Source organism: Phyllobates terribilis, unplaced genomic scaffold, assembly GCF_046119375.1.
Source record: "Phyllobates terribilis strain yellow unplaced genomic scaffold, ASM4611937v1 Scaffold_8__6_contigs__length_399053987, whole genome shotgun sequence".
NCBI lineage: Eukaryota > Metazoa > Chordata > Amphibia > Anura > Dendrobatidae > Phyllobates > Phyllobates terribilis.
In genome coordinates, this window is record NW_027362768.1 from 31,462,837 (window position 1) to 32,438,011 (window position 975,175).

The 975,175-nt window shown below is 45.4% G+C and overlaps 1 protein-coding gene and 3 non-coding genes across 8 annotated transcripts; 2 read left to right on the forward strand and 2 right to left on the reverse strand.

Annotated features, from left to right (window-relative positions):
• The first annotated feature begins 161,137 nt into the window (after positions 1-161,137).
• Positions 161,138-161,325, forward strand: LOC141160263 (U2 spliceosomal RNA). Its single transcript, XR_012250206.1, has one exon. It is a non-coding gene; the product is annotated as a U2 spliceosomal RNA (small nuclear RNA).
• Positions 161,326-162,189: 864 nt separating this feature from the next.
• On the forward strand, positions 162,190-162,384 carry LOC141160193 (U2 spliceosomal RNA). Its single transcript, XR_012250150.1, has one exon. It is a non-coding gene; the product is annotated as a U2 spliceosomal RNA (small nuclear RNA).
• A 513-nt stretch (positions 162,385-162,897) lies between these two features.
• Positions 162,898-163,080, reverse strand: LOC141160259 (U2 spliceosomal RNA). The gene has a single exon (XR_012250205.1). It is a non-coding gene; the product is annotated as a U2 spliceosomal RNA (small nuclear RNA).
• A 61,867-nt stretch (positions 163,081-224,947) lies between these two features.
• On the reverse strand, positions 224,948-967,275 carry LOC141156681 (complement factor H-like). 5 transcript variants are annotated; one of them, XM_073642924.1, is made up of 14 exons: positions 967,033-967,274; positions 886,092-886,274; positions 784,571-784,750; positions 724,470-724,652; positions 653,929-654,129; positions 637,006-637,185; positions 622,740-622,910; positions 622,464-622,658; positions 579,496-579,681; positions 474,839-475,021; positions 415,084-415,266; positions 348,452-348,650; positions 228,098-228,246; positions 224,948-225,144 (listed from the first exon to the last, which is right to left on the reverse strand). In XM_073642924.1, the coding sequence occupies exons 1-14, from the start codon at positions 967,103-967,105 to the stop codon at positions 225,029-225,031; spliced, it is 2,382 nt and encodes a 793-aa protein (XP_073499025.1). In that variant the 5' UTR covers positions 967,106-967,274; the 3' UTR covers positions 224,948-225,028. The 5 variants fall into 5 exon arrangements, with proteins under 5 accessions (XP_073499025.1, XP_073499026.1, XP_073499027.1 ...); XM_073642925.1 differs by having other exon boundaries at positions 228,098-228,231; positions 967,033-967,273; XM_073642926.1 differs by lacking the exon at positions 724,470-724,652 and having other exon boundaries at positions 967,033-967,275.
• Positions 967,276-975,175: the final 7,900 nt, after the last annotated feature.

Below are 975,175 nucleotides of genomic sequence, written 5' to 3' on the forward strand. Positions count from 1 at the left end.
ATTTTGAATTTGCAACCTGATGAAGGTTAGTATAGATGGACAAATAGAACAAGTCCCACACACTGCTAGAAGCCTCAATATTTTTTCAGAGCTAGATGCAGAAAAAAAACATACTGAATTTGCAACCTGATGGAGGTTAGTATAGATGGACTAATAGAACAAGTTCCACACACTGCTACAAGCTGAAATATTTTTTTAGAGCAAGATGCAGAAAAAAATTATATTGAATTTGCAACCTGATGGAGGTCAGTATAGATGGACTAATAGAACAAGTCTCACACACTGCTAGAAGCCTATATATTTTTTCAGAGCTAGATGCAGAAAAAAATTATTTTGAATTTGCAACCTGATGGAGGTTAGTATAGATGGACTAATAGAACAAGTCCCACACAATGCTACAAGCTGAAATATTTTATCAGAGCTAGATGCAGAAAAAATTATATTGAATTTGCCACCTGATGGAGGTCAGTATAGATGGACTAATAGAACAAGTCCCACACACTGCTAGAAGCCTAAATATTTTTTCAGAGCTAGATGCAGAAAAGAATTATATTGAATTTGCAACCTGATGGAGGTTAGTATAGATGGACTAATAGAACAAGTCCCACACACTGCTACAAGCTGAAATATTTTTTCAGAGCTAGATGCAGAAAAAAATTATATTGAATTTGCAACCTGATGGAGGTCAGTATAGATGGACTAATAGAACAAGTCCCACACACTGCTAGAAGCCCAAATATTTTTTCAGAGCTAGATGCAGAAAAAAATAATATTGAATTTGCAACCTGATGGAGGTTAGTATAGATGGACTAATAGAACAAGTCCCACACACTGCTAGAAGCCTAAATATTTTTTCAGAGCTAGATGCAGAAAAAAATTATATCGAATTTGTAACCTGATGGAGGTTAGTATAGATGGATTAATAGAACAAGTCCCACACATTGCTACAAGCTGAAATATTTTTTCACAGCTAGATGCAGAAAAAAATTATATTGAATTTGCAACCTGATGGAGGTTAGTATAGAAGGACTAATAGAACAAGTCCCACACACTGCTAGAAGCCTAAATATTTTTTCAGAGCTAGATGCAGAAAAAAATTATATTGAATTTGCAACCTGATGGAGGTCAGTATAGATGGACTAATAGAACAAGTCCCACACACTGCTAGAAGCCTAAATATTTTTTCAGAGCTAGATGCAGAAAAGAATTATATTGAATTTGCAACCTGATGGAGGTTAGTATAGATGGACTAATAGAACAAATCCCACACACTGCTACAAGCTGAAATATTTTTTTCAGAGCTAGATGCAGAAAAACGTTATATTGAATTTGCAACCTGATGGAGGTGAGTATAGATGGACTAATAGAACAAGTCCCAAACACTGCTAGAAGCCTAAATATTTTGTCAGAGATAGATGCAGAAAAAAATTATATTGAGTTTTCAACCTGATGGAGGTCAGTATAGATGGACTAATAGAACGAGTCCCACACATTGCTTCAAGCTGAAATATTTTTTCAGAGCTAGATGCAGAAAAAAATTATATTGAATTTGCAACATGATGGAGGTTAGTATAGATGGACTAATAGAACAAGTCCCACACAATTCTAGTAGCCTAAATATTTTTTCAGAGCTAGATGCAGAAAAAAATTATTTTGAATTTGCAACCTGATGGAGGTTAGTATAGATGGACTAATAGAACAAGTCCCACACACTGCTACAAGCTGAAATATTTTTTCAGAGCTAGATGAAGAAAAAAATTATATTGAATTTGCAACCTGATGGAGGTCAGTATAGATGGACTAATAGAACATGTCCCACACACTGCTAGAAGCCTAAATATTTTTTCAGAGCTAGATGCAGAAAAAAATTATATTGAATTTGCAACCTGATGGAGGTCAGTATAGATGGACTAATAGAACAAGTCCCACACATTGCTCCAAGCTGAAATATTTTTTCAGAGCTAGATGCAGAAAAAAATTATATTGAATTTGCAACCTGATGGAGGTTTGTATAGATGGACTAATAGAACAAGTCCCACACACTGCTAGAAGCCTAAATATTTTTCAGAGCTAGATGCAGAAAAAATTATATTGAATTTGCAACCTGATGGAGGTTAGTATAGATGGACTAATAGAACAAGTCCCACACACTGCTACAAGCTGAAATATTTTTTCAGAGCTAGATGCAGAAAAAAATTTGTCTCTGTCCTGCGCCGACTGACCTTATGGTAGGGCCTTGTCTTGGAGTTCACGCTCCCAGTATGCGGGGCCTAAGCGTCTCCTGGCTCTGTTACGTATCAGCACCTTAGCAATCCTGGGACTTGTAGTTCTCCAGGGATTCTGGTTATGCCTTACTGGGTCATAGAGATCCCCGTAAGCTCGGATCCGGTGTCCGGTAAATGCTTCGGGGTGAGCTGGTTAAGCTCCTCTGACCCTTATGTACTAACTCGCCACTCGCCTTCGGCCTACTCGGGCCCTCACTAGGCTATACACACTAACGGCAGCTTGCCGTACTTCACCGATCATATGGCGCCGGCAAACCTTAAGCTGTAACTGGGCTCCCTGAATCTAGCTAGCAGGAGCCTTGTGCTCCACTGCTGAACTATTAACTGATTTCTCTAGACTAGACTGAGCTCCACTGCAGACTGACCTCTCTTTGGCTTCTCTACTGCAGTAACTCTTCAGAGGAACTGAACTGCCTAGCTCCACCTTCCCTATTTATATCCCTAATGGGCTCCCTCTGCTGGTCTGAGGTGGAAGGTGGAGATGTGTGAATGTTTATGGGGGCCTCTTGTGGAGGATTCCATCAATGCACTCTTCTAGGATCTGTGATACCAAGCGCAGCGGGGCGTCACAGATGCTATTGACAACGAGGTTAGGTTGCGCCTTCCTGGACAGAGACGGAGTACTGGAAGCACGTCAACAACTGCATCCTCAACCACAACTCTGCCTCTGACCACAAGTCATAGTGGCTCTTCAGGTCGCATGGGCTCTAAGCCTTGCATAGCCTGGGCATTTTTTCAGATCAATAAGGATGACCCAACTCGTGTTATCTGTAATATTTGTCAGCAAAAGCTAAGTAGAGGCCAAAAAATCCATAGTTTGAGTACTTCATGCATGAACCGTCACATGGATATGAAGCATAAGATGCAGTGGGAAGCTCACCCTTGCTACAATGCGGCCTAGCGGGCCGGGCCAACCACCGTCTGCCCCATCTTGTGCATCCGCGGCCTCTTCATCCTCTGTGACTGGGGGGACAGCAGTCACACATGTTTTTGGACGCAGACCTGCCACCTCTTTACCCGCAACAGCCAGTTTGATTGTCAGGTCGTCAGATCATTTGGAAGTGGAAACACCTGCTGGTGTTGAGCGCTCTCTGACATCGAGAGCACCACCTTTGGATCAAGGCAACCTAACATGTCCGCCTGCATCTTCCTCACAGACCGGCAGTTTGCCGGGGACACCCTACTCAACCCCGTCTAAGCATAACAGCCAGCCCTCAGTCCCTCAGATGTGGACAAGTAAAAGACCATTTCCTCCTAGCCATGACAAAGCTAAGAGGTTGAATTTCACCATCTGCAAGCTCTTGGCTACAGAAATGCTGCCTTTCCGCCTGGTGGACACAGAGGATTTTCGAGACCTTATGTCCGTCGCAGTGCCCCAGTACCAGATGCCCATTTGGCACTACTTCTCAAAGAAAGGTGTGCCTGCGCTCCACCAGCATGTCGCATACAACATCACCGCTTCTTTGAGAAACTCTGTGTGTGACAGGGTGCATTTCACCACAGACACTTGGACGAGTAGGCATGGACAGGGGCGTTACATGTTGCTGACTGGGCACTGGGTAACTATGGTGACAGCATTACAAGTGGCTGCTGTCTAAGTCTTACTTTCCCCACGAGATGTGCGTCAATCCTCTTTATCTTGAAGTTCCTCCACTGCTTCTGCCTCCTCAACCTCCTCTCGGTCCTCCACCTGCACCCAAAGCCTGTCTGGTAATGCCACCTGCTTTCTAACTGCACAGAAGGAATCCTGCACACCTCCTTACTATGCTGGCAGCAGGGCTCAACGGCATCAGTGTTTACTTTGAAATGTCTGGGAAATGTGAGTCACACAGCTGAGGAGTTGTGGTCAGCTCTGGAGACCCAGTTTCATGAATGGTTGTCTCCACTGGACCTGCAACCAGGGAAGGCCGTGTGCGACAATGCTGAAAACCTGGGTGTGGCCCTTCGCCGGGGCAGTATCACACACGTGCCTTGTATGGCTCACGTGTTGAACCTGGTTGTCCAGCAATTTTTAGCCCACTATCCCGGACTAGATGGCCTTCTGTAGAGGGCACGGTCGCTGTGTGCTCACTTCCGCTGTTCGCATCCCGCAGCTCAATGACTTACATCTCTACAGAAGTCGTTGGGCCTGCCAGTTCACCGACTGAAATGCGATGTGCCGACACAGTGGAATTCAACTCTGCACATTTTGCAGCGACTGTGGCAGCACCGACAAGCCCTGGTGCAATACTTTCTGACGTATAGCCTGGGCCAATGAGATCCAGAGGTGGGGCAAATCACGCTGCAGGAGTGGTCTCAGATCAGGGACCTATGAAGTTGACATGCCCCCTGGGCCATGGGGTACCCGGAGCCGGGCCGGTAGACGCTGGGGGTTGTAGTCACTGTGGCGGTGACCCGGTCCGTGACCCAGGGGGGTCAATCCAAGGGTAATTTGTATATATGGGTTTTATAATGTACGACTACGCCACCTGTGGAGTGCGGCCAAAGGGGCCGCCGCAGCGACAAAACAGTCCTCTGAAGCTGGTGGTTTTGCAGCAATGGTATTATTACTCCTCACAGGAAGAGTGTAGCTTCAGAGCAGTGTGGGTGGATGATGGTGGTTGTAGTGCAGGGAGTCAGTAATGAACACAGAGTCCGTGTGATGCAGTCCCAAGATCTTTACTCACAGTTGTTGCAGTCCAGATTACAGGTACCAGAGCAATCTCCCCGTCGTGCTGTGCGTACTCAGTGAGGGGCTCATTCCACCCCCAGATAGCTCCGGAGTACTTAGCAGGACCCCCTTCTTTGTGTCCTTTCTCTGGCCTTCTCCCTGCACCTCACACCCAGTGACACTTCTATCCGGTATCCTCGGGCCTTGGCGGGCGACATATGTTCCGTCCCCTGGGTCCTATGTGGCTACCTTCTTAGTGAGACTGGTGTGGACTTTGGCCTGCAGTACATGAAATGCTGCAGCCTCCGGTTTCTAGTTGAGACTTGCTGTTTCTCTGCTAGTTGAGGGACCGGTTCCCCTTATCTGGCCTGACCCCTCTACCTCCTGGTAGCAGCGGGCGTACGGGTGGCCTTCTGCACGGCCCGTACCCCTAGGGTCCCTTCGGTTCCTGGAGCCTTCCTGCTCCCACTCCTCTCTTCTCTCCTTCAGTCCTGGGCCTCCCAGGCTAGGCCTGCCTCCGGAGCAGAGCTCATGCAGAGCCTCTGCTCCTGTCACTTCTCCTCCTCTGACTGGCTTGCTCTTTATAAGATGGCTTCCTATTTATACTCTTCCTGTCATGTGTTCCCCTAAGCTGCTCCCCTAAGCACCCACTACATAGGACCCTCCCGCCAGCTAGGGACCTGGGACTGTGTTCTCCCTTAGGAGCAATCTCGCCCTACCCCCACTGCGGGTATGTGTTGGATGCAGTTGTTAGGGTCCCGAGTCATACTCCTTCCTTATCTGAGGGTGAGATACCACACCTCTGGGTGAGATGCAGTAACTCTGTGGCGACTGAACCCTCAGGGGCGCCACACACCCTTCTACACAGTTTTGAAATGGCAACGAAGATGTTTAGTGCTGACGACGATGCCATTATCAGCATGACTATTCTGGTGATTTACATGCTGGAGCACATGTTAAACAGAATTCAGAGTCAGGTGGTGGGACAAGAGGAGGTGGAGGAAGTAGAGGAGGAGTCGTATGTGGGAGGGATAACATCTCCAAGGTCCAGACGGTCGGCAGCACCAAGGTGGCAGGCATGGGAGGGTGGGGGAGAGGGATTACCCAGGGCGCATGGTAGCAGCCAAACTGTTGAGGAAGGTGCAGGAGCCGAGGAAGAAGTGGAGGACGATCTGGCGATGGGCATGTAAGACTCATCAGATGAGGGAGACCTTGATCACATTTCTGTTGTGCGAGGATGGGGGGGGGAGGGAAGAGGAAGGAAGCATGATTCTTACCTCGCTACTAACACAACAAGGACTTGGTCCTCCTGGATGTGCAAGACACATGAGTGCCTTCTTGCTGCACTACCTGCAACATGACCCTTGGATTGTCAGAATTCGAAGTAAACCCGACTACTGGGTTGCCACACTGTTAGATCCCCGGTACAAAAGTAAATTTGCCGAAATAATTCCTGCCATAGAAAGGGATTCACGCATGCAGGAGTATCTGCAGACGCTGTTACAGAATCTTACATGTGCTTTTCCACAAAACACCAGTGGTGCACGTAGTGAATCTCACAGTTCTAACTTGCAAACCGTGTGACTGTCGAGTCTTCATCACTCAAACCGTAACAGTAACACAGTATCTGCTGGTAACAGCAATTTTGTGGAATCGTTTCACCACTTTTTTAGACCATCCTTTGCAAGGCCACAGGAGACAAGAAGTCTGACACATAGTCAACGCCTAGAGAGGATGGTACAGGAGTATCTCAAAGTGAACATCGAAGCTATGACTGTGTCACTGGACCCTTGCTCATTTTGGGATTCCAATCTGGAAAAATGGCCGGAGCTCGCCACTCACACCTTGGAGATCTTGTCATGCCCTGCAGCCAGCGTTCTCTCTGAACGTGTGTTCAGCGCTGCTGGTGGTGTGCTGACAGATAAGCGCACGCGGCTGTCCACTGAGAATATAGACAGACTCACGTTCATAAAGATGAACAAATCATGGATTCGCAAGGACTTTTCTACCCCTGTGTCATCCTGGGGAGACTAAAATCTTGAGGATTTGGTAAAATCACCTCACCAACCGTTTTAAACAACTGTGGGGCAATTGATGTCACTTAACCCTAGAACGCATGACCATAAAAATCTACACTTTCACATACCTGGGGCCTTTTAGGCCCGTGTGCAAATAACATGGAATAACTCAAAGTCAAATGACAAACAACTATATACATGAAGAATACCTAGAGTTTCAAAATTCTAACTAAAGTAATCTTGCAGAAAATAGAAAACAATTAACAGGGCGGGCCTGTGAGGCCCCAGGTATGCCTTCTAGGGTTAAGTGGTGTCTGTGCCACAATTTTGGGAAAAAATGGAGACTCTTTATGGAGTCCCCTTGCTGTGTCTTACGTGACGTTGGCATCGTCAATTTCAGGTGGGTTGGGTCGCTCCCCCCCCTTTTAACTGTAAGAAACTACATACACTATGGCTTTGGGTAACACAGATGGTTGAGTCTGAAGAGCTGTTTACTCAGAGGTCTGCTCCAAAGCTTCAGTGTCTGCTAGTCAGCGTAGAATTTTTAACTACATCTAGCGTAGGCAATACTTTGGGCGTAGTAGCCCTGCTGCGAAGCAAGCTGCACCGCCTGTGTATCTAATAAGAATTTTTAAATGCATCTAGCCTAGGCAGACTGTGGGGACCCCCAACCAAACCCAGATGCTCAGCCCCCCTACCGCCCCCCTTTCCTTGACAATACAATAATGTAACTCTTACAACTGGATGGTTGAGGATCGGTCACAGCTTTATTAACTCTTTATACTCATTCCATTAGAAAGGCATTTTATTTCTAAAATAATTCAGCTTGTTGCAGCATGCCCTGGGTCTCCACACCGGCAAGTTGGCCAACAAGTGTAACTCTCCAACATGTCCTTTCTATTTCCAGGCCACGGAGGATCCTGCGTACTCGTATGCAGGACTCTGACCCCCATACATCACTCTTAATGCTTGTTCCACTCCGTCCTGGAGTCCTGACAGGAATATGTCCAGTCCAATATCCATTAAGTGAACACCATCGGGCCTTATGAGGCCTGCTTTATCTCCCTCCAGTTGTCGGTGTTGTATCACTACACCGCCTCTGTCTCTTCTAAATTTTGCCATCCGAATATTTATTACCCGCCTTGTCCGTTCGATGGTCGTGATGTCTCGCGCACCTTGCCATACCGCTATCTGCACAATCTTAGACCATACTATAGTTAGTTTTGTGAAAAATTCTCTGAAGCGCTCAGTGTCTAGTTTCATTATTGCCATTAGTTATGCGCTCTTGTGATGACCTAGGTTTTTTCCCCCGGCCTGTATAACTAAGATGACCAGACCTCTTGCCTCTCTCCCTACCTTGATTACCTCCATTAGTACCTGTGGCCATAGCAGGCCTCTAATACCTCTCCAGTTGAAATATGTGTTATGAAACTCTAATTTCCTCCCGCCTGGGCGGACTTTAGCCATTTTTTCTGCCCAATATATATACGAGTGGCCTCTCACCCACACTGTTGGCTTAGCGTCACCTGTAAAAAAAACAAACCACGTTAGGATTACAAGTCCGATCTTATGTATCTTGCCAAACACGTGGATCGCCATCTCCCTATCCTCTGAACTTCCGTTTCTGACAGTCCTGCTCTTGCTGCTTCCGTTGCCGCACCTATGCGGAATGAGTGTGTCCCGTAATCTTTGGGGTGGTTCCCTGCCGATGTTATGCATTTATTTAATATAGCTTGGAACTGGTATCTTGATAATGGCGTTCCATCAATGTGTGATAGGAAGAAATTAATTTGTGATCTGATGGTTATATATGTTTTTACTATTGTTACCCGACTCAGTGTACCGTTTGTGGGTTGTAGAAGTACCCAAGTGCCCCTGCCCACTGGAACCGTTTTCGATTGGCGTATGCGTAGACGTATTGCATTATTGGCTATGACTACGTCCTTGTGTAATAAGCCTCCACTGGTGGTAATTTTGGATTGAGGGACTAATTCGCTTATCTATAGTGCCCCGAAGAAGGCGATCGCAAATGCAGTAGACAGTAGTGTTGCTTCAAATTGTGAGTGTCATGTTAATGGTGTTAGGGATATGATGTGAGAAATCAGTTTTAGTGACACGGGACGAGACGTCTACACTCCTGACTTGGCTGACCCCTTTTCCACCCTTTTATGGATTGTCTAATGATGAATCTTTGTCACATCTCCCCAATTCAGTAGTTGGAAGTGAAATGCTACTCCGGTCAGACACCGCTGCGCTGACACCCCTGATATGCCTCTCATCATTAGCTGGTGTAGAAATTCTATGGTGACTTGTGATCTGGCTTGTTCACATTGGTCAACCCGTCTGCCTGCTACTAGTCTTGTCCACTCTTCCCATGCCTTACCGTATGCTTGCCACATCGACGGGGCAACTGACGCTTTGATTAATGGCATCAACTATTCGCCACTATATCCCATAAGGAGGGTGGGCAACTGTTGCCCGATGGGTGGGCGTTGGGGAAGAGCTCTGTGAAAATCTTCCAATTGAATTGTGATAAAGCATTAGCAGCAGCTTTTGACCCCTCAGCATCGTGGCTAGCATGGACCCATACATTGGATTAAGGCACAGGAATGCTAGCCGGCGTAGTAGGCCTAGCACTGGGAGAGACGATGTTGCCATCTTATTAATGCAGTGCGCTAGGCTGTTGTTTTTTGTTATGAAGCGTATATTTTTGTTAGCCAGGCGAGCGTCCCATATTTCTATTGCTAACACTATTGGGAAGAAAAATTATTTTCAGGGCTAGATGCAGCTAAAAATTATTATTAATTTCAAAGCTGGTGGAGCTTGGTATAGATTGCCTAATACAATGAGTACCACACACTGCTACAAGCCAAAATATTTTTTCAGAGCTAGAAGCAGAAAAAAATTATATTGAATTTGCAACCTGATGGAGGTCAGTATAGATGGACTAATAGAACAAGTCCCACACACTGCTAGAAGCAGAAATATTTTTTCAGAGCTAGATGCAGAAAAAAATTATATTGAATTTGCAACCTGATGGAGGTTAGTATAGATGGACTAATAGAACAAGTCTCACACACTGCTAGAAGCCTATTTATTTTTTCAGAGCTAGATGCAGAAAAAAATTATTTTGAATTTGCAACCTGATGGAGGTTAGTATATATGGACTAATAGAACAAGTCCCACACACTGCTACAAGCTGAAATATTTTTTCAGAGCTAGATGCAGAAAAAAATTATATTGAATTTGCCACCTGATGGAGGTCAGTATAGATGGACTAATAGAACAAGTCCCACACACTGCTAGAAGCCTAAATATTTTTTCAGAGCTAGATGCAGAAAAGAATTATATTGAATTTGCAACCTGATGGAGGTTAGTATAGATGGACTAATAGAACAAGTCCCACACACTGCTACAAGCTGAAATATTTTTTCAGAGCTAGATGCAGAAAAAAATTATATTGAATTTGCAACCTGATGGAGGTCAGTATAGATGGACTAATAGAACAAGTCCCACACACTGCTAGAAGCCCAAATATTTTTTCAGAGCTAGATGCAGAAAAAAATTATATTGAATTTGCAATCTGATGGAGCTTAGTATAGATGGACTAATAGAACAAGTCCCACACACTGCTAGAAGCCTAAATATTTTTTCAGAGCTAGATGCAGAAAAAAATAATATTGAATTTGCAACCTGATGGAGGTTAGTATAGATGGACGAATAGAACAAGTCCCACACACTGCTACAAGCTGAAATAATTTTTCAGAGCTAGAAGCAGAAAAAAATTATATTGAATTTGCAACCTGATGGAGGTCAGTATAGATGGACTAATAGAACAAGTCCCACACACTGCTAGAAGACTAAATATTTTTTCAGAGCTAGATGCAGAAATTTTTTTTATTGAATTTGCAACCTGATGGAGGTTAGTATAGATGGACTAATAGAACAAGTCCCACACACTGCTAGAAGCAGAAATATTTTTTCAGAGCTAGATGCAGAAAAAAATTATATTGAATTTGCAACCTGATGGAGGTTAGTATAGATGGACTAATAGAACAAGTCTCACACACTGCTAGAAGCCTATTTATTTTTTCAGAGCTAGATGCAGAAAAAAATTATTTTGAATTTGCAACCTGATGGAGGTTAGTATATATGGACTAATAGAACAAGTCCCACACACTGCTACAAGCTGAAATATTTTTTCAGAGCTAGATGCAGAAAAAAATTATATTGAATTTGCCACCTGATGGAGGTCAGTATAGATGGACTAATAGAACAAGTCCCACACACTGCTAGAAGCCTAAATATTTTTTCAGAGCTAGATGCAGAAAAGAATTATATTGAATTTGCAACCTGATGGAGGTTAGTATAGATGGACTAATAGAACAAGTCCCACACACTGCTACAAGCTGAAATATTTTTTCAGAGCTAGATGCAGAAAAAAATTATATTGAATTTGCAACCTGATGGAGGTCAGTATAGATGGACTAATAGAACAAGTCCCACACACTGCTAGAAGCCCAAATATTTTTTCAGAGCTAGATGCAGAAAAAAATAATATTGAATTTGCAATCTGATGGAGGTTAGTATAGATGGACTAATAGAACAAGTCCCACACACTGCTAGAAGCCTAAATATTTTTTCAGAGCTAGATGCAGAAAAAAATAATATTGAATTTGCAACCTGATGGAGGTTAGTATAGATGGACGAATAGAACAAGTCCCACACACTGCTACAAGCTGAAATAATTTTTCACAGCTAGATGCAGAAAAAAATTATATTGAATTTGGAACCTGATGGAGGTTAGTATAGATGGACTAATAGAACAAGTCCCACACAATGCTAGAAGCCTAAATATTTTTTCAGAGATAGATGCAGAAAAGAATTATATTGAATTTGCAACCTGATGGAGGTTAGTATAGATGGACTAATAGAACAAGTCCCACACACTGCTACAAGCTGAAATATTTTTCCAGAGCTAGATGCAGAAAAAAATTATATTGAATTTGCAACCTGATGGAGTTCAGTATAGATAGACTAATAGAACAAGTCCCACACACTGCTAGAAGCCTAAATATTTTTTCAGAGCTAGATGCAGAAAAAAATTATATTGAATTTGTAACCTGATGGAGGTTAGTATAGATGGATTAATAGAACAAATCCCACACACTGCTAGAAGCCTAAATATTTTTTCAGAGCTAGATGCAGAAAAAAATTATATTGAATTTGTAACCTGATGGAGGTTAGTATAGATGGATTGATAGAACAAGTCCCACACATTGCTACAAGCTGAAATATTTTTTCAGAGCTAGATGCAGAAAAAAATTATATTGAATTTGCAACCTGATGGAGGTTAGTATAGATGGACTAATAGAACAAGTCTCACACATTGCTTCAAGCTGAAATATCTTTTCAGAGCTAGATGCAGAAAAAAATTATTTTGAATTTGCAACCTGATGAAGGTTAGTATAGATGGACAAATAGAACAAGTCCCACACACTGCTAGAAGCCTCAATATTTTTTCAGAGCTAGATGCAGAAAAAAAACATACTGAATTTGCAACCTGATGGAGGTTAGTATAGATGGACTAATAGAACAAGTTCCACACACTGCTACAAGCTGAAATATTTTTTTAGAGCAAGATGCAGAAAAAAATTATATTGAATTTGCAACCTGATGGAGGTCAGTATAGATGGACTAATAGAACAAGTCCCACATACTGCTAGAAGCCTAAATATTTTTTCAGAGCTAGATGCAGAAAAAAATTATATTAAATTTGCAACCTGATGGAGCTCAGTATAAAAGGACTAATAGAACAAGTCCCACACAATGCTACAAGCTGAAATATTTTTTCAGAGCTAGATGCAGAAAAAAATTATATTGAATTTGCAACCTGATGGAGGTTAGTATAGATGGACTAATAGAACAAGTCTCACACACTGCTAGAAGCCTATATATTTTTTCAGAGCTAGATGCAGAAAAGAATTATATTGAATTTGCAACCTGATGGAGGTTAGTATAGATGGACTAATAGAACAAGTCCCACACACTGCTACAAGCTGAAATAATTTTTCACAGCTAGATGCAGAAAAAATTATATTGAATTTGGAACCTGATGGAGGTTAGTATAGATGGACTAATAGAACAAGTCCCACACAATGCTAGAAGCCTAAATATTTTTTCAGAGATAGATGCAGAAAAGAATTATATTGAATTTGCAACCTGATGGAGGTTAGTATAGATGGACTAATAGAACAAGTCCCACACACTGCTACAAGCTGAAATATTTTTCCAGAGCTAGATGCAGAAAAAAATTATATTGAATTTGCAACCTGATGGAGTTCAGTATAGATAGACTAATAGAACAAGTCCCACACACTGCTAGAAGCCTAAATATTTTTTCAGAGCTAGATGCAGAAAAAAATTATATTGAATTTGTAACCTGATGGAGGTTAGTATAGATGGATTAATAGAACAAATCCCACACACTGCTAGAAGCCTAAATATTTTTTCAGAGCTAGATGCAGAAAAAAATTATATTGAATTTGTAACCTGATGGAGGTTAGTATAGATGGACTAATAGAACAAGTCCCACACAATGCTAGAAGCCTAAATATTTTTTCAGAGATAGATGCAGAAAAGAATTATATTGAATTTGCAACCTGATGGAGGTTAGTATAGATGGACTAATAGAACAAATCCCACACACTGCTACAAGCTGAAATATTTTTTTCAGAGCTAGATGCAGAAAAACGTTATATTGAATTTGCAACCTGATGGAGGTCAGTATAGATGGACTAATAGAACAAGTCCCAAACACTGCTAGAAGCCTAAATATTTTTTCAGAGATAGACGCAGAAAAAAATTATATTGAGTTTTCAACCTGATGGAGGTCAGTATAGATGGACTAATAGAACGAGTCCCACACATTGCTTCAAGCTGAAATATTTTTTCAGAGCTAGATGCAGAAAAAAATTATATTGAATTTGCAACCTGATGGAGGTTAGTATAGATGGACTAATAGAACAAGTCCCACACAATTCTAGTAGCCTAAATATTTTTTCAGAGCTAGATGCAGAAAAAAATTATTTTGAATTTGCAACCTGATGGAGGTTAGTATAGATGGACTAATAGAACAAGTCCCACACACTGCTACAAGCTGAAATATTTTTTCAGAGCTAGATGAAGAAAAAAATTATATTGAATTTGCAACCTGATGGAGGTCAGTATAGATGGACTAATAGAACATGTCCCACACACTGCTAGAAGCCTAAATATTTTTTCAGAGCTAGATGCAGAAAAAAATTATATTGAATTTGCAACCTGATGGAGGTCAGTATAGATGGACTAATAGAACAAGTCCCACACATTGCTCCAAGCTGAAATATTTTTTCAGAGCTAGATGCAGAAAAAAATTATATTGAATTTGCAACCTGATGGAGGTTAGTATAGATGGACTAATAGAACAAGTCCCACACACTGCTAGAAGCCTAAATATTTTTCAGAGCTAGATGCAGAAAAAATTATATTGAATTTGCAACCTGATGGAGGTTAGTATAGATGGACTAATAGAACAAGTCCCACACACTGCTACAAGCTGAAATATTTTTTCAGAGCTAGATGCAGAAAAAAATTATATTGAATTTGCAATCTGATGGAAGTCAGTATAGATGAACTAATAGAAGCAGTCCCACACACTGCTTGAAGCCTAAATATTTTTTCAGAGCTAGATGCAGAAAAAAATTATATTGAATTTGCAACCTGATGGAGGTCAGTATAGATGGACTAATAGAACAAGTCCCACACACTGCTACAAGCTGAAATAATTTTTCACAGCTAGATGCAGAAAAAAATTATATTGAATTTGCAACCTGATGGAGGTTAGTATAGATGGACTAATAGAACAAGTCCCACACACTGCTAGAAGCCTAATTATTTTTTCAGAGATAGATGCAGAAAAGAATTATATTGAATTTGCAACCTGATGGAGGTTAGTATAGATGGATTAATAGAACAAATCCCACACACTGCTAGAAGCCTAAATATTTTTTCAGAGCTAGATGCAGAAAAAAATTATATTGAATTTGTACCCTGATGGAGGTTAGTATAGATGGATTAATAGAACAAGTCCCACACATTGCTACAAGCTGAAATATTTTTTCAGAGCTAGATGCAGAAAAAAATTATATTGAATTTGCAACCTTATGGAGGTTTGTATAGATGGACTAATAGAACAAGTCTCACACATTGCTTCAAGCTGAAATATCTTTTCAGAGCTAGATGCAGAAAAAAATTATTTTGAATTTGCACCCTGATGGAGGTTAGTATAGATGGACAAATTGAACAAGTCCCACACACTGCTAGAAGCCTCAATATTTTTTCAGAGCTAGATGCAGAAAAAAAACATACTGAATTTGCAACCTGATGGAGGTTAGTATAGATGGAGTAATAGAAAAAATCCCACACACTGCTAGAAGCCTAAATATTTTTTCAGAGCTAGATGCAGAAAAAAATTATATTGAATTTGTAACCTGATGGAGGTTAGTATAGATGGATTAATAGAACAAGTCCCACACATTGCTACAAGCTGAAATATTTTTTCAGAGCTAGATGCAGAAAAAAATTATATTGAATTTGCAACCTGATGGAGGTTTGTATAGATGGACTAATAGAACAAGTCTCACACATTGCTTCAAGCTGAAATATCTTTTCAGAGCTAGATGCAGAAAAAAATTATTTTGAATTTGCAACCTGATGGAGGTTAGTATAGATGGACAAATAGAACAAGTCCCACACACTGCTAGAAGCCTCAATATTTTTTCAGAGCTAGATGCAGAAAAAAAACATACTGAATTTGCAACCTGATGGAGGTTAGTATAGATGGACTAATAGAACAAGTTCCACACACTGCTACAAGCTGAAATATTTTTTTAGAGCAAGATGCAGAAAAAAATTATATTGAATTTGCAACCTGATGGAGGTCAGTATAGATGGACTAATAGAACAAGTCCCACATACTGCTAGAAGCCTAAATATTTTTTCAGAGCTAGATGCAGAAAAAAATTATATTAAATTTGCAACCTGAAGGAGCTCAGTATAAAAGGACTAATAGAACAAGTCCCACACAATGCTACAAGCTGAAATATTTTTTCAGAGCTAGATGCAGAAAAAAATTATATTGAATTTGCAACCTGATGGAGGTTAGTATAGATGGACTAATAGAACAAGTCTCACACACTGCTAGAAGCCTATATATTTTTTCAGAGCTAGATGCAGAAAAAAATTATTTTGAATTTGCAACCTGATGGAGGTTAGTATAGATGGACTAATAGAACAAATCCCACACACTACTACAAGCTGAAATATTTTTTTCAGAGCTAGATGCAGAAAAAAGTTATATTGAATTTGCAACCTGATGGAGGTCAGTATAGATGGCCTAATAGAACAAGTCCCAAACACTGCTAGAAGCCTAAATATTTTTTCAGAGATAGATGCAGAAAAAAATTATATTGAGTTTTCAACCTGATGGAGGTCAGTATAGATGGACTAATAGAACGAGTCCCACACATTGCTTCAAGCTGAAATATTTTTTTTCAGAGCTAGATGCAGAAAAAAATTATATTGAATTTGCAACCTGATGGAGGTTAGTATAGATGGACTAATAGAACAAGTCCCACACAATTCTAGTAGCCTAAATATTTTTTCAGAGCTAGATGCAGAAAAAAATTATTTTGAATTTGCAACCTGTTGGAGGTTAGTATAGATGGACTAATAGAACAAGTCCCACACACTGCTACAAGCTGAAATATTTTTTCAGAGCTAGATGAAGAAAAAAATTATATTGAATTTGCAACCTGATGGAGGTCAGTATAGATGGACTAATAGAACAAGTCCCACACACTGCTAGAAGCCTAAATATTTTTTCAGAGCTAGATGCAGAAAAAAATTATATTGAATTTGCAACCTGATGGAGGTCAGTATAGATGGACTAATAGAACAAGTCCCACACATTGCTCCAAGCTGAAATATTTTTTCAGAGCTAGATGCAGAAAAAAATTATATTGAATTTGCAACCTGATGGAGGTTAGTATAGATGGACTAATAGAACAAGTCCCAAACACTGCTAGAAGCCTAAATATTTTTCAGAGCTAGATGCAGAAAAAATTATATTGAATTTGCAACCTGATGGAGGTTAGTATAGATGGACTAATAGAACAAGTCCCACACACTGCTACAAGCTGAAATATTTTTTCAGAGCTAGATGCAGAAAAAAATTATTTTGAATTTGCACCCTGATGGAGGTTAGTATAGATGGACAAATAGAACAAGTCCCACACACTGCTAGAAGCCTCAATATTTTTTCAGAGCTAGATGCAGAAAAAAAACATACTGAATTTGCAACCTGATGGAGGTTAGTATAGATGGAGTAATAGAAAAAATCCCACACACTGCTAGAAGCCTAAATATTTTTTCAGAGCTAGATGCAGAAAAAAATTATATTGAATTTGTAACCTGATGGAGGTTAGTATAGATGGATTAATAGAACAAGTCCCACACATTGCTACAAGCTGAAATACTTTTTCAGAGCTAGATGCAGAAAAAAATTATATTGAATTTGCAACCTGATGGAGGTTTGTATAGATGGACTAATAGAACAAGTCTCACACATTGCTTCAAGCTGAAATATCTTTTCAGAGCTAGATGCAGAAAAAAATTATTTTGAATTTGCAACCCGATGGAGGTTAGTATAGATGGACAAATAGATCAAGTCCCACCCACTGCTAGAAGCCTCAATATTTTTTCAGAGCTAGATGCAGAAAAAAAACATACTGAATTTGCAACCTAATGGAGGTTAGTATAGATGGACTAATAGAACAAGTTCCACACACTGCTACAAGCTGAAATATTTTTTTAGAGCAAGATGCAGAAAAAAATTATATTGAATTTGCCACCTGATGGAGGTCAGTACAGATGGACTAATAGAACAAGTCCCACACACTGCTAGAAGCCTAAATATTTTTTCAGAGCTAGATGCAGAAAAAAATAATATTGAATTTGCAACCTGATGGAGGTTAGTATAGATGGACTTATAGAACAAGTCCCACACACTGCTAGAAGCCTAAATATTTTTTCAGAGCTAGATGCAGAAAAAAATTATATCAAATTTGTAACCTGATGGAGGTTAGTATAGATGGATTAATAGAACAAGTCCCACACATTGCTACAAGCTGAAATATTTTTTCACAGCTAGATGAAGAAAAAAATTATATTGAATTTGCAACCTGATGGAGGTTAGTATAGAAGGACTAATAGAACAAGTCCCACACACTGCTAGAAGCCTAAATATTTTTTCAGAGCTAGATGAAGAAAAAAATTATATTGAATTTGCAACCTGATGGAGGTCAGTATAGATGGACTAATAGAACAAGTCCCACACACTGCTAGAAGCCTAAATATTTTTTCAGAGCTAGATGCAGAAAAGAATTACCGTATATTGAATTTGCAACCTGATGGAGGTTAGTATAGATGGACTAATAGAACAAATCCCACACACTGCTACAAGCTGAAATATTTTTTTCAGAGCTAGATGCAGAAAAAAGTTATATTGAATTTGCAACCTGATGGAGGTCAGTATAGATGGACTAATAGAACAAGTCCCAAACACTGCTAGAAGCCTAAATATTTTTTCAGAGATAGATGCAGAAAAAAATTATATTGAGTTTTCAACCTGATGGAGGTCAGTATAGATGGACTAATAGAACGAGTCCCACACATTGCTTCAAGCTGAAATATTTTTTCAGAGCTAGATGCAGAAAAAAATTATATTGAATTTGCAACCTGATGGAGGTTAGTATAGATGGACTAATAGAACAAGTCCAACACAATTCTAGTAGCCTAAATATTTTTTCAGAGCTAGATGCAGGAAAAAATTATTTTGAATTTGCAACCTGATGGATGTTAGTATAGATGGACTAATAGAACAAGTCCCACACACTGCTACAAGCTGAAATATTTTTTCAGAGCTAGATGAAGAAAAAAATTATATTGAATTTGCAACCTGATGGAGGTCAGTATAGATGGACTAATAGAACAAGTCCCACACACTGCTAGAAGCCTAAATATTTTTTCAGAGCTAGATGCAGAAAAAAATTATATTGAATTTGCAACCTGATGGAGGTCAGTATAGATGGACTAATAGAACAAGTCCCACACATTGCTCCAAGCTGAAATATTTTTTCAGAGCTAGATGCAGAAAAAAATTATATTGAATTTGCAACCTGATGGAGGTTAGTATAGATGGACTAATAGAACAAGTCCCACACACTGCTAGAAGCCTAAATATTTTTCAGAGCTAGATGCAGAAAAAATTATATTGAATTTGCAACCTGATGGAGGTTAGTATAGATGGACTAATAGAACAAGTCCCACACACTGCTACAAGCTGAAATATTTTTTCAGAGCTAGATGCAGAAAAAAATTATTTTGAATTTGCAACCTGATGAAGGTTAGTTTAGATGGACAAATAGAACAAGTCCCACACACTGCTAGAAGCCTCAATATTTTTTCAGAGCTAGATGCAGAAAAAAAACATACTGAATTTGCAACCTGATGGAGGTTAGTATAGATGGACTAATAGAACAAATTCCACACACTGCTACAAGCTGAAATATTTTTTTAGAGCAAGATGCAGAAAAAAATTATATTGAATTTGCAACCTGATGGAGGTCAGTATAGATGGACTAATAGAACAAGTCCCACATACTGCTAGAAGCCTAAATATTTTTTCAGAGCTAGATGCAGAAAAAAATTATATTAAATTTGCAACCTGATGGAGCTCAGTATAAAAGGACTAATAGAACAAGTCCCACACAATGCTTTAAGCTGAAATATTTTTTCAGAGCTAGATGCAGAAAAAAATTATATTGAATTTGCAACCTGATGGAGGTTAGTATAGATGGACTAATAGAACAAGTCTCACACACTGCTAGAAGCCTATATATTTTCTCAGAGCTAGATGCAGAAAAAAATTATTTTGAATTTGCAACCTGATGGAGGTTAGTATAGATGGATTAATAGAACAAGTCCCACACATTGCTACAAGCTGAAATATTTTTTCAGAGCTAGATGCAGAAAAAAATTATATTGAATTTGCCACCTGATGGAGGTCAGTATAGATGGACTAATAGAACAAGTCCCACACACTGCTAGAAGCTTAAATATTTTTTCAGAGCTAGATGCAGAAAAGAATTATATTGAATTTGCAACCTGATGGATTTTAGTATAGATGGACTAATAGAACAAGTCCCACACACTGCTACAAGCTGAAATATTTTTTCAGAGCTAGATGCAGAAAAAAATTATATTGAATTTGCAACCTGATGGAGGTCAGTATAGATGGACTAATAGAACAAGTCCCACACACTGCTAGGAGCCCAAATATTTTTTCAGAGCTAGATGCAGAAAAAAATAATAATGAATTTGCAACCTGATGGAGGTTAGTATAGATGGACTAATAGAACAAGTCCCACACACTGCTAGGAGCCCAAATATTTTTTCAGAGCTAGATGCAGAAAAAAATAATAATGAATTTGCAACCTGATGGAGGTTAGTATAGATGGACTAATAGAACAAGTCCCACACACTTCTAGAAGCCTAAATATTTTTTCAGAGCTAGATGCAGAAAAAAATTATATCGAATTTGTAACCTGATGGAGGTTAGTATAGATGGATTAATAGAACAAGTCCCACACATTGCTACAAGCTGAAATATTTTTTCACAGCTAGATGCAGAAAAAAATTATATTGAATTTGCAACCTGATGGAGGTCAGTATATATGGACTAATAGAACAAGTCCCACACACTGCTAGAAGCCTAAATATTTTTTCAGAGCTAGATGCAGAAAAGAATTATATTGAATTTTCAACCTGATGGAGGTTAGTATAGATGGACTAATAGAACAAATCCCACACACTGCTACAAGCTGAAATCTTTTTTTCAGAGCTAGATGCAGAAAAAAGTTATATTGAATTTGCAACCTGATGGAGGTCAGTATAGATGGACTAATAGAACAAGTCCCAAACACTGCTAGAAGCCTAAATATTTTTTCAGAGATAGATGCAGAAAAAAATTATATTGAGTTTTCAACCTGATGGAGGTCAATATGGATGGACTAATAGAACGAGTCCCACATATTGCTTCAAGCTGAAATATTTTTTCAGAGCTAGATGTAGAAAAAAATTATATTGAATTTGCAACCTGATGGAGGTTAGTATAGATGGACTAAAAGAACAAGTCCCACACAATTCTAGTAGCCTAAATATTTTTTCAGAGCTAGATGCAGAAAAAAATTATTTTGAATTTGCAACCTGATGGAGGTTAGTATAGATGGACTAATAGAACAAGTCCCACACACTGCTACAAGCTGAAATATTTTTTCAGAGCTAGATGAAGAAAAAAATTATATTGAATTTGCAACCTGAGGAAGTCAGTATAGATGGACTAATAGAACAAGTCCCACACACTGCTAGAAGCCTAAATATTTTTCAGAGCTAGATGCAGAAAAAATTATATTGAATTTGCAACCTGATGGAGGTTAGTATAGATGGACTAATAGAACAAGTCCCACACACTGCTACAAGCTGAAATATTTTTTCAGAGCTAGATGCAGAAAAAAATTATATTGAATTTGCAATCTGATGGAAGTCAGTATAGATGAACTAATAGAAGTAGTCCCACACACTGCTTGAAGCCTAAATATTTTTTCAGAGCTAGATGCAGAAAAAAATTATATTGAATTTGCAACCTGATGGAGTTCAGTATAGATAGACTAATAGAACAAGTCCCACACACTGCTGGAAGCCTAAATATTTTTTCAGAGCTAGATGCAGAAAAAAATTATATTGAATTTGTAACCTGATGGAGGTTAGTATAGATGGATTAATAGAACAAATCCCACACACTGCTAGAAGCCTAAATATTTTTTCAGAGCTAGATGCAGAAAAAAATTATATTGAATTTGTAACCTGATGGAGGTTAGTATATATGGATTAATAGAACAAGTCCCACACATTGCTACAAGCTGAAATATTTTTTCAGAGCTAGATGCAGAAAAAAATTATATTGAATTTGCAACCTGATGGAGGTTAGTATAGATGGACAAATAGAACAAGTCCCACACACTGCTAGAAGCCTCAATATTTTTTCAGAGCTAGATGCAGAAAAAAAACATACTGAATTTGCAACCTGATGGAGGTTAGTATAGATGGACTAATAGAACAAGTTCCACACACTGCTACAAGCTGAAATATTTTTTTAGAGCAAGATGCAGAAAAAAATTATATTGAATTTGCAACCTGATGGAGGTCAGTATAGATGGACTAATAGAACAAGTCCCACATACTGCTAGAAGCCTAAATATTTTTTCAGAGCTAGATGCAGAAAAAAATTATATTAAATTTGCAACCTGATGGAGCTCAGTATAAAAGGACTAATAGAACAAGTCCCACACAATGCTACAAGCTGAAATATTTTTTCAGAGCTAGATGCAGAAAAAAATTATATTGAATTTGCAACCTGATGGAGGTTAGTATAGATGGACTAATAGAACAAGTCTCACACACTGCTAGAAGCCTATATATTTTTTCAGAGCTAGATGCAGAAAAAAATTATTTTGAATTTGCAACCTGATGGAGGTTAGTATAGATGGACTAATAGAACAAGTCCCACACAATGCTACAAGCTGAAATATTTTTTCAGAGCTAGATGCAGAAAAAAAATATATTGAATTTGCCACCTGATGGAGGTCAGTATAGATGGACTAATAGAACAAGTCCCACACACTGCTAGAAGCCTAAATATTTTTTCAGAGCTAGATGCAGAAAAAAATTATATCGAATTTGTAACCTGATGGAGGTTAGTATAGATGGATTAATAGAACAAGTCCCACACATTGCTACAAGCTGAAATATTTTTTCACAGCTAGATGAAGAAAAATATTATATTGAATTTGCAACCTGATGGAGGTTAGTATAGAAGGACTAATGGAACAAGTCCCACACACTGCTAGAAGCCTAAATATTTTTTCAGAGCTAGATGCAGAAAAGAATTATATTGAATTTGCAACCTGATGGAGGTCAGTATAGATGGACTAATAGAACAAGTCACACACACTGCTAGGAGCCCAAATATTTTTTCAGAGCTAGATGCAGAAAAAAATTATATTGAATTTGTAACCTGATGGAGGTTAGTATATATGGATTAATAGAACAAGTCCCACACATTGCTACAAGCTGAAATATTTTTTCAGAGCTAGATGCAGAAAAAAATTATATTGAATTTGCAACCTGATGGAGGTTAGTATAGATGGACAAATAGAACAAGTCCCACACACTGCTAGAAGCCTCAATATTTTTTCAGAGCTAGATGCAGAAAAAAAACATACTGAATTTGCAACCTGATGGAGGTTAGTATAGATGGACTAATAGAACAAGTTCCACACACTGCTACAAGCTGAAATATTTTTTTAGAGCAAGATGCAGAAAAAAATTATATTGAATTTGCAACCTGATGGAGGTCAGTATAGATGGACTAATAGAACAAGTCCCACATACTGCTAGAAGCCTAAATATTTTTTCAGAGCTAGATGCAGAAAAAAATTATATTAAATTTGCAACCTGATGGAGCTCAGTATAAAAGGACTAATAGAACAAGTCCCACACAATGCTACAAGCTGAAATATTTTTTCAGAGCTAGATGCAGAAAAAAATTATATTGAATTTGCAACCTGATGGAGGTTAGTATAGATGGACTAATAGAACAAGTCTCACACACTGCTAGAAGCCTATATATTTTTTCAGAGCTAGATGCAGAAAAAAATTATTTTGAATTTGCAACCTGATGGAGGTTAGTATAGATGGACTAATAGAACAAGTCCCACACAATGCTACAAGCTGAAATATTTTTTCAGAGCTAGATGCAGAAAAAAAATATATTGAATTTGCCACCTGATGGAGGTCAGTATAGATGGACTAATAGAACAAGTCCCACACACTGCTAGAAGCCTAAATATTTTTTCAGAGCTAGATGCAGAAAAAAATTATATCGAATTTGTAACCTGATGGAGGTTAGTATAGATGGATTAATAGAACAAGTCCCACACATTGCTACAAGCTGAAATATTTTTTCACAGCTAGATGAAGAAAAATATTATATTGAATTTGCAACCTGATGGAGGTTAGTATAGAAGGACTAATGGAACAAGTCCCACACACTGCTAGAAGCCTAAATATTTTTTCAGAGCTAGATGCAGAAAAGAATTATATTGAATTTGCAACCTGATGGAGGTCAGTATAGATGGACTAATAGAACAAGTCACACACACTGCTAGGAGCCCAAATATTTTTTCAGAGCTAGATGCAGAAAAAAATAATAATGAATTTGCAACCTGATGGAGGTTAGTATAGATGGACTAATAGAACAAGTCCCACACACTGCTAGAAGCCTAAATATTTTTTCAGAGCTAGATGCAGAAAAAAATTATATCGAATTTGTAACCTGATGGAGGTTAGTATAGATGGATTAATAGAACAAGTCCCACACATTGCTACAAGCTGAAATATTTTTTCACAGCTAGATGCAGAAAAAAATTATATTGAATTTGCAACCTGATGGAGGTTAGTATAGAAGGACTAATAGAACAAGTCCCACACACTGCTAGAAGCCTAAATATTTTTTCAGAGCTAGATGCAGAAAAAAATTATATTGAATTTGCAACCTGATGGAGGTCAGTATATATGGACTGATAGAACAAGTCCCACACACTGCTAGAAGCCTAAATATTTTTTCAGAGCTAGATGCAGAAAAGAATTATATTGAATTTTCAACCTGATGGAGGTTAGTATAGATGGACTAATAGAACAAATCCCACACACTGCTACAAGCTGAAATATTTTTTTCAGAGCTAGATGCAGAAAAAAGTTATATTGAATTTGCAACCTGATGGAGGTCAGTATAGATGGACTAATAGAACAAGTCCCAAACACTGCTAGAAGCCTAAATATTTTTTCAGAGATAGATGCAGAAAAAAATTATATTGAGTTTTCAACCTGATGGAGGTCAGTATAGATGGACTAATAGAACGAGTCCCACACATTGCTTTAAGCTGAAATATTTTTTCAGAGCTAGATGCAGAAAAAAATTATATTGAATTTGCAACCTGATGGAGGTTAGTATACATGGACTAATAGAACAAGTCCCACACAATTCTAGTAGCCTAAATATTTTTTCAGAGCTAGATGCAGAAACATATTATTTTGAATTTGCAACCTGATGGAGGTTAGTATAGATGGACTAATAGAACAAGTCCCACACACTGCTACAAGCTGAAATATTTTTTCAGAGCTAGATGAAGAAAAAAATTATATTGAATTTGCAACCTGATGGAAGTCAGTATAGATGGACTAATAGAACAAGTCCCACACACTGCTAGAAGCCTAAATATTTTTTCAGAGCTAGATGCAGAAAAAAATTATATTGAATTTGCAACCTGATGGAGGTCAGTATAGATGGACTAATAGAACAAGTCCCACACATTGCTCCAAGCTGAAATATTTTTTCAGAGCTAGATGCAGAAAAAAATTATATTGAATTTGCAACCTGATGGAGGTTAGTATAGATGGACTAATAGAACAAGTCCCACACACTGCTAGAAGCCTAAATATTTTTCAGAGCTAGATGCAGAAAAAATTATATTGAATTTGCAAGCTGATGGAGGTTAGTATAGATGGACTAATAGAACAAGTCCCACACACTGCTACAAGCTGAAATTTTTTTCAGAGCTAGATGCAGAAAAAAATTATATTGAATTTGCAATCTGATGGAAGTCAGTATAGATGAACTAATAGAAGCAGTCCCACACACTGCTTGAAGCCTAAATATTTTTTCAGAGCTAGATGCAGAAAAAAATTATATCGAATTTGTAACCTGATGGAGGTTAGTATAGATGGATTAATAGAACAAGTCCCACACATTGCTACAAGCTGAAATATTTTTTCACAGCTAGATGAAGAAAAATATTATATTGAATTTGCAACCTGATGGAGGTTAGTATAGAAGGACTAATGGAACAAGTCCCACACACTGCTAGAAGCCTAAATATTTTTTCAGAGCTAGATGCAGAAAAGAATTATATTGAATTTGCAACCTGATGGAGGTTAGTATAGATGGACTAATAGAACAAGTCCCACACACTGCTACAAGCTGAAATATTTTTTCAGAGCTAGATGCAGAAAAAAATTATATTGAATTTGCAACCTGATGGAGGTCAGTATAGATGGACTAATAGAACAAGTCGCACACACTGCTAGGAGCCCAAATATTTTTTCAGAGCTAGATGCAGAAAAAAATAATAATGAATTTGCAACCTGATGGAGGTTAGTATAGATGGACTAATAGAACAAGTCCCACACACTGCTAGAAGCCTAAATATTTTTTCAGAGCTAGATGCAGAAAAAAATTATATCGAATTTGTAACCTGATGGAGGTTAGTATAGATGGATTAATAGAACAAGTCCCACACATTGCTACAAGCTGAAATATTTTTTCACAGCTAGATGCAGAAAAAAATTATATTGAATTTGCAACCTGATGGAGGTTAGTATAGAAGGACTAATAGAACAAGTCCCACACACTGCTAGAAGCCTAAATATTTTTTCAGAGCTAGATGCAGAAAAAAATTATATTGAATTTGCAACCTGATGGAGGTCAGTATATATGGACTAATAGAACAAGTCCCACACACTGCTAGAAGCCTAAATATTTTTTCAGAGCTAGATGCAGAAAAGAATTATATTGAATTTTCAACCTGATGGAGGTTAGTATAGGTGGACTAATAGAACAAATCCCACACACTGCTACAAGCTGAAATATTTTTTTCAGAGCTAGATGCAGAAAAAAGTTATATTGAATTTGCAACCTGATGGAGGTCAGTATAGATGGACTAATAGAACAAGTCCCAAACACTGCTAGAAGCCTAAATATTTTTTCAGAGATAGATGCAGAAAAAAATTATACTGAGTTTTCAACCTGATGGAGGGCAGTATAGATGGACTAATAGAACGAGTCCCACACATTGCTTTAAGCTGAAATATTTTTTCAGAGCTAGATGCAGAAAAAAATTATATTGAATTTGCAACCTGATGGAGGTTAGTATACATGGACTAATAGAACAAGTCCCACACAATTCTAGTAGCCTAAATATTTTTTCAGAGCTAGATGCAGAAAAAAATTATTTTGAATTTGCAACCTGATGGAGGTTAGTATAGATGGACTAATAGAACAAGTCCCACACACTGCTACAAGCTGAAATATTTTTTCAGAGCTAGATGAAGAAAAAAATTATATTGAATTTGCAACCTGATGGAAGTCAGTATAGATGGACTAATAGAACAAGTCCCACACACTGCTAGAAGCCTAAATATTTTTTCAGAGCTAGATGCAGAAAAAAATTATATCGAATTTGTAACCTGATGGAGGTTAGTATAGATGGATTAATAGAACAAGTCCCACACATTGCTACAAGCTGAAATATTTTTTCACAGCTAGATGAAGAAAAATATTATATTGAATTTGCAACCTGATGGAGGTTAGTATAGAAGGACTAATGGAACAAGTCCCACACACTGCTAGAAGCCTAAATATTTTTTCAGAGCTAAATGCAGAAAAGAATTATATTGAATTTGCAACCTGATGGAGGTTAGTATACATGGACTAATAGAACAAGTCCCACACACTGCTACAAGCTGAAATATTTTTTCAGAGCTAGATGCAGAAAAAAATTATATTGAATTTGCAACCTGATGGAGGTCAGTATAGATGGACTAATAGAACAAGTCGCACACACTGCTAGGAGCCCAAATATTTTTTCAGAGCTAGATGCAGAAAAAAATAATAATGAATTTGCAACCTGATGGAGGTTAGTATAGATGGACTAATAGAACAAGTCCCACACACTGCTAGAAGCCTAAATATTTTTTCAGAGCTAGATGCAGAAAAAAATTATATCGAATTTGTAACCTGATGGAGGTTAGTATAGATGGATTAATAGAACAAGTCCCACACATTGCTACAAGCTGAAATATTTTTTCACAGCTAGATGCAGAAAAAAATTATATTGAATTTGCAACCTGATGGAGGTTAGTATAGAAGGACTAATAGAACAAGTCCCACACACTGCTAGAAGCCTAAATATTTTTTCAGAGCTAGATGCAGAAAAAAATTATATTGAATTTGCAACCTGATGGAGGTCAGTATATATGGACTAATAGAACAAGTCCCACACACTGCTAGAAGCCTAAATATTTTTTCAGAGCTAGATGCAGAAAAGAATTATATTGAATTTTCAACCTGATGGAGGTTAGTATAGATGGACTAATAGAACAAATCCCACACACTGCTACAAGCTGAAATATTTTTTTCAGAGCTAGATGCAGAAAAAAGTTATATTGAATTTGCAACCTGATGGAGGTCAGTATAGATGGACTAATAGAACAAGTCCCAAACACTGCTAGAAGCCTAAATATTTTTTCAGAGATAGATGCAGAAAAAAATTATATTGAGTTTTCAACCTGATGGAGGTCAGTATAGATGGACTAATAGAACGAGTCCCACACATTGCTTTAAGCTGAAATATTTTTTCAGAGCTAGATGCAGAAAAAAATTATATTGAATTTGCAACCTGATGGAGGTTAGTATACATGGACTAATAGAACAAGTCCCACACAATTCTAGTAGCCTAAATATTTTTTCAGAGCTAGATGCAGAAAAAAATTATTTTGAATTTGCAACCTGATGGAGGTTAGTATAGATGGACTAATAGAACAAGTCCCACACACTGCTACAAGCTGAAATATTTTTTCAGAGCTAGATGAAGAAAAAAATTATATTGAATTTGCAACCTGATGGAAGTCAGTATAGATGGACTAATAGAACAAGTCCCACACACTGCTAGAAGCCTAAATATTTTTTCAGAGCTAGATGCAGAAAAAAATTATATTGAATTTGCAACCTGATGGAGGTCAGTATAGATGGACTAATAGAACAAGTCCCACACATTGCTCCAAGCTGAAATATTTTTTCAGAGCTAGATGCAGAAAAAAATTATATTGAATTTGCAACCTGATGGAGGTTAGTATAGATGGACTAATAGAACAAGTCCCACACACTGCTAGAAGCCTAAATATTTTTCAGAGCTAGATGCAGAAAAAATTATATTGAATTTGCAAGCTGATGGAGGTTAGTATAGATGGACTAATAGAACAAGTCCCACACACTGCTACAAGCTGAAATATTTTTTCAGAGCTAGATGCAGAAAAAAATTATATTGAATTTGCAATCTGATGGAAGTCAGTATAGATGAACTAATAGAAGCAGTCCCACACACTGCTTGAAGCCTAAATATTTTTTCAGAGCTAGATGCAGAAAAAAATTATATTGAATATGCAACCTGATGGAGGTCAGTATAGATGGACTAATAGAACAAGTCCCACACACTGCTAGAAGCTGAAATAATTTTTCACAGCTAGATGCAGAAAAAAATTATATTGAATTTGCAACCTGATGCAGGTTAGTATAGATGGACTAATAGAACAAGTCCCACACACTGCTAGAAGCCTAAATATTTTTTCAGAGATAGATGCAGAAAAGAATTATATTGAATTTGCAACCTGATGGAGGTTAGTATAGATGGACTAATAGAACAAGTCCCACACACTGCTACAAGCTGAAATATTTTTTCAGAGCTAGATGCAGAAAAAAATTATATTGAATTTGCAACCTGATGGAGTTCAGTATAGATAGACTAATAGAACAAGTCCCACACACTGCTAGAAGCCTAAATATTTTTTCAGAGCTAGATGCAGAAAAAAATTATTTTGAATTTGTAACCTGATGGAGGTTAGTATAGATGGATTAATAGAACAAGTCCCACACATTGCTACAAGCTGAAATATTTTTTCAGAGCTAGATGCAGAAAAAAATTCTATGGAATTTGCAACCTGATGGAGGTTAGTATAGATGGACAAATAGAACAAGTCCCACACACTGCTAGAAGCCTCAATATTTTTTCAGAGCTAGATGCAGAAAAAATTATATTGAATTTGCAACCTGATGGAGGTTAGTATAGATGGACTAATAGAACAAGTCTCACACACTGCTAGAAGCCTATATATTTTTTCAGAGCTAGATGCAGAAAAAAATTATTTTGAATTTGCAACCTGATGGAGTTTAGTATAGATGGACTAATAGAACAAGTCCCACACAATGCTACAAGCTGAAATATTTTTTCAGAGCTAGATGCAGAAAAAAATTGTATTGAATTTGCCACCTGATGGAGGTCAGTATAGATGGACTAATAGAACAAGTCCCACACACTGCTAGAAGCCTAAATATTGTTTCAGAGCTAGATGCAAAAAAGAATTATATTGAATTTGCAACCTGATGGAGGTTAGTATAGATGGACTAATAGAACAAGTCCCACACACTGCTACAAGCTGAAATATTTTTTCAGAGCTAGATGCAGAAAAAAATTATATTGAATTTGCAACCTGATGGAGGTCAGTATGGATGGACTAATAGAACAAGTCCCACACACTGCTAGAAGCCCAAATATTTTTTCAGAGCTAGATGCAGAAAAAAATAATATTGAATTTGCAACCTGATGGAGGTTAGTATTGATGGACTTATAGAACAAGTCCCACACACTGCTAGAAGCCTAAATATTTTTTCAGAGCTAGATGCAGAAAAAAATTATATCGAATTTGTAACCTGATGGAGGTTAGTATAGATGGATTAATAGAACAAGTCCCACACATTGCTACAAGCTGAAATATTTTTTCACAGCTAGATGAAGAAAAAAATTATATTGAATTTGCAACCTGATGGAGGTTAGTATAGAAGGACTAATGGAACAAGTCCCACACACTGCTAGAAGCCTAAATATTTTTTCAGAGCTAGATGAAGAAAAAAATTATATTGAATTTGCAACCTGATGGAGGTCAGTATAGATGGACTAATAGAACAAGTCCCACACACTGCTAGAAGCCTAAATATTTTTTCAGAGCTAGATGCAGAAAAGAATTATATTGAATTTGCAACCTGATGGAGGTTAGTATAGATGGACTAATAGAAAAAATCCCACACACTGCTACAAGCTGAAATATTTTTTTCAGAGCTAGATGCAGAAAAAAGTTATATTGAATTTGCAACCTGATGGAGGTCAGTATAGATGGACTAATAGAACAAGTCCCAAACACTGCTAGAAGCCTAAATATTTTTTCAGAGATAGATGCAGAAAAATATTATTTTGAATTTGCAACCTGATGGAGGTTAGTATAGATGGACTAATAGAACAAGTCCCACACAATTCTAGTAGCCTAAATATTTTTTCAGAGCTAGATGCAGAAAAATATTATTTTGAATTTGCAACCTGATGGAGGTTAGTATAGATGGACTAATAGAACAAGTCCCACACACTGCTACAAGCTGAAATATTTTTTCAGAGCTAGATGAAGAAAAAAATTATATTGAATTTGCAACCTGATGGAGGTCAGTATAGATGGACTAATAGAACAAGTCCCACACACTGCTAGAAGCCTAAATATTTTTTCAGAGCTAGATGCAGAAAAAAATTATATTGAATTTGCAACCTGATGGAGGTCAGTATAGATGGACTAATAGAACAAGTCCCACACACTGCTAGAAGCCTAAATATTTTTCAGAGCTGGATGCAGAAAAAATTATATTGAATTTGCAACCTGATGGAGGTTAGTATAGATGGACTAATAGAACAAGTCCCACACACTGCTACAAGCTGAAATATTTTTTCAGAGCTAGATGCAGAAAAAAATTATATTGAATATGCAATCTGATGGAAGTCAGTATAGATGAACTAATAGAAGCAGTCCCACACACTGCTAGAAGCCTAAATATTTTTTCAGAGCTAGATGAAGAAAAAAATTATATTGAATTTGCAACCTGATGGAGGTCAGTATAGATGGACTAATAGAACAAGTCCCACACACTGCTAGAAGCCTAAATATTTTTTCAGAGCTAGATGCAGAAAAGAATTATATTGAATTTGCAACCTGATGGAGGTTAGTATAGATGGACTAATAGAAAAAATCCCACACACTGCTACAAGCTGAAATATTTTTTTCAGAGCTAGATGCAGAAAAAAGTTATATTGAATTTGCAACCTGATGGAGGTCAGTATAGATGGACTAATAGAACAAGTCCCAAACAATGCTAGAAGCCTAAATATTTTTTCAGAGATAGATGCAGAAAAATATTATTTTGAATTTGCAACCTGATGGAGGTTAGTATAGATGGACTAATAGAACAAGTCCCACACAATTCTAGTAGCCTAAATATTTTTTCAGAGCTAGATGCAGAAAAATATTATTTTGAATTTGCAACCTGATGGAGGTTAGTATAGATGGACTAATAGAACAAGTCCCACACACTGCTACAAGCTGAAATATTTTTTCAGAGCTAGATGAAGAAAAAAATTATATTGAATTTGCAACCTGATGGAGGTCAGTATAGATGGACTAATAGAACAAGTCCCACACACTGCTAGAAGCCTAAATATTTTTTCAGAGCTAGATGCAGAAAAAAATTATATTGAATTTGCAACCTGATGGAGGTCAGTATAGATGGACTAATAGAACAAGTCCCACACACTGCTAGAAGCCTAAATATTTTTCAAAGCTGGATGCAGAAAAAATTATATTGAATTTGCAACCTGATGGAGGTTAGTATAGATGGACTAATAGAACAAGTCCCACACACTGCTACAAGCTGAAATATTTTTTCAGAGCTAGATGCAGAAAAAAATTATATTGAATTTGCAACCTGATGGAAGTCAGTATAGATGAACTAATAGAAGCAGTCCCACACACTGCTTGAAGCCTAAATATTTTTTCAGAGCTAAATGCAGAAAAAAATTATATTGAAATTGCAACCTGATGGAGGTCAGTATAGATGGACTAATAAAACAAGTCCCACACACTGCTACAAGCTGAAATAATTTTTCACAGCTAGATGCAGAAAAAAATTATATTGAATTTGCAACCTGATGGAGGTTAGTATAGATGGACTAATAGAACAAGTCCCACACACTGCTAGAAGCCTAAATATTTTTTCAGAGCTAGATGCAGAAAAAAATTATATTGAATTTGTAACCTGATGGAGGTTAGTATTAATGGATTAATAGAACAAATCCCACACACTGCTAGAAGCCTAAATATTTTTTCAGAGCTAGATGCAGAAAAAAATTATATTGAATTTGCAACCTGATGGAGGTTAGTATAGATGGACAAATAGAACAAGTCCCACACACTGCTAGAAGCCTCAATATTTTTTCAGAGCTAAATGCAGAAAAAAAACATACTGAATTTGCAACCTGATGGAGGTTAGTATAGATGGACTAATAGAACAAGTTCCACACACTGCTACAAGCTGAAATATTTTTTTAGAGCAAGATGCAGAAAAAAATTATATTGAATTTGCAACCTGATGGAGGTCAGTATAGATGGACTAATAGAACAAGTCCCACATACTGCTAGAAGCCTAAATATTTTTTCAGAGATAGATGCAGAAAAAAAATATATTGAGTTTTCAACCTGATGGAGGTCAGTATAGATGGACTAATAGAACAAGTCCCACACATTGCTTCAAGCTGAAATATTTTTTCAGAGCTAGATGCAGAAAAAAATTATATTGAATTGCAACCTGATGGAGGTTAGTATAGATGGACTAATAGAACAAGTCCCACACAATTCTAGTAGCCTAAATATTTTTTCAGAGCTAGATGCAGAAAAATATTATTTTGAATTTGCAACCTGATGGAGGTTAGTATAGATGGACTAATAGATCAAGTCCCACACACTGCTACAAGCTGAAATATTTTTTCAGAGCTAGATGAAGAAAAAAATTATATTGAATTTGCAACCTGATGGAGGTCAGTATAGATGGACTAATAGAACAAGTCCCACACACTGCTAGAAGCCTAAATATTTTTTCAGAGCTAGATGCAGAAAAAAATTATATTGAATTTGCAACCTGATGGAGGTCAGTATAGATGGACTAATAGAACAAGTCCCACACACTGCTAGAAGCCTAAATATTTTTTCAGAGCTAGATGCAGAAAAGAATTATATTGAATTTGCAACCTGATGGAGGTTAGTATAGATGGACTAATAGAACAAGTTCCACACACTGCTACAAGCTGAAATATTTTTTTAGAGCAAGATGCAGAAAAAAATTATATTGAATTTGCAACTTGATGGAGGTCAGTATAGATGGACTAATAGAACGAGTCCCACATACTGCTAGAAGCCTAAATATTTTTTCAGAGCTAGATGCAGAAAAAAATTATATTAAATTTGCAACCTGATGGAGCTCAGTATAAAAGGACTAATAGAACAAGTCCCACACACTGCTACAAGCTGAAATATTTTTTCAGAGCTAGATGCAGAAAAAAATAATATTGAATTTGCAACCTGATGGAGGTTAGTATAGATGGACAAATAGAACAAGTCCCACACACTGCTAGAAGCCTCAATATTTTTTCAGAGCTAAATGCAGAAAAAAAACATACTGAATTTGCAACCTGATGGAGGTTAGTATAGATGGACTAATAGAACAAGTTCCACACACTGCTACAAGCTGAAATATTTTTTTAGAGCAAGATGCAGAAAAAAATTATATTGAATTTGCAACCTGATGGAGGTCAGTATAGATGGACTAATAGAACAAGTCCCACATACTGCTAGAAGCCTAAATATTTTTTCAGAGATAGATGCAGAAAAAAATTATATTGAGTTTTCAACCTGATGGAGGTCAGTATAGATGGACTAATAGAACAAGTCCCACACATTGCTTCAAGCTGAAATATTTTTTCAGAGCTAGATGCAGAAAAAAATTATATTGAATTGCAACCTGATGGAGGTTAGTATAGATGGACTAATAGAACAAGTCCCACACAATTCTAGTAGCCTAAATATTTTTTCAGAGCTAGATGCAGAAAAATATTATTTTGAATTTGCAACCTGATGGAGGTTAGTATAGATGGACTAATAGAACAAGTCCCACACACTGCTACAAGCTGAAATATTTTTTCAGAGCTAGATGAAGAAAAAAATTATATTGAATTTGCAACCTGATGGAGGTCAGTATAGATGGACTAATAGAACAAGTCCCACACACTGCTAGAAGCCTAAATATTTTTTCAGAGCTAGATGCAGAAAAAAATTATATTGAATTTGCAACCTGATGGAGGTCAGTATAGATGGACTAATAGAACAAGTCCCACACACTGCTAGAAGCCTAAATATTTTTTCAGAGCTAGATGCAGAAAAGAACTATATTGAATTTGCAACCTGATGGAGGTTAGTATAGATGGACTAATAGAACAAGTTCCACACACTGCTACAAGCTGAAATATTTTTTTAGAGCAAGATGCAGAAAAAAATTATATTGAATTTGCAACCTGATGGAGGTCAGTATAGATGGACTAATAGAACAAGTCCCACATACTGCTAGAAGCCTAAATATTTTTTCAGAGCTAGATGCAGAAAAAAATTATATTAAATTTGCAACCTGATGGAGCTCAGTATAAAAGGACTAATAGAACAAGTCCCACACAATGCTACAAGCTGAAATATTTTTTCAGAGCTAGATGCAGAAAAAAATTATATTGAATTTGCAACCTGATGGAGGTTAGTATAGATGGACTAATAGAACAAGTCCCACACACTGCTACAAGCTGAAATATTTTTTCAGAGCTAGATGCAGAAAAAAATTATATTGAATTTGCAACCTGATGGAGGTCAGTATAGATGGACTAATAGAACAAGTCCCACACACTGCTAGAAGCCCAAATATTTTTTCAGAGCTAGATGCAGAAAAAAATAATATTGAATTTGCAACCTGATGGAGGTTAGTATAGATGGACTTATAGAACAAGTCCCACACACTGCTAGAAGCCTAAATATTTTTTCAGAGCTAGATGCAGAAAAAAATTATATCGAATTTGTAACCTGATGGAGGTTAGTATAGATGGATTAATAGAACAAGTCCCACACATTGCTACAAGCTGAAATATTTTTTCACAGCTAGATGAAGAAAAAAATTATATTGAATTTGCAACCTGATGGACGTTAGTATAGAAGGACTAATAGAACAAGTCCCACACACTGCTAGAAGCCTAAATATTTTTTCAGAGCTAGATGAAGAAAAAAATTATATTGAATTTGCAACCTGATGGAGGTCAGTATAGATGGACTAATAGAACAAGTCCCACACACTGCTAGAAGCCTAAATATTTTTTCAGAGCTAGATGCAGAAAAGAATTATATTGAATTTGCAACCTGATGGAGGTTAGTATAGATGGACTAATAGAACAAGTTCCACACACTGCTACAAGCTGAAATATTTTTTTAGAGCAAGATGCATAAAAAAATTATATTGAATTTGCAACCTGATGGAGGTCAGTATAGATGGACTAATAGAACAAGTCCCACATACTGCTAGAAGCCTAAATATTTTTTCAGAGCTAGATGCAGAAAAAACTTATATTAAATTTGCAACCTGATGGAGCTCAGTATAAAAGGACTAATAGAACAAGTCCCATACAATGCTACAAGCTGAAATATTTTTTCAGAGCTAGATGCAGAAAAAAATTATATTGAATTTGCAACCTGATGGAGGTTAGTATAGATGGACTAATAGAACAAGTCCCACACACTGCTACAAGCTGAAATATTTTTTCAGAGCTAGATGCAGAAAAAAATTATATTGAATTTGCAACCTGATGGAGGTCAGTATAGATGGACTAATAGAACAAGTCCCACACACTGCTAGAAGCCCAAATATTTTTTCAGAGCTAGATGCAGAAAAAAATAATATTGAATTTGCAACCTGATGGAGGTTAGTATAGATGGACTTATAGAACAAGTCCCACACACTGCTAGAAGCCTAAATATTTTTTCAGAGCTAGATGCAGAAAAAAATTATATCGAATTTGTAACCTGATGGAGGTTAGTATAGATGGATTAATACAACAAGTCCCACACACTGCTACAAGCTGAAATAATTTTTCACAGCTAGATGCAGAAAAAAATTATATTGAATTTGCAACCTGATGGAGGTTAGTATAGATGGACTAATAGAACAAGTCCCACACACTGCTAGAAGCCTAAATATTTTTTCAGAGATAGATGCAGAAAAGAATTATATTGAATTTGCAACCTGATGGAGGTTAGTATAGATGGACTAATAGAACAAGTCCCACACACTGCTACAAGCTGAAATATTTTTTCAGAGCTAGATGCAGAAAAAAATTATATTGAATTTGCAACCTGATGGAGTTCAGTATAGATGGACTAATAGAACAAGTCCCACACACTGCTAGAAGCCTAAATATTTTTTCAGAGCTAGATGCAGAAAAAAATTATATTGAATTTGTAACCTGATGGAGGTTAGTATAAATGGATTAATAGAACAAATCCCACACACTGCTAGAAGCCTAAATATTTTTTCAGAGCTAGATGCAGAAAAAAATTATATTGAATTTGTAACCTGATGGAGGTTAGTATAGATGGATTAATAGAACATGTCCCACACATTGCTACAAGCTGAAATATTTTTTCAGAGCTAGATGCAGAAAAAAATTATATTGAATTTGCAACCTGATGGAGGTTAGTATAGATGGACTAATAGAACAAGTCTCACACATTGCTTCAAGCTGAAATATCTTTTCAGAGCTAGATGCAGAAAAAAATTATTTTGAATTTGCAACCTGATGGAGCTTAGTATAGATGGACAAATAGAACATGTCCCACACACTGCTACAAGCTGAAATATTTTTTCAGAGCTAGATGCAGAAAAAAAACATACTGAATTTGCAACCTGATGGAGATTAGTATAGATGGACTAATAGAACAAGTTCCACACACTGCTACAAGCTGAAATTTTTTTTAGAGCAAGATGCAGAAAAAAATTATATTGAATATGCAACCTGATGGAGGTCAGTATAGATGGACTAATAGAACAAGTCCCACATACTGCTAGAAGCCTAAATATTTTTTCAGAGCTAGATGCAGAAAAAAATTATATTAAATTTGCAACCTGATGGAGCTCAGTATAAAAGGACTAATAGAACAAGTCCCACACAATGCTACAAGCTGAAATATTTTTTCAGAGCTAGATGCAGAAAAAAATTATATTGAATTTGCAACCTGATGGAGGTTAGTATAGATGGACTAATAGAACAAGTCTCACACACTGCTAGAAGCCTATATATTTTTTCAGAGCTAGATGCAGAAAAAAATTATTTTGAATTTGCAACCTGATGGAGGTTAGTATATATGGACTAATAGAACAAGTCCCACACACTGCTACAAGCTGAAATATTTTTTAAGAGCTAGATGCAGAAAAAAATTATATTGAATTTGCCACCTGATGGAGGTCAGTATAGATGGACTAATAGAACAAGTCCCACACACTGCTAGAAGCCTAAATATTTTTTCAGAGCTAGATGCAGAAAAGAATTATATTGAATTTGCAACCTGATGGAGGTTAGTATAGATGGACTAATAGAACAAGTCCCACACACTGCTACAAGCTGAAATATTTTTTCAGAGCTAGATGCAGAAAAAAATTATATTGAATTTGCAACCTGATGGAGGTCAGTATAGATGGACTAATAGAACAAGTCCCACACACTGCTAGAAGCTGAAATATTTTTTCAGAGCTAGAGGCAGAAAAAAATTATATTGAATTTGCAACCTGATGGAGGTTAGTATAGATGGACTAATAGAACAAGTCCCACACACTGCTACAAGCTGAAATATTTTTTCAGAGCTAGATGCAGAAAAAAATTATATTGAATTTGCAACCTGATGGAGTTCAGTATAGATGGACTAATAGAACAAGTCCCACACACTGCTAGAAGCCTAAATATTTTTTCAGAGCTAGATGCAGAAAAAAATTATATTGAATTTGTAACCTGATGGAGGTTAGTATAGATGGATTAATAGAACAAATCCCACACACTGCTAGAAGCCTAAATATTTTTTCAGAGCTAGATGCAGAAAAAAATTATATTGAATTTGTAACCTGATGGAGGTTAGTATAGATGGATTAATAGAACATGTCCCACACATTGCTACAAGCTGAAATATTTTTTCAGAGCTAGATGCAGAAAAAAATTATATTGAATTTGCAACCTGATGGAGGTTAGTATAGATGGACTAATAGAACAAGTCTCACACATTGCTTCAAGCTGAAACATCTTTTCAGAGCTAGATGCAGAAAAAAATTATTTTGAATTTGCAACCTGATGGAGCTTAGTATAGATGGACAAATAGAACATGTCCCACACACTGCTACAAGCTGAAATATTTTTTCAGAGCTAGATGCAGAAAAAAAACATACTGAATTTGCAACCTGATGGAGATTAGTATAGATGGACTAATAGAACAAGTTCCACACACTGCTACAAGCTGAAATTTTATTTAGAGCAAGATGCAGAAAAAAATTATATTGAATATGCAACCTGATGGAGGTCAGTATAGATGGACTAATAGAACAAGTCCCACATACTGCTAGAAGCCTAAATATTTTTTCAGAGCTAGATGCAGAAAAAAATTATATTAAATTTGCAACCTGATGGAGCTCAGTATAAAAGGACTAATAGAACAAGTCCCACACAATGCTACAAGCTGAAATATTTTTTCAGAGCTAGATGCAGAAAAAAATTATATTGAATTTGCAACCTGATGGAGGTTAGTATAGGTGGACTAATAGAACAAGTCTCACACACTGCTAGAAGCCTATATATTTTTTCAGAGCTAGATGCAGAAAAAAATTATTTTGAATTTGCAACCTGATGGAGGTTAGTATATATGGACTAATAGAACAAGTCCCACACACTGCTACAAGCTGAAATATTTTTTAAGAGCTAGATGCAGAAAAAAATTATATTGAATTTGCCACCTGATGGAGGTCAGTATAGATGGACTAATAGAACAAGTCCCACACACTGCTAGAAGCCTAAATATTTTTTCAGAGCTAGATGCAGAAAAGAATTATATTGAATTTGCAACCTGATGGAGGTTAGTATAGATGGACTAATAGAACAAGTCCCACACACTGCTACAAGCTGAAATATTTTTTCAGAGCTAGATGCAGAAAAAAATTATATTGAATTTGCAACCTGATGGAGGTCAGTATAGATGGACTAATAGAACAAGTCCCACACACTGCTAGAAGCCTAAATATTTTTTCAGAGCTAGATGCAGAAAAAAATTATATTGAATTTGCAACCTGATGGAGGTCAGTATAGATGGACTAATAGAACAAGTCCCACACACTGCTAGAAGCCTAAATATTTTTCAAAGCTGGATGCAGAAAAAAAAATATTGAATTTGCAACCTGATGGAGGTTAGTATACATGGACTAATAGAACAAGTCCCACACACTGCTACAAGCTGAAATATTTTTTCAGAGCTAGATGCAGAAAAAAATTATATTGAATTTGCAATCTGATGGAAGTCAGTATAGATGAACTAATAGAAGCAGTCCCACACACTGCTTGAAGCCTAAATATTTTTTCAGAGCTAAATGCAGAAAAAAATTACATTGAAATTGCAACCTGATGGAGGTCAGTATAGATGGACTAATAGAACAAGTCCCACACACTGCTACAAGCTGAAATAATTTTTCACAGCTAGATGCAGAAAAAAATTATATTGAATTTGCAACCTGATGGAGGTTAGTATAGATGGACTAATAGAACAAGTCCCACACACTGCTACAAGCTGAAATATTTATTCAGAGCTAGATGCAGAAAAAAATTATATTGAATTTGTAACCTGATGGAGGTTAGTATTAATGGATTAATAGAACAAATCCCACACACTGCTAGAAGCCTAAATATTTTTTCAGAGCTAGATGCAGAAAAAAATTATATTGAATTTGCAACCTGATGGAGGTTAGTATAAATGGACAAATAGAACAAGTCCCACACACTGCTAGAAGCCTCAATATTTTTTCAGAACTAAATGCAGAAAAAAAACATACTGAATTTGCAACCTGATGGAGGTTAGTATAGATGGACTAATAGAACAAGTTCCACACACTGCTACAAGCTGAAATATTTTTTTAGAGCAAGATGCAGAAAAAAATTATATTGAATTTGCAACCTGATGGAGGTCAGTATAGATGGACTAATAGAACAAGTCCCACATACTGCTAGAAGCCTAAATATTTTTTCAGAGATAGATGCAGAAAAAAATTATATTGAGTTTTCAACCTGATGGAGGTCAGTATAGATGGACTAATAGAACAAGTCCCACACATTGCTTCAAGCTGAAATATTTTTTCAGAGCTAGATGCAGAAAAAAATTATATTGAATTGCAACCTGATGGAGGTTAGTATAGATGGACTAATAGAACAAGTCCCACACAATTCTAGTAGCCTAAATATTTTTTCAGAGCTAGATGCAGAAAAATATTATTTTGAATTTGCAACCTGATGGAGGTTAGTATAGATGGACTAATAGAACAAGTCCCACACACTGCTACAAGCTGAAATATTTTTTCAGAGCTAGATGAAGAAAAAAATTATATTGAATTTGCAACCTGATGGAGGTCAGTATAGATGGACTAATAGAACAAGTCCCACACACTGCTAGAAGCCTAAATATTTTTTCAGAGCTAGATGCAGAAAAAAATTATATTGAATTTGCAACCTGATGGAGGTCAGTATAGATGGACTAATAGAACAAGTCCCACACACTGCTAGAAGCCTAAATATTTTTTCAGAGCTAGATGCAGAAAAGAATTATATTGAATTTGCAACCTGATGGAGGTTAGTATAGATGGACTAATAGAACAAGTTCCACACACTGCTACAAGCTGAAATATTTTTTTAGAGCAAGATGCAGAAAAAAATTATATTGAATTTGCAACCTGATGGAGGTCAGTATAGATGGACTAATAGAACAAGTCCCACATACTGCTAGAAGCCTAAATATTTTTTCAGAGCTAGATGCAGAAAAAAATTATATTAAATTTGCAACCTGATGGAGCTCAGTATAAAAGGACTAATAGAACAAGTCCCACACAATGCTACAAGCTGAAATATTTTTTCAGAGCTAGATGCAGAAAAAAATTATATTGAATTTGCAACCTGATGGAGGTTAGTATAGATGGACTAATAGAACAAGTCCCACACACTGCTACAAGCTGAAATATTTTTTCAGAGCTAGATGCAGAAAAAAATTATATTGAATTTGCAGCCTGATGGAGGTCAGTATAGATGGACTAATAGAACATGTCCCACACACTGCTAGAAGCCCAAATATTTTTTCAGAGCTAGATGCAGAAAAAAATAATATTGAATTTGCAACCTGATGGAGGTTAGTATAGATGGACAAATAGAACAAGTCCCACACACTGCTAGAAGCCTCAATATTTTTTCAGAGCTAAATGCAGAAAAAAAACATACTGAATTTGCAACCTGATGGAGGTTAGTATAGATGGACTAATAGAACAAGTTCCACACACTGCTACAAGCTGAAATATTTTTTTAGAGCAAGATGCAGAAAAAAATTATATTGAATTTGCAACCTGATGGAGGTCAGTATAGATGGACTAATAGAACAAGTCCCACATACTGCTAGAAGCCTAAATATTTTTTCAGAGATAGATGCAGAAAAAAATTATATTGAGTTTTCAACCTGATGGAGGTCAGTATAGATGGACTAATAGAACAAGTCCCACACATTGCTTCAAGCTGAAATATTTTTTCAGAGCTAGATGCAGAAAAAAATTATATTGAATTGCAACCTGATGGAGGTTAGTATAGATGGACTAATAGAACAAGTCCCACACAATTCTAGTAGCCTAAATATTTTTTCAGAGCTAGATGCAGAAAAATATTATTTTGAATTTGCAACCTGATGGAGGTTAGTATAGATGGACTAATAGAACAAGTCCCACACACTGCTACAAGCTGAAATATTTTTTCAGAGCTAGATGAAGAAAAAAATTATATTGAATTTGCAACCTGATGGAGGTCAGTATAGATGGACTAATAGAACAAGTCCCACACACTGCTAGAAGCCTAAATATTTTTTCAGAGCTAGATGCAGAAAAAAATTATATTGAATTTGCAACCTGATGGAGGTCAGTATAGATGGACTAATAGAACAAGTCCCACACACTGCTAGAAGCCTAAATATTTTTTCAGAGCTAGATGCAGAAAAGAATTATATTGAATTTGCAACCTGATGGAGGTTAGTATAGATGGACTAATAGAACAAGTTCCACACACTGCTACAAGCTGAAATATTTTTTCAGAGCTAGATGCAGAAAAAAATTATATTGAATTTGCAACCTGATGGAGGTCAGTATAGATGGACTAATAGAACAAGTCCCACACACTGCTAGAAGCCCAAATATTTTTTCAGAGCTAGATGCAGAAAAAAATAATATTGAATTTGCAACCTGATGGAGGTTAGTATAGATGGACTAATAGAACAAGTCCCACACACTGCTAGAAGCCTAAATATTTTTTCAGAGCTAGATGCAGAAAAAAATTATATCGAATTTGTAACCTGATGGAGGTTAGTATAGATGGATTAATAGAACAAGTCCCACACATTGCTACAAGCTGAAATATTTTTTCACAGCTAGATGAAGAAAAAAATTATATTGAATTTGCAACCTGATGGACGTTAGTATAGAAGGACTAATAGAACAAGTCCCACACACTGCTAGAAGCCTAAATATTTTTTCAGAGCTAGATGAAGAAAAAAATTATATTGAATTTGCAACCTGATGGAGGTCAGTATAGATGGACTAATAGAACAAGTCCCACACACTGCTAGAAGCCTAAATATTTTTTCAGAGCTAGATGCAGAAAAGAATTATATTGAATTTGCAACCTGATGGAGGTTAGTATAGATGGACTAATAGAACAAGTTCCACACACTGCTACAAGCTGAAATATTTTTTTAGAGCAAGATGCAGAAAAAAATTATATTGAATTTGCAACCTGATGGAGGTCAGTATAGATGGACTAATAGAACAAGTCCCACATACTGCTAGAAGCCTAAATATTTTTTCAGAGCTAGATGCAGAAAAAACTTATATTAAATTTGCAACCTGATGGAGCTCAGTATAAAAGGACTAATAGAACAAGTCCCACACAATGCTACAAGCTGAAATATTTTTTCAGAGCTAGATGCAGAAAAAAATTATATTGAATTTGCAACCTGATGGAGGTTAGTATAGATGGACTAATAGAACAAGTCCCACACACTGCTACAAGCTGAAATATTTTTTCAGAGCTAGATGCAGAAAAAAATTATATTGAATTTGCAACCTGATGGAGGTCAGTATAGATGGACTAATAGAACAAGTCCCACACACTGCTAGAAGCCCAAATATTTTTTCAGAGCTAGATGCAGAAAAAAATAATATTGAATTTGCAACCTGATGGAGGTTAGTATAGATGGACTTATAGAACAAGTCCCACACACTGCTAGAAGCCTAAATATTTTTTCAGAGCTAGATGCAGAAAAAAATTATATCGAATTTGTAACCTGATGGAGGTTAGTATAGATGGATTAATACAACAAGTCCCACACACTGCTACAAGCTGAAATAATTTTTCACAGCTAGATGCAGAAAAAAATTATATTGAATTTGCAACCTGATGGAGGTTAGTATAGATGGACTAATAGAACAAGTCACACACACTGCTAGAAGCCTAAATATTTTTTCAGAGATAGATGCAGAAAAGAATTATATTGAATTTGCAACCTGATGGAGGTTAGTATAGATGGACTAATAGAACAAGTCCCACACACTGCTACAAGCTGAAATATTTTTTCAGAGCTAGATGCAGAAAAAAATTATATTGAATTTGCAACCTGATGGAGTTCAGTATAGATGGACTAATAGAACAAGTCCCACACACTGCTAGAAGCCTAAATATTTTTTCAGAGCTAGATGGAGAAAAAAATTATATTGAATTTGTAACCTGATGGAGGTTAGTATAGATGGATTAATAGAACAAATCCCACACACTGCTAGAAGCCTAAATATTTTTTCAGAGCTAGATGCAGAAAAAAATTATATTGAATTTGTAACCTGATGGAGGTTAGTATAGATGGATTAATAGAACATGTCCCACACATTGCTACAAGCTGAAATATTTTTTCAGAGCTAGATGCAGAAAAAAATTATATTGAATTTGCAACCTGATGGAGGTTAGTATAGATGGACTAATAGAACAAGTCTCACACATTGCTTCAAGCTGAAATATCTTTTCAGAGCTAGATGCAGAAAAAAATTATTTTGAATTTGCAACCTGATGGAGCTTAGTATAGATGGACAAATAGAACAAGTTCCACACACTGCTACAAGCTGAAATATTTTTTTAGAGCAAGATGCAGAAAAAAATTATATTGAATATGCAACCTGATGGAGGTCAGTATAGATGGACTAATAGAACAAGTCCCACATACTGCTAGAAGCCTAAATATTTTTTCAGAGCTAGATGCAGAAAAAAATTATATTAAATTTGCAACCTGATGGAGCTCAGTATAAAATGACTAATAGAACAAGTCCCACACAATGCTACAAGCTGAAATATTTTTTCAGAGCTAGATGCAGAAAAAAATTATATTGAATTTGCAACCTGATGGAGGTTAGTATAGATGGACTAATAGAACAAGTCTCACACACTGCTAGAAGCCTATATATTTTTTCAGAGCTAGATGCAGAAAAAAATTATTTTGAATTTGCAACCTGATGGAGGTTAGTATATATGGACTAATAGAACAAGTCCCACACACTGCAACAAGCTGAAATATTTTTTAAGAGCTAGATGCAGAAAAAAATTATATTGAATTTGCCACCTGATGGAGGTCAGTATAGATGGACTAATAGAACAAGTCCCACACACTGCTAGAAGCCTAAATATTTTTTCAGAGCTAGATGCAGAAAAGAATTATATTGAATTTGCAACCTGATGGAGGTTAGTATAGATGGACTAATAGAACAAGTCCCACACACTGCTAGAAGCCTAAATATTTTTTCAGAGCTAGATGCAGAAAAAAATTATATCGAATTTGTAACCTGATGGAGGTTAGTATAGATGGATTAATAGAACAAGTCCCACACATTGCTACAAGCTGAAATATTTTTTCACAGCTAGATGCAGAAAAAAATTATATTGAATTTGCAACCTGATGGAGGTTAGTATAGAAGGACTAATAGAACAAGTCCCACACACTGCTAGAAGCCTAAATATTTTTTCAGAGCTAGATGCAGAAAAAAATTATATTGAATTTGCAACCTGATGGAGGTCAGTATAGATGGACTAATAGAACAAGTCCCACACACTGCTAGAAGCCTAAATATTTTTTCAGAGCTAGATGCAGAAAAGAATTATATTGAATTTGCAACCTGATGGAGGTTAGTATAGATGGACTAATAGAACAAATCCCACACACTGCTACAAGCTGAAATATTTTTTTCAGAGCTAGATGCAGAAAAAAGTTATATTCAATTTGCAACCTGATGGAGGTCAGTATAGATGGACTAATAGAACAAGTCCCAAACACTGCTAGAAGCCTAAATATTTTTTCAGAGATAGATGCAGAAAAAAATTATATTGAGTTTTCAACCTGATGGAGGTCAGTATAGATGGACTAATAGAACGAGTCCCACACATTGCTTCAAGCTGAAATATTTTTTCAGAGCTAGATGCAGAAAAAAATTATATTGAATTTGCAACCTGATGGAGGTTAGTATAGATGGACTAATAGAACAAGTCCCTCACACTGCTAGAAGCCTAAATATTTTACAGAGCTAGATGCAGAAAAAATTATATTGAATTTGCAACCTGATGGAGGTCAGTATAGATGGACTAATAGAACAAGTCTCACACACTGCTAGAAGCCTATATATTTTTTCAGAGCTAGATGCAGAAAAAAATTATTTTGAATTTGCAACCTGATGGAGGTTAGTATATATGGACTAATAGAACAAGTCCCACACACTGCTACAAGCTGAAATATTTTTTAAGAGCTAGATGCAGAAAAAAATTATATTGAATTTGCCACCTGATGGAGGTTAGTATAGATGGACTAATAGAACAAGTCCCACACACTGCTACAAGCTGAAATATTTTTTCAGAGCTAGATGCAGAAAAAAATTATATTGAATTTGCAACCTGATGGAGGTCAGTATAGATGGACTAATAGAACAAGTCCCACACACTGCTACAAGCTGAAATATTTTTTCAGAGCTAGATGCAGAAAAAAATTATATTGAATTTGCAACCTGATGGAGGTCAGTATAGATGGACTAATAGAACAAGTCCCACACACTGCTAGAAGCCCAAATATTTTTTCAGAGCTAGATGCAGAAAAAAATAATATTGAATTTGCAACCTGATGGAGGTTAGTATAGATGGACTAATAGAACAAGTCCCACACACTGCTAGAAGCCTAAATATTTTTTCAGAGCTAGATGCAGAAAAAAATTATATCGAATTTGTAACCTGATGGAGGTTAGTATAGATGGATTAAAGAACAAGTCCCACACATTGCTACAAGCTGAAATATTTTTTCACAGCTAGATGCAGAAAAAAATTATATTGAATTTGCAACCTGATGGAGGTTAGTATAGATGGACTAATAGAACAAGTCCCACACACTGCTACAAGCTGAAATATTTTTCAGAGCTAGATGCAGAAAAAAATTATATTGAATTTGCAATCTGATGGAAGTCAGTATAGATGAACTAATAGAAGAAGTCCCACACACTGCTTGAAGCCTAAATATTTTTTCAGAGCTAGATGCAGAAAAAAATTATATTGAATTTGCAACCTGATGGAGGTTAGTATAGATGGACAAATAGAACAAGTCCCACACAATTCTAGTAGCCTAAATATTTTTTCAGAGCTAGATGCAGAAAAAAATTATTTTGAATTTGCATCCTGATGGAGGTTAGTATAGATGGACTAATAGAACAAGTCCCACACACTGCTACAAGCTGAAATATTTTTTCAGAGCTAGATGAAGAAAAAAATTATATTGAATTTGCAACCTGATGGAGGTCAGTATAGATGGACTAATAGAACAAGTCCCAAACACTGCTAGAAGCCTAAATATTTTTTCAGAGCTAGGTGCAGAAAAAAATTATATTGAATTTGCAACCTGATGGAGGTCAGTATAGATGGACTAATAGAACAAGTCCCACACATTGCTCCAAGCTGAAATATTTTTTCAGAGCTAGATGCAGAAAAAAATTATATTGAATTTGCAACCTGATGGAGGTTAGTATAGATGGACTAATAGAACAAGTCCCACACACTGCTAGAAGCCTAAATATTTTTCAGAGCTAGATGCAGAAAAAATTATATTGAATTTGCAACCTGATGGAGGTTAGTATAGATGGACTAATAGAACAAGTCCCACACACTGCTACAAGCTGAAATATTTTTTCAGAGCTAGATGCAGAAAAAAATTATATTGAATTTGCAATCTGATGGAAGTCAGTATAGATGAACTAATAGAAGCAGTCCCACACACTGCTTAAAGCCTAAATATTTTTTCAGAGCTAGATGCAGAAAAAAATTATATTGAATTTGCAACCTGATGGAGGTCAGTATAGATGGACTAATAGAACAAGTCCCACACACTGCTAGAAGCCTAAATATTTTTTCAGAGCTAGATGCAGTAAAAAATTATATTGAATTTGCAACCTGATGGAGGTTAGTATAGATGGACTATTGGAACAAGTCCCACACACTGCTAGAAGCCTAAATATTTTTTCAGAGCTAGATGCAGAAAAAAATTATATTGAATTTGCAACCTGATGGAGATTAATATAGATGGACTAATAGAACAAGTCCCACAAACTGCTAGAAGCTGAAATATTTTTTTCAGAGCTAGATGCAGAAAAAAATTATATTGAATTTGCAACCTGATGGAGGTCGGTATAGATGGACTAATAGAACAAGTTCCACACACTGCTACAAGCTGAATATTTTTTCAGAGGTAGATGCAGAAAAAAATTATATTGAATTTGCAACCTGATGGAGGTCAGTATAGATGGACTAATAGAACAAGTCCCATACACTGCTAGAAGCCTAAATATTTTTTCAGAGCTAGATGCAGAAAAAAATTATATTGAATTAGCAACCTGATGGAGGTTAGTATAGATGCACTATTAGAACAAGCCCCACACACTGCTAGAAGCCTAAATATTTTTTCAGAGCTAGATGCAGAAAAAAATTATATTGAATTTGCAACCTGATGGAGGTCGGTATAGATGGACTAATAGAACAAGTTCCACACACTGCTACAAGCTGAATATTTTTTCAGAGGTAGATGCAGAAAAAAATTATATTGAATTTGCATCCTGATCAAGGTTAGTATAGATGGACTAATAGAACAAGTCCCACACACTGCTAGAAGCCTAAATATTTTTTCAGAGCTAGATGCAGAAAAAAAATATATTGAATTTGCAACCTGATGGAGGTTAGTATAGATGGACTAATAGAACAAGTCCCACACACTGCTACAAGCTGAAATATTTATTCACAGCTAGATGCAGAAAAAAATTATATTGAATTTGCAACCTGATGGAGGTCAGTATAGATGGACTCATAGAACAAGTCCCACACACTGCTAGAAGCCAATATATTTGTTCAGAGCTAGATGCAGAAAAAAATTATATTAAATTTGCAACCTGATGGAGCTCAGTATAAAAGGACTAATAGAACAAGTCCCACACATTGCTACAAGCTGAAATATATTTTCAGAGCTAGAGACAGAAAAAGATTATATTGAATTTGCAACCTGATGGAGGTTAGTATAGATGGACTAATAGAACAAGTCCCACACACTGCTACAAGCTGAAATATTTTTTCAGAGCTAGATGCAGAAAAAAATTATATTGAATTTGCAACCTGATGGAGGTCAGTATAGATGGACTAATAGAACAAGTCCCACACACTGCTAGAAGCCTAAATATTTTTTCAGAGCTAGATGCAGAAAAGAATTATATTGAATTTGCAACCTGATGGAGGTTAGTATAGATGGACTAATAGAACAAGTCCCACACACTGCTACAAGTTGAAATATTTTTTCAGAGCTAGATGCAGAAAAAAATTATATTGAATTTGCAACCTGATGGAGGTCAGTATAGATGGACTAATAGAACAAGTCCCACACACTGCTAGAAGCCCAAATATTTTTTCAGAGCTAGATGCAGAAAAAAATTATATTCAATTTGCAACCTGGTGGAGGTCAGTATAGATGGACTAATAGAACAAGTCCGACACACTGCTAGAAGCCTAAATATTTTTTCAGAGCTAGATGCAGAAAAGAATTATATTGAATTTGCAACCTGATGGAGGTTAGTATAGATGGACTAATAGAACAAATCCCACACACTGCTACAAGCTGAAATATTTTTTTCAGAGCTAGATGCAGAAAAAAGTTATATTGAATTTGCAACCTGATGGAGGTCAGTATAGATCGACTAATAGAACAAGTCCCAAACACTGCTAGAAGCCTAAATATTTTTTCAGAGATAGATGCAGAAAAAAATGATATTGAGTTTTCAACCTGATGGAGGTCAGTATAGATGGACTAATAGAACGAGTCCTACACATTGCTTCAAGCTGAAATATTTTTTCAGAGCTAGATGCAGTAAAAAATTATATTGAATTTGCAACCTGATGGAGGTTAGTATAGATGGACTATTGGAACAAGTCCCACACACTGCTAGAAGCCTAAATATTTTTTCAGAGCTAGATGCAGAAAAAAATTATATTGAATTTGCAACCTGATGGAGGTCGGTATAGATGGACTAATAGAACAAGTTCCACACACTGCTACAAGCTGAATATTTTTTCAGAGGTAGATGCAGAAAAAAATTATATTGAATTTGCAACCTGATGGAGGTCAGTATAGATGGACTAATAGAACAAGTCCCATACACTGCTAGAAGCCTAAATATTTTTTCAGAGCTAGATGCAGAAAAAAATTATATTGAATTTGCAACCTGATGGAGGTTAGTATAGAAGGACTAATAGAATGCGTCCCACACATTGCTTCAAGCTGAAATATTTTTTCAGAGCTAGATGCAGAAAAAAATTATATTGAATTTGCAACCTGATGGAGGTTAGTATAGATGGACTAATAGAACAAGTCCCACACAATTCTAGTAGCCTAAATATTTTTTCAGAGCTAGATGCAGAAAAAAATTATATTGAATTTGCAACCTGATGGAGGTCAGTATAGATGGACTAATAGAACAAGTCCCACACACTGCTAGAAGCCCAAATATTTTTTCAGAGCTATATGCAGTAAAAAATTATATTGAATTTGCAACCTGATGGACGTTAGTATAGATGGACTATTGGAACAAGTCCCACACACTGCTAGAAGCCTAAATATTTTTCAGAGCTAGATGCAGAAAAAAATTATATTGAATTTGCAACCTGATGGAGATTAATATAGATGGACTAATAGAACATGTCCCACAAACTGCTAGAAGCTGAAATATTTTTTTCAGAGCTAGATGCAGAAAAAAATTATATTGAATTTGCAACCTGATGGAGGTCGGTATAGATGGACTAATAGAACAAGTTCCACACACTGCTACAAGCTGAATATTTTTTCAGAGGTAGATGCAGAAAAAAATTATATTGAATTAGCAACCTGATGGAGGTTAGTATAGATGCACTATTAGAACAAGCCCCACAAACTGCTAGAAGCCTAAATATTTTTTCAGAGCTAGATGCAGAAAAAAATTATATTGAATTTGCATCCTGATGGAGGTCAGTATAGATGGACTAATAGAACAAGTCCCACACACTGCTAGAAGTCTAAATATTTTTTCAGAGCTAGATGTAGAAAAAAATTATATTGAATTTGCAACCTGATGGAGGTTAGTATAGATGGACTATTAGAACAAGTTCCACATACTGCTAGAAGCCTAAATATTTTTTCAGAGCTAGATGCAGAAAAAAATTATATTGAATTTGTAACCTGATGGAGGTTAGTATAGATGGACTAATAGAACAATTCCCACACACTGCTAGAAGCCTAAATATTTTTTCAGAGCTAGATGCAGAAAAATGTTTTATTGAATTTGCATCCTGATGGAGGTTAGTATAGATGGACTAATAGAACAAGTCCCACACACTGCTACAAGCTGAAATATTTTTTCAGAGCTAGATGCAGAAAAAAATTATATTGAATTTGCAACCTGATGGAGGTCAGTATAGATGGACTAATAGAACAAGTCCCACACACTGCTAGAAGCTGAAATATTTTTTCAGAGCTAGATGCAGAAAAAAATTATATTGAATTTGCAACCTGATGGAGGTTAGTATAGATGGACTAATAGAACAAGTCCCACACACTGCTAGAAGCCTAAATATTTTTTCAGAGCTAGATGCAGAAAAAAAATATATTGAATTTGCAACCTGATGGAGGTTAGTATAGATGGACTAATAGAACAAGTTCCACACACTGCTACAAGCTGAAATATTTTTTCAGAGCTAGATGCAGAAAAAAATTATATTGAATTTGCAACCTGATGGAGGTCAGTATAGATGGACTCATAGAACAAGTCCCACACACTGCTAGAAGCCTATATATTTGTTCAGAGCTAGATGCAGAAAAAAATTATATTAAATTTGCAACGTGATGGAGCTCAGTATAAAAGGACTAATAGAACAAGTCCCACACATTGCTACAAGCTGAAATATATTTTCAGAGCTAGATGCAGAAAAAGATTATATTGAATTTGCAACCTGATGGAGGTTAGTATAGATGGACTAATAGAACAAGTCCCACACACTGCTACAAGTTGAAATATTTTTTCAGAGCTAGATGCAGAAAAAAATTATATTGAATTTGCAACCTGATGGAGGTCAGTATAGATGGACTAATAGAACAAGTCCAACACACTGCTAGAAGCCCAAATATTTTTTCAGAGCTAGATGCAGAAAAAAATTATATTCAATTTGCAACCTGGTGGAGGTTAGTATAGATGGACTAATAGAACAAGTCCCACACACTGCTAGAAGCCTAAATATTTTTTCAGAGCTAGATGCAGAAAAGAATTATATTGAATTTGCAACCTGATGGAGGTTAGTATAGATGGACTAATAGAACAAGTCCCACAAACTGCTACAAGCTGAAATATGTTTTTTCAGAGCTAGATGCAGAAAAAAATTATATTGAATTTGCAACCTGATGGAGGTCAGTATAGATGGACTAATAGAACAAGTCCCACACACTGCTAGAAGCCTAAATATTTTTTCAGAGCTAGATGCAGTAAAAAATTATATTGAATTTGCAACCTGATGGACGTTAGTATAGATGGACTATAGGAACAAGTCCCACACACTGCTAGAAGCCTAAATATTTTTTCAGAGCTAGATGCAGAAAAAAATTATATTGAATTTGCAACCTGATGGAGATTAATATAGATGGACTAATAGAACAAGTCCCACAAACTGCTAGAAGCTGAAATATTTTTTTCAGAGCTAGATGCAGAAAAAAATTATATTGAATTTGCAACCTGATGGAGGTCGGTATAGATGGACTAATAGAACAAGTTCCACACACTGCTACAAGCTGAATATTTTTTCAGAGGTAGATGCAGAAAAAAATTATATTGAATTAGCAACCTGATGGAGGTTAGTATAGATGCACTATTAGAACAAGCCCCACACACTGCTAGAAGCCTAAATATTTTTTCAGAGCTAGATGCAGAAAAAAATTATATTGAATTTGCAACCTGATGGAGGTCAGTATAGATGGACTAATAGAACAAGTCCCACACAATGCTACAAGTCTAAATATTTTTTCAGAGCTAGATTTAGAAAAAAATTATATTGAATTTGCAACCTGATGGAGGTTAGTATAGATGGACTATTAGAACAAGTTCCACATACTGCTAGAAGCCTAAATATTTTTTCAGAGCTAGATGCAGAAAAAAATTATATTGAATTTGTAACCTGATGGAGGTTAGTATAGATGGACTAATAGAACAATTCCCACACACTGCTAGAAGCCTAAATATTTTTTCAGAGCTAGATGCAGAAAAAAATTATATTGAATTTGCATCCTGATGGAGGTTAGTATAGATGGACTAATAGAACAAGTCCCACACACTGCTACAAGCTGAAATATTTTTTCAGAGCTAGATGCAGAAAAAAATTATATTGAATTTGCAACCTGATGGAGGTCAGTATAGATGGACTAATAGAACAAGTCCCACACACTGCTAGAAGCTGAAATATTTTTTCAGAGCTAGATGCAGAAAAAAATTATATTGAATTTGCAACCTGATGGAGGTTAGTATAGATGGACAAATAGAACAAGTCCCACACACTGCTAGAAGCCTAAATATTTTTTCAGAGCTAGATGCAGAAAAAAAATATATTGAATTTGCAACCTGATGGAGGTTAGTATAGATGGACTAATAGAACAAGTTCCACACACTGCTACAAGCTGAAATATTTTTTCAGAGCTAGATGCAGAAAAAAATTATATTGAATTTGCAACCTGATGGAGGTCAGTATAGATGGACTCATAGAACAAGTCCCACACACTGCTAGAAGCCTATATATTTGTTCAGAGCTAGATGCAGAAAAAAATTATATTAAATTTGCAACGTGATGGAGCTCAGTATAAATGGACTAATAGAACAAGTCCCACACATTGCTACAAGCTGAAATATATTTTCAGAGCTAGATGCAGAAAAAGATTATATTGAATTTGCAACCTGATGGAGGTTAGTATAGATGGACTAATAGAACAAGTCCCACACACTGCTACAAGTTAAAATATTTTTTCAGAGCTAGATGCAGAAAAAAATTATATTGAATTTGCAACCTGATGGAGGTCAGTATAGATGGACTAATTGAACAAGTCCCACACACTGCTAGAAGCCCAAATATTTTTTCAGAGCTAGATGCAGAAAAAAATTATATTCAATTTGCAACCTGGTGGAGGTCAGTATAGATGGACTAATAGAACAAGTCCCACACACTGCTAGAAGCCTAAATATTTTTTCAGAGCTAGATGCAGAAAAGAATTATATTGAATTTGCAACCTGATGGAGGTTAGTATAGATGGACTAATAGAACAAGTCCCACACACTGCTACAAGCTGAAATATGTTTTTTCAGAGCTAGATGCAGAAAAAAGTTATATTGAATTTGCAACCTGATGGAGGTCAGTATAGATGGACTAATAGAACAAGTCCCAAACACTGCTAGAAGCCTAAATATTTTTTCAGAGATAGATGCAGAGAAAAATTATATTGAGTTTTCAACCTGATGGAGGTCAGTATAGATGGACTAATAGAACGAGTCCCACACATTGCTTCAAGCTGAAATATTTTTTCAGAGCTAGATGCAGAAAAAAATTATATTGAATTTGCAACCTGATGGAGGTTAGTATAGATGGACTAATAGAACAAGTCCCACACAAATCTAGAAGCCTAAATATTTTTTCAGAGCTAGATGCAGAAAAAAATTATTTTGAATTTGCAACCTGATGGAGGTTAGTATAGATGGACTAATAGAACAAGTCCCACACACTGCTACAAGCTGAAAAATTTTTTCAGAGCTAGATGAAGAAAAAAATTATATTGAATTTGCAACCTGATGGAGGTCAGTATAGATGGACTAATAGAACAAGTTCCACACACTGCTAGAAGCCTAAATATTTTTTCAGAGCTATATGCAGAAAAAAATGATATTGAATTTGCAAACTGATGGAGGTCAGTATAGATGGACTAATAGAACAAGTCCCACACATTGCTCCAAGCTGAAATATTTTTTCAGAGCTAGATGCAGAAAAAAATTATATTGAATTTGCAACCTGATGGAGCTTAGTATAGATGGACTAATAGAACAAGTCCCACACACTGCTAGAAGCCTAAATATTTTTCAGAGCTAGAGGCAGAAAAAATTATATTGAATTTGCAACCTGATGGAGGTTAGTATACATGGACTAATAGAACAAGTCCCACACACTGCTACAAGCTGAAATATTTTATTAGAGCTAGATGCAGAAAAAAATTATATTGAATTTGCAATCTGATGGAAGTCAGTATAGATGGACTAATAGAAGGAGTCCCACACACTGCTTGAAGCCTAAATATTTTTTCAGAGCTAGATGCAGAAAAAAATTATATTGAATTTGCCACCTGATGGAGGTCAGTATAGATGGACTAATAGAACAAGTCCCACACACTGCTAGAAGCCTAAATATTTTTTCAGAGCTAGACGCAGTAAAAAATTATATTGAATTTGCAACCTGATGGAGGTTAGTATAGATGGACTATTGGAACAAGTCCCACACACTGCTAGAAGCCTAAATATTTTTTCAGAGCTAGATGCAGAAAAAAATTATATTGAATTTGCAACCTGATGGAGATTAATATAGATGGACTAATAGAACAAGTCCCACACACTGCTAGAAGCTGAAATATTTTTTTCAGAGCTAGATGCAGAAAAAAATTATATTGAATTTGCAACCTGATGGAGGTTAGTATAGATGGACTAATAGAACAATTCCCACACACTGCTAGAAGCCTAAATATTTTTTCAGAGCTAGATGCTGAAAAAAATGATATTGAATTTGCATCCTGATGGAGGTTAGTATAGATGGACTAATAGAACAAGTCCCACACACTGCTACAAGCTGAAATATTTTTTCAGAGCTAGATGCAGAAAAAAATTTATATTGAATTTGCAACCTGATGGAGGTCAGTATAGATGGACTAATAGAACAAGTCCCACACACTGCTAGAAGCTGAAATATTTTTTCAGGGCTAGATGCAGAAAAAAAATATATTTAATTTGCAACCTGATGGAGGTCAGTATAGATGGACTAATAGAACAAGTTCCACACACTGCTACAAGCTGAATATTTTTTCAGAGGTAGATGCAGAAAAAAATTATATTGAATTTGCAACCTGATGGAGGTCAGTATAGATGGACTAATAGAACAAGTCCCATACACTGCTAGAAGCCTAAATATTTTTTCAGAGCTACATGCAGAAAAAAATTATATTGAATTAGCAACCTGATGGAGGTTAGTATAGATGCACTATTAGAACAAGCCCACACACTGCTAGAAGCCTAAATATTTTTTCAGAGCTAGATGCAGAAAAAAATTATATTGAATTTGCAACCTGATGGAGGTCAGTATAGATGGACTAATAGAACAAGTCCCACACACTGCTAGAAGTCTAAATATTTTTTCAGAGCTAGATGCAGAAAAAAATTATATTGAATTTGCAACCTGATGGAGGTTATTATAGATGGACTATTAGAACAAGTTCCACACACTGCTACAAGCCTAAATATTTTTTCAGAGCTAGATGCAGAAAAAAATTATATTGAATTTGCAACCTGATGGAGGTTAGTATAGATGGACTAATAGAACAATTCCCACACACTGCTAGAAGCCTAAATATTTTTTCAGAGCTAGATGCAGAAAAAAATTATATTGAATTTGCATCCTGATGGAGGATAGTATAGATGGACTAATAGAACAAGTCCCACACACTGCTACAAGCTGAAATATTTTTTCAGAGCTAGATGCAGAAAAAAATTATATTGAATTTGCAACCTGATGGAGGTCAGTATAGATGGACTAATAGAACAAGTCCCACACACTGCTAGAAGCTGAAATATTTTTTCAGAGCTAGATGCAGAAATTTTTTTTATTGAATTTGCAACCTGATGGAGGTTAGTTTAGATGGACTAATAGAACAAGTCCCACACACTGCTAGAAGCCTAAATATTTTTTCAAAGCTAGGTGCAGAAAAAAAATATATTGAATTTGCAACCTGATGGAGGTTAGTATAGATGGACTAATAGAACAAGTTCCACACACTGCTACAAGCTGAAATATTTTTTCAGAGCTAGATGCAGAAAAAAATTATATTGAATTTGCAACCTGATGGAGGTCAGTATAGATGGACTCATAGAACAAGTCCCACACACTGCTAGAAGCCTATATATTTGTTCAGAGCTAGATGCAGAAAAAAATTATATTAAATTTGCAACCTGATGGAGCTCAGTATAAAAGGACTAATAGAACAAGTCCCACACATTGCTACTAGCTGAAATATTTTTTCAGAGCTAGATGCAGAAAAAGATTATATTGAATTTGCAACCTGATGGAGGTTAGTATAGATGGACTAATAGAACAAGTCCCACACACTGCTAGAAGCCTAAATATTTTTTCAGAGCTAGATGCAGAAAAAAATTATATTGAATTTGCAACCTGATGGAAGTTAGTATAGATGGACTAATAGAACTAGTCCCACACACTGCAACAAGCTGAAATATTTTTTCAGAGCTGGATGCAGAAAATAATTATATTGAATTTGCAACCTGATGGAGGTCAGTATAAATGGACTAATAGAACAAGTCCCACACACTGCTAGAAGCTGAAATATTTTTTTTAAAGCTAGATGCAGAAAAAACTTATATTGAATTTGCAACCTGATGGAGGTTAGTATAGATGGAATAATAGAACAATTCCCACACACTGCTAGAAGCCTAAATATTTTTTCAAAACTAGATGCAGAAAAAAATTATATTGAATTTGCATCCAGGTGGAGGTTAGCATAGATGGACTAATAGAACAAGTCCGACACACTGCTACAAGCTGAAATATTTTTTCAGAGCTAGACGCAGAAAAAAATTATATTGAATTTGCAACCTGATGGAGGTCAGTATAGATGGACTAATAGAACAAGTCACACACACTGCTAGAACTGAAATATTTTTTCAGAGATCGATGCAGAAAAAAATTATATTGAATTTGCAACCTGATGGAGGTTAGTATAGATTGACAAATAGAACAAGTCCCACACACTGCTAGAAGCCTAAATATTTTTTCAGAGCTAGATGCAGAAAAAATATTTTGAATTTGCAACCTGATGGAGGTTAGTATAGATGGACTAGTAGTACAAGTCCCACACACTGCTACAAGCTGAAATATTTTTTCAGAGCTAGATGCAGAAAAAAATTATATTGAATTTGCAACCTGATGGAGGTCAGTATAGATGGACTAATAGAACAAGTCCCACACACTGCTAGAAGCCTAAATATTTTTTCAGAGCTAGATGCAGAAAAAAATTATATTGAATTTGCAACCTGATGGAGGTCAGTATAGATGGACTAATAGAACAAGTCTCACACATTGCTTCAAGCTCAAATATTTTTTCAGAGCTAGATGCAGAAAAAAATTATTTTGAATTTGCAACCTGATGGAGGTTAGTATAGGTGGACTAATAGAACAAGTCCCACACACTGCTAGAAGCCTAAATATTTTTTCAGAGCTAGATGCAGAAAAAAAACATATTGAATTTGCAACCTGATGGAGGTTAGTATAGATGGACTAATAGAAGAAGTCCCACACACTGCTACAAGCTGAAATATTTTTTCAGAGCTAGATGCAGAAAAAAATTATATGGAATTTGCAACCTGATGGAGGTCAGTATAGATGGACTAATAGAACAAGTCCCACACACTGCTAGAAGCCCAAATATTTTTTCAGAGCTAAATGCAGAAAAAAATAATATTGAATTTGCAACCTGATGGAGGTTAGTATAGATGGACTAATAGAACAAGTCCCACACACTGCTAGAAGCCTAAATATTTTTTCAGAGCTAGATGCAGAAAAAAATTATTTTGAATTTGTAACCTGATGGAGGTTAGTATAGATGGATTAATAGAACAAGTCCCACACATTGCTACATGCTGAAATATTTTTTCACTGCTATATGCAGAAAAAAATTATATTGAATTTGCAACCTGATGGAGGTCAGTATAGATGGACTAATAGAACAAGTCCCACACACTGCTAGAAGCCTAAATATTTTTCAGAGCTAGATGCAGAAAAAAATTATATTGAATTTGCAACCTGATGGAGGTTAGTATAGATGGACTAATAGAACAAGTCCCACACACTGCTACAAGCTGAAATATTTTTTTCAGAGCTAGATTCAGTAAAAAGTTATATTGAATTTGCAACCTGATGGAGGTCAGTATAGATGGACTAATAGAACAAGTCCCAAACACTGCAAGAAGCCTAAATATTTTTTCAGAGATAGATGCAGAAAAAAATTATATTGAGTTTTCAACCTGATGGAGGTCAGTATAGATGGACTAATAGAACGAGTCCCACATATTGCTTCAAGCTGAAATATTTTTTCAGAGCTAGATGCAGAAAAAAATTATATTGAATTTTCAACCTGATGGACGTTAGTATAGATGGACTAATAGAACAAGTCCCACACAATTCTAGAAGTCTAAATATTTTTTCAGAGCTATATGCAGAAAAAAATTATTTTGAATTTGCAACCTGATGGAGGTTAGTATAGATGGACTAATAGAACAAGTCCCACACACTGCTACAAGCTGAAATATTTTTTCAGAGCTAGATGAAGAAAAAAATTATATTGAATTTGCAACCTGATGGAGGTCAGTATAGATGGACTAATAGAACATGTCCCACACACTGCTAGAAGCCTAAATATTTTTTCAGAGCTAGATGCAGAACAAAATTATATTGAATTTGCAACCTGATGGAGGTCAGTATAGATGGACTAATAGAACAAGTCCCACACATTGCTCCAAGATGAAATATTTTTTCAGAGCTAGATGGAGAAAAAAATTATATTGAATTTGCAATCTGATGGAGGTCAGTATAGATGGACTAATAGAAGCAGGCCCACACACTGCTTGAAGCCTAAATATTTTTTCAGAGCTAGATGCAGAAAAAAATTATATTGAATTTGCAACCTGATGGAGGTCAGTATAGATGGACTAATAGAACAAGTCCCACACACTGGTAGGAGCCTAAATATTTTTTCAGAGTTAGATGCAGAAAAAAATTATATTGAATTTGCAACCTGATGGAGGTCAGTATAGATGGACTAATAGAACAAGTCCCACACATTGCTCCAAGATGAAATATTTTTTCAGAGCTAGATGCAGAAAAAAATTATATTGAATTTGCAACCTGATGGAGTTTAGTATAGATGGACTAATAGAACAAGTCCCACACACTGCTAGAAGCCTAAATATTTTTCAGAGCTAGATGCAGAAAAAATTATATTGAATTTGCAACCTGATGGAGGTTAGTATAGATGGACTAATAGAACAAGTCCCACACACTGCTACAAGCTGAAATATTTTTCAGAGCTAGATGCAGAAAAAAATTATACTGAATTTGCAATCTGATGGAGGTCAGTATAGATGGACTAATAGAAGCAGTCCCACACACTGCTTGAAGCCTAAATATTTTTTCAGAGCTAGATGCAGAAAAAAATTATATTGAATTTGCAACCTGATGGAGGTCAGTATAGATGGACTAATAGAACAAGTCCCGCACACTGCTACAAGCTGAAATATTTTTTCAGAGCTAGATGCAGAAAAAAATTATATTGAATTTGCAACCTGTTGGAGGTCAGTATAGATGGACTAATAGAACAAGTCCCACACACTGCTAGAAGCCTAAATATTTTTTCAGAGCTAGATGCAGAAAAAAATTATATTGAATTTGCAACCTGATGGAGATTAATATAGATGGACTAATAGAACAAGTCCGACACAATGCAACAAGCTGAAATATTTTTTCAGAGCTAGATGCAGAAAAAAATTATATTGAATTTGCAACATGATGGAGGTCAGTATACATGGACTAATAAAAAAAAGTCCCACACACTGCTAGAAGCTGAAATATTTTTTTCAGAGCTAGATGCAGAAAAAAATCATATTGAATTTGCAACCTGATGGAGGTTAGTATAGATGGACTAATAGAACAATTCCCACACACTGCTAGAAGCCTAAATATTTTTTCAGAGCTAGATGCTGAAAAAAATTATATTGAATTTGCATCCTGATGGAGGTTAGTATAGATGGACTAATAGAACAAGTCCCACACACTGCAACAAGCTGAAATATTTTTTCAGAGCTAGATGCAGAAAAAAATTATATTTAATTTGCAACCTGATGGAGGTCAGTATAGATGGACTAATAGAACAAGTCCCACACACTGCTAGAAGCTGAAATATTTTTTCAGAGCTAGATGCAGAAAAAAATTATATTGAATTTGCAACCTGATGGAGGTTAGTATAGATGGACTAATAGAACTAGTCCCACACACTGCTAGAAGCCTAAATATTTTTTCAGAGCTAGATGCAGAAAAAAAAGTATATTGAATTTGCAACCTGATGGAGGTTAGTATAGATGGACTAATAGAACAAGTTCCACACACTGCTACAAGCTGAAATATTTTTTCAGAGCTAGATGCAGAAAAAAATTATATTGAATTTGAAACCTGATGGTGCTCAGTATAGATGGACTCATAGAACAAGTCCCACACACTGCTAGAAGCCTAAATATTTGTTCAGAGCTAGATGCAGAAAAAAATTATATTAAATTTGCAACCTGATGGAGCTCAGTATAAAAGGAGTAATAGAACAAGTCCCACACAATGCTACAAGCTGAAATATTTTTTCAGAGCTAGATGCAGAAAAAGATTATATTGAATTTGCAACCTGATGGAGGTTAGTATAGATGGACTAATAGAACAAGTCCCACACACTGCTAGAAGCCTAAATATTTTTTCAGAGATAGATGCAGAAAAAAATTATATTGAATTTGCAACCTGATGGAAGTTAGTATAGATGGACTAATAGAACTAGTCCCACACACTGCAACAAGCTGAAATATTTTTTCAGAGCTGGATGTAGAAAAAAATTATATTGAATTTGCAACCTGATGGAGGTCAGTATAAATGGACTAATAGAACAAGTCCCACACACTGCTAGAAGCTGAAATATTTTTTTTAAAGCTAGATGCAGAAAAAACTTATATTGAATTTGCAACCTGATGGAGGTTAGTATAGATGGAATAATAGAACATTTCCCACACACTGCTAGAAGCCTAAATATTTTTTCAGAACTAGATGCAGAAAAAAATTATATTGAATTTGCATCCTGGTGGAGGTTAGCATAGATGGACTAATAGAACAAGTCCAACACACTGCTACAAGCAGAAATATTTTTTCAGAGCTAGACGCAGAAAAAAATTATATTGAATTTGCAACCTGATGGAGGTCAGTATAGATGGACTAATAGAACAAGTCACACACACTGCTAGAAGCTGAAATATTTTTTCAGAGCTCGATGCAGAAAAAAATTATATTGAATTTGCAACCTGATGGAGGTTAGTATAGATGGACTAATAGAACAAGTCCCACACACTGCTAGAAGCCTAAATATTTTTTCAGAGCTAGATGCAGAAAAAAATATTTTGAATTTGCAACCTGATGGAGGTTAGTATAGATGGACTAATAGAACAAGTCCCACACACTGCTACAAGCTGAAATATTTTTTCAGAGCTAGATGCAGAAAAAAATTATATTGAATTTGCAACCTGATGGAGGTCAGTATAGATGGACTAATAGAACAAGTCCCACACACTGCTAGAAGCCTAAATATTTTTTCAGAGCTAGAAGCAGAAAAAAATTATATTGAATTTGCAACCTGATGGAGGTCAGTATAGATGGACTAATAGAACAAGTCCCACACATTGCTTCAAGCTGAAATATTTTTTCAGAGTTAGATGCAGAAAAAAATTATATTGAATTTGCAAACTGATGGAGGTTAGTATAGATGGACTAATAGAACAAGTCCCACACAATGCTAGAAGCCTAAATATTTTTTCAGAGCTAGATGCAGAAAAAAAATATATTGAATTTGCAACCTGATGGAGGTCAGTATAGATGGACTAATAGAACAAGTCCCACACACTGCTAGAAGCCTAAATATTTTTTCAGAGCTAGATGCAGAAAAAAAAGTATATTGAATTTGCAACCTGATGGAGGTTAGTATAGATGGACTAATAGAACAAGTTCCACACACTGCTACAAGCTGAAATATTTTTTCATAGCTAGATGCAGAAAAAAATTATATTGAATTTGCAACCTGATGGAGGTCAGTATAGATGGACTCATAGAACAAGTCCCACACCCTGCTAGAAGCCTAAATATTTGTTCAGAGCTAGATGCAGAAAAAAATTATATTAAATTTGCAACCTGATGCAGCTCAGTATAAAAGGACTAATAGAACAAGTCCCACACATTGCTACAAGCTGAAATATTTTTTCAGAGCTAGATGCAGAAAAAGATTATATTGAATTTGCAACCTGATGGAGGTTAGTATAGATGGACTAATAGAACAAGTCCCACACACTGCTAGAAGCCTAAATATTTTTTCAGAGCTAGATGCAGAAAAAAATTATATTGAATTTGCAACCTGATGGAGGTCAGTATAGATGGACTAATAGAACAATTCCCACACACTGCTAGAAGCTGAAATATTTTTTTCAGAGCTAGATGCAGAAAAAAATTATATTGAATTTGCAACCTGATGGAGGTTAGTATAGATGGACTAAGAGAACAATTCCCACACACTGCTAGAAGCCTAAATATTTTTTCAGAGCTACATGCAGGAAAAAATTATATTGAATTTGCATCCTGATGGAAGTTAGTATAGATGGACTAATAGAACAAGTCCCACACACTGCTAGAAGCTGAAATATTTTTTCAGAGCTAGATGCAGAAAAAAATTTATATTGAATTTGCAACCTGATGGAGGTCAGTATAAATGGACTAATAGAACAAGTCCCACACACTGCTACGAGCTGAAATATTTTTTCAGAGCTAGATGCAGAAAAAAATTATATTGAATTTGCAACCTGATGGAGGTCAGTATAGATGGACTAATAGAACAATTCCCACACACTGCTAGAAGCTGAAATATTTTTTCAGAGCTAGATGCAGAAAAAAATTATATTGAATTTGCAACCTGATGGAGGTCAGTATAGATGGACTAATAGAACAAGTCCCATACACTGCTAGAAGCCTAAATATTTTTTCAGAGCTAGATGCAGAAAAAAATTATATTGAATTTGCAACCTGATGGAGGTTAGTATAGATGCACTATTAGAACAAGTCCCACACAATGCTAGAAGCCTAAATATTTTTTCAGAGCTAGATGCAGAAAAAAATTATATTTAATTTGCAACCTGATTGAGGTTAGTATAGATGGACTAATAGAACAAGTCCCACACAATTCTAGAAGCCTAAATATTTTTTCAGAGTTAGATGCAGAAAAAAATTATTTTGAATTTGCAACCTGATGGAGGTTAGTATAGATGGACTAATAGAACAAGTCCCACACACTGCTACAAGCTGAAATATTTTTTCAGAGCTAGATGAAGAAAAAAATTATATTGAATTTGCAACCTGATCAAGGTCAGTATAGATGGACTAATAGAACAAGTCCCACACACTGCTAGAAGCCTAAATATTTTTTCAGAGCTAGATGCAGAAAAAAATTATATTGAAATTGCAACCTGATGGAGGTCAGTATAGATGGACTAATAGAACAAGTCCCACACATTGCTCCAAGATGAAATATTTTTTCAGAGCTAGATGCAGAAAAAAATTATATTGAATTTGCAACCTGATGGAGGTTAGTATAGATGGACTAATAGAACAAGTCCACACACTGCTAGAAGCCTAAATATTTTTCAGAGCTAGATGCAGAAAAAATTATATTGAATTTGCAACCTGATGGAGGCTAGTATAGATGGACTAATAGAACAAGTCCCACACACTGCTACAAGCTGAAATATTTTTTCAGAGCTAGATGCAGAAAAAAATTATATTGAATTTGCAATCTGATGGAGGTCAGTATAGATGGACTAATAGAAGCAGGCCCACACACTGCTTGAAGCCTAAATATTATTTCAGAGCTAGATGCAGAAAAAAATTATATTGAATTTGCAACCTGATGGAGGTCAGTATAGATGGACTAATAGAACAAGTCCCACACACTGCTAGAAGCCTAAATATTTTTTCAGAGGTAGATGCAGAAAAAAATTATATTGAATTTGCAACCTGATGGGGGTCAGTATAGATGGACTAATAGAACAAGTCCCACACATTGCACCAAGATGAAATATTTTTTCAGAGCTAGATGCAGAAAAAAATTATATTGAATTTGCAACCTGATGGAGGTTAGTATAGATGGACTAATAGAACAAGTCCCACGCACTGCTGCAAGCTCAAATATTTTTTCAGAGCTAGATGCAGAAAAAAATTATATTGAATTTGCAATCTGATGGAGGTCAGTATAGATGGACTAATAGAAGCAGTCCCACACACTGCTTGAAGCCTAAATATTTTTTCAGAGCTAGATGCAGAAAAAAATTATATTGAATTTGCAACCTGATGGAGGACAGTATAGATGGACTAATAGAACAAGTCCCACACACTGCTACAAGCTGAAATATTTTTTCAGAGCTAGATGCAGAAAAAAATTATATTGAATTTGCAACCTGATGGAGGTCAGTATAGATGGACTAATAGAACAAGTACCACACACTGCTAGAAGCCTAAATATTTTTTCAGAGCTAGATGCAGTAAAAAATTATATTGAATTTGCAACCTGATGGAGGTTAGTATAGATGGACTATTAGAGCAAGTCCCACACACTGCTAGAAGCTTAAATATTTTTTCAGAGCTAGATGCAGAAAAAAAATATATTGTATTTGCAACCTGATGGAGGTTAGTATAGATGGACTAATAGAACAAGTTCCACGCACTGCTACAAGCTGAAATATTTTTTCAGAGCTAGATGCAGAAAAAAATTATATTGAATTTGCAACCTGATGGAGGTCAGTATAGATGGACTAATAGAACAAGTCCCACACACTGCTAGAAGCCTAAATATTTGTTCAGAGCTAGATGCAGAAAAAAATTATATTAAATTTGCAACCTGATGGAGCTCAGTATAAAAGGACTAATAGAACAAGTCCCACACATTGCTACAAGCTGAAATATTTTTTCAAAGCTAGATGCAGAAAAAGATTATATTGAATTTGCAACCTGATGGAGGTTAGTATAGATGGAATAATAGAACAAGTCCCACACACTGCTAGAAGCCTAAATATTTTTCAGAGCTAGATGCAGAAAAAATTATATTGAATTTGCAACCTGATGGAGGCTAGTATAGATGGACTAATAGAACAAGTCCCACACACTGCTACAAGCTGAAATATTTTTTCAGAGCTAGATGCAGAAAAAAATTATATTGAATTTGCAACCTGATGGAGGTCAGTATAGATGGACTAATAGAACAAGTCCCACACACTGCTAGAAGCCTAAATATTTTTTCAGAGGTAGATGCAGAAAAAAATTATATTGAATTTGCAACCTGATGGGGGTCAGTATAGATGGACTAATAGAACAAGTCCCACACATTGCACCAAGATGAAGTATTTTTTCAGAGCTAGATGCAGAAAAAAATTATATTGAATTTGCAACCTGATGGAGGTTAGTATAGATGGACTAATAGAACAAGTCCCACACACTGCTAGAATCCAAAATATTTTTCAGAGCTAGATGCAGAAAAAATTATATTGAATTTGCAACCTGATGGAGGTTAGTATAGATGGACTAATAGAACAAGTCCCACGCACTGCTACAAGCTCAAATATTTTTTCAGAGCTAGGTGCAGAAAAAAATTATATTGAATTTGCAATCTGATGGAGGTCAGTATAGATGGACTAATAGAAGCAGTCCCACACACTGCTTGAAGCCTAAATATTTTTTCAGAGCTAGATGCAGAAAAAAATTATATTGAATTTGCAACCTGATGGAGGACAGTATAGATGGACTAATAGAACAAGTCCCACACACTGCTACAAGCTGAAATATTTTTTCATTGCTAGATGCAGAAAAAAATTATATTGAATTTGCAACCTGATGGAGCTCAGTATAGATGGACTAATAGAACAAGTCCCACACACTGCTAGAAGCCTAAATATTTTTTCAGAGCTAGATGCAGAAAAAAATTATATTGAATTTGCAACCTGAAGGAGGTTAGTATAGATGGACTAATAGAACAAGTCCCACACACTGCTAGAAGCCTAAATATTTTTTCAGAGCTAGATGCAGAAAAAAAAGTATATTGAATTTGCAACCTGATGGAGGTTAGTATACATGGACTAATAGAACAAGTTCCACACACTGCTACAAGCTGAAATATTTTTTCATAGCTAGATGCAGAAAAAAATTATATTGAATTTGCAACCTGATGGAGGTCAGTATAGATGGACTCATAGAACAAGTCCCACACCCTGCTAGAAGCCTAAATATTTGTTCAGAGCTAGATGCAGAAAAAAATTATATTAAATTTGCAACCTGATGCAGCTCAGTATAAAAGGACTAATAGAACAAGTCCCACACATTGCTACAAGCTGAAATATTTTTTCAGAGCTAGATGCAGAAAAAGATTATATTGAATTTGCAACCTGATGGAGGTTAGTATAGATGGACTAATAGAACAAGTCCCACACACTGCTAGAAGCCTAAATATTTTTTCAGAGCTAGATGCAGAAAAAAATTATATTGAATTTGCAACCTGATGGAGGTCAGTATAGATGGACTAATAGAACAAGTCTCACACACTGCTAGAAGCTGAAATATTTTTTTCAGAGCTAGATGCAGAAAAAAATTATATTGAATTTGCAACCTGATGGAGGTTAGTATAGATGGACTAAGAGAACAATTCCCACACACTTCTAGAAGCCTAAATATTTTTTCAGAGCTACATGCAGAAAAAAATTATATTGAATTTGCATCCTGATGGAAGTTAGTATAGATGGACTAATAGAACAAGTCCCACACACTGCTAGAAGCTGAAATATTTTTTCAGAGCTAGATGCAGAAAAAAATTTATATTGAATTTGCAACCTGATGGAGGTCAATATAAATGGACTAATAGAACAAGTCCCACACACTGCTACGAGCTGAAATATTTTTTCAGAGCTAGATGCAGAAAAAAATTATATTGAATTTGCAACCTGATGGAGGTCAGTATAAATGGACTAATAGAACAAGTCCCACACAATGCTAGAAGCTGAAATATTTTTTCAGAGCTAGATGCAGAAAAAAATTATATTGAATTTGCAACCTGATGGAGGTCAGTATAGAAGGACTAATAGAACAAGTCCCATACACTGCTAGAAGCCTAAATATTTTTTCAGAGCTAGATGCAGAAAAAAATTATATTGAATTTGCAACCTGATGGAGGTTAGTATAGATGCACTATTAGAACAAGTCCCACACAATGCTAGAAGCCTAAATATTTTTTCAGAGCTAGATGCAGAAAAAAATTATATTTAATTTGCAACCTGATTGAGGTTAGTATAGATGGACTAATAGAACAAGTCCCACACAATTCTAGAAGCCTAAATATTTTTTCAGAGTTAGATGCCGAAAAAAATTATTATGAATTTGCAACCTGATGGAGGTTGGTATAGATGCACTAATAGAACAAGTCCCACACACTGCTACAAGCTGAAATATTTTTTCAGAGCTAGATGAAGAAAAAAATTATATTGAATTTGCAACCTGATGGAGGTCAGTATAGATGGACTAATAGAACAAGTCCCACACACTGCTAGAAGCCTAAATATTTTTTCAGAGCTAGATGCAGAAAAAAATTATATTGAAATTGCAACCTGATGGAGGTCAGTATAGATGGACTAATAGAACAAGTCCCACACATTGCTCCAAGATGAAATATTTTTTCAGAGCTAGATGCAGAAAAAAATTATATTGAATTTGCAACCTGATGGAGGTTAGTATAGATGGACTAATAGAACAAGTCCCACACACTGCTAGAAGCCTAAATATTTTTCAGAGCTAGATGCAGAAAAAATTATATTGAATTTGCAACCTGATGGAGGCTAGTATAGATGGACTAATAGAACAAGTCCCACACACTGCTACAAGCTGAAATATTTTTTCAGAGCTAGATGCAGAAAAAAATTATATTGAATTTGCAATCTGATGGAGGTCAGTATAGATGGACTAATAGAAGCAGGCCCACACACTGCTTGAAGCCTACATATTTTTTCAGAGCTAGATGCAGAAAAAAATTATATTGAATTTGCAACCTGATGGAGGTCAGTATAGATGGACTAATAGAACAAGTCCCATACACTGCTAGAAGCCTAAATATTTTTTCAGAGGTAGATGCAGAAAAAAATTATATTGAATTTGCAACCTGATGGGGGTCAGTATAGATGGACTAATAGAACAAGTCCCACACATTGCACCAAGATGAAGTATTTTTTCAGAGCTAGATGCAGAAAAAAATTATATTGAATTTGCAACCTGATGGAGGTTAGTATAGATGGACTATTAGAGCAAGTCCCACACACTGCTAGAAGCTTAAATATTTTTTCAGAGCTAGATGCAGAAAAAAAATATATTGAATTTGCAACCTGATGGAGGTTAGTATAGATGGACTAATAGAACAAGTTCCACGCACTGCTACAAGCTGAAATATTTTTTCAGAGCTAGATGCAGAAAAAAATTATATTGAATTTGCAACCTGATGGAGGTCAGCATAGATGGACTAATAGAACAAGTCCCACACACTGCTAGAAGCCTAAATATTTGTTCAGAGCTAGATGCAGAAAAAAATTATATTAAATTTGCAACCTGATGGAGCTCAGTATAAAAGGACTAATAGAACAAGTCCCACACATTGCTACAAGCTGAAATATTTTTTCAAAGCTAGATGCAGAAAAAGATTATATTGAATTTGCAACCTGATGGAGGTTAGTATAGATGGACTAATAGAACAAGCCCCACACACTGCTAGAAGCCTAAATATTTGTTCAGAGCTAGATGCAGAAAAAAATTATATTAAATTTGCAACCTGATGGAGCTCAGTATAAAAGGACTAATAGAACTAGTCCCACACACTGCAACAAGCTGAAATATTTTTTCAGAGCTGGATGCAGAAAAAAATTATATTGAATTTGCAACCTGATGGATAGAACAAGTCCCACACACTGCTAGAAGCTGAAATATTTTTTTTAAAGCTAGATGCAGAAAAAACTTATATTGAATTTGCAACCTGATGGAGGTTAGTATAGATGGAATAATAGAACAATTCCCACACACTGCTAGAAGCCTAAATATTTTTTCAGAACTAGATGCAGAAAAAAATTATATTGAATTTGCATCCTGGTGGAGGTTAGCATAGATGGACTAATAGAACAAGTCCCACACACTGCTACAAGCTGAAATATTTTTTCAGAGCTAGATGCAGAAAAAGATTATATTGAATTTGCAACCTGATGGAGGTTAGTATAGATGGACTAATAGAACAAGTCCCACACACTGCTAGAAGCCTAAATATTTTTTCAGAGCTAGATGCAGAAAAAAATTATATTGAATTTGCAACCTGATGGAAGTTAGTATAGATGGACTAATAGAACTAGTCCCACACACTGCAACAAGCTGAAATATTTTTTCAGAGCTGGATGCAGAAAAAAATTATATTGAATTTGCAACCTGATGAAGGTCAGTATAAATGGACTAATAGAACAAGTCCCACATACTGCTAGAAGCTGAAATATTTTTTTTAAAGCTAGATGCAGAAAAAACTTATATTGAATTTGCAACCTGATGGAGGTTAGTATAGATGGAATAATAGAACAATTCCCACACACTGCTAGAAGCCTAAATATTTTTTCAGAACTAGATGCAGAAAAAAATTATATTGAATTTGCATCCTGGTGGAGGTTAGCATAGATGGACTAATAGAACAAGTCCGACACACTGCTACAAGCTGAAATATTTTTTCAGAGCTAGACGCAGAAAAAAATTATATTGAATTTGCAACCTGATCGAGGTCAGTACAGATGGACTAATAGAACAAGTCACACACACTGCTAGAAGCTGAAATATTTTTTCAGAGCTCGATGCAGAAAAAAATTATATTGAATTTGCAACCTGATGGAGGTTAGTATAGATGGACTAATAGAACAAGTCCCACACACTGCTAGAAGCCTAAATATTTTTTCAGAGCTAGATGCAGAAAAAAATATTTTGAATTTGCAACCTGATGGAGGTTAGTATAGATGGACTAATAGAACAAGTCCCACACACTGCTACAAGCTGAAATATTTTTTCAGAGCTAGATGCAGAAAAAAATTATATTGAATTTGCAACCTGATGGAGTTCAGTATAGATGGACTAATAGAACAAGTCCCACACTCTGCTAGAAGCCTAAATATTTTTTCAGAGCTAGATGCAGAAAAAAATTATATTGAATTTTCAACCTGATGGAGGTCAGTATAGATGGACTAATAGAACAAGTCCCACACATTGCTTCAAGCTGAAATATTTTTTCAGAGCTAGATGCAGAAAAAAATTATATTGAATTTGCAACCTGATGGAGGTTAGTATAGATGGACTAATGGAACAAGTCCTACACAATGCTAGAAGCCTAAATATTTTTTTCAGAGCTAGATGCAGAAAAAAAATATATTGAATTTGCAACCTCATGGAGGTCAGTATAGATGGGCGAATAGAACAAGTCCCACACACTGCTAGAAGCCTAAATATTTTTTCAGAGCTAGAAGCAGAAAAAAATTATATTGAATTGGCAACCTGATGGAGGTTAATATAGATGGACTAATAGAACAAGTCCCACACACTGCAACAAGCAGAAATATTTTTTCAGAGGTAGATGCAGAAAAAAATTATATTGAATTTGCAACCTGATGGAGGTCAGTATAGATGGACTAATAGAACAAGTCCCACACACTGCTAGAAGCTGAAATATTTTTTCAGAGCTAGATGCAGAAAAAAATTATATTGAATTTGCAACCTGATGGAGCTCAGTATAGATGGACTAATAGAACAAGTCCCACACACTGCTAGAAGCCTAAATATTTTTTCAGAGCTAGATGCAGAAAAAAATCATATTGAATTTGCAACCTGATGGAGGTTAGTATAGATGGACTAATAGAACAAGTCCCACACACTGCTACAAGCTGAAATATTTTTTCAGAGCTAGATGCAGAAAAAAATTATATTGAATTTGCAACCTGATGGAGGTCAGTATAGATGGACTAATAGAACAAGTCCCACACACTGCTAGAAGCCTAAATATTTTTTCAGAACTAGAAGCAGAAAAAAATTATATTGAATTGGCAACCTGATGGAGGTTAATATAGATGGACTAATAGAACAAGTCCCACACACTGCAACAAGCAGAAATATTTTTTCAGAGGTAGATGCAGAAAAAAATTATATTGAATTTGCAACCTGATGGAGGTCAGTATAGATGGACTAATAGAACAAGTCCCACACACTGCTAGAAGCTGAAATATTTTTTCAGAGCTAGATGCAGAAAAAAATTATATTGAATTTGCAACCTGATGGAGCTCAGTATAGATGGACTAATAGAACAAGTCCCACACACTGCTAGAAGCCTAAATATTTTTTCAGAGCTAGATGCAGAAAAAAATCATATTGAATTTGCAACCTGATGGAGGTTAGTATAGATGGACTAATAGAACAAGTCCCACACACTGCTACAAGCTGAAATATTTTTTCAGAGCTAGATGCAGAAAAAAATTATATTGAATTTGCAACCTGATGGAGGTCAGTATAGATGGACTAATAGAACAAGTCCCACACACTGCTAGAAGCCTAAATATTTTTTCAGAGCTAGATGCAGAAAAAAATTATATTGAATTTGCAACCTGATGGAGGTTAGTATAGATGGACTAATAGAACAAGTCCCACACACTGCTAGAAGCCTAAATATTTTTTCAGAGCTAGATGCAGAAAAAAAATATATTTAATTTGCAACCTGATGGAGGTTAGTATAGATGGACTAATAGAACAAGTTCCACACACTGCTACAAGCTGAAATATTTTTTCAGAGCTAGATGCAGAAAAAAATTATATTGAATTTGCAACCTGATGGAGGTCAGTATAGATGGACTAATAGAACAAGTCCCACACACTGCTAGAAGCCTAAATATTTTTTCAGAGCTAGATGAAGAAAAAAATTATATTAAATTTGCAAACTGATGGAGCTCAGTATAAAAGGACTAATAGAACAAATCCCACACATTGCTACAAGCTGAAATATTTTTTCAGATCTAAATGCAGAAAAAGATTATATTGAATTTGCAACCTGATGGAGGTTAGTATAGATGGACTAATAGAACAAGTCCCACACACTGCTAGAAGCCGAAATATTTTTTCAGAGCTAGATGCAGAGAAAAATTATATTGAATTTGCAACCTGAAGGAGGTTAGTATACATGGACTAATAGAACAAGTCCCACACACTGCTAGAAGCTGAAATATTTTTTCAGAGCTAGATGCAGAAAAAAATTATATTGAATTTGCAACCTGATGGAGGTCAGTATAGATGGACTAATAGAACAAGTCCCATACACTGCTAGAAGCCTAAATATTTTTTCAGAGCTAGATGCAGAAAAAAATTATATTGAATTTGCAACCTGATGGAGGTTAGCATAGATGCACTATTAGAACAAGTCCCACACACTGCTAGAAGCCTAAATATTTTTTCAGAGCTAGATGCAGAAAAAAATTATATTGAATTTGCAACCTGATGGAGGTCAGTATAGATGGACTAATAGAACAAGTCCCACACACTGCTAGAAGCCTAAATATTTTTTCAGAGCTAGATGCAGAAAAAAATTATATTGAATTTGCAACCTGATGGAGGTTAGTATAGTTGGACTAATAGAACAAGTCCCACACAATGCTAGAAGCCTAAATATTTTTTCAGAGCTAGATGCAGAAAAAAAATATATTGAATTTGCAACCTGATGGAGGTCAGTATAGATGGACTAATAGAACAAGTCCCACACACTGCTAGAAGCTGAAATATTTTTTTCAGAGCTAGATGCAGAAAAAATTATATTGAATTGGCAACCTGATGGAGGTTAATATAGATGGACTAATAGAACAAGTCCCACACACTGCTAGAAGCTGAAATATTTTTTTCAGAGCTAGATCCAGAAACAAATTATATTGAATTTGCAACCTGATGGAGATTAGTATAGATGGACTAATAGAACAAGTTCCACACACTGTTAGAAGCCTAAATATTTTTTCAGAGCTAGATGCAGAAAAAAATTATATTGAATTTGCATCCTGATGGAGGTTAGTATAGATGGACTAATAGAACAAGTCCCACACACTGCTACAAGCTGAAATATTTTTTCAGAGCTAGATGTAGAAAAAAATTTATATTGAATTTGCAACCTGATGGAGGTCAGTATAGATGCACTAATATAACAAGTCCCACACACTGCTACGAGCTGAAATATTTTTTCAGAGCTAGATGCAGAAAAAAATTAAATTGAATTTGCAACCTGATGGAGGTCAGAATAGATGGACTAATAGAACAAGTCCCACACACTGCTAGAAGCTGAAATATTTTTTCAGAGCTAGATGCAGAAAAAAATTAAATTGAATTTGCAACCTGATGGAGGTTAGTATAGATGGATTAAAAGAACAAGTCCCACACACTGCTACAAGCTGAAATAATTTTTCAGAGCTAGTTGCAGAAAAACATTATATTGAATTTGCAACCAGATGAAGGTCAGTATAGATGGACTAATAGAATAAGTCCCACACACTGCTACAAGCTGAAATATTTTTTCAGAGCTAGGTGCAGAAAAAAATTATATTGAATTTGCAACCTGATGGAGGTCAGTATAGATGGACTAATAGAACAAGTCCCATACACTGCTAGAAGCCTAAATATTTTTTCAGAGCTAGATGCAGAAAAAAATTATATTGAATTTGCAACCTGATGGAGGTTAGTATAGATGCACTATTAGAACAATTCCCACACACTGCTAGAAGCCTAAATATTTTTTCAGAGCTAGATGCAGAAAAAAATTATATTGAATTTGCAACCTGATGGAGGTCAGTATAGATGGACTAATAGAACAAGTCCCACACACTGCTAGAAGCCTAAATATTTTTTCAGAGCTAGATGCAGAAAAAAATTATATTGAATTTGCAACCTGATGGAGGTTAATATAGATGGACTAATAGAACAAGTCCCACACACTGCTAGAAGCCTAAATATTTTTTCAGAGCTAGATGCAGAAAAAAAATATATTGAATTTGCAACCTGATAGAGGTTAGTATAGATGGACTAATAGAACAAGTTCCACACACTGTTACAAGCTGAAATATTTTTTCAGAGCTAAATGCAGAAAAAAATTATATTGAATTTGCAACCTGATGGAGGTCAGTATAGATGGACTAATAGAACAAGTCCCACACACTGCTAGAAGTTGAAATATTTTTTTCGGAGCTAGATGCAGAAAAAAATTATATTGAATTTGCAACCTGATGGAGGTTAGTATAGATGGAATAATAGAACAATTCCCACACACTGCTAGAAGCCTAAATATTTTTTCAGAGCTAGATGCAGAAAAAGATTATATTGAATTTGCAACCTGATGGAGGTTAGTATAGATGGACTAATAGAACAAGTCCAACACACTGCTAGAAGCCTAAATATTTTTTCAGAGCTAGATGCAGAAAAAAATTATATTGAATTTGCAACCTGATGGAGGTTAGTATAGATTGACTAATAGAACAAGTCCCACACACTGCTACAAGCTGAAATATTTTTTCAGAGCTAGATGCAGAAAAAATTTATATTGAATTTGCAACCTGATGGAGGTCAGTATAGATGGACTAATAGAACAAGTCCCACACACTGCTAGAAGCCTAAATATTTTTTCAGAGCTAGATGCAGAAAAAAATTATATTGAATTTGCAACCTGATGGAGGTCAGTATAGATGGACTAATAGATCAAGTCCCACACATTGCTTCAAGCTGAAATATTTTTTCAGAGCTAGATGCAGAAAAAAATTATATTGAATTTGCAACCTGATGGAGGTTAGTATAGATGGACTAATAGAACAAGTCCCACACAATGCTAGAAGCCTAAATATTTTTTCAGAGCTAGATGCAGAAAAAAAATATATTGAATTTGCAACCTGATGGAGGTCAGTATAGATGGACTAATAGAACAAGTCCCACACACTGCTAGAAGCTGAAATATTTTTTTCAGAGCTAGATGCAGAAAAAATTATATTGAATTGGCAACCTGATGGAGGTTAATATAGATGGACTAATAGAACAAGTCCCACACACTGCTAGAAGCTGAAATATTTTTTTCAGAGCTAGATGCAGAAACAAATTATATTGAATTTGCAACCTGATGGAGATTAGTATAGATGGACTAATAGAACAAGTCCCACACACTGCTAGAAGCCTAAATATTTTTTCAGAGCTAGATGCAGAAAAAAATATTTTGAATTTGCAACCTGATGGAGGTTAGTATAGATGGACTAATAGAACAAGTCCCACACACTGCTACAAGCTGAAATATTTTTTCAGAGCTAGATGCAGAAAAAAATTATATTGAATTTGCAACCTGATGGAGTTCAGTATAGATGGACTAATAGAACAAGTCTCACACTCTGCTAGAAGCCTAAATATTTTTTCAGAGCTAGATGCAGAAAAAAATTATATTGAATTTTCAACCTGATGGAGGTCAGTATAGATGGACTAATAGAACAAGTCCCACACATTGCTTCAAGCTGAAATATTTTTTCAGAGCTAGATGCAGAAAAAAATTATATTGAATTTGCAACCTGATGGAGGTTAGTATAGATGGACTAATGGAACAAGTCCTACACAATGCTAGAAGCCTAAATATTTTTTTCAGAGCTAGATGCAGAAAAAAAATATATTGAATTTGCAACCTCATGGAGGTCAGTATAGATGGGCGAATAGAACAAGTCCCACACACTGCTAGAAGCCTAAATATTTTTTCAGAGCTAGAAGCAGAAAAAAATTATATTGAATTGGCAACCTGATGGAGGTTAATATAGATGGACTAATAGAACAAGTCCCACACACTGCAACAAGCAGAAATATTTTTTCAGAGGTAGATGCAGAAAAAAATTATATTGAATTTGCAACCTGATGGAGGTCAGTATAGATGGACTAATAGAACAAGTCCCACACACTGCTAGAAGCTGAAATATTTTTTCAGAGCTAGATGCAGAAAAAAATTATATTGAATTTGCAACCTGATGGAGCTCAGTATAGATGGACTAATAGAACAAGTCCCACACACTGCTAGAAGCCTAAATATTTTTTCAGAGCTAGATGCAGAAAAAAATCATATTGAATTTGCAACCTGATGGAGGTTAGTATAGATGGACTAATAGAACAAGTCCCACACACTGCTACAAGCTGAAATATTTTTTCAGAGCTAGATGCAGAAAAAAATTATATTGAATTTGCAACCTGATGGAGGTCAGTATAGATGGACTAATAGAACAAGTCCCACACACTGCTAGAAGCCTAAATATTTTTTCAGAACTAGAAGCAGAAAAAAATTATATTGAATTGGCAACCTGATGGAGGTTAATATAGATGGACTAATAGAACAAGTCCCACACACTGCAACAAGCAGAAATATTTTTTCAGAGGTAGATGCAGAAAAAAATTATATTGAATTTGCAACCTGATGGAGGTCAGTATAGATGGACTAATAGAACAAGTCCCACACACTGCTAGAAGCTGAAATATTTTTTCAGAGCTAGATGCAGAAAAAAATTATATTGAATTTGCAACCTGATGGAGCTCAGTATAGATGGACTAATAGAACAAGTCCCACACACTGCTAGAAGCCTAAATATTTTTTCAGAGCTAGATGCAGAAAAAAATCATATTGAATTTGCAACCTGATGGAGGTTAGTATAGATGGACTAATAGAACAAGTCCCACACACTGCTACAAGCTGAAATATTTTTTCAGAGCTAGATGCAGAAAAAAATTATATTGAATTTGCAACCTGATGGAGGTCAGTATAGATGGACTAATAGAACAAGTCCCACACACTGCTAGAAGCCTAAATATTTTTTCAGAGCTAGATGCAGAAAAAAATTATATTGAATTTGCAACCTGATGGAGGTTAGTATAGATGGACTAATAGAACAAGTCCCACACACTGCTAGAAGCCTAAATATTTTTTCAGAGCTAGATGCAGAAAAAAAATATATTTAATTTGCAACCTGATGGAGGTTAGTATAGATGGACTAATAGAACAAGTTCCACACACTGCTACAAGCTGAAATATTTTTTCAGAGCTAGATGCAGAAAAAAATTATATTGAATTTGCAACCTGATGGAGGTCAGTATAGATGGACTAATAGAACAAGTCCCACACACTGCTAGAAGCCTAAATATTTTTTCAGAGCTAGATGAAGAAAAAAATTATATTAAATTTGCAAACTGATGGAGCTCAGTATAAAAGGACTAATAGAACAAATCCCACACATTGCTACAAGCTGAAATATTTTTTCAGATCTAAATGCAGAAAAAGATTATATTGAATTTGCAACCTGATGGAGGTTAGTATAGATGGACTAATAGAACAAGTCCCACACACTGCTAGAAGCCGAAATATTTTTTCAGAGCTAGATGCAGAGAAAAATTATATTGAATTTGCAACCTGAAGGAGGTTAGTATACATGGACTAATAGAACAAGTCCCACACACTGCTAGAAGCTGAAATATTTTTTCAGAGCTAGATGCAGAAAAAAATTATATTGAATTTGCAACCTGATGGAGGTCAGTATAGATGGACTAATAGAACAAGTCCCATACACTGCTAGAAGCCTAAATATTTTTTCAGAGCTAGATGCAGAAAAAAATTATATTGAATTTGCAACCTGATGGAGGTTAGCATAGATGCACTATTAGAACAAGTCCCACACACTGCTAGAAGCCTAAATATTTTTTCAGAGCTAGATGCAGAAAAAAATTATATTGAATTTGCAACCTGATGGAGGTCAGTATAGATGGACTAATAGAACAAGTCCCACACACTGCTAGAAGCCTAAATATTTTTTCAGAGCTAGATGCAGAAAAAAATTATATTGAATTTGCAACCTGATGGAGGTTAGTATAGTTGGACTAATAGAACAAGTCCCACACAATGCTAGAAGCCTAAATATTTTTTCAGAGCTAGATGCAGAAAAAAAATATATTGAATTTGCAACCTGATGGAGGTCAGTATAGATGGACTAATAGAACAAGTCCCACACACTGCTAGAAGCTGAAATATTTTTTTCAGAGCTAGATGCAGAAAAAATTATATTGAATTGGCAACCTGATGGAGGTTAATATAGATGGACTAATAGAACAAGTCCCACACACTGCTAGAAGCTGAAATATTTTTTTCAGAGCTAGATCCAGAAACAAATTATATTGAATTTGCAACCTGATGGAGATTAGTATAGATGGACTAATAGAACAAGTTCCACACACTGTTAGAAGCCTAAATATTTTTTCAGAGCTAGATGCAGAAAAAAATTATATTGAATTTGCATCCTGATGGAGGTTAGTATAGATGGACTAATAGAACAAGTCCCACACACTGCTACAAGCTGAAATATTTTTTCAGAGCTAGATGTAGAAAAAAATTTATATTGAATTTGCAACCTGATGGAGGTCAGTATAGATGCACTAATATAACAAGTCCCACACACTGCTACGAGCTGAAATATTTTTTCAGAGCTAGATGCAGAAAAAAATTAAATTGAATTTGCAACCTGATGGAGGTCAGAATAGATGGACTAATAGAACAAGTCCCACACACTGCTAGAAGCTGAAATATTTTTTCAGAGCTAGATGCAGAAAAAAATTAAATTGAATTTGCAACCTGATGGAGGTTAGTATAGATGGATTAAAAGAACAAGTCCCACACACTGCTACAAGCTGAAATAATTTTTCAGAGCTAGTTGCAGAAAAACATTATATTGAATTTGCAACCAGATGAAGGTCAGTATAGATGGACTAATAGAATAAGTCCCACACACTGCTACAAGCTGAAATATTTTTTCAGAGCTAGGTGCAGAAAAAAATTATATTGAATTTGCAACCTGATGGAGGTCAGTATAGATGGACTAATAGAACAAGTCCCATACACTGCTAGAAGCCTAAATATTTTTTCAGAGCTAGATGCAGAAAAAAATTATATTGAATTTGCAACCTGATGGAGGTTAGTATAGATGCACTATTAGAACAATTCCCACACACTGCTAGAAGCCTAAATATTTTTTCAGAGCTAGATGCAGAAAAAAATTATATTGAATTTGCAACCTGATGGAGGTCAGTATAGATGGACTAATAGAACAAGTCCCACACACTGCTAGAAGCCTAAATATTTTTTCAGAGCTAGATGCAGAAAAAAATTATATTGAATTTGCAACCTGATGGAGGTTAATATAGATGGACTAATAGAACAAGTCCCACACACTGCTAGAAGCCTAAATATTTTTTCAGAGCTAGATGCAGAAAAAAAATATATTGAATTTGCAACCTGATAGAGGTTAGTATAGATGGACTAATAGAACAAGTTCCACACACTGTTACAAGCTGAAATATTTTTTCAGAGCTAAATGCAGAAAAAAATTATATTGAATTTGCAACCTGATGGAGGTCAGTATAGATGGACTAATAGAACAAGTCCCACACACTGCTAGAAGTTGAAATATTTTTTTCGGAGCTAGATGCAGAAAAAAATTATATTGAATTTGCAACCTGATGGAGGTTAGTATAGATGGAATAATAGAACAATTCCCACACACTGCTAGAAGCCTAAATATTTTTTCAGAGCTAGATGCAGAAAAAGATTATATTGAATTTGCAACCTGATGGAGGTTAGTATAGATGGACTAATAGAACAAGTCCAACACACTGCTAGAAGCCTAAATATTTTTTCAGAGCTAGATGCAGAAAAAAATTATATTGAATTTGCAACCTGATGGAGGTTAGTATAGATTGACTAATAGAACAAGTCCCACACACTGCTACAAGCTGAAATATTTTTTCAGAGCTAGATGCAGAAAAAATTTATATTGAATTTGCAACCTGATGGAGGTCAGTATAGATGGACTAATAGAACAAGTCCCACACACTGCTAGAAGCCTAAATATTTTTTCAGAGCTAGATGCAGAAAAAAATTATATTGAATTTGCAACCTGATGGAGGTCAGTATAGATGGACTAATAGATCAAGTCCCACACATTGCTTCAAGCTGAAATATTTTTTCAGAGCTAGATGCAGAAAAAAATTATATTGAATTTGCAACCTGATGGAGGTTAGTATAGATGGACTAATAGAACAAGTCCCACACAATGCTAGAAGCCTAAATATTTTTTCAGAGCTAGATGCAGAAAAAAAATATATTGAATTTGCAACCTGATGGAGGTCAGTATAGATGGACTAATAGAACAAGTCCCACACACTGCTAGAAGCTGAAATATTTTTTTCAGAGCTAGATGCAGAAAAAATTATATTGAATTGGCAACCTGATGGAGGTTAATATAGATGGACTAATAGAACAAGTCCCACACACTGCTAGAAGCTGAAATATTTTTTTCAGAGCTAGATGCAGAAACAAATTATATTGAATTTGCAACCTGATGGAGATTAGTATAGATGGACTAATAGAACAATTCCCACACACTGTTAGAAGCCTAAATATTTTTTCAGAGCTAGATGCAGAAAAAAATTATATTGAATTTGCATCCTGATGGAGGTTAGTATAGATGGACTAATAGAACAAGTCCCACACACTGCTACAAGCTGAAATATTTTTTCAGAGCTAGATGCAGAAAAAAATTTATATTGAATTTGCAACCTGATGGAGGTCAGTATAGATGCACTAATATAACAAGTCCCACACACTGCTACGAGCTGAAATATTTTTTCAGAGCTAGATGCAGAAAAAAATTATATTGAATTTGCAACCTGATGGAGGTCAGAATAGATGGACTAATAGAACAAGTCCCACACACTGCTAGAAGCTGAAATATTTTTTCAGAGCTAGATGCAGAAAAAAATTAAATTGAATTTGCAACCTGATGGAGGTTAGTATAGATGGATTAAAAGAACAAGTCCCACACACTGCTACAAGCTGAAATAATTTTTCAGAGCTAGTTGCAGAAAAACATTATATTGAATTTGCAACCAGATGAAGGTCAGTATAGATGGACTAATAGAATAAGTCCCACACACTGCTACAAGCTGAAATATTTTTTCAGAGCTAGGTGCAGAAAAAAATTATATTGAATTTGCAACCTGATGGAGGTCAGTATAGATGGACTAATAGAACAAGTCCCATACACTGCTAGAAGCCTAAATATTTTTTCAGAGCTAGATGCAGAAAAAAATTATATTGAATTTGCAACCTGATGGAGGTTAGTATAGATGCACTATTAGAACAATTCCCACACACTGCTAGAAGCCTAAATATTTTTTCAGAGCTAGATGCAGAAAAAAATTATATTGAATTTGCAACCTGATGGAGGTCAGTATAGATGGACTAATAGAACAAGTCCCACACACTGCTAGAAGCCTAAATATTTTTTCAGAGCTAGATGCAGAAAAAAATTATATTGAATTTGCAACCTGATGGAGGTTAATATAGATGGACTAATAGAACAAGTCCCACACACTGCTAGAAGCCTAAATATTTTTTCAGAGCTAGATGCAGAAAAAAAATATATTGAATTTGCAACCTGATAGAGGTTAGTATAGATGGACTAATAGAACAAGTTCCACACACTGTTACAAGCTGAAATATTTTTTCAGAGCTAAATGCAGAAAAAAATTATATTGAATTTGCAACCTGATGGAGGTCAGTATAGATGGACTAATAGAACAAGTCCCACACACTGCTAGAAGCTGAAATATTTTTTTCGGAGCTAGATGCAGAAAAAAATTATATTGAATTTGCAACCTGATGGAGGTTAGTATAGATGGAATAATAGAACAATTCCCACACACTGCTAGAAGCCTAAATATTTTTTCAGAGCTAGATGCAGAAAAAAATTATATTGAATTTGCAACCTGATGGAGGTTAGTATAGATGCACTATTAGAACAATTCCCACACACTGCTAGAAGCTGAAATATTTTTTCAGAGCTAGATGCAGAAAAAAATTAAATTGAATTTGCAACCTGATGGAGGTTAGTATAGATGGATTAAAAGAACAAGTCCCACACACTGCTACAAGCTGAAATAATTTTTCAGAGCTAGTTGCAGAAAAACATTATATTGAATTTGCAACCAGATGAAGGTCAGTATAGATGGACTAATAGAATAAGTCCCACACACTGCTACAAGCTGAAATATTTTTTCAGAGCTAGGTGCAGAAAAAAATTATATTGAATTTGCAACCTGATGGAGGTCAGTATAGATGGACTAATAGAACAAGTCCCATACACTGCTAGAAGCCTAAATATTTTTTCAGAGCTAGATGCAGAAAAAAATTATATTGAATTTGCAACCTGATGGAGGTTAGTATAGATGCACTATTAGAACAATTCCCACACACTGCTAGAAGCCTAAATATTTTTTCAGAGCTAGATGCAGAAAAAAATTATATTGAATTTGCAACCTGATGGAGGTCAGTATAGATGGACTAATAGAACAAGTCCCACACACTGCTAGAAGCCTAAATATTTTTTCAGAGCTAGATGCAGAAAAAAATTATATTGAATTTGCAACCTGATGGAGGTCAGAATAGATGGACTAATAGAACAAGTCCCACACACTGCTACGAGCTGAAATATTTTTTCAGAGCTAGATGCAGAAAAAAATTAAATTGAATTTGCAACCTGATGGAGGTCAGAATAGATGGACTAATAGAACAAGTCCCACACACTGCTAGAAGCTGAAATATTTTTTCAGAGCTAGATGCAGAAAAAAATTAAATTGAATTTGCAACCTGATGGAGGTTAGTATAGATGGATTAAAAGAACAAGTCCCACACACTGCTACAAGCTGAAATAATTTTTCAGAGCTAGTTGCAGAAAAACATTATATTGAATTTGCAACCAGATGAAGGTCAGTATAGATGGACTAATAGAATAAGTCCCACACACTGCTACAAGCTGAAATATTTTTTCAGAGCTAGGTGCAGAAAAAAATTATATTGAATTTGCAACCTGATGGAGGTCAGTATAGATGGACTAATAGAACAAGTCCCATACACTGCTAGAAGCCTAAATATTTTTTCAGAGCTAGATGCAGAAAAAAATTATATTGAATTTGCAACCTGATGGAGGTTAGTATAGATGCACTATTAGAACAATTCCCACACACTGCTAGAAGCCTAAATATTTTTTCAGAGCTAGATGCAGAAAAAAATTATATTGAATTTGCAACCTGATGGAGGTCAGTATAGATGGACTAATAGAACAAGTCCCACACACTGCTAGAAGCCTAAATATTTTTTCAGAGCTAGATGCAGAAAAAAATTATATTGAATTTGCAACCTGATGGAGGTTAATATAGATGGACTAATAGAACAAGTCCCACACACTGCTAGAAGCCTAAATATTTTTTCAGAGCTAGATGCAGAAAAAAAATATATTGAATTTGCAACCTGATAGAGGTTAGTATAGATGGACTAATAGAACAAGTTCCACACACTGTTACAAGCTGAAATATTTTTTCAGAGCTAAATGCAGAAAAAAATTATATTGAATTTGCAACCTGATGGAGGTCAGTATAGATGGACTAATAGAACAAGTCCCACACACTGCTAGAAGTTGAAATATTTTTTTCGGAGCTAGATGCAGAAAAAAATTATATTGAATTTGCAACCTGATGGAGGTTAGTATAGATGGAATAATAGAACAATTCCCACACACTGCTAGAAGCCTAAATATTTTTTCAGAGCTAGATGCAGAAAAAGATTATATTGAATTTGCAACCTGATGGAGGTTAGTATAGATGGACTAATAGAACAAGTCCAACACACTGCTAGAAGCCTAAATATTTTTTCAGAGCTAGATGCAGAAAAAAATTATATTGAATTTGCAACCTGATGGAGGTTAGTATAGATTGACTAATAGAACAAGTCCCACACACTGCTACAAGCTGAAATATTTTTTCAGAGCTAGATGCAGAAAAAATTTATATTGAATTTGCAACCTGATGGAGGTCAGTATAGATGGACTAATAGAACAAGTCCCACACACTGCTAGAAGCCTAAATATTTTTTCAGAGCTAGATGCAGAAAAAAATTATATTGAATTTGCAACCTGATGGAGGTCAGTATAGATGGACTAATAGATCAAGTCCCACACATTGCTTCAAGCTGAAATATTTTTTCAGAGCTAGATGCAGAAAAAAATTATATTGAATTTGCAACCTGATGGAGGTTAGTATAGATGGACTAATAGAACAAGTCCCACACAATGCTAGAAGCCTAAATATTTTTTCAGAGCTAGATGCAGAAAAAAAATATATTGAATTTGCAACCTGATGGAGGTCAGTATAGATGGACTAATAGAACAAGTCCCACACACTGCTAGAAGCTGAAATATTTTTTTCAGAGCTAGATGCAGAAAAAATTATATTGAATTGGCAACCTGATGGAGGTTAATATAGATGGACTAATAGAACAAGTCCCACACACTGCTAGAAGCTGAAATATTTTTTTCAGAGCTAGATGCAGAAACAAATTATATTGAATTTGCAACCTGATGGAGATTAGTATAGATGGACTAATAGAACAATTCCCACACACTGTTAGAAGCCTAAATATTTTTTCAGAGCTAGATGCAGAAAAAAATTATATTGAATTTGCATCCTGATGGAGGTTAGTATAGATGGACTAATAGAACAAGTCCCACACACTGCTACAAGCTGAAATATTTTTTCAGAGCTAGATGCAGAAAAAAATTTATATTGAATTTGCAACCTGATGGAGGTCAGTATAGATGCACTAATATAACAAGTCCCACACACTGCTACGAGCTGAAATATTTTTTCAGAGCTAGATGCAGAAAAAAATTATATTGAATTTGCAACCTGATGGAGGTCAGAATAGATGGACTAATAGAACAAGTCCCACACACTGCTAGAAGCTGAAATATTTTTTCAGAGCTAGATGCAGAAAAAAATTAAATTGAATTTGCAACCTGATGGAGGTTAGTATAGATGGATTAAAAGAACAAGTCCCACACACTGCTACAAGCTGAAATAATTTTTCAGAGCTAGTTGCAGAAAAACATTATATTGAATTTGCAACCAGATGAAGGTCAGTATAGATGGACTAATAGAATAAGTCCCACACACTGCTACAAGCTGAAATATTTTTTCAGAGCTAGGTGCAGAAAAAAATTATATTGAATTTGCAACCTGATGGAGGTCAGTATAGATGGACTAATAGAACAAGTCCCATACACTGCTAGAAGCCTAAATATTTTTTCAGAGCTAGATGCAGAAAAAAATTATATTGAATTTGCAACCTGATGGAGGTTAGTATAGATGCACTATTAGAACAATTCCCACACACTGCTAGAAGCCTAAATATTTTTTCAGAGCTAGATGCAGAAAAAAATTATATTGAATTTGCAACCTGATGGAGGTCAGTATAGATGGACTAATAGAACAAGTCCCACACACTGCTAGAAGCCTAAATATTTTTTCAGAGCTAGATGCAGAAAAAAATTATATTGAATTTGCAACCTGATGGAGGTTAATATAGATGGACTAATAGAACAAGTCCCACACACTGCTAGAAGCCTAAATATTTTTTCAGAGCTAGATGCAGAAAAAAAATATATTGAATTTGCAACCTGATAGAGGTTAGTATAGATGGACTAATAGAACAAGTTCCACACACTGTTACAAGCTGAAATATTTTTTCAGAGCTAAATGCAGAAAAAAATTATATTGAATTTGCAACCTGATGGAGGTCAGTATAGATGGACTAATAGAACAAGTCCCACACACTGCTAGAAGCTGAAATATTTTTTTCGGAGCTAGATGCAGAAAAAAATTATATTGAATTTGCAACCTGATGGAGGTTAGTATAGATGGAATAATAGAACAATTCCCACACACTGCTAGAAGCCTAAATATTTTTTCAGAGCTAGATGGAGAAAAAAATTATATTGAATTTGCAACCTGATGGAGGTTAGTATAGATGCACTATTAGAACAATTCCCACACACTGCTAGAAGCTGAAATATTTTTTCAGAGCTAGATGCAGAAAAAAATTAAATTGAATTTGCAACCTGATGGAGGTTAGTATAGATGGATTAAAAGAACAAGTCCCACACACTGCTACAAGCTGAAATAATTTTTCAGAGCTAGTTGCAGAAAAACATTATATTGAATTTGCAACCAGATGAAGGTCAGTATAGATGGACTAATAGAATAAGTCCCACACACTGCTACAAGCTGAAATATTTTTTCAGAGCTAGGTGCAGAAAAAAATTATATTGAATTTGCAACCTGATGGAGGTCAGTATAGATGGACTAATAGAACAAGTCCCATACACTGCTAGAAGCCTAAATATTTTTTCAGAGCTAGATGCAGAAAAAAATTATATTGAATTTGCAACCTGATGGAGGTTAGTATAGATGCACTATTAGAACAATTCCCACACACTGCTAGAAGCCTAAATATTTTTTCAGAGCTAGATGCAGAAAAAAATTATATTGAATTTGCAACCTGATGGAGGTCAGTATAGATGGACTAATAGAACAAGTCCCACACACTGCTAGAAGCCTAAATATTTTTTCAGAGCTAGATGCAGAAAAAAATTATATTGAATTTGCAACCTGATGGAGGTTAATATAGATGGACTAATAGAACAAGTCCCACACACTGCTAGAAGCCTAAATATTTTTTCAGAGCTAGATGCAGAAAAAAAATATATTGAATTTGCAACCTGATAGAGGTTAGTATAGATGGACTAATAGAACAAGTTCCACACACTGTTACAAGCTGAAATATTTTTTCAGAGCTAAATGCAGAAAAAAATTATATTGAATTTGCAACCTGATGGAGGTCAGTATAGATGGACTAATAGAACAAGTCCCACACACTGCTAGAAGCTGAAATATTTTTTTCGGAGCTAGATGCAGAAAAAAATTATATTGAATTTGCAACCTGATGGAGGTTAGTATAGATGGAATAATAGAACAATTCCCACACACTGCTAGAAGCCTAAATATTTTTTCAGAGCTAGATGCAGAAAAAGATTATATTGAATTTGCAACCTGATGGAGGTTAGTATAGATGGACTAATAGAACAAGTCCAACACACTGCTAGAAGCCTAAATATTTTTTCAGAGCTAGATGCAGAAAAAAATTATATTGAATTTGCAACCTGATGGAGGTTAGTATAGATTGACTAATAGAACAAGTCCCACACACTGCTACAAGCTGAAATATTTTTTCAGAGCTAGATGCAGAAAAAATTTATATTGAATTTGCAACCTGATGGAGGTCAGTATAGATGGACTAATAGAACAAGTCCCACACACTGCTAGAAGCCTAAATATTTTTTCAGAGCTAGATGCAGAAAAAAATTATATTGAATTTGCAACCTGATGGAGGTCAGTATAGATGGACTAATAGATCAAGTCCCACACATTGCTTCAAGCTGAAATATTTTTTCAGAGCTAGATGCAGAAAAAAATTATATTGAATTTGCAACCTGATGGAGGTTAGTATAGATGGACTAATAGAACAAGTCCCACACAATGCTAGAAGCCTAAATATTTTTTCAGAGCTAGATGCAGAAAAAAAATATATTGAATTTGCAACCTGATGGAGGTCAGTATAGATGGACTAATAGAACAAGTCCCACACACTGCTAGAAGCTGAAATATTTTTTTCAGAGCTAGATGCAGAAAAAATTATATTGAATTGGCAACCTGATGGAGGTTAATATAGATGGACTAATAGAACAAGTCCCACACACTGCTAGAAGCTGAAATATTTTTTTCAGAGCTAGATGCAGAAACAAATTATATTGAATTTGCAACCTGATGGAGATTAGTATAGATGGACTAATAGAACAATTCCCACACACTGTTAGAAGCCTAAATATTTTTTCAGAGCTAGATGCAGAAAAAAATTATATTGAATTTGCATCCTGATGGAGGTTAGTATAGATGGACTAATAGAACAAGTCCCACACACTGCTACAAGCTGAAATATTTTTTCAGAGCTAGATGCAGAAAAAAATTTATATTGAATTTGCAACCTGATGGAGGTCAGTATAGATGCACTAATATAACAAGTCCCACACACTGCTACGAGCTGAAATATTTTTTCAGAGCTAGATGCAGAAAAAAATTATATTGAATTTGCAACCTGATGGAGGTCAGAATAGATGGACTAATAGAACAAGTCCCACACACTGCTAGAAGCTGAAATATTTTTTCAGAGCTAGATGCAGAAAAAAATTAAATTGAATTTGCAACCTGATGGAGGTTAGTATAGATGGATTAAAAGAACAAGTCCCACACACTGCTACAAGCTGAAATAATTTTTCAGAGCTAGTTGCAGAAAAACATTATATTGAATTTGCAACCAGATGAAGGTCAGTATAGATGGACTAATAGAATAAGTCCCACACACTGCTACAAGCTGAAATATTTTTTCAGAGCTAGGTGCAGAAAAAAATTATATTGAATTTGCAACCTGATGGAGGTCAGTATAGATGGACTAATAGAACAAGTCCCATACACTGCTAGAAGCCTAAATATTTTTTCAGAGCTAGATGCAGAAAAAAATTATATTGAATTTGCAACCTGATGGAGGTTAGTATAGATGCACTATTAGAACAATTCCCACACACTGCTAGAAGCCTAAATATTTTTTCAGAGCTAGATGCAGAAAAAAATTATATTGAATTTGCAACCTGATGGAGGTCAGTATAGATGGACTAATAGAACAAGTCCCACACACTGCTAGAAGCCTAAATATTTTTTCAGAGCTAGATGCAGAAAAAAATTATATTCAATTTGCAACCTGATGGAGGTTAATATAGATGGACTAATAGAACAAGTCCCACACACTGCTAGAAGCCTAAATATTTTTTCAGAGCTAGATGCAGAAAAAAAATATATTGAATTTGCAACCTGATAGAGGTTAGTATAGATGGACTAATAGAACAAGTTCCACACACTGTTACAAGCTGAAATATTTTTTCAGAGCTAAATGCAGAAAAAAATTATATTGAATTTGCAACCTGATGGAGGTCAGTATAGATGGACTAATAGAACAAGTCCCACACACTGCTAGAAGCTGAAATATTTTTTTCGGAGCTAGATGCAGAAAAAAATTATATTGAATTTGCAACCTGATGGAGGTTAGTATAGATGGAATAATAGAACAATTCCCACACACTGCTAGAAGCCTAAATATTTTTTCAGAGCTAGATGCAGAAAAAAATTATATTGAATTTGCAACCTGATGGAGGTTAGTATAGATGCACTATTAGAACAATTCCCACACACTGCTAGAAGCTGAAATATTTTTTCAGAGCTAGATGCAGAAAAAAATTAAATTGAATTTGCAACCTGATGGAGGTTAGTATAGATGGATTAAAAGAACAAGTCCCACACACTGCTACAAGCTGAAATAATTTTTCAGAGCTAGTTGCAGAAAAACATTATATTGAATTTGCAACCAGATGAAGGTCAGTATAGATGGACTAATAGAATAAGTCCCACACACTGCTACAAGCTGAAATATTTTTTCAGAGCTAGGTGCAGAAAAAAATTATATTGAATTTGCAACCTGATGGAGGTCAGTATAGATGGACTAATAGAACAAGTCCCATACACTGCTAGAAGCCTAAATATTTTTTCAGAGCTAGATGCAGAAAAAAATTATATTGAATTTGCAACCTGATGGAGGTTAGTATAGATGCACTATTAGAACAATTCCCACACACTGCTAGAAGCCTAAATATTTTTTCAGAGCTAGATGCAGAAAAAAATTATATTGAATTTGCAACCTGATGGAGGTCAGTATAGATGGACTAATAGAACAAGTCCCACACACTGCTAGAAGCCTAAATATTTTTTCAGAGCTAGATGCAGAAAAAAATTATATTGAATTTGCAACCTGATGGAGGTTAATATAGATGGACTAATAGAACAAGTCCCACACACTGCTAGAAGCCTAAATATTTTTTCAGAGCTAGATGCAGAAAAAAAATATATTGAATTTGCAACCTGATAGAGGTTAGTATAGATGGACTAATAGAACAAGTTCCACACACTGTTACAAGCTGAAATATTTTTTCAGAGCTAAATGCAGAAAAAAATTATATTGAATTTGCAACCTGATGGAGGTCAGTATAGATGGACTAATAGAACAAGTCCCACACACTGCTAGAAGCTGAAATATTTTTTTCGGAGCTAGATGCAGAAAAAAATTATATTGAATTTGCAACCTGATGGAGGTTAGTATAGATGGAATAATAGAACAATTCCCACACACTGCTAGAAGCCTAAATATTTTTTCAGAGCTAGATGCAGAAAAAGATTATATTGAATTTGCAACCTGATGGAGGTTAGTATAGATGGACTAATAGAACAAGTCCAACACACTGCTAGAAGCCTAAATATTTTTTCAGAGCTAGATGCAGAAAAAAATTATATTGAATTTGCAACCTGATGGAGGTTAGTATAGATTGACTAATAGAACAAGTACCACACACTGCTACAAGCTGAAATATTTTTTCAGAGCTAGATGCAGAAAAAATTTATATTGAATTTGCAACCTGATGGAGGTCAGTATAGATGGACTAATAGAACAAGTCCCACACACTGCTAGAAGCCTAAATATTTTTTCAGAGCTAGATGCAGAAAAAAATTATATTGAATTTGCAACCTGATGGAGGTCAGTATAGATGGACTAATAGATCAAGTCCCACACATTGCTTCAAGCTGAAATATTTTTTCAGAGCTAGATGCAGAAAAAAATTATATTGAATTTGCAACCTGATGGAGGTTAGTATAGATGGACTAATAGAACAAGTCCCACACAATGCTAGAAGCCTAAATATTTTTTCAGAGCTAGATGCAGAAAAAAAATATATTGAATTTGCAACCTGATGGAGGTCAGTATAGATGGACTAATAGAACAAGTCCCACACACTGCTAGAAGCTGAAATATTTTTTTCAGAGCTAGATGCAGAAAAAATTATATTGAATTGGCAACCTGATGGAGGTTAATATAGATGGACTAATAGAACAAGTCCCACACACTGCTAGAAGCTGAAATATTTTTTTCAGAGCTAGATGCAGAAACAAATTATATTGAATTTGCAACCTGATGGAGATTAGTATAGATGGACTAATAGAACAATTCCCACACACTGTTAGAAGCCTAAATATTTTTTCAGAGCTAGATGCAGAAAAAAATTATATTGAATTTGCATCCTGATGGAGGTTAGTATAGATGGACTAATAGAACAAGTCCCACACACTGCTACAAGCTGAAATATTTTTTCAGAGCTAGATGCAGAAAAAAATTTATATTGAATTTGCAACCTGATGGAGGTCAGTATAGATGCACTAATATAACAAGTCCCACACACTGCTACGAGCTGAAATATTTTTTCAGAGCTAGATGCAGAAAAAAATTATATTGAATTTGCAACCTGATGGAGGTCAGAATAGAAGGACTAATAGAACAAGTCCCACACACTGCTAGAAGCTGAAATATTTTTTCAGAGCTAGATGCAGAAAAAAATTAATTTGAATTTGCAACCGGATGGAGGTTAGTATAGATGGATTAAAAGAACAAGTCCCACACACTGCTACAAGCTGAAATAATTTTTCAGAGCTAGTTGCAGAAAAACATTATATTGAATTTGCAACCAGATGAAGGTCAGTATAGATGGACTAATAGAATAAGTCCCACACACTGCTACAAGCTGAAATATTTTTTCAGAGCTAGGTGCAGAAAAAAATTATATTGAATTTGCAACCTGATGGAGGTCAGTATAGATGGACTTATAGAACAAGTCCCATACACTGCTAGAAGCCTAAATAATTTTTCAGAGCTAGTTGCAGAAAAACATTATATTGAATTTGCAACCAGATGAAGGTCAGTATAGATGGACTAATAGAATAAGTCCCACACACTGCTACAAGCTGAAATATTTTTTCAGAGCTAGGTGCAGAAAAAAATTATATTGAATTTGCAACCTGATGGAGGTCAGTATAGATGGACTAATAGAACAAGTCCCATACACTGCTAGAAGCCTAAATATTCTTTCAGAGCTAGATGCAGAAAAAAATTATATTGAATTTGCAACCTGATGGAGGTTAGTATAGATGCACTATTAGAACAATTCCCACACACTGCTAGAAGCCTAAATATTTTTTCAGAGCTAGATGCAGAAAAAAATTATATTGAATTTGCAACCTGATGGAGGTTAGTATAGATGGACTAATAGAACAAGTCCCACACACTGCTAGAAGCCTAAATATTTTTTCAGAGCTAGATGCAGAAAAAAAATATATTGAATTTGCAACCTGATAGAGGTTAGTATAGATGGACTAATAGAACAAGTTCCACACACTGTTACAAGCTGAAATATTTTTTTAGAGCTAAATGCAGAAAAAAATTATATTGAATTTGCAACCTGATGGAGGTCAGTATAGATGGACTAATAGAACAAGTCCCACACACTGCTAGAAGCTGAAATATTTTTTTCGGAGCTAGATGCAGAAAAAAATTATATTGAATTTGCAACCTGATGGAGGTTAGTATAGATGGAATAATAGAACAATTCCCACACACTGCTAGAAGCCTAAATATTTTTTCAGAGCTAGATGCAGAAAAAAATTATATTGAATTTGCAACCTGATGGAGGTCAGTATAGATGGACTAATAGAACAAGTCCCACACACTGCTAGAAGCTGAAATATTTTTTTCGGAGCTAGATGCAGAAAAAAATTATATTGAATTTGCAACCTGATGGAGGTTAGTATAGATGGAATAATAGAACAATTCCCACACACTGCTAGAAGCCTAAATATTTTTTCAGAGCTAGATGCAGAAAAAAATTATATTGAATTTGCATCCTGGTGGAGGTTAGTATAGATGGACTAATAGAACAAGTCCGACACACTGCTACAAGCTGAAATATTTTTTCAGAGCTAGACGCAGAAAAAATTCTATTGAAATTGCAACCTGATGGAGGTCAGTATAGATGGACTAATAGAACAAGTCACACACACTGCTAGAAGCTGAAATTTTTTTTCAGAGCTAGATGCAGAAAAAAATTATATTGAATTTGCAACCTGATGGAGGTCAGTATAGATGGACTAATAGAACAAGTCCCACACACTGCTAGAAGCCTAAATATTTTTTCAGAGCTAGATGCAGAAAAAAAATATTTTGAATTTGCAACCTGATGGAGGTTAGTATAGATGGCCTAATAGAACAAGTCCCACACACTGCTACAAGCTGAAATATTTTTTCAGAGCTAGATGCATAAAAAATTATATTGAATTTGCAACCTGATGGAGGTCTGTATAGATGGACTAATAGAACATGTCCCACACACTTCTAGAAGCCTAAATATTTTTTCAGAGCTAGATGCAGAAAAAAATTATATTGAATTTGCAACCTTATGGAGGTCAGTATAGATGGCCTAATAGAACAAGTCCCACACATTGTTTCAAGCTGAAATATTTTTTCAGAGCTAGATGCAGAAAAAAATTATATTGAATTTGCAACCTTATGGAGGTCAGTATAGATGGACTAATAGAACAAGTACCACACATTGCTACAAGCTGAAATATTTTTTCAGAGCTAGATGCAGAAAAAATTATATTGAATTTGCAACCTGATGGAGGTTAGTATAGATGGACTAATAGAACAAGTCCCACACACTGCTAGAAGCCTAAATATTTTTTCAGAGCTAGATGCAGAAAAAAATTATATTGAATTTGAAACCTGATGGAGGTTAGTATAGATGGACTAATAGAACAAGTCCCACACACTGCTACAAGTTGAAATATTTTTTCAGAGCTAGATGCAGAAAAAAATTATATTGAATTTTCAACCTGATGGAGGTCAGTATAGATGGACTAATAGAACAAGTCCCACACACTGCTACAAGCTGAAATATTTTTTCAGAGCTAGATGCAGAAAAAAATTATATTGAATTTGCAATCTGATGGAGGTCAGTATAGATGGACTAATAGAACAAGTCCCACACACTGCTAGAAGCCTAAATATTTTTTCAGAGCTAGATGCAGAAAAAAATTATATTGAATTTGCAACCTGATGGAGGTTCGTATAGATGGACTAATAGAACAAGTCCCACACACTGCTAGAAGCCTAAATATTTTTTCAGAGCTAGATGCAGAAAAAAATTATATTGAATTTGCAACCTGATGGAAGTTAGTATAGATGGACAAATAGAACTAGTCCTGTTAGAACCTTGCTCTTAGGTTTTTTCCTTTGCTGGTCACATGACCTTGTTGGCCTATTTAATCCTGCTCCGCCCTTCTGGCTTTGCTGGACTTCATTGTATAACTACTTTCTAGCTAGCCTGTGCTCTGTATCTAACTCTGTTAGTTTGCTTGGTCTACGGACCTCAGTGTTCTATATATTTTGTTTGTTTGTCTGTCTGCTACTATTTCTGTTAGGAGGTGTCCCATTTTCCTCCCAGTCCTTAGTACTTGTAGGGATTCCTTCCCCACATCTATAGGTCTCCGTACAGACTAGCTTAGGACTTTAGCAGGTCTGATCGCAGGATCAGGTCCCCTGTTACATCGTAGGGATAAAGCTGAGTTCTATCATAGGGACAGATCTCCTCTCTTTCCTTAGCTCTGGTAGCAGAACATAACAGTAAGTCCAGCCTGCAAATTCTCTAAGGAAAGATTTTTCTGTTCCATCATGGTGTCGGTTCAGGATTTGGCTCATCGCCTGCAGCGAATCTCTCTGGAGGTGGCCGAGCTCCGTCAGCACGTGAGTAACTGTCCTGGAGCACTTTTCTTGGAGCCTAAGGTATGTTTGCCGGATTTATTTTTTGGTGAACACCGAGAATTTTTTTCATTTAAAAATGCTTGCTTATTGTATTTTCGTTTGAGACCCAAGTCCTCTGGGGATGAATCAAAGCGCATAGGGTTCATAATGTCACTTTTGCGCAAAGAGCCTCAGGAGTGGGCCTTTTCTTTGCAACCTAGTGATACATGCTTCAGATCAGTGGATAGTTTTTTTTCTGCTTTGGGGCTATTATATGATGATCCTGACCGTGTCGCATCAGCTGAGACTGAGTTAAGACGTTTGAGACAGGGATCAGGTAATGTGGAAAAATATTGTACTCATTTCCGTCGATGGTCTACTCAAACAGGGTGGAACGATTCTGCTCTGAAAAGTCTATTTCTTGCTGGGCTCAATGAAAGGGTTAAAGACCTGCTAATTGCTTATCCTACACCTGAAGATTTGCAACAGGCTATGCAATTAGCTATACGGGTGGATAGGAGACTGCGTGCAAGGGTTAATGAGAGCAAATCCTCTGCTATGTCAGTTTCTGGTTATGAGAATGTGTGTACTAACAGTGGTGAACCGATGGAGATTGGATCGGTGGCACCTCGCTCTCAAGAAAAAGACCGTAGATTTTTTGAAGGCTTGTGTTTCTATTGCGGAAAATCTGGTCATTTGATTAAAGGCTGTGAGCTTCGTATGAAGAAAGAAAAAAAAATGGTCAGTCATGCCCGTATTGCCTGTTTAAATTCCAAGGGTGTATTTTTAGCTGCTTCACGATTGCTCAGGAAAAATTAATGGAATTTCGGGTGTTTGTCGATTGTGGGTCTACTCTGAATGTAATTGATGGGGGATTCTTGGAAAGACTCAATTTAAAACCCGAACCTTTATCATCCCCCATTGCTGTGGCTTCTGTGGATGGTTCCCCTTTGAAGAATATTACTCTCAAGGTCTGTGAATTTCCTCTCACTATTAATGGTGTTCACCATGAGAAATTGGATTTGGTAGTTTTGAATAACTTGCCTTCTCCAGTAATATTGGGATTGCCCTGGTTAAAATTTCACAATCCTGTACTGGATTGGTCTACCAGTGAAATTAAATCCTGGAGCCATAAATGTTATGACAAGTGTTGTAACGGGCGTATTGCAGCTTTGGATAGGGGAGAATTGCCTGTTCCTATTCAGGATTTTTGGAGAGTTTTTTCTGAGAAGGAATCGCAGGTTTTGCCTCCCCATAGAGACTATGATTGTTCTATTGAATTTGTCCCTGGAGCGACTCTTCCTAAAAGTCGTTTATTTAAACTTACTATTCCTGAGAGGAAGGCTTTGGAGGAATACATACAGACAAGTTTGGCCGCCGGTCACATTAGGCCTTCTAAGTCTCCTGTGGCGGTTGGATTTTTTTTTGTAAAAAAAAAGGACGGCGGTTTACGTCCTTGTCTGGATTTTCGTGAGATTAACAAAATTACTGTACGCAATCCTTACCCACTGCCATTGATTCCTGATTTATTTAACCAGTTAATGGGGGCCAAGTGGTTCTCTAAAATTGACCTTAAGGGGGCATACAATCTGTTGCGCATGAAGGAGGGTGACGAATGGAAGACTGCTTTTAACACTCCTGTGGGTCATTTTGAGAATCTGGATATGCCTTTTGGTCTTACTAATGCTCCTGCATTTTTTCAGAATCTTATTAATGACATCCTTAGACCTTTGATCGGCAAAAATGTGGTTGTGTATTTGGATGACATTTTGATTTATTCGCCGGATCTGGAGTCTCATTGGCGGAGCGTACGTGAGGTATTACAGTTGTTAATGGACAATTCGCTTTTTGCTAAGCTGGAGAAATGTGAGTTCGCTGTACAGAGAATTAGTTTTTTGGGTTACATTATCTCCAGCGAAGGTTTTGAGATGGACCCGGTTAAAGTTCAAGCTGTACAGGAATGGCCTAGGCCTATTGGTTTGAAATCGATACAGAGGTTTTTAGGTTTCGCCAATTATTACAGAAAACTCATAAAAATTTTTTCTAGTATTGTCAAACCTCTGACCGATCTCACCAGGAAAGGTGCTGATGCGGTTCAGTGGTCTTCTGAGGCTATTGAAGCTTTTGTGTATCTCAAGGAGAGGTTCACCTCTGCTCCCATCCTTATGCAGCCTGATGTGACTAAGCCGTTTTTGGTTGAGGTTGATGCTTCCTCTGTGGGGGTTGGCGCAGTATTGTCTCAGGATAACGGGGATGGATTACATCCCTGTGCCTTTTTTTCAAAAAATTTTTCGGAGACTGAACTGAATTACGATATTGGTAATCGGGAATTATTGGCTATTAAACTCGCATTTGAACACTGGCGCCACTTCTTGGAAGGTGCGGAATTTCCCGTTCAGGTTCTTACGGATCATAAAAATCTGATATATCTTGATGCTGCCAAGTGCCTGAATGCCCGTCAGGCTAGGTGGGCACTGTTTTTCTCGCGGTTTAATTTCTCCGTTACTTACATCCCTGGTACTAAGAATGTTAAGGCGGATGCCTTGTCTCGCAGTTTTTCTCCCATAGTCGGTGCTGAGAAAGAGGAGAACATTTTACAAGAAAGTGTTGTGATAGCTGCTTTGGACTCCGTTTTGGAAGATGAGATTCTTAAAGCACAGGAGAATGCCCCATCTAACACTCCTCATGGGAGGTTGTTTGTGCCTGGGACCTTTAGGAGAGATTTGTTTGTTGAGTATCACGAATCTCGGTTGGCAGGTCATCCCGGAATCTCTGAGACCAAGAGACTGGTGGGTCGCAGTTTTTGGTGGCCTGGATGGCAGAAGGAAGTCATTAAGTGGGTGCGTCAATGTACTATATGTGCTAGATCTAAGTCCTCACATACTCCTGCTGCGGGGTTGCTTTGTCCTTTGGAGGTTCCCAGTGCTCCTTGGACACATTTGGCTATGGACTTTATAACTGACCTTCCCCCCTCTGAGGGTTTTACTGTCATCTGGGTGGTCGTGGACCGTTTTAGCAAGATGTGTCACTTGGTTCCCTTCGTCAAACTGCCCTGCGCTAAAACTCTCGCTAAGGCCTTTGTCAAGGAAATTGTCAGACTTCATGGCGTTCCTACTGACATTGTTTCTGATAGGGGTCCTCAGTTCGTGGCTCGTTTTTGGCGTGCCTTTTGTGACAGGTTGGGAGTTCATTTATCGTTCTCGTCCGGATATCATCCTGAATCTAATGGCCAGACAGAAAGGAAAAACCAGGATGTTGAGCAGTTCTTGCGTTGTTTTGTGGCAGACAATCAAGAGGGGTGGTCTGAGTTTCTGCCACTTGCTGAATTTGCTCTGAACAATCATACATCTTCTTCTGCTGGTTGTTCGCCTTTTTTTTGTTGTTCTGGGAGACATCCGTCGTTTGGGTCGTTCTCCAAGTTGGGATCTGCCGTGCCTGAGGAGGGGAATTTTTCCGGTGATTTGGAGAGAGTTTGGACGGATGTGCGTGGTAATCTTCAGGAGGCCAACAGAAAATCTAAAGACTGCTTTGATAGGAAACGACAGGAGGTTTTGTTCGCTGTTGGTGACATCGTTTGGTTGTCCTCTAGGAATTTGCGGTTGAGGATTCCTTCTAAGAAATTGGGTCCCAAGTTTGTAGGGCCCTTTAAGGTGCTTCAGGTTGTCAACCAATCTGCTGTTAGGTTGGAGGTTCCTACCTCCTGGAGAATTAATCCGGTATTTCATGTCTCTCTGTTAAAAAAAGCTGTTGTGTCGGATGGTGACGCCTCTGCCTCTGTTCCTCCGGTGGTGGAGGACGGGGAATATGAAATTTCTCGCATGCTTAACTCTAGACGGTATAGAGGTAGTTTGCAGTATCTTGTGGCCTGGAAAGGTTTCGGACCCGAGGATAACTCTTGGGTGAGGTCAGATGATGTTTCCGTCACATGACCTTGTTGGCCTATTTAATCCTGCTCCGCCCTTCTGGCTTTGCTGGACTTCATTGTATAACTACTTTCTAGCTAGCCTGTGCTCTGTATCTAACTCTGTTAGTTTGCTTGGTCTACGGACCTCAGTGTTCTATATATTTTGTTTGTTTGTCTGTCTGCTACTATTTCTGTTAGGAGGTGTCCCATTTTCCTCCCAGTCCTTAGTACTTGTAGGGATTCCTTCCCCACATCTATAGGTCTCCATACAGACTAGCTTAGGACTTTAGCAGGTCTGATCGCAGGATCAGGTCCCCTGTTACATCGTAGGGATAAAGCTGAGTTCTATCGTAGGGACAGATCTCCTCTCTTTCCTTAGCTCTGGTAGCAGAACATAACAAGTCCCACACACTGCAACAAGCTGAAATATTTTTTCAGAGCTGGATGCAGAAAAAATTATATTGAATTTGCAACCTGATGGAGGTCAGTATAAATGGACTAATAGAACAAGTCCCACACACTGCTAGAAGCTGAAATATTTTTTTCGGAGCTAGATGCAGAAAAAAATTATATTGAATTTGCAACCTGATGGAGGTTAGTATAGATGGAATAATAGAACAATTCCCACACACTGCTAGAAGCCTAAATATTTTTTCAGAGCTAGATGCAGAAAAAAATTATATTGAATTTGCATCCTGGTGGAGGTTAGTATAGATGGACTAATAGAACAAGTCCGACACACTGCTACAAGCTGAAATATTTTTTCAGAGCTAGATGCAGAAAAAAATTATATTGAATTTGCAACCTGATGGAGGTCAGTATAGATGGACTAATAGAACAAGTCCCACACACTGCTAGAAGCCTAAATATTCTTTCAGAGCTAGATGCAGAAAAAAAATATTTTGAATTTGCAACCTGATGGAGGTTAGTATAGATGGACTAATAGAACAAGTCACACACACTGCTACAAGCTGAAATATTTTTTCAGAGCTAGATGCATAAAAAAATTATATTGAATTTGCAACCTGATGGAGTTCTGTATAGATGGACAAATAGAACAAGTCCCAAACACTTCTAGAAGCCTAAATATTTTTTCAGAGCTAGATGCAGAAAAAAATTATATTGAATTTGAAACCTGATGGAGGTTAGTATAGATGGACTAATAAAACAAGAACCACACACTGCTACAAGCTGAAATATTTTTTCAGAGCTAGATACAGAAAAAAATTATATTGAATTTTCAACCTTATGGAGGTCAGTATAAATGGACTAATAGAACAAGTCCCACACACTGCTACAAGCTGAAATATTTTTTCAGAGCTGGATGTAGAAAAAAATTATATTGAATTTGCAACCTGATGGAGGTCAGTATAAATGGACTAATAGAACAAGTCCCACACACTGCTAGAAGCCTAAATATTTTTTCAGAGCTAGATGCAGAAAAAAAATATATTGAATTTGCAACCTGACGGAGGTTAGTATAGATGGACTAATAGAACAAGTTCCACACACTGCTACAAGCTGAAATATTTTTTCAGAGCTAGATGGAGAAAAAAATTATATTGAATTGCAACCTGATGGAGGTCAGTATAGATGGACTAATAGAACAAGTCCCACACACTGCTAGAAGCCTAAATATTTTTTCAGAGCTAGATGCAGAAAAAAATTATATTAAGTTTGCAAACTGATGGAGCTCAGTATAAAAGGACTAATAGAACAAGTCCCACACACTGCTACGAGCTGAAATAATTTTTCAGAGCTAGATGCAGAAGAAAATTGTATTGAATTTGCAACCTGATGGAGGTCAGTATAGATGGACTAATAGAACAAGTCCCACACAATGCTAGATGCCTAAATATTTTTTCAGAGCTAGATGCAGAAAAAAATTATATTGAATTTGAAACCTGATGGAGGTTAGTATAGATGGACTAAAAGAACAAGTCCCACACACTGCTACAAGCTGAAATATTTTTTCAGAGCTAGATGCAGAAAAAAATTATATTGAATTTTCAACCTGATGGAGGTCAGTATAGATGGACTAATAGAACAAGTCCCACACACTGCTACAAGCTGAAATATTTTTTCAGAGCTAGATGCAGAAAAAAATTATATTGAATTTGCAATCTGATGGAGGTCAGTATAGATGGACTAATAGAACAAGTCCCACACACTGCTAGAATCTTAAATATTTTTTCAGAGCTAGATGCAGAAAAAAATTATATTGAATTTGCAACCTGATGGAGGTTAGTATAGATGGACTAATAGAACAAGTCCCACACACTGCTAGAAGCCTAAATATTTTTTCAGAGCTAGATGCAGAAAAAAATTATATTGAATTTGCAACCTGATGGAAGTTAGTATAGATGGACAAATAGAACTAGTCCCACACACTGCAACAAGCTGAAATATTTTTTCAGAGCTGGATGCAGAAAAATTTATATTGAATTTGCAACCTGATGGAGGTCAGTATAAATGGACTAATAGAACAAGTCCCACACACTGCTAGAAGCTGAAATATTTTTTTCGGAGCTAGATGCAGAAAAAAATTATATTGAATTTGCAACCTGATGGAGGTTAGTATAGATGGACTAATAGAACAAGTCCGACACACTGCTACAAGCTGAAATATTTTTTCAGAGCTTGACGCAGAAAAAAATTATATTGAAATTGCAACCTGATGGAGGTCAGTATAGATGGACTAATAGAACAAGTCACACACACTGCTAGAAGCTGAAATATTTTTTCAGAGCTAGATGCAGAAAAAAATTATATTGAATTTGCAACCTGATGGAGGTCAGTATAGATGGACTCATAGAACAAGTCCCACACACTGTTAGAAGCCTAAATATTCTTTCAGAGCTAGATGCAGAAAAAAAATATTTTGAATTTGCAACCTGATGGAGGTTAGTATAGATGGACTAATAGAACAAGTCCCACACACTGCTACAAGCTGAAATATTTTTTCAGAGCTACATGCATAAAAAAATTATATTGAATTTGCAACCTGATGGAGGTCTGTATAGATGGACTAATAGAACAAGTCCCACACACTTCTAGAAGCCTAAATATTTTTTCAGAGCTAGATGCAGAAAAAAATTATATTGAATTTGCAACCTGATGGAGGTCAGTATAGATGGACTAATAGAACAAGTCCCACACATTGCTTCAAGCTGAAATATTTTTTCAGAGCTAGATGCAGAAAAAATTATATTGAATTTGCAACCTGATGGAGGTTAGTATAGATGGACTAATAGAACAAGTCCCACACAATGCTAGAAGCCTAAATATTTTTTCAGAGCTAGATGCAGAAAAAAATTATTTTAAATTTGAAACCTGATGGAGGTTATTATAGATGGACTAATAGAACAAGTCCCACACACTGCTACAAGCTGAAATATTTTTTCAGAGCTAGATGCAGAAAAAAAATATATTGAATTTGCAACCTGATGGAGGTCAGTATAGATGGACTAATAGAACAAGTACCACACACTGCTAGAAGCTGAAATATTTTTTCAGAGCTAGATGCAGAAAAAAATTATATTGAATTTGCAACCTGATGGAGGTTAGTATAGATGGACTAATAGAACAAGTCCCACACACTGCAAGAAGCCTAAATATTTTTTCAGAGCTAGATGCAGAAAAAAATTATATTGAATTTGAAACCTGATGGAGGTTAGTATAGATGGACTAATAAAACAAGTACCACACACTGCTACAAGCTGAAATATTTTTTCAGAGCTAGATGCAGAAAAAAATTATATTGAATTTTCAACCTTATGGAGGTCAGTATAGATGGACTAATAGAACAAGTCCCACACACTGCTACAAGCTGTAATATTTTTCAGAGCTAGATGCAGAAAAAAATTATATTGAATTTGAAACCTGATGGAGGTTAGTATAGATGGACTAATAAAACAAGTACCACACACTGCTACAAGCTGAAATATTTTTTCAGAGCTAGATGCAGAAAAAAATTATATTGAATTTTCAACCTTATTAGTGTTAAGCCACCCCCGTAGTGTTCGAGTTCGGTTCGGTTCATCGAACACCCGTGTGTTCGCCGATCTGTTCGTCGAACTGTTCGTCGAACACCTTCGAACACCGTTAAAACCAATGGCAGGCAAACAAAAACACATAGAAACACATAGAAAACACCTTCAAAGGTGTCCAAAAGCTGACAAACTGCTCAGAAGACACAACTAACACATGGAAAAGTGACAAGTACATATAGTCATGCGAAAATAAAAGAGGTGGAGGAGTAAAAGGAGGGGGAGACACAGATATAGGCATGTCATGCCCTTCTAAAATCCAAAAAGTGAGAAGCCGACACGGCCAGTCCGCTCCTGCCCGTGCCACCTCCGTGTCGCCGGGTTTGTGCCAGAGCCGCGGTGAACCCTGATGGCCAGCCCCCCTCTCCCAATACTGGTGCCTGTCCGCTGGTGGGTCGAGCGAGCCCCCCTGTGGTGGAGGCAGCTCTAAGCTTTTTAATTTAAATTGTCTCTCTAATTTGAATGAATACACTTTAAATTCATTTACAAGGATCTATTGGAGGGCAAGTCTCATGCCAGCAGCCGCGTAATTCCAGCTCCAGTAGCGTCCACTAAAGCTGCTGCAGTTAAAAAGCTTTTATAAGGATCGAGCTCGGCTGTCCACCGCAAGGCATCCTACTGCCAGTCCCAGCCCCTATGCCTTGGGGTGCCTCCTGATGCTCTTCACTGAGTATCCCATGGTCCCGAAGCATTTCCTTTGAAAAAATTAAGTGTCTAAACTACAGGTGGTGTAGCTTGCTTAACAGCCGGGATAATCCGCTGACTAGCAGACACTGCTACTAGGCACAAAGTATTTCCTGGGCTAGATGCAGTTAAAAATTTGTAATTAGATACTCTCGTTGGATGCTGAGAAAGCATTCCATAGAGTCTCCTGGCACGCCATATATGATTCTCTTAAAAAGCTTGGGGTAGGGGTCTAGGGGACCCTTTTATAGCCAAAATCACGGCCCTGTATCGCAATACGTCACCTAGGCTGAAGATAAATGGAACTGTAGCACCCTGAGGGCTCGGTTGCTACAGACGTATTGCACCTCACCCAGAGGTGTTGTATCTCACTCTCAGGTAAGGATGGAGTGTGGATCAGGACCCGACACCTGCATGCATTACACCACATTGCCGTGGGGCAGGGCGACCAATATGCCCCTGAGATGGGCACGACAGTCCCTGTCCCTGGCTGGAGTGGGGGGAGGGAACACTGAGGAAGGGGAACCCTGTAGTGCAGGAGCAGGGAGGAAGCAGTTCCTGGGTGCATTGAGAAGGGAGTATAAAAGGTGGGCACCATCTTAGTTCAGTGCAGAGAAGTCTGAGCAGAAGTGGCAGGGAGCAGGGGCTCTGCATGAGCTCTGCTCCGGAGGCGGGCCTAGTAACAGAGGCCCAGGCCTGGAAGAGGGAGAAGGAAGGAAGAGGAGCGGAGAAGGCTCCAGGAACGAGGAATGAAGGGATCCCAGGGGTGCGGACGGGCGAGTCGCCACCGCACGCCCGAATCCACCTGCGTGGAGGGGTCAGGCCAAAGGGGGAGACCGGTCCCCGAACTAGTGGAGGCAGGAAACGACCCTCAGCTAGAAACCGGAGGCTCTGACATTTTATGTGGCGCAGCCCCTCGCTACACCCGCTAGGAAGGCACCACATAGGGTCAGGGAAACTGGCGCCAAGTTTACCAAGAGGAGGCCCGAGGCAGCCAGACAGAAGTGTTGGTAAGAAAGGCCAGACAAAGGACACACAAAGGGGGTCCTGTGAAGTGCTCCAAAGTTATCTGGGAGTTGTCTGAGCCCCTCACCTGGTGAGCACAGTACGACGTGGGCAGCCGTTACCTGCAGACGTGGTCTGGATAATAAGAACTGTGAGTAAAGGCCCTGGACTGCATCACTGACTCCGTGTCGTTACTGCTGCTGCCCTGCACCATCACCCCCATCCTCCGCATACACTGCCCTGAGGCTATAATCCTCCCGTGGGGAGTTATGCTACGCTCTGCTGCACCCACAACACCAGCCTCAGCGGTCTGCCCTGTAGCGGCGGTTCACTCTGACCGCAATCCACGGGTGGCGTAGTCGGACATTTAAACATCAAAACCACATAAATAGTTCCGCCACTGGTTTGACCGCCCTGAGCCACGGAACCGGGTCGCCGCCACGAAGACTACAACCACCAGCATCCACCAAAAAGGGTCCGGCTCCAGGTGTCCCAAGGCCCAGGGGGTGCGTCAGAACATTTTCATCACCTTTCACAATCACCAATGGGACAAGGCAGGGATGTCCTCTGTCCCCTCTCTTATACATCCTAGCGACGGAGCACCTGCTCTCATCAATTCGCCATAACCCCAATATTAGGTGGATTGAGGTGGGAGGCACCGAGTACAAGTGCTCTCTATTTGCTGATGATGTCCTAGTATATATCACTCAATCACTTATATCCATCCATGCTGTTATGGCTGAAATAGATCACTTTGTTACATGGTAACATTTTAAAATCAATGCAGCGAAGTCTGAGGCCCTCGATGTCTCCCTCCCCAAATCCATATAGGATTCCATCCAGTCCAACTTTCCCTTTGCCTGGCCCTCACAGGGTATCAAATACTTAGGAATTCCTATTCATAGAGACCTCTCCCATCTATGTTATCTTAATTTTGGGCCCTTTATTGAACAATTCCATACAGACCACGGTTGGCAAGTTAGAACTGTAAGATTCACTACGTGAATCGCTGGTGTTTTGTGGAAAAGCACATGTACACCGCGTTCCAAATTATTATGCAAAAAGTGTTTAGGAGTGATAAGGGAAGAATTTGTTTGTTTGTCAGTTAAACTCATTGATGGTGATGTGTGTCAGGGCTCTTTATATCACTGTAAGCAATTGCAGACACCTGTGCTAATTAGTTTGGCAGGTGTGTCCAATGAAAGGCAAGACTACTTAAGAAGGCTCTCTCACATTATTAAGCAGCCTACATTTTCTGCCAAAATGGGAAAGAAAAAGGATGTGTCGGCTGCTGAGAAGCAACAAATTGTGGAGTGTTTAGGTCAAGGCATGACTACAATCAACATTGTGCGATGATCAGGATGAAGTGTCTTGGCAATCAAGAAGTATGTAGCTGATTCACAGTACACACGTGTGCGTGCTGATAAGGGCAAATTGAGGACTCTTTCCTACAGGCAATTACGTCAGGTTGAAAGAGCAGCGGCAAAAAATCCTTGTCATAGCAGCAGACAAGTTTTTGAAGCTGCTTGTGCCTCCAACGTCCCCCGAACAACAAGATGCAGGGTCCTTCAGAGGTTTGCAGCTGTGCATACGCCATCCTGTCGACCTCCTCTATCCACTTCACACAAGCAGAAACGGCTCCAGTGGGCCAAACATTACATGAAGACTGATTTCAAAACTGTTTTGTTCACGGATGAGTGCCGTGCAGCGCTCGATGGTCCAGATGGATGGAGTGGAGGATGGCTGGTTGATGGACACCCCACGCAAACACGGCTACAGCGCCAACAAGGAGGAGGTGGAGTAATGTTTTGGGCTGGAATCATGGGGAGAGAGATTGTCGGCCCCTGTAGGATCCCTGAAGGCTCTAAAGATGAACTCCATAATGTATGTGGATTTTCTCAAACAGCACTTCCTGCCATGGTTCAAGAAGAAGAACCGTGTATTTCACAGCAAGATCATTTTTCTGCATGATAATGCACCATCTCATGCTGCACATAAAACATCTGCATCTCTGGCTGATATGGGCATAAAAGGGGACAAACTTATGGTGTGATCCCCATGCTCCCCTGACCTCTACACCATTCAGAACCTTTAGAGCATCATTAAAAGGAGTGTCTATGATGGCGGGAGGCAGTTCACTTCTAAGCAACAGCTCTGGGAGGGTATTCTGTCCTCATGCAAAACAATTGAAGCAGAAACCATCCAAAACCTGACAAATTCAATGGACGAGAGAGTTCAGAAGCTCCTTTCGAACAAGGGGTCCTATGTGAAAATGTAACATCACCTAGAATAAAGTTTTGAGTTGAAAACTGTTTGATTTCAGTTTCTAACAACCTGCTAATGCTTATAATTTCAAAAATGACCATTTTTTTGGTCTTTATTAAAATGAAAAGGTTGATCGAAAAGTTTGGGGGATCTAAGAGTGTGGCAACCCAGTAGTCATGATTACTTCGAATTCTGACAATATGAGGGTCATGCTGCAGGTAGTGCAGCAAGAAGGCACTTATGTGTCTTGCGCATCTCGGAGCCCCAAAATTATTTTCCGAGCTAGATGCAGCTAAAAATTATTTTTAATTTTAAATCTGGTGGAGTTTATTATAGATGGCCTAATAGGATCAGTGCTGCACACTGCTACACAGCCCAAATTATTTTCCAGTCAAGATACAGATAAACATGATTAGTAATTTGAAAGCTTAAAACGTTTGGTAGGGTGATTTTAACCAATCATCAAGCTTTTACTCTCCCCAGGATGACACAGGGGTAGAAAAGTCGTTTCGGATCCATGATTTGTTCATCTTTATGAACGTGAGTCTGTCTACATTATCAGTGGAGAGCCGCGTGCGCTTATCTGTCAGCACACCACCAGCAGCGCTGAACACACGTTCAGACAGAACGCTGGCTGCGGGGCATGACAAGATCTCCAAGGCGTAAGTGGCTAGCTCCGGCCATTTATCCAGATTGGAAGCCCAAAAAGAGCAAGGGTCCAGTGACACAGTCGTGGCTTCAATGTTTACTTGGAGATACTCCTGTACCATCGTCTCTAGGCGTTGACTATGTGTCAGACTTCTTGTCTCCTGTGGCCTTGCAAAGGATGGGCTAAAAAAGTGGTGAAATGATTCCGCAAAATTGATGTTACCAGCAGATACTGTGGTTCTGTTACGGTTTGAGTGCTGAACACTTGACGGTCCCACGGTTGGCAAGTTGGAACTGTGAGATTCACTACGTGCACCACTGGTATTTTGTGGAAAAGCACATGTAAGATTCTGCAACAGTCTCTGCTGATACTCCTGCATGCGTGCATCCCTTTCTATGGCAGGAATAATTTCTGCAAATTTACTTTTGTACCAGGGATCTAACAGTGTGGCAACCCAGTAGTCAGGATTATTTCTAATTCTCACAATTCGAGGGTCATGTTGCAGGTAGTGCAGCAAGAAGGCACTCATGTGTGTTGCGCATCCAGGAGCACCAAGTCCCTGTTGTGTTGGTGGCGAGGTAACAATCATGCTTCCTTCCTCTGTCCTCTCCCCCCAACCTCGCACAACAGAAATGTGATCAAGGTCTCCCTCATCTGATGAGTCTTCCATCAGTTCGTCCTCCACTTCTTCCTGGGCTCCTGCACCTTCCTCACTAGTTTGACTGCTACCATGCGCCCTGGTAAAACCATCTCCCCCACCCTCACATGCCTGCCGCCTTGGTGCTGCCGACCTTCTGGACCTTGCAGATGTTAGCCCTTCCGCATACAACTCCTCCTCCTCTACTTCCTCCACCTCCTCTTGTGCCACCACCTGACTCCGAATTCTGTTTAACATGTGCTCCAGCATGTAAATCACCGGAATAGTCATGCTGATAATGGCATCGTCAGCACTAAACATCTTCGTCGCCATTTCAAAACTGTGCAGAAGGGTGCATAGGTCCCTGATCTGAGACCACTCCTCCAGCGTGATTTGCCCCACCTCTGAATCTCGTTGGCCCAGGCTATACGTCAGAACGTATTGCACCAGGGCTTGTCGGTGCTGCCACAGTCGCTGCAACATGTGCAGAGTTGAATTCCACCGGGTAGGCACATCGCATTTTAGCCGGTGAAGTGGCAGGCCCAACGACTTCTGTAGAGATGTAAGTCGCTGAGCTGCGGGATGCGAACGGCGGAAGTGAGCACACAGCGACCGTGTCCTCTGCAGAAGGCCATCTAGTCTGGGATAGTGGGCTAAAAATTGCTGGACAACCAGGTTCAACACGTGAGCCATACAAGGCACGTGTGTGACATTGCCCCGGCGAAGGGCCGCACCCAGGTTTGCAGCATTGTCGCACACGGCCTTCCCTGGTTTCAGGTCCAGTGGAGACAACCATTCATGAAATTGGTTCTCCAGAGCTGACCACAACTCCTCAGCTGTGTGACTCACATTTCCCAGACATTTCAATGTAAAAACCGCCTGATGACGTTGAGCCCTACTGCCAGCATAGTAAGGAGGTGTGCAGGATCCCTTCTGCGCAGTTAGAAAGCTTGTGGCATGACCAGACAGGCTTTGGGTGCAGGTGGAAGACCGAGAGGAGGTTGAGGAGGCAGAAGCAGTGGAGGAACTTTGACATAAAGAGGATTGACGCACAACTCGTGGGGACGGCAAGACTTGGACAGCAGCCCCTTGTCCTGCTGTCACCATAGTTACCCAGTGCCCAGTCAGCGACATGTAACGACCCTGTCCATGCCTACTCGTCCAAGTGTCTGTGGTGAAATGCACCCTGTCACACACAGAGTTTCTCAAAGAAGTGGTGATGTTGTGTGCGACATGCTGGTGGAGCGCAGGCACACCTTTCTTTGAGAAGTAGTGCCGACTGGGCATCTGGTACTGGGGCACTGCGACGGACATAAGGTCTCGAAAATCCTCTGTGTCCACCAGGCGGAAAGGCAGCATTTCTGTAGCCAAGAGCTTGCAGATGGTGAAATTCAACCTCTTAGCTTTCTCATGGCTAGGAGGAAATGGTCTTTTACTTGTCCACATCTGAGGGACCGAGGGCTGGCTATTGTGCTTAGACGGGGTTGATAAGGGTGTCCCCGGCAAACTGCCGGTCTGTGAGGAAGATGCAGGCGGACATGATAGGTTGCCTTCATCCAAAGGTGGTGTTATCGATGTCGGACAGCGCTCAACACCAGCTGGTGTTACCACCTCCAAAGAAAATGATGACCTGCCAATCACGCTGGCTGTTGCGGGTAAAGAGGTGGCAGGTCTGCGCCCCAAAACAGGTGTGACTGCTGTCCCCCCAGTCACAGAGGATGAAGAGGCCGCGGATGCACAAGATATGGCAGACGGTGGTTGGCCCGGCCGGCTAGGCCGCATTGTAGCACACTGAGCTTCCCACTGCAACTTATGCTTCATGTCCATGTGCCGGTTCATGCATGAAGTACTCAAACTATGTATTTTTTGGCCTCTACTTAGCTTTTGCTGACAAATGTTACAGATAACACGAGTTGGGTCATCTTTATCGATCTGAAAAAATGCCCAGGCTATGCAAGGCTTAGCACCCATGCGACCTGAAGAGCCACCACGACTTGTGGTGAGAGGCAGAGTTGTGTTTGAGGATGCAGTTGTTGACGTGCTTCCAGTACTACGTCTCTGTCCAGGAAGGCGCAACCTGACCTCGTCGTCACTAGCATCTTCCTCCACCTCCTCTGCTGACCTCATCTCTTGGCTGACTGTGGGTTGACAGTAAGTGGGATCTCCGACCTCATCATCATCACCCTGTGCGTTATCACACCCGTCGTCCTCAGAGCCAACCTGTTCCTGCCCTGACAAAAAACTAAAGTTGTCGCTCCAATCAGGTATTTGAGTCTTATCATCGTCTTCCTCATTGTCTCCACCAACAGGAGTTACAGTTTGGGAATGAGGGTCTACATTATGGTCAGAACCTTCTGCGTCTGGTCCTGGATCTGACTCAAAGATTCTGGGCATCAGTGCAGATCATTTCCTCGTCTGGATTCACAGAAGCGCTGGAGTCGACCTCTGATTCCCAGGCTATAGTATGAGTAAACAGCTCTGCAGACTCAACCATCTGTTCTACCTCATACTCAGACAGGCAGCTGGAGATTTGGGAGCTGTGAGGAAGCAAGTGCGATTTGGGTGACACCTTTGAGGACTGGAGTATTTGTGATGTTGAAGTTGATGTGGAGGAGAGCCCACTTAAAGGAGCACTTGATATCCGTTGAAGCACCTGCTGTTTTTGTGCCTCATCTGGAATTTGTAGCGATTGGCGTGGCCGTAAGAAAGGGATCTTATCACATTGTCCGCTAAAAGAAGTAGACATTTTAGTTTGGCTGGAAGATGGTCTTTCTTCTGCAGATGTTACTGTTGCTTTAACACCTACCCCACGGACACAACCTTTTTTCCCCTTCCCAACACGCCTATTCCCCTTTCCACCAGCAGCAGGCCTTTTTCCACTCATTTTGGTGGTTAACTAATTCACAACTCTGGAGTTTTTTGCACAAAAAAACAATGGATGGTAACCGAGCAGAGCTGAGTGGCCAAACTGTGGTATTAGGCAAAAACTATTGGCTGGGTTAGATGCAGAAAAAAATTATTTTGAATTTGTAACCTGATGGAGGTCAGTATAGATGGACTAATAGAGAAAGTCCGACACACTACTAGAAGGCCAAATATTTTTTCAGAGGTAGATGCAGAAAAAAATATATTCAGTTTGCAACCTGATGGAGGTCAGTATAGATGGATTAATAGAACAAGACCCACACACAGCTAGAAGCCCAATATTTTTTCAGAGGTAGATGCAGAAAAAACTATATTCAGTTTGCAACCTGATGGAGGTCAGTATAGATGGATTAATAGAACAAGTCCCACACACTGCTAGAAGCCCAAATATTTTTTCAGAGGTACTGTAGATGCAGATAAAAATAAGTTTTAATTTGCAACCTGATGGAGGTCAGTATAGATGGACTAATAGAGAAAGTCCGACACACTACTAGAAGGCAAAATATTTTTTCAGAGGTAGATGCAGAAAAAAATATATTCAGTTTGCAACCTGATGGAGGTCAGTATAGATGGATTAATAGAACAAGACCCACACACAGCTAGAAGCCCAATATTTTTTCAGAGGTAGATGCAGAAAAAACTATATTCAGTTTGCAACCTGATGGAGGTCAGTATAGATGGACTAATAGAACAAGTCCCACACACTGCTAGAAGCCCAAATATTTTTTCAGAGGTACTGTAGATGCAGATAAAAATTAGTTTTAATTTGCAACCTGATGGAGGTCAGTATAGATGGACTAATAGAGAAAGTCCGACACACTACTAGAAGGCCAAATATTTTTTCAGAGCTAGATGCAGAAAAAAATTATATTCAGTTTGCAACCTGATGGAGGTCAGTATAGATGGACTAATAGAGAAAGTCCGACACACTACTAGAAGGCCAAATATTTTTTCAGAGGTAGATGCAGAAAAAAATATATTCAGTTTGCAACCTGATGGAGGTCAGTATAGATGGATTAATAGAACAAGACCCACACACAGCTAGAAGCCCAATATTTTTTCAGAGGTAGATGCAGAAAAAACTATATTCAGTTTGCAACCTGATGGAGGTCAGTATAGATGGATTAATAGAACAAGTCCCACACACTGCTAGAAGCCCAAATATTTTTTCAGAGGTACTGTAGATGCAGATAAAAATTAGTTTTAATTTGCAACCTGATGGAGGTCAGTATAGATGGACTAATAGAGAAAGTCCGACACACTACTAGAAGGCAAAATATTTTTTCAGAGGTAGATGCAGAAAAAAATATATTCAGTTTGCAACCTGATGGAGGTCAGTATAGATGGATTAATAGAACAAGACCCACACACAGCTAGAAGCCCAATATTTTTTCAGAGGTAGATGCAGAAAAAACTATATTCAGTTTGCAACCTGATGGAGGTCAGTATAGATGGACTAATAGAACAAGTCCCACACACTGCTAGAAGCCCAAATATTTTTTCAGAGGTACTGTAGATGCAGATAAAAATTAGTTTTAATTTGCAACCTGATGGAGGTCAGTATAGATGGACTAATAGAGAAAGTCCGACACACTACTAGAAGGCCAAATATTTTTTCAGAGGTAGATGCAGAAAAAAATATATTCAGTTTGCAACCTGATGGAGGTCAGTATAGATGGATTAATAGAACAAGACCCACACACAGCTAGAAGCCCAATATTTTTACAGAGGTAGATGCAGAAAAAAATATATTCAGTTTGCAACCTGATGGAGGTCAGTATAGATGGACTAATAGAACAAGTCCCACACACTGCTAGAAGCCCAAATATTTTTTCAGAGTTACTGTAGATGCAGATAAAAATTAGTTTTAATTTGCAACCTGATGGAGGTCAGTATAGATGGACTAATAGAGAAAGTCCGACACACTACTAGAAGGCCAAATATTTTTTCAGAGCTAGATGCAGAAAAAAATTATATTCAGTTTGCAACCTGATGGAGGTCAGTATAGATGGACTAATAGAGAAAGTCCGACACACTACTAGAAGGCCAAATATTTTTTCAGAGGTAGATGCAGAAAAAAATATATTCAGTTTGCAACCTGATGGAGGTCAGTATAGATGGATTAATAGAACAAGACCCACACACAGCTAGAAGCCCAATATTTTTTCAGAGGTAGATGCAGAAAAAACTATATTCAGTTTGCAACCTGATGGAGGTCAGTATAGATGGACAAATAGAACAAGTCCCACACACTGCTAGAAGCCCAAATATTTTTTCAGAGGTACTGTAGATGCAGATAAAAATTAGTTTTAATTTGCAACCTGATGGAGGTCAGTATAGATGGACTAATAGAGAAAGTCCGACACACTACTAGAAGGCCAAATATTTTTTCAGAGGTAGATGCAGAAAAAAATATATTCAGTTTGCAACCTGATGGAGGTCAGTATAGATGGATTAATAGAACAAGACCCACACACAGCTAGAAGCCCAATATTTTTTCAGAGGTAGATGCAGAAAAAACTATATTCAGTTTGCAACCTGATGGAGGTCAGTATAGATGGACTAATAGAACAAGTCCCACACACTGCTAGAAGCCCAAATATTTTTTCAGAGGTACTGTAGATGCAGATAAAAATTAGTTTTAATTTGCAACCTGATGGAGGTCAGTATAGATGGACTAATAGAGAAAGTCCGACACACTACTAGAAGGCCAAATATTTTTTCAGAGGTAGATGCAGAAAAAAATATATTCAGTTTGCAACCTGATGGAGGTCAGTATAGATGGATTAATAGAACAAGACCCACACACAGCTAGAAGCCCAATATTTTTTCAGAGGTAGATGCAGAAAAAAATATATTCAGTTTGCAACCTGATGGAGGTCAGTATAGATGAACTAATAGAACAAGTCCCACACACTGCTAGAAGCCCAAATATTTTTTCAGAGTTACTGTAGATGCAGATAAAAATTAGTTTTAATTTGCAACCTGATGGAGGTCAGTATAGATGGACTAATAGAGAAAGTCCGACACACTACTAGAAGGCCAAATATTTTTTCAGAGCTAGATGCAGAAAAAAATTATATTCAGTTTGCAACCTGATGGAGGTCAGTATAGATGGACTAATAGAGAAAGTCCGACACACTACTAGAAGGCCAAATATTTTTTCAGAGGTAGATGCAGAAAAAAATATATTCAGTTTGCAACCTGATGGAGGTCAGTATAGATGGATTAATAGAACAAGACCCACACACAGCTAGAAGCCCAATATTTTTTCAGAGGTAGATGCAGAAAAAACTATATTCAGTTTGCAACCTGATGGAGGTCAGTATAGATGGACAAATAGAACAAGTCCCACACACTGCTAGAAGCCCAAATATTTTTTCAGAGGTACTGTAGATGCAGATAAAAATTAGTTTTAATTTGCAACCTGATGGAGGTCAGTATAGATGGACTAATAGAGAAAGTCCGACACACTACTAGAAGGCCAAATATTTTTTCAGAGGTAGATGCAGAAAAAAATATATTCAGTTTGCAACCTGATGGAGGTCAGTATAGATGGATTAATAGAACAAGACCCACACACAGCTAGAAGCCCAATATTTTTTCAGAGGTAGATGCAGAAAAAACTATATTCAGTTTGCAACCTGATGGAGGTCAGTATAGATGGACTAATAGAACAAGTCCCACACACTGCTAGAAGCCCAAATATTTTTTCAGAGGTACTGTAGATGCAGATAAAAATTAGTTTTAATTTGCAACCTGATGGAGGTCAGTATAGATGGACTAATAGAGAAAGTCCGACACACTACTAGAAGGCCAAATATTTTTTCAGAGGTAGATGCAGAAAAAAATATATTCAGTTTGCAACCTGATGGAGGTCAGTATAGATGGATTAATAGAACAAGACCCACACACAGCTAGAAGCCCAATATTTTTTCAGAGGTAGATGCAGAAAAAACTATATTCAGTTTGCAACCTGATGGAGGTCAGTATAGATGGACTAATAGAACAAGTCCCACACACTGCTAGAAGCCCAAATATTTTTTCAGAGGTACTGTAGATGCAGATAAAAATTAGTTTTAATTTGCAACCTGATGGAGGTCAGTATAGATGGACTAATAGAGAAAGTCCGACACACTACTAGAAGGCCAAATATTTTTTCAGAGGTAGATGCAGAAAAAAATATATTCAGTTTGCAACCTGATGGAGGTCAGTATAGATGGACTAATACAACAAGTCCCGCACACAGCTAGAAGCCCAAATATTTTTTCAGAGGTACTGTAGATGCAGATAAAAATTATTTTTAATTTGCAACCTGATGGAGGTCAGTATAGATGGACTAATAGAGAAAGTCCGACACACTACTAGAAGGCCAAATATTTTTTCAGAGGTAGATGCAGAAAAAAATATATTCAGTTTGCAACCTGATGGAGGTCAGTATAGATGGACTAATACAACAAGTCCCACACACAGCTAGAAGCCCAAATATTTTTTCAGAGGTACTGTAGATGCAGATAAAAATTAGTTTTAATTTGCAACCTGATGGAGGTCAGTATAGATGGACTAATAGAGAAAGTCCGACACACTACTAGAAGGCCAAATATTTTTTCAGAGCTAGATGCAGAAAAAAATTATATTCAGTTTGCAACCTGATGGAGGTCAGTATAGATGGACTAATAGAGAAAGTCCGACACACTACTAGAAGGCCAAATATTTTTTCAGAGGTAGATGCAGAAAAAAATATATTCAGTTTGCAACCTGATGGAGGTCAGTATAGATGGATTAATAGAACAAGACCCACACACAGCTAGAAGCCCAATATTTTTTCAGAGGTAGATGCAGAAAAAACTATATTTAGTTTGCAACCTGATGGAGGTCAGTATAGATGGACTAATAGAACAAGTCCCACACACTGCTAGAAGCCCAAATATTTTTTCAGAGGTACTGTAGATGCAGATAAAAATTAGTTTTAATTTGCAACCTGATGGAGGTCAGTATAGATGGACTAATAGAGAAAGTCCGACACACTACTAGAAGGCCAAATATTTTTTCAGAGGTAGATGCAGAAAAAAATATATTCAGTTTGCAACCTGATGGAGGTCAGTATAGATGGATTAATAGAACAAGACCCACACACAGCTAGAAGCCCAATATTTTTTCAGAGGTAGATGCAGAAAAAAATATATTCAGTTTGCAACCTGATGGAGGTCAGTATAGATGGACTAATAGAACAAGTCCCACACACTGCTAGAAGCCCAAATATTTTTTCAGAGGTACTGTAGATGCAGATAAAAATTAGTTTTAATTTGCAACCTGATGGAGGTCAGTATAGATGGACTAATAGAGAAAGTCTGACACACTACTAGAAGGCCAAATATTTTTTCAGAGCTAGATGCAGAAAAAAATTATATTCAGTTTGCAACCTGATTAAGGTCAGTATAGATGGACTAATAGAGAAAGTCCGACACTCTACTAAAAGGCCAAATATTTTTTCAGAGGTAGATGCAGAAAAAAATATATTCAGTTTGCAACCTGATGGAGGTCAGTATAGATGGATTAATAGAACAAGACCCACACACAGCTAGAAGCCCAATATTTTTTCAGAGGTAGATGCAGAAAAAACTATATTCAGTTTGCAACCTGATGGAGGTCAGTATAGATGGACTAATAGAACAAGTCCCACACACTGCTAGAAGCCCAAATATTTTTTCAGAGGTACTGTAGATGCAGATAAAAATTAGTTTTAATTTGCAACCTGATGGAGGTCAGTATAGATGGACTAATAGAGAAAGTCCGACACACTACTAGAAGGCCAAATATTTTTTCAGAGGTAGATGCAGAAAAAAATATATTTAGTTTCAACCTGATGGAGGTCAGTATAGATGGATTAATAGAACAAGACCCACACACAGCTAGAAGCCCAATATTTTTTCAGAGGTAGATGCAGAAAAAAATATATTCAGTTTGCAACCTGATGGAGGTCAGTATAGATGGACTAATAGAACAAGTCCCACACACTGCTAGAAGCCCAAATATTTTTTCAGAGGTACTGTAGATGCAGTTAAAAATTAGTTTTAATTTGCAACCTGATGGAGGTCAGTATAGCTGAACTAATAGAGAAAGTCCGACACACTACTAGAAGGCCAAATATTTTTTCAGAGGTAGATGCAGAAAAAAATATATTCAGTTTGCAACCTGATGGAGGTCAGTATAGATGGACTAATACAACAAGTCCCGCACACAGCTAGAAGCCCAAATATTTTTTCAGAGGTACTGTAGATGCAGATAAAAATTATTTTTAATTTGCAACCTGATGGAGGTCAGTATAGATGGACTAATAGAGAAAGTCCGACACACTACTAGAAGGCCAAATATTTTTTCAGAGGTAGATGCAGAAAAAAATATATTCAGTTTGCAACCTGATGGAGGTCAGTATAGATGGACTAATACAACAAGTCCCACACACAGCTAGAAGCCCAAATATTTTTTCAGAGGTACTGTAGATGCAGATAAAAATTAGTTTTAATTTGCAACCTGATGGAGGTCAGTATAGATGGACTAATAGAGAAAGTCCGACACACTACTAGAAGGCCAAATATTTTTTCAGAGCTAGATGCAGAAAAAAATTATATTCAGTTTGCAACCTGATGGAGGTCAGTATAGATGGACTAATAGAGAAAGTCCGACACACTACTAGAAGGCCAAATATTTTTTCAGAGGTAGATGCAGAAAAAAATATATTCAGTTTGCAACCTGATGGAGGTCAGTATAGATGGATTAATAGAACAAGACCCACACACAGCTAGAAGCCCAATATTTTTTCAGAGGTAGATGCAGAAAAAACTATATTTAGTTTGCAACCTGATGGAGGTCAGTATAGATGGACTAATAGAACAAGTCCCACACACTGCTAGAAGCCCAAATATTTTTTCAGAGGTACTGTAGATGCAGATAAAAATTAGTTTTAATTTGCAACCTGATGGAGGTCAGTATAGATGGACTAATAGAGAAAGTCCGACACACTACTAGAAGGCCAAATATTTTTTCAGAGGTAGATGCAGAAAAAAATATATTCAGTTTGCAACCTGATGGAGGTCAGTATAGATGGATTAATAGAACAAGACCCACACACAGCTAGAAGCCCAATATTTTTTCAGAGGTAGATGCAGAAAAAAATATATTCAGTTTGCAACCTGATGGAGGTCAGTATAGATGGACTAATAGAACAAGTCCCACACACTGCTAGAAGCCCAAATATTTTTTCAGAGGTACTGTAGATGCAGATAAAAATTAGTTTTAATTTGCAACCTGATGGAGGTCAGTATAGATGGACTAATAGAATGATGCTATGCCCAAAAGATTTTACTTCACTAGGTGCAGTAAAAAAATTGGTATTCTATACACAGGTGGTATATCTTGCAACACAGATAGGCTACTCCACTGACTAACACACTCTGCAATAGGCCAAAAAGGATTAGCTTTGCTAGATTCAGCCAAATGCTGTGAAAAAAACTTGCACAGCACTGGCACAGACCTGCCTGGCAAAAACTGATAGGAACTCATGTAACCTAGTCCTGAAAAGGACTGCAATTACAATTAGTCTTTACTCCCACAACCGATCTATTTAAGAGCACAGACCTCCCTAATAAAAGTCGTAGGAAATGCTGTAACCTAGTCCTTAAAAGGACTGCAATCACAACTATTCCCTACTCCCAAGCTATCTGTATATTTGTGCGAAAATTGGCTTGAAATTAACAAGGTATAGCGCACACAGCAACAGCGGTGCCGTCTAACACGCAGCTGCAGCAGTGAGAAAATGGTGGCGACGGGGAAAATGGCTTGGTCTTATAGGGCAAGGACATGTGACATACACTGCCAATGACACATGCCCTTGCTTGTGTGAAAAAAAGCACTTCGCTCCGTGTGTGCGCTGCTGATAGGCTGACAGATTGCACCTCCCCACTGTAAATGCGGGAAAGAGAAAAAAAAATGGAGATCTTCATTGTTCCTGCAGAGATCCATCCCCTGCCCCTCCCCCCCACCCCGCTGTACACTCAAACTGCGTATTAACATTAATTTTCATCATTACTGAGAAAAAATCCAGTTATGATTTTGGTGCACGAACAGTTATCGAACATAACCTCGAACAGCCGAATTTTTCTCAAATTGTTCATGTTCGCCGAACGGCTCGAACACCGCCCAAAACAGCTCGAATTTGAGATTGGCGAACAGTTCGAGTAGAACAACGCTCATCTCTAAACCTTATGGAGGTCAGTATAGATGGACTAATAGAACAAGTCCCACACACTGCTACAAGCTGTAATATTTTTCAGAGCTAGATGCAGAAAGAAATTATATTGAATTTGCAACCTGATGGAGGTCAGTATAGATGGACTAATAGAACAAGTCCCACACACTGCTAGAAGCCTAAATATTTTTTCAGAGCTAGATGCAGAAAAAAATTATATTGAATTTGCAACCTGATGGAGGTTAGTATAGATGGACTAATAGAACAAGTCCCACACACTGCTAGAAGCCCAAATATTTTTTCAGAGGTACTGTAGATGCAGTTAAAAATTAGTTTTAATTTGCAACCTGATGGAGGTCAGTATAGCTGAACTAATAGAGAAAGTCCGACACACTACAAGAAGGCCAAATATTTTTTCAGAGGTAGATGCAGAAAAAAATATATTCAGTTTGCAACCTGATGGAGGTCAGTATAGATGGACTAATACAACAAGTCCCGCACACAGCTAGAAGCCCAAATATTTTTTCAGAGGTACTGTAGATGCAGATAAAAATTATTTTTAATTTGCAACCTGATGGAGGTCAGTATAGATGGACTAATAGAGAAAGTCCGACACACTACTAGAAGGCCAAATATTTTTTCAGAGGTAGATGCAGAAAAAAATATATTCAGTTTGCAACCTGATGGAGGTCAGTATAGATGGACTAATACAACAAGTCCCACACACAGCTAGAAGCCCAAATATTTTTTCAGAGGTACTGTAGATGCAGATAAAAATTAGTTTTAATTTGCAACCTGATGGAGGTCAGTATAGATGGACTAATAGAGAAAGTCCGACACACTACTAGAAGGCCAAATATTTTTTCAGAGCTAGATGCAGAAAAAAATTATATTCAGTTTGCAACCTGATGGAGGTCAGTATAGATGGACTAATAGAGAAAGTCCGACACACTACTAGAAGGCCAAATATTTTTTCAGAGGTAGATGCAGAAAAAAATATATTCAGTTTGCAACCTGATGGAGGTCAGTATAGATGGATTAATAGAACAAGACCCACACACAGCTAGAAGCCCAATATTTTTTCAGAGGTAGATGCAGAAAAAACTATATTTAGTTTGCAACCTGATGGAGGTCAGTATAGATGGACTAATAGAACAAGTCCCACACACTGCTAGAAGCCCAAATATTTTTTCAGAGGTACTGTAGATGCAGATAAAAATTAGTTTTAATTTGCAACCTGATGGAGGTCAGTATAGATGGACTAATAGAGAAAGTCCGACACACTACTAGAAGGCCAAATATTTTTTCAGAGGTAGATGCAGAAAAAAATATATTCAGTTTGCAACCTGATGGAGGTCAGTATAGATGGATTAATAGAACAAGACCCACACACAGCTAGAAGCCCAATATTTTTTCAGAGGTAGATGCAGAAAAAAATATATTCAGTTTGCAACCTGATGGAGGTCAGTATAGATGGACTAATAGAACAAGTCCCACACACTGCTAGAAGCCCAAATATTTTTTCAGAGGTACTGTAGATGCAGATAAAAATTAGTTTTAATTTGCAACCTGATGGAGGTCAGTATAGATGGACTAATAGAATGATGCTATGCCCAAAAGATTTTACTTCACTAGGTGCAGTAAAAAAATTGGTATTCTATACACAGGTGGTATATCTTGCAACACAGATAGGCTACTCCACTGACTAACACACTCTGCAATAGGCCAAAAAGGATTAGCTTTGCTAGATTCAGCCAAATGCTGTGAAAAAAACTTGCACAGCACTGGCACAGACCTGCCTGGCAAAAACTGATAGGAACTCATGTAACCTAGTCCTGAAAAGGACTGCAATTACAATTAGTCTTTACTCCCACAACCGATCTATTTAAGAGCACAGACCTCCCTAATAAAAGTCGTAGGAAATGCTGTAACCTAGTCCTTAAAAGGACTGCAATCACAACTATTCCCTACTCCCAAGCTATCTGTATATTTGTGCGAAAATTGGCTTGAAATTAACAAGGTATAGCGCACACAGCAACAGCGGTGCCGTCTAACACGCAGCTGCAGCAGTGAGAAAATGGTGGCGACGGGGAAAATGGCTTGGTCTTATAGGGCAAGGACATGTGACATACACTGCCAATGACACATGCCCTTGCTTGTGTGAAAAAAAGCACTTCGCTCCGTGTGTGCGCTGCTGATAGGCTGACAGATTGCACCTCCCCACTGTAAATGCGGGAAAGAGAAAAAAAAATGGAGATCTTCATTGTTCCTGCAGAGATCCATCCCCTGCCCCTCCCCCCCACCCCGCTGTACACTCAAACTGCGTATTAACATTAATTTTCATCATTACTGAGAAAAAATCCAGTTATGATTTTGGTGCACGAACAGTTATCGAACATAACCTCGAACAGCCGAATTTTTCTCAAATTGTTCATGTTCGCCGAACGGCTCGAACACCGCCCAAAACAGCTCGAATTTGAGATTGGCGAACAGTTCGAGTAGAACAACGCTCATCTCTAAACCTTATGGAGGTCAGTATAGATGGACTAATAGAACAAGTCCCACACACTGCTACAAGCTGTAATATTTTTCAGAGCTAGATGCAGAAAGAAATTATATTGAATTTGCAACCTGATGGAGGTCAGTATAGATGGACTAATAGAACAAGTCCCACACACTGCTAGAAGCCTAAATATTTTTTCAGAGCTAGATGCAGAAAAAAATTATATTGAATTTGCAACCTGATGGAGGTTAGTATAGATGGACTAATAGAACAAGTCCCACACACTGCTAGAAGCCTAAATATTTTTTCAGAGCTAGATGCAGAAAAAATTATATTGAATTTGCAACCTGATGGAAGTTAGTATAGATGGACAAATAGAACTAGTCCCACACACTGCAACAAGCTGAAATATTTTTTCAGTGCTGGATGTAGAAAAAAATTATATTGAATTTGCAACCTAATGGAGGTCAGCATAAATGGACTAATAGAACAAGTCCCACACACTGCTAGAAGCCTAAATATTTTTTCAGAGCTAGATGCAGAAAAAAATTATATTGAATTTGCATCCTGGTGGAGGTTAGTATAGATGGACTAATAGAACAAGTCCGACACACTGCTACAAGCTGAAATATTTTTTCAGAGCTAGATGCAGAAAAAAATTATATTGAATTTGCAACCTGATGGAGGTCAGTATAGATGGACTAATAGAACAAGTCACACACACTGCTAGAAGCTGAAATATTTTTTCAGAGCTAGATGCAGAAAAAAATTATATTGAATTTGCAACCTGATGGAGGTTAGTATAGATGGACTAATAGAACAAGTCCCACACACTGCTAGAAGCCTAAATATTTTTTCAGAGCTAGATGCAGAAAAAAAATATTTTGAATTTGCAACCTGATGGAGGTTAGTATAGATGGACTAATAGAACAAGTCCCACACACTGCTACAAGCTGAAATATTTTTTCAGAGCTAGATGCAGAAAAAAATTCTATTGAATTTGCAACCTGATGGAGGTCAGTATAGATGGACTAAAAGAACAAGTCCCACACACTGCTAGAAGCCTAAATATTTTTTCAGAGCTAGATGCAGAAAAAAATTATATTAAATTTGCAACCCGATGGAGGTCAGTATAAAAGGACTAATAGAACAAGTCCCACACATTGCTACAAGCTGAAATATTTTTTCAGAGCTAGATGCAGAGAAAAATTATATTGAATTTGCAACCTGATGGAGATTAGTATAGATGGACTAACAGAACAAGTCCCACACACTGCTAGAAGCCTAAATATTTTTTTCAGAGCTAGATGCAGAAAAAAATTATATTGAATTTGCAACGTGAAGGAGGTTTGTAGAGATGGACTTATAGAACAAGTCCCACACACTGCTACAAGCTGAAATATTTTTTCAGAGCTAGATGCAGAAAAAAATTATATTGAATTTGCAACCTGATGGAGGTCAGTATAGATGGACTAATAGAACAAGTCCCACACACTGTTAGATGCCTAAATATTTTTTCAGAAAAAAGAGAGGGGTCGCTCACTGGTCTATTCGGGTGCTCTGAAGAAAAAAGTAATCTCAATTGCAAAAAGAACTTCGGCACTCCATACATGAAAATATAAGAAATATTGTATCTGGACTAATGTCACTTTGAAAAATGAAGGTTTTTTGCGCATAATTTGGCCAATTTATGTGTGCCCATCAACCACGACAAGGTCACCTTCGTATGATGGGAAACTACGCTACACTACCACTGGATATGCCACTCTTGGGCTGTAAGCCTGTATGGACAATATGTCTCTGCTTGGGCTTTTAACCTACAATGTATGGGCTGGTAGAGCTAGTTAAAACCACCTGTGACTGAATGGGAGGGACACATGGTCAGAAAAAAGGCTGTCAAACTTCTAATAGTGTGAACACGTACCTGCTGCAATGCTCCAGGAGCGGGATCCCAAAAATGATTAATAGAAAAAAGAGAGGGGTCGCTCACTGGTCTATTCGGGTGCTCTGAAGAAAATAGTAATCTCAATTGCAAAAAGAACTTCGGCACTCCATACATGAAAATATAAGAAATATTGCATACGGACTAATGTCACTTTGAAAAATGAAGGTTTTTTTGCGCATAATTTGGCCAATTTATGTGTGCCCATCAACCACGACAAGGTCACCTTCGTATGATGGGAAACTACGCTACACTACCACTGGATATGCCACTCTTGGGCTGTAAGCCTGTATGGACAATATGTCTCTGCTTGGGCTTTTAACCTACAATGTATGGGCTGGTAGAGCTAGTTAAAACCACCTGTGACTGAATGGGAGGGACACATGGTCAGAAAAAAGGCTGTCAAACTTCTAATAGTGTGAACACGTACCTGCTGCAATGCTCCAGGAGCGGGATCCCAAAAATGATTAATAGAAAAAAGAGAGGGGTCGCTCACTGGTCTATTCGGGTGCTCTGAAGAAAAAAGTAATCTCAATTGCAAAAAGAACTTCGGCACTCCATACATGAAAATATAAGAAATATTGTATCTGGACTAATGTCACTTTGAAAAATGAAGGTTTTTTGCGCATAATTTGGCCAATTTATGTGTGCCCATCAACCACGACAAGGTCACCTTCGTATGATGGGAAACTACGCTACACTACCACTGGATATGCCACTCTTGGGCTGTAAGCCTGTATGGACAATATGTCTCTGCTTGGGCTTTTAACCTACAATGTATGGGCTGGTAGAGCTATACAGGCTTACAGCCCAAGAGTGGCATATCCAGTGGTAGTGTAGCGTAGTTTCCCATCATACGAAGGTGACCTTGTCATGGTTGATGGGCACACATAAAATGGCCAAATTATGCGCAAAAAACCTTCATTTTTCAAAGTGACATTAGTCCAGATACAATATTTCTTATATTTTCATGTATGGAGTGCCGAAGTTGTTTTTGCAATTGAGATTACTTTTTTCTTCAGAGCACCCGAATAGACCAGTGAGCGACCCCTCTCTTTTTTCTATTAATCATTTTTGGGATCCCGCTACTGGAGCATTGCAGCAGGTATGTGTTCACACTATTAGAAGTTTGACAGCCTTTTTTCTGACCATGTGTCCCTCCCATTCAGTCACAGGTGGTTTTAACTAGCTCTACCAGCCCATACATTGTAGGTTAAAAGCCCAAGCAGAGACATATTGTCCATACAGGCTTACAGCCCAAGAGTGGCATATCCAGTGGTAGTGTAGCGTAGTTTCCCATCATACGAAGGTGACCTTGTCGTGGTTGATGGGCACACATAAATTGGCCAAATTATGCGCAAAAAACCTTCATTTTTCAAAGTGACATTAGTCCAGATACAATATTTCTTATATTTTCATGTATGGAGTGCCGAAGTTCTTTTTGCAATTGAGATTACTTTTTTCTTCAGAGCACCCGAATAGACCAGTGAGCGACCCCTCTCTTTTTTCTATTAATCATTTTTGGGATCCCGCTCCTGGAGCATTGCAGCAGGTACGTGTTCACACTATTAGAAGTTTGACAGCCTTTTTTCTGACCATGTGTCCCTCCCATTCAGTCACAGGTGGTTTTAACTAGCTCTACCAGCCCATACATTGTAGGTTAAAAGCCCAAGCAGAGACATATTGTCCATACAGGCTTACAGCCCAAGAGTGGCATATCCAGTGGTAGTGTAGCGTAGTTTCCCATCATACGAAGGTGACCTTGTCGTGGTTGATGGGCACACATAAATTGGCCAAATTATGCGCAAAAAACCTTCATTTTTCAAAGTGACATTAGTCCAGATACAATATTTCTTATATTTTCATGTATGGAGTGCCGAAGTTCTTTTTGCAATTGAGATTACTTTTTTCTTCAGAGCACCCGAATAGACCAGTGAGCGACCCCTCTCTTTTTTCTATTAATCATTTTTGGGATCCCGCTCCTGGAGCATTGCAGCAGGTACGTGTTCACACTATTAGAAGTTTGACAGCCTTTTTTCTGACCATGTGTCCCTCCCATTCAGTCACAGGTGGTTTTAACTAGCTCTACCAGCCCATACATTGTAGGTTAAAAGCCCAAGCAGAGACATATTGTCCATACAGGCTTACAGCCCAAGAGTGGCATATCCAGTGGTAGTGTAGCGTAGTTTCCCATCATACGAAGGTGACCTTGTCGTGGTTGATGGGCACACATAAATTGGCCAAATTATGCGCAAAAAACCTTCATTTTTCAAAGTGACATTAGTCCAGATACAATATTTCTTATATTTTCATGTATGGAGTGCCGAAGTTCTTTTTGCAATTGAGATTACTTTTTTCTTCAGAGCACCCGAATAGACCAGTGAGCGACCCCTCTCTTTTTTCTATTAATCATTTTTGGGATCCCGCTCCTGGAGCATTGCAGCAGGTACGTGTTCACACTATTAGAAGTTTGACAGCCTTTTTTCTGACCATGTGTCCCTCCCATTCAGTCACAGGTGGTTTTAACTAGCTCTACCATCCCATACATTGTAGGTTAAAAGCCCAAGCAGAGACATATTGTCCATACAGGCTTACAGCCCAAGAGTGGCATATCCAGTGGTAGTGTAGCGTAGTTTCCCATCATACGAAGGTGACCTTGTCATGGTTGATGGGCACACATAAATTGGCCAAATTATGCGCAAAAAACCTTCATTTTTCAAAGTGCTAGAAGCCTAAATATTTTTTCAGAGCTAGATGCAGAAAAAATTATATTGAATTTGCAACCTGATGGAGGTCAGTATAGATGGACTAATAGAACATGTCCCACACACTGCTACAAGCTGAAATATTTTTTCAGAGCTAGATGCAGAAAAAAATTATATTGAATTTGCAACCTGATGGATGTCCGTATAGATGGACTAATAGAACAAGTCCCACACACTGCTAGAAGCCTAAATATTTTTTCAGAGCTAGCAGTCCTTAAAAGGACTGAAATCACAACTCTTCCCTACTCCCAAGCTATCTGAAGATTTGTGCGAAAATTGGCTTGAAATTAACAAAGTATAGCGCACACAGCATCAGCGGTACCGTCTAACACGTAGCTGCAGCAGTGAGAAAATGGTGGCGATGGGGAAAATGGCTGGGTCTTATAGGGCATGGACATGTGACATACACTGCCACTGACACATGCCCTTGCTTGTGTGAAAAAAGCACTTCGCTCCGTGTGTGCGCTGCTGATAGGCTGACAGACTGCACCTCCCCACTGTAAATGCAGGAAAGAGAAAAAAAAATGGAGTTCTTCATTATTCCTGCAGAGATCCATCCCCTGCCCCCCCCCCTTCCCTGCTGTTCACTCAAACTGCGTATTAATATTAATTTTCAGCATTATTGAGAAAAAATCAGTTATGATTTTGGTGCGCGAACAGTTATCGAACATAACCTCGAACAGACGATTTTTTTTCAAATTGTTCGTGTTCGCCGAACGGCTCGAACACCGCCCAAAACAGCTCGAATTTGAGATTGGCGAACAGTTCGAGTCGAACACAGCTCATCTCTACTCAGGAGTGGACATGGATGTCAGACATCTGTACCATCCTCCAAAACTTTGAGGACTCCACCAAGATGGTGAGCGGCGATGACGCCATAATTAGTGTCACCATCTGGCTTCTCTGTCCTCTGAAACGGTTTCTGCTCACAATCAAAGAGGATGCATTGCAGTCGGAGCACGATGAGATGGAGCAAGGAACCGTACAGGGTGATTACACACAGCCCAGCCTCATCTCATCCCAATGTGAATTGGATGACAATGAGGAAGAACAGGAGCTAGTTTCCAGTGCTATAGATTGTGCTACATGCACAACTGTCATACTGTCTGTTCAGCGTGGATGGCCTGAGGACAGGGAGGAGGAGGAGGAGGATGAGGAATAGAGCATGGTCAATCGTCCTCACGGAAGTCTTTCCTGTTAGCAGTCTGGCATGCATGGCTGAGTTTGTTACGCTGCCTTTCCTGTGTCCCTTTCATTGTCCAAATTTTGGGTGACTTCTAGACCCATGCTACAAGGAGAACTTTGTGTCTTATTCCCTTGCAGGACAGGCCTAATAAAATGGTGCAGTACGAGAAGGCAGTTGACGCGCCCCCTGGGCTGTGGGGTACACGGTGCCAGGCCGGTCGGTGCAGGGGATGTCACAGTGGCAGTGACCCGGTCTGTGACCCAGGGCGGTCAATAAAAGGGGATTATAGTTTTTATAGTTTAATGTTCGTGACACCACCTGTGGTATGCAGCTATATGGAGCCACCGCTGCGGTGCAGATCCTCTGGAGCTGATGGTGACGCAGCAGAGTTGGGACAGCTTTCCACAGGCAGAGCTTAGCTCCAGGGCAGGAAATGTTGCTGTTATAGATGTTGCTGTGCAGTGTAGTGCAGGGGATGGCGCAGATAATAACCAGTCCACAACTTAATGACAGTTTCCTCTAATCTTTACTTGCGGTGGTTAGGCAGACCAGGCACCGGTACTAGCTGGTAGTAGAGGTCCGGGCGGCCTGGAAGAAAGTTGGGAAACCACCTCACCAGGTGAAGTTGGAGGCCTTCCCTTTGCGCTAATCTCTTTGGCCCTGCTGCTTATAGCTGTGCTGTGGCCCTCGTCCCTGAGTAAAACGTCTTTGTGTTCACCCGTATGGCAGGCAGCTCGGGCCTTCCTGGAGTGTCGCTCCCACGTGGCGGTGCTGGGCCCTATGTGCTGCTGAGCCTCCGGGCGTCTGATTGTACCAGGAGACCTGCAGTCTTCTGCCCTCCGGTTTCTGCTGCTGGGCCTTCAGTGCCCCACAACCTCGGACTCTGGTATGCGGTTCTTCCACGCTCCTCTCTGGGGTGAGCTGCCATGCAGCTCCACTCCCCAGGTCTTTCCTCTTCGCTGTCCTGTCTTCAACTCGTCTCACTAACTCCAACTAACCCTGCCTCCAGATTCCAGTTGCTAAGGGGAGCAGCTCCCCTTGCTGGTCTGGAGCCAGGAAAGTGTTGCATTCTAGTATACCTGACTAGGGGACCACTGCTTGCTTCCAGGCATGGCGTCACCTCTTGTGAGGGAGGCAATGCCACTATGGCAACCGGACCCCTGGGGTGCCACATTCCCCCCTAGTTAAATTCAGTACTCCCGGACTGAGGATACCTTTTTGAATTAATAATCAACAATAATAACAATTAACATTACAAATAGTTTACAAACTCAAAAATTACAAAAAACCCAACCAAATATTTATAGCAGTCACTTAGTCTTTTCGCCACATTCCGGGTATTGTCTTTTTCCGGATAATTGAAATTTGGCTAGTGGGAACCGCATCAACCCACTTTGTGTATCGTCCCTGGGCGTGGCTTCAGGGCACTCTGTCATTGGGCCTGGTCTTCGGCCACGCCTGCGGTTTATTTTCAAGGCCACTTACTAACTATTTTCAATATTGTCGTGACCACACCTAGTCCTGTGGTCCAATTGTCCATAAGTTTAACAACTATATATATCCAAGATTATTTAACGGCTACAACTATATATAACATACACTTTAGTTCATCCAGCGGGCAGGTAGCTGACATTTAGTACTTCGGGTCGATCTACGTAGTACATTTGTTGTCACTGACCTACCCTGGTCCCTAGTGTCTACCCCTGGTGTGGTGGGTTCAGTGTGAACTACACTACGGGTAGTCTGAGGTAACACCGGTAGGCTGGGTAATCTCCTACGAATTCTTTGGCTCACCCTGGGTACGACAGGTTCACTGCTAACAGAGGGTAGATTCTCCTGATCTGCTGCTGATGAAGCATCTGTCTCTGGGGCCAATTGGTCTCTATGCTGTTCTGGAACCTCTGCTGCTTCCGGTGAGGCCACTTGGAGAAAAGTCAGGACCGGTACCACAATTGCTCTGTTCACCTGCGTCCAAGACCGGGGAAATGCTCCAAGGACTGTCTGGACCATTTTCTCCACTTTTTCTATGGGCTGAGGGCTGTCTTAGTCTTCTTCTTTGTGTTTCAACTGTTCAGTTCAGGGCATATCTTTAGGTGGTCTTTTGAGACTGCTGCTGAAGTTTCCCCTCCATCTTTACTGATGAGGCACACTTTGGTGTTATCATAATTCGAGGGTAGAACGGTGTATGGCTCAAAGACCGTGACAGTCAGAGGGCTCCGCTGCAGCCCATAATCACCAAACAACCACTTGAACTGGTAGCCTTGGACCACGTGAAGCTAGCCCCAAGCCGGTCAGGCTATGTCTACGCTCTCACCATAGTGGGTCATCTAATTTATGGACTTGTCTCTTCCTCTTGAGTACCTGTTCTCCAGGTGATAAGGGAACTGCAGGTGCATGCTGATTGTAAGTTTTCTCCTGCTATTATCTCGCCTGGGACAAACTTCTCTCCACACATTCTTGCACCTTGCGGTATTGTTGCTGCCGCTCTGTATCCCAATCTGCATCTGGTTATGTTGTCTCTGGTGTTAAGACTCCCATGTCTAAGTCAATGGGTAACTTGCCAGGTCTGGCTCTCATCAGGTAAGCAGGTGTACAGTTGGTGGAGTTCACCGGGATGTCGTTATATAGGTCCACCAAATCTGATAACTTCTCTGGCCACAGGCTACGTTCTTCAAGGGCCAAAGTCTTCAACAGGTCTATAACCACCTGGTTCATTTTCTCGCACAACCCGCTGGTCTGGGGATGATACGGCATCGTCCTTATTTTCTTGCAGCCGTACAAGTTACAGAATTCCTGGAACACTTTTGCTTCAAAGGTTAGACCTTGGTCGGCCAGCACTTGTTCAGGGTAACCGTGCGGGCGACAAAAGTGTTGTTGAAACACTTTGGCTGCTGTCTGAGCCGTCTGATCTTTCACTGGCACTACTACCACAAACCTGGAGTAGTGGTCTACTATGGTGAGAGCATAGACATAGCCTGACCGGCTTGAGGCTAGCTTCACGTGGTCCAAGGCTACCAGTTCAAGTGGTTGTTTGGTGATTATGGGCTGCAGGGGAGCCCTCTAACTGTCACGGTCTTTCCGTCTCAGGTTGCATGGACCACATTCTTAAAACCATCTCTCGATTGCTTTCCTCATGCCAACCCAGTAGAATCGCTCACGTAGCAGGACTTCTAACTTCTTCCACCCGAAGTGTCCTGCTCCATCGTGGTACGCTTCTAAGACCATTGGCGCATCCCGCCTTGGGACTACCACCTGCCTGACCAGTTCGTGTGTCCGGGAGTTGATACTTATTCGACACAGCTTTCCCTCATAGATGAACAGTTTGCCCTTTTCCTTCCACAACTGTTGGGCCTCCTGTGGAACATCTGGATCAGGGTGCGAATCAGCTTGTGTCAGCAACTCCTTTACCAGGCGAACAGCCGGGTCACTATCTTGCATCTCTGCCCATCCATGGTGGGGCAATGGGTTGAACGTGGCCTCTCTGCTGGTGGAGCGCTTGTCCCTCACACAGTGGGAGCACTGGGTCACCCCGTGCCGATGGAAAGCGGGTAGCTCTATCTCCTCCAGATATTCCGGGTCTTCTCCCCCATCTGGCAAGTTGGCCATCCTGGACAGCGCATCAGCATTAGTGTTTTTATGCCCCGCCCGATACTTGATGGTAAACTTGTAGTTAGACAGTCGGGCCATCCATCGTTGCTATAGGGCACCAAGCTTCGCAGTCTCCACGTGCGTCAGTGGGTTGTTGTCTGTGAAGACTCTAAATCTGGAGGTGGCAAGGTAGTGTTTGAAGCGCTCTCTTACAGCCCAGACTATGGCTAAAAACTCCAACTTGAAGGAACTATAGTTGTTGGGGTTCCTTTCCGTAGGACGGAGCTTCCTGCTGGCGTAGGCAATCACTCTCTTTCTGCCCTACTGTACCTGGGACAGCACCGCTCCTAATCCCATGTTGTTGGCATCCATAAGGAGTACAAAGGGTTGGCCATAGTCGGGGTAGGCCAGCACTTTGTCTCCAGTAAGAGCCATTTTCAGTCGAGTGAAAGATTAGTCTTCTGCTTTACCCCATTTGAACGGAGGTTTCGGGTTCTTGGCCTTCTTGGACTGGCCCACTAAGAGGTCCTGCATGGGTGCTGCTATCTTGGTGAAACCCTTGATGAATCTCCTGTAGTAGCCTACCAGCCCAAGGAACTGCCGCACTTCCTTGATAGTGGAGGGTCTTGGCCAGTCCTTGATCACAGTGACTTTTTTAGGGTCTGGTGCTACACCTTCAGCGCTTACCACACGACCTAGGTACTGCACCTTGGGATTTAACAGGTGGCACTTGGACGGCACTTGGGTGGCTTTACTTTCAGACCATAACCAGATAGGGCTTCGAACACCTCGGCCACGTGCTCCAGGTGGTCTTCATATGTCTTTGAGTAGACGATTACGTCGTCTAGGTACAGCAGGATGGTTTCAAAATTTTTGTGTCCTAGGCAACACTCCATTAACCGCAGAGCCCGAATGGCATGCAGTTGAACTCGCTGATGCCCATTGGTGTTGTAAACGCGGTCTTTTCTCTGTCCGCCTCTGCCACAGGAACCTGCCAGTACCCACTGGTGAGATCCAAAGTGGAGAACTAGTTATCTGATCTCAATGCTGCTAATGATTCCTCAGTTCTGGGTAATGGTTAGGCGTCCTTATGTGTAATGCGGTTAATCTGTCTGTAATCAACACACATCCTCATTGTACCATCTTTCTTTCTGACGAGAACTAATGCAGCTGCCCAAGGGCTACAACTATCTCTGATCACTCCAGCCTCCTTCATCTCCCGTAACATTCCTTTCGCACATTGATAGTGAGCTTGGGGTACAGGCCGGTACCTCTCTTTAATTGGCGGATGATCTCCCGTGGGGATATGATGTTGGACCCCTTTTACCTGCCAAAAGTCTAGTGGGTGTTTGCTGTACACTCGTTCATATTCTTGAACCACCCAGTACACTCCATGCTTTTGGTGCAAAGGGGTGGAGTCAGTGCCTACTTGTAGCTTTTGACACCAATCCTCCATCTGCCCCTTGGAGCCATTATCCTCGGCCTGTTTGGACGGAGGCAAAGGTTCCACTGTCTTTATTGCATTGTTACTGACAGTGAATAGCTTAGCAAGGGTAGCATACCAGGGTAAATGGACCTCTTTCTCCCCACAATTCAGGATAGGTATCGGTACTCTCCCCTTGCGGACATCGACTACCCCCCTGGCTGTCAAGATGGTGGGCCTACTATCAGAGTACACGGGTTCTACCAGGGCCTGATAATCTTGACCCCTGAAACCGATTGCTGCCCGACACCATATTAACATTTCACTCCTAGGGGGCATTTCAATGGGGAATGGATCACTCATTCTGACACTGCCAACTTCTCCTCCAGACAGCTCTACCTGTTGTCTTTTCATCAGGGCTCTGATTTCCTTCTGCAGAACTCGCTGCTGACTGGAACTGGCAGTCTCTGCGACCTGTTGCAACAAAAGAAGAATTTTCCCAAGACAGTTCTCTATCTCATTGGTGCCTATAGTTATCATAGGATGACTTTCTCGGCGATCAATATCAACAATAATCATTCCTTGTGATGGAAATTCTACTCTGCCAACTTTTATGGTCACCTCTTTATACCCCACCTGAGGCAAGGGCTGACCATCGCTGGCATAAATGCTAAGATGTTCATCTGGACGGCGGGTAATGTCTGAATCAGTCCAGCATTGTTTATAAAGGATATTTGGCATCGTTGTCACCTGGGACCCAGTGTCCTGCAGTGCGTTCATCGGGATGCCATCAAGCACGACAGGTAGGACCGGTCATCCTCCCACGTACTTGTCTCACCAGCTTTGTGGCCTTGGTCATCTTCCTCCTCGGGGTTGGCCCTCTGCACCAGGGGTTGCTCGTTTAAATTACAGAATCTTGCGTAGTGCCCCGACATTTTGACAGCGGCGGCAGATGGGCTGTCCGTCCTGGTTGCAGCGATCGCCGTTCCTCCCTCTGGTTGGTGGAATTCTTCTCTGTCGTCGCCACGGGATGTCATCTGGACTAGAAGCCTGCTGGATCCTTTCCTTTGGAGACACTTGCATGGCCTGCACAGTTTTGGTTAACGCAGCCACACTTTTGGTCAGCTCCTGGACCTGAAGGCGTAGGTCCGCAGACGGATCATGCAGATTTAGAGCATAGTCCCGCACACTGTCCTGCACCCTTTGTTTTCACCCATAGAACTTCATTTTAATCTCTGCTGCTGTGTGGGTGTCAAAGGTATCCTTTAACCGGGCCAGTATTTCCTCAACAGTGCCTTTGTCCCTGCCTGGCCAGGACTTCACCTCTCTCCGGGCTGCACCGATTAGCTGGCCTATGAGGATGCTGACTTTTTGCTCCTAAGACAGGGGGTACACTTTAAACAAACTGTGCAGTCTCTCCTCAAAGTCGGTCAGGGTGTGCGACTCCCCTGAGTACTGGGGCAACCACGCCGCCCCTGGTATATATGGCATTGATAACGGCATTACAGTGGCGGCGGCCGTGCCCGCGGCTGAATCCTCTCCCAGGTTGGGCATCTTCCTCCCCCCTAGTGAACCTCAGCCAGGTCCTGGGTTTCTGCTGACGTACCAGTATGCTGCTCTGCAGGCGGGAGGGATCTCTTACCTCGCGGTTCCGGATCGGGGCCTCTTGCTTCCCCTCGGCGGACGGCAAATGACGTGATGACACAGTTCAGAAAAGTCTATGGCACACAGTACCCGGTTATACAGTGCTTCGTTAATCCTATTCGTGACGCTAGTTGAGCCGCCCCCTGGGCCGTGGGGTACTCGGTGCCGGGCAGCTCGGTGCAGGGGATGTCACAGTGGCAGTGACCCGGTCCGTGACCCAGGGCGGTCAATAAAAGGGGATTATAGTTTTTATAGTTTAAAGTTCGTGACGCTACCTGTGGTATGCGGCTATATGGAGCCTCCGCTGCCTTGCAGATCCTCTGGAGCTGATGGTGATGCAGCAGAGTTGGGACAGCTCTCCACATTCAGAGCTTAGCTCGAGGGCAGGAAATGGTGATGTTATAGATGTTGCTGTGCAGTGTAGTGCAGGGGACGGCACAGAGAATAACCAGTCCACAACTTAATGGCGGTTTCCTCTCATCTTTACTTGCAGTGGTTAGGCACACCGGGCACGGGTACTAGCTGGTAGTAGAGGTCCGGGCGGCCTGGAAGCAAATTGGGAATCCACCTCGCCAGGTGAAGTTGGAGGCCTTCCCTTTGCGCTAATCTCTTTGGCCCTGCTGCTTATAGCTGTGCTGTGGCCCTCGTCCCTGAGTAAAACGTCTTTGTGTTCACCCGTACGGCAGGCAGCTCGGGCCTTCCTGGAGTGTCTCTCTCAAGTGGCGGTGCTGGGCCCTATGTTCTGCTGAGCCTCCAGGTGTCTGATGGGGCCAGGAGACCTGCAGTCTTCTGCCCTCCGGTTTCTGCTGCTGGGCCTTCAGTGCCCCACAACCTCGGACTCTGATGTCCGGTCCTTCCACGCTCCTCTCTGGGGTGAGCTGCCATGCAGCTCCACTCCCCAGGTCTTTCCTCTTCTCTGTCCTGTCTTCAACTCCTCTCACTAACTCCAACTAACCCTGCCTCCAGATTCCAGTTGCTAAGGGGAGGAGCTCCCCTTGCTGGTCTGGAGCCAGGAAAGTGTTGCATTCTAGTATACCTGACTAGGGGACCCCTGCTTGCTTCCAGGCATGGCATCACCTCTTGTGAAGGAGGCCACTGTGGCAACCGGACCCCTGGGGTGCCACACACTTGTTGCGGAATTATTAAAAAAATCCCATCTGAAAACGTTGGCGGCAGAGGTCACAGTTTGTTGGACAACCAAGGAGTACAGGCGAGAGAGACACAAATGCAATCCAGCAGAGGCAGGGGAACACTGTCAAAGTTCTGGGACAGTTTCTCAGAACTAGAGATGAGCGTTGTTCTACTCGAACTGTTCGCCAATCTCAAATTCGAGCTGTTTTGGGCGGTGTTCGAGCCGTTCGGCGAACACGAACAATTTGAGAAAAATTCGGCTGTTCGAGGTTATGTTCGATAACTGTTCGTGCACCAAAATCATAACTGGATTTTTTCTCAGTAATGATGAAAATTAATGTTAATACGCAGTTTGAGTGTACAGCGGGGTGGGGGGAGGGGCAGGGGATGGATCTCTGCAGGAACAATGAAGATCTCCATTTTTTTTTCTCTTTCCCGCATTTGCACTGGGGAGGTGCAATCTGTCAGCCTATCAGCAGCGCACACACGGAGCGAAGTGCTTTTTTTCACACAAGCAAGGGCATGTGTCATTGGCAGTGTATGTCACATGTCCTTGCCCTATAAGACCAAGCCATTTTCCCCGTCGCCACCATTTTCTCACTGCTGCAGTTGCGTGTTAGACGGCACCGCTGTTGCTGTGTGCGCTATACCTTGTTAATTTCAAGCCAATTTTCGCACAAATCTACAGATAGCTTGGGAGTAGGGAATAGTTGTGATTGCAGTCCTTTTAAGGACTAGGTTACAGCATTTCCTACGACTTTTATCAGGCAGGTCTGTGCTCTTAAATAGAAAGATTGTGGGAGTAAAGACTAATTGTAATTGGAGTCATTTTCAGGACTAGGTTACATCAGTTCCTATCAGTTTTTGCCAGGCAGGTCTGTGCCAGTGCTGTGCAAGTTTTTTTCACAGCATTTGGCTGAATCTAGCAAAGCTAATCCTTTTTGGCCTATTGCAGAGTGTGTTTGTCAGTGGAGTAGCCTATCTGTGTTGCAAGATATACCACCTGTGTATAGAATACCAATTTTTTTACTGTACCTAGTGAAGTAAAATCTTTAGGGCATAGCATCATTCTATTAGTCCATCTATACTGACCTCCATCAGGTTGCAAATTGAATATAATTTTTTCTGCATCTAGCTCTGAAAAAATATTGGGCTTCTAGCTGTGTGTGGGACTTGTTCTATTAATCCATCTATACAGACCTCCATCAGGTTGCAAACTGAATATATTTTTTTCTGCATCTACCTCTGTAAAAATATTGGGCTTCTAGCTGTGTGTCGGACTTGTTCTATTAATCCATCTATACAGACCTCCATCAGGTTGCAAACTGAATATATTTTTTTCTGCATCTACCTCTGAAAAAATATTGAGCTTCTAGCTGTGTGTGGGACTTGTTCTATTAATCCATCTATACAGACCTCCATCAGGTTGCAAACTGAATATAATTTTTTCTGCATCTAGCTCTGAAAAAATATTGGGCTTCTAGCTGTGTGTGGGACTTGTTCTATTAATCCATCTATACAGACCTCCATCAGGTTGCAAACTGAATATATTTTTTTCTGCATCTACCTCTGAAAAAATATTGGGCTTCTAGCTGTGTGTGGGACTTGTTCTATTAATCCATCTATACAGACCTCCATCAGGTTGCAAACTGAATATATTTTTTTCTGCATCTAGCTCTGAAAAAATATTGGGCTTCTAGCTGTGTGTGGGACTTGTTCTATTAATCCATCTATACAGACCTCCATCAGGTTGCAAACTGAATATATTTTTTTCTGCATCTACCTCTGAAAAAATATTGGGCTTCTAGCTGTGTGTGGGACTTGTTCTATTAATCCATCTATACAGACCTCCATCAGGTTGCAAACTGAATATATTTTTTTCTGCATCTAGCTCTGAAAAAATATTGGGCTTCTAGCTGTGTGTGGGATTTGTTCTATTAATCCATCTATACAGACCTCCATCAGGTTGCAAACTGAATATATTTTTTTTCTGCGTCTACCTCTGAAAAAATATTGGGCTTCTAGCTGTGTGTGGGACTTGTTGTATTAGTCCATCTATACTGACCTCCATCAGGTTGCAAACTGAATATATTTTTTTCTGCATCTACCTCTGAAAAAATATTGGGCTTCTAGCTGTGTGTGGGACTTGTTCTATTAATCCATCTATACAGACCTCCATCAGGTTGCAAATTGAATATAATTTTTTTCTGCATCTAACCCAGCCAATAGTTTTGGCCTAATACAACAGTTTGGCCACTCAGCTCTGCTCGGTTCCCATCCATTGTTTTTTTGTGCAAACAACTCCAGAGTTGTGAATTAGTTAACCACCAAAATGAGTGGAAAAAGGCCTGCTGCTGGTGGAAAGGGGAATAGGCGTGTTGGGAAGGGGAAAAAAGGTTGTGTCCATGGGGTAGGTGTTAAAGCAACAGTAACATCTGCAGAAGAAAGACCATCTTCCAGCCAAACTAAAATGTCTACTTCTTTTAGCGGACAATGTGATAAGATCCCTTTCTTACGGCCACGCCAATCGCTACAAATTCCAGATGAGGCACAGAAACAGCAGGTGCTTCAACGGATATCAAGTGCTCCTTTAAGTGGGCTCTCCTCCACATCAACTTCAACATCACAAATACTCCAGTCCTCAAAGGTGTCACCCCAATCGCACTTGCTTCCTCACAGCTCCCAAATCTCCAGCTTCCCGTCTGAGTATGAGGTAGAACAGATGGTTGAGTCTGCAGAGCTGTTTACTCATACTATAGCCTGGGAATCAGAGGTCGACTCCAGCGCTTCTGTGAATCCAGACGAGGAAATGATCTGCACTGATGCCCAGAATCTTTGAGTCAGATCCAGGACCAGACGCAGAAGGTTCTGACCATAATGTAGACCCTCATTCCCAAACTGTAACTCCTGTTGGTGGAGACAATGAGGAAGACGATGATAAGACTCAAATACCTGATTGGAGCGACAACTTTAGTTTTTTGTCAGGGCAGGAACAGGTTGGCTCTGAGGACGACGGGTGTGATAACGCACAGGGTGATGATGATGAGGTTGGAGATCCCACTTCCTGTCAACCCACAGTCAGCCAAGAGATGAGGTCAGCAGAGGAGGTGGAGGAAGATGCTAGTGACGACGAGGTCAGGTTGCACCTTCCTGGACAGAGACGTAGTACTGGAAGCACGTCAACAACTGCATCCTCAAACACAACTCTGCCTCTCACCAGAAGTCGTGGTGGCTCTTCAGGTCGCATGGGTGCTAAGCCTTGCATAGCCTGGGCATTTTTTCAGATCGATAAAGATGACCCAACTCGTGTTATCTGTAACATTTGTCAGCAAAAGCTAAGTAGAGGACAAAAAATACATAGTTTGAGTACTTCATGCATGAACCGGCACATGGACATGAAGCATAAGTTGCAGTGGGAAGCTCAGTGTGCTACAATGCGGCCTAGCCGGCCGGGCCAACCACCGTCTGCCATATCTTGTGCATCCGCGGCCTCTTCATCCTCTGTGACTGGGGGGACAGCAGTCACACCTGTTTTGGGGCGCAGACCTGCCACCTCTTTACCCGCAACAGCCAGCGTGATTGGCAGGTCATCATTTTCTTTGGAGGTGGTAACACCAGCTGGTGTTGAGCGCTGTCCGACATCGATAGCACCACCTTTGGATCAAGGCAACCTAACATGTCCGCCTGCATCTTCCTCACAGACCGGCAGTTTGCCGGGGACACCCTTATCAACCCCGTCTAAGCACAATAGCCAGCCCTCGGTCCCTCAGGTGTGGACAAGTAAAAGACCATTTCCTCCTAGCCATGAGAAAGCTAAGAGGTTGAATTTCACCATCTGCAAGCTCTTGGCTACAGAAATGCTGCCTTTCCGCCTGGTGGACACAGAGGATTTTCGAGACCTTATGTCCGTCGCAGTGCCCCAGTACCAGATGCCCAGTCGGCATTACTTCTCAAAGAAAGGTGTGCCTGCGCTCCACCAGCATGTCGCACACAACATCACCGCTTCTTTGAGAAACTCTGTGTGTGACAGGGTGCATTTCACCACAGACACTTGGACGAGTAGGCATGGACAGGGGCGTTACATGTCGCTGACTGGGCACTGGGTAACTATGGTGACAGCAGGACAAGGGGCTGCTGTCCAAGTCTTGCCGTCCCCACGAGTTGTGCGTCAATCCTCTTTATGTCAAAGTTCCTCCACTGCTTCTGCCTCCTCAACCTCCTCTCGGTCTTCCACCTGCACCCAAAGCCTGTCTGGTCATGCCACAAGCTTTCTAACTGCGCAGAAGGGATCCTGCACACCTCCTTACTATGCTGGCAGTAGGGCTCAATGTCATCAGGCGGTTTTTACATTGAAATGTCTGGGAAATGTGAGTCAAACAGCTGAGGAGTTGTGGTCAGCTCTGGAGAACCAATTTCATGAATGGTTGTCTCCACTGGACCTAAAACCAGGGAAGGCCGTGTGCGACAATGCTGCAAACCTGGGTGCGACCCTTCGCCGGGGCAATGTCACACACGTGCCTTGTATGGCTCACGTGTTGAACCTGGTTGTCCAGCAACTTTTAGCCCACTATCCCAGACTAGATGGCCTTCTGCAGAGGGCACGGTCGCTGTGTGCTCACTTCCGCCGTTCACATCCCGCAGCTCAGCGACTTACATCTCTACAGAAGTCGTTGGGCCTGCCACTTCACCGGCTAAAATGCGATGTGCCTACCCGGTGGAATTCAACTCTGCACATGTTGCAGCGACTGTGGCAGCACCGACAAGCCCTGGTGCAATACGTTCTGACGTATAGCCTGGGCCAACGAGATTCAGAGGTGGGGCAAATCACGCTGGAGGAGTGGTCTTAGATCAGGGACCTATGCACCCTTCTGCACAGTTTTGAAATGGCGACGAAGATGTTTAGTGCTGACGATGCCATTTTCAGCATGACTATTCCGGTGATTTACATGCTGGAGCACATGTTTTACAGAATTCGGAGTCAGGTGGTGGCACAAGAGGAGGTGGAGGAAGTAGAGGAGGAGGAGTTGTATGCGGAAGGGCTAACATCTGCAAGGTCCAGACGGTCGGCAGCACCAAGGCGGCAGGCATGTGAGGGTGGGGGAGATGGTTTTACCAGGGCGCATGGTAGCAGCCAAACTAGTGAGGAAGGTGCAGGAGCCCAGGAAGAAGTGGAGGACGAACTGATGGAAGACTCATCAGATGAGGGAGACCTTGATCACATTTCTGTTGTGCGAGGTTGGGGGGAGAGGACAGAGGAAGGAAGCATGATTGTTACCTCGCCACCAACACAGCAGGGACTTGGTGCTCCTGGATGCGCAACACACATGAGTGCCTTCTTGCTGCACTACCTGCAACATGACCCTCGAATTGTGAGAATTAGAAATAATCCTGACTACTGGGTTGCCACACTGTTAGATCCCCGGTACGAAAGTAAATTTGCAGAAATTATTCCTGCCATAGAAAGGGATGCACGCATGCAGGAGTATCAGCAGAGACTGTTGCAGAATCTTACATGCGCTTTTCCACAAAATACCAGTGGTACACGTAGTGAATCTCACAGTTCCAACTTGCCAACCGTGGGACCGTCAAGTGTTCAACACTCAAACCGTAACAAAACCACAGTATCTGCTGGTAACATCAATTTTGCGGAATCATTTCACCACTTTTTTAGCCCATCCTTTGCAAGGCCACAGGAGACAAGAAGTCTGACACATAGTCAATGCCTAGAGACGATGGTACAGGAGTATCTCCAAGTAAACATTGAAGCCACGACTGTGTCACTGGACCCTTGCTCTTTTTGGGCTTCCTATCTGGATAAATGGCCGGAGCTAGCCACTTACGCCTTGGAGATCTTGTCATGCCCCGCAGCCAGCGTTCTGTGTGAACGTGTGTTCAGCGCTGCTGGTGGTGTGCTGACAGATAAGCGCACGCGGCTCTCCACTGATAATGTAGACAGACTCACGTTCATAAAGATGAACAAATCATGGATCCGAAACGACTTTTCTACCCCTGTGTCATCCTGGGGAGAGTAAAAGCTTGATGATTGGTTAAAATCACCCTACCAACCGTTTTAAGCTTTCAAATGACTAATCATGTTTATCTGTATCTTGGCTGGAAAATAATTTGGGCTTTGTAGCAGTGTGCAGCACTGATTCTATTAGGCCATCTATAATAAGCTCCACCAGATTTAAAATTACTAATCATGTTTATCTGTATCTTGACTGGAAAATAATTTGGGCTTTGTAGCAGTGTGCAGCACTGATCCTATTAGGCCATCTATACTAAAGCTTCACCAGATTTAAAATTAATAATAATTTTTAGCTGCATCTAGCCCGGAAAATAATTTTGGGGCTCCGAGATGCGCAAGACACATAAGTGCCTTCTTGCTGCACTACCTGCAGCATGACCCTCATTGTCAGAATTCGAAGTAATCATGACTACTGGGTTGCCACAATCTTAGATCCCCCAAACTTTTCGATCAACCTTTTCATTTTAATAAAGACCAAAAAAATGGTCATTTTTGAAATTATAAGCATTAGCAGGTTGTTAGAAACTGAAATCAAACAGTTTTCAACTCAAAACTTTATTTTAGGTGATGTTACATTTTCACATAGGACCCCTTGTTCGAAAGGAGCTTCTGAACTCTCTCGTCCATTGAATTTGTCAGGTTTTGGATGGTTTCTGCTTCAATTGTTTTGCATGAGGACAGAATACCCTCCCAGAGCTGTTGCTTAGATGTGAACTGCCTCCCGCCATCATAGACACTCCTTTTAATGATGCTCCAAAGGTTCTGAATGGGGTACAGGTCAGGGGAGCATGGGGGTCACACCATAAGTTTGTCCCCTTTTATGCCCATATCAGCCAGAGATGCAGATGTTTTATGTGCAGCATGAGATGGTGCATTATCATGCAGAAAAATGATCTTGCTGTGAAATACACGGTTCTTCTTCTTGAACCATGGCAGGAAGTGCTGTGTGAGAAAATCCACATACATTATGGAGTTCATCTTTAGCGCCTTCAGGGATCCTAAAGGGGCCGACAATCTCTCTCCCCATGATTCCAGCTCAAAACATTACTCCACCTCCTCCTTGTTGGCGCTGTAGCCGTGTTTGCGTGGGGTGTCCATCAACCAGCCATCCTCCACTCCATCCATCTGGACCATCGAGCGCTGCACGGCACTCATCCGTGAACAAAACAGTTTTGAAATCAGTCTTCATGTAATGTTTGGCCCACTGGAGCCGTTTCTGCTTGTGTGAAGTGGATAGAGGAGGTCGACAGGATGGCATATGCACAGCTGCAAACCTCTGAAGGACCCTGCATCTTGTTGTTCGGGGGACGTTGGAGGCACAAGCAGCTTCAAAAACTTGTCTGCTGCTATGACAAGGCTTTTTTGCCGCTGCTCTTTCAACCTGACGTAATTGCCTGTAGGAAAGAGTCCTCAATTTGCCCTTATCAGCACGCACACGTGTGTACTGTGAATCAGCTATATACTTCTTGATTGCCAAGACACTTCATCCTGATCATCGCACAATGTTGATTGTAGTCATGCCTTGACCTAAACACTACACAATTTGTTGCTTCTCAGCAGCCAACACATCCTTTTTCTTTCCCATTTTGGCAGAAAATGTAGGCTGCTTAATAATGTGAGACAACCTTCTTAAGTAGTCTTGCCTTTCATTGGACACACCTGCCAAACTAATTAGCACAGGTGTCTGCAATTGCTTACAGTGATATAAAGAGCCCTGACACACATCACCATCAATGAGTTTAACTGACAAACAAACAAATTCTTCCCTTATCACTCCTAAACACTTTTTGCATAATAATTTGGAACGCAGTGTACATGTGCTTTTCCACAAAACACCAGTGGTTCACGTAGTGAATCTTACAGTTCTAACTTGCCAACCGTGGTCTGTATGGAGTTGTTCAATAAAGGGCCCAAAATTAAGATAACATAGATGGGAGAGGTCTCTATGAATAGGAATTCCTAAGTATTTGATACCCTGTGAGGGCCAGGCAAAGGGAAAGTTGGACTGGATGGAATCCTATATGGATTTGGGGAGGGAGACATCAAGGGCCTCAGACTTCGCTGCATTGATTTTAAAATTTGACCATGTAACAAAGTGATCTATTTCAGCCATAACAGCATGGATGGATATATGTGATTGAGTGATATATACTAGGACATCATCAGCAAATAGAGAGCACTTGTACTCGGTGCCACCCACCTCAATCCACCTAATATTGGGGTTATGGCGAATTGATGAGAGCAGGTGCTCCGTCACTAGGATGTATAAGAGAGGGGACAGAGGACATCCCTGCCTTGTCCCATTGGTGATTGTGAAAGGTGATGAAAATGTTCTGATGCACCCACTGGGCCTTGGGACACCCGGAGCCGGACCCTTTTTGGTGGATGCTGGTGGTTGTAGTCTTCGTGGCGGCGACCCGGTTCCGTGGCTCAGGGTGGTCAAACCAGTGGCGGAACTATTTATGTGGTTTTGATGTTTAAATGTCCGACTACGCCACCCGTGGATTGCGGTCAGAGTGAACTGCCGCTGCAGGGCAGACCGCTGAGGCTGGTGTTGTGGGTGCAGCAGAGCGTAGCATAACTCCCCACGGGAGGAGTATAGCCTCAGGGCAGTGTATGCGGAGGATGGGGGTGATGGTGCAGGGCAGCAGCAGTAACGACACGGAGTCAGTGATGCAGTCCAGGGCCTTTACTCACAGTTCTTATTATCCAGACCACGTCTGCAGGTAACGGCTGCCCACGTCGTACTGTACTCACCAGGTGAGGGGCTCAGACAACTCCCAGAAAACTTTGGAGCGCTTCACAGGACCCCCTTTGTGTGTCCTTTGTCTGGCCTTTCTTACCAACCCTTCTGCCTGGCTGCCTCGGGCCTCCTCTTGGTAAACTTGGCGCCAGTTTCCCTGACCCTATGTGGTGCCTTCCTAGTGGGTGTAGCGAGGGGCTGCGCCACATAAATTGTCACAGCCTCCGGTTTCTAGCTGAGGGTCGTTTCCTGCCTCCACTAGTTTCGGGGACCGGTCTCCCCCTTTGGCCTGACCCCTCCACGCAGGTGGATTCGGGCGTGCGGTGGCGACTCGCCCGTCCGCACCCCTGGGATCCCTTCATTCCTCGTTCCTGGAGCCTTCTCCGCTCCTCTTCCTTCCTTCTCCCTCTTCCAGGCCTGGGCCTCTGTTACTAGGCCCGCCTCCGGAGCAGAGCTCATGCAGAGCCCCTGCTCCCTGCCACTTCTGCTCAGACTTCTCTGCACTGAACTAAGATGGTGCCCACCTTTTATACTCCCTTCTCAATGCACCCAGGAACTGCTTCCTCCCTGCTCCTGCACTACAGGGTTCCCCTTCCTCAGTGTTCCCTCCCACCACTCCAGCCAGGGACAGGGACTGTCGTGCCCATCTCAGGGGCATATTGGTCGCCCTGCCCCACGGCAATGTGGTGTAATGCATGCAGGTGTCGGGTCCTGATCCACACTCCATCCTTACCTGAGAGTGAGATATCACACCTCTGGGTGAGGTGCAATACCTCTGTAGCAACCGAGCCCTCAGGGTGCTACAGTTCCATTTATCTTCAGCCTAGGTGACGTATTGTGATACAGGGCCGTGATTTTGGCTATAAAAGGGCCCCTAGACCCCTACCCCAAGCTTTTTAAGAGAATCATATATGGCGTGCCAGGAGACTCTATGGAATGCTTTCTCAGCATCCAACGAGAGTATCTAATTACAAATTTTTAACTGCATCTAGCCCAGGAAATACTTTGTGCCTAGTAGCAGTGTCTGCTAGTCAGCGGATTATCCCGGCTGTTAAGCAAGCTACACCACCTGTAGTTTAGACACTTAATTTTTTCAAAGGAAATGCTTCGGGACCATGGGATACTCAGTGAAGAGCATCAGGAGGCACCCCAAGGCATAGGGGCTGGGACTGGCAGTAGGATGCCTTGCGGTGGACAGCCGAGCTCGATCCTTATAAAAGCTTTTTAACTGCAGCAGCTTTAGTGGACGCTACTGGAGCTGGAATTACGCGGCTGCTGGCATGAGACTTGCCCTCCAATAGATCCTTGTAAATGGATTTAAAGTGTATTCATTCAAATTAGAGAGACAATTTAAATTAAAAAGCTTAGAGCTGCCTCCACCACAGGGGGCTCGCTCGACCCACCAGCGGACAGCCACCAGTATTGGGAGAGGGGGGCTGGCCATCAGGGTTCACCGCGGGTCTGGCACAAACCCGGCGACACGGAGGTGGCACGGGCAGGAGCGGACTGGCCGTGTCGGCTTCTCACTTTTTGGATTTTAGAAGGGCATGACATGCCTATATCTGTGTCTCCCCCTCCTTTTACTCCTCCACCTCTTTTATTTTCGCATGACTATATGTACTTGTCACTTTTCCATGTGTTAGTTATGTCTTCTGAGCAGTTTGTCAGCTTTTGGACACCTTTGAAGGTGTTTTCTATGTGTTTCTATGTGTTTTTGTTTGCCTGCCATTGGTTTTAACGGTGTTCGAAGGTGTTCGACGAACAGTTCGGCGAACACACGGGTGTTCGACGAACCGAACCGAACTCGAACACTACGGGGGTGGCTCAACACTACTCAGAACCCCCTCATCGAACAGGACCTGAGGCGCGGGGTTGCCATATAATTATTGTGTATCTAAGCTGGACACGTGGCATAAACTGGCTCTCTACGCTTTGGAGGTCCTGGACTGCCCAGCCGCTAGCGTTTTGTCAGAGCGGGTTTTTAGTGCCACCGGTGGAATAATAACCAATAGGCGCATCTGCCTGTTAACTGAAAATGCTGACAGGCTGACTCTTATAAAAATGAACAAGGGCTGGATTGGGCCAGACTTCTCAACACCACCAAATGATAGCAGCGTAACATAAACTCAAATCCAATGTCTTTTTTTGGTAGGTGTATTCCCATGCACCTTTTCTCACCCAGACGTGGGTATACTCTTCCTGATTTTGTCTATTTGCTCTTGTCTTCCTCCTTCTCCTCATCCTCATCCTCCACATCCTCCATATCACCACCATATCTACCATATTACCATATCTACATCTCTTGCAAGGGGCATTGGAGTTCCTCGAAATTTTGGGCAGCCATTGCATTCACTGCATAGGCAAACAGTATGGGAGACCCACTTCTTAATAATGGGAATATTGTTTTCAGGAGGCCCTCCGACCTCTATGTCTCTAGCATAGGACACTGGAGTACCTCCACACTTTTGGCAGCCATTGCATTCACTCCATAGGCAAACACTATGGGAGACCCACTCCTTTTTAATGGGAACATGTCATTCTTGTTACTGTGGCCCAGCTCTATGTGTCTTTAAATTTTTAGTGGGGTTTTTCCCAAATTTTGGCAGCCCTTGCAGTCACAGCATAGGCATTACTACTATAGGAGACCCGCTCCTTTATAATGGGAACATTTTTTTTACTGAGACCCTCCTCTATGTCTCTTTAAAGGGGTATTGGGTTGCTTCCAAATTTTTGACAGCCCTTGCAGTCATATGCAATAACAGTATAGGAGACCCACTCTTTAATAATGTGATCAACAAAGTATAGCCGTCTGCTGGCCCTTTAAGAATAGTAATGCTGTAAAAATAGTGTTTGTGACTTTCACAATCACTCCTTCATAAATGAAACAGGATGTGTCTGATGATGTTTCACACACCACATGGCCAGATAAGATTGTAAAATGGTAAAATGACACTTCCCGGTGAATGCATTTGTTTTGGTTGAAAGCATCGCAAAAGTGCAAAAACGCTACGTGTGAACATAACCCAAGATGTGGAGGAGCATTTTTGTTTTTGTATATTTATTTTGCCTCATATACATATATATATATATATATATATAAATATACATATACTTATAAAGGAATGTTCCTTAACATATTCCCGAGGAAAATCCATTTTGTTTTTTTTTTGGAATGTTTTATTGTGAGTCTGTAAAAGTGGCATAATACCTCTGACAACATTGTTGACAGCAGTGACCTGGGAGTCAGAAATGCTTCCAGGGGTCTTCCCCATGCTGTTCTCATGCCATTTGAGCACTGCTCCCATTGATTTGGGCAATTTTTAGGCCCTCTGCAGACCGCGGGGGGGGTGGGGGATGCCAGAAAAATGCTCGAGTTTCTCGTAGACTTACATTGGGCTCGTTACTCGGACCGAGCACTCGAGAATTCCAATTTGCTCAACCTGAGCAACAAGTACCCGAGCATTTTAGTGCTCGCTCATCACTACTTATAACTATTGGGTATCCAAGCTGGACATGTGGCATGAACTGGTTCTCTATGACTTGGAGGTCCTGGCCTGCCCTGCCGCTAGCGTTTTGTCAGAGCGAGTTTTTAGTGCCGATGAAGGCATTTTGATAGGCGCATCCGCCTGTCAACTGAAAATGCTGATAGGCTGACTCTTATAAAAATGAACAAGGGCTGGATTGGGCCAGACTTCTGAACACCAACGGATGATAGCAGCGGAACAAAAAGTCAAATCCTGTGGCTTTTTTTGGTGGGGTCTATTCCCATGCACTTCTGCACACCTGAACATGGGTATACGTTTCCTAATTTTGTCTATGTTCTGTTGTTCTCCTCCTTCTCCTTCTCCTCATCCTCCACCATAATATCACCAGGGTGACTGTGATGCATACCCACATAATTTTTTTAAGGTTGTTTATGATGCCCATAGGAAATTTTTTTAGAGGCCTACCTCCATTATTCTGTATGTTATACAGTATGTTCATGTATAACCCCAGGGGTCAATGTTTTTCAGCCCATGCATTTATTGCATGGGCATTACCAGTATAGGAGACCCACTCCTTAACAATGGTGACAATTTTTTTAATGAGGACCTCTTCTACGTCTCTTCAAAGGGGTATTGGAGTGCGTCCAATTTTTGGGCAGCTCTTGCAGTCACTGCATATGCAAAACAGTATAGTAGACCCGCTCCTTTATAACGGGAACAATTTTTTTAATGAGGTCCTCCTCTACGTCTCTTCAAAGGGCTATTGGGGTGCATCCAATTTTTGGCAGCCCTTGCAGTCACTGCATATGCAATACCAATATAGGATACCCACTCCTTTATAATGGGAACATTTTTTACTGAGGCCCTCCTCTATGTCTTTTCAAAGGGGTGTTTGAGTGCATCCAATTTTCGGCAGCCGTTGCAGTCACTGCATATGCAATAACAGTATAGGAGACCTGCTCCTTAATAATGGGAACAGCAAAGCATAGCCGGCGGATGGCCCTCTAATAATCGTGAGGGCCTCCTGATGGCCCTGTAAAAATAAGCTTTGTGATTTTCAGAGTCGCTCCTTCATAATTGAAACAGGATGTGTCTGATCATGTCTCACACACCACATGGGCAGATAAGGTAGTAAAATGTTAAAATGACAGTTACTGTTGAATGCATTTAGTACCATTGAAAGCAATGCAAAAGTGCTTTTTTTGCTTTATATACAAGTCATTACCCTTTTCCCTTAACTTTTTTTCTAGGAAAATCCATTTTGGCTTTGTTTTTGTATGTTTTATTGTGAGTCCGTAAAAGTGGTGTAATGCTCTGACAACATTGTTCACAGCAGTGACCTGGGAGTCATAGATGCTTTCAGGGGTCCTTCCCCATGCTGTTCCCATGTCATTTCAGCACTGTTCCCATCGATTTGGGCAATTTTTAGGTCCCCTGCAGACCCCCGTGGGGCCCGGAAAAATGCTTGAGTTTCCCATTGAATTACATTGGGCTCGTTGCTCGGGTCGAGCACCCAAGCATTACGATTTGTTCGACCTGAGCAATGAGCACCCAAGCATTTTAGTGCTCGCTCATCACTAGCAGTATTATCTGATCACATCTGATGACCCAATTTTAGACAGTGGCCTATTAGGATGGTGTTGATTAGCGACCAAGTGTGAATAGATTGAACAACACAAAACTGGCAGACTTTAAATGGAGTGTAATATTTGTACGCACCCCAAAATGTCACGATTATTAGCGCAGTAATATCGGATCACGTCTGATGAGCACGGTTTTAGGCAGTGGCCTTGTAGTATGGTATTTGTCAGAGACCAAGTGTGAATAGGTTGAACAATACACAACGGGCAGACTTTAAATGGAGTGTAATATTTGGCACACTCCCAGAAATGTCACAATTATTACCGCAGTAATATCGGATCATGGCTCATGTTGGACAAGTTTCTATAGTTCCACAATACAGCATTGAGAATAAAATGAAACAAATCTGGCTGTATGCTGCTAACAAGCAAATAGAGCAGTTAAAATTGGGTATTGTATTACTTTTTAAGCATATAATCAAGATTAAGAGCAAAAAGAATATTAGCCCTGATATCTAGGGCTATGGATATCAGTAACAGCAGCAGACAGCACGTACAAAGGACCATATTTTGCTCTATACACTCTCCACAAACTCTGCCTGCCTTGTTATCATCAGAACTAATATATGCAGCTGGATTACTAATTAGAAAGACTGGTAGGTCAGATGTACTGTATATAAAATTTTTCTGTGGAATACCTATACCTAACTTATAAACTGCCAATTCCCTCCCTAGCTCAGCAGCATATCTCCCTACTTTGCCTGTCTGAAGTGTAGACTGTGATTAGCATAGGGTCACTGGGTCTGATACAGACCCGATGATGCTATGCGGCCAGCCAATCACTGTAATGCCACAACCAACATGGCTGCGGCATTTCAGTGAGTGACAGGCAATCCCCACAAGGTTATTCGCTGTCTAAACAGCGCAAAACATGCAGGGAGGGGACTCGAGCTACCGTCCAAACATCCAGGAAGTAGTGATGAGAGAGCATACTCGCCCGAGAATCTTAGTAATCGAGATGCTCGGAGCTCGCTGAGTACTTCCGAGATACTTGGGTGGATGCTCGGGTCTCGTCCCTACATGTTTGGTGCTCTTTAGAGCGCTAATCAACATGCAGGGATTGTCTGCCACACACTGTAATGCCGCAGCCATGTTGGTTGTGGCATTACAGTGATTAGCTGGCCGCACAGCGTCATAAAGTCTATATCAGACCTGGCGCCGCTATGCTCATCACAGTCTGCTCCGTAATCAGGCAGTGTAGGGAGAGGTGCTGCTGAGGTAGGGAGATATTTGGTTGCTTATTAGTTAGTTTAGGTATTCCACAAGATTCTATACATATCCATCTCAACTAACAGTCCTTCTGAGGACTAATCCAGCTGAAGAGATATCAGTGCTAGGCAGGCAGGCAGGATATATAGCAGACTGCAGTGCATATAACAAGAGGGTCCATTCCAGTTTTGTCTATTGGTGCTTTTACAGATATTTGTAGAAATAGCCCCAGGTATCAGGGGCCGGGAATATTTTTTTTTTATCTTAATACTGATTATTTGCTTAAAAAGCAATCCAGAGAACACTGTTTTTCTGCGCCATTTGCTTGTTGGCACTGCAGAATACAGTCAGGTCCTTTCCATATTACAGCGCTAAAAATCCAGCTATTTAAAACTGTGGTTTGTCCGTCACATGGATCACATATAAATAGGCTGAAAATTCTGCCATTCTGGCCTCCATTGAAATTTTGTTGCAGTGTATCAGCGAAGTTATTGACACGAGGTCGCTGTTAAAATAGTTACCTACAGGCCAGCTATTTAAAACTGTGGTTTGTCCGTCACATGGATCACATATAATTGCACTGAAAATTCTGCCATTTCTGGCATTCATTGAAATTTTGTTGCAGTGTGTCAGTGAACTTATTGACATGAGGTCGATGTTAAAAATAGTTACCTACAGGCCAGCTATTTAAAATTGTTGTTTGTCTGTCACAGGGATCACATATAATTGCACTGAAAATTCTGCCATTTCTGGCCTCCATTGAAACTTTGTTGCAGTTTGTCAGTGAAGTTATTGACACAGGGTCACTGTTAAAATAGTTACCTATAGGACAGCTATTTAAAACTGTGGTTTGTTCGTCACACGGATCACATATAATTGCACTGAAAATTCTGCCATTTCTGGCCTCCATTGAAATTTTGTTGCAGTGTGTCAGTGAAGTTATTGACACCAGTTTGCTGTTAAAAATAATTACCTACAGGCCAGCTATTTAAAACTGTTTGTCCGTCACACGGATCACATATAAGTTCGCTCCAAATTCAGCCATTTGTAGTGAGCGTGGAAGATATTGTCCTCAATTTAAAATGGGCAAGGCACATGGCAAGGGACCGGGAACTGGACGTGATGGTGATGGTGCGTGCAGAGGCAGAGGCCGTGGGCAAGCTGAAATTGTGCCACAACAAACACCCACATCTTCTCGCCCGACCTTCCTGTCCCAATTACTAGGGAACCACAGAACACCACTATTGAACCCAGAGCAGTGAGAAAAGGTGGTTGGTTGGATAGCGGATAATGCTTTCAGTCACTTTGCCACCACCACCACCCTGTCTTCCACACAGTCAAGTCTCAGTAGCCTTGAATCTGGACTGCCTATTCCTCACCCTGATCCTCTTTCCTCCCACCATGCCGAGTGCCCAGAGACAACTGATCCCACACTTGGACACTCCGAAGAGCTGTTTTACTTTTCCATTTATAGATTCAGGCCTCTCGCCCGGTCCACTTGAAGCGGGGCAAGAGAAGTTCGCATGCAGCGATGCCCAAATATTTGAGCAGCCACAGTCATATGAAGGTGATGGTGGGAAAGTGTCGCAAGAGGTGGATGATGATGATGAGACACAATTGCCAGAAAGTCAGGAAGTCAGGAGGAGGACCAGGGTGCGGAAGTGGGAGACGGGGTGGTGGATGAAATACACTGTGTGCAGAATTATTAGGGAAGTTGTATTTTAGAGGATTATTTTTATTATTGATCAACAGCTATGTTCTCAATCAACCCAAAAGACTCATAAATATCCAAGCTTAATATTTTTGGAAGTTGGAGTGGGTTTTTTTTAGATTTGGCTATCTTAGGAGGATATCTGTTTGTGCAGGTAACTATTATTGTGCAGAATTATTAGGCAACTTAATAAAATCCAAATGTAATCCCATATCACTTGTTTATTTTCACCAGGTAAACCAATATCAGTGCACAAAATTTAGAAATAAACATTTCTGACATGCAAAAACAAAAAACAAAAAAATTAGTGATCAATATAGCCACCTTTCTTTATGATGACACTCAGGGGTGGGTTAAGAGAAAGCAAGGGCCCTGGGAAGTTTAGAAGGTGGGTACCACCCTCCCCCGCCACACACACACCTGATGTATCACATGTCACATGATCCCCTGTGATAGATCATGTGATAGTTCACATGAAATTAATTTGGCACAATATTAATATATTAATTATAATAATTGTTTTTAGGCTGTGTGCCAACTATGCGTTTTTCAAGCGTTTCCGCAGCGGCAATTCCGCTGCAGAAATGATTAAAAAATGCTTGGTAGAAGGTCTGCCATGTTCCCCAATGATAATCCGCATGTGCTGTGCACATTCTGCGGAAATTTCCGCTGCGGATTATCACTGCGGAAAAAATCAGCAGCACTACCAGTTATTTTGCGGAAGCGCGGCCCTTTCACCGCCATTGACTTGCATTGGAACGCATGGAATCCCCATCACTGCATCTGTACATGTGGATTCCATGCGTTTCAATGTGCGGATGGTTCCCAGGTCTGGAGAAGAGGAGACTCTCCTCCGGACCCGGGTACCATAGAAACTGTAAAAAAAAGAATAAAATAAAAAATAAATATTTTACTTACCTTCTGATGGCCCCCGGTGTCTTTATCCGATGTGTCCTGGCTTGCCGGCAGCTCGTGGTAGACTAAAGGACCTGTGGTGACGTAATTTAGTCATGTGACCGGTCACGCGACTGCTGACGTCGGCAGGCCATCAGAATATAAGTATATATTTATTTTTTATTTTTTACCATTTTTTACGGTCACACTATATACTGTAAATCCATGCCGGTTGCATGGATTTATATAGTGTGACCAAGTTGTCAAGTACTTTTCCAAGTGAGGCTAAGATCGCTTGGAAAGCGCTTGACAACCCGCATGCGGAAATGCATGTGAAGAACGCTTCACATCCGTTTGTCCCTGGCAGGAAAAACGCATTTACAATCCGCATGTGTTTTTTCTGCCAGGGAGAGCAGAAACGCTCAAAAAAAATCCGGAGCATTTCTGCATCGTGGGCACATAGCCTTACATTAATTGTATGGCTTAATATTGAGCACACGTAGCCATCTATACACAGCAGGAGGCCGCATGTAGCCATCTATACACAGCGGGAGGCCGCACATAGCCATCTGTACACAGCAGGAGGCCACACGTAGCCATCTATACAGAGCAGGAGGCCGCACATAGCCATCTATACACAGCAGGAGGCCGCACGTAGCCATCTATACACAGCGGGAAGCCGCACTTAGCGATCTATATACAGCAGGAGGCCGCACGTAGCCATCTATACACAGCGGGAGGCTGCTCGTAGCCATCTATACACAGCGGGAGGCCGCACGTAGCCATCTATACACAGCGGGAGGCTGCACGCAGCCATCTATACACAGCAGGAGGCCACACGTAGCCATCTATGCACAGCAGGAGGCCACACGTACCCATCTATGCACAGCAGGAGGCAGCACGTAGCCATCTATACACAGCAGGAGGCCACACGTAGCCATCTATACAAAGTAGGAGGCCGCACGGCGCCATCTATACACAGCGAGAGGCCGCACGGCGCCATCTATACACAGCGAGAGGCCGCACAGCGCCATCTATACACAGCGGAAGGCCGCACTGCGCCATCTATACACAGCAGGAGGCCGCACGGCACCATCTATACACAGCAGAAGGCCGCACGCAGTCACGCACACACACAAACATATACAGACATATGCATAAACACATTTGAAGCACAAAAATACATATAAACAGACATCACACAATGATATCTGCACACACATTCACACACACTCACTCAATCACACACACACACACTCACATACTCACACAGACTCACCATCCCCCGACTCGGCTCCAGTCGTCCAGCTTCTCTCCGGTGCAGCAGTGCAGGCCGGAAGCGCATTGCGTGACGTCACACTAGCAGACACGGCCACACACAGGGAAGTTAACAGGTGCAGTGCTGGCCCGGCCGAAGAAGTAGCGGCATTGCGCCGCTGCTGGGGGAGCAGTCCAGGGGGCCCCCGCCTCTGACTGCCAGTATGTGCCGCGGCGCCACACATATTATAATGAGGGCAATGTGGCCATGGTCCCCCAGGAGCCCAGATTGCCCTCATTATAATCTGCCTATGATGACACTCAACAGCCTTCCATCCATAGATTCTGTCAGTTGCTTGATCTGTTTTCGATCAACGTTGCGTGCAGCAGCCACCACTGCCTCCCAGACACTGTTCCGAGAGGTGTACTGTTTTCCCTTCCTGTAGATCTCACATTTTATGATGGACCACAGGTTCTCTATGGGGTTCAGATCAGGTGAACAAGGGGCCATGTCTTTATTTTTTCATCTTTTAGACCTTTACTTGCCAGCCACGCTGTGGAGTAGTTGGATGCAAGTGATGGGGCATTGTCCTGCATGAAAATCATGTTTTTCTTGAACGATACCAAGTTCTTCCTGTACCACTACTTGAAGAAGTTGTCTTCCAGAAACTGGCAGTAGGTCTGGGAGTTGAGCTTCATTCCATCCTCAACCCGAAAAGGTCCCACAAGTTCATCTTTTATGATACCAGCCCATACCAGTACCCCACCTCCACCTTGCTAATGTCTGAGTTGGAATGGAGATCTCTGCCCTTTACTGATCCAGCCTCTGGCCCATCCATCTGGCCCATCAAGAGTCACTCTAATTTCATCAGTCCATAAAACCTTTGAAAAATCAGTTTTAAGATATTTCTTGGCTCATTCTTGATGTTTTATCTTATGGTTCTTGTTCAAAGGTGGTCGTTTTTCAGCCTTCCTTACCTTGGCCATGTCCCTGAGTATCGCACACCTTGTGCTTTTTGATACTCCAGTAACATTGCAGCTCTGAAATCTGGCAAAACTGGTGGCGAATGGCATCTTGGAAGCTTCACGCTTGATTTTCCTCAATTCATGGGCAGTTATTTTGCGCCTTTTTTGGCCAACACGCCTCTTGCGTCCCTGTTGGCTATTTGCCATGAAACGCTTGATGGTTCAGTGATCACGCTTCAAAAGTTTGGAAATTTCAAGACTGCTGCATCCCTCTGCAAGACATCTCACAATTTTGGACTTTTCAGAGCCTGTCAAATCTCTCTTCTGACCCATTTTGCCAAAGGAAAGGAAGTTACCTAATAATTAAGCACACCTTATATAGGGTGTTGATGTCATTAGTCAACACCCGTCCTCATTACAGAGATGCACATCACCAGATTTACTTAATTGGTAGTTGGCTCTCAAGCCAATGCAGCTTGGAGTAGGACAACATGTTTAAAAAGTATCATGTGATTAAAATACTCATTTGCCTAATAATTCTGCACACAGTGTAGTAACTGACCCAACCTGGCAGGAAGACATCCAGAGCGAGGACAGCAGCACACAGGGGGAGGGAGGCGTAACACCAAAACAGGCAGGAAGAAGCAGTGTGGTGGCCGCTGACACAAGACGGGAAAGTGTTACTCATAACTCCAACATGACGGAAGTTGCCAGTACAACTGTTAGGCTTCCCGATTCTGGTTATTTTTTAAAGACTCTGCAGATAACCCCAAAAATGCCATTTGCACCACCTGCCAGGCCAGCATCAGCAGGGGTAGCAAAGCTAGCAGCCTGACCATCACCAGCATGATCAGGCACATGGCAGCAAAGCACCCAACTAAGTTGGCTGACCCCCAGGTTCCAGCAACAGTGTCTGCGGGTGACACCACTGCTTGTTTCGCTGTTGTGCGTGTACGCCAATCCCGTGTCCATGGTGCATGCCAAGATGCCTCCCACCCTGGACTTGTCGTTGAACACTCAACTAGCACCATCAGCAAGCACGTCCACGTCTTTGTCTCAGCGCAGCACTCAGTTGTCCCTTCCCCAGTCCTTGGAATGCAAGCACAAATATGCAGCTAACGCCCCACAGGCCACACTACTAAATTCACACATTTCGCGAATGCCTGCGCTCGAAATGTTGGCTTTTAGGCTCATGGGGACGGAAGCTTTCCACAACCTGATGGCGGCGGCTGTCCCTCGGTACTCGGTCCCCAGCTGCCACTATTTATCTCTGTGTGCCATCCGCGCATTAAACGAGCATGTGTCCCACAACATTAGCCGTGCCCTCAACAATGCAGTTACTTGGAATGTCCACCTAACCACAGACAAGTGGACAAGTGCTTTTGGTCAGGGACAGTACATCTCGCTGATGGCACACTGGGTTAATACAGTGGAAGCCGGGACCCAGTCGGACCTTGAGATGGAACACGTCCTCCCCACGCCGAGGATTGCAGGCCCTGGGTCACTCCGGGTTGCCCCCAAAATCTACAACTCCTGCACCTCCTCCTCCTCCTCTTCAGCCTCCATCCCTGAAATGACCACATCAGTTGCAAACTGGAAACACTGCAGCACTGCCTTGGCCAAGCTGCAACAGGCTGTGCTGAAGCTAATATGCTTAAGTGACAAACCGCACAACGCTGAAGAGTTGTGGACAGCTCTGAAAAAGCAGGCAGATCTGTAGCTCACACCACTGACCCTACAGCCAGGCATGGTCGTGTGTGACAATGGCCGGAACCTGGTGGCGGCTTTGAGGCGAGGCGAGCTCACACATGTACCATGCCTGGCCCATGTGCTTAACCTTGTGGTTCAGCTGTTTCTCAAAACCTAATTGGATCTGCCAGATAAGCTTGTCAAAGTATGCCGCCTCTGTGCCCATTTTAGAAAGTCATACAGCTTCCGCCGCCCTTGCCATGCTTCAGCAGCGTTTGCAGCTTCCATCTCACTGACTGATCTACGATGTACCTACACGTTGGAACTCTACATTGTAGATGTTAGGAAGGATTTGTGAGCAGAAGAGGGCAGTTGACTACCAGCATCAACAAAGCCGTCGGTATTGAGGTCAGACTCCACACATAAAACCTCAGAAGTGGACATGGATGTCAGACATATGTACCATCTTCCAAAAATTGAGGACTCCACCTAGATGGTGAGCGGCGATGACGCCATAATTAGCGTCACCATCCCACTTCTCTGTCTTCCGAAATGCTCTCTGCTCACAATCAAAGAGGATGAATTGCTGGCAGAGCACTATGAGATGGAACAAGGAACCATACAGGGTGATTCCAGACAGCCCTGCCTCATCTCACCCCAATGTGGATTGGGTGACATTGAGAAAGAGGAGGAGGAAGAACAGGAGCTAGTTTCCTAGACGCTACTACCTGCACAACTGTCATAAAGTCTGTTCAGAGTGGATGGTCTGAGGACAGGGAGGAGGAGGAAGAGGAAGAGGATAAGGAGGAGGAGAGTATGGTCAGTCGTCCTCTTGGTGTGGACACGGATATCTTGCCTGTTAGCAGTCTGGCACACATGGCTGAGTTTACGTTACACTGCCTTTCACTTGACCCTCGCATTGTCCAAACTTTGAGTGACAGTCATTATTGGTTTGTGACACTTCTAGACCCACACTACGAGGAGAACTTTCTGTCTCTTATTCCCGTGCAGGACCGGACTAATAAAATGGGGTAGTACGAGAAGGCCCTTGTTGCAGAATTATTAAAAAAATTCCCATCTGAAAACGCTGGCAGCAGAGGTCACAGTTCATCGGACAACCAAGGAGTATAGGTGAGAGAGACACAAATGCAATCCAGCAGAGGCTGAGGAACACTGTCAAAGTTCTGGGACAGTTTTCTCAGACCCTTCCATTGCACATGCCCTGATGCAGGGGGTACTCTACCAAGGAGAGAAAAGTTTGGGAAGACGCAGAGGGAGTACCTTGCCGACCGTACCAACGTCCTTCGTGATTCCTCTGTGCCTTGTAATTAGTGGGTATCCAAGCTGGACATGTGGCATGAACTGGCTCTCTACGCCTTGGAGATCCTGGCCTGCCCTGCCGCTAGCTTTTTGTCAGAGCGGGTTTTTAGTGCTGCTGTTGGAATTATAACCGATAGGCCTGTCAACTGAAAATGCTGACAGGCTGACTCTTATAAAAATGAACAAGGGCTGTATTGGCCAAGACTTTACAATACCTCTGAATGATAGCAGCGTAACATAAACTCAAATACAGTGTCTTTTTTTTGGGAGGTCTAACTCTATTCCCATGCACCTCTGTCTTCACAACCAGACATGGGTATACGCATCCTGATTTTGTCTATTTGCTCTTGTCCTCCTCCTTCTTCGCATCCTCATCCTACACCACCATATCACCACCATATGTACCATATCTACATATCTATGTCTCTTGCAAGGGACATTAGAGTTCCTCCAAATTTTTGGCTAAGGGTAGACAGCTGCTCATTTTTTTTCCCTTAATTGGTTCTCCTCCCTCCCTCCCTCTAGTGTTGAGGCCCATGGGAACAGCAGGGGGTGAGGGTGGTGTGTTAAAATAGGTGGAGCTATGCAGATCTAAAACGCGTGGATTGCAGCAGCAACAAGCCAGAAAGAGGAGGCATGTAAGGGATCTATAGGGTGACAACGTGTCTTCTTAACGGGAGTCCTGGTGCCCATCTCCACAAATGGAGTTTTCAGGATCCGAGGGAGCCACACTAGTCCAAAACCAATTCAGGTTATCACTTCTCGGCCTTTTGGCTAAGATCAAGTGTAGTATCTGTTCTTATCTGTTCTTATCAGGGCAGGTCCATGTCTCGCTTCTTCCTGCTTCCTCTTTGGAGGCGACTCGGCTGGGACAAGTGGGACAGCTCCTTCCCCTACAACTGGACGACGCCATGGTTCTATGGCGACGTCGTTCGATTTGTGGGGGAACACCAACTGGAGGGACTCAAGCCCAACTTGTGGAAGCCCAAAACTATCCACAAGCTCATCAGAGCCAAGGATGACGTGGAGAACATCATAGGACTTCACCAGGACACGCTGGAGACTGTGTGGACAAATGTGTCGTCTGACAGGCTGACCAACGGGCACAAGGACTTGTCGTGGATGGTGATTCAGGGCGGACTGCCCGTCCGGTCATTCATGCATGCCCGGAACCTGTGCAAGACCCGGTACTGCCCAAGTTGCCCCTTCGTGGAGGAAACATCTTTGCACACTTTTTGGGACTGCCGATTTGCACAGCGCCTGTTGACTGCCCTTGAGGACGACCTGAGGAACTCTGTCCCCAGGGCGAGCCTATCGCACCATTCTGTGCTTTACGGACTCTTCCCTGGGGTTCATACCGTCGGAGCCATCCAGGAGGCTTGGCGCCTCATGAACTGCTTCAAGGACGCCATTTGGGTCGCCAGGAACTGGTTCATCTTGAGGAGGGGAGAGGATGTCCATCCAGGACTGCCGCAGGCTGATCCACAGCCTGCTCAGAGACTATTCCATCGTGGACGGTCCGGAGGACGAGGACGAGGTTGAGTACTAAACCCCCCCTCCTCTCCCCTTATGTGTCTTGTCTTTCAATAAAGCTTTGGGCCTGTGATTTTCCTCTCCCCATCCCCTTTTTCCCACTCCCCATCCCCTATCACTGTATTGATTGACATGCTTTTTCTTTCAGATTGAGTGTTTTGTGTAGCATAGGGGTGTGATGTGTCTAGTTAGTGCGTCGTATCCTTATGCTATGTAAATATGATGTAGAATTCTGTGTGTACTGGGCTGCGGCACTGTACACTGTCTGTTAACTTATTTTTTGTGCTAATAAAAGATATATTCAATCAAAAAAAATCTGTTCTTTTCAGTTTAATATCTGATACGTCCCCTATCTGGGGACCATATATTAAATGGATTTTTAGAACAAGGAGATGGAAAAAGAGCTCGCTCTGTCCACTCCACGCATTGACCTGGTATTGCAGTACTTCCAGGACCGGTGCACCCCCTTCCTAATGCAGTTTCCAAAATCAGAAAGAATTGAATTCAATGCATTTTGTTGATTTTGCTTGTTTGTCGGATTTTTGGGTGGGTTTTTTGGCTTTGCTTTTCTTCCTCTCATTTGATTTTTCATGCTAAAAGTTGCAGAAGCCAGATGACAAACTCGTTTCGGTTCAACTTGTGCAACTCTGTTATATTTACTACATGTGCATTGCTTCTACCAATGTATTGTATTGTAATGTTTTGTATTGTATGGTATTATATTGCATTGCATTGCATTGCATTGCATTGTATTGCATTGCAATACAAAATGTTGAACAACACTGGGGCCAGGACAGTGCCTTGTGGTACCCTACTTGAAACACTTTTCCAATTGGATGTGCACCACTCTTTGAGTATGATCACTGATCCAGTTATGAATCTACCTAACCATAGCTTTGTAAATCCCATACCTGGCCATTTTTTCAATAAGGATACTATGAGATACTTTATCAAATGCTTTGCTGAAGTCTTGCATTAGGAAGGGGGTGCACCGGTCCTGGAGGTACTGCAATACCAGGTCAATGCGTGGAGTGGACAGAGCAAGCTCTTTTTCCATCTCCCAATTCTAAAAATCCATTTAATATATGGTCCCCAGATAGGGGACGTATCAGATATTAACCCCTTTACAACCCAAGGTGGTTTGCACGTTAATGACCAGGCCAATTTTTACAATTCTGACCACTATCATTTTATGAGGTAATTACTCTGTAACGCTTCAACGGATCCCCCTGATTCTGAGACTGTTTTTTCGTAACATATTGTACTTCATGATTGTGGTAAAATTTCTTCGATATCACTTGCGTTTATTTGTGAAAAAAAAACGGAAATTAGGCGAAAATTTAGAAAATTTTCAATTTTCAAAATTTGAATTTTTATGCCCTTAAATCAGAGAGATATGTCACACAAAATAGTTAATAAATAACATTTCCCACATGTCTACTTTACATCAGCACAATTTTGGAAACAAAATTTTTTTTATTAGGGAGTTATAAGGGTTAAAAGTTGACCAGCGATTTTTCATTTTTCCAACAAAATTAACAAAACCATTTTGTTAGGGACACATCATATTTGAAGTCACTTTGAGGGGTCTTTATGACAGAAAATACCCAAAATTGACACCATTCTAAAAACTGCACCCCTCAAGGTTCTCAAAACCACATTAAAGAACTTTTTTTAACCCTTTAGGTGCTTCACAGGAATATTTGGAATGTGGAAGAAAAAAAATGAACATTTAACTTTTTCACAAAAAAGTTACATTAGACCCAATTTTTTTTTATTTTCGCAGGGTTAACAGGAAAAAATGGACCCCAAAATTTGTTGTGAAATTTCCCCTGGGCACAAAGATACCCCATATGTGGGGAAAAAACACTGTTTGGGCGCACGGCAGGGTTCGGAAGGGAAGGAGCGCCATTTGACTTTTTAAATGTAAAATTTGCTTGAATAATTAGCGGATGCCATGTTGCATTTGGGGAGTCCCTGATGTGCCTAAACAGTGGAAACCCCCCACAAGTGACACCATTTTGAAAACTAGATCCCTCAGGGAAGTTATTTAGATGTGTGGTGCGCACCCTGAACCCCAAGGTGCTTCACAGAAGTTTATAACATTGAGCCGTAAAAATAAAATTTTCACACTTTTCCCACAAAAATGTTTTTCAGCCCCCAATTTTACTTTTTCATAAGGGTAACAGGGGGAAATTTCACCATGCAGTTCGTTGTGCAATTTCTCCTGAGTAAGCAGATACCCCATATGTGGGGGAAAATCACTGTTTGGGCGCACAGCAGGGCTCAGAAGGGAAGAAGGACCATTTGACTTTTTGATTGTAAAATTAGCTTGAATAATTAGCAGACGCCATGTTGCATTTGGAGAGCCCTTGATGTGCCTAAACAGTAGAACCCCCACACAAGTGACACCATTCTGGAAATTAGACTCCTCAGTGAACTTTTCTAGATGTGTGGTGAGCACCTTGAACCCCCAGGTGCTTCACAGAAGTTTATAACATTGAGCTGTAAAAATAACATTTTCACATTTTTCCCACAAAAATGTTTTTCAGCCCCCAATTTTGCATTTTCATAAGGGTAACAGGAAAAATTGCACCATGCAGTCAGTTTGTTGTGCAATTTCTCCTGAGTAAGCAGATACCCCATATGTGGGGGAAAACCACTGCTTGGGCATACCGCAGGTTTCGGAAGGGAAGGAGCACCATTTGACTTTCTGAATGTAAAATTTGCTTGAATAATTAGCGGATGTGCCCCTGATGTGCCTAAACAGTGAAAAACCCCCACAATTGACACCATTTTGGAAACTAGACCTCTCAAGGAACTTATCTAGATGTGTGGTGAGCACCCTGAACCCCCAAGTCCTTTACAGAAGTTTATAACATGGAGCCGTGAAAATAAAAAAATCAAACTTTTCCACAAAAATTATGTTTTAGCCCCATTTTTTTTTTTCACAAAGGTAAGAGGAGAAAATGGACCCCAAAAACTTTTGTGCAATTTCTCCTGAGTACGCCAATACCCCATACGTGGGGAAAATACAGTGTTTGGGTGCACGGCAGGGTTCAGAAGGGAAGGAGCACTGTTTCACTTTTTGAACGCAAAATCGGCTGGAATCGAGAGCGGACGCCATGTCGCATTTGGAGAGCCCCTGATGTGCCTAAATATTGGAAACCCCCCCACAAGTGACCTCATTTTGGAAACTACACCCCTCAAGGATTTTACGAAGGGGTATAGTGAACATTTTGAACCCAGAGGTACGACACAGAATTTGATAACATTAGGTCATCATATTGAATAAGTTGCCATTAGTCTTGAGCGCAAGTGCTCGCTACTTGAGTTTTCATTGGGTACTCAGGTATTCATCATGTATCAAGGGTGCTCAAGTGATCTCTCCTACATGGCAGGCAATCTCCGCAAGGTTTTTTTGGCCGCGAAGCATATGGGGTGGAGACTCGAGCATGTCACTCGCGCACTCACGATACTCAATGCATACCCGAGCACCCAATGCAAACTCAAGTAGCGAGCATTTGCGCTCAACAATAGTTGCCTTATCGTCATATTTTTTTTTGCTTTTGAAAAAAATCCCAACCCTAACCCAACCCTAACCCTAGCCCAACCCTAGCCCAACCCTAACCCTAGCACAACCCTAACCCCAACCCTAAACCTAACACAACCCTTACCCGAGAGTTTATTTTTTACGCCGTTCCTCGTGCGGTATAAGTGATTAGACGACTTTATTCTTCGGGTCTGTGCGACTACAGAGATACCAGAATCATATTGGGTTTTTATGATTGACAGCTGTCACACACTAAAAGACGCATTTTTTTGTAAAATCTAGTTTTTGCAAAGCCATATTTTGAGAGCTATAATTTTTCCATATTTTGACCAACAGAGTCATGTGACAGCTTGTTTTTTGTGGGATGAGTTGACGTTTTTATTGGTGCCATTTTCAGGCACCTGATATTTTTTGATCGATTTCTATTCAAATTTTTGAGAGGCAGAATAAACAAAAACCAACAATTCAGGAATTGTTTTATTTTACATTTTTTTATTCTGCTCCGCGTGTGGTAAAATTGATAAGGTAGTTTTATTCTTTGGGTCAGTACGTTTACAGCGGTACCACATTTATATAGTTTTTCTATGTTTTGGCGCTTTTACATATAAAAAGCACTTTAATAGAAAAATAGAAATAGAAAAATTATTTTTTGCATCGCTTTATCCTGAGAGCTATAACTTTTTTATTTTTCGGGTGATCGAGTTGCTTATTTTTTGCGGGATGAGATGACATTTTCAGCGGTACCATTTTTATTTATATTCGTCTTTTTTATCGCGTGTTATTCCATTCTTTGTTTGGTGGTATGATGATAAAGCATTGTTTTTCGCTTCGTTTTTTTTTTTTTTTCCGTGTTCACTGAAGGGGTTAATTAGTGGGACAGTTTTATATATCAAGTCGTTCCGGACGCGGCAATACCAAATATGTGTACTTTTATTGTTTGTTTTTTTTTTTTTTCATAATAATATTTATTGATGGGTACATTATGTTTTTATTTTTTGTGGATTATTTTTTATTTATTTTTTTTATATTTTTATAATTTTTTTTTCATTTTTTTTTTCACTTTCTGACAGTTTTTTTACTTTTATACTTTGGCCCACTATGGGACTTTTTTTACTCTGATCGCCTGCATAGCACAGGAATGGAGCACCATACCTATAATATGCAGGCTATTAGCGCTGCACAGGGAGAAGATAGTTTGGTCATGCACTGCGCATGACCAAAAAATCTTCCTGCTGTCTGGTGACCCGGATGTTGTCATGACGAATCCGCGGCAGACAGTGCTGGAGGCCGGAAGAGGAGGTGAGTATCGCGATCACCTCCCCTTAGCCACCGCAATGCTGCCCTCGACTTCGATCGCAGCATTGCGGGGGTTAATGTGCCGGGAGTGGCGTGGGACTGCTCCTTGCACATAGCACCGAGTGTCAGCTGATTGTCACAGCCTGCGTGCGCACGCGATCGCCATGACATACTAATACGGGTCAGGCTCTAAAAGCCCAGGGCACAGACGCGTATTAATACGTCATGGGCTTTAAAGAGATTAAACTGATATGAACAGATTTTTTTGATTGAAGCTGCATCCAAGGCACTGAAAAATGTGACCGAAGTCACACAAAAACAGCGCACGAGGCGAGGATTCATGTGGACCCTTCCCGGAGGAGAGGGTCCCCAATAAACCATCCCCATCCCTCTGAGCCAGAAGGCCACAGCGAGGGTCGGGGATCTCCGATGCTCTCCCTAGCTGAAGCCGGAGAAGAGCCGTTTTCATGCTCCCGGTGTCCAGCTAGGCTGCCACCCTAGTGGAGCTGGAGCCTGTGTTGGTTTCTCAGCCCAAAGCTGACCGGACCTCCGACCGGGTTTATAAAAATTCTCCTTCCTAGCCCAGAGGCCAGGAATAGGGGGGGTTGCTCAGAAAGTATGATTGGCAAAGGTGTGGCGTGCTACGAAGCCCAAGTCTTTCTGCAGTTCCCTGTCCCAGTAAGCTTTGACTCCCACCAGGGCGCCTACTCCTGGGGCACATTGCTCCAAAGCCCTCACACTTACCCAGCCTAGTGACTTCGATCCTGGAGGGCCATGTTTTCCATCAGATGACTATATTAGCCACCTGGCGTACTAACAAGCGCACCAAACCAGTGTGTAATATGCATCAATTTACTAGGGCAGCCCAAGGACAAAACCGCCTTTTCAAAAGATCAGGTTTCATCAGAAAATCAAGCACTCAATAACTTAAAACGTATTGTTAAGGCTGATAATCATCATGTCTAAACCAATAAACGTAAAAAAAAACAAATACAACATAGTTTCGCATTACAATAATCCTATATAATACACATAAAAAATTAAACAGAATCACCTAAGCAAAACTAACTTATCAACCACTTTTTCATATCATTTCCGCATATATCAACACCCAATTTTCCCTTAACATTATTCCATTCCTTTCCTTTTTCTTTTTCTTCCTTCCGATTATGACACAACAGTACGTCCTCATCTTCAAAGTTCACCTTCTTCCTATATTTTTCCTCTTCCTCTTTCACTTCCAGTTTACTCTTTCCTTTTCCTTCCAGATTTTCCTTTCTTTCTACCACTTTATTTCTATTCATACCTTTTCCATACTGTTTGCTTTCTTCCTTTATGCCAAGCAATCCCTTCTTTAACTCCAATGCTATTACCTTCTCTTTTCCCGTTGCTTTCACATTAACTTCTTCTTTTCCTTCCATTACCTTAAAACCATCACAATCCACTGGAAACACCATTACTTCCTTTTTGTTCTCTTCATATTTACCTCCAGATTCAAAGTAACAAAACCCCGTTTTATCTTCAAACAAAAACTTTCCAACAGACAAAACCTCGTCCTTTTTCATCCAAACCAAAAATCTATACTTCCCGTTCCATAACCCTATTTTATTCATGTACTTTTTCTGAAAAACAGCCAACACAGTCCTCGACTTCAGGTACTCCAAAATTTCTTCTTCTCCCACAAAAGGATCATCCATACAAACAACTAAACTTTTCGGTCTTCCAATCACCGAAACATAAATCCCAATATCTTGCTTCTGTACATTACCACTTTCTTCCCATGAGCGAAAAAAATCCAAGAATTTATCTTCTACTTTGAAAGTTACATCAAAAAAATTCTTACTTTTATTCTCCTGCATGCACAAAATGTCCGATTCCTTACACCGTCCATAATCCATCAGCAATTCCATAACTTCCTTTTCATCCAACGAAACCTTTCTTGCTTTTCCTTTCAGAAAAATTGGCAAACAATTTCTCTTCCTCCAAAACTCCATCTTAGCGATTCGTTTTCCTTCCAATTCTCCAAGTGTTGCCATCACAACTATGTGTGGCGACAGTTGCCCCCCACAAGCTATGTGTGGTGACAAAGTGATCGCCTCTCGTTGCTCAGGGACTAATCCGACTCCCTAATAGCAGCAGGGAGGTTTAGCTCCACCGATAAGTGTAGCGATCCCCCCAGGCCAAGGAGCCGGGTACCCCAAGCACCTCTCAGCCAAGACCAAGGCAGCAACCGCTAGATCACTGCACTTGATCTTAGCCAAAAGGCCGAGAAGCGATAACCTGAATTGGTTTCGGACTAGTGTGGCACCCTCGGATCCTGAAAACTCCATTTGTGGAGATGGGCACTAGGACTCCCGTTAAGAAGACATGTTGTCACCCTCTAGATCCCTTACATGCCTCCACTTTTTGGCTTGTTGCGCGTTTTAGATCTGCATAACTCCACCTATTTTAACACACCACCCTCACCCCCAGCTGTTCCCGCGCGCCTCAACACCAGAGGGAGTGAGGGAGGATAACCAATTAAGGGAAAAAAAATGAGCAGCTGTCTACCCTTAGCAGGAGTGTTGCTGATTACTTACCTGCTGCTGCTGGTTGTTCAGCAGACTGAACATGGCTGCTGTGCGCTGCCAGATAAGGGTCAGAGCCTTTTGTGACATGCACAGTGTTCCATTGCCACACTCCATCTACTGCAGGAAGGACACCTAGCTGGCTGAACACCACTAAGAAGCTCACACAGACAGCCATAGGCAGCACTTTAAAAGAACGCCACAGACCAAACTTTTTTGGTTATTTTTTATAATCTGCAGGCATGAAATTAAAGAAGTCAATGCTCCACCAGAGGGAGACAACATTTCAGAAAAGTCATTGTAGCAAGCCAAAAAAGAAATTTAAAGCACAGGGTAACCAGCAGCACCTACCTGTTGGCTCAGGTGAGTTAAAACAGCAGCAGTTGATAACAAAGGCATTTGCTAAATAGATGGTGTGTGTGCAACAATATACCAAAAGAACAACTATATTGTGCAGCTTATCTCACCACCTGCTCTTCTGAAGTCCAAACTTAAAGTCTGAATCCTCGCTGGTCTTCCTCCTTTTGTAATCCAAAATTTGAGGATAGCATGATCGCTGCCTCCTGAATTCCCAGCCACCTTTACTTCATCAACCATTTCCTACCTGTTGGTAAGAATTAGGTCCAATATGGCAGATTCTCTTGTTCTCTCTTTTACCTTTTGAAAGATGAAGTTGTCAGCGAGAGAAAGTAATAATTTTCTGGACCCATTGATTTTGCCTGAGAGAGATTCCCAACAAATATCTGGATAGTTAAAATCTCCCATGATCACTGTGTCATACTTTTGTGAGAACAGAGACATCTGATGTAAAAACAGTTCATCCATATCTTCAATCTGACCAGTTGGTACATAGTAAACACCTACAATAGTGTCCTTTCTATTCTCTCCTTGTATTCTTACCCAAACAGTTTCTGCAGCTCTACTATTCTCTGAAGCTTGGATATCTGTAGAGATATATGTTTTCCTAACATACAATGCATCACTTCCTCCCCTCTTGTTAATCCTGTTTCTAATAAATAAGTTGTAGCCTTCAAGGTTTGTATTACAATCATGTGTATCATTCCACCAGGTTTCAGTCATGCCAATGACATCATCTCTCTTCCTGTGTTAGCAGCTTCAATTCTCCTTGTTTGTTTCCCATGCTCTGTGACTTTGTATAGACACATTTTAATTTGCAGTCAGTTTCTCTTGCTCCTCTACACTGGGTGCAGAATTATTAGGCAAATGAATATTTTGATCACATGATACTTTTTATACATGGTGTCCTACTCAAAGCTGCATAGGCTTCAGAGCCAACTACCAATTAAGTAAATCTGGTGATGTGCATCTCTGTATTGAGGAGGGGTGTTGACTAGTGTTGAGCATTCCGATACTGAAATATCGGGTATCGGCCGATATTCGTGGTATCGGAATTCCGATACTTAATTCCGATACTTTTACAATATCGAATACCGGAATCGGAAGTTCCCATAATGCCTGCGCTCTGCAGTGTCTCTGAAGGATGACAAGCTGGATGGCAGCGCTCAGCTGCGATCCAGCCTGTCATCAGAATGCCATCCCAGCGTGAGAGAATTCTCCTGATTGTTTAAAAGCCGGCGGGCGGTAAAAAGCCGCCGGCTTTTAAACAATTACACAGCCCCATACTGCTTCCCCGCAGCCTCCCACCCCGATCCTCCGCTCCCCTCGCCACCTCCCATCCCGATCGTAAGTTAGGACCGGGCGGGGAGCACAGCACCAAGGAGCGGGGAGCGAAGGACCCGGGCGGGGAAGCCGACAGTGAAAAGACTTCACCGCCGGCTTTCCCGTTCTGTGCTGCGCTTTCCCGCCGGTTATTTCAAATGAACAGCTGAGGTATCAGGTGATGCTGATCAGCTGTTCATTTGAAGTCGCCGCGGTGCCCTCAGAGGGTTCATGTGAGTTCATGCTTGACTGCACTGCATGAACTCACATGAACTTTCCTACGGCCGCACAGGTCAGCCTCACCTCCCAGACCATCAGCCCATCATGATTAGTGTGTGCGCGGTGTCTGTGCGATGTCTGCGGGTGTGTGCGGTGTCTGTGCGATGTCTGCGAGTGTGTGCGGTGTCTGTGCGATGTCTGTGCGATGTCTGCGGGTGTGTGCGGGGTGTCTGTGCGATGTCTGCGGGTCTGTGCGGTGTCTGTGCGATGTCTGCGAGTGTGTGCAGGTGTGCGCGGTGTCTGTGCGATGTCTGGGGGGTGTGTGCGTGCAGGCAGACATAGGCCGATGTGACACTACTACTCCCATTGGCCTATGTCTGTCCCCCGTCCACTCGTGCCAGCAGGATCAGCTCGATGGGAGCAGTAGTTCCCATCAGCCTGATCCTGCTATTTAAATTGCTCTACTGTGTCCCCAATAAATTTTAAATACATGTCATTGGTGGCCAGTGGTTAGCTACAATAAATTAGTTCATACATTACCTGTCCCTGCCGATCGACACCTAAAATAAAGGAAAAATTAAAAAACATACACCTATACTCACCTAGACACCTAATTCCCCGAAGCCATCGATCTCCTGTAATAAAATCTAAAATTATAAACCACAACCTTATCCTTACCCCTCCGTAGTAGTCCACGAGTGTCCCACGATGATCTCCAGTTTAGAGCAGCCACATAGAATGTGACCGTTCTGAACCGCTGCCGCCGCTAGAATGACGGGGCCGTAAAGCAGCCCCGTCACTGCATAAGCCGGTTCGCCGGAGTTCAGGCAGCGCTGCTCCGGTTAGCTCCTTTACGGCCCTGCTGTATCGTGAGAAATTCCCACGGTACAGCAGTGCCATAAAGGAGGTCTCCGGAGCTGCGCTGCCTGAATGCACTCCGGTGACCTCAGTCAGGGGCTCCCGCTGCCGGGAGCGGACGTGTTCCCGGCAGCGTGAGCTTACAGCAGCCATACACAGCTGTCACCATCTCCAGATGTGACAGCTGTGCATGGGAGATCAGCGCAGGAACGTGGACAGGCAACTATTTTTTTTAGTAAACTAAGAATTAAATAAAATGGTGTGTTTTATTTCAAATAAATTATTTTTTTCTGGGTGTAGTGTGTTTTTCTCTTTTTAACACTTTGTAGATTAGTAATGGGGGTGTCTTATAGACACCCATCATTACTAACCTGGGCTTCATGGCAGCTGGCGCTGACATGAACCCCAACCCTATTACCCCCTGCCACCGCACCAGGGCAGCGTGGAAGAGCGAAGCTAAGTGCCAGAATTGGCGCATCCTATGGATGCACCATTTCTGGGGCGGCTGACGGCTGGTGTTTCTAGCCTGGGAGGGGGCCAATATTCATGGCACCCTTCCTGGGCTATTAATATCAGCCCCCAGCTGTCTGCCTAGCCTTTGCTAGCTATTAAAATAGGGGGGACCCCACGTCATGTTTTTGGGGGTTCCCCCATTTTAATAGCTAGTAAAGGCTAGGTATTCAGCTCGGGGCTGATATTAGTTGTCGGCTCATCTGGATGCCGTCACAGCCAGACACTGAGGAGCGCCAGCATGCCTGCACTTCTCAGTGTCTGCGGGATGACAGGCTGGATGGCAGCGTTCTGCTGCGGTCCAGCCTGTCATCTCGATGTAGCAGAGCTGAAGCTGTCCTGGGAACCATGGGAAGGTAAGGATGATGTTGCTTTATTATTTTATTTTTATTGCAGGAGATCGTTGGCTTCAGCTGGAATGGGTGTGACGGTAAGTATGGTTTAATTTAGAACAATAAAGAATTGTGTGTTTATTTCAATTAAAGGATTTTATTCTGGGTGTTTGTGTTTTTTTTAACTTTGACTATGGGGTTAGTAATGGGGGTGTCTTATAGACGCCTCTCCATTACTAACCTGGGCTTGATGTCAGCTGGCATTATAAGCTGACATCAACCCCAACCCCATTACCCCACTGCCACTGCTACAGGGCAGTGGGAAGAGCGAGGCTAAGTGCCAGAATTGGCACATCCTATGGATGCGCCGTTTCTGGGGTGGCTGATGGCTGGTGTTTCTAGACTGGGAGGGGGCCAATATTCATGGCACCCTTTCTGGGCTATTAATATCAGCCCCCAGCTGTCTGCCTAGCCTTTGCTAGCTATTAAAATACGGGGGACCCGACGTCATTTTTTGGGGGGGATCCCCCATTTTAATAGCTAGTAAAGGCTAGGTATTCAGCTGGGGGCTGATATTAGTAGTCTGGGAAGCTCCGTGGGTATTACCCCCTTCCCAGGCTTCAAACATCTGCCCCAGTTGTTGGCTTAACCTCCGCTAGAGACTAAAATTATGGGGATCCCACGCCAATTTTTTTAAAAATAAATCCTTTATTTTAACACTAAATGACATTTGAGGAGTTAATAAAGATGCAGTCCCTAAATTATTATTTATTTTTTAATTAATTTTTCCCAAAAATTTTGACGTGGGCTTTGCCATATTTTTGTATGCCAGCCAGGTACAGCATCCAGCTTCTATGAACGCGCCATTTTCCGGGGTGGCTGCGGACTGCAATTTGCAGCAGGGGGGGGGGCCCAGAAAGCTTGGGCCTCCCTGCGCTGCAGATTCCATCCCCCAGCTGCCTAGTTGTACCTGGCTGGACACAAAAATAGGGAGAAGCCCCACGTATTTTTTTTTTTAATTATTTCATGAAATTCATGAAATAATAAAGAAGAAATGGGCTTCCATATATTGTTGTGTCCAACCAGGTACAAATAGGCAGCTGGTGGTTCGGGGCAGCCCATTCCTGCCTGCTGTACCTGGCTGGACGCAAATATAGGGCGAAGCCCCACGTCAATTTTTTTTTAATTATTTCAGGAAATTCAGGAAATAATTTAAAAAAAATTGATGTGGGGCTTCGCCCTATATTTGTGTCCGGCCAGGTACAGCAGGCAGGAACGGGCTGCCCCCAACCACCAGCTGCCTATTTGTACCTGGCCGGACACAACAATATAGGGAAGCCCTTTTTTTTTTTAATTAATTCATGAAATAATTAAAAAAAAATTGACGTGGGGCTTCGCACTATATTTGTGTCCAGCCAGGGACAGCAGGCAGGAACGCGCTGCCCCCAACCACCAGCTGCCTATTTGTACCTGGCCGGACACAACAATATAGGGAAGCCCTTTTTTCTTAATTATTTCATGAATTTCATGAAATAATTAAAAAAAAAAAATACGTAGAGCTTCGCCCTATTTTTGTGTCCAGCCAGTTACAACTAGGCAGCTGGGGGCTGGAATCTGCAGCGCAGGGAGGCCCAAGCTTTCTGCCCCCCCCCCCCGCTGCAAATTGCAGTCCGCAGCCACCCCGGAAAATGACGCGTTCATAGAAGCGCCATCTTCTGGCGCTGTACCCAACTCATCCAGGGCCCTGGTGCGGTGGCTCACTGGGTAATAAAGGGGTTAGGGCCAGCTTGGCCCTAAGCCCGAAATTCATGGGGTCACGCCAATATTAGACATGACCGCCATGAATTTCTAGTAAAGTATTTTAAGAAAAAACAAACACCCAGAATAAAGTCCTTTAATTGAAATAAACACACAATTCTTTATTGTTCTAAATTAAACATACTTACCATCACGCCCATTCCAGCTGAAGTCAACGATCTCCTGCAATAAATGAAAAATAATAAACCAACCTCATCCTTCCCTTTCCATGGTTCCCAGGACAGCTTCAGCTCTGCTACATCGAGATGACAGGCTGGACCGCTGCAGAATGCTGCCATCCAGCCTGTCATCCCGCGGACACTGAGAAGCTCAGGCATGCTTGCGCTCCTCAGTGTCAGGCTGTGACGGCATCCAGATGAGCCGAGTCTCTCACGGTCACCGCATGCGCAGGAGAATTCTCCCACGCTGTCAGTGACGTGCATGAGGTGAGCTGAGTTCATTGTCGGCTCATCTGGATGCCGTCACAGCCAGACACTGAGGAGCGCCAGCATGCCTGCGCTTCTCAGTGTCTGCGGGATGACAGGCTAGATGGCAGCGTTCTGCTGCGGTCCAGCCTGTCATCTCGATGTAGCAGAGCTGAAGCTGTCCTGGGAACCATGGGAAGGTAAGGATGATGTTGCTTTATTATTTTATTTTTATTGCAGGAGATCGTTGGCTTCAGCTGGAATGGGCGTGATGGTAAGTATGGTTTAATTTAGAACAATAAAGAATTGTGTGTTTATTTCAATTAAAGGATTTTATTCTGGGTGTTTGTGTTTTTTTTAACTTTGACTATGGGGTTAGTAATGGGGGTGTCTTATAGATGCCTCTCCATTACTAACCTGGGCTTGATGTCAGCTGGCATTATAAGCTGACATCAACCCCAACCCCATTACCCCACTGCTACTGCTACAGGGCAGTGGGAAGAGCGAGGCTAAGTGCCAGAATTGGCACATCCTATGGATGCGCCATTTCTGGGGCTGCTGACGGCTGGTGTTTCTAGCCTGGGAGGGGGCCAATATTCATGGCACCCTTCCTGGGCTATTAATATCAGCCCCCAGCTGTCTGCCTAGCCTTTGCTAGCTATTAAAATAGGGGGGACCCCACGTCATGTTTTTGGGGGTTCCCCCATTTTAATAGCTAGTAAAGGCTAGGTATTCAGCTGGGGGCTGATATTAGTAGCCTGGGAAGCTCCGTGGGTATTACCCCCTTCCCAGACTTCAAACATCTGCCCTAGCCGTCTGCTTAACCTCCGCTAGAGACTAAAATTAGGGGGAACCCCACGCCAATTTTTTTTTAAATAAATCCTTTATTTTAACACTAAATGACAAGTACAGTAATCAACACTATCACTGTACTTCTTATATATGTGACTGACATGTTTCTATCTATCTAATCTATGTGTGATTCTCTATTCTTTCTATTCTAAATTGTCGGGTACAGATGCTGAATTGCCGGCCGGCTTTTTTAAAGAGACGGTGCATGAAAACACTAATATTTTTTTAAATAAATCCTTTACACTAAATGACAAGTGCAGAAAGCAACACTGTCACTGTACTTCATATATATGTGACTGACATGTTTCTATCTATCTAATCTATGTGTGATTCTCTATTCTTTCTATTCTAAATTGTCGGGTACCGCTGCTGAATTGCCGGCCGGCTTTTTTAAAGAGACGGTGCATGAAAACACTAATATTTTTTTTAATAAATCCTTTACACTAAATGACAAGTACAGTAAGCAACACTGTCACTGTACTTCATATATATGTGACTGACATGTTTCTATCTATCTAATCTATGTGTGAAGCTCTATTCTTTCTGTTATAAATTGTCGGGTACCAGTGTATGCTGCTGAATTGCCGGCTTTTCATGTTTCACTGTGAGCACTGTTCCCATCGATTTGAGCAACCACCTCCCCCAATACATTCTACATTATTGATATTTGTTTTCCTTCATGTAGAATTAACCTACAAAGAAAGAAAGGGTTTATTTTCATTCCGATATTTGTGTCCCATTGACTTGCATTGGTTTCCGGTATCGGAATCGGCGATATCCGATACTTTTTGGGTATCGGCCTGATCTAATCCGATCTGATATTTCCTGATATCGGAAGGTATCGCTCAACATTAGTGTTGACTAATGACATCAACACCCTATATAAGGTATGCTTAATTATTAGGCAACTTCCTTTCCTTTGGCAAAATGGGTCAGAAGAGAGATTTGACGGGCTCTGAAAAGTCCAAAATTGTGAGATGTCTTGCAGAGGGATGCAGCAGTCTTGAAACTTCCAAACTTTCGAAGCGTGATCACCGAACAATCAAGCGTTTCATGGCAAATAGCCAACAGGGTCGCAAGAAGCGTGTTGGCCAAAAATGGCACAAAATAACTGCCCATGAATTGAGGAAAATCAAGCGTGAAGCAGCCAAGATGCCATTCGCCACCAGTTTTGCCATATTTCAGACCTGCAACGTTACTGGAGTATCAAAAAGCACAAGGTGTGCGATACTCAGGGACATGGCCAAGGTAAGGAAGGCTGAAAAACAACCACCTTTGAACAAGAAACATAAAATAAAACGTAAAGAATGGGCCAAGAAATATCTTAAAACTGATTTTTCAAAGGTTTTATGGACTGATGAAATGAGAGTGACTCTTGATGGGCCAGAGGCTGGATCAGTAAAGGGCAGAGAGCTCCACTCCGACTCAGACACCAGCAAGGTGGAGGTGGGGTACTGGTATGGGTTGGTATAAAAAAAGATGAACTTGTGGGACCTTTTCGGGTTGAAGATGGAGTGAAGCTCAACTCCTAGACCTACTGCCAGTTTCTGGAAGACAATTTCTTCAAGCAGTGGTACAGGAAGAAGTCGGCATCGTTCAAGAAAAACATGATTTTCATTCAGGACAATGCTCCATCACATGCATCCAACTACTCCACAGCGTGGCTAGCCAGTAAAGGTCTAAAAGAAGAAAAAATAATGACATGGCCCCCTTGTTCACCTGATCTGAACCCCATAGAGAACCTGTGGTCCATCATAAAATGTGAGATCTACAGGGAGGGAAAAGAGTACAACTCTCGGAACAGTATGTGGGAGGCTGTGGTGGCTGCTGCACGCAATGTTGATCGAAAACAGATCAAGCAACTGACAGAATCTATGGATGGAAGGCTGTTGAGTGTCATCATAAAGAAAGATGGCTATATTGATCACTAATTTTTTTGGTTTTTGTTTTTGCATGTCAGAAATGTTTATTCCTAAATTTTTTGCACTGATATTGGTTTACCTGGTGAAAATAAACAAGTGAGATGGGATTATATTTGGTTTATATTAAGTTGCCTAATAATTCTGCACAGTAATAGTTACCTGCACAAACAGATATCCTCCTAAGTTAGCCAAATCTAAAAAAAACCCACTCCAACTTCCAAAAATATTAAGCTTGGATATTTATGTGTCTTTTGGGTTGATTGAGAACATACAGTAGTTGTTGATCAATAATAAAAATAATCCTCTAAAATACAACTTGCCTAATAATTCTGCACACAGTGTATTTTTACTCAGAATGTGTTGTTTTTGTTATTTTTTTATACTTCAAATTTCAGGGTTCTCAAAAGAATTCATTAGCTGCATATTTTTTCCCGGCTGTATATTTCCCATCCCATATTTCTCCAGTATAAACTCTCCTGATGAGTGTAGCAAGGTGAATACCAAATATGTGTTTTCCTGTTTTCGTAAAATGCAACCCATCTCTAGCAAGGAGTTCATCATACAGATACAGTTGAAACCAGAAGTTTACATACACTAAAAATGCCTTAAAACTAGAGATGAGCGGTGTTCGACTCGAACTGTTCGCCAATCTCAAATTTGAGCTGTTTTGAGCGGTGTTCGAGCCGTTCGGCGAACACGAACGATTTGAAAAAAATCCGTCTGTTCGAGGTTATGTTTGATAACTGTTTGTGCACCAAAATCATAACTGGATTTTTTCACAGCAATGCTGATAATCAATGTTAATACGCAGTTTGAGAGTACAGTGGGGCGGGGGGAGGGGCAGGGGATGGATCTCTGCATAAATAATGAAGATCTCCATTTTTTTTTCTCTTTCCCGCATTTACAGTGGGAAGGTGCAATCTGTCAGCCTATCAGCAGCACACACACGGAGCGAACTGCTTTTTTTCACACAAGCAAGGGCATGTGTCATTGGCTGTGTATGTCACATGTCCTTGCCCTATAAGACCAAGCGATTTTCCCCGTCGCCACCATTTTCTCACTGCTGCAGCTGCGTGTTAGACGGCACCGCTGTTGCTGTGTGCACTATACTTTCAGTGTTAATTTCAAGCCAATTTTCTCAGAAATATACAGATAGCTTGGGAGTAGAGAATAGTTGAGATTGCAGTCCTTTTGAGGACTAGGTTATAGCATTTCCTACGACTTTTTGCCAGGCAGGTCTGTGCCAGTGCTGTGCAAGTGTTTTTCAAAGCATTTGGCTAAATCTAGCTAAGCAAATCCATTTTGGCCTCTTGAAGTGTGTGTTAGTCAGTGGAGTAGCGTATCTGTGTTGCAAGCTACACCAACTGTGTATAGAATACTATTTTTTTTACTGCACCTAGCCAAGTAAAACCTTTTGGGCATAGCATCATTCTATTAGGCCATCTCTACTAAACTCCACCAGCTTGTAAATTACAAATAATTTTTAGCTGCATCTAGCTCGGAAAATAATTTTGGGCTTGTAGCAGTGTGTGGGACTTACTCTTAGTCCATCTATACTAAGCTCCACCAGTTTGCAAATTACAAATAATTTTTAGCTGCATCTAGCTCGGAAAATAATTTTGGACTTGTAGCAGTGTGTGGGACTTATTCTTAGTCCAGATATACTAAGCTCCACCAGCTTGCAAATTACAAATAATTTTTATCTGCATCTTGCTAGGAAAATAATTTTGGGCTTGTAGCAGTGTGTGGGACTTATTCTTAGTCCATCTATACTAAGTTCCACCAACTTGCAAATTACAAATAATTTTTAGCTTCATCTTGCTCGGAAAATAATTTTGGGCCTGTAGCAGTGTGTGGGACTTATTCTTAGTCCATCTATACTGTGCACCACCAGCTTGCAAATTAGAAATAATTTTTATCTGCATCTAGCTCAGAAAATAATTTTGGGCTTGTAGCAGTGTGTGGGACTTATTCTTAGTCCATCTATACTAAGCTCCACCAGCTTGCAAATTACAAATAATTTTTATCTGCATCTTGCTCGGAAAATAATTTTGGGCTGGTAGCAGTGTGTGGGACTTATTCTTAGTCCATCTATACTAAGCTCCACCAGCTTGCAAATTACAAATAATTTTTAGCTTCATCTAGCTCGGAAAATAATTTTGGGCTTGTAGCAGTGTGTGGGACTTATTCTTAGTCCATCTATACTAAGCTCCACCAGCTTGCAAATTACAAATAATTTTTATCTGCATCTAGCTCGGAAAATAATTTTGGGCTTGTAGCAGTGTGTGGAACTCATTCTATTAGTCCATCTATACTAAGCTCCACCACTTGTGTATGTAATGAAATTGTTTTACTGCATCTTACCCAGCCAATCCTTTTGGGCTAATACCACAGTTTGGCCACTCAGCTCTGCTCGGTTCCCATCCATCGTTTTTTGTGCAAACAACTCCAGAGTTGTCAATTAGTTAACCACCAAAATGAGTGGAAAAAGGCCTGCTGCTGGTGGAAAGGGGAATAGGCGTGTTGGGAAGGGAAAAAAAGGTTGTGTCCGTGGGGTAGGTGTTAAAGCAACAGTAACATCTGCAGAAGAAAGACCATCTTCCAGCAAAACTAAGATGTCTACTTCTTTTAGCGGACAATGTGATACGATCCCTTTCTTACGGCCACGCCAATTGCTACAAATTCCAGATGAGGCACAAAAACAGCAGGTGCTTCAATGGATATCAAGTGCTCCTTTAAGTGGGCTCTCCTCCACATCAAATCCAACATCACAAATACTCCAGTCCTCAGAGGTGTCACCCCAATCGCACTTGCTTCCTCACAGCTCCCAAGTCTCCAGCTGCCCGTCTGAGTATGGGGTAGAACAGATGGTTGAGTCTGCAGAGCTGTTTACTCATACTATAGTTTCGGAATCAGAGGTTGGCTCCAGAGCTTCTGTGAATCCAGACGAGGAAATGATCTGCACTGATGCGCAGAATCTTTATGAGTCGGATCTAGGACCAGACGCAGAAGGTTCTGACCATAATGTAGACCCTCATTCCCAAACTATAACTCCTGTTGGTGGAGACAATGAGGAAGACGATGATGACACTCAAATACCTGATTGGAGCGACAACTTGAGTTTTTTGTCAGGGCAGGAAGAGGTTGGCTCTGAGGACGACGGGTGTGATAACACACAGGGTGATGATGACGAGGTTGGAGATCCCACTTACTGTCAACTAGTTTTGAGCCACCCCCGTAGTGTTCGAGTTCGGTTCGGTTCGTCGAACACCCATTTGTTCGCCGAACTGTTAGTCGAACTGTTCATCAAACACCTTCGAACACCATTAAAACCAATTGCAGGCAAAATAAAACACATAGAAACACATAGAAAACACGTTCAAAGGTGTCCAAAAGCTGACAAACTGCTCAGAAGACACAACTAACACATGGAAAAGTGACAAGTACATATAGTCATGCGAAAAAAAAAGAGGTGGAGGAGTAAAAGGAGGGGGAGACACAGATATAGGCATGTCATGCCCTTCTAAAACCAAAAAAGTGCTAAGCCGACACGGCCAGTCTGTTCCTGCCCGTGTGACCTCCGTGTCACCGGGTTTGTGCCAGAGCAGCGGTGGACCCTGACGGCCTGCTCTCCTCTCCCAATACTGGTGCCTGTCCGCTGGTGGGTCGAGCGGTGGAGGCAAGTCTAATATTTTTAATTGAAATTGTCTCTCTAATTTGAATGAGTACACTTTAAATCCTTTCACAAGGATCTATTGAAGGGCAAGTCTCATGCCAGTAGCCACGGTAATTCCAGCTCCAGTAACGTCCACTAAAGCTGCTGCAGTTAAAAAGCTTTTATAAGGATTGAGCTCGGCGGTCCACCGCAAGGCGTCCTACCACCACAGTCCCAGGCCCTGTGCCTTGGGGTGCCTCCCCGATGCTCTTCACTGAGTGTCCCGGGGGCCTGAACCATTTCCTTAGAAAAAATTAAGTGTCCAAACTACAGGTGGTGTAGCTTGCTTAACAGCTGGGATAATCCGCTGACTAGCAGACACTGTTACTAGGCACAAAGTATTTCCTGGGCTAGATGCAGTTAAAAATTTGAAATTAGATACTCTCGTTGGATGCTGAGAAAGCATTCCATAGAGTCTCCTGGCACGCCATATATTATTCTCTTAAAAAGCTTGGGGTAGGGGTCTAGTGGACCCTTTTATAGGCAAAATCACGGCCCTGTATCACAATACGCCACCTAGGCTGAAGATAAATGGAAAATTTTCATCACCTTTCATAATCACCAATGGGACAAGGCAGGGATGTCCTCTGTCCCCTCTCTTATACATCCTAGTGAGGGAGCACCTGCACTCATCAATTCGCCATAACCCCAATATTAGGTGGATTGAGGTGGGAGGCGCCGAGTACAAGTGCTCTGCATTTGCTGATGATGTCCAAGCATATATCACTCAATCACATATACCCATCCCTGCTGTTATGGCTGAAATAGATAACTTAGTTACATGGTCAAATCTTAAAATCGATGCAGTGAAGTCTGAGGCCCTCGATGTCTCCCTCACCAAATCCATACAGGATTCCATCCAGTCCAACTTTCCCTTTGCCTGGCCCTCACAGGGTATCAAATACTTAGGAATTCGTATTCATAGAGACCTCTCCCGTTTATTTTATCTTAATTTTGGGCCCTTTATTGAACAACTCCATAAAGATCTTACTTCTTGGACGGTGGGCAAGTTAGAACTGTAATATTCACTACGTGAACAACTGGTGTTTTGTGGAAAAGGACATGTACACTGTGTTCCAAATTATTATGCAAAAAGTGTTTAGGAGTGATAAGGTAAGAATTTTTTTGTTTGTCAGTTAAACTCATTGATGGTGATGTGTGTCAGGGCTCTTTATATCACTGTAAGCAATTGCAGACACCTGAGCTAATTAGTTTGGCAGGTGTGTCCAATGAAAGGCAAGACTACTTAAGAAGGCAGTCCCACATTATTAAGCAGCCTACATTTTCTGCCAAAATGGGAAAGAAAAAGGATGTGTCGGCTGCTGAGAAGCAACAAATTGTAGAGTGTTTAGGTCAAGGCATGACTACAATCAACATTGCCAAGACACTTCATCCTGATCATCGCACAATCAAGAAGTATGCATCTGACTCACAGTACACACGTGTGCGTGCTGATAAGGGAAAATTGAGGACTCTTTCCTACACGCAATTACATCAGGTTAAAAGAGCAGCGGCAAAAAATCCTTGTCATAGCAGCAGACAAGTTTTTGAAGCTGCTGGTGCCTCCAACGTCCCCCGAACAACAAGATGCAGAGTCCTTCAGAGGTTTGCAGCTGTGCGTAAGCCATCCTGTCGACCTCCTCTATCCACTGTACACAAGCAGAAACGGCACCAGTGGGCCAAACAATACATGAAGACTGACTTCAAAACTGTTTTGTTCACCGATGAGTGCCGTGCAACGCTCGATGGTCCAGATGGATGACGTGGAGGATGGCTGGTTGATGGACACCCCATGCAAACACGGCTACGGCGCCAACAAGGAGGAGGTGGAGTAATGTTTTGGGATGGAATCATGGGGAGAGAGATTGTCGGCCCCTTTAAGATCCCTGAAGGGGTAAAGATGAACTCCATAATGTATGTGGAGTTTCTCAAACAGCGCTTCCTGCCATGGTTCAAGAAGAAGAACTGTGTATTCCGCAGCAAGATCATTTTCATGCATGATAATGCACCGTCTCATGCTGCACAAAACCCATCTGCATCTCTGGCTGATATGGGCATAAAAGGGGACAAATTTATGGTGTGACCCCCATGCTCCCCTGACCTCAACCCCATTGAGAACCTCTGGTGCATAATCAAAAGGAGTGTCTATGATGGCGGGAGGCAGTTCACATCTAAGCAACAGCTCTGGGAGGGTATTCTGTCCTCATGCAAAACAATTGAAGCAGAAACCATCCAAAACCTGACAAATTCAATGGATGAGAGAGTTCAGAAGCTACTTTCGAACAAGGGGTCCTATGTGCAAATGTAACATCACCTAGAATAAAGTTTTGAGTTGAAAACTGTTTGATTTTAGTTTCTAATAACCTGCTAATACTTATAATTTCAAAAATGACCATTTTTTTGTTCTTTATTAAAATTAAAAGGTTGATCGAAGAGTGTGGGGGATCTAAGAGTGTGGCAACCCAGTAGTCAGGATTATTTCGAATTCTGACAATCTGAGGGTCATGTTGCAGGTATTGCGGCAAGAAGGCACTCATGTGTCTTGCGCATCTAGGAGCCCCAAAATTATTTTCCGGGCTAGATGCAGCCAAAAATCATTATTAATTTGAAAGCAGGTGGAGCTTAGTAGAGATGGCCTAATAGAATCAGTACTACACACTGCTACAAGGCCCAAATTATTTTCCAGCCAAGATACAGATAAACATGATTAGTAATTTTAAATCTGGTGGAGTTTAGTATAGATGGCCTAATAGAATCAGTATTGCACACTGCTACAAAGCCCAAATTATTTTCCACCCAAGACACAGATAAACATGATAAGTAATTTTAAATCTTGTGGAGCTTAGCATAGATGGCATAGTAGAATCAGTACTGCACACTGCTACAAGGCCCAAATTATTTTCCACCCAAGATACAGATAATCATGATTAGTAATTTGAAAGCTTAAAACGGTTGGTGAGGTGATTTTAACAAATCATCAAGCTTTTACTCTCCCCAGGATGACACAGGGGTAGAAAAGTCGTTTCAGATCCATGATTTGATCATCTTTATGAACGTGCATCTGTCTTATCAGTGGAGAGACGCGTGCGCTTATCTGTCAGCACACCACCAGCAGCGCTGAACACATGTTCAGACAGAACGCTGGCTGCGGGGCATGACAAGATCTCCAAGGCGTAAGTGGCGAGCTCCGGCCATTTATCCAGATTGGAAGCCCAAAAAGAGCAAGGGTCCAGTGACACAGTCATGGCTTCAATGTTTACTTGGAGATACTCCTGTACCATCGTCTCTAGGCGTTGACTATGTGTCAGACTTCTTGTCTCCTGTGGCCTTGCAAAGGATGGGCTAAAAAAGTGGTGAAATGATTCCGCAAAATTGATGTTACCAGCAGATACTGTGTTTCTGTTACGTTTTGAGTGCTGAACACTTGACGGTTCCACGGTTGGCAAGTTGGAACTGTGAGATTCACTACGTGCACCACTAGTGCTTTGGGGAAAAGCACATGTAAGATTCTGCAACAGTCTCTGCTGATACTCCTGCATGCGTGCATCTCTTTCTATGGCAGGAATAATTTCTGCAAATTTACTTTTGTACCGGGGATCTAACAGTGTGGCAACCCAGTAGTCAGGATTATTTCTAATTCTCACAATTCGAGGGTCATGTTGCAGGTAGTGCAGCAAGAAGGCACTCATGTGTCTTGCGCATCCAGGAGCACCAAGTCCCTGTTGTGTTGGTGGCGATGTAACAATCATGCTTCCTTCCTCTGCCCTCTCCCCCCAACCTCGCACAACAGAAATGTGATCAAGGTCTCCCTCATCTGATGAGTCTTCCATCAGTTCGTCCTCCACTTCTTCCTGGGCTCCTGCACCTTCCTCACTAGTTTGGCTGCTACCATGCGCCCTGGTAAAACCATCTCCCCCACCCTCACATGCCTGCCGCCTTAGAGCTGCCAACCGTCTGGACCTTGCAGATGTTAGCCCTTCCGCATACAACTCCTCCTCTACTTCCTCCACCTCCTCTTGTCGCGCCACCTGACTCCGAATTCCGTTTAACATGTGCTCCAGCATGTAAATCACCGGAATAGTCATGCGGATAATGGTCAGCACTAAACATCTTCGTCGCCATTTCAAAACTGTGCAGAAGGGTGCATAGGTCCCTGATCTGAGACCACTCCTCCAGCGTGATTTGCTCCACCTCTGGATCTCGTTGGCCCAGGCTATACGTCAGAACGTATTGCACCAGGGCTTGTCGGTGCTGCCACAGTCGCTGCAACATTTGCAGAGTTGAATTCAACCGGGTAGGCACATCGCATTTTAGCCGGTGAAGTGGCAGGCCCAACGACTTCTGCAGAGATGTAAGTCGCTGAGCTGCGGGATGCGAACGGCGGAAGTGAGCACACAGCAACCATGCCCTCTGCAGAAGGCCATCTAGTCCGGGATAGTGGGCTAAAAATTGCTGGACAATCAGGTTCAACACGTGAGCCATACAAGGCACGTGTGTGACATTGCCCCGGTGAAGGGCCGCACCGAGGTTTGCAGCATTGTCGCACACGGCATTCCCTGGTTTCAGGTCCAGTGGAGACAACCATTCATAAAACTGGTTCTCCAGAGCTGACCACAACTCCTCAGCTGTATGACTCACATTTCCCAGACATTTCAAAGTAAAAACTGCCTGATGACGTTGAGCCATGCTGCCAGCATAGTAAGGAGGTGTGCAGGATCCCTTCTGCGCAGTTAGAAAGCTTGTGGCATGACCAGACAGGCTTTGCGTGCAGGTGGAGGACCGAGAGGAGGTTGAGGAGGCAGAAGCAGTGGAGTAACTTTGAGATAAAGAGGATTGACGCAAAACTCGGGACGGCAAGACTTGGACAGCAGCCCCTTGCCCTGCTGTCACCATAGTTACCCAGTGCCCAGTCAGCGACATATAACGCCCCTGTCCATGCCTACTTGTCCAAGTGTCTGTGGTGAAATGCACCCTGTCACACACAGAGTTTCTCAAAGAAGCGGTGATGTTGTGTGCGACATGCTGGTGGAGCGCAGGCACACCTTTCTTTGAGAAGAGGGTGCCGACTGGGCATCTGGTACTGGGGCACTGCGACAGACATAAGGTCTCAAAAATCCTCTGTGTTCACCAGGCGGAAAGGCAGCATTTCTGTAGCCAAGAGCTTGCAGATGGTGAAATTCAACCTCTTAGCTTTCTCATGGCTAGGAGGAAATGGTCTTTTACTTGTCCACATCTGAGGGACCGAGGGCTGGCTGTTGTGCTTAGTCGGGGTTGAGAAGGGTGTCCTCGGCAAACTGCCAGTCTGTGAGGAAGATGCAGGCGGACATGTTAGGTTGCCTTGATCCAAAGGTGGTGCTATCGATGTCGGACAGCGCTGAATACCAGCTGGTGTTTCCACCTCCAAAGAAAATTACGACCTACCAATCACGCTGGCTGTTGCGGGTAAAGAGGTGGCAGGTCTGCGTCCCAAAACAGGTGTGACTGCTGTCCCCCCAGTCACAGAGGATGAAGAGGCCGCGTAGCACAGTGAGCTTCCCACTGCAACTTATGCTTCATATCCATGTGCCGGTTCATGCATGAGGTACTCAAACTATGTATTTTTTGGTCTCTACTTAGCTTTTGCTGACAAATGTTATGGATAGCACGAGTTGAGTTGGGTCATCTTTATCGATCTGAAAAAATGCCCAGGCTATGCAAGGCTTAGCACTCATGCGACCTGAAGAGCCACCACGACTTGTGGTCAGAGGCAGAGATGTGTTTGAGGATGCAGTTGGTGACGTGCTTCCAGTACTACTTCTCTGTCCAGGAAGGCGCAACCTGACCTCGTCGTCACTAGCATCCTCCTCCACCTCCTCTGCTGACCTCGTCGACTGGCTGACTGTGGGTTTGACAGTAAGTGGGATCTCCAACCTTGTCAACATCACCCTGTGTGTTATCACACCCGTCGTCCTCACAGCCAACCTCTTCCTGCCCTGACAAAAAACTCAAGTTGTCGCTCCAATCAGGTATTTGAGTCTCATCATCGTCTTCCTCATTGTCTCCACCAACAGGAGTTACAGTTTGGGAACTTGGGTCTACATTAAGGTCAGAACCTTCTGCGTCTGGTACTGGATCCGACTCATAAAGATTCTGGGCATCAGTGCAGATCATTTCCTCATCTGGATTCACAGAATCTCTGGAGCCGACCTCTGATTCCCAGGCTATAGTATGAGTAAACAGCTCTGCAGACTCAACCATCTGTTCTACCCCATACTCAGGTGGGCAGCTGGAAACTTGGGAGCTGTGAGGAAGCAAGTGCGATTGGGGTAACACCTCTGAGGACTGGAGTGTTTGTGATGTTGAAGTTGAGGTGGAGGAGAGCCCACTTAAAGGAGAACTTGATATCCATTGAAGCACCTGCTGTTTTTGTGCCTCATCTGGAATTTGTAGCAATTGGCGTGGCCGTAAGAAAGGGATCTTATCACATTGTCCGCTAAAAGAAGTAGACATCTTAGCTTGGCTGGAAGATGGTCTTTCTTCTGCAGATGTTACTGTTGCTTTAACACCCACCCCACGGACACAACCTTTTTTCCCTTCCCAACACGCCTATTCCCCTTTCCACCAGCAGCAGGCCTTTTTCCACTCATTTTGGTGGTTAACTAATTCACAACTCTGGAGTTGTTTGCACAAAAAAACAATGGATGGGAACCGAGCAGAGCAGAGTGGCCAAACTGTGGTATTAGCCCAAAAGTATAGGCTGGGTTAGATGCAGATAAAAATTATTTGAATTTCCAACCTGGTGGAGGTTAGTATAGATGGACTAATAGAACAAGTCCCACACACTGCTACAAGCCAAAATATTTTTTCAGAGCTAGATGCAGATAAAAATAATTTTGAATTTGCAACCTGGTGGAGGTTAGTATAGATGGACTAATAGAACAAGTCCCACACACTGCTACAAGCCGAAATATTTTTTCAGAGCTAGATGCAGATAAAAATAATTTTGAATTTGCAACCTGGTGGAGGTTAGTATAGATGGACTAATAGAACAAGTCCCACACACTGCTACAAGCCGAAATATTTTTTCAGAGCTAGATGCAGATAAAAATTATTTTGAATTTGCAACCTTATAGAGGTTAGTATAGATGGACTAATAGAACAAGTCCCACACACTGCTACAAGCCGAAATATTTTTTCAGAGCTAGATGCAGATAAAAATAATTTTGAATTTGCAACCTGGTGGAGTTTAGTATAGATGGACTAATAGAACAAGTTCCACACACTGCTACAAGCAGAAATATTTTTTCAGAGCTAGATGCAGATATACATTATTTTGAATTTGCAACCTGGTGGAGTTAAGTATAGATGGACTAATAGAACAAGTCCCACACACTGCTACAAGCCAAAATATTTTTTCAGAGCTAGATGCAGAAAAAAATTATATTGAATTTGCAACCTGGTGGAGGTTAGTATAGATGGACTAATAGAACAAGTCCCACACACTGCTACAAGCCGAAATATTTTTTCAGAGCTAGATGCAGAAAAAAATTATATTGAATTTGCAACCAGGTGGAGATTAGTATAGATGGACTAATAGAACAAGTCCCACACACTGCTACAAGCTGAAATATTTTTTCAGAGCTAGATGCAGATAAAAATTATTTTGGATTTGCAACCTGGTGGACGTTAGTATAGATGGACTAATAGAACAAGTCGCACACACTTCTACAAGCCGAAATATTTTTTCAGAACTAGATGCAGATAAAAATTATTTTGAATATGCAACCTGGTGGAGGTTAGTATAGATGGGCTAATAGAACAAGTTCCACACACTGCTACTAGCCGAAATATTTTTTCAGAGCTAGATGCAGAAAAAAGTTAGATTGAATTTGCAACCTGGTGGAGGTTAGTATAGATGGACTAATAGAACAAGTCCCACACACTGCTACAAGCTGAAATATTTTTTCAGAGCTAGATGCAGATAAAAATTATTTTGGATTTGCAACCTGGTGGAGGTTAGTATAGATGGACTAATAGAACAAGTCGCACACACTTCTACAAGCCGAAATATTTTTTCAGAACTAGATGCAGATAAAAATTATTTTGAATATGCAACCTGGTGGAGGTTAGTATAAATGGACTAATAGAACAAGTTCCACACACTGCTACTAGCCGAAATATTTTTTCAGAGCTAGATGCAGAAAAAAGTTAGATTGAATTTGCAACCTGGTGGAGGTTAGTATAGATGGACTAATAGAACAAGTCCCACACACTGCTACAAGCCGAAATATTTTTTCAGAGCTAGATGCAGATAAAAATTATTTTGAATTTGCAACCTGGTGGAGGTTAGTATAGATGGACTAATAGAACAAGTCCCACACACTGCTACAAGCCAAAATATTTTTTCAGAGCTAGATGCAGATAAAAATTATTTTGAATTTGCAACCTGGTGGAGTTTAGTATAGATGGACTAATAGAACAAGTCCCACACACTGCTACAAGGCAAAATATTTTTTCAGAGCTAGATGCAGATAAAAATTATTTTGAATTTGCAACCTGGTGGAGGTTAGTATAGATGGACTAACAGAATGATGCTATGCACAAAAGGTTTTACTTCACTAGGTGCAGTAAAAAAAATTGTATTCTATACACAGGTGGTGTAGCTTGCAACACAGATAGGCTACTCCACTGACTAACGCACACTGCAAGAGGCCAAAAAGGATTTGCTTTGCTAGATTTTACCAAATGCTGCGAAAAAAACTTGCACAGCACTGGCACAGACCTGACTGGCAAAAAGTGATATGAACTGATGTAACCTAGCCCTCAAAAGGACTGCAATTACAATTAGTCTTTACTTCCAACCTATCTATTTAAGAGCACAGACCTGCCTGATAAAAGTGATAGGAACTAATGTAACCTAGCTCTGAAAAGGACTGCAATTATAATTAGTCTTTACTTCCAACCTATCTATTTAAGAGCACAGACCTGCATGATAAAAGTCGTAGGAAATGATGTAACCTAGTCCTTAAAAGGACTGCAATCACAACTATTCCCTACTCCCAAGCTATCTGTAGATTTGTGCGAAAATTAGCTTGAAATTAACAAAGTATAGTGCACACAGCAACAGCGGTGCCGTCTAACATGCAGCTGCCGCAGTGAGAAAATGGTGGCGACGGGGAAAATGGCTGGGTCTTATAGGGCAAGGACATGTGACATACACTGACAATGACACATGCCCTTGCTTGTGTGAAAAAAAGCTGTTTGATCCGTGTGTGCGCTGCTGATAGGCTGACAGATTGCACCTCCCCACTGTAAATGCGGGAAAGAGAAAAAAAAATGGAGATCTTCATTATTTATCCAGAGATACATCCCCTGACCCTCCCCCCGCCCCGCTGTACACTCAAACTGCGTATTAACATTAATTTTCAGCATTACTGAGAAAAAATCCAGTTATGATTTTGGTGCACGAACAGTTATCGAACAAAACCTCGAACAGTGGAATTTTTTTCAAATTGTTCGTGTTCGCCAAACAGCTCGAACACCGCCCAAAACAGCTCAAATTTGAGATTGGCGAACAGTTCGAGTCGAACACCGCTCATCTCTATTGTCAACCCACAGTCAGCCAGTCGATGAGGTCAGCAGAGGAGGTGGAGGAGGATGCTAGTGACGACGAGGTCAGGTTGTGCTTTCCTGGACAGAGACGTAGTACTGGAAGCACGTCAACAACTGCATCCTCAAACATAACTCTGCCTCTGACCACAAGTCGTTGTTGCTCTTCAGGTCGCATGGGTGCTAAGCCTTGCATAGCCTGGGCATTTTTTCAGATCGATAAGGATGACCCAACTCGTGTTATGTGTAACATTTGTCACCAAAAGCTAAGTAGAGGCCAAAAAATCCATAGTTTGAGTACTTCATGCATTAAGCGTCACATGGATATGAAGCATAAGTTGCAGTGGGAAGCTCACTGTGCTACAATGCGGCCTAGCGGCCAACCACCGTCTGCCACATCTTGTGCATCCGTGGCCTCTTCATCCTCTGTGACTGGGGGGACAGCAGTCACACCTGTTTTGGGACGCAGACCTGCCACCTCTTTACCCGCAACAGCCAGCGTGATTGGCAGGTCATCATTTTCTTTAGAGGTGGAAACACCAGCTGGTGTTGAGCGCTCTCCGACATCGAGAGCACCACCTTTGGATCAAGGCAACCTAACATGTCCACCTGCATCTTCCTCACAGACTGGCAGTTTGCCAGGGACGCCCTTCTCAACCCCCTCTAAGCACAACAGCCAGCCCTCGGTCCCTCAGATGTGGACAAGTAAAAGACCATTTCCTCCTAGCCATGAGAAAGCTAAGAGGTTGAATTTCACCATCTGCAAGCTCTTGGCTACAGAAATGCTACCTTTCCGCCTGGTGGACGCAGAGGATTTTTGAGACCTTATGTCCGTCGCAGTGCCCAAGTACCAGAAGCCCAGTCGGCACTACTTCTCAAAGAAAGGTGTGCCTGCGCTCCACCAGCATGTCGCACACAACATCACCGCTTCTTTGAGAAACTCTGTGTGTGACAGGGTGCATTTCACCACAGACACTTGGACGAGTAGGCATGGAGAGGGGCGCTACATGTCGCTGACTGGACACTGGGTAACTATGGTGACAGCAGGACAAGGGGCTGCTGTCCAAGTCTTGCCTTCCCCACGAGTTGTGCATCAATCCTCTTTATCTCGATTTTCCTCCACTGCTTCTGACTCCTCAACCTCCTTTTGGTCCTCCACCTGCACCCAAAGCCTGTCTGGTCATGCCACACCCTTTCTAACTGCGCAGAAGGGATCCTGCACACTTCCTTACTATGCTGGCAGCAGGGCTCAACGTCATCAGGTGGTTTTTACTTTGAAATGTCTGGGAAATGTGAGTCACACAGCTGAGGAGTTGTGGTCAGCTCTGGAGAACCAGTTTCATGAATGGTTGTCTCCACTGGACCTGAAACCAGGGAAGGCCGTGTGCGACAATGGTGCAAACCTCGGTGCGGCCCTTCGCCGGGGCAATGTCACACACGTGCCTTGTATGGCTCACGTGTTAAACCTGGTTGTCCAGCAATTTTTAGCCCACTGTCCCGGACTAGATGGCCTTCTGCAGAGGGCATGGTCGCTGTGTGCTCACTTCCGCCGTTCGCATCCCGCAGCTCAGCGACTTACATCTCTACAGAAGTCGTTGGGCCTGCCACTTCACCGGCTAAAATGCGATGTGCCTACCCGGTGGAATTCAACTCTGCACATGTTGCAGCGACTGTGGCAGCACCGACAAGCCCTGGTGCAATACGTTCTGACGTATAGCCTGGGCCAACGGGATCCAGAGGTGGGGCAAATCACGCTGGAGGAGTGGTCTCAGATCAGGGACCTATACACCCTTCTGCACAGTTTGGAAAAGGCGACGAAGATGTTTAGTGCTGACGATGCCATTATCAGCATGATTATTTCGGTGATCTACATGCTGGAGCACATGTTAAACAGAATTCGGAGTCAGGTGGTGCGACAAGAGGAGGTGGAGGAAGTAGAGGAGGAGGAGTTGTATGCGGAAGGGCTAACATCTGCAAAGTCCAGATGGTCGGCAGCACCAAGTCGGCAGGCATGTGAGGGTGGGGGAGATGGATTTACCAGGGTGCATTGTAGCAGCCAAACTAGTGAGGAAGGTGCAGGAGCCCAGGAAGGAGTGGAGGACGAACTGATGGAAGACTCATCAGATGAGGGAGACCTTGATCACATTTCTGTTGTGCGAGGTTGGGGGGAGAGGGCAGAGGATGGAAGCATGATTGTTACCACGCCACCAACACAACAGGGACTTGGTGCTCCTGGATGCGCAAGACACATGAGTGCCTTCTTGCTGCACTACCTGCAACATGACCCTCGAATTGTCAGAATTCGAAATAATCCTGACTACTGGTTTGCCACACTCTTAGATCCCCGGTACAAAAGTAAATTTGCCAAAATAATTCCTGCCATAGCAAGGGATTCACGCATGCAGGAGTATCAGCAGAGACTGTTGCAGAATCTTACATGTGCTTTTCCACAAAACACCAGTGGTGCACGTAGTGACTCTCACAGTTCTAACTTGCCAACCGTGGGACTGTCGAGTGTTCAGCACTCAAACCGTAACAGAAACACAGTATCTGCTGGTAACAGCAATTTTGCGGAATCATTTCACAGCTTTTTTTTTCCTTTGAAAGGCCACAGGAGACAAGAAGTCTGACACATAGTCAACGCCTAGAGACGATGGTACAGGAGTATCTCCAAGTAAACATCGAAGCCATGACTGTGTCACTGGACCCTTGCTCTTTTTGGGCTTCCAATCTGGATAAATGGCCGGAGCTCGCCACTTACGCCTTGGAGATCTTGTCATGCCCCGCAGCCAGCGTTCTCTCTGAACGTGTGTTCAGAGCTGCTGGTGGTGTGCTGATAGATAAGCGCACGCAGCTGTCCACTGAGAATGTAGACAGACTCACGTTCATAAAGATGAACAAATCATGGATCCGCAAGGACTTTTCTACCCCTGTGTCATCCTGGGGAGAGTAAAAGCTTGATGATTTGTTAAAATCACCTCACCAACCGTTTTAAGCTTTCAAATTACTAATAATTTTTAGCTGCATCTAGTCTGGAAAATAATTTTGGGCCTGTAGCAGTGTGCAGTACTAATTCTATTATGCCATCTATACTAAGCTCCACCAGCTTGCTAATCACTAATAATTTTTAGCTGCATCTTCTCTGGAAAATAATTTTGGGCATAGTAGCAGTGTGTTGTACTCATTCTAACCAACCGTTTTAAGCAACTCTGGGGCAATTGATGCCACTTAAGTGGTGTCTGTGCCACAAATTTTTGGAAAAAATGAATACTCTTTTTGGAGTCCCCTTGCTTTGTTTTACGTGACGTTGCCATCATCAATTAGAGGCGGGTTGGGTATTCCCCCCCTTTTAACCATAAGAAAATACATACACTATGGCTTGGGGTAACACAGATGGTTGAGTCTGAAGAGCTGTTTACTCAGAGGTCTGCTCCAAATCTTCAGTGTCTGCTAGTCAGAGTATTAACCCAGCTGCGAAGTAAGCTGCACCGCATGTGTATCTAATAATGATTTTTAAATGCATCTAGCCTAGGCAGACTGTGGGGACCCCTAACCAAACCCAGACGCTCAGCCCCCTAACGCCCCCCTTTCATTGACAATACAATCATGTAACTCTTACAACTGGATGGGTGAGGATCGGTCACATCTTTATTAACTCTTTATACTCATTCCATTAGAGATGCATTTTATTTCTAAAATAATTCAGCTTGTTGCAGCATGTCCTGTGTCTCCAGTCTCCACAATGGCAAGTTGGCCAACAAGTGTAACTCTCCAACATGTTCTTTCTATTTCCGGGCCACGGAGGATCCTGCTTACTCGTATGCAGGACTTCGAAACCCATCCATCACCCTTAACGCTTGTTCCACTCCATCCTGGAGTCCTGACAGTAATATGTCCTGTCCAATATCCATTAAGTGAACACCGTCGGGCCGTATGAGGCCTGCTTTATCTCCTTCCAGTTGTCGGTGTCGTATCACTACACAGCCTCTGTCTCTTATAAATTATGCCATCTGAATATTTATTACCTGCCTTGTCCGTTCGATGGCCGTGATGTCTCACGCACCTTGCCATACCGTTCTCGGCACAATCTCTGACCATACTATATTTTAGTTTTGTGAAATATTCTCTGAAGCGCTCAGTGTCTAGTTTCATTATTGCCATTAGTTATGCGCTCTTGTGATAAGCTATGTCGTTTTCCCCGGCCTGTATAACTAAGATGACCAGACCTCTTGCCTCTCTCCCTACCTTGATTACCTCCATTAGTACCTGTGGCCATTGCAGGCCTCTAATACCTCTCCAGTTCAAATATGTGTTATGAAACTCCATTTTCCTCCCGCCTGGGCGGACTTTCACCCTTCTTTCTGCACAATATATATACGAGCTCTTAATCATTGCATAGCAAAAAAACAGCAAGGAAGTGGTATGTATATGTCATGTCCTGCTATGCTCCTGTTCAAGGCTGTGTTAATCAGAAATTTAAACACACATACCATGTTAAAATCGTATAGCATAGAAACAATGCATATAAATGTAAATAATCAAAAAGCAAAAGAAAAGAAGTAAAAAGGAACATGTATATATGATAATAATCTATAAATGATCACTCATAATGATACATCAAATCATGTCTGATGTTTAAACCCTCTGGTACACGTGTATTTAAAGTATAAATCCACCAACTTTCTCTATTAAGGAGCTTTCTCCTATAATCATCCACCAAATCTCCACCAATCGCCACGGCCCACGGAGGGGCCACCACAGTCAGTGAATCCTTCCTTATTTAGTATAGAGTCTACCAAAAGTTTGGGCATATTAGCCCAGCTGCGAAGCAAGCGGCACTGCCTGTGTATCTAATGAGAATTTATAACTGCATCTAGCCTAGGCAGACTGTGGGGACCCCCAACCAAACCCAGATGCTCTGCATCTAACCCAGCCAATCATTTGATAGTATTGCTAGTAGCAGAGTCGCATGGGCTCTAAACCTTGCCTAGCCTGTGCATTTTTTCAGATCGCTAAGGATGACCCAACTCGTGTTATCTGTAACATTTGTCACCAAAAGCTAAGTAGAGGCCAAAAAATCCATAGTTTGAGTAGTTCATGCATGAAACATCACTTGGATATGAAGCATAAGTTGCAGTGCGAAGCTCACTGTGCTACAATGCGGCCTAGCGGGCCGGAACAACCACCATCTGCCCCACCTGTTGTTAGAACTCTCCTGTTAGGTTTTTTCTAGTTTGCTGGTCAGATGACCATTTTTGCCTATTTAATCTGGCTCCACCCTCCTGGCCTTGCTGGACTTCATTGTATTTACTACTCTTGAGCTAGCTTGGTGCTCTGTTACCGTTCTCTGTTAGTTTTGCTAGGTCTTCGGACCTCTATGTTCTTTGTTGTGTGTTTGTCTTTGACTGCTACAATTTCTGCTAGGAGGTGTCCAACTTTATCCCAGTCCCTAGTTCTAGTAGGGATCCCTCCCTTGCATCTATAGGTCTTCGTACAGACTAGCAGAGGACTTTAGCGGGTCTGATCGCAGGATCAGGTTCCCCGTTACTTCGTAGAAATCCAGTTTAGTTCTATTGTAGGGACAGATCTCCTGTCTTTCCTTAGTGCTTGTAGCAGATCATAACAGTAAGTCCAGCCCAAAAAATTTCTCTTAGGAAAGACCTCCAGTTTCCATCATGGTCTCGGTTCAAGATTTGGCTCAACGCTTGCAGGGACTCTCTCTGGAGGTGGCCGAGCTCCAACAACACGTGAGTAGCTGTTCTGGAGCACATTTGGTAGAGCCAAAGGTACGTCTGCCTGATCTATTTTTTGGTGAACAACAAAATTTTTTTTCTTTTAAAAATGCTTGTTTATTGTATTTATTTTCGTTTAAGACCCGGATCCTCTGGTGATGAATCACAGCGCATAGGGTTCATAATGTCACTTTTGCGCAAGGATCCTCAGGGATGGGCTTTTTCTCTCCAACCTAGTGATCCGTGCTTTAGATCAGTGGATAGTTTTTTTTCTGCTTTGGGTTTGTTGTACGATGATCCTGATCGTGTCTCATCGGCTGCGTCTGAATTGAGACGTTTGAGGCAGGGATCAGGTAATGTGGAAAAGTATTGTTCTCACTTCCGTCGGTGGTCTGCCCAGGTGGGGTGGAACGATTCAGCTTTGAAAAGCTTGTTTCTTGCAGGGCTAGGTGAAAGGGTTAAGGATTTGCTGATTGCTTATCCCACACCTGGAAACTTGCAGGAGGCAATGCAATTAGCTATACGGGTGGACAGGAGACTGCGTGCAAGGGTTAATGAGAGCAAATCCTCTGCTATGTCAGCTCCGAGTCCTGAGAGGGTCTGTGCTGACAAAGGAGAGCCGATGGAGATTGGGGCGATGACACCCCGCTCTCAGGAAAAAGACCGCAGGCTTTCTGAAGGTTTGTGCTTCTATTGCGGAAATTCTGGTCATTTTATTAAGAACTGTGTGCTTCATATGAACAAAGAAAAAAAAATGGTCAGTTATGCACGTATAGCCTGTTTAAATACAAAGGGAGTATTCCTATCTGCTACTACCGCTGCTCAGGAAGAATTAATTGAACTTCGGGTATTTGTGGATTGTGGTTCTACTCTGAATGTGATTGATGGGGGATTCTTGGAAAAACTTACATTAAAACCTAAACCTTTGTCATCCCCTATTGCTGTGGTTTCTATTGATGGCTCTCCCTTGAAGAGTGTTACTTACAAGGTCTGTGAATTTCCACTCACTATTAATGGTGTTCATCAAGAGAATTTGGATTTGGTAGTATTGAATAATTTGCCTTCTCCAGTAATATTGGGGTTGCCCTGGTTAAAATTGCATAATCCTGTACTGGATTGGTCTACCATTGAAATTAAGTCCTGAAGCCCTAAATGTTATGACAAGTGTTGTAACGGACGTATTGCTGCGGTGGAAAAAGGGGAATTACCTGTACCTATTCAGGATTTTTGGAGAGTTTTTTCTGAGGAGGAGTCACAAATTTTGCCTCCTTATAGAGACTATGATTGTACCATTGAATTTGTCCCTGGAGCGACTCTTCCTAAAAGTCGTTTATTTATCTTACTATTCCTGAGAGAAAGGCTTTGGAGGAATACATACAGACAAGCTTGGCCGCCGGTCACATTAGGCCTTCCAAGTCTCCTGTGGCTGTTGGATTTTTTTTTGTTAAAAAAAAAGATGGCGGTTTACGTCCTTGTCTGGACTTTCGTGAGATTAATAAAATTACTGTACGCAATCCTTACCCACTGCCATTGATTCCTGATTTGTTTAACCAGTTAGTGGGGGCCAAGTGGTTCTCTAAAATTGATCTCCGGGTGGCATACAATTTGTTGCGCATGAAGGAGGGTGATGAATGGAAGACTGCTTTTAACACTCCTGTGGGTCATTTTGAGAATCTGGTTATGCCTTTTGGTCTTACCAATGCTCCAGCATTTTTTCAGAATCTTATTAATGACATCCTTAGACCTTTGATCGGCAAAAATGTGGTTGTGTATTTGGATGACATTCTGATTTATTCGCCTGATCTGGAGTCTCATTGGCGGAGCGTACGTGAGGTTTTACAGTTATTAATGGACAATTCGCTTTTTGCTAAGCTGGAGAAATGTGAGTTCGCTGTACAGAGAATTAGTTTTTTGGGTTACATTATCTCCAGTGAAGGTTTTGAGATGGACCGGGTTAAAGTTCAAGCTGTGCAGGAATGGCCTAGGCCTATTGGTTTGAAATCGATACAGAGGTTTTTGGGTTTCGCCAATTTTTACAGAAAATTCATAAAAAAAAATTCTATTATTGTCAAACCGCTGACCGATCTCACTAGGAAAAGTGCTAATGCGGTTAAGTGGACTTCTGAGGCCATTGATGCTTTTGTGTTTCTAAAGGAGAGGTTCAGCTCTGCTCCCATCCTTATGCAGCCTGATGTGACTAAGCCGTTTTTGGTTGAGGTTGATGCTTCTTCTGTGGGGGTTGGTGCGGTGTTGTCTCAGGAAAGCAAGGATGGAGTACATCCCTGTGCTTTTTTTTCAAAAAAATTTTCTGAGACTGAACTTAATTGCGATATTGGTAATTGGGAATTGCTGGCTATTAAACTAGCATTTGAACACTGGCGTCATCTCTTGGAAGGTGCTGAATTTCCCATTCAGGTTTTCACTGATCATAAAAATCTGATCTATCTTGATGCTGCCAAGCGCTCGAATGCCTGTCAGGCTAGGTGGGCACCTTTTTTCTCGCGGTTTAATTTTTCCGTTACTTACATCCCGGGTACCAAGAATGTTAAAGCTGATGCTTTGTCTCGCAGCTTTTCTCCCATGGTCAATGCTGAGGAGGAGGAGGAGAGCATTTTACGAGAAGGTGTTGTGATTGCTGCTTTGGACTCCGTTTTGGAAGATGAGATTCTTAAAGCACAGGAGAATGCCCCATCTAACACTCCCCATGGGAGGTTGTTTGTGCCTAGGACCTTTAGGAGAGATTTGTTTGTTGAGTGTCATGAGTCTTGGTTGGCAGGTCATCCAGGAATTTCTGAGGCCAAGAGACTTGTGGGTCACAGTTTTTGGTGGCCTGGATGGCAGAAGGAAGTCATTAAGTGGGTGCGTCAATGTACTGTGTGTGCTAGATCTAAGTCTTCGCATGCTCCTGCTGTGGGGTTGCTTTGTCCTCTGGAGGTTCCTAGTGCACCTTGGACACATCTGGCTATGGACTTTATTACTGACCTTCCCCCCTCTGAAGGTTTCACGGTCATCTGGGTGGTCGTGGACCGTTTTAGCAAGATGTGTCACTTGGTTCCCTTCATCAAACTGACTTGCGCTAAGACACTCGCTAAGGCCTTTGTCAAGGAAATTGTCAGACTACGTGGCTCATTTTTGGCGTGCCTTTTGTGACAGGTTGGGAGTTCATTTGTCGTTTTCATCCGGATATCATCCTGAGTCTAATGGCCAGACAGAAAGAAAGAACCAGGATGTTGAGCAGTTCTTGCGTTGCTTTGTGACAGACAATCAAGAGGGGTGGTCTGAGTTTCTGCCACTTGCTGAATTTGCTCTTAACAACCATACATCCTCTTCTGCTGGGTGTTCGCCTTTATTTTGTTGTACTGGGAGACATCCGTCTTTTGGGTCATTCTCCAAATTGGTATCGGCTGTGCCGGAGGAGGAGAGTTTTTCCGGTGATTTGGAGAGAGTTTGGACGGATGTGCGTGATAATCTTCAGGAGGATAACAAAAAATCTAAGAGGTACTTTGATAGGAAACGGCAAGAGGTTTCGTTTGCTATTGGTGACATGGTTTGGTTGTCCTCTAAGAATCTGCGATTGAGGATTCCTTCGAAAAAATTGGGTCCCAAGTTTGTAGGGCCCTTTGTAACGGGTCTGGGAGGCGGAACCTCTGAGCTACTATACAAGGGGGCGGTCCTTGTAAGGGAGCGGGTGGCAATCAGGGATGACGGGCAGGCAGTCACAGCAGGTGACCGGGACAGTCTCTGAGTGGACGGGCTGGAGGTCACGGAAAGTGACCGGGGCAGTCTCTGGATAAACGGGCAGGGAGTTACGGCAAGTGACCGGGGCAGTCTCTGGATGAACGGGCAGGGAGTTACGGCAAGTGACCGGGGCAGTCTCTGGGTAAAGGGTAGGTACGACCTGTGATGGCAGAGCCTCCGGGTAGGCTAGCAGGCAGATGGTAGATGTGTGCTCCCAGGTGAGCAAGCGAGAGTCTCTGGAATGGTAGGTGGTCACAGCACGTGACGGCGAAGCCTCCAGGTAGGCTAGCAGGCAGGTAACAGGTGGGCGCTCCCAGGTGAGCGGGCAGGAGTCTCTGGAAAGGCAGATGGTCACAGCACGTGACGGCGGAGCCTCCAGGTAGGCTAGCAGGCAGGTAACAGGTGGGCGCTCCCAGGTGAGCGGGCAGGAGTCTCTGGAATGGCAGGTGGTCACAGCACGTGACGGCGGAGCCTCCAGGTAGGCTAGCAGGCAGGTAACAGGATGGCGTGCGCGGTCCCTTTAAGAGAGGGGGAGCGCGCGCGCGCGCGCCCTAAGCACACTGCCGGGGAAGGAGCGCGCGCCGGAAGCAGCGGGGAGAGCAGCGCTGGAGGACGCAGCGCCAGGAGCGGGGAGGTGAGAGGGACGGCGTCTCTGCCTAGAACGGGGCAGAGATGTCGATGCTACAGTACCCCCCCCTTTAGGCCCCCTCTTTTTTAGGCCAGAAAGAAATTTTTCAAGGAGAAGCGGGGCGTTGATGTTCTCCCTGGGTTCCCAAGTTCTCTCCTCAGGACCAAACCCCTTTCAATCTACCAGAAAAAAGGTTTTTACTCTTACCCTCTTGGAGGCCAGAATTACTCTCTACCTCAAAGTTGTCATCAGCGGAAACCGGAGCAGGAGGGGCACCTGGATTTTTGGAAAAAGAGTTAAAGACAACGGGTTTGAGGAGAAATACGTGGAAGGAGTTGGGGATCCGTAGGGTGGCCGGGAGTTTTAATTTGTAGGCCACAGGGTTAATTTGCCTGAGGACTTCGAAGGGGCCGATGAATCGAGGACCCAACTTGTAGGAGGGTATTTTGAGCCGCACATGTTTGGATGAGAGCCAAACCTTGTCTCCCGGACGGAATTGGGGCGGATCCAGACGTCTCTTATCAGCATATCTCTTCATCCGCTCAGAGGAGAGAAGAAGAGCGGACCTGGTTCTCTCCCAAATAGTAGAAAATTCGCTGACAAGAGACTCCGCAGCAGGGTTGTCCACAGAAACGGAGACAGGAAGTGGAATCCGGGGATGTTGGCCACCAACTATAAAGAACGGGGATTTGGAAGAGGACTCGCTCTCATGGTTGTTATAAGAGAACTCGGCCCACGGTAGAAGATCCACCCAGTCCGAGTGGTGAGCATCCACGAAGTGCCGGAGGTAGCTGGACAAGATCTGATTGATCCGCTCCACTTGACCATTGGACTGAGGGTGGTAAGCGGAGGAGAAATCCAGGGTAATGTCCAGCAGCTTACAAGTGGCTCTCCAGAAACGAGAGGTGAACTGAACCCCACGATCCGACACGATGTGGAGGGGCAGACCATGGAGACGGAAGATGTGGCGGATAAAGTCTTTAGCCAACTCGGGTGCAGACGGAAGACCAGGCAGGGGAATGAAGTGGGCCATCTTAGAAAAACGGTCAGCGACAACCCAAATGACGGTACAACCGGCAGAAACTGGAAGGTCGGTGATAAAGTCCATAGCGATGTGTTGCCAAGGAGCAGCAGGTACGGGAAGGGGCAGGAGATGGCCGGCAGGTAGATGTCGGGGAACTTTGTTACGAGCACAGGATGAACAGGCCGCGACGAAGTCTACCATGTCCTTACGTAGGGTAGGCCACCAGTAATGCCGGGCAATAAGTTGAGAGGTCTTTTTTTGGCCAGCATGGCCAGCTAGTTTAGAAGAATGTCCCCAGCGAAGAACCCTCTCCCGATCTGGCACAGCTATGAACGTCTTACCGGGTGGAAGACGAATTAGATCCAAGGGAGCCACATTCATCACCTTGGAGGAGTCGATGATGTGCGTAGGTTCCTCCTCTTGATCGGAGGACAGGAAAGACCAAGACAAGGCATCAGCTTTGACGTTCTTGTCCGCCGGACGGAAATGAAGAGTGAAGTCGAAGCGGGCAAAATACAACGACCACCGGGCCTGGCGAGGATTGAGCCTCTGGGCATTTTGGAGATATGCCAGGTTTTTGTGATCCGTGTAGATAGTTACCGGGTAGAGAGCCCCTTCAAGCAGATAGCGCCACTCTCCTAGTGCCAATTTGATGGCTAGCAATTCCCGGTCTCCAATGGAGTAGTTGCGCTCCGACGAGGAGAAGATTTTGGAGAAGAAGCCGCACGTTACCATTCTCCCGGTAGAAGACTTCTGGGTGAGCACCGCTCCGGCTCTGGAGGAGGAAGCATCAACCTCCAGGTAGAATTGTTTATTACAGTCCGGACGGTGCAGGACGGGAGCAGAGGCGAAGGCTTTCTTTAGGGAAAGGAAGGCCTCCTCGGCTTCAGGCGACCATATCCTGGGGTTAGCCCCCTTACGGGTAAGTGCAGATATGGGAGCAGTCCGAGACGAGAAGTGTGGGATGAAAAGACGATAATAATTAGCGAAGCCCAGGAATCGCTGTATCGCTTTCAAACCTTCAGGACGAGGCCATTTTAGAACGGAAGAGAGCTTCTCGGGATCCATTTGCAGACCTGTTTGGGAGATGACATAGCCCAAGAACGGAAGGGAGGTCTGATCGAAGAGGCACTTCTCGTATTTGGCGTAAAGGTGGTTCTGCCGAAGCCTAAGCAGGACCTGACGAACATCCCTCCGGTGTGTGGGGAGATCCGGAGAGAAGATCAAGATATCGTCCAGGTATACCACTACGCAGGAGTACAGGAGGTCACGGAAGATGTCATTGACTAGTTCCTGAAAGACCGCGGGAGCATTACAGAGACCGAAGGGCATCACAAGGTACTCATAGTGACCGTCCCGGGTATTGAATGCCGTCTTCCACTCGTCTCCTTGACGGATACGGACCAGATTATACGCTCCTCGAAGATCCAGCTTGGAGAAGATCCTGGCGCCCTTGAGCCGGTCAAACAATTCGGAGATGAGTGGCAGGGGATATTTGTTTTTTACCGTAATGAGATTGAGTCCTCTGTAGTCAATACAGGGACGTAGCGAGCCGTCTTTCTTTTTGACAAAGAAGAATCCGGCTCCAGCCGGGGAGGTAGATTTTCGGATAAATCCCCTAGCCAGATTCTCTTCAATGTACTCAGACATGGCTCGGGTCTCGGCTGCAGATAACGGGTAGATACGCCCACGGGGAGGAGTGGTGCCAGGTACCAGGTCGATCGGGCAATCGTATGGCCTATGGGGCGGCAACGTCTCAGCTTCCTTCTTACCGAAGACGTCCGCATAGGGCCAGTAGGGAGCCGGCAGACCAGGTAAGTTAGCTGGAGTAGGCTGAGGGCGAAGTGGACGGACCGGAACCAGGCAGGTCCTATGGCAGTCAGGACCCCATCGGAGTACTTCACCGGACCGCCAGTTCAATACGGGTTCATGTGTCTGGAGCCAAGGTAGACCTAGCAACAAGGAGTGAGAAAGTCCGGACAGCACATGGAATGAGATCTCCTCAGAGTGCAGCATTCCCACCTGTAGGGTTATAGGTTCGGTGACGAGCAGGATGGTCTCCGAGAGAAGTCTTCCATCCACGGAAGCAACTGACAATGGCTCCGCCAGGGACTTGGTGGGAATATGGTATCTCTCTACCAGAGACTGGGCGATGAGGTTTCCAGCAGCTCCAGAATCCAGATGGGCGAGTTCGAAGAGACAGTTTTCTCCACAAGCAATAGAGACCGGTAAGGTCAGAGACGGAGAGGACTTACTTTTGTCTAGGACGACCTCTCCGAGTGGTCCTAGACACTGGCGTTTCCCGGCTTTTCCGGGCAGGAACGGATGAAGTGCTTCTTACTGCCACAATAGAAACAGCTTCCCTCGGCTCGGCGAGATTCTGGTCGACCTGCATGGGCTCAGGAGAGACGGAGGGAGTGACGGGTTGCTGAAAAGTAGGAGCTAGGCGTGGAAACCTCCTCTCACGGGTGACCTCTTTGGCACGCTCCTGGAACCGCAGGTCAATCCGGGTGGCAAGAGCTATCAGGTCATCGAGGGTGGTAGGAATGTCCCGACCGGCAAGTTCATCTTTAATACGGCCGGACAGACCCTCCCAGAAGACTGAAACCAGAGCGTCATTATCCCAGGCCAGCTCCAAGGCAAGGGTACGGAACCGTATGGCATATTGGCCCACGGTGAGGCTTCCCTGACGGAGGCGTAGCAGTGACGATGCGGATGAGGTCTTCCGTCCGGGTTCGTCGAAGACTTTCCGGAAGGCCGTGAGAAAGGCAGGCAAGTTGGACACCAGGGGGTCTCCTCTCTCCCATATAGGATTTAGCCAGGCCAGAGCCTCTTCGGTGAGAAGGGACATGATGAAGGCAATTTTGGCCCGGTCGGAGTTAAACTGGTGGGACAGGAGTTCAAAGTGCAGGGTGCACTGATTTATGAAGCCCCAAGCCTGAGCGGAGTCGCCTCCGAAGCGAGGAGGTGCAGAAAGCCGGGGTCCGGGGTAGGATACCATAGTGTTGGTGGACAGCGGAGCTGTCGGATTGCGAATCATGGCACTGGCGGAGGTTGCTGGCGGAGCAGTCAGAGTGTCCAGGCGAGAATTGACATTCCGCAGGTGACCCAGGATGGACTCCTGTTGGGACCTCTGGCGGGACAGTTCATGACACAGGTCCGAGAGCGAGGGAGCTTGGGTGCCACCGGGTTCCATGGCCCGAGCAAACTGTAACGGGTCTGGGAGGCGGATCCTCTAAGCTACTATACAAGGGGGCGGTCCTTGTAAGGGAGCGGGTGGCAATCAGGGATGACGGGCAGGCAGTCACAGCAGGTGACCGGGACAGTCTCTGAGTGGACGGGCTGGAGGTCACGGAAAGTGACCGGGGCAGTCTCTGGATAAACGGGCAGGGAGTTACGGCAAGTGACCGGGGCAGTCTCTGGATGAACGGGCAGGGAGTTACGGCAAGTGACTGGGGCAGTCTCTGGGTAAAGGGTAGGTACGACCTGTGATGGCAGAGCCTCCGGGTAGGCTAGCAGGCAGATGGTAGATGTGTGCTCCCAGGTGAGCAAGCGAGAGTCTCTGGAATGGTAGGTGGTCACAGCACGTGACGGCGAAGCCTCCAGGTAGGCTAGCAGGCAGGTAACAGGTGGGCGCTCCCAGGTGAACGGGCAGGAGTCTCTGGAAAGGCAGATGGTCACAGCACGTGACGGCGGAGCCTCCAGGTAGGCTAGCAGGCAGGTAACAGGTGGGCGCTCCCAGGTGAGCGGGCAGGAGTCTCTGGAATGGCAGGTGGTCACAGCACGTGACGGCGGAGCCTCCAGGTAGGCTAGCAGGCAGGTAACAGGTGTGCGCTCCCAGGTGAGCGGGCAAGCTGGTCCATAGACAGACTGACAGGAGTTGGTAGGCAGACCGTCGGACCTCAGGCTAGCAGGCAGGTGACTGGATATCAGGCAGGACAAAGGCAGCAAGCTGGCAGGAAACTGGCAGGTAACTGGCAGGTAACTGGCAACGGGACCTGAGGGCTGAAGCACAGGTGAGACACAGGTGCAAACAACATTGCTCGGGCACCTCCATTTTGGAGGAGGTGCCCTTTATATGGGAGGTCCTCCGGCAATTGGCCGGGGACTCCTTAGGACGGCGCGCGGGGTCCCTTTAAGAGAGGGGGAGCGCGCGCGCGCCCTAAGCACACTGCCGGGGAAGGAGCGCGCGCCGGAAGCAGCGGGGAGAGCAGCGCTGGAGGACGCCGCGCCAGGAGCGGGGAGGTGAGAGGGACGGCGTCTCTGCCTAGAATGGGGCAGAGACGTCGATGCTACACCCTTTAAGGTGCTTCAGATAGTTAACCAATCTGCTGTTAGGTTGGAGGTTCCTACCTCCTGGAAGATTAATCCGGTGTTTCATGTTTCTCTGTTGAAAAAAGCTGATGTGTCGGTTGGTGACGCCTCTGCCACTGTTCCTCCGGTGGTGGAGGATGGGGAATATGAAATTTCCCGCATCCTAAATTCTAGACGGTATAGAGGGAGTTTGCAGCATCTCGTCGCTTGGAAGGGTTTCGGACCTGAGGATAACTCATGGGTGAGGGCGGATGATGTTTCTGCTTCCAGACTTGTCAGAGCGTTTCACAGGAGGTTTCCTGATAAGCCCGGTCCTAGGGGATTCGGATGATCCTCTTAGAAGAGGGGGTACTGTTAGAACTCTCCTGTTAGGTTTGTTCTAGTTTGCTGGTCACATGACCATTTTTGCCTATTTAATCCGGCTCCGCCCTCCTGGCCTTGCTGGACTTCATTGTATTTACTACTCTTGAGCTAGCTTGGTGCTCTGTTACCGTTCTCTGTTAGTTTTGCTAGGTCTTCGGACCTCTATGTTCTTTGTTGTGTGTTTGTCTTTGACTGCTACAATTTCTGCTAGGAGGTGTCCAACTTTATCCCAGTCCCTAGTTCTTGTAGGGATCCCTCCCTTGCATCTATAGGTCTTCGTACAGACTAGCCGAGTACTTTAGCGTGTCTGATCGCAGGATCAGGTTACCCGTTACATCGTAGGGATCCAGTTTAGTTCTATTGTAGGGACAGATCTCCTGTCTTTCCTTAGTGCTTGTAGCAGATCATAACACCTGTGTCATCCTGGGGAGACTAAAAGCTACTGCGCAGTCTTTTCCAAAAATTTGAGGGAATTACCATGGGAATGGTTTGGAAGAGGTATAAGAGTTTAGGTAGGACGTTCATTTTTAGTATACTTATTCTGCTGAACCAGGAAAAATCCTTCACCGTCCAAGAAGTAAGATCTTTATGGAGTTGTTCAATAAAGGGCCCAAAATTAAGATAAAATAGACGGGAGAGGTCTCTATGAATACGAATTCCTAAGTATTTGATACCCTGTGATGGCCAGGCAAAGGGAAAGTTGGACTGGATGGAATCCTCTATGGATTTGGGGAGGGAGACATCGAGGGCCTCAGACTTCACTGCATTGATTTTAAAATTTGACCATGTAACAAAGTGATCTATTTCAGCCATAACAGAAGGGATGGATATATGTGATTGAGTGATATATACTAGGACATCATCAGCAAATGCAGAGCACTTGTAATCGGTGCCTCCCACCTCAATCCACCTAATATTGGGGTTATCGCGAATTGATGAGAGCAGGTGCTCCATCACTAGGATGTATAAGAGAGGGGACAGAGGACATCCCTGCCTTGTCCCATTGGTGATTATGAAAGGTGATGAAAATGTTCCATTTATCTTCAGCCTAGCTGACGGATTGCGATACAGGGCCATGATTTTGGCTATAAAAGGGTCCCCTAGACTCCTACCCCAAGCTTTTTAAGAGAATAATATATGGCGTGCCAGGAAACTCTATGGAATGCTTTCTCAGCATCCAACGAGAGTATCTAATTTCAAATTTTTAACTGCATCTAGCCCAGGCAATACTTTGAGCCTAGTAGCAGTGTCTGCTAGTCAGCGGAGTAGCCACCGCCTGTAGATCTAATTACAAATTTTTAACTGCATCTAGCCCAGGAAATACTTTGGACCTAGTAGCAGTGTCTGCTAGTCAATGGATTATCCCACCTGTTAAGCAAGCTACACCACCTGTAGTTTGGACACTTCATTTTTTCAAAGGAAATGCTTCGGGCCCCCGGGACACTAAGTGAAGAGCATCAGGGAGGCACCCCAAGGCACAGGGGCTGGGACTGGTGGTAGGACGCCTTGCGGTGGACCGCCAAGCTCGATCCTCATAAAAGCTTTTTAACTGCAGCAGCTTTAGTGGACGCTACTGGAGTTGGAATTCCCGCGGCTGCTGGCATCAGACTTGCCCTCCAATAGATCCTTGTAAAAGGATTTAAATTGTACTCATTCAAGTTGCAGAGACAATTTAAATGAAAAAGCTTAGACCTGCCTCCACCGCAGGGGGGCTCGCTCGACCCACCAGCGGACAGGCACCAGTATTGGGAGAGGGGGGCTGGTCGTCAGGGTCCACCGCTGCTCTGGCACAAACCCGGAGACATGGAGATCGCACGTGCAGGAATGGACTGGCCAAGTCAGCTTTGCACTTTTTTGGTTTTAGAAGGGCATAACATGCCTATATCTGTGTCTCCCCCTCCTTTTACTCCTCCACCTCTTTTCTTTTCACATGACTATATGTACTTGTCACTTTTCCATGTGTTAGTTGTGTCTTCTGAGCAGTTTGTCAGCTTTTGGACACCTTTGAAGGTGTTTTCTATGTGTTTCTATGTGTTTTTGTTTGCCTGCCCTTGGTTTTATCGGTGTTCGATGAACAGTTCGACGAACAGTTCGACGAACATACGGGTGTTCGACGAACCGAACCGAACTCGAACACTACGGGGGTGGCTCAACTCTACTTAAAACATTCTCTTTCTCTCATTATTCTGGCATTTGGAAAATACTAAAAAATTATGGTAATCCTAATTGACCTAAAACGGGAAAGGTTTATTCTGATTTCATGACAGATATTGAGAAAAACATGCATATGTGTCTTTTTATATAGTGTATGTAAACTTCTGGTTTCAACTGTAATTCACTTGATGGTCAAGAAACCCAAAATGTTGCTCACAGCACCATTGACATAGCCAGTTGTTCACCTGTAGAATCATGTTCAATCTTATTGGTCCATGTCCATCTGACCCGCCCAGGGGGATATGGGGGAATCGATACCCGGGCCTTTACCTTCTTTGTAGGATGTCACAGCAGTCGGCTCCCAAGCCCGTCCTCTGGGGTCACTCTTTAAAAGGGTTTTTTTGTTAACAGTTTGTCTCGTGACACCACCTGTGGTTCCCAGTAATGAATACTGGCGCTGCTGCAGACCTCCGGGGGTGATGGGATGGCAGCTGGTATGTTTCTGCTCCCCAGAGGCGGAGCGAGCCCCCGGGGCAGGGTTGATGGAAGGGGCGCAGGGCGCTGTAGTGAAGGAGGGATAATGGCGCAGCAACAATAACCGACAGAGACAGTGGAGTGCCGTCATCCGAGTTTACTCACAGTTCTTTTTAGGTTCCTCGGGTACACTGTACAGGTTACCGCTTCCCGCGTCGCGCTGCATTCACTATGCAGGGGTTCAGAAGTCCCTCCGGCAGTTCAAGAGTACTTATGAGGACCCCCTTTCTATATGTTCCTTTCCTCAGCCGATGTTATGAACTGCTACAAGCACTAAGGAAAGATAGGAAAACTGTCCCTACAATAGGACTAAGCTGATTCCCTACGATGCAGCGGGGGACCTGTTCCTTGTGAACAGACCTGCCTAAGTCCTCGGCTAGTCTGAACGCAGACCTATAGATATAAGGGAGGGGTCCCTATAAGAACTAAGGACTGGGATATAGTTGGACACCTCCTAGCAGAAATTGTAGCAGAGCAAAGACAAACAAACAAAAAGTACTAGTAGTCCAAAGACCAAGCAAACTACAGAGTTAGGTACAAGGCACCTGGCTAGCTTAAGAGTAAATGTAACACTGAAGTCCAGCAAGGCCAGAAGGGCGGAGCTGGATTATATAGGCAGAAAGTCATGTGACCAACAAAATAGAAAAAGAACTAACAGGAGGGTTCTAACAGCCGACTTTCCGCGTTGGGTCTTTCCCTTCTGCCCTGCACCTCACAAATTGAGTCCCAAGATGGCGTCCTCAGATCCTTCAGGGTCACTTAGAGTTCCCTGATCCCACACGGCTACCTTTCTTGGCTACTCGAATGCGAGTGTGGCAACTGCACCATAAAAGTCAGAAGCCTCCGGTTTCCAAGCCGAGACTTGAAGTGGCACTACTAGCCCAGAGACCGGTTCCCTTCTTGCGGCCTGGTCCTTCTGACACTGGACAGATTAGAGCATACGGGTGGCTTCCTGCTCCTTCCGTACCCCTAGGACTCCTTCAGTTACCGGAGCCTTCCTCCTCTGCTCCCCTCCTCTTCTCTCCTCTGCTGGGCCTCATTCACTTGGCCCACTCTGGAGCAGAGCTCCTGCAGAGCACCTGCTCCTCTCACTAGACACAGACCTCCACTTAATACTACCTAAGATGGATCCCCTTTTTATACTCCTAACAAAATGCTCCCCTAAACTGCTTCCTCCACCCACACCCACTACTTTGTTCCCCCTTACTCTGGTTCCCCCCACTCCTGCCAGAGACAGAGCTCAGCAGAACACAGTGCATCTTGCCCTTCCAGCCAGCCTGGAGCAGTGTAGTGTTGGATGCAGGTGTTGGGGTCCTGGACTGTACCCTTTCCTTACCAGAGAGTGAGGCACCACGGATGCAGTACCTCAAATGGCAACTGAACCCGCAGGGGAGCCACACATCCAAAGGGCGGATGGATGAGAAGACTACCTGTGCTCCCGAAGACTACCTGTGCTCCCAGTTCCTGCAATTTCCAGCCTAGGTTTTCAAAGTCTCTTCATTTAGTTTCCAGGTCCTTTTTTGCTGTGTCATTTGTTCCTACATGTATTAGTAGACATGGGTGGTCATCTGTAGCACTGAAGAGTCTTGATACCCTATCAGACACATCTTTGATTTGGCCACTTGGCAGACGGCACACTTCTGGTGAGGTAATGTCCAGTCGTCAGATAACGGATTTCTTACTGGAGTGTTCTTTGTGGGTAAAGCACTATTTTGATGTACATCTTCATAGTTGTCCTGCTTGAGAGCCTGGTAGCGGTTCTTCAGCGGTATGGGTGCTGACTGCCTCCTCATCCTCCTGCTTCTTTGGGTCACATACTTCCATTTCTCTTCTTTTGCAGGTTCATTGAAAGGTGCTTTTCTTTGAACATTCTGAATAGTTTCTTCTACTCTGCCATTAGCTTCTGCAGTAACGCTGCAAAGTTCTTCTCTTGCAATATTCTGAAGAGATTCTTCACGCTCTGTCAAGGAAATCCTCATATTCTTTAATGAGCTTCAGTGTAGTTATTCTCTCCTGAAGACTTTGCACCTTTTCCTCTAAAAGAGTCACAAGCTTGCATTTCTGGCATGTAAAGTTTGTATTTTCCTCTGCCAGTGTCTTGTTAAAATGTTAGTGTGATAAGACAGTGATTTGAGCTTTATGTTGTAATGAAGTTATGCTGACAACTGTTTTTTGGGCTGTGCGGGGGTTTCTGTTTGAGACTTTGCCAGCTTGTGTCAGTTGTGTATTGAAGAAGGGTAGTTCTTTTGCTTTAAAGGTGTTTTCCCAAGAGAAAAAGTTAATTTTAATCAATAGATCTTGGAATAATAATAACTTCCAGAATTGGATGTGATTAAATAAAATGTTCCTGTGCTGAGATAATCTTATAAATGTGCCCCTGCTGTGAACCATGTAATGGCTGTGTCTGACCATACAGGAACATGGTCTGATCATACTACATCTCTTGGACAGGCGGGAGAAAAAAGTATAATGACATTACCGCACGTATGATCATACTGTGTGCGTGCAGCATGTTTTGGGTCATCATACTCTATGGGGGCCATAAAAAGGGTGAGTAGTAGTGTGTGAGAATACTAAAGAGCTTTAGTAGGGGCAAAATTACCGTGTAAGGGTGTTTTCATACTGCATTCAGGCTCCCGTTCAGTGGCTCTATCAGAGCTTAAATCCAACCCCTCCGAAAAATGGGCTTCAGGCTTATGCACCGACAGGGCTCTAGACTATAATGGTGCCGACAGAGCAAATTGTGTGATTTGACATGCATAACTTTTGGGCATTTAAGCTGATTGGACGCAGATATTCAGATATAGTAGACTGCATCTTGGTGTCCACCTCCAGTAGCAGTACATGCCCTGAAAATGATACATGTAAGAGCACACGTTCGCTCTGTTGGCACCACTATAATCTATGGCCACGTCGGTGCATACACCTGAATCCCATTTCGGACATTAGTTCCAACAGTAGACACTGAACGGGTGCCTGAAAGCAGTGTGAAAACACCCTAAGTGCCACAATACATGTCTCTTTCTGTCTTCATGACATACAGTACAGACCAAAAGTTTGGACACACCTTCTCATTTAAAGATTTTTCTGTATTTTCATGACTATGAAAATTGTACATTCACACTGAAGGCATCAAAACTTTGAATTAACACATGTGGAATTACATTCTTAACAAAAAAGTGTGAAACTACTGAAAATATGTCTTATATTCTAGGTTCTTTAAAGTAGCCACCTTTTGCTTTGATGACTGTTTTGCACACTCTTGGCATTCTCTTGATGAGCTTCAAGAGGTAGTCATCGAAAATGGTCTTCCAACAATTTTGAAGGAGTTCCCAGAGATGCTTAGCACTTGTTGGCCCTTTTGCCTTCACTCTGCGGTCTAGCTCACCCCAAACCATCTCGATTGGGTTCAGGTCTGGTGACTGTGGAGGCCAGGTCATCTGGTGTAGCACCCCATCACTCTCCTTCTTGGTCAAATAGCCCTTACACAGCCTGGAGGTGTGTTTGGGGTCATTGTACTGTTGAAAAATAAATGATGGTCCAACTAAACGCAAACCGGATGGAATAGCATGCTGCTGCAAGATGCTGTGGTAGCCATGCTGGTTCAGCATGCCTTCAATTTTGAATAAATCCCCAACAGTGTCACCAGGAAAGCACCCCCACACCATCACACCTCCTCCTCCATGCTTCACGGTGGGAACCAGGCATGTAGAGTCCATCCGTTCACCTTTTCTGCGTCGCACAAAGACACGGTGGTTGCCAAAGATCTCAAATTTGGACTCATCAGACCAAAGCACAGATTTCCACTGGTTTAATGTTCATTCCTTGTGTTCTTTAGCCCAAACAAGTCTCCTCTGCTTGTTGCCTGTCCTTAGCAATGGTTTCCTAGCAGCTATTTTACCATCAAGGCCTGCTGCACAAAATCTCTTCTTAACAGTTGTTGAAGAGATGTGTCTGCTGCTAGAACTCTGTGTGGCATTGACCTGGTCTCTAATCTGAGCTGCTGTTAACCTGCGATTTCTGAGGCTGGTGACTCGGATAAACTTATCCTCAGAAGCAGAGGTGACTCTTGGTCTTCCTTTCCTGGGGCGGTCCTCATGTGAGCCAGTTTCTTTGTAGCGCTTGATGGTTTTTGCTACTGCATTTGGGGACACTTTCAAAGTTTGCCCAATTTTTCGGACTGACTGACCTTCATTTCTTAAAGTAATGATGGCCATTCATTTTTCTTTACTTGGCTCCTTTTTTCTTGCCATAATACAAATTCTAACAGTCTATTCAGTAGGACTATCAGCTGTGTATCCATCAGACTTCTGCACAACACATCTGATGGTCCCAACCCCATTTTTAAGGCAAGAAATCCCACTTATTAAGCCTGACAGGGCACACCTATGAAGAGAAAACCATTTCCGGTGCCTACCTCTTGAAGCTCATCAAGAGAATGCCAAGAGTGTGCAAAGCAGTTGTGGCACCCCAGGGGTCTGGTTGCCACAGTGATAGAAATACCACGTCTGGGAGCAAGTGGGAGGTTCCCTGGTCAGGAGCCCTTGAACATGCAACACCTCCTGTCCCATACCAGATAGGGGAGGTATCTGCCCTATATAAACTGGGTCTGGGGCGGGGTTAGTCAGACTAGAAAGCAGAGGGAGAGTGAAGAACAAGCAGACACAGGGAAAGCAACAGCTAGGAGCTTTGCAGGAGCAGGAGCTGAGTGCCAGGGACTGGAAGCAGATATTGCTCGTCCTGGATGAAGACACTACAACCGGACGACGGAGTCCGAGGCTGTGAGGACTTATATATCCAGCAACAGAAACGAGTCAGCAGGGGATTTCAGGTCCTCTGGCCATAGGAAGCCCGGAGGCTCAGTCACACACACAAGGGACCGGTACCGCCATCGAGGAGTGGAAGCTACCAGAGGGTCCAAGTCACCAGCCATACTGGTGAGCACCACACGGTATACTCAGGGACGTGGGCTACTTCCACTCGCTGACAGCAAGGTAGCCAGGATGAGTGCAGATAGACGGGGAGGCCTACAACTCCACCTGGCCAAGGGAACTCCTGTTTGTTCACAGACAGACCAGGCCCCTTATGCTGGACAGTACTCCCGGGAGGGTCTGCCTTATCATCATCAGTAAAGACCCTGAACTGCACTGCAAAGACTCTGAGTCGTTTCTGCTTCACCCGTGCACCATCACTCCCATCATCCACACTCACTGCCCTGAGGCTATACTCCTCCCGTGGGGAGTTGTCCCATCCTCTGCTGCGCACACCACACCAGCCTCAGCGGTCTGCCTCGCAGCGGCGGTACACCCTGACCGCAATCCACGGGTGGCGTAGTCGGACATTAAATCATAAAAACCCTATAAAAGACGGCCACTGGTCTGACCACCCTGAGCCACGGACCGGGTCACCGCCATGGAGACTGCAACCCCCAGAGACCCGGCTCCGGGTAACCCACACACGTGCACACACGGCCCAGGGGGCGCGTCACAGTCATCAAAGCAAAAGTTGGCTACTTTGAAGAACCTAGAATATAAGACATATTTTCAGTTGTTTCACAATTTTTTGTTAAGTATATTATTCCACATGTGTTAATTCATAGTTTTGATGCCTTCAGTGTGAATGTACAATTTTCATAGTCATGAAAATACAGAAAAATCTTTAAATGAGAAGGTGTGTCCAAACTTTTGGTCTGTACTGTATATGATGTACATTTACTTCATATGCTGTGTCCCTGTATATGATGGCTGATTCAATCAGCTATCATGTGTCTCTAACAGCCCCGGCAGAAGCGCAGCTGTGCCTCCTGCTGTTAACCTGTTAAATGCCGCTGTTAATCTCTGACAGGAGCATTTAACATGTGTTGGCATAGGGTGCAAAATCCTATGTGCTTATCGGCACGTCTGTGACATGTTTGTGGGGGTTGATCAGTTGCCATGACAGCCAGAGGTCTGCTGAAAACCTCTGTGCTTGTCATGGGGATTCTCCAGTGAAAGCCAGCCTGTAGCTGGCGTTCAAAGAATACTGTGATTTTCACTATATACAGTATAGCAGTGCTAATGTACTACTAAGTATATCACAAGCGATCACAGCTTCAAGCCATAATAGACAAGGCACAAGTTATACTGTGAAAAACTTGGCACTTGTTTAATGTGAGCAAAAGAAAATTATTTATTTATTGTAGAAAAATACAGTCCAAATTCAGAGACGTTTTTGGTCAAATACAAGAACTTCGTCAGTCTAATAAGGAAATATATACCATAATAAGGAAATATAAACCCCTAATAATCTAATAAAATAACAAGCCAAGTGACCTAGGAATAGATAAAGCGGGGAGATATATGACAGGTTGGCCAATCCCCAACAGTCAGAAAGTGATAGAAATGTAAAATAAATTAATTTAAGCCCACATGTTCCCAAGGAAAAGCAAAGTGTTGTATACGACCTGGAAGGCTATAAAATACTAAACATACCGTCAGGAAGGTGAAAAAACTGTACATCAGCATCAGGTGAGCATCTATTGAGCTAATGTTCAGTGATCAGAATGGATAAGGCCATCCATTCATTTTGTGAGTACTGGTGATAGGTGGGACTATGGAATTGGTTACTGTGCATCAATACATTATCCCTCTATGGCTTATTAAAAATATCATGCTTACTTTATACTATACTAGCTTTTACCCGCGGCTTCGCTCACGTGGAATTTGGTCTGCCACATTAAGTTTCGTGACAGATCATTTTAATATTAAAAAAATAATAATCTTAATAGTAAAAAAAAATAATCTTAATAGTAAAAAAAAATAATCTTATTTAGTTACTCGTACATCCAAAATTTCAGATGTCTAACTTCAAAACTGACAGATTCCATACAATCTTTGAACCCCTATAATATGAAGAGGGAAACTCTTGAGGGAGGAATTATCAAAATTCCTTTCTTAGTGCTCATTTAAGCTATAATAGAACCTATCTGCAAATTTCAAGATGCTAAGTTCAGTGGTTTCGGCTATGCGTTGACCGCTAGGTGTGTCAGTCAATCAGGTTTACAGTTTTATATAATCTTCGCCTGTATGGTGTGTTTATAAAAAGTAGCCCTATGTCCTTCCCCAGGCTTGAAATTATCCATATCAAATTTCATCACAAACGGATTACTAAACACTGATTAATAAACAGGACGGACTGAAGTTACTTGCGTTTAATAATGTTCGTGTTAGTAAAGAATTAGTATGTAATTGGAATCATGGACATCTGCAGGTAATTTATCTATGTGTTTTTACTGCAATATACTCCTGTAAACTATGTTATTTGATTTCTTTCGCTCAGCGAAAATATGTAGATTTTGCGATTTAGAAACACGTGAGCAAGCTACGTATAGCTGACCGTGGGAAAAACAGGGCGTGCCTAAATGTATCCCCGCTACCTTCAAAGTTTGCCCTTGCGATTTATTGATGGTCATTGAAAATGCAACTTTAAGTGGGAACTGCAAACGTTTGAAATTAAAGGGTAAGTTATTGGGTATTATTGGGATGCGTGGTATAAGAATATTTTCACCCTAAGCTTCTCCAGTTAAAATTGTGGCCTTTACAATGTGCCTGTCTAGTTCAGTGACTCGCAATCTAGTGCCATTACATAATCTCGGGGCATCCAAGTTGCGCATTAACAAAACGGGTATACCGACCTTTAATTCGAGCTTATGAGATGGGACCCCGGATAGCTCCAAAGAGTTAAGAAACTCCACGGGGTAGCTCGTACAGTCTTCAGATGACATGACTGTGTCGATGGAGTTGTAGGTTGTTGCATCGCTGGTTACTTGGTCCAAGATAATTTTATTGATTTTCGCAACTGTTTCATTTCTTGGTGCTAGTATAGTTCTTTCACATAGCCAATTTTCATCGTGGATGTTTTGTTGCAAATTTGGATAAACTTGAGCAATAAGTGCGTCTTCCGAATCCACAACATGACAAAATTGGTTAGTGAATAGAACCATACCTTCTTCGTCAGTTTCGATTCCACCTTCACCGATCTCGAGCAGTTTCTCAGCGTACGCGCCCGACTCTAGATCACTGAATAACTAGACACGCATGTTTGTGGTGAGGTGCAGCTTTTCAACTTTGGTCCATAAATATGAGGATTTCAGACATGCGTTAATTTCGTCTGCTGCAGTGCCTCACTCGATGACAGGCAAAGTTTGCCTAAAGTCACCAGCCAATAAAACAACCACACCACCCATTATTGTTTGTTTACTGTGTAAGTCTTGTAGACAACGATCAAGAGCTTCGTTGGCGCGTTTGTGTGACATTGTGCACTCGTCCCACACGATTAGTTTGCACTGTTGCAACAGGAGGCCACGGGCGCTGCTCTTGCTGATATTACACGATGGGGTTTCTTCGTTCACCAGATTAAGAGGTAATTTAAAGACTGAATGTGCCGTCCGTCCACCGCTTAGCAATGTTGCAGCAATTCCAGAGGAAGCCACAGCTAATGCAACGTTATGACTGCTACGAATTTTTGCTAAAAGTAAATTAAGCAAGAAAGTTTTTCCTGTAACACCCGGGGCATCAAGGAAAAAAAGGCCGCCTTCACCATTCTCAACTCGTCCTACTATTTTGTGATAAATCTCTCTTTGATCAGGTAGCAAACGTGGCTCAGTTTCGCAAATGTGAGCGTCTAACTGGTTGGTATCATAGCTTAGCTCTTTCATCAACTCGTTCGACAGCTCTCCTCTACGCCGCTGTGAGGGTAGACCAAAATCGGACAATTTCTTTCCAGAAATTATTAATATTTTGTCCTCGATAAGCCCCAACGCCTCATTGAAACAGAGATCATCATTAACGTGATCCATTCTTTCAAATCTGTGCATGATATCCTCTGATAACGCAGTTTTATACTTGTGCCAGAGTTGTAGAGGATTGGATAAACCGCAAGTGCATTTCAATATGGCAAACAGCTCTCTTATTTGTGCCAGGGAGCGACATAGCACGGCCTCTTCTAAGGTGGTATCCCAGTGGTTATCATCTTCCAACAACCCCATCTTCTCACACACCTGCCGAAAAGTTGCAAGTTCTTGACCTTCAAATGTTTTTAAATCCGAGAAGTTGGTTGGACCCCTTATTACATTCAGCAGCATACGCAAGCAATAATATTCAAAATTGCTAACGTGCACCGTGTAAATGGGACCTAGAGCGTCTCCTGCCTTCACACCTGGCCAGCCATCGACAGGTGTTCCTTGTAAACGACGTTTCCATTGCTTCCGCGACACATTCCAAGTATAGTAGCGAGGCACGTCAATGTAAAGTAATGTTTTTGCAAATGTATCACGTTGGCACAACAGGAAAAATGCAGTTAGTGTAGTTTTAGGTGGTGCTTCTAATCTCTCTCTAAAATTATTTTCCGTAAAGTAAACCCTCTCGCCATTGGGTAAATGAATCGCAAGATGAGTGACGGTTGGGTGACTCTCGTGCAGAGGCAGACCTAAGATCCGCCACGCTGCTTCGTTACTACTAACATATCGACCGGTTCTAAAGGTCTGCACCTCATCTCTTGGGTCAATGTTAACATTCCCTTGCTGGCGGATGTTAAAAATAGCTTGGTCGCTACCCTTATTAATATATTTACAAACATATTTTATCGCCTGTACCGTATTACAGAACTCTACATTTAAATGAGAATTAAAATTTTTTGATAAGAGTGGAGAATATGGGACCACCCAGCTATTGTCCACCAATATTTCCTGTGTTCCTCTACGGGTTTTTATAATCGTCGTGCGTCCACCATTCTCTGGTGCTCTGCGCCTGTACAAAGGATAACCTTTGTCATTGGTTTGAGTATCTTTTAAAAGCTTCCTCGGATATTTTTTGGTACATTTTCCTTCCTTCATGCATGGCGATGAAGAATTGAATGTACCACATGGCCCGAGAATCATATTCTTTGTCACTGTATCATAGAGCTTTTGATCGGTTTCTGGGTTTGGTATCTCAGCACATATGATTTCGTCAATTTGGTTCGGATGCAATTTTTCCTTTAACCACAGCAGTAAGTGCACATGAGGCAAACCTCGCTTTTGCCACTCGATTGAGTACATGAAGCATTGCATATCACCAAATATGTTACCTTTTGTAAGTAGAGTTACCAACTTCTGTACTTTTATTCTAAATACTCGAGCTGTTAAGTCATGTCTGTCCGTTGAATTTTGACCAGCCATAAGCTCTTTGGTGATTTCTGGCCAAGCGGGGTTGCAAGTCATTGTAATAAATAAATCAGGCCTCCCATAATTACGTACGTATGTGAACGCATCTTGTGTGTATTCGTGTAGGTATCTCGGGCTATTTACAAATGATGACGGGAGAATCACCATCTGACCTAAGTTATTTGGATCCAAATCCGCATAATTTCTTATTGCATCTTGCAAGTGAATATAATTTTCTGCGCGCAGTTTTTTTTGATTTAAAGAAATGAACCTTAAGCGCTCACTTTCCATCTTTACATACATGTCGACCAGAAACTGATGAAGTAGGAGCCTACACTTAAGCATCAAATTAAAATCGCTGCGACGGACCATCAAGTGAAAGGCATAAAAATCTTTGCAGGACACCTTTTTGCTTGGCATTGCTTGTTTGGTAATTGGATTTATCTGAGGAATATCAATGCTGTACCCCTCTTGTCCTTTTCAAAAAATTATTGGGTACTCGAGAGCGTCATAGAATCTATGTGTATCAGGAACCCTAGTGAGCATGCCATCGCGCGGCTGCACAACAATGTCCCGAGACATAGTTTGTTCGCTACTAACTATTACAGCAGCTATTTCATTTGTAGTAGGGGCATTGAATCGTCTCTCATGTTGACCACGTGGTACACGGTCTGGGTGAATCACTTCTTTGAAATGATCGTCATTGATCATTCTGTCTCTAGCCGTTTTAAATTCATGCACCAAAATCTTCTGGTCGTGAAGTACTCGTTGTAATTTTTTAACTATGTTTCTATCTACGCTTTGCACGAACTCAGTACGCCTGTTGATTTGTTCTTCTTCGTCACCTATGAAACAAACTTGTAAAAATTGTGGTTGCGAAATGGACGTAGGAATTAAAGAACCGATACGGTGGTATACTTGTCCTTGTATTGTAAAGGTCGGGCAAAACCCTGGCATTGAGACAATTTGATCTGCTCCAAAAGACGTCATATGAAAGCACATGTTGTATTTTCTTATATTATTTAGAAAAAGGCGAGATTCATCAGTTTCATTAGAGAAAAGCTCTTTTAAAGGTTGAACTGGCTCGTCTATATAAGGAACAGCTACTTTCCCGCCCAAACAACACATACCTGCTGCTTCCTCTTTCTACTTAAGAGCTCCGCAATATTGGCAATCTATAGTCATTGCTTCTATTTTTATAAGCTTGTGAGTTTCATAATCAAGAGTCTCGTCAATCTCAAATGCAGCTTTATTAAACAATATCCATGTATTTCTTGTAAATGTTTGACGTCGCTGTGCTGCCCTTTCAGCAACAGTGCGTCTGCGAGATTCGGCCATTTCATAAGTTTCAGTGGCTCTTTGGGACGCCATGTAAGTCGCTTGCTGCTGACGTCGAGCTTGGGACTGTTCTGGAGTTTCAGCAGCCCGTTGAGATGCCAAAAACTCCGCATGCTGTTCACGTCGGGCTTGGGATTGTTCTGGAGTCTCTGCAGCTCTATGTGCCGCACAACGCACCGCCTGCTCAAGCCTTCGTTGCTCGGCTTGTTGAGACGTCTCATCACGTCTAATTATTTTCATAGCTCGGGCTTTATTAGAGCTTTGCGAAATGTTAAACTTACGCTTTCGCGGCATCTTTATAAGTACTAATTACAAAATAGGTACATAGTAAAGTTCAAACAAAATACTAAAACAATCTAATTAGTTATATTACGATCGCTGTACAGACGATATCAGTTGTATATGACTGGTCTATGAGGAGCAGCTGTGGCCACCATTCCCAGTGCTCTGTGGGAGCTGAGAGCAGCCTGCTGGTGCTGTGGGTGACATGCTGCGCTGCACACACACAGGGCTGTGCTGCACACAGGAGGGGAGGATGCCATTTGTGTAGCGCTGCTGCCGGTGCTGTCAGGCTGCAGTGTGTGCATCCTCCATGGAGCTCCGCTCAGGTTACTGCCCCTCCCCATGTGTGAGTCACTTCCCCTCCGCCCAGGTGAGGCGCTCGGAACTTTCCCGGCTGCAGCAGCTGGCGCAGGTGAGCGAATGTTTTATTATACGGTGTTATGTGGAGGGACAATGGCTGCGGGGACCCCCTGTGTGAGGACAATGACGGCCCGGTGCCCCCGGGCAACCTGCAGGAGGAAGCCTCACACTCCCCCCGGGCTGTGGGCGCGGGCAGGCCGTGCTGGGACGTGTAGTTCCCTAGTAACCTGTTCCTGACATATGGGCTGTTTTCTGTGTTTTTTTTTTTGTTTGTTTTTTTTTAAGTCTGAGAAAATGTCATAAATTATCCTTCTCCCTTCAGCTGTTTCCAGAGTGTAATGTATCAGGGTGAGCTCATGACTGACAGCTGCCAAAGTTTCTAGGAAATGTCAGTCCCTGGGGGTCGTGTGTGAACCCCCTGTGCCACACTTGTACCTGGCCATGGTATATGATCACCCCTGTATTCTGACTGTGGACAGGCGGCAACTGTGACCTCACTATACAATGATCCACTATGGGCAAATTATTGTATTATCAATCTCTTCTGACTGCTGTAAATCAGCCATTTAAATATCACCTGTGTATGTGTGTATATAAGAGAGCTCTCAGAGGCCAGATTTTTTTCCGACTTAATTGACATGTATCGTTATATTATGACAAAAATTACATAAAATCATTACAAATTGTAGCCTATATGTTATTCCGATGTATAATCTATATTACTGTAAAGTTTCATGCAAATCCGTCCAGTAGTTTTTTCGTGAAAGAGTAACAAACATACATACTCACAAACTTTCGCATTTATAATATTAGTAGGATTAGTAGGATTATATGATAAGACTATTGCTGAATAGTTTCTAATATGTTCCTTTTTCTTTTACAATCCTAACCTGTGATGCCCCTGGGCTTTCTGTTGCTGATTGTGATTACTATCCCTGGACAAGTGACACCCACTGTCATGGTGCTGTTTCTTTGCACAATACTGGGAAAAGTATTACAACCCGCTCATCTACTCATCCCATTTCTGTGAGATGTGCCTCTTACCGTTCGGACCTCTCCCTGCAATCAATCACCTATTCTATTCTCAGTCAGGGCAATCCGGGCCACCTGTATTTCTATGCATAACCTATCCTGGATTTGGATCCATTCCCTCTACACTTCATCACTGACCCACCTTCCCTGTGCTGTGGGTCACAGCAAGCGCTCACTGCGGACTATAACCACTGCTCCACAGTCACGTCATCGACCATACCCCCTTACATCCCATTGATCTACTGAATGCACGCCTTTCTCATCTCTGGGCAAGCGCTGCGTGAATGTGACACATCTCCAGGAATCCTATTGGTTCACCTTAAATATGCCCCTCTACATTCCCGGGTCATTTAGACTTCACCATCACCAGTCCTCACAGCGTTTTTGCCTGAGCGGTGGATACCACAGACGCTCCCTTGATGCTGCTGTACAGTTTTTTCACCTTCCAGACGGTATGTTTAGTATTTTATAGCCTTTCAGGTCGTACTCATGGGAACATGTTGGCTTAACTGGGGGTGCCAGTCTGATAGAAATTTAAAATAAATCAATCACTTTGTGACTGTTGGGGATTGTCCGATCTATCCTATCTCCCGGCTTTATCTACTCCTAGGTCACTTGGCTTGTTATAATATTATGGTTTCCTGTTCCTTGTGCTATTTAATCTTGGACTGAACACATTGCCTTAGTGTGCACAGTTGTACCTCGATCTTCTGCCCCTGTGTGTGAATTGCCTTTTTGCTTTATTGCTTTCTCATCCTTTTTCATGTTTTTATGTTTCCTTTTGCGCTGAAAGGTTGATCACATTAATATTATGGATGTGGAATTTTGTACTTCCTCCTTATGACACTATGACATTTCTGTATACTTACTCATTTTTTTATGTTTACATACATGTATGGCATGATTCATAGGGTGATATTTTCCTCTGACAATTATTGTACATTTTTGTTATATATTTCTTTATTAGACTGATGAAGGTCTTGTATTTGACCGAAACATCTCTGAACTTGGTCTGGATTTTTTTCTTCCGTAAATAATTTTTTTTGGGATCACACTGAACGAGTGCCAATGTTTTCACATGATCACAGCTTCAAGTCTCCTAAAGAGACTATTAAATACAGGAAAAAGGAAAAAAAAAATGTTTTAAAAAATTTGAAAAAAAAATACAAAAGTGCAAATCATCCCCTTGCCCCATTAAAAGTAAAACAAAAAAATACACATATTTGGTATTGAAGCATTGGTAAAATTCCGAGCTATCAAAATATAAAGTAAATTAATCTGATCAGTAAATGGGATAATTCGGCTTCCGCAACATTGCAATAAAATGCAGTAAGAAGAGATCAAAACTACCTCCAAATGGCATCAGTAAAAACGTCAGATCAGGATGCAAAAATAAGCCCTCATGCAGCCCCATATCTCGAAAAGTAAAGATATTATAGTCTTGGAAAATGGCGATACAAGCAAAGGTTGTTGTTTTTTTTAACAAATTTGATTTTTTATTTTTTTTTGCACCACTTAAATAAAAAAAAACTATATATGTTAGGTATCTGCATAATTGTACAGACCTGGGATCATATTGCCAGGTTAGTTTTACCGTAATGAACATTGTAAATAATAATAATAATAGAAAAAAATATTGTGAAATTGCACTTTTTTTGAGGGCATAAAACTCAAAATTCAAAAATTGCTTATGTCTTTTTTTCAACATTTGTGAAATTTTCTATATTTTCCTAAAAAAACGCAAATTATATCAACGTAAATTTACTGCTATCATAAAATACGAGGTTTCATGAATAAATAGTCTCAGAATCACTGGGATATGTTGAAGCGTTCCAAAGTTATTACCACATGAAGTGACACTGGTCAGAATCGAAAAATTTGGCCTGGTCAGGAAAGTAAAAACAGTCTGTGGCATGAAAGAATTAATTGTAAAGTGAAGAATCAAGATGGCTGCTATTGTACCTGTAAATTTTATATAAGCAATTGTTTTGTTTTTTTTTCACCTTTTTATATTCCAGTATTTCCAATCGAAAATTGATAGCATTGAACAATATTTTTATTTTTGTTTCTCATGCACAAACATCATTATAACATGTATAGGGTATATATTTTCATTGAATTATACGTAAATAACATTTGCTTTTCTTTTGTAGTCATCTTTTTTCTTTATTTTGCTGGAAGAATTTACACAGGCAATACAATGGTTGATATCATGGTGGTTATTCAGCTCTCGATCTAAAAAATGGAAAAAAAATGTAAAATATTAATTACCCCGAATTTAATGAAATAAATGCATAATGCAGAAAAAATTCAAGAGAATAGAAACATTGCTGTAGAATATTGAAATCTATTCACTTTATTCATTTATTTCAATAATAATATACACAATATTTAGTAAAAGGTTACCTATAGTCCAGATGGAACCCAGCTCCAAATTACCAAATGTATGCTGAATGCATATAACTACAGTAAGTGCACATTGTAACCCGATATTTCCCAAACCAAAAAAGTGTACATTCAAAAGACAGCATGATGTGGAAAACATTGCACCCAGCAAATAAAATACATACTGGGGAAGAAAAATACATTTTCACTTATCATAAGTACCTATCCTGACTTGCAACATGTAAAATGAAGATGCTCATATAGACAAAGTGCGTTCACAACATTCATCAGAAATAAATAAAAAAAAAAAACACTTTAATCCAGCCACATATAGCTATTCCAGTATAAGGCCATGGCTCCACTATCAGTATTGGGTCAGTATTCGGTCAGTATTTTTTCTCAGGAGTGGGAGCCAAAACCAGGAGTGGGTGATAAATGCAGAATTGGTGACTTGTTTCTATTATACCTATTGCTCCTCATCTGGTTTTGGCTCCCACTCCTGAGAAAAAATACTGACCAAATATTGATAGTGGGGCCGTGGCCTAAATATAAAGATTGGAGTATGGGTATATTACCTGACCATTGAATGTCCTTCCGCGTTTCACCGTTGTTTCTTATGGGGCGTGAAGAAGTGTGCCCTTTTATTAAATATTTTGTATTTTATTACTGAAATAACTTGATAAAGCGAAAATTTTTACAAATTTTTATTGCAAAAAAACACTTCTTTATCCTCTAAAAGGTTTCAATATTCTAGAGGTTTTCGTTTGCCTTCATACTGTGCCCTCAATAAATACCACTCCCCCTCACTGTTTACAGTAAATATTCCCTGTGTCTTCAGCTCCACTAAGGAGTGCTTATCCTCCTCTCCTTTGTGGCACTCTATCACTTACAGTCCATACACCATGCATATACAGCATGCACCCCCATATAAATCCCACACACAGCTTGCACCTCCATGTACCCTCTACATACAGTCTGCAATCCCATGTACCCCACCCACATACTTCCTGCACCCCCATAAAACCTACACGTACAGGGTTCACCCCCTTATGAACCCTTCACATGCAGCCTGCACCCCCATATGCACACCCACAAATAGCCTGCACCCTCACACATATTTTATTTATTATTGCTTATACAGCATCATCATTTTCCGTAGCACTTTTCAGACATCATCATCGCTGTCCCCATTGGGGCTCACAATCTAAATTCCCTATCAGGCTTTGGAGTGTGGGAGGAAATCTGTGAATGCGGAGGAAACCCACAAAAACATGGGGAGAACATACAAATGTCATGCAGGTGGGATTTGAACCCAAGACCCCAGCGATGCAAAGAAACAGTGCTAACCACTGATCCACCGTGCTGCCCATATAGCTTGCTCCCTCACATATAGCCTGTACCCTCACATATAGCCTGCCCTCCCATATGTACTTTTGCATATAGCCTGCACACCCATATGTATCCCCACATATAGCCTGCCCTCCCATATGTACCCTCACATATAGCCTGCACCCCCATATGTACCCCCACATGTAGCCTGCACCCCCATATGTACCCTCCCATATAGCCTGCACCCCCATATGTACCCTCACATAAAGCCTGCACCCCCATATGTACTCTCACATATAGCCTGCACCCCCAAATGTCCACTGACATATAGCCTGCCCTCCCACATAGCCTGCACCCCCATATGTACCCTCACATACAGCCTGCACCCCCATATGTACCCTCACATACAGCCTGCACCCCCATATGTACCCTCACATATAGCCTCCCCTCCCATATGTACCCTCACATATAGCCTGCACCCCCATATGTACCCTCACATATAGCCTACACCCCCATATGTACCCTCACATATAGCCTGCACCCCCATATGTACTCTAACATATAGCCTGCACCCCCATATGCACCCCCACATATAGCCTGCCCTCCCATATGTACTCTCGCATATAGCCTGCACCCCCATATGTATCCCCACATATAGCCTGCCCTCCCATATGTACTCTCACATATAGCCTGCACCCCCATATGTACCCTCACATATAGCCTGCCCTCCCATATGTACCCTCACATATAGCCTGCAGACCCATATGTACCCCCACATATAGCCTGCCCTCCTATCTGTACTCTCACATATAGCCTGCCCTCCCATATGTACCCTCACATATAGCCTGCACCCTCATATGTACCCCCACATATAGCCTGTCCTCCCATATGTACTCTCACATATAGCCTGCACCCCCATATGTACCCTTACATATAGCCTGCACCCCCATATGTACCCCCACATATAGCCTGTCCTCCTATAAGTACCCTCACATATAGCCTGCACCCCCTTATGCATCCCCACATATAGCCTGCCCTCCCATATGTACCCCCACATATAGACTGCACCCCCATATGTACCCTCACATATAGCCTGCACCCTCATATATACCCCCACATATAGCCTGTCCTCCCATATGTACTCTCACATATAGCCTGCACCCCCATATGTACACCCACATATAGCCTGCCCTCCCATATGTACTCTCGCATATAGCCTGCCCTCCCATATGTACCCCCACATATAGCCTGCCCTCCCATATGTACCCCCACATATAGCCTGCCCTCCCATATGTACTGTCACATAAGCCTGCACACCCATATGTACCCCAGTATATAGCTTGCACCTCATATGTTCTTATGTACCCTCACATATAGCTTGTACCCCCACATATCTCCAGCACCTCCTATATGTACCTCCACCTAATGTACCCGCACATTTACTGCATCCCATGTACCCCTGTTACCTAATTACCTGTCACCAGTACCTCTCCTGCTCTTCCTGCGAAGGAAAACATCTCACTTGCAAGCTGTTCATAGCTCCATCCATAAGAGTCACATCGGCATGGCATCATCACAGGTCCTTCACCACTATTATTCATCTTCCTCCTTTGGGGCATGGAGCTAATCAGTATTGGGGGTATGTCAAAAGTAAAAGAAAAGTCAAAGATGCTATAGGATTTTTACAGGATGAAAATGGAGAAATGGTAAGAGAGGATGTTGAGAAGGCCGAACTTTTTAATTCCTATTTTGCATCTGTTTTCTCTCAGAAAGAAATTGTAACATCAACTGATCTTCACTGTCCTTTTAAAGGAATAGAGGAATCCAAGTTATCTGTAAACAGAAAGATTGTGAGGGAATATTTAGCTAACATAAATGAGTTCAAGTCTCCAGGTCCAGATGAATTACACCCCAGAGTACTGAAGGAGATCGTAGAAGAAATTTTAGAACCACTCTCCATAATCTTTGAAAATTCTTGGAGAACAGGAGAAGTCTCAGAAGACTGGAGAAGAGCAAATGTTGTTCCTATCTTCAAAAAGGGGAAGAAGGTGGACCCAGGGAACTATAGGCCGGTGAGTCTGACTTCTATACCAGGAAAGATCTTTGAACAAATTATTAAACAACATGTATGTAAGTACATGGATAAGAATGAAGTGATTAACCAGAGTCAGCATGGGTTTGTAACTAACAAGTCATGTCAGACCAACTTAATTTCCTTCTATGACAGAATCACTGACTGGGTGGATCAGGGAAATGCTGTAGATATAGTATATCTTGACTTCAGCAAAGCATTTGACAAAGTATCTCACACCATCCTTATTGAAAAAATGACCAAGTATGCAATGGACCAGGCAACTGTTAGGTGGATTCATAATTGGCTTAGTGATCGAACTCAAAGGGTGGTTGTAAATGGCTTCACATCCAGCTGGATGAATGTCTCAAGTGGGGTACCACAGGGCTCCGTCCTGGGACCTGTATTGTTCAACATCTTTATCAATGATTTAGATGAAGGAGTTGAGGGTAAACTGATTAAATTTGCTGATGACACAAAGCTAGGAGGGATAGCTAATACTAGAGAAGAGAGAGAGAGGATTCAAAAAGACCTAAATAAACTGGAGCAGTGGGCAGCAACCAACAGAATGGTTTTTAACAGGGAAAAATGCAAAGTACTACATCTGGGCAATAAAAATGAAAAAAGCATATACAGAATGGGAGGAATAGAGCTAAGCAACAGTACATGTGAAAAAGACTTAGGTATACTAATAGATCATAGACTGAACATGAGTCAACAGTGTGATGCAGCAGCAAAAAAGGCAAATACAATTCTGGGATGTATTAACAGAAGCATACAGTCTAGATCACGTGAAGTCATTATCGGTCTTTACTCCTCTTTGGTCAGACCTCATCTGGAATCCTGTGTACAGTTTTGGGCACCACATTTTAAAAAAGACATAGACAAACTGGAGCAAGTTCAGAGAAGAGCGACCAGAATGGTGACTGGTCTGCAAACCATGTCCTATGAGGAACGGTTGCAGGATTTGGGAATGTTTAGCTTGCAAAAAAGAAGACTGAGAGGAGACTTAATAGCTGTCTACAAATATGTCAAGGGCTGTCACATTGTAGAAGGATCATCTTTATTCTCATTTGCACAAGGAAAGACTAGAAGCAATGGGATGAAACTAAATGGGAGGAGACACAGATTAGATATTAGAAAAAACTTTTTGACAGTTAGGGTGATTAATGAGTGGAACAGACTGCCACGAGAGGTGGTGAGTTCCCCTTCAATGGACGTCTTCAAACAGAGGCTGGACAGACATCTGTCTGAGATGATCTAGTGAATCCTGCTTTGAGCAGGGGGTTGGACCAGATGACCCAGGAGGTCCCTTCCAACTCTACCATTCTATGATTCTATGATCCCTCTGCCCAGGCACCCTCCCCCTCTCCAATAAAAATGGCGGTTTTCATTTTCACACTCCATCCAGCAGGAGTAAGAAGAAGGGGAATTTAGAAAAAAAAAAATGTAAATCTTCCTTCATGGTGGTGCTGCCCCCTTGCAACCTGCTGCCCTCTTGCAACCTGCTGCCCTAGGCCTGATTATCTTTAACTGTTACTTATGGCTGTTGTATATGAACTTCTGAATTATAAAGGGCAGCAGAATATGTTGGCACTATATAAATAAAGATTATTATTATCCAAATAAAAATATAAACAAAAATAACTCAATTTGAAAAGCATAAAATATTGTGTCTCTAATCTAGTCTTACATATATTGATTAAAGGGGGTCTAGATCCATAAATCTGAGCTCACTCTGTGTGACTGCAGACTTATGAATCTCCCTAGTGCACGCACTGTGTGACCTGGGACCAGAGGGTATGTATGAATTATACATACTCCCGGCCAGTGGGAGTGGCATCGTTATCCATACTCTTGTATTGAGCGAGGCTGCGCCCTGTCTAATGTCTAGCCAACATGATTGTCTATAAAATGATGGTAGTCTCACATTCGAAGCAGTGGTGGATGGTGAGATATGGAGCCTGAAAGTCAAAAGTTTAAAACATTGTTATCCTTTTGCGTGTCACTGTACTAAAACATTTCCCGCTGTTAGACTAGATATTTACCTGTTCATAACCAGGTAATGAGCAATAACTTTTTTTATTTTTCCATCAACATGGACATCTAAGGGCTTGATTTTTGATGCACAAATGCTAGTTTTGAACATCACTTTTTTCACCATGCAATGTGCTGACAAACAGGAAGGGGCGGTGAAACAGTGAAAAAAAAAAGAAATTCCGCCATTGTTTAGTGTTTTATTTTTAAAGCATTCATCATGAGATAAAATCACCAGGAAATATGATGCTTTTGTGGCGCCCTGCTGCGCATTGGTGCCACAGATCCCAGAGGGGTGCATGGACGTACTTCTCCACAAGAGGCCCTCATAGAATTCACACACCTCCACCTCCACCCTACCACCTCAGACCACCAGAGGGGGCAGAGGAGCTTAACTAGCTCACCCCAAAAACCATTTACCGGACACCGCGTCCGCGCCTACAGGGTGCCTATATCCCCAGCAGGAATAACCGGAACCCCTGGAGAACTTTACGTCCCAGGTTCACCAGAAACTGACTGTTATATCAGGGCCAGGAGTCACGGAGGCCCAAGAGACCAGGGAGTGTGATCTCCAACAGAAGGCCCTACCACCAGGTCAGCAGGTGCAAGACAGAGACCAAGTTAGGCCTAGCTCCAGGCAGGTCGGAAACTTATCAAGGAAAGGCAAGGAACAGGAGGCCCCACAGCCGCTCACTGGGGAGAGTCCTGATATGCATCCTTCACCCTGAAGTACCCTGGACGGTGCCAGAAGCACCACCAGTAAAGGTACTGAAGTGAACTCCGGTGTGCGTGCCTATTCTTCTATTCTCCCTCTGACCCGGCTGGGTCCCCTCTGTCCTGCATCCCTACACTTACGCTGCCCTGAGGCCTCGCTCTACCTGTGGGGAGTCGCACCAACTAAGCTGCCTAAACACCGGCCTCAGAGGACTGTCGCAACGCTGGTGATCCTCACCAGACACTACAGGTGGCGTCACGAACATTTCCCTATCCCATATAACTTCCCCCCTTCTTTTAAGAGTGACCCCAGGGTACGGGCCCGGGAGCCAACCACCGTGACATCCCCCGAGATCAGGCAACAACAAGGCCCGGGCGCCGAGGCGTCTCCATCCCCTGGGCGCGTCATCTCTTCCTGGCGTCACGAACAGGATTCCGTGCCCGCTGCAACGACGGAGTGTTGTGCCCGTTGCCACCAGGTACTGTGCACCTTTAATCAGAACTGTGTATTTAACTGTGGCGAAGATCGCCGCCATTGTTGTGCCGCCGAGCGGGAAGAAGGCCGTAACCGCGGGAAACTGAGAGGCGTACCTGCTGAAGCGCACGAAGCCCCGGACAAAACCCACGCCTCGACGTCAAACCAGGAAGCGCCAGGTCCTGGAAGGAGCCCCGGTGAAAGCTCTGACGTAGGATGCGAGCGACACAAGGTCCTGAAGGAAGACCGTCACCTGCGGAGCTGCGGCCTACCGGAAGAAAAGAAAAGAAGGTAGGCCACGGTTTGCTAGGGGGGCGCCAGAGTGTCCGAAGAAGAGCACAATGCCGGAATACCGGTTAACGGCCCTGATGATCAACCCGCGCTCGGCGCCGAGCAGGCCGGAGCAGCCGCTCCACCAGCAGAGCCTGTAACCCCTGTCATACCCATGGTCCTACCGTACATCCCTGGAGCGAAGTGGCTCCCCCAGTACAGCGGCAAACCAGATACCCTGTCTGGATTCAAAAGGAAAATATGCGGTATACTGGACATGTACTCTATGACAAGCAAGCAAAGAGCCGCTGTTGCATTGGGACAATTGACTGGTGCTGCGGAGCGAGAAGTAGAAACCTGGTCGGCCGCAGACCAGGAGTCAGTGTCCGCAATCTTTAAAAAGTTACAGACTGTCTGTGAGAATCGTACTGAAACAGACCTCCGGATGAGGTTCTACAACTGCTCTCAGCAACCGGAGGACAGTGTTGGGGACTATGCCTGGCATTTACAAGGGGCCCTGAGAGCTCTGAAACAGGTTATTCCAACCAGCATTGATAATGAATATAGAATGCTGAAGGAACAGTTTATCCGGGGACTGAGGTCTCAAGAGGAGAGCAGGACTGTACGTTGTTGGTCCCTGGATCATCCAGATGCCACCCATAAGGACATGGCAATAAAAGGACTGCAGCCCCTGGAAACAGCTGCTACCCAAGTTACCAGGGTGGGGCCACCCCAGTGCCTACAGCGTCCACCTTTTCCCCGGTGGCTGCTGAAGCCAAGGTGCAAGCAATGTCCCCTAGTGAGCTGGACAGCCTGCGCTCTGAAGTGCGTCAGTTGAGCAAAACCCTGACCACTGTACTGAGTGCCCTGCAGCTGCGGACGGAGCCCAAGGCAGAAGGAAGGATCCTGCTAGCCGACAACCCTGAGGATGTACCCTGGATGAGAGGGAGGAGGAGGACAACGCCACCCCCTGGGAGGACCAGCGACCAACGCTGCCCGCCAAAGGAGCCTGTCTGCCACCAGGCAGGTCACGCCGTCCGGAGCTGTCCTTTAAACGAGCAAACCCTGGGGCCGAGGTCCAACACCCAGTAGACCCCTCAGGCCCATCAAACTGGTACCCCAGGTTCGTGGGAGGAAGACCTTTCCTGTCCATCGTGCTGGACGGCATAGCGACACCTGCTCTGCTGGACACAGGATCTCAGGTAACCATCATGCCTGATGTCCTCTACAAAAGGTTCTGGTCCATAGACGAACTTCACCCACCAGATCCAAATCTTTCCGTGTACGCCTCAAATGGCCTCCCCCTTAACCTAGTCGGGGTTAAGGATGTGGCAGTAAAGGTGGGAAGAGTGGAACTGAAGGACCAGGGACTAATTGTAGTAGAGACTAATCCCGATGATACAGACTTGTATATGGTACTTGGCACAAATATTGTTAGTAACTGTTTGGGAGAAGTGTTGTTCTTGCTCCAACAGATAGCTGACACTGCCAGACCAGGGCAGAGAAGGGCACTCCAGAAAGAGATCTGAGCCCTTATGTACCAGCAACAGGTAAAGCTAACAGGCGGTGAAATTGGTAATGTACGGGTGACAGACCCGGTACCCATTGTGATTCCCCCGATGAGTGAAATGCTGATTTGGTGTAGAGCAGCAATAGGTCTCAGAGCACGGAGCTACCAGGCGGTAGTAGAGCCCCTTAGCTCAGAACATAGACCTACACTCTTGACTGCCAGAGGGGTAGTGGATCTACGCAACGGGAGGGTGCCCGTATGCCTCCTAAACTATGGGGAGGACGAGGTTAGATTACCACGCTACACCACTGTTGCCAAACTGTACACAGTAAATAACAACTCCATACACACAGCGGAGTCCTTAACCTCACCAGACGAAGTGGAGGATAATGACCCGGGAACCCAGGTGAAGGATTGGTGTCAACAGCTCCATGTTGGGACAGACACCACTCCTGCCCATCAGAAGCAGGGTGTACACCGGATGGTTCAGGAATACGAGCAGGTATTCAGTAAATACCCACTTGACTTTGGGAGGATTAAAGGGGTACAACACCATATACCCACAGGTGACCATCCACCCATCAAAGAACGTTACAGGCCTATACCACCAGCACACTACCAGAAGGCGAAGGAGATGTTGCACGACATGAAGAAGGCAGGGGTAGTAAGGGATAGTTGTAGTCCCTGGGCAGCTCCCCTATTTCTAGTCAGGAAAAAGGACGGAAGCATGATAATGTGTGTAGATTACAGACAAGTAAATCGCATTACACATAAAGATGCATACTCTTTACCACGTATAAAGGAATCCCTGGCTGCCTTAACCCCTTAAGCCCGGCGGGTGGTTTGCACGTTAATGACCGGGCCAATTTTTACAATTCTGACCACTGTCACTTTATGAGGTAATTACTCTGGAACGCTTCAACGGATCCCCCTGATTCTGAGACTGTTTTTTCGTGACATATAGTACTTCATGATTGTGGAAAAATTTCTTCGATATCACTTGCGTTTATTTGTGAAAAAAACGGAAATTTGGCGAAAATTTTGAAAATTTAGCAATTTTCAAAATTTAAATTTTTAAGCCCTGAAATCAGAGCGATATGTCACACAAAAGAGTTAATAAATAACATTTCCCACATGTCTACTTTACATCAGCACAATTTTGGAACCAAATTTTTTTTTTGTTAGGGAGCTATAAGGGTTAAAAGTTGACCAGCGATTTCTCATTTTTCCAACAAAATTTATAAAACCATTTTTTTAGGGACCACATCACATTTGAAGTCACTTGGAGAGGTCTTTATGATAGAAAATACCCAAAAGTGACACCATTCTAAAAACTGTACCCCTCAAGGTGCTCAAAACCACATTCAAGAACTTTATTAACCCTTCAGGTGCTTCACAGGAATTTTTTGAATGTGGAAGAAAAAAATGAACATTTAACTTTTTTCACAAAAATGTTACTTTAGACCCAATTTTTTTTATTTTCACAGGGGTAACAAGAAAAAATGGACCCCAAAATTTGTTGTGCAATTTCCCCTGGGCATGCAGATACCCAATATTTGGGGAAGAAACACTGTTTGGGCGCACGGCAGGGCTCGGAAGGGAAGGAGCGCCATTTGACTTTTTGATTGTAAAATTTGCTTGAATAATTAGCGGACGCCATGTTGTGTTTGGAGAGCCCCTGTGTGCCCAAACTTTGGAGCTCCCCCACAAGTGAGCCCATTTTGGAAACTAGACCCCCCAAGGCACCTTTATAGATGCATAGTGAGCACTTGGAACCCCCAGGTGCTTCACAAATTGATTCGTAAAAATGAAAAAGTGAAAAAAAAAACACTTTTTCATTTTTACGAATCAATTTGTGAAGCACCTAGGGGTTCCAAGTGCTCACTATGCATCTAGATAGGTGCCTTGGGGGGTCTAGTTTCCAAAATGGGGTCACTTGTGGGGCAGCTCCAATGTTTGGGCACACAGGGACTCTCTAAATACAACATGGTATCCGCTAACAAATTGAATGGAAAATCGGCTCAAATTGTTAGCGGACACCACATTGCGTTTGGAGAGTCCCTCTGTGCCCAAACTTTGGAGCTCCCCCACAAGTGACCCCATATTGGAAACTAGACCCCCCAAGGCACCTTTCTAGATGCATAGTGAGCACTTGGAACCCCCAGGTGCTTCACAAATTGATTCGTAAAAATGAAAAAGTGAAAAAAAAAACACTTTTTCATTTTTACGAATCAATTTGTGAAGCACCTAGGGGTTCCAAGTGCTCACTATGCATCTAGATAGGTGCCTTGGGGGGTCTAGTTTCCAAAATGGGGTCACTTGTGGGGGAGCTCCAATGTTTGGGCACACAGGGACTCTCTAAATGCAACATGGTATCCGCTAACAAATTGAATGGAAAATCGGCTCAAATTGTTAGCGGACACCACATTGCGTTTGGAGAGCCCCTCTGTGCCCAAACTTTGGAGCTCCCCCACAAGTGACCCCATTTTGGAAACTAGACCCCCCAAGGCACCTTTATAGATGCATAGTGAGCACTTGGAACACCCAGGTGCTTCACAAATTGATTCGTAATAATGAAAAAGTGAAAAAAAAAACACTTTTTCATTTTTACGAATCAATTTGTGAAGCACCTAGGGGTTCCAAGTGCTCACTATGCATCTAGATAGGTGCCTTGGGGGGTCTAGTTTCCAAAATGTGGTCACTTGTGGGGGAGCTCCAATGTTTGGGCACACAGGACTCTCTAAATGCAACATGGTATCCGCTAACAAATTGAATGGAAAATCGGCTCAAATTGTTAGCGGACACCACATTGCGTTTGGAGAGCCCCTCTGTGCCCAAACTTTGGAGCTCCCCCACAAGTGACCCCATTTTGGAAACTAGACCCCCCAAGGCACCTTTCTAGATGCATAGTGAGCACTTGGAACCCCCAGGTGCTTCACAAATTGATTCGTAATAATGAAAAAGTGGGAAAAAAAACACTTTTTCATTTTTATGAATCAATTTGTGAAGCACCTGGGGTTCCAAGTGCTCACTATGCATCTAGATAGGTGCCTTGGGGGGTCTAGTTTCCAAAATGGGGTCACTTGTGGGGGAGCTCCAATGTTTGGGCACACAGGGACTCTCCAAATGCAACATGATATCCGCTAACAATTTGAGCCGACAATTTGTTAGCGGATATCATGTTGCATTTGGAGAGTCCCTGTGTGCCCAAACATTGGAGCTCCCCCACAAGTGACCCCATTTTGGAAACTAGACCCCCCAAGGCACCTATATAGATTCATAGTGAGCACTTGGAACCCCAGGTGCTTCACAAATTGATTCACAAAAATGAAAAAGTGTTTTTTTTTTCACTTTTTCATTATTACGAATCAATTTGTGAAGCACCTGGGGGTTCCAAGTGCTCACTATGCATCTACATAGGTGCCTTGGGGGGTTTTTATGACTGACAGCTGTCACACACTAAAAGACGCATTTTTTGTAAAATCTAGTTTTTGCATCGCCATATTTTGAGAGCTATAATTTTTCCAGATTTTGGCAGACAGTCATGTGATGGCTCGTTTTTTGCGGGATGACTTGACGTTGTTATTGGTGCTATTTTCAGGCACGTGACATATTTTGATCGCTTTCTATTCCGATTTTTGGGAGGCAGAATAAACAAAAACCAACAATTCAGGAATTGTTTTTTTTTTTTTTTTTTATTCTGTTCCGCGTGTGGTAAAATTGATGAGGTAGCTTTATTCTTCGGGTCAGTACGTTTACAGCGGTACCACATTTGTATCATTTTTCTATGTTTTGGCGCTTATAGACAATAAAAGCTATTTTATAGAAAAAAATATTTTTTAGTATCGCTTTATTCTGAGAGCTATAACTTTTTTATTTTTCGGCTCATGGAGATGTATGGCAGCTTGTTTTTTACGGGACGAGATGACGTTATCAGTGGTATCATTTTTATTTATATGCGTCTTTTTGATCGCGTGTTATTCCACTTTTTGTTTGGCGGTATGGTGATAAAGCATTGTTTTTTGCTTCGTTTTTTTTTTTTTTACCGTGTTCACTGAAGGGGTTAACTAGTGGGACAGTTTTATAGGTCAGGTTGTTCCAGACGCGGCGATACCAAATATGTGTACTTTTATTGTTTTTTTTTTATTTTTTTTATAATAAGATTTATTGATGGGTACATTATATTTTTATTTTTGGTGTATTATTTTTTTATAATATTTTTGCACATTTTTTTTTTTTCCACTTTCACACAGTTTATACACTTTATTACTTTGTCCCACTCTGGGACTTTCACTTTTTTTTTTCTGATCGCCTGCATGGCAAAGGAATGGAGCACCATCCCTATGCCATGAAGGCTGTCAGAAGTGCACAGTGTGAAGATTGCACTGCGCATGTCCAAGCAATCTTCCTGCTCTCTGGTGACCCGGATGTTGTCATGACGACATCGGGTCGTCATGGCAACACCCGGGAAGCCTTTGCAGACTGCGCTGGAAGCCGGAAGAGGAGGTGAGTATCGCCGATCACCTCCCCTTGCCCCCGCAATGCCGTGATCGACTTCGATCGACTTCGATCGCAGCATCGCGGGGGTTAATGTGCTGGGAGCGGTGCAGGACCGCTCCCTGCACATAGTACCGGGTGTCAGCTGTGACAATCAGCTGACACCCGGCGGCGATCGCGCCCGCACAGCCTGTGTGCACGCGCGATCGCGATGACGTACTAATACGGGTCTGGCTCTTAAGTCCCAGGGCACAGACGCGTATTAGTACGTCAGATGTTATTAAGGGGTTAAAGTCTGCAAATTACTTCTCCACCCTTGACCTCACTAGTGGGTACTGGCAAGTAGCTGCTGCTGAGGAGGATTGGGAGAAGACGGCCTTCACCACCCCGATGGGACTCTGCAAGTTCAATAGTATGCCGTTTGGACTCTGCAACACCCCCGAAACGTTCCAGAGATTGATGGAGTGCTTCCTGGGACACCGCAAATTCGAGACTCTACTACTGTACCTGGACGACGTGATAGTGTACTCCAAAACGTATGAGGACCACTTGAAGCACCTGGCGGAGGTATTTGAGGAGCTGTCCCAGTATGGAATGAAGCTGAAGCCCTCAAAGTGCCACCTGCTCAAGTGAAAGGTACAGTACCTGGGGCACATCGTTAGTCCAGAGGGAGTAGCACCAGACCCGGAGAAGGTCACTACCATCCAGAAATGGCCGGAGCCGAAGAGCCTCAAGGAGGTACGTCAGTTCCTGGGACAAGTCGGGTATTACCAGAGGTTTGTGAAGGACTATATCAAGAAAGTGGCGCCTTTGCAAGATCTCCTGGTAGGACAGTCCGGGAGAGGCAGGAACCTCCCCCCGTTCCAGTGGGGTAAGGAGCAAGCTGAATCCTTTGAGGTGATGAAGGAGATCCTGACCGGTGAAGAGATCCTAGCCTACCCTGACTACAGCCAACCATTCCTGCTGTACACTGATGCCAGCAATGAGGGATTAGGAGCTGTGTTAAGTCAGAAGCAGAATGGCCGAGAAAAGGTGATCGCCTATGGCAGCAGGAAGCTCCGCCCGACCGAGAGGAACCCAGAGAACTATAGCAGCTTCAAGTTGGAGTTCCTGGCCCTGGTCTGGGCCATCACCGAGCGGTTCAAGCACTACCTAGCCTCCAGTAAGTTCACTGCCGTCACTGATAATAACCCCTTGACTCATCTGGAAACAGCCAAGCTAGGAGCCATGGAACAACAATGGATGGCTCGGCTGTCAAACTACCAATTCACTATTAAGTACCGGGCGGGCCGCAAGAACGCCAACGCCGATGCCTTGTCCAGGATGCCTCACCAGTCGGACACTGGTCATCGGAATGGAATGGTCCACGAGCAACGAGCAATGAGCCTCCAGGAGGCATAGCGGTAAGACGTTAAACCCCCTGCCTCACCATGGCTGGAAGGAGACTCAGGACAACGACCCGGTTGTCAGCCGCATCAAAGAACTGATAACCCAGGAAGGTTCCTCCCTGGAGAAGGACGCGTCTCCACAAGCCAAGCAACTGTGGAATGAGAGAAGCCGGCTGTTCATCTATAGAGAGAAACTGTGCCGGAGGTACGTCAACCCTAAAACCCATGAGATGGTATGGCAGATAGTGGTGCCCAAGACAGACATCCAGATGGTGTTGGAAGCCTACTACGATCAGGCGGGGCACTTTGGCTGGAAGAAGCTAGAAACCCTGCTGAAGTATCGCTTTTATTGGGTAGGAATGCGCAGTTCTATTGAGAGGTGGTGCCGGAATTGTGGACCCTGTAGCCTCAGAAGAAAAGACTACAGCAGCCAGAAGGCACCCCTGCAACCCATCAAGATGACTCATCCTTTGGAGATCGTGGCCCTGGACCATATCTAGCTGTCACCCAGCAGGTCAGGATATTCCTATACCCTGACCATGGTGGATCACTACTCCCCATTCCCGGTGGTCGCCCCCATCAAGGATCTGACGGCAGAAACTGTGACGAAGACGTTTCAGGTGTACTTCTGCAGGCCCCATGGATACCCGGAGCAGGTGCTGACAGATCAAGGCTCAACCTTTGAAGCCGAATTGTTCAAGGAGTTCTGCCATCTGTAAAGGTGTAAAAAGATCCGGACTACACCGTACCACCCCCAAACCAACGGTCTCTGTGAAAAGATGAATAACATCGTCATCGACCTGCTGAAGACCTTACCACTAGAGGAGAGAAATCAGTGGCCAGACCTACTACCTGACCTGGTAGATCTGTACAACCACATACCTGTGAGTTCCACCAATTGTACTCCAGCATATCTCATGCGAGCAAGACCTGGGAAGTTGCCCATGGACCTGCAGCTTGGTGTAGTAGAACCAGAAGCAGATATGTCCACTGAGGACTGGGACACGACCAGACAGGAGCAGTACAGAAGAGTACAGGCCTGTGTCGAAGACAGTCTCACTCGGGTAAGGGACAAGCAGGAAGCCCACTACAATAAAAGTGCGCCCGCAGAACCCTTCACACCAGGAGAAGCGGTGCTAAAGAGGAAAAGGAGAAACCACAAACTTTATCACCAGTGGGAGAGAAAACCCTGCACTGTGTTAAATTCAAGATTTGATAACAAGAAGACCTGTTTGATTAGTAAAGACGGAGGAATAACGACTGCAACGGTATCTAGAGACCATCTGAAGTGTCCAGACCTGCTAAAGCCCCAAGAAGAAGTGCCTCTCACCGTACCGGAGGAGCCTAAAGAAGCAGTACTCCATACTGACTTAGGAGATTTCCCGCCAGATTGGCCTCAACTAGGAGGAGCAGTAATAATACCTGTGATCCACTTCTTTCAACAGCCAGAAGACCCTCCACAGCAAGTAGAGCTTGTAAGTGCTTCAGAAGAGACTGCTCAAGAAGAATCCCCGGAAGAAGGATCCCCGGTTGGAGCAGAGCAAGAAGGCCCAGCCAATGGTATACTTGCCAGTCCCGTAGAGAGGTTAAGGCAACCCTGCAGTCCCCCAACACTTAGAACTGACAGAATGGGAGGTAGTACAAGCACCAGTACCACACGCATCCCAGTACCACGTAGGTCAACGCGTGCACACGAGGTCAGACCCCTGTCAGATACAGAGAATAGAGAAGGAAACTCTGACATTGTTGATAGTTGCCCCTGGGGTATTGTCTTGTGTATTTTCATGTACTGTATGTGTATCTTGATATGTGCTTTGCCTTGCTAATGGACAATTTAAGTGATCTGGATACTTCCCTTGTTATCTCTAGTTACCCGTAAGGGTACATAAAGTACTTTGTGGCTGAGGACTGGGTGCAGCCCAAAAACTGTTTGCTGTAAATAATTGCACTCCCTGGAGTGCCCCTTTAGGTGACCTCAGAACAAAAACCTGTCTGGCGTGGCAGAAGTGGAGGTCCAACTCAGGATCGCCATGCCCTGCAGCCACCCCAGGGCCTATGTTGAGGGTTTGCTTTGGACAGGTCCCTCAAGCTACCTTGTACTTTACCCATGAGATGGACACCCTGTCAGGGGACCTCACCGGAACAGACTTAACTTCTGAGGTTGCTTATTGTATGTATGTATATTGTAGCATCGGCGTCTCTGCCCCGTACTAGGCAGAGTCGCCGTCCCTCTCACCTCCCCGCTCCTGGCGCGGCGTCCTCCAGCGCTTCTCTCCCCGCTGCTTCCGGCACGCGCTCCTTCCCCGGCAGTGTGCTTAGGGCGCGCGCGCTCCCCCTCTCTTAAAGGGACCGCGCGCGCCGTCCTAAGGAGTCCCCGGGCCAATTGCCGGAGGACCTCCCATATTTAAGGCACCTCCTCCAAAATGGAGGTGCCCGAGCAATGTTGTTGCAAAGCCTTCACTCTGCTTCAGCCCTCAGGTCCCGTTACCAGTTACCAGCCAGTCACCTGCCAGATTCCTGCTTGTTACCTGCCAGTCACCTGCCAGATTCCTGCTTGTTACCTGCCAGTTACCTGCCTGATTCCTGCTTGATACCTGCCTGACATCCGTTTACCTGCTTGCAAGCCTGCGGTCCGACGGTCTGCTTTCCTACACCTGTCAGTCTGTCTATGGACCAGCCTGCTCGCTCACCTGGGAGCGCTCATCTGCTACCTGCCTGCTAGCCTACCTGGAGGCTCCGCCGTCACTTGCCGTGACCACCTGCCTGTCCAGAGACTCTCGCCTGCTCACCTGGGAGCGCTCATCTGCTGCCTGTCGGCTAGCCTACTTGGAGACTCTGCCGTCACTTGCCGTGACCACCTGCCTGTCCAGAGACTCTTGCCTGCTCACCTGGGAGCGCTCACCTGCTACCTGTCTGCTAGCCTACCTGGAGGCTCTGCCGTCACTTGCCGTGACCACCTGCCCGTCCAGAGACTCTCGCCCGCTCACCTGGGAGCGCTCACCAGCCACCTGCCTGCTGTCCCTCTACCCAGAGACTGTCCCTGTCACTTGCCGTGAGTACCCGTCCTTTTACCCAGAGACTGTCCCTGTCACTTGCCGTGACTACCTGCCCCTCTACCCAGAGACTGTCCCTGTCACTTGCCGTGACTACCTGACTACCTGCCCGTCTTCCCTGGTAGCCACCCGCTTCCTTACATGGACTGCCCCCTTGTATAGTTGCACAGAGGTTCCACCTCCCAGACCCGTTACAGTTTGCTCGGGCCATGGAACCCGGTGGCCCCCAGATCTCCTATCTGCACCAGGAAGTCTTACGTCAAAAAACTCAGCAGGAGGTGGTACTGTCCTATCTACGGTCCGTTAACTCTCGTCTAGGCGCATTGTGTGACTTGTCTATGTCTACCTCTGGTCCAGCCATACCCATTCCTGCGGTACCGCAATCCAGTCCCTTCATGGTACCCGACTATGGACCTCGGCTTCTGGCACCTCCACGCTTTGCCGGCGAACCTACTTTAGCTCGGGGTTTCATAAACCAGTGCACCCTGCACTTTGAGCTATTGGCATACCAGTTCATCTCCGACCGAGCCAAGGTGGCCTTCATCATGTCCCATCTTACTGGGGAGGCACTGGCATGGCTAAATCCCCTGTGGGAGAGAGGGGATCCCCTGGTGTCCGACCTGCCGTCTTTCCTCGCTGCTTTCCGGAAAGTCTTCGATGAACCTGGACGGAAAACCTCTTCTGCCTCCTCACTGCTACGTCTCCGCCAAGGGAGTCTCACCGTGGGCCAATATGCCATACGGTTCCGCACCCTCGCTTCTGAACTTGCCTGGGAAAATGAGGCTCTGGTGTCCGTCTTCTGGGAGAGTCTTTCCGGTCAAATTAAGGACGAGTTAGCTGGTCGGGACATTCCTACCACTCTGGATGACCTGGTGTCACTAGCTACCCGGATTGGCATTCGGTTCCAAGAACGTGCCAAAGAGACTACCTGGGAGAAAGACTTTTCTTGCTCTGCTCCTACTTCCCTGAGACCTGCCTCTCAATCAGTCACTCCGCGGGCGCCCTCGCCTGAACCTATGCAGATCGACCAGACCAAGATGGTCAAATCTCGCCAAGAATCTCGCCGAGCCGAGGGAAGCTGTTTCTATTGTGGCAGTATGGAGCACTTCATCCGTTCCTGCCCGGAGAAGCCGGGAAACGCCAGTGTCTAGGACCGCTCGGAGAGGTCGTCCTAGACAAAAGTAAGCCCTCTCCGTCTCTGACTTTACCGGTCTCTATTGCTTGGGGAGAAAACCGTCACTTTGAACTTGCCCACCTGGATTCTGGAGCTGCTGGAAACCTCATCTCCCAGTCTCCGGTAGAGAGATACCGTATTCCCACCAAGTCCCTGGCTGAACCATTATCAGTCGCCTCCGTGGATGGAAGACTTCTCTCGGAGACCATCCTGCTCGTCACTGAACCCATAACCCTGCAGGTGGGAATGCTGCACTCTGAGGAAATCTCATTCCATGTGTTGTCCGGACTTTCTCACTCCCTGTTGCTAGGTCTACCTTGGCTCCAGACACACGAACCCGTATTGAACTGTCGATCCGGTGAAGTACTCCGATGGGGTCCAGACTGCCATAGGACCTGCCTGGTTCCGGTCCGCCCAGTTCGCCCTCCGCCTACTCCAGCTAATTTACCAGGTCACCCGGCTCCTTACTGGCCCTATGCGGATGTAGCACCCTGAGGACTCGGCTGCTACAGGGGTATTACGCCTCAAGCCAGAGGTGTGGTATTCCACTCCCGGGTAAGGATGGAGTGTGGAACTGAGCTCAGTTAGCTGCATGCACTACACACATCCCATTTCCGGGGAACAGACCGATGGTACTCCCACTAGAGAAATGTGCAGGTACGACAGTGTCTGTTCCTGGCTGGAGTGGGAGGGGGGTGGAACATCCCAGTAGTGTAGGGGCAGATAGGGGGAGCAGCCTGGGTAAAGCTAGGAGCTCATTGGGTGCTGGTCACCTGAGCTCACACATAGAGGGAGTATATAAGGTGGGCACCATCTTAGGACAGGGTCTTTTGTAGAGTGAGTCAGTCTGTCTTTTGTAGAGTCAGAGGAGCAGAGCAGAGAAGCTCAGCCAGAAGGGCTGACAGGGAGTTGTGGTTCCGGCTGGGCCCAGCTCCAAGGCCAAGAGAGAGAGAGGAGTCTGAAGGACCCAGAGAAAACAAGAGGGAACTCCAAGAACCCAAAATTAGATCAGAGGGTGAAGAGTTGGCACCTAGGGTACCGGATCCCAAGCTGGCAGAGAGAAAAGCACACCTTAGCCAGAGACCGGAGGTCGTGGGCAGGATCTGCCACGACCCTCACCAAATCCACCAGGAAGGCAGACCAAGTATAGGGTCAGGGAACCCAGAGGAGGTGTACCCACCAAGAGACCCGAGGGAGCCGGACATAGGTGGATCCCTGGTGAGAACGGCCAGAAGAGAGGGAAAGTCAGACAGGAGCTCAGGACCACGCTCCAGAACTGCCTGGGGGTTAGCCGAGTCCAGGACCTGGTGGACGCAGCACGGCTCGGGTGGTCGCTTCAGGCCAGAGTGACCATAAGAACACCCGTAAGTAAAAACCCCTGAACTGCACAGCCCGACTCTGAGTCTTCTTGCTGATTCATCCTGCACCTTCACAACCACCATCCTCTACATCTGACCCCCTGAGGCTATACCCCTCCCGTTGGGGGTTATACTACCAAAGCTGCACACATACCAACAGCCTCAGCGGACCCTGCTGCAGCGGCGGCCTTTTGACCGCAAATCAACGGGTGGCGTAGTCGACACAAAGAACTCTAATAACATCTGTAGGACTGCCACACACTGAGCTTGACACCCTGGGCACGGACCGGGTCACCGCCACTCGGAGACTACAACCCCCATCTGATCCGGCTCCGGGTATCCCCTAAACAACACTGGCCCAGGGGGTGCGTCAACTTTGGCGTAGTCGGCAGGATCACGTGCCCGCAACAACCGGGTACTGCGTGCCTGAAGAAAAGTTCACCGTTACCTCAAAAAGAAGTCTCCCGCCGGTTCCGGAGGGTCCCCGCCAACGGACCCCATCACAGGTCGTTTCCCGCCGGTTGTCCGCCATTTGCAGCTTTTTCCCGCCATTTCCAAAGATTTCCCGCCTTGGAAGAGCGGACGCCATTATGGGCGTGCCAGAGGGTGGCAAGAGGCCACCTCCCATCGTGGGCCAGGTCGAAGAATGGCGCCAAAAGCGGAAACCGCGCCCACCAACAGAGACTGTGATGCTGGAAGTGTCCATCAGCGTGAGAGAACTGCCCCTGGAACTGACAATCACAAAGTTGCCCCGGGACCACCCTCAATGTGGGCGGAGACGGAACAAAGGAGCGAAGATGGGTGCAGCCTGGAGGAGTCTGGAGAGAGCGCACCCGGAGACAAGACGTCTGGAAGAGAGTCCAGAGAGAGCCTACCCGGAGATGGAGGGAGAGTCAGGCAGCACCGACCCAGTGGTCAGAAGCCTGTTGCAGGTCGCCACTCCAGAAGGCCTGCTGGAGATCCTAGCACAGCTCCCCCGAGACCGGGAGTGTGCACAGACTGCGCTGGAGAGCCTCGCACGGAGGATGGCCCAGGTACAGCGAGAGACGTTGGCGGAGTGGAGCCGAGAGATGGCCCAGCAGACCGGCACCCGTCAGCGGAGCACGCCAGCCGAGACGAGGAGACAGACCGCCTCTGAGGATGGTGCAGGAGGACTGAAGGCCGGAGACGGCGCCGAGAAGGGAGCTGAACGGACGGAGGCAGGTAAAGGGGACGTCTCTACCCCGAGCCGGGAAACCGCGTGCCTGCCCCAGCTCCCCGTCGCAGAGCCCGAAGTTCCCCCTGCCGTGCCCGTCGCTGCATCGTCACCGCCGCCGACTAGGCCTCAACCGGAAACCGCGGCCGCGACCCCTGTGACGTCACACGCCTCGACCTCGAGCGTGGCCAAGCAGGAAATACCACCGGCCTGGTCGCAAGGCCTAGTACCCCCGGGCGCCGCTATTCCAACAGCGCCCCCTACCTCCGCGGAGCCACCGGCCTGGTCGCAGGGCCGAATAACCCAGGGCGCCGCCGTTCTTACGGTGCCCTTTGCCTTTAAGGTGCCCCAGGCCTGGTCGCAAGGCCTGGTTAACCCGGGCGCCGCTACCATCAACGCGCCCTCAACATCTAGAGTGCCGCACCTGGGTGAAAATCTATTTGCCCAGCATACGTGCCCGGATGGGCAGCCCTTCATATGGCCCCAGGAGTACATTCAGCTGGAACTCCAGAGAGCAAGGCCCATGTGCGAGCCCCTGATTCCGGATCCGAAGCCCGTAAAGAGGACCTCCCCCCCGCTCGAGGAGGCACAGTTCGAGTGGGACCCCACTGGAGAAGACCTCATGGGGTTCACTCAGGAGACTCGGGCGGCCGCAGCGGAGCGTGCAGAGTGCTGCCGCCAGCAGCTCGAGGTCTTCTAGAAGGAGCGGAGAGAGAGGCGGGTCCGGGAACAGCAAGCACAGATAAGGAGTGCGGAGCAGAAGAGCCGGACCAGGAGGAATCCCCGTGCAGCTCATGGTCCCCCTTCCACCGGGACTGTGATAAAATTCAATATGCAGCACGGATGGGGCTTTATCAGAGACCATCAGACCCCCGGCGACGTCTTTGTAACTCGCAGAGACGTAGAAAGCCATCTGCCGGAGGGACACAGAGGTCGTGACCTGTATGTAGGGGACGAGGTCACCTTCACCCAGCACAAGTGTGCCAAAGGACCCTACGCCCTCCATGTGCATCGCCTGACGGAGGAGGAGCTGCGGTGTGAGGAGGAGCAAGAAGACCCGGACGGGTCTGAAGAATCTAAAGAAAGAGCAGGAGGACGCCGTCGTTGAAGTACGGTAGAGAGAGACTGTATAAAGTTGCCCGTCGGGGTACCAAGAACTGTTACTTATTTAAAATATAGTCCCCGTTGGGACCAGCAGATTGAACTGAAACCCGTGTGTCCCTATTCCCACTGGCCGAGGACTGAGAGCGGCCATATTTCCCTTGTATATAGTTGCGCTTCCTAAAGCGCCCCCTACCGGTTTTATAGGAAACTGTTTTCTTCCAAAAGAGACTGTCGCACTTTACCCGGTCACAAGTTGCACCGTGGCCGGAGGAACAAGAATGTTTCCAATGAAGAGTTTTATATGAAAATTTTATAATATATATATATTGTTTTATATGTTTATGATGTTTATAAAAAAAATTGTATGTTTGTGGATGTTTTTGTTCTCTTACAGCCCGAGGACGTGCTGTGATTTACCAGGGGGGAATGTAGCACCCTGAGGACTCGGCTGCTACAGGGGTATTACGCCTCAAGCCAGAGGTGTGGTATTCCACTCCCGGGTAAGGATGGAGTGTGGAACTGAGCTCAGTTAGCTGCATGCACTACACACATCCCATTTCCGGGGAACAGACCGATGGTACTCCCACTAGAGAAATGTGCAGGTACGACAGTGTCTGTTCCTGGCTGGAGTGGGAGGGGGGTGGAACATCCCAGTAGTGTAGGGGCAGATAGGGGGAGCAGCCTGGGTAAAGCTAGGAGCTCATTGGGTGCTGGTCACCTGAGCTCACACATAGAGGGAGTATATAAGGTGGGCACCATCTTAGGACAGGGTCTTTTGTAGAGTGAGTCAGTCTGTCTTTTGTAGAGTCAGAGGAGCAGAGCAGAGAAGCTCAGCCAGAAGGGCTGACAGGGAGTTGTGGTTCCGGCTGGGCCCAGCTCCAAGGCCAAGAGAGAGAGAGGAGTCTGAAGGACCCAGAGAAAACAAGAGGGAACTCCAAGAACCCAAAATTAGATCAGAGGGTGAAGAGTTGGCACCTAGGGTACCGGATCGCAAGCTGGCAGAGAGAAAAGCACACCTTAGCCAGAGACCGGAGGTCGTGGGCAGGATCTGCCACGACCCTCACCAAATCCACCAGGAAGGCAGACCAAGTATAGGGTCAGGGAACCCAGAGGAGGTGTACCCACCAAGAGACCCGAGGGAGCCGGACATAGGTGGATCCCTGGTGAGAACGGCCAGAAGAGAGGGAAAGTCAGACAGGAGCTCAGGACCACGCTCCAGAACTGCCTGGGGGTTAGCCGAGTCCAGGACCTGGTGGACGCAGCACGGCTCGGGTGGTCGCTTCAGGCCAGAGTGACCATAAGAACACCCGTAAGTAAAAACCCCTGAACTGCACAGCCCGACTCTGAGTCTTCTTGCTGATTCATCCTGCACCTTCACAACCACCGTCCTCTACATCTGACCCCCTGAGGCTATACCCCTCCCGTTGGGGGTTATACTACCAAAGCTGCACACATACCAACAGCCTCAGCGGACCCTGCTGCAGTGGCGGCCTTTTGACCGCAAATCAACGGGTGGCGTAGTCGACACAAAGAACTCTAATAACATCTGTAGGACTGCCACACACTGAGCTTGACACCCTGGGCACGGACCGGGTCACCGCCACTCGGAGACTACAACCCCCATCTGATCCGGCTCCGGGTATCCCCTAAACAACACTGGCCCAGGGGGTGCGTCACGGACATCTTCGGTAAGAAGGAAGCAGAGACGTTGCCACCCCATAGGCCATATGACTGCCCGATCGACCTGGTACCTGGCGCCACTCCTCCCCGTGGGCGTATCTACCCGTTGTCTGCAGCCGAGACCCGGGCCATGTCTGAGTACATTGAAGAGAATCTGGCTAGGGGATTTATCCGGAAATCTACCTCCCCGGCTGGAGCCGGATTCTTCTTTGTCAAAAAGAAAGACGGCTCGCTACGCCTCTGTATTGACTATAGAGGACTCAATCAGATCACGGTTAAAAATAAATACCCCCTTCCGCTCATCTCTGAGATATATGATCGTCTTAAAGGCGCCAGGATCTTCTCCAAGCTGGATCTACGTGGAGCTTATAACCTGGTCCGTATCCGTCAGGGAGACGAGTGGAAAACAGCATTTAATACCCGGGACGGACACTATGAGTACCGTGTGATGCCCTTCGGTCTCTGCAATGCTCCCGCCGTCTTCCAAGAACTGGTCAACGAGATCTTCCGTGACCTTCTTTACTCCTGCGTGGTGGTATACCTGGACGACATCTTGGTCTTCTCTAGAGATGAGCGTTGTTCTACTCGAACTGTTCGCCAATCTCAAATTCGAGCTGTTTTGGGCGGTGTTCGAGCCGGTCGGCGAACACGAACAATTTGAGAAAAATTCGGCTGTTCGAGGTTATGTTCGATAACTGTTCGTGCACCAAAATCATAACTGGATTTTTTCTCAGTAATGATGAAAATTAATGTTAATACGCAGTTTGAGTGTACAGCGGGGCGGGGGGAGGGGCAGGGGATGGATCTCTGCAGGAACAATGAAGATCTCCATTTTTTTTTCTCTTTCCCGCATTTGCAGTGGGGAGGTGCAATCTGTCAGCCTATCAGCAGCGCACACACGGAGCGAAGTGCTTTTTTTCACACAAGCAAGGGCATGTGTGATTGGCAGTGTATGTCACATGTCCTTGCCCTATAAGACCAAGCCATTTTCCCCGTCGCCACCATTTTCTCACTGCTGCAGCTGCGTGTTAGACGGCACCGCTGTTGCTGTGTGTGCTATACCTTGTTAATTTCAAGCCAAATTTCACACAAATCTACAGATAGCTTGGGAGTAGGGAAGAGTTGTGATTGCAGTCCTTTTAAGGACTAGGTTACAGCATTTCCTACGACTTTTATCAGGCAGGTCTGTGCTCTTAAATAGATAGATTGTGGGAGTAAAGACTAATTGTAATTGGAGTCCTTTTCAGGACTAGGTTACATCAGTTCCTATCAGTTTTTGCCAGGCAGGTCTGTGCCAGTGCTGTGCAAGTTTTTTTCACAGCATTTGGCTGAATCTAGCAAAGCTAATCCTTTTTGGCCTATTGCAGAGTGTGTTAGTCAGTGGAGTAGCCTATCTGTGTTGCAAGATATACCACCTGTGTATAGAATATCAATTTTTTTACTGCACCTAGTGAAGTAAAATCTTTTGGGCATAGCATCATTCTATTAGTCCATCTATACTGACCTCCATCAGGTTGCAAACTGAATATAATTTTTTTCTGCATCTAGCTCTGAAAAAATATTTGGGCTTCTAGCAGTGTGTGGGACTTGGTCTATTAGTCCATCTATACTGACCTCCATCAGGTTGCAAATTAAAAATAATTTTTTTCTTCATTTAGCTCTGAAAAAATATTTGGGCTTCTAGCAGTGTGTGGGACTTGTTCTATTAGTCCTTCTATACTGACCTCCAGCAGGTTGCAAATTGAATATAATTTTTTTCTGCATCTAGCTCTGAAAAAATATTTGGGCTTCTAGCGGTGTGTGGGACTTGGTCTATTAGTCCATCTATACTGACCTCCATCAGGTTGCAAATTAAAAATATTTTTTTTCTGCATCTAGCTCTGAAAAAATATTTGGGCTTCTAGCAGTGTGTGGGACTTGGTCTATTAGTCCATCTATACTGACCTCCATCAGGTTGCAAATTGAATAAAAAAATTTTCTGCATCTAGCTCTGAAAAAATATTTGGGCTTCTAGCGGTGTGTGGGACTTGGTCTATTAGTCCATCTATACTGACCTCCATCAGGTTGCAAATTAAAAATAATTTTTTTCTGCATCTAGCTCTGAAAAAATATTTGGGCTTCTAGCAGTGTGTGGGACTTGGTCTATTAGTCCATCTATACTGACCTCCATCAGGTTGCAAATTAAAAATAATTTTTTTCTTCATTTAGCTCTGAAAAAATATTTGGGCTTCTAGCAGTGTGTGGGACTTGTTCTATTAGTCCTTCTATACTGACCTCCAGCAGGTTGCAAATTGAATATAATTTTTTTCTGCATCTAGCTCTGAAAAAATATTTGGGCTTCTAGCGGTGTGTGGGACTTGGTCTATTAGTCCATCTATACTGACCTCCATCAGGTTGCAAATTAAAAATAATTTTTTTCTGCATCTAGCTCTGAAAAAATATTTGGGCTTCTAGCAGTGTGTGGGACTTGGTCTATTAGTCCATCTATACTGACCTCCATCAGGTTGCAAATTGAATAAAAAATTTTTCTGCATCTAGCTCTGAAAAAATATTTGGGCTTCTAGCGGTGTGTGGGACTTGGTCTATTAGTCCATCTATACTGACCTCCATCAGGTTGCAAATTAAAAATAATTTTTTTCTGCATCTAACCCAGCCAATAGTTTTGGCCTAATACCACAGTTTGGCCACTCAGCTCTGCTCGGTTACCATCCATTGTTTTTTTGTGCAAACAACTCCAGAGTTGTGAATTAGTTAACCACCAAAATGAGTGGAAAAAGGCCTGCTGCTGGTGGAAAGGGGAATAGGCGTGTTGGGAAGGGGAAAAAAGGTTGTGTCCGTGGGGTAGGTGCAGAAGAAAGACCATCTTCCAGCCAAACTAAAATGTCTACTTCTTTTAGCGGACAATGTGATAAGATCCCTTTCTTACGGCCACGCCAATCGCTACAAATTCCAGATGAGGCACAAAAACAGCAGGTGCTTCAACGGATATCAAGTGCTCCTTTAAGTGGGCTCTCCTCCACATCAACTTCAACATCACAAATACTCCAGTCCTCAAAGGTGTCACCCAAATCGCACTTGCTTCCTCACAGCTCCCAAATCTCCAGCTGCCCGTCTGAGTATGAGGTAGAACAGATGATTGAGTCTGCAGAGCTGTTTACTCATACTATAGCCTGGGAATCAGAGGTCGACTCCAGCGCTTCTGTGAATCCAGACGAGGAAATGATCTGCACTGATGCCCAGAATCTTTATGAGTCGGATCCAGGACCAGACGCAGAAGGTTCTGACCATAATGTAGACCCTCATTCCCAAACTGTAACTCCTGTTGGTGGAGACAATGAGGAAGACGATGATAAGACTCAAATACCTGATTGGAGCGACAACTTTAGTTTTTTGTCAGGGCAGGAACAGGTTGGCTCTGAGGACGACGGGTGTGATAACGCACAGGGTGATGATGATGAGGTCGGAGATCCCACTTACTGTCAACCCACAGTCAGCCAAGAGATGAGGTCAGCAGAGGAGGTGGAGGAAGATGCTAGTGACGACGAGGTCAGGTTGCGCCTTCCTGGACAGAGACGTAGTACTGGAAGCACGTCAACAACTGCATCCTCAAACACAACTCTGCCTCTCACCACAAGTCGTGGTGGCTCTTCAGGTCGCATGGGTGCTAAGCCTTGCATAGCCTGGGCATTTTTTCAGATCGATAAAGATGACCCAACTCGTGTTATCTGTAACATTTGTCAGCAAAAGCTAAGTAGAGGCCAAAAAATACATAGTTTGAGTACTTCATGCATGAACCGGCACATGGACATGAAGCATAAGTTGCAGTGGGAAGCTCAGTGTGCTACAATGCGGTCTAGCCGGCCGGGCCAACCACCGTCTGCCATATCTTGTGCATCCGCGGCCTCTTCATCCTCTGTGACTGGGGGGACAGCAGTCACACCTGTTTTGGGGCGCAGACCTGCCACCTCTTTACCCGCAACAGCCAGCGTGATTGGCAGGTCATCATTTTCTTTGGAGGTGGTAACACCAGCTGGTCTTGAGCGCTGTCCGACATCGATAGCACCACCTTTGGATCAAGGCAACCTAACATGTCCGCCTGCATCTTCCTCACAGACCGGCAGTTTGCCGGGGACACCCTTATCAACCCCGTCTAAGCACAATAGCCAGCCCTCGGTCCCTCAGATGTGGACAAGTAAAAGACCATTTCCTCCTAGCCATGAGAAAGCTAAGAGGTTGAATTTCACCATCTGCAAGCTCTTGGCTACAGAAATGCTGCCTTTCCGCCTGGTGGACACAGAGGATTTTCGAGACCTTATGTCCGTCGCAGTGCCCCAGTACCAGATGCCCAGTCGGCACTACTTCTCAAAGAAAGGTGTGCCTGCGCTCCACCAGCATGTCGCACACAACATCACCGCTTCTTTGAGAAACTCTGTGTGTGACAGGGTGCATTTCACCACAGACACTTGGACGAGTAGGCATGGACAGGGGCGTTACATGTCGCTGACTGGGCACTGGGTAACTATGGTGACAGCAGGACAAGGGGCTGCTGTCCAAGTCTTGCCGTCCCCACGAGTTGTGCGTCAATCCTCTTTATGTCAAAGTTCCACCACTGCTTCTGCCTCCTCAACCTCCTCTCGGTCTTCCACCTGCACCCAAAGCCTGTCTGGTCATGCCACAAGCTTTCTAACTGCGCAGAAGGGATCCTGCACACCTCCTTACTATGCTGGCAGTAGGGCTCAACGTCATCAGGCGGTTTTTACATTGAAATGTCTGGGAAATGTGAGTCACACAGCTGAGGAGTTGTGGTCAGCTCTGGAGAACCAATTTCATGAATGGTTGTCTCCACTGGACCTGAAACCAGGGAAGGCCGTGTGCGACAATGCTGCAAACCTGGGTGCGGCCCTTCGCCGGGGCAATGTCACACACGTGCCTTGTATGGCTCACGTGTTGAACCTGGTTGTCCAGCAATTTTTAGCCCACTATCCCAGACTAGATGGCCTTCTGCAGAGGGCACGGTCGCTGTGTGCTCACTTCCGCCGTTCGCATCCCGCAGCTCAGCGACTTACATCTCTACAGAAGTCGTTGGGCCTGCCACTTCACCGGCTAAAATGCGATGTGCCTACCCGGTGGAATTCAACTCTGCACATGTTGCAGCGACTGTGGCAGCACCGACAAGCCCTGGTGCAATACGTTCTGACGTATAGCCTGGGCCAACGAGATTCAGAGGTGGGGCAAATCACGCTGGAGGAGTGGTCTCAGATCAGGGACCTATGCACCCTTCTGCACAGTTTTGAAATGGCGACGAAGATGTGTAGTGCTGACGATGCCATTATCAGCATGACTATTCCGGTGATTTACATGCTGGAGCACATGTTAAACAGAATTCGGAGTCAGGTGGTGGCACAAGAGGAGGTGGAGGAAGTAGAGGAGGAGGAGTTGTATGCGGAAGGGCTAACATCTGCAAGGTCCAGACGGTCGGCAGCACCAAGGCGGCAGGCATGTGAGGGTGGGGGAGATGGTTTTACCAGGGCGCATGGTAGCAGCCAAACTAGTGAGGAAGGTGCAGGAGCCCAGGAAGAAGTGGAGGACGAACTGATGGAAGACTCATCAGATGAGGGAGACCTTGATCACATTTCTGTTGTGCGAGGTTGGGGGGAGAGGACAGAGGAAGGAAGCATGATTGTTACCTCGCCACCAACACAACAGGGACTTGGTGCTCCTGGATGCGCAACACACATGAGTGCCTTCTTGCTGCACTACCTGCAACATGACCCTCGAATTGTGAGAATTAGAAATAATCCTGACTACTGGGTTGCCACACTGTTAGATCCCCGGTACAAAAGTAAATTTGCAGAAATTATTCCTGCCATAGAAAGGGATGCACGCATGCAGGAGTATCAGCAGAGACTGTTGCAGAATCTTACATGTGCTTTTCCACAAAATACCAGTGGTGCACGTAGTGAATCTCACAGTTCCAACTTGCCAACCGTGGGACCGTCAAGTGTTCAGCACTCAAACCGTGACAGAATCACAGTATCTGCTGGTAACATCAATTTTGCGGAATCATTTCACCACTTTTTTAGCCCATCCTTTGCAAGGCCACAGGAGACAAGAAGTCTGACACATAGTCAACGCCTAGAGACGATGGTACAGGAGTATCTCCAAGTAAACATTGAAGCCACGACTGTGTCACTGGACCCTTGCTCTTTTTGGGCTTCCAATCTGGATAAATGGCCGGAGCTAGCCACTTACGCCTTGGAGATCTTGTCATGCCCCGCAGCCAGCGTTCTGTCTGAACGTGTGTTCAGCGCTGCTGGTGGTGTGCTGACAGATAAGCGCACGCGGCTCTCCACTGATAATGTAGACAGACTCACGTTCATAAAGATGAACAAATCATGGATCCGAAACGACTTTTCTACCCCTGTGTCATCCTGGGGAGAGTAAAAGCTTGATGATTGGTTAAAATCACCCTACCAACCGTTTTAAGCTTTCAAATTACTAATCATGTTTATCTGTATCTTGACTGGAAAATAATTTGGGCTTTGTAGCAGTGTGCAGCACTGATCCTATTAGGCCATCTATACTAAAGCTTCACCAGATTTAAAATTAAAAATAATTTTTAGCTGCATCTAGCCCGGAAAATAATTTTGGGGCTCCGAGATGCGCAAGGCACATAAGTGCCTTCTTGCTGCACTACCTGCAGCATGACCCTCATATTGTCAGAATTCGAAGTAATCATGACTACTGGGTTGCCACACTCTTAGATCCCCCAAACTTTTCGATCAACCTTTTCATTTTAATAAAGACCAAAAAAATGGTCATTTTTGAAATTATAAGCATTAGCAGGTTGTTAGAAACTGAAATCAAACAGTTTTCAACTCAAAACTTTATTCTAGGTGATGTTACATTTTCACATAGGACCCCTTGTTCGAAAGGAGCTTCTGAACTCTCTCGTCCATTGAATTTGTCAGGTTTTGGATGGTTTCTGCTTCAATTGTTTTGCATGAGGACAGAATACCCTCCCAGAGCTGTTGCTTAGATGTGAACTGCCTCCCGCCATCATAGACACTCCTTTTAATGATGCTCCAAAGGTTCTGAATGGGGTAGAGGTCAGGGGAGCATGGGGGTCACACCATAAGTTTGTCCCCTTTTATGCCCATATCAGCCAGAGATGCAGATGTTTTATGTGCAGCATGAGATGGTGCATTATCATGCAGAAAAATGATCTTGCTGTGAAATACACGGTTCTTCTTCTTGAACCATGGCAGGAAGTGCTGTTTGAGAAAATCCACATACATTATGGAGTTCATCTTTAGCGCCTTCAGGGATCCTAAAGGGGCCGACAATCTCTCTCCCCATGATTCCAGCCCAAAACATTACTCCACCTCCTCCTTGTTGGCGCTGTAGCCGTGTTTGCGTGGGGTGTCCATCAACCAGCCATCCTCCACTCCATCCATCTGGACCATCGAGCGCTGCACGGCACTCATCCGTGAACAAAACAGTTTTGAAATCAGTCTTCATGTAATGTTTGGCCCACTGGAGCCATTTCTGCTTGTGTGAAGTGGATAGAGGAGGTCGACAGGATGGCGCATGCACAGCTGCAAACCTCTGAAGGACCCTGCATCTTGTTGTTCGGGGGACGTTGGAGGCACAAGCAGCTTCAAAAACTTGTCTGCTGCTATGACAAGGCTTTTTTGCCGCTGCTCTTTCAACCTGACGCAATTGCCTGTAGGAAAGAGTCCTCAATTTGCCCTTATCAGCACGCACACGTGTGTACTGTGAATCAGCTACATACTTCTTGATTGCCAAGACACTTCATCCTGATCATCGCACAATGTTGATTGTAGTCATGCCTTGACCTAAACACTCCACAATTTGTTGCTTCTCAGCAGCCGACACATCCTTTTTCTTTCCCATTTTGGCAGAAAATGTAGGCTGCTTAATAATGTGAGAGAGCCTTCTTAAGTAGTCTTGCCTTTCATTGGACACACCTGCCAAACTAATTAGCACAGGTGTCTGCAATTGCTTACAGTGATATAAAGAGCCCTGACACACATCACCATCAATGAGTTTAACTGACAAACAAACAAATTCTTCCCTTATCACTCCTAAACACTTTTTGTATAATAATTTGGAACGCAGTGTACATGTGCTTTTCCACAAAACACCAGTGGTTCACGTAGTGAATCTTACAGTTCTAACTTGCCAACCGTGGTCTGTATGGAGTTGTTCAATAAAGGGCCCAAAATTAAGATAACATAGATGGGAGAGGTCTCTATGAATAGGAATTCCTAAGTATTTGATACCCTGTGAGGGCCAGGCAAAGGGAAAGTTGGACTGGATGGAATCCTATATGGATTTGGGGAGGGAGACATCGAGGGCCTCAGACTTCGCTGCATTGATTTTAAAATTTTACCATGTAACAAAGTGATCTATTTCAGCCATAACAGCATGGATGGATATATGTGATTGAGTGATATATACTAGGACATCATCAGCAAATAGAGAGCACTTGTACTCGGTGCCTCCCACCTCAATCCACCTAATATTGGGGTTATGGCGAATTGATGAGAGCAGGTGCTCCGTCACTAGGATGTATAAGAGAGGGGACAGAGGACATCACTGCCTTGTCCCATTGGTGATTGTGAAAGGTGATGAAAATGTTCTGACGCACCCCCTGGGCCTTGGGACACCCGGAGCCGGACCCTTTTTGGTGGATGCTGGTGGTTGTAGTCTTCGTGGCGGCGACCCAGTTCCGTGGCTCAGGGCGGTCAAACCAGTGGCGGAACTATTTATGTGGTTTTCATGTTTAAATGTCCGACTACGCCACCCGTGGATTGCGGTCAGAGTGAACCGCCGCTACAGGGCAGACCACTGAGGCTGGTGTTGTGGGTGCAGCAGAGCGTAGCATAACTCCCCACGGGAGGAGTATAGCCTCAGGGCAGTGTATGCGGAGGATGGGGGTGATGGTGCAGGGCAGCAGCAGTAACGACACGGAGTCAGTGATGCAGTTCAGGGCCTTTACTCACAGTTCTTATTATCCAGACCACGTCTGCAGGTAACGGCTGCCCACGTCGTACTGTGCTCACCAGGTGAGGGGCTCAGACAACTCCCAGATAACTTTGGAGCACTTCACAGGACCCCCTTTGTGTGTCCTTTGTCTGGCCTTTCTTACCAACACTTCTGTCCGGCTGCCTCGGGCCTCCTCTTGGTAAACTTGGCGCCAGTTTCCCTGACCCTATGTGGTGCCTTCCTAGCGGGTGTAGCGAGGGGCTGCGCCACATAAAATGTCAGAGCCTCCGGTTTCTAGCTGAGGGTCGTTTCCTGCCTCCACTAGTTCGGGGACCGGTCTCCCCCTTTGGCCTGACCCCTCCACGCAGGTGGATTCGGGCGTGCGGTGGCGACTCGCCCGTCCGCACCCCTGGGATCCCTTCATTCCTCGTTCCTGGAGCCTTCTCCGCTCCTCTTCCTTCCTTCTCCCTCTTCCAGGCCTGGGCCTCTGTTACTAGGCCCGCCTCCGGAGCAGAGCTCATGCAGAGCCCCTGCTCCCTGCCACTTCTGCTCAGACTTCTCTGCACTGAACTAAGATGGTGCCCACCTTTTATACTCCCTTCTCAATGCACCCAGGAACTGCTTCCTCCCTGCTCCTGCACTACAGGGTTCCCCTTCCTCAGTGTTCCCTCCCCCCACTCCAGCCAGGGACAGGGACTGTCGTGCCCATCTCAGGGGCATATTGGTCGCCCTGCCCCACGGCAATGTGGTGTAATGCATGCAGGTGTCGGGTCCTGATCCACACTCCATCCTTACCTGAGAGTGAGATATCACACCTCTGGGTGAGGTGCAATACGTCTTTAGCAACCGAGCCCTCAGGGTGCTACAGTTCCATTTATCTTCAGCCTAGGTGACGTATTGCGATACAGGGCCGTGATTTTGGCTATAAAAGGGTCCCCTAGACCCCTACCCCAAGCTTTTTAAGAGAATCATATATGGCGTGCCAGGAGACTCTATGGAATGCTTTCTCAGCATCCAACGAGAGTATCTAATTACAAATTTTTAACTGCATCTAGCCCAGGAAATACTTTGTGCCTAGTAGCAGTGTCTGCTAGTAAGCGGATTATCCCGGCTGTTAAGCAAGCTGCACCACCTGTAGTTTAGACACTTAATTTTTTCAAAGGAAATGCTTCGGGACCATGGGATACTTAGTGAAGAGCATCAGGAGGCACCCCAAGGCATAGGGGCTGGGACTGGCAGTAGGATGCCTTGCGGTGGACAGCCGAGCTCGATCCTTATAAAAGCTTTTTAACTGCAGCAGCTTTAGTGGACGCTACTGGAGCTGGAATTACCGCGGCTGCTGGCATGAGACTTGCCCTCCAATAGATCCTTGTAAATGGATTTAAAGTGTATTCATTCAAATTAGAGAGACAATTTAAATTAAAAAGCTTAGAGCTGCCTCCACCACAGGGGGGCTCGCTCGACCCACCAGCGGACAGGCACCAGTATTGGGAGAGGGGGGCTGGCCGTCAGGGTTCACCGCGGCTCTGGCACAAACCCGGCGACACGGAGGTGGCACGGGCAGGAGCGGACTGGCCGTGTCGGCTTCTCACTTTTTGGATTTTAGAAGGGCATGACATGCCTATATCTGTGTCTCCCCCTCCTTTTACTCCTCCACCTCTTTTATTTTCGCATGACTATATGTACTTGTCACTTTTCCATGTGTTAGTTATGTCTTCTGAGCAGTTTGTCAGCTTTTGGACACCTTTGAAGGTGTTTTCTATGTGTTTTTGTTTGCCTGCCATTGGTTTTAACGGTGTTCGAAGGTGTTCGACGAACAGTTCGACGAACAGTTCGGCGAACACACGGGTGTTCGACGAACCGAACCGAACTCGAACACTACGGGGGTGGCTCAACACTAGTCTTCTCTCCGGATCTTCCCACACACCGGAGGGATGTTCGTCAGGTCCTGCTTAGGCTCAGGCAGAACCACCTCTATGCTAAATACGAGAAGTGCCTTTTTGAACAGACCTCTCTTCCTTTCTTGAGCTATGTTATCTCCCAGACAGGCTTGCGAATGGATCCCGAGAAGCTCTCTGCTGTCCTAAAGTGGCCCCGTCCGGAGGGCTTGAAGGCGATACAGCGATTCCTGGGCTTCACTAATTACTATCGTCTCTTCATTCCTCACTTCTCGTCACGGACTGCGCCCATATCTGCGCTCACCCGTAAGGGAGCAAATCCCAAGGTATGGTCATCCGAAGCTGAGGAGGCCTTCCTTTCCCTGAAACAAGCCTTCTCCTCTGCCCCTGTGCTGCACCGTCCGGACTGCAACAAACAGTTATACCTGGAGGTTGATGCCTCCTCCTCTGGAGCCGGAGCGGTGCTCACCCAGAAGTCTTCCTCCGGGAGAATGGTAACCTGCGGCTTTTTCTCTAAAATCTTCTCCTCCTCTGAGCGCAATTACTCCATAGGAGACCGAGAACTGCTTGCCGTTAAATTGGCGCTGGAGGAGTGGCGTTACCTGCTTGAAGGGGCTCTATACCCGGTGATCATCTATACGGATCACAAGAACCTGGCATATCTCCAAAATGCCCAGAGACTTAATCCACGTCAAGCCCGGTGGTCTTTGTTCTTTGCCCGCTTCGATTTCATCCTTCATTTCCCGCCGGCGGACAAAAATGTCAAAGCTGATGCCTTGTCCCGATCCTTCCTGTCCTCCGACCAAGAGGAGGAGCCTATGCACATTATCGACGCCTCCAAGGTGATGAATGTGGCCCCCTTGGATTTGACTCGTCTTCCACCCGGCAAGACGTTCGTGGCACCTCCAGACCGTGAGAGGGTTCTTCGCTGGGGTCATTCTTCTAAACTAGCTGGCCATGCCGGCCAAAAGAAGACCTTCCTACTCATTTCCCGGCATTACTGGTGATCTACCCTGCGTAAGGATGTGGTAGACTTCGTCTCTGCCTGTTCATCTTGTGGCCGCAACAAAATTCCCAGACACTTACCAGCTGGTCATCTCCTGCCGCTTCCCATACCTGTTGCCCCGTGGCAACACATCGCTATGGACTTCATTACCGATCTTCCTGTCTCTGCCGGGTGTACTGTCATTTGGGTGGTCGCAGACCGCTTCTCTAAAATGGCCCACTTCATTCCCCTGCCTGGTCTTCCGTCTGCACCTGAGCTGGCTAAGGACTTTATTCGCCATATCTTCCGTCTCCATGGCCTACCCCTCCACATCGTGTCGGATCGAGGGGTTCAGTTTACCTCACGCTTCTGGAAAGCCACATGTAAACTGCTGGACGTCACCCTGGACTTCTCCTCCGCTTACCACCCTCAGTCCAATGGTCAAGTGGAGCGGATCAATCAGATCCTTACCAGCTATCTCCGGCACTTTGTTAATGCCCACCATTCTGATTGGGTGGACCTCCTTCCTTGGGCCGAGTTCTCTTATAATAACCACGAGAGCGAATCCTCTTCCAAGTCCCCGTTCTTTATTGTCTATGGCCAGCACCTCCGGATTCCGCTCCCTGTCTCCGTTTCTGTGGACAACCCTGCTGCGGAGTCTCTTGTCAGCGAATTTTCTACTATTTGGGAGAGTACCAGGTCCGCTCTTCTTCTGTCCTCTGAGCGGATGAAGAGATATGCTGATAAGAGACGTCTGGATCCGCCTCAATTCCGTCCGGGAGACAAGGTTTGGCTCTCGTCCAAACATGTGCGGCTCAAAGTACCCTCCTTCAAGTTGGGCCCTCGATTCATCGGTCCCTTCGAAGTCCTCAGGCAAATTAACCCTGTGGCCTACAAATTAAAACTCCCGGCCACCCTACGGATTCCCAACTCCTTCCACGTATCTCTCCTCAAACCCGTTGTCTTTAACTCTTTTTCCAATAATCCAGGTGCCCCTCCTGCTCCGGTTTCCGCTGATGACGTCTTTGAGGTAGAGAGTATTCTGGCCTCCAAGAGGGTAAGAGGAAAGACCTTTTTTCTGGTAGATTGGAGGGGGTTTGGTCCTGAGGAGAGAACTTGGGAACCCAGGGAGAACATCAACGCCCCGCTTCTCCTTGAAAAATTTCTTTCTGGCCAAAAAAAGAGGGGGCCTAAAGGGGGGGGTACTGTAGCATCGGCGTCTCTGCCCCGTACTAGGCAGAGACGCCGTCCCTCTCACCTCCCCGCTCCTGGCGCGGCGTCCTCCAGCGCTTCTCTCCCCGCTGCTTCCGGCACGCGCTCCTTCCCCGGCAGTGTGCTTAGGGCGCGCGCGCGCTCCCCCTCTCTTAAAGGGACCGCGCGCGCCGTCCTAAGGAGTCCCCGGGCCAATTGCCGGAGGACCTCCCATATTTAAGGCACCTCCTCCAAAATGGAGGTGCCCGAGCAATGTTGTTGCAAAGCCTTCACTCTGCTTCAGCCCTCAGGTCCCGTTACCAGTTACCAGCCAGTCAACTGCCAGATTCCTGCTTGTTACCTGCCAGTCACCTGCCAGATTCCTGCTTGTTACCTGCCAGTTACCTGCCTGATTCCTGCTTGATACCTGCCTGATATCCGTTTACCTGCTTGCAAGCCTGCGGTCCGACGGTCTGCTTTCCTACACCTGTCAGTCTGTCTATGGACCAGCCTGCTCGTTCACCTGGGAGCGCTCATCTGCTACCTGCCTGCTAGCCTACCTGGAGGCTCCGCCGTCACTTGCCGTGACCACCTGCCTGTCCAGAGACTCTCGCCTGCTCACCTGGGAGCGCTCATCTGCTGCCTGTCGGCTAGCCTACTTGGAGGCTCTGCCGTCACTTGCCGTGACCACCTGCCTGTCCAGAGACTCTTGCCTGCTCACCTGGGAGCGCTCACCTGCTACCTGTCTGCTAGCCTACCTGGAGGCTCTGCCGTCACTTGCCGTGACCACCTGCCCGTCCAGAGACTCTCGCCCGCTCACCTGGGAGCGCTCACCAGCCACCTGTCTGCTGTCCCTCTACCCAGAGACTGTCCCTGTCACTTGCCGTGAGTACCCGTCCTTTTACCCAGAGACTGTCCCTGTCACTTGCCGTGACTACCTGCCCCTCTACCCAGAGACTGTCCCTGTCACTTGCCGTGACTACCTGCCGGTCTTCCCTGGGAGCCACCCGCTTCCTTACAATGACTGCCCCCTTGTATAGTTGCACAGAGGTTCCACCTCCCAGACCCGTTACATATATATTTATTATTTATAATGTTTTATTATGCAAAGTTCAAGCTAAGTGCCTCCCATAAAGGGAAGAGTTATTGTTGTTACCTGTTATAAAAATTACTTCAGTCCGGGAGTACTGATCTTTGCTAGGGGGGAATGTGGCGCCCTGCTGCGCATTGGTGCCACAGATCCCAGAGGGGTGCATGGACAGACTTCTCCACAAGAGGCCCTCATATCATTCACACACCTCCACCCTACCACCTCAGACCACCAGAGGGAGCCCAGATATGGATATATATAAAGGGGGTGTGGAGCCAGGCAGCTCAGTCTTAGTCTTAGTTTCAGTCAGGAGTCTAGAGAACAGTTTCCTTAGGGGACAGAGTTGGTTCCAGGTCCTGCAGGAGATGAGCCTGAGAGAGGTCAGTCTTCAGTGGAGCTCAGCCAGTTCCTCAAGAGAGAGTTCAGACTCAGTGAGCTCAGATTAGGGAGCCAGGAGCGTGCCGACGCTCAGAGAGCGGCGAAGAGTAGCGAGGCCCACTGCCCGTGTGAAGCCTAGCGAGGGCCCCGAGCGTGGCCGAAGGCGAGTGGAGTGAGCGAGCAACATAGGGGGCAGAGGAGCTTAACCAGCTCACCCCAAAAACCATTTACCGGACACTGGGTCTGCGCCTACAGGGGGCCTATATCCCCAGCAGGAATAACCGGAACCCCTGGAGAACTTTACGTCCCCGGTTCACCAGAAACTGACTGTTATATCAGGGCCAGGAGTCACGGAGGCCCAAGAGACCAGGGAGTGTGATCTCCAACAGAAGGCCCTACCACCAGGTCAGCAGGTGCAAGACAGAGACCAAGTTAGGCCTAGCTCCAGGCAGGTCGGAAACTTATCAAGGAAAGGCAAGGAACAGGAGGCCCCACAGCCGCTCACTGGGGAGAGTCCTGATATGCATCCTTCACCCTGAAGTACCCTGGACCGTGCCAGAAACACCACCAGTAAAGGTACTGAAGTGAACTCCGGTGTGCGTGCCTATTCTTCTACTCTCCCTCTGACCCGGCTGGGTCCCCTCTGTCCTGCATCCCTACACTTACGCTGCCCTGTGGCCCCGCTCCACCTGTGGGGAGTCGCACCAACTAAGCTGCCTAAACACTGGCCTCAGAGGACTGTCACAGTGCTGGTGATCCTCACCAGACACTACAGGTGGCGTCATGAACATTCCCCTATCCCATATAACTTCCCCCCTTCTTTTAAGAGTGACCCCAGGGTACGGGCCCGCGAGCCGACCACAGCGACATTCCCCGAGATCAGGCAACAGCAAGGCCCGGGCGCCGAGTCGTCCCCATCCCCTGGGCGCGTCACTTTATGTCAATAGGATTATGGTAATAGAAAACTTGGATATATTTTTTATTTATTTAAATGATCAAAAAGAATTCTTCAACAGAGATGAGAGAGCACTAAAATGCTCGGATGCTCGTTACTCGAACCGACAATTTCTAATGCTCGGGTGTTTGTTTCTGAGCTTTTGTCCAGCAGACCCTACAAGGAGGTCTGGGATGCAGTGAAAATGTTTAACTGCATGGAAAAAGTGCTGAATGGAAGGAGAACAGCATGGGGAAGACCCCTGCAAGCTGGTCTCTGCTCTCCCAGATCGCTGCTGAGAACAAAGGTGTCACACTTTTACTCCACTTTAACCCCTTACTGACGTGGTGCCTATTAGTACGCATCACGTTGGTACCCCCGGTTCAGCGCGCACTGAGCCCGCACTGAACCGGGCACATGTCAGCTGATTCCTACAGCTGACATGTGCCCGCAACAGCCACGGGTGGAATTCCGATCCACCCGCGGATGTTAACCAGTTAAATGCCGCTGTCAATCTCTGATAGCGGCACTTAACTCGCGCTTCCGGGAACAGCGTCACTGACTCCGCCCATCGGTGACCCCCATCACGTGATCACGGGTCACTGATGGGTGGTCGTGACAACCCGGGGTCTGCAGCAGACCCCTGTGGTTGCCATGTCTATATTGCTATGAGCGCCGCCCAGTCTCCTATGGAGACTATTGAAGCATGCAGAAAGTGTAAAAAAGTTTTTAAAAATATATACAAGTTTAAATCACCCCCCTTTTGCCCCATTCAAAATAAAACAATAAAAAAAAAACAACACATATACATATTTGGTATCGCCGCGTTCAGAATCGCCTGAACTATCAATATAAAAAAATAATTAATCTGATCGGTAAAAGGCGTAACGGTAAAATTACGTTTTTTTGGTTGCCACAACATTGCAATAAAATGCAATAACAAGCAATCAAAACATCGGTTCTACACCAAAATATCAATAAAAACGTCAACTCAGCATGCAAAAAATAAGCCCTCACCCAGCCCCAGATCCCGAAAAATGGAGGCGCTACTGGTCTCGGAAAATGGCAACTTTTTTTTTTTTTTTAGCAAACTTTGGATTTTTTTTTCACCACTTAAATAAAACAGAACCTATACATGTTTGGTGTCTACGAACTTGTAATGACCTGGAGAATAATATTGGCAGGACAGTTTTACCATTCAGTGAATGTGGTATAAAAAAACAAGAAACAACTGTGGTATTGCACTTTTTTTGCAATTTTACCGCACTTGGAATTTTTTTCCCGTTTTCCAGTACATAATATGGTAAAACCAGTGTTTTTTAAAAGTACAACTCGTCCCACAAAAAAATCCCTCACATGGCCATATTGACCAAAAAATAAAAAAGTTCTGGCTCAGGGAACAAGGGGAGCAAAAAACAAAAACGCCAAAACGGAAAATGCTCCTGTCATTAAGGGATTAAAGGACTGACAATAAAACATTTAAAATCAACAAGAAATTGGAGTTTACAGGAAAAAATCATGTTGAGAAACAGTTTTTCTGTATAATGACTACTATATATGGCAACATTTAAAAAGGATTAAAAAATATATATAATTTATTTAAACCAAAATTGAATTTTTTAAAAAAATTTGGAAATTTCAGTGTCATTTATGAAGGAAGCAAGAAGTGCCAAAAATTAGGGACTCAGATACACCCTGTATTAGACATAAAGGAGGGCTTCATTCTGTTCAAATTGTAATATAGTGGTATTCCTAGACTCATAAAAGATGTACACTAAATGTAATCCTGCCTAAAATTAGAAGCAGTGTCATCCATACACGCCTGAAGGCACCAACTGTAGTGCCTCAATTAAATATTGTGAAAAAAAGCATAGTTGTGATACCCCTACAATCATAAAAGCTCTGAACACAGTGCAAAGCCTGACAATAATTACAAACAGAGTCATCAATACACCCATAAAGGCACCAACTGTAGTGCCTTATAATAAATTAAGAAAGTGTAGTTCTGGCACTCATTAAGGTTTTGCACAAAGTGCCGAGCCAGAAAAAATTATAAGTAGAGTCATCCATAGACCCTAGAAGGTAACAACTAGTGGGCCTAATTCAAATACTGAACATTAGGCCACGGCCCCACTATCAGTATTTGGTAAGTATTCGGTCAGTATTTTTTGTAAGGAGTGGGAACCAAAACCAGGAGTGGGTGATCAATGCAGAATTGGTGACTTGTTTCTATTATACCTTTTCTCTGATTGTTCCTCACCTGGTTTTGACTCCTACTCCTGAGAAAAAAGACTGACCAAATACTGATAGTGGGGCCGTGGCCTTAAAAACACTTTACGTGCTGCTGTCATCTGGCGGTGTGGAAAAGTCAGGTCTAATCCTGACTTTGTTCACTGTTATCAGAGTGAGCCTGTCAGCACTTTCTGTTGACAGACAAAAGCGCCTGTCTGTTATGACCTCCCCACCACGGTTGCACTAAAAACCCACTCAGGCAATACGCTATTGGCAGGGCAACACAACTCCTCTAATGTATAGAGGGACAGCTCATGCCAGGTGTCCATCTTTGAGACCCAATAGCTGTATGACGCAGAGGAATTAGGGAATATGCTGATTTTTGTCGGCCAGGTATTGCTTGATCATCTTTAAAAACTTTTCCCTCCTTATCAAAAAATACCCTGTTATCAGGGCATGGGCGCTGGGCTGATGTCATGAAATAGGCCCAGACCTTTGACAGTGTACCTCTGCTTTGTGTCGCCCTCACCTCTCTTCCTTGGTTGGGCAAGGAAATTTGCCCCCCTGCCACTAGCGTTATCTGATAAGAATTTTTTCAACATATTTTCCACAATGGCCTCCTGGTATAGTGCCATTTTAGAAGGCCTCTCAGGAAGAAGAGATGCAAAGTTCTCCTTTTGGCGTGGGTCTAGCAGGATGAACAACCAGTACTTTTTTTTTTTTGTGCAAGATGAATGTCACGGGAAAGGCACTGGTACATAAAGTCTGCCATATGTGCCATGGTCCCTACAGCAAACACGTCCCTATCTTCACCGTGATGACTACTCGCCATCTCCTCCTCCTCATTCTGCTTCTAAGCCCATCCATGTAGGAGAGACAGTACAAAGTTTTTGTGGTTACTAGCCTGTTTTGCGCTATCAGACAGCTCCTGTACCTCCTTATTTTCCTCAGCCTCCACCTCCTCATTATTACCCAATCTGCGCTGAGCACATGAAATGAGGCTGGGCTTTGTAGTTTCTTCCAGTCTCATGTCTTTCTCCACCTCCACCTGGTCGTCATGCAAAGCTTAATGTTTAATTGTCAGGAGCGACTGTTTAAATAGGCAGGGAAATGTAGTGTCTCTGGCCACAAGTGCTTGTACATGTGTCGGACATTAAGTGGACAATTCCAGTAACCATGTTGGTAAGGACAAGAGTAATATTCCTGGACATGTGCTGGTACAAATTTCACAGTAACCAAGTTGTACAGTATACATCACAAGCAACCAACTTTTTTTTTCTCCATTATTTATTTATTTTTTTAACTGTACAGTTTTCAAGAAATGAAACATCTTTTACTGAATAGAAGATTATTAACTAAAAGAAAACTGTGACAAAATATATTTGTTGTAAAAAAAAAAATCATGGTTAAAGTCAATTTTTGAACTACTTAATTTCTACACCTGTGGCAGGCCAATTTTTGCTTTTATTTCAAACCAACGAAATTTCACACAAAGCAGGTTCTACGGTATATATGACAATCAATTTTTGGAACAAAAATATTGTCAACTTTACCAGACCAAGCATTTTTTAAGTATTTTAACCCACTGTAACTTTACGCCAAGCACGCTAAACTGTATGGATGACTAATTGAATCTAGAACAAATTTTTAACGCTTTTTGGACTTTTAGATATCAGAATAAGTCAAGTCAAGAGGGCAATGAAAAACAAAAAAAGGGCTTTCGGTAAACTTAAACAAGAAGGCAGCGAGGAAGCGCTAATATCTTATAGGGAAAAAAACAAAATCTGTAAGAAACAAATAAGAATAGCAAAAGAGGAGACAGAGAGACTAATTGCCAAGGAAAGTAAAACGAATCCCAAACTGTTCTTTAACTATATAAACAGTAAAAGGATTAAAACTGATGGAGTTGGCCCATTGAAAAATAACCTGGGTAAAATCATAGAGGGCGATGAGGGTAAAGCAAACCTACTCAATAGCTTCTTCTTCACTGTTTTCACAAAAGAAAACAATTTATCGGAGGAAATGCAGAGTGATAAAGTAAACCCTCCGCTAAATATCACCCACCTAACCCAGGAGGAAGTTCAGAAACGCCTAAAAAATATCAAAATAGACAAGTCACCAGGCCCAGATGGCATACACCCCCGGGTACTAAAAGAATTAAGTAATGTGATAGACAGACTGCTGTATCTTATATTCAAGCACTCTTTATGGACAGGGACTGTCCCACTAGACTGGCGCCAAGCAAATGTGGTACCAATATTCAAAAAGGGGTCTAAAAGTGACACTGGGAACTATAGACCAGTAAGCTTAACGTCTGTTGTGGGTAAATTGTTTGAAGGATTTCTTAGACATGCTATTGTAGAATATCTTAATAATAATAACTGTCTAACTCCATATCAACTTGGAATTCATGAGGGATCGCTCCTGCCAAACAAACCTGATCGCCTTCTACGAGGAGGTGAGCTCACAGCTGGACCGGGGAGAGTTAGTGGATGTTGTATACCTTGACTTCTCCAAAGCATTTGATACCGTGCCACACAAAAGGTTGGTATATAAAATGAGAATGCTTGGTCTGGGGGATAATGTGTGCAAGTGGGTAAATAGCTGGCTGAGTGATAGAAAGCAGAGGGTGGTTATCAATGGAGTAAGCTCAGGGTGTGTCAGGGTTACTAGCGGGGTGCCTCAAGGGTCTGTCTTGGGCCCTATATTATTTAATATAATTATTAATGATCTAGTGGAAGGGTTGCATAGTAAAATAGCAAGATTTGCAGATGATACTAAACTTTGTAAAGTAGTTAATACAGATGAGGTTAGGGCACAGCTACAGGAGGATTTAGATAAATTGGGGAGTTGGGCCAAAAAATGGCAAATGGGGTTCAATGCCGATAAATGTAAGGTCATGCACATGGGAAAGAAAAACAGCAGTCACCCATACATATTAAATGGGAAACCGTTGGGGAAATCTGACATGGAGAAGGACCTGGGTGTCTTGGTTAACAGCAAATTAAATTGGAGTGCCCAGTGTCAGGCAGCAGCTGCGAAGGCAAATAGAGTCATGGCATGCATCAGAAGAGGAATAGGGGCATATGATGAGAACATTGTTCTTCCTCTGTATAAAGCGCTGGTAAGGCTGAACATAGAATATTGTGCACTGTTCTGGGCTCCGGTGCTCAGGAAAGACATATTGGAGCTAGAGAGGGTACAAAGGAGGGCGAATAAGGTAATAAAGGGAATGGAGGGACTAGAATACCCAGAGAGGTTGTCAAAATTAGGCCTATTTACGTTGGAAAAGAGAAGGCTTAGGGGAGACCTCATAAACATGTATAAATACATCAGGGGGCAGAACAGAGATCTCTCCCATGACCTGTTTATACCAAGGATGGTGACAAAGACGAGGGGGCACACTATGCGTCTGGAGGAAAGGTGGTTCCTGCACCAGCATAGAATGGGATTCTTTACGGTCAGAGCCGTGAGACTCTGGAACTCTCTGGGAGAGGAAGTGGTGATGTCCAACTCACTTAATGAGTTCAAGAGAGGCCTTGACGCCTTTCTTGAGAACAATAAAATTACATCTTATGCTTAGTGATAGTTAATTAATCCAGGGATTTAATCTGACTGCCAGATTGGAGTCGGGAAGTGAGTTTTTCCTCAGTGATGTAGATTGGCCTATTGGCATGTTTTTTTTTTGCCTTCCCCTGGATCAACGCTGCGGAATAGCTGCAGTGCACAAGAAGTAGGCTGAACTGGATGGACGCTTGTCTTTTTTCGGCCTTATAAACTATGTATAAACTATGTAACTATGTAATAATGTAACAATAACCACATTAAACTGTATGAATGACAAACTGAATCCAAAAATTTTTTGAACGTAAATATTTTAAAAGTGTACATCATGTACTCATACACTCTTTGCAAAAAGTGCGATGCCAAGAAAAAAATTAGAAAAAATTATAAATAAGTGTAATTCAGTAATCCTCCTTCAGGTGTACGCTTCTTCTTCCTCGGGAGGCTGGTGGGACTGCCACCACCTGGTTCCTAGAGCCAGATTTCCAGTGTCTAGGCTGTAAGTGACCCAGCTTCAGGTAGTGTCTGAGATCTTCACAAGTAGAAATGGGTGACAACTCCCTGAGTCGCCTGCACCATCGCCTGCTCCCGCATACGAGGTGGGGAACCCCAAGAACAGTACGATCTCTCAGGGGTGGTAGGCCCTTTTCGAGCCACCTCAAGGAGTCTCTCCCTGGCCCGTTCATTTCTCAAGAAAGGTTCTTCCTGCTCCCTTCCTTCTGGGATTACACTCGCCGCATAACAGCTATGTTGACTAGTGATGAGCAAGCACTAAAATGCTCGGGCACTCAATGCTCGGGTCAAGCAAATTGGAATGCTCAGGTCCTCAACCCGAGCAATGAGCCCAAGGTAACTATGGGAAACTCGAGCATTTTTCAGGCGGCTCCCCCCGGCGGGCTGCAGAGGGCCTAAAGATTGCCCAAATCAATGGGAACAGTGCTCAAATGACATGGGGACAGCATGGGGAAGACCCCTGGAAGCATTTCTGACTCCCAGGTCACTGGTGTGAACAATGTTGTCAGAGGTATTACGCCACTTTTATGGACTCACAATAAAACACACCAAAACGAAACCAAATTGGATTTTCCCAGGAAATATGTTAAGGAACATCCTTTCCAGGGTAATGACTTGTATATAAAGCAAAATAAATAACCAAAAACAGAAATGCTCCTCCACAACTTGGGTTATGTTCACACGTAGCGTTTTTGATGAGTTTTTTCACTTTTGCATTGCTTTCCACAGTGACAAATGCGTTCACCAAGAAATGTCATTTTAACATTTTACAACCTTATCTGGCCATGTGGTGTGTGAGATATCAACAGACACATCGTGTTTCATTTATGAAGGAGGGACTCTGAGAGTCACTAAGCCTATTTTTATAGGGCCATCAGGCGGCCTTTGCTATTCTTAAAGGGCCAGCAGTCGGCCCTCACTATTCTTAGAGAGCTATCAGCCGGCTATGTTTTATTGTTCCCATTACTAAAGAGTGGGTCTCATATACTGTTATTGCGTATGCAGTGAGTGCCAGGGCTGCCCAAAATTTGGATGCACCCCAATATCCCTTTGAAAATTTGGATGCACCTACATACCCCTTCGAAGAGACTTAGAGGAGAGCCTCCTGAAAACAATATTCCCTTTAATAGGAAGTAGGTCTCCAATTGTGTTTGCCTATGCAGTGAATGCAAGGGTTGCCAAAAATTTGGAGGCACTCCAATGCCCTTTGGAAGAGACGTGGAGGCCAGAGGGCCTCCTGAAAACATTGTTCCCATTATTAGGAAGTGGGTCTCCCATAGTGTTGGCCTATGCAGTGAATGCAAGGGTTGCCAAAAATTAGGAGGCACCCCAATGTACCTTGGAAAAGACATGGAGGAGGGCCTCATAAAAATGTTCCTATTAGAAATGAGCAGGTCTCCTATACTTGTAATGCCCATGCACTAAGTGTATGGGCTGACAAACATTTACCCCTGGTGGTATACAAGAACATATTGTATAAAAAATTTTTTTTACTGCCATTATAAACACCCTTTTAAAAAAATATGTGGGGGTTGCATCACAGACCACGGTCACCCTGGTGATATGGTGGTGGAGGATGAGGATGAGGACAAGGAGTAGGACAAGAGAAAATAGCCAAAATCAGGAAGCGTATACCCATGTGTGGGTGTGAAAAGGTGAATGGGAATACACCTCCCAAAAAAAGATGCTGGATTTGAGTTAGTTACGCTGCTATCATTCAGTGGTGTTGAGAAGTCTGGACCAATCCAGCCCTTGGTCATTTTTATAAGAGTCAGCCTGTCAGCATTTTCAATTGACAGGCGGATACGCTTATCAGTTATAATTCCACCAGCGGCACTAAAAACCTGCTCTGATAAAATGCAAGAGGCAGGGCAGGCAAGGACCTCCAAGGCATAGAAAGCCAGTTCATGCCACATGTCCAGCTTGAATACCCAATAATTATAAGGCACAGAGGAATCAAGGAGGATGTTGGTACAGTCGGCAAGGTACTCCCTCAGCACCTTCCCAAACTTTACACTCCTTGTGAGAGTACCCTGCGCCGCAGGGCCTGTGCGATGGAAGTGGCTGAGAAAACTCTTCCAGAACTTTGACAGTGTTCCCCTGCCTCTGTTGGATTGCATTTGTGTCTCTCTCGTCTGTACTCCTTGGTTGTCCAATAAACTGTGACCTCTGCCGCCAGCGTTATCAGATGGGAATTTTTTTAATAGTTCCGCAACAAGGGCCTTCTGGTACTGCTCCATTTTTGTAGACCTGTCTACCTCAGGAATAAGAGATATCAAGTTATCCTTGTAGCGTGGGTCTAGAAGTGTTACCAATCAGCAATGACTGTCACCCAAAATTTTGAGAACGCGAGGGTCACAGGAAAGGCAGTGTAACATAAACTCAGCCATGGGTGCCGGACTGATAACAGGCAAGACTTCCATGTCCTCACCAAGAGGATGACTGACCATGCTCTCCTCCTCCTCCTCCACGTCCTCCTCCTCCCTGTCCTTAGGCCATCCACTCTGTACAGACGGTATGACAGTTGTGCAGGTAGTAACGTCTATAGGGCATTAAACTAGCTCCTGTTCTTCCTGCTCCTCCTCCTCTTCCTCATTGTCACCCAATCCAAATTGGGATGAGATGAGGCTGGGCTGTGTGTAATCACCCTGTACGGTTCCTTGCTCCATCTCATCGTACTCCGCCTGCAATGCATCTTCTTTGATTGTGAGCACAGAGCGTTTCAGAAGACAGAGAAGCAGAATGGTGATGCTAATTATGGCGTTATCGCCACTCACCATCTTGGTGGAGTCCTTAAAGTTTTGGAGGATGATACAGAAGTCTGACATCCATGTCCACTCCTGAGGTTTTATGTGTGGAGTCTGAACTGAATACCGATGGTCTTGTTGATCCTGGTCATGAACAACTGCCCTCTTCTGCTCACAAATCCTTCCCAACATCTGCAGTGTAGAGTTCCAATGCCTGGGGACATCACACACCCGTCGGTGAGCCGGAAGCTGCAAACGCTGCTGAAGCATGGCAAGGGCGGCAGAAGCTGTAGCTGACTTTCTAAAATGGGCACTCAGGCTGCGTACTTTGATAAGCAGATCCAGCAGCTCCGGGTAGGTTTTGTGAAACCGTTGAACCACGAAGTTAATCACATGGCCCACTCATGGTACATGTGTAAGCTCGCCTCACCTCAGAGCCGCTACCAGGTTCCGGCCATTGTCACACATGACCATGCCTGGCTGTAGGTTCAGCGGTGTCAGCCACAGATCTGCCTGCTCTTTCAGAGCTGTCCACAACTCTTCAGAATTGTGCAGTTTGTCACCTAAGCATATTAGCTTCAGCACAGCCTGTTGCCGCTTGACTGAGGCAGTGCTGCAGTGCTTCCAGCTTGTGACTGATGTGGTCAATTCGGAGATGGAGGCTGAAGAGGAGGAGGAGGCTGAGGAGGATGTACCGTCCCTGCCCACAATTGCTTGTCCACGTGTGCATGGTTAGGTGGACTTTCCCAGTAACTGCATTGTTGAGGGCACGACTAATGTTGTGGGACATGTGCTTGTGTAATGCGGGGACTGCACACCGGGAGAAATAGTGGTGGCTGGGGATCGAGTACCGAGGGACGGCCGCCATCAGGTTGCGGAAAGCTTCTATCTCCTCGAGCCTAAAAGGCAACATTTTGAGCGCAGCAGTCACAAAATGGTGGAATTTAGTAGTGTGGCCTGTGGGGCGTTGGCTGCATATTTGCGCTTGCGTTCCAAGGACTGGGGCATGGACAACTAAATGCTGCACTGGGACAAGGACGTGCTTGCTGATGGTACTAGTTGACAGTGTGCAACGACAGGTGCAGGGCGGGAGGCATCTTCGCATGCACTATGGACAGGGGATTGGCTTGCATGCACAACAGCAGAAGAAGCAGTGGTGTCACCCGCAGACACTATTCCTGGACCCTGGGGTTCGGCACACAAGGTCAGGTGCTTTGCTGCCATGTGCCTGATCATGCTGGTGGAGGCCAGGCTGGTAGTTTTGCTACCCCTGCTGATGCTGACCTGGCAGGTGGTGCAAATAGCCTTTTTGGGGTTATTGGCAGAGTCTTTAAAAAACAACCAGACTCGGGAAGACCTAACAGTTGTACTTGCAACTTCCGTCATGTTGGTGTTACAGGGAATAGTTGCCTGCCTTCTGTCTGCCGCCACCACACTGCTTCTTCCAGCCTGTTGGGGTGCTCTGCCTCCCTCCCCCTGTGTGCTGCTGTCCTTGTTCTGCATGTCCTCCTGCCAGGTTGGGTCAGTTACGATATGATCCACCACCTCATCTTCCACTTCTGCACCCTAGTCCTCCTCCTGACTTACTGGCAATTGTGTCTCATCAATGTCCACCTCTTGTGACACTTTCCCACCGTCGCCTTCATATGACTGTGGCTGCTCAAATATTTGGGCATTGCTACATGCGATCTCCTCTTGCCCTGCTTCAAGTGGACCAGGCGAGAGGCCCGAATATATAAATGGAAAAGTGAACAGCTCTTCGGAGTGTCCAAGTGTGGGATAAGTTGTCTCTGGGCACTCGGCATGATGGGAGGAAGGAGGATCAGGGTGAGGAATATGCAGTCCAGACTTAAGGCTACTGAGACTTGACTGTGTGGAAGACAGTGCGGTGGTGGCTAAGTCACTGGAAGCATTATCTGCTATCCAATCAATAACCTTTTCACACTGCTCTGTTTTCAATATTGTTGTTCTGACGTCCCCTATTAATTGGGATAGGAAGGTCGAGCGAGAAGATGTGGGTGTTTGTTGTGGCACAATTTCAGCTTGCCCACGGCCTCGGCCTCTGAATACACCATCTTCATCAAGTCCTGTTCCCCGTCCCTTGCCACGTGCCTTGCCCATTTTAAATGGCGGACAATATCTTCCATGCTCACTACAAATGGCTGAATTTGGAGCGAACTTATATGTGATCCGTGTGACGGACAAACCACAGTTTTAAATAGCTGGCCTGTAGGTAACTATTTTTAACAGCGACCTTGTGTCAATAACTTCGCTGACACACTGCAACAAATTTTCAACGGAGGCCATAAATGGCAGAATTTTCAGGGCAATTATATGTGATCCGTTTGAGGGACAAACCACAGTTTTAAATAGCTGGCCTGTAGGTAACTATTTTTAACAGCGACCTCGTATCAATAACTTTGCTGACACACTGGAACAAAATTTCAATGGAGGCCTGAAATGGCAGAATTTTCAGTGTCGGATAAACCAGAGTTTCAAATAGCTGGATTTTTAGGGCTGTAATATGGAAAGGAGCTGGCTGTATTCTGCATTGCCAACAAGCAAATGGAGCAGAAAAACGGTGCTCTTTGGATTGCTTTTAAAAGATAAAAAAAAAATTATTCCTGGCCCCTGATACCTGGGGCTATTTCTACAAATATAACATTTGTAAAAGCACCAGCAGACAGAATTGGAATGGACCCTCTTGCTATATGCACTGCAGTCTGCTATATACCCTGCCTAGCACTGATATCTCTGCAGCTGGATTAGTCCTCATAAGGACTGTTAGTTCAGATGGATACGTGTAGAGAATCTTGTGGAATACCTACACTAACTAATAAACAACCAAATCTCTCCCTAGCTCAGCAGCACCTCTCCCTACATTGCCTGATTGCGGAGTAGACTGACGAGCATGGAGGCGCCAGGTCTGATATAGACCTGATGACGCTGTGCTGCCAGCCAATCACTGTAATGCCACAACCAACATGGCTGCAGCATTACATTATGTGGCAGACAATCCCTGCATGTTGATTGGCACTCTAAAGAGCGCCAAACATGCAGGGCGGGGACCCAAGCATCCGCCCGAACATCTCGGAAGAGCTCAGCAAGCTCTGAGCATCTCGAGTACTGAGATGCTCGGGCAAGTACCGAGTACTTGCGAGTATGCTCACCACAGAGTATTCTCCCAAAAGTCTAGGCGATCATCAAGATGTTTTCTGTCAAAACTGAGTCGAGCCTTTATGTTCTTTTTGCTCAGTCATGGTTTTCATCTTGGAACTCTGCCATGTATGCCATTTTTGCCCAGTCTTTTTTTTTTATGGTGGTATGGTGGAGTCATGAACACTGACCTTAAAGGGAATCTGTCACCTTCTGGGAGATATCAGACCTCTACTATGGACATACAGGTTATAGAAAAGTAAATCTATACATACAGTACAGAGAATGCAAAGAGTGTGAAAAGCAGTCATCAAAGCAAAAGGTGGCTACTTTGAAGAATCTAGAATATAAGACATATTTTCAGTTGTTTCACACTTTTTTGTTAAGTAAATAATTCCACATGTGTTAATTCATAGTTTTGATGCCTTCAGTGTGAATGTACAATTTTCATAGTCATGAAAATACAGAAAAATCTTTAAACGAGAAGGTGTGTACAAACTTTTGGACTGTACTGTACCTGTATGGCCCTTAGTAGTGGTTTCCAGAGAAAAGTGCTCTTATAAACTCCGTTGTGCACAGGCTTGGCGTCCCCTGGACGCCAAGAAATCCCCATCTAACTGTTTATTATTCCCAGAAATCCCCGCCTATATGCTTAGTTACCATATCCCCCTGTTAGGATCATTCAGCCATGGAGGGTCCTTGTTGGAGTCGGGGTATCCCCGTAACAAGAAATACACAGACACGTAGTGTATAATCAAGTACTGGGAAGCCCCTGAGCGCGTCTGCCTCTATAAGTGCTGTCCCTTTATTTATACTAATAATCATTTTTTTTGTCAGACATGCGCAGTAAAATGCCTTTGTTTCACAAGCAGTGAAGTGATGATTCATAACAGTGGAATGTTGATAAGAAAGTTTCATAAACAGAAAAGTGATAATTCATAGCAATAGAAGGTTGCTGAGACAGCTAAAAACAAGTTACAATCTAATTTCTGGGCGTCAGTCCAAATGTCCAGATAAGGGAAGAATAACTTCATCTGTGTCTTACATCGTAGTCTTGGGTGAAGTATAACTTCTATCATCCTCTCAGTCCCCCCTTTGATTCTTCCTTATGGACTTTTGGTAGAAGACCTGGTCCGGGAGTTCTTTTCTTTCATATTCTTGAATCCGTGTTACAAAGCTTATTTATGCATATTAAAATAATTTTTAATCCTATTTTAAACACTACATATATGACTACTATAATTAGCACAATCTGTAATATACCTTGCAGAATTCCAGCCACCCAACCTCCAATACCCTTAAACCAGTTCTTTGGGTTGAGAAAGGAGAAGGTGTCTGACCACCAGCTATCTTTATTTTGGTCATTGTGTCTGTCATATTCATCCCGTAATCGTTGTATATCTGCCAGCTTGAACCTCATACTCATTGTACTGTTTGGATCTATGTAATGACAACAGGTTGGACCAATAATTTGACACATTCCTCCCTGGGCCGCAGTTAGGTAGTCTAACACTACAGTATGTTGATTAGTAACAATTATAAGTTGATTTTGGACAGCTATACTAGTATTAAGTATATCCATAATATCCCATATCTGATCATCTAGATAGTCGGTGGCCTGAACTAATTTATCCCACATCTGCATCAACATTGGATACACAAAGAAAGTGCTGAATATTTTATTAGGAATTCCCATTTGGACCACATGTGGCCTACCTGAAGGTCTAGGCGAGTTGTCGGCTGCTCTTTTGTATAGTGTGTGTTTAGGTACTGCTTGCATATCTACCTGCTGATTCTGAACTATAAATGTGGCCGGTGTTAAGCGTCCTAGAGTACATGCACCTTTTATTCCTACTGGGAGCCATTTGTATGCTCCATTTCCACAAATCCAGAAGGTTCCTTCAGGCAGATCCCATATTGCAGAGTGTTGGAGCACCAACCTATGTACCAAATCTAAAAATTTAGATACATTCTGAAGTATACACCAAGGGGGTTTTTGACCTAATGGACTACAGTATCCTGCATCTGGATTTTCACAAGTCGGTGTACCTGGGTCATATGCACTTGTCTCATTACATAATATATTACCTGGTATTTTTGAACATGTATCATTGTTTCCATCGGGGAATAATTGTGAATATTTCCAACCATTATTGTGTATGTATTTTTCTACTATATCAGGTTTAAAAGGTTGAGAAGAAGATACTGTGCTACTAAAACTGAGTTGTATATTTTCTGTAGGAATTAACCCTAAGTCTGTTAGTCCCGTCTTATTTCTAGGAACCCATACACCTCCTTTAAACGCTAAATATTGTAAGTTGTTTATTTTTCCGGTCATATTACCTTGCCACCAGGGAAATCCCACCCACCCCACAACTGGGATGGCAACAGTGGTGTTCCATAATCTAGAATTAACGGTTTGGTTATTTGCTAATTTGTCTGAGCAATTAGTCCATGTAAACACTTCCTCAGGGGTCATGGGTACGGCCAGGAAGGGTATGCTCGTGGCTGATATTGGAGAATGCGTACAAATCCAACAGTCTGCTATTTTCTGTCCGCCATCGAGCAGCCCGTTTACCAATGTCTCATGATGTTTTATAAATTTATTATCTGCAGGTTTTGGGGAACTTAGTTTATCCCACAGGTCTCCCTGATCTATCGTTATAGCTAACACAAGTACAATCACCACTATTTCTTTTTGCAATGGCTTGCATGTACCCATGCTGATTTTCCTTCCAATTTTACTGCAGTTGGAGTTGTCAATAACACCTGATATGGACCCTCAAATCTGGGTTCTAGCGTTCTTCTGTTATGTCTTTTTACGTAAACTTCGTCTCCTGGTTGCAGCTTGTGCGTTCCCTCAATGGAATCAGGATCTGGAATGGAAGAGAACACTAAAGAGTGTATTTTAGACACATGCTTACATAAATTTTGTACATAAGCAGTTAAGCTTTCAGTTTCTAACATTAAAGTCTGTGGGAAATACAATCCTGTATTGGCAACTCTACCAAACAATATTTCATGGGGGGTGAGTTTGCTCTTTCCCTGGGGGGTGTTTCTGACTGAATACAATGCTATTGGGAGACACTCAGTCCATGGTTTCTGTGTTTCTGCCATGGCTTTCTGTATTTTTAACTTAAGTGTTCCATTCATTCTCTCAACCTTACCAGAACTCTGTGGGTGGTAAGGGGTGTGTAGTTCACTTTTTATACACAACATTTTCATTACATTCTGAAAGATCTCTCCAGTAAAATGTGTACCTCTATCTGACTCGATCACTTCTGGGATACCATAACGGGGTACCAGTTCATGTGCTATTTTTACTGCAGTGACTTTAGCCGTGGCTGTATGAACTGGATAAGCCTCTGGCCACCCCGAAAACATGTCCACACATACCAGTACATACTCATAGTGTCCATGCTTAGGCATCTGGATGTAATCGATCTGAAGTCTCTGGAACGGATATAGTGGTCTTACATGGTGCTTCTGGGGGGTCTTAACAGTCTGTCCTGGATTGTGGGCTAAACAGATTTCACAAGAACCACATTTTGCTCGAGCTACCTGGCCGAACCCTGGGGCTAACCACTTCTGTCTGACCCTCTGTATCATACCGTTTGCAGACACATGTGTAGGTCCGTGGGCTTCACTGACCACAACAAGGTACCACGCTCGGGGGAGACAAAGCTCATCTCCTTTTCTCCATAGTCCTTCTTTTTCTTCTGCCCCCTGTTTCTGCCACTCTTCTTTTTCTTCTCTACTCACCTGCTGGTGGGCTTCTTTGAGCCGTGTAATTAAGTCAAATTCTGATACTGCACTAATAGTGTGGTCAGTTGTCAGAGGTTTTACTGCAGCTCGCTTAGCAGCCTTGTCGGCTCGGTCATTACCCCTAGCTATCTCGGTGTCGAGTCTTACATGTGCAGGTACTTTTATTACTGCTACTTGTTTGGTTGAGGCAGCTGATTCTAGGATTTGTCTAATCATTTGTCCATGTTTTACTGGTTGACCTGAAGCTGTCATGTAACCTCTAGCTCTCCATATACATCCAAAATCATGTACAATACCATATGCATATCTAGAATCGGTAAAAATATTAGCGGTTTTTTCTTTTGCTAACTGTAATGCTCGTATTAGAGCTAATAGTTCAGCTTCCTGGGCTGAACAGCTGGCCTGCATTGGCTCAGCTTCAATAATATCATAATCTGATACAATGGCATAACCTGTGTGAAAGTTACCAGTTTCATCTGCATACCTACTTCCATCTATATACATATGTAGGTCTGGATTGTCAAGAGGGGTGTCCTGTACATTAGGTAGCCCTTGTGTTTCTTGTTCTATACACTGTAAGCAATCATGTATTATATTGTCTTGTTCGTGGTATTGTAAAAAATTTTCATCTTCGTCTTCCTGACCTCCTTCCACTCCCCCCTTTGTCTCTAGTGGTAACAGAGTGGCTAAATTTAGAGACAATATGCAGCGAAAAGTGAGGTTTGGTGGCATTAGTAAGGAGCATTGTAATCTAAGATGTCTAGCCATTGAAATGTGTTTTGGCAATACCTGATTCAGTATGCCATGTACATCATGTGTAGTTTGTACTATTAGGGCATGGTCTAGTACTATTTCTGAGGCTTTTTCTACCAAAAGAGAGACAGCTGCTACTACTCTGACACATGATGGTGCAGCTTTGGTAACATTATCTAATTGAGCAGAATAGTATGCGACAGGTCTTTGTTTATTTTCATGTTTCTGTGTTAGTACTCCTGTAGCATGATTAGACATTTCCGCAGCCATTAATTGGAATGGTTTGGCGTAGTCTGGGATTCCCAAGGCCGGGGCTGACATGAGACCTTTCTTGAGGTCTTGAAAGGCTATGAGCGCTGATTCAGTTAACTGAAAAGGCTCGATTTTTAAACAATCATATAGAGGTTGCATAAGCTGACTAGCATGTATAACCCATTGTCTGCAGTGTGATACTATTCCCAAAAATGCTCTTAATGTTTTGTAGTTCTTGGGAGGAACAAGATCTCTAATGATTTTTAGTCTGTCGGCGGTGAGGTGCCGAATACCTTGTGAAATGCAGTGACCTAGAAATACTACCGTAGTCATACAAAGTTGTACTTTTTTCTTGTTAACTTTACAGCCCATGTCTGCTAGAAATATTAACAATCTTATTGTGTTGCTGTTTGCGGACTCTTGAGCAGGGGCACATAACAATAGGTCATCAACATATTGAAGAATTACAACCTCATCCGTAGGTTTGAAATTTTGAAGAACTGATCTCATAGCTTCTGAGTACAAGGTAGGTGAATGTATCATACCCTGTGGTAATCTTGACCATGCTAATTGTCTATTCTTAAATGTAAATGCAAACAGTTTGTAACAGTCTGGGTGTAATGGTACTGAAAAAAATGCATTTGACAAGTCTATGACAGAAAATACTCGTGCTGTTGCTGGGATCTGTGATAGCAACGTGTGTGGATTTGGCACAACAGGAGTAATAGGTTCCAAAATTTTATTTATCTCTCTTAAATCATGTACCATCCGGTATCTAGCAGCTGACCCCTCAGTAGATTTCTTTTTTACGGGGTACAACGGTGTATTGGCTGGTGACTTTACTTCTATCAGTACTCCAGTTTTTAGATAATCTTTTATCTGTTCTCCTATGGCGTGTTCTTGTTGGGCACTAATAGGATACTGTCTCAATTGGGGTAGTGTCACACCTGGAACAGGAGTGACTTTTACTGGAGCTATTGGCATTAGTCCTACATCGGTGTCATGTTGTGCCCATAATTTTTCTGGTACCTCAGAAAGATCTAAAATAATTTGGGTAGGGGCAGGATCTTTCTCATCCTCTAAGGCTTGGACTTTTACAATGTTTTCTAGAGACTCTTGGTCATCAGGCACCAAAATTTGGACTCTACCATCCTCCAAAAATTGGATATTCATTTCTGTCTGCTTTAATAGGTCTGTACCTAGAAGACAAGTAGGTGCCCCTTTGACAAAAAGAAATTTAGATAAAAATATTTTAGATCCTATCTTTGTTTCAAGGGGAATACTATATGGGAGTGGCCTGATTCCTCCATCATACCCTTCGGTATAGGTTACATCATCTGATAAACAATCAGCATTTGGTAAGGCGTCTTCATTGAGGACGGAGGAAGTTGCTCCGGTATCTATTAGAAAAGGGCATTGTTTTCCTGCTACTTTTACCTGAATTATTGGGCGCCTTCCAGTCAAAGTGGTTTGCATCACGTCTAGTCACTCGCTTGCTGCAGGAGCAGAAGCCTGTACTGTCTTTTCTTGTGATTCTCTTGGGACATAGGTACCATCTTCTATATCCCTGGCTTTTTTCCTGCATTCTCTAATCCAATGTCCTGGTTTCTTACAGTAGTGACATGGATTAGTTTTCTTATCCAAGTTCCCTTTGTCATAGGTCTGATTTGATCTGTTGTTTTTATTGACCAGACTATTATTTGCTGCTACTCTGATGGGTTTGGATGCTGCCTCACGCATATCCATTTCTATCCCTAATAGTTTTTGTCTGACTATCTGGGGATCATCTAGGGTTCTCCAATCAGGAGTTGCAGCCTTGAACTTTTCCCTAAGTTTTGGGTTAAGATTCTCTATAAAAGTTTTTGTCATCAGTCGAATGACTCCTTCATTGGTAAGGTCCATTCCCTCGTCTCTGTAACTGTTTTCTACTGCTAAGTAGTATTCATCTACAGGCTGTCCTGACTTCTGGGAGACAGTTCCTGAAGTCCCTCTCATTCGTTGTTTAGTTCTCATAAACTCCATAAGTCTGATCATAAAATTCTGTCCTGACAGTGCGGTATTTGGATCCTCACCATCTACTGGTTGAGGTCTATGAGGTTCTATAACTGTCATCAATTCCTGATACAACCCTGGTGTCATTTTCATTCTACATAATTCTGTCCCATCTGACCATGTTCCATTATGGGTGTGTATTATCTGCTGTATGTACGTAGCAAATCTTAGTGGGCATTGTATTGGATCTGGTGCATTCTGAAGTAGGGACATTCCCTCAGCGGGGGTCCATGGAAAATATTGTCTAGTCTGATGGTATCTAGTTACTCTACGCGGTGGATTGCCACCATCTTCTTCTCTGTATGGTCGACTGAGGATACGCACTGGTGCCAACATATCATGTGGTCGTGGTGCTCCACATCCTGCACATGTGTCTCTCCAGTCTGGATTCTGGAGTCCACAGTTTGTACATGTCCATCCACCCGGACCCCGAAAATCAGGATACAGTGTGGGTTCTGACCTGGGCTGATATGGTGGTGCCAATGGGTTCATTTGTTTACTGTTTTCTGTTTGTACAATGGGACCCTGTCTGACTGGAGTTCTCCATAATCCATTGTCTTTATTAAAAGTCCAATGGTCTGTCTCTGCTGTTTTTGATAGTTCGACCATGGCCTCTACTTGTTCCTGCCATCCTTTGTCTCTTATCACTCCTGCTTTTCTAACCCGAATGTCCTCCCATAGTTTCCTGTTAAACCTGTCATGCCTTGCTACCTGAAAAGTTTTGCAAACTTTCCCTAAATTCTTAGTTGCTTCTACACCACACCTTTCTTTCACGATTGTATAGACATCTTGTTCATCATTTGTGGTCTTAGTCTGTTTGTTGCCCATTTTTCCTGACTATTCATACCTTAGGAGGCTTTTTGGGTTAGATAAAATATATTCTATATTTTACCTTTCCTCGTTACCTATTCTGTCCTAAGGAGCCAGTATCTGAAATGGTTTCTCTGGACCGTTTTGTCTGAAGTGTAGAGTAATTCTAACACATATATATATGGCAACAAGGGCAAGACCAACAATACATAAAATAAACCATACAGTCTCCATTATATATCGTGTCCCTGGAGTATTATCATTACTTCCATGGGCTCATTCTGTCAATCTCTTATCCGTCAAAAAGGAGGACAAAGGTTCGGGAGTTAAGCGTGAGCGAAGGTTTCCCCGAAAGGACACAACCTTATGACTCAGTTAGGCAATCTCCGTAATACTTATGTCATCTACCTTAGTGCGGCTTATGAGGCTATTCCCGACATCCACATCTCTTTCATACCATCCGTTTCATAACCTTCTCTGACCTCTCCTTCGGCAGATCCTACAGTATATACATGAATGACCCGAGCTATAGGTATCCTTCTCTACTAGTTCCTCAATCCCAACACAAGATATGCATGAAATTTACGGACTATCGCAGAGCAGATGTAAGAGAACTAACAGTGTCTCTTACCTGGCCAGGTTTGTCATCTGCTGTTCCGATGTCCCAATCTCAGCGGTTACTCGTGCCGGTCGATGAACTTGAAGGAATACGCAGACCTCGGGTCCCTGTTTCGGGCGCCAGGAATTGTTAGGATCATTCAGCCATGGAGGGTCCTTGTTGGAGTCGGGGTATCCCCGTAACAAGAAATACACAGACACGTAGTGTATAATCAAGTACTGGGAAGCCCCTGAGCGCGTCTGCCTCTATAAGTGCTGTCCCTTTATTTATACTAATAATCATTTTTTTTGTCAGACATGCGCAGTAAAATGCCTTTGTTTCACAAGCAGTGAAGTGATGATTCATAACAGTGGAATGTTGATAAGAAAGTTTCATAAACAGAAAAGTGATAATTCATAGCAATAGAAGGTTGCTGAGACAGCTAAAAACAAGTTACAATCTAATTTCTGGGCGTCAGTCCAAATGTCCAGATAAGGGAAGAATAACTTCATCTGTGTCTTACATCGTAGTCTTGGGTGAAGTATAACTTCTATCATCCTCTCACCCCCTTCCCCTGCACATCACAGGGCATTGTGCTCCTTTACCTCCCGGGCATGCGCAAAGCACTGCTCACATAGAACGCGCTTTGCTTCATTCTGACCCGGTCTCTCTGTGCACTGCGCCGCAGGACTCTATTGCGCAGGCTCCGGAAAGTGACAGTGACTACCTGGCACCTGCGCAGGGGAGGGGCGGAATATGGTAACTAAGCATATAGGCGTTCCCCGTAACACCAACATGACGGAAGTTGCCAGGGACGCCAAGCCTGTGCAAAACGGAATTTATAAAAACAGATTTCTCTGCAATCAAACCTCTACTATGGGCCATTCAGGCATGTATAGATTTACTTTTCTATAACCTATATGCCCATATTAGAGGTCTGATATCTCCCAGGGGGTGATAGATTCCCTTTATCTGAGGCAAGTGAGGCCTGCAGTTCTTTGGATGTTGCTGTGGGGCATTTTGTGACCTCTTGGCTGAGACGTTGCTGTGCTCTTGGGGTAATTTTGGTTGGCCGGCCACTCCTGGGAGGGTTCAACACTGTTCAATGTTTTCGCCATTTGTGGATAATGGCTCTCACTGTGGTTCTCTCTAGTTTCAAAGCTTTAGAAATGACTTTATAACCTTTTCAAGACTGGTAGATCTCAATTACTATGTTTCTCATTTGTTCCTGAATTTATTTGGATCGCAGCATGATGTCTAGCTTTTGATGATCTTTTCGTCTACTTCACTTTGTCAGGCAGGTCCTATTTAAGCTATTACTTGATTGAGAACAGGTGTGGCGGTAATCAAACCTGTGTGTGGCTAGGGAAATTGAACTCAGCTTCCCAAAATGTGATAAATTAACTGTGGTTTATGTTTTAAAGGGAACCTGTCAGCAGGATTCTGCTAGGTAAACTACATACACTGTCAGGTGGGCGACATTACACTGATTAAAATGATACCTGGGTTGATGAAACCCATCCTGTGGTTCTTGTTTAATCTTTCACTGCAGTTTTTAGTTAGTGATTAGTGTTGAGCCACCCCCGTAGTGTTCGGGTTCGGTTCGGTTCGTCGAACACCGGGATGTTCGAGGAACTGTTCGTCGAACTGTTCGTCGAACACCTTAGAACACCGTCGAACACCGTCAAAACCAATCGCAGGCAAACAAAAACACATAGAAACACATAGAAAACACCTGCAAAGGTGTCCAAAAGCTGACAAACTGCTCAGAAGACACTCTCTTTAAAAAAGCCGGCCGGCAAATTCAGCAGCGGCATACACCGGTACCCGACAATTTAGACAAGAAGGAATAGAGCATCACACATAGATTAGATAGATAGAAACATATCAGTCACACATATAAGAAGCACAGTGACAGTGTTGGTTACTGCACTTGTCATTTAGTGTAAAGGATTTATTAAAAAAAATATTAGTGTTTTCATGCACCGTCTCTTTAAAAAAGCCGGCCGGCAATTCAGCATCTGTACCCGACAATTTAGAACAGAAAGAATAGAGCTTCACACATAGATTAGATAGATAGAAACATGTCAGTCACATATATAATAAGTACAGTGATAGTGTTGCTTACTATACTTGTCATTTAGTGTAAAGGATTTATTTAAAAAAATAATAGTGTTTTCATGCACTGTCTCTTTAAAAAAGCCGGCCGGCAATTCAGCAGCGGTACCCGACAATTTAGAACAGAAAGATAGAGCATCACACATAGATTAGATAGATAGAAACATGTCAGTCACATATATATGAAGTACAGTGATAGTGTTGGTTACTGTACTTGTCATTTAGTATTAAAATAAAGGATTTATTATTAAAAAAATTGGCGTGGGGTTCCCCTTAATTTTAGGCTCTAGCGGAGGTTAAGCAGACGGCTGGGGCAGATGTTTGAAGCCTGGGAAGGGGGTAATACCCACGGAGCTTCCCAGGCTACTAATATCAGCCCCCAGCTGAATACATAGCCTTTACTAGCTATTAAAATGGGGGACCCCCCCAAAAAAATGACGTGGGGTCCCCCCTAATTTAATAGCTAGCAAAGGCTAGGCAGACAGCTGGGGGCTGATATTAATAGCCCAGGAAGGGAGCCATGAATATTGGCCCCCTCCCAGGCTAGAAACACCAGCCGTCAGCCGCCCCAGAAATGGCGCATTCATAGGATGCGCCAATTCTGGCACTTAGCCTCGCTCTTCCACGCTGCCCTGGTGCGGTGGCAGGGGGTAATAGGGTTGGGGTTGATGTCAGCTTATAATGCCAGCTGACATCAAGCCCAGGTTAGTAATGGAGAGGCGTCTATAAGACACCCCCATTACTAACCCCATAGTCAAAGTTAAAAAAAACACAAACACCCAGAATAAAGTCCTTTAATTGAAATAAAGACACAATCCTTTATTGTTCTAAATTAAACCATACTTACCATCACGCCCATTCCAGCTGAAGCCAACGATCTCCTGCAATAAAAGAAAAATAATAAAGCAACCTCATCCTTACCTTTCCATGGTTCCCACGACAGCTTCAGCTCTGGTACATCGAGATGACAGGCTGGACCGCAGCAGAACGCTGCCATCCAGCCTGTCATCCCGCAGACACTGAGAAGCGCAGGCTTGCTTGCGCTGCTCAGCGTCTCTCTGTGACAACATCCAGATGAGCCGAGTTCATGTCCAATGAACTCGGCTCACCTCATGCACGTCACTGACAGTGTGGGAAAATTCTCACGCTGAAGCGCTGATTGCAGGAGAATTTTCCCACGCTGTCAGTGACGTGCAGGAGGTGAGCTGAGTTCATTGGACATGAGCTCACCTCATGCACATCACTGACAGCGTGGGAGAATTCTCCTGCACTCAGCACTTCAGCGTGAGAATTTTCCCACGCTGTCAGTGACGTGCATGAGGTGAGCCGAGTTCATTGGACATGACCTCGGCTCATCTGGATGCCGTCACAGCGAGACAGTGAGGAGCGCAAGCATGCCTGCGCTTCTCAGTGTCTGCGGGATGACAGACTGGATGGCAGCGTTCTGCTGCGGTCCAGCCAGTCATCTCGATGTAGCAGAGCTGAAGCTGTCGTGGGAACCATGGAAAGGTAAGGATGAGGTTGGTTTATTATTTTTCTTTTATTGCAGGAGATCGTTGGCTTCAGCTGGAATGGGTGTGATGGTAAGTATGGTTTAATTTAGAACAATAAAGAATTGTGTCTTTATTTCAATTAAAGGACTTTATTCTGGGTGTTGTGTTTTTTTTAAATACTTTACTAGAAATTCATGGCGGTCATGTCTAATACTGGCGTGACCCCATGAATTTTGGGCTTGGGGCCAGCTGATAATACCAAGCTGGCCCTAACCCCTTTATTACCCAGTGAGCCACCGCACCAGGGCCCTGGATGAGTTGGGTACAGCGCCAGAAGATGGCGCTTCTATGAACGCGCCATTTTCCGGGGTGGCTGCGGACTGCAATTTGTAGCGGGGGGGGGCCCAGAAAGCTTGGGCCTCCCTGCGCTGCAGATTCCAGCCCCCAGCTGCCTAGTTGTACCTGGCTGGACACAAAAATAGGGCGAAGCCCCACGTACTTTTTTTTTAATTATTTCATGAAATTCATGAAATAATTAAGAAAAAAAGGCCTTCCCTATATTGTTGTGTCCGGCCAGGTACAAATAGGCAGCTGGTGGATGGGGGCAGCCCGTTCCTGCCTGCTGTACCTGGCTGGACACAAATATAGTGCGAAGCCCCACTTCAATTTTTTTAAATTATTTCAGGAAATTCATGAAATAATTAAAAAAAAATTGACGTGGGGCTTCGCACTATATTTGTGTCCAGCCAGGTACAGCAGGCAGGAACGGGCTGCCCCCAACCACCAGCTGCCTATTTGTACCTGGCCGGACACAACAATATAGGGAAGCCCTTTTTTTCTTAATTATTTCATGAAATAATTTAAAGAAAATTGACGTGGGGCTTCGCCCTGTTTTTGTGTCCAGCCAGGTACAACTAGGCAGCTGGGGGCTGGAATCCGCAGCGCAGGGAGGCCCAAGCTTTCTGGGCCACCCCCGCTGCAAATTGCAGTCCGCAGCCACCCCGGAAAATGGCGCGTTCATAGAAGCGCCATCTTCTGGCGCTGTACCCAACTCATCCAGGGCCCTGATGCGGTGGCTCACTGGGTAATAAAGGGGTTAGGGCCAGCTTGGCATTATCAGCTGGCCCTAAGCCCGAAATTCATGGGGTCACGCCAATATTAGACATGACCACCATGAATTTCTAGTAAAGTATTTAAAAAAAACACAACACCCAGAAAAAAGTCCTTTAATTGAAATAAACACACAATTCTTTATTGTTCTAAATTAAACCATACTTACCATCACGCCCATTCCAGCTGAAGCCAACGATCTCCTGAAATAAAAGAAAAATAATAAAGCAACATCATCCTTACCTTTCCATGGTTCCCATGACAGCTTCAGCTCTGCTACATCGAGATGACAGGCTGGACCGCAGCAGAACGCTGCCATCTAGCCTGTCATCCCGCAGACACTGAGAAGCGCAGGCTTGCTTGCGCTCCACAGTGTCTCTCTGTGAGGGCATCCAGATGAGCCGAGTTTATGTCCAATGAACTCGGCTCACCTCATGCACGTCACTGACAGCGTGGGAAAATTCTCCTGCACTCAGCGCTTCAGCGTGGGAGAATTCTCACACTGAAGCGCTGAGTGCAGGAGAATTCTCCCACGCTGTCAGTGACGTGCAGGAGGTGAGCTGAGTTCATTGGACATGAGCTCACCTTATGCACGTCGCTGACAGCGTGGGAAAATTCTCCTGCACTCAGCGCTTCAGCGTGGGAGAATTCTCACGCTGAAGCGCTGAGTGCAGGAGAATTCTCCCACGCTGTCAGTGACGTGCAGGAGGTGAGCTGAGTTCATTGGACATGAGCTCACCTTATGCACGTCTCTGACAGCGTGGGAGAATTCTCCTGCACTCACCGCTTCAGCGTGAGAATTTTCCCACGCTGTCAGTGACGTGCATGAGGTGAGCTGAGTTCATTGGACATGAACTCGGCTCATCTGGATGTCGTCACAGAGAGACGCTGAGCAGCGCAAGCAAGCCTGCGCTTCTCAGTGTCTGCGGGATGAGAGGCTGGATGGCAGCGTTCTGCTGTGGTCCAGCCTGTCATCTCGATGTAGCAGAGCTGAAGCTGTCGTGGGAACCATGGAAAGGTAAGGATGAGGTTGCTTTATTATTTTTCTTTTATTGCAGGAGATCGTTGGCTTCAGCTGGAATGGGCGTGACGGTAAGTATGGTTTAATTTAGAACAATAAAGGATTGTGTCTTTATTTCAATTAAAGGACTTTATTCTGGGTGTTTGTGTTTTTTTTAACTTTGACTATGGGGTTAGTAATGGGGGTGTCTTATAGACGCCTCTCCATTACTAACCTGGGCTTGATGTCAGCTGGCATTATAAGCTGAATTCAACCCCAACCCTATTACCCCCTGCCACCGCACCAGGGCAGCGTGGAAGAGCGAGGCTAAGTGCCAGAATTGGCGCATCCTATGAATGCGCCATTTCTGGGGCGGCTGACGGCTGGTGTTTCTAGCTTGGGAGGGGGCCAATATTCATGGCTCCCTTCCTGGGCTATTAATATCAGCCCCCAGCTGTCTGCCTAGCCTTTGCTAGCTATTAAATTAGGGGGGACCCCACGTCATTTTTTTTGGGGGGTCCCCCATTTTAATAGCTAGTAAAGGCTATGTATTCAGCTGGGGGCTGATATTAGTAGCCTGGGAAGCTCCGTGGGTATTACCCCCTTCCCAGGCTTCAAACATCTGCCCCAGCCGTCTGCTTAACCTCCGCTAGAGCCTAAAATTAAGGGGAACCCCACGCCAATTTTTTTAATAATAAATCCTTTATTTTAATACTAAATGACAAGTACAGTAACCAACACTATCACTGTACTTCATATATATGTGACTGACATGTTTCTATCTATCTAATCTATGTGTGAAGCTCTATTCTGTCTGTTATAAATTGTCGGGTACCGCTGCTGAATTGCCGGCCGGCTTTTTTAAAGAGACAGTGCATGAAAACACTATTATTTTTTTTGATAAATCCTTTACGCTAAATGACAAGTACAGTAACCAACACTGTCACAGTACTTCATATATATGTGACTGACATGTTTCTATCTATCTAATCTATGTGTGAAGCTCTATTCTTTCGGTTCTAAATTGTCGGGTACCGGTGTATGCCGCTGCTGAATTGCCGGCTTTTCATGTTTCACTGTTGGCACTGTTCCCATCGATTTGGGCAATCACTGTAATGCCACAACCACCATGGCTGTGGCATTACAGTGAGTGGCAGACAATCCCTGCATGATTGGTGCTCTAAATAGCGCCAGACATGCAGGACACGCTTTTGGTGCACGAACAGTTATCGAACATAACCTCGAACAGCCGAATTTTTTGCAAATCGTTCGGTTCGTCGAACAACTCGAACACCGCCCAAAACAGCTCGAATTTGAGATTGGCGAACAGTTCTAGTCGAACACCGCTCATCTCTATTAGTGATATTCTCGTGCTTTAGGGCAGGGCTATATGTGGTGCTCTGCTTACATATTCATCAGTATGATCGTATGACAAGTCACTGATCCAGTGACCTGCCTCCTATTTTGCATAATACATATACTATTGTGGGGTTAGGAAAAAAAAATTACATCTAGCAAAATGGCGGGATGTAATTTTTTTCTTAACCCCACAATAGTTTATCAGGGTCAGTAACCTGTCATAAGCGCATACAGATGAATATGTAAGCAAAGAACCACATAAAGCTGCCCCCAAAGCACCAGAATCTCATTAACTGAAAACTGCAATCAAAGAATAAAAAAGAACCACAGGATGGATTTCATCAACCCAGGTATCATTTTAATCAGTGTAACGATGCCCACCTGACAGTGTATGTAGTTTACTTAGCACAATCCTGCTGACAGGTTCCCTTTAAGGTGGTGGGGGGAAAATCACTTTTTCACACATGGCCCTTTAGATTTGGATTTCTTTTTCCCTCAATAATAAAAGTCTTAATTTTACTACTGCATTTTGTGTTTACTTGCGTTATCTTTGTCTAATATTTAAATGTGCTTTGTGATCAGAAACATTTAAGTGTGACAAACATGCAAAAGAATAAAAAATCAGGAAGGGGGAAAACAATTTTTCACACCACCCTATGCACATTTTTTCCATGCACATTTAACCTACCATTGCTAGAAGTTGTATTATATGTATTATCATATTATGACCCAACATTGACCTTAACTGTGATCTATGTTTGCATTTTATTGTATGGGATTCAGGTTTTTTGTACTTGGTTTTACAAATTTTATATATGGTGTACTAATAAAATTATTATTTTTAAAATAATTCATTTATCTTTATGTGTGCACCTCACTTTTGTATCAGTTTCCTCTTCCCTCAAACAGCTGGCGGTCCAATGCGAGTCTTGCTTCCGCCAGTCCTAGCCCCTTTACCTTGAGACACCTCCCAATGCTCTTGCCTTAGGGTTCTGGGGGCCCGAAGTGTTTCCCTTGAGAAAATTAGTGATCAAAGCTGGCAACCATGCCTGAATACTTCAGCAAGGGATAATGGAATTGTACTCTGTTTCTATTTTATTGTTTGTTTTCCATTGGTCCCCTCTTAATCACGGCCTAAGTTGGAAGAAAGTGAAGGAACTGGAAGCAGCCATCCAATCTCAAACCACCCATAGGCGGGGTTGCAGAGTACACACGTGTTAAGGAGAATCAGGTTTCTATTCCGGAGATACAGCCTGATAAACGTATACCACATCTAAGAAAGGCAATAGTCAAGCAAATTATTCACTTGTCAACTGATTCAGCAGCTGATATTACAAGTCAGAATTGCCATCCATGACAATTTTAGAGGCTCTGTAACTGGAATGAGTAGTTAAATTCTTTATGGGGCTTTAGACCTGGCCACAAAGGTAGAGTAAAATTATTTTTTAGGCACATTCGGTGATACTCGGATATCACTTGAGTATCTGGATGCTCGGATGTGCTTGTTACTGGGCGAGCATTGGCGGTGCTCTATTTCAAACTAGAATCCTTGCCCTGCATGTTTGGCACCTGTTACAGAGCCAATAAACGTGGGGATTGCCTGCGAGTCACTGTAATGCTGTAGCCATCTTGGAAGAGGCATTACTGTGATTGGCTGGCCAAATGACATCATCAAGGATTAGAAAAGGACAGGCACCGCCAGGCTTTGCACACTGATGCCATTGTACAGCTCTGTAACAGGTGTTGGAGGGAGAGAGTGCTTGTCCAGGTGTGTGTGTGCACAGTATACCGTATCAGAGTCCTGTAGTGTAGATACTGGTGCTGAAGCTGAACCACCATGGGTCTGATTCCAGAAGGAAGGGAGCAGGATAAACCCTTCTTGAGGAATGAATGGGCCTGGGAGAGGCTCCACGAGGTGGTTTGAGATGGGGGCTACTGCCACCCCCAAGAGATCATACTGTCCTTGGGGTTCCCAACCTCCTATGCAGGCAATGGTGGTGCTGACACAGGGGGCTGTCGCTCATTTCTAAATGTCGGAGGCTCCAGAAATACCGGAAGACATGTCATTTACAGCCCAGGCACCTGGGAATCGGGCTCCAGGAAGCCGGTGGAGGCAAACCCCCACCCTCAGGAGGAAAGAGAAGAAGCAGACACCTGAAGGGGATTACTGTATTACCCTCATTATAATTTTTTCCTTGCTTTGTACTTTATGCAAAGCCTTTGAGTGTAGGAGTACAGCAACTACACTTTAAAAATATTTGAATGAGGCCTACCAGTTCTTGCATTTCAGTGGTCTATGAATGACCATTCTCATATTTTTTTCTTGGTTTTGTACTTTTCTGCAAAGCCCTTATGAGTGTAAGAGTTCAGCAACTACACTTTCAAAATATTTACATTAACCCCTTTATGACATTTGTAGTAATAGTACGTCCCTGTGCCCTGGGCCTATTGGACCAGGGACGTACTATTACGCGTGCAGGCGCAAGCAGTGCGGGGCGATCACCGCCGGGTGTCAGCTGATAGTTACAGCTGACACCCGGTGCTATGTGGCACATTAATCCCCGCAATGCTGCAATCAAAGTGGATCGCAGCATTGAGGGGACAAGGGAAGGTAAGAACGATACTCATCTCCCCTCCCTGCATCCAGCGGTCCTGGATGTCATGACAATATCCGGGTCATCAGGAGGCAGGAAGTTACTTTGGTCATGCACAGTGCATGACCAAAGTAACCTCCCTGTCTGCAGCGCTAACAGGCTGTATAACATAGGGAGCTGTTGCTCTCTATGCTATACAGCCGATCAGGCTGCAAAAATTGAAAGTCCCATAGTGAGACATAGTGTAAAAGTATGTAAAAGGTCAGAAAGTGAAAAAAAAAAAAATTGTAAAAATATTTAAAAAAATAAAATGAAAAAATAATCCCCAAAAATAAAATTATAATATACCCATCAATAAATATTATAATGAAAAAATAAATAAAAGTACATATATTTGGTATAGCCGCATCCATAACAACTTGACCTATAATACTGTCCCACTAGTTAACCCGTTTAGTGAACACGGTAAAAAAAATAAATAAAAAACAAAGCAAAAAATGATTCTTTATCATCATACTGCCAAACAAAAAATGGAATAAAACGCGATAAAAAAACGAATGTAAAGAAAAATGGTACAGCTGAAAACATCATCTTGTCCCACAAAAAACAAGCCAGCATACAGCTCCATCAGCCGAAAAATAAAAAAGTTATAGCTCTTAGAATAAAGCGATGCAAAAAAATTATTTTTTTCTATAAAATAGTTTTTATTGTGTAAAAGCGCCAAAACATAAAAAAAGATATAAGTATGGTACTGCTGTAAACGTACTGAACCGAAGAATAACGCTGCCTTATCAATTTCACCACACGCAGAACGGCATAAAAAATAACCCAAAAAACAATTCCTGAATTGTTGGTTTTTGTTTATTCTGCCTCCCAAAAATCGGAATAGAAAGAGATCAAAACATGTCACATGTCTGAAAATGGCACCAATAAAAACGTCAACTTGTCCCGCAAAAAACAAGACATCAAATGACTTTGTTGGCCAAAATATGGAAAAATTATAGCTCTCTATGGCGATGCAAAAACTAGTCTTTGCAAAAAAATGCGTCTTTCAGTGTGACAGCTGTCAATCATAAAAACCCAATATGAATCTTGTATCGCTGTAATCGCACCGACCCAAAGAATAAAGTTGTCTAATCACTTATACCGCACAAGGAACGGCGTAAAATATAAACTCTAGGGTTAGGGTTATGTTAGGGTTAGGGTTGTGCTAGGGTTATGGTTGTGATAGCGTTAGGGTTGTGCTAGGGTGAGGGTTGTGCTAGGGTTAGGGTTGTGCTAGGGTTGACGTTTTTTCAAAAGTAAAAAAAAAATAATGATGACAATAAGGCGACTAGTGCTGAGTGCAAGTGCTCGCTACTTGAGTTTGTATTGGGTGCTTGTGTATGCACCGAGTATTGCGGGTGCTCAAGTGACATGCTCAAGCCTCCTCCAGATATGCTTTGCGGCCTAAAAAACCTTCCATGCACAAGCGATCCCCGTGTGGTTTTTTTTGGGTGTCTAATAACCGTGAAACATGCGGGGCGGGGACTTGAGCTTGTCACTTGAGCACCCGCGATACATGGTCTATACCCGAGTACCCGATGCAAACTCAAGTAGTGAGCACTTGCGCTCAAGACTAATGACAACTTATTTAATATGATGGCCTAATGTTATCAATTTTCTGTGTCGTACCTCTGGGTTCAAAATGTTCACTAAGCCCCTTGATAAAATCTTTGAGGGGTGTAGTTTCCAATATGGGGTCACTTATGGGGGGTTTCCACTATTTAGGTGCATCAGGGGCTCTCTAAACGCGACATGGCGTCAGCTCTCAATTCCAGCCAATTTTGCGTTCAAAAAGTCACAGTGCACCTTCCCCTCTGAACCCTGCCGTGCGCCCAAACACTGTATTTTCCCCACATATGAGTTATCGACGTACTCAGGAGGAATGGCACAACAAATGGTATGGTGCAATTTCTCCTGTTACCCTTATGAAAATGCAAAATTGGGGGCTGAAAAACATTTTTGTGGGAAAAATGTGAAAATTTTATTTTTACGGCTTAATGATATAAACTTCTGTGAAGCACCTGGGGGTTCAAGGTGCTCACCACAAACCTAGATAAGTTCCCTGAGGGGTCTAATTTCCAAAATGGTTTCACTTGTGGCAGGTTTCCACTGTTTAAGCACATCAGGGGCTGCTCAAATGCAACATGGTGTCCGCTAATTATTCAAGCAAATTTTACATTCAAAAAGTCAAATGGTGCTCCTTCCCTTCCGAACCCTGCTGTGCGCCAAAACAGTGTTTTTTTTTCTCACATATGGGGTATCTACGTGCTCAGGGGAAATTGCACAACAAATTTTGTGGTCCATTTTTTCCTGTTACCCCTGTCAAAATAAAAAAAAAATTGAGTCTAATGTAACAATTTTTGTGAAAAAAGTTAAACGTTCATTTTTTTCTTCCACATTCCAAAAAATCCTGTGAAGCACCTGAAGGGTTAGTAAACTTCTTGAATGTGGTTTTGAGCATCTTGAGGGGTGCAGTTTTTAGAATCACTTTGGGGTATTTTCTGTCATAAAGGCCCCTCAAAGTCACGTCGAATGTGATGTGGTCTCTAAAAAAATGGTTTTGTAAATTTTGTTGTAAAAATTAGAAATCGCTGGTCAAATTTTAACCCTTATAGCTCCCTAATAAAAAAAAAAAATTGGTTTCAAAATTGTGCTGATGTAAAGTAGACATGTGGGAAATGTTATTTATTAACTATTTTTGTAACATATCTCTCTGATTTAAGGGCATGAAAATTCAAATTTTGAAAATTGCAAAATTTTCTAACTTTTCGCTAAATTTCTGATTTTTTTCACAAATAAACACAAGTGATAAAGAAGAAATTTTACCACTATCATGAAGTACAATATGTCACAAAAAAACAGTCTCAGAATCAGTGGGATCCGTTGAAGCATTCCAGAGTAATTACCTCATAAAATGACAGTGATCAGAATTGTAAAAATTGTCCCGGTCATTAACGTGCAAACCACCCTCGGGGGTAAAGGGGTTAAATACATTTTTCTGGATTCAATTAGTCATCCAAACAGTTGAATGTGGTTATTGTTGCATTACAGTGGTATGTAAAACTACAAAATGTTGATTTCTGGATTCAATTACTCATTCATAAACTATTACGTGCTCTGGTGTACATAGCCACTGTATTTAAGCCTCCAAAAAAGCAGTCACAAATTTTGCTGGGTTAAATTACCCATGCAGTATTCTATTGTCTGTGGTACATTTCTGTAATATACAACATTCCAAAAAAGTGTTAAAAAATGTATCGGTATTATATTGCTCATTCATGGAGTATTACGTATTCTTGGGTACATTTCAGTGGTATATAACCCTCAAAAAAATTGATCAAAAATGTATCGGTATTATATTGCTTAGCCATAGAGTTCTGAGTGTTCTGTGGTACATTTTGGTAATATATCACACTCCAAAAAAACTATCAAAAATGTTATGGATTGAATTAGTAAGCCATACTTAAGTGGGCAACAAGGCAGCAAAGATGGCAGAATCCCCTGGGACTTCTGAGGGAGCAACCGGAGGAATATCAGAGCCAGACCAAGCTGTTGCAACAGTGGAGGTGGCAGTAGCCTGTAGTCCAGAACTGCCCGCTTTCCCAGAACCACCAAGGCCCGAACCCAGGCCACAGCCTTCACCGCTGGGGTTTTTGCGAACTGCTGACAGGAGAGCCAGGAATCAGCAACTATTGAGCGGACTGCGTTGCTTAGGCTGGTCGAATGAGAGAAGAAGGTGAGCCAGGACCAAGATTGGAAAAATGCTAGCAGGCCCTCTAGCAGCAAGGTACCAACAGTTGGCATCCCGTGGAAAGGTCGTTACGTACAACCGGCAGCAGAGAATGGGGTTCATCACAGAGTTTGGGACCCGGTATCACATCTAGTTCAATCAGCGGGCAGTAGAGGCAGAACACACACTTCGAAGGCTGCAAGAGATGACGACTGGAACCAGTCACAATCCTTAAAATAGAGGGTCAACATCGCTGGTATGCGGTGAGTGTGATGCCAGAAGGAAGGGAGCAGTATGAACCCTTCTTGAGAAATGAACAAGCCTGGGAGAGACTCTTTGAGGCGACTTGAGAAGGAACTACCACCCCCCGAGAGATCGTACTGTCCATGGGGTTCCCACATCTTATGCAGGAGCAGGTAGAGGTACGCAGGGAGTTGTTGATTATTTGTACATGTGGGGGGCTCTGGCACTACTGGAAACCGGGTCACTTACAGCCCAGGCACCTGAGAATCCGGCTCCAGGAAGCAGGTGGAGGCAGTCATCCCACCAGCCTCCCAAGAAAGGAAAAGAAGAAGCAGACACCTGAAAAGGATTACTGTATTACCCTCCTTTATAATTTTTTCATGGCTTTGCACTTTCTGCAAAGCATTTAGGAATATAGAAGTGCATGAAGTACACTTTCAAAAGATTTACGTTCCAAAATTATTTCTGGATTCAATTAATCATCAGTATAGTTTAGCATGCTTTATGTAAAATTACAGTGGGTTAAAATGTTTAAAAACCTCCATGCCTTGCCTTTTTTTTTTCCAAAAATTGATTATTGTCATAAAAACTGTAGAACCTGGTTTGTGTGAAATTTCGTTCTTTTGAAATAAAAGAAACAATTGGCCTGCTACAAATGTAGAAATTTGATTGTTCAAAAATTGACTATTACCAGGAAGTTTATTTTTTTTTATTTATTTTTTTATAACAGATATTTTGTCAGTTTTCTTTTAGTTAACACTCCTTTCAGTAAAGAGGTTTCATTTCTTGAAGCAAAAAAATTAAAATAATGGAGAAAAAAAAGGTGGGTTAGTTGTCATACTGTATATACTTAGTATAAACCACAACGGTCCCGGTATACTTTCCCAATAGTACACTAAAGACACAAGAACTGCCACAAATAAGTGCAGCTTTAACCGGAAAGCATAAAACTCATAATTAAAAATATGATTTTATTAGGGTATACATATAAAAGATAAACAAAAAATAAAAATTGCTAAAAAAGCAGGAACCCTTGAGTTCCCTACAAAATAGCTCACTGAACCAAATAATGATAGTAATAAATCCAATGTTTAGGTAGGAGTATATCCCCTTACAAATAACAATCATAAGCAATGCAAATACATGTGCTCAAAATTCACATTAGTAATAAATCCTTAAAAATATAAAGTGCTAGTGCAAAATAGAGGACATTCATACCTAGCAAGGGCATATGTACTGAGAAATAGCATTAGTAATAAATCCTTAATTATGTAAGGTGCTAGTGCATATAGAGGATATTCATACGTAGTAAGTGTAAGATGCTAGTGCATATAGAGAATACTCATACGTAAAAATAAGGTGACCAGGTAATAAGATTAGCTTAGACACAATGATAAGTCTTAATGCTTCAAAAGAAAGAAGGTTGAACATATAAGAATACAAGTATATATAGAGTGTATATAAAAAGTCCAAGAGTGAGGATATATTACTTGCCAGAGGAGAGAGCTTGTAGGGAACCACCCCGACGACGCCGTTTCGCGAGTGCTTCTTCTGAGGGGGCGTGTATATACTGTAGAACTTGGTTTGTGTGAAATTTCATTGGATTCAAATAAAGGAAATTGTCCTGCTACAGGTGTACAAATTTGGTCCATCGATACTCGGTCTCCAGCAGCCACCATTTCTGCCGTTGTGGTGTCCCAAACTTCTACCAGTCCTAGTGATGAGCGAGCGTGCTCGCAACTGCTTGGTATTCACCCACACGGTCAAGTCTCAGTAGCCGTGAGTTTGGACCACATATTCCTCAACCTGATCCTCCTTCCTCCCACCATGCCTAGTGCCCAGAGACAAGTGATCACACACTTGGACACTCTGAAGAGCTGTTCACTTTTCCAATTATAGATTCGGCCTCTCGCCTGGCCAGCTTCAAGCGGGACAAGAGGAGATCACATGTAGCGATGCCCAAATATTTGAGCAGCCATGGTCACATGAAGGCAACGATGGGAAAGTACAATTACTGTCGCAAGAGGTGGATGATGATGATGAGACACAATTGCCAGCAAGTCAGGAGGAAACCCAGGGTGCTTACGTGGAAGACGAGGTGGTGGACAATGAAGTCACTGACCCAACCTGGTAAGGTGACATGCATAGCGAGGACAGCAGCACAGAGGGAGAGGGAGGCATAGTACCACAACATGCAGGAACAAGCAGTGGGGTGGCCAGAAACAGGCCCGCAACCGTTTCCCAGAACACCAACGCGAGGGAAGTTGCCAGTACAACTGTTAGGTCTTCCTGAGTCTGGCTCTTTTTTAAAGACTGTCCAGTTAATCCAAAAAAGGCCATTTGCAACATCTGCCATGCCGGCAGCAGCAGGAACAGCAAAACTACCAGCTTGACCACCACCAGCATGCTCAATCACATGATAGCAAGACACACGACTAGTTCTTTCGAACCCCAGGGTCCAGAAACAGTGTTTGCGGGTGTCACCACTGCCTGTTCTGCTGTTGTGTGTGCATGCCAATCCCCTGTCCATGGTGCAGGCGAAGATGCGTTCTGCCCTGCACCTGTAGTTGCACACTTGCAACCACCACAATCAGCAACCACATCCACGTCCTTGTACCTGCGCAGCGTTCAGTTGTCCTTACCCCAGTTCTTTGAATGTAAGTGCAAATACACAGCCAGCACCCCACAGACCACAATACTAAACTGCCACATTTATCGAATGCTTGCACTTGAAATGTTGCCTTTTAGGCTAGTGGAGACGGAATCTTTCCGCAACCTCATGGCAGCGGCCATCCCTCGGTACTCGTCCCCAGCCGCCACCATTTCTCCCGGTGTGACGTCCCCGCCTTACACAAGCACGTGTCGCAGAACATTAGCTGTGCCCTCAACAACGCAGTTAGTGGGAAGGTCCACCTAACCACGGACACGTGGACAAGTGCTTGTAGCCAGGGATGGGAAATCTTACTAACGGCACACTGGATTATTATAGTGGAAGGCGGGACCCAGACTAACCCTGGGACGGAACACGTCCTTCCGACACCGAGCATTGCAGGCCCTGAGTCAGTAAGGGTTGCCCCCACATTCTACAGCTCCTGCACTTCCTCCTCCTCTTCTTCAGCCTCCATCTCCGAAATGATCACATCAGACGGAAGCTGCTAGCACTGCAGCACTGCCTCAGCCAAGCGGCAACAGGCTGCGCTGAAGCTAATATAGCACAGGACCAGGAGGAGGAGGAGAGCATGGACAGTTATACCCTTGGTCAGGACACTGAAGTCTTGGCTTTTGGCAGTCTGGCACATATGGTTGAGTTTATGTTCCGCTGCCCTTCCTGTGACCCTCGTATTGCATGCATTTTGGCCAACACTAATTACTGGTTGGTCACACTTCTAGACCCATGCAACAAGGAGAACTTTCTATCTCTTCTTCCCATGGTGGAGAGGTCTAATAAAATGTTGCAGTACCAGAAGGCCCTTGTTGAAGAATTATTTAAAAAATTCCCATCTGAAAACGCAGGCAGCAGAGTTCACAGTTTGTTGGACAACCAAGGAGTACAGACGAGGGAGACACAAATATGATGCAGCAGAGGCAGGGGAACACTGTAAAAGGACTGGGACAGTTTTCTCAGACCCTCCCAGTGCCCAGACCCTGATGCGTGGGGTACTCTGACAAGGCTACCCAGCATCATAGAGTCTATTTAAGCTCTGCCACTGCCATTTTGTGCACATTAAGTCCGGAGCCTGCGTTCTACAAGCATAGGGAGAGATTGCTGACCTGCTAGGGAGAGTGTTTAGGACTCTTGATAAAACAAAAGCCCTTTTAAGGGCTACCTGCAGTGTATACTAGTTCAGGGTAGAGTAGGGAGGGAGAGATAACCGAGCAGGGATAGTTTAAAAGAGCAGCTCACTAGCTCCATAATACTACCAAAAAATAGCTCTTTTCAGAGCTTAAGACACACAACAAAGTCAGAGTACAGGGAGGGAGAGATTGTGTATTAGGTAGGGAGAGTTAAAGCGTTCTTCCAGTGTCTATCTTAAAACAGCTCTTGTCAGAGGCAAAGCAATATTTTTCCAGCACGCAGAGTAGTAGCATTTTGTGCTGACTTTTTTTTTAAAATCACTGGTCTATTTTCCCCGCTGTTTTAGGGGTCAGAGCCTGGCTTCTGCTGTCCACATTAGTCCACTTAAAAAAACGGTTAGTGCCCAAGGCAAAGCAGTGGTTCAAACATTTCCTACTGCCTGCTACAATTCACTCACCAGCCCATTTTCCCCGCTGTTTTTGGGGTGACAGCCTGCCTTCTGTCCACATTAGTCCACTTAGAAAGGCGTTCAGTGCCCTACACAAAGCAGTAGTCCAAGCATTTTCTACTGCCTGCTACCAAGCACGCAACAGGCCATTTTCCCCCGCTGTTTTTGGGGTGACAGCCTGCCTTCTGTCCACATTAGCTCACTAAAAAAGACGTTTACTGCACTACGCAAAGCAGTAGTCCAAACATTTCCTACTGCCTGCTACGAGGCACGCACCATGCCATCAACATCTGAAAATATGTCAACAACCACAAAATGCCAAAAAAGCCTGTTGTTAAGAGACGTGGACCTGGTGTTGTCAGTGGTTCGCGAGAAAGCACTCAGTCTGTGTCAGATCATTATAAGCTTGATGCATCCACTATGTTCCTGGAATGTACACATGTGTGGAAGCCAGAAGAGTGAGAGCAGATTCTGTCTTGTATAGCAGGCAAGGCCTCTACGCATTTTCCAAGCAGCAACAAATCTTCCACGACCACACAGTCTACTGTCGATACACAAAAGGCTGGCCCATCCAATCCCGAAGCTGGTTCTCCTTCCTCCTGCCATTATCAGTCACAGGAGACATATGACCCCAAGCTTGGCCACTCCGAGAATCTGTTTGGTGCGTATCCTTTGGTTGTCTCTGGCCTATCACTGTGCAGCATTGAAGAGGGACAAGTGGAGGTGGTGTGCATTGATGCTCAAGTTTATGAGGACCTACGGCCAGAAGAAAGAAGAAAGCCACTTGGAAGAACGTCATTTACTGGTGGAGGTGGAGGCTGATGATGATGAGACACAGTTGCCATCAGGTCAGCCTACAATGTCAACTGGGAAGGAGGATGAGATGGAAATCGAGATGGTCGATGATGAGTCCACTGATCCGACCTGGACCGTTGGCATGTGTAGCCATGACAGCAACACAGAGGAACATGGATATGTAGCACCAACACAGGCACCAAGGGGTCGTGGTTTGCCCAGGTTGAGAACCGTGTCAACTTTTCCCAAGAGCACAACCGCTGTGCGCCAAGTCAGGGCAAGGGGGCGTTCAGCGGCTGTGTGGAATTTTTTTTCTGAAAGTCCTTCAGAGAAAAACATTGTAGTCTGTAGCATCTGCCATACCAAGTTGAGCAGAGGCCATGGCAAATGCAACCTGAGCACCACCAGTATGCACAACCACATGGCAGCCAAGCACCCCTGTAGGAGGGCGGAACACAAGGGTACCAAATCTGCATCTGTGGGTCAAACCACTGCAATGTCACCTGGGCTATATCCTTCAGAATCTGCTGTTCAGAAAGCAGGCGATCATACCTCCCGCCCACAACCTGCGGTTGCTCACACACAACAAACATCAACCACATCCACTTCATTGTCCCAGCGAAGCGTCCAATTGTCTGTGCCTGAGAGCTTGGAAAGAAAGCTTAAATACCCAACCATGCACCCACAGGCACAAATACTAAACTCGCACATTGCCAAATTGCTAGCTGTGGAGATGTTGCCATTTAGGTTGTGGGAACACAGTCTTTCAGTGATCTCTTTGCTGTGGTTGCCCCATGATACAGTGTTCCCAGCCGCCACTATTTTGCCCGGTGTGCCATCCCTGCATTACACAAGCACGTGTTAAACAATCTGAACCATGCTCTCATGAAGGCCATAACCGGGAAGGTCCACCTAACAACAGACACCTGGACATGTTGTTGTGGACAGGGATGATACAGTTATGTAACGGCACACTGGGTGAAGCTGGTGGAGGGTGAGACAAAGGCGCAAACTGGAACATCACACATCCTACACACGCCAAGAATAGCATGCCCAACTTCTATCAGGGCTTCCGCCTCTTCATATTCCACTTCCTCTCTCCCCTCCTCCTGCTCCTCATCCTCAGCTGAATTACCCTCCCCATCACTGCCAAGCTGGGACCTGTGCAGCAGCGCATCAGCAAAGCAGCAACACACTCTGCTGAAGCTGATCTGTTTAGGTCAGATAGCATACACTGCAGTAGAGCTGTGGCAAGCTTTAAAACAATAGACCGATCAGTGACTCTCCCCGCAGCACCTCCAACATGGCCTGGTCGTCTGCGATAATGGGCGAAACCTGGTGGCGGCTTTAAAGGTCGTCAAGCTGGTACACGTGCCATGCATGGCTTACGTGCTGAGCCTAGTTGTTCAGAAATTTCCGAAAACTTACCATGACTTGCCATACCTACTTGAGAAGGTGTGCCATATTAGCGCCCATTTCGACATTCCTCTACCGATTTTGCTGCTCTTACAGCACTGCAAAAGCACTTGATCTTGCTAAGCCACCGACTCATTTGCAACCTGCCCACGCGGTGGCACTCAACCTATCATATGTTGGCGAGGATTAGTGAACACCAGAGGGCAGTGGTTGAAAAACAGCTTCAACATGCCCGTCAGACTGAAAGTCAGCCACCACACATAACAACTGTCGAGTGGGTGTGGATCGCTGACATTTGTGAGGTTCTTGAGAACATTGAGTACTGCACCAACCTCGTGAGCAGTGATCATGCCATTCATTATCAGCGTAATCATCCCGCTGCTGTATCTCTTGAAACAATCACTGCATAATCTCAAAGAGGAAGCTATGAGTGCCCAGCATGTTGGTATGGAGCCAGATTTCTCAATGGGTGACACTACCCAGCCAAGCCAATATTCTGAGGCAATATTGCGTGATGAGTAGTGATGAGCAAGCATGCTCGCTACTGCTCGGTGCTCGCCCGAGCATCTCACTGCTCAAGATGCACGGCGCTCTTTGAGTATTTCCTGGGTTAGGAATTTTCCTGGGTCTTTGGAGCGCCAATCAACATGCAGGGATTGTGTGCCACAAACTGTAATGCCGCAGCCATGTTGGTTGTGACATTACAGTGATTGGTTGGCTGCACAGCGTCATCAGGTCTACATAAGACCTGGCACCGCCGTGCTCGTCACAGTGTACTCCGCAATCAGGCAGTGTAGGGAGAGGTGCTGCTGACCTAGGGAGAGATTCGATTGTTTATTAGTTAGTGTAGGTATTCTACAAGATTCTCTACATATCCATCCCAACTAACAGTCATTCTGAGGACTAATCCAGTTGCAGAGATATCAGTGCAGGCAGGCAGGGTATATAGCAGACTGAAGTGTACATAGCAAGAGAGTCCATTTCAGTTCTGTCTGCTGATGCTTTTACAGATATTTGTAGAAATAGCCCCAGGTATCAGGGGCCAGGAATAAATTTCTTATATCTTAATCCTGATTATTTGCTTAAAAAGCAATCCAGAGAACACCGTTTTTCAGCGCCATTTGCTTGTTGGCACTGCAATATACAGCCAGGTACTTTCTATATTACAGAGCTAAAAATCCAACTATTTAAAACTGTGGTTTGTCGGTCACACGGATCACATATAATTGCGCTGAAAGCATTGCCATTTCTGGCCTCCATTGAAATTTTGTTGCAGTGTGTCAGAGAATTTATTGACATGAGGTCGGCGCTGTTAAAAATAGTTACCTACAGGCCAGCTATTTAAAACTGTGGTTTGTCTGTCACACGGATCACATATAAATGCGCTGAAAATTCTGCCATTTCTGGACTTCATTAAAATTTTGTTTCAGTGTGTCAGCAACGTTATTGACACCAGTTTGCTGTCCAAAAATATTTACCTACAGGCCAGCTATTTAAAACTGTGGTTTATACGTCACACGGCGCACATATAAGTTTTCTCCAAATTCAGCCATTTTTACTGAGCGTGGTGTTATGATCTGCAACAAGTACTAAGGAAAGATAGGGGAAAGCTGTCCCTACAGTAAGACTAAGCTGAATCCCTACGATGTAGCGGGCTGCCTGTTCCTTGTGAACAGACCCGCCTTAGTCCTCGGCTAGTCTGAACAAAGACCTATAGAAATAAGGGAGGGGTCCCTAAAAGAACTAAGGACTGGGACAAAAAATGGGACGCCTCCTAAACAGAAATTGTTGTAGAACACAAAAGACAAACTGACAAAAAGTACTAGAGGTCCCAGAGGACCAAGCAAACTGACAGAGATAGGCACCGAAGCACCAGGCTAGCAAAACAGTCAAACAACACTGAAGTCCAGCAAAGCCAGAAGGGCGGAGCTGGAATATATAGGCAGATGGTCACGTGACCGCAAAACACAAGATAGAAAAAACTAACAGGAGGGTTCAAAAAGTACCCCCTCTTTTATGAGGATCCTCCGGATCCTCCAGGCCCAGGCCTATCTGGAAACTTCCTGTGGAAAGCTTTAACAAGCCTAGGAGCAGAGACATCATCCGTCCTCACCCAAGAGTTGTCTTCGGGACCGAAACCCTTCCAGGAGACAAGATACTGTAATCTCCCTCTATGCCATCTAGAATTCAAGATTAGTGTTGAGCCACGCCCCTAGTGTTCGCGTTCAGTTCGGTTCGTCGAACACCCGTATGTTCACCAAACTGTTCGTCGAACTGTTCATCGAAAACGGTCGAACACCGTTAAAACCAATGCAAGGCAAACAAAAACACATAGAAACACATAGAAAACACATAGAAAACACTTCAAAGGTGTCCAAAAGCTGACAAACTGCTCAGAAGACACAACTAACACATGGAAAAGTGACAAGTACATATAGTCATGCGAAAAGAAAAGAGGTGGAGGAGTAAAAGGAGGGGGAGACACAGATATAGGCATGTCATGCCCTTCTAAAATCAAGAAAGGCTGGAGTAAAAATCTAAAATCAGCCTACCAACACCCTGACGTCGTGACAAGAAAATTAAAAAAAGAAATATCTTTAGGTAGAATGGCGGTTCCATTCAGAACACTTTCCTTACAAGACATAGTGGTATCCCCGTTGTGAGTTGTGCCAAAACGGAACCCTATACATTCGGACTAATCCACCATTTGTCATATCCAAGGGGCAGGTCAGTAAACGATAACATCGACACAGAACCAAGTACAGTAGTATATACTGTACATCCTTTGACAAGGCAATCAGGCGGATCAAGAAGTTGGGAAGGGTCACCCTGATGGCCAAAACAGACATTCACGTTCCGGTTACTTACTACCTGTGCCTCCGAATAGTGTCCACCTATTGGGCTGCTTCTGGGAAGGAGCATACTATATAGATCGTTGTTTGCCCATGGGGTGGTCCAGATCCTGCTCACTATTTGAGGCGTTTAGTTGCTTCCTCGAATGGGTTGTAATGGACGTTTCTAAGAGGGCACATATTATCCATTACCTCGACAACTTCTTATGCCTGGGCCCAAAAGATTTGCCACAGTGTGAATACACGCGGTAGTCCACCTGTGAGAGTGAGAGAGCTGGAGGGAGAGCAGACACCACAGAGCTGAGGGGTTAGATGGAGAATGGAAGAAGGAAAGAGGGCAAGGGAGGTAAGGGAGTTCAGTGGAAGGCCGACCTGAGCTCCCCCATGTTCCTGCTGGGCGGGGAACAGCCCTGGGAAGAAAAGCCGCTTGAGCATCCATTTGAGGTTACAGGCACGAGCGGGCAGAGGGACTACGCTGGAGTGCGACGCTGACATGCCAGTCGGTTCCTGCCCATGCGACCTCCGTGTCGACGGGTTTGTGCCAGAGCCGCGGTGGACCGTGACGGCCAGCCCCCCTCTCCCAAAACTGGTGCCTATCCGCTAGTGGGTCGAGCCCCCCCGCGGTGGGGGGGGGGTAACGTCTGCAGAGCAAGAAAGGGAACGGACACGGTAGTCACTTCAGTACCTTTTACTGGTGGAAATTCAGGCACATCCCGGAGGACTGTAGGGTGAAGGGTGCATATCAGGATCCTCCCCAATGAGCGGGTGTAGGGCCTCCTGTTTCTTGCCTCTGCGTAGTAAGTTTCTGACCTGCCTGGAGCTAGGCCTAACTTTGTCTCTATCCTGCGCTGGCTGACCTTGTGGTAGGGCCTTCTCTTGGAGTTCACGCTCCCAGTATGAGGGGCCTAAGCGTCTCTTGGCTCTGTTACATATCAGCACCTTAGCAATCCTGGGACTTGTAGTTCTCCAGGGAGTCCGATTATGCGTTACTGGGTCATAGAGATCCCGGTAAGCTCGGATCCGGTGTCCGGTAAATGCTTTGGGGTGAGCTGGTTAAGCTCCTCTGACCCCTATGTACTAACTCTCCACTCGCCTTCGGCCTACTCGGGCCCTCACTAGGCTATACACACTAACGGCAGCTTGCCGCGCTTCACCGATCTTATGGCGCCGGCACACCTTAAGCTGTAACTGGGCTCCCTGAATCTAGCTAGCAGGAGCCTCGTGCTCCACTGCTGAACTATTAACTGAGTTCTCTAGACTAGACTGAGCTCCACGGCAGACTGACCTCTCTTAGGCTTCTCTACTGCAGGAACTCTTCAGAGGAACTGAACTGCCTAGCTCCACCTTCCCTATTTATATCCCTAACGGGCTCCCTCTGCTGGTCTGAGGTGGAAGGTGGAGATGTGTGAATATTTATGGGGGCCTCTTGTGGAGGATTCCATCAATCCACTCTTCTAGGATCTGTGATACCAAGCGCAGCTGGGCGTCACAGATGCTATTGACGACGAGGTTAGGTTGCGCCTTCCTGGACAGAGACGGAGTACTGGAAGCACGTCAACAACTGCATCCTCAACCACAACTCTGCCTCTGACCTCAAGTCGTGGTGGCTCTTCAGGTTGCATGGGCTCTAAGCCTTGCATAGCCTGGGCATTTTTTCAGATCGATAAGGATGACCCAACTCGTGTTATCTGTAATATTTGTCACCAAAAGCTAAGTAGAGGCCAAAAAATCCATAGTTTGAGTACTTCATGCATGAACCATCACATGGATATGAAGCATAAGTTGCAGTGGGAAGCTCATTGTGCTACAATGCGGCCTAGCGGGCGGGGCCAACCACTGTCTGCCCTATCTTGTGCATCCGCGGCCTCTTCATCCTCTGTGACTGGGGGACAGCAGTCACACCTGTTTTGGAATGCAGACCTGCCACCTCTTTACCCGCAACAGCCAGTGTAATTGGCAGGTCATCATTTCATTTGGAAGTGAAAACACCAGCTGGTGTTGAGCGTTCTCTGACATCGAGAGCACCACCTTTGGATCAAGGCAACCTAACTTTTCCGCCTGCATCTTCCTCACAGACCGGCAGTTTGCCGGGGACACCCTACTCAACCCCGTCTAAGCACAACAGCCAGCCCTCGATCCCTCAGATGTGGACAAGTAAAAGACCATTTCCTCTTAGCCATGACAAAGTTAAGAGGTTGAATTTCACCATCTGCAAGCTGTTGGCTACAGAAATGCTGCCTTTCCACCTGGTGGACACAGAGGATTTTCGAGACCTTATGTCCGTCGCAGTGCCCCAGTACCAGATGCCCAGTCGGCACTACTTCTCAAAGAAAGGTGTGCCTGCGCTCCACCAGCATGTCGCACACAACATCACCGCTTCTTGGAGAAACTCTGTGTGTGACAGGGTCCATTTCACCACAGACACTTGGACGAGTAGGCATGGACAGGGGTGTTACATGGCGCTGACTGGGCACTGAGTAACTATGGTGACAGCAGGACAAGGGGCTGCTGTCCAAGTCTTGCCGTCCCCACAAGTTGTGCGTCAATCCTCTTTATCTCAAAGTTCCTCCACTGCTTCTGCCTCCTCAACCTCCTCTCGGTCCTCCACCTGCACCCAAAGCCTGTCTGGTAATGCTACCCGCTTTCTAACTGCGCAGAAGGAATCCTGCACACTTCCTTGCTATGCTGGCAGCAGGGCTCAACGGCATCAGGCAGCGTTTACTTTGAAATGTCTGGGAAATGTGAGTCACACAGCTGAGGAGTTGTGCTCAGCTCTGGAGACCCAGTTTCATGAATGGTTGTCTCCACTGGACCTGCAACCAGGGAAGGCCATGTGCGACAATGCTGCAAGCCTGGGTGCGGCCCTTCGCTGGGGCAATGTCAAACATGTGCCTTGTATGGCTCACGTGTTGAACCTGGTTGTCCAGCAATTTTTAGCCCTTTATACTGGACTAGATGGCCTTCTGCAGATGGCACGGTCGCTGTGTGCTCACTTCCGCCGTTCGCATCCCGCAGCTCAACGACTTACATCTCTACAGAAGTCGTTGGGCCTGCCAGTTCACTGGCTGAAATGCGATATGCCGACACAGTGGAATTCAAATCTGCACATGTTGCAGCGACTGTGGCAGCACCGACAAGCCCTGGTGCAAAACGTTCTGACGTATATCCTGGACCAACGAGATCCAGAGGTGGGGCAAATCACGCTGGAGGAGTGGTCTCAGATCAGGGACCTATGAAGTTGACGCGCCCCCTGGGCCGTGGGGTACCCGGAGCCGAGCCGGTAGACGCTGGGGGTTGTAGTCACTGTGGCGGTGACTCGATCCGTGACCCAGGGTGGTCAATCCAAGGGTAATTTGTATATATGGGTTTTATAATGTCCGACTACGCCACCTGTGGAGTGCAGACAAAGGGGCCGCCGCTGCGGAACAGTCCTCTGAAGCTGGTGGTTTTGCAGCAATGGTATTATTACTCCCCACAGGAAGAATGTAGCTTCAGGGCAGTGTGGGTGGATGATGGTGGTTGTAGTGCAGGGAGTCAGTAATGAACACAGAGTCCGTGTGATGCAGTTCCAAGATCTTTACTCACAGTTGTTGCAGTCCAGATTACAGGTACCAGAGCAATCTACCCCGTCGTGCTGTGAGTACTCAGTGAGGGGCTCAGTCCACCCACAGATAGCTCCGGAGCACTTAGCAGGACCCCCTTCTGTGTGTCCTTTCTCTGGCCTTCTCCCTGCACCTCACACCCAGTGACACTTCTATCCGGTATCCTCGGGCCTTGGCGGGCGACTTGTGTTCCGTCACTTGGGTCCTATGTGGCTACCTTCTTAGTGAGACTGGTGTGGACTTTGGCCTGCAGTACATGAAATACTGCAGCCTACGGTTTCTAGTTGAGCCTTGATCTTTCTCCGCTAGTTGAGGGACCGGTTCCCCTTATCTGGCCTGGCCCCTCTACCTCCTGGTAGCAGCGGGCGTACGGGTGGCCTTTTGTATGGCCCATAGCCCCTAGGGTCCCTTCGGTTCCTGGAGCCTTCCTGCTCCCACTCCTCTCTTCTCTCCTTCAGTCCTGGGCCTCCCAGGCTAGGCCCGCCTCTGGAGCAGAGCTCATGCAGAGCCTCTGCCCCTATCACTTCTCCTCCTCTGACTGGCTTGCTCTTTCTAAGATGGCTTCCTATTTATACTCTCCCCGTCATGTGCTCCCCTAAGCTGCTTTCTCCACCCACACCCACTACATAGGACCCTCCCACCAGCTAGGGACCTGGGACTGTGCTCTCCCTTAGGAGCAATCTCGCCCTACCCCCACTGCGGCTATGTGTTGGATGCAGGTGTTAGGGTCCCGAGCCATACTCCTTCCTTACCTGAGGGTGAGATACCACACCTCTGGGTGAGATGCATTACCTCTGTGGCGACTGAACCCTCAAGGGCGCCACACACCCTTCTGCACAGTTTTGAAATGGCGACGAACATGTTTAGTGCTGACGATGCCATTATCAGCATGACTATTCCGGTGATTTACATGCTGGAGCACACGTTAAACAAACTTCAGAGTCAGGTGCTGGGACAAGAGGAGGTGGAGGAAGTAGAGGAGGAGTCGTATGCGGAAGGGATAAACTCTCCTAGGTCCAGACAGTCGGCAGCACCAAGGCCGCAGGCACGGGAGGGTGGGGGAGAGGGATTAATCAGGGCGCATGGTAGCAGCCAAACTGTTGAGGAAGGTTCAGGAGCCGAGGAAGAAGTGGAGGACGAACTGGCGATGGGCATGTAAGACTCATCAGATGAGGGAGACCTTGATCACATTTCTGTTCTGAGAGGTTGGGGGGAGAGGGCAGAGGAAGAAAGCATGATTCTTACCTCACGACCAACACAACAAGGACTTGGTCCTCCTGGATGCGCAAGACACATGAGTGCCTTCTTGCTGCACTACCTGCAACATGACCCTCGGATTGTCAGAATTCGAAGTAATCCCGACTACTGGGTTGCCACACTCTTAGATCTCCGGTACAAAAGTAAATTTGCCGAAATAATTCCTGCCATAGAAAGGGATTCACGCATGCAGGAGTATCAGCAGAGGCTGTTGCAGAATCTTACATGTGCTTTTCCACAAAAAAACAGTGGTGCACGTAGTGAATCTCACAGTTCTAACTTGCCAACCGTGGGACTGTCGAGTCTTCACCACTCAAACCGTAACAGTAACACAGTATCTGCTGGTAACAGCAATTTTGTGGAATCGTTTCACCACTTTTTTAGACCATCCTTTGCAAGGCCACAGGAGACAAAAAGTCTGACACATAGTCAACGCCTAGAGTGGATGGTACAGGAGTATCTCCAAGTGAACATCGAAGCCATGACTGTGTCACTGGACCCTTGCTCATTTTGGGATTCCAATCTGTAAAAATGGCCGCAGCTCGCCAATCACGCCTTGGAGATCTTGTCATGCCCCGCAGCCAGCGTTCTCTCTGAACGTGTGTTCAGCGCTGCTGGTGGTGTGCTGACAGATAAGCGTACGCGGCTGTCCACTGAGAATGTAGACATACTCACGTTCATAAAGATGAACAAATCATGGCTCCGCAAAGACTTTTCTACCCCTGTGTCATCCTGGGGAGACTAAAAGCTTGAGGATTTGGTAAAATCACCTCAAAAACCGTTTTAAGCAACTCTGGGGCAATTGATGTCACTTAAGTGGTGTCTGTGCCACAATTTTTGGAAAAAATGGAGACTCTTTTGGGAGTCCTCTTGCTGTGTTTTAAGTGACGTTGGCATCGTCATTTCCAGGCTGGTTGGGTGGCTCCCCCCCCCTTTTAACCGTAAGAAACTACATACACTATGGCTTGGGGTAAACACATATGTTGAGTCTGAAGAGCTGTTTACTCAGAGGTCTGCTCCAAAGCTTCAGTGTCTGCTAGTCAGCGTAGAATTTTTAACTGCATCTAGCCTAGGCAATACTTTGGGCGTAGTAGCCCAGCTGCGAAGGAAGCTGCACCGCCTCTGTATCTAATAAGAATTTTTAACTTCATCTAGCCTAGGCAGACTGTGGGGACCCCCAACCAAATCCAGACGCTCAGCCCCCCTACCGCCCCCCTTTCCTTGACAATACAATAATGTAACTCTTACAACTAGATGGGTGAGGATCGGTCACAGCTTTATTAACTCTTTATACTCATTCCATTAGAAAGGCATTTTATTTCTAAAATAATTCTGCATGTTGCAGCATGCCCTGGGTCTCCACACCGTCAAGTTGGCCAACAAGTGTAACTCTCCAACATGTCCTTTCTATTTCCAGACCACGGAGGATCCTGCGTACTCGTATGCAGGACTCTGACCCCCATACATCACTCTTAATGCTTGTTCCACTCCGTCCTGGAGTCCTGACAGGAATATGTCCAGTCCAATATCCATTAAGTGAACACCGTCGTGCCGTATGAGGCCTGCTTTATCTCCTTCCAGTTGTCGGTGTTGTATCACTACACCGCCTCTGTCTCTTCTAAATTTTGCCATCCGAATATTTATTACCCGCCTTGTCCGTTCGGTGGCCGTTATGTCTCGCGCCCCATGCCATACCATTATCGGCACAATCTCTGACCATACTATAGTTAGTTTTGTGAAAAATTCTCTGAAGAGCTCAGTGTCTAGTTTCATTATTGCCATTAGTTATGCGCTCTTGTGATGACCTAGGTTGTTTCCCCCGGCCTGTATAACTAAGATGACCAGACCTCTTGCCTCTCTCCCTACCTTGATTACCTCCATTTGTACCTGTGGCCGTAGCAGGCCTCTAATACCTCTCCAGTTGAAATATGTGTTATGAAACTCTAATTTCCTCCCACCTGGGCGGACTTTCGCCCTTTTTTGTGCCCAATATATATACGAGTGGCCTATCACCCACACTGTTGGCTTAGCGTCACCTGTAAAAGAAACAAACCACGTTAGGATAACAAGTCCAGTCTTATGTATCTCGCCAAACACGTGGATCGCCATCTCCCTATCCTCTGAACTTCCGTTTCTGACAGTCCTGCTCTTGCTGCTTCCGTGGCCGCGCCTATGCGGAATGAATGTGTCCCGTAATCTTTGGAGTGGTTCCCTGCTGATGTTATGCATTTATTAAATATAGCTTGGATCTGGTATCTTGATAATGGCATTCCATCAATGTGTTATAGGAAGAAATTACTTTGTGATCTGATGGTTATATATGTTTTTACTATTGTTTCCCGACTCAGTGTACCGTTTTTGGGTTGTAGAAGTATCCAAGTGCCACTGCCCGCTGGAACCGTTTTCGATTTGCGTATGCGTAGACGTATTGCATTATTGGCTATGACTACGTCCTGGTGTAATAAGCCTCCACTGGTGGTAATTTTGGATTGAGGGACTAATTCGCTTATGCATAGCGCCCCGAAGAAGGCGATCACAAATGTAGTAGACAGTAGTGTTGCTTCGAATTGTGAGTGTCATGTTAATGGTGTTAGGGATATGATGTGAGAAATCAGTTTTAGTGACACGGGACGGGACGTCTACACTTCTGACTTGGCTGACCCCTTTTCCACCCTTTTATGGATTGTCTGATGATGAATCTCTTTGTCACATCACCCCAATTCAGTAGTTGGAAGTGAAATGCTACTCCGGTCAGACATCGCTGTGCAGACACCGCTGCGCTGACGCCCCTGATATGCCCCTCATCATTAGCTGGTGGAGAAATTCTATGGTGACTTGTAATCTGGCTTGTTCACATTGGTCAACCCGTCTGTCTGCTACTAGTCGTGTCCACTCTTCCCATGCCTTACCGTATGCTTGCCACGTCGACGCGGCAGCTGAAGCTCTGATTAATGGCATCAACTATTCACCACTAGATCCCATAGGGAGGGTGGGCAACTGTTGCCCAATGGATGGGCATTGGGAAGGAGCTCTGTGAAAATCTGCCAATTGAATTGTGATAAAGCTCTAGCAGCAGAGTAAGACCCCTCAGCATCGTGGCTAGCGCGGACCCATACATTGTGTTTTAGGCACAGGAATGCTAGCCGGTGTAGTAGGCCTAGCACTGGGAGAGACAATGATGCCATCTTATTAATGCAGTGAACTAGGCTGGTGTTTTTTGTTATGAAGCGTATATTTTTGTTAGCCAGGCGCGCGCCCCATATTTCTATTGCTACCACTATTGGGAAGAAAAAGTATTTTCCGGGCTAGATGCAGCTAAAAATTATTATTAATTTCAAAGCTGGTGGAGCTTGGTATAGATGGCCTAATACAATGAATACCACACACTGCTACTATGCCCAAAATTATTTTCTGGGCTACATGCAGCTAAAAATTATTATTGATTTCAAAGCTAGTGGAGCTTGGTATAGATGGCCTAATAGAATGAGTACCACACACTGCTACTATGCCCAAAATTATTTTCCGGGCTTGATGAAGCTAAAAATTATTAATTTCAAAGCTGGTGGAGCTTGGTATAGATGGCCTAATAGAATGAGTACCACACACTGCTACTATGCCCAAAATTATTTTACAGGCAAGATGCAGCTAAAAATTATTAGTAATTTGAAAGCTGGTGGAGCTTAGTATAGATGGCCTAATAGAATGAGTACCACACACTGCTACTATGCCCAAAATTATTTTACAGGCAAGATGCAGCTAAAAATTATTAGTAATTTGAAAGCTGGTGTAGCTTAGTATAGATGGCCTAATAGAATGAGTACCACACACTGCTAATATGCTCAAAATTATTTTGCAGGCAAGATGCAGCTAAAAATTATTAGTAATTTGAAAGCTGGTGGAGCTTAGTATAGATGACCTAATAGAATGAGTACCACACACTGCTAATATGCCCAAAATTATTTTACAGGCAAGATGCAGCTAAAAATTATTAGTAATTTGAAAGCTGGTGGAGCTTAGTATAGATGGCCTAATAGAATGAGTACCACACACTGCTAATATGCCCAAAATTATTTTACAGGCAAGATGCAGCTAAAAATTATTAGTAATTTGAAAGCTGGTGGAGCTTAGTTTAGAAGGCCTAATAGAATGAGTACCACTCACTGCTACTATGCCCAAAATTATTTTCCAGACAAGATGCAGCTAAAAATTATTAGTAATTTGAAAGCTGGTGGAGCTTAGTATAGGTGGCCTAATAGAATGAATACCACACACTGCTAATATGCCCAAAATTATTTTCCAGGCAAGATGCAGCTAAAAATTATTAGTAATTTGAAAGCTGGTGGAGCTTAGTATAGATGGCCTAATAGAATGAGTATCACACACTGCTAATATGCCCAAAATTATTTTACAGGCAAGATGCAGCTAAAAATTATTAGTAGTTTGAAAGCTGGTGGAGCTTAGTATAGATGGACTAATATAGTGAGTACCACACACTGCTAATATGCCCAAAATTATTTTACAGGCAAGATGCAGCTAAAAATTATTAATAATTTGAAAGCTGGTGGAGCTTAGTATAGATGGCCTAATTGAATGAGTACCACACACTGCTAATATGCCCAAAAGGTTTTACTTGGCTAGGGGCAGTAAAAAATTGGTATAACATACACAGGTGGTGTAGCTTGCAGCACAGATAGGCTACTCCACTGACTAACACACACTGCAAGAGGCCCAAAAGGATTTGCTTAGCTAGATTTAGCCAAATGCTGTGAAAAACACTTGCACAGAACAACAATAAACCTGCCTGGCAAAAAGTGATAGGAACTGATGTAACTTAGCCCTCAAAAGGGCTGCAATTACAACTAGTCACTACTCCCAACCTATCTGTCTATTTAAGAGCACAGACCTGCCTGCTAAAAGTCGTAGGAAATGCTGTAACCTAGCGCTCAAAAGGGCTGCAATTAGAACTAGTCCCTACTCCCAAACTATCTGTCTATTTCATATACAATTCGCTTGCAATTCACACAGTTATACTGTACAGCGCGCACACAGCAACAGCGGTGCCGTCTAACACTCAGCTGCAGCAGTGAGAAAATGGTGGCGACGGGGAAAATGGCTGGGTCTTTTAGGGCAAGGACATGTGACATACACAGCCAATGACACATGCCCTTGCTTGTGAGAAAAAAAGCACTTCGCTCCGTGTGTGCGCTGCTGATAGGCTGACAGACTGCACCTCCCCACTGTAAATGCGGGAAAGAGAAAAAAAAATGGAGATCTTCATTATTTCTGCAGAGATCCATCCCATTCCCCTCCCCCGCCCCGCTGTACACTCAAACTGTGTATTAACATTGATTATCAGTATTACTGTGAAAAAATCCAGTTACGATTTTGGTGCACGAACAGTTATCGAACATAACCTCGAACAGCCGGATTTTTTTCAAATCGTTCGGGTTCGTCGAACGGCTCGAACACCGCCCAAAACAGCTCGAATTTGAGATTGGCGAACAGTTCGATTCAAACTCCGCTCATCTCTATTCAAGATGCGCGAAATTTCAAATTCGCCGTCTTCTACAACAGGGGGAACTGTGACAGTGGCGTCCCTATCAGATACGTCAGCCTTTTTCAACAAGGAAACATGAAACACAGGATTAATCTTCCAGGAAGTTGGAACATCCAACCAAACAGCAGACAGGTTAACAACCTGAAGCACTTTAAATGGACCCACCAATTTAGGACCCAGTTTTTTAGAGGGAATCCTCAACCGCAGGTTCTTTGAGGACAACCAAACCATGTCACCCAAAGTAAACAAAACCTCTTGACGTTTCCTGTCAAAATACTTCTTGGACTTCTTGTTAGACTCTTGAAGGTTGCAACGTACATTAGTCCAAACTCTCTCCAAATCACCGGAAAAATTCTCCTCCTCCGGCACCGCCAACCCTAATTTGGAGAACGAACCAAAAGATGGATGTCTCCCAGTACAAAAAAAAAATGGAGAACACCCAGCAGAGGAGGATGTATGATTGTTAAGGGCAAATTCTGCGAGAGGCAGAAACTCAGACCACACCTCTTGATTGTCTGCCAAAAAACAACGCAAAAACTGTTCAACATCCTGGTTCTTTCTTTCAGTCTGTAAATTAGACTCAGGATGATAACCAGACGAAAATTACAAATGGATTCCCAACCTGTCACAAAAAGCACGCCAAAAGCGTGCCACAAACTGATGTCCTCTATCAGAAACAATATCTGGGGAACGCCATGGAGTTTGACAATCTCCTTAACAAACGCCTTAGCGAGTGTCTTGGTTCAGGGCAACTTAATGAACGGAACCAAGTGACACATCTTACTAAAACGGTCCACGACCACACAGATGACAGTAAAACCCTCGAACACAGGAAGATCAGTAATAAAATCCATAGTGAGATGCGTCCAAGGCGCACTAGGAACTTCCAGAGGACAAAGCAACCCCGCAGCTGGAGTATGTAAAGCCTTTGACCTAGCACACACAGTACATTGACGCACCCACTTGATGACTTCCTTCTGCCATCCAGGCCACCAAAAACTGCGACTTATAAGTCTCTTAGTCTCAGAAATTCCTGGATGACCTGCCAACCAAGACTCATGACACTCCACAAACAAATCTCTCCTAAAGGCTCTAGGCACGAACAACCTCCCATGGGGAGTGTTAGATGGAGCATCATCTTGAGCTTTCAGAATCCCATTCTCCAAAACGGAGTCCAAAGCCGCCACCACAACTCCTTTCTGTAAAATGCTCTCCTCCTCGGCACCGACCGTAGGAGAGAAGCTGCGAGATAAAGCATCGGCTTTAACATTCTTAGTACCAGGGATATAGGTAACTGAAAAATGAAACCGAGAAAAAAAAAGTGCCCACCTAGCTTGACGGGCATTCAAGCGCATGGCAGCATCCAGATAGATCAAATTTTTATGATCTGTGAAAACCTGAATAGGAAATCTAGCGCCTTCCAAAAAATGATGCCAATGTTCAAACACAAGTTTAATAGCCAGCAACTCCCAATTTCCAACATCATAATTCAGTTCGGTTTCCGAAAATTTCCTCGAAAAGAAGGCACAAGGATGCACTCCACCCTTGTTCTCCTGAGACAAAACTGCTCCAACCCCCACCGATGAGGCATCGACCACGACCAAAAAAGGCTTGGTCTCATCAGGCTGCATAAGGATAGGGGCAGAACTGAACCTCTCTTTGAGATACTCAAACGCTTCAATGGCCTCAGTAGTCCACTGGGCCGTATTCGCACCTTTCTTGGTGAGATTGGTTAGAGGTTTAACAATTACAGAAAAATTCTTAATGAATTTCCTGTAATAATTGGAAAAACCCAAAAATCTCTGTATAGATTTCAAACCAATAGGCCTAGGCCATTCCTGCACAGCCTGAACCTTCACAGGGTCCATCTCAAAGCCCTCGCTGGAGACAATGTAGCCCAAAAAACTAATTTTCTTCACAGCGAACTCACATTTCTCCAGTTTAGCAAAGAGTGAATTATCACTCAATAACTGCAAAACTTCACGTACACTCTGCCAATGGGACTCCAGATCTTGCGAATAAATCAAAATGTCATCCAAATACACAACCACATTCTTACCAATCAAAGATCTCAGGATGTCATTAATAAGGTTCTGAAAAAATGCAGGTGCATTGGAAAGACCAAAAGGCATCACCAGATTCTCAAAATGACCTACCGGAGTGTTAAAAGCAGTTTTACATTCATCACCCTCCTTCACTCGTAACAAATTGTATGCCCCCCGGAGATCAATTTTGGAGAACCACTTGGCTCCCACTAACTGGTTAAACAAGTCAGGAATTAACGGCAATGGGTAGGAATTGCGTACGGTAATCTTATTAATTTCACAAAAATCCAGACATGGACGTAAACCGCCGTCCTTTTTTTTAACAAAGAAGAATCCAACTGCCACAGGCGACTTAGAAGGTCTAATGTGACCAGCAGCCAGGCTAGTCTCTATGTACTCCTCCAAAACCTTTCTTTCAGGAATAGTCAGATTAAACAAGTGACTTTTGGGAAGAGTAGCACCCGGAACAAACTCAATGGCGCAATCATAGTCCCTATGAGGAGGTAAAACTTGCGACTCCTCCTCCGAAAAAACCCTCCAAAAATCCTGAATAGGTACAGGTAATTCCCCTTTTTCCACAGCCGCAATGCGACCATTACAACATTTATCATAGCACTTCGGACTCCAAGACTTAATCACATTAGTAGACCAGTCCAATAAAGGATTGTGCAGTTTTAACCAAGGCAATCCTAGAACAACTGGAGAGGGCAAATTATCCAAAACAACCAAGTCAAAATTTCTTGGTGAACTCCATTGATAGTGAGGGAAAATGCAGCAGTCTTGTGAGTAATACATTTCAAAAGAGTGTTATCAATTGCAACCACAGAAATAGGTGATGACAAAGGTTTGGATTTCAATTTAAGGTTTTCCAAAAACCCTTTATCAATCACATTAAGTGTTGAACCACAATCCACAAATACCTGAAATTCAATCAAATCTCCCTGCAGAGTAGTACTCCCAGAAAGATATACTCCTGCAGAGCGTAAATGAGCTATACGGACGTAACTGACCTTTTTTTTTTCTTTAGTTAAACGACGCTCACAATACTTAATCAAATGGTCAGCTTTACCACAATAAAAACATAAACCCTCGGCGAAACTCCGGTCTCTTTCCTGAGAGCGGAGTGTCATTGCCCCCACCTCCATTGGTTCTCCGCTGTCAGAACACAAAAAATAGATCAACCACATCCATGGGTAAATACATTAGTCTCACATAGAAAAAAAAACATCTAAAAATTAACCTTTATTGATTTGCATTAAAAGAATGCCTCAAGGCTCACAATAAATACCAAACACTATAAACCAAACTACATCATCTATGATCCAATTAATTCCAATGCTATGGGAGGAAGGTTTAGTGTACACTCAAATGGATAAACTCATCAGGTATCTGACACTAAAAACCAATACTCCTCAATTTGTGATGGATCATCAAAAACATAAAACACCACTAAACAGAGCAGCCAGTAAGGATATTTTTTCACTACTTGTCTATTGATGTTCCACGAAAAAACAATGGTTCCGTATATTTATGGCACACGTATGCAAATATACACACTGATACACCAGCTCTATGAAAAAAATGTGCAAACAATTAGCATATCTGAGCCATTACTATATGGGAACCATGTTCAACTCCAAACTGACCACAGATAATAGATCAATATTGCCCATATTCCGTATACAGTGGAGGAAATTAGTCCCATACAATGCATGAAATACATATATGAATCATAGAAAACAGGTGTGGATATCCAATTGTATTCTACCATTTGTCTACATTCAGAATACATAATACCTGCTCTGAGATCAAGATAAGTATGCCATATGCCAATTGATAAATGAAAATATGACTTATCTCAAACATATGGGAAATTTTGCCTCCCCAGAGTCCTTATGGGGTTCCATACTCCTCATAATCCTCAACGCATTTCCCCTTTCTTAATTAGGTTCATTAGGAGGACCAGGTAGACATTTGGGAATGATATGGTGTCCTGCTGATGGCTTGCAGTCCATCCCATACTGCTGCTTCCCTTGTTTAAATATCCACAATTGTGCCTCCCCATCAGCCACTTCCCCATTCGTGGGGAGAAACTCCCCCATAGGTGCTCTCTACAACATTGTCCCATATTGTTGTACCTGTATGTGATCAAGTATCCACTAGAGGTATTTTAGAAACAGTGCACATGCGCAGGTTTTACCATGGATGTCATGGCTGGGAAATCTCAGACACGCCTCCAGATACAATCACAAGCGCTCCCATTCCAAAGCGATGTCCGCGCATGGGCAGCCAACCAAGACGGCATGTTTTACCATGGACGTCATAGCTGGGAAACCTCAGACACGCCTCCAGATACAGTCACAAGCGCTCCCATTCCAAAGCGATGTCCGCGCATGCGCAGCCAACCAAGACGGCAGGGAGAAGTTTACATCCTGTCCTCATTCAGCGATGCTCCACACATGATACGATGTCACAGCCTGTATAGATACCTCAAAGGGCCAATAGTACGTATCACGCAGGTGTTCCAATATAAACACAAATCAAGGATCTTCACTGTTTTTCCTTACTGGCTGCTCTGTTTAGTGGTGTTTTATGTTTTTGATGATCCATCACAAATTGAGGAGGATTGGTTTTTAGTGTCAGATACCTGATGAGTTTATCCAGTTGAGTGTACACTAAACCTTCCTCCCATAAAATTGGAATTAATTGGATCATAGCTGATGTAGGTTGGTTTATAGTGTTTGGTATTTATTGTGAGCCTTGAGCCATTCTCCGCTGTCAGAGCAGAATTTCTGGGAACTAGGACCTGACGTTACAGGAGTTTTTACATCATTCACCCTGGACCTCAGTCTCCTGTCCACACGAACAGCTAACTGCATAGCTTCCTGCAGAGTCTCAGGTGCAGGGAATGCAATTAGCAAATCCTTAACCCTTTCACTCAAACCAGCAAGAAATAAACATCTCAGCGCAGAATCATTCCATTTAACTTCTGAGGCCCATCTCCTGAAGTGTGTGCAATAATTTTCAACATCATCTGACCCCTGATTCAAACATCTAAGTTCTGATTCAGCAGATGAGATTCGATCAGGATCGTCATATAATAGCCCCATAGCAGAAAAAAAATCTTCAACAGAACTTAAACACGGATCATTAGGCTGGAGAGAAAAGGCCCAACCCTGTGGTTCTTTGCGCAAAAGTGACATAATAAAACCAATGCGCTGTGATTCATTCCCAGAGGATCTTGGTCTCAAACAAAAATATAACAAACAAGCATTTTTAAAGGAAAAAAAAATCTTGCTGTTTACCATAAAAAACATCAGGCAGTCCTACCTTCGGTTCGACAAAATGCGCTCCAGGACATCTACTCACGTGTTGCTGAAGCTCGGCCACCTCCAGAGACAATCCCTGCAGGCGTTGAGCCAAATCCTGGATGGAAACCATACTGATCCCCGAATTTCTTTCCTGTAAGTTTTTTGGGCTGGACTTACTGTTATGATCTGCAACAAGTACTAAGGAAAGATAGGGGAAAGCTGTCCCTACAGTAAGACTAAGCTGAAACCCTACGATGTAGCGGGCTGCCTGTTCCTTGTGAACAGACCCGCCTTAGTCCTCGGCTAGTCTGAACGAAGACCGATAGAAATAAGGGAGGGGTCCCTAAAAGAACTAAGGACTGGGACAAAAATGGGACACCTCCTAAACAGAAATTGTTGTAGAACGCAAAAGACAAACTGACAAAAAGTACTAGAGGTCCAAGAGGACCAAGCAAACTGACAGAGATAGGCACCGAAGCACCAGGCTAGCAAAACAGTCAAACAACACTGAAGTCCAGCAAAGCCTGAAGGGCGGAGCGGGAATATATAGGCAGATGGTCACGTGACTGCAAAACACAAGATAGAAAAAACTAACAGGAGGGTTCTAACATGTGGAAGATATTGTCCTCCATTTAAAATGGGCAAGGCACGTGGCAAGGGATGGGGAACCGGACATGATGCTGATGGTGCAAGCAGAGGCCGAGGCAGTGGGTAAGCTGAAATTGTGCCACAACAAACACCCACATCTTCTCACTCGACATTCCTGTACCAATTAATAGGGGACCTCAGAACACCACTAATGAACACAGAGCAGTGTGAAAAGGTTATTGGTTGGATAGCAGATAATGCTTCCAGTCACTTAGCCACCACCACCACCCTGTCTTCCACACGGTCAAGTCTCAGTACCCGTGAGTCTGGACCGCATATTCCTCACCCTGATCCTCCTTCCTCCCACCATGCCGAGTGCAGTGCCCGGAGACAACTGATCCCACACTTGGACACTCCGAAGAGCTGTTCACTTTTCCATTTATAGTTTCGGGCCTCTCGCCTGGTCCACTTGAAGCGGGGCAAGAGGAGATCACACATAGCGCTGCCCAAATATTTGAGCAGCCACGGTCACGCGAAGGCAACAGTGGGAAAGTGTTACAAGAGGTGGAAAATGATGAGACACAATTGCTAGAAAGTCAGGAGGAGGACCAGGGTGCAGAAGTGGAAGACAAGGTGGTGGATGATATAGTAACTGAACCAACCTGGCAGGAGGAAATGCAGAGCGAGGACAGCAGCACACAGGGGGAGGGAGGCAGAGCACCCCAACCAGTAGGAAGAAGCAGTGTGGTGGCCGCAGACAGAAGGCAGGCAACCATTCCCCGTAACACCAACACAACGGAAGTTGCCAGTACAAATGTTAGGTCTTCCCGAGTCTGGTTGTTTTTTAAAGACTCTGCCGATAACCCCAAAAAGGCCATTTGCACCACCTGCCAGGCCAGCATCAGCAGGGGTAGCAAAACTACAAGTCTGATCACCACCAGCAAGATCAGGCACATGGCAGCAAAGCTCCTGACTTTGTGGGCCGAAACCCGGGGTCCAAGAATAGTGTCTGCGGGTGACACCACTGCTTCTTCCGCTGTTGTGCGTGCAAGCCAATCCCCTGTGCATTGTGCATGCGAAGATGCCTCCTGCCCTGCACCTGTCGTTGCACACTCTCAACTTGCACCATCAGCAAGCAGGTCCTTGTCCCAGCGCCGCGCTCAGTTGTCCATACCCCTGTCCTTGGAACGCAAGCGCAAATATGCAGCCAATGCCCCACAGGCCACACTACTAAATTCCCCCATTTCATGACTGCTGCGCTCAAAATGTTGCCTTTTAGGCTCGTGGAGATGGAAGCTTTCCGCAACCTGATGGCGACGGCCATCCCTTGGTAAACGGTCCCCAGCCGCCGCTATTTCTCCCCGTGTGCCATCCCTGCATTACACAAGCACGTGTCCCACAACATTAGCTGTGTCCTCAATAATGCAGTTACTGGGAAAGTCCACCTAACCACGGACATGTGGACAAGTGCTTGTGGGCAGGGACGGTACATCTCACTGACGGCACGCTGGGTTAACATAGTGGAAGCCGGGACCCAGTCGGACCTTGGGATGGAACACATCCTCTCAATGCAGAGGATTGCGGGCCCTAGGCCAATCACGATTGCCCCCACAGTCTACAGCTCCTTAACGTCCTCCTCCTCCTCCTCTTCAACCTCCGTCTCCGAAATGACCACATCAGTCACAAGCTGGAAGCACTGCAGCACTGCCTCAGCCATGTGGCAACAGGCTGTGCTGAAGCTAATATGCTTAGGTGACAAACCGCACAATGCTGAAAAGTTGTGGACAGTTCTGAAAGAACAGGCAGATCTGTGACTGACAACGCTGAACCTACAGCCAGGCATGGTCGTGTGTGACAATGGCCGGAACCTGGTGGTGGCTCTGAGGTGAGGCAAGTTCACACATGTACCATGCCTGGCCCATGTGCTTAACCTTGTGGTTCAGCGATTTCTCAAAACCTACCCGGAGCTGCCAGATCTGCTTATCAAAGTACGCTGCCTGAGAGCCCATTTTAGAAAGTCAGCTACAGCTTAAGCCTCCCTTGCCGTGCTTCAGCGGCATTTGCAGTTTTCGGCTCACCGACTGGTGTGTGATGTCCCCACGTGTTGGAACTCTACACTGCAGAGGTTGGGAAGGATTTGTGAGTAGAAGAGGGCTGTTGTTGACTACCAGCATCAAAAAGGCCAGTGGTATTCAGTTCAGACTCCACACATAAAACCTCAGTAGTGGACATGGATGTCAGATATCTGTACCATCCTCCAAAACTTTGAGGACTCCACCAAGATGGTGAGCGGCAATGATACTATAATTGGCGTCACCATCCCGCTTCTCTGTCTTCTGAAACGTTCTCTGCGCACAATCAAAGAGGATGCATTGCAGGCAGAGAACGATGAGATGGAGCAAGGAACCATACAGGGTGATTACACACAGCCCAGCCTCATCTCATCCCAATTTGGATTGGGTGACAATGAGGAAGAGGAGGAGGAGGAAGAACAGAAGCTAGTTTCATGCACTATAGATGGTACTACCTGCACAACTGTCATACCGTCTGTTCAGAGTGGATGGCCTGAGGACAGGGAGGAGGATGAGGAGTTCATGGTCAGTCGTCCTCTTGGTGAGGACACAGAAGTCTTAACTGTTAGCAGTCTATCACGCATGGATGAGTTTATGTTACGCTGCCTTTCCCGTGACCCTCACGTTCTCAAAATTTTGGGTGACAGTCATTACTGGTTGGTAACACTTCTAGACCCACGCTACAAGGAAAACTTTATATCTCTTATTCCTGAGGCAGGCATGTCTACAAAAATGGGGTAGTACCAGAAGGTCCTTGTTGCAGAACTATTAAAAAAATTCCCATCTGAAAACCCTCTGTCAAAGTTCTGGGAGAGTTTTCTCAGCCCCTCCCATCGCACAGGCCCTGAGGCATGGGGTACTCTCACAAAGAGTGCAAAGTTTGCGAATATGATGAGAGAGTACCTTGCTGACCATACCGATGTCCTCCGTGATTTATCTGTGCCTTATAATTAGTGGGTATCCAAGCTGGACACGTGGAATGAGCTGGCTCTCTATGCCTTGGAGGTCCTGGCCTGCCCTGCTGCTAGCGTTTTATCAGAGCAGGTTTTTAGTGCCGCTGGTGGAATTATAACTGATAAGCGCATCCGCCTGTTAACTGAAAATGCTGACAGGCTGACTCTTATAAAAATGAACAAGGGCTGGATTGGGCCAAACTTCTCAACACCACCGAATGATAGCAGCGTAACATAAACTCAAATCCAGTGTCTTTTTTACCCTTCCTGATTTTGGCTATTTGCTTTTGTCCTCCTACTTCTCCTCATCCTCATCCTCCATCACCATATCACCAGGGTGACCGTGGCCCGTGATTCAACACCCACATAATTTTTCTAATGGGTGTTTATGATGCCCGTAAAAAAATTTTTTATACAGTATGTTCATTTATATCCCCCAGGGGTAAATGTTTGTCAGCCCATACACTTAGTCTACGTCTCTTCCAAGGGGCATTGGAGTGCCTCCAAATTATTGGCAACCCTTGCATTCACTGCCTAGGCAAACAAAATGGGAGACCCACTTCCTAATAATTGGAACATTGTTTTCAAAAGACCCTCTGACCTCCATGTCTCTTCCAAGGGGCATTGGAGTGCCTCCAAATTTTTGGCAACCCTTGCATTCACTGCATAGGCCAAAACTATGGGAGATCCACTTCCTAATAATGGGAACATTGTTTTCAGGAGGCCCTCATCTATGTCTCTTCCAAGGGGCATTGGAGTAGGTCCAAATTTTTGGCAGCCCTTGCATTGACTGCATAGACAAATAGTATGGGAGACCCACTTCCTAATAATGGAAACATTGTTTTCAAAAGCACCTCCTCTAAGCCTCTTCAAAGGGGTGTTGGGGTGCATCAAAATTTTCAAAGGGGTATTGGCGTGCGTCCAAATATTGGGCAGACCTGCCACTCACTGCATACGCAATAACAGTATAGGAGACCCACTCTTTAGTAATGGGAACAACAAAGCATAGCCTGCTGATGGGTCTCTAAGAATAGCAAGGGCCAACTGCTGGCCCTTTAAGAATAGTAAAGGCCGCCTGATGGCCCTATAAAAATAGGCTTTGTGACTTTCAAAGTCCCTCCTTCATAAATGAAACAGGATGTATCTGATCATGTCTCACACACCACATAGCCAGATAAGGTTGTAAAATCTTAAAATTACATTTCCTGGTGAATGCATTTGTCACTATTGAAAGCAATGCAAAAGTGCAAAAACGCTAAGTGTGAACATAGCCCAAGGTGTGGAGGAATATTTTTGTTTTTGGTTATTTATTTTGCCTTAAATACAAGTCATTACCCTGGAAAGGATGTTCCTTAACATATTTCCCAGGAAAATCCATTTTGGTTTTGTTTTTGTATGTTTCATTGTGAGTCCGTAAAAGTGGCGTAATACCTCTGACAACATTTTTGACAGAAGTGACCTGGGAGTCAGAAATGCTTCCATGGATCTTCCCCATGCTGTTCCCATGTCATTTGAGCACTGTTCCCATCGATTTGGGCAATTTTTAGGCCCTCTGCAGACCGCCAGGGAGAGCTGCCTGAAAAATGCTCAAGTTTCCCATAGACGTACATTGGGCTCGTTGCTCGGGTCGAGTACCCCAGCATTCCAATTTTCTCGACCCGAGCATCGAGCACCTGAGCATTTTAGTGTTCGCCCATCACTAGTGATGAGGAGGATGAGGAGGGAGAGGACATGTTTTTCTGTGCTACTGAGGGGACTCGTAATGCTACAGAGGGGACACTCAACTAAAGCTTCATGTCTGTCCAGCCTGGATGGGCTGGAGAGGAGGAGGTGGAGGAGGAGGAGGAAGAGGGGGAGAGTCAGCGTGAGGAGAGGATGGGTACTGTTGGGGACACAGAACATTTACCTTTTTGCAGCTTGGCCCACATGGCACAGTTCATGGGTAAGTGTCTGTGGCAAGACCCTCGCATGATACACATTTTATCCAACAACCTATATTGGTTGGCCACCTTTCTCGATCCACGGTACAAGGAGAGATTTCCTTCTCTCCTTTTGGAGTCACCAAAGAGTTGTACAATGGAATCGTTCAAGAGGGCCGTTGTAGATCAGTTGCTGAAAACATCACCCTCAGACAATGCTGATGGCAGAGGTACCGGCTCTTTTCAACACGAAGGGATAATGGGGAGAGACAAGAACACCAGCTCCAACAGAGGTGGGGGGGGGGGGTGTGTACAAATTTGGCAATTTTCAATAAACCAGCACAACAGCAAGGGCTATCTGTGCCTGTAACAATGCCAAGGAGGGATAAATTGCAGAACATGGTCAAGGGGTACTTAAGTGACCATACTTGCATTCTTTCTGACACTTCAGTTCCATTTAATTATTGGGTGTCTAAGCCGAACACTTGGCCCGACCTCTCCATATATGTCTTGGTGGTGCTGGCCTGCCCGGCTACTAGTGTGGTGTCAGAGCGTGTTTTCAGTTCTGCTGGGGCAATCATCACTGATAGGCGTACACGCCTCTCCACGGAAAATGCAGACAGACTTACTCTGATTAAATTCAACAATGGCTGGGTATCTCCAAAGTTTGTAATCCCTCCAGATGACAGAAAGCCAACCTAAGTTCACCAAAATGCAGATTAATGCTACTGCTGTTAACGTCACCCCCTTCCCATAAAAACCCGCTTCCTTCCTTCGTCAACCATGACTCAGCACATAGGGCTAATTTTTACAAACCCTATGCACATTGTGCAGTGGACAAACCAGGACAGTATTCCTACTCCAGCCTAACTACTATTTGTGATTGGAGGCCCTTAGGATGGTGGCTTCCTGCGTCAATCATGACTCAGCCCATAGGGCTAATTTTTACAAACTCTATGCACATTGTGCAGTGGACAAACCAGGACAGTATTCCTTCTCCAGCCGAACTACTATTTGTGATTGAAGACCTTTGGGATGATGGCTTTCTGTGTCAACGATGACTCAGCCCATAGAGCTAATTTTTACAAACCCTATGCACATTGTGCAGTGGACAAATCTGGAATGTCCTACCAAACTAATATTTGTCATTGGAGGCCCTTGTCACAGGTTGTGCCACATGGTGACTGAGATAGGGGATACATATTCAATAGAAATGTACTGTCAGTCACCCTATTTGGCAAAAAAAAACATGCCTGGCTTGTGCCACATTGTGACTGAGATAGGGGATACATATTCAATAGAAATTTACACTGACTGTTGATGACCGACTGATGGCCCTCTGAATACTTGAATTGAGGGCCACAACTACTACAGTACTCCATCGTAGGTAATGTTTGTCAAGGGAGGCCCTAGACATGGAATCTCCCTGCACCTGTGACACAGCCCCCAGGAGTAATTTTTGGAAATACGATGCACATTTTGCACTGGACCAAGTAGTACAGTATAAAGAAGTCTTCTCTTCCTATACAATCTGGGGAATATTGACAATCAAATTCTCTGAGTCATTTGGAGAAGCTTCTCCAACCCATCCAGGAGGGGGCGCACCATATATCCTTTGTCCATTGACTTGCACAAGTGATATATTTGAGCTCGTCATCCAGTTGACTAGTGCAGCTTTATTTTTCCGGTTCACAGAGTTAAGCCATACCTGAGGATCGCAGGCTGCACTCACTGCTACCTTCTAGTACTCCACATCTCTTGGCCTTTTTCTCTGTAGTCTCTGCCCTTAAATGAGTTCCATAATAGAGTGAGGGCCCTGCAATTTGAATAAGTGAGGGCACTCTCAAATATACACAAGAGGCACCTCCAGAATTTCTAGAGGAGGGCACTACAAAATGTATGTTACAGGGCCACACAAGGGCTCTCACAAAACTCAGCTTTCCTGCCTACTGCAGGGCCTCTGAACATTTGAATTTAGGGCCGCAGTATCACATGGTGGTGGAGGAGGAGGAGGGTCAAGTCCAACGCTACAATGGGCACATTGTAAACTGCTATGGAATATGTATTCCATCATCTGAGTGTGAATGATGGAGGGACCGCCCAAATGTCTAAGTAACAGCTGTCCCTCCAAAACTCATGTTACAGAGCCACCTGAGGCCTCTCAGGTCAAAGATCAATATACCTACTGGTACGTTCTAGCTGTGCTTGTAAAGTGCTGGAAAATAGCGAACTAAAAATGATGTATGACAGAGGGACCTACAAAATGTATAAGTCAGGGCCCTCCCAATTGTAAAAGGCGAAAAAAAGCCACAACAGTATGTGTGAACAAATGCTAAAAGGGATATTTTTTTTGTGTCTCTGGTTTATTTAGCCTTATATACAAGTGATTATGCAGGAAAAACCGTTTCTTAACCTTTTTGGCCTGTTAAATGCAATTTAGGTTAGGTTTGGCAGTTGTTCTTGTGTGTCTGTAAAACTGACGTAACACTGCGAAAAACTTATTCCCAGAAACCATATGTGAGTCAGAAATGCATGCAGGCATATTCTCCAGGCTCTTCCCATTCTGTTTCATCACTTTCCCATCCATTTCAGCCTTTTCCTCAGGCCCCCAGACCCCTTTGTACGGACCAGCAAAAAATTACTCGCATTTCCCATTGACTTACATTGTACTCGCTATTCGGAACGAATGCGCAATTATTACAAAGTACTCGTTACGAGTATAGCGATTACAAATATTACCGTACTCGCTCATCACTACTTGTGTTATATTTGTTTAATATTTTTAAATTTGTTTTGTGATCTGAAACATTTAAGTGTGACAAACATGCAGAAGAAAAAGAAAGCAGGAAGGGGGCAAACACCTTTTTTACACCACTGTATATCACAGAAATGTACCCCAGAGCACGGAATACTCTATGGGTGAGTAATACAGAAAAAAATGTAAACGCTTTTTTTGTAGTTTTACAGGGCACAGAAATGTATCCAAGAGCACGTTATACATGATGGGTCACAATATATTGAATTTTTCACACAAAAAAACAACTCCTGCAACTATATATTTAGAAATGGACTGCAAAGCCCTAATCTCTGCCTACAGACTGTATTCTGCCACTCTCCGTGCTCCTGCAACTCTCTCTCCCTACCTAGACTAAATGCAGGACGTATGTCATACAAACAGCAATGCAAAGGATTAGCCCTTAGAAGGGCTCTTACTATGATGGTTCAGCTTCAGCACCAGTATCAACACAACAGGAATCTGATTCGTTATATTGTGCACACACACGCCTGGACAAGCACTCCCTCTCTCCAATAACTGCCACAGATCTGTACAATGGCATCAGCGTGCTAAGCCTGGTGGCGCCTGCCACCAGTGTGCCGAGCTTTGCATATCCGAGCGCCCAGATACTAATGTGATATTGAGTATCACCGAGAATGTTCGCTCATCCCTATCCTTAAACTTTTTCAATTGATGGAGTTATGTATTTTTTTAAGTGGCAAGCTGACATTTTTATTGGTATCCATTTTGGAGTACAAAAACGATTCCACTGGTTATTTTTGCATTTTTTTTATACCGTTGAAATGGCTGCAAAAATGCAGTACTGGCGTTTAGGTTTATCTTTTCTTTAAAGTTTTTTTTTAGCATACAGCTTATTTATTATATTTCGATAGATAAGACTTTTACAAAATATTATTTTTTATTCTTTCTTTATCTTTACAGAGTGGAGGGGGGTTTTGTTTTTAATTTTTTTCTTTTATTTTGTAGTTGCCTTAGTTTACTGGAGTCTACAATTAACTGCTCACTTGTTCTATGTGCTACAATACAATAATATAGCAGTATATAGCCCAAATCACAGTCAGAGAATAAAATGACAGGTTTACCAACAGGGCAAGTTATATGGACTTGCAGCAGACTTCAGGCAACCCACTGGCACCTCATGATTGTGTCATATAACAAGATTTACAGCAACATTAAAGAATTTAGAATGATACACTCTTCAACATTTAAATTGTAACACCAATAGGGAACAGTCATGGAACTATGGAAATCACAGGATTGATTGACATTTTAATTATGCAAATTATGAAAAAAATTAAACAATGTTAAGGCTTCTCAATGGTGTTGTCCTTGTGGTTCCCAAATGGAGAACAAAGACTGGAATAAAGCAATGTAACCTAGAATGAAAGACTATCCACTTCAGAAATGAGTCCTACTTTTATATTGGACACAATGAGATCACATGTCAATGCCATGAAGATGCCTTCACCAGGAAACATCACACTGGTGCTACTACTGGAATCATGGTGTGACATGGCATAATATTTGGTAGATCGACCCTTTTAGTCTTCACTCCAGATACGCTAACAACTCGATGCTACATTCATTTGATGGTGGAACCAGTGGTCCAATTATTTCTTCAAAATGTCCCAGGAGCTGATTTTCAATACGACATATCCAGGCTGCATGTTTTTTGTGTTACTGTAAGCAGTCTGCATGGGATAAACATGCTACTGTTGCCTGCAGTGTCTCCAGACTTTTCTCCCATCAAGCACATCTGGGATACCTTTGGTCGGTAATAGCAAATAGAGCTGTCACCAGTGTATTTTGATGATTTTCCTTAGTGCATTCAGCGTAGCAGAATATCCTCAGACAACTATTTATAGCCTCACTGATAGCAGTCGAGACCTGTATGTGCGGGGATTTCTTTAACTGGTAATCATACTTAATACCGGATAATTTGAGTGTTTTGAAAATCTTGCATCAATTTTTTCATTATTTCCATAACCTTAACCCCTTCACAACCTTTGTCATACTCATCCGTCATGGTCGGATAGGGGTCCCGATCTTTGATGTACAGGAGCTGTGCCCACGCGATCGCTGCAGGGAGGACGGCTTAAGTTAAAACTAAGACCCAGATGTCACTGCCAGGAGCCCACACCGGACATTTTAATCCCCTAAATGCAGCAATCGATATCTATACAGCTCCATCAGTGGAGAAATAAAAAACTTATAGATCTCAGAATATAGTGATGCCAAAGTAATTATTTTATTCAGCAAATTAGTTTTTATTGTGGAAAAGCAGCAAAACACAAAACATTATATAAATGTGGTATCACTATAATCGTACTAACACGAAGAATAAAGTTGTCTTATCACTTTTACCACACGGTGAAAGGCATGAAAAAACAGTTCCTGAATTGCTGTTTTTGTTTATTCTGCCTACCAAAAATTGGAATAGAAAGTGATTAGAGATGGGCAAACCCAAAAAGTAAAGTTCGGGGTCCGTACCAAACACCTACTGTTCGGGCATGAACTCCGAACACAAACTTCACCAGGAAGTCCATGTTACTGTTTGTGTTCGGCACCCCGAAGACCGAGTGTTTCTGGTGCTGTCATGCAGATGAAACACCAGCGGCTCTGATCAATAATTAGATTAATATCACCTGTCAGAGTGCTATGGTTCCCATGCTGTCAGATGACAACGTGAGAATAGGGGGCCCGAACATCGGGTGTTTGCCATGCTGTCATTTTCATGATAGTGCAGCAAACACTGCCTCTGATTGGCGATAAGATTAATACCACCGGTCAGAATGCTGCGGTTCGCACGCTGTCAGATGACAGAGTGAGCCCACAAATGTGACCGGAGGTAAAAAGTTTACCTAAGGTCAAAGGCGTCGGAAGATGGGACTACTACACACATCAGTCTATGCCTGCTGTCCCAGATAACAGCAAGATCAGGCGCCGCTGATGGGAGTATTCATCTGCAAGTGCCTGCGCAATAAATAAATAAAATTAAAAAAAAAATGGTGTGGGTTCCTCTGTATTTTAGCTAACCAGCCAGACAAAACTTACAGCTGCGGACTGCAACCCTCAGCTGTCGGCTTTAGCAAGGCTGGTTATCAAGAATAGAGGGGTCTCTATGCCATTTTTTTTAAATTAATCGGCCTTAGTGACTAGCAGTGACATCATAGAGTTCACCGCCGGTCATTGAGGCTATTAATCTTACAGCCAATCAGAGGCAGTGTTTGCCACGCTGTCATGCACATGCACAGCATGGCAAACTCTGGATGTTCAGGCCCCCCATTCATGTGAATGGGGTACATGTTCAGGTTCGGATACTGTTCTGGTACCTGAACCCGAATTTTTAATAAACTGCTCAACTGAACCCGGCAGACCTGAACACTCAGGGGTTTGCCAAGCATTAAAAGCAATCAAAAAATCTTATGTGCCCAAAAAATATACCAATAAAAATGTCAAATCGTCCCACAAAAAACAGCCCTCATATGACTCGGTCGGCAGATATATAGGAAAAATATAGCTCTAAAAATATGCCGATGCAAAAACGGCAATAAAAAAGCGTTTTTTAGTGTGTGATAACAGCCAAACATAAAAAAACTGATATAAATCTGGTATCTCTGTAATCGCTCTGACCCTAAGAATAAAGTAATCTAATCAGTTTTTCTTTTTTAATAAATTTGCAAAAATTTCTACATTTCTGTTTTTTTTTCAGTCAAGATGGGGTACTTTAATGAGAAAAAAAAATGAACTTTTTAGAATTTACCAAATGGCTGCAATGAAACAAAAAGTGAAAAATTTAAATACTTTCCGTATCCACTGTATGATTTGGCAGTGTCCGTCTTTTTAAGCGTGCATAAAAGAGCGACCAGCCAAAGTTTTGTGCACCTCTGAAAATAAGGATACTGCTGAAAAGCGACCAGACGAAGTCCAAAGTAACTTTATTTTCTCATTATAATTGGATCCCTCGGGGGTTTCATCTGAATCACGTCACTCTGAGATTGAGAATGAAGCTCCGATGTAAGTGCTCAGTGTAGAGCACAGGATGAACATGATCCAAAATATTATGTAAAATTTTCCCAACAAATGCTTCAACTCAATCCATAAAAAATGCAAGTCCCCACTCAGGTCCGTCATCTGTTAAGGGAAATATAGGAGACTTCCACGTTAATGGTAGCACAAACACTCTGGAAAAGCGCTATGGCCCACCACCCCAAAGGAAATGAAGTGAATTCTGTGCTTTGAAATCCAAATGCTCCCCTCCCTTCTGAGCCCCAGTGTACCTAAACCACATTTAAAGTCTACATATTTGATATTTCTGTAGAGATGAGAGTCCGCCTAATTTACTGGATCCATGTCCCCAGAAGAACGAGCTGGGCACCAAAATATATGGGCACCAAAATGTGCTGGGCACTACAATGTACAGGGCACTACAATATACTAGACACTGCAATGTATGGGCACTAAAATGGTAGATTTGCAATTTTCACTCAGCAACATCCACTATTGCTTGTTTCTGGAAAACACGAAGTCAAAATCGTCACTACACCTGTAGATAAATTCCCAGAGGGTGTAATTTCCAAGATGGGGGCCACTTGAGGGGAAAATATGCTCTTCTGGCACTCAGAGGCTCTGTATATGTAGTCCGCCAAGCATTCCTCAATAATTTGTTCTCCGAGAGTCATATAGCACACCTTCGCTCCCGAGTCTTGCTATGTGGCTAAGCAGTACTGTACAGCCACATATAGTGCATTGCCACATTCAGCAGAAATTGAGTAACAAATGTTGGTGCTATTTTTACTCATTTCCCCATGTGAAAATTTAAAACCTGGGGCTAAAGCAAAATTTTTGTGGTAAAAATGTTATTATTATTTTCTTCAATGACCTATGGTATAAACTTCTTTGACACACCCATGGAGTCAATAATATTACTGCACCCTTAGATGAATTCATTGAGATGTGTAGTTTGTAAAAAGGGGTCACTAATGTGGGGGTGCTTTTCCAGTGTGCCATACCAGAACATTAAAATCTGCACTATAATATGGCACTCCTTCCCTTCTGAGCTTTCCATTGTACCTCATAAATAGTTTTCGACAACATATGGGGAATTGGCATACTCAGGAGAAATTGTGTAACACATTTTACAGTTCCTTTTCTCCTATTAGGGCTCTATCATCACTTTCACAACTCCTTATCATTCTTTATGCTGAAGATGTCCATCATTGCCATCAGTTCAGAACTGGAATCAACCAATGGGACCCTGCTACACAAAATTACAGTTCAGAGAAGTCTGGCCAAAAGAACAATCTTGTTTGAAAGAACTTCACTGCTGAGTTACTTAAAAACTCTATGCAAGTCTAACTAGAATTGATACTTTGATGTTGTTTTGAAGGTAAAGGGTGGTCACACCAAATATTGATTTGATTTAGGTTTCTCTTTTGTTCATTCACTTTGCATTTTGTTAATTGATAAAAATAAACTACTAATAATTCTATTTTTTAACATATTGCTACTTTTCAGCATTTTTCCCTATTTTTTTGCACATTACTCTACATACCTATTATTTGTAAATAGCTGTATTTCTTTCATGCTGGCAGCTTGGTCAGGTTGCCTTTACACATACAGTACCTCCCAACTCTTGAAGAACAGAAAGAAGGAGAAATCATGCAGGTGGCAAATTTTGTTCATGCCCCTGGCCTCACCCCAAGCCACGCCCATTTACCATTTTTTTGTGCACTGCCAAAAGAAAATGTTAGAGGGGAGGTGGTAGTGAGGCAAATTCAGCAGATGCCCAAGACTGCAGGGTGTAGACCCAAATCTGGGACTGTCCGCTTTATCCGGGACAGTTGGGACTAGAAATGAGCAGATGGATTCCCAGGGCAGTGCAGTTAAGTGCTACCTGGCAGCTTGATGGGAGACCTGCGAATCTCTAACTTTCTGGCATACCCAGCGTAGCTTTTGATCACTCAGGGTTGGTGCGACGTCATTCGTGCATCCTGCTCAAGTCTAGTTGTGACCTGTGGATTTATTTTTTGTTCCTTCATTCAGTCATAGATGCCAGAACTTGTTCAACTTTATATGGCTTCACTATATGGCATCTGGCTTTTCTGTCTGTAAGACCGTGTTCACACATTGCAGAAAATAGTGTTTTTTTTGTTTTCTGCAGGATCCGCACCAAACTACACAATAACAATCTTGTCCCTCTTATTTGATGTCAGATGTGAAGCCCCTCTTTTACTGTGTTTTTTTTATTATAGTACAGAAAGCTTTGATTCTGCACTTAAAAAAGTAAGTCCAGTTTTTCTTACATGCATTTTTTTAGACTCCACATACTGAAGAAGACAAGAGAGAAAAAAGCACAAAATCCGCACACTTCAGCCTCATCTTTAGATGCACAGTTGGTACAATTTTCATGAAATCACATCCCCTTTGGACAGTTAAACACAGCAGAATTGCTGTGCAAATAAAAGCAACAGAAAATACGCAGCATTTGTCCTACATGTGAATACGGTTTAAATTTTGAAGCAAAGTGAATGTGATTCTATGATATCTTCACCCTCGGTGCATCTAAAGATGCTGCTGAAATTTGGTTTTTGGTGCATTTTTTTTCTCTATAAGCTTCTTCTGAAAAAACATGCCGCTGCATTTTTAAGTGTAGAATAAAAGTTTTTCAATACAATTAAAAAAGCATTAAAAACTCTGCTTCATATCTGCCTCAAAATCTCATCAAATAAGGGGGAAAACACATAAAAGAAATGCAGCAAACACCAATAATCAGAGAAGATTGTTATTGCGTTGTATAATGTGGACACCTCCAGAAAAAGAGCAGAAGGAATGCCGCATTAGCGTTAAGTGTGAACACGGCCTCAGCATTACAGTTTTATTACATTTTTTATGGGTTTAATAGAGGAAAAGTACGAATCACACCTTTGGAGGGATGGAGTTTGAGCTCCCCCCTGTGGAGTAATCAGGTATGACCAGTTAATGGACTTATTTCAGCTATATTTCTTTTCCCCATTTTTTAAAATGTTTTTAATTTTTTGATTATAAAGACTGATTAATTTCTATTATAATGGCTTTGACTTCCAGTTCCTTGTAGGGTTTTGTTATGTACAGTACAGACCAAAAGTTTGGACACACCTTCTCATTTAAAGATTTTTCTGTATTTTCATGACTATGAAAATTGTACATTCACACTGAAGGCATCAAAACTATGAATTAACACATGTGGAATTATATACTTAACAAAAAAGTGTGAAACAACTGAAAATATGTCTTATATTCTAGGTTCTTCAAAGTAACCACCTTTTGCTTTGATGACTGCTTTGCACACTCTTGGCATTCTCTTGATGAGCTTCAAGAGGTAGTCACCGGAAATGGTTTTCACTTCACAGATGTGCCCTGTTAGGTTTAATAAGTGGGATTTCTTGCCTTATAAATGGGGTTGGGATCATCAGTTGTGTTGTGCAGAAGTCAGGTGGCTACACAGCTGATAGTCCTACTGAATAGACTGTTAGAATTTGTATTATGGCAAGAAAAGAGCAGCTAAGTAAAGAAAAACGAGTGGCCATCATTACTTTAAGAAATGAAGGTCAGTCAGTCCGAAAAATTGGGAAAACTTTGAAAGTGTCCCCAAGTGCAGTTGCAAAAACCATCAAGCGCTACAAAGAAACTGGCTCACATGAGGACCGCCCCAGGAAAGGAAGACCAAGAGTCACCTCTGCTTCTGAGGATAAGTTTATCCGAGTCACCAGCCTCAGAAATCGCAGGTTAACAGCAGCTCAGATTAGAGACCAGGTCAATGCCACACAGAGTTCTAGCAGCAGACACATCTGTTCAACAACTGTTAAGAGGAGACTTTGTGCAGCAGGCCTTCATGGTAAAATAGCTGCTAGGAAACCACTGCTAAGGACAGGCAACAAGCAGAAGAGACTTGTTTGGGCTAAAGAACACAATGAATGGACATTAGACCAGTGGAAATCTATGCTTTGGTCTGATGAGTTCAAATTTGAGATCTTTGGTTCCAACCACCGTGTCTTTGTGCGACGCAGAAAAGGTGAACGGATGGACTCTACATGCCTGGTTCCCACCGTGAAGCATGGAGGAGGAGGTGTGATGGTGTGGGGGTGCTTTGCTGGTGACACTGTTGGGGATTTATTCAAAATTGAAGGCATACTGAACCACCATGGCTACCACAGTATCTTGCAGCGGCATGCTATTCCATCCGGTTTGCGTTTAGTTGGACCATCATTTATTTTTTAACAGGACAATGACCCCAAACACACTTCCAGGCTGTGTAAGGGCTATTTGACCAAGAAAGAGAGTGATGAGGTGCTACGCCAGATGTTATGATCTGCTACAAGCACTAAGGAAAGACAGGAGATCTGTCCCTACAATAGAACTAAGCTAGATCCCTATGATGTAACGGGGAACCTGATCCTGCGATCAGACCCGCTAAAGTCCTCAGCTAGTCTGAACGAAGACCTATAGATGTGAGGGAGGGATCCCTACAAGAACTAGGGACTGGGAGAAAGATGTACACCTCCTAGCAGAAATTGTAGCAGTAAAAAGACAAACAAACAACATAGAACATAGAGGTCAAAAGACCTAGCTAAACTGACTGAGAAAGGTAACAAAGCACCTGGCTAGCTTAAGAGTAGAAATTACAATGAAGTCCAGCAAGGCCAGAAGGGCGGAGCAGGATTAAATAGGCAAAAACGGTCAAGTGACCAGCATAATAGAAAAAGCCTAACAGGAGAGTTCTAACAGTACCCCCTCTTCTCTGAGGATCCCCCTGGATCCCCTAGGCCCAGGCTTATCAGGAAACCTCTTGTGAAACGCTCTGACAAGTCTGGAAGCAGAAACATCATCTGCCCTCACCCATGAGTTTCCTCGGGACCGAAACCCTTCCAAGCGACGAGATACTGCAAACTCCCTCTATACCGTCTCGAATTAAGGATCCAGGAAATTTCATATTCCCCGTCCTCCACCACCGGAGGAACAGTGGCAGTGGCGTCTCTATCTGATACATAAGCTTTTTTCAATAGAGAAACATGAAACACCAGATTAATCTTCCAGGAGGTAGGAACCTCCAACCTAACAGCAGATTGGTTAACTACCTGAAGCACCTTAAAGGGCCCTACAAACTTGGGACCCAATTTTTTAGAAGGAATCCTCAACCGCAGATTCTTAGAGGACAACCAAACCATGTCACCAACCGTAAACAAAACCTCTTGACGTTTCCTGTCAAAGTACCACTTAGATTTTTTGTTAGCCTCCTGAAGATTACCACGCACATCCGTCCAAACTCTTTCCAAATCACCGGAAAAACTCTCCTCCTCAGGCACAGCCGATACCAATTTGGAGAATGACCCAAAAGACGGATGTCTCCCAGAACAACAAAAAAAAGGCGAACACCCAGCAGAAGAGGATGTATGGTTGTTAAGAGCAAATTCAGCAAGTGGCAGAAACTCAGACCACCCCTCTTGATTGTCTGCCACAAAACAACGCAAGAACTGCTCAACATCCTGGTTCTTCCTTTCTGTCTGGCCATTAGACTCAGGATGATATCCAGATGAAAATGACAAATGAACTCACAACCTGTCACAAAAGGCACACCAAAAAAGAGCCACGAACTGAGGTCACCTATTAGAAACAATGTCAGTAGAAACACCCTGGAGTTTGACAATATCCTTGACAAAGGCCTTAGCGAGTGTCTTAGCGCAGGGCAGTTTGATGAAGGGAACCAAGTGACACATCTTGCTAAAACGGTCCACGACCACCCAGATGACCGTGAAACCCTCAGAGGGGGGAAGGTCAGTAATAAAGTCCATAGCCAGATGTGTCCAAGGTGCACTAGGAACCTCCAGAGGGCAAAGCAACCCCGCAGTAGGAGTATGTGAAGACTTAGATCTAGCACACACAGTACATTGACGCACCCACTTAATGACCTCCTTCTGCCATCCAGGCCACCAAAAACTGCGACCCACAAGTCTCTTGGTCTCAGAAATTCCAGGATGACCTGCCAACCGAGACTCATGACACTCAACAAACAAATCTCTCCTAAAGGTCCTAGGCACAAACAACCTCCCATGGGGAGTGTTAGATGGGGCATTCTCCTGTGCTTTAAGAATCTCATCTTCCAAAACGGAGTCCAATGCAGCAATCACAACACCTTCTTGTAAAATGCTCTCCTCCTCCTCAGCACCGACCATGGGAGAAAAGCTGCGAGACAAAGCATCAGCTTTAACATTCTTGGTACCTGGGATGTAAGTAACGGAAAAATTAAACCGCGAAAAAAAAAGTGCCCACTTAGCCTGACGGGCATTCAAGCGCTTGGCAGCATCAAGATAGATCAGATTTTTATGATCAGTGAAAACCTGAATGGGAAAATCAGCACCTTCCAAGAGATGACGCCAGTGTTCAAATGCGAGTTTAATAGCCAGCAATTCCCGATTACCAATATCGTAATTAATTTCAGTCTCAGAAAATTTTTTGGAAAAAAAGGCACAGGGATGTACTCCATCCTTGTTTTCCTGAGACAACACCGCACCGACCCCCACAGAAGAAGCATCAACCTCAACCAAAAACGGCTTAGTCACATCAGGCTGCATAAGGATGGGGGCAGAGCTGAACCTCTCCTTTAGAAACACAAAAACTTCAATGGCCTCAGTAGTCCACTGAACCGTATTAGAACCTTTCCTGGTGAGATCGGTCAGTGGTTTAACAATAATAGAAAATTTTTTAATGAATTTTCTGTAATAATTGGCGAAACCCAAAAACCTCTGTATCGATTTCAAACCAATAGGCCTAGGCCATTCCTGCACAGCTTGAACTTTCACCGGGTCCATCTCAAAGCCCTCGCTGGAGATAATGTAGCCCAAAAAACTAATTCTCTGTACAGCGAACTCACATTTCTCCAGCTTAGCAAAAAGCGAATTGTCAATCAATAACTGCAATACCTCATGTACGCTCCGCCAATGAGACTCCAGGTCAGGCGAATAAATCAAAATGTCATCCAAATACACAACCACATTTTTGCCGATCAAAGGTCTAAGGATGTCATTAATAAGATTCTGAAAAAATGCTGGTGCATTGGTAAAACCAAAAAGCATAACCAAATTCTCAAAATGACCCACAGGAGTGTTAAAAGCAGTCTTCCATTCATCACCCTCCTTCATGCGCAACAAATTGTATGCCCCCCGGAGATAAATTTTAGAGAACCACTTGGCCCCCACTAACTGGTTAAACAAATCAGGAATCAATGGCAGTGGGTAGGGATTGCGTACAATAATTTTATTAATCTCGCGAAAGTCCAAACAAGGACGTAAACCGCCATCCTTTTTTTTAACAAAAAAAAATCCAACAGCCACAGGTGACTTAGAGGGTCTGATATGACCGGTGGCCAAGCTCGTCTGTATGTATTCCTCCAAAGCCTTTCTCTCAGGAATAGTCAGATTAAATAAACGACTTTTAGGAAGAGTCGCTCCAGGGACAAATTCAATGGTACAATCGTAGTCTCTATGGGGAGGCAAAATTTGCGACTCCTCAGAAAAAACTTTCCAAAAATCCTGAATAGGTACAGGTAATTCCCCTTTATCCACAGCAGCAATGTGCCCGTTACAACACTTGTCATAACACTTAGGGCTCCAGGACTTAATTTCATTGGTAGACCAATCCAGTACAGGATTGTGCAATTTTAACCAGGGCAACCCCAAAACTTCTGGAGAAGGCAAATTATTTAATACCACCAAATCCAAATTTTCTTAGTGAATACCATTAATAGTGAGGGGAAATTCATAATCCTTGTGAGTAACACATTTCAAGGGAGAGCCATCGGCAGAAACCACGGCAATAGGGGATGACAAAGGTTTGGTTTTAAATTACGTTTTTCCAAGAATCCCCCATCAATCACATTCAGAGTTGAACCACGATCCACAAATACCCGAAATTCAATTAATTCTTCCTGAGCTGTGGTAGTAGCAGAAAGAAATACACCCTTAGTGTTTAAACAGGCTATACAGGCGTAACTGACCTTTTTTTTTTCTTTGTTCATACGAAGCACACAGTTCTTAATGAAATGGTCAGACTTGCCGCAATAAAAGCACAAACCTTCAGAAAATCTGCGGTCTTTTTCCTGAGAGCGGGGTGACATTGCACCAATCTCCATCGGCTCTCCAGTGTCAGTACAGACCCTCTCAAGACTCGGAGCTGACATGGCAGAGGATTTACTCTCATTAACCCTTGCAAGCAGTCTCCTGTTCACCTGTATAGCTAATTGCATTGCCTCCTGCAAGTTTCCAGGTGTAGGATAAGCAATCAGCAGATCCTTAACCCTTTCACCTAGCCCAGCAAGAAACCAATTTTTCAGAGCTGAATCGTTCCACCCCACCTGAGCAGACCACCGACGGAAGTGAGTACAATAATTTTCCACATTACCTGATCCCTGCCTCAAATGTCTCAATTCCGTCTCAGCTGATGAGACACGATCAGGATCATCATTCAACCCCAAAGCAGAAAAAAAACTATCCACTGATCTAAAGCACGGATCACTAGGTTGGAGAGAAAAGGCCCATCCCTGAGGTTCTTTGCGATGGGCCTCTTCTCTCTCAGCGCTTGAGCAGGAGAATTTTCCCACGCTGTCAGTGACGTGCATGAGGTGAGCCGAGTTCATTGGACATGAGCTCACCTCATGCACGTCACTGACAGCGTGGGAAAATTCTCCTGCACTCACCGCATGCGCAGGAGAATTTTCCCACGCTGTCAGTGATGTGCATGAGGTGAGCTGAGTTCATTGGACATGAACTCGGCTCATCTGGATGCCATCACAGCCAGACACTGAGGAGCGCAAGCATGCCTGCGCTTCTCAGTGTCTGCCGCATGGCAAGCTGGATGGCAGCGTTCTGCTGCGGTCCAGCCTGTCATGTCAATGTAGCAGAGCTGAAGCTGTCGTGGGAACCATGGAAAGGGAAGAATGATGTTGCTTTATTATTTTACTTTTACTGCAGGAGATCGTTGGCTTCAGCTGGAATGGGCGTGATGGTAAGTATGGTTTAATTGAGAACAATAAAGAATTGTGACTTTATTCTGGGTGTTTGTGTTTTTTTGCAACTTTGACTATGGGGTTAGTAATGGGGGTGTCTTATAGACGCCTCTCCATTACTAACCTGGGCTTGATGTCAGCTGGCATTATAAGCTGACATCAACCCCAAACCTATTACCCCACTGCCACCGCTACAGGGCAGTGGGAAGAGCGAGGCTAAGTGCCAGAATTGGCGCATCCTATGGATGCGCCATTTCTGGGGTGGCTGACGGCTGGTGTTTCTAGCCTGGGAGGGGGCCAATATTCATGGCACCCTTCCTGGGCTATTAATATCAGCCCCCAGCTGTCTGCCTAGCCTTGGCTAGCTATGAAAATAGGGGGGACCCCACGTCATTTTTTGGGGGGTCCCCCATTTTAATAGCTAGTAAAGGCTAGGTATTCAGCTGGGGGCTGATATTAGTAGCCTGGGAAGCTCCGTGGGTATTACCCCCTTCCCAGGCTTCAAACATCTGCCCCAGCCGTCTGCTTAACCTCCGCTAGAGACTAAAATTACGGAGAACCCCACGCCAATTTTTTTTTTAATAAATCCTTTATTTTAACACTAAATGACAAGTACAGTAATCAACACTATCATTATACTTCTTATATATGTGACTGACATGTTTCTATCTATCTAATCTATGTGTGATGCTCTATTCTTTCTGTTATAAATTGTCGGGTACCGTTGCTGAATTGCCGGCCGGCTTTTTTAAAGAGACGGTGCATGAAAACACTAATATTTTTTTTAATAAATCCTTTACACTAAATGACAAGTACAGTAACCAACACTGTCACTGTACTTCTTATATATGTGACTAACATGTTTCTATCTATCTAATCTATGTGTGATGCTCTATTCTTTCGGTTCTAAATTGTCGGGTACCGGTGTATGCAGCTGCTGAATTGCCGGCTTTTCATGTTTCACTGTGAGCACTGTTCCCATCGATTTGGGCAACCACTGTAATGCCACAACCACCATGGCTGTGGCATTACAGTGAGTGGCAGACAATCCCTGCATGATTGGTGCTCTAAATAGCGCCAGACATGCAGGATACGCTTTTGGTGCACGAACAGTTATCGAACATAACCTCGAACAGCCGAATTTTTTGCAAATCATTCACGTTCGTCGAACGACTCGAACACCGCCCAAAACAGCTCGAATTTGAGATTGGCGAACAGTTCTAGTCGAACACCGCTCATCTCTACTCAACACTACACCACTCCTGTCCTGAGGGGGGCTTATAGTCACTAGAGTGCTGCCCAGCTGGGATAGAGGAGATGGGGGGAACCAAAGATAGGGGGAACCATATAGTGGGTGAGGGTGGAGGACGCACTTTTAGGTTACACTTGCCAAATCATATTTAAATAGCGGCCATCTTAAGTTCAAGGTCTTTGGTTGTGGGTCTTCGGCTGGAAGGCAGCCCGGGGCCTCATCTGGCTGGAGGCTTACGGTCCTCGATCTCAGGCCTCAAGACGAGGAGCGGGGTGGAGTGATTGGCGGTGGAGTATTGGCGCCTCGATCCCGGCCAGGGTCCCAGAAGCAAGAAGGCCAAGGCGGGGAGCAGAGGAGAAAGCTCTGTAGGCGGGGAGCAGAGGAGGAAGCTTCATAGGCGGGCAGCAGAGGAGAAAAGCTCCGCAAGAGGGGTACCGGCCCCCCGATATATGACTCTGTTACTTCATGTCTCAGTCAGAAAAGCCCGGAGGCTCAGTGGATCCCACCGGGTAACGGACGGAGTGGAGTCGCCACCCGTACCCTTGTTCTGTGCATAGTCCACAGGGAGCCCCGGCCTTAGTACACGTACCACACACGGACAGGAGAGGACCTAGTGGTCAAGTCTAGGAACACTCTGGTGCGGGGGTCCTGATTGTTGCACCCGAACTAACCGGAATGTGCCGAACCCCCTTTCCTGGTTGCCGCAGCACACCATGATGACTGAAGAGAAGCCTTGCAGCTGACACTTAACAACGTGAGTAAAGCTTGGAAGACTGCATCCACTGCATCCGGTCCCTCATTTCAGCGCGGCACCACACTACACCACCTACTACTACTCCCCTGATCCCTCTTCTCTGCCTTGAGGCCCTGCTCTACCTGTGGGGAGTAGTACCATCTTCTGCTGCCACTACATCCCGCCTCAGAGGACTGCCGCAGCGCTGGTAGCGGATCACCAGACACCGCAGGTGGCGTAGTCATCCTAATCCACTCGATTACCACCGTCCCTCCTAGCCCTTATTTTGATTGTGACAACCCTGGGCATGGGTCTAGGCCACAACTGCTTCCACAGTACACCGGAGGCCCGGTTCCGAGTTCCCTTCATCTCTCAGGGTGGGCTAGCGAGCGGGGAAGGAGAGGCGTCCCCTTCTGACGTCGTCTCTCCTCCACCCGGGCGTCACACCACATCTTCAGATTCCCTGCCTCTCACATTGGACTCTTCAGTCATCCTGCACGTACGCAGAACCTTCCTGGGCACCATGACAGCCGGAAGTCTGGCACAGCATGACAGGTTTCCAATGAAAATGGCGAGGAATCAGAGGATGCAGTGAGGACTGGACAGGTGGTGTGTGTAGAGGTGGGGCCAAAGAAGTCAACAGTGAGGCATGCATAACAATTTTTTTTTATTTTTTACATATTAAACTTATCATTCTCTGGGGTCTGGGAAAACCTCAAATCATAGTGATATTAAATTCACAGAGAATAACTTATCTGCTAATTGAATTCTACTGGAAAAAACGCACAAACAGGCAAATTAGAATTTTGCCTGATCCGCTCATCTCTAGTTCTCATCCCTTTGATCTCCATCTGGTCTAGATACCATGATAACTTTGGACATCCACAGCTCATATCTGCAAACATCTTCTCTGGTTTTCTGGGTTTTCTGCAGCACATCTCAACATGGTGGCGTTAAAATTAACAGTGTCATTATAATGCTCCTAAATAAAAAATATCAGCCAATGCTGTACCCCTGAATAATAATTGCTCCTCTGTATTTACTGCAGAAATTATGACCCCCACACTATTCATCCTCTGGTACATAGCCTTCACACTGTCCCCTCCTGTAAAATATTGACTCCACACTGTCTGCTGGTACACTTTTTGCTATTTTACACTTAGAAAAGGAAAATTTGTCGAAAAAGTAAGATACAAATAAAATACATCTGTCTCTCACACATGTTCTTTGAGAAATGTAGAAACTTACACCCCTTTGAAGCATTTGGGATATTCCAGCTTTCCGTCTTCACAAATAATTCTCATCTGAGTGTTGGGAGGAGCTTCATATCCAGATTTACATAGAAATTCTATCATGCTTCCATGTGCAGAATATAATTTTTTTCTCTCTATCCATTTTAGCGCTAGGTTATTTTCATCCATTTTCTTTTCTTTTACAGAACATGGCTCTAAAACATAAAATGAACATTTTTAGCACTTTATTTTGATTTCATTTATTCTAAGGGAATAAATACCCTAGACAGGGGCAATAAGACACACCAACAGGTTCCCTCATTTCAAACACCTATGTTTTCTCTGGGACACTACAAGTTTTTTTATTTATTTTTTAAATATTGGCCTACATTCCTAATAGTAAAACAGAATAATCTTCGTTAAAGCCATCTGTAGATGCACCAAATTTTTCACTGTGCTGCATGCTGTTTGTTATATTTGCTTTCCGTTGCTAGAAGTTTGATACCATTCTATAACTTATTCTGAATCTACAGGGTAGGCCATTTATATGGATACACCTAAATAAAATGGGAATGGTTGGTGATAACAACTTCCTCTTTGTGGCACATTAGTGTATGGGAGGGGGAAAACTTTTCCAGATGGGTGGTCACTATTGCGGCCATTTTGAAGTCGGCCATTTTGGATTCAACTTTATTTTTTTCAATGGGAAGAGGGTCATGTGGCACATCAAACTGATTGAGAATTTCATAAGAAAAAACAATGGTGTGCTTGGTTTTAACGTAATTTTATTCTTTCATGAGTTATTTACAAGTTTATGACCACTTATAAAATGTGTTCAAAGTGCTGCCCATTGTGTTGGATTGTCAATGCAACCCTCTTCTCCCACTCTTGACACACTGATAGCAACACCGCAGAAGAAATGCTAGCACAGGCTTCCAGTATCCGTTGTTTCAGATGCTGCACATCTCGTATCTTCACAGCATAGACAATTGCCTTCAGATGACCCCAAAGATAAAAGTCTAAGGGGGTCAGATCGGGAGACCTTGGTGGCCATTCAACTGGCCCACGACGACCAATCCACTTTCCAGGAAACTGTTCATGTAGGAATGCTGGGGCCTGACACCCATAATGTGGTGGTGCACCATCTTGTTGGAAAAACGTAGGGAACGTGCCATCTTCAGTGCATAAAGAGGGCAACACATCATCATGTAGCAATTTCAGATATCCAGTGGCATTGAGGTTTCCATTGATGAAGAATGGCCCCACTATCTTTGTACCCCATATACCACACCATCCCATCAAGTTTTGTGTTCCAACAGTCTTGGAGGGATCTATCCACTGTGGGGTAGTGTCAGACCGATAGCGGTGGTTTTGTTTGTTAATTTCACCATTCACAAAAAAGGCTGCCTCATCACTGAACATAATGTTCTGTGTAAACTGAGGGTCCTGTTCCAATTTTTGTTTTTCCCATGCTGAAAATTCAGTGCGCCCATCTGGGTCATTCTCATTGAAAGCTGGATTTTGTAAGGGTGCCATTTGTGAGTAGCTAATAGCCGCCGAAGGGATGTTCGACTGATTCCACACTCCAGTGATATGCAGCGAGTGCTATGCTGTGGGCTCTTGCTGAATGAAGCTAGGACAGCCACTGATGTTTCTTCATTAGTGACAGTTTCCTTGCTTCCACATTTTGGCAAATCCAACACTGAACCTGTTTCACGAAATTTGGCAAGCAGTTTGCTAATTGTAGTATGGGAGATGGGTGGTCTCGTAGGGTGTCTTGCATTGAAATCTGCTGCAAGTACTGTGTTCACCAGACAGCAACACAATTTCTATCCGCTCCTCACGTGTTAACCTCTGCGACATGTCATTGGCTATAAACAAAGAGAAACTTGTAAATAACTCATGAAAGAATAAAGTTACGTTAAAACCAAGCACACCATTGTTTTTCTTATGAAATTCTCAATAAGTTTGATGTGTCACATGACCCTCTTCCCACTGAAAAAAATAAAGTTGGATCCAAAATGGCCGACTTCAAAATGGTCGCCATGGTGACCACCCATCTGGAAAAGTTTTGCCCCTCTCATATACTAATGTGCCACAAACAGGAAGTTGATATCACCAACCATTCCCATTTAATTTTGGTGTATCTATATAAATGGCCCACGCTGTACTTTGGTTTATCTTAGACCACTAACAGCAAAAAAAATCTTTCATTCCAATAAGAACTGGTGACTACTTAGCCTCACCCACTTCTGAGCCCAAAAAATATCGAGCTTGGTATCTTGGTGCAAAAGATTAATTTTTCTGTCTAAAAACCTTGCATCAGAAATTTGTCACAACATATGCTAGAAAACAAATGTAACGACCTTAGTAAATATAGAACATAACTTTAGTATATAAGAAGAACAAATGATTAAGCAAATTATAAGGGTATGTGCATATGTTACATTTTTGCCATGTCTTTCCTTCGTTCCACTCCTTGCAAAAACACAGCATTTTAATATACCAACAAAGTGAAAGAGATTTCTGAGATTTGAGTTAGTATCAAATCTGCAGCATGTCAATCCTTACAGCTTTTTTTGCAGGGTTTTTCACCTAGTCTAATGAATGGGTACTCATGCATTTTTCCTGTCTACACTTCAGTATTTCCACTAGAAATGTTTGCAGCAAATACTTAATGCACTGATGAATCCTAAACTGACTCCCTGACTTTGATATGGGCTGTGTTATTTAACCATCATCTGCCCCTAATAGCCACGTGTGAAGCGCAGCTCTGCCCACGGCTGTATGCTTGTTAAATGGGGCTGTTAATCTCTTACAGAGGCATTTAACACGTGCCGGCAGGGGGTATGTCATTCCATGCGCCACTCGGCACGCCTATGTCATTATTGTGGGGTGTGGATGGGTCACCAAGACAGTCAGGGGTTCTGATGAAGCCTCCTGTAACTGTCATGACAGTATTCCTGTGAAAGCCAGTCAATGGCTGACGTTCATAGGAGATCGTCATTTTTGCTATACATAGCACTGCTGTGGCATTGTTGTATATAGCACAAGCAATCGGATGATTGCAGGTACAAGTCCCCTAACATATACAAGTGCTTCTCACAAAATTAGAATATCATCAAAAAGTTAATTTATTTCAGTTTTTCAATCCAAAAAGTGAAACTCATATATTATATAGAGCCATTACAAACAGAGTGATCTATTTCAAGTGTTTATTTCTGTTAATGTTGATGATTATGGATTACAGCCAATGAAAACACAATTATTATCTCAGAAAATTAGAATAATTAACAAAAAACACCTTCAAAGACTTCTTATGCATTTAAAAAGGTCCCTTAGTCTGTTTCAGTAGGCTCTACAATCATGGGGAAGACTGCTGACTTGACAGATGTCCAGAAGGCAGTCATTGACACACTCCACAAGGAGGGTAAGCCACAAAATGTCAATGCTAAAGCTGGCTGTTCAGAGTGCTGTATCCAAGCATATTAATGGAAAGTTGAGTGGAAGGAAAATGTGTGGTAGAAAAGGTGGACAAGCAACCGGAATGACCGCAGTCTTGAAAGGATTGTTAAGAAAAGGCCATTCAAAAATTTGAGGGAGATTCACAAGGAATGAACTGTTGCTGGAGTCAATGCTTCAAGAGCCACCATACACAGACATATCCAAGACATGGGCTACCAGTGTCACATTCCTTGTGTCAAGCCACTCATGACCAATAGACAACGCCAGAAGCGTCTTACCTGGGCCAAAGAGAAAAAGACCTGGACTGTTGCTCAGTGGTCCATGATGTTTTCAGATGAAAGTAAGTTTTGCAATTCATTTGGAAATCAAGGTCCCAGAGTCTAGAGGAAGAGTGGAGAGGCCACAATCCAAGCTGCTTGAGGTCTAGTGTGAAGTTTCCACAATCAGTAATGGTTTGGGGAGTCATGTCATCTGCTGGTGTAGGTCCACGTGTTTTATCAAGACCAAAGTCAACACAGCCATCTACCAGGAAATTTTAGAGCACTTCATGATCCCTCTGCCGACAAGCTTTTTGGAGATGGAAATTTCATTCTCCAGCAGGACTTGGCACCTGTCCACACTGCCAAAAGTACCAATACCTGGTTTAAAAACAAGAGTATCACTGTGTTTGATTGGCCAGAAAACTCGTCTGACCTTAACCCCATAGAGAATCTATGGGGTATAGTCAAGAGGAAAATGAGAGACACCAGACCCAACAATGCAGACAAGCTGAAGGCTGCTTTCAAAGCAACCTGGGCTTCCATAACACCTCAGCAATGCCACAGGCTGATCGCCTCTATGCCACGCCGCATTGATGCAGTAGTTGACGCTAAAGGAGCCCAGACAAAGTTTTGAGTGCATTTACTGAACATACATTTCAGTTGGCGAACATTTCGGATTTTAAAATAATTTTTAAAGCTGTTGTTATAAAATATTCTAATTTACTGAGATAATGACTTTTGTGTTTTCATTGGCTGTAAGCCATAATCATCAACATTAACAGAAATAAACACTTGAAATAGATCACTCTGTTTGTAATGACTCTATATAATATATGAGTTTCACTTTTTGTACTGAAGAACTGAAATAAATTAACTTTTTGATGATATTCTAATTTTGTGAGAAGCATCTGTATAATGAAAAGTAAAAAAAAAAATGATTTGAAAACTAAAAAAAATATATAAAAGTTCAAAACATAAAACAAATTAATTTGATTGGTAAACAGCGGAACGATGAAAAAAGTCAAAAAGACAAAATTGTGTTTTTTTTCGGTCACCATAACACAAAAAATAATATAACAGGTGATCAAGACATTGTATATACCCCAAAGTGATATCAATAAAACCATTGACTCAGGGCTTAATAAACAAGTCTTCACACAAGTCCATATCCCGAAGATTGAAAACGTTAGGGCTCTCAGAAAATACATTTTTGAATATTTTTCACCGCTTAAAATAAAAACCATATATATGTTTGGTATCTGGGTATTTGTGCTGACTTGGAGAATCATATTACTAGGTCATTTTTTATCATAAAATGAAAGCTGTAAAAAAGAAACAAAAAACAATTGCGGAATAGAACTTTTTTTACAACTTTTTTTCTTAAAAGGAAAGCACAAAAAAAATTGCGCAGTCAAAAAGGGGTTAATGTGTGCCCATACACTAAGAGATCTGCTGCAGTGAGTAAGGGTAAGCCAATATGATTATATACAAGTGCTTTTCACTAAATTAGAATATCATCAAAAAGTTAATTTATTTCAGCTCTTCAATACAAAAAGTTAAACTCATATATTACATAGAGACATTACAAACAGAGTGAGCTATTTCAAGTGTTTATTTCTGTTAATGTTTATGATTATGGATTACAGAGAACACAATTATTATCTCAGTAAATTAGAATAATTAACAAAAAACACCTTCAAAGACTTCTTATGTGTTTAAAAAGGTCCCTTAGTCATTGACACACTAAGTAAGTGCGAATAAATTTTGCATTTCATTTGGAAACCAAGGTCCCAGAGTCTGGAGGAAGAGTGGAGAGGCCACAGTCCAAGCTGCTTGAGGTCTAGTGAGAAGTTTCCACAATCAGTGATGGCTTGGGGAGCCATGTCATCTGCTGGTGTAAATCCACTGTGTTTTATCAAATTAGAATATCAAGAAGTTTATTAGGAGGTATATATGTATATACACATCACTATAGACTCTGCAGCAGCTGAAGTGTATTAGGAGGTATATAGGTAGATATACACACATATTTACACTCTTGCACACACTCTTGCACACACACACTTGACTATAGACTTTTCACTTCCCACTATTCCTTTGTTAGGGATGATGTGGGGACATATGAAACTCTATCCCCACTATGGATGTGAAGGGACATGTGAAGCTCTATCACCACTGTGGATGTGATGTGGGGACAAGTGATGAGCGAGTTCTAAAATGCTCGGGTACTCGATGCTCGGATCGAGCACATTGGAATACTCGGGTTGCTCGACCCAAGCAACGAGCTCAATGTAAGTCTATGGGAAACGCGAGCATTTTTCAGGCTGCTCCCCCCGGCGGTCTGCAGAGGGCCTAAAAATTGCTAAAATCGATGGGAACAGTGCTCAAATGACATGGGGACAGCATGGGGAAGACCCCTGGAAGCATCTCTGACTCCCAGGTCACTTCTGTCAGAGGTATTATGCCACTTTTACGGACTCACAATAAAACATACCAAAACGAAACCAAAATGGATTTTCCTGGGAAATATGTTCAGGAACATCCTTTCCAGGGTAATGACTTGTATATAAAGCAAAATAAATAGCCAAAAACAAAAATGCTCCTCCACACCTTGGGTTATGTTTACAAGTAGTATTTTTGATGCGTTTTTTCACTTTTGCATTGCTTTCAACCGTGAGAAATGAATTCACCAGGAAATGTCACTTTAACATTTTACAACCGTATCTGGCCATGAGGTGTGTGAGATATCATCTGACACATCGTGTTTCATTTATGAAGGAGGGGCCCTGAAAGTCACCCTGAAAGTCACAAAGCCTATTTTTATAAGTCCATCAGGTGGCCTTTACTATTCTTAATGGACCAGCAGTCGGCCCTCAATATTCTTAGAGAGCCATCAGCCGGCTATGTTTTATTGTTCCCTTTACTAAAGAGTGGGTCTCCTATACTATTATTGCATATGCAGTGAGTACCAGGGCTGCCCACAATTTGGATACACCCCAATACCCCTTTGAAGAGACTTAGAGGAGGGGCTCCTGAAAACAATGTTCCCATTATTAGGAAGTACGTCTCCCATTGTGTTTGCCTATGCAGTGAATGCAAGTATTGCCAAAAATTTGGAGGCACTTCAATGCCCCTTGGAAGAGACCTAGAGGAAGGCCTCATAAAAAAATGTTACCATTAGAAAGGAGCGGGCCTTCTATACTTGTAATGCCCATGCACTAAGTGTATGGGCTGACAAACATTTACCTCTGGGGGGTATAAATGAACATACTGTCTAAAAAAATTTTTTACGGGCATCATAAACACCCTTTAAAAAAATTAGGTGGGTGTTGCATCACGGACCATGGTCACCCTGGTGATATGGTGGTGGATGATGAGGAGAAGGAAGAGGAAAAGAGCAAATAGCCAAAATCAGGAAGCGCATACCCATGTCTGGGTGTGAAAAGGTGCATGGGAATACACCTCCCAAGAAAAGACACTGGATTTGGGTTTATGTTACGCTGCTATCATTCGGTGGTGCTGAGAAGTCTGGCCCAATCCAGCCCTTGTTCATTTTTATAAGAGTCAGCCTGTCAGCATTTTCAGTTGACAGGCGGATGCGCTTATCAGTTATAATACCACCAGCGGCACTAAATACCCGGTCTGATAAAAAGCTGGCGTCAGGGCAGGCCAGGACCTCCAAGGCATAGAAAGCCAGTTCATTCCACGTATCCAGCTTGGATACCCAATAATTATAAGGCACAGAGGAATCACGGAGGACGTTGGTATGGTCGGCAAGGTACTCCCTCAGCAGCTTCCCAAACTTTGAAATCCTTGTGAGAGTACCCCGTGCCTCAGGGCCTGTGCGATGGGAGGGGCTGAGAAAACTCTCCCAGAACTTTGACAGTGTTCCCCTGCCTCTGCTGGATTGAAGTTGTGTCTCTCTCGCCTGTACTCCTTGGTTGTCCAACAAAGTGTGCCCTCTGCCGCCATCGTTTGCAGATGGGAATTTTTTTAATAGTTCCGCAACAAGGGCTTTCTGGTACAGCCCAATTTTTGTAGACCTGTTCGCCTCAGGAATAAGAGATATAAACTTCTCCTTGTAGCATGTGTCTAGAATTGTCACCAACCAGCAATGACTGTCACCCAAAATTTTGAGAACGCGAGGGTCATGGGAAAGGCAGCATAACATAAACTCAGCCATGCGTGCCAGACTACTAACAGGTAAGACTTCCGTGTCCTCACCAAGAGAATGACTGACCATGCTCTCCTCCTCTTCCTCCTCTCTGTGCTCTGGCCTTCCACGCTGAACAGAAGGTATGACAGCTGTGCAGGTAGCACCGTCTATAGCGCATGAAACTAGCTCCTGTCCTGCCTCCTCCTCCTCTTCCTCATTGTCACCCAATCCATGTTGGGATGAGATGAGGCTGGGCTGTGTGTAATCACCCTGTATGGTTCCTTGCTCCATCTCATCGTGCTCCACCTGCAATGCATCCTCTTTGATTGTGAGCAGAGAGCGTTTCAGAAGACAGAGAAGCGGGATGGTGACGCTAATTATGGAATCATCGCCGCTCACCATCTTGGTGGAGTCCTCAAAGTTTTGGAGGATGGTACATATGTCTGACATCCATGTCCACTCCTGAGGTCTTATGTGTGGAGTCTGAACTGAATACCGACGGCCTTGTTGATGCTGGTACTCAACAACTGCCCTCTTCTGCTCACAAATCCTTCCCAACATCTGCAGTGTAGAGTTCCAATGCGTGGGGACATCACACACCAGTCTGTGAGCCAGAACCTGTAAACGCTGCTGAAACACAGCAAGGGCGGCGGAAGCTGTAGGTGACTTTCTAAAATAGGCACACAAGCAGATCCGGTAGATCCGGGTAGGATTTGAGAAACCACTGAACCACGAGGTTAAGCACATGGGCCAGGCATGGTACGTGTGTGAGATTGCCTCAGAGCCGCCACCATGTTCCGGCCATTGTCACACACGACCATGCTTGGCTGTAGGTTCAGTGGTGTGAGCCACAGATCTGCCTGATCTTTCAGAGCTGTCCACAACTCTTCAGCATTGTGCGGTTTGTCACCTAAGCATATTAGCTTCAGCACAGCCTGTTGCCACTTGGCCGAGGCAGTGCTGCAGTGCTTCCAGCTTGTGACTGATGTGGTCATTTCGGAGATGGAGGCTGAATAGGAGGCTAAGAAGGATGAGGTGCAGGAGCTGTAGACCGTGGGGGCAACCCTGATTGACCTAGGGCCCGCAATCCTTGGCATCGGGAGGACATGTTCCGTCCCAAGGTCTGACTGGGTCCCAGCATCCACTATGTTAACCCAGTGTGCCATCAACAAGATGTACCATTCATGCCCACAAGCACTTGTCCACATGTCCGTGGTTAGGTGGACTTTCCCGGTAACTGCGTTGTTGAGGGCACGGCTAATGTTTTGGGACACGTGCTTGTGTAATGCGAGGACAGCACACCGGGAGAAATAGTGGTGGCTTGGGACCGAGTACCGAGGGACGGCTGCCGCCAACAGGTTGTGGAATGCTTCCGTCTCCACAAGCCTAAAAGGCAACATTTCGAGCACAAGCAGTCATGAAATGTGAGAATTTAGTAGTGCGGCCTGTGGGGCGTTAGCTGCATATTTGCGCTTGCATTCCAAGGACTGGGGTATGGACAACTGAACGCTGGCTGGGACAAGGACATGGACTTGCTTCCTGATGCTGCTACTTGAGAGTGTGCAATGACAGGTGCAGGGCAGGAGGCATCTTCGCATGCACCATGGACAGGGGATTGGCCTGCATGCACAACAGCGGAAGAAGCAATGGTGCCACCCGCAGACACTGTTCCTGGACCCTGGGGTTCGGCTCACAAAGTCAGGTGCTTTGCTGCCATGTGCCTGATCATGCTGCTGGTGGTCAGGCTGGTCGTTTCGCCACCCCTGCTGATGCTGGCCTGGCAGGTGGTGCAAATGGCCTTTTTGTGGTTATCGGCAAAGTTTTTAAAAAACAACCAGACTCAGGAAGACCTAACAGTTGTACTGGCAACTTCCTTTGTGTTGGTGTTACAGGGAACGGTTACCAGCCTTCTGTCTGTGGCCACCACACTGCTTCTTCCTGCCTGTTGGGGTGCTCTGCCTCCCTCCCCCTGTGTGCTGCTGTGCTCGCTCTGCATGTTCTCCTGCCAGGTTGGGTCAGTTACTATATCATCCACCACCTCGTCTTCCACTTCCGCTTTAAAATGGAGGACAGTATCTTCCACGCTCACTACAAATGACTGAGTTTGGAGCGAACTTATATGTGATCCGTGTGACGGAGAAAACAGAGTTTTAAATACCTGGCCTGTAGGTAACTAGTTTGAACAGCAAACTGCTGTGAATTGCTTCACTGACACACTGAAATAAATTTTTAATGGAGGCCAGAAATGGCGGTATTTCCTGACAATGTATATGTAATCCGTGTGACGGAGAAAACAGAGTTTTAAATACCTGGCCTGTAGGTAACTAGTTTGAACAGCAAACTGCTGTGAATTGCTTCACTGACACACTGAAGCAAATTTTTAATGGAGTCCAGTATTTTCTGACAACGTATATGTGGCACCCCAGGGGTCTGGTTGCCACAGTAATAGAAATATTATGTCTGAGAGCAAGTGGGAGGTTTCTCTGGTCAGGAGCCCTAAGCATGCAACACGGCCCGCCCAGACCTGGGAGGGGAGGAATCTGCCCTTATAAACTGGGTCTGGGGCGGGATTAGGTGAGACAGAGCCTGCAGAACAAGCAGAGCAGTCAGAGCCTGGAGAGGGAAAGTAAGAACCAGGAGCTCTGTAGGAACAGTAGCTGAATACCAGGGGCTGGAGCTGAGCAGAGTTCGCCCTGGTTGAAGACACTAATACCGGACACGGAGTCCGAGGCTGTGGGGACATCCAGGTCCAGCAGCAGACTCCAACCGGCAGGGGATTCCATGTCCTCTGGCCATAGAAACCCGAAGGCACGGTCACAAGCAAGGGACCAGCAACGCCATTGTGAAGCGGAGGCTAACCGAAGCCCCCAAGTCACCGGCCATACGGGTGAGCACCACACGGTATACTCAGGGACGTGGGCTACTTCTACCCGCATAGAGCAAGGTAGCCAGGAAAGAGTGCAGATAGACGGGGAGGCCTACAACTCCACCTGGCCAGGGGGAGATCCTGCTTGCTCACAGACTGACCAGGCCCCTACTGCTAACCAGTACTCCCGGGAGGGTCTGCTTTATACCATCAGTAAAGACCCTGAACTGCACCACACATCTCTGTGTTTCATCGCCGCACCAGCACCATTAGTACTGGGACGCTCACACCATCACTCCCATCTTCCACACTAGCTGCCCTGAGGCAATACTTCTCCCGTGGGGAGTTATTCCATACTCGGCTGCTCAAATTATATCAGCCTCAGCGGTCTGTAGCGCAGCGGCGGTCCCCACTGACTGCAATCCACGGGTGGCATAGTCGGACATTTGTTATTACCTAAGACTGCCACTGGTTTGACCACCCTGGGCACGGACCGGGTCGCCGCCACACGGAGACTACAACCCCCAGCATCCCACTAGCGATCCAGCTCCGGGTATCCCCTGCACAGCACAGGCCCAGGGGGCGCGTCAACTTTGGCGTAGTCGGCAGGATTTCGTGCCCGCAACCACCGGGTACTGCGTGCCTGAAAAAGACTTTTATACTTTCCTGTGGTGAAGTTTCCCGCCGTCCGGAGTCGTTTCCCGCCATCGGACGCCATCTTGGGTTGTTTCCCGCCATCTTCTGCCATCTTCCCGCCATCCGCAGCCGCTGCCCGCCTTCGGACGCCATCTTCAGGACGCCGCATGGGAAGAAGAGGGGCGTGGACGCCGAAAGCGCGGGAGATCCGAAGCTCCGCCCCACGCGCTGACGCTGCGTAAGGTCCTGGAAGGGAGGAAGAGCGACGCTGACGTCATCGGAGCGCGACGCCAGGTCCTCTACCCCGACGATTGACTGCGGAGCCGCGGCCTATGGAAGAAGAGCATCGCAAGGTAGGTCACGGTCCACTAGGGGGGAGGAGGATGTCGGACACCGAGGGGAGCTCCACCGCCACAGTCACCGCCAGCGCAACCACTGCAGCGGTCATGCCATTCACCATGCCCTATATCCCGGGGGCAACCTGGCTACCCCAGTACTCAGGGGAGTCACATACCATAAGTGACTTTAGGAAAAGACTGGATAGCCTCTTCCAGGTATACCCCCTCACAGAAGAGCAAAAAGTGAGCATCCTGGTGGCCCAATTAATCGGGGCAGCCCAAAGGGAGGTAAAGTCCTGGTCTCCTGGGAAGAAGATGACTGTCAGAGAAATACTAGCCCGACTGAAAGACACATTTGATACCCGCACCTCAGCCGAGATAAAGCTCAGATTTTACGGGTGCAAACAGCGGGCACATGAAAGTATAAGAGACTATGCTCTAAACCTATAAGAGGCCCTGAGAGCCATTAAGCAGGCAGACCCTGACAGTGTGGGAAATGAAGACAAGCTGTTGACCGAACAATTTATTGAGGGTCTACTGTGCAATGCCCACCGAACCCAGTTGCGGGCAATGGCCTTACAGGACCCTGACCTGGACTTTGCACAGATCAAGGACAGAGCCATCCGGGTGCTCCGAGAACCGGCACCAGGTGGCGCTGTGACCCACAGGCGCCCTGCTATCACTTATCACCAGGACGCGGCGCCCTTGTCTGCAGGGCCTGTGGGAGCTGATGCGCAGGCTTTGAACAATAACCCGGCTACAGACCTGCACCATCAGGTCCAAGAGCTGACTAAAAGCGTTGCCGCGCTAACCACAACTGTGCAGTCTTTACAGGTCTCTTCTCCAGGAAAGATCCAGCTGGCATCCGGACCGGAGAACGTCCCGTGGCGCTGACTGAGGAGGACCCCACCGGCCAGAGGAAGACCCAGCGACCGGTACAACGAGGACGGACGACCCATCTGCCGCCGCTGCAGTCAACCCGGACATATGGCAAGGTACTGTCATTTAAACGGGCACAACCTGGGGTAGAGGGCCAACCCCCAGGCATAAGATCATCAGGCCCATCGAACTGGCGTGACAAATACGTAGGGAGACGTCCGGTCTTGCCTGTGGTACTGGACGGCATTCCTATGAGTGCCCTACTGGACACCGGGTCACAGGTCACCACCATCCCGTACGTGCTCTTTAAGCGGTACTGGAATGACTCGGACATAACCCGCTACCCAGATGACGACCTGAGCATTATCGCCAGCAATGGGGTAGCCCGTGCCACAGATAGGATTTAAGGAAGTGACCATCAAGGTCGGTAAAGTTGAACTGCCGGCACAAGGACTTATCATTGTGGACATTGACCGTCGCGAGAGTCATCCAAAAATAACCCTAGGTACTAATGTAATCGAAAACCGTCTTGCAGAGGTGATTCTTATTTTGCAACAGGTTGCCAAGAACGCCAGTTCCAGCCAGCAGCGTGTCCTCTAAAAAGAGATCCGGGCACTGATGAAACGGCAACAGGTGGAACTATCTGGTGGTGAGATAGGTAGCGTGAGAATGTGTGACCCGTTCCCTATTGCCATGCCCCCGAAAAGTGAGATGATGATTTGGTGCCGGGCAGCTATTGGTCTAAGAGGTAGAGACTACCAAGCAATGGTAGAACCCGTCTACTCAGACAGTAGGCCCACCATTTTGACAGCACGGGGGGTGGTCGATGTACGCCATGGGAGGGTGCCCGTCCGCATCATCAATATTGGGGAGAGAGAAGTATACCTGCCCCGGTATGCCACGCTAGCCAAATTGTTCACCATCAACCAGAACTCTGTACAGGCCGTGGAACCCTTGCCTCCATCTCAACCAGAGGAAGGTAACGGCTCTAAGAAACCAATGGAGGACTGGTGTCAGCAACTGCATTTGGGTACTGACTCCACTCCCTCACACCAAAAACAGGGAGTCTACTGGGTGGTTCAAGAGTACGAGAGAGTGTTTAGTAAACACCCGCTGGACTTCGGGCGAGTAAAGGGGGTAGAGCATCACATCCCTACGGGAGACCATCCTCCCATAAAGGAGAGATATCGACCCGTACCCCCTGCACACTATCAACACGCCAAGGGAATGCTAAAAGACATGAAGGAGGCTGGGGTAATTAGGGACAGCAGTAGCCCCTGGGCAGCTCCACTAGTCTTAGTGAAAAAGAAAGACAACACCATGAGAATGTGTGTAGACTACAGGAAGGTCAACCGTATCACACACAAAGATGCGTACCCGTTACCAAGGATAGAAGAGTCCTTAGCTGCATTAAAATCTGCTAACTTCTTCTCTACTTTGGATCTCACTAGCGGGTACTAGCAGGTTCCTGTAGCAGAGGCTGACCGGGAGAAAACCACATTCACCACCCCGATGGAACTCAGCGAATTTAACTGTATGCCGTTGGGGCTCTGCAACGCACCAGGAACCTTCCAACGGTTGATGGAATGCTGTCTGGGACACCGGAACTTCGAGACGGTCCTACTATACCTGGACGATGTCATCGTCTTTTCCAAGACCTTTTGAGGACCATCTGGAACACCTGGCAGAAGTGTTTGAAGCCCTGGCAAACTATGGCCTAAAGGTAAAACCCTCAAAGTGTCATCTACTAAAGCCAAAGGTACAGTACCTGGGACACGAGGTGAGTGCTGACGGAGTGGCCCCCAACCCTGACAAGATCACCGTGATTAAGGACTGGCCAAGACCATCCAGCATAAAGGAAGTGAGGCAGTTCCTCGGGTTGGTAGGCTACTACCGAAGATTCATTCCCGGTTTTACCAAGAAGGCAGCTCCTATGCAGGACCTCCTGATAGGCCAGTCCAGGAAGGCCAAAAACCAGAAGCCACCCTTCAAATGGGAAAAGCTGGAGGAGGAGTCCTTCCACCAGCTGAAGATGGCCCTCACGGGGAATGAAATCCTGGCGTACCCTGATTACAGCCAGCCCTTTATCCTCCACACGGACGCAAGCAACATCGGGCTAGGAGCCGTACTGTCCCAGATCCAGCAGGGGAGAGAACGGGTAATTGCTTACGCCAGCCGAAAACTGTGACCCACGGAAAGAAACCCTGAGAATTACAGCTCGTTCAAGCTAGAGTTCCTGGCAGTGGTGTGGGCAGTAACCGAACGTTTCAAGCATTACCTTGCCTCTTCCAGGTTCACCGTGTACACGGACAACAACCCGCTGACACACCTGGACACTGCAAGACTGGGTGCCCTGGAGCAGAGATGGATGGCCCGCCTGTCCAATTATGAGTTCACGATCAAATACCGGGCAGGGCGCTCCAATACCAATGCGGACGCCCTGTCCAGGATGCCAAACCTACCGGACGAAGGGGAGGATCCAGAAGAATTGGAAGAGATCGAACTCCCTGCGTTTCACCGTCATGGGATTACCCATTATTCCCACCGTGTGAGGGGCCAGCGATCCGCTACGTTCAACCCCTTACGCCACTACAACTGGGCGGAGACGCAAGACAGTGACCCCGCAGTCCGTCTGGTGAAGGAGATGCTGACCCAGGCTGACGCCCGCCTGGACCCAGATGCTCCGGAAGAGACCAAGCAACTTCGGACGGAAAAGAGCAGACTGTTTCTCTACAAGGAGAAGTTGTGCCGCAGAATGGTCAATTCCCGGACACATGAACTGATCTGGCAGGTTGTGGTACTGAGAAGGGACACAGCTATGGTGCTGGAGGCCTACCGCAATGGGGCAGGGCACTTCGGATGGAAGAAGCTGGAGTCCCTGCTGCGTGAACGGTTCTACTGGATAGGCATGAGAGGAGCCATTGAGAGGTGGTGTAGAGACTGTGGCCCATGCAATCTAAGAAGGGACCGTGCCAGCCAGAGGACTCCCCTGCAGCCCATCATCACCAGGCAGCTGCTGGAACTGGTGGCTCTGGACCATGTTAAACTGGCTACAAGCAGAAGCGGGTATGTCTACGCCCTAACCATCGTGGATCACTACTCCCGGATCCTGGTGGTGGTCCCTGTCAAAGACCTGACGGCTCAGACAGCAGCCAGAGCCTTCCAGCTGCACTTCTGCCGCCCACAAGGATACCCGGACCAAGTGCTGACGGACCAAGGACCAGCCTTCGAAGCGGAGGTCTTCCAGGAGTTCTGCAACCTGTATGGCTGCAAGAAGATAAGAACAACGCCCTATCACCCCCAAACAAATGGACTCTGCGAGAAGATGAACCAGGTGGTGATAGATCTGCTAAAAACATTGCCCCTGGAAGAACGCAGTCTGTGGCCTGAGAAACTGCCTGATCTGGTGGATCTGTATAACCACATCCCGGTAGGTTCCACCAACTGTACCCCGGCTTACCTAATGCGAGCAAGACCTGGTAAGCTGCCTGTTGACCTGGATATGGGAGTCCTGATACCTGAGGACACCTCGCCAGAGGCAGACTGGGATACAGAACAGCAGCAGCAGTCCCGGAAAGTACAGGAGAGCGTCGACCGAAGTCTCTGTCAATCAAGAGAAAGGCAGGAGAGGACTTATAACCACCATGCTCCCGCTGTTCCCCTGGTGCCTGGAGAGCAGGTCTTGAAAAGAAAAAGGCGGCTCCATAAGTTGGACGATCAGTGGGAAAAGGACCCGTACACCGTACTGCCCTCAAGCCACAATAATCCAAAGGTGTACGTCATCAGCAAGGATGGAGGAGAGACCACAGCCACTGTCTCCAGAGACCACATGAAAAAGTGCCCCGAGAAGTTGCAAAGCACGGATGAAGATCAGGAAGACCCTCAACCCGTAGAGAAAAAGGAGGAAATGATCACCACCGTACTCGGAGACTTTTCCCGGTCCTGGACACAAGTAAACAATGCTATCGCGGTGCCCGTCCTCACCTTTCTCCAGCCAGCCCCGCAAGTGCCTACAGAAGACCAGGTAGAGCTGGAAGAGCAGCCGGCCCAGGAGGCAGAAGAATCCACACCAGCAGCACAGGAGAATCAACCCTCTGCTAGTAGTGAGCCTGCCGTGCCCCTAGTGAGCCAAAGAGTGCGCAGACAGCTGCCCAGCTTGCCCATAACACCTCCCACACCCTGTAGTGCAGGACCAGTTAGTGAGCTCCGTAGGTCCACTAGAGTCACTAGAGGTCAGATGCCCGCTCGCTGGAAAATATAAAGTGATGCACTGTAAATTTACTTTTTTCTTGAAAATGTTTTTGGTTTATGTTTGTTGCCTGTTATTAATTATGTCTCTCAGTTACCCTGCAGATATCTATGGACTAACAGGTTATGGACACTGGATAACCGGAACAATTCTTGTAGATAGTTGCACCTTGGTGCCTCTTGCGAAGACGGCCGCGGAAGAGAAAACCTGTCTGGCGTGGCCTCCTTGCGGCCCAAAGTAGCTAGCTCCAGCCTTGCAGCCACGCCCAAGGCCAACGCAAGGGGTTTGCTTTGGACAGGTCCCCTACTTCGCTTATAGCTTTACCTTGGGTGACATGGACACCCTCTAGTTTCACAAACTTCACCTTGGGTGATATGGACACCCGGTTGCGGACACGCTGTGACCTTTAAAGAACTAAAGCTTCTTGTAAATATGTTATTGTATTATCGTTTATACCCTGCATTTATGTTTCTTTAAAAATGTGTTTAGTCCCGGAGTACTAAAATTTACTAGGGGGGAATGTGGCACCCCAGGGGTCTGGTTGCCACAGTAATAGAAATATTATGTCTGAGAGCAAGTGGGAGGTTTCTCTGGTCAGGAGCCCTAAGCATGCAACACGGCCTGCCAAGACCTGGGAGGGGAGGAATCTGCCCTTATAAACTGGGTCTGGGGCGGGATTAGGTGAGACAGAGCCTGCAGAACAAGCAGAGCAGTCAGAGCCTGGAGAGGGAAAGTAAGAACCAGGAGCTCTGTAGGAACAGTAGCTGAATACCAGGGGCTGGAGCTGAGCTGAGTTCGCCCTGGTTGAAGACACTAATACCGGACACGGAGTCCGAGGCTGTGGGGACATCCAGGTCCAGCAGCAGAATCCAACCGGCAAGGGATTCCATGTCCTCTGGCCATAGAAACCCGAAGGCACGGTCACAAGCAAGGGACCAGCAACGCCATTGTGAAGCGGAGGCTAACCGAAGGCCCCAAGTCACCGGCCATACGGGTGAGCACCACACGGTATACTCAGGGATGTGGGCTACTTCTACCCGCATAGAGCAAGGTAGCCAGGAAAGAGTGCAGATAGACGGGGAGGCCTACAACTCCACCTGGCCAGGGGGAGATCCTGCTTGCTCACAGACTGACCAGGCCCCTACTGCTAACCAGTACTCCCGGGAGGGTCTGCTTTATACCATCAGTAAAGACCCTGAACTGCACCACACGTCTCTGTGTTTCATCGCCGCACCAGCACCATTAGTACTGGGACGCTCACACCATCACTCCCATCTTCCACACTAGCTGCCCTGAGGCAATACTTCTCCCGTGGGGAGTTATTCCATACTCGGCTGCGCAAATTACATCAGCCTCAGCGGTCTGCAGAGCAGCGGCGGTCCCCACTGACCGCAATCCACGGGTGGCGTAGTCGGACATTTGTTATTACCTAAGACTGCCACTGGTTTGACCACCCTGGGCACGGACCGAGTCGCCGCCACATGGAGACTACAACCCCCAGCATTCCACCAGCGATCCGGCTCCGGGTATCCCCTGCACAGCACAGGCCCAGGGGGCGCGTCATATATGTGATCCGTGTGACGGAGAAAACAGAGTTTTAAATACCTGGCCTGTAGGTAACTAGTTTGAACAGCAAACTGGTGTGAATTGCTTCACTGACACACTGAAAGAAATTTTTATTGGAGGCCAGAAATGGCAGTATTTTCTGACAACGTACTGTATATGTGATCCTTGTGACGGAGAAAATAGAGTTTAAAAATACCTGGCCTTTAGGTAACTAGTTTGAACAGCAAACCGGTGTCAAAAACTTTGCTGACACAGTGAAAAAAAATTGGAATGGAGGCCAAAAATGGCAGTATTTTCTGACAACGTATATGTGATCCATGTGATGGAGAAAACACAGTTTTAAATAGCTGGATTTCTAGCACTGTAATATGGAAAGGACCTGGCTGTATTCTGCAGTGCCAACAAGCCAATGGCGCAGAAAAATGGTGTTCTCTGGATTGCTTTTTAAGCAAATAATGAGGATTAAGATCCAAAAAAAGTATCCCTGGCCCCTGAGACCTGGGCCTTTGTATAGAAATATCTAATAGCAGCAGAAGGCAGAATTGGAATGGAGCCTCTTGTGCTATATGCACTGCAGTCTGCTATATACACTGCCTGCCTGTATACCCTGCCTGCCTGATATCTCTGCTGATGGATTAGTTATTCCTCAAAAGGACTGTTTGTTAAGATGGATATGTGTAATGTACAGTTTTTCCTCCTACACTACCTAATACACAAGCAAATCTCTCCCTGACGCAGCAGCACCTCTCCCTACTCTGCCTGATTCCGGAGTGACTGTGACGAGCATGGTGGCACCAGGTCTGATATAGAACTGATGATGCTGTGCGGCCAGCCAATCACTGTAATGCCACAACCACCATGTCTGCGGCATTACAATGAGTGGCAGGCACTAAAGTGTACCAAACATGCAGGGAGGGGACCCGAGCATCTGCCTGAGTACAGAGTACTTGCGAGTATGCTCCCTCATCACTAGTGGAAACATATGACGCTCTATCACCACTGTAGATGTGGTGTGGAGACATGTGACGCTCTATCACCACTGTGGATGTGATGTGGGGACATGTGCGGTTCTCTCACCACTGTGGATGTGATGTGGAGACATTTAAAGCTCTTTTGCCACTGTGGATGTGGTATGAAGTGGAGTGATTGTGCTGCTTTCCACAGATGAGGACACAGGACACTGCTCTGCTATTTCCAATACTGCAGTGATGACAGAGGTCAACACAGAGGCAGATTACTGACAGCTAATGAGTGTGCAGTGGTCAGGCAGAGGGCGGTGCTAGACACTGAGGCCGAGCGGTGCCAGTTCTGGCTGTGAGGTTAGATAATATAGCATAGAGAGCTGTCACGTTTTGTAGAGTTGCAAGTAAACAAAGTGGGTGCAGGAAATGAAGTGAAATTCAGGAGTAATGAAAAGCAGAAACAAAAAGCAAAATTTATAGGGATGTTGTATGTTACAATACAGCACATATTACCTTTAAAAAAAAAATTTGGATTTCGGGTCCGACATTTTTTTAAATGGCACCTGGCTGGATCTGCATATAACCAGTCTAGATTTTGACTTTAGTCAGTCAGTTGGGGGACTCTCAAGAGGGTGGATTGTATTGGAGCTAAAGAAACAGACTGCACACATATTTATGTTTTTTTTCCAGTGCAGTGCAATCTGTGAAAATAAAAATTACATTGTTTGACAGAAGAATCCAGTGCCTGTGTGAATGCTGCCTACTCCTGAGCATGAATTCCTACAGTGCCTACGATGAGTTTTTGATGTTCCAGATTTTCTGCACCTATTATTATTAGGTTACTTGTGCCTTTTTAATTGTGTTTTTTTACCTGCAGATTTTCTCTATTTAATGAAAGTCTAGGACAAAAATGATACTCACGGATTTGAAACACACAACGCTGATCAGTTTATGCTAAGTAAAAAAAAAAGCTTTGAGGGCATGAGATTTCGCTTAATTTTCATCCATTATGCTGGAACAGTAAGATGCTGCATTCTTGAGCCAAAATGGGTAGTGTAAAAAACTCAACAAAAACTTATAGCGGGCACACGAGTAACAGGTGGAGTTTACCCCCTCACTATCTGGTTTTACCTTCCTGACAGAGCCACATTTTTCACATCTGACATTTGTCACTTTATGCGGTAACAACTTTGGAATGCTTCTTCCAATTCTAATAATTATGAGGCCGAGATCACAAGCATATGAAAAATTGTCAGATTTTAATCCGGAAAATTAGGACAATTTTCATTCATATTTTCATACGTATGTCATCCATGTATTCATATTTTACAAATGTGTGGCATCTATATTTGTATATCAACAGTTTTAAAATGTATATAATCAAATACGGTTTCCTGGCTTAGGTTAAGTGCACACTCAGCATTTTTATGCATTTTTGCGCCATTTTTTCCACGCGGAAATGCACCAATAACACTAGGTAACCCGCCTGCCAGCTAATGCAATGACAATCCTGATGTGCTGTGCACATAATGTGGAATTTTACGCTCAGGATTGTCATTGCGTTAAAATTCACAGCATGTCCATTCTTTGCAGCATTTCTGCAGCGCAAAGACGCTCAAAGAATGGTACCCGGGCCGGGGAAGAAGATTACTTCTCCCATCGCTAATAACAGCGAGAGCGGCGCGGCTGAAGGGAGCAGTAGTCTCCTCAGCCGAGCTGGGGCTGTGTGCAATGTGAACAAATAAAAGTAATAATCAATATTGCAATAAAAAACACCTTTTATCCTCACCTTCCGGCATCCCCCGGTGTTCCACCGTCCTCCTAATGTTCCCCGGTGACGCGATCATCCTTGTGGCCGGCGGTACACTTACGGGAGCACACTTGCTCCTGGCAGTGTACATCGCTGCGGTGGCGGCGGAGGTCACACGAGTTCATCAGCTTAAGATCAGCTGAGAGCTATGGGACCTCAGTTTACGGCACCGGTGCTGCGTGGGAACTTTCTCAAGAATGTTCCCACATACCACTGATGCAGTATGGGGTCACCAGAGCTGATAAGCTAATCTTAAGGTGAAGAACTCTCATGACGTCTGCCTGCAGCACATCCATGTACACTGACAGGAGTGATTTTACACTCCTGTCAGTATACAGTGCTGTCTTCTACAGCAGTCACATCAGTGATTGCTGGTGTGACTGCTGTAGAAGTGACCCGGATCGACGTAGGAAAATCTGGATTACGTCATGACAGTGGACAGGTGAGGAATATGGTTGCTTTTTATTTCTGTTTTTTTTTTCAGAGACAAAGGCATCGGGGATTTAGAGCACAATAAAAAAATGTTAAAACCATGTGTCATTTTATTTCAATAAAAAACTTTATTCTGGCCATGTCTTTATTGAAAAAGTGTTGAAAACTTTACTACGGGGTTAGTAATAGGGGTGTCTTCTAGACACCTCTCCATTACTAACCTGGGCTTCATGTCAGCCACCATTACAAGGCTGACATGAACCCCATCCACATTACCCCACTCGCCACCATTACACGGCAGTGGGAAGAGCGGAGGCTAAGCGCCAGATTTGGCGCATCTTATAGATGCGCCATTTCTGGGACTGCTGAGGGCTGATATTATTAGCCGTGGAGGGGGTTAGTATCCATGGCCCCTTCCCTGGCTATCAATATCAACACATTGCTGTCTGTTTAGCCTTTTCTTAGCCATTTTTTTTACATTTTGTTATCTATTTGCCCATGATCCGGTTGTAGCAGCGCTTTGGATGCAGCATATTTTTTGCTGCGTCTAAAGCGCTGCGTTCTATTGAACGCAGGTAAATCCACATGTGTTCACTGAACTATGTGGATTTACCTCATTCAATACATTCTAGTTGTCAAATTTCTGTTTCAGAGACTAGCACCTCTGCAAGAGAATTTGACATGCTGCGGTCCTGAAAGACGCGCCGCATGTCAGTGTCCACGGGTGATCCGCAGCCTCAGATACATGCATAGCAGACACAGGATTTCTACAAATCCCATCCACTATGCTGTAACATCTGGACACTGCAGGTTTTAATCCTGCAGCGACTCCTGACCGTGGCCACGTACCCAAACTCACCCACAGCATGTCAATTTCTGTAGTCTCTGCTGCAGAATTTGACTGATTGAAATGTCATTAGATGCGGTGGATCCGCTTGTATTGACAACAATAATGCGGCATTAGAACACAGCGTTTTGGATGCAGCTAAAATACGCTACATCCAAAGCGCTGCTTGTTGCTGTTCATGGGGACGTAGCAGCTAATGAAACAGCTGTGAGCTGTTATTAATAGCCAGGGAACATGTTTGGCACCTAATGGCACCTTCCTAGGTTAAAAATAGCAGCTCTCAGCTGCCCCAGAAATTACTTGAATGGAAATGCTAATGCAGATGGGTGTATGGGATTAGCTGACACCTAGCCCTTTTGTTTGGTGATGACAATCAGACTGTGTCATTACTAAAAGCTAATTAAAGTAAAGTAAAGAGTTAAATAAACACACAGACATAGAGTAAACACTTTATTTCAAATACAATAGACACATTGTTTAATCTTTAAATTAACCAATATACTCACCCCATGTCTGATGGTAATCCAAGGGTTGAAGCAATGTTGCACGTTTCTTTTTTCAAATCTCTTTATTTTGCGCCAAAAAACATTAATTGATGTCCAAAAACATATCCAAATAACACATTAAAAATGCATAAAAAACGCAACAAGAAATGTAGAAACACTGAAGAAATTTCTGCTTTCAAATCCTCAACATGCGCACATAGCCTTAATAATGGCATTGTATCTGTAAAAATTAGATATTTAACAGAAGATTCTTATGGAATCCATTTTTTTTTTTGTGAAACCATATGCTTGAAGGTTAAATGTTCAAGTCTAATTCAAAAGATGGAATAGTGCATGCTACGATTTTCTTTTTTAACACAAACACTCAGCTAGTGTGAAAAAACTGTTATCTAAAACAGCCATATTGAACTACAACCAAATCAAGGCAGCAAAGATTGAGACAGAGACACTCATTGCCAGAGAAAGTAAAAATAATCCCAAAATATTCTTTAACTACATAAATAGTAAAAAATTAAAAAAATGATAGTGTTGGCCCCCTTAAAAATAGTCTGGGTGAAATAGTGGATGAGGATGAGGAAAAAGCCAATATGCTAAATGATTTTTTTTCAGCAGTATTTACACAAGAAAATCGCTTGACAGAAAACATGATCAGTGATAACAAAAATTCTCCATTAAATGTCACTTGCTTAACCCAGCAGGAAGTACAGCGGCGTCTAAAAATCACTAAAGTTGACAAATCTCCGGCCCGGAAGGGATACACCCGCGAGTACTGCAGGAATTAAGTAATGTCATAGATAGACCATTAATTTTAATCTTTAAAGATTCCATAATAACAGGGTCTGTACCACAGGACTGGCGTATAGCAAATTTGGTTCCAATATTCAAAAAGGGGACAAAAACCGAACTTGGAAATTATAGGCCAGTAAGCTTAACCTCTACTGTGGGTAAAATCCTGGAGGGTTTCCTAAGAGATGCTATACTAGAGTATCTGAAGAAGAACAACCTCATGACCCAATATCAACATGGGTTTACGAGGGACCGTTCCTGTCAGACTAATTTGATCAGCTTTTATGAGGAGGCAAGTTCTGGCCTGGACTAAGGAAATGCAGTGGATGTTATGTATATGGACGTTTCAAAATCTTTGGATACGGTTCCACACAAAAGGTTGATACATAAAATGAGAACAATGGGGATAGGGGAAAATATATATATGTGGGTTAAGAACTGGCTAAGTGATAGGAAACAAAGGGTGGTTATTAATGGAATGCACTCAGACTGGGTCTCAGTTAACAGTGGGGTACCACAGGGGTCAGTATTGGGCCCGCTTCTTTTTAACATAATTATTAATGACTTTGTAGGGGGCATACACAGTAGTATTTCAATATTTGCAGATGACTCTAAACTCTGCAGGGTAATCAATACAGAGGAGGACAATTTTATATTACAGGAGGATCTACAGTACAGACCAAAAGTTTGGACACACATTCTCATTTAAAGATTTTTCTGTATTTTCATGACTATGAAAATTGTACATTCACACTGAAGGCATCAAAACTATGAATGAACACATGTGGAATTATATACTTAACAAAAAAGTGTGAAACAACTGAAAATATGTCTTATATTCTAGGTTCTTCAAAGTAGCCACCTTTTGCTTTGATGACTGCTTTGCACACTCTTGGCATTCTCTTGATGAGCTTCAAGAGGTAGTCACCGGAAATGGTTTTCACTTCACAGGTGTGCCCTGTCAGATTTAATAAGTTGGATTTCTTGCCTTATAAATGGGGTTGGGACCATCAGTTGTGTTGTACAGAAGTTTGGTGGATACACAGCTGATAGTCCTACTGAATAGACTGTTAGAATTTGTATTATGGCAAGAAAAAAGCAGCTAAGTAAAGAAAAACGAGTGGCCATCATTACTTTAAGAAATTAAGGTCAGTCAGTCCGAAAAATTGGGAAAACTTTGAATCTGTCCCCAAGTGGAGTTGCAAAAATCATCAAGCGCTACAAAGAAACTGGCTCACATGAGGACCGCCCCAGGAAAGGAAGACCAAGAGTCACCTCTGCTTCTGAGGATAAGTTTATCCGAGTCGCCAACCTCAGAAATCACAGGTTAACAGCAGCTCAGATTAGAGACCAGGTTAACAGCAGCAGACACATATCTTCAACAACTGTTAAGAGGAGACTTTGCGCAGCAGGCCTTCATGGTAAAATAGCTGCAAGGAAACCACTGCTAAGGACAGGCAACAAGGAGAAGAGACTTGTTTTGGCTAAAGAACACAAGGAATGGACATTAGACCAGTGGAAATCTGTGCTTTGGTCTGATGAGTTCAAATTTGAGATCTTTGGTTCCAACTACCGTGTCTTTGTGCGATGCAGAAAAGGTGAACGGATGGACTCTACATGCCTGGTTCCCACCGTGAAGCATGGAGGAGGAGGTGTGATGGTGTGGGGGTGCTTTGCTGGTGACACTGTTGGAGATTTATTCAAAATTGAAGGCATACTGAACCAGCATGACTACCACAGCATCTTGCAGCGGCATGCTATTCCATCCGGTTTGCGTTTAGTTGGACCATCATTTATTTTTCAACAGGACAATGACCCCAAACACACTTCCAGGCTGTGTAAGGGCTATTTGACTAAGAGAGATAGTGATGGGGAGCTACGCCAGATGACCTGGCCTCCACAGTCACCAGACCTGAACCCAATCGAGATGGTTTGGGGTGAGCTGGACCGCAGAGTGAAGGCAAAAGGGCCAATAAGTGCTAAGCATCTCTGGGAACTCCTTCAAGATTGTTGAAAGACCATTTCCGGTGACTACCTCTTGAAGCTCATCAAGAGAATGCCAAGAGTGTGCAAAGCAGGCATCAAAGCAAAAGGTGGCTACTTTGAAGAACCTAGAATTTAAGACATATTTTCAGTTGTTTCATACTCTTTTGTTAAGTATATAATTCCACATGAGTTAATTCATAGTTTTGATGCTTTCAGTGTGAATGTACAATTTTCATAGTCATGAAAATACAGAAAAAAATTTAAATGAGGAGTGTCTAAACTTTTGGTCTGTACTGTATGTAAACTAAAAGCTTGGGCTTATAAATGGCAAATGATCTTTAATGGGGATAAATGTAAGGTAATGCACTTGGGCTGAGGAAATAAAATGTATACTTATATGCTTAATTGTAAAACACTGGGCAAAACGGTCACTGAAAAAGACCTGGGTGTATTGGTGGACAACAAGCTCACTTTTGGTGGCCCGTGTCAGGCAGCTGCTGCAAAGGCAAATAAAATAATGGGATGCATTAAAAGAGGCATAGATCCTCATGAGAAGAACATAATTTTACCTCTATACAAGTCACTAGTGCGATCACACTTAGAATACTGTGTACAGTTCTGGTCTCCGGTGTATAAGAAATACATAGCTGAACTAGAGCAGGTGCAAAGAAGAGCAACCAATGTTATTAGAGGACTCGGGGGTCTGCAATTCCAAGACAGGTTATTACTAGTGTTGAGTAGTGTTGAGCCACCCCCGTAGTGTTTGAGTTCGGTTCGGTTCGTCGAACACCCGTATGTTCGACGAACACCTTCGAACACCATTAAAACCAATGGCAGGCAAACAAAAACACGTAGCAACACATAGAAAACACATAGAAAACACTTCAAAGGTGTCCAAAAGCTGACAAACTGTTCAGAAGACACAACTAACACATGGAAAAGTGACAAGTACATATAGTCATGCGAAAAGAAATGAGGTGGAGGTGTAAAAGGAGGGGGAGACACAGATATATGCATGTCATGCCCTTCTAAAACCCAAAAAGTGTGAAGCTGACATGGCCAGTCCGTTCCTGCCCGTGCCACCTTCGTGTCGCCGGGTTTGTGCCAGAGCCGCGGTGGACCCTGACGGCCAGCCTCCCTCTCCCAATACAGGTGCCTGTCCGCTGGTCGGTCGAGCCCCCTGGGGTGGGGGGGGGGGTAACATCTGCAGAAGAAAGACCATCTTCCAGCAAAACTAAGATGTCTACTTCTTTTCGTGGACAATGTGATACGATCCCTTTCTTACGGACACGCCCATCGCTACAAATTCCAGATGAGGCACAAAAGCAGCAGGTTCTTCAACGGATATCAAGAGCTCCTTCAAGTGGGTGATCCTCCACCTCAACTTCAACATCACAAATGCTCCAGTCCTCAGAGGTGTCACCCCAATCGCACTTGCTTCCTCACAGCTCCTAAGTCTCCAGCTGCCCGTCTGAGTATGGGGTAACACAGATGGTTGAGTCTTCACAGCTGTTTACTCATACTATAGCATTGGAAATGGAGGTCTGCTCCAGAGCTTCTGTTAATCCAGACGAGGAAATGATCTGCACTGATGCCTAGAATCTTTATAAGTCGGATCCAGGACCAGATGAAGAAGGTTCTGAGCATAATGTAGACCCTCATTCCCAAACTGTAACTCCTGTTGGTGGAGACAATGATGAAGACGATGATGAGACTCAAATACCTGATTGGAGCGACAACTTGACTTTTCGGTCAGGGCAGGAAGAGGTTGGCTCTGAGGACGACGGGTGTGAATACACACAGGGTGATGATGACGAGGTTGGAGATCCCACTTACTGTCAACCCACAGTCAGCCAGTCGATGAGGTCAGCAGAGGAGGTGGAGGAGGATGTGACTAGCCCAGGGGATGGGGATGACTCGGTACCTGGGCCTTTGCCTGGCCTTGGGGATGTCGCGGTGGTCGGCTCCCGGGCCCGTACCCTAGGGTCACTCTTTAAAAGGGTGGATAATTGTTAATTTTATAAGAGTTCGTGACGCCACCTGTGGTATCTGGTGAGAAGCACCAGCGCTGCAGCAGTGCACTGAGGCCGGTGATAAGGCAGCTCGATGGTATAGCTCCCCATAGGTGGAGCTAGGCCACAGGGCAGCGTATGCAGGGGGAATGAAGGACCGGCGAGACCCAGCTGGGTCAGAGCAAGAACGGGAACGGACACGGTAGTCACTTCAGTACCTTTTACTGGTGGAAATTCAGGCACATCCCGGAGCACTGTAGGGTGAAGGGTGCATATCAGGATCCTCCCCAATGAGCGGGTGTAGGGCCTCCTGTTTCTTGCCTCTGCGTAGTAAGTTTCTGACCTGCCTGGAGCTAGGCCTAACTTTGTCTCTGTCCTGCGCTGGCTGACCTTGTGGTAGGGCCCTGTCTTGGAGTTCATGCTCCCAGTATGCAGGGCCTAAGCGTCTCCTGGCTCTGTTACGTATCAGCACCTTAGTGATCCTGGGACTTGTAGTTCTCCAGGGAGTCCGGTTATGCCTTACTGGGTCATAGAAATCCTGGTACGCTCGGATCCGGTGTCCGGTAAATGCTTCGGGGTGATCTGGTTAAGCTCCTCTGCCCCTTATGTACTAACTCGCCACTCGCCTTCGGCCTACTCGGGCCCTCACTAGGCTATACACACTAACGGCAGCTTGACGTGCTTCACTGATCTTATGGCGCCGGCACACCTTAAGCTCTATCTGGGCTCCCTGAATCTAGCTAGCAGGAGCCTCGTGCTCCACTGCTGAACTATTAACTGAGTTCTCTAGACTAGACTGAGCTCCACTGCAGACTGACCTCTCTTAGGCTTCTCTACTGCAGGAACTCCTTAGAGGAACTGAACTGCCTAGCTCCACCTTCCCTATTTATATCCCTAAAGGGCTCCCTCTCCTGGTCTGAGGTAGAAGATGGAGATGTGTGAATGTTTATGGGGGCCTCTTGTGGAGGATTCCATCAATGCACTCTTCTAGGATCTGTGATACCAAGCGCAGCGGGGCGTCACAGATGCTATTGACGACGAGGTTAGGTTGCGCCTTCCTGGACAGAGATGGAGTACTGGAAGCACGTCAACAACTGCATCCTCAACCACAACTCTGCCTCTGACCACAAGTCGTAGTGGCTCTTCAGGTTGCATGGGCTCTAAGCCTTGCATAGCCTGGGCATTTTTCAGATCGATAAGGATGACCCAACTCGTGTTATCTGTAATATTTGTCACCAAAAGCAAAGTAGAGGCCAAAATATCCATAGTTTGAGTACTTCATGCATGAACCGACACATGGATATAAAGCATAAGTTGCAGTGGGAAGCTCACTGTGCTACAATGCGGCCTAGCGGGCCGTGCCAACCTCCGTCTGCCCCATCTTGTGCATCCGCTGCCTCTTCATCCTCTGTGACTGGGGGGACAGCAGTCACACATGTTTTTGGACGCAGACCTGGCACCTCTTTACCCGCAACAGCCAGTTGGCAGGTCGTCAGTTCATTTGGAAGTGGAAACACCTGCTGGTGTTGAGCGCTCTCCGACATCGAGAGCACCACCTTTGGATCAAGTCAACCTAACATGCCCGCCTGCATCTTCCTCACAGACCAGTAGTTTGCCGGGGACACACTACTCAACTCCGTCTAAGCACAACAGCCAGCCCTCGGTCCCTCAGATGTGGACAAGTAAAAGACCATTTCCTCCTAGCCATGACAAAACTAAGAGGTTGAATTTCACCATCTGCAAGCTTTTGGCTACAGAAATGCTGCCTTTCTGCCTGGTGGATACAGAGGATTTTCGAGACCTTATGTCCATCGCAGTGCCCCAGTACCAGATGCCCAGTCAGCACTACTTCTCAAAGAAAGGTGTGCCTGCACTCCACCAGCATGTCGCACACAACATCACCGCTTCTTTGAGAAACTCTGTGTGTGACAGGGTGCATTTCACCACAGACACTTGGATGAGTAGGCATGGACAGGGGCATTACATGTCGCTGACTGGGCACTGGGTAACTATGGTGACAGCAGGACAAGGGGCTGCTGTCTTACTGTCCCCACGAGTTGTGCGTCAATCCTCTTTATCTCGAAGTTCCTCCAAAGCTTCTGCCTCCTCAACCTCCTCTCGGTCCTCCACCTGCACCCAAAGCCTGTCTGGTAATGCCACCTGCTTTCTAACTGCGCAGAAGGAATCCTGCACACCTCCTTACTATGCTGGCAGTAGGACTCAACGGCATCAGTGTTTACTTTGAAATGTCTGGGAAATGTGAGTCACACAGCTGAGGAGTTGTGGTCAGCTCTGGAGACCCAGTTACATGAATGGTTGTCTCCACTGGACCTGCAACCAGGGAAGGCCGTGTGCGACAATGCTGCAAACCTGGGTGCGGCCCTTCACAGGGGCAATGTCACACACGTGCCTTGCATGGATTACGTGTTGAACCTGGTTGTCCATCAATTTTTAGCCCACTATCCCGGACTAGATGGCCTTCTGCAGAGGGCATGGTCGCTGTGTGCTCACTTCCGCCGTTCGCATCCCGCAGCTCAACGACTTACATCTCTACAGAAGTCGTTGGGCCTGCCAGTTCACAGGCTAAAATGCGATGTGCCGACACGGTGGAATTCAACGCTGCACATGTTGCTGCGACTGTGGCAGCACCGACAAGCCCTGGTGCAATACGTTCTGACGTATAGCCTGAGCCAACGAGATCCAGAGGTGGGGCAAATCACGCTGCAAGAGTGGTCTCAGATCAGGGACCTATGAAGATGACGCGCCCCCTGGGCCGTGGGGTATCCGGAGCCGGGCCGGTAGATGCTGGGGGTTGTAGTCACTGTGGCGGTGACCCGGTCCGTGACCCAAGGTGGTCAATCCAAGGGTAATTTGTATATATGGGTTTTATAATGTCTGACTACGCCACCTGTGGAGTGCGGCCAAAGGGGCCGCCGCTGCGGAACTGTCCTCTGAAGCTGGTGGTTTTGCAGCAATGGTATTATTACTCCCCACAGGAAGAATGTAGCTTCAGGGCAGTGTGGGTGGATGATGGTGGTTGTAGTGCAGGGAGTCAGTAATGAACACAGAGTCCGAGTGATGCAGTCCCAAGATCTTTACTCACAGTTGCTGCAGTCCAGATTATAGGTACCCGAGCAATCTCCCTCGTCGTGCTGTGCGTACTCAGTGAAGGGCTCAGTCCACCCCCAGATAGCTCCGGAGTACTTAGCAGGACCCCCTTCTGTGTGTCCTTTCTCTGGCCTTCTCCCTGCACCTCACACCCAGTGACACTTCTATCCGGTATCCTCGGGCCTTGGCGGGCGACGTGTGTTCCGTCCCCTGGGTCCTATGTGGCTACCTTCTTAGTGAGACTGGTGTGGACTGTGGCCTGCAGTACATGAAATGCTGCAGCCTCTGGTTTCTAGTTGAGCCTTGCTGTTTATCCGCTAGTTGAGGGACCGGTTCCCCTTATCTGGCCTGACCCCTCTACCTCCTGGTAGCAGAGGGCGTACGGGTGGCCTTCTGCACGGCCCGTAAACCTAGGGTCCCTTCGTTTCCTGGAGCCTTCCTGCTCCCACTCCTCTCTTCTCTCCTTCAGTCCTTGGCCTCCCAGGCTAGGCCCGCCTCCGGAGCAGAGCTCATGCAGAGCCTCTGCTCCTGTCACTTCTCCTCCTCTGACTGGCTTGCTCTTTCTTAGATGGCTTCCTATTTATACTCTCCCTGTCATGTGCTCCCCTAAGCTGCTCCCCTAAGCACCCACTACATAGGACCCTCCCGTCAGCTAGGGACCTGGGACTGTGCTCTCCCTTAGGAGCAATCTCGCCCTACCCCCACTGCGGGTATGTGTTGGATGCAGGTGTTAGGGTCCCGAGCCATACTCCTTCCTTAGCGGAGGGTGAGATACCACACCTCTGGTTGAGATGCAGTAACTCTGTGGCGACTGAACCCTTCTGCACAGTTTTGAAATGGCGACGAAGATGTTTAGTGCTGACGACGATGCCATTATCAGCATGACTATTCCGGTGATTTACATGCTGGAGCACACATTAAACAGAATTCAGAGTCAGGTGGTGGGACAAGATGAGGTGGAGGAAGTAGAGGAGGAGTCATATGCGGAAGGGATAACATCTCCAAGGTCTAGACGGTCGGCAGCACCAAGGCGGCAGGCATGGGAGGTTGGGGGAGAAGGATTAACCAGGGCGCATGGTAGCAGCCAAACTGTTGAGGAAGGTGCAGGAGCCAAGGAAGAAGTGGAGGACGAACTGGCGATGGGCAGGGAAGACTCATCAGATGAGGGAGACCTTGATCACATTTTTGTTGTGCGAGGTTGGGGGGAGAGGGCAGAGGAAGGAAGCATGATTCTTACCTAGCTACCAACACAACAAGGACTTGGTCCTCCTGGATGCGCAAAACACATGAGTGCCTTCTTGCTGCACTACCTGCAACATGACCCTCGGATTGTCAGAATTCGAAGTAATCCCGACTACTGGGTTGCCACACTCTTAGATCCCCGGTACAAAAGTAAATTTGCCAAAATAACTCCTGCCATAGAAAGGGATTTACGCATGCAGGAGTATCTGCAGACGCTGTTGCAGAATCTTACATGTGCTTTTCCACAAAACACCAGTGGTGCACGTAGTGAATCTCACAGTTCTAACTTGCCAACGGTGGGACTGTCGAGTCTTCATCACTCAAACCGTTACAGTAACACAGTATCTGCTGGTAACAGCAATTTTGTGGAATCGTTTCACCACTTTATTAGTCCATCCTTTGCAAGGCCACAGGAGACAAGAAGTCTGACACATAGTCAATGCCTAGAGAGGATGGTACAGGAGTATCTCCAAGTGAACATCGAAGCCATGACTGTGTCACTGGACCCTTGCTCATTTTGGGATTCCAATCTGGAAAAATGGCCGGAGCTCGCCACTCACGCCTTGGAGATCTTGTCATGCCATGCAGCCAGCGTTCTCTCTGAACGTGTGTTCAGCGCTGCTGGTGGTGTGCTGACAGATAAGCGCACGCGGCTGTCCACTGAGAATGTAGACAGACTCACGTTCATAAAGATGAACAAATCATGGATTCGCAAGGACTTTTCTACCCCTGTGTCATCCTGGGGAGGCTCAAAGCTTGAGGATTTGGTAAAATCACCTCACCAACCGTTTTAAGCAACTGTGGAGCAATTGATGCCACTTAACCCTAGAACGCATGACCGTAAAAATCTACACTTTCACATACCTGGGGCCTTTTAGGCCCGTGTGCAAATAACATGGAATAACTCAAACTCAAATGACAAACAACTATATACATGAAGAATACCTAGAGTTTCAAAATTCTAACTAAAGTAATCTTGCAGAAAATAGAAAACAATTAACAGGGCGGGCCTGCGAGGCCCCAGGTATGCGTTCTAGGCTTAAGTGGTGTCTGTGCCACAATTTTGGGAAAAAATGGAGACTCTTTTAGGAGTCCCCTTGCTGTGTCTTACGTGACGTTGGCATCGTCAATTCCTGGTGGGTTGGGTTGCCCCCCCCCATTTTAACTGTAAGAAACTACATACACTATGGCTTGGGGTAACACAGATGGTTGAGTCTGAAGAGCTGTTTACTCAGAGGTCTGCTCCAAAGCTTCAGTGTCTGCTAGTCAATTTTTAAATGCATCTAGCCTAGGCAGACTGTGTGAACCCCCAACCAAACCCTGACGCTCAGCCCCCCTACCGCCCCCCTTTCCTTGACAATACAATAATGTAACTCTTACAACTGGATGGGTGAGGATCGGTCACTGCTTTATTAACTCTTTATACTCATTCCATTAGAAAGGCATTTTATTTCTAAAATAATTCAGCTTGTTGCAGCATGCCCTGAGTCTCCACTCCGGAAAGTTGGCCAACAAGTGTAACTCTCCAACATATCCTTTCTATTTCCAGGCCACGGAGGATCCTGCGTGCTCGTATGCAGGACTCTAACCCCCACCCATCACTCTTAACGCTTGTTCCACTCCGTCCTGGAGTTCTGACAGGAATATGTCCAGTCCAATATCCATTAAGTGAACACCGTCGGGCCGTATGAGGCCTGCTTTATCTTCTTCCAGTTGTCGGTGTCATATCACTACACCGCCTCTGTCTCTTCTAAATTTTGCCATCCGAATATTTATTACCCGCCTTGTCCGTTCGATGGCCGTGAAGTCTCGCGCACCTTGCCATACCGCTATCGGCACAATCTCTGACCATACTATAGTTAGTTTTGTGAAAAATTCTCTGAAGCGCTCAGTGTCTAGTTTCATTATTGCCATTAGTTATGCGCTCTTGTGATGACCTAGGTTGTTTCCCCCGGCCTGTATAACTAAGATGACCAGACCTCTTGCCTCTCTCCCTACCTTGATTACCTCCATTAGTACCTGTGGCCATTGCAGGCCTCTAATACCTCTCCAGTTGAAATATGTGTTATGAAACTCTAATTTCCTCCCGCCTGGGCGGACTTTTGCCCTTTTTTCTGCCCAATATATATACGAGTGGCCTATCACCCACACTGTTGGCTTAGCGTCACCTGTAAAAGAAACAAACCATGTTAGGATAACAAGTCCGGTCTTATGTATCTCGCCAAACACGTGGATCACCATCTCCCTATCCTCTGAACTTCCGTTTCTGACAGCCCTGCTCTTGCTGCTTCCGTGGCCGCGCCTATGCGGAATGAGTGTGTCCCGTAATCTTTGGGGTGGTTTCCTGCCGATGTTATGCATTTATTAAATATAACTTGGAACTGGTATCTTGATAATGGCGTTCCATCAATGTGTGATAGGAAGAAATTACTTTGTGATCTGATGGTTATATATGTTTTTACTATTGTTACCCGACTCAGTGTACCTTTTGTGGGTTGTAGAAGTACTCAAGTGCCCCTGCCCGCTGGAAGCGTTTTCGATTGGCGTATGCGTAGATGTATTGCATTATTGGCTATGACTACGTCCTGGTGTAATAAGCCTCCACTTTTGGTAATTTTGGATTGAGGGACTAATTCGCTTATGCATAGCGCCCCGAAGAAGGCGATCGCAAATGCAGTAGACAGTAGTGTTGCTTCAAATTGTGAGTGTCATGTTAATGGTGTTAGGGATATGATGTGAGAAATCAGTTTTAGTGACACGGGACGGGACGTCTACACTCCTGACTTGGCTGACCCCTTTTCCACCCTTTATGGATTGTATGATGATGAATCTTTGTCACATCTCCCCAATTCAGTAGTTGGAAGTGAAATGCTACTCCGGTCAGACACCGCTGCGCTGACGCCCCTGATATGCCCCTCATCATTAGCTGGTGGAGAAATTCTATGGTGACTTGTGATCTGGTTTGTTCATGACGTGCCCCCTGGGCCTAGCGTACACGTGTAGTGGATTACCCGGAACCATGTCTCTGGGGGGGGTTGAAGTCTCCGTGGCGGTGACCCGGTCCCGTGGCTCAGGGTGGTCAAACCAGTCTATTTATGGGATTTTTATGGTTAATTATCCAACTACGCCACCCGTGGATTGCGGTCAGTGCGAACCGCCGCTGCAAGGCAGACCGCTGGGGCTGATGGTGTATGCAGCTGAGGTAGTGTGACTCCCCACGGGAAGAGTGCAGCCCCAGGGCAGCGTAGTAGATGGTGGGGGTGATAGTGCACGGGCGTCCCAGCACTAGTAGTACTGGTGCGGCGATGAAGCACAGAGACGTGGGGTTGCAGTTCAAGTTCTTTACTCACAGTTCTTTATATTCCAAGTCACTCCGCCGACAATGACTGCCCAAGCCGTGCTGCGTCCACCAGATGCGGGGGCTCGGTCAACCCCCAGGTAATTCCAGAGTGTGGCACAGGACTCCCTTCTATTCCTTTCTCTGGCCGTGCCCCACCAGTGACACTACGTCTGTCCAGCTCCCGCGGGCCTTCTCCTGGGAAGACTTCGTGCTCACCTCCCTGACCCTATTTGGTGTGCCTTTCTAGTAGGTGTAGTGAGGGGTCGCACCAAGATATGATCACGACCGCCGGTCCTTGGCTGAGGATTAGTCACCTCCACCAACTTGGGATCCGGTACCCTGTTCTGCCAACCCGTCACCCACAATCTCCTGGGGCTTTGGGGTTACTTCTGCCTTTGTGTCTCTGGGCCTCTCTTGGTGTTCTGTTCCTTTCTTCCTTTCCTTTCTGTTCCTGTTCCTTGCTGTTTCTGCTCCTCTAGCTCTGGCTCTGGCCTTCAGTCTAGGCCTGCCTCGTGGAGCTGGCCCCAGACTGAGCCACAGCTCCCTGTCAGCCCTCCTGGCTGAACTCCTTCTCCTCACTCCTTCTGACTGAACTCTCTGACTTCTCTTCCAGTGCTGGATGGGCCTCACAGGCTAGGCCCGCCTCCGGAGCAGAGCTCCACAGAGGCCCTGCTCTGTCACTTCCTCTCTCAGACTGAACACTGTTCTAAGATGGTGCCCACCTTATATACCTCCCTCTCTGTGTATGAGCCCAGGTGACTTGCAACCAATGGGCTCCTACCTATGCCCAGAAACCCAACCCCTATCTGCTCATACATCACTGGGTTTTCCGCCCCCCTCCCCACTCCAGCCAGGGACATGTTCTGTGGTGCCTGCATTACTATACTAATGGGAGCACCGTTGAGCTGTCCCCCGGAAATGGGGTGTGTGTGATGCATGCAGCTAACTGAGTCCCGGTCCACACACCATCCTTACCCGGGAGTGGAATATCACACCTCTGGTTGAGGTGCAATACCCCTGTAGCGACCGAACCCTCGGGGAGCTACATTCACATTGGTCAACCCGTCTGCCTGCTACTAGTCGTGTCCACTCTTCCCATGCCTTACCGTATGCTTGCCACGTCGACGGGGCAACTGACGCTCTGATTAATGGCATCAACTATCCGCCACTAGATCCCATAGGGAGGGTGGGCAACTGTTGCCCGATGGGTGGGCGTTGGGGAAGAGCTCTGTGAAAATCTGCCAATTGAATTGTGATAAAGCGTTAGCAGCAGCTTTAGACCCCTCAGCATCGTGGCTAGCGAGGACCCATACATTGTGTTTTAGGCACAGGAATGCAAGCCGGCGTAGTAGGTCTAGCACTGGGAGAGACGATGATGCCATTTTATTAATGCAGTGCGCTAGGCTGGTGTCTTTTGTTATGAAGCGTATATTTTTGTTAGCCAGGCGTGCGCCCTATATTACTATTGCTACCACTATTGGGAAGAAAAATTATTTTCAGGGCTAGATGCAGCTAAAAATTATTATTAATTTCAAAGCTGGTGGAGCTTGGTATAGATGGCCTAATACAATGAGTGTCACACACTGCTACAAGCCCAAATATTTTTTCAGAGCTAGATGCAGATAAAAATTATATTGAATTTGCAACCTGGTGGAGGTTAGTATAGATGGACTAATAGACCGAGTCCCACACACTCCTACAAGCCGATGCCCAAATATTTTTTCAGACCTAGATGCAGATAAAAATTATATTGAATTTGCAACCTGGTGGAGGTTAGTATAGATGGACTAATAGAACAAGTCTCACACACTGCTAGAAGCAGAAATGTTTTTTCAGAGCTAGATGCAGAAAAAAATTATATTGAATTTGCAACCTGGTGGAGGTTAGTATAGATGGACTAATAGAACAAGTCCCACACACTGCTACAACCCGAAATATTTTTTCAGAGCTAGATGCAGAAAAAAATTATATTGAATTTGCAATCTGGTGGAGGTTAGTATAGATGGACTAATAGAACAAGTCCCAAACACTGCTACAAGCCGAAATATTCTTTCAGAGCTAGATGCCGAAAAAAATTATATTGAATTTGCAACCTGGTGGAGGTTAGTATAGATGGACTAATGGAACAAGTCCCACACACTGCTACAAGCCGAAATATTCTTTCAGGGCTAAATGCAGATAAAAACTATATTGAATTTGCAACCTGGTGGAGGTTAGTATAGGTGGACTAATAGAACAAGTCCCACACACTGCTACAAGCCCAAATATTTTTTCAGAGCTTGATGCAGATAAAAATTATATTGAATTTGCAACCTGGTGGAGGTTAGTATAGATGGACTAATAGAACAAGTCTCACACACTGCTACATGCCGAAATATTTTTTCAGAGATAGATGCAGAAAAAAATTATATGGAATTTGCAACCTGGTGGAGGTTCGTATAGATGGACTAATAGAACAAGTCCCACACACTGCTACAAGCCGAAGCCCAAATATTTTTTCAGAGCTAGATGCAGATAAAAATTATATTGAATTTGCACCCTGGTGGAGGTTAGTATAGATGGACTAATAGAACAAGTCTCACACACTGCTACAAGCCGAAATATTTTTTCAGAGCTAGATGCAGAAAAAAAATATATTGAATTTGGAACCTGGTGGAGGTTAGTATAGATGGACTAATAGAACAAGTTCCACACACTGCTACAAGCCGAAGCCCAAAAATTTTTCAGAGCTAGATGCAGATAAAAATTATATTGAATTTGCAACCTGGTGGAGGTTAGTATAGATGGACTAATAGAACAAGTCCCACACACTGCTACAAGCCGAAATATTTTTTCAGAGCTAGATGCAGATAAAAATTATATTGCATTTGCAACCTGGTGGAGATTAGAATAGATGGACTAATAGAATGATGCTATGCCCAAATGGTTTTAATTCACTAAGTGCAGTAAAAAAATTGGTATTCTATACACAGGTGGTGTAGCTTGCAACACAGATAGGCTACTCCACTGACTAACACACACTGCAAGAGGCCAAAAAGGATTTGCTTTGCTAGATTTAGCCAAATGCTGTGAAAAAAACTTGCACAGCACTGGCACAGACTAGCCTGGCAAAGAGTGATAGGAACTGATGTAACCTAGCCCTCAAAAGGACTGCAATTACAATTAGTCTTTACTCCCAACCTATCTATTTAAGAGCACAGACCTGCCTGATAAAAGTGATAGGAACTGATGTAACCTAGACCTGAAAAGGACTGCAATTTCAATTAGTCTTTACTCCCAACCTACCTATTTAAGAGCACAGACCTGCCTGATAAAAGTCATAGGAAATGATGTAACCTAGTCCTTAAAAGAACTGCAATCACAACTATTCCCTACTCCCAAGCTATCTGTAGATTTGTGCAAAAATTGGCTTGAAATTAACAAAGTATAGTGCACACAGCAACAGCGGTGCCATCTAACACGCAGCTGCAGCAGTGAGAAAATGGTGGCGACGGGGAAAATTGCTGGGTCTTATAGGGCAAGGACATGTGACATACACTGCCAATGACACATGCCCTTGCTTGTGTGAAAAAAAGCAGTTCGCTCCGTGTGTGCGCTGCTGATAGGCTGACAGACTGCACCTCCCCACTGTAAAAGCAGGAAAGAGAAAAAAAAATGGAGATCTTCATTATTTATGCAGAGATCCATCCCCTGCCCCTCCCCCCACCCCGCTGTACACTCAAACTGCGTATTAACCTTAATTTTCATCATTACTGAGAAAAAATCCAGTTATGATTTTGGTGCACGAACAGTTATCGAACATAACCTCGAACAGCCAAATTTTTTTCAAATTGTTTGTGTTCGCCGAACGGCTCGAACACTGCCGAAAACAGCTCGAATTTGAGATTGGCGAACAGTTCGATTCGAACACCGCTCATCTCTAGTGTTGAGCGAACATGCTCGACACTGCTTGGACTCGCACGAGCATCACGCTACTTGGGATGCTCAGTGAGCACCGTGCATTTCCGGGTTACTCGGGCGGGAGCTCGGGTCTCCGCCCTGCATGTATAGCGCTCTTTATAGAGCCAATGAACATGCAGGGATTGCCAGAAAGTCACTGTAATTCCGCAGCCAAGTGTGTTGTGGGCATTACATTGATTGGCTGGCCGCACAGCGTCAACTCGAGTATTTAAAACCGGGTGCCGCCATCTTGGACACAGTCGGCTGGGATCAAACAGTGTAGGGACAGCGCTGCTGATTTAGGGAGAGATATATACTGCAAAATAGTTAGTGTAGGGTCTGTAAAGGCTGCCAGATCAAACAAACAGTCCTTCTCAGGACTAGTGTTGAGCCACCCCCGTAGTGTTCGAGTTCGGTTCGGTTCGTCGAACACCCGTCCCGTGTGTTCGCCGAACTGTTCGTCGAACTGTTCGTCGAACACCTTCGAACACCGTTAAAACCAATGGCAGGCAAACAAAAACACATAGAAACACATAGAAAACACCTTCAAAGGTGTCCAAAAGCTGACAAACTGCTCAGAAGACACAACTAACACATGGAAAAGTGACAAGTACATATAGTCATGCGAAAAGAAAAGAGGTGGAGGAGTAAAAGGAGGGGGAGACACAGATATAGGCATGTCATGCCCTTCTAAAATCCAAAATGTGAGAAGCCGACACGTTCAGTCCGCTCCTGCCCGTGCCACCTCCGCGTCGCCGGGTTTGTGCCAGAGCCTCGGTGAACCCTGACGGCCAGCCCCCCTCTCCCAATACTGGTGCCTGTCCGCTGTTGGGTCGAGCGAGCCCCCCTGTGGTGGAGGCAGCTCTAAGCTTTTTAATTTAAATTGTCTCTCTAATTTGAATGAATACACTTTAAATCCATTTACAAGGATCTATTGGAGGGCAAGTCTCATGCCAGCAGCCGCGTAATTCCAGCTCCAGTAGCGTCCACTAAAGCTGCTGCAGTTAAAAAGCTTTTATAAGGATCGAGCTCGGCTGTCCACTGCAAGGCATCCTACTGCCAGTCCCAGCCCCTATGCCTTGGGGTGCCTCCTTATGCTCTTCACTGAGTATCCCGTGGTCCCGAAGCATTTCCTTTGAAAAAATTAAGTGTCCAAACTACAGGTGGTGTAGCTTGCTTAACAGCCGGGATAATCCGCTGACTAGCAGACACTGCTACTAGGCACAAAGTATTTCCTGGGCTAGATGCAGTTAAAAATTTGTAATTAGATACTCTCGTTGGATGCTGAGAAAGCATTCCATAGAGTCTCCTGGCACACCATATATGATTCTCTTAAAAAGCTTGGGGTAGGGGTCTAGGGGACCCTTTTATAGCCAAAATCACGGCCCTGTATCGCAATACGTCACCTAGGCTGAAGATAAATGGAACTGTAGCACCTGAGGGCTCGGTTGCTACAGAGGTATTGCACCTCACCCAGAGGTGTGATATCTCACTCTCAGGTAAGGATGTAGTGTGGATCAGGACCCGACACCTGCATGCATTACACCACATTGCCGTGGGGCAGGGCGACCAATATGCCCCTGAGATGGGCACGACAGTCCCTGTCCCTGGCTGGAGTGGGGGGAGGGAACACTGAGGAAGGGGAACCCTGTAGTGCAGGAGCAGGGAGGAAGCAGTTCCTGGGTGCATTGAGAAGGGAGTATAAAAGGTGGGCACCATCTTAGTTCAGTGCAGAGAAGTCTGAGCAGAAGTGGCAGGGAGCAGGGGCTCTGCATGAGCTCTGCTCCGGAGGCGGGCCTAGTAACAGAGGCCCAGGCCTGGAAGAGGGAGAAGGAAGGAAGAGGAGCGGAGAAGGCTCCAGGAACGAGGAACGAAGGGATCCCAGGGGTGCGGACGGGCGAGTCGCCACCGCACGCCTGAATCCACCTGCGTGGAGGGGTCAGGCCAAAGGGGGAGACCGGTCCCCGAAACTAGTGGAGGCAGGAAACGACCCTCAGCTAGAAACAGGAGGCTGTGACATTTTATGTGGCGCAGCCCCTTGCTACACCCGCTAGGAAGGCACCACATAGGGTCAGGGAAACTGGCGCCAAGTTTACCAAGAGGAGGCCCGAGGCAGCCGGACAGAAGGGTTGGTAAGAAAGGCCAGACAAAGGACACACAAAGGGGGTCCTGTGAAGCGCTCCAAAGTTATCTGGGAGTTGTCTGAGCCCCTCACCTTGTGAGCACAGTACGACGTGGGCAGCCGTTACCTGCAGACATGGTCTGGATAATAAGAACTGTGAGCAAAGGCCCTGGACTGCATCACTGACTCCGTGTCGTTACTGCTGCTGCCCTGCACCATCACCCCCATCCTCCGCATACACTGCCCTGAGGCTATACTCCTCCCGTGGGGAGTTATGCTACGCTCTGCTGCACCCACAACACCAGCCTCAGCGGTCTGCCCTGGAGCGGCGGTACACTCTGACCGCAATCCACGGGTGGCGTAGTCGGACATTTAAACATCAAAACCACATAAATAGTTCCGCCACTGGTTTGACCGCCCTGAGCCACGGAACCGGGTCGCCGCCACGGAGACTACAACCACCAGCATCCACCAAAAAGGGTCCGGCTCCGGGTGTCCCAAGGCCCAGGGGGCGCGTCAGAACATTTTCATCACCTTTCACAATCACCAATGGGACAAGGCAGGGATGTTCTCTGTTCCCTCTCTTATACATCCTAGTGACGGAGCACCTGCTCTCATCAATTCGCCATAACCCCAATATTAGGTGGATTGAGGTGGGAGGCACCGAGTACAAGTGCTCTCTATTTGCTGATGATGTCCTAGTATATATCACTCAATCACATATATCCATCCATGCTGTTATGGCTGAAATAGATCACTTTGTTACATGGTCAAATTTTAAAATCAATGCAGCGAAGTCTGAGGCCCTCGATGTCTCCCTCCCCAAATCCATATAGGATTCCATCCAGTCCAACTTTCCCTTTGCCTGGCCCTCACAGGGTATCAAATACTTAGGAATTCCTATTCATAGAGACCTCTCCCATCTATGTTATCTTAATTTTGGGCCCTTTATTGAACAACTCCATACAGACCACGGTTGGCAAGTTAGAACTGTAAGATTCACTACGTGAACCACTGGTGTTTTGTGGAAAAGCACATGTACACTGTGTTCCAAATTATTATGCAAAAAGTGTTTAGGAGTGATAAGGGAAGAATTTGTTTGTTTGTCAGTTAAACTCATTGATGGTGATGTGTGTCAGGGCTCTTTATATCACTGTAAGCAATTGCAGACACCTGTGCTAATTAGTTTGGCAGGTGTGTCCAATGAAAGGCAAGACTACTTAAGAAGGCTGTCTCACATTATTAAGCAGCCTACATTTTCTGCCAAAATTGGAAAGAAAAAGGATGTGTCGGCTGCTGAGAAGCAACAAATTGTGGAGTGTTTAGGTCAAGGCATGACTACAATCAACATTGTGCGATGATCAGAATGAAGTGTCTTGGCAATCAAGAAGTGTGTAGCTGATTCACAGTACACACGTGTGCGTGCTGATAAGGGCAAATTGAGGACTCTTTCCTACAGGCAATTACGTCAGGTTGAAAGAGCAGCGGAAAAAAAGCCTTGTCATAGCAGCAGACAAGTTTTTGAAGCTGCTGGTGCCTCCAACGTCCCCCGAACAACAAGATGCAGGGTCCTTCAGAGGTTTGCAGCTGTGCATACGCCATCCTGTCGACCTCCTCTATCCACTTCACACAAGCAGAAACGGCTCCAGTGGGCCAAACATTACATGAAGACTGATTTCAAAACTGTTTTGTTCACGGATGAGTGCCGTGCAGCGCTCGATGGTCCAGATGGATGGAGTGGAGGATGGCTGGTTGATGGACACCCCACGCAAACACGGCTACAGCGCCAACAAGGAGGAGGTGGAGTAATGTTTTGGGCTGGAATCATGGGGAGAGAGATTGTCGGCCCCTTTAGGATCCCTGAAGGCGCTAAAGATGAACTCCATAATGTATGTGGATTTTCTCAAACAGCACTTCCTGCCATGTTTCAAGAAGAAGAACCGTGTATTTCACAGCAAGATCATTTTTCTGCATGATAATGCACCATCTCATGCTGCACATAAAACATCTGCATCTCTGGCTGATATGGGCATAAAAGGGGACAAACTTATGGTGTGACCCCCATGCTCCCCTGACCTGTACCCCATTCAGAACCTTTGGAGCATCATTAAAAGGAGTGTCTATGATGGCGGGAGGCAGTTCACATCTAAGCAACAGCTCTGGGAGGGTATTCTGTCCTCATGCAAAACAATTGAAGCAGAAACCATCCAAAACCTGACAAATTCAATGGACGAGAGAGTTCAGAAGCTCCTTTCGAACAAGGGGTCCTATGTGAAAATGTAACATCACCTAGAATAAAGTTTTGAGTTGAAAACTGTTTGATTTCAGTTTCTAACAACCTGCTAATGCTTATAATTTCAAAAATGACCATTTTTTTGGTCTTTATTAAAATGAAAAGGTTGATCGAAAAGTTTGGGGGATCTAAGAGTGTGGCAACCCAGTAGTCATGATTACTTCGAATTCTGACAATATGAGGGTCATGCTGCAGGTAGTGCAGCAAGAAGGTACTTATGTGTCTTGCGCTTCTCGGAGCCCCAAAATTATTTTCCGGGCTAGATGCAGCTAAAAATTATTATTAATTTTAAATCTGGTGAAGCTTTAGTATAGATGGCCTAATAGGATCAGTGCTGCACACTGCTACAAAGCCCAAATTATTTTCCAGTCAAGATACAGATAAACATGATTAGTAATTTTAAATCTGGTGGAGCTTATTATAGATGGCCTAATAGAATCAGTGCTGCACACTGCTACAAAGCCCAAATTATTTTCCAGCCAAGATACAGATAAACATGATTAGTAATTTGAAAGCTTAAAACGGTTGGTAGGGTGATTTTAACCAATCATCAAGCTTTTACTCTCCCCAGGATGACACAGGGGTAGAAAAGTCGTTTCGGATCCATGATTTGTTCATCTTTATGAACGTGAGTCTGTCTACATTATCAATGGAGAGCCGCGTGCGCTTATCTGTCAGCACACCACCAGCAGCGCTGAACACACGTTCAGACAGAACGCTGGCTGCGGGGCATGACAAGATCTCCAAGGCGTAAGTGGCTAGCTCCGGCCATTTATCCAGATAGGAAGCCCAAAAAGAGCAAGGGTCCAGTGACACAGTCATGGCTTCAATGTTTACTTGGAGATACTCCTGTACCATCGTCTCTAGGCGTTGACTATGTGTCAGACTTCTTGTCTCCTGTGGCCTTGCAAAGGATGGGCTAAAAAAGTGGTGAAATGATTCCGCAAAATTGATGTTACCAGCAGATACTGTGGTTCTGTTACGGTTTGAGTGCTGAACACTTGACGGTCCCACGGTTGGCAAGTTGGAACTGTGAGATTCACTACGTGCACCACTGGTATTTTGTGGAAAAGCACATGTAAGATTCTGCAACAGTCTCTGCTGATACTCCTGCATGCGTGCATCCCTTTCTATGGCAGGAATAATTTCTGCAAATTTACTTTTGTACCGGGGATCTAACAGTGTGGCAACCCAGTAGTCAGGATTATTTCTAATTCTCACAATTCGAGGGTCATGTTGCAGGTAGTGCAGCAAGAAGGCACTCATGTGTGTTGCGCATCCAGGAGCACCAAGTCCCTGTTGTGTTGGTGGCGAGGTAACAATCATGCTTCCTTCCTCTGTCCTCTCCCCCCAACCTCGCACAACAGAAATGTGATCAAGGTCTCCCTCATCTGATGAGTCTTCCATCAGTTCGTCCTCCACTTCTTCCTGGGCTCCTGCACCTTCCTCACTAGTTTGGCTGCTACCATGCGCCCTGGTAAAACCATCTCCCCCACCCTCACATGCCTGCTGCCTTGGTGCTGCCGACCGTCTGGACCTTGCAGATGTTAGCCCTTCCGCATACAACTCCTCCTCCTCTACTTCCTCCACCTCCTCTTGTGCCACCACCTGACTCCGAATTCTGTTTAACATGTGCTCCAGCATGTAAATCACCGGAATAGTCATGCTGATAATGGCATCGACAGCACTAAACATCTTCGTCGCCATTTTAAAACTGTGCAGAAGGGTGCATAGGTCCCTGATCTGAGACCACTCCTCCAGCGTGATTTGCCCCACCTCTGGATCTCGTTGGCCCAGGCTATACGTCAGAACTAGTGTTGAGCGATCCCCGTAGTGTTCGAGTTCGGTTCGTCGAACACCCGTGTGTTCGCCGAACTGTTCGTCGAACTGTTCGTCGAACACCTTCGAACACCGTTAAAACCAATGGCAGGCAAACAAAAACACATAGAAACACATAGAAAACACCTTCAAAGGTGTCCAAAAGCTGACAAACTGCTCAGAAGACCCAACTAACACATGGAAAAGTGACAAGTACATATAGTCATGCGAAAAGAAAAGAGGTGGAGGAGTAAAAGGAGGGGGAGACACAGATATAGGCATGTCATGCCCTTCTAAAATCCAAAAAGTGAGAAGCCGACACGGCCAGTCCGTTCCTGCCTGTGCCACCTCTGTGTCGCCGGGTTTGTGCCAGAGCCGCGGTGGACCCTGACGGCCAGCCCCCCTATCCCAATACTGGTGCCTGTCCGCCGGTGGGTCGAGGCCACCCACGGTGGGGGGGGGAGTAACATCTGCAGAAGAAAGACCATCTTCCAGCCAAACTAAGATGTCGACTTCTTTTCGTGGACAATGTGATACGATCCCATTCTTACGGACACGCCCATCACTACAAATTCTAGATGAGGCACAAAAACAGCAGGTGCTTCAACGGATATCAAGTGCTCCTTCAAGTGGGCTCTCCATCACCTCAATTTCAACATCACAAATACTCCAGTCCTCAGAGGTGTCACCCCAATCGCACTTGCTTCCTCACAGCTCCCAAGTCTCCAGCTGCCCGTCTGAGTATGGGGTAACACAGATGGCTGAGTCTGCCCAGCTGTTTACTCATACTATAGCCTGGGAAAAGGAGGTCTGCTCCAGAGCTTCTGTTAATCCAGATGAGGAAATGATCTGATCCGATGCCCAGAATCTTTATATGTTGGATCCAGGACCAGATGAAGAAGGTTCTGAGCATAATGTAGACCCTTGTTCCCAAACTGTAACTCCTGTTGGTGGAGACAATGATGAAGACGATGATGAGACTCAAATACCTGATTGGAGCGACAACTTGACTTTTCGGTCAGGGCAGGAAGAGGTTGGCTCTGAGGGCGACGGGTGTGATAACACACAGGGTGATGATGACGAGGTTGGAGATCCCACTTACTGTCAACCCACAGTCAGACAGTCGATGAGGTCAGCAGAGGAGGTGGAGGAGGATGTGACTAGCCCTGGGGATGGGGATGACTCTGTACCCGGGCATTTGCCTGGCCTTGGGGATGTCGCGGTTGTCGGCTCCCTGGCCCGTACCCTGGGGTCTCTCTTTAAAAGGGTGGATAATTGTTAATTTTATAAGAGTTCATGACGCCACCTGTGGTATCTGGTGACAAGCACCAGCGCTGCAGCAGTCCACTAAGGCCGGTGATAAGGCAGCTCGATGGTATAGCTCCCCACAGGTGGAGCTAGGTCTCAGGGCAGCGTATGCAGGGGGAATGCAGGACAGGCGAGACCCAGCTGGGTCAGAGCAAGAACGGGAACGGACACGGTAGTCACTTCAGTACCTTTTACTGGTGGAAATTCAGGCACATCCCGGAGCACTGTAGGGTGAAGGGTGCATATCAGGATCCTCCCCAATGAGCGGGCGTAGGGCCTCCTGTTTCTTGCCTCAGCGTAGTAAGTTTCTGACCTGCCTGGAGCTAGGCCTAACTTTGTCTCTGTCCTGCGCTGGCTGACCTTGTGGTAGGGCCTTCTCTTGGAGTTCAGGCTCCCAGTATGCGGGGCCTAAGCGTCTCCTGGCTCTGTTACATATCAGCACCTTAGCGATCCTGGGACTTGTAGTTCTCCAGGGATTCCGGTTATGCCTTACTGGGTCATAGAGATACCCGTAAGCTCGGATCCTGTGTCCGGTAAATGCTTCGGGGTGAGCTGGTTAAGCTCCTCTGCCCCTTATGTACTAACTCGCCACTCGCCTTCGGCCTACTCGGGCCCTCACTAGGCTATACACACTAACGGCAGCTTGCCGCGCTTCACTGATCTTACGGCACCGGCACACCTTAAGCTCTATCTGGGCTCCCTGAATCTAGCAAGCAGGAGCCTCGTGCTCCACTGCTGAACTATTAACTGCGTTCTCTAGACTAGACTGAGCTCCACTGCAGACTGACCTCTCTTAGGCTTCTCTACTGCAGGAACTCTTCAGAGGAACTGAACTGCCTAGCTCCACCTTCCCTATTTATATCCCTAACGGGCTCCCTCTGCTGGTCTGAGGTGGAAGGTGGATATGTGTGAATGTTTATGGGGGCCTCTTGTGGAGGATTCCATCAATGCACTCTTGTAGGATCTGTGATACCAAGCGCAACGGGGCATCACAGATGCTATTGACGACGAGGTTAGGTTGCGCCTTCCTGAACAGAGACGGAGTACTGGAAGCACGTCAACAACTGCATCCTCAACCACAACTCTGCCTCTGACCACAAGTCGTAGTGGCTCTTCAGGTCACATGGGCTCTAAGCCTTGCATAGCCTGGGCATTTATTCAGATCGATAAGGATGACCCAACTCGTGTTATCTGTAATATTTGTCAGCAAAAGCTAAGTAGAGGCCAAAAAATACATAGTTTGAGTACTTCATGCATGTATCGTCACATGGATATGAAGCATAAGTTGCAGTGGGAAGCTCACTGTGCTACAATGCGGCCTAGCCGGCTGGGCCAACCACCGTCTGCCCCATCTTGTGCATCCGCAGCCTCTTCATCTTCTGTGACTGGGGGGACAGCAGTCACACATGTTTTTGGATGCAGACCTGCCACCTCTTTACCCGCAACAGCCAGTGTGATTGGCAGGTCGTCAGTTCATTGGGAAGTGGAAACACCTGCTAGTGTTGAGCGCTCTCCGACATCGAGAGCACCACCTTTGGATCAAGGCAACCTAACATGTCCGCCTGCATCTTCCTCACAGACCGGCAGTTGGCGGGGACACCCTACTCAACACCGTCTAAGCACAACAGCCAGCCCTCGGTCCCTCAGATGTGGAAAAGTAAAAGACCATTTCCTCCTAGCCATGAGAAAGCTAAGAGGTTGAATTTCACCATCTGCAAGCTGTTGGCTACAGAAATGCTGCCTTTCCACCTGGAGGACACAGAGGATTTTCAAGACCTTATGTCCGTCACAGTGCCCCAGTACCAGATGCCCAGTCGGCACTACTTCTCAAAGAAAGGTGTGCCTGCGCTCCACTAGCATGTCGCACACAACATCACCGCTTCTTTGAGAAACTCTGTGTGTGACAGGGTGCACTTCACCACAGACACTTGGACGAGAAGGCATGGACAGGGGCGTTACATGTCGCTGACTGGGCACTGGGTAACTATGGTGACAGCAGGACAAGGGGCTGCTGTCCAAGTCTTACCGTCCCCACGAGTTGTGTGTTAATCCTCTTTATCTCGAACTTCCTCCACTGCTTCTGCCTCCTCAACCTCCTCTCGGTCCTCCACCTGCACCCAAAGCCTGTCTGGTAATGCCACTTGCTTTCTAACTGCGCAGAAGGAATCCTGCACACCTCCTTACTATGCTGGGAAATGTGAGTCACACAGCTGAGGAGTTTTGGTCAGCTCTGGAGACCCAGTTTCATGAAAGGTTGTCTCCACTGGACCTGCAACCAGGGAAGGCCATGTGCGACAATGCTGCAAACCTAGGTGCGGCACTTCGCCGGGGCAATGTCACACACATGCCTTGTATGGCTCACGTGTTGAACCTGGTTGTCCAGCAATTTTTAGCCCACTATCCCGGACTAGATGGCCTTCTGCAGAGTGCGCGGTCGCTGTGTGCTCACTTCCGCCGTTCGCATCCCGCAGTTCAACGACTTACATCTCTACAGAAGTCGTTGGGCCTGCCAGTTCACCGGCTGAAATGCGATGTGCCGACAAGGTGGAATTCAACTCTGCACATGTTGCAGCGACTGTGGCAGCACCGACAAGCCCTGGTGCAATACGTTCTGACGTATAGCCTGGGCCAACGAGATCCAGAGGTGGGGCAAATCACGCTGGAGGAGTGGTCTCAGATCAGGGACCTATGCACCCTTCTGCACAGTCTTGAAATGGCGACGAAGATGTTTAGTGCTGACGATGCCATTATCAGCATGACTATTACGGTGATTTACATGCTGGAGCACATGTTAAACAGAATTCGGAGTCAGGTGGTGGGACAAGAGGAGGTGGAGGAAGTAGAGGAGTAGTCGTATGCGGAAGGGATAACATCTCCAAGGTCCAGACGGTTGGCAGCACCAAGGCGGCAGGCATGGGAGGGTGGGGGAGAGGGATTAACCAGGGCGCATGGTAGCAGCCAAACTGTTGAGGAAGGTGCAGGAGCCGAGGAAGAAGTGGAGGACGAACTGGCAATGGGCATGGAAGACTCATCAGATGAGGGAGACCTTGATCACATTTCTGTTGTGCGAGGTTGGAGGGAGAGGGCAGAGGAAGGAAGCATGATTCTTACCTCTCTACCAACACAACAAGGACTTGGTCCTTCTGGATGCGCAAGACACATGAGTGCCTTCTTGCTGCACTACCTGCAACATAACCCCCGGATTGTCAGAATTCGAAGTAATCCCGACTACTGGGTTGCCACACTCTTAGATCCCCGGTACAAAAGTATATTTGCCGAAATAATTCCTGCCATAAAAAGGTATTGACGAATGCAGGAGTATCTGTTGCAGAATCTTACATGTGCTTTTCCACAAAACACCAGTGGTGCACGTAGTGAATCTCACAGTTCTAACTTGCCAACGGTGGGACTGTCGAGTCTTCATCACTCAAACAGTAACAGTAACACAGTATCTGCTGGTAACAGCAATTTTGTGGAATCGTTTCACCACTTTTTTAGACCATCCTTTGCAAGGCCACAGGATTCAAGAAGTCTGACACATAGTCAATGCCTAGAGAGGATGGTACAGGAGAATCTCCAAGTGAACATCGAAGCCATGACTGTGTCACTGGACCCTTGCTCATTTTGGTATTCCAATCTTGAAAAATGGCCGGAGCTCGCCACTCACGCCTTGGAGATCTTGTCATGCCATGCAGCCAGCGTTCTCTCTGAACGTGTGTTCAGCGCTGCTGGTGGTGTGCTGACAGATAAGCGCACGCGGCTGTCCACTGAGAATGTAGACAGACTCACGTTCATAAAGATGATCAAATCATGGATTCGCAAGGACATTTCTACCCCTGTGTCATCCTTGGGAGACTAAAAGCTTGGGGATTTGGTAAAATCACCTCACCAACCGTTTTAAGCAACAGTGGGGCAATTGATGCCACTTAACCCTAGAATGCATGACCATAAAAATCTACACTTTCACATACCTGGGGCCCTTTAGGCCCGTGTGCAAATAACATGGAATAACTCAAAATCAAATGACAAACAACTATATACATGAAGAATACCTAGAGTTTCAAAATTCTAACTAAAGCAATCTTGCAGAAAATAGAAAACAATTAACTGGGCGGGCCTGCAAGGCCACAGGTATGCGTTCTAGGGTTAAGTGGTGTCTGTGCCACAATTTTGGGAGTCCCCTTGCTGTGTCTTACGTGACGTTGGCATCGTCAATTCCAGGTGGGTTGGGTCGCACCCCCCCCTTTTAACTGTAAGAAACTACATACACTATGGCTTGGGGTAACACAGATGGTTGAGTCGGAAGAGCTGTTTACTCAGAGGTCTGCTCCAAATCTTCAGTGTCTGCTAGTCAGCGTAGAATTTTTAACTGCATCTAGCCTAGGCAATACTTTGGGCGTAGTAGCCCAGCTGCGAAGCAAGCTGCACCGCCTGTGTATCTAATAAGAATTTTTAAATTAATCTAGCCTAGGCAGACTGTGTGGAACCCCAACCAAACCCAGATGCTCAGCCCCCCTACTGCCCCCCTTTCATGGATAACCCAATAATGTAACTCTTACAACTGGATGGGTGAGGATCAGTCACAGCTTTATTAACTCTTTATACTCATTCCATTAGAAAGGCATTTTATTTCTAAAATAATTCAGCTTGTTGCAGCATGCCCTGGGTCCCCACTCCGGCAAGTTGGCCAACAAGTGTAACTCTCCAACATGTCCTTTCCATTTCCAGGCCACGGAGGATCCAGCGTACTCGTATGCAGGACTCTGACCCCCACCCATCACTCTTAACGCTTGTTCCACTCCGTCCTGGAGTCCTGACAGGAATATGTCCAGTCCAATATCTATTAAGTGAACACCGTCGGGCCGTATGAGGCCTGCTTTATCTCCTTCCAGTTGTCGGTGTCGTATCACTACACCGCCTCTGTCTCTTCTAAATTTTGCCATCCGAATATTTATTACCCGCCTTGTCCATTCGATGGCCGTGATGTCTCGCGCACCTTGCCATACCGCTATCGGCACAATCTCTGACCATACTATAGCTAATTTTGTGAAAAATTCTCTGAAGCGCTCAGTGTCTAGTTTCATTATTGCCATTAGTTATGCGCTCTTATGATGACCTAAGTTGTTTCCCCCGGCCTGTATAACTAAGATGACCGGACCTCTTGCCTCTCTCCCTACCTTGATTACCTCCATTAGTACCTGTGGCCATAGCAGGCCTCTAATACCTCTCCAGTTGAAATATGTGTTATGAAACTCTAATTTCCTCCCGCCTGGGCGGACTTTCGCCCTTTTTTGTGCCCAATATATATACGAGTGGCCTATCACTCACACTGTTGGCTTAGCGTTACCTGTAAAAGAAACAAACCACGTTAGGATAACAAGTCCGGTCTTATGTATCTCGCCAAACACGTGGATCGCTATCTCCCTATCCTCTGAACTTCCGTTTCTGACAGTCCTGCTCTTGCTGCTTCCGTGGCCGCACCTATGCGGAATGAGTGTGTCCCGTAATCTTTGGGGTGGTTCCCTGCCGATGTTATGCATTTATTAAATATAGCTTGGAACAGGTATCTTGATAATGGCGTTCCATCAATGTGTGATACGAAGAAATTACTTTGTGATCTGATGGTTAGATATGTTTTTACTATTGTTACCCGACTCAGTGTACCGTTTGTGGGTTGTAGAAGTACCCAAGTACCCCTGCCCGCTGGAACCGTTTTCGATTGGTGTATGCGTACACGTATTGCATTATTGGCTATGACTACTTCCTGGTGTAATAAGCGTCCACTGGTGGTAATTTTGGATTGAGGGACTAATTCGCTTATACATAGCGCCCCGAAGAAGGCGATCACAAATGCAGTAGACATTAGTGTTGCTTCAGATTGTGAGTGTCATGTTAATGGTGTTAGGGATAAGATGTGAGAAATCAGTTTTAGTGACACGGGACGGGACGTCTACATTCCTGACTTGACTGACCCCTTTTCCACCCTTTTATGGATTGTCTGATGATGAATCTTTGTCACATCTCCCCAATTCAGTAGTTGGAAGTGAGATGCTACTCCGGTCAGACACCGCTGCGCTGACGCCCCTGATATGCCCCTCATCATTAGCTGGTGGAGAAATTCTATGGTGACTTGTGATCTGGCTTGTTCACATTGGTCAACCCGTCTGCCTGCTACTAGTCGTGTCCACTCTTCCCATGCCTTACCGTATGCTTGCCACGTTGATGGGGCAACTGACGCTCTGATTAATGGCATCAACTATTCGCCACTAGATCCCAAAGGGAGGGTGGGCAACTTTTGCCCGATGGGTGGGCGTTGTGGAAGAGCTCTGTGAAAATCTGCCAATTGAATTGTTATAAAGCGTTAGCAGCAGCTTTATACCCCTCAGCATAGTGGCTAGCGCAGACCCATACATTGTGTTTTAGGCACAGGAATACTAGCCTGCGTAGTAGGCCTAGCACTGGGAGAGACGATGATGCGATCTTATTAATGCAGTGCGCTAGGCTGGTGTTTTGTGGTATGAAGCGTATATTTTTGTTAGCCAGGCGCGCGCCCCATATTTCTATTGCTACCACTATTGGGAAAAATTATTTTCAGGGCTAGATGCAGCTAAAAATTATTATTAATTTCAAAGCTGGTGGAGCTTGGTATAGATGGCCTAATACAATGAGTCCCACACACTGCTAGAAGGCCAAATATTTTTTCAGAGCTAGATGCAGATAAAAATTATATTCAATTTGCAACCTGATGGAGGTCAGTATAGATGGACTAATAGAGAAAGTCCCACACACTGCTAGAAGGCCAAATATTTTTTCAGAGGTAGATGCAGAAAAAAATATATTCAGTTTGCAACCTGATGGAGGTCTGTATAGATGGATTAATAGAACAAGTCCCACACACAGCTAGAAGCCCAATATTTTTTCAGAGGTAGATGCAGAAAAAAATATATTCAGTTTGCAACCTGATGGAGGTCTGTATAGATGGATTAATAGAACAAGTCCCACACACAGGTAGAAGCCCAATATTTTTTCAGAGGTAGATGCAGAAAAAAATATATTCAGTTTGCAACCTGATGGGGGTCTGTATAGATGGATTAATAGAACAAGTCCCACACACAGCTAGAAGCCCAATATTTTTTCAGAGGTAGATGCAGGAAAAAATATATTCAGTTTGCAACCTGATGGAGGTCAGTATAGATGTACTAATACAACAAGTCCCACACACAGCTAGAAGCCCAATATTTTTTCAGAGCTAGATGCAGAAAAAAATATATTCAGTTTGCAACCTGATGGAGGTCTGTATAGATGGATTAATAGAACAAGTCCCACACACAGCTAGAAGCCCAATATTTTTTCAGAGGTAGATGCAGAAAAAAATATATTCAGTTTGCAACCTGATGGAGGTCAGTATAGATGGACTAATACAACAAGTCCCACACACAGCTAGAAGCCCAATATTTTTTCAGAGGTAGATGCAGAAAAAAATATATTCAGTTTGCAACCTGATGGAGGTCTGTATAGATGGATTAATAGAACAAGTCCCACACACAGCTAGAAGCCCAATATTTTTTCAGAGGTAGATGCAGAAAAAAATATATTCAGTTTGCAATCTGATGGAGGTCTGTATAGATGGATTAATAGAACAAGTCCCACACACAGCTAGAAGCCCAATATTTTTTCAGAGGTAGATGCAGAAAAAAATATATTCAGTTTGCAACCTGATGGAGGTCAGTATAGACGGACTAATACAACAAGTCCCACACACAGCTAGAAGCCCAATATTTTTTCAGAGGTAGATGCAGAAAAAAATATATTCAGTTTGCAACCTGATGGAGGTCTGTATAGATGCATTAATAGAACAAGTCCCACACACATCTAGAAGCCCAAATATTTTTTCAGTGGTAGATGCAGATAAAAATTATTTTTAATTTGCAACCTGATGGAGGTCAGTATAGATGGACTAATACAACAAGTCCCACACACAGCTAGAAGCCCAATATTTTTTCAGAGGTAGATGCAGAAAAAAATATATTCAGTTTGCAACCTGATGGAGGTCTGTATAGATGGATTAATAGAACAAGTCCCACACACAGCTAGAAGCCCAATATTTTTTCAGAGGTAGATGCAGAAAAAAATATATTCAGTTTGCAACCTGATGGAGGTCAGTATAGATGGACAAATACAACAAGTCCCACACACAGCTAGAAGCCCAATATTTTTTCAGAGCTAGATGCAGAAAAAAATTATATTCAATTTGCAACCTGATGGAGGTCAGTATAGATGGACTAATAGAATGATGCTATGCCCAAAAGATTTTACTTCACTAGGTGCAGTAAAAAAATTGGTATTCTATACACAGGTGGTATATCTTGCAACACAGATAGGCTACTCCACTGACTAACACACTCTGCAATAGGCCAAAAAGGATTAGCTTTGCTAATCCTTTTAGCCAAATGCTGTGAAAAAAACTTGCACAGCACTGGCACAGACCTGCCTGGCAAAAACTGATAGGAACTGATGTAACCTAGTCCTGAAAAGGACTCCAATTACAATTAGTCTTTACTCCCACAACCTATCTATTTAAGAGCACAGACCTGCCTGATAAAATTCATAGGAAATGCTGTAACCTAGTCCTTAAAAGGACTGCAATCACAACTATTCCCTACTCCCAAGGTATCTGTAGATTTGTGCGAAAATTGGCTTGAAATTAACAAGGTATAGTGCACACAGCAACAGCGGTGCCGTCTAACACGCAGCTGCAGCAGTGAGAAAATGGTGGCGACGGGGAAAATGGCTTGGTCTTATAGGGCAAGGACATGTGACATACACTGCCAATGACACATGCCCTTGCTTGTGTGAAAAAAAGCACTTTGCTCCGTGTGTGCACTGCTGATAGGCTGACAGATTGCACCTCCCCACTGTAAATGCGGGAAAGAGAAAAAAAAAATGGAGATCTTCATTGTTCCTGCAGAGATCCATCCCCTGCCCCTCCCCCCACCCCGCTGTACACTCAAACTGCGTATTAATATTAATTTTCATCATTACTGAGAAAAAATCCAGTTATGATTTTGGTGCACGAACAGTTATCGAACATAACCTCGAACAGCCGAATTTTTCTCAAATTGTTCGTGTTCGCCGAACGGCTCAAACACCGCCCAAAACAGCTCGAATTTGAGATTGGCGAACAGTTCGAGTAGAACAACGCTCATCTCTAGTCAGAACGTATTGCACCAGGGCTTGTCGGTGCTGCCACAGTCGCTGCAACATGTGCAGAGTTGAATTCCACCGGGTAGGCACATTGCATTTTAGCCGGTGAAGTGGCAGGCCCAACGACTTCTGTAGAGATGTAAGTCGCTGAGCTGCGGGATGCGAACGGCGGAAGTGAGCACACAGCGACCGTGCCCTCTGCAGAAGGCCATCTAGTCTGGTATAGTGGGGTAAAAATTGCTGGACAACCAGGTTCAACACGTGAGCCATACAAGGCACGTGTGTGACATTGCCCCGGCGAAGGGCCGCACCCAGGTTTGCAGCATTGTCGCACACGGCCATCCCTGGTTTCAGGTCCAGTGGAGACAACCATTCATGAAATTGGTTCTCCAGAGCTGACCACAACTCCTCAGCTGTGTGACTCACATTTCCCAGACATTTCAATGTAAAAACCGCCTGATGACGTTGAGCCCTACTGCCAGCATAGTAAGGAGGTGTGCAGGATCCCTTCTGCGCAGTTAGAAAGCTTGTGGCATGACCAGACAGGCTTTGGGTGCAGGTGGAAGACCGAGAGGAGGTTGAGGAGGCAGAAGCAGTGGAGGAACTTTGACATAAAGAGGATTGACGCACAACTCGTGGGGACGGCAAGACTTGGACAGCAGCCCCTTGTCCTGCTGTCACCATAGTTACCCAGTGCCCAGTCAGCGACATGTAACGCCCCTGTCCATGCCTACTCGTCCAAGTGTCTGTGGTGAAATGCACCCTGTCACACACAGAGTTTCTCAAAGAAGCGGTGATGTTGTGTGCGACATGCTGGTGGAGCGCAGGCACACCTTTCTTTGAGAAGGAGTGCCGACTGGGCATCTGGTACTGGGGCACTGCGACGGACATAAGGTCTCGAAAATCCTCTGTGTCCACCAGGCGGAAAGGCAGCATTTCTGTAGCCAAGAGCTTGCAGATGGTGAAATTCAACCTCTTAGCTTTCTCATGGCTAGGAGGAAATGGTCTTTTACTTGTCCACATCTGAGGGACCGAGGGCTGGCTATTGTGCTTAGACGGGGTTGATAAGGGTGTCCCCGGCAAACTGCCGGTCTGTGAGGAAGATGCAGGCGGACATGTTAGGTTGCCTTGATCGAAAGGTGGTGCTATCGATGTCGGACAGCGCTCAACACCAGCTGGTGTTACCACCTCCAAAGAAAATGATGACCTGCCAATCACGCTGGCTGTTGCGGGTAAAGAGGTGGCAGGTCTGCGCCCCAAAACAGGTGTGACTGCTGTCCCCCCAGTCACAGAGGATGAAGAGGCCGCGGATGCACAAGATATGGCAGACGGTGGTTGGCCCGGCCGGCTAGGCCGCATTGTAGCACACTGAGCTTCCCACTGCAACTTATGCTTCATGTCCATGTGCCGGTTCATGCATGAAGTACTCAAATATGTATTTTTTGGCCTCTACTTAGCTTTTGCTGACAAATGTTACAGATAACACGAGTTGGGTCATCTTTATCGATCTGAAAAAATGCCCAGGCTATGCAAGGCTTAGCACCCATGCGACCTGAAGAGCCACCACGACTTGTGGTGAGAGGCAGAGTTGTGTTTGAGGATGCAGTTGTTGACGTGCTTCCAGTACTACGTCTCTGTCCAGGAAGGCGCAACCTGACATCGTCGTCACTAGCATCTTCCTCCACCTCCTCTGCTGACCTCATCTCTTGGCTGACTGTGGGTTGACAGTAAGTGGGATCTCCAACCTCATCATCATCACCCTGTGCGTTATCACACCCGTCGTCCTCAGAGCCAACCTGTTCCTGCCCTGACAAAAAACTAAAGTTGTCGCTCCAATCAGGTATTTGAGTCTTATCATCGTCTTCCTCATTGTCTCCACCAACAGGAGTTACAGTTTGGGAATGAGGGTCTACATTATGGTCAGAACCTTCTGCGTCTGGTCCTGGATCCGACTCATAAAGATTCTGGGCATCAGTGCAGATCATTTCCTCGTCTGGATTCACAGAAGCGCTGGAGTCGACCTCTGATTCCCAGGCTATAGTATGAGTAAACAGCTCTGCAGACTCAACCATCTGTTCTACCTCATACTCAGACGGGCAGCTGGAGATTTGGGAGCTGTGAGGAAGCAAGTGCGATTGGAGTGACACCTTTGAGGACTGGAGTATTTGTGATGTTGAAGTTGATGTGGAGGAGAGCCCACTTAAAGGAGCACTTGATATCCGTTGAAGCACCTGCTGTTTTTGTGCCTCATCTGGAATTTGTATCGATTGGCGTGGCCGTAAGAAAGGGATCTTATCACATTGTCCGCTAAAAGAAGTAGACATTTTAGTTTGGCTGGAAGATGGTCTTTCTTCTGCAGATGTTACTGTTGCTTTAACACCTACCACACGGAAACAACCTTTTTTCCCCTTCCCAACACGCCTATTCCCCTTTCCACCAGCAGCAGGCCTTTTTCCACTCATTTTGGTGGTTAACTAATTCCTCGCTACTCCTGTACCAGTCGCTGACTCGTTTTGTTAAGATTATGTAAATGCTTTTGTTATGTATATCCCTATCACATGTAAAGCGCCATGGAATAAATGGCGCTATAATAATAAATAATAATAATAATAATAACTCTGGAGTTGTTTGCACAAAAAAACAATGGATGGGAACCGAGCAGAGCTGAGTGGCCAAACTGTGGTATTAGGCCAAAACTATTGGCTGGGTTAGATGCAGAAAAAAATTATATTCAATTTGCAACCTGATGGAGGTCAGTATAGATGGACTAATAGAACAAGTCCCACACACAGCTAGAAGCCCAAATATTTTTTCAGAGGTAGATGCAGAAAAATTTTTTATTCAGTTTGCAACCTGATGGAGGTCTGTATAGATGGATTAATAGAACAAGTCCCACACACAGCTAGAAGCCCAATATTTTTTCAGAGGTAGATGCAGAAAAAAATATATTCAGTTTGCAACCTGATGGAGGTCAGTATAGATGGACTAATACAACAAGTCTCACGCACAGCTAGAAGCCCAATATTTTTTCAGAGGTAGATGCAGAAAAAAATATATTCAGTTTGCAACCTGATGGAGGTCTGTATAGATGGATTAATAGAACAAGTCCCACACACAGCTAGAAGCCCAATATTTTTTCAGAGGTAGATGCAGAAAAAAATATATTCAGTTTGCAACCTGATGGAGGTCAGTATAGATGGACTAATACAACAAGTCCCACACACAGCTAGAAGCCCAATATTTTTTCAGAGGTAGATGCAGAAAAAAATATATTCAGTTTGCAACCTGATGGAGGTCTGTATAGATGGATTAATAGAACAAGTCCCACACACAGCTAGAAGCCCAATATTTTTTCAGAGGTAGATGAAGAAAAAAATATATTCAGTTTGCAACCTGATGGAGGTCAGTATAGATGGACTAATACAACAAGTCCCACACACAGCTAGAAGCCCAATATTTTTTCAGAGCTAGATGCAGAAAAAAATTATATTCAATTTGCAACCTGATGGAGGTCAGTATAGATGGACTAATAGAATGATGCTATGCCCAAAAGATTTTACTTTTTTTTTCGCGGTTTAATTTTTCTGTTACTTACATCCCGGGTACTAAGAATGTTAAAGCCGATGCTTTATCTCGCAGCTTTTCTCCCATGGTTGGTACCGAAGAGGAGGAGAGCATTTTACAGGAAGGAGTTGTGATAGCAGCATTGGACTTCGTTTTGGAAGATGGGATTCTGAAAGCCCAGGAGGATGCGCCATCTAACACTCCCCATGGGAGGTTGTTTGTGCCTAGAACCTTTAGGAGAGATTTGTTTGTTGAGTATCATGAATCTCGGTTGGCAGGTTATCCAGGAATTTCTGAGACTAAGAGACTTGTAGGTCGCAGTTTTTGGTGGCCTGGGTGGCAGAAGGAAGTCATTAAGTGGGTGCGTCAATGTACTGTGTGTGCTAGATCAAAGGCGTTACATGCTCCTGCTGTGGGGTTTCTTTGCCCTCTGGAGGTTCCTAGTGCACCTTGGACGCATCTTGCAATGGATTTTATTGCTGACCTTCCTGTGTCCGAGGGTTTCACTGTCATCTGGGTGGTCATGGACCATTTTAGCAAGATGTGTCACTTGGTTCCTTTCATTAAACTACCCTGCGCTAAGACACTCGCTAAGGCTTTTGTTAAGGAAATTGTCAGGCTCCATGGTGTTCCTACCGACATTGTTTCTGATAGGGGACCCCAGTTTGTGGCTCGCTTTTGGCGTGCTTTTTGTGACAGGTTGGGATTCCATTTGTCATTTTCGTCTGGGTATCATCCTGAGTCTAATTGACAGAAAGAAAGAAAGAACCAGGATGTTGAACAGTTTTTGCGTTGCTTTGTGGCAGACAATCAAGAGGGGTGGTCTGAGTTTCTGCCACTCGCAGAATTTGCTCTTAACAACCATACATCCTCCTCTGCTGGGTGTTCTCCTTTTTTTGTTGTACTGGGAGACATCCTTCGTTTGGTTCGTTCTCTAAATTGAGGTCGGCTGTGCCTGAGGAGGAGAATTTTTCCGGTGATTTGGAGAGAGTTTGGACTAATGTACGTTGTAACCTTCAAGAGGCTAACAAAAAGTCCAAGAAGTATTTTAACAGAAAACGTCAAAAGGTTTTGTTTACTGTGGGTGACATGGTTTGGTTGTCTTCAAAGAATCTGCGGTTGAGGATTCCCTCTAAAAAATTGGGTCCGAAGTTTGTGGGGCCATTTAAGGTGCTTCAGGTGGTTAACCAGTCTGCTGTTAGGTTGGAGGTCCCCACCTCCTGGAAGATTAATCCTGTGTTTCATGTTTCCTTGTTGAAAAAGGCTGATGTATCGGATAGGGATGCCACTGTCACAGTTCCTCCGGTGCTGGAAGACGGCAAATATGAAATTTCTCGTTTCCTGAATTCCAGAGGGCATAGAGGGAGATTGCAGTATCTCGTCGCTTGGAAAGGTTTCGATCCCGAGGATAACTCCTGGGTAAGGGCGGATGATGTCTCTGCCCCTAGACTTGTCAGAGCTTTCCACAGGAGGTTTCGTGATAGGCCTGGGCCTGGAGGATCCAGAGGATCCTCATAGAAGAGGGGTACTGTTAGAACCCTCCTGTTAGTTTTTGCTATCTTGTGTTTTGCGGTCACGTGACCAGCTGCCTATATATTCAAGCTCCGCCCTTCTGGCTTTGCTGGACTTCAGTGTTGTTTTGACTGTCTCTCTAGCCAGGTGCCTTTGTGCCTATCTATCTCTTGTTTGCTTGGTCCTCTGGGACCTCTAATACTTTTGTCAGTTTATCTTTTGCTCTGCAACAACTTCTGTTAGGAGGTGTCCCATTTTTGTCCCAGTCCTTAGTTTCTTTAGGGACCCCTCCCTTTCTCTATAGGTCTCCGTTCAGACTAGCCGAGGACGAAGGCGGGTCTGTTCACAAGGAACAGGTTGCCCGCTACAACGTAGGGGCTCAGCTTAGTCTTACTGTAGGAACAGCTCTCCCCATCTTTCCTTAGCCCATGTTGCAGATCATAACACCATCTTGGCAAACTTTGAGGAGTTCACCAAGATGGTGAGTGGTGATGACGCCATGATTAGCGTCAGCATTCCACTTGTCTGTCTTTTGCAATGCTCTCTGCAGAGAATTAAAGAGGAGACATTGCAGCCAGAGTATGATGAGATGGATCAAGGAGCCATAGCGGTGGATTACACACAGCCCAGCCTCATCTCATCCCAAAGTGCAATGGGGGACAATGAGGGAGAGGAGGAGTAGGAAGAACAGGAGCTTGTATCATGCGCTGTATACGGTATTACCTGTACAACTGTCATACCGTCGGTTCAGCGTGGGTGACCTGAGGACAAGGGGGAGAAGGAGGAGGAGGAGAGCATGGTCAGTTGTCATCTTGGTGAGGACACGGAAGTCTTGCCCGTTACCAGTCTGGCACGCATGGCTGACTTTATGTTACGCTTCCTTAACCGTGACCCTCGCGTTGTCAAAATGTTAAGTGACAGTCATTACTGGTTGGTGACACTTTTAGACCCCCACTACAAGGACAACTTTCACTCTCTTATTCCTGAGGTGGAGAGGTCTACAAAAATGGGGCAGTACCAGAAGGCCCTTGCTGAAGAACTGTTAAAAAAATTCCCATCTGAACACGCTAGCAGCAGGGGAACACTGTCAATGTTCTGGGACAGTTTTCTCAGACCCTCCCTTTGGACAGACCCTGAGGCGCGGGGTACTCTCACAAAGAGTGGAAAGTTTCAAAAGATGGTGAGGGAGTACCTTGCCGACCGTACCAGCGTCCTCCGTGATTCCTCTGTGCCTTTTAATTATTGGGTATCCAAGCTGGACAATTGGAATGAACTCGCTCTGTACGCCTTGGAGGTCCTGGCCTGCCCTGCCGCTAGCGTGTTATCAGAGCTTGTTTTTAGTGCCGCTGGGGAAATTATAACTGATAAGCGCACTCGCCTGTCAACTGTCAATGCTGGCAAGCTGACCCTTATCAAAATGAACAAGGGCTGGATTGGGCCAGACTTCTCATCACCACCAAATGACAGCAGAGTAACACAAAGTCAAATCCACTGTGTTATTTCGGGAGGTGTATTCACATGCACCGCTTCACACCCACACATGGGTATACGCTTCCTCATTTCGGCTGTTTTATGTTCTTCTCCTTATCCTCAGCCTCCACCACCACAATACCACCAGGGTCCGTGTTGCCATTATTGAAAGTTCCTCCGTCCTTATTTTTGTCAGCTTTTGCTTGGAAGGCATAAGCAAAGACTGCGGGAGACCCACTCCCCAATAATGGGAATAATATTTTTAAGATGCTGTACTGTATGGCTCTTGTAATGGGCATTAAAACCATCTTGTTAAGCTACTGCGACCTCCACGTCTCTTCCGAGGGGCATTAAAACCGTCTTGTTTAGCTACTGGGACCTCCACTTCTCTTCCGAGGGGCATTAAAAGTGTCTTGTTAAACCACTCTGAACTCCACAGCTCTTCCAAGGGGCATTGAAATGTTGTTTTTAATTAACTCAAACCTCCACGACTCTTCGAACGGGCATTGCAGTTCCTCCTAATTTTTGGCAGCTTTTGCTTGGAAGGCATAAGCAAAGGCTATGGGAGACCCACTCCCCAATAATGGGAATATTGTTTGTAATATGCTGTACTACATGGCTCTTGTAAGGGGCATTGCAAGTTCCTCCGTCCTAATTTTTGGCAGCTTTTGCTTGGAAGGCATAAGCGAAGACTATGGGAGACCCACTCCCCAACAATGGGGATAATGTTTTTAAGATGCTGTACTGTATGGCTCTTGTAAGGGGCATGAAAACCGTCTTGTTAAGCTACTGTGACCGCCACCACTTATCCAAGGGGCATTCTAACCGTCTTGTTAAGCTACTGTGACCTCCACCACTTTTCCAAGGGGCATTAAAACCGTCTTTTTAAGCTACTGCGACCTCCACGTCTCTTCCGAGGGGCATTAAAACCGTCTTGTTAAGCTACTGTGACCTCCACCACTTTTCCAATGGGCATTAAAACCATCTTGTTAAGCTACTGTGACCTCCACGTCTCTTCCGAGGGGCATTGCATTTCCTCCTAATTTTAGTCAGCTTTTGCTTTTCAATGCATAGGCGAACACTAAGGGAGACCCACTCTCCAATAATGGGTAGAAGGCTTTTAGTACGCTGTAATCCACGTCTGTTTCAAGGGGCATTGCAGTTCCTCATAATTTTTGGAAAGCCTTCCATTCACTGCTTAGGCCAACAGTGCACAGGAGACACAGTTGCTATAAATGGAAAAAATGGTGCATTGCACTCACTGTATGCCCTATAACTGTGAAGCCGAACCGCTCCTTTTGGTACAGAAACATATACTACAAGACATGTGTGGTTGACTGGCCTGATATTGATGTGAATGGTCCCTGTTCCTCCTGCTCTTTCTCCTTTGCCACCACCTCATCCATCATTTATCACCTGAAGCTTTGTTTTAACGGGAGTCATAGAACTGGGATCGTAGCAGGAAAACATCCAGCGGCCACCACACTGCTTCTTCCTGCCTGTCGGGGTACTCTGCCTCCCTCCCCCTGTGTGCTCCTGGCTTCGCTCTGGCTCTGCGTGTCTTCCTGCCACGTTGGGTCAGTAACTAGATCATCCACCACCTCCTCCTCTTCCCCTTGCGCACCACGATCCTCCTCCTCACTTCCTGGCAATTGTGTCTTGTCATCGTCCACCTCTTGTGACAAATTGCCAGCGTCAACTTCCTCTGGCTGTGGCTGTTCAAATATTTGGGCATTGCTACATGGGATCTCCTCTTCCACCACTTTGAGCGGAGCAGGCGAGGGGCACAAATATGGAAATGGACCAGTGAACAGCTCTTCAGAGTGTCCAACTGTGGGATCAGTTGCTGTCTGATGACACTCGGCATGGTGGGAAGACGGAGCATCAGGGTGAGGAGGAGTATGCGGTCGAGACTCACGGCTACTAAAACTTGACCGTGTGGAAGACAGACCGGAGGTGGTGGTGCCCAGGTAACTGGAAGTATTATCTGCTATCCAATTAATAACCTGTTCACACTGATCAGTTCGCAATACTGGTGTTCTGTGCTTCCCTAGTAATTCGGTCAAGAAGTGGGTGCGAGAAGATGTGGCTGTTGGTAGTCGCACACTTTCACCTTGGCCACGGCCCCGTCCTATACACGCAGAACGTCCAGTTCCACGTCCATTGCCACGCGCCTTGGCCATTGTAAATGAAGTAAAATAGCTTACACTCACACTATCAATGGAAAAAGGGTAATATAAAGGAGATTAGAACCGTGGAAGAGGAAAACCACAGTTCTATTTCTCTGGCCTACACCAGAATCTTTTAAACAGATATATTTGTATTTGAACAGTCAGGGAGACACTATTACTGTTTTTTTATGTAAAAAAGGCCTAAAGCTGGATAATACAGAGATTTGAACTGTGGAACTGCAAAACCAAACTTCTAGTTATCTGGCCTACACCAGAATCTTTTAAACAGATACATTTGTGTCTGAACAGTGAGGGAGACACTATTACTGTTTTTTTATGTAAAGGCCTAAAGCTGGATAATGCAGACATTTTAACCATGGAACTGCAAAACCAAACTTCTAGTTATCTGGCCTACACCAGAATATTTTAAACAGATATATTTGTGCCTGAACAGTCAGGGAGACACTATTACTTTTTTTTTCATGTAAAAAAGGTTAAAAGCTGGATAATACCGAGATTTGAACCGTGGAACTGCAAAACCACAGTTTTAGTTATGTGGCCTACACCAGAATATTTTAAACAGATATATTGGTGTCTGATCAGTCACAGATACACTCAATTTTTTATTTTTTTTTTGGGGGGGGGGAATATCAAAAGGCTAATAAGACGCGTATTTGTACAGTCTGACTGAGGGGAAAAAAAATACAGGATTTAGATGTAAAAAAAAATGATTTTTCCTGGCCCCTCAGACCGTGGGACAAGTCTAGCAATTTGATTAGCAGGAGCACACAGGACTGTAATGCACTGTTTGTTGGTATAACCACTGCATCTCCTATACAGCCTGCCTGCAAGATATCTGGGATGGATATTAGTCCTTAGAAGGACTGTTTGTTTGATTTGACAGCCTTTAGTGACCCTACACTAACTATTTTGCACTATATATCTCTCCCTAACTCAGCAGCACTCTCCCTACACTGTCTGATCCCGGGCGACTGTGTCCAAGATGGCGGCGCCCGGTTTTAAATACTCGAGGTGACGCTGTGCGGCCAGCCAATCACTGTAATGCCCACAAACAACATGGCTGCGGCATTACAGTGACTGGCTGGCAATCCCTGCATGTTCATTGGCTCTGTAAAGAGCGCCAAACGTGCAGGGCGGAGACCCAAGCTCCCGCCCGAGTAACCCAGAAATGCTCGGTGCTCGCCGAACATCCCGAGTAGCGAGATGCTCGGGCGAGTAACGAGCAGTGTCGAGCATGCTCACTCAACACTATTTGTTACAGATCGTATTGCTCATTTATAATGGTCAGTTATGAAAGGGCACAAAGTAATCATGTGCAGTTTCACATCTGTTACAGCTGTATGCTGTTGTTAACAATGCAGGAAAAGTAGATAATCTTTGTAATTAGAACAGCAAAACAAGATGAGTTGCAGATTCTAGATTTCTAGATTTTGTACATGCATTATTGGTATTTTTAATCACATATTAATCCTAATAGTGATGTAATTTTATGTTGTTGGTGTGCCTAGGCCGGGTTCAGAAGACCGTACTTACACTCAGGCTAATCATGTCAGCAAATTGTGGATATAGCTGCTGCCATGCGCAGCTCCGTTCACATATTGGTAGAGTTCAGGAGCTACTTGCTATTTAAATGCACTAGTTTAGTCCTTAAATTTGACCGAAGTAGCGCAAGCTGTGAATTGTCCGTGTGATACGTGCTTTCCCTGCGTGGTTCACGGTGCACACGGACAGCACACGTCTGTATAGTATGGACCCTTATTGTAATAAAAAAAAGACATACCTAAGCAAACCGGTGCTTCATCCCAGACTCCATTCAAACACCTCACAACCTTGTTTCCTTTAAGAACATAATAATTTCGACATCTATATTCCACAAATTCACCAGATTTATAGTTAATTTTTCTAACATCCACTGAGTCTCCAAATTGCACAGTTGGTGGTGGACCACACTGTTCTCCAATTTCTAGGAAAAAAAAATAAAACAAATAAACGAATGTACTATTCATTAATTGCATATCAAAATAAAGCATTTTATAGTGTATTTGCTTTTAAGGCTTTTTTCACATCAGCATCTAATGCTCCATTAGAAGTCTATGTTTTCATTGTTTTTGACTGTAAAAATAATATGAGAGGTGCCATTTTCCTGTCGAAACAGCCGACACCTTGACAGAACCTGACAAACCCCAAATATGAATCAGACAAACAGAAGGTGCAGACAGGTGGAGAAAGAAGATATGCTACATTGAGAAATTCCTATACCATATTTAAGAGAGCAAGTGAGAATGACTAAACACTTGCTATTAAGGTGCACCCCTCTAGAGCTTAGTAAGAGCCGCAGAATAGCATAAAGAAGAATCACCTTGAGCTGCAACCTGTCATGTTATCACTAGTCATGGGCGAGCGTTCTCAGCACTGCTCGGTACTCGATCGAGCATCCTGGTGATCGAGATGCTTGATACTCGATCGAGTATCTGGGTCAATGGGCACCATGCTAGCTTCCCTGCCTCACATGTTTCATAGCTGATTTGCAGCCACTGAACATGCAGGGATTGCCTGCCAATCACAGTAATGCCGTAGCCATGTTTTCTACTGGCATTACTGTGATTGGTTGGCCGCATAGCGTCATTGAGTTCATAAAAGACCCAGTGACGCAATGCTCAGTGCATTGTATGGATATTGTGTAGGGAGAGTTTCTGCTCAAAAAGGGACAGTACCTGCTGGTGCAACATTAAACCAACAGTCCTTTTCAGGGTTAATTCAAATAGATTATATTCTACAATAATATAGCTCTTAGCTACAATTAGTGTAGGCTTAGCTGCTGGAGTAGGGATAGTGTATTAGAGGCATTTAGGCAGGGTTCATTGTGTCACAGTCCTTGGTACTGCTACATTAAAGCAACAGTCCTTTTTAGGGCTAATTTAAAAAGCTTCTATTCCATAATAATACCACTATACCATCTGTGGCTGGCCACGGTTCCTCTACTCCCTCCATGCGGGGACGCTGACGTACTCACCGCTCTAACCGCGACAGCATCCCTGCGCTACTCGTCTTTTCTCCTCTGTGCACGCTGCACTGTGATCTGGCGGCGCACCTTGCGCATGTGTGCTCCCCTGCTTTAAAAGGGGCTGCATGCGCATTTAGTAAATAGTGTTCACCTGCAAGATGTCTCCCAGCCAATAGGGAGATGTCTGGACCATTGCTCTTATTTGCAATTAGTGTAGGCTTATTTGATGGAATAGGGATAGAGTATTAGAGGCATATAGTCAGGGATTATTGCCACCAGTCCTTGTTGCTACTGCATACAACCAAAAGTCCTTTCAGGGCAAATTTAAATAGATTCTATAATAAAACTGCTCTTAGCTGCAATTAGTGTAGGGTTAGCTTCTAGAGTAGGGATAGTGTATTAGAGACATTTAGGCAGGGTTCATTGCATTACAATCCTTGGAGCTGCTACGTTAAACCAACAGTCCTTTTCAGGGCTAATTTAAATATATTCTATTCTATAATAATACCACGCTTAGTTGCAATTAGTGTAGGCTTAGCTGCTGAAGTAGGGATAGAGTATTAGAGACATCTAGTCTGGGATTATTACCATACAGTACTTGGTGTCAACTCGTACAACCAAAAGTCCTTTTCAGGGCTAATTCAGTAGATTATATTCTATAGTACCGCTCTTAGCTGCAATTAGTGTAGGCTTAGCTCCTGGAGAAGGGATAGCATATTAGAGGCATCTAGTCAGGGATTATTGCCTTACATTCTGTACTGGTGTGACGTTAAAACAAAATTCCTTTTCAGGGCTAATTCTAATATATTCTACTCTCTAATAATACCACTCTAAGCTGCAATTTGTGTAGGGCTATATACTGGAGTAGGGATAGTGTATTAGAGGCTTTTAGGCATTAATTAATGCCTTACAGGCACACATATATATTTAATTCTGAGAAAATTATGATACATAATTAAGTATTATCTACATTATATATATATTTATATATTTCTTTAGTAATTATTATTTCTTGACTTAGCTAATAGTGGATAAGGGCAACAACACATCAATATGGTTTATAAAGCAAATTTACATTTAGAATAATTTTTCCATATGATAATTTTATAGTATTCAAAGTTATTATTTTTTAATGGTTACCTAAATAGGTACACACCTCTTTAGACAAATATATGCTACACATTGATATGAAATTTATGCAAAATATTTATAGAAGAATAATTATTTTTAATTTGGTTCTGATATATACATAAATAATTTTATAAAATAATATTTTTTGGCATTAAAGGGGGAAAATGTTTTTTTGATCCTGATTACATTATCACTTTTGATCAATACTTATTAATATTTCTTCTTTATTAAAATGTGTGAAAAATAAGGTACAGTGATATAATTAAGAATGGTATTACATGCAAAGTTGCATCATTTAATAATTTTTGGTAATACAAGATTATGACAAATACGAAATCATCCAGATAATGGAAATATAAGGGCATTTTTATGAATAATATAATTACATTTGTCATCAACATATAAAGGCCTTATTTTTATTTTTATTCTTATTTTTACTCTTAATTTTACTTTTCATTTTTAAAATTTTATTCTTACTTATTTTCTTATTTTTCCATTTTTCATTTTTAATTCTCAATTTTTGATTTTAGTTCAGTTTAATATCTCAATTGAGGAAACACATTCATATTTAATGGGGTAATGTCAAGTACAAGAATATTGCTTCAGTAAATATAATGATGATATGAATTAATATAAGAAGGAAAATGTTTCAATTTTCTTAGTAAACACAACAACTCATTCATTCATACATTCATATATTTATTCATTTTGGTCCATGAGTATACATTCTTTGGTATTATTGGTTTAATAAAGATATAAACACATGTTGTTTCAAAACACACTGACACCTATGGGTTGGAAAAGGTAATTACACCCATGACATAAAAATATTCTATCACATGGAGAACTTGATTAATAATGAATTACTATCTATTATTGTTTATTATTCCAAACATAATTTGTGTAATATTTTGATAATAATTAGATGGATATTATTGATTGCTATGGTACGCTGTGATATTATAGGTTAGGAAAATTGCCAGATTTGGTATCAGATTAGGGAATGAAGACTTCAATCAAGACATCGCAATTATGGATTCTATCTTAATAAAGACTTTTAATATTTATAAATCAAAGAGATTCTCAAAAGTTACAAGAAGAAGCAACTGATATCCGGAAATCTCAGAAGGTAAAGATGTTGTGAATGCTGAGTGTTATAATAGACTGTATCAATTACAATTCACACCACTGATAACCACGACTGCAGAGGACGATGATCCTATATGAACTGTGTTGTGTTCAAGTTTCATCACGTTCCAGTGGTTTCCTATCACCTGCAACGCTTCAATGAAAGCTGGTGAACAGGTAATTGTCAGAAAGCTGCCAGCCTGACATATGTGTCCTGTACATTAAGGATTAAGTACTGGTCATGGTGCTATATAAAGCAGGGAAGTATCAAGTTAACCCTTGCTTTGTTGACCAAAGACGTCACATCTGTTTCAAAAGTGGCACAAGACCAGTGCGGATGACACGGAGAATTCCAGAATTATCCAAAGACAATCCAACGTAAGTCCAGGTGACACAGATATTAAAGCTACATTTAATCCATGGACTTTGTTTTGTTATCAATTGACACACATGATCTGAACAATAATGAATACAATTATGGACTGTACAATATCTACAAGCTATAATTTATTTCAAAGGAGTTTTCATCTAAAGACGGTGTTATAAAAGAACCAAGAAGAAGACGAGACGAAGACCAGATGACATCAGATGATGACGATTGGACCCATGATTACTTCGATTTAGATTTAGGGAAGTATAATTATTAGTGTTGAGCGAGCACTAAAATGCTCGGGTGCTCGAAGCTCGGGCCGAGCTCGTCGTGATACTCGGGTGCTCGATCCGAGCAACGAGCCCAATGTTAGTCTATGGGAGACCCGAGCATTTTTGCGGCGACACCCCCGGCAGTCTTGTAAAAGCCTAACAAGTGCCCGAAATGAGAGTGACAGTGCTCAAATGACATGGGGACAGCATGGGGATCGCCCCAGGAAGCATTTCTGACCCCCAGGTCACTGCTGTTAACAACGTGGTCAGAGGTATTAAGCCACTTTTAAGGGCTCACAATAAAACATTAAAAAACGAAACTGAAACTGCTTTCCTGTGAAATATGTTAAGGAAGTTCCTTTCCAGGGTAAAGACTTGTGTATAAGGTAAAATAAATAACCCCCCCAAAAAATACTCCTCCACACCTTGGGCTATTGACTCGCCCCCTGGGCCGTGGGGCACCCGGGACCGGGCTTCTGTGCGATGCTGGGGGTAGTAGTGGCAACCCGATCCCGTGGCTCAGGGTGGTCAGACCAAATGCTGTGGCAGTCTATTTATCAGTTATTTGAATGTCCGACTACGCCACCCGTGGATTGCGGTCAGGGATGACCGCCGCTGCAATGCAGACCACTGAGGCTGGTGTTGGTGTGCAGCACAGGGATAAGATAACTCCCCACAGGAAGAGTGTAGCCTCAGGGCAATGTAGGTGGATGCTGGGGGTGATGGTGCAGGCGCAGCATAAATCATACAGAGTACAATGGTGCAGTTCAGGCCTTTTACTCACAGTTGATATCCAGGTCACCTCTGTCAGCAATGACTGCCCAAGCCGTGCTGCGTCCACCAGGTGAGGGGCTCAGTCAACCCCCAGGCAACTCAGGAGTGTGGCACAGGACCCACTTCTATCCTTTCTCTGGCCTCTCGTGCCCCACCAGTGACCACGCTTCTGTCCGGCTGCCTCGGGCCTTCTCTGGTAAAACTTGGCGCCAGTTTCCCTGACCCTATGTGGTGCCTTCCTAGCGGGTGTAGCAAAGGGTAGCACCAATAAATGATCACGACCTCCGGTTCTTGGCTGAGGGATGATTTACCTCCACCAACTTGGGAATCCGGTACCATTTCACGGCCTGACCCTTCACCCGATATAACGCGGGCTTGCAACGGTTGCTGTCCGTTCTGAACTCTTAGGGTCCCTTCTGCCTTCTTGTTTCTGGAGCCTTTCTACTCCTCTGTCTCTCATCTTTCCCTTCTTCTCCTTCTCCTCTTCTCCTCTCTGGCCCCACCCTTCTCTCTAGGCCTGCCTCATGGAGCTGAGCTCAGGCTGAGCCTCGGCTCCCTGTCAGCTCTCTACTCCTTTCCTCTGCTTCTCTGAACTCACTCACTCCTAAGATGGCACCCACCTTTTATCTACCTCTCTGTGTCTGAGCTCAGGTGACCCGCACCCAATGAGCTCCTTCCTATGCTCCAGAAACTGTCCCCTTCTGCTCCTACATCACTGGGTTCTCTCCCCCCCCTCCCCACTCCAGCCAGGGACATGGTCAGTTGTGCCTGCATAAATGGGACCACCATCGAGCTGTCCGAGGACATAGTCAGTGGTGCCTGCATAAATGGGAGCACCGTCGTGCTGTCCCCCGGAAATGGGGTGAGTGTGTGTATGCAGCTAACTGAGCCCTGGTCCATACTCTATCCTTACCTGGGAGTGGAATATCACACCTCTGGCTGAGGTGCAATACCCCTGTGGCAACCGAACCCTCTGGGCGCCACATTCCCCCCTGGTGAACCACAGCACGTCCTTGGGCTGGAACAAAGCATAAGACCATTCAGAAACATGCAGGATTTTTTAGAATGCATTCACATATAAGATTATAAACCATTATAACTCATCCCTTTATGGGAGGCAATTCTTCTCTTTTAACATTACTGGCACATTTTCTCTTTCAGCAGTTATTATAAGACTTTCTTCACATATATAAAACATTATAAAACTCTTTTCACTTTTATAACCACATCTGTCACATATAAAACATTTTTCTTGTAAACATTCTTCATGTAAAACTTTGGTTAACTGGTCACAGTGTACTTTGCAAAGAGGTGTCCATCTTTCTATTAAGTGCAAACACATAAACACAAACATGAGGGACCCGTTCGTAAACCCTCAACGAAGGCCCTGGGGTGGCTGCAGGGCGTAGCTGATCCAGCTGCTGGACCTCGTCTTCAGCCACCTCTAACGGGTTTTTGTTTTGAGGTCAGTTGTTGTTGTGGTCTCTTATAAAACCAATAGGGGGCACTTTATGAAGTGCAATTATGTACAAGATTGACCGCTCCCAGTCCTCGGCCGGATAGTTCAATAAGTTGGCTGCTCCCAGTCCTCAGCCGGTTTTAACTGACCCGATACCGGGCAACTCTCTGCAACAGTTCCTTCACCCTGACGGGCAACTATGTACATTGGTATGCTGCCACTCCTTAGTAACGGTGTCCTCCCTGCGCACCTTCTTCCTCCTCGCCATATTCTTCAGACCCGTCCGGGTCCTCTGGGCAACAATACTGCTGGTACTGCTCCTCCTCCACCCTCTGGACATTGAAGGCATACCACCCTTTTAGGCCTCGATGTCGGGTATATATTACCGGATCTCCCGGGAACAACTCCCGCTTCGGGTGACCCGCTGGCAGGTGACCCTCCACATCCCTCCTGTCAACATGGATGTCTGTGGCGGTGGCAGAGTCCCGAATGAACCCCCACCCTTTCTCCTGGTGGAACTTCACCACGGTCCCAGCTGTTTTAGGACCGCGTGCTGCATGGGGTTTTTGGCGGGTGCGCGTCTTCTCCTCCACGCTTCGGGCCTGCAGCTGCTCCCTCTTCTGGCGCCATGCCCGCTCCTCCTTCGCAAGCTGCTCACAGATCTCCCGCCTGCGGACTGCGGCCGTCCGTGTCTCCTGGGCAAACCCCATCACATCCTCCTCGGTTTGGTCCCATCCTACCTGGACCTCTTCCTCCGGGAGCTGGGGCACATCAACGGGCTGTGGATCAGGCAGGAGCGGACGAGGCAAGGCTCCGTCCTCTAAGGACAGGCCCACCCGAAGACAAGGGTGGACTCACCCCTCTGGTATGGGGACTGGCTCTCCATCCGGACCGGTCAGTTGGGCATACAGGTCCGCGACCAGGGGCGGTAGTTTCGAGACCGGGGGCGCCAACGGACGACAGGCGCTTGAGAGCACCAGGCCTTGCGACCAGGCCTGAGGCGGGCTGCTCTCGGTCACGTCCAGGGTCAGGGGGCACGATGGGGGGCGTGGTTCAGTGGCGGTCTTCGCGGCTTGCGGCCCAGGTGTTTGCGGCGGGAGCGTGGAAGCTGCAGTGGCTCCCGGGACTTCTGGCTCCGCGGCGGGATCCAGGGGTAAGGCTACGGCATTAGGACCCGGGGCAGGGGCGTCTGCCTTACCTGCCTCCGCGGCAGCACTGTTCTCGGCCTCCGGTCTTCTCTCTCTGTCTTCGGGGGCAGGCGCACTGCCGGGTGCTGGCAGCGTCTCTTGCTGCCGGGTCACGACCCGCCGGGCCATCTCCTCCCTCCATCCGTCGATGACTTCCCTCTGCGCTCGGACCATCCTCCGGTCCAGCTCCTCCAGCACTGTCTGCAGGAACTCAGGGTCTTCTGCAGGGAGCTGAGCCATCAGCTCCGTGAGGCTGCACGGGGATGCCTCGGCCTGCAGCAGGCCGCTTGCCAGGGTGATGGAGTTGACGCTCCTCTCCATCTCCGGGTGTGATCTGGCGAGACTGATCCAAACCAATCCCTGACCCCCGGTTTTCTTCTCTTTCCGCCCCTGTTGGGGGTGGTCCTGGGGCAATCTGCTGACAATCACTCTCAGGGGCAGCCCCCCCATGTAGATGGACATCTCTACAGCAGCACTCATGGCTGTTGGGGGTAGGCTCCTTCTTTGGCGCCATTCTGGGACCTGGCCCACGATGGGAGGTGGCTTCTTGTTATCTTTAGGTGCTCACATTATGGCGTCTGTTCTTCTGGGGCGGGCGCCATTTTCAATACAGTGAAACAGTCTCTTTTCAGACACGCAATACCCGTTTGTGGCAGGTTGGTCACAATCCTGCCAACTACGCCAATGCTGACTCGCCCCCTGGGCCGTGGGGCACCCGGGACCGGGCTTCTGTGCGATGCTGGGGGTAGTAGTGGCAACCCGATCCCGTGGCTCAGGGTGGTCAGACCAAATGCTGTGGCAGTCTATTTATCAGTGTTTTGAATGTCCGACTACGCCACCCGTGGATTGCGGTCAGGGATGACCGCCGCTGCAAGGCAGACCGCTGAGGCTGGTGTTGGTGTGCAGCACAGGGATAAGATAACTCCCCATGGGAAGAGTGTAGCCTCAGGGCAATATAGGTGGATGCTGGGGGTGATGGTGCAGGTGCAGCATAAATCACAGAGAGTCCAATGGTGCAGTTCAGGCCTTTTACTCACAGTTGATATCCAGGTCACCTCTGTCAGCAATAACTGCCCAAGTCGTGCTGCGTCCACCAGGTGAGGGGCTCAGTCAACCCCCAGGCAACTCAGGAGTGTGGCACAGGACCCCCTTCTATCCTTTCTCTGGCCTCTCGTGCCCCACCAGTGACCACGCTTCTGTCCGGCTGCCTCAGGCCTTCTCTGGTAAAACTTGGCGCCAGTTTCCCTGACCCTATGTGGTGCCTTCCTAGCGGGTGTAGCAAGGGGTCGCACCAATAAATGATCACGACCTCCGGTTCTTGGCTGAGGGATGATTTACCTCCACCAACTTGGGAATCCGGTTCCCTTTCACGGCCTGACTCTTCACCCGATAAAACGCGGGCTTGCAACGGTTGCTGTCCATTCTGCTCTCTTAGGGTCCCTTCTGCCTTGTAGTTTCTGGAGCCTTTCTACTCCTCTGTCTCTTCTCTTTCCTTCCTTCTCCTTCTCCTCTTCTCCTCTCTGGCCCCGGCCTTCTCTCTAGGCCTGCCTCGTGGAGCTGAGCTCAGGCTGAGCCTTGGCTCCCTGTCAGCTCTCTACTCCTTTCCTCTGCTTCTCTGAATTCACTCACTCCTAAGATGGCTCCCACCTTTTATCTACCTCTCTGTGTCTGAGCTCAGGTGACCTGCACCCAATGAGCTCCTTCCTTTGCTCCAGAAACTGTCCCCTTCTCCTCCTACATCACTGGGTTCTTTCCCCCCTCCCCACTCCAGCCAGGGACATGGTCAGTTGTGCCTGAATAAATGGGAGTACCGTCAAGCTGTCCGAGGACATAGTCAGTCACGTTATGGCAGCGTTGGCGGCCTGGAATCCATACTCAGTCCCCAGCCGCCTGGCAGCCGGGTGTCCACACTCGGTCCCCAGATGCCAGGGGGCGGCCGGGTGTCCATACTCGGTCCCCAGCCGCCCCACGGCCGGGAGTTCACACACGGTCCCCAGCTGTCTGGGGGCAGCCAGGTGTCCATAAACAGTCCCCAGCCGCCCCTATTTCTCCTTGGAACATCCCCCACACACTTTTCTTAGCCCAGCCTGCTTTAGGGCAGCATTGGACGAGCCCACCAGAGAACCAGACTCCTCCGGTGGGCCCTGGCTTCTCCATCAGGGGAGTTGAGAGTGCCAAGGTGAGGACCATGATGATGATGATACAAGTTAGCATCTGCTTTGTTTTCTTTGAATGCAAGCACATGTATGTAGTAGCGGCTAGGCCTGAGATGGCCAGCATTTTGGCGCATATCCTACCTCCTCCGAGGATTACTGGATGTTTTCCTGCTACTATGCCAGTTCTATGACTCCCGTTAAAACAAAGCTTCAGGTGATAAATGATGGATGAGGCAGTGGCAAAGGAGAAAGAGCAGGAGGAACAGGGACCATTCACCTAATATCAGGCCCGTCAACCACATATGTCTTGTAGGATATGTTTCTGTAACAAAAGGAGCAGTTCGGCTACACAGTTATAGGGCATACAGTGAGTGCAATGCCTACCAAAAATTTTGAGGCACTCTAATGCCCCTTGGAAATGACATGGAGGTCAGAGGGCCTTAACTAAACAGTTTTTCCATTTCTAGCAACTGGGTCTCTTGTACACTGTTGGCCTAAGCAGTGAATGGAAGGCTTTCCAAAAATTATGAGGAAATGCAATGCCCCTTGAAACAGACGTGGATTACAGCGTACTAAAAACCTTCTACCCATTATTGGGGAGTGGGTCTCCCTTAGTGTTCGCCTATGCATTGAAAAGCAAAAGCTGACTAAAATTAAGAGGAAATGCAATGTCCATTGGAAGAGTCGTGGAGCTTAGAGGTAATTAAAAACAACATTTCAATGCCCCTTGGAAGAGCTGTGGAGTTCAAAGTGGCTTAAGAAGACGCTTTTAATGCCCCTTTGAAGAGAAGTGGAGGTCACAGTAGCTTAACAAGACGGTTTTAATGCCCCTCGGAAAAGTGGTGGAGGTCGCAGTAGCTTAACAAGACGGTTTTAGTGCCCCTTTGAAGAGACGTGGAGGTCACAGTAGCTTAACAAGACAGTTTTAATACCCCTCGGAAGAGTGGTGGAGGTCGCAGTAGCTTAACTAGACAGTTTTAATGCCCCTTACAAGAGCCATACAGTACAGCATCTTAAAAACATTATTCCAATTATCGGGGAGTGTGTCTCCCATAGTCTTTGCTTATGCCTTCCAAGCAAAAGCTGCCAAAAATTAGAATGGAGGAACTTGCAATGCCCCTTACAAGAGCCATGCAGTACAGCATATTACTAACATTATTCCCATTATTGGGGAGTGTGTCTCCCATAGTCTTTGCTTATGCCTTCCAAGCAAAAGCTGCCAAAAATTAGGACAGAGGAACTTGCAATGCCCCTTACAAGAGTCATGCAGTACAGCATATTACAAACATTATTCCCATTATTGGGGAGTGGGTCTTCCATAGTATTTGCTTATTCCTTCCAAGCAAAAGCTGCCAAAAATTAGGAAGGAGGAACTTGCAATGCCCCTTACAAGAGCCATGCAGTACAGCATATTACAAACATTATTCCCATTATTGGGGAGTGTGTCTCCCACAGTCTTTGCTTATTCCTTCCAAGCAAAAGCTGCCAAAAATTCGGAGGAAATGCAATGCCCGTTCAAAGAGTCGTGGAGGTTAGAGTTAATTAAAAACAACATTTCAATGCCCCTTGGAAGAGCTGTGGAGTTCAGACTGGTTTAACAAGACGCTTTTAATGCCCCTCGGAAAAGTGGTGGAGGTCCCAGTAGCTTAACAAGACACTTTTATTGCCCCTCGGAAAAGTGGTGGAGGTCCCAGTAGCTTAACAAGACTGTTTTAATACCCCTCAGAAGAGACGTGGAGGTCCCAGTAGCTTAACAAGACGGTTTTAATGCCACTCGGAAAAGTGGTGGAGGTCCCAGTAGCTTAACAAGACGCTTTGAATGCCCCTTACAAGAGCCATACAGTACAGCATCTTAAGAATATTCCCATTATTGGGGAGTGGGTCTCCCACAGTCTTTGCTCATGCCTTCCAAGCAAAAGCTGACAAAAATAAGGACGGAGGAACTTTCAATAATGGCAACACGGACCACTGTCACACTGGTGGTATAGTGGTGGTGGAGGCTGAGGATAAGGAGAAGAACATAAAACAGCCGTATACCCATGTGTGTGTGAAGCGGTTCATGTGAATACACCTCCCAAAATAACACAGTGGATTTGACTTTATGTTACTCTGCTGTCATTTGGTGGTGATGAGAAGTCTGGCCCAATCCAGCCCTTGTTCATTTTGATAAGGGTCAGCTTGTCAGCATTGTCAGTTGACAGGCGAGTGCGCTTATGATTTATAATTTCCCCAGCGGCACTAAAAACACGCTCCGATAACATGCTAGCGGCAGGGCAGGCCAGGACCTCCAAGGTGTGCAGAGAGAGTTCATTCCAATTGTCCAGCTTGGATACCCAATAATTAAAAGGCACAGAGGAATCACATAGGACGCTGGTACGGTTGGCAAGGTACTCCCTCACCATCTTTTGAAACTTTCCACTCCTTGTGAGAGTACCCTGCGCCTCAGGGACTGTAAGCTGGGCGGTTCTCAGAAAACTGTCCCAGAACATTGACAGTGTTCCCCTGCCTCTGCTGGATTGGAGTTGCCTCTCTCTCGCTTGTACACCTTGGTTGATCAACGAACTGTGACCTCTGCCGCTAGCGTGTTCAGATGGGAATTTTTTTAACAGTTCTGCAGCAAGGGCCTTCTGGTACTGCCCCATTTTTGTAGACCTCTCCACCTCAGGAATAAGAGAGTGAAAGTTCTCCTTGTAGTGGGGGTCTAAAAGTGTCACCAACCAGTAATGACTGTCACCCAACATTTTGACAATGCGAGGGTCACGGTTAAGGCAGTGTAACATAAAGTCAGCCATGTGTGCCAGACTGGTAACGGGCAAGACTTCTGTGTCCTCACCAAGATGACGACTGACCATGCTCTCCTCCTCCTCCTCCTCCTCCCCCCTGTCCTCAGGCCACCCACGCTGAACCGACGGTATGACAGTTGTACAGGTACTACTGTCTACAGCGCATGATACAAGCTCCTGTTCTTCCTCCACCTCCTCCTCCTCCTCCTCTCCCTCATTGTCCCCCAATGCACGTTGGGTTGCGGAAGGATTCTGTCTCCACCAGCCTAAAAGGCAGCATTTCCAACGCAAGCAGTCGAGAAATGTGCGAATTTAGGACTGTGGCCTGTGGGGCGTTAGCTGCGAATTTCCGCTTTCGTTCAAAGGTCTGGGATATGGACAATTGAACGCTGCGGTGGGACGTGGACGTGGATGTTGATGCTGTTTCTTGAGAAAATGCCATAACAAGTGAAGACTGAGAGGAGGGGGCATCTCTGCAAGCAGTATGGACAGGGGATTGCCTTGCACCCACAACAGGGGGTTCTATTGCACGCACAACAGCAGAAGAAGCAGTGGTGTCACTCGCTGACACTGGTCGTGGTCCCTCGGGTTCGCCCCACAAAGTCGGGTGCTTTGCTGCCATGTGCCTGATCATGCTGGTGGTAGTCAGGCTGGTAGTTTTGTCACCCCTGCTGATGCTGGCATGGCAGGTGGTACAAATGGCCTTTTTGGGGTTATCAGCAGAGTCTTTAAAAAAATTCCAGACTCTGGAAGACCTACCGGTTGTACTGGCAACGTCCCTCGTGTTGGTGTTACGGGGAACTGTTGCCCGCCTTCTGTGTGTGGCCACCACACTGCTTCTTCCTGCCTGTTGGGGTACTCTGCCTCCCTCACCCTGTGTGTTGCTGGCCTCGCTCTGCATGTCCTCCTGCCACGTTGGGTCAGTTACTAGATCATCCACCACCTCCTCCTCTTCCACTTGTGCACCACGATCCTCCTCCTCACTTCCTGGCATTTGTGTCTCGTCATCGTCCACCTCTTGTGAAAAATTGCCAGCGTCGACTTCCTGTGGCCGTGGCTGTTCAAATATTTGGGCATCGCTACATGGGATATCCTCTTCCACCACTTCAAGCGCAGCAGGCGAGGGGCACAAATCTGGAAATGGACCAGTGAACAGCTCTTCAGAGTGTCCAAGTGTGGGATCAGTTGCTGTCTGACGACACTCGGCATGGTGAGAGGAAGGAGCATCAAGGTGAGGAGGAGTATGCGGTTGAGACTCACGGCTACTAAGAGTTGACCGTGTGGAAGACAGACCGAGGTGGTGGTGCCCAGGTAACTGGAAGTATTATCTGCTATCCAATTAATAACCTGTTCACACTGATCACTTCGCAATACTGGTGTTGTTCTGTGCTTCCCTAGTAATTCGGTCAAGAAGTGGGAGCGAGAAGATATGGCTGTTGGTTGTGGCACATTTTCACCTTGGCCACAGCCCTATACTCTGCATGCACCATCACCAGAACGTCCAGTTCCACGTCCCTTGCCATGCGCCTTGCCCATTGTAAAGGAAGTAAAATAGCTTACACTCGCACTATCAATTGCAAAAGGGTAATAAAAAGTAGATTACAACTGTGGAAGAGGAAAACCACAGTTCTGTTTCTACACCCGACTCTTTTAAACAATCTGAACAATCAGGGAGAAAATATTACTGTTTTTCTTTACGGAAAAAATACCAAAAGCTGAATAATAGAGATTTTTTACCGTGGAATTTCAAAACCACAGTTATTGTTTACTGGGGTATACCAGAAAATTTTAAATAGATATTTTTGCGGCTGAACAGTGAGCGACACACTCAAACTGTTTTTTTTTTAGGTAAAAATCGCCCAAAAGTGGATAATACAGAGATTTAACTCATGGAACTGCAAAACCGCACTTGTATTTCTCGGGCCTACACCAGACTGTTTTCAACAGATATATTTGTGTCTGAACAATCAGGAAACACTACTGTTTTTCTTTACAGCAAAAAATGCAAAAAAGTAAGATAATACAAAGATTTGACCCGTGGAACTGCAAAACCACACTTGTATTTCTCTGGCCTACTCCAGACTATTTTCAACAGATATATTTATGTCTGAAAAATCAGGAGACATTACTGTTTTTCTTTACGGCAAAAAATGCAAAAAAGCAGGATAATACAGAGATTTGACCCGTGGAACTGCAAAACCACATTTGTATTTCTCGGGCCTACACCAGACTATTTTCAACAGATATATTTGTGTCTGAACAATCAGGGAGACACTATTATTTTTTTTTTACGGCAAAAAATGCCAAAAGCAGGATAATAGAGATTTTTTACCGTGGAACAGCAAAACCACAGTTATAATTTACTGGTGTATACCAGACTATTTTCAACAGATATATTTGTGTCTGAACAATCAGGAAACACTACTGTTTTTCTTTATGGTAAAAAATGCCAAAAGCAGGATAATACAGAGATTTGACCCGTGGAACTGCAAAACCACACTGGTATTTCTCGGGCCTACACCAGACTATTTTCAACAGATATATTTGTGTCTGTCTGAACAATCAGGAAACACTACTGTTTTTCTTTACGGCAAAAAATGCAAAAAAGCAGGATAATACAGAGATTTGACCCGTGGAACTGCAAAACCACACTTGTATTTCTCGGGCCTACACCAGACTATTTTCAACAGATATATTTTTGTCTGAACAATCAGTAAACACTACTGTTTTTCTTTACGGCAAAAAATGAAAAAAAGCAGGAAAATACCGAGACTTGACCCGTGGAACTGCAAAACCACACTTGTATTTCTCGGGCCTACACCAGACTATTTTCAACAGATATATTTGTGTCTGAAAAATCAGGAAACACTACTGTTTTTCTTTACGGCAAAAAATTCAAAAAAGCAGGATAATACAGAGATTTGACCCGTGGAACTGCAAAACCACACTTGTATTTCTCGGGCCTACACCAGACTATTTTCAACAGATATATTTGTGTCTGAAAAATAAGGGAGACACTATTATTTTTTTTTTACGGCAAAAAATGCCAAAAGCAGGATAATAGTGATTTTTTACCGTGGAACTGCAAAACCACAGTTATAATTTACTGGTGTATACCAGACTATTTTCAACAGATATATTTGTGTCTGAACAATCAGGAAACACTACTGTTTTTCTTTACGGTAAAAAATGCCAAAAGCAGGATAATACAGAGATTTGACCCGTGGAACTGCAAAACCACACTGGTATTTATCGGGCCTACACCAGACTATTTTCAACAGATATATTTGTGTCTGAACAATCAGTAAACACTACTGTTTTTCTTTACGGCAAAAAATGAAAAAAAGCAGGAAAATACCGAGACTTGACCCGTGGAACTGCAAAACCACACTTGTATTTCTCGGGCCTACACCAGACTATTTTCAACAGATATATTTGTGTCTGAAAAATCAGGAAACACTACTGTTTTTCTTTACGGCAAAAAATTCAAAAAAGCAGGATAATACAGAGATTTGACCCGTGGAACTGCAAAACCACACTTGTATTTCTCGGGCCTACACCAGACTATTTTCAACAGATATATTTGTGTCTGAAAAATAAGGGAGACACTATTATTTTTTTTTTACGGCAAAAAATGCCAAAAGCAGGATAATAGTGATTTTTTACCGTGGAACTGCAAAACCACAGTTATAATTTACTGGTGTATACCAGACTATTTTCAACAGATATATTTGTGTCTGAACAATCAGGAAACACTACTGTTTTTCTTTACGGTAAAAAATGCCAAAAGCAGGATAATACAGAGATTTGACCCGTGGAACTGCAAAACCACACTGGTATTTATCGGGCCTACACCAGACTATTTTCAACAGATATATTTGTGTCTGAACAATCAGGAAACACTACTGTTTTTCTTTACGGCAAAAAAATCAAAAAAGCAGGATGATACAGAGATTTGACCCGTGGAACTGCAAAACCACAGTTATAATTTACTGGTGTATACCAGACTATTTTCAACAGATATATTTGTGTCTGAACAATCAGGATACACTATTATTTTTTTTTTACAGCAAAAAATACCAAAAGCAGGATAATAGAGATTTTTTACTGTGGAACAGCAAAACCACAGTTATAATTTACTGGTGTATACCAGACTATTTTCAACAGATATATTTGTGTCTGAACAATCAGGAGACACTACTACTGTTTTTCTTTATGGCAAAAAATGCCAAAAGCAGGATAATACAGAGATTTGACCCGTGGAACTGCAAAACCTCACTTGTATTTCTCGGGCCTACACCAGACTATTTTCAACAGATATATTTGTGTCTGAACAATCAGGAAACACTACTGTTTTTCTTTACGGCAAAAAATGCAAAAAATAAGCAGGATAATACAGAGATTTGACCTGTGGAACTGCAAAGCAACACTGGTATTTCTCGGGCCTTCACCAGACTATTTACAACAGATATATTTGTGTCTGAACAAACAGGAAACACTTCTGTTTTTCTTTATGGCAAAAAATGCCAAAAGCAGGATAATAGAGATTTTTTACTGTGGAACAGCAAAACCACAGTTATAATTTACTGGTGTATACCAGACTTTTTTAAATATATATATTTGCAGCTGAACAGTGAGCGACACACTCAAACTGTTTTTTTTAGATACAATGGTCCAAAACTGAATAATATAGAGGTTTGAAACGTGGAACTGCAAAACCACACATCTATTTCTCTAGCCTACACCAGACTATTTTCAACAGATATATTTGTGTCTGAAAAATCAGAGACACACTTTTTTTTAGGGGGGGGGGACACCAAAAGGTTAATAGGACGGGTATTTGTACAGTGTGAAGGAGGAAAAAAAAAAGAGGATTTAGATGAAAAAAAAAGGATTTTTCCTGGCCCCCGAGACCTGGAGCTAAGTCCAGCAATTTCAGCAACAGGAGCACACAGGACTGTAATGCAGCGTTTGCTGGTATAACCACTGCGTCTCCTATACAGCCTGCCTGCCTGCCTGCCTGATATCTGGGATGGATATTAGTCCTGAGAAGGACTGTTTGTTTGATCTGGCTGCCTTTACAGACCCTACACTAACTATTTTGCAGGATATATCTCTCCCTAAATCAGCAGCGCTGTCTCTACACTGTCTGATCCGGAGCGACTGTGTCCAAGATGGCAGCGCCCGGTTTTAAATACTCGAGGTGACGCTGTGCGGCCAGCCAATCACAGTAATGCCCGCACACAACATGGCTGCGGCATTACAGTGACTGGCTGGCAATCCCTGCATGTTCATTGGCTCTGTAAAGAGCGCCAAACATGCAGGGCGGAGACCCGAGCTCCCGCCTGAGTAACCCGGAAATGCTTGGTGCTCGCCGAACATCCCGAGTAGCATGATGCTCGGGCGAGTACCGAGCAGTGTCGAGCATGCTCGCTCAACACTAATAATTATACATGTTAAATGAATATTAGTCACGGCTTACCATAACATGAATTCACATCATTATCTAACAATAATCCGATAGTGATGTTATTATTATTATTATTATTATTATTATGGACATTAAATGATATTGCCAAAGAAGAATAAGAGAAAATGATCCTGTTATCCTAATGATGAACCTATCTTCTTTGAGGATTTCAGATGTCTTTCATCCTCAAAAGGGGGAATTGTTAAATATTAATTATGGATATTCATTTTATTCTTAATTCTGAGTTCTGTACATAAGATTGCATCAGCCATCATTTCTAGCTGACATGCGCTGTTTGTGTAATTTTGGTTCAGCACCATAATTAGAAGAACAGTTGCCATATGACTGGGCTATAAAAGCCCATACTGCAGAAAGTCTCTTGCCATTCCACAGGACACAGGATGAGGGTCCGTGTGCAAACCAGCAGCTGACGTAGGCCCAGGAAACACGTTCTTTACCCAGACACACGTGCTGGATCCCAGGAAAAGATGGGTGAATCTCAACAATTAAGCTAATTATGGACAAATTGACAATCACTCTGTAACTATCTAATTATCTAATTATTGTATGTACCTGCTGCAATCTGATTCTTTTTAAAGGACAATCCAAGAATAAATCGATACATTTTTTTATAAGAATATCTTGATATTGATACTTTGCGAAGTCCTCGATAGAGAAAAATAATACAGAAAGAAGTATTTATTTAACAGAAAGCCACAGATCTGTCTGGTCTGTTTTACCTTTCAAAACTGTGCGGTGGTGTGCTGTTTGTCACCTAAACAAACTAGTTTCAGCAAAGCCTGTTGCCACTTAACTGAGGCAGTGCTGCAGTGCTTCCCTCTCGCAATTGATATGGACAACGTGCTCCGAGATGACAATTCAGAGATGGAGGAGGAGGGATACAGGAACTGTTGTAGGAGGTGGAGGAAACCCTGATGGAATTATGGCCCACAATCCTCAGCATCTGTAGCAAGTGTGCCATCCTAGGGTCTGACTCTGTCCCCGCCTCTCCAAATTTCAACCAGTATGCCGTAAGGGAAATATAACATCCTTGGCCACAAGCACTTGTCCGTGTGTCGGTCGTTAAGTGGATCTTCGCAGTAACTGATTTGGTTAGGGCACAGGTGATAATATGGGACACGTGCTGGTTTAAGGCAGGGACGACACACAGAGAAAAAAAAATGCCAGTTGGGGAAAGAGTACCAAAGAACAGCTGCCGCCATGAGGTTGCAGAAAGCCTCAGTGTCCACAAGCCTATATGGCAACATTTCCAGGGCAATCAGTCTGGCAGTGTGCCTGTTTAGTGTTTGGGCCTGTGAGTGGGTGGCTGGGTATTTTTGTTTGCGTTCCAAGGCCTGGGGTAGGGACAACTGAACATTGCACCAGAACAAGGAATTGGACTTGGCTGCTGATGGTGCTTGCGAATGTGCAACAACAGGTGCAGGGCAGGAAGCATCCACGCCAACGCCCTGGATGAACAGGGGATTGGCAAGCATGTAGCACAGAGGAAGAGGTAGTGGTGTCACCCGCAGACACTGATTGTGGACCCAGGTGTTCAGCCCATATAGTCGGGTGCTTTGATCACATGTGTCTGAGCATTCTGGTGGTGGTCCAACTGGTAGTGGTCTGGCCCTGCTCATCTTGATATGGCACAGGTTGCAAATGACCATTCTTTCATCATCTGTACTCTATTTAAAAAAGTGCCAGACAGGGAAAAACTTAACCCTTGGTTTGGGGACTTGCTGAGTGTGGGTGCTCTGGGGAACAGTTGTCTGTCTTCTCTCTCTGGCCACCCCACTGCCTCTGTCTTCCTGTTGCATGGCTGCAGATACCTTTGTGTCACCCTGGCCTGGATGCCACAAAATGTAATAAAGCTGTGTCTGAGAGCAAAGGGGAGGTTCTCTAGTCAGGGGAACATTAGCATGCAGTACCTCCTGTGTCAGGCCAGTAGGGGGAGCAGGCTGCCCCTATAAAAGCTGGAGCTGGGGGCAGGATTAGGGAGAACTGGATGACCTGTCTCAGTACTGAGACTTGTCCCAGAGCAGAGCAGGGACAGAAAGTTGTATTGCACCCTAAGAGGAAGTGTGGCAGGAGGAGAGCCACAAGCCAGAGACAAGAGGCGAAGTGAGCCTGTCTTGGCAGAAAAAGGACTTAATTTACCAGACTTTGGTGTCTGAGGCTGGGAGGATTCCACATCCTACAGCAGATAACCAGTCCGCACCGGACTGTATATTCCTTGGCCTAAGAAGCCTGGAGGCTCTGCCACAACAGAAGGGACCAGCACAGCCGTACCAGGCCAGGAGCAGAAAGGAACCCACGTCGCAGGCCATACAGGCGAGAGTACACGGAAAGCTCGGAAACGTGGGCTGTTACCCTATAAGGAGGAGATAGCCAGAAGGAGCACAGAAAGCACGGTAGGCCTGCACCCTCACCCTGACCATGGCCAATTTCCCCATTGCTCTCAGACATCCAGGTCCCCTCCTAGCCGGGACTGTTTATGGGTCAGTTTACCTGTTTCAGTAAAGACCCTGGACAGCAACCTGTTGTCTGTGTGCTCCTTCGCGCCTCCAGCACTACCGGTACTGGGACTCTCACCACCATCACTCCCACTGTCCATTACACTGCCCTCGGGCCACACTCTTCCCGTGGGGAGTTACACTACCCTTGCTGCACACCTCATCAGCCCCAGCGGTCTGCATGCAGCGGCGGTTCCTAGTAACCGCAATCCACGGGTGGCGTAGTCGGACATAATCATCAGCACATAACGGACTACCACTGGCCTGACCACCCTGAGCCACGGAACCGGGTTGCCACTACTACTCCCATCATTCCCCCACTGCCCGGATCCGAGTGCCCCACGGCCCAGGGGGTGAGTCAGCTTTGGCGTAGTCGGCAGGATTTCGTGCCCGCAACCACCGGGTACTGCGTGCCTTCAAAAGACTGTCATACCTGCCGTGGTGAAGGTTCCCGCCATCCGGAGCCGTTTCCCGCCATCTTCAGTCGGTTCCCGCCATCTTCAGCTGTTTTCCCGCCATCCGAAGTCGTTTTCCCGCCGTCGGACGCCATCTTCAGGACGCCGCGCGGGAAGAAGAGGGGCGTGGACGCCGAAGGCGCGCGAGACCTGAAGCTCCGCCCCACGCACCGACGCTGCGCAAGGTCCTGGAAGGGAGAGAGTGCGACGCTGACGTCATCAGGACGCGACGCAAGGTCCTCGTCCAGAGCAGAAGCAGCGGAGCCGCGGCCTACAGAAGAGGATCGTCGGAAGGTAGGCCACGCTTAACTAGGGGGGAGGAAGATGTCGGATACAGAGGCACCCACTACCACCAACGCAGCTGCAGCAGCGGTGATGCCCTTTTCCCTGCCCTACATCCCTGGAGCGGCCTGGCTGCCTAAGTACTCAGGGGAGCCCATGCCCTAACTGACTTCAAGGAAAGGCTGTACATTTTGTTCCAAGTCTATCCCCTGACAGAGGAACAGAAGGTCAGCATATTAACAGGGCATTTAACTGGCGCAGCCCAAAGGGAGGTAAAATCATGGCCCACTGAGGAGAAAAGGACCGTGAAGGGTATTCTGGCGCGGCTGCGGGGTACCTTTGACACACGTACCTCCGCTGAAATTAAAATGAGATTCTATGGATGTAAGCAGCGGGCACAGGACAGCATCAGAGACTATGCCCTAAATTTGCAGGAAGCCCTGAGGGCCATCCAACAAGCTGACCCAGGCAGCGTGCAGGATACGGATAAGCTCCTAACAGAACAGTTCATAGAAGGTCTGCTGTCTAGCGCCCACAGGACCCAGCTGCGCCTCATGTTCTTTCAGAACCCTGATCTGACCTTTGCCCAATTCAAGGACAGGGCCATAAGGGTGCTCCGTGTATCCGCAACAAGTGGCGCTATAAACCCCCGGCGCCCTGCTCTCACCTACCACCAGGAGGCGGCGCCCTCCTCTATGGACTCCGTGTGGGCTGATGCACAGGCCCTGAACCAAGCCCCGTCGAAAGATCTGCACCACCAAGTCCAGGAGCTGACCAGGAGCCTCGCGGCGTTGACCAGGACCGTCCAGGCGTTACAAGTGGACCTGTCAAGACCCATCGAGCTGGCTTCAAGTCCGGAGGATGTCCCGTGGCGTCGACAGAGGAGGATCCCGTCGTTCCGAGGGAGGCCCACAGACCGCTACGCCGAGGATGGACAGCCCATTTGCCGTCGATGCAACCAGCCCGGACACATTTCCAGGTACTGTAATTTAAACGGGTCCAACCTGGGGCAGAGGGCCAACCCCCAGACATAAGATCACCAGGCCCTTATAATTGGCGTAATAAGTATGTTGGGGGGCGCCCAGCTTTACCCGTGGTGCTGGACGGTATCCCCATGAGCGCCTTGCTGGATACTGGGTCGCAAGTGACCACTATCCCTATGTACTTTTTAAGCAGTGTTGGACTGATGCTGATATCACACGGTATCCAGACAGTAACTTGAGCATCATGGCCAGAAATGGCTTACCCGTGCCGCAGATGGGGTTCAAGGAGATGACCATTAAAATTGGTAAAGTTGAACTACCGGCACAGGGAGTAATTATTGTGGACATTGACCGTCGTGAAAGTCACCCTAAAATAACTGTGTGTACTAATGTAATTGAAAATTGTCTTTCAGAGGTAATTGTAATTCTACAACAGGTGGCGGTGAATGCTAGTTCCAGCCAACAGAGAGTCCTCAACAAAGAGATAAAAGCCCTGATGAGACGGCAGCAGGTAGAACTGTCTGGTGGTGAGATCGGTAGCTTAAGACTGAGTGACCCATTCCCCATTTCCATGCCTCCCAAAAGTGAAATGATGATCTGGTGTCGGACTGCAATCGCGTTGAGAGGTAGAGACTACCAAGCCATGGTAGAACCCGTGTACTCAGACAGCAGGCCCACCATTTTGACAGCCAGGGGGGTGGTTGATGTCCGCCATGGGAGGGTGCCCGTTCGCATTCTCAACATTGGGGAGAGAGAGGTACACTTACCAGGTACGCTACACTTGTCAAACTGTTTGTTGTCGAACACAAAGCTATCAGGGCCGTGGAAACCTTGCCTCCATCTCCTCAGGCGGAGGGTAATGGCTTCCATAAACAAAAGGAAGACTGGTGCCAGAAACTCCACGTGGGTGCTGACTCCACTCCCCTGCACCAAAAACAAGGAGTCTACCGGGTGGTCCAGGAGTACGAGAGAATTTTTAGTAAGCACCCGCTAGACTTCGGCAGAGTAAAAGGGATAGAACACCATATCCCCACGGGGAGCCACCCACCAATAAAAGAGAGACACAGGCCTGTACCCCCTGCACATTATCAGAACGCCAAGGGTATGCTGCGGGAAATGAAAGAAGCTGGGGTCATTAGAGATAGCTGTAGCCCCTGGGCAGCCCCCCTGGTTCTGGTAAAAAAAAAAAGACGGCACCATGAGAATGTGCGTGGACTATAGACAAATCAACCGTATCACCCACAAAGACGCATATCCGCTACCTAGAATAGAGGAGTCTTTAGCCGCACTAAAATCAGCTAACTTCTTTTCTACTTTGGACCTTACTAGCGGGTACTGGCAGGTTCCTGTGGCAGAGGCTGACAAGGAGAAGACCGCCTTCACCACCCCGATGGGACTGAGTGAGTTCAACTGTATGTGACGCGCCCCCTTGGCCAGTGTTGTTGGGGATACCCGGAGCCGGATCAGATGGGGGTTGTAGTCTCCGAGTGGCTGTGACCCGGTCCGTGCCCAGGGTGTCAAGCTCAGTGTGTGGCAGTCCTTATGATGTTACTAGATGTTCTTTTGTGTCGACTACGCCACCCGTTGAATTGCGGTCAATACGGCCGCCGCTGCAGCAGGGTCCACTGAGGCTGGTGATGTGTGTGCAGCTTAGGTAGTATAACCCCCAACGGGAGGGGTATAGCCTCAGGGGGTCAGCCGTGGAGGATGGTGGTTGTGAAGGTGCAGCAAGGAGACTCAGAGGCATAAAATGCAGTTCCAGGGTTTTACTTACTGGTGTTGCTCGGGTCACTGTGTACAGCAGTGACCACCCAAGCCGTGCTGCGTCCACCAGGTCCTGGACTCGGTCAACTCCCAGGCAACTCCGGAGTGTGTTCCTGAGCTCCTTTCTGTCTCTGCCTTCATCTGGCCGTTCCCACCAGGGATCCACCTAAGTCCGGCTCCCTCGGGCCTCTTGTTGGTCAAGCCTCCTCTGGGCTCCCTGACCCTATTCTTGGTCTGCCTTCCGGGTGGATTTAGTGGGTGATCGTGGCAGATCCTGCCCACGACCTCCGGTTCCTGGCTAAGGTGTGCTGTAGCCTCTGCCAGCTTGGGATCCGGTACCCTGTTGCCGACCCTTCACCCTATTAGCTCTCTTATGGGCTCTTGGGGTCCCCTCTGCGCCTCTGGGTCTCTCTCTCTTCTCCTCTGCTCTGCTTCTCAGGTTACACTCTGACAGACTGACGTCTCACAGACTGACAACTGACTGACTGACCCTGATCTAAGATGGTGCCCACCTTATATACTCCCTCTATGTGTGAGCTCAGGTGACCAGCACCCAATGAGCTCCTAACTTTACCCAGGCTGCTCCCCCTATCTGCCCCTACACTACTGGGATGTTCCACCCCCCCCTCCCACTCCAGCCAGGAACAGACACTGTCGTACCTGCACATTTCTCTAGTGGGAGTACCATCGGTCTGTTCCCCGGAAATGGGATGTGTGTAGTGCATGCAGCCTACTAGCTCAGTTCCACACTCCATCCTTACCCGGGAGTGGAATATCACACCTCTGGGTTGAGGTGCAATACCCCTGTAGCAGCCGAATCCTCAGGGTGCTACATTCCCCCCTGGTAAATCACAGCACGTCCTCGGGCTGTAAAATATAAACATCCAAAACATACAATTTTTTTTTCATAAACATAAACATATAAAACATATAAAACATCATATACATCATCAGCAGCAATAAACTTTTCATATATAACATTCTTGTTTCTGGTTCCTCCGGTCACGGTGCAACTTGTGACCGGGTAAAGTGCTACAGTCTCTTGAAGAAAACAGTTCCCTATAAAACCGGTAGGGGGCGCTTTAGGAAGCGCAACTATATACAAAGAAATATGGCCGCTCTCAGTCCTCGGCCAGGTATTAGGAAAGGAATGACCGCTCTCAGTCCTCGGTCAGTGGGAATAGGGACACACGGGATTCAGTTCAATTGGCTGGTCCCAACGGGGACTATATTTTAACTAGAACAGTTCTTATACCCTGACGGGTAACTATGTACAGTCTCTCTCTACCGTACTTCAACGACGGCGTCCTCCTGCTCCTTCTTTAGATTCTTCAGACCCGTCCGGGTCCTCTTGCTCCTCCTCACACCGCAGCTCCTCCTCCGTCAGGCGATGCACATGGAGGGCGTAGGGTCCTTTGGCACACTTGTGCCGGGTGAAGGTGACCTCGTCCCCTACATACAGGTCACGACCTCTGTGTCCCTCCGGCAGATGGCTTTCTACGTCTCTGCGGGTCACAAAGACGTCGCCGGGGGTATGATGGTCTCTGATAAAGCCCCATCCGTGCTGCATATTGAATTTTATCACAGTCCCGGTGGCACGGGGACCATGAGCTGCACGGGGTTTCCTCCTGGTCCGGCTCTTCTGCTCCGCGCTTCTTATCTGCATCTGCTGTTCCCGGACCCGCCTCTCTCTCCGCTCCCTCTCGAAGACTTCGAGCTGCTGGCGGCAGCACTCTGCACGCTCCGCTGCGGCCGCCCGAGTCTCCTGAGTGAACCCCATGAGGTCTTCTCCAGTGGGGTCCCACTCGAACTGTGCCTCCTCCAGCGGGGGCGAGGTCCTCTTTACGGGCTTCGGAGCCGGAATCAGGGGCTCGCACATGGGCCTTGCTCTCTGGAGTTCCAGCTGAATGTACTCCTGGGGCCATATGAAGGGCTGCCCATCCGGGCACGTATGCTGGGCAAATAGATTTTCACCCAGGTGCGGCACTCTAGATGTTGAGGGCGCGTTGATGGTAGCTGCGCCCGGGTCGACCAGGCCTTGCGACCAGGCTTGGGGCACCTTAAAGGCAAAGGGCACCGTAAGAACGGCGGCGCCCGTGGTTACTCGGCCCTGCGGCCAGGCCGGTGGCTCCGCGGAGGTAGGGGGCGCTGTTGGTATTGCGGCGCCCGGGGGTACTAGGCCTTGCGACCAGGCCGGTGGTATTTCCTGCTTGGCCACGCTCGAGGTCGAGGCGTGTGACGTCACAGGGGTCGCGGCCGCGGTTTCCGGTTGAGGCCTAGTCGGCGGCGGTGACGATGCAGCGACGGGCACGGCAGGGGGAATTTCGGGCTCTGCGACGGGGAGCTGGGGCAGGCGCGCGGTTTCCTGGCTCGGTGTAGAGACGTCCCCTTTACCTGCCTCCGTCCGTTCAGCTCCCTTCTCGGCGCCGTCTCCTGCCTTCATTCCTCCTGCGCCATCCTCAGAGGCGGTCTGTCTCCTCGTCTCGGGTGGCGTGCTCCGCTGACGGGTTTCGGTCTGCTGGGCCATCTCTCGGCTCCACTCCGCCAACGTCTCCCGCTGCACCTGGGCCATCCTCCGTGCGAGGCCCTCCAGCGCAGTCTGTGCACACTCCCGGTCTCGGGGGAGCTGTGCCAGGATCTCCACTAAGCCTAGTGGGGTTGTTGCTTGCAGCAGGCTCCTGACCACTGGGTCGGTGCTGCCTGTCTCTCCCTCCATCTCCGGGTACGCTCTCTCCAGACTGCTCCAGGCGACACCCATCTTTGTTCTCTTGTTCTGTCTCCGCCCACATTGAGGGTGGTCCCGGGGCAACTTAGTGATTGTCAGTTCCAGGGGCAGTTCTCTCACGCTGATGGACACTTCCAGCATCACAGTCTCTGTTGGTGGGCGCGGTTTCCGCTTTTGGTGCCATTCTTCGACCTGGCCCACGATGGGAGGTGGCCTCTTGCCACCCTCTGGCACGCCCATAATGGCGTCCGCTCTTCCAAGGCGGGAAATCTTCGGAAATGGCGGGAATCGCTTCCCAGTGGCGGGAAACACTGCAGATGGCGGGAAAAAGCTGCAAATGGCGGACAACCGGCGGGAAACGACCTGTGATGGGGTCCGTTGGCGGGGACCCTCCGGAACCGGCGGGAGACTTCTTTTTAAGGTAACGGTGTACTTTTCTTCAGGCACGCAGTACCCGGTTGTTGCGGGCACGTAATCCTGCCGACTACGCCAAAGTTGACGCGCCCCCTGGGCCAGTGCTGTTAGGGATACCCGGAGCCGGATCAGATGGGGGTTGTAGTCTCCGAGTGGCTGTGACCCGGTCCGTGCCCAGGGTGTCAAGCTCAGTGTGTGCCAGTCCTTATGATGTTACTAGATGTTCTTTTGTGTCGACTACGCCACCCGTTGATTTGCGGTCAAAAGGCCGCCGCTGCAGCAGGGTCCGCTGAGGCTGTTGGTATGTGTGCAGCTTTGGTAGTATAACCCCCAACGGGAGGGGTATAGCCTCAGGGGGTCAGCCGTGGAGGATGGTGGTTGTGAAGGTGCAGCAAGGAGACTCAGAGGCATAAAATGCAGTTCCAGGGTTTTACTTACTGGTGTTGCTCGGGTCACTGTGTACAGCAGTGACCACCCAAGCCGTGCTGCGTCCACCAGGTCCTGGACTCGGTCAACTCCCAGGCAACTCCGGAGTGTGTTCCTGAGCTCCTTTCTGTCTCTCCCTTCTTCTGGCCGTTCCCACCAGGGATCCACCTAAGTCCGGCTCCCTCGGGCCTCTTGTTGGTCAAGCCTCCTCTGGGCTCCCTGACCCTATTCTTGGTCTGCCTTCCGGGTGGATTTAGTGGGTGATCATGGCAGATCCTGCCCACGACCTCCGGTTCCTGGCTAAGGTGTGCTGTAGCCTCTGCCAGCTTGGGATCCGGTACCCTGTTGCCGACCCTTCACCCTATTAGCTCTCTTATGGGCTCTTGGGGTCCCCTCTGCGCCTCTGGGTCTCTCTCTCTTCTCCTCTGCTCTGCTTCTCAGGTTACACTCTGACAGACTGACGTCTCACAGACTGACAACTGACTGACTGACCCTGATCTAAGATGGTGCCCACCTTATATACTCCCTCTATGTGTGAGCTCAGGTGACCAGCACCCAATGAGCTCCTAACTTTACCCAGGCTGCTCCCCCTATCTGCCCCTACACTACTGGGATGTTCCACCCCCCCTCCCACTCCAGCCAGGAACAGACACTGTCGTACCTGCACATTTCTCTAGTGGGAGTACCATCGGTCTGTTCCCCGGAAATGGGATGTGTGTAGTGCATGCAGCCTACTAGCTCAGTTCCACACTCCATCCTTACCCGGGAGTGGAATATCACACCTCTGGGTTGAGGTGCAATACCCCTGTAGCAGCCGAATCCTCAGGGTGCTACATATGCCCTTCGGGCTCTGCAACACACCAGGGACCTTCCAGAGGCTGATGGAATGCTGTCTAGGGCACCGAAACTTCGAGACGGTCCTCCTTTACCTGGACGACGTGATCGTCTATTCGAAGACCTACGAGGACCACCTAAAGCACCTGGCCGAGGTGTTCGAAGCCCTGGCAGGCTATGGCCTGAAGGTGAAACCATTGAAGTGTCACCTGTTGAAACCAAAGGTCCAGTACCTAGGGCACGTGGTAAGCGCAGAAGGAGTGGCCCCCAACCCTGACAAGGTCACGGCAATCAAGAGCTGGCCAAGCCCCTCGAACATCAAAGAGGTGAGACAGTTCCTCGGGTTGGTAGGCTACTACCGAAGGTTCATCCCTGGGTTCACTAAGATGGCAGCTCCTATGCAGGACCTCCTGATTGGACAGTCTAAGTCCCGAAGTCAAAAGCCGCCCTTCAAGTGGGATAAACCGGAAGAGGAGTCCTTCCGCCAGTTGAAGATGGCCCTCACAGGGGACGAGATCCTGGCCTTCCCTGATTATGGCCAGCCTTTCATTCTCCACACAGACGCCAGTAATGTGGGACTGGGAGCCGTACTGTCCCAAAACCAACAGGGCAGAGAAAGGGTGATCGCGTACGCCAGCCGGAAGCTGAGACCCACCGAGAGGAACCCGGAGAATTACAGCTCCTAGAATTCTTGGCGGTGGTGTGGGCCATGACGGAACGCTTCAAGCATTACCTGGCCTCCGCAAAGTTCACCGTGTACACGGACAACAACCCGTTGACACACCTGGACAATGCGAGACTGGGTGCCCTGGAACAGCGGTGGATGGCCCGTCTCTCCAACTATGACTTCGTGATCAAGTACCGGTTAGGCAAAACCAATGCCAACGCTGATGCCCTATCGAGAATGCCTCACTTATCTGAAGGTGACGAAGACCCAGAAGAGCTGGAGGAGGTAGAACTCCCCGCGTTTCACCGGTATGGAGCCGCTCAATACTCCCACCGCATGAAGGAGGAGGATCTAACAACCGTGATGATCAATCCCCTACCTCACCACAGCTGGGCCGAGACCCAAGATAGTGACCCTGCCATCCACCTAGTGAAAGATCTGCTGACCCAGGAAGACGCCCGCATGGATCCGGATGCTCCAGAGGAAGCCAAGCAGCTATGGAAAGAGAAGAGCAAGCTGTTCCTCTACGAAGGCAAGCTGTGCAGAAGGATTGTCAACCACCGGACGCACGAGCTGACCTGGCAAGTCGTGGTTCCAAGGCTGGATGCAGCTATGGTCCTGGGGGCTTACCATGACAGAGCGGGGCACTTCGTTTGGAAGAAACTGAAGTTCCTGCTAAGAGGACGGTTCTTTTGGGTCGGCATGAGAGGGGCTGTAGAGAAGTGGTGCAGACTGTGGCCCTTGTCACCTAAGGAGGAAGGACCGTGCCAGCCAGAAGACACCCTTGAGGCCCATCGTCACCACGCAGCCTCTTGAGCTGGTAGCTCTGGACCACGTCAAATTGGCTCCAAGCCAGTCAGGATACATCTACGCCCTGACAATCGTGGACCACTATTCCCGTTTTCTAGTGGTGGTCCCGGTGAAAGGTTTGACAGCCCAAACGGCGGCCAGAGCCTTGCAGCAATACTTCTGCCGTCCACACGGGTATCCGGAACAGGTCCTGATGGACCAGAGTCCAGCGTTCGAAGCTGAAATCTTCCATGAGTTCTGCAACCTCTATGGCTGTAAGAAGATTCGTACAACGCCTTACCAACCACAAACCAACGGGATGTGTGAGAAAATGAACAACATAGTCATTGATCTCCTAAAGACGTTGCCCCTGGAGGAACGCAGCCTGTGGCCAGAAAAACTGCCGGATCTGATAGACCTATACAACAATATCCCGGTGAATGCTACAAACTGCACCCCGGCTTACCTGATGCAAGCCAGACCAGGTAAGCTGCCCGTAGACCTGGAGATGGGAGTCCTAACACCTGAGGACACCTCCCCGGATGAGGACTGGGATGCGGAAAGGCAACTGCAGTACAAGAAGGTACAGGAGAGTGTGGAGAAGAGCCTGGCCCAGGTGAGAGAAAGGCAAGAAAGACTCTTCAACCAACACGCCCCTGCTGGTCCCCTAGAACCTGGTGAGCAGGTCCTGAAGCGGAAGAGAAGGCTACATAAGTGGGACAACCAGTGGGAAAGGGAACCCTACACCGCACTGCAGTCTGATCACGACAACCCGAAGGTGTGCGTGATCACCAAGGACGGAGGAGAAACCACTAGTACCATCTCCAGAGACCACCTCAAAAGGTTCCCCGAGCAACTCCGTAGTGCAGAAGAGGATCAGAGTGACCTTTAACCTGCAGAGGACAAGGAAGAAATGATCAGCACCGTTCTCGGAGAGTTCCCTCAGTCCTGGACACGAATAAACGATGCCATAGTGGTACCCGTCCTGCATTTCCTGCAACCGACTGCGCAACAACCTGCACCAGAGCCGGAAGGTGAAGAGGAGCAAGCAGATCCAGAGGCAGAAGAGCCTGAACCAACAGCCCAGGAGAGTCAACCCTCTGCTGACAGTGAGCCTGCCATGCCTGCGGTAAGCCAAAGGACCCGCAGACAGCTGCCTGCCCTACCTGTACACCCAGCTGGTAGCTGCACCCCTAACGCTAGTGGGGAAAGCCGAGTCAGTCCACCACCAGACAGTGGGTTAAGGAGGTCAACCAGGAGCACAAAGGGGCAGATGCCCGCTCGCTGGAGAATATAGGGTGCACTAATTGTAAATAACCCTGTTGCCAAATGTTGAAATGTTTGCAAAGTTACATGCATGTTTGGTAATTCTGTGTTTCAGTTTCTTGCAGTTACCGTAAGGACTCAAAGGTTATGGACTTTTTATAACCGGGACCTTGTATGGACTGCGTTCGGAGCTTAACCAAGGAATGAACTAAGACTGTAAAGGACTTGGGATAGGACAGACCCCCACCTGGTTAAGGCTCCCCGTTGTCTTGGTGATATGGACACCCGGTCACAGACCACACTGTGACCTTAAGAACTCAAGCTGTGCGTCGTCTGTCTGTTAATGTTTTATGGTTCTGCATATTGTCTTTGTTTATTGTTTAGTCCCGGAGTACTAAATTTTACTAGGGGGGAATGTGTCACCCTGGCCTGGATGCCACAAAATGTAATAAAGCTGTGTCTGAGAGCAAAGGGGAGGTTCTCTAGTCAGGGGAACATTAGCATGCAGTACCTCCTGTCTCAGGCCAGTAGGGGGAGCAGGCTGCCCCTATAAAAGCTGGTGCTGGGGGCAGGGTTTGGGAGAACTGGATGACCTGTCTCAGTACTGAGACTTGTCCCAGAGCAGAGCAGAGCAGGGACAGAAAGTTGTATTGCACCCTAAGAGGAAGTGTGGCAGGAGGATAGCCACAAGCCAGAGACAAGAGGCGAAGTGAGCCTGTCTTGGCAGATAAAGGACTTAATTTACCAGACTTTGGTGTCTGAGGCTGGGAGGATTCCACATCCTACAGCAGATAACCTGTCCGCAGGGGACTGTATATTCCTTGGCCTAAGAAGCCTGGAGGCTCTGCCACAACAGAAGGGACCAGCACAGTCGTACCAGGCCAGGAGCAGAAAGGAACCCACGTTGCAGGCCATACAGGCGAGAGTACACGGAAAGCTCGGAAACGTGGGCTGTTACCCTTTAAGGAGGAGATAGCCAGAAAGAGTGCAGAAAGCACGGTAGGCCTGCACCCTCACCCTGACCAGGGCCAATTTCCCCATTGCTCTCAGACATCCAGGTCCCCTCCTAGCCGGGACTGTTTATGGGTCAGTTTACCTGTTTTAGTAAAGACCCTGGACAGCAACCTGTTGTCTGTGTGCTCCTTCGCGCCTCCAGCACTACCGGTACTGGGACTCTCACCACCATCACTCCCACCGTCCATTACACTGCCCTGGGGCCGCACTCTTCCCGTGAGGAGTTACACTACCCTAGCTGCACACCTCATCAGCCCCAGCGGTCTGCATGCAGCGGTGGTTCCTAGTAACCGCAATGCATGGGTGGCGTAGTCAGACATAATCATCAGCACATAACGGACTACCACTGGCCTGACCACCCTGACCCACGGAACCGGGTTGCCACTACTACTCCCATCGTTCCCCTACTGCTCGGATCCGAGTGCCCCACGGCCCAGGGGGCGAGTCACCTTCCCTTCTATGCTGCTGTGCTCACTCTGCATGGCACCTTCCCAAGTTTGGTCAGTGACTTAATCATCCACCACCTCGTCTTCCACTTCCGCACTCTGGTCCTCCTGACTTGTTGACCTAACATCATCACTTGTTGGCAACTGTGTCTCATCATTATCCACCTCTTGAGACACTAATTGCCATTCCCTACAGTCATCTTCTTCTGACTGTGAATGCTCAAATATTTGGGCATCACTACACACAATCTCCTCATGTTCCTCTTGAAACATGTAGGGCAAGACGCCAGAGTTAATAAATGGAATTGTAAGGAGCTTCTCGGATTGGCACATGAGGAACTTCCTCCCTCTTTAGCTGGAGCAAAATTGGAGTCGGATGCCTGTAGATCCTTGTTGTGCCAATTGTACCCTGAGTACTGGTCTCAAATCTGCGACTCCTTGTTGTTGATCACAGAAGTTCCACTCCTTCTAAATATAATATATAAATGTGCTCCAGGGTATATTAGAGTGCCTCCTTCTAATTTATGGAAGCCTTTGCACATGCACATAGTGCATACGCTTTACCAGTCTAAGATTCACACTCCGTCCAAATGGGGAAAAAAGTTATTATTATTATTATTATTAATAATAATTTATATAGCGCCATTGATTCCATTGCGCTGTACATAAGAAGGGGTTACATACCAAATACAGATATCACTTACAGTAAACAAACTAACAATGATAGAACGGTATGGAGGGAAGAGGACCCTGCCCTTGCGGGCTTACATTCTACTGGAAAGGGGCGGAGCCAGTAGGTTGAGGGCTTGCAGTAGTTCCGGTGTTGTTGGTTGAGATGGCAGCAAGCAAGGTCATGGCAGGCTGTAAGCTTGTTTGAAGAGATGGGTTTTCAGGTTCCGTCTGAAGGATCCAGGTGTGGTGGATAATCGGACGTGTTGAGGCACAGAATTCCATAGGAGGGGGGATATTCAGGAGAAATCTTGGAGGTGATTGCGTGAGGAACGAATAAGTGTGGAGAAGAGAAGGAGGTCTTGGGAGGACAGGAGGTTACATGAAGGAATATATCGGGAGATTAGTTCAGAGATGTATGGAGGAGAGAGGTTATGGATGGCTTTGTAGGTCAGTGTTAGTAGTTTGAACTGGATACGCTGGGGGATTTGCAAAGGGGGGCAGCAGAGGAGTAGCGAGGCGAGAGATGAACGAGTCATGCAGCAGAGTTGAGGATGGACTGGAGGGGTGCGAGAGTGTTAGCAGGTAGGCCACAGAGGAGGATGTTGCAATAGTTCAGGCAGGAGATGATGAGGGCATGCACAAGCAGTTTAGTAGATTAAGGGTTGAGGATAGGACGGATTCTGGAAATATTTTTGAGCTGGAGGCGACTGGAGGTGGCGAGAGCTTGGATGTGGGGTTTGAAGGACAGGGTGGAGTCAAGGGTTACTTTGAGGCAGCGGATTGTCGGTACAGTGGAAAGAGTAATGTCATTTATTGTGATAGAAAGATCAGGTGGGAAAGATATGCGAGATGGGGGAAAGATAATGAGTTAATTTTTGTCCACATTGAGCTTGAGGTAGCGGGAGGAGAAGAAGGAGGATATGGCTGCTAGACATGCTGGGATTCTGGACAGCAGAGAGGTGACATCTGGGCCAGAGAGGTAGATCTGGGTGTCATCAGCGTACAGATGGTACTGGAAGCCATGGGATTTTATGAGCTGTCCCAGGCCAAGGGTATAGATTGAGAAGAGTAGGGGTCCTAGGACAGAGCCTTGAGGGACTCCAACAGAGAGGGGGCGGGGTGAGGAGGTAGTGTGGGAGTGGGAGATGATAAATGTGCGGTTAGAAAGGTATGAGGAGATCCAGGATAGGGCAAGGTCTTTGACACCAAAGGAAGAGAGGATCTGTAGTAGGAAGCAATGGTCAACTGTATCGAAAGCAGAGAACAGGTCAAGAAGAAGGAGTACAGAGAATTGTCTGTTAGCTTTGGCTGTAAGTAAGTCATTGGTGATTTTGGTAAGGGCAGTTTCGGTGGAATGGTGGGGGCGGAAGCTGGATTGTCAGTTGTCGAAGAGAGAGTTAGCTGAAAAGTGGGAGGAAAGTTCAGCGTGAACGTGTTGCTCAATGACTTTGGAGGTATATGGGAGCAGCGATATGGGGCGATAGCTGGACAAGGCGGTTGGGTCGAGGGATGGCCTTTTGAGGATGAGCGCGATTGAGGCATGTTTGAAGGCAGCGGGGAAAGTACCAGAAGATAGTGATAGGTTGAAGAGATGGGTTAGGGATGGGATGAGTGTGGGGGTGAGGTTGGGGAGGAGGTGGGGTGGGATGGGTTCGAGTGCACATGTGGTGAGGTGTGATTTGGGGAGGAGACGAGTAAGGTCTCTTTCCGTGATGTTGGGAAGGGAGGTTATGGGGGTAGGGAAATGCTGTGGAAAACAAAGGGGTTTTGGTGGTCGGACAGTAAAGACTTGCCGTGTTTGGTCAATCTTGTTTTTGAAGTGTGTGGCAAACTCCTCAGCAGAGATGACGGAGGTCTGAGGGGGCAGTGGAGGGCGGAGGAGAGAGTTAAAAGTGTTGAATAGCTGTTTGGGGTTGTAGGATAGGGAGGATATGAGGGTAAGTAGGCCTGTTTAGCAGAGGTGAATGCTGATTTGAATGCAAGTGTTGCTTGTTTGAATGCAGTGAAGTCATCTTGAGTATGTGTTTTCTTCCAACGCCACTCTGCAACCCTGGATGCTAGCCGAAGCTGTTTAGTGAGGTTGTTGTGCCAGGGTTGCCTGTTGACTCGTCGCGCTCTGCCATGCACAAGAGGGGAGACCGAGTCAATAGCTGATGCGAGAGTGGCATTGTAGAAAGCAGTGGCACTGTCTGTGTCATGGAGTGAGGATATGGATGTCAGCGGTAGAACAGAATCAGAGAGTGTGTGAGTGTCTAGATGTGCAAGGTTTCTGCAGGGGTGTGCTAGTTGCCGGACATGGGTGACAGGTGGGGAGGACAAGGATGAGAATGTGAGTAGATGGTGGTCAGATAGGGGTAGGGGGGAGATTGTGAGGTTACATAGGGAGCAGAGTCGGGTGAAGATCAGGTCTAGTGTGTCCCCGTCGGTGTGGGTGGCTGAGGAGGACCACTGAGTAAGTCCAAAGGATGAAGTAAGCGACAGGAGTTTGGATGCTGTTGACTGGCGAGTGTCAGTGGGGATGTTGAAATCGCCCATGATGAGTGTGGGAATGTCAGCAGAAAGAAAGTAAAGAAGCCAGGAGGAGAATTGGTCAATAAAGGCAGTGATCGGGCCCGGAGGTCGGTATATCACAGCCACTTGGAGGTTGGAGGGAGAGTAAATGCGGACAGAGTGGACTTCAAAAGAAGGGAGAATAAGCGAGGGAAGAGGAGGAGTAGAGCTAATGGTGCAGTTGTTAGAGAGGAGAAGACCCACTTCTCCACCATGTCTGTTTCCAGGGCGAGGAGTGCAGGTGAAGTGGAGGCCACCGTAACACAACGCAGCAGGGGAGGCAGTGTCAGAGGGTGTTAGCTATGTCTCTGTGATGCCCAGGAAGGAGAGATGACGAGAGGTAAAGAGGTCGTGGACAAAATGGAGCTTGTTGCAGACAGAGCGGGCATTCCAGAGTGCTCCAGAGATAGGGAGCAGCGGGGTGAAAGTCAGGGGGACCGGTTTTGCGTAAGAGAGGTTGTGGTAGTTTGCAGTTGGTTTGATGCGATAGGTGGGGGAATTGGTGGAGGGTGCAAGCTGTGGGGGTCCAGGATTGGGAGATATGTCTCCAGCAGTGAGGAGAAGCAGAGAGAGGGAGAGCAGGTGGGAGAAGGAGAGTGTCCGGCTTGTTTTATGTTTTGGGAGGATCAATCTGAGGTTGAGGAGCAGGTCTGTAGAGGAGGTTAGGTGGGGAGGTAGGAGGGAAGGAGAGATGATGATTTGGTTAGAGGGTGCTGGGGTTTGGGGATAGCAAAGGAGAGTGAGGATTAGTGGGGCAAAAACAGTAAGGGCATATGTAAGCATGATGAAAATGTAAGGGAGAATGAGAAAGAGAATCTGAGTACAAATAGTAGATAGTTATTTGTACCTTCTGGTCACTTCTGGCCCATTTCTGGTTATCACAGGAGACCAGTCATCCAACGCAAGAGAATACCACCATTTAAAAGGTTGTCCACCTTTAGAGGCATTTTTCCTTTTACTAACATGCAAATATTTGGGGATATAAATAATTTTTGAAATTAGGTTCCAATAAAAAAATGTTTGTACAATTTGTCTTCAATACCTCTGTTCCCAAGCAGTGGTGACCCTGGGGTGACATAAGTCACTGGGTGTGGAAATCCCAAGTGAGTTTGGCACGCAGTTCACTTTCTCAAATTCTGAGCACACACACATCTCTAATTGCCCTGTCTTTTGGCTAAACCAGTATAAGGAATTATTGTATTTTTAGTTGGATGCCTAGGCTATATTCACTCTGCACATCTTCATTTAATTTACTTTTTTTTTCACTTATGTGTTCGCTGTCAAAGCTTGTTTGTCATAAGCACCAAAGAGGATAGGATGCCCTTATGGGATGTCCTTTTTATTATTTAGGTCAAGAGTGGGCAATTAATATTCCAAAGAGTCACATGTGGAGGGCCAAACCAATAGGCTAAAATAAATTCTCCTTATTATTAATTATATTATTATTGTATATTACTATAAAATGTATCACTTAATATTGCACAGAATTAAGTATGGTGACTAGCTGCTATTGTAAATACATGTTATGATAGGGCTTAGTGTAACATGTATTCTTACCTGTTGCAGGTCATCAAAACCATATAATTTTTCGCTTTTTATAAAGTTTATGGAAAACAGTAAATCATACTTCTATTATTCAGTCCTCTCTCCAGCTTCTCCCACACAGTATGATGTCCCCCCTCTCAGTATGAACCCAGACAGAGCACCCCTATATACAGCAATATCCCACACACAAAGCCATATATAAAGTATTAGCTATTGAACCCGTTCTACCCCGGGGTGGCAAGCATTTTTATTGGTACAGTACATGTGGAAAAAGAGGAAAAAAATAGCACTCACCGGTACTTTAAGAACACTTCTTTATTCTGTCACATTAAAAAGGAAGAGGCAGGGGAGCATGTGGAACAGACTATGGACGATGGCCGTTTCACGCGCTGGCGTTTCAACGGGTCCTGTGTTGTCCTGTCTTTTGTTATTTTTATTGGTACATTTTTAATGCTATTATTTGCGCCAGAGTCAGCCTGTGCACATAATGCGCTATTCTGCACCATTTCCCGGCTTTGGACAGATGGACGCGTTCAGCATATATAAGCGCTGTATATATAACATACTGCGAATACAGGGGGGTGTACTCACTTACGCTGAGCGCTGTATATATGTGAGGGGTGTGTGGAGAATGTCCACTCCACTCCCCTATAGAACTGTACTGTTTTAATAACTCTTATGTATGTTTTAGTTACCTGAAAAACTGCTGTTTTCAGGTACGGACATTATATGGCAGCAGAGGTACTGTTTGATATTACATTAACCTTATGTCAGGGGGATACAGGGTTAACGAGTTTGGGGGCCGCCCTCAGTGACAAGCTAGGGACTGAGGGGATCACTGGGAGATTAGATTCGGCCAACTTAGAGAGTTAAGAAGTAACAGTGAGTAAGGACAGATGTGCTGAGCGCACAGGGAAGAAGAGAGACGGGTGTGTGTGGGAGAAACCAGGAGGATTAACAGCAATGGGCACACCACAGTATAATCTATGCTCTAAGGGTATGTGCACACGATGCAGAAATGCTCAGGATTTTTTCCTGAGCATTTCTGCATCTCCCTGGCAGGAAAAAACGCATGCGGATTGTACATGCGGTTTCCTGCCAGGGACATGCGGAAATGAAGCGTTCTTCACTTTCATTTCCGCATGCGGGTTGACAAGCGCTTCCCAAGCGATTTTAGCATCACTTGGAAAGTGCTTGTCAACTTCACACTATATAAATCCATGCAACCGGCATGGATTTATATAGTGTGTGAATGTCAAAAAATAAAAAATAAATATACACTTTACCCTCTGATGGCCTCCGGTGTCCTGCTTCGCTCGGTCCCGGCTACCGGCAGTGAAGACTGAAGGACCTGCCGACGTCAGCGTCACGTGACCCGTCACATGACTCTGACATCAGCGAAGGTCCTTCTTCAGTCAACCGCGAAGTGCGGGGAACGAAGCAGGAGCGCTGCGCCTACCGTCAGAAGGTGAGTATATATATATTTTTTATTTTATTTTATTTTTTTTAATGGTACCTGGGTCTGGAGGAAAGTCCTCTCATCCACACCAGGGTACCATCCGCACATTAGACCGCATGAAAAGCGCATCAACATATACAGTGATGCAGATTCCATGCGGTCTAATGCAAGTCAATGGCGCCAAAAAAGCAGCGTTTCCGCAAAATTAATTGACATGCTGGGATATTTGAGCGCAGCGTTTACGCTGCGGAAAAATCCGCATCATGGGCACAGCACATGCGGATTTCAATTGGGGAACATTGCTGCCCTTCTACCATGCATTTTTCATGCGTTTCCGCGGCATTTACGCAACTGCAAAACCGCCGCGGAAACGCATGAAAAACGCATCGTGTGAACCCAGCCTAAAGGTCAATTTGTGGATCCTGGCCTCTTCCAGCCAATAGGCAGTAACGGAAGTGCCTGGACTAGGGAGCCTCAGAAGCAAGGTATTCCCTGCTAGAGTCAGGTATTGGGAGCCGTGGATAGAAGCAGGAGCTTCCCCACGAGAAAGTCCAGAGGCAGTTCTAGGGTTGAGTCACACCGTGATTATCATCGTGTGGGGATTGAGACTGTGTTTTACCATCTGTGAATGCAAAGTTTTGCAATGAGTGTTATATCTGTAATCCCCTGTTTCTAAGGCCGTGCTGAAGAAGTAAATTGGACTGTTTTGTTTTTAAAAGAACGGTGTCGTCTTTTATTCACATCGCAGAGGATCTGCACCCGCCCGAACCCAGGATGAAAGTGAGTAAAGACTTCTACAGCATGCAGCCCAAACTACAGCACCCCCACACACCCAGGGACAAGCATGTCCCCATATTTCTGCAGCGGGCTGGGGTGATGAAGAAAACACTGTGACACTCGCCCATGACTACCACCCTGCCCCCCCGTTACATATATAACGTACTGAGAATACAGGAGGGTGTACTCACTTACGCTGAGCGCTCTATATATAACGTACTGAGCATACAGGGGGTGTACTCACTTACGCTGAGCGCTCTATATATAACGTACTGAGTATACAGGGGGGTGTACTCACTTACGCTGAGCGCTCAATATGTAACGTACTGAGAATACAGGTGGTGTACTCACTTACGCTGAGCACTCTATATATAACGTACTGAGCATACAGGTGGTGTATAGAGATGAGCGTTGTTCTACTCGAACTGTTCGCCAATCTCAAATTCCAGCTGTTTTGGGCGGTGTTCGAGCCGTTCGGCGAACACGAACAATTTGAGAAAAATTCGGCTGTTCGAGGTTATGTTCGATAACTGTTCGTGCACCAAAATCATAACTGGATTTTTTCTCAGTAATGATGAAAATTAATGTTAATACGCAGTTTGAGTGTACAGCGGGGCGGGGGGAGGGGCAGGGGATGGATCTCTGCAGGAACAATGAAGATCTCCATTTTTTTTTCTCTTTCCCGCATTTGCAGTGGGGAGGTGCAATCTGTCAGCCTATCAGCAGCGCACACACGGAGCGAAGTGCTTTTTTTCACACAAGCAAGGGCATGTGTCATTGGCAGTGTATGTCACATGTCCTTGCCCTATAAGACCAAGCCATTTTCCCCGTCGCCACCATTTTCTCACTGCTGCAGCTGCGTGTTAGACGGCACCGCTGTTGCTGTGTGCGCTATACCTTGTTAATTTCAAGCCAATTTTCGCACAAATCTACAGATAGCTTGGGAGTAGGGAATAGTTGTGATTGCAGTCCTTTTAAGGACTAGGTTACAGCATTTCCTACGACTTTTATCAGGCAGGTCTGTGCTCTTAAATAGATAGATTGTGGGAGTAAAGACTAATTGTAATTGGAGTCCTTTTCAGGACTAAGTTACATCAGTTCCTATCAGTTTTTGCCAGGCAGGTCTGTGCCAGTGCTGTGCAAGTTTTTTTCACAGCATTTGGCTGAATCTAGCAAAGCTAATCCTTTTTGGCCTATTGCAGAGTGTGTTAGTCAGTGGAGTAGCCTATCTGTGTTGCAAGATATACCACCTGTGTATAGAATACCAATTTTTTTACTGCACCTGGTGAAGTAAAATCTTTTGGGCATAGCATCATTCTATTAGTCCATCTATACTGACCTCCATCAGGTTGCAAATTGAATATAATTTTTTTCTGCATCTAGCTCTGAAAAAATATTGGGCTTCTAGCTGTGTGTGGGACTTGTTCTATTAATCCATCTATACAGACCTCCATCAGGTTGCAAACTGAATATATTTTTTTCTGCATCTACCTCTGAAAAAATATTGGGCTTCTAGCTGTATGTGGGACTTGTTCTATTAATCCATCTATACAGACCTCCATCAGGTTGCAAACTGAATATATTTTTTTCTGCATCTACCTCTGAAAAAATATTGGGCTTCTAGCTGTGTGTGGGACTTGTTCTATTAATCCATCTATACAGACCTCCATCAGGTTGCAAACTGAATATATTTTTTTCTGCATCTAGCTCTGAAAAAATGTTTGGCCTTCTAGCAGTGTGTGGGACTTGTTCTATTAGTCCATCTATACTGACCTCCATCAGGTTGCAAACTGAATATATTTTTTTCTGCATCTAGCTCTGAAAAAATGTTTGGCCTTCTAGCAGTGTGTGAGACTTGTTCTATTAGTCCATCTATACTGACCTCCATCAGGTTGCAAACTGAATATATTTTTTTCTGCATCTACCTCTGAAAAAATATTGGGCTTCTAGCTGTGTGTGGGACTTGTTCTATTAATCCATCTATACAGACCTCCATCAGGTTGCAAACTGAATATATTTTTTTCTGCATCTACCTCTGAAAAAATATTGGGCTTCTAGCTGTGTGTGGGACTTGTTCTATTAATCCATCTATACAGACCTCCATCAGGTTGCAAACTGAATATAATTTTTTTCTGCATCTACCTCTGAAAAAATATTTGGGCTTCTAGCTGTGTGTGGGACTTGTTCTATTAGTCCATCTATACTGACCTCCATAAGGTTGCAAACTGAATATAATTTTTTCTGCATCTACCTCTGAAAAAATATTTGGCCTTCTAGCTGTGTGTGGGACTTGTTCTATTAGTCCATCTATACTGACCTCCATCAGGTTGCAAATTGAATATAATATTTTTCTGCATCTAGCTCTGAAAAAATGTTTGGCCTTCTAGCAGTGTGTGGGACTTGTTCTATTAGTCCATCTATACTGACCTCCATCAGGTTGCAAACTGAATAGAATTTTTTTCTGCATCTACCTCTGAAAAAATATTTGGCCTTCTAGCAGTGTGTGGGACTTGTTCTATTAGTCCATCTATACTGACCTCCATCAGGTTGCAAACTGAATATAATTTTTTTCTGCATCTAACTCTGAAAAAATATTTGGCCTTCTAGCAGTGTGTGGGTCTCATTGTATTAGGCCATCTATACCAAGCTCCACCAGCTTTTCAATTAATAATAATTTTTCGCTGCATCTAGCCCTGAAAATAATTTTTCTTCCCAATAGTGGTAGCAATAGAAATATGGGGCGCGCTCCTGGCTTACAAAAATATACGCTTCATAACAAAAAACACCAGCCTAGCGCACTGCATTAATAAGATGGCATCATCGTCTCTCCCAGTGCTAGGCCTACTACCCAGGCTAGCATTCCTGTACCTAAAACACAATGTATGGGTCCGCGCTAGCCACTATGCTGAGGGGTCTAAAGCTGCTGCTAACGCTTTATAACAATTCAATTGGCAGATTTTCACAGAGCTCTTCCACAATGCCCACCCATCGGGACAACAGTTGCCCACCTTCCCTATGGGATCTAGTGGCGAATAGTTGATGCCATTAATCAGAGCGTCAGTTGCCCCGTCGAAGAGTGGACACGACTAGTAGCAGGCAGACGGGTTGACCAATGTGAACAAGCCAGATCACAAGTCACCATAGAATTTCTCCACCAGCTAATGATGAGGGGCATATCAGGGGCATCAGCGCAGCGGTGTCTGACCGGAGTAGCATTTCACTTCCAACCACTGAATTGGGGAGATGTGACAAAGATTCATCATCAGACAATCCATAAAAGGGTGGAAAAGGGGTCAGCCAAGTCAGGAGTGTAGACGTCCCGTCCCGTGTCACTAAAACTGATTTCTCACATCATATCCCTAACACCATTAATATGACACTCACAATTTGAAGCAACACTACTGTCTACTGCATTTGTGATCGCCTTCTTCGGGGCGCTATGCATAAGCGAATTAGTCCCTCAATCCAAAATTAGCACCAGTGGAGGCTTATTACACCAGGACGTAGTCATAGGCAATAATGCAATATGTCTACGCATACACAAATCGAAAATGGTTCCAGCGGGCAGGGGCACTTGGGTACTTCTACAACCCACAAACGGTACACTGAGTCGGGTAACAATAGTAAAACCATATCTAACCATCAGATCACAAAGTAATTTGTTCCTATCACACATTGATGGGACGCCATTATCAAGATACCAGTTCCAAGCTATATTTAATAAATGCATAACATCGGCAGGGAACCACCCCAAAGATTACGGGACACACTCATTCCGCATAGGCGCGGCCACAGAAGCAGCAAGAGCAGGACTGTCAGAAACGGAAGTTCAGAGGATAGAGAGATGGTGATCCACGTGTTTGGCAAGATACATAAGACCGGACTTGTTATCCTAACGTGGTTTGTTTCTTTTACAGGTGACGCTAAGCCAACAGTGTGGGTGATAGGCCACTCGTATATATATTGGGCAGATTAAAGGGCGAAAGTCCGCCCAGGCGGGAGGAAATTAGAGTTTCATAACACATATTTCAACTGGAGAGGTATTAGAGGCCTGCTATGGCCACAGGTACTAATGGAGGTAATCAAGGTAGGGAGAGAGGCAAGATGTCTGGTCATCTTAGTTATACAGGCCGGGGGAAACAACCTAGGTCATCACAAGAGCGCATAACTAATGGCAATAATGAAACTAGACGCTGAGCGCTTCAGAGAATTTTTCACAAAACTAGCTGTAGTATGGTCAGAGATTGTGCCGATAGCGGTATGGCAAGGTGCGCGAGACATCACGGCCATCGAACGGACAAGGCGGGTAATAAATATTCAGATGGCAAAATTTAGAAGAGACAGAGGCGGTGTAGTGGTACGACACCGACAACTGGAAGGAGATAAAGCAGGCCTCATACGGCCCGACGGTGTTCACTTAATGGATATTGGACTGGACATATTCCTGTCAGGACTCCAGGACGGAGTGGAACAAGCGTTAAGAGTGATGGGTGGGGGTCAGAGTCCTGCATACGAGTACGCAGGATCCTCCGTGGCCTGGAAATAGAAAGGACATGTTGGAGAGTTCCACTTGTTGGCCAAGTTGCCGGAGTGGAGACCCAGGGCATGCTGCAACAAGCTGAATTATTTTAGAAATAAAATGTCTTTCTAATGGAATGAGTATAAAGAGTTAATAAAGCTGTGACCGATCCTCACCCATCCAGTTGTAAGAGTTACATTATTGTATTGTCAAGGAAAGGGGGGCGGTAGGGGGGCTGAGCATCTGGGTTTGGTTGGGGGTCCCCACAGTCTGCCTAGGCTAGATGCATTTAAAAATTCTTATTAGATACACAGGCGGTGCAGCTTGCTTCGCAGCTGGGCTACTACGCCCAAAGTATTGCCTAGGCTAGATGCAGTTAAAAATTCTACGCTGACTAGCAGACACTGAAGATTTGGAGCAGACCTCTGAGTAAACAGCTCTTCAGACTCAATCATCTGTGTTACCCCAAGCCATAGTGTATGTAGTTTCTTACAGTTAAAAGGGGGGGGGGAGCGACCCAACCCACCTGGAATTGACGATGCCAACGTCACGTAAGACACAGCAAGGGGACTCCAAAAAGAGTTTCCATTTTTTCCCAAAATTGTGGCACAGACACCACTTAACCCTAGAACGCATACCTGGGGCCTCGCAGTCCCGCCCTGTTAATTGTTTTCTATTTTCTGCAAGATTACTTTAGTTAGAATTTTGAAACTCTAGGTATTCTTCATGTATATAGTTGTTTGTCATTTGAGTTTGAGTTATTCAATGTTATTTGCACACGGGCCTAAAAGGCCCCAGGTATATGAAAGTGTAGATTTTTATGGTCATGCGTTCTAGGGTTAAGTGGCATCAATTGCCCCACAGTTGCTTAAAACGGTTGGTGAGGTGATATTACCAAATCCTCAAGCTTTTAGCCTCCCAAGGATAACACAGGATTAGAAAAGTCCTTGCGAATCCATGATTTGTTCATCTTTATGAACGTGAGTCTGTCTACATTCTCAGTGGACAGCCGCGTGCGCTTATCTGTCAGAACACCATCAGCAGCGCTGAACACACGTTCAGAGAGAACACTGGCTGCAGGGCATGACAAGATCTCCAAGGCGTGAGTGGCGAGCTCCGGCCATTTTTCCAGATTGGAATACCAAAATGAGCAAGGGTCCAGTGACACAGTCATGACTTCGATGTTCACTTGTAGATACTCCTGCACCATCCTCTCTAGGCATTGACTATGTGTCAGACTTCTTGTCTCCTGTGGCCTTGCAAAGGATGGTCTAAAAAAGTGGTGAAACGATTTCACAAAATTGCTGTTACCAGCAGATACTGTGTTACTGTTACGGTTTGAGTGATGAAGACTCGACAGTCCCGCGGTTGGCAAGTTAGAACTGTGAGATTCACTTCGTGCACCACTGGTGTTTTGTGGAAAAGCACATGTAAGATTCTGCAACAGCGTCTGCAGATACTCCTGCATGCGTCAATCCCTTTTTATGCCAGGAATTATTTCGGCAAATTTACTTTTGTACCGGGGATCTAAGAGTGTGGCAACCCAGTAGTCGAGATTACTTCGAATTCTGCAATCTGAGGGTCATGTTGCAGGTAGTGCAGCAAGAAGGCACTCATGTGTCTTGCGCATCCAGTAGGACCAAGTCCTTGTTGTGTTGGTAGCGAGGTAAGAATCATGCTTCTTTCCTCTGCCCTCTCCCCCCAACCTCTCACAACAGAAATGTGATCAAGGTCTCCCTTATCTGATGAGTCTTCCATGCCCATCGCCAGTTCATCCTCCACTTCTTCCTCGGCTCCTGCACCTTCCTCAACAGTTTGGCTGCTACCATGCGCCCTGTTTAATCCCTCTCCCCCACCCTCCTATGCCTGCCTCCTTGGTGCTGCCAACCGTCTGGACCTTGGAGATGTTATCCCTTCCGCATACGACTCCTCCTCTACTTCCTCCACGTCCTCTTGTCCGACCACCTGACTCTGAATTCTGTTTAATGTGTGCTCCAGCATGTAAATCACCGGAATAGTTATGCTGATAATGGCATCGTCGTCAGCACTAAACATCTTCGTCGCCATTTCAAAACTGTGCAGAAAGGTGTGTGGCGCCCCTGAGGGTGCAGTCACCACAGAGTTACTGCATCTCACCCAGAGGTGTGGTATCTCACCCTCAGATAAGGAAGGCGTATGGCTCGGGACCCTAACACCTGCATCCAACACATACCTGCAGTGGGGTTTGGGCGAGATTGCTCCTAAGGGAGAGCACAGTCCCAGGTCCCTAGCTGGTGGGAGGATCCTATGTAGTGGGTGCTTAGGGGAGCAGCTTAGGGGAGCACATGACAGGGAGAGTATAAATAGGAAGACATCTTAGAAAGAGCAAGCCAGTCAGAGGAGGAAAAGTGACAGGAGCAGAGGCTCGGCATGAGCTCTGCTCCGGAGGCGGGCCTAGCCTGGGAGGCCCAGGACTGAAGGAGAGAAGAGAGGAGTGGGAGCAGGAAGGCTCCAGGAACCGAAGGGACCCTAGGGCTACGGGCCGTGCAGAAGGCTACCTGTACTCCCGCTGCTACCAGGAGGTAGAGGGGTCAGGCCAGATAAGGGGAACCGGTCCCTCAACTAGAGGAGAAACAGCAAGGCTCAACTAGAAACCGGAGGCTGCAGCATTTCATGTACTGCAGGCAAAAGTCCACACCAGTCTCACTAAGAAGGTAGCCACATAGGACCCAGGGGACGGAACACAAGTTGCCCGCCAAGGCCCGAGGATACCGGATAGAAGTGTCACTGGGTGTGAGGTGCAGGGAGAAGGCCAGAGAAAGGACACACAGAAGGGGGTCCTGCTAAGTACTCCGGAGCTATCTGGGGGTGGACTGAGCCCCTCACTGAGTACGCACAGCACGACGGGTGAGATAGCTCTGGTACCTGTAATCTGGACTGCAACAACTGTGAGTAAAGATCTTGGGACTGCATCACACGGACTCTGTGTTCATTACTGACTCCCTGCACTACAACCACCATCATCCACCCACACTGCCCTGAAGCTACACTCTTCCTGTGGTGAGTAATAATACCATTGCAGCAAAACCACCAGCTTCAGAGGACTGTTCCGCAGTGGCGGCCCCTTTGGCCGCACTCCACAGGTGGCGTAGTCGGACATTATAAAATCCATATATACAAATTACCGTTGGATTGACCGCCCTGGGTCACGGACCGGGTCACCGCCACAGTGACTACAACCCCCAGCGTCTACCGGCCCGGCTCCGGGTACCCCACGGCCCAGGGGGCGCGTCAACTTTATAGGTCCCTGATCTGAGACCACTCCTGCAGCGTGATTTGCCCCACCTCTGGATCTCGTTGGCCCAGGCTATACGTCAGAAACTATTACACCAGGGCTTGTCGGTGCTGCCACAGTCGCTGCAACATGTGCAGAGTTGAATTCCACCGTGTCGGCACATCGCATTTCAGCCGGTGAACTGGCAGGCCCAACGACTTCTGTAGAGATGTAAGTCGTTGAGCTGCGGGATGCGAACGGCGGAAGTGAGCACACAGCGACCGTGCCCTCTGCAGAAGGCCATCTAGTCCGGGATAGTGGGCTAAAAATTTATGGACAACCAGGTTCAACACGTGAGCCATACAAGGCACGTGTGTAACATTGCCCCGGCGAAGGGCCGCACCCAGGTTTGCAGCATTGTCGCACACGGCCTTCCCTGGTTGCAGGTCCATTGGAGACAACCATTCATGAAACTGGGTCTCCAGAGCTGACCACAAGTCCTCAGCTGTGTGACTCACATTTCCCAGACATTTCAAAGTAAACACTGATGCCGTTGAGCCCTGCTGCCAGCATAGTAAGGAGGTGCGCAGTTAGAAAGCAGGTGGCATTACCAGACAGGCTTTGGGTGCAGGTGGAGGACCGAGAGGAGGTTGAGGAGGCAGAAGCAGTGGAGGAACTTCTAGATAAAGAGGATTGACGTACAACTCGCGGGGACGGCAAGACTTGGACAGCAGCCCCTTGTCCTGCTGTCACCATAGTTACCCAGTGCCCTGTCAGCGACATGTAACGCCCCTGTCCATGCCTACTCGTCCAAGTGTCTGTGGTGAAATGCACCCTGTCACACACAGAGTTTCTCAAAGAAGCGGTGATGTTGTGTGCGACATGCTGGTGGAGCGCAGGCACACCTTTCTTTGAGAAGTAGTGCCGACTGGGCATCTGGTACTGGGGCACTGCGACGGACATAAGGTCTCAAAAATCCACTGTGTCCTCCAGGCGAAAAGGCAGCATTTCTGTAGCCAAAAGCTTGCAGATGGTGAAATTCAACCTCTTAGCTTTCTCATGGCTAGGAGGAAATGGTCTTTTACTTGTCCACATCTGAGGGACCGAGGGCTGGTTGTTGTGCTTTGACGGGGTTGAGTAGGGTGTCCCTGGCAAACTGCCGGTCTGTGAGGAAGATGCAGGCGGACATGTTAGGTTGCCTTGATCCAAAGGTGGTGCTCTCGATGTCAGAGAGCTCTCAACACCAGCAGGTGTTTCCACTTCCCAATGAACTGACGACCTGCCAATCACACTGGCTGTTGCAGGTAAAGAGGTGGCAGGTCTGCGTCCAAAAACATGTGTGACTGCTGTCCCCCCAGTCACCGAGGATGAAGAGGCGGCGGATGCACAAGATGGGGCAGAGGGTGGTTGGCCCAGCCTGCTAGGCCGCATTGTAGCACAGTGAGCTTCCCACTGCAACTTATGCTTCATATCCATGTGACGGTACATGCATGAAGTACTCAAACTATGGATTTTTTGGCCTCTACTTAGCTTTTGGTGACAAATATTACAGATAACACGAGTTGGGTCATCCTTATCTATCTGAATAAATGCCCAGGCTATGCAAGGCTTAGAGCCCATGCGACCTGAAGAGCCACTACGACTTGTGGTCAGAGGCGGAGTTGTGGTTGAGGATGCAGTTGTTGACGTGCTTCCAGTACTCCGTCTCTGTCCAGGAAGGCGCAACCTTACCTCGTCGTCAATAGCATCTGTGACACCCCGCTGCGCTTGGTATCACAGATCCTAGAAGAGTGTATTGATGGAATCCTCCACAAGAGGCCCCCATAAACATTCACACATCTCCACCTTCCACCTCAGACCAGCAGAGGGAGCCCGTTAGGGATATAAATAGGGAAGGTGGAGCTAGGCAGTTCAGTTCCTCTGAAGAGTTCCTGCAGTAGAGAAGCCTAAGAGAGGTCAGTCTGCAGTGGAGCTCAGTCTAGTCTAGAGAACTCAGTTAATAGTTCATCAGTGGAGCACGAGGCTCCTGCTAGCTAGATTCAGGGAGCCCAGATAGAGCTTAAGGTGTGCCGGCATCATAAGATCGGTGAAGCGCGGCAAGCTGCCGTTAGTGTGTATAGCCTATTGAGGGCCCGAGTAGGCCGAAGGCGAGTGGCGAGTTAGTACATAAGGGGCAGAGGAGCTTAACCAGCTCACCCCGAAGCATTTACCGTACACCGGATCCGAGCTTACCGGGACCTCTATGACCCAGTAAGGCATAACCGGAATCCCTGGAGAACTACAAGTCCCAGGATCGCTAAGGTGCTGATACGTAACAGAGCCAGGAGACGCTTAGGCCCCGCATACTGGGAGCTTGAACTTCAAGAGAAGGCCCTACCACAAGGTCAGCCAGCGCAGGACAGAGACAAAGTTAGGCCTATCTCCAGGCAGGTCAGAAACTTACTGCGCAGAGGCAAGAAACAGGAGGCCCTACACCCGCTCATTGGGGGGGATCCTGATATGCACCCTTCACCCTACAGTGCTCCAGGATGTGCCTGAATTTCCTCCAGTAAATGGTACTGAAGTGACTACCGTGTCCGTTTCCGTTCTTGCTCTGACCCAGCTGGGTCTCGCCTGTCCTGCATTCCCCCTGCATACGCTGCCCTGAGACCTAGCTCCACCTGTGGGGAGCTATACCATCGAGCTGCCTTATCACGGGCCTCAGTGGACTGCTGCAGCGCTGGTGCTTCTCACCAGATACCACAGGTGGTGTCACAAACTCTTATAAAATTAACAATTATCCACCCTTTTAAAGAGTGACCCCAGGGTACGGGCCAGGGAGCCGACCACCGCGACATCCCAAAGGCCAGGCAAAGGCCCGGGTGACCTCATCGACTGGCTGACTGTGGGTTGACAGTAAGTGGGATCTCCAACCTTGTCATCATCACTCTGTGTGTTATCACACCCGTCGTCCTCAAAGCCAACCTCTTCCTGCCCTGACCAAAAAGTCAAGTTGTCGCTCCAATCAGGTATTTGAGTCTCATCATCGTCTTCATCATTGTCTCCACCAACAGGAGTTACAGTTTGGGAACGAGGGTCTACATTATGCTCAGAACCTTCTTCATCTGGTCCTGGATCCGACTTATAAAGATTCTGGGCATCAGTGCAGATCATTTCCTCGTCTGGATTAACAGAAGCTCTGGAGCAGACCTCCGTTTCCCAGGCTATAGTATGAGTAAACAGCTGTGCAGACTCAACCATCTGTGTTACCCCATACTCAGACGGGCAGCTGGAGACTTGGGAGCTGTGAGGAAGCAAGTGCGATTGGGGTGACACCTCTGAGGACTGGAGTATTTGTGATGTTGAAGTTGAGGTGGAGGAGAGCCCACTTGAAGGAGCACTTGATATCCGCTGAAGCACCTGCTGTTTTTGTGCCTCATCTGGAATTTGTAGCGATGGGCGTGTCCATAACAAAGGGATCGTATCATATTGTCCACGAAAAGAAGTCGACATGTTAGTTTGGCTGGAAGATGGTCTTTCTTCTGCAGATGTTACTCCCCCCCCACCGCGGGGGGCTCGACCCACCAGCGGACAGGCACCAGTATTAGGAGAGGGGGGCTGGCCGTCAGGGTCCACCGCGGCTCTGGCACAAACCCGGCGACACGGAGGTGGCACGGGCAGGAACGGACTGGCCGTGTCGGCTTCTCACTTTTTGGATTTTAGAAGGGCATGACATGCCTATATCTGTGTCTCCCCCTCCTTTTACTCCTCCACCTCTTTTATTTTCGCATGACTATATGTACTTGTCACTTTTCCATGTGTTAGTTATGTCTTCTGAGCAGTTTGTCAGCTTTTGGACACCTTTGAAGGTGTTTTCTATGTGTTTCTATGTGTTTTTGTTTGCCTGCCATTGGTTTTAACGGTGTTCGAAGGTGTTCGACGAACAGTTCGACGAACAGTTCGGCGAACACACGGGTGTTCGACGAACCGAACTCGAACACTACGGGGGTGGCTCAACACTAGTGGTGTACTCACTTACGCTGAGCGCTGTATATATAACGTACTGAGCATACAGGGGGGTGTACTCACGATGAGCGCTGTAAGAGGTAAAAATAAAAAAGTTCATCCAGCTCACCATACATAGTAGAATTCCTCAGGACGTGCAGGGATTGTGAACCTGTGTTGGCAGCAGGGTGGATCATTGGCAAGAAAGAGAAATTATCCAGCACAAAATCCAGGGAAAAAATTAAAAACTAGAAATTTATTTAATCATGACTAAAAAAAGTACGTGTTAAAAAATGCTCTAAACAGAATGCTTATTGATTCTATGAATAAGAACACACAGTTCAAAACGGATCAGATAGCATGCTGTTTATAGCATTTTTTAATCATGTTTAAATAAATTTCTAGTTTTTAATTTTTTCCCTGGATTTTGTGCTGGATAATCTCTCTTTCCTGCCATTGAGAATACAGGAGGGTGTACTCACTTACGCTGGGCGCTGTACATATTACGTACTGAGAATACAGGGGGGTGTACTCACTTACGCTAAGCGCTGTATATATAACGTACTGAGAACTCAGGGGGGTGTACTCATGCTGGGCGCTGTATATATAATGTACTGAGAATACAGGGGGGTGTACTCACTTACGCTAAGCGCTGTATATATAACGTACTGAGGATACAGGGGGGTGTACACATGCTGGGCGCTGTATATATAATGTACTGAGAATACAGGGGGTGTGCTCACTCACGCTAAGCGTTGTAAATATAACATACTGAAACTACAGGGGGAGTACTCACTTAAGCTGAGCAATGTATATATAATGTACTGAGAATATAGTAGGATGTACTCACTTACGCTGTATATATGACGTACTGAGAATACAGGGGGTGTACTCACTTACGCTGAGCGCTGTAGATATAACGTACTGAGAATACAGGGGGGGTGTACTCACTTATGCTAACCACTGTAAATATAACGTATTGAGAATACAGGGGGGTGTACACATGCTGAACGCTGTAGATATAACGTACTGAGAATACAAGGGGGTGTACTCAGTTAGACTGAGTGCTGTATATATAACGTACTGAGAATACAGGGGGGTGTACTCACTTACTCTGAGCGCTGTATGTATAACGTACTGAGAATACAGGGGGTGTACTCACTTACTCTGAGCACTGTATACATAATGTACTGAGAATACAGGGGGTGTACTCACTTACGCTGAGCACTGTATACATAATGTACTGAGAATACAGGGGGTGTACTCACGCTCAGCCCTTTATGTATAACGTACTGAGAATCCTCGGGTGTACTAACTTACGCTGAGCACTGTATACATAATGTACTGAGAATACAGGGGTGTACTCACTTACGATGAGCGCTGTATATATAATGTACTGATAAACGGGGTGCACTCACTTATGCTTTGCGCTGTATATGTAATGTACTGATAATATGGGGGTGTTCTCATTTATGCTAGGCACTGCATATATAATATACTGATAAAATGGGGTGCACTAAACTAAGAATTTGTCTCTCTTTTCTCGTCCTGGACATATTGTCGTTATTGCACCACACTGAGCATGCTCAGTCCATAAAGGCTTCGGACAGAAAGACACATCCCTTGTTATATTATAGATGAGCCCCCACACAGCTGCCCCTTTATACTGTATTATTACACACACATTCATACACAAAAAAATACTACCCTTGCTCCCATCTCCAGTCTATGATGTGTGCACTGAGGCTCCACACAGCCAACGCGATGTAGTTACATCTAGTGATGGGCGAGCACTAAAACCTTGGGTGCTCGATGCTCAGGTCGGGCACATTGGAATACTCGGGTGCTTGACCCGAGCAACGAGCCCAATGTAAGTCTGTGGGAAACTTGAGCATTTTTCAGGCGGCTCCCCCCGGCGGTCTGCAGAGGGCCTAAAAATTGCCCAAATCGATGGGAACAGTGCTCAAATGACATGGGAACAGCATGGGGAAGACCCCTGGAAGCATTTCTGACTTCCAGGTCACTTCTATTAACAACTTTGTCAGAGGTATTACGCAACTTCTACGGACTCACATTAAAACATACAAAAACAAAACCAAAATGGATTTTCCTGGGAAATATGTTAAGGAACATCCTTTCCAGGTTAATGACTTGTATATAAAGCAAAATAAATAACTAAAAACAAAAATGCTCCTCCACACCTTGGGCTATGTTCACACTCAGCATTTTTGATGCATTTTTGCACTTTTGCATTGTTTTCAACCTAGACAAATGCATTCACCAGGAAATGTCATTTTAACATTTTACAACCTTATCTGGCCATGTGGTGTGATATCATCAGACACATCGTGTTTCATTTATGAAGGAGGGACTCTGAAAGTCACAAAGCCTATTTTTATATGGCCATCAGGCGGCCTTTACTATTCTTAAAGGGCCACAAGTCGGCCCTCAATATTCTTAGAGACCCATCAGCCGGTTATGTTTTATTGCTCCCATTACTAAAGAGTGGGTCTCCTATACTGTTATTGCATATGCAGTGAGTGGCAGGGCTGCCCAAAATTTGAATGCACCCCAATACCACTGTGAAAATTTGGACGCACCACAATACCCCTTTGAAGAGACTTAGAGGAGGGCCTCCTGAAAACAATGTTCCCATTATTAGGAAGTAGGTCTCCCATTGTGTTTGCCTATGTAGTGAATGCAAGGGTTGCCAAAAATTTGGAGGCACTCCAATGCCCCTTGTAAAAGACGTAAAGGAGGGCCTTCTGAAAAAAAATGTTCCCATTATTAGGAAGTAGGTCTCCCACAGTATTGGCCTATGCAGTGAATGCAAGGGCTGCCAAAAATTGGGAGGCACTCCAATGCCCCTTGGAAGAGACGTGAAGGAGGGCCTCATAACAAATGTTCCCATTAGAAAGGAGCAGGTCTTCTATACTTGTAATGCCCATGCACTAAGTGTATGGGCTGACAAACATTTACTCCTGGGGGGTATACAGTACAGACCAAAAGTTTGGACACACCTTCTCATTTAAAGATTTTTCTGTATATTCATGACTATGAAAATTGTACATTCACACTGAAGGTATCAAAACTATGAATTAACACATGTTGAATTACTTAACAAAAAAGTGTGAAACAACTGAAAATATGTCTTATATTCTAGATTCTTCAAAGTAGCCACCTTTTGCTTTAATATATTTGATATATAATATTTTCAGTTGTTTCACATTTTTTTGTTAAGTATATAATTCCACGTGTTAATTCATAGTTTTGATGCCTTCAGTGTGAATGTACAATTTTCATAGTCATGAAAATACAGAAAAATCTTTAAATGAGAAGGTGTGTCCAATGTTTTGGTCTGTACTGTACATGAACATACTGTATAACATTTTTTTTACGGGCATCATAAACACCCTTTAAAAAAATTATATGGGTGTTGCATCACGGACCACGGTCAACCTGGTGATACGGTGGTGGAGGATGAGGTGAAGGAGGAGGTCAAGAGCAAATATCCAAAATCAGGAAGCATATACCCATGTGTGGGAGTGAAGAGGTCAAAAGACACTGGATTTGAGTTTATGTTACGCTGCTATCATTCGGTGGTGTTGAGAAGTCTGGCCCAATCCAGCCCTTGTTAATTTTATAAGAGTCAGCCTGTCAGCATTTTCAATTGACAGGCAGATGCGCTTATCAGTTATAATTCCACCAGCAGCACTAAAACCCCGGTCTGATAAAACGCTAGCAGCAGAGCAGGCCAGGACCTCCAAGGCGTAGAGAGCCAGTTCATTCCACGTATCCAGCTTGGATACCCAATAATTATAAGGCACAGAGGAATCACGGAGGACGTTGGTACGGTCGGCAAGGTACTCCCTCAGCATCTTCCCAAACTTTGCACTCCTTGTGAGAGTACCCCGCGCCTCAGGGCCTTTGCGATGGGAGGGGCAGAGAAAATTCTCCCAGAACTTTGACAGTGTTCCCCTGCCTCTGCTGGATTGAAGTTGTGTCTCTCTCGCCTGTACTCCTTGGTTGTCCAATGAACTGTGACCTCTGCCGCCAGCGTTTTCAGATGGGAATTTTTTTAATAGTTCCGCAACAAAGGCCTTCTGGTACTTCCCCATTTTTGTAGACTTGTTCACCTCAGAATAAGAGATATAAAGTTCTCCTTGTAGCATGGGTCTAGAAGTGTCACCAACGAGTAAAGACTGTCACCCAAAATTTTGAGAACTCGAGGGTCATGGGAAATGCAGCGTAACATAAACTCAGCCATGAGTGCCAGACTACTAACAGGCAAGACTTCTGTGTCCTCACCAAGAGGATGACTGACCATGCTCTCCGCCTCCTCCTCTCTGTCCTCTGGCCATCCACGGTGAACAGACGGTATGACAGTTGTGCAAGGAGTACCGTTTATAGCACATGAAACTAGCTCCTGTTCTTCCTCCTCCTCTTCCTCATTGTCACCCAATCCACGTTGGGATGAGATGAAGCTTGGTTGTGTGTAATCACCCTGTATGGTTCCTTGCTCCATCTCATCGTGCTCTGCCTGCAATGCATCCTCTTTGATTGTGAGCAGAGAGCATTTCAGAAGACAGAGAAGTGGGATGTTGACGCTAATTATGGCGTCATCATCGCTCACCATCTTGGTGGAGTCCTCAAGTTTTGGAGGATGGTACATATGTCTGACATCTATATCCACTCCTGAGGTCTTATGTGTGGAATCTGAACTGAATATCGATGACCTTTTTGATGCTGGTACTCAACAACTGCCCTCTTCTGCTCACAAATCCTTCCCAACATCTGCAGTGTAGAGTTCCAACGCGTGGGGACATCACATACCAGTCTGTGAGCCGGAAGCTGCAAACGCTGCTGAAACACGGCAAGGGCGGCAGAAGCTGTAGGTGACTTTCTAAAATGGGCACACAGGCGGCGTACTTTAACAAGCAGATCCGGCATCTCCAGGTATGAGTTGAGAAACCGCTGAACCACGAGATTAAGCACATGGGCCAGGCATGGTACGTGTGTGAGCTTGCCTCGGCTCAGAGCCACCACCAGGTTCCGGCCATTGTCACACATGACCATGCCTGGTTGTAGGTTCAGCGGTGTGAGCCACAGATCTGCCTGCTCTTTCAGAGCTGTCCACAACTCTTCAGCATTGTGCGGTTTGTCACCTAAGCATATTAGCTTGGCCGAGGCAGTGCTGCAGTGCTTGCAGCTTGTGACTGATGTGGTCATTTTGGAGATGGAGGCTGAAGAGGAGGGGGAGGCTGAGGAGGATGAGGTGCAGGAGCTGTAGACCGTGGGGGCAACCCTGATTGACCTATGGCCCGCAATCCTTGGCGTCGGGAGGACGTGTTCCATCCCAAGGTCCGACTGGGTCCCGGCTTCCACTATGTTAACCCAGTGTACTGTCAGCAAGATGTACCGTCCCTGCCCACAAGCACTTGTCCTCATGTCCATGGACCGAGTATCGAGGGACGGCTGCCACCATCAGGCAACATTTTGAGCGCAAGCAGTCGTGAAATGTGGGAATTTAGTAGTGTGGCCTGTGGGGTGTTGGCTGCGTATTTGCGCTTGCGCTCCAAGGACTGGGGTATGGATATCTAAACGTTGCTCCGGGACAAGGACGTGGACGTGCTTTCTAATGCTGCTACTTGAGAGTGTGCAACGACAGGTGCAGGGCAGGAGGCATCTTTGCATGCACTGTGGACAGGGGATTTTTTTGCATACACAACAGCGAAAGAAGTAATGGTGCCACCCGCAGACTCTGTTCCTGGACCCTGGGGTTCGGCCCACAAAGTCAGATGCTTTGCTGCCATATGCCTGATCATGCTGGTGGTGGCCAGGCTGCTAATTTTGGCACACCTACTGATGCTGGCCTAACAGGTGGTGCAAATGGCCTTTTTGGGGTTATCGGTAGAGTCTTTAAAAAACAACCAGACTCAGACTCGCTGCATGCGATCTCCTCTTGCCCCGCTTCAAGTGGACCGAGTGAGAGGCCCGAATCTATAAATGGAAAAGTGAACAGCTCTTCAGAGTGTCCAAGTGTGGGATCAGTTGTCTCCAGGCACTCGGCATTGTGGGAGGAAGGAGGATCAGGATGAAGAATATGCAGTCCAGACTCACGGCTACTGACACTTGACCATGTGGAAGACAGGGTGGTGGTGGTGGTGGTGGCTAAGTGACTTGAAGCATTATCCGCTATCCAAACAGCAACCTTTTGACACTGCTCTGGGTTCAATAGTGGTGTGCTACGGTCCCCTAGGAATTGGGACAAGAAGGTCTGGCGAGAAGATGTGGGTGTTTGTTGTGGCACAATTTCAGCTTGCCCACGGCCTCGGCCTCTGCATGCACCATCACCATCACGTCCAGTTCTCCATCCCTTGCCACGCGCGTTGTCCATTTTAAATGGAGGACAATCTCTTCCACGCTCACTACAAATGGCTGAATTTGTAGTTATATGTAATCCATGTGATGGAGAAACCACAGTTTTAAATACCTGGCCTGTAGGTAACTATTTTGAACAGCAAACCGATGTCAAAAACTTTGCTGACACACTGAAAAAAAATTTGAATGAAGGCCAAAAATGGCAGTGTTTTCAGTGCAATTATATGTGATCCATGTGACGGACAAACCACAGTTTTAAATAGCTGGATTTTTAGTGCTGTAATATTGAAAGGACATGGCTGTATTCTGCAGTGCCAACAAGCAAATGGCGCAGAAAAACAGTGTTCTCTGGATTGCTTTTTAAGCAAATAATGAGGATTAAGATCCCAAAAAAATTATTCCTGGCCCCTGAGACCTGGGACTTTGTCTAGAAATATCTAACAGCAGCAGAAGGCAGAACTGAAATGGAGCCTCTTGTGCTATATGCACTGCAGTCTGCTATATACACTGCCTGCCTGCCTATATACACTTCCTGCCTGATATCTCTGCAGGTAGATTAGTCCTCAGAAGGACAGTTTGTTGAGATGGATATGTGTAATGTACTTGTTTTCTCCCTACACTACCTAATACACAACCAAATCTCTCCCTAGCTCAGCAGCACCTCTCCCTACACTGCCTGATTGCGGAGTAGACTGACGAGCACAGCGGCGCCAGGTCATGATATTGAAATGATGACGCTGTGCGGCCAGCCAATCACTGTAATGCCATAACCAACATGTCTGCGGCATTACAGTGAGTGGCATGCAATCCCTGCATGTCTATTGGCGCTCTAAAGAGCACCCAAACATGCACGGTGGGGACCCGAGCATCCGCCTGAGCATCTCGCAAGTACTCGGCGAGCTCCGAGCATCTCAAGTATTGAGATGCTCGGGCGAGTACCGAGTACTTGCGAGTATGCTCGCTCATCTCTAGTTACATCATCTCATCTGATGTCTCACTCGCACATGCTGAATTATGCAAGAAGGAACCGGCAGCTCACTCTTTCTCTATTATACTCAACGCTATCTGCATCCTAAGGATGGGGTGGCTGACGCATGGTACAGTCCATGGGCCACTGTTTCCAGCATGGGCCAGACAGGGACAGTCATAGGGCCAGATGTGGCTCACGGGCTGCACTTTGCCGAGGTCTGGTCTTAGTGGTGGTGTTTGTTGCCATCAGGTTCCACACATTACTACAATAATTTTGTTTCCTTACTCATTAGGTGATACAACCAAGACTAAGTATATTGGTTGACACTGGGTGGCAGTGCAGTAGGGAGCCAGGAGCAAAATGGGCTCTTCCTTTGGTAAGTGCTTGAAGCTTGGGCCGGTTTCACACGTCTGGATATTTTCGGTAACGGAAAAACTCCAACTGGAGATATCCGTGTCCGTGTACACCTGTGCGGCACATGAGTGCCGCCCCTGTGCCACATCAGGAGCACACGTATGGAGTTTGGAAATCAGTGGTACAGTTAGCGCTGTTCCCAAGCACCGGGTGCTGAATGCTGCCCTCATCATAGTCCCCTGCCGGCGCTGCGATCAGCACCAGTGGGGGTTAATGATGAGAGTTGTAGTCTGCTCTCATTGTCTCCACCTGAAAAAATAAGAATAAAATAAAAAAATCCATATACTCACCTGTCCTAAGTGTCCACTCACGGGCCCCATAGCAGTGCCGTGGCATGCTGCCATTGGCAGTACGCCACTGTCTGCACACTATTCTAGGTAAATCTGTTCTCCAGGAGGCAAATAGTGCTTCGTCCCTCCCAATTATCGCCGTGTGGCTAACCAGTGCTGTACAGTCACATATGGGGTAATCCCATGTTCAGCAGAAATTGTGTGACAAATTTCTGCCATTTTTAGCCATTTACCAATGTGAAAATGTAAAATCTGGGGCTAAACAATATTTTTGTGTAAAAATGTAATTATTTTTTCTTCACTGCCCAATAATATAAAATTCGGTGACACCTGTGATGTCAATATGATCACGACACCCTTAGATGAATTCATTGAGAGGTGTAGTTTGTAAAATGAGGTCACTTACTTCTGCACACTGGTAGATTGATCCATTGTGTGTTCTCACATTGTCCTTCTCCTGTGGAAGATCTTTCCAGAGAATAACCAATATTACATGAAAAAGTAACTTTTTCTCCAGATGCATAATTGTCTTTAATGCCTCCGTTAATTCTAGAATTCGCAACAGTAGGTGGAGGTTCACAAGATGTTGCTGTAATAAAAAATTAAAAATAAGTAATTAGGTAAATAGACACATACTTTTGTAGTGTACATTGGTGGATATTTTTCAAAGTGACTATACCAGAAACTGGTGTACAAAAATTCCAAGTTAAGCCGCACACAATTTGTGGGCCATAATTTGCCACTTTTTAAAGGGAATCTGTCAGATGATTTAAGCTACCCAAATTGAAAGCAGCATGAATCACAGCCTGGCTGGACATTTGCAGAAAAGTATTGTAGGTATTCATGCTTCCTGGTAGCAGTATGGGTACACACAGGCACTTGGTGTTGGTGCAAAACAGTCTTCTGTTTATTTTCCGGCATAAATATTAACAACATTCACATGAAAGCAAAATAGTCATTCCCCGGTTCCAAATGAATTTCAACAAAGAAAGGAAAAACAGTCCCTTTTTTGGGTAGGTAAGAAATAACATGGTCTCTCACCTGTTAGGAATCAATGCACTACCTCTAGCTCAGGCGGCTCAGCCACGATGAATGAACTGCAGATTCCATACATTATAGAAAACACTTTGGCCACCATATTGAAAACAGCGGATATGTGGTGTGGAGGGAATACCACTCACACCCCATAACCGCGAAGCGGAGCCTACTCAAAAAATCGATGGAAAAACGAAGAGGGCAAATGAGCATACTGGCATAAATAAGCTTATTATTAAAAATTATTATATATAAACAGTATCAAAAATATAAAGGCAATGTATAGACTTGCGGATCAAAAATCCCACCATATCTTTAGCCCCATGGAAAAGTAAGGGACTAGTTACCTAGACAGTACATCGCAAATTTGAGGTGAAAAAATAAGCACAAAGAGAAATGACTAGAAATTGGTGTGGGTCCCCTAAGGAATTGCGGCCCGGGGGGGAACCACGAAGATACATAAACATCACAGGATGGGCTCAGGTCAGTGACTGAGGTATGACACTTCACCTAGAGATGCCATCCACAAAAATAAAGATAGAAAGTGAGTGAAAGAAAAGAGATGGGAAAAAGGAGAAGGTGGGAAGGTGATACAAGCGAACATTGAAAGTACTAAACAGTCAAATGGGGGTCAGGTCAATTAGGTAAGGAGATGTATCGTTGAATTCATCATATAATATATCACCAACATGACCAAAATGACTCACCCATGAAGGTATAGAATGTTGCTCGTACAGGGGACAGAGGAGGACTGGTTGCTCCCGTCAGGGACGGGCCTCGACACGCGTTTCGCGGCTGCTTTCTCAAGAGGCATAGATGCAGGGGGTTCAATGACCTTTTTATGCCTACCCCTAGAAGATCACATGTATTCTAGCCCTCACCATCTATGCCTCTTGAGAAAGCAGCCGCGAAACGCGCATTGAGGCCCGTCCCTGACGGGAGCAACCAGCCCTCCTCTGTCCCCTGTATGAGCAACATTCTATACCTTCGTGGGTGAGTCATTTTGGTCATGTTGGTGATATACTATATGATGAATTCAACGATACATTTCCTTACCTAATTGACCTGACCCCCATTTGACTGTTTAGTACTTTCAATGTTCGCTTGTACCACCTTCCCACCTTCTCCTTTTTCCCATCTCTTTTCTTTCACTCACTTTCTATCTTTATTTTTGTGGATGGCATCTCTGGTGAAGTGTCATACCTCAGTCACTGACCTGAGCCCATCCTGTGATGTTTATGTATCTTCGTGGTTCTCCCCGGGACGCAATTCCTTAGGGGACCCACACCAATTTCTAGTCATTTCTATTTGTGCTTATTTTTTCACCTCAAATTTGTGATGTACTGTCTAGGTACCTAGTCCCTTACTTTTCCATGGGGCTAAGGGTATGGTGGGATTTTTGATCCGTAAGTCTACACATTGCCTTTATATTTTTGATACTGTTTATATATAATAATTTTTAATAATAAAGATTCCATACATTGCCCAAAATGGCTATTATACATAACAGCTAGAGATGAGAGAACCTTTAAATGTTTGATTCGTCCCAGCTCGGTGAACTTCCCCATGTTCCAACCCAGCAGATCGAGAACCAACCAGGAGTCTCCACATTTCCAAAATTTAGGGACAGACACCACCAAAGAGGCATGAATTTCAGTAGAGTAGAACTTGTATAATGGAGACCGATACCTCTTCCACTACAGCCAACCCAGCAGATGGAGACCCAATCAGGAGTCTCCACATTTCCAAAAATTAGTGTTAACATCTGCGGCCGCAGCCACAGCAGGCACAGAAGCCATGACAAATATATCACAGACTGCAATTACGCGAGATCAATGTAGCACACTAAAAACTACAACATCGCCTAGTCTGTACAGTCTGCGATTGGGGTGCAAAAGTCCTTGGAGATCTATAACTTATTCATCTAGATGAAAGTTAGGATACACTTTCAGGGGACAGGAGGCTGCACTTATCCATCAGGAAACCACCAGCAGCGCTGAAGACACCTTCTGAGAGAACGCTGGCTGCTGGGCATTATAAAACCTCCAAAGTGTGACAGGAGAGCTCATGCCACTCTTCCATTTCTGAAGACCAAAATGTAAAAGAGTCCAAACCCTCCATGACTTTATTGATATTGAGCTCAAGATACTCCTGCACCACGGTCTCCAGTTGTTCATCACGTATCAGACTTGTACTCTGTTGCGCTGGTGCACGAGCTGGTCTAAAAAATGTGTGAAAGGATTCACAGAAATTGCTTCTGCCACTTAGGCTGCTGTTGCTCCTGCTCATATTTTGGCATTGACGAATTGACGTTCCGGAGGTTGGAAGTCTAGTCTCTTAAGGTTGTGAAAAAGCGTGTTTCGATACTCTCGCATTCGCGGGTCCCTTTCCAGGGCGGGAAGCATCTGGTAAAATTTACTCTTATACAGTAATGTGTATCTAACAGAGTGGCAACCTAAAAGTCAGGACTATTTAGAAACATAACTTTATGTTGATCATGTTGCAGATAGTGCAGCAAGAAGGCTCTCATATGTCGGGCTCTTCCATGAGGTCCAAGCCCATGGTGTGCTGGTTGCTGGATAACACTGATGCTTGATTCCTCTGTCCCCTCCCACCAACCATGAACAACAGAGAGGGGATGATTATCCTCTTCATCTCTTGACTGTTGTCCTTCCATTACCTCTTCCTCCTCCATTGGTTCCTCGGCTCCTGCACCTTTACTAACAGTTTGTCTGGTATCACCAGCCTCCTTTGATCGCTGTAATCCACCCTCCCTTGGCACCTGGCTGTGTGTCAACAGTGTGGAACTTACAGACATTGTTATCCCTTTCACATCCTCCTCTGCTTTCTACTCTTCATCTGGGATCACCACCTCCTCCTTCAGGCTATTCAGATTCTGCTCCAGCATTTAGATGACCCGAGTAGTGATGCTTATGATGGCATCATCAGCGCTAACCATCTTAATAGCCATTTCAAAAGTGTGAAGAAGGGTGCAAAGGTCCTTAATTTGTGCTCACTCCGCAAACGTTATTTGCCCCATGTCCGTATTGTGTTGGCCCAGGCTATACGACATGACATACTGAATCAGGGTTGGTTGCCGCTGACACAGTCGCTGCAACATGTGCAGAGTGGAATTCCACTGTGTTGGCACATCGCATGGCACATCGCATGTCAACAAGTTAACTTGCATGGACAAAAACCTTTGTATCGATGCAAGTCGATGACCTGAAGGGTGCAAACAGCAGAAGTGAGCCCACAGCTTCTGTGCTTTCTGCAGCAGCGCATCCAGGCCAGGATAGTGGCGGAGAAGGGGCTGTACCACCAGGTTGAGGACATGAGCCATGCAAGGCATGTGTGTGAGCTTGCCCCGGCATAGGGCCGCCACCAGGTTCACATTGTTATCGCATATGGCCTTCCCTGGCTTCAGGTTCAGTGGAGACAGCCTTTGCTTAAACTTAGCCTGATAGCTGTCCACAACTCTTTAGCTGTATGACTGCGATCTCCAATGCATATTAATTTTAACACTGACTGATTGCGGGGAGCCCTGGCTGCGCAGTACGGAGGTGGTGGGGATTCACTCTTCACTGTTGGAACGCGTGTCTCATTAAGGAAGAGGTTGAGGGTGCAGGTGGAAGCCCTAGAGGAGGTGGAGGAGGCAGAAGCAGTGGAGTAAGTGTTAAATATAGAGGTTTGTCCTGCAGGCACTTGAGATTCCAAGACTTGTAGAGCAGCCCCTTCCCCGCCTGCCCCCACATCCACCAGAGTGGCAACCCTTGCCACCCCTGCGAGCTACAGAAAAGCGACCACTGCTGGCCACAGCCATAGTTGTGGCTAAGGATGAAGTGCTCATCATGGTTGTATCACTCCGTGTCGGTGCCATAGGGTGCAACGTAACCTCCTCATCTTCCTCCTCCCCTACCTCCACAAATGAACTACTCAGCTGCATGCCTCTGGGTTCATACCAAGTGGGATTTACAACCTCATCATCCTCTCTGTTTTCCCATTCCTCTCCCTGAGAGTCACCCTCCTCCTCTTCCTCCCCTGACAGCACAGTACAGTCCATGTGAGCCTAAGGTATCTGAGTCTCATCAGTCTCAGAGGGTCATGATTCTGCATGGTCACTACTTTGTCCTGCCCCGGATCTAATAGAAAAAATTTTGGGCATCGGTGCAGATGCTTTCCTCCTCTTAAGTCTGTGAATCTTTGCAGCAAACCACTGATGCCCATGTTTTTCATGGGTGTGTCAGGTGTAATAGACTGTCAATCTGGATCTGGCTGTAGAAGGTCTCTGCACTTGGCATTGCAGACACCTTCTTAATCCTTCTTCCTTTAAGACCAGTGGAGTTAAAAACCCTCAGTTTGCTCCAGGCATTCGCCGGTGATACTTCTATACTTTGTGCAAGCTTGGAGCACTAGCTGTTGGCTGGCTTCTTCTCTGGTGCCCTTTGAAGACAGTTGGCGTTACTCCTCTGATGTCTGCTCAAGCTAACTTAAACCCTTTTGTTTGTCTACCTTTTTGTCTTTAGTTTGTAGTGGGGCCAGACCAGTGCTCACCCCTCCCTTCTCCCCATCTAGGGCCAAGCTCTATGGACATACAGGGTTTAGGGTCCTGTTTGGCGATAGGTGTGGAACCTATATAGGGACAGTAGGATAGGCAGGGTGTTATTAGATCTGCCAAGGGGTCTCCACTCCTCCTCCTTTCTCTAGTGTTTGGGCTTCCTCTTCCCTTCATTTTGCACTTAGTCTTTCCCACACCTTGCGTGACACCATGGCATAGAATGTGTGAACAGCTCTGCTGACTCACCCATCTGTGGTTCCCTACAGTCAGTTGGGTGGTTGGAGACTTGTGACGCTGGGGGGAAACAAGGATAATTGGGGTGTCAGTTCTGAGGACTGTACTCTGTGTGATGTTGAGGTGGAGGAATAGGAGGAGAGGCCACTTGGTGCAGCACTTGCCATTAACTGGAACACATGCTCTTTCTGTCTGTCATGTACAAGGCATACCGCTGTGTGACTGCCAAAAATAGGGAGTGGAGTAGCCTGTCCAGTAACAGAAGTTGTCATTTGTCTTTGGATAGGATGTGATGGTGTTGGTTTACTACAACTTTCACTAACATTACCACCCCACGTACACCTTGATCACCAAGCCTATTCCCCCTTTCCACCACGACCATGCTTTTTACCACTTATGTTGCTCAGATAGAGTGGTTGAACCAAAATTTGATTTTTTTCTCTGGATGAGACCTGTATAAAATAGAATATATGATCCAAAAAAAATCAAACTGAGATCTGACCTGCAGGATCACCTAAGTAACAGAAGGAATTATTTCTTTTTACTGTGGATGAGGCCTGTATACAAAGGAATATATGCGCCAAAAAATTTCAAACTGAGTTGTGGTCTGCTGTATCACCTTAGTAACAGAAGAAACCATTTTTTTTTCCTGTGGATGAGGCCTGTATAAAATAGAATATATGCTCCAAAAAATTCAAACTGAGATCTAAGCCTGCTGTATCACCTTAGAAACAGAAGAAATTAGATTTTTTTTTACTGTGAATGAGCTCTGCATACAGCTGAATTTCACCTCCAGAAAATTACAAGCTGAGATGTGATGTGCTGCATCACGTTAGTAACAGAAAAAAGTAGATTTTCAAAGGTGTACTGATGCATGGAGCACATTAGAATCAGTGCACAACAGAGTTCTATGCTGAAATGTGCCCTGCTGTCTTTGTCTGGACCTCACTAATAGCACAAGAAAAAGAAATCTGCTGGAAGGTCGATTTCACAGCCACACAGGACCCTATCTATATAAACTATTTGACTTAGGAGCAACCACCTAGCTAACTATCTAAAATCTTTCAGTATCCAGGAGCAGACTAGAAGCATCCTCTCTGACCTGCTATACTAACAAAATGGTGCTAAAACAACATGTCTGCGCTTTATATAGAGAGGGACATGTGAATTCAGCAGCCAATGGCACAAGCCCTTGTGTCTGGACATTGTAGAAGGTTCCTGCTCCCTGATTGGATAGCCACAATTTACACATATTAAGATAAGAAAAAAAAATTAGATTACCAGCACACCGCTCCTCTGACCTCTCCCCACCCTCTTCCCTCATCAAACACGTCCTCCCGCTCATCATACAGCACCACCATCTTAGCCAACCTACCAATTCATGGAGGGAGTGGCTGTGTAGTATTATACATGCACACCGATGGAGTCTGCATAGGTCAGATATGTGTGATGCACAGTGCTTGGGTTGTGAGCTTGCGTATTTTGGCCAAAATATTGACCAATACCTCATGTAGTGTATTTATCTTATACACTATTTTTCATATTTTTTGCACATTTTTTTGTTGCAGGATGCGGCCAGGCCTCTTTAGTGTTGGCTGGGTGAATTGGGGCATCTGTCCTGTGGGGATGCACTTATATAGTGCTGGGCAACCCGCCTGATCTAATAGTGTGGCCGTCATCAATAGGCTGCAAGCCAGACACTATGCATCACATCTAATTATTTAATTATTGCTCCCACAGTTGATATTTTCCAACTAAGCTGCTTGCCTATTGCAGATTCAGTCTTTCCAGCCAGGTGAAGGGCTACAATTTTGTTTCTGGTGTCCTTAACCATAGTAGAGTTTAGAGTGTGACTGTTTGAGGTTGCGGATAGGTGTCTTTTACACTGATAACAAGTTCAAACAGATGCCAGTACTACAGGTAATGGGTGGAGAACAGAGGAGCCCCTTAAAGAAGAAGTTACGTCTTTGAGAGCCAGAAATCTTGCTTGTTTGTAATTGACTAAATACTTATTTTCCACCAAAATTTGAAAAAAAATTATTTCCAAATCAGACAATGTGATTTTCAGGGTTTGTTTTCTCATTTTGTATCTCATAGTTGAGGTCTACCTATGATGTCAATTACAGGCCTCTCTCATATTTTTAAGTGGTAGAACTTGCACAATTGGTGGCTGACTAAATACTTTTTCCCCACTGTATCCATATAGCCCTACATATCCGGGCTAATTTTTTTTTCTGCTCTTAATCCTGATTTTTTGCTTAAAAAGTAATCTTGAGCACACCATTTTACTGTTCTATTTGCTTGTTAGCAGAATACAGCCAGATTTTTTTTATTTTATTCTCATTACTGTATTGTGGAAGCAGAGAAACTTTTTTCAATGATCAGATGTGATCCCATATGACTGTCATAATAATACAGAAATTTTTGCGAATGTGTCAGATATCACACTACATTTAAAATATGGCCGTTGTTTGTTCAAACCTCTTCACAGTTGGTCACTAACAAATACCATACTATTAGGCGACTTCATGAAACCTTGGCCATCAGATGTGATCCTATACGACTGCCGTAATAATACAGAAATTTTGTGGAGCGTTCCAAATATCCCACTCCATTTAAAGTCATTGGGCTGTGTTTTGTTTAACCAATTGACACTTGGTCGCTGACAAATACCATACTATTAGGCGATTGCGTGAAACCGTGGCCATCAAACGTGATCCCATATGACTGCCGTAATAATACAGAAATTTTTGAGAACGTGTCAGATATCACACTACATTTAAGCAAAAGATAGGAAAAACAGCGCACATAGGGCTTTATCCGTATAAAAGTAAATCCCAGGTCCCACAATCAGTCTGACTCACCTTCTGAGGTTGTGTGAGTCACAACCAACTGTGAAGCACCTGTCAGATGGCCCCTGCAGGAGACCCCGCTGATGAGTAAACAAATGAGAGGAGATAAGAAGCCGAGCTAATCCTCCGCGCTGGTCCAGAGACACACAAGGATTAATGATGAACCAAAACTTTCTTTATTCCTTGGCCTACACGTATCGTGGCTACACTGCCACTTCCTCAGGGCTCTGGACCAGCGCGGAGGATCAGCCGGGCTTCTTATCTCCTCTCATTTGTTTACACTACATTTAAAGTATGGCAGTTGTGTGTTCAAACCTATTCAGAGTTGGTTGCTGACAAATAGCATACTGTATCTGTGAACAATGTTGTCAGAGTATCATGCCACTTTTACCGACTGACAATAAAAAAAATACAAAAAACAAGTTAAAATGGAAAAAAATGTTAAGAAACATTATGTACTGTGGAAGACATTTATGTGACCAGAATGAACACTCATCTGGAGCTGATGATACCAACTAGCAGCTGTCCCTATTGTAAATGTATCTAACAGCGTTATCGATAGGGAATAGAATAGATTTTAATTTTTTTTAGGCGGCACCAGCAGCATGCAGTGTAAGGCAATAATACCTGGCTGGATCAGTGTAATGCGCTATCCATACTGCGATATCTCACCCGTAAACAATTTTCAGATAAGACAGGTAATATTATAGAATATAGAATCTATTTGAATTGTCCTTCCCATTATTAAAGAGTGGGTCTCCTAAACTGTTATCCGTATATGCAGCAATTAGAAGGCTTGGCAAAAATTAGGAAGCACTCCAATACGCATTTGAAGAGACGTAAAAACAAAAATATGTAAAAACACAGCAGAATCTTTAGTATAGTATAAAAACCAGATCTGCCAATGTAACCTCAATATAATCACATTGTACAGCTCCTGCACTTCCTCCTCTTCCTGTTTGGCCTCCATCTCTAAAATGACCACATCAGTCACAAGCTGGAAGCACTGCAGCACTGCCTCAGCAAAGGGGCAACAGGCTGTGCTGAAGATAATATGCTTATGCTTAGGTGACAAACAGCTGCAGAGTTGTTGAAAGCTGTAACACTGCAGGCAGATCAGTGGCTCTCACTGCTGAACATACAGCCAGGCATGGTCGTGTGTGACAATGTCCGGAACCTGGTGGTGCAGAAATGACAGCCGCAGTAGATACGGTTTCCCCTCTATGCCAGTCATCTCACCGAGCTAAAGAATATTGCTGTGGTGAAATACAACTCTCACCAAGAAGCAGTGTCAGACTGAATAACATTTGGCCCACCAGAGGATTTGATTGTGAGGGCCCATCTTTCTCCCCCGCTCAAGAGACAGCTGCATGGCAGCTGCAAGGTTTGCGCTATGAACTCTCCTGAAGGAGAAGCCAGGGCCCACCAGAAGATTCTCCGGTTCTCTGGTGGGCCCGTCCAACCCTGCCGAGAAGCAGCCCCGGCTAAGAAAAGTCTGTGTGAAGGTTCCCGGACACTCTATGGATGCTTTTTTTTTTTTTACTGTGGACTGGCTCCAGCAATCTATAAAACTGCAATCTATAAGATCACTTCACTGGCTCCCAATTGCCCTGCATATCCAGTTCAAACTACTAACACTGACCTACAAAGCCATCCATAACCTTTCTCCTCCGTACATCTCAGAACTAATCTCCCGATATATTCCCTTATGTAATCTCCGGTCTAACATGCTGGAGAAACTTGCACCTACTGCCACTCAATATCTTGAGCCACTCAGTCTACCAAATAAAATTCCTGAGAAGGAAATTGTGGATGGCTTCGCTTCTGGTACTGGGGGCATTGCTAATACCATGGCGTCATGCTTTAATTCACTGGAAATATTCCAGGCTGGTTGGAGACAAGCTCATTCTCACAAAAAAATATCAGAAAGATATGGAGATGGTGGCCTCTATCATCATGAATAATTTGTTCTTTGACTATGAGACCGACTACTGCTGCAGTATACCTTGTGAACATCGTTTTGAAGCTTGATTGACCCAGGGCTCACAATTCTATGCGTCGGAAAGACATGTACCATCCCAGGCTCCGACTGGGTCCTGTCTTCCACAATATTAACCCAGTTATGCGTCAGTGAGATGTACCGTCCCTGGCCTCATTATTCACTTGTCTTCGTGTTTGTTGTTAGGTCCTTACCACTAACTGCGCTGGTGAGGGTACGGGTAATGTTCTGGGATGCGTGCTTGTATAAGGTGGGGACGACACCGGGAGAAATAGTGTTGGCTGGAGACCGAGTACCAAGGGCCATCCGCCATCAGGTTGCAGAAAGCTTCTGCCTCCATGAGCCTAAAAGGCAAAATTTCTAGTGTAAATAGTCGAGAAATGTGGCAGTTTAGTATTGTGGCATATGGGCGGTTGGCTGCGTATTTGCATTCAAAGGATTGGGGTACGGACAACTGAATGCTGCACTGGGACAAGGACATGGTTGCTGATGGTGATGGTTGCAAATGTGCAATGACAGGTGCAGGGTGGGAGGCATGTTCAAGTACTCCACGAACGGGTCATTGGTGTGCACACACAACAGGGTAAGAGGCAGTGGTGTCACCCTCAGACACTGTTTCTGGACCCTGGCGTTCGGCCCAGCTAGTCGGGTGCTTTGCTGTCATGTTCCTGAGCATGCTGATGGTGGTCAGCCTGGTAGTTTTGGTCCTCTTGCTGATGCTGTTGAAAATGGCCTTTTTGGGGTTATCTGACCAGTCTTTAAAAAGAATCAGACTCTGGAAATCCTAACAGTTGTACTGGCAACTTCCTTCATGCTGGTTTTGTGTTGGTGTTCCAGGGAGCAATTATCTGCCTTGTGTCTGTGGCCACCACACTGCTTGTTCCTGCCTGTTGTGGTGCTACACCTCCCTCCCCCTGTGTGCTGCTGTCCTCGCTCTGCATGTCCCTTTGCCAGGTTTGGTCAGTGACTTCATCGTCCACTGCTTCGTCTTTCACTTCCACACCCTGGTCCTCTTCCTGACTTTCTGTCCATTGTGTCTCATCATTATCCACCTCTTGTGACAGTAATTGCACTTTCCCACCATCACCTTTGGGTGACCATGGCTGATCAAATCGCTACATGCGAGCTTCTGTTGCCCTGCTTGAAGCTGGCCGGGCGAGAGGCCCGAATCTATCAATGGAAAAGTAACATAGTAACAGTTTTCAAGTTGAAGGAAGACTAAGTCCATCTAGCTCAACCCATAGCCTAACATAATGATCCAGAGGAAGGCAAAAAAAAACATGTGGCAAACACTAAGCTCCACATTGGGAAAAAAAATTCCTTCCTGACTCCACATACGGCAATCAGACTAGTTCCCTGGATCAACGCCCTATCAAGGAATCTGGTATATACACCACGTGCAGAATTATTAGGCAAATGCGTATTTTGATCACTTTGATACTTTTTATACATGTTGTCCTACTCCAAGCTGCATAGGCTTGAGAGCCAACTACCAATTAAGTAAATCTGGTGATGTGCATCTCTGTAATGAGGAGGGGTGTTGACTAATGACATCAACACCCTATATAAGGTGTGCTAAACTATTAGGCAACTTCCTTTCCTTTGGCAAAATGGGTCAGAAGAGAGATTTGACAGGCTCTGAAAAGTGCAAAATTGTGAGATGTCTTGCAGAGGGATGGAGCAGTCTTGAAATTTCCAAACTTTTGAAGCATGATCACTGAACAATCAAGCATTTCATGGCAAATAGCCAACAGGGTCGCAAGAAGCGTGTTGGCCAAAAACGTCGTAAAATAACTGTCCATGAATTGAGGAAAATCAAGCGTGAAGCTGCCAAGATGCCATTCACCACCAGTTTTGCCATATTTCAGGGCTGCAACGTTACTGGAGTATCAAAAATCACAAGGTGTGCGATACTCATGGATATGGCCAAGGTAAGGAAGGTTGAAAAATGACCACCTTTGAACAAGAAACATAAGATAAAACGTCAAGAAAGGGTCAAGAAATATCTTAAGACTGATTTTTCAAAGGTTTTATGGACTGATGAAATGAGAGTGACTCTCGATGGGCCAGATGGATGGGCCAGAGGCTGGATCAGTAAAGGGCAGAGAGCTCCACTCCGACTCAGACGCCAGCAAGGTGGAGGTGGGGTACTGGTATGGGCTGGTATCATCAAAGATGAACTTGTGGGACCTTTTCGGGTTGAGGATGGAGTGAAGCTCAACTCCCAGACCTACTGCCAGTTTCTGGAAGACAACTTCTTCAAGCAGAGGTACAGGAAGAAGTTGGTATCGCTCAAGAAAAACATGATTTTCATGCAGGACAATGTTCCATCACATGCATCCAACTACTCCACAGCGTGGCTGGCCAGTAAAGGTCTAAAAGAAGAAAAAATAATGACATGGCCCCCTTGTTCACCTGATCTGAACCCCATAGAGAACCTGTGGTCCATCATAAATTGTGAGATCTACAGGGAGGGAAAACAGTACACCTCTCGGAACAGTGTCTGGGAGGCTGTGGTGACTGCTGCACACAATGTTGATCGAAAACAGATCAAGCAACTGACAGAATCTATCGATGGAAGGCTGTTGAGTGTCATCATAAAGAAAGGTGGCTATATTGATCACTAATTTTTTGGGTTTTTGCATGTCAGAAATGTTTATTTCTAAATTTTGCGCACTGATATTGGTTTACCTGGTGAAACTAAACAAGTGAGATGGGATTATATTTGATTTTTATTAAGTTGCCTAATAATTCTGCGCAGTAATAGTTACCTGCACAAACAGATATCCTCCTAAGATAGTCAAATCTAAAGAAAAACACTCCAACTTCCAAAAATATTAAGCTTGGATATTTATGAGTCTTTTCGGTTGATGGAGAACATAGTTGTTGATCAATAATAAAAATAATCCTCTAAAATACAACTTGCCTAAATATTCTGCACACAGTGTATAACCAGTAATATTATACTTTTAAAGAAAGGGATCCAGGCCCTTCTTAAATTTTAGTAGTGAATCACTCATTACAACATCATGCGGCAGAGAGTTCCATAGTTTCACTGCTCTTACAGTAAAGAATTCTCGTCTGTGATTATGATTAAAAGTTCTTTACTCCAGACAAAGAAGATGCCCCCTTGTCCCCGTCTCAGGCCTCAGAGTAAAAAGATCAGTAGAAAGGTCTTTGTACTGTCCCCTCATATATTTTTAAATAATAATAAGATCATCCCTAAGTCTTCGTTTTTAATAGTTAAATAAACCCAAGTGTAATTGTGGCACCCCAGGCCTGGTTGTCACAAATGTGATTAATCTGCATCTGAGAGCAGGAGGGAGGTTCCCTGGTTAGGGACAATTAGCATGTAGCACCTCCTGTCCCAGGTCAGTAGGGGGAGCTGGCTGCCCTATAAAAGCTGGAACTGGGGCAGGGTTAGAGAGACCAGAACCCGCTTCTGAAGTGACCAGAATGGTTTCTTAATGGAAGGGACAGGTCAGCAGCAGCTGAGGAGTCAGGGAGGCAGATCAAAGACTGCAAGCCAGGGACAGAGGCGACGAGAGCCGGTCCTGGCAGAGAATCAATCTAACCCGACATTGGGGTCCGAGACTGTCCGGGTTATCTTTTTCAGCAGCAAAGAACCAATCCGCAAGGGATTTCAGGTCACTTGGCCTAAAAAGCCTGGAGGCTCCGCCACACAGAGGGACCAGTACAGCGAGGAGAAAGCAAAAGGTACCCAAGGCCTGAGTCGCGAGCCATACAGGCGGGAAGTACACGGCAAGCTCAGGGACGTGGGCTATTACACCACGAAGAGAGGGATAGTCAGAAAGAGCATAGAGAGAACGGTAGGCCTACACACTCACCCTGACCAGTGGAGCTCCCCGAATGCTTTCAGACATCCAGGCCCATTCCTAACCGGTACTACTGTTAGGTCATTAATAACATCTACAATAAAGACCCAGAAATGTTTTGAAACGGGCTCTGAACTTTTACTATTGCGGCCGGCACTATCACCCCCAGCATCCACCTACACTGCCCTGAGGCCACACTCCTCCCGTGGGGATTTATCCTACCCTTGAGCTGCACACCAACACCAGCCTCAGCGGTCTGCCTAGCAGCGGCGGTTATCCCTGACCGCAATCCACGGGTGGCGTAGTCGGACATTCACAGAGCTATAAATAGGCTGCCACAACATTAGTCTGACCACCCTGAGCCACAGGACCGGGTTGCCACTATTACCCCCATCAGCACGGTACACCAGAAGACCTGGTTTCGAGTACCCCACGGCCCAGGGGGTGAGTCAGCTTTGGCGTAGTTGGCAGGATTGTGACCAACCCGCCACAAACGGGTATTGCATGCCTGAAAAGACTTTATATTTACCTGAGTGAAGTTTCCCGCAATTCGGGGCCGTTTCCCGCCAAAAGGCGCCATCTTCGGGATGCCGTGCGGGAAGAAGAGGGGCGTGGACACCAAAACCACGCGAGAACTGAAGCCCTGCCCTACGTCCAGATTCTGCGCAAGGTCCTAGAAGGATATCCAGCGGATGCCGACGTCATCACCCCGCGACGCAAGGTCCTCACCCAGAGCATCACGAGCGGAGCCGCGGCCTACAGAAGAGGATCGTCGGAAGGTAGGCCACGGTTAACTAGGGGGGAGGAAGCGGAGGGACCCTCTACCACCAGCGTAGCCGCTGCAGCTGTGATGCCGTTTTCCATGCCCTATATCCCCGGAGCAGCCTGGGTGCCACAGTATGCCGGCGAGTCGCATACCTTGAGCGACTTTAAAGAAAGGCTGTATAGCTTGTTCAAAGTTTATCCCCTGACAGAAGAACAGAAAGTAAGCATACTGATAGGGCAGTTAACTGGTGCGGCCCAGCGGGAGGTAAAGTCTTGGACAGCTGAGGAGAAAAGGACTGTAAAGGGGGTTCTGACCCGTCTACGGGACACCTTTGATACCCGTACCTCAGCAGAAATCAAAATGCGGTTCTATGGATGTAAGCAGCGGGCCCAAGATAGTATCAGAGACTATGCCTTAAACTTGCAAGAAGGCCTGAGAGCAATCAAACTAGCTGACCCTGGCAGCGTGCAGGGTACAGATGAACTATTGACTGAACAGTTCATTGATGGTCTGCTGTCCAGCGCCCACAGAACCCAGCTGCGCCTCATGGCCCTACATAACCCCAATTTGACTTTTGCACAGTTTAAAGATAGGGCCATCCGGGTGCTCCGGGAACCCGCACCAGGTGGCGCTGTAGCTTCGCGGCGCCCTGCCATCATTTACCACCAGGAGGCGGCGCACTACCCTGCAGACCTTGTGGGGGCTTATGCGCAGGCCCTAAACCCATCCCCGCCTGCAAACCTGCACCATCAGGTCCAAGAACTAACAAAGAGCGTTGCTGCATTGACCAGGACCGTACAGTCATTACAGATGGACCCGTCAGGACCAATCAAGCTGGCTTCCAGTCCGGAGGATGTCCCATGGCGTCGACAGAGGAGGATCCTGTCGTTCAGACGGAGGCCCACAGACCGCTACGCTGAGGATGGACAGCCGATTTGCAGCCATTGCAACCAGCCAGGACACATAGCCAGGTACTGTACTTTAAACGAGTCCGACCTGGGGCTGAGGGCCAACCCCCAGGCATAAGGTCACCAGGCCCGTCTAATTGGCGCGATAAGTACGTGGGGGTACGCCCAATTTTACCCGTAGTGCTGTACGGTATCCCCATGAGTGCACTGCTGGACACCGGGTCCCAAGTGACTACCATCCCCTATGTACTTTTCAAGCAGTATTGGAGTGACACTTATATAACCCATTATCCAGACGATGACTTGAGCATCATTGCAAGCAATGGCCAACCCGTGCCGCAGGTGGGGTTCAAAGAGGTGACCATCAAGAATGGTAAAGTTGAACTGCCGACACAGGGGATGATTATTCTGGACATTGACCGTCGTGAAAGTCACCCTAAAATAACTTTGGGTACTAACGTGATAGAAAATTGTCTTTCAGAGATAATTGTAATTTTACAGCAGGTGGCGATGAATGCTAGCTCCAGCCAACAGTGGGTCCTCCAGAAAGAGATAAGAGCCCCGATGAGATGGCAACAGGTAGAACTGTCTGGTGGTGAGATCGGTAGCGTGAGGATGAGCGACCCGTTCCCCATTGCCATGCCTCCCAAAAGTGAAATGATGATCTGGTGTCGGACTGCAATCGGGTTAAGAGGAAGAGACTACCAAGCCATGGTAGAACCCGTGTACTCAGACAGCAGGCCCACCATTTTGACAACCAGGGGGGTGGTTGATGTCTGCCATGGGAGGGTGCCCGTCCGCATCTTAAACATTGGGGAAAGGGAAGTACACTTGCCCCGGTACGCTGCACTAGCCAAATTGTTTGCTGTCGAACACAATGCTCTCAGGGTCGGGAACCCTTGCCTCCATCTCGCCCGGTGGAGGATAATGGGTCCCAGAAACACAAGGAGGACTGGTGCCAGAAACTCCATGTGGGTGCTGACTCCACTCCCCTGCACCAAAAACAAGGAGTCTGCCGGGTGGTTCAGGAGTACGAGAGAATATTTAGTAAGCACTCACTAGACTTCAGCAGAGTAAAAGGGGTAGAACACCACATCCCCACAGGGAGCCACCCACCAAAAAAAGAGAGATACAGACCTGTACCCCCCACACACTATCAGAACGCAAAGGGCATGCTGAGAGAAATGAAAGAAGCAGGGGTCATTAGAGACAGCTGTAGCCCCTGGGCAGCTCCCTTAGTTCTGGTAAAAAAGAAAGACGGTACCATGAGAATGTGTGTGGATTATAGAAAGGTTAATCATATTACCCATAAAGACACGTACCCGCTGCCTAGGATAAAGGAGTCTTTGGCCGCACTAAAATCGGCTAACTTCTTCTCTACTTTGGATCTTACTAGCGGGTACTGGCTGGTTCCTGTGGCAGAGGCTGACAAGGAGAAGACCGCCTTCACCACCCCGATGGGACTCAGTGAATTCAATTGTATGCCATTCGGGCTCTGCAATGCACCAGGGACCTTCCAGAGGTTGATGGAATGCTGCCTAAGACACAAAAATTTTGAAACGGTCCTACTCTACTTGGACGATGTTATTGTCTTTTCAAAGACTTACGAGGACCATCTAAAACACCTGGCAGAGGTGTTCGAGGCCCTGGCAGGCTTTGGCATGAAAGTGAAACCATCCAAGTGCCATCTGTTAAAGCCGAAGATACAGTACCTGGGACGCGAGGTGAGTGCAGAAGGAGTAGCCCCCGACCCTGACAAGATCACAGCAATAAAGAACTGGCCAAGCCCCACTAACATAAAAGAAGTGAGGCAGTTCCTCGGGTTGGTGGGCTACTACCGCAGGTTCATCCCCGGGTTCACCAAGATGGCAGCCCCCATGCAGGACCTCCTGATAGGACAATCTAAGACCAGAAGCCAAAAGCCAGCCTTCAAGTGGGACAAGCTGGAAGAGGAGTCCTTCCGCCAGCTGAAGATGGCCCTCACGGGGGATGAAATCCTGGCCTACCCCGATTATAACCAGCCTTTTGTCCTCCACACAGATGCCAGTAATGTGGGGCTGGGAGCCGTACTGTCACAGAACCAACAGGGCAGAGAAAGGGTGATTTCATACGCCAGCCGGAAATTGAGGCCCGCCGAGAGAAACCCGGAGAATTACAGCTCCTTCAAACTGGAGTTCTTGGCCGTGGTGTGGGCCGTAATGGAATGTTTTAAACATTACCTGGCCTCTGCTAAGTTCACAGTATGCACGGACAATAATCCATTGATGCACCTGGACATTGCAAGACTTGGTGCCTTAGAGCAGCGATGGATGGCCCGGCTATCAAACTATGACTTCACAATCAAGTACCGGGCAGGCCGAGCCAATGCCAATGCAGATGCCCTATTGAGAACGCCCCACTTACCCGATGAGGGAGAAGATCCAGACGAGCTGGAGGAAATAGAGCTCCCTGCATTCCACCGGTATGGGGCCACTCAGTACTCCCACCGTGTAAGAGACAAAGACTCGACCACCGTCATGTTCAATCCATTACCTCACCACGGCTGGGCTGAAACACAGGATAGTGACCCTGCAGTTCGCTTGGTGAAGGAAATGCTGACTCAGGCAGATGCCTACCCCGATCCGGATGCCCCTGAGGAAGCTAAGCAGCTGTGGAAGGAGAAGAGCAGGCTATTCCTCTACGAGGGGAAGCTGTGCAGAAGGCTTGTCAACCACCGGACACATGAGTTAACCTGGCAGGTAGTAGTCCCAAGGCGAGATGCGGCCATGGTCCTGGAGGCCTACCACGATAGAGCAGGACATTTCGTGTGGAAGAAACTGGAGTTCCTGTTACGTGAGCGGTTCTTCTGGATAGGTATGAGAGGGACCATAGAGAGATGGTGCAGAGAATGCGGCCCCTGTAACCTCAGAAGGAAGGATCATACCAGCCAGAAGACTCCTTTGAGGCCGATTATCACCAGGCAGCCTCTCGAGCTGGTAGCACTAGACCACGTGAAGTTGGCTCCAAGCCGGTCCGGCTACATCTATGCCCTCACGATTGTGGACCATTACTCCCGGTTCCTAGTGGTGGTTCCTGTTAAAGACTTGACAGCGCAAACGGCAGCCCGTACCTTCCAGCAACACTTCTGCCGTCCACACGGGTACCCGGAGCAGGTATTGACAGACCAAGGTCCAGCGTTCGAGGCTGAAGTCTTCCAAGAGTTCTGCAACCTCTACGACTGTAAGAAGATACGGACGACGCCTTACCACCCCCAGACCAACGGGATGTGTGAGAAAATGAACCAGGTCATCATAGACTTGCTCAAAACGTTGCATCTGGAGGAACGCTGCCTGTGGCCTGAGAAGCTGCCAGATCTAATAGACTTGTATAATCATATCCCGGTGGGATCTACCAACTGCACCCCGGCTTACCTAATGCGAGCAAGACCTGGTAAACTGAAAATGGACTTGGAGATGGGAGTCCTGACACCCGAGGACACCTCCCGAGAAGCAGACTGGGACACGGAAAGGAGGCAGCAGTACAAGAAGGTACAGGAGAGTGTGGAGAGGAGCTTATCCCAGGCGAGAGAGAAGCAGGAGAGGCTCTTCAACCAACTCGCACCTGCTGGTCCCCTGGCACCTGGAGAACAGGTCCTAAAGAGGAAGAGGCGGCACCACAAGCTGGACCACCAGTGGGAGAAGGACCCGTACACGGTGCTGCCTTCCAACCATGACAATTCGAAGGTGTGTGTAATCAGCAAGGATGGAGGAGAAACCACCACCACTGTTTCCAGAGACCACCTGAAAAGGTGCCCCGAGCAGCTACAGAGTGCTGGTGAAGACCAGGATAGCCTTGAACCCGCAGTGGACAAGGAAGAAATGGTCAGCACAGTCCTCGGAGAGTTCCCCCGGTCCTGGACCCAAATTAACAACGCCATAGTGGTATCCGTCCTTACCTTCCTTCAACCAAACCAGCAAGAGCCTACAGGAGAGCAGGAAGAGTCGGAAGAACAAGCAGCCCCGGAGGCAGAAGAGTCTATACCAGCAGCCCAGGAGAGTAAGTACTCTGCTGGTAGTGAGCCTGCCATGCCTGCGGTAAGCCAAAGGACGCGCAGACAGCTGCCTGACCTACCTGTAGGCCCTGCAAGTATCTGTACCCCCAATAAGAGTAAAGAGAGCCAGGTTAGACCACCACCAGACAGTGGGTTACGTAGGTCAACCCGGAGCACTAGGGGACAGATACCCTTGCGCTGGAAAATATGGGATGTGCCAATAGTGTGACCTGTATATACAGTTATATGAAAAAGTTTGGGCACCCCTATTAATCTTAAGCTTAATGTTTTATAAAAATTGGTGTTTTTGCAACAGCTATTTCAGTTTGATATATGTAATAACTGTTGGACACAGTAATGTTTCTGCCTTGAAATGAGGTTTATTGTACTAACAGAAAATGTGCAATCTGCATTCAAACAAAATTTGACAGGTGCATAAGTATGGGCACCCTTATCATTTTCTTGTTTTAAATACTTCTACCTACTTTTTACTGACTTACTAAAGCACTTTTTTGGGTTTTGTAACCTCATTGAGCTTTGAACTTCATAGCCAGGTGTATGCAATCATGAGAAAAGCTACTTAAAGTGGCCACTTGCAAGTTGTTCTCCTGTTTGAATCTCCTCTGAAGAGTGGCATCATGGGCTCCTCAAAACAACTGTCAAATGATCAGAAAACAAAGATTATTCAACATAGTTGTTCAGGGGAAGGATATAAAAAGCTGTCTCAGAGATTTAACCTGTCAGTTTCCACTGTGAGGAACATAGTAAGGAAATGTAAGAACACAGGGACAGTTCTTGTTAAGGCCAGAAATGGCAGGCCAAGAAAAACATCAGAAAGGCAGAGAAGAAGAATGGTGAGATCAGTCTAGGACAATCCTCAGACCACCTCCAGAGAGCTGCAGCATCAACTTGCTGCAGATGGTGTCACTGTGCATCGGTCAACTATACAACGCACTTTGCACAAGGAGAAGCTGTATGGGAGATTGATGCGAAAGAAGCCATTTCTGCAAACACGCCACAAACAGAGTCGGCTGAGGTATGCAAAAGCACATTTGGAGAAGCCAATTTCTTTTTGGAAGAAGGTCCTGTGGACTGATGAAACCAAGATTGAGTTGTTTGGTCATACAAAAAGGCGTTATGCATAGCGGCAAAAAAACACAGCATTCCAAGAAAAACACTTGCTACCCACAGTAAAATTTGGTGGAGGTTCCATCACGCTTTGGGGCTGTGTGGCCAATGCCGGCACCGGGAATCTTGTTAAAGTTGAGGGACGCATGGATTCCACTCAGTATCAGCAGATTCTTGACAATAATGTTCAAGAATCAGTGATAAAGTTGAAGTTACGCAGGGGATGGATCTTTCAGCAAGACAATGATCTAAAACACCACTCCAAATCTACTCAGGCATCCATGCAGAGGAACAATTACAATGTTCTGGAATGGCCATCCCAGTCCCCTGACCTGAATATCATTGAACATCTGTGGGATCATTTGAAGAGGGCTGTCCATGCTCGGCGACCATCAAACTTAACTGAACTGGAATTGTTTTGTAAAGAGGAATGGTCAAAAATACCTTCATCCAGGATCCAGGAAATCATTAAAAGCTACAGGAAGCGACTAGAGGCTGTTATTTTTGTAAAAGGAGGATCTACTAAATATTAATGTCACTTTTCTGGTGAGGTGCCCATACTTATGCACCTGTCAACTTTTGTTTGAATGCAGATTGCACATTTTATGTTAGTACAATAAACCTCATTTCAAGGCAGAAACATTACTGTGTCCAACAGTTATTACATATATCAAACTGAAATAGCTGTTGCAAAAACACCAATTTTTATAAAACATTAAGCTTAAGATTAATAGGGGTGCCCAAACTTTTTCATATAACTGTATTTTCCTGTAAATGATGCCTAATGTTGAAAAAGTTTACAAAAGTTAATTGCATGACCAGTAATTATGTTTTTCTAGTTTCTCCTAGGGACAAATGGACTAACAGGTTATGAACTTTGAGTAACCGGGACTGCTTGTAAATAATTGCACAAGGTACTTCCTTTAGTAGCTCAACCGCGGAAGAAAGACTGTCCAAGCAAAGACTGTCAAGGACTTGGGGGTTAGGACAGATCCCCACCCGGTTTGAGCCTTACCTGTTTAAGTGACATGGACACCCGGCCACAGACCACACTGTGACCTAAAGAACTCAATTGTGTTTTGTTTTTTGCCATTTATTAATGTCATGCATACGTTACCCGGTTGTTTTTGCCAAAAAGGCTTAGTCCCGGAGTACTAACTTTTACTAGGGGGGAATGTGGCACCCCAGGCCTGGTTGCCACAAATGTGATTAATCTGCATCTGAGAGCAGGAGGGAGGTTCCCTGGTTAGGGACAATTAGCATGCAGCACCTCCTGTCCCAGGCCAGTAGGGGGAGCTGGCTGCCCTATAAAAGCTGGAACTAGGGCAGGGTTAGAGAGACCAGAACCGGCTTCTGAAGTGACCAGAAGGGTTTCTTAGAGGAAGGGACAGGTCAGCAGCAGCTGAGGAGTCCGGGAGGCAGAGGAGAGACTGCAAGCCAGGGACAGAGGCGACGAGAGCCGGTCCTGGCAGAGAATCAATCTAACCGGACATTGGGGTCCGAGGCTGTCTGGGTTATCTTTCCCAGCAGCAAAGAACCAATCCGCAAGGGATTTCAGGTCCCTTGGCCTAAAAAGCCTGGAGGCTCCGCCTCACAGAGGGACCAGTACAGCGAGGAGAAAGCGAAAGGTACCCAAGGCCCGAGTCGCAAGCCATACAGGCGGGAAGTACACGGCAAGCTCAGGGACGTGGGCTATTACACCACGAAGAGGGGGATAGTAAGAAAGAGCATAGAGAGAACGGTAGGCCTACACACTCACCCTGACCAGTGGGGCTCCACCGAATGCTCTCAGACACCCAGGCCCATTCCTAAACGGTACTACTGTTGGGTCATTAACCCCTTAATGACATCTGACGTACTAATACGCGTCTGTGCCCTGGGACTTAAGAGCCAGACCCGTATTAGTACGTCATATCTTTAATGCGGCACCGCGACTTAAGTCGCGGTGACAGCATTAAAGTTACGGTGCCATCTTACCTCCTGGTAGATGGCGTCATCATCCCGGGGGCTGTCGCCGCCCCCCCGCACCAGCGATCGCTGTGATTGGCTGTTCAAATCTGAACAGCCAATCACAGCATCTCTCACTGTTTCCGGCAATGTGATTGCCGGAAACAGTGATCTGCAGCCTAGGATCGGTGCTCTTATGAGCACCGATCCTAGACTGTTGCTAGGACACCCCAGCCCTGGCCCCGGACTGCTATGATCGGTGCGATCGCCGATCACATCGATCGCACCGATCGTAGCGCGACTGCGCGGTGACAGGGCGGTAATGGGGCGGTGACCGGCTTGTGACCTGACCTGTCACCGCCCCATGACCCCCTGTAATGTGATTCAAGCCCCCAGACTGCTGTGATTGGAGCGATCGATGATGTCATCGATCGCTCCAATCAGAGTACCTGAATATAGGTGACCAGGCGGTCACAGGGAGGTGTCACCCCTCTGTGACCCCCTGTGGTGCGTGCTCTGCTCCAGCCATGTCTGATTGGTGCAATCAGTGTCACCAATCAGATGGCTGGGGCACAACATGCACCACAGGGGGTCACAGAGGGGTGACACCTCCCTGTGACCGCCTGGTCACTTGTATTCAGGTACTCTGATTGGAGCGATCGATGTCATCAATGATTGCTCCAATCAGATTATCTCCACCTGTCACCACCCTATCATCACCCTGTGACCGCCCTGCAGACCCTCACATTTGGTGAGGATTTCTACAGAGCGATCACATCTGATGTGTCTGTGCTGGGCCTTGTAGTGCCACAGAATATTCTGTGACACCACAAGACCATCTTCTCACTGTTCCAGTCGCTGCTGCTGCCGCTGCTCCTGGATCTTCTGTTCCAGCGTCCTGGATCTTCTGCTCCAGCTCCTGGATCTTCTGCTCCTGACCTGCTGTGTGGTTCCTGCTCCAGAGCCTGCTGCTGATCCTGCAGAGAAGACTTTGGTAAGTCTGTTCTCCCCTCATCCACCCCAATCCCCCCTCCCCCCTCTTTTTACCCCCCCTTACCTTTTTTTTCTGCGTCCTGCAGCGGTCTCCAGCTCTGGTCCGAGTCTCCAGCTCCACTCCCGGTCACCAGCCCCGGGCTCCTGGTCACCAGCGCCGGGCTCCCGGTCTCCTGCTCTGGGTCTTCTGTTCCAGTCCTGCTGACCCTTTGGTAAGTCCATCTCTGATCTCCCCTCATTCACCCCAATCCCCCTCTTCCCACTCCCCTGTCTTTTTACCCCTCTTCCCACTCCCCTGTCTTTTAACCCCCTTCCCACCCCAGTGTCCCTGTTAATTCTTTTGCTTCTGATCTCCAGCTCCAGTACCGGTCTCCTGCTCCGGGCTCCTGGTCTCCTGCACCGGGCTCCTGGTCTCCTGCACCGGGCTCCTGGACTCCTGCATCGGGCTCCTGGTCTCCGGCACTGGGCTCCTGGTCTCCGGCACCGGGCTCCTGGTCTCCTGCACCGGGCTCCTGGTCTCCTGCTCCGGGCTCCTGGTCTCCTGCTCCGGGTTCCTGGTCTCCTGCTCTGGGTCTTCTGTTCCAGTCCTGCTGACCCTTTGGTAAGTCCATCTCTGATCTCCCCTCATCCACCCCAATCCCCCTCTTCCCCCTCTTCCCACTCCCCTGTCTTTTTACCCCTCTTCCCACTCCCCTGTCTTTTAACCCCCCTTCCCACCCCAGTGTCCCTGTTAATTCTTTTGCTTCTGATCTCCAGCTCCAGTACCGGTCTCCTGCACCGGGCTCCTGGTCTCCTGCACCGGGCTCCTGGTCTCCTGCACCGGGCTCCTGCTCTGGGTCTTCTGTTCCAGTCCTGCTGACCCTTTGGTAAGTCCATCTCTGATCGCCCCTCAAACACCCCAATCCCCCTCTTCCCACTCCCCTGTCTTTCTACCCCTCTTCCCACTCCCCTGTCTTTTTACCCCCCTTCCCACCCCAATCCGTCTCACCCCAGTGTCCCTGTTAATTCTTTTGCTTCTGATCTCCAGCTCCAGTACCGGTCTCCTGCTCCGGGCTCCTGGTCTCCTGCTCCGGGCTCCTGGTCTACTGCTCCCGGGCTCCTGCGCCGGGCTCCCGGTCACAAGCTTCGGGCTCCCGGTCAACAGCGCCGGGCTCCTGGTCTCCTGCACCGGGCTCCTGGTCTCCTGCACCGGGCTCCTGGTCTCCTGCTCCGGGTGCCTGGTCTCCTTCTCCGGGCTCCCGGGCTCCTGCTCTGGGTCTTCTGTTCCAGTCCTGCTGACCCTTTGGTAAGTCGATCTCTGATCTCCCCTCATCCACCCCAATCCCCCTCTTCCCACTCTCCTGTCTTTTTACTCCTCTTCCCACTCCCCTGTCTTTTTACCCCCCTTCCCATCCCAATCCGCCTCACCCCAGTGTCCCTGTTAATTCTTTTGCTTCTGATCTCCAGCTCCAGTACCAGTCTCCTGCTCCGTGCTCCTGGTCTCCTGCTCCGGGCTCCCGTCTTCCTGCTCCGGGCTCCCGGTCTCATGCTCCGGGCTCCCGTCTTCCTGCTCCGGGCTCCCGGTCTCCTGCTCCGGGCTCCCGGTCTCCTGCTCCAGGCTCCCGTCTTCCTGCTCCGGGCTCCCGGTCTCCTGCTCCGGGCTCCCGTCTTCCTGCTCCGGGCTCCCGGTCTCCTGCTCCGGGCTCCGGTCTCCTGCTCCGGGCTCCCGTCTTCCTGCTCCGGGCTCCCGTCTTCCTGCTCCGGGCTCCCGGTCTCCTGCTCCGGGCTCCCAGTCTCCTGCTCCGGGCCCCCGGTCTCCTGCTCCGGCCCCCCGGTCTCCTGCTCTGGGCTCCTGGTCTCCTGCTCTGGGCCCCCGGTCTCCTGCTCCGGGTCCCCGGTCTCCTGCTCTGGGCCCCTGGTCTCCTGCTCCGGGCTCCCGGTCTCCTGCTCCGGGCTCCCGGTCACCAGCGCCGGGCTCCCGGTCACCAGCGCCGGGCTCCTGCTACGGGCTCCCGGTCCTGAAAGAACAGAGAGGACTTTGGTAAGTAATCTGATCTCCCCTCATCCAACGCAATTCCCCTCTTCCCACTCCCCACACATTTGTGCGCACATCCAGCAGCCGCCGAGTATTGATCGGTGGCATAGTTCACCAATCCACACTCGTGCTCGCTGTTTGCACCACTTACAGTATTTCCTTTTTCCACACACTCTAAATAAAGTACTGACACACACACACTCTCAAAGAATTGACACACATGCACCACATACATAACAAACAATGTCCTGCTCATCCCAAACTCATTATTCAGCGGAGGAGGCTTGCGCTATTCTTGCCTCCGACACTGACAGTGAGGGTGAGGATCCCACATTTCTTTGTTTTTCCGACTCCTCGTCGTCTTCCTCCTTCTCTTCTTCCTCCTCTTCCTCAGGTTCTACTGGCCTGCCCCGCCGTCGTCGCAGGAGAGATGTTCCAGCGCCCCCCACTACTGAGCCTATATGGACTTCGCTCCCCGAAAATTATGAGCCGCTGATTCCTGATTTCGTAGCGGAATCAGGAATCAAGTTTGACACCACCGGCCTCACAGAAATAGACTTTTTCAAAGGCTTTTTCTCTGAGGATTTTATAAACCTCATGGTGGGCCAAACTAATTTATACGCTCATCAATTTTTAGAACAAAACCCCTCTTCATCATTTTCTAACTGGTCTCCTGTAGACGCAGTAGAAATGATGAAGTTTTGGGGCCTGGTCCTTCTTATGGGGATCTTGAAGAAGCCCGAGCTTCGGAAATACTGGAGTGTTGACGTTTTGTATAACACTCCAGTGTTCGGAATGGTCATGCCCCGGACATGTTTTCAGGCCATCTACAAGTTCTTGCATTACCAAGATAATGCAAGGTGTCCTGCACGCGATGACCCGAACTTTGATCGTCTTTTCAAAGTTCGGCCGGTCATCGAACACTTCAACAACAAGTTTGGTGAAGTGTACGTGCCCCAAAGGGACATTTGTGTGGATGAGTCCTTAATTTCTTTTAAGGGGCGGCTTGGATTCCGGCAGTACCTGCCCAGTAAGAGGGCAAGGTATGGGATCAAGCTGTATAAACTTTGTGAGAGTACCTCAGGATACACTCACAACTTTAGAGTTTATGAAGGGAAGGACTCCCGGCTTGAACCCCCTGAATGCCCCCCTGTTCTGGGAGTGAGTGGGAAAATTGTGTGGGACTTGGTGCACCCACTGCTTGATAAAGGTTATCACCTCTACGTGGATAACTTTTATACAAGTATCCCGCTCTTCCAGTCCCTCTCTGCGCGACGTACCGCAGCCTGCGGTACTGTCCGCAAAATTCAGAAAGGCCTCCCAAAGACGCTAATTGGGCAGCTGCTCAAAAGGGGTGAGAGCAGAGCCCAATGTAGCGACCACCTGTTGATGGTCAAGTACAAGGACAAAAGGGATGTCCTTTTCTTGACCACCATACATGGTGATGGCAGCACACTCAGCACTGTACGAGGTTCCACTACACAGGTCGTCAAACCAGACTGTGTAGTGGGGTACAACAAGTACATGGGGGGAGTTGATCTCTCTGATCAAGTCCTCCAGCCATACAGTGCTTTGAGAAAGTCCAGAGTGTGGTACAAGAAGCTGGCCGTGCACATTGTACAGATGGCAATGCACAATGCTTTCCTTCTGTCACAATGTGCAGGCCAGACTTCTGCGTCGTACCTTCAGTTTCAGGAAACAGTTATCAAGGCCCTGATATTTGGCAGCGGTGACAGAGAGGGCCCCAGTACTTCTGGAATTGAAGGACCAAGAATTGTACCAGGCCAGCATTTCCCAGGGCAGATCCCTCACAGCGGAAAAAAAGGAAAGTCACAAAAGAGGTGCCGAGTGTGTTATAAAAGTGGAATACGCAAGGACACCATTTATCAATGTGACACCTGCCCTGACAAACCTGGCCTGTGTATGAAAGACTGCTTCAAAAGGTACCATACTTCGATGGACTATTGAATTAATTTCTTAAGTATGACAACCTGACGAACACTGCACAGCTGACGTAGTGTTCGTCAGGTTGTCATACATCAGTTGTGTAGTGTTCGTCAGATTGTCCTACACAACTGATGTATAACACTACATTACAAAATTCAAAAATCAACTAACACTACCAAAAAGGGGGAACTTGTTAGTCATTTCACTGTTTAGGCACATCAAGGGCTCTGAGAACATGACATGACGCCCGCAGACCATTCCATCAAAGTCTGCGTTCAAAAGCGTCACTCCTTCCCTTCCGAGCCCTTACATGCGCCCAAACAGTAGTTTTTTTCCAACACATGGGGTATATGAGTACTCAGGAGAAATTGCACAACAACTTATGGGGTGCAATTTCTCCTAGTACCCTTGTGAAAATATTTTTTTTTGCATTTTTGTGGAAAAAAGGTTGTTTTTTTTATTTTCACAAGTCAACATTATGATTTTCTGAGAGGCACCTGGGGGTTCAATGGGCTCACCACACATCTATATAAGTTCCCTGGGGGGTCTAGTTTCCAAAATGGGGTCACTTGTGGGGGAGCTCCAATGTTTAGACACACAGGGGCTCTCGAAACGCAACATGGTGTCCGCTAACAAATTGGAACCATGTCGCGCTTGGAGAGATCCTGTGTGTCTAAACATTGGAGCTCCCCCACAAGTGACCCCATTTTGGAAACTAGACCCCCCAAGGCACCTATCTAGATGCATAGTGAGCACTTGGAACCCCCAGGTGCTTCACAAATTGATCCATAAAAATGAAAAAGTGTTTTTTTTTCACTTATTCAATTTTACGAATCAATTTGTGAAGCACCTGGGGGTTCCAAGTGCTCATTATGCATCTAGATAGGTGCCTTGGGGGGTCTAGTTTCCAAAATGGGGTCACTTGTGGGGGAGCTCCAATGTTTGGGCACACAGGGACTCTTCAAATGCAACATGGTATCCGCTAACAAATTGTCGGCTCAAATTGTTAGCGGATATCATGTTGCATTTGAAGAGTCCCTGTGTGCCCAAACATTGGAGCTCCCCCACAAGTGACCCCATTTTGGAAACTAGACCCCCCAAGGCACCTATCTAGATGCATAATGAGCACTTGGAACCCCCAGGTGCTTCACAAATTGATTCGTAAAATTGAATAAGTGAAAAAAAAACACTTTTTCATTTTTATGGATCAATTTGTGAAGCACCTGGGGGTTCCAAGTGCTCACTATGCATCTCAATAGGTGCCATGGGGGGTCTAGTTTGCAAAATGGGGTCACTTGTGGGGGAGATCCAATGTTTGGGCACACAGCGGCTCTCCAAATGCAACATGGTGTCCGCTAACAAATTTAACGGAAAATCGGCTCAAATTGTTAGCGACACCATGTTGCGTTTGGAGAGCCGCTGTGTGCCCAAACATTGGAGCTCCCCCACAAGTGACCCTATTTTGGAAACTAGACCCCCCAAGGCACCTATCTAGATGCATAGTGAGCACTTGGAACCCACAAGTGCTTCACAAATTGATTCGTAACAATGAAAAAGTGAAAAAAAAAACACTTTTTCATTTTTATGAATCAATTTGTGAAGCACCTGAGGGTTCCAAGTGCTCACTTTGCATCTAGATAGGTGCCTTGGGTGGTCTAGTTTCCAATTTGGGGTCACTTGTGGGGGAGCTCCAATATTTGGGCACACAGCGGCTCTCCAAATGCAACATGGTGTCCGCTAACAAATTTAACGGAAAATCGGCTCAAATTGTTAGCGACACCATGTTGCGTTTGGAGAGCCGCTGTGTGCCCAAACATTGGAGCTCCCCCACAAGTGACCCCATTTTGGAAACTAGACCCCCCAAGGCACCTATCTTAATGCATAGTGAGCACTTGGAACCCCCAGGTGCTTTACAAATTGATTCGTAACAATGAAAAAGTGAAAAAAAAAACACTTTTTCATTTTTATGAATCAATTTGTGAAGCACCTGAGGGTTCCAAGTGCTCACTATGCATCTAGATAGGTGCCTTGGGTGGTCTAGTTTCCAAAATGGGGTCACTTGTGGGGGAGCTCCAATATTTGGGCACACAGCGGCTCTCTAAATGCAACATGGTGTCCGCTAACAAATTTAACGGAAAATCGGCTCAAATTGTTAGCGACATCATGTTGCGTTTGGAGAGCCGCTGTGTACCCAAACATTGGAGCTCCCCCACAAGTGACCCCATTTTGGAAACTAGACCCCCCAAGGCACCTATCTAGATGCATTGTGAGCACTTGGAACCCTCAGGTGCTTCACAAATTGATTCATAAAAATGAAAAAGTGTTTTTTTTTCACTTTTTCATTGTTATGAATCAATTTGTGAAGCACCTGGGGGTTCCAAGTGCTCACTATGCATCTAGATAGGTGCCTTGGCGGGTCTAGTTTCCAAAATGGGGTCACTTGTGGGGACCTCCAATGTTTGGGCACACAGCGGCTCTCCAAACGCAACATGGTGTCGCTAACAATTTGAGCCGATTTTGCGTTAAATTTGTTAGCGGACACCATGTTGCATTTAGAGAGCTGCTGTGTGCCCAAATATTGGAGCTCCCCCACAAGTGACCCCATTTTGGAAACTAGACCACCCAAGGCACCTATCTAGATGCATAGTGAGCACTTGGAACCCTCAGGTGCTTCACAAATTGATTCATAAAAATGAAAAAGTGTTTTTTTTTTCACTTTTTCATTGTTACGAATCAATTTGTGAAGCACCTGTGGGTTCCAAGTGCTCACTATGCATCTAGATAGGTGCTTTGGGGGGTCTAGTTTCCAAAATGGGATCACTTGTGGGGGAGCTCCAATGTTTGGGCACACACGGACTCTCTAAATGCAACATGGTGTCCTCTAACAAATTTAACGGAAAATCGGCTCAAATTGTTAGCGACACCATGTTGCGTTTGGAGAGCCGCTGTGTGCCCAAACATTGGAGCTCCCCCACAAGTGACCTTATTTTGGAAACTAGACCCCCCAAGGCACCTATCTAGATGCATTGTGAGCACTTGGAACCCTCAGGTGCTTCACAAATTGATTCATAAAAATGAAAAAGTGTTTTTTTTTCACTTTTTCATTGTTACGAATCAATTTGTGAAGCACCTGGGGGTTCCAAGTGCTCACTCTGCATCTAGATAGGTGCCTTGGGGGGTCTAGTTTCCAAAATGGTGTCACTTGTGGGGGAGCTCCAATGTTTGGGCACACAGCGGCTCTCCAAACGCAACATGGTGTCGCTAACAATTTGAGCCAATTTTGCGTTAAATTTGTTAGCGGACACCATGTTGCATTTAGAGAGCCGCTGTGTGCCCAAATATTGGAGCTCCCCCACAAGTGACCCCATTTTGGAAACTAGACCACGCAAGGCACCTATCTAGATACATAGTGAGCACTTGGAACCCTCAGGTGCTTCACAAATTGATTCATAAAATGAAAAAGTGTTTTTTTTTTCACTTTTTCATTGTTACGAATCAATTTGTGAAGCACCTGGGGGTTCCAAGTGCTCACTATGCATCTAGATAGGTGCCTTGGGGGGGTCTAGTTTCCAAAATGGGGTTACTTGTGGGGGAGCTCCAATGTTTGGGCACACAGGGACTCTCTAAATGCAACATGGTGTCCTCTAACAAATTTAACGGAAAATCGGCTCAAATTGTTAGCGACACCATGTTGCGTTTGGAGAGCCGCTGTGTGCCCAAACATTGGAGCTCCCCCACAAGTGACACCATTTTGGAAACTATACCCCCCACGGCACCTATCTAGATGCATTGTGAGCACTTGGAACCCTCAGGTGCTTCACAAATTGATTCATAAATATGAAAAAGTGTTTTTTTTTTCACTTTTTCATTGTTACGAATCAATTTGTGAAGCACCTGGGGGTTCCAAGTGCTCACTATGCATCTAGAAAGGTGCCTTGGGGGGTATAGTTTCCAAAATGGGGTCAATTGTGGGGGAGCTCCAAAGTTTGGGCACACATGGGCTCTCCAAACACAACATGGCGTCCGCTAATTATTCAAGCAAATTTTACAATCAAAAAGTTAAATGGCGCTCCTTCCCTTCCGAGCCCTGCCGTGCGCCCAAACAGTGTTTTTTCCCCAAATATTGGGTATCTGCGTGCCCAGGGGAAATTGCACAACATATTTTGGGGTCCATTTTTTCTTGTTACCCCTGTGAAAATAAAAAAAATTGGGTCTAAAGTAACATTTTTGTGAAAAAAGTTAAATGTTAATTTTTTTCTTCCACATTCAAAAAATTCCTGTGAAGCACCTGAAGGGTTAATAAAGTTCTTGAATGTGGTTTTCAGCACCTTGAGGGGTGCAGTTTTTAGAATGGTGTCACTTTTGGGTATTTTCTGTCATAAAGACCTCTCAAAGTGACTTCAAATGTGATGTGGTCCCTAAAAAAATGGTTTTGTAAATTTTGTTGGAAAAATGAGAAATCGCTGGTCAACTTTTAACCCTTATAACTCCCTAACAAAAAAAAATTTTGGTTCCAAAATTGTGCTGATGTAAAGTAGACATGTGGGAAATGTTATTTATTAACTCTTTTGTGTGACATATCGCTCTGATTTCAGGGCTTAAAAATTCAAATTTTGAAAATTGCAAAATTTTCAAAATTTTCACCAAATTTCCATTTTTTTCACAAATAAACGCAAGTGATATCGAAGAAATTTTTCCACAATCATGAAGTACAATATGTCACGAAAAAACAGTCTCAGAATCAGGGGGATCCATTGAAGCGTTCCAGAGTAATTACCTCATAAAGTGACAGTGGTCAGAATTGTAAAAATTGGCCCGGTCATTAACGTGCAAACCACCCGCGGGGCTTAAGGGGTTAAGAACATCTACAATAAAGACCCAGAAATGTTTTGAAACGGGCTCTGAACTTTTACTATTGCGGCCGGCACTGTCACCCCAGCATGTACCTACACTGCCCTATGGCCACACTCCTCCCGTGGGGAGTTATCCTACCCTTGAGCTGCACACCAACACCAGCCTCAGCAGTCTGCCTAGCAGCGGCGGTTATCCCTGACCGCAATCCACGGGTGGCATAGTCGGACATTCACAAAGCTATAAATAGGCTGCCACAACATTGGTCTGACCACCCTGAGCCACGGGACCGGGTTGCCACTACTACCCCCATCAGTACCGTACACCAGTAGACCCGGTTTCGAGTACCCCACGGCCCAGGGGGTGAGTCATAATAACCAGTCTTGGTATTACAGACCCCCCAGTTATCGGATAACCTTGGTCGCTCTTCTCTGTACCCGCTCTAGTTCAGCTATGTCTTTCTTATACACCGGAGATTTGAACTCTACACAGTATTCTAAGTGTGCTCACACGAGTGACTTCTATAGAGGTAAAATTATGTTCTCTTCATGAGCATTTATGTCTCTTTTAATGCATCCCATTATTTTATTCGCCTTTGCAGCAGCTGCCTGACACTGGCCACTAAACATGAGCTTGTCATCCACCAATACACCCAGGTAGGTCTTTTTCAGTGACAGTTTTGCCCAGTGTTTTACAATTAAGCATATAATTATACATTTTTTTCCTCTGCCCAAGTGCATTACCTTACATTTATCCCCATTAAACATCATTTGCCATTTATCAGCCCAAGCTTCTAGTTTACATAGATCCTCCTGTAATATAAAATTGTCCTCCTCTGTATTGATTACCCTGCAGAGTTTAGTGTTATCTGAAAATATTGAAATACTACTCTCTATGCCCCCTACAACGTCATTAATAAATATGTTAAAAAGAAGTGGGCCCAATACTGACCCCTGTGGTACCCCACTGTTAACTGTGACCCAGTCTGAGTGTGTTCCATTAATAACCACCCTTTGTTTCCTATCACTGAGCCAGTTCTTAACCCACTTACATATATCTTCCCCTATCCCAATTGTTCTCATTTTATGTATCAACCTTTTGTGTGGAACCATATCAAAAGCTTTTGAAAAGTCCATATACACAACATCCACTGCATTACCTTGGTCCAGTCCGGAACTTACCTCTTCATAAAAGCGGATCAGATTAGTTTGACAGGAACGGTCCCTGATAAACCCATGTTGATATTGGGTCATGAGGCTATTCTTCTTCAGATACTCTAGTATAGCATCTCTTAGGAAACCCTCCAGGATTTTACCCACAGTAAAGGTTAAGCTTACTGGCCTATAATTTCCAAGTTCAGTTTTTGTCCCCTTTTTGAATATTGGCACCACATTTGCTATACGCCAGTCCTGTGGTACAGACCCTGTTATTATTGAATCTTTAAAGATTAAAAATAATGGTCTATCTATGACTTTACTTAATTCCTGCAGTACTCACGGGTGTATCCCATCCGGGCCCAGGGATTTGTCAACTTTAGTGATTCTTAGACGCTGCCTTACTTCCTGCTGGGTTAAGCAAGTGACATTTAATGGAGAATTTTTGTTATAACTAGTGTTGAGCGATACCTTCCGATATCGGGAAATATCGGATCGGATTGGATTGGACCCATACTCAAAAAATATCGAATATCGCCGATTCCGATACCGGAAACCAATGCAAGTCAATGGGACACAAATATCGGAATAAAAATAAACCCTTTCTTTCCTTGTAGGTTAATTCTACATGAAGGAAAACAACTAAGAATAATGTAGAATGTATTACAGGAAAAGCCGGCAATTCAGCAGCGGCATACACCGGTACCCGACAATTTAGAACAGAAAGAATAGAACATCACACATAGATTAAATAGATAGAATCATGTCAGCCACATATATAAGAAGTACAGTGACAGTGTTGCTTAATGTACTTGTCATTTAGTGTTAAAGGATTTATTAAAACAAATAACAGTGTTTTCATGCACGATCTCTTTTAAAAAGCCGTCCGGCAATTCAGCAGCAGTACCCGACAAATTAGAATAGAAAGAATAGAGAATCACACATAGATTAGATAGATAGAAACATGTCAGTCACATATATAAGAAGTACAGTGATAGTGTTGATTACTGTACTTGTCATTTAGTGTTAAAATAAAGGATGCGCCAATTCTGGCAATTAGCCTCGCTCTTCCCACTGCCCTGTAGCGGTGGCAGTGGGGTAATAGGGTTGGGGTTGATGTCAGCTTATAATGCCAGCTGACATCAAGCCCAGGTTAGTAATGGAGAGGCGTCTATAAGTCACCCACATTACTAACCCCATAGTCAAAGTTACAAAAAACACAAACACCCAGAATATAGTCCTTTAATTGAAATAAAGACACAATTCTTTATTGCTCTAAATTAAACCATACTTACCATCACGCCCATTCCAGCTGAAGCAAACGATCTCCTGCAATAAAAGTAAAATAATAAAGAAACCTCATCCTTACCTTTCCATGGTTCCCACGACGGCTCCAGCTCTGCTACATTCACATGACAGGCTGGATTGCAGCCGAAAGGTGCCATCCAGCTTGCCATGCCACAGAGACTGAGAAGCGCAGGCATGCTTGCGCTCCTCAGTGTCTGGTTGTGACGGCATAAAGATGAGCCGAGGTCATGTCCAATGAACTCAGCTCACCTCATGCACGTCACTGACAGCGTGGGAAAATTCTCCTGCGCTTGCAGTGAGCATGAGAGAATTCTCCTGCTGAAGCGCTAAGCGCAGGAGAATTTTCCCACACTGTCAGTGAAGTGCATGAGGTGAGCTCATGTCCAATGAACTCAGCTCACCTCATGCACGTCACTGACAGCGTGGGAAAATTCTCCTGCGCTTGCAGAGAGCGTGAGAGAATTCTCACGCTGAAGCGCTGAACGCAGGAGAATTTTCCCACGCTGTCATTGACGTGCATGAGGTGAGCTCATGTCCAGAGAACTCAGCTCACCTCATGCACATCACTGACAGCGTGGGAGAATTCTCCTGCGCTTAGCGCTTGAGCAGGAGAATTCTCCCACGCTGGGATGGCATTGAGATGACAGGCTGGATCACAGCTGAGCGCTGCCATCCAGCATGCCATCCTTCATAGACACTGCAGAGAGCAAGCATGCCTGCACTTCTCAGTGTCTGCGGCATGGCAAGCTGGATGGCAGCTTTCAGCTGCGATCCAGCCTGTCATGTCAATGTAGCAGAGCTGAAGCTGTCCTGGGACCATGGAAAGGTAAGGATGAGGTTGCTTTATTATTTTACTTATATTGCTGGAGATCGTTGGCTTCAGCTGGAATGGGCATGATGGCAAGTATGGTTTAATTTAGAACATTAAAAAATTGTGTGTTTATTTCAATTAAAGGACTTTATTCTGGGTGTTGTGTTTTTTTAAATACTTTACTAGAAATTCATGGCAGTCATGTCTAATAATAATGGCGTGACCCCATGAATTTCGGGCTTAGGGCCAGCTGATAATGCCAAGCTGGCCCTAACCCCTTTATTACCCAGTGAGCCACCGCACCAGGGCCCTGGATGAGTTGGGTACAGCGCCAGAAGATGGCGCTTCTATGAACGCGCCATTCTCTGGGGTGGCTGCGGACTGCAATTTGCAGTGGGGGGGAGGGCCCAGAAAGCTTTGGCCTCCCTGCGCTGCGGATTCCAGCCCCCAGCTGCCTAGATGTACCTGGCTGGACACAAAAATAGGTCATTTTTGGGGGGGTCCCCCATTTTAATAGCTAGTAAAGGCTAGGTATTCAGCTGGGGGCTGATATTAGTAGCCTGGGAAGCTCCGTGGGTATTCCCCCTTCCCAGGCTTCAAACATCTGCCCCAGACGTCTGCTTAACCTCCGCTAGAGACTAAAATTACCGGGAACCCCACGCCAATTTTTTTTTTAATAAATCCTTTATTTTAACACTAAATGACAAGTACAGTAATCAACACTATCACTGTACTTCTTATATATGTGACTGACATGTTTAGATCTATCTAATCTATGCGTGATGCTCTATTCTTTCTGTTCTAAATTGTCAGGTACCGGTGTATGCCGCTACTGAATTGCCGGCCGGCTTTTTTAAAGAGACGGTGCATGAAAACACTATTATTTTTTTTAATAAATCCTTTAACACTAAATGACATGTACAGTAAGCTGAGCGCTGCCATCCAGCTTGTCATCCTTCAGAGACACTGCAGAGCACAGGCATTATGGGAACTTCCGATTCCGGTATTCGATATTCTAAAAGTATCGGAACTCAGTATCGGAACTCCGATACCGCGAATATCGGTCGATACCCGATATTTCAGTATCGGAATGCTCAACACTAGTTATAACTGATCATGTTTTCTGTCATGCGATTTTCTTGTGTAAATACTGTTGAAAAAAAATCATTTAGCATATTGTCTTTTTCCTCATCCTCATCCCCCATTTCACCCAGACTATTTTTAAGGGGGCCAACACAATCATTTTTTAGTTTCTTACTATTTATGGAGTTAAAGAATATTTTGGGATTATTTTTACTTTCTCTGGCAATGAGTCTCTCTTTCTCAGTCTTTGCTGCCTTGATTTGTTTTTTACAGAATTTATTTAATTTTCTGTGTTTACTTAATGTCTCATCACTACCTACTTGCTTTAGTTCTCTAAATTCTTTCTTTTTGTCACTTATTGCGCCCCTTACAGCTCTATTTAGCCATAGTGGTTTCCTCCTATTTCTAGCATGTTTATTCCCATAGGGTATATATTGTGCACAGGTCCTATTCATGATGCTAATAAATGTCTCCCATTTGCTTTGTGTAGTTTTATGTTTCAGGATATCGTCCCAGTTTATTGCACTAAGATCATCTCCCAACCGTTGGAAATTTGCTCAGCTATTGCGGTAACCCTGGACCCTAATCTCTCCTTCAAACCACATATCCAAGCTCTTTCCACTTCCGAGCAGACCGAGCGAGAGGCCAGAATCTATAAATGGAAAGATGAACAAAACAGCTCTTTGGAGTGTCTAAGTGTGGGATCAATTTTTACAGGGCACTCGGAATGGTGGGAGGAAGGAGGATCAGGGTGAGGAAGATGCCAACTCCATGTTAAAAACATCTCCTGGATCCGCATATTCCTCAACCATGAATCTGCAAAAACACTACTGCACGCCCTCAACATCTCCCGCCTCAATTACTGGAATCTCCTGCTCTGTGGCCTCTCTTCTTGCACCTCTCCAATCTATCTTAAACTCTGCTGCCCGACTAATCCATCTGTCCCTCCACTATTCCCCGGCCTCTTCTCTCTGTCAATCCCTTCACTGGCTCCCCATTCCCCAGAGTGGCCACCCCACTGCTTGTTCCTGCCTGTAGTGGTGCTACGCCTCCCTCCCCCTCTGTGCTGCTGTCCTCGCTATGCATGTCATCATGCCAGATTGGGTCAGTGACTTCATCGTCTACCACCTCATCTTACACTTCCGCACCCTGGTCCTCTTCCTGACTTTCTGTCCATTGTGTCTCATCATCCACCTTTTGCGGCAGTAATTGCATTTTCCCACCGTCACCTTCGTGTGACCATGGCTGCTGAAATATTTGGGCATCGCTGCATGCTTTCTCCTGATCACCTCCCACCTCAACTACTGCAACCTCCTGCTCTGTGGTCTCCCTTCCAACACTCTCACACCCCTCATATCTATCCTAAACTCTACTGCCGGACTAATCCACCTGTCCCCCTGCTATTTCCGGGCCTCTCCTCTCTGTCAATCCCTTCACTGGCTCCCCATTGCCCATAGACTCCAGTTCAAAACCCTAACCTTGGCATGGAATGCCATCCACAACCTGTCTCCTCCATACATCTGTGACCTAGTCTCATGGTACTTACCTGCACACAACCTCCGATACTCAAAAGATCTCCTTCTCTACTCCCCTCTTATCTCCTCTTCCTACAATCACATACAAGATTTCTCCCATGCATCCCCATACTCTGGAACTCTCTACCACAACATATCTGACTCTCTCCTACTGTTGAAACCTTCAAAAGGAACCTGAAGACCCACCTCTTCCTACAAGCCTAAAACTTGCAGCAACCCTCGTTCTACCATACCGCTGCACAACCAGCTCTACCCTCATCTACTGTAACTTCACCCTTCCCTTGTTGACTGTGAGCCAGTTGCTGTCACATTTTTGTTCCAAAATTAATGTAATTGTTTTTTGCGATGTACACCCCTTTTTCACATGTAAAGCACCATGGGATAAATGGCACTAAAGTAATAATAATAATGTGGTCCAGACTCACAGCTACTCAGACTGGAACATGTGGAAGACAGGGTGGTGGTGGTGGCAAAGTGACTGGAAACTTTATTTGTTATCCAACCAACAACCTTTTCACACTTCTCTGGCTTCAAGAGTGGTGTACCACGGCCCCCAAGAAATTGGGACAGGAAGGTACGTAGTTCGACATGATGTGGGTGCTTGTTGCGCTCCCTCAGCAGGCACAGTTTCATTTTGCCAACGGCTTTGGCCTCTGTGTGCACCATCATCATTACGTCCACTTCCCCGTCCCTTGCCACGAACCTTGCCCATTTTAAATGGAGTTTAATATTTGTCACAAATGTCTGCATTATTACCGCAATGACATAGGATCACGTCTGATGACCACAGTATTAAGCAGTGACCTGGGTGTCAGAGATGCTTCCAGGGGTCTTCCCCATGCTGTTCGAATGTCATTTGAGCACTGTTCCATAGATTTGGGCAACATTTAGGTCCCCTTCACTATATAATCAATAAATCCTACTCAGAAAAAAAGTGAATAAACACCTAAAATTTTCAATTTAAAATATAATTTTTATTAATAAACAAGTTTAAAAATAAAACTAGAGTTAAAATACATGGAGGAAGAATTTACACAGGAAGGACTATTCCCAGAAAAGCATATGGGGAGTGGGTTCATCAAATAAATGAAAATGTCCCTGTATTTATATAGTAAATATGTACACTGATATAAATATAGCAGCAGAATAAATGTGCAGTACATTAAATAAATAGATAAATATGACAAATAAATCCCAGTGGATAATATATAGTAACATACACATGCTGCAATAAATATATCACTTAATAGACCCAGTGTGTAACATATAAAAAACAGGGAAAGAGAATAACTACCATATAAAGACATCCCAAAATTCCGACTTTTCGCGAGGTGGCTTTTTCAAGGAGTATGATACGGAGTCTTTGAGATACCAAAACATGTTCATTTATTATTAATGGGGGAAAATGTGTAATTAAAATGTTCATTTTTAATTTTTTATTCCCCTTAGAAGATTTGAACCTGCAGTAATTTGATCACTTATGCTATACACTGCAATACCAAAGTATTACAATTAGTGATGAGCAAACGTGCTCGCCACTACTCGGTACTCGCCCAAGCATCACTGTGCTCGACAAGCTCGGATTTTGTGAGTATTTTTGGCTTGCTCGGGCGGGAACTAGGGTCCCAGTGCTGCATGTTTGGTGCTCTTTAGAGAGCCAATGAACATGCAGGGATTGCGTGCTACACACTGTAATGCCGTAGCCATGTTGGTTGTGGCATTACAGTGATTGGCTGGCCACATAGCATCATCGGGTCTATTTAAGACCCGGTGATGCTAAGCTCGTCACAGTCTACCCCGGAAAGAGGCAGAGTAGGGAGAGCTGCTGCTGAGTCAGGGAGAGATTTGCTTGTTTATTAGTTAGTGTAGGTATTCCACAATATATCTATATATCCATCTGAACCTAACAGTCCTTCTGAGGACTAATCCAGCTGTATATATTCAGTGGTGATAGCAGGAGTTAGGCAGGCAGGCAGGGTTTGTGGCAGACAGTGTATACAGCACAAGAAGGTCCATTGCACGTTCTGTCTGCTGCTGCTACAGATAATTGTAGACATAGCCCCTGATATTAGGGGCGGGGCCAAGGCTCTTTTTTATCTTAATCCTGATTGTTTGCTTAAAAAGCAAGGCAGGTAGGGTTTGTGGCAGACAGTGTACACAGCACATGAGGATCCATTTGTAGACATAGCCCCAGATATCAGGGACCAGGGCTAATATTTTTTGATTCTTAATCCTGATTATTCGCTTAAAAAGCAATCCAGAGTACACCATTTTTGTGCTTCATTTGCTTGTTAGTACTGCAGAATACAGTCAGATCTTTTCCATATTACAGCGATAAAAATCCATAAATTTGTAGTGAACGTGGAAAATATTGGCCTCCATTTACAGTTTGTTGCAGTGTCAGTGAAGCTATTCACACGTGCTGGCTGTGAAGAATAGGCCCGCTATTTAAAACCGTAGTTCTCCGTCAGACGTATCACATATAACTGCAGTCCAAATTCAGTCATTTCTGTCCCCCATTTACAGTTAGTTGCATTGTGTCAGTGAAGCTATTCACATGTGGTCGCTGTGAAGAATAGTAAATTGCAGGCTCACTATTTAAAACCGTGGTTGTCTGCCAGACGTATCACATATAATTGCGGTCAAAATTCAGACATTTGTAGTGAACGTGGAAAATATTGTCCTCCATTTAAAATGGGCAAGACACGTGGCAAGAAATGGGGAAATGGACGTGATGGTGGTGGTGCATGCAGAGGCCGAGGCTGTGGCCATGGGCAAGCTGAAATTGTTCCATAACAAACACCCACACCCCTTCCTGTCAGAATTACTAGGGGATCGCAGAACACCACTATTAAACACAGAGCAGTATCAAAAGGTTGTTGGTTGCATAGCAGATAATGCTTCCAGTCACTTTGCCACCACCACCACCACCCTGTCTTCCACACGGTCAAGTTGCAGTAGCCGTGAGTCTGAACCGCATATTCCTCAGCCGATCCTCCTTCCTTCCACCATCCCGAGTGCCCGGAGACAACTGATCTCATACTTGAACACTCCAAATAGCTATTCACTTTTCCATTTATAGATTCGAACCTCTCGCCCGGCCAGCTTCAAGCGGGGAAAGAGGAGAAAGCGTGTAGCGATGCCCAAATATTTGAGCAGACACGGTCACACGAAGGCAATAGTGGGAAAGTGCAATTACTGTTGCAAGTGGTGGATGATGATGAGACACAATTGCCAGAAAGTCAGGAGGAGGACCAGGGTACGGAAGTGGAAGACAAGGTGGTGGACAATATAGTAACTGCCCCAACCTGGCAGGGGGACATGCAGAGCGAGGACAGCAGCACACAGGGGGAGGGAGGCGTAGCACCACAACAGGTAGGAAGAAGTAGTGTGGTGGCCGCAGACACAAGGAGGGAAAGAGTTCCCTGTATCACCAACACAACAGAAGTTGCCAGTACAACTGTTAGGTCTTCCCGAGTCCTGTTCTTTTTTTAAAGACTCTGCAGATAACCCCAAAAAGGTCATTTGCACCATCCGCCAGGTTAGCATCAGCAGGGGCAGCAAAACTACCAGCCTGACCACCACCAGCATGATCAGGCACATGACAGCAAAGCACCCAACTTGGTGGGTCGAACGCCAGGGTCCAGCAACAGTGTTTGCTAGTGACACCACTGCTTGTTCTGCTGTTGTGCGTGCACGCCAATCCCCTGTCCATGGTGCATGCAAAGATGTCTTCCACCCTGCACCTCTTGTTGCACACTCTGAACCAGCACAATCAGCAAGCACGTCCTTGTCCCAGCGCAGCGTTCGATTTTCCCTACCCCAGTCCTTGGAACGCAAGCGCAAATATGCAGCCAATGCCCCACAGGCCACACTACTATATTCACACATTTCGCGAATGCTTACGCTCTAAATGTTGCCTTTTAGGCTCGTGGAGAAAGAAGCTTTCTGCAACCTGATGGCGGCGGCCATCCCTCGGTACTCGGTCCCCAGCGGCCACTATTTCTTCCGGTGTGCCGTCCTCGCATTACACAAGCATGTCTCCCACAACATTAGCCGTGCCCTTCACAACGCAGTTACTGGGAAAGTCCACCTAACCACGGACACGTGGACAAGTGCTTGTGGGCAGGGATGGTACATCTCGCTGATGGCATACTGCGTTAATATAGTGGAAGTTGGGACCCAGTTGGACCTTGGGACGGAACACGTCCCCCCGATGCCGAGGATTGCGGGCCGTGGGTCAATCAGGGTTGCCCCCACATTCCACAACTCCTGCACCTCCTCCTCTTCAGCCTTCATCTTCAAAATGACCACACCAGTCACAAGCTGGAAACACTGCAGCACTGCCTCTGCCAAGCGGCAACAGGCTGTGCTGAAGCTAATATGCTTATGTGACAAACCGCACACCGCTGAAGAGTTGTGGACAGCTCTGAAAGAGCAGGCAGATCAGTTGCTGGCACCGCTGAACCTACAGCCAGGCATGATCATGTGTGACAATGGCCAGAACCTTGTGGCTTCTCTGAAGCGAGGAGAGCTCACACACGTACCATACCTGGCCCATTTGCTTAACCTCGTGGTTCAGTGGTTTCTCAAAACCCACTCAGATCTGCGGGATCTGCTTGTCAAAGTGTGCCACCTGTGTCTATTTTAGAAAGTCAGCTACAGCTTCCGCCGCCCTTGCCGTGCTTCAGCAGCGTTTGCAGCTTCCGGCTCACTGACTGGTGTGCAATGTCCCCACGCATTGGAACTCTACATTGCAGGTGTTGGGAAGGATTTGTGAGCAGAAGAGGGCAGTTGTTGACTACCAGCATCAACATGGCCATCAGTATTCAGGTCAGACTCCACACATAAGACCTCAGGAGTGTATATGGATGTCAGACATCTGTACCATCCTCCAAAACTTTGAGGACTCCACCAAGATGGTGAGCGCCGATGATACCATAATTATCATCATCATCCTGCTTCTCTGTCTCCTGAAACGCTTGCTGGTCATAATTAAAGAGGATACATTGCAGGTGGAGCATGATGAGATGGAGTAAGGAACCATACAGTGTGATTCCACACAGCCCAGCCTCATCTCATCCCAACGTGGATTAGTTGACAATGAGGAAGAGGAGGAGGAAGAACAGGAGCTAGTTTCTTGCGCTATAAACGGTACTAACTGCACAACTGTCATACTATCTGTTCAGAGTGGATGGCCAGAGGACAGAAAGGAGGAGGAGGAGGAGAGCATGGTCAGTCATCCTCTTCGTGAGGACACAGAAGTTTTCCCTGTTAGCAGTCTGGCACACATGGCTGAGTTTGTTACGCTGCCTTTACCGTGACCCTCGAGTTGTCCAATTTTTGGGTGACAGTCAGGTGTAGCTAGGGTTTTGAACTTCTGAGTGGGCCCCTAACCAGGTAACCCTTATTACAAAAATAGTGGCACACCCAGATAGTGGATGTAGGAGAACCTCAGCAGATGACAGCGCTGTTACTGAAAATAATATCTATACAAAGACCAGCACTGCTATTACCGCCATATGGTGACATATTGCTAGATACCAGTACTGCAGAACATATAAGAGATCACAGCACAGTTATAAGTAGTAACTTACAGCTGGCATTCTTTCTGATTAAATTGTTCACTTTTCCCATCTTTTCCATCTGGCCTGGACCGACACAACGACTTCTCCATCCAGGACTCAGAGTCTCAGGTCTGAAGCGAGCACAACAAAGACACATTTGACTCCTTACATTTCAGGCCTCGTCCTCATCTATTCCCAACCTGCACAAACACCTCTTCCTGCTGATATCTCAATACTGAGCCTCTGTTGCTGTACGTGTCCATATTACTGCATCTTCTGTGTGCTCTCAAGATGGTAAAACAACCCTCTAGAATATAGTAATGCAGTGTGCAAGTGCCCTAGAAAACAGTGACCACATTTTGCCCCCTTGAAAGTAATAATGCCCTCTGTGTGCCCCTCTGAAAGTCATAATAATCTGAGTTCCCCTATAATGATAAGTGCCCACTTAACATTTAATAATGTCCTGAGTCTCCCCCCATGTACAGCTCCCCTATACACAGTATGATGCTCTCATATAAACAGTATAATGCCCCCTCACTGTATAGTACCCAACACACAGTATACTGACCCCACATTATCTTCCACACTGTATGATGGCCCCCACACTGTGCAAAGACCCCACATTATCTCCCACACTGTATGATGGCACCCACACTGTGCAAAGACCCCACATTATCTCCCACACTGTATGATGGCCCCTACACTGTGCAAAGACCCAACATAATCTCCCATACTGTATGACCCTAACTGTAATCCCCACACTGTGTATAAATAATCTCCATATAGTATAATGCGCTAGATAGTCCTCAATATAGTATAATGCACTCCCCATAGGCAGAGTCTGTAGCAAATTCACCCCTCCCCCCATAGGCAGTCGGTGGGCCCCGGGTCCTCGGTGGGCCCACATCGGTAACCGTGGTCTTTCTGACCACAGGCCTATTAGAGGGTGCCATGCGCTCAGCGCGCCGCTTAGCCTCCTCTTGATGATGGCGGTGGCCTCCGCCACCGCAACCGTAAACATCTGCTGTCTTCTGCTATGCACTGCGCACAGACGGCGCATAGCAGTGACGTTCAAAGGCCACCGGCCAATCAAAGCCGCGCGCATCAGCATTCGGCCTCTGATAGGCCGGCGGACATTGAATGTCACTGCTATACGCCGGGCGCTAATGTCAGTGCGTAGCGCATAGCAGTGATCTGAAGAGGCCTCCGGCCGGGGTGCTGCTGAGAGATCAGCCTCTGATCGGTCGGCGGCCTTGTAGAAGACCACACCGACATGAAGCTGCGGAGGATGCCGCTGGGGAAGCGCAGGACGGTAAGAAGATTTTTTTTTTCCTTTTATGAATGGGCAGGGTAGTGAGCGAATGGGGAGGGGGAGATGATACTATACTATATAGGGGCACATGATGGGGAGGGAGAAGATACTATATAGGGGCACATGATGGGGAGGGAGATGCTATATAGGGGCACATGATGGGGAGTGAGATGCTATATAGGAGCACATGATGGGAAGGGAGATGCTATATAGGGGCAAATGATGGGGAGGGAGATGCTATATAGGTGCACATGAGGGAGATGCTATATAAGGGCACATGAGGGAGATGATGCTATAGAGGGGCATATGAGGGAGACAATGCTATATAGGGGCAAATGAGGGAGAGGGTGCTATAAAGGGGCAAATGAGGGAGAGGGTGCTATATAGGGGCACATGAGGGAAAGGATGTTACATAGGGGCACATGAGGGAGATGATGCTATATAGGGGAACATGAGGAAGAGGATGCCATATAGGGGAACATGAGGAAGAGGATGCCATATAGGGGCACATGAGGGAAAGGATGCTATATAGGGGCACATGAGGGAAATGATGATATATAGGGGAACATGAGGAAGAGGATGCCATATAGGGGCACATGAGGGAGAGGATGCTATATAGGGGCACATGAGGGAAAGTATGCTATATAGGGGCACATGAGGGAGAGGATGCTATATAGGGGCACATGAGGGAGAGGATACTATATAGGGGCACATGAGGGATCGGATGCTACATAGGGGCCCCATGATGGTGGGGAGGAGGATGCTACGTAGGGGCCCATGATAGGGTGGGAGGAGGATACTACATAGGGGCCCATGATGGAGAGGGAGAGAATGATACATATGGGCCCAGGATGGGAGGTGATACATACAGGCCCAGGATGGGTGGGGTGGATACATTCAGGCCCAGGATATTTGGGGGGGGATACATACAGGCCCAGGATGGGTAGGATGGGATACATACAGGCCCAGGATGGGTGGAAGGGGATACATACAGGCCCAGGATGGGTGGGGGAGATACATGGGAGCCTAGTATGGGGGATATTATTAAATAAAGGGGGCCAGGATGGGTGACAATTACAGTATGAAGGCCAGAATGAGATATTATTAGCTTATGTTGGCAAGTGGGGACATAATTACTGTAGGGGACATTACTGCTGTAATATAATTAATTTTTAAGGATACTGTTCTCCATGGGGGAGTAACAAAAGAGAGGTCCTGTTAGTGTGGAGGGTGGCGCTATGTCGCTTTTTTTTCTTCATCTCCTGTAGTGTAGAAATCGGAATAAGTGGGAATGTGCTGTAGAAGTGATCAGCTATTGAAGACTGTGTGTTATTTTCTGTAGCGACAAGTCCTGGATGGAAGAAATTATGGCGGTCTGTGCCGGATGAAGAAGAAAAGCGAAGATGAAGGACTTCGTCTAGAGACATCACTGGTGAGACAGTGTGTTACATTTAAATGCACACTATACACTGTATACAGAGCTCCTGTGCATTAGTATTGTGTTTTTTATTAATGATCCTTATGGTAGTATTATTCGTTGACTATGTAATGGTAACGTGTGGTCTGTTCATGGTATGGTGGTATTTGTCACGTATATGTGGTGAAAATATGTGGTCAAGTCCTGAGGTGGCGGTATTTGTCCCTTGTATGTGGTATTATTCGGTTACTATGTGGTGGTAAAATGTGGTCTGGTCATGGTGTGGCGGTATTTGGTCACTATGTTGTGGTAATATGTGGTCTGGCCATAGTGTGATGGTACTTGTCCCCTTCTATGTGGTATTATTGGTCTTGGTATAGGAGATTACTTTGTGTATGGAGGATTCACTTGTTCTGTCTGATATCAATAAGTAGAAGATTCTTTATTTCCAATAGAGATTAATTACTTTGACATTTAACCCCTCACTGTCCTGTGTCTCTTACACAATAGCAAATATGCACTTAGAGAAGTTCTCCGGTGAAAACAAGTAATCACTTATCCTAAGGCCACATTCAAATGTTCAGTATTTGGTCAGGATTTTACATCATTATTTGTAAACCAAAACCAGGAGTGGGTGATAAATACAGAAGTGTTGACGTTTTTCTATTATACTTTTCATCTGATTGTTCATCTCCTGGTTTTGCTTACAAATAAGTGATGTAAAATTCTGACCAAATACCGAATGTGTGAACGTGACCTAAGGATAAGTTATTGATTGGTGGGGGTCTGACTGCTGGGGCCTGCACCTATCTGCAGAATGTGGAGCTTTTCTCCCCACTAGACTGGAGCTCATGGGCAACTCGACCACCGATCCATTCATTCCCTCAGTGGCTGCGAGCTCTGCTCTTGATTGTTTTCTGGAAGCCCCCAAAGAGAATGAATGAGGCTGCGGTCAGACGTCCCACCTGCAGCCCCATTTTAAAATGAGGATAAAAGTGTCCTGTCAGGGGTAAAAGTTCCCCATTCTTCTGATCGGTGCGGTTTCCAATGGTCGGATTCCACCGATCAATAAGATATCTCCTATCTAACCTGTGGATCGGTGATAGATTGTTTTCATCAAAGAACCCCTGTAATATAACATACCATAATTGTACATCACAGTTATAGTGGTGCACAGTAGATGTGCAGGAGCCGCCCGTGTTTTACAGGCGACGCTCCGCTATAACAGGGGTAACGGCTAACAGGTATGTGCATATGGCTGTAAGGTGGGCCCTTAGAGTAAATTTCCCCTGTGGGCCCCAGACACCCCAGTCCGACCCCCCTGTAGGTAGTCTGTAGCATAATCCCCCCACTCCTCATTGGCAGTCTGTAGCATAATCACTCCCACCCCCCATAGGCAGTCTGTAGCATAATCCCCCCCACCCCCATAGGCAGCCTGTAGCATAATCTCGCCCATAAGAAAAAGTAAATAAATAAGCACAATACTCACCTCTCTCTCCTCCTGGTTCCTCCACTGCTCTGAGCGCCTGGCCCTCTTCAGCACAGCAGGCCGGGCACCAAGTAATGACGTCATTAACGTCAGACACAGAGGACGCTCCCTCTCCCTTCACTGAGCTTGCGGTTGCGGTGAATGGTGGGGGGGCCCAATGCTGGCATCGGGGGCCCCCCTTCCTGCTCAAGGACCCCATAGCGGTCGCAAGACAGTGCAGGGACATTGAGTCTCCCTGCTCTGCCTGGAGTGTAACTGTAGCGGCGTGCTGCTCACGCCGCAACAATTAAAATAGTGTAGCTCCTGGTTGGCCCCCTCAGAGCGCGGGGCCCGGGGTGACCGCACCCTCTGCCTCCCCGATAGCTACGCTACTGGTGACAGTCATTACTGATTGGTGACACTTCTAGACCCACACTACAAGGAGAACTTTCTATCTCTTATTCCCATGGCGGATAGGCCTTATAAAATGGGGCAGTACCAGATAGCCCTTGTTGTGGAATTATTTAAAATATTCCCATCTGAAAACACTGGCGGCAGAGGTCACAGTTCATTGGACAATCAAGGAGTACAGGTGAGAGAGACACAAATCCAATCCAGCAGAGGCAGGGGAACACTGTCAAAGTTCTGGGACAGTTTTCTCAGACCCTCCCATTGCACAAGCCCAGATTCGCGGGGTATTTTCTCAAGGAGGGAAAATTTTGGGAAGATGCTGAAGAAGTACCTTTCTGACCGTACCAACATCCTCCGTGATTCCTCTGTGCCTGATAATTTTTGGGTATCCAAGCTGGACACGTAGCATGAACTGGCTCTCTACGCCTTGACGGTCCTGGCCTGCCCTGTCGCTAGCGTTTTGTCAGAGCGGGTTTTTAGTGCCACTGGTGGAATTATAACTGATAGGCGCATCCGCCTGTCAACTGAAAATGCTGACAGGCTGACTCTTATAAAAATGAACAAGGGCTGGATTGGGCCAGACTTCTCAACACCACCGAATGATAACGGCGTAACATAAACTCAAATCCAGTGTCTTTTTTTTGGGAGGTCTATTCCCATGCACCTCTTCACACCCAGACATGGATATAAGCTTCCGGATTTTGTCTATTTGCTCTTCTCCTCCTCCTTCTCCTCATCCTCCACCACCATATCATTAAACACATCTACCATATCACCTCCTCTGCGTCTCTTGTAAGGGGCATTGGGAGTGCCTTCAAATTTTTGGCAGCCGTTGTATTCACTGAATAGGCAAACAGTATGGGAGACCAACTTCCTAATAATGGGAACATTTTTTTCAGGAGGCCCTCCTTTACATCTCTTGGAAGAAACAATGGAGTGCTTCCAAATTTTTGGCAGCCATTGCAGTCACTGCATACGCAAGAACAGTATGGGAGGCCCACTCCTTTCGAATGGGAAAATGCCGTTACTGAGGCCCACCTCTATGTGTCTTTAAATTGTTATTTGGGTTTTTCCTAAATTTTGGCAGCATTTGTACTCACTGCATACCCTACAACTGTAGAGCAGACCAGTTCCTTTCTAATGGGAAGATGTCATTACAGAGGCCCACCTCTATGTGTCTTTAAATTGTTATTGGGGTTTTTCCCAAATTTTGGCAGCCGTTGTACTCACTGCATACCCTATAACTGTACAGCGGTCCCACTCCTTTCTAATCGTAACATATCCTTACTGAGGCCCACCTCTATGTGTCTTTAAATTATTATTGGTTTTTTTCCTAAATTTTGGCAGCCATTGTACTCACTGCATACCCTATATCTGTACAGCAGACCCGCTCCTTTCTAATGGGAACATGTCCTTACTGAGGCCCACCACTATGTGTCTTTAAATTGTTATTGGGGTTTTTCCTAAATTTTAGCAGCCGTTGGACTCACAGCATACCCTATAACTGGATAGCAGAACCGCTCCTTTCTAGGAACATGTCGTTACTGAGGCCTACCTCTATGTGTTGTCAGATTGCTATTGGGGTTTTTCCTACATTTTGGCAGCCGTTGTACTCACTGCATGCCATATAACTGTATAAGATACACACAACACTGAATATAATCGTACAAGTTATTGGCCATGTTCAGACCCAGAGATCCATAGGCCTACCAAACATTGTGTGCTTATTATATGGACCAATGGGGAATGGCAGACCATTCGGTAAGACACATGAAACAAGGAGAACCACCGAATGATAGGTCCAATCAAGTAAAAGGATTCAATTAAAAAAACTTTATTAATACTATGGTTTAAGTGGCACTACATGCACATGGAAAGCCGCACTGTAGTAACCAAACAGAGTTTGTTACAAAATCATTACAAGACAAATGTATACTAGATTCAACATATATTATTATATCACAGAGGCAGGTATATATGAAACTGGTAATCAGCTAGTTCACAGTGACATCATTTCTGACATAAACCAACAGTCTATCAGATATGGGGCAAAACATGGGTGGTCATAACCTATATATAGAGATATTATGTAAGAGAATGATCATGTACTTCATGTAGCTGCCCGCTCATGTGCACCATATCCAGACATATAATAATTGAAGTTAAACAATTGCTGATTCAATAGAGGAGTATAGAATAAAGTACCTGTACACTGGTTCAGTGTATGTGAATGGCACCACGCGGCGAACCCTTATTCACATACACCGCGTGGTGCCATTCACATACACTGAACCAGTGTACAGGTACTTTATTCTATACTCCTCTATTGAATCAGCAATTGTTTAACTTCAATTATTATATGTCTGGATATGGTGCACATGAGCGGGCAGCTACATGAAGTACATGATCATTCTCTTACATAATATCTCTATATATAGGTTATGACCACCCATGTTTTGCCCCATATCTGATAGACTGTTGGTTTATGTCAGAAATGATGTTACTGTGAACTAGCTGATTACCAGTTTCATATATACCTGCCTCTGTGATATAATAATATATGTTGAATCTAGTATACATTTGTCTTGTAATGATTTTGTAACAAACTCTGTTTGGTTACTACAGTGCGGCTTTCCATGTGCATGTAGTACCACTTAAACCATAGTATTAATAAAGGTTTTTTAATTGAATCCTTTTACTTGATTGGACCTATCATTCGGTGGTTCTCCTTGTTTCATATAACTGTATAGTAGACCTCCTCCTTTCTAATGGGAACATGTCATTATTGAGGCCCACCTCTATGTGTCTTTAAATTGTTATTGGGGTTTTTCCCAAATTTTGACAGTCGTTGGATTCAATGCATACCCTATAAGTGGATAGCGGAACCGATCCTTTCTAGGAATATGTAGTTACTGAGTAGTGTTGAGCCACCCCCGTAGTGTTCGAGTTCGGTTCGGTTCGTCGAACACCCGTGTGTTCGCCGAACTGTTCGTCGAACTGTTCGTCGAACACCTTCGAACACCGTTAAAACCAATGGCAGGCAAACAAAACACATAGAAACACATAGAAAACACCTTCAAAGGTGTCCAAAAGCTGACAAACTGCTCAGAAGACACAACTAACACATGGAAAAGTGACAAGTACATATAGTCATGCGAAAAGAAAAGAGGTGGAGGAGTAAAAGGAGGGGGAGACACAGATATAGGCATGTCATGCCCTTCTAAAATCCAAAAAGTGAGAAGCCGACACGTTCAGTCCGCTCCTGCCCGTGCCACCTCCGTGTCGCCGGGTTTGTGCCAGAGCCGCGGTGAACCCTGACGGCCAGCCCCCCTCTCCCAATACTGGTGCCTGTCCGCTGGTGGGTCGAGCGAGCCCCCCTGTGGTGGAGGCAGCTCTAAGCTTTTTAATTTAAATTGTCTCTCTAATTTGAATAAATACACTTTAAATCCATTTACAAGGATCTATTGGAGGGCAAGTCTCATGCCAGCAGCCGCGTAATTCCAGCTCCAGTAGCGTCCACTAAAGCTGCTGCAGTTAAAAAGCTTTTATAAGGATCGAGCTCGGCTGTCCACCGCAAGGCATCCTACTGCCAGTCCGAGCCCCTATGCCTTGGGGTGCCTCCTGATGCTCTTCACTGAGTATCCCGTGGTCCCAAGCATTTCCTTTGAAAAAATGAAGTGTCCAAACTACAGGTGGTGTAGCTTGCTTAACAGCCGGGATAATCCGCTGACTAGCAGACCCTGCTACTAGGCACAAAGTATTTCCTGGGCTAGATGCAGTTAAAAATTTGTAATTAGATACTCTTGTTGGATGCTGAGAAAGCATTCCATAGAGTCTCCTGGCACGCCATATATGATTCTCTTAAAAAGCTTGGGGTAGGGGTCTAGGGGACCCTTTTATAGCCAAAATCACGGCCCTGTATCGCAATACGTCACCTAGGCTGAAGATAAATGGAACTGTACCACCCTGAGGGCTCGGTTGCTACAGAGGTATTGCACCTCACCCAGATGTGTGATATCTCACTCTCAGGTAAGGATGTAGTGTGGATCAGGACCCGACACCTGCATGCATTACACCACATTGCCGTGGGGCAGGGCGACCAATATGCCCCTGAGATGGGCACGACAGTCCCTGTCCCTGGCTGGAGTGGGGGGAGGGAACACTGAGGAAGGGGAACCCTGTAGTGCAGGAGCAGGGAGGAAGCAGTTCCTGGGTGCATTGAGAAGGGAGTATAAAAGGTGGGCACCATCTTAGTTCAGTGCAGAGAAGTCTGAGCAGAATTGGCAGGGAGCAGGGGCTCTGCATGAGCTCTGCTCCGGAGGCGGGCCTAGTAACAGAGGCCCAGGCCTGGAAGAGGGAGAAGGAAGGAAGAGGAGCGGAGAAGGCTCCAGGAACGAGGAACGAAGGGATCTCAGGGGTGCGGACGGGCGAGTCGCCACCGCACGCCCGAATCCACCTGCGTGGAGGGGTCAGGCCAAAGGGGGAGACCGGTCCCCGAAACTAGTGGAGGCAGGAAACGACCCTCAGCTAGAAACAGGAGGCTGTGACATTTTATGTGGCGCAGCCCCTCGCTACACCCGCTAGGAAGGCACCACATAGGGTCAGGGAAACTGGCGCCAAGTTTACCAAGAGGAGGCCCGAGGCAGCCGGACAGAAGGGTTGGTAAGAAAGGCCAGACAAAGGACACACAAAGGGGGTCCTGTGAAGCACTCCAAAGTTATCTGGGAGTTGTCTGAGCCCCTCACCTGGTGAGCACAGTACGACGTGAGCAGCCGTTACCTGCAGACGTGGTCTGGATAATAAGAACTGTGAGTAAAGGCCCTGGACTGCATCACTGACTCCGTGTCATTACTGCTGCTGCCCTGCACCATCACCCCCATCCTCCGCATACACTGCCCTGAGGCTATACTCCTCCCGTGGGGAGTTATGCTACGCTCTGCTGCACCCACAACACCAGCCTCAGCGGTCTGCCCTGGAGCGGCGGTTCACTCTGACTGCAATCCACGGGTGGCGTAGTCGGACATTTAAACATCAAAACCACATAAATAGTTCCGCCACTGGTTTGACCGCCCTGAGCCACGGAACCGGGTTGCCGCCACGGAGACTACAACCACCAGCATCCACCAAAAAGGGTCCGGCTCCGGGTGTCCCAAGGCCCAGGGGGCGCGTCAGAACATTTTCATCACCTTTCACAATCACCAATGGGACAAGGCAGGGATGTTCTCTGTCCCCTCTCTTATACATCCTAGTGACGGAGCACCTGCTCTCATCAATTCGCCATAACCCCAATATTAGGTGGATTGAGGTGGGAGGCACCGAGTACAAGTGCTCTCTATTTGTTGATGATGTCCTAGTATATATCACTCAATCACATATATCCATCCATGCTGTTATGGCTGAAATAGATCACTTTGTTACATGGTCAAATTTTAAAATCAATGCAGCGAAGTCTGAGGCCCTCGATGTCTCCCTCCCCAAATCCATATAGGATTCCATCCAGTCCAACTTTCCCTTTGCCTGGCCCTCACAGGGTATCAAATACTTAGGAATTCCTATTCATAGAGACCTCTCCCATCTATGTTATCTTAATTTTGGGCCCTTTATTGAACAACTCCATACAGACCATGGTTGGCAAGTTAGAACTGTAAGATTCACTACGTGAACCACTGGTATTTTGTGGAAAAGCACATGTAAGATTCTGCAACAGTCTCTGCTGATACTCCTGCATGCGTGCATCCCTTTCTATGGCAGGAATAATTTCTGCAAATTTACTTTTGTACCGGGGATCTAACAGTGTGGCAACCCAGTAGTCAGGATTATTTCTAATTCTCACAATTCGAGGGTCATGTTGCAGGTAGTGCAGCAAGAAGGCACTCATGTGTGTTGCGCATCCAGGAGCACCAAGTCCCTGTTGTGTTGGTGGCGAGGTAACAATCATGCTTCCTTCCTCTGTCCTCTCCCCCCAACCTCGCACAACAGAAATGTGATCAAGGTCTCCCTCATCTGATGAGTCTTCCATCAGTTCGTCCTCCACTTCTTCCTGGGCTCCTGCACCTTCCTCACTAGTTTGGCTGCTACCATGCGCCCTGGTAAAACCATCTCCCCCACCCTCACATGCCTGCCGCCTTGGTGCTGCCGACCGTCTGGACCTTGCAGATGTTAGCCCTTCCGCATACAACTCCTCCTCCTCTACTTCCTCCACCTCCTCTTGTGCCACCACCTGACTCCGAATTCTGTTTAACATGTGCTCCAGCATGTAAATCACCGGAATAGTCATGCTGATAATGGCATCGTCAGCACTAAACATCTTCGTCGCCATTTCAAAACTGTGCAGAAGGGTGCATAGGTCCCTGATCTGAGACCACTTCTGCAGCGTGATTTGCCCCACCTCTGGATCTCGTTGGCCCAGGCTATACGTCAGAACGTATTGCACCAGGGCTTGTCGGTGCTGCCACAGTCGCTGCAACATGTGCAGAGTTGAATTCCACCGGGTAGGCACATCGCATTTTAGCCGGTGAAGTGGCAGGCCCAACGACTTCTGTAGAGATGTAAGCCGCTGAGCTGCGGGATGCGTACGGTGAAAGTGAGCACACAGAGACCGTGCCCTCTGCAGAAGGCCATCTAGTCTGGGATAGTGGGCTAAAAATTGCTGGACAACCAGGTTCAACACGTGAGCCATACAAGGCACGTGTGTGACATTGCCCCGGCGAAGGGCCGCACCCAGGTTTGCAGCATTGTCGCACACGGCCTTCCCTGGTTTCAGGTCCAGTGGAGACAACCATTCATGAAATTGGTTCTCCAGAGCTCACCACAACTCCTCAGCTGTGTGACTCACATTTCCCAGACATTTCAATGTAAAAAGAAGCGGTGATGTTGTGTGCGACATGCTGGTGGAGCGCAGGCACACCTTTCTTTGAGAAGTAGTGCCGACTGGGCATCTGGTACTGGGGCACTGCGACGGACATAAGGTCTCGAAAATCCTCTGTGTCCACCAGGCGGAAAGGCAGCATTTCTGTAGCCAAGAACTTGCAGATGGTGAAATTCAACCTCTTAGCTTTCTCATGGCTAGGAGGAAATGGTCTTTTACTTGTCCACATCTGAGGGACCGAGGGCTGGCTATTGTGCTTAGACGGGGTTGATAAGGGTGTCCCTGGCAAACTGCCGGTCTGTGAGGAAGATGCAGGCGGACATGTTAGGTTGCCTTGATCCAAAGGTGGTGCTATCGATGTCGGACAGCGCTCAACACCAGCTGGTGTTACCACCTCCAAAGAAAATGATGACCTGCCAATCACGCTGGCTGTTGCGGGTAAAGAGGTGGCAGGTCTGCGCCCCAAAACAGGTGTGACTGCTGTCCCACCAGTCACAGAGGATGAAGAGGCCGCGGATGCACAAGATATGGCAGACGGTGGTTGGCCCGGCCGGCTAGGCCGCATTGTAGCACACTGAGCTTCCCACTGCAACTTATGCTTCATGTCCATGTGCCGGTTCATGCATGAAGTACTCAAACTATGTATTTTTTGGCCTCTACTTAGCTTTTGCTGACAAATGTTACAGATAACACGAGTTGGGTCATCTTTATCGATCTGAAAAAATGCCCAGGCTATGCAAGGCTTAGCACCCATGCGACCTGAAGAGCCACCACGACTTGTGGTGAGAGGCAGAGTTGTGTTTGAGGATGCAGTTGTTGACGTGCTTCCAGTACTACGTCTCTGTCCAGGAAGGCGCAACCTGACCTCGTCGTCACTAGCATCTTCCTGCACCACCTCTGCTGACCTCATCTCTTGGCTGACTGTGGGTTGACAGTAAGTGGGATCTCCAACCTCATCATCATCACCCTGTGTGTTATCACACCCGTCGTCCTCAGAGCCAACCTGTTCCTGCCTTGACAAAAAACTAAAGTTGTCGCTCCAATCAGGTATTTGAGTCTTATCATCGTCTTCCTCATTGTCTCCACCAACAGGAGTTACAGTTTGGGAATGAGGGTCTACATTATGGTCAGAACCTTCTGCGTCTGGTCCTGGATCCGACTCATAAAGATTCTGGGCATCAGTGCAGATCATTTCCTCGTCTCGATTCACAGAAGCGCTGGAGTCGACCTCTGATTCCCAGGCTATAGTATGAGTAAACAGCTCTGCAGACTCAACCATCTGTTCTACCTCATACTCAGACGGGCAACTGGAGATTTGGGAGCTGTGAGGAAGCAAGTGCGATTGGGGTGACACCTTTGAGGACTGGAGTATTTGTGATGTTGAAGTTGATGTGGAGGAGAGCCCACTTAAAGGAGCACTTGATATCCGTTGAAGCACCTGCTGTTTTTGTGCCTCATCTGGAATTTGTAGCGATTGGCGTGGCCGTAAGAAAGGGATCTTATCACATTGTCCGCTAAAAGAAGTAGACATTTTAGTTTGGCTGGAAGATGGTCTTTCTTCTGCAGATGTTACTGTTGCTTTAACACCTACCCCACGGACACAACCTTTTTTCCCCTTCCCAACACGCCTATTCCCCTTTCCACCAGCAGCAGGCCTTTTTCCACTCATTTTGGTGGTTAACTAATTAACAACTCTGGAGTTGTTTGCACAAAAAAACAATGGATGGGAACTCAGCAGAGCTGAGTGGCCAAACTGTGGTATTAGGCCAAAACTATTGGCTGGGTTAGATGCAGAAAAAAATTATATTCAATTTGCAACCTGATGGAGGTCAGTATAGATGGACTAATAGAGAAAGTCCCACACACTGCTAGAAGGCCAAATATTTTTTCAGAGCTAGATGCAGAAAAAAATATATTCAGTTTGCAACCTGATGGAGGTCTGTATAGATGGATGAATAGAACAAGTCCCAAACACAGCTAGAAGCCCAATATTTTTTCAGAGGTAGATGCAGAAAAAAATATATTCAGTTTGCAACCTGATGGAGGTCAGTATAGATGGACTAATACAACAAGTCCCACACACAGCTAGAAGCCCAATATTTTTTCAGAGGTAGATGCAGAAAAAAATATATTCAGTTTGCAACCTGATGGAGGTCTGTATAGATGGATTAATAGAACAAGTCCCACACACAGCTAGAAGCCCAATATTTTTTCAGAGGTAGATGCATAAAAAAATATATTCAGTTTGCAACCTGATGGAGGTCAGTATAGATGGACTAATACAACAAGTCCCACACACAGCTAGAAGCCCAATATTTTTTCAGAGGTAGATGCAGAAAAAAATATATTCAGTTTGCAACCTGATGGAGGTCTGTATAGATGGATTAATAGAACAAGTCCCACACACAGCTAGAAGCCCAATATTTTTTCAGAGGTAGATGAAGAAAAAAATATATGCAGTTTGCAACCTGATGGAGGTCAGTATAGATGGACTAATACAACAAGTTCCACACACAGCCAGAAGCCCAATATTTTTTCAGAGCTAGATGCAGAAAAAAAATATATTCAATTTGCAACCTGATGGAGGTCAGTATAGATGGACTAATAGAATGATGCTATGCCCAAAAGATTTTACTTCACTAGGTGCAGTAAAAAAATTGGTATTCTATACACAGGTGGTATATCTTGCAACACAGATAGGCTACTCCACTGACTAACACACTCTGCAATAGGCCAAAAAGGATTAGCTTTGCTAGATTCAGCCAAATGCTGTGAAAAAAACTTGCACAGCACTGGCACAGACCTGCCTGGCAAAAACTGATAGGAACTGATGTAACCTAGTCCTGAAAAGGACTCCAATTACAATTAGTCTTTACTCCCACAATCTATCTATTTAAGAGCACAGACCTGCCTGATAAAAGTCGTAGAAAATGCTGTAACCTAGTCCTTAAAAGGACTGCAATCACAACTATTCCCTACTCCCAAGCTATCTGTAGATTTGTGCGAAAATTGGCTTGAAATTAACAAGGTATAGCGCACACAGCAACAGCGGTGCCATCTAACACGCAGCTGCAGCAGTGAGAAAATGGTGGCGACGGGGAAAATGGCTTGGTCTTATAGGGCAAGGACATGTGACATACACTGCCAATGACACATGCCCTTGCTTGTGTGAAAAAAAGCACTTCGCTCCGTGTGTGCGCTGCTGATAGGCTGACAGATTGCACCTCCCCACTGTAAATGCGGGAAAGAGAAAAAAAAAATGGAGATCTTCATTGTTCCTGCAGAGATCCATCCCCTGCCCCTCCCCCCACCCCGCTGTACACTCAAACTGCGTATTAACATTAATTTTCATCATTACTGAGAAAAAATCCAGTTATGACTTTGGTGCACGAACAGTTATCGAACATAACTTCGAACAGCCGAATTTTTCTCAAATTGTTCGTGTTCGCCGAACGGCTCGAACACCGCACAAAACAGCTCGAATTTGAGATTGGCGAACAGTTCAAGTAGAACAACGCTCATCTCTAGTCGTCACTAGCATCTTCCTCCACCTCCTCTGCTGACCTCATCTCTTGGCTGACTGTGGGTTGACAGTAAGTGGGATCTCCAACCTCATCATCATCACCCTGTGCGTTATCACACCCGTCGTCCTCAGAGCCAACCTGTTCCTGCCCTGACAAAAAACTAAAGTTGTCGCTCCAATCAGGTATTTGAGTCTTATCATCGTCTTCCTCATTGTCTCCACCAACAGGAGTTACAGTTTGGGAATGAGGGTCTACATTATGGTCAGAACCTTCTGCGTCTGGTCCTGGATCCGACTCATAAAGATTCTGGGCATCAGTGCAGATCATTTCCTCGTCTGGATTCACAGAAGCGCTGGAGTCGACCTCTGATTCCCAGGCTACAGTATGAGTAAACAGCTCTGCAGACTCAACCATCTGTTCTACCTCATACTCAGACGGGCAGCTGGAGATTTGGGAGCTGTGAGGAAGCAAGTGCGATTGGGGTGACACCTTTGAGGACTGGAGTATTTGTGATGTTCAAGTTGATGTGGAGGAGAGCCCACTTAAAGGAGCACTTGATATCCGTTGAAGCACCTGCTGTTTTTGTGCCTCATCTGGAATTTGTAGCGATTGGCGTGGCCGTAAGAAAGGGATCTTATCACATTGTCCGCTAAAAGAAGTAGACATTTTAGTTTGGCTGGAAGATGGTCTTTCTTCTGCAGATGTTACTGTTGCTTTAACACCTACCCCACGGACACAACCTTTTTTCCCCTTCCCAACACGCCTATTCCCCTTTCCACCAGCAGCAGGCCTTTTTCCACTCATTTTGGTGGTTAACTAATTAACAACTCTGGAGATGTTTGCACAAAAAAACAATGGATGGGAACCGAGCAGAGCTGAGTGGCCAAACTGTGGTAGTAGGCCAAAACTATTGGCTGGGTTAGATGCAGAAAAAAATTATATTCAATTTGCAACCTGATGGAGGTCAGTATAGATGGACTAATAGAGAAAGTCCCACACACTGCTAGAAGGCCAAATATTTTTTCAGAGCTAGATGCAGAAAAAAATATATTCAGTTTGCAACCTAATGGAGGTCTGTATAGATGGATTAATAGAACAATTCCCACACACAGCTAGAAGCCCAATATTTTTTCAGAGGTAGATGCAGAAAAAAATATATTCAGTTTGCAACCTGATGGAGGTCAGTATAGATGGACTAATACAACAAGTCCCACACACAGCTAGAAGCCCAATATTTTTTCAGAGGTAGATGCAGAAAAAAATATATTCAGTTTGCAACCTGATAGAGGTCTGTATAGATGGATTAATAGAACAAGTCCCACACACAGCTAGAAGCACAATATTTTTTCAGAGGTAGATGCAGAAAAAAATATATTCAGTTTGCAACCTGATGGAGGTCAGTATAGATGGACTAATACAACAAGTCCCACACACAGCTAGAAGCCCAATATTTTTTCAGAGGTAGATGCAGAAAAAAATATATTCAGTTTGCAACCTGATGGAGGTCTGTATAGATGGATTAATAGAACAAGTCCCACACACAGCTAGAAGCCCAATATTTTTTCAGAGGTAGATGCAGAAAAAAATATATTCAGTTTGCAACCTGATGGAGGTCAGTATAGATGGACTAATACAACAAGTCCCACACACAGCTAGAAGCCCAATATTTTTTCAGAGGTAGATGCAGAAAAAAATATATTCAGTTTGCAACCTGATGGAGGTCTGTATAGATGGATTAATAGAACAAGTCCCACACACAGCTAGAAGCCCAATATTTTTTCAGAGGTAGATGAAGAAAAAAATATATGCAGTTTGCAACCTGATGGAGGTCAGTATAGATAGACTAATACAACAAGTCCCACACACAGCTAGAAGCCCAATATTTTTTTAGAGCTAGATGCAGAAAAAAATTATATTCAATTTGCAACCTGATGGAGGTCAGTATAGATGGACTAATAGAATGATGCTATGCCCAAAAGATTTTACTTCACTAGGTGCAGTAAAAAAATTGGTATTCTATACACAGGTGGTATATCTTGCAACACAGATAGGCTACTCCACTGACTAACACACTCTGCAATAGGCCAAAAAGGATTAGCTTTGCTAGATTCAGCCAAATGCTGTGAAAAAAACTTGCACAGCACTGGCACAGACCTGCCTGGCAAAAACTGATAGGAACTGATGTAACCTAGTCCTGAAAAGGACTCCAATTACAATTAGTCTTTACTCCCACAATCTATCTATTTAAGAGCACAGACCTGCCTGATAAAAGTCGTAGGAAATGCTGTAACCTAGTCCTTAAAAGGACTGCAATCACAACTATTCCCTACTCCCAAGTTATCTGTAGATTTGTGCGAAAATTGGCTTGAAATTAACAAGATATAGCGCACACAGCAACAGCGGTGCCGTCTAACACGCAGCTGCAGCAGTGAGAAAATGGTGGCGACGGGGAAAATGGCTTGGTCTTATAGGGCAAGGACATGTGACATACACTGCCAATGACACATGCCCTTGCTTGTGTGAAAAAAAGCACTTCGCTCCGTGTGTGCGCTGCTGATAGGCTGACAGATTGCACCTCCCCACTGTAAATGCGGGAAAGAGAAAAAAAAAATGGAGATCTTCATTGTTCCTGCAGAGATCCATCCCCTGCCCCTCCCCCCACCCCGCTGTACACTCAAACTGCGTATTAACATTAATTTTCATCATTACTGAGAAAAAATCCAGTTATGATTTTGGTGCACGAACAGTTATCGAACATAACCTCGAACAGCCGAATTTTTCTCAAATTGTTCGTGTTCGCTGAACGGCTTGAACACCGCCCAAAACAGCTCGAATTTGAGATTGGCGAACAGTTCGAGTAGAACAACGCTCATCTCTATTACTGAGGCCCATCTCTATGCATCTTCAAAGGTATTGGGGTGCTTTCAAATTTTTGGCAGCCCTTGCAGTCACTGCATAAGCAATAACAGTATAGGAGACCCACTCAATAATGGGAACAACAAAGCAAAGCTGGCTGATGGCCCTCTAACAATAGTGAGGGCCGACTGCTGGCCCTTTAAGAATAGTAAGGGCCGCATGATGGCCCTATAAAAATAGGCTTTGTGACTTTCAGAGTCCCTCCTTCATAAATGAAACTGGATGTGTCTGATCATGTCTTACACACCACATGGCCAGATAAGGTAGTAAAATGTTACAATGATATTTCCCAGTGAATGTATTTTTCACCTTTGAAAGCAATGCAAAAGTGCAAAAACACATCAAAAACTCTACGTGTGAACATAGCCAAAGATGTGGAGGAGCATTTTTGTTTTTGGTTATTTATTTTGCCTTATATACATACCCTGGAAATTATGTCCCTTAACATTTTTCCCAGGAAAATCCATTTTGGTTTAGTTTTTGTATGTTTTATTGTGAGTTTGTAAAAGTGTCGTAATACTGTGACAACATTGTTGACAGCGGTGACCCGGGAGTCAGAGATGCTTGCAGGGGTCTTACCCATGCTGTTCGAATGTCATTTGAGCACTGTTCCCATCGATTTGGGCAATTTTTAGCCCCTCTGCAGACCACTGGGGGAGGGAGGAAGGGTTGCCGGAAAAATGCTTGAGATTCCCATAGACTTACATTGGGCTTGCTGCTCGTATTGAGAACCCGAATAACGAGTACCCAAACATTTTAGTGCTCGCCCATCACTAAATACAATATTTAGTGAAATCATAGTTGTTCTATGGAGCTCAGCCTGTGGCTAAGCTTCACAGGAGGGACCAAGTGGCAGTTACATTGGCTTGAAGCTGTCCAACTGCCATGTTAACAGTTCCCTTTATTACATTGCTTCTTATCGATTCATAACAAGCTCTCAAACAGAACAAAAAAATGTTATGAGTCTTAGAATGGTTCAATCTTTTTGCTGTGTAAATATAATGAAAAATTATATACAGTACATTTATTTTGCTGTACTTTTCCTAAGCTGCAGAATAAAGTTAATGGGGGACCCGAACTTACCAGGTTTCCCGCGCTGTCATTTGCATGACAGTGCAGGAAACAGGCTCTGATCGGCGGTAATAGCATTACCGCGATCAGAGCGTTGTGGCAGTGACCCGCGGTAAAAACCTTACTGTGGGTCATAGGCGCCGGCTGATGGTACTACTACCACCATCAGTCGACGCCTCCTGCCATAGGAAACAGCGAGCACAGGCACCACTGGATGAGAGCAATAGTCTCCAATCTGCCGTTGCCTGTGATCTGCTGAATGTCAAAAAAAAAAGAAGTTAAAATGAATAAAAAAATATTAAAATAAAAATAAAACACATTATATTCTCCTACACCTTGTCCCCGATGTTCGCTGTCCCTGAAAAAATAAAAAAACACAATATACTCACCTTACACCTAATCCCCGAAGCCCATGATCACCTGTAATAAAAGTAAAATAATAAACCAACCTCATCCTTACCTTTCTGATGCAGTCCAAATAACGAGGGTCCCACGAAGATCCCATGAACAGAGTGGCCACATTGTAAAATCTGAACGCTCTGTTAAGCAGCCGACAATACACTGACTCAGTGTATTGCTGGCAAATGAGGTCAGCGCCTGCACAGTGAGTATTTTCCCATGCTTGTAATGAGTTGAACTCAGGTTGGTTTATTATTTTATTTTCATTACAGGGGACATTGGCTTCAGATGGAATGGGCGTGACGGTAAGTTTGGTTTAATTTAGGATATTAAAGGGTGCCTGTTTTATTTCAGATAAAATATTTTATTCTGGGTGTGGGTGTTTTTATTTTACATTTTCCTTACACTATGGGGTCAGTTATAGGGACATCTTATAGACACCTCTCCATTACTAACATGAGCTTGATGTCAGCTGGCATTATAAGCTGACATCAACCCCAACCCTAAAACCCCACTGCCACAGCTACAGGGCAGTGGGCAGAGCGAGGCTAAGTGCCATAATTGGCGCATCCTATGGATGCCCCATTTCTGGGGCGGCGGAGGGCTCCTGTTTCTAGCCTCGGAGGGGCCAATATTCATGGCCCCTTCCTAGGCTATTAATATCAGCCCCCAGCTGTCTGCATAGCCTTTGCTAGCTGTTAAAATAGGGGGACCCCACTTCATTCTTTTTCAGGTCCCCATTTTAATAGTCAGTGAAGGCTATGTATACAGCTGGGGGTTGATATTAGTAGCCAGGGAAGCTCAATGGGTATTACCCCCTTCCCAGGCTAAAAACATCCGCCCCAGCTGTCCACTCCCTCTGCTGGTTAATAAAATTACGGAGGACCCCACGCCATTTTTTTTTCAAGAAATGTACTCATTTATTAATAAATTACATGAACAGTAAGATACACATGCAGAGCACGGATTATATATATCACATATTTATATCTATCTGTATATCTATCTATTACGTACCTATCTATCTATTATCTATATATCTAGCTATTCATATATCTATCTATATATCAATCTATTATATATTTATCTATCTATCCATACAGTGGAGAAAAAACTTATTTAGTCAGCCACCAATTGTGCAAGTTCTCCCACTTAATAAGATGAGAGAGGCCTGTAATTGACATCATAGGTAGACCTCAATTATGAGATATAAAATGAGAAAACAAATCCTGAAAATCACATTGTCTGATTTGGAAATAATTTTTTTTCAAATTTTGGTGGAAAATAAGTATTTGGTGTATTACAAAAGTACATCTCAATACTTTGTTATATATCCTTTGTTGACAATGACAGAGGTCAAACTTTTTCTGTAAGTTTTACACAAGGTTGACACACACTGTTGCTGGTATGTTGGCCCATTCCTCCATGCAGATCTCCTCTGAGTAGGCATGAGCGAACATTTCAATGTTCGGTTCGGAAAACGTCGAACAAATTGATATTCACCAAATTTATGCGCCGAATGTTCGTCGAACATTTTCAAATCCCATAGGAGACAATGGAAGAACCAAAAAAATGCATATATAGAACACCTAGAAACAGGACCAAAAGATGCCAAAACACATCAAATTAGATGTAGATACCAGGGAAGTGCCATCAATTGACCCAGAGTATGAGTACTATAATTATTATTGCACTTTACATGTCAAAAGGGGACACCAATTGGTACAACAGGAAAGAGGACCCTGTCTGCGAGGGCGCACTGTCACGGACGTGCTTTGTGGAACCACTGTACCACGGACCCCGGAGAGCCTGGAGGGGCGTGACTAAGCGAGCATAGGACTGTTTACTAGAGCCTCTGATAGGGAGATTAGACTTGGCTTCCGATGAACGCAAGGTGCCACTCCAGGACAGACCAACGGACGCGCAGCAGCTGGACCCAGTAGGACAGACTAGATGGTGCAGCAGGCAGAGTCTGTATCGGGAGTGCAGCAGGCAGAGTCTGTTTTGGGAGTGCAGCAGGCAGAGTCTGTATCGGGAGTGCAGCAGGCAGAGTCTGTATCGGGAGTGCAGCAGGCAGAGTCTGTATCAGGAGTGCAGCAGGCAGAGTCTGTATCGGGAGTGCAGCAGGCAGAATCTGCATCGGGAGTGCAGCAGGCAGAGTCTGCATCGGCAGTGCAGCAGGCAGAGTCTGCATCGGGAGTGCAGCAGGCAGAGTCTGCATCGGGAGTGCAGCAGGCAGAGTCTGCATCGGGAGTGCAGCAGACAGCGTCTGCATCGGGAGTGCAGCAGGCAGCGTCTGCATCGGGAGTGCAGCAGGCAGAGTCTATCAGAGTACAGCAGTCAGTCTGTATCAGGAGTGCAGCAGGCAAAATCTGTATCAGAGTGCAGCAGGCAGAGTCTAGCAGGCAGAGTCTGTATTGGGAGTGCAGCAGGCAGAGTTTGTATCGGGAGTGCAGCAGGCAGAGTCTGTATCGGGAGTGCAGCAGGCAGAGTCTGTATTGGGATTGCAGCAGCCAGAGTCTGTATCGGGAGTGCAGCAGGCAGAGTCTGCATCGGGAGTGCAGCAGGCAGAGTCTGCATCGGGAGTGCAGCAGGCAGAGTCTGCATCGGGAGTGCAGCAGGCAGAGTCTGCATCGGGAGTGCAGCAGGCAGAGTCTGCATCGGGAGTGCAGCAGACAGCGTCTGCATCGGGAGTGCAGCAGGCAGCGTCAGCATCGGGAGTGCAGCAGGCAGAGTCTATCAGAGTACAGCAGTCAGTCTGTATCAGTAGTGCAGCAGGCAGAATCTGTATCAGAGTGCAGCAGGCAGAGTCTAGCAGGCAGAGTCTGTATCGGGAGTGCAGCAGGCAGAGTTTGTATCGGGAGTGCAGCAGGCAGAGTCTGTATCGGGAGTGCAGCAGGCAGAGTCTGTATTGGGAGTGCAGCAGGCAGAGTCTGTATCGGGAGTGCAGCAGGCAGAGTCTGCATCGGGAGTGCAGCAGGCAGAGTCTGCATCGGGAGTGCAGCAGGCAGAGTCTGCATCGGGAGTGCAGCAGGCAGAGTCTGCATCGGGAGTGCAGCAGGCAGAGTATGCATCGGGAGTGCAGCGGGCAGCATCTGCATCGGGAGTGCAGCAGGCAGAGTCTATCAGAGTGCAGCAGTCAGACTGTATCAGGAGTGGAGCAGGCAGAATCTGTAACAGAGTGCAGCAGGCAGAGTCTGTATCAGAGTGGAGCAGGCAGAGTCTAGCAGGCAGAGTCTGTATCGGGCGTACAGCAGGCAGAGTTTGTATTGGGAGTGCAGCAGGCAGAGTTTGTATCGGGAGTGCAGCAGGCAGAGTTTGTATCGGGAGTGCAGCAGGTAGAGTTTGTATCGGGAGTGCAGCAGGCAGAGTTTGTATCAGGAATGCAGCAGGCAGAGTCTGTATCTGGAGTGCAGCAGGCAGAGTCTGTATCGGAGTGCAGCAGGCCGAGTCTGTATCGGGAATGCAGCAGGCAGAGTCTGCATCGGGAATGCAGCAGGCAGAGTCTGCATCGGGAGTGCAGAAGGCAGAGTCTGCATCGGGAGTGCAGCAGGCAGAGTTTGCATCGGGAGTGCAGCAGGCAGAGTCTGCATCGGGAGTGCAGCAGGCAGAGTCTGCATCGGGAGTGCAGCAGGCAGAGTCTGCATCGGGAGTGCAGCAGACAGCGTCTGCATCGGGAGTGCAACAGGCAGCGTCTGCATCGGGAGTGCAGCAGGCAGAGTCTATCAGAGTACAGCAGTCAGTCTGTATCAGGAGTGCAGCAGGCAAAATCTGTATCAGAGTGCAGCAGGCAGAGTCTAGCAGGCAGAGTCTGTATTGGGAGTGCAGCAGGCAGAGTTTGTATCGGGAGTGCAGCAGGCAGATTCTGTATCGGGAGTGCAGCAGGCAGAGTCTGTATTGGGATTGCAGCAGGCAGAGTCTGCATCGGGAGTGCAGCAGGCAGAGTCTGCATCGGGAGTGCAGCAGGCAGAGTCTGCATCGGAAGTGCAGCAGGCAGAGTCTGCATCGGGAGTGCAGCAGGCAGAGTCTGCATCGGGAGTGCAGCAGACAACGTCTGCATCGGGAGTGCAGCAGGCAGCGTCAGCATCGGGAGTGCAGCAGGCAGAGTCTATCAGAGTACAGCAGTCAGTCTGTATCAGTAGTGCAGCAGGCAGAATCTGTATCAGAGTGCAGCAGGCAGAGTCTAGCAGGCAGAGTCTGTATCGGGAGTGCAGCAGGCAGAGTTTGTATCGGGAGTGCAGCAGGCAGAGTCTGTATCGGGAGTGCAGCAGGCAGAGTCTAGCAGGCAGAGTCTGTATCGGGCGTACAGCAGGCAGAGTTTGTATTGGGAGTGCAGCAGGCAGAGTTTGTATCGGGAGTGCAGCAGGCAGAGTTTGTATCGGGAGTGCAGCAGGCAGAGTTTGTATCGGGAGTGCAGCAGGCAGAGTTTGTATCAGGAATGCAGCAGGCAGAGTCTGTATCTGGAGTGCAGCAGGCAGAGTCTGTATCGGAGTGCAGCAGGCAGAGTCTGTATCGGGAATGCAGCAGGCAGAGTCTGCATCGGGAATGCAGCAGGCAGAGTCTGCATCGGGAGTGCAGCAGGCAGAGTCTGCATCGGGAGTGCAGCAGGCAGAGTTTGCATCGGGAGTGCAGCAGGCAGAGTCTGCATCGGGAGTGCAGCAGGCAGAGTCTGCATCGGGAGTGCAGCAGGCAGAGTTTGCATCGGGAGTGCAGCAGGCAGAGTCTGCATCGGGAGTGCAGCAGGCAGAGTCTGCATCGTGAGTGCAGCGGGCAGCATCTGCATCGGGAGTGCAGCAGGCAGAGTCTATCAGAGTGCAGCAGTCAGACTGTATCAGGAGTGGAGCAGGCAGAATCTGTATCAGAGTGCAGCAGGCAGAGTCTGTATCAGAGTGGAGCAGGCAGAGTCTAGCAGGCAGAGTCTGTATCGGGAGTGCAGCAGGCAGAGTTTGTATCGGGAGTGCAGCAGGCAGAGTTTGTATCGGGAGTGCAGCAGGCAGAGTTTGTATCGGGAGTGCAGCAGGCAGAGTCTGTATCGGGAGTGCAGCCGGCAGAGTCTGTATCGGGAGTGCAGCAGGCAGAGTCTGTATCGGGAGTGCAGCAGGCAGAGTCTGCATCGGGAGTGCAGCAGGCAGAGTCTGCATCGGGAGTGCAGCGGGCAGCATCTGCATCGGGAGTGCAGCAGGCAGAGTCTATCAGAGTGCAGCAGTCAGACTGTATCAGGAGTGGAGCAGGCAGAATCTGTATCAGAGTGCAGCAGGCAGAGTCTGTATCAGAGTGGAGCAGGCAGAGTCTAGCAGGCAGAGTCTGTATCGGGCGTACAGCAGGCAGAGTTTGTATTGGGAGTGCAGCAGGCAGAGTTTGTATCGGGAGTGCAGCAGGCAGAGTTTGTATCGGGAGTGCAGCAGGCAGAGTTTGTATCGGGAGTGCAGCAGGCAGAGTTTGTATCAGGAATGCAGCAGGCAGAGTCTGTATCTGGAGTGCAGCAGGCAGAGTCTGTATCGGAGTGCAGCAGGCAGAGTCTGTATCGAGAATGCAGCAGGCAGAGTCTGCATCGGGAATGCAGCAGGCAGAGTCTGCATCGGGAGTGCAGCAGGCAGAGTCTGCATCGGGAGTGCAGCAGGCAGAGTTTGCATCGGGAGTGCAGCAGGCAGAGTCTGCATCGGGAGTGCAGCAGGCAGAGTCTGCATCGGGAGTGCAGCAGGCAGAGTCTGCATCGTGAGTGCAGCGGGCAGCATCTGCATCGGGAGTGCAGCAGGCAGAGTTTATCAGAGTGCAGCAGTCAGACTGTATCAGGAGTGGAGCAGGCAGAATCTGTATCAGAGTGCAGCAGGCAGAGTCTGTATCAGAGTGGAGCAGGCAGAGTCTAGCAGGCAGAGTCTGTATCGGGAGTGCAGCAGGCAGAGTTTGTATCGGGAGTGCAGCAGGCAGAGTTTGTATCGGGAGTGCAGCAGGCAGAGTTTGTATCGGGAGTGCAGCAGACAGAGTTTGTATCGGGAGTGCAGCCGGCAGAGTCTGTATCGGGAGTGCAGCAGGCAGAGTCTGTATCGGGAGTGCAGCAGGCAGAGTCTGTATCGGGAGTGCAGCAGGCAGAGCCTGTATAAGGAGTGCAGCAGGCAGAGTCTGCATCAGGAGTGCAGCAGGCAGAGTCTGTATCAGGAGTGCAGCAAGGACTGGTACGCAACTATGCACAAGTTAGACTGCAGAACAGGAAGGTTCCACTGCAGCCAACCCAATAGATGGAGACCCAATCATGATTCCCCATATTTAAAAAAATAGTGGCAGACTTCAGCAAAGTGGCATCAATTTCACTACTGTTCAAATAGTGTAAATAAGACCCACACCTCTTCCAGTACAGCCAACCCAGGAGATGGAGACCTAACCAGGAGTGTTCACATTGTCCTAAATGAGGGCCTAACACCACCGAAGTGGCATCAATGTCATCAGACTACAAGTAGTTTAACGCAGACCCATACCTGTCCCACTACAGCCAACCCAGGAGATGCAGACTCAATCGGAAGTGTTTACATTTAAAAAAATAGGGCCTAAGGCCACCATTTCCGTGGCCAACAGATTAGAGATGGTGGAGTTCAACCTCTTTGCTTTGTCATGCGTAGGATGAAACAATATTTTATGTGACCATAACTGTGGGACCAAGGGCTGGCTAAGATGCTGAGAGAGGGCGGTGTATGATGAACTGGAAAAACTGGTGGAGCGTGAGTGAGGTGCAGATGTTACGGTGGATTGAGAAACATGCTCGGTGAAACAAACACAGCAGGCATGTCCGCTTCCATTTCAGCTGACGGGCTGTCACTCAGCCTGACTGGAGCGGGTAAAGAACCTGAGTTTCTGCAAAGGGAGACCTGCGTGACAATACTTGGCGTGGTAACAGAGGAGGAGGAAGAAGCAGCGGATGCGTTTGATGGGGCAGCTGATGGTTTCTGAGGTGCGCTGGTCAACATTTCAGTGCGGTAAGATTCCCAGCATAAACAATGTTGTTTGACCATGTGAACATTCATGCATGTAGTAGTCAAATTATTGCAGTTTTTCCCTCTACTGAGTTTTTTATTGCAAAGTTTGCAGATACGGTGAGTTAACTCATAATTTGCAGTGACAAAAAAGGCCCATGCTAGGCAATCCTTACTGCAGACCGGTGACCGCTGCTGGCCACAGCCACTGTGGCTAAGGATTCAGTGCTCCTCGTGCTTTCATCACTCCGTGTCTGCGTCGTAGGGCAAAATGTAACCTCCTAGTCTTCCTCCTCCACCTCCACCTCCTCAGATGAGCTACTCGGCTGCGTGACTCTGGGTTCACACCAAGTAGGATCTTCAACCTCATCATCATCCAATGTGTTATCCCATTCCTCGCCCTCAGAGTGACCCCTCTCCTCTTGTTGCCCTGACAGCACAGTACATTCTGCACGAGCCTCAGGTATCTAAGTCTCATTGGGATCACCTCCCTCCCCTGCGGTTAATGTCTGGTGATGAGGGTCAGGAACCTGCTCGGACCCTACTTCGTCTTGCCCCGAATCCAAACTAAAAAAAAATTGGGCATCGGTGCAGTGGCTTTCCTCCCCTTGACTCTGTGACTGTTTTGAGCACATTTCTGTTGCCCATGGTGTAGAATGCGTGAAGAGTTCTACAGACTCGCCCATCTGTGGTTCGCTACAGTCAGTTGGGCAGTTGGCCAGTTGTGATGCATGGGTAGTTGGGGTGCCACCTCTGTGGACTGTACTGCGTGTAATATTGAGGTGGAGGAAGAAGAGGAGAGGGCGCTGGAAGCAGAGCTTGCCATCCACTGGAGCACCTGCTCTTTCTGAGCCTTATCAACAAGGCATATCGCTGTGCGGCTGCCAAATGAAGGGAGTACAGTAGGCTGCCCACTAAAATAAGTTGTCAGTTGTCTTTGGATAGGATCTGTTTGTGTTGGCTCACTAGAGCTTTCACTAACATTACCACGTACCCCAAGTACACCTTGAACACCAAGCCTATTACTCCTTCCACCACGCCCTCAAGGTAAGGTATGGCCTCCCGTATAACGTTAATAATAGTGTTGAGCGAGCATGCTCGACACTGCTCGTTACTCGCCCGAGCATCACGCTACTCGGGATGTTCGGAAAGCACCGAGCATTTCCGGGTTACTCGGGTGGGAGCTCGGGTCTATGCCCTGCACAATTGGCGCTCTTTACAGAGCCAATGAACATGCAGGGATTGCCAGCCAGTCACTGTAATGCTGCAGCCATGTTGTTTGTGGGCATTACAGTGATTGGCTGGCCGCACAGCGTCACCTCGAGTATTCAAAACCGGGCGCCGCCATCTTGGACACAGTCGCTCCGGATCAGACGGTGTAGGGAGAGTGCTGCTGAGTTAGGGAGAGATATATAGTGCGAAATAGGTAGTGTAGGGTCTCTAAAGCCTGCCAAATCAAACAAACAGTCCTTCTCAGGACTAATATCCATCCCAGATATCAGGCAGGCTGTATAGGAGACGCAGTGGTTATACCAGCAAACGCTGTTTTACAGTCCTGTGTGCTCCTGTTGGTCAAATTGCTAGACTTATCACCACGGTCTCAGGGGCCAGGAAAAAATATTGTTTTTTTCATCTAAATCCTGTATTTTTTAAACTTTTGGTATCCCCCCCCCCTCTAACAAAAAAACATTGAGTGTGTCTGTGACTGTTCAGGCACCAATATATCTGTTTAAAAGAGTCTGGTGTATGCCAGACAAATGTGTTTTTGCAGTTCCACGGGTCAAATCTCTGTATTATCCTGTTTTTGGCATTTTTTGCTGTAAAAAAAAACTGTAATAGTGTCTCAATGACTGTTCAGACACAAATATATCTGTTTAAAAGAGTCTGGTGTAGGCCAGAAAAATAGAACTGTGATTTGCAGTTCCACTGGTCAAATCTCTGTATTATCCTGTGTGACGCTCACAGCCCTCCCTGGGAAATGGGGTACTCGGAGCCGGGTCAGATGTTGGGGAGGCATTAAAAAGGATGTAAGGGCTTTCAGGGTTGAGTGGTATTTATCGACTACGCCACCTGTGGTGTCTGGTGATGCACCACCAGCGCTGCTAGCAGTCATCTGAGGCTGGATGTAGTGGCAGCAGGCGATGTTACAACTCCCCACAGGTGGAGCTGGGCCTCAGGGCAGATGTAACAGGAGGATGGGGAGAGTAGTCCTGGGTCACTCAGGTGCGGTGTGGTGCAGCGCAGAAATAAAGGAACCAGAGGCCATAGGGATAGTCTTCCAGGTCTTTTACTCACAGTTCTTTTAAGCAGCGGCAAGGCGTCTCCCTGCTCCTCACGGATCACTGTGGCCTCCAGGGATGAGGGTTCAGCGCACCCAAGGAAATCAGGTACTTCGATCAGGACCCTCCGAGTGTTCCTAACAGTCCCCTTTGAACCTCTCCTGTGTGTGTGCGTGCAAAGGCTGGGTCTCCCTCTGGACTATGCACAGACATAGGGTAAGGCGGCAATTCCGTTCCGCCTGTCACCCGACGGGATCCACTGAAACCTACCGGGCTTCTCTGACAGAGACGTGAAGTGGCAAAGTCAGATGTCGGGGGCCAGTACCCCTCTTGCAGCAGGAGTCCCTCTGGCAGGGCCAGAATGGAGAGGACAGGTGGCGTACGCCGCTCCGTCCGTGCTCCCTGGGATCCTTTTGCTTGTGGAGCTGTCACTAAAGCTCCCGACCTTCTTCAGCAAGGGAACTTGACCGGGATAGAGACACAGTTAACTCCTTCCCACTCCTCGTGTCAAGGTCAGAGCACGAGGACCGTGCATCTTCAGCACACTGCAGGCTCCTACACAGGGCCACTGACAGCTGCAAAGACCACAATCAAAGAACCTTGTGCTTAAGATGGCTGGGTAATATATATGAAACTATGTGTGCAAACTAAAAGTGTGTTCTACCCTTCACCGACTACTTGGTTTCCCTAAATTTTGGTTCCCCTCACTTGTGATCCTGCTGAGGCAGCACTATGGTGCATACTTGCCTCCCATAGGTCAGGAGTGTGTAGTGTTGAATGTAGATTCAGGGTCCTGACCAGTGCACCTTCCTTACCTGGGTGAGGAGACACTACACCTGCTGACAGGCTGCAGTATCCCCCCTTGTGGCGACTGAACCCTCAGGGGCGCCACACCTGTTTTTGGCATTTTTTGCAGTAAAAAAAAACTGTAATAGTGTCTCCCTGACTGGTCAGACACCAATATATCTGTTTAAAAGAGTCTGGTGTAGGCCACATAACTATAACTGTGGTTTTGCAGTTCCACGGGTCAAATCTCTGTATTATCCTGTTTTTGGCATTTTTTGCCGTAAAAAAAACTGTAATAGTGTCTCCCTGACTGGTCATACACCAATATATCTGTTTAAAAGAGTCCGGTGTAGGCCAGACAAATAAAACTGTGGTTTTCCTCTTCCACTGTTCTAATCTCCTTTTTATTACCCTTTTTCCATTGATAGTGCGAGTGTAAGCTATTTTACTTCACTTACAATGGGCAAGGCGCGTGGCAAGGGACGTGGAACTGGACATTCTGGTGATAGTGAATGTAGAGGATGGGGCCGTGGCCAAGGTGAAAATGTGCCACAAGCAACAGCCACAGCTTCTCGCTCCCACTTCTTGACCGAATTACTAGGGAAGCACACTACAACACCAGTATTGCAAACTGATCAGTGTGAACAGGTTATTAATTGGATAGCAGATAATACTTCCAGTTACCTGGGCACCACCACCTCCGGTCTGTCTTCCACATGGTCAAGTTTTAGTAGCCGTGAGTCTCGACTGCATACTCCTCCTCACCCTGATGCTCCTTCCTCCCACCATGCCGAGTGTCAGACAGCAACTGATGCCACACTTGGACACTCTGAAGGGCTGTTCACAGGTCCATTTCCAGATTTGTTCCCCTGACCTTCTCCGCTTGAAGTGGTGGAAGAGGAGTTCCAATTTAGCGATGCCGAAATATTTGAACAGCCACGGCCAGAGGAAGTCGACGCTGGCAATTTGTCACAAGAGGTGGACGATGACGAGACACAATTGTCAAGCAGTGAGGAGGAGGATCGTGGTGCGCCAGTGGAAGAGGAGGAGGTGATGGATGATCTAGTAACTGACCCAACGTGGCAGGAGGACACGCAGAGTGAGGCCAGCAGCACACAGGGGGAGAGAGGCAGAGTACCCCAACAGGCAGGAAGAAGCAGTGTGGTGGCCGCACACAGAAGCCGGGCAACAGTTCCCCGTAACACCAACATGAGGGATGTTGCCAGTACAACCGGTAGGTCTTCCAGAGTTTGGAATTTTTTTAAAGACTCTGCTTATAACCCCAAAAAGGCCATTTGTATCACCTGCCATGCCAGCATCAGCAGGGGTGACAAAACTACCAGCCTGACCACCACCAGCATGATCAGGCACATGGCAGCAAAGCACCCGACTTTGTGGGGTGAACCCCAGGGTCCATGACCAGTGTCAGCGGGTGTCACCACTGCTTCTTCCGCTGTTGTGCGTGTAATAGAACCCCCTGTTGTGCGTGCAAGGCAATCCCCTGTCCACACTGCAAGCAAAGATACCCCCTCCTCTCAGTCTTCACTTGTTATGGCAGTTTCTCAAGAAACAGCATCCACGTCCACATCCAACCACAGTGTTCAATTGTCCATATCCCAGAGCTTTGAATGAAAGCGCAAATTCACAGCCAACTCCCCACAGGCCACAGTCCTAAATTCGCACATTTCACGACTGCTTGGTGGGAAATGCTGCCTTTTAGGCTGGTGGAGATGGAATCCTTCCGCAACCTTATAGCGGTGGCCGTCCCTCGGTACTCGGTCCCCAGCCGACACTATTTTGGCCGGTGTGCCATCCACGCACTACACAAGCACGTGTCCCAAAACATCTGCTGTGCCCTCAACAACGCAGTTACTGGGAGAGTCCACCTGACAACGGACACGTGGACAAGTGCTTGTGGTCAGGGACGGTACATCTCCATGACGGCACACTGGGTAAACATAGCGGAAGCCGGGACCCAGTCAGACCTTGGGACGGAAAACATCCTCCCCACACCGAGGATTGCGGGCCCTATGTCAGTCAGAGTTGCCCCCACAGTGTACAGCTTTAGCGCATCATCCTCCTCCTCATGTTCAGCCTCCATCTCCAATATAACCTCATCAGTTACAAGCTGGATGCACTGCAGTACTGCCTCCACCAAGCGGCAACAGGCTGTGCTGAAACTCATAAGCTTAGGAGATAAACCTCACACTGCTTGTGAGTTGTGGAAAGCTGTGAAGGAGCAAGCAGATCTGTGGCTGAGACCGCTGAACCTACATCCAGGCATGGTCGTGTGTGACAATGGCCATAACCTGGTGGCGGCTCTGAGGCGAGGCGAGATCACACATGTACCATACCTGACTCATGTGCTTAACCTCGTGGTTCAGCGGTTTCTTAAATTGTACCCCGAGTTGCCAGACCTGCTCGTCAAGGTATGCCACCTGTCAGCTCATTTTCAGAAGTCGGCTACAGCTTCCACCACCCTTGCTGTATTGCAGCAGCGTTTGCAACTTCCGGCACACCGACAGGTGTGTGATGTCCCCACACGTTGGAACTCTACCCTCCACATGTTGCAAAGGATTAGAGAGCAGAAGAGAGCAGTTGTGGAGTACCAACTGCAACAAGGCCATCGATATTCAGGTCAGACTCCACATATAAGACCTCAGGAGTGGACCTGGATGTCTGACATATGTACCATCCTGACAAACTTTGAGGAGTCCACCAAGATGGTGAGAGGCGATGACACCATCATTAGCGTCAGCATCCCTCTTGTCTGTCTTTTGCAATGCTCTCTGCAGAGAATTAAAGATGAGGTATTGCAGCCAGAGTATGATGAGATGGATCAAGAACCCGTAATGGGCGATTACACACAGCCCAGCCTCATCTCATCCCAACGTACATTGGGGGACAATGAGGGAGAGGAGGAGGAGGAGGAAGAACAGGAGCTGGTATCGCTGTATACGGTAGTACCTGTACAACTGTCATACAGTCGGTTCAGCGTGGGTGGCCTGAGGACAGGGGGGAGAAGGAGTAAGAGGAGGAGGAGAGCATGGTCAGTCGTCATCTTGGTGAGGACACGGAAGTCTTGCCCGTTACCAGTCTGGCACACATGGCTGACTTTATGTTACGCTGCCTTAACCGTGACCCTCGCATTGCCAAAATGTTGGGTGACAGTCATTACAGGTTGGTGACACTTTTAGATCCCCGCTACAAGGAGAACTTTCACACTCTTATTCCTGAGGTGGAGAGGTCTACAAAAATGGGGCAGTACCAGAAGGCCCTTGCTGCAGAACTGTTAAAAAAATTCCCATCTGAACACGCTAGCAGCAGAGGTCACAGTTCGTTGACCAACCAAGGCGTACAGGCGAGAGAGACGCAACTCCAATCCAGCAGAGGCAGGGGAACACTGTCAACGTTCTGGGACAGTTTTCTGAGACCCGCCCAGCTTACAGGCCCTGAGGCGCGGGGTACTCTCACAAGGAGTGGAAAGTTTCAAAAGATGGTGAGGGAGTACCTTGCCGACTGTACCAGCGTCCTCCGTGATTCCTCTGTGCCTTTTAATTATTGGGTATCCAAGCTGGACACTTGGAATGAACTCGCTCTGTACGCCTTGGAGGTCCTGGCCTGCCCTGCCGCTAGTGTGTTATCGGAGCGTGTTTTTAGTGCTGCTGGAGGAATTATAATTGATAAGCGCACTTGCCTGTCAACTGACAATGCTGACAAGCTGACCCTTATCAAAATGAACAAGGGCTGGATTGGGCCAAACTTCTCATCACCACCAAATGACCTCAGAGTAACATAAAGTCAAATCCACTGTGTTATTTTGGGAGGTGTATTCCCATGCACCTCTTCACACTCACACATGGGTATACGCTTCCTCAATTCTGCTTTTTTTTGCTCTTCTCCTTATTCTCAGCCTCCACCACCACTATATCACCAGGGTGACCGTGGTCCGTGTTGCCAGCATTGCAAGTTTCTCCATCCTAATTTTTGGCAGCTTTTGCTTAGAAGGCATAGGTAAAGACTATGGGAGACCCACTCCCCAATAATGGGAATAATGTTTTTAATATGCTGTACTGCATGGCTCTTGTAAGGGGCATTAAAACTATCTTGTTAAACCACTCTGACCTCCACGTCTCTTCCAAGAGGCATTAAAACCATCTTGTTAAGCTACTGCAACCTCCATGTCTCTTCCAAGGGGCATTAAAACCATCTTGTTAAGTTAATGCGACCTCCACCACTTTTCCAAGGGGCATTAAAACTGTCTTGTTATGCTACTGCGAACTCCACGTCTCTTCCAAGGGGCATTTAAACCGTCTTGTTAAGCTACTGCAACCTCCACGTCTCTTCCAAGGGGCATTAAAACCATCTTGTTAAGCTAATGCGACCTCCACCACTTTTCCAAGGGGCATTTAAACCGTCTTGTTAAGCTACTGCGACCTCCACGTCTCTTCCAAGGGGCATTAAAACCGTCTTGTTAAGCTACTGCGACCTCCATGTCTTTTCCAAGGGGCATTTAAACCATCTTGTTAAGCTACTGCAACCTCCACATCTCTTCCAAGGGGCATTAAAACTGTCTTGTTAAGCTAATGCGACCTCCACCACTTTTCCAAGGGGCATTAAAACCATCTTGTTAAGCTACTGCGACCTCCACCACTTTTCCAAGGGACAGTAAAGCTCTCTTGATAAGCTACTGCGACCTCCACCACTTTTCCAAGGGGCATTAAAGCTGTCTTGTTAAGCTACTGCGACCTCCACGTCTCTTCCAAGGGGCATTAAAACCATCTTGTTAAGCTAATGCGACCTCCACCACTTTTCAAAGGGGCATTAAAACTGTCATGTTAAGCTACTGCGACCTCCACCACTTTCCCCAAGGGCATTGATATTGTCTTTTTATGCCACTGCGACCTCCACATCTCTTCCAAGGGGCTTTAAAACCGTCTTGTTAAGCTACTGCGACTTCCACCACTTTTCCCAGGGGCATTGATGTTGTCTTTTTATTCCACTGTGACCTCCACCACTTTTTCAAGGGGCATTGATATTGTCTTTTTATTCCACTGCGAACTCTACCATTCTTCCAACGGGCATTGCATTTCCTCCTAATTTTAGTCAGCTTTTACTTTTCAATGTATAGGCGAACACTAAGGGAGACCCACTCCCCAATAATGGGTAGAAGGATTTTAGTAGCTGTAATCCACGTCTGTTTCAAGTGGCATTGCAGTTCCTCATAATTTTTGGAAAGCCTTCCATTCACTGCTTATACCAACAGTGCACAGGAGACCCAGTTGCTATAAATGGAAAAAACAGTTTAGTTAAGGCCCTCTGACCTCCATGTCACTTCCAAGGCTCATTGGAGTGCCTCGAAATTTTTGGTAGGCATTGCACTCACTGCATGCCCTATAACTGTGTAGCCGAACCTCTCCTTTTGGTACAGAAACATATCCTACTAGATATGTGTGGCTGACTGACCTGATATTGATGTGAATAGTCCCTGTTCCTCCTGCTCTTTCTCCTTTGCCACCACCTCATCCATAATTCATCACCTGAAGCTTTGTTTTAACGGGAGTCATAGAACTGGGATAGTAGCAGGAAAACATCCAGAAATCCTCGGAGGAGGTAGGATATGCGCCAAAACGCTGACCACCTCAGGCCTAGCCGCTACTACATACATGCGCTTGCATTCCAAGTAAACAAAGCAGATGCTAACTTCTATCATCATCATCATGCTCCTCACCTTGGCTCTTTCAACTCCCCTGATGGAGAAGCCAGGGCCTACCGGAGGAGTCTGGTTCTCTGGTGGGCTCATCCAATGCTGCTCTAAAGAAGGCCAGGCTGAGAAAAGTGTAGGGGGATGTTCCAAGGAGAAATAGGGGCGGCTGGGGACCGTTTATGGACACCCGGCCGCCCCCAGGCGGCTGGGGACTGTGTGTGGACACCCGGCCGCGAGGCGGCTGGGGACCGAGTATGGACACCCGGCCGCCGGGCGGCTGGGGACTGAGTATGGATGCCTCGCTGCCGAAGCAGCCATGAGGTAGAGGCCAGCTTCGGCCTCCTCCAAACTAAAAGGCCCCATTTCAAGTGCAAGCAAGCTTGCAGCATGGTATTGCAGCCTGGGGGTGGGTGGGTGGCAGGTTGCACACTTACACTTGCATTCCAAGAAAACAAAGCAGATGCTAACTTCTATCATCATCATCATGCTCCTCACCTTGGCACTCTCATCTCCCCTGATGGAAAAGCCAGGGCCCACAGGAGGAGTCTGGTTCTCTGGTGGGCTCGTTCAATGCTGCCCTAAAGCAGGCCGGGCTAAGAAAAGTGTGGGGGGATGCTCCAAGGAGAAATAGGGGTGGCTGGGGACCGTGAGTCGCGTGGCGGCTGGGGACCGAGTATGGACACCCGGCCGCCCCCTGGCGGCTGGGGACTGAGCGTGGACACCCGGCCGCCGGGTGGCTGGGGACTGAGTATGGATACCTCGCTGCCGAAGCAGCCATGAGGTAGTGGCCAGCTTCGGCCTCCTCCAAACTAAAAGGCCCCATTTCAAGTGTAAGCAAGCTAGCAGTATGGTATTGCAGCCTGGGGGTGGGTGGGTGGCAGGCTGCATACTTGCGCTTGCATTGCAAGGAATGGGGGAGGTACAATTGAACACTGCCCTGGGACACGGACTTGCATGGAGATAGTTGCAAGTCTGCATCTTCTGATGCGGAAAGGATTACTTCTGATGGGCACACTTTTAGGCAGTGACCTGGGTGTCAGAGATGCTTCCAGGGGTCTTCCCCATGCTGTTCCCATGTCTTTTCAGCCCTGTATGTATGTCTCACACAGCACATGGCCAGATAAGATTGTAAAATGTTAAAATGACATTTCCCGGTGAATGAATTTGTCACGGTGGAAAGCAATACAAAAGTGCAAAAATGCATAAAAAATGCTACTTGTGAACATAGCCCAAGGTGTGGAGGAATATTTTTGTTTTTGGCTATTTATTTTACCTTATACACAAGTCTTTACCCTGGAAAGGAAGTTCCTTAACATATTTCACAGGAAAACCATTTCAGTTTCGTTTTTGAACGTTTTATTGTGAGCCCATTAAAGTGGCTTAATACCTGTGACCACGTTGTTGACAGCAGTGACCTGGGAAATGCTTCCTGGGGCGATGCCCATGCTGTCCCCATGTCTTTTGAGCACTGTTACTATCGTTTTGGGCACTTTTTAGGCTTTCTACAGACTGCCGGGGGTGCCGCCGCAAAAATGTTCGGGTCTCCCATAGACTAACATTGGGCTCGTTGCTCGGGTCGAGCACCCGAGTATCACGGCGGGCTCGGCCCGAGCTTCGAGCACCTGAGCATTTTAGTGCTTGCTCAAAACTAGTTACTAACAGACAAAATAAATTTGTTAGTGTGCATGAGGCCGATAAACCTATTAGATATTCTCCAAACAATTTCAAACTGAGATGTCCCCTGCTGTATTACTTTAGGAACAGAGGAAATTTTTTTTTGAATGTGGATGAGGCCAGTATGACATAGAATATATGCTCCAAAATATTTCAAACTCAGATCTAGCCAGCTGTATCACTTTACTCAGAGCAAAAAATATTTTTGGGTTACTCTGCATAAGCTCTGCGTCCAGTTGACTTTGACTGCCACTGATGCCACAGTAAAAAACCTTTGGTGGACTTTGCCTGCCAACCAAAAATATATATATAGGTTTGACTGTGCATACAAGTTGAATTTGATCGCCACTGACGTAGTAGCTGGCTTATAGCACTGTATGACTTTTGGCACAGGAAAAAATATTTTTTGGACTGGGTGTAGCAAGAGAAAAAAAGTTATTTTTTTACTCTGAAACCACCTGAAGTTTAACTCCACTAAAATAGTATCTGACAGAAAAAAAACTTTAGTGCACACAGCTTTTAATATCACAATAGCAACAGAAAAAAACACAGATTTTGTGCTCTGCAATAAGAAGCTCTGCAGACTGTGCAGAGCACAATTTCAACCCCACTAAATGAAAAGGTGCACTACACCTGAGACAATGTGACCGCTCTGTTTATTTTCCGGCAATACACTGACTCAGTGTATTGCTGGCAAATAAGGTCAGCGCCTCCGCAGTGAGTATTTTCCCACGCTTGCCAATAAGTTGAGCTGAGTAAATACTCACTGCGCAGGCGCTGACCTCATTTGTCAGCAATACACTTACGCTTAGAGTATTGCCGGCAATGAGGTCAGAGCATATGCGATGAGTATTTTCCCACGCTTCCCACGTGGGAAAATTCTCACTGCCACCGCTACAGGGCACTGAGCAGAGTGAGTCTAAGTGCCAGAATTGATGCATCCTGTGATTGCGCCATTTCTGGGGCAGCTGAGGGCTCTTGTTTCTAGCTTAAGTGGGGCCAATATTCATAGCCCTTTCCTAGGCTATTAATATCAGCCTCCAGCTGTCTGCATAACCTTTGCTATCTGTTAAAATAGGGGGACCCACATCATTTTTTTGGGGTCCCCCATTTTAATAGTCAGTAAAGGCTAAGTATTCAGGTGGGGGCTAATATTAGTAGCCTGGGAAGCTCCATGGGTATTACCACCTTCCCAGGCTAAAAACATCAGCCCCAGCTGTCTGCTTTTCTTTGCTGGTTAATAAAATTATGGGGGACCCCACGCCATTTTTTTTCCAGAAATGTAATAATTTGTTAATAAATTACATGAATAGTAAGGTACAAACATAAAGCACGGATTATATATATCACATATTTATATCTATCTGTATATCTATCATCTATATATCTATCTATCCAAATATCTATTATCTATTCATATCTCTATCTATCCATATATCTTTTATCTAGCTATCCATATATCTATTATCTATCTGCCTATCTATTCATATATCTATTATCTATCAATATATCTATATATCCATATATCTAACTATTATCTATCTATTTATCTATCCATATATCTATCTATTATCTATTTAGCTATCTATTATCTATCCATATATATATATATATCTATCCATATATCTATTGATCTATTTATCTATATATATATAGTATCTATCTATCAATATATCTATATATCCTGTGACAGAGTCACTGGTAAAGCGCTGGAGGGAAGATATGTTTCCCTGAGGCTGTTCGCTTCAGTGAACTAAAAACCATTACATTTTCTCCAGCATATTACTTGTTGAGAGGGGTTAAGCTTATAGAAAAGGGAGTGGTTTTTGTGAATGACTATTGTGAAGGGTGGGAGGTCATTCACTATATCTCTCCAATCAGGGGAGTGTCTGGGCTTTAAATAGCCAGCCTTGATACTCAGGTGTGGTCAGTGCCTGGAGACAGCTCCAGAGAGAGGAGAGTGTATTTGTTCCTGTTAAAACTGAACCGTGTGGCTTTTGCTAACCCTGAGTGTCCGGGACCCCGTCCGGTGCAAGGACTTTGCTGGATTCTTTCTTATTTTTGTTTTGACATTATGCCAGAAGGGATACATTTATGTTTCATGAACTCTGCGTTGGTTTATGCTGCTAAATAAACCAACTGAAAATTTAAAGAGACAGTTCACTTGTTTACCTCCTCATACAGCCAAGTAAATCGCTTTCCCACAATCCATATATCTAACTATTATCTATCTATAAATCTATTTATCTATCCATATATCTATCAATATATCTATCGATCTATTATCTATCGATCTATTATCTATCCACATATCTATTAATCTATCTATCAATATATCTACAGAACAGACCAAAAGTTTGGACACGCCTTTCATTTAAAGATTTTTCTGTATTTTCATGACTATGAAAATTGTACATTCACATTGAAGGCATCAAAACTATGAATTAACGCATGTGGAATTATATACTTAACAAAAAAGTGTGAAACAACTGAAAATATGTCTTATATTATAGGTTCTTCAAAGTAGCCACCTTTTGCTTTGATGACTGCTTTGCACACTCTTGGCATTATCTTGATGATCTTCAAGAGGTAGTCACCGGAAATGGTCTTCCAACAATCTTGAAGGAGTTCCCAGAGATGCTTAGCACTTGTTGGCCCTTTTGCCTTCATTCTGCAGTCCAGCTTACCCCAAACCATCTCGATTGGGTTCAGGTCTGGTGACTGTGGAGGCCAGGTCATCTGGCGTAGCACCCATCATTCTCCTTCTTGGTCAAATAGCCCTTACACAGCCTGGAGGTGTGTTTGGGGTCATTGTCCTGTTAAAAAATAAATGATGGTCCAACTAAACGCAAACGGGATGGAATAGCATGCCGCTGCAAGATGCTGTGGTAGCCATGCTGGTTCAGTATGCCTTCAATTTTGAATAAATCCCCAACAGTGTCACCAGCAAAGCACCCCCACACCATCACACCTCCTTCTCCATGCTTCACGGTGGGAACCAGGCATGTAGAGTCCATCCATTCACCTTTTCTGCGTCGCACAAAGACACGGTGATTGAAACCAAAGATCTCAAATTTGGACTCATCAGACCAAAGCACAGATTTCCACTGGTCTAATGTCCATTCCTTGTGTTCTCTAGCCCAAACAAGTCTCTTCTGCTTGTTGCCTATCCTTAGCAGTGGTTTCCTAGCAGCTATTTTACCATGAAGGCCTGTTCCACAAAGTCTCCTCTTAACAGTTGTTGTAGAGATGTATCTGCTGCTAGAACTCTGTGTGGCATTGACCTGGTCTCTAATCTGAGCTGCTGTTAACCTGCGATTTCTGAGGCTGGTGACTCGGATAAACTTATCCTCAGAAGCAGAGGTGACTCTTGGTCTTCCTTTCCAGGGGCGGTCCTCATGTGAGCCAGTTTCTTTGTAGCGCTTGATGGTTTTTGCAACTGCACTTGGGGACACTTTCAAAGTTTTCCCAATTTTCACACTGACTGACCTTCATTTCTTAAAGTAATGATGGCCACTAGTTTTTCTTTACTTAGCTGTTTATTTCTTGCCATAATACAAATTCTAACAGTCTATTCAGTAGGACGATCAGCTGTGTATCCACTGTGTATCCCCAATCCCATTTATAAGGCAAGAAATCCCACTTATTAAACCTGAAAGGGCACACCTGTGAAGTGAAAACCTTCAAGATTGTTGGAAGACCATTTCCGGTGACTACCTCTTGAAGCTCATCAAGAGAATGCCAAGAGTGTGCAAAGCAGTCATCAAAGCAAAAAGGTGGCTACTTTGAAGAACCTAGAATATAAGACATATTTTCAGTTGTTTCACACTTTTTTGTTAACTATATAATTCCACATGTGTTAATTCAAAGTTTTGATGCCCTCAGTGTGAATGTACAATTTTCATAGTCATGAAAATACAGAAAAATCTTTAAATGAGGTGTGTCCAAACTTTTGGTCTGTACTGTATATATCCATATATCTGTTATCTATTTATCTATCCATATATTTATTTATTTATCTATTATCTATCTTACATAGATTATCAATAGATAATAAATAGATATATGGATAGATAAATAGATAGATATATAGATAAGATAGGTAATAGATATACAGATGGATATAAATGTGATATATATAATTCGTGCTTTGCGATTGTACCTTACTGTTCATGTCATTTATTAATAAATGAGTAAATTTCTGGAAAAAAAACGGCGAGGGGTCCCCCGTAATTTTATTAACCCGCAGAGAGAAAGCGGACAGCGGGGGCGGATGTTTTTAGCCTGGGAAGGGGGTAATACCTGTAGCACCCTGAGGATTCGGCTGCTACAGGGGTATTGCACCTCAACCCAGAGGTGTGATATTCCACTCCCGGGTAAGGATGGAGTGTGGATCTGAGCTCGGTAGGCTGCATGCACTACACACATCCCATTTCCGAGGAGCAGACCGACGGTACTCCCACTTAGAAATGTGCAGGTACGACCGAGTCTGTTCCTGGCTGGAGTGGGAGTGGGGTGGAACATCCCAAGTAGTGTAGGGGCAGATAGGGGGAGCAGCCTGGGTAAAGATAGGAGCTCATTGGGTGCTGGTCACCTGAGCTCACACATAGAGGGTGTATATAAGGTGGGCACCATCAAAGAACAGGGTCAGTCAGCCACAGTCAGTCAGTCAGCCACAGTCAGTCAGTCTGTGAGTCTTTGCAGAGAAGTCAGAGGAAGAGGAGCAGAGAAGACCCAGAGAGAGAGAGAGGAGAAAGCCAGAAAGACCCAGAGGGGGAAACAGAAAAGGAACTCTGAGAACCCAAAGTCCATCAGCGGGTGAAGAGTTGGCAAAAGGGTACCGGATCCCAAGCTGGTGGGGGCAAAAGCACACCCTAGCCAGAGACCGGAGGCCGTGGGCAGCATCTGCCACGGCCACCCACCACATCCACCCCGAAGGCATACCACGTGGAGGGTCAGGGAACCCAAGGCCAAGGGTCTCCCAACAGAAGGCCCGAGGGAGCTGGACCTGGGTGGATCACTAGTGGGGACGGCCAGAGGAAAGGACAGAAGGAGAGCTCAGGGTCACGCTCCGGACTTGTTTGGGGGTTGGCTGGATCCAGGACCTGGTGGACGCAGCACGGCTCGGGTGGTCACTTGAAGCTGGAGTGACCGGAACATCAGCAGTGAGTAAATACCCTAAACTGCACAACCCGACTCTGTCTTCATTTTACATCTACGCTGCACCACCACAACCCCCATCCTCTGCACCTGACCCCCTGAGGCTATACCCCACCCGTTGGGGGTTATACCATCACAAGCTGCACCTACACCATCAGCCTCAGCGGACCCTGCTGCAGCGGCGGCCATAGTGACCGCAATACAACGGGTGGCGTAGTCGACATAAAGAACTTTAGTAACATCAGTAAGGACTGCCACATACAACTGAGTTTGACACCCTGGGCACGGACCGGGTCACAGCCACTCGGAAGACTACAACCCCCATCTGATCCGGCTCCGGATATTCCCCCTAAAAGAATATGGCCCAGGGGGCGCGTCAACTTTGGCGTAGTCGGCAGGATTACGTGCCCGCAACATCCGGGTACTGCGTGCCTGAAGAAAAGTGCAAGTTTACCTCAAAAAGAAGTCTCCTGCCGGTTCCGGAGGGTCCCCGCCATCGGACCCCATCACAGGTCGATTCCAGCCGGTTGTCCGCCATTAACAGCGTTTTCCCGCCATCTGCAGAGTTTCCCGCCACTGGGAAGCGATTCCCGCCATTTCCAAAGGTTTCCCGCCTTGGAAGAGCGGACGCCATTATGGGCGTGCCAGAGGGTGGCGAGAGGCCACCTCCCATCGTGGGCCAGGACCGAAAATGGCGCCAAAAGTGGAAACCGCCCCCACCAACAGAGACTGTGATGCTAGAGGTGTCTGTCAGCGTGAAAGAACAGCCCCTGGAGCTGACAATCACCAAGTGGCCCCGGGACCGCCCTCGAAGTGGGAGGAGACGAAAGGAGAGAACAAAGATGGGTGTCGCCTGGAGCAGTCTAGAGTGAGCGCACCCGGAGGCAAGAAGCCTGGAGAAGAATATCGGAGGAGCTTACCCGGAGATGGCGAGAAAGCAGAGCAGCACCGGCCCGTTGGCCAGGAGCCTGCTAGAAACAGAGGAGGGAGAGCAGAGCAGCACCGGCCCGCTGGCCAGGAGCCTGCTGGAGACAACAGTAGGAGAGCAGAGCAGCACCGACCCGTTGGTCAGGAGCCTTCTGGAAACAACGACCCCACTAGGACTAGTGGAGGTCCTAGCACAGTTCCCCCGAGACCGGGAGTGTGCACAGACCGCTCTGGAGGGCCTCGCACGGAGGATGGCCCGGGTGCAGCGAGAGACGTTGGCGCAGTGGAGCCGAGAGATGGCCCAGCAGACCGAGACCCGTCAGCGGAGCACGCCACCCGAGACGAGGAGACAGACCGCCTCTGAGGATGGCGCAGGAGGACTGAAGGCCGGAGACGGCGCCGAGAAGGGAGCCGAACGAGTGGAGGCAGGTAAAGGGGACGTCTATACCCCAAACCGGGAAACCGCGCACCTGCCCCAGCTCCCCGTCGCAGAGCCCGAAGTCTATCCTGCCGTGCCCGTCGCTGCAACGTCACCGCCGCAGACTAGGCCTCAAACGGGAGCCACGACCCCTGTGACGTCACACGCCTCGACCCCGAGCGTGACCAAGCAGGAAGTACCACCAGCCTGGTCGCAAGGCCTAGTACCCCCGGGCGCCGCAATACCAACAGCGCCCCCTACCTCCGCGGAGCCCCCGGCCTGGTCGCAGGGCCAAGTAGCCCAGGGCGCCGCCGTCCTTACGGTGCCCTTTACCTTCCAGATACCCCAGGCCTGGCCGCAAGGCCCGGGCAACCCGGGCGCCAACACCACCGCGCCCATAAGACCAAGAGTGCCGGATCTGGGAGAGGACCTGTACGCCCAGCACACGTGCCCGGATGGGCAGCCATTTATATGGCCACCGGAGTTCCACCATCCCCGACTCCGGAGAGAGAGACCCCTGGATGAACCCCTGATCCCGGCTCCAAAGCCCGTTAAGAGGATCTCGCCCCCGCTAGCAGAAGCGCAGTTTGAGTGGGACCCCACCGGAGAAGACCTCATGGGGTTCACTCAAGAGACTCGGGCAGCTGCAGCGGAGCGTGCTGAGTGCTGCCGCCAACAGCTCGAGGACTTCGTGAGGGAGCGGAGAGAGAGGCGGGTCCGGGAACAGCAAGCTCAAGTAAGGAGCGCGGAGCAGAAGAGCCGGGCCAGGAGAGACCCCCGTGCAGCGCATAGTCCCCGCACCACCGGGACTGTGATAAAGTTTAACATGCAGCATGGGTGGGGCTTCATCCGAGACCACCGCACCCTAGGCGACGTCTTCGTGACGAGGAGAGACGTTGAGTCCCACCTACCGGAGGGACACAGAGGTCGTGACCTTTACATCGGGGACGAGGTCACCTTCACCCGGCACAAGTGTGCCAAAGGACCCTACGCCCTCCATGTACATCGCCTGACGGAGGAAGAGCTGCGGTGTGAGGAGGAAGAACAAGAGGACCCGGACGGGTCTGAAACTAGAGTTAAAGGTAACCATAAAGCAAGAGCAGGAGGACGCCGTCGTTAAGTACAGCAGAGTACAAGCTGTATATAGTTGCCCGTCGGGGCACCGTGAACTGAAACTGTTACTGTTGCTAATATAGTCCCCGTTGGGACCAGCAAGTGTGAACTGTTACCCGTATTTCCCTAAATCCCACTGACCGAGGACTGAGAGCGGTCATTCCTCCCAAATACCTGGCCGAGGACTGAGAGCGGCCACTCATCCCTTGTAAATAGTTGCGCGTCCTAAAGCGCCCCCTACCGGTTTTATAGGAAAGCCACGAGTTCCAAAGACTGTCGCACTTTACCCGGTCACAGGTTGCACAGTGACCGGAGGAGGAGCCAGAGGCGACGAGAATGTTTTATAAGAATGTTTTGCTGCTAATGTATGTTATTTTATATGTTTATACGATGTTGTTGATATGAAAAAATTTTGTATGTTTTGGTGTTGTTTATGTCTTACAGCCCGAGGACGTGCTGTGATTTACCAGGGGGGAATGTAGCACCCTGAGGATTCGGCTGCTACAGGGGTATTGCACCTCAACCCAGAGGTGTGATATTCCACTCCCGGGTAAGGATGGAGTGTGGATCTGAGCTCGGTAGGCTGCATGCACTACACACATCCCATTTCCGAGGAGCAGACCGACGGTACTCCCACTTAGAAATGTGCAGGTACGACCGAGTCTGTTCCTGGCTGGAGTGGGAGGGGGGTGGAACATCCCAAGTAGTGTAGGGGCAGATAGGGGGAGCAGCCTGGGTAAAGATAGGAGCTCATTGGGTGCTGGTCACCTGAGCTCACACATAGAGGGTGTATATAAGGTGGGCACCATCAAAGAACAGGGTCAGTCAGCCACAGTCAGTCAGTCAGCCACAGTCAGTCAGTCTGTGAGTCTTTGCAGAGAAGTCAGAGGAAGAGGAGCAGAGAAGACCCAGAGAGAGAGAGAGGAGAAAGCCAGAAAGACCCAGAGGGGGAAACAGAAAAGGAACTCTGAGAACCCAAAGTCCATCAGCGGGTGAAGAGTTGGCAAAAGGGTACCGGATCCCAAGCTGGTGGGGGCAAAAGCACACCCTAGCCAGAGACCGGAGGCCGTGGGCAGCATCTGCCACGGCCACCCACCACATCCACCCCGAAGGCATACCACGTGGAGGGTCAGGGAACCCAAGGCCAAGGGTCTCCCAACAGAAGGCCCGAGGGAGCTGGACCTGGGTGGATCACTAGTGGGGACGGCCAGAGGAAAGGACAGAAGGAGAGCTCAGGGTCACGCTCCGGACTTGTTTGGGGGTTGGCTGGATCCAGGACCTGGTGGACGCAGCACGGCTCGGGTGGTCACTTGAAGCTGGAGTGACCGGAACATCAGCAGTGAGTAAATACCCTAAACTGCACAACCCGACTCTGTCTTCATTTTACATCTACGCTGCACCACCACAACCCCCATCCTCTGCACCTGACCCCCTGAGGCTATACCCCACCCGTTGGGGGTTATACCATCACAAGCTGCACCTACACCATCAGCCTCAGCGGACCCTGCTGCAGCGGCGGCCATAGTGACCGCAATACAACGGGTGGCGTAGTCGACATAAAGAACTTTAGTAACATCAGTAAGGACTGCCACATACAACTGAGTTTGACACCCTGGGCACGGACCGGGTCACAGCCACTCGGAAGACTACAACCCCCATCTGATCCGGCTCCGGATATTCCCCCTAAAAGAATATGGCCCAGGGGGCGCGTCAACTTTGGCGTAGTCGGCAGGATTACGTGCCCGCAACATCCGGGTACTGCGTGCCTGAAGAAAAGTGCAAGTTTACCTCAAAAAGAAGTCTCCTGCCGGTTCCGGAGGGTCCCCGCCATCGGACCCCATCACAGGTCGATTCCAGCCGGTTGTCCGCCATTAACAGCGTTTTCCCGCCATCTGCAGAGTTTCCCGCCACTGGGAAGCGATTCCCGCCATTTCCAAAGGTTTCCCGCCTTGGAAGAGCGGACGCCATTATGGGCGTGCCAGAGGGTGGCGAGAGGCCACCTCCCATCGTGGGCCAGGACCGAAAATGGCGCCAAAAGTGGAAACCGCCCCCACCAACAGAGACTGTGATGCTAGAGGTGTCTGTCAGCGTGAAAGAACAGCCCCTGGAGCTGACAATCACCAAGTGGCCCCGGGACCGCCCTCGAAGTGGGAGGAGACGAAAGGAGAGAACAAAGATGGGTGTCGCCTGGAGCAGTCTAGAGCGAGCGCACCCGGAGGCAAGAAGCCTGGAGAAGAATATCGGAGGAGCTTACCCGGAGATGGCGAGAAAGCAGAGCAGCACCGGCCCGTTGGCCAGGAGCCTGCTAGAAACAGAGGAGGGAGAGCAGAGCAGCACCGGCCCGCTGGCCAGGAGCCTGCTGGAGACAACAGTAGGAGAGCAGAGCAGCACCGACCCGTTGGTCAGGAGCCTGCTGGAAACAACGACCCCACTAGGACTAGTGGAGGTCCTAGCACAGCTCCCCCGAGACCGGGAGTGTGCACAGACCGCTCTGGAGGGTCTCGCACGGAGGATGGCCCGGGTGCAGCGAGAGACGTTGGCGCAGTGGAGCCGAGAGATGGCCCAGCAGACCGAGACCCGTCAGCGGAGCACGCCACCCGAGACGAGGAGACAGACCGCCTCTGAGGATGGCGCAGGAGGACTGAAGGCCGGAGACGGCGCCGAGAAGGGAGCCGAACGAGTGGAGGCAGGTAAAGGGGACGTCTATACCCCAAACCGGGAAACCGCGCACCTGCCCCAGCTCCCCGTCGCAGAGCCCGAAGTCTATCCTGCCGTGCCCGTCGCTGCAACGTCACCGCCGCAGACTAGGCCTCAAACGGGAGCCGCGACCCCTGTGACGTCACACGCCTCGACCCCGAGCGTGACCAAGCAGGAAGTACCACCAGCCTGGTCGCAAGGCCTAGTACCCCCGGGCGCCGCAATACCAACAGCGCCCCCTACCTCCGCGGAGCCCCCGGCCTGGTCGCAGGGCCAAGTAGCCCAGGGCGCCGCCGTCCTTACGGTGCCCTTTACCTTCCAGATACCCCAGGCCTGGCCGCAAGGCCCGGGCAACCCGGGCGCCAACACCACCGCGCCCATAAGACCAAGAGTGCCGGATCTGGGAGAGGACCTGTACGCCCAGCACACGTGCCCGGATGGGCAGCCATTTATATGGCCACCGGAGTTCCACCATCCCCGACTCCGGAGAGAGAGACCCCTGGATGAACCCCTGATCCCGGCTCCAAAGCCCTTTAAGAGGATCTTGCCCCCGCTAGCAGAAGCGCAGTTTGAGTGGGACCCCACCGGAGAAGACCTCATGGGGTTCACTCAAGAGACTCGGGCAGCTGCAGCGGAGCGTGCTGAGTGCTGCCGCCAACAGCTCGAGGACTTCGAGAGGGAGCGGAGAGAGAGGCGGGTCCGGGAACAGCAAGCTCAAGTAAGGAGCGCGGAGCAGAAGAGCCGGGCCAGGAGAGACCCCCGTGCAGCGCATAGTCCCCGCACCACCGGGACTGTGATAAAGTTTAACATGCAGCATGGGTGGGGCTTCATCCGAGACCACCGCACCCTAGGCGACGTCTTCGTGACGAGGAGAGACGTTGAGTCCCACCTACCGGAGGGACACAGAGGTCGTGACCTTTACATCGGGGACGAGGTCACCTTCACCCGGCACAAGTGTGCCAAAGGACCCTACGCCCTCCATGTACATCGCCTGACGGAGGAAGAGCTGCGGTGTGAGGAGGAAGAACAAGAGGACCCGGACGGGTCTGAAACTAGAGTTAAAGGTAACCATAAAGCAAGAGCAGGAGGACGCCGTCGTTAAGTACAGCAGAGTACAAGCTGTATATAGTTGCCCGTCGGGGCACCGTGAACTGAAACTGTTACTGTTGCTAATATAGTCCCCGTTGGGACCAGCAAGTGTGAACTGTTACCCGTATTTCCCTAAATCCCACTGACCGAGGACTGAGAGCGGTCATTCCTCCCAAATACCTGGCCGAGGACTGAGAGCGGCCACTCATCCCTTGTAAATAGTTGCGCGTCCTAAAGCGCCCCCTACCGGTTTTATAGGAAAGCCACGAGTTCCAAAGACTGTCGCACTTTACCCGGTCACAGGTTGCACAGTGACCGGAGGAGGAGCCAGAGGCGACGAGAATGTTTTATAAGAATGTTTTGCTGCTAATGTATGTTATTTTATATGTTTATACGATGTTGTTGATATGAAAAAATTTTGTATGTTTTGGTGTTGTTTATGTCTTACAGCCCGAGGACGTGCTGTGATTTACCAGGGGGGAATGTAGCACCCTGAGGATTCGGCTGCTACAGGGGTATTGCACCTCAACCCAGAGGTGTGATATTCCACTCCCGGGTAAGGATGGAGTGTGGATCTGAGCTCGGTAGGCTGCATGCACTACACACATCCCATTTCCGAGGAGCAGACCGACGGTACTCCCACTTAGAAATGTGCAGGTACGACCGAGTCTGTTCCTGGCTGGAGTGGGAGGGGGGTGGAACATCCCAAGTAGTGTAGGGGCAGATAGGGGGAGCAGCCTGGGTAAAGATAGGAGCTCATTGGGTGCTGGTCACCTGAGCTCACACATAGAGGGTGTATATAAGGTGGGCACCATCAAAGAACAGGGTCAGTCAGCCACAGTCAGTCAGTCAGCCACAGTCAGTCAGTCTGTGAGTCTTTGCAGAGAAGTCAGAGGAAGAGGAGCAGAGAAGACCCAGAGAGAGAGAGAGGAGAAAGCCAGAAAGACCCAGAGGGGGAAACAGAAAAGGAACTCTGAGAACCCAAAGTCCATCAGCGGGTGAAGAGTTGGCAAAAGGGTACCGGATCCCAAGCTGGTGGGGGCAAAAGCACACCCTAGCCAGATACCGGAGGCCGTGGGCAGCATCTGCCACGGCCACCCACCACATCCACCCCGAAGGCATACCACGTGGAGGGTCAGGGAACCCAAGGCCAAGGGTCTCCCAACAGAAGGCCCGAGGGAGCTGGACCTGGGTGGATCACTAGTGGGGACGGCCAGAGGAAAGGACAGAAGGAGAGCTCAGGGTCACGCTCCGGACTTGTTTGGGGGTTGGCTGGATCCAGGACCTGGTGGACGCAGCACGGCTCGGGTGGTCACTTGAAGCTGGAGTGACCGGAACATCAGCAGTGAGTAAATACCCTAAACTGCACAACCCGACTCTGTCTTCATTTTACATCTACGCTGCACCACCACAACCCCCATCCTCTGCACCTGACCCCCTGAGGCTATACCCCACCCGTTGGGGGTTATACCATCACAAGCTGCACCTACACCATCAGCCTCAGCGGACCCTGCTGCAGCGGCGGCCATAGTGACCGCAATACAACGGGTGGCGTAGTCGACATAAAGAACTTTAGTAACATCAGTAAGGACTGCCACATACAACTGAGTTTGACACCCTGGGCACGGACCGGGTCACAGCCACTCGGAAGACTACAACCCCCATCTGATCCGGCTCCGGATATTCCCCCTAAAAGAATATGGCCCAGGGGGCGCGTCATACCCATGGAGCTTCCCAGGCTACTAATATCAACCCCCAACTGTATCATTAGGTACGGATGAGATTGGTTTATTATTTTACTTTTTTTTTTTACAGGTGATCATGGGCTTCGGGGATTAGGTGTAAGGTGAGCATATGGTGTTTTTTTTATTTTTTGCAGGAGCAGCTAACATTGGGAACAAGGAGTAGGTGAGTATAATGTTTTATTTTTATTTTAATATTTTTTTTATTAATTTTAACTTTTTTTTTAACATTCAGCAGAGCACAGGCGCTGGCGGATGGTAGACTACTGCTCCCATCCACTGGTGCCTGCGCTCCTTGTTTCTTATGACAGGAGGCGCCAGCTGATGGTGGTAGTAGTACCATCAGTCGGCGCCTATGAACCACGGTAAGCTTTTTACTGTGGGTCACTGTCACAGCTGTGGCATCATGCTGACATCATGTGGCATCATGTGACATCATGCTATTACCGCCGATCAGAAGTCCGTGTTTGGGGTCTGTGACTGAACAGTAGTTGTTTGGTACGGACGCCGAACTTTACTGTTCGGTTTCGCCCATCACTATTAATGTGTCATTTACAGTTGCAATCAAAATTGTTCAGCTTCGCCTGAAGACAAACAATAACAGAATAACATCACAAGAGCCCTGGTAGCCCTGAGAGACCAGGCACTGGCAACACTGGGATGGCGTAGGGACCAGAGGGGAGTACAGACTTTTTTGTGTTTTACATAGGATAATATGGTAATTGAGAAATGATAGCTTGAGTTGTGGATAACCCCTGTAAGAATACAAATCATTTCCTTGCAGCTTTATTTAGTTTATTCTCTATGCAAGATAAAGGAGTTCAGTGCGCTCCAAACTGTGTTGCCATTAGAGACACTGACAATTTAATAAATTGGATTCTCGTCAATATACTACTGTGGATATTTGGATATGGATCCTGTTGAACATGTGCTCCCATTAATTGTCCTGAACCATTTTTGAAAAAGAGAAAACAATATTTCATACCATCTACTATTATTCATGCATATTCGTTAGGTTGTGGCAACTTGAATAAGATGTCTGACACACTGGAAGCTACATTCTTATTTATGCCATTTAATAGGGTAGTGCACAACTTGCAAATGTGTGCCTCATTGCTTTTTTGAGCTTTTACTTTTGGTCTAACCTATTTAAGAGAATCTGTCAGCAGGTTTGTGTTATGCAAACTGACAGCAGCATGCTGCAGCGACAGATACCCGGATTCCATCAATGTGTCACTTAGTTTACAGGGTGCGGCAATTATGATAGAATCACAGTTCTATCATAGCTTGGAATGTTGAGCTGTATATAACCATGCCCACACACCCACACCACTGACTGGCAGTGCTCTGTGTATACTGTATATGAACAGAAAACTGCTAATCAGTTGTGTGGGCATGGTTGAACCATGAGGCAGGAGACAACTAATCTTGCAGTGATAATCTCCAGTTGATAAAAGAATGATTTTATTGAAACAGCAAAACACAGCCTCGTAAGTGATAAAGCACTAAAATCAGGGTCTCTGCCCCTTTATCTGGTGCTGACAAATTCGCATTAACCAAAAAAAATCATACCCATAGTGAAGAATGGTGGAGGCAGGGATATACTTTGAAGATGTTTTCAGATAGAACTGCATTGAATTATGAACAGTTCCAAATATCAGTCAATTTTGCATCAAAACCTTCAGGTCTCTGCTAAAAGCTGAAGATGAAGATAAATTTCAGATTTCAGCATGAAAATGATCCCAAACATACCTCCAAATCAATAAAAGAATGGCTTCACTTAAAGAAGATCAAGGCTTTGTAATGGCCCAGTCAGAGCCCAGACCTGAATCAAACTTGGAATCAGTGGGTAACCTGAAGAGGGCGCTACATAAGGACCCTGCATCCGATCATCTCTTACAATTGTCCAACAGCAATCTGCATGAATTGATGGATTCCATTTTTCTTGATATCTTTTCCCCATAGCTGCAATATCTTGGAGAAATTTCTCACTGTGCTCATCGCTCAGTTCTCCTCAGTTTGTTGGAAAAAAGTCTAGATGCGAATGTAAGAAATGAATCTTTGAGGACATGTTACAGCTAAGATCCTTATATGTTTTCAGGAAATTTTCCACCAACTCGTCATATTTATCTGCTCTTGAGTTTCCCAAAAAATAAGTTACCACTAATGCAAATGCTATCCATATAGCCTTTTCCTTGCCCTACAAGAAATGGAGAAACTCCTCATCTTGAAGAAGCTTACGAATCTGAGGTCCAACAAAAATCCTTCTTTAATCTTTGCTTCACTCAAACTTTGAAATTTATCAATGGGATGCTTTTGAAATTTTATCCATTGCCTTTACAAAGTTCTACATTAAGCCCAACTTGATATGCAACGGTGGTAATCTTATGTGGGTCAACAAGTGCTGGATGCAGGACATTTTTACTTCCTGGCTGAAGTGAACGTCAGAGAGGCCAGTCTCATTGTATTGATTTTTTTCTTGCACGACTATACCACTCACACAGAAATCAACTGTACTTTGTGTATCCACCCTGGAGACCAAGTAAAAGGGCAACCACTTTTAAGTCACCACAGAGGGGCCACAAATGTTGGTCATTGTTCAGGCACCTCAACAGCTGTTTCATGCTGTCATAAGTTTCTTTCATGTGGACTGCATAACCAACTGGAATTGAAGCGCATTGCCATTATGCAACAAGACGGCTTTTAGGCTAGTTTTGGACAAAACGATGAAGAGCCTTCATTTCTCTGGATTGTGACTTATCTTCAAAGCTTTCATTAAACTGTTGATGTTGTTGCATGCCAAAAGATCACCCTCCATGAAGAAGTATTAGACAAGATCTTTATCACAGTAGCGGAACAAAGAGATCCAGATTTCTAACCAGATCGTTCAGTTCACTTTGTGTTAGGGATCTTTCACACCTCCTGATATTTCCAGTACTGGAAAAAACAGTACCGGATATATTAGTGTCCGTGTGTACCTGTGTTGCATAAGTGTGGCAACCGTGTGCCGCATCAAGATTCCAAGTACCTGTGCATGGGAATCCCGTACAGTTTGTGCTGTTCCCAAGCACCTGGTGCTTGAGGCAAGTCTCATCATTGTCCTCTGCCGGCGCTGTCATCAGCGCCAGCAAGGGACAATGTTGAGAGTTGTATTCTGCCCTCGCTTTGTCCAGCAAGTGTAAAAATAAGAATAAAATAAAAAACACATTATATTAACCTATCCGATATATTGACCTACGCTGTAGTCCATGTGAGCGACAATTCTGCACCAACGTGAGCAGTGACTTGAAATGACCGCACACACTGAGAAGCAGAGGAGAATGACTTTCTGCAGCGAGCAGGCCCCTGAACAGGGCCGAGCTCACTGCTCACTGAGCTCTGCGCAGGTCAGGGGTCCGCTAACTGAAGCGAATCATCCTCCTCTGCTCCTCAGCATGTGTGGTAGCCTCATGCCACTGCAGATGCTGATGCAGAATTGTTGGTCAGATAGATTACAGCGTAGGACAGTATATCGTACAGGTGAGTAACATGTGTTTTTTATTTTATTCTTATTTTTTACACTTGGAGACAGCGGGGGCAGAATACAACTCTTAACATTGTCCCCTGCTGGCGCTGATCGCAGCAGAAGCAGGGAACAATGACAAGAGATTCCTTCAGCAACCGGCGCTTGGGAACAGCGCGAACTGTACCGCTAATTCTCAGGCGCCGAAGACACATGGGGGAGGTTTTGCGGCCCGTGCAGCATGAAAAAACTGGACATGTCAGCGTGTTTTGCACACGGTCTGTGGAAACACACTGACATGTGCACAGACCCATTCATTTGAATGGGTCTATGTGTGTAAGTGTCTCCAGTACATGTGAAAACTGGCACCACTCGTACTGGAAACAATGACATGTGAAAGAGGCCTAAAGGTGTGGTTCAGTTGAGGTTACTGACAGAAAGTCTGGGTCATGAGACAAAGATGCCACATAACACCAAGTGCCCTCTTCTTCCTCACTTGACTCGACAGTAAATATTTCTGGGGTTTTTCAAACTGGCAGTTCTTCTGTATGTGGTACTGGGCATATTGCAGATGGAATGTTTGGATACTGTAATGTCCACTTCTTCCTTGAAACTCCTTTCCTAATGGGGGGCACCATGCTGAAATAGCAATTGGCAGTATGATCCGTTTGCCCTCTGCCAGATCATTGAGACTGCAAAAGGCATAGATTGCCTCTTCCCATGCTACCACTGGGAAAGATGTGACGCACATCTATTGCAGCATATGTGTGAAGCCCAACTCTTGTCCTGATCTCCTATTCAACAGTCAAACTACAGGTTGTAGTCTTTTGTCATCATTGTAGTCAAGTTATGCCTTTGTAACGCAAAATTGACTTTGCATATGTAGTAAAAACTATAAAAACTATTCGCTTTGTAAATGCAAGAATGAGGCATATCTTGGAAAACACATAGAAGCATGTCAATATGCTAAGAAACTAAGCTATTTTGACAATAATGTTCATCCAGGCCAAATGCACTCCCAAGAAGCCAGTGAATACTGTGGGTATATATTCTCCAAAAGATCTTTATTTCTCAAGTAAATACTTGTAGTTAACAAATGGAAAATCAGGGTCTCTGTAAAAACCAAACCACGGTCAGGTAGACCAACAAATATTTCAGCCACAACTGCCAGGAAAATTGTTCAGGATGCAAAGAAAAACCCACAAATAACATCAGCAGAAATTCAGGACTCTCTGAAAAATACCAGTGTGGCTGTTTCAAGATGCACAATAAGGAGGCACTTGAAGAAAAATGGGCTGCATGGTCGAGTCGCCAGAAGAAAGCCATTACTGCGCAAATGCCACAAAGTATCTTGCCTACAATACGCCAAACAGCCCAGAGACAAGCCTCAAAACTTCTGGAACAAGGTAATTTGGAGTGATGAGACCAAAATTGAACTTTTTGGCCACAACTATAAACATTACATTTGGAGAGAGGTCAACAAGGTCTATGATGAAAGGAACACCATTCCTACAGTAAAGTAATGAGGTGGATCGCTGATGTTTTGGGGATGTGTGAGCTACAAAGGCACAGGAAACTTTGTAAAAGTTGAAGGAAAGATGAATGTAGCACGTTATCAGTAAATACTGGAGGCAAATCTGCACTCATCCACCCGGAAGCTGCGCATGGGACGTACTTTGGACATGACAACGATCCAAAACACAAGGCCAAGTCGACCTGTCATTGGCTACAGCAGAACAAAGTGAAGGTTCTGGAGTGGCCATCTCAGTCTCCTGACCTCAATATCATTGAGCCATTCTGGGGAGATCTCAAGTGTGCAGTTCATGCTAGACAGCCCAGGAATTTACAGGAACTGGAGGCTTTTTGCCAAGAAGAATGGGCAGCTTTACCATCTGAGAAAATAAAGAACCTCATCCACAACTTCCACAAAAGACTTCAAGCTGTCATTGATGTTAGAGGGGGCAATACACAGTATCAAGAACTGGGATATGTGAAGTTTTGATCAGAGTCATTTGGATGTTTTTGGTTGTCATTAAGATTTAAAAAGAAAAAACACAGTAGTTTGACAATAAATGGCCTCACCCAACCAATAACCATGAGTGGAGAAAAAGTTTTTTTGTTATCATTCATATTCTCTGAAACAAGGCCAAGAAAGGAAAAATTCTGACAGGGTATGTACATTTTTTAGCACAACTGTATGTACTCCAACACAGTACAATAAAAAATACAATTTGTGCATTTAAAAACATATAGTCATTTTGATGAAAAATAAACCATTTATGATTTTCAAAATAATGTGGAGCTAAAAAGAAAAACTATAGGAGTATTTGTTATAACATTTACCCTAGAAACTGGCCTATAAAGATTGAAAACTATGGATAAAGTCATATTTGTAATATGCCATATCTGCCATGGTTGCACCTCTCACTGTGTCTGTGATGCAGTTACTAACAGCTCAGCCATCCAATCTTGTACAGGGGCATGCTGGAGCTGTCAGTACTTTGATTGACAGCTCGGTCATCCAATCTGGTATAGAGCCGTGCTGAAGCTGTCAATGTGTTGATGGACAGCCGAGCTGTCCAATCTGAGACTGGGAGGCACTGGCTATCACCAAGTGTTCAGTATCCTAGGTGACTGCCAGGCTACTTACCGGAGCTGTTTCTCCCAGACCTCTGCCAAACGTACATTCAGCTAGTGTGAGGTTTGTTTCTCTGTGCCTAAGTGTTCTGTGTTTTGATCTTCTGTTTCCCGAACTTGGACCTTGTTCTGACCATCTATCTCTTTAACCCCTTCTGCTCCTCTATCCTCCTAGTATTCTGACCAACGGAACGTTACCTGACTACGCCTTTGCCTCTTCCCTCTGTTTATGACGTACCTTCCTGGCTTTTGACTTCGGAATCCTTGACTATTGTGTCTCACGGCTTGGCCGTGAAAAGTGACTCAGCGTCACAATATCTTATGACTTTTTAAACTTTCTCTGTCACTCATCACACTTTTAGAAAAAGTGAGCTAAGCATACTGGTGGGGGCCACATGTAGCTTGACAAATATAAGACAGAAGGTGACAGAAATTATAGTGAAATTTAGGCCAGCCCTATGACTGGCTTACATTTTTAGTTCTGATGCACGCCCATCATGTCTGCGTCTCTTAATAAAACAAGTGCATCTTATCTCAACAAAATCAGTTTACCCTATACTGGTCTTAATAAATCTCCTCTTATATGTTCTTAAAGACCAAAATGACTTCCTCTTTAACCCTTTCTTGCTCCATGATGTATATATCCATCATGAAGCGGTAGCTGGTGAATGAAGTAGGCACAGAAGTTGAGCTTTCTTCAGATAAGGCAGGTGTCAGCTGTGTTATACAGACGCCAGCTACCTCTTAAGGCTCTTTCACATGTCAGTATTTCCAGTACGTGTGGTGACAGTTTCCACACGTACCATAGACACTGACACACTTAAACTCAGTCAAATGAATGGGTCTGTGCACATGTCAGTTTGTTTCCACGAACTGTGTGTCCACGTGATCCACACGTAGACATGTCCACTTTTGTCCAACAGGACGGATCACATTGACACATTCAAGTCAATGAGACTGTGTAAACATGTACCGCACACGGATGTCATCTGTGTGACACATACCAACGCTTGGAAATCAGCGGTACAGTTAGTGCTGTTCCCAAGCGCCGGGTGCTGAACGCTCCCCTCATCCTAGTCCCCTACTGGTGCTGCGATCAGCACCAACAGGGACAGTGATGAGGGTAATAGTCTGCTAATAGTCTCCACCTGTAAAAATAAGCATTAAATAAAAAAATCTATATACTCACCTGTCCTAAGTGTCCCCCGCTGTAATCCATGCGACTGCTCACACCAAGGAGCCAGGAGAATGACTCCTGCAGCAAGCGAGCCCCGGAGCTGCGCTTAGCAAGTGGTGTCATGTCACTCACTGACCGGCGACTGCATGGATTACAGAGGACAGGTGAGTATAAGGAATTTTTTATTTTATTCTTATAGTTACAGGTGGAGACACCGGGAATAGACTACTCTTCTCATCAATAACCCCTGCTGTTGCTGATCGAAGCGCCAGCAGGGGACTATGATGAGGGCAGCGTTCAGCACCCGGTGCTTGGGAACAGCTAACTGTACTGCTGATTCCCAAACGTCGGTACGCGTGCTCCTGATGCGGCACACAGACAGCACACGGGCGGCACATGTGTGCCACACAGGTGCACACGGACACACGGATATCTCCAGTACGGGTTTTTCCGGTACCGGAAATATCCGGATGCGTGAAACCGGTCTAACAGCAATGATCGTCGATTAGACATTGACAGTGTGATTTAAGTGCAATGATCCTGGTTGGACATGCATTTGAGTGCAAATCCCCATTACTCCTTGGAATACAATTTTGAGGGCCTGTTAAAAGCCCTTGTTGCTGCCATCTTCATGTTCTTATCAAACCCACTTACTAAATACTTTGATACTGGAATATTGCTGTATTAAGAATATAGTAATTAATTAATCTATAAGTTAGTTGCAATAAAAGATAGAAAAATTAGTAATGCCAGTATTGCTGCTTTTCAGTCACCATACTGGTCCCCCCAAAAAATGCAAAACAATGCTTTCAAAATGACATATTTTCCCCAAAGTAGTACCATTAAAATCTACATCTTGTCACACAAAAATAAGTTCTCATGAGAATCAAAACAGAAAATGTTCTGGGTCTCAGAAAACAGCAACGCAAGCACATTATATTATACATATATACAGTGGGGGAAATAAGTACTTGATCCCTTGCTGTTTTTATAAGTTTGCCCACTGACAAAGACATGAACAGTCTATAATTTTAAGGGTAGGTTAGTTTTAACATTGTGAGATAGAATATCCCACCAAAAAATCAAGAAAATCACATTATATAAATTAGATAAATTTATTTGCATTTTGCAGTGAGAAATAGGCTTTTGATCCCCTTCAAACCATTATGAGTTCTAGCTCCTACAGAACAGTTAGACGCTCCTAATCAACTCGTTATCTGCATTAAAGACAGCTGTCTTACATAGTCACCTGTATAAAAGTCTCCTGTCCACAGACTGAATTAATCAGTCAGACGCTAACCTCTACAACATGGGCAAGACCAAAGAGCTTTCTAAGGATGTCAGGGACAAGATCATAGACCTGCACAAAGCTGGAATGGACTACAAAACCATAAGTAAGATGCTGGGTGAGAAATAGACAACTGTTGGTGCAATCGTAAGAAAATGGAAGAAATACAAAATGACTGTCAATCGACATCGATCTGGGGCATCATGCAAAATCTCACCTCGTGGGGTATCCTTGATCATGAGAAAGGTGAGAAATCAGCCTAAAACTATATGGGGGGAACTTGTTAATGATCTCAAGGCAGCTGGGATCACAGTCACCAAGAAAACCATTGGTAACACATTACGCCTTAAAGGTTTAAATTTCTGCAGTGCCTGCAAGGTCCCCCTGTTCAAGAAGGCACATGTGCAGGCATGTCTGAAGTTTGCCAGTGAACACCTGGATGATTCTGTGAGTTATTGGGAGAAGGTGCTGTGGTCAGATGAGACAAAAATTGAGCTCTTTGGCATTAACTCAACTCGCCGTGATTGGAGGAAGAAGAAAGATGAGTACAACCCTAAGAACATCGTCCCAACCGTGAAGCATGGTGTAGGAAATATTATAATTTGGGGTTGCTTTTCTGCAAAGGGGACATGACAACTGCACCGTACTGAAGGGAAGATGGATGGGGTCATGTATTGCGAGATTTTGGCCAACAACCTCCTTCCCTCAGTAAGAGCATTGAAGATGGGTCGTGGCTGGGTCTTCCAGCAAGACAATGACCCAAAACATACAGTCAAAGCAACAAAGGAGTGGCTCAAAATGAAGCACAGTAAGGTCATGGAGTGGCCTAGCCAGTCTCCAGACCTTAATCCCATAGAAAACTTATGGAGGGAGTTTGAAGCTCCGAGTTGCCAAGCAACAGCCTCAAAATCTTAATGATTTAGAGATGATCTGCAAAGAGGAGTGGACCAAAATTCCTCCTGACATGTGCGCAAACCTCATCATCAACTACAAAAAAACGTCTGGCTGCTGTGCTTGCCAACAAGGATTTTGCCACCAAGTATTAAGTGTTGTTTGCCAGAGGGATCAAATACTTATTTCTCACTGCAAAATGCAAAAAAAAATTATCTAATTTACACAGTGTGATTTTCCTCTTTTTTTATTGGATATTCTATCTCTCAAAGTTAAAATTAACCTACCCTTAAAATTATAGACTGCTCATGTCTTTGTCAGTGGGAAAACTTACAAAAGCAGCAAGTAATCAAATACTTATTTCCCCCACTGTATATATTATTTTTCTGTGAAGTTCAAAGTGGTTACAAAACCTCAAAGAAACTGGTGGTATGGTGGGGTTTTTTCCACCATTTTTCTCACTTTAAATTTATTCCTGTTTTTCAGTAAATTACATAAAAACTGAATGGTAAAATGAATGGTGTCAATGAAAAACTCATCCTACAAAAAGACAAGCCCTCACACATCTACGGTGATGGAAAAACAAAAAGTTATGGAGTTATGGCTTTTGGAAGAAGTGGAAGAAAATGCATAACAACAAAAGTGCAAAAACAAAAATTCAGTGTTTGCATCAGATTTTCATTGTTTTTTGATCAGTGTGTCTCTATTTACCAGCTATGTTTCATCAGAATTTCTTGTATACAAAAAATAAATAAATGAAAATTGCAAATCTTCTCTTACCCATTGCATTGTTAAAGGTGGACAGCACATAGATTGCACATGGATTGCATCTGTGTGATATCTGTAATTTTGTCAGACTCATAGATTTGTATGGCTGATTTTGATCTATGACACAATCAAAAACAGGCATGTATCCTTGATTTTTTTTTTTTAAACATGTTTGGCAAACAACATGGACATGTAAATAGCAGCATAAACTAAAATGGGTTCATAGAACATGAACATAGAAAACAGAAGTCTGAATGAGGTCTAAGCCCAAGAAAACTAAAGAATAAAGTTTGTCCTTTACCTGTACATGTTGGATAGATCAGTGTCTGTTGAGAACATGTTCCAGTTGATTGACCAAGAAAGCGAAAGCCATTTTTACATTGAAACTGGATTGCTTCACCTTCACTGTAAAATACTTCATTTTCATGCACTTCATCCAATTCCAAGTTGTTACTATCAAGCTCATCTTGACCTATACGGCATGTCTCTATAAAATCAAATAATAAATGTGATGTCCACCTAATAATGTTCAAATACTAATCATTGTAATATTCATCAGCATTACTGCAAAACCTACAGTTAGGTCCATATATATTTGGACAGAGACAATTTTTTTCTAATTTTGGTTCTAGACATTACCACAAAGAATTTTAAACAAAACAATTCAGATGCAGTTGAAGTTCAGACTTTCAGCTTTCATTTGAGGGTATCCACATTAAAATTGGATGAAGGGTTTAGGAGTTTCAGCTCCTTAACATGTGCCACCCTGTTTTTAAAGGGACCAAAAGTAATTGGACAGATTAAATGTTCATTTCTAGTACTTGGTTGAAAACCCTTTGTTGGCAATGACTGCCTGAAGTCTTGAACTCATGGACATCACCAGACGCTGTGTTTCCTCCTTCACTGCCAGGCCTTCACTGCGGTGGTTTTCAGTTGCTGTTTGTTTGTGGGCCTTTCTGTCTGAATTTTAGTCTTTAACAAGTGAAATGTATGCTCAATTGGGTTGAGATCAGGTGAGTGACTTGGCCATTCAAGAATATTCCACTTCTTTGCTTTAATAAACTGCTGGGTTGCTTTGGCTTTAAGTTTTGGGCCATTGTCCATCTGTAGTATGAAATGACGACCAATCAGTTTGGCTGCATTTGGTTGGATCTGAGCACACAGTATGGCTCTGAATACATCAGAATTTATTCGGCTGCTTCTGTCCTGTGTCACATCATCAATAAACACTAGTGACCCAATGCCACTCGCAGCCATGCATGCCCAAGCCATCACACTGCCTCCGCCGTGCTTTACAGATGATGTGGTATACTTTGGATCATGAGCTGTACCACGCCTTCACCATACTTTTCTCTTTCCATCATTCTGGTAGAGGTTGATCTTGGTTTCATCTGTCCAAAGAATGTTCTTCCAGAACTGTTCTGGCTTTTTTAGATGTTTTCTAGCAAAGTCCAGTCTAGCCTTTTTATTCTTGATGCTTATGAGTGGCTTGCACCGTGCAGTGAACCCTCTGTATTTAGACATGCAGTCTTCTCTTTATGGTAGATTTGGATATTGATACGCCTACCTCCTGGAGAGTGTTGTTCACTTGGTTGGCTGTTGTGAAGTGGTTTCTCTTCACCATGGAGATTATTCTGCGATCATCCACCACTGTTGTCTTCCGTGGGCGCCCAGGTCTTTTTGCATTGATGAGTTTACCAGTGCTTTCTTTCTTTCTCAGGATGTACCAAACTGTAGATTTTGCCACTCCTAATATTGTAGCAATTTCTCGGATGGGTTTTTTCTGTTTTTTGCAGCTTAAGGATGGCTTGTTTCACCTGCATGGAGAGCTCCTTTGACCGCATGTTTACTTCACAGCAAAACATTCCAAATGCAAGCACCACACCTCAAATCGACTCCAGGCCTTTTATCTGCTTAATTGAGAATGACATAACGAAGGGATTGCCCACACCTGTCCATGAAATAGCCTTGGAGTCAATTGTCCAATTACTTTTGGTCCCTTTAAAAACAGGGTGGCACATGTTAAGGAGCTGAAACTCCTAAACCCTTCATCCAATTTTAATGTGGATACCCTCAAATGAAAGCTGAAAGTCTGAACTTCAACTGCATCTGAATTGTTTTGTTTAAAATTCATTGTGGTAATGTCTAGAACCAAAATTAGAAAAATGTTGTCTCTGTCCAAATGTATATGGACCTAACTGTATAAGAACTTATATTTCATTACATATGTGAATAACACATTATATTCTATGGCACAATGGTTAGTGGTTGTAGAGTTGGGGTCAAATCTGACTATGGTCAACATCTTCATGGAATTTGCATGTTCACCCTGTGATTGTATGACTTTTCTCCCACTCCCAAAGATACACTGATAGGAAAGTTAGAATTTTTATTTCCCAATTGAAAATTGGTAACATGATCTATGAAATATGTCAGTGCTATATACGTAGTCATATAAAAATACATTTTTGTATGGTCTATTATGTTAGGTGTTGGTGCTAAGTTTATTTTTGCTATAGAAATTCAATTCTCTAGCTTCCTCATAAATGGTGTGCTATTCTGAATAGGTTTGTCTAAGGTAGACCTGGGAAAATTACAGCCTGCGGCCACATGCAGCCCTTGGGCTGTTCCTATCCGGCCTGCAGACCAGGATAGCAAAAGAGGCGCGCTATTCATTCCCCTTTGCAGACTTCTCTTACCCGGTCATCATTATGTCACAAGGTAATGTGCGGCTATTCTGATCATTATAAGCAGATTACTTTAGACACTTTTATCTGCTTGCTGCATCATTTGATTAAACTCAGATTCATAGCCTAGGTGTCTCTCCAACAAGTCGGACTCTGACCACATTGCCTGATTATTTATAACACCTGGGTATTAATTATGGAGTTACACCTGCAATTGGGTTAAAGCTTTCCTTTCTCTTTTAGGGTTTTTTTCGATCTTAACCCCTATTGGGTCTCTCATCCTAGTCACTCTTATTTGTTTTTTACTGTTATATATTACATGTTGTATTTTATTTAATAAAGATACAGTATTTTGCAATAACAGCTATATCTCTGGCCGTTAATTACTGAGGGCGATGTTCTTTCTATATATCAGCATTATCTTTATTACATCTCTCTCTCTTCTTCTTGGATAGCAAAAGAGTCGAAAGCCTGAAACCCACTGATATCTGCATTCTCGGAATGCAAATATTGGTGAATGTAATTGTGGAGGAGGGACCTGTTGGCTCGGTCTTCTACCATTCAGCATGTGTGACTGAGTGTCTCAGTACAGCATGAGCGATGATGTCACTAGATTGCTCCTGCTGTGCAGTGTGCAGAGAAAAGGCTGAAGCAACGGGTACAATTTAACAAGGGCCACGTCTGGACTGGTCATTGGGAAAATCTAGCAAATACCAGATGTACTGATGCAGCATTAGACTTCTAGCCTGCAGCCTGTTGGAGGCTAGCAACATACACCATATTGGATGCTCCATGAATAAGGGCGCGCTCAGCGCCAGAAACGCGTCAGAGTGATTTTACTGCCAACATGTGGAAATTTTTATTCTTTTTCATATGAAAAAAAGTTTGAAGATTGTTTTAACTGGGGGCGCCTTCCCACTTTATGCTTTTGATGGATTTCTCTGTGGGTCAGCAGTTTTGGATATGGCACTCCACTGAGATGAAGCAGGCATGAGATGATATAGTATGGTGAGATTTTTTTTCTTTTTTCAAGTCTCAGAACTTTTTCTAATTGATTTATTTGAAGAGATGAACAGTGATCCTTTATACCTGGATGACATGGTGCCTGAGAAGACTGAGAACACAATTGTAAGAGTTAGTTTTATTGGTAGCTCTACAAGCTGTAGAGGTAGTGGCGCTAGCAGTCGAAGCAGCACTCTAAGCCCCAGCAAAAGTCAAGGTGAGAATCAAAAGGGGGAGCAAGGAGCTCAGGGCATTTCTCATACCAAGGCGATTGTCAGAAGAATCAGAGATGACTATGTTGATGTCATGCACAGTGTAGGAAAGACAAAGTGCAACACGAAGGGGATGACGGGAAGGGAGCCCAGACACTAGGGAAAAGGGGAAGTGGAGACCTCCTAGGCTAATCTTCAATCACCCTGTCTACCCCTACCATCCCTATATTGGTTCCTCACCAATCGCTGCACAGGAGCCTACCCCTGTATTTCCTTAGCGCTTGGCCCTAGATAGGGAAGGGGGGGTTGAGAGCTAGTCGATCCCCACTGACAACTAAAGACAGAAAGGAGAGACAGATACGGGGGAAGTAGCTTAGCTTGAGTCGACTTTAGAGAGATAGGACACATGTCCTCTTAGCACAAGAGAGGAAGTAAGAACTGCACATGCTCCAGGCCTTCACAAGGGGTCATGTGAATATCACAGGCGCCTCTCTATTGCGGACTGAAAGTATTTAAACACCCAGGCCAGGGTGTTAATTAGCAAGAGGAAGATAAATCTAAGAGGGTTTCTGTAATGCCAAACAAAGAGATCTCCTGCACGAACTGCAGGGTGACTGTCTGTCACATCTGACACACCGGTGACAGTACCCCCTTCTCTACGAGTGTCATCCGGACACTCAGGACCTGGTTTCTCAAGATAAGAGGTGTGAAATGAATGAACCAATCTGGGAGCGTTCACTTCTGATGCTGAAACCCACATCCTCTCTTCTGGACCATAACCCTTGAATTGCACCAAGTATTGTAGGGAGCGAAGTTGGAGACGAGAATCTACAATCCTCAAAATCTGATACTCGACATTACCATCAACCATTACTGGGGGTGGCGGTAGGGGTGAGGGCTAGCGTCGGACTGGCCCACCGAGACACCGGGAGATCGCCCGGTGGGCACCGGGTCCTCGGTGGGTCCCTGCCGGTAACCGTGGTCTTTCTGACCACGAGCCTATTAGAGGGCCGCCGCCGCCTCCGTGAACATCTGCTGTCTTCTGCTATGCGCTATGCACAGACGGCGCAAAGCAGTGACGTTCAAAGGCCGCCGGCCAATCAAAGCCGCGCGCATCAGCGTTCGGCCTCTGATAGGCCGGCGGACATTGAATGTCACTGCTATACGCCGGGCGCTGACGTCAGTGCGTAGCGCATAGCAGTGATTTGAAGAGGCCTCCGGCCGGGGGGGCTGCTGAGAGCACAGCCTCTGATCAGTCGGCGGCCCTGTAGAAGACCACACCGACATGAAGCTGCAGAGGATGCCGCCGGGGAAGCACAGGAAGGTAAGAAGATTTTTTTTTCTTTTATGAATGGGCAGGGTAGTGAGTGAATGGGGAGGGGGAGTTGATACTATACTATATAGGGGCACATGATGGGGAGGGAGATGATACTATATAGGGGCACATGATGGGGAGGGAGATGATACCATATAGGGGCACATGATGGGGAGGGAGATGATACTATATAGGGGCACATGATGGTGAGGGAGATGCTATACAGGGGCACATGATGGGGAGGGAGATGCTATATAGGAGCACATGATGGGGAGGGAGATGCTATATAGGGGCACATGATGGGGAGGGAGATGCTATATAGGGGCACATGATGGGGAGGGAGATGCTATAAAGGGGCACATGATGGGGAGGGAGATGCTATATAGGGGCACATGATGGGGAGGTAGATGATATATAGGGGCACATGAGGGTGATAATGCTATATAGGGGCACATGAGGGGGAGGATGCTATATAGGGGCACATGAGTGAACAATGCTATATAGGGGCACATGAGGAAGAGGGTGCTATATAAGGGCACATGAGGGAGAGGACGCTATATAGGGGCACATGAGGGAAAGAATGCTATATAGGGGAACATGAGGGAAGGATGCTATATAGGGGCACATGAGGGAAGGATGCTATATAGGGGCACATGAGGAAGAGGGTGCTATATAGGGACACATGAGGAAGAGGGTGCTATATAGGGACACATGAGGGAGAGGATGCTATATAGGGGCACATGAGGGAGAGGATGCTATATAGGGGCACATGAGGGAGAGGGTGCTATATAGGGGTGTGGAGGGGTCAGGCCACACAAAGGGGACCGGTCCCTCAACTAGCAGAGCACTTTATGACTCAACTAGAAACCAGAGGCTGCAGTATTTCAAGGCCTGCAGCCAACAGTCCATATCAGTCTCACCAAGAAGGTAGCTATATAGAACCCAGGGGACGGAACAGACGTCGCCCGACAAGGCCTGCAGGTACTGGATTGGGACACTAGGTATGAGGTGCAGGGAGACGGCCAGAGAGAAGACACAGAAGGGGGTCCTGCTAAGTACTCCAGAGTTACCTGAACCCCTCACTGAGTAAGCGCAGCACGGTGAGGGAAGTTACTTTGGCGTCTGTAACTTGGACTGCAATATCCGTGAGTAAAGACCCTGAGGACTGCACTTCCTTATCTCTGTGTTTCTTGCTGCGCCATCAGCCCCTGCACTACAATGCCCAGCACAACCTACAACATCTGCACTGCCCTGGAGCTAAGCTCTACCTGTAGAGAGCCACACCATCCCTGCTGCAGTAACATCAGCTCCAGAGGACCTGCTCCGCAGCGGCGGCTCCCTTAGCTGCATACCACAGGTGGCGTCACAAATTTTGTATATAAAATCCCCTGTAAATATTCCCCTATTGAATGACCGCCCTGGGTCACGGACCGGGTCACCGCCACTGTGACATCCCCCATCATCTACCGGCCCGGCACCGGGTACCCCACGGCTCATAAGGGCACATGAGGGAGAGGATGCTATATAGGAGCACATGAGGGAGAGGATGCTATAAAGGGGCATATAAGGGAAAGGATGCTATATAGGGGCACATGAGGAAGAGGATGCTATATAGGGGCACATGAGGGAACAATGCTATATAGGGGAACATGAGGGAGAGGATGCTATATAGGGGCACATGAGGGAGAGTATTCCATATAGTGGCACATGAGGGAATGGATGCTATATAGGGGCACATGAGGGAAGGATGCTATATAGGGGCACATGAGGGAGAGGATGCTATATAGGGGCACATGAGGGAGCGGATGCTATATAGGGGCCCATGATGGTGGGGAGGAGGATGCTACGTAGGGGCCCATGATAGGGGGGGAGGAGGATACTACGTAGGGGCCCATGATGGGGGGGGTGCCACATAGAAGCCCATGATGGAGAGGGAGAGAATAATGGAGAGGAAGAGAATGATACATAGGGGCCCATGATGGGGGGGGGATGATACATAGGGGCCCATGATGGGGGTGAGAGGATGATACATAGGGGCCCATGATGGGGGGTGATACATACAGGTCCAGGATGGTTGAGGGGATACATACAGGCCCAGAATGGGTGAAGGGGGATACATACATGCCCAGGATGGGTGGGGGGATACATACAGGCCCAGGATGGGTGGGGGAGATACATAGGAGCCTAGGATGGGGGATATTATTAAATAAAGGGGGCCAGGATGGGTGACAATTACAGTATGAAGGTCAGAATGAGGTATTATTAGTTTATGGTGGCAAGAAGGGACATAATTACTGTAGGGGACATTACTGCTGTAATATCATTTATTTTTGAGGATACTGTTCTCCATGGGGGAGTAACAAAAGGGAGGTCCTGTTACTGTGCAGGGGGGCACTATGTCGCTTTTTTTTCTTCATCTGCTGTAGTGTAGAAATCAGGGAATAAGTGGGAATGTGCTGTAGAAGTGAACAGCTATTGATGACTGTGTGTTATTTTCAGCAGCGACAAGTCCTGGATGCAAGAAGTGATGACGGTCTGTGCCAGATGAAGAAGAAAAGCGAAGATGAAGGACTTCAACTAGAGACGTCACTGGTGAGACAGTGTGTTACATTTAAATGCACACTATAATCTGTATACAGAGCTCCTGTGCATTAAAATTGTGTTTTTTATTCATGATCCTTATGGTAGTATTATTCGGTGACTATGTAATGGTAACGTGTGGTCTGGTCATGGTATGGTGGTATTTGTCACGTGTATATGTGGTGGTAATATGTGGTCTGGTCACGATGTGGCAGTATTTGTTCCTTTGTATATGGTATTATTCGGTCGCTATGTGGTGGCAACATGTGGTCCAGTCCTGGTGTGGTGGTATTTATCCCTTGTATGTGGTATTATTCGGTTACTATGTGGTGGTAATATGTGGTCTGGTCATGGTGTGGCAGTATTTGTTCCTTGTATGTGGTATTATTCAGTCACTATGTGGTAGTAATATGTGGTCTGGTCATAGTGTTGAGGTATTTCTCCTTTGTATGTGGTATTATTCGGTCACTATATCGTGGTAATATGCGGTCAGGCCATGGTGTGTTGGTATTTGTCCCTTGTATGTGGTATTATTCGGTCACTATGTGGTGGTAATATGTGGCCTGGTCATAGTGTGATGGTATTTTTCCTCTTCTATGTGGTATTATTGGTCTTGGTATAGGAGATTACTTTGTGTATGGAGGATTCACCGTGTAATGTAACATACCGTAATTGTACATCACAGTTATAGTGGTGCACAGTAGATGTGCAGGAGCCGCCTGTGTTTTACAGGTGACGCTCCACTATAACAGGGGTAACGGCTAACAGGTGTGTGCATATGGCTGTAGGGTGGGCCCTTAGTGTCAGTTTCCCCTGTGGGCCCCAGACACCCCAGTCTGACCCTGGTGAGGGCTCAAGAGGTTCCACATATTTCTTAAGTAAGGACCTGTGGAACACACTGTGGACCTTAAGGGTCTGAGTATGCTCAAGACAAAACGCTGCTGGGTTAATGACGGTGGTTATTTTATATGGACCAATAAACCTAGGTCCCAGCTTCCAAGAAGGGACTTTCAACTTAATTTTCCTGGTAGACAACCACACAAAGTCATACACATTCAGGTCAGGACCTGGCAAGTGTTTTTTGTCAGCCATACGTTTATACCTGTCTCCCATGATCTTTAAATTACTCAGGACTCCCCGCCACACCGAGGAGAGCGATCAAGCAAAACTTTCCTCCTCAGGAACTCCCGAAGCTCCTCCCCCACTAAAGCTACCAAATTGTGCATGGTAACCGTATGCACCAAAGAACGGTCACTTGTCAGTGGATTCTTGGTGATGATTATTAATGGCAAATTCTGCCGGCGGTAAGTAGGATACCAAATCCTCCTGATTTTCGGAGACAAAACAAGTGAGGTAGGTCTCCAAATTCTGATTGACATGCTTGGTCTCTCCATTCTACTGAGGGTGGAAGGCAGGGGAAAAGGACCCCTGCACCCCCAGTCAAGAATAGAATGTCTTTCAGAACTTGGAAACAAACTGGGTCCCCCAATCGGACACCACATCGGAGGGAACTCCGTGAAGCTTCACGATCTCATTTATGAACAACTGAGCAAGTATATTGGCATTTGGAAGTGCAGGTAATGCGACGAAGTGAACCACTTTACTGAACCTATCTGCAACCCCCAAAACCACCGTTTTGCCTGCAAAAACTGGTAGGTCAGTAATAAAATCCATGGACAAGTGTGTCCCTACTAGGGAAAGGTAGCGGAAGAAGAGCACCAGATGGACGGGTATGTGAAACCTTAGAACGTGCGCAAATACTACAAGCAGATACGTGTTCAATCACATCCCGATGCAACTCCGGCCACCAAAAATGACGAGAGAGGAGGTCCGCGGCTGCTTTGCCACCTGGATGACCAGCAAGCATAAAGTTATGATGTTCCGTAATTACTTTGTGGCGCAGATTAGATGGTACAAATAACCTTCCTGAAGGGCAGGAGGCAGGGGCAGCCCCCTGAACCTCCAACACCTCACCTTTCAGTTTAGGATATAATGCCGAAACGACTACCCACTTCTGCAGTATTGGGGCAGGGTTCTCATGGTCACCGCCACCAGGGAAGCTCTGGGACAAAAAATCAGCCTTGACATTTTTGACCCCTGGACGGAAAGTGACAAGAAAATTGAACCTAGTAAAAAAACAGAGACCATCTGGCTTGCCTAGGGTTGAGACGTTTAGCTGAATCACAGGTTCTTATGGTCAGTAATAACAGTAATAGGATGGATAGCCCCCTCCAACCAATGTCGACATTCTTCAAATGGCAATTTGATCGCCAAAAGTTCCATATTACCCATGTCATAATTTCTCTTAGCCGAAGACAATTTTTTGGAAAAGAAGGCGCATGGACGCCATTTACCAGGAGACAGACCCTGAGACAATACAGCCCCAACCCCCACATCCGATACATCAACTTCCACAATAAAGGGTTGAGAAACATCGGGTTGAGTGAATATAGGTGCAGTGGCAAAATAATTCTTTAGGGAAGAAAAAGCCTGGAGGGAGGCATCCGACCATTTGGAAAAATCAGACCCCTTCTTCGTCCTGTCAGTAAGGGGTTTCACAATTACTGAGTAATTTTGGATGAATTTCTGGTAAAAATTAGTAAAGCCCTGAAAACGTTGTAGAGCATTCTTGGGACGGTCCCAATGAAGGACTACACGGATCTTCTCTGGATCCATCCGAAAACCCGAAGATGACAACAAGTACCCCAAAAACTGCACCTCCTAGACGGCGAAAACACATTTTTCCAGTTTGGCATAAAGTTTGTTATTCCTTAATATCTGGAGCACCTGTTTAACATACCCCTATGTGTCTCAAAATCAGGTGAGTAAACCAAAATTTTGTCCAGATAGACCCCCACAAACCTCCCTACCAAATGATGGAAAATATAATTTATGAAATTCTGGAATACCGCAGGTGCATTGGTCAAACCGAAAGGCATAACCAGACTCTCGAAATGCCCTTTATGGGTTTTGAATGCTGATTTCCATTCGTTCCCTTCCCTGATTCTAACCAGATTGTAGGCCCCCCTTAAATCTTACTTGGAGAATACCTTAGCTCCTACAACCTGGCTGAACAAATCAGGAATCGGAGGAAGAGGGTATGGATCTTGGCTGGTAATTTGATTTAATTCCCAGAAATCTAAACATGGACGTCGACTGCCATCTTTTTTCTTCACAAAGAAGAACCCTGCCACCACAGGAGAAGATGAGGGCCTAATGTGTCCCTTCTCCAGACTTTCCACAATGAAATACTTCATGGCTTGTCTCTCAGGGCCAGAAAGATTATACAGTCTCCGAGTTGAGCTCTGGGGGCCAGGTTAATAGGACAGTGATATGCACGATGAGGAGGCAAATCCTGACACTCCCTCTCAGAAAAAACGTCCTCAAGCCAGACAGAAAAGCAGGTAATATTTCCGTAGAGACAGTAACAAGGGAAAAATCTAATCAGTTCTCATGGCAGTAATCTCCCTATTCAATACTCTCCCCGGTTTGCCAAACCATTAACTGATTATGTTTCACAAGCCAGGGGAAACCCAAAACAATTGGGTGGGAAGACTGTCCAGGATATAGCAAGGGATTATTTCACAATGAGCCGACTCCACCCTCAGTTTTACATTATGTACAATGTGAGTAAATGCTTTCAGTGCAAGCGGCGCCGAGTTGATGGCAAAGATAGTAATAGGTTTAACTAAAGTACAGCAAGAAAGAACATGAATTTTCACAAACTCAGCATCAACCATGCTGACTCCGACTCCACTGTCAACAAACACAGAAATTTTCCAGGTTTTGCTCTCTAGCACCACCTCTGCTGTCAGGACAAACCAGGAACTGCAGGTTGGCAACAAGATCACCACTTGCTTATCTAACTCCAGACTACCAAGAGTTAATCGAGTCTCCTTTTGTTTAGGAATTGAGGACAGGTCCCAATAAAATGTCCCTTTTTCCCGCAAAAAAACATCCGCCTTTTTTCTTGCGAATCTCAGGGGAAATGTATGATGTAAAGGCACCCCCTAACTGCATGGGTTCCTCCACCTCCCCCATTACTGTTTCACCACCAGACCGCTCCCCCGGCAGAGGTACATAACTCTGCAACTGAAACCATACGAAGGGAGAAAGGAAAAAAAAACACACCCGAAAAAAAAAACACACAATTAAACCCAAGTGTCATTTTTTTTTCTCTAAATGTGCACGGCCAGTGATAATGTCACGCACAGTGTAGGAAAGACAAAGTGCAACACGAAGGGATGATTGGAAGGCGGCCCAGACACTAGGGAAAGGAGGAAGTGGAGACCTCCTAGGCTGATATTCAATCAAAGTATTGTCTGATCTCATCAGACAGTACTCACAAAAGTGAACACCACCAAAATGACAAGTAAACAATTAGGAAAGGGAAAAGAAGGGAAAAGGGTGTGAGTAAAAGTGAAATTCTTTATTAAATAATAATATTTAAACTTAGTAAATCATACATCCCATTAGGGATGTATAATGGATCATGATTATATAAATGGAGTCATGATCCACTAAATTCCTGATAGAGTCAGACAGTAAATCAAATTATTAGTAAAATAAGCCCCTAGCCAATGTCAATTATAATTGATGGCTGGGTTTATACTTACAAAATAGATGCCATAGATTATATCAAAAGTGTGCTGAATTGTACTAGTATCCTCAGCCAGGAGAGATTTTATTAAATAAAGGCTCATATGGCCAGTGTGAATTCAATAGTAAAAAATTATCGTAGCCCATTGGATATGTGGCACCCCAGGAGTCCGGTTGCCACAGTGGCATTGCCTCCCTAACAGGGGGTGATGCCATGCCTGGAAGCAAGGAGGGGTCCCCTAATCAGGTATTTCAGCATCCAACACTTTCCTGGCTCCAGACCAGAAAGTGGAGCTCCTCCCCTTTAAGACTGGAATCTGGAGGCGGGGTTAGTGAGAGGGTGCAGAGAGTAGAGAGGGGTTGAAGACAGGACAGCGACGAGGAAGGACCTGGGGAGAGGAGCTGTGGATAAGCTCACCCCAGAGGGAAGCGCAAAGGAAAAGGACACCGGGGTCCGTGGCTGTGGGGCTCTGAAGGCCCAGCAGCCAAATCCAGAGGGCAAGAGATTGCAGGTCTCCTGGCCCCACTAGACGCCCGGCGACTCTGCAGCATCATAGGGCCCAGCACCACCACGTGGGAGCAGCACATGAGGAAGGTCCGAGCTGTCTGCCATACGGGTGAGGAAAAAGACGTCTTTACTCAGGAACGAGGACCACAGTACAACTTCAAGCAGCAGGGCCAAAGAGAATAGCGCAGAGGGAAGGCCTACCACTCCACCTGGCGAGGTGGATCCCCCAACTTGCTTCCAGGCTGCCCGGGACTCCACTACCAACTAGCACCCGTGCCCCGGCCTGCTCAGACAAACTACCAGTAAAGGTAGAGGAACCGCCATTAATGTGTTGTCTGTTCATTACCTGCGCACTCAGCCCTGCACCAGCAACATCCACCTCATCAAATCATCAACTACACTGCCCTGGAGCTTAGCTCTGCCTGTGGAGAGCTGAACCAACCACCGCAGCGGCGGCTCCATATAGCCGCATACCACAGGTGGCGTCACGAACTTTATCTCAAAAACTTTATTCCCCTTTATTTTGCCCCTTTAATTGACCACCCTGGGTCACAGACCGGGTCACTGTCACCGTGACTACCCCGATACAGGACCGGCCCGGCTACCTTATACCCCACGGCCCAGGGGGCGCGTCAGATACACTTCCCATATTATATATAAAGTGACTTCAAAAGTATGGCAGGTCTAGTAGATATAAGTATAATGAGCCCTTGTACAGAGGTTAACAGGGCACACTATTAAACCTGTCACACAATCTGTGTGATGGATCCTTAATAAATCTACTCGCAGCCCCAGTAGTGCTGTCAGCAGTGAAATAACTCCGACAATATAACAGGCTTAGCCAGCTTAGGAACACAAGCGGCTCAACTTTGCCACTGACAGTCTCTCACACGCTGTCCGCACAAGAATTGACGTTCAGCGGGAGAAGTAAGTGATGTATCTGAATCACGTTCTCCTGGTTGTGCAGGAGATTCAACACACTTTCTGCCGATTTAGATATCAGACGCTGCTAGCATGTGCCACTATCAGCTTCTCTATGGGTGTGATCAGCGTGAGAGACAGTTTCAACTATGTCAGTGGTCTGTCAGATCTAACAGAGCTGACAGCTGAATTGGGGTAAATCTAGTTTCATGCAACACTAACACCTCGCTCTATAGTGCGGTCAGATATGGCATAATACTATCTGACGAAACTATCAGGAGTCGTCCCTGACACGCGTTTCGCTGGGGGTTTCGGCTTTTTCTAAGGGCAGGATCGGCCGTACTTCCAAACTATTTATAAGCCTCATCATGATTGATAGTTATATCAACCAATGAGAGCACAGCTCTAAATTTCAGCCGAGAAATGAAGAAATCTCCACAAGATTGTCAGTTATCTGTACCAGTATCTAAATTTTTCATCGGAAAGAAAAGAAAAAACAAAAAGACATGATGATAATAGGGAGTTTACACATTAGCTAAAAATTCCTGTTAATAGAACACATTTCTTAAACTGAGGTGAATCAAATCCCTACTATTATTCTAATCATTCATCCAGGATGGTTTGTCCATATTAATACTACTCTGTCCATATGCTATATCATAGTAGGGTATGTCACTATATCCATTTCCTTACTAGGTTTTATTAAATATACTATTAATATTATTCCTCAGAAGATGTATAAGAAATTGTATAACATGATTTCATGCAAAAAGAGGACATTTTTAAATTTTTAAATGTACAATAGGACATGAGGTTATTATGTCACTTCAGATAAATTTGAGTCTTTAGGAGGAGATTAATATTCCATATTCTTTGAGGATAGCCCTATAAAATATAGGGATACATTGTGATATACAATCACCCTGTCTACCCCTACCATCCCTATATTGGTTCCTCACCAATCGACGCACAGGAACCTATCCCTGTTTTTCCTTAGCACTTGGCCCTAGATAGGGAAGGGGGGGTGAGTGCTAGTTGATCCCCACTGACAAGAAAAGACGGCAAGGGGAGACGGACAAGGAGGAATTAGCTTAGCTTGAGTCGACATCAGAGAGATCGCACACACGTCCTCTTAGCACCAGAGAGGAAGTAAGAACTGCACATGCTCAAAGCCTTCACAAGGGGTCATGTGAATATCACTCACGCCTCCCTATTGCAGACTTAAAGTATTTAAACACCCAAGCCAGGGTGTTAATTAGCAAGAGGAAGGTAGCCACTGGGTTCTAGAGTGAGACAGATCTAAAAAGGTGTTTGTAATGCCACACAAAGAGATTTCCTGCAACCAACAGCAGGGCGAATGTCCGTCACATCTGACACACCTGTGACAGTTGATGATGATGATAATTCTGTGATGGACAACACCTGGGAGATAGACAGTGATGCCAAGGATGTGAAGTCAGATAGACAATAACTGTAGAGGGAGAAGCACACAATAGGGTAAAACCCTAATAAAGGAAATAGAGTATACAATAGGTTTGGTTCACCTGAGGTGGTTGTGTATAGAGATGAGCGAACATGTTTGAAAAACGTTCGCCAATCTCAAATTCAGCACGAACGTTGCACATTCGGATTCGTGATCAGACACCCGAACAATTTTACTTAAAATAGGCAAAATTCGGTAAAAGTCTGGCAAATTATTGCATTTCGACTACAGTATTTTTACCACTTTAGCTAGGATAGTGGTATTGTATGATGAGCGGGGGGGACGAATTTGATGAGGGGAGGGGATGGGGAGGGGAGAGGTCAGAGGAGCAGCGTGCTGGTAATCTCATTTTTTTTTTCATAACTTAATGTGTGCAATTTGTGGCTATCCAATCAGAGTGCAGGAACCATCCACAATGTCCAGACAGAAGGGCTTGTGCCATTGGCTGCTGAAATCACATGTCCCTCTCTATATAAAGAGTGGACATGTTGTTTTAGCACTATTTTATTAGTATAACAGCTCAAAGAGGATGCTCCAGGTCTGATCCTGGATACTGAAAGATTTTAGATTGTTAGCTAGGCAATTGCCTAGATAGGTTCCTGTGTGGCTGTGAAATCGACCTTCCAGCAGAAATTTTTCGTGCTATTAGTGAGGTACAGACAAAGACAGCAGGGCACATGTCATAGAACTCTGTTGTGCACTGCTTCTATTGTGCTCCATGTGTGGCGCCCCTGCGGGTTCAGTCGCCACAGAGGTACTGCATCTCACCCAGAGGTGTGGTATCTCACTCTCAGGTATGAATGGAGTACTGCCCGGGACCCAAACACCTGCATCCAACACTACACTACTCCAGACCAGCAGGAGGGGCAAGATGCGCTGCTCCTCTGCTGAGCCCTGTCCCTGGCTGGAGTGGGGGGAACCAAGAGAGGGGGAACCATGTAGTGGGTGTGGTTGGAGGAAGGAGTTTAGGGGAGCACTTCGGCAAGTGTATAAAAAGGGATGGAACTATCTAAAAGGGTTCCAGTCAGAGGAGGACAGTGAGTGGGAGCAGGAGCTCTGCAGGAGCTCTGCTCAGGCAGAGCGGGCCCAGTGAGAGGGGCCCAGGAGGTGAGACTGACTGAAGAGAGGAGAGGAGCAGGAAGGAAGGCTTCAGAAGGAAAGAGGGGATCCTAGGGGTACGGGAAGTGCTGGTTCCACCCATACGCCCGAATCTACCAGGACGTGGAGGGATCAGGCCGCAGAGGGGATCGGCGCCTAAATAGTGAGAATTGCAACGTTCAACTAGGTAACCAGAGGGTGCAGCATTTCAGGTGCTGCAGCCAACAGCCACACTTAACTCACCAAAAAGGTGGCCATAGAGGACTCAGGGGACAGAGAAAACGTCGCCCGACAAGGTCCACGGTCACTGGCTTGGGACACTGGGTGTGAGGTGCAGGGAGACGGCCAGAAGGAACACACAGAAGGGGGTCCCGTCACGTACTCCGGAGGTACCTGAGGGTTTGCTGAACCCCTCCCTGAGTAAGCACAGGACGACGTGGGCGGTTATAATCTGGAAAGTGTAACCTGAGTAACTTCACAACTGTGAGAAAACCCTGAAGACTGCACCCCACTGTCTCTGTGAATTATTGCTGCGTCATCATCCCCCTGCACCATACTGCACAGCAACATCTACCTCATACAATATCTACATTGCCCTCGAGCTAAGCTCTACCTGTGGAGAGCTAAACCAACTCTGCTGCATTAACAACCGCTCCAGAGGACCTGCTCCACAGCGGCGGCTCCCTTTAGCCGCATACCACAGGTGGCGTCACAAACTTTATATGAAAACTATAAATCCCCTGTAAATAACCCCTTTTATTGACCGCCCTGGGTCTCGGACCGGGTCACTGCCACTGTGACAGCTCCCCTAGCAACGACCGGCCCAGCTACCGAGTACCCCACGGCCCAGGGGGCGTGTCACATGCACAAGTACACCTTTGAAAATCAAATTTTTTCGGCTACTAAAGTGATATAGCGCTCCACATCACAGCTTGTAATTTTCTGGTGGTGAAATTCAGCTGGTTGCACAGCTCAGTCAGCTTCTGTTGTGCTCCATGCATAAGTACACCTATGAAAATCTAATTTTTTCGGCTACTAACGTGAAACAGCACGCCATATCTCAGCTTGTAATTTTCTGGTGGTGAAATTCAGCTGTATGCAGAGCTTGTTGACAGTAAAAAAAAAATCAAATTTTTTCTCTTACTAATGTGATACAGCAGTCAACATCTCAGTCTGAAATTGTTTGGAGCATATATTCTATTTTATACAGGCCTCATCCACAGTAAAAAAAAATGTTCTGTTGCTAATGTGATACAGCAGGGAAGATCTCTGTTTGAAATTGTTTGGAGAATATATTCTATTGTATACAGGCCTCAGCCACAGTAAAAAATCTAATTTAATCTGTTACTATCGTGATGCAGCAGGCAACATCTCAGTTTAAAAATTATTGGAACATATATTCTCTTGTATACAGGCCTGATGTGCAGAAAAAATCAAATTTTTTATTGCTAAGAGCATGCTCCATCCACATGCTGCATCTGAGCAACATGAGTGGGAAAAAGCAAGGTCATGGTGGAAGGGGGAATAGACTTGTTGTTCAAGGTGTATGTGAGGTAGGTAGTAATGTCAGTGAAAGCTCTAGTGAACCAACACCTTCACGTCCTATCCAAAGACAACTGACAACGTCTGTTACTGGACGGGCTACTCCACTCCCTTTCTTTGGCAGCTGCTCAGCGGGCATGCCTTGTACATGAGGGCCAAAGAGAGCATGTGCTCCAGTGGATGGCAAGCACCCATGAAGTGGCCTCTCCTTCTCTTCCTCCAGCTCAACATCACACACAGTACAGTTCTCAGAGGTTGTACCCCAATTACCCTGGTTTCCCCCCACATCACAATTTCTCCAACCACCCACCTGACTGTAGGCAACCACAGATGGACGAGTCTGCAGAGCTGTTCACACATTCTATGCCATGTGCATCAGAGGTCTGCTCCAAAGATTCACAGACTCAAGAAGAGGAAAGCATCTGCACCGATGCCCACATTTTTTTTCTGTTGGATCCGGGGCAGGACAAAGTAGGGTTTAAGCAGAATCCTGACCCTCGTCACCAGACGGTAACCCCCGGAGGAGGGTGATTCTGATGAGACTCAGATACCTGATGCGCATGCGGACAGTACTGTGCTGTCAGGGCAGGAAGAGGAGGAGGGTGACTCTCAGGGCGAGGAATGGGAGAACAGAGAGGATGATGATGAGGTTGTAGATCCCACTTGGTGTGAACCCAGAGGCACGCAGCTGAGTAGATCATCTGAGGAGGTGGAGGAGGAAGACGAGGAGGTTATGTTGTGGCCTACGGCACAGACACGGGGAGATGCGACAGCGACAAGCACTGCATCCCTAACCACAACTGTCGTGCAAGCACTGCATCCTTAGAGGTTGTGCATCTGCAGCTCACAGCAGTGGTAAGGGTTGCCTAGCCTGGGTCTTTTTTGACATCGCAAATGATGAGCCAACTCACTTTAACTGCCAACCTTGCAAAAAAAGACTCAGTAGAGGGAAAAAATGCAATAATGTGACTACTTTATGCATGAACTGTCACATGTGCGATCAACATGCGTTACACTGGCAATCTCACTGTGATAAAATGTGGACCAGCGGGCCGCACCAACCATCAGCCGCCCCATCAACGGCATCTGCTGCTTCTTCATCCTCCTCTGTCACAGTGCCCAGTGTTGTCACGTAGGTCTCCCATCGCAGAACCTGCACTTGTTTACCTGCTCCAGTCAGGCTGAGTGAGAGCCTATCAGCTGTAATGGAAGTGGACATGCCTGCTGTTTTTGCTTCAACGAGCACACCACATCTTTCTCAATCCACCATAACATCTCCGCCTGCACCTCACTCACTGTCCAGCAGTTTGTCGTGTTTACCCTACTCTGCCCTCTCTCAGCACTGCAGCCAGCCCTTTGACCCACAGTTGTGGTCACGTAAAAAATAGTTTCCTCCTACACATGACAAAGCTAAGAGGTTGAACTCCACAATCTCCAATCTGTTGGCCACGGAAATGCTGCCTTTCCGCCTGGTGGATACAGACGGTTTCTGAAAGATGATTGCCGTCGCAGTCCCCTGGTACCATTTGCCAGTTGCCCAGTCACCATTACTTCTCTAAGAAAGCTGTGCCTGCGTTACATCAGCATGTCGCAGACATCACCCGTTCCTTGACTAGATCTATGACTGCCAGGGTGCATTTCACCACAGACACCTGGATGGGTAAGCAAGGCCAGGGGCGTTACATCTTGCTGACTGGGCACTGGGTGACTCTGGTGGCTGTGGGGGCAGGCAGGGAAGGGGGGAAGGGGCTACTCCATAAGTCTTGGAATCCTCAAGTCTTGCAGGACAAACCTCTTTATTTAACACTTACTCCACTGCTTCTGCCTCCTCCACCTCCTCTAGGGCCTAGGGCCTCCACCTGTGCCCTCAACCTCTGCATTAATGAGACATGTGTTCCAACAGTGAAGAGCGAATCCTCACCACCTTCGTACTGCACAGCCAGGGCTCATAGCAATCAGGCAGTGTTAAAATTAATATGCCTTGGAGATCGCAGCTGAAGAGTTATGGATAGCTATCCAGGCCGAGTTTGATCAAAGGCTGTTTCCGCTGAACCTGGATCCAGGGAAGGCTGTATGCAATAACGGTATGAACCTGGTGGTGGCCCTACATCAGGGCAAGTTCACACATGTGCCTTGTATGGCTCATGTCCTGGTGGTACAGCAATTTTTCCGCCACTATCCCAACCTGGATGCACTGCTGCAGAAAGCATGGAAGTTGTGTGCTCACTTCAGCCATTCGCACCCCTCAGGTCACTGATTTTCATCGATACAAAGGTATTTGTCCATGCCAGTTAACTGGTTGATATGCGATGTGCCGACACGGTGGAATTCCACTCAGCACATGTTGCAGCCACTGTGTCAGCAGCGACGGGCCCTGATTCAGTATGTCATGTCGTACAGCCTGGGCCTGCAGTATGGACATGGGGCAAATCACGTTTGCAGAGTGGGCACAGATTAAGAACATCTGCACCCTTCTGCACAGTTTTGAAATGGCAACTAAGATGGTTATCGCTGACGATGCCATTATTAGCATCACTATTCCGGTCATTTACATGCTGGAGCAGACTTTGAATACCCTGCTGGAGAAGGTGGTTGTCCCAGAGGAAGAGGAGGAAGCAGAGGAGGATGCGGAAGGGATAATAATGTCTCTAAGTTCCAGACTGTCATCACAAGGGCGGGTGCCAAGGGAGGGTGGATTACAGCGATAGAGGGGGGGGTGGTGATACCAGACAAACTGTTAGTGAATGTGCATGAGCCGAGGAACAAATGGAGGAGGAAGAGGTGACAGGCGAGCAACAGTCAGGAGATGAAGTGTATAATTATCCCCTCTCTGTTGTTTGTGGTTGGCGGGAGGGGACGGAGGAAACAAGCTTAGACCTCATGGAAGAGCTTGACATATGAGTGCCTTCTTGTTGCACTATCTGCAACATGATCCCTGTATAGTAATGACTCATAATAGTGCTGACTTATGGGTTGCCACTCTGTTAGATCCACGTTATAAGAGTAAATTTTTCCTTATGCTTCTCTCCCTGGAAAGGGACCGCGAATGCTGGAGTATTGAAACACACTTTTACACAACCTTAAGAGAGTTTTTCCCCAAGACCACAGTGAGGCACACAGTGTGCATCGCAGTTCTAGACTTCCAACCTCCGGAACGTCAATTCGTCAATGCCAAAGCATTAGCAGCAGCAGCAGTGTAAGTGGCAGAAGCAATTTCTGTGAGACCTTTCACACATTTTTTAGACCAGCTCGTGCACAAGCACAACAGAGTACAAGTCTGACACATGTTGAAAGACTGGAGAGGATGGTGCAGGGGTATCTTCAGCTCAATATCAATACAATCATGGAGGGTTTCCACCCTTTTATATTTTGGTCTTCAAAAATAGAAGAGTGGCCTGAGCTCGCCTGTCACGCCTTGGAGGTTTTATCATGCTAGACAGCCATCATTCTCTCAGAATGGCTCTTCAGCGCTGCTGATGGTGTCCTGACAGATAAGTGTGGCGCCCCTCAGGGTTCGGTCGCCACCGAGGTATTGCATCTCAACCAGAGGTGTGGTATCTCACTCTCAGGTAAGGAAGGAGTATGGCTCAGGACCCTAACACTACATCCACTACACCACATTTCCGGGGGACAGGGCGAGAATGCTCCTATGGGAGAGCACAAGTGTCCCTGATCCCTGGCTGAAGTGGGGAGGAACCACTTAGAGAGGGGGAACTAAGTAGTGGATGGGTGGAGGACGTAGATCCTGGGCGCACTGAGTAGGAGCATATAAAAGAGAGTAGCCATCTTAGATCATTGTTCAGTCAGAGGAGGAGAGAGTAGGAGCAGGGGCTCTGTAGGAGCTCTGCTCCAGAGGCGGGCCTAGTCAGGAGGCCTGAGCCTGAAAGGAGAGAAGAAAGAAGAGGGAGCAGGAGAGGCTTCAGGACGAGGAGAGAAGGGACCCAAGGGGTACGGGCCATGCAGCAAGCCACCCATACGCCCGCCGCTGCCAGGAGGTAGGGGGGTCAGGCCAAGAAGGGGAACCGGGTCCCCCAGCCAGCAGAGACTACAAGACTCAACTGGGAACCGGAGGCTGCAGCACTTCAAGTACAGCAGGCCGTCCACACCAGCCACTAGGAAAGTAGCCACATAGGGCCAGGGGACGGAACACGTCGCGCGCCGAGGCTCGAGGACACTGGACAGAGGTGCCACTAGGTGTGAGGTACAAGGAGAGAGGCCAGAGAGGACACACAGAAGGGGTTCCAGCTAAATGCTCCAGACATACCTGAAGGTCGACCGAGCCCCTTACTGCATGAGCACAGGATGCCGTGGGCTCTTACACTGGCCCTGTAAGTGGAACTGCTGAAACCGTGAGTAAAGGATCGGGGACTGCATCATGTGGACTCTGATTATTCTTGCACCGTGTCACCTTGCACCATCACCACCAGCATCCTTACACTCTGCCCGGAAGCTACACTCTTCCTGTGGGGAGTTACATCACCTTGCTGCACATACCACCAGCTTCAGTGGACTGCTCCGCAGCGGCGGTTCCCAATAACCACATTCCACAGGTGGCATAGTCGGACTATATATAACAGACACACATAGACTACCCTGGTTTGACCACCCTGGGTCACGGACTGGGTCGCCGCCACGGTGACTACGACCCCCAGCATCTACAAGGCCCGGCTCCGGGTATCCCCACGGCTCAGGGGGCGTGTCAACTTTGGCGTAGTCGGCAGGATTACGTGCCCACTACCACCGGGTACTGTGCGCCTTCGGAAACTGTGTCGCATACCGTGGTGAAGTTTTCCCGCCAATTGCCGCTGTTTCCCGCCATTGTCCGCCATTTCTGGATCGCCGCGCGGGAAGAAGAGGGGAGTAACCGCTGGAAGCGCGCAAAGCCCAAGCCCCGCCTCACGCACGGATGCAGCGCCAGGTCCCGGAAGGAGCCCCAGCGAGCGCTGATGTCAGATGCGTGCGACGCTAGGTCCTAAAAGGAGACCATCGCCTGCGGAACTGCGGCCTACAGAGACAAAGTGAAAGATGGTAGGCCACGGTTCACTAGAGGGGAGGAAGACGTCGGACATGGAGGAAAGTTCAGCCGCTGCCGCAGTAATGCCATTCACCATGCCTTACATACCGGGGGCAGCGTGGTTGCCCCAGTACTCAGGAAAGTCGCACACCCTGAGTGACTTCAAGGAGAGACTAAGCAGTTTATTTAAAGTGTACCCCCTGTCCGAGGAGCAGAAAGTGAGCAATCTCATAGGCCAGTTGATTGGTGCAGCCCAGCGAGAAGTAAAATCCTGGTCAGCCAGGGAAAAAGGGACTGCAAAAGAGATACTGGCCCCCCTAAAGGACACTTTTGACACCCGTACTACAGCAGAGAAAAAGATGAAGTTTTATGGGTGCAACCAACGGGCACAGGACAGTGTACGGGACTATGCTTTAAACCTGCAGGAGGTGCTGAGGACCATCAAACAGGTAGACCCTGAAAGTGTGCGTGAGGAAAACAAACTGTTAACTAAGCAATTTATTGAGGGTTTACTGTCAAGCGCCCACTGAACCCAGCTGCGCATAATGGCTCTGCAAAACCCTGACTTGGACTTTGCTCAATTTAAGGACAGGGCCATCCGGGTGCTACGAGAACCGGCACCAAGTGGCACTACAGCTCACCGGCGCCCAGCTATCACCTACCACCAGGAGGTGGCACCCTTTTCCCCAGAGCCTGTGGGAGCTGATGCACAGACTCTGTACAATGATCCATCTACAGACTTGCGCCTCCAGGTTCAGGATCTCACCAAGAGTGTGGCTGCGTTGGCCAGAGTTGTGCCGGTCATGCAAGTGTACCCAAAGGCTGAGGACCCAGCAGGGTCAGTCGGCAAGGATCAGGAGCTCCCCCGGTGGGAACTCCATTATTGAGCTATCTGAACTTGAACTGTAACCTGCTGAAAAATGTTTTATATAGTAACCTGCAACGATTAAAGAAAGTGTGCCTCCCATAAAGGGAAGAAGTTTTATGTTTGTAATCTTTTATGTGAACGTGTTCTAAAAATTTTGCATGTCTTTAAAATTGTCTTTTACTCTGTTCCAGCCCGCGGACGTGCTGTGTTTTACCAGGGAGGGTGTGTGGCGCCCCTGAGGGTTCAGTCGCCACAGAGGTATTGCATCTCAACCAGAGGTGTGGTATCTCACTCTCAGGTAAGGAAGGAGTATGGCTCAGGACCCTAACACTACATCCACTACACATTTCCGGGGGAAAGGGCGAGAATGCTCCTATGGGAGAGCACAAGTGTCCCTGATCCCTGGCTGAAGTGGGGAGGAACCACTAAGAGAGGGGGAACTAAGTAGTGGATGGGTGGAGGACGTAGATCCTGGGCACACTGATTAGGAGCATATAAAAGAGAGTAGCCATCTTAGATCAGTGTTCAGTCAAAGGAGGAGAGTGTAGGAGCAGGGGCTCTGTAGGAGCTCTGCTCCAGAGGCGGGCCGAGTCAGGAGGCCTGAGTCTGAAAGGAGAGAAGAAAGGAGAGGGAGCAGGAGAGGCTCCAGGACGAGGAGAGAAGGGACTCTAGGGGTACAGGCCGTGCAGCAAGCCACCCGTACGCCCGCCGCTGCCAGGAGGTAGGGGGGGTCAGGCCAAAAAGGGGAACCGGGTCCCCCAGCCAGCAGAGACTACAAGACTCAACTGGGAACCGGAGGCTGCAGCACTTCAAGTACAGCAGGCCGTCCACACCAGCCACTACAGCCACTAGGAAAGTAGCCACATAGGGAAAGGGGACGGAACACACGTCGCCCGCCAAGGCCCGAGGACACTGGACAGAGGTGCCGCTAGGTGTGAGGTACAAGGAGAGAGGTCAGAGAGGACACACAGAAGGGGGTCCTGCTAAATGCTCCAGAGATACCTGAGGGTCGACCGAGCCCTTACTGAATGAGCACAGGACGCCGTGGGCGCTTACACTGGCCCTGTAAGTGGAACTGCTGAAACCGTGAGTAAAGGATCTGGGACTGCATCATGTGGACTCTATGATTATTCTTGCACCGTGTCACCTTGCACCATCACTACCAGCATCCTTACATGCTGCCCTGAAGCTACACTCTTCCTGTGGGGAGTTACATCACCTTGCTGCATGATGAGAGACAATGTGGAGAAGAAGGGAGGATGAGAAGCAATCTGGAGAATAAGGGATGATGAGGGGCTGTGCGGAGAAGGGGGGGTGATGATGATGAGAAGGAGCTGTGTGGAGCAGGGGGGATTATGAGAAGGGGGCGTGATGTGAAGCTGTGCGGTGAAAGGGGTCATGAGGAATATGGGCTGTGCGGGGAAGATGATCATGAAGAGGGGCTGTGCGGGCAAGGGGGTGGTCGATGCTGAATGGCTGCAAGGGGAAGTGGGTAATGTCAATCTCGTGAGGCTGCATGCAAGGTGGCTGCATCGGGCAGCTCGGTGAAGGGAGTGATGCTAGCCATATGTGGCTGAATAGTGAAGGGGTAATGTCACTCACATAGGGCTGCATGCTGAGTGCCTGTGTGGAGATGGAGATGATGTTAGTCGCGTTGGAATGCATGCTGGGGTGCTCTGCAGGGAGCTAGGTGGGGTTTATACTGTATATAGGTTGTTATGCGAGTTCTCATACTGTATCTAGGTAGCTATTTGGGGGTTCATACTGTATGTAAGGGGCTGTTTGGGGACTCATACTGGATATAGGGAGCTATACGGGGGCTCATACAGCATCTATGGGGCTGTGTGGGGGCTCACATTGTATGTAGGGGCTATGTGGGGGCAAATTGCCTGGGCCTGGGAGCTGTTGTCCTCATTGCAGTATGGCTTATGGTCTCCTTTTCTTGTCTCGATTGAAGGAATTCCCTGATAAACCCCTGAATGATCAAAAGAGGGGGGAAATGAACGTGTCGGAGGAAGATGCTATTAAAGTACACAAGTGTTCAGTCCATATAGGGTCTATATACAGGATATATATAAAGGGAACACTCAAATAACACATCCTAGATCTGAATGAATGAAATATTCTCATTGAATACTTTGTTCTGTACAAAGTTGAATGGGCTGACAACAAAATCACAGAAAAATCATCAATGGAAATCAAATGTATTAACCAATGGAGGCCTGGATTTGGAGTCACCCCCAAAATCAAAGTGGAAAAACACACTACAGGCTGATCCAACTTTGATGTAATGTCCTTAAAACAAATCTAAATGAGGCTTAGTATTGTGTGTGGCCTCCACATACCTGTATGATCTCCCTACAATGCCTGGGCATGCTCCTGATCATGTTGCGGATGGTCTCCTGTGGGATCTCCTCCCAGACCTGGAGTAAAGCATCCGCCAACTCCTGGATAGTCTGTGGTGCAACGTGACGTTGGTGGATGGAGCAAGACATGATGTCCCAGATGTGCTCAATCGGATTCAGGTCATTAGCCAGTCCATAGCTTCAATGCTTTCATCTTGCAGGAACTGCTGACACACTCCAGCCACATGAGGTCTGGCATTGTACTGCATTAGGAGAAACCCAGGGCCAACCGCACCAGCATATGGTCTCACAAGCCTTCAGCTCATCTGCACTGTTGGGTCTGGTGTCTCTCATCTTCCTCTTGACAATACCCCATAGATACTCTATAGGGTTAAGGTCAGGCAAGTTTGCTGGCCAATCAAGCACAGTGATACTGTTGTTTTTAAACCAGGTATTGGTACTTTTGGCAGTGTGGACAGGTGCCAAGTCCTGCTGGAGAATGAAATTTCCATATCCAAAAAGCTTGTCAGCAGAGGGAAGCATGAAGTGCTCTAAAATTTCTTGGTAGACAGCAGTGCTTACTTTTGTCTTGATAAAACACAGTGGACCTACACCAGCAGATGACATGGCTCCCCAAACCATCACTGATTGTGGAAACTTCACATTAGACCTCAAGCAGCTTGGATTGTGTGCCTCTCCACTCTTCCTCCAGACTCTGGGACCTTGATTTCCAAATGAAATGCAAAATTTACTTTCATCTGAAAACAACACCTTGGACCACTGAGCAACAGTCCAGGTCTTTTTCCCCTTGACCCAGGTAAGATGCTTCCGGCATTGTCTATTGGTCATGAGTGGCTTGTCACAAGAAATACGACACTTGTAGCCCATGTCCTGGATACGTCTGTGTGTGGTGGCTCTTGAAGCAATGACTCCAGCAGCAGTCCACTCCTTGTGAATCTCCCCCAAATTTTTGAATGGTCTTCGCTTAACAATCCTTTCAAGGCTGCGGTTATCTCAGTTGCTTGTGCACCTTTTTCTACCACACTTTTTCCTTCCACTCAACTTTCCATTAATATGCTTGGATACAGAACTCTGTGAACAGCCAGCTTCTTTAGCAATGACCTTTTGTGGCTTACCCTTCTTGTAGAGTGTGTCAATGACTGCCTTCTGGACATCTGTCAAGTCAGCAGTCTTCCCCGTAATTGTGGAGCCTACAAAAATAGACTAAGGGACATTTTTAAATGCGTAGGAAGCCTTTTCAGGTTTCTTTTGTAAATTATTCTAATTTATTGAGATAATGACTTTTGTGTTTACATTGGCTGTAAGACATAATCATTAGTAATGAGCGAGCACTAAAATGCTCGGGTACTCGTTGTTCGAGTCGAGCAAATTGGAATGCTCGAGTGCTCGGTCCGAGTGACGAGCCCAATGTAAGTCTATGAGAAACTCGAGCATTTTTCAGGCGGCTCCCCCCGGCGGTTTGCAGAGGGCCTAATAATTACCCAAATCTATGGGAACAGTGCTCAAATGACATGGGAACAGCATGGGGAAGACCCCTGGAAGCATTTCTGTCTCCCAGGTCACTGCTGTCAACAACGTTGTCAGAGGTATTATGCCACTTTTATGGACTCACAAGAAAACATACAAAAACAAAACCAAAATGGATTTTCCCTGGCAATATGTTAAGGGACATCCTTTCCAGGGTATTCACTTGTATATAAGGCAAAATAAATAACCAAAAACAAAAATGCTCCTCAACACCTTGGGCTATGTTCACACAGCCACATTCTTTATCTCAGTGAAAGGACTGGCATAGAGGGAAACCGTATCTACTCTGGTTGTCATTTCTCCATCGCCAGGTTCTGCCCATTGTCACACTTGACCATGCCTGGCTGTATGTTCAGCGGTGAGAGCCATAGATCAAGCTGCTGTGTTACAGCTTTCTAAAACTCTGCAGCAGTGTGCGGTTTGTCACCTAAGCATTAAGCATGTTATCTTCAGCACAGCCTGTTGACGCTTGGCCAATGCAGTGCTGCAGTGCTTCCAGCTTGTGACTGATGTGGTTATTTTGGATATGGAGGCCGAACTGGAGGAGGAGGTGCAGAACCTGAACAATGTGATTACATTGAAGGTACATTGGCGAGTCAGGTTTTTATACTAAAATATCCTACTGTGTTTTTATTTTTTTTATTTTTTTACATTATTTTTTAAGACAAATGCATTCACCGGGAAATATAATTTTAACATTTTACAACCTTATCTGGCCATGTCGTGTGTGACACATCTTCAGACACATCCTGTTTAATTTATGATGGAGTGACTCTGAAAGTCACAAAGCCTATTTTTATAGGGTCATCAGGAGGCCCTTACTATTTTTAAAGGGCCAGCAGTCGGCCCTCGCTATTGTTAAAGAGCCATCAGCCGGCTATGCTTTGTTGTTCCCATTATTAACGAGTGGGTCTCCAATACTATTATTGCGTATGCAGTGACTGCAAGGGCTGCCAAAAATTTGGACACAACCCAATTCCCCTTTGAGGAGGGTCTCAGTAAAAAAAATGTTCCCATTATAAAGGAGCGGGTCTCCTACCGAGGTTATGCCCATGCTGTGACTGCAAGGGCTGCCAAAATTTGGTAAATGCCCCACTAACAATTTAAAGACACATAGAGCAGGGCCACAGTAACCACATATTCCCATTAGAAAGTAGCGGGTCTCTCATACTATTTGCCTATGCAGTGACTTCAATGGCTGTCAAAAATTTGGAGACACTCCAATGCCCCTTGCAAGAGACGTAGATATGTTGATATGGCACATATGGTAGTGATATGGTGGTGGAGGATGAGGATGCGGAGAATGAGGAGGACAAGAGCAAATAGAAAAAATCAGGAAGCGTATACCCATGTCTGGGTGTGAAGACAGAGGTGCATGGGAATAGAGTTAGACCTCCAAAAAAAAGACACTGTATTTGAGTTTATGTTACGCTGCTACCATTCAGTGGTGTTGAGTAGTATTGAGCCACTCCCGTAGTGTTCGGGTTTGGTTCGGTTCGTCGAACACCGGGATGTTCGAGGAACTGTTCGTCGAACACCGTAGAACATCGTCGAACACCATTAAAACCAATGGCAGGCAAACAAAAACACATAGAAATACATAGAAAACACCTTCAAAGGTGTCCAAAAGCTGACAAACTGCTCAGAAGACGCTCTCTTTAAAAAAGCCGGCCGGCAATTCAGCAGCGGCATACACCGGTACCCGACAATTTAGACAAGAAGGAATAGAGCATCACACATAGATTAGTTAGATAGAAACATGTCAGTCCCATATATAAGAAGTACAGTGACAGTGTTGGTTACTGTACTTGTCATTTAGTGTAAAGGATTTATTAAAAAAAATATTAGTGTTTTCATGCACCGTCTCTATAAAAAAGCTGGCCGGCAATTCAGCAGCGGTACCCGACTATTTAGAACAGAAAGATAGAGCATCACACATAGATTAGATAGATAGAAACATGTCAGTCACATATATAAGAAGTACAGTGACAGTGTTGGTTACTGTACTTGTCATGTAGTGTTAAAATAAAGGATTTATTAAAAAAAAAATTGGCGTGGGGTTCCCCGTAATTTTAGTCTCTAGCGGAGATTAAGCAGACGGCTGGGGCAGATGTTTGAAGCCTGGGAAGGGGGTAATACCCATGGAGCTTCCCAGTCTATTAATATCAGCCCCCAGCTGGATACCAAGCCTTTACTAGCTATTAAAATGGGGGACCCCCCAAAAAAATGACGTGAGGTCCCCCCTATTTTAATAGCTAGCAAAGGCTAGGCAGACAGCTGGGAGCTGATATTAATAGCCCAGGAAGGGTGCCATGAATATTGGCCCCCTCCCAGGCTAGAAACACCAGCCGTCAGCCATCCCAGAAATGGTGCAACCATAGGATGCGCCAATTCTGGCACTTAGCCTCGCTCTTCCCACTGCCCTGTAGCAGTGGCAGTGGGGTAATATTGTTGGGGTTGATGTCAGCTTATAATGCCAGCTGACATCAAGCCCAGGTTAGTAATGGAGAGGCGTCTATAAGACACCCCCATTACTAACCCCATAGTCAAAGTAAAAAAAAACACAAACTCCCAGAATAAAGTCGTTTAATTGAAATAAAGACACAATTCTTTATTGTTCTAAATTAAACCATACTTACCATCACGCCCATTCCAGCTGAAGCCAAAGATCTCCTGCAATAGAAGAAAAATAATAAAGCAACATCATCCTTACCTTTCGATGGTTCCCAGGACAGCTCCAGCTTTGCTACATCGAGATGACAGGCTGGACCGCAGCAGAAAGCTGCCATCCAGCCTGTCATCCCGCAGACACTGAGAAGCGCAGGCATGCTTGCGCTCCTCAGTGACTGGCTGTGATGGCATCCAGATGAGCCGACAATGAACTCAGCTCACCTCATGCACGTCATTGACAGCGTGGGAGAATTCTCCTGCTGAAGCGCTGAGCGCAGGAGAATTTTCCCACGCTGTCAGTGACGTGCATGAGGTGAGCTGAGTTCATTGGGCATGAGGTCGGCTCATCTGGATGCCGTCACAGTCTGACACTGAGGAGCGCAAGCAAGCCTGCGCTTCTCAATGTCTGCGGGATGACAGGCTGGATGGCAGCTTTCTCCTGCGGTCCAGCCTGTCATCTCGATGTAGCAGAGCTGGAGCAGTCTTGGGAACCATCGAAAGGTAAGGATGATGTTGCTTTATTATTTTTCTTTTATTGCAGGAGATCGTTGGCTTCAGCTGGAATGGGCATGATGGTAAGCATGGTTTAATTTAGAACAATAAAGAATTGTGTGTTTATTTCAATTAAAGGACTTTATTCTGGGTGTTGTGTTTTTTTTAAATACTTTACTAGAAATTCATGGCGGTCATGTCTAATATTGGCGTGACCCCATGAATTTCGGGCTGAGGGCCAGCTGATAATGCCAAGCTGGCCCTAACCCCTTTATTACCCAGTGAGCCACCGCACCAGGGCCCTGGATGAGTTGGGTACAGCGCCAGAAGATGGCGCTTCTATGAACGTGCCATTTTCCGGGGTGGCTGCGGACTGCAATTTGCAGCGGGTGGGGCCCAGAAAGCTTGGGCCTCCCTGCGCTGCAGATTCCAGCCCCCAGCTGCCTAGTTGTACCTGGCTGGACATAAAAATAGGGCGAAGCCCCACGTATTTTTTTTTTTATTATTTCATGAAATTCATGAAATAATAAAGAAAAAAAGGCCTTCCCTATATTGCTGTGTCCGGCTAGGTACAAATAGGCAGCTGGTGGTTGGGGGCAGCCCGTTCCTGCCTGCTGTACCTGGCTAGACTCAAATACACTGTGTTCCAAATTATTATGCAAATAATATTTTCTCAGATTTTCCCAAATTACCTATATGAATTGCAGTCATTGTAATTTTCCAGTCAAATAACTATTAGAGTACAATTGAAAGGTTTTTGTACAAACTGCCTATGATAACAGTATATTTTTAAAAAAATAAAAAACTCAAACTCCACTCAAAATGCATGTTCCAAATTATTATGCACAGCAGAGTTTTCAACCTTTTCATTTTAATAAAGAACAAAAAAATTGTCATTTTTGAAATTATAAGCATTAGCAGGTTATTACAAACTGAAATCACACAGTTTTCAACTCAAAACTTTATTCTAGGTGATGTTACACTTGCACATAGGACCCCTTGTTCGAAAGGAGCTTCTGAACTCTCTTGTCCATTGAATTTGTCAGGTTTTGGATGGTTTCTGCTTCAATTGTTTTGCATGAGGACAGAATACCCTCCCAGAGCTGTTGCTTAGATGTGAACTGCCTCCCGCCATCATAGACACTCCTTTTGATGATGCTCCAGAGGTTCTCAATGGGGTTGAGGTCAGGGGAGCATGGGTGCCACACCATAAGATTGTCCCCTTTTATGCCCATAGCAGCCAGAGATGCAGATGTGTTATGTGCAGCATGAGACGGGGCATTATCATGCATGAAATGATCTTGCTGCGGAATACACGGCTCTTCATCTTGAACCATGGAAGGAAGCGCTGTTTGAGAAACTCAACATACATTATGGAGTTCATCTTTACCCCTTCAGGGATCCTAAAAGGGCCGACAATCTCTCTCCCCATGATTCCAGCCCAAAACATTACTCCACCTCCTCCTTGTTAGCGCCGTAGCCGTGTTTGCATGGGGTGTCCATCAACCAGCCATCCTCCACTCCATCCATCTGGACCATTGAGATCATTTCATGCATGATAATGCCCCGTCTCATGCTGCACATAACACATCTGCATCTCTGGCTGCTGTGGGCATAAAAGGGGACAAACTTATGGTGTGGCCTCCATGCTCCCCTGACCTCAACCCCATTGAGAACCTCTGGAGCATCATCAAAAGGAGTGTCTATGATGGCGGGAGGCAGTTCACATCTAAGCAACAGCTCTGGGAGGGTATTCTGTCCTCATGCAAAACAATTGAAGCAGAAACCATCCAAAACCTGACAAATTCAATGGACGACAGAGTTCAGAAGCTCCTTTCGAACAAGTGGTCCTATGTGCAAATGTAACATCACCTAGAATAAAGTTTTGAGTTGAAAACTGTTTGATTTCAGTTTGTAATAACCTGCTAATGCTTATAATTTCAAAAATGACCATTTTTTTGTTATTTATTAAAATGAAAAGGTTGAAAACTCTGCTGTGCATAATAATTTGGAACATACATTTTGAGTGCAGTTTGAGTTTTTTATTTTTTTAAAAATATACTGTTATCATAGGCAGTTTGTACAAAAACCTTTCAATTGTACTCTAATCGTTTTTTGACTGGAAAATTACAATGACTGCAATTCATATAGGTATTTTGGGAAAATCTGAGAAAATATTATTTGCATAATAATTTGGAATACAGTGCATAGTGCGAAGCCCCGCGTCAATTTTTTTTTAATTATTTCAGGAAATTCAGGTATTACCCCCTTCCCAGGCTTCAAACATCTGCCCCAGCCGTCTGCTTAACCTCCGCTAGAGCCTATAATTATGGGTAACCCCACGCCAATTTTTTTTTAAATAAATCCTTTATTTTAGCACTAAATGACAAGTACAGTAATCAACACTATCACTGTACTTATTATATATGTGACTGACATGTTTCTATCTATCTAATCTATGTGTGATTCTCTATTCCTTCTATTCTAAATTGTCGGGAACCGCTGCTGAAATGCCGGCGGGCTTTTTTAAAGAGACGGTGCATGAAAACACTATTATTTTTTTAAATAAATCCTTTACACTAAATGACAAGTACAGTAATCAACACTATCACTGTACTTATTATATATGTGACTGACATGTTTCTATCTATCTAATCTATGTGTGATTCTCTATTCCTTCTATTCTAAATTCTCGGGAACCGCTGCTGAAATGCCGGCGGGCTTTTTTAAAGAGACGGTGCATGAAAACACTATTATTTTTTTAAATAAATCCTTTACACTAAATGACAAGTACAGTAATCAACACTATCACTGTACTTCTTATATATGTGACTGACATGTTTCTATCTATCTAATCTATGAGTGATGCTCTATTCCTTCTTGTCTAAATTGTCGGGTACCGGTGTATGCCGCTGCTGAATTGTCGGCTTTTCATGTTTCACTGTGAGCACTGTTCCCATCGATTTGGGCAATCACTGTAATGCCACAACTACCATGGCTGTGGCATTACAGTGAGTGGCAGACAATCCATGCATGATTGGTGCTCTAAATAGCGCCAGACATGCAGGACACGCTTTTCGTGCATGAACAGTTATCGAACATAACCTCGAACAGCCGAATTTTTTGCAAATGGTTCAGGTTCGTCGAACAACTCGAACACCGCCCAAAACAGCTCGAATTTGAGATTGGCGAACAGTTCTAGTTGAACACCGCTCATCTCTAGTGTTGAGAAGTCTGGCCCAATTCAGCCCTTGTTCATTTTTATAAGAGTAAGCCTGTCAGCATTTTCAGTTGACAGGCGGATGCGCCTATCCGTTATAATTCGCCCGGCGGCACTAAAAACCCGCTATGACAAAACGCTAGCGGCAGGGCAGGCAAGGACCTCCAAGGCGTAGAGAGCCAGTTCATGCCATGTGTCCAGCTTGGATACCCAATAATTAGAAGGTACAGAGGAATCACAGAGGACGTTGGTACGGTCGGCAAGGTACTCCCTCACCATCTTCCAAAACCTTGCACTCCTTGGGAGAGTACCCCCCGCCTCAGGGCCTGAGCAATTGGAGGGTCTGAGAAAACTGTCCTAGAACTTTGACAGTGTTCCCCTGCTTCTGCTGGATTGCATTTGTGACTCTCTCGCCTGTACTCCTTGGTTGTACAACGAACTGTGACCTCTGCCGCCAGCGTTTTCAGATGGGAATTTTTTTAATAATTCCACAACAAGGGCCTTCTCGTACTGCACCATTTTATTAGGCCTGTCTTGTAAAGGAATAAGAGACATAAAGTTCTCCCTGTAGCATGGATCTAGAAGCATCACCAATCAGTAATGACTGTCACCCAAAATTTGGACAACGCAAGTGTCACGGGAAATGCAGCGCAACATAAACTCAGCCATCTGTGCAGAACTGCAAAAAGGCAAGACTTCCGTGTCCTCACCAAGAGGATGACTGACCATGCTCTCCTCCTCATCCTCCTCCTTTTCCTCCCTGTCCTCAGGCCATCCATGCTGAACAAACAGTATGACAGTTGTGCAGGTAGTACTGTCTATAGTGCAGGAAACTAGCTCCTGTTCTTCCTCCTCCTCCTCTTCCTCATTGTAACCCAATCAACATTGGGAGGAGATGAGGCTGCGCTGTGTGTAGTCACCCTTTATGGTACCTTGCTCCATCTCATTGTGCTCCGCCTGCAATGCATCCTCTATAATTGAGGGCAGAGAGTGTTTCCGAAGACAGAGAAGCGGGATGGTGATGCTAATTATGGTGTCATTGCCGCTCACCATCTTGGTGGAGTCATCAAAGTTTAGGAGGAGGGTACATATCTCTGACATCCATGTCCACTCCTGAGGTCTTATGTGTGGAGTCTGACCTGAATACCGACGGCCTTTTTGATTCTGGTAGTCAACAACTGCCCTCTTCTGCTCACAAATCCTTCCCAACATATGCAATGTAGAGTTCCATCGCGTGGGGGCATCACACACCAGTCGGTGAGCCGGAAGTTGCAAATGCTGTTGAAGCACGGCATGGGCGGCGGAAGCTGTAGGTGACTTTCTAAAATGGGCACACAGGCGGCGTACTTTAACAAGCAGATCCGACAGATCCGGGAAGATTTTGAGAAACTGCTGAGCCACGAGGTTAAGCACATGGGTCAGGCATGGTACGTGTGTGAGCTCGTCTCACCTCAGATCCGCAACCAGGTTCCGGCCATTGTCACACAACCATGCCTGGCTGTAGGTTCAGCAGTGTCAGCCACAGATCTGCCTACTTTTTCAGAGCTGTCCACAACGCTTCAGCATTGTGCAGTTTGTCACGTAAGCATATTAGCTTCAGCACAGCCTGTTGCCGCTTGGCTGAGGCAGTGCTTCCAGCTTGTGACTGATGTGGTCATTTTGGAGATGGAGGCTGAAGAGGAGGAGGATGAGGTGCAGAAGCTGTAGAATGTGGAGGCAACCCTGATTGACCTAGGGCCCGCAATCCTCGGCGTCGGGAGGATGTGTTCCATCCCAAGGTCTGACGGCTTCCACTATGTTAACCCAGTGTGCCATCAGTGAGATTTACCGCCCATGCCCACAAGCACTTGTCCACGTGTCCGTAGTTAGGTGGACTTTCCCAGTAACTGCATTGTTGAGGGCACGGCTAATGTTGTGGGACACGTGCTTGTGTATTTGCGAGGACGGCACACCAGGAGGAATAGTGGCGGCTGAAGACCAAGTACCGAGGGACAGCTGCCACCATCAAATTGCGGAAAGCTTCCGTCTCCACGAGCCTAAAAGGCAACATTTCGAGCGCAAGCATTCGCAAAATGTGTGAATTTAGTAGTGTGGCCTGTGGGGCATTAGCTGCGTATTTGCGCTTGCGTTCCAAGGACTGGGGTAGGGAAACCAACGCTGCACTGGGACACGGACATGGACGTGCTGGCTGATGGTGCTTGTTGAGAGTGTTGCGCCATGGACAGGGGATTGGAGTGCACGTACAACAGTGGAACAAGCAGTGGTGTCACCCGCAGACACTGTTGCTGGACCCTGGGGTTCAGTCCACTTAGTCGGGTGTTTTGCTGCCATGTGACTGATCATGCTGGTGGTGGTCAGGCTACTAGTTTTGCTACCCTTGCTGATGCTGGCCTGGCAGGTGGTGCAAATGGCCTTTTTGGGGTTATCAGCAGAGTCTTTAAAAAACAACCAGACTCGGGAAGACCTAAAAGTTGTACTGGCAACTTCCATCATGTTGATATTACGGGGAACAGTTGCCCACCTTATGTCTGCGTCCACCATACTTGTTCTTGCCTGTTGTGGTGCTGCGCCTCCCTTCCCCTGTGTGCTGCTGTCCTCGCTCTGCATGTCACCTTTCCAGGTTGGGTCAGTGACTTCATCCTCCACCACCTCATCTTCCACTTCCGCACCCTGGTCCTCCTCCTGACTTTCTGTCAATTGTATCTCATCATCATCCACCTCTTCTGACAGTTTCCCACCGTCACCTTCTTGTGACCATGGCGGCTCAAATATTTCGGCATTGCAACGTGTGATCTCCTCTTGCCCCGCTTCAAGGGGACCAGGTGAGAGGCCCGAATCTATTAATGGAAAAGTGAACAGCTCTTCGGAATGTCCCAATGTGGGATCAGTTGTCTCCGGGCACTCGGCATGGTGGGAGGAAGGAGGATCTGGGTGAGGAATATGCAGTCTAGACTCATGGCTACTGAGACTTGACCATGTGGAAGACAGGGTGGTGGTGGTGGTTAAGTGACTGGAAGCATTATCTGCTATCCAACCAATGACCTTTTGACACTGCTCTGTGTTCAATAGTGGTGTTCTGCGGTCCCCTATTAATTGGGACAGGAAGGTCTAGCAACAAGATGTGGGTGTTTGTTGTGGCACAATTTCAGCTTGCCCACGGCCTCGACCTCGTCCTCTGCATGCACCATCACATCCACTTCCCCGTTCTTTGCCACGCGCCTTGCCCATTTTAAGTGGAGGACAATATTTTCCACGTTCACTACAAATGGCTGGATTTGAACCGCAGTGATATTTTATACGTGTGACGGAAAACCAGTTTTAAACAGCGACCTCGTGTCAATAGCTTCACTGACACACTGCAACAAAATTTAAATGGAGGCTAATATTTTCCATGTTCACTACAAATTTCTGGATTTTTATCACTGTAATATGGAAAGGATCTGGCTGTATTCTGCAGTGCTAACAAGCAAATGGAGCAGAAAAATGGTGTACTCGGGATTGCTTTTTAAGCAAAAAAACAGGATTAAGATTAAAAAAAAAATTTCCCTGGCCCCTGATATCTGGGGCTATGTCTACAAATAGCTGTAAGAACAGCAGCAGCAGGCACGTTCACTGGACCCTCTTGCACTATATGCACTGCAGTCTGCCACATACACTGCCTGCCTGTCTAGCACTGATTATATGCAGCTGGATCAGTCCTCCAAAGGACTGTTAGTTCAGATGGATATAGATATATGTTGTATAATACATATACTAACAGGACGTTCAATGGACCCTCTTGTGCTATATTATGCACTGCAGTCTGCAACATACACTGCCTGTCTGCCTAGCACGGATTAAATGCAGCTGGATTAGTCCTAAGAAGGACGGTTAGTTCAGATGGATATTATACACTGCTCAAAAAAATAAAGGGAACACTTAAACAACAGACTATAACTCCAAGTAAATCAAACTTCTGTGAAATCAAACTGTCCACTTAGGAAGCAACACTGATTGGCAATCAATTTCACATGCTGTTGTGCAAATGAAATAGACAATAGATGGAAATTATTGGCAATTATCAAGACGCCCTCAGTAAATGAGTGGTTCTGCAGGTGGGGACCACAGGCCACATCTCCGTACCAATGCTTTCTGGCTGATGTTTTGGTCACTTTTGAATGTTGGTTGTGCCTTCACACTCGTGGTAGCATGAGACGGACTCTACAACCCACAGAAGTTGCTCAGGTAGTGCAGCTCATCCAGGATGGCACATCAATGTGAGCTGTGGCAAGAAGGTTTGCTGTGTCTGTCAACTTAGTGTCCAGAGGCTGGAGGCGCTACCAGGAGACACGCCAGTACACCAGGAGACGTGGAGGGGGCTGTAGGAGGGCAACAACCCAGCAGCAGGACTGCTATCTCTGCCTTTGTGCAAGGAGGAACAGGAGGAGCACTGCCAGAGCCCTGCAAAATTACCTCCAGCAGGCCACAAATGTGCATGTGTCTGCACAAACGGTTAGAAACTGACTCCATGAGGGTGGTATGAGGGCCCGACGTCCACAGATGGGGGTTATGCTCACAGCCCAACACCGTGCAGGACGCTTGGCATTTGCCACAGAACACCAGGATTGGCAAAGTCGCCACTGGCGCGCTGTGCTCTTCACAGATGAAAGCAGGTTCACACTGAGCACATGTGACAGACGTGACAGAGTCTGGAGACGCCGTGGAGAGCGATCTGCTGCCTGTAACATCCTTCAGCATGACCGGTTTGGCAGTGGGTCAGTAATGGTGTGGGGTGGCATTTCTTTGGAAGGCCGCACATCCGTCCATGTGTTCGCCAGGGTTAGCCTGACTGACATTAGGTACCGAGATGAGATCCTCAGACCCCATGTGAGACCATATGCTGGTGTGGTTGGCCCTGGGTTTTTCCTAATGCAGGACAATGCCAGACCTCATGTGGCTGGAGTATGTCAGCAGTTCCTGCAAGATGAAGGCATTGAAGCTATGGACTGGCCCGTGCGTTCCCCAGACCTGAATCCGATTGAGCACATCTGGGACATCATGTCTCGCTCCATCCACCAACGTCACATTGCACCACAGACTGTCCATGAGTTGGCAGATGCTTTAGTCCAGGTCTGGGAGGAGATTCCACAGGAGACCATCCGCAACCTCATCAGGAGCATGCCCAGGCGTTGTAGGGAGGTCGTACAGGCACGTGGAGGCCACACACAATAATAAGCCTCTTGTTGAGTTGTTTTAAAGGACATTACATCAAAGTTGGATCAGCCTGTAGTGTGTTTTTCCACTTTAATTTTGGGGGTGACTCCAAATCCAGGCCTCCATTGGTTAATACATTTGATTTCCATTGATGATTTTTGTGTGATTTTGTTGTCAGCACATTCAACTTTGTACAGAACAAAGTATTCAATGAGAATATTTCATTCATTCAGATCTAGGATGTGTTATTTGAGTGTTCCCTTTATTTTTTTGAGCAGTGAGATATATGTTGTGGAATACCTTTACTAACTCTAAACAAGCAAATCTCTCCCTGACGCATCAGCACCTCTCCCAACTCTGCCTGATTCTGGGGTAGACTGTGACGAACATGGCGGCGCCCATTCTTATATACACATGATGATGCTGTTTCGGCCAGCCAATCACTGTAATGCCCACAACCAACATGGCTACGGCATTACAGTGCATGGCAGGCAATCTCTGCATGTTCATTGGTTCTCTAAAGAGCTCCAAACATGAAGGGAGGAGACCCGAGCACGTTCGCTCATCACTAGTAATCATCAACATTAACAGAAATAAACACTTGAAATAGATCACTCTGTTTGTAATGATTCTATATAATACATGAGTTTCACTTTTTGGATTGAAGAACTGAAATAAATTAACTTTTTGATGATATTCTAATTTTGTGAGAAACACCTGTATATACAGACTGCAGAGTGAAGGCAAGAGGGCCAACAAGTGCTAAGCATCTCTGGGAACTCCTTCAAGATTGTTGGAAGACCATTTCCAGTGACTACCTCTTGAAGCTCATCAAGAGAATGCCAAGAGTGTGCAAAGCAGTCATCAAAGCAAAAGGTGGCTACTTTGAAGAACCTAGAATATAAGACATATTTTCAGTTGTTTCACACTTTTTTGTTAAGTATATAATTCCACATGTGTTAATTCATAGTTTAGATGCCTTTAGTGTGAATGTACAATTTTCATAGTCAAGAAAAAACAGAAATATCTTTAAGTGAGAAGGTGTGTCCAAACTTTTGGTCTGTACTGTATATTTTCCTACAATACAAAGGAAATGTGTCATCTTTAACTTTTCGCCTTTTAGAGATTATTTCATCTTCAACTTGCTTAACTGTTCACAATAACAGTAATTTTGACCAGGGGTGCCCAAACTTTTACATGCCACTGCATATATGACATGTATCTGCTGGTGCAACAAACTAATGCATATCAGCAAACAGAGTTGCACCACCTATACGGCAAGGTTCAGTGGTACCTGCACTGTGTCCTTTCTCCACTGTCTTTTACCCTAAGCTCTGATCCCATGGACTTCTGGCTTGGGAGGTAGGACTAGTGAAAAGAAGTGACACAGTTTATTCAGTTTGATATTTTTATACTGTCATGTCATGTCATGTCCACCCGCCAGGACACTGTCATAGAGGGGAATCAGGCCAGCTATTGGGTTTGTCACACTCAAGCAGACTAGTTTATCCTCAGCCAGCATGGAAAACCTTACATCTGTCAAAATGAATTAGGTATGGCTAAGTGCTAACTTCCATTCTCCTACGGCTAATGCCAATTATTAAATTGGCAATATCAACTGCCTGCCTTACCATTGTTTGTCTTCTACATAATTCTGCTTCCGCCAGAGCCAATGACTCATGTTCAGCAAACCATCTATTCCTTGTCAATCATGTCATCTATATTGCTGCCATTGGGCTGGCCCTGTGCTGCCACACATCTACTTGCCTGCTTTATCATAATTCCCTATCATGTGGCTTTGGCTTCTACCACTGCACAGCCATGCCAGCTACACATTTCCTGACTGCTCTCTGCGTTTTGCAGCTATAATGTGCAGCTAATGTAAAATGCACTGTCTTGATTGTAGGCAAACATGAAAGAGCTCAAACCACTAGGGGTAGCAGTGAGCACTCTGTTTTACAAATATGTTGCATGGGAGCAATATATCTCTGTGCGCAGTCAACTCTGCAAAATGCTTTCAGTTTATGCTACTTTATGGAATTATTCAGCACTGAATTAGTCACATAGTTAGATTTTAAAAAGTAGTGTAACATTTCCATTGAAGTCACATACACCTAAACTGTATAGATTACTGTCTCATGTGTATTTAAGTACAAAATATCACTAAGGTCACATAAAGCAGCTCTATGTTTAGATATAAAAAAGTAATATTATCTTGGACTTGCTTAGTGAAGTTATCTTATATCTTGCACCCTTCATTTGCATAATTTTGACACCAATGATTCTTTGTCTTCCCCCTTTTCCATAACATGGTCACAATCACAATGGCTAAAGTTAGCAGTGATGGCCGGTCTGAGAGCAAGGGGCAAGTCTCAGACTACTACAACATAGTTTGCATCGAGTAGTCTAAAAAGTGCGCTCGCCATGTTAAGTGAAAGAAGAATAGTTGTGGTGGGTAGGCGGCAAAAGGAGGGAACCAGGTAAATTTAGTTAGCAGCTAAAATGTAACTTTTATGTCAAAACATAGATTTGCATTAATAGTATGTACTGTATATAGTATACTAGGCAAAGAGGAGTATACTATATTTCTGCTCCTAAATGTATTTAATAAAGTTTAAAGGGAATCTGTCACCCCCTGGGACCTATCAGACCGTTAATATGGGCATACAGGTGATAGAAATGTGAATCTATACTTACCTGTATGTCCCATATTAGCTGTCTTGTGGCTGTTGTGGCTGTGAAATTGCTTTTCCTAAAATCCTTTTTTCTAGGCTTGGCGTCCGGGGGACGCAAAGAAATGTCTGCCTATCTACTTAATTTAAACATTTCCCCCTCCCCTGCCCGCCCCTTCACGTCACAGGACCCTGTAACATGCAGTCTAGGGCCGCACAGCCTGCGCATGCACAATGCGTCTATAGCTTAATGTGCATTTTTTTTCTCCCTGCCCTATTTTACTGATCTGCTCTAGTGCGTAGGCGCTGGGGAGTCACTGTGACTTCCGCTCCAGTGACCTCTGGCGTGCACAACAATGTGGTTTGCTATCTGGAAGGAAGTGGGGGCCAAACCTCATTGTTGTGCTCACCGGAGGTCACTGGAGCCGAAGTCACAGTGACTCCCCAGTGCCTGCGCACTAGAGCAGATCAGTAAAATAGGGCAGGGAGAAAAAAATGTGCCTTAAGCTATAGGCGCATTGCGCATGCGCGGGCTGTGCAGCCCTAGACTGCATGTCACAGGGCCCTGTGATGTGCAAGGGCGGGCAGGGGAGGGGGGGAATATTTAAATTAAACAGATAGGCTGACATTTCTTGGCATCCCCCGGACGCCAAGCCTAGAAGAAAGGATTTTAGAAAAAGCAATTTCACAGCCACAAGACCACTAATATGGGACATACAGGTAAGTATAGATTCACATTTCTATCACCTGTATGCCCATATTAGCAGTCTGATAGGTCCCAAGGGGTGACAGACTGCCTTTAACATTCTCAAACCGTTACTTCCATAAAGGTATACAAATTTTTAATACTTAGTTTGTTTTTCAAAAATAATGTCAACATTTTCAATGAAATTTGAGTGTATTTGGAAATATTTGTACCTGCTTTATACAAGAGTCTTAATAAATAGAGTGCATTTGTAACTGTCCAAATCTCTTTTCACTTTTCCTATGAATAATTGTAACTTTATTTTACTAATTTGCATTTTTTTTAAACCTTTGCCTTTCAAAAATGACTGTATAGATATGGATATGCCTAAATGGAATGCTGCTTTGTAAGAGCATTTCATGGATGGCCATTCTTTCAATGGATTGTGGCTTCTTCTTAAAAAGGGTTTTCTTTTAAGACTATCCCTGTAAGTCAAGAGAGGACTGTGAAATTACTGTAATATTTTTTTTTAATCATCCCCTGGAAGATTCTTCTACATTTTACAAATTTCAGTGACTTTTCATGTAACATTCTGAAACAATAAATTATTCTTACTTCCAGAGAAGCATCGTGGATGCCTAAATTTTCCATTATAACATTCAATGAAGAAAATTGGTTGACTCGGTCGTCTGTATCCTGACTTGCAGGAAACCTCTAATGCTGTGCCGTGTATATAACTTTTATCAGTATCAGATGAATGTAGCTGAATGTGGAGCTCAGTAAGGACTTCTAAAGAGATTTTACATGGACCTAAAGGAAAAGTAAAAGGAAGCAGTTTAACTGAATTCTTTCAAAACACACTTGATATGTCTACATGCCCTCTATACTTACTGTAACATACTGGCTGATCAGTCCACTGGCCATTTTCACACTTCAAGCTTATAAGGCTTTTTTTTACATAGTCCTTATTGCACTCAAATTCCACAGATGTGCCAGAGTCATAACTGGCTTGTGGTTCTGTTTTGAAAAATCCATTTAGAATTTCTGGAGACTTACAGTTTTCTAAAAGGTGATAAAATATTTTTGTTAGAATTAGTCAGAAGTACCTCATGTGTGCTACTTTTGTGATTCATAAAATAATATCAGTCATTGATGGAAAGTCTAATTTCCAGATAGTTGAAAGACTTTACTGATGAGAAAATACTCCATTTTACATTTCCTTTACTGATCAGCCATTTTTAAAAGACCTTTCAGCCACTGTTGCTAAATGTCTATATATTCCTAACATGCACCAATGTAGAAATAGCTTGCTTATTTGCTTTATAATATGCAATGGTTTTCCAACGTGTCATTAAAATGTCAGTTGTTGACGATATATGCATAAGTTGGCCAAAAAAAATACTAGACCATTTTTTAAAAGGTATCTACCAAGTATAGACACATTTCTGCAGTCAAATTATGTAACTGTAGACTACTGAATCATAACATTGTACACATTATACACTACCAGCATGAGTGGATGTGATGGCACAAGACTGTAGCTATGAAAATTGCATATGTTCAGTCACCTGAACACTCATGCTGGGAATATAGGGGAATAGCGACAGAGTGTGAAATGTACATTGTCACAATTTGTTAATCTACCAAGACATAGAGTGACTGCAAAAATTTGTTTAGAGCCTAGAAAACCCCTTTCAGCAATTTCTTCTCATATCAGATCATAAAATTATGTATGGTGACACAATAGAGCTCAGTAGAAAGTGTACTAAAATAATTTTGGGACACCATGGTTCCCTCTAGAGACCACAACAGTGAAAACTTATAAAAATGTCCCTGAAAAGAAGGGATGAACAAAATGCCGGCAATTATGGCATTATTTCTTTCTGGAATTCACTATGCTAGTTAAATAACAGGATAACTTAATAACTTGGGTCAATACGGATGTGGAAATACTAATTACGTGTAATTTGTTTTTTATTTGTAATATTTATAAGGCATTAACTTTTTTTTCTAAATATTTTTTAACATGTTATTAAAGTGGAACATGTTTAGCTCCAGTTGTGGATTTGACCATGCAATCTCCTGAATTGAAACTTATTTTGTATGTCAGTACAACTGACTGACAGACAATCTATTAGGCTTAATAGGCTTCTGTACTTGACTGACCCGGAGGCCATTGCTAGTCTTATGCTTGTCATACACAGTGTCAACCATCAGATTTTTGGGGCTATAGGACGCACTTTTTAGCAATAAAAACTCTTGCTAAAAAACATATGCAACTTAGACTATGTTCACATGTTGTGCTTTTACTACATTTTTTTTCCATAGGAAAAACCTGCTCTCTTGGCAGTAAAGAAGATAATTTAAAATAAGTTTTTGCTGTGGTTTTTGCTGCGGTTTTTACAGCGTTTTTGTCAGAGTGCATTTGTCTCTTGTGCATGCTGATAAAATTTAGTGCAAAAAAAATAACCTGATTCTACTTCCTCACGTTTTGGACCGAAAACGCAGAAAAACTGGATACCTGCATTTTTGCTGCATTTTTGCACTACCCGTTGCTTTCAATAAAAAATGCTACAAAAACGCAAGAAAACAGTGACATGCCGCACTTTGCAAAAACACAGGTGTTTGACAAAATAGGAGAAAAAAAACAAAGCTGTGTACATGCGATTTCTGAAATCTCATAGTCTTTGCTGGCACTGTAAAATGCAGCTGAAAAATTGCCTTAAAAAATGCCTTAAAAAAAACGCTGAAAAAACACAAGTTTGAACATAATGTTAAAGTCCGGAGGTAGCTTCCTGTGATGGAGGAAAGCTCAGACACTGCATTCTTCCCAATTACAGAGAAAACTGCTCTCTCTTCTCCAGGACGGTCCAGGCTAGCTATGTGTCTGCCACTGCAGCACTTGGAACTTGCTGCTTAGATATATTTGGGAACTCTTAGGTAGTTTCCATTTTTTCTGCCCAGTCAGTTCTGGTCAGTGATCTGCCACTGATCCAATACGAAGTTTACTCCCCTGATGAAGCCTCGATATTAAGGCGGAAACGCGTTGGGAGGGCAATTTCTTTTTAGGGGTTAATGGAATTATAGTAGGCCACACTTGAGTACTGCTCTTGTGAGAGCGGGAGACTTACAAGGCATGGCAGCGTACATAGGGGTCATTATTTTGGATTCCAGCAATTGGGATGAATTACCTGGTACCCTGAACTCGTCTGATATATTCAGCCCAGGATGAGATCGTTTTTTATAATGAGCACTTTATTATATGAAGTAGTTTATTTATCATAATTAATTAAAAGTTGTTTTATTATTTTTCTCTGGCTGTTTACATAAATTAATTGAGGAGCATACAGTGTTAATTTTGAAAACTCCACCAGCTGTATAATAAGTCAAAAATTCGGCAAAAACGCACAAAGAATTGCCCGCGGGCGACTACTCCTCTTATCAGCCTATGGCTGATAAGAGCAAAATCTGGCACCACTGAGGGGAGAAGTAGTCTCCTCAGCCAGTGTCTGTGCGCAATGTAAAAAAAAAAGTTAAAATAAATTGCTATTAAAATAAAAAACACCTTATAGTCACCTGTCTGCCGTCATCACAATGTCCCATGGCGATCCGATCACCTGGCAGCCACTGATGGGAGCACGATCGCTCCCATCAGTGCATAGTGCTGAGCTGCCAGAACTGAAGTCACTGGAGTTCATCAGCTGCTGACCAGCTTAGAGCTACAGTGACCTCATTTATGGCATTGGTGCTGCGTGAGAATTTTCTCACGCAAAACTGCTGCAAAAAGTGAGGTCACCAGAGCTCTCAGCTGATCTTCAGCTGCTGAACTCCAGTGACCTGTGTCCTGGCAGCTCAGCGCAATACACTGACAGAAGTGATTGCACTCCTGTTAGTGTATAGAGTGCTTTCCTCTACAACAGTCACACAGTGATTGCTTGGTGTGACTGCTGTTGAAGTGACCCAGATCGTCGTGGGGCACTCATGATTATGTCATCACATCAGACAGGTGAGGGATATGGTTGTTTTTTCTTTTTTGGTTTCTTGCAGGTGACAATGATTTCAGCGGATTAGGCGTTAGGTGAACATGCAGTGATTTTTATTTTTTAATAAATGATTAAAATCATGTGAAATTTTATTTAAAATAAATGGCTTTATTCTGGCTGTGTCTTTATAACAAAAACTTTACTAGGGGGTTAGTAATGGGGGCGTCTTATAGACACCTCTCCATTACTAACCTGGGCTTCATGTCAGTTGCCAATACACGGCTGACATGAACCCCAACCCTATTACCCCACTTGCTACCACAACAGGGCAAGTGGGAAGAGCCGAGGGTAAGTGCCAGATTTGGCGCTCACAGCTGTCTGCTTAGCCTTTGCTGGTTAGATTTTATAGGGGGACCCTACATCAAAATTTTTCTGGGGTCCCCCTGTAATCTAGCCAGTAAAGGCTAAGCTAACAGCTGTGGGCTGTTAATAATAGCCAGGGAACATTTTTGGCTATTGGCCCCTTCCCCGGCTAGTAATATCAGCCCAGTGGTCGGCTTTCCCTTTGCTGATTATCAAAATGATGCGGGAGCCCACGCCATTTTTTAAAATTTTAAGCTATGTGCCCACGATCCGGAAGTAGCAGCGCTTTGGACGCTGCATATTTTTGCTGTGTCCAAAACGCTGCGTTCTATTGACCGCAGGTAAATCTGCATGTGCTCAATGAACGATTCGGATTTACCGCATTCAAAACATTCTAGTGGTTACATTTCTTTTGCAGAGACTAGTGACTTTGCAAGTAAACTTCACATTCAGTGGTCCTGAAAGATGAGCCACATGTCACTGTCTGCAGGTGATCCATAGCCTCAGATGCACATATAGTGGACATGGGATTTCTAGAAATCCCATCCACTATGCTGTAACATCTGGCCGCTGCCAGTTTGACGCTACATAAATATGCAGCTTCAAATACGTAGCATTTCCTGATCATGGGCATGTACTGAAACTCACCCGCAAATCTGCATGTACTGACAAAACAAGTGCGGTATTAGTGAAAATACGCTATGTCCAAAGCAACGGCCACTGGAGCAGGTTCACAATGTGCAGACAAGACGGACACTGGGACAAGTTCACACTGTGCAGACAGGATGGCCACAGGGACACGTTCAGAGTTCTGTCCTGGGTATTCAGCCCCAGGGTGGCAGACCGGTACCGCCAATGCAGCCATGGGATACAGGTACCGCAGATGTGGTTTGGAGACTTTAACAAAATGCCTGTATAAGGAGTGCAGCAGGCAGAGTCTGTATCAGAGTGCAGCAAGGACTGGTACACAACCTTACACAACTTAGACTGCAGAACAGGAAGGTTCCACTACAGCCAAAACAATAGATGGAGACCCAATCAGTATTCCCCACATTTAAAAAATTAGAGGCAGATGCCAGCAAAGTGGCATCAATTTCACTACTGTAGAAATAGTGTAAATAAGACCCACACCTCTTCCAGTACAGCCAACCCAGGAGATGGAGACCTAACCAGGAGTGTTCACATTGCCCTAAATGAGGTCCTAACACCACCGAAGTGGCATCAATGTCAGCAGACTACAATTAGTTTAACACAGACCCATATCTGTCCCACTACAGCCAACCCAGGAGATGCAAACTCAATCGGAAATGTTTACACTTAAAAAAAAAATAGGGCCTAAGACCACCATTTCCGTGGCCAACAGATTGGAGATGGTGGAGTTCAACCTCTTAGCTTTGTCATGCGTAGGATGAAACAATCTTTTACGGGACCACAACTGAGGGACCGAGGGCTGGCTAAGGTGCTGAGAGAGGGCGGATTATGGTGAACTGGAAAAACTGGTGGAGCGTGAGTGAAGTGCAGATGTTACGGTGGATTGAGAAACATGCGGTATGCTCGGTGAAACAAACACAGAAGGCGTGTCCGCTTCCGTTACAGCTGACGGGCTGTCACTCAGCCTGACTGGAGCGAGTTAAGAACCGGAGTTTCTGCGATGGGAGACCTGCGTGACAATACTTGGCACCATAACAGAGGAGGAGGAAGAAGCAGCGGTATGCGTTTGATGGGGCAGCTGATGGTTGTTGAGGTGCACTGGTCCGCATTTCAGTGCGGTAAAATTCCCAGCGTAAATAATGTTGTTTGAGCATGTGAACGTTCATGCATGTAGTAGTCAAATTATTGCAGTTTTTCCCTCTACTGAATTTTTTATCGCAAAGTTTGCAGATAAAGTGAGTTGGCTCATCCTTTGCAGTGACAAAAAAGGCCCATGCTAGCCAACCCTTGCGGCCCCTGTGATCTGCAGACCCGTGACAGCTGCTGGCCACAGCCACGGTTGTGGCTAAGGATGCAGTACTCCTCGTGCTTTCATCATTCCGTGTCTGCGCCGTGGGGCAAAATGTAACCTCCTCACTTTCCTCCTCCACCTCCTCAGATTAGCTACTCGGCTGCGTGACTCTGGGTTGGCACCAAGTCAAGTAGGATCTTCAACCTCATCATCATCCAATGTGTTATCTTATTTCTTACCCTCAGAATGACCCCTCTCCTCCTGTTGCCCTGACAGAACAGTACAGTCCGCATGAGCCTTAGGTATCTGAGTCTCATCGGTAGCACCTCCCTCCCCTGCGGTTAACATCTGGTGACGAGGGTCAGGAACTTCCTCGGACCCTACTTCGTCCTGCCCCGAATCCAAGCTAAACAAATGTTGTGCATCGGTGCAGATACTTTCCTCCCTTTGACTCTGTGACTCTTTGGAGTACACTTCTGATGCCCATGGTGTAGAATGGGTGAAGAGTTCTACAGACTCGCCCATCTGTTGTTCGTTACAGTCAGTTGGGCAGTTGGCCAGTTGTGACGCGGGGGGAAACATGGGTAATTGAGGTGCCACCTCTGTCGACTGTACTGCGTGTGATGTTGAGGTGGAGGAAGAAGGGGAGAGGGAACTGGAAGCAGAGCTTGCAATCCACTGGAGCACCTGCTCTTTCTGGGCCTTATCAACAAGGCGTATCGCTGTGTGGCTGCCAAAGGAAGGGAGTGCAGTTGGCCACCCACTAACATAAGTTGTCTTTGGATAGGACCTGTTTGTGTTGGTTCACTAGTGCTTTCACTAACATTACCATGACCCCACGTACACCTTGAACACCAAGTCTATTCCCCTTTCCACCACGCCCTCTCTTTTTCCCACTCATGTTGGTCAGATACAGTGGTAGGAGAATGCAATTAACTAAAGAAAAATACATTTTTTTCCTGTGCAGTAGCTCAGCACACACATGAATTTCAGCGACACTAAATGACAAGGTAATATATGGCGTGCCGTATAACGTTACTAACAGACAAAATAAATTTGTTATTGTGCATGAGGCCGATAAAACCTACGAGACATTCTCCAAACAATGTCAAACTGAGATGTCCCCTGCAGTATTACTTTAGGAACAGAAGAAATTTTTTTTTTTAATATGGATGAGGCCAGTATGACATAGAATATATGCTCCGAAATATTTCAAACTCAGATCTAGCCAGCTGTATCACTTTACTCAGAGCAAAAAATATTTTTGTGTTACTCTGCATAGGCTCTGCGTTCAGCTGACTTTGACCACCACTGACGTAGTAGCTGGCTTATAGCACTTTATGACTTTTGGCGAAGGAAAAAATATTTTTTGGACTTGGCCTAGTAAGAGAGGTTTTTTTTTTTTACTGTGAAACCAGGACAAGTTCAATGCTACTAAAATAGGATCTGCTGTTTAGTAGACTGGATCAACTTTGCCACAGTAAAAAACCTTTGGTGGACTCTGCCTGCCAACCAAAAATATATATAGGTTTGACTGTGCGTACATGCTGACGTAGTAGCTGACTTATAGCACTGTATGACTTTTAGCACAGGAAAAAATATTTTTTGGACTAGGTGTAACAAGAGAAAATAATTATTTTTTTACTCTGAAACCACCTGAAGTTCAACTCCACTAAAATAGTATCTGACACTAAGAAAAGCTTTAGTGCACACAGCTTTCAATATCACAATAGCAACAGAAAAAAAAACAGATTTTGTGCTCTGCAATAAGATCTGCAGACTGTGCAGAGCACAATTTCAACCCCACTAAATAAAAAGGTGCACTGCGCTTGCTTGATCATATTAGCAACTGCAAAAAAAGATTCAAGGTATACTGAGACATGGAGCTTTATATCAGTGCACAGCACTATTGTATGGCATGGGCCCTCTGTTTCTGTCAGAATCTCAGTACTTGCACAAGAACACCAAAAATGTGCTGCACCAGCGGTTGCAGAGGTACTCAGGCCAGGAGTTATCTACACTATCTGACTACCACAGAAGCGTCCATCTATCTAGCTAATATCTCTCATTACACATGAAAACACTGAGCCGCGTCTGTCTCCAGCAGTGACATGGATAAAATAATGCTGAGGGAACATGGCCGCTTTTTATATTGAGAGGACACGTGATTTCTGCAGCCAATTGCAGAAGCCCTTATGTCTGGACAGTGTAGATGATTCCTGCACTATGATTGGCTGGCCGCTCTTTCCTCAGTTAAAGTTACCGCTCACAGGAAAAAAAAAAAACAGTGCGCCACTGATCTGACCTGTTCTAAGCTCTCCACAGCCCCCACACTCACCTGGCACATGTCACCACCCATCATACACTTGTACTATGCTAACAAAACTGTTCAAGACACCGTGGTTGCCCTGTATTCGCGGTCCCACGCAAATTCGTCAAACTTTTCCGAAGATAAGAAATCCCTTTGCGATCGAATGTGCCATATTCTTGCAGAATTTGAAACTTTTGAACGTTCGCCGTACAAATTCGCTCAACACTAGTCCCTACATGGAGGGTGAAGGGGACACCATGCATGGGTGCTAGCAATGGCACTACAAATGCCAACATGTACTGTGACATAATGAAGCGCATGATCCCCTACCGTCGGAAACTGGGCCGTAGGGCAGTATTCCAACATGATAACGACCACAAACACTCATCCAAGATGACCACTGCCTTGCTGAAAGAAACTGAGGGTAAAGGTGCTGGACTGGCCAAGCATGTCTCCAGACCTAAACCCTGTTGAACATCTGTGGGACATATCCAAATGGAGGGTGGAGGAGCTCAAGGTCTCCAACATCCATCAGCTCTGTGATGTTGTCATGGAGAAGTGGAAGAGGATTCCAGTGGCAACCTGTGAAGCTCTAGTGAACTCCATGCCCAAGAGAGTTAAGGCAGTGCTTGAAAAAAATGGTGGCCACAGGGGTTAGTTACCTCCTCTTGCCTCCTGGGACGCAGCTGCCCACCCACCCGCCCTTAGTTATATATAAAAAAGTGTAGAATTAGTGTCACGGTGGCGGGGGATAGGTCTGGTTCAGAAGCTGGTCTCGATAATGTCCGTTTTTGGTGGGAAGTCACTCTTGGAGTATAGTGGCCTCTGTTACAAGTCTAGGTAACTTGCGGGCATAGGTCCTGCAAGTGGTAGGGGTATTAATTACGGGATATTAATAACTCACCCCTGGGCTGGTGTGTTGGGACCAGGGATATACGTTGGGGGTGCTTCTGGATCGAACTCTTCTGTTGTTATTAATATATATATGTAATGTTTACATGGTTATGGTTATATTGTTTATGATGTTCTTTGGCGCCATTGTTGTGGTGCCAGAGATTATGTGTATTGTTTAACAAAAGGCTGATGTGGTCATTTAAGCCGTTGTAGTCACTGCATATGCAATAACTGTATATCAGAACTGCTCCTTTCTAATGGGAACATGTTGTTTAGGAGGCCCTCCTCCCTGTGTCTTTAAATTGGTAATGGGGTTTTTCCCATATTTAGGAAGCCGTTGTAGTCACTGCATGTGCAATAACTGTATACAGAACCGCTCCTTTCTAATGGGAACATGTTGCTACTGAGGCCCTCCTCTATGTCTCTTCAAAGAAGTATTGGGGTGCGTCCAAATTTTGGGCAACCCTTGCAGTCACTGCATACGCAATAACAGTATAGGAGACCCACTCACAGGTCTGAGATTAAAAAAACTATTTGATTATTTTCATATAATTTCCATGTATTTTGGTGTTTTGATAACGAAAAATATATTGAAAAAAATCCTAAACGTCAAGACTTGCCACAAACCTATAGGTTCCTCTGCAAACTCTGGTGTGAATCATCGGCAGGCAGCTTATTTTCTTTCCCCATTAACATCAATTGGAACTGCATGATTGGCTGGTGGCAGTCAGGTGGTTAGTGACATAATGAATGGTCCCTATGCTTTCAAGAAACTTGCATTGGAATTTCATTCATCAACCATGTTTCCCCAAATTAGCGTTATGGCTTTGCGGAAGTGTATTAATTCGCCTGACCATTTCTGTTTCATTTATGGTGAATATACAGTGTTGAATCAACAGCTGAATATTACAGACTTTGTGAAAAAAATATACTTTGCATACTTCGTAATAAAACTTGGAGGTCAAGATGAAGTTTGGGTGCCTCATAAAGTCTGCAAACTGTGTGTTGAGGACCTCCGAAACTGGATCAGGGGTAAAAAATAAGCTATCTGTTATGGGATTCCTATGGTATGGCGAGAGCAACAGAACCATAGTGAAGACTGATACTTTTGTTCATGCAATGTGAAAGGGTATAATTCCAAATGGAAGTGTGGCACCCCTGCGGGTTCAGTCGCCACAGAGGTACTGCATCTTACCCAGAGGTGTGGTATCTCACTCTCAGGTAAGGAAGTGTGGCGCCCCTGAGGGTTCGACCGCCACATTGATGCTGCACCTCTCTAATGGGGTGTAGTAACCCTCCTTCGAGGTAAGAACGGTACAATGATCAGGACCTCACCTCCACATCCAACACCACACTTCTCCCACCAGAGGGGGCTAGTAGGCACTAGGTGCTGCCCCTACTGGGAATTGGGAGACTGGGGAACCATGTAGTGGGTGAGGGTGGAGGACTCACATTTAGTTTACACTTAATATTTCTTATTTAATACACAGCCATCTTGGGCTCATGGTTCTTTGATTGTGATCTCCATCCCTGACCGTGGCTTCTGGGTGAACCTGAAGCGGATGGAGACAAGGCCCTCATACCCTGGCCTTGGGTCGAGGGGCAGGTTCGAGTTAACATATGTCTCAACCCTGTCAAGGACCATGACCAAGAAGGCCCGGAGCTTAGGAGTGTAGCTCCACCGCAAAAGGATCCCGGGAGGATGCAGACGGAGTGGTATACGCCACCTGTCCTCGCTATTCTGATCTAGTCAGAGGGTTTCCGGCTGCAAGAGGGGTACCGGCCCCCGACACCTGACTTTTCTACTCCACATCCTAGTCAGGGAAGCCCGGCAGGCCCAGAGGATCCCACCGGGTAACGGACGGAGCGAAGCTGCCACCCGTACCCTGTTTCTGAGCATAGTCCAGAGGGAGACCCGGCCTATCTACACACACACAGACAGGAAAGGACTCAGTTTGAAGTCTAGGAACACTCTGGTGCGGGGTCCTGATTAAGCACTTGAATTACTCGGAGGTTGTCGGACCCCCATCCCTGGTGACCGCAGAACTCCGTGAGGAGCAGGGAGAAGCCTTGCAGCTGCACTCGCCACCGTGAGTAAAAACTCTGGAAGTCAACCCCTATGGCCTCCGGACTCTTTATTTCTGCACCACACTGCGCAGCACCAGACATCCTAGACTACGATCCCCTCCATCCTCGTCTTCTGCCCTGAGGCCCTGCTCCTCCTGTGGGGAGTAGTATCAACGACGGCTGCCACAACATCCCGCCTCAGAGGACTGCTGCAGCGCTGGTGGTCTTCACTAGGTACCACAGGTGGCGTAGTCGATAGCAACCACTCAACCCTGATAGCCCTTACATCCTTTTCAATGTGACGGCCCTGGGCATGGGATGGGTCCGGGCCACGGCTGCACCCCACCAAAAACATAGGACCCGGCTCCGAGTTACCCCCCACCTTCCCAGGGCAAGGCTTGCGAGCATCACAGAAGGAGTATGGCCCAGAATCCTAACACCTGCATCCAACACTACAGTACTCCAGACCAGCAGGAGGGGCAAGAAGCGTCACTCTCCTGCTGAGCCCTGTCCCTGGCTGGAGTGGGGGGAACCAAAGTAGGGGGGACCATGTAGTGGGTGTGGGTGGAGGAAGCAGTTAGGGGAGCACTTGTAAGAAGCAATATAAAAGAGAGGGTGGAACATTCTAGAGTGAATTGAGTCAGAAGAAGTGGGAGTTGAGTCAGAGAGAGAGTCAGAGCAGGAGCTCAGCAGGAGCTCTGCTCAGGAGGAGGGCCTAGTGAGGAGGCCCAAGAGAAAGAAAGGAGGAAGGAACGGGAGCAGAAGGAAGGCTCCAGGAGTGAAGAAAGGATCCCAGGGGTACGGGCAGTGCTGGAGGCCACCTGTACGCCTGAATCTACCAGGCGGTGGAGGGATCGGGTCGCAGAGGGGACCGGCCCCTAACTAGTGAGAATTGCAACTTTCAACTAGGTAACTGGAGGGTGCAGCATTTCAACAGCCACATCTAACTCACCAAAAAGGTGGCCATAGAGGACCCAGGGGACAGAGAAGACGTCGCCCTACAAGGCCCGCAGTCACTGGATTGGGACACTGGGTGTGAGGTGCAGGGATACGGCCAGAAGGAACACACAGAAGGGGGTCCCGTTATGTACTCCGGAGGTACCTTAGGGTTTGCTGAACCCCTCCCTGAGTAAGCACAGGACGACGTGGGAAGTTATGATCTGCAGTTGTAACCAGGAGCAAAGTGAGAACTGTGAGTAAATCCGGAAGACTGCAGCCCACTGTCTCTGTGAATTATTAATGCGCCATCATCCCCTGCACTACACTGCACAGCAACATCTATAAAATCACCATTTCCTGCCCTGGAGCTAAGCTCTACCTGTGGAGAGCTAAACCAACTCTGCTGCATTAACAACAGCTCCAGAGGACCTGCTCCACAGCGGCGGCTCCCTTTAGCTGCATACCACAGGTGGCGTCACAAACTTTATATAAAAACTATAAATCCCCTGTAGATCTCCCCCTTTATTGACTGCCCTGGGTCACGAACCGGGTCACCGACGCTGTGACATCTCCCTAGCAACGACCGACCCGTCTACCGAGTACCCCACGGCCAAGGGGGCTCGTCAGAAGCATTGCATTTCATACCCCAATCTTCACTCAGCAATTCGTCCCATCCCCCATGGCATAGGTATATGAGTACCCAAGACCCTTGCTACCTTGAAAGAGATACCTAGCTCCAATGAAGGTGGAATCATACCTGAACCAGACGATGAATCAAGTTCTGACTTTGAAGATGATGCAAGACCAAATTTTTTTTCCCAGGAGGAGATGAAGGATTTAGTAAGAGACTTGAATCTTTGTAAAGATGCCGCTGAGTTACTCTGATCAAGGGTCAAAATCAGGAATTTATTGTCACCATTGTCATGGTTCAAACATCGTAAAAAGGAGTTTGTTCCTTACTTTGCCCAGGAAGACAAGTTGGGTTATTGCATCGATGTCGAAAGCTTGATGGGTCAGTTCAAAATCCAATATGATTCAGCGCAATGGCGTCGTTTTATAGATTCTTCAAAAAGAAGTCTTAAAGAAGTTTTACTCCACAACGGTAGTTTTTACGCTTCCATCCCTGTAGGGCATTCCGTACACTTGAAGAAAACCTACGAGAACTTGGAATTGGTTCTTCGTAAACTTAAATATGAAGACCACGGTTGACAAGTGCATGGGGGTTTGAAGGACTTGTGCATGCTGCTCGGGCAACAAGCTGGGCATACCAAATACCCTTGTTTTCTGTGTCTGTGGGAAAGTCGAGACCGACAAAATCACTGGACCAAAAAGAGTTGGCATCTGAGGATGGTCTGGTACCTCCCTATAAAGTTCTTCTACCACCTTTCAATATAAAATTGGGCTTGACGAAGCAATTCGTAAAATCACTTCCAAGAGATTGGGAATGCTTCAAATACTTGGTCACCAAGTTTCCAAGCCTCTCGGAGGCAAAATTGAAGGAAGGTGTGTTCATCAGACTAGACATTAGAAAGTTTATAGCTGATATAGAGTTTGTCAATACCATGACGGATCCTCAAAAAGAAGGTTGGATTGCATTTAAAGAGGTCATAGAGAAATTTTTAGGCAATAAAAAGGATCCTGACTGCAAAAAGATCGTCGGACAAATGCTGAAAGCATTTCAAGCTTTATGTTGCCTGATGCGTTTGAAAGTGCATTTCCTGCTTGACAACCTTCCTGAAAATTTGGGAACTGTGAGTGAAGAGCAAGGTGAACGATTCCACCAGGACATTAAAGAGATGGAAAGAAGATACCAGGGAAAATGGAGCATTACAATGATGGCAGACTACTGTTGGATGCTTCAGAGAGACATTCCAGATGCTACTCACAAGCGTAAATGTACCAAGAGGAGCCTCACAGGGAAAAAAACAAACAATTTTACTGAGTGTCAGTGAGCTCATTTCAGTTCAAAAATTATTACCATTATCATAAAATATAATTTGTTATGAAAAAAACTATCTTAAAATCCTTGGGATATGTTGAAATAATCCTGAGTCATTACCACATAAAGTGACACATCAGACTTGAAAAATTTGGCCTGGTAACTAAGGGGTTCATGTTACTCCCCCAAAATCTAGAAAGTAACAAAGACCATCTAATTTGCCTAGGGTTTAATCTCTTGGCTGATTCTAAACAAGTCAAATTTTTTGGGGTACATGATGACAGTGATTTTACATTTAGCATATTCAATTAAATGGTCCCATTCCTCGAAGGTTGACTTGATTGTAAACAATTTTAAAATTACCAATATCATAATTTCATTCAGTGCGTGAAAATTTTTGGGTAGTCAGGCCAGAAGAAGATAGGCAGTTGAGTTGGGCATTGTCATTACTAGAGTTTATCCACGACATCTGTGAGCCTGAATGCAGCCTGCCTGCTTTAGGAGGCAGGATGTACATTATGATAGTGGTCAGTTTGAACAGCCATATGCCTATGTCATAATGTTGGCCCTAAACCTCTAGTATGGAAGTTTCCCCCCTGGCCTAATCCACCTGAGCTGGGTTGGCCTTCTTTGCTGTTTGCACAGTGCCATTTATAAAAAGTATAGCTAACAAATTAGTGGATGCTCATAATAAACACACACGTATAGAGGAGACTTACTTGCTGCAATACATTGTGGGTAGTTTATTTTTCCACTTTCACATTTGGCTTCCATTTTGTTTTCTGGCATCATGCCTTCATTACACTGGAATGTGATTGTTTGTCCTTGGTCCACTACTGTGCTTACATTGTAATGAATATTATTCGTTATCATTGTCGATTGTTGTAATACACAAAACCCTAGAAGAGAAAAAAAAGTTAATTATTACCAGCGTACTTTTTGGACATAATGCACTCAGCAATGTGATTTATGTGCGCCCGAGTACTGCACATCTGCCCCCAATTCAAATTAATAGGAGGCGGATATGCAGTACATGGCCAAAGCCGCCGGCACCAAGAGCAGCTGATCGCCAGAACTGCAGGGTGTCGCATCTCCACCGGTCAGACATTGATGACCCATACTGTACATAGGTCATCAATATTAATGTAGTAGACAACCTCTTTAAGTTTATTGCTACTATCATAAAGACTCACATGACTTACATGGGTAAGAGAGGGATTCAGTACAATCACATCCCTGGGGATGAAGATTATGTTTTAGGATATAAGAGTAGGGCACAGGTAGGGATTTAGGGATAGAGTATTGTTAGGGTTTTGCAAAAAGATCAATGAAATGTACAAGGACTCAATCATCAATCAACGCTATAATACAGTATGCCGTATATACAGTGCATTGTGAAAGTATTGGGCCCCCTTGAACTTTTCTACCTTTTGCCACATTTCTGGCTTCAAACATAAAGATATAGAATACTAATTTTTTTGGGAAGAATCAACAACAAGTGGGACACAATCGTGAAGTGGAACGAAATTTATTGGATATTTTCAACCTTTTTAAAAAAATAAAAAATGAAAAGTGGGGCATGCAATATTATTCGGCCCCCTTGAGTTAATACTTTGTAGTGCCACCTTTTGCTGCGAATACAGCTGCAAGTCGCTTGGAGTATGATTCTGCCACCACCATGTTTGACAGTGGGGATGGTGTTTTGAGAGTGATGCGCTGTGTTGCTTTTACGCCAAACATACAGTTTTGCATTGTGGCCAAAGAGTTTGATTTTGGTTTCATCTGACCAGAGCACCTTATTCCACATGTTTTCTGTATCTCCCAGGTGACTTGTGGCAAACTTCAAACGAGACTTTTTATGGATATCTTTGAGAAATGGCTTTCTTCTTGCCACTCTTCCATAAAGGCCAGATTTGTGCAGTGTACGACTGATTGTTGTCCTATGGACAGACTCTCCCACCTCAGCTGTAGATCTCTGCAGTTCATCCAGAGTGATGATGGGCCTTTTGGCTGCATCTCTGATCAGTCGTCTCCTTGTTCGAGATGAAAGTTTAGAGGGACAGCCGGGTCTTGGTAGATTTGCAGTGGTTTGATACTCCTTCCATTTCAATATGATCGCTTGCACAGTGCTCCTTGAGATGTTTAAAACTTGGGAAATCATTTTGTTTCCAAATCCGGCTTTAAACTTCGCCACAACAGTATCTCGGACCGGCCTGGTGTGTTCCTTGGTCTTCATGATGCTCTCTGCACTTGAAACAGAACCCTGAGACTATCACAGAGCAGGTGCATTTTTACGGAGACTTGATTACACACAGGTTGATTCTATTTATCATTACCAGTTATTTAGGACAACATTGGATCATTCAGAGATCCTCACTGAACTTCTGGAGTGAGTTTGCTGCACTGAAAGTAAAGGGGCCGAATAATATTGCACGCCCCACTTTTCATTTTTAATTTTTTTTTAAAAGTTTAAAATATCCAATAAATTTCGTCCTACTTCACGATTGTGTCCCACTTGTTGTTGATTCTTCCCCCAAAAATTAGAATTTTATATCTTTATGTTTGAAGCCAGAAATGTGGCAAAAAGTAGAAAAGTTCAAGGGGGCCAAATACTTTCACAATGCACTGTATATAGATTTTTTTTATACTTACCTGCTTTTATTATATTACTCAATTGCTCTGTTTTTACTCTATACAACCTTTTTTACTTGACATTGGTGACAGTTGTCACTAATTGGGCCTCATAAATGCACAATTCGTGCATTTATATTTGCACAGTTGGGGCATGCACAGATATGTGTATATGTATACCAGCTATTGAACCCGTTCTGCGTCCGGGTGGCGAGCATTTTTATTGGTACACCCATCTCCTGTATATAATATATCCCCCTCATCTATCCCCTGTATATCATATATACCTTAAACCCATCCCCTGTATATAATATATACCCTACACCCATCCACTGTATATAATATATACCCTACACCCATCCCCTATAAATAATAGATACACCCACTCCTATACCCTGTATATAATATATATCCTACACCCATTCCCTGTAAATAGTATATAACCCCGGACCATCTCCTGTGCATAATATATACCCTGCACCCATCCCCTGTATATAATACACTGCTCAAAAAAGTAAAGGGAACACTCAAATAACACATCCTAGATCTGAATGAATGACATATTCTCATTGAATACTTTGTTCTATACAAAGTTGAATGTGCTGACAACAAAATCACACAAAAATCATCAATGGAAATCAAATTTATTAATCAATGGAGGCGTGGAATTCGAGTCACCCCCAAAATTAAAGTGGAAAAACACACTACAGGCTGATCCAACTTTAATGTAATGTCCTTAAAACAAGTCAAAATGAGCCTCAGTATTGTGTGTGGCCTCCATGTGTCTTTATGACCTCCCTACAATGCCTGGGCATGCTCCTGATGAGGTTGCGGATGGTCTCCTATGGGATCTTCTCCCAGACCTGGACTAAAGCATCTGCCAACTCCTGGACAGTCTGTATTGTAACCAGACGTTGGTGGTTGGAGCGAGACATAATGTCCCAGATGTGCTCAGTCAGATTCAGGTCTGGGAAACGGGCAGGCCAGTCCATAGCTTCAATGCCTTATCTTGCAGGAACTGCTGACACACTCCAACCACATGAGGTCTGGCATTGTCCTGCATTAGGAGGAACCCAGGGCCAACCACACCAGCATATGGTCTCACAAGGGGTCTGAGGATCTCATCTTGGTGCCTAATGGCAGTCAGGCTACCTCTGGCGATCTATCAAACTGAAATAGCTGTTGCAAAAACACCAATTTTTATAAAACAATACGCTTAAGATTAATAGGCGTGCCCAAACTTTTTCATATAACTGTATATCCTCCACCCATCCCCTGTATATAATATATACCCCACACCCATCCCCTGTATAATATATATACTCTGCACCCATCCCTGTATATAATATACACTCCACATCCATCCCCTCTATTTAATAGATACCCCCATCATCTTCAATAAAATGGCACTGGAGATCACAGTATGCACATTCGCTGACTCCGGCGCCATTTTATTGAAGTATTCTACTACAAAATCAACATAGCAGTGTGCATGTGCCGGCACTGATATGTTGACGTTGTATTAGAAAACTTCAATAAAATGCCGCCTGAGTCAGCGCATGTACATACCGCACTATCCGGCGCCGTTTTGTTAAAAATAATGTGTGCAAATTTGTCTTCAATAAAATTGCACCAGAGATTGTGCCATGCGCAGGTGCTGACTCCTTCTCCTGCCTATTACAGCCTTGTCCTCATGGCGCCGAAGATCGCGGTATGTCCTCATGGCGCCAGAAATCACAGTACGTGGTCAGCGCCTATGCATACCGCAAACTCCGGCGCCACACTCTTCCTCCATCCTCGTCCTCCTTCCTGTCACCTCTATTTCCATTGGATCAGTCCTTCTGCAGTCTATACCGGTTTCAGACAGAAGGACGCATCCAGCGTTATATTATAGATTCACTGGCACAATTACCTTTATTAGTCTTTGTATATTTATTCACCTTTTGACATTTTCCTACAATTTATTATTACTGTCGCACATATATTATTTACATAACTTTGCTCCCCCCATTTTTTTTATTATGCATTATGCGTTTATATGATTACTAGTTTCTAAGGATGAGCGGACCCGTGGATGTACAGGTTCGACGGTTCTTGTTGTCTGGATTCTGGAACTTGACCAGCATAGAGCGGGGATTCGGACTGTGGCTGACGCTATCTGGGCTCTGGGTCTTGCCTGTTGCACAGCTTTTGGATACCCACAGTTGCAGTAGAAACTTCACAGAGCAGATTACATGGGATAACAAGCTTTTACTTCTCAGAACATGAGGGAAAAGAAAAAACGCACAGTCACACAGTACTGCACCAGGAAGTAAGTGCAAAACAGAAAATACAAGACACCTTTTTTTTCTTTTTACAATACAGTAAACAAGGAAACTTTACACAACATCGCCATCTACTGTCAGATCAGCATAAAGTCCTCCTTCACATAAACAAAGAAGTCCACAACTGTTGCATATACCAACACCCTTTCTCAACAGTAAGGACTTATTCAGTCAAACCCAAATTCTTCATTAGTCTCTGAGGTTTTTCAGCATTCAATGCCTTTGTGAAAATGTCTGCTGTCATATCTTCAGTTGGACAATATTCTAATTTCAGGATTCCTTGTTCCTGATGGTCCCTCAAGAAATGATACTTCACATCAATGTGCTTGGTTCTTGGGTTAACTCTTTCCATCTGAACAAGAACAAGACATCCCTGATTGTCCTCATTTATTTTTGTTGGTTCCAACTGTGCTTGTCCTAAGTCTGTTAGCAATTGTCTTAACCATAAAACTTATTGACTCTCATGTGCTGCTGCAACATTTTCTGCTTCTGTTGACGACAGCGTTACTATTGATTGTTTTTTACTAGTCCAATTAATTGGTCCACCTGATAGAAAGAAAAGATAGCCACTGGCAGATTTTCTGTCAGCTGGATCTCCAGCCCAATCTGCATCAACATATCCAGTTAAAATGCATTTATCACTTGTAGGCAGTTTCAGTTTAACATTGCTGGTTCCTTTCAAATAACGTATTACTCTCTTCACAGCATTCCAATCCGCTTTATTTGGCTTGGACACTTTTCTACTCAGAATTCCTACTGCTGCAATGTCTGACCTTGTAACAGTCGCTAGATACAGTAATTTTCCTATCGCCATTCTGAACTCTTCATTATTTGGTAACACATTTTTCTCACTACTCATCTCTTTAAGATAATTAGTTTCCATTGGAGACTTTGCCGATTTTGCATCCTTCAATCCAAATATTTTGGATATGTCTTGAATCATGCGATTTTGATTAAGTAGGAAACTTCCATCTTCTTCTCTTTCTATCTGTATTCCTAAGTACTGTTTCACATTACCCAAGTCTTTGATCTAGAAATGTTGATTCAGGATTTTTAGTATGTCCTCTTTATCCCTTTCTTTTTCAAAACAAACTAAAGTGCCATCAACATATATGAGTACATAGATCCATCTGTCCATTAGTCTTTTTGTGTACAGGCTAGGATCAGCTTTGCTTCTTTTAAATTTTTCATTTGTGAGCACCTCCGTGATTTTATCATTCCACGCTTTAGCAGCTTGTTTTAAAATGTATATACTTTTCTGTAATTTACAAACCATGTTTGGGTTACTTTCTTCTTTGAATCCTGGAGGTTGTTCCATGTAAATATCTTCTGTTAAACTTCCATTCAAAAATGCTGTCTTTACATCCAGATGTTTCAGTTCCATTTGTTTCATTGCTGCAACTGCAAACAAAGTTCTTGTTGTAGTATGTTTGACAACTGGAGCAAATGTTTAATCATAGTCTTCTCCATATTTTTGAGAATAACCTTTAGCGACGAGTCTTGCTCGGTATCGTTCAGCTGTGCCATCTGTTTGGTACTTTACTTTAAAAATCCATTTACATCCTATAGTTTTTCTTCCTTCTGGTAATTCTGTTAGTGTCCATGTTTTTGAGTCATGCATGGATATTATTTCCATTTCTGTTGCTTTTATCCATTTATTGGCTTCTTCTTCAGGAATTTGAGATTTGTCTTCCGAAGAGGTAGGCTCATAAATTTTACTTGTACTTGCCTTGTATGAAAAGCGTATTGGTGGTTTTCCTTTGTTTTCTCTTATTGAACTTCTTGGTTCTGTGTCTGTTTGTAGTAGTTTCTCTTCACTTTCAGTATTCTATTTTTATTAATTTCAACTTATTTTTCATCAGATATTCCTTCAGCTATATCATTGCTGTTTTTCTCATTTTTTGTTTCCAGTGAAATCATAGTGTCTTCATTTACATCCTCAATGAATGTCACACTGTTACTCACCATAACTCTGTCTGTTTTGGGATCAAGGATTCTATATCCTTTGCAATTTTCACTATATCCAACAAATATTCCTTCCATGGACCTATTTTGAAGTTTACTTCAATGTCAGGACTTTTATTATAATGTCTGTAGCATTAAACAACCACAAAAAGAAAAAAACCTGTCTACAACTTGGAAACGAAGATGTAACACCGGAACGTCACAAGAATTAATTAGTTAACTGATTGGACTTCCTTTGTCAGTTCGCTGTTCTTTTGTATTTATACCCTGCCTGTATTCCAGTGTATGTACCATGAGTAAGGCATTTCTAAGCCAAAATGCATAGCGTTTTTTTTTACTCTGTTTGCCCATATGGTGTGAATTGGCTCTTTTTGTAAGTGCATTTTTTATTGAAATATCATCCTTCAAATAAATGGAAATTTTAATTATACCACATCGCTGGAGTCTCCTCACTCGCTGGATTTTGGTCTGAAGTTGTGTTCAATGCAGCAGCCTGCTGCTATCCAAGCAGAAAGGAGGAAACACCGGGAAGGAGTTTATAGGTGAGCGGACTTCATCATTTTCTTTGTATAGCTGCGATTGGGCTAAAAAGTCAGGCTCCCTACCATAACCCCAAACATGTCACAAATAGACGGGGATTTGGATTCCTCCCAAAGCAAACAGGTGTTTAATAGATTAAAAAAGAAGATAGATTACATTTTTGCACGTGAGAGCCAATCAACCATGGGCTCAGAGGAAACAGACAGGGAATTCGAAGTTTTATATAAAAGTTTACAAGCAAAGAGAACAAAGGAAGCTAAGTTGTGGCTAGATACCGAATTTTTAAGTAATTATGTGTCTAAAAACATGATCCCCCGGGGTCTTAGACTAAATAAAAAATGCACATATCGCTATCCCTAGGGTTTCACGAAGGAGTGGAATTCAGCTTTATCTCACTGCTCCATGAATCAGATGAAAATTATTATTAAATATGAAGAAAAAGAACTCATGAAAATACAGGGAGAAATAAATGACATTGCATTTAAACTTAACGAAAGTGAGAAACCAAATAATTATATGCATCTACTGAAAAAAATGGACATGCATATAGACACCTTAGAGAATGATATAATTGAAACCAAAAAGCGAAAATTCAAAAGAGACAGCCAAGATTATGGTACAGGCAACATCTACTCTTGGAAAAAGGCCAAACCAAACCTTAATAATCTACTACACACCCCGAGAAAGCCACCGGTTGATACACCTAAAAGACCATCAAAGGCTAAAAGAGCAAACGAAAAAAGAAAGGTTACTTTCCACCCTGAAACATCAATTGAGACAATTACCACCACAGAATCTGAGGATTCTGAAGAAAGTAGTGTGGAAAACCCTGGAATATCCAGAAACAAACAAGGTCTGAATCTTTCAAAAAACGGGGGAGGCGGGGAGGAAGAAGGCATCTCAATAAGAAAAAGCAACAGAAAGAAAAGATTTTAAATTAAGCGGTTCCAGTATGGAACCTTTCAGCGCAAATTTTGAAAGAGGAACACATATCTGTACTATCGAAAGGTCTAGGATACTCGCCTTCAAGGAATTTTGACCTGTTTTCCGCTCTTCTTGATATTAATAAATTGGCGAGGAACATAACACTAAAATGCCATTTTTTTATTGGAAGAAAGTGAGGAAACGAGAGACACTATAACATCCATTTCTACATCCCTGCAAAGTGATGATCCTGATGCTACTATATCATTTTTTTCTGAATTGCAAAAAAACTATTCTATTGAGACAAATGGGTGCTGATTCCCTGCCCGCGAGTCAGCCAGATAAAGTGTATTTTAAAACAAAAAATTCAAATTATTATCCCTTACAGTCCAGACCACAGGTACTGGATAATTTTCAAGATGTGGTGGAAGAGGAACTTACCAAGATGGATAATCAAAGAGAAACATTGGCCTATACTAATCTTACAAGAAAAGAAAAACTAGAATTTAAGGATATAAAAAAACAATACTAATATCGTAGTCCGTAAGGCTGATAAGGGGGGTGCTATCATTATCCTGAACTCTGATTTGTACCATCAATGTAATTTGTTGATGTTGCAAAACAGATATTTATGAGATTTTAGGAAGTGATCCTACAATTACATTTCAAAGGGAATTATAACATTTATTAAAGGGGGGTCTGGAGGATGGTGTGTTGTCACAGAAAATATTTGATTATTTATATGTTGACACCCCGGTGACACCCATCTTCCAATCTCTCTCAAAAATCCATAAACCGGGATTCCCCCCGAAATTCCGACCGATTGTTTCTGGGATAGGGTCGATCAATGAGAAATTAGGGGCATGGCTGGACAGCATGCTCCAACCACTAGTGAGAGAGTTACCTGGTTATATTAAGAACACAAAGACGATACTACGAGTATTTGACAAATTTGTATGGGAAACGAATTACAGCTGGTTGACAGGTGATGTTGTAGTCCTGTACCCCTCAATAGCGTTTGAAGTAGCTGTCCCAGCACTGAAATATTTTCTTGATAGGTACAGCAATTATGATTGTCCAACTAAATTATTTTTGGTAAATTCTGTGAAGTTCCTATTAAAACGTAACTTTTTCAGTTTTTGTGGAGTTTATTATCTCCAAAAACGAGGAGTGAGCATGGGTGGAAAATTTTCCCCTTATTTAGCAAACATCACGATGGGATATTGGGAGGAAACAGCTCTCTTTGCAGATACCAGTCCATTTTTGGAGAGGATTATATGAATAGGTAGATATATTGATGACCTCCTGTTGATGTGGGATGGTGATGATAATGAAGCAAAAGCATTTGAATAATAATAATTTCAATCATAAATTTACTTATAATTATCAGGAAACCAAAATTAATTTTTTGGACATCATGCTCCGCACCAACAGGGGGTCATCGCAAGTCGTGGTTCTTCCCTACAATAAAGAAACTGATGTTCACAGTATTGTAAAACCCAATTCATGCCACCTTCGACACGTGGTGAATAATATCCCATACGGAGAACTATTAAGAGTAAAAAGGAACTGCTCTGACCCTAAGTTAGTCAGTGGTGAAATAATAAAGAAGTGTGAAAAACTTGAACTTAGAGGCTATTCTCATAAAACATTAAAACAAGCTGAAAAAAAGTAGTTAAATCAACAGGGTTTTTATCATAAAAGATAACATGAAAAAATTACCTGCAGATAATGTCATTTATTTCACCACTCAATACAGCAGGGACTATAATAAAATTATTAATGTTATTAATTTTTTTTTTACCAATGCTGTACCAAGATAGGAAAGGAAAAAAAGTGCTAGAAAACAACCATATCCATTTCTCAGCCAAAAAAGCCCATACAATCGGATCTTTGGTGTCACCCAGCTTATTTATTGAAAATAAATCAAATACTGACACGAACTGGCTAAAAACCACAGGTTTTTATGGTTGCGGCAAAAATATATGCATCAGCTGCAAACAAATCATTAAATGCAAGGACTTTTCCTCCGTTAGTACAGGTATCACATACCCAATACAGGATTTTATAAATTGTGACACCACAGGGGTGGTTTACTTGGTGGAGTGCATCGAGTGTAAACTCCAATATGTAGGGTATACAATTGGCCCTTTAAAAAGACGCATTAGAAGACATATGTCTGATGCAGTTGAGACTTAAAGGTGGGAATTTCAGTACTATCCAGGCATTTTGCTGCTTGTCATGGGGGTGATACAACTAAGCTGAAGTTCTGTGGTATAGAAAGAGTAAGACGATCTGCACGATCAGCCCGGGGCAGTGATTTCAGGAGGAAAATTTTGAACAGGGAAGGCTACTGGATGTTCAAGCTGGATACAAGAACACCTGTCGGCTTGAATGTTAGAAGGGATCTTGCTTTACAATATAATTAAGATCATGTTACCATCTAGTGCTATCTCTGTTAAATAAATAAAAGATACATGGGAGAGGAAAGAAACCCCAAAAAATTATATGAGTCTCCGATGTGCATTTCTCTTTCTCTTTCTTACACATTAACGTGCAATAAATATTTAGATTGTGGAACACATGGTCAATTTAACCATTTCTAGAAGTTAAAGTGGAAAGTGGATGTGAAACCAAATGAGTGTGAACAAGCGTTTGAAGAGATGAATAATTAAGCAAAAAAAAATTCACAATGACATATATTTTTCTTTCTTTTTCTGGTATAGAGAAATAAGTGGAGGAGAAATTAATAATACATTAATAACAGGTCCTTGTGAACAAAAAGTTATCAATTTCTTTCTTTTTTGACAGCAAACTGTAAGTAATTTTTCGTTCCATATATACTAATAAATAATGCCAACATATCTTTTGTATACAGCAATGGATAATTGAAAATAATAGTTTTATTATATACGGTAGTACGATATATATGGATATCTAGATGAAAGCTGGAATAAACCGAATGAACTAAACTGGTCACCTCCCAATGTGGGAGATTTTTTATTCAGCTATACATACATATATTTCATTGGTATGCATTGTGTTTCTTATACTTATTACTGTTTCCAACATACAGAATCTATACTGTTCAGCTAATTTGTTTTAATTCTCTTGCCAGAAACGTAAATGTCAGGACTTTTATTATAACGTCTGTAGCATTAAATAACCGCAAAAAGAAAAAGCCTGTCTCCAACTTGGAAATGAAGATGTAACACCTGAACGTCACAAGAATTAATTAGCTAACTGATTGGACTTCTTTTGTCAGTTTGCTGTTCTTTTGTATTTATACCCTGCCTGTATTCCAATGTATGTACCATAATTAAGGATTTTCTAAGCCGAAACTCATAGCAGTTTTTTTACTCTGTTTGCCCATATGGTGTGAATTTGCTCTTTTTGTAAGTGCATTTTTTCTGGAAATAACATCCTTCAAATAAATGGAAATTTTAATTACACCACATCGCTGGAGTCTCCTCACTCGCTGGATTTTGGTCTGAAGCTGCTATCCAAGCAGAAAGGAGGAAACACCAGGAAGGAGTTTATAGGTGAGCCGACTTCATCATTTTCTTTGTATTTTGAAGTTTGGAACGTTTTTCTGTTGGAATGAATACAAAACCTTTTCAACCAAAAACTCTTAAATGATTTACACTTGGTTTCATACCTTGCCACAGTTCATATGTTTTTTTTTCAGTTTTCTAGAAAAAAGTTGGTTCTGTAGATATGTAGCTGTCATTGCTGTTTCACCCCAATATTTCTCTGATAGTTTGGAATCTGTCAGCATACACCTTATCATTCCAGTCAAAGTTCTGTTTTTCCTTTCTGCTACTTCATTTTGTTCAGGTGTGTAAGGAACAGTCTTTTGTTGCTCTATACCATTTTTTCTTAAGTAGTTTTCTATTTGGTGTCCTGTGAATTCACCTCCATTATCACTTCTAGTGACAATTGGCTTCCTCTGAAATTTGTTATTCGACTTTGTCACGTAGTCTACTAGTTTATTGAAAACTTCGCTTTTGTTCTTGATTAAGTATGTGTATCTTGAGTAGTCATCTATAAAAGTCACCATATATCTATTGCCTCCTGATGTAGTCACTTTCATGGGTCCACATACATCAGTATGCACCAAATCAAGTGGTCTTGTGCTTTTCGTTTCACTTTCTTTAGGAATAGATATCCTTGTGGCTTTTGATTTTATACAACATTCATATCTTACGGTAATTGAGCAATCAGATATCAATAGATCCTTTGTCAATTCTTTCCTTTGTAGCTCCATTATACTTTCAGGATGTCTGTGTCCTAGATGTCTATCCCACATGTAAATACAATTCTTGTGTGCACAACTTCATCTGTTTCTTTAATGTGTCTAGATGACATAATTGTTAATCTGCCTTGACATTGGTTATTACCTTGTTTACTGCTAGGATTGTACACTCATCATCTTTGAATTTTACAGTAAGTCCTTTAGCTGTTAGACGTTTTACAGATAACAATCCTCCTTCTAATCCTGGAACATATAACACATCCTGTACAAGTATTTTTGAATAATGCCCAAACTTGTTAGAACAGTTTAGCATTCCTTGTCCAACACCTTCTGCAGTTATTTTGCTTCCATCTGCAAGATAAATGGCTTCCTTCTTATTTAAATTAAGTTCAGTAAAGAAATTTTTATAACTTGTCTTGTGACTTGTTGCTCCTGAGTCAATAAACCAACCCAATGATGATTTCTTATCAGTCACTTTAAATGTGCCATTCCAAATATTTTCACATGAATCAGAAATTGTTTTTCACCTTCTGTGTATTCTCTTTATGATGTAATTTCTGTTGTTCTGCTTTCCATATAGTACAGTCTTTCTTTAAATGTCCTTTTTTTCTTACATCTGAAACATTCTCTTGTCTCCTTATTATAGGGTCTTTTTGATTCTGTAGATTTAAGAGAATTTTCATTATCTTTTTCAGTAGAAGAATCATTTGTTTGTTCTTTCCTTCTTTGATATTCATCTATGAGTCTGGTCTTCACAAACTCTAATTTAATGTCTGTTTCAGGTCTTGTCTCTAGTGCATTTATCAAAACAGTATATGAATCCGGTAAACTGCATAATAATATTGCTGCTACATGGCTTTCCTTAATATCTTCACCAGTTGATCTCAGCTGTGATATCACTAACATAATAGAGAATATATGCTTCTGCATGTCATTGTCTGCACTTAGTCTCATACTGTAAAGCTTTCTTAGCAGAAATAACTTGTGATTTAAGCTGGGTATTTCATGTAGCTTTCTTAGTGCTTCCCACATTTCCTTTGCTATATCCTCATTCCTTATGTGGATTTATTGAGCATCATCCACTAATAGGCTGATGGTAGCTCTTGCTTGTCAATTTTTCTTATCACATATCTGATTATCCTCATCAGGTCTATCTGTAGTGATTACTTCCCATAAATCATCTTTAGACAATAACATTTCTATTTTGAGCTTCCATAACTGATAATTCTCATTATTCAGCTTAGCTACTGTGAGTTTTAGCTCTGTGCTACTTGTGATTTTTAACTTATCTTACTTGTTTGGAGACAAGTGTACTGAAGAATTCTTCTGCATTCACCAGGGTCTTGCTGAGAGTTCCGGTGTCCTGGGTGTCTGGGGTCCTCGGTGCCTGGGCCAATAACCTGTTGCACAGCTTCTGGATATCCACAGTTGCGGTAGAAACTTCACAGAGCAGATTATATGGGATAACAAGCTCTTACTTCTCAGAACATGAGGTAAAGGAAAAAACGCAGTCACACAGTACTGCACCAGGAAGTAAGTGCAAAACAGAAAATACAAGAGAGACCATTTTTTCTTTTTACAATACAGTAAACAAGGAAACTTTACACAACATCGCCATCTACTGTCAGATCAGCATAAAGTCCTCCTTCACACAAAGAAGTCCAAAACTGTTGCATATACCAACATTGCCCTGCATGGACCTGATCCTCGGGTCTTTAACGGCGTAATCGGGTCTTCGGATGCATCTCACTTGGTGATGTTAGGGCTCTGTCTGACAGTGGGAAGCACCCTGCTGGCACACTTTTTCCACTGAGACCTGTCATTCTGGCTTCACCGCATCCCTGGTTCACATCTGCACCTCTTTCTCTTTGGTGTAAACCACAGGGCGGTTTGGCACGCAGGATCTTTATATTCGGGAACTTCATCATCAAAGTCACCTGACCGTGTGCTGCATTTGATCTTGTCCCCCCTGCAACTCTTCCTGTGCCAGTTGGTTCTGCATGGTCCCATCTAGCCAGTAAGTGGCAGCCTTCACACACTAACTATACATCACTCAGGTACTCTTCAGGGGAATCGTCGCCTCCTCTTAAATACTCACTTTCACAGGTGGTCACGTGTGTGTGATTTGGATTCTTGTGGTCACGTGCTTAACAGTATCATGTAGCCTCTCTTAATAGTTAAGATCTGAGAGATGTCATATGAGACTGGCACATGAATGCAAGAATGCAAATTGTATGGGACACACAGAGGAATAATTACAGTGTGTTCATTGCACATTGTCATGAGTCTGCAGTCATATAGAGTTAGTGCAGACTTTTCTACTGAGACTGGACAACACCTTTAAGTGTGTATATACTGTAGGTCACATTTACATAGCAAACTGTTTTCATTACACACAGGAACAGTATTTTTCACTTTGTATCTTCTCATACCCTTGAATTAGGGCGTGCCACAACATTTTTGGGGTTCTCTCCCATTTTCAGGTGGCGTTCCCTAATTACTGTTAATAGGTTTAATGATAAGAGCTTTGTACATGAATATTTTTATTATACTCATGAAATTGTGTTTATTGAAATATTGTATACTGTAGTTGTCTGAACAATATCCCTCCAGTTCACCACTGACTGTCTCTACATACAGCCAAAGAATGAATTGAAAGGTGGTTGCACATGAGTGCAGAATTCACTTCTACAGTGGGTACGGAAAGTATTCAGACCCCTTTAAATTTTTCACTCTTTGTTTCATTGCAGCCATTTGGTAAATTCTAAAAAGTTCATTTTTTCTCATTAAAGTACACTCTGGACCCCATCTTGACTGAAAAAAAACAGAAATGTAGAAATTTTTGCAAATTTATTAAAAAATTCAGACCCTTTGCTCAGTATTGAGCAGAAGCACCCTTTTGAGCTAGTACAGTCATGAGTCTTCTTGGGAAAGATGCAACAAGTTTTTCACACCTGGATTTGGGGATCCTCTGCCATTCTTCCTCGCAGATCCTCTCCAGTTCCGTCAGGTTGGATGGTGAACGTTGGTGGACAGTCATTTTCAGGTCTCTATAGATATGCTCAATTGGGTTTAGGTCAGGGCTCTGGCTGGGCCAGTCAAGAATGGTCACAGAGTTGTTCTGAAGCCACTCCTTTGTTATTTTAGCTGTGTGCTTAGGGTCATTGTTTTGTTGGAAGGTGAACCTTCGGCCAAATCTGAGGTCCAGAGCACTCTGGAAGAGGTTTTCATCCAGGATATCTCTGTACTTGGCCGCATTCATGTGTCCTTCAATTGCAACCAGTCGTTTTGCTCTGTCCCTGTCCGGCAACTGAAAAACACCCCCATAGCATGATGCTGCCACCACCATGTTTCACTGTTGGAATTGTATTGGACAGGTGATGAGCAGTGCCTGGTTTTCTTCACACAAACCACTTAGAATTATCACCAAAAAGTTCTATCTTCATCTCATTAGACGAGAGAATCTTATTTCTCATAGTCTGGGAGTCGTTCATATGTTTTTGAGCATACTCTATGCGAGCTTTCATATGTCTTGCACTGAGGAGATGCTTCCGTCTGGCCACTCTGCCATAAAGGCCCAACTGGTGGAGGGCTGCAGTAATAGTTGACTTTGTGGAACTTTCTCCCATCTCCCTACTGCATCTCTGGAGCTCAGCCACAGTGATCTTGGGGTTCTTCTTTACCTCTCTCACCAAGGCTCTTTTCCCACGATTGCTCAGTTTGGCTGGAGGGCCAGGTCTAGGAAGACTTCTGGTGGTCCCAAACTTCTACCATTTAAGGATTATGGAGGCCACTATGCTCTTAGGAACCTTGAGTAATGCAGAAATTCTTTTGTAACCTTGGCCAGATCTGTGCCTTGCCTCAATTCTGTCTCTGAGCTCCTTGGGCAGTACCTTTGAGCTCATGATTCTCATTTAGTCTGACATGCACTGTGAGCTGTGAGGTCTTATATAGACAGGTGTGTGCCTTTCCAAATCAAGTCCTATCAGTTTAATTAAACACAGCTGGACTCCAATGAAGGAATAGAACCATCTTAAGGTGGATCACAAGGAAATGGACAGCATGTTACTTAAATATGAGTGTCTGAGCAAAGGGTCTAAATACTTATGACCATGTGATATTTCAGTTTTTCCTTTTTAATAAATTTGCAAAGATTTCTACATTTCTGTTTTTTTCAGTCAAGATGGGGTGCAGAGTGTACTTTAATGAGAAAAAAATGAACTTTTTAGAATTTACCAAATGGCTGCAATGAAACAAAGAGTGAAAAATTTAAAGGGATCTGAATACTTTCCGTACCCACTATATATGTTATCTGACCTTAATAATGATTCATGGAAGCATATGTGAAGAATCAGGAGCTGAAGATATGCCAACACAGGGAGAAAACCGAGACAATTGTAACTTTGGAGATACACTGTGGGTTGCGAGAACTTTCCATCTTTAATCTCACTGTAGTATTCCACGGGAACTTTGAACAGTAGGTGAAGTACTATGTGTGCAGATGGAGCAGAATCCACGGTTGCCAACTTGCTTTATTATTTTCTTTGGACAGCTTATAAAAAAATCATGGACAGACGACATAATTTATGGATACTATGTAAAACCATAATAAAGAATTATCATTTTAATTGCTATATGTCCATTGCCCATAAATCTGACATGAGCACATTAGCTGTATTCAGTGTGAACTATAAAATGATAATATACAGTCATAATAATCAGTACAAGTTTCTCAAGCTTAAAAATAATCATGGACACATGACTTTTTTTTCTTTAAAGAAGTGATTTCTTATCACAGACTGTCCTGAAAATTCTGCATGGTCACCAACCTTGATGGACCAATCTCCATCTTTCTTTCTTTCGCTCCAAGCCCACTATGTGTGTTTCATTAGTAACAGTTTTAGAGCACATACAGTACAAGAAGTAAGACTGCAGCAACTAACAATTGTGGCAGCAGTAATGCATAGAATCGCTTTGTGCATAGGTCTGTGTTTGACACTTACCTCTTCTAAAGCATTTTGGATATTCCAGCTTTCCATGTTCACAAGAAGCTCTCATCATTGTGTTAGGTGGAACTTCATATCCAGATTTACAACTAAATTCTACACTATCGCCATGTGGAGAGTACAGCTTTCTTGTGTCCCCATGCCACTTTAGCTGTATATTATTTTCTTCCATGCTCCTTTGCTTTGCAGTACATGGTTCTGCAACATAAAGTAGATGTTTTACCCTATTATTTTAATATATTTAAATTTTTATAACTATAATTTTTATTGAAATTTTACAAGGGTAATAAAAACTCATAAAGAAAATTCAAGTTAATGTCCAGTGTTCTGAACTCTGAATAATACTTACAATTTAATGTTTAATAAGAAGGGGAAAAAAAAAGATGAAAAGTGGGAGAATACTGGGGGTACATATTACAAGACAAGGGGTACGAAAAGAGAGAAGTGTTAGGACAAAAGGAAAGAGGTATTATGCCCATGACTCCAACAGGCTTCTAGGAATTTGGTTATAGTGTCATAGACAACCCACGAGTCCCAGATTTGCGCAAATTTGTCCAGAGTGTTGGTTAAATGGCCATTAAGCGCACTTCCTTCAGTCGTCCATATTGATCTTGACGAGATGATGGACTGTTTTGTTTCCAGGCTCTTACTATCAGAGATTTAGTGGTTGTTCACATGTAATGGAATAGCTTGGCTGACTTTTTACCTTGTCCCCTGGGGAGAATATTCAGTAAATAATTTAGGTGGTCTAGAGGCAGGTGAATTGAGAAGAGACCCTCCAGTATCTCCCCCACCATGTCCCAAAAAGGGATAATAAGACAACATTCCCAAAAGATATGAATGAGGGAGCCAGTAATTTACATTTTATTTTTATACATAGCAAAATTGCAAACAGACAATCAGATCTCTATTAGTGATGATCGAGTACCAAAATGCTCAAGTGCTTGGTATTTGAATTGTGCACTTTGGACGTTAGGATGGGCTCAACTCAACTAACGAGTATAATGGAAGTCAATAGGAACCTAGAGCCTTTTTTCAGAAGACCATACCCGCATGGTTGGGGGGCAGGAAAATTTCTGAAATGGATGGAAACAGCGCTCAAAGGGAATGGGAACAGCATGAGGAAGACGCCTGGATGCATCTCTGTTTCCCAGGTCACTGCTGGGAACAATGTTGTCAGAGTATTATTCCACATTTACAGACTGACAATAAAACAAACAAAACCGAAGATAAAATGGATTTAACAGGAAAAAATGTTAGAAAACATTCTTTCCTGTATAATGACTTAAATATAAGGCAAAATTAAAAGGAGAAAAACAAAAACAAAAAACCCTTCTCCATCACTTAATAGCCGAGCTATCTCTCACCATATTTCCCCGTCGCCTATGACTACAGTAAATGACATAGTAGAGGGGGAAATAAAGCTACACCCAATTTTAACATTTTACTACCTTATTTGGGCATGTGGTGTGTGAGATGGTCAGACACATCATGTTTAATTTATGAAGTAAGGACTCACAAAGCCTATGCGGAAAATGCAAGAACTGACAAACATTAGAAGGATGAGGGACTCTGATACACCCTGTATTAGACATAAAGGAGAGCCTCCTACACATTCTATTAAAATTGTTAGGTTGTGGGACTCCTAGGCTAGTTAAGCCTATGCACAAAGTGCAAGACCTGTCACAAATTAGAAGGAAAAGAGACTCTGATACACCCTGTATCAGACATAAAAGAGGGCCTCACACACATTCTGTTAAAATTGTTAGATAGTGGAACTTCTTGACTCATAAAGACTCTGGACTATGTGCAACGGCTGCCACAAATTAGAAGAATGGACTGCAATACACCCTGGAAGACAAAAATTTTGAACGTGTGCTGCATGATTATCCTTTCAAAATTTTAGAGAGTGACTCAATGACCCTCTAAAAATTTAGAGCCAGGGCCGCATAATAACCCTATAAAGCTTTTGAGTGAGGGTCGCCTGATGACCCTATAAAGATTTTGAATGAGGGCCGCCTGATGACCCTGTCGATATGGTGGAGTAGGAGGAGGATGAAGCATATACCCTTTTTTGGGTGGGAAGGGGTGCATGAGAATACACAAAAAAAAAAGGAATATTTGAATTTGTTTTAATTTCTGCTGCTTTCATCTTGTGAGGTTGACAAGTCTGGGCCAATCCAGGCCTTGCTCATATTGATAAGAGTCAGCCTGTCAACATTTTCAATTTACAGGCGGATGTGCCTATCAGTTATTATGCCCCCTGCGACAGTAAAATCTGGTCTGACAAAACGCTGGTGGCAGGGCAGGCTAGCACCTCTAAGGCGTAGAGGGACAGTTCATGCCACGTGTTCAGCTGGGATACCCAATAGTTGTATGGCAATGCAGAATCAGCGGGTACAGTTGGCTAAGCACTCCTTCTCCATCTTACAAAATGTTTCCTTCTTTGACAGACTAACCCATGCATCAGAGCTTGGGTGCTGGAAGGGTCTAATGAAACTGTTCCAGACCTTTTATCATGTTCCCCTGCTTCTGTTGGAACTTGTGTGTGTCTCTCTCGTCTCTACTCATTGGTTGCCCAAAGATCTATTACCTGTGCTACCAGAGTTGTCAGATGGGAATTTTTTTCATAACTGTTCGCCAAGGGCCTTCTGCACCATTTTACTAGACCTCTCTGCCGCAGGAATGAGAGATGGAAAGTTCTCCTTGTAGCGTAGGTCGAGAAGATTGAACAACCAGTAGTCCTTGTTCTACAAAATGCGTATAATGCGAGGGTCATGGGAAAGGCAGCAGGACATAAAGTCAGCCATGTGTGCCAGACTCCCAACAGACAAGACTTCCCTGTCCCCACCAGGAGGACAACTCTCCATCTCCTCCTCCCTCTCCTCCACCTCCTCCTCTTCAGCCCATCCATGCTGAACAGATGGGATGAAGCTGGAGTGAGTAAGACCCTCTGTTGAGAAGGCAACCATCTCCAGTTCCTCCTCTTTAGCCTCCTCCTCATTATCACCTAGTCTGCGCTGAGAAGATGAGATGAGGCTGGGATAGGTAGTATCACCCTGTGTAATTTCTTCTCCACCTGTTACACATGCAAAGCTTCCTCTTTAATTGTGAGCAGCGAGCATTTGAGAATACCTAGAAAAAGGATGGTTACGCTGATTATGCTCTCATTACCACTCACCATCTTAGTTGATTCCTCAAAGTTTTGTAAAACCTTACAGATGTCAGACATCCATGCCCACTCATCGGGTGTTATGTGCGGAGGCTGATCAGAATACCGACAGGCAATGTTGTAGCTGCTATTCAATTACTGCAATCTGCTGCTCACAAAGCCTTGCCAACATATGTAATGTGGAGTTCCAGCATGTGGTCATGTTGCACACCAGTTGGTGAGCTGGCACTTGCAAGTGTTGCTGCAGCACTGCTAGACCAGCGGCAGCTGTAGCTGACTTGTGGAAATGGCTCAGTAGCTCAGGTGAATCTGGGTAGGTTTTCAGAAACTACTGAACTACTAAGTTAAGCATGTGGGCCAGGCATGGTACATGTGCAAGTTTGCCAAGCTTCAGAGCCACCACCAGGTTATTGTGAGAGCCACAGATCTGTCTGGTCTGTTATACCTTTCAACAACTATGCTGCAGTGTGCTGTTTGTCACATAAACAAATTAGTTTCAGCAGAGCTTGTTGCCGCTTCACTGAGGCAGCGCTGCAGTTCTTCCAACTTGCGATTGATATGTCTAAGTTCGACTCGGTCCTGGCCTCCACTAGGTTCACCCAGTGTACCATCAGGAAAATGAAGCATCCCTGGCCATAAGCACTTATCCACGTGTTGGTCCTTCAGTGGGCCTTCCCAGTAGCTGCATTGGTCAGGTCATGGGTGATCTTATGGACACATGCTGGTGTAAGGCGGGGATGGCTTTTTGGGAAAAATAGGGTAGGCAGGGGACTGAGCCACCGAGGGACGGCCACTGCAATGAGTTTGCGGAAAGCCTCAGTTTCCACAAGCATAAACGGCAACATTTTCAGGGTAAGCAGTCTGGAAATGTGGCCATTTAGGGTTTGGGCCTGTGGGTGGGTGGCTGGGTATTTTTGCTTGCATTCCAAGACCTGTGGTAGGGACAGCTAACAGCTGTGCTGGGATAAGGAATTGAACGTGATTGCAGAAGGTGTTTGCGAATGTGCAATGACAGGTGCAGGATGGGAGGCATCCATGCCTGCATCCTGGACAGGGGGTCTTTCACTCCTGAACTCTGGTTCTCCTGACTTGCTGTCTTAACAACATCACTTGTTGGCAACTGTGCCTCATCATTATCTATCTCTTGAGACACTGTCATCTGACCGTGGCTGCTCAAATACTTGGGCATCACTACATACGACCTCCTCATGTCCCTGTTGAAACGTGCAGGACGAAAGGCCATAATCACTCTACTGTATGCAGGGTACATTGTTTTTACTACAGAAATGAAACTTAGCCCTGACGAGGACTGCCGTTTTAATGGTGCAACACCAGCGGTAAGCAAGCATTGTAATGGCAATATTAAACTCTGCCTAGATGCCTTTAATCCTAAACTTTCCTTCCAGTAAATGCAGTTAACAGCGGTTTTAATACAGAAAGGAAAATATTTAGCCCTGACAAAGGCTTTTGTTTTAACAGTGCAGCAGCAGCGGTAGATAAGTACTGCAATAGCAATATTAAACCCTGCCTAGATGTCTCTAATACTAAACGTTCCCTCCAGTGAATGCAGTTAACAGTGGTTTTACTACAGAAAGGAAAATATATAGCCCTGACAAGGGACTGATGTTTTAAGGGAGCAGCAGCAGAGGTAGAAAAGTACTGCAATAAGAAAATATTAAACCCTGCCTTGATGCCTCTAATCCTAAATTTTCCCTCCAGTAAATGCAGGTAACAGCAGTTTTACTACAGAAAGGGAAATATTTAGCCCTGACAAGGACTGTTTTAGGCTGTGTGCACACATTCCAGATTTGGTGTGTTAGATGCATAGGAAATCGCATGGCTTACACACCAGATCGGATCCACCTTAAAATTACTTTGGAATATTAAACTTATGAGTAGTGTTGAGCGATACCTTCCAATATCGGGAAATATCGGATCAGGTTGGATCGGACCGATACCCAAAAAATATCGGATATCGCCGATTCCTATACCGGAAACCAATGCAAGTCAATGGGACACAAATATCGGAATTAAAATAAACTCTTTCTTTCCTTGTAGGTTAATCCTACATGAAGGAAAACAACTAAGAATAACGTAGAATGTAGTACAAGAAAAGCCAGCAATTGAGCAGCGGCACACACCGGTACCCAACAATTTAGAACAGAAAGAATAGAGCATCACACATAGATTAGATACATAGAAACATGTCAGTCACATATATAAGAAGTACAGTGACAGTGTTGCTTACTGTACTTGTCATTTAGTGTTAAAGGATTTATTAAAAAAAATAATAGTGTTTTCATGCACCGTCTCTTTTAAAAAGCCGGCCGGAAATTTAGCATCGGTACCCAACAATTTAGAACAGAAAGAATAGAGCATCACACATAGATTAGATAAATAGAAACATGTCAGTCACATATATAATAAGTACAGTGATAGTGTTGATTACTGTACTTGTCATTTAGTGTTAAAATAAAGGATTTATTTTAAAAAAATTGGCGTGGGGTTCTCCGTAATTTTAGTCTCTAGCGGAGGTTAAGCAGATGGCTGGGGAAGATGTTTGAAGCCTGGGAAGGGGGTAATACCCACGGAGCTTCCCATGCTACTAATATCAGCCCCCAGCTGAATACCTAGCCTTTATTAGCTATTAAAATGGGGGACCCCAAAAAAAATGACGTGGGGTCCCCCCTATTTTAATAGCTAGCGAAGGCTAGCCAGACAGCTGGGGGCTGATATTAATGGCCCAGGAAGGGTGCCATGAATATTGGCCCCCTCCCAGGCTAGAAACACCAGCCGTCAGCTGCCCCAGAAATGGCGCATCCATAGGATGCGCCAATTCTGGCACTTAGCCTCGCTCTTCCCACTGACCTGTAGCGGTGGCAGTGGGGTAATAGGGCTGGGGTTGATGTCAGCTCATAATGCCAGCTGACATCAAGCCCAGGTTAGTAAAGGAGAGGCGTCTATAAGACACCCCCATTACTAACCCCTTAGTCAAAGTTAAAAAAAAAACACAAACACCCAGAATAAAGTCCTTTAATTGAAATAAACACAAAATTCTTTATTGTTCTAAATTAAACCATACTTAACATCACGCCCATTCCAGCTGAAGCCAACGATCTGCTGCAATAAAAATAAAATAATAAACCAATCTCATCCTTACCTTTCCAAGGTTCCCAGGATGGATCCAGCTCTGCTACATTCACATGACAGGCTGGATCGCAGCCGAAAGCTGCCATCCAGCTTGCCATGCCGCAGACACTGAGAAGTGCAGGCATGCTTGCGCTCCTCAGTGTCTGGCTGTGACGGCATCCAGAAGAGCCGAGTGCATGTTCAATGAACTCAGCTCACCTCATGCACGTCACTGACAGCGTGGGAGAATTCTCCTGCGCTCACGGCAAGCGCAAGCGCAGGAGAATTTTGGGACGGGCTGCCCCCAAACCCCAGATGCCTATTTGTACCGGACTGGAAACAAAAATACAGGGAAGCCCTTTTTTTAATTATTTCATGAATTTCATTAAATAATAAAAAAAAAATATATGGGGCTTCGCCCTATTTTTGTGTCCAGCCAGGTACAACTAGGCAGCTGGGGGCTGGAATCCGCAGCGCAGGGAGGCCCAAGCTTTCTGCCCCCCCGCTGCAAACTGAAGTACGCAGTCGCCCCAGAAAATGGCACGTTCATAGAAGCGCCATCTTCTGGCGCTGTACCCAACTCATCCAGGGTCCTGGTGCGGTGGCTCACTGGGTAATAAAGGGGTTAGGGCCAGCTTGGTATTAATATAAATTGGGAGGGGTATAAAGCTAGAAAAGGTGTGTGAATAAAATTTAACTTTTATTAATATAATTTAAAAAAACTCTCATTATATAAAAACTGTATGTGAATGAATGTTCATACATCAAATGATGTATATAGGGCTACTGCTGTATAATTTTAAGCAGTTCTAGCCCACAAATTACTTATTTCAAATGTGAAGACACAAGAATAAATTATCCACAGCCGATGTCCCTATAATTATTGGCTGGCTTATTGTAAATAATGTGTCCCAGGTATCCCAACACTCTCTGTCAGAAAATTAAATTCTTATAAATTCCATATATCAGATGCCATAAGGATGTGAAGAGTAATGATTAATTCTCCACTAATGAGCCTCTTATGGCTTCTATATTCTCTGCACTATTAGTGGGTTATTAATCATATTCATAGAGAGATGAAGTATTGTATTTGTGCGATCTCACTGCTAAAGGTAAAATTAAAGAAACAGCTATATGGCTGAACTTGCATCCACTGCATATACAGTCTAGCTGTGTGCGAGTGGTCTGCTTGCAGTCATAGTTATTTATTGCGGAGATTAAACATGCCGTTAGTGTGTATCGTTAGCTTTGCATAGAGATCAAGGCTCACTCTCTCCCCCACATCTTATATTCTAAATGTGGTGACACACTCCAGGATCCACATACTACTCTCTATCATGTTAGGCACTATCGTTATCTCACTCTAATCTTTACTCTGCCGTCTTAGGCTGTGTGCCCATGTAGCGTTTTCCAAGCGTTTATGCTGCGGAATTTCCGCAGCGGAAACGCTTGTAAAACGCTAGGTAATCCGCACCCCATGGTCCCCAAGGGGATTCCGCATGTTCTATGCACATGCTGCGGATTTTTCCGCAGCGTTTATGCTGCGTACAAAAATCCGCAGCATGTCATTTAATTTTGCGGAAGTGCAGCGGAACTCCCGCCATTGACTTGCATTGAGACGCATAGAAACCGCGACTGTACATTTTTACAAGCGGCTTCTATGCGTCTCTATGTGCGGATGGTACCCAGTTCTGGAGGAGAGGAGACTCTCATCCAGACATGGGTACCATTGTACCTGTGAAAAAAGAATAAAATAACAAATAAAGTTTATACTCACCTGTCCGGCGTCTTCTCTCTGAATGCCAGCAGCGCTGAAGGACCTTCGGTGACGTCACAGTCATGTGACCGCAGGCCCTTCACCGCTCTGTCTCGCGATATGCCGGCAGCCGGGAACCAGCCAGGAAGCAGCGCTGCAGCCACGCCGGGGCCTCTGGGGTGAGTATAGCTTTATTTGTTTTAATTTTTACGGTTCACACTGTATAAATCCATGCTGTTTGCATGGATTTATACAGTGTGACCTAGTTGTCAAGCACTTTCCAAGTGATGCTATCGCCTGGAAAGTGCTTGTCAATCTGCATGCGGAAACGCATGTGAATCCGCATGTGGATCTGCATGTATTCTGCAGGAAAAACGCATGCACAATCTGCATGCGTTTTTTTCTGCCAGGGAGATGCAGAAATGCTGCAGAAATTTTCTGCTTCATTTCTGCATCGTGGGCACATAGCCTTAATATACAAAGCGGCACTGACCGCGTGCAGAGCACCTGCACGCGATCTGAATGAGAACGCTGTCGGGGAGACAAAGTGCCTTGTTCTCCACGTGCTTTAGCCAGCGATACTAACTGGCATTTAACTACACGATCCCTATAATAAACAACCTTCACTCTGCCGGCTTGATATGTGGAGCGGCATTGACCACGTGCAGATTTTCTGTCGGGGAGACAAGGTGCCTTGCTCTGCACGTGCTTTAGCCAGCGATATTAACTGGCATTTAACTGCACGATCCCTATAATAAACAACCTTCACTCTGCCGGCTTGATATATGGAGCGGCATTGACCGCGTGCAAATTCTCTGCACGTAACCCGAGTGAGAACGCTGTGGGGGAGAGAGTGAGCCTTGATCTCTATGCAAAGCTAACGATACACACTAACGGCATGTTTAATCTCCGCAATAAATAACTATGACTGCAAGCAGACCACTCGCACACAGCTAGACTGTATATGCAGTGGATGCAAGTTCAGCCATATAGCTGTTTCTTTAATTTTACCTTTAGCAGTGAGATCGCACAAATACAATACTTCATCTCTCTATGAATATGATTAATAACCCACTAATAGTGCAGAGAATATAGAAGCCATAAGAGGCTCATTAGTGGAGAATTAATCATTACTCTTCACATCCTTATGGCATCTGATATATGGAATTTATAAGAATTTAATTTTCTGACAGAGAGTGTTGGGATACCTGGGACACATTATTTACAATAAGCCAGCCAATAATTATAGGGACATCGGCTGTGGACAATTTATTCTTGTGTCTTCACATTTGAAATAAGTAATTTGTGGGCTAGAACTGCTTAAAATTATACAGCAGTAGCCCTATATACATCATTTGATGTATGAACATTCATTCACATACAGTTTTTATATAATGAGAGTTTTTTTAAATTATATTAATAAAAGTTAAATTTTATTCACACACCTTTTCTAGCTTTATACCCCTCCCAATTTATATTAGCTATCTGTATCAGTGGTGACCACTAGTGTGAATTTTGTCCATTATTCTAATCAGTACTCTATGCAATTTAATCTTTTAGTGTTCTGCTTGGACACATCTCTATCTGATTTTAGGGACATTGATTTGTAATGACTGAGATATCTCAATTTAATATAGACTTCCAGATTGAAGAATAATAATAATTTTTTGAGACAGTATGGCAACATCGAAAATTTCTAATCAGCTCAAGTCCAGATCAGCGCGACAGAAAGGTGAAATGAAAACAATATTCAATGATGATATCTCATCTAGGAGTGATGTAATGGTAGACAATCTGGAGATGGATGATCTCCTTAAAAAAATTAGGGATATTCAGATTAAACACTTGCAGGCAACTTGGACTAAAATGAGCTTAGAACAATATCTTGAACAGGGGCTCATATCTAGAGGCCTGCGTGTCTCAATTTTACCCTCGTATGAACTCACTAAACCTAATCTTAAAGATAGATGGGAAGCGATTCTCACAGATTGCTCACGCAAGTTGATGAATCTCCTGATTGAAGATGAGATACACATTCTAGAAAAATTGGAAAAAGATCTGGATGAGATCTCACCTAAAATGGAAAAACTAGAAAGTAAGACAGAATTTGAAGAAGGCTTTAAACAAACCCTACAATATGTTGATAAAATTGAAAACAAAATTAAATTACGTAAAAGGAAAAAATACTTAAGAGACAAAACGGATTACTCCAAAGGGGAAATCTATAATTGGGATAAAAATCTGTCTAAACGTGTCAAGAAACAACCCTATAACAACAATAACAACAAAAAAAGAGATGATCAGAGAGGTGAATCTTCTGGCACGGATGCAGAAAGTAGCAACTGGTCAGAATCTGATTCTGAACCTTCCTCTTATGGAAGTAGAAGAGCAGACCAGGATATTAACCCTAACCCCACGGGACCTTTTTTACGGGACAGAGGCAGATGGGGATTCAGAGGCTCCATCAAGAACAAGAACAGGAGAAAGTGAGAAACTCAGATATAGCTGACACGAATGCCCTAAGACTAATTAACCTGTCCAAACACACTATCACAGGTTGTCAGGCAAGTGTTTTGAAGAAGGGCCTGAATTTTTGTCTACCAACCAATTTGAATAAGTTTAGTATTATTAAGGACTTGCACCTATTTGGGAGATAGCTCATTTTCAAAAAATTGTACTCAGACCAATCAAGTAGGGGTACTATCTCTCAGGAAGTAGAATTTACATCGAATTTGTCGAGCCAAGAATTGAGGACGTTAGAGATTTTGGAAGAATTAGACACAGAGAACCAAGTAGGGGAATTAGAGAATGAAAACAAATTATGCTCTAAATGGAAAAAGAAGATCCTTAAGCCCAAGTCTACCAATATGCCGACATTACAGACCTGTCCTGCTGTGAAAGTCTTTGTAGATTTGGTTACGAAGGACATTTTGGCTTTGCCAAATGGAGACTCTCAACCAATTATTGTCCCTGGAGATAGACGAATAATTGATGAGCTCAAACAAATGGAGGATGTCGTCTTCAAGTCCAGCGATAAAGGTGGCAATATTGTCATCTGGCCACAGGACAAATATATCCAAGAAGCCAAGAGACAACTGACCAACAAAGACTGTTATAGACCACTCTGGAGTGATCCCACTGACCAGTTCCTGGAAGAATACACCAACTTAATAACCCAGGGATTTGACAGTGGAGCTATCACGAAACGTGAGAGGGACTTCCTGACGGTTAAACACCCAAGAGTAGCAACATTTTATATGCTACCCAAGGTCCATAAAGACCTTGGGAACCCACCAGGAAGACCCATTGTCTCTGGTATAGGTAACCTGACTGAAAAAGCCAATCAATGGGTAGATCAGGAATTGAGAGGATATGTTTACGATCTTCCCTCCTATACCAGAGACACCATGCAAGTTCTACAAGAACTTGAGGGCAGTAAACTAGATCAGCAATAACTACTTGTGACATGTGATGTCGAAAGTTTATATACTTGCATACATCAAGATAGTGGATACAAGGCCGTTGATTTTTACTTATCTAGAAATCACGACCTTGATCCAACACGAAAAGATTTCACTCTCTCTCTCTTGAAGTTCATTTTAAACAGGAATTATTTTGTTTTTGATGGACGCTTCTACCTACAAATGCGGGGAACCGCAATGGGGGCGGCGGTCGCACCCACTTTCGCAAATTTATACTTGGGATGGTGGGAAGAGGAGTTTGTCTTTGCAGAGAATATGTCCACCTATGTAGATCAGATTGTAATGTACAAACGCTACATAGATGATATCCTTATTATCTGGAGGGGAACAGTAGATACCCTAATTAACTTTGTCAACATCCTTAATGACAATCAACTTAACTTGAAGTTAACTCTCTCTTTCCATAGAGATCATATTCCATTTTTGGATATTATGATATACAGAGACCTGGACAACAGGTTTCAGACAGATCTCTATAGAAAGGAAACTGCCACAAACAGCATCTTGGATGCTAGAAGTGCACATGCACCACCAACTATCAAAGCCATTCCCAAGGGGGAATTTTTGCGGTTACGCCGCAACTGTTCCACCTTTGAAGGGTTCAAATTGAGAGCAGTGGAACTGAGGAAGAGACTTTCTGAAAGAAATTACTCTAAACAATCAATTAAAAAGGCATATAATCTTGCCTTAAGGACGGAGAGGAAGGATCTCTTGATCCCGAAGATTCGAGATCAGGATGATACGTTGAGATTTAAAACTGAATATCATCAAGATTGGCAAATTATGATTGATATCCTTAATAAACATTGGGGGATTTTAAAATCCGACAGAGAATCCGACAGAGATCTTGATCGATATCTTACACCAAAAGCCTCAATAGGATATCGGAAAACTACATCTATCTCTAACCTTTTGGTCTCGAGTCACTTTAAACTTAATAACAGAGTTGTAAATGTAAGGGATCCGGGTTTCTTCCCCTGCAAATTATGCAGGGCCTGTCAAATCCTCATTCCCATGAAATCCTTTAAGGATGCCTTTGGAAAAAACTTTACTATATATCAACATTTAAATTGCTCTTCAGTTGGAGTAATTTACTGTTTGGAGTGCACATGTGGACTCAGATATGTAGGTAAGACAACTAGAGATCTGAGGACAGGCATCAGAGAGCATATTAGGAGCATCATCAACTTTGATAAGGATGAACAAATATGCAGAGAAAGACAAAAAATCTTTGCTCCTACTCCCATCGCTAAGCATTTCAAACATGCACATGATTTGCGATGGAAAGATCTGAAAGGGTGGGCAATTTTTCAGCATAAATTGAATATCAGAGGTGGAGATTTGGATCAGTCCCTGCTGAAAATGGAAAGCCAGTGGATATTCCGTTTAAATACGGTAAATCCACATGGGTTGAACGAAAATTTCAATATCGGTTGTTTTTTATGACGTTTCCTCATACGCTGATCAGTGACTCTCTTGTATGTCTTTGGCTTTGGGGTTGTAAGCTGTGCATTTTCCAAGAATGACTCTTGCCTTATAACAAACTGATTTATATATATCTGTCCTCTGAAAATATTAATGCATCTGGGTAGTTTGTCCCAGATGTATCAGTTTGGACAAAACATGTTTAAATATTTCCTTCTTTCTTACCTTCCCATTCATTTTCCTCATGCTGCATTTGAAGTGGGGAATGATGGGATTGGTTTCATTTATATTTACTGAGGAATTTATGTGAAATATCATAGAAAATATGAGAGAGAACCAGGGGCTTGTAACAAGTATCCCCCTCAAATAAAAATGATGGTTAATGTGTATAAGATTTCTTCAATCTGATAGGTCTATATTTATGGTAGTACTTTATTGTACTACCATTCTAATACACAGCCTCTCAGGTATACTATCAGCCAACCCACTAGTATGGGATTAAACTGGGAATTCAGCTATTATTTTTATAATTCCTGTCATTTTCTAAATTTCATTTGGAGTCACTCTATTATATCTTGCTGCTAATGCAGGTATGTAGACTCTATGATTGGCTATTAGACCTGTCAATCTTGACAGGAGGTATAAGAATCCTGAGAAGGCGGCCGATCCCGCCCTTAGAAAAAGCCGGTAACCACGGCGAAACGCGCGTCAGGGACGTTTACTCTTATATTCTAAATGTGGTGATACACTCCAGGATCCACATACTACTCTCTATCATGTTAGGCACTATCGTTATCTCACTCTAATCTTTACTCTGCCGTCTTAATATACAAAGCGGCACTGACCGCGTGCAGAGCACCTGCACGCGATCTGAATGAGAACGCTGTCGGGGAGACAAAGTGCCTTGTTCTCCACGTGCTTTAGCCAGCGATACTAACTGGCATTTAACTACACGATCCCTATAATAAACAACCTTCACTCTGCCGGCTTGATATGTGGAGCGGCATTGACCACGTGCAGATTTTCTGTCGGGGAGACAAGGTGCCTTGCTCTGCACGTGCTTTAGCCAGCGATATTAACTGGCATTTAACTGCACGATCCCTATAATAAACAACCTTCACTCTGCCGGCTTGATATATGGAGCGGCATTGACCGCGTGCAGATTCTCTGCACGTAACCCGAGTGAGAACGCTGTGGGGGAGAGAGTGAGCCTTGATCTCTATGCGAAGCTAACGATACACACTAACGGCATGTTTAATCTCCGCAATAAATAACTATGACTGCAAGCAGACCACTCGCACACAGCTAGACTGTATATGCAGTGGATGCAAGTTCAGCCATATAGCTGTTTCTTTAATTTTACCTTTAGCAGTGAGATCACACAAATACAATACTTCATCTCTCTATGAATATGATTAATAACCCACTAATAGTGCAGAGAATATAGAAGCCATAAGAGGCTCATTAGTGGAGAATTAATCATTACTCTTCACATCCTTATGGCATCTGATATATGGAATTTATAAGAATTTAATTTTCTGAAAGAGAGTGCTGGGATACCTGGGACACATTATTTACAATAAGCCAGCCAACAATTATAGGGACATCGGCTGTGGACAATTTATTCTTGTGTCTTCACATTTGAAATAAGTAATTTGTGGGCTAGAACTGCTTAAAATTATACAGCAGTAGCCCTATATACATCATTTGATGTATGAACATTCATTCACATACAGTTTTTATATAATGAGAGTTTTTTTTAAATTATATTAATAAAAGTTAAATTTTATTCACACACCTTTTCTAGCTTTATACCCCTCCCAATTTATATTAGCTATCTGTATCAGTGGTGACCACTAGTGTGAATTTTGTCCATTATTCTAATCAGTACTCTATGCAATTCCAGCTTGGTATTATCAGCTGGCACTAAGCCCGAAATTCATGGGGTCACGCCAATATTAGACATGACCGCCATGAATTTCTAGTAAATTATTTTAAAAAAACACAACACCCAGAATAAAGTCCTTTAATTGAAATAAACACACAATTTTTAAATGTTCTAAATTAAACCATACTTAACATCACGCCCATTCCAGCTGAAGCCTTACCTTTCCATGGTTCCCAGGACGGCTCCAGCTCTGCTACATTCACATGACAGGCTGGATCGCAACCGAAAGCTGCCATCCAGCCTGTCATCCCGCAGACACTGAAAAGCGCAGGCATGCTTGCGCTCCTCAGTGTCTGGCTGTGACAGCATCCAGATGAGCCAAGTGCATGTTCAATGAACTCAGCTCACCTCATGCACGTCACTGACAGCGTGGGAAAATTCTCCTGCGCTTTCACTTGCCGTGAGCACAGGAGAATTCTCTCACGGTCACCGCATGCGCAGGAGTATTCTCCCACGCTGTCAGTGACGTGCATGAGGTGAGCTGAGTTCATTGAACATGCACTCGGCTCATCTGGATGCCGTCACAGCCAGACTCTGAGGAGCGCAAGCATGCCTGCGCTTCTCAGTGTATGCGGCATGGCAAGCTGGATGGCAGCTTTCGGCTGCGATCCAGCCTGTCATGTGAATGTAGCAGAGCTGGAGCCGTCCTGGGAACCATAGAAAAGTAAGGATGAGATTGGTTTATTATTTTATTTTTATTGAAGGAGATTGTTGGCTTCAGCTGGAATGGGCGTGATGGTAAGTATGGTTTTATTTAGAACAATAAAGAATTGTGTGTTTATTTCAATTAAAAGACTTTATTCTGGGTGTTTGTTTTTTTTTTTAACTTTGACTATGGTGTTAGTAAAGGGGGTGTCTTATAGACGGCTCTCCATTACTAACCTGGGCTTGATGTCAGCTGGCATTATGAGCTGACATCAACCCCAGCCCTATTACCCCACTGCCACCGCTACAGGTCACTGGGAAGAGAGAGGCTAAGTGCCAGAATTGGCGCATCCTATGGATGCGCCATTTCTGGGGCGGCTGACGGCTGGTGTTTCTAGCCTGGGAGGGGGCCAATATTCATGGCACCCTTCCTGGGCTATTAATATCAGCCCCCAGCTGTCTGCCTAGCCTTTGCTAGCTATTAAAATAGGGGGGACCCCACATCATTTTTTTGGGGGTTCCCCCATTTTAATAGCTAGTAAAGGCTAAGTATTCAGCTGGAGGCTGATATTAGTAGCCTGGGAAGCTCCGTGGGTATTACCCCCTTCCCAGGCTTCAAACATCTGCCCCAGCCGACTGCTTAACCTTCGCTAGAGACTAAAATTACGGGGAACCCCACGCCAATTTTTTTTTAATAAATCCTTTATTTTAACACTAAATGACAAGTACACTAATCAACACTATCACCGTACTTATTATATATGTGACTGACATGTTTCTATCTATCTAATCTATGTGTGATGCTCTATTCTTTCTGTTCTAAATTGTCGGGTACCGATGCTGAATTGCCGGCCGGCTTTTTTAAAGAGCGTGTATTCTGAGCAGTTTGTCAGCTTTTGGACACCTTTGAAGGTGTTTTCTATGTGTTTTTATTTGCCTGCCATTGGTTTTAACGGTGTTCGACGGTGTTCGACAGTGTTCTAAGGTGTTCGACGAACAGTTCCACGAATATCCCGGTGTTCGTCGAACCTAACTGAACCCGAACACTACGGGGGTGGCTCAACACTAGAGCCGAGGTCATGTCCAATGAACTCGGCTCACCTCATGCACGTCACTGACAGCATGGGAAAATTCTCCTGTGCTTGCCGTGAGCGCAGGAGAATTCTCTCACGTTGGGTTGGTATTCTGATGACAGGCTGGATCGCAGCTGAGCGCTGCCATCCAGCTTGTCATCCTTCAGAGACACTGCAGAGCGCTGGCATTATGGGAACTTCCAATTCCGGTATTCGATATTCTATAAGTATTGGAACTCAGTATCGGAACTCCGATACCGTGAATATCGGTCTATACCCGATATTTCAGTATTGGAATGCTCAACACTACTTATGAGGTGCAAATGCTTCATGATCGGTAACACAGCATAGAATATCGAAAGTAGCCTTCCATTTTCAGCTCAGAGGTCTGGAGAATGCGGGTAAACCAGTTTTTGATTTAAAAAAAATGTTTAAAAGGCTTCATAAGAAATTATTTTCTAAGGAATATATACAGCGAATAACTACAATTACTGGAAAAATTGATTATGGCCTCCAGGTTATGAGATCAAATTGTTTAGTGCAGCATTTTCGCTAGCATTCTTTGGGGTAATTATTAGGATTAGTGAATTCACAGCCCCAACTAAAGAACAACTAAAAGGTTTGGTATCGGAAGACATAATTGTTAAACATAATATGCTGAGACTGAGTATCACTTATTCAAAAACTGACCAATCTGGCAAGGGATCTCCGATAGTGATAAGAGCCATATCAGAACCATTGCATTCGAATAAGCTGATTAGTGATCTTGCTAACATTAAACCAGCCCCTTCATTATTTTTGGACATTATTATGGTTCACCTCTAACCAAATTTCAATTTGACACCATGTTCAAAAGATGTCTTTCCACTGTGGGTCGTGATCACAAAGATTATGATAATCACTCTTTTCACATCGCGGCAGCAACAGAGGCTGCTTGTGTTGTGTGGTTATTACCGAGTGACAGCTGAGGTGCATTGGTAGATGGAGGTGAAACTGCTACACTAGATACATTTGACCAGTTCTTGGTAACTAATATTTATATCCCATAGGTCGACCAAAGGTTTGGATCATAGCACATTCGCATATCTTCTTGTCTGCCCATTGGGCTGAATGCAGTGCAGAGGGCCGGAGTCTTGGTTTTTAAGAGGTAGACATTCACTGGAAATTGATACGTGGCATATGGTAGTCACAGTTGCTACCGGAGGTGGTCAAAATCATCAGAAATGGTTAACCCCTTTACCCCCGAAGGTGGTTTGCACGTTAATGACCAGGCCAATTTTTATAATTCTGACCACTGTCAATTTATGAGGTAATTACTCTGGAACGTTCAATGGATCACACTGATTCTGAGATATTTTTTTCATGACATATTGTCCTTCATAATAGCGGTAAAATTTATTTGATATGACTTATGTTTATTTGTGAAAAAATCAGAAATTTGGCGAAAATTTTGAAAATTTTGCAATTTTCAAAATTTTAATTTTCATGCCCTTAAATCAGAGAGATATGTCACACAAAAGAGTTAACAAATAATATTTCCCACATGTCTACTTTACACCAGCACAATTTTTAACCACATTTTTTTGTTAGGACTTTATAAGGGTTAAAAGTTCACCAACAATTTCTCATTTTTCCAGCAAAATTTACAAAACCTTTTTTTAGGGACCATATCACATTTGAAGTGACTGTGAGGGGCCTTTATGATGGAAAATACCCAAAAGTGATACCATTCTAAAAACTGCACCCCTCAAGGTGCTCAAAACCACATTTAAGAAATTTAGTAACCCTTCAGGTGCTTCACAGGAATTTTTGGAATGTGGAAGAAAACAATGAACATTTAACTTTTTTCACAAAAATTTTACTTTAGACCCAATTTTTTTTATTTTCGCAAGGGTAACATGAAAAAATAGACCCCAACATTTGTTGTGCAGTTTCTTCTGAGCACGAAGATACCCCATATGTGTGAAAAAAACCTTTGTATTGGCACACGGCACGGTTCGGTAGGGAAGGAGCGCTATTTGACTTTTTGATTGTAAAATTTGCTTGAATAATTGGCAAACACCATGTCGCTTTTGGGGAGCCCCTGATGTGCCTAAACAGTGGAGACCCCCCCACAATTGACACCATTTTGGAAACTAGACCCCTCAGGGAACTTATCTAGATGTGTTGTGAGCACCTTGAACCCCCTGGTGCTTCACAGAAGTTTATAACGTAGAGCCATAAAAATAAAAAAATCTACTTTTTCCACAAAAATAATCTTTTAGCCCCAAATTTTTATTTTCACAAGGGAAAGAGGAGGAAATGGACCCCAAAAACTGTTTTGCAAGTTCTCTCACATTTGAAGAGCCCCTGATGCACCTAAGCAGTGGAAACCCTCCACAAGTGACCTTGGTTTAGAAACTAGACCCCGCAAGGATTTTATCAAGGGATATATTGAACATTTTGAACCCAGAGGTACAACACAGAATTTGATAACATTAGGTCATCATATTTAATAAGTTGTCATTAGTTTTGAGTGCAAGTGCTCACTACTTGAGTTCGCATCGGGTTTTCGGGTATGTACCAAGTATCGCGGGTGCTCGAGTGACATGCTCGAGTCCCCGCCCTGCATTTTCATGATTGTTAGACACCCAAAAACAATATGTGGGGATTGTCCGTGCATGGCAGGCAATCCCCGCATGTTTTTTTTGGCTGTATAACAGCTGCAAAACATATGGGGCGGAGACTTAAGCATGTCACTTGAGCACCCACAATACTCGGTGCATACCCGAGCACCCGATGCAAACTCAAGTAGCGAGTATTTGCGCTCAACACTAGTTGCCATATCATCATAATTTTTTTTTCTTTACTTCTGAAAAAATCCCAACCCCAACACAACCCTTGGGGTTGTTTGCCTTCCTCTGGATCAACATGTTAGGCTATGGGCTGAACTACATGGACTTAGTCTTCCTTCAACCTTAAAAACTATGTTACTATGATACCCTAGCACAACCCTAACCTCAACCCTAATACAACCCTAACCCTAACTGTAACCTTAACCCTAACACAACCCTAAACCTACCACAACCCTAACCCAACTCCAACCCTAGCACAGCCTTAAACCTAGCACAACCCTATCCCTAGAGTTTATTTTTTATGCCGTTCCTCATGCGGTATAAGTGATTAGACAAATTTATTCTTCGGGTTGGTGCGATTACGGCGATACCAGATACATATCGGGTTTTTACATTTGGCAGCTGTCACACACTAACAGATGCTTTTTTTGTAAAGACTAGTTTTTGCAATAATTTTTCCATATTTCAGCCGACAGAATCATATATGGGTTTGTTTTTTGTGGGACAAGTTGACGTTTTTTTTGGTACCATTTTCAGGCAAATTACAATTTTGTAAGATCGCTTTCTATTCCGATTTTTGGGAGGCAGAAAAAACAAAAACCAACAATTCAGGAATGTTTTTTTTTATTATTCTGTTCCACATGTGGTAAAATTGATAAGGCAGCTTTATTCTTTGGGTCAGTATGTTTACAGCAATACTACATTTTTATAATTTTTTTTATGTTTTTATAGAAAAAAAACACACTATTCTGAGAGCTATAACTTTTTTATTTTTCGGTTGATGTAGCTAAGTGGCAGCTTGTTTTTTGCGAGACAAGATGTCATCTTCAGTGGTACCATTTTTATTTACATTTGTCTTTTTGGTCACGTTTTATTAAAAAAATTTTGGCGGTATTATGATAAAGCATTGTTTTTGTCTTGGCTTTTTTTTTTTTTTACCGTGTTCACTAAACTAGTGGGACAGTTTTATAGGTCAGGTCGTTCTACACGCGGTGATACCAAATATGTGTACTTTTATTCTTTTTTTTCATAATAATTATTTATCAGTAAAGTATATATATATATATATATATATATATATATTTTTTTTTTTTTTTTTTTTTTTTCTAGATTTTTTAACATTTTTTTTATTTATTTTCACTTTCTAACACATTTTTGCACTTTAACACTTTGTCCCACTATGGGACTTTTATTTCTTGCAGGCTGATCGCTTGCATAGCATAGGGATGCTGCAGCAGCAGCATCCTTGTGCTATGCAGGCTGCCAGCCCTGTAGACACAAGTTAGATAGATTGTGCACTGTGCACGATCTATCTAACTTCCTGATGCCAGGTGACCCGGATGTTGTCATGACCACTGATCTAAGGTAAGAGGGCCGCTCTTACCTCTGCCTGGTTCTCCATAGACAATTAGAAGTACGAGTTTTTATAAGGTTATAATGTAGGAATAAAAGGTGTGGCCAAACCCCACCCATCAAAGGTTGAACTTGTGTCATTCATGGGAAGCCCACTTGCTAAGATCTATTAAGTTTGTTGCATCCCCACAGTTGCCCTAGAGATAGAGGGGGCAAGGCCTGCACGGCACTGCGGAGACTCTTGCTTCTCCCATCTCAGTGCATGGCTGTTAACCTAGCACCATAGAGTTAAGAGAACTAAACGATGCCAGCAGTGATTGGCAGAACATTGACCAATCAGTGCTCACCTTGCTTTCTGCTGTAGCTCTTGAACACTGCTAGTTCGGACTGCCAGCAGCGAGGCAGCCTCAGAAAGGGACATGTTTGTCTTACTTCAGTCATGGAACCTGCTGCACCTAATTTTACAGAGGGCACAAAGGCAGCAATATATTGGGGACAACCTCAGAAAGAGTAGATGGGTGGGGCATAGTAAAAAGGGGCATGGCTTTGCTGGAACAGGCAGAGAGTCTCAAGCTTAGCTGCCCATGACCTGATGCAAGATTCCAGCCATCAACCAAGAACCAGAAGACTATGGAAAAAAGCATATAAGTATCAGTGTGAGATCTGCTGTGTGTCATTGATGTTAGCAGAGTGAGTGTTCAGTGTAGTCTATTGTACAAGGGAGATATTTGCTTATGTCTGAGCAATGTGTGTATAATGTATTATATAATAGTGGTATCAGTGTGCAATGTATGTGTAGCACCCTGAGGATTCGGCTGCTACAGGGGTATTGCACCTCAATCCAGAGGTGTGATATTCCACTCCCGGGTAAGGATGGAGTGTGGATCTGAGCTCGGTAGGCTGCATGCACTACACACATCCCATTTCCGAGGAGCAGACCGACGGTACTCCCACTTAGAAATGTGCAGGTACGACCGAGTCTGTTCCTGGCTGGAGTGGGAGGGGGGTGGTACATCCCAAGTAGTGTAGGGGCAGATAGGGGGAGCAGCCTGGGTAAAGTTAGGAGCTCATTGGGTGCTGGTCACCTGAGCTCACACATAGAGGGTGTATATAAGGTGGGCACCAACTAAGAACAGGGTCAGATGCAGAGAACAAGTCAGGAGCAGAGGAGAAGGAAAGACCCAGAGTGAGAGAGGAGAGAGAGAGACCCAGAGGCACAGAAGAACAGGACTCTAAGATCCCAAATTAAAACCCCGGGTGAAGAGTCGGCATCAGGGTACCGGAACCCAAGCTGGTGGGGGTAAAAACATTCCCCAGCCAGAGACCGGAGACCGTGGGCAGCGTTTGCCACGGTCACCCACTACATCCACCCCGAAGGCACACCACATGAAGGGTCAGGGAACCCAAGGCCAAGGGTGTCCCAACAGAAGGCCCGAGGGAGCTGGACCTAGGTGGATCACTGGTGGGGACGGCCAGAGAACGGGACAGAAGGAGAGCTCAGGGCCACGCTCCGGACTTGTTTGGGGGTTGGCTGGATCCAGGACCTGGTGGACGCAGCACGGCTCGGGTGGTCACTCGGAGCTGGAGTGACCAGTACAACATCTGCAGTAAGTAAACACCCTTAACTGCATAACCCGACTCTGTCTTCACTGCCGTCTGCACTGCACCACCACAACCCCCATCCTCTGCACCTGTCCCCCCTGAGGCTATACCCCTCCCGTTGGGGGTTATCATCACAAGCTGCACCTGCATCATCAGCCTCAGCGGACCCTGCTGCAGCGGCGGCCACAGTGACCGCATCACAACGGGTGGCGTAGTCGACACAAAAGAACTCTTAATAACATCCGTAGGACTGCCACATAACACTGAGCTTGACGCCCTGGGCACGGGGCCGGGTCACAGCCGCTCGGAGACTACAACCCCCCATCTGATCCGGTGCCGGGTATTCCCCTCAAAAAGGAATATGTCCCAGGGGGCGCGTCATATGTGCGCTGTATGCGGTATATGTCCAGTGTGAGTGCTGTGTGTGGTATATAGCCAGTGTGTGAGTGCCATGCACAGTATACAGTGTGTGCAGTGTGTGAATGCTGAGTGCGGTATACGACAAGTGTGTGAGGGCGGTGTACGGTACACGGCAAGTGCGTGAGTGCTTTGTGATATACACGGCCATAGTGTGAGTGCTATGTAAGGTATACGGCGAGTGTGTGAGAATGATGTATGGTATATGGCCAGTGTGTGTGTGACTGCTCTATGCAATATGCAGAATGGCGAGTGTGTGTGTGCCGTGTAAAGTTGATGGCAAATGTGTGAGTGCTGTGTGCCGTATACGGCCAGTGTGTCAGGGCTGTGTGTGGTATGCGATCAGTATATCAGGGCTGTGTGCAGTATACAGCCAGTGTGTCAGGGCTGTGTGCGGTACACAGCCAGTGTGTCAGGGATGTATGTGGCATACTGCCAGTGTGTCAGGGCTGTGTGTGATATATGGCCAGCGTGTTAGAGATGTGTGCATTATACGGCCAGTGTGTCACAAATGTGTGCATTATACAGCCAGTGTGTCAGGGCTGTGTGTGGTCTATGACCAGTGTGTTAGAGGTGTGTGCAGTATACACAGCGCCACTCTCAGGGCATTACTGCCTTTACTGGCATATGGGAACCAGTGAGCAGAGGGGGCCTGGTCGGGCCCCCGTTCTTCTGCTCACCGGGCCCCAGCGGCAGCATTCTGCCGGTTCAGTGAACGTGCGTCCTCGGATGCAGGTTTACTTTAAATGTATTGCCGTACGGAAAGCTTCCCGCACGGCAATAGTTAACAGCCGACGACCAATCACAGGCCGGCAGCTGACATCAGCACACACGTCACTGGCGTATGACGTCACTGTCTGCTATCACCGGAAGCGTGCTTCCGATGATAGCAGAGCCGGACACCACTGGAGCGCCGCAAGGTAAGGAGAAACTTTTTTTTTTTTTAAAGCTGCACCATGGGGACAGGATGGAAACATGGGTGCAGAAAACATGGGTGCAGAAAACATGGGGGCAGAATGGGGGACATTGGGGGCAGAAAACTTGGGGGCAGGATGGAAACAAGGAGACAGAATGGAAAAATGGGAAATGGGGACAGGATGGAGAGACATGGGGGGGTAGAATGGAGACATTGGGGGCAGAATGGAGACATTGGGGGCAGAATGGAGACATGGGGGCAGAATGGAGACATGGGGGTAGGATGGAAACATGGGGGCAGAATGGAGAGACATGGGGGACAGAATGGAGAGACATGGGGGACAGAATGGAGACATGGGGGCGGGATAGAGAAACATGGGGGGCAGAATGGAGACATGGGGCGGGCAGGATGGAGACACATGGGGCAGAATGGAGAGCAGGATGGATAGTCATGGGGGGCAGAATGGAGAGACATGGGGGCAGGATGGAGAGACATTGGGGCAGGATAGAGAAATGGGGGCAGGATAGAGACAAATGAGAGGAAGAATGAAGAGACATGCGGGTGGGATGGAGAGATGTGGGGTGATGAATGGAAACATGGGGCATAATGTGAGACATTGGGGGCAGAATGGAGAAATGAGGGCAGGATGGAGAGACATGGGGGCAGAATGGCTATATACCTGATGAAGTGGACAGGACGTCCATGAAACGCGTTGTTTTTAGCCTTATTGTGTTCAAGTCATATTTTACTAATCTACTATTGGAATCCATGCACGGAGGATGGCGGAGTTAGAGATGCGTCTTCATCTTTTTCATGAGGCAGGATGGAGCCACATGGGGGAGAATGGAGGCATGGGGACAGGATGGAGAAGCATGGGGGCAGGATGGAGAGACATAGGGAGCAGAATGGAAACATGGGAGCAGAATGTGAGACATTGGGGGCAGAATGGAAAATGGGGGCAGGATGGAGAGACATGGGGGCAGAATGGCTATGCACCTGATCAAGTGAACAGGACGTCCATGAAAATCGTTGTTTTTAGCCTTACTATGTTTGAATAAATAAGTCATATTTTACTAATCTACTATTGGAATCCATACACGGAGGAGAGCAGAATAAGAGACACGTCTTTATCTTTTTCATGGGGGCAGAATGGAAACATGGAGGCAGGATGGAGAGACATGGGGCAGAATGGAGACATGGGGGCAGGATGGAGAGACATGGGGGGGCAGAATGGAGAGACATGGGGGCAGGATGGAGAGACATGGGGGCAGGAAGGAAAGACATGGGGAGCAGAATGGAAACATGGGGGCAGAATTTGAGACATGGGGGAAGAATGGAAAAATGAGGGCAGGGTGGAGAGACATAGGGGCAGAATGGCTATGTACCTGATGAAATGGACAGGACGTCCATGAAACACATTGTTTTTAGCCTTACTATGTTTGAACAAATAAGTCGTATTTTACTAATCTACTATTGGAATCCTTACACGGAGGAGCGCGGAGTTAGAGACACGTCTTTATCTTTTTCATGGGGGCAGAATGGAAACATGGAGGCAGGATGGAGAGGCATGGATGCATAATGGAGACATGGGGGCAGAATAGGAAACATGGAGGCAGAATGGAGATGATGCAGAATGGGAAACATGGAGACAGAACGGAAACATGGAGGCAGAATGGAAACGTGGAGGCAGAATAGGAGACATTAGGGGCAGATGGAGAGACATGGGGGGGCAGAATGAAGAGACATGGCAGAATGGGGGGGCAGAATGGAGACATGGGGGCAGTATAGTAAACATGGAGGCAGAATGGAGATGATGCAGAATGGGAACGATGGAGGCAGAATGGAGACATGGGGCAATATGGAGATATGGAGGCAGAATGGGAGACATTAGTGGCAGAATGGAAACATGAGGGGCAGGATGGAGAGATATGGGGCATAAAGGAGACATTGGGGGCAGAATGGAGAAATTAGGGCAGGATGGAGAGATATGGGGGAAGAATGACTATATACCTGATGAAGTGGACAGGACGTCCATGAAACGCGTTGTTTTTAGCCTTATTGTGTTCAAATAAATAAGTCATATTTTACTAATCTACTATTGAATCCATGCATGGAGAAGGGGCGGAGTTAGAGACGCGTCTTCATCTTTTTCATGAGGCAGGATGGAGCCACATGGGGGCAGAATGGAGAGACATGGGGACAGGATGGAGAGGCATGGGGGCAGGATGGAGAGACATAGGGGGCAGAATGGAAATATGGGAGCAGAATGTGAGACATTGGGGGCAGAATGGAAAAATAGGGGCAGGATGGAGAGACATGGGGGCAGAATGGCTATGCCTGATGAAGTGGACAGGATGTCCATGAAATGCGTTGTTTTAACCCTTACTATATTCGAATAAATAAGTCATATTTTACTAATCTACTATTAGAATCCATACCCGGAGGAGCGCAGAGTAAGAGACACGTCTTTATCTTTTTCATGGGGGCAGAATGGAAACATGGAGGCAGGATGGAGAGACATGGGGCAGAATGGAGACATGGGGGCAGGATGGAGAGACATGGGGCAGAATGGAGAGAAATTGGGGCAGGATGGGGACGTGGGGGCAGAATGGGAAACATGGAGGCAGAATGGAGACATGGAGGCAGAATGGAAACATGGAGGCAGAATGGAAATATGGAGGCAGAATGGAGACATGGGGCAATATGGAGACATAGAGGCGGAATGGGAGACATTAGGGGCAGAATGGAAACATGAGGGGCAGGATAGAAAGATATGGGGCATAATGGAGACATTGGGGGCAGAATGGAGACATAGGGCCAGGATAGAGACATTGGAGACAATGGAGGCAGGATGGAGACATTGGGGGCAGGATGTAGGACATTATTACTGTAGAGGCTAATTGAAGGATATTATTACTGCTGTGATGTATTTTATTTTTGAGGATACTGTTTTCAGTAAGGGTGGGTCCTGTTACTGTGCAGGGCGGCACTATGTCGCTTTTTTTTTTCTTATTCTGTTGTAGTGTAGAAGTTGGGAAAAATTGGGAAATGTGCCTGGAAGCTGCTCTAGATAACTGTTATTTTATGCAGAGACGAGTCCTGGCTGTAAGAAGCGATGGCAGTCTACGCTGAATGAAGCAGAAAAGCGAAGATGAAGGACTTCAATTAGAGACGTTACCAGTGAGTCAGTGTGTTATCTGTACACTTACAATATACACTGTATACTATGTACAGAGATCCTGTGTATAATGGTACTTATGGTAATATTAGTATTCTGTTTTTTATTAATGATCAGTATTGTAGTATTCAGCCACTATGTGGTGGTAATATGTGATCTGGTCACTGTGTCGCGGTATTTGTCACTTGTTTGTGGTATTATTCGGTCACTATGTGGTGGCAATATGTGGTCTGGTCATGGTATAGTGGTATTTGTTCCTTGTATGTGGTATTATTCTGTCACTATGTGGAGGTAATTAGTAATGAGCGAACGTGCTTGCCACTACTCAGTACTCGCCCGAGCATCACTGTGCTCGACAAGCTCAGCGAGTATTTCCGGGTTGCTCAGGCGGGAATTCGGATCCCCGCCCTGCATGTTTGGAGCTCATTAGAGAGCCAATGAACATGCAGGGATTGATTGCCATGCACTAATGCCGTAGCCATGTTGGTTGTAGCATCACAGTGATTGGCTGGCCGCATAGCGACATTGGGTCATGCGAGATGCTCGGGCGGATGCTTGGGTCCCCTCCATGCATGTTTGGTGCTCTTTACAGAGCCAATGAACATGCAGGGATTGCCTGCCACTCATTGTAATGCCGCAGCCATGTTGGTTGGGGCATTACAGTGATTGGCTGGCCTCACAGCGTCATCAGGTCTATATCAGACCTGACACCGCCGTGCTCGTCAGTCTACTCCGCAATCAGACAGTGTAGGGAGAGGTGCTGCTGAGCTAGTGAGAGATTTGCTTGTTTATTAGGTAGTGTAGGTAGAACAGAAGTATATTACACATATCCATCTCAACAAACAGTCCTTCTGAGGACTAATCCATCTGCAGAGATATCAGGCAGGCAGTGTATATAGGCAGGCAGGCAGTGTATATAACAGACTGCAGTGCATATAGCACAAGATGCTCCATTCCAGTTCTGTCTGCTGTTGATTTTAGACATTTCTAAACATAGGCCCAGTTCTCAAGGGCCAGGAATAATTTTTTTTTGGATCTTATTCCTGATTATTTGCTAAAAAAGCAATCCAAAGAACACCATTTATCTGCGCCTTTTGCTTGCTGGCATTGCGGAATACAGCCAGGTCATTTCCATATTACAGCGCTATAAATCCAGCTATTTAAAACTGTGGTTTGTCCGTCACATGGATCACATATAATTGCACTGAAAATATTGCCATTTCTGGCCTCCATTGAAATTTTGTTGCAGTGTGTCAGTGAAGCTATTGACACCAGTTTGCTTTAAAAATAGTTACCTACAGGCCAGCTATTTAAAACTGTGGTTTGTCCGTCACACAGATCATAATTGCGCTGAAAATATTGCCATTTCTGGCCTCCATTAACCACTTCGCGCCAGAGCCTGTTTTTGCCTTCGTGACCAGGCCAATTTTTACAATTCTGACCACTGTCAATTTATGAAGTAATTACTCAGGAATGCTTTAACGGATTCCCCTGATTCTGAGATAGTTTTTCGTGACATTTTGTACTTCATGATTGTGGTAAAATTTCTTTGATATCACTTGCGTTTATTTGTGAAAAAATCGGTGGTACCATTTTTATTTACATTTGTCTTTTTGGTCACGTTTTATTAAAAAAAATTTTGTGGTATTATGATGAAGCATTGTTTTTATCTTGGCTTTTTTTTCACCGTGTTCACTAAACTAGTGGGACAGTTTTATAGGTCAGGTCATTCTACACGCGGTGACACCAAATATGTGTACTTTTATTGTTTTTTTTTCATAATAATTATTTATCAGTAAAGTATATATATATTTATATATATATATATATATATAGTTTTTTTTTATATATATTTTAACATTTTTTTTTATTTATTTTCACTTTCTAACACATTTTTGCACTTTTACACTTTGTCCCACTATGGGACTTTTATTTTTTGCAGGCTGATCGCTTGCATAGCATAGGGATGCTGCAGCAGCAGCATCCTTGTGCTATGCAGGCTGCCAGCCCTGTAGACACAAGTTAGATAGATTGTGCACTGTGCACGATCTATCTAACTTCCTGATGCCAGGTGACCCGGATGTTGTCATGACCTCTGATCTAAGGTAAGAGGGCCGCTCTTACCTCTGCCTGGTTCTCCACAGACAATTAGAAGTACGAGTTTTTATAAGGTTATAATGTAGGAATAAAAGCTGTGGCCAAACCCCACCCATCAAAGGTTGAACTTGTGTCATTCATGGGAAGCCCACTTGCTAAGATCTATTAAGTTTGTTGCATCCTCAAAGTTGCCCTAGAGAGAGAGGGGGCAAGGCCTGCACGGCACTGCGGAGACTCTTGCTTCTCCCATCTCAGTGCATGGCTGTTAACCTAGCACCATAGAGTTAACAGAACTAAATGATGCCAGCAGTGATTGGCAGAATATTGACCAATCAGTGCTCACCTTGCTTTCTGCTGTAGCTCGTGAACACTGCTAGTTCAGACTGCCAGCAGCTAGGCAGCCTCAGAAACGGACATGTTTGTCTTACTTCAGTCATGGAACCTGCTGCACCTAATTTTACAGAGGGCACAAAGGCAGCAATATATTGGGGACAACCTCAGAAAGAGTAGATGGGTGGGGCATAGTAAAAAGGGGCATGGCTTTGCTGGAACAGGCAGAGAGTCTCAAGCTTAGCTGCCCATGACCTGATGCAAGATTCCAGCCATCAACCAAGAACCAGAAGACTATGGAAAAAAGCATATAAGTATCAGTGTGAGATCTGCTGTGTGTCATTGATGTTAGCAGAGTGAGTGTTCAGTGTAGTCTATTGTACAAGGGAGATATTTGCTTATGTCTGAGCAATGTGTGTATAATGTATTATATAATAGTGGTATCAGTGTGCAATGTATGTGCGCTGTATGCGGTATATGTCCAGTGTGAGTGCTGTGTGTGGTATATAGCCAGTGTGTGAGTGCCGTGCACGGTATACAGTGTGTCCAGTGTGTGAATGCTGAGTGCGGTATACGACAAGTGTGTGAGGGCGGTGTACGGTACACGGCAAGTGCGTGAGTGCTTTGTGATATACACGGCCATAGTGTGAGTGCTATGTACGGTATACGGCAAGTGTGTGAGAGTGGTGTATGGTATATGGCCAGTGTGTGTGTGAGTGCTCTGTGCAATATACAGAATGGCAAGTGTGTGTGTGCCGTGTAAAGATGATGGCAAATGTGTGAGTGCTGTGTGCCGTATACGGCCAGTGTGTCAGGGCTGTGTGTGGTATACGATCAGTATATCAGGGCTGTGTGAAGTATACAGCCAGTGTGTCAGGGCTGTGTGCGGTACACAGCCAGTGTGTCAGGGATGTATGTGGCATACTGCCAGTGTGTCAGGGCTGTGTGTGATATATGGCCAGCGTGTTAGAGATGTGTGCATTATACGGCCAGTGTGTCACAAATGTGTGCATTATACAGCCAGTGTGTCAGGGCTGTGTGTGGTATATGACCAGTGTGTTAGAGGTGTGTGCAATATACACAGCGCCACTCTCAGGGCATTACTGCCCTTACTGGCATATGGGAACCAGTGAGCAGAGGGGGCCTGGTCGGGCCCCCGTTCTTCTGCTCACCGGGCCCCAGCGGCAGCATTCTGCCGGTTCAGTGAACGTGCGTCCTCGGATGCAGGTTCACTTTAAATGTAATGCCGTACGGAAAGCTTCCCGCACGGCAATAGTTAACAGCCGCCGACCAATCACAGGCCGGCAGCTGACGTCAGCACACACGTCGCTGGAGTATGACGTCACTGTCTGCTAACACCGGAAGTGTGCTTCCGGTGATAGCAGAGCCGGACACCACTGGAGCGCCGCAAGGTAAGGAGAAACTTTTTTTTTTTTAAAGCCGCACCATGGGGACAGGATGGAAACATGGGGGCAGAAAACATGGGAGCAGAGAACATGGGGGCAGAAGGGGGGACATTGGGGGCAGAAAACTTGGGGGCAGGATGGAAACATGGAGACAGAATGGAAAAATGGGAAATGGGGACAGGATGGAGAGAAATGGGGGGTAGAATGGAGACATTGGGGGCAGAATGGAGACATTGGGGGCAGAATGGAGACATGGGGGCAGAATGGAGACATGGGGGTAGGATGGAAACATGGGGGCAGAATGGAGAGACATGGGGGACAGAATGGAGAGACATGGGGGACAGAATGGAGAGACATGGGGGCAAAATGGAGACATGGGGGCGGGATAGAGAAACATAGGGGCAGAATGGAGAGACATGGGGGGCAGAATGGAGACATGGGGTGGGCAGGATGGAGACACATGGGGCAGAATGGAGAGCAGGATGCATAGTCATGGGGGGCAGAATGGAGAGACATCAAAGGCAGAATGGAGAGACATGGGGGCAGGATGGAGAGACATTGGGGCAGGATAGAGACATGGGGGCAGGATGGAGACACATGAGAGGAAGAATGAAGAGACATGCGGGTGGGATGGAGAGATATGGGGTGATGAATGGAAACATGGGGCATAATGTGAGACTTTGGGGGCAGAATGGAGAAATGAGGGCAGGATGGAGAGACATGGGGGGCAGAATGGCTATATACCTGATGAAGTGGACAGGACGTCCATGAAACGCGTTGTTTTTAGCCTTATTGTGTTCAAGTCATATTTTACTAATCTACTATTGGAATCCATGCACGGAGGATGGCGGAGTTAGAGACGCGTCTTCCTCTTTTTCATGAGGCAGGATGGAGCCACATGGGGGCAGAATGGAGGCATGGGGACAGGATGGAGAGGCATAGGGGCAGGATGGAGAGACATAGGGGGCAGAATGGCTATGCACCTGATGAAGTGAACAGGACGTCCATGAAAATTGTTGTTTTTAGCCTTACTATGTTTGAATAAATAAGTCATATTTTACTAATCTACTATTGGAATCCATACACGGAGGAGCGCAAAATAAGAGACACGTCTTTATCTTTTTCATGGGGGCAGAATGGAAACATGGAGGCAGGATGGAGAGACATGGGGCAGAATGGAGACATGGGGGCAGGATGGAGAGACATGGGGGGGCACAATGGAGAGACATGGAGGCAGGATGAAGAGACATGGGGGCAGGAAGGAAAGACATGGGGAGCAGAATGGAAACATGGGGGCAGAATTTGAGACATGGGGGCAGAATGGAAAAGTGAGGGCAGGGTGGAGAGACATAGGGGCAGAATGGCTATGTACCTGATGAAGTGGAGAGGACGTCCATGAAACACATTGTTTTTAGCCTTACTATGTTTGAATAAATAAGTCATATTTTACTAATCTACTATTGGAATCCATACACGGAGGAGCGCGGAGTTAGAGACACGTTTTTATCTTTTTCATGGGGGCAGAATGGAAACATGGAGGCAGGATGGAGAGGCATGGATGCATAATGGAGACATGGGGGCAGAATAGGAAACATGGAGGCAGAATGTAGATGATGCAGAATGGGAAACATGGAGACAGAAAGGAAACAAGGAGGCAGAATGGAAACATGGAGGCGGAATGGAGATGATGCAGAATGGGAAACATGGAGACAGAACAGAAACATGGAGGCAGAATGGAAACATGGAGGCAGAATAGGAGACATTAGGGGCAGATGGAGAGACATGGGGGGGCAGAATGAAGAGACATGGGGCAGAATGGAGACATGGGGGCAGTATAGTAAACATGGAGGCAGAATGGAGATGATGCAGAATGGGAAAGATGGAGGCAGAAGGGAAAGATGGAGGCAGAACGGAAACATGGAGGCAGAACGGAAACATGGAGGCAGAATAGGAGACATTAGGGGCAGAATGGAGAGATATTGGGGCAGGATGGGGACGTGGGGGCAGAATGGGAAACATGGAGGCAAAATGGAGACATGGAGGCAGAATGGAGACATGGAGACAGAATGGAGACATGGAGGCAGAATGGAAACATGGAGGCAGAATGGAGACATGGGGCAATATGGAGACATGGAGGCGGAATGGAAGACATTAGTGGCAGAATGGAAACATGAGGGGCAGGATGGAGAGATATGGGGCATAATGGAGACATTGGGGCAGAATGGAGAAATGAGGGCAGGATGGAGAGATATTGGGGCAGAATGGCTATATACCTGATGAAGTGGACAGGACGTCCATGAAACACGTTGTTTTTAGCCTTATTGTGTTCAAATAAATAAGTCATATTTTACTAATCTACTATTGGAATCCATGCACGGAGAAGGGGCGGAGTTAGAGACGCATCTTCATCTTTTTCATGAGGCAGGATGGAGCCACATGGGGGCAGAATGGAGACATGGGGGCAGAATGGAGAGACATGGGGACAGGATGGAGAGGCATGGGGGCAGGATGGAGAGACATAGGGGGCAGAATGGAAACATGGGAGCAGAATGTGAGACATTGGGGGCAGAATGGAAAAATGGGGGCAGGATGGAGAGACATGGGGGCAGAATGGCTATGTACCTGATGAAGTGGACAGGACGTCCATGAAATGCGTTGTTTTTAGCCTTACTATGTTCGAATAAATAAGTAATATTTTACTAATCTACTATTAGAATCCATACACGGAGGAGCGCAGATTAAGAGACACGTCTTTATCTTTTTCATGGGGGCAGAATGGAAACATGGAGGCAGGATGGAGAGACATGGGGCAGAATGGAGACATGGGGGCAGGATGGAGAGACATGGGGCAGAATGGAGAGATATTGGGGCAGGATGGGGACGTGCGGGCAGAATGGGAAACATGGAGGCAGAATGGAGACATGAAGGCAGAATGGAGTCATGGAGGCAGAATGGAAACATGGAGGCAGAATGGAAATATGGAGGCAGAATGGAGACATGGGGCACTATGGAGACATGGAGGCGGAATGGGAGACATTAGGGGCAGAATGGAAACATGAGGGGCAGGATGGAAAGATATGAGGCAGAATGGAGACATGGGGCCAGGATAGAGACATTGGAGACAATGGAGGCAGGTTGGAGACATTGGGGGCAGGATGTAGGACATTATTACTGTAGAGGCTAATTGAAGGATATTATTACTGCTGTGATGTATTTTATTTTTGAGGATACTGTTTTCAGTGAGGGTGGGTCATGTTACTGTGCAGGGTGGCACTATGTCGCTTTTTTTTTTCTTATTCTGTTGTAGTGTAGAAGTTGGGAAAAATTGGAAAATGTGCCTCGAAGCTGCTCTAGATAACTGTTATTTTATGCAGAGACGAGTCCTGGCTGTAAAAAGCGATGGCAGTCTACGCTGAATGAAGCAGAAAAGCGAAGATGAAGGACTTCAATTAGAGACGTTACCAGTGAGTCAGTGTGTTATCTGTACACTTACAATATACACTGTTTACTATGTACAGAGATCCTGAGTATAATGGTACTTATGGTAATATTAGTATTCTGTTTTTTATTAATGATCAGTATTGTAGTATTCAGCCACTATGTGGTGGTAATATGTGATCTGGTCACTGTGTGGCGGTATTTGTCACTTGTTTGTGGTATTATTCGGTCATTATGTGGTGGCAATATGTGGTCTGGTCATGGTATAGTGGTATTTGTTCCTTGTATGTGGTACTATTCTGTCACTATGTGGAGGTAATTAGTAATGAGCGACGTGCTTGCCACTACTCAGTACTCGCCCGAGCATCACTGTGCTCGACAAGCTCAGCGAGTATTTCCGGGTTGCTCAGGCGGGAATTCGGATCCCCGCCCTGCATGTTTGGAGCTCTTTAGAGAGCCAATGAACATGCAGGGATTGCTTGCCATGCACTGTAATGCCGTAGCCATGTTGGTTGTAGCATCACAGTGATTGGCTGGCCGCATAGCGTCATCGGGTCATGCGAGATGCTCGGGCGGATGCTTGGGTCCCCTCCATGCATGTTTGGTGCTCTTTACAGAGCCAATGAACATGCAGGGATTGCCTGCCACTCATTGTAATGCCGCAGCCATGTTGGTTGGGGCATTACAGTGATTGGCTGGCCGCATAGCGTCATCGGGTCATGCGAGATGCTCGGGCGGATGCTTGGGTCCCCTCCATGCATGTTTGGTGCTCTTTACAGAGCCAATGAACATGCAGGGATTGCCTGCCACTCATTGTAATGCCGCAGCCATGTTGGTTGGGGCATTACAGTGATTGGCTGGCCGCACAGCGTCATCAGGTCTATATCAGACCTGACACCGCCGTGCTCGTCAGTCTACTCCGCAATCAGACAGTGTAGGGAGAGGTGCTGCTGAGCTAGTGAGAGATTTGCTTGTTTATTAGGTAGTGTAGGTAGAACAGAAGTATATTACACATATCCATCTCAACAAACAGTCCTTCTGAGGACTAATCCATCTGCAGAGATATCAGGCAGGCAGTGAATATAGGCAGGCAGGCAGTGTATATAACAGACTGCAGTGCATATAGCACAAGATGCTCCATTCCAGTTCTGTCTGCTGCTGATTTTAGACATTTCTAAACATAGGCCCAGTTCTCAAGGGCCAGGAATAATTTTTTTTTGGATCTTATTCATGATTATTTGCTAAAAAAGCAATCCAGAGAACACCATTTATCTGCGCCTTTTGCTTGCTGGCACTGCGGAATACAGCCAGGTCCTTTCCATATTACAGCGGTAAAAATCCAGCTATTTAAAACTGTGGTTTGTCCGTCACACGGATCACATATAATTGCACTGAAAATATTGCCATTTCTGGCCTCCATTGAAATTTTGTTGCAGTGTGTCAGTGAAGCTATTGACACCAGTTTGCTTTAAAAATAGTTACCTACAGGCCAGCTATTTAAAACTGTGGTTTGTCCGTCACACGGATCATAATTGCGCTGAAAATATTGCCATTTCTAGCCTCCATTAACCACTTCGCGCCAGAGCCTGTTTTTGCCTTCGTGACCAGGCCAATTTTTACAATTCTGACCACTGTCACTTTATGAAGTAATTACTCAGGAATGCTTTAACGGATTCCCCTGATTCTGAGATAGTTTTTCGTGACATTTTGTACTTCATGATTGTGGTAAAATTTCTTTGATATCACTTGCGTTTATTTGTGAAAAAATCAGAAATTTGGGGGAAATTTTGAAAATTTTGCAATTTTCAAACTTTGAATTTTCATGCCCTTAAATCAGAGAGATATGTCACACAAAATAGTTAATAAATAACATTTCCCACATGTCTACTTTACATCAGCACAATTTTGGAACCAATTTTTTTTTGTTAGGAAGCTATAAGGGTTAAAAGTTGACCAGCGATTTCTCATTTTTCCAACAAAATTTACAAAAACATTTTTTTAGGGACCACATCGTATTTGAAGTGACTTTGAGGGGCCTTTATGACAGAAAAAACCCAAAAGTGACACCATTCTAAAAACTGCACCCCTCAAGGGGCTCAAAACCACATTGAAGAAGTTTAACCCTTCAGGTGTTTCACGGGAATTTTTGGAATGTGGAAGAAAACAATGAACATTTAACTTTTTTTCAGAAAAATGTTACTTTAGACCCAATTTTTTTATTTTCGCAAGGGTAACATGAAAAAATGGACAACACAATTTGTAGTTCAATTTCTCATGAGCGCGCTGATACCCAATATGTGAGGGAAAACCACTGTTTGGGTACACTGCAGGGTTTGGAAGGGAACGAACGCCATTAAACTTTTTGAATGCAAAATTTGTTTGAATAATTTGCGGACGCCATGTAGCATTTGGGGAGCATCTAATGTGCCTGAAGAGTGGAAACCCCCCACAAGTGACACCATTTTGGAAACTAGACCCCTTAGGGAACTTATCTAGATGTGTGGTGAGCACGTTGCACCCCCAGGTGCTTCACAGAAGTTTATAATATTGAGCCGTAAAAATAAAATGTTCACATTTTTCCCACAAAAAATGTTTTTCATCCCCTAATTTTGCATTATCATAAGGGTAACAGGAGAAATTGCACCATGAAATTTGTTTTGCAATTTCTCCTGAGTACGCCGATACCCCATATGTGGGGGAAAACCACTGCTGTGGTGTACGGCAGGGTTCGGAAGACAAAGGAGCGCTATGTTGGCTGGGATAGGTTGCAGACACCATGTCACATTTGAAGAGTCACTGACATGCCGAAACAGCAGAAACCCCCACAAGTGACCCCATTTTGTAAACTACACCTCTCAAGGAATTCATCTAGGGAAGTAGTGAGTATTTTTTAATTTTTAAATGTATACCATTGGGCAGTGAAGAAAACATAATTATATTTTTACCACAAAAAAATGTTTTACCCTCATATTTTACATTTTCACACAGGGCAATGGGTAATAATGGTGCCAAAATGTGTCACACAATTTCTTCTAAAAGTGGCAATACGGCGAGATCTGGGAGGGACGGAGCGCTATTTGACAATTGGAGAACAAATTATTGTGGATTTGGGAGCACAACATTTTCTGAATTTCTTTTGGGGAGCAAGGGCCATTTTGCTTTTCCAGAGCCTTTCTGCTACCAGTAACTTGGAAGTCCCTTATATTTTTAACAGATAACGGATCTGAGTGGGGACTAGCTTTTTTTGAGGACTAAGTTGAAGCTTTTATTGGGAACATTTTACATATTGTTTATCCGGCGCTCTATGCTGAGCACTTACATCGGGGTTTCAATCTAAATTTCCAAGTGATGTAATTCAGATGAAACCCCTGCGGGATCCATTCACTGTAATGAGGCAGCACAGTTACTCTGGACTCTGTCTGGTCTCTGTTTAGCGGTGTCCTTTTTTTCAGAAGTGCAGAAAACTGTGGTCAACCGCACTTTTATGCACGCCTAAAAAAACTGACACCGTGGGATCACAGGCCAGACGGCATACACAATGGCCTATATCTGCCTCATTACAGGGAATCTTCCGTCATGGGTTCCATCTGAATCACGTATTTCAGAGATTTACACGGAAACCCTGGTGTAAGTGCTCAGCCCAGAGTGCAGGATAAATGTGCGCCGAGCCTTACTGCGATCTTTGGGAGACATAATAAACAAATCAGTAGCAGGTGAAGAATTGGTTCTGTTTATTTTTTACGCTGTTCCTCATGCGGTATAAGTGATGAGATTACTTTATTCTTCGGGTCGGTGCGATTACAGAGATACCAGATTTATATCGGGTTTTTATGACTGACAGCTGTCACACACTAAAAGACGCTTTTTTTTGCAAAATCTAGTTTTTGCATCACCATATTTTGAGAGCTATAATTTTTCCATATTTCGGCCGACAGAGTCATGTGATGGCTTGTTTTTTGCGGGACGAGTTGATATTTTTGTTGGTACTATTTTTGGGTACGTGACATTTTTTGATCGCTTTCTATTCCGTTTTTTGGGAGGTAAAATTAACAAAAAACAACAATTCAGGAATTGTTTTTTGAGGGTTTTTTTATGCCGTTCTATGTGTGGTAAAAGTGATAAGGCAGCATTATTCTTGAGGTTAGTATGTTTACAGCAATACTACACTTACCGTATTTTTTTTATGTTTTGGCGCTTTTACACAATAAAAAAATTTTTCTAGAAAAAATATTTTTTTGCATCGCTTTATTCTGAGAGCTATAACTTTTTTATTTTTTGGCTGATGGAGCTGTATGGCGGCTTTTTTTTTCAGAACAAGATGACATTTTCAGCGGTACCATTTTTATTTCCATTTTGCTTTTTGATCGCATTTTTTTCCACTTTTTGTTTGGCAATATGATGAAAAAGCATAGTTTTTTGCTCCGTTTTTTATTTATTTTTATTATGGTGTGCACAGAAGGCATTAATTAGTGTGACAGTTTTATAGATCGGGTTGTTTCGGACGCGGCGATACCAAATATGTGTACTTTTTTTGTTTTTGCATAAATATACGGATTTATTGGTTTAATATTTTATTTATTTTTTTTATTTATTTTGTGATTTTTTTTAAACAGTTTGAAAACATTTTTTTGACTTTTTTTTACATTTTTACTTAGTCCCTGTATGGGACATTAATTTTTAATTTTCTAATCACTGTTCTCATGCAATGCAATAGACATGTATTGCATTGCATGAGAGCACTGCTGACAGTTTCACAGTCAGTGTCACCTGCTAGACTTCAGCTGCAGGCTGAGTCTAGCAGGACACCATACATGGCAGTCCCGGAGGTGGTCACGTGACCTCCGGCTGCCATGACAACAGCAGGTCCTGTCAGACACCAGGGGGCCGTCGGAGAGGTAAGTGGATGACCCCCTCTCCTCTCACTATCTTCTAAATGCCGTGATCACTATAGATCGCGGCATATAGAAGATAGCAAAGGGTTAACATCATTGGGACCTGATCCAGTCAGAACTGTCGCTCTGCAGCACACCTGCAGCGCTTGCAGGACCCTGGGGGTCCTGAGGGCTGCAGGACCACCGACCGTTTATAAACGTCGGCGCTGCACAGAGCCCAGCAAGCGCCGACGTTTATGTACAGTGGGCGGTCTGGAAGTGGTTAAAATTTTGTTGCAGTGTGTCAGTGAACTGATTGACACAAGGTTAGCCCTGTTAAAAATAGTTAGCTACAGGCCAGCTATTTAAAACTGTGGTTTGCCCGTCACATCGATCACATATAATTGCACTGAAAATATTGCCATTTCTGGCCTCCATTAAAATTTTGTTTCAGTGTGTCAGTGAAGTTATTGACAACGGTTTGCTGTTAAAAATAGTTACCTACAGGCCAGGTATTTAAAACTGTGGTTTCTACATCACATGGATCACATATAACTTCGCTCCAAATTCTGCCATTTGTAGTCAGCGTGGAAGATATTGTCCTCCATTTAAAAAGGGCAAGGCGCATGGCAAGGGACGAGGAACTAGACGTGATGGTGCATGCAAAGGCCGAGGCCGTGGGCAAACTGAAATTGTGCCACAACAACACCCACATCTTTTCGCCCGACCTTCCTGTCCCAATTCCTACGGGACTGCAGCACGTCATTATTGAACACAGAGCAGTGTGAAAAGGTTATTGGTTGGATAGCGGATAATGATTCCAATCACTTTGCCACCACCACCACCCTCTCTTCCACACGGTCAAGTCTCAGTAGCTGTGAGTCTGGACTGCATATTCCTCACCCTGATCCTCCTTCCTTCCACCATGCCGAGTGCCCGGAAACAACTGATCCCACACTTGGACACTCCGAAGAGCTGTTCACTTTTCCATTTATAGATTGGGGCTTCTCATCCGGTCCACTTGAAGCAGGGAAAGAGGAGATTGCGTGTAGCGAAGCCCAAATATATGAGCAGCCACGGTCACACAAAGGCGACGGTAGGAAACTGTCACAAGAGGTGGACGATGATGAGACACAATTGCCAGAGAGTCAGAAGGAGGACCAGGGTGTGAAGTGGAAGACGAAGTGGTGGATGATATAGTAAATGATCCAACCTGGCAGGAGGACATGAAGAGCAAGGACAGCAGCACACAGGGGGAGGGAGCCAGAGCACCCCAACAGATAAGAAGAAGCAGTGTGGTTGCCGCAGACAGAAGGCAGGCAACTGTTCACCGTAACACCAACACGAAGGAAGTTGCCAGTACAACTGTTAGATCTTTCCGAGTCTGGTTATTTTTTAAAGACTCTGCCGATTACCCCAAAAATGCCATTTGCATCACTTACCAGGCCAGTATCATCAGGGGTGGCAAAACTACCAGCCTGACCACCACCAGAATGATCAGGCATTGGGCAGCAAAGCACCTGACTTTATGGGCAGAACCCAGGGTCCAGTAACAGTGTATGCGGGTGGCACTACTGCTTCTTCTGCTGTTGTGCATGCAAGCCAATCCCCTGTCCATGGTGCATGTGAAGATGCCTCCTGCCCTGCACCTGTCACTGCACACTCTCAAGTAGCAGCATCAGGAAGCACGTCCTTGTCCCAGCTCAGCGTTCAGTTGTCCATACCCCAGTCCTTGGAGCGCAAGCGCAAATACGCAGCCAAAGATTCACAGGACACACTACTAAATTCCCACATTTCGCGACTGCTTGCACTCAAAATGTTGCCTTTTAGGCTCGTGGAGACGGAAGTATTTCGCAACCTGATGGCGGCGGCCGTTCCTCGGTACTCGGTCCCCAGACGCCACTATTTCTCCCAGTGTGCCGTCCCCGCATTACACAAGCATGTGTCCCAAAACATTAGCCGTGCTCTCAACTCGCAGTTACCGCAAAAGTCCACCTAACCACGGACATGTGGACAAGTGCTCTTGGGCAGGGATGGTACATCTTGCTGACGGCACACTGGGTTAACATAGTAGAAGCCGGGACCCAGTCGGACCTTGGGACGGAACACGTCCTCCCGACGCTAAGGATTGCAAGCCCTTGGTCAATCAGGGTTGCCCCCACAGTCTACAGCTCCTGCAGCTCAGCCTCTTCCTCTTCTTCATCCTCCATCTCCGAAATGACCATATCAGTCACAAGCTGGAGGCACTGCAGCCCTGCCTCGGCCAAGCGGCAACAGGCTCTGCTGAAGTTAATATGCTTAGGTGACAAACCACACAATGCTGAAGAGTTGTGGACAGCTCTGAAAGAGCAGGCAGATCTGTGGCTCACACCTCTGAACCTACATTAAGGCATGGTCGTGTGTGACAATGGCCAGAACCTGGTGGCGGCTCTGATGCGAGGCGAGCTCACACACTTACCATGCCTGGCCCATGTGCTTAACCTCGTGGCTCCGTGGTTTCTCGAATCCTACCCGGAGCTGCCGGAGCTGCTTGTTAAAGTATGCTGCCTGTGTGCCCATTTTAGTAAGTCACCTACAGCTTCTGCCGACCTTGCCCTGTTTCAGCAGCATTTGCATCTTCCGTCTCACAGACTGGTGTGTGATGTCCCCACGGGTTGGAACTCTACACTGCAGATGTTGGGAAGGATTTGTGAGCAGAAGAGGGCAGTTGTTGAGTACTAGCATCAACAAGGCCATCGGTATTCAGTTCAGACTTCACACATAAGACCTCTGGAGTGGACATGGATGTCAGACATATGTACCATCCTCCAAATCTTTGAGGACTCCACCAAGATGGTGAGCGGAGATGACGCCATAATTAGAGTCACCATCCTGCTTCTTTATCTTCTGAAACGCTCTCTGCTCAAAAATCAAAGATCATGCATTGCAGGCGGAGCATGATGAGATGGAGCAAGAAACCATACAGGGTGATTACACACAGCCCAGCCTCATCTCATCCCAACGTGGATTGGGAGACAATGATGAAGTGGAGGAGGAAGAACAGGAGCTAGTTTCATGCGCTATAAATGGTACTACCTGCACAACTGTTATACGGTCTGTTCAGCGTGGATGGCCTGAGAACAGAGAGGAGGAGGATTAGGAGAGCATGGTCAGTCGTCCTCTTGGTGAGGAAACAGAAGTCTTGCCTGTTAGCAGTCTGGCACGCATGGCTAAGTTTATGTCACGCTGCCTTTCCCATGAACCTCACGTTCTCAAAATTTTGGGTGACATTCATTACTGGTTGGTGACACTTCTAGACCCGGGCTACAAAGAGAACTTTATATCTCTTATTCCTGAGGTGGACAGGTCTACAAAAATGGGGCAGTACCAAAAGGCCCTTGTTATGGAACTATTAAAAAAAATTCCCATCTGAAACCGCTGGCAGCAGAGGTCACAGTTCGTTGGACAACCAAGGAGTACAGGCGAGAGAGATACAACTCCAATCCAGCAGAGTCAGGGGAACACTGTCAAAGTGCTGGGAGAATTTTCTGAGACCCTCCCATCGTACAGGCCCTGATGCGCGGGGTACTTTCACAAGGAGTGCAAAGTTTGGGAAGATGCTGAGGGAGTACCAACGTCCTCCATGATTCCTCTGTGCCTTATAATTATTGGGTATCCAAGCTGGATGCGTGAAATGAACTGGCTCTCTATGCCTTGGAAGTCCTGGCCTGCCCTGCCACTAGCGTTTTATTAGAGCAGGTTTTTAGTGCCGCTGGTGAAATTATAACTGATAAGCGCATCCGCCTGCCAACTGAAAATGCTAACAGGCTGACTCTTATAAAAATGAACAAGGGCTGGATTGGGCCAGACTTCTCAACACCACCGAATGATAGCAGAGTAATATAAACTCAAATCCAGTGTCTTTGTTTGGGAGGTGTATTCCCATGCACTTTTTCACATCCACATATGGGTATACGCTTCCTGATTTTGTCTATTTGCTCTTGTCCTCCTCCTTCTCCTCATCCTCCACCACCATATCACCTGGGTGACCGTGGTCTGTGATGCAACACCCACATAATTTTTTTTAAAGGGTGTTTATGATGCCCTTAAAAAAAATTTTTATACAGTATATTTCATGTATACCCCCCAGGGGTAAATGTTTGTCAGCCCATACACTTAGTGCATGGGCATTACAAGTATAGGAGAGCCGCTCCTTTCTAATGGGAACATTTTTTTATGACCCGCTCCTCCACGTCTCTTCTAAGGGGCATTGGAGTGCCTCCCAATTTTTGGCAGCCCTTGCATTCACTGCATAGGCCAACACTATGGGAGACCCACTTCCTAATAATGGGAAAAAATTTTCATGAGGCCCTCTACGTCTCTTCCAAGGGGCATTGGAGTGCCTCCCAATTTTTGACAGCCCTTGCATTCATGCATAGGCAAACACAATGGGAGACCCACTTCCTAATAATGGGAACATTGTTTTCAGGAGGCCCTCTGTCCTCCAGGTCTCTTACAAAGAGGCATTATAGTGCCTCCAAATTTTTGGCAACCCTTGCATTCACTGCATAGGCAAACACAATGGGAGACCCATTCCCTAATAATGGGAACATTGTTTTCAGGAGGCCCTCTGACCTCCACGTCTCTTCCAAGGGGCACTGGAGTGCTTCCAAATTTTTGGCAATCCTTGCAGTCACTGCATAGACAAAGACAATGGAAGACCCACTTCCTAATAATGGAAACATTTTTTTCAGGAGGCCCTCCTCTATGTCTCTTCCAAGGGGCATTGGAGTAGGTTCAAATTTTTGGCAGCCCTTGCATTCACTGCATAGGCAAACAGTATGGGAGACCCACTTCCTAATAATGGGAACATTGTTTTCAGGAGGCCCTCCTCTAAGTCTCTTCCAAGGGGTATTGGGGTGCGTCCAAATTTTCAAAGGGGTATTGGGGTGCGTCCAAATTTTGGTCAGCCCTGCCACTCACTGCATACGCAATAACAGTATAGGAGACCCACTCTTTAGTAATGGAAACAACAAAGCATAGCCGGCTGATGGCTCTCTAAGAATAGTGAGGGCCGACTGCTGGCCCTTTAAGAATAGTAAAGGTCGCATGATGGCCCTATGAAAATAGGCTTTGTGACTTTCAGAGTCCCTCCTTGATAAATGAAACAGGATGTGTCTGATGATGTGTCACACACCACATGGCCAGATAAGGTTGTAAAATGTTAAAATGATGTTTCCCGGTGAATGCATTTGTCACGGTTGAAAGCAATACAAAAGTGCAAAAACGCATCAAAAACGCTACGTGTGAACGTAGCCTATGGTGTGCAGGAGTATTTTTGTTTTTAGTTATTTATTTTGCCTTATACACAAGTCATTACAAATCCTGGAAAGGATGTTCCTTAACATATTTCCCAGTAAAATCCATTTTGGTTTCGTTTTTGTACGTTTTATTGTGAGTCCGTAAAAGTTGCGTAATACCTCTGACAACATTGTTGACAGCAGTGACCTGGGAGTCAGAAATGCTTCCAGGTGTCTTCCCCATGCTGTTCCCATTTCATTTGAGCACTGTTCCCATTCATCTGGGCAATTTTTAGGCCCTCTGCAGACCGCCAGGGGGAGCCGCCAGAAAAATACTCGAGTTTCCCATAGATTTACATTGGGCTCGTTGCTCGGGTCGAGCACCCGAGCATTTTAGTGCTTGCCCATCACTAATTAAAATATATGAAAAACTTGGGAGTCCTCAGTGGTTGATACCTGTTGGAAGCCAACATGGGCCATATTGGTTTATAGAGCACAATCTACAATTTGATCATTGACCTCTGGATTAATCTAAATGTTGTCCATAAGACTAGAACCTCGAAGAGATGGTTTGCATAGGAGTCATGACATGAGAAATGCTGATTAACTTGTTGTTCACAGTTAGCTATTTAAACAACTTCTGTGGTGTTTTGCATATGCATCCATTTTTCTGGTGATACTGTATGCCAATATCAATGGTTTGCTCACTTAGGATAGACTGCTGGTGTCCTCGGGTGTCAGGACCCCCATCTCCAGGTCTATTGGCAGCTTACCTGGTCTTGCTCGCATCAGGTAAGCCGGGGTGCAATTTGTAGCATTCACCGGGATTTGATTGTATAAGTCTATCAGGTCCGGCAGTTTTTCCGGCCACAGGCTGCGTTCCTCCAGGGGCAACGTTTTGAGGAGATCAATGATGATATTGTTCATTTTCTCACACAGCCCGTTGGTTTGCGGGTGGTAAGGCGTTGTCCGAATCTTCTTACAGCCGTAGAGGTTGCAGAACTCCTGGAAGATTTCAGCCTCAAACGCTGGACCTTGATCTGTCAAGACCTGTTCCGGATACCCATGTGGACGGCAGAAGTGTTGCTGGAAGGCTCTGGCCGCTATTTGGGCTGTCAGGTCTTTAACAGGAACCACCACCTGGAACCGGGAGTAATGGTCCACAATTGTGAGGGCATAGATGTAGCCGGACCGGCTTGGAGCCAATTTCACATGGTCCAGAGCTACCAGCTCAAGAGGCTGCCTGGTGACAATGGGCCTCAAGGGTGTCTTCTGGCTGGTATGGTCCTTCCTTCTGAGGTTACATGGGCCGCAGTCCCTGCACCACCTCTCTATGGCTCCTCTCATACCGATCCAGTAGAACCGCTCTCTCAGTAGGAACTCCAGTTTCTTCCACACGAAGTGTCCCACTCTGTCATGGTAGGCCTCCAGGACCATTGGTGCATCTCGTCTTGGGACCACTACCTGCCAGGTCAGCTCGTGCGTCCGGTGGTTTACAAGCCTTCTGCACAGCTTGCCCTCGTAGAGGAATAGCCTGCTTTTCTCCATCCATAACTGCTTGGTTTCCTCTGGAGCGTCCGGGCCAGGGCTAGCGTCTGTCTGGGTTAACAAGTCTTTCACCAGGTGAATTGCAGGGTCACTATCTTGCTTTTCAGCCCAGCCGTGGTGGGGTAAGGGGTTGAACATGACGGTGGTTAGGTCTTTGTCTCTTACCCGGTGAGAATACTGAGTGGCCCCATACCAGTGGAACGCAGGGAGCTCTACTTCCTCCAGCTCTTCCGAGTCCTCTTCTCCTTCGGGTAGGTGGGGCATTCTTGATAGGGCGTCTGCGTTGGCGTTGGTTCTTCCTGCCCGGTATTTGATTGTGAAGTCATAATTTGATAGCTGGGCCATCCACCGCTGTTCTAGGGCACCTAGTCTTGCATTGTCCAGGTGTGTCAACGGGTTGTTGTCCGTGTACACAGTGAACTTTGCGGAGGCCAGGTAATGTTTAAACCGTTCTGTGACGGCCCACACCACTGCCAAGAATTCTAGCTTAAAGGAGATGTAATTCTCCGGGTTTCTTTCAGTGGGCCTCAGCTTCTGGCTGGCGTACGCGATCACCCTTTCTCTGCCCTGTTGGTTCTGTGACAGTACGGCTCCCAGCCCCACATTACTGGTGTCAGTGTGGAGGATAAAAGGCTGGCCATAATCGGGGTAGGCCAGGATCTCATCCCCCGTGAGGGCCATCTTCAACCGGCGGAAGGACTCCTCTTCCGGCTTGTCCCACTTGAAGGGTGGCTTTTGGCTTCTGGTCTTAGATTGCCCTATCAGGAGGTCCTACATAGGGGTTGCCATCTTAGTGAACCCAGGGATGAACCTTCGGTAGTAGCCTACCAACCCGAGGAATTGCCTCACTTCTTTGATGTTAGAGGGGTTTGGCCAGCTCTTGATTACTGTAACCTTGTCGGGGTCGGGGGCTACTCCCTCTGCACTTACCACGTGTCCTAGGTATTGTACCTTCGGTTTCAGCAGGTGACACTTTGAGGATTTCACTTCCGGCCATAGCCTGCCAGGGCTTCGAACACCTCTGCCAGGTGTTTTAGATGGTCCTCGTAGGTCTTCGAGTATACAATCACGTCGTCCAGGTAAAGTAGGACCGTCTCAAAGTTTCGGTGCCCTAGACAGCATTCCATCAGCCTCTAGAAGGTCCCGGGTGCATTGCAGATCCCGAATGGCATACAGTTGAATTCACTTAATCCCATCGGGCTGGTGAAGGTGGTCTTCTCCTTGTCTGCCTCAGACACAGGAACCTGCCAGTACCCGCTAGTAAGGTCCAAAGTAGAGAAGAAATTAGCTGATTTTAGGGCTGCTAAAGACTACTCTATTCTAGGCAACGGGTAGGCGTCTTTATGGGTGATACGATTGACTTGTCTATAGTCCACGCACATTCTCATGGTACCGTCTTTCTTTTATACCAGAACCAAGGGGGCTGCCCAGGGGCTACAGCTGTCTCTAATAACCCCAGCTTCTTTCATTTCTCTCAGCATGCCCTTTGCGTTCTGATAGTGTGCGGGGGTTACAGGTCTGTATCTCTCTTTTATTGGTGGGTGGCTTCCCGTGGGGATGTGGTATTCTACCCCTTTTACTCTGCCGAAGTCTAGCGGGTGCTTACTAAAGATTCTCTCGTACTCCTGAACCACCCAGTAGACTCCTTGTTTTTGGTGCAAGGGAGTGGAGTCAGCACCCACGTGGAGTTTCTGGCACCAGTCCTCCTTGGGTTTCTGGGAGCCATTACCCTCCGCCTGGGGAGATGAAGGCAAGGGTTCCACGGCCCTAACAGCATTGTGTTCAACAGTATACAATTTGGCTAGTGTACCGTACCGGGGCAAGTGTAATTCCCTTTCCCCAATGTTTAAGATCCAGACGGGCACCCTTCCATGGCGGACATCAACCACCCCCCGGGCTGTCAAAATGGTGGGCCTGCTGTCTGAGTACACGGGTTCTAACATGGCTTAGTAGTCTCTCCCTCTTAACCCGATTGCAGTCAGACACCAGATCATTTCACTTTTGGGAGGCATGGCAATGGGGAACGGGTCGCTCATCCTCACGCTACCGATCTCACCACCAGACAGTTCTACCTGTTGCCGTCTCATCAGGGCTCTTATCTCCTTCTGGAGGACCCTCTGTTGGCTGGAGCTCGCATTCATCACCACCTGCTGCAAAATTGCAATTACTTCTGAAAGACAATTTTCAATCACATTAGTACTAGTGTTGAGTGAGCACTAAAATGCTCGGGTGCTCGAAGCTCGGGCCGAGCTCACTGTGATACTCGGGTGCTCGACCCGAGCAATGAGCCCAATGTTAGTCTATGGGAGACACGAACATTTTTGCGGCGGCTCCCCCGGCAGTCTGTAGAAAGCCTAAAAAGTGCCCAAAACGATAGTGACAGTGCTCAAATGACATGGGGACAGCATGGGGAAGCATTTCTGACCACCAGGTCACTGCTGTCGACAACGTGGTCAGAGGTATTAAGCCACTTTTACAAGCTCACAATAAAACATTCAAAAACGAAAGTGAAAGTGCTTTCCTGTGAAATATGTTAACCCCTTAACGACCATGGGTCTTTCTGTTTTTGTGTTTTCCTTTTTTGCTCCCCTTCTTCCCAGAGCCAGAACTTTTTTAATTTTCGTTCAATATGGCCATGTGAGGGCTTATTTTTTGCGGGACGAGTTGTACTTTTAAACACCATCACTGGTTTTACCATATCGTGTGCTGGAAAATGGGAAAAAAATTCCAAGTGCAGTGAAACTGCAAAAAAAATGCAATTCCACAGTTGTTTTTTGGGTCCTTTTTTTACCACGTTCACAGATTGCTAAAACTGACCTGCCATCATTATTTTCCAGGTCGTTACGAGTTCATAGACACCAAACATGTATAGGTTCTTTTTTATTTAAGTGGTGAAAAAAAAATCCAAAGCTTGCTAAAAAAACAAAAAAAAATGACGCCATTTTCCGAGACCCTTAGCTTCTCCATTTTTCGGGATCTGGGGCCAGGTGAGGGCTTATTTTTTGCGTGCCAGGCTGACGTTTTTATTGATACCATTTTGGGGTAGATCCAATGTTTTGATCGCCCGTTATTGCATTTTATTGCAAAGTTGTAGCGACCAAAAAAACTTAATTCTGGCGTTTAAAATTTTTTTCTCGTTACGCCGTTTACTGATTGTATTAATTCTTCTTTTAAATTGATAGATCGGGCGATTCTGAATGCGGCGATACCAAATATGTGTATGTGTTTTTTTTTATATATATATATATTTTATTTTGAATGGGGCGAAAGGGGGGTGACTTAAACTTTTATATATTTTTTATTTTTTTTATTTTTTTAAAAACTTTTTTTTTTACAGTTTCTGCTTGCTTCTATAGTCTCCAGAGGAGACTAGAAGCAGCAGTTGTCTGATTGCTTCTACTGCATACAAGCGATGAGCAGATCGCTTGTATGCAGCAGAAATGCTCACTTGCTATGAGCGCTGACCACTAGGTGGCGCTCATAGCAATTGAGACATGACAACCACAGGCGTCTGCTGCAGACCCTGAGTTGTCATGCCCACCCATTGGTGACCCGCGATCACGTGACGGGGTCACTGATGGGCGGGGCTTAGGACTCCCGGAAGCGCGAGTTAAATGCCACTGTCAGAGATTTAACATGTTAACAGCCGCGGGTGGATTGCGATTCCAATAATCAGCTGACATGTGCTCGCTTCAGTGCGGGCTCACCGCCGGAGCCCCCGCTGAACCGGCCTTCCCGACCTGGTGAGTACTATTACTGACCAGGTCGGAAAGGGGATAAGGAACATCCTTTCCAGGGTAAAGACTTGTGTGTAAGGTAAAATAAATAACCAAAAACAAAAATACTCCTCCACACCTTGGGCTATGTTCACAAGTAGCATTTTTTATGCATTTTTGCACATTTGTATTGCTTTCAACCGTGACAAATGCATTCACCGGGAAATGTCATTTTAACATTTTACAACCTTATCTGGCCATGTGCTGTGTGACACATGCATTCAGTGCTAAAAAGACATGGGAACAGCATGGGTAAGACCCCTGGAAGCATCTCTGACACCCAGGTCACTGCCTAAAAGTGTGCCCATCAGAAGTGATCCTTGCCGCATCAGAAGATGCAGACTTGCAACTATCCCCGTGCAAGTCCTTGTCCCAGGGCAGTGTTCAATTGTACCTCCCCCATAACTTGCAATACAAGCGCAAGTATGCAGCCTGCCACCCACCCACCCCCAGGCTGCAATACCATACTGCTAGCTTGCTTGCACTTGAAATTGGGCCTTTTAGGCATGTGGAGGTGGAATCTGGCCACCACGTCATGGCTGCGTCGGTAGCCTGGTATTCATACTCAGTCCCCAGCCGCCCGGCATCCAGGTGTCCACGCTTGGTCCCCAGCCGCCAGGGGGCGGCCAGGTGCCCACACACAGTCCCCAGCCGCGTGGGGGTGGCCGGGTGTCCATAAACGGTCCCCAGCCGCCCCTATTTGTCCCAGTGTACCTTATACACAAGCGCGCATACCAAAACATTACCTGTGCGCTCCCCAGTGCATTTAGTGGGAAGGACAACCTAACCACAAACACGTGGACAAGTGAATGTGGCCAGGAATGGTCCATCTCACTGACGCCTTCACAATGGGTTAATATTGTGGAAACCGGGACACAGTTGGACACTGGGATGCAACACGTCCTCCAGACATAGAGGATTGCGGGTCCTGGGTCAATCAGGCTTCAACACAAAGTTCAGAAGGTAGACAGCAGCAGTGGTCGGCCTCCTACACAACGAGTAAATTATTCATGATCATGAGGCCATCCACCTCCTTAGCTTTCTGTTCCTTGGAATGCAAGCGCATGTATGTAGTAGCAGCTAGGCCTGAGGTGGTCAGCGTTTTGGCGCATATTCTACCTCCTTCGAGGATTGCTGGATGTTTTCCTGCTACTAGCCCAGTTCTATGACTCCCGTTAAAACAAAGCTTCAGGTGATGAATGATGGATGAGGTGGTGGCAAAGGAGAAAGAGCAGGAGGAACAGGGACCATTCACATCAATATCAGGCCAGCCAACCACACATGTCTTGTAGGATATGTTTCTGTACCAAAAGGAGAGGTTCAGCTACACAGTTATAAGGCATACAGTGAATGCAATGCCTACCAAAAATTTCGAGGCACTCCAATGCCCCTTGGAAGTGACATAGAGGTCAGAGGGCCTTAACTAAACCGTTTTTTTCCATTTATAGCAACTGGGTCTCCTGTACACTGTTGGCCTAAGCAGGGAATGGATGGCTTTCCAAAAATTATTAGGCACTGCAATGCCCCTTGAAACAGACGTGGATTACAGCGTATTAAAAACCTTCTACCCATTATTGGGGAGTGGGTCTCCCTTAGTGTTCGCCTATGCATTGAAAAGCAAAAGCTGACAAAAATTAGGAGGAAATGCAATGCCCATTGCAAGAGTCGTGGAGGTTAGAGGTAATTAAAAACAACATGTCAATGCCCCTTGGAAGAGCTGTGGAGTTCAGAGTGGTTTAACAAGATGGTTTTAATGCCCCTTAGAAGAGACGTGGAGTTCAGAGTGGTTTAACAAGACAGTTTTAATGCCCCTTGGAAGAGATGTGGAAGTCACAGTAGCTTAACAAGACAGTTTTAATGCCCCTTGGAAGAGTGGTGGAGGTTACAGTGGAATAAAAAGACAATATCAACGCCCTGTGGAAGAGACGTGGAGGTCACAGTAGCTTAACAAGACGCTTTTAATGCCCCTTGGAAGAGTGGTGGAGGTCGCAGTGGAATAAAAAGACAATATTAACGACCCTTGGAAGAGACGTGGAGGTCACAGTAGCTTAACAAGACGATTTTAATGCCCCTTACAAGAGCCATGCAGTACAGCATATTAAAAACATTATTCCCATTATTGGAGAGTGGGTCTCCCATAGTCTTTGCCTATGCCTTCCAAGCAAAAGCTGCCAAAAATTAGGAAGGGGGAACTTGCAATGTCCCTTACAAGAGCCATGCAGTACAGCATATTAAAAACATTATTCCCATTATTGGGGAGTGGGTCTCCCATAGTCTTTGCCAATGCCTTCCAAGCAAAAGCTGCCAAAAATTAGGACAGAGGAACTTGCAATGCTGGCAACATGGACCACGGTCACCCTGGTGGTATAGTGGTTGTGGAGGCTGAGGATAAGGAGAAGAGCAAAAAACAGCTGAAATGAGGAAGCGTATACCCATGTGTGGGTGTGAAGCGATGCATGGGAATACACCTCCCGAAATAACACAGTGGATTTGACTTTATGTTACTCTGCTGTCATTTGGTGGTGATGAGAAGTCTGGCCAAATCCAGCCCTTGTTCATTTTGATAAGGGTCAGCTTGTCAGAATTGTCAGTTGACAGGCGAGTGCACTTATCAGTTATAATTCCCCCAGGGCACTAAAAACACGCTCCGATAGCACGCTAGCGGCAGGGCAGGCCAGGACCTCCAAGGCATACAGAGTGAGTTTATTCCAAGTGTCCAGCTTGGATACCCAAAAATTAAAAGGCACAGAGGAATCACGGAGGACGCTGGTACTCCCTCACCATCTTTTGAAAATTTCCACTCCTTGTGAGAGTACCCTGCGCCTCAGGGCCTGTAAGCTGGGCAGGTCTCAGAAAACTGTCCTAGAACATTGACAGTGTTCCCCTGCCTCTGCTGGATTGGAGTTGCGTCTCTCTCGCCTGTATTCCTTAGTTGGGCAGCGAACTGTGAACTCTGCCGCTACCGTGTTCAGATGGGAATATTTTTAATAGTTCTGCAGCAAGGGCCTTCTGGTACTGCCCCATTTTTGTAGACCTCTCCAACTCAGGAATTAGAGAGTGAAAGTTCTCCTTGTAGAGGGGGTCTAAAAGTGTCATCAACCAGTAATGACTGTCACCCAACATTTTGACAATGCGAGGGTCACGGTTAAGGCAGCATAACATAAAGTCAGCCATGGGTGCCAGACTGGTAACGGGCAAGACTTCCGTGTCCTCACCAAGATGACGACTGATAGTGTTGAGCGATCACTAAAATGCTCGGGTGCTCGAAGCTTGGGCCGAGCTTACCGTGATACTCGGGTGCTCGACCCGAGCAACGAGCCCAATGTTAGTCTATGAGAGACCCGAGCATTTTTGCGGCAGAAAGCCTAAAAAGTGCCCAAAACGATAGTGACTGTGCTCAAAAGACATGTGGGCAGCATGGGGATCGCCCCTGGAAGCATTTCTGACCCCCAGGTCACTGCTGTCAACAACGTGGTCAGAGGTATTAAGCCACTTTTGCGGGCTCACAATAAAACGTTCAAAAACGAAACTGAAACGGTTTTCCTGTAAAATATGTTAAGGAATTTCCTTTCCAGGGTAAAAACTTGTGTATAAGGTAAAATAAATAACCAAAAACAAAAATACTCCTCTACACCTTGGGCTATGTTCACAAGTAGCATTTTTCATGCGTTTTTGCCCTTTTGTATTGCTTTCAACCGTGACAAATGCGTTCACCGGGAAATGTCATTTTAACATTTTACAACCTTATCTGGCCATGTGCTGTATGACACATGCATACAGTGCTGAAAAGACAAGGGATCAGCATGGGGAAGACCCCTGGAAGCATCTCTGACCCCCAGGTCACTGTCTAAAAGTGTGCCCATCAGAAGTGATCCTTGCCGCATAAGAAGATGCAGACTTGCAACTATCCCCGTGCAAGTCCTTGTCCCAGGGCAGTGTTCAATTGTACCTCGCCCATTCCTTGCAATGCAAGCGAAAATATGCAGCCAACCACCCACCCACCCGCAGGCTGCAATACCATACTGCTAGCTTTCACTTGAAATGGGGCCTTTTAGTTTGGAGGAGGCCGAAGCTGGCCACTACCTCATGGCCGCTTCGGCAGCGAGGTATCCATACTCTGTCCCCAGCCGCCTGGCAGCCGGGTGTCCACGCTCGGTCCCCAGCCGCCAGGTGGCGGCCAGGTGTCCATACGCGGTCCCCAGCCGCCCTGATTTCTCCTGTCACCTTCCCCCACACTTTTCTTAGCCTGGCCTGCTTTAGGGCAGCATTGGACGAGCCCACCAGAGAACCAGACTCCTCCGGTGGGCCCTGGCTTCTCCATCAGGGGAGTTGAGAGTGCCTAGGTGAGGAGCATGATGATGATGATAGAAGTTAGCATCTGCTTTGTTTTCTTGGAATGCAAGCGCATGTATGTAGTTGCGGCTAGGCCTGAGGTGATCCGCATTTTGGCGCATATCCTACCTCCTCCGAGGATTGCTGGATGTTTTCCTGCTACTATCCCAGTTCTATAACTCCCATTAAAACAAAGCTTCAGGTGATAAATGATGGATGAGGGGGTGGCAAAGGAGAAAGAGCAGGAGGAACAGGGACCATTCACATCAATATCAGGCCAGTCAACCAGATATGTCTTGTAGGATATGTTTCTGTAACAAAAGGAGCGGTTCGGCTACACAGTTATAGGGCATACAGTGAGTGCAATGCCTACCAAAAATTTCGAGCCACTCCAATGCCCCTTGGAAATGACATGGAGGTCAGAGGGCATTAACTAAACCTTTTTTTAAGATTTATAGCAACTGGGTCTCCCGTGCACTGTTGGCCTAAGCAGTGAATGGAAGGCTTTCCAAAAATTATGAGGAACTGCAATGCCCCTTACAAGAGCCATGTGTGGCACCCCAGGGGTCTTGTCACCACAGTAATAGAGATATTACTTCGGAGAGCAAGTGGGAGGTTTCCTGGTCAGGATCCCTTAAACATGCAACATCCTCCTGCCCCAGTCCTGGGAGGGGAGAATTCTGCCCTTATAAACTGGATCTGGGGCGGGGTTGAATGATTCAGAGAACAGTCAGAGTCAGAGTGAGAGCAAGGGAAAGTAACAGCAAGGAGCTCTGTAGGAGCTAGGAGCTAAAGACCAGGGGCTGGAAGCTGAGCAGAGCTCGCCCTGGCAGAAGACAATAGGAACCGGACACAGGAGTCCGAAGCTGTGAGGACTTATATATCCAGCAGCAGAAACCAGCCGGCAGGGGATTTCAGGTCCTCTGGCCATAGAAGCCCGGAGGCTCAGTCACAAGCAAGGGACCAGCACCGCCATCGTGGAGCGGAGGCTAACAGAAGGCCCCAAGTCACCAGCCATACGGGTGAGCACTACACAGTACACTCAGGGACGTGGGCTACTTCTACCCGCTTACAGCAAGGTAGCCAGGAAGAGTGCAGACAGACGGGGAGGCCTACAACTCCACCTGGCCAGGGGAACTCCTGCTTGCTCACAGACTGACCAGGCCTCTTATGCTAGCCAGTACTCCTGGGAGGGTCTACCTTATAATCATCAGTAAAGACCCTGAACTGCACTGCAAAGACTCTGAGTCGTTCCTGCTGCGCTCGTGCACCATCTCCCCCATCATCCACACTCCCTGCCCTGAGGCTATACTCCTCCCGAGGGGAGTTATCCCATTCTATGCTGCGCACACAACACCAGCCTCAGCGGTCTGCCTCGCAGCGGTGGTACTCCCTGACCGCAATCCACGGGTGGCGCAGTCGGACAATTAACCTCAAAACCTAAGAAAGACTGCCACTGGTTTGACCAGCCTGAGCCACGGGACCGGGTCACTGCCACGGAGACTATAGACCCCAGAAACCCGGCACCGGGTATCCTACACATGTGTACACATGGCCCAGGGGGCGCGTCATATGCAGTACAGCATATTACAAACATAAGTCCCATTATTGGGGAGTGGGTGTCCCATAGTATTTGCTTATGCCTTGCAAGAAAAAGCTGCCAAAAATTAGGACGGAGCAACTTGCAATGCCCCTTACAAGAGCCATGCAGTACAGCATATTACAAACATAAGTCCCATTATTGGGGAGTGGATGTCCCATGGTATTTGCTTATGCTTTCCCAGCAAAAGCTGCCAAAAATTAGGACGGAGCAACTTGCAATGCCCCTTACAAGAGCCATGCAGTTCAACATATTACAAACATAAGTCCCATTATTGGGGAGTGGGTGTCCCATGGTATTTGCTTATGCTTTCCCAGCAAAAGCTGCCAAAAATTAGGACGGAGGAACTTGCAATGCTGGCACCCTGGTGGTATAGTGGTGGTGGAGGCTGAGGATAAGGAGAAGAAGATTAAACAGCCGAAATGAGGAAGCGTATACCCATGTGTGGGTGTGAAGCGGTGCATGTGAATACACCTCCCGAAATAACACAGTGGATTTGACTTTATGTTACTCTGCTGTCATTTGGTGGTGATGAGAAGTCTGGCCCAATTCAGCCCTTGTTCATTTTGATAAGGGTCAGCTTGTCAGCATTGTCAGTTGACAAGCGAGTGCGCTTATCAGTTATAATTCCCCCAGCGGCACTAAAAACACGCTCCGATAACACGCTAGCGGCAGGGCAGGCCAGGACCTCCAAGGCTTACAGAGCGAGTTCATTCCAAGTGTCCAGCTTGGATACCCAATTATTAAAAGGCACAGAGGAATCACGGAGGATGCTGGTACGATCGGCAAGGTACTCCCTCACCATCTTTTGAAACTTTCCACTCCTTGTGAGAGTACCCCGCGCCTCAGGGCCTGTAAGCTGGGCGGGTGTCAGAAAACTGTCCCAGAACGTTGACAGTGTTCCCCTGCCTCTGCTGGATTGAAGTTGCATCTCTCTCGCCTGTACGTCTTGGTTGGGCAACGAACTGTGACCTCTGCCGCTAGCGTGTTCAGATGGGAATTTTTTTAAGAGTTCTGCAGCAAGGGCCTTCTGGTATTGCCACATTTTTGTAGACCTCTCCACCTCAGGAATAAGAGAGTGAAAGTGCTCCTTGTAGCGGGGGTCTACAAGTGTCACCAACCAGTAATGACTGTCACCCAACATTTTGACAACGCGAGGGTCACGGTTAAGGCAGCATAACATAAAGTCAGCCATGCGTGCCAGACTGGTAACGGGCAAGATTTCCGTGTCCTCACCAAGATGACGACTGACCATGCTCTCCTCCTCCTCCTCCTCTTCCTCCTCCCCCCTGTCCTCAGGCCACCCACGCTGTACCGACGGTATGACACTTGTACAGGTACTACCGTCTACAACGCATGATAGCAGCTCTTGTTCTTCCTCCTCCTCCTCCTCTCCCTCATTGTCCCCCAATGCACGTTGGGATGAAATGAGGCTGGGCTGTGTGTAATCGCCCGCTACGGCTTCTTGATCCATCTCATCATACTCTGGCTGCAATGCCTCCTCTTTAATTCTCTGCAGAGAGCGTTGCAAAAGACAGACAAGTGGGATGCTGACACTAATGATTGTGTCATCGCCACTCACCATCTTGGTGGCCTCCTCAAAGTTTGTCAGGATGGTACATATGTCAGACATCCAGGTCCACTCCTGAGGTCTTATGTGTGGAGTCTGACCTGAATATCGATGGCCTTGTTGCAGCTGGTACTCCACAACTGCTCTCTTCTGCTCACAAATCCTTTGCAACATGTGGAGGGTAGAGTTCCAACATGTGGGGACATCACACACCAGTCGGTGTGCCGGAAGCTGCAAACGCTGCTGCAACACAGCAAGGGCGGCAGAAGCTGTAGCAGACTTGCGAAAATGAGCTGACAGGCGGAGTACTTTCACGAGCAGATCTGGCAACTCGGGGTACGATTTAAGAAACCGCTGAACCACGAGGTTAAGCACATGAGCCAGGCATGGTACGTGTGTGATCTCACCTCGCCTCAGAGCCGCCACCAGGTTATGGCCATTGTCACACTCGACCATGCCGGGATGTAGGTTCAGCGGTCTCAGCCACAGATCTGCCTGCTCTTTCACAGCTGTCCACAACTCACAAGCAGTGTGAGGTTTATCACCTAAGCTTATGAGTTTCAGCACAGCCTGTTGCCGCTTGGCGGAGGCAGTACTGCAATGCTTCCAGCTTGTAACTGATGTGGTGATATCTGAGATGGAGGCTGAACATGAGGAGGTGGAGGAGGATGCGCAGGAGCTGTACACTGTGGGGGCAACTCTGACTGACATAGGGCCCGCAATCCTCGGTGTGGGGAGGATGTGTTTCGTCCCAAGGTCCGACTGGGTCCTGGCTTCCACTATGTTTACCCAGTGTGCCGTCAGAGAGATGTACCGTCCCTGGCCACAAGCACTTGTCCACGTGTCCGTTGTCAGGTGGACTCTCCCAGTAACTGCGTTGTTGAGGGCACGACAGATGCTTTGGGACACGTGCTTGTGTAGTGCGGGGATGGCACACCGGGCAAAATAGTGTCGACTGGGGACCGAGTACCGAGGGACGGCCACCGCCATAAGATTGCAGAAGGATTCCGTCTCCACCAGCCTAAATGGCAGCTTTTCCAATGCAAGCAGTCGTGAAATGTGCGAATTTAGGACTGTGGCCTGTGGGGCGTTAGCTGCGAATTTCCGCTTTCGTTCAAAGGTCTGGGATATGGACAATTGAACGCTGCGGTGGGACGTGGACGTGGATGTTGATGCTGTTTCTTGAGAAAATGCCATAACAAGTGAAGACTGAGAGGAGGGGGCATCTCTGCAAGCAGTATGGACAGGGGATTGCCTTGCACCCACAACAGGGGGTTCTATTGCACGCACAACAGCAGAAGAAGCAGTGGTGTCACTCGCTGACACTGGTCGTGGTCCCTCGGGTTCGCCCCACAAAGTCGGGTGCTTTGCTGCCATGTGCCTGATCATGCTGGTGGTAGTCAGGCTGGTAGTTTTGTCAGCCCTGCTGATGCTGGCATGGCAGGTGGAACATATGGCCTTTTTGGGGTTATCAGCAGAGTCTTTAAAAAAATTCCAGACTCTGGAAGACCTACCGCTTGTACTGGCAACGTCCCTCGTGTTGGTGTTACGGGGAACGGTTGCCTGCCTTCTGTCTGCGGCCACCACACTGCTTCTTCCTGCCTGTTGGGGTACTCTGCCTCCCTCCCCCTGTGTGCTGCTGGCCTCACTCTGCATGACCTCCTTCCACGTTGGGTCAGTTACTAGATCATCCACCACCTCCTCCTCTTCCACTTGTGCACCACGATCCTCCTCCTCACTTCCTGGCAAATGTGTCTCGTCATCGTCCACCTCTTGTGACAGATTGCCAACGTCGACTTCCTGTGGCCGTGGCTGTTCAAATATTTGGGCATCGCAACATGGGATCTCCTCTTCCACCACTTCAAGCGTATCAGGCGCGGGGCCCAAATATGGAAATGGACCAGAGAACAGCTCTTCAGAGTGTCCAAGTGTGGGATCACTTGCTGTCTGACGACACTCGGCATGGTGGGAGGAAGGAGCATCAGGGTGAGGAGGAGTATGCGGTCGAGACTCACGGCTACTAAGAGTTCACCGTGTGGAAGACAGACTGGAGGTGGTGGTGCCCAGGTAACTGGAAGTATTGTCTGCTATCCAATTAATAACCTGTTCACACTGATCAGTTCTCAATACTGGTGTTGTTCTGTGCTTCCCTAGTAATTCGGTCAAGAAGTGGGAGCGAGAAGATGTGGCTGTTGGTTTTGGCACATTTTCACCTTGGCCACGGCCCCGTCCTCTGCACGAACCATCACCAGAACGTCCACTTCCACGTCCCTTGCCACGCGCCTTGCCCATTGTAAATGAAGTAAAATAGCTTACACTTGCACTATCAATGGAAAAAGGGTAATAAAGAGTAGATTAGAACCGTGGAAGAGGAAAACCACAGTTATTGTTTACTGGGGTATACCACACTTTTTTAAATAGAGATATTTGCGGCTGAACAGTGAGCGACACACTCAAACTGTTTTTTTTAGATACAAATGGCCCAAAAGTGGATAATACAGAGGTTTGTATCGTAGAACTGCAAAACCACACTTGTATTTCTCGGGCCTACACCAGACTATTTTCAACAGATATATTTGTGTCTGAAAAATCAGGGAGACACTATTTTTTTTTTTTTTTTACAGCAAAAAATGCAAAAAGCAGGATAATAGAGATTTTTTACCGTGGAACAGCAAAAGCACACTTCTGTCTCTCTGGCCTACACCAGACTATTTTCAACAGATATATTTGTGTCTGAAAAATCAGGGAGACACTATTATTATTTTTATACAGCAAAAAATGCCAAAAACAGGATAATAGAGATGTTTTACCGTGGAACATCAAAACCACAGTAATAATTCACTGGTGTATACCAGGCTTTTTAAAATATATATATATTTGCGGCTGAACAGTGAGCGACACACTCAAACTGTTCTTTTTAGATACAAATGGCCCATAGAACTGCAAAACCACACTTCTATTTCTCTGGCCTACACCAGACTATCTTCAACAGATATATTTGTGTCTGAAAAATCAGAGGCACACTTTTTTTTTTGGGGGGGGGGGGGTGACACCAAAATGTTAATAAGATGGGTATTTGTACATTGTGAAGGAGGAAAAAAAAAAGAGGATTTAGATTAAAAAAAAGGATTTTTCCTGGCCCCCGGGACCTGGAGCTAAGTCCAGCAATTTCAGCAACAGGAGCAGCACACAGGACTGTAATGCAGCATTTGCTGGTATAACCACTGCGTCTCCTATACAGCCTGCCTGCCTGCCTGCCTGATATACCTGGGATGGATATAAGTCCTGAGAAGGACTGTTTGTTTGATCTGGGAGCCTTTACAGACCCTACACTAACTATTTTTCAGGATATATCTCTCCCTAAATCAGCAGCGCTGTCCCTACACTGTCTGATCCGGAGCGACTGTGTCCAAGATGGCGGCGCCCGGTTTTAAATACTTGAGGTGACGCTGTGCGGCCAGCCAATCACCGTAATGCCCACAAACAACATGGCTGCGGCATTACAGTGACTGGCTGGCAATCCCTGCATGTTCATTGGCTCTGTAAAGAGCGCCAAACATGCAGGGCGGAGACCCGAGCTCCCGCCCGAGTAACCCGGAAATGCTCGGTGCTCGCCGAACATCCCGAGTAGCGTGATGCTCGGGCGAGTACCGAGCAGTGTCGAGCATGTTCGCTCAACACTAGTTAGTACCCAAGGTTATTTTAGAGTGACTTTCACGACGGTCAATGTCCACAATGATCACTCCCTGTGCCGGCAGTTCAACTTTACCAATCTTAATGGTCATCTCTCTGAACCCCACCTGCGGCACGGGCTGGCCATTGCTGGCGATGATGCTCAAGTCATTTTCTGGATAGCGGGTTATGGCAGTGTCACACCAATACTGCTTAAAAAGTACATAGGGGATGGTAGTTACTTGTGACCCGGTATCCAGCAGTGCACTCATGGGGATACCGTCCAGCACTACGGGTAAAACTGGGCGTCCCCCCAAGTACTTATCACGCCAATTAGATGGGCCTGATGACCTTATGTCTGGGGGTTGGCCCTCTGCCCCAGGTCGGACCCGTTTAAAGTACAGTACTTGGCTACATGTCCCGACTGGCTGCAATGGCGGCAAATCGGCTGTCCATCCTCCGTGTAACGGTTGGTGGGCCTCCCTCTGAACGATGGGATCCCCCTCTGTCAATGCCACGGGACATCCTCCGGACTGGAAGCCAGCTTGATTGGTCCTGACGGGTCCATCTGTAACGACTGTACGTTCCTGGTCAATGCAGCAACACTCTTTGTTAGTTCTTGGACCTGATGGTGCAGGTTTGCAGGCGGGGATGGGTTTAGGGCCTGCGCATCAGCCCCCACAAGGTCTGCGGGGTAGGGCACCGCCCCCTGGTGGTAAGTGATGGAAGGGCGCCGGGAAGCTACAGCGCCACCCGGTGCAGGTTCTCGGAGCACCCGGATGGCCCTATCTTTGAACTGTGCAAATGTCAAATCAGGGTTCTGTAGAGCCATGAGGCGCAGCTGAGTTCTGTGGGCGCTGGACAGCAGACCTTCTATGAACTGGTCAGTCAATAGTTTATCTGTATCCTGCACGCTGCCAGGGTCAGCTTGCTTAATTGCCCCCAAGGCTTCCTGTAAATTTAGGGCATAATCTCTGATGCTATCTTGAGCTCGCTGCTTACATCCATAGAACCGCATTTTGATTTCTGCTGAGGTACGGGTATCAAAGGTGTCCCGTAGACGGGTCAGAACCCCCCTTACAGTCCTTTTCTCCTCAGCTGTCCAAGACTTTACCTCCCGCTGGGCCACACCAGTTAACTGCCCTATCAGTATGCTTACTTTCTGTTCTTCTGTCAGGGGATAAACTTTGAACAGGCTATACAGCCTTTCTTTAAAGTCGCCCAAGGTATGCGACTCGCCAGCATACTGTAGCAGCCAGGCCGCTCCGGGGATATAGTACATGGAAAACGGCATCACAGCTGCAGCGGCTACGCTGGTGGTAGAGGGTCCCTCCGCGTCCGACATCTTCCTCCCCCCTAGTTAACTGAGGCCTACATTCCGGCGATCCACTTCTGTAGGCCGCGGCTCCGCTCGCGATGCTCTGGGTGAGGACCTTGCGTCGCAGGGTTATGACGTCGGCGTCCGCTGGATCTCCTTCCAGGACCTTGCGCAGCGTCTCAGCGTAGGGCGGGGCTTCAGGTCTCGTGCGTGTTTGACGTCCACACCCCTCTTCTTCCCGCGCAGCGTACCTAAGATGGCACCCAATGGCGGGAAACGGCTCCAATTGGCGGGAAATGGCCCCGAATGGCGGGAGACTTCACTCAGGTAAGTATAAAGTCTTTTTCAGGCACGCAATACTCGTTTGTGGCGGGTTGGTCACAATCCTGCCGACTACGCCAAAAGCTGACTCGCCCCCTGGGCCTTGGGGTACCCAGAACCGGGCATTCTAGAGTACAGTGCTGATGGGGGTAGTAGTGGCAACCCGATGCCGTGGCTCAGGGTGGTCAGACCAATTGTTGTGACAGTCTATTTATCAGTGTTTTGAATGTCCGACTACGCCATCCGTGGATTGCGGTCAGGGATAACCGCCGCTGCAAGGCAGACCACTGAGGCTGGTGTTGGGGTGCAGCACAGAGATAGGATAACTCCCCACGGGAAGAGTGTAGCCTCAGGGCAGTGTAGGTGGACGCTGGGGGTGATAGTGCCGGCCGCGATAGTAAAAGTCCAGAGCCCGTTTCAAACAGTCCTGGGTCTTTATTGTGGATGTGATTAATGACCCAACAGTAGTACCGGTTAGGAATGGGCCTGGGTGTCTGAGAGCATTCGTGCAAGCCCCACTGGTCAGGGTGAGTGTGTAGGCCTACCGTTCTCTCTATGCTCTTTCTGACTATCCCCCTCTTCGTGGTGTAATAGCCCACGTCCCTGAGCTGGCCGTGTACTTCTCACCTCTATGGCTTGCGACTCGGGCCTTGGGTTCCTTTTGCTTTCTCCTCGCTGTACTGGTCCCTCTGTGTGGCGGAGCCTCCAGGCTTCTTAGGCCAAGGGACCTGAAATCCCTCGTGGTTTGGTTCTCGGCTGCTGGGCTTACAACCCTGACAGCCTCGGACCCCAATGTCTGATTGTGTGACTCTCTGCCAGGACCGGCTCTCGTCGCCTCTGTCCCTGGCTTGCAGTTCCTCCTCTGCCTCACGGACTCCTCGGCTACAGCTGAACTGTCCCTTCTTCTCTGGGACTAGTCTCAGTCCTGAGCTAGGTCGTCCAGTTCTCTCTAACCCTGCCCCCAGTTCCAGCTTTTATAGGGGCAGCCAGCTCCCCCTACTGGCCTGGGACAGGAGGTGCTGTATGCTAATTTTCCCTGACCAGGGAACCTCCCTCCTGCTCTCAGACACAGCCTTTAATATTTGTGGCATCCAGGCCTCGGGTTACACATAGACATCTGTGCTAATTAGTTTGGCAGGTGTGTCCAATGAAAGGCAAGACTACTTAAGAAGGCTGTCCCACATTATTAAGCAGCCTACATTTTCTGCCAAAATGGGAAAGAAAAAGGATGTGTCGGCTGCTGAGAAGCAACAAATTGTGGAGTGTTTAGGTCAAGGCATGACTACAATCAACATTGCCAAGACACTTCATCGTGATCATCGCACAATCAAGAAGTATGTAGCTGATTCACAGTACACACGTGTGCGTGCTGATAAGGGAAAATTGAGGACTCTTTCCTACAGGCAATTACGTCAGGTTAAAAGAGCAGCGGCAAAAAAGCCTTGTCATAGCAGCAGACAAGTTTTTGAAGCTGCTGGTGCCTCCAACATCCCCCGAACAACAAGATGCAGGGTCCTTCAGAGGTTTGCAGCTGTGCGAAAGACATCCTGTCGACCTCTTCTATCCACTGCATACAAGCAGAAATGGCTCCAGTGGGCCAAACAATATATGAAGACTGACTTCAAAACTGTTTTGTTCACCGATGAGTGCCGTGCAACGCTCGAAGGTCCAGATGGATGGAGTGGAGGATGGCTGATTGATGGACACCCCATGCAAACACGGCTACGGCGCCAACAAGGAGGAGGTGGAGTAATGTTTTGGGCTGGAATCATGGGGAGAGAGCTTGTCGGCCCTTTTAGGATCCCTGAAGGGGTAAAGATGAACTCCATAATGTATGTTGAGTTTCTCAAATAGCACTTACTGCCTTGGTTCAAGTAGAAGAACCGTGCATTCCGCAGCAAGAACGTATGCCCACTGTACTGTATGGAGCACTATGTGGGGCCCACTGTACTGTTTGGAGCATTATCTGAGGCCCACTTTACTGTATGGAGCATTATGTGGGGCCCACTGTACTGTATGGAACACTATGTGGGGCCCATTACACTGTATGGAGCACTATGTGGGGCCCACTTCATTGTATAGAGCACTATGTGGGGCACACTGTACTGTACGGAGCACTATGTGCGGCCCACTGTTCTGTATGGAGCACTATGTGGGGCCCACTGTACTGTATGGAGCACTATGTGGGGCCCACTGTACTGTAAGGAGCACTATGTGGGATCCACTGTTCTGTATGGAGCACAATGTGGGGCCCATTACACTGTATGGAGCACTATCTGGGGCCCATTACACTGTATGGAGGACTATTTTTGGCCCATTACACTGTATGGAGCACTATGTGGGGCCCATTACACTGTATGGAGCACTATGTGGGGCCCATTACAGTGTATGGAGCACTACATGGGGCCCATTGTATCGCATGGAGCATTATGTGGGGCCCAGTGTACTGTTTGGAGCACTATGTGGGCCCACTGTACTGTATGGAGCCCTACGTGGGGCCCACTGTACTGTATGGAGCACTATGAGGGGCTTATTACACTGTATGGAGCACTATGTGGGGCCCCTTTACACTGTATCGAGGTTTTTGTGCCCATTATATTGTATGGAAGACTATGTTGGGCAATTACATTACATTGTATTGAGCACTTTTGGTGGCCATTATACTTTATGGAGCACTTTTGGTGGCCATTATACTTTATGGAGCCCTTTTGGTGGCCATTATACTGTACTAGATAGTGGCCCGATTCTAACGCATCGGGTATTCTAGAATATGTATGCGTCCGACCGGGCGCAACTAATCAGCGAAGCAGTGTTTAAATGGGTTGTGCACTACTTTAAATTAACCCCCAATGTATCCCCCCGGGGCCCCTAATGAATTTTGGAGGACCGGGGAGCGAGGCCTCCGATCGGGGTACTTCTGCTGCGAGCAGCCGGGAGATGACCGGCTAGCACAGGGTGAGCGTGTGAGGGAGATGACCGGCTAGCACAGAGTGAGCGTGTGAGGGTGAGCGTGGGAGCGTGTGAGGGTGAGCGTGGGAGCGTGGGAGGGTGAGAATGTGAGGGTGTTATGGTGAAAGTGGGAGCGGGTGTGAGGGTGAGCGTGGGAGCGTGTGAGGGTGAGCGTGGGAGCGTGTGAGGGTGAGCGTGGGAGCATGAGAATGTGAGCGTGAGAATGAGAGTGTGTGAGGGTGAGCGTGTGAGCGTGTGAGGGTGAGCATCTGAGGGTGAGCATCTGAGGGTGAGCCTCCGAGGGTGAGTGTCCGAGGGTGAGTGTCAGAGTGTGAGCGTCAAAGCGTGAGCGTCTGAGCGTCCGAGCGTGAGCGTCCGAGCGTGAGCGTGAGCGTCCGAGCGTGAGCGTCCGAGCGTGAGCGTCTGAGCGTGAGCGTCCGAGCGTGAGCGCCAGAGCGTGAGCATGAGTGTCTGAGCGTGAGTGTCTGAGCGTGAGTGTCTGAGCGTGAGTGTCTGACCGTGAGTGTCTGAGCGTGAGGGTCAGAGAGTGAGCGTCCGAGCGTCCGAGCGTGAGCATGAGCGTGAGAGCGTGAGCGTCCGAGCGTGAGCATGAGCGTCAGAACATGAGCGTCCGAGCATGAGCATCCGAGCGTGAGCGTCCGAGCGTGAGCTTCAGAGCGTGAGCGTCTGAGCGTGAGCATGAGCGTCAGAGCGTGAGCGTCCGAGCGTCAGCGTCAGAGCGTGAGTGTCCGAGTGTGAACGTGAGCGTCCGAGCGTGAGCGTGAGCGTCCGAGCGTGAGCGTCCGAGCGTGAGCGTCAGAGCGTGAGAATGAGCGTCAGAGCATGAGCATCCAAGCGTGAGCGTCAGAGCGTGAGCGTCCGAGCGTGAGAGTCCGAGCGTGAGCGTCCGAGCGTGAGCGTCAGAGCGTGAGCTTCAAAGCGTGACCGTCCGAGCGTGATCATCCGAGCGGGAGCGTCCGAGCATGAGCGTGAGCGTCCAAGCGTGAGCATTAGCATCAGAGCGTGAGCGTCCGAGCGTCAGCGTCAGAGCGTGAGAGTCCGAGCGTGAACGTGAGCGTCCGAGCGTGAGCATGAGCATCAGAGAGTGAGCGTCCGAGCGTCCGAGCGTGAGCGTCCGAGCGTGAGCGTCAGAGCGTGAGCATGAGCGTCAGAGCATGAGCGTCAGAGTGTGAGCGTCAGAGCATGAGCGTGAGCATCCGAGCGTGAGTGTCCGAGCGTGAGCGCCAGAGCGTGAGCGTGAGCGTCAGAGCGTGAGTGTCTGAGCGTGAGTGTCTGAGCGTGAGTGTCTGAGCGTGAGCGTCAGAGAGTGAGCGTCCGAGCGTCTGAGCGTGAGCATGAGCGTCAGAGCGTGAGCGTCCGAGAGTGAGCGTCCGAGAATGAGCATGAGCGTCAGAGCGTGAGCGTCCGAGCATGAGCATCCGAACGTGAGCGTGAGCGTCCGTGCGTGAGCTTCAGAGCGTGAGCGTCCGAGCGTGAGCATGAGCGTCAGAGCGTGAGCGTCCGAGCGTCAGCGTCAGAGCGTGAGTGTCCGAGTGTGAACGTGAGCGTCCGAGCGTGAGCGTCTGAGCGTGAGCATCAGAGCGTGAGCATGAGCGTCCAAGCGTGAGCGTCAGAGCGTGAGCGTCCGAGCGTGAGAGTCCGAGCGTGAGCGTCAGAGCGTGAGCTTCAGAGCGTGACCGTCCGAGCGTGATCGTCCGAGCGGGAGCGTCCGAGCATGAGCGTGAGCATCCAAGCGTGAGCATGAGCATCAGAGCGTGAGCATCCGAGCGTCAGCGTCAGAGCGTGAGAGTCCGAGCGTGAACGTGAGCGTCCGAGCGTGAGCATGAGCATCAGAGAGTGAGCGTCCGAGCGTCCGAGCGTGAGCGTCAGAGCGTGAGCATGAGCGTCAGAGCATGAGTGTCAGAGTGTGAGCGTCAGAGCATGAGCGTGAGCATCCGAGCGTGAGCGTCCGAGCGTGAGCGTCAGAGCGTGAGCGTCAGAGCGTGAGCATGTGAGTGTCTGAGCGTGAGCGTCCGAGCGTGAGCGTCAGAGCGTGAGCTGAGCGTCAGTGCGTGAGCGAGAGGGTGAGCGTCAGAGCGTGAGCGTCAGAGCGTGAGCATGTGAGCGTCTGAGCGTGAGCGTCCGAGCGTGAGCGTCAGAGCGTGAGCTGAGCGTCAGTGCGTGAGCGAGAGGGTGAGCGTCAGTGCGTGAGCGTCAGAGCGTGAGTGTCAGAGCATGAGCGTCAGTGCGTGAGCGTGAGCGTCCGAGCGTGAGCGTCAGTGCGTGAGCGTCAGTGCGTGAGCGTGAGCATCAGAGCGTGCGTGTCAGAGCGTGAGCGTCAGAGCGTGAGTGTGAGTGTCAGAGAGTGAGCGTCCGAGCGTGAGCGTCAGAGCGTAAGCGTCAGAGCGTGAGCGTCAGACGTGAGCATCCGAGCGTGAGCCTGTGAGCGTCAGAGCATGAGCGTGAGCGTCCGAGCGTGAGCGTCAGAGCGTGAGCGTCAGAGCGTGAGCGTGAGCGTCCGAGCGTGAGCGTGAGCGTCTGAGCGTGAGCTTCTGAGGGTCAGCGTCTGAGGGTGAGCGTCTGAGGGTGAGCGTCCGAGTGAGGGCGTCCGAGCGTGAGAGTCCGAGTGTGAGCGTCAGAGGGTGAGTGTCTGAGCGTGAGCGTCTGAGCGTAAGCGTCCGAGCGTGAGAGTGAGCGTCGGAGCATGAAAGTCTGAGGGTGAGCGTCTGAGGGTGAGCGTCTGAGGGTGAGTGTCTGAGGGTGAGTGTCTGAGGGTGAGTGTCTGAGGGTGAGCGTCTGAGGGTGAGCGTCTGAGGGTGTGAGGGTGAGCGTGTGAGGGTGAGCGTGTGAGGGTGAGCCGCTAATGGCCGCCATCTTGTTCTGAAATCCCGCGTTGCTGATTGGCCGCGGCCTGACCAATCAGCGACGTGGGATTTCCTGGACAGACAGACAGATAGACAGACAGACAGACAGAATGACAGACGGGATAAGACAATTATATATATTAGATGGAGGACTGTGTGGGGCCTATTATCCTATATGGAGGACCATGTGGGGCCCATTACACTGCATGGAAGACTTTTTGTGCCCATTATACTGTATGGAGGGCTGTGTGGAGATTACAGTTGGAGAATCATACTGGGATGGGGTCACCATTCTTTGTTGGGGGTTTGAGGGAGAGGGGTGCAGTAGGGTCATCATACTGTACATGTGGGGGAATTCACTGTGGGGGTATCATACTGTGTTTGGGGCACTTTTGTTTTCATGATACTATATTGTTTGTTTTATTCAATGTTTTTTATCCTTTGTTATTAAATTTTTAAATTAGGCCATTGGGCCATATGCTTAATACTGCTTTTACACAGCATATTATAATACTCCACTAAGTTAATCATTTTATTTGATAAAGAAAAACTTTCTCAATTGTAGACCTTTTTTTAATAACTATTAAGTCTGGACCACAACTTTGTCCAAGCTTTTAACATTAGCTCCATGTGTATTTGAGTTTGACATCCCTGTCTTAACCCCTTTCCGACGACGTCAGTAATAGTACGTAGCTGTGCCCTGGGACTTATGGACCAGCTACGTACTGATTGCCGCCGGGTGTCAGTTGATTGTCAGAGCTGACACCCAGTGCTATGTGCTGGGAGCGGTCCCGCACCACTCCTGGCACATTAACCCCCGCAATGCTGCAATCGATGTCGCAAAATGGCGTCCGCTAATTATTCAAGCAAATTTTATATTCAAAAAGTCAAATGGTGCTCCTTCCCTTCTGAGCCCTGCCATGCACTCAAACAGTGTTTTTTCCCCACGTATTGGGTATCTGCATGCTCAGGGGAAATTGCACAACAAATTTTGGGGTCTATTTTTTTCTGTTACCCCTGCAAAAATAAAAAAATTGGGGTCTAAAGTAACATTTTTGTGAAAAAAGTTAAATGTTCATTTTTTTCTTCCACATTCCAAAAATTCCTGTGAAGCACCTGAATGGTTAATAAACTTCTTGAATGTGGTTTTGAGCACCTTGAGGGGTGCAGTTTTTAGAATGGTGTCACTTTTGGACATTTTCTGTCATAAAGGCCCCTCAAAGTCACTTTAAATGTGATGTGGTCCCTAAAGAAATCGTTTTGTAAATTTTATTGTAAAAATAAGAAATTGCTGGTCAACTTTTAACCCTTAAAGCGCACTAATAAAAAAAAAATTTTGGTTCCAAAATTGTGCTGATGTAAAGTAGACATGTGAGAAATGTTATTTATTAACTATTTTGTGTGACATATCTTTCTGATTTAAAGGCATAAAAATTCAAATTTGGAAAATTGCGAAATTTTTAACATTTTTGCCAAATTTCTGAAATTTACAAATAAACCCAAGTGATATCGAAGAAATTTTACCACTATCATGAAGTACAATATGTCACGAAAAAATATTCTCAGAATCAGGGGGAACCGTTGAAGCGTTCCAGAGTAATTACCTCATAAAGCGACAATGGTCAGATTTGTAAAATTATCATTAAAGTGCAACCACCCTCGGGGGTAAAGGAGGTAAATGTTTTTTCTCATCATGAGAAAGGGTTACAATTGCAAAAAAGTTGTAAAAACAACTTTGTAGTTTTACTTTTGATTAAAAAATACTCTCCATTCTCAAGAATAGACCTCCACTGCAATTAGTGGCTAGTATCTTGGGCTTGGAGTGCAGTGCTTACAAGCCCTTTGCAATAGACTCTATAGCACACTAATGTATGAGTTGTTTTTTTAAACTAAAACCTCAGTATTCAGGTTAAATTGCTGTGTCGGCACCCATAAGTGGGTTTTGGGCGCTTCGTCTCTAAATTGTTAGCCATCACTGACGTAGAATATGCTTGCAAATTCGTGAGTTAGAAAGGTTCAAAAACAAAGTTATTTTGGAATACAACTCTGCTATATCTGTGTGCTTTTATGTTTTAGATTTAAAAACAGCATTAAAAATCATTTATTTTCATAAGATAAGAAATGTAGGAAAAAGCATTGTTCATGTACTACTAATCTTACAACCCTAATAGTGATATGATTTCATTGTATTTATGGTTTTTTTCTGCACACTTTATGATAAATGATAATGAACATACCTAGACAAACTGGTGCTTCTCCCCAAAAACCGTTCAAACATCTCACAATTTTGTCTCCTTTATGAAGGTAATAATTTGGGCATTTATATTCCACAAATTGACCAGATTGATAGCTTTTCTTTGGACTATTGATGATGTCTCCAAATAGTACAGTTGGTGGTGAACCACACTGTTCCCCAATTCCTGGAAAAGAATGAGAATTGATCATAGTAACATAGTAACTAGTGTTGAGCCACCCCCGTAGTGTTCGAGTTCGGTTCGGTTCGTCGAACACCCGTGTGTTCGTCGAACTGTTCGTCGAACACCTTCGAACACCATTAAAACCAATGGCAGGCAAACAAAAACACATAGAAACACATAGAAAACACCTTCAAAGGTGTCCAAAAGCTGACAAACTGCTCAGAAGACACAACTAACACATGGAAAAGTGACAAGTACATATAGTCATGCGAAAAGAAAAGAGGTGGAGGAGTAAAAGGAGGGGGAGACACAGATATAGGCATGTCATGCCCTTCTAAAATCCAAAAAGTGAGAAGCCGACACGTTCAGTCCGCTCCTGCCCGTGCCACCTCCGCGTCGCCGGGTTTGTGCCAGAGCCGCGGTGAACCCTGACGGCCAGCCCCCCTCTCCCAACACTGGTGCCTGTCCGCTGGTGGGTCGAGCGAGCCCCCTGTGGTGGAGGCAGCTCTAAGCTTTTTAATTTAAATTGTCTCTCTAATTTGAATGAATACACTTTAAATCCATTTACAAGGATCTATTGGAGGGCAAGTCTCATGCCAGCAGCCGCGTAATTCCAGCTCCAGTAGCGTCCACTAAAGCTGCTGCAGTTAAAAAGCTTTTATAAGGATCGAGCTCGGCTGTCCACCGCAAGGCATCCTACTGCCAGTCCCAGCCCCTATGCCTTGGGGTGCCTCCTGATGCTCTTCACTGAGTATCCCATGGTCCCGAAGCATTTCCTTTGAAAAAATTAAGTGTCCAAACTACAGGTGGTGTAGCTTGCTTAACAGCCGGGATAATCCGCTGACTAGCAGACACTGCTACTAGGCACAAAGTATTTCCTGGGCTAGATGCAGTTAAAAATTTGTAATTAGATACTCTCGTTGGATGCTGAGAAAGCATTCCATAGAGTCTCCTGGCACGCCATATATGATTCTCTTAAAAAGCTTGGGGTAGGGGTCTAGGGGACCCTTTTATAGCCAAAATCATGGCCCTGTATCGCAATACATCACCTAGGATGAAGATAAATGGAACTGTAGCACCCTGAGGGCTCGGTTGCTACAGAGGTATTGCACCTCACCCAGAGGTGTGATATCTCACTCTCAGGTAAGGATGTAGTGTGGATCAGGACCCGACACCTGCATGCATTACACCACATTGCCGTGGGGCAGGGCGACCAATATGCCCCTGAGATGGGCACGACAGTCCCTGTCCCTGGCTGGAGTGGGGGGAGGGAACACTGAGGAAGGGGAACCCTGTAGTGCAGGAGCAGGGAGGAAGCAGTTCCTGGGTGCATTGAGAAGGGAGTATAATAGGTGGGCACCATCTTAGTTCAGTGCAGAGAAGTCTGAGCAGAAGTGGCAGGGAGCAGGGGCTCTGCATGAGCTCTGCTCCGGAGGCGGGCCTAGTAACAGAGGCCCAGGCCTGGAAGAGGGAGAAGGAAGGAAGAGGAGCGGAGAAGGCTCCATGAACGAGGAATGAAGGGATCCCAGGGGTGCAGACGGGCGAGTCTCCACCGCATGCCCGAATCCACCTGCGTGGAGGGGTCAGGCCAAAGGGGGAGACCGGTCCCCGAAACTAGTGGAGGCAGGAAACGACCCTCAGCTAGAAACAGGAGGCTGTGACATTTTATGTGGCGCAGCCCCTCGCTACGCCCGCTAGGAAGGCACCACATAGGGTCAGGGAAACTGGCGCCAAGTTTACCAAGAGGAGGCCCGAGGCAGCCGGACAGAAGGGTTGGTAAGAAAGGCCAGACAAAGGACACACAAAGGGGGTCCTGTGAAGCGCTTCAAAGTTATCTGGGAGTTGTCTGAGCCCCTCATCTGGTGAGCACAGTACGACGTGGGCAGCCGTTACCTGCAGACGTGGTCTGGATAATAAGAACTGTGAGTAAAGGCCCTGGACTGCATCACTGACTCCGTGTCGTTAATGCTGCTGCCCTGCACCATCAAGCCCATCCTCCGCATACACTGCCCTGAGGCTATACTCCTCCCGTGGGGAGTTATGCTACGCTCTGCTGCACCCACAACACCAGCCTCAGCGGTCTGCCCTGGAGCGGCGGTTCACTCTGACCGCAATCCACGGGTGGCGTAGTCGGACATTTAAACATCAAAACCACATAAATAGTTCCGCCACTGGTTTGACCGCCCTGAGCCACGGAACCGGGTCGCCGCCACGGAGAATACAACCACCAGCATCCACCAAAAAGGGTCCGGCTCCGGGTGTCCCAAGGCCCAGGGGGCGCGTCAGAACATTTTCATCACCTTTCACAATCACCAATGGGACAAGGCAGGGATGTTCTCTGTCCCCTCTCTTATACATCCTAGTGACGGAGCACCTGCTCTCATCAATTCGCCATAACCCCAATATTAGGTGGATTGAGGTGGGAGGCACCGAGTACAAGTGCTCTCTATTTGCTGATGATGTCCTAGTATATATCACTCAATCACATATATCCATCCATGCTGTTATGGCTGAAATAGATCACTTTGTTACATGGTCAAATTTTAAAATCAATGCAGCGAAGTTTGAGGCCCTCGATGTCTCCCTCCCCAAATCCATATAGGATTTCATCCAGTCCAACTTTCCCTTTGCCTGGCCCTCACAGGGTATCAAATACTTAGGAATTCCTATTCATAGAGACCTCTCCCATCTATGTTATCTTAATTTTGGGCCCTTTATTGAACAACTCCATACAGACCACGGTTGGCAAGTTAGAACTGTAAGATTCACTACGTGAACCACTGGTGTTTTGTGGAAAAGCACATGTACACTGTGTTCCAAATTATTATGCAAAAAGTGTTTAGGAGTGATAAGGGAAGAATTTGTTTGTTTGTCAGTTAAACTCATTGATGGTGATGTGTGTCAGGGCTCTTTATATCACTGCAAGCAATTGCAGACACCTGTGCTAATTAGTTTGGCAGGTGTGTCCAATGAAAGGCAAGACTACTTAAGAAGGCTGTCTCACATTATTAAGCAGCCTACATTTTCTGCCAAAATGGGAAAGAAAAAGGATGTGTCGGCTGCTGAGAAGCAACAAATTGTGGAGTGTTTAGGTCAAGGCATGACTACAATCAACATTGTGCGATGATCGGGATGAAGTGTCTTGGCAATCAAGAAGTATGTAGCTGATTCACAGTACACACGTGTGCGTGCTGATAAGGGCAAATTGAGGACTCTTTCCTACAGGCAATTACGTCAGGTTGAAAGAGCAGCGGCAAAAAAGCCTTGTCATAGCAGCAGACAAGTTTTTGAAGCTGCTGGTGCCTCCAAAGTCCCCCGAACATCAAGATGCAGGGTCCTTCAGAGGTTTGCAGCTGTGCAAACGCCATCCTGTCGACCTCCTCTATCCACTTCACACAAGCAGAAACGGCTCCAGTGGGCCAAACATTACATGAAGACTGATTTCAAAACTGTTTTGTTCACGGATGAGTGCCGTGCAGCGCTCGATGGTCCAGATGGATGGAGTGGAGGATGGCTGGTTGATGGACACCCCACGCAAACACGGCTACAGCGCCAACAAGGAGGAGGTGGAGTAATGTTTTGGGCTGGAATCATGGGGAGAGAGATTGTCGGCCCCTTTAGGATCCCTGAAGGCGCTAAAGATGAACTCCATAATGTATGTGGATTTTCTCAAACAGCACTTCCTGCCATGGTTCAAGAAGAAGAACCATGTATTTCACAGCAAGATCATTTTTTTGCATGATAATGCACCATCTCATGCTGCACATAAAACATCTGCATCTCTGGCTGATATGGGCATAAAAGGGGACAAACTTATGGTGTGACCCCCATGCTCCCCTGACCTCTACCCCATTCAGAACCTTTGGAGCATCATTAAAAGGAGTGTCTATGATGGCGGGAGGCAGTTCACATCTAAGCAACAGCTCTGGGAGGGTATTCTGTCCTCATGCAAAACAATTGAAGCAGAAACCATCCAAAACCTGACAAATTCAATGGACGAGAGAGTTCAGAAGCTCCTTTCGAACAAGGGGTCCTATGTGAAAATGTAACATCACCTAGAATAAAGTTTTGAGTTGAAAACTGTTTGATTTCAGTTTCTAACAACCTGCTAATGCTTATAATTTCAAAAATGACCATTTTTTTGGTCTTTATTAAAATGAAAAGGTTGATCGAAAAGTTTGGGGGATCTAAGAGTGTGGCAACCCAGTAGTCATGATTACTTCGAATTCTGACAATATGAGGGTCATGCTGCAGGTAGTGCAGCAAGAAGGCACTTATGTGTCTTGCGCATCTCGGAGCCCCAAAATTATTTTCCGGGCTAGATGCAGCTAAAAATTATTATTCATTTTAAATCTGGTGAAGCTTTAGTATAGATGGCCTAATAGGATCAGTGCTGCACACTGCTACAAAGCCCAAATTATTTTCCAGTCAAGATACAGATAAACATGATTAGTAATTTTAAATCTGGTGGAGCTTATTATAGATGGCCTAATAGAATCAGTACTGCACACTGCTACAAAGCCCAAATTATTTTCCAGCCAAGATACAGATAAACATGATTAGTAATTTGAAAGCTTAAAACGGTTGGTAGGGTGATTTTAACCAATCATCAAGATTTTACTCTCCCCAAGATGACACAGGGGTAGAAAAGTCGTTTCGGATCCATGATTTGTTCATCTTTATGAACGTGAGTCTGTCTACATTATCAGTGGAGAGCCGCGTGCGCTTATCTGTCAGCACACCACCAGCAGCGCTGAACACACGTTCAGACAGAACGCTGGCTGCGGGGCATGACAAGATCTCCAAGGCGTAAGTGGCTAGCTCCGGCCATTTATCCAGATTGGAAGCCCAAAAAGAGCAAGGGTCCAGTGACACAGTCATGGCTTCAATGTTTACTTGGAGATACTCCTGTACCATCGTCTCTAGGCGTTGACTATGTGTCAGACTTCTTGTCTCCTGTGGCCTTGCAAAGGATGGGCTAAAAAAGTGGTGAAATGATTCCGCAAAATTGATGTTACCAGCAGATACTGTGGTTCTGTTACGGTTTGAGTGCTGAACACTTGACGGTCCCACGGTTGGCAAGTTGGAACTGTGAGATTCACTACGTGCACCACTGGTATTTTGTGGAAAAGCACATGTAAGATTCTGCAACAGTCTCTGCTGATACTCCTGCATGCGTGCATCCCTTTCTATGGCAGGAATAATTTCTGCAAATTTACTTTTGTACCGGGGATCTAACAGTGTGGCAACCCAGTAGTCAGGATTATTTCTAATTCTCACAATTCGAGGGTCATGTTGCAGGTAGTGCAGCAAGAAGGCACTCATGTGTGTTGCGCATCCAGGAGCACCAAGTCCCTGTTGTGTTGATGGCGAGGTAACAATCATGCTTCCTTCCTCTGTCCTCTCCCCCCAACCTCGCACAACAGAAATGTGATCAAGGTCTCCCTCATCTGATGAGTCTTCCATCAGTTCGTCCTCCACTTCTTCCTGGGCTCCTGCACCTTCCTCACTAGTTTGGCTGCTACCATGCGCCCTGGTAAAACCATTTCCCCCACCCTCACATGCCTGCCGCCTTGGTGCTGCCGACCGTCTGGACCTTGCAGATGTTAGCCCTTCCGCATACAACTCCTCCTCCTCTACTTCCTCCACCTCCTCTTATGCCACCACCTGACTCCGAATTCTGTTTAACATGTGCTCCAGCATGTAAATCACCGGAATAGTCATGCTGATAATGGCATCGTCAGCACTAAACATCTTCGTCGCCATTTCAAAACTGTGCAGAAGGGTGCATAGGTCCCTGATCTGAGACCACTCCTCCAGCGTGATTTGCCCCACCTCTGGATCTCGTTGGCCAAGGCTATACGTCAGAACATATTGCACCAGGGCTTGTCGGTGCTGCCACAGTCGCTGCAACATGTGCAGAGTTGAATTCCACCGGGTAGGCACATCGCATTTTAGCCGGTGAAGTGGCAGGCCCAACGACTTCTGTAGAGATGTAAGTCGCTGAGCTGCGGGATGCGAACGGCGGAAGTGAGCACACAGCGACCGTGCCCTCTGCAGAAGGCCATCTAGTCTGGGATAGTGGGCTAAAAATTGCTGGACAACCAGGTTCAACACGTGATCCATACAAGGCACGTGTGTGACATTGCCCCGGCGAAGGGCCGCACCCAGGTTTGCAGCATTTTCGCACACGGCCTTCCCTGGTTTCAGGTCCAGTGGAGACAACCATTCATGAAATTGGTTCTCCAGAGCTGACCACAACTCCTCAGCTGTGTGACTCACATTTCCCAGACATTTCAATGTAAAAACCGCCTGATGACGTTGAGCCCTACTGCCAGCATAGTAAGGAGGTGTGCAGGATCCCTTCTGCGCAGTTAGAAAGCTTGTGGCATGACCAGACAGGCTTTGGGTGCAGGTGGAAGACCGAGAGGAGGTTGAGGAGGCAGAAGCAGTGGAGGAACTTTGACATAAAGAGGATTGACGCACAACTCGTGGGGACGGCAAGACTTGGACAGCAGCCCCTTGTCCTGCTGTCACCATAGTTACCCAGTGCCCAGTCAGCGACATGTAACGCCCCTGTCCATGCCTACTCGTCCAAGTGTCTGTGGTGAAATGCACCCTGTCACACACAGAGTTTCTCAAAGAAGCGGTGATGTTGTGTGCGACATGCTGGTGGAGCGCAGGCACACCTTTCTTTGAGAAGTAGTGCCGACTGGGCATCTGGTACTGGGGCACTGCGACGGACATAAGGTCTCGAAAATCCTCTGTGTCCACCAGGCGGAAAGGCAGCATTTCTGTAGACAAGAGCTTGCAGATGGTGAAATTCAACCTCTTAGCTTTCTCATGGCTAGGAGGAAATGGTCTTTTACTTGTCCACATCTGAGGGACCGAGGGCTGGCTATTGTGCTTAGACGGGGTTGACAAGGGTGTCCCCGGCAAACTGCCGGTCTGTGAGGAAGATGCAGGCGGATATGTTAGGGTGCCTTGATCCAAAGGTGGTGCTATCGATGTCGGACAGCGCTCAACACCAGCTGGTGATACCACCTCCAAAGAAAATGATGACCTGCCAATCACGCTGGCTGTTGCGGGTAAAGAGGTGGCAGGTCTGCGCCCCAAAACAGGTGTGACTGCTGTCCCCCCAGTCACAGAGGATGAAGAGGCCGCGGATGCACAAGATATGGCAGACGGTGGTTGGCCCGGCCGGCTAGGCCGCATTGTAGCACACTGAGCTTCCCACTGCAACTTATGCTTCATGTCCATGTGCCGGATCATGCATGAAGTACTCAAACTATGTATTTTTAGGCCTCTACTTAGCTTTTGCTGACAAATGTTACAGATAACACGAGTTGGGTCATCTTTATCGATCTGAAAAAATGCCCAGGCTATGCAAGGCTTAGCACCCATGCGACCTGAAGAGCCACCACGACTTGTGGTGAGAGGCAGAGTTGTGTTTGAGGATGCAGTTGTTGACGTGCTTCCAGTACTACGTCTCTGTCCAGGAAGGCGCAACCTGACCTCGTCGTCACTAGCATCTTCCTCCACCTCCTCTGCTGACCTCATCTCTTGGCTGACTGTGGGTTGACAGTAAGTGGGATCTCCAACCTCATCATCATCACCCTGTGCGTTATCACACCCGTCGTCCTCAGAGCCAACCTGTTCCTGCCCTGACAAAAAACTAAAGTTGTCGCTCCAATCAGGTATTTGAGCCTTATCATCGTCTTCCTCATTGTCTCCACCAACAGGAGTTACAGTTTGGGAATGAGGGTCTACATTATGGTCAGAACCTTCTGCGTCTGGTCCTGGATCCGACTCATAAAGATTCTGGGCATCAGTGCAGATCATTTCCTCGTCTGGATTCACAGAAGCGCTGGAGTCGACCTCTGTTTCCCAGGCTATAGTATGAGTAAACAGCTCTGCAGACTCAACCATCTGTTCTACCTCATACTCAGACGGGCAGCTGGAGATTTGGGAGCTGTGAGGAAGCAAGTGCGATTGGGGTGTCACCTTTGAGGACTGGAGTATTTGTGATGTTGAAGTTGATGTGGAGGAGAGCCCACTTAAAGGAGCACTTGATATCCGTTGAAGCACCTGCTGTTTTTGTGCCTCATCTGGAATTTGTAGCGATTGGCGTGGCCGTAAGAAAGGGATCTTATCACATTGTCCGCTAAAAGAAGTAGACATTTTAGTTTGGCTGGAAGATGGTCTTTCTTCTGCACATGTTACTGTTGCTTTAACACCTACCCCACAACCTTTTTTCCCCTTCCCAACACGACTATTCCCCTTTCCACCAGCAGCAGGCCTTTTTCCACTCATTTTGGTGGTTAACTAATTCACAACTCTGGAGTTGTTTGCACAAAAAAACAATGGATGGGAACCGAGCAGAGCTGAGTGGCCAAACTGTGGTATTAGGCCAAAACTATTGGCTGGGTTAGATGCAGAAAAAAATTATATTCAATTTGCATCCTGGTGGAGGTCAGTATAGATGGACTAATAGAACAAGTCCCACACACAGCTAGAAGCCCAAATATTTTTTCAGAGGTAGATGCAGAAAATTTTTTTATTCAGTTTGCAACCTGATGGAGGTCTGTATAGATGGATTAATACAACAAGTCGCACACACAGCTACAAGCCCAATGTTTTTTCAGAGGTAGATGCAGAAAAAAAATATATTCAGTTTGCAACCTGATGGAGGTCAGTATAGATGGACTAATAGAGAAAGTCCCACATACTGCTAGAAGGCCAAATATGTTTTCAGAGCTAGATGCAGACAAAAAATTATTTTGAATTTGCAACCTGATGGAGGTCAGTATAGGTGGACTAATAGAACAAGTCCCACACACTGCTAGAAGGCCAAATATTTTTTCAGAGCTAGATGCAGAAAAAAATTATAGTCAGTTTGCAACCTGATGGAGGTCTGTATAGATGGATTAATAGAACAAGTCCCACACACAGCTAGAAGCCCAAATATTTTTTCAGAGGTAGATGCAGATAAAAATTATTTTTAATTTGCAACCTGATGGAGGTCAGTATAGATGGACTAATAGAGAAAGTCCCACACACTGCTAGAAGGCCAAATATTTTTTCAGAGCTAGATGCAGATAAAAATTATATTCAATTTGCAACCTGATGGAGGTCAGTATAGATGGACTAATAGAACAAATCCCACACACAGCTAGAAGCCCAAATATTTTTTCAGAGGTACTGTAGATGCAGATAAAAATTATTTTTAATTTGCAACCTGATGGAGGTCAGTATAGATGGACTAATAGAGAAAGTCCCGCACACTGCTAGAAGGCCAAATATTTTTTCAGAGCTAGATGCAGAAAAAAAATTATATTCAGTTTGCAACCTGATGGAGGTCAGTATAGATGGACTAATAGAGAAAGTCCCACACACTGCTAGAAGGCCACATATTTTTTCAGAGGTAGATGCAGAAAAAAATATATTCAGTTTGCAACCTGATGGAGGTCTGTATAGATGGATTAATAGAACAAGTCCCACACACAGCTAGAAGCCCAATATTTTTTCAGAGGTAGATGCAGAAAAAAATATATTCAGTTTGCAACCTGATGGAGGTCAGTATAGATGGACTAATACAACAAGTCCCACACACAGCTAGAAGCCCAATATTTTTTTAGAGGTAGATGCAGAAAAAAATATATTCAGTTTGCAACCTGATGGAGGTCTGTATAGATGGATTAATAGAACAAGTCCCACACACAGCTAGAAGCCCAATATTTTTTCAGAGGTAGATGCAGAAAAAAATATATTCAGTTTGCAACCTGATGGAGGTCAGTATAGATGGACTAATACAACAAGTCCCACACACAGCTAGAAGCCCAATATTTTTTCAGAGGTAGATGCAGAAAAAAATTATATTCAATTTGCAACCTGATGGAGGTCAGTATAGATGGACTAATAGAATGATGCTATGCCCAAAAGATTTTACTTCACTAGGTGCAGTAAAAAAATTGGTATTCTATACACAGGTGGTATATCTTGCAACACAGATAGGCTACTCCACTGACTAACACACTCTGCAATAGGCCAAAAAGGATTAGCTTTGCTAGATTCAGCCAAATGCTGTGAAAAAAACTTGCACAGCACTGGCACAGACCTGCCTGGCAAAAACTGATAGGAACTGATGTAACCTAGTCCTGAAAAGGACTCCAATTACAATTAGTCTTTACTCCCACAATCTATCTATTTAAGAGCACAGACCTGCCTGATAAAAGTCGTAGGAAATGCTGTAACCTAGTCCTTAAAAGGACTGCAATCACAACTATTCCCTACTCCCAAGCTATCTGTAGATTTGTGCGAAAATTGGCTTGAAATTAACAAGGTATAGCGCACACAGCAACAGCGGTGCCGTCTAACACGCAGCTGCAGCAGTGAGAAAATGGTGGCGACGGGGAAAATGGCTTGGTCTTATAGGGCAAGGACATGTGACATACACTGCCAATGACACATGCCCTTGCTTGTGTGAAAAAAAGCACTTCGCTCCGTGTGTGCGCTGCTGATAGGCTGACAGATTGCACCTCCCCACTGTAAATGCGGGAAAGAGGAAAAAAAAATGGAGATCTTCATTGTTCCTGCAGAGATCCATCCCCTGCCCCTCCCCCCACCCCGCTGTACACTCAAACTGCGTATTAACATTAATTTTCATCATTACTGAGAAAAAATCCAGTTATGATTTTGGTGCACGAACAGTTATCGAACATAACCTCGAACAGCCGAATTTTTCTCAAATTGTTCGTGTTCGCCGAACGGCTCGAACACCGCCCAAAACAGCTCGAATTTGAGATTGGCGAACAGTTCGAGTAGAACAACGCTCATCTCTAATAGTAACGTAGGTTGAATAAAGACCTAGGTCAAGTTCAACCTTTCTCCCCCAATTGTACTCCCCATACCTACAATACACTAACTTACTGGAACTAAGCCTCACAAATGAATTACCATTTCTATTTTTATTATTACTGCACTATTACAATTACAAATAAACCAGTTTATAACTTTTTAATTAGTTTTATTTTTGTTTTACTGTTATGGTATTACTAAAATCCCTGTACCTAAATCTGTTAATCCAGAAGAAGGCAAAAACCCCAGGATACAGTCAGCCAATTAACATCACGAGGAAAATTCCTTCTTGACCCCGAGAAAGTCGATCAGTACAAGCAGGGTCGGACTGGGCTGGCAGGGTATCGGGAATATTCCCAGTGGGCCCCGCCCCCTGCTGCAGAGGAGAGGGGGAGAAGAGAATTAAAAAAACAAAACAAAAAATTGCTGTTTTAAGGGGCACAGGCTCTTTAAAAGCGCAGGCACAGTGTATGCAGGGACGCGCGCACGCGGCGTTCATTACCTGAACCGCCGCGGCGCACGTCCCAGTGAAGCAGCTGAAGCTGCATGTCTCCCTTCGCCAGCTAGCATATGACGTCATCGTCGTGCGTCTGCTGTGAAGGAGGTGCGCAACTCAGCCGCCGGAGAAGGAGGACACTGCAAGGGGGCGCAGGAAGGTAAGAGGTATCTGTGTGTGTGTGTGTGTGTGTGTGTGTGTGTGTGTGTAGAATGGGATGGGCCCCTAGCTGGACACACAAGGGGGAACCCTGGCAGGACACGCAAGGGGGAACCCTGGCTGTACACACAAGGGGGGGACCTTGCTGGACACACAAGGGGGAACCCTGGATGGACAAACAAGGGGGAACACTGGCTGGACACACAAGGGGGAACCTGGATGGACATACAAGAGGAGGCCCTGGCTGGATACATAAGGGGGGGCCCTGGCTGTACACACAAGGGGGGGCATGGCTGGACACACAAGGGGGGGAGCCCTGGCTGGACACACAAGGGGGGGAGCCCTGGCTGGACACACAAGGGGAGGCCCTGGCTGGACACACAAGGGGGAACCCTGACTGGACACACAAGGGGGAATCCGGTTGGACATACAAGGGGGAATCTAGCTGGACACACAAGGGGGGGCCCTGGCTGGACACACAAGGGGGGAACCTAGCTGGACACACAAGGGGGAGCCTAGCTGGACACACGAGGGGCAACCCAGGCTGGACACACGAGGGGGAACCCTGGCTGGACACATGGGAAGGGGGGGCAGGATGGGTATATGGGGGGCAGGCTGGACACATCAAGGCCAGGATGGATATATGGGGGGCAGGCTGGACACATGGATGCCAGGATGTATGTATGGGGGGCAGGCTGGACACATGGAGGCCAGGATGGATATATGGGGGGCAGGCTGGACACATGGAGACCAGGATGGATATATGGGGGGAGCAGGCTGGACACATGGAGAGCAGGATGGATATATGGGGGGGCAGGCTGGACACAAGGAGGCCAGGATGGATATATGGGGGGCAGGCTGGACACATGGATGCCAGGATGTATGTATGGGGGGCAGGCTGGACACATGGAGGCCAGGATGGATATATGGGGGGCAGGCTGGACACATGGATGCCAGGATGTATGTATGGGGGCAGGCTGGACACATGGAGGGCAGAATGGATATATGGGGAGCAGTCTGGACACATGGAGAGCAGGATGGATATATGGGGGGGCAGGCTGTACACATGGAGGCCAGGATGGATATATGTGGGGGCAGGCTGGACACATGGAGGCCAGGATGGAAATATGGGGGGGCAGGCTGGACACATGGAGTCCAGGATGGATATATGGTGGGGCAGGCTCGACATATGGAGGCCAGGATGGATATATGGGGGGGGCAGCCTGGACATATGGAGGCCAGGATAAATAAATATGGGGGGCAGGATGGACACATGGAGGCCATGATGGATATATGGGGTGGGGCAGGCTGGACATATGGAGGCCAGGAAGGATATATGGGGGGGCAGGCTGGACACATGGAGACCAGGATGGATATATGTGGGGAGCAGGATGGAAACACAAAGGGGGAGCCTAGCTGGACACATGAGGCGGAACCCTGGCTGGACACATGGGAAGGGGGGGCAGGATGGGTATATGGGGGCAGGCTGGACACATCAAGGCCAGGATGGATATATGGGGGGCAGGCTGGACACATGGATGCCAGGATGTATGTATGGGGGGCAGGCTGGACACATGGAGGCCAGGATGGATATATGGGGGGGCAGGCTGGACACATGGAGACCAGGATGGATATATGGGGGGAGCAGGCTGGACACATGGAGGCCAGGATGGATATATGGGGGGAGCAGACTGGACACATGGATGCCAGGATGGATATATGGGGGGAGCAGGATGGAAACACAAAGGGGGAGCCTAGCTGGACACATGAGGCGGAACCCTGGCTGGACACATGGGAAGGGGGGGCAGGATGGGTATATGGGGGCAGGCTGGACACATCAAGGCCAGGATAAATATATGGGGGGCAGGCTGGACACATGGATGCCAGGATGTATGTATGGGGGGCAGGCTGGACACATGGAGGCCAGGATGGATATATGGGGGGGCAGGCTGGACACATGGAGACCAGGATGGATATATGGGGGGAGCAGGCTGGACACATGGAGGCCAGGATGGATATATGGGGGGAGCAGACTGGACACATGGACGCCAGGATGGATATATGGGGGGGCAGGATGGACACATGGAGGCCATGATGGATATATGGGGTGGGGCAGGCTGGACATATGGAGGCCAGGAAGGATATATGGGGGGGCAGGCTGGACACATGGAGACCAGGATGAATATATGTGGGGAGCAGGCTGGACACACAAAGGGGGAGCCTATCTGGACACATGAGGCGGAACCCTGGCTGGACACATGGGAAGGGGGGCAGGATGGGTATATGGGGGCAGGCTGGACACATCAAGGCCAGGATGGATATATGGGGGGCAGGCTGGACACATGGATGCCAGGATGTATGTATGGGGGGCAGGCTGGACACATGGAGGCCTGGATGGATATATGGGGGGGCAGGCTGGACACATGGAGACCAGGATGGATATATGGGGGGAGCAGGCTGGACACATGGAGGCCAGGATGGATATATGGGGGGAGCAGACTGGACACATGGACGCCAGGATGGATATATGGGGGGGCAGGATGGACACATGGAGACCAGGATGGATATATGGGGGGAGCAGGCTGGACACATGGAGGCCAGGATGGATATATGGGGGGAGCAGACTGGACACATGGACGCCAGGATGGATATATGGGGGGGCAGGATGGATACATGGACGGCCAGGATGGATATATGGGGTGGGGCAGGCTGGACATATGGAGGCCAGGATGGAAATATGGGGGGGTGAGGCTGGACACATGGAGGCCATGATGGATATAAGGGGGGGCAGGCTGGACACATGGAGGCCAGGATGGATAAATGGGGGGGTAGGATGGACACATGGAGGCCAGGATGGATATATGGGGGGGCAGGCTGGACACAAGGAGGTGAGGATGGATATATGGGGGAGGGCAGGCTGGACACATGGGGCGCTAGAACAGATATATGGGAGGGGGCAAGCTGGGCACATGGATGCCAGGACAGATATATGGGGGGTCAGGCTGGAAACATTGAGGCCAGGATGGATATGTGGGGGGGCAGGCTGGCCACATGGGGGGCTAGGATGGGTATATGGGAGGGGGCAGGCTCTATACACGTGGGGTAGGATAAATATATGGAGGGGTCACAGTGGACATATGGGAGCCAGAAGGGATATATGGGGAGGTAGGCTAGACACACGGAGGCCAGGATGGATATATGGTGGGGCAGGCTGGACACATGAAGACCAGGATGGATATATGGGGGGGGCAGGCTGAACACGGAGGTCAGGATGGATATATGGGGGGGCAGGCTGGACATATGGAGGTCAGGATGGATATATAGGGGGCAGGATGGACACATGGAAGGCGGGATGTATATATGGGCGGGCAGGCTGGACACACGGAGGCCAGGATGGATATATGGGGGGACAGGCTGGACACATGGAGGCCAAGATGGATACATGGGGGAAGGCTTGGATGGATAAATGGGGGGGCAGGCTGGACACATGGACACCAGGATGGATATATGGGGGGAACAGGCTGGACACATGGAGGCCAGGATGTATATATGGGGGGCAGGCTGGATATATGGAGGCCAGGATGGACATATGGGGGGCCAGAAGGGATATATGGGGGGGTCACGATGGATATATGCAGGGGGGAAGGGCAGGATGGATATATGAGGGGGCAGGCTGGACACATGGAGGCCAGGATGGATATGTAGGGGGTAGGCTGGACTCATGGAGGCCAGGATGAATATATGGGGGGGCAGGCTGGGCACATTGAGGTCAGGATGAATATATGGGGGGGCAAGCTGGAAACATGGAGGCCAGGATGGTATATGGGGGGGCAGGCTGGACACATGGAGACCAGGATGGATATATGGGGGGGGAGTCTGTACACAAGGAGGCCGGGATGGATATGTAGGGGGGCAGGCTGGACACATGGAGGCGAGGATGGATATATTAGGGGGACAGGCTGGACACATGGGGTGCTAGGACGGATATATGGGAGGGGGCAGGCTGGACACATGGAGGCCAGGACAGATATATGGGGGGTAGGCTGGAAACATGGAGGCCAGGATGGATATGTGGGGGGGGGCAGGCTGACCACATGGGGGGCTAGGATGGGTATATGAGAGGGGGCAGGCTCGATACACGTGGGCTAGGATAAATATATGGAGGGGTCACACTGGACATAAGGGGGCCAGAAGGGATATATGGGGGGGTGTCAGGATGGATATATGCGGGGGGGCAGGATCGATATATGGGGGGGGCAGGCTCAATACACGTGGGCTAGGATAAATATATGAGGGGCCACCCTGGACATATGGGGGTCAGAAGGGACATATGGGAGTGTCTGGCTGGACAAGGGACTTAATTACTGTTTGGGGGCCAGGTTGAGGAACATACTTTATTAGTTTATGGTGGCCAGTGGGGAACATTATTACTTTAGAGTCCAATTAGGGACATGATTACTTCTGTAATATAATTTACTTTTTAGGAAATTGTTTTCCAACCCTGCTTCCACAGAATTTAAAAAAAAATTAAACTCATGAATTAGGCCTGGACAGAAATGATGGCACCCTTAACTTAATATTTTGTTGAACAACCTTTTGAGGCAATCACTGCAATCAAACAATTCCTGTAACTGTCAATGAGACTTCTGCACCTCTGGACAGGTATTTTGGCCCACTTCTCTTGAGCAAACTGCTCCAGTTGTCTCGTGTTTGATGGTTGTCTTTTCCAGACGACATGTTTCAGCTCTTTCCAAAGATGCTCAATAGGATTTAGGTCAGGGCTCATTGAAGGCCACGTGAGAAAAGTCCAACGTTTTCCTCTTAGCCATTCTTGGGTGTTTTTAGCTGTGTTATTTGGGTCATTATCCTGTTGCAAGACCCATGACCTGCGACTAAGACCAAGCTTTCTGACATTGGGCAGCACATTTCTTTCTAGAATCCCTTGATAGACTCTGTGCCCACTATGCATTTTTTAAGCATTTCTGCAGCGGCAATTCCGCCGCAGAAATACTTAAAAAACCCTTGGTAGAAGGTCTGTAATGTTCCCCAATGATAATCCACATTTGATGTTCACATGGTGCGGAAATTTCCGCTGCGGATTATCAGTGCAGAAAAATCCGCAGCACTACCAATTATTTTGCGGAATTGCTGCGTTTTTGCCGCCATTGACTTGCATTGAATCGCTTAATATCCGCATGACTACATGTGGACATGCGGATATTAAGCGATTCAATGTGCGTATGACACCCAGGTCTGGAGAAGAAGAGACTCACTTCCACACCCGGGTACCATAGTACCTGTAAAAAAAAAGAATTTAAAATAAAAAAACATTATACTCACCTTCTTATGGTCCCCGGTCTTCTATCCCATATGTCTTGGCTCCCCGGTGGCTTGTGATGGAGTAAAAGGACCTTCCATGACGTCATTCAGTCATGTGACAGGTCACGCGACCGCTGACGTCGGCGGTCGCGTGACCTGTTACACGACTAAATCACATCATGGAAGGTCCTTTACACCTCCGCGAGATACTGGGGTGACCGGACTCATCGGAGAAGGAGACCGGGGGCCATTGGAAGGTGAGTATAACGTTTTTTTTTTTTTTTTTACCATTTTTATTCTCTTTTTTAACTAACTTGGTCACACAATATAAAATCCATGCTGGTTGCATGGATTTATATAGTGTGACCAAGTTGTCAAGCACTTTTACAAGTGATACTAAAATCGATTGGAAAGCGCTTGACAACCCGCATGCGAAATCGCATGTGCAAAACAGTGATAAACGCTTGTCCCTGGTTGAAAAAACACATGTAAAATCCGCATGCATTTTTTCTGCCAGGGAGATGCAGAAACGCTCAGGAAAAATCTGGAGCATTTCTGCATCGTGGGCACATAGCCATAGTCTTGATATTTCATTGTACCCTGCACAGATTCAAGAAACCCTGTGCTAGATGCAGCAGAGCAGCCCCAGAACATATCAGTCTCTCCCATGTTTCACAGTAGGGACAGTGTTCTTTTCTTGATATGCTTAATTTTTCCATCTGTGAACATAGAGCTGATGTGCCTTGTGTAATGGAGTGGCTTGCGGCATTACTGTAATGGTCCAGGGGGTGTGTTCTGGCTGACCATGTACCTCTCCCTCAGGTGACTGATCACATGCTTGTGACATCATCACAGGTCCTGTGCGCACAGAAGGACTGATCACATGACTGTGACATCATCACAGGTCTTGTGTGCACAGAAGGATATACAAATCCTGGTGGTTTTGAGGCAGAGTGTGAGAGGCATGAGTCCTGATCCCTGTGTGTGGGACACCGTTAGCCTTGGAAGGCGAGAGGCTTGGAAGGCAAGAGTCCTGGAAGGTAGAGGCTGGACCCTGTGTGTGTGGGATACCATTAGCCTTGGAAGGTACGAGGCCTGGTGACCACGTTTGGTGAGCCTTAAAGCTGCAGCTGTGGCAGAACAGAGCTGAAAGAAACAGCTGAAACTCGTCAAAGGTAAATCGGCGCTTTAAATGAATATTGATGCTGTACCTTGCTGAAGTCTGTATTTGAAGCCAAGCGGGCATAGCTGCCACTGGAAAGGCTCTTGGATGTTATGTGTGTAAACATGCCGGTGAGCCACTGAGATGGACTATGTTATAAGCAGTTATGAAGTGTAATAAACTGCTAGATTTCATGTTACCGGAAAACGTTGCATGTGTGCTTTAATTGATCTGGTGAAGTGAATGCCTCCAGCGTGATGAATAGCACTACCTTACACTTGCCAAAAACTTCCATTTTTGTCTCATCTGTCCATTGGATATTCTCCCAGAAGCTTTGTGGCTTGTCAACATGTAGTTTGGCAAATTCCGGTCTGGCTTTTTTATGATTTTTTTTCAACAATGGTGTTCTCCTTGGTCATCTCCCATGAAGTCCACTTTGGATCAAACAACGACGGATGCTGCGATCTGACACTGATGTTCCTTGAGCTTGAAGTTCACCATTAATCTCTTTAGAAGTTATCCTGGGCTCTTTTGTTAATATTCGTATTATCCGTCTCTTTGATTTGTCATCAATTTTCCTCCTGCGGCCACATCCAGGGAGGTTGGAATAATATGTGCACATGTATCACAGGAACATCAAGCTGCTTGGAGATGGTCTTATAACCTTTACCTTTAACATGCTTGTCTATAATTTTCTTTTTAATCTCCTGAGACAACTCTTTCCTTTACTTCCTCTGGTCCATGTTGAGTGTGGTACACACCATGTCACCAAAGAGCAGAGTGAGTATCTGTAGCCCTATATACAGGCCCACTGACTGATTACAAGATTGTAGACAATGGTGATGCTAATTAGTGGACACAACTTGATTTAACATGTCTCTTTTGTCACATTATTTTCAGGTGTACCATCATTTCTTTCCAGGCCTATTTCATGAGTTTAATTTTTTTTTAAATTCTGTGGAAGCAGGGTTGAAAAGCAATGTCTGACTTTCATTTGTTCATTTTCATAGATTTTTAATTTATTATTACTTTTCAAGATTCAAGTTATTTCTGTGACCATTGTGGGCTTTTCTTTCATTAAACGAGGGGTACCAACAATATTGACCATGTATGTATATAGTATATGCATAGCTCCTGTGTATGTCACTGGTGATCACTGTATTACCTATACACTATATACAGAGCTCCTGTGTACAATGTCACAGGTGATCACTGTGTTACCTGTACACTTACACTATATACAGAGCTCCTGTGTATAATGTCGCTGGTGGTAATAACAGTGTTGTTAGTATTGTGGTTTGTATTCATGATCAGTATTGTAGTATTTGGTCACTTTGGGGTGGTAATATGTGGTCTGGTCATGGTGTGGCCGTATTTGGTTCTTGTATGTGGTATTATTCGGTCACTATGTGGTGGTAATATGTGATCTAGTCATGGTGTGGCGATATTTGTCCCTTTTGTATGTGGTATTATTGGTGTTGATATAGTGGAGTGTGTTGTGTATGGCGGTCATTTTGTTCTCGCTGATATTAACAAGGAAAATATTTTTTTCCATTAGGCTACAGCCCCACCTTCAGTATTTGGTCAGTATTTTTTCTCAGGAGTGGCTGCCAAAACAAGAAGTGGGTGATAAATGCAGAATTGGTGACTTGTTTCTATTATACCTTTTCTCTGATTGTTCCTCACCTGGTTTTGGCTCCCACTCCTGAGAAAAAATACTGACCGGATACTGATCGAATACTGATAGTAGGGCCGTGGCCTTAGAGATTAAATACTTGGACCAGAGCGGCAGATATGCACTTACAGGGGCTCTCTGGTGAAAACAAGTAATCACCTCTCTACAGGATGAGTGATAATATTCATTGGTGGGGATCTTACTGCTGGCACACAATCGGCAGAATGTGGAGCTTTTCTCCCCATTAGACTGGAGCGGCATGTGAGATGCTACCACTGATCCATTCATCCCCACATTGGCTGTGAGCGCTGCTCTTTTTTGGAAGCCCCCAAGAGAACGAATGGAGCTGCGGTCAGACGTCCCACCTGTCGCTGCATTTTAAAATGGAGATAAGTGTCCTGTCAGGGATAAAACTTCCCCATTCTTCCGATAGGTGCGTTTTCCAATGTTCGGACCCAAACGATCAATAAGTGATCACTGATCCTGTAGAGCCCATGGATCGGTGATAACTTGTTTTAACCAAAGAACCCTTTACTGCAAACTATAGTAATTGTACATCCTAGTTATAGTGTCGCTCAGTAGATGTGCAGGAGCCGCAAGTCAATGCTCCACTATAACAGGGATAGTGGATAACAGATATTTGCATATTGCTGTAGGTGGGCCCCTAGAGTCAGTTCCCCCTGTGGGCCGAGACATCCCTGTCCGACCCTGAGTACAAGAATCCTGGATCAAAAGTACTACTACTATAGGTGTAATATTTTGTCTAATTTAATTGTAGCCCACAATGTTATGTATATTGAGGAAATCATCCAGCCCTTTTTTGAATGCTGTTATAATATCTACCATTACTACCTTTTGTGGTAGGGCCTTCCATAGCCTGACTGCTCTGACTGTAAAGAACCCTTTCCTGTTTAGGTGCCGGAATCGCCTTTCTTCCACCTGTAATGAGTGCCCCCCTGGTCCTTAGTATAGTCTTTGGAAGGAAAAAGTCATGGGTAAGACCTTTGTACTGACCACACACATATTTATACATGCAAATGTTATCCCCTCTGAGGTGTAGTTTTTCTAAGCTAAACAAGCTCAATTTTTTTCAACCTCTCATCATATGAGAGGCCTTCCATCCCTTGTAATATTCTAGTTGCCCGCCTTTGAACTGACTCTAACTTCTGAATATCTTTTTTAAAATGTGGAGCCCAAAACTGGATTCCATATTCTAGATGTGGCCTCAAGAATATGGAATCCAGTTTTGGATTTTGGATCAAATAAACTAATTAAATATACTGTTGACTTACCAAACAGCTTTTTATAGTTTTTTTGCCACTTAGTGCTGCAGAATTTGACTTGTCAGCATTGCTTCACTGACTGCAGTATTCTTCTACAAAGTCAACTCTCCCAGGAGGTCTGGATGATTCCCACAATTAAGAAAAACCTTTAAGATTCACAACAAATCTTCTAGATGCCACCAAAAGCCAAACAAAAACATTAATTGCTGAAAAATATTATACTCCATTTAAAGTCTGCCAGTTGTGAGTTCAAAACATATCTAGACTTGGTCGCTGACCAATAGCATCGCTATAGCGCCACTGCATAAAAACGTGGTCGTCAGACGTGATCAAATATTATTGCAGTAATAATCCTGACATTTTTTGCAAGCTGCAAAATATTTTACTCCATTTAAAATGGGCAAGGAGTGTGGTAAGGAACAGAGAAGTGGACGTGATGGTGCATGCAGAGACTGAGGCCGTGGGCAAGATGAAACTGTGCTTGCTGAGGGAGCACAACAAGCTCAGACATCATGTCATCCTACCTTCCTGTCCTTCCTGTTCCACTTTCTAGGGGACCGCAGAATACCACTCTTGAAGACAGACCAGTGTGAAAAGGTTGTTGGTTGGAAAGCAGATAATGCTTCCAGTCAGTTTGCCACTACCACCCTGTCTTCCACACGGTCCAGTCTCAATAGCCATGAGTCTGGACCACAAATTCCTTGCACTGATACTACTTCCTCCCACCAAGCAGAGTGCCCAGAGACAAGTGATCCCACACAGGGACACTCCGAAGAGCTGTTCACATTTTCATTTATAGATTCTGGCCTCTTGCTTTGTCCGCTTCAAGTGGGGCATGAGGAGATTGCATGTAGCAATGCCCAAATATTTGAGCAGCCATGGTCACACAAAGGCGACAGTTGGAAAATGCAATTACTGTTGCAATGGGTGGATGATGATGAGACACAATTGCCAGAAAGTCAGGAGGAGGACCAGAATGCGTACTTGAAAATGTGCTGGACGATGAAGTCACTGACGCAACCCAGGAAGGTGATATGCATAGCAAGGACAGCAGTGCAGAGGGGGAAGGAGCCTTAGCACCATAACAAGCAGGAAGAAGCCGTGGGATGGCCACAGACACAAGGTGGGCAACTGTTCCTCAAAACACAAATACAAGGGAAGTTGCCAGTCCAACTGTTAGGTCTTCCCAAATCTGGCTCTTTTTTAAAGACTGTCCAGTTAACCCAAAAAAGGCCATTTGCAACATCTGCCATGCCAGCATCAGCAGGGGCAGCAAAACTACCAGCCTGACCACCACCAGCATGCTCAGGCACATGACAGCAAAGGACTCAACTAATTGGGCCAAACGCCAAGGTCCAGAAACAGTGTCTGCAGGTGACACCACTGCCTGTTCCCCTGTTGTGTGTGCACAACAATCCCCTGTCCATGATGCAGGCGAACATGCCTCCCACACTGCACCTGTCATTGCATATTTACAACCACCACCGTCAGCAACCACGTCCTTGTCCCAGCGCAGTGTTCAGTTGCCCCTACCGAAGTCCTTGGAATGCAAGCGCAAATACGCAGCCACCCACAGGCCACAATACTAAAAAGCCACATTTCCAGACTGCTTGCACTAGAAATTTTGTCTTTTAGGCTTGTGGAGATGGAAGCTTTCCGCAACCTCATGGCGGCTGTCCCTCTGTGCTCAGTCCCCTGCCACCACTATTGTTCCTGGTGTGCCGTTCCCACCTTACACAAGCACGTGTGCCAAAACATTACCCGTGCCCTCATCAACCCAGTTACTGGGAATGTCCACCTAACCATGGACACGTGGACAAGTGCTTGTGGCCAGGGACGTGTCAGTATTCCGGGTTTTCTAGGCAACCTTGTGAAAGATTTTGCCCTTTGTTAAGATGGAGTTTGCTGTTTATGTGTGCCACTGCCCTACTTCCTGTTCGTTTGTTTAAAACCCAGCTCAGGTGCTGGCTTCCTTGCTGGAGTATTCTGCTTCCGTTTCCCTTCAACCCAGCTGCCTTGTCCTTCTATTACCTCCCAGATCTTTGGTGTATTTACCAGGAGGGTGCATTACCAGGTTTATCTTCAGGTGTTTCTCAGCAGCAGTGAGCTTCTACCATGGCTCTGGACATTCGGAATGTAAGCTATGCTCACTGTGTTATCATTAACCTGTTGACTTTGGAATTTAACCCTTGGTTCACTCTACCTGGTAAGAACCGTGTTTCTGAACTGTGTTGCTGTTTATCCCTTCGTTCACTCCCTCCGGTGAGGGCTGTTGGAACTATTACTGGAATAATAAGTAAATGTGAACTTGTTTCTGGACTTCACTGAATTCATGCCGCAACTGGGATTAACTTGTGAACTTGTTCCTGGACTTCCCTGTGTCTACTGCATACCTGGATCTGACTCTTACTACACCTGCGGTGTTTGAATCAAGCCACGTTACCAGTGTGTCAGACTTGCCTTGTGATCACATTTGTGTGAAGACTCCGTCGTAAGAACCTTGCCGACTTTGCTATATAGGTTTCAAGGCCTTATACCACTGGACTTGTTTCTTTGCATGTCACTACTGGTTATTTGTATATTGTTTTTGGGTGTTACTGTTGTTGCACAAATACACTATTTGCATTAAAGAAACCCGCCTCTGATTGTTCATTGCCCCACGCTATCAGAATCCTTGAGTTCCTACAATAGTATAACAGGATACTTCAGCCAAAAGAGGATTCTGCTGGGACAATGACAAAGACATGGGCAGACAAACTGTTCACCATAATTAACTCCTTGCAGCAGGAGATGGATGCTGCACACAATAGGATTAGAGACATGGAGTCCCGGGTTGACCACAATGCACAGGTGTTTGGTCAGGCTCTCCAAGATCTACGTACTACATTAGAAGTCTGGGAGACCTTACCTACTGAGCCTACATCATCCACCAGTATGCCCAAATTGCCTCCATTCCGGTTTAATGGTGACCGAAGTAAATTCCGTGGGTTTGTTAATCAATATATATTATTCTTTGATGTACAGGCCTCCTATTACCGGTCTGATAGATCTAAGGTTCTGTGTATTATTATGTTGTTGACATCATGGGCACTGGCTTGGGTAAACCCTATGGTTGAAATTCACGATACCCGTCTAAATAATTTGGATGATTTTCTGACAGCCATGGCGCAAATGTTCGACGATCCCAACTGCCGTGCTACCGCTGAATCTGCCTTGCTTTCCTTACGCCAGGGGAAACGTTCAGTCATAGAATATGTTACTGAATTTAAAAGGTTAATGGTGGACACCAACTGGGATAACAATGCTTTATTACCAATCTTTAGAAAGGGTTTATCCAGTGCAATCAAGGATGAGCTAGCTCGTTCAGAGTCTCCACAGGAGTTTGAGTTTTTTTTACAACACTGTGTACGTATTGATGTCCGTCTAACTGAACGCAGACAAGGAAAATGGGCAGCTGTAAATCGCATCACTAATTTCTCTCTTCCGTCTAGGGAAACCACAGGCAAAAACCCGCGGGAGGCCGAGGAGGTGCCTATGCAGGTGGACTCGCAACAAAAACGTGAGAGTAATGATCACCGCGAATACCGTCTCCGTGAGCGCTTATGTTTTTATTGTGGTCAATCGGACCATTTCCTCATCAATTGTCCTAAATGTACCAGGCGACCCAACAAGGTGTTGGCGGTAGTAGAGGATTATGATAACACAGACGCTGAGTCTGAAGTTTCGGAGACAAGTTTACATCTAGATGCTTTTTTTCCCTCAATATTGATGCCGACTTCCCCTAATGACCAAGGGGAGAAATATTCACATTGTTCTCTTCCTATTCAGATTCAGTGGGAGGGACAGTGGATACCAATTTCTGCCATGATAGACTCTGGAGCAGGTGGGAATTTCAAGGATTCTTCTTTTGCCAGGGAACATGGTATAAAGACACAACTAAGAGCTTCACCAGTCACTATGGAAACGGTGGATGGTTCCCCATTAGTTTCTGGACCAGTAGATTGGGAGACAGTGCTTCTAGAGTGTAAGATGGAACCAGACCATCAAGAAACACTTTCATTCATGTTAATATCTTCTCCTCATTTTCCTGTAATTTTAGGAATTCCCTGGTTACAGTCACAAAATCCAAACATCAATTGGGAAACCAAGGAGATATACTTCCTCCCGAAGTGTAGTCCTACCATCAGTCCAACGGCAGCGGCTCCAGTTACCCAGAACTTGGAAGAGGCAATACAGGTACCTACTCTCCCTCTGGTTTACCAGGAATTCTCGGAAGTTTGTGACAAGAGGAAAGTAGATCAACTTCCCCATATAGACCGTATGACTGCCCCATAGAATTGTTTCCTGGGGCAGCGATTCCTTTCAGCCATGTTTACCCGTTGGCGGCTCCAGAATTAAAATCATTGCTATAATATATAGATGAGAATTTAGCCAAGGGGTTTATCCGATCATCTTCTTCACCAGCTGGAGCCCCTATATTCTTTGTAAAGAAGAAGAATGGGACTCTAAGACCCTGCATTTACTACCGGGAGTTAAATAAGGTAATCATTCGTAACAGGTACCCGTTGCCGCTAATTCTGGAATTGTTGGAAAAAGTTCACCAGGCCAAAGTATTTACCAAATTAGATCTTCGCGGGGCATATAATTTACTCAGTAGACGTCCCGGAGACGAATGGAAGACAGCTTTTAGATGCCGGTATGGACATTATGAATATTTAGTGATGCCATTCGGACTCTGTAACGCTCCTGCTGCTTTTCAACATTTAGCCAATGATATTTTCAGGGATTTATTGGACCAATATGTGGTAATTTACCTGGATGACATTTTGATCTTCTCTGATTCCTTACAGGAACATCGGGAACATGTTAAGACCGTGCTTAGACATTTGAGAGATAATCATTTGTACATCAAACTCGAAAAGTGTGAATTTCATTGCTCCGAAATTCAATTTTTAGGCTATATTATTTCTCCTCAGGGATTGAATATGGAGTCCAGCAAAATCCAGGCAATCTTAGACTGGCCGGTACCAGGAAACATTAAAGAGGTACAACGATTCATTGGTTTCGCTAACTTTTATAGACGTTTTATCCGAAAATTTTCAGAAGTTGTCTGTCCCATCACTCTCCTCACCAAGAAGGGGAATAAGTTTGTATGGTCTTCGCAAGCTCAGGGAACCTTTGATCGCCTCAAGGTTTGTTTTAACTCCGATATTGATGCACTGCCTTTCATCGTGGAGGTGGACGCTTCTGACTGTGCATTGGGAGCTATCCTCTCACAACGTACCGGAGACAAAGGTTTGCTGCACCCGTGTGCCTTCTTTTCTCGTAGGTTATCTTCTGCTGAACTGAACTATGATATTGCAGATAAGGAACTTTTGCCAATTATTTCCGCCTTTAAGGAATGGAGACACCATTTGCAGGGAGCAACTCAACAGGTAGTAGTACTCACGGATCATCGTAATTTGAAATTCCTTAAGTCTGCCAGGTGTCTTTCTCCTCGACAAGCTAGGTGGAGTTTGTTCTTGAACCAGTTTAATTTTATTATTTTGTACCGCCCAGGTTCACGTAATGGGAAAGCTGATGCATTATCCCGAATCCATACGGTGGACTCCATGCCTGGGACCCCGTCTGAGACCATCTTGTCTGATGCCAATTTCGTAGCAGTGCTCCAGGACCGGGGCTTGTGGCAGGAGATCAAGCTGGCCTATGACGGTGAAGTATTTCTTGCTGCTCCACCTGACAACGTGAATTTTGTCCTTTGGAATGGTGTGTGCCTTAGAGATCAATGTATTTATGTCCCAGAGGCTGTGAGACTTTGAATTCTCAAATTGGTTCACGACTCTGTATTGGCTGGTCATAGGGGGGTACAGAAGACGCAGGAATTTTTAAGTCGTTTTTTTAGGTGGCCTACCTGCTTGAAAGATGTGAACGACTATGTCCGCTCTTGTGAGGTTTGTGTAATTTTCATGACCCCGCCGAGCCACAGCAAACCAGGTTTGAGTGCGGAGACAATTTTCGTAACCCCGCCGAGTTACAGCAAGATGCTTTAATCTTCGTGACCCTGCCGAGCCACAGCAAGATGCCTGTATCCACACTCGTCGTCCTGTGCCGTTGCCCCTTGCAACCGGGCTGCAGTTGCCCCTAGCAACGGGGCTGTAGTTGCTCCTAGCAACCGGGCTGCAGATACCCGCATTCTCCACCATATGTAAGGCAGCGCTAGTCATCATACTAGGGGATACTCGCTGCACCAGGTCAATTAAAGCACACATGCAATGTCTTTCCGGTATTTCACAATACCAGACAATGTGAACTGAGGTCTAAGATGGCAGACATACAAGAAACAGAGGCATGTTCACACTAGCAAAAAAGAAGCAAGACAAAAATATATCTCATACCCTACCATAATTATATATAAATGTAAAGCAAAGTTGCATAATAAATATAGGGTACTTAGTGAACTATTTTTGATCAAAAAAAGTATACAAGCCGTCCCACCAGCGGCAAGGTGACCCTAAATTGGGACGGTACCTATACTGCCTATATTAAAAACCTTACTGTATATCAAAGTTGAAATAATGCATATAAAAGGGTAGACAAATAGGACCGGGTCCCAACTCCAGACCACCTAGGCCCGTGGTAAGCTACATATATACCAATCAGCTCAACAAAGGGCATGCCACACCCTTAAATTGCACAGAATGCAAACAAGTCAAAAAACCAGACAATGTGAACTGAGGTCTAAGATGGCAGACATACAAGAAACAGAGGCATGTTCACACTAGCAAAATAGAAGCAAGACAAAAATATATCTCATACCCTACCATAATTATATATAAATGTAAAGCAAAGTTGCATAATAAATATAGGGTACTTAGTGAACTATTTTTGATCAAAAAAAGTATACAAGCCGTCCCACCAGCGGCAAGGTGACCCTAAATTGGGACGGTACCTATACTGCCTATATTAAAAACCTTACTGTATATCAAAGTTGAAATAATGCATATAAAAGGGTAGACAAATAGGACCGGGTCCCAACTCCAGACCACCTAGGCCCGTGGTAAGCTACATATATACCAATCAGCTCAACAAAGGGCATGCCACATCCTTAAATTGCACAGAATGCAAACAAGTCAAAAAACCAGACAATGTGAACTGAGGTCTAAGATGGCAGACATACAAGAAACAGAGGCATGTTCACACTAGCAAAAAAGAAGCAAGACAAAAATATATCTCATACCCTACCATAATTATATATAAATGTAAAGCAAAGTTGCATAATAAATATAGGGTACTTAGTGAACTATTTTTGATCAAAGACCACCTAGGCCCGTGTGGCATGCCCTTTGTTGAGCTGATTGGTATATATGTAGCTTACCATGGGCCTAGGTGGTCTGGAGTTGGGACCCGGTCCTATTTGTCTACCCTTTTATATGCATTATTTCAACTTTGATATACAGTAAGGTTTTTAATATAGGCAGTATAGGTACCGTCCCAATTTAGGGTCACCTTGCCGCTGGTGGGACGGCTTGTATACTTTTTTTGATCAAAAATAGTTCAGTAAGTACCCTATATTTATTATGCAACTTTGCTTTACATTTATATATAATTATGGTAGGGTATGAGATATATTTTTGTCTCGGTATTTCACAATGCAGCCGTTTATTATTTATCATAAACCGCTTATCACACATATAATGTCCAAGAGCCTTTCCAGTGGCAGCTATGCCCACTTGGCTCCAGTTACAGCCTTCAGCAAAGTAACTATAACAATGTCCATATAACGTACCGCTTTTACCTATTACCGGGTCTTAACGGTTTTGTTCTGCCACCGCTGTGGCTTTTAGTCTTCCCAGATGGGGGTCTCCAGCCCTCGTACCTTCGAAGGCTACTGGTATGTCTTCACACTTAACATCCAGCCTCTGCCTTTCAGGACTCTTGTCTTTCAAGCCTCTGCTCGCCAAGGCCACTGGCATCGCTTACACAGCTAAGGATCCAGCCTCGACCTTTCAGGCTTCACCAGGCTTCACACTAACGGTGTCCCACACGGGAACAGGCCTCACACCTTACTCTCCCTGTCTCAAGACCACCAGGGTTTATATATCCTGTAGTACACACCCACAGAACCTGTGCTGATGTCACAGTCATAGGATCAGACATTCTGTGCATACAGGACCTGTGCTATGTCACAGTCATGTGACCAGTCACCTGAGGGAGAGGTACATGGTTGGCTAAAACACACCCTGCACCATTACAGTAATGCCAAGCAAGCCGCTGCATTACAGTGCCCAGTACAAAGTTCCTCGCGTTTCACCTACTGGTCTTCTTAAACTGCTACCTGTACAGTCTCACCCTTGGGGGTCTATTTCAATGGACTTTATTGTGGAGTTACCCACCTCTGGCGGTAAAAATACTATTTTGATGGTAGTAGATCGTTTAACGAAGGCTGCTCATTTCATTCCGTGTACCGGTCTTCCCTCAGCTACAGAGACAGTGGATCTGGTTATCCAGAACGTTTTCCGGCTGCATGGGGTACCAGATGAGATCATTTCTGACCCGGGAATACAATTTACCTCTAGATTTTGGAAAGGATTTTGTTCTGCGCTCCACATTAATGTTTGCTTGTCTTCTGCATACCATCCTCAGACCAACGGGCAGACCGAACGGACAAATCAAACCTTGGAGCAATATCTACATTGTTATGTCAGTCATTTGCAGGACGATTGGCTGAAGCTACTTCCTTTAGCGGAATTTTCGTACAACAACTCTCAGAGCAGTTCCACAAAGGTAACGCCTTTTTTTGCCAATCTGGGATATCATCCAAATATTTTGCCTAGGTCTCCAGTTGCTATTTCGGTACCGGTGGTTGAAGACAGAGTGGAGGTGTTGCAACGTAATCTTGAAGTTTTGAAGGACTCCCTGACCGTAGCACAGGAGCATTACAAGAAGTCGGCTGATAGATTCCGGAAACCGGCACCTATGTACAGTATAAGGTAGGAGACTCGGTTTGGTTGTCCACCAAGAATCTAAGATTGGGTGTTCCTTCGCAGAAACTGGGACAGAAATTCATCGGTCCTTTCAAGATCACTGGGATTGTGAGCTCTGTTGCCTGTCGTCTGAAGCTACCATGGACTTTAAAGGTACACCCAGTATTTCATGTTTCTTTATTAAAACCGGTCTCACCTAACATGCTTCAGGGACGTATCGTATCTCCCCCTCCACCAGTGTTGGTTGATGGCGAAGTACAATTTGTGGTACAGGATATTGTTGGTTCGAGACTTCACAGGAACCGGCTTCAGTATCTAGTTAGATGGCAAGGTTACTCTCACGAAAACGATTCTTGGGAACCAGTAAGTAACATCAATGCTCCCCTGAAGGCAGTGGCGTACCGCCAATGGCGGCAGACCACGCCACTGCTATGGGGCCCGTGGCCGGAGGGGGCCCGTGAGGGCCCCAAGCAGCGTGGGAACGAGGAGGATAGGTAAGAGGTTGCGGCGGCAGAGGAGCGGGTTGCGGCAGTGCAGGAGCGGAGCACACACTGTAGCCGCTGCTGCAGCTACCACGTGTGCCCGCTGCTAAAGGAACATGAATATTCCCTCTTCTCCACTCCCATGGGCGTGGAGAAGACGGAATATTCATTCTCTTTAGTAGCGGCACGGAGGAGCGCTGAGCCCCGGCTCCTGCTGTCAGTGCAGAGGAGTGAATGTGCCGGCAGCAGCTCACCTCGGCTTCTGAGAGCGCGCGCAGCTCAGATGCCGACATGAGCTGCAGCAGACAGGACTCAGCGCTGGAGCAGAGGGGAGGAAGGAAGGTAAGTATAAGTGTTTATTGTTTTATGTGTGCAGTGATTGGGGGGGGGGATGAGGAAGCCACACATACCAGGAATGGGGGTTGAGGAGGCCACACATACCAGGAATGGGGGGTTGAGGAGGCCACACATACCAGGAATGGGGGATTGAGGAGGCCACACATACCAGGATTTGGGGATTGAGGGGGCCACGCATACCAGGATTGGGGGATTGAGGAGGCCACACATACCAGGATTTGGGGATTGAGGAGGCCACACATACCAGGATTTGGGGACTGAGGAGGCCACACATACCAGGATTGGGGGATTGAGGAGGCCACACGTACCAGGATTGGGGGATTGAGGAGGCCACACATGCCAGGGATTGTGGGATTGGGGAGGCCACACGTACCAGGATTGGGGGATTGAGGAGGCCACACGTACCAGGATTGGGGGATTGAGGAGGCCACACGTACCAGGATTGGGGGATTGAGGAGGCCACATGTACCAGGGATTGGGGGATTGAGGGGGCCACACATACTAGGGATTGTGGGGGCCACACATACCAGTGATTGGGGGATTGAGGAGGCTACACATACCAGGGATTGTGGGGGCCACACATACCATGGATTGTGGGATTGAGGGGGCCACACATGCGAGGATGGGGAAATTTACCAGTAGCTGCTGCATTTCCCACCCTAGACTTATACTCAAGTCAATAGGTTTTCCCATTTTTATGTGGTAAAATTAGGGGCCTCAGCTTAAATTCGGGTCTGCTTATTTAAAATATACGGTATTTTAAAATCAGTGCGTACGTGGTGCCCATAATACTGCAGGACTGTGGCGTGCATTATACTATATGGGGGCTGCATTTTACCCTATGGGGTGTGTAATATACTGTATGGAGGACTATGGGGAGTGCATTATATTCTATGGAGGACCATGGGAAGTTCATTATACTATATGGAGGATTATGGGGGGCGCATTATACTATATGGAGGTTTATGGGGGGAGCATTATACTATATGGAGGATTATGCGGGCGCATTATACTATATGGAAGATTATTGGTGGTGCATTATACTATATGGAAGGCTATGTGGGGCCATTATAATATTTTGAGGGCTATGTGGGGACCATTATAGTGTATTAAAGCAATTATACAGTGTGAAGGTTTGTGTGGGGTCATTATACTGTTTGGAGGACTGTGTGGGGGCCATGAGAGTGTATGGAGGGCTCTGTGGGGTTCACAGTTGGGGGATTATACTGTGTTAGGGTCACCATACTTTGCCGTGGGAGTTGAAGTGGGGTACAGTAGGGTCATTATACTGTGCATGTGGAGGAATGCACCATAGGGGTATCATACTGTTTGGGGGGCACTTTTGTTGGCATCATACTTTATGGGGGCAATGAAGGAGGAATCTATGACTTCAGAAGGAGGTAAATTACTATGTAAAGGCTGGAAAGTTATGAGATCTGCTCTTCTGTGACACTGACAAATATTTATTTTTTGTAGGGGGGGGGCCCAATTAGAGCTTCTGCTATGGGGCCCCATGACTTCTATGTACGCCCCTGCCTGAAGGTTGCTCAGTTTCATCGGAGATACCCGGACAAGCCTGGTCCAGGACCGTCCGGAGGCCATCTTTAGGGGGGGAGAAATGTCAGTATTCCGGGTTTTCTAGGTAACCTTGTGAATGATTTTGCCCTTTGTTAAAATGGAGTTTGCTGTTCTTGTGTGCCCTACTTCCTGTTCGTTTGTTTAAAACCCAGCTCAGGTGCTGGCTTCCTTGCTGCTGTACTCTGCTTCCATTTCCCTTCAACCCAGCTGCCTTGTCCTTCTATTACCTCCCAGATCTTTGGTGTATTTACCAGGAGGGTGCATAACCAGGTTTATCTTCAGGTGTTTCTCAGCAGCAGTGAGCTTCTACTGTGGCTCTGGACATTCTCTGGGTATGTAAGCTACACTCACTGTGTTATCATTAACCTGTTGACTTTGGAATTTAACCCTTGGTTCACTCTACCTGGTAAGAACCATGTTTCTGAACTGTGTTGCTGTTTAACCCTTCGTTCACTCCCTCCGGTGAGGGCTGTTGGAACTATTACTGGAATAATACGTAAATGTGAACTTGTTTCTGGACTTCACTGAATTCATGCCGCAACTGGGATTAACTTGTGAACTTGTTCCTGAACTTCCCTGTGTCTACTGCATACCTGGATCTGACTCTTACTACACCTGCAGTGTGTGAATCAAGCCACATTACTAGTGTGTCAGACTTACCTTGTGATCATATTTGTGTGAAGACTCCGTCGTAAGAACCTTGCCGACTTTGCTATATAGGTTTCAAGGACTTATATCACTTGACTTGTTTCTTTGCATGTCACTACAGGTTATTTGTATATTGTTTTTGGGTGTTATTGTTGTTGCACAAATACACTATTTGCATTAAAGAAACCCGTCTCTGATTGTTCATTGCCCCATGCTATCAGAATCCTCGAGTTCCTACAATAGTATTACAGGACGGTACATTTCACTGACAACACACTGGGTGAATATTGTGGAAGCCGGGACCCAGTCGAACCACCGACGGAATATGTCCCACCGAGGATTGCAGGCCCTGGTACAATCAGGGTTGCCCCCACATTCTACAGCAGCTCCTGCACCTGCTCTTTATGTGCAATACCAGATGACCCTTGTTGAAGAATTATTTAAAAAAATCCCATCTGACAATGCTGGCGGCAGAGGTCACGGTGTCTTGGACAACCAAGGAGTACAGGTGAGGGAGAAACAAAGCAGATGCAGCAGAGGCAGGGGAATGCTGTCAAAGGCTTGGGACAGTTTTCTCAGACTCTCCCAGAGCCCAGGCCCTGATGCGTGGGTTACTCTGACAAGGAGAAAAAAGTTTTGGAAGTTGATGAAGGACTACCTTGCCGACCGCACCAGCATCTTCCGTGATTCCTCTGTGAGTGAGTATCCAAGCTGAACACGTGGCATGAACTGTGTCTCTATGCCTTGGAGGTCTTGGCCTGCCCTGCTGCTAGCAATTTTTCAGGGCGGGTTTTTAGTGTCACCTGGGGTATCATAACTGATAGGTGCATCAATCTGTCAACTGAAAATACTGATAGGCTGACTCTTATCAGAATGAACAAGGGATGGATTGGCCCAGACTTCTCAACACCACTGGATGACAGTAGCGGGACATAAACTCAAATCCAGTGGGTTTTTTCTGGTCTATTCCCATGTCCCCTTTTGCACTGAAACATGGGTATTTGCTTCAGAATTTCATCTTTTTTGTGTTTCCGAACGGATTTTAACCAGAGGTAACCAACAGCATATTTAAAGGGAATCTGCCACCACTTTGGAGTTATCAGACCTCTACTATGGCCATACAGGGTATAGAAATGTAAATCTATACATACCTGTATGGCCCATAGTAGAGGTTTGATTGAAGAGAAATCTGTTTTTATAAACTCTGTCTTTCACAGGCTTGGCGTCCCTCAGACGCCAAGCAATCCCCACCTAAATGCTTACTATTCCCTGAAATGCCCACCTGTATGCTTAATTATATCCCCCCCTCCACTGCACATCACAGGACCCTGTGAGGTGTACTGTGCTCCCTCATGTGCCGAGCATGCGCAAAGCGCCTCTCACATAGAGAGCGCTTTGCTTCATCCCGGTCCCGTCTTCCTGTGCACTGCGCTGCAGGGTTCTATTGTGCAGGCACCAGGAAGTGACAGTGACTCCCCTGCACCATAGAACCCTGTGGTGCAGTGCACAGGCAGATGGGGCCGGGATGAAGCAAAGTGCGCTCCATGTGAGAGGCGCTTTGCGCATGCTCGGGAAGTCAGGGAGCACAGTGCATGTCACAGGGCTCTGTGACATGCAGGGGAGGGGGGGACATGATAATTAAGCATATAGAGTTTATAAAAACAGATTTCCCTGCAATTAAACCTCTACTATTGGCCATACAGGTATGTATAGATTTACATTTCTATACCCTGTATGGCCATAGTAGAGGTCTAATAACTCCAAAGTGGTGACAGATTCCCTTTAACACACTGTAATCTCAGACTTTTTAATCTACCTTAACTGAATAAACGGTTCAAAAAACATCCCTTTTGAGGGGTCAGATGCATGCATTACTGTTGTTTACTGACAAGTGGTGCAAATGGAAGAACCCATGGCATTTTCACATTATTGAGTACAACAATTATCTCTGGTTGCAGGGTATTTGCACTTTTCTAAATGAAGAAGCAATCAGCCATCCTAAAATGATTCCTTTAATAGGGAAACAGAACAGGTATACTGTATTGTTTGGAATGTGAATAAGTAATGGTCTCTCAATCATAAGTGAAATAAATTATCCCTTTTTTGTGTTCTGCATCTGGTTTGCTAATCACAAAATCATTAGGCAATTACAAAGGCTTTTTACCAAGCCATCCAAAAATTATCCCCTTATTTTTAGAGAAAAGAAAGTGGCACTAATTTAAATTTGAAGAAGTCCTGACTTGTCATGAAGCCTTTTAAAAAATTAGACCTATTTTCAAGTCTGTTTCTTAAGGGTACAAAAGATTAGAGTATGTTACACAGCATCGGTAATACAATCAAGCAATATGAAACACAAAGGGCATCCAGAAAGAGTGTGGCTGGGATAGCTCTGTAGTGGTTGCGACAGGAGCAGCACAGTAGAGAGTTAAGATAGTGCAAGTAAGGTGATACTTGGTAGGTTAGGACTAGCAAAGGCAGCCCAGGAAGCAGCAGTACAGTCAAGCACTATGAATCTCAGTGGGCAGCCAGGAGTTGAGATGAGCGGTGTTCGACAATCTCAAATTCAAGCTGTTTTGGGCGGTGTTCGAGCCGTTCGGCGAACCCGAACGATTTGAAAAAAATTTGGCTGTTCGAGGTTATGTTCGATAACTGTTCGTGCACCAAAATCATAACTGGATTTTTCTCAGTAATGCTGAAAATTAATGTTAATACGCAGTTTGAGTGTACAGCGGGGCGGGGGGAGGGGCAGAGGATGGATCTCTGCAGAAATAATGAAGATCTCCATTTTTTTTTTCTCTTTCCCGCATTTACAGTGGGGAGGTGCAATCTGTCAGCCTATCAGCAGTGCACACACGGAGCGAACTGCTTTTTTTCACACAAGCAAGGGCATGTGTCATTGGCAGTGTATGTCACATGTCCTTGCCCTATAAGACCCAGCCATTTTCCACATCCCCACCATTTTCTCACTGCTGCAGCTGCGTGTTAGACGGCACCGCTGTTGCTGTGTGCGCTATACCTTGTTAATTTCAAGCCAATTTTTGCACAAATCTACAGATAGCTTGGGAGTAGGGAATAATTGTGATTGCAGTCCTTTTAAGGACTAGGTTACATCATTTCCTACGACTTTTATCAGGCAGGTCTGTGCTCTTAAATAGATAGGTTGGGAGTAAAGACTAATTGTAATTGCAGCTCTTTTCAGGACTAAGTTACATAATTTCCTATCACTTTTTGCCAGGCAGGTCTGTGCCAGTGCTGTGCAAGTTTTTTTCACAGCGTTTGGCTAAATCTAGCAAAGCAAATCCTTTTTGGACTATTGCAGAGTGTGTTAGTCAGTGGAGTAGCCTATCTGTGTTGCAAGCTACACCACCTGTGTATAGAATACAAATTTTTTTACTGCATCTTGTGAAGTACAACCTTTTGGGCATAGCATCATTCTATTAGTCCATCCATACTAACCTCCATCAGGTTGCAAATTCAATAGAATTTTTTTCTGCTTCTAGCTCTGAAAAAATATTTCGGCTTCTAGCAGTGTGTGGGACTTGTTCTATTAGTCCATCTATACTAACCTCCACCAGGTTGCAAATTCAATCAAATTTTTTTCCGCATCTAGCTCTGAAAAAATAGTTCAGCTTGTAGCAGTGTGTGGGACTTGTTCTATTAGTCCATCTATACTAACCTCCATCAGGTTGCAAATTCAATCTAATTTTTTTCTGCATCTAGCTCTGAAAAAATATTTTGGCTTCTAGCAGTGTGTGGGACTTGTTCTATTAGTCCATCTGTACTAACCTCCACCAGGTTGCAAATTCAATATAATTTTTTTCTGCATCTAGCTCTGAAAAAATATTTTGGCTTCTAGCAGTGTGTGGGACTTGTTCTATTAGTCCATCTATGCTAACCTCCATCAGGTTGCAAATTCAATATAATTTTTTTCTGCATCTAGCTCTGAAAAAATAGTTCAGCTTGTAGCAGTGTGTGGGACTTGTTCTATTAGTCCATCTGTACTAACCTCCATCAGGTTGCAAATTCCATCTAATTTTTTTCTGCATCTAACCCAGCCAATACTTTTGGGCTAATACCACAGGTTGGCCACTCAGCTCTGCTCGGTTCCCATCCATTGTTTTTTGTGCAAACAACTCCAGAGTTGTCAATTAGTTAACCACCAAAATGAGTGGAAAAAGGTCTGCTGCTGGTGAAAAGGGGAATAGGCGTGTTGGGAAGGGGAAAAAAGGTTGTGTCCGTGGGGTAGGTGTTAAAGCAACAGTAACATCTGCAGAAGAAAGACCATCTTCCAGCCAAACTAAAATGTCTACTTCTTTTAGCGGACAATGTGATAAGATCCCTTTCTTACGGCCACGCCAATCGCTACAAATTCCAGATGAGGCACAAAAACAGCAGGTGCTTCAACGGATATCAAGTGCTCCTTTAAGTGGGCTCTCCTCCACCTCAACTTCAACATCACAAATACTCCAGTCCTCAGAGGTGTCACCCCAATCGCACTTGCTTCCTCACAGCTCCCAAGTCTCCAGCTGCCCATCTGAGTATGGGGTAGAACAGATGGTTGAGTCTGCAGAGCTGTTTACTCATACTATAGCCTGGGAATCAGAGGTCGGCTCCAGAGCTTCTGTTAATCCAGACGAGAAAATGATCTGCACTGATGCCCAGAATCTTTATGAGTCGGATCCAGGACCAGACGCAGAAAGTTCTGACCATAATGTAGATCCTCGTTCCCAAACTGTAACTCCTGTTGGTGGAGACAATGAGGAAGATGATGATAAGACTCAAATACCTGATTGGAGCGACAACTTTAGTTTTTTGTCAGGACAGGAAGAGGTTGGCTCTGAGGACGACGGGTGTGATACACAGGGTGATGATGACGATGTTGGAGATCCCACTTACTGTCAACCCACAGTCAGCCAAGAGATGAGGTCAGCAGAGGAGGTGGAGGAGGATGCTAGTGACAACAAGGTCAGGTTGCGCCTTCCTGGACAGAGACGTAGTACTGGAAGCATGTCAACAACTGCATCCTCAAACACAACTCTGCCTCTGACCACGAGTCGTGGTGGCTCTTCAGGTCGCATGGGTGCTAAACCTTGCATAGCCTGGGCATTTTCTCAGATCGATAAAGATGACCCAACTCGTGTTATCTGTAACATTTGTCAGCAAAAACTAAGTAGAGGCCAAAAAATACATAGTTTGAGTACTTCATGCATGAACCGGCACATGGATATGAAGCATAAGTTGCAGTGGGAAGCTCACTGTGCTACAATGCAGCCTAGCCAGCCAGGCCAACCACCGTCTGCCACATCTTGTGCATCCGCGGCCTCTTCATCCTCTGTGACTGGGGGGACAGCAGTCACAGCTGTTTTGGGACGCAGACCTGCCACCTCTTTACCCGCAACAGCCAGCGTGATTGGCAGGTCATCATTTTCTTTAGAGGTGGAAACACCAGCTGGTGTTGAGCGTTGTCCGACATCGATAGCACCAACTTTGGATCAAGGCAACCTAACATGTCCGCCTGCATCTTCCTCACAGACCGGCAGTTTGCCGGGGACACCATTCTCAACCCCGTCTAAGCACAACAGCCAGCCCTCGGTCCCTCAGATGTGGACTAGTAAAAGACCATTTCCTCCTAGCCATGAGAAAACTAAGAGGCTGAATTTCACCATCTGCAAGCTCTTGGCTACAGAAATGCTGCCTTTCCGCCTGGTGGACACAGAGGATTTTCGAGACCTTATGTCCTTCACAGTGGCCCAGTACCAGATGCCCAGTCGGCACTACTTCTCAAAGAAAGGTGTGCCTGCGCTCCACCAGCATGTCGCACACAACATCACCGCTTCTTTGAGAAACTCTGTGTGTGACAGGGTGCATTTCACCACAGACACTTGGACGAGTAGGCATGGACAGGGGCGTTACATGTCGCTGACTGGGCACTGGGTAACTATGGTGACAGCAGGACAAGGGGCTGCTGTCTAAGTCTTGCCGTCCCCACGAGTTGTGCGTCAATCCTCTTTATCTCAAAGTTCATCCACTGCTTCTGCCTCCTCAACCTCCTCTCGGTCCTCCACCTGCACCCAAAGCCTGTCTGGTCATGCCACAAGCTTTCTAACTGCGCAGAAGGGATCCTGCACACCTCCTTACTATGCTGGCAGCAGGGCTCAATGTCATCAGGCGGTTTTTACTTTGAAATGTCTGGGAAATGTGAGTCACACAGCTGAGGAGTTGTGGTCAGCTCTGGAGAACCAGTTTCATGAATGGTTGTCTCCACTGGACCTGAAACCAGGGAAGGCTGTGTGCGGCAATGCTGCAAACCTGGGTGCGGCCCTTCGCCAGGGCAATGTCACACACGTGCCTTGTATGGCTCACGTGTTGAACCTGGTTGTCCAGCAATTTTTAGCCCACTATCCCGGACTACATGGCCTTCTGCAGAGGGCACGGTCGCTGTGTGCTCACTTCCGTCGTTCGCATCCTGCAGCTCAGCGACTTACATCTCTACAGAAGTCGTTGGGCCTGCCACTTCACCGGCTAAAATGCGATGTGCCTACCCGGTGGAATTCAACTCTGCACATGTTGCAGCGACTGTGGCAGCTCTGACAAGCCCTGGTGCAATACGTTGTGACGTAGAGCCTGGGCCAATGAGATCCAGAGGTTGGGCAAATCACGCTGGAGGAGTGGTCTCAGATCAGGGACCTATGCACCCTTCTGCACAGTTTTGAAATGGCGACGAAGATGTTTAGTGCTGACGATGCCATTATCAGCATGACTATTCCGGTGACTTACATGCTGGAGCACATGTTAAACAGAATTCGGAGTCAGGTGGTGGCACAAGAGGAGGTGGAGGAAGTAGAGGAGGAGGAGTTGTATGCGGAAGGGCTAACATCTGCAAGGTCCAGAAGATCGGCAGCACCAAGGCGGCAGGCATGTGAGAGTGGGGGAGATGGTTTAACCAGGGCGCATGGTAGCAGCCAAACTAATGAGGAAGGTGCAGGAGCCCAGGAAGTAGTGGAGGACGAACTGATGGAAGACTCATCAGATGAGGGAGACCTTGATCACATTTCTGTTGTGCGAGGTTGGGGGGAGAGGGCAGAGGAAGGAAGCATGATTGTTACCTCGCCACCAACACAACAGGGACTTGGTGCTCCTGGATGCGCAAGACACATGAGTGCCTTCTTGCTGCACTACCTGCAACATGACCCTCGAATTGTGAGAATTAGAAATAATCCTGACTACTGGGTTGCCACACTGTTAGATCCCCGGTACAAAAGTAAATTTGCAGAAATTATTCCTGCCATAGAAAGAGATGCACGCATGCAGGAGTATTAGCAGAGACTGTTGCAGAATCTTACATGTGCTTTTCCCCAAAACACTAGTGGTGCACGTAGTGAATCTCATAGTTCCAACTTGCCAACCGTGGGACCGTCGAGTGTTCAGCACTCAAAACGTAACAGAAACGCAGTATCTGCTGGTAACATCAATTTTGCGGAATCATTTCACCACTTTTTTAGCCCATCCTTTGCAAGGCCACAGGAGACAAGAAGTCTGACACATAGTCAACGCCTAGAGACGATGGTACAGGAGTATCTCCAAGTAAACATTGAAGCCATGACTGTGTCACTGGACCCTTGCTCTTTTTGGGCTTCACATCTGGATAAATGGCCGGAGCTCGCCACTTACGCCTTGGAGATCTTGTCATGCCCCGCAGCAAGCATTCTGTCTGAACGTGTGTTCAGCGCTGCTGGTGGTGTGCTGACAGATAAGCGCACGCGGCTCTCCACTGATAATGTAGACAGACTCACGTTCATAAAGATAAACAAATTATGGATCCAAAATGACTTTTCTACCCCTGTGTCATCCTGGGGAGAGTAAAAGCTTGATGATTTGTTAAAATCACCTCACCAACCGTTTTAAGCTGTCAAATTACTAATCATGTTTATCTGTATCTTGGCTGGAAAATAATTTGGGCTTTGTAGCAGTTTGCTGTACTGATTCTATTTGGCCATCTATACTAAGCTCCACCAGCTTTCAAATTAATAATAATTTTTAGCTGCATCTAGCCCGGAAAATAATTTTGGGGCTCTTAGATGCGCAAGACACATGAGTGCCTTATTGCTGCACTACCTGCAACATGACCCTCAGATTGTCAGAATTCAAAATAATCCTGACTACTGGGTTGCCACACTCTTAGATCCCCCACACTCTTCGATCAACCTTTTCATTTTAATAAAGAACAAAAAAATGGTCATTTTTGAAATTACAAGCATTAGCAGGTTATTAGAAACTGAAATCAAACAGTTTTCAACTCAAAACTTTATTCTAGGTGATGTTACATTTGCACATAGGACCCCTTGTTCGAAAGGAGCTTCTGAACTCTCTCGTCCATTGAATTTGTCAGGTTTTGGATGGTTTCTGCTTTAATTGTTTTGCATGAGGACAGAATACCCTCCCAGAGCTGTTGCTTAGATGTGAACTGCCTCCCGCCATCATAGACACTCCTTTTGACGATGCTCCAGAGGTTCTCAATGGGGTTGAGGTCAGGGGAGCATGGGGGTCACACCATAAGTTTGTCCCCTTTTATGCCTATATCAGCCAGAGATGCAGATGTGTTATGCGCAGCATGAGACGGTGCATTATCATGCATGAAAATGATCTTGCTGCGGAATACACGGTTCTTCTTCTTGAACCATGGCAGGAAGTGCTGTTTGAGAAACTCCACATACATTATGGAGTTCATCTTTACCCCTTCAGGGATCCTAAAGGGGCCGACAATCTCTCTCCCCATGATTCCAGCCCAAAACATTACTCCACTTCCTCCTTGTTGGCGTCGTAGCCGTGTTTGCATGGGGTGTCCATCAACCAGCCATCCTCCACTCCATCCATCTGGACCATCGAGCGTTGCACGGCACTCATCGGTGAACAAAACAGTTTTGAAGTCAGTCTTCATGTATTGTTTGGCCCACTATAGCAGTTTCTGCTTGTGTGCAGTGGATAGAGGTGGTCGACAGGATGGCTTACGCACAGCTCCAAACCTCTGAAGGACTCTGCATCTTGTTGTTCAGGGGACGTTGGAGGCACCAGCAGCTTCAAAAACTTGTCTGCTGCTATGAGAAGGCTTTTTTGCCACTGCTCTTTTAACCTGACGTAATTGCCTGTGGGAAAGAGTCCTCAATTTTCCCTTATCAGCACGCACACGTGTGTACTGTGAATCAGCTACATACTTCTTGATTGTGCAATCATCAGGATGAAGTGTCTTGGGAATGTTGATTGTAGTCATGCCTTGACCTAAACACTCCACAATTTGTTGCTTCTCAGCAGCCGACACATCCTTTTTCTTTCCCATTTTGGCAGAAAATGTAGGCTGCTTAATAATGTGGGACTGCCTTCTTAAGTAGTCTTGCCTTTCATTGGACACACCTGCCAAACTAATTAACACAGGTGTCTGCAATTGCTTACAGTGATATAAAGAGCCCTGACACACATCACCATCAATGAGTTTAACTGACAAACAAACAAATTCTTCCCTTATCACTCCTAAACACTTTTTGCATAATAACTTGGAACACAGTGTACATGTGATTTTCCACAAAACACCAATGGTTCACGTAGTGAATCTTACAGTTCTAACTTGCAAACCGTGGTCTGTATGGAGTTGTTCAATAAAGGGCCCCAAATTAAGATAACATAGATGGGAGAGGTCTCTATGAATAGGAATTCCAAAGTATTTGATGCCCTGTGAGGGCCAGCCAAAGGGAAAGTTGGACTGGATGGAATCCTGTATGGATTTGGGGAGTGAGACATCGAGGGCCTCAGACTTCGCTGCATTGATTTTAAAATTTGACCATGTAACAAAGTGATCTATTTCAACTCTAACAGCAAGGATGGATATTTGTGATTGAGTGATATATACTAGGACATCATCAGCAAATGCAGAGCACTTGTACTCGGTGCCTCCCACCTCAATCCACCTAATATTGGGGTTATGGCGAATTGATGAGAGCAGGTGCTCCGTCACTAGGATGTATAAGAGAGGGGACAGAGGACATTCCTGCCTTGTACCATTGATGATTATGAAAGGTGATGAAAAAGTTCCATTTGTCATCAGCCTAGGTGACGTATTGCGATACAGGGCTGTGATTTTGGCTATAAAAGGGTCTCCTAGGCCCCTACCCCAATCTTTTTAAGAGAATAATATATGGCGTGCCAGGAGACTCTATGGAATGCTTTCTCAGCATCCAACGAGAGTATCTAATTACAAATTTTTAACTGCATCTAGCCCAGGAAATACTTTGTGCCTAGTAGCAGTGTCTGCTAGTTAGCGGATTATCCCAGCTGTTAAGCAAGCTACACCACCTGTAGTTTGGACACTTAATTTTTTCAAAGGAAATGCTTCGGGCCCCCGGGACACTCAGTGAAGAGCATCGGGGAGGCACCCCAAGGCATAGGGGCTGGGACTGGCGGTAGGACGCCTTGCGGTGGACCGCCAAGCTCGATCCTTATAAAGGCTTTTTAACTGCAGCAGCTTTAGTGGACGCTACTGGAGCTGGAATTACCGCGGCTGCTGGCATGAGACTTGTCCTTCAATAGATCCTTGTAAAAGGATTTAAAGAGTACTCATTAAAATTAGAGAGACAATTTAAATTAAAAAGATTAGACCTGCCTCCACCGCAGGGGGGGCTCGCTCAACCCACCAGCGGACAGGCACCAGTATTGGGAGAGGGGGGCTGGCCGTCAGGGTCCACCGCGGCTCTGGCACAAATCCGGCGACACGGAGGTCGCACGGGCAGGAACGGACTGGCCGTGTCGGCTTCGCACTTTTTTGCTTTTAGAAGGGCATGACATGCCTATATCTGTGTCTCCCCCTCCTTTTACTCCTCCACCTCTTTTCTTTTCGCATGACTATATGAACTTGTCACTTTTCCATCTGTTAGTTGTGTCTTCTGAGCAGTTTGTCAGTTTTTGGACACTTATGTGTTTCTATGTGTTTTTGTTTGCCTGCCATTGGTTTTAACGGTGTTCGAAGGTGTTCGACGAACAGTTCAACGAACAGTTTGGCGAACATACGGGTGTTCGACGAACCGAACCGAACTCGAACACTACGGGGGTGGCTCAACACTAGCCAGGAGGTGTGTGGCTGGAAAATCTGTGCAGTGGCTGTGGCAGGAGCAGCAAGGAAGAGAGTTAAAGCGGGACAGGCAAAGAGATGCTAAGAAATTTAGGGCAAGCAATAGTAGCCCTGGAAGCGGAAGTACTACAGTATAGATGACATGATGGACTGTAAGTAAATGCTCAACAGCGTGTGGTCCATTTTGGTGTGACAAATCCAACAGCCATACAGAATACCCTCTCTGACATGACAGTTAAGACTGGACACGACAGTATACCCATAGCAAACTGTAACAGTTCTTGACACTGGTCCAATTTATTGACCCAGAAATCCATGGGATCGTACTCAGAGTATCAGCCTGAGAAAGAACACAGTCTACGTACCACTGAACTTGGCTATTCAGTTAGTCTGTTTTTGCTAAAGTGCTGTGTTGTCTAAATGGCAGAAAAAACATCTGGGCCATCATGTCAAATATACTGTAGATGTTGCTGCCTCGTCTACTTGTAGTTGTCCAAACGCTGGCACATGCAGGGAAATATTGTGTCTGCGTAGACTGCACAGGGGTCTGCTGGTTAGTCATGCAGGGGGTAGGCTTTTGCTGGCTTATCTTGGTAGTAAGACAATTTGGGCTCCTTTTTGGAAGCTGTAAAATATTCCCTCATTTTGCTTTTATGTCAAGGGTCTAAAAGCCTGGCTGTCCAATAGTCAGCACATTGCTTCATGTTAACAATATGCCTGTCCTCCCACAAGCATTGCAGCATAAAATTTTCTAATCCTGCCAGCAGTACTGGGAGCCCCATAGTTGCATAATCATAAACCTCCTGCAACTGTTGGTTGTTATGGACAGTGTTGTAGTCACTGTCATTTTTACTCTGTCTCATTCCTTGTCTGCATCAAGTCTATGTCCTCCTTCACTTTCTCCTGTTCCTCCTCTTCGTCCTCTAATTCCTGCAGCATGTGACATGGACTTTCATTGTCCTCAACATGCAAAGGGCGACACTGAACAAGTACAAATTAGTGTTTTTCCTCTGGCTTGCTGGTGTTATTTTCAGGATAAGTATTAGCGGAATTACAATGCTGATTCCACCCCTGTCTCCACTGACAAGTTTGGATGTCTTTTCAAAAGACTTCAGTAGGTGACACGCATCTCTCATCAGCTGCCAATGTCACATGTCATAGTAACCCATGCTCCAGTTTGACTGCTCATGATGTAGTCTGTCACTTTTTTATAAGGTTCGTATAAAAGCTGCAACATACATAGCGTTGAATTACAGTGGGTTGTAACATCACAAACCAGGCTGTGCTCTGGAAGGCTTTTTTTTTTTGCAAAACTAGGAGGGTGTGCTTTGCCACTTAAGAGCTATTGAAATTGGATAAAACTTTTCTTACCATAGCCACCACCTTTATAAAGCATGTATATTTGCAAAATAAATCTTGCAGTATTAAATTCAGGATGTAGGCCATGCATGGACCGTGGGTTGTTTTGCGTGACAGTAGCAAGAATGGTAGACTCCATACTAAATAAGGAAGGAGTCACTGACTGTGGTGGCCCCTCCCTGGGCCGTGGCGATTGGTGACCCCCCTTCGCTGCCCCTTACTGACCAGTGATCCTGAAGCCCTCGGAAGGATCCAATGAAGCGAAAGGGGACGCTACAAGCCGTCTCATGGATACATAAACACCGGGACATCCCACGTTACTTCATTTCTTTGCTGGTCCCAGAGTGGAATGTCGTTATGGACAATCCTGGATCAGGTCAGACTGCTGAGGCCCTCCGGGCTGGGTTTGCACAGGGGGGTGAGCGCTGGTTACAGGCCCTAATGTCTGGGCTCAGCGCTCATCCCCCTGGCCCCATCTCTTAATTCCCGGATCACCCTGCCCCAGGCCCTCGACCTCTCATGGGAGTGTCCTGTTCCCCAAACCCAGTCCCCTCACCTCTTGGGCCCTCTCACCCAGTCCAGCAGGAGGAATTGCCCACAGTCCGGCGGTTCCCACGCCTGGGACTTGGGGCTTCGTTGCTGCCGCGGCCCTGCCGTGTCCCTCGTTCTCCCACGGCTGCCACAGCCCGGCGCTGGGAAGCATGCAGCTGCTTGTAGACGCTATGCGAGCGCTGCCGTCGGGGAGCGGGCGGCCACTTCCGTCCGGAAAGTGCGTGTCGGCGCTCGCAAGCGGCAGTGCGGCGGCCGCTGGCAGACGAGATCAAAGGGAGTTTAACGCTGCGGTCGCGCGCAGGAGCTGGGGAGCGGGTGCGTGACTCCTCTGCCCCGGATGTTCTTGCTGTGGGGGGGCGTGGTTATAGAGCCAGCAGCGCATCACGTGATCCGGCAGGCCGCGCCCCCCACTCTGGAGCGCTGCGGGGCGGAGGAGGAGGCAGCGGGCCCTGCGCCTCACTCACAGCGGGCGCAGGGCTCCGCTGCACTAATAACTGAAAGTGTGCCGTCTGCAGGGTCAGCGGCGGGCGCAGAGCGGATTCAGGGCTCCTGCCCGCCACTGGCTCTGGAGACAGCACAGAGCCCATTGTTCCCCACCCCCAAAATCAATCCGGTCCCACATCCCGCTGATCAGCGCCCTGGAGAGCGGAGGTCCAGCCGGCACTCCTGCCCTCCAGAGTGCTTTCGGCATAGCACCCCGCAGCCTCACAGAAAAAGCAGACGTCCAAACAGTAATCAGCCCCGCCCCCACAACACATATCAGGGGCTGTGACAGAGCAGAGTTCCGGACAGGAATTCTCTGCCGGGGGCTGTGCTCTGCCTCCCCCCCAAACACCCCCCCCCAGAAAAGCCCCTATTAAAAATAAAAGAAAAAGTTCCCAAAACAGAACACGTGACACTACACATCCAGGGGACATGGCTGCCCCTGTAATCACCGCAGCCCACCCAGCGCCCAGTCACATGATCAATACCCCCCTGATAGACACTATGCAGAGCATGAACACTTCAGCGCCCATCCTCGCCTCCTCCATATACCCCTTTAATAGCGCAGCGACGCACGCGCCTGACACCGTTATAGCATCGCCCTCAAGCTGGACACAAATAGCACCGCCACATCCCGGCGGGACACATGTATACTGTGCAGAAACCCACATACACCGTCAGTGACACAGAGACTCCAGGCGTACTCGCTCCAGGCGAACTCGCTGTAATTCCTCCTCCGACAGATCTACATCATCGCACACTAGTCACTGGCGGAGGAAGCGGTCGTCATAAGCAAAGCAGAGATCGGCATCCCACAGGAGGGGTCACAGGTCGCGGTCCTCAAGGTGGCGCTCACCATCCTCCGCATCGTCAAACCACAGCCGCTTGCACCGATCCCGTCCTTCGGGGGACAGAAATGATACAAGGGCACCCTCCAGAGCTTACAGCCTGCACGATGCATCAATTTCACGCAGGTCTACGAGCAGAGGCACACCGCTCACCCCGAGCGAGACTGGTGTCGGAGTCCCTCCAAACATCGGAGTCCCTCCTCCAGCCGCAGAAATGGGTGAGTGCAATATAAGTATAACCGAAATGGGAAATAGTAACACCAACTTAATAGCGGCCCTTAAGGCCATAGTCGAAAAAATATCCGCGCCACCAGGCGCAATACATAATTCTACTAAAACAACTCCATCATTAGCCAGCGTACACAAGGATGCATTCTTTTGCGGGATTAGCCCATTAGGCTCACACATAGACGAGGAAACAAGAATTAAAATATGGAATAATGACTACATCAACATTTGGTCACTAGTAACCGCTGACCAACATACTATAGACAAAGAGAGAAGGACAGCCGACCGACCATTCGACAGAAACAGACAAAAGGTCGCAAAGACAATGAGTAACTGGTTACAGATGTTTTCTGTGCTGGGTTGCATCATGGGCCAAAAGCATCCGGAACGCTGCTCAGAACTATTCATATACCAAGATACGGTGTATAACTCGTACGAAGCCCACGGCGGATCAGCATGGTGGCGCTACGATGAAGAGTTCCAGAGGCGGTTGGCCCTGCAACCACAGCTAGGCTGGGGGGGTAAAAGCTACAGACGTATGGTTGCAATTAATGCTGTCACAGAAACAACATCCCTTTCCAACAACGGCTACTGGACAACCGGCAACAGCAGTCCAAAATTCAGTGGTCGTACGTAGACCAGGGGCCTGCTGGCAGTACAATGAGGGACACTGTCGTTTCTACACCTTATGCAGATACAAGCATGAATGTTCAGCATGTGGAGGAGCCCACCCCGCAGCAAGATGTTCTCGTCCCGCAAGCAAATTATCACTTAAACTCCCACAGTCAGAATCCAAGGCCCCCGGTGAGCGTAAACGAGATGGGCCCCTGGCTAGACCAATAACCTAAGAAAGACAGAGTGGGGCAGTTACGTTTTGGTTTCACATACGGTTTTTTCATCCCTTTCAAACTTAATAAATCGCCCACCTTTGCAAATAACCTTAAATCTGCAAAAGAGCACCCTGAAATACTTAGGAAAAAAATACAAAAAGAAGTATCTCTAGGCAGAGTAGCGGGTCCTTTCCCAACACCACCATTCAATAACCTAAGAGTTTCCCCTCTGGGAATAATCCCAAAAAAAGAGCCAGGTTCATTCCGGCTTATCCATCATTTATCATACCCAAAAGGAGAGTCTGTAAATGACTGTATTACGTCGGAAGACGCCTCGGTCTCCTACGAGTCGTTCGACAGAGCTGTAATGTTAATACACGAAGCGGGGCCTGGAGCGCTGCTCGCTAAATCCGACATAGAATCCGCCTTTTGCCTACTACCGGTGCACCCAGATTGCTACCACCTGCTGAGATGCCAAGTGGACAATGAATACTTCTATGACACTTGCCTCCCAATGGGTTGTTCAATATCTTGTTATTACTTCGAACTATTCAGTTCCTTCCTAGAATGGGTGTTGAGGTACCAAACCGGCAATAGGTCCGTCACACATTACCTAGATGACTTCCGATTCGTCAGACCCAAAGACTCAAATCAATGCCAATCATAACTTAGCGAATTCACAAACATCGCTCGACGGTTCGGAGTCCCATTATGCCCTACAAAAACCATAGACCCCACAACAAAGCTATCGTTTTAAGGCATCGAAATCGACACCACAGCAAGGTTGTTCCGCCTCCCAACAGAAAAAATACAAAAAACATTACACCAGATCGAGGGATTTTGCGCAGTACGGAAAGTAACACTACAGCTGATGCAAGTGTTACTAGGTCTCCTTGTGTTTGCGAGCCGGGCGAGAAGGGTTTTTTCTCGTCGTTTATCCCTTGCAACAAAACGTGCATTAAAACGGAGTCATAGAATCAGAATCACCAGGCAGCTTCGGGTGGACTTAGAGATGTGGAAAACCTTCTTACAATCATTCAATGATCGCACGTTATTTATGTCAGAAGAACAGTCCAACATTGAAATAAGATTATTCACCGGGGCAGCAGAAGCGGGCGGATATGCAGCGATACTAGATAACCAGGGGTGCACAAGCTTATGGCCTCCGTATTGGTCTGAACAAGGATTAACAAAAAACCAGACACTCCTGGAACTCTTCCCAATAGTGGTAGCCATAGAAATATGGAGCACGTACCTAGCTAACAAAAATATACGCTTCATAACAAAAAACACCAGCCTAGCGCACTGCATTAATAAGATGGCATCATCGTCTCTCCCAGTGCTAAGCCTATTACGCCGGCTAGCATTCCTGTGCCTAAAACACAATATATGGGTTCGCGCTAGCTTCGATGCTGAGGGGTCTAACGTTGTTGCTAACGCTTTATCACAATTCAATTGGCAGGTTTTCAGAGAGCTCCTCCCCAACGCCCACCCGTCAGGCACCAGTTGCCCACCCTCCCTATGGGATATAGTGGCGAACAGCTGATGCCATTAATCAGAGCATCAGTCGCCCCGTCAACGTGGAAGGCATGTGGTAAGGTATGGGAAGACTGGACACCATTAGTAGCAGGCAGACGGGTTGACCTATGTGAACAAGCCAGACTAGATGTAACCATAGAATTTCTCTACCAGCTAATGATGAGGGGCATATCAGGGGCGTCAGCGCAGCGGTGGCTGACTGGAGTGGCATTTCATTTCCAATTACTGAATTGGAGAGATGTGACAAAAAGATTCATCATCAGGCAAGCCATAAAAGGGTGGAAAAGGGGTCAGCCAAGTCAGCAGTGCAGACGTCCCGTGTCACTAAATCTGCTCTCAAAAATCATATCCCTAACACCAGTAACATGCCAGTCACAATTTGAAGCAACACTACTGTCTACTGCATTTGCGATCGCCTTCTTCGGGGCGCTACGCATAAGCGAATTAGTCCCTCGATCCAATATCATCACCAATGGAGGCTTATTACACAAGGACGTAGTCATAGCCAATAATGCAATACGCATACGCAAATCCAAAACGGACCCAGCGGGCAGGGGCACTTGAGTGCTTTTACAACCCACTAACAGTACACTGTGTCCGGTAACAATAGTAAAAACATATACAGCCATCAGGCCACAAAGTAATTTCTTCCTATCACACATTGACGGAACTCCATTATCAAGATACCAGTTCCAAGCTATATTTAATAAATGCCTAACATCGGCAGGTTACCACCCCAAAGATTACGGGACACACTCATTCTGCATAGGCGCAGCCACGGAAGCAGCTAAAGCAGGACTATCAGAAACTGAAGTTCAAAGGATAGGAAGATGGCGATCCACGTGTTTTGCAAGATACATAAGACCGGACTTGTTATCCTAATGTAGTTTGTTTCTTTTACAGGTGACGATAAGCCAACAGTGTGGGTGATAGGCCACTTGTATATATATTGGGCAGAAAAAAGGGCGAAAGTCCGCCCAGGCGGGAGGAATATAGGGTTTCATAACACATATTTCAACTGGAGAGGTATTAGAGGCCTGCTATGGCCACAGGTGTTAATGGAGGTAATCGACATAGGGAGAGAAGCGACAGGTCCGGTCATCTTGGTTATACACACTGGGGGAAACGACCGAGGTCATTACATTCAATGGCAATAATGAAGCTAGACACTGAGCGCTTCACAGCATTTTTTAGTAAACTAACTATAGTATGGTCGGAGATTGTGCCGAGAGCTGTATGGAGAGGTGCGCGAGACATCACTGCCATCGAACGGAAAAGGAGGCTAATAAATATTCGGATGGCAAAATTTGTAAAGGAAAGAGGTGGTGTAGTGATAAGACACCGAGAGCTGGAAGGAGATAAAACAGGCCTGCTAAGGCCCGATGGTGTTCATTTAACGGATATTGGACTGGACATATTCCTGTCAGGACTCCAGGACGGAGTGGAACAAGCGTTAATAATGATGATGGGTGGGGGTCGGAGTCCTGCCTACGAGTATGCAGGATCCTCCGTGACCTGGAAATAGAAAGGACATGTTGGAAAGTTATTCTTGTTGGCCAACTTGCCGTGTGGAGACACAGGGCATGCTGCAACAAGCGGAATTAATTTTGGAAATAAAATGCCTTTCTAATGGAATGAGTTAAAGTGTTAATAAAGCTGTGACCGATCCTCACCCATCCAGTTGTAAGAGTTACATTATTGTATTGTTAAGGAAGGGGTGGCGGTAGGGGGGCTGGTCATCTGGGTTTGGTTGGAGGTCCCCACAGTCTGTTCCAGGCATCTGATCACAATTCTAAGTTGCAGTTCATGGGGAGCCAGTCAACGAGCTAGTTGCCTCTTAACAAACATCAGCAATTCTTCCACTGTTTGGCTTTTCTCCCCCATGTTTTCAAGCAGTATAAACATAGGCGGATTATAATGAGGGCAATCCGGGCGACCGCCCGGGGCCCCGAGCCGGCAGGGGGCCCGCGGCTCCAGGCGGGGTGTCTAATGTCGGATTGCCCTCAATATATGTGCGGGCCGCCGCGGCACATAGCGGCAGCAGTGGCGGGAGGGGGGGGCCCGGACCGCTCCCCCAGCAGCGGCCGCCGCTACTTCTTCATCGGCCGGGCCAGCACTGCAGCAGTTAACTTCCCTGTGCTGGCCCGGCCGCGTCACTGCTAGGAGACACGGCCCTGTGCGCGGCTGTGTCTCCTAGCTGTGACGTCACGCAGTGCGCCCCGGCCTGCAGTGCTGCACCGGAAAAGATACAGAGCAGGCAGGAGGAATGGAGCCGGGGGATGGTGAGTGTGTGTGTGTGTGGGCGGGCAGATGTGTGTGTGGGCAGGTGTGTGTGTGTTTGTGGGCAGGTGTCTGTGTGGGCAGGTGTGTGTGTGTGTAGGCAGGTGTGTGTGTGTGTGTATATGTGTGTGTGTGTGTGGGCAGGTGTGTGTGTGTGTGGGCATGTGTGTGTGTGTGTGTTTGTGGGCAGGTGTGTGTGTGGGCAGGTGTGTGTGTAAATGTGTGTGTGTGTATATGTGTGTATGTGTGTGTGGGGGGGGGGCAGGTGTGTGTGTGTATATGTGTGTGTGTGTGTGGGCAGGTGTGTGTGTGTGGGCAGGTGTGTGTGTATGGGCAGGTGTGTGTGTGGGCAGGTGTGTTTGTGTGGGCAGGTGTGTGTGTGTGGGCAGGTGTGTGTGTGTGTGGGCAGGTGTGTGTGTGTGTGTGTGGGCAGGTGTGTGTGTGTGTGGGCAGGTGTGTGTGTGTGTGTGTGTGGGCAGGTGTGTGTGTGTGTATGGGCAGGTGTGTGTGTGTGTGGGCAGGTGTGTGTGTGTGTGTGTGGGCAGGTGTGTGTGTGTGTGTGTGTGGGCAGGTGTGTGTGTGTGTGTGGGCAGGTGTGTGTGTGTGTGGGCAGGTGTGTGTGTGGGCAGGTGTGTGTGTGTGGGCAGGTGTGTGTGTGTGTGTGTCTGTGTGGGCAGGTGTGTGTATATGTGTGTGTGTGTGTGGGCAGGTTAGAAAGTCTTGCCCTGTTGAACACTACACCTGACTTGAGGCCACCACCTCTTGGTTGTCCAATGTTCTTGCTTCTCTAGGGCTCTTCTCAGATATTCATTATACCAGCTCCCCAGAATACCAAAGCTAGGGTGGGTGACCGCGAGCCCTGGTGGTGGTCATAACTGCGGCCACCCAGGGGCAATACTCCATAACAACAATCCCCTGAGGTGGTGTAGGATGTAAGGACCTATTCACACTACATTCAACGCTGCATTCAGGTCTTTACACAAGGCTTACAACTGAATCCCTGAAATTCAGGATTGTGCTGTCTGAAATGAGACATCTGAAAGCAGAGCAAATGGAGCCTAAAGATTCAGACTTTAGCCTCGGTTTGCCTTTGTTCAAATCAATGGCTATGTCAAGGCCCATCTGAATGCCATTTTTCAGGGATTTAGTTAGAAGCCTGGAAAGAGGAGATGAATGCATTGCAAAATTCAGTGTGAATAGGCCCTTATATCTGGAGTCTTGATATTGATGCCACATGCATTTTACTAGTTTTTAACTTAAAAAAAATACACACACACAAATTATACACACACACACACACACACACACACACTATACATACACACACACTATACATACACACACATTATACACACTATACATGCACACACTATACATACACACACATTATACACACACACACTATACATATACACACACTATACATACACACACTATGTGTGTGTATGACTGCATGCGGCCTCCTGCTGAGTATAGTTGGCGCAGTGCGGCCTCCTGATGTCTCTGGGGGGGGCGCCGTGCGGCCTCCCGCTGTGTATAGATGGCTACGTGCGGCCCCCCGCTGTGTATAGATGGCTATGTGCGGCCCCCGCTGTGTATAGACGGCGCCGTGCAGCCCCCCGCTGTGTATAGATGGCTACGTGCGCCCCCCGCTGTGTATAGATGGCTACGTGCGGCCCCCCGCTGAGTATAGATGTCACAGTGCGGTCTCCCGCTGAGTATAGATGGCGCTGTGCGGCCTCCTGCTGTCTCTGGGGGGAGCGCCGTGCGGCATCTATACTCAGCAGGAGGCCGCACGTAGCCATCTATACACGTATACTCAGCAGGAGGCCGCACGTAGCCATCTATACGGTGCCATCTATACACAGCGGGAGGCCGCACGGCGCCATCTATACACAGCGGGAGGCCGCACGGCGCCATCTATACACTGCGGGAGTCTCAGTGCTTTGCAACAGCAGTCAATAAATTCTGCTTGACTAATTCTGAGCACCATAAAGTCTGGTTCGCTTCTAACCTGCTGTCTTCATTTTCAGCTTGCTGAATTCTAACTCATTTACTGTCATTCGAGACGATGCCTTTGCTGGTCTCTTTCACCTTGAATACCTGTAAGTGCTCCACTTAATGTCATATTTTTGATTCTGTTCTTCTTCATCTTTTGGCATGTGCAATTGTATGAGCAAGTATTCATATGAATTTATGACCTACTTAAACCTTGGAGGACCTTAAATTTTATTCAATCAAATTTTTTTCCAGTTTAAAACTATGGGATATATATGTGCCTTGGTCCTCAAAGGGTTTTTAAAGGGGCTGCAAACATAAATACGAAAAAAATTATTCAATTAGTGCTTTTTGTGTTCATTTAATTTTTATTTGAAGTCCATTTTTTTATATACGTTGAAATTAAGCCCTACCCCATGGAATGAAGCCCTACCTACATGACATCTGAGAGCTACATGGATCCCGCTTGTGAGGTGCCTGTCCGTCACTACTATTCAGTTTTAGGGTCCACTCACTAAGCCATATATTCTCTCATGCAAGAGAATAGGGCCAATTATGCTAATGACACTCGGCTCAAACTCTGTCAGAGCTTCAACTGAGTGTGATCCGATTCTCTCGCAGCACAGATATGGAGAAGATGGAGAACTTAATTTCTTCATCTTCTCCATAGTCTCTGTGAGTGTTCATCGGACTGCACTTGGATGAAATCCGAGTGCAGTCCAATGTTTTACGTGCACCCGTAGACTTGTATGGGTGCACATGGTCCGAATATCGAATGAGATAATTTTCTCATGCCAATAATCTCAGATCTGCACTGTCCCATAGTATAACATAGGGCCGAGTCCTATCCGATAAAACATCACATAGCATTCGGCCGTGTTATACGACAGTGTGAGCGAGCCCTTAGAGTCAAGGAATATTTACATGCAGATGATGATATTACTCTCCAAGTGTATATTTTTTTAGGCGAGTTCATAGTAAATGCTTTGCCTTTTTGACATGTGATCAACTAAAGAACAAGAAAGATTTAGGACCTCCCCTATACAGAAACGGAAAATAGTTTGGAGGACTTGCATGTCCTTTTTTATTTATTATGAGAAAATCATAAAAGATCCCGTTTTTTAACCATGCTGTGACTTTCTGCTGAGGGAGAGGGAGAGAGCTGCCCTATTCAGAGTCTGTAATAAGACCTGCTGACAAAAGTGTTGAAGATACAGTCTAATGTGAATTAACAATGAAAAAAAGTTAATTTCACAAATGGCTTGTATTTTTTTTAATACAAACTTTTTTGTCTTTACAGCTCCTTTAAAGGGAATCTGTCATCAGGTTTTTGCCACCTAATCTGAGAGCAGCATAATGTAGGGTTAGAGGCACTGATTCCAGTAATGTGTCACTTACTGGGCTGCTTAGTGTTGTTTTGATAAAATCATTGATTTGTCAGAAGGTAATTGACTAGTAAGTTCTCTAGGACCCCACCCCCATCACTGATCAGTAGATTTCTGTGTACACTGAGCATGGGCAGAAAGCTGCCAATCAGTGGTGTGGGCGGGGCTATACAGAGCGCAGCATTCAGAGAGCTGCTAGATCTGCAGCAGATAAAATGGTGATTTTCTCAAAATGACAACAAGCAGCTGTTGCCAGCGATTTAGACATTAATGGCTGTGTGTTTAGTTATTTAGAGGGCACACCAAATTTACACTGTTATTCAAGCACTGTTACAGTATGTGCGCACAGGATTTGAAGCAGAAATTTGCGCAGCATTTCTGCATCTCCTTGTAGGAAAAACGTTGCAGAAAAACCATGCGGTTTTGCCGCGTTTTTTATTCAGTTTTGATGCAGTTTTTGAAGCATTTTTGTACATCAATGAATGCTTTTTTTAGCTAAAGTTATTTGGTGGGACATTGCTTTTTGGATTACCATAAGAACTGGTGTGAGTATATTGGTTAATTTAAATGATTAAAGAATGTGTCTGTTTTATTTCAAATAAAGTGTTTACTCTGTGTCTGTGTGTTGATTTAACTCTTTACTTTACTTTAATTAGGTTTGGTGATGACCCACCTTGTCATCACCAAACAAAAGAGCTAGGTGTCAGCTAGTCCCATTCACCCAATCTTCATTAGAATTCCCATTCATGTAATTTCTGGGGCAGCTGTGGGCTGCTATTTTTAGCCTAGGAAGGTGCCATTAGACAAACATGGTCCCTGGCTATTATTAACAGCTCACAGCTGTTTCCTTAGCCAGTACGTCCCCCTGATCAGTACTCAGCAGCGCCTTAGACGCAACGTATTTTTGCTGCATCCAAAACGCGGTGTTATAATGCTGCACTTTTGTTGTTGGTACATGCGAATCCACCACATATAACGACACTTCAATCGGTCAAAATCTGCAACGGAGACTAGCGTGTCCGCTACAGAAATTGACATGCTGCGGGTGAGTTTGGGTATGTGGCCATGGTCAGGAGCCACGGCAAGTTTGACGCTGCGTACTTATACAGCACCAAACTCACAGCGTCCAGATGTTACAGCATAGTGGATGGGATCTCTAGAAATCCCATGTCCACTATGTGTGCATCAGAGGCTTTGAATCACCTGTGGACACGGACATGCTGCGCATCTTTCAGGACGGCAACATGTCAAATTCTCTTGCGGAGTCGCTAGTCTCTGCAACAGAAATTTGACCACTAGAAGGTATTGAATGTGGTAAATATGCATGGTTCAGTGAACACATGTGGATTTACCTGCATTCAACGGAATGCAAAGTTTTGGACACAGCAAAAAATATGCTTTCAAAGCGCTGCTAAGTTCGGATCGTGGGCACAGAACCTAATTTTTTTTTAAAAATGCCGTGGCCGCATCATTTATATAACCAGCAAAGGGAAAACCGACTGCTGGGGGCTGATATTAATAGCCAGGCAAGGGGCCATTAGCCAAAAATGTTGTCTGGCTATTAATATCAGCCCACAGCTGTTTGCTTAGCCTTTACTGGCTAGATTACAGGGCGACCCCAGAAAAAAATTGATGTAGGGTCCCCCTATAAAATCTAACCAGAAAAGGTTGAACAAACAGCTGCGGGCTGATATTAATAGCCAGGCAAGGGGCCATTAGCCAAAAATGTTGTCTGGCTATTAATATCAGCCCACAGCTATTTGCTTAGCCTTTACTGGCTAGATTACAGGGCGACCCCAGAAAAAAATTGATGTAGGGTCCCCCTATAAAATCTAACCAGAAAAGGTTGAACAAACAGCTGCGGGCTGATATTAATAGCCAGGGAAGGGGCCATGGATACTAGCCCACTCTGTGGCTAATAATATCACCCCATCAGCAGTCCTATAAATGGCGCATCCATGAAATGCACCAAATCTGGCATTTAGCCACGGCCCTATAGTGGTGGCGAGTGGGGAAATGGGGTTGGGGTTCACATCAGTCTTGTATTGGCGGCTGACGTGAAGCCCAGGTTAGTAATGGAGGGCGTCTATAAGATGCCCCCATTACTAACCGTGTAGTAAAGTTGTCGCCGCTTTTTCAATAAATACACGGCCAGAATAAAGTATTTTAATGAAATTAAAAGCACACGATTTAAAAAAAGCTTTTATTGCACTTTCAATCCCTGAATCCCTCTTCTCCTGAAAATAAAGTAAAATAAAAAACAACCATATCCCTCACCTGTCCGCCGTCACAACGTAGTCCACAATTCCGTCACGATTGTCCCTCGGTGATCTGAGTCATTTCTACAACAGTGACATCAGCAATCACTGATGTCACTGCTGTAGAAGACAGCAATGTATACTGACAGGAGTGAAAAATCACTCCCGTCAGTGTACATGCTGCTGCAGGAGTGAGGTCACTGGGGTTCATCAGCTGAAGATCAGCTGATCAGTCCCAGTGACCTCAGCAACAGTATTGGTGGGAACATTCTTGAGAATGTTCCCACGCAGCATTGGTGCTGTAAAGTGAGGTCACATGAGCTCTCAGCTGATCTTCAGCTGAGAGCTCACGTTACTACAGGTCCTGGCAGCGCAGTACACTGCTGGGAGCGAGCGCGCTCCTGGCGGTGTACCGCCGGCCTCCAGGAGGGCGACATCTGCGGGGGACATCTGCGAACAGGTGAGAATAGTGTATTTTATTTTTTACTTTATTTTTTTAAATGCGAGTGGTTCCCGACATGGCTGATGACACTACTGCTCCCCTCAGCCGTGCCGCTCTCACTGTTATCAGCGGGAGCGGCGGTCGGATGAGAGGAGTAGTTGTCCTCCTCTGTCGACCCGGGTACCACCCACAGCGTTTCCGCAGCGTTTCACCGCCCATTGGCTTTTATTGAAACGCAGAAAACTCACAGGTATAAATATTATACCTGTGGATTTGCTACGGTTCAATTAAAGTCAATGGGCTTCAGTTTGTGGCAGAAACGTGCGCACAATTGACATGCTGTGTTTTTTTCCGCAATGGTAATCCTGAGCGAAAATTTTCACATCATGTGCACAGTACATCAGGATTACCATTGCAATACCTGGCAGACCATTTACATAACATTTTCGCTGCATTTCCACACGGAAAAACCCCACGAAAACACATCAAAAACGCTACGTGTGCACTTAACCTTATACAGTGTTCCTAGCTCACAAGTCATCTCGATAGCTTTCAAAAGTTTGCTTTATGACTCACCCTAGTAGTCACTATTTATTTGGGTGATATATACAATGATTAACAAGAAGTCTGTGTTCACACAAGCATATTTAACAGTTTGTATACTGATGACAATGCTCAAACTGACTACAATTGACAAATATGAGGCAGTAAGTTAGAGCCAGGAGAAAGAGTGTCAGTGGGGGAATTGCGTCTCATATACGGACCATGAAATAGGCTCTTGTGAACCCTAAAGGCTTTTGCAGACGACCGCAAACTTGGAGAAGTGCTATCTGTGGTTTTCACGGATAGCACTCGTCCCCATGTTATTCTATGGGGCTATGCACATAACCAATTTTTTTCCTTGGACAAAGTTGTTCTGAGGAAAAAATTGCGGCATGCACGATTTGTCTCTAAGAATCGGATGGCACTTTCCAAGTCAGCTCTATGGGTCTGTGGAAAAAATCGGACCGCACTCGGCAATGCAAGTCAATGAGTCTGTGGAAAAATCGGACCGTGCTCGGCAACACAAGTCAATGAGTCTGTAGAAAAAATCGGACCGCACTCAGATGACAGATTTTCACAAAATGACATTATACAGAAGGTGGAGAAACAATTTTTTCTTCTCTACAGCTCTGAGAAAATCGGATCACACTCTAATCAAACTCTGATTAGAGTATGATTAGCATAATCCGAATGATTTTCTTGAATGAGAGAAAAACGGTCTTGTGATCCGAGCCTAACTAAAACAGAGACCTCCTGATTATGTCAATGGAGGTGCTTGGCTGTTTCCATTATATTTTAGTAAATATGGCAACACACATGCAGACGATCTCTCCTTTGATATGAGTCTAATAGTGTTTAAGTTGAGAAGAATATATTTGAAGTGAAAATTAATGGATCTACTGTTGACAATATGGCTGCATGAAATTAAAAAATCAGTTTTTCTTAAATGAAAATAAACTGAACAATCAGATATAAATATTTAAAAGAATGTAAAAAATAAACAAAAAAAGACAACATTAAACCAATATATATCAAGTAAACTGATTGGAATTGTACTTACTTCTGCACACTGGTAAATTGATCCATTGTGTGTTCTCACATTGTGCTTCTCCTCTCAAAGCTCTATTCAGGGTGTAGCCAACATTACACACATAAGTAACTTTTTCCCCAGTGTAATAACGTTCTTTAACTTCACCAACTAAAGTGGAATTAGGATCCGTAGGTGGACGGTTACAAAATGCTGGTAAAATTAAAAATAAAATTCATTAGGTATATGTACATATAATGCATATTTGCAAATATTTGCTTTTGAAGTCCCATTTCAGTATTTTTTTATTGATTATTTCACCTCCTGTTTGCTATCTGTAATGCATATCCAGTGTATGCATTAAAATACTTACCTCTCGCAGGCTTCTGCCATCATGTAACCACAGTTCTTTGTCACCTGGTTATTCAGCGGCCCTCTAGTTCCTTCATTATGCCAGTTGTATAACACAGCTACCATCTGCCTGGTATAATGCAGATTCAGCTCCTGAGCCCGCTCTATTCATTCAAGAGGTTCTAAAGGTGAATGTACCAGTAAATTCAATGGCAGGAAGACTGACAATGGACTTTTATGCAGCCAATTATCAGTCATTTAATAGTCACAGTTGGCCTGTTCAAATGGATCCTAACACCTCATTCTTATGTCCATTTTTCACGTATGAGTGCTATCCGTATTTTTCACGGTTAACATTGTACCTATAAATTGCAGAGACATGAGTTTCAGATCAAAATCAATAATACAATTCTATGGGTCTGTGAAATAATTCGGACAGCATTCGGTTGCCATCCGAGTGTAGTCTGATTTTCACAGACTGTTAGATAGGAGAAAGTGGAGAAACATTTTTTTCATGTACGAGAAAAACTGATGACACTCAAACTAAACTGTGGTGAAACCCTTAAGAAGCTCTTACCAAAATCACTGATGAAATTAAGGTAAATTTCTCTAGTATATTCATCTGCTGGCGCCTGGGCTATAAAAATAAAGATTTTTTTTTTTAAAAAAATGGCGTGGGTTCCGCTGTATTTTTGATAACCAGCCAGGCAAAACTGACAGCTGCGGGCTGCAAGCCTCAGCTGTCAGCTTTAGCAAGGCTGGTTATCAAGAATAGAGGGCTCCCTATGCCATTTTTTTAATTATTTAAATAATCAAAAAAAAGACGTGGGGCCCCTCCCATTTTTGACAACCAGCCAAGCTAAAGCAGACAGCTGGGGGCTGGTAAGGGGCCATGGATATTGGCCCCCTAGCCTAAAAATAGCAGTCCACAGCCGCCCCTGAAGGGAGCATCTAATATCTATTGATATTGTTGTTTTTTATTTTTGCTTTCTTACAAAAGAAGAGGGCATCAGGAATTAGGTGTTAGGTGAGTATAACAGTGCTTGTTATTTTTAAATAAAAAAGTAAATGTGTGTGTGTTTTATTTCAAATAAAAGACTTTATTCTGGGTGTCTTTATTTACAATTTGACTATAGGATTAGTAATGGATAGATGTCTTATAGACGCCGCTCCTTTACTAACCTGTGGGATTGCTGTCACCTGATAATACAAATGTGACATCAAACGCACAAATATTACCCCACTCGCCACCGCCACAGGGCAATGGAAAGAGCCGGACAAAGAGCCAGAAATTGCGCATCTAATAGATGTGCCTTTTCTGGGGCCGCTATGGGCTGATATTTTTAGGCTGGGGGACCAATATCCATGGCCCCTCACCAGCTTGAGAATACCAGCCTCCAGCTGTCTGCTTTAGCTTGGCTGGTTGTCAAAAATGGGGGGATATCATGCCATTTTTTTTTAATTATTTATTTAAATAAAAAAATGGCATAGGTACCCCTCTAGTCTTGATAACCAACCTTGCTAAAGATGACAACTGAGGGTTGCAGCCTGTAGATGTCAGTTTTGCCTGGCTGGTTATCAAAAATACAGGGAATCTCACACCATTTTTTTTTTAATTTATTTATTTATAGCACAGGCACCGGCAGATGAATAGTCCTATCTGCCGCGACTCTTCACGCTGTTATCTGTGAGAGCAGGTGTAGGCTGATGAGTGTAATAGTCCCATCTGCCGACCCTTGTGACCAAAGGTAAACTTTTTACCTCTGGTCACAGCTGCTGGAGGGGAACCGATGCTTTCTGATCGGGGGTAATGATCAGAGGCAGTGTTTGCCGCACTGTCATGCACATGACAGCTCGGCAAACACCCGATGTTCAGGGCCTTATCCCCCCACTGTCATCTGACTGGTGGTATTAATCTTACCACCGATCAGAGCCGCCGGGGTTTCTCAAGCGGCATGCAGATGACAGCGCAAGGAACATGCGGTGTTAGGGGTGCCTTACCTGAACAGTAACACGGATTTCCAAGTGAAGTCTGAGTTTTAGATCCGTGCCCAAACAGTAGGTGTTCGGTACAGACCCCGAACTTTACTGTTCAGGTTCGCTCATCTCTAGTGGTGATGCAAATAAAGCTAGCAAAACTAAAATAATGTTGTTGCATCCTTATAATTAAGGATGTAGTTGTGTTTGTGTTTAGACTTAGCCAATCACATTTGAACTCATGTTAATTAGTAGCCAGTAGCTATTAGTTAAAGAGATACTGATTAACCCCATGTAAAATTTAGCCGTTCTAATTAGAGATGAGAGAACCTGTAGATTTTCGGGTTTGCCGGGTTCGACGAACATACAGTAAAAAGTTTGGTTCGGGTCCAAACTTGACCCTCGACACGAACCCAATAGAAATCAATGGGGACCCAAACTTCAGTGCTTTAAAATGACTGTAAAATGGTCATAGTAAGGGCTAGAGCGCTGCAAAAGGAAGCTAAATGAGAGTAAGAGCAGGACAATTGCGCTGCAAACAAATGTGAATAGGAAAATGACTTAAAGGGGTTCTGTCACCATAGCAATTATGGTATAATAGGAATTAAATGAATAACATAAAAATTTTAACAGTGCCCTCACAGAGACTGAGGCTAGCTACTTCCAGTCCAGTTAAAACTTTCACCCACAGAGTATGAAGCAGAAGACCCCTACATTAGCGGCTTACAAATTTCGCCCACAGAGCATGGGGCAAAGTACCCCTACATTAGCAATTTACAATTTTCACCCGCAGACCATGAGGCACAGTACACCTACATTAGCAGCTTACAAATTTCACCCACAGAGAATGGAGCAGAGTACCCCTACATTTTCAGTTTAGAAATTTCACCCACAGACCATGGGGCAGAGTACCCCTATATTAGCATCTTACAAATATCACCCACAGAGCCAAACTTTTATCTTTAGTCGCGTACAGTAGAGCAGCCACAGATGAAAAGCTCGTAGTTTAATTCTGTATACAGATAGCGGTCCGCCCCGAGGCTTGCTACTGCCAGTCCCAGCCACATTGCCTTGGGATGCCGCTCCAATGCTGTTGCCTTAGGGTCCTAGGGGTCCAAAGTGTTTCCTTTGAAAAAATTATTGTTTAAAGCAGGCAACCATGCATGAATACTTCAGCAAGGGATAATGAAATTGTACTCCATTTCTAGTTTTTTTTTTCAAACTGGGGCCATGATTAAGAGGGGACCCGGTTGAACACAAAGTAAAGGAACTGGACGCACTCTCGGCCATCCAATTTCAAACCACCTACAGGTGAAGTTGCAGAGTACACACGTGTAATGGAGAATTAGATTTCTATTCCAGAAAGGCAACCTGATAAATGTGTACCACATCCAAGAACGGCAGCAGACAAGCAAATTAACCACTTCTCAACTGAGTCAGCAGCTGATATTGCGAGGCAGACTAGTCATCTGTGAAAATTTAGAGGCTCTGTAATTGGAAAGAGTAGTTAAATCTTTTAATTGAGCTGACACAAAGGTAGAGCAAAAATTATTTTTTATAGACACGCTGTTTGTACAGACAGACTACACAGAGGCTTTTGGGCACAGTAGCCCAACAGAAGCTAATAACAAATTTCTCCCACAGAGCATGTTTCTACACTTACCCTGCAGAAGCTGATGACAAATTTCAGCCACAGAGAATGGGGAACATTACCCCCACAGATCCAAAATGTCTGCTCCAGTAGCATACATTCCAAATGCCACCGATGAAAAGCTTGTAATATGATCTTGGATCAAGCTGGTGGTTTGGCTACCGGCAGTCCAATTAAAAATTTCCCCCACAGAAGCTATTAACAAATTTCACACCCACACAGTGGCCCACAGTACCCCCACAGACAGGGTTGCATGGTACACACAGCAGCTTAAAGGCACATTACTCACACAGATATGGGTTAAAGAATATACACAGCATCTTTTGGCAAACTACTCCCACAAAATTTGGTTAAAGAATAAACACAGCTGCTTTTGGCACAGTACTCCCACAGATATGGGTTAAAAAATACAGGGGCTTTTGACAAAGTAATCTCAGAGATATGGGTTAAAGAATACACACAGCGGCTTTTGGCAAAGTACTCTCACAGATATGGGTTAAAGAATACACACAGTGGTTTTTGGCAAATTACTCCCACAGATATGGGTTAAAGAATACTCACAGTGTCTTTTGGCAAAGTACTCCCACAGATATGGGTTAAAGAATACACACAGCGGCTTTTGGCACAGTACTATAACACACATGGTTGCCTAAGTGTAGAAAAATATGTTTACACACACATCACTCCCACCATCTCAGTTGAAAATTATAAAAACTTTTGGTTACCCAAGATATTATCACAGACATGGTTGCAGAGTACACATAGAGAGTATTTTTGTAAAACTGCGCACACGCAATACCTAATACTGTCCCTCATTAAATCTGCGTCCTGTCCCTATGCAAAGCAGAGTAGAAATAAAATATAAGAATCTTGATCCAGAAGGAATGGATCCAAGTGGAGAAGTAGGTGGACGTGGCGGTATAGGTGGAAGAAGTGGAGGAGGAGGTAGTAAACACAGTTTTTTCTTTTGGGGGGAGGAGGCCCCCAAATGAAGGGAACAGCAAATAGAGTTGAAGACTGGCTGGGTGTGGCTGATATACTTGTCTAGTCATCCAAAGGTATGGACAAGTCCTGTGGGATCCACGCCTAGTTCATTTTAAGGAATGTTTGCTTCCCTACGCTGGATGTGGACAGGTGGATGCGTCTGTCTGTCATGACACCGTAGCCGTGCTAAGCACACATTCTGACAGTACACTTGCTGCAGGACACGCCAGCATCTCCAAAGCATAAAGGGCAAGCTCACACCATGTGTCTATTTTAGAGACAGAGTAGTTAAATGGGGCAGACCCATCTTTTAGTACGTGGAGACATGTGGACACATTCTCTTCCACCATGTTGTTGTAATGCTGACACCACCATCTTATACGGACTGTATCAGATGATGGTGCCGGATGTTGTGGCATGCTCATAATGTTTTGCCACATTTTGGACATACTAACCCTGCCTTCCGAGGTGCTGGCAGTACCCCAGCCACGTTGGCGACTTCCTCCTTTGCCTCAGCCTTGTTATTTCATTGAGCTGTCAGGTGGGAAAGCAATTAATAGTTTTTCTACAAGCATGTGCTTGTATTCAGGCATTTTGTGATCCTTCTCCTTTGATGGAAGTAATGATGGTATGTTGTCCTTGTAGCGGGGATCCATCAGGGTGGTCACTCAGTAATCTGCACTGGTAACAATACGGGCAACTCGGCGGTCATTCTGCAGGCACTGCAGCATGTATTGGCTCATGTGTGCCAGGCTGCCCAGAGAAAATGACAAGCTGTCCATGGTGGGAGATATATCATCTCGGTACTCTGTATCCCCTCAGCCACACTCCTGGGCTGCTATGAGAGTTCACCCATAATTGCACCCCACCAGGCCAGGCTTGAGGATTACCGGCACCAACAATTCATCTTTCTGCTATGTGATCCCAGTCTATAGCTCCTGCGCATTGTGGGATTTTCCCCACAAACAGAAGAGTTTAAGAACAGTCTGCTGTCGTTTCCCCCTGACTGTGCACAAGTTGGTGGTGCAGGTCTTCCTGTGACCTAATGAGGAGGCGGTGGAGTAAGAAGAGTAGGTGGAGGATGCAACCTGAACCAATAAACATCCAGCAATACTAGGTGGTGGTAGGGCATGAGCTAACTGTCTTCTGCCTCTGCCATAGCCGCCACTATACCAAGTGGCAGTTAGGGAGATATAACATCCTTGGCCATGCTTACTGGTCCATGCATTTGTGGTTATATGGACCTTGCCTCTGATGGAATTGTGCAGTGCTCATTTGATTTGGCCCTCAACATGTTTGTGCAGGACAGGGATGGCCTGCCTGGAAAAGTAGTGGTGCCTGGGAACAACGTACTGCGGGACAGCCACTGATATCAGTTTTTTAAAACTGTCAATCTCCCCCAGCCAGAATGGCATTTCAAAGTCCAGTCATTTGGAAATGCTGTCATTTAGGACCATGGCTCGTGGGTGGCTAGGTTGGTATCTCCTCTTTCTCTCAAGGATTTGGATGATGGAAAGCTGAACACTTCCATGTGACAGTGTGGAGATGCTCGGTGACACTGGTGGTGGTGATGGTGATGCTGTCGCATCCTCTTTTTGCGGGGAGATAGGTGGCCTTGTTGGTCATCAGTGGGAGGAAGAGGCTGAGACCACAGCAGAAGAGGGAACAGGAGGAGGCTCAGATCGGTCATGCTTTTTAAGTTGTGTATTCCACTGCATCTCGTGCATGGAATTCAGATGCCTCGTCATACAGGTGGTGCTCAGGTTCAGAACATTTATACCTCGCTTTAAGGTCTGACGGCACAGAGTGCAAACCAACTGTCACTTGACTTGTTGGCAGCACATTCCCTGAAGAAATGCCACACCAGGGATCTCTTTTGAGCTGTCTTTAGTGTGCTTATATCAGCAGCGAGGTGGACAGTAGCAGCCGATTTACTGGCTAGGGGCTGCCACTGTGCCTTTGTTCCCTGCTCCCTCTTCTTCTATGATGTTGTAGCAGCATAGCAACCTCCTCTTCCTATGAACTGCACATGTCACTAGGATGATCTTTGCTCCATGTGGGGTCTCATACGTCCTCATCCCCCGCATCATCTTCCATCAACTCCTCAACCCTGCCTTCCTTACCATTCTGCACACTGCATAAAGATGCTGCATTTAGTAACTGAGTTTCTTCATCATCTGACATGTGCTGCGGTGGTCCTCTAACCATGTGCATTAGCCCTCCCATCATCCAACCTAAAAAGTGGATGGGCATCAGTACACTCTGTCTCTTCCACTCCTGGAGCAGGGGCAGGTGGATGGGCCATGGAAATCCAGCCAGTGGAGTCATCAAAAATCAGAAGAGACTGTTGCATGACTTGGGGCTCGGACTGCTTGGGAGATTTGCAATGGGGTGAGGTGGAAGACGGATGACTATGGTCCTTAGGTGGCAACTGTGTATTTTCTGCACTGAACCGGGTGGAAGATAATGCAAAGGAAATGGAGTCGCTCTCAGCCATCCAATCTAACACCTTTTCAACATCTTGTGGCCTCACTATTCATGCAGCGGTATTCCGGCCTACGAACGGACGCATAATGTCCTTTTGTCTGCATGCACCGGAGGAAGGTGTTGTATTTGGGCATGTAGCAGGTACAGAACTGTAGTAGTGGTGGAGGTGATAGTCTGCCCCTGATACTAAAAAGGGTTAAAAGTTCGTTCCTGAAGTTAGAACCCTCTGGGGATGTAGTTTGGCATGGGTAGGCTTAACCCTAACAGCCAGCCCAGTAGAGGGAGGGGGAACCGAGTGCTAGTGTCAAGTGCAGGAAGTGAGCACAGTCAGTAGTTGTGCAGTACAGCAGAAACCAGCAGACTCTGTAAGGGCTGCTAGGGTAGACGTGGGCCTAGAATCCCGGACAGTGGGTCAACAAAGAATCCCTCTGCAAGAGTCTCCCTTAGCCGGCCTGGGAACCTCGAGATTGTCACCAGGGGCTGGGGGCACATTCTCTCTGTGAGGCTGCATAAGAAGTTAGGACTCAAGTACTCATAGGCGGAGTGAAATGGGATCCAGATATACTGTCATTGGTGAGGAAGAAGCTCTAGGCCTAGAGAAGAAAACAACAGAGAAGCTTCACCTAAATCGGGAACCAGGCCTGAAGTTGTATCGGGTACCTGTGGGAAAGATGACAACCTGTTAGGCCTTATCCTTTGTACCTGCCTGTAAATGCTGTAAATACTGCCAGTTACCAAGTAAAGCTCTGGCTGTTTTTATGAACTCTGTATCCTCTGAATGTATTGCTGCCCTTGTTCCAGAAGAGGAATCCCTGGAGTCAGAAGAGGCAGGCTGGCCAGAAGTACTGTAGGTGGGAAGCACCACATATACAGCAGCATACCTGAGCAAGGACAGACTTTGTCTGTAGGGTGCCTAAGTGAGCATGGGCTACAGGTTGCCCATGACTACCTCATTTGGGCACCTTACAGAATGACCACATCCTCTCCCTGCATCAGCTACACCACCACAACCATCAGAAGCTACACCAGCACCACCATGGCCATGGCCACATCCCTTATTTGATGCTCTCCTCAATTTTTGAAGTTTATTTTCTAAACACTACTCGGAAAGATGTGGCAGAGGAGTAGATTTATTTATTTGCAACAGTACTAGAAAAAATTCAACAGTTCTGAGAAATTATTTCTTTGACCTAGAAATGGCAACTAGATGGCTGATGCAAATTATTTATTGCCCATCCTAATAAAAAACACACACCAGTCCAGAAAAAATCCTTTTGTGGCCTAGAAATGGCAACAGGATGGCTGATGCTATATATTGATTTGCAAAACTACTAGAGAACACACAGAGGTCCTGAAAAATTATTTCTTTGGCCCACTATTGGCAATGAGATGGCTGATGCCAATTATGTATTATTCAGACTATTAGAAAACACACACCACTCCAGATAAATTATTTTTTGAACCTAGAAATGGCAGCTAGACAGCTTATGCCAATTATTTATTTCCCAGACTAATAAAACCACACACCAGTACAGATAAATTCTTTTTGGGGCCTAGAAATGGCAACAAGATGGCTGATGCGATAAATTGATTAGCAAAACTACTAGAAAACACACAGTGGTCCTGGAAAATTATTTCTTGGGCCTCCTAATGGCAAAGAGATGGCTGACTCAAATATTTATTTCTAAGACTGCTAGAAAACACACAGCGGTTTCAATGAACAGAACTCCAACAGGCGTGGGGTTGCAGCGTCCACACAACAGCTTAAAGGACAGTACTCACACAGATATGGGTGTTTAAGTGGCTTAAGACTTAAAGGACAGTACTTCCACAAGCAGGGGGGTGCAGAGTAAAAACAGCTGCTTAAAGGACAGTACTTCCACATGCATGGGGGTGCAGAGTACACACAGGGGTTTTTAGCACAGTACTACCACTTATATGGGTTGCAGCGTACACAAAGCATTTTTTGGCAGCGCGCACAGTCACTATCTGTCTCTCACTCCAGCTGTGTCCTATCCCAAAACTAATGAGAGCATAATTGGGGCGGCACTCATTTTCCGGGCTGAGCCGGCCAATCACAGCCATGCCAATATTTGGCATGGCTGTGATGGCTCTATAAGTACCCACAGTCTAAAAGCTTGTTGATTGGCTGCGCTGCAGCCCTTCAACAAGCTTTATTAGTCAGGAAACAGGACATACAGTAAAAAGCCCGTGTTCGGGGATAGGTACCGGTACAAACCCCAAACTTTCCTGTTTGGGTTCGCTTATCCCTAGTTCTAATAGAATTTTCCTGACTTTTTTTAGTTGCATGTTACTGCGAAAGCCATGTTGTAAGAGAATGAGAAGTCCTAATATTCTGAACAGCCATGTTAAACCTTGCAGCCATCGTGTGCAAAGTTTGAGCTAATTAATTTTTGTGGCTAATGAGATGTGTTACGCTCACGCCTGGGCTGACTGGCATGAGCATGGTTAGTGATCCCACTGGACCATGAACCGAGGACTGCTGCTCATGATTAAGTATCAGCTCGGTCTCACCTAGGTCGCACGGCGGCTCAGACGACTCCGTGAACCAGGGAGGAACTGAGCAGAGGGACCAGGTGCTACTCCAGGTCAGATCCCGGTCACAGCTGTTGACCCACACCAAGGAATGTAGGAACGGGCAGGCACGGCTGGTGTGCAGATAGGCGGGTACTGGCAGGCACAGCTGGTATGCAGACAGGTGGGTACTGGTAGTCACGGCTGGTATGCAGTCTGGTATGCAGACTTGCGGGTACTGGCAGGCATGGCTGGAATGCAGACTGGCAGATACTGGCAGGTATGAACCCAGGCTGGATAGGGACCAGTACAAACTGGGATACAGGAACAGAGCCACGGGTGTGGTGGACAAGCAGAGCAGAACCGCAGGCGCGAAGGACAAGCAGAGCAGAGCGAAACCGCAGGTGCGGTGAACAAGCAGAGCGAAACCGAAGATGCGGTGAACAAGCAGAGCAGAGCGCAACCGCAGGTGCAGTGAACAAGAAGAGCAGAGCGATACTGCAGGTGCGGTGAACAAAAAACCAGACAATGTGAACTGAGGTCTAAGATGGCAGACATACAAGAAACAGAGGCATGTTCACACTAGCAAAAAAGAAAAAAAAAAAAGAAGCAAGACAAAAATATACTCATACCCTACCATAATTATATATAAATGTAAAGCAAAGTTGCATAATAAATATAGGGTACTTAGTGAACTATTTTTGATCAAAAAAAGTATACAAGCCGTCCCACCAGCGGCAAGGTGACCCTAAATTGGGACGGTACCTATACTGCCTATATTAAAAACCTTACTGTATATCAAAGTTGAAGTAATGCATATAAAAGGGTAGACAAATAGGACCGGGTCCCAACTCCAGACCACCTAGGCCCGTGGTAAGCTACATATATACCAATCAGCTCAACAAAGGGCATGCCACACCCTTAAATTGCACAGAATGCAAACAAGTCAAAAAACCAGACAATGTGAACTGAGGTGTAAGATGGCAGACATACAAGAAACAGAGGCATGTTCACACTAGCAAAAAAGAAAAAAAAAGAAGCAAGACAAAAATATATCTCATACCCTACCATAATTATATATAAATGTAAAGCAAAGTTGCATAATAAATATAGGGTACTTAGTGAACTATTTTTGATCAAAAAAAGTATACAAGCCGTCCCACCAGCGGCAAGGTGACCCTAAATTGGGACGGTACCTATACTGCCTATATTAAAAACCTTACTGTATATCAAAGTTGAAGTAATGCATATAAAAGGGTAGACAAATAGGACCGGGTCCCAACTCCAGACCACCTAGGCCCGTGGTAAGCTACATATATACCAATCAGCTCAACAAAGGGCATGCCACACCCTTAAATTGCACAGAATGCAAACAAGTCAAAAAACCAGACAATGTGAACTGAGGTCTAAGATGGCAGACATACAAGAAACAGAGGCATGTTCACACTAGCAAAAAAGAAAAAAAAGAAGCAAGACAAAAATATATCTCATACCCTACCATAATTATGCGGTGAACAAGCAGAGCGAAACCGCAGGTTTGATGAATAAGCAGAGCAGAGCGAAACCGCAGGTACAGCGGATAAGCAGAGCAGAGCGAAACCGCAGATGCGGTGGACAAGCAGAGCAGAGTGAAACCGCAGATGCGGTGGGCAAGCAGAGCAGAGTGAAACCGCAGGTGCAGTGGACAAGCAGAGCAGAACAGAGCAGAAGGTGCAGGCGGACAGGACAGGGCTCTGTTCACATGGAACTGACTGGAAAATACAGGAAGATAGTTAGAACACAGTAGGTAGATATGGAGGCAGGGAAATGGGACAAGCAGAACCAGATACACACAAGGTACTTACAATGAAGTAGCGAGTGGACACAAAACTCACAAACAGAAGTACAGAGACAACGAGTTGGAGTTAGGTGCAGGTTCAGACACTGCAGGAAAAGGGAACGTTCGGACATAGAGACAAACAGGTAATGGGCTAGGATACAGTTCAGACAGGAACTGAACCAGGAACAAGATACAGGAACGAGACTGGGAACTCACCCCCGAGGGTGGCGGAGACAGACTAGAAGTCCCAGATACAGGTAAAGGGCCTTGGTATACAGCCCCCAGGGTGGCGGAACAGACTAGAAGTCACAGGTACAGGTAACAGGCCTGGGTATACAGCCCCCAGGGTGGCAGAAACAGACAATTTACAGGACAGGACCTGGCAACTCAGTTGCAAGGAACACACTGAAGGAAAGTGTTGCTCAGGCATCTCCTAATTGGTGGAGGGGGTTTAAGTATCCAGTGACTCACAGCAATAGGCTGTGGAGGCATTAGGAGTGCGCACACAGTAACTATAAGAATCAGGCAATAACTGTGCCGCCACCCTAAGCAATCAGACAAGAGACACAGCAGGTACTGGAGCAAAGTGTGCAGCCTGGCCTGATAGTTAAGATGGCGGTATTGCATGGTGGGAGGTGGTAAGCCATGCCAGCACGCTGCCAGTGATGTTACAAGATGCAATTCTAAGATCCATAAAATGTCAGCACCATTAGCAGCTATGGTTAGTATACACAAATGTTAACTGGAGCAGCTGCAGGGCAATGTGAGAGTAGATAAGTGGTGTTATATGTTAACAAATAAGTGGTGTTATATGGTAGTAAATAGTGTCGTTTTAATTGTGGACAATACAGTTGTCACTATGTTGAGAATTATAGGAAAAACAACATGACCTAAGAGGAACATTGAGATTCATGGATTGTAATGGAGTTTGGTGTAATACTCATAAATATTGTCATGTTGTATTACCAACATGGACGGAATTTAAAAACATAATCTTGAAGCATTGGGATGTCCTCTCCACTGACCCAATTCTCAAACGAATCCTACCTGACTCACCACAGATTATTGCTAAACGCTCTCGTAATTTAAATGACATTCTGGTCCATAGCCATTATGAACCAAAGGCCCAGAAGACATCTAAATACAAAAATGGCTTTTTTCCTTGCGGTCTATGCAAGGCTTGTGGCAATTTAATCAAAACAACAAACTTCAGAAACCATGATGGGTCTCGGACATTTGAAATTCGCCACCATATCACCTGTGCATCCAAGGGTGTCATCTATCTGGCCGAATGTCCCTGCAATAAAATCTAAGTTGGACTGACCAGTAGAGAACTCAAGGTAAGGACTCGTGAGCACTGCTTAGACATTGAGAAAGCCAAAACTAACACTAATGACTCCCTTCTTAAAACAATCCCCAAACATTTTAAGAGGTATCACAACTGTAATCCTCATTTATTAAAAATTAGGGGCATTAACGTAGTCACTATGGGCATTAGAGGGGGTGATTTACACAAAAGATTAGCAAAAACCGAAAGTAGATGGATATATCGGTTGGGTTCTCTGGCCCCTCAAGGCTTGAATGAGAGTTTTGGATTTGGGGTCTTCCTGTGAGTTATATGAGTTATTTGAGATATATGAGATTTGAAACCGTATATTTGATGTGTGTTGTTTGTCTTGATTTTAATTTTTATTTTTTAATCTTTAGTATTTGGTACCTGGGGTTTAGCAAATATGGATGGAGATGAGACTGTGATGCGCAGATGCCAACCATTGTTGATGTACGAAACGATGAAGAATCTGGATAGAATAAATTATTATAAACCTTTTCTTTGGACTATTTTTAATATACCTTTTGATTGGCGTTTTTGCATCGTCACCCTATAATGTTTATGTGATGTGATTATGGTATAGTCACTTTATATTGTCATTGCACTTTATTTTTGTATAAAATTATACATACGTATATCACAATATCAGCATTTATTCATCTGTTTACGTTTGCACTGTCACTTTATATTATCTACTTTGCAATTAATTTATTTCACATTGTCACTTTATAATGTCTAGGTGTTGTGAGTAACACATTGCCACTTTATAATGTTGACTTTATGTGAGTAATGTATAGTCACTTTATGTAGTCATAGCATTCGATTTCCAAGTATATAATTATATATGTACATTATGACATCAGCAATATGTACTTTATGACATCAGCACTTATCTATACTTTTTTAGTTCGCACTGTCACTTTATACCACCATCCGTGTTATTAATCTATCAGCTAGATTATTATCTGCTGATTATTTGCACATTCATTCGCGGTATAAGTATTTAAGCCACATTCGCTTTGAGTTTATGCTTTTCTCCTTTTTTTTTTTTTTTTTTTTTTTTTTTTTATTCATTATTATTCTTTTATCTTTATTTTTATATATTCTTTTATTTCTATATACACATCTATTCAGCTTCATATCATTCCCCTTTTATTTATTTATTAATTTTTCTTTTATTTGTTCTTATTTCTACTTCATTCACTTCATTCTTTATCGTTCCAATCTATGATCTGCTCTTCATGTGGTAAGTGCGCGTGCGCGGACTGTTGCGGCCCCGAGTCCTGAGTACCGTGGTCTTTTAATGCGGATCACGCCTCGCTTTCACTTACTGTTGGGGACGAGAGCGTCATCCAGCATGTGACCGCTGGTCACGGGACTCCTTTCCTGGATGCCGCCTCAGTCTTCGCACGCGCCATTGGTTCCACGCTGTTAGCATCATTTGTTTCGTCTCCGCCCACTATCCCCTCATTGGCTGGTTGCCACATAAAAAACGAGCACACCCCTTAGTGTGACACACCTCCCGAAGAAGCTAATGCGAAACGTGCGCGTCGGGGCAGGAAGCAGGAGTATCTACATTGGTATGGAATAAGTACTTTACACTTTACTGTTTAGATATGCCTATGTATTGAATGTACTCATTTAGTATTAGGTGTTGGTGACAGCAGGAGATTTCTATATATTTATATGCACTGGATCGATCACTTCGGCCGCAGGTGCTGGTCATGCAATTAATAAATAGTGCTGATCTATGCACCTTTGTGCACGAGAACACCAGTATGCTATAGCACTGCTGCCCTGTTGATTCGGTCCAATGTGTGGCATAAATTGATTCTTTTTGACACTCCATGCTGTTACATATAACACTACTATACCTCTTTCTTTATGATGAGTGCTTCATCCACAGCATAATTAAATCATTATAAGACTACTCAAGCTTTCCTAAAGATTTTAATATTGTTTCTCCTGCCTCCTCATGTTTGGTACCTTTCTTTTTTTATGGTTTAATTCTGGATTTTAACGTGTCTAAAATAAAATATTTATTTTAAAATTATTTTGGTACTTCATGTTTTACTGGGTTATTATAATACATCCTGGTAAAAAAATTCTTTGTGGTAATAATTGAGGGCAATGTGAGAGTAGATAAGTGGTGTTATATGTTAACAAATAAGTGGTGTTATATGGTAGTAAATAGTGTCGTTGTAATTGTGGACAATACAGTTGTCACTATGTTGAGAATTATAGGAAAAACAACATGACCTAAGAGGAACATTGAGATTCATGGATTGTAATGGAGTTTGGTGTAATACTCATAAATATTGTCATGTTGTATTACCACTTTCTTTGTTCTAATATATACGTCTTTCTGCAGTATGATGCTATCATGTATACGCCCTGTGCCACAATATGTAGTTCCTTTGTTTAAGCCATGTATAAAAAGGCTCTGATACTGATGCTCGGGGTCATTCCATGGCCAGACCATCACCAGATATCCAAGCGTTGCTTTGCTTATCCAGACACCTGTGTCTGTCAGTGTACTTTGCCTGCCTGCATTCTGAACTGTTCTGTTGCGTATCTCTGAATAAACTTCACTCTCTGCTTCAAAGGAGAATTATCTACATTGTGTTCCTGGCTTTTCCAGCTCTCAGTAAAGACTTTATTACAATGATCTGAAAACAGTTTACACACACAAATGATATCCCTTTGTTGTAAACACAACAAAGGGATATCATTGTTGAAAATTATCAATCAGGAGAAGGGTACAGAAAAATTTCCAAGGAATCTACCATGGAACACTGTACAGGCAGTCATCAAGAGGTGGCTTAAATTTAGCATACAGTAGCTTTACATAGAACTGAAAGTCCCTCAAAAATTGATGAAAAGTCAAGAAAATTGGTCCAGGATGGTACAAATAGGCCTTCAGCCACATTAAAGGAGCTGCAGGAATTTCTGGCAAGTACTGGTTATGTACTGCATGTGAGAACAATTTCCAGTATTCTTAATATGTCTGGCCTATGGGGTAAAGTGGCAAAATGGAAGCCTTTTCTATAAAGAAAAACTTCCAAGCCCAGGTGAAATGTTTTGCTAAAGCCTGCCAAAGCCTATACCAAGACTGCCTAAAGCATATGGGAAAACTTGTTATGGTCTGATGAGATCAAGGTTGAACTTTTTGACCATAATTCCGAAAGGCATGTTTGGCTCAAAACCAACACTGAACATCACCAAAAGAACACCATACCCAGAGTAAAGCATGGCGGAGGGAGCATTTTGCTTTTCAAACTAGTTTTCAACAGATAAAACTAGTGCTTTAGTCAAGGTGAAGAAAAGAATGTTTCCAAATATCAGTCAATTTTGCTACAAAATCCTGGAGGCAAAAATTAGGAGATTAAACAGTACATCCACTGTACAAAATCAATATATTTTTCTTTTCCCAACAATATGAAGAGCTTCATTAAAAAACTAAAAGATAATGTGGACAAATTTAAAAACTTTATTACGCAAGTAAAAAAAATAAAATTTCTAAGAGATAGTATTGATTATAAAATTAACACAATATATGACTGGATATCAAGTTGGACAGTACATACACCAAAATCTATTTAAAAAAAAAACACAACAAAGAGAAAAAAATCAATTTCTCTTCATCAGAATTTGATACTTCAGAATCATATCCAGATACCCCAAAAGTGAAAAAAGTTATATTAGTAATGATGACATAAGGAATGGACAACTATCAAAAAACAGGAGAAACAGAGAAGAAGATGAACTAAGAATGGACAATACAATAGGAAATTTCACGAGGAAGAAGAGACAAGAAATGACAACAAGAAAATGAAAATAATAGTATAATTCTTACCCACACTATTTTAAGTATTATCTCAAGGACTAAATTTTGTCAGAGACCAAAAATTTGCTTTATTCAAAACATTATTGGACGCAAATAAATTCTCAAGGATGTTAACTACTGATGAACGAGCATGCTCGTCACTACTCGTTACTCGCCCGATCATTACAGTGCTCAAGATGCTCGGTACACAGTGAGTATTTTTTTTAATGTTGGAAGGGAGCTTTTTAAGGAGCCAATTAACATGTGGGGATTGCCTGCTTGTCACTGCACTGTAATGCTGTAGCCATGTTGATAGTGGCAATACAGTGATTGGCTGGCCGCATAGCATCATCGGGTCTATATAAGACCTAGCACCCTATGATTATTGCAGCATACCCTGGAGTAGGGAGAGCTGCGACTGAGCGAGGGAGAGAATTTGTATTTATTTTAGGCAAGGATTCCACACCAGTTGTATTTATTTCATCTGTCCTTGTAGGGAGTCGTTCTGATGAATATTAATACTGCTGTTAGCAGTAGTTAGGGAAAGTTTGTGGAGGGATAATGCAGTACAGGATAGGATTCATTGCACGTTCTTTCTGCTGCTGGAACTCATATAAATAGCCCTAGTTCTCAGGGATAATAATTATCTTTTTGCTGTTAATCCTGCTAATTTTTGAGAAAAGCAATATAATACACCATTTATACTGGTCCATTTGTTTAACAGCGTACATCTAGACTTGGTTGATTTAAATAGCATTGCTATAGTGCAAGCAGTGAAAAAGTCCATCTGAGGTGGGCAAATTTTACTGTGATAATAATCCTGAAATTTTCTTGAAGTTGCAAAATGTTATACTCCATTTAAACTGCACCAGTTGTGCATTGAAAACATACATCCAGACTTGGCCGGTAACCAATAGCATCACAATACTGGTATTGCAGTAAAACTTTTCCATCTGAGGTGGTCAGATTTTACTGCAGTAATAATCCTGAAATTTTTTTGAAGTTGTAAAATATTATACTCCATTTAAACTGCACCAGCTGTGCGTTGAAAACATACATCCAGACTTGGCCGATAACCAATAGCATTGCTACACTGCTATTGCAGTGAAACTTGTGCATCTGAGGTGGTCACATTTTTCTGCGGTAATAATCATGATGACTTTTGAAGCTGCAAAATATTACACTCCATTTAAAATGGGCAAGGCATGTGGTAAGGGATGGGGAAGTGGACGCAATGCTGATGGTGCACGCAGAGGCTGAGGCCGTGGGCAAGATGAAACTGTGCCTGCTGTGGGATCACAGCAAACACCCACATCATGTCAACCTAGCTTCCTGTCCCACATTGTAGAGAGGTGCGGAACACCACTATTGAAGCCAGACCAGTGTGAAAAGGTTGTTGGTTTGATTGCAGATAATGCTTCCAGTCAGTTTGCCGGCACAACCCTGTCTTTCACACGGTCTAGTCTCAGTAGCCATGAGTCTGGACCACATAATCCTCACCCTTATCCTCCTTCCTCCCACCATGAAGAGTGCCCGGAGACAAGTGATCCCACATTTGGACACTCCCAAGAGCTGTTCACATTTCCATTTATAGATTCTATTGTCTCACCCTGCCCGATTCAAGCGGGACATGAGGAGATCGCATGTAGCGATGCCCAAATATTTGAGCAGCCACAGTAACAACAAGGCAATAGTGGGAAAGTGCAATTACTGTCGCAAGTGGGGGGTGATGATGAGACATAATTGCCAGCAAGTCAGGAGGAGGACCAGGGTGCAGATGTGGAAGACGAGGTGGTGGACGATGAAGTCACTGACCCAAACTGGGAAGGTGACATGCAGAGCAAGGACGGCAGCGCAGAGGGGGAAGGATTCGTAGCACCACAACAGGCAGGAAGAGGCAGTGTGGTGGCCACAGACAGAAGGAAGGCAACCATTCCCCATAACATCAACACAACGGAAGTTGACAGTCCAAAGGTTAGGTCTTTCTGAGTCTGGCGCTTTTTTAAAGGCTGTCCAGTCAACCCAAAAAAGGCCATTTGCAACATCTGCTATGCCAGTATAAGCAGGAGCAGTACAACTACCAGCCTGACCACCACCAGCATGCTCAGTCACATGACAGCAAAGCACCCGACTAGTTGGGACAAATGGCAGGTTCCAGAAACAATGTCTGGGGGTGACACCACTGCCTCTTCACCTGTTGTACGTGCATGCCAATACCCTGTCCATGACGCAGGCCAACATGCATCCCAACCTTGCACACTTGCAACCACCGTCAGCAACCACGTCCATGATCTTGTCCCAGTTCGGCGTTCAGTTGCCCCTACCCCAGTCCTTGGAAGGCAACCACTATTTCTCCTGGTGTGCCGTCCCCACCTTACACAAGCACATGACCCATAACATTACCCGTGCTCTCACCAATGCAGTTACATGCAAGGTCCTCTTAACCATGGACACATTGACAAGTGCCTGTGGCCAGGGACGCTACATTTCCCTGAAGGCACACTGGGTGAATATTGTGGAAGCCAGGACCCAGTCAGACCCTGGGACGGAACACGTGATACTGACGCTGAGGATTGCGGGCCCTGGTTCAGTCAGGGTTGCCCTCACCTTCTACAGCAGTTCCTGCACCTCCTCCTTCTTCTCACCCTCTGAAACATCAACATCAGTTGCAAGCTGGAAGCACTGCAGCACTGCCTCAGCCAAGTGATAACAGGCTCTGCTGCAGTTAATCTGCTTTCTTAATTCACACCGCTGCAGAGTTGTTGAAAGCTCCAAGAGACCAGGCAGATCTGTGGCTCTTGCCCTTGAACCTATAACCAGGCATGGTTGTGTGTGACAATGGCTGTAACTTGGTGGTGGCTCTAAAGCTTGGCAATCTCGAACACATAACATGCCTGGCCCACTTGCTCAACTTAATAGTTCAGCGGTTTCTCAAAACTTACCCTGATCTGCCTGAGCTGCTTGTGAAAGTGCAGTGCATGTGTGCCCATTTCCGCAAGTCAGCTACAGCTTCTGACATGAACTGTCTCTCTACGCCTTGGAGGTCCCGGCCTTCACTGGCACTATAACTGATAGGCGCATCCACCTGTCAACTGAAAATGCTGACACGCTGACTCTTATCAAAATGAACAACGGTTGGATTGGCCCAGACTCCTCAACACCACCGAATGACAGCAGCAGAATATAAACTCAAATCCTGTGTTTTTTTTCTGGTTTATTTCCATGCACCCCTTCCCACCCAGAAATGGGAATACGCTTCAGGATTTCTTCTTTTTATGTCATCCTCCGCCTTCTCCTTCTCCTCCATCACCATATCAACAAGGTGATCATAATGTAACCCCCCCATTATTTTTTTTACTTTCAAAACATGTTTTATTAAACAATTTTAACAATTTAGAATGTAAACTTTCTTCAGCAGGATAATTTTTTCCACGCAGAGAAAAAATCAGTCATGTCAGCTTACATTAAGTGAGATAACAAAATATAACAGAGTAACAAATTATAAAAGATTTTTAGGAGATAAAAAATAAGGAATTGAGGCGGGGTTGGGGAAAGTGAGGAGGGGTTGGGGGGTTTCTCAGTTGGTAGTTTCCTCTTTAGAATTAGAATCTTTTTACTATTTATTTATTTTACTCAATTATATAGCACCATTAATTCCACAGCGCTTTACAGACATCATCGCCACTGTCCCCATTGGGGCTCACAATCTACATTCCCTATCAGTATGTCTTTGGAGTCTATCATTAGTTACTATTAGTGTTAAGCGAGCATGCTCGACACTGCTCGGTACTCGCCCGAGCATCTCACTACTCGGGATGTTCGGAGAGCACCGAGCATTTTCGGGTTACTCGGGCGGGAGCTCGGGTGTCCGCCCTGCATGTTTGGAGCTCTTTACAGAGCCAATGAACATGCAGGGATTGCCAGCCAGTCACTGTAATGCCACAGCCTTGTTGGTTTTGGGCATTACAGTGATTGGCTGGCCGCACAGCGTCACCTCGAGTATTTAAAACCGGGCGCCGCCATCTTGGACACAGTCGCTCCGCATCAGACAGTGTAGGGAGAGTGCTGCTGAGTTAGGGAGAGATTTATACTGCGAAATAGGTAGTGTAGGGTCTCTAAAGCCTGCAAAATCAAACAAACAGTCCTTCTGAGGACTAATATCCATCCCAGATATCAGGCAGGCAGGCTGTATAGGAGATGCAGTGGTTATACCAACAAACACTGCATTACAGTCCTGTGTGCTGCTGCTAGACTTAGCCCCAGGTCTCAGGGGCCAGGAAAAATCCTTCTTTTTCATCTAAATCCTCTTTATTTTTTTTTCCTCAGTCAGATTGTACAAATACCTGTCTTATTAATCTTTTGTTATTTTCCCCCTCCCCCTAAAAATTGAGTGTGTCTGTGAGTGTTCAGACACAAATATATCTGCTTAAAAGAGTCTAATTTCGGCCAGATAACTAGAACTGTGGTTTTGCTCTTCCACGGTTCAAATCTCTGTATTATGCACTTTTTTGCCTTTTTTCCATAAAAAAAACAGTTTGAGTGTCTCGCTGACTGTTCAGACACAAATATATCTATTTAAAAAAAAGTCTGGTATACTCCAGGAAATTAGAACTGTGGTTTTCCTCCTCCACGGTTCAAATCTGGGTGTTATCCACTTTTTTGCCATAAAAAAAACAGTTTTGAGTATCTCGCTGACTGTTCAGACACAAATATATGTTTAAAAGATTCTGGTGTAGGCCAGAGAACTAGAACTGTGGTTTTCCTCTTCCATGGCTCAAATCTGGGTGTAATCCACCTTTTTGCCTTTTTTCCATAAAAAAAAACAGTTTGAGTGTCTTGCTGACTGTTCAGATACAAATATATATGTTTAAAACATTCTGGTGTAGACCAGAGAAATAGAACTGTAGTTTTCCTCTTCCACGGTTCAAATCTGGGTGTAATCCACCTTTTTGCCTTTTTTACATAAAAAAAAAAGGTTGAGTGTCTCGCTGACTGTTCAGACACAAATATATCTATTTAAAAAAGTCTGGTACACGCCAGGAAATTAGAACTCTGGTTTTCCTCTTCCACGGTTCAAATCTGGGTGTTATCCACCTTTTTGCCTTTTGTCCATAAAAAAAACAGTTTGAGTGTCTTGGTGACTGTTCAGACACAAATATATCTATTTAAAAAAGTCTGGTATACGCTAGGAAATTAGAACTGTGGTTTTCCTCCTCCACGGTTCAAATTTGGGTGTTATCCACATTTTTGTCTTTTTTCCATTAAAAAAAACTGTTTGAGTGTCTTGCTGACTGTTCAGACACAAATGTTTAAAAGATTCTGGTGTAGGCCAGAGAACTATAACTGTCGTTTTCCTCTTCCACAGTTCTAATCTCCTTTTAATTACCCTTTTGCCATTGATAGTGCGAGTGTAAGCTATTTTACTTAATTTACAATGGGCAAAGCACGTGACAAGGAAAGTGGAACTGGATGTTCTCGTGATGGTGCGTGCAGAGGACGGGGCCGTGGCCAAGGAGAAAATGTGCCACAACCAACAGCCACATCTTCTCGCTCTCAGTTCTAGACCTAATTACTATGGAAGCACACAACAACACCACTATTGCGAACTGATCAGTGTGAACAGGTTATTAATTGGATAGCAAATAATACTTCCAGACACCTGGGCACCACCACCTCCGGTCTGTCTTCCACACGGTCAAGTCTTAGTAGCCGTGAGTCTCGACTGCATACATCTCCTCACCCTGATGCTCCTATCTCCCACCATGCCGAGTGTCATCAGACAGCAACTGATCCCACAGTTGGACACTCTTAAGAGCTGTTCACTGGTCCATTTCTATATTTGGGCCCCTCGCTTGCTCCGCTTGAAGTGGTGGAAGAGGAGATCCCATGTAGCAATGGCCAAATATTTGAACAGCCACTGCCACAGGAAGGCGACGCTGGCAATTTGTCACAAGAGGTGGACGATGACGTAACACAATTGCAACGAATTGAGGAGGAGGACCGTGGTGCGGAAGTGGAAGAGGAGGAGGTGGTGGATGATCTAGTAACTGACCCAACGTGGCAGGAGAACATGCAGAGCGAAGCCAGCAGCACACAGGGGGAGGGAGGCAGAGTACCCCAACAGGCAGGAAGAAGCAGTGTGGTGGCCGCAGACAGAAGGCGGGCAACTGTTCCCCATAACACCAACACAAGGGACACTGACATTACAACCGGTAGGTCTTCCAGAGTCTGGAATTTTTTTAAAGACTCTGCTGACAACCCCAAAAAATCCATTTGTACCACCTGCCAGGCCAGCATCAGCAGAAGTGACAAAACTACCAGCCTCACCACCACCAGAATGATCAGGCACATGTCAGCAAAGCACCCGACTTTGTGGGGCGAACCCCATGGTCCACGACCAGTGTCAGCGGGTGTCACCACTGCTTCTTCCACAGTTGTGCGTGTAAGAGAACCCCCTGTTGTGCGTGCAAGGTAATCCCCTGTCCATACTGCATGCAGAGATGCCACTTCCTCTCAGTCTTCACTTGTTATGGCAGTTTCTCAAGAAACCGCATCAACGTCCACGTCCACGTCCCACCACAGCGTTCAATTGTCCATATCGCAGACCTTTGAACGAAAGCGCAAATTCGCAGCCAACGCCCCACAGGCCACAGTCCTAAATTCGCACATTTCACGACTGCTTGCGTTGGAAATGCTGCCTTTTAGGCTGGTGGATACGCAATCCTTCCGCTACCTTATGGCGGTGGCCGTCCCTCGGTACTCGGTCCCCAGCTGACACTATTTTGCCCGGTGTGCCATCCCCGCACTACACAAGCACGTGTCCAAAAACATCTGCCGTGCCCTCAACAACGCAGTTACTGGGAGAGTCCACCTGACAACGGACACGTGGACAAGTGTTTGTGGCCAGGGACGGTACATCTCCCTGATGGCACACTGGGTAAACATAGTGGAAGCCAGTACCCAGTCGGATCTTGGGACGGAACACATCCTCCCCACACCGAGGATTGCGGGCCCTATGTCAGTCAGAGTTGCCCCCACAGTGTACAGCTCCTGCGCATCATCCTCCTCCTCCTCCTCATGTTCAGCCTCCATCTCAGATATGACCAGATCAGTTGCAAGTTGGAAGCACTGCATTACTGCCTCAGCCAAGCAGCAACAGGCTGTGCTGAAACTCATAAGCTTAGGTGATAAACCTCACACTGCTTGTGAGTTGTGGACAGCTGTGAAAGACCAGGCAGATCTGTGGCTGAGACCGTTGAACCTACATCCAGGCATGGTCATGTGTGACAATGGCCGTAACCTGGTGGCGGCTCTGAGGCGAGGCAAGATCACACACGTACCATGCCTGGCTCATGTGCTTAACGTCGTGGTTCAGCGGTTTCTTAAATCGTACACTGAGTTGCCAGATCTGCTCGTCAAAGTATGCCGCCTGTCAGCTCATTTTCGGAAGTCGGCTACAGCTTCCGCTGCCCTTGCTGTGTTGCAGCAGCGTTTGCAGCTTCCGGCACACTGACTGGTGTGTGATGTCCCCACACGTTGGAACTCTACCCTCCACATGTTCAAAGGATTTGTGAGCAGAAGAGAGCAGTTGTGGAGTACCAGCTGCAACAAGGCCGTCGATATTCAGGTCAGACTCCACACATAAGACCTCAGGAGTGGACCTGGATGTCTGACATATGTACCATCCTGACAAACTTTGAGGAGTCCACCAAGTTGGTGAGTGGCGATGACGCCATCATTAGTGACGAGCCCCCTGGGCCGCGTGTGTGTGGGGATACCTGGAACCGGACACGTTGTGGATGCTGGGGGTTGTAGTCCTTGCGTGGCGGGGACCCGGTCCCGTGGCTCAGGGTGCGCAACACAAATGGCAGTCTATTTAAAGGGTTTTGTGATTAAATGTCCGACTACGCCACCCATGGATTGCGGTCAGAGTGAACCGCCGCTGCAGGGCAGACCGCTGAGGCTGGTGTTGTGAGTGCAGCAGAGGATAGTATAACTCCCCACGGGAGGAGTATAGCCTCAGGGCAGCAAGTGTGGATGTTGGTGGTGATGGTGCGCGGGAGCGGCAGTAACCACACGGAGTCTGTCATGCAATTCAGTGTCTTTACTGTTGGTGGTATTAAGGGACCCGTCAGGAATACAGGTTAACAATGGAGGCCTGGTCAGTCTGAGAGCAACTGGGAAATCTTGCTGGTCAGGGGGAGTTTGTAGGCCTACCGTGCTGACTTCACTCTTTCTTGGCTATCCCGCTGTAGTGTAGTGGTAGCCCACGTCTCTGAGTGTACCGTGTTGTTCTCACCCGTATGACTGGTGACTCGGGCCTTCCGAGCTTTTCACCCCTCCTGGGCAGTAGTGGTCCTTCTCGTGTGGCTGAGCCTCCGGGCTTCCTTGGGCCAGAGGACTTGAAGTCCCCTGTGTGGTGGTTTTCTGCTGCTGGGCTTATAACCCTCACAGCTTCGGACTCCAGTGTCCGGCTTAGTAAGTCTCTGGCCAGGAGGAACTCTGCTAGTTCCCCTCCTGGCCTCGTGTTCCTCCTCTGCCTACAGGGAATCCTCAGCCTGCTGCTGACCTGTCCCTATCTGCAAATTGTCTGGAACTTGTCTCTAACTGGTTTCTAGCTGGTCTCTCTAACCCCGCCGCAGATCCAGTTTATAAAGGGCAGGTTTCTCCCCTCCCTGGACTGAGGCAGGAGGTGCTGCATGCTAATTGTCCCCAACCAGGGAACCTCCCACCTGCTCTCAGACATGACATTGCTGCCACTGTGGCGACCAGACCTGGGGTGCCACATTAGCGTCAGCATCCCACTTGTCTGTGACGCGCCCCCTGGGCCTGTGCTGTGCAGGGGGGATACCGGGAGCCGGATCGCTGGTGGTTGTAGTTCTCCGTGGCGGTGACCCGGTCCATGCCCAGGGCGGTCAAACCAGTGGCAGTCTATTGGTATTGTAATTGTCCGACTGCGCCACCCGTGGATTGCGGTCAGTGGGGACCGCCGCTGCGCTGCAGACCGCTGAGGCTGATGTTGTTTGCGCAGCCGAGTATGGGATAACTCCCCACGGGAGAAGTATTGCCTCAGGGCAGCTAATGTGGATGATGGGAGTGGTGGTGTGAGCGTCCCAGTAGTAATGGTGCTGGTGCGGCAAGGAATCACAGAGACGTGTGGTGCAGTTCAGGGTCTTTACTGATGGTATAAAGCAGACCCTCCCGGGAGTACTGGTTAGTGTTGAGCCACCCCCGTAGTGTTCGAGTTCGGTTCGGTTCGTCGAACACCCGTGTGTTCACCGAACTGTTCGTCGAACTGTTCGTCGAACACCTTCGAACACCGTTAAAACCAATGGCAGGCAAACAAAAACACATAGAAACACATAGAAAACACCTTCAAAGGTGTCCAAAAGCTGACAAACTGCTCAGAAGACACAACTAACACATGGAAAAGTGACAAGTACATATAGTCATGCGAAAAGAAAAGAGGTGGAGGAGTAAAAGGAGGGGGAGACACAGATATAGGCATGTCATGCCCTTCTAAAATCCAAAAAGTGAGAAGCCGACACGTTCAGTCCGCTCCTGCCCGTGCCACCTCCGTGTCGCCGGGTTTGTGCCATAGCCGCGGTGAGCCCTGACGGCCAGCCCCCCTCTCCCAATACTGGTGCCTGTCCACTGGTGGGTCGAGCGAGCCCCCTGTGGTGGAGGCAGCTCTAAGCTTTTTAATTTAAATTGGCTCTCTAATTTGAATGAATACACTTTAAATCCATTTACAAGGATCTATTGGAGGGCAAGTCTCATGCCAGCAGCCGCGTAATTCCAGCTCCAGTAGCGTCCACTAAAGCTGCTGCAGTTAAAAAGCTTTTATAAGGATCGAGCTCGGCTGTCCACCGCAAGGCATCCTACTGCCAGTCCCAGCCCCTATGCCTTGGGGTGCCTCCTGATGCTCTTCACTGAGTATCCCGTGGTCCCGAAGCATTTCCTTTGAAAACATTAAGTGTCCAACCTACAGGTGGTGTAGCTTGCTTAACAGCTGGGATAATCCGCTGACTAGCAGACACTGCTACTAGGCACAAAGTATTTCCTGGGCTAGATGCAGTTAAAAATTTGTAATTAGATACTCTCGTTGGATGCTGAGAAAGCATTCCATAGAGTCTCCTGGCACGCCATATATGATTCTCTTAAAAAGCTTGGGGTAGGGGTCTAGGGGACCCTTTTATAGCCAAAATCACGGCCCTGTATCACAATACGTCACCTAGGCTGAAGATAAATGGAACTGTAGCACCCTGAGGGCTCGGTTGCTACAGAGGTATTGCACCTCACCCAGAGGTGTGATATCTCACTCTCAGGTAAGGATGGAGTGTGGATCATGACCCGACACCTGCATGCATTACACCACATTGCCGTGGGGCAGGACGACCAATATGCCTCTGAGATGGGCACGACAGTCCCTGTCCCTGGCTGGAGTGGGGGGAGGGAACACTGAGGAAGGGGAACCCTGTAGTGCAGGAGCAGGGAGGAAGCAGTTCCTGGGTGCATTGAGAAGGGAGTATAAAAGGTGGGCACCATCTTAGTTCAGTGCAGAGAAGTCTGAGCAGAAGTGGCAGGGAGCAGGGGCTCTGCATGAGCTCTGCTCCGGAGGCGGGCCTAGTAACAGAGGCCCAGGCCTGGAAGAGGGAGAAGGAAGGAAGAGGAGCGGAGAAGGCTCCAGGAACAAGGAATGAAGGGATCCCAGGGGTGCGGACGGGCGAGTCGCCACCGCACGCCCAAATCCACCTGCGTGGAGGGGTCAGGCCAAAGGGGGAGACCGGTCCCCGAAACTAGTGGAGGCAGGAAACGACCCTCAGCTAGAAACCGGAGGCTGTGTCATTTTATGTGGCGCAGCCCCTCGCTACACCCGCTAGGAAGGCACCACATAGGGTCAGGGAAACTGGCGCCAAGTTTACCAAGAGGAGGCCCGAGGCAGCCGGACAGAAGGGTTGGTGAGAAAGGCCAGACAAAGGACACACAAAGGGGGTCCTGTGAAGCGCTCCAAAGTTATCTGGGAGTTGTCTGAGCCCCTCACCTGGTGAGCACAGTACGACGTGGGCAGCCGTTACCTGCAGACGTGGTCTGGATAATAAGAACTGTGAGTAAAGGCCCTGGACTGCATCACTGACTCCGTGTCGTTACTGCTGCTGCCCTGCACCATCACCCCCATCGTCCGCATACACTGCCCTGAGGCTATACTCCTCCCGTGGGGAGTTATGCTACGCTCTGCTGCACCCACAACACCAGCCTCAGCGGTCTGCCCTGCAGCGGCGGTTCACTCTGACCGCAATCCACGGGTGGCGTAGTCGGACATTTAAACATCAAAACCACATAAATAGTTCCGCCACTGGTTTGACCACCCTGAGCCACGGAACCGGGTCGCCGCCACGAAGACTACAACCACCAGCATCCACCAAAAAGGGTCCGGCTCCGGGTGTCCCAAGGCCCAGGGGGTGCATCAGAACATTTTCATCACCTTTCACAATCACCAATGGGACAAGGCAGGGATGTCCTCTGTCCCCTCTCTTATACATCCTAGTGACGGAGCACCTGCTCTCATCAATTCGCCATAACCCCAATATTAGGTGGATTGAGGTGGGAGGCACCGAGTACAAGTGCTCTCTATTTGCTGATGATGTCCTAGTATATATCACTCAATCACATATATCCATCCATGCTGTTATGGCTGAAATAGATCACTTTGTTACATGGTCAAATTTTAAAATCAATGCAGCGAAGTCTGAGGCCCTCGATGTCTCCCTCCCCAAATCCATATAGGATTCCATCCAGTCCAACTTTCCCTTTGCCTGGCCCTCACAGGGTATCAAATACTTAGGAATTCCTATTCATAGAGACCTCTCCCATCTATGTTATCTTAATTTTGGGCCCTTTATTGAACAACTCCATACAGACCACGGTTGGCAAGTTAGAACTGTAAGATTCACTACGTGAACCACTGGTGTTTTGTGGAAAAGCACATGTACACTGTGTTCCAAATTATTATGCAAAAAGTGTTTAGGAGTGATAAACTCATTGATGGTGATGTGTGTCAGAGCTCTTTATATCACTGTAAGCAATTGCAGACACCTGTGCTAATTAGTTTGGCAGGTGTGTCCAATGAAAGGCAAGACTACTTAAGAAGGCTGTCTCACATTATTAAGCAGCCTACATTTTCTGCCAAAATGCGAAAGAAAAAGGATGTGTCGGCTGCTGAGAAGCAACAAATTGTGGAGTGTTTAGGTCAAGGCATGACTACAATCAACATTGTGCGATGATCAGGATGAAGTGTCTTGGCAATCAAGAAGTATGTAGCTGATTCACAGTACACACGTGTGCGTGCTGATAAGGGCAAATTGAGGACTCTTTCCTACAGGCAATTACGTCAGGTTAAAAGAGCAGCGGCAAAAAAGCCTTGTCATAGCAGCAGATAAGTTTTTGAAGCTGCTGGTGCCTCCAACGTCCTCCGAACAACAAGATGCAGGGTCCTTCAGAGGTTTGCAGCTGTGCATACGCCATCCTGTCGACATCCTCTATCCACTTCACACAAGCAGAAACGGCTCCAGTGGGCCAAACATTACATGAAGACTGATTTCAAAACTGTTTTGTTCACGGTTGAGTGCCGTGCAGCGCTCGATGGTCCAGATGGATGGAGTGGAGGATGGCTGGTTGATGGACACCCCATGCAAACACCGCTACAGCGCCAACAAGGAGGAGGTGGAGTAATGTTTTGGGCTGGAATCATGGGGAGAGAGATTGTCGGCCCCTTTAGGATCCCTGAAGGCGCTAAAGATGAACTCCATAATGTATGTGGATTTTCTCAAACAGCACTTCCTGCCATGGTTCAAAAAGAAGAACCGTGTATTTCACAGCAAGATCATTTTTTTGCATGATAATGCACCATCTCATGCTGCACATAAAATATCTGCAACTCTGGCTGATATGGGCATAAAAGGGGACAAACTTATGGTGTGACCCACATGCTCCCCTGACCTCTACCCCATTCAGAACCTCTGGAGCATCATCAAAAGGAGTGTCTATGATGGCGGGAGGCAGTTCACATCTAAGCAACAGCTCTGGGAGGGTATTCTGTCCTCATGCAAAACAATTGAAGCAGAAACCATCCAAAACCTGACAAATTCAATGGACGAGAGAGTTCAGAAGCTCCTTTCGAACAAGAAAGGATGTGAAAATGTAACATCACCTAGAATAAAGTTTTGAGTTGAAAACTGTTTGATTTCAGTTTCTAATAACCTGCTAATGCTTATAATTTCAAAAATGACCATTTTTTGGTCTTTATTAAAATGAAAAGGTTCATCGAAAAGTTTGGGGGATCTAAGAGTGTGGCAACCCAGTAGTCATGATTACTTCGAATTCTGACAATATGAGGGTCATGTTGCAGGTAGTGCAGCAAGAAGGCACTTATGTGTCTTGCGCATCTCGGAGCCCCAAAATTATTTTCCGGGCTAGATGCAGCTAAAAATTATTATTAATTTTAAATCTGGTGGAGCTTAGTATAGATGGCCTAATAGGATCAGTGCTGCACACTGCTACAAAGCCCAAATTATTTTCCAGTCAAGATACAGATAAACATGATTAGTAATTTTAAATCTGGTGGAGCTTATTATAGATGGGCTAATAGAATCAGTGCTGCACACTGCTACAAAGCCCAAATTATTTTCCAGCCAAGAAACAGATAAACATGATTAGTAATTTGAAAGCTTAAAACGGTTGGTAGGGTGATTTTAACCAATCATCAAGCTTTTACTCTCCCCAGGATGACACAGGGGTAAAAAAGTCATTTCGGATCCATGATTTGTTCATCTTTATGAACGTGAGTCTGCCTACATTATCAGTGGAGAGCCACGTGCGCTTATCTGTCAGCACACCACCAGCAGCGCTGAACACACGTTCAGACAGAACGCTGGCTGCGGGGCATGACAAGATCTCCAAGGCGTAAGTGGCTAGCTCCGGCCATTTATCCAGATTGGAAGCCCAAAAAGAGCAAGGGTCCAGTGACACAGTCATAGCTTCAATGTTTACTTGGAGATACTCCTGTACCATCGTCTCTAGGCGTTGACTATGTGTCAGACTTCTTGTCTCCTGTGGCCTTGCAAAGGATGGGCTAAAAAAGTGGTGAAATGATTCCGCAAAATTGATGTTACCAGCAGATACTGAGGTTCTGTTACGGTTTGAGTGCTGAACACTTGACGGTCCACGGTTGGCAAGTTGGAACTGTGAGATTCACTACGTGCACCACTGGTGTTTTGTGGAAAAGCACATGTAAGATTCTGCAACAGTCTCTGCTGATACTCCTGCATGCGTGCATCCCTTTCTATGGCAGGAATAATTTCTGCAAATTTACTTTTGTACCGGGGATCTAACAGTGTGCCAACCCAGTAGTCAGGATTATTTCTAATTCTCACAATTCGAGGGTCATGTTGCAGGTAGTGCAGCAAGAAGGCACTCATGTGTGTTGCGCATCCAGGAGCACCAAGTCCCTGTTGTGTTGGTGGCGAGGTAACAATCATGCTTCCTTCCTCTGTCCTCTCCCCCCAACCTCGCACAACAGAAATGTGATCAAGGTCTCCCTCATCTGATGAGTCTTCCATCAGTTCGTCCTCCACTTCTTCCTGGGCTCCTGCACCTTCCTCACTAGTTTGGCTGCTACCATGCGCCCTGGTAAAACCATCTCCCCCACCCTCACATGCCTGCCGCCTTGTTGCTGCTGACCGTCTGGACCTTGCAGATGTTAGCCCTTCCACATACAACTCCTCCTCCTCTACTTCCTCCACCTCCTCTTGTGCCACCACCTGTCTCCGAATTCTGTTTAACATGTGCTCCAGCATGTAAATCACCGGAATAGTCATGCTGATAATGGCATCGTCAGCACTAAACATCTTCGTCGCCATTTCAAAACTGTGCAGAAGGGTGCATAGGTCCCTGATCTGAGACCACTCCTCCAGCGTGATTTGCCCCACCTCTGGATCTCGTTGGCCCAGGCTATACGTCAGAACGTATTGCACCAGGGCTTGTCGGTGCTGCCACAGTCGCTGCAACATGTGCAGAGTTGAATTCCACCGGGTAGGCACATCGCATTTTAGCCGGTGAAGTGGCAGGCCCAACGACTTCTGTAGAGATGTAACTCGCTGAGCTGCGGGATGCGAACGGTGGAAGTGAGGACACAGCAACCGTGCCCTCTGCAGAAGGCCATCTAGTCTGGGATAGTGGGCTAAAAATTGCTGGACAACCAGGTTCAACACGTGAGCCATACAATGCACGTGTGTGACATTGCCCCGGCGAAGGGCCGCACCCAGGTTTGCAGCATTGTCGCACACGGCCTTCCCTGGTTTCAGGTCCAGTGGAGAAAACCATTCATGAAATTGGTTCTCCAGAGCTGACCACAACTCCTCAGCTGTGTGACTCACATTTCCCAGACATTTCAAAGTAAAAACCGCCTGATGACGTTGAGCCCTACTGCCAGCATAGTAAGGAGGTGTGCAGGATCCCTTCTGCGCAGTTAGAAAGCTTGTGGCATGACCAAACAGGCTTTGGGTGCAGGTGGAAGACCGAGAGGAGGTTGAGGAGGCAGAAGCAGTGGAGGAACTTTGACATAAAGAGGATTGACGCACAACTCGTGGGGACGGCAAGACTTGGACAGCAGCCGCTTGTCCTGCTGTCACCATAGTTACCCAGTGCCCAGTCAGCGACATGTAACGCCCCTGTCCATGCCTACTCGTCCAAGTGTCTGTGGTGAAATGCACCCTGTCATACACAGAGTTTCTCAAAGAAGCGATGATGTTGTGTGCGACATGCTGGTGGAGCGCAGGCACACCTTTCTTTGAGAAGTAGTGCCGACTGGGCATCTGGTACTGGGGCACTGCGACGGACATAAGGTCTCGAAAATCCTCTGTGTCCACCAGGCGGAAAGGCAGCATTTCTGTAGCCAAGAGCTTGCAGATGGTGAAATTCAACCTCTTAGCTTTCTCATGGCTAGGAGGAAATGGTCTTTTACTTGTCCACATCTGAGGGACCGAGGGCTGGCTATTGTGCTTAGACGGGGTTGATAAGGGTGTCCCCGGCAAACTGCCGGTCTGTGAGGAAGATGCAGGCGGACATGTTAGGTTGCCTTGATCCAAAGGTGGTGCTATCGATGTCGGACAGCGCTCAACACCAGCTGGTGTTACCACCTCCAAAGAAAATGATGACCTGCCAATCACGCTGGCTGTTGCGGGTAAAGAGGTGGCAGGTCTGCGCCCCAAAACAGGTGTGACTGCTGTCCCCCCAGTCACAGAGGATGAAGAGGCCGCGGATGCACAAGATATGGCAGACGGTGGTTGGCCCGGCCGGCTAGGCCGCATTGTAGCACACTGAGCTTCCCAATGCAACTTATGCTTCATGTCCATGTGCCGGTTCATGCATGAAGTACTCAAACTATGTATTTTTTGGCCTCTACTTAGCTTTTGCTGACAAATGTTACAGATAACACGAGTTGGGTCATCTTTATCGATCTGAAAAAATGCCCAGGCTATGCAAGGCTTAGCACCCATGCGACCTGAAGAGCCACCACGACTTGTGGTGAGAGGCAGAGTTGTGTTTGAGGATGCAGTTGTTGACGTGCTTCCAGTACTACGTCTCTGTCCAGGAAGGCGCAACCTGACCTCGTCGTCACTAGCATCTTCCTCCACCTCCTCTGCTGACTTCATCTCTTGGCTGACTGTGGGTTGACAGTAAGTGGGATCTCCAACCTCATCATCATCACCCTGTGCGTTATCACACCCGTCGTCCTCAGAGCCAACCTGTTCCTGCCCTGACAAAAACTAAAGTTGTCGCTCCAATCAGGTATTTGAGTCTCATCATCGTCTTCCTCATTGTCTCCACCAACAGGAGTTACAGTTTGGGAATGAGGGTCTACATTATGGTCAGAACCTTCTGCGTCTGGTCCTGGATCCGACTCATAAAGATTCTGGGCATCAGTGCAGATCATTTCCTCGTCTGGATTCACAGAAGCGCTGGAGTCGACCTCTGATTCCCAGGCTATAGTATGAGTAAACATCTCTGCAGACTCAACCATCTGTTCTACCTCATACTCAGACGGGCAGCTGGAGATTTGGGAGCTATGAGGAAGCAAGTGCGATTGGGGTGACACCTTTGAGGACTGGAGTATTTGGGATGTTGAAGTTGATGTGGAGGAGAGCCCACTTAAAGGAGCACTTGATATCCGTTGAAGCACCTGCTGTTTTTGTGCCTCATCTGGAATTTGTAGCGATTGGCGTGGCCGTAAGAAAGGGATCTTATCACATTGTCCGCTAAAAGAAGTAGACATTTTAGTTTGGCTGGAAGATGGTCTTTCTTCTGCAGATGTTGCTGTTGCTTTAACACCTACCCCACGGACACAACCTTTTTTCCCCTTCCCAACACGCCTATTCCCCTTTCCACCAGCAGCAGGCCTTTTTCCACTCATTTTGGTGGTTACCTAATTCACAACTCTGGAGTTGTTTGCACAAAAAAACAATGGATGGGAACCGAGCAGAGCTGAGTGGCCAAACTGTGGTATTAGGCCAAAACTATTGGCTGGGTTAGATGCAGAAAAAAATTATATTCAATTTGCAACCTGATGGAGGTCAATATAGATGGACAAAAAGAACAAGTCCCACACACAGCTAGAAGCCCAAATTTTTTTCAGAGGTAGATGCAGAAAAAAATTGTATTCAGTTTGCAACCTGATGGAGGTCAGTATAGATGGACTAATAGAAGAAGTCCTACACACAGCTAGAAGCCCAAATATTTTTTCAGAGGTAGATGCAGAAAAAAAATATATTCAGTTTGCAACCTGATGGAGGTCAGTATAGATGGACTAATAGAGAAAGTCCCACACACTGCTAGAAGGCCAAATATTTTTTCAGAGCTAGATGCAGAAAAAAATTATATTCAGTTTGCAACCTGATGGAGGTCAGTATAGATGGACTAATAGAACAAGTCCCACACACAGCTAGAAGGCCAAATATTTTTTCAGAGCTAGATGCAGATAAAAATTATTTTTAATTTGCAACCTGATGGAGGTCAGTATAGATGGACTAATAGAGAAAGTCCCACACACTGCTAGAAGGATGCAGAAAAAAATTATATTCAGTTTGCAACCTGGTGGAGGTCAGTATAGATGGACTAATAGAACAAGTCCCACACACAGCTAGAAGCCCAAATATTTTTTCAGAGGTAGATGCAGAAAAAAATTATATTCAGTTTGCAACCTGATGGAGGTCTGTATAGATGGATTAATAGAACAAGTCCCACACACAGCTAGAAGCCCAATATTTTTTCAGAGGTAGATGCAGAAAAAAAATATATTCAGTTTGCAACCTGATGGAGGTCAGTATAGATGGACTAATAGAGAAAGTCCCACACACTGCTAGAAGGCCAAATATTTTTTCAGAGCTAGATGCAGACAAAAAAATTATTTTTAATTTGCAACCTGATGGAGGTCAGTATAGATGGACTAATAGAGAAAGTCCCACACACTGCTAGAAGGCCAAATATTTTTTCAGAGCTAGATGCAGATATAAATTATTTTTAATTTGCAACCTGATGGAGGTCAGTATAGATGGACTAATAGAGAAAGTCCCACACACTGCTAGAAGGCCAAATATTTTTTCAGAGCTAGATGCAGAAAAAAATTATATTCAGTTTGCAACCAGATGGAGGTCAGTATAGATGGACTAATAGAACAAGTCCCACACACAGCTAGAAGGCCAAATATTTTTTCAGAGCTAGATGCAGATAAAAATTATTTTTAATTTGCAACCTGATGGAGGTCAGTATAGATGGACTAATAGAGAAAGTCCCACACACTGCTAGAAGGCCAAATATTTTTTCAGAGCTAGATGCAGAAAAAAATTATATTCAGTTTGCAACCTGGTGGAGGTCAGTATAGATGGACTAATAGAACAAGTCCCACACACAGCTAGAAGCCCAAATATTTTTTCAGAGGTAGATGCAGAAAAAAATTATATTCAGTTTGCAACCTGATGGAGGTCTGTATAGATGGATTAATAGAACAAGTCCCACACACAGCTAGAAGCCCAAATATTTTTTCAGAGGTAGATGCAGAAAAAAATTATATTCAGTTTGCAACCTGATGGAGGTCTGTATAGATGGATTAATAGAACAAGTCCCACACACAGCTAGAAGCCCAATATTTTTTCAGAGGTAGATGCAGAAAAAAAATATATTCAGTTTGCAAACCTGATGGAGGTCAGTATAGATGGACTAATAGAGAAAGTCCCACACACTTCTAGAAGGCCAAATATTTTTTCAGAGCTAGATGCAGACAAAAAATTATTTCTAATTTGCAACCTGATGGAGGTCAGTATAGATGGACTAATAGAGAAAGTCCCACACACTGCTAGAAGGCCAAATATTTTTTCAGAGCTAGATGCAGATATAAATTATTTTTAATTTGCAACCTGATGGAGGTCAGTATAGATGGACTAATAGAGAAAGTCCCACACACTGCTAGAAGGCCAAATATTTTTTCAGAGCTAGATGCAGAAAAAAATTATATTCAGTTTGCAACCAGATGGAGGTCAGTATAGATGGACTAATAGAACAAGTCCCACACACAGCTAGAAGGCCAAATATTTTTTCAGAGGTAGATGCAGATAAAAATTATTTTTAATTTGCAGCCTGATGGAGGTCAGTATAGATGGACTAATAGAGAAAGTCCCACACACTGCTAGAAGGCCAAATATTTTTTCAGAGCTAGATGCAGACAAAAAATTATTTTGAATTTGCAACCTGATGGAGGTCAGTATAGATGGACTAATAGAGAAAGTCCCACACACTGCTAGAGGGCCAAATATTTTTTCAGAGCTAGATGCAGACAAAAAATTATTTTTAATTTGCAACCTGATGGAGGTCAGTATAGATGGACTAATAGAGAAAGTCCCACACACTGCTAGAAGGCCAAATATTTTTTCAGAGCTAGATGCAGATAAAAATTATTTTTAACTTGCAACCTGATGGAGATCAGTATAGATGGACTAATAGAGAAAGTCCCACACACTGCTAGAAGGCCAAATATTTTTTCAGAGCTAGATGCAGAAAAAAATTATATTCAGTTTGCAACCTGATGGAGGTCAGTATAGATGGACTAATAGAACAAGTCCCACACACAGCTAGAAGCCCAAATATTTTTTCAGAGGTAGATGCAGATAAAAATTATTTTTAATTTGCAACCTGATGGAGGTCAGTATAGGTGGACTAATAGAGAAAGTCCCACACACTGCTAGAAGGCCAAATATTTTTTCAGAGCTAGATGCAGACAAAAAATTATTTTGAATTTGCAGCGTGATGGAGGTCAGTATAGATGGACTAATAGAACAAGTCCCACACACTGCTAGAAGGCCAAATATTTTTTCAGAGCTAGATGCAGAAAAAAATTATATTCAGATTGCAACCTGATGGAGGTCAGTATAGATGTACTAATAGAACTAGTCCCACACACTGCTAGAAGCCAAAATATTTTTTCAGAGCTAGATGCAGAAAAAAATTATATTCAATTTGCAACCTGATGGAGGTCAGTATAGATGGACTAATAGAATGATGCTATGCCCAAAAGATTTTACTTCACTAGGTGCAGTAAAAAAATTGGTATTCTATACACAGGTGGTATATCTTGCAACACAGATAGGCTACTCCACTGACTAACACACTCTGCAATAGGCCAAAAAAAGGCTTAGCTTTGCTAGATTCAGCCAAATGCTGTGAAAAAAACTTGCACAGCACTGGCACAGACCTGCCTGGCAAAAACTGATAGGAACTGATGTAACCTAGTCCTGAAAAGGACTGCAATTACAATTAGTCTTTACTCCCACAATCTATCTATTTAAGAACACAGACCTGCCTGATAAAAGTCGTAGGAAATGCTGTAACCTAGTCCTTAAAAGGACTGCAATCACAACTATTCCCTACTCCCAAGCTATCTGTAGATTTGTGCGAAAATTGGCTTGAAATTAACAAGGTATATCGCACACAGCAACAGCGGTGCCGTCTAACACGCAGCTGCAGCAGTGAGAAAATGGTGGCGACGGGGAAAATGGCTTGGTCTTATAGGGCAAGGACATGTGACATACACTGCCAAAGACACATGCCCTTGCTTGTGTGAAAAAAAGCACTTCGCTCCGTGTGTGCGCTGCTGATAGGCTGACAGATTGCACCTCCCCACTGTAAATGCGGGAAAGAGAAAAAAAAATGGAGATCTTCATTATTCCTGCAGAGATACATCCCCTGCCCCTCCCCCCACCCCGCTGTACACTCAAACTGCGTATTAACATTAATTTTCATCATTACTGAGAAAAAATCCAGTTATGATTTTGGTGCACGAACAGTTATCGAACATAACCTTGAACAGCCGAATTTTTCTCAAATCGTTCGTGTTCGCCGAACGGCTCGAATACCGCCCAAAACAGCTCGAATTTGAGATTGGCGAACAGTTCGAGTCGAGCAACGCTCATTTCTACTACTGGTTAGCAGTAGGGGCCTGGTCAGTCTGTGAGCAAGCAGGATCTCCCCTGGCCAGGTGGAGTTGTAGGCCTCCCCGACTATCTGCACTCTTTCCTGGCTACCTTGCTCTATGCGGGTAGAAGTAGCCCACGTCCCTGAGTATACCATGTGGTGCTCACCCGTATGGCTGGTGACTTGGGGCCTTCCGTCAGCCTTCGCTTCACGATGGCGGTGCTGGTCCCTTGCTTGTGACCGTGCCTTCGGGTTTCTAAGGCCAGAGGACACGGAATCCCCTGCCGGTTGGATTCTGCTGCTGGACCTGGATGTCCCCACAGCCTCGGACTCCTTGTCCGGGTTTAGTGTCTTCAGCCAAGGCGAGATATCTAGCTTCCAGCTTCTGGCACTCACTCCTGCTCCTACAGAGCTCCTAGTTCTTGCTTTCCCTGTGTCTGGAACTTCACTCCAGGCTCTGACTGACTTAATCCCGCCCCAGACCCAGTTTATAAGGGCAGATTCCTCCCCTCCCAGGTCTGGGTGGGCCATGTTGCATGCTTAGGGCTCCTGACCAGAGAAACCTCCCACTTGCTCTCAGACATAATATCTCTATTACTGTGGCAATCAGACCCCTGGGGTGTCACATCTGTCTTTAGCAACGATCTCTGCAGAGAATTAAAAAGAAGGCATTGCAGCCAGAGTATGATGACATGGATCAAGAAGCTGTAGCGGGCGATTACACACAGCCCAGCCTCATCTCATCCCAACGTGCATTGGGGGACAATAAGACAGAGGAGGAGGAGGAGGAAGAACAGGAGCTGGTACTTGGAATGAACTCGCTCTGTACGCCTTGGAGGTACTGGTCTGCCCTGCCGCTAGCCTGTTATCGGAGCGTGTTTTTAGTGCCGCTGGGGGAATTATAACTGATAAGCGCACTCGCCTGTCAACTGACAATGCTTACAAGCTGACTCTTATCAAAATAAACAAGGACTGGATTGGGCCAGACTTCTCATCACCACCAAATGACAGCAGAGTAACTTAAAGTCAAATCCACTGTGTTATTTCGGGAAATGTATTCCCATGCACCGCTTCACACCCACACATGGGTATATGCTTCCTCATTTCGGCTGTTTTTTGCTCTTCTACTTATCCTCAGCCTCCACCACCACTATACTACCAGGGTGACTGTGGTCTGTGTTGCCAGCATTGCAAGTTCCTCCGTCCAAATTTTTGGCAGCTTTTGCTTGGAAGGCATAGGCAAAGACTATGGGAGACCCACTCCCCAATAATGGAAATACTGTTTTTAATATGCTGTACTGCATGGCTCTTATAAGGGGCATTAAAACCATCTTGTTAAGCTACTGTGACCTCCACGTCTCTTCCAAGGGGCATTAAAACCATCTTGATAAGCTACTGTGACCTTCACGTCTCTTCCAAGGGGCATTAAAACCATTTTCTTAAGCTACTGCGACCTCCACCATTCTTCCAAGGGGCATTAATATTGTCTTCTTACTCCACTGTGACCTCCACATCTCTTCCAAGGGGCATTAAACTGTCTTGTTAAGCTACTGCGACCTCCACCACTCTTCCAAGGGGCATTAAAACCGTCTTGTTAAGCTACTGCAACCTCCACCACTCTTCCAAGGGGCATTGATATTGTCTTTTTATTCAACTGTGACATCCAAGTCTCTTCCAAGGGGCATTAAAACCATCTTGTTAAGCTACTGTGACCTCCAAGTTTCTTCCAAGGGGCATTAAAACCATCTTGTTAAGTTACTGCGACCTCCACGTCTCTTCCAAGGGGCATTAAAACCGTCTTGTTAAGTTTCTGCGACCTCCACCACTCTTCCAAGGGGCATTAAAATCATCTTGTTAAGCTACTGTGACCTGCTCGCCTCTTCCAAGGGGCATTAAAACCGTCTTGTTAACCTACTGCGACCTCCACCACTCTTCCAAGGGTTAATGCCCCTTGGAAGAGTGGTGGAGGTCGCAGTAGGTTAACAAGACGGTTTTAATGCCCCTTGGAAGAGGCGAGCAGGTCACAGTAGCTTAACAAGATGATTTTAATGCCCCTGTGACCTCCACGTCTCTTCCAAGGGGCATTAAAACCGTCTTGCTAAGCTACTGTGACCTCCACGTCTCTTCCAAGGGGCATTAAAACCATTTTCTTAAGCTACTGCGACCTCCACCATTCTTCCAAGGGGCATTAATATTGTCTTTTTATTCCACTGTGACCTCCACGTCTCTTCCAAGGGGCATTAAACCGTCTTGTTAAGCTACTGCGACCTCCACCACTCTTCCAAGTAGCATTAAAACTGTCTTGTTAAGCTACTGCAACCTCCACCACTCTTCCAAGGGGCATTGATATTGTCTTTTTATTCAACTGTGACATCAAAGTCTCTTCCAAGGGGCATTAAAACCATCTTGTTAGGCTACTGTGACCTCCAAGTTTTTTCCAAGGGGCATTAAAACCATCTTGTTAAGCTAATGCGACCTCCACGTCACTTCCAAGGGGTATTAAAAGCGTCTTGAAGCTTCTGCGACCTCAACCACTCTCCCAAGGGGCATTAAATCATCTTGTTAAGCTACTGTGACCTCCTCGTCTCTTCCAAGGGGCATTAAAACCGTCTTGTTAACCTACTGCGACCTCCACCACTCTTCCAAGGGGCAATAAAACCGTCTTGTTAAGCTACTGCGACCTCCACCACTCTTCCAAGGGGCATTAAAAGCCATCTTGTTAAGCTACTGTGACCTCCACGTGTCTTCCAAGGGGCATTAGAACCATGTTGTTAAGCTACTGCGACCTTCACCACTCTTCCAGGTGCATTGATATTGTCTTTTTATTCCACTGTGACCTCCACGTCTCTTCCAAGGGGCATTAAAACCATCTTGTTAAGATACTGTGACCTCCACCAATCTACCAAAGGGCTTTAAAACCAATTTGTAAAGCTACTGCGACCTTCACCACTCTTCCAAGAGGAATTGAAATCGTTTTTTTATTCCACTGTGACTTCCACGTCTCTTCCAAGGGGCATTAAAAATATCTTGTTAAGCTACTGTGATCTCCACGTTTCCTCCAAGGGGCATTAAAACTGTCTTGTTAAGCTACTGTGACCTCCTCGTGTCTTCCAAGGGGCATTAAAACAGTCTTGCTAAGCTACTGCGACCTCCACCACTCTTCCAAGGTGCATTGATATTGTCTTTTTATTCCACTGTGACCTCCACGTCTCTTACAAGGGGCATTAAAACCATCTTGTTAAGCTACTGTGACCTCCACGTTTCCTCCAAGGGGCACTAAAACCGTCTTGTTAAGCTACTGCGACCTCCATGTCTCTTCCAAGGGGCATTAAAACTCTCTTGTTAAGCTACTGCAACCTCCAATACTCTTCCAAGAGGCATTAAAACCATCTTGTTAAGCTACTGCGACCTCCACCACTCTTCCAAGGGGCATTAAAATGATCTTGTTAAGCTACTGGGACCTCCATGTCTCTCCCAAGGGGCATTAAAACCATCTTGATAATCTACTGCGACCTCCACCACTCTTCTAAAGGGCATTAAAACCGTCTTGTTAAGCTACTGCGACCTCCACGTCTCTTCCAAGGGGCATTAAAACCGTCTTTTTAAGCTACTGTGACCTCCACATTTCTTCAAAGGGGCATTAATACCGTCTTGTTAAGCTACTGCGACCTCCACCACTCTTCCAAGGGGCATTAAAACCGTCTTGTTAAGCTACTGCGACCTCCACAACAATTACAAAGGGCATTGATATTGTCTTTTTATTCTACTGTGACCTCCACGTCTATTCCAAGTGGCATAAAAACCGTCTTGTTAAGCTACTGTGACCTCCACGTTTCTTCCAAGGGGCACTAAAACCGTATTGTTAAGCTACTGCGACCTCCAACACTCTTCCAAGGGGAATTAAAACCGTCTTGTTAAGCTAATGCGACTTCCACCACTCTTCCAAGGGGCATAGATATTGTCTTTTTATTCCTCTGTGACCTCCACGTCTCTTTCAAGGGGCATTAAAACCGTCTTATTAAGCTACTGTGACCTCCATGTTTCTTCCAAGGGGCATCAAAACCGTCTTGTTAAGCTACTGTGACCTCCACCACTCTTCCAAGGTGCATTAAAACCGTCTTGTTAAGCTACTGCGACCTCCAACACTCTTCCAAGGGGCATTGATATTGTCTTTTTATTCCACTGTGACCTCCACGTCTCTTTCAAGGGGCATTAAAACCATCTTCTCAAGCTACTGCGACCTCCACCACTCTTCCATGGGGCATTAAAACTGTGTTGTTAAGCTACTGCGACCTCCACCACTCTTCCAATGGGCATTGACATTGTCTATTTATTCCACTGTGCCCTCCACGTCTCTTCCAAGGGGCATTAAAACCATGTTGTTAAGCTACTGTGACCTCCACGTTTCTTCCAAGGGGCATTAAAACCTTCTTGTTAAGCTACTTCGAACTCCACCACTCTTCCAAGGGGCATTTATATTGTCTTTTTATTCTACTGTGACATGCACATCTCTTCCAAGGGGCATTAAAACCATCTTGTTAAGCTACTGTTACCTCCATGTTTCTTCCAACGGGCATTAAAACTGTCTTGTTAAGCTACTGCAACCTCCACCACCCTTCCAAGGGGCATTAAAACCGTCTTGTTAAGCTACTGCGACCTCCACTACTCTTCCAAGGGGCATTGATATTGTCTTTTTATTCCACTGTGACCTCCACGTCTTTTCCAAGGGGCACTAAAACCGTCTTGTTAAGCTACTTCGACCTCCACCACTCTTCCAAGGGGCAATAAAACTGTCTTGTTAAGCTACTACGACCTCCACGTCTCTTCCAAGGGGCATTAAAACCGTCTTGTTAAGCTACTGCGACCTCCACCACTCTTCCAAGGGGCATTGATATTGTCTTTTTATTCCACTGTGACCTCCACGTCTCTTCCAAGGGACATTAAAACCATCTTGTTAAGCTACTGTGACCTCCACCACTCTTCCAAGGGGCAATAAAACTGTCTTGTTAAGCTACTGCGACCTCCACCACTCTTCCAAGGGTCAGTGATATTGTCTTTTTATTCCACTGTGACCTCCTCGTCTCTTCCAAGGGGCATTAAAACCGTCTTGTTAACCTACTGCGACCTCAACCACTCTTCCAAGTGGCATCGATATTGTTTTTTATTCCACTGTTACCTCCACGTCTTCCTCCAAGGGGCATTAAAACCATCGTGTTAAGCTACTGTGACCTCCACGTCTTTGCCAGGGGGGATTTATATTGTCTTTTTATTCCACTGTAACCTCCACCACTCTTCCAAGGGGCATTAAAACCATCTTGTTAAGCTACTGTTACCTCCATGTTTCTTCCAAGGGGCATTAAAACCGTCTTGTTTAGCTACTGCAACCTCCACCACTCTTCCAAGTGGCATTAAAACCATCTTTTTAACCTACTGCGACCTCCACCACTCATCCAAGGGGCATTGATATTCTCTTTTTATTCCATTGTGACCTCCACGTCTCTTCCAAGGGGCATTAAAACCGTCTTGTTAAGCTACTTCGACATCCACCACTCGTCCAAGGGGCATTAAAACCGTCTTGTTAAGCTACTACGACCTCCACCACTCTATTAAGGGGCATTAAAACCGTCTTACTAAGCTACTGCGACCTCCATCACTCTTCCAAGGGGCAATAAAACTGTCTTGTTAAGCTACTGCGACCTCCACCACTCTGCCAAGGGTCATTGATATTGTCTTTTTATTCCACTGTGACCTCCTCGTCTCTTCCAAGGGGCATTAAAACCATATTCTCCAGCTACTGCGACCTCCACCACTCCTCTAAGGGGCATTAAAACCGTCTTGTTAAGCTACTGCGACCTCCAGCACTCATCCAAGGGGCATTGACATTGTCTATTTATTACACTGTGCCCTCCACGTCTCTTTCTAGGGGCATTAAAATCATGTTGTTAAGCTACTGTGACCTCCACGTTTCTTCCAAGGGGCTTTAAAACCTTCTTGTTAAGCTACTTCGAACTCCACCACTCTTCCAAGGGGCATTTATCTTGTCTTTTTATTCTACTGTGACATGCACATCTCTTACAAGGGGCATTAAAACCATCTTTTTAAGCTACTGTTACCTCCATGTTTCTTCCAAGGGGCATTAAAACTGTCTTGTTAAGCTACTGCGACCTCCACCACTCTTCCAAGGGGCATTAAAACCGTCTTGTTAAGCTACTGCGACCTCCACTACTCTTCCAAGGGGCATTGATATTGTCTTTTTATTCCACTGTGACCTCCACGTCTTTTCCAAGGGGCACTAAAACCGTCTTGTTAAGCTACTGCGACCTCCAACACTCTTCCAAGGGGCAATAAAACTGTCTTGTTAAGCTACTACGACCTCCACGTCTCTTCCAAGGGGCATTAAAACCGTCTTGTTAAGCTACTGCGACCTCCACCACTCTTCCAAGGGGCATTGATATTGTCTTTTATTCCACTGTGACCTCCACGTCTCTTTCACGGGACATTAAAACCATCTTTGTTAAGCTACTGTGACCTCCACCACTCTTCCAAGGGGCAATAAAACTGTCTTGTTAAGCTACTGCGACCTCCACCACTCTTCCAAGGGTCAGTGATATTGTCTTTTTATTCCACTGTGACCTCCTCGTCTCTTCCAAGGGGCATTAAAACCGTCTTGTTAACCTACTGCGACCTCAACCACTCTTCCAAGTGGCATCGATATTGTTTTTTTATTCCACTGTTACCTCCACGTCTTCCTCCAAGGGGCATTAAAACCATCGTGTTAAGATACTGTGACCTCCACATCTTTGCCAGGGGGGATTTATATTGTCTTTTTATTCCACTGTAACCTCCACCACTCTTCCAAGGGGCATTAAAACCATCTTGTTAAGCTACTGTTACCTCCATGTTTCTTCCAAGGGGCATTAAAACCGTCTTGTTTAGCTACTGCAACCTCCACCACTCTTCCAAGTGGCATTAAAACCATCTTTTTAAGCTACTGCGACCTCCACCACTCATCCAAGGGGCATTGATATTGTCTTTTTATTCCATTGTGACCTCCACGTCTCTTCCAAGGGGCATTAAAACAGTCTTGTTAAGCTACTTCTACCTCCACCACTCGTCCAAGGGGCATTAAAACCGTCTTGTTAAGCTACTATGACCTCCACCACTCTTTTAAGGTGCATTAAAACCATCTTGTTAAGCTACTACGACCTCCACCACTCTTCTAAGGGGCATTAAAACCATCTTGTTAAGCTACTGCGACCTCCACAACTCTTCCAAGGGGCATTGATATTGTCTTTTTAATCCACTGTGACCTCCACGTCTCTTCCAAGGGGCATTAAAACCGTCTTGCTAAGCTACTGCGACCTCCACCAGTCTTCCAAGGGGCATTAAAACCGTCTTGTTAAGCTACTGCGACCTCCACCACTCTTCCAAGGGGCATTGATACTGTCTTTTTATTCCACTGTGACCTCCACGTCTCCTCCACGGGGCATTAAAACCGTCTTGTTAAGCTACTGTGACCTCAACCTGTCTTCCAAGGGGCATCGATATTGTCTTTTTATTCCACTGTGACCTCCACGTCTCCCTCCAAGGGGCATTAAAACCATCTTGTTAAGCTACTTTGACCTCCACGTCTCTTCCAAGGGGCATTAAAATCATCTTGTTAAACCACTCTTACCTCCACGTCTCTTCCAAGGGGCATTAAAATCATCTTGTTGAACCACTCTGAACTCCACAGCTCTTCCAAGGGTCAATGAAATGTTGTTTTTAATTAACTCTAACCTCCATGACTCTTCCAACGGGCATTGCATTTCCTCCTAATTTTAGTCAGCTTTTGCTTTTCAATGCATAGGCGAACACTAAGGGAGACCCACTCCCCAATAATGGGTAGAAGGTTTTTAGTACATTGTAATCCACGTCTGTTTCAAGGGGCATTGCAGTTCCTCATAATTTTTGGAAAGCCTTCCATTCACTGCTTAGGCCAACAGTGTACAGGAGACCCAGTTGCTATAAATGGAAAAAACGGTTTAGTTAAGGCCCTCTGACCTCCATGTCACTTCCAAGGGGCATTGGAGTGCCTCAAAATTTTTGGTAGGCATTGCACTCACTGTATGCCCTATAACTGTGTAGCCGAACCACTTCTTTTGGTACAGAAACATATCCTACAATACATGTGTTGTTGACTGGCCTGATATTGATGTGAATGGTCCCTGTTCCTCCTGCTCTTTCTCCTTTGCCACCACCTCATCCATCATTCATCACCTGAAGCTTTGTTTTAACGGGAGTCATAGAACTGGGATAGTAGCAGGAAAACATCCAGCAATCCTCGGAGGAGGTAGGATATGCGCCAAAACGCTGACCACCTCAGGCCTTGCTGCTATTACATACATGCGCTTGCATTCCAAGGAACAGAAATCTAAGGAGATGGATGGCCTCATGATCGTGAATAATTTACTCGTTGTGTAGGAGGCTGACCACTGCTGCTGTCTACCTTCTGAACTTTGTGTTGAAGCCTGATTGACCCAGGACCCGCAATCCTCTATGTCTGGAGGACGTGTTGCATCCCAGTGTCCAACTGTGTCCTAGCTTCCACAATATTAACCAAGTGTGAAGGCGTCAGTGAGATGGACCATCCCTGGCCACATTCACTTGTCCACGTGTTTGTGGTTAGGCTGTCTTTCAAACATTTTTTTGCTCTGAACAAACTGAATGCATACAGCTGAATTTCACTGCCGCAAAATGACAAGCTGAAATATGGCATGCTGTATCACATTATTAACAAAAAAAAATAGATTTATTTACTCTGGACGAGCTCTGCATACAGCTGAATTTCACCGCCACAAAATGACAAGCGGAGATGGGGCATGCTGTATCACGTTTTAAGAGGAAAAATTAGATTTGTAAAAGTGTACTTGTGCATGGAGCACAATAGAAGCAGTGCACAACAGAGTTCTATGCTGAAATGTGCCCTGCTGTCTTTGAACCTCACTAATGGCACAAACAAAAAAATCTGCTGGAATGTCGATATCCCAGTCACTTAGGACCCTATTTATGTAACTTATCTGACTTAGTAGAAACCGCCTAGCTAACTATCTAAAATCGCTCAGTATCCAGAAGCAGCGCCAGGAGCTGCCTCTCTAACCTGTTATAATCACAGAATGGCGCTGAAACAACATGTCCGCTCTTTATATAGAGAACAAGCAATTTCAGCAGCCAACGGCACAAGCCCTTGTGTCTGGACATTGTGGATGTTTCCTGCACCCTGATTGGCTAGCCACAAAAAGTTATGAAAAGAAAAGTAAAAAAGAAAATTAGATTACAAGCACACCGCTCCTCTGACCTTTCCCAATCACCTTCCCTCATCAAACATGTCCTCCCCCACTCATCATACAGCACCACTATAGTAGCCAAAGTGATAAAAATACTGTAGTGGAAATGTGATAATTTCCCGCACTTTTACCGAATTTTTGACAATTTTAAATAAAAGCGCTCAGGTGTCCGATCATGAACCCGAATGTGCAATATTCAAGTCGAATTTGAAATTGGAAATCGTTTTATCAACATACTTGCTCATCTCTAATCTTGATGACCATAAAAGTCCAATCTATCAAAATTTAAAACTAATTAATTCGATCTGCCTGAATGGTATCACTGCAATTGTACGGACCTGAAGAAACATATTGTGCTATTTTTGTAATGTTGATACACTTGGAATTTATTTTCCCCTTTACAAGTACATCACATGACAAGATATATTGTATCATTCAAAAGTAGAACTAATCCCAAGAAATAGAAGCCTCATATGGCTATATCACTGGAAAATAAGGGAATCTGCACATGACAACTTTTAAATGCATGGAAAGCCGCCAAGTTTTTTCAGCAGAATACGCTTCAGGATGGATATTCTTGCTTTTTTTATTTCTTGTTTTGTGTTTTTTCTGTCTTTACATGAACATTAGTGTTAAGCGAGCACTAAAATGCTCGGGTGCTCGAAGCTCGGGCCGAGCTCACCGTGATACTCGGGTGCTCGACCCGAGCAATGAGCTCAATGTTAGTCTATGGGAGACCCGAGCATTTTTGCGGCGGCACCCCCGGCAGTCTGTAGAAAGCCTAAAAAGTGCCCAAAACAATAGTGACAGTGCTCAAATGACATGGGGACAGCATGGGGATCGCCCTAGGAAGCATTTCTGACCCGAAGGTCACTGCTGTAAACAACGTGGTCAGAGGCATTAAGCCACTTTTACGGGCTCACAATTAAACGTTCAAAAACAAAACTGAAACTGCTTTCCTGTGAAATATGTTAAAGAACATCCTTTCCAGGGTAAAGACTTGTGTATAAGGTAAAATAAATAACTGAAAACAAAGATACTCCTCCACACCTTGGCCTATGTTCACAAGTAGCATTTCTTATGCGTTTTTGCAGTTTTGTATTGCTTTCAACCGTGACAAATGAATTCACCGGGAAATGTCATTTTAACATTTTACAATGTTATCTGGCCATGTGCTGTGTGACACATGCATACAGTGCTGAAAAGACATGGGAACAGCATGGGGAAGACCCCTAGAAGAATCTCTGACACCCAGGTCACTGCCTAAAAGTGTGCCCATCAGAAGTCATCCTTGCCGCATCAGAAGATGCAGACTTGCAACTATCCCCATGCAAGTTCTTGTCCCAGGGCACTGTTCAATTGTACCTCCCCCATTCCTTGCAATGCAAGCGCAAATATACAGCCAACCACCCACCCACCCAAGGCTACAATACCATACTGCTTTCTTGCACTTGAAATTGGGCCTTTTAGGCATGTGGAGGCGGAATCTGGCCACCATGTCATGGCTGCGTTGGCGGCCTGGTATCCATACTCGGTCCCCAGCCGCCTCGCGGCCGGGTGTCCGCACTCAGTCCCCAGCTGCCTCTCGGCCGGGTGTCCACACTCAGTCCCCAGCCGCCAGGGGGCGGCCAGGTGTCCATACTAGGTCCCCAGCCGCCCCGCGGCTGGGTGTCCACACATGGTCCCCAGCCACCTCGGGGCAGCCGGGTGTCCATAAACGGTCCGCAGCCGCACCTATTTCTCCTTGGAACATCCCCCACACACTTTTCTTAGCCCGGCCTGCTTTAGGGCAGCATTGGACAAGCCCACCAGAGAACCAGCCTCCTCCGGTGGGCCCTGGCTTCTCCATCAGGGGAGTTGAGAGTGCCATGGTGAGGACCATGATGATGATGATGATAGAAGTTAGCATCTGCTTTGTTTTCTTGGAATGCAAGTGCATGTATGAAGTAGCGGCTAGGCCTGAGTTGGTCAGCGTTTTGGCGCATATCCTACCTCCTCCGAGGATTGCTGGATGTTTTCCTGCTACTATCCCAGTTCTATGACTCCTGTTAAAACAAAGCTTCAGGTGATAAATGATGGATGAGGTAGTGGCAAAGGAGAAAGAGCAGGAGGAACAGGGACCATTCACATCAATATCAGGCCTGTCAACCACATATGTCTTGTAGGATATATTTCTGTAACAAAAGGAGCGGTTCGGCTACACAGTTATAGGGCATACAGTGAGTGCAATGCCTACCAAAAATTTTGAGGCACTCCAATGCCCCTTGGAAATGACATGGAGGTCAGAGGACCTTAGCTAAACCGTTTTTTCCATTTATAGCAACTGGGTCTCCTGTACACTGTTGGCCTAAGCAGTGAATGGAAGGCTTTCCAAAAATTATGAGGAACTGCAATGCCCCTTGAAACAGACGTGGATTACAGCGTACTAAAAACCTTCAACCCATTATTGGGGAGTGGGTCTCCCTTAGTTTTCGCCTTTTCATTGAAAAGCAAAAGCTGACTAAAATTAGGAGGAAATTCAATGCCCGATGGAAGAGTCAAGGAGGTCAGAGGTAATTAAAAACAACATTTCAATGCCCCTTGGAAGAGCTGTGGAGTTCAGAGTGGCTTAAGAAGACACTTTTAATGGCCCTTTGAACAGACGTGGAGGTCACAGTAGCTTAACAAGACGGTTTTAATGCCCCTCTGAAAAGACGTGGAGGTTCCAATAGCTTAACAAGACGGTTTGAATGCCCCTTGGAAGAGACGTGGAGGTCACAGTAGCTTAACAAGACGGTTTTAATGCCACTCGGAAAAGTGGTGGAGTTCGCAGTAGCTTAGCAAGACGGTTTTAATGCCCCTTACAAGAGCCATACAGTACAGCATATTACAAACATTATTCCCATTATTGGGGAGTGGGTCTCCCATAGACTTTGCTTATGCCTTCCAAGTAAAAGCTGCCAAAAATTAGGATGGAGGAACTTGCAATGCCCCTTACAAGAGCTATGCAGTACAGCAGATTACAAACATTATTCCCATGATTGGGTAGTGTGTCTCCCATAGTATTTGCTTATGCCTTCCAAGCAAAAGCTGCCAAAAATTAGGATGGAGGAACTTGCAATGCCCCTTACAAGAGCCATGCAGTACAGCATATTAGAAACATTATTCCCATGATTGGGGAGTGGGTCTCCCATAGTATTTGCTTATGCCTTCCAAGCAAAAGCTGCCAAAAATTAGGACGGAGGAACTTACAATGCCCCTTACAAGAGCCATACAGTACAGCATCTTAAAAAATACTATTCCCATTATTGGGGAGTGGGTCTTCCACAGTCTTTGCTCATGCCTTCCAAGCAAAAGCTGACAAAAATAAGGACGGAGGAACTTTCAGTAATGGCAACACGGACCACGGTCACCCTGGTGGTATAGTGGTTGTGGAGGCTGAGGTTAAGGAGAAGAACATAAAGCGTAGAGGAAGCGTATACCCATGTGTGGGTGTGAAGCGGTGCATGTGAATACACCTCCCGAAAAAACATAGTGGATTTGACTTTGTGTTACTCTGCTGTCATTTGGTGGCGATGAGAAGTCTGGCCCAATCCAGCCCTTGTTCATTTTGATAAGGGTCAGCTTGTCAGCATTATCAGTTGACAGGCGAGTGTGCTTATCAGTTTTAATTCCCCCAGCGGCACTAAAAACACGCTCCGATAACACGCTAGCAGCAGGGCAGGCCAGGACCTCCAAGGCGTAAAGAGCGAGTTCATTCCAAGTGTCCAGCTTGGATACCCAATAATTAAAAGGCACAGAGGAATCACGGAGGACGCTGGTACGGTCGGCAAGGTACTCCCTCACCATCTTTTGAAACTTTCCACTCCTTGTGAGAGTACCCTGCGCCTCATGGCCTGTAAGCTGGGCGGGTCTCAGAAAACTGTCCCAGAATGTTGACAGTGTTCCACTGCCTTTGCTGGATTGGAGTTGCCTCTCTCTCGCTTGTACGCCTTGGATGGTCAACGAACTGTGACCTCTGCCGCTAGTGTGTTCAGATGGGAACTTTTTAACAGTTCTGCAGCAAGGGCCTTCTGGTACTGCCCCATTTTTGTAGACCTTTCCACCTCAGGAATAAGAGAGTGAAAGTTCTACTTGTAGCGGGGGTCTAAAAGTGTCACCAACCAGTAATGACTGTCACCCAACATTTTGACAATGCGAGGGTCATGGTTAAGGCAGCGTAACATAAAGTCAGCCATGCGTGCCAGACTGGTAACGGGAAAGACTTCCGTGTCCTCACCAAGATGACGACTGACCATGCTCTCCTCCTCCTCCTCCTCCCCCCTGTCCTCAGGCCACCCACACTGAACCGACGGTATGACAGTTGTACAGGTACTACCGTCTACAGCGCATGATACAAGCTCCTGTTCTTTCTCCTCCTTCTCCTCCTCCTCCTCTCCCTCATTGTCCCCCAATGCACGTTGGGATGAGATGAGGCTGGGCTGTTTGTAATCGACCGCTACGGCTTCTTGATCCATCTCATCATACTCAGGCTGCAATGCCTCCTCTTTAATTCTCTGCAGAGAGCGTTGCAAAAGACAGACAAGTGGAATGCTGACGCTAATGATGGCGCCATTGCCACTCACCATCTGGGTGGACTCCTCAAAGTTTGTCAAGATGGTACAGATGTCAGACATCCAGGTCCACTCCTGAGGTCTTACGTATGGAGTCTGATCTGAATATCGACGGCCTTGTTGCAGCTGGTACTCCACAACTGCTCTCTTCTGCTCACAAATCCTTTGCAACATGTGGAGGGTAGAGTTACAACGTGTGGGGACATCACACACCAGTCGGTGTGACGGAAGCTGCAAACGCTGCTGCAACACAGCAAGGGCGGCGGAAGCTGTAGCCGACTTGCGAAAATGAGCTGACATGCGGCGTACTTTGATGAGCAGATCTGGCAACTCGGGGTATGATTTAAGAAACCACTGAACCACGAGGTTAAGCACATGAGCCAGGCATGGTACGTGTGTGATCTCGCCTTGCCTCAGAGCCGCCACGAGAATGCCAAGAGTGTGCAAAACAGTCATTAAAGCAAAAGGTGGCTACTTTGAAGAGCCTAGAATATAAGACATATTTTCAGTTGTTTCACACTTTTTTGTTAAGTATATAATTCCACATGTGTTAATTCATAGTTTTGATGCCTTCAGTGTGAATGTACAATTTTCATAGTCTTGAAAATACAGAAAAATCTTTAAATAAGAAGGTGCGTGCAAACTTTTGGTCTGTACTGTATCTCTCCCTAAATCAGCAGCGCTGTCCCTACACTGTCTGATCTGGAGTGACTGTGTCCAAGATGGCGGCGCCCGGTTTTAAATACTCGAGGTGACGCTGTGCGGCCAGCCAATCATTGTAATGCCCACAAACAACATGTCTGCGGCATTACAGTGACTGGCTGGCAATCCCTGCATGTTCATTGGCTCTGTAAAGAGCGCCAAACATGCAGGGCGGAGACCCGAGCTCCCGCCCGAGTAACCCGGAAATGCTCGGTGCTCGCCGAGCATCCCGAGTCGCTCAACACTAAAAATTAGTTCTTCTGTTAGTAATGTGATACAGTAAGGGAGATCTCAGTATGAAATTGTTTGGAGCATATATTCTATTTCATACAGGCCTGATCCACAGTAAAAAAAAATATTTATTCTGTTAGTATGCGATGATACAGAAGGGGAGATGTCAGTTTGAAATTGTTTGGAGCATATATTCTATTGTATACAGGTCTTATCCACAGTAAAAAAAATAAATTCTTCTGTTAGTAATGTGATACAGCAGGCCAGATGTCAGTTTGAAACTGTTCGGATCGTAAATTCTAGTCTATACAGGCCTCATCTACAGTAAAAAAATAATAATTTCTTCTGTTAATAAAGTGATACAATAGGCCAAATGTCCGTTTGAAATTATTTGGAGCATGTATTCTATTGTATACAGGCCTCATCCACAGTAAACTAAATAATTTATTATTTTAATAAAGTGATACAGTAGGGGAGATCTCAGTTTGAAATTGTTTGGAGTATATATTCTATTGTATGCAGGCCTCATCAACTGTCACAAATAATTTGGGGATTCATGGCAGCTCTGGGTATGCTATAATTTAAATGTAGTTTTTTCCTTTTGGTCCAGCAAGGGTTAATTTTAGTCTCTTGCTGGCAGCCTTTTAAAGATGGTCAGCTGATGTTGGATGGTGGCACTCCCACCTTCTTTTAAATATCCACATTTTCCATCAGCTGACTGCTGATTATAGTTCATTCTATGCCAACCTCTTTGAAGTAGCCAGTCTCTGGAGAAGCTGTAGTGTTCATTGCAGTTGCAGCAGTGAAGTTTCCTGTTGGAAAGCTAAGTGTATTTTATGTTGTTATCTCCCATTGTTTGTCTGTATACAATAGAATATATGCTCCAAATATTACTTGGAAATTGTTTGGAGCATATATTCTATTGTATACAGGCCTCATCCGCAGTAAAAAAAAATTAGTTCTTCTGTTAGCATGTGATACAGCAGGGGAGATGTCAGTTTCAAATTGTTTAAAGCATGTATTTTTTTGTATACAGGCCTCATCCACAGAAAAAATTATTATTCTGTTAGTAATGTGATACAGTAGGGGAGATCTCAGTTTGAAATTGTTTGGAGCATATACTCTACTAGCTATTGAACCCGTTCTATGCCCCAGTGGCGAGCATTTTTATTGGCATGTGTCCTGCCACTTATCCCGGTATGTGTGCTGCCCCTCATCCCTATTCTGTTATGCATGGTCCCCTCACCCCCTAATCTGGGTACACATGGTACCCCTTCATCCCTATCATGGTATGCATGGCTCCCCCTCACCCCCCCAATCCTGGTATGTGTGGTAACCCTTTATCCTGGTATGCATGTCACCCCCTCATCCATATCCTGGTATGCATGGCACCCCTCACCCCCCCCCCAATTCTGGTATGTGTGGTACCCCTTTTTATCCTGGTATGCATGTCACCCCATTCCTCATTCTTGTATATGTGGCACCTCAGTGGTCCGGTTGCCACAGTGGCATTGCCTCCCTCAAAAGAGGTAATGCCATGCCTGGAAGCAAGCAGGGGTCCCCTAGTCAGGTATACTAAACATGAAACACTTTCCTGGCTCCAGACCAGCAAGGGGAGCCCCCTCCCCTTGGCAACTGGGACCTGGGGGCGGGGTTAGTGAGTCTTAGTGTGAGGAGTTGAAGCGAGGACGTCGAGGAGAGAGGAGCTGGGGACTGGAGCTGTGCGGCAGCTCACCCCAGAAGAAGTACCGCACAGAAGAACCGGAGTCCGAGGCTGAGGGGCACTGAAGGCCCAGTCACAGAAACCGGAGGGCAGGAGACTGCAGGTCTCCTGGCCCCATCAGATGCCTAGAGGCTCAGCAGCACCGCAGGGTCCAGCACCGCCACGAGGGAGCGACCCACCAGCAAGGCCCAAGCTGCCTGCCATACGGGTGAGCACAGAAACGTTACACTCAGGGACGAGGGCCACCGCACAGCTACAAGCAGCAGGGCCAAAGAGTTTAGTGGAAAGGGAAGGCCTCCAACTTTACCTGGCAAGGAGGATTCTTTACTTGCTTCCAGGCTGCCTGGACTTCCACTTCTAGCCAGTACTCTAGTCCCGGCTTGTTTAATCAGCACCAGTAAAGACCCTGGGACTGCACTTCCTTGTCTCTGTGTTTCTTGCTGCGCCATCAACCCCTGCACTACAATGCCCAGCACAACCTGCAATATCTACACTGCCCTGGAGCTAAGTTCTACCTGTGGAGAGCCACACTGTCCCTGCTGCAGTAATATCAGCTCCAGAGGACCTGCTCTGCAGCGGCGGCTCCCTTAGCCGCCTACCACAGGTGGCGTCACAAACTCTATAAAAACACTATAAATCCCCTATCCATAACTCCTTTTATTGACCGCCCTGGGTCACGGACCAGGTCACCGCCACTGTGACATTCCCCAGCATCCACCGGCCCGGCACCGGGTACCCCACGGCCCAGGGGGCACGTCATATATATGGTCCTCTCACCCCCCCAATCCTGATATGCACGGCACTCCATTCTTCATTCTGGTATGCATGGTACCCCCTCAACCCTCAATCCTGTTATGCATGGTATTCCCTCACCCCCCATTTATGGTATGTATGGCACCCCATTCTTCATTCTGGTATGCATGGTCCTCTCACCCCCCCCAATCCTGGTCTGCATTATCTGTCCCCACCTCGACCACCAATCCTGCTCTGCATGGTCCCCTCACTCCCCAATCCTGGTTTACATGGTACTCGATCCTTCATCCTGGTAGGCATGGTCCCACCCCTCACCCCCCTATCCTGGTATGCATGATCCCCTCAAACCCCAATCCTGGTCTACATGGTCCCCCCCCCTCATCCCTCATCCCTCAATCCTGGTCTGCATGGTACCCCCTCAATCCCCAATCCTGGTATGCATGGCACCCCTCATCCCGATCACGCTGCACACATACAAAAAAATAAACACTTCTACTCACCTTTCTTCCCTGTTCTTCAGCTGTGTCCCGTTCTGCCGGAGACTGGGGGAGGAGTGTGGCGCCGAAGTACGCGCATGCTCATACCTCGCTGTCCAGCGCCACTTTGCTGAAGACACACTGCAAATGTGTCTTCAGTACAATGGTGCTGGAAAGCGCTATGCGCCAATTCTGATGCCTCACTCCTGTCGCGGTCTCCGGTGAGAAGAGAGGCGCCCCGGCAACGCTCCTCCTGGTCAGGTATGTATGGAAGTATGGCACCGGAGGTCTCGGTATGCATTCAGTGTCTATGCATACCGTGATCTCCTGCGCCATACACACTCCTCTTACCTGTAACGGCTCCATGCATTCTTCTGTCTGGAGCCAGACTGTGTGTTGCTCATGCGCAGTCTATAAAGGCTTCAGACAGAGGGACGCATCTCTGGTTATATTATAGATTGTATACATGCCTCATCAAAAGTAAAGTGTTACATTTTTTGTTGCTTATAGCAAGTTCCAACCACACTATCTGAGCAACATGAATGGGGAAAAAGCGAAGTTGTGGTGGAAGGGGGGAATAGGCTTGGTGTTCAAGGCATACGTGGGGTAGGTGGTAATGTTAGTGAAAGCACTAGTGAACCAACACCGTCAAGTCCTATCAAACACAACTGACAACTTCTGTAACTGGATGGGCTACTCCACCTCCTTTCTTTAGCAGCCACACAGCGGTACGCCTTGTAGATGAGGGCCAGAAAGTGCATGTGCTCCAGTGGATGGCAAGAACTGCATCAAGTGGCCTCTCCTCCTCTTCCTCTCCCTGCGTCACCACTCTCCAACTGTCCAACTTACTGTAGGGAACCACAGATGGGTGAGTCTGCAGAGCTGTTCATACATTCTATGCCATGGGCTTCAGAAGTCTGCTCCAAAGATTACCAGAGGAAGAAAGCATCTGCACTGATGCCCAATTTTTTTTTTTTTTTTTTTTAGGTTTGATCGGCGGCAGGACGAAGTAGGGTCTGAGCAGAATCCAGATCCTCGTCACCAGATGTTAACCCCCCCGGGGGGGTGGGAGATCTTTATGAGACTCCGATACTTGAGGCTCACGTGGACTGTACTGTGCTGTCAGGGCAGGAAGAGGAGGAGGGTGACTCTCAGGATGAGGAATGGGAAAACAGAGAGGATGATGATGAGGTTTTAGATCCCACTTGGTGTGAACAAAGAGGCATGCAGCTGAGTAGCTCATCTGAGGAGGTGGAGGAGGAAGACGAGGAGGTTACATTGCGGCTTATGGCACAGACAAGGAGTGATGCAACCACGATGAACACTACATCCTTAGCCACTACTGTGGCTATGGCCAGCAGCGCTTGTGGATCTGCAGCTCACATGGGTGGCTTCGGCCTTTTTTGACACCGTAAAGGATGAGCCAACTTGCGTTATCTGCCAACTTTGCAAGAAAAAACAGTGGACAGGGAAAAAGTGCAATAATGTGACTACTACATGCATAAACCTTCACATGTGCTATCAACATGCGTTACTCTGGCAATCTCACTGCGATGAAATGCGGCATCAGTGGGCCTTACCAACCATCCGCTGTCCCATTAACTGCATCTGCTGCTTTTTCCTCCTCCTCTTTTACCATGCCAAGTGTTGTCATGCAGGTCTCTGACCGTAGAACCTCTACTTGTTTACCAACTCCAGTCAGGCTGAGTGAGAGCCTGTCAGCTGTAACTGATTTGTACATGCCTGCTGTTTTTGCTTCAATGAGCACATCACATCTTTCTCAATTCACTGTAACATCTCCGCCTGGACCTCACTCACGGTCCAGCAGTTTCTCATGTTCACCCTACTGCAGCCAGCCCTCGGTTCCACAGCTGTGGTCACGTAAAAGATTGTTTCCTCCTACACATGATAAAGCTAAGAGGTTGAACTCTACCATCTCCAATCTGTTGGCCATGGAAATGCTGCCTTTCCGCTTGGTAGGTACAGACAGTTTTTCCGAAAGATGATGGCCGTCGCAGTCTCCCAGTACCAGTTGCCCAGTCACCATTACTTCTCTAAGAAAGCTGTGCCTGTGCTACACCAGCATGTCGCACACAACATCATCCGTTCCTTGACTAAATCTATGTCTGCAAGGGTGCATTTCACCTCAGACACCTGGACAATTAAGTATGGCCAAAAGCGTTACACCTCGCTGACTGGGCACTTGGAGACTCTGGTGGCTGTGGGGGCAGGCAGGCAGGGAAGGGGTTACTTCACAAGTCTTGCAATCCCCAAGACTTGCAATACAAACCTCTGTATTTCTCACTTTCTCCACTGCTTCTGCCTCCTCCACTTGAGCCCTCAACCTCTGCCTTAATGAGACATGCGTTTCAACAGTGCAGAGCCAATCCCTCACAACCTCTGTATTGCACAGCCAGGTCTCACCGCAATCAGGCAGTGTTAAAATTAATATCCCTTGGAGATCGCAGTCATACAGCTGAAGAGTTGTGGACAGCTAGCCAGGCTGAGTTTGAGCAATGGCTGTTTCTGCTGAACCTGGAGCCAGGGAAGGCTGTGTGCAATAACTGTGCGAACCAGGTGGTGTCCCTATGCCGGGGCAAGCTTATGACTAGCCCAGAGGAATGGCTATAACTCGGTACCCTGGGGTCTCTCTTTAAAAAGGGGATATTTGTTGGTTGTTTTTATGAAAGTTCGTGATGCCACCTGTGGTTTCTGGTGAGGATCACAGTCCACTGAGGCCGGTGATAAGGCAGCTGGATGGTATGGCTCCCCACAGGTGGAGCTAGGCCTCAGGGCAGTGTATGGATGGGAAAAGCAGGACAGACGAGACCCAGCCGGGTCAGAGCAAGAACGGGGACAGACACGATAGTCACTTCAGTACCTTTTACTGATGGAAATTCAGGCACTTTCCGGAGCACTGTAGGGTGAAGGGTGCATGTCAGGATCCTCCCCAATGAGCGGGTTTTGGGCCTCCTGTTTCTTGCCTCTGCGTAGTAAGTTTCTGACTTGCCTGGAGCTAGGCCTAACTTTGTCTCTGTCCTGCGCTGGCTGACCTTGTGGTAGGGCCTTTTCTTGGATTACACGCTCCCGACCTACGGGGCCTATGTGTCTCCTGGCTCTGGTATGTATCAGCACTTTAGCGATCCTGGGACTTATAGTTCTCCAGGGATTCCGGTTATATCTTACTGGGTCGTAGAGATCCCGGTAAACTTCGGACCCGATGTCCGGTAACTGCTTCTTCGGGGTGAGCTAGTTAAGCTCCTCTGCCCCCTATGAACTAACTCTCTACTCACCTTCGGCCTACTCAGGCCCTCACTAGGCTACTCTCACTAACGGCAACTTGCAGCGCTTCACCGATCTTATGGCGCCGGCACGCCTAAAGCTCACCTCTCTGAGCCACAACTGAGTCTTGATCTGGGTAAGCTCCACTGCAGGATAGCAATTGCAGGAGCTGCAACAGGCTTTTGTCCTCTGAGGTAACTCTTCTCAGACTGTACTGGACTCACTGCTAAGCCAGAATAGACTCGACTCCAACTCCAACTAGACTAACTGCTGCCTGGCCCCACCTTCCCTTATATCTCCCTTACGGGCTCCCTCTGGTGGTCTGAGGTGGAAGGAGGAGATGTGTGAATGGTTATGGGGGACTCTTGTGGAGGAATCCTTCAATACACCCTTCTAGGATCTGTGATACCAAGCACAGCTGGGCGTCACACTTACACACATGTCTTGCATGGCTCACGTCTTCAACTTGGTGGTACAGTGATTTCTCTGCCACTATCCTGGCATGGAAGTGCTGCTGCAGAAAGCACGGAAGCTGTGTGCTCACTTTTGCCATTTGTACTCCTCAGGTCATCGACTTGCATCGATACAGAGATCTTTGCCCCTGCCAGTTAACCTGTTGATATGCAATGTGCCAACACGGTGGAATTCCACTCTGCACATGTTGCAGCGACTGTGCAGATAGATAAATAATAGATATACAGTACAGACCAAAAGTTTGGACACACCTTCTCATTTAAAGATTTTTCTGTATTTTCATGACTATGAAAATTGTACATTCACACTGAAGGCATTAAAACTTTGAATTAACACATGTGGAATTATATACTTAACAAAAAAGTGTGAAACAACTGAAAATATGTTTTATATTCTAGGTTCTTCAAAGTAGCCACCTTTTGCTTTGATGACTGCTTTGCACATTCTTGGCATTCTCTTGATGAGCTTCAAGAGGTAGTCCCACATTTTTTTTCCGGTGGGAGTGGAACCATCTTCCCCGCAAAGGGGGCTCTTGGTTCGGGCTGCTGCAGCCCTGCATACTTCAGCGTGCGCAAGATGGTGGAGACGGCACTTCCGGTTACAGAGGGAGCGATATGCGAACCTCTAGTAACTGGCGTGCGTTCCATGGTGGAACGCACTTCTGGAAAATTTGAAAAAAATGGCGCCAAACTAAAAATTAAAGACAGGTGAGATCTATTTAAGGGGGGATGGGACTAAGGTCATCAGTCAACCAGCAATGGCAGATCAAACCACTGGTCTTGTGCTCCTTGTCTTTTTAGGACAAGGAGACACCTAAAAAAGACTCGATGACATCAGCTCCTAAGAAAAGGAGATGCGCCATCTGTGACAGACACATACGGGAAACAGTTATGCTCTACCTGTATTGCCAAAGTTGTCAAAAGAAGAACATTCCTCCTTCATGTCAAACTTAAGAGCCATAGTAAGAGAGGAAGTGCAGAGTACTGTCACAGACTTAGTCGTTCCGCACGCTCCTCAGGGTGTGCCCCGTCTCAAGAGGCCACGTCAGGAGCTAGAGTCCAGTTCTGGGGAAGAAGAGTTGTCGTATTTTTCTGCCCCCGATCAGGACAGGGAAGACTCTATCATAAACCCTCCAGAAGAGAAGAAAAAATATCTCTTCTCCTGGGAAGATACCGATACACTGTTAACTGCAGTAAGAAACACTATGCAGATAGCCACTTACCAATCATCATCAGTGCAGGATGAGATGCTTAGGGGGTTGAGAACCCGCAGGAATAAGGTTTTTCCCATGAATAATCACATTAAGGCAATGATCCTGGAAGAATGGGAGGACACAGAGAAGAAGATAATGATTCCCAGAAGCTTCAGAACTCTCCTACCATTTGAACCAGAAGATATAAAATTGTGGGAGGAAACCCCAAAAATTGATATCCCGATTGCCAGGGTAGCGAAAAAAACATCCATCCCGTTTGAGGATTCATCATCTCTAAAGGATGCAATGGATAGGAAAGCAGACAGTCTCCTTTATAAGACCTGGGAAACATCTGCAGCAATAATAAAAGCCAATATCGCATCCACTTCAGTTACAAGATCCATGAGTATATGGCTGGAACAACTGGAAGACCACCTGAGGAGGAAGACATCCAGAGAGGAGATCCTCGACTCTGTTCCACTACTAAAGATGGCAACAGTGTTCGTCGCCGATGCCTCGGCAGTTAATAAGATTTGCTGCTCGGAATGGGGCCCTTTCTACTGCATCCAGAAGAGCAATATGGCTAAAAACCTGGTCAGGTGACAGTCATTCTAAAAGTAAGTTATGTGCCATTCCCTTTTCAGGCCTCCGGGTGTTTGGTCCAGTATTGGATGAATTACTGGAGAAGGCCTCAGATGAAAAAAAGGGTTTTCCGGAGGAGAAACCTAAGAAGGTGTCCTCCTTTCGTAAACCTCGTTACCAAGCAAAAGCCAGAATATTCTGGAAAAGGGAAGTCAGGTAGATGGAGCTACCAGAAGGAAGGTATCTAGAGGAATCCCCGTCCTTCTACAAGTGCTAACACAAGTAGAAGATGACGCCAGGAAAGTGGGAGGAAGATTCAAACTTTTCCACAGAGCTTGGATGAAGATTACCAACAGCCCATGGATTCTCCAGTCTATCGCAGAGGGCTACAATATAGAATTCGGACAGATTCCGCAGGGAAGGTTTCACCTGACAACAACCCCTTCCACCCAGGTCTCCAAAAGGCTGCTAACAGATGTAAGGAAGCTAATAAAATCGGGAGCAGTAATACCAGTACCAAAAGCAGAACAGTTCCTGGGCTTTTACTCACGTCTTTTTTCAATAAAGAAACCCGGGGGCAATTATCGCACCATAACAAATCTGAAATCTCTAAACAAATCAGTTGTTTACAAAAAATTAAAAGTGGAATTTAATCAGGTCGACAATTCCCTTAATCGAAAACAACATGGTGATGTGTACAATAGATCTCAAAGTGGCCTATTATCATGTCCCAATTCACAGTCAGTCAAAAATTTCTACGGTTTGCTCTAAAAGAAGGAGACCCCATTCTACATTACCAGTTTACTTGTCTTCCGTTTGGCCTTTCTTCTGCTCCACGTATCTTTACCAAACTGATGGCCGAAGTTATTGCGTTCCTCAACATCAACCATCCTTACCCTGAAAAATTTAGGATGGATTATAAACTGGGAAAAATCACACCAGAAAGAAGAGAGATTTTTTTTTGAGAATCCTTCTAGACTCAGAACAACAAATGTCTTTTCTGCCAGAAAAGAAACAGACAGACAGAGCTCAGAGTCAGGATTAAGAAATTCATTAGGAACACGAAAGTTACCATTCTGGAATGTATGAAAAAGATCACTGACTTGGTGGACCTCCAAAGCCAACCTAGGAAGGAGTCATGTGGAGGTTGACACCATTCGTGACTCTCACTACCGATCGCGAGCAGCAGAAGCTGGGGGGCTCAAGTAAATGGTCAACATCTACAAGGTACCAGGCGAACGCAGGATCGTCCCAGATCATCAAATCTAAGAGAGCTTCAGGCCATCTGGGAGGCGTTGAAAAAGGGTCAAAAACATCTAAAAGGTCAACATGTCAGAGTATTAACAGACAACATGACATCAGTAGCCTTCCTCAAACACCAGGGAGGTCCTTGTCACCATCTTCTACAATCCTTGGCAGACAAGATCTTCCAGTGGGCAGAAAGTTCGGTCCTTTCAATATCTGCAGTACATCTAAAAGGCTCTCAAAATACAGTAGCAGACTTCCTCAGTCAAGAAACTGTTCTACAGTCAGAATGGGAATTGAACTGGGAGGTGTTTCGTCAGGTAAAACATCGATGGGGCATTCCCCAATGGGATTTTTTCGCTACTCGGAAAAACGCAAAGGCAGGAAAATTCTTCTCCCTCAATCCAGAAGACAGACCAGAAGGGATAGATGCGTTATCTCAGAAATGGAACATGAATCTAACATATGCATTCCCTCCTATACCCTTGATACAATGGGTGCTAAAGAAGATTCAGGAAGACCGAGCCAGGGTGATAATAATCCTACCTCTTTCTGGCCCAAGAGAAGTTGGTTCCCCTTACTGAAGAAAATGTCCCTGGAGGATCCGATAATTCTTCCGAAGAGGCAGGACTTGCTGTTTCAGGGCCCGATATTCCATCCCGATGTGAAATTTCTCCAGCTTTCGGCATGGACCCTGAAAGGCAGATCCTGAGATCTAGAGGCCTATCAGATGCAGTAATCTCAACCATGCAAAATAGTAGGAAACCGGTAACATCGGCCATCTATACAAAAATCTGGAAGAGATTCTGTTCACAGTACCAAGCAGCATCTGAGAGTTCCGTTCCAGACTTCCCCAAAATATTAGAATTCTTGTAGACAGGGTTTGAAAAAGGTCTAAGGCCCAGCACATTAAAACTACAAATCGCTGCATTGAGTGTTTTCATGGATTACCCACTAGCTCACCATCCATGGGTAGAAAGATTTGTTAAGGCTACAACAAGGTTAAGACCAACAATTAAAACCCATATCCCACCATGGGACTTGAATATGGTCCTAGAGAGCCTATGCCACAAACCCTTCGAGCCTCTCTTAGATTCAAACATAAAATTCCTCTCACTTAAGACAGTGTTCCTAGTCGCAATAACCACAGCGAGGAGAATAGGGGAAATTCAAGCATTCTCAATCAGAGACCCATACTTGAAATGCCTAGATGATTGTATTATCCTCAGGTTAGACCCAGCTTTTTTGGCAAAAGTAGTTACCCCTTTCCATATGAATCAGGAGGTAGTTCTACCCTCTTTTTGTCAGGAATATAAGAACTAACTTTCCACTCAATTGATGTCAGGAGAGTAGTTCTACAATACCTAGAGGTCACGAAAGACTGGCGTATAGATTCCAACCTATTTATACAGTTTGGGGGAAAAAATAGGGAAAAAAGCAACAAAATCTAATTAGCAAGATGGGTCAGATCAGTAATTAGTCTAGCCTATTTAGCCGAGGGGAAGTCCCCTCCAGAAAATATTAGAGCCCATTCTACCAGAGCTATGTCCGCATCATGGGCAGAAAGAGCATGGGCATCTGTGGACCATATCTGCAGAACGGCAACTTGGACAAATCTGAACACCTTCTGTAAACATTATAAATTGGACATTCTATCAGGCCAAAAGATGGCCTTCGGAAGGAAGGTCCTCCAGGCAGTGGTCCCCCCCCCTAAATGTATACTCTTGTATTCTCCTGATGGTGCTGTCAGGAGCGACGTCTTGGGAAGTATGCTTTCGACCTACTGGTAATCGGATTTCTAGGAATCCCTCATGACAGCACCCATTATATTCCCTCCCTAAATATTCCTAAACTGCTATGTGAAATTAACATAGATTGTTGAAGGGCAAATAAAATAGAGTTGCATCCATCCTGGTGTGGTACTTGTAAAATCACTGGAGGGAGGGGCTTTTTAGCCTCTTGTGTGTTTCCTGTCCCTATCAAGGATATGAAGGACGACCTCCTGATGGCGCTGTCATGAGGGACTCCTGGAAATCCTATTACAGGTAGGTCTAATGCCTACTTTTTCAAGGCACTGTATTTGTTATCTTCATTAGAGATAAGCAAACATTTCAATGTTCGGTTTGTTTCAGCTTCGCCTAATTTACGATGTTTGCTGAATAATTTGCCAAATTTACAGAATACCATTGGATTCAATGGGAGGCAAAACCAAACGCATACACAACTTTCGAACGGACCCAAAAGCTGCCAAAACAGCTCAAATTAGGGGCAAACACCAAGAAAAGTGTTATCTATTGACCCACAGTACAAACTTTAGAATGGCACAGTGGCAGTAGCTATGGGATATGCATGAGGTTTCAGGGTCTGGGCCAGCTTTTACAGCTTTGAATTGATCTTCAAATTAAGACTAGGTGGGTAAGGGATCAGTGTAGGCCTGTTGTGCTGGGAGCCCTGATACCACATGCAACAGCTCAAGCTGCTTTTCTGCTCAGCCACACTTAGGTGGCACAAATATCAGTTTTGTAGACTATTATTGCTAGAAAAATTTTAAGGATAGTAACAAAGGTAGTTGAGTGAAAGTAAGTGGAGGCCTGCTGATCTGAGAGCCCTACTGCTACAGGCAACACACATGAAGGAGACTCAACCAGGAGTCTCCCCATTCCTTAAATTGGGGGCTGACTCCACCAAAGTGGCATCAATTATAGTAGAATAAAAATGGTATAACTAGGACTGACACACTTTACACTACAGCCAACTCAGCAGATGGAGACCCAACCACGAGTCTTCACATTTCCAAAATTTATTGTTAACATCGGCAGCAACAGCAGGCACAGAAACTACGCTAAAGATATCACAGGCTGCAATTAAGTGAGATCAATGTAGCAAACTAAAAACGACATCGCCTAGACTGCAATTGGGGTGCAAAAGTCCTTGGAGATCCATGACTTGTTCATCTTGATGAAAGTTAGGCAGTCTACACTTTCAGTGGACAGCCGGCTGCACTTATCCATCAGGACACCACCAGCAGCGCTAAAGACACCGTTCTGAGAGAATGCTGGCTGCTGGGCATGATCAAACCTCCAAGGCGTGACACGTGAGCTCAGGCCACTCTTCTATTTTTGAATACCAAAATGTAAAAGGGTCCAAACCCTCCATGATGGTATTGATATTGAGCTTGAGATTAGTGTTGAGCCACCCCCGTAGTGTTCGAGTTCGGTTCGGTTCGTCAAAAACCCGTGTGTTCGCCGAACTGTTCGTCGAACTGTTCGTCGAACACCTTCGAACACCGTTAAAACCAATGGCAGGCAAACAAAAACACATAGAAACACATAGAAAACACCTTCAAAGGTGTCCAAAAGCTGACAAACTGCTCAGAAGACACAACTAACACATGGAAAAGTGACAAGTACATATAGTCATGCGAAAAGAAAAGAGGTGGAGGAGTAAAAGGAGGGGGAGACACAGATATAGGCATGTCATGCCCTTCTAAAATCCAAAAAGTGAGAAGCCGACACGTTCAGTCCGCTCCTGCCCGTGCCACCTCCGCGTCGCCGGGTTTGTGCCAGAGCCGCGGTGAACCCTGACGGCCAGCCCCCCTCTCCCAATACTGGTGCCTGTCCGCTGGTGGGTCAAGCGAGCCCCCCTGTGGTGGAGGCAGCTCTAAGCTTTTTAATTTAAATTGTCTCTCTAATTTGAATGAATACACTTTAAATCCATTTACAAGGATCTATTGGAGGGCAAGTCTCATGCCAGCAGCCGCGTAATTCCAGCTCCAGTAGCGTCCAGTAAAGCTGCTGCAGTTAAAAAGCTTTTATAAGGATCGAGCTCGGCTGTCCACCGCAAGGCATCCTACTGCCAGTCCCAGCCCCTATGCCTTGGGGTGCCTCCTGATGCTCTTCACTGAGTATCCCGTGGTCCCGAAGCATTTCCTTTGAAAAAATTAAGTGTCCAAACTACAGGTGGTGTAGCTTGCTTAACAGCCGGGATAATCCGCTGACTAGCAGACACTGCTACTAGGCACAAAGTATTTCCTGGGCTAGATGCAGTTAAAAATTTGTAATTAGATACTCTCGTTGGATGCTGAGAAAGCATTCCATAGAGTCTCCTGGCACGCCATATATGATTCTCTTAAAAAGCTTGGGGTAGGGGTCTAGGGGACCCTTTTATAGCCAAAATCACGGCCCTGTATCGCAATACGTCACCTAGGCTGAAGATAAATGGAACTGTAGCACCCTGAGGGCTCAGTTGCTACAGAGGTATTGCACCTCACCCAGAGGTGTGATATCTCACTCTCAGGTAAGGATGTAGTGTGGATCAGGACCCGACACCTGCATGCATTACACCACATTGCCGTGGGGCAGGGCGACCAATATGCCCCTGAGATGGGCACGACAGTCCCTGTCCCTGGCTGGAGTGGGGGGAGGGAACACTGAGGAAGGGGAACCCTGTAGTGGAGGAGCAGGGAGGAAGCAGTTCCTGGGTGCATTGAGAAGGGAGTATAAAAGGTGGGCACCATCTTAGTTCAGTGCAGAGAAGTCTGAGCAGAAGTGGCAGGGAGCAGGGGCTCTGCATGAGCTCTGCTCCGGAGGCGGGCCTAGTAACAGAGGCCCAGGCCTGGAAGAGGGAGAAGGAAGGAAGAAGAGTGGAGAAGGCTCCAGGAACGAGGAACGAAGGGATCCCAGGGGTGCGGACGGGCGAGTCACCACCGCACGCCCGAATCCACCTGCGTGGATGGGTCAGGCCAAAGGGGGAGACCGGTCCCCGAAACAAGTGGAGGCAGGAAACGACCCTCAGCTAGAAACAGGAGGCTGTGACATTTTATGTGGCGCAGCCCCTCGCTACACCCGCTAGGAAGGCACCACATAGGGTCAAGGAAACTGGCACCAAGTTTACCAAGAGGAGGCCCGAGGCAGCCGGACAGAAGGGTTGGTAAGAAAGGCCAGACAAAGGACACACAAAGGGGGTCCTGTGAAGCGCTCCAAAGTTATCTGAGAGTTGTCTGAGCCCCTCACCTGGTGAGCACAGTACGACGTGGGCAGCCGTTACCTGCAGACGTGGTCTGGATAATAAGAACTGTGAGTAAAGGCCCTGGACTGCATCACTGACTCCGTGTCGTTACTGCTGCTGCCCTGCACCATCACCCCCATCTTCCGCATACACTGCCCTGAGGCTATACTCCTCCCGTGGGGAGTTATGCTACGCTCTGCTGCACCCACAACACCAGCCTCAGCGGTCTGCCCTGGAGCGGCGGTTCACTCTGACCGCAATCCACGGGTGGCGTAGTCGGACATTTAAACATCAAAACCACATAAATAGTTCCGCCACTGGTTTGACCGCCCTGAGCCACGGAACCGGGTCACCGCCACGGAGACTACAACCATCAGCATCCACCAAAAAGGGTCCGGCTCCGGGTGTCCCAAGGCCCAGGGGGCGCGTCAGAACATTTTCATCACCTTTTACAATCACCAATGGGACAAGGCAGGGATGTTCTCTGTCCCCTCTCTTAAACATCCTAGTGACGGAGCACCTGCTCTCATCAATTCGCCATAACCCCAATATTAGGTGGATTGAGGTGGGAGGCACCGAGTACAAGTGCTCTCTATTTGCTGATGATGTCCTAGTATATATCACTCAATCACATATATCCATCCATGCTGTTATGGCTGAAATAGATCACTTTGTTACATGGTCAAATTTTAAAATCAATGCAGCGAAGTCTGAGGCCCTCGATGTCTCCCTCCCCAAATCCATATAGGATTTCATCCAGTCCAACTTTCCCTTTGCCTGGCCCTCACAGTGTATCAAATACTTAGGAATTCCTATTCATAGAGACCTCTCCCATCTATGTTATCTTAATTTTGGGCCCTTTATTGAACAACTCCATACAGACCACGGTTGGCAAGTTAGAACTGTAAGATTCACTACGTGAACCACTGGTGTTTTGTGGAAAAGCACATGCACACTGTGTTCCAAATTATTATGCAAAAAGTGTTTAGGAGTGATAAGGGAAGAATTTGTTTGTTTGTCAGTTAAACTCATTGATGGTGATGTGTGTCAGGGCTCTTTATATCACTGTAAGCAATTGCAGACACCTGTGCTCATTAGTTTGGCAGGTGTGTCCAATGAAAGGCAAGACTACTTAAGAAGGCTGTCTCACATTATTAAGCAGCCTACATTTTCTGCCAAAATGGGAAAGAAAAAGGATGTGTCGGCTGCTGAGAAGCAACAAATTGTGGAGTGTTTAGGTCAAGGCATGACTACAATCAACATTGTGCGATGATCAGGATGAAGTGTCTTGGCAATCAAGAAGTATGTAGCTGATTCACAGTACACACGTGTGCGTGCTGATAAGGGCAAATTGAGGACTCTTTCCTACAGGCAATTACGTCAGGTTGAAAGAGCAGCGGCAAAAAAGCCTTGTCATAGCAGCAGACAAGTTTTTGAAGCTGCTGGTGCCTCCAACGTCCCCCGAACAACAAGATGCAGGGTCCTTCAGAGGTTTGCAGCTGTGCATACGCCATCCTGTCGACCTCCTCTATCCACTTCACACAAGCAGAAACGGCTCCAGTGGGCCAAACATTACATGAAGACTGATTTCAAAACTGTTTTGTTCACGGATGAGTGCCGTGCAGCGCTCGATGGTCCAGATGGATGGAGTGGAGGATGGCTGGTTGATGGACACCCCACGCAAACACGGCTACAGCGCCAACAAGGAGGAGGTGGAGTAATGTTTTGGGCTGGAATCATGGGGAGAGAGATTGTCGGCCCCTTTAGGATCCCTGAAGGCGCTAAAGATGAACTCCATAATGTATGTGGATTTTCTCAAACAGCACTTCCTGCCATGGTTCAAGAAGAAGAACCGTGTATTTCACAGCAAGATCATTTTTTTGCATGATAATGCACCATCTCATGCTGCACATAAAACATCTGCATCTCTGGCTGATATGGGCATAAAAGTTATGGTGTGACCCCCATGCTCCCCTGACCTCTACCCCATTCAGAACCTTTGGAGCATCATTAAAAGGAGTGTCTATGATGGCGGGAGGCAGTTCACATCTAAGCAACAGCTCTGGGAGGGTATTCTGTCCTCATGCAAAACAATTGAAGCAGAAACCATCCAAAACCTGACAAATTCAATGGACGAGAGAGTTCAGAAGCTCCTTTCGAACAAGGGGTCCTATGTGAAAATGTAACATCACCTAGAATAAAGTTTTGAGTTGAAAACTGTTTGATTTCAGTTTCTAACAACCTGCTAATGCTTATAATTTCAAAAATGACCATTTTTTTGGTCTTTATTAAAATGAAAAGGTTGATCGAAAAGTTTGGGGGATCTAAGAGTGTGGCAACCCAGTAGTCATGATTACTTCGAATTCTGACAATATGAGGGTCATGCTGCAGGTAGTGCAGCAAGAAGGCACTTATGTGTCTTGCGCATCTCGGAGCCCCAAAATTATTTTCCGGGCTAGATGCAGCTAAAAATTATTATTCATTTTAAATCTGGTGGAGCTTATTATAGATGGCCTAATAGAATCAGTGCTGCACACTGCTACAAAGCCCAAATTATTTTCCAGCCAAGATACAGATAAACATGATTAGTAATTTGAAAGCTTAAAACGGTTGGTAGGGTGATTTTAACCAATCATCAAGCTTTTACTCTCCCCAGGATGACACAGGGGTAGAAAAGTCGTTTCGGATCCATGATTTGTTCATCTTTATGAACGTGAGTCTGTCTACATTATCAGTGGAGAGCCGCGTGCGCTTATCTGTCAGCACACCACCAGCAGCGCTGAACACACGTTCAGACAGAACGCTGGCTGCGGGGCATGACAAGATCTCCAAGGCGTAAGTGGCTAGCTCCGGCCATTTATCCAGATTGGAAGCCCAAAAAGAGCAAGGGTCCAGTGACACAGTCATGGCTTCAATGTTTACTTGGAGATACTCCTGTACCATCGTCTCTAGGCGTTGACTATGTGTCAGACTTCTTGTCTCCTGTGGCCTTGCAAAGGATGGGCTAAAAAAGTGGTGAAATGATTCCGCAAAATTGATGTTACCAGCAGATACTGTGGTTCTGTTACGGTTTGAGTGCTGAACACTTGACGGTCCCACGGATGGCAAGTTGGAACTGTGAGATTCACTACGTGCACCACTGGTATTTTGTGGAAAAGCACATGTAAGATTCTGCAACAGTCTCTGCTGATACTCCTGCATGCGTGCATCCCTTTCTATGGCAGGAATAATTTCTGCAAATTTACTTTTGTACCGGGGATCTAACAGTGTGGCAACCCAGTAGTCAGGATTATTTCTAATTCTCACAATTCGAGGGTCATGTTGCAGGTAGTGCAGCAAGAAGGCACTCATGTGTGTTGCACATCCAGGAGCACCAAGTCCCTGTTGTGTTGGTGGCAAGGTAACAATCATGCTTCCTTCCTCTGTCCTCTCCCCCCAACCTCGCACAACAGAAATGTGATCAAGGTCTCCCTCATCTGATGAGTCTTCCATCAGTTCGTCCTCCACTTCTTCCTGGGCTCCTGCACCTTCCTCACTAGTTTGGCTGCTACCATGCGCCCTGGTAAAACCATCTCCCCCACCCTCACATGCCTGCCGCCTTGGTGCTGCCGACCGTCTGGACCTTGCAGATGTTAGCCCTTCCGCATACAACTCCTCCTCCTCTACTTCCTCCACCTCCTCTTGTGCCACCACCTGACTCCGAATTCTGTTTAACATGTGCTCCAGCATGTAAATCACCGGAATAGTCATGCTGATAATGGCATCGTCAGCACTAAACATCTTCGTCGCCATTTCAAAACTGTGCAGAAGGGAGCATAGGTCCCTGATCTGAGACCACTCCTCCAGCATGATTTGCCCCACCTCTCGATCTCGTTGGCCCAGGCTATACGTCAGAACGTATTGCACCAGGGCTTGTCGGTGCTGCCACAGTCGCTGCAACATGTGCAGAGTTGAATTCCACCGGGTAGGCACATCGCATTTTAGCCGGTGAAGTGGTAGGCCCAACGACTTCTGTAGAGATGTAAGTCACTGAGCTGCGGGATGCGAACGGCGGAAGTGAGCACACAGCGACCGTGCCCTCTGCAGAAGGCCATCTAGTCTGGGATAGTGGGCTAAAAATTGCTGGACAACCAGGTTCAACACGTGAGCCATACAAGGCACGTGTGTGACATTGCCGCGGCGAAGGGCCGCACCCAGGTTTGCAGCATTGTAGCACACGGCCTTCCCTAGTTTCAGGTCCAGTGGAGACAACCATTCATGAAATTGGTTCTCCAGAGCTGACCACAACTCCTCAGCTGTGTGACTCACATTTCCCAGACATTTCAATGTAAAAACCGCCTGACGTTGAGCCCTACTGCCAGCATAGAAAGGAGGTGTGCAGGATCCCTTCTGCGCAGTTGGAAAGCTTGTGGCATGACCAGACAGGCTTTGGGTGCAGGTGGAAGACCGAGAGGAGGTTGAGGAGGCAGAAGCAGTGGAGGAACTTTGACATAAAGAGGATTGACGCACAACTCGTGGGGGCGGCAAGACTTGGACAGCAGCCCCTTGTCCTGCTGTCACCATAGTTACCCAGTGCCCAGTCAGCGACATGTAACGCCCCTGTCCATGCCTACTCGTCCAAGTGTCTGTGGTGAAATGCACCCTGTCACACACAGAGTTTCTCAAAGAAGCGGTGATGTTGTGTGCGACATGCTGGTGGAGCGCAGGCACACCTTTCTTTGAGAAGTAGTGCCGACTGGGCATCTGGTACTGGGGCACTGCGACGGACATAAGGTCTCGAAAATCCTCTGTGTCCACCAGGCGGAAAGGCAGCATTTCTGTAGCCAAGAGCTTGCAGATGGTGAAATTCAACCTCTTAGCTTTCTCATGGCTAGGAGGAAATGGTCTTTTACTTGTCCACATCTGAGGGACCGAGGGCTGGCTATTGTGCTTAGACGGGGTTGATAAGGGTGTCCCCGGCAAACTGCCGGTCTGTGAGGAAGATGCAGGCGGACATGTTAGGTTGCCTTGATCCAAAGGTGGTGCTATCGATGTCGGACAGCGCTCAACACCAGCTGGTGTTACCACCTCCAAAGAAAATGATGACCTGCCAATCACGCTGGCTGTTGCGGGTAAAGAGGTGGCAGGTCTGCGCCCCAAAACAGGTGTGACTGCTGTCCCCCCAGTCACAGAGGATGAAGAGGCCGCGGATGCACAAGATATGGCAGACGGTGGTTGGCCCGGCCGGCTAGGCCACATTGTAGCACACTGAGCTTCCCACTGCAACTTATGCTTCATGTCCATGTGCCGGTTCATGCATGAAGTACTCAAACTATGTATTTTTTGGCCTCTACTTAGCTTTTGCTGACAAATGTTACAGATAACACGAGTTGGGTCATCTTTATCGATCTGAAAAAATGCCCAGGCTATGCAAGGCTTAGCACCCATGCGACCTGAAGAGCCACCACGACTTGTGGTGAGAGGCAGAGTTGTGTTTGAGGATGCAGTTGTTGACGTGCTTCCAGTACTACGTCTCTGTCCAGGAAGGCGCAACCTGACCTCGTCGTCACTAGCATCTTCCTCCACCTCCTCTGCTGACCTCATCTCTTGGCTGACTGTGGGTTGACAGTAAGTGGGATCTCCAACCTCATCATCATCACCCTGTGCGTTATCACACCCGTCGTCCTCAGAGCCAACCTGTTCCTGCCCTGACAAAAAACTAAAGTTGTCGCTCCAATCAGGTATTTGAGTCTTATCATCATCTTCCTCATTGTCTCCACCAACAGGAGTTACAGTTTGGGAATGAGGGTCTACATTATGGTCAGAACCTTCTGCGTCTGGTCCTGGATCCGACTCATAAAGATTCTGGGCATCAGTGCAGATCATTTCCTCGTCTGGATTCACAGAAGCGCTGGAGTCGACCTCTGATTCCCAGGCTATAGTATGAGTAAACAGCTCTGAAGACTCAACCATCTGTTCTACCTCATACTCAGATGGGCAGCTGGAGATTTGGGAGCTGTGAGGAAGCAAGTGCGATTGGGGTGACACCTTTGAGGACTGGAGTATTTGTGATGTTGAAGTTGATGTGGAGGAGAGCCCACTTAAAGGAGCACTTGATATCCGTTGAAGCACCTGCTGTTTTTGTGCCTCATCTGGAATTTGTAGCGATTGGCGTGGCCGTAAGAAAGGGATCTTATCACATTGTCCGCTAAAAGAAGTAGACATTTTAGTTTGGCTGGAAGATGGTCTTTCTTCTGCAGATGTTACTGTTGCTTTAACACCTACCCCACGGACACAACCTTTTTTCCCCTTCCCAACACGCCTATTCCACTTTCCACCAGCAGCAGGCCTTTTTCCACTCATTTTGGTGGTTAACTAATTCACAACTCTGGAGTTGTTTGCACAAAAAAACAATGGATGGGAACCGAGCAGAGCTGAGTGGCCAAACTGTGGTATTAGGCCAAAACTATTGGCTGGTTTAGATTCAGAAAAAAATTATATTCAATTTGCAACCTGATGGAGGTCTGTATAGATGGATTAATAGAACAAGTCCCACACACAGCTACAAGCCCAATATTTTTTCAGAGGTAGATGCAGAAAAAAAATATATTCAGTTTGCAACCTGATGGAGGTCAGTATAGATGGACTAATAGAGAAAGTCCCACACACTGCTAGAAGGCCAAATATTTTTTCAGAGCTAGATGCAGACAAAAAATTATTTTGAATTTGCAACCTGATGGAGGTCAGTATAGGTGGACTAATAGAACAAGTCCCACACACTGCTAGAAGGCCAAATATTTTTTCAGAGCTAGATGCAGAAAAAAATTATATTCAGTTTGCAACCTGATGGAGGTCTGTATAGATGGATTAATAGAACAAGTCCCACACACAGCTAGAAGCCCAAATATTTTTTCAGAGGTAGATGCAGATAAAAATTATTTTTAATTTGCAACCTGATGGAGGTCAGTATAGATGGACTAATAGAGAAAGTCCCACACACTGCTAGAAGGCCAAATATTTTTTCAGAGCTAGATGCAGATAAAAATTATTTTTAATTTGCAACCTGATGGAGGTCAGTATAGATGGACTAATAGAGAAAGTCCCACACACTGCTAGAAGGCCAAATATTTTTTCAGAGCTAGGTGCAGATAAAAATTATATTCAATTTGCAACCTGATAGAGGTCAGTATAGATGGACTATTAGAACAAGTCCCACACACAGCTAGAAGCCAAAATATTTTTTCAGAGGTACTGTAGATGCAGATAAAAATTATTTTTAATTTGCAACCTGATGGAGGTCAGTATAGATGGACTAATACAACAAGTCCCACACACAGCTAGAAGCCCAATATTTTTTCAGAGGTAGATGCAGAAAAAAATATATTCAGTTTGCAACCTGATGGAGGTCAGTATAGATGGAGTAATAGAACAAGTCCCACACACAGCTAGAAGCCCAAATATTTTTTCAGAGGTAGATGCAGATAAAAATTATTTTTAATTTGCAACCTGATGGAGGTCAGTATAGATGGACTAATAGAGAAAGTCCCACACACTGCTAGAAGGCCAAATATTTTTTCAGAGGTAGATGCAGAAAAAAATATATTCAGTTTGCAACCTGATGGAGGTCTGTGTAACATACCTGGCGGCGTCCTTTTATGGTGTTCCATCTCCCACTGTGCAAGAGCGCGCACTTGATCTCCAGTCCAGAATGTCTCTCTGGCTTCCCTCCTTGCTGTCTGTTTGTCTGTTTTGGCTGCATAGGGCGATGCCCGCTGAACTTCCTGTTTCTTGTACCTGCTGCGGAGACGCCCCTGTTGCACCTTCAGCCTATTGCTGTCCATCTTTGGGTATTTATACCACCTTCTTCCTCAAGATGGCGCCTGAGCATTGTGTCCTGTCAGTCGGCTTTTTGTCTCTGACGTGCCAGGTCCTATCCTGTTTTCCTGCCTGTTCTCCAGTTCTGTGTCTGAACTGTGGTCTGTTCTTGTGAACACGCTTCTAGCCTGTTCTTTCGCCTTCTAGGGGCTGTATTCCTAGATCTGCCTGTCTGTGCCTTGCGGTATCTGTTCCCGTCTGAACAGAGTCCTGTTTGTGTCCCAGCCTTGCTGTATTTGTTCCCGTTCCTCGGTTCCTAGTTGTCTGTGCCTCGTTTCTACTTTTGCCTTTTCTCCCTTTTCCCTCTTTGTCTGTTTTCTGCGTCTTTCTGCAGAGTCTGTACTTGCTCCTAAATTCCTTCTCGTCGTCTCTGTACCTCTGTTGTGAATTTAATGTACGCTCGCTACTTCTTTGTAAGTACTGTGTGTGCTTCTGGTTCTGCCTTTCCTTCTCCGTCTGTTCTTTGTGAACAGAGTCCTATCCCCCTGCCTTGTCTGCCGCTCTGCGGTTTCCGCTCTGCTCCTGCCTTGTCTGCTGCTCTGCGGTTTCTGCTCTGCTCCTGCCTTGTTCGCCGCTCTGCGGTTTCCGCTCTGCTCCTGCCTTGTTTGCCGCTCTGCGGTTTCCGCTCTGCTCCTGCCTTCTTAGCCGCTCTGCGGTTTCCGCTCTGCTCCTGCTTAGCTCGCCGCTCTTGCGGTTTCCGCTCTGCTCCTGCTTAGCTTGCCGCTCCTGCGGTTTGCGCTCTGCTCCTGCCTTGTTTACCGCTCTGCGGTTTCCGCTCTGCTCCTGCCTTGTTTACCGCTCTGCGGTTTCCGCTCTGCTCCTGCCTTGTTTACCGCTCTGCGGTTTCCGCTCTGCTCCTGCCTTGTTTACCGCTCTGCGGTTTCCGCTCTGCTCCTGCCTTGTTTGCCGCTCTGCGGTTTCCGCTCTGCTGCGGCCTTGTTTGCCGCTCTGCGGTTTCCGCTCTGCTGCGGCCTTCTTAGCCGCTCTGCGGTTTCTGCTCTGCTCCTGCCTTGTTTACCGCTCTGCGGTTTCCGCTCTGCTCCTGCCTTGTTTACCGCTCTGCGGTTTCCGCTCTGCTCCTGCCTTGTTTGCTGCTCTGCGGTTTCCACTCTGCTGCGGCCTTCTTAGCCGCTCTGCGGTTTCCGCTCTGCTCCTGCCTTGTTTACCGCTCTTGCAGTTTCCACTCTGCTCTTGCCTTGCTTGTCGCTCCTGCGGTTTCTGCTCTGCATCTGCTCGCTGCTCCGGCAGTCCTGTGCTGCTCTGCTTCTGCTCACTGCTCCGGCAGCCCCGTCCTGCTCTGCATCTGCTCGCTGCTCCGGCAGTCCTGTCCTGCTCTGCTTGTGCTCGCTGCTCCGGCAGTCCCGTCCTGCTCTGCTCTTGCCCTCCGCTTCTGGCGTTCCTTCTCTGCTGTGTTTGGCTACCGCATCTGCGGTTCTGTTTCTGTGACCCAGTCTGTACTGGGTCTTGTCCTCTCTGTGCTCCAGCCCGTCCTTTCGGCCAGTACCTCCCTGCCTGCATATTCGCCTGTATCCACCCGTCTGCATACCTGCCGTGTTCGCTTATATCCACCAGTCTGTGCCAGCCTAACCTGCCTGTTCCAGTAATCCCTGTGTGGGTCAACCCCCGTGTCCGGAGTTTGACCTGGAGTAGCACCTGGTCCCTCTGCCCGGTTTCTCCCTGGTGCACTGGCGTCGTATGCCGTCGTGCCATCTTGGTTGGATCGGCCAGATACTTAGTCACGCCCCTCCAGGCACTCTCCGGTTCATGGTCCAGTGGAACCACTTCTCCCGCATACGCCAGTCAGTCCGGGCGTGTGCATAACAGCATACTCAGGCCATGGTTCCCGTTGAGCCCCACGGCCTTCGCTCTCTGAGAAGTTTTCCAGCGAATACATGCATTAAAAATAAATAAATAATTTTTTTTTTTCTCAGCTGAGTTCCAGGCGAATTACGCACCCGTCCAGATGGATCTATCTGCTCTCGTTCCTGCGGATCCGCCACGTTACTATGGGGATCCAAGACAAAGTCGTGCATTTGTGGAGCAATGCATGCTACACTTCAAGTTCTACCCTCTATGTTTTCCCACCGATCGGGTTAAGGTGGCATTCATTATGTCTTACCTGGCGGGTGATGCCTTGGAATGGATCAACCCCCTATATGAAACACAGGATCCGATCCTCCTGGACCTAATGGCCTTCCTGGTGGCCTTTCTAATGGTCTTCGATGATCCTAACCCGGAGGCTCCTGCTGAAGCTTCACCTCCCAATATCCCGGAGCAACCCCGATGGGTAATGTGTGTGGGTAGCGCAATAGTCCTCCAGCCCAATGAGACTACTGCCCACCCAGAATCCTCACAGGGTGACTACGCTTTCCGGAATACTTCTCCCAACCTCAAGAGGCAGTCCAGGCGTGCTAGACGTAGAGGCAAGCCGTCACGCCAGGGTCTGTCCTCCCTGAGACCTCCTGACCCCAACCTTGAAGTCCCTACTGAAGCTTCATCTCCCTGTATCCCGGAGAAGCCCCAACGGGTAAGGTGCGTGGGTAGTGCTCCGGTTCTCCTGCCCGAAGAGACTTTTGCCCATCCAGACTCCACACAGGAGAACTTCCTGCACCCGGCATCAGATGCTTCACCCACTTTAACCGTTGTGCATGTCCAAGGATGCTCCAAAGCTGTGGTTACTTCTGAGTCTGTGCACCTCTACTACCTGGCGGAGGACCCCCTGTTGCCTCCTGAATCCTCCGGGATACCACTCGATGACAAATGGAGAGAGACTTCTCTACACTCGGTACTCGATACTTTGTCCGCTTCGTCCTGTGAGCCTGACAATGGGTACCCCAAAGTGGTAGTTACCCCCGAGTCTCTACACCCCTCCGACCAGGCGGAGGACCTCCAGTTGTCTCCAGAACCCTTCGGGGTGCTACCTGGTAGCGAAAGGACAGAGACTCTCCTATACTCTGTACCTGATACCTCGCTCGCTTCGTCCAGTGAGTCCAACCTAGTGTACTCCGAAGCAGAGGTTACTCCCGAGTCTCTACACCCCTCCGACCAGGCGGAGGACCTCCAGTTGTCTCCAGAACCTTTCGGGGTGCCACCTGGTGGTGAATGGACAGAGACTTTCCTATATCCTGGATCTGATACCTCGCTTGCTTCGTCCAGTGAGTCCGACCTTGTGTACTCTGAAGCAGAGGTTACCCTTGAGTCTCTACACCCCTCTGACCAGGCGGAGGACCTCCAGTTGTCTCCAGAACCCTTCGGGGTGCCATCTGGTGGTGAATGGACAGAGACTTTCCTATACTCGGTACCCGATACCTCGCCTGCTTCCTCCAGTGAGTCAGACCTAGTGTACTCTGAAGCAGATGTTTTCTCTGAGCCTCTGCACTCTTCTGACCCGGCGGAGGACCTCCAGTTGTTTCCTGAATTCTCCGGGGTACCACCAGATAACAAAGAGACAGTGACTTTTCCTCATTATGTACCTGATAACCCGTCTATTTCTTCCTGTGAGCTTGACAAGATGTACCTCGAAGCAAAGATTACCCCCAAGTCTCTGTCCCCCTCCAACCCGGTGAAGGACTTCCAGTTGTCTCCTGTACCCTCTGGTGTGCCACCTGAAAATATGTGGAGAGAGACTTCCTTGTGTGCTGTTCCTGGTACTCCACCCGTTTCGTCTGTTGCTAAGGATGGCTGGATAGGAGGTAGCATCCTAGCTAACCAGACGAGATCAATTTTTTCTGTGGACAGTGGAAGTGATCTCCTTGAAGTGAACGACTGGTCCTCGAATTCCCTGCGGAAGATTCTGGCAGGCCTGAAGAAGAGGGGGCGTAAGGGGGGGGGGTACTGTAACATACCTGGCGGCGTCCTTGCATGGTGGTCCATCTCCCACTGTGCAAGAGCGCGCACTTGATCTCCAGTCCAGAATGTCTCTCTGGCTTCCCTCCTTGCTGTCTGTTTGTCTGTTTTGGCTGCATAGGGCGACGCCCGCTGAACTTCCTGTTTCTTGTACCTGCTGCGGAGACGCCCCTGTTGCACCTTCAGCCTATTGCTGTCCATCTTTGGGTATTTATACCACCTTCTTCCTCAAGATGGCGCCTGAGCATTGTGTCCTGTCAGTCGGCTTTTTGTCTCTGACGTGCCAGGTCCTATCCTGTTTTCCTGCCTGTTCTCCAGTTCTGTGTCTGAACTGTGGTCTGTTCTTGTGAACACGCTTCTAGCCTGTTCTTTCGCCTTCTAGGGGCTGTATTCCTAGATCTGCCTGTCTGTGCCTTGCGGTATCTGTTCCCGTCTGAACAGAGTCCTGTTTGTGTCCCAGCCTTGCTGTATTTGTTCCCGTTCCTCGGTTCCTAGTTGTCTGTGCCTCGTTTCTACTTTTGCCTTTTCTCCCTTTTCCCTCTTTGTCTGTTTTCTGCATCTTTCTGCAGAGTCTGTACTTGCTCCTAAATTCCTTCTCGTCGTCTCTGTACCTCTGTTGTGAATTTAGTGTACGCTCGCTACTTCTTTGTAAGTACTGTGTGTGCTTCTGGTTCTGCCTTTCCTTCTCCGTCTGTTCTTTGTGAACAGAGTCCTATCCCCCTGCCTTGTCTGCCGCTCTGCGGTTTCCGCTCTGCTCCTGCCTTGTCTGCTGCTCTGCGGTTTCCGCTCTGCTCCTGCCTTGTTCGCCGCTCTGCGGTTTCCGCTCTGCTCCTGCCTTGTTTGCCGCTCTGCGGTTTCCGCTCTGCTCCTGCCTCCTTAGCCGCTCTGCGGTTTCCGCTCTGCTCCTGCTTAGCTCGCCGCTCTTGCGGTTTCCGCTCTGCTCCTGCTTAGCTTGCCGCTCCTGCGGTTTGCGCTCTGCTCCTGCCTTGTTTACCGCTCTGCGGTTTCCGCTCTGCTCCTGCCTTGTTTACCGCTCTGCGGTTTCCGCTCTGCTCCTGCCTTGTTTACCGCTCTGCGGTTTCCGCTCTGCTCCTGCCTTGTTTACCGCTCTGCGGTTTCCGCTCTGCTCCTGCCTTGTTTGCCGCTCTGCGGTTTCCGCTCTGCTGCGGCCTTGTTTGCCGCTCTGCGGTTTCCGCTCTGCTGCGGCCTTCTTAGCCGCTCTGCGGTTTCCGCTCTGGTCCTGCCTTGTTTACCGCTCTGCGGTTTCCGCTCTGCTCCTGCCTTGTTTGCCTCTCTGCGGTTTCCGCTCTGCTGCGGCCTTCTTAGCCGCTCTGCGGTTTCCGCTCTGCTCCTGCCTTGTTTACCGCTCTTGCGGTTTCCACTCTGCTCTTGCCTTGCTTGTCGCTCCTGCGGTTTCTGCTCTGCATCTGCTCGCTGCTCCGGCAGTCCTGTGCTGCTCTGCTTCTGCTCGCTGCTCCGGCAGCCCCGTCCTGCTCTGCATCTGCTCGCTGCTCCGGCAGTCCTGTCCTGCTCTGCTTGTGCTCGCTGTTCCGGCAGTCCCGTCCTGCTCTGCTCTTGCCCACCGCTTCGGGCGTTCCCTCTCTGCTGTGTTTGGCTACCGCATCTGTGGTTCTGTTTCTGTGACCCAGTCTGTACTGGGTCTTGTCCTCTCTGTGCTCCAGCCCGTCCTTTCGGCCAGTACCTCCCTGCCTGCATATTTGCCTGTATCCACCCGTCTGCATACCTGCCGTGTTCGCTTATATCCACCAGTCTGTGCCAGCCTAACCTGCCTGTTCCAGTAATCCCTGTGTTGGTCAACCCCCGTGTCCGGAGTTTGACCTGGAGTAGCACCTGGTCCCTCTGCCCGGTTTCTCCCTGGTGCACTGGCGTCGTATGCCGTCGTGCCATCTTGGTCGGATCGGCCAGATACTTAGTCACGCCCCTCCAGGCACTCTCCGGTTCATGGACCAGTGGAACCACTTCTCCCGCACACGCCAGTCAGTCCGGGCGTGTGCATAACAGTCTGTATAGATGGATTAATAGAACAAGTCCCACACACAGCTAGAAGCCCAATATTTTTTCAGAGGTAGATGCAGAAAAAAATATATTCAGTTTGCAACCTGATGGAGGTCAGTATAGATGGACTAATACAACAAGTCCCACACACAGCTAGAAGCCCAATATTTTTTCAGAGGTAGATGCAGAAAAAAATATATTCAGTTTGCAACCTGATGGAGGTCTGTATAGATGGATTAATAGAACAAGTCCCACACACAGCTAGAAGCCCAATATTTTTTCAGAGGTAGATGCAGAAAAAAAAATATTCAGTTTGCAACCTGATGGAGGTCAGTATAGATGGACTAATACAACAAGTCCCACACACAGCTAGAAGCCCAATATTTTTTCAGAGGTAGATGCAGAAAAAAATATATTCAGTTTGCAACCTGATGGAGGTCTGTATAGATGGATTAATAGAACAAGTCCCACACACAGCTAGAAGCCCAATATTTTTTCAGAGGTAGATGCAGAAAAAAATATATTCAGTTTGCAACCTGATGGAGGTCAGTATCAATGGACTAATACAACAAGTCCCACACACAGCTAGAAGCCCAATATTTTTTCAGAGCTAGATGCAGAAAAAAATTATATTCAATTTGCAACCTGATGGAGGTCAGTATAGATGGACTAATGGAATGATGCTATGCCCAAAAGATTTTACTTCACTAGGTGCAGTAAAAAAATTGGTATTCTATACACAGGTGGTGTAGCTTGCAACACAGATAGGCTACTCCACTGACTAACACACTCTGCAATAGGCCAAAAAGGATTAGCTTTGCTAGATTCAGCCAAATGCTGTGAAAAAAACTTGCACAGCACTGGCACAGACCTGCCTGGCAAAAACTGATAGGAACTGATGTAACCTAGTCCTGAAAAGGACTCCAATTACAATTAGTCTTTACTCCCACAATCTATCTATTTTAGAGCACAGACCTGCCTGATAAAAGTCGTAGGAAATGCTGTAACCTAGTCCTTAAAAGGACTGCAATCACAATTATTCCCTACTCCCAAGCTATCTGTAGATTTGTGCGAAAATTGGCTTGAAATTAACAAGGTATAGCGCACACAGCAACAGCGGTGCCGTCTAACACGCAGCTGCAGCAGTGAGAAAATTGTGGCGACGGGGAAAATGACTTGGTCTTATAGGGCAAGGACATGTGACATACACTGCCAATGACACATGCCCTTGCTTGTGTGAAAAAAAGCACTCCGTGTGTGCGCTGCTGATAGGCTGACAGATTGCACCTCCCCACTGTAAATGCGGGAAAGAGAAAAAAAAAATGGAGATCTTCATTATTCCTGCAGAGATCCATCCCCTGCCCCTCCCCCCACCCCGCTGTACACTCAAACTGCATATTAACATTAATTTTCATCATTACTGAGAAAAAATCCAGTTATGATTTTGGTGCACGAACAGTTATCGAACATAACCTCGAACAGCCGAATTTTTCTCAAATTGTTCGTGTTCGCCGAACGGCTCGAACACCGCCCAAAACAGCTCGAATTTGAGATTGGCGAACAGTTCGAGTAGAACAACGCTCATCTCTACTTGAGATACTCCTGCACCATCCTCTCCAGTCGTTCAGCGTGTCGGACTTGTACTCTGCTTTGCACGAGCTGCTGCTAATGTTTTGGCATTAACGAATTGATGTGCCGGAGGTTGGAAGTCTAGAGCTGTGATGCTTATTGGGTGCCTAACTACTGTCTTGTGGGGGGAAAACCTGTCTTAAGATTGTAAAAGCGTGTTTCGATACTCCAGCATTCGTGGGTCCCTTTCCAGGGTGGGAATCATCTTGCAAAATTTACTCTTATAACATGGATGTAACAGAGTGGCAGCCCAGTAGTCAGCATTATTTCAAATCTTAACTATAGGGGGATCATGTTGCAGATGTTGAGCTCTTCCAGGAGGTCCAAAGAAAGGCTGTATTGATGGCTGCGTAATACTGATGCTTGTTTCCTCCACTCCCTCCTGCCAACCACCACATTCAACAGAGAGGGGATGATTATCCTCTTCATCTACTGACTGTTGCTCAACCATCACCTCTTCCTCCTCCATTTGTTCCTCGGCTCTTGCACCTTCCCTAACAGTTTGTCTGGTATCACTAACCCCCTCGATCGCAGTAATCCACCCTCCCTTGGCAGCTGCCTGTGTGATGACAGTCTGGAAATTTTAAGACATTGTTATCCCTTCTGCATCCTCCTCTGCTTCCTCCCTCCTCTTCCTCAGGGACCACCACCACCTCCTCCCACAGGCTATTCAAAGTCTGCTCCAGCATGTAAATGACCGGAATAGTGATGTTGATGATTGCATCGTCAGCCTCTAACCATCTTAGTATCCATTTCCAAACTGTGCAGATGTCTTTAATCTGTGCCAACTCCGTATACGTGATATGCCCCACGTCCATACTGCGTTGACCCAGGCTATACAACATGACATACTGCATCAGGGTTTGTTGCTGCTGACAGTTGCTGCAACTGAGTTCAACTCATTGCAAGCATGGGAAAATACTCACTGTGCAGGCGCTGACCTCATTTGCTGGCAGTACACTGAGCGTCAGTGTATTGCCAGCTGCTGAACAGAGCGGTCACATTATACAATGTGGTCTTTCTGTTCGTGGGATCTTTGGGGGACCCTAGCTATTTGAACTGCGGCAGACAGGTGAGGATGAGGTTGCTTTATTATTTTACTTTAATTGCAGGTGATCATGGACTTCGGGGATTAGCTGTAAGGTGAGTATATGGTGTTTTTTTTTTTCTTTTTTTGCAGGGGCGGAGAACATTGGGGACAAGGTGTAGGTGTTTGTGTTTTATTTTTAGTTGAACATTTTATTAATTTTAACTTTCAGCAGGGCACAGGCACCACTGGTGAGACACTACTGCTCCCATCCAGTGATGCCTGCGCTTGCTGTTTCCTATGACAGGAGGCGCTGGCTGATGGTGGTGGTAGTACCATCAGCCAGTGCCTCTGACCCGCGGAAAGCTTTTTACCGCAGGTCACTGTCACACCTGTCAACATGATGCCACAGCGCTCTGACCGCGGTAATGCTATTACCGCCGATTAAAGCCTGTGTTTCCTGCACTGTCACGCAAATGATATCGTGGGAAACCACGTAAATTCAAGTTTGCCATTCACATGAATGGGGTCCATGTTCGGGTTCTTTTTTCTTTTTAAAAACTGTTCGGTGTTCGGCTCAATTAACCGAACCCGAACAGTCACTGGTTCGCCCATCACTACCAATAAGTTCTACTTTGGTCATATCTGACCAGAGGACCTTCTTCCACATGTTAGTTTTGTACCCTACATGGCTGTTTGCAAACTGAAATGAAAACAGGACTTCTTATAACTTTATTTAAAAAATGGCTTTCATCTTATGACTATTGCGACTTATATTGTCTATATATGTGCCTATCTATATACGTGTGTGTGTGTGTGTGTATATCTATCATATAACCGGCCAAGCGTCCCTTTGTCTGAAGCCTCTATAGACTGCGCATGCGTGACGCACAGTCTGGCTCCAGACAGAAGAATGCATGGAGCCGTTACAGGTGAGAGGAGTGTATGGCACTGGAGATCGCGGTATGCATAGACACTGAACGCATATCGCGATGTCCGGCACCATACTTACCTGACCGGGAGGAGTGTTGCCGTGGCACCTCTCTTCTGGCCAGAGACCGGGGGTGGAGTGAAGGTGTCGGAATCGGCGCATAGCGCTATCCGGCGCCATTTTACTGAAGACACACTTGCAGTGTGTCTTCAGCAAAATGGCTCCAGACAGCGTGGTGCTCCGGCACGCACTCCTCACCCGGCCTCCGACAGATCAGGACTCAGCAGCGCTCGCTAGAGCACAGGGTAAAAAGGTGAGTATAAGTGTTTATTTTTTTTGCATGTGTGCAGTGTGAAAGGAATGAGGGGGGCCATGCGTACCAAGATTGGGGGGGGTGAAGGGGCCCACCCGTACCAAGATTGGGGGGCCACTCGTACGAAGATTGGGGGGGGGGTCATGCGTACCAAGATTGGGGGGGGGGAATGAGGGTGGGTGCCATGTATATCAGGATAGGGATGGGGGCAGCACATACCAGCATGGGAGACCAGGAGTAGAACGGGCTCAATAGCTAGTGTGTGTATAAAATTATATATAATATGTGGCCAAAAGTATTGGCACCCCTGCAATTCTGTCAAATAATACTCAGTTTCTTCCTGAAAATGATTGCAATCACAAATTCTTTGGTATTATTATCTTCATTTAATTTGTCTTCAATGAAACAACACAAAAAGAATTGTCATAAAGTCAAATTGGATACAATTCCACACCAAACCTAAAAAAGGGGGTGGACAAAAGTATTGGCACTGTTTGAAAATTCATGTGATGCTTCTCTAATTCGTGTAATTAACAGCACCTGTAACTTACCTGTGGCACCTAACAGGTGTTGGCAATAACTAAATCACACTTGCAGCCAGTTAACATGGATTAAGTTGACCCAACCTCTGTCTTGTGTCCTTGTGTGTACCACATTGAGCATGGAGAAAAGAAAGAAGACCAAAGAACTGTCTGAGGACTTGAGAAACCAAATTGTGAGGAAGCATGTGTAGCACCCTGAGGATTCGGCTGCTACAGGGGTATTGCACCTCAACCCAGAGGTGTGATATTCCACTCCCGGGTAAGGAAGGAGTGTGGAACTGAGCTCGGTAGGCTGCATGCACTACATACATCCCATTTCCGAGGAGCAGACCGACGGTACTCCCACTTAGAAATGTGCAGGTACGACCGAGTCTGTTCCTGGCTGGAGTGGGAGGGGGGTGGTACATCCCAAGTAGTGTAGGGGCAGATAGGGGGAGCAGCCTGGGTAAAGATAGGAGCTCATTGGGTGCTGGTCACCTGAGCTCACACATAGAGGGTGTATATAAGGTGGGCACCATCAAAGATCAGGGTCAGATGCAGAGAACAAGTCAGATGCAGAGAACAAGTCAGATGCAGAGAACAAGTCAGTTGGAGACAGCAAGACAGCTGCAGAGGAGCAGACAGCAAGCAGAGAGGAAGTCAGCCTGCAGCAAGAGAGAGACCCTGAGTGAGAGAGGAGCAGAGAAGGAGTACCCAGAGGGGAAAACAGAGAGGACCCAAGAACCCAAATTAAAGCACCGGGTGAGGAGTCGGCACAGGGTACCGGAACCCAAGCTGGTGGGGGCAGAAAACACACCCTAGCCAGAGACCGGAGGCCGTGGGCAGCATCTGCCACGGCCACCCATCACATCCACCCCGAAGGCACACCACATGAAGGGTCAGGGAACCCAAGGCCAAGGGTGTCCCAACAGAAGGCCCGAGGGAGCTGGACCTAGGTGGATCACTGGTGGGGACGGCCAGAGAACGGGACAGAAGGAGAGCTCAGGGCCACGCTCCGGACTTGTTTGGGGGTTGGCTGGATCCAGGACCTGGTGGACGCAGCACGGCTCGGGTGGTCACTCGGAGCTGGAGTGACCAGTACAACATCTGCAGTAAGTAAACACCCTTAACTGCACAACCCGACTCTGTCTTCATTGCCGTCTGCACTGCACCACCACAACCCCCATCCTCTGCACCTGTCCCCCCTGAGGCTATACCCCTCCCGTTGGGGGTTATCCCACCAAGCTGCGCACCCACCATCAGCCTCAGCGGACCCTGCTGCAGCGGCGGCCACAGTGACCGCATCACAACGGGTGGCGTAGTCGACACAAAAGAACTCTTAATAACATCTGTAGGACTGCCACATAACACTGAGCTTGACGCCCTGGGCACGGGCCGGGTCACAGCCGCTCGGAGACTACAACCCCCCCCCCATCTGATCCGGTGCCGGGTATTCCCCTCAAAAAGGAATATGTCCCAGGGGGCGCGTCACATGATCAATCTCAAGGCTACGAGTACATCTCCAAATCCTGGATCTAAGTGCTCAGATAGCGGTACTGAGGAGCATCGACAACATGGAACGGAGTTTGCTGCTCACCGAGCAGACACTCAATGGGTCAACACTGGGGGTGGAGCTTAGTGGGGAAGCGCAGGCTGAACAGGCAGGGAGCTGGGTAACATAGTAACATAGTTTGTAAAGCCGAATAAAGACTTGCGTCCATCAAGATCGACCTGTTAGTTCTGTAATTGCTAAAGTTGATCCAGAGGAGGGCAAAAACCCCAAATGATTTGGCCAATCTTCACCTGAGGAAAAATTCCCTCCCGACTCTGAAACCAGCAGTCAGAATAAATCCCTGTATCAACCTACTATTTTATTTTATTTTTAAGTATATGCTGAAATCTGCCTGGTATCTAGAAATGCATCCAGTCCCCGCTTGAACTGGTGTAGTGAATCCGACATTACCGTCTCCTCACTCAGTGAATTCCATATTCTCACTGCTCTTACCATAAAGAACCCCTTCCTATGCTGGTGCTGAAACCTTTTCTCTTCCAGTCTTAGTGAGTGCCCTCTTGTTACCGTAATATCCCTCCTTTTGAACAAATCCCGGGCAAGATCTCTATACTGTCCCCTAACATATTTGTACACATTTATTATGTCCCCCCTCAACCTTCTCTTTTCCAGGCTGAATAGTCCTAGTTTTGCCAACCTCTCTGGGTATTGCAGTCCCTCCATTCCCTTTATTAATTTTGTTGCCCTCCTTTGTACCTTTTCAAGCTCATTTATATCCTTTCTATATATTGGGGCCCATAACAGAGCACAGTATTCCAAGTGTGGTCTGACCAGTGCTTTGTACAGTGGAAGAACAATGTTCTCATCCTTTGCAGCTATACCTCTTCTGATACATCCCATTACCCTGTTTGCCCTTACAGCAGCCGCCTGTCTTTGGGCACTCCAATTTAGTTTGCTATCAATCAAGATGCCCAAGTCCTTCTCCATCTCTGAATTCCCCAATGATTTCCCATTCAGTGAGTACTGGTGACTTCCATTTTTCCTTCCCATATGTATGACCTTACATTTCTCCTCGTTAAACCTCATTTGCCATTTAATGCTCCACCTACCCAGCTTATCCAAATCCCTCTGTAGGTCTGCACTGTCCTCTTTTGTATTAATTGTTTTACATAACTTTGTGTCATCTGCGAATATTGATATTTTACTATTTATCCCGTTGACTATGTCGTTAATAAAGATATTAAATAACATTGGGCCTAGTACAGACCCCTGTGGTACCCCACTAGTGACGCTTACCCAATCTGAGTATATTCCATTTATAACCACCCTCTGCCTTCTATCCTTTAGCCAGTTAGCTACCCACTTGCAGACATTTTCCCCCAGCCCCATCATTCTCATTTTGTATACCAACCTATTATGTGGCACGCTATCGAACGCTTTTGAGAAGTCGAGATACACGACATCCACTGGTTCCCCCTGATCTACTCGAGAGCTAACCTCCTCGTAGAAGTCAATCAGGTTTGTTTGGCAGGAGCGATTCCTCATGAATCCATGTTGGTTAGGAATTAAAAGATTATTAGCATCAAGATGCTCCGTAATTGCCTCTTTAATGAAGCTTTCAAAAATTTTGCCCACAACGGACGTCAGACTCACCGGCCGATAGTTTCCGGCGTCACTTTTCGCTCCCTTTTTGAATATTGGCACTACATTCGCCTGTCGCCAATCAAGTGGCACAGACCCAGTCTCAACAGAGTCCTTAAATATAAGATATAACGGTCTGTCTATCACATTACTTAGTTCCCTTAGTACCCGTGGGTGTATGCCATCAGGTCCTGGTGATTTGTTTATTTTAATGTTACTGAGGCGTTTCTGTACCCCAGCTTGGGTTAGATTTGTCATACTTAGTGGAGGATTAAGTTTGTCACTTCTCATTTCTCCTGTTATTTCGATTTCCTTTGTGAAAGTTGTCGAAAAAAAATTATTTAATAGATTAGCTTTATCCTCATCTTTCTCTATGATTTTGCCTTCCTCACTTTTTATCGGTCCAATATTATCCGATTTAATCCTTTTACTATTTATATACGTAAAGAACATTTTGGGATTTGATCTACTTTCCCTAGCAATACGTCTCTCTGTTTCCTCCTTCGCTATTTTTATTTGTTTTTTACAGGTTCTCGTTTTTTCCTTGTAACACATTAGTGCTTCCTTACTGTTTTCCTGTTTTAATCTCTTGAATGCCTCTTTTTTGCTATTTAACGCCCCTTTTACGTTCTTGTTCAACCATATTGGTTTCCTCTTATTTCTGGCCCTTTTATTCCCATACGGTATATATCTCTCGCACTGAGTATTCAGAATTCTTTTGAAGGTTTCCCATTTACTATTCGTATTCCTTTGATTAAGAACTTTGTCCCAGTCAATAAGTTGAAGGCTTTCTTTCAGCTGATCAAACTTCGCCCTCCTAAAGTTTAATGTTTTTGTTGTTCCCTTATTGATAACCCTACTGAAGGGCATTTTGAAGTCGATAATATTATGGTCGCTATTACCTAGGTGCCCCCCTATCTGTACCTCAGTTATTCTATCAGGCCTATTAGTCAATATTAAGTCCAACACGGCCTTCCCTCTCGTTGGTTCCTGCACTAGTTGGGAGAGATAATTATCCTTAATATTTGTCAAGAACCTTTTTCCTTTCTGAGATCTACAGGTTTCTGTTTCCCAGTCAATATCCGGGTAGTTGAAATCCCCCATTACAATCACTTCATTATGTTTTGCTACTTTGTCTATTTGTCCTAATAGCAGATTCTCATTCTCCTCTGTTATATTTGGTGGCTTATAGCAGACCCCCAGTAATATTTTATTATTATTTTTAGTTCCCTCTATCTCTACCCACATGGACTCGACCCCCTCTTCTCCCTCTCCTATATCTTCCCTTAGTCTGGGTTTTAGACATGACTTTACATATAAGCAGACTCCTCCGCCTTTCCCCTGTTTCCGGTCCCTTCTAAATAAACTATAATCTAATAAATTTACCGCCCAGTCGTAGCTATCGTCTAGCCAAGTCTCTGTTATACCTACGATGTCATACCTCTCCTCCGATATAAGCGCCTGCAGCTCATCCGCCTTATTGGTCAGGCTTCTTGCGTTGGTCAGCATGCAAGATAAAACTTTGGGGTTATTTAGCATCCTATTCTTCTCTAACGATCTAACTGTACTATCCCCACCCCCCTCTCCACCCTCATTATATTCACTTCTCCCCTTCCCCCTTGCTTGCCTCACATCCCACCTATTTCCTTGGTTTCCCCCCCCCTCTCTAGTTTAAAAACTCCTCCAACCTGTTAGCCATCTTCTTCCCCAGCACCGCTGCACCCTCCCCATTGAGGTGCAGCCCGTCCCTACGGTAGAGCCTGTAGCCGACCGCGATGTCGGCCCAGTTCTCCATGAACCCAAACCCTTCTGCCTTGCACCAACTCTTTAGCCACTTATTCACCTCCCTAACTTCCCGTTGGCGCTCCTGTGTGGCTCGCGGGATTGGTAGTATTTCTGAGAAAACTACCTTGGAGGTCCTTGCCCTAAGCTTCCTACCTAGGTCCCTGAAATCATTTTTAAGGACCCTCCATCTACCACTCACTTTGTCATTGGTGCCGATGTGGACCATGACCGCTGGGTCTTCGCCAGCCCCACCCAGTAACCTGTCAACAGTTAGAAGGGATAGAGGGAAGAAGTATAGGAAGGCTGGTTCAGAACCGGCATTATTGGAGCACGACAGATCCTCTGACCGCCGGGGGAGTGTATGCTCCAGTAATGAGGGGGAGGGGGGAAGTGTAGGGCAGGCTAGACAGGTCCTGGTAGTGGGTGACTCTATTATTAGGGGGACAGACAGGGCAATCTGTCACAAAGACCGGGATCGCCGAACGGTGTGCTGCCTCCCTGGCGCTCGAGTCCGGCACATCGCGGATCGGGTTGACAGGTTACTGGGTGGGGCTGGCGAAGACCCAGCGGTCATGGTCCACATTGGCACCAATGACAAAGTGAGTGGTAGATGGAGGGTCCTTAAAAATGATTTCAGGGATCTACGTAGGAAGCTTAGGGCAAGGACCTCCAAGGTAGTTTTCTCAGAAATACTACCAATCCCGCGAGCCACACAGGAGCGCCAACGGGAGGTTAGGGAGGTGAATAAGTGGCTAAAGAGTTGGTGCAAGGCAGAAGGGTTTGGGTTCATGGAGAACTGGGCCGACTTCGCTGTCAGCTACAGGCTCTACCGTAGGGACGGGCTGCACCTCAATGGGGAGGGTGCAGCGGTGCTGGGGAAGAAGATGGCTAATAGGTTGGAGGAGTTTTTAAACTAGAGACGGGGGGGGGAAACCAAGGAAATAGGTGGGATGTGAGGCAAGCAAGGGGGAAGGGGAGAAGTGAATATAATGAGGGTGGAGAGGGGGGTGGGGATAGTACAGTTAGATCGTTAGAGAAGAATAGGATGCTAAATAACCCCAAAGTTTTATCTTGCATGCTGACCAACGCAAGAAGCCTGACCAATAAGGCGGATGAGCTGCAGGCGCTTATATCGGAGGAGAGGTATGACATCGTAGGTATAACAGAGACTTGGCTAGACGATAGCTACGACTGGGCGGTAAATTTAACAGATTATAGTTTATTTAGAAGGGACCGGAAACAGGGGAAAGGCGGAGGAGTCTGCTTATATGTAAAATCATGTCTAAAACCCAGACTAAGGGAAGATATAGGAGAGGGAGAAGAGGGGGTCGAGTCCATGTGGGTAGAGATAGAGGGGGCAAAAAATAATAATAAAATATTACTGGGGGTCTGCTATAAGCCACCCAATATAACAGAGGAGAATGAGAAACTGCTATTAGGACAAATAGACAAAGTAGCAAAACATAATGAGGTGATTGTAATGGGGGATTTCAACTACCCGGATATTGACTGGGAAACAGAAACCTGTAGATCTCAGAAAGGAAAAAGGTTCTTGACAAATATTAAGGATAATTATCTCTCCCAACTAGTGCAGGAACCAATGAGAGGGAAGGCCGTGTTGGACTTAATATTGACTAATAGGCCTGATAGAATAACTGAGGTACAGATAGGGGGGCACCTAGGTAATAGCGACCATAATATTATAGACTTCAAAATGCCCTTCAGTAGGGTTATCAATAAGGGAACAACAAAAACATTAAACTTTAGGAGGGTGAAGTTTGATCAGCTGAAAGAAAACCTTCAACTTATAGACTGGGACAAAGTTCTTAATCAAGGAAATACGAATAGTAAATGGGAAACCTTCAATAGAATTCTGAATACTCAGTGCGAGAGGTATATACCGTATGGGAATAAAAGGGCCAGAAATAAGAGGAAACCAATATGGTTGAATAAGAACGTAAAAGTGGCGTTAAATAGCAAAAAAGAGGCATTCAAGAGATTAAAACAGGAAAACAGCAAGGAGGCACTAATGTGTTACAAGGAAAAAACGAGAACCTGCAAAAAACAAATAAAAATAGCAAAGGAGGAAACAGAGAGACGTATTGCTAGGGAAAGTAGATCAAATCCCAAACTGTTCTTTACCTATATAAATAGTAAAAGGATTAAATCGAATAATATTGGACCGATAAAAAGTGATGAAGGCAAAATCATAGAGAAACATGAGGATAAAGCTAATCTATTAAATACATTTTTTTCGTCAACTTTCACAAAGGAAAAAGAACTAACAGGTGAAATGAGAAGTGACAAGCTTAATCCTCCACAAAGTATGACAAATCTAACCCAAGCTGGGGTACAGAAACGCCTCAGTAACATTAAAATAAACAAATCACCAGGACCTGATGGCATACACCCACGGGTACTAAGGGAACTAAGTAATGTGATAGACAGACCGTTATATCTTATATTTAAGGACTCTGTTGAGACTGGGTCTGTACCACTTGATTGGCGACAGGCGAATGTAGTGCCAATATTCAAAAAGGGAGCGAAAAGTGACGCCGGAAACTATCGTCCGGTGAGTCTGACGTCCGTTGTGGGCAAAATTTTTGAAGGCTTTATTAATGAGGCAATCATGGAGCATCTTGATGCTAATAATCTATTAACCCCGAACCAACATGGATTCATGAGGAATCGCTCCTGCCAAACAAACCTGATTGACTTCTACGAGGAGGTTAGCTCTCGAGTAGATCAGGGGGAACCAGTGGATGTCGTGTATCTCGACTTCTCAAAAGCGTTCGATAGCGTGCCACATAATAGGTTGGTATACAAAATGAGAATGATGGGGCTGGGGGAAAATGTCTGCAAGTGGGTAGCTAACTGGCTAAAGGATAGAAGGCAGAGGGTGGTTATAAATGGAATATACTCAGATTGGGTAAGCGTCACTAGTGGGGTACCACAGGGGTCTGTACTAGGCCCAATGTTATTTAATATCTTTATTAACGACATAGTCAACGGGATAAATAGTAAAATATCAATATTCGCAGATGACACAAAGTTATGTAAAACAATTAATACAAAAGAGGACAGTGCAGACCTACAGAGGGATTTGGATAAGCTGGGTAGGTGGAGCATTAAATGGCAAATGAGGTTTAACGAGGAGAAATGTAAGGTCATACATATGGGAAGGAAAAATGGAAGTCACCAGTACTCACTGAATGGGAAATCATTGGGGAATTCAGAGATGGAGAAGGACTTGGGCATCTTGATTGATAGCAAACTAAATTGGAGTGCCCAAAGTCAGGCGGCTGCTGTAAGGGCAAACAGGGTAATGGGATGTATCAGAAGAGGTATAGCTGCAAAGGATGAGAACATTGTTCTTCCACTGTACAAAGCACTGGTCAGACCACACTTGGAATACTGTGCTCAGTTATGGGCCCCAATATATAGAAAGGATATAAATGAGCTTGAAAAGGTACAAAGGAGGGCAACAAAATTAATAAAGGGAATGGAGGGACTGCAATACCCAGAGAGGTTGGCAAAACTAGGACTATTCAGCCTGGAAAAGAGAAGGTTGAGGGGGGACATAATAAATGTGTACAAATATGTTAGGGGACAGTATAGAGACCTTGCCCGGGATTTGTTCAAAAGGAGGGATATTACGGTAACAAGAGGGCACTCACTAAGACTGGAAGAGAAAAGGTTTCAGCACCAGCATAGGAAGGGGTTCTTTACGGTAAGAGCAGTGAGAATATGGAATTCACTGAGTGAGGAGACGGTAATGTCGGATTCACTAAACCAGTTCAAGCGGGGACTGGATGCTTTTCTAGATACCAGGCAGATTTCAGCATATACTTAAAAATAACATAAAATAGTAGGTTGATACAGGGATTTATTCTGACTGCTGGTTTCAGAGTCGGGAGGGAATTTTTCCTCAGGTGAAGATTGGCCAAATCATTTGGGGTTTTTGCCCTCCTCTGGATCAACTTTAGCAATTACAGAACTAACAGGTCGAACTTGATGGACGCAAGTCTTTATTCGGCTTTACTAACTATGTAACTATGTAACTATGTAACTGAATGTTCCTGTGTCTTCTGTGCGCAGTGTCATCAAGAAGTTTAAAGCCCATGGCACTGTGGCTAACCTCCCTAGATGTGGACGGAAAAGAAAAATTGACGAGAGATTTCAACGCAAGATTGTGCGGATGGTGGCTAAAGAACCTCGACTAACATCCAAACAAGTTCAAGCTGCCCTGCAGTCCGAGGGTACAACAGTGTCAATCCGTACTATCCGTCAGCGTCTGAATGAAAAGGGACTGTATGGTAGGATACCCAGGAAGACCCCACTTCTTACCCCGAGACATAAAAAAGCCAGGCTGGAGTTTGCCAAAACTTACCTGAGAAAGCCTAAAACGTTTTGGAAGAATGTTCTCTGTTCAGATGAGACAAAAGTAGAGCTTTTTGGGAAAAAGAATCAACATAGAGTGTACAGGAAAAAAAAGAGGCATTCAAAGAAAAGAACATGGTCCATACAGTCAAACATGGCGGAGGTTCCCTGATGTTTTGGGGTTGCTTTGCTGCCTCTGGCACTGGACTGCTTGACCGTGTGCATGGCATTATGAAGTCTGAAGACTACCAACAAATTTTGCAGCATAATGTAGGGCCCAGTGTGAGAAAGCTGGGTCTCCCTCAGAGGTCATGGGTCTTCCAGCAGGACAATGACCCAAAACACACTTCCAAAAGCACTATAAAATGGTTTGAGAGAAAACACTGGAGACTTCTAAGGTTGCCAGAAATGAGTCCAGACCTGAATCCCATAGAACACCTGTGGAGAGATCTCAAAATGGCAGTTTGGAGAAGGCACCCTTCAAATATCAGGGACCTGGAGAAGTTTTCCAAAGAAGAATGGTCTACAATTCCAGCAGAGCATTGTAAGAAACTCATTGATGGTTACCGGAAGCGGTTGTTCGCAGTTATTTTGGCTAAAGGTTGTGCAACCAAGTATTAGGCTGAGGGTGCCAATACTTTTGTCTGACCCATTTTTGGAATTTTGTGTGAAATGATCAATGATTTGATTTTTGCTTCATTCTCTTGTGTTTTTTCCTTGCAAGCAAATTAAATGAAGATAATACCAAAGACTTTTAGATTGCAATCATTTTCAGGAAGAAACTGAGTATTATCTGACAGAATTGCAGGGGTGCCAATACTTTTGGCCACCACTATATATATAGGATGTAGGTTGTACTTTGATTTTGCTTAAAAAAACTCTTGAATTTCATAATATATATGGCATTCTATAATATAGAATGTTATACAGTACTGACCAAAAGTTTGGACACCTTTTCATTTAAAGATTTTTCTGTATTTTCCTTACTATGAAAATTGCACATTCACACTGAAGACATCAAAACTATGAAATAACACGTGGAATTATATACTTAACAAAAAAGTGTGAAACAACTGAAAATATGTCTTATATTCTAGGTTCTTCAAAGTAGCCACCTTTTGCTTTGATGACTGCTTTGCACACTCTTGGCATTCTCTTGACGAGCTTCAAGAGGTAGTCACCGGAAATGGTCTTCCAACAATCTTGAAGGAGTTCCCAGAGATGCTTAGCACTTGTTCGCCCTTTTGCCTTCACTCTGCGGTCCAGCTCACCCCAAACCATCTCGATTGGGTTCAGGTCTGGTGACTGTGGAGGCCAGGTCATCTGGCGTAGCACCCCATCACTCTCCTTCTTGGTAAAATAGCCCTTACACAGCCTGGAGGTGTGTTTGGGGTTATTGTCCTGTTGAAAAATAAATGATGGTCCAACTAAACGCAAACTGGATGGAATAGCATGCCTCTGCAAGATGCTGTGGTAGCCTTGCTGGTTCAGTATGCCTTCAATTTCTAATAAATCCCCAACAGTGTCACCAGCAAAGCACCTCCATACCATCACACCTCCTCCTCCATGCTTCACGGTGGGAACCACTCCATCCGTTCACTTTTTCTGCATCACACAAAGACACGGTGGTTGGAACCAAAGATCTCAAATTTGGACTTTCAGACCAAAGCACAGATTTCCACTGGTCTGATGTCCATTCCTTGTCTTCTTTAGCCCAAACAAGTCTCTTCTGCTTGTTGCATGTCCTTAGCAGTGATTTCCTAGCAGCTATTTTACCATGAAGGCCTGCTGCACAAAGTCTCCTCTTAACAGTTGTTGTAGAGATGTGTCTGCTGCTAGAACTCTGTGTGGCATTGACCTGGTCTCTAATCTGAGCTGCTGTAAACCTGCGATTTCTGAGGCTGGTGACTCGGATAAACTTATCCTCAGAAGCAGAGGTGACTCTTGGTCTTCCTTTCCTGGGGCTGTCCTCATGTGAGCCAGTTTCTTTGTAGCGCTTGATGGTTATTGCAACTGCACTTGGGGACACTTTCAAAATTTTCTAAATTTTTCGGACTGACTGACCTTCATTTCTTAAAGTAATGATGGCCACTCGTTTTTCTTTACTTAGCTGCTTATTTCTTGCCATAATACAAATACTGACAGTCTATTCAGTAGGACTATCAGCTGTGTATCCACCAGACTTCTGCACAACACAACTGATGGTCCCAACCCCATTTATAAGGCAAAAAATCCCACTTTTTAAACCTGACAGGGCACACCTGTGAAGTGAAAACCATTTCCGGTGACTACCTCTTGAAGCTCATCAAGAGAATGCCAAGAGTGTGCAAAGCAGTCATCAAAGCAAAAGGTGGCTACTTTGAAGAACCTAGAATATAAGACATATTTTCAGTTGTTTCTCACTTTTTTGCTAAGTATATAATTCCACATGTGTTAATTCATAGTTTTGATGCCTTCAGTGTGAATGTACAATTTTCATAGTACTTAGTAATTAGAGACCAATTTAAAGGTCAATGCCACACAGAGTTCTAGCAGCAGACACATCTCTTCAACAACTGTTGAGAGGAGACTTTGTGCAGCAGGCCTTCATGGTAAAATAGCTGCTAGGAAACCACTGCTAAGGACAGGCAACAAGCAGAAGAGACTTGTTTGGGCTAAAGAACACAAAGAATGGACATTAGACCATTGGAAATCTGTGCTTTGGTCTGATGAGTCCAAATCTGAGATCTTTGGTTCCAACCACCGTGTCTTTGTGCGATGCAGAAAAGGTGAACGGATGGACTCTACATGCCTGCTTCCCACCGTGAAGCATGGAGGTGGAGGTGTGATGGTGTGGAGGTGCTTTGCTGGTGACACAGTTGGGGATTTATTCAAAATTGAAGGCATACTGAACCAGCATGGCTACCACAGCATCTTGCAGCGGCATGTTATTCCATCCCGTTTGCGTTTAGTTGGACCATTTATTTTTCAACAGGACAATGACCCCAAACACACCTCCAGGCTGTGTAAGGGCTATTTGACCAAGGAGGAGAGTGATGGTGTGCTACGCCAGATGACCTGGCCTCCACAGTCACCAGACCTGAACCCAATCGAGATGGTTTGGGGTGAGCTGGACCGCAGAGTGAAGGCAAAAGGGCCAACAAGTGCTAACCATCTCTGGGAACTCCTTCAATATTGTTCGAAGACCGTTTCCGGTGACTACCTCTTGAAGCTCGTCAAGAGAATGCCAAGAGTGTGTAAAGCAGTCATCAAAGCAAAAGGTGGCTACTTTGAAGAACCCAGAATATACGACATATTTTCAGTTGTTTCACACTTTTTTGTTAAGTATATAATTCCACATGTGTTAATTCATAGTTTTGATGCCTTCAGTGTGAATGTACAATTTTCATAGTCATGAAAATACAGAAAAATCTTTAAATGAGAAGGTGTGTCCAAACTTTTGGTCTGTACTGTACATACATACATAGCCTTTTATATGGATACACCAAAATAAAATGGGAATGGTTGGTGATATTAACTTCCTGTTTGTGGCAAATTAGTATATGGGAGGGGGAAAACTCTTCCAGATGGGTCGTGACCATGGCGGCCATTTTGAAACCAACTTTATTTTTTTCAATGGGAAGAGGGTCATGTGACAGATCAAACTTATTGAGAATTTCATAAGAAAAACAATGGCGTGCTTGGTTTTCACGTAACTTTATTCTTTCATGAGTTTTTTACAAGTTTATGACCACTTATAAAACTTGTTCAAAATGCTGCCCATTGTGTTGGATTGTCAATGCAACCCTCTTCTCCCACTCTTGACACACTGATAGCAACACCGCAGAAGAAATGCTAGCACAGGCTTCCAGTATCCGTGGTTTCAGATACATGGGGGTGATTCACATTTCTAGATTTTTTTTTTCATATTTATAACCTTTTTACTGTATTTTGTAGTCCTCTTATGGGACTTGAGCCTGTGATTGCTGTATGTAGTACATAAAAAATTAGTCGCCTATTAATACATGCACCATCATAACAGGGTTATAACAGCAGTCATGGCAGCATATCAGCACCTCATTCAATCCCAAAGACTGTGGGATGTACTGTAAATGCCACTGTCAGAGATTGACAGCAGCATTCAACAGGTTAAGCGTGCAGAGCTCCACAGTACTCACAGCTATTATAGGCAGATGATGGCTTAATAATACAACCATCATCTGATGGAAAAGATGCAGGCTCAGCTCCTGAGCTCGCATTGAAGAACAGGACCTGACATAAGACATAGTAGTGCGTTATTTATTAGGAAGGGTTTAGCATCTGAATTGGTTATTTTTATCCCTACCAGGCAATTTTTTGCTTTTGCGCTCTTTTTCCCTACATTTCTCTTACAAACCATAACTTGAACAATAATGTGTTTTAAATTATTGGCTGTATATTGCTGCAACAATATGATAGATAGATAATATGGGCTAGTGTGTTGGATTTGCTTAGTCAGTATACTGGGAAGCAGACATCCTTGAAGTTGGGCCAGATAACCGGGTCCTTACACTATAAGTGTTCTGTTTTCACAAGAAAAAATAAATATACTAATAACTACACTACCTCAGTCAGATGAAAAAAATCCTGAGGCCTCTTGTGGCCTGTAAAGACAGTGGTTATCTGCGCCAGGAGAATGATGTCCTGACATAGTCATGATATCTTGCTTTTGGTGAATGTCATAAATAGTTTTCCCTAAACAATAATGGCATACAAACAGCACACTAGAAAACAATTACAGGTGCATCTCACAAAATTAGAATATAAGCAAAAAGTTAATTTATTTCAGCTCTTCAATACAAAAAGTGAAACCCATATATTATATATGAGTCATTACAAACAGAGTGATCTATTTCAAGTGTTTATTTCTGTTAATGTTGATGATTATGGCTTACAGCCAATGAAAACACAAGTCATTATCTCAGTAAATTAGAATATTTTATAACAGCTTGAAAAATGTTTTTAAAATACGAAATGTTGGCCTAATGAAATGTATGTTCAGTAAATGCATTCAATACTTGGTCAGGGCTCCTTTTGCATCGATTACTGCATCAATGCGGCATGGCATGGAGGTAGTCAGCCTGTGGCACTGCTGAGGTGTTATGGAAGCCCAAGTTGCATTCTCTATGTGGTTAAGGTTAGGCGAGTTTGCTCGCCAATCGAGCACAGTGATACCGTTGTTTTTAAACACAGGTATTGGTACTTTTGGCAGTGTGGACAGGTGCCAAGTCCTGCTGGAGAATGACATTTCCATCTCCAAAAAGCTTGTCGGCAGAGGGAAGCATGAAGTGCTCTAAAATTTCCTGGTAGATGGCTGCGCTGACTTTGGTCTTGGTTAAACACAGTGGACCTACACCAGCAGATGACATGGCTCCCCAAACCATCACTGATTGTGGAAACTTCACACTAGACCTCAAGCAGCTTGGATTGTGTGCCTCTCCTCTCCCTCCAGACTGTGGGACCTTGATTTCCAAATGAAAATTGGAACTCTGGGACCATATGGAGTGTGTCAATGACTGCCTTCTGGACATCTGTCAAGTCAGCAGTCTTCCCCATGACTGTAAAGCCTATTGAAACAGACTAATGGACCTTTTAAAAAGCTTAAAGTCTTTTCAGGTGTTTTTTGTTAATTATTCCAATTTACTGAGATGACCTTTGTGTTTTATTGGCTGTAAGCCATAATCATCAATATTAACAGAAATAAACAATTGAAATAGATCACTCTGTTTGTAATGACTCTATATAATTATTTAAACTTTTTGTATTGAAGTGAAACTTACTTTTTGATGATATTCTAATTTTGTGAGATGCACCTGTAGGTCAGATACATAGTGTCCTCAGAAGTAAGTGCCAAACAGATAGTTCCGTATATTGTGTCCTCTGCCTATGTCTTCTTATAGATTTCCATCTAGCATATTTAGTACTAAGACTTCTGCAGTAAATGCCGCTCTTGGTACATGTTTCACTTTCTTTCATCCATAAAAACACATGAAACAATTAAAGTTTAGATTTTAATTACCTTTACATTGGCCATTAGCAATTTGCCACCAAGTGCCTTCAATACATGCCATTTTAATGAGTCCATCCTGGGTGTATCCGGGAAGGCAGTCAAAATTTGCAACCGTTCCAGGTGGGTAAGTTTCTTCATTCCATTTACCTTGTAATTGAGCTTCTTTTATACTCCCAGGACGTTGACAGTAATCTACAATAATAGAAAATAAGTATTTTAAGAGGCAGATTTTAAAAGGGAACTATACATATAACAAACTTTGCACAAATCAATAGTACAGGCCAATATAAGAAGGTTTGTAATATACACTGCTCAAAAAAAAATAAAGGGAACACTCAAATAACACATCCTAGATCTGAATGAATGAAATATTCTCATTGAATACTTTGTTCTGTACAAAGTTGAATGTGCTGACAACAAAATCACACAAAAATCATCAATGGAAATCAAATTTATTAACCACTGGAGGCCTGGATTTGGAGTCTCCCCCAAAATTAAAGTGGAAAAATACACTACAGGCTGATCCAACTTTGATGTAATGTCCTTTAAAACAAGTCAAAATGAGGCTTAGTATTGTGTGTGGCCTCCGGGTGCCTGTATGACCTCCCTACAATGCCTGGGCATGCTCCTGATGAGGTTGCGGATGGTCTCCTGTGGGATCTCCTCCCATACCTGGACTAAAGCATCCGCGAACTCCTGGATAGTCTGTGGTGCAACGTGACGTTGGTGGATGGAGCGAGACATGATGTCCCAGCTGTGCTCAATCGGATTTAGGTCTGGGGAATGGGCGGGCCAGTCCATAGCTTCAATGCCTTCATCTTGCAGAAACTGCTGACACACTCCAGCCACATGAGGTCTGGCATTGTCCTGCATTAGGAGGAACCCAGGGCCAACCGCACCAGCATATGGTCTCACAAGGGGTCTGAGGATCTCATCTCGGTACCTAATGGCAGTCAGGCTACCTCTGGCAAGCTCATGGAGGGCTGTGTGGCCCTCCAAAGAAATGCCACCCCACACCATTACTGACCCACTGCCAAACAGGGCATGCTGAAGGATGTTGCAGGCAGCAGATCACTCTCCACAGCTTCTCCAGACTCTGACACGTCTGTCACATATGCTCAGTGTGAACCTGCTTTCATCTGTGAAGAGCACAGGGCGCCAGTGGCGACTTTGCCAATCCTGGTGTTCTGTGGTAAATGCCAAGCATCCTGCACGGTTTTGGGCTGTGAGCACAACCCCCATCTGTGGACATCAGGCCCTCATACCACCCTCATGGAGTTGGTTTCTAACTGTTTGTGCAGACACATGCACACTTGTAGCCCGCTGGAGGTCATTTTGTAGGGCTCTGGCAGTGCTCTTCCTGTTCCTCCTTGCACAAAGGCGGAGGTAGTGGTCCTGCTGCTGGGTTGTTGCCCTCCTGCGGCCCCCTCCACGTCTCCTGGTGTACTGGCCTGTCTCCTGGTTGCGCCTCCAGCCTCTAGACACTACGCTGACAGACACAGCAAACCTTCGTGCCACAGCTTGCATCGATGTGCCATCCTGGAGGAAATCCCACAGAAGACCATTTGCCATACCAAGTGTTTTTTAAGCATTTTCACTGCGGAAATTCTGCTGCAAAAACGCTTGAAAAATGCATAGTGGGCACGCAGACTTACAAAGTAACCTTGGACAGCAAGCTCAAGCTAAGACTGCAGTGACAGGGCTGCATATAAAGCTGACAAGCAGTTTAGCCATTGCAACACTACCTTTTTATTACTGGCCTTGAAAATATTGAAACAAACCTAACTGTGTAAGATTTCCTGCAGTGACTGCAAGGATGTAGGTTGTACTTTGATTTTGCTTAAAAAAACTCTTGAATTTCATAATATATATGGCATTCTATAATATAGAATGTTATACAGTACTGACCAAAAGTTTGGACACACCTTCTCATTTCAAGATTTTTCTGTATTTTCATGACTATGAAAATTGTACATTCACACTGAAGGCATCAAAACTATGAATTAACACATGTGGAATTATATACTTAACAAAAAAGTGTGAAACAACTGAAAATATGTCTTATATTCTAGGTTCTTCAAAGTAGCCACCTTTTGCTTTGATGACTGCTTTGCAGACTCTTGGCATTTTCTTGATGAGCTTCAAGAGGTAGTCACTGGTAATGGTCTTCCAACAATCTTGAAGGAGTTCCCAGAGATGCACTTGTTGGTCCTTTTGCCTTCACTCTGCGGTCCAGCTCACCCCAAACCATCTCGATTGGGTTCAGGTCTGGTTACTGTGGAGGCCAGGTGATCTGGCGTAGCACCCCATCACTCTCCTTCTTGGTCAAATAGCCCTTATACAGCCTGGAGGTGTGTTTGGGGTCATCGTCCTGTTGAAAAATAAATGATGGTCCAACTAAACACAAACTGGATGGAATAGCATACCACTGCAAGATGCTGTGGTAGCCATGTTGGTTCAGTATGCCTTCAATTTTGAATAAATCCCCACCAGAAAAGCACCCCCACACCATCACACCTCCACCTCCATGCTTCACGGTGGGAACCAGGCATGTAGAGTCCATCCGTTCACCTTTTCTGCGTCGCACAAAGACACGATGGTTGGAACCAAACATCTCAAATTTGGACTTATCAGACCAAACAGATTTCCACTGGTCTAATGTTCATTCCTTGTGTTCTTTATCCCAAACAAGTCTCTTCTGCTTGCTGCCTGTCCTTAGCAGTGGTTTCCTAGCAGCTATTTTACCATGAAGGCCTGCTGCACAAAGTCTCCTCTTAACAGTTGTTGTAGAGATGTCTACTGCTAGAACTTTGTGTGGAATTGACCTGGTCTCTAATCTGAGCTGCTGTAAACCTGCGATTTCTGAGGCTGGTGACTCGGATAAACTTATCCTCAGAAGCAGAGGTGTCTCATGGTCTTCCTTTCCTGGGGCGGTCCTCAAGTGAGCCAGTTTCTTTGTAGCGCTTGATGGTTTTTGCAACTGCACTTGGGGACACATTCAAAGTTTCCCCAATTTTTCGCACTGACTGCCCTTCATTTCTTAAAGTAATGATGGCCACTCGATTTTCTTTACTTAGAATTTGTATTACGGCAAGAAAAAAGGAGCTAACAATCTATTCAGTAGGACTATCAGAGGTGTATCCACCTGACAACACAACTAATGGTCCCAACCCCATTTATAAGGCAAGAAATCCCACATATTAAACCTGACAGGGCACACCTGTGAATTGAAAACCATTTCTGGAGACTACCTCTTGAAGCTCATCAAGAGAATGCCAAGAGTGTGCAACGTAGTCATCAAAGCAAAAGGTGGCTGTGGCACCCCAGGGGTCTGGTTTTCACAGTAACAGCAATGTTATGTCTGAGAGCAGGTGGGAGGTCTCTTGGTCAGGAATCCTATGCATGCCACACCTCCTGCCCAGTCCTGGAAGGGGAAGGACTTCCCCTATATAAACCTGGGGCTGAGGCAGGGTTAGTGAGTAGAGAAGAAGCAGAGAAGAGAAGCAAATATAGGAAGAAACAACAGGAGCTCTGTGGGAGCAGTGTTACAAGGAGTCAGGGGCTGGCAGCTGCAGAGCTCGCCCTGACTGAGAAGTTATCACCGGACCCGGAGTCCGAGGCTGTGGGGACTAACTCCTATCCAGCAGCAGAAACCGACCGGCAGGGGATTGCAGGTCCTCTGGCCCAGAAACCCGAAGGCCCCGAGTCACCGGCCGTACGGGTGAGCACCACACGGTACACTCAGGGACGTGGGCTACTTATACCCGCCTCTAGCAAGGTAGACAGAAGAGTATCGTTAGTTTGGGAGGCCTACAACTCCGCCTGGCCAGGGGAGATCCCATCTGCTCAAGGACTGACCAGGCCCCAATCGCTAGCCAGTACTCCGGGAGGGTCTATCTTTGTCACCAGTAAAGACCCTGAACTACACAGTACCGTCTCCGAGTGGTTCCTGCTACCCCCATCATCCACGTCGGATGCCCTGAGGCCATACCCCTCCCGTTGGGGGTTATACCATCCACGCTGCACCATCCTTCCACCGGCCTCAGCGGTCTGCCCTGCAGCGGCAGCTCCATAGCTGCATTCAACGGGTGGCGTAGTCATCCACCATCTACTGCTAATAGACTGCCACTTAGTCTGACTCCCTGGGCACGGACCGGGTCACCGCCACGAGACTACTACCCCCATCTGATCCGGCTCCGGGTAGGCTCCTGCGTGCGCAACGCAGCGCGACACAGGCCCAGGGGCGCGTCAACTTTTGGCGTAGTCGGCAGGATTTCGTGCCCGCAACCACCGGGTACTGCGTGCCTGAAAAAGAGACTTTTAAAACTTACCTGTGGTGAAGATTCCCGCCATCCGGCGCCATCTTCAGCCTTCTTCCCGCCATCGGTGAAGATTCCTGCCATCCGGCTCCATGTTCAGCCTTCTTCCCGCCATCCGTGAAGTTTTCCCGCCATCCGGCTCCATCTTCAGCCTTCTTCCCGCCATCCGTGGAGTTTTCCCGCCGTTGGACGCCATCTTCAGGACGCCGCGCGGGAAGAAGAGGGGCGTGGACTCCGAAAACGCGCGAGAACTGAAGCCCCGCCTCACGTCCGGACGTTGCGTAAGGTCCTGGAAGGAGCCCAGCAGACGCCGACGTCACAGGAGCGCGACGGAAGGTCCTCAACCCTGACGATCCACTGCGGAGCCGCGGCCTACGGAAGAGGATCATCGCAAGGTAGGCCACGGTCCACTAGGGGGGAGAAGGATGTCGGATACGGAGGAGAGCTTCACCGCTCCAACCCCCGCCAGCGCCACCGCTGTTGCGGTCATGCCTTTCACCATGCCCTATATCCCGGGGGCAGCCTGGCTACCCCAGTACTCAGGGGAGTCACATACCCTGCAGGACTTTAGAGAAAAACTGGATAGCCTCTTTCAGGTGTACCCCCTCACAGAAGAGCAAAAAGTAAGCATCCTGGTGGCCCAATTAACCGGGGCAGCCCAAAGGGAGGTAAAGTCCTGGCCACCTGGGGGGAGGACTGTCGCAGGGATACTAACCCGGCTGAGGGACACCTTTGATACCCGCACCTCAGCCGAGATCAAGCTTAGATTCTACGGGTGCAAACAGCGGGCACATGAGAGTATAAGGGACTATGCCCTGAACCTACAAGAGGCCCTGAGAGCCATTAAGCAGACCGACCCTGACGGCGTGGGAGACGAGGACAGGCTGTTAACTGAACAATTTATAGAGGGTTTATATTGCAATGCCCACCGAACCCAGTTGCGGGCAATGGCCTTACAGGACCCTCATCTGGGATTTGCACAGTTCAAGGACAGAGCCATCCGGGTGCTCCGAGAACCGGCACCAGGTGGCGTTGTGACCCACAGACGCCCCACTACCACCTACCACCAGGAGGCGGCGCCCTTGTCGGCAGGGCCTGTGGGAGCTGATGCGCAGGCTTTGAACAATGACTCGGCTCCAGACCTGCACCATCAGGTCCAAGAGCTAGCTAAAAGCGTTGCTGCGCTAACCCGAACTGTGCAGTCTTTACAGGTTTCCACTCCAGGGAAGATCCAGCTGGCATCCGGACCGGAGGACATCCCGTGGCGTCGACCAAGGAGGACCCCACCGGCCAGAGGAAGACCCAGCGACCGATACAACGAGGACGGACAACCCATCTGCCGCTGCTGCAATCAACCCGGACATATGGCAAGGTACTGTCCTTTAAACTGGCACAACCTGGGGTAGAGGGCCAACCCCCAGGAAAAAGATCACCAGGCCCATCGAACTGGCGCGACAAATATGTGGGAGGACGTCCAGTCTTACCCGTGGTACTGGATGGCATTCCTATGAGTGCCCTACTGGACACCGGGTCACAGGTCACCACCATCCCGTACGTGCTCTTCAAGCAGTACTGGAATGACTCGGATATCACCCGCTACCCTGACGACGACTTGAGTATCATCGCCAGCAATGGTCAGCCCGTGCCACAGATTGGATTTAAAGAGGTGACCATTAAAATTGGTAGAGTCGAATTGGCAGCACAGGGACTGATCATTGTAGACATTGACAAACACGAGAGTCACCCAAAGATAACTCTAGGAACTAATGTAATTGAAAATTGTCTTGCAGAGGTGATTTTCCTTTTACAGCAGGTTGCCAAGAACGCCAGCTCCGGCCAGCAGCGAGTGCTCCAGAAAGAGATCCGGGCACTGATGCGACGGCAACAGCTAGAACTCTCCGGTGGTGAGATTGGTAGCGTGCGAATCTGTGACCCTTTCCCTATTGCCATGCCCCCGAAAAGTGAAATGATGATTTGGTGCCGGGCAGCTATTGGTCTGAGAGGTAGAGATTACCAGGCAATGGTAGAACCAGTTTACTCAGACAGTAGGCCCACCATTTTGACAGCACGGGGGGTGGTCAATGTACGCCATGGGAGGGTGCCCGTTCGCATAATAAATATCGGGAAGAGGGAAGTGTACCTGCCCCGGTATGCCACGCTAGCCAAATTGTATACCATCAATCAAGATTCCATACAGTCCGTAGAACCCTTGCCTCCATCTTCCCCGGAGGAAGGTAACGGCTCTAAGAAAACAATGGAGGACTGGTGTCAGCAACTACATTTGGGTACTGACTCCACTCCCTCACATCAGAAACAGGGAGTCTATTGGGTGGTTCAAGAGTACGAGAGAGTGTTTAGTAAACACCCGCTAGACTTCGGGCGAGTCAAGGGGGTAGAACACCACATCCCCACGGGAGACCATCCTCCCATAAAAGAGAGGTATCGACCCGTACCCCCTGCACACTACCAACACGCCAAGGGGATGCTTAGAGACATGAAGGAGGCTGGGGTGATCAGGGATAGCTGTAGCCCCTGGGCAGCTCCACTAGTCTTAGTCAAAAAGAAAGACAACACCATGAGGATGTGTGTAGATTACCAGAAAATCAACCGTATCACACACAAGGATGCGTACCCCTTACCAAGGATAGAGGAGTCTTTGGCTGCTTTAAGATCTGCTAACTTCTTCTCTACCTTGGATCTCACTAGTGGGTACTGGCAGGTTCCTGTAGCAGAGGCGGACCGGGAGAAGACCGCATTCACCACCCCGATGGGACTTAGCGAGTTTACCTGCATGCCGTTCGGACTCTGCAACGCACCAGGAACCTTCCAACGATTAATGGAGTGCTGTCTGGGCCACAGAAACTTCGAGACGGTCCTGTTGTACCTGGACGATGTCATCGTATATTCTAAGACTTATGAGGACCACCTGAAACACCTGGCGGAAGTGTTCGAAGCCCTGGCAAGCTACGGCCTAAAGGTGAAACCCTCCAAGTGTCACCTCCTGAAACCAAAGGTGCAGTACCTGGGACACGTGGTGAGCGCTGACGGAGTGGCTCCCGACCCTGATAAGATCACCGCAATTAAGGAATGGCCAAGTCCCTCCAGTGTAAAGGAAGTGCGGCAGTTCCTCGGGTTGGTAGGCTACTACCGCAGGTTCATCCCCGGTTTCACCAAAAAGGCAGCTCCTATGCAGGACCTCCTGATAGGCCAGTCCCGGAAGGCCAAGAACCAGAAGCCGCCCTTCAGATGGGAGAAGTTGGAAGAAGAGTCCTTCCGCCAGCTGAAGATGGCCCTCACGGGGGATGAAATCCTGGCGTACCCGGATTACAACCAGCCCTTTATCCTCTACACTGACGCAAGTAACATCGGGCTAGGAGCCGTGCTGTCCCAGATCCAGCAGGGGAAAGAACGAGTAATCGCTTACGCCAGCCGAAAACTGCGACCCACCGAGAGAAACCCTGAGAATTACAGCTCATTTAAGCTAGAGTTCCTGGCAGTGGTGTGGGCAGTCACCGAACGCTTTAAGCACTACCTCGCTTCTTCCCGGTTCGTCGTGTACACGGATAACAACCCGTTGACACACCTGAACACGGCAAGACTCGGTGCCCTAGAGCAGAGATGGATGGCCCGCCTGTCCAAATACGAGTTCACCATCAAATACCGGGCAGGACGCTCCAATACCAACGCGAACGCCCTGTCCAGGATGCCAAACCTACCGGACGTAGGAGAAGATCCAGAGGGACTGGAAGAAGTCGAACTCCCCACGTTTCACCGTCATGGGACTATCCAGTATTCCCATCGGGTAATGAGTAAGCAAGGTGCTACGCTTAACCCCTTACCTCACTACAACTGGGCGGAAACGCAAGACAGTGACCCTGCCGTCCGGCTGGTGAAGGAGATGCTGACTCGGCCAGAGGCTCGCCTTGACCCAGACGCTCCGGAGGAAGCCAAGCAACTGTGGGCTGAGAAGAGTCGACTGTTCCTTTACAAGGGGAAGTTGTGCCGCAGAATGGTTAACTCCCGGACGCATGAACTAATCTGGCAAGTAGTGGTGCCACGAAGAGACGCAGCCATGGTGATTGAGGCATACCACGACGGGGCTGGACGCTTCGGATGGAAGAAGCTGGAGTTCCTGCTGCGCGAGCGGTTCCACTGGGTAGGCATGAGGGGAACCATCGAGAGGTGGTGCAGAGACTGTGGCCCGTGCAACCTAAGAAGGAAGGACCGTGCCAGCCAGAAGACTCCCCTGCAGTCCATCGTCACCCGGCAGCCGTTGTAACTGGTAGCCTTGGATCATGTAAAACTGACCCCAAGCAGAAGTGGCTACGTCTACGCACTAACCATCGTGGATCACTACTCCCGGTTCTTGGTTGTCGTCCCTGTCAAGGACTTAACAGCTCGAACAGCAGCTAGAGCCTTCCAGCAGCATTTCTGCCATCCACACGGGTACCCGGACCAAGTGTTGACAGACCAGGGACCTGCCTTTGAAGCGGAGGTCTTCCAAGAATTCTGCACTCTGTATGGCTGCCGGAAGATAAGGACAACACCCTATCATCCGCAAACTAATGGACTTTGTGAGAAAATGAACCAGGTGGTAATGGATCTTCTGAAAACGTTGCCCCTGGAAGAACGCAGTCTGTGGCCTGAGAAGCTGCCCGATCTGGTGGACCTATACAACCACATCCCGGTAGGTTCCACCAACTGTACCCCGGCTTACCTAATGAGGGCGAGACCTGGTAAGTTACCTGTTGACCTGGAAATGGGAGTCCTGACACCCGAGGACACTTCACCAGAAGCAGACTGGGACACAGAAAGGCAGCAGCAGCACCGGAGAGTACAGGAGAGCGTGGAGCGAAGTCTCTGTCAGGCTAGGGAAAGGCAAGAGAAAACTTACAACCAGTATGCTCCTGCTGTTCCCCTGGTACCCGGAGAGCAAGTCTTGAAGAGAAAAAGACGGCTCCACAAGTTGGACGACCAGTGGGAGAAGGACCCGTACACCGTACTGCCCTTAAGCCACGACAACCCAAAGGTCTGTACCATCAGTAAAGACGGAGGGGAAACCACAACCATTGTATCCCGGGATCACCTGAAGAAGTGTCCCGAACAGCTACGGAACCCTGAAGAGGAACAAGAAGACCCTCGACCCGTAGAGGAAAGGGAAGACATGGTTAGTACTGTGCTCGGAGACTTCCCTCGGTCTTGGACTCAAGTCAATGGCGCAGTTGTGGTACCCGTACTCACCTTCCTCCAACCAGCATCCCAAGCACCTACGGAGCGACAGGTAGAGCTGGAAGAGCAGCCGGTTCAGGAGGCAGAAGACTCCACACAAGCAGAACAGGAGGATCAACCCTCTGCTTATAGTGAGCCTGCCGTACCCCTAGTGAGCCAAAGAGCCGGTAGACAGCTGCCCAATTTACCCTTGACAGCTCCTACACCCTGTAGTTCAGGGCTAGACAGTCAGCTCCGTAGGTCCACTAGGGCCACTAGAGGCCAGTTACCCGCACGTTGGAGGATTTGAAATGTATAAATTGTTTTATTTGTGGTTACCTGTTTTTCTTGTTACTTGTAAATAATTATGTGTTTCTAGTTATTTTTAGGAGTCCTTGGTGGATTTACCGGGAATCCTTTGTACATAGTTGGAGCGTAACCCAGGATGGACTAAAGACTGTTAAGGACTCGGGGCAGGACAGACCCCTACCTGGTTACGTCTCCCTGTTTTGGTGAAATGGACACCTTGCTTTTCTTCAAAGACTGCACCCGGTTACGGACATGCCGTGACCACCTTTATGTGTTTCTTTATTGTATTGTTATTGTTATATCTTGTTATGTTTTTCTAAAATATGTTTAGTCCCGGAGTACTAAATTTCACTAGGGGGGAATGTGGCACCCCAGGGGTCTGGTTTTCACAGTAACAGCAATGTTATGTCTGAGAGCAGGTGGGAGGTCTCTTGGTCAGGAATCCTATGCATGCCACACCTCCTGCCCAGTCCTGGAAGGGGAAGGACTTCCCCTATATAAACCTGGGGCTGAGGCAGGGTTAGTGAGTAGAGAAGAAGCAGAGAAGAGAAGCAAATATAGGAAGAAACAACAGGAGCTCTGTGGGAGCAGTGTTACAAGGAGTCAGGGGCTGGCAGCTGCAGAGCTCGCCCTAACTGAGAAGTTATCACCGGACCCGGAGTCCGAGGCTGTGGGGACTAACTCCTATCCAGCAGCAGAAACCGACCGGCAGGGGATTGCAGGTCCTCTGGCCCAGAAACCCGAAGGCCCCGAGTCACCGGCCGTACGGGTGAGCACCACACGGTACACTCAGGGACGTGGGCTACTTATACCCGCCTCTAGCAAGGTAGCCAGAAGAGTATTGTTAGTTTGGGAGGCCTACAACTCCGCCTGGCCAGGGGAGATCCCATCTGCTCAAGGACTGACCAGGCCCCAATCGCTAGCCAGTACTCCGGGAGGGTCTATCTTTGTCACCAGTAAAGACCCTGAACTACACAGTACCGTCTCCGAGTGGTTCCTGCTACCCCCATCATCTACGTCGGCTGCCCTGAGCCCATACCCCTCCCGTTTGGGGTTATACCATCCACGCTGCACCATCCTTCCACCGGCCTCAGCGGTCTGCCCTGCAGCGGCAGCTCCATAGCTGCATTCAACGGGTGGCGTAGTCATCCACCTTCTACTGCTAATAGACTGCCACTTAGTCTGACTCCCTGGGCACGGACCGGGTCACCGCCACGAGACTACTACCCCCATCTGATCCGGCTCCGGGTAGGCTCCCGCGTGCGCAACGCAGCGCGACACAGGCCCAGGGGCGCGTCATGGCTACTTTGAAGAACCTAGAATATAAGACATATTTTCAGTTGTTTCTCACTTTTTTGTTAACTATATTATTCCACATGTGTTAATTCATAGTTTTGATGCCTTCAGTGTGAATGTACAATTTTCATAGTCATGAAAATACAGAAATTTCTTTAAATGTGAAGGTGTGTCCAAACTTTTGGTCTGTACTGTGTATATATGTATGTGTATATGTATTATATATATATACCGTATTTTTTCGACCATTTAGACACACTTTTTTTTTTTCCCCCAATATTTGGGAGGAAAATGGGGGGTGCGTCTTATGGTCCAAACGTTACCTGCGGTGGTGGTAAAGTGGGATTGCAGGGCCCTCAAGGAACGCGGCGGTGGTGGCATCGGCAGCAGAGGAGAGCGGCTGGGACTGGCACATGTGCCTGGCCGGTAATGGGGCTGGGGCCGGTGTCGGGCGTTAAGCGGCGGCGTGCGGCCTGTGCCGGTTTCGGTGTGCGCGGCTATCTTCCTAGAGCTGTGACCTACAGGAAAATGGCCACCCATTGCGCGAACCGGTAGTTCTGGTGGCCATTTTCCTGTAGACCACAACTTTAGGAAGATGGCCACTCACACCGGAAACCTATGCAGTCCGCACTGCTTTGCAGCTCGCAACCCGGTACATCCCCCAGCCAGAGGCCCCTGTCCCCCCAGAATATTACTCCAAGTAAATCAAACTTTTGTGAATTCAAACTGTCCACTTAGGAAGCAACACTGATTGACAATCAATTTCACATGCTGTTGTGCAAATGGAATAGACAATAGATGGAAATTATTCACAATTATCAAGACACCCTCAATAATGGAGTGGTTCTGCATGTGGGGACCATAGACCACAACTCAGTACCAATGCTTTCTGGCTGATGTTTAGGTCACTTTTGAATGTTGGTTGCATGGTAGCATGAGACTGACTCTACAACCCATAGAAGTTGCTCAGGTAGTGCAGCTCATCCAGGATGGCACATCAATGCAAGCTGTGGCAAGAAGGTTTGCTGTGTCTGTCAGCAGAGGGTCCAGAGGCTAGAGGCGCTACCAGGAGACAGGCCAGTACACCAGGAGACATGGAGGGTGCCGTAGGAGGGCAGCAACCCAGCAGCAGGACCGCTACCTCCGCCTTTGTGCAAGGAGGAACAGGAGGAGCACTGCCAGAGCCCTGCAAAATGACCTCCCGTAGGCCACAAATGTGCATGTGTCTGCACAAATGGTTAGAAACCGACTCCATGAGGGTGGTATGAGGACCCGACGTCCACAGATGGGGGTTGTGCTCACAGCCCAACACCGTGCAGGATGCTTGGCATTTACCACAGAACCCCAGGATTGGCAAAGTCGCCACTGGCTCCCTGTGCTCTTCACAGATGAAAGCAGGTTCTCACTGAGCACATGTGACAGACGTGACAGAGTCTGGAGAAGCTGTGGAGAGAGATCTGCTGCCTGCAACATCCTTCAGCATGACAGGTTTGGCAGTGGGTCAGTAATGGTGTGGGGTGGCATTTCTTTGGAGGGCCGCACAGCCCTCCATGAGCTTGCCAGAGGTAGCCTGACTGCCATTAGGTACCGAGATGAGATCCTCAGACCCCTTGTGAGACCATATGCTGGTGCGGTTGGCCCTGGGTTCTTCCAAATGCAGGACAATGCCAGACCTCATGTGGCTGGAGTGTGTCAGCAGTTCTTGCAAGATGGAGGAATTGAAGCTATGGACTGGCCCGCCCATTCCCCAGACCTGAATCCGATTGAGCACATCTGGGACCTCATGTCTCGCTCCATCCACCAAGGTCACCTTGCACCACAGACTGTCCAGGAGTTCGCGGAAGCTTTAGTCCAGGTCTGGGAGGAGATCCCACAGGAGACCATCCGCAACCTCATCAAGAGTGTGCCCAGGCATTGAAGGGAGGTCATACAGGCACGTGGAAGCCACACACAATACTGAGCCTCATTCTGACTTGTTGTAAGGACATTACATCAAAGTTGGATCAGCCTGTAGTGTGTTTTTCCACTTTAATTTTTAGGGGTGACTCCAAATCCAGGCCTCCATTGGTCAATAAATGTAATTTCCATTGATGATTTTTGTGTGATTTTGTTGTCAGCACATTCATCTTTGTACAGAACAAAGTATTCAATGAGAATATTTCATTCATTCAGATCTAGGATGTGTTATTTGAGTGTTCCCTTTATTTTTTTGAGCAGTGTATATATCTATCCCCTCATATATATCACCAGTGACTGTCACAATATGTATATTTTTATATATTTTTAAAATATGTTTATATTAATTATAATACTCACTATTTTTTTTATGTTTATAATATATTTGAATTTATTTCACTGTCACCATTATGCATTATAATTTATATGTGCATAATTTATTAACCCCTTAGTGACCGGAGCAATTTTTTTCAAATCTGACCAGTGTCACTTTATGTAGTAATAAATCTGGAATGCTTCAACATATCCATTTAATTTTGAGAATTTTTTTATTTGACACAATACTTTATAATAATGATACATTTAGGATGATATGTTTTCAGTGTATTTATAAAAATTTCAGAAATTTTACAATGTTTTAAAAATTTCAATTTTCAAACTTTGAATGATTATTAGTGATGAGCGAGCACTAAAATGCTCAGGTACTCGTTGCTCGGGTCGAGCAAATTGGAATACTCGGGTGCTCGACCCGAGCAATGAGCCCCATGTAAGTCTATGGGAAACTCGAGCATTTTTCAGGCGCCATCCGCAGGCAGTCTGCAGAAGGCCTGAATTGCCCAAATCGATGAGAACAGCATGGGGAAGACCCCTGGAAGCATTTCTGACTCCCAGGTCACTGCTGTCAACAATGTTGTCAGAGTATTACGCCACTTTTACGGACTCACAATAAAACATACAAAAACGAAAACAAAATGGATTTTCCAGGGAAATATGTTAAGGAACATCCTTTCCAGTGTAATGACTTGTGTATAAGGCAAAATAAATAACCAAAACCAAAAATACTCCTCCACACCTTGGACTATGTTCACACGTAGCGTTTTTGATGCTTTTTTGCACTTTTGCATTTATTTCAAGCAAGACAAATGCATTCACTGGGAAATGTCATTTTAACATTTTACAACCATATCTGGCCATGTGGTGTGTGACACATCATCAGACACATGCATAAAGTGCCGAAAAGACATGGGAGCAGCATGGGGAAGACCTCTGGAAGCATCTCTGACTCCCAGGTCACTGCCTAAAAGTGTGCCTATCGAAAGTGATCCTTGCCGCTTGCGAAGATGCCTCCCGCCATGGACCTGGAACAATCACCGTCCTCGTCCTTGTCCCAGTGCAGCGTTCAGTTGTCCTTACCCCATTCCTTGGCATGCAAGCGCAAGTATGCAGCCAGCCACCCTCCCACAGGCTGCAATACTATACTGCCAAATTTTTGAAAGCTACTTGCATTTGAAATGTGGCCTTTTAGGCTCATGGAGGCGGAAGCTTTTCATAACCTCATGCCGGCGGCGGCTGTGTGTCCATACTCTGTCCCCAGCCGCCACTATTTCTCCTGGTATCGTCTCCCCCTTCCACAAGCACGGGTCCCACAACATTACCCATGCCCTCCCCAGTGCACTTACTGGGAAGGACCGCCTAACCACAAACAGGTGGACAGGTGAATGTGGCCAGGGACGGTACGGAGCCAGTCCACAGCTTTTTTTTGCTGAGAGTTGTATTTCACCACAGACATATTCTTTAGCTCGGTGAAAGGACTGGCATAGAGGGAAACCTTATCTACTCTGGGTGTCATTTCTCTCAGAAAGTCCTCTAATGCAGCTTGTTGCAGAAGCAATGGCAGCCCGTCCAACATCAATTCGCACACAAACATCTCTTTTTGCGCATTTAATTACATGACTACAGAGTTGGGCAATGGCCTGATCTGCAATGCGATTTGAGAAATAACATGCATAAGCACGTCTGATCCACATTAAAAAAGCAGCCATAGTGTCCGGGAACCTTCCTCCACACTTTTCTTAGCCAGGGCTGCTTCTCGGCAAGGATGTGACGCACCCCCTGGGGCCGTGTGGATACTCTCTAGCCGGGCCGGTTGGTTCTATGGGGTAGTCACAGTGGCGTGACCCGGTCCGTGGCCCAGGGCTGTCAATAAATAAAGAAAAAAGGGGAATAAAGTTTTGGGGATAAAGTTTTGTGACACCACCTGTGGTATGCGGCTATAGATGGCTTCCGCTGCTGTTCAAATCCACTGGGGCTGTTGGTGACGCAGCAGAGATGGTTCAGGTCTCCACGGGTAGAGCTAGGCCCCAAGGCAGTTAGAGATGATCTTTGATGTTGGTGTTGTAGTGCAAGGCAAGTGACGCAGCAATTAAGTCAAGGACACAGCGGGGTGCAGTCTTCAAGTGTTTACTCACAGTTTTTACGGTGTTCCAGATTACAATGGCTAGCCAGGTTATAACAGCCCACCGAGTCCTGTGACCTCCGGGGAAGTGATCCAGACAACTCTCAGATAACTTGGGTGCACTTGATTGGGACCCCCTTCTTGTGAACCTTCCCGGGTCGTCTCTCTGCGCTGGCTCTCGCCCTCCTGTCCTGCGCCTCACACACAGTGTCCCGAGCCAGTGGCCCCGGGCCTTGTCGGGCGACATCCTCTCTGTCCCCTTGGTCCTATGTAGCCACCTTTTCAGCGAATGTGCGTTGTTTTGGCTACGGCACTTAGAGATACCGCAACCTCCGGTATGCTAGCTGAGTCTTGTAGTCCTCCACTAGTCTGGGGCCGGTTCCCTACTGCGACCTGATCTCTTCACGGTCAGCGTGAACTCGGGCGCAAGAGTGGAGTCCGCACTTCCCGTGCCCCTAAGATCCTTTCTCTGCCTCTGGAGCTTTTCACTGCTCCGCTCTTCTCTCTTCACTCCCTGTGACAGACTCCTGTCACCAACTGCTGACTGACTAACTCTCTCTTCCACAGTCCTCACTCAATGCACTCTTGCTCCTAGGACCCCTTCTAGATCTTTCTACCTTTCCTTTTATACTGTCTTGTGACCCACATCACCAACTGTTACTCTACGTGGTCCCCTCTACCTTCAGTCATTCCTTCAGTGCTCCCCTAAACTCCTTCCTCCACCCACCTCCTCTACCTAGTTCCATCCTCCAGACAGGAACTGGGTCTGTGCTCTCCCTCAGGAGCAATTTTGCCCTTCCCTAATGGAGTGGCGTAGTGTTGGATGTGTGTGTGTGTGTGTGTGTGTGTGTGTGTGTGGGTCCCGGGTAGTGCTCCCTCATCACCCGAGAGTGGGGTACCACACCTCTGGCTGAGATGCAGTACCTTTGTGGCAACTGAACCCACAGGTGCGCCACAGATAGACGGACCCACCCGAAAACCGGAGACTCCTTCGGTGGGCCCTGGCTTCTCCTTCAGGAGAGTTCATAGTGCCGAGGTGAGGCCATGATGATGATAGAGATCACCTTCTGCTTAGTTTTCTGTTACTTGGAATGCAAGCACAAGAATGCAGCCAGCCTATGGATGGGCCATTTCTGGGGCGGCTGAGGGCTGGTTTTTCTAGCCTGGGAGGGGGCCAATATTCATGCCACCCTTCCAGGGCTATTAATATCAGCCCCCAGCAGCTGTCTGCCTAGCATTTGCTAGCTATTAAAATAGGGGGACCCCACGTCATTTTTTTTGGGTCCCCCATTTTAATAGCTTGTAAAGGCTAGGTATTCAGCTAGGGGCTGATATTAGTAGCCTGGGAAGCTCTGTGGGTATTACCCCCTTCCTAGGCTTCAAACATTTGCCCTAGCCGTCTGCTTAACCTTTGCTAGAGGCTAGAATTACGGGGAACCCCACTCCAATTTTTTTTTTTTATAAATCCTCTATTTTAAAACTAAATGACAAGTACAGTAACCAACATGGACACCGTACTCATTATATATATATATTTATATATATTGTATATAACTCACATGTTTCTATCTAATCTATGTGTGATGCTCTATTCTTTCTGTTCTAAATTGTCGGGTACCGATGTTATAACTGTATGCGGCAGCTGAATTGCCGGCTTTTTTAAAGAGATAGGAACGTGAAAATCGGATGGCACTAGTGTGTTCCGAGTGCCCTGCTATGTTTTTCATTCACCCTCCTATATACCCTGCCTGCCTGTCTGCCTATATATTCTGCCTGTGAAAAGAAAAGAAAGGGCGCATGTGTAGACTCACAGGGCTATTTGCTTAATTTAAAAAGTGCCAGTACACTCACCTGTGAAGGTTGTGTACGTCTACACAACCAAGATTAAGCGTGTAATTAATGAGGCTCCGGGTCACCTCTATTTGTAGTACCGTCCTGTCGGTGTTTGCCTCGCAACTCCGTGCTCCTCAAGTGGTCACACGATCCTGCTGGACCAGATACCACGTCACCGCAGGTCCTCAGTAGTTTAACCCGGTGGTTGGATACCGCAGGTCCTCAAACATCCAAATAGACCAGGCCGCTCCTGCCGCTTTAGCTCCGCATGGAGATATCTCACAAGTAAACAATGGTGCAGCGGTCTCAGGGAGCGCCAGAGGAATACTGGACAATTTAGTAGATGTCAACCGACTTTTATTCTTCCTTCAATACCACTGCCACAACGCGTTTCAACGGTCTAAGCCGTCTTCATCAGGTGGGGTAACTAAATTGTCCAGTATTCCTCTGGCGCTCCCTGAGACCGCTGCACCATTGTTTACTTATATATTCTGCCTGTCTGCCTGACATGTTTCATTGAGCACTGTGCCCATCTATTTGGGCAATTTTTGACCTTCTGCAGACCGCCGGGGGGGACAGCCAGAAAAATGCTCGAGTTTCCCATAGACTTACATTGGGCTCATTGCTCGGGTCGAGCACCCGAGTATCATGATGTGCTCGGCGCGAGCTTCGAGCACCCAAGCATTTGAGTGCTTGCTCATCACTACCGGCTATGCTTTGTTGTTCCCATTATTAACAAGTGGGTCTCCTATACTGTTAATGCGTATGCAGTGACTGCAAGGGCTGTCAAAAATTCGGACGCAACCAAATACCCCTTTGAAAAGACATAGAGGAGGTTCTCAATAAAAAAAAAAAATGTTCCCATTATAAAGGTGCGCGTCTCCTATAGTGGTAATGCCCATGCTGTGACTGCAAGGGCTGCCAAAATTTGGGAAAAAACCCACTAACAATTTAAAGACACATAGAGCAGGGCCACAGTAATGACATGTTCCCATTAGAAAGGAGAGGGTCTGCTATAAGGTTATAGGGTATGCAGTGAGTCCAACGGCTGACCAAATTTAGGAAAAACCCCACTAACAATTTAAAGACACATAGAGCAGGGCAACAGTAATGACAAATTCCCATTAGAAAGGAAAGGGTCTCCTATAGTGTTGGCCTTTGCAGTGAATGCAAGGGCTGCCAAAAATTGGGAGGCACTCCAATGTCCCTTGGAAGAGACTTGGAGGGCCTCATAAAAAATGTTCCCATTAGAAAGGAGCAGGTTTCCTATACATGTAATGCCCATGCACTAAGTGTATGGGCTAACAAACATTTACCCCTTGGGGGTATGCATGTACATACTGTATAATTTATTTTTTTTTTTTTTACGGGCATCATAATTTTTTTTAAAGGGTGTTTATGTGGGTGTTGCATCACAGACCATGGTCACCCTGGCGATATGGTGGTGGAGGATGAGGATGAGGAGAAGGAGGAGGACAAGAGCAAATAGCCAAAATCAGGAAGCATATACCCATGTGTGGGTGTGAAAAGGTGCATGGGAATACACCTCCCAAGAAAAGACACTGGATTTGAGTTTGTTACACTGCTATCATTCCGTGGTGTTGAGAAGTCTGGCCCAATCCAGCCCTTGTTAATTTTTATAAGAATCAGTCTGTCAGCATTTTCAGTTGACAGGCGGATGCGCTTATCAGTTATAATTCCACCAACGGCACTAAAAACCCGCTCTGATAAAATGCTGGAGGCAGGGCAGGCCAGGACCTCCAAGGTGTAGAGAGCCAGTTCATTCCACGTATCCAGCTTGGATACCCAATAATTATAAGGCACAGAGGAATCACAGAGGACATTTGTACGGTCAGCGCATCAGGGCCTGTGCAATGGGAGGGTCTGAGAAAACTGTCCCAGAACTTTGACAGTGTTCCCCTGCCTCTGCTAGATTGCATTTGTGTCTCTCTCGCCTTTACTCCTTGGTTGTCCAACGAATTGTGACCTCTGCCGCCAGTGTTTTCAGATGGGAATTATTTTTAATAGTTCCGCAACAAGGGCCTTCTGGTATTGCAGCATTTTTGTAGACCAGTCCGCCTCAGGAATAAGAGATATAAAGTTCTCCTTGTAGCGTGGGTGTTAGAATTCTCCTGTTAGGTTTTATTTAGTTTGCTGGTCACATGACCATTTTTGCCTATTTAATCCGGCTCCGCCCTCCTGGCCTTGCTGGACTTCATTGTATTTACTACTCTTGAGCTAGCTTGGTGCTCTGTTGCCGTTCTCTGTTAGTTTTGCTAGGTCTTCTGACCTCTATGCTTTTTGTTGTGTGTTTGTCTTTGACTGCTACTATTTCTCCTAGGAGGTGTCCAACTTATCCCAGTCCCTAGTTCTTGTAGGGATCCCTCCCTCACATCTATAGGTCTTCGTACAGACTAGCCGAGGACTTTAGCGGGTCTGATCGCAGGATCAGGTTCCCCGTTACTTCGTAGGGATCTAGTTTAGTTCTATTGTAGGGACAGATCTCCTGTCTTTCCTTAGTCCCTGTAGCAGATCATAACAGTGGGTCTAGAAATGTCACCAACCAGTAATGACTGTCACCCAAAATTTTGAGAATGCGAGTGTCATGAGAAAGGCAGCGTAACATAAACTCAGCCATGCGCGCCAGGCTGCTAATAGGCAAGACTTCCGTGTCCTCACAAAGAGGATGGACTCACCATGCTCTCCTCCTCCTCCATCTCCACATTGGGATGAGATGAGGCTGTGCTGTGTGTAATCACACTGTATGGTTCCTTGCTCCATCTCATCGTGCTCTGCATTCAATGCATTGATTGTGAGCAGAGAGCGTTTCAGAAGACAGAGTAGCGGGAAGGTGAAGCTAATTATGGCGTCATCGCCACTCACCATCTTGGTGGAGTCCTCAAAGTTTTGGAGGATTGTACAGATGTCTGACATCCATGTCCACTCCTGAAGTCTAATGTGTGCAGTCTGACCTGAATACAGACGGCCTTGTTGATGCTGGTACCAACAACTGCCCTCTTCTGCTCACAAATCCTTCCCAACATCTGCAATGTAGAGTTCCAATGTGTGTGGGGACATCACACACCAGTCTGTGAGCCGGAAGCTTCAAACGCTGCTGAAACACAGCAAGGACAGCGGAAGCTGTAGGTGACTTTCTAAAATGGGCACACAGGCGGCGTACTTTAACAAGCAGATCCAGCAGCTCTGGGTAGGATTTGAGAAACCGCTGAACCACGAGGTTAATCACATGGGCCAGGCATGGTACATGTGTGAGCGCGCCTCGCCTCAGAGCCGCCACCAGGTTCCGGACATTGTCACACATGACCATGCCTGGCTGTAGGTTCAGCGGTGTGAGCCACAGATCTGTCTGCTCTTTCAGAGCTGTCCACAATTCTTCAGCATTGTGCGGATTGTCACCTAAGCATATTGGCTTCAGCACAGCCTGTTGCCGCTTGGCCGAGGCAGTGCTTCCAGCTTGTGACTGATGTGGTCATTTCGGAGATGGAGCATTAAGAGGAGAAGGAGGCTTACGAGGATGAGGTGCAGGTGCTGTAGACTGTTGGGGCAACCCTGATTGACCTAGGGCCCGCAATCCTTAGCATCTGGAGGACGTGTTCCGTCCCAAGGTCCAACTGGGTCCCGGCTTCCAGATTGTTAACCCAATGTGCCATCAGCGAAATGTACCGTCCCTGACCACAAGCACTTGTCCACGTGTCCGTGATTAGGTGGACTTTCCCGGTAACTGCGTTGTTGAGGGCACGGCTAATGTTTTGGGACACGTGCTTGTATACTGCAGGGACGGCACACCGGGAGAAATAGTGGCGGCTGGGGACCGAGGGACGGCCGCTGCCATCAGGTTGCGGAATGCTTCCGTCATTATGAGCATAAAAGGCAACTTTTCGAGCGCAAGCAGTCGTGAAATGTGGGAATTTAGTACTGTGGCCTGTGGGGCGTTGGCTGCGTATTTGCGCTTGCGTTCCAAGACTAGGGTATGGACAACTGAACGCTGCACTGGGACAAGGACGTGGACGTGCTTCCTGATGCTGCTACGAGAGTGTGCAACGACAGGTGCAGGGCAGGAGGCATCTTCGCATGCACCATGGACAGGGGATTGGCTTGCATGCACAACAGCGGAAGAAGCAATGGTGCCACCTGCAGACACTGTTCCTGGACCCTGGGTTTCGGCCCACAAAGTCGGGTGCTTTGCTGCCATGTGCCTGATCATGCTGATGGTGGTCAGGCTGGTCGTTTTGCCACCCGTGCTGATGCTGGCCTAGCAGGTGGTGCAAATGGCCTGTTTGGGGTTATTGGCAGAGTCTTTAAAAAACAACCAGACTCGGGAAGACCTAACAGTTGTACTGGCAACTTCCTTCGAGTTGGTGTTATGGGGAACGGATGTCTGCCTTTTCTGCGGCCACAACACAGCTTCTTCCTGACTGTTGTGGTGCTGCGCCTCCCTCCCCCTGTGTGCTGCTGTCCTCGCTCTGCATGTCCTCCTGCCAGGTTGGGTCAGTTACTATATCATCCACCACCTCATGTTCCACTTCCGCACTCTGGTCCTCCTCCTGACTTTCTGGCAATGGTGTCTCATCATCATCCTCTTCTTGTGACACTTTCCCATCATCGCCTTCGTGTGAGCGTGGCTGCTCAAATATTTGGGCATTGCTATTTGTGATCTCCTCTTGCCCCGCTTCATGTGGACCGGGCGAGAGGCCCGAATCTATAAATGGAAAAGTGAACAGCTCTTCAGAGTGTCAAAGTGTGGGATAAGTTGTCTCTGTGCACTTGGCATGGTGGGAGGAAGGAGGTTCAGGGTGAGGAATATGCGGTCCAGACTCACAGCTACTGAGACTTGACCTTGTGGAAGACAAGGTGGTGGTGACTAAGTGACTGGAAGCATTACCTGCTATCCAACCAATAACTATTTCACACTGCTCTGTGTTCCGTAGTGGTGTTCTGCAGTCCCCTATTAATTGGGACAGGATGGTCAAGGGAGAAGATGTGGGTGTTTGTTGTGGCACAATTTCAGCTTGCCCACAGCCTCGGCCTCTGCATGCACCATCATCACCATCATGTCCAGATCCCCATCCCTTGCCACGTGCCTTGCACATTTTAAATGGAGGGCAATATCTTACACGCTCACTACAAATGGCTGAATTTGGAGCAAATTTATATGTGATCCATGTGACGGACAAACCACAGTTTTAGATACCTGGCCTGTAGGTAACTACTGATCAGCAAACTGGTGTCAATTGCTTCACTGACACACAAATTTTTAATGGAGGTCAGAAATGGCAGTATTTTCTGAAAACGTATATGAGATCCGTGAGACGGGGAAAACCGTTTTAAATAGCTGGATTTTTAGCGCTGTAATATGGAAAGGACCTGGCTGTATTCTGCAGTGCCAACAAGCACATGGCGCAGATAAACGGTGTTCTCTGGATTGCTTTTTAAGCAAGTAATGAGGATTAAGATCCCAAAAAAATTATTCCTGAGACCTGGGCCTATTTCTAGAAATATCTAACAGCAGCAGCAGCAGACAAAACTGCAATGGAGCCTCTTGTCCTATGTGCACTGCAGTCTGCTATATACCCTTCCTTCCTGCCTACATACACTGCCTGCCTGATATCTCTGCAGATGGATTAGTCCTCAGAAGGACTGTTTGTTGAGATGGAAATGTCTCTAATATAGTTTGGTACACCTACACTAACTAGAAACAAGCAAATCTCTCCCTAGCTCAGCAGCACCTCTCCCTACACTGTCTGATTCCGGAGTGACTGTGACGATCATGGCGGTGCCAGGTCTGATATAGACCTGATGACGCTGTGCTGCCAGCCAATCACTGTAATGTCACAACCAACATGGCTGCGGTATTACAGTGAGTGGCAGGCAATCCCTGCATGTTCATTGCAGCCCTAAAGAGGGCCAAACATGCAGGGAGGAGACCCAAGCTACTGCCGATCAACCTCGGAAATACTCGGCGAGCACCGAGCATCTCGAGCAGTGAGATGCTCATGTGGCGCCCTGCTGCGCATTGTTGCCAAAGATCCCAGAGGGGTGCATGGACGGACTGAGGGAGCGCGGATAGGGATATATATACTTGAGGGTGGAGGTAGGTGGTCAGTCTGTTGAGAGGAGCTCCTGCAGAAGCTAGCCTGCAGTGGAGCTCAGGCAGTTCAGTCCAGACTCAGAGAGCTCGAGTTAGTGAGCCTAGGGCGTGCCGACGCCAAAAGAGCTGTGAAGAGTAGCGAGGCCTACTGCCTGTGTGAAGCCTAGTGAGGGCCCCGAGCGTGGCCGAAGGCGAGTGGAGTAAGCAAGCAACATAGGGGGCAGAGGAGCTTAACCAGCTCACCCCAAAACCATTTACCGGACACCGGGTCCACGTCTGCAGGGATTCCTTGCATCCAGCAGAAACAACCGGAACCTCTGGCGAACTATATGTCCCAGGAACACCAAAAGCTGATTACGTACCAGGGTCAGGAGTCACGGAGGCCCAAGAGACCAGGGAGTGTGATCTCCAACAGAAGGCCCTACCACCAGGTCAGCAGGTGCAAGACAGAGACCAAGTTAGGCCTAGCTCCAGGCAGGTCAGAAACTTATCAAGGAAAGGCAAGGAACAGGAGGCCCCACACCCGCTCACTGGGGAGAGTCCTGATATGCACCCTTCACCCTAAAGTGCCCTGGATCGTGCCTGAAACACAACTAGTAAAGGTACTGAAGTGAACTCCAGTGTGCGTGCCTATTCTTCTATCCTTCCTCTGATCCGGCTGGGTCCCCTCTGTCGTGCATCCCTACACTTACGCTGCCCTGAGGCTCCACTCCACCTGTGGGGACCTGCACCAACTAAGCTGCCTGAACACCGGCCTCAGAGGACTGTTGCAGCGCTGGTGATCCTCACCAGACACCACGGGTGGCGTCACAAACATTCCCCTATCCCATTTAACTTCCCCCCCCCCTTCTTTTAAGAGTGACCCCTGGGTACGGGCCTGAGAGCAGGCCACCGCAACATCCCCCGAGATTAGGCAACAACAAGGCCCATGCGTCGAGTCGTTCCCCATCCCCTGGGCGCGTCATCTCTTTCTGGCGTCACGAACAGGATTCCGTGCCCGCTGCAACGACGGCGTCTTATACCCGTTGCCGCCGGATACTGTGTGCCTTTAATCAGAACTGTGTATTTAACTGTGTCGAAGATCGCCGCTATTGTTGTGCCGCCAAGCGGGAAGAAGGGCGTAACCACGGGAAACTGAGAGGCGTACCTGCTGAAGCGCACGAAGCCCCGGACACGCCCCACGCCTCGACGTCAAACCAGGAAGCGCCAGGTCCTAGAAGGAGCCCCGGTGAACGCTCTAACATAGGACGCAAGCGACGCAAGTTCCTGAAGGAAGACCATCACCTGCGGAGCAGCTGCGGCCTACCGGAAGAAAAAAAAAGAAGGTAGGCGACGGTTCATTAGGGAGGCACCAGAATGTCCGAAGAACAGCACCACGCCGGAGTACCGGTAAACGGCCCTGATGATCAACCCGGAAACAACTGCTATCCAATGTTACCAGGGTGGGGCCACCCCAGTGCCTGCAGCGTTCACCTTTTCCCTGGTGGCTGCTGAAGCCAAGGTTCCAGCAACGTCCCCTAGTGAGCGGGACAGCCTGCGCTCTGAAGTGCGTCAGTTGAGCAAAGCCCTGACCACTGTACTGAGTGCCCTGCAGCTGCGGACGGAGCCCGAGGAGGAAGGGAGTATCCTGCTAGCCGACAGCCCTGAGGATGTCCCCTGGATGAGAAGGAGGAGGAGGACAACGCCACCCCCTGAGAGGACCAGTGACCAACGCCGCCCGCCGAAGGTACCCTGTCTGCCACCGCTGCCACAAGACAGGTCACGCCGTCCGGAGCTGTCCTTTAAACAGCAAACCCTGGGGCTGAGGGCCGACACCCAGGAGTAGTAGACCCCTCAGGCCCATCAAACTGGTACCGCAGGTTCGTGGGAGGAAGACCTTTCCTGTCCATCGTGCTGGATGGCATCGCGACACCTGCTCTGCTGGACACAGGATCTCAGGTAACCATCATGCCTGATGTCCCTTACAAATGGTTCTGGTCCATAGACGAACTTCACCCACCAGATCCAAATATTTCCGTGTATGCCTCAAATGGCCTTCCCCTTAAACTAGTTGGGGTTAAGGATGTGGCAGTAAAGGTGGGAAGAGTGGACCTGAAGGACCAGGGACTAATTGTAGTAGAGACTAATCCTGATGATACAGACCTGTATATGGTACTTGGCACAAATAGTGTTAGTAACTGTTTGGGAGAAGTGTTGTTCTTGCTCCAACAGATAGCTGACACTGCCAGACCAGGGCAGAGAAGGGCGCTCCAGAAAGGGATCCGAGCCCTTAGGTACCAGCAACAGGTAAAGCTAACAGGTGGTGAAATTGGTAATGTACGGGTGACAGACCCGGTACCCATTGTGATTCCCCCGATGAGTGAAATGCTGATTTGGTGTAGAGCAGCAATAGGTCTCAAAGGACGGAGCTACCAGGCGGTAGTAGAGCCCCTTAGCTCGGCGCATAGACCTACACTCTTGACTGCCAGAGGGGTAGTGGATGTACGCAACGGGAGGGTGCCCGTACGCCTCCTAAACTATGGGGAGGATGAGGTTAGATTACCACGCTACGCCACTGTTGCCAAACTGTACACAGTAGATAACAACTCCATACACACGGCGGAGTCCTTAACCTCACCAGACGAAGTGGAGGATAATGACCCGGGAACCGAGGTGGAGGATTGGTGTCAACAGCTCCATGTTGGGACAGACACCACTCCTGCCCATCAGAATCAGGGTGTACACCGGGTGATTCAGGAATATGAGCAGGTATTCAGTAAGCACCCATTTGACTTTGGGAGGATTAAAGGGGTTCAACACCATATCCCCACAGGTGACCATCCACCCATCAAAGAACGTCACAGGCCAATACCACCAGCACACTACCAGAAGGCGAAGGAGATGTTTCACGACATGAAGAAGGCAGGGGTGGTAAGGGATAACTGTAGTCCCTGGGCAGCTCCCCTGGTCCTAGTCAGGATAAGGGATGGAAGCATGAAAATGTGTGTAGATTACAGACAGGTAAATCGCATAACACACAAAGATGCATACCCTTTGCCCCGTATAGAGGAATCCCTGGCTGCATTAAAGTCTGCAAATTACTTCTCCATCCTTGACCTCACTAGTGGGTACAGGCAAGTAGCTGTTGCTGAGGAGGATCGGGAGAAGATGGCCTTCACCACCCCGATGGGACTCTGCGAGTTCAATAGTATGCCGTTTGGACTCTGCAACGCCCCTGGAACATTCCAGAGATTGATGGAGTGCTGCCTGGGACACCGCGACTTCGAGACTGTACTACTATACCTGGACAACGTGATAGTGTACTCCAAAACGTACGAGGACCATTTGAAGCACCTGGCGGAGGTATTTGAGTCACTGTTCCGGTATGGGATGAAGCTGAAGCCCTCAAAGTGCCACCTGCTCAAGCGAAAGGTACAGTACCTGGGGCACATCGTCAGTCCAGAAGGAGTAGCACCGGACCCAGAGAAGGTCACTGCCATCCAGAAATGGCCAGAGCCGAAGAGCCTCAAGAAGGTACATCAGTTCTTGGGACTAGTCGAGTATTACCGGAGGTTTGTGAAGGATTATACCAAGAAAGCGGCGCCTTTGCAAGATCTCCTGGTAGGACAGTCCGGGAGAGGCAGGAACCTCCCCCCGTTCCAGTGGGGTAAGGAGCAAGCTGAATCCTTTGAGGTGATGAAGGAGATCCTGACCGGTGAAGAGATCCTAGGCTACCCTGACTACAGCCAACCATTCCTGCTGCACACTGATGCCAGCAACGAAGGATTAGGAGCTGTGTTGAGTCAGAAGCAGAATGGTAAAGAGAAGGTAATCGCCTATGTAAGCAGGAAGCTCCGCCCGACTGAGAGGAACCCAGAGAACTATAGCAGCTTCAAGTTGGAGTTCCTGGCCCTGGTCTGGGCCATCACCGAGCGGTTCAAGCACTACCTAGCCTCCAGTAAGTTCACTGCCTTCACTGATAATAACCCCTTGACTCATCTGGAAACAGCCAAGCTAGGAGCCATGGAACAACGATGGATGGCTCGGCTGTCAAACTACCAATTCACTATTAAGTACCGGGCGGGCCGCAAGAACGCCAAAGCCGATGCCCTGTCCAGGATGCCTCACCAGTCAGACACTGAAGAAGAAGTGGATGACCTGGAGGAGATTGAACTACCTGCCTTTCATCGGAATGGAGTGGTCTACGAGCAACGAGCCTCCAGGAGGCATCGCGGAAGGACGTTAAACTCCTTGCCTCCCCACAGCTGGAAGGAGACCCGGGACAGCGACCCGGTTGTCAGCTGTATCAAAGAACTGATAACCCAGGAAGGTTCCTCCCTGGAGAAGGACACATCTCCACTAGCCAAGCAACTGTGGAATGAGAAGAGACGGCTGTTCATCTATAGAGAGAAACTGTGCAGGAGGTACGTCAACCCCAAAACCCATGAGATGGTATGGCAGATAGTCGTGCCCAAGACAGACATCCAGATGGTGTTGGAAGCCTACCACGAACAGGCGGGGCACTTTGGCTGGAAGAAGCTAGAAACCCTGCTGAAAGGTCGGTTTTATTGGGTTGGAATGCGCAGTTCCATAGAGAGATGGTGCCGGGATTGTGGACCCTGTAGCCTCAGAAGAAGGGACTACAGCAGCCAGAAGGCACCCCTGCAACCCATCAAGCCCTGGATCATGTCAAGCTGTCACCCAGCAGTTCAGGATATTCCTATGCCCTGACAATAGTGGATCACTACTCCCGGTTCCTGGTGGTCGCCCCCGTCAAGGATCTGACGCCAGAAACTGCGGCGAAGACTTTTCAAGCGTACTTCTGCAGGCCCCATGGATACCCGTAGCAGGTGCTGACAGATCAAGGCTCAGCCTTTGAAGCCGAACTGTTCAAGGAGTTCTGCCATCAGTACGGGTGTAAAAAGATCCGGACTACACCGTACCACCCCCAATCCAACGGTCTCTGTGAAAAGATGAATAACATCGTCATCGACCTGCTGAAGACCTTACCACTAGAGGAGAGAAATCGGTGGCCAGACCTACTACCTGATCTGGTAGATCTGTACAACCACATGCCTGTGAGTTCCACCAATTGTACTCCAGCATATCTCATGCGAGCAAGACCCGGGAAGTTGCCCATGGAGCTGGAGCTTGGTGTAGTAGAACCAGAAGCAGATATGTCCACTGAGGACTGGGACACGACCAGACAGGAGAAGTACAGAAGATTACAGGCCTTTGTCGAAGACAGTCTCACTCGGGTAAGGGACAAGCAGGAAGCCCACTACAATAAAAGTGCGCCCACAGAACCATTCACACCAGGAGAAGTGGTGTTAAAAAGAAAAAGGAGAAACCACAAACTTGATGACTAGTGGGAGAGAGAACCCTACACTGTGTTAAATTCAAGATTTGATAACAAGAAGACCTGTTTGATTAGCAAAGACAGAGGAGTAACGACTGCAACGGTATCCAGAGACCATCTGAAGTTGTGCCCAGACCTGCTAAAGCCCCAAGAAGAAGTGCCTCTCACCATACCGGAGGAGCTTAAAGAAGCAGTACTCCATACTGACTTAGGAGATTTCCTGGCAGATTGGCCTCAACTAGGAGGAGCAGTAATAATACCTGTGATCCACTTCTTTCAACAGCCAGAAGACCCTCCACAGCAAGTAAGTGCTTCAGAAGAGCCTGCTCAAGAAGAATCCCCGGAAGAAGGATCCCCGGTTAGAGCAGAGCAAGAAGGCCCAGCCAATGGTACACTTGCCAGTCCCGGAGAGAGGTTAAGGCAACCCTGCAGTTCCCCAACACTTAGAACTGACAGAATGGGGAGTAGTGCAAACACTAGTGCCTCAGGCATCCCAGTACCACGTAGGTTGACACGTAGCACACGTGGTCAGGCTCCTGTCAGATATAGAGAATAGAGAAGGAAACTCTGACAGTGTAGATAGTTGCCCCTGGGGTATTGTCTTGTGTATTTTCGTGTATGTGTATCTTGATATGTGCTTTGCCTTGATAATGAACAATTTAAGTGATCTGGACACTTCCCTTGTTATCTCTAGTTACCCGTAAGGGTACATAAAGTACTTTGTGGCTGAGGACTGTGTGCAGCCCAAAAACTGTTTGCTGTAAATAATTGCACTCCCTGGAGTGCCCCTTTAGGTGACCTCAGAACAAAAACCTGTCTGGCGTGGCAGAAGTGGAGGTCCAACTCAGGATCGCCATGCCCTGCAGCCACCCCAGGGCCTACTTTGAGGGTTTGCTTTGGACAGGTCCCTCAAGCTACCTTGTACTTTACCCGTGAGATGGACACCCTGTCAGGGGACCTCACTGGAACAGACTTAAATTCTGAGGTTGCTTATTGTATGTATGTATATATTTATTATTTATAATGTGTTATTATGCAACGTTCAAGCATAGTGCCTCCCATAAAGGGAAGAGTTATTGTTGTTACCTGTAATAAAAATTACTTCAGTCCAGGAGTACTGAGTTTTGCTAGAGGGGAATGTGGTGCCCTGCTGCGCATTGGTGCCACAGATCCCAGAGGGGTGCATGGACGGACTTCTCCAAAAGAGGCCCTCATAGCATTCACACACCTCCACCCTACCACCTCAGACCACCAGAAGGAGCCTGGATATGGATATATATACTGGAGGGTGGAGTTAGGCAGTCAGTCTGTTGAGAGGAGCTCCGGCAGAAGCTAGCCTGCACTGGAGCTCATACAGTTCAGTCCAGACTCAGAGAACTCGAGTTAGTGAGCCTATGGCGTGCCGACGCCAAAAGAGCTGTGAAGAGTAGCGAGGCCTACTGCCCATGTGTAGCCTAGTGAGGGCCGCGATTGTGGCCGAAGGCGAGTGGAGTAAGCAAGCAACAAAGCGGGCAGAGGAGCTTAACCAGCTCACCCCAAAACCATTTACCGGACACCGGGTCCGCGTCTGCAGGGATTCCTTACATCCAGCAGAAACAACTCGAACCTCTGGCAAACTATATGTCCCAGGAACACCAAAAGCTGATTATGTACCAGGGTCAGGAGTCACGGAGGCCCAAGAGACCAGGGAGTGTGATCTCCAACAGAAGGCCCTACCACCAGGTCAGCAGGTGCAAGACAGAGACCAAGTTATGCCTAGCTCCAGGCAGATCAGAAACTTATCAAGGAAAGGCAAGGAACAGGAGGCCCCACACCCGCTCACTGGGGACAGTCCTGATATGCACCCTTCACCCTAAAGTGCCCTGGATCGTGCCAGAAACACAACTAGTAAAGGTACTGAAGTGAACTCCGGTGTGCGTGCCTATTCTTCTATCCTTCCTCTGACCCCCTCTGTCCTGCATCCCAACAATTACGCTGCCCTGAGGCTCCGCTCCACCTGTGAGGAGCCGCACCAACTAAGCTACCTGAACACCGGCCTCAGAGGACTGTTGCAGCGCTGGTGATCCTCACCAGACACCACGGGTGGCGTCACGAACATTCCCCTATCCCATTTAATTCCCCCCCTTCTTTTAAGAGTGACCCCTGGGTATGGGCCCGGGAGCCGACCACCGCGACATCCCCAGAGATCAGGCAACAATAAGGCCCGGGCGCCATCCCCTGGGTGCATCACTCGGGCAAGCACCGAGCAGTAGCGAACATGCTCACTGATGTTGAGCCTCCCCCGTAGTGTTCGAGTTCGGTTCGGTTCGTCGAACACCCGTGTGCTCGCCGAACTGTTCGTCGAACACCTTCGAACACCGTTAAAACCAATGGCAGGCAAACAAAAACACATAGAAACACATAGAAAACACCTTCAAAGGTGTCCAAAAGCTGACAAACTGCTCAGAAGACATAACTAACACATGGAAAAGTGACAAGTACATATAGTCATGCGAAAAGAAAAGAGGTGGAGGAGTAAAAGGAGGGGGAGACACAGATATAGGCATGTCATGCCCTTCTAAAATCCAAAAAGTGAGAAGCCGACACGGCCAGTCCGTTCCTGCCCGTGCCACCTCCGTGTCGCCGGGTTTGTGCCAGAGCCGCGGTGGACCCTGACGGCCAGCTCCCCTCTCCCAATACTGGTGCCTGTCCGCTGGTGGGTCGAGCGAGCCCCCCTATGGTGGAGGCAGCTCTAAGCTTTTTAATTTAAATTGTCTCTCTAATTTGAATGAATACACTTTAAATCCTTTTACAAGGATCTATTGGAGGGTAAGTCTCATGCCAGCAGACACGTAATTCCAGCTCCAGTAGCGTCCACTAAAGCTGATGCAGTTAAAAAGCTTTTATAAGGATCGAGCTCGGCTGTCCACCGCAAGGCATTCTACCGCCAGTCCCAGCCCCTATGCCTTGGGGTGCCTCCTGATGCTCTTCATTGAGTATCCCGTGGTCCCGAAGCATTTCCTTTGAATAAATTAAGTGTCCAAACTACAGGTGGTGTAGCTTGCTTAACAGCCGGGATAATCCGCTGACTAGCAGACACTGCTACTAGGCACAAAGTATTTCCTGGGCTAGATGCAGTTAAAAATTTGTAATTAAATATTCTTGTTGGATGCTGAGAAAACATTCCATAGAGTCTCCTGGCACGCCATATATTATTCTCTTAAAAAGCTTGGGGTAGGGGTCTAGGGGACCCTTTTATAGCAAAAATCATGGCCCTGTATCGCAATACATCACCTAGGCTGAAGATAAATGGAACTGTAGCACCCTGAGGGCTCGGTTGCTACAGAGGTATTGCACCTCACCCAGAGGTGTGATATCTCACTCTCAGGTAAGGATGGAGTGTGGATCAGGACCCGACACCTGCATGCATTACACCACATTACCGTGGGGCAGGGCGACCAATATGCCCCTGAGATGGGCACGACAGTCCCTGTCCCTGGCTGGAGTGGGGGGAGGGAACACTGAGGAAGGGGAACCCTGTAGTGCAGGAGCAGGGAGGAAGCAGTTCCTGGGTGCATTGAGAAGGGAGTATAAAAGGTGGGAACCATCTTAGTTCAGTGCAGAGAAGTCTGAGCAGAAGTAACAGGGAGTAGGGGCTCTGCATGAGCTCTGCTTCGGAGACGGGCCTAGTAACAGAGACCCAGGCCTGGAAGAGGGAGAAGGAAGGAAGAGAAGCGGAGAAGGCTCCAGGAACGAGGAACGAAGGGATCCCAGGGGTGCGGACGGGCGAGTCGCCACCGCACGCCCGAATCCACCTGCGTGGAGGGGTCAGGTCAAAGGGGGAGACCGGTCCCCGAAACTAGTGGAGGCGGGAAACGACCCTCAGCTAGAAACCGGAGGCTGTGACATTTTATGTGGCGCAGCCCCTCACTACACCCGCTAGGAAGGCACCACATAGGGTCAGGGAAACTGGCGCCAAGTTTACCAAGAGGAGGCCCGAGGCAGCTGGACAGAAGGGTTGGTAAGAAAGGCCAGACAAAGGACACACAAAGGGGGTCCTGTGAAGCACTCCAATGTTATCTGGGAGTTGTCTGAGCCCCTCACCTGGTGAGCACAGTACGACGTGGGCAGCCGTTACCTGCAGACGTGGTCTGGATAATAAGAACTGTGAGTAAAGGCCCTGTACTGCATCACTGACTCCGTGTCGTTACTGCTGCTGCCCTGCACCATCACCCCCATCCTCCGCATACACTGCCCTGAGGCTATACTCCTCCCGTGGGGAGTTATGCTACGCTCTGCTGCACCCACAACACCAGCCTCAGCGGTCTGCCCTGCAGCGGCGGTTCACTCTGACCGCAATCCACGGGTGGCGTAGTCGGACGTTTAAACATCAAAACCACATAAATAGTTCCTCCACTGGTTTGACCGCCCTGAGCCACGGAACCGGGTCGCCGCCACGAAGACTACAACCACCAGCATCCACCAAAAAGGGTCCGGCTCCGGGTGTCCCAAGGCCCAGGGGGCACGTCAGAACATTTTCTTCACCTTTCATAATCACCAATGGGACAAGGCAGGGATGTCCTCTGTCCCCTCTCTTATACATCCTAGTGAAGGAGCACTTGCTCTCATCAATTCGCCATAACCCCAATATTAGGTGGATTGAGGTGGGAGGCACCGAGTACAAGTGCTCTCTATTTGCTGCTGATGTCCTAGTATATATCACTCAATCACATATATCCATCCCTGCTGTTATGGCTGAAATAGATCACTTTGTTACATGGTCAAATTTTAAAATCAATGCAGCGAAGTCAGAGGCCCTCGATGTCTCCCTCCCCAAATCCATACAGGATTCCATCCAGTCCAACTTTCCCTTTGCCTGGCCCTCACAGGGTATCAAATACTTAGGAATTCCTATTCATAGAGACCTCTCCCATCTATGTTATCATAATTTTTGGCCCTTTATTGAACAACTCCATACAGACCACGGTTGGCAAGTTAGAACTGTAAGATTCACTACGTGAACCACTGGTGTTTTGTGGAAAAGCACATGTACACTATGTTCCAAATTATTATGCAAAAAGTGTTTAGGAGTGATAAGGGAAGAATTTGTTTGTTTGTCAGTTAAACTCATTGATGGTGATGTGTGTCAGGGCTCTTTATATCACTGTAAGCAATTGCAGACACCTGTGCTAATTAGTTTGGCAGGTGTGTCCAATGAAAGGCAAGACTACTTAAGAAGGCTGTCCCACATTATTAAGCAGCCTACATTTTCTGCCAAAATGGGAAAGAAAAAAGATGTGTCGGCTGCTGAGAAGCAACAAATTGTGGAGTGTTTAGGTCAAGGCATGACTACAATCAACATTGTGCGATGATCAGGATGAAGTGTCTTGGCAATCAAGAAGTATGTAGCTGATTCACGGTACACACGTGTGCGTGCTGATAAGGGCAAATTGAGGACTCTTTCCTACAGGCAATTACGTCAGGTTAAAAGAGCAGTGGCAAAAAAGCCTTGTCATAGCAGCAGACAAGTTTTTGAAGCTGCTGGTGCCTCCAACGTCCCCCGAACAACAAGATGCAGGGTCCTTCAGAGGTTTGCAGCTGTGCGTACGCCATCCTGTCGACCTCCGCTATCCACTGCACACAAGCAGAAACGGCTCCAGTGGGCCAAACAATACATGAAGACTGATTTCAAAACTGTTTTGTTCACGGATGAGTGCCGTGCAACGCTCGATGGTCCAGATGGATGGAGTGGAGGATGGCTGGTTGATGGACACCCCACGCAAACACGGCTACAGCGCCAACAAGGAGGAGGTGGAGTAATGTTTTGGGCTGGAATCATGGGGAGAGAGATTGTCGGCCCCTTTAGGATCCCTGAAGGGGTAAAGATGAACTCCATAATGTATGTGGAGTTTCTCAAACAGCACTTCCTGCCATGGTTCAAGAAGAAGAACCGTGTATTCCACAGCAAGATCATTTTCATGCATGATAATGCACCGTCTCATGCTGCACATAACACATCTGCATCTCTGGCTGATATGGGCATAAAAGGTTACAAACTTATGGTGTGACCCCCATGCTCCCCTGACCTCTACCCCATTCAGAACCTCTGGAGCATCATCAAAAGTAGCGTCTATGATGGCGGGAGGCAGTTCACATCTAAGCAACAGCTCTGGGAGGGTATTCTGTCCTCATGCAAAACAATTGAAGCAGAAACCATCCAAAACCTGACAAATTCAATGTACGAGAGAGTTCAGAAGCTCCTTTCGAACAAGGGGTCCTATGTGCAAATGTAACATCACCTACAATAAAGTTTTGAGTTGAAAACTGTTTGATTTCAGTTTCTAATAATCTGCTAATGCTTATAATTTCAAAAATGACCATTTTTTTTGGTCTTTATTAAAATGAAAAGGTTGATCGAAGAGTGTGTGGGATCTAAGAGTGTGGCAACCCAGTAGTCAGGATTACTTCAAATTCTGACAATCTGAGGGTCATGTTGCAGGTAGTGCAGCAAGAAGGCACTTATGTGTCTTGCGCATCTCGGAGCCCCAAAATTATTTTCCGGCTAGATGCAGCTAAAAATTATTATTAATTTTAAATCTGGTGGAGCTTAGTATAGATGGCCTAATAGAATTGACTCGCCCCCTGGGCCGTGGGGCATGCGGATCCGGGCGATAGGGAAATGATGGGGGTAGTATTGGCGGCCCGGTCCCGCGGCTCAGGGTGGTCAGACCAGTGGTAGTCTTTCAGATGTTTTAGATAATGTCCGACTACGCCACCCGTGGATTGCGGTTATTAGGAACTGCCGCTGCAAGGTAGTCCGCTGGGGCTGATGACGTGTGCAGCTGGGCTGGTGTGACTCCCCACGGGAAGAGTGCGGCCACAGGGCAGTGTAGTGGATGGTGGGAGTGATGGTGGTGAAAGTCCCAGTACCGGTAGTGCTGGAGGAGCGAAAGAGCACACAGACAACGTACTGCAGTCCAATGTCTTTTACTCACAGTTCAGGTACTCCAGGTCACTTCTGTACAGGTAGTGACCGCCCGAGCCGTGCTGCGTCCACCAGGTGCGGGGCTCGGTCAACTCCCAGGCAGTTCAGAAGTATGGCACAGGACCCCCTTTAATCCTTTCTCTGGCCTGCCTCACCAGTGACCCACTTTTGTCCAGCTGCCGCGGACTTGTGCGGTAAAACGTGGGCCCCGTCCTCCGCTGTCCTATATGGTGCCTTCCTAGCAGGTTTGATGAGGTGTCGCACCAATAGATGATCATGACGACCGGTCTTTGGCTGAGGGTAGTTTCTCCTCCACCAACTTGGGATCCGGTACCCTTAATCTGCCTGACCCTTCACCCTGGATTCTCGTGGGTTCTTAGGGTCCCCTCCACCTTCTTGTTCCTGAGCCCTTCTGTTTCTCTGTCTCTTCTTCTCCCTTTCCGTACCTTCCTGTTCCTTTCTCTTGGAGCTGAGATGAGCCAAAATCTCAGCTCCCCTTCACCTCCTCCTCGGCCTTTCACTAGGCCCTTCTGGAGTAGAGCTCCTACAGAGCCTCTACTCCCTGTCTTCTCCTCTCTGGACAGAACCTAGATCTAAGATGGTGCCCACCTTTTTTACCTCCCTCCAGCCATGAGCCCAGGTGACCAGCAACCAATGGGCTCCTACCTACGCTCAGGAACCAACCCCTATCTGCCCCTACAGCACTGGGTGTTCCACCCCCCTCCCCACTCCAGGCAGGGACATAGTCGGTCGTGCCTGCACTTCTGTCTAGTGGGAGCACCGTTGAGCTGTCCCTCGGAAATGGGGTGTGTGTGCTGTATGCAGCTAACTGAGCCCTAGTCCATACTCCATCCTTACCCGGGAGTGGAATATCAATCACACCTCTGGTCTGAGGTGCAAGACCCCTGTAGCGGCCGAACCCTCGGGGCGCTACAGAATCAGTACTGCACACTGCTACAAAGCCCAAATTATTTTCCACCCAAGATGCAGATAAACATGATTAGTAATTTTAAATCTGGTGGAGCTTAGTACAGATGGCCTAATAGAATCAGTGCTGCACACTGCTACAAAGCCCAAATTATTTTCCAGCCAAGATACAGATAAACATGATTAGTAATTTTAAATCTGGTGGAGCTTAGTATAGATGGCCTAATAGAATCAGTACTGCACACTGCTACAAAGCCCAAATTATTTTCCAGCCAAGATACAGATAAACATGATTAGTAATTTGAAAGCTTAAAACGGTTGGTGAGGTGATTTTAACCAATAATCAAGCTTTTACTCTCCCCAGCATGACACAGGGGTAGAAAAGTCATTTCGGATCCATGATTTGTTCATCTTTATGAACGTGAGTCGGTCTACATTATCAGTGGAGAGCCGCGTGCGCTTATCTGTCAGCACACCACCAGCAGCGCTGAACACACGTTCAGACAGAACGTTGGCTGGTGGCATGACAAGATCTCCAAGGCGTACGTGGCTAGCTCCGGCCATTTATCCAGATTGGAAGCCCAAAAAGAGCAAGGGTCCAGTGACACAGTCATGGCTTCAATGTTTACTTGGAGATAATCCTGTACCATCGTCTCTAGGCGTTGACTATGTGTCAGACTTCTTGTCTCCTGTGGCCTTGCAAAGGATGGGCTAAAAAAGTGGTGAAATGATTCCGCAAAATTGATGTTACCAGCAGATACTTTGTTTCTGTTACGGTTTGAGTGCTGAACACTCGACGGTCCCATGGTTGGCAAGTTGGAACTGTGAGATTCACTACGTGTACCACTGGTGTTTTGTGGAAAAGCACATGTAAGATTCTGCAACAGTCTCTGCTGATACTCCTGCATGCGTGCATCCCTTTCTATGGCAGGAATAATTTCTGCAAATTTACTTTTGTACCGGGGATCTAACAGTGTGGCAAACCAGTAGTCAGGATTATTTCTAATTCTCACAATTCGAGGGTCATGTTGCAGGTAGTGCAGCAAGAAGGCACTCGTGTGTCTTGCGCATCCAGGAGCACCAAGTCCCTGTTGTGTTGGTGGCGAGGTAACAATCATGCTTCCTTCCTCTGTCCTCTCCCCCCAACCTCGCACAACAGAAATGTGATCAAGGTCTCCCTCATCTGATGAGTCTTCCATCAGTTTGTCCTCCACTTCTTCCTGGGCTCCTTCACCTTCCTCGCTAGTTTGGCTGGTACCATGCGCCCTGGTAAAACCATCTCCCCCACCTTCACATGCCTGCCGCCTTGGTGCTGCTGACCGTCTGGACCTTGCAGATGTTAGCCCTTCCGCATACAACTCCTCCTCCTCTACTTCCTCCACCTCCTCTTGTGCCACCACCTGACTCCGAATTCTGTTTAATATGTGCTCCAGCATGTAAATCACCGGAATAGTCATGCTGATAATGGCATCGTCAGCACTAAACATCTTCGTCGCCATTTCAAAACTGTGCAGAAGGGTGCATAGGTCCCTGATCTGAGACCACTCCTCCAGCAGGATTTGCCCCACCTCTGGATCTCGTTGGCCCAGGCTATACATCAGAACGTATTGCACCAGGGCTTGTCGGTGCTGCCACATTCGCTGCAACATGTGCAGAGTTGAATTCCACCGGGTAGGCACATTGCATTTTAGCCTGTGAAGTGGCAGGCCCAAAGACTTCTGTAGAGATGTAAGTCGCTGAGCTGCGGGATGCGAACGGCGGAAGTGAGCACACAGCGACCGTGCCCTCTGCAGAAGGCCATCTAGTCCGGGATAGTGGGCTAAAAATTGCTGGACAACCAGGTTCAACACGTGAGCCATACAAGGCACGTGTGTGACATTGCTCCGGCGAAGGGCCGCACCCAGGTTTGCAGCATTGTCGCACACGGCCTTCCCTGGTTTCAGGTCCAGTGGAGACAACCATTCATGAAATTGGTTCTCCAGAGCTGACCACAACTCCTCAGCTGTGTGACTCACATTTCCCAGACATTTCAAAGAAAAAACCGCCTGATGACGTTGAGCCCTACTGCCAGCATAGTAAGGAGGTGTGCAGGATCCCTTCTGCACAGTTAGAAAGCTTGTGGCATGACCAGACAGGCTTTGGGTGCAGGTGGAGGACCGAGAGGAGGTTGAGGAGGCAGAAGCAGTGGAGGAACTTTGAGATAAAGAGGATTGACGCACAACTCGTGGGGACGGCATGACTTGGACAGCAGCCCCTTGTCCTGCTGTCACCATAGTTACCCAGTGCCCAGTCAGCGACATGTAACGCCCCTGTCCATGCCTACTCGTCCAAGTGTCTGTGGTGAAATGCTCCCTGTCACACACAGAGTTTCTCAAAGAAGCGGTGATGTTGTGTGCGACATGCTGGTGGAGCGCAGGCACACCTTTCTTTGAGAAGTAGTGCCGACTGGGCATCTGGTACTGTGGCACTGCGACGGACATAAGGTCTCGAAAATCCTCTGTGTCCACCAGGCGGAAAGGCAGCATTTCTGTAGCCAAGAGCATACAGATGGTGAAATTCAACCTCTTAGCTTTCTCATGGCTAGGAGGAAATGGTCTTTTACTTGTCCGCATCTGAGGGACCGAGGGCTGGCTGTTGTGCTTAGACGGGGTTGATAAGGATGTCCCCGGCAAACTGCCGGTCTGTGAGGAAGATGCAGGCAGACATGTTAGGTTGCCTTGATCCAAAGATGGTGCTATCGATGTCGGACAGCGCTCAACACCAGCTGATGTTACCACCTCCAAAGAAAATGATGACCTGCCAATCACGCTGGCTGTTGCGGGTAAAGAGGTGGCAGGTCTGCGTCCCAAAACAGGTGTGACTGCTGTCCCCCCAGTCACAGAGGATGAAGAGGCCGTGGATGCACAAGATGTGGCAGACGGTGGTTGGCCCGGCCGGCTAGGCCGCATTGTAGCACAGTGATCTTCCCACTGCAACTTATGCTTCATGTCCATGTGCCGGTTCATGCATGAAGTACTCAAACTATGTATTTTTTGGCCTCTACTTAGCTTTTGCTGACAAATGTTACAGATAACACGAGTTGGGTCATCTTTATTGATCTGAAAAAATGCCCAGGCTATGCAAGGTTTAGCACCCATGCGACCTGAAGAGCCACCACGACTTGTGGTGAGAGGCAGAGTTGTGTTTGAGGATGCAGTTGTTGACGTGCTTCCAGTACTATGTCTCTGTCCAGGAAGGCGCAAGCTGACCTCGTCGTCACTAGCATTCTCCTCCACCTCCTCTGCTGACCTCATCTCTTGGCTGACTGTGGGTGGACAGTAAGTGGGATCTCCAACCTCATCATCATCACCCTGTGTGTTATCACACCCATCGTCCTCAGAGCCAACCTGTTCCTGCCCTGACAAAAAACTAAAGTTGTCGCTCCAATCAGGTATTTGAGTCTCATCATCATCTTCCTCATTGTCTCCACCAACAGGAGTTACAGTTTGGGAATGAGGGTCTACATTATGGTCAGAACCTTCTGCGTCTGGTCCTGGATCCGACTCATAAAGATTCTGGGCATCAGTGCAGATCATTTCCTCATCTGGATTCACAGAAATGCTGGAGACAACCTCTGATTCCCAGGCTATAGTATGAATAAACAGCTTTGCAGACTCAACCATCTGTTCTACCTCATACTCAGACGGGCAGCTGGAGATTTGGGAGCTGTGAGGAAGCAAGTGCGATTGGGGTTACACCTCTGAGGACTGGAGTATTTGTGATGTTGAAGTTGATGTGGAGGAGAGCCCACTTAAAGGAGCACTTGATATCCGTTGAAGCACCTGCTGTTTTTGTGCCTCATCTGGAATTTGTAGCGATTGGCGTGGCCATAAGAAAGGGATCTTATCACATTGTCCGCTAAAAGAAGTAGACATTTTAGTTTGGCTGGAAGATGGTCTTTCTTCTGCAGATGTTACTGTTGCTTTAACAACTACCCCACGGACACAACCTTTTTCCCCTTCCCAATACGCCTATTACCCTTTCCACCAGCAGCAGGCCTTTTTCCACTCATTTTGGTGGTTAACTAATTCACAACTCTGGAGTTGTTTGCACAAAAAAACAATGGATGGGAACTGAGCAGTGCTGAGTGGCCAAACTGTGGTATTAGGCCAAAACAATTTGCTTGGTTAGATGCAGAAAAAAATTATATTCAATTTGCAACCTGATGGAGGTCAGTATAGATGGACTAATAGACCAAGTCCCACACACTGCTAGAAGGCCAAATATTTTTTCAGAGCTAGATGCAGATAAAAATTATTTTTATTTTGCAACCTGATGGAGGTCAGTATAGATGGACTAATAGAACAAGTCACACACACTGCTAGAAGCCCAAATATTTTTTCAGAGCTAGATGCAGAAAAAAATTATATTCAATTTGCAACCTGATGGAGGTCAGTATAGATGGACTAATAGAACAAGTCCCACACACTGCTAGAAGCCCAAATATTTTTTCAGAGCTAGATGCAGAAAAAAATTGTATTCAATTTGCAGCCTGATGGAGGTCAGTATAGATGGACTAATAGACCAAGTCCCACACACTGCTAGAAGCCCAAATATTTTTTCAGAGCTAGATGCAGAAAAAAAATATTTTTAATTTGCAACCTGATGGAGGTCAGTATAGATGGACTAATAGAACAAGTCCCACACACTGCTAGAAGCCCAAATATTTTTTCAGAGCTAGATGCAGAAAAAAATGATATTCAATTTGCAACCTGATGGAGGTCAGTATAGATGGACTAATAGACCAAGTCCCACACACTGCTAGAAGCCCAAATATTTTTTCAGAGCTAGATGCAGAAAAAATTATATTCAATTTGCAACCTGATGGAGGTCAGTATAGATGGACTAATAGACCAAGTCCCACACACTGCTAGAAGCCCAAATATTTTTTCAGAGCTAGATGCAGATAAAAATTATTTTTAATTTGCAACCTGATGGAGGTCAGTATAGATTGACTAATAGACCAAGTCCCACACACTGCTAGAAGCCCAAATATTTTTTCAGAGCTAGATGCAGAAAAAAATTATATTCAATTTGCAACCTGATGGAGGTCAGTATAGATGGACTAATAGAACAAGTCCCACACACTGCTAGAAGCCCAAATATTTTTTTCAGAGCTAGATGCAGATAAAAATTATTTTTAATTTGCAACCTGATGTAGGTCAGTATAGATGGACTAATAGACCAAGTCCCACACACTGCTTGAAGCCCAAATATTTTTTCAGAGCTAGATGCAGAAAAAAATTATATTCAATTTGCATCCTGATGGAGGTCAGTATAGATGGACTAATAGAACAAGTCCCACACACTGCTAGAAGCACAAATATTTTTTCAGAGCTAGATGCAGAAAAAAATTATATTCAATTTGCAGCCTAATGGAGGTCTGTATAGATGGACTAATAGACCAAGTCCCACACACTGCTAGAAGCCCAAATATTTTTTCAGAGCTAGATGCAGATAAAAATTATATTCAATTTGCAACCTGGTGGAGGTCAGTATAGATGGACTAATAGAACAAGTCCCACACACTGCTAGAAGCTCAAATATTTTTTCAGAGCTAGATGAAGAAAAAAATTATATTCAATTTGCAACCTGATGGAGGTCAGTATAGATGGACTAATAGAACAAGTCCCACACACAGCTAGAAGCCCAAATATTTTTTCAGAGCTAGATGCAGAAAAAAATTATATTCAATTTGCAACCTGATGGAGGTCAGTATAGATGAACTAATAAAATGATGCTATGCCCAAAAGGTTTTACTTCACTAGGTGCAGTAAAAAAATTGGTATTCTATACACAGGTGGTGTAGCTTGCAACACAGATAGGCTACTCCACTGACTAACACACTCTGCAATAGGCCAAAAAGGATTAGCTTTGCTAGATTTAGCCAAATGCTGTGAAAAAAACTTGCACAGCACTGGCACAGACCTGCCTGGCAAAAACTGATAGAAACTGATGTAACTTAGTCCTGAAAAGGACTGCAATTACAATTAGTCTTTACTCCCAACCTATCTATTTAAGAGCACAGACCTGCCTGATAAAAGTCGTAGGAAATGCTGTAACCTAGTCCTTAAAAGGACTGCAATCACAACTATTCCCTACTCCCAAGCTATCTGTAGATTTGTGCGAAAATTGACTTGAAATTAACAAGGTATAGCGCACACAGCAACAGCGGTGCCGTCTAACACGCAGCTGCAGCAGTGAGAAAATGGTGGCGATGGGTAAAATGGCTGGGTCTTATAGGGCAAGGAGATGTGACATACACTGCCAAAGACACATGCCCTTGCTTGTGTGAAAAAAAGCAGTTCTCTCCGTGTGTGCGCTGCTGATAGGCTGGCAGACTGCACCTCCAACTGTAAATGCGGGAAAGAGAAAAAAAAATGGAGATCTTCATTATTCCTGCAGAGATCCATCCCCTGCCCCTCCCCCCACCCCTCTGTACACTCAAACTGCGTATTAACATTAATTTTCATTATTACTGAGAAAAAATCCAGTTATGATTTTGGTGCACGAACAGTTATCGAACATAACCTCGAACAGCCGAATTTTTTTCAAATCGTTCGTGTTCGCCGAATGGCTTGAACACCGCCCAAAACAGCTCGAATTTGAGATTGGCGAACAGTTCGAGTCGAACAACGCTCATCTCTAATGCTCACTCATCACTAATAATTATCCCTTTTAATCCAGATGGTCATACCATACAAAAATATTACTAAATAACATTTCTCTCATGTCTGCTTTACATCAGCACCATTTGTAAAGTGTTTTATTTTTATAGCATTTTAGAAGATTTAAAACTGTAGCAGTAATTTCTCATTTTTTCAAGGAAATTTACAAAATGTATTTTTATAGGGAACTGTTCAGGGTTGAAGTCACTTTGTGAGTCCTATATGTTAGAAACCACCCAAAAGTCATAGCATTTTTAAAAAATGCACCCCTCAAAGTATTTAAAATTGCTTTCAGGTAGTCCTTTAACCCTTAAGGTGCTTTTCAGGAAGTAATGGTAAGTGACATGACAAGAATGAAAGTTTATTTTTGCCATCTAAATTTTGATAACTTCTGAACTGCCCGCTATAGCCAGAAGACTCTAAGGCCATTATTTGGCCATGAACTGCCATGGAAAACATCAGGACCACACAATCAAGATCTCAGGGTGCCAATGGGGTTAAAAAGGGAGCTCCCACACTCTGTTTACTATTTCGATTCTGTAGTCACTATAGACAGCAAGATCTAAGGGGTTAAACGTCCATGGTCAGTGCCAACACTAATTGTGGCTGATGCAGCAATTTGTCAGCTATAATGTACAGGTGACAGTTACAGAATTGTCACCTGTTGGGGAATGCTAGTCTCTTATATTGCAGGTCAGTAAAAAGATGTCTATTGGTCACTAAGGGGTTAAATCTATACATTGATTTTATTCAGTGTATAAATATTTATTCTGTAATATTATATCTTCAATATTCCTTATGTATACTATTGCAATGTATTCTTTGGAGATGTATATTGATCTATTCATCCTCATGTCCATCACTTATGCTTTCTCTTTTTGTTCTGTCATTTATCACTGCTTAATCTATTTTTGCCCAATGTGGCGCCCAGCTGCGCTTGGAGCCACAGGTCCTAGAGGGGTGCATTAATGGATTCCTCCACAAGAGGCCCCCACAGCACAGACACACACCTCCACCTTCCACCTCAGACCACCAGAGGGAGCCCATTATGGATATAAATAGGGAAGGTGGAGCTAGGCAGTTCAGTTCCTCTGAAGAGTTCCTGCAGTAGAGAAGCCTGAGAGAGGTCAGTCTGCAGTGGAGCTCAGTCTAGTTTAGAGAACTCCGCTAATAGTTCAGCAGTGGAGCACGAGGCTTCTGCTAGCTAGATTCAGGGAGCTCAGTTAGAGCTTAAGGTGTGCCGACACCATAAGAGCGGCAGAAGAAGCAGCCAGCTAGCTGCCAGTGTGTATAGCCTAGTGAGGGCCCGAGTAGACCGAAGGCTAGAGGAGTGAGTAGAATTGGGGGCAGAGGAGCTGTTCAAGCTCACCCCAGAAAACATATACCGGACACCGGGTCCACGTCCACAGGGCCGTATATCCCCCTGTAGAGACAACCGGAGACCCCTGGAAGACTTCAAGTCCCAGGATCACCCAAGAGCTGATACGTACCAGAGCCAGGAATCACGGAGGCCCCGCAAGCTTGGAGCGCGTACTCCAAGAGAAGGCCCTACCACAAAGTCAGCCGGTGCAGAACAGAAACCAAGTTAGGCCTAGCTCCAGGCAGGTCAGAAACTTACTACACAAAGGCAAGAAACAGGAGGCCCTATACCTGCTCACTGGAGAGGATCCTGATATGCACCCTTCACCCTGCAGTGCTCCGGGATGTGCCTGAATTTCCATCAGTAAAAGGTACTGAAGTGACTATTGTGTCTGTCCCTGTTCTTGCTCTGACCCGGCTGGGTCCCCTCTGTCCTGCATCCTTTCTTCCCCGCTGCCCTGAGGCCTAGCTCCACCTGTGGGGAGCTATACCACGCAAGCTGCCTTAACACCTGCCTCAGTGGGCTGCCGCAGCGCTGGTGATCCCCACCAGACACCGCAGGTGGCGTCACAAACTTGTAAACATAATCATCCACCCTTTAAAAAGAGAGGCCCAGGGTACGGGCCCGGGAGAACACCATTCCTCAGAGTCAGGCCACAACAAGTCCCGGGCTCCGAGTTCTCCCCATCTCCCTGGGCTACACACCCAAGACAATCTAATACTGATCTGTGTGCATGTGCATTTCCAGCCCACAGGTCCTGTTACTCACTGAGTTTTTATCTGAGCACTGACTGGGTAATGTAACCGGATCCCGATCATGTGCTCCATCACATGGTTGGATTCTCACTCTAGTCACCCAGCCCAGCTTATTTGGATGATGTGATGGAGGAAGTGCCGTGTGGAATTCGGATGTGCCGCATACGACCTTAGTGTGCCCTCACAGATGGTGGCCTTTCATTGGTCTGAGTCAGTGTTTAATGTGCCTCCTGCTAGTCTGACGCCACACCTCCTAATGAAGGCTGAAACTGAAGAAGAAGACACTGAAATATGTGTTGGGATCTGGTGCCATTCCAGCAGGGAGAGATGACTACAGCCACTCATGACCAATAGACAACGCCAGAAGCATCTTACCTGGGCCAAGGAGAAAAAGACCTGGATTGTTGCTCAGTGGTCCAAGGTATTGTTTTCAGATGAAAATAAATTTTGCATTTCATTTGGAAATCAAGGTCCCAGAGTCTGGAGGAAGAGTGGAGAGGCACACAATGCAAGCTGCTTGAGGTCTAGTGTGAAGTTTCCACAATCAGTGATGGTTTGGGGAGCCATGTCATCTGCTGGTGTAGGTCGACTGTGTTTTATCAAGACCAAAGTCAGCGCAGCCGTCTACCAGGAAATTTTAGAGCACTTCATGCTTCCCTCTGCTGACAAGCTTTTTGGAGATGGAAAATTCATTCTCCAGCAGGGCTTGGCATCTGTCCACACTGCCAAAAGTACCAATACCTGGTTTAAAAACAACAGTATCATTGTGCCTCATTGGCCAGCAAACTCACATTAATTAACCCCATAGAGAGTCTATGGGGTATTGTCAAGAGGAAGATGAGACACCAGACCCAACAATGCAGATGAGCTGAAGGCTGCTAGCAAAGCAACCTATGCTTCCATAACACCTCAGCAGTGCCACAGGCTGATCGCCTCCATGCCACGTCGCATTGATGCAGTAATTGATGAAAAAGGAGCCCCGACCAAGTATTGAGTGCATTTACTGAACATACATTTCAGTAGGACAACATTTCGGATTTGAAAAACATTTTTCAAGCTGGTGTTATAAAGTATCCTAATTTACTGGGATAATGACTTTTGTGTTTTCATTGGCTGTAAGTCATAATCATCAACATTAACAGAAATAAACACTTGAAATAGATCACTGTTTGTAATGACTCTATATAATGAGTTTTACTTTTTGTATTGAACTGAAATAAATTAACTTTTTTAATATTTTGATTTAGAGAAAAGCACTTGTATTTTTTACTTTATCTACTGGCATCTCTATGGATACTTTGCTAATTTGCCATATTGTTCATCACATTTATTTAATCTTCTCCTGCTGTTTTGCTGCCTTTGTGTTTGCTCACTGTGCCTTTTTACCTTTAATTTTCTGAATACCCCTAATAAAGATTTATATCGATTTACTGAAATTTTGCTAAATTTTCTTGTGAATAGGTATATTATTTCTACATATATAGCTATACTGTTACACATGCTTCTAATTAATTGCTTTATACAATTTGCTTTATTTAAATTACCACAATTTTGTTTGGCTAATGATAGGATGTATCAGTCTAGAGGTGGCAGATCTACGCTCTGTTGTTCTGCAGCACCCGAACACGTCTGGTTTGAGGGCTGTGACTCCCAAACAATCCCTGTGTGGAACACAAGATCGCTTTGCCTGACAGTTTTCTGTGGAGCGTGACAAGTTTGTTGTTTTCAAGGAGACCTGTCAAATTTACTTTAAGTTGCGCCTTCACTCCTCTGGAACTGAGCAGCAATGGGAGGGGGGGTGGAGGGAAATCGTAATTTCTCTCATTCAGGGTGACCCTTAAGCCTAGGCATTTTCTCTTCCGGCTGACTGTCACAGTCACTACGAATGGTTATATACGATGACCCCGACCCCGTCTCCTGCTTCTACACAACATCAGTTTTGGCAGGGAGACAGGCCGGCAAAGGCGTATTGCTCTGAGTTTCGGAGATGGTCGACAAATACTAATTGGAATGACCCCTCACTCTGTAGCCAGTTCCATCAAGGCTTATCTGTAACGGTCAAGGATGCCTTTGCCCTTCATAAGACTCTAGTCATACAGGGGACGGCCATGTCTCTGGCTATCAGTGTTGACTGCCGTCTTTGTCAGAGACATAAGGAGACACGCCAATTTGCGAGGGGGCCTGGAGTCAAGGGAACCTGGGTCTGAGTCTACTATGGAACCCATGCAGTTGGGTGGGGCTGCACATTCTGTGGGTCCAACGATAGTTCGGCGTAAAGGTGGAGTGTGTTTTTAAGTGGTGGAAAGGGTCATTTTGTAGGTGCATGTCCTTCCATATTCCCCCGTAAGCAGCCGCCGGAAAACTAAGGAGCCCAGGAAGTAGGGAGGCTGGCAACCCGGGTGTACTTATTTCTTCCGTTGGTAGATCTCAATTTTTTTCTACCGGCTGAGATCCATCTTGGTAAAGATAAAGTGGTCATTTCTGACTTTCTGTACAGTGGGGTGGGATTTAATTTGATTGACGCTAGGTTCATGCCGGCCTATGGCCTCAAACCATAAGTATTGTTTAAATCAATACCCATTATCGCTATTGACTCTGCACCCTTGAGTCTTGAGTATATTACTTGTTCGTATAAGGAATCAAGAGAAAAAATGGAATCAAATGTAAAAAATGTACTTTTATTAGAAACATTTAAAAAGCTGTTTTATTAAAAAACAATACAAAATGACAGGAGCCATACAAAATGACACAATGCATGGCCAAAACAGTATCAATAATGCATGTAACAAGAGGCCACAAAAAACATTGCAGTAAATGTAGGTACACATTACATGGTAATAGATGGGTAGAGGAGGGAAAGAAAAGTAAAGTTTAGTTTTTCAGCATTATATGGATAAGCACCTGTGTATTGTTGTCAGGTCACTGCAAATGATCTATCATCACATCATCACTGTGCTGAAACCCATAGGCAGAAAATTACCATACCCTCCCATCATAACCACCCAAAAAAATTTGCCAAGGTGACAACCAGACCTCAAAAAAGATTGGCCAGCAAGGAAAGAATCCCCCTCAAGGACCCCTACACGCGTTTCGCTGTATACATGGTGTTCCAAATTATTATGCAAATAATATTTTCTCAGATTTTCCCAAATTACCTATATGAATTGCAGTCATTGTAATTTTCCACTTAAATAACTATTAGAGTACAATTGAAAGGTTTTTGTACAAACTGCCTATGATAACAGTATATTTTTAAAAAAATAAAAAACTCAAACTGCACTCAAAATGCATGTTCCAAATTATTATGCACAGCAGAGCTTTCAACCTTTTCATTTTAATAAACAAAACAAAAAACTGGTCATTTTTGAAATTATAAGCGTTAGCAGGTTATTACAAACTGAAATCAAACAGTTTTCAACTCAAAACTTTATTCTAGGTGATGTTACATTTGCACATAGGATACCTTGTTCAAAAGGAGCTTCTGAACTCTCTCGTCCATTAAATTTGTCAGGTTTTGGATGCTTTCTGCTTTAATTGTTTTGCATGAGGACAGAATACCCTCCCAGAGCTGTTGCTTAGGTGTGAACTGCCTCCCGCCATCATAGACACTCCTTTTGATGATGCTCCAGAGGTTCTCAATGGGGTTGAGGTCAGGGGAGCATGGGTGCCACACCATAAGTTTGTCCCCTTTTATGCCCATAGCAGCCAGAGATGCAGATGTGTTATGTGCAGCATGAGACTGGGCATTATCATGCATGAAATGATCTCGATGGTCCAGATGGATGGAGTGGAGGATGGCTGGTTGATGGATACCCCATGCAAACACGGCTACGGCGCTAACAAGGAGGAGGTGGAGTAATGTTTTGGGCTGGAATCATGGGGAGAGAGATTGTTGGCCCTTTTAGGATCCCTGAAGGGGTAAAGATGAACTCCATAATGTATGCTGAGTTTCTCAAACAGCACTTCCTTCCATGGTTCAAGAAGAAGAACCGTGCATTCCGCAGCAAGATCATTTTCATAACCATACTGTACTTGCATGGTGCAGCAGCCAACTACCCCAATTACATTGCCGAAAAGATGGCCGCATAGGGTCCAGGGGACTGCACGTCACCCGACAAGACCAAAGGCTACCGGCTTGGGATACTGATTGTGAGGCGCAGGAAGACGACCGAGGAAGGAACATAGAACGGGGTCCCATTTAAGTACTCCTTAAATACTTGAGAGCTGCTGAACCCCTTGCTTGGTGAACGCAGGACGACTTGGGCGGTTATAATCTGGCAGTTGTAACTTGGAGCAGCGTGGTAACTGTGAGTAAAACTTTGAAGACTGCACCCCACTGTGTCCTGGAATTATTGCTGTGTCATCACCAGCCCTGCACTACATAGCACCAGCAACATCTACCTCATAGCATCACTATATCCTGCCCTGGGGCTAAGCTCTGCCTGTGGAGAGCTGAACCAATTCTGCTGCGTCACCATCAGCTCCAGAGGATCTGCACCGCAGCGGTGGCCCCATATAGCCGCATACCACAGGTAGCGTCACGAACATTATTTCTATAAAAACTTCATTCCCCTTTTATTGACTGCCCTGGGTCACGGACCGGGGAAGCGGAGGGTGCGGTAGCGGTGGAGGAGCGGGGCACAGGAGGCAGCAGCTGCCCTCTGCAGCCTATACTGTCCCTGCTGCTAAAGAAAATGGATATTCACTGCTCCCCACGCCCATGGGCGTGGAGAGCAAGGAATGTTCATTTTTCTTAATAGACGGCACTGAGTATTCATGCTCCTTAATAGAAGCACACAGCATAGCCGCAACGCGGCTCCTGCTGCTGCCAGAATCGCCTGTGCCCGCTGTTAAAGGGCATGAATATTCAACCTCTCTACACGCCAATGGGCATGGGGAGGGGGTGAATATTCATGCCCTTTAATAAGCAGGCACATGAGATAGCCCAGCAGGAGACGCAGAGCGGCTATGCTGTGTGCCGGCTATGAAGGAGCATGAAGTCACTGCTCCCTGTGCACACAGTCCCGGCGTGGGGAGCAGTATCTTCCAGCGCTGACCTCTCTATGTGAGTCGCGCATGGCAGTGACGCCATGTGCGGCTCACATGGAGGGATTAGTGCAGGCAGACTGGACACAGCGCTGGAGGAGAGAAGAAAGGTGAGTAGGAGTGTTTATTTTTTTATGGGCAGCATGATGGGGATTAGGGGGACCATGCATACTTGGATAATGATGAGGGGGCTATACATACCAGGGTAACGCTGAGGGGGGCATACATACCAGGCTAAAGATGAGGGGGCCATACATACCAGGATAACGCTGAGGGGGCCATACATACCAGGGTAACGCTGAGGGGGGCATACATACTAGGCTAAAGATGAGGGGGCCATACATACCAGGATAATGCTGAGGGGGCGATACATAACAAGATAAAGATGAGGCGGCAGTGTTCAGTCGCCACAGAGCTGTTGCACCTCACCCAGAGGAGTGGTATCCCCTTCTCTCAGGTAAGGAGGGAGTGCTGCCTGGAACCCCAACACCTGCATCCAACACTACACTGCTCCAGGCCGGCTGAAACGGCAAGATGCAATGTGTTTCCTGCTGATCCCTGTCCCTGGCTGGAGTGGGGGGGAACCCAAAGGAAGGGGGAACCAGTAGTGGGTGTGGGTGGAGGAAGCAGTTTGAGGGAGCACTATAGAGTGAGATATAAAAAGGGAAGCCATCTTAGGGTGGCAGAACAGAAAGATTAGTAAGTCGGAGAAGTCAGTCAGGGAGCAGAATCTCTTTAGGAGCTCTGCTCCGCAAGTAGGGCCCAGTCCTAGAGGCCCAGGAGGGGAGCAGAGGAGTAGGCTCCGATCTAAAGAAGGGATCCCTGGGGGTACGGCGAGTGCACGACGGAACCCGTACTCCCCGAATTTGTCAGAGGACAGAGGGATCGTAGGCCGCAAGAAGGGGACCGGCCCCTGGTCCAGCCGTGTTACTCTAAGACTCGGCTGGGAAAACTGGAGGCTTCTGGCTTATACACTGTGTTCCAAATTATTATGCAAATAATATTTTCTCAGATTTTCCCAAATTACCTATATGAATTGCAGTCATTGTAATTTTCCAGTCAAATAACTATTAGAGTACAATTGAAAGGTTTTTGTACAAACTGCCTATGATAACAGTATATTTTTTAAAAAATTAAAAACTCAAACTGCACTCAAAATGCATGTTCCAAATTATTATGCATAGCAGAGTTTTCAACCTTTTCATTTTAGTAAAGAACAAAAAAATTGTCATTTTTGAAATTATAAGCATTAGCAGGTTATTACAAACTGAAATCAAACAGTTTTCAACTCAAAACTTTATTCTAGGTGATGTTACATTTGCACATAGGACCCCTTGTTCGAAAGGAGCTTCTGAACTCTCTCGTCCATTGAATTTGTCAGGTTTTGGATGGTTTCTGCTTCAATTGTTTTGCATGAGGACAGAATGCGCTCCCAGAGCTGTTGCTTAGATGTGAACTGCCTCCTGCCATCATAGACACTCATTTTGATGATGCTCCAGAGGTTCTCAATGGGGTTGAGGTCAGGGGAGCATGGGTGCCACACCATAAGTTTGTCCCCTTTTATGCCCATATCAGCCAGAGATGCAGATGTGCTATGTGCAGCATGACACGGGGCATTATCATGCCCGAGTGGGATTGAGAGTGGGAAGCGCAGGGCAGGAGGGAGAAAGACCCAGCGTGAAGACGGTCTAGCTAGGAACACAAGAAAGTGGGGTTCCGTCAGGTGCTCCTAATCTGCCTGAGGAAGTGCTGAACCCCTGCCTGGTGAACGCAGCATGGCGTGGGAGGCTGACACCTTTACAGTGCACCAGTGGAACTGTCACAAGATCTGTGAGTAAAAGCTCGGATGACTGCACCGTACTGCCTCCGTCCATTCTTTCATCTGTGCCATCCTTCCCTCCCGGCACTACAATGCCCAGTGCAACTTACACTACCTACACTGCCCTGGAGCTAGCTCTACCTGTGGAGAGTCACACCATCCCTGCTGCCGTAACACCAGCTCCAGAGGACTGCTCCACAGCGGCGGCACCCTTTAGCTACATTTCACAGGTGGCGTCACGAAAAACCTTACAAATCCCCTATAAATAAAGAATCCCCCCTTTTATTGACCGCCCTGGGCCATGGACCGGGTCAGCCACCGTGATATCCTCCAGCAACCAGAGGCCCGGCTGCCGAGTACCCCATGGCCCTGGGGGCACATCAAACTTGGCGTCACAAACAGGATACGTGACCAGCCCGATACCAGCGGGTATTGTGTGCCTAAGGAACTGTTTATCTGCATTGAATGTGTTGCCCGCCCCAGAAGAACGGGCGCCATTATGTGCATAATCAAGGACAACAATATGGAACCTCCCATCGTGGACCGGGTCTCAGAATGGCGCCAAAAGCACACCCTACCCCTTGCAACAGTGACTGTCCGCATAGATGTGTCAGTCAAGGCAGGGAGGACATCACAAGGAGTGACCGACAGCAATCAGCCATGGGACCGCCCCCGAAAGGGGAGGGGAGGAAGAGAGAAGGAATGGAGACAGGGTGTGGTCCTAACCAGTCTAGACAGACCGCACCCGGCAGCCAGCATGGACTGACACCAGGATCAAGCCTCCGCCTCTGGCCTGCTGCAGTGCCAAGCGACTCCCATCACCCTGGAGGGAGAAGTCGGAAAACTATCCCCGGAGTATGCAGAGTTCCTCCAGACTGAGATTCTGGAGCTGAGCCAGCAAGTTGAGAGGGCTCAGCAGGTAGCGGTCACCAGATGGAGGAGTGAGCTGTTGGAGAAGCTGGCAGCCCGGCAGAGAGCAGCCCAGGATACCAACAGTGGCACCCAAGCCCCGGCGGAGCCCGCTGAATCCCAGGAGGCCGTGAGCAGCACAGGAGCAGGTAGGAAGGAACCCCCTGTCCCGGGCACTGCAAGCGCCGACCTGCTCCTGGGCCTCCTTCACCAGCACTCCCCGTATTCCGCCATGCCCTCTCTGGAGCAGCTGCTCAGCCCGGAACCTCCACCCCCGGGCGCTGATCTTGAGGACCTTCCACCTGGTGCCCTCCTGGAAACTCCACTCCCTGGTGCCAAAGCCAGCAGCCGTGCCCGCTACTCCCGACACCAGCGCCCCCGGTTGCCTGCCCCAGCGGAGAGGAGTTTTGCTGGGACAACCGGGAGTGGGACCTAATGGGGTTCCCGCAGGAGACCCAGGCTGAAGCCCTGCGGAGGAAGGAATTCTGCAGGCGGGAGCTCCAGCACCTGGAGAAGGAGCAGCGACCTCGGCGGGCGTGTTGCGAGCGTCTGGAGGCCTGGAACAAGGCTGCAAAGGCTCAGGTTTGTCTGGCGGAGTCAGCCCACCCCAGCCCCCGTGAGGAAGGGCTCGTAGTGAAGTTCGAGCTGAAGGCTGGGTGGGGCTTCATACAGGTTCCTGACTTCACGAGGGACATCTTCGTGAACCGGCAGGATGTTGAGCCTGAGCTGGAACAAGGCCATCCCGACCGGAATCTATACCCCGGTGACCGTGTCACCTGTACACGTCACCACGGGGAGCATGGGTGGTACGCCCTACAAGTGTACCGTGTCATCGAGGACACACCCCCGCAGGACATACCTTATGACCCGGCTGGGTCTAGAAAGAATCAAAAGTACCCCAGGCGGGGACCCCACTACTAGACCAGTAGGAGGGACTAAGAAATGTAAATAGTCACCCGTAAGGGTACCATCAACATATCTAAGTGATTCTGATCATGTTTTCTCATTACATATTGTATTTCATGATAGTGGTACATTTTGTTCAATATGACGCGTTTATTTGTGAAAATATTGAAAATTTGGCAAAAATGTTTAAAATTACACAATTTTTAAAATTGTAATTCTTATTCCGTTAAACCAGAGAGTTATGTCACACAAATAGTTAATAAATAACAGTTTGCACATGTCTCAGCACAATTTTTGAAACATTATTTTTTTGTTAGGAAGTTAGAACCCTTAAAAGTTAATCAGCGAATTCTCATTTTACAATACCATTTTGTTAGGGACTAAATCACATTTGAAGTGTCTTTGGGGAGCGAGCCTTTATGACAGAAAATACCCAAAAGTGACACCATTCTAAAAACTGTACTCCTCAAAGTACTCAAAACCACCTTCAAGAAGTTTATTACCCCTTCAGGTGCTTCACATGAATTAATGGAATGTGGAAGGAAAAAATAACATGTAACTTTTCAACAAAAAATTATTTTAGCCCCAATTTTTTTATTTTCACAAGGGTAACAGGAGAAAATGAACCTCAACCTTTCTTGTATACAGTATATGGGTGAAAAGCATTGTTTGGGCGCATGGCAGGGCTCGGAAGGTAAAGAGAACCATGTCGAGTTTGGAGAGCCCCTCATGTGCCTAAACAGTGGAAACCTCAACAAATGACCCCATTTTGAAAACTAGACCTTTCAAGGAACTTTTCTAGATGTGTAGTTTGTGCCTTGAACTCCCACGTGCTTCACAGAAGTTTAAAACGTAGAGCCGTGAAAGCAAAAAAAATCACATTTTTCACACAATTTTCATTTAGCCCAAATTTTTTATTTTCCCATGGGTAACAAGAGAAATGGACCCCCACAATTTGTTGTGAAATTTCTCTTGAGTGCGCCAATACCTCATGTGCCAAAAACTACTTTTGAGGAAAAGTGAAAAGCTCTAAAGGAAAGATGCGCCAAATTGGAGTTTACATTTTGCTGGAATGGTTGGAGGGTGCCATGTCACATTAGCAGAGCCCCTGAGAGACCAGAACAGCAGAAACCCCCCATAAGTGATGTGAGATTACAAACTACAACCCTCAATAAATTCATCTAGGGGTGCAGTGAGCATGTTGACACCACATCTGCCTCACACAAATTTATACCATTGGGTGGTGAAGAAAGAATAATTATATTTTTACCACTAAAATGAAATACCACACTTGTCAGGATTGTTACTGCAGTAATATTTCATCATGTCCATATTTTTATGCAGTTACAGTATAGCGATGCTATTGGTTAGCGACCAAGTATCGATATGTTTTCACGCACAACTGCCAAACTTTAAATGGAGTATAATATTTTGCAGCTTGCAAAAAATGTCAGGATTATTACCACAGTAATATTTGAACACATCTGATGACCACGTTTTTATGCAGTGGCGGAATAGCGATGCTATTGGTCAGAGACCAAGTGTGGATATGTTTTTAATGCACAACTGCCACACTTTAAATGGAGTACCATATACTCGAGTATAAGCCGAGTTTTTCAGCACATTTTTAGTGCTGAAAAAGCCCCCCTCGGCTTATACTCGGGTATATACCCGAGTATATATAGATTCCGTTGGTGGATAGCGGGGGAGTGGATTTGCTGCGGCAGAGGAGCGGTTTGCGGCGGCGTAGGAGTGGGCACGGTCAGCGTTCCTCCATGCCAGCTGCTAAAGGGAAATGAATATTCCCTCTTCTCCATGCCCTGAGTCGCAGCTCCTGCTGACCGTGACCGCTGCTAAAGTAACTGCATATTCGCTCCTCTCCACGCCCATAATCCCGGCGTGGAGAGGAGTGAATGTGCTGGCAGCAGCTCACAGCAGTGTCTGAGAGTGCGTGCTGCGTCTCAGATGCAGCCATGAGCTGCTGCAGACAGGACACAGCGCTGGAGCGGAGGTGAGGAAGGTAGGTGATTATAAGTGTTTATTTTTTTAACTATGCTGTGATGGGGCCACACATACCAGGATTGGGCGATGAGGGGGCCATGCATACCTGGATTAGGGGATGAGGGGGCCACGCATATCAGGATTAGGAGATGAGGAGGCCATGCATACTAGGATTGGGGGATGAGGGGGCCACACATACCAGGATTAGGGGATGAGGAGGCCATGCATACCAGGATTGGGGGGGATGAGGAGGCCATACATTCAGGGGATGAGAAGGTCATGCATACCAGGATTGGGGGATGAGGAGGCCACGTATACCAGGATTGGGGGATGAGGAGGCCACGCATACCAGTATTGGGGGATGAGGAGGCCACGCATACCAGGATTAGGGGATGAGGGGGCCATACGTTCGAGAATTGGGGGATGAGGAGGCCACTCAAATCAGGATTGGGAGATGAGGAGGCCATGCATTCCAGGATTGGGGGAATGAGGAGGCCATACATACAGGGGATGAGAAGGCTATGCATACCAGGATTGGGGGGATGAGGAAGCCATGCATACCAGGATTGGAGGGATGAGGAAACCATGCATACCAGGATTGAGGGGATGAGGAAGCCATGCATACCAGGATTGGGGGAATGAGGGGGCCATGCATACCAGGATTAGGGGGAATGAGGGGGGCCATGCATACCAGGATTGGGGGAATGAGGGGGCCATGCATACCAGGATTGGGGGAATGAGGGGGCCATGCATACCAGGATTGTGGGAATGAGGGGGCCTTGCATACCAGGATTGGGGGAATGAGGGGGCCATGCATACCAGGATTGGGGGAGTGAGGGGGCCATGCATACCAGGATTGTGAGATGAGGAGGCCATGCATACCAGGATTGAGGATGAGGGGGTAATACTTACCAGGATGGGGAAATTTACCAGTAGCTGCTGCATTTTCTACCCTAGGCTTCTTTTCAAGTCAATACGTTTTCCCTGTTTTTTTGTGGTAAAATTAAGTACCTCCGCTTATACTCGGGTCGGCTTATACTCGAGTATATACGGTATATTATTTGTCAGCTTCCCAAAAAATTAATTGATTATTATGGAAGTAATATTTGACCACCTGAGATGATGGACAAGTATCTCTGCTTGCACAATACAGCAATGCTATTCAAATCAACCAAATCTGGCTAGATGCTGTTAACAAGCAAATGGAGTGGTATAATGGTGTATTATATTGTTTTTCACCAAAATTATCAGGATTAAGAGCAAAAAGAATATTATTAGCCCTGATATCTAGGGCTATTGATATGAGTTCCAGCAGCCGAAAGAACGTGCAATGGACCCTATTCTGTATTATACTAGGTCTCTACAAACTCTGCCAAACTACTTCTATCAGCAGTATTAATATTCATCAGAACAAGCCCTTACAAGGACTGTTAGTGTAGATTAATAATAGTGGTGTTGAATCCCTGTTCAAAATAAGCACCAATTCTCGCTCTCGCTCAGCAGCAGCTCTCCCTACTCTGCCTGTTTGACAGGTAAACTGTGACGAGCAAAGGATCGCGGGTCTTATATAGACCCAATGACGCTATGCGACTAGCTAATCACTGTAATGCAACAACCAACATGGCTACGGCATTACAGTGACTGTCAGGCAATCCCTTCACGTTAATTGCCTGCCTAATATGCGCCAAACATGCGGGTCGGGGACTCGAGCTCCAACCTTAACATTCAAAAGATACTTGCCAAGTAATGAGCATCTCGAGCACTGTGATGCTCGCGCGAGTAACGAGTAGTGATGAGCATGCTTGCTCATCACTAATGAGGTATTAATATCCCCTAATTAATACCTCTACCCTTGCAGGACCTACTCCCGCAAGTTACCTTTGCCTGGAAGAGAGGCCATTATTCCCCACTATTGACTTCATACCAAAATGGACATTACCAATAAACCAGCGTCTGCACCAGACCTATACTCCCACTGTGACAAACAGATTTTTATTTTGCTCTTATATACCGAAACATTGGGGTGGGTGGGTTCAGCTGTGTCTTGGGAAGCAAGAGGTGGTAACAGTCTGCCCCCTTGACCCCTTTTTATCCCCTAATGACCCTGCCCCCAACCTCCCCCTCCAATAAAAACCGCACATATATGCCTACAACTCTTTTAAATATCTTAACCCTTTACCTTCTCACTCTTGGGATTGTCATGATGCCTGTTTGCCCTATTTGGCTCCCCTGCCTTTCTTAATGTAGGAAAAGAGACCCTGATTCCAGCAATGTATCATTTTATTTACTGAATGCAGCAGTTGTGATACAATCAGAGTTTTTAGATGTAGCAGAGCTCAGAAAGCTAACCCCACATCCCTGATAAGCAGATTTCTGTGTACCTTGTAAATTGACAGTAAGCTTATAGGTGGGGGCGGAGTTGGACCAGGATGCATGCAAGCTGTATTCCTGTACTCTTAATCTCCTTCTTATGAAACACTCATTGTATTGAAATGACAGCACACAGCCTAATAAATGACACATAGCTGAAAGCAGTGTCTCATCCCCTACCTCATGCTGCTCTTAGATGATATAGATAGCAAAGTCCTGCTGCCAGATTCCTTTTAATCTATACACCCCAGTCTGTATCATTTTTGTATTGCTTTAATAGAGATATAAATATATTTTTTTAGGATCTGTTCTAGGTCTAATAACCTCGCAACATTAAACTAAATGCTCTTCTTCAATTTTTTTGCATACACATACAGCTTTACTTAACACACCTTAAATACAAAGAAGGATACCTAAGCATCAATTGTGGTGATATTTAATCTGCAGTTTTTCACAAATATGGAGTGTGGCTTACACTGTGATAACTGCTTACACAAGGTCAAAAACATCCAGGGCAAAGCCGTAAATATTTCAAATAAATAAAATTAAGGAGATTAAAGGAAGAATTTCACCACCAAAAATTTCCTTCAAGACTTCTGAGATGCCTCAAGATGGCACCGTAAGTTGGCTTGGGGCTGCAACATGATGATGATTGATGAAGATGGCTGAACTGAACCTAGTATATCAGCCATAAGGTACCCATATTAAGTTACTTCTTAAAAAATACTTTATTGCACGCTGTAAAATATTTGAGATTATTGCTGAAATTAGACATGTATGCCATAAGGTGCAGCCGGGATGGTCGGCACCTGCGCAGTTTTGCGCTGTAGTCAGCAAGTGCGCATATCGCACTACTGCGCCATTTTATACTGCGTATGCAAATATGCAGACACAGTGTCTTCGACAAAATAGCGCCGATATCATGATTCCAGCCCCATTTTATTGAAAAATTCTACTACAACGTCAACATAGTAATGCGCACACGCCGGCCATGGCCATTATCCCTATGGCCGGCACCTGCGCACTGCTATGTTGACTTTGTAGTACATTACTTCAATAAAATGGCGCTGGAGTTAGCATATGCGCATATTGCAATCTCCGGCACCATTTTATTGAAGATATTGTGTACTGTATGTGAATTCGCAGAAACAGTGTCTTAAAAAAAAATGACGCCAGATAGTGTGGCAGCGCTGACTCCTGTGCCATTTTATTGGTTTACAGAGAAGTTTTTGCACAATAAAAAAATATATATTTTCAGCTAATACTTTAATAAAATTAAAAATGTCCCAGGCTAGTTCAGTATAATCTACAACAAGGCTTATCGACCTTTCTTTTCTGGGGCCTCACCAGACAAACCAAGATTGTGCTTAGCTTCTCATCTGTCTTAAAATCTAGCACAGACTGTCCGGAATTACCGCTGGAGTGTTCAATTATTTATGCGTATTAGAACATTTAAAGAGTAAGAAAATTTCTGAGCTTTTTTTTATACATTTAGGTCCTTTAATTCTGGGCAGAACCTGAGACCCCCACCAATCGCTCAAAAGATCTCTTAAAAGTGCACGGCTTAGGAGACAGGCGAGCACAGATGTCGCAAATCATACCCCAGAATACCTTTAATTTACTTAGTTCAATATGCAGGCAGTATTTCCATAGGCATCACATTTTAACCTAATATTTGCACTACTTCTTACTTATTCAACTCTTGGCTGCAGCCTTCAAAGCAAAATCTCTGAAATCTAAGTGCTGCAGACATCAACCCCCAGAAGAGAATTTCACATGAATTTGACTTGATAGATTTAATTTCCTGAAGGAATAAAATCGCTAGATTCTGTTGTTCCTTTATGATAGACAGAACATAGTTTCTAAAGTTTGCCTTTTTTGTTAAAAAATTAGCTTTATTGGCTTGATTGCAGGACTATGGCTATCTCTCTCCCAATTATTTTCATTACTACTCACAGAAAATATGCTGATCAGAACTATAGCCTTTACAAGATCTCAGCATATGATCTCATGATTTAGAACTTGTAACAACTGAAATTTTTAGAGGTATTTAAGTATAGTTGTTTATTGTTGTCATTCTTCATTGGTGTTTACTACACTGCTCAAAAAAATAAAGGGAACACTCAAATAACACATCCTAGATCTGAATGAATGAAATATTCTCATTGAATACTTTGTTTTGTACAAAGTTGAATGTGCTGACAACAAAATCACACAAAAATCATCAATGGAAATCAAATGTATTAACCAATGGAGGCCTGGATTTGGAGTCACCCCCAAAATTAGAGTGGAAAAACACACTACAGGCTGATCCAACTTTAATTATTAGTATTGTGTGTGCCCTCCACGTGCCTGTATGACCTCCCTACAACGCCTGGGCATGCTCCTGATGAGGCTGAGTATTGTGTGTGGCCTCCACATGCCTGTATGACCTCCCTACAATGCCTGGGCATGCTCCTGATGAGGTTGCGGATGGTCTCCTGTGGGATCTCCTCCCAGACCTGGACTGAAGCATCCGCCAACTCCTGGACAGTCTGTGGTGCAACGTGACGTTGGTGGATGGAGCGAGACATGATGTTCCAGATGTGCTCAATCGGATTCAGGTCTGGAGAACGGGCGGGCCATAACATAGCTTCAATGCCTTCATCTTATAAAATAGTAGGACACTTGAGTAATGTGGCAAAAGATAAATGTAATTTTATTTAGGTACAAATTCCAGATTATTAAAAACATGTAAAAGTTACAGTAACAGGGGGATAAGGTGCAAAGTGCCAGAAGCTGGGGAGTACCGAGGGGAAGCAGGCAATATGGGGCTGTAAATGTATATATACTATCAGTATAAACACAGGTGAGTCAATGTAAATATATGGATAATGAAAAGATTTGTAACGCCAAGGAAAAGGTGGCCCCCTATATCATAACAGCCATCCCGCACTAAGCGGGTAACATAATGTAAAAGTCACAGTCAATATAATTTGGCATACAGGGAGATTCAACTTTAATCGTTGCCTATATACAAATTCCCCCATATCAAAAGAAAGAGGGGGGTGTTATTGAGGTCACTAATCCATATGACGCATAAGTCTGGTAAGTCACCACGGAAAGACAGAGTCAGGAAGGTCCACAACCCCAACAGCGAGTCCCCAGCTAGTGAGATGGGTGAAGACGCGCCCCGATGCGCGTTTCGGCGTTCCTTCTCAAGAGGCGCTGATACATGCACCTCCAGGACCTGAAAATATACACCCCCGTCAGGTCACGTGACCAGAGAGAGGAAGAAAGCTGATTGGGCTGACGCGGCGCATGTGCCCGGAACCACCACCCCCACCGCGCGCGCCGCAGCCGTCAAGTCCCAGACACGCGCCCTGGTGCACGTCAAAGAGGGAAAGGAGGGTGAACACACCTCCTGTCAATACAAAGGTGGATAAGTATGCGAAGAGTATGAAAAATAAATCAAGCCCTTGACAGGGGGATAAGGTCACCCTCCACCTCCACTAGAAATTAACCTCTTACGTCCAATACATAATAGTCAATATATAAAGTTTGTATACAGACAGTTTTGGAGGTACAAATTACATTAAGGTCAATTCCTACAGACAAAAAGAGATGGCAAAGATGTCTTCAAGAGCTCTCCTCTCTGGTTAAAGGGTGTCTTTACTGTAGAAATGGTCCATAGAGATGATGCGCAAAGCTTGACAAAGGAATAGCACTAGATCTAGGAATAGGGAAAAGAGTTAAGAGTTAAAAACAACGAAAGGTTTAAAATCAAGCTAAAGGCCCAAAAGCACAGACTAAAGGATGAGGAAGCTGAGGGAGAGCATCAGAGAGCAGGGACACCAAATTACAAAGAGGACGAGAAGGTCAGGCTTTCATTAAGGCCACACGGGGCCAGGGAGTCAAGAACTGTAATCCATCTGGCTTCTTTCAGCGCAAGGTAAGGTTTGGAATTGCCCCCCTGAGAGCCCAAATGTACCACATCAATGCCACGCACCATCAGAGTGCATGGATCGCAGCCATGGGCTGCTTTGAAATGTCGTGGTAGTGTTTTGAGCTCCCGGGGGTCCATAATGGACTTGGCTGCGCCAATGTCCCATACATGCTCCCGCACTCGAACCCTCATCTCTCTTGTGGTAAGGCCCACATAGATTTTATTGCAGCCACATGTGGCATAATACACCACATGTGTTGTGCTGCAAGAGATGTATTTGGAGATTTGGAAGGTGAGGGAGCCATCAGATGACACAAATGATGAACAGCGAAGGTCATTGGCGCAGGCCATACAGTGGCCACATGGAAAAGATCCCACCCTGGGCCCGCGTGACCCAAACGGATTGGATGCTGGTGGGACATAGTGGCTAGAGGTGATAAAATCACCCAGATTGCTAGCCCGTCTGGCTGTCATGAGTGGATAATGTCCCACAGCATCCCTCAGGGAGGGCTCCGTGCCGAGAATGTTCCAGTGTCGTGAGAGGACCTGCCTCATAGTCCCCCACTCGTGATTGTAGGTAGAGATGAAGCTGGTCCTCTCAGGAAAACCAGAGCGAGGTGGTCGAGCGGGGTATAGAAGATGACTGCAGGGGGTACCGTGTGCCCTACCATAGCCACGGCCAATGCAGCGGTTGCTATAGACTCTCTGTCTGAAACGTTCAGTCAGATCTGATGCCTGTCTTTCGAAGTTGGCATCGGTTGAACAGATGCGCTTCGCCCTCAGGAACTGTCCGACTGGGACGGCCCTTATTGTGGATGGAATGTGTGCTGAAGAGGCATGTACCAGCGAGTTAACCACTGTGGGCTTCCTGTAGACGTCAGTCTGGATGAAGGAGTGTGAGTCCACCTCCAGAGTGACGTCCAGGAAGTCCATGCGTTTTGGATGATGGATATATGTGAGTTTAATGCCCCACATATTAGCATTGAGTTGTCTCATAAAATCATCGAGCTCCTCCACAGAACCCCGCCAAAGAAATAAGACGTCATCAATGTACCTGAGCCACGTCACGAGCTGGTTAATGCCCCGCACGCCATCTCCCCCAAAAATTTCCCTCTCCCATGCACCCAGGAAGAGGTTGGCATAGGAGGGCGCGCAGGCCGCACCCATGGCCGTGCCACGCAGCTGCAGGTACACCGAATCTTTGAATAGAAAATAATTGTGATGGAGGATAAAGTGGAAGAGCTCGAGAATAAACTCGCGGAAAGGGCCGTCCAGGTCGGAGGTCCCAAGGAATAAATGAGCTGCAGCCAGGCCAAGATCGTGACTGATGCAGGTATATAGTCTCTCTACATCGGCCGTGACCATGATCATACCTGACTCCAAAGAGACGCCGTCAACCCTGGTGAGGACATTGGTCGTGTCCTTGATGTAGGACGGAAGGGTCTCAACAAGTGGTCTCAGAAGATTATCCACATATTGAGAAATTGGGCCACAGAGACCCCCCCAAGCCAGACACGATCGGGTGTTCCGGAGGGTTGGCGGCGTCCTTATGAATCTTAGGGAGTAGGTAGAAGGTGGCCATTTTAGGGAAATATACGGTTAAAGCCTTCACAGTCCTCTTATCAATAATACCCTGCTCGCAGGCCCGAGCCAGGATTCCCTGTAGGGCAGCGGAGAAGGAGGCAGTTGGATTATATGCCAACCTAGAGTAGGTGTCCTTGTCTCTAAATTGGCGTAATGCCTCCCTCTCAAATTTCTGGTAGGGCCACAGGACGATATTCCCTCCCTTGTCAGAAGGTTTAATAACTGTGTCCTTAAGTAATTGCAGATGGTGTATAGCTTGGCGTTGGACGGAGGTTAAATTATCAAATTTTCTCCGTGTGGAGATTTTTCCAAAATCCTCCGCAACCAAGTTAACGAAAATCTCTACTGCCGGACTAATAGACAAAGGAGGGAATCTCGTTGATTGGGGAATCCTAACCTGTGGTAACCCAACTGTAGAGGGAGTTGTTTGCTCCAAAAGGAGGTCTTCTAGATCTTGTAAGGCCTCCCTCTCCGCTGCTGTCACTGGAATCCCTTCACCAGCCGACCTGAAATGAAGTTTTTTTAGAATTAATTCCCGGACAAACAGATGGAGGTCCTTGAGGGCCATAAAGTAATCAAAAGCATTCGTAGGCGCAAATGATAGGCCCATACCCAGGACCTCCATCTGTGTCTCGGTCAAAACATGTGTGGTTAAATTCACGACACAAAGCCCTTCCCGGGAGTCACAAACCTGATATGGGGTGCTACGCTTTCTCCTGTTGTCGGGTCTGGTCTGGATACGTTCAACTGATTGTATGGAGGGACACCCCTGGAGGTTGACATTGGTAGTTGGTGTCTGATCCTCGCTAGATGTCCCAGAAGCGATCGAGGTAGATCTCGAGCGCTGATGTGAGTTAGTTCTAGACCTAGGTCTCACATTCTCCATTGGTGATCTCCACCTATAAGTCCTATGAGTGAGTCTATCCTGAGTGTCACGTTGAATTTTTTTGGTTTTGATAGTCTGGATTTCTTTGACAAGTTTTTGGCACTCAGAATCCACCTCCTCATTGAGCTTTCTGCTATCATCACTAGATAAATCCCTCTTGAGCTGTCCTTGTAGGGTGTCAATCTCTGACTCCAACTCAAGAAGGGACCTCTCATCTTTTTCTTTCAAGAGATTCAAAAAGCCCAAAGAACAAGTGTCCGCTAAGGCCTCCCATTTGTCTTTGAACAACTCATCCTCAATTTTGAACGAGGGAAATGTTTGTATCCGCAAACCCCTGGGGATCAGGGCCTTCTCTATATAATTAGTTAGGGAGGCCTGATTCCACCAGGTCCGAATCCTGCGTTTGATCAGTGCCTTGAATTCAATGATGCTCTCCCTCAGCTTATGATCCGAGTCCGGCACCACCAAACCCGCACTGCTGGATAATTCATCTAGTTGGGCGAGCCAAGTGGTGTCTTGCGCACGGAAGTCCATGTTAGGCCAGGTAAAATCTGCAAAAGATACAGACAATCACATATGAGAAGAGAAATGGCTGCGATCCACGCACTCTGATGGTGCGTGGCATTGATGTGGTACATTTGGGCTCTCAGGGGGGCAATTCCAAACTTTGCCTTGCGCAGAAAGAAGCCAAATGGATTACAGTTCTTGACACCCAGGTCCCGCTTGGCCTTAATGAAAGCCTAACCTTCTCGTCCTTTTTGTAATTTGGTGTCCCTGCTCTCTGATGCTCTCCCTCAGCTTCCTGATCCTTTAGTCTGTGCTTTTGGGCCTTTAGCTTGATTTTAAACCTTTCATTGTTTTTAACTCTTAACTCTTTTCCCTATTCCTAGATCTAGTGCTATTCCTTTGTCAAGCTTTGCGCATCATCTCTATGGACCATTTCTACAGTAAAGACACCCTTTAACCAGAGAGGAGAGCTCTTGAAGACATCTTTGCCATCTCTTTTTGTCTGTAGGAATTGACCTTAATGTAATTTGTACCTCCAAAACTGTCTGTATACAAACTTGATATGTTGACTATTATGTATTGGACGTAAGAGGTTAATTTCTAGTGGAGGTGGAGGGTGACCTTATCCCCCTGTCAAGGGCTTGATATATTTTTCATACTCTGCGCGTACTCATCCACCTTTGTATTAACAGGAGGTGTGTTCACCCTCCTCTCCCTCTCCTTCCTGTGGTAGTCTTCACGTTGTCAGGGTGGTGCGCGTGTCCTCCGGTGTCTGGCCTGCTCGCGCTCACGCCGGGCTGTCTGGATGTCCCTGGCACGCCTCCGGGGACGTGTCTTTGACGTGCACCCGGGTGCGTGTCTGGGACTTGATGGCTGCGGCGCACGCGGTGGGGGGAGTGGTTCCGGGCACACGCGCCGCGTCAGCCCAATCAGCTTTTTTCCTCTCTCTGGTCACGTGACCTGATGGGGGTGTATATTTTCAGGTCCTGGAGGTGCATGTATCAGTGCCTCTTGAGAAAGAACGCCGAATCGGGGCGCGTCTTCACCCATCGCACTAGCTGGGGACTCCCTGTTGGGGTCGTGGGCCTTCCTGACTCTGTCTTTCCGTGGTGAGTTACCAGACTTATGCGCCATATGGATTAGTGACCTCACTAACACCCCCCTCTTTCTTTTGATATGGGGGAATTTGTATATAGGCAACGATTAAAGTTGAATCTCCCTGTATGCCAAATTATATTGTCTGTGACTTTTACACTATGTTACCCGCTTAGTGCGGGATGGCTGTTATGATATAGGGGGCCACGTTTTCCTTGGCGTTACAAATCTTGTCATTATCTATATATTTACATTGACTCACCTGTGTTTATACTGATAGTATATATACATTTACAGCCCCATATTGCCCGCTTCCCCTCGGTACTCCCCAGCTTCTGGCACTTTGCACCTTATCCCCCTCTTACTGTAACTTTTACATGTTTTTAATAATCTGGAATTTTGTACCTAAATAAAATTACATTTATCTTTTGCCACATTACTCAAGTGTCCTACTATTTTATAAGATGAAGGCATTGAAGCTATGGTCTGGCCCGCCCGTTCTCCAGACCTGAATCCGATTGAGCACATCTGGAACATACATTTATCTTTTGCCACATTACTCAAGTGTCCTCCTATTTTATATGTATTCATCTGAGTAGGCAATACGGACTTGGTGCCTGACACTAGGTCTTGGTATTATTTTCTGTCCAGTACTGTATATTTGGCCATTTCTCTTCTCAAATGCCTTCATCTTGCAGGAACTGCTGACACACTCCAGCCACATGAGGTCTGGCATTGTCCTGCATTAGGAGGAACCCAGGGCCTACCGCACCAGCATATGGTCTCACAAGGGGTCCGAGGATCTCATCTCGGTACCTAATGCCAGTCAGGCTACCTCTGGCGAGCACATGGAGGGCTGTGCGGCCCTCCAAAGAAATGCCACCCCACACCATTACTGACCCACTGCCAAACCGGTCATGATGAAGGATGTTGGAGGCAGCAGATGGCTCTCCACGGCGTCTCCAGACTCTGTCATGTCTGTCATATGTGCTCAGTGTGAACCTGCTTTCATCTGTGAAGAGCACAGGGCGCCAGTGGCGACTTTATCAATCCTGGTGTTCTGTGGCAAATGCCAAGCATCCTGCACGGTGTTGAGCTGTGAGCACAACCCCCATCTGTGGACGTCGGGCCCTCATACCACCCTCATGGAGTCGGTTTATAACCGTTTGTGCAGACACATGCACATTTGTGGCCTGCAGGAGGTCATTTTGCAGGGCTCTGGCAGTGCTCCTCTGGTTCCTCCTTGAACAAAGGAGGAGGTAACGGTCCTGCTGCTGGGTTATTGCCCTCCTATGGCTCCCTCCACATCTCCTGGTATATGCTCCATGCTCTGGACACTGTGCTGACAGACACAGCTACCCTTCTTGCCACAGCTCGCACTGATGTGCCATCCTGGATGAACTTCACTACCTGAGCAACTTCTGTGGGTTGTACTGTAGACACCGCCTCATGCTACTGTACTTCTAGGGGTGAGAGCAATGGCAAAATGAAAAAGTGACCAAAACAACAGCCAAAAATTATGAGAACAGAGATATGGTTTGTGGTCACCACCTGCAGAACCACTCCTTTATAGGGGGTATCTTGCTAATTGCCTATCATTTCTACCAGTTGTCTGTTCCATTTGCTCAACAGCAGGAGAAATTGATTCACAATCAGTGTTGCTTCATAACTGGACAGGTAGATTTCACAGAAGTGTTATTGACTTGGAGTTACATTGTGTTGTTTAAGTGTTCCCTTTATTTTTTTGAGCAGTGTATATATTTGCAGTCATGACAAAATCTAAGCACATCCTCTTTGAATTTCATGGTTTTACATATCAGGACACAAGAAAAAACATCTGGTCCTTCAAAGGTCTTAAATTAGTTAAATACAACTTCAGATGAACAACAAAACATAGCAAATTATACTATATCATTATTTATTTAAAAAACACTAAGTCAAACTGAAGAGACGGTATGTGAAAAATCAAGTACACCCTTGGTATTTACATAAAAATTAGGAGGGTAAGTAGCATCCAAGTGCTATTATTCAAATGTACTTTTTTAATTGTTCATCAGCAAGTTTGACCAATTCTATAAAAACAGAAGTTTTAGCAGTTTGCTGGTGTGGTGCATTGAGGCTTGGAACAATGCTAAGCAGGAAAGACATAAGCAATTATCCCACAAATGGATGTCCCAGCAAATTCACCCTGAGGTCAGGACAGAGAAATTTAAGAAACAAACTCCCCAGAAAAACAAGAGCTGCAGTTCAGACTCTAAAGGACTCTGCACAATAAATGTTCAAGTTCAAGACAGTCTAATTAGGAAAAGACTGAACAAATATGGCTTGATTGAAAGGTTTACCAAAGTAAAGTCTAAGTTTAACAAACCACAAGACTTCTGGAACAATGTCCTTTGGACAGACGAGAATAAAGTGGAGTTATTGGTGATAATGTTATGCTTTGTGTTTGGCAAAGACCTCATACAAACTACATAGCATGGTGGCGGAGAGGTGTGATGTAGGCTTGTTTTAGGCTATGTGTCCACGATGCAGATTTGAAGCAGAAATGTCCTGAGCGTTTTTTCCTCTTCCTGGCAGAAAAAAACGCATGCAGATTTTACATGCATTTTTTAAGCGTTTTTACATGCGTCTATGCATGCGTTTTTTCAAGCGGTTTTTCAAGCAATTTTGAGCATCACTCAAATGCATTTGGAAAAGGGCGTGACAATATAAGTTGGTCACACAATATAAATCCATGCAATTGGCATGGATTTACATTGTGTGACCAACTTATGAGGAGAGTTCTGCTTTCAAATGATGCATCTATACAAAAGAAAAGAAGTAAAAAGAAGAAAAAAAACATTATACTCACCTCTCCGGCGGCCCCCGGTCTCCTCCCGGCAGTGATCCTCTCTCCTCGGCAGCCCGCAGTGTACTGGCAGGACCTGCGGTGACGTTATTTAATCAGCTGATGGTCATGCAACCATCACCTGACCCCTGACGTCAGTGGTCAGGTGATGGTCTCGTGACCATCAGCTAATTAAATGATGTCACCGCAGGTCGCCGAGAAGAGAGGATAGCCGCCGGGAGGAGACCAGGGGCCACCGGAGAGGTGAGTGTGAATAATTTTTTTATCTTTTACTTTATATTCTTTTTTAACTTGCGGGTGCGATGGTACCTGGGTCGGATGAGAGTCTCCTCTTCTCCAGACCCGGGTACCATCTGCGCATTGAACTGCATAAAGTCCTCATGTATAAATCTATGCATGCAGATTTTATGCGGTTCAATGCAAGTCAATAGGCGCGATTTCACAGTAAAATCGCCCCCCAAGTTGGTTGTGCTGTGGATTTTTCCATAATGATAATCCGCAGCGGAAGTTTCCGCAGCATGTGCACAGCTCATGTGGATTATCATTGGGAAATATGGCAGACATCATAACAAGCGATTTTAATGCATTTTTAATGCTGCCGCACAAATGCATTAAGTCTGCATCGTGGGCACACAGCCCTATAGATACAGGACCTGGGCAACTACCAATCATTGAGTTCACTATGAACTTCTCTATATACAAAAGTATTCTAGAACCAAATGTGAGGCCGTTATCCAAAAGCTAAAGCTTGGATGAAACTGTGCGATGAAACAGGAAATCATCCCAAGCACACTAGGAAATCTACATCAGGTTGGCTGACAAGAGAAGTCCTGTCAAACTCCAACCTCAAACCAATTGAAATGCTATGCCAGGACATTAACCCCTTACTTACCGGGGACGTATTAGTACGCATATTTGCGATCCCCCCGTTCAGTGAGGGCTGCTGCGCTGAGCCCTCACTGAACGGAGTACATGTCAGCTGATTATTACAGCTGACATGTGCCCGCAACAGCCGCGGGTGGAATCGCGATCCACCCGCGGCTGTTAACATGTTAAATGCTGCTGTCAATCTCCGACAGCAGCATTTAACGCGCGCTTCCGGGTAGCGCGTCATAAGCCCCGCCCACCGGCGACCCCGTCACGTGATCGCGGGTCGCCGATGGGCGTGCATGACAACCCAGGGTCCACAGCAGACGCCTGTGGTTGTCATGATCTTGTCGCTATGAGCGCCACCTAGTGGTCAGCGCTCATAGCACAGGACCATTTCTGCTGCATGCAGGGGACCTGCTCGTCCCCTGTATGTAGCAGAGGCGATAGGATAGTTGCTGCTTCTAGTCTCCTATGGAGACTATAGAAGCATGCAAAAAGTAAAAAAAAAAAAGTTTTTAAAAATATAAAAAAAAATAAAAAAATATAAAAGTTTAAATCACCCCCCTTTCGCCCCATTCAAAATAAAATATATATATAAAAAAAAAACACATACACATATTTGGTATCGCCGCATTCAGAATCGCACGATCTATCAACATAAAAAAAGAATTAATCCGATCGGTAAACGGCGTAACGAGAAAAAAATTCTAAACGCCAGAATTACGTTTTTTGGTCGCCGCAAAATTGCAATAAAATGCAATAACGGGCGATCAAAACATCGGATCTACCCCAAATGTTATCAATAAAAACGTCAGCCCGGCGCGCAAAAAATAAGCTCTCACCCAGCCCCAGATCCCGAAAAATGGAGACGCTACGGGTCTTAGAAATTGGCGCTATTTTTTTATTTTTTTTTTTACCAAATTTTGGAATTTTTTTTCACCACTTAAATATAAAAGAACCTATACATGTTTGGTGTCTATGAACTTGTAATGACCTGTAGAATAAGAAGGGCAGGTCAGTTTTAGCATTCAGTGAACGTGGTAAAAAAAAAAAAATAAAAAACAACTGTGGTATTTCACTTTTTTTGCAATTTTACCGCACTTGGAATTTTTTTCCCGTTTTCCCGTACAGGATATGGTAAAACTAGTAATGGCGTTGAAAAGTACAACTCGTCCCGCAAAAAATAAGCCCTCACATGGCCATATTGACCAAAAAATAAAAACGCTATGGCTCTGGGAACAAGGGGAGCAAAAACGAAAATGCAAAAACGAAAAATGCTCCGGGGCTTAAGGGGTTAACCCCTTAGTGACGGAGACAATTTTGACCTTAATGACCAAGGCAATTTTAGAAATCTGACCAGTGTCACTTTATGTGGTAATAACTCTGGAACACTTCAATGTATCCCAGTGATTATGAGGGGCTTTTTTTCGTGCTGTATTTCATGTTAGTGGTAAATTTTGGTTGATATGATTTGTGTTTATTTATGAAAATATTGAAAATGTGAGAAAATAATTAAAAATGTTACAATTTTTAAGCTTTAAACTTTTATGTCCTTGAATCAGACAGTTATACCACACAAAATAATTAAGTAATAACATTTTCCATGTGTCTACTATACATCTGCATAATTTTTTAAACAGATTTTTTTTTTTAGGATGTTAGAGGGGTTAAAAGTTTAGCAGCAATTTCCCAAATTTACAACACCTGTTTCTATACAGACTTCTTCACATTTAAATGGACTTTGAAGGCCTATATATTGGAAACTCCCCAAAAATGATGCCATTTTAAAAACTGCACCCCTTCAAATACCTCAAAATTGTTGTCAGGAAATTGTTTAACTCTTCAGGTACTACACTGGAATTAATGAAAAGTGGAATGAAAACAAAAAAAATGTACCTCTAAAATGTTGCTTTAGACCCAATTTTTAAAGTTTTTAAACTCTTTTCACAAACTTGTTTTTCTCATGTTTTTTTAATGGATGATTAATAATTTTATATCAACAAATGGCAGTTCTGGATTTCCCTATGCTTACTTACTCTTTGTGTGAGTTTTTACTTTTGCTTACTGGGTTAGTAATGTCTGATAGGCTGTGCTTATTGACAAAGCCCCATTACCCCAATTTCCACCACACCAGGTTACAGAATAAAATTAATTTTTTATAAAAAATAAATAGCTTTTTGTCACCAGATTCTGAGAGCTATAACTTTATTTTTTGGCAAACAGAGCTGTATACGGGCTTATTTTTTGCAAGATGAGTTGGAGATTTTTTTTTGGTACCATTTTGGAGCATACAACGTTTTTTGATTGCTTTGTATTCAGATTTTTCAGACACAGAATGAACAAAACACAGCAATTCAGTAAATATTTTCATCTATATTTTTTTTCACCATTCACCATGTGGTAAAAGTGAGGTGTGTATAAACAAATGCCAACAAATCGTAAGCAATATTGTATAGAAGTGTGCAAAAAAATTCACCTAAATGACGTGATTGACTAATAAAGTATTTCTGAAAATGATTCCTTCAGGTTATTGCTGATAAAGTTTAATCTATAAGCTATTGTCTCGTAAGATGTACTTAATTTTTCAAACATTGCCTCAGCAATTTAGCTTGATTTTTCTTAAATAAATCATGACATGGTGCATATTGTCATGTGTTGTTCAGTGTTCTATTTACTAAATTTTAAGACCTTGTATAGACCAGATTATGTTTATTATGTCCTGAAACATAAAACTATAGAATTCAAAGAGGGTTTACTAACCTTTTCTAATCTTACTATACAATTGTTTAATCACCTCACATGATTTTTTTTAAAATAGAAATGTAAAGATTTGCCTGATGAAAAATGTGGAGCTAAAGCAACATTTTTGTGGAAAAGAAAGATAATATTTAATTTTCACATCCGAATATTAAAAAAGTCTGAAGCACCAGTAGGTTCAAAATGCTCATCACACCGATAGACGAATTCCGCGAGAAGTGTTCTTACTAGTGATGAGCGAATGCGCTCACCACTGCTCAGTACTTGCCGGAGCATCACTGTGCTCGACGAGCTTGGCGCTCAGCGAGTATTTCCGGGTTGCTCGGGTGGGAACTCGGGTCCCCTCCATGCATGTTCGGCGCTCTTTAGAGAGCCAATGAACATTCAGAATTGCCTGCCACGCACTGTAATCCTGTAGCCATGTTGACTGTGGGCATTACAGTGATTGGCTGGCCGCACGGCATCATCAGGTCTATATAAGACCTGGTGCTGCTATGCTTGTCAGTCTATTCTGGAACCAGGCAGAGTAGGGAGAGCTGCTGCTGTGTGAGGGAGAGATTTGCTTGTTTATAGTTAGATCTATCTATCTATCTATCTATCTATCTATATCTATCTATCTATCTATCTTGTGGAATACCTATACTCTCTGTACTAACAGTCCTTCTGAGGACTAATCCAGCTGCATATAATCAGTGCTAAGCAGGAGTTAGGCAGGCAGGCAGTGTATGTGGCAGACTGCAGTGCGTATAGCACAAAAGGGTCCATTGAACGTCCTGTCTGCTGCTGCTGTAATAATTTCAGATATTTGTAGACATAGCCCCAGATATCAGGGACCAGGGCAATTTTTTTTTTTACCTTAATCCTGGTTATTTGCTTAAAAAGCAATCCAGAGTACACATTTTTTCTGCTCCATTTGCTTGTTAGCACTGCAGAATACAGCCAGATCTGTTCCATATTTGAGCTATAAAAATCCAGAAATTTGAACTGAACGTGGAAAATATTGGCCTCCGTTTCCATTCTATTGCAGTGTGTCGGTCAAGCTGTTCACACTAGCTGTGTGTGAAGAATAGTATTAGTAAATTACAGGCCTGCTATTTAGAACTGTGGTTCTCTGTCAGACATATCACCTATAAGAGTGTTCCAAAATCAGCCATTTATTCCATTTTCATTTCTTTGCAGTGTGTCGGTCAAGTTATTCACAGTAGCTGTCTGTGAAGAATCCGTAAATTACAGGTTTTCTATTTAAAACCGTGGTTCTCTGTCACAGGTATCACATATATTTGGGTTCCAAATCAACAATTTCTTGTGACCGTGGAAAATATTGTCCTCCATTTAAAATGGGCAAGGTGTATGGCAAGGGACGAGGATGTGGCCGTGGGCAAGCTGAAATTGTGCCACAACAAAGACCTACATTTTGTCGCTCGACCTTCCTGGTCCAATTACTAGGGGACCACAGAACACCACTATATTGAACCCAGAGCAGTGTCAAAAGGTTGTTGGCTGGATAGCAGATAATGCTTCCAGTCACTTTGACACCAGCACCCTGTCTTTTGGTACCACCCCCACCCTGTCTTCCACACGGTCAAGTACCTTGTCAGTGTCAAGTGTCAGTAGTCGTGAGTCTGAACCGCATATTCCTCACCCTGATCCTCCTTCCTCCCACCAGGCCAAGTGCCCAGAGACAACTGATCCCACACTTGGGCACTCAGAAGAGCTGTTCACTTTTCCATTTGTAGATTAGGGCCTCTTGCCCAGCCAGCTTCAAGCGAGTCAAGAGGAGAACGCGTGTAGCGATGCCCAAATATTGGAGCATCCACGGTCACACGTAGGCAACGGTGGGAAAGAGCAATTACTGTCGCAAGAGGTGGATGATGATGATGAGACACAATTGCCAGAAAGTTAGGAGGAGGACCAGGAAGCGGAAGTGGAAGACGAGATGGTGGATGATATAGTAACTGATCCAACCTGGCAGGGGGACATACAGAGCGAGGAGAGCAGCACACAGGGGGAGGGAGGCGTAGCACCACAACAGGCAGGAAGAAGCAGTGTGGTGGCCGCAGACACAAGGCGGTAAAGCATTTCTCGTCCTGCCAACAAGACGGAAGTTGACAGTACAACTGTTAGGTCTTCCGGAGTCTGGTTGTTTTTTAAAGACTCTACCAATAACCTCAAAAAGGCCATTTGCACCACCTGCCAGGCCAGCATCAGCAGGGGTGGCAAAACGACTAGCCTGACCACCATGAGTATGATCAGGCACACGGCAGCAAAGCACCCGACTAAGTGGGCCGAACCCCAGGGTCCAGAAACAGTGTCTGCGGGTGACACCACTGCCTCTTCTGCTGTTGTGCGTGCACGCCAATTCACTGTCCATGGTGCTTGCGAAGATGCTTCCCGCCCTACACCTGTCGTTGCACACTCTCAACTAGCACCATCAGCAAGCATGTCCACGTCTTTGTCCCAGCGCACCGTTCAGTTGTCCCTACCCCAGATCTTGGAACGCAATCACAAATACGCAGCCAATGCCCCACATGCCACACTACTAAATTCACACATTACGCGACTGCTTACGCTTGAAGTGTTGCCTTATAGGCTCGAGGAGATGGAAGCTTTCCACAGCCCTCAGTCACAATTGCCAGAAAGTCAGGAGGAGGACCAGGGTGTGGAAGTGGAAGATCAGGTGGTGGAAGATATAGTAACTGACCCAACCTGGCAGGAGGAAATGCAGATCAAGGACAGCCGCACACAGGGGGAGGGAGGCAGAGTACCCCAACAGGCAGGAAGAAGCAGTGTGATGGCCGCAGACAGAGGGCAGGCAACCGTTCCCCGTAACACCAACACGAAGGAAGTTGCCTGTACAACTGTTAGGTCTTCCCGAGTCTGGTTGTTTTTTAAAGACTCTGCCGATAACCCCAAAAAGGCCATTTGCACCACCTGCCAGGCCAGCATCAGCAGTGGTGACAAAACTACCAGCCTGACCACCACCAGCATGATCAGGCACATGGAAGCAAAGCACCCAACTTTGTGGGCCGAACCCCAGGGTCCAGGAACAGTGTCTGCGGGTGGCACCATTGCTTCTTCCGCTGTTGTACATGCAAGCCAATCCCCTGTCCATGGTGAATGAGAAGATGCCTCCTGTCCTGCTCCTGTCGTTGCACACTCTCAAGTAGCAGCATCAGGAAGCACGTCCATGTCCTTTTTCCAGCAAAGCGTTCAGTTGTCCATACCCCAGTCCTTATATGCAGCCAACTCCCCACAGGCCACAGTACTAAATTCTCACATTTTACGACTGCTTGCGCTCGAAATGTTGCCTTTCAGGCTCGTGGAGACGGAATCATTCCGGAACCAGATGGCGACGGCCGTCCCTCGGTACTCTTTCCCCAGCAGCCACTATTTCTCCCAGTGTGCCGTCCCCGCATTACACAAGCACGTGTCCCACAACATTAGCCGTGCCCTCAACAACGCAGTTACTGGGAAAGTCCACCTAACCACGGACACTGGACAAGTGCTTGTGGGTAGGGACGGTACATCTCACTGATGGCACACTGAGTTAATATAGTGGAAGCCGGGACCCAGTCGGACCTTGGGACGGAACACGTCCTCACGACGCTGAGGATTGCGGGCCCTGGGTCAATCAGGGTCACCCCCACATTCTACAGCTCCTGAACCTTATCCTACTCTTCAGCCTCTATCTCCAAAGTGACCTCATCAGTCGCAAGCTGGAAGCACTGCAGCACTGCCTTGGCCAAGCGGCAACAGGCTGTGCTGAAGCTAATATGCTTAGGTGACAAATCGCACAACGCTGAAGAGTTGTGGACAGCTATGAAATAGCAGGCAGATCTGTGGCTAACACCGCTGACCCTACAGCCAGGCTTGGTTGTGTTTGACAATGGCCGGAGTCTGGTGGTACCATGCCTGGCCCATGTGCTTAACCTCGTGGTTCAGAAGTTTCCCAAAACCTACCCAAATCTGCTGAATCTGCTTGTCAAAGTACACCGTGTGTGCCCATTTTAGAAAGCCAGCTACAGCTTCCGCCGCCCTTGCCGTGCTTCAGCAGCGTTTGCAGCTTCCAGCTCACCGACTGATCTGCGATGTCCCCATGCATTGGAACTCTACATTGCAGATGTTGGGAAGGATTTGTGAGCAGAAGAGGGCAGTTGTTGAGTACCAGCATCAACAAGGCTGTCGGTATTGAGGTCAGACTCCACACATAAGACCTCAGGAGTGGGCATGGATGTCAGACATCTGTACCATCCTCCAAAACTTTGAGGACTCCACCAAGATGGTGAGTGCTGATGACACCATAATTAGCATCACCATCCCGCTGCTCTGTCTTCTGAAACGCTCTCTGCTCACAATTAAAGAGGATGCATTGCAGGCGGAGTCGAATGAGATGGAGCAAGGAACCATACAGGGTGATTCCATACAGCCCAGCCTCATCTCATCCCAATGTGGATTGAGTGACAATGAGGAGGAGGAGGAAGAACAGGTGCTTGTTTCCTGCACTATAGACAGTACTACTGTCATATCGTCTGTTCAGCGTGGATGGCCTGAGGATAGGGATGAGGAGGAGGAGGAAGATGAGGAGGAGAGCATGGTCAGTCATCCTCTTTGTGAGGACACGGAAGTCTTGCCTCTTTGCAGTCTGGCACGCATGGCTGAGTTTATGTTACCTTGCCTTTGTCATGACCCTCGCGTTGTCCAAATTTTGGGTGACAATCATTACTGGTTGGTGACACTTCTAGACCCACGCTACAAGGAGAACTTTCAATTTCTTATTCCCACAATAGACAAGAATAATAAAATGGGGCAGTACCAGAATGCCTTTTTTTGCGAAATTATTAAAAAAATCCCATCTCAAAACCCTGGCAGCAGAGGTCACAGTTCGTTGGACAACCAAGGAGTACAGGCAAGAGAGACACAAATGCAATCCAGCAGAGACAGGGGAACACTGTCAAAGTTCTGGGACAGTTTTTTCAGACCCTTCCATCGCACAGGCCCTGAGGCGCGGGGTACTCTTACAAGGAGGGAAAATTTTCGGAAGACGGTGAGCGAGTACCTTGCCAACCGTACCAATGTCCTCTGTGATTCTTCTGTGCCTTATAATTATTGGGTATCCAAGCTGGACACGTGGCATGAACTAGCTCTCTACACCTCTGAGGTCCTGGTCTGCACTGCCACTAGCGTTTTGTCAGAGCGGGGATTTAATTAATTTAAATCATTTAAAAAAAGATGATGTTTGGGCTCCTCTATTTTTGATATCTGCTTTACCTGTGCTTGTTATCAAAATTAGGGGAAACCCCACGTCTTTTTTTTTTCATGGCATGGCTGAGATGGTATCAGAAGTGCCCACACTAGAAAAGCTTGTTGATTGGCTGTGCTGCAGCCTTTCAAACAAGCTTTATTAGTGTGCCGAACCCAAACAGCAAACCAGACGTAGAGTAAGAAGTCCGTGTTCAGAGTTCATACAGGACACTAGGTGTCCATTTAGAAACCCGAACTTTACAGCCCAGGTTCGCTCATCCCTAATCAGCAGGGGTCTGCTAAGTCTTGTGTATGGCAAGCCAGTATTGTGCACCTGTCCTATTTATTACAGTAGGACATGTGCAAACACTTGCAAGCTGTATATGCATCCTGGTAAGTACCTGCCAACACAATGTCATCAGCAATTCTGGTAGTTTTATTTATTTTTTTATAGCGTTTACTGTAAAGGCAAAATACCAATTATCAATAATCAAAGTGGAGGTTATTTGGAACCAGTTCTTATTATACTAGCAAAATTATTTTCCCATATTTAGAGCAAATCAGCCAAATGTAGAAATTGTTGGTGGTGCACACCTTAGTGATAAATAAATGTCATTCAAAGATAAAAGTAGAAAAATGGCACTCACCAGATTCTGCAAAATCTGTATGCTCCCTATTTGTATTCTAATTTGGACTCAGAGAAGTGACATGACAGCATGAAACAAACGTCGTCCTACACAATCTCCGTTATGTTTGTATTACTACTGAATTAAAGAATACATATTTTCCAGAATTTGGTGAGTGCTATTTTCTACTTTTTTATTTGAATGAAAAATACCAATTATGTTTATTTTTTTATTAAAAAAATGGGAAAACCCTCAATCACAGTTGCTTGTAATATTTTTCATTACACTATTGTATTTCTATGTGCAGCTATTGTGCAAAGTTGATAGCAAAGCCGGGTGCTATCCGATAGTACTCGGCCCAATGTTATATTATGGGGCAGTGCAGATCTGCGAATCGGCATGAGAAAACAATTGCAGCATGCTGTGTGTGGCTCTGATATTTAAATCACGCGCACCCATACACGTTTAAGGGTGCATATGAAACATTGGACAGTACTTGGGTGTCATCTGAGTGTAGTCCGATTACCGCAGACACAGAATGAAGAAGATGGAGAGATTAAGTTCTCCATTTCTCCATACCTGTGATACAATTATTTCATGTGGGAGAATCAGATCACACTCCGATGACACGTGGATCAAACTCTGACAGAGTTTGAGCCTAGTTCCATTAGCATAATTAGCTGGATTCTCTTGCAAGAGAGAATCAATGCCAGTGTGAGCATTCCCTAAACCTGAGATCAGGACTCTGAAGAGGCTCGTATGACTAAGGTGGAAGTCAAGCATGCACACTTCTGTTCCATTAATTCTCAATGAGACAGAGGTGATGTAGCCGAGTGCTGTACTCAGCTAGCTACTGCAATCCATTATAAAATGAAACAAGCAGAAGAGCCCTTGCTCAACCTCTATTGCATTCAGATTGTGGTTTTCAGAGCCCCATTCTCGAAATCAGCGGTGTTGCCATTGGTCAGACTCTCAGCGATCAGGAAGTTATCTAAATTCAATGTCTCTTTAATGGACATGGGAAACTTCAAATCTTGGTACTGTTCCTTTTAGTAAGATTGAGAGATGAGCAGATCTTTTTAAATTTTGGCGAATTTTCCCCAAAAAATAGATTTCTGGCTAATAAATTTTTGCAAATTTCAATACTGGAAAGCTTGTAATTGCTCAGAAAATACACATGAGTGATAGGAGGGAGAGAACCTTGCTGACCATTAGAGCTTACACTTTACATGCGAGAGAGAGGACCCCGCTGATCATAAGGGCTTTCAATTTACAGGAGGGAGAGAGGGAAGACCCCACTGATCATAAGAGCTTACACTCTACAGGAGGGAGAACCACAAAACCAGTTCTTATTCTTATTTTCTCCTGTGGCTGGTGGGTGCAAACACTTTGAACAGAGCTACATTCAAAGTCTAGCTATGCTGCAGAATTTGCCTATGAAAAGGAGTTGTTCTTCAAGAATCTAGCAGCGGCTTCTATACATTTAATACAGCTGCACTTTACAGCTCCATTGAATGCATTTACATCTTTAAGGCTAGAGCAAGTAACAGCTGATGGGTGGGGGTGTAGGGTGTTGGACCTCCACCAATCTGATATTGTTGATTTCTCCTATGGATAACAACAACAAACATTTGTATTGTTCTTTTCTCACAATGGACTCAAAGCGCACAAGTCATCGATAGGATATGATTGGACAATCTCTTAAACAAAGTTACCATCATGATTGTAAAGTATAAAAGGTAAACCAAAGATCATTTCACAGTCAAGCACAGAATGTTTTTAGGAAAACCAAGAAGCAAGACATTTATTCATGGAAGTTTCTGAGTCAAAAGCTAGGTGTGGATTTAAAAGTGATTTAGGCTCAAACAACATCAAAACCGCAAGAGCATTTTTGAAAAAAAAAATGCTGAATTTGAAAGTATCTTTATTTTTCCTTGTGTCCTGTCTTTCAAAATATATAACCAACAGAAATGTGTGAATGAGGTCTTATACAAAAACTCAGAAAAAATTAAATGATGTCTTACCATTCGTCGGCTTTGGAGCTGCATGACAGGAAACTGCGGATAGAAACAGAATAAAGAATCCTTGTACAGACATCCTGATGTACCCAGAGCAGAGCCGTTATGTCCTCAACTCCCTGCTTTTCTCTGTAAGGCTAAACACACTAAAATGGAGTATTTAAAGCTAAATAAATTGTCCTTGTTTCTTACTGGAACTGCTGAACCCATCCAGTAACTGATGTTGAAAGAGCAGAAAAGTAAATAAGCTATCCAGCATTTCTGTTGAAATCATTTGAGTAAAGTCTAAGCAAAGGTCATATTTCATGTGTACTATATGATGGTGTACATTTACACAAAGAAGGCTGAAAAAAAGTAGAAAGTTTGCCAAACGGTGATATAACAGACCTACCTTCCCCCATCCCAGTTAGAGGGACAAAGCATACAATTCTTATCAGTTCTCAGTTTTCTGAGGGCAAGATTCTCTCTTCCTTGAACCATGTTGTCCCTGAGATTAGCTTTACAGCCTAGTGGGGAAACATCATGGTGATATCTCCATTAAGTGCTGGAAGGACCTCACATTGGAAATATTTATTTTCTTTTTACCAAGATGGATATCTCCAGTAAATGCTGAATGAACTCATCCAGAACATTAACCCCTTCGTGACTAAGCCAAATTTGACCTTGATGATCAGCCCAAATCAAATTTTTACAATTTTACAATTCTGACCACTGTCACTTTATGTGGTAATAACTCTGGAACACTTCAAGGTATCCCAGTAATTCGAAGATGTTTTTTCTCATGACATACTGTACTTCATGATAGTGGTAAATGTGTTCGATATGACTTGCGTTTATATGTGAAAAAAATGGAAATTCGGCAGAAATTTAGAAAATTTTGCAATTTTCAAATTTTTTATTTTTATGCCCTTAAAACAGAGAATTATGCCACACAAAATAGTTAATAAATAACACTTACCTCATGTCTACTTTACATCAGCACAATTTTTAAAACATATATTTTTTGGTTAGGAAGTTAGAAGGATTAAATTGACAAGTGATTTGGGTTAAGTTGACAAGTAATGTCAAATGTTTAAAGGGTTAAGTTGACAAGTAATGTTAAAGGGGTAAGTTGACAAGTAATTTCTCCAGCAAAATTTACAAAATCAATGTTTTAAAAACCACATCACATTTGAAGTTACTTTTGGGGGGGTCTATATGACAGAAAATACCCCAAAGTGACACCATTCTAAAAACTGCACCCCTCAAAGTCCACAAAACCACATTCAAGAAGTTTATTAACCCTTCAGGTGCTACCCATGAATTAATGCAAAGTGGAATGAAAAAAAAAATTAAATGTTACCTGTAAAATCTTGCTTCAGCCCAAAATTTCTCACTTTCTCACTTTTTCTTATGAAAGCAGCGGTACCCCATATATAGTCAAAAAGTTCTGTGTGGACAAATGGCAGGGCTCAATGCTGAAGGAGCAATATTTGAATTTTGGAACACAAATTTGGCTGAAAAAGAGATGGCAGGCACCATGTTGCATTTGCAGGGTCCCTAAGGTGCCTAATTTGCAGAAACTCCCCATAACTGACCTTATTTTGGAAGCTACCCCCTCAAGGATTTTATCCAGGGATAGAGTGAGCATTATTGACCCACACATATGACACAAAATTTGATAACATTAGCTGATCATATTAAAAAAGTTCATTTTTTTCACAAAAATCTTGCTTTAGCCCCAAATTTTTCGCTTTTGCAAAAGGTAATATCAAAAAGTGAATGCCACAGTTTTTTACCCACTGTCTTATGAGCGCGGCAATACCCTACAGATTCTAAAAGTATTGTCTGTTACAGGAGGTTCAGCAAGAACCATGCAGTAAAGCCCATAGTGTATAACTACGGGACAGCCTCATTGTTAGAGATCCTCCAACAAAATGATCATACCCGTATCATCAAAATAAATAGTATACAATTGAGACCAGAAGTTTACATACACTATATAAAAAGACACATATGCATGTTTTTCTCAATATCTGACATGAATTCAGAATAAACCTTTCCCGTTTTAGGTCAATTAGGATTACCATACTCTTTAATAATTGCAATATGCCAGAATAATGAGAGAGAGATAATGTTTTAAGGTATTATTATTAGTGTTGAGCAAGCACTAAAATGCTCGGGTGCTCGAAGCTCGGGCCGAGCTCACCGTGATACTCAGGTACCCGACCCGAGCAACGAGCCCAATATTAGTCTATGGGAAACCCGAGCATTTTTGCGGCGGCACCCCCGGCAGTCTGTAGAAAGCCTAAAAAAGCCTAAAAAGTGCGATAGTGACAGTGCTCAAATGACATGGGGACAGCATGGGGATCTCCACAGGAAGCATTTCTGACGCCCAGGTCACTGCTGTCAACAACGTGGTCAGAGGTATTAAGCCACTTTTAAGGGCTCACAATAAAACATTCAAAAACGAAACTGAAACTGCTTTCCTGTGAAATATGTTAAGGAACTTCCTTTCCAGGGTAAAGACTTGTGTATAAGGTAAAATAAATAACTAAAAACCAAAAATACTCCTCCACGCCTTGGGCTATGTTCACAAGTAGCATTTTTTATGCGTTTTTGCACTTTTGTATTGCTTTCAACCGTGACAAATGCATTCACCGGGAAATGTAATTTTAACATTTTACAACCTTATCTGGCCATGTGCTGTGTGACACATGCATACAGTGCTGAAAAGATATGGGAACATCATGGGGAAAACCCCTGGAAGCATCTCTGACACCCAGGTCACTGCCTAAAAGTGTGCCAATCAGAAGTGATCCTTGCCGCATCAGAAGATGCAGACTTGCAACTGTCCCTGTGCAAGTCCTTGTCCTAGGGCAGTGTTCAATTGTACCTCCCCCATTCCTTGCAATGCAAGCGCAAGTATGCAGCCTGCCACCCACCCACCCCCAGGCTGCAATACCATACTGCTTGCTTGCTTGCACTTGAAATTGGGCCTTTTAGGCATGTGGAGGCAGAATCTGGCCACCACGTCATGGCTGCCTGTTATCCATACTCAGTCCCCAGCCGCCCGATGGCCGGGTGTCCACGCTTGGTCCCCAGCCACCAGGGGGTGGCCAGGTGTCCATACTCGGTCCCCAGCCACCCCTTTTTGTCCCGGTAAACTTCGCCACACTTTTCTTAGCCTGGCCTGTTTTAGGGCAGCATTGGCTGAGCCCACCAGAGAACCAGACTCCTCCGGTGGGCCCTGGCTTCTCCATCAGGGGAGTTGAGAATGCCAAGATGAGGAGCATGATTATGATGATAGAAGTTAACATCTGCTTTGTTTTCTTGGAATGCAAGCGTTAGTGTGCAGCCTGCCACCCACCCACCCCCAGGCTGCAATACCATACTTCTAGCTTGCTTGCACTTGAAATGAGGCCTTGTAGGCTTGTGGAGGCAGACGCCACCCACCACGTCATGGCTGCGTCGGCTGCCTGGTATCCATACTCAGTCCCCAGCCGCCCGGCGGCCGGGTGTCCACGCTTGGTCCCCAGCCGCCCCGCGGCCGGGTGTCCACACTCGGTCCCTAGCCTCCAGGGGGTGGCCGGGTGTCCCCAGCCGCCCCTATTTGTCCCGGTAACCTTCCCCACACTTTTCTTAGTCTGGTCTGCTTTAGGGCAGCATTTGCCGAGCCCACCAGACAATCAAACTCCTCCAGGGGGCCCTGGCTTCTCCATCAGGGGAGTTGAGAGTGCCAAGGTGAGGAGCATGATGATGATGATAGAAGTTAGCATCTGCTTTGTTTTCTTGGAATGCAAGCATAAGTGTGCAGCCTGCCACCCACCCACCCTCAGGCTGCAATACCATACTGCTAGCTTGCTTGCACTTGAAATTGAGCCTTTTAGGCATGTGGAGGCGGAATCTGGCCACCAAGTCATGGCTGTGTTGGCGGCCTGGTATCCATACTCAGTCCCCAGCCGCCTGGCGGCCGGGCTTTCACGCTTGGTCCCCAGCCGCCAGGGGGTGGCCGGGTGCCCACACACGGTCCCCAGCCACGTGGGGGCTGTCGAGTGTCCATAAATGGTCCCCAGCCTCCCCTATTTGAAGGACAGCCTAACCACAAACACATGGACAAGTGAATGTGACCAGGGATGGTCCAGCTCACTGACGCCGTCACTCTGGGTTAAAATTGTGGAAGCCGGGACACAGTTGGACACTGGGATGCAACAAGTCCTCCAGACATAGAGGATTACGGGTCCTGGGTCAATCAGGCTTCAACACAAAGTTCAGAAGGTAGACAGCAGCAGTGATCGGCCTCCTACACAACAAGTAAATTATTCATGATCATGAGGCCATCCATCTCCCTAGCTTTCTGTTCCTTGGAATGCAAGCGCATGTATGTAGTAGCGGCTAGGCCTGAGGTGGTCAGCGTTTTGACGCATATCCTACCTCCTCCGAGGATTGCTGGATGTTTTCCTGCTACTATTCCAGTTCTATGACTCCCGTTAAAACAAAGCTTCAGGTGATGAATGATGGATGAGGTGGTGGCAAAGGAGAAAGAGCAGGAGGAACAGGTACCATTCACATCAGTATCAGGCCAGTCAACAACACATGTCTTGTAGGATATGTTTCTGTACCAAAAGGAGCGGTTCGGCTACACAGTTATAGGGCATACAGTGAGTGCAATGCCTACCAAAAATTTAGAGGCACTCCAATGCCCCTTGGAAGTGACATGGAGGTCAGAGGGCTTTAACTAAACCGTTTTTTCCATTTATAGCAACTGGGTCTCCTGTACAGTGTTGGCCTAAGCAGTGAATGGAAGGCTTTCCAAAAATTATGAGGAACTGCAATGGCCCTTTAAACAGACGTGTATTACAGCGTACTAAAAACCTTCTACCCATTATTGGGGAGTGGGTCTCACTTAGTGCTCACCTATACATTGAAAAGCAAAAGCTGACTAAAATTAGGAGGAAATGCAATGCCCGTTGGAAGAGTCGTGGAGGTTAGAGTTAATTAACAACAACATTTCAATGCCCCTTGGAAGAGCTGTGGAGTTCAGAGTGGTTTAACAAGACGGTTTTAATGCCCCTTGGAAGCGACGTGGAAGTCACAGTAGCTTAACAAGATTGTTTTATGCCCCTTTGAAGAGTGGTGAAGGTTGCAGTGGAATAAAAAGACAATATCAATGCCCCGTGGAAGAGACGTGGAGTTCAGAGTGGTTTAACAAGACGGTTTTAATGCCCCTTGGAATTGACGTGTAGGGCACAGTACCTTTCAAGACAGTTTTAATGCTCCTTGGAAGAGTGGTGCAGGTCACAGAGGAATAAAAAGACAGTATCAATGACCCTTGGAAGAGTGGTGGAGGTCACAGTAGCTTAACAAGACAGTTTTAATGCTCCTTGGAAGAGACGTGGCGGTCACAGTAGCTTGACAAGACGGTCTTATTGCCCGTTGGAAGAGACGTGGAGATCACAGTAGCTTAGCAAGACGGTTTAAATGCTCCTTGGAAAAGACGTGGAGGTGACTGTGGAATAAAAAGACAATATCAATGCCCCTTGAAAGAGTGATGGAGGTCGCAGTAGCTTAACAAGACGGTTTTAATGCCCCTTGGAAGAGTGGTGGAGGTCACAGTGGAATAAAAAGACAATTTCAATGCCCTTTGGAAGAGTGGTGGAGGTTGTAGTGGAATAAAACGACAATATCAATGCCCCTTGGAAGAGTGGTGGAAGTCACAGTAGCTTAACAAGATGGTTTTAATGCCCCTTGGAAGAGACGTGGACGTCACAGTAGCATAAGAACACGGTTTTAATGCCCCTTCGAAGAGTGGTGGAGGTTGCAGAGGAAAAAAAGGACAATATCAATGCCCCTTGGAAGAGTCATGGAGGTCACAGTAGCCTAACAAGATGGTTTTAATGCCCCTTGGAAGAGTGGTGGAGGTCGCAGTGGAATAAAAAGACAATAACAATGCCCCGTGGAAGAAACGTGGAGGTCACAGTAGCTTAACAAGATGATTTTAATGCCCCTTGGAAGAGTGGTGGAGGTCGCAGAGGAATAAAAGGACAATATCAATGCCCCTTGGAAGAGTCATGGAGGTCACAGTAGCTTAACAAGATGGTTTTAATGCCCCTTGGAAGAGTGGTGGAGGTCGCAGAGGAATAAAAGGACAATATCAATGCCCCTTGGAAGAGTCATGGAGGTCACAGTAGCTTAACAAGATGGTTTTAATGCCCCTTGGAAGAGTGGTGGAGGTCGCAGAGGAATAAAAAGACAATAACAATGCCCCGTGGAAGAGATGTGGAGGTCACAGTAGCTTAACAAGACGATTTAAATGCCCCTTGGAAGAGTGATGGAGGTTGCAGCAGCTTAACAAGATGGTTTCAATGCCCCTTGGAAGAGACGTGGAGGTCACAGTAGCTTATCAAGACGGTTTAAATGCACCTTGGAAAATACGTGGAGGTCGCAGTGGAATAAAAAGAAAATATCAATGCCCCGTGGAAGAGACGTGGAGGTCACAATAGCTTAACAAGACGGTTTTAATGCCCCTTGGAAGAGTGGTGGAGGTCGCAGTGGAATAAAAAGACAATATCAATGCCCCTTGGAAGAGTGGTGGAGGTTGCAGTAGTTTAACAAGACGGTTTTAATGTCCATTGGTAGAGACGTTGAGGTCGCAGTGGAATAAAAAGACAATATCAATGCCCCTTGGAAGAGACGTGGAGGTCACAGTAGCTTAACAAGACGATTTTAATGCCCCTTGGAAGAGTGGTGGAGGTCGCAGTGGAATAAAAAGACAATATCAATGCCCCTTGGAAGAGTGGTGGAGGTCGCAGTAGCTTAACAAGACGGCTTTAATGCCCCTTGGAAGAGGGTGGAGGTCGCAGTGGAATAAAAAGACAATAACAATGCCCCGTGGAAGAGACGTGGAGGTCACAGTTGCTTAACAAGATGATTTTAATGCCCCTTACAAGAGCCATGCAGTACTGCATATTAAAAACATTATTTCCATTATTGGGGAGTGGGTCTCCCATAGTCTTTGCCTATGACTTCCAATCAAAAGCTGCCAAAAATTAGGACGGAGGAACTTGCAATGCTGGCAACACGGACCACGGTCTCCCTGGTGAGATAATGGTGGTGGAGGCTGAGGATAAGGAGAAGAGCAAAAAACAGCCGAAATGAGAAAGCGTATACCCATGTGTGGGTGTGAAGCGGTGCATGGGAATACACCTCCCGAAACAACACAGTGGATTTGACTTTATGTTACTCTGCTGTCATTTGGTAGTGATGAGAAGTCTGGCCCAATCCAGCCCTTGTTCATTTTTATAAGTGTCAGCTTGTCAGCATTGTCAGTTGACAGGCGAGTGCGCTTATCAGTTATAATTCCCCCAGCGGCACTAAAAACACGCTCCGATAACACGCTAGTGGCAGGGCAGGCAAGGACCTCCAAGGCGTACAGAGCGAGTACATTACAAGTGTCCTGCTAGGATACCCAATAATTAAAAGGGACAGAGGAATCACGGAGGACGCTGGTATGGTCGGCAAGGTACTCCCTCACCATCTTTTGAAACTTTCCACTCCTTGTGAAAGTACCCCGCGCCTCAGGGCCTGTAAGCTGGGTGGGTTTCAGAAAACTGTCCCAGAACATTGACAGTGTTCCCCTGCCTCTGCTTGATTGGAGTTGCGTCATTCTCGCCTGTACGCCTTGGTTGGTCAACGAACTGTGACCTCTGCCACTAGCGTGTTCACATGGGAATTTTTTTAACAGTTCTGCTGCAAGGGCCTTCTGGTACTGCCACATTTTTGTAGACATCTCCACCTCAGGAATAAGAGAATGAAAGTTCTCCATGTAGCAGTGGTCTAAAAGTGTCACCAACTAGTAATGACTGTCACCCAACATTTTGACAACGCGAGGGTCACGGTTAAGGAAGCGTAACTTAAAGTCAGCCATGCGTGCCAGACTGGTAACGGGCAAGACTTCCGTGTCCTCACGAAGTTGAGGACTGACCATGCTCTCCTCCTCCTCCTCCCCGCTGTCCTCAGGCCACCCACGCTAAACCGATGGTATGACAGTTGTACAGGTACTACTGCTACAGCGCATGATACCAGCTCCTGTTCTTCTTCCTCCTACTCCTCCTACCCCCTCCTCTCCCTCATTGTCCCCTAATGCACGTTGGGATGAGATGAGGCTGGG

Excerpts from the sequence above, each read along its gene's own strand:
- LOC141156681 (XM_073642924.1), bottom strand. The coding sequence starts at position 967,105 with ATGTCTGTACAAGGATTCTTTATTCTGTTTCTATCCGCAGTTTCCTGT. Across the intron at positions 724,653-784,570 it reads CAATTTACCAGTGTGCAGAA|GAATTGGGGAACAGTGTGGT; the intron begins GTAAGTACAATT and ends ATTCTTTTCCAG. Across the intron at positions 228,247-348,451 it reads CCCAAATGCTTCAAAGGGGT|CTCCATGCCCCAAAGGAGGA; the intron begins GTAAGTTTCTAC and ends AATACTGATTAG.